The 1,153,433-nt window shown below is 44.1% G+C and overlaps 1 protein-coding gene across 1 annotated transcript; it reads right to left on the reverse strand.

Moving 5' to 3' along the window:
- Window positions 1-20,610: 20,610 nt before the first annotated feature.
- On the reverse strand, window positions 20,611-972,413 carry LOC147731528 (sodium channel protein type 2 subunit alpha-like). Its single transcript, XM_086956592.1, has 27 exons — window positions 972,285-972,413; window positions 870,906-871,221; window positions 867,669-867,787; window positions 746,419-746,508; window positions 731,802-731,930; window positions 702,445-702,536; window positions 701,096-701,368; window positions 644,442-644,505; window positions 634,931-635,072; window positions 579,610-579,816; window positions 465,554-465,859; window positions 455,385-455,726; window positions 440,216-440,348; window positions 439,138-439,376; window positions 409,914-410,087; window positions 347,486-347,842; window positions 317,823-318,302; window positions 294,140-294,269; window positions 248,194-248,348; window positions 169,808-169,981; window positions 135,303-135,425; window positions 120,104-120,385; window positions 96,619-96,672; window positions 87,042-87,179; window positions 68,115-68,219; window positions 42,928-43,198; window positions 20,611-21,946 (listed from the first exon to the last, which is right to left on the reverse strand). The coding sequence occupies exons 2-27, from the start codon at window positions 871,167-871,169 to the stop codon at window positions 20,751-20,753; spliced, it is 6,039 nt and encodes a 2,012-aa protein (XP_086812718.1). The 5' UTR covers window positions 871,170-871,221; window positions 972,285-972,413; the 3' UTR covers window positions 20,611-20,750.
- Between the last annotated feature and the right edge of the window lie 181,020 nt (window positions 972,414-1,153,433).

Consider the following 1,153,433-nt stretch of genomic DNA (forward strand, 5'->3'; position numbering starts at 1 on the left):
GATCTCACCCAAATGAAAGAAGCAAAAGGGGCTCTCATGATTGTGTGGGAAAAAAAACTTAAGGCATGCTGTTTTCCCCAACTGTTTCCCACTGGATTATGTGTTCCCTATGATGAGCGACCTGTACAGATATCAGCAGCTGAATACCGGTCAATGCGTTTATATTCAGAGGATCCAAGATTTCACCAGTGCATTCCATACATTTGTTATCTTCTCTTTGAGAGTGACTCAAACCTTGTCGCCTTGCACGGATCTAACCCTTGCAAAATTGAAATTTTCAGTTTTAGACTTCTGCATGGAAAATCGGGTATAAAGGACTTTAATAAATCAATTGATTCCTGACAAACACTGCAACTACTACTACAGTTCCATTTGTATACGGGCCTGTCTGACCCTTCCATGCACGTCTTCAGCTATTACTTCTTCTCCATTCCTAGGAACCATCTCCTCTTTTACAACAGAAGACCCATCTTTTACCCCATAACAACGACCAGTTAAATCAACTGCATGCACAAGTGTGTTCTCTTGTAAATAGCTTTTCTCATTGAAATAAGTTTCTGCACTAGAGGTGTGCATCCATTCACCTTTAAAAACCTTGCAAAAATGACTTCTGTTAATAAGCCTTTTTTTAAGGTTTTTCTTCTTCATACACAGTACATTTTTTCTAGTGTCCTCATTCTATTCAATATTAATATAAACTCTTCAAAGCATACACTTTCTCAACAGTGCTCTCAATATTGCTTGAATGCAGAGCGATTCTTCTTAAAATTCTTCATCCTTTGTCGTAAATTCCGTATTACTCTAGTCCAAAACATGTTAGCTCTGAACTCTGTAAACTGTGTCTAAATCCTTGAAAAATATCCCTGTTTTCCTATAATGTTTCCTACTGTCAGAAACATGTACTCCTTCCTTTTATCCACTGGATGTGTAAATTAGATTTTTAGATAAGACTACACTCTCATTCAGCATTATACGCCATATTTTTTTTAAACTGCTCAGTACTCTTAGAAGTTTCTCTTTTTTCCTGTAGACATTCTCCTTATTTTGAATTTCTCTCTCAGTTCGAATTTGGTGATACTGTTTCCTCTGTTTCTTTTTTCTTTCTCTTTTGTCAGGCATTGGAATTCTTCTTTAAATGAATGTAGATGTCTGTAAAAAAAACTACAAATTAACATCTACATTAAATTAATCTATTACTAATTCACTGAGTACCTGGTTTATTCATTAATCTATGGTTTCTACTAAACGTGGCCTAATGCTGCCACCTAAATAAGGCCCCCTGTTATGCTAAACGTAGCGTGAAAGGGGCGGTCAATGGGTGGTGTTGTTGTGGGCGTTCCACAGCAACACCCATTGGTTTTGACGCTGCCCCCTATTTACAAGAGCAGCGTAAATAGGAGGCAGCGTGAAAATTAAGACCAGGGAAAACCTTGTCTTATGCAGGCAAAACAAATAGAAATGCTTTATTTCTCTTGTTTCCATGTGTGTTGTGTTGTACAGCACACATAGAAACAGCAAACCACCAATGATTTTATGTGCAGGAAGGTGGCCTTCCTGCTTATAAACAATAATTTAAAAAAATATAGCTTTGCAACTTCTTTGTGTGCTGCATTGAGCATCACACATAGAACTTATAAAACGGCATTTAAAGACTATTTATGTGCTGCAGGAAGGGGACCTTCTTGCACATAAACAATCTTCCCCCTCAACACAGACACCCTTGCACTATGGTGCAAGGGTGCCTACGTTGGCACTAGGCAGCTAAAGTTAGCGCTAGCGAAGGGTGGAACACAGGGCTGCACCATATTTTAGTAAATATGGTGCAGCCCTATGTTTCTAAAGTGACAAAGTGTGTCGTTTGCCTTCTTGGCTTAACAACACGCTTCATCACATTCTTGGGAATATGCCCCTTGGTCTTTTTAGAACCATCATTGAATCAAACAAACAGCTGTGAATGACACTTTATTTATTATTCCATTATATTTTTGTCTGTATGTTGATAAGTGAATAAATAACTTTGTCTCTGGGTGTGTTAGTGTATGTATCAGGGAGTCCCAGGGTGTTTGATTGTATACATGTGAGTGAGCCAGTGAGTGCATCAATGTTTCCATAGGTGTCTCAGGGTATGCATTACTGTGTCGCAGAGAGTGTGTGTATAAGTGAGTGTGTTACTCTATCAGAGAATGCAAGGGTTTGTGCATTGGTGTGTCAGTGTATGTATCAGAGTCAGTTTGTGAGTGTGTCAGTGAATGTTCTAATGCGTGCATGAGTGTGTCAGTATATATATTATTCTGTCCTGGGATTTCTGAGTATATGTATGGTTCGGTTTCTAAATAGTTATACAAGGGATACTTTCCTTTTATTCTTTGCTCTGCTTTCTACAGTAGACAGATATGCCTCTCTATCCATCTACCTCTCTTGAAAATAGGTATTAGAGATATGCTGAATATATTGATGTAGGTATTCATGTGTGCACATGTGTATAACGAAATACATTACTGTTTCACTCAGTCTATTAGTGTGTGTCTCACTGTATATCTGGGCTTCCACATACCACTATTATTCTTTATGCGACTATCTTTCTAAACAATTTAGTATCTACTTCATTGTGTTTTTCACTACATTACTGTGTCTGGTTTGGGTCTGTCAGTACTTACCTGTATGCTCACAACTGTACTAGTGGCCTATTGGTATGTGCCTGTGTATATAAGTGTGTTGCTGTATACAGAATAGCGTACTTTAATGTCTCACTTTATGTTTCAGAATCTCTGGGTGTCTTACTAAGGGCATCAGTTTCTGTCTGGGTAAATTAGCATATAGTTTACTATCTACCTAGTTATCTCTCTGTTTACATAAGTGTTTCTCTGAGTGAGCTATTGCATACATCATTTTCTACCTGACTATGTAAATGGATGTATGAGTGTATCATTGGCTCTGTTACTGTAAGCATAAGTATACCTTTATGTGTGATGGTGCAAATAAAAATCTATACCTGGCTGTCTTAGTAAAAGTATCAGTCTGAGCCAGGCTATCTTAATCTATATATCAGTATATATCTGATTGAGTAAAAATGTATATATAATAGTATTCCTGGACATAACACTGCATACATGAGTGTTTCGCTCCTTGTGTCAATGCCTACATTGGTCTATACTATCAATTACTTTCTCTTTACAACTTTTTAGTCATATTTCCAGATAACCAGAGTTTCCTTTCATTTCATCCTATACTCTCTTTTAATATTTTCTTTGACTTTTTCTAAACAGCCTACTCACTTTTATCCATCTTACTTGAACTCATTTGTTCTCTATCAATATTTTTTATGATACAGCATAATTCACATAGTTGTTAAATGTGATTGCTTATCTGTATTTTTCTGTCTCAGTATCAGTTTGAAATTAAATCTAGATTCAGAAATCACACAAAAACCTAGGAGAAGAATGACACACCACTCTTATACAAGGCAACCATTATTGGCAACCTTTTCAAATTTGCTTTCAAGGTTACACAGGCTGCAAACAAATAGAAACAATGCTTTAATATTTTACTAATAATACACCTCTTGTGAAATGTCAGATTTGTTAACCCTTCCCAACACACGTCTATAAAAAATGCCCAATTCGGTAGAAGTTTTGGATGGGTCCACGGATCCATGGTGGTGCTCAACACCCCCATTTAACCTTGCAATGGATCCACGTTGGCAAACCAAAATCTTGTTTAAAAACTGTTACTAAAGACTACCACTTACACACCACTACTTATTAATGCCTATATTTGGACCCAAACACTCTTTATTCGCCATATGTTCTATTAACACTCTATCCTCACATTTACATCGTAGGCTTTCTTGTTCCCTCTGCCATGCTCTTGTAGCTCTGTTACTATGGTGACCAATATGGTAGAATTTTCTGCTAGCAGTAGGTCACAAGTTCACAACAGTCTCTACAGCAGCATATTAACTCCTTACCTAAATACAGCAGGTGTGGTTGACTGTATACAATTAGGAAAATATCCCACATGGCCAATCACACATCTACTTACTTTAAATTTATACAACAACCTAGTTTTATTCACTGCTATAATTACACCATCCAATCAAATGTGATCTTTTAAATTTTACTTGCTAGGGTCTTTTTAACTGACTTTATTTTCAAAACTATCTCATTCAGCTACAGCCTTCTCCTGTATGCTGCTGCTTCATCCTTAAAAATGGTTAGAGTGTGATGGTGGGTAATGGGTTTGTGTTCTGCACTAGAAAGAATGACATTAACAGGGACCTAGGTTTGCCTAATGTGGATATTACTTGGGTTGGCCAGAGAAGGTTAAAGTGGCTGACATTGCTTCTATTGGTTGAATAGATAAATGCTCCTTGAGGAGTTATTCCAAATATTTCAATAGTTCCTGTAATGTCTTTTATAAGTACTTCATTTGAAAAGAAAACATAAGTAGTATGATATCTCCAATCATTTATATTATTTGCAAAAATGATTCTGGGGGCTTGTCACCAAATTAAAGAAGTACAAAATGTTGGGCAACAAAACAACACTACAATCTTCAGTACATTTTTCTGTAGTGTAATATACCGTTGGTACCGTATGTATTATACATATATATACATAAGGTGCTTCTGTAAATACAGTCAGCTAATCCATCAGTTTCTTATATACAAATCCTTTCTTTGATGAGTATGAACCCAAACGGCCTTAGGCAACTGTATGTAAGTTGGAAGTACCCCGCCCTCAAACTTGACGTGCACTTCATTTTATAAAAATGGTAATGACCCTTATCAAATATTTTGTTGGCTGCACATAAGGCGACCCTCCTCCTTCCTAGAGCAGAAACCGCCAGTGAATATCGGATCCCAGTGAAACAAGCTGTTGCTAAAATAAGAGAGCTGGACAAACAATCAATTAGTGACACCTTGGCTCACACATATAACATGGTGGATGTATGAGTTAGATTTATGTGGAATCTGTGTCAACCCAGAAATATTGACCAAGGGTATGACAGCCAAACTAAAGATAGATACTGGGATTATATCCTGGATAGATGGATGCCTCAATCTGCAATTGGCACGTTACCAGGGTGTTTCATTGATATTAAGTGTGTCCCAGCCTTTGAACAATTTTAGGATCGAATAGAACCTCCACTAGCAAGAGCCTTGTTCTTAAAAATTCAGATATGGAACATTGCCAGTGAATGAGTTCAGAAACAAGTTGCAGATGGAGCCCGGTGATTCCAAGTTAAACCTAGAGCTATATGCACAGGATTAAACCCATTGGAAGCTGCGAAAATATCGCGCCCACGGGAAATGTACCTCTTATATCTTATTTTTCATTTTTTTTACTTTTTTATATTTTTAAGGCAGTAGACCATTATGAAGAAACAGACAAGACAAAAAGAAACACAAGGTATCCACAACATGACAGGAAATGAAAACATGCAGAACCAAAGCATAGTACGGAAAAAAGAACATAGAAGGCTATACAACATTATAAAACAAATTATTGCTGGATACACTATTATAACCCATATATATATATATATATATATATATATATATATGTATGATGTCCCCTCTGGGAGCCCCAACCCCCTGTACATTGTTTAAATCCAGATTTGTCCTTCACATGCTTACGATTCAGCATACTTCCCATAAGGCTGTAAATGAAAATGATTAAGGATTAAAGAAGGACCCCTTCAATTATTATTCAAGCAACATTTCAGCCCTAAGGACCGTTTTCCCAAGATATAAAAGGGCAGCTGCAACCTTTCTATCAGGTTGTGGCCAGCCAAACAGTCCTGCTGTTGAGCGTGGAGCCGTGGATCCATCATAGGTGGACTTTGGATTTTTTGTGCCCCTAGATATACAAATTTGGATTTCGGTTAATATCAATAAAGCTACAGAATGGATTTACATCAATGTTAGCTATAACTATTGTCTTATAGAGGTCCTCTGAGCCAAAGAAGTAGATTGTGCTTGAAGATGTTTCAATTGTTTTGGATATGTAAAATTGATACAGATTTCAAATATCCTGTTAGGTTTGGAAAGACTCTGAAAATTAAACTTGTATTCAAATTATGCAATATTATTGCCATTTCTTAAAATGTTTATGAAAACATTCTGTATTAAGAAATGCAAAACCACTAAGTGATTTTGGCCATAGATGTACATATTAGAAACACGTTGGCATCATTTCAATACTAACTACTAAACATTTATGAAAACAATATCTGCTTCAGCTCACAATGCTGGAATAAATTCAAAATCAAATAATAGAGATCTCCCTCAATGCCTGAAAGGAGTATTCCCTGGCCAAATAAAAAAAATCCAACTAAATGTCTGTAGCACCCTTCCTGTATGTTGACTGCACAACTGGAGCTGAATTTGATACCATCAGTTGGGCAGTTAAATGACAGAAAAAATATGTTTCCCTCAACTAGTTTGCTTATGCAGTTATGAGTTCATGAATTAAACCAACAATCATCAATGAAATTTTATTTTATGACAATTGTCCTCTCTGACAACTATGAAGATCCAAATCACGGGCCTGCTTTGTTTATATCTAATGTAGAGCAGAAACCAAATTTACCAAACAGCATTGCTTTAAATTGTAGAGAAAAACAGCACTACATTTCTCCTCGGGCGCAGGCACAGGATAGGCAGCCTTCATCGACTTTCAAAGTGCTAAATGACTTACATTGAGCATGACCTCAAAAATGTTCATGGTCCCTTACAAATTGCCATTTATTTGTTTTACACCCTAAATAGCTTTGCAGTGAATTTTAACAATGTTACCTAATTTTGTCCAAAATTACAAGTAGAAGAATACACAGAATGCAAGTATGAGAAACGAGGTTGTTGGGTGACTGGAGTGTGAGCCTGGTCAACCAGCTACCACAATCCTTGTCAGGGTGAGGCACAAGCCAACCCTATGTTGACCTTTGGTAGTTTGGCATAGAGCAGTCATTCTTAATTTAGAGGCAATGTGCAAAGTATCTGTGCAACACTTCAAACAGTAATAAAGTGGAAACACCAGACAAAAAGGATCCCACACCAGATTAGAAAAATAGAAAGCTGTTTCATAAATAAAACACAACCAAAACAAAAGAAGTCCAATTAGTAGAACCGGAGATATTTACGTTTAAAGACTTTAGTGAAAATAGAGTAAAAAAGCACATAGTGCCAACGGTGGAAATCTGGTTGCGCTAGACCAGGACAAAGTCCCAAGTTCAGGACAACCACGATGGAGCGCAGGCCCACAGAACAAAGTACCTTAAATCTTCATTTTTGGAGCTTTGCGAAGATCCGCGTTGAAGATGTGTAGCGCAGCCGGAGCGGGGCATTGGCTCAGAAGTGTAGCAAGGCTGCAATGAAAGGTCCTGCACTGTCATCGATGATCCCGTTGATGAGGGCTTGAGATACGAAGTCTGGCATTGAAGATGCATGATACAGTCAAGGCGATGCGTCGGTTCCGAGGAGTTGCGAGGCTGTGATGGAGAGTATAGCATTTTTGCTGAGGTGGCTTTCAACAAGGTATGCAAGAGTCTGCACCGAGGATGTATTGTGCAGTGGCGGTTCCAAAGAGGCTGCGGAGGATATGCATATCTTTGCTACAATCCTGATCCAGGGGGCAGTCATAATGCATTGATTATGCTTGATGCTGCACAGCGCAGTACAGGAAATGCATCCCTTCCACTAGATTCACAAAGGCTGGCAACGCACCTTAAGCCCACCTCCAATGGTTCAGGACTGGGATCGCACCACTTGGCACGGTAGACTCACAGATGGCAGAGTTCAGGCAGAGGAGTAAGGTGGTTGAAAGCCTTGTATGTCCCTAAGGCTTCAAATCAGGAGGCCAGCCAACTAGCCCTTAGAATCACCCTGGGGTTCTAGGTTCAAGAGATGCAGGCCCAGTCTTTCTCACGCAGGCAAGACGGCAGCGGGCAGCAGCTCAGCATAGCAGGGCAGCGGTACTTCAGAGGAGCAGACCTGCAGAGTAGCATTAATTTTAGCAACACAGCAGTCCTTCTACCTAGCAGTGTATCCACAGGCCCAAAAGTGTAAGGAAGGATTGGTGTCAGAGGTTCAATAGTGTTACCCACTTCTGCTTTTAAAGTGGGAATGAAGTGCAAAGGTGGCCTGCCTCCCTTGCACTATCTCCAGACTAACTACAAGGGTATGCAGCCCTTTGAGTGGAGAAAGCACACAACCTATTCAAGTGCACGTAGGGCTGTGCCCAGCTCCTCCTTCCCACCCCGCCAGTGATGGCCCATCCAGGCACACCTAAGCTCTCATTTTTGGGTGGCTGTCTAATAAAAATACAAAAGCCCAACTGTCAACAACGCCCAGTCATGTGTCCAAGAGACAGGATGCAGGTACTAAATGACTAAGGGAGAAAAATGACAACTTTCAAAAAGTGGTATTTTCAAAATTGTAATTTAGAATCCGACTTCACCATAAGTTGGGATTTTTTATTACAATTCTAAAGACACTAAACATGAACTACTTACCTATTCCCATTTAGAAATCACATCTTATTAAATGAAATAAGGTAACTCCAATGTTTTCCTATGAGAGAGGTAGGTCTTGCAGCAGTGAAAATCAAATGTGATTGTTTCTCACTACAAGGACATTTGAAACTTAAAAGTAACTGGCCCACTTTTAAAATGCATTACACCCAGCCATCTGAGCTTTCCAGGGCCTACCCTAGGTTTGAGTTACATATATTAAAAAGGAAGGTTTAGGCCTGGCAAAAGGGTTATTTTGCCAGGTCTAAATGGCAGTTTAAAAATGCATATAACATATAGAGAGAGGGACAAGGAGCGTGATCAATGTCCAGTACCCATGCTCCTTAGAAAGTTAACGTGTAACATCAAAAAGGGGGGAATTGTTCCTGTCTAGATAAGAATTAAAAGAGCGGTTGGAATAGGAATAAGTGAGGGGGATCTTTGGGCTTTTTGCTCCTCATGGGTCCGGTGCTACAAGGGAGTGAAACATGTTGACCTGACCAAATATAAACCACTAGGTTTATTATACTTTAACCCATCAGACAGTCGCACTTCATAATTCCTTTTAATGTTTTGATTTATAAGATTTAAAACATACATTGATGATGTGTTATTGGGTGTGTTTTTTTCTAATTACATATTTATGTAATGCTATGTTATGTTTCATTTTCAACCCAGAGGATATCCCATTGTCTGGCTATTTTTAGACAACAGTTGCTGAAGACAAGGGCATCTACTGTTTTAGCGTTGTAAGGCCCAGGACCAGAAACCGTGCTCCACTACAGTCACAGCAAGCATCTGCAGTGCAAGTCATGTGCCTCATCCAGCACCCTACTCAGCCAATCTCCACACAAACATTCACACCACATCCAAATGTATATCAAACCTCAAATACATCCCTCTAACCACCACACACCCACAAACTACTAAAACATACACTCCAACTCAGACTCACCAATGCCTGCATTGCTGAACTCCATGCTCTACACATCGCAGGCCTAATCGCATACAATAACTTGATGCACTCAATCAGAGAAACATACTTACATATCTTTGTAGTTCTTGTTTTCAAGGGCTACAACATCTCATGTGCTGACCACACTGATAGGAAAAGTGGGGTCCTCAACATCATTCACAAGTCTTCTTGCACCTTCACCCGGGGCAAAAAAGCGACACTTAAATGCATTAAGCTGCTAACATGCCACTGTTCTCTACCGAGTCTCCCACCATCCAACTCATCTACAAGCCGCCCTGTAGAGCAAAAACTTTATAGATGATCATTCATCAGACATGAACACCACCCTTCACAGTGACTTCAACCACTCAGAATTTTCAAGTATGATACAAATAAGAGACACTCTCTCAACCTCATTGACTCATTCAATCTGGCACAGCATGTGGTCCAATCAACACACTCCCAGTGTCACATCCTCAACCTATCTTTTCACCATCACCAACCCTATACGAAACAGATAGGAGAAACATGACACTCTTTAGGGCAATGAAGTAATGCATTACCCCCGCTTAATCCTCCAATTCTATACTCTATGGCAATTTCCCAACCACTTCTGAAAAAAAGAGAAGATACAATAGACACTGACAAAATTGTCTGCTTTCTCACCACTCATCTCAGTAACCTGAAATGAGCTTCCTTTAGCATCTCTCTCATAGACATTGTTGACATACTCAATGCCCTCAAAGCTATCTTAACCTCACCTTTCGTCAAACCCACTCCAAAGCAGTTTGCTCATGCCTACTTACTGCTAGCAATGTCTTTCTTTCCATGGAATCTTTTCTGAAGACCTAAAGGTTGCCTGATTCTTCCATTCCTGAGGAAGCCCAAACTAGTCCCATACTAGATTGCCAACTGCTGATCCATGTCCCATCCATTGGAAAGGACATGCAAAAGTAGTGTATACGCATCTATAAAGTCACATTAACAGCATCTATCTCTTGCATGATAACTAATTTGAATCGAGATCATGCTTCAACTCTGAAAGAGTACCTTTACTAAGCCTAGACGATGCCCACAGATAAAGATGTGCCTTGCCTGCCGATACTCTGGACACATTAGCCAACTTCAACACCATCAACCATCAAACCCTTATCCACAGTTTGAAGCCTGGAATGGGATTTACTAGCAACACCATCTACTCGTTCTCCTCCTACAGGCCCATCTGACCAGATTAGATCAATGTGGGTACCTCCAGATCGAGAAGCTCACTATAACCTATGGAGTTCCCCAGAGATCCATCATATCCCTTGTTATTTTCAACCTCTACAAAGAGTCCTTTGGAACTCTACTATGTGGCACCATCATTAAAATTCACCAATATACTGACAACACACAACTTTACATGAAAAGCTCCTCCATAACCGACAGCTAATACCTCAAGCATTGCCCGAACATCATCCAGTCCTGTCCTGTAATGTTAAAATTATGACATTCCCGTCTTTTTAAAATGATGACGTTATTGTCATTTATATAGTGCTTCCAATAAATATTATGATGCTGTATACTTATTATGACACATAATACTTTCTTCATCTGGGCACCCTTTCATGTGGGACTTATTGTTTGGTAATGAATCTTATTTTAGGCTACTTTGCTAAATGTATGTATTAGTGAGCTTGGTCAGTGTTTAGCAAAATGAGCTAATTCTAATTACTTGGAAGATTTTCTTGTGTGTAGGGAAATGTGCTGCGTTCCTAACCTCTGGGTCAGGTGACTGGGTGGCATTGCCTGACTGGGGCATAGTGCTTTATAAATATACTTCACAATCCAGGTCATTGTCTTATGTTGAATTGTTGTGAGTGTTAAGGTGTGGTACGTCTATGCTAATTTATCTGCATGTTTCTAGGATATGTGTTGGTGTGGTGCATGACAGTGCTTTTAATTTAGCAGGATGTTGCCAACTCAATGGCTTTAGTGCCACTTTGTGTGCCTGGTGGTGAGAGAGGTCTCTACAGTGTGTACGATTTGAGTATTACATTTTCAGTTGAGATTGAAATAATGCTGCATGGTGTTACTGTGGGTATATACTGTTGTTGGTTATTCAATTAAATCCAAATATGGGTATGTGTGTAAAAAAGAGCTGGCTTTAATTTATTGGCTGCAGGGTTCTGTGGTTGTTCTTGTGTTTTGGATTCTGATATAAGTAAAAAGAAATTGGTTATTTTCCAAAACCAGTATTTCCTTTTACTCTGGGTGATGTTGGAGTGTGCCTTTTGAGGGTGAGTAGAGAGTTTGTGGAAGAGAAGCAAAGTAGTCACTCAGGTAAACATCATGTGCATAGTTCGTTACCTTGTAGTAAGAGGTAGGTTAAGTGGTTGGTTGAATAATATCAGTAGTACATGCACAAATATTTAGTGTAGTATGTAAGCAAACATAATTTGCTGAGGATCATTCCCATACAGTTGAAAGGAAGAGATGTTGGATTTTTATGGATAATGCCTGTCTATCAAATATGTCCACAATCAACATCCATTCTTCAAACTTTCTTCCATACTTTGTAGAATACATATTGAGTGTGGCCATGTTTCACAGATAAAAAAACATTACTTCTTTAGTCTCATCTTTAATTGGGGATATTAGGTTATGCAGTTCTTATAAAAATACACTGTTTAGTATTGACACTGAATGCCTTATAGTACAGTTATTTTGAATTGATTATCAAATAAGGGTTGAAAGTTGAATATGCATAGATCTTGCACTTACTTGTTGCCTCTGGGTGAGTGGACTTTGTTATGTTGAGCTTCAGTGATTTTTTTTGTCATGTGGGTTGCTGTAGGATGCTTCTGGAAGTTAGTTGTTCATCTTTCTTGCTACTTTTTTTTATATTATTATAGAGAAGATCGGTTGAAGATGGATTTTCGACTTTCTGCTGTGTTCTTTGGTAGTGTAGGTGTTTTATTATCAGTGAGAGCAATCGGTTTCAATGATATAAATTGTAGTGATTCTCTTAAGAGTATTTCTAGACTTCATTCTGTGGCTGGCAAATTAATTCTGTTGTGGCCTCTGTATCTTTACAGAGCATAACACAGAGAGCTATAAGTCATGGACAGCTAAAGCTATTTTTTAATGCTTTCATGACGCTTAAGTAGAATGAGTGATAGGATAGTTGTATTGTATTAGAATATAATTTTTCAATGTGAGGGGTTTGGACTTCAAAGTTTTGGTTATGAGTTAGGAACATTTGTGTTCACTTCTCCATGGAACTAATATCTAATACAAATGAAGCAATGAAATGAAAGTTTCAGTTTAGTCTGTACATGAACTTGTTCATTGTAAATAGGAGTAAGCATAAATCTTACCTTTCTTTCTTGGCATTTAAGGTGAAATGTTCCAGAATGGTCAGACGTGTGAACCAGATATATATTGTTTCACAGAATGATCTTTCTTCCAGTGTGGGCCAACATATTTAGGTTATTTAATTAGGGAGGTGTTCAAGTGGGCATTAGTGTACCTTGAATGCAGCCAGCCGAAACCAGAAGGCTTTGTTGAAAGGAATGGGGCTCTGAAGAATTTTAACAGTGCATTTGTTCCTGAGTAAATTTGGTTGCTTGTTTTTTTTACCTTGCACTGTCTGCATTTTTTATATGGCTTAACTCGAGCTATTGAGGAAATTTTGCTTTACCTATCAATATAATGGTATTTTTGGGATTTGCATGAAACAAAAAATAATCCTTTGTTTTAGTTGGTACTGATTTGATTCTGCACATGATCAATTTTTTTCCCCAAATATTTGTGAACGTTAGGCTGGTTCACAATACTGATCACTCTTCTACCAAACAAAGTCCCACTATCACCAAAGAACACTCACTAAACTGCCTACTAATAAATGCTCGATCCCTCTCGAAAAACAAGCATCACATCTACACCCTTCTCACCAATGCAAAACCAGACATACTATTCTTAATCAAATCATGGTTGGGAGAAGATATGGCTCCAGTCCTGCTTGAAGCCATTCCTCTGGGCTATCAAATAATCACCCAAAATCGAATAGCCAGAAAAGGAGGTGGTCTAGCTGTTGTATTCAGGCAAAAAATACATTTCACTAAAATTGACAACATCTCCATAAAGAATTGTGAGGCTCCTCTAACAAGGTGCAATCCTACACCGTCTTCCTCCTGTAACTACCTGCTCCTTTACAGACCTCTACCTAGCAAGGCAACATTACCAGACGCACTTTTAGACACAATTTCAAACCTGATAACAATACACTCCAATCTATGCATTCTGGGTGACATTAACATTTGGTTTGATAAACCCAATATGACCCATTCAAAAACTATAATCCCCGGTCTAGACACATTAAACCTGCATCAGATTGTCCACAATCCGACACACACCCCTGGACATATCCTAGATGTCATTTTTGCTAATACTGAACTAGTTACCTTTCAAACTATAACTCCAGTCACATGGTCAGACCACCACTTGCTTGCCTTCCAACATAAAACAACGCTACGCGACTCACCTAAAACTACCTTACATCCATCCACCTATTGGCCGTGGAACAAACTAAATTTGAAACACTTGGAAACACAACTAACATCCAGTACACATCTGGAAGCCACAAATTCCTTTCAAAATCTATATGAGTGGCTACAGGAAGCTTTTGACATCCTAATTCCACTCAAATCCACACAACAGAACAAAAGAAAAAAATCTCCTTGGAGAAACATAGAAATAAAAGACATAAAACAACAAATTAGAAAGCTACAACGCACCGGGCTCAAAACAAACGCCAAACAAGACAAACTTCACTTACAGAAAATTAACAGATTATACAAGTCTGCTATCAAAAAAACTAAGAAAAGGTACTATTCAGACAGAATTCAAAATGCTAAATGTGCTAATAAAGAATTCTATAAAATACTCAATGAATTTCGCAAACCAAATTGCCTAGAAGGAATCCATCCTGTTACTCAAGATTTCACAGACAAAGTGGCAAATCATTACACAGACAAAGCAGACACGTTGGAATCGTACTTAAAACAGGAACAAAGCACCAGCCCTAACCCTTGTTCAAAACAACAATCCAGGAATGCTCTAATCAAGCCTCCCCGCTCCTTCCAACACATCTCACACAATGAATTTATGGACCTGGTCAAAGCAAGCAGGCCTGCTGGCAGCCCTTCTGACCCCTGTCCGCCACAAATTTTCAAGACAATTCTTTTAACAACCTCTGCTGCCACTCCAGTAAGAAGAATCATCAATGATTCCTTAACTACTGGAACATTTCCAGAAGAACTCAAAAAGTTATACATACGCCCTTTACTGAAGAAAACAAACTTGGACCCGCTGAACCCTGACAACTACAGACCCATTACAAATGGACCGTTCCTGGGCAAACTGATGGAAAGAGCAGCGTTCGCCCAGATGTCACAACTCATTGAAGAGAATGACATACTTTCAGACTTCCAAACAGGATTCAGTCCGGGAAGAGGCAATGAATCTTCCCTCCTTGCCATCTGGGATGACCTAAAGAATACAATTGACTGGAATGGAGTTGCTGCGCTACTCCTCTTGGACCTCTCAGCTGCCTTTGGCACGGTTGACCATGAAACTCTGAGACAAAGACTCTATGAAGCCGGCATCGAGGGAACTGCTCTAGACTGGATCGCGTCCTACCTTCGAAACAGAACTAATGTCATCCATACCCCACCTTTCTTGTCCAAACCGTATCCACAAAAGCAGGGGTCCCTCAAGGTTCTATCATCTTGCCCATGCTTTTCAACATCTACATGAAGTCATTACCAGTACTGATCAATAAATTTCACCATATGTGCAATAACTATGGAGATGACATGCAAATACTCCTTCAACTGGAATGCCCCAAAGACATTGGAAAATCACCAATTCTCAGCTGTTTCAGTGCCGTGGATCAGTGGATGACCTGGAGCCATCTAAAATTTAATGCTTCAAAAACTGAAATACTCACGCGTGGCGATTGGAAACATTACAATGAACTGGGATCACGGCCTAAAGTATCGAATGAAATAAGAAACCTCAGAATGACCATGGACTCCAAGCTGTTGAATGCCCAAGTGGACAAACTAACAAGATCAAGCTTTGCTACTATAAAAACGCTGCGACGAAGTTTCCCTCATTTGGGATTTCCACACAAGGTCCAAGCTACCATCTACCTTGTTCTGTCCAAACTCGATTACGCCAATAGCCTCTACCACGGATCACCTTTAACGACCATGAAAAGACCACAACGGATTCAGAACTCGGCTGCCAGACTACTCTTGCATATCAAACCGCGAGACCACATCTCCTCTGCCTTGAAAGCCCTGCATTGGTTACCGATTGCCAGAAGATCCACGTTCAAGCGGCCTTGTATCACCCACAAAGCAATGCATGGAATAGGACTACTCTTCATCAGGAATAAAATCACCAGACACATTCAACAAGGGAACCTCCGCTCCAAAGGAGCAGCTTGCCTCAAAATCCCACCATTCAAGAAAAAAACCCATGGGTGGTACATCCTTCTCTGTTCAAGCAGCCAAACTATGGAACTCTTTAACCCCCAACATAAGGTCCACCGACAACCACCTTATCTTCAGAAAACTACTCAAGATGTGGCTCTTCCCCACATAAGCACCATATGCAAATAGAAATTTACAGCATATCCCTCTGTATACAAGCATTTTTTTCACTATAGATATGTATCTATCTTTGTGTATTACTTTGTATGCACATGTAAAATAATTATGTTGTTGAGAGAAAAAAATAATAATAATAAATAAATAATAATCATCTTTGGTCTACATTAACATACTTCCATTGTGCATCTATGTACCTTCCATGTACTTGGACCTGTGTGTCTGGTATTTTTCTACCTATTTCTCATCCTGTGCCTCTATCAATATCTTTAATCTACATATACATACCTCCTTTATGTATCTATATACTTTCAATGTAATTATGGAGCTATATATTTATCACTTTCTTCTAATTTTGCATTTCCAATGCACTACCCTATTTCGCAGCCTATACTTTGCTCAATAGATCTTCTAGCCCAACCTTCTGACTCATCTTAAACTTCTTGTACTACTCCTTCCAATGCACTACCCTATCTCTCTTCCTATACATCTCTCAATATATCCTCCACATCCACTGTCTCATTTATCCCAAACCCCATACCACTACTATGATTGCCAAAATGACCCTTTCTAGACTCTCTCCTACTCTACCCCTCCTTGCATCATCTGACACCTCTTTTACTATACCGAGCCCCTAAAACAAACCTTTCTAAACTCTTCCCTCTGAGTCCTCCCCTCCAAAACTCCTTTTTACTCACCCAAAGCCTCCTCCTACTGCTAAGACCTAAAAAAAATAAAAATAAAAAAATAAAAAAATCATTCACTCTTTTATCCCTCCACTATCCTTTTCAATCGAAATTAGCAGACTAGCATGTTCACTTCTCAAATTCCATATTAAACTATACTAATATAATACCCAAATTACTGAATACCATATACACTACTCAAATATTTGTTTACTGTACTAATTTTCAACAGTAATCTTTTATGGGTTCCGGAGTGGCGTGCTACTCACCAGAAAACCCATCAGGGGTAACAAGTGATATGAATATGCAAATCTTTTTTCCCCTTTTATCCCTCCGCTAACCTTCTCACTCCAAATAACTGACTAAAGTCCACCACTGAAATTACTTCCGATTTCACCATATTAATTCACCACTAATCCTTTGTAGGCTTCCTGAATAGCGTGCATCAACAAGCGCTATATAAATATTAACCTTTGTCCTCCTCTATCCTTCTGCTATCATTCCAAATCCAATTAACTGACTAACCTTTCCACCATTTAAATGTACTTGCATGTTTCACTATACTAATTCAACACTAATCCTCTATGGGTCCCGGAGTAGCGTGCTACTCGCCGAAAAAGCGCTTTGGCGCCTCGTCAGGGGTAGAAAGCGCTATATACATGCAATTACAATACAATTACAATACAATACATGTTGAAGAACGTTATATTTAAGCAAATGTGTAATGTAATAATTAATAACCATTTCTGTGTGCCTGATGTATAATTCTGAAATGTATGATAAGTACTTATATATGTATGATATCCATGTAGGAACGCTGGACCATTTGGAGCTGTATCACACTCGGGGATTACACATTTATCCAATTAGTAAAGTTCGGTAGTTTCCATATGTTTTACAGTACAGTTTTTTCCAGTTATAAAATTAAATGTGTTCCCCAGTCCACCTTGCAGCACATATATATTGGTTTGATCAGCATCCTTTTTGCTATGTTCCACAAGACTAATGCCTGGTCCTTGCAGGTAGAAGTTAGGTGCAAAGTTAAAAATCTTGAAAATTACTTTCCAAAGATTTATGATTCTACAAAATGCACTACTTTGTAGGTGTGTAGTAAATTTACATTGCACGTGCTTGCGAACTCCTAGGACGCTTCGAAGACATGTCCACCTTTGTACATCAAGTGAAGATTCACATGTGCATAAAGTATTTGCATAGGTAATGCATAGTTATCATACAGGTATACACTTACATAATTGAATTTCCATTTACTTTTGTGAATCTGGCATATTGCAGTCCTCTACAAGGTACACATTCATTGTGGGTGTATGTCAATTTGGTAGCAGCGTTGTCTTTAGCGAAAAGGCCCTTTCTGTTTATATTTGGCTTATAATTTATGCGGAAATCTAATTCACCAAATCTAACTAAGCTATTGTTACTTACTGCGCCATTGTTACTTCATTTAATTATGCATGAATTCGTGTGAAAACGTTTGAAGGTTTTTAAAACCCACTATTTCCATTAGGAATTAAAATAACATGTACAAATTGAAACCTTGGTTTATGCAAGGAACACTGAGAAAATCAGAACCGTCTATAAACAATTGATGCTGTCAGTTCAGCTCTGTTGTGGGAGAAATTGTTAATACGGAAGCGCTCTGCTCTTTAAGCAGTAAATATAAACGAAAAAGTACTAGAGTAGCAAATGTCATCCTTTGTTCATTCGGCGCACACACTTGCAGTGATACCAGAAAGTACACGCATAGACCATAAAAGGAGAAACTGAGCTATAAGCCTTCAGTCTTTTTTTTATATTTTTTTAACAAAATGCTACAAATAAAATTACATGATTTTATACAATATTCATATTTTCTCTGAAAATTCTAACCATGTATTTCAAAAGATTGAGCACTTTGTAACATAACTATTCCAGTCTGGCTTTTGACCAAACAGTATCACTTAAATTATGTAAATGCGAACAGAAGTTGTTTATTAGTGCCAAACTATTGCTTAAAATGAACACATTATGTCATTTTTGATTTTTGTTTTTACTTTAGCAGTGACATATGGCTTCTCAAACTAAAATGCTTCAGACCAGTGGAAGAAGCTTGGTATAGCAGCACGGGTGACATCATCATGCAGTTGTGATGACTTTCAAGCTATGTATATTGGTGCAGTTTTACCCTTCTAAGTTCGCAAACTCTAATCACTATGTCACATATATAACACAATAACGACTTTGCCCTTATCCTTGATTATTTGCTCAAACATTCACCGTGTGGTGAAACACATATTTACATAAGAGAAGCGATTTCATTGACACAAATGAAGTCAACCCTGCTGAAAGGCGAAGATAGCCGAAGGATACTGCGAGATCAAGCCGGACAGTATTTGTGAAGGTTATTTTGTTGATATTTGGTCACATAAGAATCCTAGGACAGAGTCACTCGGCGTGTTTTATACAGAAGAGCACTTTGACAAAAAACATTGCATCTGTGCCTCTAGAATTTAAGATTGTAGTTTGCGCTGACTGAGTGTACATACACAATTTCTAGCTGTGAAAAAGAAACAGGAGCTATTGCAGGCACATTAAGTGAAAAGATCCGCTTGGGCATGGCATAACCTACATTTTTGACGTCATATACCCGAAAGCACCACAGCACATGAAAGACACGTGTTGCTTTTAGTGACTTTATGGCCCTCATTTAGTAAAGTTGGCGCACGTACTTGCCAGCCGCGGCCCATGCAGGTAAGCGCTGTGGGGCGGGGGAATTCGACAGACGACGACGCGGGAAAATAAAATAAATTATGAATTTTCCCTTGTCATTGTCTGTCGAAATCCCCCCACCCGGTCCCACCGCACCACTCTTCTTACCTGCACGGACCGTGGCAGCGCTTGCACAACTCAATGCAATTTATCACTGTACATATAGGGCTTTAAAATGGTGTAAATCTATGGTATATTTTGAGTTGCATTGTGTTACATAAGCACCTATGCAAAACTAGGTCGGGGTGACATTTACATTACACATGTGCAATCTCGCTTAATTTCAGATTACACTTGTTACGTGGATTCCCGGAAACTGCACTATTATGCCATGTTACATAATTAAGCAACATTCAAGGCTGACATTTTAATGAGGGTAATTCAGAACAAAGCAAGAGCCTGCTGTTTGCTGTACTTGTGTTTTTTTGTCTGTTTAGCACAACATTCAAACTTATTGCACCTAAAATATAGCGCCAGATGTTGGTTTTGTACTTCAAATAATTATGTGTAATCTCACATAATTTGCCCAAAAAATTCACGTAACTATGCAAATGTAAAGTACGCCAATTTCATACACCCTTACACAAAACTTTAGTACATGAAGGCCTTTGCTTTCTATCCACCAAAGCTGTCACCATGAATGCTCCATGGCATTTAGCAAATTACTTTAGCGCATACCCAACAGAAAAGTAAATCCTTGGTCCCCATACATTTAAAGCATTAAGTAGTCGCTTTTACCAACATAAAATCCAGTTACAAAAATAGTTACATCTAATTAAAAAAAGCGTCTAAATTGAATGTTTCTTCAGACACGGATTTTTTGCCTTTTTAAAAGCATCAAAATATATAATAACGCAAGCAGTGGATATACTAATCACACTCAACAGCTTAATGCACAGACAGGTATAGATGTGTGTCATATCTGTTCTCTCCACAGGCTCAGTAGTTGTTTTGACGCTAGGCTCTTGAGCCATGTGAGCTGGGAGGGGCAACAGTAATCTCCAGCCAAGGTGGTTTTCCAGTTTTGCAGATAAGGTCCCTTGACCAATGACCTCTGTCTATTTATAGGCACTGACCATAACTATGTAATGAGAGAAGTCATTGTAACATACGAAGGTTGCTTTCAAAGGCTGTAAACAATGTGCCACTCAAAATAAAACGTTTTGTGGTTGCAACTCATTTTTTTCTTTCCCTGGCATCTTTGCTTTTGTCTTCTCGTTCCGTTTTATCTTTTTCACATTTCTCTTTCTCTGACTTAGCTATGCTGTCATACGAAGGTGGGGAAATGGTACTGGTGGAAATATCTGATTTGTCTGAGGTTGACTTTTCATTATATTTATCAAAACCAGTCCGTTCTTTGACGACTATTAAGTTTGTGCGTCTCCTCTCTTTTTGATATGCACATAAGGCTTCTTTTCTCACTTTTCGTTGATGGTACCGCCTGTAACACCGCTGAATGGAAATGGCGGAGAGCTCCTCTTGCTTCCGCCGTAACGTGGTAGTGATTGGTTCATAGGGGACTTTTGATGGATTTGACGCCATAAAACGTTCTTCCATTGGTAGGCGAAGAGCATCCATTTCATCGCCTTCACCCAAAACCCTCTTTGTAAAAGCGAATAAGATGTCAAGGCAGTGAATTCTATCACCGCTTACCATGGGCAAGTCCATCGCTACAAGCTGGGCTTTGTTGGGTTTGGCAACGCGAAGAGGAGGATCCAGAGCATCTGCAAAATCAGACAGTTTACTGAATTCTATGAACTGAGTTGCACCCGGATCAAACCTCTCCCAGACCTCATAGAACCTTTCAAAGTCATCTTCGCCCAGTGGCTCAGCGCTTTCTTCGGTGGCAACACTGAAATTCTCCAAAATAACAGCAATGTACATGTTTACCACTATCAGAAAGGAAATGATAATGTAACTGACGAAAAAGAAAATCCCAACCGATGGATGCCCACAATCTCCTCGGGCCGTGCTGCTTCCTGGGTGGAGTATGTTTGGGTCGCAGTCTGGTGGCCCACTGTTCATAATCGGTGAGAGCAAGCCATCCCAGCCAGCTGAAGTAGTGATCTCAAACAGGCAGAGCATACTATTACCGAAAGTTTCAAAGTTGAACATGTCATCGATTCCACCTTCTCGTTTGACATAGGCAAAGTTGGACATTCCAAATATGGCATAGATGAACATCACAAGGAAAAGCAAAAGGCCAATGTTAAACAAAGCAGGAAGGGACATCATCAAGGCGAATAATAGTGTTCGAATTCCCTTTGCTCCTTTGATTAGCCGCAATATTCGGCCAATTCTTGCTAGTCGGATAACTCTGAATAAGGTTGGGGACACAAAGTATTTTTCAATCATTTCAGCTAGAAACATACCTGCAAGATAAAGAAAAATCATTTCATTAACACAAACAACGTATTTACCGCTACTTTAAAAACAAACAGTAATTATTAATACTGACTGTTAAGACATATTCTTTGCTAATGAGCAGTTAATGGATAATTAACGAAAACTTAAATTAATGGACAACAGGTTTTGTTAAAATGTTAACACTAGAGAACTTTGATATCTATACATCAAGCATTACAATGAGGGCTTTTGAGGATAGTAATGCACCTTACTTAAGGCCTCAAATGGAATGCTCCTGAATGTTTGGTGCGTAGGACCATCTAGGAAAAATACCAATACTGCAGGGTGTAATATTTTTTTGGGTCATTAGTACTACTTCCCCCTTCAAGCACCATTCACAAATCCTTTGATCTCAGTCAATAACATTTCCTACCATCTAGGAAAAATACCAATACTGCAGGGTGTATTATTTTTCTGGGTCATTAGTACTACTTCCCCCTTCAAGCACCATTTACAAATCCTTTGATCTCAGTCAATAACATTTCCTCTTCCCTTTTACTGAGATCTCAAACATTAGAATGAGTGAAGCAAAAGTGCCCTCAAGCCCCCATTGATCGTACACTCATCCCACACTTTCTACCCATTCTGCGCCACTCTACATCCTCTTGAGTCAATTTCCATTATCAAGACTCCTTATACTTCATGTGTAGCATCCTACCTCATCTTCAATCCATCTTTCAATACAGGCAGTGGTCCTACCCATACTAATAAAACCCAATGTTGGCCCTTCACTTACAACTTTCATTTGGTCTTTCTACTTCCATTCTTCTAAAATGCTTAGTTTAATCTTTTTTTCTTCTTCCTCACTACTCATTATCCGCTTGACCCTTTTTGATTTGGATTCAGTGCATTGCACTGTGTTGAAAACACCACCTGTAATGCATCGTAACCTTGATTCATAGCCTCTACTCACCTAAACCATGTCTCTGCACCATTCAATAATCTCATTTACCAAACTTTGCTGTCCACTCTTACAAATCTTGAGATCAAAATATTTGATCTAAACTCGTCCCTCTTATCAGCTCTTCCCAGTCTCAGGTGCAACTCACTCCACCTTGGTTTAACTATCAGTGGGTGTCTCTCAATTTTTAGTCCCAGGTTCCCTCAACTTCTCACTTTATACTTCACATCGTAGCAATATCATTACATCTTCTGGCTTCTCCTAACATCTCTAAGTAGATGATTCCCAAATCTTTCCCCAATTTCCTACTTTCAATCTTGTATTCAAGGCACAAATCTCCAAATGCTTTACAGCCACCCAGCGCAGGATGGCAGTGCACTGTCTTATGGTAGACTCTTCCATATCAGAAAGAAACTTTTTTCTGGCCTCCTCGGCACTAGCTTCACTCCCATACTCTATTTACTTCTTCTGGACAGCTTTATTCTAACATCCACGGCAACATACCTTGGGTACATTTCAATGAGCATGGAAACATTCATAATAAACACAGCTAGAACAGACAGCTTTCAAAAACTAAATATACAGAAAATAGATAGGCTTAAATATTCCCTGCCACGCAGCCGAGACCGTGTTTTCCTCACTAGATGTTAGGAAACTTGATTAAGGTAAATTATGACGAGTAGGTCTCCCCCCTTATTGTTGTAGAGGACTGGATTACATTCTATAATTCAATACAAGAACTTTCTTTAATTTCCCTAGACATATTCCTTACCAAACCAAATTGTTGTTGACAAAAAATAAATGTATGTTATGTTATTGAAATGTTTTATATAGTGCTCAGCTACTCCGAAGAGTGTCCCGGCGCTAACAAAACCCCAAAAAGGAACGGGGCGGGGATGGTGACACACTTACTGAACAAGGAGCCACGACTTGAGATCCTTCCTGAAGGCTAAAAGATTGGCATTCATCCTCAATGACAAAGGCAAGGCATTCCACAGTTGTGGTGCCAGGCGTTTGAAGGAGCGGCCTCCTATGCGAGCTCGTCTGATTGCCGGGACCAAGGCCAATGCCAGAGAAGATGACCTGAGTGACCTAGATGGCTGATAAAACTCCAGACGTTTCCTAATGTATATGGCACCCAAGCCATGGAGTGCTTTGAAGGCCAGAGTAAGAGCCTTGAAAGTGATACGCTTCCGAATTGGAAGCCAATGAAGGGCTTTTAAAAGGTCTTTTGCACTGGATCTCTGATGATGGCCAAAAACAGCTCGTGCAGCGGAGTTTTGCACAGTTTGCAACCGCGCTAAAAGGAATTCAGGAAGGCCAAGGTATAAAACATAGGCATAATCCAGGCGTGAACCTATCAGTGCCTGGACAGTGATTCTTCTGTGGGCAAAAGAAAGTAAAGGCAGGAACTTTCTAAGCATTTTCAGAAGACCGAATCATTTGCCCACTAGACCCAGGATCTGTGGCTTTAAGGTGAGACCCTTGTCTACCTTCACTCCTAGATTCTTGGCAACAGAGGAGGAGGCTAAGGGCGGAAACATGGCCACAGGCCACCAGGGCTTCCAGCACGGGTCAATGGGGCAGCCAAAGAAAAGTACCTCGGATTTATCAGAGTTGCACTTGAGGCTATTGAGTTGGAACCAGTCAAAGACAGCCCCCAAGCAACTTCTGATCCCCTCCCCATCAAAGTCTGAGTTCTTATCACAGGAAAAGAGGAGTTGGGTGTCATCTGCAAACGAAACGATCTGGGCACCGTGGGCCTCCGCCAGTGCCGCCAGAAGGGACATATAGATGTTAAAAAGAGTAGGGCTCAAAATTGAGCCCTGAGGAACTCCTACCTCCAATGGGGGCACTTAGGCTGAGTACGGAGGGGCCCAGACCGTTTGTTGAAAGTCGGCTACAAAAGGACTCAAACAAGCTGTACACCGGCCCCCGCAGACCAATCTCCCAGAGTCTTAAAAGGAGGCGGCTGTGGTGGACGGTGTCAAAAGCCGCCGACAGATCCAGCATCACCAGCATCGCCCTTCCTCCAGAGTCCAAAACCTCCTTAATTACCTCCGTTACTTCTAGCAATGCTGTTTCCATGCTCATATTTGCACGGAAACCCGACTGAGTGTGGTGTAAGATGTTATTGGTCTCCAAGAAATTGGCAAGAGAAGAATGTACGTGCTTCTCCACAATCTTGGCAAAAGCTGGAAGAAGAAAGTTAGGCCTGTAGTTGGCGTGGACTAAGGGATCAAAATTGGGCTTCTTCAAGAGTGGAAGAATAAGGGCCTGCTTCCAGGCCAGAGGGACAACTCCTGTGCTCAGCGATAGATTAAGCACAGGGTTGATTAAAGGATTGATCACTTGCGCTGTTTTAGCAAGGAATTTGGCTGGACAGGGATCCAAAGGGGAGCCTGACTTTAATTTGGAGAGGAGGTCCAGGGAAGCTGGAAGAGAGAGGGAAGGAAAGCTCAAAAGAATAGAGCCCACGGCAGCCACGGGTGGAGAGAGAAGAGTCGTGCAGGGAACTGTGGTGTCACCGGAAGGCGGAAGAGGCCCGGATGTTTTTAATTTTGCTAACAAAGAAGTCCGCCAATTGAGTAACCCAAAGCTCAGAGTGAGAGCATTTGGGAGTACTTGAAAAAGGCGACGTAAATTCCTTTACTATTGAGAACATTTCTTTGCTGGTGTTACTAGCTGCCTCAATTCTTCTAGCAAAATAGGATTTCTTTTCCAGGGTGATATCCCGGTGATATGTCTTGATGGATTTCCTGTACACCTCCTTGGACACCAGATCATAGTGACAACGCCATACTCTTTCAGCTTTCTTACATTGCCGTCGCTTCTCGGTCAGTGTTGGTGTAAACCAAGGAGCTGAAGCCCGAGAATGGTCTTTGCGAGCGGACAGGGGGGGAGCTAATTCGTCAAGGCGCTGAGCAAACCATGTTTGCAAGAGGTCGTGATCGGCCTCAAGGTTGCCAGACAACTGGCACGGATAAGCTAGAAGGGCCTGAGCCAGCATATCAGAGGATATGCGGTGGAAGGCACGTGAGGTCTGAGCTTTGCGGCCATATGCATTTGAAGACGTTCTGTCCAAGTGAGTGATTTGAAAGTTCACCAAGTAGTGGTCCGACCACAGGACTGGCACTGGAGTAGTTATGTCAATAGGGATAGTTGAAAAGACTTGGTCTAGAGTGTGGCCTTTGTTGTGAGTAGGGGCGAAGAGGTAAGGGATGAGTCCCAGAGGGGTGGTAGTATCAAGTCAAGTCAAGTCAAGTCATAACATTTGTATAGCGCACTACATACCCAGAGGGTTTCAAGGCGCTTAGGAAGGGGAGGAGGATTATTTGTCAAATACCCACGTTTTAAGCTGCTTTCTGAACGCTAGGTGGTTCTGGGTGAGGCGAAGGTAAGCGGGGAGTGAGTTCCATGTTTTAGCAGCCAGGTATGAAAAGGATCTGCCTCCCATGGTGTTCTTGTTGATGCGAGGTACAGTGGCGAAGGCTTGGCTGGAAGAGCGAAGTTGGCGGGAGGGGGTGTAGAAGGACAGTCGAGAGTTGAGGCAATCTGGTCCGATGTCGTAGAGTGATTTGTGTGCGTGGGTAAGCAGTCGGAAAGTGATCCTCTTATTGACGGGTAGCCAGTGGAGGTCCTTAAGGTGACCAGAGATGTGTTCGTTGCGTGGGATGTCTAATATGAGCCTGGCTGAGGCGTTTTGGATTCGTTGGAGTTTCTTCTGGAGTTTAGCGGTGGTACCTGCGTAGAGGGTGTTTCCGTAGTCCAGTCGGCTCGTGACCAGAGCGTGGGTGACTGTTTTCCTTGTTTCGGAGGGGATCCAGCGAAATGTTTTTCTGAGCATGCGAAGAATGTTAAAGCAGGAAGAGGATACGGCGCTGACTTGTCTGTTCATTGAGAGTGAAGAATCCAGGATGATGCCTAGGTTCCGTGCGTGGTCTGTCGGGATGGGTGCTTTTCCGAGGGCTTCCGGCCACCAGGAGTCGTCCCAAGCAGAGGGGGATGTACCTAAGATGAGGACTTCTGTTTTGTCTGAGTTCAGTTTCAGACGGCTTTGTTTCATCCATTCGGCGACTTCTTTCATTCCTTCGTGTAGGTTAGTTTTGGCGGTGCTGGGGTCCTTGGTGAGAGAAAGGATCAGTTGAGTGTCATCCGCGTAAGAGATGATGTTGAGGTTGTGTTGGCGGGCGATGGCCGCGAGGGGGCTCATGTATACGTTGAAGAGGGTGGGACTGAGTGAGGATCCTTGAGGTACGCCGCAGATGACTTCAGAGGCCTCGGACTTGAATGGAGGAAGGCGGACTCTCTGGGTTCTTCCGGTGAGGAACGAGGTGATCCATTCAAGTGCTTTTCCTTGGATTCCGATGTTATTGAGGCGTTGTAGAAGGGTGCTGTGGCAGACTGTGTCGAATGCTGCAGAGAGGTCGAGGAGGATGAGGGCGACTGTGTCTCCATTGTCCAGTAGAGTTCGAATGTCGTCTGTTGCTGCGATGAGGGCGGTCTCAGTGCTGTGTTTTGCTCGGAAGCCAGATTGTGAGGGGTCGAGGGATTTGTTGACTTCGAGGAAGGCGGCGAGCTGGTTGTTGACGGCTTTCTCGATGACTTTGGCCGGGAATGGAAGAAGCGAAATGGGGCGGTAGTTTTTGAGTTCGGTGGGGTCTGCAGTTGGTTTTTTCAGAAGGGCGGTGATTTCAGCGTGTTTCCAGTCTTCTGGGAAGGTAGCAGAGTTGAAGGAGCAGTTGATGACGTCTCGGAGGTGCGGTGCTATGACGAAGTCTGCTTTGTTGAAGATGTGGCGAGGGCATGGGTCTGTGGGGGATCCAGAATGAATGGAATTCATCAGGCGGATGGTTTCCTCAGTGGAGATTGGGTTCCAGGCGTTAAGGGTGTTTACGGGGGGAAGATGGTCAGCAGATGGTAGGGTGGGTTGGTTTCCGGGTTGGTTGTCAAAGCTGTTGTGGATGTCAGCAATCTTGTTGTGGAAAAAAGAGGCTAGGGAGTCGCAGAGGGTTTGAGAGGGGGTGATGTCGTTGGAGTTGGCCGAGGGGTTGGAAAATTCCTTGACGATGTTGAAAAGTTCCTTGCTGTTGTGGGCGTTGTTGTCAAGACGATCCTTGAATGCTGTTTTCTTGGCTTTTCGGATCAGTTGGTGGTGAGTGCGGGTGGCGCTTTTGAAGGCGTCCTTGGTGCTGGTGGATGGGTCTTTTTTCCAGGCCTTTTCAAGGGAGCGGCATAGTTTCTTGGATTTCTTAAGATCATCGTTGAACCATGAGGCCTTCTTGCTGCCAGGTTTGCTTTGACGTTTTTTCAGTGGTGCTAAGGTGTCGGCGGTGTTGGATAACCATAGGGTGAGGTTGGAGGCGGCTTCGTTGGCGTTAGAAGAGAGGGCTGGGGAGTTTCGAAGGAGCGATGCGGAGATTTGGTCCGTGGTGATTTTGTTCCAGTTTCTTTGCAGGGTAGGTTGGGGGTGGTTGATGGGTTTCGGCTTGTTGTAGGTGAAGTGAACGCAGCTGTGGTCGGTCCAGAGGAGATCCGTAGTGTGGCTGAAGGAGACATGTTTGCTGGAAGTGAAGATGGGGTCGAGTGTGTGACCTGCAATGTGGGTGGGGGAAGTGACTAGTTGTTTAAGTCCGAGGTTGGCGAGGTTGTCCACGAGGGTGGCGGTGTTGTGGTCGTTAATCTTTTCAAGGTGAAAGTTGAGGTCTCCCAGAAGAATATAGTCTTTGGAGGGGAGCGCGTGTGGAGAGATGAAGTCCGTGATGTCTTCACTGAATTTTGCGCGGGGTCCTGGTGGTCTGAAGAGGAGAGTGCCTCTGAGTGTGGTTTTGGGGTCGATGTGGATCTGGAAGTGAAGGTGTTCGGAGTTGGCGAGGTTGGTGTCAGAGCTGGTTGAGATGCGGATAGATTTCTTATGGACGATAGCGATTCCTCCTCCTGTGTGGCTGGTACGGTCTTTGCGAGTGATCTTATAGTCTTCAGGGATGGCAATGGTGATGTCTGGTGCAGAGGAAGCATTCATCCATGTTTCCGTAAGGAAGGCGACGTCTGGAGAGAAGGTGTCTAGTAGGTTCCATAGGTTCCTAATGGTGTCTACCGCATCTGCCATATCCAAGTGGATATTAAAATCGCCCAGAAGCAGGCAGTGCTTTGATCGTAGGCATAAGGATGATACAGCGGAATGGAGCTCCTCGTGAAAGGAACCAATTGGGCCAGGGGGCCTGTATATCAAAAGCCCCGTACAGGATTGATATGGTGATAGTGACAGTGAAAATCCCAAGGCCTCGGTTCCCTGAATATCATCGGTGGGGATGATAGAACAAGCAAAACGCTTGTCCACCACCAATGCAACACCTCCGCACCGGCCATTGACCCTATCCTTCCTAAAAATAACATAATTGGGCGGAAGCGCAGTGGCAATTTCAGGGCCGGAGCAGACGCCCAGCCAGGTCTCAGTTAAAAAGAGGCAGATGGGCTTAACATCAGACAGTAGGTTATGTAGATCCAGCGCATGCTTGCTAAGGGACCTGGTATTAAGAAGTAAACAAGTGCTCTTGTTAGGTGTGTCCGTGGGGATTGAAATGGAACCATTTCCTGGTAGCCAACCGCAGCTAGCACAGCGCCTGTTGCTTTTAGGCCTACAAGGGAAAACAGTACGACAGTTACCGGCCTTTCCCTTAAGAGTGAAAAGCTCGGCCGAAGTGTATTTAAACATCTTAGCCTCCAGATAGATGGCTAAGTCCCCGTCCCGACCGCACCCGTCCACTTCCGGGACGCAGACGGGCGCAGACGGGCTTTCCTTAGGCACTCCTTTGGCATGAAGGTGGCGCGTCCGCTGCTCGCGTCCGCTGCACGGAGTCGAGGGAACGCAAATATATAGCGTCGCCGGCCAGAGGCAGTACCACTAGTCTGCCGACCATTGAGCCAGCCTCCCCCCAAGATGTCCGCTAGGAAGTGAACGGCCTACTGGCCCCAGAGTACCCTTCAGCTCCTAGTCGGCTGAAAGGGTAAAGGACAGTGGGGGCAGCGCAGTCCGGACTGATTCACAAAAGGCAGAGGGGTGAGTGTTGAAATTTTTCAAATAGTAGAAGCAGAAGGAGGGCCTAAATGTCACCCGGCTTTCCGCCTCAGGCAACGAAGGTAAAGCAAATATGCGGCGATTTAAAATCAATGAAACAAAAAGAATAATTAAAAACAGCTCGTAGTCAGCTTAAAAACACACAAGTAATAAGGAATCAGCTAGTAGTCAGCAAGTACAGCACAAGCTCGCGCGCACCCGCCTTCCGCCTCAGGATAATGGGGGGTGTAAAAGGTCTAACCAGGGCAGTCAATTGACACAAATATATAGCGTCGCAGGCCAGAGGCAGCACCACTAGTCTGCCGACCAGCGAGCCAGCCTCCCCCCACGATGTCTGCTAGGAAGTGAACGGCCTACTGGTCCCAGAGTACCCTTCAGCCCCAGTCGGCTGAAAGGGTAAAGGACAGTGGGAGCAGCGCAGCCCGGACTGATTCACACAAAAAGGCAGAGGGGTGAGTGTTGACATTTTTAAAATAGTAGAAGCAGAAGGAGGGCCTAAATGGCACCCGGCTTCCGCCTCAGGCAACGAAGGAGAGGAATGTAGAGCGAAGGAAGAATGAAGGTATACAGGGAAAACTGTGCACTTCCTCCTCTTTAAATTATTAACACGAACTCTGAGTGATCAGTAATATTAAATAAAGGAGCCTCATACAATGTCAGATAGTGAGATGATATTTTGATTTTAAGCAATAAAATCCACCACCCGCCTAGATGTAGCATGCTTCATCTTCATGCCTCTCTCCATATTAGTAGAGATACCCTATTAAAACCATCCTTCAACCAGCATGGAGCAGGCAGGTGGCAATGTTGTATTTTAATCCAACCTTAGTACAGTTAATTGTCACCTTACAACATTTTTTGATCTTACTGCACAGAGACTAAAAAAAATCTATGTCCACCAGCTCCAAACTAGCTTCACATAATGGACTTAGGCACCACCTTAGTCGGCTCCGCTACGCCACATCAACACTCTTTAGAACAGTAGCATGATCTTAATAACAGAGGCAATTTAGAGGCTGATGTTCATTGCCCAGGAACGCTTTGAGTGGCTAGAGCACCACTTAAAAAAGAAAAAACGAAAGAAAGAAAAATCAAAAGAGCAAAAACTTTGGCAAGGAACTTGGTGGGTTGAAACCTAATAAGATAATCCTTGCTAAACTGACTTTTAATTTGATTAGGCATCAACTGGGTTGAGGAAATTAACATTTATGAGATAATGTTGATATTGTTTTAAATACAATACACAGCGGATCATTTTAATATTGTTTAATTTCTAGTATTAGAGAAATGCGTTCTGATTTTTACTGCTATTTAATGTATGCAACAGTTTTAATTAATCAAGCATAGTACATTTACTTACTTACTTAGTAGAGATACTATGACAATGTGGGTATTGCTCCTGGGGACAGGGGAGCTCTTGAGAGGGCTATATCAGCAACTATGTGGTAGTGGGGGATGGATCTTGTGGTGTGGGGATAAACTAAAAGTAGAGGGTAAAACTGCTAAAACTACCTATTAACAGACACATTTTATTGGGGTTTTCAGTGGGTAGAGTTAACATGTAGGAGGATGGTTCTATTCTTATGGTGAGGCCAACATGTTTCTGCCCATCAAGGGGTTTTCTTCAGGACCTACCATCTCTTAAAGCAACACTCCATTTATTTTATTTTATTTATTTTAGTTTCTTGTATAGCGCAGGAATCAATCCCGGAAGGGTATCTCCGCGCTTTGCCAGCTAAAACAGTTTATTAGGTAGAGCAGCATTTTAAGTGGTTTATGTGGGTGGGAATGCTTCTTGGAAAAGGAGGGTTTTTAATGCCTTTCTGAAGGACAGATGGTTTATGGTGGTTCTTAGGTCAGTGGGAAGATTGTTCCAAAGGGCAGGACCAACAGCGGAGAAAGCACGGTCACCCTGTCTGGTCTTCTTTGTTATGGGGGGATTTAACAGGGCTTGATTGCAGGAGCGCAGGGACCTGCAAGGCTGGTACAGTTCAAGAGACTGGGCTAGGTATTTAGGGCTTACTCCATACAGACATTTGTGCACCGTACAACAGATCTTAAAGTGGATGCGTTGTCGTATGGGAAGCCAATGCAGTTCTTTCAGCAAGGGCTTGGAAGGAGTCCTGGCAGGTGCACCCATGACCAGTCTGGCTGCCGTGTTCTGGACCACCTGCAAACGGCCAACTGCATCCGTACTGGCTAATGTCAGCAGGCCGTTACAGTAGTCCAGGCGGCTGGTTACCAAGGCCTGTACAAGTGTCTTTCTGCATGTAGCAGGAAGGAGAGGAAAGACACGCCTAAGTAAACCAATGGTGTGAAAACACAGACCCGCGATGTAGTTGGTGTGTTCTTTCATGGTCAGTTTTTGGTCGAACTTCACTCCAAGATTTTTAACGTGTGTTTTGGGTACCGGTACTGGGCCAAGGTCGAGTGGCCACCAGTCAGGGGTCCAGAGGATATTTGCTTTGCCAAAGAGCAAGACCTCAGTCTTTGTTACATTGCACTGGAGGCAATTCCTCGCCATCCAGTGTGACACCGCTCTCATACCCTCAGCAAAATTCCCCTTGATTTTAGGGTCAAGGGAGCTGAAAGGGTAGAGGAGCTGAGTGTCATCAGCGTAGGAAACCGGTATGAACCCGTATTTTCGCACAATCTCAGCAAGGGGGGCCACATAGACATTAAACAATGTAGGGCTAAGGCATGAGCCCTGTGGCACCCCCTTCGTGAGCCCCCTTGAGATTTGGTGGAATAAATGAAATAAATAAGTCTTCTGTTACAAAGCCTAAGCATACGTCAATGAAGCAGTGTTTTTCATCTTTCATATACCTAGTAGAGACAATGTACATCAATCTAAGAGACAGCAAATCAGAAAATGCTTCTACCTTAACTATTGTTTACGGTGAACACAAATAAGTGCCACTGCACACACATTTGTGCAAAATGTCTGTGTGAACACACAACTTGCAAAGGATACCTTTTTAAAAATAATATTGGAGGTATCATCTGTGCTACTCTGATCTGATATATGGTGCTAATCTAAACCAGAACAACCTCAAGGTTTGGACATGTTATATCAACGATATAACTGGGAAGGTTTTGAAAATAGTTCGAAATCCTTTATCACTCGGATTAACAAATGCAGCCTCCATCTGTAATTTACTGATCTCTACACACGATGGCAGGCTGAAGTCTGTAGTATACCTGCAGACAGGAACTTCTCACTTCATTTTCGTAGTTTCCATCTTTGTTCTCTCTCTGAAAATATTCTTGTTGGACAGTTCCTTTATCTCAGAAGGAAGTTTCTGATGTATGCTCCTACGAAATTCATGCATTTGTCTTGACCAACCAACTATTAAGATGGGCTTAAGATTCTGTGCCCCTTAGAATACAAGGCAAAGCTAGGATTGAGCAAGAACAACAACAGATCACACTTAATTGAGAGAAATATGAAACAACCCTTTGCTAACAGAATTAAACATTTGATCAACCGTAACTGGCAGATTCTGATTACAGGCAGTATGGCACTTGCAAGACCATTGTTCGGATTTAAAAGAAGCTGTAATTTACTAGACCTACTTGTACATACGAGACCTGGACCCAGGTCACCAATAAGTCATAGCATACAGACCCCATTATGGGACTTAACCGAGGGTACAGGACACCATCCCTGTGGCATCTGCATCGTGTGCCATTTTACTGAGATAAGTAGTACTCTGGACCTTGGTCTTTAGACACCCTGGATACTACACGAGCATGATACAAAAAAAAAAATCAACCTTACATTTGAAAAATGTGAAACACTTGTGCTAGTACTTACAGGCATCTTGTCTAACAGAAATAAAATGTTCTCAGAACACACACATAGTTTTCCTAAAACTCACAATACCTCTGCATTTTCACTATCAACATGCCCTGTTCCACACATTTCAAACTGCCCTTATTACGGCGTCTGGGTCAATATACCACATTCCTGCAGATGGAAAGCATGACGAGGAAGACATCAGGTATGCTTAGTCCTTACATCATACTTTTTATTCATTTTTAAAACGTTTTATAAGCATGTCAGCCCGTGCAATGCGCACTGCGCCTGAATAAAATATTTTAGTTTAATCTTTCTTTATGGCTGATTTGGTACATAAATGGGGAGGAGTCATTAAGGAGTGGGGGACAAGGCATGCAGTAGCCCGCCAGGGCTAATATTCACGAGAGCGCAGTAGGGGTATCACTGGGATTCATCTATGCAGCTATGGTACCGCCCGGGACGGTCAGCAGGAAGTAGGGTAGCTGAGATAGGGATAGGGCAGGAGGAAACGAGAGAGGGGAGGGACATGGGAACCCTTTGGCCCAGGGAGGAGAAGGGGGGAGACAGGCAGAAGAGAGAGAAGAGAGGCGGCACAGGGCAAGTAGAGGAAGAAGAGAGGAGAGTAAGAGGAGGGGAGTGGGGAAAGTGAGTAGGGGTGTGAGCGTGTCGGCCCATGGGGGCCAGTGTGATTTCACAAGGTCAAAGGGAGCCGTCGGGGCCCAGCCTGACCACAGTGGGTCAGCAGTATTTAACGTCCATCGTCCCATAGAAAGGGCATCCAGATGAGGAGTAAGGCCTCTGCCTTGTCCTGTAGATTGTAGATGACCCACTCATTAGAGGCTGTCTGATACATTGCCGAAAGCCACTCTTCATGGGAGGGGGAGATGGGCGAGCACCAATGACGAAGGATGCAGTTCTTTGCCATCGCAATCCTCATGTGGAAAAGGCAGTCCTCAAATCGTGAGATATCCGGGGGTCTGAAAGGCTGAGCAGTAAGATCTGATTCAGTTATTAACATCATACAGCATGCAGTCTCGTTCATGTTGACCTTCCCTTTATTTACATATTTTGTTGCCTTACAAATTTCCCTATATATTTCTTCCATTTCAGAGGAGCTTCGCTCAAGATGTTCTGAACCATAGTATTCAGCGGACATATTCTGTGGTATTGCGTACCTACCAATACGCCTGACATTGCCATAGATGACACAATATATTGGTATTATTGTCTTTTCCACTGTCTCAAAATAGGTTTACAGCCTGTCATCATATTTGAAGGGCCATTTGGGTGCTGGTTAGGAAAACACTTAATAACATTTCCATGAATCAAGTATTTATTCGATAAGCTGTATCATTTAATACATTTTCTACACATGAATCCTGATATGTACAGTTAATTACATTTTCAGCTTGGACCCATTCCTTCTGACATGCAAGAGGGGATGGACCGCTATAAGTTACGCCAAGGTAAGAGTAAGTCAATCAATCACAATCAATCAGGAGTTTGTAGAGTGTGGCTACTCACCATTGAGGGTTTCAAGGCGCTGGGGGTGATGGGGATTCTGTCCGTCTGGGAGTGGAGGATCAGTTGAAGAGCCAGGTCTTGAGATCCTTCCAGAATTGAGTCAGCAAAGGGGATTGCCTGAGGTGGAGAGGCATGGTGTTCCATGTCTTGGTTGCGAGGTAAGAGAAGGATCTTCCTCAGGTTCTGGTCGTGTGAATCCGTGGGATGGTGGACAGGGCAAGTTGGGCAGAGCGAAGTTGCCTGGTGGGTACGTGGAATGAGAGATGGTGGTTCAGATATGCTGATCCTGCATCATGGAGAGCTTTGTAGGCATGTGTGACAAGCTTGAAGGTGATTCTCCGGTTGACTGGGAGCCAGTGGAGTTGTCAGAGGTGTTGTGTTATGTGGCTGTGGCGGGGTATGTTGAGGACCAGTCAGACTACAGCATTTTGTACGTTCTTAAGTTTTCTAAGCTGTTTATGGGTAACACTGACATAAAATGCATTTCTGTAGTCGACTCTACTGGTGATGAGTGCATTGATGACCGTCTTTCCGGATTCTGTGGGGATCCATCTGAAAGTATTTTGAAGCAGGCAGAGCGTGTGGAAGCAGGATGAGGAAATGGCGTTAATCTGGCAGTACATTGTGAGCCAGGAGTCTAGCACGATGCCGAGGTTATGTGCATGGGCCATGGGGGTGGGGATCAGATGATAAATACATTCCTATTTGTAAAGGGTATCCCTTGCAGGTTGTATGTTCATAAAGACACTTTACATGAATGCATGAGTAATATGTTATGTTAAAAAGTTTTTGTATAGCGCAAATCACCACTGATCTCTAAGCGCTCACACAGGAAAGGTACATAACCTGCTGCCTCCTGAATCACTTTGCCCTCGGCCCTGATTAGGGCGTAGATGTTATCTTTTTAAACAGATAAGTCTTCAAGTTCTTCCTAAAAGACAGTAGTTGCGAGTCTACCTTCAGGCTGGCTGTTAACTCGTTCCAGATTTGCGGGAGAAGTACGGACAGAGCTCTGCCCCCTTTGGATTTTAACTTAAATCTGGGTTGAAACAAATTGGAGGCTTTACTCAAGCGCAAGGCTCTACCTGGATTGTACTTCCTCAAACGCTGTTTAATATATTCCAGGGCTTTACCAAAACTGGCTTTATGGGCCACGCAAATACATTTGAACTGCACTCTGAATTTAACGTGCAGCCAGTGCAGCTTCCGGAGCAAGGGGGTTGCATGCGACTTCCTAGGTAGAGAGTAGATCAGCCTGGCTGCGTCGTTCTGTACAACCTGCAGTTTCCTCAAAAGCTTCTGCGGAAGGCCTAGGTACAAGGCATTACCATAGTCCAGCCTCGAGATGACTGTGGCTGACACTATGGATTGCAGTGTGAGGACGATAGAATGGGTACTAAGTTCCGGAGTTGCATAAGCACCCCAGTACAAGACCCAACCACTGCTGAGACTTGGGGAGCCATAGAAAGGTCTGCATCAATCTTCGACCCCAGGCTTTTGACCACCCTTCCAGGAATAGGTGTAGTCCTTAATTCTGGGGGCCAAAACAAATCGCACCAGGGGTTTGCTTGATTGGTCACGACCAGCACCTCCGTTTTTTTGGCATTCACTTTCAGGAGGTTGTTGGTCATCCAATTTACAGTGAATCTAAGCAGATTCCTTATCGATTCCTGCGCTTCCCTTGAATCCTCCAGCTGAACCAGTAGCTGGGTATCATCGGCATAGTTAAAGATTTGGCAGTTCCTATGCATTAACTCCTCCACAAGAGGTTGAAGGTAGATGTTGAATAGCAGGGGGGATAGTGCGGACCCCTGGGGTACACCCCAGGCCACAGCACCTGCCTCCGATAGCTGATCCCCCAACTGCACTCTCTGGGTCTGACCCGTAAGAAAAGATTCAAGCCATTTGAACGCTTGCCCTGTTATTCCCAGCTTCACGATATGGTCCAGCAAGATGGTGTGGCTGACCGTATCAAACGCCGCAGACCAAGTCCAATAGAATCAGGGCACAAGGCTGTTTATTTTCTGCCCGGACTCTCAGATCATCAACAACTGTGGCCATTACCAGTCAGTTCTGTGCTATGTTGAGGTCGAAAGCCCGCCTGCCTTGAGTGGAGTAGACCATGTTACTCCAGGTAGCCGGCCAGCGTGTTCAGGACATGCTTTTTCAGGATCCTGCCCAGAAATGGCAATTGAGAGATGGGCCTATAGTTCTTTAAAGCCTTGGTGTCCGCTCCTGCTTTCTTCAGGAGTGGAGTGACCCTAGCTTCCTTCAAATTTTACGGGAGATAGCCCGCTTCTAATGACTCATTTAATAGTCTCAACAGCTGAATTTGAATGCCGGGCAAGGCCATTTGAAAAATTCTCGGAGGGCATGGATCCGTGCTAGATCCTGATTTTATTTGGCATGTAATGACCGCCAAGCTCTCTTCATCTAAATAAGGGATACTGTTCAGCATCCCTGTCAGCTCCTGGCAAGCAGGGCGAGATGGCAGAAGAGGATCGGCTGGGGTCTCCCTAATATCCCCGATAATGTCTTGCACTTTCTGGAGAAAAAACTTCTGAAAGGTTTCGCAGTCCGGTTGGTCGGTTGCAGGAATTTTCCTCTCCAGCTGCGTTAACTGCCTGAGGATCGCAAATGTCTCCCTTTGTTTGTTCAAATCACCTCTAATTCTGTCCTCATAGCAGGCTGCCTTCCTCTCCAGGATGTCTGCCTTGTATTTTGACAAAAGTATTTTATAGTTTTCCGACTCAGCTAGACTGTAACTGAGTCTCCACCTTCTCTCCGCCTTGCGAAGAACTTGTTTCTTTTCCCTAAGCGAGGCGTCAAACCACGGTGCTCCCTTTCCTTTGGATCTGGTCTTCTCCAACCGCTCAGGAGCTAGCATGTCAAGAGCAGCGCGGATCCAGACCATAAGGGCTGTGGTATCAGAGTCTAAGCTTCTCTCACTCCTCTCAGGCGGTGGGATGGAAAGAAGCGTAGAGATTACTTATTGATTTCACCTTAAACAATACTAAATTAGAAAGCATTGGTTTTCTCTAGATTTTATGTACATTGTTTCTACTAGGCCATTAAAAATGGAAATCTTTGTCCAACAGATGGTACATAGCCTTAGTATCGGCACCTTATTTATTTTACCAAATTGAGAGTTGCTTTCAACCCACCTCAGGAAACGACACTGTCTCCTGATACACAAACACGCTCAATTGAAACTCCTCACACACACATTCGATGTACCTCACAACTCAGGCCCCATCTTACTGAACAGTGGCTTCTCCTTCCACCAACCCCCCAGACACTTCCGCTCCACAGGATTCCTACACGCACACATCCCTTGAATATATAGAACCAGAGAAGGAGGATGGGTGTTTTCTTACATTGCTCCAAAAGAGTGGAGTTACCTTCCACTCCACACTAGAGGCTTCTTCTCTCTTTTTCAATTCTGCACGAAGCTAAAGACCTGGCTTTTCAATTATACAACCACCCATAGGCAGGGTTATGCACACTCATCTGCTAAGAGCCAGAGTACCAGTGACCGTGATAGGGGCTTTTACAAATGGACATAATAGAGGATTGGTTCTCAAGAGAGGCCCTACAACCTTTTTTAGGGCAGTTAGATGTGTTGAAATATATTGATTTCACCATGAAGGTAGAAAAATCCCTCTTCATTTTGACTCCACTCACAGGAGACCACAATAAAATGTGTTTCTCTGCAAGTAGGTAGTTTTAACAGTTTCCCCTCTGCATATCACATTTAGCTCCACAACTACATAGTGGCTGATATCTCCACCTGAAAAGTTCCCCATTCCCACAAGATTGTAGCCCACATTAATAGAGTATCTCTCCCAATGTGAAGTTGCGCCCGAAGATGAAGCATGCCACCTCTGGGTGGGTGAGTGCTTTCACCCTTTACATTAAAATGTCATCACAATATCTGCCTTCACATGAGACTCCATCGTTTAATGTTCCTCGGGCTCCAGTGTTCGTGTTGACAAAAAAACAATAAAATCGACTAACCCTGGTTTTCAGAGCCATAAATGAATACTCCCCAAACAACCAAAAAAAACAACCTGCTATAATCAAGGCCCTAGTTCATGGACTGGAAAAGTTAGTTTAGGTTCATGAAGGATAATACCATCTGTTAGAAATTGAGTTTCTGATTGGCAGTGGTATGCACCCTGTCCCAGCAGGAACCACATTCTTAGTCAGGGTAAGTTAGATACTCACCCTAGAATCACCTGTGCTCACCCTCTGGTATCTTGGCACAGAAAAGCCAGGCTTAATTTAAACAGCAATGTGTAAAGTATCTGTGCAGTACTTCGAACAGAAAAACTGTGCAAAATACCACAGAAAGTAAAATAGAGCTTTATTTATTGAAGAAAATAAGACCAAAACGACAAAAATCCAATATGTATAACTAAAGTTATGCTAAAAAAAGAAAAATTGAAATTTAGAGCTTAAAAGCATAAAACTGGGACTATCTGGTCATGCTATATCGGGTCAAATCCAAACGTTAAGGCTGTCCTCATTGGAGCATGGGTCGGATACAGGGACCAGGCTTGGCCCGATGACCCAGTACTTTGGCTTGCAGTTGCGTAGACGTCGAGGATGAGTTGCGAGGAGTATAGGAAGTGATGCGTGGATACTTAGGATGTCTGCATCGAGGTTGCCGGGGAGGTGCAAGTTGCCAAATCGGACTTCAAGGGTTTGGTGCCTGCGGTTCACAGGAAAGTGATACCTTCACTTCAAGGGAGCTTCTTGGTGATTTCTTGAAGGCTGGAGGGGTATGTGGTTCTTGGAGGCCTCGCAGGTACAGGAGGAGACAGCACACCATTATTGTCAAGTATTCCATGCAGCAGGCAGGGTTTGGCGCCAATTTCTACCGCAGGAGGGCATCAGTCTTCCAGCAGCAGTTCTTCTTTGTCTTTTTTTCTTCTCTTGTCTGTCGAAACTGCTGTTCAGGTCTCGGGGTGCCACCTCTATACTAAATAGAGGGGGCTAACAGGGGAGACAAGTAGTAGCCAATGGGCTACTTAGGGTGTTCACACCCTCTAGTAATCACTTCCAGTGGGAAAGGGCACTACCCTAACCCTAATAGGTTGTTTTTCCACCATCCAAGATGGTGGAATTTCCAGAATAGTGTTTACATCACCTGTCCCACCCTAGGGGTGGTGGAGGCTAAAAGGGGACCTAATCTAACTAATTTTCCTGCCTTTCCACCCACCAAAAGTGGAGCCGGAAAGGGAGCTTGACTTCCCCACTATCTGTAGGCTTGTGGGTTGGATTTCAAAGGTGCATCACCTTTGAAGCTCCCTGCTCAGGAAGGCCATGCTTGTCCTGGAGGAGGTGTGAAGCACCTCCGCCAAGAGTAGGCTTTGTCTCTGCCCTCTGAGAGTGCTGGCTCTCATGCCATTGGTCAGAAACATGTCTGTGGGCAGCAGACTGGCAAAAACAAGCCTGAGACAACACCAGTGCTTGGTAGGTTTTAAGGGCACCCTCTAAAAAGTCTCCTGTGTGCATGTATTAATAAATCCCAAGCTGGCATCAGTGAGTATTATTAAGACAAGAAGTTTGGTACCAAACATCTTAGGGTACAGTGAAGCAATCATGGCGGTAGGAAACCCATAATGACAAGTATCCAGTCCATGTACTCCTTATGGCTCCCCTGTGCACATACAATAGCCAAGAATGGCTCAGATATTGCAGGGTCATATCTGCGCTTACAGATATGTCCACACATGGGAAGTAGCGCACCCTCCCTTAAGGCTGTAAGGACAGAAGTAGGAGTGACTTCCCTATATGTTATGCAGTGTATGAGAGCATCCCTCCTAGGCTTTGTGCCATGTCGACTCTTTGGATTCCTCTGCACCAAAACAAGCAGCCTGCAATGGAATTGTACATAGTCTTGGTGAGGGGTTCCCTGGGTGGCAAAATGTTTGCTGCAGCCCTAGGAGACCCTCTTCAGTCCCAATGCCCTAGGTACCAGAAGTACCATTTATTAGGGACTTATAGGGGTAACTGAATTGGTGACAATGGAGGTAAACTTTTAAGGAAAGAACACTGGTACTGGGAGCCTGGTTGGCAGGGAACCAGTACACCTCAGTCAAAGTTGCATGAAAGACCAGGCAAAAAGTGTGGGGGGCGGGTAATGCAACAGACACCCAGTTTCTCACAATATCTTTTCAACATCCCATTAAATCCCAGATATTGTGAACAAGTAATAGAAATTGATTTGATGGAAAAGATTAACCAGAACAGTATCAACATTTCAGAATTTCTGTGAAATCAAATACAACCATGTTATGCATCTGCACAAGTGAACGCTGAAATAAAGGTAACTATTTAACATGATGTGTCCAATGCAAGTCATGGGACAAGGGTGCTTTAAATGATGTCCTTTCCTTTACTCTTCTAGATATAGAAGATAAAACACAAATAAACTATGTTTCTCTCTCCCTTATGGATCACATAGTCTATCTTTCCAAGTCACTTAGTAAGCATTGCCACAAAAAAGCCCATGGGAGAGTTACCATGACCAGGTTATTCCACCTAATCTTGTTTCCCACTAAGCTATTAGGGACTTTACCATGGGTACTATTTCACAGTATTCCATTTCAACCACTGTTTTCATATTACAAATTTATCCACGTGTTTGCTGGGGGAAGGTGTTCAGTATTTGTGTCAAATGTTGAAGTTATTACACTACTCAGAATAAGGCCCACTTTCTTATAGATGTATGAAGCGTCTTGTAATCATTTTAAAGTGTCCCAATTAAATATTGATAGCAAAAATTCCTCAAAAGCAACAGGAGATGGAAACAGACTCCCCATGAATGCATTGAAGTTTTAATTCTTAAGGAACACAGAAGACTTTATTAGCAAATGTATGAGAGAGGTTTTCAATCATTACATTCTTTTGATCATCTGGGCCTGTATTGCAGAAGTGCACCTGTTGTGACAGCTCTATCTCAAGAAGTCATTCTCTTATTTGCATGGGAGTGTGATCCCATGCAAATGAGGTAATCTCTTTACTTCTGCCCCCACACCATATTATGGGCACAGGCGCAGAGGTAAAGAAGCTGTCAGGGGGTGCACTAACGATCCGCTACAAACCCCCCAAGGTATCCCCTTACTGGTGGGTGCAGTCACTCGTACCCGCTTGAAAGGGGATCTCTCTCCCTTCTTTAAAGTGCTGGTGGGTGCCGCCTGCACAGTGAAACACATAGCGGCTTTGAAGCAGTAGCTCTGTATTTCACTTGAATGCGCAGCCTCCAGAGCATTCAACCTAATAGGGCGCACTTTCCTTGTTTGCACACAGCACACCTATTTGAAGGTGCACTGTGGCGCAAACAGGGAAAGTGCACCCTGTACGTAATAGGACCCTTGTATTCTGCCAAATTAAACCACAGAATTAATTGAGACTTAGCCAGAAAACACATTTAGTAATGTCCATTAGAAGGACTGCAATAGGAAAGTGATGATCGATGTGTCAATGCACTGCATAGTTATCTTCATCCTTTGGCTGACATGCCATCAACCGCATTTAAAAACATGACGGACACTTTTAAAACAATTTAAAGTTGTTAGACGGATCTAAGTTTCATCCAAATAGCCAACATCTTCAAAGGAAAATTGATTCTTACCTATGATGGAAAGAATGACGACAACAACATCAAAAACGTTCCAGCCAATTGTAAAGTAATAATAGCGAAGTGCCATCAATTTAAGCAAGAATTCACTAGTGAATAGGATAATGAAGATAAGGTTTATCCAGTACAAGTTGTTCTCCATGTCTTTACTCTGGTCATCTGTTTCGATCATCATGGTTATCATATTAAGGCAGATAAGAATCATAATAGTGATGTCAAAAGCTTGTTTTGTTACCACATCAAAAATGAAGCTTTGGAATGCGTTCTGGAAGAAAAACAAATAAATCAATGACATTTAAAAAATACACGCGTGCTAATTGATAGGAAATCAGGCAATTTAGCCTAAAAACAAAACAATATTATTCATAATAGGCTTTTGGAACTTTTTTACAATTGGACGTTCAGATTCATATCTCCAGGAATAGGGGAACAGGCCAACAGCCTAGCTTATGAACATTAGACTTTTGTCTTTCTCCATTCAACTGATGCTCACGGGGTTGCATGATCAGGTAATCACAAGAAAGAAGTCAGCAAAATTTAAGCATTCACATTTATGCTATGCATGCTGTGTCTTTTCAGTAAGTAGCCAGAGTCTGTATGGAATTTTGCAAATGAAGGATAAAGTTGCATAGACTCCTGGGACCAAGCAGGTCTCCTCTTCAGATAATCTACAAAATAAAATGCCTGTTATAAATATACACCCTTTATCTGCTAATGTATCACAAACTGCAAATTATAAAAAATAATTCTTCCAAGGAACAACATGAAGAAAGTTGACCACAAAAGTGGACTCTTAAACCAATCAATGCGACCCAATCTAGACATTTAACACTTGAGACCTAGGGGGTCAGTAGGATGGCGGAAGGTCGGCCATCACACAGGAACTTCCTACCGCCGAATTAGGTTGGCGGTGGTAATCCCAATCTGTCCGCCGCGGACGGAAAGTCCGTCCACCACGGTTCAGCAAGGCGGTCCTTTTGTGCCTGCCTTGCGGAACCAATACACAGGCCAGCATTGCGGCGGTGCTTTTCAGGCACCGCCGTAGGGATTAAGATATCCCTTTCCGCCGATCTTTTCACTGCGGTCATCCCAACGAAAAAATTCAGGCAGAGGCTGGATTTGGGGTCCCATTGCGGGCCCCCTCCGTGTTGGGGGGGGTTGCACTGGGGAGGTACCCATGGTACCTCCTTGCATTTCCATGCACTAAGTGGCAGGCACCGCGTGGTGCCTGCCATGCAGTGCAGTGAAATTAAATGCAGGGCATGCCTTTTTAACACTGGGAATGGGGCTGCAGCCAGCAGCACTGTCCGCAAAGTTAAAATCCTGGGATACGCCTGCCAGTATGGGGGGGCACATCGTAATATGTATGGTGGGACCACCACATTACTGGCGGGCGGTCCCAACCACCACAGCGATGGTGGGCGGACATCGTAATGATCCCCCTAATTTTGTCTGCAAAGAAGAATGCAGATTAAGAAAGAAAAAGATGAAAAGGCTCTCTTTTTCAAACTGAAGAAGTGGCTGAAAACTCTTTAAGATCACAAGAGTCAAACAAAGCGAAAAAGGCTACTACTTTGAAGTTGTCAACATAAATTAGAGCATCACTGCTATCAATCATGGAAATTTATTTATTTTGAAAGTTTTATATAGCGCGAACAAGATCTTCGCAGATATCAGAGCGCTTTACAGAGAAGGGGAGCATGTATACGCAGATACATCAATCATGTTAGAAGTACATTGAAGTTATATCATAAAACAGTGAAGTCAATCAAATTCAGAGTCAAAATAAAATACAAAGGGTTCGAACAAATAGTACAGATGAGTAACGAGTCTTTGTAGTTTTATCTCCAGTAGTGGATCAAGTGTATTTAGCCATGAGGATCGCTTTTATCAACTACCAGTAGGGAAGAGAGGTCGCAGGCTTGATGCAAGCTATGATGGAGCTCTCAAACTGAATATTCGGAAAGACTCACAAAGGTAAACTAGATTTCCCCTAGGGTAGCCTTGGCTCATGTTTGAAAATTCTGCACTCCTCAGAGAAATTTGTGTTGGGAGTTGTATGTATCAAATTATCCACAATATACAGCAAAGGGGTAAGCAGCTTCCAGATGAAAAATAGGAAATTCCAAAAGAAAGCCATTAGTGCAGGAGAACCATCATGTATATACAATTCAAAACTGTCCCCAGATGGACCAGCAGAACAAAGCCATTCAATAACTGTTAATGGCTTCATGTAAACATGAAGTATTATTAAGACACATGGGCAAATTTAGGCCAACCTGAAAGTGCATGCAGTTGGATTTGATGAGGAGTCTTGGTTTGGACTTAAAATAATTTCTGGAGCAAAAGTAGTTTAAGTAACATATTTTTGAATGGAGTATTTGAGATCCAGTACCTTGTAAATGCTGAGCAGGAACTCTTACTGATCCTGGACCACCTAAGCAGATCAAAGGGGGTTCCAATTGCTGACACCCAAAGTAAGGATGGTGAATGCATCTGTTCTCTTCATGCTAATTTCCCGAGTTACAATCAGGGGCATAACACAGGCCCCCGCAGCCCACGCAGTGCGGGGGGGGGGGGGGGCCCCCAGGAACCTTTACTCTGGAGGGGGCCCCCATTCACTTCCGAAGCCTTTTCGCAAGGGCTTCATGAAAAAACACAGCAGCTGCTGCCTCGCTGAAGCCTGTTGTACGGGAGATATCTGTCATGAATCCACACCAGCCCTTCCTTAAAGGCTACATATCCCCTTTAGGAATATGCAGTATTTCCCTTTTTGGAAACCCACCCCTGTCCCGTGCGCCCGCACGCTTCAAATCAGTGTGTTTGAGTGTACAGTATTTCATGCTTAACACAGGTCTCGTATTTCCATTTAGTGTGTCTTCGGATTTGGAACTAGCGCTATTGTAACTTGTTGTTGTCATCTTAAAAATGCTTTGTGCAGGTCTCTATGTTGTATTACAGGATTTGCAACCAGCATTATAAGAAACCAAGCCTTCGCTTTGAGCGCTATCGGAAAACCAAGCCTTCACTCAGGGAAGCGCTCTCCCCTCATCCCTCGCACGCGCCTTTTGGTGCGCTTCAGAAGGGATCGGGGAACTTCTTTCTCGCGCACGTCCTGTGTGCGTAATCGGGTGGGGCTGGGTGCGGTCCAGTATTTAAACCGCACCCAATCTTCTGGAAGGCGCTTTGCCTTCAGACTTCCATCGGAGAAGCTCGCGTTAGGACTTGGAACCTACCTGAAGGCTTCTCAACTCGGCAGGACTTCTTCAATGCTCCTCATCATGGCGATTCTTCTTCTGCAACCACGTTGATGACCCGAGAAGGCTAAGAAGCAGAAAGCTAAGTACTTTCATTTTATTAAAAGGCGCCCTTCGCAAGAAAGGTCAACAATAATTTTTGGAACTTTGATTCACAGAAGAAAACGCAAGGAAAGACTTTGGACATTTCCGATTTTTTGTATCTCAGATTTCTAATGAAGAACTTTATTTAGGATTCTATGTGTGTAACGTTTTGAGCAATATTTTGATTGTTACTTTTGGCAATCCTTGTTATGAATAGGGTATTGTGTATCTTTTTGGTCTCAGCTTATCTTTCCCGAATTTAGAGGAAAAATTACCAGAACCCCAAGTCTAGGAAGCAAGAAGTTAATTGCAACCTAATTCAACTTGAGCATTCAAGCCCACAAGCTGACCATTTATCCTAGAAGACGACTTCATCTTCCTCTCCTATCACCTTCTCCTCCTATAAAGAAATACTGGACGAAGGCCAACATCTTACTGAGCGCAGGTAGGGGAACATCAAAACTTTCAGTCTGAGCCTTTGGAGTCTTGACAAGATTAGTAAAAGATCTAGAGTAGATTAGGAGGAATCAATTGGACCCAAATAGTAAAGTCTTTGTACTTGTTGCCTCGCAGGTCGACAGCAAGAATCAAGGTTCTTCACTACGACGTCCAGTACCGGCCCTCCTCCCTAATTTCTAGTTGAATTCTTGCTGTGATCTTAGAACCAGTAAGGTTTAGTTAGTAATCAGGGAAGTTGGTCCCTTGCGTCTCTGCGGAATCATCTGCGTCATCCTAGAGGGCATCTGTGCAAGCAAGGTAAGGGACGACGTGGATAGCTTGACAGAAGGCAAAGCCCACGTTGATTATTCCGCCCAGACGCAATGGATCAGGTGTCTATGCAGGATTTGGCCGCAGTGTTAGAAGCAATTAGGCAGGATAATGCTGCTTTACGTAGTGATCTATCCTCTCTCCAGGAAACAGTGCAGCAGAAGTCTGTTTTGAAACCAGCTGCTTTTCAGGGTTCCTCCAGTTCAGGTTCTCCAACACAAGTCCATGTAGTTACTCCTGTACCCACCCCCTTAGCCCCTCCTGAGAGATTTTATGGAGATTGCAATAAGTTCTCTGTGTTTTTGCAACAATGTCATTTGCACTTCATAGCAAAGACCACAGCTTTTCCTGATGATTCTTCTAAGATTGCATTCATGTTGTCCTACATGGGTGGAGACGCTGCCCTCTGGTCAGTCCCCTTAGTGGAAAGCGATGATCGGATCTTGTATAATTTTAGGGACTTTGAGAGGGCTTTAAGAAAGATGTTTGCTAAACATCTATTTGTCCAGTCAGCTGACAATGAGCTACTAGGTTTGAAACAAGGCTCATCAGACTTGTTACATTATATATCTAACTTCAATCGTTTGGTTTTAGAAGCAGATTGGCCTCAGAACAAAAGAATTTCAATTTTCTATAGGGGTTTAAAGGACGAATTGAAAGACATGATCACCCAGATTTTAGACCCCCCCGAAGAGATAAGTGCATTCATTGACCTAGTGGTGAAATTAAATCACCGTATTTCTGAAAGAAGGGGAGAAAGAGGGAAGTCAGAACACAAATTGGTTTTCTTCAAGGAAAGATCCTCATCAGCACCTAACAAAGAATCTAGTTCCAAGTCTGATACGGTAGAACCTATGCAAATAGGTTCTATCCGAGGTCCCTTGTCTAAGGAAGAGAAAGAAAAGAGGCGTCGATTAAATCAATGTCTCTACTGTGGGAAGACAGGGCACTTTGTGAAGGAATGTCCCACTCGACCAAACAAATTTAAGGTAAAATCTTCCGATTTAGCAGTCACACAAGAAAAGTCGGAAAACTAGAAAACTCGATAAAGGGAGAGGTCGGTTTATCGAGTTTGTTCTCTAGTTTGGCCTCAACTCTTCCTCCTATTGGTTGTAGACACTTTTCAATTCTTGTAGAACTTCGAGGTCTGCTTCCAGAATCTTCTTCTAGACAGGTAGAAGTCATCATAGATTCAGGTGCTACCGGAAATTTTATAGACTCTCATTTCTTTCGTCAGTTAGGCTTCAGATCTTTGCCAAAAGACCATCCAGAGATCGTCAGAGCTGTGGATGGCAAAGAATTGACTTCAGGACCAGTAAATAGACAAACTGAGGTATTAGAAATGGATTGTTCTCCAGTACACAGGGAGAGAATACAATTTGACATTATCGATGCCCCTCAGTTCAAGATGATTTTAGGTATGCCTTGGTTGGTGAAACATAATCCGTCCATAGATTGGGTAACCAGGTCAATCACTTTTCAGTCTCCAACTTGCATAAATCATTGCTTCCTTACTAGGAGATCTAAGGATATGATTCAAGGTTTTGATTTTGGATTGGAATCACCCAACATACTAATTCTTGAAGGGGTACCATCAGTGTATAATGACCTATCTGATGTATTTGACAAGAAGAAAGCCAACACCCTTCCACCACATAGTGATTTCGACTGTAGGATAGATTTGGTGCCTGGAGCTACCTTACCCTGCAGCCGAATATATGCACTTACTGAGGCAGAAAATGCTCATCTCAGAGAATATCTGGATGAGTATCTAGCTAATGGCTTCATAAGACACTCCAAGTCTCCAGTTTCATCAGCTCTTTTTTTATTCCTAAAAAGGGAGGGGAGCTGCGCATGTGTATCAACTACAGAGCCTTAAACAACGTAACCATAAAAAACAGGTACCCCTTGCCTTTGATTCCTACACTATTAGACCAAATAAAGAAGGCTAAAATGTATACAAAACTGGACTTACGCGGAGCTTACCATTTAGTTAGAGTAAGAAAAGGGGACGAATGGAAGACAGCATTCCGTACCAAATTCGGTCTCTTTGAATACCAAGTCATGCCATTTGGTCTATGTAACGCTCCTGCAGCCTTCCAGTTTTTTATAAACGAGGTTTTACATGAGTTCATTGACATCTGCTGTGTAGTTTACATAGATGATATTCTCATATATTCTGATTCAGAGGAAGAACGTGTAAAACAGGTTCGCGCCATTCTTCAAAGACTACTTTCAAACTCACTCTTCGTAAAATTGGAAAAGAGTCTGTTTCACGTTTCCAAAGTGGATTTCCTGGGCTACATTATTAGCCCAGAGGGAATTGAAATGGATCCTAAAAAGGTAGAGGCGGTAACAACCTGGCCGAGTCCCACTTCAGTGAAACAAATCCAAAGTTTTCTAGGATTTGCAAATTTCCACCGCAGATTCATTCAGAACTTTTCTCAGGTTATAACACCCATTACCAAACTGTTGAGAAAAGGAGTCAAGTTTTCATGGTCCCCAGCTGCTGACGAAGCATTTCAGAACCTAAAGAAGAGATTTACCATGGCTCCGATTTTAAGTCATCCAGACCCTAATTTACCTTTTATTGTGGAAGCAGATGCTTCTCAATTTGCATTGGGTGGCATTCTTTCACAACGAAATTCAGACACTGGCCAAATGCACCCTATAGCTTATTTCTCTAGAAAACTATCAGAAGCCGAACAAAACTATGCAATTGCTGACAAGGAGTTGTTAGCAATCAAAGCAGTGTTTGAAGAATAGCGTCACTACCTATTAGGAGCTCGTCACCCTGTAACGATTTATACTGACCATCGGAATCTCCAAGCTTTGAGATCTGTGAAGGCTTTATCTGCTAGGCAACTGCGCTGGTCCATGTTTTTTAACGACTACAATTTTGTAATCACATATCGCCCAGGAAAGGAGAACTTAAAAGCGGATGCTTTATCTAGACTAGGAGAAAAGAGTCCAGATCAACCTGAGGTAGTTCACCCTGTAATCCCGACTTCTTGTTTTCAGGGGAGTTTAACTGTTTGTGACATCATTAACGACATCAAGGAAGCTCTAAAAGAAAAGGAAATGGAACTTTGGAAAAAAGATCATCCTTTTCTAATTGAGGAAGACAATTTGTTGAAGGTTCATGACTTGATCTTTGTCCCAAATGAGAAAATTCAAAGATCCTTAATTCATTTTCATCATGATACGATTCTGTCAGCTCACCCAAGCGTTCTGAAGACTATGGAACTCATCAAGAGAAAGTTTTGGTGGCCTTCCATGTTTAAAGACATTAAACAATTTGTGGAAACTTGTAGTATTTGTATCCAGCACAAATCCTCTCACCAGGCTCCTAGTGGGTTGTTAATGCCTTTACCTATTCCTCCTCAACCCTGGCACACTATTTCATTAGACTTCATAGTTGAACTACCTGAAACCAAGAAGGGATTCAATACAATTTTGACGGTGGTAGACCAGTTCACCCGAATGGCCCATTTTATCCCTTTAAAAAAGCTTCCAACTGCCTTGGAACTAGCCCATTTGCTCATGGTCCATGTGATTAGACTACACGGAATTCCTTCAGTTGTCATTTCGGATAGGGGATCTCAGTTTGTTTCTAAGGTTTGGCAAAAGCTGAGTTCTTTGTTACACATGGAGGTTCGTTTATCATCTAGTTACCATCCCCAAACCGATGGTTTAACTGAAAGAACTAACCAAACGATAGAACAGTACCTTCGTTGTATGTTACCTAATGTTTCTGAAGAATGGTCTGATCTGTTAAGTCCTTTGGAGTTCGCCTACAACAATTCGGAGCATTCGTCTATTAACATGTCCCCATTCTTTTGTAATTTCGGTTTCCATCCAAAAAGCAAGCCCGAAAACTCCAATAACAACATCAATGATTCTGTACCCACAGTTTATGATTATGTGTCCAAGATATTTACAATTCAGGAGGATGCTAAATTCAATTTGGCCAAAGCAAAAGAGTCCCAAAAGGAAGCTAAGGATAAACATCGTTCTGAACAACCTCCTTATGAAGCAGGTGACAAAGTATGGTTGAGTACCAAAAATTTGAAATTAAAGGGGAACAGAAAATTTAACCCAAGGTTTATTGGCCCCTTTCCCATCGAAAAGGTACTAAACCCGGTTTGTGTGAAATTGACTCTCCCTAGCAAATACCTAATACACCCAGTCTTCCATGTCTCTCTAATCAAGCCTTTTCATCCCCAAACTCGAATTTCCAAATCTCCGCCTCCTATCTTAGTTGAAGGCAATTCAGAATTTGAAGTAAAAACAATCTTGGATTCCAAACGAGTTAGGGGAAGGCTGTTTTACCTCATTGACTGGAAGGGTTATGGTCCAGAGGAAAGATCATGGGAGCCTTTAGAACATCTTAAAAATGCTCCCAGATTGATTCGAAATTTTCACTTAAGACACCCTGATAAACCAAAACCCATTTCCACAGTTCTTGGGGGGATCTTGAGGAGGGAGTACTGTCATGAATCCACACCAGCCCTTCCTTAAAGGCTACATATCCCCTTTAGGAATATGCAGTATTTCCCTTTTTGGAAACCCACCCCTGTCCCGTGCGCCCGCACGCTTCAAATCAGTGTGTTTGAGTGTACAGTATTTCATGCTTAATACAGGTCTCGTATTTCCATTTAGTGTGTCTTCGGATTTGGAACTAGCGCTATTGTAACTTGTTGTTGTCATCTTAAAAATGCTTTGTGCAGGTTTCTATGTTGTATTACAGGATTTGCAACCAGCATTATAAGAAACCAAGCCTTCGCTTTGAGCGCTATCGGAAAACCAAGCCTTCACTCAGGGAAGCGCTCTCCCCTCATCCCTCGCACGCGCCTTTTGGTGCGCTTCAGAAGGGATCGGGGAACTTCTTTCTCGTGCACGTCCTGTGTGCGTAATCGGGTGGGGCTGGGTGCGGTCCAGTATTTAAACCGCACCCAGCCTTCTGGAAGGCGCTTTGCCTTCAGACTTCCATCGGAGAAGCTCGCGTTAGGACTTGGAACCTACCTGAAGGCTTCTCAACTCGGCAGGACTTCTTCAATGCTCCTCATCATGGTGATTCTTCTTCTGCAACCACGTTGATGACCCGAGAAGGCTAAGAAGCAGAAAGCTAAGTACTTTCATTTTATTAAAAGGCGCCCTTCGCAAGAAAGGTCAACAATAATTTTTGGAACTTTGATTCACAGAAGAAAACGCAAGGAAAGACTTTGGACATTTCCGATTTTTTGTATCTCAGATTTCTAATGAAGAACTTTATTTAGGATTCTATGTGTGTAACGTTTTGAGCAATATTTTGATTGTTACTTTTGGCAATCCTTGTTATGAATAGGGTATTGTGTATCTTTTTGGTCTCAGCTTATCTTTCCCGAATTTAGAGGAAAAATTACCAGAACCCCAAGTCTAGGAAGCAAGAAGTTAATTGCAACCTAATTCAACTTGAGCATTCAAGCCCACAAGCTGACCATTTATCCTAGAAGACGACTTCATCTTCCTCTCCTATCACCTTCTCCTCCTATAAAGAAATACTGGACGAAGGCCAACATCTTACTGAGCGCAGGTAGGGGAACATCAAAACTTTCAGTCTGAGCCTTTGGAGTCTTGACAAGATTAGTAAAAGATCTAGAGTAGATTAGGAGGAATCAATTGGACCCAAATAGTAAAGTCTTTGTACTTGTTGCCTCGCAGGTCGACAGCAAGAATCAAGGTTCTTCACTACGACGTCCAGTACCGGCCCTCCTCCCTAATTTCTAGTTGAATTCTTGCTGTGATCTTAGAACCAGTAAGGTTTAGTTAGTAATCAGGGAAGTTGGTCCCTTGCGTCTCTGCGGAATCATCTGCGTCATCCTAGAGGGCATCTGTGCAAGCAAGGTAAGGGACGACGTGGATAGCTTGACAATATCCCAGCACAGTGAAACACATAAAAAACGAGCAAAATGAAACACTTTGCAGAGGGGGCGCCCGGGTAAACGGGCCTCCATGTCTCTTCATCGCAGTAAGGAAGAGGGGGGGGGGGGGGGCGCGCTCCAGGGGCCCCGGCCGGGCCTCAGAGGATCTTTGTGCGCTGAGCATGCCCGGGTCTCTGAGGCAGAGCTCTTCATTTATTGACAGCCCCTGATTAACTACATGGAGACCACAAACAGTCACACTGAAGCTTGGAGGGAGGTGGGGGGTGGAGGGAGGGCAGGTGCGGATGGTTTCGGTTTCGTCTCGATTTAAGTGAAGACCCCTTCCTGGTTCACACACCTTCCCGAGTGAAAATTTTGCAGAGCCTTTCTCTTGTTAAACTCATACACGTGGCGCGAGGACGTCACATGCATTATTTGACCCTACAGACCCCGGCATCGGGCTCACAGCGCGAGGACAAGTATGGTGAAACTATCAATACCACTGAAGTAAGGAAGTACAAAAAGCGCGCGCTTATGTTTTTTGCATATTTATACAACGCTGTTACTTCCACATTCAGGTACGGGAGTCAGAGATTAGGTGATTAGCCCAGAATCCCGGCTCTTCACTGACCCGCATGTGTGCTCTGAGGAAGATCTATTTTACTTCTATACCAGTCCCCTTAAATGGCAAAATATGAAAATGTGCATAGAAGCACATTCGTTTTCAGTAATGTATTCATAGTGTGGCGCAGTGTCATGCCTCACAATCTGGAGGAGGGTTTGCAAGTGTTTTCTACACTGACTTTACGTGCCAGTCTCGGCCGGATTTCTCCTAAAACTCGGTTCTCCTAAAACATCTTTTTTTTTTTTTTTGCATGTAAAATTTACACATATGGATTTTCCCTGTGTTGTGGAAATGACGGGAAATTATCGGCTGACAGAGGCAGCTAAAGCTTCATGTGGGCTAGTGACCGGAGGCCTGGTCTCTGTTAGCCACCCCCCCACTCCCCGCCCTGTACTCCTGTTGGGGAGATGCTACCTGGACATATAATTTCAGCCGCCCCTCACTGTCAGTCATCTACCTCTTTAAAGGTGTTTCTCATTCTTTGACCTAAAAGATCACTGCCTGCCAGGTCCTGCATGCTGGGCGCCATGAAGGTACAGCCTGCCAGCTGCTCACTGCCGCCCAGCTGGTAATAAATTGCCGATAAGTTGTAAATAATGCGGAAATTCAATCGCAGGCCCACCAGCGCCGGCAAGAGTGACTCAGTATGAAGGCAGACCATTGTTACTACAGTCAGTGAGTGCAGCAAATATAGGTCACATCAGACAGTGTAACTGCACATTCGAGCAGGAGGATCCAAATGTCACCTGACCCCATCCCACTGCCCGCGGCACTGCCTCAGCAGCTGCTGTGAGGAGGAGTCTGCATGCTGGATTACAAGTGCCTGAGAGAGTGAGCGCAGGTAAAGTGTATTTTGATTTTATCCTAATTAAACTAAGTAACCATTGTTTGTGCCACAAATTATGTGATAATTGTTTATAGGATTAGTAAGGCTGTGCAACTTACTCTTTTATTTGTGTGTCTTTTGTAAAATAAATTCCAGCCTGCGGCCAGGTTGTGACCCCTAGGCTGTGAGCGTCCCTTTCCAGCCCTTCCATTTCAAGTGCTTTGCAGAAGTTCTAAGTTCTTCTTAGTGTTTCTTGTTACTCAGTTGGGTGTATTTTCTGATATTTATGTGTTTCCCTGGTCTTTATTGCTTAATTTTGCTTGTGACAAAGTATCACTCAGTCGTTGTAATGTCACTCATAATGACACTAAAATTATGAACATGTCAATCAATAGAGAACCTTGGCAGCTATGATGGTGGGTGGGTGTGCGGTGCGCAGTTGTCTCCGCGTTTACGCAAGTCCAGGGTGGGGCTGGGGACCAATTCCATTGAATTTATCATGCAATTAAAGTGCGCGTGACTTGTGAGGTGGGGCATCTCAGGACCCAGCCACGACAGAGACTGAGAAGGACCCTCTGTCACTCATGGGCTATAATTTAAATTATTACTAGAGCCCCTCCCATGCCTGGCTAGCCTTGCCCTGTCTCGTGCCTGCCTCTGAAGTTGAAGGCCAGGCTTCAGCTCTTCAGGTGAGTCCGAGTTTGTCTGAGTTCTAGGAGCTTCCATTATCTTTGTGTTGCACTATTCACTTTGGTCTGGGAGATTTAAGAATGTTTCTTACCTCGCTGTGTTTTTCCTCTTGTCATGTAGCCTTATATTTCTTGTTTAACTCAGTGTTGGATTTTTGGTACTGTTCTCTGAGCGTTCAAGTGCCTTTGCAGCAGATTACTTTATGCCAACTTAGATTGATTTCCAGAATTGCACATAGAGGAATTTTGATATGGGATTTAGGAAGAGTGGATTAACAAACTAGGCCTTGTTGAATTGCCTGCCTTATTTTTTTTCTCCAAAGTTCCTCTGTTGGGTTAATTGTAAATGCGACAGTCAAGCATGTTTGTTTCTGTTCCAGCCTCTACCCCCCCTCTCAACGTTCCATGTTCCATGTTATTTTGTTTGCCTTACCACCAGAGATCTCCTGGTTATATGCAGTGAAAGAATGGAGTTCTGATAGGTGTGCCTGAAAAGCATCCGAATAGTCCATTCTTTTCATCTCCAATGAATAACCTACCGATTGTGACAAGCAGAAGATTGCTGCATTAGTAGTGACTACGTGTTGGGTCTACTAGCTACACCGACTGTTAAAATAAATAAATCCTATTTTAAAAGTGAGAGACAAGGTTCAACATTTGCTTTGTGTGTTGTCTAAAATTACCCATGAGCGCTGCTCAAAGCCTTCACCAATGTTGTAATAGTTGATGCTGACCACTACTGTTGCTATGTATTCGCGTGGTGCTGTTTGGGTGTCATGCTATCTGATCACCTGTTGAGCATAAAAAAAAGAAATCTGTGCCATTGTATGGTGGATCATTTAAAGTGCAACGTCGTCCAGTAGTCAAATTAATGTTTGCGATGTATCTGTAGTTTAGCTCAGTAAATTCCTCTACTACCTCTGAGCAACTAGTGGGGAGTCAGGTCTATTGACTACAAAGCAGCTTTCCAGCCAGTTCTCATCTGGTTGTAACTGTGGGTGAATCGAATAATCAGGGAGCTTATTGATATGAACTGTAAGCCGGATCTATTTCATTCCGGTCTGTAATACATTGCAGCTTATGTATTTTTAGGGCATCAGTCTAAACTCCATTGGAATAGAACCTGAAAGTATACTTATAATAACACTAATATAAAAAGATTTTTGGGCACTTATTAAAATCAGTTAATCAAGCCGAAATATTAATAGTTCTTAAAGCAGTTTACTTGAACAAAGTGCCGAGGGTATTTGAACCCTGTGTGGATTGGCTCACTGAGCATTAGCATCTTGTTTATACTTGGTCCTGGTATTCCCCCTTTGCAAAGGTTCATGGTATAATTCGACCTGATAAAAATAAGCAGTTGGAAATAAAAGTGAGTTCAGTTTTTCTCTTCACCCTCCACACGCTTTCAGAACTTACGAGATTTGTTGGTATAGATGGTTTAACATTTTTTTTTTAAGGATTATGGAATAAGATCACAGACAGGCATTGTACAGAACACGATAATATGATTTTTGGCATTTTAAATCTGCTGGAGATCTGGAGGGTAAGCAGTAAAGAATTTCTGGGGTTATAGAACGTTGATATTTCATTACCTTAGAACCATATTTTGCAGCAAGTAACGTGTGCATACCTTCTCTTCTGGCTGGAGTGGGCTGTGATACTGCCCTCCTGTGAGGTGGTTCTTGCAGGTTTATTTGCTTAGGGATGTAACTGCACTTTCATAATTATACTGTATACAGTTTTGCTCTTTATCCTGTGCTCCACAGCATTCGCACTTTAAGTTCCTGCAAGTGATTTTTAAAATCCCTGTATCTTAGAGGAAACTGTGCCTAAGGGGCTCTTTAGTCCGGATGGCAGTGTGCAACTGAAATTACAGCTGCTTGACTTAACTGTTATAACGTGTGCAAATACCTGTAAGGGTGTCTTCATGGTTGTTTTTGAACAAGAGACTTTTTTTTCAAGAGTTGAATGTTTTTTTGAGCGCTGTTGTGAATCTTATGTATGCGATTATACTGGTTGGATTGATTTTATTTCTGAAATAAACACAAGACTACAAGAATGACTAACGTTCTTCTATAGTGCCGTCCTTTATTATCCAGGTGTGTGGGATAAATCTGCGAGTGTATGTCTCTGTCCCCTACTAGAAGAAGTAGTGTTGTCACTGTAAACTGCATCTTTTGAGCCAGATGTTGTCGGATGGATTATCTTTAATAGATGTTTGACTTGAGGAGCATATGAACTCCCTCTCTCATCAGGTCCACCTGTTTGCATGCTTGAATTCTTGCAAAACGCCCTTTGCTGGTTGACTTGACACTTGAATTTTGAATGAAGGTTTTTTTGTTGATTGTAGCTGGACCTGCGAGCAGGTACTTAAATGAATTCCCTTTCCTTTAGTCCACTCTTATGTCGTGTAATTCACTTCACATGAATGTAGAGTGGCGTGATGTCCGTTTCCAGCCACATGCAACAGTTGGGCTTTGACCTGATTTCAGTGCTTGCAATTTTGCTGGTCATGGCACCACAAGTTGCCTGAGCTCTTAGAGAACTTTGGCATCAACCCACAGGTCATTGTCCTGACCAAGAGACTTGTGATGCCTTTGTAAGGGAAGACTATTCTATCCACGATGGAGAAGCTGGTCCGGTGGACAAGAAAAATCTAAAAATATACAGATAACACAGAATAGCAAGTGTCTGGTCTGTGCTTCTCATCCCTCAATAGCGTTTAGGAAGAGTAGCCTGTGTATTACACTTGGAACACTATTCCCTAGGAACTATCCCTCCTTCCTCTTTTGTCCCGAGTAGGGAACCCTTAGCTAAAGTTTACTTCTAAGATATATAGATCTTTAAATGTAGCTTGTTGGCCATAATTCTGAACAAGGCTCACAGCTCCAGAAATCTTGAGCCCAAATGTCCAGTTCTGAGCTGTCCGCCAAATGATTGGGATACCGGTACCTGGGATACAAAATAAAACCTGGCACTCAAGTAGTCTGTTTAGAGCGATTGGCTACACCATTTGCTCATGTAGTCCATACTGGTAAAACCTAAACATAGGGAGCCTATGTCTCAACTGTACTGGCACTTTAACTGCAAGATACAGTAATCAACCTCCTTTTCAAAAACTCATTGTGTTTTAATTATGTTGTATTTGTGTCCTAATTCACCACAAACAAAGCCTGCAACTTTTTGATACAAAGAACGGTTGTGCTAGACTTGTCTGGCATCTGTCTTTGGACTCTTTGTATCTGTCCTAAAAGATTGGGTAGTTTGATGCTCTGCATGTAGCAGTGGCGTAACAAAGGCATCCGCAGGCCTCGCAGGGCGTGGAGGCACCTGAGCCCCTGGGGGCCCTCTCAGCACAGTCCCGTGGCCTGTCCGCCCCCGGGTGGGTCTAGAGGGGGGCCCCCTCAACTTTCGTTACACCACTGGTTACAATCAAGTCAGTAGGTAGTGCTAGCGGCCTGAATCCAGCAAGTTCTGCTTTAATATGGATGCTCTTGACATCATGATTTGGTCAGTATGTAAAGTTAGCCACCTACCTATATGGGATGGAGGTAGTTGAAATGATGTAAGTAATATCTGTAGTGTTACAAATCACCTTTCAATTCTGCCATCTGTGCTTGTTGATACCAATAGTGAATCTGCACATTAATTTCTTATAAATAGTCATCCTGGAAGTTCTCTCCTTATGCTACATAACATTCGAGTCCTGCTTTTTCTGGAATTATTCAGATATAACATGGGAGCATTTCATGTGCATTCATGTGAAACAGATCATTTCTACTGGTGCTGATAACGTTTTTTTTTGCACTTTCTTCATTATGTTGTCATAACTTGTGGTATTTTTGCTTACTGGACTAACTCATAGTTTTCTGTTCCAGGAAATTTGAGTTTTCTATTTTACATCTGTGAAAAAAAACATTTGAAGGAATCTGGGGAAACGATTATTAATACTATTATTCCTCGAAGTAAGGCATAGGGAACTCCCTTGCAACCTTCTTATTTTATTCTCCGCCTTTTATGGAAATGGTTCCAAAATCTTTGGACTGGCAACGACAACACAGAGAATGGGGGCAGTTCAGGGGACGTTTCTGATGAAAAGCTGTAAAAACAAGCATTTGCAATGCAACAGATCTCCCATTTAAGAGAGTGTGAGCTATTGTCATTGTAAATGACGATACCTTTTATTTATGTGTAGTTTTTAATACAGATAAATAAAAGGCATTGTGATTTACAATGCCATTAGCCTTGGAAATGCGTTCAGCGCCCATGCTATAAAGATTGTTTTTTTAAATTACGCGTCAGGAGAGAGCATGTCCTGCTGCAACAGCAGGCAGGACAAAGCTACTTGAGAAAATAGTGCTCTTAGGCTGTAATTAAAGCCTGCTGAGAAACAACACACGTAACAGGGGGTGTCCTTATGCGAGGTTACAAAATGAGACAAGGCGGTACTAAGGAGGGACTACTAAGCATATTGACCGATGACAGCCACAGTTTTCAGTGGACAATGACACAAGGCAATGAAAAATAGGCGTGGAGAATGGGCGGAGCTTCAAGCCCCTAACTGAATACAGCATGCCTTGCGTGGCAGCGAATGAGCTGCCCAGACTCGAGCTAAAAACCAGCATCTGGCAGTAATAGCTTAGCTTGAATAAGCAATGCATAACAACGGAGCAATGACAGTTTCTGCCAATAAGAGCCCTTCTTTCACCACGGTGCGAAGAGCAAACTATGGATTGCTGCACCTATTGAAAAAGAAAACTGGGTGAGGCAAGTGTGTTACCCTCGGTGGAAGAACCTGTACCTGCACTGTAACCTGTCTCAGAGTTACCTCTTGTTAGATCACGCAGGTAGGCAAGCACTTTAGTGCCTCACACAGAAACAGTAAGTGCTATATAAATGGTGAAATACAATACTAAACAACAAACTCAAAACTGTTTACCAAATAGCAGCTATTAATAAAGCATCACAGATCATGCTGTTTGACAAAATATTTTTGAGCTTTGAGGACAAAAATTAACTATGAAGCAAACTTGACCACCTACAAGGCAGGGATCTGAATATTTATATTCCCTCTTGGCACTAAGTGAGACCCGAGTCTTCGTGTAGTCCTTGCTGACGCAGTCTAATTGAACACAGAACTCAGTGAATGCTACTTGCCTGAGCTTTTTCTCAAATATTGTGGTTGAAATGTAGCCCACGTCATATTCTGGAAATATTGTAAGTCTAATGGAAAAGCAAGTATTTTCAGTGCAACTATATGTCCAGATGGTTAAATTGACCCATTGTTTGTTTTTGGGTTGTGTTGGACTTGGCACTTTTTGCAGTGTTGCCCCTAAACTTTTTGCCTTTCTCCTAGCCTTTTTTCTGACATGGTGTTTGTGGTTTTAGGAATCAGGGCACTTTAGCACTGCAGTCCAGTGTAAAGTGTGTGTGCTCTCTGTGATAAACATGGTAAGATTGGTCTACACCTGTTTGGCCTATTTAATTTACCTGTCAGTCCTCTGTAAAGTGGTATCTCATACACCCAGGGCTGGTCAATTAAATGCTACTGGTGGGCTTGCAGTGCTGATTGCCCCACCCACCAAAGTATCCTTGCAAACCTATCCTAGGGCGGTGCCATTGCAGGGCCTGTGCGAGCAATGCCACTGCCCGGACCTGGCACCTAAAGTGTGTGCCATGTCTGTGAGCCCCCTTTTACAAATATAGAAAGTTACACCGTGAGCAAATACCACGTGGTAGGTTACAATGTGGTTGTTACAACGACCGCGTTGTTACCACGCGTGGCTTTACATTGTAAGTCGTTTCTATTGCTAGATGTTAGCACAACAGCAGGGAATGTTTTGGACTTAAAATCCAACACATTCCCTGCTGTTGCACGCCACCTACCGCAAGTCGTAGAAAATATTTGCGATGTAAAGCCACGCGTGGTAACATCGCGGTCGTTCTCACTATTGTGGGGATGCCCTCCCATAGGAATTCATTGGGGATTCCCTGATAAGTGTTCCAGTGGTAATTCCTGATATGAGAGGAACAGCCTGGTCAAGTTTGGTATGTTTGAAATAGTAATAATAAATGCTACGGTGTGTGCAGATTTATTATAACAATTTTAGAAATGCCACTTTTAGAAGTTGGCATTTCTGTGTGCTATACGTCTGCCTGCCTGAGGTGATATAAATGTAGGGGCTATGACACCATGTGTTGTGCTTGTTCTGACGCTGGGGGCTGATGCTGCTGGGCTCCAGGAGGAACCGCCACAAGGGACTACCTCCCTGCTGGAAGGCTCTGTGTGCTGGCCTGCCTGAGCCCAGCCTTGTGTTCCCGACCTTTATCCAGGACTGTAGTGCCTTGTGAGCGCTTTGCCATGTGCTGCTGAAGGGAGCAGGTCTCTGCAGCACTGGGCTGCCTCGTGAGCGCTGGGGGAATCCAGGCATAGGGTTTCCCCCTGAATTTCGTGACTAAGTGGGAGCCTACCCCGCATTAATGCCTAACTAAGCAGCGGGTGCCCACCTCGTGTTGTCCTTTATTTTTGTAGGTCCCCACCACGCATTGAGGAGTTTATGTCGATCGAGGGTGCCCAACCTGCTCTTATGCGATTTTGAATGCGGGTGCCCACCCCGGGTTGTTTGTTTTAGCGGGAGCCCACCCTGTGTTCTACTATTGTGTGTCATCACCGCGGACCAATCCTCCTAACAGGAAGTCAGGCAAGGCTGTGCCTGTCCATGGGCAGGGTTATTGGGAGGAAAGGGAAGCCCCGCGTGTGGTGAAAAGCCGGACAGACCATCGCAGGCTTTGCATCGGAGTCCCATTCCCAGGAAGGGGGACCGGGCAAAGGGAACAGGCAGCAATGCACTTGAGACGAGGCGGGGCTCATGTGTGGTGAGGAGAGAACTGCGTGCAGTCTAAGAGCCGGCCAGGGGTCCACCAGAGAGCTTGGTTAGTGGTGGGCGTTGGGAGAGGCTGGGGGCTGTTTGAGGCACATTCTCGGTGCCTGAGTGGTCCCGCAGGAGAGCAGGCCACTCCAATGGTGGGGGCTGTAATAGGGGCATTTGTTGGTGCCCCCCAGTCACAGTTAATGGCAGTGTCCATCTGTGCAACAGCTGCCCCACCGGACAGTGGGCAGCTGCAACGGTAGGACCATTTTATTTTTTAAGAGTCCCAGTGGACTCACGGCCAGGTGGTGCCAGTGCCATTTCCTGTGGGGGCAAACTCTGTTGAGAGTCCCAGAGTGGGGCTCCCCCGAGGCACATTGTCGGTGCCTGGAGCACTTGGATGCTCCTGAGGGTCCTGAGGTGACTGTGCCCATTTGGCCACATTTGTTTTATAGAGTCCCAGTCGGGCTCTCTGGGCATAGTCAGTGCCAGTGCCTAATTTCCTTCACAGCTGCACGGCAATTAGCGGCAGCTGCAACATTTAGACCAGACCCTTTTGAGGAGTCCCAGTGGGGGCACAGGAGGCAGCATGGTGCCAGCGCAATTGCACACTTGGATTCTGCTGCAGTGGCAGCACACCTTGACATTTAGGACATAGGACATTTGAGCCCTCTGAGAAGGCCAGTTGGCCTGGGGTCAGATTAGAGTTTTGGTAGGGTACAAGGCCCTAATGTGATACCAATGCATAATTTGTTCTATGCTGATGAGCTTTGGGCCTAGTATGTTTCATGCTTAATGTGATTTATGTTTGTGATGCCTATGACATACTGTGTTTATGTCTAGGATGTTTATGCATAATGTGTTTATGCTGGTGAGCCTAATGCGTAATGTGTTTATGCTAATGAGGTGTGGGCCTAATTTGATTTATTGCCATGATATTTTAGGATGGTGTCTGATGCTAAGGTGATAATGCTTAGGTCATTATGGTACCAGTAGTTACTGGTTGTGTTTTGCATTTACTTACTTGTTCTGATGGTTCTGACTGTGGCTCGATTGGCCTGGTCCTGTATATATTCCCCTGTGAATATTGCCTAATGCCAGTAGGCACAGTGTAAATGTGTGATTATGTTTCTAATGTGTTTATGACAATACAAAGGCTATTTTTTATACAAACATTGTGTGGAGTTTCTTTTGTGGTGTGCCTAGTGTGTTGCTGCTGTGTGTGTGTTGCGCAAATGCTTTACACTTTGCCTCTGGGATAAGCCTGGCTGCTCGTGCCAAGCTACCAAGGGGGTCAGCAGAGGTTATCTTCAGCATGTAATCCCTTGCCCTGACTGGAATGGTTGTTTTTGCCTGGTTTAGGCGTAAGCCTGCTTAGGTCATTGTGGTACCAGTAGTTACTGGTTGTGTTTTGCATTTACTTACCTGTTTTGACTGTGCCCGATTGGCCTGGTCCTGTTTATAATCCCCTGTAAATATTGCCTACTGCCAGTTGGCACAGTGTAAATGGGTGATTATGTTTCTAATGTGTTTATGACAATACAAAGGCTATTTTTATATAACCGTGTGTGGAGTTTCTTTTGTGGTGTGCCTAGTGTGTTGCACAATCACAAGCAGGAGGACCCAGCGCCTTCAAGCACAGTCCCAGCAGCTTCTCCTTTGGTTAGAAAAGCAAACTGCTGACCAGCCCCAAATCACGAAGCAAGGATTGGCCTTTCCACATCAGTCTCTTAAGTTATTCCTTGTTTAGCAGAGGTTCCTCTTGACCACAGAATGGGTCCAAGCATTTTCAGTCTCAATCCATCTCTGTTTCATTCCAACATTCAGGGGTTTCAGCTCTCATAGTTATACCCCTTAATATCGTTGAAGTTCGTTTGTTCTCAGGGGTCCCTGACCCCTTCCTAATTAAGCTCTGGGTGTCTCCCTCCCCGTCTCACCTTTCTCCCTTTGATACTGGGGGTCTGGATCCTTAATCACTCAGCAGGAGATGGGTTAATTGGTGTATACAACCAGCCCAGGCCTTTTCACCTCCCGGGCTTCTCCTTCCCCTACTTAGCCACTTTCTAAAAGAGCGGTTTCTGAACACACAAAACCACCTTCACAGAAAGATGTGTTATGAGACTGTGAGTTTATACATACTAAACTTCACCTCTCCATTTCAAACATACAGGAAACTAGGCTAACAAACAAACCCCCCAGCTTCCCCCATTCAGTCCTATGGGCAAGATGGCCTTTCAGCACTGAAAAAACTAAATGGAGTGTTTTTCACTGTCAGGACATAACACACACCTTAGGATATGTCCTGCCCTTTTAGAAACACTGCACCCTGCCCAGGGATTACCCGGGACCTACCACAGGGGTGCCCAATGTGTATGCAAAAGAGAAAGTCAGGAGGAGTTGCACTTGTCAGGACAACATGCTGACTTAGCAAACTGTGTGCAGGCCCCACACTGCAGGCCTGAGTTTCCTTCTCCGCGAGCCTTTGCATTACTAGCCCAGGTACACAGTGCATTTGACTAGGGACTTTACTATTAAGGCAAACATACCAATCATGGCCAACCAATTGCCATTACACTTTACATAGGGAACACTTGTACTTTGACACTTTGACACTGATCAGCAGTGACAAAATACCCAAAGCATCTAAATTGGCAACTCTATGTCAGGAAAACGGTCTAGGGGGAAAGCAAAAAGTTTAGGGATCTGTAGCCAAAAAGGCCAAGTCCTACACAGGAATATATGAAACCATCTATTTTCAATTAGTCTGCTAACACAGCTTTTAAGTGTAGGGAAAAGCTGGAGATGTGCACACTGTAGGTTTTGTGAAAACAGGCTATTGCTTTCTGGGGGGCATCCTATTTTTAACTTGCCTGGAAAGGTCTGGAAATTAATGGTACACATTAAAATCATTAGCTTTAATAAACAGAAGAGAAGAATCCAAAGTAGCATGGGGCTAAGTGTGCTTTTTGACCACATATTTTATGGGTCTGCCAACGTCCTTCTCTGCAGAGGAACAGTATAAAAAAGCATTGGCAAAGCCAATAAATCTCACAAATGCAAGATCTATTCGCTTTGTCAATGTCTTTCTAGCCATGTTGTACAGCAGCATATACCACATCATAGCCCTTTTTAAACTTTCAGCCATGCTGCATAGCAGTTGCGCTGCTGTACAACATGAGTAAAAAAAACAGACAAAGCAAAAAGAACTCACATAGGAAAGACCTATTGGCTTTGCCGATGCTTGTTTAAGGAGGCCCGCCCAAGACTTCCTGAATTGCAGTCCAGTCTGCGCAACACTGTCTTGCCTCCGTTTTCCACTGGCTGGCCTAGGCACAGCTGAAGTGCAACGAAGAGAAGTCAGAGGTTCTCTTGTATAGGACCTTTCCGGTCGATTTTAGGGCAAAGCTGTGGCCCCCTGGCTTTCCCCTGCCTAGTGCAGGGAACAATATTGCTAAAAATCTAGGGATTTGGTTCTCGGAGAATCTGAATCTCTCCACACAAGTTAAGAAGCTTGTCGGGACATGCTTCGGCACTTTGAAAGTCCTGAGAAAGTTTCTTCCCTTTCTTCCAGGACCTGCTAAAGAGACAGCGGTTCGCGCTTTGATTTTATCTCGCCTGGATTATGCCAATGCCCTGCATGTGGGCATTCCTGGCTACCTCTTAAGTAAATTGCAGGTTGTTCAAAACTCTGCTGCCAGACTTCTGGTAGGCTTGACCAAAAGGCGAAATGTGCGTGCTCATTTGTGCTCCCTGCACTGGCTTCCTGTTGATGCTCGAATTAAATTCAAAATGCTTTCCATCGCCAATAGGGCCCTCTGTGCCAGGGGCCCTAGCTATCTTCAGAAGTGATTTGTCTTTTACACTCCAGCTAGACAGTTGCGCTCCTCTTCTCAGCTTCTGCTGCAAACCCCCAGATTCAATCGTCAAAGGCTGGGTGGTTGCTCACTCGTCAGGAAAGCTAGCCTGGCCTGGAATGCTTTGCCCTTGGTGCTGCGGAGCTTTCAGGATCATTCGATTTTTAAGAAAAACCTTAAAACGCTCCTCTTTTAGCTGACCCTCTGGTACTTTTTACCTTTAACTTTTACACAGGCTGAGACACTCTGTCGAGTAGCTGAGCACGATATAAAAAGTGAATTTTTATAATTCGCTTCTGCTGGCGCACAATCTCTTGGCTGACAAATCAACCTCCTTCATGCAGTTTACTGTTTATTGTTCACATAAGAATGGTATTGTCACTATTGGTCTGTAACAATTTATTATACATGACTAAAGTAAGGGGGCCAATGGCAATACTGACGGAGGGTAAAGAAAGCATGAATGGAGGTTGGAAGAGAGGAAAGAGGGAAAAGTAACACAAATGGAGGGTGTTAGGGAGGAGGAGGCAATACGGACGAAGGGTGGTAGGGACTAAGGACTGCGGGAGCAAAGTGGGAGCAAGCAAGCAACATCACGGATAGTGAGAGGGCGCAAGCAACTTCAGGACAGGAGGAGGAGGGGTCAAGGAACACAATGGAAGGTAGGAGGAGGGTGGAAGGGGACAAGCATATCATACAGAGTGAGAGGGAGAAGGATAGGAGAGAGAGGGCCTGCAAGCATATGCAATCTTATTTACTGCTGGAAACAAAAGAATAAAGTACCCTAGGACCAAAAGCAGCAGCTGCAGAACAACACTCACTGGCCACAGAAGCAGTACATGGGCCATGATCCAAGGGAGGGACAAACACAAAGATAGTGGAGGAAAAGCCAACAAATGGTAAGAAATGGGTGGGCTCTAAGCTCCCTATAATCTTACAAAATGACTCACAAGCAACATCATATGTGTTCTCTCAGGCAAGGCCGCAGAATGTATTATAGGCAGCCCTCATTTTAAAACCATATTTAAAAGGAATATTATTTTACATTTCATAAGTGACCGGTTTTAAGCTATTGTGCTTTTTGGCATTGCACAAGATTTGATCAAAGACTTCATAAAAGGTCTATAAACAAAACACATGCTTAGCCATTAAGGTTTTCAATCCAAGGCAATGCCATACATTTCTAGAATAGGTTCTAGAACAGCTTGTGTATTTCTTAACCTGTGAAGTGTAGCAGGAGGGACATCTTTCCTGTAAGATTTGTTTCTCTCATAGTTCTATAGTACTTATTGAGGCAACCCACTCAAGTTTTCCAATCTTTTGGTCTTGGTGGCTGGGTGAGTCGGTTCACTGAAGGGTGGGAATGACATCACTGGTAGGTGATCCGTGGGTTCCAGGTGTTTGCTGAGAGGGGGCTCCTCTGTGGCTTATCCACTGCTGCTATTTAGCGTTCCCTTCTTCCTCTACTCTCCTGTGTAAGTGGGACCACCTCACATAGTTCTTTGCCTCTTTAATATAATGTAGGTGACATCATCTGTGGAATTTGGGAGCAGTTCAAAGTCAGTATCACCATGTGATGGGATAACTCTAGAGTGGGGCTTCCCCTGCTTGGTGAATTTATTTCCTTTGCTTGATTTTTGATTCTCAGTGTCTCTTGGGTTTGGGAACACTATTATTTCAAGAGGTTGTGTGAGGTTAAAAAGGCTAGTAGAACAAATGGTAGCTACTGATCTCATGGACTATCAGGAACTCATAGTAAAATGGAATACTCTGTAAACAAATGTAGCCTGTAACTAATGAGACAGCTTTAGAGTTAAGCTACTGGGATCTGTGTGCGACTGCTGTGTCTTGTCACTTTAATAATAATAGAATGTTATTGCAGTATTCTGTAGAGAATATTATGGTTTGAAGCAGAGGACTGCTGTTCCACTTCTGCTGTAACATCTTGATGGTGCAGTTTGTTCCTGCCTACAAATAAACTTCATTCCTTTTTGTACCTGCAGTGTGGATTACTGCAGGGGATACAACTGTGATCTGCATGCCAGATGTATGCAGACAGCAAAGCTTATTTAGAATTTCATTTTTTTTGGTTAGTAGCAGAAAAAAATTATGTCAATAAAGGTAAAATCATTTGTTTGGTGTGCCGCGAAATTGCAATAAACTGGTAGAGGGGTTTTATACAACGATTTCTTTCATTTTTTCTCATTGCACTGCAATATAATATATACAAGACAATACTTTGCATTTTTTAAGGTTGACTATGTGGTCATATAATTAAAATAATTAAGTAAATGCATAATTACCTGCGGCCTAGGAATCGGTTTTTGTGGCTTTTTAGACCCAAGCTTTTTCATTGCATTGTAATACTTTTTTTGTTCTTCGGTCATAAAGATGTCTTGACCTCCAAAGTAAAGTAAATAGATAACAACTGATTATAGGATGATCCAATGCAGAGCAATGCAGGCGCAATTATCGATTAAGGCACGATTTTCATTACAATGTAATAAGCCATCAAAAGAACAAATGACGCACACATGTTGGCCAGTAATTGAAATCACAAGTAAAATTGGGATTACGAGAGGCAGTTTAACTCTGCAGAGCCGTAGTGTTTACGCTCACCTGGAAAGCAAAGTATTTCAGAGAAATCCTGTGGAAAAACGAGGGTAGGTCGGTAAAATCAGCACCAAAATTATTGGTTTCCCCAGAAATTTCTCATTTCTAAAAGGGCCCGGGGGAGGGGGAAGCTCCACATGTAATCCTTGGTGATTTAGTCCCCGAGAATGACCGATGCCCAAAGTAACTCTGGCAGGTCGAGCGGATTTACCAGGGATAAAACGTGAACCTTGTAATGTGGACCCAATTGCGCTGTCAGCAAGGACCCCGGCTGCCACAGTCATCAACCCATTCTAGAGCAATTTACAGAGAGCGCGTGAGAAAGTCAGTTACTACATTCAAATACAGAACTTCAACTGCAAATGGTTTCTTGATTGTTGTGTCAATCCGTAAAGAAATAAATTAAAACTTTAACTGTGTATTTCCTCTGCCCAATTGCTGTAACTGTTCTTGTGATTACTCCTGCACACACCTACCGAAGTAACCGTCTGAGTTTAATCACTGTAACCCTTATCTCCCACTTGTTATAAAGAGCTCTATTGCCTTTGGGCCAAGCCCACACTGAATAAAATTGCAAAAATAAAATAAATACAAAAAATAAAACAATATCATATTTGTTTAACCCCTGCAGGTCTAGTGGATAGGTTGACCTCCAGTAGAAGAGGGTTCACATTGTGCACCTCCTTCATAGATCAATGTAAAATCAATGTAAAATCAGAAATCAGAAGGGCAGATAATTTTTATATGACTTCAAAGCACTCAAGAATGAGGCCCTACATTACATGCAAGATATAATCAGGTCAGGTAGTGAAGTCGCATTTGGCCAAGCTAATGAATCATGGTAGCCAGTTCATCTATTTTTTCGCCTTTAATGGTGTCCATTGTTTATTAAGGTCCTATACAAGACAAACCGTGGCTTTTAAAGCTTGCACGATGGTCATTTAATCTCACGGTCCACGTGGAAGTTGATGAATAGAATGATATGGTACCAGGTTATTGTGGATTTAATGCCACCTCGCACAGATATCGTAGCCAAAATATCTAATGTCGAAATATGATCAAGGTAAGTGAATTCATGTAAGTACAATTTTGATGAAATTGGCTCCACATATGTGTACAGTGACTACATATACATCTACAAGGTACATAGATGTAGAGTTAAAAAACATCAACTAATACTTACTGGCTATGATATCCTTTTATAGCGATATTTACGCTACTAGCTTCTGACATATAACACTATTACCAGTAAACCACTATGCTTCAAGTGTTGTAGTGACATTATATGTTAAGAGATTTCAATGGATGAGTAGTCACTGGCGAATGCTGTAATGTTGAAGACATCAAAAGGGACAATAATACACTTGCTAGAAACATTAGTATAACTTTAGATGTTGTTAGTGTACGATTTGAAAATCATATGGATAGTAGACAGGATAGAGAAAGATTAAAGAAACACTACATCAAATTTGATAGATGATGGTGTTTAGGACTGCCTTAAATTAATGTTGCAGCGTTAGATAGGAATGCTCCAAATTTATTTATTAGACAAATTTCAGTAAAAGAACCAGAAATTGAGTTACGTAAGCCACTGAGGTTGGAATGCATAGAAGAGAAGGATGAGCCATATTATCAAACTCAGAGGTTTCGAATAACGGTCATCATCAACAATTCTTAATCCCTCACGAAACTAGACTCTAGACCATACATTAAAATGTGGAATTACAGTGGTTTATGCTTAAAAAAATCCGAAATTATTCAGGCAGTAATGATCCAGTAGGGACAGCCAAAATTGATATGAAACTAACAGTCGAAGTTAACTAAAGTTTAACGGTTTGGTGAACTTGTTTCAAATGTTTCTTTGCTTCATTTCGCAGTAGTAATATTGATAACAGTACCGCCCAAAATGCTCTACTCCAAACAAACAGAGGCTCTTATTAACCTTTTCTGAACCAGGAAGTGATGAAAAAAAATCAAAAAATTCCATCCCTAAAATCTCTCTCTCTCTGCCTAACATGTGTGGTATTTTCAAATACCATAACTCACAGGCACTGTTGGAAAGAGTGCCTATACTCTCTCTGGGTTGCAGATAAATACTCATGGTACCCCACTCACCTTCACTTTTTTGTGTTGGAGCATGCCAATCATCAGTCCCCATTCAAGAAAACACATTTTAACAATTTACAGGTTTCTTCATCTTCTAGTAGCTTCAGGTAACAGGTGTGAAAAGATATGTATTTGTTCATCGAAGGTTAGTGCCTACTTGTTCTTCACCACTTCCGGAAATGGTGACTTCTGTCCGTATTAAAGACTTTGATGGTCAAGGTAGAGCCCTTTCTTTTCATTTGAAGTATCCACATCAATTATACTGTTGATTTTTTAACACCTTCCCACAAATGGAGGGTCCTATTTAACTTTCAGATCTAATATTCTGGGGATCCACTTTACAGTAAAGGGCCAGCAATTGTGTCTTTATTCATTAACTGACAAACCCTTAATTCTGAAGTGGTGTCATTTGCACAAGTTCTCTAAATTCTCCAGTCTGAAGATGAGGGATTTATTTTCTTTGACTCAACCATTTCTTTTTTAATATAATTAAAGTCTAACATGATCCAACAGCTCACCTGTGTCAGAAAGTTTCTTGATGATAGCTCCAATATTGACAGTGTTCCTCTCTGGTCCCCCCACTCATTTACTGAGATTGCCCATTTCCCTTTACGTCTACTAAAGGATACTCCCAGTGCCTTCTCCACACATTTTAGCAGTATTTTATAAGTGTCTGCACTGTGATTAGGTTTTCACAGTCACCAGGTAGCGAGGGAGCAGTGGCATAACAAAACTTGAGGGCCCCCTTGCAAACTACTTGGAGGGGGGCCCCTACACTCCAGACTAAGTCAGGAGTTCTTAGGCCAGAGGCCCATCGCCTGTGCACAGTGCAGGAGGGGGCATCCTGGAGCTGGGGCCCTCTTGCACCATGGGAGCTATTGTTACACCACTGTGAGGGAGATCTCAACCACCATCTTGGTGTCTCAGAGCATTCCCATAGAATCAGTTGTTAAACGGCCATGAAGACACCTGAGCTGAAAATCCTCTTTACATTATTTTTACACCAGTGCATCCACATCGGTTTCAGTAACACTGAAGCTCTTCTCCGTTTCACCACACTACTTTGTTTGGCTTCATGACTGCACCCCCTGGCAAGGAGCAGAAACCCCACCGATACTGTGCCTCTACAAGATGCCCAGAAGCATGGAATATGCCAGAGACTGGGTGAATTGTTAATCAGATCTGCATTGAGGAAGAAGGATCCCATCAACTTCACCACTGCACACTCAGAATGGAACTGATAGAGCATTATCCTTGAACTGCTGCTTGTCTCTGTCTTGCATTTTCATCCATCTCACCCACTATGGTCATCCTGAGGTGATGGGCGGCAGAGCACTTCTCATTTTTTTTATCCTTTTGTTACCCACTGGAAGATACGAAATGCAGAATCTCGCATGTAGAGCAGGCTTCAAAGCAGACTGTGCCTTATCTGCATGGACCTGGGCCCAATACTTTTTAGGACAATGCTTTTGTGGCTGTTAGCAGTGGAAGCTTGGTGCCCTCTTGCCGGTTTGCTGGCCACACCCTCTTTGGCTAATTTACCTGGAAATGGGATCCCTATCTACCCTTCAAGAGAGATGGGGAATTATATTGCCTCACTAAAGATGTTAGCACGAACATGGGAGTTCGGAGATTTAAAAGATTCACTGGTGAGAGATCAATTAGTGAACTGCACTAATAGCGTTAGAGTGCAAGGGAAGCTGCTGACCAGAAATTCTCCACTTAAAGAAGTCATTACCACTGTAGAAGGAGTAGAAAACGCTTCTGTCAGGGTTAATAAGATGAAAAAACACACTTCACTTGCTGACAACGCCTCAGTTTAGAGCAGTATACACGAAGTTGCTTCTAAAGAGACGCTGACAGAGATGGAGAGAGAACATTTTTAAAGTACCTCCAGGAGCAAAGCTTTCAAAACCTTCTAATTCTTTTTTTGGACAATACCACAGACAGGTGTTTCAGATGTGGGAGTTTTGGACACATGGCCAAAAGCCCAAACTGCTATGCTAGAAATTCTGTTTGTCGCAAAAGTAGCCTTAAAGGGCATTATGCTACAGTTTCTAAAACAGCAGGGAAAGTATGAACAGTAGAAAGTGTTGATACTGTAACTGATAGTCGGAGACAAGTAGTTTTAAGTGTCAAGAATGCTGATGATGGAGTAGAGATCAGACCAGTAACCATGTCTAATTGCAAAATTGATATTGGAGGAAATATATTTCTAATTTTGGGAGACTCAGGCTCCCCACTCACTATGATTGGGAATGAGATATGGGATGGAGCATTTCGCAGAGAAAAATTAATTCCTCCAGATATCAATCTCGTTAGTTATGGTGGCACCCACATTGATGTGTTGGGGTGCATAGTGAAGAAAATAGATTTTAAAGGAGGAGAGACCACTGGAAAGGTGTATGCAGCCAAAAGGGGAGACAATTTTTGGGCTGGCATCATCAACCAGATATGGGCACCATATTGAATCCCAAAGCACATGATCAAGTAATGCTTGTTGAAAATCCAGGGGGAGAAGATTTTCACAAGGTGTTTCCTGAAGTGTTTAGGGATGAGCTAGTATTACTCAAGGATTTTGAGCATCATATTGTGGTTAAGAAGGATGCTAAACCTGTAGTACATAAGGTGCGTAAAGTTCCTCATGTGATGCTGAATTTAGCCTCCAGACAAATTTAGGGCATTTTTTCTGGGTGCTGGAGAAGCATAGGACATTACATTTTAAAAATTGATTATTAATTGGGCTTTAGAGCTATATTGTGCTAGTTGAGAAATCAACCGCTGCAAACCACAAGGTATTTGGGAGAGCAGCACAATATCATCCACATAGTGCAGGCTTACTATTGGGGTATTACCCAACGTTGGAGGGTCACCTTGTGTTAGATGAAGATTACTCCCTAAATCAGATGTGTAGATGTTAAATAGGCTGGGCGCCAAGACGCATCCCTGCTTGAACCTGTTGGTGTTCGAGATTTTCTTAGTTAGACTTCAGCCATCCCCTTTTTTTATTTGGACCCAAGTTTGCGAGTACAAGTTGCTGATTGCTTCCAATAGTTTTGAAGGAGCTCAGCAAGCTTTCATTTTGGCCCATTAACGTGGATCTTGGCACTTTGTCGAAGGCTACTTTACAATCTACAAAGCACATCTAGAGGATGTTTGAATTGACAAATGCTTGATTAGCTAAGAGAGTAACTGCCGAAATATTTGTTAGGGTGCCCATACCGGCCCGGTATTCTGTTTGTGTTTTCGGGAGTATATTTATAAGCTGACCCAATCCTCGAGATCTGCCAATAAGTTTGTTGCTTAGATCTTTGCCTCTATGTCAATGAGAGATATCAATCTGTAGTTATTTGGAACGGAACGTGTCCCTGATTTGTATATGGGCTAAAGAATGCTGCCTCGCCAGGAGTCGGGGATGATACTGGTCTCTAAGAAATATGTAAACATGGGAGTTAAGTGACTCGACCAAAACGCTGGATTGTTCCTGAACAAGGCATTAGGCAGGCCATTTGGGCCTGGTCTAGCCCCATCAGATCTCAGATATTTAATTATGTACAATACCTGCTTTTGATTGATCTGTACTTGGTGTTCCCTCAGCTCGTGCTTTGTTGGTTCTTGAATTTCTTTCTGACATTTTTCTTTGATTTGACTTTTTGAGTAACTAAGTGATTTCTCAGCTGATAATGGACTGTGTGTGGTGTCTAGTTGCTTATTGGTGCTTGGATTCAGGTCTTTAAACTTGGTGATCGAGCTGGTGTGCTTTCTGATCTTGTTTGGAGATTCAGAGATGCTTACTGCACTCGAGGGGGCTGTAGTATTAAATGTTACTTCGATATGAGCTCTCCATGTTTGCTCCGTCATGTCCGAATTGAAGTTGCGATGTTTGCCGTTTAACAAAAGGTTGATGTTTGCCCAAAACAGTTTAGAATTTCTTTGCCTGCTAGCATGGAGTTGCAGAACGGGTGAACAGGATGGTGAAAGCCTGTGTACAGAGGGCTGTGGAGACCAGATTTCCTCTTAAACATATTCATAGAGATATGTGGTGGGCACATTACACCACTCGTAACTGTGTGACCCAAAAATCTACTTTTGAATGCTTGAGGAGCAGGTCTGCCACTTCTAATTTAAATCCTACATGGTTGCCTTTTAAAAATACTACTCATCTAAACAAGGAGGAGATTGGTTCCAAGATCAGGTTTTATCAGGGAAAACAAAAACACGGGCATGATGAAAAGAATTTTGTGAAATTCAGGAAGTTGAATGTTGGGGACCATGTACTTATCAAGAAACCCAGATAGAAAAGAAAGGGGGTAACTGAGTACATGGCTCCTTTTGTCATTACTTCCTTTAACCACTTGGCTGCTAGGCGTTCCCCCCCCCCTGTGCTGGAAATTGCCATTTTAGTGGCACCATGACGAGCTCAGCTCGTCATCAGCACACAACACCCGTGGGTGATGACGAGCTGAGCTCGTCATCAGCATCGAAGGGGTTAAAGGTAGTGTGGTAACAATTCACACAGAATGCATGCAAGTGGAGCTTGTCTAGATTGGTGAATTATCTTTGAGGTAAGCTATCAAGTGACATAGCAGTTGATCCTTCCAATAACGACATAGCAGTTGATCCTTCCAATGATTCCTTTTAGAAAAGTGTAGTAAGAAATGGTTCCTTAACCCCTTCCATGCTGATGACGAGCTCAGCTCGTCATGAGGCTTACCTGCCGTGCGCTGATGACGAGCTGAGCTCGTCATGTAACGCAGAATTTTCAAAACCGCCGCACACAGCGGAAAAGCCGCCACAGCGATGCGGTTAAACCTATCTACTATTAAACTTCCAGTAAGAACCAGAAGACCGCCAATCAGTTTCAAAGATTTTGTAATGAGCTAAAGTTGTTGAGAGGAACATATTGACATGCTGTTCTCTTGTAGCCTCGAGTAGATTTTCCTTTATTGTCATCAGTTAATTTAATAGCTTTTGGTCTCTTAGTTATGAGTATTGTTAGATTTGTTTAGTGTTTTGTGTTGTTTCTTTATTGTTATGCAACAGGGATGTGTTGTAATTGTATGTATATCACTTTGATTGCTTACTGTAGCTCATGCCAAGAATGTGTGGCTTATGCCAAGAATGCTCACGTTCTCCATGGTAGGATTGTTCCTTGCAAGAACAGTTTCTTAATTGAAACGTGGGAGCACTGTGGGGCCATGTGTCGAGAATGAGGCACTATACTTCATCTCTCATATATGTTTTGAGAAGAGAATGTCAATGTTGCTCCATTATAACATTTGAAACACATATATACTTTATAAAATATTTAGAAACTAAAAGCTCAGGAAATTCATCATATACAGTAGCAGCATGCATGGCAATATGCAGCGCAAAGAAATGCTAGTATTTTTTGTGGAGCAAGTGACACAATGCCTCCCAAAGTGAGTTAGCTACTCCATTCCTACAACTAATTCCACAAGAAATGCTCAAATAAGGCAACATTTGTAAACTTTTGCTAAAAAGAGAAAAGTGGCTGTGTTTCCTCCAAACCACAGCAAGTGGAATCAGGTATACCATAGTGTAAAGGTCACCATGCAACAGTATTCCCCAACTTACAGTCTTGCATGCAATAGTGAGACTAGAGTGAAATCTTAATGCGCAGAAAAATTTCAAAGAAAGATCAAGAGGACAGCCAGGATCTGTAGCAGCAAATTTATGTTGTCTGTCTAAATGTACAAGGAAATTTTACGGACATATAGGTTCACAAGACACATTTCAATGATCGAGAGGGAGCTTGACCCCATAACGGGCCATGATTCAAAGTGCATCTTGCCACAGCACATGTACAAATATTGGCTTCATTCCACCTATTAACTTAAGGGAGCTACCTGGATGCTGTGAACCTGCCAGGTGTGTTTTTCTAAAGTGCATTGCCACTCTCCGTGCCTCAATGTCTATGAGTTATGCTGATATTCACATGAGAACACATGTTCATTTTCCTAACACACCTACAGAGTTACATTGCATTATGAAGCATTTCAATGCAGTTTTCTGGTCAAGGTAGACACCTAATGGAAATAAAGGCACACATGTTCCATTAAGTCTACTGTCATCAACAAAATGCATCTACAGGCATAAAAGAACAGCAACTCACTAAACAAGCATACTGTTCCAGATGCTGATCGCACCAAGAACTGTACAGTACCCTAGTAGCACAAGTGATTCATATATGATCAGTCATAATGGCATAGACAGATGTTCTTTCAATAGAGAACTGGTTAATGGATAGCTCCCTGGTAAAGTTAAAGGTTCCCAAAACATGTCATGTTCATCTTTTATCAAAACAATAGTCTTAGAAATAAATAGGCAAACTGTGTAGTATAGGTCATATAGATTCAGATTTGAAGTTAATGATTACTCTGACATTACTGTTATCCAACTGCTCACAGGAGATATACAGTATGTCATACTGATACTGATACAAAAGCACTACAGACACTGATATGTCTCCAGCTGAATTTCAGCAGCTTTATATATATGACTACTGATATTTGCAAAATAGTATTTAGAGAACATAATAGTTTCAATACCTGTTCAACATAACAAGAGAACGTTTTAGGATTTCTGGTTTTCATTAATTGTTTGATAACTTGTGTCATTTTTGTATTTGTTTGCACTTGTGGAAAACTTTTACATCAGCAGTAGAATATTATCTATGAGCAATAAAATTACTATGTCCATAAGAGCTACCAAAATAATGTATCTACTAATTATGTGGAAGGGTATTTTAATAGGTTGATTAACGGTAATGGACATTGCTTGGATTTGTTGTCTTAGACAAATTGCTTTGCATGCCAAGAGATAGATCAAACTCTGCTGAACAGAAAGCAAATGGATTCCTAATATAAACTATTATATTTCCAATGGCTAATAATTGGATGAATAATTGTTCCAATTTGGGATGACTAACAATAATGTATACAATATTACATGTTTTCAATGTGTATATAGCCTGTTAAATTATGTAGATCATGAATGTATTTTCATACTAGTTTTAACGTCATGCTTGTTTTAACTAGATAACCAATAAGAATTGACGTGTATTAATACCAAATAGAGAGAGAAAATGGGTGTTTAAGAGGTGTTCTGTATGATGCCACATAAATCAATGTGGTAATATTTACTCAACTTTCCAGTGCAAATGTGTCTGTCATGTTTCCTTACATTTTGAGAACAGTGTGTTAGTTTTTTATTGGGTCCTAGGAAAATAAGAAAATATGGTTGACATGGTCAGCAATATACCTACAGATCCAATACACTGACAATATTTTTCATTACCACCTGAGATTAGAAAATTACAAAGATCTTGTTGAGCAGTGCCCGTACATTCAGTCTAGTTAAAGTCAGGGCAAGTTTATTAATTTCTTTTCATGGTGTCAGCAAGAGACCTACCATAACATCTCCTAATACTACAAGATACTGCTAAACAATTAATTGAAAATACTTTAAAATATCTTAAAGGTTTATAACACTCAAAAAGAGAAGATTGTGGTAGAATAAAGGTGTTTTATTCATGCACAATAACTTTGTCAGCTTTAAGAATGTTTTGTCCTAGTGTGGAACTTCAACATTAATTTGCCAATAGATCATACCACACATAAGCCTGTAAATTGTTCTCAGGAGGGAGTTATATTTTGTAGTTCAACGTCACACTAGCTGCTAGTGAGTTACAACAATCATTTGACAATCATGGTACCGGTTAATGTCCTTGCATTTTCCAACTCTAACACATGGAAAATAAGGACTTATAATTTTTACTTTAAACCTCATATAAATATGAATAGCAAGCATAAAAAATATCTTCAATGCCCCCCAAAAAAGTTGCATGAATGTTTGCCTTGTAGATCTTCTAAAGGTGAAATGGATGTATTTTCTAGATACTTTATAGTTGACATTTTGATTCAGTGAAAAATACTCCCACGTTTGTTGTTCAATATATATTTTTGATGAAGCACTACATCTTAATACAACTGTTAGTTTTGTAAAAGGTGTGCATATATATTTTCCATACAAATATAATTTGTATTTTTAGTCATAATAATATTTTGCTCATTGAGTAAAAAGTGTACATGGAAAATTCATTAAAATCCCATCAAAAACATTCAGGCCACCCTGAAGTCTGATTGAGTAATATCAAATAGTATCACTTCCTCTGCTTAAAACATTGTAGGGAAGTGCCTCTTTTTGCATGATGCCTGATATGATTTCAGACTGTAAGTGCACTGGGTTCCTGCTAATCAGGTTTCCAGTGCCAGATCTCTTTCCCAAACACTGTACCATGATTGGCACTACTTCAGCTACCCCTGTAAATCCCTAGAAAATGGTACTTCTGGTACCCAAGGAAGGGTTACTGAACCGGGTCTTCTGGGGTTGCAGTACTGGTTGTGCCACCCCAGGGACCCATCACCAAGGCTATGCACTCTGCCATTGCAGACTGCATGTCTTATTGAAGAGAAATCCAAAGAGTCTACATGGCACACAGCATGTGTGCCATGCCACCCATACACTGCATAAGATGTAGGTAAATCACCCCTACTGCAGGCCTTTAGCCCTAAGGCAGGGTGGACTATATCCTATGTGAGGGCATATCAGCATGATATGTGCCCTACAATGTCCAATCTATTCTGAGAAATTGTAAGTGCACTGGGCAGCTTTATGGAGTACAAGGGCTAGATACTTGTCAAGACGAGTTTCCTAACTCTGTGATGGCTTCACTGATTTCTAAGATTTTTCATACCAAACATCTTGCTTTAATAAATCCACACTGATGCCAGTGTTGGATTTATAAACTCACACAGGAGAACTTTATAAAGGGTCCCCAGAAAGCTTACCAAGCACTGATGTGTTCCCTCACTTGTGTCACCCAGTCCGCCACCACCAGACATGTTTCTGACCTCATGGGGTGAGAGCCAGTGGTCTCAGAGGCCAGAGACAAAGCCTGCTCTGGGCTGAGATGCTTCACACCTCCACCAGGACAGGATGGCCTTCCTGGGCAGGAAGCTTCAAAGGCGATGCCGCCTTTGAAATTCAACCCAGGAACCAGCAAATAATGGAGGAATCCAAGGCCCTTTCCCGCTCTACTTTTGGTGGAAGGCAAGATGGGAAAATTAGTTAGATTAGGAGGAGAGTCCCCACTTAGGCAACATCACCTCTAGGGTGTGGTTCGCAATGTGAACCCCTCTCCTGAAATTCCACCATCTTGGGATGGTGGCGAAATAAAGTAAAAGGGCTAAGGTAGTCCCCCTTCCCACAGGAAGGGGTCACTTGAAGGCATAGACACTCTAAAGGAAGGTAGCCCATTGGCTACTACCTGTCTCTCCTTGTAACACCCCTAAATTCAGCATTAGGTGGCACACTGATACCTGAACATCAGATTCAACGGACAAAAGAAGAACATGACAAAGAAGACCCACAGCATGACAACTGAAACCATCCTGCAGAAGAAAAAGCATCAAACCCTGCCTGCTGCCTCCAGGACTCGTCAACCACTGCGTGCTGTTTTGTCCTGAATCTGAAAGAATCTGATTTTGCGAGGCACTGTTTTGCGCGTCGTACATCTGGCCCTATATGTGCTAACCTTTCCATACATTTTTGGAAAAATCTGAGAACACAAGGAGAATAGCAGGGTTCAGGTAAGAATAAATCCCTATTTCGACCAGTTAAGTGCGTTAATTTTAGATTGTGATGCATAACTATCAACTAAAGAGTGTTACCATGTTATGCATGAAAGAAAAAGACTATCTGACTGGGAAGTTGCTTAATATTTGACAAATCATGTCTCAACTAAAACTATAAGAAAACGGATGAAAATGCACCTTGAACCTTTCTGTGGCATCTTCAGAACCATGTGATGTGTAATAAAAATAACGCCTAGCTTTCTTTTGCAATTTAATATTGTGACCAAAGACAATTATTTAAGAATTTGAAATGATAAATCAACCTAATCAAATCAAATCAAACACATTTATAGAGCGCGCTACTCGCCCGCTAGGGTCTCAAGGCACTGGGAGGAGAGAGGGGGGGGGGGTGCCGCTACTGTTCGAAGAGCCAGGTCTTAAGTTGCTTCCTGAAGGAGAGATGGTCCTGGGTCAGCCGTAGGTGGGAGGGGTGGGAGTTCCATGTCTTGGCCGCCAGGTAGGGAAAAGATCTTCCTCCGGTGGTGGTTAGGCGAATCCGTGAGTTGGTGGCGAGGGCGAGGCTGGCGGATCGGAGCTGGCGAATGGGTGTGAAGAATGTGAGGCGATTGTTGAGGTATTTGGGGCCCATGTCGTGGAGAGCCTTGTGTGCGTGGGTGAGGAGTCTGAACGTGATCCTCTTGCTGACGGGGAGACAGTGCAGGTCTCTCAGATGGGCAGAGATGTGGCTGTGACGGGGTATGTCCACGATGAGTCATGCAGAAGTGTTTTGTATGCGCTGGAGTCTTTTCTGTAGTTTGGCTGTGGTTCCAGCGTAGAGGGGGTTCCCGTAGGCCAGTTGGTTGGTGACGAGGGCCTGGGTGACCGTCTTTCTGGTGTCGGTTGGGATCCACCAGAAGATCTTTTGGAGCATGCGCAGGGTGTTGAAACAGGATGACGAGACGGCGGTGACTTGTTTGGTCATCGTGAGGGAGGAGTCCAGGAAGAAGCCTAGGTTGCGTGCGTGGTCCGTGGGCTTGGGGGCAGTGCCCAGTGCGGGGGGCCACCAGGAGTTGTCCCAGGTGGAGGGGGATGGTCCGAGCATGAGGACTTCCGTCTTGTCTGAGTTCAGTTTCAGACGGCTGAGCTTCATTCATACCACGTCTTTCATTCCTTCCTGGAGGCTGGCTCTGGCGGTGGCGGGGTCGTTGGTGTGGGAGAGGATCATCTGGGTGTCGTCCGCGTAGGAGGTGATGTTTAGGTTGTGTTGGCGTGCGATGGCTGCGAGGGGGCTCATGTAGACATTGAAGAGGGCGGGGCTGAGCGAGGAGCCTTGAGGAACGCCGCAGATGATCTTGGTGGCTGCTGAGCGGAAGGTGGGAGGGGGACTCTCCGAATTCTGTCAGAGAGGACGGAGGTGATCCATTCCAGGGCTTTTCCTTGGATCCTGGCATGGTGGAGGCGGGTTGTTAGGGTGCGGTGGCAGACTGTGTCGAATGCGGCCGATAGGTCGAGGAGGATGAGGGCAGCAGTTTCCCCGTTGTCGAGCAGGGATCTGATGAAGTGGGTAGCTGCGATGAGGGCGGTCTCAGTGCTGTGGTTTGCTCAGAAACCGAACTGCAAGGTGTCGAGGGATCGGTTTGTCTCGAGGAAGGTGGATAGTCGTTTGTTGACGATCTTCTCGATGACTGTGTCAGGAAAAGGGATGAGCGAGATGGGGCGGAAGTTCTTGAGGTCCGTGGGGTCCACGGTGGGTTTCTTCAGGAGGGCGCTGAGCTCCGCATGTTTCCAGCTCTCCGGGAAGGTGGCGGTTGCGAAGGAGCTGTTAATGATGTTCTGGAGTTGGGGTGCGATGATGGAGTCGGCTTTGTTAAAGATGTGGTGTGGACAGGGGTCGGCTGTGGAGCCAGAGTGGATGGTGTTCATCACACGGGTGGTGTCTTCAGGGCTGACCGAGGTCCAGGTGCAGAGGGTGGTGGTGGGGGGTGCTGGTTCGGTGGTTGGGTGCGTGGTCTGGGCACCAAAGCTGTTGTGTATGTCGGCGATCTTGCGGTGGAAGAACGAGGCGAGTGAGTCGCAGAGGTCTTGCAAGGGTGTGATGTCGTGGGTGTTGTTGTTCAGTCGTTCTCTGAGTGTTGTCCTTTTGGTGGTGCGGATCCGTTGGTGGTGTTTGCGGATGGCGTTCTTGAGGGCTGTCATGTTTTCTGTTGACTGGTCATGGTGCCAGGCTTTCTCGAGGGTACAGCAGGATTTCTTTGAGTTTTTGAGGTTGTTGGTGAACCACGAGGCTTTCTTGCTGCCAGATCTACTGGGAGGATTCTTCAGCGGTGCAAGGGCATTGGCGCAGTTGGTGAGCCACTGTGTGAGGTTGCGGGCTGCTTCATTGGAGTCTGTCGTGTTGGTGGGAGGGTTCTAGCTCAGGGAGGTGGTGAGCTGGTCGGCGGTGATCTTGCTCCAGTACCTTCAGGGAACCTGTTGCGGTGGTGGTGAGTCGTGGTTCTCCTGAAGCTGAAATGGACACAGCTGTGATCTGTCCAGTGTAGTCCGGTGGAGTGGCTGAAGGAGATGTGGTTGCTGGGTAGTAGTGGGTTGGGGTGTTCACCAGTTGCTTGAGTCCGAGGTTGACGAGGTTGTCCAGCAGGGTGGTGGTGTTGTTGTCGTTGTTGTTTTCCAGGTGGAAGTTGAGGTCCCCTAGGAGGATGTAGTCTGAGGAGGTGAGGGCGTGCGGGCTGATGAAGTCTGCGATGGCTTCGCTGAATTGTGTGCGTGGTCCCGGGGGTCTGTAGATGAGAGTGCCTCTGAGGGTGGTCTTGGGGTCGGTGTGTATCTGGAAGTAAAGGTGCTCGGCGGCGGTGAGGGTGTCATCGGAGTTTGTCATAATGCGGATGGTATTTCTGTGGACGATGACGATGCCTCCTCCGGTTTGGTTGACGCGGTCCCTCCGGGTGATCTTGTAGACATCCGGGATGGCTATGGCAATGTCAGGGGCTGAGGAGGCGTTCATCCAGGTTTCTATGAGGAAGGCGACGTCCGGCGCTGTTGTGTCGAGGAGGTTCTAGAGTTCGACGGGGTGCCTGTGGATGGAGCAGGTGTTGGAGCAGGATGCACTTGAGGTGATTGTTGCTGGTGCCTGGCCTGGCGAGTGCGGTGCAGGTTCGGAGGCAGGTGAATTTGCAGGCTAGGCAGGTGAAGGGTCCATGGGTGCGTTTCGGGGTGGCTCGGTGGCAGGCGGGGTTCCGGCTGGTGTTGAGAGCGTGGAGGGTGGTGGCGTCGTAATTCAGTCGGGTGGGCTGGTATCGTTGAGGGCCAGGGGTCCTGGTGCTGGGCGCGGTCCAGGCACGGACGGGCTTGCCTTTGGCGTGACGTCAGCGTGCAATCGGCACGACCGCTGCGCATTTGTGTGGTCTCCGCCATAAATGGCGAGGAGGGAGGGAGGAGCAGCTGGGAGGCGGGAGCGGGCGGCAAATGGGAAGGGGAGAGGGTACAGAAGAGGAAAAGGGGGGGCAGGGCCGCAGGGGAACAGCGGCGGGGATAAGCTAAGAGCAGGAAAAACGGTCCCGAAAATGGGCGGCAGGGGGCAAAAACACAATCAGGAAACCAGTGGCACAGAACAAACACAATCGAAATAACAGAGGCACAGGAACAAATCATAAGGCACAGTAAAAGTACAGGTGAAAGTGACGCGCAGGATACTTAGCAGTAGGGGTAGCGGCTAACTCACGGCAGCAATGGTGGAAGGCTGGGCACACTCACAGGGAGCCGTGCGGTGTGTGGAGCGACCGGCCCTGAACCAGGGTCAGAGGTCACTGCTCACCACCGCGCAGAATCGCCCTAAATGTCCAAGAGGGAGGGAGGAGCAGCTGGGAGGCGGGAGCAGGGCATCGAAAGGGAAGGGGAGAGGGTACAGAAGAGGAAAAGGGGGGCGGGCCGCAGGGGAGCAGCGGCGGGGGGGGAGCGAAGAGCAGGAAAAACGGTCCTGAAAACGGGCGGCAGGGGGCAAAAACACAATCAGGAAACCAGTGGCACAGAACAAACACAGTCAAAATAACAGAGGCACAGGAACAAATCACAGGGCACAGTAAAAGTACAAGTGAAAGTGAAGCGCAGGATACTTAGCAGCAGGGCACACTCACGGGGAGCCGTGCGGTGTGTGGAGCGACCGGCCCTGAACCAGGGTCAGAGGTCACTCTGCATTCCACATTTTAATTTTCTTTACTGCTGGTGCCAACAATGTATTTGTACATAGATTTTAACCATCATGACATACAAAAGGATTCCCTTAATTACTTTCCACATTAGTTTGTGCAAAATATGCATTGCTTTCCTTTAAGCTAAGAACAATTCGAAACTCCCCATATTCAAAAAGGGAACTTGTGGCCAAGCTTAGATAACTGTCAAGTGGAATAGGGAATAATATATTTAATTTAATTTATTTAGATATTGATATTTTGAAGTAATTTCAATGTTTTAAATTGTATATTTTATATGTACAAATACAACACTGTTTTGATGAGTATAAAAAACAACTGTACCTATATAGCACTTTGTTCACATGTAGAGAAGTGACATGCATCAAAAATGTAAGTTACAGTGGTCTAGGTGAGCCCGCTTTTTCAATTTATGATAGAAATATATGGAAACTGAAAACAACAACATTCCAGTAGACAAACTCTTTCATTAAGATGTAGCTCCCCATGTCTTTTCTGAGACTGTCCGCATTCCCATGAACTCTATTACCTGCGGTGACTGGCAGTTTTGGACAGAAATGGAAAATCAGTATTTTGTCTTAAAAGCAATTTCAATATTTAATGAGAGACACACTCTACTATACTCAACATAGTGCAATATGTCACCCACCCAATACACTCTAAAGGTCACATCCCGACTTTGACTTCGCAACATCACCAACAATCTGGTGCAAACCACCCATAACCCTAGAGTGACCTTACCCCGTAGGCATTCTTATCTCCCTGCTCAGTGTCCAATCAACAAAACAAGATTAACGCACTAGAGAAGACCAAACCTACAGCTCCTTCAAAGACTTTTTGACAGACAACCTACTACTTGAATTATTTTCTTACTATATCATCTCTATGCAACTCTATAGTAACTCCCTTGTAAACAACTTCAACAGTTTTTGGAAAGCTATGTGAACATCCAGCCTCAATTACAAAAAGCAATTTCAAACCAAAGTCTTCAGCAGACTGCTACTCTAACAACCTTGCTGTTAATAAACAATCTGTCTGCAGAGAGGAAAGAAAATGGAAGAAAAATAGATTTCTGATGAATGTTTCATACTGTTCAATACATCATCCAAAGCAAAGTATTATAAAAACACTAACAGGGAAGCCACCAACAGGTGCAGGACTCTATTCAAGTCAGTCAAGTACTGGATCAACCCAATGTCAGACTCCCCTATTTCTCACTCCACAAAAAAACTCAATGCCATCAAGCTCTTCTTCAGTGAGACAAACCCAGTAGATCCAACAGCACACCCACAACACCAAGGCTGCTTAATCGCTTTCACCAAACCCTTCCTAGAATCCCACCATGGCCAGCCTTCAAAGCCGTCTCTCTCCCAGATCCTGCTGACATTCCCAGCTCTAGTGAAACCACTTCTTGTAAAGATGATGTCTTACCATGGCCCTTCTTTAAAACTCTCTCTGAAGACACTGTCTTACAGCTACTTACCATTGTCAAAGTATTCATTACTCATGGCATCTTCCAAGAAGCTCTCAAGACAAGCCAGATCCTCTCACTAAAAGAAACCTACAGTAGACCCTGATGTCCTCACTAACTGCCGGCTCATCATTCAGCTCCCATTAATCAGCAAGAGCATTGAAAAAGCAGTCTATGTTTAACTCCAAGATCACATTAATGCTAACCATCTCCAGCATGACTACCAGTCTGGCTTCAGAGCCTAGTGCAGCATTGGAGACTGCCACCTTACGAATTGTAAATGATACCCTCTTGGCCACAAATGAAGATGGCCCCTACTTGTATTGCTAGAACTCTCAGATGTCTTTGACACAGTCAACCATCCCACCCTCATATGCACCCTTAAGTCTCGAAAGGGATTTACCAACAATGTTCTTCACTGGTTCACTATCACATAGCCAACTGATGCATGTTTGTTCACAGGGCACCTCCAGGTCGTACAAAACCCTATCACCGGTGGAGTCCCCCATGGTTACATGACTTTATGCTTGTCTTTAACCATGCTTCGCTGAATTTTGGAAAGTTTTGTACTATAAAACTACTATACATACATTTATAAAAAAAAGAAGAAAATCGTTGGGCAGATTGAAAAAGTACACCAAAATATCCAAAATTGTCAAATAAATGTCTGAAATGATCAAATAGAGTACATTTTTTCAGTGGTGCTCGAAATTACAAACTGTAATGTATATTCTGAATATGTGTTGCATTTATTATCAGATGCAAATTTTTAATGTATTCTAAAAGTTTAGGAGGGTAGGGAGCTTAGTGGTTAGAGCTACTATCTTTGGAGCCTTGAGCCCGAGGTTACAATCTCTATTTGATGCTTGGCTCAACATTGTGTGATTCTGGACAAATCACTTAATCTCCCTAAGCCTAAAAATATGATATGTGTTTGTGAGATCCCCACTTGATGTACACGATCTGGTAGATCATCTCCAAACTCCACATGTAATGTAGTGTTCTGTTGCTTTGCAGCAAGGTTTGTGCTATATAAAACCCACAGATACAAAAGTTCATACTCTGAAATATTATGGAAAGAAACAAGCCAAACTGTACTATAAAACACATATTAATAACATTAATCATATACATGAAAGTATGTCAATGTAAAAAAAGCAAAACATAAATACTTATCTTCTTTTTTTGTTGGTTAAAATTATCAATGATGACACCAATAAAGAGGTTGAGGGTGAAGAAGGATCCAAAGATAATGAAAATAACAAAATACAGGTACATGTAGAGGTTTTCCTCATACTTTGGCTGTTCATGTAACTACAAAATGAAACAAAATTCTATTATGTTTTCTTTGCTTTCAACTGTAGTTTATTGCAAAACTATGCACATTTTGCATTTCACAATATTTGCAATTTTATTGTAAATGTATTTTAGGATCTCATAGCATAATGTTGACATTTCAACAGGTCTTTTACTGTGCAAGGCCCTATAATCAAACTCCGAAACAATACTTTTGCAGACAAATGTGCGGGAAACCACTCCATTCAAATGAATGATAAAGTCGTAGTGTGCTAACAACTTTAAATACATGTAGAGAGCAGAAAAGCACAATAGTGCGATTCAAATTATAGCACAAAGAAGCACGGGTTGTCTGAATTGTACTTGTTGGGTAAATACTTTCTCACCAAACACAGTTGTATCTCTCAAACGATAAACTTTAACAAATATGCAGCTGTGTTTGATTCTAAGAAAAGTAGTCATGATACATTAATATTTCGAACTTCCAAACTGATGTGGGTGCACTACGATCTCCGCTCGTTCACTGCAACTCATGGCTACTGTTAAAAAACTTGCCATAGATGGGATAACCATGCCTTACAACTATCAATTTACTTACCTGACTTGACTAGTACCTTAAAACCAACTTTTCTCCTAACAGTCTCTACTTCAAGGCCCCTTAGATACATTTGCACAATAATTGTGCACATTTATTTTATGGCATACTCTCTCTCTCTCTCTCTCTCTCTCTCTCTCTCTCTCTCTCTCTCTCTCTCTCTCTCTCTCTCTCTCTCTCTCTCATTCTCTCTCTGTGCTTGTGTGTTTTTCCATTTCAGGAAAATCATCTAAAATGAAGCCTCAACTGTGGTGTTTGTATGAGCATAGAAATGTAATAAATGTGTTTTCTCGAGGAAACAATTCTCAGGATGTTCCTTAGCTGAGCAAATCATTGTATAGCATTCCTCTTTAAAATATAGTTTTGTTCTCCTCAATCAGTTATGGATAGCTTAACCAATTAAATACATTAATAAGTATGTCTCAATACGTATATGGTTGACTAAATATTGATTGGTTTTACATGTTTGCAACATTGCTAGTCCAACACTGTTATGTCAAAAGAAAAGTGTGTGCCTTCTTCATCCGAGAATATTATAAAAGCTGCATTATTTTGAGATGATCAGACTCTTTTTCCCTTTAAAATGGCCAGCCGCAGCCTGTGCAGGTAGGAGCGGTTGGGCGGTAGGGCTGGGCGGGGGGTAGATGCGACAGACTACCACAAGGGGAAATTAAATAAATAATTAATTTTCCCTCGTCTTCGTCTTTCTAAACCCCCCCACCTGGCCCCACTACCCCAACGCTCATACCTGCACGGGCTGCGGCTGAAGATGGAGTGGACTCTATGTCAGTTTATTTGATTTAGGCTTTCTAACCGAGCACATTCTTTACTACTCTGTCTATTTGATTTAAACCTTAGTATTTAGGCTTATTTCTTTGGAGGCAGATTATATTTCAGTCTTTTTACTGATCTGTACTTAGTCTTTCTTTGGGTTTTCGTCAGATAACCCAAAGAGATTGACCACTTGCAGAGTTATTCTTGACTTAATATTTACTTTTTGTTCTGTAATGATCACATTTTGGAATAAAACCATTAAGTTTTAACCTGGAAACTTGTCTCGCACAGTGTTTATTAGCCTTGAACGTAGTATTACGAAGACTCACAGACCTTACGAAGACTCGGACAATCCCAATTTTTATAACCTAAAGCAAGATCAGCCATATCACATTTCTCTGGTGACATTTAAAAATAAGGGGCATAAGTACTATCATAAAGAAGACTTGAACTTACACTACTAAAGATTACTGGTAGGCGTTCTTAGAATTACCTCCTGTTCTCTCATTTCATTCCTGATGTCCCTTAATGAAAGAGGAAATACAACTAAACCAAATAATGTGGACCGAAGTCAGGAAATTAAACACTTAATGAGCAACTCTGTAAATTAAACCTTCTGACAGAGAAGTTCCACCGACATGACAAATTGACATAATAGGCAAAAAAGAAAAATTCCATTGTTTCCAGATACATCATAACAAAAACTAGCAAAATCTGCAGGAAAGCAGGAACAAAATCTGGCAGTAGCATGTTGTGTAGGCCATCAGTATGAAAATCTTAGGTGGGGATACATCAAGAAAGTGCTACGTCAAGAAAAAATCCATCTTGGAATGTGCTAAGTTTCCAAGATGTAATATGTTGGAAAAGAAGCAACTATCCTTTACCGGCAAACATCACAAAGATGTGCCCATCCTTGCTCTTGAAAGGAGATCGTTGCAAGACATCATAGGACCAATATTTGGAGATTAAGCCCTGGTCACCATATAGGCAGATTAACAACCCATTATTGAAGAGGACTAGATCAGGAAGGAAGCATGGCTGGCATGTGCTCAATTGTGAGAACAACTTCTCCCTCCAATTGGAGGCTGATGGCTCACACCACCTCAACCTGTGTGGCCAGATGCCCACACAGATTGATTTCACATAGGAAAGCAGAACACAGGTTAGTGTGTGCCCACAAATGACCTCCTACTATCCCACAGTTTTAAACCTACAATAGAGGGTAGCGTGTCCTGGGATGAACACATGCATACCCATGAGATGGGAACCCCTGCATGGTTCCTTCATGGTGGGAACGCAGAAGAATTATTTTTTTTACCAAGCAAAGGCTTCACAAGGTCTGGGTACGTGGACGTTCTTGTACCTTCCTAGAAAGCTTGAGATCAATAGGAATAAAAACACTTAATGCATTTACAGTGTAGATCTCTAAGATAATGCAGTGAGTTAAAGGTTCACTGCAGGGTCCAGGGTACATCCTTTCAAGGTCTATAAACATAGTAGTACTGAGCTGAGCTGAATAAAATACCACCTGATATTTAAAGTTTTTCAAAAAGATCAGTCGCTTGGAGCAGATACTTCACTAGTAAGTCGCGCTCCTCCGGCCCGCCACCGTTTCCATTTGAGCGGAGAGAGTTCTGTTTTTCTCTGTTGTTCCATTTGCTGGCTGCCATCTTGTGTGAGTGAACATCCAGCTTTTTTTGGACTTCCAGTTGAGAGGGCTTTTATTCCGATGAAGCTCTGGGTGCCAGCAGATACTTCACTAGTAAATTGCGCTCCTCCTCTCTTTAAATACTACTGCACCTTATAAACGCCGCCTCTTTTACCTGTTGTTACCTACTCTTTTAAATTTTACTTTTATGACTGCTTTTATCTGGTAACAGGCTCAAAGGGTCAAATTATATACTCTAGGGAGGACATGCTAACTATTAACCACTTACGTAGGCCATGTACAGGTTTGCAGTTAGACGCTCACTGCTGCAACACTGGCTCTAAAAGCTCGGTTTGTTACCTCGCTTTAACCAACTTGTGTTGTTCTTCCCTCGCTGCTGCAAACTCAGTAAAGTTAATTCCAAAACAATTTGAATCTAGCTGTAGCTGTACACCCATCAATGCTAGATCGCTAGTCAAGCATACACTTGAGTTCGCAGAGTTTATGGAAAACTAGAATACTGACCGAGCCTTTATCTCTGAAACCAGGGCAGATTCTACATCCGATACGGATTTATTATCAGCAATACCAGCAGGTTTCAGGATATTTAGACATGAAAACCCTTTCCTTGCCATTATATTCAGAGAACATTTTAAAACGACTTTTACTGTTCTTTCGAATGTGCCTACATTTTAAAATTCAAGTAAACAACCATTATTCGTTCTACTAACTTTTTGTGGATCGGCCACCTGGGCCTAGATCAGCTTTTATCCAATCCATTGGCAATCTCATAGAATACAAAGTGGACACTGCTGATTTTACCATTTTAGGTGATTTTAATTTCCTTAAGGAAAATCTCCTTGATCCAGATTCTAGGAATTTACTGGTTCAGATGGCCGGGGCAGGCTTAACACAAATTGTTCAGGGTTCCTCACACAAAGCCGGTCTTCTTTTAGACAGCCTTTTTATGGATAACTCTCGGCTCCACTGTATATCCTCCCTCCCCCTGTTATAGTCAAACCACAATGCAATCATGTACGAAATAAATGGTTTTTTTGAGGTGGGAACAATTCGCCCACACATTGGGAGCACTATGAGACACCCATGGAGCATCATTGACACTGGGCAGCTAAACACGTCCCTTATTCAATCTACCCCAATGGTCTGCCCTGACTTGGATACAGCAGCTCGCAATTAACATTAATGGCTCCATATATAACGAACTCAGCTAGCCCCTGCAAAAAAGTCACATAGCACAAGTCTAATCCTTCTGAACCCTGGTTCAACGACGACCATAGACAGATAAAACAGGAATGTAAGAGAGCACAACGTAGATGGAGGCTCGACTATAAATGTAAATGTAAATGTGGGTGTACTTGTAAAGCGCACTGCGACTCCATGGAGTATCCTGGCGCTGAAAACCACTGGGGAACCTGTCCTGGTTTTTCCCTGTGAGATGGTCCCTATCTGGGTATCTCCAAGGTGAAACCAGGCATCCCCGGCGTCTGTGGGGGGCCGTTGTAGAGATGAGGCAAGCTTAATGCCCAGAGTTGACGAGTGTGTTCCCTGGTTGGAGTAGGCACCAAGGCGAGAATTATCGGGTCCGTTTTGACCCTGGTCCACGACCCTGCCGCGTCGGGAATTGAACCCTGGCCCCTGGCCGTTCTCTGCTTCCGGGTCTGCCGCCTCTAACCAGTGAGCCACACCACTCCACCGGCTGCACTGTTTCTTACCATTTCAGTCCATCATTCCAGGACTTCGTTTGGGCTAGTCGGTCAATAACTTAACCCCTTCGCTGCGGGGGTAATTTCCCCGCTGTGCTGGGGGCGAGGAGGGCGCGCACAGCGCCCGCATGCTCATGACGAGCCTAGCTCGTCATGAGCTACAGTGCTCCTGTGATCATGACGAGCTCAGCTCGTCACAGGTGCATTGGCTCCCGTGGAATACTCAGCGCAACAGGGGAATTCTCCCCGCACCTGAGCGTTCGACGGCCCATGACGAGCTGAGCTCGTCATGAGCACCGGAGCACCGTGCCTCATGACGAGCTCAGCTCGTCATGAGCATGCAAAAGGTTAACCGGCAGCACAGTGTTTTTAAAGAGAATATCAACCACTGACATTGTTTAGCGCAGCCAGGTTGGAATTATCACTGGAAATGCCATTACAAATATCCGTACTTCAACATTCGGCACTGAGGAAGTTGCAGAATTCTTTTTCCCATGTGACGAAACACGTGTCGGCTGGTTTCTGTTTTGGCTCAATGAAAACTGAATTAAAGGCAAAGCAACACCGCACCTATATGATTATGAATCATTGTTTTGATTTTGTTTAAGTTTGTGTAGTAATATACATACTGTTGAATTACTTTGATGTGTGCCTAGGTTTAGATAGCAATTTAGAAATGTTGAGGGATTCTCCCACACAACTTTGAGGGGTTATAGGGCTTATCCCCTCTCCTGTAGCACCATTTGATATTTTGCATATGCACATTTGCGTAAAACAGCAGAGCGCCTACATACCCTGGCCACTAAAAACCCTTCTCTAGAGACCCATCAATATATAATGTATACACTGAAAATGCATGATAAGTACATACATGTGACACTCACTTTTGGACAACTGTACTGGTTGACAATTGATCCCATGAAGGGTGTATTGAAGATGAAAGCCCATACTGCTCTACTGCCCTGATCTGAAACATCCAGAGCATCCACTGAATTCTTCATTGTATCCAAGAACACAGCTAATGATGCAACCAAGACTGAAACCTCCATTGGTGTAAATCTGCACCCTGCTGCTATAGCCAAGACTGTAAACTGCACCCAGGGTGCACCCTCAACTGCTATCTAGACTGCACCCACCACTGAAGCCAAGAAGAAAACACTTGGCTCTGATGCTACAACTGCACCCAACATTGCTACCATGAAAATATTAAGCACTGCAGCCAAGGCTACAGCAAACAGTCCTGGAATTACATCTGCAACTACCTCCACTATATCAGCTGCAACAACAACTATCTTCTAAGAAAAAACAAAACACTGCCACCTCAGCTGCCTCAATACCTCATCATCATCATCATGAAAGACACAACATATGTCATTCAACATGCACTGCATATCATTCCATGGCCAGTGTTGCTGCTGGTATGCGGCTCTCTGCACCAACCCTTTTAGTGACCACTGATGTCAGTGATGAGGTTGTGCCTCAAATCCAACTAGAAGACTTAATATCTTGTCAGGTTATACAAAAGCAGGACTGCGGTTGCAACAAAGTCATAGGCTGACCATGAACACTGGAATACACCTCCCCAATGAGTGAGAAGCAAGCTTTTGACATATCACCATGCTAGGCAGATACTCACAGACACTATTCTGACCCTGAAGGAGTTAAGTCAGAAGATGATGACTCTAGAAGAGGGACAGGAAACTCTACCAGGGTGACATATGGGAAACAGGTCCAATGCTTGCCTCCTGCCTCCCTGGGAACCGTGACACACTGAAGGAGAAATTGGTAGACATGAGGCAAGCAGACCTGTTGGTATAGCTTTGCAATATAGAACACTCTCCAACACCTAAACTCTGAGGGCCAGATGTAGGTAAATCTAATTTACCGACTCATGAATACCGAATCATACCGAATCGGTATTTATGAATCGGTAAATTAGAAGGAGGGAGATGTAGGTAATTTTTTATTTTGAATTACCGAATCTGTAAGATGCGGTATTTACCGAGTCGGTAAATACCGAATCGGTATTCCCCATTGATTCCTATGGGCTTTGGAGCCCATAGGAATCAATAGGAAATACCGATTCGGTATTTACCGAATCTGTAAATACCGAATCCAGCAAGGGTGCAGGGGGTGTCACTTTGACACCCTCTAGAACCCCAAGTGCAGGCTTATGTGCCATGTGGCACACATACATGCCATAAGGGCATGTCTGTGTGTCACATGGCACAGGTGTGCATGCACAGATGTGCATGCACACCTGAATTCGGTATTTTACCACCCAATAGAATTGGGTGGTAAAATACCGACTCTTAAGGGCCTGTGGCACTCTGTGGAGTGCCACCTACATCTTGATTTGCTGAAATCGGTAAAATTACCGATTCGGTATTTTACAGAATCGGTAAATTTACCGATTCGGTAAATTTACCGCTTCTGTAAAATAATGGCCCCTACATCTCAATCACCAATTACCGGTTGGTAACGGCCGAATTCGGCCGTTACCGACCGGTAATTGGCGACCTACATCTGGCCCTGAATCTCCTGATTGCACCCATCTGAGAAGATGGTGGAATGTAATGAATACACTTTTTCTGTATTGGATAGCCTGGTAAGTGACAAGACATTACATTATTTAGCATGATCCACTTTGTAGCAAGGGGTGCTCCCACTAACACACTACCCACTGCCCCCATTTCCCCAGAATCACAGGCCTCCCCACAACGGGCAAGAAGAAGATCTATCTATCTAGCACAGTTCACTAGGCCTGCTTGGGAGCATACCCTAAAAAAAACTAGGAATAGGTATTTGTCATGCTGGAATTGCAGACCATTTATTTCTATAATTTGAACAGATTTGTTTTGTCATAGGACTTAGACGATGAAATGCAGACTGCACCATAAAAAGTTGAAGACTATGGTCCACATTTACCAAGCTTTTGCGTCACCCTTGCGTCATGCAAGGCAGTGCAGGGCAATGCAATGGCTTATTTGGGATTTACAAAGTCATGCAAGGTTTTATTTTTGTAGTCTTGCGTGGCTTTGTAAAGATATGTAACACAATGCAGCAGCTTGTGCTGAATTCCATTACATTTCTTAGAGGTAGGTGTTCCATTGGTGTTCCATTGGTGGAGAATAGGCATTTCCCGTACATTCATCAATGGGTTTCACAGAACTTCAGCTTAACTAAGGTTTGTAAAGCTGGAATCGGGTGATATTGGTAAACCTACCACAGAGAGGTGTAATGAGGAAAAATATGTTACTTCGTCTTTCTAGGTCTGATGCATTCTGCTTTACATTTAGAAACATGAATATGCCTCTTTGGATTGTTTTTGTGCATTAAGGTTTTCTATTTAGCACAAAAACAATACTGCCCATAATGCAGGGACCCTGTCACGATGGTAAAAGGATATTTGCACTGGGAAGAAACAGCCATAAGTGCGCCAGTGGAGGGAGAGAGCTGAAGAGTGTCATAGCTTAGTAGATATGCATGAACGTTTGATACATATGCCCACAGTGAACTTTACTGACGTGCAGTGTTACATTATTTTGTCTAGCTTATCAGAGCTAACTCATGATGATGTGGTCCCTCATGCCAGTGATTTATGGCCTTATGTTCGTGAGTTTTCAAAGTATAGAATTTGATCAGATGTGCATCTTTTCAGTGACACTACATGTGTATTTCAATCGGATCTGTATTTATATATATAGTACCATATACATATAGTGCTTATATATGGAGTGCTACTGTATGTGTTGCACATGTTTTTGTTGCACACTATTTTCTGACATGTTTATGGAATTTGGGACACTGGAAAATGAGCTTGCAAGATGCACAGCCTATTTTTGGGTAAAGGAGGTTTTTCACAGTGGCGACTGCTTGCCAAAAATGTGGTGAGGCAGCGGCGTGGGTGCTGGGGGGAATAATATACAAAAAGGACTTACCTGATGCCGCTAGGGGCCAGCTTCTTCCATGAGCGCAGTCCAGAAAACCAGACTCCCCGCCCAATTCCGACACTGCTTTCATGCTATTACCCAGCATAAGAGAAGCACAGAGATTGGTCTGATTTGGCTTGGGTGGCGCTCGCTCAAGCACATGGAGCCTGGACCTCTTCTCCACCAGGCTTTGCAACACAGCTGCTTTGGAGAAATGTAAGTGTGCATGTCGGTTTGACCGTCCTAAGACGGCCCGCCAAACCGACATGCACACTCACAGTGACCCCACTGCGCTTCCCTGCTGCTGTCCCTAGAGGATGGCCCCGCCATAGACTCGGGCCACTTGGTGGGCTCGGCTCAGCCAGGGAAAAGTATAATGATAATAAATTGTTTTATTATCATTTTATTTTTTATCTGCTGGCTTTTAGCAGCATGGCGAGGAGCTGCCACTAGCTTTTCAGCTAAGAATTACTGATCCATGTGGCTGTAACGATACTGCATGACTCAGAATCAGCGACTGAGAAATTGAATGGAAGATTCAAGAGTCCTGACAAATGTAGGTAGTAGGTGTGCTGAATGTCTTAAGGCAGTGGATATTTTCACTGAATAAATATATGTAGCAAAGTAAACAGGTTCACTGATATTAGTTAAACTACTGAGTTGATATTTCATATATGAAATCAATCTAAAGCAGGAAATACTTTTAGTACAGTAAACGTGAAGGTTTGCACTGTTACATTAGCATTCAGCTTTAAAAAATAAAAGGTTGACAGTCCAAACTTACATCGCGCGAGTCAACGGCAGGATACATTATATCCATCCAACCTTTGAAAGTGGCCTATAAAAATGTAAAAAAACCACATGTTAATGATCATACCTATGGAAAATGTCTACTTTAATGCATAATTTGAACCCTTGGGTCGGTACATCAAAACTCTTTAATAAGAAACTCATTTACTGACAAACCCAATCCTTTTTTACCATGTATAATTGTGGCATAATATAGAATACTAATTGCTAATACTGGCAAAAATAGCTATGGGTATTTTAATAAATTATGATTTAGAGAACACACCATCATGGATAATTCTTCTGGATCGAAATCCAGTCCATCGTTCTTTGCTTACCATGTCACCTCAGACAGAAACCAGCCACATACAAATCACCCTGGGCCCTGCTCCTCACCGAGCAGGAACACAAGCAACGTCTGACCAGAATAGATCTATTTGGGCCTCTCCAGTACAGTGCAGCTTGACTCCTTTGGCAGTAGCGGCTGCTACCGGACCTGGGTGGTGAGGCGAAGGGGAGGGCGAAGGACGGAACAAAAAAAGCCACCTGTCTGGAACTCTCCTGCGTCCACTGTCATCTACCTGCAAACTCACAGCCAGCAGCAGGAAGCACACGGCAGACAGGCTCCCCAGAGCTAATCTCAACACTGCAATGTGGAATGGCGCTCAGACTGGAACAGGGAGCCTGTGCATGTTCCTAACCAGTCTGTGTATTGCAGTCTGGTAGGAACATGCAAAGTACACATGAACTGTTTTGTCAGCGCAAGAGAGACGGCCAAACAGTTCACTTTAGGAGTTTACTCCTCCCATGCTATGGCCAGCCCGGACCGCCCGAGAGCCAATGACAGCTATAGGAAAAATAACATGATAATAACAATAGTTATTATCATGTTATCTTTCCTTTTGTTCCGTCGGGTAACGCTCTGCCTTAGCGGAGGAGCCGCCACTGTCCTTTGGTGCAGTGAGCACGGGACGTGCCTCTAGGCATTCCCACTGCACTCCTACGCCCTAATACTGTTGAAATGTGGGACATTATTTTCATTGGCAAACTCCACAAAAGGGTGGCATTCCTGATACTTTTTTTTAATAAGAGGGTAATTGCCCTGAGCAGCACAACCTCTGGATCGGTAAAAATTAGGGAGCAGTCCTACTAGACTAGATGTTTTTAGTACAAATAAACTATATAAGTTCACACAGTGTAAAAAAAGGAATGTTATAATTAGCATTAGAAAGTAAAAGCATGTATAGCAAAGAGTTATACTATTCTACTGTAAAAGAGGTGCACAAGCATGTACAAGCAGAAGCAAATTAACTTCACATGCAGGATGGACTGAAAACAATCCCAAGCTATCTAAAAAAGCAAGACCCCGAAACGAGGATGCACTTTTTTGCTCTGGGTACACAAAAATAGTGACGCAGAAGGAGTAATGAATGCACACAAAAAACAAGCTAGCACATTATACCAACAATGAAGGAAATATTTATAACCTGAATCAATACATAAATATCACACGGGGGCTATTAGCTGACTCCGGGATGTCTCTCTGTTGTCGAAGAGGACATCAGTCTTTTTCACATTCAGTAATGTATTACTAGGTTGTGACAGAATTTTGTCTGAATGTACTCTCTGTTTGAATCGTAATTTTATGTTTTTGCTCTCATTTTTGTAGCCCTCATTAGTGCTGCAATTTCTACGGGCACTCAATAGATCCCGTATGGGATAGTATGAAATTAAATGAAAAGAAAATTTATAAAGCGCGAACTGTCACTCCTAACGGAGTCTCCTGGCGCTGTCAACAACAGATCAGAAGGGTGGCATAAGCCTAAATAAGCTTTTGGCAGCAATCCACTGATAGCCCAAAGGTCCACGTTTTTAACTGTTTTCTGAACTGCCGCTCTTGTTTAGTAGCCCTCAGTTCATTGGGCATGCTGTCCAAGCTTTGGCTCCCAGGACGGTTGCTGACCTTCCGCCTCTGGTGACTAGCCTAAATGCTGGGACGCTAAGCAAGTTAGCCGTAGTTGACCTCAGTGTTCTTGTCGTGGTGTATGGCTTGAATCTTGCTGAAAGATATCCAGGACCTAGCTGATGAAAGGCTCTGAATGTTATTAGAAGCAGTTTGAACAGGATTCTCTTGCAGACCGGTAGCCAATGGAGAGTCTTCAACGCAGCTGTGGCCGAGGCCCTTCGTGCAAGACCAAGCACCAATCTGGCTGCTGCGTTCTGGACTACCTGTAGTCTCCTTAGGATGATTTTATTAGTTCCCACAAGGAGACTATTACAGTAGTCCAGTCTTGAAGATATTAGGGCCACTGCCACTATCTTTTTCGCCACCAGGGGAATCAGGTTGAAAAACTTTGTCAAGGTTTTTATAAACCCAAAACAGGTCCCGGTCAATTTCAGGACATGGGGCTTAAAGGAAAGGCCGGAGTCAAACCAGACGCCTAGGTTTCTGGCCACTTCCACAGTTGATGGCGGTGCTGTGGTGTCATCTGGCCACCAATCCTTTGGATGAAAAGGATTGTCTTTCCCAATTGGTAAAATTTCTGTCTTGCTAGTGTTGCAACAGAGATGGTTTTCCCTCATCCAATGCAGCACTGCCGTGAGACAGTTTTTAAAGTTTCCTCTGCCTTGGTAGCGATACTACTGGGGAGGGAGGCACGGTGATGACTGCGTGCATGTAAGGTGGTATTGCCAGCAGTGTCTTTTCTAAATAGATTGGTTATCAGGCTTGTGTTCTTTACCATTACTTTGATATCAAGAAATTCACATGAAAAGAAGTCGCTTATTATGTGAGTCAAGCTCAAATTCAAATTGTTGTTTGATTGTTTTCCTGCATTGTGGGGTATATTTGCACTGCTTTCCAGCTCCAACTCAATCTATATTGTTTTACATTTTACGGTCTGGCAATTGTCATGTAACAATTTATGTTTATTTTGATGACACTAACCCCAATTAACTACATTTCACGCTGTTGTGGAAAATTAATACGGTTTGGTAAACATTATCTGCGTCATCTTGCCCTTTTCCCCCGAATGCCACACTTTTTGTCGTGCACACCCGCCATTTTAGGTGCCTTGGTCAGAACCACACTCTGCACGCCGCTGACCCCTAGCACGGCTCTTCACCCTCACAAGCACACCCCCCCCATGCTGCCAACCCCCGCTCTCACATGCCTTGGGTCATAAACCCCTCTTCCACGCAGCTCTGCCTCGGAACCCAATCCTGTTCCTAGCGCGACACTTCCCTCCATCCCTTTCATGGTCCCGGATCCCTTGATAACACCCCTCTTTCCTTTGTGCCCGTTTGTCTCACTCGTTCCCAAGCCGCCACCTGGCCCTGCGGGTACTGTCATTGCCCCCTTCCTCCTGTACAGTAGGAAACAACCCCCCCCCCCATCAAAGGATCCTTGAGCTAATCAAAGCCCCCACCCCATGAGATCCGATCAACCTCACACATTCCGTGAATCGGCGGAATGTCCAGCTGCGCGATAATCATCATCCGTTGTGACCGGGGTGGGGACTTCAACTGTAAATGTGTGTGGGAACGGGTCTGAAGCGGGGATTCTGAGGATGTCTTTCCGTACATCAAAGGGTTGACAGAGATGTGTTTTATGCAATAAAGTAATAAACTTGTGTATAAGAGGCCAGGCCTCGGAGATGCAGTTAGAGCACCTCGTGACGATACTTGCTGTCCGAACTGATGTGTTTCTCCTCCGGAGAGAATAAAACTTCTGTTTCTTGCCTTCCAAGTCTCCAGCGCCTGCCTCTTTGTTTGGTAAACTTAAGTGGGTATAGAGGCGGCTAACGCCGGGCAACTTCGGAAAAGGTCTTCTGCCTGTACCTTTTTCAACACTGTAGCAAATCTTTCATGTCCATTATGACATCATCTGTATTTAATGGTATGCCTAGAGCCGCTTGGGTAACTTGACAAACGCCGCTTCGGCTGAAACACATTGTTTTTTCACGATAATTCTCTCATAACGGAATCGGTGTGCAGCTTCATTCCTTCTGGTTCGGATTACTTGGATTTTTTGTGGCTTTCTGCCACCACTGCTGGCACCCACACACATAGGCAGACATACAGAGTTCTGTTGGATATTTGGAACTTTTATATATATATATATATAGTAGATCTACGGTCCGCATGTGAACAAGGGCTTTCGAGCCCAAAACGCGTCATCTTGCTGGAAAACATGGTCCAATAAAAAATCTTGCCTGATTATCTGAAGTGGTCCGTTTCTCCTTCTTCGCCTTCTGGAGGTTGCAGGAGTTCTACAATCTGGAGATATATATATATATATATATATATATATATATATATATATATATATATATATATATATATATATATATATATATATATATATATATATATATATATATATATATATATATATATATATATCGCTCAAAATCCTTCCAAACTCGTAGAAGAACAAGACAGCACTCGAAAGGTGGAATTGTTTCAACACGCTAGGTTTTATTTAGCGGAGGGGGTGCACACAGACGCGTTTCGGCGTTCTGCCTTCGTCAGTGTCTGTTGCACTGTGTTTACCCTCGACATTGTTTTAAACATTGTTCTGTCACTCCCACATCCTATAGGGCATAGCCAAAGAAAATATATATATATATATCCTTACTGCGGATGTGGTGCACGATGGCCGAGGTTTCCTGGCAGGGAACACAGCGGCAATTATGAACAAAGGAACTTTCCCTGGCCGCTGCGTGTGAGATCGACTCCCAACCAATGGGAACACTTGGCCTGTATTTTAAACACCAGCAACGTGGTCAAACTCACCTGGGCACAATCAGCTACCTAACCGGCACTGAAGAGGCACACTGCCGGACGCTGAGACTGTGGACATCACGAGGCACGAAATATGTGCACCGGTTGGAATAAAATCACATTGAGAAGCCTGAGCATGTGTCAGACCTGTCTTTAAACAAGGCAGGATTGGAGGAGTATATATATATATATATATATATATATATATATATATATATATATATATATATATATATATATATATATATATATATATATATATATATATATATATATATATATATATATATATATATTCAAATTCAAGTTGGAATTTTAATCGTCCAAACCAACACAACGTGTTTCGGCTGATGCCTTGATCACGTGTATAAACATTTACAAAACACTCCACCAATTATACCCTCTGCATGTCATCAACAGAGGACTTACACCCTCAGTGCAAACCTACAGATATTTGTTCAACTTTGGTCGCCATTTTATAAAACTCCTACAGTAGCGTCTTTTTAGTTCATTCACTGTGGCTTTTTTATAATAGAGTACTAAGCATGCAGTACACAAGCGTATTCTACAACATCTGAGAGGGATTGTCAACCAAGACAATACGTACCCGGTAGCAAGGCACTTTAAAGAGCACTATCAAAGCAACAACAAAGAGCTCAAGTACTATGTCATAGATGCAGTGAGTGCTAGCAGATGGAGCGGTAATAAAGAATCAAAACTGCGTACATTGGAGACTAAATATATCTTACAACTTGACACTAAACAACCTGGGGGTCTTAACCTTACGGAGGACCTTCATACTTGCTTGTATTAGCGGTCTGAAGTCTATTTGAGATATTTTTGTCCGTATACCAACACTTTTTTGCAGTAGGGATTATTTTAAATAGTTTTTACTATTTTTGATAATTATTTATTGTTTTAAATAGGATATGTCTTATTATGTATATCCCATATTAACATCAACCCCCATACGCAGTGCATACCCAGTGGACTCTGTTAAGCCTATCGGACTAGTTCCTTGGTTTATTAGATTAGCTGCTTCTCTATTCCCCTGACTTTCTCTCCATTATGCCTAACATTGTTGTGCTATGTTATTTCATTTTTGATCAGTCATCTCCCACCTGCCCTCATTGTGCATATACTGCAACATTACCATTTGACATCTGAGTCCATATGAAAGTATAGCTAGTTTCGTTTTTTTTATCTATTTGACTCTGTATATATTTGATCTTGGTCAGTCTGATTATGTTTAGGTCTATTACCAGTTAGGCTACTGCAATCGTGATAGAACTGGGCTCAGTCTGTCTATGATTTTGATACAGGTAGATTTTAAATCACATTCAGCACTTTACATTTACACATTTATAGGCATTTAGCACTTTTGAATTGGTTGTTGGCATATGCAATTTATCAACAGTCTTTTACCTCGTTTGGGGATTTATCCTGTGATTCAACATGTGCTAGAAATACATTACATATATCTAGTCTCAGGAGTTGTTCACATTGCAACATGTTTCTTTGGGCGGTTGCCCTCTAGGTTGGGGGCTAATGAGTGTTATTACAGTAGAATTCAACTGATCAACTCTAATCAAGTCACAGTATACAGTTATTTGAACTATGACTTTCCGCCCTTGTTATATATATGTCAGGAGTTCTTTTGGATACCGACATATATATTTTTCCTACACAGTGTAGCTTGTAATTATGCATTGGTATTTTTTCTGAAGGTTTGCGATAAGTTGCACATTCCTCTGCACTACTATAGCGTAATTTGCACATGTATATAGGACTAAATTACAAATCCAAGAGGTAGCAATTTGGTGATTATGTATTTAACTTTTATACAGAAATTTTAGCCTATTATGTTTCAACTAATTTATTTATGAGTTGTAACCACGAGGCAATCTATTTTCCATGTCTATGCCATGTGACCTTTGCTATTCCAAGCATTTGCACTTTAAAAGTGGGTGGTTCACCACATCACGTTGTCATGTGATCAAGGCTCTCCGGAGCCGAAACGTTATGGCGACAGCACTAATAAAATAATTGGCATCCCATTATAGTCGTCCGTGTCCGTTCCTGCATGCCGAATACGTGAGCTGTTACAGCGTGAATGACGGATTCCTGCATATAAATATATATATATATATATATATATATATATATATATATGTATATGTATATATATATATATATATATATATATATATATATATATATATATATATATATATATATATATATATATATATATATATATATATATATATATATGACGCTCAATTTCCTCTTGTATACAAACGGGAATATATATATATAGTTAGGACCTAGTTTCCATAGGTAGAGCGCTTTTTGTTTTGCCAAATACTTTGGCGGCGTTTGACGAATCCTCGCGAAACTTTCAAAACTAGTATGACACTCACTTTAGATGCTATCTTGAAAGTTTCTTCGTGATCTGTCAAGCGGTGGCTCAGAAAAAATGGGGGTCCCAAAAAGTGTTTTCCCCATCTTAATTCCCATAGGAAATTTAGACACAGCTACAGGAAGAGGGGCAATATGGCATACAGTCGCAGGTCTCCCTTCTCCCTTCCAGATGTAACATGATGTGTTAAAAGGGATGTCTTGGACCCCTGAATGTGAGGATTTCAGCGCGCTTATGAAACAGCTGGACGGCATTACAGTACGGTGGCTGATCCATTCGGCAGCTTTGGTGTCAGCACTAGCCAAATACGATCTCAAAGGGATTGTGGCATTTCTGTCAAACCCCAGACCATGGCAGAATGGCGCCACAGGGATCAAAAGTGGTAAAGGATCTGAAGGACTCGAAAGACTCTGCGGGTCTCGTGGACGGCGCCAAAGCCAGCAACAAGGAAACCTCAGGCCCGCATTCAAACAATACAGTGCTCCGATCTACGGGAGGGGTAAGACAGCCCCCCGTGACACAGACAAAGAATGCGGCTGAGCCTCAAGCAAGCAGCAGCAATAGAAGCAACAATGGGAATCCAGGCGGCAAAAGTACCTTAAAGAAAGGAGCATCCGATCGCGTGCAGAAAACCCAGAGCGATATTAAAGAAGCGCCAAAAAGTAGGGATTCCTCCTTTCATCAACCTACCCTGGATGAAGCTTTTTCACTCAAAGCGCAGGAGCCGCCACCATCGAAGACTTTAGAGAACGCGGCGGATGCAGAGGAGAGTGACGCTGGAGTCTGCCGCGAGGACACCGAGGGATCGGTTGCCAGGCAATGCCGTGATTCAATGTTGCAGCCGCAGCCTGGGGATGCAGCAGGAAGCGTCGATCAGAACGCCTCGAGCTCCACGAGCGCTGCTACAGGGCAGCGGGGAGAGAGGCACAGAGAGTGTCCTTGAGAGCATACTGGCATTACAGAGACCCATGCAGCATTCGTGGTGGAGAAACAATGCAGTTTTCCAGGGGGGACAGAGGAGGCTACTCCTAAGGGAAATGTGAGTACTGTACAAATTGAATCGGTGCAGGTTGATTTGAATGAAACCTTGCGCGAAAGGGGGGGGTAGGCTCACTAGAGGGAGACTGCTTCTTCTCACTCAATGAGGACTCAGAGTCAGCACTCTCAAGTGGAGGTAGCTCGCTTGAGGACTCAGACTCAGGCTCAGTAAGCACCTCATCCACCCAAAGAAATACCCAGCAAAAAAGGAGGTCCAGAACAAAGGTAATAGAGAGTCAGCCAACACTACCAGTAAACTAGTTTGGGACTACTCAGCTACGTCTCAGATGCATCATGAAGGTGGCAGCGAGAGCACACAAGCAGGGAAAGCAGACCAAGCCGCGTCCCCCCTAAGACTCAGCCGCAGGCCTCACTGAACCTACTGTTCGCCACTCTAAAACAGATGCAAGGCGAAGGAAGGATAGAGAGCTGTAGGGCTAAACAAGCAACGAAAAAAATCAAAACGTCTCTCAGGAAGATGAATAAGCTGTATGAAGGTATGGCAGACAGAGTGGCCCATGTCGAGGAAAGGACAAGAAGGATTCGTTTACATCAGGTTAAAACAAGGGTGAGGAACGAAAGGACGCCCCATCTTATGAATATCCTGAGCCTTCTGAAATTGATACAAAGAAGGACAACTAACGCCCCAACCATTAAGCACAAAGTAAGCTTGTATGTTTCTGGTTTTGTAAGGGGCTTGCTTATAGCTCGGTTCTTCAAATGAATAAACTAATTGTAAATTAAATCATTGTGTGCATACAGGTCACAGGTCATTTAAAGGGAAGAAATCGAATCATAACAGTGGATAAGATTTTTCTATCCCCAGGATTTATGCTGTCATCGCACATTGAATACTGCGTATTATGTAAGAATTGATTTATTTTAGACACCGCAAATTCTTGAAAAAAACTTTTTGTAAATTAAAAAATCCTCTCTGAATGTACACTAATTGATTGTTCCATATACTTTTTAGACTGAAGAATTTACTGTAGTCCTGAGGAAGGTGTACCATCTGCCTTAAACACCGAAACGCGTCGACATTTTGGCTACTTTTAATTATTGTTTATATATATATGTGTTGAACTTTAATGCAATGTGATTATGTTTTTATATGTTGCTTATATGTAAAACTGTTACTTATATCATGCTGCTATCTCAAGCTTTTAATAAATATGAATTTTAAGAATAATATGTTTATGTAATAATTTTGGGACTAATTAGGATACATGTCATTGAGGTAAAAAAAGTTTTTGGTGTCGAATTTCATTAAGTATCCCGTGCTTCAATTTAGGAACCACAGAAAGGAACCAATTCCCCTTTTGTTGCTATATTTCCCAGTCCTTTCTGGGTTTGTTTGGGAAAGCTCTCTCTTGTTTAACTAACTCGAGGATGACGTTAACAGATGGCAGTCTTTTAAACAAGCCCAGGAGAAGGTGGCTGAGGACGTCCAGTGGAAGCTGGAAGACTTCGAGAACCGGCAGAGGCAGAACATTATAAGATTACTGGGGGTGGCTGACTGGGTTGAGGGCCAGAATGCCAGGATGTTTGTGATTAACTTATTTAAAGGTGCATTCCCCGAGATGACCTCTTGGAATTGGGAGAATGAGGTACAGAGAGCACACCGATACCCTTTGACCCTAAAGAGAGGGCACAGGACATCACAGACTGACAGGCCGAGAGCAATTTTGGTGTATGTGGGCAATTACCTTCTGAGGCAGGAGATCATGGATAAGGCAAAGCCTGAGTCAAAGCGCTCATTTAATCAAATTACTTTTTTTGCCTGCCCAGACTTCTGCTACGCTACTGTGCTAAGAAATGGAGGCTAAGGCAGTTAATAGCTCCATTTCAGGGTCTTGGGTCTGAGGCATATCTGTTGTACCCTGCAAGGCTTAATGTGATTACAAAGGGGCAGGTTAAAATGTTTTTTTCAGAGGTAAAAGCACAGAAGTATGTGGAGGAACTGAAAGGAGAGGAGAGGGTATGAGGCAGAAGGTATGATTGCTGAGGACTAGACAATGGGATTATTGGGTTAAAAGCAAGGGGTACACCATTTGGACACATCATGGCACTGAGGGGGGAGGAGGCTGCGATAGTTTTGAGCTTAGTGGTCACACATAGGTCATGGTTGACCTATTTGCCTGTAAGGAAGGGGAGGGGTCTCCGAGGGGAGGGCTTCAGGTGGGATGGGACAGGGTGGGGAGGCTGGGGGATGAGGGGGCACAAAGGGGAGCACACACAGCACAGCACAGACCAGCACGCTATTTAAAACTTTCTAATTAACTGGTGGAAAAGTCAGGACTCCCATTCGATGTATTTTAATGAGTATTCGGATTGCGTCAATTAATGTTTGTGGCCTTAAGAGACATAAGAGAAAGGCACTTCACTACACTAATATCTACCCTTCTGCCAAATTTGGTGGTATTCCGTGAATGTATGGAACGCGGTTACCCAAAGAAACTTCTCAAACATGCCATGCGTAGAGCATGGTGGACACCACGAGAAGCCCTCCTGGAGAAAAAGGCGAAGCCACCACTGCAAAGAATCGTCTGCGTCACCCCCTTTTGCCCTAACGCCAATCAACTTAAAAACGTTGTCAACCAGAATTGCCATTTGGTGAAGAACCTTGAGGTCAGACTACAACAGCCACCTCTTTTTGCCTTTAAAAAAGAGAGGAGTAGCGCCAATTTTGTTGTGCGGGCAGCACGACCCAAAAAGGAAACTTCCACATTACGAAGCATGCTGGGCCTACAGCCCATTCGTGGACACCATAAATGCGGCACCTGCGTGTGTTGTGACAATACAATGGAGGGAGATGTGTTTTCACATAATGGTATTTTTTGGAAACATTCAGCTTTCTCAAATTGTAAAACTAAAAATGTTGTCTATGGTATTCTGTGCACATGCCAGAAACTATATGTCAGGAAAACATCCCAAGAAATCCGTCAGCGGATTACTCAACATAAGTCAAGAGTAAGAAGATCAGTGGCGAATGCACCTCTGGTAAGCCATTGGACCTCGGAAGGACACACAGAAAACGATATAAAATGGACTGTGTTGTCAAGACTGGAAATGGATATAAGAGGGGGCGATCTGGAAGCTAAACTCAGCCAACGTGAAGCACAACTTATCCTCAGATTTGATACAGTCATAAATGGACTGAATGAACTCTCGGAGATATCGCGGGCCGCTTGATAAACTCCGCCGCCCTTTCTGCAATGCTTTCTGGATGGTTTACTCTCCCTGCCCCCTATGGAGGCTGTGAACGCTGAATGGAATACTACAATGACCAGAATTCCCATGGGAATTACATGACTCCGATGGACCAATAGAACTGCTTGATATTACCATCCGCTGCAAATTGGCTCACACGGTTTCTCGGGCATTCGGACCGCACGGCAAGATCGAGCTGCGGCCCGTTTTTGAGCTCCCTGAGGCTGCCGCTAAAGGTACGTGTTGTTCAACTCAGAATGTTCCTCGGTTACGATGTCACTCACTGGAATGCTGAAATCTTTATGTTTGTTTGCACACGACTTATGTTCGTTCTCTACCTTTTGTAGAAAACGGCGAACGACTACGGATCTGATTCCTTCGTTTGAGCAGCTCCACACGTATTTATAATCTCTGCCAGGCTATGCATTTTACAAGGTAAATCCCTGCCCGTATTCTTATTGCGAATACCCAGAGTCAATCAGGCTATCAATCTAAGCGGTCTGTTTTTCGTTTCTAGCCCCTTGAACTTTGTTGTTGACAAGTAGCTGAAGATTTCCAACCATCCAGTGAACCACCCTGTCTAGGAGACACGCTCCTACTCAGCCCCCTTGCAGGTACTTTGCTGTCTTTGGCTACCGAACCTAGAAGGACAAATAGGCTCTAACCATGTTTACTAATCTCTGGTCCACTTCGTTTACAGAAGCTCACCCCTCTTTCTTGCAAACTAGTTGAGCCGATAGCTTTGAACACTCAGGTAGGGAGCCTCTCTTGTTGGTGGTCGTTTAATTGTTGTCTTCATAACACACTGAATTTTGTTGATTGTAAGGGAACTTGTTTTTCCTCTTTCAGATTCTCTGTTTGGTCCTGATGAGAATCGAACAAAGGGTCCGGTTCGAAACGCGTCAACCTTGTTTGCTGGGTTTTATGTCCAAAATATCTGCACGCATTTATGTTTCTGAGTAGCGATGTATATTAAGTATGTAAGCTGAAAAAAAGAAAAATTTTCCTTTCCCATATTGAAAAATTCCTGCATTTAGGCGATGACATTTTCCCATGTTGTCTGTTGTTCCATGTCTGTTTTGTGTTGTAAGTTTGAAGGTGTGAGAGTTTGATATGAAGACGAGTTGAGTCTGGTGATTCAAGAGATTGTGTGAATGCGTTATATAATTTTGTCCATCCTTTTGGTGTACGCCTGTCTCCCAAAGAATCTTTAGGTGTTTTCACATATTTATAAAAACATTTTGTACTGTGTGTGTTTTTCTCGGAATTTTCCAAAAGAAATAAATATTGACGGATTAAATCCAACACATGGTTAATAATTCATTGTTCGTTAGCCTGGTGAACAAAGTACGGTTTGTAGTAGAACTCAGTATTGGCATCCTTGTTGTTGATTACTAAAATAGACTCTGCTTTACTGAAGGTGAGTCAAAGCCCTTGTTCGGTTCTTGAGCAGCACAAATTGAGCCACCCTAGGGGACCCCTCACCAAGCTCATGCAAACTGCCATTGAAGTCTGCTTTTCTTGCTGAAGAGGCGACATGGCACACATCCTGGTGTAAAACATCATAGTGCCATGCCTGCCAGCACCACATGAGGTATAGGTAAGTCACCCCTACTGCATCCCTTACAGCCCTAAGGCAGGGTGCACTATACCCATGTGAGGTCATATCCATGAACGTGGATATGCCCTGGTGATATCTAAGCTCATCCTTAGATATTACCAGTGCCCAGGGAAGCCATAACGAGTACATGGGCTGTACACACATCATTACGAATTCCCCAACTATATAATGGTTTCACTGTACCCCAAGGTGTTTGGTACCAACCACCTTGTCTTAATAAGCCCACACTGATGCCAGTGCTGGATTTATTAGTAAATGAGCACAGAGGGCACCTTAAAGGTGTCCCCTGAAAACCTGCTGACTACTAGTGTGTTGACTGACTGGTGGCAAGACAGGCTAACAAATTAGCTAGATTAAGAGGTGTTCCCACATTCAGCCCACAGCACCACCCCTAGGGCCGGCCAACTGATGTGGACCAAACTTTTCAGAATCCTTCAACTTGTGTTGGATAGAATTACCCTATTAGGACCAGAGTTATGACCGCTTTCCACAGGAAATGGTCATATAGAGGGCGTAGTCGCCCTATGGTTAGGCAGCCCATTAGCTAATACCCGGTACTACATTTTTTATTTAGGTGGCACTTTTGACCTTTAACTTCAGATTGGATGCCCTTAAAGACGAAGAGGACAAAGAAGAGTTACTCAACCCAAGAACTGAGTGCTTGCCATTGAGCTTTGACACGAGAACCCCTGCCTGCCGCTTCAAGACTCGACAATCGAGGTGAATTGTCTCATCTTGCTGCTGTGCGGCCTCTATGATCCTGAGAGGACTCCCAGCCTTCACAAACTGCCCAAGAACTCCCTTGAAGTAGAGAAGCTACTCACACGCAGAGCGCAAGCACTGAAGCCTCATAGTCCAGTCCACTGACTTGCAGCTCAACAGCCTGATATGCTCTGGAAGGTCAGATCTGTCTCCCCACCGAGTGTGGAGCCACTGGGACCGACCAGAATTGCGCAATACCAATCTCCTGGGTACCAGATGCCCTGTCCCCAAGACTGACATTGAAGAGTCCAGTTGGGACTCCAAATGTAGCAGAACCCAGCATCTGCAGAGTGACATCAAGACCCCTGAGACCCACTTCAAGAGTGGGCCAGCAGTCCTGAATTTGCCCCTGCCAGCTGTTGGCACCTGACCACGAAGAGCACCTTTACACACAGGAGCAGGCCAACCTACTTGCTCTCCACCCAGTCAGCCCGACCTGAGTAATGACAAACCAGCTGTGCTCCCTTGTTCCTAAGGCCCTTGCAAACCTAGCTCAGGTTTGGGGGCTCTCAGACTTGCCTGCAAGTCCCCCTGTGCAGCCTGTCTTTAGAGGGCCCCCTTTCCTCTAGCGCAGCAGCTACCAACTCCACCTGCTCTTTGCTCCTTGTGGAATTCGGGACACACCTGACAAACTGTTAATAGAACATTGGACCTTGACTTCCTGCTACTATAAACCCGGAAGGTGAATCCCGTCAACTGTCCGTGCTGTGTGCTTCACCTACCTGCTTTTTCCTCCCATGGGATTGCATGGTGCATAATTGTGCATAACTTTGAACAATTTACTCATCTTTGAAAATTCAAAGGAAATACAGTACTTAGCTTTGAATGTAGTTCTTGATTCGAAAATATATCTAAAAATAATTATTTTTCTAAATTGGTCTCGGATTTGTCTTTTGAGTGTGTGTCACATTTATTACCTCTGTGAGTACAACAAATGCTTGGCACTACCCTCTGATAAGCCTAACTGCTAGCCCGTACTACCACAAAAGAGAGCATTAGTATTATCTACTTTAGCCTCTGTAAACCAATTGGTGATCCACTGGACTCTCTGCACTGTGTACTTTGTTTTAGTGTACTATATAGAGAACCATCTTCCTACACTGGCCACAAAATTTTAAAAGATTTTCAAATGTGAAAAGGAGTCCGGAATTTTAGATTGAGGCCCCTCGGGTCCTTTGCATCAGATTGTCTGAAAATAAAAAGCTGGTGTAGGGAGGTTGCACTGACCGTCCCTGGAGTTTATTCATGTGACAAACTCAAATGATCGCAATGAGGAAACCAGTCTTGATGGTCAGGAGACTCAAGAAGCGGCTGTGCATGAGCTCGAAGTGGGTGCACATGAGAAACATCAGGGCCAAGTAAAGATCCTAGTGTGGCATCACAAATGGTTTAGAAGGGAACGTGTCAAAATGTTAATAAACAGCATCACTAAAGGTGGGTTGAATATCGATGGTTGGTCTGGTAAATGCAAAAAAGTCAAAAAGGCCAACAAATAACCTTAAATAGTGCCAACAGCAAGACCATGTTAGGTTGAAAACAGAACAAACAATAAAACATCCAACAATTTGGATTGAAACAGGACTGTGTTGCAGACTTTACACGAGGCCACAAATGTGTGCCAGTGCGCGGTGTAGAAGGACATTGTAGAAGGACGACAGGCAGCACGGATAAAATCCCAAATCCTAGGTGGTAGATTGAATGCAGTCAACTGCTTCCACTTAATCACTACGCATAGAGGTGTAGATAGTGGAGGTTTGGTGCAGAACTCTGCCCCCTGCTTTGCCAGAATATCCTCCCAAACCGGTAGCCTGATCTGAGGATGGATGCTCATGCCCAGAAGTTCTGGTTATTACGCTTTCCAAGCCCAATACAGTACCACTAGAATGATCTGGGCCGTGTTGTTCATGATCTTCTTCAGAATTAGAGGCAGAAGAGGTAAAAGTAGAAAAGCGTACAGGAGTGTTGTGCTCTACTGCCAGAATGCGTCTCCTAGAGACAGACTTCTTAGGAACTCCAGTGAGCAAAAGTTCTGATACTGAGCATCTGTGACAGTTGTAAAAAGATTTAGAAAGGGTTTCCAACACTTTTGAAATATATTATGCCACCTCAGGTGCAAATGTCATTTTTAATCCACCAAAATATATTAAAAAAGTGATTGATGGAATGCTGCAATTAAGCTTTGCCACTGGTAATTACATGGGGCCACATCCGAGTCCATCATTATTTTGCACAGAATGCCACCTCACTTTGGAACCAGCCACATGCAAACCAGTCTTGACCCTGCTCCAATATGAGCTGACCAGCCAGAAAAGACTGGCTAGGTTCTTCACAAACTGGAAGACAAGCAACCTGAGAATGGTTGCACCCTCATTAGGGCTTATCAGTTAGGTATAGCTTGGTTGCAGTGGCACAGTGTGCAAGGGACACACGTCTGGGCATACCTCTCCCACTTAAAGAGTGATACTGAAGGATACAAAAAAGTGATGGATCGAATCCTTGAAATAATCTCAGCCACTGGTAATCACTCGGGCCGCATCTCAGTACATTGTTATTTAGCACAACATGCCACCTCAGTTTGGACCCAGCCATATGCAGGCCAGTCTTGACGCTGCTCCAATTGGAACTGTCTAGCCTGAATTGCCAGGTCCTCCCTGAAATGGACTAACCAAGACTGATTTGCATAAGGTGGGTGTCTAGGTAGAACGGTACAGTGGGTCAAAAATGATGATCTGGAATGCGGCCCAGAGCAGTGGCAGAGATTGATCCAAGCATTCCTTACATCACCTTATTGTTTTTATTTTAGATGCCCTAAGTGCCACAGACATGTCCAGACATGGGTCCTGTGCCCACTGTGCCACGGAACACAACCTATACCACACTAATGATACCTAAGTAGGTCAAAACTGGTCTGGGGTTGCTTGTGTTTCCATCTAGAGGGGACCAGGCCAGGTAGTTTAGCCTGGACTATACTGATTGGAGCAGGACCAAGACTGATTTGCATAAGGTGGGTCTCTATCTAGAATGGCACAGTTTATGACAAACGATGGTCTGAAATGCGACCAAGAGCAATAACCTGTGGCTGAGATAAATACACGCATTCCTTCCATACCTTTGCTGTTTTTGATGTAGATGCCCTGAGTAAGACGGTAATGCCCAGACATGAGTCCCATGCTCACTTTGTATAGGGCTCAACCTGTACCACACTGATGAGACTTAAGTAGATCGAAAGTGGTCTGGGGATGCTTGTTCCCATCTGTAGGGGACTTGTCCTGGCAGTTCAGGGTTGGACTATTACTATTAAAGCAGGACCAAAACTGATTTGCATAAGGTGAGTATTTGTCTAGAATGGCTCAGTGGGTGAAAAACAATGGTCTGGAATGCAGCCCGGAGTGATCACCAGTGACTAAGATTAATTCAAGCATTTCTTCCACCACCTTGTTGCATTCATGATCCGCCAGGCAACGTTGGCTGAGCTCGTCTTTAAAGATTCTATCAGATAGTTCACAATCAGAGAAATGCCCTGACTGCCCTGCCAACTCCAGGTGTGCAGTGCATTTTTTCACAGGACCGAGGACACCACTCTGCCCTGATTTTTGCATTAGCACATGGCAGTAGTGTTGTTTGTGAGATTCTACACCAGCTTCCTCTTGATGGACGGCAGGAAGGCCTTTCGTGCTGGCAAATGGCCTGCAGCTCCTATAGAATGAGATGGAGCTGGGCTTCCACCGGAGACCAGAGTCCTTTGATCTCCACCTCCCCAAGACAACCTTCTCAACACAAAAGTGATGTATCTGTCTTTACCATCAGCTGTAGGTAGAGTAGGGAGTGGGGTCTGCCTCTAGTTCAACTGGGGTCAAGCATCCACCATTGCTGATCTCATGCAATCCCTTCCAAGACCTATATAGAATCTGATATGTTTCCTTGGTGCTGATCCCACTGAGACTTCAGATTTCACTGCAGGGCATTCACAGGCCTACTGGCATAGTCAACAAGCAGGATGTAAGTGGCTAACTGCCCAAGAAGCCTGAGAACCATTCTCACTGAGACCCAGAATAGAGGCTGAAACATCAGGATCATAGCCCAAAAAATCTGGACTCATGATGGAGGGAAGGCCTTGAACTGCACCATATCCAAGACAGCTCCTATGAATGGAACTCTCTGCAAGGGCGTAAGGTGCTACTTCAGCAAGTTGATCGAGAACCCCAGAGATGGCCAGAGGTTTGCTGTCGTCTAGAGGTGGTCCCGACTGACTGTGGTGAGTCAGCTTTTAACAGTCAACGGTTGAGGTAGGGAAAACTGGTACCCCTAACCTCGGGCTGTGACCACCACCATCACTTTCATGGTAAATTGAAAATGCTCTTGGCCCACCCTGAACTGCATGCAACCTCTGAGGAATGGCACGGATCCTGCAGGCCACCATCCAGTAGCCCGGATCCAGGTCTAATAGAACCTGAGCTAGCATGAGCATTTTCAAACTGTCAATCCCCAAGAAGGTATTCGGAGTATAAAGATTCAAAATTGGACATGCCTTCTTCGGCAGGACGAAATAGCGGGATAACAGCCTGTCCCTATTTCTGTGGCCTTAACCCTCATCATGGTTCCATTGGAAAACAGAGCCCACAGCTCTTGCAGCAAAATGGAAAGGTGCTTTTCTGAGAGCTGCTCTGATGTGGGAAGAAGCTGGAGTGGGACACGAAGTAATCATAGGGGTCAGCCCTAATGGGCTATCTGAAGGTGCCATTTGTCAGATGAGAAGGATTGCCATTCCGAGGCAAAGCAACCCATCTTTCCTCCCACTGGATGGATGTGTGCTGCTATGGGCAAACTAAATTAGCTTGGAGGCTGTTGCTACAAGGGAGGGGGAGTGGTACGAATGGTGCCTTTGAGGGCCTGCATGGTATCTTCTACGTTGCCATCCGGGGTCACAAATGGACTGTAGCAACTTCTGCAGAGGCCTGCTGCTGTATGTAAACCTATCACCTTGAGTATTCTCAGAAAGACCAAAACTGTTGGGGGAGCTGTCTTGAAAGAGCAGAAAGGCTTGGAGAACAAAGAGTAAGCTCCTGCAGGATCCTTCGAAAAGCATATCCATAAGGGATGCCCGCACATCTTTTGAAAACCACATAAAGTGAATCCTTGAATGGTGAAAAATAAATAAATAAATCCTTGCATGGTGACATAGTACCACAGCTGTGCTGACTTCTGATCCTAAGCAATAGATCATCGCCAGGCCAACAGGAATGACGTATTTGGCTGCATCATGACCATCTCAAATGGTTTGAGGCAAGGAGGCTCTATGTTTTTGCGTGACCGCTGCCAAGATTTAGCTTGCCATGTCCCAGAGGGCATGTGCATGTCAACCCAGTAGGTAAACTGCAACCTCAAAGCCAGGCTGGCTGATGAAAACACTTGTTTCCTGAATGCCTCAATCCTCTTTGATTCCCTAACTGGGGAAGTTGCATGGAAAGGTTTGGGAAGCTTGAATGGCTCGCTAGTTCTCTCGAGTAGGACAGTGCATTAAAAAATCTGGGTCACCTGGGGCTGGCCTTTGTCATCTGGCCATCAACCTATTTACTAGTGGAAAAAAGCAAGGTTTACACCAGGTGCCTATCAGAGTGTCAGCGAGGGCTTGTTTGAATAGAAGCCAAGGGTCAGATGAAGCATCCCCGGTTTTAAGCCTTCCATTAGGACATTATTTTTAACTTCAATAGAAGGCAGTTGTAGGTCAAGGACCTCAGGTGCATGTCACATCACCACAGCAAAGGGAACATTTTCTTGTGTTGAGGGTGTAATGGGGGACAACAACCCTATTTCAGGTGACGTTTCAATACCAATTTCTGTAGGTATATATGTAAACTGTAATCTTCGTAATGCGGGGGCAAATGATCCCCATTGTCATCTCCAGGAAGTAAACTTTGATCAAACCGAAATTAAAAATATGAGGGAGCCTTTGAGGATGACTCTGCGGCAGAGGGTTTATGGTGACAGAATCGGGGTGACAGGAACCAGGTGCACTGGAGCTGTGATCGAGAAAGATTTTGTTCATGGTTGAACAGCAGAGTCAGCTTGTGATTCCCCTCTGGTACCGACAACATCAGTATCAACATAAACGAAAGAGAGATCAGCACACATATGTTGATGTCGGGCTGGAAGTCAGCACCGGAATCGATTCGGGACTCAAGGTGGGTGGGAGGGACTGAGTATGGATCTGCCAGCACTAAGTTGACTGGGCCCCTGTGGAATTATGGGAGCAGTAGATGTGCCGGAGGGAGCCAGAAGAGTGCCAACAATATGCAGCCTGACCTCATTGAAAGCCTCAACCTGCTGTGGCAAAACCAATTGCCCGGGGAACTCGTGGCGCACTGGGGTCAATTGAGGAATGGGCTTCTCAAGCAGGGGTTGGAAGTGAGACTGATTGGCACCTCGACGCCCATGCAACTTCTCTTTCAATAGAGAATAGTGAGATGGGGCTCTATTCAGTTTGCTTCCTTGAATTTTCCTTCAGACTTGGACTTTGACTTTCCTGCTGAATTTGACCGTCAAGAGGACCTGTCCTGGGATTGTCCTCGACAGCAGAAGCGGGTCCAGACCCTCGACTTAGAGCGGGACTTACATGAGGTCCGTGACTTATTCTGATATTCAGCAACATACGTCTTTGCTTTCTGATGGTGGTGCACACTCTGAAGAAGACTTAGGGGGTCATTAGGCCATCCTATCGGTCTTAGGGACTGCCTGCCATAAGGGCGGGAGTCCCGGGGGGGGCTGGGGGGGGATTAGGATGCGCCCGCCACGGTGGCGGGCGCATCATGCATGTTTAGCATTGTGGCGGGCGGTGCATTAATTCATTTGAATTAACAAAGCAGCAGGCACCGCGCGGTGCCTGCCGCTTTGTTAATGCAAATGCTGGGGGGTACCACAGGTACCCCCCGTGTGCACCCCCCATTAGTCCCTCACTTTGGGGGCCCGCAGGGGGCGCCCGAAGTGAAGACCGCATGCCTTTCCGTGGTGGCATCGCCGCAACAGAAAGGCATCTGTTTTTGGCCATCCTAATATGGCTGGCCATATTAGGATATAATAGACACCGCCACCATGTTAGGCTTTTTCCGCCCCAGCCGCAAGGCGAACGGGGCGGAAAAGCGGCGGATTGTCTTTCTGTCCGCCGCGCCCCCCCCCCCGCCATCCTAATATGGCGGGGGGACTTTAGGGCAAGGATGGCGGGCGAATTGCCCCCGCCAGGCCATGCGGTGGCTACCACCAGCCTGGCGGGGGCAATCCGCCCGCCATCCTAATGGGCCCCTTAGAGTTGTGCCCAGAGATTAGATATCAAAAGCACACCTAGTGATGGTCCATTACTTACATCTCCCTCTGACCTAATGGCATGGCTTCAACCTTGTCATTTGAGATAGGGACATCGATCCCTTGCACACCGGATTTAAAAAGTTGTTGAAAACTGCCGAAACCGGGACCAGAGCTCCGGATCCTCCCTCGTACGAAGGTGAAATGAACTGACGTCTGGACTGTTATGTGGCTCCACTTCACTCTGCCACTTCCGGGGTAGAATAAAGACAAGTCAGAGTCGCACAGCCCTACCTCGACGGGCGTAGGACCATTGCTGTGAAAATATCCAGTTACAGTTTGGGTTATAGAAATATTCCTAAGGTCAGAAATGTGCTTAGAACAGTGACGGGGCAGCACTTAGGGTGAAATATAAATTGTTTTACAGACTGGGAAAATACATCCAAAACGTCACAACTATAACCTGCTATAAAAGTGCTCCTACATTGGGGAGAAGCACCAAGTCACGACTGTGGCGGGTACATTACAAGTACTGAAGAGCACCACAGGAGTTCAAAGTGTTGTCAATAATTAAAAGAACGTAAAGTTAAGAAACATTTATTGACTAACACAAAAAGCTGATTTACAAATACAGGACAAACACATCTCTGGAGGGACCAATACAAGCAAGCATTGGCAAAGCAAACAGGTCTCAGCACAGAAAATATTTGCTGGGCCAATGCTTTGGGGATGCACATACAACGGCGGTGGCAATCTTTAAAAGGGGTTGTTCAAAGATTAGAAATGCATTCAATGATGGCCACTATGGGTGCATGTGCCAAGACCTAAAAAGAGAAATGCTACTGCTATGCCGAACAAAATATGCAGAGGAATACCAGTTGCCAAGTAACCCCTTTTTCTTAGCCACGCTTGACTTTCTTTAATGAATGAAATGAAACGTGCAGAAGAGAAAATTAGACCCTGTTTTTAAGTGAACATGGTTAAACAGATACCAGAAAGTTACTTGATAGATACTTCAAGCTGATCCGTCTCCCTTAAGCTGTTTGAGATAATCTTAGATCGCAGAATAGTACCTGCAAAGTGTGCATTGAAAATACCTGCCACCAAGTCTCTTCAACCAGTGCAAGCTGCAAGTCCACTCACCTCGATTCCCAGTGGTAACTGTATAGCTGAAGGAGGCTATATCATCCTTGTTTTGCCTCCTGATGCTCTTCTCTGCCTGGTGAAGGGGACTACGTTTTTGAGGAAGTGCACATGAGCAGTACCAAACGCTGTCACTTACACCAGAGAGAGCTAATGGTTGGAGTGGGCTGATATATTGTTCCATGAGGCATGATATGGTGGGAGGAAGCAAGATTTGAATGACGATGGAAATCCAGGACAACAAACTTGTGCCTCCAGCCTTGAGATGCAGCTGAGATGCAGCAGTATGTGGTAGGTATCCCGTATAACCAGGGGCTTCCATAAAAGCGAAAACTATATGCTTTTGATGAAGATTGCCTTGATTCAGATCAGCAAATGCCCAGCCTAACTTAATGGGAAATGACATTTTAAAACTCCAATGAAAAAGCTAGCTACTGTATAATTAATCTCGTATGAGCAAAACGAATCCCACAACAGTGGATTGGTTAATTTGTGGATGAGTAATGGTAAATTAAACCACTGAATTTACATTTTGTTTCTTTTCCATGCCTATGTATGTATTTAAGAAAGAGCGGTACAAAATATTTTGATGCAGCAAAAAACTACTTGTGTGGATTAACAGATAGCCAGGCAGACAAATATACTAAACGATCTGTAGGTTGCAGGACACGTAAATAGATAAACAGGTATTCAGACTTAGAGGTGGACCTTTTCAAATCTATAACCTTATTGAAAAAAGCATGAAATTAATTAATACTTCCATTGTGCATAAATTTAAAGTTTACAATATTTTTCATAAATATCTACAATACAGTCCTTAAATTCGTAAATATAATCATTGCATGTGAATTTCAAGCTTGAAATGTCTTTATAAAATATTTTTCGCAGTTTACTTATCTGCAAATGACCCTGCCCCCAAACGAGCATTGTTAAATTCCCCCCAAAAAGTGTTGATATTTCCCTTGACAACATTGTTTATTCAGCTTACATCTTCTAAGGCTTGACCAGTAAGACATTGGTGGTAATGGACAGGTGGGGAACAATAAATGTGGCGGGCCACCATCTGTAAGACTGTGGGACAGTGCATGTGGTGCCCACACCTCCCTTCCCATTTTGCAACTATCCTGCTATTCAAATTGTGCCTCTTACTTTATCGCATGTCCATGTAAAATATTGTAAAATATGAACTGAATAAGAACTTACCACTTGAAGCAAAGCCAGATATCCAGCTCCCACATTGTCAAAGTTCACTTTCACATTCTTCCACCTGGCGGTTTCATTCTGGTGTATTAGTGCAAAACACTCAGTTTCATTGTTCACTTCGGTGTTTAGAAACGTCTCACCAGATGTGGTGTTCACACAGTGATAGTATTTACCCGCAAAAAGGTTTACTCCCATGATGCTGAAAATTAGCCAGAAAATGAGGCACACCAGAAGCACATTCATGATGGACGGGATGGCTCCTATAAGTGCGTTAACAACCACCTAGCATAAAAGTACAAACAAACAACAATGTGCAAAAAGTATGACATTATCTTCAGAGACATTGCATGTATTTATTAGCGACATTTTCAGATAGAGCCATTGTCCCAAAGACTTATTTTAAAGTTCGGGAATGCAAAAAATAACTTCAATAGAAAACGAAATACATAATTATGAGGAAAAACCTAACATCATCAAGATTAGGCCAAGCAATGTGACCACAAGACAAGAAAATAACGCAAGCCTCAATATGGAAGCTTCCACCGGTCAGTAAGTGGCATTTGCCAGGCACATTGTGCAGCCTGTCGCGGGAGGACCCCACTAGTGACGACAGCCTGCTTACTGGAATCTCCACTGGCGACCACAAAATGTCGAGGGGGTAGCGGCTGCCACTTCTGCATGCTGGCACTTGCATACCAAGCATTTGCAATGCAATAGGTCTTGCATCTACGCGACATTGAGCTATTGGCATTGTAAATGACAATGCCTCTTATTTATGTTTTGTTTTTTAAAAACATTAATACAACGCATTGACCCACATGCATCAAGCATTTTTGGAGTCGCAAACGGTGCGATTCCTTAAAATCGGCCGTTTGCGATTCCAAAAATGCTTTTTGAGATGCATCATGCTTTTTTAGAAATCGCAACTTTTTTGCAATTTCTAAAATTGCGATAGCATTTCAGAAATCACAATTTTGCGATTTCTAAAATGCTATGCATCATTTGATTTCAAATTGCGAAATTTGAAATTGCAAGTGCAAATTACCACGAAGTTGAACCTCGTGGTAATTTGCGAAATTGTTTAAAAAAGCACAAACATGCATTTTTTAAACTGTAAAGTTACAGACACATGTGTATGTAACTTATACTCAAAAGTACATTTCATGGGTGAAGGGGGGGGTCATTTAGACCCCTCTCTCCACCCTTGAAATGCATTGCTGAATTGCGATTTCAAATTGCGAATTCGCAATTCCCATTCATTCCTATGGGCATTTTAGCCCATAGGAATGAATGGGAATTGCGAATTCGCACTTTGCTAATCGCATATTATTTGAGAATCGGTAAAAATTGCGATTTTTACCGATTCTCAAATATTTTGCGAAAATGTACATGCATCCCATTTTGCATTTCCTAATTTGCGATTCCCTAAAAATCGCAAATTAGGAAGTGCAAAATGAAACAATGATGCATGTGGGCCATTATCCTTTACAATGCCAATAACTTAATCTCATGTAAATGCGAGACCAATTGCATTGCAATTGCTTGTTTCATGTTAATACTATACAATGTGGGCAAGGTTTCGCATCTTGGTATCAGTTTGACACACAAATACAAAAATAAGCAACATCGAGGTGACCAGTCAACCTTTCTGAAGGTCCTTCAGCCATGTGGCAAAACATGTCACTACAGTAATTTTTAAACTGTTTGAGCTAGAAATAAAATATTTATTGTTAAAATCTGCAGATTACATAGCAGATGATAGTTTACGTGGCAAATATTTAAAATACATAATTATGAGAAAACGCCACAGCCACAAATAAAACACATACTTCCAATGGCCCTGGGCAGAGCACATGATGTGCAGCAAGCACACAAACTATGCAATGGTAATTTGTTACATGTAAGACTAGACAGGCCACAGATTCCTCCAGCAACTCCAGACATCTTACTGTTGTTATACCCTGGAAACTGCCAGCTATACAAAGATCTTTAAAGCAGGCGCCTTACCTTTAAAGATATTTTAAAATGCAGTCTACTTGTCAGAAAGTGGCGTAACACAAAATGATGGGGGTCCCGTGTAAAATGTGAACCCCCCTCCCCTACACCCCCAGAAGTCTTCCATAGCGGGGCTCCACCTACAGGGCGGTGTTACGCTTTTGCTTAAGAACAAATAAAGAAGCTATAACAGATTTTCTATGACAAACTGTATTGTCAACTTGTCCCGAGCGGAGGCTTTAAAAAATATAAATAAATGTATGTCTGGTCCTAATAAGCCCCCTTCTCCACCCCACACCCTTTTATTTTTTTTGCTGCCATCCCTTGATCCTCATTTATAGGATTCGAAGGTAAATGTTGCTCCATTTCCAGCACTGCTAATTACTATTTCTGAAACTGCTATCTTTTTAGTCACACAATGTTGGACTTACGGCGTACATGCTGTTACTTAACAGTCAACATCATTACTACGAGCTCAGGTCTTTCTTGTCACAGTCCCTGCAGAGTAGAAGCAGGTCATGGTCGAGGAAGACGGAGAAGGGGGTAATGACATGATCTAGTGGTCTTGGGGCGTAGGAACCATTCAGTCTGTGAAGTAGGGGAAGGGGCAAGTTTAGAAGTCACACAACCTTACCCTCTATAAAAAGTCACATTGAACATAAATACGCTGCCAGAATAAAGGACACTCAGCATGCCAATGTCATCATAGGCCCCCTTGACTTTGCTTTCCACTGAAGTCTTTCTGAACGTCACGGTTACAGTAGAAGGAATTATTTCCGCTCCACACGAGGTTAACAGTTAAGCGGAGCCACAACTTTTACACCAAAAAAGTCATGGTTATAGTAAAAGGAATTATTTCCGCTCCACACTAGGTTAGCATTTAAGCGGAGCCACAACTTTTACACCAGAAATTATGCAGTTACCTGGGTCCCCATTGCCGGCCCAGGCGGACCAAATAGTATGGCTCTCCCTTCCCGCAAAGAATCCTGAAGCCGCTCCACGGGGGACGCATTGGGAGCCATAGCGTGGCTTTCAAGAACAAGCAGAGGAAACAAGAAGCATGCGCTGCCCACCCCTCACGCACACGGCTCCTTGCGCATGCGCCGCTGCCATATTCAGGTCAGGCAGTGATGCGCAAGACAAACAAAAAGTCCAAACAGTGCGGACTAAAACTGTAGTTGGTGGCCGCTGCCTCCGGACTACACAGAAGCCAGTTGGACATCAATAGCCACTGTAAACAAATGTAAGAAATGCGAGAACAACACTAAGCCAATTGCAAGCAGTCGGAGAAACTACCGGCTGCTTGCCAACATACAGAGATTACTTTAGGTCTTGCTGATACAGCGCATGCGCTGCATGCGCTGCCAAGGCGAGACCTAAAAATATACCGCGCCACAGTCAAAGGCAGGCACTAAAACTCATTTGGCATGTCATATTGTGGGGTGGAATTTTAAACATTACCTACATTTAGATCGTTCTTTTTGCTGGCCTAAATATGGACGTTGTTTGTGAGAAAAACTGCAGCTTTCACCCGAGCCAGTGCTTTAAATGGGCCGGTACTGTCCTGTTCCGAGTACCGGCACTTTTTTTTATTTTAAGAGGGAGAGTACCGGCACTTCTCAAGAGAAGTGCAATACTTGTAATTGGAGAGTACCAGCACTTCTCAGAAACCAGCAGGTCACTTCGATTTTTCCATTTCAAGCACTACCCGAGGCACATCACTGTGTGCTGGATCTCACGGTATTTGATGTCTATGTTGTCCATTTGGAGGTTAAGATAGAAAAAAGAAGTCCCCCCAATGCCACTATGTACTTAACATTTTAATACATTTTATCCTGGTTTTACTAAAATATATTTAGTTGAATCTTTTTCTCTCTTTTTTATTGACTTGAACTTGAATTTTCGGGAGTCCCGGGGTATTTATGCTGGCTGTGCATTTGGGGCAATACTCGTCCCTTCTCAGGTACGGAACAGACATAGTCCCCGCAACTCCTCCATTGTTATGTTGAATGGTAGTGGCAAATGGGAAACAAGTTGAAACAATGAACAAAAGTGTATTGCAGGATAGTTCCAAGTATAATACATGTAATTATCATGAAAATTAAACATAAAGTGTAAGAGTTCCAAGTGCGATAGTCTTCGTGAAGACACCGCTCACTCTAGCATCACGCAAAACTGCCATTATTAGTATTTGTGACTTGTTTAATCATTTTCACCTTATTTTATTCATTTAACTATATTTTTATAAGACACAACTTTTTGTCAATCGCCTATCACAAAGTTGAAGATTTTCACGTTGCTTTATGTTGCAACATTCTCGGCGAGTCTGCCCCACATTATAATATCTTCGAACGTCCCAGTTCTGAAGAGCATTCTGCTTCTAGGTACAACTTAGTCGCACACAAAAGTACAGATGCAAAATTCCATTTGTTATTCGAATAATTCACCCTTTGAAATTAGATTTGCACATACAGATATTCTGCCATAATTAGTGGGATACGCATCTGAGAGTAGGCCTGTGTGCAACTGTGATTGGGACATCAGCAACAACTGGTGAACACCCACAAACTTGCAAGTTTGTTGTTCGAATGTAATTTCCAAACACAACAATTATTGGGAATGTACCTTTGAAAAGGGCAGGTAAAATCTATTTAAGGGTTGGAATCAAGAGCTTACCACTAACCGTGCCGGACTGGGAACCAAAACCGGCCCTGGTAAACTGCTCGACCTCGGCCACATGATCCTGTCTGGGTTTAAGTCACAGAAGGCTGGTTAGCCTGATATATGCCACAAGCGTGGTGAGTATTTGAGAGTGTGATTGTGGATGATAAGGGGCTCAGGTTAAAAAGACGTGTGTGAAATCATGAGAAATAGAGCTAAGCGTGATAAGAATCTTCTGGTGCCCGAAAGTGATGGTGGTGTGAGAAAACTGGGAGTCTGTTTATTTGGCGAGCTAGTTTCCTGGTGAGAGTGTGGTCAGGATGCATAGCTAAGACTGCACAGTATGTGGTGTCGGTGCTGTGTCTGACTGTGGGTGTGAAAGAATGCTCATGCTGCGTGCACGTGTTCAGGATGTGACTGCTCTTGCTGAGCATCAGTGCTGGCCGTGATTCTGCTCTTGCTAAGCATCAGTGCTGGTTGTGATTCGGTTCTTGCTGAGCATCAGTGCTGGCTGTGATTGAACTCTTACTGGGCATCAGTGCTAGCTGTGATTCTGTTTATGCTGAGCATCAGTGCTGGCTGTGATTCTGCTGGCTGTGATTCTGTTCATGCTGAGCATCAGTGCCGCTGTGATTCCGTTCATGCTGAGCATCAGTGCTGGCTGTGAATCTATTCTTGCTGAGCATCAGTGCTGGCTGTGATTCTGCTCATGGTGAGCATCAGTGTTGGCTGTGATTCTGTTCATGCTGAGCATCAGTGCTGACTGTGATTCTGTTCATGCTGAGCATCAGTGCTGGATGTGATTCTGTTCATGCTGAGCATCAGTGTTGGCTGTGATTCTGTTCATGCTGAGCATCAGTGCTGGTTCGGATTCTGCTCATGGTGAGCATCAGTGTTGGCTGTGATTCTGTTCATGCTGAGCATCAGTGCTGACTGTGAATCTGTTCATGCTGAGCATCAGTGCTGGATGTGATTCTGTTCATGCTGAGCATCAGTGCTGGCTGTGATTCTGTTCTTTGTGAGCATCAGTGCTAGCTGTGATTCTGTTATGCTGAGCATCAGTGCTGGCTGTGATTCTGCTCTTGCTAAGCATCAGAGCTGGCTGTGATTCTGTTCATACTGAGCATCAGTGCTGGCTGTGATTCTGTTCTTGCTGAGCATTAGTGCTGGCTGTGATTCTGCTCTTGCTGACCATCAGTGCTAGCTGTGATTCTGTTTATGATGAGCATCAGTGCTTGCTGTGATTCTGCTCATGCTGAGCATCAGTGCTGCTGTGATTCTGCTCATGCTGAGCATCAGTGCTGGCTGTAATTCTGTTCATGCTGAGCATCAGTGCTGGCTGTGATATTATTCATGCTGAGCATCAGTGCTGGCTGTGATTCTGCTCTTGCTGAACCTTAGTGCTATCTGTTATTCTGCTTATGCTGAGCATCCGTGCTGGCTGTGATTCTGCTCTTGCTGACCATCAGTGCACAGCCAGCACTGATACTCAGCATAAGCAGAATAACAGTTATTCTGCTTATGCTGAGTATCAGTGCTGGCTGTGATTCTGTTCATGCTGAGCATCAGTGCTGGCTGTGATTCTATTCATGCTGAGCATCAGAGCCGGCTGTGATTCTGCTCTTGCTGAGCATCAGTGCTGGCTGTGATTCTGCTCATGCTGATCATCAGTGCTGGCTGTGATTCTGTTCATGCTGAGCATCATTGCTGGCTGTGATTCTGTTCATGCTGAGCATCATTGCTGGCTGTGATCCTGGTCTGGAAGGGAGCCTTGGTATGCTGAGTTTCAGTGTTGGAGCATGGTCGAGATGAGTGAGTGTACTGTGTGTGAGGAGGAGGGTGTTACCGGAGGCAGAGACATTGAGTATCAACAATGAATGTGTGCCCCGAGAAAGGCTGTGCTGTTGCTGATTGATGGTTGATAGTAGGTTTTTTGGGGCCCATACTTGTTTACCCTACAATCCCTGTATAATAAAAAAAACTACAGCCACACGTACAATTTCCTCCATGATGTATTCACTCTAATGAAAGGGAGGGGCAGGTGGGTACTATGACTACCAATGAATGTGTCCTATGCCTGTACAGTGAGCATGATTCTTGTGCCAGGATTGCACCCTGGGTATTGCATAATCAGTGAGATTTTGGCGGTGGGAGTCTGATATTTCCCAACCATCTTAGCAGTGCACCTTAATAAGGAAGACTGTTCATTAAGCAGAGCCCGGGTAATTGATTGAAAAGCATTGGGAGGATAGAGATGTTGGTTGTTAAAGGAGTCAAATGGAATTCGGGATTTTATTTAAAAAAATAACCAACATTCTTGTTGCCCTTCAATCTATCAGTTAATTTAGTGTTTTATATAAAGGGCTTGTTAGTGGCCAGTAGACGACTGGAAGTTGGGCACATTCTTTGGGAAACTGTCACCTGTAAGAAACAGCCACCTGCAATTTCGAGATATCAGTTAGACGTCTCATAAGGTAACGTGCCTGTTGCAATGATCTGGGTGTAAACTTCCTGATCATTCCAAAGCTGATAAGACAACTTGGTGGGCAAATGCATTTACTGCACAAAACAAATATTTGTGATATGTGTGCATGCCTGCACGAGCCCATGTGTTATTTCTCAAATATTTGTTATATATTTTTAACCTAATTCCAAGGGAAATGACACTGCTTCCCAGATAGCATTTTTATGCCAACCAGAGCATCTCCAGCTTGAAGTGTCATCTATAAAACATCACAGAGATCAAAAATAAAATGTGATGAGGAGGAGGATAGCAACATCACAAAACCCAGCGGGTAATTTGCACTCTACCTGCTCCAACATTCAACTCTCCAAAAATGAAGAAAGGTCGTCGAATTAATTTTTATGAAGAAAAAAGTGAATAAAAGTATGCACATTTGTGGGTAGAGGCCTATGATTCAGGATTGCAATTCTAGAAATAGAACTCAGTAGAAGTATGAAGAGATATATGCATGGGATCTAAGTGTTTGGTACAATTACTTCTTCCTGCTATCAAAAATATAATTACAAAAGTTTATATTGTGCACTTTTGTCCTACGGGTTCACTCCACATCACTCTCCTACCCAAAATACAGACCTACTTGAACAGAGTAAACTTGGAATATATCATGATTGTCTATGAGGCCTCAAATACCCGATCCAAAAATAATGAAAACATTTCTCTTTGAGGGAGAAGAGGAGGGGCCTCTATACGACTTCTTCCAAGGTTCAAAACCCATGGGTATCTGCTATGACGAGAGTTAGAAATGAGGCCTCTAGTTGACAGAGGTAGGCACCCTGTTTAAGCAGGGACTCACACTCTGGTAAGTGTAGTACACACTAAAGGTTTACCTGTGCTCACCCTCAGGTAGCTTGGCACAGAGCAGTCACTCTTAATGAAAGAGGCAACGTGTAAAGTATTTGTGCACACACACACACAGTAACACAGTGAATACATCACAAAAGTACACTCCACAGCAGTTTAGAAAAACAGCTAATATTTACCTGAGTAAAACAAGACCAATACAACAAAAACCCAACAGACCGAAGTCAAGATATGAATTTTTTAAAGATTTAACTAAAATGCAGTGCTTGGATGTTCATAGCTCAAACTAGGGTTATCTGCTGGCACTTGATCGGGACAAATCCAAAAGTTCAGTCCGCGATGAAGTGTAGGCCAGATACAGGAATCATGCAGACCCCCTTACAGTAACTTGGACGAAGACAATATATCACACAGATGAGGTGAGGCATCAGTTCCTGAAGAGTTGTGCAGAGGAGGTGATGCATCCGTTGTGGGTGCATGGCTTTGGTTCCTGAAGGTGATGTGGCATCGATGTCAAGAGTGCAGTGTGTCATTCCGCAGCGCCAAAGTTGAACCGCTGGGCCGAGGTGATGCGTCGGTTGAAAGCCATGCAGGATCAGGGATGCTTTGGAGTTGGGACGTTGCACCGCGGACTTCTGTGGTGTGGTATTTGAGACTCATGCAACAGCGGTTCTTCAGAGGTGCTGTGTTGGCAAAATCGGGGCTGCGTTGAAAGTTGAGGATCTTGCGTCATGCACTCGTGATGCGGTGTCCACGGCTTCGGTGCAGGCAGTGGCATTGTATCAGTTTCACATGGGTACGATGATTCTGAACTGATGCTTTGGAGTCGATGCTCCGGTTTCTTGGTTGCAGCACCAAATTCACCTCCAAGGGACCAGGACTGGATTTGGCATCACTTGGCAGGACATGACACACTGAAGAGGAGCCTAGGTGCTGGTAGTAAAATGTAGGTGAAATTTTTAATGTCCCTGAGACTTCAGCAACAGGAGGCAAACTCAGTCAATCAATTGCAGAGCCTTAGAAAGCAGAATATTGAGAGTAGAGTCTAGTCCTCTCACTCCCATACAAGAAGTAACAGGCAGCAGGTCAACACAGCAAAGCAAACAGCAAAGTCCAGAGACACCAAACACTAATTTTCTATCTGCTCACAATTAGAAGTTACACTTGTTAACCTATGGGAGAGAGATAGGCCTTGCTGCAGTTGAAAACAGATTAAGCAGTTTTTCACTACCACCAGGACGTATAAAGCTCAAAAGCACATGTCCTCCCTTTTAAATACACTGCACCCTGCCCATGGGGCTACTTAGGGCTTACCGTAGGGGTGCCTTACATATAATAAAAGGTACGATTTGGGTCTGGCAAATAGGTGAACTAGCCAGGTCGACATGGCAGTTTAAAACTGCAAACACAGGTTCAGCAGTGGCAGACCTGAGACATGTTTGATGGGCTACCCATGTGGGTGGCATAATCAGAGCAGTAGGCCTACTAGTAGCATTTGAGTTATAGACACTGGGCATATGTAGTGCACTATACTAGAGACTTACCAGTAAATCTAATATGCCAATCATGGAGAAGCCAAAGGCCATCACATTTTAGACACAAAGCACCTGCACTTTAGCACTGGCCAGCAGTGGTAAAGTACTCGGAGTCCTAAAACCAGCAAAAAGAAAGTTCAGCACATAATCAAAAACAGGAGGTCAGAAACAAAAAGACAAGGGAAACCATGCCAAATGATGCCAGGTCTATCAGCCACCAGAAATATCAAAGGATTAATTCTATGGTGGCTATGATGCATCGATGGCCAGCTATGGGGGAGTTGTGGCACTTCTTTAGGACTTTGAGCTGCAACTCTTTGGTTGGTTTAATAAGCCCTTGTCTTTGCAGTAATATTTGTCTTGTCTGTGGACCTGGTCATATAAGGAGCTCCAATTCTGTCTTGTTAATGCTGCATATCCAGTTAGGACTCCATCCAAAAAGATTGTGCAGCTCCGATTATGCGTTGAGTGGTCAGGATATTATGATGAATGGCAGCCTGGCACTCAGAATATCGCTGGGAAAGAGCACCAACAATTACATCTTAAAAGATGGTATATAGGTTATAATGAAGTCATATTGATTGAAAAAATAGGCCTATCGTGCTTGGCGGCTATTCCTGCATTGCTTGTTGTGAAGGCACTAAAGATACTGATTGCCCGGCATGATTTCAAAATGTTTTCTGATTCCCATTAGGAAGCGTCTTCACTCGCTACAGGATAGCCACATGGCCAAACGTTCCCGTTCTTACACCGAGTACTTTATTTCTTAATCAGACAAGATGTTTTATAGATAAAAAATAAGTGTTCTAGTCCATCGTCTTCTTGTAGTTTTAAGAAAACTACCTGTATAACTCAGTCTGAGGCATCCATCTTGACTGTAAACTTTTTGAAGGTACAGGATGGCGTAATACAGGAGCATGAGAAAAAGCTACTTTAAATCTTTGAAAGGCTGTCTCAGCTTGCTCATTCTACTGAAATCCATGACGAAAATTTTCTTTCTTAAGGATTTGAGAGACCAAACTAGTTAGTCAGTCAGTCAGTCAATCCACTTTATTCGATTAAGTAAAATCATAAAAGTACGAAAGACAAACCACAGACGTAGACAATATAACAAATAATTTTGACTTAATAATTAAAATACACAGACAAGATTTCTATACACTTAAATAAAAATACACAAGGTCATATCCCTTGTCCCATAAAATTACAGTAAAAATTACAATCTTACTTAGGGAGAACACATCTTTAGGATTCTTTGTTTCATTAGCCTCACAGCAGCTACCAAAAAAGATGCAATGTTAAAAATATCCCCAGGGTTACACAAAGACTGTAGGAAGACCAATGCCGGTCTTACCTGAGTGAAACCCCTGCCTCTCAGGATAGGAACCAGAAATCTCAAGCGAATATTGGAATAAAAATCACAAAACATCATGAAGTGCAATGTGTCCTGGGATGAAAAATTATCACATTGGCAGGGTTCAGCATCAACAGGATCACACCATTCCCGATAATCCCCCAATGTGAAATGGATCAGATTGAAGTGGAGCCTAGTTAGGAGCCAACAATGGTAAGGTTTATTAACTGACCAGACTAGTCAAAGAAGCAAACTTTCCAATGAATGGGAGATACAAAATAGCCAAACCAAGGAAACACTGGATCTCTTTAATTTTGGAAGGAGACGGCTGATTAGGAACAGCAGAAATTTCTGAGGATCCATAGCTATCCCTATCTTATTGAGACAATACACTAAGTATTTCACTTCAGGCTGCTCAAATTCACATTTTTCGGTTCTGCGAAATAGTAGAATTTGGCATAGTCTATCCAGGACTTGACAAACATGTTTGTGATATAAAGACGGATCAGAAGAATAGACTAGAATTTCATCTAAGTACACCACAACTATCTGGTTTAACAATTCTACAAACACATGGTCCATGAAGCACTGAAAAATTGATGGAGTATTACTCAATCAGAACGGCCTAGCACAGTATTCAAAATGTCTGAGGGGTGTTCTAAAAGTAGTCTTCCACTCTTCTCCTTCTTTGATACAAAGGAGATGTTAGGCTCCTGAACGGTCTAACTTGGTGAAGATTTTGGCTTCCCGAACAGACTCCGGAATATCCTTGATGAGAGACAAGGCATATCTTTCTTTGATGGCTACTCTGTTCACTCCCCTGAAGCTGATGCATGGCCATGGATCCTTGGTTATATTAGAAGCGGAAAAGTGAGAAGCCCTAGCAGGAGAAGAGGATCCTATAAAGAGCCCATTTTGAAGATTTTCCTCTAGATATTGTTTCAAGGTCTCTTTTTCAGTTTCCGAAACAGAATAGACTCTTCCAAAAGGAACAATAGCACAAGGTTCGAGAGGAATACTACAATCAAATACTCAATGAAGAGGCAAAGCGACTTCCATACGTTTTTGGAAAGAATCCACATACCCTTGATAATGAGCTGGAACTCCCTGCAAAACACTGAGCATACCAAATTCTATTTCTTTGATTTAGGAGGTTTGTTTAGGGAGCCAATAATCTGCAGTCACATTGCAAAACTGATGCAAAATTGGAAAGACAGGTATAGGGTTTGAGTCTTCCAGCTGATGTATGGATTGAGTCTTACTAGCCAAGGAAGTCCTAGAATAATAACGTGGTTCGGAGAGACATAAGACGGAAGGGAAGAACCTCATGATGTCTTCCAAAGGTCAATCTTAAAGGGCTGGTCATCTCTTTTACAGGGCCCGAGACCAATGGTGTACCATCTACTGTATGAACTTGTTCTGGAAACCCTTCCGAAACCTGGGGTATCTGCCTATCCTGAGCACATTTCTCACTTGATGAAATTCACTTACCCCACTATCCTGAAGGTGTCAGCACCTTTTTGTTATTTCCATTAGGAAGCTCTAACAGCATTGCCAAAAATAATAAAGAGGTAACCAGTAGTCTGGAGGGAATATTTGATGGGCTTCCATACTTTCCTGTCCTCTCTCCTTTTAAAGAGGACGGGATACGGTGCGTCCAAAACCTTCTTAGGCCAAGTTGAACCGTTACAGATCAAACGGCAAAGGAGAGCCGCAATACATAGACAGTCCTTGCTTTCATCTATGTTCTCATTCTAAATCTAATAGAGCTATCTGAGCTATCTCAATCTCCATGGGCTCTTCACCTGAATATTAAGGAGACTCAGGGGTAGGAGTGTCATTCTTCTGGACATGAAGGCGAGCCACCACATGGGGCTGTTGAACTCGGGCCCTGCGTCTTTCATTCCGATGACGCTCATTGAGGCGTGGGGTGAATGCACCAGTTCATCCTTTATCTCTTGATGAAGACCCTGGCGAAAAAGGGTGACAAGAGTCCGTTCCACCCATGTGGTCTCAGCGGATAACTAGCAGAAGCAAATAATGTATGTCAGAACATACTGATTGCCTTGCTGAATTTCACAAAGATCTTCCTCAGAAGAAGTCTCCAAAACAGCTCTTACAAACATCCGATTGAAGGCTGCAAGGAAGCTGTATAATCGGAACGATTCGGGTCCTCTGTGGGTAACAATAAGATCGCCCAAGCCAGTGCCGGGCCTGAAAAGGCACTAATAAGGTATCCAAATTTAGCTCGATCCAAGGTAAATAGGGCTGGTCAGAAATTGAAGAACACAGTCAAGGAGTTCAGAAATTCCTGAAGTTTATTAGGATCCCTGAAAAAATGGGGAGTAGCTGGAGAAATGGCTGGAACATTTGATGCTTCGGTATTAAGTGCATGATGAAAAGCCAAATTCTCATTCCTCAGTTGCTTCAGCTCTTGAGCTCTTTATTGTACTGTTTCAACCAGATTTAGTGCTGGATCCGCAAGTCCCGCTTGTATTAGATCTTCTAAAGCATCCATGTTTTCACTGCCCAATCATGAAATTGGGCATTGCAATCTGTCAAGTTTCTCAAATGACAGGCTGCTAGTTGCAGACAGAGTGATGAGAGGATTGCTGTGCCCAGTTCTTGTCTCGTCATCTGCCAGAGACATGGGGAGCCCCTTCTGCTAGCCACAATACCGCTGACACAGGTAGCGCCTAAGCAGATAGTGGCCTCTAGAATAAGTCCCCAAGAGGAAAAACCCCAAAGGGAAAGAACCTCTGATGGCAAAGGAAAGCTTCCAGGAGACAAGGGGAAGACCAGAACCCAATTACTGGAACAGGAGGTGGCGTTTCCAGGACTCCGCAAAACAACCCATACCAGCGTGAAAGGAGCAAACTGGAAGTAGGAAAACACTAGAAAAAAAAACTGAGAATTACTGGAAGAGAGGATCAACTGGAGTGTGAAAACACCAACAGGAGAGAAGAGTGTTGCAACACAAGGAAGAAGGCAGTCATACTCCTTTTTTACTCTAAAACAGGAAGTGACATCAAGGAAGACATGAGACTGCCATGATGGATTTTGAAATAATAACCACATAGTATAGAAGAGCTGCTGTGATGGATAGGGCACATGAAAACTCCTTCCCAGGAATTATGGGAAGGAGAACTACAGTGACCTCCAGCAGGGTCCCAGTGAGAAGAAAGCTGCAGACCAACCGGGCAAGCCTGGAGAGAAATGGCCTCCTTGAATGCCCCCAGCAGCCTTCCAGAAAACCCACCAGGCTGCAGGCAAGTAATTAAAAAGTCCCGCTGTATCGAGTGGAACGTAAGTGTTGCGGTCTGATGAGTCGCGGGCTGCGCTGCAACCCACAGCATAACAGGTATACTTTCCTGCAGTTGAAGGTGAACCCTCCGAACTGTCTCAATGTCAATATTTTCTGTCAGCTTCCAGCGATTCGATCTGGATCACGTGTCACACGATTCATTTCCTCTAATAACATTTTCATGATAAAGCTTATATGACTTGATTGCATGTGATGTCAGTTTTATGCAAAAAGCCTACTCACCAACCCATTAAGTGGGATTTACTCATCTACAATATTACTCCATCGAGGTGTAATATTGCGCAAAAGTAAAGGATCTTGAGTACAAGATCAACTTTTGTGATTAGCCTGAGTTCGCAATTAAATCCATTTGCATGTCTAAGACCAACTTAAGATGTATAACAGTTCCTGATTCAAGCCAATTGTTCCTTCATGCAAGCATTACTCGCTTTGCAGCTATGTTTTAAAACATCATTGTAACTGTCGCAGCACAATTCCGAACACGGAGGAGGGTCAGTCAGGAATCACAGGCCACGTTTGAAAAGGGTAGATGCCCCATGGATTGTATAGTAATCTTCATATTCAATGAAGTACTATTGGCTGCGTGATTTTATTATTTCATCTAGTCACTAAGTCAAATTATGAAGCAAGCCGTTTCAGGGTACTTACATAGAGCCACATATTAAATATTGCATATGTGTTGCATGACTATTTCTGACCAAAGCAAAATGCACAGAATGTTCTCCGTGATAATAAATATCACAACATAGCTTTAGGCCAGACGCTCGACCAACTCTTCTATTGTCAGTAATGCAAACGATGATTTTGACAATGCTAATGCATATCTATTCGACTTTGTACCTTTGCATATTCACATTTCTAAACCCCAGCAAGAAGGGTCGACTAATACACATGGCTGTTATCTTCAGTGAGATTTGATACACATCATAAGCTTTCTTCCTGTACCCACTTGTTTGTGAAAAATGAATATTAAAAGTACCACAAATACAAGTATTGTATCTTACCCTCATCCCTTCAAATCGCGACAGGGCTCTTAGAGGTCTCAGTGCTCTTAGTGTCCTGAGAGATTTAATAGCACCAAGTTCCGAATAGCCCAAGGCATTAGCTACTAAGCTAACCAAGGAAACCTGCAAAAAGGGAAAGCAGCATAAGTTATTTTCATTTATAGGTAATACCAATTTAAAATAAAACAAGTTATCATACATTTAGCCTATATCATTTATCTGGAAAGCCTGTGTTGCTTTGCATTACTCTTTTATCGTATATATTGTTTTGTGGACTTTCTCCTTGTTATTATTTGTTTTATTGTGTACACTGGTACATCTTGCATCACACCTATTGAGCTAAACCTTGACTGTTAGTCCACATCTTCTAAGTCCCCTTGTCTATCAAGGGGACTTAGAAAGCTACCTCCTCTTCACAGGCTATGCACAGCAAGTGCTATTTAGCTAAAGAAGTCCAGTCTGGTTGATGCAGGGTGACTAGGTGTCCCTCAGTTTGCAGGACAGTTTCGATGTTTCACCACCTGTCCTGTAAAAATAATTAGAACACCAATGTAATTTATTTCAAAAATTGCATTTAATAATCCCTTGAAGCTTCATTGTTTGTAGATTCCTCGTTGGATGATCAGGGTCACAAAACTCTTAGTTGATATAAAATTGTAGTCCTACTTCAATATTTAACGCCCCATTTTTGTTTTTCAGAATCTGGTCATGCAGTCAATGAAGGCATTTCCTGCAGGACATTAACTCATTTTGCAAACATCTGACCATACATCTATAACCTGCTTGTATATACTCACTTCTACATTGTGACCATGCTGGCATTCTCCACAACTATTTCAAGCCCTGAAAATGTCCAGATTGTAATCTTTTTTTTGTTTGAATTTGTTTTATTGATTTTCTTTTAACAAAACAGACATAAACAGTGTAAACCGCATTCTGTATCAGCCATTACTGTCTGACTCCTTAGCAGACAGTATGTGTTTGTACAAATGTGACCTGAACATATCTGCGTCTCAGAAGATGGCAATCATGTGCTCATACTTAACTTTTATACGCCTCACATGTTGACCTCTGTTGTTATCTGCAGTCACTTAGTATCCAAATGCATCCTATTTGTTTTCTCAGTAAGTTCTGACTGTGTGGAAGTCTGCTAACAGGGGAGGAGGGTAATAATGAAACAGAAAATAGTAAAAACATAACAGGTAGTTGAGTGTCTAACTGGAGTGCTTCCTGGCCCCCCATGTCAATGTATCCCCTCTATTTTTGTTTGTTAGATTATTTTGATGTACACCCTGAAACCTGTGTCCGATGATGTGTGAGCGTGCCCACCAGCCATGGACCCTCAACTACATCAGTGTCAGGGCCTATATTCCTCCCAGAGTGTGCACTCAGGGGTGTTGCTGTCATTTGGGGTCAGCGTGTCTGGCTCGGTGTTATGGGTGTTTTGCAGTTCACTCAGTATCACATCTCAATTTGCAGCAATTGGAGTCTTACGGATGCCCAATGTGCCATTCCGTATGTAGCTCAATGCTTTCCTCTTTATCCCACGTCACATATTGGCCAATATGTGAGGGGGCTCAGGGGCCTTTCATTTGCTAGTGCTCAGCCTCTTAGGCACTGCATGTCCCAGATCTAGGAAGCGAAAGGTCACCTTGTGTTTTTTACTTCTTAGGTAGAGATGTAGGATGTAAACCTGCCACTCGAAGAGAAATGCCCAGATTATAATCTTGCCAAATTTCTGACACTGAGGTCAGAAAATCAACTCTTTAGGGCATCCCTCCACCCAAGAGTACACACAAAAGGGTTAACAAAGACAAGGGTATTACCTTTGAGGGACTGTTAGAGCCAGGAAGGGCATTAGGCAGAACCTCAGCTGCACTGAAACCTACAAGATACGATAAAATGACGTGCCGTATGAAGGACACTATATTGTCAATTCCAACAAAGACTCCTAGACCAAGATAACATAAACACTAACATAGCATCTTCAAAATACAAAGACCCAATGTTGTACATGTCCCACTAACTACCATATACTATCCAAATACAGAACACACATTTCAACTAATGCTGATCAATTCTCACTCTGCAATACTCCATGCAATAGATATCACAGACCTCATCACCTTCCACAAGCTTGATGCTCTCTTCATCACCGAAGCATAGGCCAGCCCCTCTCCTCACACATTCTATAAGTTCTTTTCCACATAGGCTACAGCATCTATCTTGTGGATCCTCATTGTCCTGCACTTTAATCAAGCAAGTGACTGTCAACTCGGTGGAGCTAATGACATGCCACTTCCAACTCTCTGCAAGCGGGAGTGTTACCTTCCATCTCATCTACATGCCTCCAGGGCTCAACAATAACTTCTTTGATGAATTCTCAGATCTCCTCGCCACCTCAGCCAGAGACACCCGCCTCAAACTCTTTGACTCACCTAACATAATACAGTATATTACTCAGCGGAAATATTCCAAATGTCACATCCATGACCTTGTCTTTTCAGTATAATCAATGATTTCATACAAACCACCAATACTTCTGTGCTTTACCAACCACTTCACTATCCATACTCCCCTGCTCAGTATCATATCAACAAGTCGGCATCCTCCCCAAAGAGATGCCAAAACCTTTAGAACCTTCAAAAACCTCTACAATGACAATCTAATACAGGAACTAAAATCTTGCCCTCCCAACTCTGATGCCAACACCCTTTCAAACAACTTCAACAAATGTTTAGAGAACTATATCAACATATATGCTCCAAACAAAACATGCAGGTGCATTCCAAAAACCACAAGCACCCTGGCATTCTAAAGACCTCGCTGACCATAAATGCTCCTACTGCAGACAGGAAAGATAATGGAAGAAAAATAGCACTCCTGATGACTAAATGATACTGAGGTCTTTCTAGGCAATACACAGACAGCTAGTCACAGGAGCCAAAGCAAAGTAATATCCCAACATCATCAATAAAGCAACCAACAGAAGCAGAACTCTTTTCAAGACAATCAAGCACTGCATCAACACCAAGCTGGGTCTCCTATCCATACAGCACAGACAAGTGAAATGCCATCATCCTCTTCATCAAAGAAAAAATGAAAAAGATCCAGCTGCACCACAGTGAAAACACCAATCCAGTTCTCCGCTGATGTCTCCCTTCTCTTTGAACCCCACACTGGTCATCCTTCAAAGATATGTCACTCACAGACTCACCAAAAGCCACTTCATGTGAAGATGACATCTTACCCTTGTTCTTCATCAAAGCTCTCTGCGGGGAAACCCTTTCAACCTTTTTTATCAATGTATCCCTCACTCAAAGCATTTTCCCAGAATCTCTCAAAATAGACCTGATCTCCCCACTCCTAAAAAGCTTACATTAGACCCTGATTACCTCGCTTACTACTGGTCTATCTATCATCTACACTTCATTGGCAAGATTACTGATAATATATCTTGAGAACAAGGGTACCCCATAAAGCGAACCTGGGGTAAAATGTATTTTAGAAAAACAATGGTTCAGGGGTGGCCTAATAAGGTCCTTAAAGGAGTATAGCGTACGATTAATTCACGCAAGGGAGCTAAAGATGTAGGTACACAAAAAATCTTTAATTTATTTTCTATTTCAACACATACCATAAAGTTTCAGGTGCTCATATGAGTGACAAGGTGCATAACGTGACACAAGTGAACATAGTGAAAAACGAAATGTCACACAACAACAAGGTAAAAACCACAGAGATATATACAATTGAGTGGGGGTATTTCCTTGAGTAGGTCGACGATGTTTCGATCTATATTGATTTTAGATCATCTTCAGGACTGAGGAGCCTCCTGAAATCTGTAGTTGGGACAGTCCATCTGGACAGAGAATTCCAAACTTGAACTGGAGTAACCGGGACATCGGGTGAATTGACAGAAAAGATTTTAGATCCGAGTGATTACCGATTTTCGGAGTCTGGGCAGCTGAACAAGGTGGCTTAAAAGTGGGTCCTTCTGGAGTGAGTTCTGTTTAAAATTGTAGTCTGTATTTGGAGGTCTGATTAGCGGCTTAATCGCTATGGAAGAAGGTAACTGGTCATGTTTAAATCGGGTCGCCTGGAGTTAATCACGGCAAGATGGCGGCTGGAAAGGGGCGTCCGAGTGCCGAGCTGCTTAGCTGCTCTCACGCAGCTCGGCACTCGGACGCCCCTTTCCAGCCGCCATCTCGCCGTGATTAACACCAGGCGACCCGATTTAAACATGACCAGTTACCTTCTTCCATAGCGATTAAGCCGCTAATCGGACCCCCAAATACAGACTACAATTTTAAACAGAACTCACTCCAGAAGGACCCACTTTTAAGCCACCTTGTTCAGCTGCCCAGACTCCGAAAATCGATAATCACTCGGATCTAAAATCTTTTCTGTCAATTCACCCGATATCCCGGTTACTCCGGTTAAAGATTCGAATTCACTGTCCAGATGGACTGTCCCAGCTACAGATTTCAGGAGGCTCCTCAGTCCTGAAGATGATCCAAAATCAATATAGATCGAAACATCGTCAACCTACTCAAGGAAATACCCCCACTCTATTGTATATATCTCTGTGGTTTTTACCTTGTTGTTGTGTGACATTTCGTTTTTCACTATGTTCACTTGTGTCACGTTATGCACCTTGTCACTCACATGAGCACCTGAAACTTTATGGTATGTGTTGAAATAGAAAATAAATTAAAGATTTTTTGTGTACCTACATCTTTAGCTCCCTAGCGTGAATTAATCGTACGCTATACTCCTTTAAGGACCTTATTAGGCCACGCCTGAACCATTGTTTTTCTAAAATACAAGATTACTGATAAAGCACTCTACATTTAACTCCCAATACACACCAATGCTGACTATCTGTTGCGTGAATAATATTATGGCTTCATATCACTTTGTAGAACAAAGAATGCTAACTTACACATCAGACACCAGCCTACTGCCCACAGCAGAAAGTGGCCCCTGTTTCTTGATATTTCTGGACCTCTCAGCTGCCTTTCACAGAGTCAATCACCCAACCCTCACTTACAAACAGGAGTCTAATATCGGATTTGCTGGCAATGTCCGTCACTGCTTCTCTACCAACCTTTCCAGTGTGTTCACATGGGATACTATAGACCGAGTAAAATCCCTGCCACCTGAGTAGGCCCTTAGTGTGCCATACTATATTTTGTCACCTTCAACTGGCAAATGGAGCCCCCTTGGGCCTCTATTTACTGATAACAATATCAAGATTCAGCAATATGCCAATGATGAACAACTCTGCTTGAAAGACTCCTCTGCTCCAGCCATCCAATGCCGCAAGCACTGCCTGCACCTCATCCAACCCTGGATGTCCAAAACCATATCTGAAATTCAAACCAACCATGACAGAATCTATATTATTTGTCAAGAACAAGCAAAAAATAGTACAAACCACAATGGCAATAAATTTACCAGCTTCGAAATTCAACTTTCACTGAATGCCAAGTCACTTGGGTTCACATACGACACAAACCTCAAACACAAGGCACACAATGTCAAAAAACAAAGATGGCTTGGTATCAGGTTCTTGTTAAACAAAGTAAAGCTGTTTTCTCCAGAAAGTGAGTTTAGAACTGCTGTTCAAGCCGCCGTACTCTGGATCTGGATGGTGATAACACCCTGCTTTGCAGTCTTCCAGACTCTACACTGGCACCCCTTATGCTACACACCATTGCAGTCTCATCCAGGGCTTGAAGAAATGTGATCATATCAGCTCCAGCCAGGTAGAGCTCCCATTGCCAACTTGAATCATGTTCAAAACAAGCTGCATCATGGCTGACCTGCACCCAAGCTTATCTTGTGGACAAGATCACCATCTCTGTTGAAACCTTGCACATCTGCATCCAGGCCACCATCAGAATGTAGACTGAGAAGTGCAATGCAAGGTAAAAGGCCTTTTCCACCTCTGCATGCAGGATCTGCAACAACATTATTGTATCAATCATGACCACCTCAATGCTGCTCCAGTTTAGAAAATAATTGAAGACACATCGCTATGAAGAAGACTACCACACAATGCAGTAACAACCCAATAAAATAGCTTTCTCTACCATCACTTGTTGACTGCATGCTTGCTTCTGACCCTGTAGGAAGCTCACCTACTTTTTACTCCCTTCGACCCCTGGTGACATCACAGATTTGAGCACTTGTTCCATTTGTAGCCCCTACATAGCTTTCTATGTATTGCTGAGGGTTGAGAAAAGGCTAATAGAAGAAACTACAGAAAGTATACACTTTCAGTAAATAATGCTTGCTGTCTATTCCTGCCACTGCCTAGAGTACCAAAATGTAGAGCCAAAGGTACCAAAGTAAGACCAGGGGAGCACCTGCTACTCCTGGTGACCCATAATTGACATCCATGCACGGTACTTTAAAGTTGACGGCATCACATGCGGCTGAGAGATCAAGCAGTGACTTGTTAGGCTCCTCAACCATCTAGAATGAGAAGAGAAGCGTGATGGAGTTTAAACTTAGTTCCACGTTTTTACAGAGGCAATAACATCTTTATAGAAAGAAATACCTCAATACGGCAGGAGATTACATCATCTTCTTTCACAGGTACAGTTCGTGGTGAACAAGGATGATTAAAAATTATTATGTAAGAGAGAAGTAGGGAAAGCCATTAACTGAATGGAAGAAAGTGAGTATGGTGCGTCATTCTGCACAGACAAGAGTAAAACAAAATAAAGAGAAGTATACATTGCTCTGCTCAGGGATCCACAATCCCTGTTTGAAAGTGGATGCTAAATTGAAGACTACAGGAAGTCAAATATAGTACCTGAAGAATGCGCGAGAGCAGGAATGTTCGATAACTGACACCTCACAACATCAAATTTCCCCTCAGTCTTTGCTACCATCACCAAGAAATGACAACGGTACTTGTTGACGGAAATCAATATTGTCCATTTGTACTCTACAGTGCAGAAACGTTTGCACAATAGCGAGGCATGAAGAAACAATAGGGATCGCAAATCCAAGCCACAATATTTTGAGTTAAGAAACAATTTCCAGGAAGCATTTGTAAGTGTGAGGACTGCCTTACAGCTTCTAGAAATTAAAAGTCGTTTGCCTTCTTCATGTTTCTTTTCTTCCCGCAGGCCTGTCACCTCAGCAACGGAGATTTATTTTAAGCAGAAAATGTGTGGAGATGTTCTTGTTTTTCTGGAGCGATTCAATACAAATCCTCCTGTAACTAAATCTGGTTAGTAGAGTGTATTTTAAATAGGCTTGGTGGGTGTACAAGAGGATAGATTGTTTGGTTTTGACTATTACGGTTTTGCTCAGCTCTGTTAATATAGAAATAGTTAGGGGATGAAGCCACATGACCTGAATGTTGACTTTACAACTTTATAAATATCTGTGGTTAGTATGATTGATGTTGCCAACAGGAAGAAAGAAACGCTGTGGAATTATAAATTTTCTATCAGATTATTTGATATTTTTGGTGATTTGGGTTGGCCTCCTGCTATACTTTGAATTTGAAGGTGTAAATCAAATGTATTCATGGGCACATGATTTATGAATTGGACCACTATCTTCAGTTTCTCCAGGAAATGCTCCCCGTGCTTGCATATTTGTCAAGGATGTAATAGGAGGATGATCATATAACAAACTACTCTCTTTACGGACACATCCATTTTTGCAGCAGAAGGACATAGGCTATGCAGACCCCCACCATATCCATTTAAAAAGTAAAAGAACATTGCCAGCAAAGTAGTCCCTTGTGGGCGTGTCTGCGTTGTGCTGTGGGCGTGTGCTGGGGGCATGACAAGCGCTGGGGGCGTGTGGTACGTTCCGCCCTTCATGCCATGTCTCATATTGTGTGCTAATCCCACCCTGTTCCCTTTAAATACCCCTGCACCCCATAATCATAACCCACCCGTACTCCTTAAAATGCCCCAACACCCTTTAACACTAACCCATCTTAACCCTATAAATATACCCTGTAACCCAAAACCCAAACCTATCCCTAAACCCTAAACCCTAAAAATACCCCTGTACCCCAAAACCCAAACCTAGCCCTGCACCCTATAAATACCCCTGTACCTCAAAACCCAAACCTACCCCTGAACCCTAAAAATACCCCTGCACCCCAAAACTACCCCTGAACCCTAAAAATACCCCTGTACCCCAAAACCCAAACCTAGCCCTGAACCCTAAAAATACCACTGTACCCCAAAACCCAAACCTAGCCCCGAACCCTAAAATACCCCTGTACCCCAAATCCCAAACCTGCCCCTGAACCCTAAAATACCCCTGTACCCCAAAACCCAAACCTAGCCCTGAACACTTAAAATACCCCTGTACCCCAAAACCTAAACCTACCCCATAACCCTAAAAATACCCCTGTACCCCAAAACCCAAACCTAGCCCTGAACCCTAAAAATAACCTGTACCCCAAACCCAAACCTACCCCTGAACCCTAAAATACCCCTGTACACCAAAACCCAAACCTAGCCCTGAACCCTAAAAATACACCTGTACCCCAAACCTACCCCATAACCCTTAAAATACCTCTGTGCCCCAAAACCCATACCTACCCCTGAACCCTAAAAATACCCCTATACCCCAAAACCCAAACCTAGCCCTGAACCCTAAAAAAACCCGTACCCCAAAACCCATACCTATGCCTAAACCCTAAAACTACCCCTGTACCCCATAACCCAAAACTATATCTGAACCCTTAAAATACCCAAACACCCCAAAACATATACCTCAGTACCCCAAAACATATACCCCTACACCCATACTTACCTTATCCAAACATTAATTAAAAACCATGCTTTTACCATTCATGCATTTACAACGAATTTCGTTGGAAAGGTATGCGTGGTAAAAGTATATAAAATGTAATGCCATGCGTTATAATGGAATTGCGGAGTCATGGTACTTTCGTAATGAAAGTATGCGGAGTGATGGTATACGGAAAGAAAGTTGTGGAATAATGGGTGTTTACCCTCCCCCAGTAAGTACATTGGTGGCCCGGCGGTCCACATCTCCAGCAACATACTCATATTTTTTCACCACCCATTTGAAAAATGCACAGGTCTCTCTCATTGATGGCCAGCACCGACATACACTTTTAGACACACGTTCCGCCACAAATTGCGAACTTTAGAGCTGGGGAGCTACGTTCGAATCTCGGCATCAGCTCAATATCCTGTGATTCCAGGCAAATCGCTTTGTCTCCCCATGCCTACCACAAATGAATGTGCTCTTCTGTAATGTAAATTGTGCTCATGCCATGTTGTCGAGTTCGCGCTATATAATATTGCAAGGAAAAATAAAGTAGGGAAACTCAAGTTCACACACTACTGAACGCACACTCTTAAGTGCATCAGCAGTGCACTGTGAATCGGAGCGTTTCACAGGCCTGTCACAGATAAGAAATGCTATCTAAACGAAATCCTACAAAACAATATACTACTGGCCGGCAGCAATTCATACCCGGTCAACGTCGGGACGGGCTGATAGTTAAATAATAAAGGTCTGGGCTGTGCCTTGCACAAAGGGGTAGGCTGATTATTCTGGTTCCACACCCCCATCTCCAATCTTGTTGCTTTCTGGTTAGTGGAACTTGTCCTGGGGAGTAAAAATATCCCAATGATAGAGACCTGATACCCCCTTCCATGGATTTTTTAAAATTGATCACAATTCAATCCCTTGCACATCTTTGGATCTATTACCCACCGAGCCAACCCTGCGCATCAGGAGTATCTCACCATCTTTATAGGCAAACTGTCTTTGCCTGGCCAGCCAGAACATGCACTTATTCCTTAATTAATGATAGGATTCTCTTTGCCCCCTTTTAAGCTCGGGTACACCTGCTAAAATAATAACATATAGAGATGAAGCGGGAGGCAAGTTAATACAAGGCAGGGCTGACCTCTGTTCCCTAATTACTTTGCCAGAAGCGGGACCCTCCCCTCCCTGCATCTAGAAACCTGATGGTGCATACAATCTTGCTCTATCAACAGATTGTGGTGTACCCTTCTTCTTTTTTATGGTTCCATAGTTGGGCTGATTTGGGTCGGTGGTGGGAATTAATTTTTGAGCAGATTGGGGGGTCCAATCTTGCTCTAGGGGAAGTGGCCACCTAATCTACCTGGCAAATAACATCCTCATCCTCCCTTATAGTTATTGCTTGGCAACTCACCCTTGCGTCGAGCAGTATAATCAGCTTGTCCTCACGTGCTACCAAAGAGCTGAGCTCGTCCTTCACAATAGACCTAACTTGATCCTGAAGATCCACCACCAAGTTTGTCACCCATACTGAATACTGAATAGTCCATGGCTGCTTGAGGACAGCCTACTAATCCCCCCTCCAGAATGTCTCCAGAGTCCGATGACCCATCTGCATATCTTTTCCGTTTAGTCCCAGACCTCACTATTTGCTTGGTTTTCCCTTTTTTTAGCTGAGCCTGGGAGAACAGCCCCTTGGTGTGGGCCAACGTCGGAAGCTTTGCACGCTGTTACATGGCCTATTGGCTGGTCCTTAGGAGGGTTAATAACCAGGCTAGAGAGGCCATGGGGGATCATGCCAGTCAAAGAAATATCTAGATCCGGGGTTAAAGACAGCCGCTTTTCAGTTAGTTCGATTTCGGTGGCCACCACACCTATGGCCCTCTGTAGCATCCTGTCAATAGAAGTTGGGTGCAATGATGAACAGGGCAGAAGGGGTGCTTGCTTTTTGTTACTACAGGTTCATTTGCCCAATATTATACCTAGACGCAGCTCTTTAAGGTGTGTAAGTGTTGCTTACTGTTGGCGCTCTTACACTACCTCACACTCCCTGCAGGTGGGGGTGAAGACCCGGTTTGGAGGAAAGAAAAATGGAGGCTAAAACTAAACAGCATAAAGTATTTGGGTGAATAGAAAAAACAGGCAGCAGAGAGTCTCAAACAACTGTATAAACACATGCCATTTTCTATATGCTAGACATTTATTGTTGTTAATGCACTATGGGGGAAGTATAGGGAAGGCTTTGAATACACCTTTTACTCAATTTAGCACTACTCATACTAACTTGTAAGCTTAATTGTGGTGTCACTTACTTTTTTTAATTAGATTATTTTATCAATATTTCAGATAGAGAGGACTCTACCTCAGGCTTCCTGTGCTAAAATATGACCTTTTAGGGCCAATTGAAATTCTGCCCAAAATTGTTGGAAGTTGGAGTTGAATGAAGCTGGTCTAGTGGGTAGAAGGACCCGAATCTTGATGATACACAGGGCAGTCTGGGTGAGAATAGAAACATTTGTTAAGCAGATCATGGGTCTCGAGTAGAATTGTCGCAGATAATGATGGAACGAATGTTCACTGAGTGGGCAGAGGAAGCCAAAGGAGGAGATGATGTTCTATAACCTCGATGTGGACTAAAACAGTCGTCATAGAACTAAAATCGACGGGATTTCCCGCCGGACCGCGTCTTGTTTGTTAGACACCCCACTCGCTATCAGCAAACTAACTCCTCTTCACGAAACCCCTCAGCCTCGCCCCTCTTGTTCGACCACAAGATCTGTATTGTAATTATGTCTATAATGCTCTTAAGTTTGTAAGTTGCGGATTCTGTCTTTGCCAATAATGATCATTATTGTACTTGTTGTGAAGCGCTCTGATACCCTCGGGTCCAGCTAGCGCTATACAAAACTTCTAAATAAATAAATAAATGTTGCCAAGAGTGGAGTGTAAAGAAACAAGAGGGTCCCCAGGCCAGGACAGATGCTTGAGGCAGGCAAAATAGCATGGTTGTGGGTGAGGCTGACTTAGAACCCAAGGTAACTGAAAATGATAGATTAAAAGGGCAGGACGATAACTTGTTGATGGATAGGCTGGCAAAGCAAGTGGAAAGTCCAGCATAGGGATCAACAGTGTCAAATCGTACAAAAAGATTGAGGAGTATTGCTGCTGGATCATTTTGATGGGCAGTGGAGTGCAGGGAACAGAAGCCAGATTCAGAGGGATTGTTTAGGCTATTTGAGAAGTGATGCATGGCAAGGTGGCTGACGCAAGATGTTCCAGTAAATTAGCAGAGATACTGAGTGGTTGCTAGGGGGAGAGGAGAGGAGAAGTCAAGTAAGGGTCTTTTTAGGCAATAATTTAAAGCACTGCAGGTAGTTGCAAGATATGATGGAGCAGCCAGAGAGTGAGGCAAGGAAAAGGAGAGGGTTAGAAGAGAACACAAGCTGGAACATGCATCATCAATGCTATTTGCGATTCTGTATTAGCGAAAAATAGGGATTCGCTAATAAGGAATAGCAAAAGGCTATGCATGTAGAAATCGCAAAAAAATAGCAATTTCTAAACATTCCTTTGTTGCGACTCGCAAATTGTGAGTCGCAATTAAGGAATATCTCCGTATTCATTCCTATGGGCCGTAGACATTCTCAATTTGCGATTCTTAATTAGAGAATCGCAAATTGAGAATGCAATTTCAAGGGTGCCAGGGTGTCAAAAGGACACCCTGTGCACCCCTGAAATCTGCATAAGAGTGCATCTTGCACACACACATGCCCCAAGGGCATGTGTGTGTAAAATGGAACTTTGAAAAATGCACTCTAGTGCATTTTTCAAAGTTTTTGCTAATTACGATGAAGTTCAACTTCATGGTAATTTGCTCCCCCTATTAGCGAAATCGCTAGTTTTTTTACTTTGATGCATTGCATTTAAGGAATCTCAATTTGCGATTCCTTAAATGCAAAGGCAATTTAAGTTATCGCAATTTAGAGATTACTTAAGTTGCGATTTTTGCTTTTGGGATGATGCATCCCAAATGCAAAAATACCGGTCACAAAGGGGCAGATTCTGAGAATCTGCCCGTTTGCGACCGGTTTTTGCTTTGATGCATGTGGGCTAAGATGTTTGATGATGTGTGAACCGAAAGGATCAAATTGAGAGCAAGAGGGGTTTATTTTGATTAGTTTAGTTTGATTACAGACACATTTGATTACAGTTGGTCAATAAATCATTTGCAATTAAGGAATCGCAAAAGCCTATGCATGTAGGAATCGCTATAAAAATAGCGATTCCTACACATTCCTTAATTGCGACTCGCAAATTGCTAGCCGCAATTAAGGAATGCTGTCCCATTCATTCCTATGGGCCTGAAGCCCATAGGAATGAATTGGAGATTGCATGAGCAATTTGCGAGAACCAGTAGGTACCTGCAAATTGTTCATGCAATTTCAAGGGTGCAAGGGTGTCAAAATGACACCCTGTTGCAACCCTGACATTGATCTATGCACATATGTTGCATACACACGTCATAAGGGCATGTGTGTGCGCAACATGAAACTTTGAAAAATGCACAAAAGTGCATTTTTCAAAGTTTTTGCAAATTACCATGAAGTACAACTACTTTGCTACTCCTATTAGCCAAATCGCTAATTATTTTACTTTAATGCATTGCATTTAAGAAATCTCAATTTGGGATTCCTCAAATGCAACCGCAATTGAAGAAATCGCAATTTAGAGATTCCTTAAATCACAATTTTTGCATTTGGGATGATGCATCCCAAATGCAAAAATACCGGTCGCAAAGGGGCAGATTCTGATAATCTGCTCGTTTGCGACCAGTGTTTCCTTTGATGCATGTGCCTGAAAGCCATTTGTCAAGAATGACTACTCTGAGATAGGTGTGCGCGGTGACGAGGGGAGACCGTTCATAGTGTACACTAGTCACTGAAGGTGCTGTCGAAGTGAGATTATGATGCCTTGGAAGTAGCATGGCCAAAAATCTATCTAGCAGGACATCATCTGGATGTGGCATTCCACACAAGACACACAATGATCCAAGAAAACATTATTTTCACAAAGCATGCATATCAAATAGTTCAGGAGTTGCCCCTACCAACTAAGACACACTAACAGGTTTGTGTCAAACCATAAAGTGGCGCATGAGACAAACCACTATAGGAATATATACCATTGTGCAAGATACCATAATGCAAATCGCAACCTCCTAATTTTGCCCTTTTTTTATTGTACCACAATTTAAGAAAATAGTATAGTCGTCCATCTGCTGATCGTCATACTGACTCCCAGACTGCAGGGCAGCACTCCTGCAAAATAATATGTGCTATGTAAAGGAAAGGCTCTAACTATTACTACAAGCAGATCTAGCCACTTGGGTACATGACCTTTCTACCCATACACAAGAGACACAATTTGCCTAGCAACAATCCACTGCGCACTCAGGAGGATACACTTAATTCCGATCCTAATGCTACTGCCAGCTCCATTCATGCAAGGTGAGAACCGTGCATACCCACAGGTGCGAGACATAAAGAACCTGGACTCTACAGATGTGAAGGCAAACATCCGGCAGCTATTTCACTCCCACCACAGGATGAGGGAATGTGAAATACATTGCACCTGGCAGTCTAAGTGTCAACGCCCCTGGACTGCAACCAAGCAAAATCATACCAAGTAGGACACCTGCTTCACCACCCACAAAATACACACTAAAAACGCTGCATCTGAACAAACCTCAGCCAAATAACAGTATAGAAGGGTAAAGAAAAAAGGAAACACACCCAAAAGCTGGAGCCAGAACCAGCATATACCTTTCTAGACTCTAGAACCAAAATATTGTTACATATGTCCTTATCAATACCACCTTATGTGCATCATGGAGCTGGAATACAGAAACGTACGGTTAGGCCAGTCATACACTATATTTTCTAACATACCACATTATTTCTGTTTCCCATTTAACTCTACAACTTGGTTTTTAAGGAACATATCACATAGATCATGACCATCTCCTGCAGGTTACATACAGCTCCCAGGGAATTTCTAAAGTGTCTAAGGGTGAACCTGACAAATTATCTAACCCTTCCATGTCAAAATCTAGATTCATACTTCTGCAAATAAAATTATGCAAAGACTTACATGAGACCTAAGTTTCTGTAAATTAGTTCAAGGAAGATTACCTGTTGTTCTGTCTCATGATAGACAACATGACGGTCAAGAGGGACATCAAATCTTGAAGGATGGCAAACATCCCTCGCCATTGGCTTCACATCTACTCTGGCATGAACCAGTCATGCTATTGCCTCTGAAGGTTAACTTGCAATTGACCGTAGCAAATGAGGGGAGAACTATCAGTGACATGCACAAGTTAGGAAACTGCAAGTCTCAGAGACTACAGGAAATACCGCAGCCCATTGAAGTCATCTGGCTAATGTTAGAGGAAGATAACTATGCCTTTGCCTCTCACCACTGATGCTAGCCCCAGAGACACTTCGCTAGGCTCACTCACATTCACTGCAATCAACAAAGGGATTGAAGGAACCTAAACGCTAGGTAGAGTTGGTCTTGCCAAATGATACAACTTATAAATGATGTTCAGCGACAGCATTAGAGATGCTAATTTCAGTAGTCTTAGAGGGTGACAGGACAGTCAGCTGACTGGCACATATTCATGAATTTACCGTCGCTACTCAAGGGGCATGTCCCAGATTGAATATGATAACTCATCTACGCCACTGTGCCCTTTGGCCCGGTCGCAATATGTTATTGAGGCAGAGAATCATGCACTTCACATGATACGGCCAACACAGCAGACTATTTACTAGAAAATGATTCAGCACTGACGCACAATTGTCTGCCTAGCGCCAACGCAGGCCCCTTTGCACCATGGGTCAAGGTGCCTGCATTGCAGTGATGATTGTTTTCATGGAGAATGGACACCTTCTTGCTCAAAAATATTCATTTATACCGTTTCCTCCTTCTGTGTGCTGCAGAATGCACATAGAAAGAGCAAAAAACGAGGAAGAATAAAGGTATTTCACCTTATTTGCCACTTTAACGCCTCCCCTGGGAAGGTGTTAGAATCTGACGCATTCTCATGTTTATGAAACCTTGTAAATCTGGGAATGTTTGAGAATCAAAGAAGAGTAATGCATGGAAGGTGGCCATATTTACAAGGCCATGAAAAGTTACTCCGGGTGGCTTTATGTGGCCTTGTAATTATGGCTCAACATTGTGCACCACTAGAGTGTCAAAAAAGTGACGCTTCAAATGGGACAGGGGCTTGCAATTATTTCCCACTGTGTTAGTCACCCTTCTATTGTTCTATATAGCCGTGTGCCTCATGGTGATATCCTTCTCTAAGGCACGTTGGACGCTCCTCTAACATTTGAGTTCCAGCTACTTGATCAAGTAGGAGACCCTGCCAGCATGTAAGTGCACAGAGCACTCTTTCAATCCCCAGCATCCAATCGACTTCAATCTACTGCTCTTTCCTGTCGTCGCTTGTACTGAAGGCACGTACTCTCTGCCTGTACTTCAAATCTCTCAGTGCAGTTTACCTATAAATGAGCCAGCGGTGTCCATTGTAATCCTACCCCACCCTTGGGCGTATCTGACCTGTGAGTTTCCATCCGCCCAATCGCCTCCATTGTCATCTTTGACCTCATTCTCATTCATGACTTCCTGCGCACCTCCAGCCGATAGCATCATAGATTGTCCTGCTCCATTGCTGGCTGTGTCCTACCTCCGTCTGATTACGTGGTAGTTGGAGAGAAGTTCCTTCCTTGTGGGGATAGTAAGTTTGAATCCTGTCGGCAGCGGTGCTTAAGTTGAGCCAGTGGTTTCCCCACGTAATTGCCAGCACCTGCACTTAAAGTAGTAAAAAATGGTGCCAGTTAGTCAAGGGATGAAAGTTTGTCAAGAGTCTCCGACCCCCTTTATCAGTGGGGTGCGGGCATACCACATTGCAGTTAAAAATTTTGCCATAGCGAACACAATTGGCAGGGATAAATCAGTCTTTAAAACTCTGTATGCGGGTAGGAATGTTCTAAATCCCAGGTTTTTGAGGAGGGGGATAAGCCAGTGTTTCCTGCTTTTCCGGTAGGCTCGACAGAAGAAAAACGCGTGCACATCGTTCTCCTTTGTGTGGGCACATGCAGGGCATGTCTCTGTGGCAGGTCGACAGGACCATACTTTAGTAAAAGACCTGAGAGGAAGAGTCCCGTACCTCCACTGCAGGAATAGCTTTCTTGTTAGAGCCGGAGTCATGCCATCCAAAACGCATTCGGGGTTATATGAGTTTTTAGTTTTAATGAAATGTTGTGTTTCCAGAGCTCGAAGAAGCATATTGTCATAATACGCTCTGGAAAGCGCTTTCCTCAGAATCCTACTGCTTGTGCTTTCCGGGTCTGACCATAGTTCTGGTAGTCCAAGGGTCTCACAAGTTCTCTTGATGTAGTTTAACCAAGGCGTCTTGGTGGCATTGGGCAGGGATAGAAATTCCTGTAGCTCGGTTCTATAGGAGGTGTGGTCTTGACTGCTCCAAAGACAACGCCAAAAAGTTAGTGGTTTGAGCCCTAGTTCCTCCGTAATGGGCCTCAGACCCAGGTCCAGTCTCAGGGGCAGGAGTGGAGTGCTTGGGGGAAGGGCTGTCAGCTGCCTGATGAATTTGTTTTCTGTGGTCAGCAAGTTATGCGACGGGATGTGGCCCCACAACTCTCCCCCAAAGGTAACTCCACCCCGTACCTGGGCTTTATAAATTTGGATTGCAGGGCCGAGTGGGCGATATGGTGACTTACTCGCAATTCTCGAAATGCCTCTCGCCCTCTGGGCCAGTTTCAAATCAGTCTTGACCCTGTGCCCCATGGCCAATCCAGGTCCTTCGCGAACCAGAACATAAGCAACCGAGGACCGGTTGCGCTTTAGTTATGGGCTCATCAGCGGGCTACAGCTTGGTTCCAGTAACACAGTGAGTATGGGATCCATGTATGGGCATACCCATGCCACTTAAGGTGGTATATGAGTCACACAAAAGTTGATGCAAGGCTGTATGCAGTAGTCTAATGACTGGTAATCGCTTACGGTAGCACTCAAACTCATTGTTCTTTTGCTCACCATTCCACCTCAGTTTGGGCACACCCATATGCAAATCACTCTTGACCCTGTTACTCATGGGAACAGTCCAGTCTGAACTGCCAGGCGGGGTCTTCCCTGAACCGGAACACAAGCAACCCAGATCTAGTTTTGCCCTAGTTATGGGCTCATTAGCCTGGTGTGGCTTTGTTCCAGTGACACGGTGAGCATGAGACCCACGCCTGGGCATAACCATGCTACTTAGGGCGGCACATGGAACACACAAAAGGTGATCAGTAGCTGCTTGCAATAAGTCTAACCATGGTAGCACTACAACCCATCATTCTTTTGCTCCCCATGACACCTCAGTTTGGGTCAAGGCATATTCAATTAGTCTTGACCCAGTTCCTCAATGGAATAGTCTAGCCAGAACCGGAACAAAAACAACCGAGGCCCGATTTCACCCTCGTGATTGGTTCATAAGCCCAGTACAGCTTGGTTCCAGTGACAGATTGAGCATTGGACTCACATCTGGGAATACCCATGCCACATAGGGTGCTACATGAAACACACAAAAGGTGACGGGAGGAAACTTGCAAAAACGCTATCCACTGGCAGTCGCTCAGTGTAGCACTTGAACCCATTGTTCTTTTACACACCATGCCACCCCAGTTTGGACCCAGTTATATGCAAATCAGACTTGACCCTGTTCCTCATGAGAAAAGCCCAGCCAGGACTGTCAATCCAGGTCCTACCTGAAGCATGGGGCACACATTTAGGCATACCCATGCCACTTAGAGCGGTACATGAAACACACAAAAGGTGATGGGAGGCTGTGTTCAATAAGTCTAACCACTGGCAATCCCTTTACAGCACTCTAGATTTACCGGTCAGATGCCAATTTGTAAGCTCCCTCTTACAAATGTTTCTGTTTAGAGAAAACATATTCCCAAGGTGGGAGTTTGTTTTTACTGAACAAAACACTAGTGACCCTCCTGTGTGACGTAAATAATTAATTTACTCTCTTAATTTCTATGCAGGTAAGTACTTAATCAATAATAACTCAATCAGAATGAAAAAAGACAGAGTCCGTGGTGTTAGAGTTTCTAAGGGTTTTATTCCTCATAAAGGAATCAGGATATCATTTTCTGACCACCACAGGGGTGTCAGAAGGGATAGATGAGCGCGCTCTCGTTTATTGATAATACATAGCTTATATACTTGATTTATACCATAGGAATCAATGTAAGAGGCGTAACAGCTGAGAGAAGACAAGATAACAGTATACACGTGATACTAGTACATCATCAAGAGGCGTAAACTAGGCGTGAACTAGAGGTGTGTGCTAGAAACGTCACTGATAGGTGACGCAAGTGGGTGGCACCAAGGGGTGGTGCTAACAGAATGTTGCAATGTCAGCAGAAATCGGAAGCTTGGATGCGCGCGCAGCTGCATGACGTGTGATTGACGGGGTGCAGGGGACTTGACATTCACACTGACGGAAAGAGACAGAAGTCTGGCATGTCAGATCAACTTGTACCTCTATCACATCTGATATCTGATGTTTAGGAACTATACTATCTGGGCGGAAAGGTCTCTAGGGCAGAAGCTGTTCTATGCTAACTGTGGATGCGTGTATAAGCGCCTAAGTGTCTACATGTAAAGCGTGGGGGCACGGGGCCTTCCATGGAAGCATGGCAACGGAGGCTATGAATTACTTGCATTAAGACAGGTCGGCCCTTTGGCTCTGCAGCTGGAGAGGATGTTTACAGGATCTAGTAGGCAGGAATGTATTCTCGGGGAGCGGAACAGATAACTCGAAGGTTATAGTCAGTCTTGGCAGAAAACAGGCTTGAGCTGAGCGCGAGGGGCCGCGCTGAAAGTAGGACAGAGTTCACGGGTACAGAGGTAGCCTGGGCAGAGTCAGGAGCCACAAAAGAGGTTCAGATGACAGGAATTCAGGGCCTACTCTTGCTAGAGCAGGAATACATGAAAAGTGTACTACAGAGAGACGGTGGCATAGCATACTTAGGAACGGACTACATAATCCATTCATGGAGGATCTGAAAGAGGACATGTTAACGGTGGACGCAAATGTATTTGCGTCTTCATAGCTGGCACAGGAGGGAAGTTTCATGCACTTTAAGCTGGTACATGGAGTCGGTGGGGTACGCGCTAGGGAACACAACATGGCCAAAATTTAATTTTCCTCATTCCCTCCTTGTTCCCTACGGACCCTTCATGAAATATCGATCCTCATGAATCGATCAGTCTGTTCTTGTAACATCATTTGTTCTTCTTTCTTTCGGTTACGTTTTGAGTGAAAACTGGAATGTTCAATACAAGAGGTGGCACACAGTCCACAGATCGCTGGCCCACACTGCAGGCACAGGCAGCAACTGAATACTAGGACTAGGCCAATGCCTAGGAAGGATAGGATCTTCCATCCCCAAGCTGTTAACGTTGTCCAGAACCAACCGGACCAAGTCCAGGTGCCTGGAGTCTGATGTATCTGATTTGCAATTTTATGGAGACGGGTGATAGCTTGATATACAGATGGTGCATTTTGTGGGATGAAAACACAGCAGCTTGACCCGATGACCTTACAGGCTCCACCTCTATCTGCCAAGATGACGTCAATTACAAGACGATTCTGAAGGACAACAACCCGCATAGCGGACTGCTCTTCTGTTAAGTTACCTAAGGCGGAAGTAGTTTCATTTACTACGGCTTCAAGTGTTCTAGTTAATCTGCGTATTAATTTACTATTCTGGACAGGGCCTAAAAAGAAAAAGAATCCTTTATTAAAGTCAGTGTACTGTTCCCATGCCGTTTCTGTATAATCGACAAGTGGGATGTCTCTTCTGGGTCTATTCTTTACTATATTGCTATTTCTATGGTAATCAGGAGGAGCTAGAAAAACAGGTGGCAGGAGGAATGCAATGTAACAGGTACCATCCCAATCTGGAGGTAGACGAATGTATGCGGTATGACCACAAACAAAGTAAGAATGACTGATAGCTTTGAAAGATGATTTTCCATCATCACTGAATTCGATCACAGTAGTGCATTTACTATGACCTAAGTGTACTGAACCTTTCTTCTTGATACATAATTCACCAGTAACTGGCAGTACTGACATAATGGGTAGAACTGGTGAGGCTTCGGATTCGACAGTAAGAATCATAAGGCTAATTGTATAATTACCTAATCCATATACTTCATTTTCTAGATCTGTTCCTATTCTAGTGGGGAGTCCCTCCTTATCCGGGTAACAGACGTCTAGTAGGACCAAGTTCAGGTTTCCCCAAACCCAACCCCCATCGAAAACAGCAATGTCGGGATCTAAAGAATTAATTATCTTAAACCATGCTCCACAGGAGCCATTGTGAGAGAACGGATACGGAAAGAGAGGCAGAGCTCCCTTGTAATTCTGGTAGGGAGGGAGTCGGCCACATATCCAGCAATTTGTAGCATTGTTAGTTTGATGAGAGTGATGTAACATACTAATGAATGTATTGTTGCGCAGCGCGAGTCTGTAGGAAAGCTCATGAGGAGGTAACTCACTAAAAGTGTGTTCAGCAGAGACATTGTAAGCAGATTGTTCACGCTTGAAAATAGGATAGTAGATAGGTAATAAGATGCTAGCAATAATAATTAAAACACTGAGAATAAACATGATCATTAGTGTCACTATGCAGTGACTACGAAGTGATTTGCAATATGTTCTTTTCTTTTCTTCTCTCTCTCTAACTCGATCTAGGGGATACATGTCAGAAACTATTTAACCGATTCACCTAGGGGAGGACTTAAACAATTAAACTGTCTGACTTGCTAGATCGTAATTTCATGCGGTATTGTTCTTGAGGAGTCTTTTCTCGTTTGGCTTCGGTAAAGTCTTTGTTAACACAGTCTTTGGTGGGGGTGGGTGTGTCTTGTTCCGGTTTCAGTCCTGGGAATGTTTTGATATGGCTTAGGTGGACCCACCCCTTTCTGCCTTCCAATTTGACTGCGGTCTTCGTGGTAAGAAGAACGGTCTTCGGAGATTTCCAGCGGGGCTCCAATGGACTTTTTCTGTCGAAGTTGCGGACGAGGACAACGTCCCCGGGGCGGACGTCATGCGGCTTCACATCAGTGTTGTCAGGGAAGGCTGCGGCAACCTGTGAACGACATGATTGGAGTGCAGACATCAAGGAGGCAAGGTAATCTGTCAACATATTAGAATCAACATCAGTAATCTTTTTAGGAATGGGCGTCCCCCACATATTCGGTGGTCTTCCAAAGACCACCTCGTACGGAGATAGCCCTGATCTCGAATGGGCGACCATTCTCATATAGAATAGTGCCACTGGCAGGGCGACTATCCAGTCGACCCCTTTTTCCTGACATATTTTGGCAAGGCGGATCTTTAATGTCTGGTTATGCCTTTCTACAAGGCCTGCTGCTTCTGGATGTCGGACACAATGGAACTTCCACTGGTATCCCAATAACAAGGAAACTTGCTTCATTAATTCGGATGAGAATGGTTGACCGTTATCTGAGTACACGACACGAGGCATGCCGTATCGTGGGAAGAATTCACGAACCAACTGTTTGGCAGTGGTCGGAGCAGTGTAATCTGGGACTGGGTATGCTTCGGTCCAGCGGGACAGAGCACAGACAACTACGAGAACATATTTAAATCCTCGACAACGGTCCATCTGGATATAATCCATCTGGAGGACTTCAAAAGGGTGATCGGGAGGATGGAATCCACCTTGCTCTACAGGGACGCTTTTACCTGGATTGAACTGACAACAGATCATGCAAGTACGCACTTTCTGTTTTGCGGCTGCTCGTAAGTGTTTATTGTTCCAGAGATTTTGCAAACTGTCTAGCATTGCTTTCTCTCCTAGGTGGGCAGGACTATGTGCTGTATTTATCATGACTTGAACCATAGAGTCAGGGAGAAACCATGTAGATTTTCCCTTCGTCATCCAACCTTGATCTGTCTGGATCCCTCCTAATTCAATCCATTTCTTTATTTCTTCTGGAGTAGCATGTGTCTGAATGTCAACAACATCTAGTGTGGGATCCCTGACTGTCATACAGTTTGTCGGGTCTGTTGTCTTTGTCGTGTCAGTTGTCTGAGTGTGAGTTAGTGCTGTATGTTTTGCTGTCTGATCTGCCAGGTCGTTACCCTGGGAAACAGAATCTGTGACTTTAGTATGTGCTTTACACTTCATGACGGATATGGCTGAAGGCAGATGTATTGCTTCTAATAGTGCTTGAATGAGTGGACCATGTTGTATCTTTGTACCATGAGAGATCAGAAAACCTCGTTCTTGCCAGAGCATGCCGAAGTCGTGTACGACTCCGAACGCATAACGGGAATCAGTGTATATGTTAACATTTCTGTTCTTGGCTAGAATACAGGCTCGGGTCAGAGCGATGAGCTCTGCCGCTTGAGCAGACAGTGTATCAATACGATGTGTTTCTTTAACTTCAGTTTCAGTGGTCACGGCATACGCGGCCACTAACTCTCCTGTACTTGTTCTCATGCATGAACCATCCACATAAAGTGTCAGGTCTGGATTTGTCAATGGAACATCTGTTAAATCTCGTCTGGGCTTTGTTACTGCATTAATGATCTCTATACAATCATGTGGAACTGGATCTGTCATAACTGTAGGTAACAATGTCGCTGGGTTCAAGATACTGCAGCGTCTGATTTCTATGTGTGGTTGGAATAATGTCAATTCGTAACCTGTAAGTCGTGCTATAGTCAAGTGTTGAGTCTGGGTTCTGTTTAACAGAACCTCTACAGAATGTGGAACTTGTACTGTTAACTGATGACCTAGAACAATTGAGTCGCTTTGTCTGATTGCTAACGCTGTTGCTGCTACTGACTTTAAACATGCAGGGAGCGCCTGTGCTACTGAATCCAATGTACTTGAAAAATAAGCGCAAGGCTTATGTGAACCTGCTTGATCTTGAGTGAGGACAGACAACGCTGTACCTTCACGTTCTGTAACAAAAAGTGTAAACGGTTTGCTGTAACATGGTGTTGCTAAAACTGGTGCTTGGCATAAAGCTTTCTTTAATTCCTCAAAGGCTTGTGTATGTTCCTGAGTCCAAGGGAGGGCAATGGAAGTTGCAGCCTCCTGGGTCGTTAACTGAATGAGTGGTTTAGCTAGAAATGCATATTGAGGAATCCATTGTCTGCAGTACGAGGTGAGGCCTATGAAGGCCCGCACTTCCTTTTGTGTCTGGGGTCGTGGCATATTTACAATTAACTGAATGCGATCGGGAGTGAGCTGTCTCCCCACTTTGGACAGCAAGTGACCCAAGTACACAACTTGCTGAACACAGAATTGTAGCTTCGAAGGAGACACCTTGTGTCCCTTGTCGGCCAGGAAATGCAAAACTGTCAGAGATGCTTGTTCACATTCGGGCTCACTTCGTGCGGTGATCAGTAGATCATCGACGTATTGCAGTAAAGCGGTATTAACTGGCATTTGGATACAATCTAGTTGTCTTTTCAGTGCTTGACTATGGATGCTGGGGCTTTCTGTAAATCCTTGAGGTGCGCGGGAAAATTTGAAACTTCGTCCATTTAAACTAAATCCGAAGAGATATTGGCTCTCCGGGTCAATAGGTACACTGAAGAAAGCGTTCTTGAGATCGATTACAGTAAAGAACGTTGCTTCCGAATCAATAGCAGTCAATAGGGAGGAGATATCGGGGACCACAGGATACTGTGGTACAATACATTTATTCAGCTCTCGAAGATCAATCACCAGCCGATATACTGGCGGTGCATTGCGGTCTGTACGTTTAAGAATTGGAATGATGGGTGAATTACAGATATTGGAGTCGGTCTCTACGACCACTCCCTGGGCAATAAGCTCTTCAATGATTTTCAGTAAAGCCACTACAGCATCGGGTGGTAACTTGTATTGTCTGATTCTGGGTAAAACAACTCCTGTCTTGAGTGTGACACGATATGGAGTAATATGCATACAACCTACATCAGCTGGGCCTTTCGCCCATAAGTGATCTGGTACATTTTTCAATCTGACATCAAAGTCACGTAGAACATAATGACCCTTGAAATCCCGTAGAAAGAGTCTGACTCCCTCTGGGGAACAGCATATTATAGCTCCTAGAGCCTTCAGTGTTTTAATTCCTAACAGATTTTCGGGACATGATTTCGTAAGTAACAAATCGGTAACTCGAGATAATGGACCCACAGCTAGTGGTACTGGTTCTGATACTTCATTTACAATAGGCTGTCCTGAAAAACCAAGGGAAACATTCTGTGAGCCTGAGAGGGGTGCCCCTGGGACTTCATTGTGACTTATAGTAGTGCGACTTGCCCCTGTGTCAATTAAAAACTTTCTGTCTTTTCCTAATACGTGACTATGTACATACGGACCTTCTTGATCTACAGGAATTTCAATAAGAGGCAAATCACCTTCCCTCTCTAGGCTGTTTCATGTATATCGCTGATAATCTGGATATGCCGACTGGGCATACTGGTACATCTGTTGTGAGACTTGCCGAGTTGCGGCAGCGGGCTGTGTCTGAGCATGCTGTGGCTGCGGTACTGCTACTGTCTGTACTGTATGGGACTGATCATGCATAGGCGGTGTATTCTGCATTGGCTGTTCGTTCTGTGAGGTCTGTTGATGACCCTGTTCATGTCTAGGCGGACGCGGTCTTTCTTTAGTTTTACCTGTCTCGATGTTATGTTTCAGGACTGGACATTCATGTACGTAGTGACCTGGCTGCTTGCAATAATTACATGTCCCTTTAACGGGAGCTGCAGAATGATTTGTCTGGGCCCCACCTTTTCTATGACTGTCTGCTGGAATCGTCTGAGCTACTAACATTTTCATTTTCGTGTCTTTCATACGTTTCTGTTCCTGATCTTGTTCTTCCCTAATTCTGTTCTGGTGATATTGTAACATTTGTAACATCTGTGATGGCGTATTTGCCTGTCAAGTACTTTCAACTTTGTACACTCTATTTTTAACTAATGGTAGGGCGTTCTCGACTAATTTTGTTACAAAAAGGTGTGGATATGACTCGCTGCTAACTTTTAGGCCACTATTTATAATGAAACATTTCTCGAATCTTGAATAAAAGTCACTAGTATCTTCATCTTGTTTCTGTTTACAGGACGAGATTGCGTCCCAATCTTCCTTTCTTGTTGTCAATAATCTTGGTAAAACCTGTACAATTAAACCTGGTAATGCTTTAGTCTTGTCCCCAAGGCCTACCCCTGGGACTCGTTTGCTTTCTTCATCTTCTATTTCTGCCCATGCTATCTTTGACTCTCCCACCTCCCAATCCTTTTCCTTTAATTTCTCGTAAATGCCCGTGGGCAACAGTACTTTTAACATTTTCATAATATCATCATACGTGTAATCTCCCATCAGTAACATGTCTTTAAGCTCTCTATGAAAACCTGCAGGGTCTTTATCATGGCACGGAACTAATTTCTTCATTTCTAACAGTTCTAACTTAGTCAGTGGTGTGTGAACATACACACGCTTTAAGCGTTGATCCTCACCCATAACTGGATGTACTTCTCGTAAGGGATTCTGACTTTCAATGCCACCACCGCATTGCATGTGGTACGTTTTCCTTTCTGGAGGCGGGGCGGGAACATATTCAGAGTTTATGAAGGTGTTATACTTACGTCGTTGTTCTAGAATTATTTGTATTAATTTGGTACTAAAACCTCTCCATCTATCCATGAGTAGTGCTTCTAATGTCTCGTGTAAGGGACCTGGATCAGAATGATGGTTTCTGAACTTGATGAGGAGGTGCTGAATCATGTATACACCTGCTATTTTCTGCTCTTCCGGGGAAAGGTTCAAGAATGTCTGTACTAACGTGTCGTCATTATACATATCTGTGTTTTCGGCCCATAACACGGCTGACCGGGCTAGTTCCTGTTCATCCATAGTATTGAGTACATGGTACCCCATTCGGTCTCGGAGCCTTTTATCAGTTTCCTGGAACTGATGTTCAGAAGAATTCGGATTTGTTAAAGCAGAGAAAAGAACTCTCTTGCTCTCCGGACGGATGCCTTTCCTAAGGTAGGCTCCCCTACCTACATATGCTATAGTATCTGTAGACTTTCCTGGTGCTTCATGTTCATCTTCCTCCTCGGAGGAAGCTTTATCATTCTCTTCCTGGTGTGCAGTCAATACTGCCTTTCTAATTTTCTGGGACATACTGGCTATGCAAGCCCCTTTATCATGCTTTCCTTCGGCTATATTCTGACCCCACTTGTTTAATGCGTCTAATTCACTTTGATCTGTCCCGGGCCTGTCTCGTTCTCTTATTACACAATTTATGAAAAATCGTAATATCTGTGCTTGAATGTCAACTTTCTGTTTATGCATGGCATCTTTGACACTGTCGGGGTCTTTCCCTGTCTGTATGAACTTATATAGTCTGTCGAGAATTTCCTGCATTCCTACATAGCATAGCAAGTTATCGGTGGCAGATCTTAATCGAAGTGATGCTAATATCATTAAATCGTCTTTTCCGGGTACTGGATCATATCTGCAAACTGACATCTTCTCTTTAAATGCTTCAAGCCGGGGTAAGTGGGGAGACTGAAAAGTCTCCCCCTATTCGGGCGCCAAAATGACGTAAATAATTAATTTACTCTCTTAATTTCTATGCAGGTAAGTACTTAATCAATAATAACTCAATCAGAATGAAAAAAGACAGAGTCCGTGGTGTTAGAGTTTCTAAGGGTTTTATTCCTCATAAAGGAATCAGGATATCATGTTCTGACCACCACAGGGGTGTCAGAAGGGATAGATGAGCGCGCTCTCGTTTATTGATAATACATAGCTTATATACTTGATTTATACCATAGGAATCAATGTAAGAGGCGTAACAGCTGAGAGAAGACAAGATAACAGTATACACGTGATACTAGTACATCATCAAGAGGCGTAAACTAGGCGTGAACTAGAGGTGTGTGCTAGAAACGTCACTGATAGGTGACGCAAGTGGGTGGCACCAAGGGGTGGTGCTAACAGAATGTTGCAATGTCAGCAGAAATCGGAAGCTTGGATGCGCGCGCAGCTGCATGACGTGTGATTGACGGGGTGCAGGGGACTTGACATTCACACTGACGGAAAGAGACAGAAGTCTGGCATGTCAGATCAACTTGTACCTCTATCACATCTGATATCTGATGTTTAGGAACTATACTATCTGGGCGGAAAGGTCTCTAGGGCAGAAGCTGTTCTATGCTAACTGTGGATGCGTGTATAAGCGCCTAAGTGTCTACATGTAAAGCGTGGGGGCACGGGGCCTTCCATGGAAGCATGGCAACGGAGGCTATGAATTACTTGCATTAAGACAGGTCGGCCCTTTGGCTCTGCAGCTGGAGAGGATGTTTACAGGATCTAGTAGGCAGGAATGTATTCTCGGGGAGCGGAACAGATAACTCGAAGGTTATAGTCAGTCTTGGCAGAAAACAGGCTTGAGCTGAGCGCGAGGGGCCGCGCTGAAAGTAGGACAGAGTTCACGGGTACAGAGGTAGCCTGGGCAGAGTCAGGAGCCACAAAAGAGGTTCAGATGACAGGAATTCAGGGCCTACTCTTGCTAGAGCAGGAATACATGAAAAGTGTACTACAGAGAGACGGTGGCATAGCATACTTAGGAACGGACTACATAATCCATTCATGGTGGATCTGAAAGAGGACATGTTAACGGTGGACGCAAATGTATTTGCGTCTTCATAGCTGGCACAGGAGGGAAGTTTCATGCACTTTAAGCTGGTACATGGAGTCGGTGGGGTACGCGCTAGGGAACACAACATGGCCAAAATTTAATTTTCCTCATGTGTAGAAAGCTTACCCTCTGCCTGTGGGGGACATTCTTGAATTTCCATGCCTTTGTCTATGGTGCGAGGCATGCTAAAACGAGTGCCAGCACCCTGCCCTCAAAAGAGTAGGCACCCAACATGTTTACCCTAGCAATGGAGTATATGCTGTTTGGCCAAAGGTGTACATCGCTAGAGGCAGCAGCGGCTCTGCTGGCGTAAACATGGTGCCTTGCCCAAATTTAAATGAAGTAGGAGAACTGCCAAATTTGGAAGAGCAGGGACACCACTGATTTGCGAAAAAGCTACTGCTCCCCAGTGGAGACAGTTCTGCAGTTTCACCTAATCTTAAATGAATCCATTTGACCTTTTTAGAGATGGATTATAACAAATGGGGCTTCCCAGAAAACCTGGCTAGTGGCTAAAATTACCTTTTATGAAAGGCGCATGTGCAAGTGCGAAAGACTTGCCTAGTAGCTCAAATGAATGACTATTTAAGAAAGGCTCTTATGAAAGTGCCACAGTCTTATTTCTCTACTTAACGACATTGCAAATGTTTTCTAAAGAGAATCTTGATAGCATGAAAAATTGGTCCTCAACATAAGAGATACTGCCTATCCAACACATGGGCATTTAATATAATCATTCAGCGGCAGATCACTGGTCAGCTCTAGAGGAAGGCAGAGTGAATGACTGGTTGCATTATATTATAGCTTTGCCAATTGTGGCCAGCTTTCAATTTGGTTGACAGGCAGAACCTTTAGAGCAAGCTTAACGCTTGTAAAATCCTCTTCTTCTATCAATAGTTCAACACTGAGAAAACTTGGGACAGGTGGAGATATCTGGTACTAGCATACTTTCATTAGAGCTCTAGCTAAATACCAGCTTAAAGCAGCGATGAATGTAAACGCCAGTCCTGTTCTGTTTTGGGTTTTAGCAAATCTAACTCAAGCCATTATTAAACATAATTTATTTTCACCCAAAACTGGGAACAGTCATTTGGGCAATTTATTGCACAAAGACGATTTAGCCATGTTAGATGTTACTTGGGGGCTTCAGAGGAAGATAAATGCATTGCACAAATATTTCCCCCAAACTATTTAAAGATCAACAAGGAATAAACAAAGGTGCTGGGGCTTGGAAAATAATTAAGAACCGAATTTGAACCAATATAAACGTTTAATGTGTTTTACATCTTTCTTGTCGTGAATTTAGTGAATATAAACTTACACTTTTACTTCTGAGTTATTCTAAAGTAATATCACTAAACAGATATATTTGAAATGTTAAAAAATAATACTGAGACTAACACAAATTTGCAGCTACCTTCTCTTTTTTTAAATTGTATTTTTAGCCATTAGTAAGGTGTTACAGAACGACAAAGAGGAGAAACACTTTGACACTTGATTAGAATAAAACAAATAGTTGGTACACAAGGATTTTAGGAAAAGAGCAGAAGAAACAAAGACAACGGGATTACAAGAAGTACCAGCACTCTTACATAGTAAAGTAAACACGGTAAGTGTGGGACTAGACCAATCGCAGGCTAGACCTGATCCTGGTAAATCTTAAACAAGCGCGAGGGCCTCTAACCTTGGCTAAGGCTAACTCAGCTTCGAACCCCTGAATGAGCAATGCCCAGAATTCGTTAGCGTTTGGGCTGATGGGATTTATCCATGCTCTTGCAATACATAAGGGAGCACACCCGATGATGATAGAGGCTAGTGCCCTCTCACAGTTACTGGCCTGAGAAAAATCTCCTTGTCAGTGAGCTGAAACTTGCAGCCAAGTTGCACTGCTAGTGATGTAAAGACATCGTTCCAGAATGGCATTAGCATTGGGCAGTCCAAAAACATATGTTTTAAGTCTGCAGCAAAGAGTTTGCATTTGGAGCAATACAGCTTAGTAGAAGATCGAGATGTTGCCCACTTAGAGTAGAGCTCGGGCGTATAATACAACATAAAAATTGTTTGTGTTGTTGCAGTTTTAAACTGACAAGGGCTACTGCTCAATTTAAAGTGTCTAATGCCTCCTGCACTTCTACTACTTAGTTTTGCAGATATCTGCAGATTGTTGTCATGGGCTGATGTGATAAGTTTTTGATAAAATATGCTGATAGCGACCTTACCAGAATTCCCATATATGAACGACAATATTTCAGATAAATATGGTGCATCGGACAGCTTTTGCCCATGTAAAAAATAGTCCCTTATCTGAAGATATTTTAAAAAAGAACTGTGTGAGAGCCCGAACTCATCTCTGAGTCCAATAAATGAGTGAAAACAATGGTTATCGTAAAGTTGGCCTAATCTGTTGATGCCGACAAACTGCCATGCTCTTCCAACATGATCCTGGAATATTTCAGGCAGAAATGGATTGCCCCATAAGACGGTATGATGATGCAGCAAGAGCAGAGAATATTCCTTGCAGATCTCATGCCACATCCTGCTTCTGTCCCTGACTACCTTGAATCTTACCTGTTTGTAGTATTTAGGGTCAGAGGTCGTGTAAAGGGTGAATCTATAGACAGTCAGCAAGCTAGTTGGTAGGCCAATGAGGATAGGCCTGCTTCGAACCCGTTTAACAGACTCCGCATCCCATGTGCCATAGATATTTAATTAAATTAATAATTGTAGTTAATCCCTGGAAAAAAAACAATGCATGAAACAAAATTACCTACAAAAGTATAGGTATACAATAGGCATACCTAAAGATTATTTTTATGTGGTACAAACTAGAGTCATTTGGATAATATAAAAGTCTTACAATACTTATATGAATTTTCTTAATAAATCTTTATGGTATGAGTTGTCAAAATGGAGAATCGATGTGAATATTGGCTGGAAAAACAAAGGTTTACGAAGATTTTGCGTCATGTTTGTGTCACAAAAGTGACGCAAATCAGTGCAAAATGTTTTTTTTCCAATTTACTTTCCAGCGCTAATCTTGTTTAGCACTGGAAGGAACAGAAAAGTAATGAAAAGCAGCGTGCTGCTTTACATTACTTAGCGACATTAGGCCGTACAAAGGGTGAAGAATGGGCGTTCCCATGCAACACCACAAGCTTTCTCCCGCTAAACCCAATTTACTAAATAAATTAGAATGTGCTTAGTGTGAGAAAACTGCACCCTTTTAAAGTAGGAGCAAGAAAGGAGAAATGCTTTTATTTTGCCTTCCTTTTCCGACTTTGTAGCACTGTGCAGTGCGCATATAAAGTGGGAAAGGCGATACCCTTGCACCATGGCGAAAAGGTGTCGCCGTGACGCACAGCAGTTGATTTCAGCGGCAGCACTAGTTAGAGGAGGAGTAGAGTGCCTTATTTTAGTAAATAGGGTGCTCCTCCTCTCTCCTTTTCACGTAGTGCAGAGCAGCATTTGCGGCTGCTGCAGTGCGCTACTTGTGAAAAAATAGTAAATCTGCCGCTAAATATCTTGTTACTAAGTAATGAATTAGGGTACAGTTCCACAGCTAAAAAAGTGAAGTTTGATCATGTGGAAAAATTCAATAAGAAACTAGTTTGTACAAAAATACAAGCCAAATTCCTGTGCCTGAGTGCTAACATCGTTCCAGTTGGTCTGCAGGTAAAAAGAAAACAGCTTTTTAGGTATGTTGACAAATCTAAAGTCAAATTTACTTTTATTGTGTACAATTTGGTTCTTTATAGAGATGACAATATCAAATGTACAAAAATCCAAGGGGCTAAAGGCAGAGCCGCAAAAGAAGTAGGGAGAGAACCATGTATTTCCTAAACCAATATATTCTAATGGAAAAATGTCCCCTAACAAATTAGGAATTGCAAGACTTTAACAGACAAGAAACAGAGAGAAATTACAAAGAGTAACAAGACTCTAAAAGAAAGGAGTGGAATATCATATATTTTTTTAAAACAGCGATTTTGCTCACACACACTGTCAGATTCTGCCTGTAACGTGGGAGGTAAGAGTGAGAGAGCACAGACTTTGATTTCAATTATTCCAAGTTTAAAATATGGTGAATGTGGCAGTATACTAATCGCTTTGTGACAGTTCTCATGTTTTATTCCCTGTTAACTGGAAGCAAATTAAGAATTTCCACTACATTTCGTTGATTAGCTTCTGCCTACTACGAAGGAAAAATACAAGGTAAATGACAGGTGGTCAATGGTCATCTTGCTGTTCTCTCTGGACGTCGTTTTCCCAGTGAAAAAACAAACAAACTGCATAATTGATCCCTGTGCCCAAAGCCTGGCAATTTCTCAGGTTTGCTCTGGAGCAAATTAAGGAGGGTTTAAAGTCCAATTACACTCTCCAGGTGAATTAAAAAAGCAGACAGATTTGGTATGTTTTGCAAAGTGCAAAATTCCTTTAAACACCACAGTTATGACATTTCAAATCGAGATCTATCGATTATGTGGTATCCCCAGTAGATGGGGTGAAATCTTTTGGTGTATGCTGTCCCCTAAATTTGATTCGTTAATGAAAATTAGTAAGAAAAAAAATAATAAATAAGGCCAATGAGCCACATATTTCGAAGCTTTGCACTTATCATCAACCCACCAATTCATAAACAAACTTTAAGCAAAGTCAAGCATGTTCCTATCCTATATCAAATGCTGTCATGAACATAAATCATTGTTGAAACACAGGCATTCGTATGAGAAACACCTGCACCAGAATGCAGTCAGCAAGAATAAGCTGCAATAATATAATATGAATGTGTAAATCACAAGTATTAAAACTGTTGTCGGGAAATCATTACTTAATACCCAGATATTACTATGTCAAGCCATGTTATTTTCACTTTTCATGGTTGTTAAACCTCAGATCACACATGGGTTTTTTAAATATTTATATAAAAAATACATCACATTGTGTTACAAAATCATCGTACAAAACCTCCTTGATTATCTCTAATAATCACGCCAATATAGATAATTCAATTTTACCACACTATCAGGTAGATTTAATGAGCAATGAGACAGAGGCTAATGCACTCACACTGGCGCAAATCTAATATACAGTACATGCAATAGACCTACAATTGAATAAGTGGATTTTTTCGTTCATATTAAATAATGTGAATGGAACGATTCAGTACAACCATGTGTGCGCTTGAGCAAACGTGCAAAGGACTGTTAATTATATGAGATAAGATCCCGAATCAGCAATAAAAGCGCTGTTGCTGCCATGGGCAAAATAGAGCACTAGGCTGCATCTGTCCATACAGGTGAGGGCAACATAAAAGCAACCGCAAGATTCAGAGATCTGAAGTGCCTTAACAAAAGCCTACTATTAGACGCATGCCAAGTTCCTGATCTGTCTCTTTCACAGCACCCAAAGCACCTGCCCTTTTGAAATTGTATCTTCAATAAAGTGCTTGTCTTAGAGCCTTTGTGTATTTAGGCCCAGCGACAACATGGTTGCCGGTTTGTAAATATGAGAACTGAAGAGATCCTATAATATCTGTATGACCTCAGCACAATACTTTGCAATGTACGCAGCTCTTAGTAAATATGCCGTCTATGGGGTAATGTGACATGCACTTGTTTCCACCATAGTTTTGTTTAGGCTTTCAAACTTTAATAAAACATTTTTTTTTTTAATTTTCTCTAAATATGTATTACTAAGAAATAACAGGCTGCATAATATTTATGCTAAAATGACTATTTAGAATTTCAAGAAATTAGACCATGGGTTAATTGACATGCAAGTAGTAAGACTTTAATACGTGCATTAGTTAAAAATTAGACATTTGCATTAAAATAATGTAAAAGATGAACGAAAAGAGGTAATAGGTAGTGACTTGAACCTACATCAACAATCAAGAAGTCCAGCCAGCACCAGGCGTTGGTGAAATATTTGACAAACCCATAGGCCACCCATTTAAGAAGCATTTCCAGTATGAAGATGAAAGTGAAGACCTTGTCAGCATATTCCAGCACTGTCTTTATAGTCTTTCGCTGTTCAATATATATGTCTTCGAAAGCCTGCGGGTAAAAACAGAAATACAAATGATTCACTCTACCTTTTGAAGATGTTTGTTTACAGTTTCTGGTGCTTTTAGTCTTCTCCGCTGATATGATACACCAACGATTGTTGGGTCTCTAACCTTTTATGAATCCAACCGATAAACATTAATTTTGGAACAACATAGTATGCCCTGCCTAAAATCATCTTTCTAGATTCTCTATACCCAATCATGAATGCACCTTCTGCATTTGATTTTGAAATACTGTATTTTTAAGCGAAATGTATATGCTCATGAGGTGAATGCAGGCAATTATATTCTTAGAAACAAAGCTAAATTGAATGGTATCACTGGACCTAAGCTAGAAAATGGAATTTTATTGCAGGGAGTGCTACGGTAGCCACAATTGTGTTTGGTCTTTTGTTTTGCAGACAATGTGGGTTTTATCTACGTACTTTACCACTTGCATTTTGTATGTCTTATCTCTGCTGGGCTCCGCCCTTTTGGTTCGAAGGAAACTCAATAAAAATGTATTGTTAAAGAAAAAGGACACATACGTGGGGCCTGGAGCCAGAAACAGAGGCTGGTGCCGAACAGCAAGCTGCCTTGATGAATGCCTCGTAGACAGCAGGAACAGTTTCCCGAAACGGTAAATTGCTGCTAACGCTGAGCTTTTTTTATTAACTTCATGAACTTCAAACAGAATGTTGTGATTCTGGAGTCTATGGGAGTTCAGACAACTATAGAATGTTTAGCTTCTTCTTATTGCTGTGTATCAGAAAGTTGCACTGATCGTTGTCATTTATGAAATAAAAATGTATGTTTTAGGTTATACTACCAGAAGACAAACCAAAACAAATTCATTAGCAATCACTACTTCAAATGCCCTTTTCATTGGAAACAATTGTGAATCTGTAGAAGGCGTTGTAAAAGCAAACGTACGACACTATATGAGCGCTTATTTTTAGGGCCTAGAAAAAGCATCAACATATGTAAAATGTACTATTGCTCTTCCAAAGTTACATTATTCACTCATTTATTTGTTCGCAGCGATTCTTAGATGCAACATACCACAGTAACCTTATTCCTGGGGTATTTGTTGGGTGATGTGTACAGATAACAAGAATTGTGCACAAGCAAGTCATCGTGATTTCTGCGTCATCGTTGCTCTAACTGTCTCAATCTGAGTTTGGCCTCAAGCTCTTTTGTGAACCAGGGAGCTGTTTTAGTACTCACTGATGTTGATTGCCTACATATAGGTGCAGCTGATGTTAACCATTTCATGAATATGCTTTCATCCTCTAGGGCAGGATCAATTTCGTCAGGTTTAGTCAGGAGGGTAAGCTCCACATCACCTTTAAATACTGTATGGAACTTACGTACTAGCCTGGTCTCCAGCAGCTGAGTAGAAAACCGCCTAAAATTAAACTCAGTCAAGTGATGGTCAGACCAAATGTACGGTTTTATTTTTATGTTGGATACCTGAATATTCTACCAAACTCGGTCCAACATATGACACTTAGTTAGAGTAGACTCAGAAATATGTTAAAATGACGGCGGCACCCAAAAGAAAATGTCACTACGTGCAATGTCAAGGAGGCTGAGGACAAATACCAAAGCACAACATGTTATTCCTCCCAACCCAACGGTGCTTAGTGCAGGTGTCCAAGTTAAACGAAAATGTATCTTAATTTAAAAAAAAAATCACAAAAAAATATTCAAGCAGTTCAAATTAATCAGCAATAATTTATCAAATTAATCAGTTTCTAGCTAAAAAAAATATTTAGAAACAGCCGTATAAGCCCTCCAACCACCGTAATTATCTAACTAGACATACTGACCCTCACATTAAAAAGCCTTACAAACTGGCAAACAAAGGTTTACGCAAGCCTTGAGGGCTAACCTCCGCTGTAACAAAAATGGTGGCGGCACCTAGGAGAAAATTTCACCAAGTGTAATTGCAAGGAGGCTTGGGGCAAATATCACAGTACAACGTTTTATATCCCCCAACCCAACAGAGCTCACTGCAGATGCCCAAGATAAAAGAACATTTCAAAGTAATTGAAAACTTTTCAAGTATTTCAAATTTAACACTTACAATTCATCAATCCATCAGTTTCTAGATAAAAAAAACATTTAAGAAAAGAGGTATAAGCTTTCCAAACAGCGAAATTTCCAGAACGGACGTTCTGGCCTTCTTATTAAATAGTCTTCTAAACTGGCAAATCAAGGTTTGTGCAAGCCTAGATCACTAACCCCCACTACAAAAAAATGGAAGTGGCATCTAAGAGAAAATTACACCACGTGCAATGGCAAGGAGGCTGGGGCCAAATACCAGAACATGATATTTTTTCGCTTCCATCCAAATGGAGCTCAGTGCCGATGCCGAAGTTGAAAGTAAAGTTCATGAGGCATATTCTCAAGGACTCATCGCTGATTTAGCTGCACTTTTCCGCCACAAAAGTGGCGATAGATTCACAAGCCTGTACTAACAGCGACATTTCAGTTTACCTGCAATAGCAGCCGCTAAGAACATCACCAAGGCTGACAGTGACAACTAACGCTAATCACATGCAGAGTAGGCGTTCCCGTCCAAAAACGTATGATAACACCACTTCGCGATATTCTCAATGACTAGACAGATTGGGGGTGTGGTCCAAATACAGGCGATAGGGTACGTTAGTAGCAGGGACTTAAGACCTGCTTTTTTCTGGTCTTAAGTATGACGAAAACCTGCTGTATAAAGGGGGCCCAGTCCAGAGCCACATCTGAAGACCAACAGATGCCATGGAGCTACTAATCATGAAGCTTGGAGACCCAAGAGGGCCACAACACCCACAGCCACCACCCCAGGACCACCCCCAGAAACACCCCCCACCGACTACCATCAGACAGCGCAGAACAAGACAGCGGACCTTCCTTAAACGCACCCGCCTCAGAGACCTACTGCCAGAGGATGTCATTGCCCACTGCAGACTCAAAAGGACAACCACCCTCCGCTCCTGATCCACATTGCCCACAGGCTGACGGTACCAAGGTGATGAACAGTAGTTGGTGGTGTTCTATCACCTCTGTAATCAGGATCTTATTTTCCTGCGGACTGAATCGCGGATTCCTCTTCTTCTCCTTGCCCTTCTCCTTCCCCGAGGTCCCAGGATGGTACTTCGGGGGGTTCGTGGGGTTCTGGTTGGCCTCTGTAGTTGCTCCAGCTTCTTCCATGGTGCTTCTCAGTTGTTTGTGTTGTTTTGCTGCTTTTATGGTGTTTTTTTCCGCCTGAAGTGGGAATAGCAAGCCTTTTGCTTTTTATCGCTGATATTTTTATTGCTGTTGGGCCCATCGCCACTTTTTTCACGTTCGGGTTTCCTTTTTCATCAGCTTCGCAGTAATTTTATCGCAGACTTTTGACATGTTATCGGGAAACTATCGCCTGTTGCCGGCGTGTTAACACAGCGTTAGTTTCCCGCGACGTTATATAAAGTTTCGTTAACCTAGGTTGCCAATAATTATCGTCCGTTCTTGAGAATATCCCCCATGTGCTTTAAAAAAATGTCCTAAAAAATATTCTAGCTGTTCACATTCATCAGCAACAATTCATCAGTTTTTAGCTAAAAAAAAAACATTCAAGAACAGCATGTAAGCCCTCCAAGCAACGTAATTACCTGCTATGTTAATATCAGGCATGTAGGAAACCATGGTTAAATAGGGAAAAAGGCAGCAACTTCCTTAAATACTACTATTTGAAGAAACATATGGAAAATTATAAAACAATATGTAAATAAAGGTATGAAGAAAGTGAGCTTGCTATGAGATTGCTAGCATGGGCATCTAACGCCACAATTAATCAGAATCACATAAATCTCATATGCAACCCAGCAAGCAGGCAGATAATTAACGATAAACTGGGAATAAGGGATATATTCCTTTAGCACTATGAAGTAATTTATCAAACCCCGGAAAATATCTCTGCGCAGCAGATTACTGATTATTTGGAAGACATCCACAGACATACACATAACACAGATCCCACATTAACTTTGGAACACATACAGGCGCTGATAAGGAATTGTCATCCACCTTACAGAACTTAAAAAATTAAAACGATTCTGGTAATGATTGGCTGCTACCAGAATGTTATAATCTACATGTTCCACAATTGAAAAAAATACAAAACAAATGATATAATGAAAGTGGCATACTGGCTCCTTACCTGACTCCCTCTATGATGGCACTGTAGTACTTATCCTTAGAGAAGATAAGAAACCCGAGTAGCCGGAATTGTAAACACTGGTCAATCTTTCACATGTGAACTATAAATAATCGTAAAAAAATCTCCCTACCCACGTTACAGATGCAGCACGGAATTTGGTTCATTCAGATCAAAGCAGCTTTCTACCGAATAGGTAAATCAGATTAATTACAAACATTTGGTAGAAGTCATTGATTATAATTCATCTAACCATTATGAAACTACTTTTATTGTTCTAGTTGCAGAAAAAGGCTTTTGATCTGCTAAATTGGAATACACTTGACATCATTCAAGTATTTTGTTTGCCTTACCAATTTGCACAAATCCTGCATAAGCTGTACTAAAAAGCTACTGCTAGTATAATAATCAACCAGGTGCACGATTGGAAAAACCAGATTGCAAGAGGGACTCACCCGAGGTGCCCCATGTCCCTGGTGCTTTCTGCACTATTTATAGAGTACAGCACAATTAAAATCACTGGTGCTTTCTGCTCTATTTATACAGCTCTGTAGAATTAAAATTCAGTCAGACAACAGGTAATGCTCATCTATTTCACGTATGACCACACTAAAGCTGTACGCGGATGACTTGATTTGGCATCTAAATGGTGATACACAATCTATTACCTTTGATTTATACTTGAAAAATGAATTCTCAAATATTAGGAGCTACAAGATTATTACACAAATAAACTGTTTCATTCAATGTTTCTGATGAATGGTTGCCAGAAAGCTTGAGGGCAAATTATGTCCCAAATCATGCAATAAGATACTGGAGTATGTTTATTAACACAAGTTATGCCAATTTACTTGACTTAAGTATACCGCACTGATAAATAAAATTAAGAATCTATTTTCTAAATGGCAAGCTCTGCCTCCAACAATTGTAGAACACATAGCATTAATTAAAATAGCTATTCTTCCTATTTTTATCTTTTTATTCACTGCTCCTTCTCCTACATTGCTGTCAAATCCTGGAACGACCTTCCCCTCCAGCTCCATGCAGCCCCCTCGCTGGCAGATTTCAGAAAGGGACTTAAGACCTGGCTCTTCGACGGAGACACATGCGCCAAGACACCCCTAGGGGTGACACTTTACAAATGCTGATTGATTTATCAATTTCCTCTGCAAATTACATACATTTTCTCCCAAATTGAGAAATTCATATCTAATTTAAAAATGGGTGCTGCAATGAACTTTTGTTATAGTTTGTAGCTAGCAGCTAAAGAATATGGTGGATTAGCTCTGAAGAGTCTTGGAGTTTACTAATTTTCAGCCTTGAAACCTTTTATAACTAGATTGAGTAGCAATAAAGGCCCTCCGATATACAACAGCACAGTTTTAGGTTTGATGTGAGAGGAAAAAATCTTCAGTTAACAACATTCACAAAGTCTCCAAAATGTCCTAAGTAAATTAGGAATAATATACTTCAAATGATGTTCCTTCCTAAAACATGATTATTTAGCTATTTTTAAGATCCGGGAATATTAAAATTTCGGCCTGAATTTGGAATTAGGAATAATTAAGAAATGGGAAGAAGTAGGTTGCAAATATGTCTCAGATTTTCTAGTGAACTAATCTGTGAAAACATGTGGACAGATACAGGAACAGTGTAATAACTATTACTCCCTGTATTTGTTTACTTTTTACCAGACTAAACATTTTTTTAATCTTAATTTTAAAACTATTCAGTTACTCCAGTCTGTAATTCTGAAAACTTCACATGTATATTTAAAAAAAAAAAGTTTAGTTAAATGGAACATAATTTGTAAACAACATTCACATATTAGTACATTAACAGACCCATATCATAAATCAGATAAAGAGATATCGGTTCCAATAGCTAACATCTTATGGTTAATTGTTCTGTGGGGCAGAAAAATGAATTTTTAAACACGATTGATGATTTACTATCAGCCTAAGACTCTCAATAAATATTATACCAATGCCTCATCCACAGTCTCTCCTCCCATAGTAGTATGTGGTAATCGCTGGTAGCCCAGTTACACATGTCAAGCCTTCATCACTCTACAGCAGGGATTATCGCTGCCTTTCAGCGCATCGCAATGAACCATTTAGCAAGTACTAGGGCCCAGCTCTCTAATTCGTCCGCTGGCCTGTCGGCCACCATTCTAGAGAATAAATCCAGTATGCACACTTCTGGAGTGGGGCGCAAGCCAGCAAGTGCCACTCTACCAAGAGTCGACACTATCTGTTCCTAATAACACTGCAGAGCCAGGCACTGCCACACCATATGAAAAAAATTGGCATCCGGTTCCCAGAAGCACAGGCATGCATTGGTGTCTACACTCAGTATGCGGTTCAGTTGCCCAGGGGTGAGATAGGTGGTATGAAGATAATAAAACTATGTATATTTTATGCAAGTTTTTCTGGAGACTCTCTGTGTGTAGCATGGGACGGTGTCCCATTCTATCGCTGTAAGAATCTGGTTTAGGTATCATTCCCAACTTCTCCTAGTTGACTATAATGAGGGTCTAGTCATGTGTATTAATGATTTGTAAAACCAGGAGAACAACTTAATTCACCCCCTCATTGTGCATAGTGGCTGGAGCACTTGGTGTCTGTGGCTCACCTTTTTCCCCTCCCCACATATCTCTGAAGATCCTTCGGATAGCGCCATATGTTAAGAAATGTGCTTCTGTGAGCTGTACATGTCATCCTGTGTGAAGAATTTCCAAGTCAGGGTGTCAAACACTTTTTCAAGATCAATGGACAGCACAACAGCAGCCACATTATCTATTTCAGGCATCTCCTCTAACACCCTAATAGGTGTCTTATGTTTGTTGATGTGCTTCTGCCCAGGTTAATGAGGGTGAATTAGTCCTTTCATCAAGGGCAACAGTTGGTTGGACAATATCTTACGCAGTATTTTATAATCAGTATTTAAAAGTGATAACTGTATATTATAGGACTGGTCTATGGGGTCCCTTGTCGGTTTTGGGATTTGCACCAATATGGCCTTGCATGGATGGTGGCAGGGTGTCCTCACAAAGCACAACAGCATTAAGCTTAGCTAGGAGTGCGGTCAAGATGCCTGAGGAGGCCTGGAAGAATTCGATATGTAAGCCATCCGTTCCTGGGTGTTACCCCAGGCTAATTCTTTAATCACTGCTCGGAATTTGGGGACTGTTATCGCCACGTCCAATAGTTCCCTGTCTATAGCAGAAACCCCTTTGCAGGGTGCCTTACTGTAGGAAGTCCTATCACCTGTGTGGATCCTCCTCACACTGCCTGTAAAGGGCCTTGTGATAGGTGAAAACCACCTCGTTGATGTCAGCCTGGGAGGTGTGCACAATGCCCTGTGCGTCCCTAAGCAGGGTTATATTAGAGATGTGTTGGTGGAGCCCGGCTAGCTGGGCCAGCAACCTGCCTGCATTATTGCCCTCTGCATGTTGGCCCCTAAATTTTACAGTGTAATGCAGGCAACGCAGCCATTCAACTAGTGTCGCGTGGCACTCCCTTGTAGCAGATAGGCATTCTGCCATTGCGTAGCCTAGGATCTCTGCCTGTTCAAGCTCCATGAGATCCCTGTCCAGGTCCATCAACTTCAATTCTAGGGTTTTGCGCCTGCCCACTAGTGCACTAATGTAGTGGCACCTCACTGCCGTCTTAAAAGCTTCCCACTCCACAAATGTTGCGGTGGGCGTGCTAGTGTTGTCTTGGAAATACTTTTCTATTACCTCTTGCAGACCCTCTTTAAATGCCATGTCTTCCAATGCAGCTCTCCGTCGGAGCAGGGGGCAGGGGCATGGCTCAAGTCAGGCTTATCAATAGTGGGTTGTGATAAGATTTCGTCCATCCTAGGTATTCTGGACTGGTGAATGTCAGATTATTCTTCCTACAGGCAAGTATGAGGCCCAGGCACACATGTAGGTCGTGTGGTGGCAAGTAAAATGAGTATTCAAGTGGGTGTGGATGTGCAATGTGCCAGACATCCAACAACCCCCAGTCTTCTACCCATTTGAAGAACCTTTGTGCTAGTTTAGTTTGCACTGTGCGCGACAGAGGAGGGAATGTGTGATATATTGCCACGTCCAACACGCAGATCGTATCCCCGCACAGAATCGCAGGTGCCTCTAGTACCTGGGCTAGCCGCATGGACAGTACGTCAAAGAACTTCTGCTGTTCAACATTGGGGGCATACACTCCCCCAAGTTGAAGATCCTCCCATCTAGGTTACCAGTTATGTTAAGAAATGTGCTGCTGGGAGCTGTAAATCTGAAAGAAGAGTTGTTTGTCGTGTATATCTGGCCTCTTCAATTCCTTCAAAGCTTGTAAGTTTCTGATTGTGTGAGGTCATTTTCCTACACACACACTATTTGTACCCCTCTCCTCAACAGATATTCATGCATTTTGTACCATTTGAGGGCTGAACCCATGCCACTGATGATCCAAGTCAGGAGGGTGTAAGCCGTGCTGCGCGTCATGTGTATGGTATGTAGTGACCTCTTGCTCCTCTCAGTCCCCTGAATGTTATTCGCTGCCCACCGCCCATGGTGGCGACCTCCCCTTACATACAAAATAACCTGTGTTAGCTCACTGTGGGCCTGAAAAAACAAAGAACAATCCATTACCAACTCCAAATCCCAGGGCCAACGGCAACCAGCTATTTGCGCACAAATGTGAACTATAATGAATATGTGCTTAGGCTACTCCCCTCCATTCTAATGGGAGGTGTAGGGGGTTACCAGTTCTCAGTTTCAGTAGGCTATGCTCTGACGGCCCAGCCTGACTCAAGTTATAACAGTCAATATAATCCCAGCCATTCCCAAGTGTTAGCAAGTCAAGGATCCCCAACATTCAGTCTATAAGTTATCTGCCATTTGAGAAGGGATAGCTGGCAATCTGTCAGTGGCAGACATATGGGGTTCAGAGTCTGTACCCTCTGCAGAATTCTCCAACCCATCCCCTCCAAGCTGGGGGACTGGTCGAGTCCGCCCAAACGCATTGCCGCCTTCAGCACTGCCTCCCTGCTCCACTTCTGTTCTATGGAAGGCTTTTTATACCTCCCTCGTGCCCACGGGGGGGGGTTGCCTGCATTTTGGCCTGCTCTACAGGGATGGGTATCCTCCACCTGTATCCTGAAGAGATGAATTAATCAAGGTGAAGGACTTTCAGCCTGGCCAGTTCAAGCAACACATATTGCAAGCCTTCGTCCATTTGACCTCCACAAAGGAAGATTCATGTTCTAGGCTGTTTGGGTGTAGTCTAGGAAGATCAGCGCTAAAGGTGCCTGCCTTTTGCAGGATCAAATCTCTGTCCTTGAAATGCAGGAGGTGCACCACCACAAGTAGCGGCACCGCCCCGGAGGAAAGCCACCTAGCAGGTACCTGGTGCACTCTCTCTACTACAAATAATTGGGAAAAGCCCTAAGATGCCATCAGCTTTTTCAGACAGTTCTCAGGGTATTGCACCATGTCCCTGACCTCCTTGCCTTCGGGCAGGTCCACCACCCTTATATTATTCCTTCTACTGCAGTTTTATGTGTCATCTATCCTGACCTCTAGGACAGCTATTGCTTCTCTAAGGGCCTTTGTCTCCTTATTAAGGCCATCCACCTTCGGAGCAAGGTCACATAGCGAGATGCAAACCTTATCCACCAACTTCTATTGGTTGTCCGTCAGAAATCCAAGTTCGACTACAATGGTAATGATTTAACTCTCAAGTACTTCACGGGTGGCGGTAATGGCTGTGAGTACCTTGGTCAGATCAGGTGTCTCCCCGGGGAAGCCCCAGGTATTGCAGGGACGGGCACTGGCAGTTGTAGTGGTCTATGGTGGTGTTTGGTGCTCATGGGGGCAGCCAGGTGATCATTATACTGAGCCAGGACCCCTGCCGGGAGCACACCCTCAGGGCTGTGGTGCCTCCCCAGCAGTGCATGTAGGGTCAACACTGTACCGAAATGTTGAACTGCACAGCAAGGAGCTCACCAGACATCTCCCAGGCCCATTTGCACTGATGAGCAGGGTGTCTCAATAAGGGGAGGGACACAGTCCAGCAGAGGCCTCGCCCACTCCTAGGTTCCACTCCAGCAGCCCACTCTGTGGTCTGGGTCACCGCTGCCTCCATTCCTTTCACTGGGTCATGACTGCCTCTCTGTGCTGCACAGCGTGCCTCATCATCTTGTCCCAGTCTTGCTCATGTCACGCGGCATGGTTCATCCACTAGACGCCACTCCTCAAGCATTCCCTGCTGGTGCCTCTACTTGCAACCAGTCCCCTCAACAGTCGATGATCCGCGCTGTACCTCTTCATTGGGGCAGGGTCAGCTCACCACTGATGTCTCCCTGTTGATGCGAGGCCCCAGTGCTTGATGCTGCCATCTTGAGATCTTCCACTGCCGGATCTCAATGTAGAGCGCTGTGGTCACAGGCGGCTCGTCCGATATTCCAGCGGAGGTCCCTCAGTGCTCAGGCCTCTCCGACGGGGATGGGGCCAAACGTACAAGTAACCTACCTTCGGTAACAATGTATCTGGTAGAGACATTGTCTAGCCGCAGTTTCCTTAACTTAAAATATCCCCAGGCATCAGACTGGATCCGGAAAATGTTCTGCAGCAGCACCTCTGGGCGCCGGGGGATGGCACCACACGACACCGCCCTGACTTCGTCCACAGACACGACGTCAGCGAGGTCATATAAGTCCCTCTGGGCGCGCTGACATCAGTTTTCTTCAGTGAAACTTTTCCGCGGCACAACGCGAAGCCAGCAACAAAACTGTAAAAGTATGGGAACGGTGTGCAAAGGATGAAAGATCCGTAAAAGAAAGAAGGCGGATGGTGTAAAACAACATCATAAAAGACAGTATCTGCCACTGTCTCCATATAAGTGAAGAAGTAAAGGCAGAGCAAGCGCTGATAAAGAACCCCACAAAGCGAAGCATAAACCCTCCCTAAAGGCTGAGTAACAAGGGAAGAATATCTCAACAGACAAAGGTAGATTGTTATTACCAGTAGAACTGTGCCGGCAACAAGGACAGGGCACAGGAAGAACAACAGTCCACTGCGAGAAGGTATGAAAAGAATAGCACTTTTCCTATAGAAAAATGGAGGCCGAAACACAGCCCAGCAGATCCCCAAGAAGGCGACTATAGAGGAGACAAAAGCCCTGAGTCAATGGAGAAGGTGGGAGGGAGGGAAGGCAACAGGAGAAGAAGAAGAAGTATCTCCTGATGATGGTGAATCAAAAGGCATCATTTTACAGGAAAGAAGCCACCTGGAGGGAAATAGCCGCATATGGCAATTTTTAATGGGGGGGCGCAACCATGTGAGCACCCCGGAAGAAAACCAATGGCAACTGAAAGAAGGCCAAATGGAGAAGCCCACCTGGCAAGAACCTGGCAGAATGGGGAGGAAGGGTTGGCATAGGAATCTGCGGCTAGACAACCTCTCTACCAGATAAATTGTTACCGATGGTAAGTAACTCGTACACCTGATAGAGACATCTAGCCGCAGATTCCTTAACTTTGAATACATACCACAGCCATACCCCAAGGGGGAGGAGTGTCTGTGATAGAACAACAGAAAGTGCCCGAAGCACTGTGCCGGCAACAGAGTGATGGACTATGGGAAGGATGCAGCGGAACAGCCAGACAGCAACCCAAGTAGATCAGAAGTGCAAAAGATAACGGGAGACAAGGCATCTCAAGACTGCCAGAATGGCGCGACACCATACCAATATGAGTATGAGATGTATAAATGGCACTAACCATATCCCAGAACAGAAAAGAGTGTCCAGAACGAAGGAGGAAGAAGGACTACTCCCAGACCAATGGTGAGCAAAGTGGACACCAACCAAGGTTAGAGGATTACATGAAGAGATGTAACCAGAGTCTACCAGGCTAGCCAATGCAAGGGAGGCCGGAGAGGCCACATCCAGGAATCGAAGGGCAAGAGGCAGGAACTGAGCAACGTGTTAGAAGTACAGGCGGGAACAAGGGACACGCCAAGTGCACACCTAGTCACCAAAGGGCCGACAGGGGCGAACAGTATCACTTTGAAACATGCTGATGCAGGCCACAACTAAAACATGCACAGAGCAGACAGCCACGTAGACAAGGTGGTGTAGCAAAAATGAGCATGGGATTGCCCAACCAGGCAGCTTGAAGGCCAAGGTGAGAACTTACTCACGAAATACAGAGATGCAGGGTGCAGCACCTGGGACGACCGGCATTAGAGGAGCTGTCCCGCAGGCACAGCAGACATAGTGTAGGATGACACCCAATGAAAAATGACACATCCGAAAACGTGGTAGCAGAGGCACCAAAACTGCCAAAAGGACAGATCCAGCATCGCTGGACGTTGAGGCGACGCCAAACTCCCCCCAGAAGCCTCTAGAGAGGAGTCAATAATCCGGCATAGGGGTGGCGCCAGGGCGACTTCGGATGGCGCTGACCCTGCCCCGTCCAGCGCCGACTCTGCCCCATCCGGAGCCAACTCGGCCTTGTCCGGCACCGACTCCACGTCAACCACGACAAGCTCCACTTCCGAAGAAGGGGACAGCGCCGGAGCCGGGGAGGCAAGTCTACGGCACCAGACCAGCGCCGACTCAGCCTTGACCACAACAGGCTCCGACTCCGAAGTAAGGAAAGGAGTCGGAGCCGGGGAGGCAAGTCAACGGCGCCACACCAGCACCGACCCCGCCTCTGGACAAGCAGCCGCCTGTCTGGAAGGCCAAGATGCTTTGAGCACCAGCAATCACCTGCGACACCACAGGGAGCCCCACGGGATTATGTGGAGCGGCATGGGTGCTATGGGTCGGAGAGGGGGACTCAGCCGGGCCGCGCCCTGATGACGCCATTTCTCCATCATCCCTAGAGGGCAGGGGCTTAGTCGGTGCTGGGGGTGAACCCAACGGCGAGCCCGTCGGAGACCCCGTCCCAAGGGAGGATTGCAGAGCCGCGGCATAAGCCTCCATCTGGGTCCGAGTCGCCCTCGCACCAGGATAAGGCAGATATGGGAGGGGCGACTCTCGGGGGGGCACGTCCAAAGGATTCTGGGAACTAGTGCCCCCGACAACAGAAAGAAGTGAGGTCGAGGACCTCCGCGACATGCACCATCACTTACCTAAGAGAGGCAAACGATGCACCCGGGAACCAGAGGGCGACAAATGCCGCAAATGGAACCCACTGCCAGAGCGACCTGCTTCCGATGAGGAGGTCAGGGGCCAAGACGACACCGACCAGGACAGACGAGCCGAAAGCAGCTTCATCTTGCGCTCCTCCTGGGACTTTGGCTTGAGGGATTGGCAGGAGTCGCAATACGTCGCGGACATTTGCTGCGAACAGGAGGTACACATTTTAAAGCCCAAAGGTATCGCACACTGTTCCAGAAGCGAAACGTCAAAAAGGGGCCTGTAAATAGGCCAGAGGAACCGCTTACTCCGGATCCGCGTTGCACGTGGAAAAGAAGGAAACTGACATCAGCATGCCGGGAGGGATTTATATGACCTCACTGATGTCACGTTCGTGGATGACGTCAGGGCTGGGTCGTCTGGTGCTGTCCCCCGGCGCGCCGAGGTGCTGCTGCAAAAAAGGTTCCGGATCCAGTCTGACGCCCGAGGATATTCCAAGTTAAGGAATCTGCATCTAGATGTCTCTATCAGATTATGGCCCCAAGGGGGGCCCGATTCAGGATAAATGGTGGTCGGACGGGAGGGAGCTCAGAGCAGCCTAACTTCACTCCATAGCTGTCAGGCCACATCCACATATGAGCCCTATATAATACCTGCTTTGCTATACTTGAATAAGTTAGTCAGCGGTAAGCAAAGATTTCTTGGCCAAAGTGCTACAGTCATTCCATTAGAAAAGGAAAAATAATGATTTCGGAGTGCCATTTTAGAAACAAATAAAAGACAGTTTCTACCTGGAACATGGAGGCCTCAGTGTTCCAGGTGGTTGCTCAGCAAACTCTCAAAGTGGGATTTTGATTTTGAAAACCAAAAAAACTAAGAACCCTGAGACCCTAGGAGGTTTTCACCCAGGGTGAAGGGGTCATTTTTAATTGTTTGTTTGGGACTGTTTTACAGGGCAGTCCCGAACTGAAAAAAAGTTCATTTGACCCTCCGCTCTAAATAGGGGTGGATGGTCTGATGCACTTATACTAATGGCCCGACTCCGCTGAGTCACTGTTGTAGGGTTTATGACAGCAGAGCCAGTGGAGGCACAACTATTGGAAATAGAGCAGGCAGAGCATCAGTTTGGTCGACACTGTACTCCACTATGTTTATGGCATACTACCATGTCTGGCAAACTCTAAATCAGGCTCTTACTCCATAGAAAGCATAAACATCAACAAAGTCAGGAAGGAAATTGTGCTGTGACAGGCCCTTAAGAAAATACAGACAACAATAAATGGTTGGACGAAATTCACTCTTTGTAATCGGACATTTTCAGATATTAGACCACCTACCTCGATATGGGGGAGACATCTACTCACATACATTAGGGCAGAATAAAGAGTTAAGTGTATTGAACTTCAATTGTCTCTACAGCACCTGTCTCCATTGTTTTCAAGTCTAACTATCAAGACTGTGTACACTGGACAGCCATTTATGTTGTATGTAAGTGCATGCTTCCTGAAACTGTGACAGTCAAAAAGATGGAAAGTGGATCTCTTTAGAATACACCATTGTGGTTATGGAGATCACGAACCTGATCAAAGTATTAATAATAAACAATAGGGAGATACCATTTTCATAAATGCAGAGGCAAAAAACAACTTGCATGTTACATGAAAGGTAATATAATCGACATATTATTGGATGTGGTCCTTTGTATTTCCAGTTGTCCATCACCAGCTTTACTCCTTTGAAAGAAGAATGGGTGAGAAGTAGAACTCATAAAGTTAAACTTATCTAACAACATCAACACCGGTGTGGCCCTCCAGGAAAGGTATTATAAATCGGCTTAAATCTGCTCAGTATCAATGAAATCCTGATCTATGAGAAATGCCTGCAGAAACAAGCAAATCCCCCTTTTTAACCAAATCCACTGTTCAAATCACCACGGGTTTACATTCAGAAAAAACATTACAGCATTGAAGTGTCCAAATAAAAACATTATGTATAACATTTCGACAGCAGAAAAAAACCTGAAGCTCAAATGTCTCCCTCCATCACTCAGTCAAATGTGCACACCAGTTCCAATACTACAATTCATAATGCTGGGGAAGTAAACAAGCAAGCTTAATCTTCTTTTAAGCTGCCAGAGTTGATGCCAAACCATTCAAACAGGCTAAATGATTGCAAACAATATTGCTCTTCTCTAAAGCCATATGGCGCAGTGGTAAATAAATCCGGGGCAATTAGCCAAGACAATAAGTGTTTGTTCTACTTTACAGTCAAAGACAATTATAAAGAGTTCTCAGAAGGTTGTAGGCATTTCTAAAGTACAGCAGTCAAAATGTTCTACTCTGTAACCTTATTTTCTAAAAAGGAAGTTTCCAAGTATCCATATTATCTCTCCACCCAAGAAAAAACCCTTCATTGTTTATAAAGATAAAGTGGTAGCCAACATGTCCTGACTGTTAAGCACATCACCTTCCTGTACTGTTTCCTCAACGGTTTTAAACTCTTCGGTGTGACGGGGGGGGGGGGTGATGCGGGGGTGACCCACTTGTGGGACACCCCCGCGCCGCACGGCCACCAGCTGCTGCGTGTGCCCCTTAGCCTTGTCCCTGCCGCGCTGCCTGCCTCGCCGCCGGCTGACTCTGCTGTCGTTTGTTTTGTTTTTGTTTTGTTCGCCATTTGTGCTTGCTAAACTGTATTTCTTGCCCGTGTTAGCGTTTTTTGTTTTCCATTAGTGCCTGTTTCTTTCAGCTTGTGTCCTTCCTGTTTGCCCGCCTACCTCGCCGCCCTCCGTCTTCCCTCCCCGCTCCCCGCTTCCCGCCACCACCGCAGACCCCGCCCCTTTTTTCCTTCTGTTCCCTCCCCGCTCCCGCCTCCCAGCTGCTCCGCCCACCCGTGCACTTGGCCTTTATATGGCGACCGTGCGACACAGGTAAGTGTGACCCACTTGTGGGACACCCCCGCGCCGCACGGCCACCAGCTGCTGCGTGTGCCCCTTAGCCTTGTCCCTGCCGCGCTGCCTGCCTCGCCGCCGGCTGACTCTGCTGTCGTTTGTTTTGTTTTTGTTTTGTTCGCCATTTGTGCTTGCTAAATTGTATTTCTTGCCCGTGTTAGCGTTTTTTGTTTTCCATTAGTGCCTGTTTCTTTCAGCTTGTGTCCTTCCTGTTTGCCCGCCTACCTCGCCGCCCTCCGTCTTCCCTCCCCGCTCCCCGCTTCCCGTCACCACCGCAGACCCCGCCCCTTTTTTCCTTCTGTTCCCTCCCCGCTCCCGCCTCCCAGCTGCTCCGCCCACCCGCGCACTTCGCCTTTATATGGCGACCGTGCGAACGCGCAGCGGGCGCGCCGATTGTGCGCCGAAGGCGCGCCAAAGGTAAGCCCGTCTGCGCCCGTCCGCGACCGGATCGCGACCAGCGCCAGGACCCCTGGGCCCCGAAGACCCCGACCGACCCGCCTGACGTACTCCGCCGCCACCCTCATCGCTCTCAACTCCGGCCGACTCCCAGAATGCCATCAAGTCACACCACGACGCACCCACGGACCTTTCAGCTGCCACGCCTGCAAATTCACCTGCATCCGGACCTCCCTCACACCAGCACCCGCCAAGTCGAACACCAGCAGCACCCACCTCAAGTGCATCCTGCTCAACACCCGCTCCGTCCGCAGACACGCCATCGAACTCTGGAACCTCCTAGACGCCACAGCCCCTGACGTTGCCTTCCTCACGGAGACCTGGATGAACGCCTCTTCAGCTCCCGACATCGCCATGGCTATCCCAGAGGGCTACAAGATCGTCCGGAGGGACCGCAACGCCAACCAGATGGGAGGAGGCATCGCCATCATCCACAAGAACACCATCCGTCTCACGACCAGCACCGACAACACCCTGACCACCGCCGAACACCTGCATTTCCAGATCCACACCAACCCGAACACCACCCTCAGAGGCACCCTGATCTACCGACCCCCTGGTCCACGCACACAATTCAGCGAGGACATCGCCGACTTCGTCAGCCCGCATGCCCTCCCCTCCGCTGACTACATCCTCCTGGGGGACCTCAACTTCCACCTGGAGAACAACAACGACCGCAACACCACCACCCTGCTGGACAACTTCGCCAACCTGGGACTCAAGCAACTGGTGTCCACCCCCACCCACCTCGCCGGACACACACTCGACGCAGTCTTCTCTTCCAGCACAGACATCGACTTCAGCCACGCCACAGAGCTTCAATGGACGGACCACAGCTGCAACCACTTCACCTTCAAGAGAACGACGACCCACCACCACCAGCAACAGGCCACCCGCAGAAGCTGGAACAAGATCACAGCAGACCAGCTCGCCACCTCCCTGAGCCAGCACCCTCCTGCCAGGTCAGCGAACCCCAGCCAGGCCGCCGACAACCTCACGAAGTGGATCAGCATCTGCGCGGACGAGCTCGCCCCGCTGAGGACCCCGCCCAGCAGACCCGGAAGCAAGAAAGCCCCGTGGTTCACCGACGAACTCAAGAGCTCCAAGAAGAACTGCCGAGCCCTCGAGAAAGTCTGGAGAAGGGAACCTACACCGGACAACAGGACCTCCTTCAAGCTTGCCACCCGGAAGCACCACCAGCTGATCCGCGCCGCCAAGAAAACAGCATTCAAGGAACGGTTGGACAACAACGCACACAACTGCAAGGAACTCTTCAACATCGTGAAAGAGCTTTCCAACCCCAGCGCAGTAAACAACAACATCACCTCATCGCAAGACCTCTGCAACTCCCTCGCTTCATACTTCCACAACAAGATCGCGGACATACACAACAGCTTCAACAACCAACCAACGCACACCATGACCGAACAATCACCCCCCACCACCACCCTCCACGCCTGGACCCCGATCAGCACCGAAGACACCATCCGCACGATGAACTCCATCCACTCCGGATCACCGACCGACCCCTGCCCTCACCACGTCTTCAACAAGGCCGACGCTGTCATCGCACCCCACCTGCGAGACATCATCAACACATCATTCGACACCGCCACCTTCTCTGAGAGCTGGAAACACGCCGAACTCAGCGCCCTACTCAAGAAACCAACAGCGGACCCCACCGAACTCAAGAACTACCGCCCCATCTCGCTCCTCCCGTTTCCAGCCAAAGTCATCGAGAAGACCGTCAACAAGCAGATGGCCGCCTTCCTCGAGACGAACGGATCCCTCGACCCCTCACAGTCCGGCTTCCGAGCCAATCACAGCACCGAGACCGCCCTCATCGCCGCCACCGATGACATCCGAGCCCTGATGGACAATGGAGAAACAGCGGCCCTCATCCTCCTAGACCTCTCCGCGGCATTCGACACGGTCTGCCACCGCACCCTAGTACAGCGCCTCAGCAACATCGGAATCCAGGACAAGGCGCTGGAATGGATCATCTCCTTCCTCGACGGAAGAACACAGAGAGTCCGCCTACCACCGTACAAGTCAGAGGCCTCCGAAGTCATCTGCGGCATCCCTCAAGGATCATCTCTGAGCCCCACCCTCTTCAACGTCTACATGAGCCCCCTCGCGGCCATCGTACGCAAACACAACCTCAGCATAATCTCCTACGCCGACGACACCCAGCTGATCCTCCCCCTGACCAACGACCCCGCCTCCGCCAGAGCCAACCTGCACGAAGGGATGAAAGAGGTAGCCGAGTGGATGACGACCAGCCGCCTGAAACTGAACTCTGACAAGACGGAGGTCCTCATCCTGGGCTCTTCCCCCTCCGCATGGGACGACTCCTGGTGGCCTCCCGCCCTGGGCACCGCACCCAAACCGACAGACCATGCACGCAACCTGGGCTTCATCCTGGACTCCTCCCTCTCCATGACCAGGCAAGTCAACAACGTCTCCTTGGCGTGCTTCAACATCCTACGCATGCTACGGAAGATCTTCCGGTGGATCCCCACCGAGACCAGGAAGACCGTCACCCAGGCCCTCGTCACCAGCCGACTGGACTACAGCAACGCCCTCTACGCCGGTACCACCGCCAAGCTCCAGAAGAGACTCCAGCGGATCCAGAACGCCTCAGCCAGACTCATCCTCGACATCCCACGAACCAGCCACATCACCGGACATCTGAGAGACCTTCACTGGCTCCCCGTCAACAAAAGAATCACCTTCCGCCTCCTCACCCACGCACACAAAGCCCTACAAGACCAAGGCCCGAGCTACCTCAACAGCCGGATCAACTTCTACGCTCCCAAACGCCACCTCCGATCAGCCAACCACGCCCTCGCCGCCGTCCCCCGCATCCGAAGAGCGACTACAGGAGGAAGGTCCTTCTCCTACCTTGCCGCCAAGACCTGGAACTACCTCCCTCCCGACCTGCGCCTGACCCAAGACCACCTCTCCTTCAGGAAGAAGCTGAAGACCTGGCTGTTCGAGCAGTAGCGGCAACCCCCCCCCCCCCCCCCCCCCCCCCCCCCAGCGCCTTGAGACCCTACGGGTATGTAGCGCGCTCTACAAGTGTCACTGATTGATTGATTGATTCGGTCACAAAACAGTCTTCAAGAATTGTGAACAATGGCAAAATAACTCCCCTTTGTATAACTGTGTCCGGCGTTCTAACTATTTCAAAAATTGGCCCTAACCGAGACAGGGCCATCTATAGCTGTTCCATTGGAAAGCGGATTGAAGAAAAGGAGTAAGGTTGTGGCCACTTTAAATGGGCAGACACTTTTCTTGACGAGCCTTCTGTAAAATCTCCATCTCTCTCTGTAAGCAGTTTTATTTCTTCAGAAGGTTCGTTCAGCTACTTCACTAGAACGAATCTTGGGTTTCAAGCCTTCAATGAGAATGTAAATGTCAGATCAGTCCTTTGTAATTCCTCCTTTGCTCTAAGAGTAGGACTGCTGATGTACTTCTGTGAGAACGTTTAGTATGCAATGCCGGAGAATACTTCACAATGCCATAAACCTATTACATGAACTATTTATAATATGAATTACCAAAGGTTCTAACATTTTGTACAGAGACAATGAATTGTGATAACTTTTGTATCATGCCTGCATACTTTCCTACACAAGATATTGTGTACAGTCTAATTAGGACATGCATATAAATTCAGTATTTGAAAGGTGCTCTTTTTCACAAGAAAATTTCATCTAATCTGACAATATTCCTAATTTTCTAAGTGCTTTTACTTTTTCATATTTTCTGCAAGTTCGAAATAAAATGACATCTATTTTAAGGAAACGTTTGATGGGCCCTACCTGAACCTTTCATACCATTAGCAATGTAGCATGCAATATAAGAGATGACATGAAGAAACTTTTCAGTTATGAATAATTTAGTTTGCATCATACACTCAGATGGTTCCTTAAAAATGTATATAAAATAACCAGCTGATAAGAGCGCCTCAAAATGGCTGTGATGTTGACCAGCCTTTTATCTGCAGTATGCCTTCTGCTGGACTTGGTGATATGTGCTCAGCCGACAAAGAAACAGTAAGTGTGTAGCATTTGGTAAGTTAGATAACATTAGTCTTAAGTTCATATTGAAATTTAAAATCATCACATGACGGAATTGATCAAATATATTATTTTTCACCCTATAGGATTTTTTCTCATGCGTAACTAATTAAATGCAGATGATGGCGGCTTGTGTAATAAATACAGAAATGAGACTAGCTGACCTTGATGTTCAGTGTAACCATTGTACAAACTAAAAATGATCTATTCGAGTGCATATCTTGTGTGAACCCTGGATGTGACATGAGTGACTTATGTTATATGTTGTCACTACGCATACTAAGACCACATGTGCCATTATAACGTGGGTATTACTACGCTAGTACCCTTACAATGATCTATGATTATACAATGCATTCATTTACCACGCACATGCCTTTACCATGCATGCCATTACAACGCTAAGGCATGCACGGTAAAGGCATACACTTGGTAAAAGTGTGTAAGGTAAGTAACACTATCCTGCCTTTTCCCTACACCCTAAATCACATCCCCTGCATGACCACTCCCCCGGCCCCCAGCCCTTGCTCTACCCTAAACCCTAAATTACTACACCTGCACGACCCCCCCAAACCCCAATCCTTTCTCTACCCTAAACCCTAAATCACTACCCCTGCACAACCCCAGACCCCCAATCCTTTCCCTACCCTAAACCCTAGAACAATACCCCTGCATGACCCTTCCCCGACCCCAAGTCCTCTCCCCCAATCTAAACCCTAAAACACTACCCCTGCATGACCCACCGACCCCAGTCCTCTCCCTGCCCTAAACCCTAAAACACTACACCTGCACGACCTCTCAAACCCCCAGTCCTCTCCCTACCCTAAAACACTACCCTGCATGACCCCCGACTCCCAGTACTCTCCCTACCCTAAACCCTAAAACACTACCCCCGCATGACTCTCAGACCCCCAATACTTTCCCTACCCTAAACCACTACCCCTACATGACCCTACCGCCTTTTACCCTAAAATAGTTACCCCCACCCTAGGCCCAATCCCCCTTACCTCTCTCTTCTCGGGGTTCCTGTGGTTGTCTAAGGGGTGGTGCAGGTCATTGTGAGCAGGCAGAAAAACCTCTGTTTACTCACAATGACATGGCTTGCCTATCTTCTTTTACAACGTATGTGCTTTTACCACACATACCTTTACAACGAAATTCGTTGGAAAGGCATGCACGGTAAAATCACATGCGTTGTAGAAAAATGTGTAGTAAAGACTACGGATTGCTACAACGCATGCATGCTAATGCTTGCGTTGGAATGGCATGTGGGTTAACAGCCGCATTGTAAGGGCTGTTCCCCCTTATGTTTCATCTTGTATTCTTTATAATGCTTAGAGGTGTGCCAGCATACTACAGTCATTGACCCAAATTAAGACCTAGAGGCGGAGGGGAATTCTTATCCCAGTGTAAACTGAAATTTGTGCAGGACCTGATAATGATTGTAGTAGTGGCTATGCAATGAGTCACAATATTGTGACCAAAATATTCAGGCAGAAAATACTGAATGCATAAGTGCACAGAGGGAGGTATTGATGTTCTACTCTTAACTCCACATCTAAGTACCTTCAAGAGATAATATGAGGAAAAGTGTTTTTTGACTTGCCTATACTTTTTGCTGCCGTTTGATGACTCTTCATGACATTTTCCATGATAAGTGTCAAGTGGGGTCTGCTGTGCATGAAAGGTTTTGGGTGATCTGTAAAGCAGCGGTCGAGAAAAAGGGGGTGAGGGTGTCAAAAAGTGTGTTTGCCATGTTATTCCCATAGGGATTTTGAAAACGACTACAACCCGAACTGCTAGACAGAATTATACCAAACTTGGAAGAAAGGTAGCTTTTGGTCCAGAAAGCAGGTTTTTGTGTTTTGGTGTAAAACCATTCAGCAATTTTACAGTAACTTAAAGAAAACCAAATCTGTATATACAGGGATGCAGATCTTTCGTGATGCCTACGCAGAGCTTCGCAAACCCTTAAGCCAGGAGAAGTGCTGTGATTGGCTGTTCGCAACCTGTGTAGAACATTGTGGCTGCAATTTTCTAAGTTGGGATGGTGCCCGGCGGAGGAATTTTTTAATTAAATACTATGGAAGGGGTCAGGGTAGGGGTACCCTGACCCATGGGTGCATTGTAGGGGTCTCTGAGGCCCCCATTATGAGCATGAAGAGGCCACACACCCTTTTTTCTCAGGTGTGCGGAGATACGGACCCACTGCGATGCCCAGCATGGCCCCCTGTGTAGCGTCGCAGCGAAGCTGCAAACCTTGCTGAAAAAGAATTAATAATAAATTCACACATTACTCGGTTGCCATTTTGTAAATGGGGACACGGTCCCGGGGGATGAACATATAGGATAAAAACTATGGAAGGGGTCAAGATAGACTGTGATCCCATGGGTGCATTGTAGGGGTCTTTGAGGGACCCCTTATAAGTGTAAAAATGCCCCCAAACTGCTTTTTTCACGTGCGGGGAGTCACGCCCTTCACATCACCCAGCACGGCCAACTCGTGTAATATTGCAGCAGTTTTGAACCTTGCCAGAAAAAAAAATACATTCACATACTCACACACTAATACGCTCACAGACGCACTCAAACACTCATGCACCCTCTCGCAAACACACTCAGACACTTTTCTCAGAGAAATAAAACTCAAAGAATCGAAATTGCAAGATGTCTGCCAACACAGTTAGGGGCAGGGAGGCTGTGGCAATGGACATGTTCTCTGCCAGCCCCCCATCAACGTCAGGTGCAAAAGAACCAGACGCCAGTAACAGAAACGCTAGTAACATAAACTCCTTAAAAGAAAAATTCAGAATACTTCAAAAAAAGATGAAAAACGAATATATGGTGGGAATCACAGTAATTACAAAAGTACATAGATGTGAGCAGAATCCCAAGGGGATTGTGAATTTTAAATGCCCGAGTTATGAAGATCCAAACCCTGACCTTATGCGAGAGTGGGCTGAAAGCAACTTGGACTCCTCCAGTAGACTTGTACTAATACTAATCAAATATGCTGACATTGATAGAGCCCAACTTCTAAAAGATATAGATGAATTAAATGATGAATTGGGAAAATACGAAGAAACAGAAGAAATTATAAAAATGAGGAAGGAAATGATGATACGATTGAAAAAAGAAAAAGACAAAATAATAGACAGGAAAGCGTATAAGTTCCAAAGAGATCTTGATGATTACGAACTTGGACAGATTTTCACCTTCTCCAAAAAATATGACGGTTTTAGATCGGCAAAAAATAAACCGAAACAGAAGGTGTTTTCTGCCAACAAAACCTCTGACGCGAGGCAAGAAACTTGCCAGTCTGACATGCGCTCAGTAGGAGGTAGTGAGTCGGATTCCGAGATGAGAAATCAGACCCCACTGGAAATTGAAATAGTGAGTCGGATTCCGAGATGAGAAATCAGACCCCACTGAAAATTGAAATAGTGAGTCGGATTCCGAGATGAGAAATCAGACCCCACTGGAAATTGAAATAGTGAGTCGGATTCCGAGATGAGAAATCAGACCCCACTGGAAATTGAAATAGTGAGTCGGATTCCGAGATGAGAAATCAGACCCCACTGGAAATTGAAAAAAGCCATTGCCCGGGGAAGAGCAGGTTTTTTTATGTCAACAAAGGAGACAAACTCTGCGTCCCAGACCGCAGAATGAAGAACAAACAGCAACTACAGGCGCAGGCAGAGGCGCAAGGCAAGCAAATGGCGCACAAAATTACACCAAGAAGAGAGGAAGGGATTATTGGCGTAAAAAATAACAGCGACAGAGAAACCCAACCGTACCATAATGAACCTCTCAAGCATCAAATTGTCAACCAAAGAAGAAAATATTTTAAGTCTGGGACTAACATATTCTCCAGGAGCCAATTTTGACTATGCAGATACAAATAATTCCATACAAAGGATGAGCAACAAAAACGGACCATTACAGCCAACTCCTTTCAAACAACCCTCTACACTTAATCCCATTACTCCCCGGGATTCAATAGATGTCTTCCACGAGACGGTAACGCAATTTAAAAAACTCAATAAAGAAATAGGGATGACCAATATCATATTTTATAATCGACAGCGACAATATCAGAACATGGTTTCAAAACTAAAAAAAGACAATAGTATCATAATAAGGAACAGTGACAAGGGCGGCATCGTGGTCATTTGGCCACAAGAGGATTTCTAAAGGAAGCATTCAAACAGCTCAACGATAAAGAATTCTGTGTGAGAATCAATGCGGCAAACCTAAAAAATATACATGTCTCTCTATATGGAAATTGAAAGGTCTCATTACTTCAAATAAATGCAAGCGTCTTAAAATAGACAATCCTGTAACATCAACAATATATTTCATCCCTAAGGTGCACAAAGAACCAGTAACACCACCTGGGCGCCCAAATATATCAGCTAGAGGAGGGCTTTTGAAGCATACATCCATATATGTGGATTTCTTTTTGCAGGAGTTCATAAAAAAATTGCCATCCTATGTGCGTGGCTCTGCGGACTTCTTAAGAAAAATCAATATGGTGGAATGGAAGGAAGACTATTTGCTAATGACAATGGACGTAACGTCCTTATATACAAGCAGTAAACATGATGAGAGCATTCAAACCATAAAAAACTATTTGGCACATAGACCGACATATCATACTGAACATAATGATATGCTTGGGGAAATGTGAGAGTTTTGTTTAACTAACAACAATTTCATGTTTAACAATCTTTTGTTTCAGCAAACCAGAGGAGTAGCTATGGGGGGCAACTTCTCTCCCAGTTACTCCTGTCTTCATGTGGGCTACTGGGAGGAGGTGGTCCTCATGGGCACATACAACCATCACATTAAGAACCATGTACAGGCATGGCTTCGATATATAGATGATATATTTGTGACTTGGCGAGGCACTCACCAGGAGGCCGTAGCTTTTGTTGAAACTTTGAACAGCAATCAACCAAACTTACAGTTCACTTCTAACATAAGTCCAGTACTGTCAACTTTCTTGATACCTAGATTTACATCAAGCAGAACAAAATAGAGAGCAGGCTCTATCACAAAGAAACAGCGGAAAATTCCACTCTTAACGCAACTAGTTCTCACCCAAGATACTTTATTAACAATATACCATATGGTGAGTTGTTGCGGTTGCGCCGTATCTGCAGCAACAAACAAGGTTTGGCAGTAGCACGAATAGATTGCTATAAGAGGCTCAAGGAAAGAGGTTATAACGATCAGACCATATCTAGTGCTATGTCAAAATCTATGCTCCCCAGTAGGGATTCCTTACTGAAAGATAAACAAACAGATGCATATACATTGCATAAAGTACCTAAAGAAAGTAAAAAGCAAGCAGATAACACGTTCCGAATGATAACCAGATACATCAACCAGGATGTCAAAATACAGAAGATCATACAGAAAAACTGGCCACTAGTATCAAATGATGCAGTAATAGGACGCCTGCTACCGCAGAGGGTGTCCATTACTTACAGCAAATCAGCCTCCATGAGAGACGCACTGGTCAACACTAGCCCAGAAGTGATAGAAAAAACAAGCTGGTTACAAACCAACAAGGGTGTGCAGGACGTATAAAGCATGTGCCCACGGCGTAAACAAAAGAACATATGTAACACCATTCAGCAATAGGGAGTGTACAGTACAGAAATTCCTCACGTGCAAAACTGAATATGCTGTCTATGTACTGGAGTGCCCATGTGGTCTCCAGTACATAGGCAGCGCAAAATTGCAGGTACACAAACGTATTTTAAAGCATTTACGTGCCACCAGTAACCAGGATAATACTTATCTAGTGGTACGGCATTTTAGAGCAGCCCACAATTTCAAAAACACAGATCTCAAGTACTTCGTAATTGATAGTGTGCCACCTAGTAGACGAGGAGGTGATAGAGAATTCAAACAGCGGAGACCGGAAACGAAATATATACTGCAGGTGGATTCCAAAGTACCAGGAGATCTTAACGCCACTGAGGATATGTACACATGCCTAGGCTAACTTGTTGAATTCAAGACTGGTTTGAGGTACAGTGGAGGCCAATTTAGGGGATAATTATAGGAGATTCAATACCAATATGTCAGATATTAGAGCATTTGGCCAAAGATTACTTTAAGAAATTATATGCGATGAGTAACTTTTTGCAAATTTTATAAATAGTTAAAATACTTTCATGGAATATATAATATTTATTAGACATCAAGCACATATGTATATAATATTTTAAATGATATTTAGGCTGATATACACGTGTCAATAATTGTAATACAATATCAATTTAAACATATGTATTTATTCATTGAAATGTTTATAGGATTGTATATTTATATGGTTATGCTTATCTTTACAGATGACATTGCATATATATTGAATTTAACTATTTTTACCAATAATATACACATATTATTCATTGCCAACATTTGCACATTTGACGTAATATCATCAATTTTAATCTTCCCCTATCAAGTTAATATATTCTATTTTAAATATCAACATGTTTTTACCTTTAGATTAGGACCCTCTGGCATTAGCACAGATTTGACCTCAGTTTACCCAGTGAGATAAACATACTCTGTTCCAAATAAATTTAAGTCAATGACAAGGATATAAACATATACTTGCCATTCAAGAGGAGTTTATTGATTTTAATACACTAACTTACATACAAAAAACACACTGGCCCTTTACAACGACATAGACTATTTATAATTAACAAGGACATCTCCAGAAGCCATTATGGTTCGCAATGTCAGGTATTTATTTAAAACAGTTTTAGATATAGATTTAATGCGTTAATACCAGACAGACAGAGTGAATTTTAGCTCCGTAGGTCTACAATACTGTACAAAGAGCATATAAAACAGGGTATTACACCAACATAACAACCAATTTAAATAATCGCGGTTTGTATATTATTTATACAGTGAGAAATGCAAATGATGAGATGTAATATATTGTTTTTGTCTATGATATATATGTATATTTTTTCAAGACTCACATGATTGTAGTTCTTTACGTGCACTTGACACTTTAAATTCCTTCACAAACCTTCTTCCTGTGCCATGTTATTAAGGCTCCTCTGAGCCGAAACGTTATGGTGGCACAGCAATAAACTATTGAAGAAACCACCAAAGCTGGTTCCGTGTTTGGAGCGAACGCCTAAAGAACGCAGAGTAAAGTTTTATATATATATATATATATATATATATATATATATATATATATATATATATATATATATATATATATATATATATATATATGTATATATATATGTATGTATGTATGTATGTATGTATGTATGTATATATATATATATATATATATATATATATATATATATATATATATATATATATATATATATATATATATCAAAAGAGTTAGCCCGAGATGAAAAGAAGCCACAGGCAGATCGGTTTCAGTTCCATTTATTAAGGGTCGAAATTTGCAAGCTGGCAGCATACAGGATTCAGCCTTCACAGATAGGTAGCCAAACGCGTTTCAGGAGAATTCCACTCCCTTCGTCAGTGGCTTGTTGCTGAAGTAAGCAGGATGTTTCACCTTGCACCTGAGTTAAAGAAAGTCCCGCCCGTGTGGGCGTGGCCAACCCCGTGGCCTTCTGGATCTTGCAGTGTGAATAGGTGCCACTACAGTGAGTATCAGTCCATACTTGAGCAGTGTTTGTTAAAATATTCCCCCAGTGGGTTGAAGGTGGAAGAATGTAAAGCTGCACAGCCTCTGCTTTACAATCAGCGCCAGGAACTCTCTGCCTACTCACGGGGTCAGCTTCACCTGGCCTCCTGAGCCTGCGCCACGCAGGGGGCTTCTTTCCGCGGCTGGACTGCGCCGCTCAAATCCATCAAAAGAGTTAGCCCGAGATGAAAATAAGCCACAGGCAGATCGGTTTCAGTTCCCTTTATTAAGGGTCGAAAATTGCAAGCTGGCAGCATACAGGATTCAGCCTTCACAGATAGGTAGCCAAACGCGTTTCAGGAGAATTCCACTCCCTTCGTCAGTGGCTTGTTGCTGAAGTAAGCAGGATGTTTCACCTTGCACCTGAGTTAAAGAAAGTCCCGCCCGTGTGGGCGTGGCCAACCCCGTGGCCTTCTGGATCTTGCAGTGTGAATAGGTGCCACTACAGTGAGTATCAGTCCATACTTGAGCAGTGTTTGTTAAAATATTCCCCCAGTCGGTTGAAGGTGGAAGAATGTAAAGCTGCACAGCCTCTGCTTTACAATCAGCGCCAGGAACTCTCTGCCTACTCACGGGGTCAGCTTCACCTGGCCTCCTGAGCCTGCGCCACGCAGGGGGCTTCTTTCTGCGGCTGGACTGCGCCGCTCAAATCCATCAAAAGAGTTAGCCCGAGATGAAAAGAAGCCACAGGCAGATCGGTTTCAGTTCCATTTATTAAGGGTCGAAATTTGCAAGTTTACTTCAGCAACAAGCCACTGACGAAGGGAGTGGAATTCTCCTGAAACGCGTTTGGCTACCTATCTGTGAAGGCTGAATCCTGTATGCTACCAGCTTGCAAATTTCGACCCTTAATAAATGGAACTGAAACCGATCTGCCTGTGTCTTCTTTTCATCTCGGGCTAACTCTTTTGATGGATGTATATATATATATATATATATATATATATATATATATATATATATATATATATATATATATATATATATATATATATATATATATATATATATATATATATATATATATATATATATATATTAATTCATTGCAGAACCCAAAATTTTGCAAGGAACCACACGGACGCTGTCATCTGCTCTTTCCTTTATTGCATCTTGCCAGCAACGAACCAAACACAGGAGCAGTGTTACCATCTTTGAATAGTGGCAAACGGGTTTCAGGACTGGGGGTCCTTTCATCAGTGGCTTCTCGGAGGCACTGGGGAAACAATTTTCAAAGCGCTTTTTTCTTCATTATATTTCTCCCACCCCGATGGGCGTGGCTACAAGCACTCTGGGAGATGAAGTCCGCTTCTACCATAAACCCTTGTGGGTGTTTCTCACCGTGTCTTTTGTCCATAATTAATTTGATGCTTGCGCCTATGGTAGTCTTTGCCTTGCTTTGTAGATGCAATATGAGCTGAAGAAAACTCCTCTCTGCTTAGGAGTCGGCTTCGTGTTCGCCCCGTAGAATTGCGGCAGTAATTGAGCACCGCTACGGACCCACCGGAGTAGTGGGCTCCTTCCCCGACCTTGGATAAGGCCGTCAAAAATTAATTCATTGCAGAACCCAAAATTTTGCAAGGAACCACACGAACGCTGTCATCTGCTCTTTCCTTTATTGCATCTTGCCAGCAACGAACCAAACACAGGAGCAGTGTTGCCATCTTTGAATAGTGCCAAACGCGTTTCAGGACTGGGGGTCCTTTCATCAGTGGCTTCTCGGAGGCACTGGGGAAACAATTTTCAAAGAGCTTTTTTCTTCATTATATTTCTCCCGCCCCGATGGGCGTGGCTACAAGCACTCTGGGAGATGAAGTCCGCTTCTACCATAAACCCTTGTGGGTGTTTCTCACCGTGTCTTTTGTCCATAATTAATTTGATGCTTGCGCCTATGGTAGTCTTTGATTTGCTTTGTAGATGCAATATGAGCTGAAGAAAACTCCTCTCAGCTTAGGAGTCGGCTTCGTGTTCGTCCCGTAGAATTGCGGCAGTAATTGAGCACCGCTACGGACCCACCGGAGTAGTGGGCTCCTACGGGACGAACACGAAGCCGACTCCTAAGCAGAGAGGAGTTTTCTTCAGCTCATATTGCATCTACAAAGCAAGGCAAAGACTACCATAGGCGCAAGCATCAAATTAATTATGGACAAAAGACACGGTGAGAAACACCCACAAGGGTTTATGGTAGAAGCGGACTTCATCTCCCAGAGTGCTTGTAGCCACGCCCATCGGGGCGGGAGAAATATAATGAAGAAAAAAGCGCTTTGAAAATTGTTTCCCCAGTGCCTCCGAGAAGCCACTGATGAAAGGACCCCCAGTCCTGAAACGCGTTTGGCACTATTCAAAGATGGCAACACTGCTCCTGTGTTTGGTTCGTTGCTGGCAAGATGCAATAAAGGAAAGAGCAGATGACAGCGTTCGTGTGGTTCCTTGCAAAATTTTGGGTTCTGCAATGAATTAATTTTTGACGGCCTTATCCAAGGTCGGGGAAGGAGCCCACTACTCCGGTGGGTCCGTAGCTGTGCTCAATTACTGCCGCAATTCTACGGGACGAACACGAAGCCGACTCCTAAGCAGAGAGGAGTTTTCTTCAGCTCATATTGCATCTACAAAGCAAGGCAAAGACTACCATAGGCGCAAGCATCAAATTAATTATGGACAAAAGACCCGGTGAGAAACACCCACAAGGGTTTATGGTAGAAGCGGACTTCATCTCCCAGAGTGCTTGTAGCCACGCCCATCGGGCGGGAGAAATATAATGAAGAAAAAAGCGCTTTGAAAATTGTTTCCCCAGTGCCTCCGAGAAGCCACTGATGAAAGGACCCCCAGTCCTGAAACGCGTTTGGCACTATTCAAAGATGGCAACACTGCTCCTGTGTTTGGTTCGTTGCTGGCAAGATGCAATAAAGGAAAGAGCAGATGACAGCGTTCGTGTGGTTCCTTGCAAAATTTTGGGTTCTGCAATGAATTAATTTTTGACGGCCTTATCCAAGGTCGGGGAAGGAGCCCACTACTCCGGTGGGTCCGTAGCGGTGCTCAATTACTACCGCAATTCTACGGGACGAACACGAAGCCGACTCCTAAGCAGAGAGGAGTTTTCTTCAGCTCATATTGCATCTACAAAGCAAGGCAAAGACTACCATAGGCGCAAGCATCAAATTAATTATGGACAAAAGACACGGTGAGAAACACCCACAAGGGTTTATGGTAGAAGCGGACTTCATCTCCCAGAGTGCTTGTAGCCACGCCCATCGGGGCGGGAGAAATATAATGAAGAAAAAAGCGCTTTGAAAATTGTTTCCCCAGTGCCTCCGAGAAGCCACTGATGAAAGGACCCCCAGTCCTGAAACGCGTTTGGCACTATTCAAAGATGGCAACACTGCTCCTGTGTTTGGTTCGTTGCTGGCAAGATGCAATAAAGGAAAGAGCAGATGACAGCGTTCGGTTCCTTGCAAAATTTTGGGTTCTGCAATGAATTAATTTTTGACGGCCTTATCCAAGGTCGGGGAAGGAGCCCACTACTCCGGTGGGTCCGTAGCGGTGCTCAATTACTGCCGCAATTCTACGGGACGAACACGAAGCCGACTCCTAAGCAGAGAGGAGTTTTCTTCAGCTCATATTGCATCTACAAAGCAAGGCAAAGACTACCATAGGCGCAAGCATCAAATTAATTATGGACAAAAGACACGGTGAGAAACACCCACAAGGGTTTATGGTAGAAGCGGAATTCATCTCCCAGAGTGCTTGTAGCCACGCCCATCGGGGCGGGAGAAATATAATGAAGAAAAAAGCGCTTTGAAAATTGTTTCCCCAGTGCCTCCGAGAAGCCACTGATGAAAGGACCCCCAGTCCTGATACGCGTTTGGCACTATTCAAAGATGGCAACACTGCTCCTGTGTTTGGTTCGTTGCTGGCAAGATGCAATAAAGGAAAGAGCAGATGACAGCGTTCGTGTGGTTCCTTGCAAAATTTTGGGTTCTGCAATGAATTCATTTTTGACGGCCTTATCCAAGGTCGGGGAAGGAGCCCTCTACTCCGGTGGGTCCGTAGCGGTGCTCAATTACTGCCGCAATTCTACGGGACGAACACGAAGCCGACTCCTAAGCAGAGAGGAGTTTTCTTCAGCTCATATTGCATCTACAAAGCAAGGCAAAGACTACCATAGGCGCAAGCATCAAATTAATTATGGACAAAAGACACGGTGAGAAACACCCACAAGGGTTTATGGTAGAAGCGGACTTCATCTCCCAGAGTGCTTGTAGCCACGCCCATCGGGGCGGGAGAAATATAATGAAGAAAAAAGCGCTTTGAAAATTGTTTCCCCAGTGCCTCCGAGAAGCCACTGATGAAAGGACCCCCAGTCCTGAAACGCGTTTGCCACTATTCAAAGATGGCAACACTGCTTCTGTGTTTGGTTCGTTGCTGGCAAGATGCAATAAAGGAAAGAGCAGATGACAGGGTTCGTGTGGTTCCTGGCAAAATTTTGGGTTCTGCAATGAATTAATTTTTGACGGCCTTATCCAAGGTCGGGGAAGGAGCCCACTACTCCGGTGGGTCCGTAGCGGTGCTCAATTACTGCCGCAATTCTACAGGACGAACACGAAGCCGACTCCTAAGCAGAGAGGAGTTTTCTTCAGCTCATATTGCATCTACAAAGTAAGGCAAAGACTACCATAGGCGCAAGCATCAAAATAATTATGGACAAAAGACACGGTGAGAAACACCCACAAGGGTTTATGGTAGAAGCGGAATTCATCTCCCAGAGTGCTTGTAGCCACGCCCATCGGGGCGGGAGAAATATAATGAAGAAAAAAGCGCTTTGAAAATTGTTTCCCCAGTGCCTCCGAGAAGCCACTGATGAAAGGACCCCCAGTCCTGAAACGCGTTTGTCACTATTCAAAGATGGCAACACTGCTCCTGTGTTTGGTTCGTTGCTGGCAAGATGCAATAAAGGAAAGAGCAGATGACAGCGTTCGTGTGGTTCCTTGCAAAATTTTGGGTTCTGCAATGAATTAATTTTTGACGGCCTTATCCAAGGTCGGGGAAGGAGCCCACTACTCCGGTGGGTCCGTAGCTGTGCTCAATTACTGCCGCAATTCTACGGGACGAACACGAACCCGACTCCTAAGCAGAGAGGAGTTTTCTTCAGCTCATATTGCATCTACAAAGCAAGGCAAAGACTACCATAGGCGCAAGCATCAAATTAATTATGGACAAAAGACCCGGTGAGAAACACCCACAAGGGTTTATGGTAGAAGCGGACTTCATCTCCCAGAGTGCTTGTAGCCACGCCCATCGGGCGGGAGAAATATAATGAAGAAAAAAGCGCTTTGAAAATTGTTTCCCCAGTGCCTCCGAGAAGCCACTGATGAAAGGACCCCCAGTCCTGAAACGCGTTTGGCACTATTCAAAGATGGCAACACTGCTCCTGTGTTTGGTTCGTTGCTGGCAAGATGCAATAAAGGAAAGAGCAGATGACAGCGTTCGTGTGGTTCCTTGCAAAATTTTGGGTTCTGCAATGAATTAATTTTTGACGGCCTTATCCAAGGTCGGGGAAGGAGCCCACTACTCCGGTGGGTCCGTAGCGGTGCTCAATTACTGCCGCAATTCTACGGGACGAACACGAAGCCGACTCCTAAGCAGAGAGGAGTTTTCTTCAGCTCATATTGCATCTACAAAGCAAGGCAAAGACTACCATAGGCGCAAGCATCAAATTAATTATGGACAAAAGACACGGTGAGAAACACCCACAAGGGTTTATGGTAGAAGCGGAATTCATCTCCCAGAGTGCTTGTAGCCACGCCCATCGGGGCGGGAGAAATATAATGAAGAAAAAAGCGCTTTGAAAATTGTTTCCCCAGTGCCTCCGAGAAGCCACTGATGAAAGGACCCCCAGTCCTGATACGCGTTTGGCACTATTCAAAGATGGCAACACTGCTCCTGTGTTTGGTTCGTTGCTGGCAAGATGCAATAAAGGAAAGAGCAGATGACAGCGTTCGTGTGGTTCCTTGCAAAATTTTGGGTTCTGCAATGAATTCATTTTTGACGGCCTTATCCAAGGTCGGGGAAGGAGCCCTCTACTCCGGTGGGTCCGTAGCGGTGCTCAATTACTGCCGCAATTCTACGGGACGAACACGAAGCCGACTCCTAAGCAGAGAGGAGTTTTCTTCAGCTCATATTGCATCTACAAAGCAAGGCAAAGACTACCATAGGCGCAAGCATCAAATTAATTATGGACAAAAGACACGGTGAGAAACACCCACAAGGGTTTATGGTAGAAGCGGACTTCATCTCCCAGAGTGCTTGTAGCCACGCCCATCGGGGCGGGAGAAATATAATGAAGAAAAAAGCGCTTTGAAAATTGTTTCCCCAGTGCCTCCGAGAAGCCACTGATGAAAGGACCCCCAGTCCTGAAACGCGTTTGCCACTATTCAAAGATGGCAACACTGCTTCTGTGTTTGGTTCGTTGCTGGCAAGATGCAATAAAGGAAAGAGCAGATGACAGGGTTCGTGTGGTTCCTGGCAAAATTTTGGGTTCTGCAATGAATTAATTTTTGACGGCCTTATCCAAGGTCGGGGAAGGAGCCCACTACTCCGGTGGGTCCGTAGCGGTGCTCAATTACTGCCGCAATTCTACAGGACGAACACGAAGCCGACTCCTAAGCAGAGAGGAGTTTTCTTCAGCTCATATTGCATCTACAAAGTAAGGCAAAGACTACCATAGGCGCAAGCATCAAAATAATTATGGACAAAAGACACGGTGAGAAACACCCACAAGGGTTTATGGTAGAAGCGGAATTCATCTCCCAGAGTGCTTGTAGCCACGCCCATCGGGGCGGGAGAAATATAATGAAGAAAAAAGCGCTTTGAAAATTGTTTCCCCAGTGCCTCCGAGAAGCCACTGATGAAAGGACCCCCAGTCCTGAAACGCGTTTGTCACTATTCAAAGATGGCAACACTGCTCCTGTGTTTGGTTCGTTGCTGGCAAGATGCAATAAAGGAAAGAGCAGATGACAGCGTTCGTGTGGTTCCTTGCAAAATTTTGGGTTCTGCAATGAATTAATTTTTGACGGCCTTATCCAAGGTCGGGGAAGGAGCCCACTACTCCGGTGGGTCCGTAGCAGTGCTCAATTACTGCCGCAATTCTACGGGACGAACACGAAGCCGACTCCTAAGCAGAGAGGAGTTTTCTTCAGCTCATATTGCATCTACAAAGCAAGGCAAAGACTACCATAGGCGCAAGCATCAAATTAATTATGGACAAAAGACACGGTGAGAAACACCCACAAGGGTTTATGGTAGAAGCGGACTTCATCTCCCAGAGTGCTTGTAGCCACGCCCATCGGGGCGGGAGAAATATAATGAAGAAAAAAGCGCTTTGAAAATTGTTTCCCCAGTGCCTCCGAGAAGCCACTGATGAAAGGACCCCCAGTCCTGAAACGCGTTTGGCACTATTCAAAGATGGCAACACTGCTCCTGTGTTTGGTTCGTTGCTGGCAAGATGCAATAAAGGAAAGAGCAGATGACAGCGTTCGTGTGGTTCCTTGCAAAATTTTGGGTTCTGCAATGAATTTATATATATATATATATATATATATATATATATATATATATATATATATATATATATATATATATATATATATATATATATATATATATATATATATATATATATATATATATATATATATAGTGACATGGAGCATATATATATATATATGCTCCATGTCAAAGCGCAAGTGCCTAGGTAATTGCCTCCACAGTGCACAAATGGTCTGGATGATGGCAATCTGCAATTCTCTTAACCAAAGGCATCAATTGCTGCCACATTGAACTCACTCTGGCCAATCCAGGTACTGTTCACATGAGGCAAACCTAAGTCCCTGTCAATGCCACTTTTTGTAGCACACTCTCCGGGCCAAAAACATAGCTGTGACCCACAATCCAACCATTTTTAAGTCAAAGAGCAGTATCATTCAGGAGAAGTCTAGAGCTGAATGTGACAGTTGATAAAATGAAAAGCAGTGATGTTATGTTATGTTAATTTACCGTACAGAGCGTACGAATCACCCTTGGAAGGGTATCTCGGCACAATAGAAACCTCTGGCGAGGAAGGCAGCTCTAGTTTAGAAACAGCTCAGTCTTAAGAAGCTTTCTAAACATAAGGTGATCTGTTTACTTCCGTAAGTGAATGAGTAGTTTGTTCAAGTACCAGGGGGCCAAGTAGGACAAATATCTACCACCAGAGCATGATTACCTAATTCGGGTGATAATGATTTGTCTGTGGATCTTAAGAGTCTGCCAGGCTGGAATTGGAACAGTGTAAGCTTCTTGGACAGGTAACTAGGTCCGATGCCATTCAGTGATTTATGTGCTATGCAGCAGATCTTGAAAATTATTCTTTAATTCCCCGGGAGTCAGTGGAGCAAGAGTAAAAGGGGAGACGAGGCAACCCTGGAAGGGAGATTTTGGATGAGGCAGGCCACTGTATTTTGGACCACTTGAAGTTTGGTAAATAGAGACTTGTTTGTGGCAGCTAGTAGAGCGTTGCAATAGTCTAGGTGGCTAATCACCAATGCTTGGACCAAAGTTTTGTGCACTGAGAGAGGAAGTAAAGTAAAGACTTGGTGCAACAGACGAATCATATGAAAGCAGATGCCAGTGGTAGCCACTACCTGATCTTTCATGGTAAGCGTCTGAACTAGGAGAACGCCCAGGTTTTTTACTGTAACTTTAGGGGTACGTACTGCACCTATTTCTGCCAGCCACCAGTCCGGGACCGGAGCATTTGGGGTCTGATAAAATAAAGGACAGCACTTGGTTTAAAAAAAAAAAAGAAGTATTTGATTGGATGGTTTAATTTTTGTGACAGCTAAAACTAGGTAGTGTGTAAATAGGTGAAGTAAGGAGATCTCGGATCAGCTGTGGATATATGTTAAAGAAGTTATGCTATTGTGGATATGCTTGCATTCTAAAACAGTCAATCGCACCTGCTTCAGCACAACTTGAAGCTAGCATGCAACTGACAGCAAGTGCTGTGAACTTATGATCTACTGGTACAGTGTTGCAAAGGAGGTTCCTATGGCAACTGAGGTAAAGCAGTGTGGGAGGAAGGATGCTTACAAAACTCTGCTTTCAAACTTCATAAGAGTGTTGTTTGATAAAGTATGCGTCTGGTCAAATAATAATTTCCTAAACCACTGCCACCACACAATGTCAAATATAGATTAAAAAATATTAGCAGTATAATGGTAAATGCTTTAACCGCATCATTGCTACAGCAAATTCCTGTGCTGTGCTGCAATTTTAAAAATCCCTTATTATGTGACAAGGTCAACTCGTCAAACGCACAGCGCAGGTAACACTCATGACGAGATGACCTTGTCACAAGCATCGAAGGGGTTAACAGACAACTGCATAGAGCCGCAACTCTGTTGTGAAGTTAGACACAGGGGTGCGCTGAGCGTTTCGATGGAGTTTCAAATCCGCCAACAGACACTACCAGATTGGGCTTCTGTAGAGGACACTAAGAAAGGATTAAAAATAAGTCACCAATCAGAAATGGAATAACAAAAGAAATAACTGAGTGCTACATTATGATTTACTAAGTACATGAGTATCACTGGAAAAAGACTGGGAATGGTTGCCATTACTGGTTCTCTTCTATTGAGAGTGGGACTAATTATTTTCTCTCATAAGAAATGTGAAAATAAAACTTCTTTAAAAGTTGGAGATCAGCAAAACTATTTCACAGGTATGGTAATAATTGGGCTCATTTAGAATGCAAATATAGTGAGTTGTAAGTTTGTATTAAATGTGCTAAATATTAATTAGATTTCTTGTATCGTACGTAAGAATGGACTGAATTAATTGATTAAATATAAAGCGAATTGCTCACAGAAGTAGTCATCCATTTGAACTGTAACTGATAAATGCATCAAAACAATTTGCCATATAGGCTTTTTTGTATCACATTTAAGTCATTGGTAAGATAAACTATATGTAGCCAATAGGTGAGGAAGGTATGTGTTTAAAAGGTAAAACAAGTAGTTCAAAAGTTAAGTAAGTTAGAAATACAGCTATATACTAGTATACCCAGTTAAACATCTACTCATCTTTCTATGCACTCACTGAGATACAGATTTAGAAAAGTATATAGTCACTCACTCACCCAGTCAGACAGTGACAGACATACCTACACATTTACTAATTCAGGTATATAGCAGTTACCTATCTAGGAGTAAGAGAGCTAGATGTACACACAGTTACATACAACAACACTCACTAAAACACACACAGTAAGGAATCCATACAGCTGCTTATAAGCACATTTCTAGAACGATAGAGTTACTAAGATAGGTAGTCACATATTAACATAGCCACTTACACATCAAATGACAAACTCACAGAGGGACTGATACACTCACTTATATATGTATTCAAGTACAGACACTCCTAGTCACCCATAAAGATAAGTAGCCCTTCTAACATGTGTCAGGCATGTTACTTCAGAGGCCGTATGTGCAACTTTACTACCAGGCAGACTTGGCATTCAAAACTATTTGCAGAGTGTTAAACAGCTACTTTTCTAGATATAAGTCACACCTGAGATAGGTTGTAGGTAGGTCATTGACCAGGGAGTTTTCTGTTTAAAAACTTGGGAGATGTACTCTGAAGTTTCAGTAGGTTACATGTGCACCTGGAGATACAGATGCAAGTTATACATCCAGTCTGCAACCTAATACAGCAACTAGTACCTATTTACGAAATATAGAGAGAGTCACACAGCCAATTATACAGAGAAAAAGGCACTTAGACATTCACACACACAGGCACACAGCCCTTATGTATGCAGTAGTACTAGAACCCTGGATACCCCCCGCCCCCCCGGTGTGATTAGCTGCTCTATACAAATACTACTTGATTGATTGATTGATCCATTCAGCCACTTTCATACAGTTCTACAGGTGCATTTAATTATTTAGAGAGCCACTCATATACTGATTTAGTTAGTTAGATATCCAGTCACATACCCACAAACAGACTGATACACTCAATTAGATATGTACTCAACTACTGACACAACCAAGTCACCCATCCAGACAAGTAGCCCTTTAAATGTCTTGAGCCTGCTACTGCAGAGCCTGCTGTGTGTGCAGTTTTATTGCCAAGTACATTTGGCATTTAAAACACCTTTAACAATTCTTCCACTCCAAGTACATATACGACATCACTAAAGTAGTCCATAAGTAAGTTATAGGGAGGGTGGTATGTGCTTAAAAGGTAAGGTATGAACTTGGACATTCACTCACACACCCAAAAACCACTAATGTATGCAGCAGTAACAGAGGCAGTTGCACAAACATTTATATGTTGCAATACTCACCAACGCAGCCAGTAAGCTATCCGTACAGCCAGTTCCATACAATTTTACAGATGTATAGAATTACAAAGAAACCCACTCATATACTGATATAGTTAGTTAGACATCCAGTTACACATCCACAGAGAGACTGATACAGCCACTCACATATATACTCAAGTACTGACACAATCCAGTCACCGATCCACACAAGAAGCCCTTTAAAGATGTCTTAGGCATGCTGCTGCAGAGCCTGTGTGTGTAGTTTTACTGCCAGGTACTCTTGGCATTTAAAACGTAGGCCGTAATTATCTCATAGGTAGAGTGGTATGTGCTTAAAATATAAGGCATGCACATTGATTTTTTATTGAGTGTGTTCTGCACTTACAGATCGATATGCTCAGCAATACATCCAGTCTCCCACCCAATATTTGAACTCATAACCTATTTATAAAAGCATAGAGGTACTCACACACGTTGCTAGATAGCAACAGAGGAACTTAGACATCCAGTCAAAGACTAACATACCAGCTATGTACATATGTATCCAGCAGTAACAGAGTCAATAGTATAGACAGTTACATACCCAAACAATCACTAACACAGACAGTAAGGTAAGTATACATTCACTTGTATACTGTTTTGGAGACCTATAGAGTTACTAAGAGAGCCAGTGAAAAGTGATATAGGTACTTAGACATTTAGTCACACACTCACAGACAGTCTGATACACTGACTCAGATATGTCCTCAAGTACTAACACACCATGTATACACACAGGGGCACACATATGCGTATACTAACACACCCAGGTAGTGACGTAAGGATAGACTGTTACACCCTGACACACAATTATGCCAACAATAACACACCCAGGTACACTCTGAGGTATATAGTTATATGACGACAAATATACTTATCCATACACTAAGACACCCAGGCGCACACTAATACAAACTCTAACACACTCAGTCACATACTGACCCATATAATAAGACATCCAGCCACACACTGATAAATAAACTGACTCAGCCAGAGACACACTCATGTATACAATAATACGCCCAGGTACACCCTTTTGCACACAGTAACACAGTCAGATACACAGTGACTTCTACACTGATACACCCAGGAACAAAATACAATTATACACTAACAGCCACATGCATCAAAGGAAATTGCATTCGCAAACGGTGCGAATTGCAAATTCGGCCGTTTGCGAATGCAATTCCCATTTTTGGGATGCATTAACATTTTTGTTATTTTTGCAATTTAAGAAATCGCACAATTGCAATTTCTTAAATTGCGATTGCATTTAAGGAATCTCAAATTGAGATTCCTTAAATGCAATGCATCAAACTTTTAAAATGTGCGAATTCGCAAATAAGGGGAGAAAATTAACATGAAGTTGATCTTCATGGTAATTTGCGAAAACTTTGAAAAATGCACTAAAGTGCATTTTTCAAAGTTCAATTTTACACACACACATGCCCTTGGGGCATGTGAGTGTGCGAAATGTACTACTAAGCAGATTTCAGGGGTGCAACAGGGTGTCCTTTGGACACCCCTGCACTCTTGAAATTGCATTCTTAATTAGCGAATTTTTAATGGTGAATTGCAAATTAAGAATGTCTTTCCATTCATTCCTATGGGCCGATAGTATTCATAATTGCGATTCTCAATTAGAGAATCGCAATTAAGGAATTTTAAGAAATCTCTATTTTTATAGCGATTTCTTGATGCATTGCAGTTTGCAATTCCTTAATTGCGATTCCTTATTTTTCGCAATTAAGGAATCGCAAAATGCAATATTGATGCATATGCCTGTAAGACACCAAGTTACACTCTGATGGATATAGTGCCATAGCTACAGCTACATTAATGGATACACTGAGATATTTAGCGATTCAGTGATGCACACATTAACACACACTGTCACACACTGTCCCATACACGTAAGACACCCAGGATAATACTAATCCATACACTGACCCACTGAGGTAGAAAGTGATATATATCCTGACACACCCATGTACATTCTGATGGATAGATTAGCACACCCACACATACATGATATACACACATGCACAACCAAAGAGACAGGGGAGAAGACACTGACATATGCAGGTACATTATCAGGCGTACACTAACACACCAAAAAGACACACTTATGCATAAACTGACATACTCAGTCAGACATTTTTCAATACACTATCACACCCAGACAATCATTTATGCATACAGTGTGACTCTCTAATACAGACTGATACATATGGTTAGACATGCAGGATCACAGTGATAAATAAGGTAGTTCAACCACACACACACTAATAGACACACTGACTCAGACATAGACACCCAGATGTAAACATAAAAAATAATAGAGTCAGAGCAGGTATACTATTGTAATATAATTGTTTACGTTGTCAGTTAAATGCTTTAAAAATGTGATTTAATAGTATGGAAAGAAAACATATATGTGCCCATTTGTTTTTTCTCTTTGCAGACATTTACTTCCACTTAGAACAACATAATTACTATGCCAACAAAAACTGAAAAAAGAAAGAAGAAGAGGAAAGATACTATCTCCTCACAACTGAGAAATAAAAGGGGCCATATGGAGAGAATGTAATGTAGGAGAAAAGAGCTGCTGGTATGAAAACAACAATGTTTCTTAAAATAGTTCGTGGCAAACCACAAAGTGAGCAGAAGTACGTAAATAAAAAGCAAACTTTCAAATCAGCTAAGAAAGGTTAAAAAGTGAATGACATTAAGAGTAAAATATCGTTTAGGAATGCAGATTGTTAGACAAGAAGACAGAGGCAGTTTAAAGAAATTAGGGCCAGATGTATGACCAGTTTTTGCATGCGCAAAAGGGTTTCCGACCCGTTTGTGCATGCAAAAACCTACACGGCCAATGTACTAACAGTATTTTGTGAGTCGCCAAAAATTCAGACTCGCAAAATAGTGTTTTGCGAATCGCTATTAGGAAGGGGTGTTCCCTTCCTAACAGCGACTCTCAAGCCACGTATGACTATTTTCCGACCCCAACTGCGGTCGCAAAACACTCGCAATTTACCGCCATCTTCAAGAGGGTGGTAATGGAGTTGCAAATGGGACCAATTACCGTTTGTGACAGGCTCTAAAAATATTTTTTATGGGCAGGCAGTGGTCCCAGGGACCACTACCTGCCCTTCAACAATGAAACAAAAACATTTTATTTTTTCTTTAATGCATCCCGTTTTCCTTTAAGGAAAATGGGCTGCATTTAAAAAAAATAAACTGCTTTATTGAAAAGCTGTCCCAGACATCCCAGACATGGAGGTCTGCTCAGCCCAGCAGGTCACCTTTCCTGGGAGGGCCAGCGATTCCCATTGGGGTTGCAAATTGCAAGTGACTCATTAATATTCAGGAGCCTAGCATTTTGCGACCCCATTGGGAATCGCTACTCTCCGACACTGTTGTACATTGGCTTTTGTGACTCGCAAACTGCGACTCGCAAAAGGCAATGGTCGTACATCTGGCCCTTAGAGTCCGAATGTTTAGCAGTAGAGTAATTCAAAATCTCATAATAAACTATGAAATTAGTCTAAAAGGAGAAGAAAAATAGTCAAACAAAAGGAATGTGTTGAGGCTGCAGTTGATAAGGCCTTTGCTCTCAGGAGGAAGCTATTTATTTTGATTCTGAGCAGAATGAGAATACTGGATAAAATAGTGTTATTTATGACAAAAATAAGCCAGAAGAAAAGATTCGGAATAGAAATAACTTTAGCAAGATTTTCAGAAAATGGAAGCATACTTCCAGGACTGAGACTTTTTTTTAAATGAAGAAAGCTACTTCCAAGAGAACACATTAGTGCATGCAGTTGAAATAACTGGTCGCTGTTATAAGGTGAAAGATGGTACTCCCATTCCAAAAGAAGCAATTTTGAAGTGATAGCTGAAGAGGTACAGGGAAGGCATAAACAGGCCCCTGTATACAAATGGAAGTGAAGCAATATTTGCAGTTTTTCTCAGGAATTAATTGATATATTGAGAACTTTTTTACACATGTTCCCATGCAGAAATCGGAAGCAGAAAATAGGGGGCCCGATTCACAAAGGCAATCTGAGACAAAAGTCTAACTTTATGACTTTTGGAATTCACATAGGTAATTTACGAGCCTTATCTTTACATCCGCAGTCGGGCGGGAATCAACTGCTTTGGCCGTAGTCTCCACACTCGGGCAACACTCCAACTCTAATGTCAACACTAAGGGGCCGATTACGATGCAGGCAGGAAGGGCTCCGACTGTCGGAGTCCTCCTGCCGTCATCGTAATCACCGATTCAGAATCCTTTCTGACTAAGCCATTTCGATGGGCTCCATCGGAAGGGAATCCAAATCGATCTTCCGTATGGCTTACAACTGGCTCAGAGAGCCTGACTGCCATTCAGAAGGCCCATAATATTCCCCCAGCCAGCTCTTTCCGGCTGAGGGTTTACAATGGCAGTTCCCCACTGCCTTTTTGTGACTGCCATTCCGGCACAAAAAGGCATTGTCAAACAGCTTTGAGGGCCCCCAGCAGGGCCTCCATGGGTGCAAGGCTGCCGAATGCCAGCCTAGGGGGTACCTATTGTGTCCCCCTGTTGATCCCTGCACCCGGTGGCAGGCACTTTGGGGTGCCTGCCACGGGGTGCAGTGATAAACTGCACCCCTACACAATACAATGTGAGCATGCATTCCGTTCGGACTGCATGCTCGCATTGTAAGTATGGGCATGCGACCGAACATGGATAGGTCACATCCTAAATACTAGGCTGTAACCGATGACAGGAGATTGTTTGGTTGCAGTTCCAGGCCAATGTCAGGCGGACTCCAGTCCCTCCGACATCATAGTTGACCCCTAAGTGTTGAATGTAGTAACACTGACAGTCAACACTTAGGGGAGCGCAAATTGTGGACGGCATGAACCATGATGCAAATAAGAAAACATTTCTGGGATCTAATGTAGTGTCAAGCCACACCATTTTCCCTGCCCAAACTAATTTTCATTACGTCATCTACCATTTATCACACATTCCTAATGTTCCTTTTTGTAAAAATTCCATTCCAGTCCATTCATTATACTTCATCCAGCCCAAGCCGGAGAGTACGGCCCGAGCCGGAGAGTACACCTCCAGCCAGAGAGTACGGCCCGGGTGCGGAAAGTACGGCCCAACCCGGAGATTCTGGCCTGATTGTGGACATAAAGATACGAGTCATAAATTACCTCTGTGAATACCGAAAGTTAGACTTTTGTCTCAGAATGCCTTTGTGAATCGGGCCCAGAGATTTTGCAAGGATTAAATCCATGCAAATGTACAAGGACATTCACTTGCATGTCTCTCTAAGACATTGTGCCAAAGCAGCTTTCATCAATTTATAATATAAGCTATTCACCACTCTATAATGCAAAAATTGGTTAGGCGAATTTACTACGTCAAAACTCCTACTGGAGAAATGAATAGAGCTCTATTCAATTGTTCACTAGCAGAGGTAGAAAACGTTTGAGTGAGAAGATGTGTAGTTGCGTTTACTTTGGCCCTGAACAGAAGTATAGGGAAAATGAGGAGTTGGTATGGGGCGGTGTAGAGAAACAGGACACAGGAATTTGTGTTAGTAACTTTACAGAAGAGATTAGGACTTCTGAGAAACCAAACTATGTGCTCGATTAGGATTGCGGTGAATCCGCATTCTCTGGGCCAGCAGAAGCCACCGCCGGCCCGGAGCATGCGGTTTCACCGCTGCGGTGAATGAAAAGACCCCCGCCACATTAGGATGGATGGGGGGTCATCGGCGGACGGGAAGACCGTCCGCCGCGGTCGGCTTCCGACCGTGGCGGAAAAGCTCTAATATGGTGGCGGTGTCTATCAGACACTGCCAGCCATATTAGGATGTGCTTCAGGACATGCCTTTCCGTGGCGGCAAGGCATACAGTCTTTTCTTGGGGGTGATGGGGGGTGCACATAGGGGGTACCTATGGTACCCCCCCCCGTGCGGTGCCTGCCGCTTTGTGCATGCAAATGCACAGCATGCATATTTAACTTTGCAGGGGGGTGCTGCTTAAAGCAGCACCCGCCGCAAAGTTAAATATATGGGATGTGACCGCCAGGGTGGCGGTCACATCCTAATTCCACCGGAGGGACCGCCTCTGCCCCTGCGGACGGTCCCTCCACCTCGGGGGTGGCGGACAGACGCAGGTCCGTCCGCCATCCTAATAGGCGCCTAAGTTTGTATTGATTAGCAATGTAATCACTACAAAAGCCAAACTTGCAATGTAGTTCTATTCACAATAACTGAACAGGCGAAATAAGAGAAGTGGCAAGAACTTGCTGTTTATTTATTTGTAGAAGAAAGGTTTGAGTTGTATACACAGCAGATTATAAGTAAGTACTGCTATGATACGTTAGAGGAAAACAAAATGCCACATGGAGCAGTACATAACAAGTTATAATTAGTGTCTATACCATAAGAACTATGAGATTTAAATGTTAATGAATCTATTCTCATACAATGTGTAAACCTATTTCAGGCTACAGTTCGTATGGAGCTAAAGACAGGAAAGCTCCCACAGAGTACACAGAGATGTTCATGAACCATTTATTATTCTAGTAAATGATGTGTTTACAAATAATAAAAAATCTGGAAAGAGTCAGTGGGTGTTAGTAAAGTAAAAAAAGCAACATTATACCTGGTACAAAAAATTATTTATTAAACAAATGTTGATGTTCTTCGAGATGTAACATTTATAGAAGATGAAACATTACCATCAAGTGGACAGATTGAAAAATCCAGATCAGAAGTGATTTACGAACAATACAACATCCATCCTCTGCATTCTACAAAAGTCATTGGTGATGCTATTGATCTCTTTCAAATGAAGCAAGCAAAGGGAACTCCCATGAGTGTGTGGCAGAAAAGTTTGGCAGCTTGCTGTTTTCCACCACTGTTTCCTATTGGTGGAGGTGGCCGCTTTGATGATCACCCTGTACAGATACAAGCAGCTAAATACTGGTCAACTAGATGATATTCTTAGGATCCAAGATGTGTATTCCCTACATATTCCTTCTTCTGTTCTGTCAATCTTCAAAATCTTTCTGCAAAGGAATTCATTGACAAGGTTCATGACAAGGATGAAAACGTTATTATTTGATGGCATGCCAACGTGGCACCAACGAGTATTGGTATTGCCGTCCTGGAGAATTGAATTGTATGTTGAGAAATCTAGGTGCAACTACTTGGTTTCTGACACTCAGTTCTGCTGAGTACGTCTGGGAAGACCTGCTTGAATTTTTGAGAGAAGCAAACTCTAACATTAAAAATATCAAAGTTAATATTTGCAGATATTTTAACAACAGGTTTCAAGCTATGATGTCTTTCGTCTGCAACAAAACAAGTCCTCCTCTAGGCGAAGTAACTGAGTTCTTTTTGCGAAAGAAGTACCAAGCAAGAGTTGCTCCCCATATTTACATGCTGTTATAGGCAAAAAATAGACCGAAATTTGGAAGAGACAGTGATGAGTCTGTCTTGTCTTTCATAAACCAGTATGTGACATGCACCATCCTAAAAGACGGTGGTGAAAAGGGCTTGAGACAACATGTTCTCTACTTTAAAATTTATAGATGGGGGAAGTACTGTCATAGAAAATACAAATGTAAAGGAAAAGTTTACAAGAGATGTCGATTTGGATTTCCACAACCTGTGATTTCTCAAGGAAGCGTGAACAGCTTTTTGTCTACCGTCAGACATACACACACGAAAATCCCTGAAAAACACATACAACCTGAGCAGAACAGAGGTTTCTATGTATATTAATGACTACAAATCTGTGTTTCTGAAGATGTAGCATGAAAATATATATCTACAATTTTTGCAGACACTTTCATTGCTGTGGCTCGGAGCGTCACTTCATATATTACAAATTCAGAGAACACAGAGATGAAGGAGATGTTGGAGGAGATTTCTGCAGAAAAGGCTCTGTCTAAGAAATTGTACAGTTTCAGCTTGAATGCTTTCACATAAAGAGATAGGCCCTTATGATTGCAGTGACTGGTTGTGCTCAGCCAGTTCTCAAAGTCATGTGTAATTGGTGGGGTGAGTCTGGGCCTAGCAAGTACAAGAAACAGTGTAAAAGTCTTTACCAAAAATTCAGTACCTAGCAGAGTTTGACAGCAAAGTACAGAGATTGGGAAATCCATATCTAGATGATGTGTGCGTTCATGAAGTACTTTAACACTACAGATACAAAAGAAATGTAATAGAAAACACAGAAGGGAAATATGCCATTTATGGATGTGATGGTTATTTGATGAAACATGCAATAAGAAATCTAATTAACCACAGAAAGCTTAGCTGCCACACTCCAGACAGAAGAGAGTTTTTCTATTTGGCACTTCTACAACTCTTCAAGCCTTGGTGTGCTGAATCAGAATTACTTTGAGACTATGACTGCTACAAAGATTTATTCATTGCTATGAAAGACAGCATGCAGTCTTCACTTGTTAATTGATGAGAATCAACAGGAGGAAACTATTGCTGTTGAGATAACTAAGGAGAGCTCACAAAGCAGCCACAGTTCTGGACCTCTGAGTCAAGATCCTCTTGGACCACCCTATTTATTAAGTGTTGGTTTCGAACAGTTTGTTGGAAAATTAATCAACGAGTATACAGTAATTTATATGGAGGTAAAAGAGAGAATAAGCATGGATCCTTCACAAGAAGAAAGAATGTAAATTTTCATCATTTAAGCCAATACTATTATACATCAATGGCAATACTGCCACTGTGAAAGGTTTTTCATTAAAGTTCTCACTGCTTACCTACAAAGGACTACAGAATTACATTTATTGTATGTTGTAACAACTCCTACTTGATTGGCTGCACACAACATTAAAGGAATTATTCTACATTTTCTACTAATGCTACCTGTTGAACATGACGGACAAGTTACTTACCTTCAGTAACACCCTATCTGGTAGAGGCAAGATCTAAACGCAGATTCCTTACCATTGAACTCCCAGATGTCAAGATGGGTTTGCAGTACCCCTGCACGCCAGTAGGTGGTGTCGATCAACTACACGGGATGTTCTCAGCGTCGTCGTCATCGTGATGGCCGAGTCGTCAATATAACTGCCACTCCGGCGCACTGACGTCAGTACTTTTCACAATTTTTCCACGCCAGAAGCGTTGAGCCATGAAGTGACTGAGCAGACAACTAGGGCTCGGAAGGGTTGCAGCCCTGACACTAAAAACAAATCTGCAGTGTGGGGAGGATAAGTACGTCAGTGAGGAATTCGCGGCTCTACCAGATAAGACATTACTGATGGTAAGTAACTTGTCCATCTTATATCGACATCTAGCTGCAGATTTCTTACATTTGAACAGATACCCAAGCAATACCTTCCTCGAAGGTGGGACTGCGAAAAAGTTTTAAACTAGGAAATCCTGCAAGACAGAGTGGCCAAACAGGACCTCCCTGCAAACCTGAGACTCCAGGCAATCGTGTCTGGTGAATGTGTACAGAAATGCCCACGTGGTCACTTGGCTGATATCAGCAATTGGAACGTCCTGGTGGAATGGGCCCTTAGGCCTTCATGAGGCTGTTTCTTTCCTAAGGCGTAACATATTTTGATACAGAATATAACCCAGCATGATATGGTTCTCTTTTGGAGAGCACGCCCCTTCTTTGCTCCCACATACCCTACAAAGAGTTGGTCATCCACCGGAACTCTTTGGTACGATCAAGTTAGAACGATAACTCTCTTTTTTGTTCGCGATGGTGGAGACGATCCTCTTCCTTAGAAGGAATGTGGAGGAGCATATGAAGCGGGAAGAGTAACAGACTGTCCCAGATGCAAGTTTGTTACCACCTTATGTGGAAAAGATGCCCTAGTCCAGAGTATCACTTGTTCGGAAAGACGGTCAGCTAAGGAGGCTCTGATGACATTACCTGCACTTCACTCACCCTTCTGGCAGAGGTGATTGCCACCAAAAAGGCTGTTTTGATAGTGAGTAGATGTAGAGAACAATTGTGCAGTGAATCAAACGGTGCACACATCAAGGAAATAAGGACCAAATTAAGGGCACACTTAACAAAAGGGGAAGGGGGAAACAAATAGGTTAACACCTTCAAAAATCTCTGCACAAGAGAGGATTTTAAAAAAGTGAGGGCTGATTTGGCAGCCGAAGAAAGGCAGATAGGTCCAAAAGCTGGCCCTTCTGAGTCCCCAGAGCAGAACCCTGCAGGGTGAATGAAAGAATGAATAGGAGAACATCTGACAAAGGCAGATATTGGGTTGATAGACCTTGCTGTAGAATATTTACAAAATGTGTTCCATCAGCAGGCGTATACCAACTTCGTGAAGGGATGCCTGACTGTCAAGATAACTTCGCAGACTTCAGGAGGAAGGTCAAAAGCTATCAATTGTCGCTGCTCAATGTCTACACAAGGAGGAGGACAGTGGAAAGATTCAGATGGAGAACCCTGCTGCGACAGAAGATCCTCCTGAAGATGAATGCTCATTGCCAGAAGCTCAGTCTGGAGCCACACTTGTGCTCCATCACTTCTGATCTTCTTGAGCGCTCTGGGCAGGAGTGTTATGGGCAGAAAGGTGTACAAAAGACCTAAGCTCCATTCACAGCGAAAAGCGGAGCCGAGCAAAAGCCACCTTGGAAACTCCAGCGTGCAAAAGTGCTGACATTGTGCGTTCTCTTTGGGGACGAACTGTTCTAACCAAGGCTCTCCCCACCCCTGAAAGAGTCTTTACACCACCTCCGGATGGAGACACCTCTCGTGATCCGCAAGGTGCCGGTGGATGAGTTTGGCTGCTGTGACATTCAGAGAATCAGCCATGTGTTGAACCATCAGGGAAATACCCTGTTGTTCCAGTGTAGTCCAGAGACTCAGGGCCTCTTTTTTTGTGTTGAAATTTTTATTAGCATTTTATAGAATGCAATATAATATATCAATATGTATAGATAATTTGATTCATAAAACATACATTACATTATATTTAGTATACATTTGATAAGTGAACAAACAAATTAATTGGTATTAAATATTAAATAACTCATTGTAAAGAAAAATATACCAAGAGATAGATCTACATATGATAAAAATCACTAGTTATTACAATAAATAGGTTCTAATTCTTAAATATTCAATGTTCAAAGAAGAAGATGATCAAAGCATTAAATAACTAGATAATACATTCAAGAAAAATTGATATCTTAATCCATATATTTACACATATTAGGAAGATAGGTAACATTATTAAATATAACCTGACAACAATAATCTAATATACTTTAAATATAAATTGTTCTTTATGTAAAGAGTGAGCTGTCATCATTTATTATGTATTTCCAACAAAATCTCCCAACTATATTGTACTAGTCTATAACTACATATTTGAGAAGGGAAGTCTGATATAAAACTGAGTAAAAGGATAAAGAAGACAAAAGGATAGATAATTAAAATTTGTGAATACACTAATTTTATGGGATATCTAATGCAGGGTTAACAGCATTGTTTATGATGGACTCATTGTTTGTTTGTAATAAAAGGAATCCAAACTTGCTTAAAAAATCTGTCTGATCGTGTACATTAAAAATGGCTCTCTTATATGAGGCAGTCTGAACCATAGCCGCCACTCAAGACTCTTGAGATGGTGGTACTGGAGACTTCCACTGCCTTAATACACATATTTTAGTCGTGGCCAAAGCAGTATGCATAAGACAATATTGTGGCTTTGAAAGATTTGGAAAGTTTCTTAGATCAAGCAAAAGATAGGTAGTTGGTGTTAACGGTAAGTGTAAAGATATAGTATTCTGTAAGACGTGACCGATATAATACAGATAAGCTTGAACCATGGGGTATTTGCAGATAATGTGAACTATATCACATCCGGGAGCATCACATCTTCAGCAGTTACTATGTGGAAGTAATCCTGCTTTATGCAATTTGACCAGCGACCAATGCCAGTCATGTACAATTTTAAGTAAACAACATTTTAGTCTAGCTTCTCTGGCTCCTTCATCTATATTTTCTAACAAGTCTACCCATTCCTTGTCTTCATAGGAGACTGATAGACGTGTTTGCCATTTGGTACGTAACTCATATGTTAAGAGTTGAGAGACTAGGGGCCCGATGTAGGTAATTCCGATTTACCTACTCTTAAATACCGAATCATACTGATTCGGTATTTAAGAGTTGGTAAATTGGAAGGAGGCAGATGTAGGTAATTTTTATTTAACAATTACCAAATCTGTAAGATTCAGTATTTACTGATTCGGTAAATCCCGAATCGGTATTTCCCATTGATTCCTATGGGCCTTGAAGCCCATAGGAATCAATGGGAAATACCGATTCGGTATTTACCGAATCGGTAAATACCGATTCTTGCAGGGGGGAACGGGGTGTCACTTTGACACCCTGTAGCACCCCAATTCCAGGCTTGTGTGCCATGTGGCACACAGACATGCCCTAAGGGCATGTCTGTGTGTCACATGGCACAGGTGTACATGCACCCTAAAGGTCCTGTGGCACTCTTTGAAGTGCCAGCTACATCTGGATATACCGATTCGGTATTATACCAAATCGGTAAATTTACCAATTCGGTAAATTTACCGAATCGGTAGAAAATAGGCCCCCTACATTGGAAAAGGCATTTACCGGTCGGTAACGGCCGAATTCGGCTGTTACCAACCGGTAAATGCCTACCTACATCGGGCCCTAGGTGTGATATAAATGTCTTGTATAATCCAGCGGTCATGCCCTTATAAATTTAACAAGTATGTAGGTATGACACCATTGGAGAGTTTTGTAACAGCCATGGATGCGGTGTCATGATTTTATTGAGTTGAATATAATTTGATGCTTGATGCAATGGAAAACTGAACTCATCTGCCAATTGTCTAAACGTTTTAAGACCGCCGTTATGTAGAAGCTAATCTAAACTGGTCATGCCTGCTGCTTTCCATTGTGGCTAGAATAAAGTTTTCCCCTTAATACATATAGCTGTGTTATTCCATATAGGGGATTTCTCATGTATACGTGAATTGAAACGTAATATGCGATGTGTTCTCGCCCATGTTATACACATTGCAGATAACAGTAGATTATGAGAATTGATACGACATGTGCCTGTTCCATAAAAGGCTGAAAGACCTGTTGTGTATTTGAATTTTCCGTTAACATATTCACTATTTGAGATAACTATAGTGCCAAAGTATAATGTTCTAATTATGGAAGACTCAGGCCCCCATCAGAATGATGTGCTTTCAATTTATTCACAGCTAAGCGAGGTTTTGTAGATCCCAAAATAAAAGATGTAATCTTAGAATTTAAAAGGCGCAATGTGGCTAAAGGAATCTGAAAAGGTAACATTCCAAGTGTGTAGGTGAAACAGGGTAGCGTGACCATTTTTACAGCTTGAACTCTACCCCACATAGACAATCCCAATACCTTCCATTTGCCAAAATCATGCTGCACCTGGGTAAATAAAGGAGATAGGTTATCTGTAACCTTTTCCTCTTTCCTTTATTTACTAGAATACCCAAATATTTTAAACGTGAATGTTACTAGTGAAAGGGATAGCCTTCTATAGCTGTTTTTGTGGTGCCTCCTGATATGGGATATGCTTCACTCTTATCCTAATCGATTTTGTATCCAGAAAGAGAGAAGAATTCTTCTATGATTATGATCAGTGATTGTAGAGATCGAGACAAATCGGTAATAGTGAGTAATATATCATCAGCATAAAGATACATTTGGAATGTCCCTCTGGAAGAGGAATGCCTACAACATTGCTTGATGGCCGTATTGCTGATGCCAGAGGTTCTAAAGATAAAAGGAATAATAGAGGAGAAAGGGGGTAACCCTGGCGGGTTCCTCTGCATACTGCAAATGGTTCTGAGATGAAACCTCCACAATTAACCTGAGCGGTAGGATGTTCATATAGTAATTTTATCTTATCTATAAATGGACTTTCCAAAACAAATCACTCTAAGACTTTGAAGAGGTATTGCCACTCCACTCGATCCAATGCTTTTTCAGCATCTAGTGATAATGCCAAAGCGTCATTCTGAAATGACTTGGCAAAGTGAAGCATGTGTGCCAAAGTACGCAAATGATTTCTAGACGAATGTCCAGTCACAAATCTCACCTGTGTGTGATTAATTAAGGAGGGTAAAACTTTATGAAGTCGAGAGGCCAGGACACTGGCAAAAACTTTAATATCACAGTTGAGAAGTCATAACTACCACAAAGTAATGGGTCTTTTCCTGGTTTGGGTAGAACTTTTACTATTGCTTTATTAGAAAGACATCCCAAAGAAGCTTTACAATCTGCTTCCTGAAAAGCGGCATGTAGAGTATCTGCTATTTTTTCACCCGACCAACGATAAAACTCTGCTGGGTAGCCTTCTTCCCCTGGGGCTTGGTGATATGGGAGTTTGGCTTTAGCTTGTGAGAGTTCTTCCATACAAACCTGACCTTCAAGAATGCCCTGCCTTCCTCAGAGACATGGTAGTTCCACTTTTGAAAGAAAAGAGATCATTTTGTTTTCTTCCATTTCGACTCCTGGAGCATATAAAGATTTATAGTAAGAGACAAATCTATTAACGATATCTTGAGGACAAGTCAACATAAGTCCTCCAAATGATCTGATGGCTGGTATATCCATGGCAGCCTCTCTTTGTCGCAACTGTGCCGCCAGAATTCTCCCTGCCTTTTCCCCTTGCACATAGTGTCTCCCCTTCATTTTTTGTAAAGCATATTCAGCTTTGGATGTAAAAAGGCTGTTGAGCGCCATACAGGCTTGTTCTAGTGATTTAGGATGCTGTAAAGTAGATTTTTTAGTATATAATCATGTGAATGTCTCAATATCATGTTTTAGTTCTTTCTGACGAGTAGTATTTTGCCTATTGGCCTGAGCAGCATCTTTCATTCGTTGACCCCGGATAGAAGCTTTGGCTGTAGCCCATAAAATTCTACCTGAGTTCACAGAATCTTGATTAAGAGAAAGATGAGTTTGGAAATGATTATGTAACTGTAATTTGCCTTGAGGAGTTTTATGACGTTGAATATTGATCCGCCAAGCTTTACGCCCAGGTTTGGATAACCCTGTTTGAAGAGATAAAAGAACCAGGGCATGATCAGATATTGACGCTTCGAAGATATGAGACTCCTGGACTAGCTGAACCGGGATGTCATTTTGCTTGCTCGCGGTCGCCAACGTGACATTGAGGACCTTGAGCAAGCAAAAAATGACTGCCGCACTACGCTACGCGTGTTTGCACTGTGTTACGTGCAATTCGCGTAGTGTGAAGTAGCGCAGACTTCGCAAACAAAGCAAGCGTAGCATAGTGCTTTGCCCAGGGTTTTTTCATATAGCGCCAGAATCGACTCAGAGGAGGATCTCTGCGCTTTGGACGCGTATCATTTGAATTTACGGAGACTGCAGAAATTGGAAGCAAAAAAGGGTAGTTTTAAGTAGCTTTCTAAAATGCAGATTATTCGAGCATACTCTTAAGTGTAGAGGAAGTTAATTCGAATATCGCAGGCCAAGACATGAAAGAGCCCTTCCTCCTAACCTTGCTCTCCTAATTCAAGGGACCTTCAGCAGATGTTTGGCGCTAGATCGTAGGGACCTTGAGGGTTGATGAGGGATACATTTTTATGAAAAATAACAGGGGCCAAGATTGAACAGTGCCTTATGGATAGTACAGCAGACTTTGAATTTTATCCGTTGGAGTATGGGTCGCCAGTGGAGTTTCAAGAGAAGAGGGTGAGACGCTGATCTGGGGGGCATATTCAGAACTAGTTGTGCCGCTGTGTTCTGAACCACCTTAAGTCTGCTAATCGAGGCTTCATTGGCGGAGAGCAGCAGACCGTTACAATAGCCCAGGTGACTCAATATGAGTGCCGGAGACAGGGTCCTCCGAACAGTCTGGGAGCAAGGGAAAGATTCGTCTAAGTAGGCCCAAAGTGTGAACACAGGTACCCACTGTAAGTGTAGGGTCATGGTCCAAACGGACTCCTAGGTTCTTGGCGGAGGCTTTAGGATTGGGAGGAATCTCAAGATTAGTAGGCCACCAGTTGGGTGACCATAGTAAGGGGTCCTCTCCGAAAAGTAAAATCTCAGTTTTCCCAACATTACATTGGAGGAAGTTATTCTTCATCCAATGTGAGATGGGTGGGTCCAAGAGAGAAAACATTAAAAGGTGATTGTGTTGTCATTAATTTTAAGGCACAGGACATGGCGAACCGACTCTTTTGGGACGGGTCAGAATTGACAAACTCAGGTATTAGCCCGCTTCCCCTGGGATTTTTCTATCCACTATCCACACGAATGGGGCAGAATCTGGATGCTCAGTCAATTAGACCCCCCATAATCCCCCTAAACGCCCCATGTTACCCACAGCACAACTTAGCAGGGAACTCACTGCGGGCTGTAGAGACCCCCAGTAATGTGGGAATGCCATTATGCAATCGTTTTTCTCCCTTATCAGGATTGGATGAAAACGACTAACTAATTGGTAACATAGACATTGCAACCCATTCGATGAAGCAAGTCCCGCCCTGCAGAATTGTAAGCTGGAATGTACCAGGTGTAAGGGCAAAGATGGGGGATGAAAAATGGGTGGGGTTCCTAAAAACGATTGACATAATTTCACTTCAGGAGACCTGGGACCCAACAAACTGTTTCTTCTTAGATGGCTACCAGCACTTTTCCATCCCAGTTCAACGTAGTAGGGCGGGCAGAGCTAAGGGGGGCCTGAAAAGCCTGTTCTCCTTAGAACTTAAGGGCTTGTTTACCCAACTCAATATGGGTTCTAATACCAGTCTAATAGTGGAACTTTCAGTTTCGGGGATAAATAAAATACTATTTATAGATTTTTATAACTCTATGGACAGCGAAGACAATAACTTAGCGCTATTAGAAAAGTTTCTTTTATCGTATTCCCTAAAGTCAAATACATTCGAGATCATATTTATGGGAGACTTCAATACTCACCCCTGTGACAAACTGTGTGGTTCTGAAAGCTATGAGGGTCCTCCGCTCTCAGTCCTGTCTCATTTTGAACATTTAAAGCAGGGTGAGGACCTGGAACTATTCTTAGCTAGCTGGAACCTTTATGAGTCCAGCTGTGGGAAGGCTAGTACTAGGACCCCAACGTTTGAGGGGAGAGACATAGGGACAATCATAGACTATATTTTCCTAACATCTTTTATGCTGTGTAGAGTTTTAAGTTATTTTACGGAGGTCTCTGTCTACAGTGATCACAAATCTGTGATACTAGAGATGGAATCGGGAGACCTCCTTTGTTTTAAGGATGCGCTGCAAAAGGGGGAAAAGATATGACCCTCAAACATCAAGGTAGAAGACTGAGATGGTCTAAAGTGGTCCCCGAAAGCTTTTTAGGTGAGGTTTTACCCAAGGTGGAAAGGGAGGTTAATATATGTCTGGATACTGAGTAACAGGGTGCACGTACGATCGACGCCTTTGGTATCATTTGTCAACAAATTAATCTAAGCCTACAGAGAGAGGGAAGGCAGACAATTCATACTGGTAGGAGGTGGTTCAATAGCAGCTGCACCAGAGCCCATGCTGCCCTTCTTGTAAATTGTAAATTGATACTTGTATAGTGCACTACTCACCCGCAAGGGTCTCAAGGCGCTTGTACGAATACCGCTGTGGAACCCATCCTGGCTTTCCCTGTGAGGCGTCCACTCTTGGGCACCCCCAAGGTGGAGGCCAGGCATCCTTAGCGTTGTGGGGGCCGTTGTGGAGATTAAGCAAGCTATTGCCCAGAGTTGCAGAGTGGGACTCCATGATTGGAATAGGCACCGAGGCGAGAATTATCAGGTCCGTGGAATTTTTAGCCCAAGACCCGCCGAGGCGGGGAATTGAACCCTGGTCCCGGGCTAGACCTCTGCATCAGGGTCTGCCGCTCTAATCATTGAGCCACACTTCTCCTTAAAGCACTAAAAGCTTCTCCAAGGGACAGGGGGATCAAAGCTAGCCTTAGATCAGCTTATAAACAGGCATTATTAACTAGAAAACGGGGACTGAAGGAGGAGGCCTGGATTAAACTTCTATCTCCCGAAGTGTTGCAAGACAGCGGGAAATTCTGGGCCACCATAAACCAACCCCTGTTCTCAGATGATGAAAATTCCCCCTTGAGTTGTAATATTACCGATAGTGACTGGATTGCCCATTTTGAGAAAATGTATAGGCTGCCAGGAGACGATCATAGGACAGACAATAGTCTCCCGGAGAATGTTACCCCAGCTGTGGTCTTCGACGTCATCGAAGTGGAAAGGGCCATTGGGGAAATGTCACAGAATAAGGCCCCGGGCCCTGGCGGGGGCCCTGATGATTTATTTAAAGCTGCTCCACATTTTTGGTCCAAAATTTTGTTAAATGTGTTTAATTCTCTGGGACCAAATAGTTTGCCAGCCACCTGGGCCACCTCAATTATAATTCCAGTTTTTAAAAAGGGGAACAGACAGGACCCGTCCTGCTACCGGCCGATTTCCCTCATCGATTCGTCTGTAAAAATATTGGGCTGTGTGGTCCTACGTAAATTCACAGATTGGTTGTTTGAAAGAGGGGTCCTGTCCAATGCAAAATACGGTTTTAGAGCCAAAAGGAGTACCCTTGACCAATGTCTTAACCTCCAACTTTTAATCAGCAAGTACACTATAGCTAAGGAGGGGTCACTTTATATGGGGTTTATGGACCTCTCCTCAGCATTTGACCTAGTTAATAGATTAAAGCTGTGGCAGATATTACTAAACATGGGTATCGACTCACCATTAGTGCACTTTCTAGCAGACCTGCACTCTGGTCTTTTAGCTGCAATTAGAGTAAATACTGAGGGGCGATGTACAAGTCATTTTAGGTCAGAGAGGGGGGGTCAGACAGGGGTGTATTCTGGCCCCCCTCCTGTTTACACTATACATTAACGCCCTGGAGCCTGCTCTGGAGGTCGTGTCACATGATGTACCGCGTATTGGGGAGCTGGTTATTCCAGTTCTCTTGTACACGGATAATGCCGTCCTCCTGGCTCGCACAGGGGTGGGTCTGCAAAAACTGTTAGTTGCCTTTGGAAGTTTTATGGAGGGATTAGACTTGAAAATTAACACAAAAAAGTCTCAATTCATGATTACAGGAAAGGCCCGAAGGGACTCAAAGGTCAAAACCTTCTACTGTTTTGGGGAAGCAGTTCGTAGGGTACCCACATTCCCATACCTGGGAGTTCTTTTTGATGAAGGTGGTAACTGGGGCCCTGAAAAAAAACAGTCGTAGTAAGGCTTTCGCTAGAACCGCATCTGCACTTATGGGCTACTCAAAAAGTTAGGGGCTAGGCCGATAGAAGACCTTATTAAGGTGTATAAAGCCAAATGCCTAGCGGTAGCCACATATGGTTGTCAGATATGGGGCTACTCGCCCCAAGTTAAAATCCAGATAATTGAGAATAAATTCCTCAGATCAGTTTTGATTGTCCCTCAGTCTTCTCCAACATTCTCTATTCATACTGAGCTGGGGCTTGGATACGTAACAGACTAAATCAAAATAGCCCCGCTAATATGTTGGTTGAAAACATGGTTGAACCAAGAAATTTCCTTGAACCACACCATACTGTTAGACTGTTTGAAGTTGGTTAAGTCTAATAAAATTCCTTGGTTGACCTATATAAAATCGGGCTTTTACAAGTTGGGACGTCCTGAACTCTTTTCATCTCCGAATTCCATAGTGAGGAAGGACATCGAATTGACCAAAAATGCAATGATGAACTTACTCTCTCTGGAGCGGGAGGAGGTAGAGTTGATAAAACCAACTGTCAGAACTAATTATGCCCTAATTTGCTCCCCAGGCCCTGAACCTTACCTCACCATATTTAATCACCCCTTTCATCGGCTCCTTCTAACAAGATTTCGTTTTAATTTGATTCATTTCCCTCTAGGATGTTTTAAAAATTGGTGCCCCCCAGAGCGGGCAGATCCTTGTCAATGTGATGATTTCTCGAACCAGGACACCCTACATTTTATTATGTTCTGTGAACATTATCGAGAAATCAGAAAGACATTTTTGCTCCCAATTCTGAGGGAGGTGGGTGTTATACAGGTTAGGCAGGCCCTTTTGTATTTACAATTAAATACCCCACGGATAATATTCCATGTTGCCAGTTTTCTAGTTGCTGCTATTAGGATAAGGAATAAGATTGCCAAGGTCACACCTATCCCTGTCGATATCCTATGAATTAGATTGTTTGTCTTTTTATACCTTGATTTTATTATTGGACAAAAGTCCCTGTAATTGTTATCATATTTTTAGACATATTTATTTTGTATAATATTTACACTGTCATATTGAACTTTTTTGTCTATGATGTTTTTTCTGTGTAATTAATTGTTGTATTGTACTATGTCTTTTTATGATATTAATTTATCGAATAAAGTATTTGACTGACTGACTGACTGAGATAGTACTCATACCCAGAGGGAAGGTCTTTTGTACAGTGGGAGTGAATTCATCGAAAGGGAAGAGTAGCTATGTATCGTCGGCGTATGATATTGGAATACACTTGTATATTCTTAGAACATTGGCCAAAGGATCTACATAAATATTGAATAAAGTAGGACTCAGGCAAGAGCCCTGTGGTACTCCTTTGGACAGTTCCATGAGTGCCGAACGATAGAGGCCTAGGTTGACTGTCTGAGATCGGCCTGATAAAAAGCTTGACATCCACTGAAAAAGCGGAGTCTCTTAACCCAATTTCCTTCTACCTTCTGAGTAGTATTTGGTGGGAAACTGTGTTGAACGCGGCAGATAGGTCCAATAGCACCAGACTCATAGATTGGCCCTTGTCTAGAGTCATTCTGATGTTATTGGTGACTCCTAGCAGGGCTGATTCAGTGATATGTTTGGGCCTAAAGCCTGACTGGGAAGAATCTAAACAGCCTGAAAGTTCTACATGGTTTGAGAGATGTTTATTGACATATCTCTCTACTAATTTACTCAGAAATGGTAGGAGCAAAATCGGGGGGAGGTTAGTCAGATCAGTCAGAGGGGCCTTAGTGATCTTACGAATCGGCATAATCTACGCAGCTTTCCATTCCGATGGAACAAAACCTTCCTTTATTGACAGATTGAGAAGATGTTCAATCTATGTAGATAATTGTTATGTTATGTTATGTTACTGGCATTTATTGTGCGCACAGCTGCTCCAGCGAAGGAGCGTCCCGGCGCCTGACAAGGAAGCCACACAAATTAACTGGAGAGATGGACATTAGGAAGGGAGAAGACTACGGGAATTGAGGGATTAGGGTGCTGGGTACTCTAGCAGGAATCAAATCACAGGGCGAACCAGATTTCACTTTATGAATTATAGCCGCTACATCTGTTGTAGTTAATGGGGGGAAGTATTCAAGCAACATGGGGGGGGGTAGTTAATTCTGGAATTTCTGTGGTCATGAGAATCTGATGTTGATTTCCAGATGAAACAATTTTTTCATAAATTTGCTCTATTTTTTGTGAAAAATGTTGTGCAAAGTCATTGCATAGTGTTTGTGAAGGCACTTCAACATTCTCGCAGGCCTTAAGTTTTATAAATGACTGAAGAATGTTGTATAGAACCTTCAGAGCATTGTCAGTCCATGTAAGTTGGATGGAAATGTGATTTTTACGTGCAGTCTTGATGTTACTGTGGTAAATTGACAAAGAGACTAATAACTGGGTTTTCTCACTTTCCTCATGGGTAATACACCATTTTCTCTCGTATTTACTGCACAGTTTTTTTTACGTAGCTGGGGGTAGAACCAGGTGGCTTGAGGGTGTTTAGAGTGATTGGGGAAACATTTCAGGGGTGCAAGGTGGTCAATGGTCTGAGTTAGTGCCAGGATATATTTGGTTAGGGCTCTGCTAGATTATCTGAGAGATTGTTTTGTGGTACTTCTAAGGAGGCTTGGAAACTCTCTGGAGAAACCTTTTGCCACTGCCTGCGAGTGGTATAGGTGTCCAAGTGTTGACCCCTTTGTTCCTTGTGGCCCTTGATGGGGAATTCAATTAATGCATGGTCGGTCCAAATTAGTTGTAATGGGGGCTCACACAGTACATTAGGGGAGATAAACAGAATAATATTTAACGTGTGGCCGGCCGTGTGAGTAGGACCTTAATTCTGTTTATTTAGGCCTAAGAGTGCTAGGTCATCCAGAAGAGCTAGTGACTCAGCATTGGTGGTACATTCCCCATGAATGTTAAAATCGCCTAGTAATAAAAAGGTATTACTTGCAAGTGCATAAGGAGCTATTAATTCGGTTAGTAAAAGTGGAGAATCTGCTAAAGGCCCTGGCGGGCGATAGACTAAGGCCCCTTTACAACTGACTTGGGGTGAAAAATCCATTCAAAAAATAAGAACTTCCATCTTTACACTACAACACTCATCCAATAAAGAAACATTAATACTGTCTTTGTGAGCGATAGCAATCCCTTCCCCCCATCTTAGTTGGTCTATCCATCCTGATGAGCTTATAGCCTTCCGGTATGGCAAGAGCGACTGAGGGTGTGGAGTGGGGTTTTAGCCAGGTTTCAGTTAAGAACCTGATCTCAGGCTATGTGGAAGAAAGTAAGTCCCAAACTTCAATAGAATGTCTGGTCAGAAGCGCACATTACATAGCATATTTTTCCATGTCATCTGGGTTCCGTTAATGGCATTTGTGCCACATTGCTCCTCAGAGGGGGCAGGCTTTATACCGAAAGGGACCTTACTTAATAAAGGATAGTCTGGTGTTACACGAGACGACCCTGCTTCATCAGCGTTCCTCTGGTACTGACACAATCTACAGGCAAAGGGACCTTCAACAAGTGGCAGTGGAATGTGTCATTGACTCTAAGGTCAAGCAGCTCTTGTTCAGTGTAATGTTGGGACTTGCTTACAATGCCCAAGTCTGAGATGATTTGACCAGGGGTCCCGGCTTCTGGCGCCATCCTGGCATGGACGGGCACAGACGGGCTTACCTTTGGCACGCCTTCGGCGCGCTGCCTGCTTGCCCACTGCACATGTCCGCTGCGCACGTCCACTGCGTGTCGCTTGAGGCATCCTGTTTAAGTAGAGGGGGCTGGGGCACTAGAGCGCCAAACTCATCGAAACCGGAATTGAGTGTAAGTGTGCTAAATTCAATTCAAAATTCAAGCCTCCCTCCACTACAAACGAGCTACGCTCGCAGTGGACCGAGAAGTGAAAATACAAGTCTATAAAGGTAGGCAGCAATATTTCCTTATGGACAGTTTTAGGCTCTCGTAGTTTGGGAAATACATATCTTCCATCTGGATCTTCCCATGTTTTTGATATTGTAGGTGGTACAATAAGGATTTACGGATAAGGGTAGCCACACCGCATTTACGAATGGGTCCTACGTCTGATTACCTTCTTTCCTGTATACTGCTGTGAATCACCTTCCTTACCCATTCTCTGCGCAACCTTTCAGAGTCCAGCGCCTCAAGTACCTTTTTTCCTTTGATATAAAGTGTAAAACCATTAACGTTCCATGTTACGACACACAACGGATGAGTATTAGCCATTCCTAGAAGTAAATCAGTGGATTTTTGAGGTTTTGATGAGTAATAGACCAATATATGAGATGAATGCGTTGATTGAAAGTAGTAAGTTTAATATTCAATACGGAATTTATTGTTTGATTGATGAAACATGTGAGAGGGAAAAGGAGAAATAAAACAAAAGATTACTATTAAAATTAAGCGAAGGACAATAGAACTCAATAGAGGAAAATTCTTAGAGAAAAAGCTAACAGTGAGAAAAGAAGCAAATGGAAAAGAGAAAAATAAGTTCAATGTATATACTATGTTATTCTATTCTACTTTTAACCCTAGCCGCGGGCCTGGGCTCACTAGAGCACTACCACGGGTATGGACCCCGCTAGGAGGGTACAGCCTAAACCAGGACTATTAAAGGAAAGAATTTAGGATCCGAGGGACCAAGTACTTAAAATATTGATTAATAATATACAAATATATGCTAAACATCAGTAATTTAAAAAACCTATAGAAGATCAACTGCATAACATATTAAGAATTTATGTAGTTCAAAAGTTATCACATTACATTATGTGAAATATGTGTCTCTATAACATTTTTTGTTATAATAAATACAGATATAAATATGAGTACTATTTAATAAATAACACCAATAACAAATGAATAAATAAATGTGTGAAATGATAATCATCTGACCTATTGGCATATACTAATTATCTTTGGAACATAGAAACCACATAATATGCAGAGTCTTATGTAAGAAATTTGAAAATAATGTTGTAAAGAATATTAGCTATGACCATGTTGGTGTTTTATGCAGCCAAAGTGTATTACATATCATAAGATATTTACAGTAATATAGGTGTAAATAAATTTATAAGGATATCATTTAAGAAATAACAGTAATAATAAATAAATAAAAATTGGTAATAATACTCATCTTCTGTTTGTACAGATGTTAATGTTCTCTAAAGTTTGAAGATTGCAGATTAATAATTTCCACTGTGGGGAACTCTCAGGATGACTACATGAAAGACATAAGCTAAAGTTATATCATCAATAAGAGGATATATCACTAGAGCTTATTCTCCATCTGAGGCAGATTTTAGAGGAGAACGAGATTTGTCTCTATGCTTATCTTGAGTAACAGTGGAGTTTTTTTGCAAAGTAGAGGTTTTGTCTTCATGTGTACGAATGGTTCGCTCAATATCTCTACCACGATGGCGAGCCTTGCTGAAATTGCGATGTCTATTATCAATCGACTGTTGAAAAGATTTAAGACCTTGAGAAATCTGACATGGAGAAGTATGCTGTATATCCATATCCTTCAGTATCATGTCATCCATAAAATGCTGCAAGTCTTCAGGATTGTAAAAGTCTTCTGAATCACCATTTTTGGTAATGCGAAAACTAGCTGGGTCAAACAAACCATATTTGATGTCCATTTTATGCAGTTGAGGCCTCATGGATAACATTTTTTTCTTCTTTTGTTACTTTCTCTCGAGAAGTCAGCTGCCATACGGATTTCCTGTCCATCATAGATGTATGAGCCTTGTGTGCGCGCCGCCAGGAGTATTTGCTTCACTTGATCATGTCTCAAGAAACAGGTAATAAGGGGTCGTGAAAGAGTATCCAATTCTTTACGTGGGAGACCGATACGATGAGTATAGGATCAAAATAGATACCAATCAACTTCGGAAAAACATTGCACAAAAATGTTCTAGCATCCTGACCTTCAATTTTCTCAGGAAAACCAAACAAATGGATATTATCTCTTCTGCTGCGATCTTCCATGTCCACTACCTAGCTGCGAAGGAGTAATAGTTCTTGATCTCTGTTTTGTACTGAGTCAAGTCTGGTTTCAACTATTGTCAGTCGATGGTCCAGCCCCTCAGTTTTATTATGAAATTGAACAATGTCTGCCCAAATTGACTTGGCCTCTCTATCAAGAGAAAAGATGTTAGTGTCCATATCTGTCAAACAACAACTGATTGTTGGTATTTCTTGTAGAATGCGATCCTTGGTTTCCCTTGATATTACAGTTGAAGCAGCCTGAGGTGGGTTGGACGATGGCAGAGTTGAACCTTTCGTATACATACTACTTAATTGTTAAAGCAGGTCTTCATATAGTAATTGTTGAGAAGATTTGCTCTCGTGTTTATTATTAGGCATTCGTACACTGACATGTAGAATTAAATATATTGCAAGTAATATTGATTCAAGTCTGCTGACTGAAATAGAATAGCTTTGTATTTGATTATAGTTGTAACTGACTGTTAAGAAAGTATCTTCTTATTTACCCTTAGTGAAATAAACTACAAGAAGAGTGCCACGTATTTATATGGCGGACTTGCTTTCATGTTTATTATTAGACTGACAATTAGTTGTGAACTTGCATGTTGACCTTTATTCTAGGAATTAAACATGTTCAGTTATTCGCACATCTGCTGTTATGAAAAACTTATTTCACTTGAAAAAGAGTGTTGGCAGTTTTTCTATTTGTATGTTGTTCACTGAGGCAGTCAGTCAAAGCGTTTATAATAGGTATGTGAAGTACTGTCCTTAAAGGATTGTAGCCGGAGTTTTATCAATGCAGCTCATGGAAGATAAGACCACCCAGTATCAATATGAATATTGTTGGTAATATTACATCATGAAAGGTTCAGTTCTTTACAAAGGATGGCTGGAGACAGGCACAAGACATCTGCCAACCTCAGCTCTCCAAGAGGGAATGGTATGCTTGAAGGTGCCCCTCCAAAGAAATGTGCATGTAAGCTAGTGCTTCACTGAAGCACTTGTTATGAGAAGTGTATTAGTATAGTTAATCTTTAGAGCTGTGGTATACAGAAACGCCATAGGTTAGCCTAAGCTCCTCAAAAGTAAATGAAACGCGCAAAAATGTATCTCCATATCAATGCGGGCATAAATTCATAACACATTAAAGCGCTGATTATGAGGAATTGTTCTGTAACTGTGGAGCCAGGGTAAATAAAAACACCTCAGAGGAGAGTGTTTAAATAAAATGGTGGTTTCCAATGCGTCACCAGTCTTGCATACACCGCTTATTTCAAAATAAGACGCCTCCAGGTTCCAAATATATCAGAAGTATGAAGAAATGAGGAAAGCTTGCCTTACTTATGTTGGTGTTATAAATGGGTTCCTTCCTGTTGCGGCAAAGGTATACAGAGCCCGCCATGCGCTGGTTTTGACGAGTCCTCACTGGGCGGCAGTCGTGCGTGAGGTCCGAGGCTTCAGGAATCTCACAGGGCCTGCATATTGCCGGCTCCTTCACAACTTCGTTGCCTCAGAAATAGCTCAAAAAGGGCTCATTTTTTGTCGGAACTCAAGCCAGTTGAACCTATGGCGCCTTGAAAACTTCAATGCTGCATTCCTGGCCACACTGACGAGAGCGTCATCTCCGTTCGAAGTCTGTTCCGCGGCAGAGCTCTATCTTAAGGTGGCCATTTTCCTTTGTGGCCAGACCACGCCCCCGACTCAGGGCCTCTTCACTTGGCTCCAACAGGATGATATGGAGCCTGGCTTCTGCTGAAGACCAGAGTCCTCTGATCTCCACCTCTCCCAGATGGCTGCGCCAAACCCAGAAGAGACGCATCCATCACTACTATGAGATCTGGGTGGGGAAGGAAGAGGGCTCTGCCTCTGACCCAATCGCGATTTGTTGCCATCACTGTAAGTCTTTTGCAGTGCCCTCCTGTAGGAAGCTGGCTTTGTATATAATATAGCAATGTAAGGTATAGTGTGCACAGGTTCCTAGGAGTCCCCAGAGGTATAACAGAGGCTAAATTAGGTAAGTACTAACAGCTCTCTTTGTGGTGGTGTGGGTGAGCAGTTAGGGTTATCCAAAGGGTGTGTTAAGCATTTATTGTGTTCACTCAATCAAGGTCTGATTCACACACTCAGATACAGATTCCAGATCAATTAGGTAAGTATAGAAAAATATATATACTTATGTTTTATTTTTGAACCAGGCAGGACTTGGCACAGGTAATAGATACTTTCAAAATACAAGACTGTTCAATGTAATGCAGTTGTGCTTGAAATTGCAATTGTTATAGGTTTGTATCACTTTTAAATGTGGTTTGTATCATATAGTAAATACTTTTAGATTACTTTTGAGTTACTTTGGATTCCTTTGAGTACTGGGGGTGGTATGCCTAGATACTACACCCTAAGATTTCTACATACAAGGTAGGTATGTATTTTTATATTTAGTAATTGAGTTCTCTTTTCTCTATACATTTGCAGTTCCACACTTAGAACAATTTCAGGCCCAAAATCTTATAACATGTATTCCTATGGAAGAAAAATGGCTTTCGGTTTTGGAAGTGAGTACTCGACTCCCGAGGGTGAGCTTCTGGGGTTAGGACCAAGGTTCCCCCTAGGTGTAGGGGGGCACTCAGGTTGCACCACCAGTGGCACCAGGACTGCCCGGTGCACAGTGCGGGGGCTCAATGTTAGCCAATGGGTCTTGGCTGTGGGAGCCAAGCTCCTGAAGTTAAGGTCAAGCACTGCAGGGGCCAACGTATATATGTACAATTGTAGGAACAGCGGCACTCAGGTGGGCGGGTGCAGGTTGCTAAACGGAAGTCGAGATCCTGTGCTTTCCAATGGAGACCTTTGGTTTTGGAAGACGCTGCAGACTCGGGCAGGGAGACTTCCTGAAAGCAACCACCGGCTGGAGAGGTAAGTTGGGATCTTCGGGGATGCCTGGACACGGTCGGTTGGTCACCCAGTGTGTGTGGTGTTGGGGTGCAGGGGTGTCTTCTGCCATCAGGTTTTTCTTACCATCTACGGTCGAGGTCGTGGGGACCATTCAGGTTGAGGATCCACCCCTTTCCTTGGTACACCCCCCCCATTATGCCACCCTCCAGTGGGAGGGGGCATGAGCCTCTTCCTAATTGGCTGAGTTCCCTCATCTTCAAGATGGAGGGGACTGAGATGTGTGCTTCACCTCGCCTTCAACACCTCTCTTACTAGCTTGGGTTTTCCACAGATTCTCCTGTACAAAGCGGGGGCCAGAACCGGTTGGAGACAGTCGCTGGCGGCAGCAAAAGGCAGGGAAAGCATCCAAAGGCGGCAGACCTTTGAAGCTCCCCTTTTCATGGAACCCGCCCATCCTGGGGGAGGAGGCATGACACCACTGCCCAGGATTGGCTTTATTTCTGGACCCGGAGAGTGTAGGTTCTCTACTCCAGGGTTCAGGAAACTGTCTGGTGGTGGCAAATGGACGGCAGCCATTCAGAAATCGCACCAGGGCTGGTCGATTTTCAGGGGGCAACTCTAAGATGCCTTCTGAGTGATGTTTACATTAAATCCCAATCTGACATCACGGACGCGGCACCGGAAAAGGTCATTGAGGGACGACCGGTGCCAGTCTGGATCCTGGAATGGGTCCAATTAGGAGGCCGTGGCACTGAAGACATAGAACCCACGGGGGCTCCATCATTTGATCCTGCAGAGCCCAAAGGCACGCCGGCCAGGTCGGACGCCCAAATATGGCTCATATGGTATCATAAAATTCCATGAGATGGGTGGGGGTCACTCCCAGCCCCGGAAAGAGCGGGAAACATGGAGCCAGACCAGGCACTCGCTCCGCAGAGCGGGGCCTTGAATGCTGAGGTTCCTCCATCTTGTTGCGTGATGGACAGGTCAAAGTCGAAGCATGCTCAACTTCTTGTGCTTTTTGTGGTGCCTCTTACCTGACAGCGACAGCTTCAAGGAAAAGGACTTTGATCACCGGAGCGGTGCTCGGACCTTCCTGCCAACTGTGACCGGGATTGAGAATGAGATTGACGAGGCAACCTCTATGGCGCCGGGCGCCGGGTCATGATCAGCTTTAGGGACTGCTCCCTTAAAGCCTTTGGCACCATGGCCTGGCAATTGGAGGATTACTTCATGTTGTGGTCGCGCTGCATGTACCACACACACTAGGTGGGGGTCAGTGACCGACATGGCGTGGTGGCGTGGTAACCCCTAGCACACCAAAAGAAGTAAAAAAAAGCTCTCTTCAATGGATCTTCGATGGCTGGTGCAGAAAGTAAAGAACTGACGTCAGAGCGCTAAAGTGGTGGTTATATTAACACTGCGGATGTCTGACGAAGACAACATCACGCAGAGTTGACCAACGCCACCTACCAGCGCGCAGGGGTACTGCTATCAAAATCTTTCAGATCCAGCCTAACGCCTAGGAGTTCAAAGGTAAGGAATCTACTGCTAGATGTCTCTATCAGACAATAAATTACATTACCAAAAGTTATCCGGTGAAGCTTGATATGAGTTGAAGAAACTGAATCTTTTGATCATCGATGAGGTGAGCATGGTCTCAAACTTCATGCTTGCCTTCACACACTTGAGAATGTAACAGATTTAAAAAATAGAATAGGACATGCTGTTTGGAGGAAAGCATTTAATTGTCTTTGGCGACCTATTGCAACTTGCCCCCATCAAAGGACAGACTGTTTTCAAGACACTTCTGCATGATGAAACTAAGAATTCTTTTGGAAGTATTGAGAATATAAACATTTGGCTAAACTTCTAATACAAAAGACTGAGGAATGTGCATAAAGCATTCAAAATGGAATATGGAAATAATTTGAAGGACATTAGAGTAGGTGTTCTGACAAAGGAGGAGAAAAGTACCTTAAAAAGTCGACTTATCAGCAAACTTTTCTCCTCTAAGAACACAGCAGCACAGCTAATATTTAATTTCGTTGAAAAAGACAAATCTATAGTCTGTTTAAAGCCTACACTTCAAGAGTGCTCCAATTTTAATGGACAAGTACTTCTAAGTAGAAAGCTACAAGCAAAATTTGATTTATTGGAGAAATCTGTATCCATGACTGCAGGAATAGTGTTGAGGATGGATTAGTAAATGATGCTATGGGTAAAGTTATTGATTTCATCAACTTTCCAAGTAGGGATGCGGTTGACTACTTAACCATCAAATCTAATCACATTGATGGTGTGAAGCAGACTGGCTGATGTGTAGTACGTGTGTTGCTTGTAAAAGACGTGTATGTCCGGTGACAGCAGTTCCCAGTGTCTCTAATGCAACCTGTAACTATCCATAAATCACAAGGTTTCATTGTGGGCACAGCTTTAATTAATATTGGTAGTACTGTGTTCAAAGAAGGTATGGCATTTGTTACATTGTCCAGTTTATTTTTTGTTGATTTTGATGACACAAAACTTAATGGTAATATAAGTTGTGTCAGAGAGCACAATCGGTTAAGAAGTGTGTACGCTCTTCATTACAAACAAATCTACAGATGTTGCTGAAATGAAGGAAAAGAAGGACGACAAGGGAAATGTTAAGAAGAGAAAAATGGATTCTGAGGAAGAAATTTTAGGGTACCAGTTGTCAAACAGTTCTAGAGTCAACTGCTATGCAAATGTTGCTCTCAATGTACTGTTTCATTTTTCACATCTTATAAAATGCAATAGAACAGAAAGCACAGAAGAGATTATGTTCTACACTGTGTGCTGTGCAACAACATTTACTTACTGGTAGGCCTATAATACATTGTGATTCAGGCATTCCAGATCTAGTAGAAATATGTAGTCGATCAGAAGTATTTACTCAGAACACTCAACGAAATGTGCAGGAATTTATAATGGTCATTCTTAGAGTGTAGAACAAGAAGAAATTAACAAAGAATACTTATTTGGACTGAGTTACACATGGAACTATGACTGCGAAGATTGCTGTTTTACGTCTACCACTCAAATAAACTCTGAGAGATTTCTGTACTTAACACTGCCAGATTCCAGAACTGTGACTTTTGACAAATTGATTAAAATGGTTAACCAAAATATGACCTGCTTAAATTGTAGATAAGATGTTATGTCTGCATTGCAAATGCAAAAATGTGGAAAATATCTTATATTAATGCTGGAATGATGCAGAGCAGATGGATCTAAGTTGGAAACCGAAATTACAAACTTCAAAGCAGGAAAAATATCTATATATACAGATCTATACAGTCTATTTAAAGAGTGAAACTGGATAGACGGAATGCAATGGCAGCAACCCTAAGTTCAAACCAAAACTTCCTTTCAAACTACGAAATTCTTACCTTTTGTTTCTTCAACCAAATGTTTAAGGAGTATTTCTGTAAAAAAAGTAATGTACGGTGTTTCTTATATGTGAATTGTCAGTGTTTTCGACATCATTCCGCCTATCATGGGTGATGTCTCAAAAAAGTTCTCCAAAATTCAAGAGTGCTTTTATCTTCCACAAGGGAGTTAATTTTATATCTGGATACTACACTGACTAATTAAAGAGTGAAAGTGGATGGGTACAATGCAATCACAGTAACATTAAATTGAAAACAAAAATGCCTTTCAAACTACAAAACTGTTACTTTTTCTTTCTTCAACCAAACTTCTATGTACTATTTGTGGGGGAAAAGAAAATCTATGGGATTTTGTCTACATGGATCATCAGCGTTTTAGACATCATTCAACCTACCATTAGTGATGTTTTCCAAAGGATCTACGAAATTCTAGTGTTGTTTATAACTATTAGTATTGCACCACATATAATAATAAAATACATGTTTTTAAGATAGGTTTATTTAGAGTAGTGTAGTATGGTTGACCAAAAAAGGGTCCAAGGAGATTTAAAGACCTGTGAGAGTGAGCTCCCCAACCAAGATATATGACACATAAAGGAACCCCTCTGGTCTGGGGCTGTGAACAACTGTCACAAGGTGTGACCCAACTGGCATATCCTTTTAAAAGGATGAAATCCCTCACCTGCAATCATATTTATTATACCTCCTTGTCCATACAAAACACCCCACTGTGCTTGAGCTCATCGTTGCAGTATTTAGTATACCTCCTTGTCCATACAAAACATCCCGAGCGCCTCCCTCTCAGAGAGGGGGTTGTAGCCTGTGTCGTGACTAGGCATGACGGCATGAGGAGAATCCCAATGATGAAGCATGCCACCTTTGGTGGGTGAGGGATTTCGTCCTTTTAAAGGGATACACAACTTGTGACAGTTTTTTACAGTCCAAACCAGAGGATTCATTTTTTGTGTCATATAGAGTAGTGTAGTAACTGTAAGTAAAACAACTGATTAACAAAATGTAGTGAGACAGGCCCCCATCCCCAGCTGCCTCGACTACGGCAATGCTCTCCTCATCGGCATTTCCACCCAGTTCCTCAGAAGTCTCCAGACAATACAGAACACCACAGCCAGACTAATCCTCAACCTCCCCGAACGGAGCCACATCTCTCAGCACCTCAGAAAACCTCCACGGGCTACCCATCTAGGAAAGATGCCTTTACAAGACGATCGCACCCGCCTAAAAAGTACTTCATGACCAAGTACCAGCCAACCTCAATCACTGACAGAACTTCTTTCTTCCCTGAAGACACTGGTGTCCCTCCTCACTAGACCTCTCATAGGTCCCCTGCATTCGTCACACCTGCTGCGTGAGGTGGTCCTTCTCCTACACCACCACCAAAGTCTGGAATGACCTCCGCCTCCGCACGGCCCCCTCCCTGGCAGATTGCAGAAAGATACCCAAGACCTGGCTCTTTGACGCAGATGCAGCAGCCTCAGCACCCAAATACTGCTAGGGGTGACAGTGCTGAGCTTTACAAAGACTGATTAATTGATTTATCGACCCATACATCACTTATGAACCCACTCACTCACCCATACAGCTACTCACATATCCATACAGGTACTCACACACCCACTCACTCACCCATATATACACGTTCACACATATTCATTACCTCATAGAGCAACTGACACACACACTCACTCACTCACCCATATTACCACTCACACAGCAATGCATACACCCATACAGGTACTCAAATGCCCAGTTGCTCAGCCATACAGCCACTAACACACCCACTCACTTACCCATACAACCACTCGTACAGCATCTCACTCACTCACACACATACCCATACTGCCACTCACTCACCTACATACCACTAATGCACCCACACACTCACTCACACATGCAGCGACTGACACACCCACTCACTCACCCATACTCTATTAATGCATCCACCCTCATCCATAAGCTACTCACACTCTAACTCAGTCACACATATATATGTCCACATACATATTCATTCACCCATACAGCAACTGACACACATCCACTCACTAACCCATACAACCATGCACACAGCAGTGCACACACCAATACAGGCACTCGCACACCCACTCACTCATCCATACAGTCAATCACAGACTCATTCACTCACCCATACAAGCAGCCACACACATACTTACTCATCCATACAACCACTGACACATGTACTCACTAACCCATAAAACCACTGACATACCCAAGTACTCACCCATACAGCACTCAAGCATCCACTCACTCACCCGTCAAGCCAATGACACATCCACTCATTCGCCCATACTCTACTTATTTATCCATTCACTCACTCACTCACCAGTAGAGGTACTCACACACCAATGCCACTACACACACAACCACCCACTCACCCATACATACATTTGCACATGTATTCATTAATCCATACAGCAACTGACACACACACTCACTCGCCCTTACAACCTCTCATACAGTAATGTACACAGCCATGCAGGCACTCACACATCCACTCAGTTATCCATACAGCCACTAACACACCTAGTCTCTCACCCATACAAAAACTGAAGCAACGACCCACTCATCCATACAAAGATGCACTCACTCATCCATCCATGGATCACCCAGTCACTCACCCATACAGCCAATGGCAAACCCATTCATTCACGCATATACCACTCATGCAACAAACGTACCTACCCATACAATCACTGACACACCTACTCACTCACCCATACAACCACTCACAAAGCCTCTCACTCACTCACAAACGTACCCATAAAGCCACTCACTAACCTACATACCACTTATGCACACTCACTCATACATCACTCATATCTCCACTCACTCACCCATACAGCCACTGACACACCCATTCACTCACCCATATTCTACTAATACATCTACTCACTCACCCATATAGCTACTCACACACCCAACCATACTCATACTCACACACCCACTCACTCATACATACACTCACACATGTATTCAGTCACCCAAACAGCAATTAACATACCCATTCAATAACCCATACAACTACTCACACAGCAAAACACTCACCCATACAGGCACTCACACACCCACTCACTTATCCATGCAGACTCTCACAGACTCATTCACTCACCCATACAAGCAGTCACACACACACACATACTTACTCATCTATACAGCCATTGACACATATTCTCACTAACCCATATAGCCACTGGCACATCCACTTACTCACCCATGCACAACACATGTATCCGCTCATTCACCTGTACAGCCACTGACACCTCCACTCACTCATACTCTATTAATTCATCCACTCACTCACCTATACAGCTACTCATACACCCACTCACATGCTCATACAGCTATTCACACAACCATTCACCACCCATATATACACTCACACACGTATAAATTCACCCATACAGCAATTGACAGAAATGCTCACACAGCAATGTACTTACCTATCCCGGCACTCACACATCCCACTCACTCACCCGTACAAGCAGTCACACATGCACTAACTCATCCATACAGCCACTGATACACCCATCCACCATTCTCAAACATAGACCCACTGACACACCCACTCACTCACTCATGCATACACCACTAATGCATCTCCTCACTTGCCCATAAAACCGCTGACAGGCCCACTCACTCACCCATACACCCACTCACACAGCCTCTGACTCACTCTTACACATATCCATACAGCCAATCACTCACCTATTTACCACTTATGAACACACACCAATACACCACTCATGCATCTACCCACTCACCCATATAGCCACTGACACCACCCTCACTCAGCCATACTCTACTATTGCATCCACTCACTCACCCATACATCCACTCACACAGCCTCTGACTCACTCTTACACATATCCATACAGCCAATCACTCACCTATTTACCACTTATGCACACACACCAATACACCACTCATGCATCTACCCACTCACCCATATAGCCACTGACACCCCCCTCACTCAGCCAAACTCTACTATTGCATCCACTCACTCACCCATATAGCTACTCATGCACCCACTCACTCATTCTGACACATGCGATTTGCTACACCATCACACTTATGTGACAGTGAAATTGCAACTCTGCAAAATGTAATAAAATGACCTTTAAAATGTTTTTTATCTATAATCAGTGTTCTTGTATTATTTTATTTTCTAGGTAAAACTCTTACCTTACACACAACGTTTAAAGTGTCTATATATGGGTTTTACTACTGGCAGAATTTTGCCAGAGTAATGGCCCTCCTGCGATGCCAGAAATACGTGTCGGCACAGATCGTGCCCACATCACAATTATAGTAACTGTATTAAAAAACCTGTAAAATGTTTTTTCTCTACAATTATACTACTTTCATTACTGTACATTAATAAACCACTTACCTTAAACAAAACTTTTAAAGTGTCTATATATCTGTTTCAGTACTGCCAAAGGCATGCTGGGGTCGCAACCCTCACATAAAGGGTTACGACGGGTCCGCAACTCCCCAAATAAAAAAATATATAAATATAAGCATTATATTAGACACCTCACAAACACCAGAAAAAAACCTTAGAAATTCTCTAAAAAAATAAACGTTACAGGGACGTTATAGCGAGAAATAAGAATTAAAAAAAGGAGAAAAGTTAGGATGTTTTTTTTTTAAATTAGAAATTCACAGAAGAAAACAGAGGTTACAGGGATGTTATAGTTAGGAAATAGAATTTTAAAAAAACTTAGAAATTCACACAAAAAAACAAAGGTTACAGGGATGTTATAGTTAGGATCAGATTTCACTTGTAATAACCAAAGAAATTCAACAGTTATAGTTACCTCAGCTAACTATAACTTACGCCTCCACAATGCACTTCTTATGACCTCACATATTAGATACTTCATGACATGGTCAATGACATCACTGATGACATCTCAAATGACATCACCAATGACATCATCCAGTGAGTTTAAGTGTTTTGAAAACGTTTCTATTTCTGAAAGATATACACTTGTAATAACCAACTACGGCCCCCTTGACGCTCTTTGGACTTACAAGTGGAGAAATTAGTCATTTCTTCCTTTGTTTCCCTGAGCAATATCTTTGTTCAACTGGATTCCGTTCAAATCAAAATATCGATTTTGCGCATATCAAGCCTTACTATTTGACCTAAAAACCCACATAGGTTTCAGCTCACTTGGCCTTGCCCTGACAAAGCTCCCAAGTTTGGGGAGCAAAACACGTTGGCTGTCTTGTGCACCTTCAAAAGAAAAAATCAATAAAGAAAAATATATTTTTTATACGATTCATTGCCTTTGGAAATTACTTTGAATTTGGTGCTGCCTCCACGTGTCTTCGAACTTTTCTCCGGGAACCCAGTGGGACCCAACCACAGCAGGTCTCAGAGGTTGAACAGCACAAGAGACTTAAGATTATATGGGATTTTTTGAAGTTTGAGGTGCTTTCTTGGTTGGTCCACTGTGGACAATTGTTTCTCTACACTTGTAATAACGTTTGCGTTGGTCTAACCATCTACCAAACTCAAACTTCCCTAAACACTCAAAATGTTCTTGTGACATTTTGGGTGTTCAGGGCATTTGGAGTTTGGTGGATGTTTAGTTCTCGTGACATACCAAAAGATGTCAGTTTAGCATTCTGTGCAGTGTAACTGAAGAATGCAAAAATAACTTGTGATATGTGATGCCTTATAACTGAAGAACACAAAAATCAGTAGTGATGTGAATTTTTGATGCAATGCAGCACCATACAACGCGTTCTAGGTATGAGTATTTGTTCATATAACATTAAAATATGCAAACTACAAACATAACATGCATTCTGACTCGTGCATGGTATGTTATTCCACCAGAGTAAATCAAGTGAAATTTATTTGAATTTTACACTCACTTTAAAATGTGAATCTGTTCTCATTTTGCACCATGGTGACAATCAGGGGAAAATAGCAAAGGACTGAAAATACAAGTGAAAAAAAGTAATCATGTCCAGGCCCACATTTACCAAGGGTACTAGCATGTGCATATATTACACTACACAAACAAAAGCTCCCAAGCACGCCATTTGCTGGGAGGAATTAAGTCACAGAGCGCTGTCAGACCATTAATTCCTAATTCAAAGAGGGATGAGCCCACTAATAAACCTTTCTATCATTTTCCCCCTATGACTTGACTCCTGTCCCTTAGTCGTGGGAAAAAATAACTTTGTGGTATAGGTCCTTTCAAAGCTCATCTTCTGAAATTCACTCACATCACCATCAAAAGATACATGGCTTCTTGACAGGCCCCTGCACCATCAAGCACAAGTGTGATGGGACCAATTAATTTGGTGTAATCAACTGGCAAAAAAAAACCTGACTGGTTAAACAAATAGATCTATTTTTTTACAGAAAGATTCTATTTATAACTGAAACTAAAACATTTGTGAAAAACACATCTATTCATGAAAAATGTTGATTGCGAAATAAGGAACAAGTTAATTTCAAACAATATTATTTGTGTAAATATATCTTCATGTGTCAGGAACCGGGCTGATCTTAATAATATCAATGTCTACATCCTTATACTTCACATTTTCCATTGTAACCAAATTGTGAGGAGACCAAAAGCATAGACACTTACCAAGGCACCACTACTGAGGAGGATCATAAAGATAATGAATGTTTCAAACCAATTGTGCTCAACTATGGTGTAGCAGGTTTTTCTAAGATTCCACCAGGTTTTCCAGTTCTCATCTTGGGTGTCAATTTGGCAACATGTGAACTTCTGTACACAATCTGGAACAAAGAATCAAGAAAAGAATTCGCATAGCTTCAACGTCACACGTTACATTTGTCGACTTATTTTGTTAGGCATTCATTGAGGGAACAGTATCAAGTTTTAAAGTAAGTTTGCAATGTTGACTAATTGATAAGAATCATGGAAAAATTTAGTTTTAGTCACTTTCCTTCTAGAAATAAGATTCACAAAGAAATCATTAAGCTATGATAGGAAGTCACCCATTTAAAAAAAAGAGAGAGATTTACTCGTAGCTACACAAAACATATGTTTGCACAACACTCAACTGACAAAACACTCTGCAGAGAGTAGCTAATTAATTATAAAAGTAATGTAGTTGTTTAGGTTTCAATCTAATTACTGACATAAAGCTTTAGCACACACCCAGATTAAAGTTATCCTAAACACCAGCTGCCTTTTGTTGTGTAATTTAAAATTACCATCGGCTTTTGGAACTGTTGAATTATCACTTCAACAGTCTGACAGCATATGGTATGATATGCTCCTCACAAAAAGCCTCTTGCATTAAGAACACAATTCTTACTTGTGAACTTACATTACCCTCGAGGAAAATATTTAAACTCATAAAAGAAGCACTGCCATAAGGAACAATACTTTATGGGCCAGATGTAGGTAGGCATTTACCGGTCGGTAACGGCCGAATTCGGCCGTTACCGACCGGTAAATGAAATTTGAGATGTAGGGCCCTGTATTTTACAGAATCGGTAAATTTACCGATCGGTAAATTTACCGATTCTGTAAAATACCGAATCGGTATTTTTTCCGATTCGGTAAAATTGATATGTAGGTGGGACTCTTCTGAGTCCCACAAGCATTAAAGAATCGGTATTTTACCATCAAATACTATTTGATGGTAAAATACCGATTCTGGTGTGCATGCACATGTGTGCATGCACACCTGTGCCATATGACAGGCAGACCTGCCCTTAGGGCAGGTATGCCTGCCACATGGCCCCCAAACCTTTTTCTGGGGGTGCTAGAGGGTGTCAAAGTGACACCCCCTGCACCCTTGTCAGAATCGGTATTTACCGATTCGGTAAATACCGACCGGTAATGCCCCATTCATTCCTATGGGCTTCAAAGCCCATAGGAATGAATGGGGCATTACCGGTCGGTATTTACCGAATCGGTAAATACCGATATTTACCGATTCGGTAAAAGGAACATCTGGATGTTCCTACATATCCACCCCTCAGATTTACCGATTTTTAATTACCGATTCGGTAAAATTCGGTAATTAAAAATCGGTAAATCTCATTTACCTACATCTGGCCCTATATGTTTTACCAATCGTAGAAATGATATCAATTTTCACACAATTCAATGATTTTAGTCCACAGATCAGTCATGAATCTCCCACTGATGTTCTTCTCAAGAGCTATTTCTACTGATACATGGAGAAGTCAAATAAGAAGCAAGAACAATGTGCTAGGAGATAAAAAAACAAGTAATAAATCAGCAAACTCTGCATATGCAAGCCCTTCACCCTAATGATATAATAGATTATTAGAAGCCGCTAATGGGGTAATAACAATGGGTCACAATGGAGGAGGGCAGGGTAACTGTAACGAAACTACAAGGACAGTGGTTACTCACACTGCAGTCCCATTCATAGCCCTGTCCAGCCCCCATATTTGACTAACAGTGATATTCTGACCCCTCCATCTCATTTCAATAGGTAGATATCTGTATGACAGTCCACCTGATACTAATTTGCTTTAATATTTTATTAGCACAACTTGCCATCTCAATACAGAAATTACATTTTAAGGAATAGCCATCACCACATGAACACAGAAGTACAACATCAGCATACAATACAAATATATGACATTCCAGATTTACAATACAACTATGTATGAATGTATATAATAACGTTGTGTTTATCTGTAAAGTCCAGAATTGATAATAGAGTAATGCTTCCTATAAAAAATAGATCTGGCTATACAAAAGTACATCTTTCGAGCAGAATTACAGCCTAACTTAGTATCCTGAAAACAGTACTCGTACATAGAAGTTGAAGCTAATATTAGCCATAAGTACAATAAGCTGAATGACTTCGACAGTTTTTATAACAACATCCTATCACTGAAAAAGAAGAATTAGAGGGGGTGCAGGACAAACAGCTTGCCTGTTTTTATTCTGGCAAATACCTAAGAGCCTTCTCTGTTGAGTTTAAACCTTTCCCTTAATAAGCCTTGTAAAATTTGCAATTAATTATTCCTTACAATAAATTTGTTCAAATTTATACATAAGACCTAACTTCAGATGGCATGATTGTAAGCCCCAATTTTATTGGCAAAATAGTCAAAGTCAAAAAGTAGCTTTATTCGGTAACAATTTATAAACCATAAAAGCACATATTAAAAAATACAAATACATATTTCAGCTAATTCATTAAATACATAATTACTTCAGTTAAGATGTATTAAGCATTATATGCTGTAAAAGAAGAAATGTGAAAACCGAACAGCCACTAATTACATGACTAACATCAAGAACTCAGGTTCATTGATAATCTAAATCTTAAAACACATTTTAAAAACACTGAAACACTAAAAAGGGTAAGCTCATCCTCCAACATTTGCAGTCTTAACAGGGCCGGTCTGCATTGTCCTAATCCCCAATTTTTAAGTAGATTGACAATATACCTTTTTGTAATTGAGGTATAAAATTAGCAGAACAAAATGCAATGTAGAGTCGTCTGTTGTGATGCATCGTCACAGGGACAAAGGGGCAGAGTTTCTGACCAAGTATTTACCTCCGGAAAAGTCACAAGTCTAAAAAAGGTACCCCCTTGGAAATGAGTGAGTAACATCCGGGTAAAACAGCTTAAAGTAAGTGATAAATATTTCTGTATGCCAGGACCATCTAGCATCATATGATTGTGGATGACAGTTGATTTCTTGCCCTCCAGTTGCCACCTGCAATCTTCCAGGAGGGTAAGGCAGGCTTCTTTTAGTTTCTGCCTGGAGACGCCTACCATGCTAGATGGGTTATCAAAATAATCCTGGTGGCCTATAGCAATTAAAAAACGTCTCACATACCTTAGCCGGTCTATTTTCATGCACCCTTCGTGAGACATACAATCATTGATGATGTCCCTGTTTAATCCTGTTTCTTTTGAGATCCAGACCCTATGCCACAACAAGACCGGGCTCACCTTTATAAGGTCCGACACATAAGCAATACGCAATATACAATTCCTTGTGACAGACATAAGTCGACGTTGACTTTGGCACCGCCAGTAAGTACCTTAAAAATACGTTTTCACACGCCTGGATTTTTCGGCAATCCGTAATACCCCATACGCCTGCCCCATAGGTTACTGTGGACACACACTTTGCCTTATAAATATCAATACGGATTTTTACTGGTCTGCCTCCTAATTTTGTAGCAAAATTTCGTACTGCACCAATGGCTCGGGAAAATGCTAGTTTCCTTGCCATTGCCGCTGTGGCCCAAGACCCATTATTATCAAAGTTAATGCCTAAATAGGAGAAGGTTTTGGTTGGTTCAATCTTTACGCCCTCCAAAAAGATGTTGCACCGGACCTTATTTTTCCTTAGGCAGGACATGCTAAATGTCTTACTGCTGTTAATTTTTAGGCCTTGTGCGCCCATAAAATCAGAAAAAGAGTTGAGTGACTTCTGAAGACCCAATTGCGTGCGAGCCATTATGACCGCATCATCTGCGTATAGCAGGATTGGGACTGGCTTCCCTTTGACCTGTGGATAATCCTGCGTATTTTCTATCAAATGGGATGCTATGTTGTTAATATATAAATTAAACAAAAACGGAGCCAAAATGCACCCATGTCTAACGCCTTTTTTAATTGGGAATTTAGGAGTACATTCCCCCTTTATACTGAAGCAGACTTTTGCTCCTGCGCCCCGGTATAATTGCTTTATAAAATTTATAATAGTAGGATCAATTTCCAGATTTGAGAGGGTTTCCCATAGTGTTTCATGACTGACGCAGTCAAAAGCAGAGCTTAAGTCGACGAAAGTCATGAAAAGCTTGTCCCCCTTTGCCAACACATATTTACCAGTCAAGATTGCTAGATTTAAGCCCTGCTCCACTGTGCCCAAACCTTCTTTGAAGCCGTACTGGTAAATAGAGAGGACACCCGTGTCCGCAGCCCATGACTGTAGCTTATTTAAAACCACCCTTCCCGCCACCTTCATTAAAGAATCTAATAAAGAAATGGTCCTGTAACATTTTGGATCTTGGCGGTCTCCCTTTTTAAAAATTGGTATCACTATGGCTTCCTGCCAAGTTGTTGTAAAGCCTATGTTGTTGGAGCAGTTTAACACATTGTTCAGGAGAGGGGCCCATAATTTATCATTTGATTTATAGATGTCAATTGGAACCCCATCCGGCCCCGGGGCTTTACCGCGCGAACTCTCAGCTATTGCCACTTCAATCTCCGAGAGTTCAAAATGTAAATCCAGAGGGAATGCAGCTGATGTGATACGTTCTACCTCTCCTCCACTCCCCCAGGTAGAGGGTCCCTATCATATAGGCTAGTAAAGTGATTGACCCAGGTTGCTTCTTCTATTACTAAATCAATACAATTGTCCTTCTTCTCCTGGAAGAATGGGGCGTTAACTGCCCCCCAGAAGCTAATATTGTCTTTCTGGGTGCTAGCTTTGTGTAGAGCCTCCCAGGCCTCCTGTTTTAATGCTTTTTTCCTTTTCTTTACCGCGGAGTAGTAAGCACTTCTTGCAGTATGGATATCATCCTAGTTTTTGGGTTCTTTCTTAAGTGCTAGCTTTAAAGCTGCATGTGCTTTGGAGCATTCCGAATTGAACCATCCCTTATTTTTATTGTTTTGTCTCCTACTCTCTGTCCTTTCCAAGGAATTTTTAATATCCTCAGAAATGTTTCAAAACGCCTGCATCACGGCTTCCGGCTTGCTAGGTATTGTGGGGCAAGTCTGAAAGTCCGCTGCTCTCTTACTAGTTATATTCTGGAGAAAAGGGACAGGGTCAATTTTGCTCCACTTTAGGGCGTACCCGTTTTTCTTGGCTAGATTTAGCTTATAAGAATAGAGGCTATTTACTACTCCACTGCTTGCGTTTTTCGACTTCATAACTTCCAGTGAGAAGCTTAGTGGATAATGGTCGCTGATAGCGATTTCGCCTGTTTTAAAGTCCACCAAGGATTGAGTGAAACTGCTCGAAACCAGGACATAATCAATCAGCGTGTTACTAACCCTACTGTTAAAGGTGGGTTTAAAATTAACCTGGGGATCACAAAGTTCGTTCCCAAATGACAAGTCCATTTCAGCCTTCGAATTGTTTAAGAGGTTGCCCATGGGAGAATGTGAGAAATGGGTGCATGGTTCGCCTTTATTATTTACTAGTCCACAGATGTTAGAAAAACCAACCGGACACAGCGTGCAATTGAAATCCCCCACCCATATTACCCTATTTCCTGAAGTGCCATCTCTGTTTGAGTTAAGCAGAATTTGAGTAAGACCCTCAACAACAGAACAAAGCTCACCCTGTGGGATGTTATTATAAAAATTCACAATACTAATGGTCTCATGACCCTCGGTGGTAAATTCCGGCATCTGATAATACTTTGATGCGGAAGTAAATTTCTCCAGTTTAATTTTAGAGGTGTTTGAGATCAAACAACACAGCCCCCCTTTATTTCTGGCAAAATAAATTTGAAGGTGCGCTATTAATTTTTGTATGGCCTTGTTTTTTTAAGCACTGCACAGTGTTAACAGCATTGTTAGGAACATTCCTAGGAGGGTGAGACTTTTCTAACATGGCAGCTGCTGTGCTAGGGAGCAGGTTGCTTATAAAGCAATGAGAACAAGTCAAATGTAGACTTACCTTAAAATCTGATTGACCCTGAGCTCCAGCACGATGAGTTACCTGACAAGAGTCAGTCTGTGGCACTGGACTCCTTCGTTTACGATTCTTTTACTCTTCCTTGTGATGTCCCTCAGGGCTCTTCCATCAGCACAATCCTGTTTAATGTTTATGTAGCAGCTCTGGCTCCTATAATTAGATTTTCTGAGCTTGCCCTGACCTCATATGCCGACGACACGTAAATTGCTGTTGCCGTCTCTAACCAAGCCAAAAATACAGTCAGAAATTTCCATGACTGTATGGTGCCCATCAGTTCATGAATGAGTAATAACTGTCTAAAACGAAAATCTGACAGAACAGAGGTCCTTTTATTTGGCACACTTGCTGCCAACATAATTTCCATCACCTCATTATTTAAATTATGCATGTGCATGTGCTTATACATTCCTCACTATTAAGTGCTACCACCAAATAAATCTGCATGCCCTTACTCCTCATCCCAGGAACACGCAACAGCCTCGGATACCAGTATGCTTTATGCCCCGTTCTGAATGCATGATGAAAACTAGGATTATGTTGCGCACTCAGATAAATCTCAATGAGGTCTCACTTTTATTCAGTTCTAAGAGACATTCTTGGATTTCACTCGTTCTAAATACCTTATCTTTTTGTCATTCCCTTCCTCCCCCCCCCCTTCTTTCCTTTTTTCAGACTGTAATAGGCATTTGTCTCAGGCATTACTTGTCTTGTCCTGAAGATGATCCTAGAATTGCACTAAAAGGATCTAAATGTCGTCGACTTCTCATACTCTGACACAAACCTATACCATTTATTAAGCTGTGCTTGACTACTTTAATGTAATTAATGTTGGACTAACTGATGTATGTATGTTTCTAGTCATGATTGATCAATTACCTGAGCTCTTTTTCTTTTACAGGTTGTATATGTTCCCACTTGTATGTTACTCTTTTAACTACCTACATTAAATGATATAATTGTATTTCTATTTAAAAACTTCTTTACCACTTTTTTATTAGGGACCACTGTTCCTGCAAAATACTCTGCACCCAAGGTCCCTTACCATTATATTGGTTCCCTTTTTCATGTAAAACCTGCATATGTTGATGGCCCATCACCAGGCTGATGAGCCTTCCTGAGCTACAGTGGTGGGAGGAGCTATCACCTGCACCTTAATAGGGATGTGCCTGTCCTCTCAGAATGCTGTCTCCACCCCCCATGAGTGAGTCTGGAGTCAAGGCCGGGCAATGCAGGAACTTGTAAATTACAAAGATTTCAAAGACCGAAAGGGGTATAAGGATTGTACCTAAAACCCCACACTTTTAGAACACTTCCAAGAAGAGGAGGTGAAGAGCTGTCAGGAGAACTGCCTCTTTACTGTGTGTTGCTTTACTGGATTGGCCGGCAGTTGCTGCTCCTGTCTGTGGGCAGTGGAACGAACTGGACTTTTACTTTGCGGTATCCTGCTTGAGAAGATTCTCCAAGTGCTTAAAGTAGAGCTTGCCTCCTGTTAAGAAGTCTCAGGGACACAAACACCTCACCTGCAGCATCCTTGAACTCCATTACTGGGAGTTATGACCTGCCTTGTGGTGCCAATTCCTGTTCTTGGCCCTTGGAGGTTGTCCCTTCTGAAAAAAAGCATCAAGAAGACATCAAAATCAATGCATCGTTTCCCAGCGCCTATTTTTTGGACACAGCTCTGCAGTGTGGGAGACATTTTCACTCACCGCCGCCGGGAGGCCAAAGACATTGGCGCAGAGCCTGTCAGCAGCCAAAGAAACCACTGCATCCCAAGTTCAGCGCACAGTGTCTCCTAAGTCCAAGACCCCCGCACTGACTCTGATGCAGGCCCTGTTTGCAGCCACAGCTTTGACCTGCAACACGTCCGGATTTCCACCCACAGATTAGAACTGTCTTAGATTTCCACGCATCGCTTCCCCCTACAGTCTGAATTCGACGCAACACTTCTGCATGCAGAAGAGCTGACGCGTCGCCTCCCTGTGTTTGTTGCGTGTTTATCTAGGTTCCTGATCGATACTGTGACCTTATGCCCCTATTCGGCTATAAATCCATTTATTCCCTATATTGGCATAACCGTTCAAGTGCGATTTTCAGAAAAGTCATCTCTGGCCTCACACGAACAGAGCCACATTCCAGCATAGTTCTCTCTGCCACTTCCTTTGCGACCAATTAGTGCAATGACAGAGCAGAAGTCACTATCTGATATTCCTAGATTAACACTCCGAGTTCTTCAACAAGATAAAAACTCAGCAAACCTGGAAATCCCCGCTTGCTGTGTTTTGATTAGTAATGGAACTCTAATGAGCAACTGATAACTATCACTTCCTAGTGACATCTTTAATTGATGTCTTATGTCCAGCAAACTTGCGTCAAACCCGGCACCTGTCAGGTATAAATACTACCAACGTTGCCTTAAGCAATGAGCTACTGTTGCTGATGCCAGCTGCCTGCAAGACCCCGTGTTGGTGAATCTAGCACTCTGTCGCTGCAGCCTGATGTCCCTGTGGTGGTGAAGCTGCTGATACCATTATCGCTGCTAAAGCGCGAACTATGGTGCAGTACGCTTAGGAGCTGAACAGCCGTCCCTCTGCAAAGACATCCAGCAGATTCCAGCTGCCCGCGGACGCTGTCCCCCCTCCTTCCTCGACGCGCTGAAGAGACCCGCTGCCTTTCTCCTGCAGAGAAATCCAGCTCCGGCGTTTCCGGTCTACCCTCGCGGGTGACTGGGATATCGAGAGAGACCCCTGAAGGAGATACCAATCCTCCATCATTCTATTCAGAGGTATGGTGTTGACTAAACCCTTAGACGAGAATTCTTGAAACAAACCTTGGCAAAACCAACTTAACTTAAAGCTACTTACTTACTCCCCTTCCACGTGTTAGGTTTAGGTCAGGCACACTGGGGTAGGCTTAGTTAGAAGCACCAGTTGAGTATGTTAGCCTAATGTATATATGACTGTATATATGTTTTATTACTTTTAAACCATTGTATGGCTAAGAAACCATATCAATGCTTTTACAGTTCTATTTCGCAATACTTATCTTACTGTACGTACTTTTTATAATAACAAGTCTTGCAATTGTGGCAATACATTTCTCTTGTACGAGAAGAAAGACTGTTCAATAAATGTTAACCCTTTATTGACAAACGCCCGTCTCTCTATTCTCTACATCTCGTGAAAGTAAACTGCACTAGACTGACTGAGTGAAATACATGTCTATTGTTTCACACGACCCTAGAGATTGACTCTTGATCTGAGGAGCAAAGTTGTCATGTTGCACGGTTGTTGGAAAGCTGAATCCCTTCTTGTCTGTGCCAAGGAAGCTGATCACTTCCTATGCAGAGAAGAAAGTTTCCAGTGACCTCTGAGCTAGTTGGTAACACACCCAATTAAGTTTAGCATAGTCAGTGGAGGCCTGGAATATCCGCAGTTCCACGTCGATACTACTGTTTATGTTATTCCAATGCGCAGGGCCGAGTGGGAAACTAGGAACTACACTACAAGTTTTCTGATGCTTCCCTCCTCTGTGGTTGTTTTGCCTTGTGGATTTTGACGCATTTGAGGTACTTTGTGTAAAATCACCGCATCCATCGAGTTCTATGGGCAGAATAGCTTGAAAACTTTTAAAAGTCATATTTTGAGTTGTGTATGTTGGATGTTTATCGTTTTGGTCTTGTTTTGTTTAGATAAAGATACAACATTTTTCTAAACTGGTGTGGTGTCCATTTGTAGTGTTTTCACTATGTTACTGTGTTTGTTATGTACAAATACTTTACACATTACCTCATCTACTGGCATGACTGCTCATGGCAAGCTACCAAGGGGGTGAACAGGGGTAATCCTGGGTGTTTAATCCCCTTATCCTGGCTAGAAGGAAGGGTCCCTACTTGGACAAGGTGCATACCACTGCCAACTATAGACCCCCATTTCTAACAGGAACTCTGACTGAAATGAACACTTATTCAAATGGAAGTTAACATACCCTTCCACTGCTCTACCCAAGAATGGAGGCTACTCATATGGTTTTTAAAGAGATTTAACCACAGACAGTCCCAGCATGAGTGTCCCAGTTATTAATTTACTGATAATGCAGAAGCCCTGAAAGTTTGCCATTGTTAAACCATACCACATACTATAATGAGTGAATCATGTCAGTTTCAAAACTCCAATTGTCTTCTACAGAGATTCAAATGAATTCTTCAAATTCATCAATAATGTGGTATGATCTGGAATCTTCTGTACCCTGAGTCATCAATCATTTTTTGTCATATTTATTTACACATTTTTGAGTCATCAGCTTGATTCTTATATGTAAGCGAGAGGCAATGTTGGGTTTACTTAGCCTACAAAAAGATTTGATGTAGATCCGTAAGACAAATGTATAATGTTCTTATTTTTACATATATTATATAAAAACTGGAACCTGTGCAGTTACCGTCCACAAACTGTATAATGTACACTGTTGTAGAGCAAGTGTGAAATGGTATTTTATGCTAATGTGTTAGTTCTGTGAAAACAATGGGGTTACACAATATTTAATACCAATATCCCCAATTGCAAAAACACTGGTATTTTCCAAGCACTATGCAAACCTCATATCACATGCCAAAGCTCAAAAAGCTCCAACCAACAGGTGTGTTTGGCCTTGCATAAACACCACTCGTCTATAATTCATAGACCTCCCAAGGGAATCGACTAACCATTTCAGTTTCTGGGGGGGGGGGTCTTTGGTGGGGGATCTGGGCCAGAGCAGACCGCACAAATGAAGTGGACACCCTGGACCTCTATCAAAGGCAGGCACAGGGGATGATGTAGGAGTGCAGAAACCTGGAACAGAAATCAGGGCCACTGCTCAAAGTGTGTGTGGCACTGCACCAGTCTGCAGCTTTTGCAGGTGGGACTGAGGATGCAGCCTCCAGTACTCTTAAAGAAGATACATGACTTCTGTCACAGCTGTACTGAAGGCACAAAGCCAGAAAATGCGCCACTGCAACTTTTTTCTCGAGAATCTGTTAGCTCCCCTATGGCTAACAAACTATAGGAGACTGGTCCTCTCCTCCAGACAGAAAGGTGAATCAGGCTGATCTCCTTCTAGTCCAGTGCTTAGTTTGTAAAAGAGTACAACGCTCTGCTCAGAAGCAGACGGCTGGTACAAATAAATGTTGATGCGCCCAATACCAAGGCCTTGCAATTTTAAATCGGACTCAAGCCTCCCTAATCGACTAATAGGCACTCCATGGCCCTTTGTTCTACTTTCGCGAGATTCTACTTTCTCGACTGATGATGGTTTTGCTGTCTTTCTCTGTCACCGTCTTTATGCTTTGTTTTTCCCTCACTTGCTCTCAGTATATGTCTGATGCAGAAAATAATTGCGAGTCCCTAAAAATAAGTGCTGGCAGGGATGGTTTTAGAGAAGTGCAACCAGTGCAGATGGACCTGCCACTGAATATGGGGGTGCTGTGATTAGAAATAACTCATTGGTTTAAAAGCACCTGCTATAGAGTTACTTGTCCATCCAGCAGTTTCCAGTCAAAAATTAATATATCCAGATAACTCTGGTGATAAATATTCCTACAGGAGAGACATCTGTGTTTCGCCTTGCGGCGGTTTTGACTCATTATAAAGAAACACAAAGGCTTAACCCCTTCCATGCTCATGACGAGCTGAGCTCGTCATGCAGCACATTGCTCGTGTGCTCATGACGAGCTGAGCTCATCATGACCACACCCGTTTTAATTGTGGTCCAGCACAGGAGGGGAATCTTGCAAGCAGCAATGTGGTTAATATGTCTGCTGCAAAGGATGTGTCTCATGCAGATCATAGAATTGTATTGTATGTGGATAGCTCAGTGGGATTCTGCTTTTGTCACATACATCTTTTTGTTACTTGCAGTCCATAAATTACAATCCTAATATCGCACAGTGACTATGAACTGTCATCAAAGAGCTGCATTCAAACTGCATAGTATAAGTTAGAGAGTTATGCTTTCCCTCAGTTTCATTATCCTAATGTTGCTAAATGTTGAGGTACATTTTGAATCCTGAGTTTGAGCTTCTCCATACCAAACAATTAGCAATCCTCACTGTTTTATGTAGCATTTCCTATAGAGTGATTAACACACATGTGATTCATTGATCATTTGTGGTTCTCCAGACATAGCATTGTTAAAACATGGGTCGACTACACCTGAGATTACTCATTGTCTGATGTAAAATTTCGTCTACATTGATTTACATACTCGTCTCCATATAATGTGTGTGTGATGTAAAGTGCTCTGACAACCTACATTGGCATGAGTACCACTATAAAACAAATGAAATGCATGTGAGAGAGGTGCAATGGAGAGATGAGGGGCACTGTTGGAGGTTGGTTTAAGGAATCCGTCGTGAAGGAGGTCATTGGGAGGGAGGCTAATAAAGATTGTGGCACTAGGCACCACCAGCACCAAAGCCGGCCCTGAGTGCTAGTGGCCACCACTGTCAACCACTGACTCAAATTAAGCATTCTTCTAGTAAGTGATGTTTGTTTACTGAATATGACTCTTCCATGGGATTCTTCTTGCGGTGGCAGACCCACACAACTGAGACAAAACAAAAGGCTCTGGGGGGCCTTACAAGAGACTGTGCGGATAACGCACCTGCCAATAAATCCTTGTATGGAAAGTTTTCTACATCCATAATTTGAGAGGGAGGCCTTTATTGCAGGGTTTCCAACTAGAGAGAGGACAAGTACCAAATCGGGCCAGGAGCAATCTGAAATTTAACACTCGCCTTCCCCTAATATGAACCAGCGCTTGCAGGTTTTTTGGCATTTACGCTAAATCCATATTTCTCAATCCATTTCAGGTCACATTTTCATAGCACCTAGACGTAGCTTGTATCTAGATGCTGTGCACAATTTACTTCTAGGATCAGCTATTCATAACGACAAGTCTTCTATCTCTTCTTAAGGCAACAACGTCTACTGTATTTCTGATCTAATCATTTCTAGAGGGCAGGATATCAGTATGTAAGTATGTAGGGGTTTTCATGTGTGTATGTGCTAGAAATTGGGTTCCTGGTTGACTGGGGTAGGAGCCCTGGTCAAGCAGTAACCAGAATCCTAGTCAGGGTAAGCCACAAAAACACCCTAAATTTACCTTTGCTCACCCTCTGGTGGCTTGGTGCAGAGCAGGCAGGCTTAACTTGAGAGGCAATGTGCCAAGTATTTTGTGCAACACTTCAATCAGTGACACAGTGAAAACACAGTAAAAAGACTCCACAGAACAATAGAGTACATTTTTATGAACAAAACAAAGCCAAACCATCAAGAATCCAATAATCAGAACCAGAGTTATGAATTTTGAAAGAATAAAGAAAATTGTATTGCTTATAAACCTAAAGCGCCAACGGGGGATATCAGGTCGTGTTAGACCAGGGAAAATCCAAAAGTTCAGGCTGACCACAATGGAGCACTAGTCTAACACAGGGACCAGCCGTGGCCCACTGAAAAGAACCTTAGATGCGTCATCGACAGAGCCAAGATGTGCGAAGCGAAGAGGAGATACGTATCGAACTGAAGATGATGATCAGGCTGAACCGTGCAAAGTCAGAATTGCGTCCGGACTGGAGTTGAGACACGGGAACAAGGAGGCAATGTGTCATCGTCAAACCACTGAGGTTAAGGCGATGTGTTGGTGCCGAGCCACGCAAAGTCGGAGATGCATCAGAAACTGGAGATGATGGGACATGCAATCAGTGCTGCAATGTACCTGGTCCATGCAGCAGCTGCGATGTTTAAAGGGAGATATGCCGATTCCAATCGGCGTAACGTTGTCAATGAGTGGGTTCTCGCAGTTGCAGCACATTACACCAACTGACAAGGGCCAAGAATAGGATTGGGACCACTTGGCAGGGCAAGACGTGCAGCAAGACAAGTCCAGGGGCTGTTGAAGGCTGCTGAAAAGTCTTTGATGTCCCAGAGACTTCAAGCAAGGGGCAATCCAGCATGGTCTTGAAGTCACTCTGCGTTCAAGTGAGATGGGACCAGTCCTTCCTCAGCAGGGCAGAGAGTAGCAGGCAGCAGAGCAGAACAGCAGAAAAACAGTTCTTCCAGAGCAGCAGTGCAGCAGAGTGGCTGTCTTGTACTAGAACAGCATTCCTTCCTCCTGGCAGGGTTCTTTACAGGTCCACTACTGCTCTGATTTTGTGGGGTCAGAGACCCAGTACTTGTACCCAGTCATGCCATTGGAGGGGGTGGCTTCAAAGAAGGGTTTTGAAGTGCACAGAGGTCTTCCCTCCCATCTCTGACTCCAGACTCACTCCGGGGAGTATGCAGCCCTTTGTGTGGGGACATGACACTGCCTATTCAGGTCTAAGTGTCAGCTCCTCCCTTCCATCCTGCCCAGGATGACCCATCAGGATGTGGATGGCCACTCAGTCACACCTAAGCTCCCTTTGCATGTGGCTGTCTAGAGGGAATGTACAAAGTTCAGCTGTCATTCACCCCAGACGTGTATTGGAGACAGGCTGCAGGCACACAGGGCTAGAAGCAGAAAAATTCCATATTTCTAAAAGTACCACAAAACAATGATGGACGTAATGTTGTACATTTTCAAACAATCACCCCAGTCCAGAGATCTGGGCCTAAATCAATTGATTCTTTTGCTCACCATGCCATTCCAGTTTGGACACAGCCATATGCAATCAGTTTTGACCCTAATCCCCATGGGAACAGCCACACGGAATGCCAGGCCAGGTCCTCCATGGACTGGAAACAAGCATCCTTGGACTGGTTTCGGGGTATCACCTCATATTAGCTAGGCTAGCTTAAATCCAATAGCATAGTGAGTACAGGACCCATGTCTGGGCATACCATTCCGCCAGGTTGACTATGGCAACACAAAAAGACGATGGACAGAAGGCTGAACATTGTCAAACATTCACCCCCAGTACAGAGATCTGTGCTTAAATCCATCATTTCTTTTTGCTCACCATGCCATTCCAGTTTGGACCCAGCTATATGCAAATCAGTCTTGAACCTGCTACCCTTGGGAGGAGTCCGGTCTGAGCTACCAGGGCACGTCCTCCCTAGACCAGAAACTAGCATCCTGGGTTTTGGGCTGTCACCCCTCATCAGCCAGGCTAGCTTGAATCCAATGGCATATTGAGCACGAGACTGACGTCTGGTCATACCCTTCCCACTCAGGGTGGCTATAGCAACAAAAAAAAAATGATGTTCGGAATGCTGAACATTGTCAAACATTCACTCCCAGTAGAGAGATTTGTGTCTAAATCTATTGCTCACAATGTCATTCCACTTTGGACCCAGCCATATTCAACTCAGTCTTGAGCCTGCTCCCCATAGGAACAATCCAGACCACACTGCCAAGCCAGGTCCTCCTTGGAACGGAAACAAGAATCCTGGGACAGGTTTCGGGGTATCACCCGTTATGAGCCAGGCTAGCTTGAATATAGTGGCTTAGTGAACAAGTCTGGGAACACCCTTCCCACTTAGGGTGACTATAGCAACACAAAAAGATGATGGACAGAATGCTGATCAATGTCAAACATTCACCATCATTACTGAAATTTGGGCCTAAATCCATTGCTTTTATGCTCACCATGCAATGCGAGTTTGGACCCAGCCATATGAAAATCAGTCTTGACACTGTTCCTCATGGGAACAGTCCGGCCCGAATTGTCAGGCCAGGTACTCCTTGGACCGGAAACAAGCATCCTGGGACAGGTATATGGGTATCACCCCTCATCAGCAAGACTAGCTTGAATCCAAAGGCAAAGTGAGCACAAGACTCACGTCTGGACATACCGTTCCCAACTAGAATGACTATAGCAATACAAAAAGATGATGCCATTCCAGTTTGGACCAGCTATATGCAAATCAGTATTGACCCTGCTCCCCATGGGTACAGTCTGGTCGAACTGCCTGGCTGTTTGGACTGGACTGATCCAAAGGAAAGCAGGGTAAAAATTGATTAACATATGGCTGGGTTCAAACTGCGGTGGCATGGTGGGCAAAAAAAACAATGGTGATTGGGATGCAGACTGAGAAATTTACAGTGGCTGAGATTAATGCAAGCATTTCATCTATCAGCTTGTTGCTTTTGCCGCACTAGGTGTGCAGTTATACCAAGATGCGGGTTGCAGGGCTCGCTGTGCCACTGGATTCAAGCTAGGTTGACTGATGAGAGGTGATACCACAAAACAGATACCAGGATGCTTGTTTCCAGTCCAGTGAGGACATGGCCTGGTTGTTCGGACTGGACTTATGCCAAGGGAAGCAGGGTCAAGATTGTTTAACTAATTGCTGGGTCCAAACTTGAGTGGCATGGTTGGCAAAAAAAGATGAAGATCAGGATGCGGACCGACCGATTCCAAGTGGCTGAGATAAATTCAAGCATTTCATGTATCACCTTGTTGCATTTGCATTTACCGCAATAATTGAGCAGGGTATGCCAAGATGCTGGTCCCAGGCTCACTGTGCCACTGGATTCAAGCTAGACTGGCTGATGAGAGGTGATACCCCGAAACCAGTCCTAAGATGCTTGGTCCTGGTACATGGTGAACCTGGCCTGGCAGTTCGGTCTGGACTGTTACCAGGGGAACAGGGTCAAGGCTGATTTTCATATGGCTGGATCGATACTGGGGTGGCATTGTGGGCATAATAACGATGGATTGGGATGAAAACCTGAGCGATTGCCAGTGGCTGAGAATAATTCAAGCATTTCATCCCTCAGCTTGTTCTTTTTGCATTTGGCTCCCTAGGTGCGCCGGGCATACCCAGAAGTGGGTACCAGGCTCACTGTCCCAATGTATTCAAGCTAGCCGCACTGATGAGGGGTGATACTATGAAACCAGTCCCAGGATGCTTGTTTCCAGTCAAGGGAGGACCTGGCCTGGCAGGCTGGGCTGGACTATTCCCAGTGGGAGCAGGGTCATGACGGATTAGCATATGGATGGGACTAAACTGGGGTGGCATAGTGGGCAAAAAAATCCTGACTCCCGAATGCCTCCTCCCGTCCCAGAAGCCTGAAGGCTGTTCTATCTATCAGTGGCATCCATAACTTACTCCTCTCATATATCAACTCAATAGGTGCTGACAAGACCTTTTGGGGTCAAATCCAAGCCAATCAAGCTAACTCTTACAGAGAACTCACCCACAATCTCAGAGGTATAAACAGAGACAACCTCAAGCACATTAACATCCTTTAGACTCCTCCTGCAATTCTACTTGCCAACTGAAATGCGTATTTCTCATCTGCAGGTCAGCTAGTAAACACGCCCCGATATCTACGATCTCTTCCTAACTAATGAGCTTGATATCATTATCCTCACAGAAACCTGGCTAAATGGCTCTACCCCTCCTATGCTTGATCTACTCTTCCCGACCAGTCAAGACATAATGTGACTGGACAGAACTAGGAAACAGGGGTGAGGAATAGCTTGTATAAACCGAAATACCCTCTTTGTATCTCATTCAGAAGCTATCACCTTGTCCTCCAGTGAATATCTCTGCTACAACATCTCAAGCAATAATGTCCCTGTCTGCAAACGACACATATTCTACTACCCCCATGGAGATAATATGTCCTTCGTTGACCAATTCATGGAAATCATCTCATCCAATGATGACCCTCTACTGACCCAAATCTTCCTTGATACTTCAAATTCCACTGGTCTAACCCAAATGATCACGCAGTAAACTGTCTAAAAACCTTCCTATTGGATCACGATCTGACCCAATTTTGCGACAGACCAACCCACAACAAGGGCGAAACACTGGACATTATCAAATCTTAAAGAAATGCTATCACACTGTATTTCATTATATCATAGGTAACTGGTCTGACCACTACAGCCTCATTTCCTTTATCAACCGGAAGGCATCCCAGAAAGGGGACCAACCCAAGAAAACAAAGCAGTGGAAAAGGCACTTCAGAAACATTAATCCCGGAGTCTTCGCAACATGATGTAACACTGCCTTGACTCCCCAAGTAGGCATGAAAGATTTATATGACCTTACAGACTTCTCCAATTCCTCTATCTCTGCTATCTTGGATTCTATCGCACCTCTACAACAAAAAAATGCTTCCGCCAAAATCTCCAAACCTTGGTTTAACAGCAACCTAGACTCTGAACGTCCCTGTCTAATGTCAGCAGAAAGAACTTGGAGATCAATAACCTCCACCGAACACTTAAAACACATTAGCTTGGTTAGTATCATTAACAACAAAAAATCAAACATGCAAAAGCAAATTTAAAGCGCTCTGATGCCCCCCAGGGTCATGTTCGCGTTATACAAAACTTTATAAATAAATAAATAAATCAAGCACTACATTCATCACCATGTTGTTTTTGCATTTGTTGCTCTAAGGGCGCTGGATTCAAACTAGCCTGGCTGATGAGGGATGTTGCTCTGAAACTGGACCCAGGATGGTTGTTTTTTGTCTAAGGAGAAATAGGCCTGGCAGTTCGTTTGGACTGTTCCCATGGGGAGGAGGGTCCGGATTGATTTGTATATGGCTGGTTCCAAACTGGGGTGGCATGGTGGGCAAATAAAAAAATGCATTGGGATGCTGCCCAAGTGATTTCCAGTGGCTGAAATTCATTCAAGCATACCATCCATCACTTTGTTGTTTTTACATTTGCCACCCTAAGTGCACCGGTTATGCTCAGATGTGGGTCTCGGGCTCACAGTGCTACTGGATTCAAGCTAGTCTGTTTGATGACGGGTGACAACCCGAAATCAGTCCCAGAATGCTTGTGTCTGGTCCAGGGAGGACCTGTTTTGGCAGTTTGGCTAGACTTTTCCTATGTGGAGCAGGGTCAAAACTGATTTGCATATGGCTGGATCCATACTGGGGTGGCATGATTGCCTAAAACACAATAGATTGTGATGCAATCCAGAGCGATTGCCAACGGCTGAATTTAATGCGAGCATTCCATCCATCACCTTGTTGTTTTTGCAGTTGCCACATCGGTGTACCAGGTATGGTCAGACGTGGGTCCCAGGCTCACTGTGCTACTCGATTCAAGCTAACCTGGTTGATGAGTGATACCCTGAAACTGGTCCCAGGATGCTTCTTTCCTATCCAGGGAGAACCTGGCCTGGCAGATCAGGTTGGACTTTTCCCATTGCAAGCAGCGTTAAGACTGATTTGCATATGGCTGTTTCATACAGGAGTGTCATGGTGGGCAAAAAAAACGAAAGGCTGGGATCCAGCCCGACTAGTAGCTGAGATTATTAAAAGCATTCCATCCATTACCTTGTTGTTTTTGCATTTGCAGTCCTAAGCGTGCAGGGTATGCACAGAGGTGGGTCTCAGGCTCACTGTGCCACTAGATTCAAGGTAGCCTGGGTGATGAGGGGTGATACCCCAAAACTGGATCCAGGATCCTTGTTGCCAGTCCAGGGAGGACCTGGCCTGGAAGTTCGGCTGGACAGTTCCCATGGGGAGAAGGGTCAAGACTGGTTTGCATATGGATGGTTCCAACCTGGGGTGGAATGGTGGGCAATAAAATGATGGACTGTGATTCGGCCCGAGAGATACCAAATTTGGGTCCGGGGCTCACTCTGTCACTGGGTTTAGGCTAGCTTGGTTGATGAAGGGTGATACACCGAAACCGGCCCCAGGGTGCTTGTTTCCTGTCCAGGGAGGACCTGGCCTGGCATTTTGTCTGGACTCTTCCCATGGCAAGCAGGATCAAGACGTATTTGCTATGGCTGGGTCGAAACTGCTGTGGCATGATGGGCATAAAAACGATGGATTGGGGTGCGGCCCTGAGTGATTGCCAGTGACTGAGTTTAATTCAAGAATTCCAGCCATCACCTTGTTTATGCATTTGCCACACTAAGTGCGCCGGTATGCCTAGACGTGCATCCTGGGATCAATGTGCCACTGGATTCAAGCTAGCCGGGCTGATGAGTGGTAATACCCCCAAACCAGGCCAGAATTCATGTTTCCCATCTAGGGGGAACCTGGCCTGGCAGTTTAGGCTGGACAGTTCCCATGGGAAGCAGGGTCACAACGGATTTGCATACGGCGGGATCCACACTGGAGTGCCATGGTGGGAAAATAAACTATGGATTGGGATGCAACCCCGTGTGATTGCCAGTGGCTGAGAATAATTCAAGCATTCCATCTATCACCTTGTTGTTTTTGAATTTGCTGCCTTACTTGTACCGAGGATGCCTAGACATGGGCTGCGGGATTACTGTGTCGCAGGATTCAAGCCAGCCTGGCTGATGAGGAGTGCTACCCTGAAACTGGCCTTATAATGCTTGTTTCTAGTCCAGGGAGGACCTGGTCAGGCAGTTCGGGCTGGACTATTCCCACAATAAGGAGGGTCACAACTGATTTGCATATGACTGGGTACAAACTGGGGAGGCATACTGAGCAAAAAAACTATGTATTGGGATGTGGCCCAAGTTACTGCCAGTGGCTGAGATTAATTCAAGCATTCCATTCATCACTTTGATGTTTTTCCATTTGACTCCCTACATGCAATGGGTATGCCCAGATCTTGGTCCCGGGCTCACTGTACTACTGGATTCAAGTTAGCCTGACTGAGGAGGGGTGATACACTGAAACTGGTCCCAGGATGCTTGTTTCCAGTGCAGGGAGGACCTGGCCTGGCAGTTCGGGATGGAATATTCCCACGGGGAGGAGGGTAAAGACTAATTTGTATATGGCTGAGTCCAAATTGGGTTGTCATAGTGGACAAAAACATGATGGAATGGGGTATGGCCTGAGCGATTACCAGTGGCTGAGATTAATTCAAGTATTGCATCCATCACCTTGTTGTTTTAGCATCTGCCACCCCAAGTGCACCATGTATCTGCGGAGGTTTCTGGGACTGGGTGGAGGTACTATGCCCTTCCAATTAAATGTATATCGATGTTAATTGCAAAAAGCAATTACCATCCTTTTTAAACTATCCTGAAGCGTTAACTGCCTATGCCTGCTGAGTCCCTTCTACAAAATGGACATCAGGCACCTTTAATTTAGACACATGCGCTCAGGTGAATGTGTCTATTGGCAGCAGTAAAAGTTAAGCAGTACGGGCTGAAATGCTGCCAACCAGATTCTGCAATAATTGAGGTTCTCTGGAACCGCCCAAAAATGATGCTTAAAAGTGCCACATTCTGACGCAGGCCCGGGTGTGTACAGTATCCGGCCTGTACTCCTGGGCCTGCTTTTCTATCATTACCTGCCTTTTAGCACTCCTCCCTTTCCCAAGTTGTCACAGTGTGACAACATGGAAAGGGAGGGGTTGCAGCATTACCAAGTTGGCCTGTCATGTGCTCTAAACAGTTACATGACGCATGCTTCTGCGTCTTGTGTATTCTGTTTAGAGCATTCCAAAACAGCAGTAAAGGCCTGAGAGGTGATTTTACAAGCTGCAGCCGGGCCTCGTTGAAAGCACCACCATGGACTGTTGGTGTGCAGCGCCTCTGTCTACTGCGGCACCAGACTACAAGACTACTGAGGATTAGTGGTGTTATCTATACCTAGCTGTAGTGTCGGGCTCACTTTATCTCTCATCCTCTCTTACTTCTCCCTTTTCGCCAATGTCCAGGGCCTGCCGCTTTCTCATTTTCCTGCTATTTTCTCTCCCTAGTACTTCTCTCAAGTAGCAGCAGCAGAGACAAACCGGGACGGTGAATTCCAATAGTTTAAATTAAATGCTTCAAAGTGTCATTCAGTAAGTCTCCTGTGCTGAGAAACGAACGCCAGGCAGCTAATCAAAATCAAGCCTTCCTCCCAGGGTGCCTGCTGACCTGTAAGAAATGCAAATGTGCACCACAACGAGTTAATCTGCAATTGTCAAGGGTAATCTGCAAGTGTAAAGTATGATTGGAAGCCAGGTACTGGCTTTAATTCATCAAATCACTCCAAGGTTTGTGGCAAAGATTTACTGTTTATGAGTAGTAGTGCAAAGAATTAACAAATGACTCTGAGCTGTGAAGTGTGCGCTTTTAATTGGAAGTGTATTTATGTAGGGCTTACTACCCCTGCCCAGGCATTGAAGTGACAGTTATGCAAAAACCAAAAACAATGCATTATATACTGTATTAGTATTACTAAAATGTATATTTTGGAAGCACCATTTTATCTTAAAATATTTTGCGCATTTTGTAGACATCTATATTACTGTTTGCAATGCAAGTTTAAAATAATGACTTGCATACTCACGGTGCTTTCTGTCATATGCTGTGATCTTGTACCACTAAAAATACAGAAGTCACTATTCTGCACTGCACCAACCAAGATTTAATTCTGTGGCTCTCTGGTTACACACAGACCTCTGCAGTGCATTAACTAATAGTCTTTCGTAATGTACTATTTTGCATTTGCCGCTGAGTACCAACGTTTTACATTTATTTCTCATTTAAATTCCATGCTATTTTATATGTAGCTACCTGATGGCGCAACTTGCAGATTTTTTTTTTTTAGCCACACCTTTTGTACAACTGATATTCTGAATCACTTATTTAAAAATGCTTCCATATGTCATAATAAAGAAAATGGAGTTTTGGTGAAATACAACATTTGCCTAAGATCTCAAAATGTAAGTGGGGTAGCTGTGATTTAGCAATATTTGGTTATCCATTTGTCTTTCATTATGTTAAGGTTTTGTTTTTAACCTCTTGGAGCAGTTTGTATATTTTGCAAAGTCAACCCAAAGTAATTTAGCACTTTCATGAGCACCAATTACATTGCACAAGGACATATTCTTTTTTTAGAGGCAGATGTGAGATAAAGTGAATTTTCCAGAATCACAGGATAATAATGCTGAGAATTAGACCTAGTTCCCAAGTCGTAAGTTTCCAGCTCTGGCGTAACACCACATCCTGTGCAGAAGGAGGATGGCAGGCTGAAGCTAGAATAAGTACTCTAATTTTTGTCAATTTATCACAGAAATATTGCTGAAATTGCACAAAAATACACCAATCTTCCAAATTTTCCTCAGGGGGAAACTCCCCAAATCATCCACCACCATCCTTGCTCATGCTAAAACTCTATCATTGGTTTTAAGCTCCGCCACTTTCAAAATTCACCAGCCAACATTGCCTTGTATACCCAATTGTGAGTTCCGAGCTCACTGTGCTACTGGATTGAAGCTAGCCTGGCTGATGAGTGGTTATACCCCAAAACCGATGCTAGGATGCTTCTTTCCCATCCAGGAAGAACCTAGCCAGCAGTTCAGGCTTGATTGTTACCTTGGGAAGCAGGGTCAAGACTGATTTGCATATGGGTGGGTCCATACTGGAGTGTCATGGTGTGTAAAAAAGCCAATGGATTAGGATGTAACCTTGAGTAATTGCAGTGGCTGGGATTAATTCAAGCATTTCATCCATCACCTTGTTGTTTTTGCATTTGCTGCCCTAAGCGCACCAAGTATGCCTAGACATGGGTCCCAGGCTCAATGTGCCAATGGATTCAGACTAGCCTGGCTGACGAGGGGTGATATTGTGAAACTGGTCACAGGATGCTTGTCTCCAGTCCAGGGAGGACTTGGCCTAGCAGTTTGGCCAGAATGTTCATATGGGGAGCAGGGGCAGGAATTATTTGCATATGGCTAGGTCCAAACTAAGGTGACAATGCCGAGCAAAAGACTGATGGTTTGGGATGAGGCCAGGGCGATTGCCTTTGGCTGAGATTAATTCAAGCATCCCATCCATCACTGTTGTGTTTGTATTTGCAGCCTTATGTGCACCGAGGATACCCAACACGTGGGTCCCGGGATTTCTGTGCCACTGGATTCAAGCCAGCCTGGCTGATGAGGAGTGATACCCCAAAACTGGCCCCAGGATGCTTATTTCCAGTCCAGGGAGGACCTGGTCTGGCAGTTTGGCTGGACTTTTCCCATGGGGAGGAGGGTGAAGACCAATTTGCATATGGGAGGGTCCAAACTGGGGTGGCATGGTGGGCAAAAAAACCAAGGATTGGTATGTGACGCCAAGTGATTGCCAGTGGCCGAGATTAATTCAAGCATTCCATCCATCACCTTGTTGTTTTTGCATTTGCCGCCCTAAGTGTGTTGTGAATGCCTGATGGTGCAAGCTTTCGCAAATAAGCAACCTGCTCCAATATAATCCTCTCATAAAACCTCATAATAAATTATTAATAACTTTTGTAATGCTCATTTTACATGACATTTTTACACTTACTAGAAAAGGGGAAAGCTTGCCTATGTGTTTTACTAACGAGTAACCCGAGTGCAACTAAAGATGGCTGCTAACGCGGGAAAATGAACTGCGCATGCCTCAACTGCATGGCGTCTTAACACTTGGAGGGAAAGCTTTGCTTCTGCGCAATTACAGTTAAAATGGCCGCTTTAGAATTCAGATGCTAAGCATCTGCTCTGCTGACACTAAATCACGTTATATGCTAAGTGCTAATGCATAAATACTTTTTTGTATTAAATGGGATTAGAGTAGAGATAAGTGGTATACAGTGAAATCATTTTATTGTGAATCGAACATCTTGTCTTTTTGACTCCTCTGTGAGTTCGTATTTGGGCCTTAAAGAGAGCTACGGGCTGACACCCATGTGACACCCATCCGCATGTGCAGTAGAGACAACTCTGGAGTTATGAGCTCAAGTCTTGGAACCTGATCAAGGACACCCTTTCCACATGTCCTGGGAACTAGCTGAACATTCTGAAGACTCAATGGACAACTGTACAAACTGTATACATTGTTGATAATACCTTATGAACATAGGTGGGAAATAAAGCTTGGTAAAAACAAATGAATGGGCGGGTACATAAGACAAAGGTCTAAAGAAAAGTATTAAACTTAGCATGGTGTGACGATCATCCCCTAGGCTTGTCCAATCCAAATTAGGAGTTTCATAAGGTTGAAACATTTATGGGTGGAACATGCCACTAAAAAGGTGTAATTGGAGTAGTTAGTTAGATTAGTTAGCTCAATTGCTGCCAGAACGCTGAGAGATAGAGATGCTGTCCGATTGTGGATCGAAATACTTAAAGAAGCAGACTTAGATTTTTCAAACAAATAAAATTAGAAAGAAGATCGCAGAAGAATCAGGGAAGAAATTAGCATCGGAGAGAGGTGAGATGCTGGCGTCGAATCTAGAAGAGGATACCTGTCCTGTCCTATTCCTGTACTGAACCTGTCACCTGAATTTTCTAAGGGGTCCATAACTCTTGGCCAGAGGGGTCCGATCTTGCACTATCCTAGGTAAATATAAATCTGTGTATTGTGTCAATGTGCCTTTTCTCTCTATACGCTCTTCCTGAGGTACTTGTCATTGACATTTATAGTTAATTTAGATAAATCGAATCTTACCTCTACAGAATGAAGGAGTTAACACTGTAATTTGTCTTTTATTTACTAAAAGAAAAATTCAGATACAACTTTTAACCTTATCTGAGTCTGTGGTTATTCAATGAGCAGAACAGGTAAACGGCTAATGTCATATTTACCAAACATAATCAGCTTGCGGTTCACGTCTGGCACCAGTCTTTTTTTCTCTAGGCATGCGTTGGAGAGACGGTAGTTTTGGGCATGCCAGGAAGATCGGGATTTTGAGTTCTTGGCATGCGCTTCCTCACTATTGCCTGAGACAGTAACCCAGTGCGGATATAAACCGCAAGGGAGTTTTGTGCCTGGAGTTCCACGCCTATCTTCTGCAGAGATATTGAGCATAAGATTAATTAATAGGAGATATATGTCGACGCTGTTGTTGGATACGACTGCGTTTGTGATCAACCAATCCTGATTCAGACTGGTGTGCTACGCGGGACCCTCTCTATTCCTTGTTTTCCTTCCCTTCTTCCCCAAGTTGCTATTGATACTTTGACGTTGTTGGGTGAGATATGCACACTGGGGAAGTAGAGAACCTTTCTTGATTCCGAGACGTTCCTGCAGAAACGCTGGAGCTCATAGGATCAGTCACTTTCAGTAACTCGCTTTTCCAGCGTCATCGGATCTTGTTGCTTTCCAGTTTGTTTACTTCTTTGACCAAAAAAAGGGGAACTTTTGCATACCTGTGTGACTGCTACCTGTGATCTGCCGCCAGAGCCTCCCGCTGCCCCGCTGGTTCCACCACCTTGCCAGCGCGACCGCCGAGTGGAGTGCGGGCCGGGGACCACATTTCCCAGCAGTCCCTGCGGCCCACGCATCACCAAACCGCGCCAGGAGGCGCATAAAATCGATGTAAGCCCCTGCTGAGTGGGGAACGTTTGCATACCTGTGTGACTGCTGCCGGTGATCTGCCGCCAGAGCCTCCCGCCTGCCCCACTGGTTCCACCACCTTGCCAGCGCGACCGCCGAGTGAAGTGCGGGCCGGGGACCACATTTCCCAGCAGTACCTGCGGCCCACGCATCACCAAACCGCGTCAGGAGGCGCATAAAATCGGTGTAAGCCCCGCCTCGCGAAGCCCGGGCAAAGGGCGGGCCGTCTACGGGCGTCGAGGGCCGGACAAGGCTGGGCTGGGCCAGCCCTCTAAAGTTTATAATCCCCGGTAAGATCATCTAAAACATTGGTATTGTCTGTATCTGACTGATTATGGCCCTCATTCCTGGATTGGAGGGGAAGCGATGCCTTACAACAGCCACTGTCAAGGAAAGACTAACTGGAACCCTTGATGACTTTTTTACTAGAGCGGCTGGGGTTGTGGGTAGAGAAATAGCATTAGTGAAAATCGCTTGTCGCTGGAGCTTCTGAGTGTAAAACGTTCTTCATTAGGCGATCTAATACATGCTGTTTCCCGGGCTAATGCTCAACCTACAACTTTTCTTACATGTAGACCTATTGACTTGGAAAAACTCGATATACAGTACGATTATTCGTCAGGGGATGAAGCAGTGTCTTCTTTGAATATTTCATCTTTTAGTAGCACTTCCTCAGAGGGCTTTTACCCTATAGAGGCCAGGAAAAGTTTACAGCCTATTGATACTCAAGTCACCCAAGAGAAAATATCATCTTGCCCCAAGTTAACTGGTAAAAGGAAGAGGGGAGGGGGCCGTCAAGCGGGCAGGAAACCCAAAGTATTAAAACCATCAGGTGCCCCAAGTACTTTGCTTCCAAAGAAATCCTATCATGCATCTAACAAGCACACTAAAGCCCCACCAGGTCATAATGCTCAAGCCCCACAAACCCATAATAAAGTTCCAACCTTAGGGAAAGAGGAAGAGCCAGCAATGTCTTTCTCGAACATGACGCATCTGTTACGATCTTTCACCATCCCCTTGATCGAAAGACTGAAAATCATAAACAGGAAGCTTGATGCCCTGAGTGAATTAGCTAATGATAACACGCGTAGGCTTGATATTTTAGCAATACCAAAGCCCAAGCCTAAGTCCAACACGGATAGTGGGTTAGTGGTTAGTAATAACCGAGAGTCCAAAGCCCCTGCAGCTACCACCACAAATAAGGCCAGTATAGATTGCAATAGTACCGCTCAAAAATCGAACTTATCAATAAATAAACCCCCTGAAACTAATACTCTTATTTCACCATCACCGGAAGTAACTGAGAATAATGGGGGGGGAGACAGAACAAGCACAACAGGAAGACCGGGTTTCCTTGCCAGTAATTAACCTTCCACCTGAGTCTTCGCCGTTAGTTTTAGTGCTTGTGAACATCCCTGTATTGAATAAAGGCACAAGGGAGAACTTTGGCCAATTAAAAAACACGGCAACCATTGGATTACAAGCAACACTTCAGAAGGCAATAAGATTTGGCACTATATTATAATGGCCCGGAGAGTGTCCTGGATAGGCAGAACTCGAAAGAATAAAACAGGGGATTGCATTATATTGAATTTTAACAGACCCGAGCCAATAAGACGAATCATTAGCGAGTTTATGTTTAATCCCAAATTACAAGGGAAGGGTATTGAGATTCTCCCACTTGACTACTTCTATAGGGACGTGAACGGACCCAATCTAAATAGAGAAATCACTCAGGGGTTTAGCAGGAACCATCATAAAACACCCGGGCAGGGCTGGGAATATCCTAGAAAATTCTTCCCAAATCAATCATGGAGAAGAACTGAAAGGCAGGCTCCAAGATATGAAGGGTTAATCGCTACTCAGCTTTGAGTGGACTGGAAGGAGTCGACTAACGTCCAACTACCGAGGCTGGAAATAGTTCTAGTGTGGGGGCAGAAACTGTGATAGACTATGCAGTGGCAGCTAGTGTGGGTGACCGACAGCAGGAAATCTCCCCGCAGGAACCGTTGGGGATATTTTCAAAGAAATGGACGAGGTTAGCTTTCTGGAATATTGCCGGCCTTCGCTCAAAGATAAACAACCCAATCTGGTCTGATTTTATCAAGGACATAGATATACTATGCCTGCAAGAGACTTGGTCTCTTGATGCTATTCATATCGATGGTTTTAAAACATATCATGTACCAGCCAACTCTTCTAAACATGGGAGATGTAAAGGTGGGCTGACCATCTACCTAACAAATATGATGGAGGTGGTAACACTGAAAACGGTGGGCTCGTGTAATAACGATCAAATTATTGTAATTCAGGTGACCCTTAAGGTTGAGGTAATAATTATTAACATGTACAATAATATAGAGAAGGGTTCAGTAAATGATATGATTAACACCCTTAATAAGGTAGTAAGGAATTTGGTGGACAAATCAACGAGGGACTCCATTCTTATCTGGGGAGGTGATTTCAACCATTATCTTTGCAAACAGTACCAGAGCGGTTGTGGTGATCATGATATATATAAATCTGAGAATCAACCTCATTTTTCCCATAATAACGGGGGCGACTCATTCAACGTCATGATGGCCTCATTTGATGTGGATTTTGTTAATATGCAATGTAGGCCTCCGGTGGAGTTCAAACCCACATATGTAGGGAGAGGGTACAGCACGCTGATTGATTTTATCACCATTACCAATTGCCATTCACACTGGTTAACTGATTTTGCAACCCATATGATAGGGGTGAGTGACCATCTCCCACTCAGTTTTGGTATCCATCTTCCTGAAAATAAAGACCGTTCATTGGTAGAGAAGTTGGCCTGGACAACCAACTGTACTTTAAGTAGACAAAATGGGTATGCTCTTAGATGGTCTCAGAGTAACCCAGAGGTCACCAATATGAACATAATTAAACAAGCATTAACATTCATTAATAAATGTCTCCAGGATGAGGTATCACATTCAGAAGTTTTAGATTCATTTTCTAATATTACAAGGATTATTAAAGCGAACTTACAGTGCCCCGTCAGAGATAGGAAACGGGTGGTTTGACTCAACATTTACAAAGACCCACGTACAATCAAATAGGGCTTTGTGTAAAAACCCGAGAAATCAGGCAGAAATTAAAATGTGTAGGCATGAGTATAACTTGGCAAGGAAGTTACGGAAACCTAAAATTAAGAATGACGCATGGGTGAATCTACACAAGGTCTCTTTAAAAAGAGATAGTTCCTCCTTCTGGGCAGCTGTTAAGGCTCCGTTCTTTAATTCAGGGGACTTGGCAAGAATGGAAGTAGCGATACCAGAAGATTCATGGATAGATTTCTTTGCAGAGGTCTATAATCCAGGTGGGGTTTATAAACTGGTAGATATGGGGAGTAAAATCAAGGGGCGACAGGAGGATAATTTTGTTCCAATTGATTTAGCAGTTACAGTAACCGAAATCTCAGACGCCATCACTCAGAGCAAGGGCAATAAAGCCCTGGGTGCAGATGGTATCCCTATAGATCTATTGAAACATCAGATTGAGTTGTAGTTATCGTTACTCACGCGTGTACTTGATGCAAGTTGTGAATTGGGCTTTATCGATACTTAGGCGGATTCTATTATCATCCCTATATTTAAAAAGGGGGATCTGGAAAATCCCTCCTGCTATCGCCCCGTATCCCTCCTGGATTCTTTTATGTAAGTTACAGAGAAGGTAATTCTGAAGCGCCTGCAACAATGGGCCGAAGATGTTAACATCTTATCCCCTGTACAATATGGATTTAGGGAGGGACGGGGTACATTAGAGCAGGTCCTAAATTTCTCGATGCTCCTAGGTAAATACACCCAGGCTAAGGACGGCAAACTTTACGCAGTGTTTGTAGATCTAAGCGCTGCGTTTGATTGTGTTATCCATAACCGTTTGTGGGAGATTTTGAGGGAGATGAAGGTGGAAGAAGTGTTAATTTCCTTTCTAAGGCAACTCTATGCTGGGGCAAGGGCGAAAGTGAGATTTGGCACTAAAGGTGAATGTACTAAGTCTTTTTATGTAATGCGGGAGTGAGACAAGGGTAAGTACTTGCCCCATTTCTTTCTAATTTGTATACTAACGATCTGGAAAAGGAATTGGTGGCTGAAGTATGTGATTCCCCACGGATAAACCACTAACAAATTGTGTCTCTCTTGTATGCGGATGATGCTGTGATTATGTCACGGACCCAAAGAGGGTTACAAACGGCTCTGAACACATATTTAAACTTTATGGATAACAGGGGTCTGAAACTTAATGTTACCAAAACTTTTGTTATGACCTGCGGTAGAACTAGGAATAAAGAGTGCCGCTTGTTTGCTGAAAGGAGAAGATTGCACCAACCAAAACCTTCTCATACCTGGGTATTGTGCTAGAAGAAACTGGGTCTTGGGGGCCAGCCATTAGAAATAGGACCATGATGTTTAAGAGAGCTACAGCTGCACTCATGTCTTTTTCTAAAAAGATGGGAAAGAGACCTCTCGAAATCCTGTTAAAAATTTACCAGGCTAAATGCTTAAGCACAGCAACTTACGGGGAAGGTATTTGGGTAATTTCCAATTCCACCCCCATACAAAAGGTAGAAAACGCATTTTTAAGATTTATTTTGGCAACTCCCGTTAGTTCACCTGTATTTAATTGTCATACAGAATTGGGTATTCGCTATGTGAGCGATCTTATTAGTATTCAACCACTCTTGCTCTGGCATAGAGTATGGAAATCACCTGATCTCTCCTTAAATAGAAATATCATCAAGGATTGTATGAGGTTGGACAGGGTTACCAGGATACCTTGGCTGATGTATATTTGTAAATTTACTAGGGATCTAGGAAGACCCGAGTTTTACCACCATCCTGATTCATTGTGCAGGATATCAAAGAAGGACTTGAAGCAGTTATGTTGGTATCACGTAGAATCCCTGAGACTAGGAGTAGAGTTAAACAAAAAACTTGTAATACAGCATCAACTCACCGTAATCTCATATAATATTCAGCCCTACTTAATTTGGTGTCTGGAGGGCTTTGACCGTTATTTATTAACAAGATTCAGGTTTGATGTCTTTTTTCGTTTATTCACATTTCCTAAAGTAAACGATTGGGGAAGAAATCCCTGCAAATGCCCGTGCGATAACTTGTCCACCCAATCCACGTTGCATGTAATTTGTTTTTGTAAATTTTACTCGGTGGAAAGATCTAGATGGATCAAACCACTTTTAAAAAAACAAGGCACATGGAGACAATGCAGCCCAGCCTTACTGTTTTTAGTGTCCTTAAATGATGTACATTGTGTGGCCGTTATGCTGGGCTTTTTAAAAAGTATTTTAAGGAAAAGGAAAAGCTTAACTAATTTTTAAAAAAGCATATATTTTTATTCTTAATTATACCTGTGCGATTCTCTTGCTTGCCCTTGTAATGAACTTGTTGCTTTTATGATTTTATGTACTTTGAAATCGAATAAAGCTTTTCATTCATTCATAATCAGCTAAAATAGATCCAGTTGTAAAAGAAAAGGGCTTAGTATTAATTAAATAGGCTCAAGGCTGAGAGGTAAACAGTCATATAGATTTAGCCCTAAAATTGATCCCCATTATCGACCAGATAACAATTGAGTGTGGTTTATGGGCCCGAATGAGTATTTAGTGAATATTGTCTGCACGTTGGTGTCCTGCTGGATCATGCCCAGACATGGGTCCTGGGCTCACTGTGCAACTGGATTCAAGCTAGCCTGGCTGATGGATGGTGATACCCAGAAACTGGTCCCAGGATGTTTCCAGTCATCACAGAGGGTTGCAGCATTACCAAGTTGGCCTGTCATGTGCTCTAAACAGTTACATGACGCATGCTTCTGCATCTCGTGTATTCTGTTTAGAGCATTCCAAAACAGCAGTAAAGGCCTGAGAGGTGATTTTACAAGCTGCAGCTGAGCTTCGTTGAAAGAACCACCATGGACTGTTGGTGTGCAGCGCCTCTGTCTACTGCGACACCAGACTACAAGACTACTGAGGATGAGTGGTGTTATCTATACCTAGCTGTAGTGTCGGGCTCACTTTATCTCTCATCCTCTCTTACTTCTCCCTTTTCGCCAATGTCCAGGGCCTGCCGCTTTCTCATTTTCCTGCTATTTTCTCTCCCTAGTACTTCTCTCAAGTAGCAGCAGCAGAGACAAACCGGGACGGTGAATTCCAATAGTTTAAATTAAATGCTTCAAAGTGTCATTCAGTAAGTCTCCTGTGCTGAGAAACGAACGCCAGGCAGCTAATCAAAATCAAGCCTTCCTCCCAGGGTGCCTGCTGACCTGTAAGAAATGCAAATGTGCACCACAACGAGTTAATCTGCAATTGTAAAGGGTAATCTGCAAGTGTAAAGTATGATTGGAAGCCAGGTACTGGCTTTAATTCATCAAATCACTCCAAGGTTTGTGGCAAAGATTTACTGTTTATGAGTAGTAGTGCAAAGAATTAACAAATGACTCTGAGCTGTGAAGTGTGCGCTTTTAATTGTAAGTGTATTTATGAAGGGCTTACTACCCCTGACCAGGCATTGAAGGGACAGTTATGTAAAAACCAAAAACAATGGATTTTGTACTGTATTGGTATTACTAAAATGTATATTTTGGAAGCACCATTTTATCCTAAAACGTTTTGCGCATTTTTTAGAAATCTATATTACTGTTTGCAATGCAAATTTAAAATAATGTCTTGCATATTCACAGGGCTTTCTGTCACATACTGTGACCTTGTACCACAAAAAATACAGAAGTCACTATTCTGCACTGCACCAACCAAGATCTAATTCTGTTTTGCTCTGGTTACACACAGACATCTGCAGTGCATTAACTAATAGACTTTCATAATGTACTATATTGCATTTGCCACTGAGTACCAACGTTTTAAATGTATTTTTCACTTCAGTTCCATGGTATTTTATATGTAGATACCTGGTAGTGAAACTTGCAGATTTTTTTTTAGACTCACCTTTTGTATAACTGATATTCTGAACTCACTTATTTAAAAGTGCTTTCATATGTCATAATAAAGAAAATAGAGTTTTGGTGAAATACAACATTTGCCTAAGATCACAAAATGTAAGTGGGGTAGCTGTGATTTAGCAATATTTTGCATCTATTTGTCTTTCATTATGTTAAGGCTTTGTTTTTAACCTCTTGGTGCAGTTTGTATATGATGCAAACTCGACCCAAAGTAATTTAACCCTTTCGTGAGCACCAACTACATTGCACAAGGACATATTCATTTTTTATAGGCAGATGTGAGATAAAGTTATTTACCCAGGATCACAGGATATTAATGCTTAGAATTAAACCTGGTTCCAAGTTCCTAAGTCTCCAGCTCTGGCCTTAACACCACATCCTGTGTAGAGGAAGGATGGCAGACTGAAGCTACAAAATTTACATCCATTTATCACAGAAATATTGCTGAAAATTGCACCAAAATACACCAATCTTCCAAATCTTCCTCGGGGGAAACCCCCAAACCCTTCCCCCATAAACATCATCCTCGCTCACGCTACGACTCTATCATTGGTTTTAAGCTCTGCCACTTTCAAATTCCACAAGCCACCATTGCCATGTATACCCAATTGTATGTTCCGAGCTCACTGTGCCACTGGATAAAAGCTAGCCTGGCTGATGAGTGGTGATACCCCAAAACCGGTGCTAGGATGCTTCTTTCCCATCCAGGGAGCACCTGGTCAGCAGTTCATGATTGACTGTTCCCTTGGGAAGCAGGGTCAAGACTGATTTGTAGGGTGGACTTGGCCACGCAGTTCGGCCGCAATGTTCCAATGGGGAGCAGGGTCAAGAAATATTTGCATATGGCTGGCTCCAAACTCGGGTGGAATGGTGGGCAAAAAACAGATGGATTAGGATGCGACCCGAGTGATTGCCAGTTGCTGAGATTAATTCAAGCATCCGATCCATCACTGTTCTTTTTGCATTTGCCGGCCTAAGTGCGCTAGGTATGCCCAGATGTGGGTCTAGGATCACTGTGCCACTGGATTCAAACGAGCCTGGCTGATGAAGGGTTATACCCTAAAACCAGTCCCAGGATGCTTGTTTCTGGTCCAGGAAGGTCCTGTCCTGGCAGTTTGGGAGGTACTGTTCCCATGGGGAGCAGAATTAAAACTGATTTGCATATGCCTGGGTCCAAATTGGGAAGGTATGGTTGGCAAAACAAAATATGGATTTCGATGCAATCCTGAGTGACTGCCAGTGGCTGAGATTAATTCAAGCATTCCATCCTTCACCTTGTTGCTTTTTAATTTGCTGCCCTGAGTATGCCCAGACATGGGCTTCGGGCTCACTATGCCACTGAAGTCTAGCTAGCCAGGCTGACGAGGGGTGGCACCCAGAAACTAGCCCTGGATGCTTGTTTCTCATCCAGGTGGGACCTTGCCTGCCAGTTGGGCTGCACTTTTTCCCTGGGGAGCACAGTCAAGACCGATTTGCATATGGCTGGGTCCTAACTGGGATGGCATGGTGGGTCAAAAGAATTATGGATTGGGATGTGACCTGAGTGACTGCCAGTGGCTGAGATTAATTCAAGCATTCCATCCATCACCTTGTTGTTTTTCTATCTGCTGCGCTAAGTGTGCCAGGTATGCCCAATCATGGGTTCCAGGCTCACTGTGTCATTGTATTCAAGCTAGTCTAGCTGATATGGGGTGATACACTAAAACTGATCCCAGGATGTTTGTTTGTGGTCCAGGGAAGACCTTGCCGGGCAGTTAGGCCTGGACTGTTCCCATGGGTTGCAGGGTCAAGACCGATTTGCATATGGCTGGGTCCATACTGGATTGTCATGGTGGATAAAAAAAACAATGGATTGGGATGCGACCTCGAGCAACTGCCAGTGGCTGAGAATAATTCAAGCATTCCATCCATCACCTTGTTGTTATTGCATTTGCTGCCCTAAGCGCACAAAGTAGGCCTAGAGATGGGTCCCGGGCTCACGGTGCCATTGCATTCAGGCTAACATGGCTGATATGTGGCGATACTGTGAAACCAGTCCCAGGATGCGTGTTTCCAGTCCAGGAAGGACTTGGCCTGGCAGTTTGGCTAGAATTAATGTTCCAATGGGGACTAGGGTCAAGAGGTATTTGCATATGGCTGGGTCCAAACTAGGGTGGCACGGTGTGCAAAAAACAGAAGGATTGGGATGCAGCCCGAGCGATTGCCAGTGGCTGAGAATAATTTAAGCATCCCATCCATCACTGTTATTTTTACATTTGCCGCACTAAGTGCCCTGGGTATGCCCAGATCTGGGTCTGGGATCACTGTGCCACTGGATTCAATCTAGCCTGGCTGATGAAGGGTGATACCCCAAAACCAGTCCCAGGATGCTTGTTTCTGCTCCAGGAAGGTCCTGTCCTGGCAGTGTGGGAGGTACTGTTCCCATGGGGAGCAGAATTAAGACTGATTTGCATATGCCTGGGTCCAAATTGGCAAGGTATGGTTGGCAAAAAAAAATATGGATTTCGATGCAATCCTGAGTGACTGCCAGTGGCTGAGATTAATTCAAGCATTCCATCCTTCACCTTGTTGTTTTTTAATTTGCTGCCATGAGTATGCCCAGACATGGGCTTCGGGCTCACTATGCCACTGAAGTCTAGCTAGCCAGGCTGACGAGGAGTGGCCCCCAGAAACTAGCCCTGGATGCTTCTTTCTCATCCAGGTGGGACCTGGCCTGCCAGTTGGGCTGCACTTTTTCCCTGGGGAGCACAGTCAAGACTGATTTGCATATAGCTGAGTCCTAACTGGGAAGGCATGGTGGGTTAAAATAATTATGGATTGGGATGCGACCTGAGTGACTGCCTGTGGCTGAGATTAATTCAAGCATTCCATCCATCACCTTGTTGTTTTTCTATCTGCTGCCCTAAGTGTGCCAGGTATGCCCAATCATGGGTCCCAGGCTCACTGTGTCATTGTATTCAAGCTAGTCTAGCTGATATGGGGTGATACACTAAAACTGATCCCAGGATGTTTGTTTGTGGTCCAAGGAAGACCTTGCCGGGCAGTTAGGCCTGGACTGTTCCCATGGGTTGCAGGGTCAAGACCGATTTGCATATGGCTGGGTCCATACTGGATTGTCATGGTGGATAAAAAAAACAGTGGATTGGGATGCGACCTCGAGCAACTGCCAGTGGCTGAGAATAATTCAAGCATTCCATCCATCACCTTGTTGTACTTGCATTTGCTGCCCTAAGCGCACAAAGTAGGCCTAGAGGTGGGTCCCAGGCTCACGGTGCCATTGGATTCAGGATAACATGGCTGATATGTGGCGATACTGTGAAACCAGTCCCAGAATGCGTGTTTACAGTCCAGGGAGGACTTGGCCTGGCAGTTTGGCTGGAATTAATGTTCCAATGGGGAGTAGGGTCAAGAATTATTTGCATATGGCTGTGTCCAAACTAGGGTGGCATGGTGTGCAAAAAACAGAAGGATTGGGATGCAGCCCGAGCAATTGCCAGTGGCTGAGAATAATTCAAGCATCCCATCCATCACTGTTATTTTTGCATTTGCCGCCCTAAGTGCCCTGGGTATGCCCAGATCTAGGTTTGGGATCACTGTGCCACTGGATTCAAGCTAGCCTGGCTGATGAAGGGTGATACCCCAAAACCAGTCACAGGATGCTTGTTTCTGGTCCAGGAAGGACCGGTGCTGGCAGTTTAGGAGGGACTGTTCCCATGGGAAGCAGGGTTAAAACTGATTTGCATATGCCTGGGTCCAAATTGGAAAGTTATGGTTGGCAAAAAAAACAATGGATTGGGATGCAACCCTAAGTGACTGCCAGTGGCTGAGATGAATTCAAGCATTCCATCCATCACCTTGTTGTTTTTTAATTTGCCAACCTGAGTTTACCCAGACGTGGGTTCAGGCTCACTATGCCACTGGAGTCAGGCTAGCCTGGCTGATGAGAGGTGACCTCTGAAACTGGCTTCAGGATGATTGTTTCCAGTCCAGGTCGGCCTAGGCCTGGCTGTTCGGCAGGACTTTTCCAATGGGGAGAACAGTCAACACTGGTCTACATATGGCCAGGTCTTAGCAGGGATGGCATGATTGGCCAAAAAATGATTGATTGGGATGCGGCCGAGTGACTGCCAGTGGCTGAGATTAATTCAAGCATTCCATCCATCACCTTGTTTTTGCATTTGCCGCCCTAAGTGCGCTGGGTATGCCCAGAATTGGGTTCTGGGCTCACTATGCCACTAAAGTCAAGCTAGCCAGGCTGACGAGGGATGGTACCCCGAAACTGGCCCTGGAGGCTTGTTTCTCATCCAGGTAGGAACTGGCCTGGCAGTTGGGCTGGACTTTTCCCAAGGGGAGCACGGCCCAAACTGATTTGCACATTGCTGGGTCCTAAATGGGATGGCATGGTGGGCAAAAGTCATGGATTGGGATGTGACCCGTGTGACTGCCTGTGGCTGAGATTAATTCAAGCATTCCATCCATCACCTTGTTGTTTTTGTATTTGCTGCCCCAAGTACACCAGGTATGCCCAATCATGGCACCCGGGCTCACTGTGTCAATGTATTCAAGCTAGCCTGGCTGATGAGGGGTGAAACTCTGAAACTGGTCCCAGGATGTTTGTTTCTGGTCCAGGGAGGACCTTGCCGGGCATTTAGGCCTGGACTGTTCCCATGGGTTGCAGGGTCAAGACTGATTTGATATGGCTGGGTTAAAACTGAAGTAGCATTGTGGGCAAAATAAATATGGGCGTGGATGCAGCCTGAGTAATTGCCTGTGGTTGAGATTGATTCAAGCATTCCATACATCGCCCTGTTGTTTTTGTATACTGTCCTAAGTGTGCAGGGTATTCTCAGATGTGGGTCCCGAGCCACTGTACCACTGGTTTCAAGCCAGCCTGGCAGATGACCGGTGATAACCTGAAACCGGTACCTGGATGCTAGTTTCCGGTCTAATGAGGACCGGGCTTGGCAATTTGGGCTGTACTGTTCTATTGCGGAGCAGGATGGAGACTGATTTGCATATGGCTGTGCCCAAACTGAATTGGCTTGGTGTGCAAAATAAATGATGTATTGGGATGCGGCCTGAGCGATTGCCAGTGTCTGAGAGCGATTCAAGCATTTCATCCATCAACTTGTTGTTTTTTTCATCTTTATAAAAGTGGCATTTTTAAAATGGTAATGATATATTCAACTTTATCAGAAAAGAGGATTAATCAATAACATTCCAGTGATATGAAACAAGAGAGATCTATTCCTTATCAATTAAGAATTACAGCCTATAAACCTATGAGAGGGGCTAGGCCTCACTGTAGTGAAAAACTAATTTGGGTCTTTTTCACTACTGGGACATGCTGAACTATGGGATACCTCGGTGTCTACCTTAGGGGTGAACGATATGTAATAAAAGGGGAGGTTTGGCAAAGGGTTTTAAAAGGTAAGTCGACATGCCAGTGTAAACTGGACACACAGGCACTGCAATTGCTGGCCTGAGGCCTTTTTAAAGGGCTACTTGAGTGGATAGCTCAATCAGTGCTGCAGGCCCACTAGTAGCATTTAGTTTACAGTCCCTGGGCACATGTAGTGCACTCTACTAGGGACTTATTGGTAAATCAAATATGACAAACAGGTGTAAAATGATGACACCATATTTAGAGTAGAGAGCACAAGCACTTTAGGAATGGTAAGCAGTGGTAAAGTGCAGAGTCTTAAGCAAATAAAAACAAGGTCAGAAATAGAGGAAGGTAAAAAGTTTGTGGTGACCCATAGAGAGGGTCATTTTTCCACAGTATGTACCTATGTATTTACATCTGCATATAGTATTTGTATAGAACAAACTTAGCTCAAAGGAGGAGCGCTGTACAAGGTCAAAGGCAAATATAAAGTCATTAAGTTATTGTAGAGATAGCTAGGTTCTGAGAGAGGATTGGACTAATTGGAATGGCAATTCTACGGAGAGCATGGGACCTCTGAAAACCACTGCTTGAGCATAGCATGCATCCAATACACCCACCCATCTGATCTGAATAAGCACAATCTATTGTCTAACTAGATGTGTTTCTTGAATTAGCTTATTTCCTAAATATGCAACAAATCAGGTCCTTTCTAGCCAAAAAGAATCTATTGACAAATGTACCACTGAAGGACATTCTTAAAATATCCAGTGATTCTATATACGTTGTAATGCATGATCAAATTACTAAATATAAAAGCATTATAGGATATTTGCGGAACTTACCCAACTACACAACCTCATTTAGTCCTGATCTCCCATCCAACTCCCCCAGAAAGAACATCATTATCTCTGAGTGAAAACATCAACCAAGTTACCCACTCCCACTATCCCTACCATTAATATATAAGATAGGTATGTAGATTGGTAATTACCACCACCTACATTTGTTTGACATTCTGTTTGTTGTGTTATTTGAATGAAATGTTAGACAAAAATGTTTTCCTCCCAGCAAATGATTAGAGCAACGCATGAATAATAAAATCCTTGAAAATGATGGCACATATACATCTAGCTAAACAGTCAAAAGCGCACTAAGATTTTCTCATCCCTTGCAAACTTTATGTTTGATGAAAAACTGGAATTTGTTTTCTTTCAAAATGCGGGCTTTGGTAGGGTATCCGGGGACAAATCAGAATAAGAAAAGACGCAGGTCTTCCCAAGCAGTTGGCTTTGTAGGTCACGCATCAGTCAGTATCCGTTCTTTTCGAGCAAATTGCCACAATATGTGCATCTGTGTGCCTTGTTACTCAGGGTGGATTTTAATGGAATTCAAAGGATCTACAGCTTTTTATAAGTGCCATTATAACCTGTAAAATGTACTGTCTCGATTTTCTGCATTTTTCTCCTCAGTCATTAAAATTAATGTATTGTTGCAGATCCACCAGTGTAGTAGTATGACAAAGGTGAGGCTTCCACTAACCATGTCACACACGTATGAACATCAAAGAGCTGCATTATAAAGTAACAGGTGTTTTTTTTTGTAACACATTTTTTATTGAAAAATTAACAAACATCAGCAGAGCATGGCAATTCAAAGGGAGCATCTCAAACAGCATCATTGGTACAGTAGGCGAGCGTATGAAAATACGAGTACACAGCAACGGAAAGTCTACGGGGAGCGGGGGTCGTCCATCATCGGGGCCAAGGGGGGCTGACATATTTCTCCACGGTAGGAATTCCAAGGGCCCCACACCGAGACCATTTCTAAGGGCACCCACGTGCTACATACACAGTATTTTCTCTAAACATTGCCCAATCCAAATCCTTTTCCCAGTCCTGGACCGTGGGCGGGGTCAGTGCACCCACCGCTGGGCAATATTCCTCTTAGCCAGCATTAGCCCCAGCGTTATCCACTGTGTCATGCAAACATTTAAATCAGTTGGTTCCCAAATATTCAGGAGACACTTGCGGGCCTTCACTTGAAGCGCACAGACAGAACAGTGTTAATAATATCGTGAATTTCGCGCCAGAAGGGCTGGACATGGGTGCACTCCCAAACTATGTGGAAAAAGGTCCCCAGCTGGCCGCATCCCCGTCTGCAGGCGCCATCATCTGCCCTTCCCATTCGAACCAGTTGGGGCCCGTTACATAAATACAGTGGAGAAATTTTAGCTGTACAATGAAGAGAAGCTGGTATCGCAATTCCTCGTCATCCATTACTATACCATCCCTAGTCCATTTCTCTTGGAGAGCCTTAAGAGGGTCCGAGATGTTATTCACCAACTTTTTGTATATCAGGGAAATGGTGCTATCAGGGAGATGACCATCCAGTACTCTATCCTCCAGAGGGGACGATTCCGGTTGTGTGGTCCCCGGCGTAAGATGTGAGCGAAGTGCGTGTCCAACCTGTGTGTAGCGGAAGCGCTCCGATTCAGCCATGTGGTATTATTGCTGAAGCGCTGCAAATGGCTTAATATCCATTTTTTACCGCAGATCCGCTATACTGGTGATACCTATAAGATCCCATCTGTCAAACCCCTTACTCTTCCACAGGTCAGCCAACTGCTCGGAATCTCAAAGATGCATTGCGAGCGTTAGCTTCTGCTTCCAACCTAAAAGGGAGGCAGCAGCATGCCAAACGTGCATTGCATGGGCAGTGGGGCCCGTTAGTGGCTAAAGTCTGGGCCTAGATTAGAGGGCTCTACTGAAGGTCCCCCCAGAGAGGAGCCACTTATCCATATTGTATCCCGGGTCACCGGGCTGAGCATAGGTGCAGTGGTTGATGGAGGACAGGTGAGATTCCCAGTAGTACAAGTTTATAGCCAGGAGGCTGATGCCCTCTCGTACCAGTTCAAAGATAGTTTAGCAAGGGCTATACAAGGTCTACCATTCCACAGTAGGTCCTGTTAAAGGCTCTGGACCTCCTGGAATCTGGCACAGGTATTGAATCCATGGAGTTCCTGAGTGCATATAGAAATCTGGGCAGGGACATCATCTTAAACAGGGCGGCCTTTCCCAACAGGGACAGGGGAAGAGTCTTCCATCTAACGATATCCCTACGCAGCTGGAGCAGTGGGGGCAGGAGGTTACGAGAATAGCGGAGAGAGGGATCCAAAGACAGGAAGATACCTAAATGCGTAAACTCGTTAGTACGAGTCAGTAGCGGGCACCCACTCGGCGGAACCGGAGGCTCGCCCGCCACCACAAAAATGAGGGACTTGCTCAAATTTATGGAATAACCGGAATACCTTCCAAAAATTGTGAAAATGTCCAAAACCACACTCAGGGACCTCCTAGGAGAGGTCAGATACAAGAGGATGTCGTCCGCATAAAGGGAGATCCAATCTTTCCAGTCTAGGGACCAACGCATGCCCGAATCATCAAGTCTTGACAAATCCAAGCTGCCAGTGGCTCCAGCGCTAAAGCAAACGACAGAGAAGAGAGAGGACAACCCTGGTGGGTCCCCCTGCCCATCGGAAAAATAGCTGACTTCTTGTTGTTAACCACTATCTGGACCATAGGCAGGGAGAACAATAGCTGCACCCATTGAATGTACATTGGACCGAATCCCAATTTCTCCAACACCGCCCATAGGTATGGCCACTCGATGGTGTCAAAGGCCATAGCTGCGTCCAGGGAAACTATAACTGCTGGTTCCAATATAGTAGACGCCCTACTCAATACCCTGTGAACTCTACGTAGGTTCAGTGCCCGGTTACTGTGCGGTATAAGCCTGCCTGGTCCGGATGGACCAGGGTCCCGGTCACCGGTAGGAGCCGAGTGGCGAGAAGCTTAGCAAGGATTTTGGGCTCAGCGTTCAGCAGAGATATCGGTCTGTAGGAGTCACATTCGGTCTTGTGCTTTCCTTCCTTGTGGATGGTAACTATGGTGGCAGCACGCTGATCCAATGGTAGGACGCCCGCTTGTTTATAATCTTCTTACATGGTCCTCAGATACAGGGCCAATCTGTCAGGTTTAAGCTTGTACAATTCGATCGTTAACCCATTAGGGCCATTGGCTTTGCCCGGCTTAAGCGAACGGATTGCCGCCGCAACTTCCTCATTAGATAAATCGCTGTCCATAAGGTCACATTCGACCCCGGACAATTTAGGTAAAGCAATGTCAGCAAGCAGCCGGCGGGAGTCCTCGACTGGGTAGGGAGCAACCGAGGTGTAACCAGTCTGATAGTGGGCTGTAAAGGAGTCCACAATAGCTTGTGGGTCTGACAGGGAATTGCCCTCCAGACCTCGATGTTCCGGAACAAGTCTACTTGACCATTCCTTCTTGTCCAACCAGGCAAGAGTTTCCCGGCCTTATCGCCCACCTCGTATATTCGCCTGGTCTTTCGCTAGCACCCTGTATTCCTGTTGCTTAAGTTCAAGAAGATGGAGTCCACCGGGTGTGACGTCCATTTCCAAATCTGCCTGCATGGGACATCAAGACGTTGCCTCCCCTTTGCAATGCTTTACATGTATTTCCGACCAAATGAGTTTCCTGCAGCAGGACAATGCCGGGTGCCTGGTGCTTAATGCACTAAAGAACTACGCTACGTTTGATCTTGTCCCCCAACCCATTGACATTCCAACTCATCAATTTAACCCCACTGTCTTCAACCAATGCCATGTCTAAGTTTACTGAAAGTCACAAAAAGCAATGCTGCTCCCCTAATCAATTTACAACAAAAGAACTAAACAAACCCCCCTAACACCCTCCCACCCCACTTGCAGAGTGTCTGTTGCCCCAAAAATTCAAGGACGAAAAAAGAAAAACCATGTAAGGGGGGGAAGGTAGGCAGGGTCCGTCCCACCTAAGCCCAAAAGGTCTACATCTTACCCCTACTAAACATATACCCCAGTTCTTTTCTAAATCGCTTACCACTCCCCCCGAAGTCTAAGAGGAGCCCCCCCACCCGCTCCCATCGCCCATCCCACACTGCAAACAAGAAAAGTCTAGCCACCGGCAGGGTGCAAAGTCACTGCGAAGCAGTACTGGCCCAACCGCTAGGTGGGCGTCTTCTCAGGCCGGTTGACTATTGTTGACTACGGGCTCCTCACACCCCTGCTATCGACCCAGTCCGATGCTGCCTCGGGATGGTCGAAAAACCACGTTCGCCCATCCGCCTCAACCCGGAGACGGGCCGGGAACAACATGGAATACTTCATGCCATAATCCTTGAGAACATGCTTAATTGACATAAACAATAGTCGTTTTCACTGTACCCGTTGGGTGAAGTCCGGAAAAAAGGAAATATCCGAGTTCCCATAGCGCAGAGGGGCACCAGCTCTGGAGTTCTGCAGGATAACGTTCCGGTCGCGGAAGGTCAGGACCCGCACCAACATGGGCCGCGGGGGAGCGCCCAGTTTGGGACAGCTGCCCGGGATCCTGTGGGCGCGCTCTATGACAAAGAACTTTCTAAGGCCTTTTGGTTGTAAGTGTTTTAAGATGAGGTCCTCCACAAAAAGATCTGGTGCTTGCCCCTCCGACTTCTCCGGAACCCCAAGAATGCGTAGGTTGTTTTGACGCAGGCGGCCTTCGTAGTCGTCCAACTTGAGGTCAGTAATCTTGCGGAAGTCCTGGAGCTCCCTAACCGCGCCTTGGAGTTGCGAAACATCATCCACCAGGCTGGCTGCCGTGAGTTCTACTTGCTTGTCCTTTTCATTGAGCTTGCCCATGTCAGCCCGAATGAGGTTACCATCGATAGCCACGGTGTCCAGGGAAGTCTTAACTCCCATGATGCAGCCATTACATCTATGAGCGAGATTTCCTGCTCTTCCTCGTCCAGTCCCCCAGAGTCAGAGTCCCTGGGCGCCCTGGCCTGCTGCGCCTCCTTACGGTACGGTATACTGGTCCAGTTTGTTGGTCTGCGTGGTCTTGGAACCCTAGGCCCCCTTGCTATTAGAGCGTTCCATCATGCCCTGCTCCGAAATGCGTTAGATGGAAGGTCGTCAAATGCAGCAAGGGCAGGACCTCGAGGACCTCCGCGATCGGGCAAGGAAGGTAGAGACAGGAACTGCGCAAGATGGTCTGCACAGTCGGGGATGCGCCGCCGTCGTCAATCACCTTACGGCTTATGTCACCACCTCACATGTCCACAATGCGCCCTACTGCCACCCCGTCATGCCACAACAGGACTTCGGCTCCACCACCGGCTCCCCAGCTCCTTCCCAGGTGTAGTGGGCGAGGGAAGCTCAAGTATTCCAGGAGAGAAGATTGCTCAGGACTGTTCCATTAAGTCACTATCCAGACCCCCAGGGCAGGCAGCCTCACTGTCTCTGCTGGCACCCAGGGACCAGGCACCGCAGGCAGCACCAGGCCAAACCAGTCTCCGAAATCTCCCCGCTCTGCCAGAACAGGGTCCTACAGGCCAGAGCGGGGGGGGGGGGGAGCGCAGCTGCGGGAATCCGGATTTGCGTTGAGGGTCCCCTGCGGCTTGAGGCGTGCTGAGCGAGTACACCACTGCAGCACAACAATGGCCTGCCGAGGGCGTCACATTGCACATTGGAGGTCACATTCAGCAGGGGGCCATGGGCTTCAGGTTCCGATACGAGCCCCAGTGACACTGGGGAGGATCAAAGGACTGCTCAGCAGGGGGGGCCGCCGAGAGCGTCTAATGTCAGGGACGAGTCGCCGCCATCTTGCGGTTCACGGGCGGCTCGCCCCACCACGTCCCAGTCCGCCTGTTCTTCTACTGCAGCGGAGCCCTCTCACAGCTCCCCAGGCTCCGCGGCTGCCCCCAGTACTGCAGTGCTTCTCCACTTGGGCTGCACAACTCTGCAGGTCCCAGTAGACGGTTCCCCGGGCAGCGGCTCTACAGTCACGTCTTCAGGAGCCGGTCTGAGCTCCTCCTCCGGGCAGGCTCGTCACTAAACTTCCCGGGTTTGGACGCAGCCACAGGCCAAGGTTTCGGATCGAGATATCCCCACTGCTGGGCACTCTCTGGACCTTGGACCCGGCCGGATGGGCTTCGCTAATGTTCCGCTTTCATAGACTGTCGAGGGTTATACCGGATTTATTGCCAGGATAGATGCGGGCTAGGTCGGACGACGGAGCCCTCTCAATGCACGGCCATCTTCGGCCGGTGCTTGGCCTTGCCCCCATAAAGTAACAGTTTTTATATCATACACAGGAACATTACAGGGTACACAAAGGGACTGACATTTGAATACTGTGGTTTTAAAAGGCTGCTAAGATCTGGGTCAACAAGCTCTAACTTGTGGCTGCTCTATTGAGAACAACCAACAGCCTTACCTTCAGTAAAACAGTCTTCTGGATCAAGCAATTCTTCATATTCAAGATCAATTAAATCTCCTTCTCCTTCGCCACCGGGTAGTCCAACATCAACGGTACTGCACTCTGATGAGCTTGGAGGCTTCATCTTCTGTAAATCACAAATTCGACAATACTGTTTCTTAAAACTGAAGCTGTTTTGTTTTAGAGTTATTTTTCTTTATACATTCAAATATATGGTCATTCCTGCAAGCATTTAGGGTTAGCTAACAAAAAAAAAGAATAGATGATTCAGGATTCGTTTCATAGATCTGATGTACAAATCTCTTTTTTGGTCACAAACCCACCAAGTTGGAAAAACACGGGGCTTTGCTACTGCAAAAAAGCTTTTGCTGATTTGCAAAAGTCCTTCTCCAAGTCAAAGAAGTCTTTCTGCCTTGTTTAAGGAATTTTGCGACCCTTTCCAAATACAGAACAGGAGGAAGCATGAATGGACATACACCTCCTAATAAATGGCCACAAAGCTATGTCTCAATGGGGTGATACCAAAGCTGTAGTCACAAACCATCGAACAGTAATCGACCCACAATTGTAAATTGTGTGATTCACAAAGGGAAAGCTACCCTAGTGATAAAGATTTGCCAATGGGGATTATATTGGGTGTCCAGTGGTCGAGAGGGCAAAGACATGATCCACCTATGTTACTTCCAAGTGGGATTAAAAAAATAAAGAAATTACAAGCATTACCTGTTTCTTTAATGAACACAGGCAGTTTTTTAAATATTTTCCATATGGGAATGCAAATTGAAGGAAGGAGGTAGGCTGCACCTTACAGGCCTCATACCCAGCTGGCAAACACACAGGGTTGCAAATTACCAACTCTAGGCAGGCCATTTTGCACCCTCTTGTAAATGATCAATTTGCAGTGCAACCTATTACTACACAGATCATCGCAAACAGTACACCCATTACCAAATAGCCCATGTACAAATTGCAAATCATGGTTTGCAAACGGTATTAGCACACCACGGTGAAGTGTCAATTTAGAAAAACAAAATTCAACAATAAACCCAGCATGGCTCCAATCTTCCACCAGAGATTTTGAGGTGAGATTCAAAACCATGTAATACTGCATGTTCAGGAAATGAATGCAAGTATTAGCCTTTTATGTTATGTTTCTCACTTTTCAAAGGTGCTTACATATTTCCTGCAAGTTGAACAATTCATTACATATATCTGGCAAACCTACCACATCTCTAAAAAGTGAATGACAAATCCACAGAGTTCATCCTAGGCTTTCTGTCTGAATACATATGAAGAAGCATTGCTGGAGACATGTATTATCTGTGTGATATTCAGGGTCGTTTCCTTCCTTAGAGCGTTGGCGCATTGCCCTACTCATATCTCGGACCCCCCATTAAATGTGAATAATCTTATATACATTTTAAAGTTTCTTTTATTCTGCCCATGGCAGTCAGCCTTCAGCCACAGGCTGGTTGTCTGAGGTGGCTCCTGGAAGCCAGTGCATGCGGGCCTGAAGGGATAGGGCTTAAACAATATTGGATTTGACAGACATCATACTCACCAGAGAGTGCATCTGGGCCCCTAAAGTGTGTATGTCAGGTTGGACGGCTGCCTTTCTCAGGCCAGTCCGACATGCACTGTAGAGGCCTCTCGACAGGAGTCTTCAACAGAGCATTACTGAGCTGGGGGTGAATGAAAGCCAAAGCCCCCCTGTCTCCTAATGAGTAGTGAGTTTGCTTGCCTGAGCCAATCATGGCACTGTTCTCATGCTGTGTAACATCAAGGTAGCAGCATATGGATGGGCTGAGAGATATGGTTACTAGGGGTTTTGTGCAGTGCTGGGCACACAAGGCAGCTCGTCGGTGGGAGGCTCCTGTCCACGAAGCATGACCCAAATGGCTTTATTATGAAGTCATGCAGTGATTGGTCATTTCTGTCTTTGCTGCTCACCCAGTGGATCTTTCCCTCCTGTGGAAGGCTACTCTCTGTTTGTAAAGTGCTAGCGCTGGCATGGTAGCCCAGGAAGCAGAAGCGCTCGCGTACATCCTAACAGAAGCAGATCCCTGCACAGCAAGCTTGGTGGATAGCTAGTTTTGTACACTGACAGCCTTACAGACATTTGTGTACTCTACTAGCCATGTGCACAGATAGCGCTACACTGAAGTCTCCCTGTGCATGAAAACTTTGCAGGCAGTCCTGAGCACAATCCGCATTGAGCAATGCAGCCCAGTAAACTGCTTTACTTGAGCACTTGTCGTCCTGTGCACTGGCAGACCTGCACATTTAAAGGATAGCCAAGGCTGCCCGGGGGGGCCCCAGTAGGGGACCCTCCAACAGGGCGGCCACCTTAGTGCCACAGGAAGACATGGAAGTTGGCTGCCCAGGCTTCCTGGGCGAGAGACCAAAGAGATCTGCTGGCCGCGTCACTTCCTGCAGTGGGAGGGGGACAGGGGTACAAACCTTCCCCCGCCCACTGGGCAGTTTCTTGACTGCAGCCGGTCACGCTGTTTGGTGCCCCGTGAGGATCTACGGTGAGTGTATGACCCCTGCCACCCCTCTAGGCAGGGTGGCCAGGCGCGGCCATTGCCGTTGCGATGGTTCTCTACAGGGGTTTAGACGGCTCCCGGAGTGTGCGTCCCCACGCTTTGTGGGCTCTGGTCTTCTCCCGCCTCGCCTGCATGGGCCAGGGCCGGAGTGGACAGTGTTAACCTGCGGGGTCTTGGCGGGGTAGGGTAGTGTGGGCTAGGTCCGGTTCCATCCCCCCGCGTGTGCGGTTACATAGCGTGTGTCAGTTCCCCGGTCCGGAGTTCTACACCCAGGCGAGCTTTATGGAAGCTTAGTCTGTGTACGCTCTCCCGACAGTGTGGGACGCAGGGCTAGCTATTACAGTGCAGTACGGCCTTTGGGGAAGGGGGCCGGGGCTGCAGAATTACTCGCGGCGCTTTGTGCCGAGTATCATGTCATCGCGGAATTAAGCTTTCCCCCTGGTATCTCTGACACATGGGGAATGTCGGACTGCCAAGGAATGCTGTGGTGGCACTGAGTGGTGCTGTGGTGATGCTGAGTGGTGCTCTGATGGTGCTGTGGTGGTGCTGAGTGATGCTGTGGTGGTGCTGAGTGAGGCTGTGGTGGTGCTGAGTGATAATGTGGTGGTGCTGAGTGATGCTGGGGTAGCAGTGAGTGATGATGTGGTGATGCAGAGGGCAGAAAGGCACAAAAAGCAGTCTAACAAAGGGCGGAAGGGCAGAAAAACAAGGGAAAACAAGTCTAACAGAGGGCAGAAGGGCACAAAAACCAGTCTAACAGAGGACAGAAGGGCAGAAAAACAAGTAAAAAACGAGTCTAACAGAGGGCAGAAGGGCACAAAAACTAGTCTAACAGAGGGCAGAAGGGCAGAAAAACAAGGGAAAAACGAGTCTAACAGAGGGCAGAAGGGCACAAAAAACGAGTCTAACAGGGGGCAGAATGAATCCCGCCCTGCGTGTTTGTCCACGAAGATGCCACCTTTTTGTGCAATACCTCTACTCAACTGGAGTACTTTCTACTGTCTAATCAGTAAGTGCTCCCTCGTTGGCTGAATGTATAGGGGCAGATTTACAATAACTGGTGCATCCCCAGGGATGCGCCAGTTATTGTGCGCCGCAGCTCCGCCACCCATGGTGCGCCGCATTTACAATGCGGCGCACCATGTGGCAAAAACGGCACAGATGCGTCACGCATCTGTGCCGTAAAAGCAGCGCATTGCTGGAGCTGTGTCACGCTTGCGACGCAGCTCCAGCAATGCTCTGGGGGGCCCTATCTCCCCAATGCTGCATCAAGCCTTGCACCTGCTTCAAGCAGGCGCAGGGTTTTGACGCAGCATTGGCCTAAAAGTGAATGAGTGAAATCTTGTAGATTTCACTCAGCCACTTTTAGGAGGCATTCCTGTGCAGGAACGCCCTCCCCTGCGCCGGAACGCCTCCTGATGGCGCAGGGCTTTACAACGTGACGCATCTCTCAGAATCGTCACGTTGTTAATACCAGCACCATGGCGCATCTTTTGTGCTGCTGCTGCGTCACAAAAGGTCTTGGTAGAGGGTGGCAGTGGTGAACCAGAGGGTGGCAGTGATGAACCAGAGGGTGACAGTGATGAATCAGTGGGTGGCAGGGGTGAACCAGAGGGTGACAGTGCTGAACCAGAGGGTGGCAGTGCTGAACCAGAGGGTGGCAGGGGTGAACCAGAGGGTGGCACTGGTAAACCAGAGGGTGGCATGGGTGAACCAGAGGGTGGCAGTGGTGAACCAGAGGGTGGCAGTGCTGAACCAGAGGTTGACAGTGGTTAACCAGAGGGTGGCAGTGGTGAACCAGAGGTGCTTTAATGAACCAGAGGGTGGCAGTCGTGAACCAGAGGGCAGCAGTGGTGAACCAGAGGGTGACAGTGCTGAACCAGAGGGTGGCAGGGGTGAACCAGAGGGTGCTGTGATGAACCAGAGGGTGGCAGTGGTTAACCAGAGGGTGGCAGGGGTGAACCAGAGGGTGGCAGTGCTGAACCACAGGGTGACAGTGGTTAACCAGAGGGTGGCAGTGGTGAACCAGAGGTGCTGTGATGAACCAGAGGGTGGCAGTCGTGAACCAGAGGATGGCAGTGGTGAACCAGGGGGTGACAGTGCTGAACCAGAGGGTGGCAGGGGTGAACCAGAGAGTGGCAGTGCTGAACCAGAGGGTGGCAGTGGTGAACCAGAGGGTGGCAGGGGTGAACCAGAGGGTGGCAGTGATGAACCAGAGGGTGGCAGTGGTGAACCAGAGGGTGCTGTGCCCATACACGACCGCATGGGTAACTTCGCCATGCAAGCGGCCCGCGAACACGCAAAATGCCCCGCGACCACGCAAAAAACCAAAAATCCGCAAATTCGCACAAATTCGCTGATTTTGTGGATTGCGAATTCGATTTCGCGGAACTCGAATTCGCACATTTCGCCCATACTTAGTTTTCCCCCTCTCCCCTTCGGAAAAGAAAACCTATTTTTGTGTATTCAAATGTTTTTATTCACAGGACTCTCAAGATTGCACAGACCGTTTTTTAAAACTTTATTACAGAGGATGTTATCTACGCGATGTAGTGCCCATGTGATCTAATATACATAGGTCAAACAACACAGAGAGTGAAATGTAAGGAGCAGAATCAAATGCAGAATGGCAGGAGCACCACTTGTCGAACATTTCCAAAGACACCACTAAACCAGTGAGGACATACAATGGCAGGAGGTAGAACAGATTTCGCTTGGCCCATGGGGAGGAGATAAATAAAATAATCTGTCCAGAAAGGAAATGCTTTGGGTGGACCAACTTGGATCAATACCACATGGCTAAAACACAATAGAGGACTGCAGGCAAGCAGCTTTCAACTGAAAACTCTAACTGATTTGAAAACAGAACGTGATTAAAGGACAGATTAAATTTACACAGACATTTGACATTTTCCAATTCATTATTTCTTTACATGTATTGTCATAACTTCTGTGGATGTTAGTTATAGAAGATGCCAATATATAGCCAATGGAGGTTTTTGCACATTTTGTTTCACATGAGGAACTCACAAAATACAGCCTTTTATTTAGACTCACTGAACACGTCTTTTGGTGAAATTATGATCCTCCCAAGACCGCTGACTTTGATTTTAGAAGTAACAAATATTCCCACCTATGTGAGTTTTTAACTTTCCTTTCATTTAATTTGCTTCCAACATTAGGGTCAGTATTTTTTCTGAATACATATCCCTCATGAAAAATGTATATTCCGCTTGTATTTTCAAAACAGACATTCACCACTAACAGTAAGTCTGTTTTTAACATTTACATTGTTTTGCAATTGATAACCATAACACCGCTATTTCCATCCCATGGACGCTGCTCTCACTATGTGCACATTTTTACATGCATGCTCTGCCATAAATTGATCACACATTTCTCTCTGTGCTCTTGGTCATGGATTATCTCAGGCCAGCATGTGGTCCACATTTCAGTAAGGACGGACGCACAGATGCAAACACAGTCAGCGGAAAGAAAGCATTACACTGACTCGCTCTCTTTCTTTGTAGTTACACCTACGGCTGACGGTGAACTTGAAGTCGGGTGAGTCTTTAGATGCCTTGTCCCCTTTACAGCTGCTTATTTTAACTGGACAGCTAGCTTAAACACTGTTTTTTGTTTCTGCAGGTGACTGATTCATTCAGTCTTTACTTGTTAATCTGGTTGTTGTGACAACACCACCTGAGCCACGAGGGTGGTATCTCCACCTACTTTACTTTGTCAGTAAGCCGACATAGTTGATAGTATTGAGTGACACAATGTTGCTCCTTGCCCCATTTTAGCTATTGATCCTAAAGTAAAGCAGAGATATATCACTTATGTTTCCTACACAGTATTTTGTTGTAGATACATGACTGTTAGCTACTACCGTGAAGATCTCTTCCAACCCAGTGAGATTTTGACAGTGTTGAATTCACACCTCACCAGTGAGTTCCTACAATTCGCAGTATTCCATCACCTGAACCAGATTTGCAGGGAATCTTGAATTACGCCTTTTCACACCACAGTCTCTTCTCTTAGAATTTGTCACAATGGCACCAAGCCATATCACTTATTTGAGAAGATCTGAAACACACAGATCTACTGACAGTGTTGGTCACATACCCCATAAGGTGAATTTCCACCTAAGAAACAACACATAATGCACATGATGCTCTAAATCATAGAGGGTATTGATTTTTTATATGTGTTTCTTTGCAGCTTGCAAACTCAGACGCAAGCCATAATGATTCCCTAAAGACCATTAGACACATTTCTTATTGTGGGATTTTTAGGCACGATTTTCTGGTATGACAACAGACGATTCATTAAAAAAAAGAATTACTACTTTTAAACCTACAATTTGATTGATATATGATTCTTTCATTGTCAGGTGTCTCCTTTGTATACTTCCGTCCTGATAACGACCCTTATCTAAATAATGTATATTGCAGGTGGATATGTCGACGACGATTATAGTGGACTATCAACACTCCATGGAGTGTTGGCTGTTACATCCAATTATCCTCATCAGTCATGTATATATCTGCATTCTGCATAGCACTTACGCACCTTATATTTACTTTGCCACTTGCACTGCACCATCACAATATTAGGAGCATGTTTAGGATTGATCCTCTGAACTAAAAAGGAAGCTCTTGTTGAAAATAATATTATCTATTTGTGAATTAATAGTTACATTTGTAAATCTCAGTCTAAACCTATCTATTTAAGTTTTTTTGTCAATATTGCAGTGGAAGTCGATGACTACAGTACCCCCATGAGGACCATTTGTGTCTTTATTAATTGTCCTATTCACGTCCCAGGGCTACTGGGTTGCCCCTAATTCATAAGAATTTCAAAGGAAATGAGACACAATGTCCTATTTGGAATCAATACTGTTAAAGTCGCATTTAGGGAGGTTGATTTTACAATTGTTTTTGTTTTCCGAGATTTTATTTCTTTAAGTGGAACCTGTCACGGGGGATGGAACATCTTAAAGGTTAAGGACTGCTAAAAGGAACAGGGACAGAGTGGTAGTTAATGATACTCAAAAAACAGGGAGAAGATATGAATTGGGTCATTGAGTGGGCCACTGGGAATTCGATTTGAACACAACATTGGGGGTCAGAAGACACTCTTGGAAATAGGGATTTCTGGGTATGTCACTCTTCAACATTATGCAGTCAACCACAGCAGGTTCCAATCCCCTTCCCTTTGGGTTGTTATTAATTTAACCTATTTCCACTTGTCCTTTTGGGGATTTAGCTTAAGTGATCTTATGCAGCAATGTAGTAGAAACAAAGTGGAACTAATGGCCCAATTTTGATTTTGGCAGGCTATTCTGTTACTAATATGACATAGTGACCTCTTTGCAAAGCACTTTGTCCAACCCCCGTTCAGAGACAGGCAGACAGTCAGCTTTGTATCAGCTGTGCCCCTGTTGGCTCTGTCAATGGAAAGCTTACTCTTCTGGCATGGAGAAAGGCAGGCCATCGAAGTAACTGCATCACACTGCCCACCTTTTTTTTACACATAAGACTGTTTCATGCGTTTTTTATCTGTCTATCACCACTTGGTAAAACCTAGAGGTGACAAACAGAAAATACAAATATTAATATCCCCACATAGGGAAAAAACACCCTGAGTCTGGAGGTCATTAGTTACTTGTTTCTAAAACCCCCAAAATGTTTTGGTGGACGGCTGTCAAAACTGTTAGTGGCCGTCCACCAGACATTTATCTCTTTGGTGGAACTGCAGTGACGGAGGTTGCTCTGAAGGTACAGAGATCACTGCAGGGCTGTGATCTCCAAATATGGCGATCCTCCGTCTGTCTGGGTGACGGACGTAAGGTCCTCTGCCACAGTGACAGACATCGGACATACTGTCATTCCTTAAATCAGGCCCTACTTCATTTGGAATGAACCCTGGAGCTGATGGCTTCCCCTGTGAGTGTTGTACATTTAATCTGAGAATATGGAATCTTTGATTGAAAATGTGATCAGAGCAGTGGATATAACCATTAGGGTCCCACAACCTCAAGTCACTGCTGTAATTGCACCCATATGTAAAATGGGTACTAGGACAGATCCCAGGTGATATCATATGATTCGGACTATGAAAGCTATCTTTAGGATGTGGAAGAAGAACAATTTAAGGGTGGTGAACAAGTGGGTAGAATATGCAGAGGCAATGACTGATACAGAGTATATGTGGGCCAGGGAGCAGAGGCAGGGTTGGGCTGGTACAAGCCTTCCCTGGATAATGATGTTGAGGGCATAAGTAATGGTCAGTCTTAGTGATTTTCTCCTGCCTCTCTGACACTCTTGGTGTGAGCCTCGCTAGCACTTTAATTATGTTATGTTATGTTATGTTATGTTATGTTATGTTATGTTATGTTATGTTATGTTATGTTATGTTATGTTATGTTATGTTAGCCGGATTTGTAGAGCGCACAGATGCCCCAGCAAAGGAGGTCCTGGCGCTGACGGAACAGAAAACCGGGCAAAAGCAATAACAGGAGCCCAAAACACAACAACACTAGGGGTCTAAAGTAAAAAGGAAAGTTTTAACAGCCTTCCTGAATGACAAGAGTCCGTCAATCGCACGGATATGGACAGGAAGGGAGTTCCATAACTTGGCAGCAAGCACTCTAAAAGAGCGGCCGCCAATCCTAGACCTCTTGAAACGCGGTACTATAGCCAAGTGGAGACCAGAGGACCTTAGAGACCGTGATGGAACATATGAAGAGATGAGGTGCTTCAAAATCTGAGGGTAAGAGTGTTTATGGATTTTGAACGAAAGACAAAGAGACTTGAACTTAATTCTCTGAGCAACAGGGAGCCAGTGGAGCTTGTGGATAATTTTTGTGGCTGAGCAGAATCTAGGTAAGCCAACCAGAGCCCTGGCGGCAGCGTTCTGAACGCGTTGAAGTCTAGAGAGTTCAGCCTGATTAGCTCCCAATAGAAGAGAACTGGAGTAATCTAACTTCGACAGAATCATAGCTTGTACAATAAGCTGTCTAGTAGGCGCATCAAAGAATTTAAAAATGGATCTAAGCTTACGCAAGGTCCCAAAACACATGGCAGCAAGTTTAGAGTCGAACCAGACCCCTAGATTTTTAACCTCAGTAACAGAGATAGGAGTAGGACCGAGCTCAGATGGCCACCAATTGTTGCCCTATAGGTGACTCTGTTTCCCAACAATGAGCACCTCGGTTTTCTTGGCGTTCAATTGAAGGTAATTATCAGCCATCCAACGAGCCACAGAAATAATCCCCTCATGGAAATTAGCAGCCTCAATATTGGAAGCCCCACTTATTGCAACCACCAGCTGCGTGTCATCAGCGTAGGACACCATAGTCAGGTTCCCACGCTTGGCGACAGCAGCCAGCGGCTGCACATAGAGGTTGAACAAAGTGGAGCTAAGAGCCGATCCCTGCGGGAGTCCCTGGACAATCGCATAAGGTTTAGATTCAAAAGGTGGAGTGGCAACCTTGAAGGTACGACCAGATAGAAAAGATCGAAACCATTCAAGTGCCATATTGTCTACACCCGCCTCAACCAATTGCTGAAGTAAAATATTGTGGGAGACAGTGTCGGACGCGGCACTGAGATCAAGAAGAACCAGTGCCGCAGTGTAATCAGAATCAAGCAACATGCAAAGGTGTTCAGCCATAGAGAGAAGCGCAGTCTCGGTACTGTGACCGGGCCGAAACGCATTCTGCGATGGATCTAGAATATTGGCAGAATGGAGATGATTAGATAAGATGGTGTTAACATGGGCCTCGGTCAGTTTAGCTGCCCACGGGAGGAGGGAAATGGGACGGTAATTCTCCAATTTTAGTGGGTCCAGGGCAGGTTTTTTAAGATGGGAATCACCTGGGCCTGTTTCCAAGTGCCAGGGACGGAGCCTGAGGATAGGGACAAATTGATGAGCTCCCCTAAAGAAGGGAGGCAGATTCTCTAAATTGAGCAGGTCGTAGCGGATCCTTAGGAGAACCTGATTTAACTTTCGCTACAAGCTTGTTAAAATCCTCCATAGAAAGCTCTGGGAGGTGAGATAGAGATGAAGTAATTTTCAAAGCAGGTATCAGTTTCTGCGAAGACCCTGTGGAGCTGGGAAAGGCACGGTAGATACCCTCCACCTTACCAATAAAAAAAGCGGCCAAGTCCTCACAATGGGAGGAGGAGCAAATCTCAGCAGCTGATGCTCTGCTAGTAGTAAGATCCTTAAGCACCTTGAAAATGAGTTTGGTCGGGTTGGTACTGGTACTAAATTCACGAGAAAAGTAGGCGGCACGAGCCCTGCAGATCGCTCTATGATACTTCTTGATATCAGCAAGGTACTGAGTTTTTCTTTCAGGCTGATATGATTTACGCCAGGCTCTTTCGGCTTGTTTGCAAGATTTTTTTAGGAGCCGAAGCTAATCATCATACCAGGGGCTGGAATCGGTACGCCGCTGTTTACTCTCAGCTATGGGAATCAGCCTATCCAAGGCTTTAGTCAGCCAGTTGCAATAATAATAATAATAAAGATCTTTATTCGGCTTATTCACAATGGAAAAACCATAAAAGAGACAGATAATATCATACATTGCATTTTTGCTTATTAAAAAAGTACACGCATTTCATAACATTTCATACGAGAATAGCTGATACATTAAAAAAGAGTTAGTTAAAATATAGGAAACCGCTCAAGGTGATCTTAATGAGGACTTTTACAGGTTCTTTCTATGTTTCATAATGCATTTTAAAAAATTGCTAACAAAATAACAGACATTTTCAGTTTCCAACATTTGGAGTCTTAAGAGGGCGGGTCTGCATTGTCTCAACCCCCAGGACCTTAGTATTGGTAGTAGCCAAATCTTTCTGTGGGCTTGATGGAATTTACAGAGCATGATCACATGCAAGTTGGATTGTGTTGATAAACCATCACACGGGCAGGGCGGAAGAGTAGCATTCCAACAGTTTTTCAGTGGGAATGTGACCAGTCTAAAAAAAGTATTTAGCCTAAATCTTGTTATTAGCATTCTTTCGTAACTTGATATTTGTAGTGTCAGGTACAGATGAATGCCATAGGCTATTTGGATCATGTTAGCATGTGCAACTGCTGTTTTAGTTGAATTAGATGCAAGTCTTAAGGATTCCAAATGACTTAGTGCTGATTGTTTAAGATCTCTTTTAGAAATGTCTGTTATAGATTTTGGATCCAAGTAATAGTTCTCAAATCCTAGATCTTTAAAAAAATTCCTTACATAGAGGAGCCACTTTATTTTTGATGATTTGTCCAGGTTCATGGAATCAGCAACAATGGATTGAGTCAGTGCGTTTTTCTCGGATTTCCAGATACGGCGCCACAACATCACTGGTTCTATTTTGATTAGGTCCTCTATATAGGGTATACCTAATTCTAAATGCATTGCATATGTTGAGGTACCTTTAGGAGTAGCTAATAAGAATCTCAAAAAGACGTTTTCCGCCTTCTGAATAGAGCTAGTGTCAGTGTAACCCCAGACTCCCGCACCGTATAATGCGATAGCCTGGCATTTGGCATTGTAGATCTTTAATAGCTCCACTGGGGGCCTTTTTCCTAGTCTCTGAGAGAAGCTCGTTAGAGCGGCAATTGATCTCTTGAATAGGTTTGCCCTTGTGTTCACTGCTGGCTTCCAGGTTAGTTGATCATCTATCATAACACCCAGATATGGGTATTGAGGGGTGGCTTCAAGCTTTTGATAATCAAGGTGAATGGGTTTTATTCTTTTTTGCCCCCTACCTGCCGTCATTATGAACGTTTTCTTCACGTTCACCCTTAGATCAAGGTTGCCCATAAAGGTCGTATACCTGTTCAATGATTGCTGGAGCTCACGGGGAGTTCGTGCGAGGATGACGGCGTCGTCCGCGTAGAGCAGGCGGGGATCAGGCGTCGATTTATGCGCGGGAGGTCCTGAGCCCCCCTCAACATCTCCCCCTCCAGACCGTTAGTGTAGAGTGAGAAGAGGAAGGGGGCCAGGACACAACCCTGCCTGACTCCACGCCCTACTCCAAACGGAGACGTCAGCTCTCCGTTTAGGCCAAAACGCACTCTGGCCGTTGCCCCGGTGTAGAGCTCTCTCAGAAAGTCCAAAAGAGGGAGGTCTACTCCCAATTGGGCTAGGACTTTCCACAGCTTTGCGTGCGAAACGCAGTCAAAAGCTGCGGATAGGTCGACAAAGACCATATAGATTTTAGTTGGGATGGCCTGCGTATATTTGCCCATTATTAGGGTAAGATTGAGGACCTGCTCTAATGTACCAAAGCCCTCACGGAAACCAAATTGAATATCAGAGATAATGCCTCGGTCCTCACTCCACTGCTGGAGACGCTCTAGGATGACTCTCCCCACTACTTTCCCCAGCGAGTCCAGCAGTGAGATTGGCCGATAACATTTCACGTCTTGACGGTCCCCTTTTTTGAAGATGGGGACCATTATTGATTTAGTCCAAGAGCTTAGGATTCCCTCATTCGCAGCCGCTGTACAGACTCTCGTTAGAATGGGGGCCCAGAGATCTAGGTTGTTTTTAAAAAAGTCCACTGGGACCCCATCAGGGCCTGGAGCTTTACCTGATTTACTTTTCTGCAATGCCTCCAAGAGGTCTGGAATATCAAAAAGAAGCGGGATGGGGTACTGGGCTTTTAAGGGCAATGGGTCTGTGGGTGAAGTGTTATTAAAGATCTCCGAGAAATGTGTAACCCAGGTGTTCTCATCAATAGCGACTTCTATTTTAGGGATGCCAGTTTCTGAGAGATAAGGAGTTCTGACTGTGCGCCAAAAAAGCTCACTATTTTTTGAGACGGCACCCTTATGGAGGTCGTCCCAAAGTTTCTGCTTGAGTTGGGCAGTTCTCAATTTCCGTTCCCCTATGTATTGGCGCCTTAAAAGTTGAATTTGGGCTGCGTCTCGCGGTTTATTATGGAGGGCTAGTTTTAGTTTGGTTAGTGCAGCTGTGCAGTTATGATTGAACCATTTCTGTTTTGCAGTGTGATTTGGTTTAGGTTTTGAGGTAAGTAAGTCCTTTAGGAAAACCAGAATTTGTTTAAAGTTCGTTAGGACTTCCTTATGGCTTGATGAAAGGTCCAGACATTTTAAAATATTTGGATAAGCCAAAGTTATTAATTTTTTTGTGGTTTCGGTGGGATTAATTTTTGCCCATTTAATTGTAAATCCATTGTGTTTACCAACCTCTATTTTATTCTGTGCGAGGGTGGTCGCTATATCAGAATTGTGGGTGGTGGTTGCAGACATATAAAGGTTAATCGTTAAGGCTGAATGGTCACTGAGCGGATTATCAATGACCCCGAAATCTTTAGCTATGTTTGTCAGGCCAGGGGAAAGAAATATAAAATCAACTGTTGTTTGATGGCCTCTACCCACGTAGGTCGGGCTGAATATGTTAGGATCTGCGTCATGATGATTAACAATATGCAGATCCAGATCCGAAAGGACAGCATTTAGAATATTTCCCAATTTATTATGTTCAAAGTGCGCTAACGGGGCACCGATTTCATCCGCCATCCCACAACAAAGTGGGTTAGTCATTGAACAAGGATGGAGGTTGAAATCTCCTCCCCATATTATGTGGGTTGCCCCTTTGCCAGTTCTCCATTGGTAGAATTGTTTTAAGTTCTCATGCATATTTGTGAGGAGAGTTATAAAGTTTTCTTCCGATAGGTTATTGTATACATTGGTCAGAAAAATAGTTTCTTTGTTAGAAAAGGTTAATGAGAGAATTTGATGATTAGAATCCTGGGAAACTATGACCACTTTAGTGAGGGTTAGGGTGTTGGCTATATAAGTTACTAGCCCACCTTTGGGTCTTCCCATTAAACTACTTAGTGCTGGTACAAAATAGGTTTTATAACCTTGTAAGTGTAGTTCTTGTGTTAACCAGGTCTCTTGAAGACAGATTATTTGGTAGGGTTTTAGGAAGCTTTGCGCAGACCCGTCCTCGATTTTGGATCGGAGGCCTGCGATGTTCCAATAGAGTATGGAGATTGGCGAGGGCTCAACTTTTAGTTGTTCTGTTAAAGCTATGGCTTCAACATTCATGGGTCCAGAGGAGATATTCAAGGTCTGCGGGGAAAGGGATACGTGCAGGTCATTGGGTCGGCTTTCTGTTAGTGGTCAGTCGACCATTTCAAGGCCACTATACCTATTATACAACGGGATGCTATGCCAAGGATCCCACCGGGATTGGTCCCTGATTAACGGCCATTGTGAGTAGGGTCTTCTATCTTCCCATCGTCCCCCCTGGTGGCGTGGTCTCACAGTATGCCAGGAAAAATCTGGGTCATGTGCGCTGGGGGGGCCATGATATCTGGGGTTTGGTAAGTCCTCCTGTCTGGGAAATGGAACAGTCCAGGGAGGCTCTTGTTCCTGGATGAATCCATCCAGTTGCCTAAAGGGATAGAAAAAGGAAAGTGACTTGATCTTAATACCTCCATTTGAGGCAATGTCTTCCCAAGCGCAGACGTAGTCTGCTATGCGTGGGTCCTCAAAAGTAATCACTATACAGTCCCCGGGGATCGTCTTTCTAGTATTACCCACCCATGGGACTCTAGCAGCAGATCTGATCCTTCCACGCCAGGTAGATGGGATCGGTCGGTTGGTCTGGAGCCAATGCTGGGCCTTATTTTTTAGGGACCAGCCAGGTTCCGAGCTAAGGTCAGTTAGCTCAGGAACACCAGCCATGACCACCACATACGGTGAAGCCTCAGGAGGAAAATCTGCTGGGAGTCTAGGAGGGCCTAAATTCTTTGCAGTATTTCTCTTGGGCCTGTCCGAAGGGGTTTTTGAAGCTGGAACCTGAGGGACCGGTGGTTTAGTTGATGGTTTATTTGTATTTTTACCGGATTTATTGGTTACCTCGAGGTTTGGGGCGGGTGTAATTGCCGCACCTGGGGAGGTCAATGTGATGGTCTGTTTTGAGTGGTTAGGAAAACTCGGGGCAATAGTTTTTTCTGACGTTCTAGCTAAATTTGATGCATTGTTGGTAGTAGGGACCGTGGGCATTGTTATCTGAAGTGTCTTTTGTTGGAGATTAAGCGAGGGTGGATTTGCATTGGCAGTTTTAGTGATAACTGGCTGTTTAATGTTATTTCCTCCTGCTTTTTGTGGTCCTGACGGGTGGTTCAGCTGTTGATTTTTTATAAGTTTAGAGATTTGTAACTCTAGATGTGCTAATCGCTGTTCTAGGGGTTGTAGTGCTTGTTTGAATATAATGGCTATCTTAGTCAGTGTTAATTCAGGAACCTCCATATCACGCAAGCCCTCGTGGGTTTGTGTAGAAGTAGGAGGGTCCGGAATTCTCGGGAACGGTGTTTCCTTCTCTGATTGATGTACTGTCACTGGGACTTCTATTTGTTCTACCCTATCCTGTCGGTCTTGTGGGACGCTAGGTGGCTGCATCGGGTTATTTAGTATTTTGGGGTTGGGGGACACCCTTTTCTTACTTATAGCTCCCTCCCTCCTACCCCTTTCTATTCTTTTATCTATGGAGGAGATTTGTGGAGGGGTTTGCGGGGCTAGGTCCGGTGTTTTTTCTAAATCGAAACTAAACTGTGAGTCCGCAAGTTGGGACACTGATAAATCCACTATATTTGGTAAGCTGCGTCTCTCTCGGGTTGGAACTGCCTCAGCGTTTAAAGCTCCCGTAGCTGGGGATCTGGCATTCGCCAAGATCCCTAATGAGGATCTTTTGGCGAATGCCAGATCCAAGGAGACCCTTTCTTCCATCATTGAAATGGTTTGGTCTATGAACGTATTGGCCTTCGTGAGAAAGTCGTCCATAGGGCCAAGCAATTTGCCCACCGAGCTCGGGGCTTTTGTTTTGGTTTTGGATCCTCTAGTAAGAACCATTGTTGTTAAGCTGTGAATCAGACAATGATACTAGGGAAAGAATGGGGTGTATCCAGATGGAGGTGACAGAGTAGTGGCCCAGTCCAGTCTCTTACGTCCTCGAATCGCCGCGGGCTCCGTCCCGCGTTGGAGAATGTTTTGCTTAAATGGGCTGGTTAATGGGGCGTGGCCGCCGGGGGAAGAGGCGCCAGCTGCAAGGTGCGGTGGTTTCTGGGCCTCGCAGTCCCCCGGTAGGCTCTTCCAAGGGACAGCCTTTCAATACACTACAACCTGGGCGCAGTCGCGCTGAGAGCGAGTAATCTTACCGCCGAATGCGGTAGCGCTCCCACCAGCCGACTCTGCCTCAGGGAGTGCGCTGCAAGCCAAGATTCTGGAGCAAATCCTCTGGTGTATCAGATTCCGGGATAGTGAGCGGCACCCGCGCAGCGGGTGTCGCGAAAAGTTATAGCGTCAGGCCAATTAGATGGGCGTGGCCGCCGGGGGAAGAGGCGCCAGCTGCAAAGTGCGGTGGTTTCTGGGCCTCGCAGTCCCCCGGTAGGCTCTTCCAAGGGTCAGCCTTTCAATACACTACAACCTGGGAGCGGTCGCGCTGACAGCGAGTAATCTTACCGCCGAATGCGGTAGCGCTCCCACCAGCCGACTCTGCCTCAGGGAGTGCGCTGCAAGCCAAGATTCTGGAGCAAATCCTCTGCGGATGGTAAGTGGAATGCTGGTCCTCGCAGTCCCGGGCTCCCGCTCAAGATCCTCGTAGTCAGGAATATAGTCCACAGCCTCACAAACAATGTAGTTTAAAACTGGTTGGGATCAGTTAGGCAAGGGTTTGTGGGAGGCAGGGTGCACAGGGGCAGCCAGGCAAGCAAGGTCGGTAGGAGTGATGAGCCTTGCACCACTCTCTGATAACTCTCTGGTAACTGCCCCCCACTGTGCTACCCCTCGTGCTCCCAGAGCTTCCCTAAGGCTTGGCTTGGCGGGAGGCACACCAGAGGTCCGGTCAGGTCACAGGCACTGTGAGGAAAGGCAGGAAAGAGGCATGGAAGAGGCAGTGCGGGACCACGGCAGGACTATGAGCAGGCTCACCTCCCCCGCGCTGGTCACGCCGGGTGTCCGCCTCTCGTAACCCGCCTCGTCGTCTCGCCTCCTGTGTCCTGCTCCTTCCGCTCTCGCTGGCCGTTGGTAGTTGGGAGTCAAGACCGGGTCACTCGCGGTCATTTGCGGTCTCGGGTGCTCGTGGGCGATCGGCCGGCTGGCTGGCAAACCCGGTGCCTCCACCTGCTGCCCCCTACTCCGGCTCCGGCTCCGGCTCGACTTGGCTTCCCGCTGCAGCACCTGGCTCGCTGCTCGCCGCTTGGTGCACAGGTTCAGTCGAACAATGGCTCAATGGCGCCCTCTCGTGACCCTATCTGATCACCAGTGCACATCAACGTAAAACCAGCACCGCCTCTCCCCTACCTCCTCCACCGCCGAGGAACGTGCTGGAATGACGGCACAAACGAAACAAAAAAAACAACAAGCATTGGCCGCGCAGCAGTTGCAATAAAGATCATAGCCAGACTCCACATCAGTAAAAGGGCCCAAGGGGAGAGCGCCGAGGAGCTGATGGAAGTCGTTCAATTTCAATTTTTTCCAAGGGCGTCTGAGAATAGTAGGAGTAGAGGCTTTGAGGGATGGATCATTCAGCGTAAGATGTAATTCAATTAAATGGTGGTCAGTCCAGGCCATGGGCCTCGGAGGCATCACCTTAACCATTGTGAGGTTAGTGAAAAAGGGGTCCAAAATATGACCGCCAACATGTGTGTGGTGTTCAACTAATTGAAATAACTGGAGAGCCTCCAGATCGGCAAGAGTGCTGCTGGCCGCCGGAGGGCATGGAGAATCAAAGTGGAGATTTAGATCACTGACAATGCTAAAATTAGCAGCTTTTAGGGCCAGAGAACTAACTACGTCAGGAAGAGCAGCCCTAAAGGCAGCATCCGGACCCGGGGGCCGGTAAATGAGTAGGCCAGAAAAAGTAAAGTGGTGGCTAACAGAGACGGAAAAGGGGGCGTTTTCGCAGCCAGCCATATCTATGGCCTTCCAGATACACTGATAACAAGATTTACCAGCCGCCGCAATGCCACCACCTCTAGAGTTACGATTGAGGGTGTAAATTGTATACTCAGGAGGGAGTGCCAGATTAACCGCCGCCAAAGCATCGTCATGAAGCCATGTTTCTGACATGAAAAGAATGTCAGGAGTCTCCTCCATTAGTAGGTCATGGATATCCAAATGATGCTTAACTAAGGATCTAACATTGAGATGGCATACCTTAAAAACAGAGGAGTCTTGCACCTGAGAAGAGCTAATGGTGTTAGACACTCTTAAAGAGACTAAGCTATGTGCAGAAATCGGAACAGAGGATGTAAGAGAAAAAGCACACCCAGGGCAACGAAAAGGGCCGCACAGAGGATGTAAAGAAACATCAGAGCAGGGGGACAGAGTCGGACGTAGGCAGAGCAGCTCAGCTCTGGAGTACATACTTACAAGAGAAGAGGAAAGCGGTGCAGAATAAACAGAACTGTGGAGCCCTGCCCTAGCACTTCCTAAGCGCTGAGGGCTCAGACGGGCAGGACTCAGGCGCAGTGAAGGCGCGACCGCTGCGCGTCACCGCTGCGCGTCACCGCTGCGCGCTAGAGGGAAGGTTTAAGAAGGGCGGGCGGAGGAGAGCCGCACAACTAGAGTGCTCGGTCAGGCGCCTCTAGAACGGCGCGTCCACACCCAAGATGGTGTCCCAAAACAAGCAAACAGGCTAAGAGCCCACAGACCCGGACCCGCTAAGCAGCGGTGATTATAGCTATTTTGGTGCATGCTGCACTGGCTTCAAGCAATACTCCACCCTTCTGGTATTTGCAGCACTGTGATACCTCCACTTTACCTACCTCTGGATTCTCTGTCACCCCAATGAGGACTGTGGTAAGTGTGACAAGTTCTAGTGATGAAGCTACAGGGTATCAGGCCTGCAAATGGAGGCAGAGTTGTGGTTGTTAATCTGGTGGAAGTGAGGAACCTTTAGAGGATTACATATATAAACTGTGCTCTTTTGAGTGTAGCGCTCTCTAGTTTGTACCTTAACACTAGGGCCTCTTCTCTATTTCAATTCTGGGACACTAATGCCTTGTTGTTTTCATAGAATTGGGCTTAGTAGGGTTGCCATCTCTTTATGGCCATGTTATATAGCACAACGCAGGCCCCAGGAAGATTCTGAGCTTTCAGTGGGCTAACCAAGGACATAGTCTTGAACGTGGATACATGAATCTCCTAATGAGCACCTTGTTGGTTCACTCAATGGATCATAATGAGCAGTGGTTGGCTTGTGATACGGTTTCATGAATCCCTTCTTCAAGAGGTAGACTCTGCCACGTGGGCGAAATAGGGAGATATATGTGTTGCAGTTGTGACTAAGATAAGAAAATCGAGTGTGTGTGCCCATAATTTCAGGAACTAGGGAACGCTCAGCAGAATGTGGCAAAGCATACGTTCTAATCATATAGCAACTGTATGTCAAGGCTACTCTGATCTTCTTTGTTATAGAAGACCAAGTGGCATTTGCTGGATTTTGACCATATGACAAAGGCAAGTTGGATATGGAAGACAAATCCTTCAGTGTTCTCTGTGGGAGAGTGATACTCTATCATGCATGGGAACAGAGTGCATATGTGATCTTCAGTAGTGTCTTGTAGATGTGATATGCCAATAGAGTGATTAGAAAGTCTTAAAGTGAACATAATGACATTGTAATTTAGTGTGCACATATGCCTATGAATTCAAAGGAAGGCTGTTTCAATCACAGTAAGGTATATCCCATAATAAATAGGGACTTTTTTCTCAAGTTGTAATCTTTGTTGATGATGCAGTCTTATCAACAGGAATATATAGAATTTGTTATGAAACACTAAATAGCTTACTGCAGTGTTATAGCACTTATCAGATATTAATGTAAATCGCTAAAAGTAACTTAGAAAAATATACTTTCCATGTGGTACTCGAAATGAGGCAACTGCTATACCCAGGGAATATGCATAGATTGGATTTCGTAAAAATAAATAGCTGTTACAATTAAAAAGAACATACCCCATTTAATCAAGTGCTTTCAAAGTGCTTTCCATTCCAAATGTACTTATGAGAGTTTGTCAAACCACAAAATTAAATTCTGCGGTCTCTTTAGCCGTACTGTGTTGAAATGGCAGGTCAATTGAGTGAGTGAGCAAGATACCTTTTTATTTGCAGCCTTCTGTAATTCTAGCAGAAGCAGAATGGAAACATCAGGCATGTCAGCAATTCATAGACATACCTAGTGCTTAATATGTGTTTGTTTCTAACAGACAGTAGGCACTGAACTCATTTTTGGGGGCCATGGCTCATTTTCCATTATCAAACTTCGACCAAGACCATGAGAGAGAAAGGTAGAATGAGATAAATAGATGAACAGAATAGAAAACATTGACAAGAGGGAGAAAGCAGTGGTGAATAAGAGACTGCACTGAGCATTTAAATGTAAATGTAAATGTATTGCGATTTATATAGCGCATGTATCACCCAAAGGCATCAAGGCGCTTGCTTAGGGAACCCGTCCTGGTATTCCCCTGTGAGATACCCCAGCAGAGTATCCGCAAGGTGAAAGCCAGGCATCCCGCCGCGAGGGGCCGTTGTGGAGATTAAGCAAGCTATTGCCCAGAGTCGCAGAGTGTGAACCCGTGAATCGAGTAGGCACCGGAGCGAGAATTGTCGAGTCCATGGACATTTTAGGACTCAAGACCCCGCCGAGCTGGGAATTGAACCCTGGTCCCGGGCTGACCTCTACTTCCAGGTCTGCCTCCTCTAACCAGTGAGCCACACTTCTCCACTATATTTAAAAAAAATTAAAAATAAGATGTAAGTAGCAATAAACACATTTTCTACTGGGAACCACTGAAGATTTCATGATTTGAAGTGACTATGTTTTGTCTATCTGAGAAGGTAGTTCAGTTGATGGAGGTAATACTTCTTATGATTACTATGGAAACAAAGCTAAATTACTTGTTTTCAAATCTCTGTTGCATAAATATTTTATTTATTTATGCATGGAGGAGTGTCGTGTAGTATTATTTCACACCAGCGGAAAGCCTGAGATCCTTAGCAAAGGACAGGTTATTGACAGGTGGATTTAAGAAAAAGCCTACTCAGCAAATTTAGTAAGAGGGTTACTTAAGCTTGATAGTAGGATGCAAACGTTTACTGGTGTTTGGAAAATGTTCCTGATGCACATGGACCTCAGTGGATTATATTGCCATTAAAAACTAAAAATGGGACGGGGATTACACAACCCATTCTCTTTGTCTTTCTGCTTTTTCACCCATCTCTTTAAATCTATCATAAGAGACAATAGCAATAATTAGGCGAGTATTTAAATATGTTAATGTTCCAATACTAACATGAGTATTTACTGTAAATCAGGTGCAATATGCTGTTGTTCAGGGATTACTGTCTCTCGATTTATGACCCTCGCACATAAAAAAGAGCTTTTTGTAATTCAAGTGGACACCGACCTGTTACAAAAGGGGGAAATGTATGTGGATGAAGGCCTAAACAGATTTCTTGTTTCTATTTGACAAAATATGTTTGAAATAAACTATGGTTCCCCAAAAAGAGATTTGATTTCAAAAGCTCAAACAGAGATAACAACAAATGTTTACAGTCCTCAAAACATTAGATTATTTAAGATAAAAGCACCATAACCTACAACCCTAATTTTGAGTGTGGGGAAAATTTCCCAACTCTGAGCAAACAGAAGCTTGTACAGGTTTAAAATGTATTTAGATGTATTCAAAATGGTCCAGTCTATGGAAACATATCCAATACACTGTTTCTTAGTTGCCATTAGTTTGCTTTGTATTTTCTAAGGAATACATTGGCCTACATGATTTAATTGCTGTGTTCACCAAGTCATTTGTTCTAGGCCTGACTAGAGACAACTTTAGTTGTCTAGCCACTACACAACTCTCCACACAAAACACGGCAAACACATACACATGCAGAAAGGAACTTTAGGTAAGCCCTCTTTGGTCATTGGTTTGATTTGGAGAGGGCCTTTCAGCATTAGCCTGCTGGCAGTAAATCACATTTTGGAGCCAGCCAAAGGCCATGAAAATGTAAATATTTAAAAGTAGTATCTGACTTTAGTCATAGTGATGTTTGGGTGCACCCCACTAAGTCACTGTTAGGGTCATCAGCATAGATAATTTCCTGGAAGGCACTTCCTCAAGCCTGCAGGGCAACCTTTCTCCTCTTTCTCCAAGACATTCTCTTTATCCTCCTCCTTTTGATATTTTATACATTTTTCACGTAACGTGACAAATAAATGTGTCAAATTTGTAAATGTAAATGGCAGAAGAATTGCAATCGAAATTTAAGTTGATTGCATCAAAAAAAAGATATATATATATATATTTGAAAACTTTGCAGCTGATGACTAAGTGGTGGAGAATAATGTATTCTAACAAAACCAGAAAATGTAAGACACAAAGGGCCCAATATATAATATATAAAGCCATTTTAGAATAAAAACAACTCTGTGATTTGCAAAATTGCAGCCTTTGTGACTGAAAATGGCCTTTTGCTATGTACTACATCAATTCTTAATTGCCCATTAGGAAGACGAGTGAAATTGGTGTCCCCTCAATACTGAAAATTAACATGGTTTATATCAATGGGGAGCAACTGCGAGACCAGACGCAAACCATTGAGAATTCACAGTATAGTCACAGCAGGTGAAACTCATTTATTCATTCATTCATTCGTTTATCCATTCATTCAGAGCCAGCAATTCACAATCATAAAGGTGTTGAGTTTAATTAAATTATTTGGCGCACTGAAAAGAATTGTCTCTCAAATAAATATTAGCTAGGGCAATCCTGATCCTTCAATTTAGGAGATTCAGGCATTTCAGGAGGTGTTTGTTTAACCAGACACTATTTACACCATGGTTAATGCCAAAGATCAGGCGAAGCACTAGGTCACAAAATATTTCCTAAAGTACACCTAAAAAGCTTACAAGTGGCACACCCTTCCTAACATTACCTTTAAGAGGTTTGCAAGCTGCAAAAATGTATTTTCCACATTTGTTAACAGTTTAGTGAATTGGGCACTACGGGTGAAATATATGTATAAATATATACATCTATATATTTATGTATCATAACTAAATTGCACATAAAGTATCCTACCTCTTTACTTTCTTTACTTTCTTCCAGTTCAGACTCACTACTCAAATCTTCTGTATTGATATGTTCAAAATCTGACTCTCCAACCGCAATTGGCACTACTCCATGACGGATGTGCTTTGGGAGAAATGTCTCATAGTCTTTCTCATCATGTATGTATTTCTCGACACAGCTTCCAAAATCACTGCCAGTTCCATCTTTCAGATAGTCGCATTCTCTGATCATTTCGACTGCATTGTGGTTGAAATTGAAGGCGTCTTGCTTATGGGCTTCATCCAGTTGCTTAACATCATCTAATGCATTTTGGGTTTCGAAAAAGCACTTTTGGACAAAGTCATGTAAGGCTGTTTTGACATAATCTATTCCCTTTTGTATCCTGCCAACAGCGATCTGAAGATTGTTCATTTCAACATCATCATCTGTCGGTGAAAGATTGTCTGAGCTAAACGAGCTGAGCAGCAATGCCAGGAACAGATTCAATACCTAGGAAGTTAATAGAAGAGAATATATTACAGACATTCGTAAGGAAAAGCAATATTAGATTGTGTTTATCTAGATGTAATTTTAAACAAAGTTGAGAAAGGAGATCCAATAAATTAGGAGTTGCAATATCTTCCATCTGTAAAAAATCCTTCCCCTATACCACCAGGAAAGTCAGGAGTTCCATTTCCATTCCCACTCTGGAAATGGATGTATTTTAGCCCATACCTGGAGTAAATCTTGGAGCACTTTCAGGGTGGGAAACGTTTTTGAATGCAACAAACTGATACATTTGTGTGTCTTCACAAACCTTCAAGCTTAAACATGGCTTCAACAGTCCATTCTTCACCACTAGTGTGGGATTCATTCTTGCATGAAAACATTATGATCTTGTGGGGAAATATCACATGGGAGTAAATAGATTTACAACTGCTAAATCACCTATTGTGCCTTGTAAATCCTACCATTTGCACTAGAAAAACTATGATATTAGTTCAAGTAGCTTTGTGAATTGGACCGAGGGTCTTCAGCTCTGTCAGTTCCATTTATTAGGTGTGCCTTTCTTTTGTAATATCTTTAGAAACATAATCCACAGAAGCCCTAGCCCCAAAGTGGAATGACAAGAAGACCACTAGTGGAACAAAATGAAGGCCACTTCGTACTTTGATTACATGGGCGAGTCCATCAACAAGGTTTATAATGAACCAGAGACAACAGTAGGAACTTCCTTATATCTTAATAAGCTTTTCATTTGTCATAACTGTCTTCTGTCACCCCAGGGCTGAGGTTTGTTGTGAGCGGCTTCCTAGACATGACTTGAAACTTGGTTCGTTCGTTACATAGTTGTTGTTGTATAAACTTTATTTTGACAGCTTGCATCATAAAAGCTATAAAACATAAGTTTAAATAAGTAAAAAAGGATATAAGAAGGTTTGTTTAATGCAAAAACATATTGCAGGCAAATATATACAACCAATCCATCTTAATAGCATGCTGTGGGTGATGTGCAATAAGCTGTTCAATAAAATAGAGCTATCAGTATCCCAAGTATACAACACGAAAAGGTAAAAACAAACATATAAAATACATTTTAAAATGAGGCGGCGTAAGCGTTAAAAGTGCTACTATTACAGTACATCCACAAGTGGACCCAATTTACAGTCACCCCACACGCAAACATGAGGGGGAAAGTAGCAGCAGTAAAGTTCACGTGCGAAACTGTATTAAAGAAATTGCTTCCTAAGAGCCCTCCAGCAACTATGTACAACTCACGTGCAACTAGGGACTACCGTGTTTCTGTCTGGATCTTTCATCTTATAGACCAAGCATGACTTAAGAACTTAGCCACATTACAAGCATAGAACAGTCTATGATCCGATCTAAGGATACGTAGGGCAACACGATGATCCTGCATGCCCAATTGTCGGTAGACTGGTTTTAACCACTTCGCCCTTGGTGTGGAATATGCCTGGCAAGCAAACATAACATGGGCAACGCTTTCTACCGCACCCTGCAACATGGGCAGTTCTTTGGTGTTGGAGTACATGTGTGCCAGTTAGCTGTGATGTTACAAACGGGAAGTGTCCCAAGCCAGAAGTCGATATACAGGGGACCTGGATTATATCTAAAAAGGGCTCTAGGTATCTATCCTGTTTGTGAAAGTGGAATTCTGCGGTTAGCCTTCCCAAGTTCGGATTGCTGAATTCTTGATGGTCCACCCATTCCCAATAAAGGCGCTTAAGCTCATCTTTCCTCTGCTCGTTCATGTGCTTGGAGCCCTAAAGCTGACAAAATGTTCCTGATGTTAGAAATCCAGCCCACTTTTCTGCTTGTATCAAGTCTGATGACTTCAGACAGGGCTTCTGCATAAGGTGAAAGCTCTGGGGTTCGCCTAATGCGATCCCAGAAGAGCAGGAGGCAAAGCCTTGCTACATTACCAGAAGACCGTCTGCCCACGTCGAGCATAGTGGTATTTATGATGTTGATTGGTTAGCAGGACTACTGTGACTAAGTGTGAATTTAGCATGACAAATCACAGATTTTGTTTTAATTTATGTCCATTAAAATAACAAAAGACAAACTAGATGTATGTAATGTTCTGATATTGTTGTACCTCGAACACTAAGCTGAGCCAATGGGAAGTTAGCGAGACCAAACAGCACAATATATAAAATGACAACAATGACAGAATCAAAAATAGAAATGACTGGGGGTGTGGCGTGATCCGCCCGCAAGATGGCCACGACTCAGTGAAGCTCCGTGCCTCAACCGGTACCATTGCTTACTTGGGTGGCAGCACACGTCTCTCTGTACCGTAGAGTGGATGCTCTGAACACTCGGATGCGGGGGCGGACAGGTAGCTTTCTATTTTGGCTTCAACTAAGCCATTTTTCAACCATGTTTCCCCCGCACCGCATTCTCCTCAGATTTGCCGGTTGCCGCCATTTTCTATACATTGGAAAGCGGCAGTAAACAGCTCCTGCACGTGCTGATGCGCTATCCTGGTTAAGCTTATGGCAGGCCTTAAACATATTTAGAGTAGGTCTTACCTACCTTTTGGAAGCGCACTGGTCAAATTAACCCTCTTTGCTGGCTTAAAAGCCTTTCAGATGTATTGGTTTACCAGTGGTGTTATGGGTCTCTTTTGCTTTTTTCTGCCTCTCATTTGTTTTTAATTTCACAGTATTTTCACAAGAGTTGCTAAACTGGTTCCCAGCTATATTCACATTGGATTTTGGATTTCCTCTGGTGCTTTTTGAAATAAGGTGCGCTCCTGATATCTTGGTGATATTTGTGGCGGTGTTGCATTAAGTGGTATATCTTGTCTTTTCTTCACATGAAGCCTCCCTCCACCTCCAGTAAAAAGAGTGCTTCTACGAACATGTCCTCCCTCCGCAAAGACTCCACTGTTGCTGCCTCAAAATGCCAAAAGAAGGAGCCTTGTTCTCCCACAAAATCTCCATTACCCATAACGCTGGATGACCTCATGGAGGAAATAAAACTTTTGAAACATTTTATTATCGACACCAATGCTACTCTTCAGAGACTAGAGGAGAAAAGGTCTAGTTTGGAGTCTAGAATGTCGGTGGTGGAGCAAAAGACCAGTGATGTTCAGGATGTGATCCCTAAAGTTGATGCTCTAACCAAAGAAATAGTTCTTCTTAAACAACAAACGGAAGACTTGGAGAATCACAAAAGACGCAATAACCTTAGAATTTATGGTATTCCTGAAGGGGCGGTGGGATCTGACATGCTTGCCTTTCTTAGAATTTAAATTCCTAAAATAGTTGGCCTAAAGGAAGGTACTAATCTTAACCTGCAACGTGTGCACCGCATTGGTCCCAAACTTGGAGGGTCATCCTCTGCATTGTCAGCCAGTCACTCCAGAGGGTAATTGTCCTTTTTTTGGAATATACTGAATTGTTAATGGTTCTGTCCGCAGCTAAGCAAATGTTATGGTCTGGCCAGAGAGTTTTCTTTTCTCAAGATGTGGCTTGTGCTACTGCCGCCCGTCGTAAGGAGTTTGTAGTAACTCGACAGAGACAAAGTTATGAAATAATATGTCTTTAATACGAACTCCCACGGCACGTCCTACGTTGCCTGTGGCTAGAAGTCTACAACTGTAATCCGCCAACTGTCATTACCGTCCGCGTCATAGCGGACGGCACGAGACTCTGAATGCACGCCTCGCGCTCAACCAGCGCGAGACAGGCCAGGCCACTACATATCTCCTTTCCTTAGAGCATGGAGAAGCAGAGCGAACAGAGGAGAGGAGAGAGAGAGAGAGAGAGAGAGAGAGTGAGAGAGAGAGAGAGAGAGAGAGAGAAAGAGAGAGAGAAAGATGAACATGTGCAGGAAAACACAAGTGGCACAGAGAACATCAGAAGATCATTGACGGTACCTAACAGGAACACTAACAGTTCTGGAACTCCTCCTGACCGTGGCGTGGCAGGGAGGAGGACTCTGGACATCCAGTTTACCTTGAGAGACGTTATGAGAGACCTCTCTTTTCAACATGGAACATTTAACGTCATCAGGTACATTTTTGACTTTCGCCACCTTGTTACCATTCCACCAGTCCTTTCCATTGACTCGAACAGCATTGCCACACACTTTATCCACCACCACAATTTCCCCATACTTAGCTTCCCCTTTCTTTACAAAACCAGGTTTCTTGATTCTGATCCTGTCCCCCACAGCAAACTCTCTGATCTTAACACGCTTCCTTTCGTCAAAATACTCTTTTTGTTTGGACTGGACCTCAGCAGATTTGGACCTCACTTTCTCATCCATTTCTTGGGGAGTGGAATTGGATTTATTCCATTTGGACATCCAAGCAGGTCTAAATTCAGTGCATGGTTTTCTACCTCTTAGTAATTCAAAAGGGGACACTCCGGTAGAAGAATGGGGGGTGGTTCTATAAAACCACAACATTGTCCTGACACTTAGGGGAACAGCTTTGTGATGGGCTAGGGCCCATTTGACACAATCACCTATGACTCTATTGAGTCTCTCTACCAAGCCATTAGTTTGAGGGTGATAGAGAGAACTACGGTGATGGGTTATGGCAGTTTCTCTAAGAAACTCTTCCACTTCAGATGATACAAATTGTACTCCGTTGTCGGATATGATGGATTGGGGGAACCCTTCTCTCATGAATGTTTCCCTTAAGAAGTCAATAATTTCTGCGGAGTCAACCTTGGGGACAAACTTGGCCTCGGGCCATTTAGTGTAATAGTCCACCATGACAATAGCGAATTTGCATTGTTGAGGTAGACTATGAAAAGGTCCTAGAACATCGATCCCAAGTTTTTCCCACGGTCCACCCGGGAGGGGAATCGGTGTAAGAGGGGAACTACTAGTGTGAAGACTTTTGTCACTAGACGAACAAATAGTGCACTCTTGCACCATTTCCTCAATATCTTTATCCATTTTGGGCCACCAAAAGTACTCTCTTACTCTACGCTTGGTTAACGTGGCTCCTAGATGCCCTTCATGTGCTTTAGATAGGAGAGTGGATCTGATGTCCACCGGTGGAACAAGTTTCTCTAGCCTGAATACTAAACCATCCTCAATTGAAAGTTCATCACACACCTTGACATAGGGTTGTAAAGCAACATCCACATTCCTTTCCCTGGGCCACCCTTGGGAAATATATGTCATCACTTTTTTTGAAACTTCATCTCCAGCCAACGCCTCCCTCCAATTTTGCTGATCTATAGTACATACACTATTCAGTTCAACACTTGCTATGATATAGTCCTCCTTATCATCAAAACAACATTCATCTACACCTTGCATATCCTGACAGGTATTAGCAGGTAAACGTGACAGAGCATCCGCTCTTACATTTTTCCCCCCAGCAATATGTACAATGTCAAAATTGAATTGTAAAAGTTTGGACGCTAGGCGTGCGATGCGGGGAGTGGCCCCGTGGCTGTTGGTACTTCCTAAAATCGCAACCAACGGTTTGTGGTCCGTTTGAAGAATAAACTTTTGTCCCCACAAATAGTTTTTAAACTTTTCAATGCCCCACCAACATGCTAGAAGCTCCTTCTCAATGACTGAGTAGTAGGTCTCAGCTTCTCTTAGAACTCTGGATGCAAATCCTACCGTGTGTTCATTTTGGTCAACCACCTGTGTCAAGACAGCGCCCAGTCCGTAGCTGCTGGCATCTACAGTCAAAGTACACTGGACTCCTGGTACAAATGGCTTCAATGCCTTGACAGTGCTAAGTTGCTCCTTGATCCATTCGAAGGCGGTTTTGCATTCATCATCCCACACAAATTCACTTCTGTCTTGGAGCAATTTGGAAATGGGACGTATCTTCGTGGCATAGTCTTGAATAAAGCGGGCATAAAATTCTGTGAGACCTAAAAGTGATTTGACTCCTGCTTTGTCTTTGGGGGCCGTGGCATCAACAATGGCTTGTACCAAACTCGGTTTGGGTGTGACTCCTTCACTAGAGATTGTGTGCCCCAGATATTCCATCTTGTCTTTTGAGAATTCGCACTTGTCCCTTTTGAGGACCACACCATGCTCTTGGAATATAGACAGGATCTTGTTCAATACCATATCGTGTTCTTGTTGGTCTTTAGCAAACAGCAGAATGTCATCTTGGAATATGGCCACGTTTTTTATACCCTTCAGTAGATTGACCATAACCCTCTGAAAGACAGAGGCTGCTGAAGCCAGCCCGAAAGGCATGCGACAAAATTGGAATAAGCCTGCTGGAGAGTTGAACGCAGTGAAATGGCGTGAGTCCTTATCTAGTTCAATTTGATGATATGCTGAGGCCAAATCTAACTTGGTGAAGACCTTGGCGCCATCAACTACACCCAGCATTTCTGATATATTCGGTAGAGGATGCGAATCTACCCAAATGACTTTGTTTAAATTGCGCAAATCAATGCAGATTCTGAGATCGTTATTTTTCTTCCTTGCGACGACCAAAGCTGAAGACCAATCAGACGATTCAATGGGTTCGATAACCCCTCTTTTTTGCATGGACAAAAGTTCTTTTTCCAAATCTTCTCTAATGCTGAAGGGAATACTCCTTATTTTGTGTTTTACAGGTTCAGCATCGCTCCTTATCTTGATTCTGTGTTTGAATCCTTTAATTTTTCCCAATTCACCAGAAAACACTCTTGGGTATTTATTGAGTAATTCCTCAACATGTGATTGGTCCCGCACAACCAAAATCTGTTCTTTTGCTCCAGGACACAGCATCATGCTGAACAAACCTTGGTGGAACCATCCCAGTATGTCTAATCCATTGACGGCGACATATATTTTGCCATATATGTGTCTGTTCTTGAAAATTAGGATGTCTTCGAAGTACCCCATCAGTTCTATGCTTCTCCCTTCATAGGATACCGGCTCTCTGTCAGGTGGTAGCAAGGGTCTGTTACCCCATTTCTTCCTGAACAATGATTCACTTATCATTGTGATTCTCGCGCCAGAGTCTACTAGCAGCCTTAGACTTTCTTCGCCTACACCAATGATGGCATAGGGATCAATGCAGTCATCAGGATTACCACTTCTTATGTTCCCTTCACTGACCACAACAACCATGTCTTTGAGTTCGCAAAGAGTGTCATCGATGTCACTGCCACTTGTATCCACAGCACATGCCACCAGTTCTTTTTTGCCTTTTTGACTTTGGCATACTTTGTCGAAATGCCCTAATTTTCCACATTTGCGGCAGGATGCATTTCTTGCAGGACACGGTCTTCCACTTTTCACATGGGAGGGATATCCACATCGGTAACAGATATCTGTTCTTTTGAAGAAATTACTTGGCTGATATTCTTTTTTCCTTTCGTATTTTTTAAAACGGACAGGAGTAACCACTTCAATACTTTTACTTTCTAGTTCCTTGATAGAGGACTGTGAAGTTTCAATGCTTTTCGCTATGCGAATAGATTCATCAAGGGAGGGATTTTCCAAAGACAAGAGCTTTTGTCGTATGGTTTTGTCCAGACATTTTCCTATGAACTGGTCGCGAATCAATTGTTCACTGAAGTTTTCGAATTCACATTCAGCCACCAACTTCCTCAAGGCGGTAATATATGTGTCTACGTCTTCTTCGGCTCTCTGCACTCTTTTAAAGAACTTGTGTCTAGACACCACCACACTGGGTTGCTTATCAAATCTGACTTTCAATTTCTTCACAGTGTTTTTGTATTCATCCGCATCTTCTTCTTCCCCACCCACTACGTCAGGTAAATGTTTTAGGGTTTCTCTGCCTTCAAACCCCAGAGAGTGAAGTAGTAGAAACTTCTTTCTTTCTGCTCTAAACCTATGTGCTCCTATTGCTCCCAGGTAATTTTCGAAAGCATCGAACCACTTTCTCCAAGGCACTGGAGGTTCACCAGGTGTGTCCAGGAAAGGAGGTGGAGGAAGAATAGATTGCATCATTTAATATTTTCCTATGAACTGAGGGTGGTGGGAAGCGTTTATAGAGTCAACTTGTTTGTGGCTGAGAGTGGCAACCCAATGAGTCAGTACAGAATTATACTCCAATCACTGTATTCTTCATGAGCCAAAGACGTTTGACAAAGCCTCCTTAACACCAACCATAGAAGCTGGGGAATTATGTGTGTTTCCTTTCACGAAGAACGTGCCCAAAACATGACCTTATTTGCCAAATACAAGGAAAGAACCCAAGGGTGACTTAAAGGGTTAATCCTTACAGTCATCGGCACTTCCGAAAGCACAGTCATTCATTTTTTTTTTCAGGCAAGCACCGGAAATGTTTCAATTCGATGCAAAGCGCAGCCCACAATTTGCACTGTTCGTTTGTTAGGAAAACGAAGCTGCCCCTTTAAGAACAGAGCAGGAGAAGACTGCCAGATCAAGTGTCGATGGGCGGAAAGGGAGGAACCAGCAGTGAAGTCAGCGCGCCTGCCTCAGAGCGTACTCCGAATTTTTTTTATCAGAAACGCTAGCGCTGACAATCATGAAGCAAGCTCCAACACCGGAAAGCAGACGCTCGTCTCACCGTTTAGTGCTGTTGCAGTGGATCGACGCCGATCATTGCGTGAGGAAAACGCTTAAGGTCTGAGCGTTACGTTAATGTCTTCTGTGGGTTCTCTGTGGGAGTCGTCCTCGTCGCCACTTTCGAGTGTAGTAACTCGACAGAGACAAAGTTATGAAATAATATGTCTTTAATACGAACTCCCACGGCACGTCCTACGTTGCCTGTGGCTAGAAGTCTACAACTGTAATCCGCCAACTGTCATTACCGTCCGCGTCATAGCGGACGGCACGAGACTCTGAATGCACGCCTCGCGCTCAACCAGTGCGAGACAGGCCAGGCCACTACAGAGTTCTTTTTCTTTTGTACTGCTCTTCGTTCCATGAATGCCAGATATGGTCTAGTGCATCCTTGTTGATTATTATTTATTGTTATTAGTTAATAAAACCCAACACAATACAAATTAGATACATGTTAAAAAACATTATAATCCCTTTTCATGAAAACATTGATAAATATTGGTGCAACACAAAATAATAGCATGAATTTCTTAAAATAGAATGTTACAAAAATACATTCAATTCATAATTGCTGGGACATTTCACCAGATTATTCATGTGGGGTATGCATCTGTAGGAAGAGACAGAAATTCGACAGTTCTAGATATCGTCATCCTGATATTATTTTATCCTCATTTCAATGACATATATTCTTGCGACTGAACAGGGACCTTATGACGTTGTATACTACTTACAAACCTCTTTTACTGCTCTATCATGAGATTGTAAAAACTTCATAAGTTTACAATTTAGCTGAGGGTCTGTAGAATACAAGCTTCTCATGATGGCTGTTCTACACGTACGAATCCCTCGCTCGTTAAATAAGTGCTTTAAAAGTACTCGACGAGCATTGTTAGTTCAGGACATATACAGTCCTCGTCTGGGGCATCACATAGTCTGCACGTTTTTGATCCTTTATATCGCTAAAGTGGTTTATCTGACAGAGACGGTAGATCACCTAGGCGCATGGCCAATAATTTTTTCTTAAGATGCACTTGGTAAGTTAGCTGAAGGTAAATTTCTGGTTGCAATGTGTCATATGTTTTAATTGTCATCCATGCATGGGCTCGTCACGAAAATATGCTTTTATCATCAACTAACAAATGAATTTTTGCCCCTTTATTCATTACCTGACAAAACGTAGAATGCGACAAGTTCAAGTCCCTCAGATCACACGCATTGATTATTTGTAAAGATGAGAACAGATATTTATTGTAACTTGAATTGTCATCGTTGACAAAGGCGTCCCATAATGCGTTGTCCTAAGGGCTAGATTGATTATTTCGTATGTTGTGCATGGTTTTGATGAACTGGTACCTTCTTGCTATGTTTTGCTCTGTCAGTCCAAATTCCAAACACACTTGGGCTGGGGCGGCATTACAGGGCAAATGAAATACCTGTTTATATGTTTTGATTTGTAATCTATCGAGTATTTTGGAGTCCCTACCATGCATCACCATACTTGCATAGGTTAGAGAAGGAAGCAATTTTACTTTAATTACAGAGAGCAGTGGTTGGTAGGAGGGACAGTCTAGTTTTTTTGCAAGCATGCTGAACGTGTGTATTAAAGCATTGTTCTTCCTAACCATGTACTGCTGATGGGCATGAAAATTAAAGTTTTTATCAAAATTGAAACCCAAATACTTATAGGTACTGACTTCTTCTATGGTTAGATTATCAAGCTTGATCTTTAAAGAAGCACAGGGATTATTCCCAATAAGCATAGATTTTGTTTTCACAACGTTTATTTCTAGTTTGTTAAGTTTTGAGTACGCCGCTGTTTCTTTGGTCAATCTTTGGAGTCCAATTTCTGTACGACTCAGCAGCACAATGTCATCAGCGCATGCTAGATGGGATATGGTCAGTGGGCCTAACCTTGGGGCGTGTGCGTTAACTAGATCCAGGTGGGAAGTCAGATCTTCCATACATAGATTAAACAGATGTGGAGCTAGCACACACCCTTGCTTAAGACCCCTAGCGGTTGGTATTTTCCTAGATAATTTGGTCCTGTCCCCTACCTTGATTTGAATCCACGTTTCTGTATATAGTGATTCAATTGCTCTTAACATTTTTTCTTGTATACCCCAACGTCTTAATTAGGCCCATAGGAGTGGTCGATCCACCCGATCAAAAGCAGCTTTCAGATCTATAAAGCAGAGTTGTAATTTTTCTTTAGGTGTTTGCTTTTTTCCGCAATTAATGCTACTGTTAACATATTAATTGAGGTACCATACCCTTTCCGGAAACCTGTTTGATTGGGTGGAATCAGATTCTTAACATTTGACCATTCTATTAGATCTTCCAATATTATTCATGCAAACTTTTTTGCTTCTGTATCCATGAGGGCTATTAATCTATAATTAAATGGTTTTGTTTTATCTCCACCCTTAAAATTGGGATTTATTACAGAACCTCTCCAACCATCTGGAATCATGCCTGTATTTTCCACCTTTTTATATAGTAGCATTATTGGATTGGCCCAATATTTTGGGTCAAATTTGAATAAGGCTTGTGGGATGCCATTTGGCACAGGGGCACTGTCACTTCTTCCTGATTTAATAACTTTTTCGACTCTAGTAAGCATACACAATGTATCATCTAAAGTGGGTACGAGCTCATAATATGACGAAATTTTAATCCCGTTTGCTAACCCAGGTTCAGTAATTTGCTTAATTGTTTTGTTTTTATTTACTTGCAGCTGTTCTTCGTCAATAAAAAAGTTTGTTGAAGTACATAACCCAAAGTTTTTCTGTAACATTCGATGATACTATTACTTTGTGAGTCTTATTTAGACCATTTATTGTTTTTCAAAAAGCTTTGGCTTTTGATTGTTTACAATTGTAAACCAGCTTTGCCCAGAACTCATCCGATGTTTTTCTTTTTTCTTGCCAAACGTGTTTCTTAAATTCCTTCTTAAGTAATTTTAGCTTGCCCCAAGCATCTGACTGTTTACCTTGTTTTTTTAACTTCCTTATTTCTCTTCTCAATATTTTTTTTAACACCTTGATTTTCTGTGATGATGGATGAATGTGAATTTTGGTCCGTCTCGATTTTGAATTTGATTTCTGTTTCGTTACTTTAAACACAAATTCATTGATCCAGGCATTTAATACGGTGCAAGATGACGCTATACTGTCCTCCAGTATTATTTTGGCTTTGCCTGCAAGTTCAGGGAGTCGATTAGATGACCAATTCATTCGTTTGTAGGTGGTTTCTGTACTTCCCTCATCCATTGTTGGAACGGACTGGAATCTTTCCAAATGAATGTTTATTGCTATTTGCTGAATTGAATGATCGCTTTCCGTTGTGCACTTCATTTTAAACATACTTAGTTGTTGGATTAATGGCAAGGAAAGAATAGTATAGTCAATGACAGATCCGAAGGTGGTCCATAATATGTTAAACTTGGTGGATTATTGTCCTCCCATTGATTACTCTCAAACCTAAATGTTCTAGAGTGGTGACCAATTCCTTACCTACTTTGTTGGGCTTCCTCCATGGGTGTGCCATTTGATGATTTACTGACAAAATTACATTTTCTACTATTAGCTGCTCGTCTTCGTCTGGTGTAAAAAGAAGATGAGTATTGATATCTCCTGTTATGACTATATCCCAATTCTGAATTTTGTATCTTACTTCAGTTATTTAATCTATTAACTTTTTGAATATTATTGATTTTTTCTTGGACGTTTGGATAAGCGTATATGTTGAAGAAAATTAATGAAGTTATCCAATGATTGCTACCAAAATTGAGTCTAATTATTTGTATGTTACTTTAAGTTGTCGACATTTGTTCTGATTCTACCGTAATATTGTTTGATATGTAGACTGAAAGACCGCCCTTTGTTTTTCCGAAGCGGTTCATTTTTACGGCATCCACCTGATTTAATGTAAATCCCGGTAGTTGAATTGAACCTGTCAACCAGGTTTCTTGCAGTGCTATGATATCATATAGAGCCCATATTTCCATTAGAATCCTATCGGTAAGCTTTGTTATTGCACCTGCAATATTGCAGGAAAATATATTTAATTTGTTAGCTTGCAGGGCACATGTTGATTCAATAACTGGTCATTGCCTATTTATATTTTTTGGTATTAACGATGACCAATGCCTATAGTTATGTCTGCTTTCTATTGGAGTTACTGTTTATATAGCTGTAGGTCTTCGGGCATTATGCAAAATCAAATATGCTGAAGAATGGGTGCTCTTCTTATTGTCCTAATGTGCCAATGGAGCAGGGTAACGCTGCGGTGTAGATGTTATTATTGTTATGCCCCATGATTCAAATTGCTCTTTGGCATCAAGAATTAGGTTTACTATTTTTTCTGACTTCCATGATGTTACAGTTATCTCTGTCAGTTGGTTATGTGTATTTGGCAGAAACTTCACCAATAATAAGTCTGTTGTTTCAATAAAATGTAGTGTGCGCACCTCCCCTAGCAGCCTTAAAAAGTTTTCCCTATTTGAGATATCTTGCTTGCCTCTTGACATATATAGGGGTATTAATGTAATTTGCCACTGGTTGCTGAAATTCTTTGTTTCTGTTGATGAAATCTGTTTGGACAGTACTTCCTTTGTATGATCCTGCATTGAAGTTTTATATTTTATTTGACCTGTACAATGAGAAGAATTATTTCTTTTAGTTTTATCTTCATTGAGGAGCTGTTTACTGCTTCTTGTACAATAAGGCTCTTACTCCGTGTTACTTTCTGATGGAGGACATGTGATCACAATTGTTTTGTCCACCCTGGAAGTTATACGTTCGGGATTATTATTTTTCTTGTGGTAATTAATTGCAGGGACCACTAGTAGTCTATTATTAGTAATTTTAGGTCTTTTCGAGAGGTTCTGTCCAGAACAATTACACAATGGTGCCTCAGGGCGACTCAGTTGATCTTGTCCTTTTGCATTCTCTGATGGTATGTCATGTTCAGCATCTAAAGTCAATGTCTCCATTTGCGAGATATCTAGAAGGGTGACCTTTTTTTATTTTTCTATTTGCACCTATTTCCTTTGGAGGTAAGGCTGGTTTAGGTGGAGTATGCTTATCTTTGTCCTTCAGACTTGCCTTCCACTTTTTTGAGCTGTTTTTGCTAGCTTTATTTTCTAAGTTATTAGAACAAGGATACAAGATTCTATCCACCGATTGATCTAGTAGCGTACATTTTTCTTCTATGATCTTTGTTCCTGGAAGAGATTTCTTTTTTTTCATGGTATTAAACAGTGGATAGAATGCTTTGGCCTCTGCATAGTTTTGCGTGGGACCAATCATGTTCTGTCTTCTTTTTCTAGCGCTTTTCTTTTTGCCTTTTTGTTAATACCTGGGTAAATGTGTTTTTAGCGTTTGTAGTAGGATATTGTGGGCCACTATTTGTTAAGTGAATAAGCGATATATTGTTTTAGGTTTCATTTGAATTTACACAACCCAGCACATTAAAGTGTCCTCCCTGTTGTTCGAGGATTTCATTTTTTGGTAAGTTCTCTATTAGCTGCAATTGCTCTTGTGTATGTTCCTCTGGAAATTGCCTTAAAGTTGGCTTATGATCGACTTTGTGCTTTATTTCTTTCAATATATCAATTAGTATAGCTGGTAGAGTGCTTAGTTTATCTATTATTTGGTCACATTTGCAGATACATTGTGGATCTGTACTCCTAGGTGATTGGACCTTCTTCAGCTGTTTAGTTAGTATATCTATTTTGGTGTTAATACTAGAGACGTGAGTTGCCATAATGTTCATAAGATCGATCTGAACGTCTATCAGATTGCCTATTTAGTACTGATATGGACGTTTGCAGAATGTTTAATAATGAAGAGTGTAAAGAGGATAGGTTGTCTGTCTCCGTTTGGTTGATATATTTTTTCGGCTTACGGGTTTCGAATCCTCCTGTTTTGGAATTATCCTGCTGAGGTACCGAAATACTCAAACTTTTTCCTATTTGTATATCAAATTGATCCATGTGATCCTGCCTTGAGTTGAATACTGAACCATATGTTGAATCATTCTTTACGTCGGTTGGAATCTGTGTAGAGAAGTGGCTTGATATTTCTATAATTGAGGAATGGTCCTGCTTTGTTTCAGTGCCAATTGATCTTGTTGCAGGAACTTGTTTCTTTTGATGTAATTGGTTTGTAGTTTCTTTTTGTGAGGTTACAGGAGTAATTACCAAGTTTGACTGATATATTGTTTTTGTCTCCAGGGCTTTTACCAGTTCAGCATTGTCCATTAGTAATGTGAACTGCAACCATGAAGTTTGCAAACCGCCCCTATTTGAAGCCTTTATATCACAGGGTGTTGAAGGGAAATCATAACATCGATTATCCAGAACCTTGTTCTCTCTGTTAGAAGTTGAGTGAAAGTGATCCAGTGTTTTGCACTTAGATGTTATTGCTATTTCATCCTGTTGCTGAATTATTTTATTGGGTTCAATACTCAGATCTATACCTGTTTGCTTGTTGTCTTCCGAATCGTTCTTGTGATTGTTCACTGAATGTATAATTGCCTGTACAATGATTTTTTCATACTTTTTGTTTAATGGATTTTTGGCTGATTTTCTTCATCTATTGAGTCTGTTATTATTTGATCAATTTTTCTTACACTTTCCCTGTGTCTGGACTCTGTGTATGATGCCGTTGCATAGGGTGCTAGTTGTTGAACCTCTTGCGTTTCCGAAGCCATTGTTTTTTGTGGGGCAAGAGGTGTGGGCAAACCCTTTAAGCTTCTTGTTTCCGAAATGATTGCTGCTGCCGGATCTTTCAGAAAGAAAAATGTACTTATTTTTTGTTCCGGCCTTCTCGTTTTTCCAAAATTGGTTTCCGATTGAGGAAGTATTGGGCTGGGGTGGCTTCCTATCCCTTGGGATCTTGTTGGAGATGTCCCCCTTGTTATAATTGAGTTCTTTTGCGACTTTTTTTGTTTGTCTGATTTTTGTAGCGGGGGCACCTGCCTAACCCGTCCTGATCTCATTTCACTTATACCACTTTTCTGGTGTGCCACTAATTAAAGGTTGCCGTCCGTGTTTCATTTTGATTGCCTGGCGGTTCATTACAGCAACTATGCCTAGTTGGCAAGATTCCTCACTGTTGACAAATGACAAAAGGCAGTTGGCTCAATTGCTGATATCAACCCGGCCCTCGACCCCTATCTATTTTTTTGCGTTGAGAGTGATTTTTGCTAAATGTGCATCTTTGTTTTTTTAAGTAACTTACAAGGAAAGGACCTACTCATTTGACTCCCCATTTGGGACGCACCGAATCTTGAATCGCCTGCCGTGAGGGGAACGGATCCACTCAATTCACTGCCCTGCAATTACCTGCTCTCCCTGGGGCCAGCTGCTTTGCCGCGCTTCACCGCACGCCGTGAGGGGAACGGCCAGGCCGTCGCGGCCTACAACATCCAGAAGGCCTTGCGTGGCGCAGAGTGAGGTCACCAAAGGGCGCTGGAGGCCCTCGTAGTCAGCGCGGCCATCATGCAGCGTGGGACGCTAAGCCCGGGCCGAGGGCCGGTCCGCCGCGCCCGTCAGAGGCCGGAGGAGGCTGGGCTGGGCCATCCCTCTAACTTTCAAGTCCCGGGATCAGTCTGGGATGAAAGAGCAAGGTACTGTGACTCTGCCCTTTGAGCGCTGCTAATTTGTAGGCATCTGAACTCCCTGAACTTCGATACATATTGAAGCATGTAACCCAATTGCAGTTTGTACTCTAAATGACTCTATGCTACTAACAAATTTGGACTTTGCACTTTGCACTTTTTTTGGATGCGCACGCTTGATCCCTTTTACAGTTCCAATGCTATTTTTAAATTTATAATAGTTCTTAATAGTTTAATTATAGTTCTTAATCTCCCATTAATGGAGCCTGCACTTTTAAGCACCTTTCCATGTACGGGTGCATTGCGACCCAGCTGGTGTACAGGTTGCGTATTGTACATATTTTGAGGTTTTCTGAACCACAACCCTATAAGCCCTATAAGTATTGAAGGCCCTCTATTGGCAGACCAAAATGGGGAAAAGGAAGCAGGCCGTGAGCCACACATCAAAATGACCAAGCAAAGATAGGAAGATAATCATGACGCTGCTGAACTATTTAACAGGGGCTGTTGGTGCTATTGAAAGACAGATCATCTCCGTTGAGGAAACAATAAATACTGAAACTATAATTCCAACTCCTCCTCAACAGCAAATAACGGATAATAATGTGATATGTGATGTAAGCAATGTAGAGGCGGGAGGGAAAGAGATACTCGGTAAAGCTATTCATGCACAATTTAATAACGGGTGTGACACACACTAGGGATCCGCCATTAGTAAATACCCGCCCAATAGCATCTCTCCTCTATGCCGACGATGCGGTGCTCATGACCCGCACCCAGGTTGGGTTACAAAGGGCTCTCTCTTTTTACACTACATTCATGGATAGGCTCAGCCTTAAACTGAAGGCCAAGAAAAGTTTTGTGATGTCATGTGAGAGAGCGAAAAATAAGAATAGAAGTTTTCAGGTGGGGGAGCAAGGTGGAAAATATCACTTCTTTTAGCTATTTGGGCGTGCTTTTTGATAGAACCGGTTCCTGGGCTCCAGCAGTTAAGGCTAGGTCCTTACTTTTTATGAAGTCCATTGCAGCTCTTTTAAAGTTTTCAAAAAAGCTAGGGAAAAGGCCACCAGAAATTGTATTAAAAATTTACCAGTCAAAGTGCGTGAGCATAGCAGTTTATGGGGCGGGTATCTGGGGATTTCAAGACCGTACATCAATTCAACGTATGGAAAATGTATTTTTGAGGTTCATCCATGCCATCCCAACTAGCACATACGTTTTTAATTGTCACTCTGAGCTAGGAGTTGTCTATATTTCCGATCTAATTAAGGCCCAGCCGACATTGCTATGGCACTGAATTTGGACCACAGTGAACGCAGGCGTCAACAGGGGAATAATAAAGGACGCAATGAGACTAGACAATTGGGCACATGCATCAAGCAATTTTAGAATCGCAAACGGTGCGAATTGCAAAATTCGGCCGTTTGCGATTCCAAAATCACTTTTTGGGATGCATCATTTATTTTTAATTTATCACAATTTAAGAAATCGCATTTTTTTGCAATTTCTCAAATTGCGATAGCATTTAAGAAAATCGCAAATTTTGCGATTTCTTAAATGCTATACATGATTACTTTTAATTTGCGAATTCTCAATTAGGAAGGGGAAAATTACCATGAAGTGAACCTTCATGGTAATTTGCGAAAAGTTTCAAAAATGCAAAAAAATGCATTTTTGAAACTTACATTTTACACACACACATGCCCTTGGGACATGTGTTTGAGTAAAATGTACTTACATGACATTCCAGGGGTGCAGGGGGGGTCCTTTGGACCCCCCCCTGCACCCTTGAAATTGCATTCTCATTTTGCGATTCCTTAATTGCGTATTCGCAAAATGAGAATGCCTTCCCATTGATTCCTTTGGGCCTCTAGGCCCATAGGAATCAATGTACAGCGATTCCTTATTTGTGATTCGCAATTAAGGAATCGCAAATAAGGAAAATTAGGAAATCGCAAAAACGTTTGCAATTTTTTGATGCATAGGAATTTGAGATTCCTAAATTGCGATTCCTTAATTTCGCAATTTAGGAATCGCAAATCCCTACAATGATGCATGTGGGCCTATGTCCGTAGAATGCAGGACATTGGTCACCCTGAACAGGCTTTACACTAGTGAAAGGCTTAGATGGTTAAAACCACTATTAAAACAGGGAGGATGGAGGCAATGTCGTCCTGCCTTCATTTACTTACAGATGTTGGATAACTGTTATTTTATTTGTTCCATGGTGGGTTTTCTAAAGAGTGTATTGAGGACTAGGAAAGGTCTCAACAATTGAACTGTGAGAAATGTGTTGGGCTGGAATAAATTAGCATGTGATTGATTATCTAGGGAACTTTAGAATGTTTACATGTACATTATGAATTTATAGAAACTTATCCATGAAAGCTGTGTATAGACGAATTTTTAAATGTAACACACAACAATGTATTTTATTTTGATATGCTTGCTTTGCTTTTATGATTTTGATGTTCAAGATCGAATAAAGCTTGTTTTGATTGACTGATTGATTGACTCCCCAGAAGACAGTTTATTTTTCGCCACAAAGTTGAAGACATGGACTTTGGGAAATCCTGAATATGGACCCTCTTAACATGTTTCAGTTCTTATTCTCATAACATCTATTTAATTTACAGGAGCTGATATTTATTGCGTTTATTCTCATGTTTAATCTGTGGTTGTTGCATACCTGCCTTCTCAGGCTACCTTTACCTAATAATTCTAGGTTTTCTCTTTTACAGTTGTCTCTTGTCTAGCACAGATACCCTACCTTGATGTTTTCTCCTCCCTGTGCCTCTCTTCCTATTCCTAATGTTTATAGTTCTGCTTCATATTTTGGTGAGTGTTACTCCCTTCATTACATATGCATGTTCCCTATGTCTGCTTTTTTGTACCATTTATCTATTCAGCTTAACTCCACTCACTATTTCTTCCTAACTGCTGCTCCTTATTCTAATAATATCCATTGACTTTTTTAGTGATCGTTGTTTCTCTTGAACTTCGGTGACTCTGCTGTCTGTCTTCCTTTTTGCGTTTCGCCACCTCTTCATGAATGAATGAATGAATGGCATTTTGTACCGCGCATATTTAGCCCCAAGGGGCATCAAGGCGAAAAACAGACAAACAGAGAAGTCCAGGCTACCAGATAACAGGACCAAAGGCCCTCTAGGAGCGTGATCCCTTGTATGCCTGGGAAAAAAGCCAGGTCTTCAAATGTTTCCTGAAAACCGCCAAAAAAGACTAGCTAGAAAGCTCCAGGGGGAGGGAGTTCCAAAGTTTTGGAGCCAAGGTGGAAAAGGCTCTATCTCCCCATCTCGCCATAGCGAATCTGGGAACCGAAAGCATGTTCTTAGATGATGACCGGAGGGTTCTCGAGGGGGTGTATACACAGAGAAGAGACCTGATTCCCTCCAAGCCTGAGCCATGTATAGCACTGTGGGCCAGACAGAGAAGTTTGAAAGAGATCCTAGATGGAATCGGAAGCCAGTGAAGGTCCCTTCTGGCCATGGTTACAGAAGCGAGTCTAGGAAGGTTTAAGACCATCCTGGCCGCTGAATTCTGTACCATTTGAAGACGGTGGATGGAGCCTTTGCTAGTGCCACTTTAAAAGTGCATTGCAATAATCTAGCCTAGATGAAAGTAAGGCAACTGTTGCTTGTTTCCGAGCTACCAGGGACAGGTAGGGGGCGATTTTCCTAAGAATTCTAATTATGCCACAGCAAGTTGACACTGTTCTGTTTACCTGGGAGTCGAATGATAAAGCGGGATCAATTAAGATTCCAAGATTCCTGGCGATGAGGGTGGGGCAGGGGCATTCTCCCAAAGACGGAGGCCACGAGTCTTTTGACCAAATATCTTGGCTCCCTCCAAAGACCATGATTTCAGTCTTTTCGCCGTTTAGTTTGAGAAAATTACGGACCATCCATTGGGAGACTGCTTCCATACATGCTCTGAACTTGGGGGCAACATCGCTAGCTGGCTGGGTGATAGATACCAGGATCTGAGTGTCAGCAGCGTAAGATAACACATCCAGACCAAAGGATCTTACCACCTTAACAAGTGTTCCCTTCACACTGGAAGTGTACTTTGCCTACTTTGACTAAGTCTCTTGGCTTCCTGTCAACTTCTCTTTTTCTATCATTCACACCTTCTCTTTCCTCCTTCTTTTACTACTCTGTCATTGGTCTTTGTTCTCATTCGTTTTTTTCTTATTATCTCTATCAAGTCATTTTTATCTATTTTTCTTATCTTGTTTTTTCCTTTTAAACATCTGTTTCTCATACTTATTCTTATTGCACACTTTTTTCCATGTTGGCTTAATATTTTTGCATGCTGAATTCATACTGAATGAATGAATGAATGAATGAAAAGGAATTTGTATGAGCGCAACTTAACCCGAAGGCATCAAGGCGCAAAAGATGGAAAAATATACAACCGAGTGGTCAGAGACAAGTGGAGGAAGCAAATGTTACAGGTAGCATTCTGCGAATAGCCAAGTTTTTAAATTCTTCCGGAAAAGGGCAAGAGATGGCTGGCCCTTAAGATCAGCGGGAGGAGCGTTCCACAGTTTCGGGGCGAGGGAGAAAAAGGCTCTCCCTCCCCATTCTGTCCTGTTGGGGTCGCCAACAGGTTTTTGTGAGCCGATCTCAGGGACCTGCCCGGGGTGTAGAAGGATACGAAAGATCCAATGTCCTCAGCACCCAGGCCGTGTAAGGCACGAAAGGTCAGAACCAGAACATTAAAATTAATTATGGCCTGGACCGGTAACCAGTAGAGAGTTTTTCTGAATTCTGTAACAGAGGCGCGCCTAGGGGCATTCACCACGAACCTGGCTGCAGCGTTCATGAATGAACTGAAGACGCTAAATAAGCTTTTTGCAAATGCTAAGATAGAGGGCATTGCAATAGTCCAGGCGAGGTGAGATGAGGGCTACTGCTACCTGTTTCCGAGCCTCAGGGGAGAGGAAGTGAACAAGTTTCCTGAGGATCCTTAGAACTCCACAGCAGGTCGAAACAGTCTTATTCACTTGCTTATCAAATGCCAGTGTGGTGTCAAAGGTGACCCCCAAATTTCTGGCGGCCAGGGACAGCTTGGGGCAGGTTTCAAGGGAGGGAGGCCACCAGTCATCCGACCATAGATCTTGTTTGCCACCAAAGATAAGAATCTCTGTCTTTTCCCCGTTAAGCTTGAGGAAGTTTGAAGACATCCAACCTGCCACGGCTTCCATGCATTTCTTAAAGTTAAGGGCCGTGGACTCCACAGAATGAGATAGGGAGACCATTATCTGGGTTTCGTCGGCGTACGAAAGGACTTCCAATCCATAAGATCTGACAAGCCTTGCAAGTGGGGGCTCAAAGATGAGCCCTGCGGGACCCCACAATGCAAAGGCTTGGCAGAGGAAAGGAAGTCACCCAGCTGGCCCTGTTGGGCACGTTGGTTAAGGAAGGATGTCAAGAGACCGAGGGCTGGTCCTTCAACTCCCATCTCACCGAGCCGCCTAGATAAGATGGAAGGGGACAGGGTGTCATAAGCAGCTGTAAGGTCGAGCAGGATCAAGATGGTAGAAGGACCTCTGTCGACCTTAGCACGGATGTTGTTGACCACCACAGTGAGCGCAGACTCGGTGCTGTGCGCCTTTCGAAAGCCATGCTGTGAAAAATCAAGCAGACTAGCATTGTCAAGAAAGGCGCTGAGGTGGAAGTTGAGGTGGGCTTCAAGCATTTTGGCTGGGGCAGGGAGAAGGGATATAGGGCGGAAGTTTTTAAGAGTGCCAGGATCCAACGTTGGTTTTTTTATTAAAGGTTTTACAATAGCCAGCTTCCATGATGCAGGGAAGGTGCCATTAGAAATTGCCATATTCATTACTTCCAGGTAAACGGGAAGGAGGACATCCCTGCAGTCTTTCAATATTTTGAGGGGGCAGGGGTCTAGGGGGGAGGCCAATTTAAGTTTATTAAGAAGAACATTCAAGTCTTCATGGGATAGGAGGGGAAAATTGGACAAACGTCCTGGGGATACCGAGGTCAGAGCGGGGTGGTGGATCCGATGGCGGGGCAGAGTCATGGGTAGAGTTAAGGGCTTCTAAAGCAGAGTGAATATCCACGATCTTGGTGTGAAAGAACGTGGAAATCCGATCACAGAGTTCTTGGGAGGGGACAGTGGGGTCAAGGGAAGGGGTGAGGGATAAAGAGTCCACAATTTTAAAAAGATCTCTTGGTGAACTGAGGGAAGTGGTTAGGTCAGTGAAATAGGATTGTTTAGCCACAAGAATAGCGGCCTTATAGCCTGTTATGAGACTTTTATGTTTGATCCTTTCATCAGGGTCAAGGTGAGCTCTCCAGAGTCTTTCTTGTCTCCTACATTCCTGCCTACGTGATCTAAGGGAATCAGAGAACCAGGGGGCGGACGGGCGTTTCCTGGCGCAGTAATGAGGTTTGACAGGGGCAAGAGTATTGACTGCTTCAGAAATGATGTTAATAAGTTCCTGCGCTGCAGTATCCGTATCAACTTTGGAAGAAGAGGTGAAGTTGGCAATGAAGGGGCTAAGGGTTACATTGTTAAGGCCTTTAAAGTTCCTTTTGAGGATCCAGGCGTTATGTTTCTTTAGAAGCGAATCCCGTTGCTCGAGAGCAAACTCAAAGGGAACAGCCTTATAATCAGACCATGAGAGGGGAATGGGAATGCCTACAATCAATCTGGGGTCATTGGTGAAGACCCCATCCAACCTGTGGCCTGCTGAGTGGGTGGGATATCCCACTTTTTCTAGCAGCCCACAAGAGGCTAGGGAATCCACAAGCGATATGGTATCGGGCGAGTTGGAGCTTTCTAAATGAAAGTTGAAATCCCCAAGGATAGTGAAATTGGGCAGATCAATGTAAGGTTCAAGTACTTCCAGAAGATTGGCAGAGAAGGCCGACCTGGGACCAGGTCGGCCATACCGTTATCAATTTTACAATACTCATAGTTACTCCTAATATTTTTCCCTTCTCATTATGACTGATAATGTTCGTATTGTGTCTTGGAATGTGTAGGGTCTGCGTAACCCTATTAAGAAAACGGAGAGTATTTACTCATTTATCTAGATTCCAATATAAGATCGCAATGCTACAAGAAACCCAATTTAATGACAATGGTATTAACTCTCTTAAAAAGCACTGGGTGGGGCATGTGTATTGCTCCCCGGCTAGGGAAAGTAAGAACGGAGTGGTGACACTATTTCACAAGTCCCTCTCTTAACTATAGAAAAGGAGGAGAGAGATGCTGATGGTAGATGGCTTCTTCTTCACCCGTCATTAATGGTACCCTTCTTTCCCTCCTTAACATTTATGGTCCCACTGGTATAGATGCAGAGTTTTGGCAATCCAAGTTGTTTATCTTTCATTCGTGGGTGGAGACTGTAATCAGCTTGTGGACCATTTTAGCGACAAAAAAATCCACATCTAGATATATCCCTAATAAAATGCAAACAAGCTTTACAAGCACTGTCCAGTCAAGAGGTTTTGTAGATGCATGGAGGATATATAACCCGGATAGTTTGGAATTCACTTTTTACTCTCCTACACACAATTCCAAATCTAGAATTGATGATTTTTTTTGACTCCTCATGTTGTTACTAACCTAACTTATGGTGAAATGTCATCCCTACTTATATCTGACCACAAGCCTGGTTTTATTTCTCTCATCTGAACCACCTAAAACCCGTAGATGGCGCTTTAACAACTATTTACTTAAAGATCCTATTTTTATAGAGAGCTTCAAAGGATTCCTATCCGGATTTTTTCTTACCAACACCAGCCCAGACATACAATACCATACTGTCTGGAATGCTTTTAAAGCTACAGCCAGAGGTTTTATCATTGAGTACGTGGCTGTCAAGATGAAAAAACGTCTTAAAGAATCCTCTTCCTTATTATCTTCTAGTAAGCATCTCGAGCATGCATACTATTCGTCTAATAATGAAGTTACTCTTAAACAGCTAGTTCAGGCTAAATTGAATTTTAATAGGAAATCGACCGAGGAAGACTCTGGGATGGTACTAAAGATCAACTCTAAATTTGACGGTGGACGCAATAGAGCTTGTAAATTGGTAGCAAACTACTTGAAAGTCAAATCTCAAAAATCAAAAATAGTTAATATCATCGATGATAAAGGTCTTAATCATTTTAAAGATGAAGAGATATTACAATGCTTCACAGATTTTAATAAGAATTTATATACTCCTAAGTCCTTTCCTAAGCACATCGCCTTGGATTTGTTTTTCAATTCTCTACCTCATCGTTCCTCCCCTTCACCTGATTGTTCCTTTTTCGATCACGATCTGTCCCTTTACGAGATTAAGTTAGCTTTGGCTCAGCTACCTAAGGATAAGGCTCCTGGCCCTGATGGCTCTACTGCCGAATTCTATGCTTGCTTTTCACAGATTCTTCTCCCACATTTCCGCACTCTCTTTCAGCACTTTATTTCTCATAACGAGGCCTGAGGCACTTTCCTAGAAGCTATGATCTGTTTAATCCCAAAGAAGGATAAAGACCTTTCATCTTGTGCCAACTATCGCCCTATTTCTCTGATAAATCTAGATTGCAACATTTTTGCTAAAGTGTTGGCCCTTCGCCTTAATCAGGTAATTCCAGACCTGATTGGTTCTGAATAGACCGGTTTTGTTAGGAGTAGAACTTTGGCTGATAATTCCAGAACCTTTTTTAACATTATTCCTATTGCTTCTAAGAGTTCCTCGCCGCTAGCAGCCATTACCCTAGATGTTGAAAAGCCTTTGATTGCCTTCACTGGCTTTTTATGAAGTGGACATTTAAATGGCATGTTTTGGATCTGTTATTATGTCTTTTATGAGTTTGCTCTATTCCTCCCGAACCTCGGTTGTTGTTAACGGATCCCAATCCTCATATTTTACTCTTCAAAGGGGTACTCATCAAGGTTGCCCTCTTTCTCCTTTGCTTTTTATAAGATCCCTTGAAACGTTTCTTTACTCTTTACGAAACTCTACCTTATTCAGGGGATTTATTCACAAAACCACTGAAATCAAATTCACAGCTTATGCTGATGACATTTTGTTATATGTCTCTGATCCCCTTCTTTCTCCACAAGCTTTTACTGATACCTTTTCTTCCTACGCCATCTTGTCAGGTTATAAGTTAAACTTTACAAAAACTAAAGTTCTCCCACTAAACAAATATTGCTTAAAAAACATGTTCGCAGATGCGAGTTTCAAAAGAAACACCAATTACATTACTTACTTGGGGGTCAAATACTCTTCTACAATCGCCAAAGCGGTTCAACTTAACTTGGAGGATGTTCTATTGAAAGTGCTCCATATGTCAGGGAAATGGTCACCCTTATCTTGGTGGAGTAGGCTGGACACAATCAAAATGATGATGCTCCCTGTTAACTTCTATCTGTCCAAGTTACCAGTGAAGCGTCCATTAACGTTCTTTAAAACTCTTAATAGCACTCTAAGTAAATTCCTATGGAATAATCGAAAAGCCTGCATCTCTTTGTCTTCTTTATCTGCATCTAAGGATCGGGGTGGTGTTAATTTTCTGAACTTCCGACAGTATCACTCTTCTTTTCTAATACGTCAAGTTTACCATATCTTTCTCCCTCGGAAGCACCCTCTATATCGGTTTGGTGTAGGCTGGAGAACTCCTTGATTCACCCCTTTCCTTTTTCTTTGCTAGATTTTTTTCGCATCCTCCTTGTTCACTTAAGCCCCCAACAATTTCACAATTTATATCAACCATTTACCCAGTCCTTACCAAATCTCTTTCATCTCTACAATTGTTCCTTGATTCTTCTTTATGGCATAATAAATCCATTAAACTTTCAAACCGTACTATTTTCTGGAAGGATTGGATTGCTAAAGGGATAGTCAAAGTTAAACATTTGTTTCAAGGTATGCACTTTCTTTCTTCTTAGGAAGCCCAATCCAAATTTGGCCTGCCCGCTACCTCCTCTCTAAAGTACGATTCTTTAAGCACGCTCTTAACTCAACAATACTTTCCTCTTCCTCAAGCTTCTTCTACTTCATTAGATCCCCCATTAGAACCGTTATCTACCTTCCCATCCATTCGGACCTCAAATATCTACAAATATCCTCATTTTCCTCCTCCTAATCACCCTAAGAGTAAGGTTGATCTTTTATGGGAATCACTTTTTCTGTACACACTTGTAACTCTATCTGAACACAAGTACAATGCACTTCCTGTAACGCTAGCACTACTCAAACTCTATATTACTTCTATCAGAGGTTGTGTATAACCTCATTGTCTATCTCCAAATACAGTCCTGATCTATCCCCTGATTGTTGGACCTGCACAAACTCTCCTGGCACATTCCTTTTTTCTTTGTCCTAACATTACCTCTTTTTGGATAAAGGTTTGTAAATCAATCTCCTCCATTTGTTCTAATACTTTTCCTTGTGAGAGTTACTCCATATTTTTTGGTAGTAACTCTGCAAATTGGTTTGGTGCACACAAGTTGGTTTTGTTTGTGGATTTGTCACTTGCCATCGGCTTCCAGGTTATTACCACTAATCGGAAGGATGCCACTAAAGGCACCTTTTCTGGCTGGTGGAACCTTCTCTGTTATCATCTTAGGCTTGATAGAGCTTCTGCCACTACCTCTCACCAACTTCTTCAAAAGGAAGCCTTTTGGACTCACTAAATATGTATACTCACCTGTAATGCACAACAAGGACAGTACTTTTGTTTTTCAGCCGCCATTAGTATTTTGATTTATTCTTTTTATATTGTTCATATCAGGATATTATACTATTACCAATTTGTTATCTGAACATTTATAGTGCCTATTATCGGATTTTCCTATTAAGTATATTTGGTACCGATGTTGATTGTTCTTGCTTTCTTTTCTCCTCTCTTTTTCTTTTCTCTATTTATAAAACGTAAAATGCTGATTCACCAAGGTACCTAATCCTGTATAACTGTTCCTAGTTTTTTTTATAATAGCAATTATATCAGATTTTCATTTTACTATGGACATACATATTGTACACTATTTTTGTAGTTTTCCTATAATCGCCGTTATAATGTTGTACCTTTTGTGCTCACTTGCTTCAATAAAGCTCTCTTAAACTAAAAAGAAAAACAAATAGAAATTACCTATTGAAAATATTTATTCAATGATAATGAAAATCCATGGGTAAGATCCTCATTTCGAGGGTTGCACAAAAAATGTTGTGTGGTAATTGCACACCTGTAATTTGTGATAAAGCAAGGTGTCATAATTTGCAGGTAGGCAATTATAGAACTTCTGATTTGCGCACCTTGGAATTATGGATAAATGCTCATGTTTTCCCCTCCAATTGCTTTGGTGCCCATATATGATGCATTTGTTTTCTGAAATGTGTGCACATTTTGGGTTGCAGTAGCTGCAGCAAAACCAGTAATGTGAGATAGGCACCCTCTCCATTGGTCTCAATGTAGAATTTGCACGATCCTTGGAAAGAGGACCAGGGTGGACAGAAAGTAGAACTAAAAGCCAAACCATGGTGAGTTCACAAGAATCAACACTCTAATGGAAACATCATATAAAAGGTAGTAGATATCAAAGGCACCTAAGGAGGACAATTTACAACAGAGTGTAAAATAATATATACTCAAATATCCTATAGGAGAAAATTGTCAGAATAAGAGAGGAATTACAAATGCACATTTATTGAGCATACAAATATCACACTCAACATATTGAGCAATCTCGTTTTTATCACTAATTTCATCTGGATAGGGTCCTGTATTTGAGCGTGCACATTTAGCAGGTTATTTAAAGTTTACCAGAGCAGGAGCTCTACTGTAAATTCATGGTCCTTTCCCTGACAGGAAAGTCAGTCAATGCAACCCTACACGTAGGAGTAAAGCTACCTGCCCTGGAGTCAATGATTTCTTGTTTTCTCAAGAACAAATTTCCATTTTTGTTGCATATTTGTGAAAAAAAGTTTGACAAGCAGACGCAACAAATTGGTACTCGCTCTGCAAACTCTTCAGCCTTAAGAGCATCTACCACACCAGCAGTTCCTCTGAAGGCTTAGAAATCACTGCTAGGTATGCGGGAATCTCTCAGGTTTCTCCAGCAGTAGCCATTGATCTACTGGTAGCTCTCCAGCTACCTATAAATAGCTCTCCTGTGAGCAGCCAGCTCACTAAATTAGAAACATGTATTTAGACGACTTAATATATGCATTCCAGAATTGAGAATGTATTTGAGACGAAAATGTAAATATTTTCAAAACTCTTAAGATGATGTTTGGAGAAAAATGGCTGATTTTCCAAAATGTATTTTAAACTGATATTTAAGTCATAAATTATTTGGTGTTAGGGAAGCTTAATACTAATATTATTACCTTGGTCACATGGGCATTGCAACTTGGGCTGTTCTGTATTACCCATTTAGAGGTATTCCAAACTAACAAAGCCTATTTTAAGTTACTACTGAAAACCCTCACCTGTAACCTTGTCTGATGGGGTCACTATTTAAACACCAGTAGTATTAGCAGCTTGAGATATCTTTCATCAAATAAAAGTAGCTCTTGTTATAGAAAAGGTTGGTGACCCCTGCTCTAAATACAACAAGTGGTCCTCCCACCAGGTCAGGGGAGGTCATCCATTTCAGTAACTTAGCACAGTACTCTGTGCTAACCTAATGAAATGGAGGGCCGCCTGCCAGGGTCTAAATCACCATGGAACGTTTTCCACTTGTAGCTCTGTTTTGTATAATTTCATGTTGCTATGATGCCCATATGATTGCAGGTGCACATTATTGCTGTTTAATTTGGGTCACTATCACAATGCTACAGGAAAAAGTCAATTTTTTCTAGGCATTAATTGAGAAACATACACTTTTAATCTCTTCTGTATTATATTGAGGAATAACAAATATCACTGAAAATGCATCTACCTTGACATTTGCATTTTCTGCTTGCAGCTATTGGAATGGACATTCAAAAAGTAAATGTATATGGTTTACAATATTGATATAAAAGAGTGTCACAGTCATACTCATGAATACAACTTTGGTCTGCCCTTGTTACTTACCACAAGATTACCAATCACCATGACCAGCATGAAAACCATGAGGCACATTGATTGTCCTGCAACTTCCATGCAATCCCACATGGTTTCTATCCATTCCCCACACAGTACCCGGAACACAATCAAAAAGGAGTGGAAGAAGTCATTCATATGCCAGCGTGGAAGTTCACAATCTTCAGAAATCTTGCAAACACATTCTTTGTAGCTTTTACCAAAGAGCTGCATGCCAACCACAGCAAAAATGAAGACAATGATGGCCAGTACCAAGGTTAGATTTCCCAAAGCACCCACAGAGTTTCCAATAATCTTGATTAGCATGTTGAGCGTTGGCCAAGATTTTGCAAGCTTAAAAACTCGAAGCTGTAACAGAAATATGAACAGATTAGAATTAAAGTAATTGAGGCTAATGAATTTTGCCATATATTAAAAAAAATCTTGTTTTGAACAATGACTACTTTTAGTGACTGGGTCAAGTTAGGCAAAAGAATAAAAAAAAGACATGAAAACTTGACTATGTAGAATGGAGAATTATTTTTCCTTCGTTTGATTGCTGTAAATACTTCATAAAGTACAAATATAATCAAGAAATCAAAATCAGAGTTGTACAATAATTGTAAAAAAAGAACACAATCAAGGTATAGTAAAAAAGAACATAAGGTATCCCTAATAATAACATATATACATACACTTAAAATAATAAGTCATCACAAAGGACAAAAGAACATCAGAAAAAACATGAATATGTTGTACTAACAATAGGAGTGGACATCCTACGAGTGGACACAGCACCAAACATATTCTGTAATAGAATAGTTTATAGTTCACATTTACAGAAAATGAGATAGGTAGCCAAAACTAAATATAGGAGAAATAATGTTACATTTGCAGTGGCACAGGATAGGAACGCTAATGGGCGAGTGTGCACCTGCAAAGCTCTTCTTGCTGCACACCCAGACAGGCAAGAAGTTTCACTTGCAATTCTGTTATGGTGTGTGTGAGGGTTTTCTCAGCCTTTGATTGGGTATCTTAGAGCCCGTTCTCCTGCATACTCCTCCGCTGGCCCAGTGAATTATGGACACTCGAAAGTAAGTTGTCCGACCTTCCACCCAATTTAGAGTGTATAGTCAGATTGCTTTTTTTTTGCATCTGACCCGCTAGGTACAAAGCGGGTGGAGAGGTATAATAAAAACAAAAAGCCCCACACATCATGGGAGAAAGCTCTAATGGTGTGGCGGGTCATTAGTTTTAAATCCCAAAGCAAGAGTGTATGTTTTTTAAATGTTTCATAGCCAGCTGTAATGTCTGACAGTGCTTCCAGTCAAACTTTTCCACCATTTACAGGAACTGCTGTGACGGCGGTTCCTGCCAATGTACAGAGATGTCAGAGGACCAGTGGACATCTCTCTATCTGAAGGATGGAGTAAAGGTATTGTGGTGGGCGTAAAGTCCTCTGCCACCCTGTCTACCTTTACTCCATTTGCCAAACATTAAATTATGCCCTTTATGTCGTATCAAAGGGATGTGCAGTCTCTAACTATACCCACATCCGTTAGTTTGCCACATCCAGCCCCACCCCCACCCCCATGGATGACAAATGCTTGACCAGCACATAAGAATTTTAAGTTGGATAATTGACTAAGTTAGTTTGGTGTAAATTTGTATTTAAAAACAATAGACCAGATGTACAAAACATTTCTGCAATCACAAACACTGAAGTTTGCAACCATAAAAAGATTTTTAAATGTTCCAATTCTGTTTTAGAAATTGACACATTTTTACCAGCTACTAAAATTAGATTGACAGCTACATACCTATTCCATATCTGGAAGCAGCATATCCCTTCTGTAAGCAATGTATCAATGTTTTGGTGAAACCCACGTTCAAATAATTGAAAAATTACTGACACCTAAGTTTGGATTGCAATGCATTTGCAAAAAGGAAGGGGCGCGCTTAGATCCCTTCCCCTTTTTGAATGTAAAACATATTTGTTGCAGAGCAGACAGTGTTCCAGAGTACCATTTCCAACTCTCAAACAACATTTTCAAAAAGGACACTTTTTATTTTAACCTCAGTCCTGTTTCCTTTGAGAAAAATGGGTTGTTTTTAGCAAAAAGTTTACTCCATTGAAACACAATCAAAAGACTTGGGCCCAGATGTAGGTCGGCCAATACCGGTCGGTAACGGCCCAAAATCGGTAAAATCGGCTGTTACCGAGCGGTAAAGCGAGAACGAGATGTAGGTGTCAAACAAATACTGATTCGGTAAATATCAATCGGAAAAATACCGACTCGGAATTCTCCGAGTTCATATTTACCGATTCGGTATTCACCAATAGAAAAAATACCGAGTCAGTATACACCGATTCGGTAAATAAGGAATCGGACAACATGGCCATCGAGATGTAGGAAAGGCCAAAAATACCGAATTCATCCAAATTCGGTATTTCTGAGTCGGTATTTACCATGTACTGAAAGGTGGTGGTAACCATGTGGATGCTATAAAAAGGCTCCCAAAATGCAACCCTCCAGTCAAAATGGCTGCACTCTATGTGATAGCGAGGAGGCGAAGGCTACAGGCTGCAGGACTGAGGGTATGGCAAAGGGAGGAGCAGGTGTACAGGCAGAGGATCACTCTGTTCCAATTGACTGAGCCTGAGATACTCCAGAGGTACAGGCTGCACCCCAATACCATCATAGACCTAATAAGGGACCTCCACCCATACCTGGATCATCCAACACCCAGGGCCCACGCCATACCTCCCCATGTCCAGGTGCTGTGCAGCATACACCTGCTTGCCTCTGGGAGCTACCAGAGTGTGATAGCTGCAGTAGGAGGTGTATCCCAGAGCTGTCTGTCCCGTTTCTTCAGGAAGTTCCTGGATGTCATGACTCAGAGAATGGGAGACTACATACAGTTCCCTGACACACCTGCGGAACTTGCCAAAACTAAAACAGACTTCTATGGACTGGCTCACTTCCCGCATGTGATAGGCTGCATTGATGGCACCCACATTCCCCTATGCCCACCTGCAGCCACGGAACACATATACAGAAACCGTAAGTCTACGCACTCCATCAACGTGCAGGTGATATGCAATGCAGGGAACATCATCACCGACATAGGTGCTAAATTTCCAGGGAGCACGCACGACTCCTACATATTCCAGAACAGTGGAATATACACACGGCTACAGAATGGCGATTTTGGAGATGGTTATCTTCTAGGTAAATATGTAGCAAACACCCTGAAATGTATCTCAGCTCTATGTGGAAGGTGTATGAAACTCATGTACCTCTCGTTCTCACCCAGGTGACAGTGCATATGCCCTGCATTCCTTTGTGCTGACACCGTACCTGAACCCAACCAACAGAGCAGAAAAGCGATACAATGTGGCACACAGGTCCACCCGCAATGTTATGGAGAGAACCTTTGGACTCCTGAAGAGCAGGTTCCGTTGCCTCCACAAAAGTGGAGGTGCGCGACAGTACACCCCCCTCCTGTGTTGCAAAATTATAGTGACCTGTGCCATATTGCACAATCTTGCTACCAAGGAAGGCACAGAGGTGGAGTTGACACATCATGAAAACATAGATGAGGACCAAGAACATGCAGAGCCCCAGGCAACAGGGCCAGCCGCAGTAGATGGCAGATTGAGACGGACTGAAATTACACAACGCTATTTCTAGGTAAAGTATGACACACACACAGGTATACTTCCGGACATGAGTAGTTTATTCTGCACTACATCATGATGGTCACATGACTGTACGTCAATGTCACTGGCTGCACATACTCAGTTGCTGTCACTGTGTGCAGTAGAGTCAGTACCCTGCATAGTTCAGTGCTTGCGTCCTCGCACCACATTGCGGGATTTAGGTGCCTGTCCTTCAGGTTCCCTGCTGGTGCCTGACTCTGCCTGGCTGTGCCTGCCGCTCCTGCGCACCTCCTGGACAGGTGTACTGGAGCCACTCCTGCTGGTTGACCCCTCAGTCTCCTCCACACCCGTGTCACCAGCATTGCCTAGGTTTGAGGTTAACATCTGCTCCATTGCAGAGGTCACTCTACCCATGCCCCGGGTTAAGTCAGTGCAGCAGTGCTCTATTGCTTCCTGCATTGAGATGGAGCGTCTGCAGCGGAGAGCTGTGTTGGCAGAGAACCTGTTCATGGCCTTGGTCTGTTGGCGCATGTACTGCCGTTCCCTGGTACGCTGGAGATGTTCCCTGTCAAGCTTGTCGGAGAGGACCCCCATGTAGGTAGAAATGTCAGAGATCCTCTGTGCTATCAGGTCCAGGCTAGTAGCCATTTGGGTTATGCCCTTGTCCATGTTGGACATTGTTGAGCTCAAAACGCGCACCTGCCGCTGCATGGCTTGCAGTGATTTGGCCTGCTGGCGTTGCACCTTCACCATCGTGCCCTCCAGCCCACAGAACACGCTCTCTCCATTCTGGCCCTCCCCACCATCACGTGCCCTCCTGCCAAGGACAGTAGTGCACGCTGAACCTGCAGACATAGTTGGTCTTGGCCTGTGAGGCACGGGCGCAGTCTTCTGGGGGACATCGTCCTCATCCTCTGAATCAGAGGTCTGCAGAATCCTCTGCGGGGGCTCCACCTGGCTACTTTCCCCTCCCGGCATGGGCGTGTTTGTGAGGTCTGGAGACCCAAACAACAGAGGGGACATTGGGATCGGTGTAGTGGGTGGGTCTGGTGATGAGGGGTCCTGGGTAGGGGTGTCTCCACCTTCTCCTGCGCTGTGACGACTTTTTCTTTTTTCTTTCTCCCCTCTTTTAGATGCTGCTGCCCTCTCCTCCCTCGGCGGTGCAGAACTGCGTGACGACTCTCCTGTGGAATGAAATTGACATAGTGTCAATGCTGTAGTTTGTCTGTGTGTGTTTCTTAATAAATGGTCTGCACACCTTTGCACAGTCCACATTGCTTGTTTGGGGATGTGTGTGGCATGCCTTTCTGAGTCATGTGTGGTGTACTTTGCATCTGTGTGTACATGACTACGTCTACCATGATGCATTGCAGCAAGAAATTGTGACCTCTCCTGCTGTGTCATGTGTGTACACAGTGGGGTGCAGGGTTGGGATAGCTAGGGGTGCATGGGGTTACATGCCTCTTACCTTGTTTCCTGCCTGCTTTTTCTGTGCTGTCCAGGTCTCCAATCCCATGGATGCATTCAGACTCCATGGTGGATGCAACTTGCTCCTCAATTGGTGTAAGTTTTGGGGCTTTGCCCCTGCCACCTCCAGTCAAACCTGCATCCTTTTTTGTCCTGCAATCTTCTTCTTGGTCACTATACGCAGGTCATACCACCGCTTTTTGATGTCCTCAATGTCCCGGTGGGTGACTCCTATGGCATTCACTTTGCCCTGAATTGCTAGCCATATGTTCCTCTTCACAGTCTCTGCAACATGCAGAGACTGCCTCCCAAATATTTGGCTGTAGTGGCTGACAATTTCTTCCACAGCCACCTGTAGTTCCTCTGGGCTGAACTTCAGCTTTCTTTTCCTCTCAGCAGCATCCTTCTGTCCTTCCTGTGCCTCCATTCTGTCAGTCTGCTTGCCTGTGGATGCTCTGCTCCTTTCTCCTATGCAGATTTGTTTGTTCAGTTGGTTTCCACCTGCATGGGTGTGGCCACTCCCAGGTACTGGGGTGGGGTGCCTCTCTCTCATTGGTTGGATTCACAGGGCCTTGCCTGTGGGGTGTGTAGGCTCTCCCTGATTGGTTGACAGGCTCACATGGCGTGTTTCAAACTCCCAAATCAGTAATTACCGAATCTGTAAATTCCGAGTCGGTGAAATCCGATTCGGGATTTTTCGATTCGGTGAATCCCATTCATTCCTATGGGCAAAGTGTCCCATAGGATTGCTTGGGTTTCACCGACTCGGATTTTACCGACTCGGTCAATTCCGATTCGGTAATTACCGATTTGGTTACCGAGTCATACCGAGTCGGTAACTTTTACCGATTGAGGAATACCGATTCGGTATGAGTCGGTATTTTCCATTCGGTAAATGGAAATTACCTACATCTGGCCCTTGGTGTTCTGCTGACCCTAGCAGACCACAATCTCTGTCAAGGCCATTAATTGGAGTGAGTCACAATTTGCTACCTACCTCACAAACAATCATGAAGCAGGTTGGATAGCAATCCACTCAAAATCAGAATTTAGCAAACTAACCTATTAGTGAGTAGGTCAGTTTAAAATTGCGACCAGATTTTTGCATCCAGTAATTAGTATATCAGGCCTAAAATACTTCCAGTCCTAGATATTATGGCCCTCATTCTGAGAACAGAAAATTCTACCTGATCCCCCCCCTCACCCCTGGATGTACCAAAGCCCGTACCTTCTATTTCCTGCATGCTTTTGCCCTGTATTTCACCCAGAGATTGCAACTGCTTTCAACTCCTAAAGTCCTGGGGAGAAATACCACGTCTTAATCTGAATGGGGCTGGTCACTCCTATTACCGGCCACAATGGCATTACTGGGCCACTCAGAATGAGGGTATATGTTATTAAAAGTGTTGAAATCTGAACAATTACAAGTCTTATATAGTTAAAGAGGATTGTTTCAATATGCCTTGAGAGACATGAGTTAATGATAATACATATCCCTTCACAAATGTATTGTTTTTGCTCAGATTCAATTAGCTATTGATCGTCTGGCTGCACAATTTGAGATGTTAACAAGTAGTCATTGTTTACTCTGAAGTTAAGTGCCTATTTTTCTGCACCATTCAACTGCTTTGGCCACCGAAAGAAAGTTTATGGAATGGCTTTATTAACCCTTACAAGACCCTTTAATGTTTAGTGGCACAGCGGTTGCAAACTATCAGGAATTTATGGAATATTACTGTAGGTGTGGTGTTTACTTTCTAACTTGAGACTTTGTCATCGTTCTGGTTTTCCTCTTTTTCCCCACTCTACAGCAGTATCTCCTTTGCAAAACATTATGTAAAGCAGCATTCACTAAGGAGTAATCATTCATACTTTTTTTTCAAACTCAGCAATGTCCAGTTTCAGTCATGCAAGCATTTGCTTATCTCCTGACGCTGTCATATTGTACTGTGAGTCTAATGTAAGAGATCCCCTTTTGGTATGGTGACACTCAGCAATGGGAACTATGAAGTTGTAATCTTATAGAGTTTGGTCATTCAACTCACATCTGCTTCTGAGGCCAGTCAGAGGGCCTTATTTACTGTGTTACGTACAGTGTGAAATGGATACACTGTTACAAATGGTGCAGGTAACCAATTTGCTGTATTAAAAGGGCCAGATGCTGTAATACAGCAGCTGGGATATCTGTCACATTTGTGTCAAAGTATCTTGCCCACCAAACTCTAAATAAAGCCCAGAGTTATAGAACAAAGGGATAATGACTTTCCCTTGTAACTTGACAATTTGGAGTGCTTTCCACCTGAGGGTAAGCTCAAGTGTGTTCATTGGTTATACAAGCTAAAGGGAGTCTATGACACATTTAGTGACATTTGTTAGGACTGAACTACTGGTTGAAACAGGGCTTACTTCTTAGACTTTGTTGTTAGAAAATCTGTCTACAGCTCTGAAAGCAACTAGAAGCTTTCTGTCAGAATCGGTCTTTGTGGGCCGCTGTCCGCGCAATGCGTGGTATCTGGCGACCTCATTTCTTGGAACCACAAATCCCAGAGGGCCAAGGGTTAAGCTGTGCATGACGTCAGCCGCGCAGCCCCGGAACTTAAGCCAGGAAACAAGGGAGAACGGAGCCGATAATTTTGCCGAGTGTGAGCCGAGGTGAGGAGAGGACGTTTTCACCGGAGCAACTATGAGTAAGAAGCGTCCGTGTGTTTGCCGGCTGGAGGCACACGGACCCGAGACAAGCGGAACTTGCGCTGTGTCCCTTTCTGGAGAGATACATGGCTGAGTGTGTCAGAAACCCCACTGACTCCTCGAGATACCTGTGTTTGTTTTCCCTGTTATCGGAGAATCGCGGCTGCGTTCTCTTGCGGGGGAAACCTTTGGGGAAGCTCACTAATTTGGAGAGAACTATTCAAGAAACAATTGAGTGTGTTGGATTATTGTGCTTTGGGTGCTATAACTCATTCTCCCAGTCTCACCCGAGTGGGAGCGGATTGGTATCTACGGAAGAGCGCATTGATCACTCCAAACAGAGGTGTATAAACTCTACCGTGTGTAATGACTTATTATTTTGAATGCGGGAAGAAACAGGATATGAAGGTGCAGTGAACCTTCAGCATATTGTTTATTCTTTGTTTGTCGACAACCTCTTTTGTGCTTTATTTACGGTGCAGGAGAGGAACAAGGGGTTGCCTAGGTAGTGGCGCAAGGCAGAACCTTGTCAGAAATTGGTAGGTGAGGTGCTGTAAGAAGCTCAGGCACTTGGTGAGACTGTTATATATCTCATGTTCATTTTCGTTCCTTTCTTAGCAGATTGCTGCCACAGATAGGACCTTACCTCCCTCTCCTGTATACAAAGATTATGTATTTTCCTTTTCAGGTATGAGTGTGTTTTGTTAAGAAAAGAGTATTACCACACAAAGAGTGATTTAGAGTTATAGAGTAGATAGGGAGGGGTGTGAAGCTAAACACCTTGTCTTTGTCTTTTCAGATCTCCTTCCCCGCTGTCCCCTTCCTTTCCCGCGCTCGTGGGACCATCCTATTGGTCTGTGACATATACCGGGCCACGGGGTGGTTGCATGGGTGTGGGTATAGGTCTCTCAACACAGCCCGAGGAGAAGTGTGACGGAGCCTGACACTTTCTTTCCTAGGTTTTATAGTGTTAAGTAAATGTAATACTTTAGGCTGATAACTTTGCTGTCTTGGATTGTATCCCATCAACTTTTAAAGTCAGCTAGACACTTTGATTACTCACTGTACTGCTAAGAACTTAACTGTAAATACCCAAAATACTCGGATAGCGTTTGGTAGGAATAGGTCATCTTTTTAAGGCAGTTAGGGAAGAAGCATTGAATAGTTGTTCATTAATATCATTATCAGGGGCGGGTCCTCCGCTAAGGTGGAGGAGCATTGTCTCACTGCGCTCAGAACAGGAAAAAGGAAAAAGAAAATAGCATTGTTATTATCATTTTATTTTTTGTTTCTACGGGCTGGGTTGGGGCAGAGCAGGGCTGGTGTCAGAGCCTGGGAGAAGTAGAGTGCACACTCTAAGTGCGCATGATGGTTTGGTCGGCCCTCTTAGGCTGGCCAAACAGTCATGCGCAATTTGCATGTTCTCCACCCAGCTGTAATACACAGACTGGTGGGGAACATGCTTAGGCTCCCAGTGCCCATCTGAGCACTGAGCCACGGCACTCAGACCATTCACAGCGCTGCATTGCAGCGCTGTGATTGGCTTAGGGGAGCTTGTGTGCTTCCTCCATGCGGGTCAAAGCAATGAGGGAGGAGAGATGGCGGCGGGCAGCTGTGAGGAGGAAAGTGGTTTTATTTTTCATATTTTGTCACGCCCCGCTTCACCACCCCATTCCCTGCCTGCCGCCACTGATCATTATATAAGTCTAATACTTACTAGTTCCAAGTGAAATGCATGGTATATTAGTAAAATCTTGCATAATTTCAGTAATTTTGTAATAATTGTTACAAATAATTCTCAAAATGTGTATTATGCCACACCACAGATGGAGGAAATAAATTATTGTGAGCGCACAGGAACAACTTGAACGGCCAGAATGCAAATGGCTGCTATTTGCAGCATTTGTGTTTCTTGCACTTTTTTTAACATAAAGTACGTCCTCACGTCCACAATGGACGCAAGGGTGCATTTCATGCTAAAATATAGCACCAAATGAGGCAATACATATTGAAATTATTCTGAGTTTAATAAGCTGCAGTGTGGAATTTAGAGATGATTTTCCCTGTTTATTAGCCAATACACCAAAACGTCTGTATTTGTAAGAAATAACACTTCATAAGTTATTCTGGTTCAGTGTTTTCAGGCAAATTGATTTCCGTGATGCTTTCAGATTATGGAGTGAAAACATTGCAATTGTGAATAAGTGACCTAAAAACCCTACTTGAGAAATCCCTTTATTGCTTATTTGAACTGAAAAGTTTAAAATCTATTTACTATGCGGGGCTGAAAAAACGAGCCAGTACTGACATTCGTACATGATCTAAATTTTATGTGATTCATAACCACCAAGTTTTCAGTTTGCTTACAAGTGACATTTTATAGCATGTGGTGGGGAGCGAAATATGAGACGTTATCTCTTTTTTGATTGTTATGGTCTAGAAACTGCCTTAAAACAGCTTGCAAGACCAGAGAAGTACCCATGCGAGGTCACTAATCTGTCACTTTCAAATCATGACTTGGGCAGATACACTACCTCTATGGTCTTCTGATTGTGTAGCTCCAGGTCTTCTGATGATAAAAAATTTCAGAACAGAACCAAGAGCTGGTTATGCCCCATACAAAATAAACATGCACATCCACAGACATTTGCAGCAGTGCACCATTCCCCATGGACTTTCAATAGATTGGTGTATTTGTGTTTGAGAGTATCTTAAAATCCAAATGCTTCCAAAGACTAGCCAGGAAACTAAAGAGGTTTTGTTTTTGCCTTGGGCAAGTGTAGAGCTGAAACACAACAGAAAAATTCCCTCTGCTGAAGAAAGTGCAAAAAACAGAAGAGAATTTACCACGTGGCACTTCTCGATTATCAGTGCTACATAAAGTAAAATACATAAAGAGAATTATCTTTGCGAGAACGTAGCCATCCTTGCTTTTATATATATATATATATATATATATATATATATATATATATATATATATATATATATATATATATATATATATTCCAGCTCCGTTGCACCAAAATCCAGGTCACTCGCAGGCGGGTGCCTCTCGTGGTGGCGCCCCACGTGAGTAAATAGCAGCTCCGTTTCTCTCGGTATTCTCAGAAAGAAATTACGGCACTCGCAGGGAAAGTGTTCGATATGTTTTTAATCAAAACACTCAGCAGACAAACGCGTTTCGGTTTTCCTTCGTCAGTGTCTACCATTGACACGGAAGGAAGCAAGTTTAAAAGCTCTGCAGCGCCTTGTTGCATGTACATAAAAAGAGGACTGACGTTTATCCCCGTGAGAGACAGTATCACATAGTAAATTACTTTTTACTTTAACATTCAAAGAAAACACATTCACGAAGGGCACTGTGAAATACATTTCAACCAATAATTTCGGGTGTTTAACATTTCCTATTTTCCGAAATTAATTGCATTTTGTGTAAAGTTTATTTGCCTTTCGTATGTGGTATGAGTTATTCAGCCGTGGATCGGCATTGCTCACGGGGTATGATAAATTAATTACAGAGTTTATGCTTTGCCTAAATGGGAAGCTAATTCCTCATTCCTGTTTAATCCCAGAGGGGCCTTTGTCTGGAGGTCTATTATGTAGCGGGATCCCGCTACATAATAGACCTCCAGACAAAGGCCCCTCTGGGATTTAACAGGAATGAGGAATTAGCTTCCCATTTAGGCAAAGCATAAACTCTGTAATTAATTTATCATACCCCGTGAGCAATGCCGATCCACGGCTGAATAACTCATACCACATACGAAAGGCAAATTAACTTTACACAAAATGTAATTAATTTCGGAAAATAGGAAATGTTAAACACCCGAAATTATTGGTTGAAATGTATTTCACAGTGCCCTTCGTGAATGTGTTTTCTTTGAATGTTAAAGTAAAAAGTAATTTACTATGTGATACTGTCTCTCACGGGGATAAACGTCAGTCCTCTTTTTATGTACATGCAACAAGGCGCTGTAGAGCTTTTAAACTTGCTTCCTTCCGTGTCAATGGTAGACACTGACGAAGGAAAACCGAAACGCGTTTGTCTGCTGAGTGTTTTGATTAAAAACATATCGAACACTTTCCCTGCGAGTGCCGTAATTTCTTTCTGAGAATACCGAGAGAAACGGAGCTGCTATATATATATATATATATACATATATATATATATTTTTTTTTTTTCTTCTTTTTTTCCACTGAGATTTCACTGAGATGTCATCAGTGATGTCATCAGTAATGTCACTGACCATGTCATGAATAATGCTATATGTGACATCATCAGCAGTGCACTGCGGGAGCGCGAGTTATAGTTAGCAGAGCTAACTATAACTAATGAATTTCTATGGTTTTGTATGAGTGAAATGTCCAGCTAACTATAACACCCATGAAACCTACGTTTTTTTCAGTGAATTTCTAAGGTTTTATAAAAATGCTAATTTCTTAGTATAATGTGTCTGAAACCTTTGGTTTTTTCAGTGAATTTCAAATGTTTTTCAAATGCTAATTTCTTAGAATAATGTGTCTGAAACCTTTGTTTTTTTTAGTGCATTTCAAATGTTTTTCAAATGCTAATTTCTAACTATGCCTACAGAGGTAGGACATAAGAAGAAAAAACGCACAGAAAGAAGCAAAAGAAATGCAGAAAGAAGCAACAGAAGTCCACAAAGACAAAGAAAGGTGCAGGAAGAAGCAAGACATGTGCAGAATAAACCAACAGAGGAGCAGAAAAAGGCCTTGTTACAAAATCATCCTGTGCCCACAACTTTTTCAGACGGGTACTGATGGTAACTGACTATGACTAACCATACTTAGAGCCAGTGGTATGCTAAAAGACACTTAGAATACAGTGAAAACACCTACATACACTAGAGAACACTATGCGTTGGGGTACCCCTGTGATTAGCATGACCTCCTCTGTAAGACCCTAGTACACAATAGGGCAGGGGGATTAAAACTACCTCCTAAAACACACCATGGACACGTTTGCATACTGGTGAAGGGAGGGGGGGCCTGAGGTGACATGTGCAAACACGCCCTGTGGCACGTTTTAAGTTGGGGGATTAAGTCCCCTTGAATCCTGAGTCTCTGGGTCCAACTAGCCTACCATGTACCTCCAGCAAGCACCACAGAGCTGCGTTGCAGAGAGGTGGTCCGAGGCCATGCCCCATTTTACACCTCTCTGCCATGCAACTTTGTGGCACTTACTGGACATAACTGGTGGGCTAGTTGGCCCCCAGGGACCCTCTGGATTTAAGGGGACTTAATTCCCCAACTCAAAACTCGCCACAGGGCGCGTTTCCACACTTGTGACATCAGGCCACGCCCCCTCCCAGCACCACTGCGCAAACGCACCCCATGGTGCTTTGTAATTTGGTGGATTAAGCCCCCTTGAGTCCTGAGGGTCCCTGGGGGCTAACTAGCCCACCACTTACCTCCAGTAAGCACCACAGAGCTGCATCGCAGAGTGGTGTAAAAAGGGGGATGGCCTGGGCCACCTCTCTGCAACGCAGCGCAGTGCCACTTACTGGAGGTAAGTGGTGTACTGGAGGTAAGTGGTGGGCTAGTTGGCCCCAAGGACCCTCAGGATTGAAGAGGAATTAATTCCCCAACTTAAAACGCGCCACAGGGTGTTTTTGCACACGTCACCTCAGGCACCGTCCCTCCCTTCGCCACTGTGCAAACTAGGCATGGGCGGAAAATCCGTTCCGCTCGCGGATTTTGCGGATTTTCAGGAAATCCGCAATCCGCGAGATTCGCGAATCTCCCGCAAAATCCGCAAATCCGCGAGCAGCGGATTTTGCTCGCACTGCTCGCACTGTTCGCGTGAGTTCGCGCCCCGCGAATAAGTGCAAAATTGCAGAAATACGATCTTAGCAAAACTGAAAGTAACTACTTACCAGGTTCAAAAGTTCAGGCTCATCATTAGTAGCCATTTCCTGTAGTGCTTCCTGAGGGGCCCCTCCAGAGTTCAGTTGCCAGTTGAAACTATTATGTGACCCTGCTCTGAACCTCAGAATAGTTACACATATGCCACAAAGGTCCTGAATTACAGCTAAGGGAGACAAGCAGGAGCCAGGCTGGAAGTTCAAATCCATTAATCAGCCCCTAATTCATTATTGTCAGTTGGGGCAGGGCAGGTGTTGTAACTAATTTTGCAACAATGAAAGCACTTAGCAAGTGCAAAAGATCACTAATCAGGGCGCACTAAGGAAGCAGGTGCCAGCTAAAAAAATATTCTGTGACACATTAATCAGCCCCAAATTAATTCAGGTCACTTGAGGCAGGGAAGGTGTGCTTTGCTTTGCCGAAAATAATGTACACTGGACAACCAGAGGGTGTGGTGATGAAACAGAGGGTGGCATGGGTGGGCCAGAGGGTGGCATGAGTAGTCAGAGAGTGGCAGTGGTGACAGAGAGTGGCAGTGATGAAGAAGAGTGTCCCAAACAGGCTGGACACGTAGAAACAACAAGTTCGCGAAACTTGCGACCCGACAGGTAAGTTCGCAATTTGCGAAAGTGTACAAAACCCTCGCGAACTGGCAGAAACACGGGCGAACACAAAAAAAAAAAATCCGCAAATTCGCGGGAATTCGCGGATTTTGCGGATTGCGAATCCGCAAATCTGCAAAATTCGCGAACGCGAGATCCGCAAAATTCGCTCATGCTTAGTGCAAACGCACCCTGTGGTACGTTCTGAGTTGGGGGATAGAGTCCCCTTGAATCCTTAGGGTTCCCAACTAGCTCTCCAGGTACCTCCAGTAAGCGCCAGAGAGCTGTGTTGCAGAGAAGTGTAAAAAGGGGCCTGGCCTCTGAACACCTCACTGCAACGCAGCTCCCAGGTGCCTACTGGAGGTACCTGGTAGGCTAGTTGGCCCCCGGGCACCCTCAGTATTCAAGGGGAATTAATTCCCCAACTTACAACTCGCCAGGGGGGCATTTGCACAGTGGTGAAGGAAGGGGGCAGGTCTGAGGTGACATGTGTTCAAACGAGTCATGTGGCACATTTTAAGTTGGGGCATTAATTCCTCCTCAATGCCGAGGGTCCCTGGGGGCCAACTAGCCCACCAGGTATCTCCAGTATGTGCCAGGGAGCTATGCTGCAGAGAGGTGGCCCAGGCCACTCCCCTTTTTACACCTCTCTTCAACGCAGCTCTGTGGCGCTTACTGGAGGTACCTGGTTCCTTTTATAGGAAGTGGGGGCTGCATTATATTGGGGTGTGAGTAGATGCGTCTGAGATTATGTGGATGATGTAATCAGTGATGTCATTTGAGATGTCATCAGTGATGTCATTAGTGATGGCCCTGACCATGTCATTAGTGATGTAATATGCGACGCCTTCAGCAGTGCATTGTGGGGGCGCAAATTATAGTTAGCTCAGCTGACTATAACGGTTGAATTGCACAGGTTTTGTACAAGTGAAATGTCAGCCTAACTATAATGTTCCTGTAACCTGTGTTTTTCTGTGAATTTGTAAGGTTTTTTTAATGCTAATTCCTAACTATAACGTCCCTGAAACCTGCGTTTTTTTCAAGTACAAGGCTACTTCTATCGTATTATCGGCCATAATGGAAATTAACCAAAAGCATAGTACTTTGCATACAATATTAACAGGAGATTTTAATATGAATCTATTTAATAATACGCATTACGATTATCAACTTCTAGAGCAAGATTTCCGTGGAATATAATGGAACAGTTGTCACCTATAAAACGTTATGATAAATTTGGGGAAGCCTTATCCTCGAACTCAAATCAGGTCAGTTTGAGAATATTGAATGGTAGCCATAAAGGCGATCACCCTCCGGCTTGGACCCACATCACAAGCTCTGCAAAAACCATCACTGACTAAAAGCTAATAAATCTGCTTTATGGAAATTCATTCAACACTGCGAGATTGTGGCTCGGCAAGTGCCCATATACCTCAGATTACTGAGATAAATATAGATTATATCAATACTAGAGAAGATAAACTTTCCAGTTGTACCAACATACATAGAAACAAGCAGAAGACTAAAATGAAACAACCATATAATTGCAGATATTGACTCCTGTTGTAGAGAGCATCTACAAACTTGGTATCATTCCAAGGGAAATCTAATAACTACCTGAGAACACCTAATAAAGGATGTTCTAGTTCAGTTTCCAAGTGAATAGTCGAACAAAAGCAAGCAATTTGGTCTACATACGATTGTGTGATGCGCCCAAACAAGATCCATCAAGCAATGCAAGACCGAAGAAAATTGGGAGTTAAGAAACCTTGGAAAGGGGTGTGGCTTTGTAGCAGAAGATGGTGGATGCGTGAGATTGCTGCTCTGTTCAGCCCATTATTAATCCTGCCTCAATCGTGCCCATATCACTGTTTCTTCGGGTGAAGAAAAATTAATTCCAGACGAGCGAGGGCTGTGACATGAGAATACGAGCGAGGTGACTCCTGCTAGTCCTAAATTACGATTGGCACCGTGTGGGGATATGGCTTTAGCCAAGATGGCAGGCTGAGTCAGCAGATTTGTGAACAACCTGGGGCAACAAACACAGAAGGTGGCAAACACCGAAGAGGTGAGCTCCCCTAACCGCTGCAGTAGAGAGATGAGGCTGCTGCCCTGCTCGCTATGCTGTGGCGCGGGATGAAGCGGTACAAAAGGGGGTGGTAATGGATGTAGCATCTGAACCAATCAAACACTCACACCCAGTCAACAGATCTGGGTTTAATCCATCACTGTTCTTTAGCCCACTCTGCCACCCCAGTTTAGAGATGGCCATATGCAAATCAGTCTGACCCTGTGCCTCATGGGAACAGTCCAGCCCGTACTGCCAAGCCATGCCTTCCCTGGACCGGAAACAAGCTACCGAGAACCGGTTTCTGGCATTTCAGCCGTCTTCAGGCTGGCTTGCTTGAATCCAGTGGCAAAGTGAGCAAGGGACTCACGTCTGAGCCTACCCTGCCAACTTATGGCGATCAAAGTGGTACAAAAGGGGGTGGTGATGGACGGAGCATCTGAACCAATCAAACACTCACACCCAGTCAACAGATCTGGCGTGGGATGAAGCCTGAGCAAGCGGGAGGTGTGTGGGTCTCTAGTGGCTATGGAGGAAAGGAGAGGCTCTGTCCAGGCCTAAGATGGAACGAGAAGCGGCACCTAGCAGGCTAGAAGTGGAAGACGAAGTGGGACAGGAAGCAAACACTGGACTGCATACAGGTAGGAGCGGACTCGGAGAGTGCGGACCTGCTGAATTCCCTTATTTGCAGCCGCTAAGAAGACTGAGGGGCCTGGTCTGCGGCAGCAAAGAGCAGGCTGCAGGTTTGGACAGGCACGGCCCAAACTACTACAACCGCGGCAACCTGGGCACAGGGTTCCTAGGGAAGGTGAGTGAAGAGACCTCCCCAATGAAGAAGGAGGCTTCGGGCCCAGTGTACTGCCCGATGGGGTTAGCTGTTAGGGAGGGGCCTTACGTGGTCCTGTCTTTCATTTCGTGATGCACTAGTTGAGGCCTCGATCAAGCCTGGAGGCTACACAACCCCAAGACTGGGCATTGGTTAAGTGCCTTTGCGACCCTAGATTTTGCTGACAGATGCTGGATATTGGGTGTGCTGCGTGCCGTGTGGCGGCGCTGTGTTGCCAGGGTGTAGAGGCGGACAGTGACACGAGGTGGAGGAAGTGGAGAAACGGGGGTGACTGCCTGGTTAATGAGAGCTGCTCACTGGTAATGCCGTAGCACTGCAGGAGCCCTGCATACTTGGTGCGTGATGCGAATATATAGGGAGAAGGAGTAAACTCCTGAAGACACCCTTGGGTCCCTCCGGCCATTCGTGAAGCCCCTGTGCCTGGTGCGATGTGCTGCCTGGCAATGCTAGCTGCTCTCAAGATCTTACTGGGACGGGACTGCCACGTAATGTGTTCCAAGTTTCCAAACGAGCGGACATGAGCACCAAGAGGAGGAAACTACTTACAAACCTCATTGACAGCCTTTCTAGTTTAGAAAGGCAAGACTAGTGCTCGGCTTGCAGAAGCTCCAGATGTGCAAAGGCGGGAACTGGGGTCCTTGTGCGACCCAGTGCAGCAAGTTAACTACAATACTCAAGGCCATTATGGACACTAAAGCCACCCTGCATCAAGATATTAGCACAGTATCCGTAGGGCTGTGGCTGCTCCAGGTGGAGCACTATAAGCTTGCGGAAAGTGTCAAGGCAGCGGAGTCTTCACTTTCCGACCTCCACCCTGTGCGGTATGAACAACGTCTCTCTAGATCACAGAACTTGTAGATAGGGTCTGTGCTCTTGAATGCAGAGTGGAGGATGCTGAAGGGCAAAATAGGCGCAACAATGTTCGTGTGGTTGGGCTACCTGAAGGTGTGGAGACCATAGGCATGATTGGCTACCTAGAGCACTGAAGACAGTGGTGGCCCCGGAGGTTCTCTCTACCTATTATACTCTTGAACAAGCTCACAGAGTGCCAGCCCGCCCACCAACACCCGGCCGGCCTCCACACCCTGTGGTGATGTGGCTCCTACATTACAGAGACAGAGACACACTGATGCACAAAACCAGAACTGCAGATCCCTTTCTAGTTAACAACTGTAAGGCCTCCATATTCACTGATTACACAATTGCAGTGCAAAGGAAGAGAACCTCATTCTTTGAGGTTTAGGGAGCTCTGAGGGAAGAGGACCTACAGTACTTCCTGATGTTTCCTGCCCATCTTTAAATCATGTTGGAGGGCAAGGCTCAGTATTGTGAGGATCCAACGGCAGCCTAGGAGTAGATTGAAACCTCTAAGGCTGGGATGTGGCCTCCAGGGGAATCAGTCACGTCCACACAAGTGGGAACAGTGAGGAAAAGATCCCCTAAACGATCCTGGAGGGGTTCAGCAAAGAAACCTAGCCCATCACAAACTGAGAGGGAAAGAGTTGCCGCCTTCTAGGCAGTGGCAACAATTATGAAGTGGTAGGAGAGTGTATGGGAGGCTGGTTCTCCATCTGTGAAATGGACGAGAGAGTCTGAATCCGAGTCCTCAGAGGTGGACAGCACCCAGCTGCCCGATGTAACTCCGGTGATGGCGGTCGATATCATCTGATGAGACAACAGAGGAAAGAACAGGCGCCCGCTCACACGGCATCCAGACTTTGAATCGGGCTGATGTGTTGGGCAATTACTGTGGGCATGGGCTAATGCAGATGGAGTGGGAAATGCTGCCTTTAGACTGTAGCCTGCCCCCCATTTGAAGGCTAAATATGTACCTGGTTTGGGTCTTCTGATTCAACACAATGATTTACTCATGGTTTGGTCAGTTGGCAGATGCAAGTCTGCTCTAGTGAAGGGGAGTTCATGTTAAGGGGTGTTTTGTATTTTAATATGCATTTGTTTGTTTTCCATGCAGGGCTGCCCTGGCACGGCCTTACTCGAAGGACAGGGAAGGGGTGAGATGAGAAGTAGGTCAGCAAAGAATGCTTTCTTATTTCTGCACCGCATTATACATTAAAGTTTCTGACATGGAACATCAGGGGGATGGGGTTGGCAACGAAGCGGCATAATGTCCATAGATATTTATGAAGGCGGAGAGTGCAAATAGCTGTGTTGCATGAGACACATCTTATTCAAAGCGAAGTGGAGAAACTGCGCAGTAGATGGACGGGACAAGTATCTGCCACCTCCTTCTCAGCGTATGCCAGGGTGATTGATATGGGTGAGGGTAGGTGTCTCATTTGAGTCTCAGCTTACACTCATTGATACAAAAGGCCGTTATGCTCTGGTTACGGGGCAGCTTTGGGGATGGGAGGTTACGATTGGTTGCGTTTTTGCCCCTAATCACGACCAGTAAGAGGCGCGTACCCTTTACAGTAAGGCCCTAGAGGGGTTGTGGTGCCATGATTTCACAGCGTACCTCTCGAAAGTACAGGAGGAGGAAGGGAAGCCTGGTCGATTGTTGGCTTGGCTAGTCCAGCCGGAATTTTTGGGGGCTCCGATTATGCAGGTGAGGGGTGGGAGTGCAGACATTGTATCCGATCCTGAAGTAATTAATGTCCTGTTCTGTAATTATTACAGGGGTTTATATTGTTCACCACCCCAGATCCCACTGGTACGTTATGTTATGTTAAATCCATTTATATATCGCGCACTGATACTCTGAAGAGTGTCCCGGCACGCGCTCAGGGAAAGGAACCACTAACCGAGACACTATTCAAAGAGAAAACTTTTAAACTTTTTTTTGAAGATCACTGAGTCTTGACTACTGCGTAGGTCAGGGGGAGAGAATTCCAAGCCAAAGCAGCTTTGTGCACAAAGGAACTCCCCCCTAGCCTCTGACGTTCGAATCTCGGGGTCTGCATCAGGAGCTGAGATGATGACCGCAGCTTTCTCATAGGATTGTAGAAAACAAACCTCTTCTGGAGGTAGGAAGAATCCCGGCCATATAGGGCCCTCTGGGCAATAACCAGTTTTTCAATTTTATTCGCATCTCCACTGGTAGCCAATGCAGAGAACGCAAGTGGGCACTCACACTACATCTGCAAGGTATACCCAGCAAGAGTCTAGCAGCCGAGTTCTGTATGACCTGCAATTTGTTCAGAAGGTAGCCAGAGATGCCCGCGTAGAGAGCATTGGCATAATCCAACCGAGACAAAATCAAAGCACAGACAGACGTTTCTTTGGCAGGTCTAGGAAGAAGAGGCAAGAACTTCCTCAAGGCTTTAGTGTACTGAAGCAAGTCCCTGCCAGCTTTTTGACCTGGGTAGAAAAGGTCAGACTGTTATTAAACCAGACCCCGAGATTTTTTGCTGCATTGCCCATGGCATTAGGCATGGGTAACCCGGAAGGCCATAGCCTCTCTCGGAAGTTAGCTGGAAAAGCACCATACAAAAGAAACTTTGATTTCTCTTCGTTATATTTTAACTGTGCCTGAGCAAGCCAGCCGAAGACTGAGGAAAGACAGTGTTGTGCTGCAAGAACTGAGTCCTCCGCCCTCCCTCAAGAAAACAGGAGCTGGGTATCATCAGCATAGGCCATCACCTTAGCCCCTAGTGACTCTGCTAAATAAATCAGCGAAGTAACATATATGTAAAAAAGAAGGAGACTAAGGGATGACCCACGAGGCACACCAGTAGCTACCTGCTGAGGAGCCGAGGCACAAGGAGGGAGCCAAATCTGCTGAGGACGGTCTTCCAGAAAAGATTTGACCCAACGCCAGACAGAGCCGGAATTCCCAATCTCGAAAAGGCGATGCAGAAGCAAAGAGGGCGGTACAGTGTCGAGTGCCGCAGACAAGTCGAGCATAACCAATGCCGCTCTTCCTCCGGCATCCGGACACCCGTGAATTGCTTCTGTCAACTCCAGCAAGGCAGACTCTGTACTGAACGAGACACGAAATCCCGATTGAGCCGGATGTAATAGACCTGATACCTCTACAAAGTTGGCCAGTTGCTTGGTCATGACCTTTTCACAAACTTTGGCCAAGCTTGGAAGCAATGAAATAGGGCAATAGTTTCCTGGTATCATAGGGTCAAGGGATGGCTTCTTAAGGAGGAGGAGAATTTGTGCCTGCTTCCAAGAAGCTGGAACACAACACAAGCTTCAGGGTTGACAGAACAAGAAGTCTGAGTTGCCATTAAAAGCATGGGTACTGGGAAGACCCCAAGCCCAGAAGGCCTCCCGTGTGGTGCCCGCACATTACCGGAAGATAAACTCGGGAGTCAGCTTGTCAGCACCTACCCCGTTCTCACGTGTGCCTGAGTTTATCTTCCGGTAAAGAGTGGGCACCCCACGTGTCTAGCCCATGGAGTACTTCTCTGCCGATTGTAAACAAAAAGAGAGAGAGGGTATTAAAGTATGTGCAGGGGGAACTCCTGGTCCCCTATTAAATATGTTCAAAAACAAATGGAGGAGTACACCCGTGAGGCCGTAGTAGATGAGCCTTGGAACTATATTGTGATGCACGTAGTGCCCAAGCAGCCAAGGACAGTAGTAGTCCTTAAGAAGACCCCTCAATCACCAACCTGGTTGGTGACATGCTTCATCATCGGGGTCCCACCCCGAGGGCCGAGTGCCAACGGGGTGTGCTTCAACACCTGATTACAGTGGAGCGGGTATTTTTTCTTTTTATATGTGCAGTGAAATATTTAAAATAAGTGATTTAAAAAGTATCCGATGCTACTCGCTCCTGGATTTTATTCCGGAGTGATTGGACACTAGGTAAAAAGATATGTAACACTTTTGTCTGATTAGGTAGGCGTTGGGGATGATGTACATTGTATGGGACAGAACTAACACTTCACAGTAGGGGTGCTGTGAATTTACTCAGGGAAGTACCAGCACTTCACAGCAGGGCTACTGTACATTTAATGGCTAGTCCTGGCACTTCACAGAAGGCCTGCTGTATATTTAATGGGCAGTACCAACACTTCACAGAAGGGATGCTCTACATTTAATGGGGCAGTACCGGCACTTATCAGCGGGCATGCTGTACATTTAATGGAGCAGTACCAGCACTTCACAGCAGGGATGCTGTACACTTCATGGGACAATACCGACACTTCCCACAGGGATGCTGTACATTTAATGGGGCAGTGCCAGCACTTCACAGCAGGGATGCTATACATTTCATGGGGCAGTACGGCAGCCCAAGGGTGTGTAGCTGACGTCATGGGTAATGTTTGGAGGATTTGACAATTTGGCAATTGAAGCAAACCAAAACTACAGCTCCCGGAATGCACTGGGATTGGAGGAATGCTTAAGACTGAAATACGAGGTCTCCAATGACGTTGCGTTATCCGGTAACCTCACCCGCACGTCTTGCTGTGTGCCGCTCTCTGCCTTGCCACTCAAGCGACATTTGGTTATTATTAACATCAACACCCTGGGATATACTTTTCCTCACTGAGACCTGGATTAAGGACACGTCCAATCCAGGCATTACCCTTGCTATCCCCCGGGGCTATCATTTCACAGGAATAAGCCGCGAGGGTTCGAAACCAGGCGGAGGTATCGCCGTCATTCTACAGGACCACTTTACTATTACCTCTAGGAAAATTCCCAACATCGAGCCTATAGAGGCTCTCTATTTTTCCATCACTGAGTCTTCTGCTGCCATACTCTGTCGACTGTTGGTGTATAACCCCCGCGTTCCCATCAGTCGGCTCTGAACTCGCTAATAGCCGTTACGGCTGATCTCTCCCTCAAACACTCTGACTTCATTGTGCTGGGGGATTTTAACCATCACGTTGATCTGCATGACTGTCTGTCTGCTAAAAATCTTCTTGATGCTATGCAAGGTTTGAACCTATCTCAAAAGGTGAGCGGCCCCACCCATTCTGCTGGCCACACCCTCAATCTGATTTTTACCAATCTTCCTAGCCTTAAAGTCCTTCCGTCTGTGCCCTTAACGTGGACTGACCATCACCTAATCCCGTTTGACCTGTCTATGTCCAAGTCATCTGGGATAGAAACTATTTGCAGAGACAAGGGTAGCAATTGGCACAAAGTTACCTACCCTGCCTTGGAACAGGGATTTAACATCACTTTGGCCTCCCCAGTTAACGATCTTAATGATCGTGTAGCCTCATTTAATAATAACCTTCTTGAAGCTATCGAGCAGATTGCCCCTTTGAAAAAACTTTCTTCCTTAAGATCCAAACCTTCGGCCCCTTGGTTTACTAAGTCCCTGCGAGAAAACAGAAGTAACTGAAAGAAACTGGAGCGTAGGTGGCGCCGGGGTTATGACCCAGCAGCCAAAGCCCGCTACAGATCTGCGCTAAAAGAATTCCACAAACTGAAACGACTGACTATGAACGAGTACTTTTCAGATAAAATTCATAGAGCAGAAAACTCTACCAAAGCCCTTTTTAATATTGTCAGGGATTTTGCTAATCCTTCTGCAATGGCCTCCCCTATCACCCCAAGCCAATCACTCAGTGAAGGATTTTCCGACTTTTTCTATGAGAAAATAAACAAGATCACAGTAAACATCCAGCCTATTTCTTCCTCTGCACCGCCAGCCCAGCCCATCAACTGTGCGGAAGTGTTTACCTCATTCAGACCACTTACGGAAGACCATGCTCTATCTTTATACTTGAAGTGTAAATCTGGCTCTCCTTTGGACCCAGCCCCAGCTCATGTCCTGAGTGACTTAGCACCTCTATTGATTAAGCCCCTTCTAGATATTTGGAATTCTTCATTGGAGTCTGGCCTTTTCCCCTCTCTATGGAAACAGGCACTTCTGATTCCCATCCTAAAAAAAACTGGGGCTGATCCATCTTGTTTCAATAACTACCGCCCCATTTCATTGCTCCCCAAGCCCGCAAAAGTGTTGGAAAAAGCGGTTCAGGAGCAGCTCTCGGAATATCTAGAAACCAATCAACTCCTTCATGACACTCAGTCAGGATTTAGGCCTGATTTTAGCACAGAATCAGCTTTGTTGGAAGTGTCTGAATCTATCCGCGAGTGTGTGGATAGGGGCGAGGAGGCCACGTTGGTCCTCCTTGACCTATCCGCGGCATTTGATACCATCTCGCACGACACTCTACTGATTCGCTTACAGGAGGTTGGTGTTGGTGGAACTCCCCTGGCTTGGGTGAAATCTTTTTTGTCAGACAGATCTCAACAGGTCTCCCTCGGACCCTTTGTTTCATCTAAAAAAACATTGAGATGGGGGGTTCCGCAGGGATCTGCCCTCAGTCCTCTCCTATTTAATGTGTACCTGAGGCCTTTAGCGGAGTTAGTCGAGGCATGGGGCGTCAGAGTGATCTTTTATGCTGATGACACTCAACTTGTGTTCTCTTTTAAGGATCACTCTGACAGCTCCATGGCAGACTTCCGGCACTGTCTGGTTCACATCGCCTCATGGATGTCCACCAACAACTTAAAATTGAACACCGACAAGACTGAGGTGCTATTTTTTAATCAAAAATATCCCATCCCCTCCAATATTTGGTGGCCATCTCAACTCAATCCCCCCCCCTGTGCCGGTGCTAGCTGCCCGCAACCTGGGTTTTCAATTCGACACAGCACTGTCTTGCAAGTCCCAAATCAATAAGGTGTCCCTCCCAGTAGAACTTAGACTCCTTACATCCGAGGTCGCTTTTCGCAGGAAACTTAAAACCTGGTTCTTCTCCCAGATCTAGCTGGTTGGAACCCCCTGTTTGACCCTCTAGGACCACTTATGCTGTCAGCGCCAGGACACCCCCGTTGGGGGTAGCTGTTCGTGCTCTACAAGTGACTAAATAAATAAATAAATAAATAACCACCGCCAGAAAGAACAAAATCTCAGTACATGTTTACCCATGGTGCTATCCCGATATATTAGCTCAGAAGTCAGCAGATAAATGGAGAAAACTATGCAGCTAAGTTGAGGTAAAAACTAAAATAGAAAGGGAAAAAAACACAAGTGTTGAGATAAATATCAGAGACGAGACTGAGGAAACAAGAGAAAACGGAAAAAGACAATGCGAGAATGCAAATGAGGGCTGCTCCTGTGTAGAGGGTGAGGGGTGGGGCTTATGGACAAGCACAGGAAAAGCTTCTGGTGTGTGAAAAGGAAATGCTCGGGTTTTGGGGGTGCACAAACATGACATTTCTCAGAGTAAGGAACTGGAAGGGAGTAGCCCTCTCATACAGCCGGCTGTGGGGATGAGTGGCCAGGAGCCTACGACACACAAGGCAAGCTTTGGGGAGGGGGTTGATGAAACAATGCTGGTTTGCCTAACACTCATTCATCATCCGCTGTGAGTGGCTCCCTCCAAATGTAAAAACAAAAGATCCACTTGATGTTTAATGTAGCGCTGCATATCGTGCAGAAGGCGGGTTCGATGCGCTCCCATTTTGAAAATATATAGGAATCAAAATCAAAGGAGGCTAAATTTGAAGTTCAGGGTCACAAAGTCTATAAAAGTGAGGATGCGATTGAAAAACTACATTCCTCGCTCCCAGGGAGATACATGGTGGTGTAATCATTTCATAGCCAAGTAAATTCATCCTTATTATAAAAAGCAGAAGTTAACAATAGGGTGATGGGGCACCTGGTGCACGGACAGCGTCCAGCAGCAGTCTGTACAGTGCATAACAAGCGGAATGGACAGGGTGACTACCCGACTGCAAAGCACACACCAGCTCTGCTGGGAAAAAGGGCGACACCTCAGAGGCAGACCGTCACTTGTGGATAGAGATGAGGGAGCACGGCAGAATGGAGCACAGCTGCGGGCAAGGAGTGGCGTGCGCAGTTGCCAGTGGAGCGGATGAAAACACTGCAGGAGAGAGGGGGAGGTGAGGTAGGATGGGGAAGGGTAAGCTGTTTTCAAGCACTCATGCTTGCGGGACCGAGGAGCAGCGTGCATGGCCATACTAATTTAACACAAATGGTTGGCGCGCCACAGCTCGCTCCTGCAAGGTGGATGCCAGCACAAGCACGAGTGCTTGAAAAGAGCTGACCGATTTCTAAAGGTCATCTCCCAGTTCAGCGCATGTGAGCAGCCTAGGCGAGACCTAAAAAAGAAGGTTTTCTGGTTTCTGCAAAATAAGTCTCAGAGTATAAATGCCTACTTGAGTGTTACCACAGATTCCCGAAGATCATTTTCAACTCATGTGCAACATTTGCACACAAAAACTTATGCTGAAATTTCAGCTTTCCTTTCTCTTTACAAAACATTGAATGAACATATTTTAACTCTCATACTGAAAGCCAAATTAATTCATGCACTCAGTTACAGCAACGAAGCACTTTGTGGGTGGGATGCTAACACCTTGGATAAAATTGCTACAAAAATATATAAAATATTATTCCAGCTGCCAAAATCAATGTCTCTAGCACAAGTTTGCTTGAACTCAAAAGAAAGAAATCGAACACCCGTGCTGCTTCAAACTCATATCAATACAAGATCTTTGCTTGAGTAAATTATTATGGATTGAACTGACTAGTGGTAGTATAAAACTTACCACATGTCAACATATGAAAGTAGCTCTGTCTAATCTCCAAGCTGAATGCTTATAGAATGCATAGGTCACTTAAAAGCTTGTTTTAAAAACATGAAGAAATTATCACGCTGTCAGGATTTACAACTATTGAAAAAACACAATTTTATTGGATAATGATTAATATGCGAACTTCATAAAACAAAAAATGTATCGCACCGCTTTGGCCGTTTGCCCTCTCTTGATCATGTACCCAAGAGAGAATTAGTAGGATAGAGTAAATGTGCAGACTTTATAAACAATCAGAAAAAAACTCTAATTCACTTGGACTGCATTTGTCCAATTTTATTGGATGAAAAGGAGAAGATTACTCCGACAAAGTTTCAACATACAAACATGTCGACAGGCCACAATTAGAAGTTTAACTCCAAAGGACCCTATTTTAAATGCTCGTTTTGGAAAATGTTTGAAATTGGTAGAAAAAATGTAATGTTGTGAGAGATAAAGTTATACTTTTCTCTGGTTTTAATTGTGCTATTCTTATGTTTACTATGTAAGTAATCAAACATGAATTCATTTTGGACTCTTTTTTATATGGCTAATGCATTTCAGTGAAGTAATGATGGTACAAGCACTGAAAAACCCTTTTATTTTAATGCACATATAGACATAACATGGGACAAAAAGAGAAACTTAAAACCAATGTAGAATACGCATGTTACAAGAAGTGTTTCAAGTTTTAACTGATGTGAGCACTCGTGTAATTGCTTTTTCTTTAGGTTTTTAAGAAGTATCTAGGTTGCATTTTATACTTGCTAATGTTTACAGTGTGTTTGTTCATTATTTGTTTTATATTTATGTGGACTATAGGCAAGATGTACGGAGCTATTTAGCATTTCTTAACGGTCCGAATCGCTATTTCGCCCCGTTAAGAAATGCTACATAGCCTTTTGTCATGTACAAAGGCCGTTTGTTATTCGCAAAATGCGATTTCTACCCAGTAGGAGTCGCATTTTGCGACACCCAAGTAGGAAATAGCAAATAGAGTTTTCCCATTTTTGATTTCCAATGCACATGTACAAAGCGTCTCCTAAATGCGAATTGGGCCTTTAGGAAATGCTATTACCATTGACTCAAAGTCAATGGTAACCATGTGCAATTTTAAAAAAGCACTCCAAAATGCTGTTTTTAAAGTGCAATAAAGGGCACACATGCCCCTAGGGAATATGTGCGCTTTTCATATGCACCACTTTTTTAAGGGTGCAGCAAGGGAGGCCTATGGTCAAATGTCACCCTTGCTTTAGCATTTTATAATTTATGATTTCATAATAGGAAATCACAAATTAGGAAATGCAAAACCATTTGTACCTATGGCCCTTTAGGAACGAATGGTTTGGTATTACTTAAAAAGCAATTTCCTAATAAGGATCCCTATTTTGTAGGAATCCCTATTTTTGTACATACCATGACGCATTCCCTAAATACCAATTTCTAATAAATACATATCAAATAAAAAAAAACTGAACCAGTGCATTTAAAATTTTATATTCAATAATACATGCGCATTACAATTCAGGATACTTTGAACATTGGGTAATTGAAACACTCTTTGTGGAGCTCTGGAATTGTTTTTGTGGAACTGTTGAATATATATGGAACTGTGATACTTGAAGTGATCCAGAAGTAGTGAAACCAGTATGATATTGTAACTGAATTACCGAATAACAGTGGAACAAAATAATATCAGGAGGTGGGTTTGTGTTGTTCGACAGAAGGCAGTGCAAGAAGAAGCAGGCCTTTAGAAAGCTCTTTCTTTATCAGCATGCTTAGGTTGGATGAATTTAGGTTTTTGCTTTTGTGTCATCGATTTAAAAATTCATGCCCTGCCACATTTTTTACCTTTTTTTGGGTAAATTATACTAAGAGAATTCTGGGTTCCAGTTTAGTGGATGGTTATTCTGCATTCGGAACAATGCACCAAAATCATGGTTTTCGTGATTTTCAGAAAAAATGCAATTGCATTCACGTTTTTGAAACACACAAATGTTATTATTAAAAAAAGTAAAAATTATACCATTTGGAGAAGAACCAGTTAGGGTGGTTCTGTATGTGGCTGCAGGTTTAGACCCTGCGGCCAACCCCTGCTTCACAAAGCTGAAGGTACTACGAGGTGAATGAATTACTCGGGCAATAATCACTTAACCAAACCATGGTTAAACCCCGAATTTGGTTTGTTATGGCTTGCAACACACTATATTTCACTCCACCACCTGAGCAAGGTGGTGGGAGTGAGATATAGTATGTTGCATACTGAGGTATAGCACTTTGCCGACAGCATATGAAAGATGCCCAATAAGAGCTCAAGAGTTTGTGGATTTATGGACCATAAATCCAGGTGCTCTGACCCTCCAAAAAAGTAACAGTAAATACAAGGCCTCCCATGGCGGGTTGGGTGCATGCCTGGCTGCAAGTCGAATGGATTAAGATGAATAAAGTTTGCGCACTTTATCCGTTCTAATTCTTAACAATATTCCTGCGGCAAGCTGGAGAACAGGAACCATGGGAAATGATTTGACCATTCTATTCTTGATTCTGCCGAGTAATATCTGTCTAACAGAAAGCTAATCATCACATCCAATAGAAATGTACGTAATTATAGGGATGGTATTTAAGACCTTTATCAGAACTTTAGTTCTAGAGTGATGATATTCTGGGGAATTCAAGTGTTTGATCACAGTTTTACCAATTCTTTAAGAAGTCATAAGTGGGAATATAACCTTAATGTATATCTTCTACTGTTTAACTCAAAAGACAATTTCAAATTACCAAAGTTTGCATGGTAACATCAGTAAGAAATGCAAAGACACCATAAGGGAAAAGAAAGGATAGCAAGATTATTGCATGCAGTCTATTGGCACAGTTGCAGGAAGACTCTGGATTCCATGTTCTCCACCTCAGGATGCTCTGACCCTCAAAAAAGTTAGCAAAAAAATGTCATGGCCAGGGGAAAGGCAATACTCTCCAGCCACACAAAAGACGTTAGCTGCCCATCAAGTGTTGGGCAAAGATCTTAGCTGAAGGCCAGGCCTTGCAACAAACCCCCACTAAGTACACTCTTCGTCAGTGCACAGCGGGGTCGGCCACCGGGGATGACTGAAGAAATGGAGCTAGCACAGTCCACCAGTTCTAATTCTTAACAAGGTTCCAGGGGCAAGTTGGAGAACAGGATACATGGAAAATGGTTTTGACTTTCTGGCCTTGAGTCTGTGAAGTAATTTATGTCTAAGAGAAAGCTAATCGTTACAGTCCATAACATTGTACATTATTCTAATGATGACCATGTATGCTTGTATGAGAACCTTAATGCTATACTAACAAATACCCCTCATGTATACTTTATACTGTTTATCTCCTCAGAGAAGGTTTCAAACAGCCAAATTACAGATGACACACAATCAGTGAGAAATACAAAGACACAATGATTGAAGAGGCAGGACACCAACATTCATGCATGTAATCTATGGGTACAGGTTCCCGCATTATTTCGTATTCTTCAGGTCTTTCATGTTTCCTGCAAACTTGTATGTTTCTTGTGATGAGTAAAGTCCTGAATTCTCACACACCAGGGAATGCGACCATCAGGAAGTTAGTTAGGATGAGAATCCCTTTCAACCCTGACTGTACCACCACTCATCTGACAGACTTATGATAGAAGATGCAGCACCCTAGAATATATTTTTGCCTTTCACTGACACAACCTTGAAAAGCATCATTAACCAGACATGAGGGCTGCCAAATAAACATCTAAATAAATTACAGGTGAAATTGTGGGAACACCCCTGAACCCATTCACTTTAAAAATCGTGTTCCAACTGCTTCCCTGATGATGAGAGTTGATGTAATTCTTTATTAGTGTGTTGTATCAAAGTTCATGATATTTCCTTTAATATTTTCTTTAGGGTAGCAAACCCACTCCATTCTGCTGAGTTAGCCCCTCATTCCAAGATACATTCAGATCTCAATTTTGACATAATCAGAACCATGTCTTCTGAGTTCACATTTTTCTAGTTCAAAGCTGGTGGAATTTGTTTATGGAAAATGACCCAGAAATTTGGAATTAGCTGCTGAAATTAGTGCAGTATCACCATTCCACATTCCATAGGCAAACAACTGGAAAATCAAAGTAAATTTGCTTCCCAGAATGACCAGTTCTCCTAGTATCAGAAGTTCTAGCTGAGCAATTACAGCATCCTATGTTTCACCAACCTCGGAATGAGGACCTAAGAAATTTGAAATGTCTTTCTGGTAGGGTGGAATGCTTATAGTATGGTTAAAGGAAATAGGAATAATGATTGCATTGACATTTTTAGTGACCTGAAGCAATCTTCTCATCTAGATGGTGTCTTAGGAGGGTATTAAAGATACATAATTACATAACGGACAGATTGGAGAAGAGGCAATTTGTAAACAAATCATGTATGCTTGGTTAATAGGTAATATAAACCCAAATGCATAAACCTGTGAGGGGCAACATATATTCCAATTTGGTCGAATCGATATACTTGTCAATTTTAAGGTTTTGTGGCTACAATACTTGGAGTAGTAGACTTATATTCAGGCCACTGTCATAATTAGAATCTGGTGTTATACAAAAAACATAGACAATGAGATCATAAACCATCACCTAACTAGCTGAGCTTTTCAGATTGATTAGTGTCATGACCAACTCAATTAAATGTACATAGTTTGTCAGTTAATGTTTGAAATAGCAGTTGGAACAACAAACTCCTGCTGCATTCAAGTCAGTAATAATTGCAGTGATAATATCCACTGTGCATGCCAAATTGGAAATCTCACCAACCAGGGAGTCATTCTGCTGTTCTCTAGTGTCTCACTTCAACTCATTTTCTAATCAAGAGATGTTAAATGTTTTCTTCTATCTCAGTTGTCATTCATAAATTATCCTTTTCTAATCCCTACTGCAGACTACGAAATAATGTACCTCTTATGTGTCATAACTAAAATATAAGCAGACAATGCAAAGACTATGTGAGAGACTATAAAAGTTGCCATGTTACCCATGGAACATTAATATCAGTCACTTGGAGGACGTCCTCTGCTGTACCAGCTATTTCACCCCATAATTTTTCAACGTTCTCCCTAATTCCTCTGTGCATTTGTTATTTTTGCAAGGTTTGAGAGGTCACTGATGTGAAGTTCCCCTACACGAATGGCTGTCTTACTGTGCCCCAGTATGGCCCTTTATAAATTCCCAGCGACAGCCACCCTATGAATCTCAAAAGGCTACCCCTCCTTGATCCTTTGCCACTGATCCTCGCTCATGTCAGCAGGAAGTTTCACAGTGTATTACCTCTACCAAGGAAAGACGTTCATCAGCCCCTTTCAAATATTTTCATTGAATTCGGTTACCGTAGCCCCGTTGTTGTTTCTTAATCTATCATAATGATTGCAGTCATTAATTGTGGGTTTCTAACGCGCTAGAATCGACTCCCGAAGGAGTACCTCTGCGCAGTAGACCGCTGGGGAACCCGTCCTGGCTTTCCCTGTGAGATGGTCCCTACTGGGTATCTCCAAGGTGAAACCAGGCATCCCCGGCGTATGTGGGGGTCGTTGTGGAGACGAGGCAAGCTAATGCCCAGAGTTGCCGAGTGTGATCCATGGTTAGAGTAGGCACCGAGGTGAGAATTATCGAGTCCGCTGACCCTGGTCCACGACCCTGCCGCGTCGGGAATTGAACCCTGCTCCTGTGCCGTCCTCTGCTCTCGGGGCTGCCACCTCTAACCTGTGAGCCACACCACTCCATTAACATGATTTTAATAATACTGCTCATCAATATTGGATGAAATGCTCACATGATAGTGACCACAATCACATTGGGTACACCTATTGGTAGGGTTAACCACAGGTGAAGAATGCTGTCCTCAGAAGGCAAGATATTCAGCCTATTAGCCCCTTTTTCTGCCTCAGAGATTGTATTACTGTTTGCATTAGGTTATCTTATGTGTAGTGGATTTGAGGTGCTTATTGAATGGAGTTCTAAGGGATTCCCATTTATAATGGGTAAAGGCTAGGCCTTGAAGGTCCATGTTACATTGTGCTGTGCTGCCATTCTGCTGCCATTTTATATGAGCGAAAGTCCTAGCAAATGAGAGTGTTAAGGGTAATCTCTTCTCATTTCCAGGGAGCAGAGAAAGATTGTCCAATAAAGTATTCTTCAAGAACAGTTAGAAATTATGAAGGTGTGACAATGCCTTGACAAGCATGTTCCTCAAAAGTCATAATTCACCTTGGTGGGAGACCAGCTACCACCTTTGCCATACTCATTGTCCACTATATTTCCTCTTGTGTGGATTGAGCATATGCTTCTTGGCCTTGGTGCCAAAAGAAGTAACCATGAGTTAGGCAAGAATCTGGTATCTGACTGGCCTAGTCCTAGATGTCTAAGTTTGCTCCCATATCCTTTTTTTGTCAGAGCACCAGAGGTCATCCTGATCCTCCTCCTTGACAAGAACAGTCCCTACTGAAAAGTAGGCAGCTGTTGAATCCTTTTGCTAGCAGCTCTGGATTATGAGAAATCTAAGCTTTGAAATGTTAGGAACATCTTAAGCTTATAGAAAATAGATCTCCGTAAGCAAAATTATTATCAAACACTCTAATGCAAACACTGGTAATTAATATGTGTGCGTTTTGATCGGTATTCAGATCATATTCTAAAGGATAACTTTGGTTCATTGTTTCTCATGAGAGAGGACTGTGATCCTTGCATTGTGAATAGTGTTTTGTAATCTCTGCAACAATTGCAGGCTATTTCCTCCACTCCCATGGCAGACATCGGCAGCCCGGCTAGCACTAAATGAGAACATGAGTCTCTCGTGTAATGATTTAAAGTTGAGATCTTCAGCCTAGAGAGTTCAATTCACTGTATATTTTCAAGTGTTGTTGAGTTAACTACGTAACAACTCTGGTTGGATATAGCATCTGTATTGTGATTATGATATGTTAATGATTATGCAGTACTGAATCTAATCTCAGCCTGATTGCTTGTCCAGTCGGCCACAGAAGGAAAGGAGGCTTCTGCCTTGATTTAGAGTTTCTCATAAAATTCTGACATGTGTGCAAACTCTTTTTTTGCATGGGTGTCAGGATTATGAGTTTATCAAATGTTGTGCCAACTTGTAATTACTAAGTCAATTAAAGTTTGATTTTGGCAGGTCAAACCTGTTGGAATTTAAGACAATAAAAGGCTCTGAAATTACAGGAACATTCAGGTTTTGGATTGTAAACCACCAAAGTCCACAAAATATGTCTCCTATTAAAGAACACAAGTCAAAATAGGTTCTATTTATCACACTTTATAAATTCTAAACCTTAGGTTATCAAATTTTAACAAGTGAGATAAACAGCACCTCAGTTCCAAGGTAGTCGGAATTGATGCCTTAGGAGACAAACCTTAGATATTTGACCAAGTACTGAGTATCCTTGTCAGTAGTGACCACATTCACTCTCACCATTTGTTCTTCTTTGGTGGTACCCACAACTCCGCAGATCTTGGAAAAATGCTTTCAAGTACAACATTAAATGTAGTCTTACTCAGCACCAACAATTCAGTGAGAATGTTCGCCATATTCATCTGTCAGGTGCTGTAAACGATCACATCCAGCCCTGTGATATCATATCTACAATAACAAATGTGTTCCAGATTGACTCTTGGATGTGGTTCCACTGTACCATGACAATAACAATCTCTTAGTGTGGCTTGGAATGACCAGTGTAGTTAATCTGTTTGATAGACTACGGGAGTGAGAGAGATCACTGTCCTGATATGAGCTTCAAACTGAGCTCCCTCATTGCCTAAGCAGAAAGACATACAAAGGAAAAAGGTTACAGTTGGGGAACACGCATCCCACCTTCAGTAAATTGGCCTGAGAAGCAAGATATTATCCAGTAAAAATGTTTGTGAGGTGTATTAAAAAAAGAACAACCAAGTATAGAACTGCTACTACAGGACTTAAAAGTACAAACAAACTTACAAAGTTGAGAAAAATGTCACAAAAATGAAGACTAGGATTAGCTTGGCCCATACAGCATGCTCATTTCCAGATAAAGGGCCTGAGTTAGATCCTGGTGGACGAATTACTCCATCACAACGGAGATGGATATCCCGTCTGCCGAACCATAAATCCCATAGGATATAATGGGAGTGATATAATTATAGATTGGTGGCTGGGTTGATATTGCGCAACACTGCTTACTTTTATCTTTTTGCCTCAAATCAGTGGCTCTAGGGAACAAGGGAAAAACGGCCACTAGCGTCCCCACGGTTTCTCTGTAAACAGAGAGTACAAGAAAATTGATATTGTCCCCAAGCACAATCCAACAATTCACAGTATATTGTAAAGAAAAAGTAGAAAATCAAATCCAAATATTCGCTTTTCAAGGTATTTAACAGTCCTTTTTTATTTTATTTTTCTTTTTTCTCTTCTTCTTCAAAATGTCATCATTCCATATTTCATAAGCAATGTAATGTACAACAAGCGTAGCCAAAAACAAAGCCAACACGTGTTTCGTCACGGGAACAGTCTCCTAATGACTTCCTCAGGGCAATGAAATCGGTTTTCTCACAATTATCTCAATAGCAATCCAGGGTATTATCACTCTTCATAGGGTATTTAAAATACTAAAAAAAGGCTCCATAAGTCAAAGGTTTCACAGAAAAAATAAATTATCATTGTATCGGGAGAATACTCCCATCGTCTTTGCATCAAGTCCGTCTTGACTTATGGAGCCTTTTTTGAGTATTTTAAATACCCTATGAAGAGTGATAATACACTGGATTGCTATTGAGATAATTGTGAGAAAACCGATTTCATTGCCCTGAGGAAGTCCCCCACCGTCGATATTCTGATGTAGTCCCACTGTGTGAAACCCTTGCTACGTCTCAAATGTCCCAGTGCCTTGGTGTCCCACAATGGGGTAAGCTTAGTGATTATTCCTTTCCATTTCAGTTTTGTCAGTGCTACGTACCATATTGTCGCTGAGTGTTTTGTGGGCCCTATCAGTTTTGCTGCCAAGCCCTTGTGGTAGAGTACTTCTAACAAGCTGTGAGTGCCCATTTGTGCTCTGTCAGCCCTATAAGCTGGGTCATCCTGGGGCGCATGTATCCATTGGTTGATGGTCTTAAGCTGCGATGCCCAGTAGTACATTTGCAAGTTCGGCAGTGCAATCCCTCCCTCGTACCAGCTTCTATTCAGCTTGATATGTGCTATACGTGCAGGGCGGTCTCCCCACAGTAGGTTGGAGACCAGAGCTGTTGAAAGTAGCTCGGTGACACCGGGTGTGGTGTGTTATCAAGTGCATAGAGGAATCTCAGCAATGCCATCATTTTGTACAGTGCTGCCCTGCTCAGCAGCGTCAGGGGCAGAGTCGCCCAGTGTTTTGCATCGCTTCGCAGACGTTCTAGTGGTGGCTTCAAATTTTTGTCAACGAACTCTGCCGAGTTCCTAGTGATGTGTATGCCAAAATACTTAAAGGAAGTTGCTGCGAATTCTAGTGGGTAATCAGAGGCAAGGACTTGTTCTGGTCCCTTCAGGACGTAAATCACTGATTTCGCCCAGTTTATTGTGTAGCCCGACGCTGTCCCATGGGTATTGCATAGTGTAAGAAGCTCCGGTATGCCTCTCTCCGGGTCAGTCAGGTACACTAACATGTCGTCAGCGTAAAGTGAGAGACAATCTTCCCATCCCTCCTCCCAGCTAATTCCCTTCAGCAAGGTGGTGGCTCTGATCAATGTCACTAGTGGTTCCAATACCAGTGCAAATAATAAAGGTGACAGGGATCACCCTTGACGGGTCCCTCTTGCCAGCTGAATCGCGTGAGAGATGTGGCCATTAGCCGTGACATGTGCAATCGGGTTAGTGTACAAGAGTTGTACCCATGCTATAAATTTGGGGCCAAACCCCATATGTGACAGTACCGCGAAGAGATACTGCCATTCTACCATGTCAAATGCCATTTTAGCGTCTAAAGACAGTATCACCGCCGATGTTGTTAGCTGTGACGCCCGTGCCAACACACCATGAACTCGTCTGAGGTTCAGAGCAGTATTTCTATTAGGCATAACGCCTGATTGATCCGGATGGATCAATTGCTTAAGGTGGTGCATCAACCTAGTAGCCAGAAGTTTCGCTAGGATTTTTGCTTCCGCATTTAGGAGAGATATTGGGCGATAACAAGTGCAGTCCGTTGGTGGTTTACTGAGTTTCGGAATTGCCACTATTGTTGCGGTTCGTTGATCTAGCGGGAGTTCGGCATTCTCCAAACTTTCCGTATACATTGCTAGTAGTGGTGCGCTAAGTGTATTAGACATTACTTTGTTCCATTCAATGGGGATTCCGTTGGGGCCCAGCGCCTTCCCGGATTGCACCGCATTAATGGCTAGTTGTATTTCGTCAGTTGTAAGGTCTGCCTCTAGCTCTTCGGCCGCTTCCGGCGTAAGTGTTTGGGTGGTTATATGGCTGAGGGAGTCCATTGCTGTCTCTTTCGTCACTTCTCTGTCTGGGGTATATACTCTGTGAAAGTATTCTGCTAGTGTTTGGACTATGTCTTCAGGGTGAGATCGAAGTATCCCATTCAACGCGCGTAGCTGTAGTATGCCTTTAGTGCCTCCCCCTTTCTTGTCTAGCCATGCTAGCATTTTTCCCGCCTTGTCTCCCACATCATATTTTCTGTGTGTGGTTGCTGTAATGTTATCGATAGTCCATCGCTTTAGATGGTCTCTATATCGCTGTTGACACAATTGCAGGGTGTGCAGCGAATCTGGTGTGGGGTCTGCCGTATGCGCTGCATTCGCAGTATGTAGTGCTAGTTCCAACTCTGTCAAGTCTCGCTGATGCGATTGTTTGTGCCCTGTAATGGATGTTATGGCTTGCCCTCGCAGGACTGTTTTGTAAGCTTCCCAAAGGACAGAGGGAGATGTCACTGATGTCGTGTTGTCGTTTTCTTCAGTTCTTTACGAATTTTAGGGATCTTTAGATAACCAGGGTAAATTGGGTATATTCTCTTGCGGGACTTTTTGTGACATGAGAGAGTTAATAGTATGGGGGAGTGATCTGATATACCCCTGGGTTGTATATCTACATTGTCGATGGTTAGTGACCCAGTTCGTAGTGTCAAGAAGTAGTCTATCCGTGAAAGGCTATTGTGTGTCATGGAGTAGAAAGTGTACTGCTTCATGGTGGGGTGCATGCGTCTTCATATGTCTGACAGTCCCAGCGCCTCCAAGAAGCCATGGAATCGGGAGGGCCCGGGCGTTTGGGGTCGGACAGGGAATCTGTCTACTGTTTCAACTGCTGCTATGTTAAAATCACCCCTATAACAAGTTCCCCTGCTGGTAGATCTAAGAGAAACTTCCCCAGTGCAGATATGGCGACTGACTGGAGCGCTGGAGGTATGTAAACCAATACTATATTTAGCAGTCTGCCTTCCCATTGTCCCTGAATAGCTGCGAAACGACCTTGGTCATCTACTTTGGTGTGTAGGATAATGAAGGGAGAGGCCTTCTTTACTAGGATGCCCGTCCCCCTTGAGCCCGATGTGAATTCAGAGTGCACTACCATTTTGTAACCCCTTCTATCCAATGCCTGATACGCCCTCCCTGTTAGATGTGTCTCCTGCAAAAGGACCAGTGCAGGGCCTTGTCGTTTTATAGCCTGTAGTACTAGTCCTCTCTTGATTTTGTCCCCTAGTCCTCTCATATTCCATGTAAGGATCTGCAGGGGTGCAACCGGGGTCTCCCGCGTCCCACCCCCAAGAGTATCAGGTTGTGACTTGTTAGCCATGAGGAAATCGGTTAAGTTCGTATTGTCGTATCCTGGATAGTAGTGCACTGTGTCCACCTCCCGGTTGTGTTGTCGGTGTATCTGCTTCCTCGCATCCTGCCTCAATGCGTAGATTCAAATTAACTAGAACAATTCCCCCCCTGCCCTCCCCCCTCCCTGCCTCCCTGCTTAACGGACATGGAACCGCCCGCCTCCCCAACTTTGCAGAGTGCTCGTCCCCTTCCAAACCCAGTTTACTTGCTTGCTGGGGTTAAAGGTCCCGTGGAGGCAGCGGCCCCTCTTGCCCTCCTCGGCTTGCCCCAGTCCAGTGTCCAGAAACAGCTCGGCCTTCATTGTCCGTTTCTATTGGTGTTCCTGCGGTCGTTGAGTGTTCAGGAGCCTGATCCCTGTTCAATGTCCGCCGAACCGGCCTCCGGCGAACGTTCCGGAGTGTCATGTCTCGATGCTTGGGATCCGGTATGCTCCCCCTGTTGCCGGTTCTGGTGGTTCTTGTTCGTATGACGAGGTGCTCCTACCTGTCTCCAACCCTCCAACCAATCATGGGCCGTTTCTGGCGTGTCAAAAAACCACGTCTTGTTGTCAGCTACCACAGTTAATCTTGCCGGGAAGAGCATTGAATACGTATTTCTTTTGCTCTCAATGCGTTTTTGACTTCCATGAAGCATTTCCGGCGACGGGAGACTTCTGCTATGTAATCCGGAAAAAAGGCAATTGTGGAATTGTGTACATGGATTGGTGGCGAAATCCTCGCAGCCTGGAGAATCGCGTCCCTGTCCCTAAAGTTGAACAATCTGGCCAGGACCGGCCGTGGGGCCGCCCCTGGTTTTGGTTTGCCTCCAGGGACTCTGTGTGCTCTCTCCACTGAGAAGAAGTGGGACAATCCCACGGGCTGCAGCCTGGTCTTGATCAATTCTTCCACATAGAGATCCATCGCTTGTTTACCTTCTGTCTCCGGAATTCCCAGAATCCTTATGTTATTTCTTCTCAAGCGCCCTTCCTGGTCATCCAGCTTGTCCTTGAGTAGCTTATTTTCAGGCTCGATGCATGCTATTGCTGTCTGCAGTTCTGAGGTGTCTTCCACCAGAGATTTCGTGACTATCTTGACCTCTTTAATTCGCTCCGTCATTTTATGAAAGTCCGCCCGTAGCAAGGTGACATCTGTGGAAATCGTTCCCAATGTGGTCTACACATGTGACAGTGCTTTCATTATGTCTTCAAGTGTTACTTTCTTGGCCCCTTCCCCGTCCGGTGCCCTCCCCGTAGGTGTACGTCCTTCCGTTGTTGGCGGGTTGCTCTTCTCATAAGCGTATTTATCCAACTTCATCTGTGCTGATTGATTCTTCGGCCCTCTGCCCGCCATGTCGTTGTCTCTTCAAGCCCCTTGTAGCTGCGTCCGCCCAATAGTAATGGAACACACCTCAGATCTGTGTGTTAAGACCTGACAGCATGACACCGTCCGATGTTATGGGGGTATGTGCACCCACCCCGCCCGGCAGTACGAGTCCGCAATCACTGCACCAGTTTATCTTGTGTGCTGTGGGATTCCCTGTATTGGCATAGATGAGCCGTTTTGGGGCCTTATGTAGGAGTAGTGTGTCTTCAGTCTACGTTGTCACAGGCTCCTTCTTTCATAATGGGCATAGCGTGGGAGTGAAGGTTATCACTTGCCTCCGGATCAGTTTAGCACTGCCCTACCAGTGAACACCCCTCTCAAACACTCTCCTCTACTGCGGCTGATTTGACATTACTACCCCCTTCAGCCCTGCGTTCATGCGTTATGCGGCGTCGTAATGGTCCGATATGGACGTGCCAACGCCCTCTAGGTGTCGCTGATTGCTGCGCGCACTCCCGCTCACCACCAAGATCCCGCACCGTATTTCTTCAACAGTATCAATGGGGGGGGGCCCAAAGCCGCATTCTCCAGCCGCCTCTTTTTCGCGCACCGGGGGGGAAGAGATTCTGTGGCGGGCCGCATGCAGGGCTGAGCGCGATGAGGTGCTGTCGTACCTGTGCTGGTTCCGACGTCCAGGGTCGCAGGATTTGGCAAAGTCTGTCACCTCTCGCGGGAGCTGATACAGTGTCCCAGGGGTCCGGTCTCCGTCTGTACTTTTTCTGCCCCTTGCGACGGACAGTGCTCCCCCAGCCCGTCGGACTTGGGGACGGCTGGGCAAACTTCCTACTCGTCGCGTCCGCTCCACTCTCACTTCCGCCCGGGCTCCAGTGGCACTACAGGTCGGTGCCTGGATCGAGGTGATGGCCGCTGATTGTCGGCATTTAATGCAGCAGGTTCCCTTTCTCCTATTTTTACCGGATCTTCACCGGTCGTTGCTGTCTGGTCCCGGGCCTCGGGTCCCGCCTTCAGAGGTTAGAGGTTTCAATTGTTGCGGATTACTGTGCAGGATTTTTAGGAGGGCCGCCTCACTCACGGAGACTTTACGCTACACAGCCATCTAGGTTAGCTGCTAGCCACGCCCCCCCAGACAAATTTTTTTTCAACTGCTTCAAAGGTCATTTAAAATGTGGCAGATGGCAGACAGCCACTAACAACTGGTGGGTTTTGCATTATTGATACATGAAACTCCTCAATGTATTTAGAATTGTAAGAACCCCCTGTGTTTCCTATGGTAGAGCCTTAGTTGTCTTTGCCTTAGCAAATCATTATCCAGCAGACCATTTGCCACAAAACTGGAGAATTAGTATATCAAAATGTCTAACCTATGTTGGGGGCATTCCTATTTTGCTTTGGTATGGTGTCGCAGGCAGGAAGATCCATCAATGAAACCCACATACTGGGAGCAAACTCTCAACATGTCAGGCCCAATGCTGTTTTGCTCAAAGGAAAAATACCCTACTGTGATACTAAAAGTAATGCTGTTTTTGACACTATTGCAAGCAAATATTCCCTACTACACCAGCCAACTCAGAGTTTGGCAGTCAATCTGCCAGACTGAAAATTGCCCCTCTTTACTGAGGTCTGACCATTATCTAGATACAAATGGGAGCATGGAGTTTATTCAATGAAGGATTTTACATTTGAACTTAAAAAGCTTTTCAGAGAAAAACGTCCTACAGTTGGTCTAAAATTAGAAAGCATTAGAGAAAGGCCGCAGAACCTTGGACACATGGTGTAAGAGTCCTCAGTGAACTCAGGAGTTCTGGTGTAAAAATGATCTGAGCAAGTTGAAGGTCCTTTTGATGTCTGATTACTGTACAACGAAGGAGATAAGATGGATGTTTCTCTAAGTCAGTTCTTTAAATACAGACTTACTGGAGCTTGCATCTCTTCAGCAATATTGTCAGAGACTTATATCTGGTCAAAGCTCTACATCTTCATTATGCATTTTTCAGAAATCTTGATAGCTGACTTTGCAAAATTAATAAAATCTTTTAGATGCAAGCGGCATCTTCTGTGTTCAAAGATGCTGCACCCTTTTTGGAAGGCATCATTTTTGTCCCTCTGGGATTCTTTTGTCAAGAAAAAGGCAGATTGACATGAAAATTCTAACGTTCAAGATTACACACGTCATTCAGAGGTAAAACTAAGGAAGACTGATATTGTGAGTTTAAGACTGATGTGTGGTAGCCAACAAAAGTCCTCTCCACTACAAAGAAATCACAGCACATTCCAGTGTTACCCTAGCAGAATATCCTATAGACAAAGGTGGAACATAATTTCCTTAATTTTGAAGACAATCCACACAATCACATGGTACATTTTGATTGTAAGTGAACGTCATCCACCATGAGTTGACCCTTTAGTAGAGAGACAGGTTGAACAGTATTACCGATCTCCCCTAGAATTCTGACCTCATCCGTGGTATGAGGCCTACGGATCAGACATTAATCACTCTCTGCTCAATGCTGATTAACCTTTAATCTCACAGCTGTACTTTTTACAATTGGGAGTTGGTCTTACTTAGTACAAGGCCACCATACTTTCATAAAGGGTATATGGTAAAACTAGCCAGTTGACAGCTCGCTATAGTAATACCAGGCAGGAACAGTGAAGACTTGCTGACACATCCCAGGGGCAGCGCCTTGGAAGAGGACAGACACTAACCCAACCGAAATGGTGTAGCCCAAAGGACCTAGGGCCTGTCAATCAAATAAAATGGACAATTACGCAGTTCCAAAAACACTAACGGCAACCAAGGGTGGTGTAGTAGAGCCCCTGGCGGTTAAGGAACCCTCCCTGGGGGTAATAATACCAACTATCAAGGATGTAAAGGGCACATTAGAGGCCATGATAGACATGGTGGCGATTGAGGTCAATTTTATTAGCGCTGACCTCCAAAAACTCAGCCAACTCCAGTCCATCACAAAATTCCTAGAGACTCAAGTACAATCCTTGACACAATAGGCTTCTACTGTGGCTGCAATCTTTGAAGATCAAGAAGGATAGGCAAGGAGAAATAATATTAGGGTGGTGGGGGTGCCGGGTGGGGCGGAGGGCCCTAGTGTGAATTTTTACTTAGGAGACTCTATACTGAACTCTACGCCCCAAACGACTGTCCAATGTTTTTGCGGTCAAAAGAGCACACAGGGCACCATTACTCAAACCGGGTGCTCCTCCTCACGCGATAATAGAGAAGATTTTTAATTATCGTGACAGAGATGCAATTTTCCAAACAGCGAGGGTTTATACATTGGTTAGCTTCTACCTAGACTTTTCCCTGCAGGTCCAGTGCCAGTGGCACCGGTTTGAAGTAGTGAAAAGAGAAAAGAGAACTCATGAACGCAGCCTCAAGTACATGATGCTCTTCCCAACAAAACTCCGGGTGGTAGCAGAAGGAATGTTCACATCCCCTGACGAAGCCGGGGAATGGCTGGATGGCTAACGTGTTGCTGTTCGGAGCTGAGGCAGAGGAGCACAATGAGTTCACGGAGTGTCAGAGAGATACAAGACAGGCTGAAGGAGAGACATCAGTGACAATGTGAAGGGAAGGTGGGTGCCAAAGTTTTCTATCATTATGCTTGGTCCTTATGGTAAGATGGTGAGTGACTTTGGTTATGCGTCGGCCAGGGGCCGAGGACTTGGCTGACTCTTGATGAAAGGAGAGGATATATGCAGAGATTCCAGAGGTACTTCACAGGACATTAATGGAATTGAGGGCAACTTGGGATTCTAGTACAGAACTGTACAACAGGGGTATAAACTAGGAATGCATTTCTCTGGTGATTGTTAATGGCCGAGTCAAGGTACCCCTCAATTGTCAGTGAATGTTATTGTTTGGGCTACAGCCGCTCTGCAGGTCGGGGAAGATAGGAGGGAATGACCTATCTAGCAGGGTTGCAAAAAGGGGGGAATGGTTTCACAGTTGGAGACAGTTTAGCTGTTATTGTAATGCAAACGTTTGGGATATAGGTCCTCAATTACAGTGGGGGTGGGTCCTATATTACACCATGAAGCAGATCCAAGGGGAGGAGGTAACACAGCATATGCTTTTGAAACATACAAATATGAGCCTATGCCAGTTGCTAGTTCTATGACTGGGACCCAGCGGCAGCCACTGAAAATCTGGTCCTGGAATGCCAATGGCCTAAATGGACAGATAAAGAGGACAGTGGCTTTACAATTCATTTAGAGACATGCCCCAGATATTATTTTACTATAAGAAATGCATCTCATGGAGAATCATTGTAAAACTCTCAACAGATCTGGATACACACTGGTGGCGCATGCAGGTTACACCGCAGGTTCCAGGGGGGGGGGGGGGTTGGGGTACTATGTAGGAGGGCGATACCTTTTATTCCCATGAGAACATGGAGTGAATCACTGGGCAGGTGTGTAGCGTTGAGCAGCCAGTGGGAGGAAAATATCCTTAACTTCTGCTTGGTGTATCTTTCTCCCAAGTTACAAGCATCTACGTCAGACCTGTTGGTCCCCCTGCTCCTAGAACTACCAGATGGGAGGCTGGTTTTGGGAGGAGATTTGAACGATGTGATAAACATAGCATTAGACATTTGGGAGGGGGAGGCTACTGGGAGCACAGGCCCCTTGTGAGATTTTCTATTAGCTATGGAACTGGGCGACATATAGCATCTTCATCAACCAGAGTCCAGGCAATTCACACACATGTCGGCAGATCATGAGAGGGTGGCCCGCTTGGACTATTCGATCACACAGACTAGCCACCTTGGCAACTTAAAGAAGGCCTTACACGTGACGAGGGTGTTTCAGACCATTCACTGGTTGAAGTGGTGCTTGAAGGTCCGATGAGACACTACGTTTTACCAGCTAGTAAACTGCTGGTGTGGCTGGATAGAAGGGATGGGGGAAGTAGATGGGTCCCGGAGATAGTGGATGGGGAGTGAAGCAGCACCTCATCGGAAACGCGATAGCTGAAGCATTTGCTGCTTATTATGAGGCTCTTTATATGTCCACATCCAAGATGTCAGGTAGTGACTGTGAGGAATTTCTGAGGGATGTGTATCTCCCCCAGCTGACAGAGGAGGACCAAGAAATATAAGAGGGAGACCTGACGGTAGAGAAAATTAGTACAGCGGCGCACACCCTACAATTTGGAAAGGCAGTAGGGACAAATGGTGTACCGGTGGATTTATTCAAATGCATGTTGGATAAAACTGCGGAACACCTATTAAATATGTTTCAAAGTACCAAAAAAGATGGCTCCTTACCAGAGGACCAAAGAACAGCAGTGATAGTGGTGATCCCTAAAAAGGGTAAACCACCAACAAACTGTGGGTCATATAGACCCAACTTATTGCCTAACTACAAGGCTAAAGTATTGGCCAAGGTATTATCACTTCAGTTACGAACAGTGATTACATCTCTGATTCTTCCATATCAATATGAATTTATGCCGCATAGGGGGATGCAATTGAATCTACGAAGGTTATGTGGGATAATACAAGTGACGGAATCCGCTTTTACAGAACCAGTGGTTCTTCTGTCCCTAGATGCTAAAATGGCATTCAATAGCGTGGAATGGAGTTATCTTTTTGCTGTTCTGGGTTTTGGCCTAGGTTCATTGGGCGGGTCAGGCTTCTATAAGCTCATCCACTGGCAAGAGTACGAATCAATAACTCAGTGTCCAGGGTGTTTTCCCCACGAAAGGGTATGAGACAGGGTTGCCTCCTGTCCCCAATGCTCTTTACTTTGGCCCTTGAGCCATTGGATGCCTGGGCGTGTCAAGGTCCCCTTATCTGGGGCATTTAAGTGACCGAATAATGGGATGAAAAAATCTCATATTAGGACAATGTCCTAGTATATGTCACAAGACACATGCATTCCATTGATCTGATTTTACAGATTTTCCACATATTTGGGAACTTCTCAGGATATTGTATAAATTGGGACAAGTCGCTATTGTTCCAGCTGTTAGGGGGAATACCAAAATTGATGTCTAGATGTAGGGTCCCAATTGAGATGACTGGGTTTAAATATCTTGGGGTGTATGTGACTAGAAAGACGCAGACATTTTATGCTAAGAACCTGTCCATCCAATTGACTGATTCTGTAGGGATGCCCAGCATTCACTGAAGCTTCCGCTCTCACAGATAGCCTGAGTGGCCATATTTAAAATGATGAATCTACCACGCCTGCTATATATTTTGCAAAATATGGCCTTTCCAATTCCAACAGCTTTTTTTCCAAAATGTAAATGCGGAATTACACTTACTCTTGTGGAATGGCAGTACCTCCTGTATAGCCTCACAAAAGTTGCATAGAGGAGTCTACTACGGAGGGCTTGCGGTGCCAGATGTCAAGAAATACTATTGGGCCACCCAGTTAGTTATACTGTATGAATGGGTATTTGGAGACCAAGCTAATCCTGCGTTTAGAGTAGACATAATGTCCATGGGCGACCGGAGATATCCTCCCTTTCTGTATCACAGGAGGAGGGAACGTGGTCTGCCTTTCCATATGCAAACAGTTGTGAGGGTATGGAAAGAAGCCACGAGATGCCTAAGTTACAAGGGTAGATTGACTGAGATGAAGCCACTCTGGGATATCAGCCTTCTTCGGGGAGTTATGGGACTTTGGCAATCAGGAGCTAATTGGCCTTGAAAAATTGTGTGACACATAGAGGGGACAGGCCTAAATCTCCTTCACTACTCTTCACCAGGAATATGACCGATATTTATAGTTGGGACATGCAGTTCGAAGATACATCCGTGAGGGATAAGTGTTGATCGAGGCAACCCTGCTGGATAACCGACTGTTAATGAACATTTTGACTGACAAGGAGATCTCGCAAATTCATATAAAATTGATGAATAACTCCCCAGATACTTTGGGGCCACTGAGGGCACCTTCGGAGGGTGATCTTGGTCCATTAGAAGATGAGGACTGGGTGTAAGCTATGCAGGGTCTGAGAGTGGTGGCCATGCGGTCTTGCTTTCAGCTGATCCAGTTGAAGATTTTGCATAGAACTTACAACTCCAGACCACTGCTATATCGCTTTGGACAAGCTGAAAATACATTGTGTCAAAGGGGATGTGGACAAGAGGGGACCTTTGGCCACCTGTTGTGGGACTGTCCGTTGATTCAATGATATTGGTCAGAAATAGGGAGGATCATGGCTGAGGTGGCCGGGCTGGAGTTTCCCTTAGAAACTAAATGGTATCTGCTGCTTATCCCTGGGGTTGAAACCTGGCAGAGATATACAGAAATATGGTTGGCCCTTGTTGCAGTAGTGGCCAAGCACAATATAGGGTTGGGGATGGCTTCTCTCATGAGGGTGACTGATTGGGAAGTAGATCTGGAAAGGTGCTGGCGAGCCGAATATGAGTCATTATACTCAAATAAACTCATCAGTTTATATGAGTAGAGGATGCCCAAATAAATGGGGGAATTGGCATGATCACTGAGTTCTGTAGATAGGGACACCTAGGTATAGGAAGGAGAATAGATAACAACTGTGCTAGGTTAGATTTTGATAGGCGATCGTTGATGTGACCATTGTACACTGACTTATGGAGCGATTATGTACTGCACAACATAATTTCAAAGTACTGTTGATTGAGCAATGATAAATAGAAAACAGTTTAAAAAAAAGACTTATTTGCATATGGCTGGTTCCAAACTGTGGTGGCATGGAGAGCAACAAACGATGGATTAAACCCAGATCTGTAGCTGGGGATAATGTTTGATTAGTTCAGCATTCTGACGATCCTTTGTTCTCTTTTCTTTTGTCGCCCTAAGTGGGAAGGGAATTGCCAGAATTGGGTTTGTGCACACTGTGCCACTGGATTCAAGCAAGCCTGGCTGATGAGGGGTGATACCCCGAAACCAGTCCCATGATGTTTTTTCTGGTCCAGGAAGATACTGATCTGGACTATTCCCATGGGGAGCAGGGGCAAAACAGGTTTGCATATCACTGGGTCCAAACTGGGGTGGAGTGGTGAGCAAATCTGTGACTGTGGGTGAATGTTTGATTTGTTAAGCAATCTATACATCGTTTGTACTTTTTTGCAACATATCCAATTCAGGCAGGAGTCTCCCAATTTTTTTAAGCAAAAAAGGGATTTATTTTATGTGTTTGTTGCCTAAAATGGACTTTTCTTTAATGTAAGTCAATGGGGAAAAACAATTCCCCAGGTTTTTTTTCCCCAAATCTCCCTCTTACCAAGTTTAAAATGTTGGCAAGTATGGTACATTGCATCGCTGAGGTCAGGAGGAATGCGGTAGGGACATGGACTTGGATAACAGAGGGCTGGAGGGAGATAGGCAGGGGCAACAAACTGACCATACAGGGCAGGCATCAGGGGTTGCAGCAGCACAATACACCACACAGGGCTAGAGGGACGGCCGTGCAGCACAACAGACCATGGAATGCAATAGGGAGGAGAAAAGGCCATGCACATGGACAACAGAGTGCAGAGGTAAAAGAGACAAGGGCAGCAAGATGACCATACCGGACAGACAAGAGGGACATCTGCAGCATAACGGACCATGAAGGGCAGGAATGAGGGACTAGGAGCCTGTACATGGAAAACAGAGGGCAGGGGAAAAGGGGGCTTGGATGGAGCAGCAAGCTGACCTTGGAGGGCAGGTGATAGGGGCACTGGAAGCACAACACATCACGAAGGGCAACAGTGAGACTATAATGTCATACACACATTAAACAGAGAGAAGGTTGGTGGGTGGGAGGGGATCTTGGGCAGCAAGCTGACAATACAGGGCTGGTTGAAGGGGCTGTGGCAGCACAGAAGGGCTTACATGGCAAGCAGGAGGGTTAGTGGCAGCACAACTCTCATGGCGGGCAAAAGGGAGGGGGCAGGGACTATGCAAAAAAGACCATGGAGGACAGAAGGGTTGGATTGGGGTTGGGCACAGGCAAAAGAGGGCAAGGGAAAGGACTTCACAACAGACCATATGGGGTAGGCAGGAGGAGCAGTTACAGCACAACAGGGCATGGAGGTCAGAATGGAGTGGCAGCAAAATGAACCATGGACGGGAGGGGATAAGGGCATGAAACTCTGACAGGCAGTGTAGAGGTGACAGGGACTGGCAGCAGTCATCTGACCATACTAGGCAGGCGGAAGGGGCAGCTCAACAGAAAAATCAGAGTAGATAGGAGGGGCAGTGGCAGGCCATGGAACATGGTGAGTAAAAACTAGGGAGCAGGGACAAACATACAGAAATCGGAGGGTGGGAGAAGGAGAGTAGGGACAACAAGTTAAGCACATAGGCTAAGCAGGGGAATAGAATTGGACAAAGGTGAACAGAAGAAGACAGCAGGGACATCAAGTTTAATGGAGGGCAGGGCCAGCAGATCGGACCATGCAGAGCAGGAGGGAAGGGGCTGGTGTATGAACTCGGAAAACAGAGGGTAGGGAGGAGGTGAATGGGTCTGGAAGCTAACTGTTCATGGCAGACAGGAAATGCAGTGGCAGATCAATGGCCACATAGGTCTGTAATGAGGGAGCAGGGGCATGGACTTGGACAATGGATGTCAAAAGGAGGAGGAGCAGCAAGCTTGGGTGGAGGTGGCACAATGCCAAGCTCTACGTCCAACTCCCCCCGCCACCGTGCACTTGACTTAATATTTGAAAAAACCTAGATATAGGCTGAAAAGAACAAAGGTCTCAGGGACGCTATAGTTAGGTTTAGATTCTACACACATAAAACCATCGAAATTCAGCTGTTATAGAGTTACTTCAAGTAACTATAACTAGTGTCATAAGGTAACTATAACTGGCGCCCTTGCCATGCTGTGCTGATTGCCCCAGATATTACTTCACTCATGACATCCTCTATGACATCATTGATAATAACACTGTAACAATGCAGGAAAATTATTCATGAGAAAACTGTGCATGGCGAGGGCGCAAGTTATAGTTACCTTAGGGCATGAGCAACAGTTACTTGAAATAACTCAAACTATAACAGCTGAATTAATATGGTTTGGTGCGTGTAAAACCTGAACCTAACAATAATGTCCCTGTAACCTTTGTTTTTAGTGACTATATATATAATCAATGTATGTATGTATTTATGTATATAAATATATATATATATTAATATATATGTTAATGTTAATGTTAATGTTAATGTTAATGTTAATGTTATGGAAATTTGTATAGCGCACGGCTGCCCCAGCAAAGGGGCGTCCCGGCGCTGCGATCAGACAGAGTGCAGAAAGATGAAGGCGCAAAGAAGTGAAAAGGTTATTGAAAGAGATGAGTTTTGACGGCCTTTCTGAAGGCTAGAAGGTCTTGTATACCACGGATGGCTTTGGGCAGACTATTCCATAACTTGGCAGCCAGGAAGCTAAAGGATCTGCCGCCTACTCTGGCCAGTCTAGTGCGAGGGATGATCGCAAGATGTTTCCCCTCTGAACGGAGCGATCTCCTAGGAATGTACTCTGACAGCAGGGGGCGCAGCATTGGGGGAGAGGCGGTTTTAAGGATTTTAAAGGCTAAACACAGAGCCTTAAACTGGATCCTTTTACCCACCGGGAGCCAGTGCAGTTTTTTCAAGGCTCCGGATACCGAGGAATGGCGCGGGAGACCAACCAGAGCCCTGGCTGCCGCATTCTAGACTCTCAGCAGTCTGATGGTGTCAGCCAGATTAGCTCCCAATAGAAGAGAGCTGGCATAGTCCAGTCTAGAAAGGATGGTCGCCTGGACAATTAGCTGGCGTGTGCGGCAGTCGAAGAACTTCAAAATGGGCCTGATGTTGCGCAAAATACCAAAGCATGTGGCAGCCACTTTTTTAGTGTGGTGAGTGAACTTAAGAGCAGAGTCCACCCAGACACCCAGATTTTTGACACATTCCTTTGGCTTGGGAGGTGGGCCTAAGACATCAGGCCACCAATTGTCTCCCCAGGACGAGGTGTTTTTCCCCAGGAGCAGTATTTCAGTTTTCCCGGCGTTTAATTGGAGGAAATTCGCCGTCATCCAGTTGGTGATGTCAGTGAGTGTCTGTTTGAAATGAAGGGCCTCCAGACCACTGTTGTCATTCAGAGCCACCACCAACTGGGTATCATCTGCATAGGATACCAGTGCAAGTCCGTTCCTTCTAGCCACCTCCTCCAAAGGGCGGACATAGACATTGAACAGGGTGGGGCTAAGGGAAGAGCCTTGCGGCACTCCCTGTCCAATGCTATGCTCCTTAGAGATGTAAGGGGGGGGTAGAGACTCTAAAAGACCTGTTAGAAAGGAAGTCTCTAAACCAGCCCAAGGCTATCCCTGTGACTCCAATTTCCTCCAATCTCATCAAGAGGACCTCGTGTGACATTGTATCGAAGGCAGCACTAAGGTCCAACAGGACCAGTGCTGCCATTCCGCCGGTGTCGAGAATGGTACGGAGGTCCTCTGAAACACTGAGCAAGGCTGTCTCGGTGCTGTGACCAGCTCTAAACCCGTGTTGGGAGTCATCCAGAATGTTATTGGTAAGGAGGAAATCGGAGAGAATGTTGTTAACATGTGCCTCGATGATTTTGGCAGGCCAGGGAAGCAAGGAGATGGGCCTGAAGTTCTCCGGAAGCGAAGGGTCCAAAGTGGGTTTTTTTAGGATGGGGGAAACCCAAGCATGCTTCCACTTAGAAGGAACTCTGGCGGTGGAAAGAGACAGATTGATGATGTCTCGGATGTGTTCTGTAATGTAAATGTAAATGTACATGTATTTATATAGCGCAAATCGCCCACATCGCAGGCATCTATGCGCTTGCTTAGGGAACCCGTCCTGGTATTCCCCTGTGAGATACCCCGGCAGGGTATCCACAAGGTGAAAGCCAGGCATCCCGCCGCGAGGGGCCGTTGTGGAGATTAAGCAAGCTATTGCCCAGAGTCGCAGAGTGTGAACCCATGAGTCGAGTAGGCACCGGAGCGAGAATTATCGAGTCCGTGGAATTATTGAGCCCAACCCCCGTCGGGGCGGGGAATTGAACCCTGGTCCAGGGGCCGATCTCAGCTTCCGGGTCTGCCGCCTCTAACCGCTGAGCCACACTTCTCCACATATAAATTCGTGAGCTTCACAGAAAGTGTCCGGTTTTAGGGGATCTGCCGGGGAGCCAGATTTGATCTTTCTGCAGATTTTTAGAAAACTCTCTCGCTCAAGTGTAGGAAGGGAGGAGACAGAGGGCCTGGTAGGATCAAAAATGGCCAATGACTGAGGACATTTTGGGAAGGTGTCATATATTTTCTTGATCTTATTAGTAAAAAAAGTAGCCATGTTATTGCAGAGGTCGGGAGAAGTGGTAATAGTATTGACGATTTTTTTTGCAGTGAGAATTTTAAATACAGCTTTCGAAGTATTGGAGCTGTTGCTGATTTCATTGGCATAATATGCCGCTCTAGTTCTGCAAACCTTACGATGATAAGTTTTTTGGAGCAGGATATAGTCCTGTTTAAGGTTGGCATCGTAGTTTTTCCTCCAGCACCTCTCCGCCTTTTTGCATTCCTTTTTCAGAGTTGCTAATTCTGAGTTGTACCAAGGACTAGCTTTGTGGGTGCGGGCTTTAGTCCATCTGGCAGGGATCAAGGTGTCAAGTGCCTGGGTGATCCAGAGGCAGAACTGGTCATAGCCTACATCCAGGTCTTCACTAGGGAGTAGGGGATTCAAAACGAAAAGATTATGCAAATCTTCAAGGTGAAGTTTTCTCCATGGACGTTTCTGGACTGAAGGAGTAGGCACCGCTGCAGGGCTCGGGTTGCAGGGGATAGACAGAGTTACTAGGTGGTGGTCTGTCCAGGTCATGGGGATGGGCAGGCCTGCGGAACCACTTGTGATGTTAGAGAAGATGGGATCAAGAAGGTGTCCCGCTGTGTGGGTGGGGCCATTTACAAGTTGATTAAGTTGGAAGGCCGCAAGATCCGCTAGAAAAGTGGCCACTTTAGGCTCGGTGTCCCTATCGAGATGTAAGTTAAGATCACCTATGATCGTAAAGTTAGCCGTTTTGATAATGTTAGTGTCCAGATACTGGAGGAGTGAGTTAGTGAAGGGGGCGTCTGCGCCAGGGGGTCTATAGATCAAAAGGCCAGTAGCGCAGAACTGAGAGTTAACTTTGATCGAGAAACGAGCGCTTTCGCAGTCCTTAATGTCCACTTTGATTAATTTACAACAAGGGGTGGTGAGGGACAGAGTCTCTGAATTAAACAGAATACTCTCACCCAGTCAAGAGATCAGGGCTAGATCCAACACCGTTTTTTAGCTCACTGCACCATCCCAGTTTCAGAACCTGGCTGTATGCAAATTAGTCTGTTCCTGTCCCAGTGCATGATGGGAACAGGGCAAACCAAACTACAAAAGCCAATTCTTACACTGGGAAGGAAACGAGCTACCGGGGACCGGTTTCTGGCATTTCAGCCGTCTTCGGCCCGGCTTGCTTGAATCTGATGGTGCAATGAGCAAGGGACTCACATCTGAGTATACCCTTCCACGCTTAGGGTGGACAAAAATATTTACAACAAGGGGTGGTGAGGGACAGAGTCTCTGAATTAAACAGAATACTCTCACCCAGTCAAGAGATCAGGGCTAGATCCAACACCGTTTTTTAGCTCACTGCACCATCCCAGTTTCAGAACCTGGCTGTATGCAAATTAGTCTGTTCCTGTCCCAGTGCATGATGGGAACAGGGCAAACCAAACTACAAAAGCCAATTCTTACACTGGGAAGGAAACAAGCTACCGGGGACCGGTTTCTGGCATTTCAGCCGTCTTCGGCCCGGCTTGCTTGAATCCTGATGGTGCAATGAGCAAGGGACTCACATCTGAGTATACCCTTCCACGCTTAGGGTGGACAAAAATATTTACAACAAGGGGTGGTGAGGGACAGAGTCTCTGAATTAAACAGAATACTCTCACCCAGTCAAGAGATCAGGGCTAGATCCAACACCGTTTTTTAGCTCACTGCACCATCCCAGTTTCAGAACCTGGCTGTATGCAAATTAGTCTGTTCCTGTCCCAGTGCATGATGGGAACAGGGCAAACCAAACTACAAAAGCCAATTCTTACACTGGGAAGGAAACAAGCTACCGGGGACCGGTTTCTGGCATTTCAGCCGTCTTCGGCCCGGCTTGCTTGAATCCTGATGGTGCAATGAGCAAGGGACTCACATCTGAGTATACCCTTCCACGCTTAGGGTGGACAAAAATATTTACAACAAGGGGTGGTGAGGGACAGAGTCTCTGAATTAAACAGAATACTCTCACCCAGTCAAGAGATCAGGGCTAGATCCAACACCGTTTTTTAGCTCACTGCACCATCCCAGTTTCAGAACCTGGCTGTATGCAAATTAGTCTGTTCCTGTCCCAGTGCATGATGGGAACAGGGCAAACCAAACTACAAAAGCCAATTCTTACACTGGGAAGGAAACAAGCTACCGGGGACCGGTTTCTGGCATTTCAGCCGTCTTCGGCCCGGCTTGCTTGAATCCTGATGGTGCAATGAGCAAGGGACTCACATCTGAGTATACCCTTCCACGCTTAGGGTGGACAAAAATATTTACAACAAGGGGTGGTGAGGGACAGAGTCTCTGAATTAAACAGAATACTCTCACCCAGTCAAGAGATCAGGGCTAGATCCAACACCGTTTTTTAGCTCACTGCACCATCCCAGTTTCAGAACCTGGCTGTATGCAAATTAGTCTGTTCCTGTCCCAGTGCATGATGGGAACAGGGCAAACCAAACTACAAAAGCCAATTCTTACACTGGGAAGGAAACAAGCTACCGGGGACCGGTTTCTGGCATTTCAGCCGTCTTCGGCCCGGCTTGCTTGAATCCTGATGGTGCAATGAGCAAGGGACTCACATCTGAGTATACCCTTCCACGCTTAGGGTGGACAAAAATATTTACAACAAGGGGTGGTGAGGGACAGAGTCTCTGAATTAAACAGAATACTCTCACCCAGTCAAGAGATCAGGGCTAGATCCAACACCGTTTTTTAGCTCACTGCACCATCCCAGTTTCAGAACCTGGCTGTATGCAAATTAGTCTGTTCCTGTCCCAGTGCATGATGGGAACAGGGCAAACCAAACTACAAAAGCCAATTCTTACACTGGGTAGGAAACAAGCTACCGGGGACCGGTTTCTGGCATTTCAGCCGTCTTCGGCCCGGCTTGCTTGAATCCTGATGGTGCAATGAGCAAGGGACTCACATCTGAGTATACCCTTCCACGCTTAGGGTGGACAAAAATATTTACAACAAGGGGTGGTGAGGGACAGAGTCTCTGAATTAAACAGAATACTCTCACCCAGTCAAGAGATCAGGGCTAGATCCAACACCGTTTTTTAGCTCACTGCACCATCCCAGTTTCAGAACCTGGCTGTATGCAAATTAGTCTGTTCCTGTCCCAGTGCATGATGGGAACAGGGCAAACCAAACTACAAAAGCCAATTCTTACACTGGGAAGGAAACAAGCTACCGGGGACCGGTTTCTGGCATTTCAGCCGTCTTCGGCCCGGCTTGCTTGAATCCTGATGGTGCAATGAGCAAGGGACTCACATCTGAGTATACCCTTCCACGCTTAGGGTGGACAAAAATATTTACAACAAGGGGTGGTGAGGGACAGAGTCTCTGAATTAAACAGAATACTCTCACCCAGTCAAGAGATCAGGGCTAGATCCAACACCGTTTTTTAGCTCACTGCACCATCCCAGTTTCAGAACCTGGCTGTATGCAAATTAGTCTGTTCCTGTCCCAGTGCATGATGGGAACAGGGCAAACCAAACTACAAAAGCCAATTCTTACACTGGGAAGGAAACAAGCTACCGGGGACCGGTTTCTGGCATTTCAGCCGTCTTCGGCCCGGCTTGCTTGAATCCTGATGGTGCAATGAGCAAGGGACTCACATCTGAGTATACCCTTCCACGCTTAGGGTGGTCTGTTTAACTCAGACACTCTGTTCATCACCACCCCCTTTTCTAAATCGTTTTTGGCCACTATAGGTGTGGCAGGGTATACTCAGACATGAGTCCCTTTCTCACTGCTCCATCAGGATTCAAGCAAGCCGGGCCGAAGAAGGCTGAAATGCCAGAAACCGGTCCCCGGTAGCTTGTCTCCTTTCTGGTGAAGAATTGGCTTGGTAGTTTAGTCTGCCCTGTTCCCATGATGCACTGGGCCAGGGACAGACTGATTTGCATATAGCCAGGTTCTGAGCTGGGATGGGGCAGTGAGATAAATAACGGTGATGGATCAAGCCCTGATCTTTGGACTGGGTAAGAGTGGTCTGTTTAACTCAGACACTCTGTTCATCACCACCCCCTTTTCTAAATCGTTTTTGGCCACTATAGGTGTGGCAGGGTATACTCAGACATGAGTCCCTTTCTCACTGCTCCATCAGGATTCAAGCAAGCCGGGCCGAAGAAGGCTGAAATGCCAGAAACCGGTCCCCGGTAGCTTGTCTCCTTTCTGGTGAAGAATTGGCTTGGTAGTTTAGTCTGCCCTGTTCCCATGATGCACTGGGCCAGGGACAGACTGATTTGCATATAGCCAGGTTCTGAGCTGGGATGGGGCAGTGAGATAAATAACGGTGATGGATCAAGCCCTGATCTTTGGACTGGGTAAGAGTGGTCTGTTTAACTCAGACACTCTGTTCATCACCACCCCCTTTTCTAAATCGTTTTTGGCCACTATAGGTGTGGCAGGGTATACTCAGACATGAGTCCCTTTCTCACTGCTCCATCAGGATTCAAGCAAGCCGGGCCGAAGAAGGCTGAAATGCCAGAAACCGGTCCCCGGTAGCTTGTCTCCTTTCTGGTGAAGAATTGGCTTGGTAGTTTAGTCTGCCCTGTTCCCATGATGCACTGGGCCAGGGACAGACTGATTTGCATATAGCCAGGTTCTGAGCTGGGATGGGGCAGTGAGATAAATAACGGTGATGGATCAAGCCCTGATCTTTGGACTGGGTAAGAGTGGTCTGTTTAACTCAGACACTCTGTTCATCACCACCCCCTTTTCTAAATCATTTTTGGCCACTATAGGTGTGGCAGGGTATACTCAGACATGAGTCCCTTTCTCACTGCTCCATCAGGATTCAAGCAAGCCGGGCCGAAGAAGGCTGAAATGCCAGAAACCGGTCCCCGGTAGCTTGTCTCCTTTCTGGTGAAGAATTGGCTTGGTAGTTTAGTCTGCCCTGTTCCCATGATGCACTGGGCCAGGGACAGACTGATTTGCATATAGCCAGGTTCTGAGCTGGGATGGGGCAGTGAGATAAATAACGGTGATGGATCAAGCCCTGATCTTTGGACTGGGTAAGAGTGGTCTGTTTAACTCAGACACTCTGTTCATCACCACCCCCTTTTCTAAATCACTTTGATTAATTGGCAGTCAAGATGAGATTTAATTATGAGCGCTAACCCCCCCCCTCTTGTGCTCCTGTTCATCGTGTGTATAGTATACCCTGTGGGAGTCGCCAGGTTGCAGACCGAGTCCATATCATCAAGGAGCCACGTCTCAGTCATGAACAGGGCATCAAGAGAGTGGTCAGTTAAAAGGTCGTAGATTTCAGAGTGATGTTTGTGCATTGATCTGACGTTTAGGTGACCTAGCCAAAAGGTGTGGGCTTTGGGGGGTTTGGATTTAGTTTGCTGGATGTCCTTCAGTTTTTCAAAGTAATCCTTCTTATGGCACCGACATTCAGTTGCCTAGTGCTAAATCTTGCTTTCTTCGTCTGTAATTTCAATCACCTGTGCGAGTTATCGGGAACGATGCAGGGGGCAGACCCAAACCAGCCACACATGGAGATCAATGACAAATACTGAAGAATTAACAGAGCTTCCAAGCTGGTGACCATTACTTAATTGACCCTGACTCCGGACCTGGGTGGCAGATCATCTGAAGCTCTTCAGCGCTCCACCCTGCTTCCTTCCCTGTCTTCACTCAGTGTCTTCGGCTGTGTTCTTTCTGCCCGGAGCACATTTCAGACGTCCCTTCCTGTTTCTGAATTTCCGGCTCCAAATCCTCTCCCGGCACTGTTTACGATTTCCTTCGCTGTGAGAGGCGGAGGAGACCGAGAGCGGCACGAGAGCCCGCTGAGATCCCGCTGAGATATATATATATCTCAGACGATATATATATATATATATATATATATATACATATATATATATATATATATATATACATACATATATACATACATACATTGATTATTATTTCACAAAAACATGATTCTGACAAGACTGCTCAAGGTGTTTGCTATATATATTTCACTTTTTTCTGTGAGATTCCAAAATGTACATGATCTTTAAAAGAATTGCTCCAGAATTAATTATTCCCCAAGGGCCATTTTTAGATCTTTTTGTTCTGTCGCTTTCAAGGAAAACTATTCTTTCACATAGTAAACAACATCTGTGTTATGAACAAAATAATGAATTGAATTCCCATATGCAGTTGACAAGGCAAAAAAATGTTTAGCTTAGTTACATTTATCTCTGAAAATGTGTCACCATTGAGTTACATCGTACTACTAAGTCTATTGAGAGGAAATAAAAAAAGGAGACTCTATGTTCATAAATCTTGTACTTATAAGGAAGTCCTTTTTTAAAGTCAGTTTACTCTCACAAGTGCTGCTCATGAATAGTTTGATAAAAAATAATAATCACTTCACAATAATAGCAATAATATTAATAGTAGGAATAATAGTAGTAGTAGACATAGTTGTAGTAATAATAAAAATAACTATTATTATAAATAAAATGTACATCTATGTTTTCTGGCTGTAGGTAGCATTATAAAACACACTTTTTTGTGATTTTCACAAGATATCTAGGACAGTAGCGAAGACATTTGACATATCGTAGTACTGTACTCCGTCCTCTAAACTGTAGATCAGGCCCTGAATCTGCTGGTCATTTGACCCAATTGTGTTGTGCCTGCCTTTGGAGGGTGTCTATCCATAATGCCTGACATTACACCACTGAAGTTTCCTCACCGCAGCTTTTTGGTACTCAGCCAGGGCGTAACCACCTCTACCAACTTTGGGAGAAAGTCAAGTCTATACCATTATGCACACACACATTTAGTAAGAATATCTCCATCAAACCTCTCACGTACACCATCAAATAATGGGCCATCACATTGTGCACCATTGCTGATGCCCATAAGGAACACTGCTCTACACCCATATGGCCACACTTCTGGAACGCAGTGTCATGTGGTCAAATTTAGGCTCACGCAGGAACACTACCGTTTTACATGCTCCCGTTTAAACTTGACATCCTTTCTTGAACATTGAAACTTGACACACTTTGGCTTGCATGCTTGTATGGATAAGGTTCTATGAATTAGCTTTGCTTACATTTGAACATCTTCTTAGGCACATTATCAGAGCCTTGAACATTCTGCACGAAAGCTAAAGTTCACTGTGCAAAATGTTGTTGTTGATTATTGTTCACTCTGCAACAGCTTTGTTAGGGTAGAATCAATAATGGCAGCATGACTGGAACTTCGGCATGACAACATGGGTGATTTTTATAATATAAACAACATCACTCTTTTGTTAAGTTAAAGGAGCCTTTTGCTGGCACTGTGAGGTCGCCCCATGGAGGAATTCCAGTCCAGCTGATTCCTGTTTACCTCCTGCGAGGTATGAAGCTAAGCTGTCCACCAAGAGGGGCTCTCTGATGACACTTACCCACAGATAAGGGAGTTAGATCAACCAGTAGGGATGCTGACAGATTCACCCACCCTAGACACAATATGATAGGTAGCACTAGGTAGGAGTACATACTATACTTACATGCAAGCATATATTCTATGTACCAGCACAATGGTTGAATTGTTTATCTTCTTCACATTCTAGTAATGCTGATCACACTACTCTGTTTCCTTCTATTGATTATTGCAGTGCACATATTTGGGTATGCATGAGTAACCAAACCAAATAGTGCTAGATCTGTTGCCATGATTACCTTGCGGAGTCAGGGTTGTCTTGTTCTGAGGTGGCATATACCACCTGTAACCAAACTGGTACAACTGGTGCACTGTGAGCTAGCAGGACTAGGGCCAACATATCCTGATGGAGTCTGCAGAATCAGTCTTTGCAGTTTTGACATTTATGTTGTCCAACAAACGCACAGTTTTAATGACAAAGTATATAACATAAGGCATAGCGTCACCAACGTTCTAGATTGGGTTCTTATTCAATGGATAGCTCGAGTAGTTTTCTTTTGTATACCCTAAGACCTTACCCACCTACTAACTAGAGACGTCTGTGGTGCTAGGGAAAAAGACTCAGCTGAGTAGGGAACCCATATGTATTGGCTGCAGGATGTTCAATCTTGAACCTTTCAAAGGATCCCCCTATAGAGGTACCCTCTCTGAATTGCATATATTCAAATGGCTAATTCAGTACCAGTTAAGATACCAGTAAACTGCAGACATATAGTCATGCAGATGTTACAACAACATGGGCTCCCCCTTGCAAGAGGAGACAAAACCTTTGTGGTTGAGGTCCATTAACCATGCAGGACAGAGGTATTTTATTCATGAGCTACATTCCCAGCAGTTAATGCACAATCATGACATTTTCATGCTTACCCTCTAACTGCAGCTTCTAACAAATACACAGCCTATGAAGCACTAGAAATACTATTAACATTTCAAAAACACAAAAATTGGTTTGACAGTGCCCCTGCGAGGGATGAAGCTCAGCTCTCCACCAAGACGGGCTCCCTGATGACACTTGCCCACAGGTAATGGGGGAGATAGATCACCCTCAGGGATTATGGCAGATTCACCCACCATAGGCACACTAGGATAGGTAGCGCTAGGTAGGAGTTCGAAATATAACAGTACCTATTTGAAAGAATATATATTCTCTGTAACAGCACAAGGGCTAAATTATTTTCTTCACCATTCTTGGAATGCTGATCACACGATTCTGTTTCTTTCTATTGATTATTGCAGTGCAAGTATTTTATTCAAGGTTCAATAAACATTGAAACGTCATGTTGTGTATTCCTAATTTATCTCTTTGGGTATGCATGAGTTACCCAATGAGAAGGCTCTAGACCTATTATCACAGATTAGGGCCCAATTCTGATCTTGGTGGATGGGTTACTCCATCACAATGGTGACGAATATTCCGTCCGCCGAAATATAAATCCCATTATATCCTATAGGATTTTTTTTTTCAGCGGACGGGATAGCCGTCACCGTTGTAACTGAGTAACCCGTCTGCCAAGATCTAAATCAGGCCCATAGTCTAAAAAGCCCAGTAATGATTCAAAGATCCCAACCAACTACTTCACATGGTAGCTATTCAGAGGAACTATATGTTCAGGGCAATTACTTGTGAAGTTTGTAATATCTGTCACTAAATATTTAGCCTCTCATTTCCAGTGTTTCATGAGAAGAAGTTTTATCCCCAATTCTTAGTTTATCCTAGCTAAGGAGGTTTAGTGCTCCCGTCCATCCACCCTGACTGGTTCTCCTGCTCAGGAGTGCCTGCCATGCCTCCCGTGCTTCAGCAATATTCCTTTTAACCTGCACCTACGGATTCAACAGTATTAGAGCCGTCATTGCAGAGTGACTGCCAGTGCATCCCTTATACCCCAGTTGTGGCATCCCTTCAACAACCCATGGCTAGTATTGATAGGATCCATATCAGGGCAAGGCAAACACCCAGTTCAGGCCTGGCAACATGTCATTTATTCCACAATGACTCTGGCCTTCTGGAGCGCCACCATATGAAATTTCCCATACAGGCCATGATAGTCTCTGCGGGTGCTAATCCCACACCAACAGGAATCCTTGTTGTATCTGTCTCTGACAAATAACTGATGGTGATGTGGGTGGGGTTCAGAATCCTTGCAGGATATTGTGGGGTCCTCAGGAAATAAGAATGTTTGCTTCCTGTCAGCCATCTTGTCAGTACACCAGACAACATCTTCCTATTTAGCATCATAACAGTTTGCTGGAAGTTTGAAATAAAGTGGGTGCTGATGAATGCAGAACGACAAAGAGGTGTGCAGTATGAGGTCCAAAAAGTGTTATAAGTCTGGTTAACTATAACAAATATTTTTTTACAAGTCAGAATTCACAATTACAGCAATTATATAGAATATATTTTACTGCTTGATGTCTGTTGTACCCCATTTACTTTTTATCTCAGACTTTCAATCCTTCAGTAACTGCTTTCCTCTTATGTAATGATTTTACTTTAAATGTGTACTTTTATTGTCATTCTAGCACTGGGATGATGCTCAGGCTTGGTAAATATATGTGAAAAGCAGTTGAATGAAACACTTTGGCAGAGTTATTACACCAAGACTAATAAAAACAATTAATTCATTGAAATGGGCCATAATGAGCATGCGATGAATATGTACACAAAACCTAGCAAACTCCATGCATTCATTCTCTGTCTAAGCAGATTGGGTCTGTGATCATAGTTCAGTATCAAGGCAGTGCACCCTACTAGAATATTTCAGTTTCTTTAGTGCAATACCTACCAATCTGAAGGACCTTAGAACTGATAATCCTTCCACATTTGCCAGTCCCAGCTCCATGAGGCTAAGGCTGACGATAATTCCATCAAAGATATTCCAGCCTTCTTGAAAATAATAATATGGATCCAGTGCAATTATCTTGAAGACCATTTCTGCAGTGAAGATCCCAGTGAAAATCTAGAGAAAAATGAAATTTGGTAATTCACCACTACAGCATATATTGATTGGTTAGGAACGCAAATTATCTATGTCCACGTTTACTTTGATTGCATTACCAACTGGAAATATTCCCATTGCCAGATTAGAGATCAGCCACCAAGCAATATGATCTTTCTCATGCTACTGTGACATCACAGTTTCGCTGCCTATTTGCTGAAATTTGACAACAGGTGTTAAAAGATAGTTCATTGTGGAATTTCGTTCAGTCTTTGAGTTCATAAATTAAACTTTCAGGAGATGTTTAAATCGTTACTATGAGACTGTGAGTGCCAGAAGATGGTATCAGGGGTCAAACTAAATTTCACGCTCTAAAGCAGGTTATGTGGAAGTAAGATTAGTACCTGCTAGCAAATGAATTTTTATAAATAAGATTAAAGATTTGTAACTTCGATGACTGGTAGACTCATTCATCACATATTTTTGCTACATCTATCAAGGTTGACGATAGCCGAATTAATGCATATCTAGGATTAAAGAAAACCGGTCTATTAAGGTTGACCATAGTAGAGTTAATGCATACATAGGAATAAATAAAATATACATGCTATTTAGTGAACTAACTCACTGTGAGACTTACAGAGTCACACATCACCTTTTCAGTTATAATAGTAGGAGTTGCTAGATGTGTGAGAAGCTTGCAGAAATCTAGGGTGCAAACATTTATCTCATTTGCTTCCCCTTTAGTTTTTGGGACTTGACTTAGAGCTGCCCGCTTTCTCAGAGTGTCTATTGTGGCACCTATTGCAGTAGTTGGCCAGTAGATATAACAGACAGCATGACTGTAAGAGTCAGGTATAATTCATATTGTATCTTAGTGCAATGTTTGCATATTGTCTCCAACCTGACCTGACCATTTTTGCATTATAAATTTGATGTATCATAGAAGACCAGTCACAAATATTTACAGAAAGACTGTCTCATTATTATTCATGAGGAAGGAATTCACTTGCTAATATCTGAGGTGCAGCTTTAAAAGAGATTGTGAATCTCTAGCTTTAATTTGCATCTGCAAAGTGCTGTCATGGCAAATGCTGTCCACTTCAAGGACAGGGGGAACAATTACAAAAATATATGGCGCCAACTAAAATGGCATTGAGGGAACATTCAACAGTTGATGAGGCCACTTGTGGTTCCCCCAAAGGCCCATCTGCTATTTTCATAGTGAATGGCTGCCTCATGCAATGATTCCACTTATTAATATATACCAACTACCCTTTGCCTTTGCTAATATTTTAGTGGTTTGTGACATGAGAGCAAACTGCAAACTATTGATGCATTTCCTTGTAGGTAGGGAGGAAATTGAGCTATCCCTTTACTACACCCTTTTTCATGCCATTCAACAGGAGTCCCAAAGTTGAAATTGTTAGTTAGTTGCATGCCAATACTCACCCACCCTCACTGCAACAGCCTGTAAGAAAGGCAAGTCTCTTGATCTCATTATCATCAAATTGAACCTAATTTATCTACAAGACAAGATTAACTCTCGATACTCACACCCTTCTTTTCCTCATCTCCATCCTCTAGAGAAATTGAAAAGAAGCTCAACGATCTCTCTCATTCCCTCTCCTTTAGAGAACCCAAACCACTTATTTAGAGGACCCTGCTCTGAGGACAGTGCACCTCTAAATCTCAAAATAGTATTCACAGGCATTTTTCATCAGCACTCCAATCCAGTAAAGTATCGCCTTTACTCAAAAAATCAAATCACGGCTCGAATAATCTTCAAAACCTCAGACCAAGAACAAAATTTCCATTCCTGGAAATAATAATTCAAAAAACTGCCACCAATCAACTAGTGTCATGCATTTGCTACTGCTATGTCAAACTCTTGAACAACTTATGTGTGGTTTCAGACATAAATGCAGTGCAAAGGCAGCACCCCTTCAAATCCGTGAATTCATACTGAGAATCTTGGATGATGGAAACGTGTGTGGTGGTCCAATTGTATTTGTTGGCCGCCTTGAACACTATCAACAACAGCTTCTTTCTAAATGTCCTCTTATCAACAATTTGGCTAGAGACCAAACTTTTAAACATACCCAGTAAAATGTTGCAGTCCTAAAAGTTCAGTCCTCTCAACTAAACTTTTCAACCTCTACATAGAACCCCTGAATACAATGGACCAAGACAGGAACATCTTCATAAATTAATAGCCTTGATCTCATAGACTTTGAACTCTCTGAATATTACATCCATGAAGAGAAATTAAAACATTGAAAGTCTGCCTTCTCTCTAAAGCTGCTATGCTCTTATGCTCCTCTGACCCCACCAGTTAAAAAATGACTCAACAACCTTCTTCCGCTGGGCATTATCCCCATAGAGGAGCCACTTGCAGAATCTCTAGAATTTACAATTGATACCAACATCAACCTCATCTAACTTGCCAAATAGCTTGAAAACCCGCTTTCTATCTGTTACAGTTCTTAAGGAAAATCAAAATGTCTATCGCGAGCAGATTTCAGAACAGAAGTATAACCACCCATTTTCTCACATCACAATGGAGGAAATGTGATCCTAGCTAGTCTACAAAAAACACACAATTGCCCCACTCAAGTTCACCCTTTATTCAGGGACACGACTTGTCTCCATTGCTACCAAAATTCTGACAGACTTTAGACACACATGCTTATGTATTGCAACAATGATCAAAAACATAATGTGTGCATGGAGGATATTTAGTCAGCATTATTGGTGCAATATGAGGAATGGCTGACAAAATAGGCACCTCAACAATGAATGTGGTGAGTTGCACTTTTCACTCACTGTGAAATGTAAGCACTATTTTAGAGACTGTTTCCTCTTTTAGCATGTTTTCAGTGTTCACGAAGGCTAAATGTTTGGAAACTTGGGAGAAGGTACCAGATTTTGACGAAAGAATTACAGTCCTCCATTTTATAGAACCACACTCATTATTGAGAAGTAATCATCACTGCCACCCCAAGATGCCCAACGCCTCCCACCGGAGGTGGAATAAAATCCCATAGACCAGTTGGCCGAACGCCCTCAACACCTCCAACCCTGCTACCGCCACTAACCTCTAACAGGGAGTGAAAAACTTCAATGCCTGGATCACCAATTGTGCAGACAGCGTTGTCTCCATCAAGAGCAACATCCATAGAAAGTCCTCTAAAAAGCCAGCTGGTACACCCAAGAACTCAGAACAGGGAAACAAGACAGTGAACTGTTGGAGAGGATACAGCACACCAGCAAGGACAAGGCAGCCTTCGACACCTCCATCAAGCTCTACCACCGCCTGCTGAGTGCAACAAAGAAGACAGCCCTTGCCGCAAGTATCAAAACAAGTGCCAACGAAACCAAGGAACTTTTCAACTTGGCTGCCAGCCAAAACAACATCACACTCAAACAGGATTTGTGCAACGACCCAACCCTCTTCTTCCATGACAAGACGGTAACCATATGCAGAAACTTCAAACCCCAACCCACACCTATGGACTTCCTTGACAGATATGTAACCTACACAAACCAAACACTGACTACCTGGAACATCCTCTCCACTCAGGACACCATCTTCACTATGAAATTAATCCACTCAGGAGCTCCCACAGACTCAGGCACACACCACATCTTCAACCTCGGAAACCAAAAGATTGGCCAGGAACTCACTACCCTGCTCAACACCTCCTTCAGCACTGCAACATTTCCTGAGACCTGGAAACACGCCAAAGTCATACCACTGGTCAAATAACTAAAACTAAAAAACTTCCAACCAATCTCCATGCTCCCATTCCCAGTGAAGGTACTGGAAAACATCATCAACATCCAACTCATGACACACCTGGAGCAGAACCAGCTACTTGAGCCTCCCAATCCGGCTTCCTCAGCAATCACAGTACTGAAACTGCCCTGATAGCAGCCACCAATGACATCGGAACCCTCCTTGTCCGAGGAGAAACAGCAGCTTTGATTCTCCTCGACCTCTTGGCAGATTTCGACACACACACTGATTGAAAGACTCCACCACATCGGCATCCAAGGGGACGCACTCAAATCACCTCCTTCCTCACAGGAAGAATCCAAAGAATCCACCTCTCACCTTTCACCATTGAACCCATGGAGGTCACCTGCGGTGTTCCCTCAGTCCCACGCTCTTCAACGCATATATGACGCCGCTGGCCACAGTCTCAACGTCATTTCATACACAGAGGACACCCAACTCATTCTCTCACTCACTGACAGCCCCATCACCACCAGAACCAACTTCCACAGATGAATGAAAAATGTCACCAACTGAATGAAGCACAACTGCCTGCAGCTGAACACAGACAAGATGGATGCACTGATCTTTGGGAACTGCAGCAACACATGAAACACCTCCTGGCGAACATTGACCAATGACCCGCAACCACTCCCTCCAACCACACCAGAAACATCAAATCATTATTGACAACAAATCACAGATCAACGCCATCTCCTCTGCCTGCTTCCTCACTCTGCACATTCTACGTAAGATCTTCAAGTGGCTATCCCTATACATGAGACACACAGTGACACAAGCCCTCATCACCAGATGAATGGACTACGGCAATGCCCTCTACACAGGAAATGCCACACACTTTCTACAGCGACTTCAGACCATACAAAACGCTGCAGCTAGACTCATCCTCGGCCTTCCCGAACCCACATCCCACTCCACCTCAGGAAACTGCACTGGCTCCCAGTACAGTAGAGAAGGCAATTCAAGCTGCTGTTTCACGCACACAAGGCTCTACACAACCAAGGACCGGCCTACATTAACCACCACCTGAACTTCCACCAGCCATCATGAAGGCTATAGTCCGCCTCCCTTTCATTTGCCCATACTCTACCGAAGAAGTGGTGGAGGATGCTCCTTCTCACACATTGCAGTAGAAACCTGGAATGGCCTCCCTACATGCCTTTGTGTCCATCACCTCACTTCCGGAATTCCGAATGGCCCTCAAGACCTGGCTGTTCGAATAAGCCTCTGGGGGCCTGCAAGAGCCTGGATGATTAGCTGCACTTTATAAATCCTGATTTATTGATCATGAATAGATTTTTATTGGAAACACTGTATGTCTCAAGTGTCTTTATGCCAAGTACTAATAGAAATTCCTGATCAGCCCGTACAATTATTACACAGAATTAATCCTAAATAGACACTGACCCACTCATATTTATCAAAATATTTTTTATTTTCTTACAAATATAATCTTTACTACCTTTATATGTCCTTCACAATTCGGAAAAAAAGATTATATAAAATTTCACAGTAAATCTCATGAGTTCATCAATTTACTAAAAACATAGATCTTCAACATCCCAAACCCCACTTCTTTCTCACATTCACACAAAACACCCCGGATCACATACAAAGAACCCCAAAGAGAGGCCTCAGTAATTTTTTTAGTCTTCCTTCGTTGTGTCGAAGCCGGGGGTCTCAGGTAACAGGCAACATATGTTTTAGTGGATTAAACTGGTATAGACCGCCTGCTTCAGGACCTGTGCCCAACTATTATTCACTCTACATCAAAAAACACAAGCGGCTCGCTCTAAACATGACAAAAAATAATAATACACTTTATGAGAGGGTAAATATAATTTGAAGACTAAGGGGCAGATTTACAACTTCTGGCACATCTCTGCTAATCAGCAGGGATGCACCAGAAGAGTTGCGCCGCATCTGCCCACCCGTGCGCCACCACTGATGCGCCGCATTTACAATGCGGTGCACCATGGCGCACGGATGGGCAGATGCGTGTCGCATCCCCCGGCGGAAAGGCGGCGCATTGCTGGAGTCGCGTCGCAAGTGCGACGCAGCTCCATCAAGGGTCGGGGTGCCCCTATGCCTAACATGCTGTGTCAATCCTTCCGCCACTTTTGCAAGGCGTTCCTGCATCAGAATGCCCCCCGCTGTGCCGGAATGCCCACATGTGAAGCAGGGTTTTACAACATGACATCTCCCTAGATGCGTCACGTTGTAAATACCCCGCAGCATGGCGCTGGCTTTGCGTCGCCGAATCACAAAAGTGACGCAACAGCGGCGCAAATGTGGCGTAAAGGGCTTGTAAATCTGCCCCTGAATCTATAGACTGCTTTATTCAAGAGAGTGGTGTACTGAGAACGTTAAAACACCTCTACATCCTAGAATCCTGGCTTATCACTGTATTTCTACTCCCTCACCTTTTTATTGTGCCTTTGGCATGTTATATGTTTGACTGCTTGGCCTCCATGTTAACTATCTAGTGACATTTTGAGATATAATTAAAGGGGTTACAACCTTATAGAAAACTCTCAACTCTGACTGGGCATTCACATATTTTATTGCAACTGGTAAACCTATAGTTTACTGACTCTTGACTCAAATTTCACCCCACCTCCTTTGAGCTACTGCTTGACTGCTCATTCACAGAAATCCACAGGAGTGTGACCACGTCACTCCAAGGCATTACGAACTCTATCTCCAGTCCTGAACTTATTTTCTATAAATACTTAATTTAATTAGTTAAATAGAAGTAAAACAAGGCTCCAAAACTCAGCTGCAAAAATTGGGGATGAAGCCTAATGTTCAATATGAAATTATGCCTGTGGATGGCTGTGATTTGTCTTCTATTTTACTTTGATTTAACTAGTACTATTGAGCCCCTCCTGTGTGTGTGAGCTAGCATGTTCATCTCCTCTCCAACACCTGAAGTATTTGAGGCATAGAACACCATATTAGTGACAAACTATTGTATAATGTTGATCGGGATCTCCTCCCACCTAGATTTTTTTTAGTTCAAACGCTAGTTCCAGGTTGCAAGAATACATTGAAGCATATTTTTCTAACAGACATTTCATTCACACTTGTCAGGTCCAGAGATAACATAGCTTAGAACCGGCTTGTCCTTGTGACACAGACTTCAAGAGGTCACAGAGTCTGCAGCAGAGTAAATCAATGTTGGTGATACTGGATTTAGTAATGCCTCAAAGCATCTTGTAGGAAGGTGTTTAGGGCATAGGCTACTTGTTCAATAGCTGAAGCAGTCATATAGTAAAAAAACTGCATTAAAGAGGGAATCACATAGACTGTGATGCAAAATTTGGGTGCAAAACGCAGCTGCACAACTCCACATTCCGTCTCGCTACCATCAAGCTTGTGTACATGAACTACAGTTGTGATTTTCAGTGATGGGGAATAATACAGCTCAAAATTATTTGTGTCTGTTGCATGTGCATTGTTTCTGCTTTTCGTATATATTTTGTCTTCTCGTTTACTAACTAAAAGGCAACATTTGATATAGTTGAAAATCTCAATCAAATACACTTTCTGATCAGACCTGCACTAGAAACCAGTACAAAACCATTTGCTCCCTGGGTAAACGTGTGCATGACTGTAGATGAGATCCTGAATATTTCACATATGATTACAAACCCAGAGTATGTTTATGGGTTTGTATGAGTTCAGAGTACCTGTCCCTGGAATGATGCTTGATGCTAATGTTCATGAACATACCACATTAGTATAACTGAGCAATCTGGATCTAAAGCTCCTGCAAGGTAGCCCAATTATGCATTTGGTTAATTACCAACAACTGCACATACTTTTATTTCTAATCACAATCTCTGCCACCAATTACTGATAGTGATCATTAGTAACTAAAATGTATTTAATTACGGACACAACTGTATCAAAAGGACCCCAGCATAATTGCATATCCTGCAAATTATCGGCCCATTATCCTCATCGAAGTTGCACAAAAAATCTTCGCCCGAGTGCTTCTGGACCGTTTGCAGAATTGGTTGGAGGAGTTTTCTATTCTTACCCCCTATCAGGCCGGTTTTCGTACTAAAACAATCATTATTTATCACGTTTTCAGGTTGCAACTATTGCACTGAAAAACAGTAATCTTGGAGGGTGGCAGTCTCTATATGATTTTTGTGGACCTGAAATCGGCCTTTGATTTAGTCCCCAGAGAAAAACTATGGGCTATTCTACATGATTTAGGAGCGCATCCCTATTTATGTGAGATTCTGAAAAGACTGCATGTGAACAACTATGCCCAGATTAGATTTGGAAAAAATTGAGTACTCACTGATCGCATACCCATAGAGAGAGGAGGAGACAGGGGTGTGTTTTAGCCCCTACCCTTTTTTGTCTCTTTATAAATGGCCTAGTTGAAGCTTTGGCAGCCGGAGGGGATCTAGATGCACCAAAACTAGCGGTCCGCAAGCTATCTGCCTTGATGTTCGCATACGATACCCTCCTGCTGTCAAAATCACCGATGGGTATTCAAAGGGCACTGGATATTTTTTACTTATTTTGTAAGAACAGGGGCCTGGAAATAAATACCCAGAAAACGAAATATATGGTGTTCAATGCAGGCCACTCAAAGCGTCCCAACTCACAACTAGCCGGAGAATCTCTAGAGAAAGTCACTGTCTGTGACTATTTGGGCCTATCCCTCAACAAGAATATGGAGTGGGGTGACCAAACCAGGAAGGTTTGTCTAAAACTGACGCAAACGTCAGGGGGCCTCGCGAAACAGCAGAGGCAGTGTGTATGTAAGATGCTGGGGCCGGTGCTGGAAATTTACAAGGCGCAAGCTAGAGGGGCTGCTTTGTACGGAGCCGAATTATAGGGCCATAGGCTGACCGACCAACTTGCAAGGATTGACATTTTTTTCCTTAGACAGTTGGTGGGCCTTCCTAAAAGCATTTCTTCAACCCAGCTCCAAATGGACTTGGGTGTAAGCCCAATAGCACAGGAGGTAGCGCTCAGACCCCTTCTTTACGGGCGCCGAATATGGAGCACCCCAGAGCTATCCACGTATAAGGAGGAATTGAGGGAAGTGGCCAATCACAGGGGGGCAAGCGAAATCTCCTGGCTCACCCACATTTAGAATTCCTTTGTAGCCATTGGAATGGGGGACTTATGGCATAGCCTAGAAGAAAGTTCTTTGGTTACACAAAGAAAAGTCCTGATAAAAAACTTTAAGGACTATCACCTATATTTACTCCAGAGGGACCTCAGGACAGGTAAACTTACTACATCTTTCTTAGATGTAAAATTCTCATACCTCCTAGAACCTAGCATCGACAATATACATCCCCTTCTAGCCAAAAAACTCTACATGCAGTTTAGGCATGGCGTACTCCCCTTACATGCTGTCACCCATAAGTGGAGGGGTAGCCAGATGAAAGCTTGCCCGTCTTGCAAAAACTGTACAGAGACTGACTTGCATTTGCTTTGTTTTTCTGCTCTACCTACAAGGCAATAATGGCTCGTTAGCTAAGACAGCTTTGCAGGAACCTTGGAACCTCCCACTGCCTACAGACCTATAGAATTCTGAAATACGACACTGGCATGCCAATTGTTTACTCTGTGTCCCGTTATCTTTTTTCAATATGGTGTGCTCGGCGTGCAGTTCTAAAGAAAGTACAAGCTTAAACTGCCCATTCCCCGTACTTTCAAAGACCCCGGACACCTCATTTTATTTACTTCCACCTCTCAATTTATTTGATTTTGTTTTCTATGATGAGATACTTATTGCCTACCAAGCTTTTTAATCTTTTATTTTTTTACTTTTTTCAGCTTTTTTTATATTCATGTGTATACAAACATTTCTATATTGATAAATTGCAATGAATTTGAAAACGTTTTATATGTGCTGTTATGATCTTGTGAGGCCGAAATAAAGTATCTTTTGACTTGACTTGGCATGAGCAATCTGTAATCGGTAACCAAAACCATTTGCTTAAATAAATAGCACAGTCCGAATATTATGTTATCATGTGGTTGCAGGACATTGATTTCCTATATTAGATCGCACTAATTAGGAACAGTGTCACAGTGATGTGACAATTTCCTTTTGAAATGTTTCCGGATCACCTTCTATAAATACAAAAATCACAAATAGTATGCGGTTACCCGACTAATGACAATTGGCTGGTGGTTCAATATTAAAAAGAATGGCTGTGTAGGTTGACCAGGAAATTTTGATAGAAACATTTGGGCTGAGTAATGTAATTTGTTTGTAGCCATCCCATAATTGGGTACCCCTGCTGACCAAAGCACAAAAAGCAAACCTGTTTTAAGGCTTGCATTTTATTTTCAAGTCATATCTTCAATGTCACCAGAATCCTGAGCTATGGGAACAAAAAACCATCTACTGCTAAAGTTAATGCCTCGTGTACAGTGGTGTGGGAGCCACATATGCAGTTCTCTGCCTTATTAAGAGGCGAGCGAGAACCTAGATTTCCTCAACTGGCCCCACTACTGGAAATAAACAGCACACCCATCCACCCTTAGGCTAGTGGCAAATATGTGTAGGAATACCCAGCTTTTTTAGGGTAGGCCTTCTTCTAAATTATATCTTTCCTGTAAAAAAATGATCAATTCCCCCAATCACAGGGAGAAAAAGGTCTACCACACAATAAGACTCTCTAAATTTGGTGGCCAGAGGTCTGCCAGAGGTATATAGAGGAGAGGTCCTTTATCTCTTTGGCAGGGGTCTAACTGATCCGCTTAAGATTGAAAAATTTGAGGCAATCCATATTATCTTAATCAAGATTAAGACGATGGTCTTTACGGAAAAGGACCAGAATTGAACCGAAGATGATAGATTTATTTCTAAGCACAGTGTAAAATATTGGCATATCTTCTTCTTAGTTATGGCAATTTAAAATTATAATCTAACTAAATAGTAAGTGGTGGGTAAACTTTAAATAAATGGATATATCTTTTAGGTGACTTAATTTAATAGTAACATTTCATTTCAATATAAGTACTAACATAAGGAACACTATTGATGAGTCTGTGACATTATTTCTTTTTGATAAGCTAATACAGGAATATGCTTCACAAACATGTAATATGCTCTTACACAATATAACAGATTGAACAGATGTTTTTGTTGTAACACAGTTCTTCCTACTGAAGGTGTGAACACAGTGCCTAAATTGTTCACTTTGTGTAGATGACCTTCTGTCAAATACAGCTTTTGGGTTGTAAACACTGCTAGTCATGCTAGAAGCTATGCATGAGCTATCTCTTGGTAAACACAGATAAAGGTAAAGCATATAACAACTCCAAAGCCCTGAGGAACATCAGAAACTCTGCATCCATTAAATGCATGTGTTGTATGGTAATAACCCAGGTCCGATGTTCACGGACACAGAAAATCAGAATTTACATTCACAAAGTGCCAATATGGCAACCACTGTCTTTTAAAGTGGCACAACTGTCGGAGCTACAATGGTAAAATAATCTGGCATTATGTGGGTGAACAACAAGGGGTGTCAGGATGATGTCATCCTGCCAGTAGATGCTCCTCAGGAGGGCCCTTTACAAACCTGCCTTTACATCAGTATATGTCAATATGCACATCAATACTGACCATACATAGTTTTGCTTCAACTTTGAATCCATGTTTCTGTTCCATGTTTACAAAACAAATGAGGGTATCCCTCTGCCTAAACAAAATTAGAGTGCACCTAACTGATAAACACCACCTTTGTGAACAAAGAAAAATTTGTTGTTTTTATGTATAACCCCCACCCACTCTAGTAGTGGCATTCTTCATCATCATCGGATTCGGGTAAATGTCAGGATGAACCCCTGAAGAGTCGGGGGAAGTTAAGTATAAAAAAAGTCTCATACACACCCTGGTATCCATTTATTATTGGGGTGGATTGGCAAAGTATAAAATCAGTATAGAGGGACACTGGGGGATATAATGGTCCTATGACCCGAGTTGCGTCAACATGGTTTGTGGCCAAAAATGATCCAGGGCATTTGTCAGTATGGGTTCCATAAGCTGTCACTACCCAGGTGAGGAACTGTGAATCTCTTTTCACTGACACATTCAATTCTAATTAGCATGCAAGTGGAGACTTATACTTGCCTGATCAATGTATAGTACCTGATCAACTGGTAAGTGGTACCTGTAAATAGAAATGTATAGACACATGTTTTCAAGGTGCATAAGTGGCGATCACATGGTGCACCTGTGAAAAAACACCAATGCATGTTTCACTTAATTTTCTGAAATCATGCTAGAAATCGCCAGTCGCTTCATGAAATTTTGTGCAACAAGGTGAGACCTGTGGAAGAGCACTCACACATTCATTCTGCGATGGTTAGCAATGTACCTCTGTGCCAAGTTCCTTCAGTGACGTGGAAAGAATTTCAAATATGTTTGGAGTAATGGCTTAGAGAAACTTGATATTGCAAATTCTTACCTTTACTTAGGGAAAATGGTAACTGGCAGCATAAAGGATAAAGCCTATATTGAACACTCCTCCTGCAAAGCTGTGTTGCATGCAAACAGGGCCTGATGTCCTGCAACCGGTCCCATGATGCTTGTTTCCGGACCAGGGAGGACCTGGCTTGGCAGTTTGGGCTGGACTGTTCCTATAGGAACCGAGTCAACACAGATTTGCATATGGCTGGGTCCAAACTGGGGTAGCGTGGTAAGCAAAAGAATGATGGATTAAACCCAGATCTTTGTGACTGTGGGTGAATGTTTGCATTCTTCAGCATTCCATCTATCAATTGTTTCTTCTGCATTAGTCACCCTAAGTGGGAAGGATATTCCCAGACGTGAGTCCCGTGCTCCCTGCACCACTGGATTCAAGCTAGGCTGGCTGATGAGGGGTGATGCCCCGAAACCAGTCCCAGGATGCTTGTTAACGGTCCAGGGAGGACCTGGCTTGGCAGTTCGAGCTAGATTGTTCCCATAAGGAACATGGTCAAGACTAATTTACATATGGCTGGGTCCAAACTGGGGAGGCGTGGTGAGCAAAAGAATGATGGAATAAACCCAGATCCTCGTGACTGGGGGTGAATGTTCATTGTTCAGCATCCTGTCCATCAATTGTTTCTTTTGCACGCGATCTATAGTGGCCATAACCCAGAAGTCCTTATTATTAAACCACCTGTTAAAGGCCAAGGGTCGGTCGGCAGGTTTTAACCACCAAAGATGCTGGACGCAGGCTAGTTTGTCACTCTGCGGATATGAAGCTAGTAATGGGGCAAATTAGCAAAGTGTGCATGGCTTTGCTTGGTAGCTCACTCAACTGTTGTGCTCAACTGTTGTGCTACGTAGTTTCTCTGAACTAACTAGCTGCATAAAGGGTATGCTGACCAAAGCCATTAGGCGTAGTGTAACCAGGAACAATTCATGGTTTGACAGAGCTTGTAGGGTTGCCAATGATAATTCACGCAAAGTATTGAAAAGAACCCCTAGGGACCAGGATGAATCAGTACACATAGGAAAGCCTATTCATACGCTTTAAAGAAAAGAAAGAAGGAGCTCAAGGATGAGAAGCGGAAAGCCCTTGTAACTACCTGTCAGATCAAAAAACACCATGGCCTTCTGGAAGGCTGTACGTGCTGGCCTTGCAACTGGGGCGTCTCATGACAACGTAAGCACCCATATCAGCTCTGATAGCTGGACAGATCACTTTAGAGGAATATACTGGCCAAGTACCTCTACTCCAGAAGGAGTAATGCAAGGTTACTCTCTACCTTTGAATTTGGGCTTTTCAGTTGAGGAGGTCTCTGAAGCATCCATAACAGCCCTTCAAAGAAATCCCTGGGCCGGATGGAATCCTCATGGAACTTTTCAAGGAAAACCCAGGTCTTCAGTCCCCCATGATTACTAATGTCATTACCCCTGCATGCAAGGCTGGGGTCACGCCATCCTGGCATAAGTCCATAGTTGTCCAAGTCTTTAACACGGGGAATGCCCATGAACCTAAGTGTTGTATGCCTATTTCGCTCATGGACTCTGTTACCAAAATAGCGGGGAGAGTGACATTGGACCGACTACTGAAGTGGATCACTGAGAGAAACATCCTTTCTCCAGCTCAGTATGGCTTCAGGAAAAGCCTTGGCACTACTGAACAGTGCTTAAACTTACTTCTCCTGGTGACCAAATATGAATTTGCAAAAGGGGCCCCCCTACAGTTGGCATTCATGGACCTTACAAGTGCCTCTGATTGCGTAAACAGGTCTAAACGTTGGTACAAGTTAATCTCCCTAGGTCTGCCTTTTTGAGTCAAATACATTGGGAATTAACAGCACTTGTCAGGTTATGAGATCAAAGGGAGTGTACATCATCATTTTCAATTAAACAGGGAGTGCGACAAGGTTGCATACTTGCCCCAATAAGATTTTTATTATATATAAACTACCTGAAAGTTGATTTGGGAATGCTGGGGCTGATGTGCTACAGGTTAACAAAAAAACACTGCCCACACTCCTCTATCTGTATGAAGCCATATTGCCTGTCAGGGCAGTCAACGGCCCCAAGGAGTTAGTCTACAGGTTTCTGATATTTATAAAAAGAGCTTAATCTCGGGGCTAACTTCACTAAAACCTATACCTTGGTCAGCAGCCCAAAAAATACCAAACCATGAAGCATTCACATTAAGGGAAGGCTAGTAGAAAAAGTAAGTCAGATCCCATACATTCGGCTGATGTTTAATGATGCGTGCAACTGGGCCCTGAGCAATAGGCACAGGACCATTCATTTTACGCAGGCTGTGGGCACTATCTGTTCATTAGCTGCCTCTAAGGGGAAAAATCCCTTGCACCCCTTATTGAAATATATAAAAGAAAGTATCTCGCTACATTGACATATGGCTCCGGGTTTTGGGGCTATAGGGAAGTCCATAGTATGCAAATACAGGAAAATAAAGGTCTGTAGGCGCACGCTTGGGTTCCTCTGTCCACTTCACATTTTGTCTCATGTTTATAAAGCTCATCCCACTACTACTATGGTGCTCAATTTGGGTGAATGAAGAAGCCAATCTGAACTGCGTAAATATTTTGGATTGTCTCTCCTGTGTAAATAGTACACAAATCATCTGGTTAAAATATATCAGAGATACTTCCCTTGCCTTAGGTTGTCCCTATATTTATGAACACCCGGAGCGCATCACTAAGCAGGATAAAGGTTGGGTTAAAGACTGTTTCTGCTCCTTCAGAGAGGCACCGAAGGAGGGCCTTGAAGTAATGAAAACAGCTGTAAGAGATTATTGCCTAGAGTAAAAGACTATGGCGAATGTACCTTAATTGAACCAAGGCATGGGAAAGAATGCTGCTAGCACGTTATAAAGTCCGGTCAGATGGTTACAATGTTTTCAATTAAGACAATTTTCTTCCTCAGACATCTGTATCATCCCATGCGATGTGCAGTCCTCTCAGACCCTTCTACACTTTCTTTTCTTTTGTAAGTATTACCTTCCCTCAATATACAATTTTTATTGCCCCTTCTGCGCAAATTCAAATTTAGCAAATGAAGAGTGGCAACAGCTGGAATCTTATGATATTGGTAAAGGTGTTTGAAGTTTTTCTGAGAAGTGTACTTTTTGCTTAAATATCAGCTGTTTTAGATAGATTGATATGTTTTTATTTCACAGTTACTTAAAATCATTGCAATTAGTGGACTTTTTTTTTAAAAGAAAAACTATACGAGTATAAAAACTGGTTTTACCTGACAGACACTTTGTAATCCTATTTCTCACCAGGGACGTAGGTTTAAAATCACCCTAAGAAGGTGCTCGGGTTAGTATGCAGGTTGCGTTAAAATTCAGGACAATGTTCTGATCATCAAGGTTATTGCCGCTGTTATAAATTTCATAAAACGTGCGGCCAATTGCACCGAGTCACCTCATACACTCTCCTAATGCATCTTGCAACTCCGGACATCATAATGCGCCAAATGGGGCAGAGCCTGAATTTCCTTAACCCCTTCCATGCTGATGACCGCCCCCAGCTGTCATGCACTACGGTGCTCGTGTGCTGATGACGGCTGGGGCCGTCATGAACCCGCTCACTCGCGATTCTGCCACACAGGTGCAGAATCGCAGCCGCATGGAAGGGGTTAAAGCGGACAATTTCCAGCAGACACATAAAAGTTAATGATTCTTCCCTCACCCAAGTAGCTCTCACCGTACCTAAACGCCAGCAAAGGAATTAGGCCGAAGTGTAGCCTCCTTAGTTGGTGCTTCATTGTTGGCTTGAGGGAAGTCGAAAGATAGTACAGCAGTGCCCCACCGTTGTAGAGTTTTGACATCCAACTGCATGACTTAAATGTATTACTGCCAATGCATCACGTTCCGCCGGCAATGATTTCGCTTGTTTAATTAATAGTTTACCGTGATAGCTGTAGGTAGCGAGCTTGTCCAGATTTCCTGTGCCTCCAATACCTCCACACAGTGCGTTGGGAATGTATTAGAATTTGTTGCCAGGTTTTTTATTAGTAACCAAATGAGGCTCTTTAAAGTTTTCCGCTGGGCCTGCTTGGCTTTTAAGCAAGAGGCTACGAACTTAGGGCCAAATGTATGAAGGCAATTTTGCGATCGCAAACTCTGAAATTCGCAGAATTTCCGCATCTGCGATCGCAAAATATCTAAGCGGTACTTATGTAAGCAAAACACCCTTGCAAAATATGAAATCGCAAATTTGCGATTCCCTATTTTGCGATTGCATTTAAGGAATCGCAAATTGCGATTCCTTAAATGCAATGTATGAGGTCCAGAAAAAGTGCAACTTGGTCATAAGGAATCGCAAATTACCACCAACTTCAAGTTGGTGGTAATTTGCGATTTCTTTGAAAAATTCACTTTTTTGCATTTTTCAAAGTGCCATGTGGCACACATACATGCCCTTAGGGCATGTATGTGTGGCACGTGGGCACTCATGCATATTTCAGGGGTGCAACAGGTTGTCCTTTTGACACCCTGGCACCCTTGAAATTGCATTCTCAATTTGCGATTCTCTAATTGAGAATCCCAAATTGAGAATGTCTTCCTATTCATTCCTGTGGGCCTCGGAATGAATGAGGAGAATTAAAGAATATGTAGGATTCGCAAAATTATTTGTAAATCCTACATACATGGAATTTTGTGATTCTCAAATAGCGATTCTCTAAAAATTGCTATTTGAGAGTCGCAAAATGTAACTTTCATACATATGGCCCTTAGCTTTTAGTAGCCACTGAAAAAAAAGAGGGAATCAGGCGCAGATTATCCTTACTAGCCTGTAACTTCGTGCAGAATCTTGGTGCAGACTCTCAGTGCATACATACTGCATACCACAGTGGTGTTTGGAAAAGGCTTCTAACGACGATGAGCGTGGTCATATGGTGGAAGTGAACGCTTATCTTGAAGGCTGATATATTATTGTATCAAGAGCTATAGGTGCGTGCGGCTTTGCATGCAATAATGCTATGTTGATTATCATCTAGCAGTCGGATGCGCAATTATGTTCAAAATCGAATTGCTGGGGTGATATGCGCAAAAGTACGATTACATTGAGGCTATAGTCAAATGCGCATTGTGATAAGTGAAAGGCCATATTGTGGCCCTTTGTGCTAAAACTTAGACATACAAGACTCACAAACACGTAACATGGAGGTGATCACAAATGTAGTATGGCTTAGGACAGGCTTACTTTAGGCGTTTTCCTATTAGGCTTCAATGGGCAGGGGGTAGGTGCATCACGTGGTACAACGTATTCTAAGTAAAGAAATATTGTACCCGTAATTAGGTGAAGGAATGCGGTTAGTTACGTGGTAACCACTGAGGAACAGGCTTGTGGATTGGCATCTGTTCGCGTCAGAATTCTGTGGTGGAAGGAAGTTTTACTTACAGTTTCCTTGCGTGGAAATAGGCCTGTCACCTACGTCTACCGTCCGCTGCTCGGCTATGAAAGCCCACTTTAAGCCAACAGCAAAAAACAATCTTCTAAGGTTTGAAAGCTTCCATCCAAGACCCCTGAGGGAGAATCTTCCCTACGGTCAATACTTACGCCTACGGAGAAACTGCAGTAAATTAACAGACTATAAAAGCCAAGCAAAAGATCTCACTACCAAACTAGTGCAACGTGGTTATCCATCCAAGATCACACACAAGTGTCAAAAACGGGCGAGGAACCAACCCCGACAAGCCCTATTCGAAGAAACTACAAAAGACAGAGACACTATACCACTCACATGCGTAACAACATATAACGCAATCTCAAACGAAGTCAGCAGAAGTATCAATAAACACTGGTCCATAGTGAATTCAGGAACACTCAGTTGGGAAAAACCCTTGTTCTCTTACAGGAAAGCCCAGAGCCTAAAAAACAGTTTGGTCAACACTAGACCCAAAAACACAACAACAAACAACAATCCCACCCTCACACAGATGTGGGGCCTGCCTTCTGTGACTGGACACTCACGATGTGGGGATTGTAGTGTTTGCCACCTTACTGACAACACCAAGACCCTAAATCTTGAAGCAGGCAAAGTATGGGAACAGAGATCCCACACTAATTGCAATAGCAGCAATGTCATCTATCTCATCACATGTACTTGTGGGATACCATACGTAGGAATGACTAATCGCAAGATAAAGCAACGCATCTGTGAGCACAGAAGCACTATACGCTGCAAGAAAAACATTACCAAATTGACAGATCACTTCCTCACCGTTCACCACACTCCTACTGATATGAGGTGGACTGTGATTGAACAATTACAGCCTGGTCCAAACATACAATCCCGCCTTTTTGAAAAAGAACAGCGGTGGATTTACAGACTTTCTACCCACAAGAAGGGCCTGAATGATAACATTCCGTGGGGCTCTGTGCTGAAATAACCATGAACTTCATTTACTGTCCTATAGCCATCCCCCCTCTTTACAAGCCACCCGGGGTATTGAATCCTGAACCTTGAATGCCCTTCTCTGACAGTCTTTCAACTAACGTGCATTGATCAAGCACCGGACAACTTAGTAATATGAACTTTGGATACCCTCTCCGTCTTGATCTAAATATGCTACCCTTACCTAACCAATCGTCCCTTAACCACTTCCATGCTAGTGACAAGGTCAACTCGTCATGGGCTTTACCTGCCCTGTGCTTATGACGAGTTGACCTTGCCACAAACAATGGGGTTCGTAAATAATCAGCACCGGAGGGGGAAAACACTTAGCACCCAAGGTGTTAAAATTACCAATCATACCAATTGGGCTTAACCCGCTTTTAACTTTCATAATATTCAATGTTTAAACAGAATCCTTCATGCGCCATGACGCATGCGCGAACCCCAGAGGATCTCCTTGACAACTGGTGGCGTCTCCATCTCCCGCAGTTGCTCCGGTGACACCACAGCTACCTGACTATTCTCGGAAGCTACCCTCTGTCACTTCCTTTTTTTAAACTTCCATACCCTCCCGAATTTTAATGCCAACTAAAACTGTTCCATGAGGCTCTACTCTTTATTTATCTATTACTTATTTATCATTGAAAGAATCCCCGCACATGCCATTGCGCACGCGCGGTATTCTAAACACCCCGTCCCCCTTGGCAACAGTCGGCCTCACAGACTTCGGTACTGGTAACGCTACAATCATGTGACCATACCCGGAATTAACCACACGTTATTACCAGCCCCGCACGGCACGGCATTCATAGACGAGCAGCGGACGGTAGACGTAGGTGACAGGCCTATTGCCACGCAAGGAAACTGTAAGTAAAACTTCCTTCCACCACAGAATTCTGACGCGAACAGATGCCAATCCACAAGCCTGTTCCTCAGCGGTTATCACGTAACTAACCACATTCCTTCACCTAATTACGGGTACAATATTTCTTTACTTAGAATACGTTGTACCACGTGATGCACCTACCCCCTGCCCGTTGAAGCCTAATAGGAAAACGCCTAAAGTAAGCCTGTCCTAAGCCATACTACGTTTGTGATCACCTCCATGTTACGTGTTTGTGAGTCTTGTATGTCTAAGTTTTAGCACAAAGGGCCACAATATGGCCTTTCACTTATCACAATGCGCATTTGACTATAGCCTCAATGTAATCGTACTTTTGTGCATATCACCCCAGCAATTCGATTTTGAACATAATTGCGCATCCGACTGCTAGATGATAATCAACATAGCATTATTGCATGCAAAGCCGCACGCACCTATAGCTCTTGATACATTAATATCTCAGCCTTCAAGATAAGCGTTCACTTCCACCATATGACCACGCTCATCATCGTTAGAAGCCTTTTCCAAACACCACTGTGGTATGCAGTATGTATGCACTGAGAGTCTGCACCAAGATTCTGCACTACTTTACAGGCTAGTAAGGATAATCTGCGCCTGATTCCCTCTTTTAATCTCCACAGGTTTTACTGATGCTCCACATTTTTGTGAGCACCCCACCTATGGTATATCTTACCACTGGTTCATTAAGGATTTAGGACAGGGTGAGTCTTTTAGGGGGCTCATACCTTCCATCTCCTTTGGTCCTGATGAATACCGGGGATTTTTCCCATATGGTTGAAACATGTTGACCAATGCACTATGAACACATATTGAGATACGTAGGTCGTAACTCCCCTTCCAGTATCTCACTCTTTATTATTTTAATATTGTCCAGTTGCTTTTTCATTAAAATGTATTCACAAAGCTAAACCAGGACAATTTTTAACACTGTATTTTTTTTGCACTTACACCTCACAACCTGCTCCACTGCATTTCAGGTGTCGAAGCACACCCTGGTGACACTAGGCCACCAGGGTGGACCCCGATGATGAAGCATGTCACCACTAGGTGGTGAGTGAGGGTTTTTTATACAAGGAACATTTATTCCACGTTTGGAAAACCTTCAGCCTACTCATCAGGGGATACTCCCTCATTTGTTTTTCAATAGCAGTAGCAACCCGCCTTGTTCAGAAATCTCATTGGGAGGTGGTCTAGCGCACGATTTCTCTCTCTCACCAACTTAACGTTTGCGAGCCACGCAAGAGAAAAAACTCTGCTCTGCATCACTTCACGTTTTTCCAAACTCCGCCTGGAGTGGGCAACGAACTCTGCCAGCGGATTGGAATACTCTGTCAACCCCTATGTTTCACACTGTAAATCTTTTGTGATCTTCTCTTTTAAGGTTGAATAAAGAATTTTTTTTAACTTTTATACTTTGAATGTGTGAGTACTCTTCACAGGTCTTCCTGTATTGCACTAAGTTTAACGAAGCATAACCTGTGCTTAAATAAGCGGATTGGGCGATTTCTAGCATGATTTAAGAAAATGAAGTGAAACACGCGTTGTTTTTTTTGCAGATGTACCACGTGATCCCCACTTATGTAACTTGGTTCTATATGTATCTATGTGTCTCCATTTACAGGTACCGCCCAGTCGATAAGGTACCATACATTAATCAGGCAAGTATAAAACACCTCTTGGATGCTAATAAGAATGGCATGCTGCATTGAAAAGAGATTCACAGGTCATTACCAGGGTACTGACAGCATATGGAACCCTTCCTGATGGAGGCCCTTGGCCATTTGTGGCCATAGAGTAGGGCAGAAACATGGTGGCCCTACAAATGCCATAGAACCATTATGTCCTCCATTGTCCCGCTATACTGATTGTATACTGTGTACATTCACCCCACTAATAGAGGGATACCTGGGTGTGGATGAAACATTTTTATCATACTTACCTTCCCTCGGTCCTCATAATATTGAAAGAGCTCTCGGGAACATGGTCAAGGCCATCTTGGCTTTTATGGGCCAAGATGAGCCGAATGATGAAACATGCCACTACTAGAATGGGTGAGGGTTATACATGAAAAGAAAAAAGGCTCCTTTTTCTCTGTTCATTAAAGGTGGTGTATATTTGTGATGTGCTGTCTAGTTTTGTTTAGGCAGTGTTTTGTAATCAAGTTCAGGGAGAACATATTCTGTCTTCCTTAATCTAAAAAAGATCTCCCCTTCCTCCTGTTAGTCAGGTCCCCACCCGACGGCCTCCCATACCATTGTTTGAAGTTTTGTTCCATGAAGTTGAAGTTGAAGTTGAAAGGGATTTATTAAGCGCTCTACTACCAGGCGGTTTCTTGGCGTTACAGAAAAGCTTATCCAGAGGGAAGCATGGAGAATGTTTAAGGAGTATAAGCTAGGGAGAACAGATGGGTCTTGAGAGCTTTACGAAAGTCAAGGTATTTTGGAATAGATCTAATAGCGAGCGGAAGAGCATTCCAGAAAAGGGGGGCGAGAGTAGAAAATCTGGATCCGCCGTGCTTTTTACTGCAAAACCGGGGAACATTAAGCAGGTGATGGGAAGAAGAACAAAGGCTTCTGCAAGGAACATAGGCGCTGATCTTTGTGTTGATGAAAACAGGGGCTGTGCCAGCCAGTGACATGAAGATCAGACAGCCAATCTTGAAAAGAGACCGTTCCAGGATGGGGAGCCAGTGGAGGGATTTTAACCAGGGGGTAATGTGGTGTGACTTTGGAAGCCTGAAAATAAGGCGGGCAGCTTGGTTTTGTATAAGCTGCAGATGGTGGCGCTAGTACGCGGGAATGCCAACGTACAAAGCGTTGCCGTAATCTAGGCGGGATGAGATCATCGCAAGGATGATGAGTTTGAGCGCATCAACAGAAAAAAAGCGAGAAATTTTACGAATGGTTCTAAGTGAAAGAAAGCAGGACGAGACAACTGAGCTAATCTGAGAGCGCATGGAAAGATCTTGGCTGATCTTGATCCCCAGAGACTTCACGGAAGCAGAGGGAATAGGGGGGTGGCTAGAGCGGGGGGCCAAAAGGCAGAGGTCCATGGGTTGGAAGGACCACCGATAAGAACCAGCTCCGTCTTATCGGGGTTAAGCTTTAATTGGTTGAAGTTCATCCAATTATAAACAAATGTCAAGGTGGAATGAAGATTGAAGATAGAGTCGGGGGAAGGAGAAAGGTCAAAAATCAACTGGAGGTCATCGGCGTAAGTGAACACCGTGACCTCCATTTCCTGTAAAGAAACAATGAGGGGGTGGATGTAGAGGTTAAAAAGGAGGAGGGAAAGGGAAGAACCTTGGGGCACCCCACAGGAGACTAATCAGGTGGGGGCGGAAAAACCCTCCAACCGGACAGCCTGAGCCCGGCCTTTCAAAAAGGAAGTGAGCCAGGCTAGGGCCAGTCCCCGCACGCCGGCGCCCTCGACACGGTCGAGAAGAATGGAATGATCGACCGTATCGAAGGCGGCGGATAGATCAAGGAGGACCAAAGCCTGTGGGGAGTTAATGTCAGCGCTTCTCCTGAGCTCATCCACCACCGAGAGAACCACAGACTCCATGGAGTGCGCAGGTGGAAACCCTGCCTGATGGGCAGCCAGAAGATGGTTATCCTCAATGTACGTGGAGAGACAGGAAGTGATATGGCTCTCTATAATTTTGCTCAGCAACGGGAGCAAAGAGATGGGTCTGAAGTTGGAAGGGAGAGTGGGGTCTGCGCCCAACTTCTTAAGAACGGGGATAACCATGGCTGATTTGAACAGGTCAGGGATCACTCCCTGAGCAATAGAGGTGTTGAGCAGGGTAATGGGGGGGTCTGGGCAGCGGGAAAAAAGCTCTCTGGGAATGTGAGCTGGACAATGGTCGGCGGGAGAGCCCGACTTCGCTTTCCTTAACAAAGTGAGAAAGGTCTCTTTAGAGATCAAGGGAAAGTGGTCAAGAGTAACAAGAGTCGGCGGAGGTACCGGGCAGGAAAAGGAAAGGGGGGGGGGTATGTTTTGCTTAATGATCGCTATCTTCTCAGTAAAAAGTCGTTAAGAGCATTACATAGGAACTGCGAGGGAGTAGGCCTGGAGGTAACTCTATCAGAGGCCGCCAGCTCATGTAGGATCGTAAAGATCTCTTTAGTTTTATTTGCAGCCAGGTCGATTTTCTGGGAATAATACTCCGATTTCGCTGCAAGTATAGCTTTCTTATAGGCCCGGAGAAGGATCAGATATTGTGCTTTCAGATCCGGACAGTATCTACAGCACCAGCGGCGTTCGGCCTGCCTGAGCTCCAGTTTCTGGGATTTAAGAGCGTCAGTGAACCATCTGTTGGCGTCGAAGGGTCGACGCGTTCTTACCCGTTTGAGGGGGGCAACTCGATCACAAGCTGTCGAGAACCAGCTGTTAATGGTGGTCACCTGGATGTTAGGGGAGAAATCTGTCAGGGCTGGAGCAGAAGAAGAAAGAGAGTGGCCTAAAACAGCTAGGTCCACCCGATTCCAATTACGGGCCCAAATATTTTTAGGGGGGGGGAGGGGTATTGGCCACCCCCAGGGCTAAAGTGAGGGAGATCAAGGAATGATCCAACCAAGCACAAGGGAAGATAATCGGTGTAGGAATCGACAGATTGGTGGACCAAACTTGATCAAGAGTATGGCCGTGGATATGGGTAGGGAGTGAAATATGCGAAGTAAAATTCATACAGTGGAGGGTGTCTGAAAAATCCTTGGACATGGAGTCCTCGAGTGGGTCTCCAGGCCAAAAATTGAAATCTCCTAGGAGTAGGACCGCTGAGTTGTTAATAAGCATGGGCGAATTTTGCGAATCTCGCGTTCGCGAATTTTGCGGATTTGCGAACTCGCAATTCGCAAAAATCCGCGAATTCTCGCGAATTTTTTTTTTTGTGTTCGCGCGGGTTTCTGCCAGTTCGCGAGGGTTTTGTACAATTTCGCAAACGCGAACTTACCTGTCGGGTCGCAAGTTTTGCGAACTTGTTGTTTCTACGTGTCCAGCCTGTTTGGGACACTCTTCTTCATCACTGCCACTCTCTGTCACCACTGCCGCTCTCTGACTACTCATGCCACCCTCTGGCCCACCCATGCCACCCTCTGTTTCATCACAGCACCCTCTGGTTGTCCAGTCAGTGTACATTATTGTGGCAAAGCAAAGCACACCTTCCCTGCCTCAAGTGACCTGAATTAATTTGGGGCTGATTAATGTGTCACAGAATATTTTTTTAGCTGGCACCTGCTTCCTTAGTGCTTCCTGATTAGTGATCTTTTGCACTTGCTAAGTGCTTTCATTGTTGCAAAATTAGTTACAACACCTGCCCTGCCCCAACTGACAATAATGAATTAGGGGCTGATTAATGGATTTGAACTTCCAGCCTGGCTCCTGCTTGTCTCCCTTAGCTGTAATTCAGGACCTTTGTGGCATATGTGTAACTATTCTGAGGTTCAGAGCAGGGTCACATAATAGTTGCAAGTAGGCAACTGAACTCTGGAGGGGCCCCTCAGGAAGCACTACAGGAAATGGCTACTAATGATGAGCCTGAACGTTTGAACCTGGTAAGTAGTTTCAGTTTTGCTAAGATCGTATTTCTGCAATTTAGCGCTTATTCGCGGGGCGCGAAGTTGTACTGGGAAGCCGCGAACTCACGCGAACAGTGCGAGCAAGCCATAAAATCCGCTGCTCGCGGATTTGCGGATTTTGCGGGAGATTCGCGAATCTCGCGGATTGCGAATTTACCGAAAATCCACAAAATCCGCGAGCGAAACGGATTTTCCGCCCATGCTTAGTTGTTAACCACAAGGGTGGCAAGCAATTCTTGTATAGCCGGAATAAATTGAGGCATCGCTTGAGGGGGCTGGTAGAAGAGCGCACAAGTAAGCGGAGTCGCAAGATTAGTGGAACAAACCACCAAAGAGTCAACTGCCGAAATAGGGGAGTGAGGAAGAAGTTGGAACTGAAGATTAGACCGGATTATCATGGCCACTCCACCCCCCATCTTCCCTCCTGGGCGGTCCGACCGGAGAATATAATACGCGTCTGGGAGGGCCATCAGAACATCAGGCAGAGAATCAGAGGTTAGCCAGGTTTCCATAAGAAACAGGAAATCTGGCCCGGTGGAGTCTAAGAAATCAAATAACTCTACCTGATGCTTAACAGCCGAGCGGGTATTCAGAAGATAGGCAGAGGCCGTGAAGGGGGAACTGATACGGGCCAGGGGTGGCGGGCATAAAGAGGCCGAGGGCGAAGTGGGCGTTTGAGGGCCCGGCATAGGAGTTGAGGAAGGAGTCTGAATTTCCTGTAAGATACCCAAACTTTTAATACGGGCCAGGGTGGGGCTACTAATGGGCCAATCACCCCGAAGAGCCCGAAGCTGTAAGGGGGAGTAGTAGGTGAGACCGGCATAGTATGGGGCCCCGGGTCCCGGCCTGTCGCGGACGGGCGCAGACGGGCACGCCTTTGACACGCCTTCGGCGCACAGTAGGCACGCCCGCTGCGCCCTCCCGATGCGCAGACGGCTGCCTGCGCACATTTATAGGAGAGGGAGGGGGTGGGGAGAAGTCTGCAACTAGACCGCCACCCTTGCAATCCCTCCAAGATGGTGGCTTGTCCCCTCGAAGTCCCGGTGCAGCGCCTAATCGGCTGCAAGGGAGTCAGGGGAGGGATGCGGCGTAGGGGAGCGAGCTGCGCAGTTGCGGGAAAATGTACATGTGCAGGAGAATCAATTATTTTAAAAACGAACAAAACACAAGCACAGGTTTAAAAAGGTCTCCAAGTCTAGCTACGCCCGGCTTTCCGCCTCAGGTGGATATCTTAATCTGGCAGGGTGTGCGAGGCTTCAATCGCGTTTAAGAACCATAGGGGGGGCGGGAGGAAGTCTGCAACTAGACCGCCACCCTCTCAATCCCTCCAAGATGGCGGCTTGTCCCCTCGAAGTCCCGGTGCAGCGCCTAATCGGCTGCAAGAAAGTCAGTGGAGGGGATGCGGCATAGGGGAGCGAACTGTGCAGTTGCGGGAAAATGTACAAGTGCAGGAGAATCAATTATTTAAAAAACGAACAAAACACAAGCACAAGTTTAAAAAGGTCTCCAAGTCTAGCTACACCCGGCTTTCCGCCTCAGGTGGATATCTTGATCTGGCCTTGTCCCCTGATGCATTATGGTTCTTGTAGTTCCCACTGTCTTCAGACACCCTGGTGGTGGTTTCCTGTTCACTGGATTAGTTCCTGGATCCTGCTGTTACTCCAACCCCTCTATATTTGCCTTTCAGACCCTGCTCTATATTTGTGCCAATTCATACACCGTTCCAGGTTTTCATACTCCCTTTCTTGTGTCTCCTGGTCTTCCCATCTCCAGTTGCCAGTTCAGCTTTCTTTTCATTGCACTTGGCTTTCTCCCTGCACTTGTGCTCCTCCGCTGAGCTTCCAGTTATTACATCGCTATAAGTGCAGACTGCAGCGGCTTGCAACTGACTTCTGTTGAGTCTCCTTGTGCTCCCTGTTCCTCCTGTTGTTATTACAGGCTTGTCCTTTGATTCTGTTTCCTTTTTCCCGTGTGTCTATTTTCCTGGTTGTCCCTAGTTTTCCTGCATCTATGTTTCTGTGTTAGCCACAGTTCATAGTATCCTTTCTGCACTCCGTGTATGTATTTTGTGTTCCTGTTCTGTCTTGCCTTGTTTGAGTGCAGATATTTCTTAGCCTTGATCTCAGAATTTCAATCCTATTCCCGACCTTGATTCTAGTCCTGCTTTTGCCTGAGCACAGTTTGTGTGTTCGTGTTCCTTGTTCTGTTTCCTGTTGTTCTGTCTTGTATAGTTAACTTGATTTTCATTGCTTCCAAGAGTGCCAGTTAGGCTTGTGCCTTTGGCACAGAGAACCACCCAGTGTTCCTTCTCCAAAGGAGCTGCTGGGTGTCTCCCAGAACTCTGTGAGATTAATCTGCTCCTTGCTTTCGTATAAGATCTTTTCATCTCCCAGAGAGATCATTTCTGAAGAGTAGACAAACGATTCTTTCCCTGCTTACCAGTCCTGTGTTTTCCCTGTAAACTTCAACTTCCCTATTCACAGCCTGTTCCAACCCGCTTCAGTCCTCTGCTTCTGTCCTACTTTCCTTCCAGCCTTCAGGTATTCTCTTGTTTGTATTAACTTCAGAGCTACACACAAACCCAGAATCCAGTCTTGTCACTGTGCACCCAGCTAGTCCCCTGACCGATCACACTTCTAGTTCCCTGCTAGACTCCTGACAAGGGGATCATTTAAGAGTACGCTGGACAACTGTCTGCCCCCTGATAACAACAAGTGACATTCTCAACATGGAAGCTGTCTATTATGTACAACTTCCACTTTGTGAAAAAGTATCACCGCTTTTGAGGTGACAATATCCAAACCATGTTTTGCCACCACAATTGTTGCTTGAGACCATAGACACACTTCACTGAGATCCACAAGGAGGGACACCCCTTGCGCATCAAATCCTCACTGGGAATCACAAAGAGTTGCAATGTGTACATTGCAGGGTGCTAATGAATTTATGACTTTAGTGCATTGAAATGTCGGTTTTTGCAGTTAGAAGCCTGCAAGTTTGCACACTGCATGCCTGTGATCACAAAATAAATGTTGAAGTCCAAAGCCATTGATGGCCTAGGCCCCATCCATGGCAAGCTCAACACAAGATAGTATCATTCGTTTTAAGAAATCATACAGCCAGATTCATCAAAGGAAATTCGGCTCGCAAAGGGCCAGATTCTGAGAATCTGGCCCTATGCGAGTGCTCTTTTTGCATTTGGGATTCATCATCCCAAATGCAAAAATCGCAATTATAGAAATCGCTAAATTGCGATGAATTGCATTTAAGGAATCTCAATTTCAGATTCCTTAAATGCAATTCATGAACCATTTAAAAATTGCGAATTCGCAATCTGGGGCTGCTATTTACCGCGAAGTCTAACTACGTGGTAAATAGCGAAAACTTGCACTTTAGTGCATTTTTCTAAGTTGTATGTTACACACACACATGTCTTTTGGACATGTGTGTGTGCAACACCACTGTACATTACCATTTCAGGGGTGCTACAGGGTGTCCCACCCTGGCACCCTTGAAATCGCATCCTTATTTGCGATTTATGGGGAGTCATTCCTTATTTGCGATTAGCAATTAGCGAATCGCAAATAAGGAAGCTGTAGGAATCGCAATAAATATTGCAATTTCTACATGAATCCCGTTTTGCGAGACTTTAATAGAGATTCCTTAATAATCGCTATTAAGGACTCGCAAAACATGACAATGATGAATCTGGGGGATAGACTTTAATGTGCCCCTAGGGAAAAAACCTTTGTTTTACGAACTTGACTAAATCAGTATTGAGTGCTTCACCCAAGTAAAATTCAGCGGGGCCACAGTGAATATGCTTGGTTCTAAATAGCTTATACACTGTAACGGAAGTTACTCAATAGAAATCTTTCAACATCTGAGGCATAGGTGAAACTTCAACTTACCAAGTTTCCATCTGTGAGCACAGTGTTGAAATGATCAGTCATTGGATAGTGTTCCATGGCCATAAACAATGTGTTTAAAACAATGCAGATGGTGATAGCAAGATCCACAAACGGATCCATCACAATCAATTTGACAATCTTTTTGATTTTCAACCAAGGCTCACAGCAGTCCCAGATCAAAAAGGAATTGGCAAATTTATACCAGCATGGTGGACATTTTTGTCTCGATTCTTCAAGTTCTGTAAACAAAACAGATGTGCACATTGCTTAGTTAACAGCATGAACTAGGTGTAAACTATTTCTTTTGCTATAAGACATCAGGTTTATTGCACGCCACTTTAGAAAGGCCGTGCTGGTTAGAGTGTAATATACAACTGCATTCCTCTTGACAATCAACTCTGCCATCCGGATTGCATTACGTCAAGTGAGGTCGGCCTTGAGCACCTGCATACGTTTCCATTTCTACGCAGACATTTAATTATGCACATTTCGATAAACATATATAACTATTTTCTTATACAGTGGATTATTTGACATTGACGAGGATAAAAGGCAAAACATATGTCTCTGCTCAATTTGTCTCCGCACAGATGGAGTTAGTCAGTATTTTCTACTCAAATGTCACCGAAACCAGGAAGTCCAAGACTGGTCAGGCATGCTTTCCATCATGCCCCATTAAAGCAAGGTTGGTGCCTCCACGACTGTGAGGATATACAAGGATTAATTGCAAAACCTCGATTTGCATATATATTATAAACAGGGTTGATTTCATCAAGGGCAAGGAAAATCAATCTGGTACTTGGGGTTAAAAGCAATTCTGCGCTTGTTTGCACAGTATGCTCATTTTAAATATCTTGATTAATGAGAGCAAAATGAACACGCATTCCTCTCACCTTTTGGTGTATACTGAAAAGCTATTGTACCATAAATATTTAAATATGTCTTCAAATCGTATTTCAACGCTACGAAACTTTTACTTCCCACATTACATTTAAAAATTAAAAATACGTACAAACACATCCATGCCCTCATATTTAATCTTCTTAAGTTTTTTCCTAAAGGTTGATGTGCGGAGTACCTTCCATCGTGTTTGTTAGTATGCTCGCTATACTTTGGGCTCTCCCCCGCATAGAATTATCTTCCAGTAAATCCATAGATATGTGATAGGAGCTGGTTCTTCTCTTTCGCTTTTCTGTCTCTGTTGTTGTGCCCTGCAAATTAAATATAGCCAGCCATTAAAACAGCACCATCTTCTGCACAAAAGAAGCACCACTCTCCCTCAATATTAACAAGGATCATTCAGTGCTGTGCCTGGACGAATTATCCCGAACACTGGCACAATCTTAGTAATTTTGCATTAAACTTGTTATGTGAAATTCCCAGAACTCATGCTATTATGCCACGCCTATGGCAAATATTTGGTGCATAGGAACTATATGAACGGTCAGAACTCAAGCAGCTGTTTTTGCACCAAAGGCAATGCCACAACCACATTGGACACAACAACGCATTTCAGTCTAAAATATAGTGTCAAATGTTGGTTTCACATTTTTTTTTTTGCATGAATACAGACGAGCGAATTACACACATTTCACAGCCCTATTAAGAATCTTATTTTGGCCGATTGGAAAGTGAAAACAACAGTATATGTATTTGGTGTCGTTTTAAGCCCTGCCTTTAGTATCTAATATTCCTGTGCCTGAGAGAGTTATGGCAGAACAAAGGCCACAGGGATTGTTTGAGAATGGGGTTTATTGTTGTCTGAAACACAAGACTATAATCCAGAGAATCTTTTTAAAGGACAAGGGGACCCAACGGATAGCTAAGTATCATGGGTATAACTACGTTATAAGGAACAAAAGGACACTTAGCGTATTTAAAATTCGAACTGATGCAGTATAGGTACACAATGGAAGCTATACGAGTATCAAATTTCCAGACCCAGCCGGGAAAGGAGTTTATTTTCTGGAAGCAATATCCAATCTTACAGTATAAACAGTATAACTTGACACAAGCCTGTGCCGTACAAACCAGAGGAAAAAAACAAGGATAGCGTAAAGGTGAAAGGGGTGTCTTTCAGGCAAAGGAAAAGGAGCAAGGACAGGGTACTGTAAAGAGTTAGAAATTAATCTCAGTATCGCCTGGAGTTGGGTGTACACAATCACAATTGAAAATAATACACGTGTCACCCCACTCATGGGTGTCGACGTTTCGATCCCTTAGCTCAAATAAATACACGGGATCATCATCAGGACTTTGTAATAGACAAAAACATGCCTGAATGTGGTCAATACCGCCTGTTAGGAGAAAAGGAAAAGAGCAGAAGTTTTTCAGAGACTTAAGAGAGTTTTTTGCATAGATGCCAACTTAAGTAACACTTTCTCAGTAAGTGACCACGTGCACAGTGTTAGTGCCCTACTTAAAATCAACAATATTTACATATTCCTCGGATTCGCAGTGTCATGCGTGAGAAAATACGTCAAGGCGCTGTGTCGTGAGGGTGCTTGAACACGGGGAGGGAGGAATAGTATCGTGGGGTGAAAAATAACAGTCAGAAGTGACTAGGGGTTGTGCCAATGGGAGATACCCTACTGGTTTAATGATAAGAACAGGGAAGGTCATACCTCAATGAGGCGGAGAAAATAATCTCTAGTAGTTAACGGTCCTTCTCTTCAAAATATGGCAATGGTGCTAGAATAGGAGCAGAGCATAAAAGTGAATTAAGGTCAAAGGATCAGGAGGGTCATGGACATGGTGAGGAGTAGGCTAGAAATGAACCTACCACGTAGATAGGCGTGATGAAGAGCATTAAGGGGGGTCCAGGGGAAGTTTCTGCGTTAAAAGGTATCTCGAGGTCCGTTTTCGACTGCAGAGGGTAGCAGCTCTGAAAACAAAGTTACACTTAGCTCGATCGTGTGGAAATGGGGGACGCTTCGCACCCAAGGGTTAGGAAATAAGTCAACATACCTTAGTTCACTCTGTTTGTGAACGCGGAGTAGTTTTAACAATGCAGGCAACAATGGCCATGCATGTCGGGAGCCAACAATGTGGCGTTAGGGACGCTGTAAGAAGACAAACGGAAATAAATCAGCGCCTCAGTATGGTGTCAAGCAGGTAAACCGGTCGACAGCGCTGGCAGCGATAAACACTCACCGCGTCTGGATGTGGGTGGGCGCGTCTCTCGAGTGCTGCTCGGTCGGTGCCTGATGCGTAGCAACAGAACCAGTGCACCGGCAGACTGGATAAAGCCTCGCCGGTCAAGTGACTAGGGTTGCGAGCGTCATGAATGCAGGAAAAGGCGGGGGCCATCTTGGAGTGGATGGTGGTGCTTGCGCCGTGGGGGAGTGCTCGGAATTAACTAAAGTGCCAGGAGTGAAACAATGAAAGTTTGTGACAAAAAGTGAATTCAAGATTATTAAATATCAGAACGGTATAGTTGCAATACTTCTTATTTTTCATACTAGATTTTTCAGAACAGGAACCAGGTGTCAATATAGTTACCATACTCCTTATTTTTCAAAATTCATGTATGAATCCAACGAGGTATTTTTAGTGGTAACAATTTTTCCATGAGTCCCAGAATGCTTACTGTATACAGTTGTACCAGTTTGTCAGCAATGTAATTTAGTTCAATCAAAGCAAAGTAGTCCAATCCTCGCTACGGTTGAGTCCTTTTTGGATGGTGTTGAACTGGATGATTGATTTCAGTTCCTCTCGATTCAGGATCTGTTGTAGGTTGCCACCTCTCTGGGGTAATTTGATGGCCTTCAGGACTGTCCAACGGAGATCGTCTGCCGTGTGGTTCAAGTGGCCAAAATGTTCAACCAGGGGTGCGTTGGGGGTTCCACACCTTATGCGGCTACGATGCTGACTTATTCTTGTTTTTACTTTTTGTGTAGTCTGGCCTACATACATCATGGGACAAGAACATAAAATCGCATAGATGACATTGTGACTGTTACAGTTTGTGAAGTCCCTCAAGTCAACCGTGGTGTTGTTGTGACTAAATGTGCGCCCCTCTAGTGCCAGATTGCATACAATACATTGTCCACATTTTACGTGACCCCTCAGTGGGGGTAGGCCCCAGTTTGACTCAATTGTATTCATAGAGGGTGGTGCCGGTAGGGCTGCTCGAACAAGGTGGTCTTTTATATTCCTACTTTTTTTGAAAGCAAATAATGGTCTGTCAAGAGTTAGTTGGCCCGCGTTTAAGGTTGGCCAGTGTCTTAAAATTGTTTTGCGGATTTTGTTCGAGATAGGGGAGAAAGTCGTGACACACGCTATTCTTTCTGTACTTGGCCTGATCTTGGGTTGGAGCAAGACATCCCTGGGGCAATACCAGGCACGTTTGGACGCGTTCTTTACTATCCTGCTTGGGTAGCCTCGTGCCTTTAGTTTGGAGCATAAGACCCCTGCCTCCCTAAAGTAATCAATTTTTGAGGAGCAATTGCGTCTGATGCGCAGGAACTGTGAATAGGGGAGTGAGTCCTTGAGGGCCTTAGGGTGGTTGCTATCGTACCTCAGAAGCGTATTACGCTCAGTGGGTTTCCTGTAGAGGCGAGTGAGGAGCTCACCCGACTCATGGTAGATCGAAAGATCTAGGAACGGTATTTCCGTCTTGTGGTGTGTAAGCGTGAACTTCAAGTTGTCGCAATTATTATTCAACCAGTGTAGGAATGAATTAAGGATTTCGCTCTCTGAGTTCCATATTAGGAAGATATCGTCTATGTACCTTCGCCAGACACCTATGCTGGTTATGAACGGGTTAGTGTCGGCCAGGATAGTGCCTGTCTCTAGGGCGTCCATATAGAGCACCGCCAGATGAGGAGCAAAAATAGCCCCCATTGCTGTGCCTTTGATCTGCTGGTAGAAGGTCCCTTCAAAAACGAAGTAGTTTTTCGTGAGGCAAAGTTCAAGTAACTGCAAAATGAACAGCGTCGGTACTCTATGGGGTCTTGGTCTAGAATCAAGTACCCCCTCTACTACTCGTAGAGCCGCTCCCTGGGGAATATTGGTGTAGAGCGACTCTACGTCTAACGTACACAATGTCTGGGTGTTAGGGTCATAGGGTTGATGTTCAGAATAAGTTTCTCAAATGTGGTTAGATGCCCATCTTTAACCTGTCTAACCACATTTTACAACATTCAGAGCTTGAACTCTTGAAGAAGGGCCTCTCTTTTGTCCCTACTGTACGTCCAAACTATATGGAACTCCAAACAGAGTTACTTCGGTTTTTCAGATTGATACGACTGAAAGCATTCTTCCAGTTGCACCCAGCACCCGAATTAAATAGAAATACCCCTTTTTGCCCCCCCTCCACTTTCTTACCAACATCTAGTATGATTCCGCCAGAGGTAATTACATTTGAGAAACTTATTCTGAAAGAGCTGGAGATTTGTGAAAAGAAGAAATTATATATTCCCTACAACATCCCAAAAATTGAAAAGGATGCTATAGACTCGCTCAAATCCAAGACTGATTTAGTCATTAAAAGTGCGGATAAGGGTGGGGGCATTGTCCTACAGAACATTGACAACTATAAGAACGAAATCTTACGCCAATTGGCTAACAGGGAACACTACATGAGACTCGGTCGGAATCCTACTGGCGAAATCCAAGCCCTTATCAAGGAGATTACTATAGTTGCCAGAGACGAGGGTTTTCTCAGAAAAAAAGAATTTGCTTTCCTAAATATCAAAAGCCCCCGTCTCCCTGTCATCTATACCCTCCCAAAAGTTCACAAAAGCATTGAGAACCCGCCAGGACGTCCAATTGTTTCGTCCTGCGGTTCCATTTTGGAGCCATTAGGTTCTTACGTGGACTTTTTCATTAAGGACTTTGTGCCTGCCACATGCTGTTACGTTCGTGACAGCATGCAAATGATTAATCTGGTTGAACATCAACCCTATGACCCTAACACCCAGACATTGTGTACGTTAGACGTAGAGTCGCTCTACACCAATATTCCCCAGGGAGCGGCTCTACGAGTAGTAGAGGGGGTACTTGATTCTAGACCAAGACCCCATAGAGTACCGACGCTGTTCATTTTGCAGTTACTTGAACTTTGCCTCACGAAAAACTACTTCGTTTTTGAAGGGACCTTCTACCAGCAGATCAAAGGCACAGCAATGGGGGCTATTTTTGCTCCTCATCTGGCGGTGCTCTATATGGACGCCCTAGAGACAGGCACTATCCTGGCCGACACTAACCCGTTCATAACCAGCATAGGTGTCTGGCGAAGGTACATAGACGATATCTTCCTAATATGGAACTCAGAGAGCGAAATCCTTAATTCATTCCTACACTGGTTGAATAATAATTGCGACAACTTGAAGTTCACGCTTACACACCACAAGACGGAAATACCGTTCCTAGATCTTTCGATCTACCATGAGTCGGGTGAGCTCCTCACTCGCCTCTACAGGAAACCCACTGAGCGTAATACGCTTCTGAGGTACGATAGCAACCACCCTAAGGCCCTCAAGGACTCACTCCCCTATTCACAGTTCCTGCGCATCAGACGCAATTGCTCCTCAAAAATTGATTACTTTAGGGAGGCAGGGGTCTTATGCTCCAAACTAAAGGCACGAGGCTACCCAAGCAGGATAGTAAAGAACGCGTGCAAACGTGCCTGGTATTGCCCCAGGGATGTCTTGCTCCAACCCAAGATCAGGCCAAGTACAGAAAGAATAGCGTGTGTCACGACTTTCTCCCCTATCTCGAACAAAATCCGCAAAACAATTTTAAGACACTGGCCAACCTTAAACGCGGGCCAACTAACTCTTGACAGACCATTATTTGCTTTCAAAAAAAGTAGGAATATAAAAGACCACCTTGTTCGAGCAGCCCTACCGGCACCACCCTCTATGAATACAATTGAGTCAAACTGGGGCCTACCCCCACTGAGGGGTCACGTAAAATGTGGACAATGTATTGTATGCAATCTGGCACTAGAGGGGCGCACATTTAGTCACAACAACACCACGGTTGACTTGAGGGACTTCACAAACTGTAACAGTCACAATGTCATCTATGCGATTTTATGTTCTTGTCCCATGATGTATGTAGGCCAGACTACACAAAAAGTAAAAACAAGAATAAGTCAGCATCTTAGCCGCATAAGGTGTGGAACCCCCAACGCACCCCTGGTTGAACATTTTGGCCACTTGAACCACACGGCAGACGATCTCCGTTGGACAGTCCTGAAGGCCATCAAATTACCCCAGAGAGGTGGCAACCTACAACAGATCCTGAATCGAGAGGAACTGAAATCACTCATCCAGTTCAACACCATCCAAAAAGGACTCAACCGTAGCGAGGATTGGACTACTTTGCTTTGATTGAACTAAATTACATTGCTGACAAACTGGTACAACTGTATACAGTAAGCATTCTGGGACTCATGGAAAAATTGTTACCACTAAAAATACCTCGTTGGATTCATACATGAATTTTGAAAAATAAGGAGTATGGTAACTATATTGACACCTGGTTCCTGTTCTGAAAAATCTAGTATGAAAAATAAGAAGTATTGCAACTATACCGTTCTGATATTTAATAATCTTGAATTCACTTTTTGTCACAAACTTTCATTGTTTCACTCCTGGCACTTTAGTTAATTCCGAGCACTCCCCCACGGCGCAAGCACCACCATCCACTCCAAGATGGCCCCCGCCTTTTCCTGCATTCATGACGCTCGCAACCCTAGTCACTTGACCGGCGAGGCTTTATCCAGTCTGCCGGTGCACTGGTTCTGTTGCTACGCATCAGGCACCGACCGAGCAGCACTCGAGAGACGCGCCCACCCACATCCAGACGCGGTGAGTGTTTATCGCTGCCAGCGCTGTCGACCGGTTTACCTGCTTGACACCATACTGAGGCGCTGATTTATTTCCGTTTGTCTTCTTACAGCGTCCCTAACGCCACATTGTTGGCTCCCGACATGCATGGCCATTGTTGCCTGCATTGTTAAAACTACTCCGCGTTCACAAACAGAGTGAACTAAGGTATGTTGACTTATTTCCTAACCCTTGGGTGCGAAGCGTCCCCCATTTCCACACGATCGAGCTAAGTGTAACTTTGTTTTCAGAGCTGCTACCCTCTGCAGTCGAAAACGGACCTCGAGATACCTTTTAACGCAGAAACTTCCCCTGGACCCCCCTTAATGCTCTTCATCACGCCTATCTACGTGGTAGGTTCATTTCTAGCCTACTCCTCACCATGTCCATGACCCTCCTGATCCTTTGACCTTAATTCACTTTTATGCTCTGCTCCTATTCTAGCACCATTGCCATATTTTGAAGAGAAGGACCGTTAACTACTAGAGATTATTTTCTCCGCCTCATTGAGGTATGACCTTCCCTGTTCTTATCATTAAACCAGTAGGGTATCTCCCATTGGCACAACCCCTAGTCACTTCTGACTGTTATTTTTCACCCCACGATACTATTCCTCCCTCCCCGTGTTCAAGCACCCTCACGACACAGCGACTTGACGTATTTTCTCACGCATGACACTGCGAATCCGAGGAATATGTAAATATTGTTGATTTTAAGTAGGGCACTAACACTGTGCACGTGGTCACTTACTGAGAAAGTGTTACTTAAGTTGGCATCTATGCAAAAAACTCTCTTAAGTCTCTGAAAAACTTCTGCTCTTTTCCTTTTCTCCTAACAGGCGGTATTGACCACATTCAGGCATGTTTTTGTCTATTACAAAGTCCTGATGATGATCCCGTGTATTTATTTGAGCTAAGGGATCGAAACGTCGACACCCATGAGTGGGGTGACACGTGTATTATTTTCAATTGTGATTGTGTACACCCAACTCCAGGCGATACTGAGATTAATTTCTAACTCTTTACAGTACCCTGTCCTTGCTCCTTTTCCTTTGCCTGAAAGACACCCCTTTCACCTTTACGCTATCCTTGTTTTTTTCCTCTGGTTTGTACGGCACAGGCTTGTGTCAAGTTATACTGTTTATACTGTAAGATTGGATATTGCTTCCAGAAAATAAACTCCTTTCCCGGCTGGGTCTGGAAATTTGATACTCGTATAGCTTCCATTGTGTACCTATACTGCATCAGTTCGAATTTTAAATACGCTAAGTGTCCTTTTGTTCCTTATAACGTATAATCCAGAGAATGGCAAAACACACAAGATGATGGACGGAATGTTGCACAATGGCAAAACATTCACCCCCAGTCACAGACCTGGGTTTAATCCATTGTTACTTTGCTCACCAAGCCACCCCAGTTCAGACATGGCCATATGCAAATCAGCCTTGACCCTGTGCCTCATGCGAACAGTTCAGACCGAACTGCCAATCCATGTCTTCCCTGGGGGTGAACGTTTTGCCATTGTGCAACATTCCCTCCATCATCTTGTGTGTTTTGCTGTTCACCTATGTGGGATGGGTATGCCCAGACGTGGGTCCCGTTCTCACTATGCCACTGGAGTCAAGCTATCCTGGCTGATGAAGGCTAACAGCCAGATACCGGTCCTAGGATGCTTGATTCCGGTCCAGGGAAGGCATGGCTTGACAGCTCGGTCTGGACTGTTCTCATGAGGCGCAGGGTCAAGACTGATTTGCATATGGCCATGTCTGAACTGGGGTGGCTTGATGAGCAAAATAACGATAGATTAAACCCAGATCTGTGACTGGGGGTGAATGTTTTGCAATTGTGCAACATTCCGTCCATCATCTTGTGTGTTTTCTAATTCAGAGAATGCCAGAAACATGCTGTGTCTTGCCCAATGCTGTTCACTCATTATACATACACCACCTTGAATAATAATTGTTTTACGTCAAAATGGGGTCCTGGGGGGGGGGGGGGGCAACCGAAGGTAGGCCTTCCCCGCCCGGGGAAATTTGGGGGCCGGGGAAAGGGGGGGAAAGAGGGGTAGAGATGGCGCCGCCCGGGGACAGTTTTAGGTCTGGTAGTATTTGGGCTGGTGGGCGGGGCTGGGATGGGCTTCCTTTGGTCTGGGCTGGGGTCCCGCCCGGCCAAGAGGCAGAGACACCATTTTAAGTGAGGTGTCTCGGCCGCCGGGCGGGGGGTGGCGTATAGACAATTTTTTCCCTCCCACCCTCCCTGGGCATGATTCGGAGGGGGGGCCCATGGGCAGCCATCGCTACGTACGGGGGGAGTTTCCTTTTGCGGGGGAGTCTGGGGGGTGACGGGGATTTTGGCAGTGTTTTGTTGGAGGCTGGTGCAAACGGGGGGTTTGGATTGGGTGGGGGGGTTTTTCATTGTCGCTGGAGCAGGTGTGGGGATGCATTCTGTATGTAGGGGCGGTTCTTCCTAATATATGGGGGAAGAGCAGGAGAACTGTTTGGATTATCGGGGGTAGGTCAAGCACAATAAAGTATTTAGCCAGGTGGAGAGGCAAAGTGACGTTATGCTAATTGTACTGTTGTGGATTGTGGGAATCAGTTAGGGGAGGGGGTGGGGGTGAGGCAGGAAATTACATATGCATGAGGTTCAGATTGTGCGGCGCAGGCCAAGGATGTTATTGTGTAGAATGCACCTGCTTCCAATAAAGCGGCCTTTATCACACTTACATTGAGCCTCGGGTCGGTGCTTTCTTCCCCGCCCCCCCCCTCCCCTTTCGCCAATGGACCCCAAAACTAACATGGGAGCTTCTGGGAACAAAACATTATAACATGATCCTTCAAGTTCCTGTGGTACTTAGGGTGGGATTCAGATGCAAGTCAGCTAATCCTGCCTCCTCGGCTCAAGACAGTTCAAACATCAAGCTTGTGACAGGTAGAGGCAAAGTTGATGTGAAATGAGTGGGCTACTGGAAACCCTTCGGCAGCCCCTGAATACACGAGATAAGGTACCCTTCTGCTATTCCTAACATGCATTCAAGAGGAGGGCGGGCAGGGGCTGTCTCACTGAAATTGTTTCCTTGAAACAAGGTGCACTCTGTTGTTGCCCCAAAGTCACTAAAGAAGTCTCAACACAGGCGATGCTCTTCAAATACGTGTCGAGAGCCGTAGCCTAAATTAGACTACAAATAAGATAAAGATGATTCTAAGAGAACACAAAGAATGAATTATGTTACTGTACAATCAGCCATGTATGTTGTTTCCATTGCAAAGGTGAGTTTGATCGACAAATTATGCCTTTGATGGTGAGTGTTTTATTTGAGATGGCTGAAAATAGCGATCATGGGGTGAAATGTGCTTTGCACTCGTGCAAATAGCAATCTGTACGTTATTTGAAGTTTCTTTAATGACAATTTGCAGGAAAAGTTATCGTGAATTCAAGCAGCTGTTGTCTGCAGTGCTTTTGTGTTTTTTTGCACTTTGAGCAAGCGCTGTGTCAAAAACTGATGCAAGGGCAGACTTGCTGTTTAAATATAGCACGAAATGATACATTTGCATTTTGCAGAACTATGCGCAATTTTGCCGACATTTTTCGTTGTTATATGAAAGCAAATTAAGCGAATCTTGCAGACCCCTGGAAATGCAAGTTGAATATTCAGCGTACAACCAACACTATGTAATGCCCATGGAATACTGATTGTGAAGCTGTGCAAAGAGCATATATCGACATTATCTTTTTAGGTCTAATTCAAGATCAGTATCCTTTTGTGAGTGGGCATCTGTATTTTCTTTTTTGAAAAAAAATCAATGCTTTGGTGCATTTTTCTGCATTGTACTGTTTGTGACAAACTCGACGCTTGCTCCATACATATTCAAATGCAGGGGGAGAAGGGGCCTACTGGGCCTTGCATCACCCCTTGGTACCTGAGGACTCAGGTCTGATTTCTGGCCCTGGGGCTAGACATAAAATTGTTAGCTTCCAAGCAAATCACTCGATCGGAATGTGTGTGGAATGCATGGGTGTATTCCTCACTTGAAATAGGCAATTACGTAGCTTTTCCCTGAACTCCCACGTGCAGCACTCAGATGCTTCACAGCTAGGTTTGCGCTATATAAATACCAGTGCATGCAGAGAGCACTGCACGATTTTCACTTAGATAGGAACACCTTTGCAATTGAGTGGCCTGTGAGTTTATGACTTCTACCAGTCAAGCAGCACCTTTTAATCAGCTGTCCTTATAAGTCTAGTCAACTACTAGTCGGGACGGGAGCCGAGCAGACGTGGATCGTCTCGGCTCCCGGTTCACGAGCTGCTCAAACCCGGCACTAGGCTGCTACAGACCTTCTTTGGATCGCCCATTTTCCCCACATGGAGCGGAGCGAGTGGGGCATGTGCGGAGCAACAGTGATTGCTCCTAAGTAGGCGGACAGGTCCGATCTCCCGAAGAGAAGGAAGAGAGAGCGGTGGCGCTCAAAATGGCAGGCGGCACCTCGCCGTGGACTCCGCCGACTGCGGCCGCCGCTGGGAGGTAGGATTGCGACCTGCGCTCCCCCGGCTTGCCTAGACGCCTAGATTTTCGCAGTAGCTGACGGGACATAGCATCATCTAGCTTTACTTTGACGGCGACCCCCACTGAGGGAATCCTCCCAGCGCTTGCCTGTCTCCAAGATGGCGGCCCGCGGCGACTTTCGGATGGCGATCACGGCTTCCTCTGGCTCGCCCCAACTTCTCTCCGGCCTCTTGTTGATCCTGCGGCCCTCTCTCAGATTGTCTGGCCTGCCACCCGACCTGCTGCCGATCTGGGGCCACTGCCATTACCGGAATGCCCTGTGGTCCTGCAACAAGGGCCGGATCTCCGGATCACTTACCCCTCCCCCCGCTGCATGGCCCCAGTGTTCTGAATGTGCTGTGAAAGGCTGCTTGCCCGCCGCCGATTTCCACACATCTTCCAGGGCGGTTGAATTCTTCACCACCTTGCGCACTCTCACCCCCACCGAGCCGGATGACCGCAAGCTCTCCACGATGATGACGCGCCTGCGGCTGGCCTCCAGCTTCATCTCCCACCTGGGCTCCCACCTTCTCTCCTGGACTTCTTGACTTTTTATTCTGTCCTGGCCGACACTTTGCTGCTGATTTCGGACAGTTTTCTCTGGACTCTGGCCCTCCTTCCATTCCCTCGTCCTTTAACCCTTTTCCCCATGGATGATCCTCAAATGTTTCTTCCCTCTTCTGCTTTCCCCTCTCTCCATAACCTTGCATCCCTCCCACCCTCCCTTTGTGCTGTGACTGCATCCACACTTTTGGAACTCTGCCTTTTGGCATATTGAAATAACTCTAATCACTGGTATTTGCAGTAGACCTTGTACCATCTACCATTCCTATGCGACTCTTATAGTATTTCCAGTCTTATCCCCTCCCTATGTATATAGAGATAACTCTAACTACTAGTCTCCTATGTGACTTTTAGAGTATATCCATGTGTATCCCTTCCCTATGTATATAGAGATAACTCTAATCACAAGAATATGCAGTAGTCTGCTATGCTCTCTACCCTTCCTATGTGACTCTTAGAGTATATCCAGTCTTACCCCTTCCCTATGTATATAGAGATAACTCTAATCACTAGTATATGCAGTAGTCCGCTGTGCTCTCTACCATTCCTATGTGACTCTTAGAGTATATCCATGTGTATCCCCTCTCTATGTAGATAGAGATATTACTAGTATATGCCTAGAGTATATCCATTTGTATCTCCTCCTTGAGTGACTTTATCTCTTGTACAATTGCAATTTTTTCTGATTGAACCTTTTTTGTAACACATGTAATCCTAAATCCGTATGTTTTCAACTGGATCTTATGTAAAGCAAATATTTGCAATTTTTTACGCATGTAACCGTTAGTCCTTATGTTTTCAACTGGATCTTATGTAAAGCGCTCTGACACCTTCGGGGAAAAGTTTGCGCTATATAAAATTGCACAAATAAAATAAAATAAAATAAAATAAGATACATTTGTTGTACGAACACCCTCTACCTTTTCGCCCTGCGGCATGTTATTTTTTTGACTCCTCTCATATCCGCAGGACAATCATGGGAACTATATTCACAGTGATTTTTGTGAACGTGATTGTGTTAATGCTTCTCTAAACATGCACAGTGGGTTTTTTCTTCTATGAGGTACATAGCAATTGGCAATGGCCCGTATGACCTTGACTCCTCTGCAGGGATATTTGTGGGCATCTTGAGTTTGTAGAAATAGGGACATCTCTGATAGGGGAATGGAGAGAGATGGGTGGGGGTATCAGGTTTGCAGATAAGTGTGGCGGAGAGGAAGACTGCAAAGAAGAGTACACTTCACCACACCAGGTTCATAGACTATCGTCCCCAGCACAATCTTCTACTTGCATTCGCTTGGATATTCTCATTTGAGCTCTGGGGTACCTGTAATGCAATGTAGTGTTAATAATCACGGAGCCAGTCAATAATTTTAGTTATTGCCCATCAGCAGGTTAATAGACTTGAATTAAAGGTTTGAGTCCACAAGGAGGGGAGATTGCAAAAACTAATATTCACAGGCTTCCGGGTCAGTAATACTATTAGTACATGCCTGTGCCCACAATGTCTATGTCAGACCCCAAACTCGATCCCTGGTGCGCTATACAATTAACAAAGTGTAAATGGTTGTGATGCAATCAGGTCTCATCCAGTGCCTTTACTGTGACACAACTATCAGCAGAGGCTCCATTTTCTTTTGGGCTCTGACTCTGATCCCTAACAGGACACACCTCAGAGGTACCGATGATGATGGGGATACAAATGGTTTGCTTTTCCCCCTCATTATGCTAAGGATGCCTTATACCTTGCTTTACCAAACATCTCTTGTCCCTTTAAAAAGTCAATTGTCGATTGTGATTGCTGCGTCTGTGTACTTGGAGCTAAGCCTAATGTCCTAGTAATCTCATTGCTTATCCGTCTCTGACACAAATCAGACAGGCAAGCTTTCGTAGGGTCTTCACATTGTCTCAGAAACTTTGTGCATCTAACTCTGTAATTGTAAATATAACAAGATCTTAAGATTGATACTCAGAAGAAAGTTGATTCCATACGTCAATTTTTCCATAGGTCAGCGCTACGGTCGTCACAGTCTGTAACATTTTCCAGGTTCTACTATTTACATTCTGGTTCAGTTTGTACTTTTCTACCACCCTGCAGAGCATTGCCTTGTTATTTTTCCAAATTAATTTAGATGTAATTCAATGCCCACGACTAGGCTGTGTTCTTTAATTGTATTAACCTTTAACTCAAAGGCAATGAATATTATACCTTTTGGACAATAAATGACATTTGCTGCGTGGGATGCAGTTGTGTAGCAAATGGCAATGTCCTATTAATTGCCATAACACTTTGCAGTGTGCACTGACAGCGCAGATTCTTTGGCTGCACAATAACACAACAACCTTACAGGGCAGATAAAAATGTGATTTACAATTGGTGTTAAAGATCTCATCTGCTAGCATATGGAGAAGCCATCTTTTCTTTAAAAACTGAATGACAGATGATTTAAACTACCGTATTGTTGGCACAGGGAGACCATGTTTCCATATAAATAGAATGACTCATAGGATTTATATTTGTAATAAAGGGATCAGAAGTGTTACCAAGTAGTCGCCCTCGCAAAGACTCTGCCATGTAAAGTGACTGGCTTTGCAAAGGTGAGATTGCAAAACTCTATCCATCAAAATGGCGCTGTGAGCTACATATTTCTGTGACTTAAAATTAAATTACAACTTTGAGGTTGTTTGTGAAAGGGGTAAAAAATGAGTACCAGCTCGTGCATGTACATCACGAGGAAATGTATTAATGTTCTGAAACTGCTCCGTCTGCCACGAAGCATTAAAAGGGTACCGACTACTCAATAGGTGTTATCCATAATCGCAGAGGAAGCTACTACTACTATTAAGTAACTAATCCATTGAGCAAATGACAGCAGGGAGCTTTTGAGGAGAACCCAGTGGTCCCATGGTCCTTCGTCCTCTGCATGCCACCCCAATGTCCTAAAGTACATTTTTGTTGATATTTTTGGGGGAAAGGCCCACTTTGTAAATCAGAATAAATGGAGAGAGTTATTAAATTCAGGAACTCTAGTTCTGCATTTTGTTGCTGGTCGAATGGATTCAGACAGGAATCTGGCTTCATGAATATTGATAAAGCAGGATTATTTTGCAACCTTGCAAGCTGTCCCTCTGTGCTATGTCAGGTTGATACACCGGGCAGAACAAAAATACCTGCCTAGGTTGCATGGAAGAGGTTATGCAAGCACAGCGCTAAAAAGAGACATGGCCATATACTACATTTGGTCCAATTTTTATTAAACGAATCATGCTGCTGCAATATTCATGAGCATGCACACTTACCTCTGGGAGAAGCTGTCCATCAAGAGGCGCTGACGATGCACCTAGTAGGGAGACCACGCCATTGCAATCCACTGTGCTGTGCATCTTACCATTCCTCGAAAAGAGGGGCAGGATTCGTGAAGATCTGCTCGTCTGACTAATGTTACTGTTGCGACGCTCTCCGTGCTTTCCCGGTATAAACAGAGAATCTCTTCTGCTGTCGTTATCCTCAAACGTGCTGTGCTCGTCATCTGCAAAGTCATTCTCGGAGCCCACATCTTTCACTCGGGTCCTGAAGCTGAAGAAGCTGACTCTGCTGTTGCGTCGCGGGGAGAACAGGGAGCCACGGATATTCATGGCAGACTGTGGCAAAAATAGGATATTATTAGCAGAAACGTACGTGAACAAACCATGCGTTATAGTAGAGCAAAAACTTAAGAAAAAATACTAACTCAATTACCTCCTCTTGAAATACTTATTTATTGCAAATACTTATTTACATATTTAGTATGTATGATATGAAACACTGTTTTAATAAGATGTATCTTATGTATGTACTTTGAGGATCTATGCTTCTCAACTAGATCGAATAAAGATATTGAACTGAACACACAAAGTCAACTAAGTAAATGTTTGACAGTTTTCAGCTTTACGTCGATCATCTTTTTGTGTTGCAATTTTCACCGTGAGTGGATTGGTTACGCCCAGACATGGGTCCTGTGCTCGTTATGCCACCGGATTCCAACTAACTGTCTGATGAGGTATAACACCCCGAAACCGGTCCCAGGATGCTTGGTTTGCAGTCAAGGGAGGACCTGGCCTGGCAGTTTGGCCTGGACTCTTCCCATAGTGAGCAGGGTTAAGACTGATTTCCACCTAGCTGGGTCCAAAGTGGAATGATGTAGCCGCTACATTGTAGTGAGCAAACAAACAATGGATTTAGGCCCAGATCTGTGACTGGGGGTGAATGTTTTCTATTCATCATCTTTTTGTGTTGCAATATATGCTCTAAGTGGGCAGAATATCCCCAGATGTTGGTACTGTGTTCACTACGCCATCAAACACAGTTTGACTGGACTGTGCCCATGGGGATTAGGGTTAAGACTGATTTGCATATGGCTGGGTCCAAACTGGAATGACATAGCAGGTAAAAAAACAATGGATTTAGGCTCAAATCTGTGAGGGGGTGAATGTCTAACAGTGTTCCGCATTCCATCCATCATCTTTTCATTTAGTAATTTTCATCCTAAGTGGGATGGGTATGCCCAGATATGTGTCTCGTGCTTGCTACGCCACAGGATTCCAGCTAGTCTGGCTGATGATAGGTGATTCCCGAAACCTGTCCCAGGATGCTTGTTTTCCAGTTCAGGGAAGACTGGCCTAACAGTTCAGGCTTGATTACTTCCATGGGAAGCAGGGTCAAGACTGATTTCCATATGGCTGGGCCCATAATGGAATGGCGCAGTGAGCAGCAAAACAATGGATTTATGTCCAGATCTGGGCATGGGGGGTATGTTTCACAGTGTTCAGCATTCCGTCAATCATCTTTTTGTGTTTGCAGTTTTTGCCCTAAGTGGATTCGGTATGCCATCCCAAGTGGGTCCTGTGCTTCCTACGCCATTGGATTAAAGCTAGCTGTCTGGTGAGGTATAATACCTCGAAACCGGTCCCAGTTTGCTTTTTTCCAGTCCAGGGAGGACCTGGCATGGCAATTCAGGCTGGCCTGTTCCCATGGGGAGAAGGGTCAAGACTGATTTGCATATGTCTGGGTCCAAACCTTAATGGCATAGTGGTTAAAAACAAACTATGGATTGAGACCTAGATCTGGGACTGGGGGTGAATATTTGACAATATTCAGCAATCTGTCCATCAGCTTTTTATTTCGTAATTTTCTTCGTAAGTGGGATGGGTACGCCCAGAGGTGTCTCATGCTTGCTACACCACCTGATTCAAGCTAGCCTGGTTTATGAGGGGTGATACCCAGAAACCGGTCCCAGGATGCTTTTTTCCAGTCCAGGAAAGACCTGACCTTACAGTCCAGGCTGGACTACTTCATGGGAAGCAGGGTCAAGGCTGATTTCCATATGGCTGGGTCCAAGCTGGAATGGCGTACTGAGCAAAAAAACAATGGATTTATGGCCAGATCTGGGCCTGGAGGGAAAGCTTGATAATGTTCAGCATTCCGTCCTTCATAGTTTTGTTTTGCAGTTTTCACCCTAAGTGGGCTGAGTATGCCCAGAAATGGGGCTCATGCCCGCTACGCCACCATATTCAAGCTAGCCTGGCTGATATGGGGTGATACCCCAAAACCAGTCCCAGGATGCTGTTTTACAGTCCAGGGAGGACCTGGCTTGGCAGTTCAGGCTGGATAGTTCCCATGGGGAGCAGGATCAAGGCTGATGACTGGGTCAAAAATGGAATGGCGTGGCAAGCCAAAGAATATTGGATTTAGGCCCAGATCTTTTACTAGGGGGGAGAATGTTTTCTGTCCATCATCTTTTTGTGTTGCAATTTTCACCCTGAGAGGGATGGATATGCCCAGATGTGGGTACTATGCTCACTACACCATCAGATTCAATCAAGCTTGGCTGATAAGGGTGCTACCCTGAAACCAGTTCCAGGATGCTTGTTTTATGGTCCAGGGAGAACCTGGCCTGGCAGTTTGGCTGAACTGTTCCCATGGGGATCAGGGTCAAGACTGATTTGCATATGGTTGGGTCCAAACTGGAATGGTGTGGCAAGCAATAAAACAATGGATTTAGTCAAGATACGTGACTGGAGGTGAATGTTTGACAGTGTTCAGCATTCCGTCCATCATCTTTTTGTGTTGCAGTTTTCGCCCTAAGTGGATTGGGTATTTTGAGACACCAGAAGTGGGTCCTGTGCTCGCTATCCCACCAGATTCAAGCTAGCTGTATGATGAGGTACAATACCCCAAAACCGGTCACAGAGTGTTTGTTTTCCAGTCCAGGGAGGACCTGGCCTGGCAATTGGGCTGGCCTGTTCCCATGGGAGCAGGGTCAAGACTGATTAGCATACGGCTGGGTCCAAACTTGAATGGCTTAGTGGGCAAAAATAAACTATGCATTTGGGCCCAGATCTGTGACAGGGGTGAATATTCAACATTGTTCAGCAATCTGTCCATCATCTTTTTGTGATGCAATGTCCACCCTAAGTGGGATGGGTATGTCCTTACGTGTGTCCCTTGCTCGTTGTGCCACTGGATTGAAGCTAGCCTGGCTGATGAGGGGTGATAATCAGAAACCAGTCCCAGGATGCTTGTTTTCCAGTCCAGGGAGGACCTAGCCTGGCAATGCGGGCTGGAATGTTCTCATGGGGCTCAGGGTAAAGACTGATTTGCATATGGGTAGGTCCAAAGTGGAATGGCGTCGCGAGCACAAAAACAACAGATTTAGGCCCAGATCTGTGATTGTGCATGAATGGTTAAGATTAGTCAGCATTCCAATCACTGCTGCTGCATGGATTGGATTCGTCGCAAAGACTTGCATCGCCTCTGCAGTCTATTCTGACCTTCTGCTGTGCAATGCATCCACAGTCCTCAGTGCAGGCCCACGCATCCTTATTGATGGCAACCTCGACGATGACACCGGACTACACATCGCAGCCTCGCAGCACATCAGACTCTGCATCACAGCCTCACAGTTCATCGAAGCAGACACATTGCTCCGACTTCGCATCGCAAGCCATGTCGGCAGGATCCTTGACAATGTCACAGGACCTCACATTGCTGCCTCGCTGCATCTTATAACCTACACATTGCTTTAGCTGTGAGATGCACCTTTGCTGGGGATCTTCGCAACACTCCGAAGGTGCTTTGTTCAGCGCACCTAATTGGGTCCCTGTAGCAGGCCCACTCTCCTACATAGCCAGCTTGAACTTGTGACTTTGTCCCGGTCCGGCAAGACCAGATATCCACAGTTGGTGCTTTGTGCTTTTTGGTGCTTGTTTCACTAAAATATTTAAAATTGCATTTTGCTGATTCTGCTGAATGGGTTTCTTTCATTTTGGCTTTGTTTTGTTTCTAAAAAACGACTAAATGTTTTGTAAACTGGTTGCTGGTTGAGACAGGTTTTACCCCTTCAATCAGTAACCCAATTTCTTACAGCTGTGTTCCCATTTGACCTCATCAGTGTCCCTCTGGTGTTTACAAAAGTGAAGGTGGTGGTCATTGCACATCTTTGCAGACTGGGTGTTCCTGTATTTCCTTACCTCAATGGCTGCTTACTCAAGGTGATCTTACCAAAGACAGTGGTGGACCACCTCTGAATGACAGCAGGATTCCTAACACTGTTTGGGTGTGCCATAAACAAGCCAAAGCCCCACCTGGTTCCATCCTAGAGTATTCCGTTCATGGGGCGGTCCTGGATACAGTGGAGGTCCAGGCATTTCCTCCGCTGCAATGAGTCGAAGACAATTGGGTTACAATCCCACTATGTGAGGAGATAAGAGGCCTCTGGCCCCCTGGGGAAGCTGAGCTTCACATCAGTTTGCCCCTGAAGGCTTTCCTGCCGTCAGTCAGGCTCAGGTTCATATGGACAATACTGCTGCCAAGTGGTACTGCAACAAGCAGAGCAGAGTGGAGGCATGGGCCCTATGCTGCACATTCCTAAAGCACTGAAGTAAACACTTGCAGTACACAGAATATAATTGAAGTGTTTTATATGTGTGGACCTAGTTTGACTCCTGGCCTGTTTCCATGAGCAGAACACCCTCTCAATGGCAATTGTCACTCTTCACCACCGCATCAATGTTAATATTTGTAGGAGATAACAGAACAATTGGGATCCTGAGCTAGGATCTTGAATGGACATGGCCACAGAGACACAAACAATTGCATGAGACAGATTTAATGTTGCAATAGGTAACATATATTTGATCATACTCAGAGAGACAGCTGTTGCCTTTAAAGGGAATGACAATCAAAACCTCTAAAACATAATTGTTTCAGAAGACAAACATGCTTACAATTAGCCCAGAAGGCAATTCCTTACCTTTGTCACAGAGTCACAGACTGTCCAAACTGGCCCCTCGTTAAGCAAATGTCAATTCCCCATTGTGCTATTGATCAATGTGAGACTGACTTGCTTGATCAGTAATTCAATACTGGCGGAGTCCTATCTTGCCAATTACTCATGTAAAGCATGCACCAGCCATTCATCCAAGTTTGGATGGACCATATTTCTATTAAGGTATGCTATCCCTACTAACGGGGGCAGACATTGGTGAGCACTGTGTGGGCCATTTCAAATATTGCACTCTTAGCTAATAGCTGAGACTACCGGGGGAATGTGAACGTAATGGTAAGCTTTTAGAAATTACAAGAAACCTAAATAGAATGAATCAAGGAAAGAATAATTTGCAAGTTGTCCGTCTTGACATGTGTAATATTCCCTTATTTATTGACTGTTTTCAAATCTATGATCTAGCAAAATCATCCTCATATTTTGAGCAATAGAAATAGGACAGAGAGTGGCATTAGACAGTTAATCCCACTCACTCAGGCTGTAGAAGGGTGCACACATGATCATGAGCAACTAGCTCAAACCCTCTTATCCTGGTTGTGCAGCAGGGGACCATTTATGATAAGGTGGGTACTGATGGTTAGCACGCAAAACCATTTCACCAGAGCGTACAGTGATTGAGACTCAGTGGGTCTCACTCACAGCAGAAATCCAAAAGACGGGTGTACAAAAGGAAAATACCTAGCAGAGTTAAAAGTGTTAAAAACCTCTTTTTTACAGGTTTGAAAGCTTTACATGGTCTTAAGAGACAATATCAAGGACGGAACCCAATGAGGGTTCCATGTGGTCGAATTGACTATGCTGTACCTCAGTCAGCACATTTTGCAAACTTGAAAAAGGCTACAGGAGTCAAAAGCCTTTGTGGCTTTATTTAACAAGTGGCAGTATTTAACAAGGATTAGTCTTTGCTAAATATAATCTCCTGGTTCATCCCACTGGATTCCATAAATATAGAGCTGTTTTCTCTCAGTTTAAATTGTCCTGGAAAATTAAAGTTTCAAGAGCACGTGATATTCACGAGGACTTTTCAGAGAAGCCCACATAAAGACTTGGCCTTCTTGAATAAAGTTGCTGGGGCTTCCTTCATTGGAAAGAAGCCACAAAGTCTCTTCCAGAAAACTAGTCAAGTGGAATTCTTCTTGTTGACCGAAGGCAATCTTTGTTGCAGGATATTCTCAATTTCAAGGTGTTCTGAACCTGAGAATATATGTTTCAATTAAGGATCCAGAAGTCAACAGCAGATTATGCAACGTTTTTAAAAGTCTGCCAAAAAATGCCAGGTGCCCCAAACTCCAACTTCACGTTTGCCACATTTAGAGTTTGGAGAACTGCAGGGTTTTCACCATCAGAGCATCATATAGCTCCATCTCTGTAAACCCTTGACCTGGTAGATGGTCTGCCACTGGACCTCCAGGTCATAATGATGGATCATCTTGTCTCATTCAGGGTGGAGGGGTTTTCACTGCCCCCGTCTCCCTTTCAGGGACATCCACATGGACATGTTCTCTAAAATCTCTCACTCACTTCTTCCTTCCTTTTCTAGAATATAATGTACACCTTGACTTTCAGGAGTGCTGTGTGACATAATGAGCACCCCAAGTAACTTCCAGAAGAGAAATCAAAAGGTGTGTTTTTTTTAACAGTGACATCGAGTGCTCTATAAAGGCCCAACTCTTACAGTTACTCCGCCCATAAAACCCATACACCGAGACGAGTGAGCTAAGAGAAAAAACACATTCCTTTCTTACCATTGCACCTGAAGGAAATTAGTTTTCAAAGCAAATTTTGACTTGCAGACCATGTTATAATTACACTTTAGAGTGTGTTTAAAATGCTGTAGAAATGTTTTCACATAGAAAATGAAATTAGTTTTCAAAGCAAATTTTGACTTGCAGACCATGTTAGAATTGCACTTTAGAATGTGTTTAAAATGCTGTAGAAATGTTTTCACATAAAAATGACACCTTAAAAATGTGCTTGTTTTAAACGTACAAAAGAATCACTTTAAAATGCACTTCTTGATACGTATTAAAATGTGATTGCCTTATTACGTGTAGGAATTTATTAAAACACATTTGCTAAAAGAAAGACTTAGTAAACACGCATAGGAAAATGTGCTTGATTAACTGTATATGAGAATAACGTGAATAATTGTTTGTTGTACCTAGGTATCATACATAAATGTGCACCTTTGCTTAGGCCCAAGTCTATTACTATCAACTCTTACTCATAAGCTAAATAGACATTTATTAAGACATTTTGCCTACTACCAGCATCCTGTTAGAGAATGTGCTGAGTTCAATAGTATGTTTCCTTAGCTTTATCATGTTATATTAGATCGTGTTAGAGAACAATGAGCCTGCTGGGAATTCACAATGAATAGACTAATATAATGAACAATAATATAGATATATTTTATATGTGCTTAGTTAAAACATCATTGATATTTGCTTCAGCCTCTACTAATCAATGTATTCACAATAGACACAGATTGCAGCTTTAGCTTAGGTAAGAAGGTTCTCATAAGAACTTTCCTCCATGTTTCTAGTAAATGGCTACTGTGTTTAACTATGTACCAGCGTGAATGTTTACCTTCAGAATCGGAAAAAAAAGAAACAGATATTGACGACAGCATTGTATAGGTGTTTTCCTCTAGATGAGAATATTAAACAATTACTAAAGTTTTGTCACGCTATTGTGTGATTTATATATTAATGATTGCTCCTAACTAGTTAGGTTAGAGTCGACCTATCATTCTAACTCTGATACTTGCTTGGAGAAGACCCTTTATCCTTACCCTTCATTGCCGACAGATATTGCTATATATGACTTTAATCCTATACCTTTTTTCCTGATCAAGGCTACTGCAATGATCAATCCTCGTTCACTGATATTCTTACGGCTGCTCCTGCAGCTGTGAGGAACTCAGGAGAGTTTCCAGAATGACTCTTCATGGGTAGCTCTATCCATGCTCCAAAATCTTGCTCTTTTCTGCAAAAGGAACTCTCCTTGGGTTTCTCTGAGTAGGGTAGATTAGGCTCTTTGCTAGTTTAGTGTCAATCTCCTTTATGGATCATTCTGTATCGATTTATTCTGTCACTAATCAACCTTTTATTAATTATTTCTGAAAGCTTGATTAACTTGAATAAAGATGTCAAACCAGACTAATCCTTTAAGATAAATACAGGTTTTGAAAACATATTTAACCTTTCATCATTGACTGATCATTAAGGATCTAACAGTTGACGATATATGCATGGGTTGTATTTTCATTCGAGCTCTATTTGAAAAACAGCGGCAAAGGTCCAATTACCCTGTTAAGAGCCATCAGGATTCTAAAGGATGAAATCTGTAAGTTGGGGTGTTTAGTCTTAAATACCATTTGGCCAATCCTATTAAGCGCTAACAGTTTTTCCAAAGTTGTGTATTATTTTAACAGTGACATTGAGTGCTCCATAAAGCCCCGACCCTTACTGTCACTCCGCAAAAAAAAAAAAAACATAAACCCACACAAGTGAGCTAACACACTACTTTCCTCCCATCATATCAAAGCTACCACAATGTACCATAGGGAGTTTGGCTGGTAGTGCTGTCTGGCTGATATGAAACTGAGCAGAAGTACTCAGAACGTGTTTCTGGTAAGGGCAGTCTAATCTTTTGAACTGTACCCTCTCAACCTTCCCTTTGTCTTCAATCTGGGCATGTAATTACTCCAGTACTTTACCAATGGATGAGAAAATATCAAACCTTTGCACTCACATCTCTAACAAACAAAAACAGAGATTCAAGTTAAAATTTAAATTTGGGTGTTGGATATTTACTAGCGAGGTTTTGATTTAAAAAGTGCTGATCGACAGGCATTGCAGAAAGTGCACTGAGCAGCCGCTTCTGTTCCAAGCTACATTGCTCGTATAGCATTAATTAACATTATAGTGAAAACTATATTAGGCAATTGCCCCTTACACACACTACATCCATGCCGTCATCATGGGACACAGAATTATTTCCAACTTAACAACAAAATGAAAATCCAACTATATTATAGACACTGATGTCAGGCACTAATTACAAATGCCCGATAATTCCAAAGGTGCCAGTAATATAAATTACAGGCCCCTTTGAAATTAAGGGTTTAGCGTGAACACTATAGTGGTCATTAGGATGGTGGGCGGACTTTGCCCGCCCGCCATCCTCGTGGTAATAGGGACTGCCCGCCATAAGGGCGGGGGTCCCGTGGGGGGTATTAGGATGTGCCTGCCACAGTGGCGGGCACATCCTGCATGTTAAGCATTGTGGTGGGCGGTGCTCTCAGCACTGCCCGCCACAATGCTTAAAAAGCACATTTGCATTTGCATAATCAAAGCGGCAGGCACCGCGCGGTGCCTGCTGCTTTGATTATGCAAATGCAGGGGGGTACCACAGGTACCCCCCCCCCGGAGTGCACCCCCCTACTCTCCTTCACTCTGGGGGCCCGCAGGGGGCCCCCAGAGTAAAGTCTGCATGCCTTCCGCCACGGAAAGGCATTGAAAAATCCTATCATAATATGGCTGGTGGTGTCTGATAGACACCGCCACCATATTATTCCTTTTCCGCCCTGGCCGCTAGGCGACCAGGGCAGAAAAGCGGCAGACGGTCTTTCCATCCGCCGAGGTCCCCCCGCCATACTAATATGGTGGGGGGAAATCAAGAGTGGATGTCGGGCGGATAGCCCCCGCCAGGCTGGTGGTGGCCACCGCCAGCCTGGCGGGGGCAATCCGCCCGATATCATAATGGGCCTCTATATGTCCATGGTCTTTAAAGGAGATTTCACCAGTTGAAAGCAGGTGATGTTTCCAGAAAAAGTACCACAGAAAATGCAGATCTCAGACTTAGGTGTTCAATTTCTGCATGTGGTTCTCCAAATGATCCCTCTTCATTTTAACGTCTGGGACTTCCGGTATCAGCAACTCCCAGGAGAAGAGGATCAATATATCAAGGAGACACTCTCAAAATTAGGGCCTCAGTCTGTTAAATTCTGAAAAATTCTTGCAGTGGCTTAAAGTCAAAACTTTTATTTTCATTAAAGATATAACGCATACATGCCATTCATATTTTCACAGACTATGTTTTAATCGCCCGGAGGCTGTATCATATGAGGGTCTACGGTACCTGATTGCAAGAAGAGTATTTATTTTCATATTCTGTTTGGTTTTCATCAATGGAAAGATGATAACCCTTTCTTCTGATACTGTCCTCAGACTCAGATTTGTAGAACTTCTCATTATCCCCCTTCTCTTCTCCATCAGACTGTTCTTTTTGCTTTCTTTTCTTTCTTCTGTTTCGTCTTTCTTTTGCACTTTTTGTGCTGAGTTTCGACCGTTCGGAAGAAGTCTCTGAAAGTCGTTCTAATTCCCCATCTTGAAGGAAGTCTCTTGAATCAGCTGATGCTTCCTCTGCTGCTGCAGCTGCAAGTGCCTGCAACGTTATAAAATTGAAGATTTTTTAGAATTAACAGCACTGCAGAAGGCTAATCACTTTTTTTGTTCATAGTGGGGCATCATTTGCTAGGAAGTGGAAAAGATTAAGTGGGGGTTATGTAAGCAAATGTATTTGGGATAGGAATGTTTCTGATATTGGACTCTTTCTGACTTCTCGTACCATTTAAGAGACAATGTAGTCGCAAACAGACGAAATTTATCCAATCTTGCCAAATATGAACTGCTTTAAACATCTTTACAATTTCTTGGTGGAGGAAGGCTATTACCAATGGTGACACAGTATCACCATCATATATTTGCACTTAAAAAATGTTAAGCTGTTACGCGCATAGCCATTACTGATATGTATGCCTTTTACACTTAGATTTAGACAAAAAAAGTAATTTATCTGTTTGTTTAACTATAGATAGGGTATCAACATGTTAACATTGACAAGAGTGGGCCTAGGTACCTAACCCCATTTTGGAAAGTAAATGTTGCAGTTCTGCTTGTTGTGCCTAATTCGTTTTTGCTACATGCACCAAAGCACATGTGTTCTCATTTAAAATTGTTTTCTGTTACCTTATTGCATGAAGGTTATATTTGCTAATACTGATTAAGTTAACCATGTTTCTCAACACCTGCAAAGGATGGTAGGCAGAGGAGGAGAATACTCCTTTGCGTGATATTGTGATGGCCGAGGGGTTGAAAGAGAAGTTGGCATTTTCTTATTGGTGAGAAGGAGGCTGACATCAAGTACAGTGGTAACACAGTTTTTTAATTGATTCTTACTGGGTGGGAACATGTATGACTTGGATGAAATAATGTTAACTGTATTAAGCTTGTTAGTTAGATATAAAACTTGCCCATGTCCACCTTTAAAGGTGGACATCCTTTTTCCCTCTCTTGAGATCCAATGCTTCTTATTTTATTGCTCCTACAGCTACTATTGAAAGCAAGCATATTAATTCTCAATTTAATAGGACCCTTCATTTTTTTCTACTTTCAATACTATATTTGCTGACACATGTTGCTTCTAAATTTCCCGACTTACCCACAACCTTGGCTTAATATTAGGGAATTTCCTTTCATTGAAATCAAATGTTACCTTATTTTTCATATGCTGTCTTTAATAACGTATACTTGAATTTGCCAATTTGAATTACCTGGATTATGTTCATACATGACATATTTGGGTGATTATTAATTTATGCTTAATTAATCTGATTGGAGATTGCAACTTTACTAATTTGGAAATAAGCCTTCATAGTTTGGAAACGTATTCCTCTGTCATTATAGTGGAGAAAAATCTTCTTCTCTATCTTTGCAATGTTAATAAAACTATGATTTTAGACTCAGTTCGATAAAAAAGGTCCATCTTAGTGAATATAGCAGAGTTCTGATTTTGCACCAGTCTTGCACAGTGTACTTATCATCCTTATCTATCCAGCTATCACCAACATACCATTTGCTTGTAAAGATTTGGAAATACTTTACTTTTTCTACATAGTGGACAATCAAAATAACTCTCTCCTTATTTTGTGTGTTGACCTTCAAATTGTGAAGAGAAAACATTTTCTATGCTTTTTGTAACATGAAGCACACTGCCACCCTATTCTGAGCAGAACAGTTATATGAGTTTTAAGTAAGGTAAAGAAATAAACATAGTTTTTGCCTCCATAAGTCTCTATATATGTGTGAAATGTATTAGAATATATCCATCTGGATAAATGCAAATTAAAGTCAATGACAAAAACAATTTTGAGATGACCACTTAAGACCACTTACCAACCATTAACAATTAATAAAGTGCGCACTTGATTTACAAAAGTGTTTCCATCCAGTGGAGGTTTCATTGTCATTTGACCAAACCTATTTCATCTTTTTAAAACCATCTCAATGAAAGAACTTCACTTCAGAACATGCTATAGAGAGTGTCTAAACAAAGAATATGACAACCCTTTGAATGTTTAGCCTTGGCTAAAACTCTCTAGGGTTTCTATTAGAAACAAATAATTTCGCAGGAATCAAAAGTCTACATGTGCACTTGACCCAAACTTTAGAATTGTGTCTAATCTAACACTAAATCATTTACAATGTTCAAATAGAGTCTATTTATAAAATTGTCAAAAGAACAAACTCACACAGGGAAGCTTGACACACATAAAACAAACAATAGTAAATTACCATTCCAAATAAGGAATGCTTATGTTATGGCCCACATGCGTGGTTTTGAAAACGTTTAACAACCTCCATTTTCACATTGCGATGTACTATGATTTTTAAACTACCATCAAATCACATTAAGATCCTGTAATTTTACTTTAATTTTAGAACTTTTGATGGCTTTAAGAAATTATTCTATGTTCGCATTTTAAACACCAACATTCCAGTGGTTATTTGTTTAATTCACATGTTATAACCAACGGCAATATCTGAAACACACAGAAAAAGCCCCCAACTAAAAAGCATTCAAAAGCACTCATAAAAGCTTAGGTCTCACCCAACAAGTAAATGGACTTACCCACATCGCTGGACACCTACTGGCCCGTATTTTCATAATCTTTGACAAGATCCATGTTGGCAAGCCCACAGCAGTCCCCTGCTCAGACCACGCCCTAGTCAAGTTCAGCATCCCTGACTGGGTTCAATGCACATGCATTACCACCATATCAGCCCTCTGAAACTGGAACAGCATTACTAACAACGACTTCAACATCGCTCTCCACATCCACATCCACTGATCCGAACCCAACAGCCTCCCCAAACCCATCAATAATTTCAACAATTGGATCACCTCTTGCATCGACTCCCTGCCCCCTTAAAACAACACAATAGAATATTTAGACTCCAGGTCAGTTCATACACAGTGGAACACAGGTTGATGAAACACCACTGCAAAAAAATGTAGCACAAATAGAAAATGAGCCAGGGCAATGCAGGCAGGGGCATGTTCAATTCGGCCCGGAGACGCTACCACCAAATGATCTGGACCAAATGAATGTGCCACTCTGGTGACTGCATCGATACTAGCACCACTAGAAGCAGAGAAATGTCGCCATTGTGAAAGAGTTCACCTCAGCAGGAGCTGCCTTCAACCAGATCACCCCTCACAGGACCTCTGCAACAATATCTCTCAATTATTCAGACACTCTCAACGGACCTCTGCAACCATATCTCTCAATTATTCAGACCTGAAGGTCGTTGACAAACTTATCCAAAGAACCAATGCTAACCATGTGGTCCATCATCATCCCGGAAGAAACAGCCAACACCATGAAGTTCATGTTATGTTATGTTAAGTTATGTGTATTTGTAAAGCGCACTATGGTCCACAAGGGTATCCTGGGGCTGAGTAGATGTGTGTGCCTTGCCCTGCCTATATTAGGTGGGATAATTGGAAAGAAAACAGGTCTTCAGCTTCTTTTGAAATTTAAGAAGAGAGGAGGAGTCTCTAATGTGGGGAAAGAGGTAATTTCATGCCTTAGAGGCAATATAAGAGAATGCCTGTCCTCTTGATCTGGTTTTGTGTATGCATGACATGTGTGTGAGTCCTGCAGAGTGGAGGTGCCTGATGGTTGGTGGAAGGAGATGCAACGGTTCAGGTAGGTGGGGCTTGAGTTGTGCAGTGACTTGAATGTGGGTGTTAGGAGCCCATCCAATCAGAGGTCCCGTCAGACCCCTGATCCTACCATGCCTATTACAGAGGACTGCAACCCATCGGTGCCATGCTCAGACCCATTCTAAATGCATGTACATCTTCTGCGACCTTCCTGGATACTTGGATACACATACCTGTCCCCCCTTTGCTGAAGAAACACTCTCGGACCCTTCAATGCTTGCTTTCCACAGACCAATCTCCCTGCTAATATTCTAAGCCAAAGGTTTTGAGAAAATCATCAACAGACACCTCACTGAATACCTCAATGATTACCAACTCCTTGACACCACTCAGTCTGGCTTCAAACCCAACGTCATCATGGAAACTGCCCTCATTGTCACCACATATGACAACCGCATGACTTTGGATGGAGGAGAAACAACAGCCCTTATCCTCCATGACCTCCCCATTCTCATCCAACGTCAGCACATCTGATTCGAAGGACATGTGCTCTGATGGATCTGTTCCTTTCTGTTGGAAGGACCCAGTCAGTCAGCATAGCACTGTACACCTCGGATGCCCACAACTTCATCTGCAGAGTTCCACATGGATCCTGCCTTAACCCCGCCCTCTTCAACACATACATGATCCCTCTAGCCAGCATTATATGCTCTCACAATGAAAACATCCTCTCCTATGCTGACAACACCAATCTCATTCTCTCCCTCATAGACAAGACACCCACTATCCGGAACAAGTTTAACGACTGCATGACTGAAATCGCCCACTGGCTGTGGGATCTGGATTGTCATCTCTCTGTAAAAGCACTTTATTGTAGGACTCCACTGGTGGCCAACAGAGCAAGGATAGACATTCACACCCAACACACACATCAAGAACCTCAGGCTCATCATCAACAGCAAACTTGACATGACCTCCCAAATCAATGCTGTCACCGCCTCATAATTTCATACCCTGAAAATGCTGAGAAAGATGTTCAAATGGCTCCCAATCAGCACCTGGAATACTGCCATGCACACCTTCATCACGAGCAAGCTGGACCATCTATGCCGGCATCTTAATAAAAAAAATACCAGAAGGCTGCACACCATTCAGAACTTGGTTGTCAGAATCACTCTCAACGTCCCAGGCTGCGCTCACTTAACACCACACATGAATGAGCTTTGCTGGCTACCAATACACGAACAAGCACAATTCAAACTCCTCATACACACTTTCAAGGCACTACATAACACTGGTCCAGCATACCTCAACAATAGCATCTGCTTTAACAAACCTTCCATTCACCTCTGCTTGTCTGAGCTCCTACTTGCACATATCCCGCACACATGGAAAACCAGATACAGCGGTCGAGCCATCACCTACATTGATCCTAAAAGCATGGAATGACCTTCAGCTACACATAAGAGCCTTCTCTTCACTCTTTGAATTCCACAAGAAAATGATGACCTGGCTTTTCTAGTGGTCGCAGTAGGCCCTAGGTGTAGCTAGACTCACACCTGCTCAGTGCCAGGATACCTTCCTGGGTAAACAATTGTTTTACAAATCTGCTTAACATAACATAAGTAATAACTGTATCACCTGAAGGGAGACCAGTGACAGTTGTCAATCCTTTTTTATGACATAGAATTTGGCACAACCGAAGCCACACTTTGAATCTGAGACTCTGCAGACTCTTTTCAATTTACTGGGACTCCTGTTTGCAAGTTCAAATGCCCTCTGGAAGAATGTGTGGCTTTTTATGACAACCCTTATGTAACTCCCACTGTTCTGCTTTACCTCTACTGTAGTTTGCCAATGTGCAGCATGCCCTATATTACCTAGAGCCCAGTGGCCACCAAAGCATTTTCTTGTTTCAACCACAGTTCAAACCACAATCACCACAGACCAACAAATCAAACATACAGGAGTTCTACACTGCAGCTCAGCAAACACCAACTTAAGCCTGTATCTGCAGTTGACATCAATCATAGCCAGTACAAAAGGAAAGGGAGAGGAAATGGTCACCATGGTGACAAGTTACTCCTCGGTTCATCGTTTTCTTTCCTTTCTTCTCTTCCCGGCTGTTCCACACAAACATAATGCAAGATATAAGTGACAATATAGTCAATAGCAGTCATCATAAAAGTTGAACTGGTAACAAACACAACTCTATTCTGGGGATGCTGCAACACTTATACACAGAAGCCAATACAGGAGCTATTGCCTCTTTTCTCGCAGATGAGCCACACTGATGAAAGGAGGGCTTACATGTGCAAGCCCCGATCAGAAGGAGATCCCAACAGATGACAACAGACAGCAGTGCAGCACTGGTGGGGCCTTACGTTTTCAAGGAGCAGTGCTCTATGTAGAAGTAGCAATCAACTGGTGAGCACTGCAGAATGTAGCAGGACAGAGCAGAAACCAATCTTCACGCCATGGGGGAATGTTGTAGCAGCGACTGGGGAGACAGATGCACTACTATGGAGCTTAAGTGAAGGGCTGCCTGTAGGCCAACCTATTGGCAGCTATCTTTCTGTTGACATTTATTCTGATATGGCTGGCTGTCGCATGGTACTACTCTGAAAGTATTTATCTCTGGAGTTGGTTGAACTAAATCTCTCAGTGAAGTGCAGGTTTTGTTATTATTTGTTTAATCAGAATTTTGACTACCCACTATAAGTGATTTTTAAAGCACATCATACAATATGTTTAGAAATTAATAATGGGTTCTGTTATTTATTTGCTTTTTCCAATTTTGTATCCTCTAACATCTCTATAAAAGTTTCTGTCAATGTTTTCATTCTTCACTACTGTGTAGAAGTTGACAGCACCATCAATATATATCAATGGCATTCAGTATCCTCAAACCAAAACAAAAGGTCTGTTTCTTTCACCCATGGCCAGGAGACCATAGTTACATACATAAGAGTTCAACTCCAACCACTGGGCATTCTTGCTAGACATCACTATTCTTTATAACATGAGAAGTTGGCTGTTTCCAAACATCCCTGTGACCCATTGAGGGTTAGGGATTTCTTCTTTCTTGCTCTCAAGCTGCAGAATTTGTTGCCATCAATCACCAGTTCTTTGCTTATAATTTTATTGTGCCCTCATCCTGTGTTCAATGGTACTCACAATTCAACTAGGAATGGAAGATAAAATAACTGTGCTCCACTAGTTTGAACATTCCCTTAGATTTAAGGACCTCTATGCTCAATAGTGACACTTTCTATGCAAAGTACAACCATTCAGTTTAGCATTAATACCCTCCACACCCTTACATACATTTTACTCCACCCTATGTACAGTTGAACTGGGAATTTGCTTATCACTGTTATACAGTTTCTGAGAAGATCTTTTTTTCATGGAACAATACACTATCCCCCTTTCATGAGGCCCTCAACTGTGTCAGTCTTCCATTCTCATGTCCCCTAACTAACCAGCGTCACTTCTTTAACTCAGGGTCATTGTCTCTTTCTGCTAAGCGCCTTGAGACCTTTTTGGTGATTCGTGCGCTATATAAGAACCTATGACTTATGACTTATGACATGACTTATGATGTGAAAAGCTTAAAACTGAGTAATTACGTGACAACTGGCATGGTTTACAGAATAATTGTCTACGTCAAAAAATATACACCATTCTAACTGTAAATCCCGAAGCTTCCTCTTTTTTCACACACTCTTTCACCTTCATGCTCGGAAGTGATTGATGACAGATTCAGGAATTTACCTGTGAAAAATCACATAAGCTATGTGCTATATCTCAATTTCAATACGGTTTCCAAATTAGACCCCTCATGGTGGTGAGCACTGTTATACATGGTTCCTATAGTAAATTGTATTCAGGAAAATACATTCTGAGCACATTTATTCTACTTGGAAAATAATAAAGCAGCATTATATTGAGCAGTCAGTCATATGTTGATTGTGGTGCTATTGTGTTTTTGGGTCTTTGGAGGGGAATGAAGAGAAGTGGTTTGTTTTTAAGAGCAGTTATGGAATGTTGTAGGAGGAAGAATTCAGGGCTAGTAGGCATGTCCACTAATTAACAGGTTCTTTCCTCTAATGAGACATAAAGAGCTGTAATTTGATCTGTTCACCTTTCATATGTCTACTAACATGGCTAGACTGTCCAACATTTATTGGTCTGTGCTTCAGTTCCGGAAATTATCTTTTTTAAAGAGCACATTAACCACTATGTTGATATTTTCAGCTGTCTGTTCACTCTCTCGGTGCCTCAACTTCTAATGAGATAGACAAACCAAAGAAGGCAATAACTAACTCTACCACCTCTGAGTACCACAAGACCTAAACATGTGATGTCCACATGAAGCTGGAGGGTCTGGTATTGTGAATTCATTCCAACAACAAGCATATATCACAGTAGTAAAGTAATACTTCATCTTGATTACCTAGACAAAATCTGACAGTATTGATATAGGAGACATTTAAACCTTGGTAAAAGTCTTTCAAGCCAGTTTGGTGGTGGAAGACTTGCTCTGCCAGCCTGGAAAAGAACCCATTCAGCAAAACTGAGGTTCCCAGACACTGTTGTGACGTATTTTTAGCGAAGGTATTTCACCTAGATGATTGAAGCACATTCAGAGAAAATATAATGGTGGGCAGACCCTCATGTACACCATTATATATTTTGCAGAAATAAAGCTTCAGGACCTCTGATGAATGCAGAGCGATTTTTTGGCTCATTGCAGATACATGTTGACCGTTTTATTCAGGACGATTGGTTTTCAATAAAAGAACCACTGTATAAGTCCTATTTTTCACTTGTTTTAACCAATGCGAGTTGGACTCTTAATAAAGTTGGTGATAGTCACAACTCGGCATTTTTTAACGCTTGCACATTTTCACACTTTTGTGGTTGGCACTACTCAACACACACTAAACCCGCTCCGCTGTAAGCAGGCGTAGTAGCACACTGGGAGGACATTTGGTCCTTCCAGTGAGAACCCAATGATGAAGCATGTCACCACTAGGTGATGAGTGAGGGTTCTTTTTACCACCTAATTGTATGTTGTTTTATTCACTGGGTTTAGTTCCTTGTTTAGACAGCTTGATTGTGTACCTTAGGCACCCAATCACGTCGCCCTTTTGTTGTTATTTCGATTATTTAGTTTGGGGTAGAAGGGCGATTTCAATATACCCTAACTCTCTTATTGTGATTTGAAAATGTACTTCTACATCAACATGGAACTAACATTTTAGTGTCTCGAGATACAGGTCCAAGTTTACCATGTGAAACTAACGGTGCCACTAAATGTAACATACCACCATCATGAGAAGAAATAGAGACCCTAGATAATTGACCTGATTTCTATTCCATATTGATCATCATACAGAAGTCACACATTTCTAAAAACATGTTGGGGAAATAACGCTGCCAGAACATGTACCACAAAGCATCATGGTCTCACATCTTATAACTTCCCTCAGTTAGTTATCGCTACTAATGATTTTCTAAGCTGTCTTATTGGTTATTCAGATACTCAACAGCATCAAGGTGATGCCATAGTATCTTTAACAGGTGGATCTACTGATTGAGTACAACAAGTTTTCGTTAAGCCCACAAGAAACAAAGCCACATTTCGAATAAGTGGCATTTAGTGTTCTAGGCAAAATCAATAGATGTGGCAAACAGTCCAGTCAAAACAGGTTTTCATAGGTCAGTTATCAACTAGGGAAAACACTGCCTAAATGATGTCTGAAATTTGACTGCACAGTCTTTAAAATGGTATACAGATGACAGCAATATTAAACAGTCCTACATTTTTAAAGAATACAATAGTTTGTATTCAAAGTCTTATGAGCATCAATACCATTCTTTTGCATGGCTACCTAAATTCAGTCAGTCTGAAGATAAAGACATCTGTAAAAATTCAAAATGCAGCCTCCACAAAACCTGACTTTCAAATGCAACGCTAAAATCCCTTAATATGTTGATGGCAAACATTGAACATTTTCCCTTCAAAATCCCATGTTGTTCTAATAGCAATAAGGGAGTACCACTTTTGTGCCACTTAATGGTTTTGAAGAAGGACAACTTCTCCCGCCATTGTGATTTACATACTGCCAGGGAATAATGGAATTATTTTAAGGCTATAAGAGTTTATTAAGCAGAATATGATTCTAATTCAAGAGACAATAGCGGCAGTGGCTGTGGAACACAATCTATCAGTCTCGCTCGACTGCCCGCCAAGCGACCCTTTTTTGCTAGCCTTTGTTTTAGTGAATCAGTTATAATGGTGTCATCTCTTGGTCCACACAAGACTCACAATCCAATTAAAACAAGCATTTGCAATGCAATAGGTCTCGCATTAGGAAAGTTTGAGCTATTGGTATTGTAAATTACACATTTTTTATTTATGTTTTGTTTTTTAAAAATTGCGAAATTAATAGCTTTGTCATTTACAATGCCAATAGTTATAACTTTTGCAAATGTGACACCTATAGCATTTGTAATGCAATATGTGTTATATTTACGTGACTTACATGTATTGATATCACAAATAACAATGTATTTTAATTGTTTTTAATAATACTTAAATAAAAGTTATTGTAATTCATAATGGCAATAGCTTACACTTTTGTAAATAATGTTTGTGAACATTATGTTCAGTGTATTTTATTGTGACGAAAATCCAAGAACAGAAGTGAAATATTAACATTCTTTTTGTTACATTTGAAATAAAGCTTGAAACATTGAGAGAACATATTTGAATCAGTTGTTGTTGAATGGTTGCACAGATTGATGCTGTGGTGGCGCTGAGTGAAGTTGTGGTGGCGAACAAGTGATGCTGTGGCGTTTAGTGATGCTGTGGTAGCGCATAATGATGTTGTGGTGCCACTGAGTGATGTTGTGGTGGTGCTGAGTGATGCTGTATGCTATGCTAGGTTTTGTTTTGCTATCCTATGTTTTGTTATGTTATGTTTTGCTATCCTATGCTTTGATTTGTTATGCTATGCTGTGTTTTGTTATGCTATGCTATGTTTTGTTATGCTATGTTTTGTAATGCTATGCTATGTTTTGTTATGCTATGCTATGTTTTGTTGTGTTTTGCTATGCTATTCTTTGTTATGCTATGCTATGTTTTGTTGTGTTTTATTATGCTATGCTTTGTTTTGCTATGCTATGTTTTGTTATGCTATGTTTTGTTATGCTATGCTATGCTTTGTCATGAGGGGGTGTAAGGGTGAGGGTGAGGGCGTGGTTGAGGGTGAGTCAGGGGGTGTTTGAGGGTGAGTGAGGGGATGTGAGGACGAAGGGGCTGAAATCCTTGGGATCAGATTCTATGTGTCATACTGCAATCCCGGGACTGAATTGTACGCATCAGATGGAAACCCTTCCACCAGATCCCAGACGTCCAATGTCAGTCCCGTAGGTGATCCCATGTGTCGAATGTAGCAGGACAGAGCAGAAACCAATCTTCACGCCATGGGGGAATGTTGTAGCAGCGACTGGGGAGACAGATGCACTACTATGGAGCTTAAGTGAAGGGCTGCCTGTAGGCCAACCTATTGGCAGCTATCTTTCTGTTGACATTTATTCTGATATGGCTGGCTGTCGCATGGTACTACTCTGAAAGTATTTATCTCTGGAGTTGGTTGAACTAAATCTCTCAGTGAAGTGCAGGTTTTGTTATTATTTGTTTAATAAGAATTTTGACTACCCACTATAAGTGATTTTTAAAGCACATCATACAATATGTTTAGAAATTAATAATGGGTTCTGTTATTTATTTGCTTTTTCCAATTTTGTATCCTCTAACATCTCTATAAAAGTTTCTGTCAATGTTTTCATTCTTCACTACTGTGTAGAAGTTGACAGCACCATCAATATATATCAATGGCATTCAGTATCCTCAAACCAAAACAAAAGGTCTGTTTCTTTCACCCATGGCCAGGAGACCATAGTTACATACATAAAAGTTCAACTCCAACCACTGGGCATTCTTGCTAGACATCACTATTCTTTATAACATGAGAAGTTGGCTGTTTCCAAACATCCCTGTGACCCATTGAGGGTTAGGGATTTCTTCTTTCTTGCTCTCAAGCTGCAGAATTTGTTGCCATCAATCACCAGTTCTTTGCTTATAATTTTATTGTGCCCTCATCCTGTGTTCAATGGTAATCACAATTCAACTAGGAATGGAAGATAAAATAACTGTGCTCCACTAGTTTGAACATTCCCTTAGATTTAAGGACCTCTATGCTCAATAGTGACACTTTCTATGCAAAGTACAACCATTCAGTTTAGCATTAATACCCTCCACACCCTTACATACATTTTACTCCACCCTATGTACAGTTGAACTGGGAATTTGCTTATCACTGTTATACAGTTTCTGAGAAGATCTTTTTTTCATGGAACAATACACTATCCCCCTTTCATGAGGCCCTCAACTGTGTCAGTCTTCCATTCTCATGTTCCCTAACTAACCAGCGTCACTTCTTTAACTCAGGGTCATTGTCTCTTTCTGCTAAGCGCCTTGAGACCTTTTTGGTGATTCGTGCGCTATATAAGAACCTATGACTTATGACTTATGACATGACTTATGATGTGAAAAGCTTAAAACTGAGTAATTACTTGACAACTGGCATGGTTTACAGAATAATTGTCTACGTCAAAAAATATACACCATTCTAACTGTAAATCCCGAAGCTTCCTCTTTTTTTCACACACTCTTTCACCTTCATGCTCGGAAGTGATTGATGACAGATTCAGGAATTTACCTCTGAAAAATCACATAAGCTATGTGCTATATCTCAATTTCAATACGGTTTCCAAATTAGACCCCTCATGGTGGTGTGCACTGTTATACATGGTTCCTATAGTAAATTGTATTCAGGAAAATACATTCTGAGCACATTTATTCTACTTGGAAAATAATAAAGCAGCATTATATTGAGCAGTCAGTCATATGTTGATTGTGGTGCTATTGTGTTTTTGGGTCTTTGGAGGGGAATGAAGAGAAGTGGTTTGTTTTTAAGAGCAGTTATGGAATGTTGTAGGAGGAAGAATTCAGGGCTAGTAGGCATGTCCACTAATTAACAGGTTCTTTCCTCTAATGAGACATAAAGAGCTGTAATTTGATCTGTTCACCTTTCATATGTCTACTAACATGGCTAGACTGTCCAACATTTATTGGTCTGTGCTTCAGTTCCGGAAATTATCTTTTTTAAAGAGCACATTAACCACTATGTTGATATTTTCAGCTGTCTGTTCACTCTCTCGGTGCCTCAACTTCTAATGAGATAGACAAACCAAAGAAGGCAATAACTAACTCTACCACCTCTGAGTACCACAAGACCTAAACATGTGATGTCCACATGAAGCTGGAGGGTCTGGTATTGTGAATTCATTCCAACAACAAGCATATATCACAGTAGTAAAGTAATACTTCATCTTGATTACCTAGACAAAATCTGACAGTATTGATATAGGAGACATTTAAACCTTGGTAAAAGTCTTTCAAGCCAGTTTGGTGGTGGAAGACTTGCTCTGCCAGCCTGGAAAAGAACCCATTCAGCAAAACTGAGGTTCCCAGACACTGTTTTGACGTATTTTTAGCAAAGGTATTTCACCTAGATGATTGAAGCACATTCAGAGAAAATATAATGGTGGGCAGACCCTCATGTACACCATTATATATTTTGCAGAAATAAAGCTTCAGGACCTCTGATGAATGCAGAGCGATTTTTTGGCTCATTGCAGATACATGTTGACCGTTTTATTCAGGACGATTGGTTTTCAATAAAAGAACCACTGTATAAGTCCTATTTTTCACTTGTTTTAACCAATGCGAGTTGGACTCTTAATAAAGTTGTTGATAGTCACAACTCGGCATTTTTTAACGCTTGCACATTTTCACACTTTTTTGGTTGGCACTACTCAACACACACTAAACCCGCTCCGCTGTAAGCAGGCGTAGTAGCACACTGGGAGGACATTTGGTCCTTCCAGTGAGAACCCAATGATGAAGCATGTCACCACTAGGTGATGAGTGAGGGTTCTTTTTACCACCTAATTGTATGTTGTTTTATTCACTGGGTTTAGTTCCTTGTTTAGACAGCTTGATTGTGTACCTTAGGCACCCAATCACGTCGCCCTTTTGTTGTTATTTCGATTATTTAGTTTGGGGTAGAAGGGCGATTTCAATATTCCCTAACTCTCTTATTGTGATTTGAAAATGTACTTCTACATCAACATGGAACTAACATTTTAGTGTCTCGAGATATAGGTCCAAGTTTACCATGTGAAACTAACGGTGCCACTAAATGTAACATACCACCATCATGAGAAGAAATAGAGACCCTAGATAATTGACCTGATTTCTATTCCATATTGATCATCATACAGAAGTCACACATTTCTAAAAACATGTTGGGGAAATAACGCTGCCAGAACATGTACCACAAAGCATCATGGTCTCACATCTTATAACTTCCCTCAGTTAGTTATCGCTACTAATGATTTTCTAAGCTGTCTTATTGGTTATTCAGATACTCAACAGCATCAAGGTGATGCCATAGTATCTTTAACAGGTGGATCTACTGATTGAGTACAACAAGTTTTCGTTAAGCCCACAAGAAACAAAGCCACATTTCGAATAAGTGGCATTCAGTGTTCTAGGCAAAATCAATAGATGTGGCAAACAGTCCAGTCAAAACAGGTTTTCATAGGTCAGTTATCAACTAGGGAAAACACTGCCTAAATGATGTCTGAAATTTGACTGCACAGTCTTTAAAATGGTATACAGATGACAGCAATATTAAACAGTCCTACATTTTTAAAGAATACAATAGTTTGTATTCAAAGTCTTATGAGCATCAATACCATTCTTTTGCATGGCTACCTAAATTCAGTCAGTCTGAAGATAAAGACATCTGTAAAAATTCAAAATGCAGCCTCCACAAAACCTGACTTTCAAATGCAACGCTAAAATCCCTTAATATGTTGATGGCAAACATTGAACATTTTCCCTTCAAAATCCCATGTTGTTCTAATAGCAATAAGGGAGTACCACTTTTGTGCCACTTAATGGTTTTGAAGAAGGACAACTTCTCCCGCCATTGTGATTTACATACTGCCAGGGAATAATGGAATTATTTTAAGGCTATAAGAGTTTATTAAGCAGAATATGATTCTAATTCAAGAGACAATAGCGGCAGTGGCTGTGGAACACAATCTATCAGTCTCGCTCGACTGCCCGCCAAGCGACCCTTTTTTGCTAGCCTTTGTTTTAGTGAATCAGTTATAATGGTGTCATCTCTTGGTCCACACAAGACTCACAATCCAATTAAAACAAGCAATGCAATAGGTCTCGCATTAGGAAAGTTTGAGCTATTGGTATTGTAAATTACACATTTTTTATTTATATTTTGTTTTTTAAAAATTGCGAAATTAATAGCTTTGTCATTTACAATGCCAATAGTTATAACTTTTGCAAATGTGACACCTATAGCATTTGTAATGCAATATGTGTTATATTTACGTGACTTACATGTATTGATATCACAAATAACAATGTATTTTAATTGTTTTTAATAATATTTAAATAAAAGTTATTGTAATTCATAATGGCAATAGCTTACACTTTTGTAAATAATTTTTGTGAACATTATGTTCAGTGTATTTTATTGTGACGAAAATCCAAGAACAGAAGTGAAATATTAACATTCTTTTTGTTACATTTGAAATAAAGCTTGAAACATTGAGAGAACATATTTGAATCAGTTGTTGTTGAATGGTTGCACAGATTGATGCTGTGGTGGCGCTGAGTGAAGTTGTGGTGGCGAACAAGTGATGCTGTGGCGTTTAGTGATGCTGTGGTAGCGCATAATGATGTTGTGGTGCCACTGAGTGATGTTGTGGTGGTGCTGAGTGATGCTGTATGCTATGCTAGGTTTTGTTTTGCTATCCTATGTTTTGTTATGTTATGTTTTGCTATCCTATGCTTTGATTTGTTATGCTATGCTGTGTTTTGTTATGCTATGCTATGTTTTGTTATGCTATGTTTTGTAATGCTATGCTATGTTTTGTTATGCTATGCTATGTTTTGTTGTGTTTTGCTATGCTATTCTTTGTTATGCTATGCTATGTTTTGTTGTGTTTTATTATGCTATGCTTTGTTTTGCTATGCTATGTTTTGTTATGCTATGTTTTGTTATGCTATGCTATGCTTTGTCATGAGGGGGTGTAAGGGTGAGGGTGAGGGCGTGGTTGAGGGTGAGTCAGGGGGTGTTTGAGGGTGAGTGAGGGGATGTGAGGACGAAGGGGCTGAAATCCTTGGGATCAGATTCTATGTGTCATACTGCAATCCCGGGAATGAATTGTACGCATCAGATGGAAACCCTTCCACCAGATCCCAGACGTCCAATGTCAGTCCCGTAGGTGATCCCATGTGTCGTTCAGGTACGCACAGAGAACTGACCTTACAACTAGGGCGCAGCTATCCGGGCGGGAGGCCCCGCGCTCTCATATCTTGATAAGCCTTTTCAGCTTGCTTGAGTTGTTACACCACACGCATACACTCAATCCTGGTTCACAACCTCTGCATGGAGAAATCAGCAATGCAGACCATTTTCAGAATGCATTGCTTAATTACCTCCCCTGTGCATCAGTTCCCAGTGTCTCCACATCTCCGGGCGCCAAGCCCAGAGCAATAACACATCCAGCCAGACCACGGCTTTGGCCCCAGCCCCGTCCACCATTGATGACATCACGCGGAGTCAGTTCCATCCGGCTTACCGGTGCCTCTTTGAGGGGAATTGATACTTAGGCCGACAAAATAGGCCGCCGTCGACACTTCGCCCCGAGTACAGAAGTGGCGCCCCTGCAGAGCGCGCACCCTCGATGTCAGCAGTTTACAGACGGAGTTATTTTACGCCTCTTTAGAAGGGGCCGCTTGCTGCGTCTGTTCTGGATGTGGTGTGTTGTATTAACAGCATGGTCCGTTGAAATCCAGCCAAGCCTGGATCTGCATAAGGAAGCGGACCTCACGTGGAGACCAGGCCTGTGCAGGAATTACTGACGGGCTTGTTAAAAAGAATCCCAGTGCTTTCTCCTTTAACAGTCCTTTCCTCCCTTCCAGACACAAACCTGATGCGTGGTTATTACCCAGAGATTAAATAAATTGTGCAAAATACTGTTCCCTCCCCGTCTCAACAAGGCACTACTGCCCCCTCCGCTCTGGCTGCAGAACATCAGAACAGGATAATTGCATAAACAAATATTGTTTAAGTACCAGCAAGGCCTAAAGGTCTACAATCAACACAGCGCCCGTTGTAATGCTAGGGCGGTCCAAACCGAACGCGTTAACTGTGCAGAGGCCAAACACTAAAAAAAAACAAGAGGTGCTAATGCTACCCGCTATGCGTCTGAGATGCTACGGAGTGCTAATGCTACCCGTTATGCATAGCGGAATTCAGGCAGCCTTCGTTTGGACGTGGGCGGGGCCTGCAAAGAAACAGGAAGGAACTGCCGGGTGAACGTCCTGGAACCCTGCACGCTGAATGCTGGCTGCCGAGGGACACGCGGAAAGAGCCCGTGAGTGGGGGGAGTAGGGGGGTGTGCGTGCGTGTGTCTGTGTGCGTTCGAGTGTGTTTGTGTGTGCGTGTGTCTGTCTGTGTGCGCGTGTGTCTGTTTAAGGGGGGGATGCGTGTGTGTATGGAGTGTGTGTGTGCGTGTGCCTGTGTGTGTGCATGCTTGTGGCTGTGTATGTGCGCATGCGTGAGTGTGGCTGTGTGCGAGAGGCTGACTTACTGCGAATGTGAGACAGGAGATGTGCACGGCGCCGGGCTGGGCGTGCGCACCCACGAGGTGAAATCGCCGAGGGCTTGCACGTGCACATCCCCTGTCTCACATTCCCGGCAATAGGTCTTTCACTGGACAGCGAGACCTAAAAATGAGACAATGCTAACAGCCCACGAGTTATACGCTTAGCATGAAATCATGAAATAATACATTGGTTACTAAATTAATGAATAAAGCTAAAGCTGAATACAGCAACTCTGTACAAATCAGCCTAGTTATAGTCCGCAAGAAAACACAAACCCTATATATTAGAGCAAAACAAGGGGGATTGCTAAACATGCAGAAATCCATACATGTAAAAAGAATAGGTTCATTTACAATGGAAAAGGTATTGGACGCCCTTGTTTTAAATTGGGTAGGGTCGTCCAAAAATCCCTAACACCACCTATCAATATATTTTGTTATCAAGTGGAAAAAAACGTTTGCCTTATCCCATGATCACAAAGTTTCCGATAAAGACCAAACACTTTCAGATGATTATCAGCACATTTAACAATTGAACAAATTAAGTCAAAGGGGATATCTCTGCAGAAGAATTTGAGAGTGTACAGAAAGTTGCTGCTCAGAACTCCTAAGAAGGTATAAAACAAAATATATGTTTAATATACAGTAATTTTTTTGGGCTTTAGTGATTTTTACATGAAGGATTCCAGCAACATTGTCAGCATTATTAGAACATGTGCCTATAAAATGAGAGGTGGTGAGGGTGCACACCAAATCGCTGGTACAGAAATGGCGCTGGGTCAGTGTTGATTTATCAATAGTTTTCAGAAAGTCCTATTGAAGTTAAAATATGCGCACTTTTGGCGAAATGTGTCTATGCCGCTCGCTTACCATGCCAGTGTTGTGTGGTAGAATGGTTGGCATTTTTGTTTTCATTTTTCGATGATGAGCCTCCAATGTGGTTTGTTTTTGAAAAAGAAAAAACTTCCTCCCTGATATGCTTGGAGTTTCCTCCCATGGAAACATAAGCGAGGCACTGGTAATCTTTCTTTGCTTGGGACACCCATGCCATGCATTGCGGACAAGGGCACCTAAATGCCTGATGTCAGAAACTATTCCATAAAAGTGGGCCCATTAGGACTTTGGCTGACTCAGTAAAGGCAGCATTGCATTGATAACGAATGCCTTACACCAAACTTTTAAAAGTTTTTTCTTTTCCAAAAACGAACTCCCAAAGAGGGAATATGTTTTTGGAAAAGAAGAAAAAACTAATAGTCCCAACACAGGAATTTTTTTCCATAGCGTTGGGTCATTATTTTATAGTTTAACTGTCTCTCAAAATGGACATTAAAAATGCTATCGGACTGCACGCTCGAAATAGGGCCATGGTTGGATGGCATACCTCCGACATACCATGCTCACTCGGGCTCAGGGGGGCTCCTCCTCAAGGGCAGAGGAGCATTGACCCGCCTGTTGCCAGCGTAGCAGGAAACACAAATAAATAAAATGGACAAAACAACAAGCGCAGTGCAGCACCAGCAATCGAAAGGCTGTAAAAACAGTCTGGAGATTGCTGGCACAGGCCCTCGGCCTCAAAATGAGCACTGGGTTGGCCTGCTCCAACCAATCCTGGATCTACTCTCATGCTGATGAGAGTATCTCCAGGAGTTGTTGGATTGTGTTCCACTGTGCAGAAAGGGAAGTTCTTCCCTTTTCTGCTCGTGGACAACCAGGATCTGATTCCTGGCAGAAAAGTAGCACATTGGTTGTGATCCTGCTCCTTATGGTGAGTTGCGAGCCATTGCGACTCACCATAATTTGTTTATGCTAGCAGCCACTGCTCGGGCTGTCAGGCAAAGGCTCACTCCGATGGAGTAAAATTCACTTAGCGGTGTTAACCTGGTAGTCTGCCCAACTCAAATTAGGTCCTAGCTCTTCAAACATGTTTTACTCTTTTATCCACAAATAAAAGCTCCTCTCTTAGGTAAAGACCCGAAATAAGCATTGTTATAGAAATCGGTGTGCAGTCCATGGACATTCGGAATGTCCAACAATGAGGGCTGCATACTGCTTAGAAAGGCTTGTGAGATTCAGGCCCGGACTGGCCGTTGCGGGCACCGGGCAATCCCCCGGTGCGCTGCAAAGGTGGGGGACAGTTTTGGGCCCCTGAGGGCAGTTTTTGTTACAGGGCCGTTTTTGCAGCGTTGCTGCAAAAACCGCCCTGTAGTAAAATCGGCCGAAAACCATTTTTGGCAAAGAGCAGCACTTTGCCAGGGCCGGTTTTGGTTCCCAGTCCGGCCCTGGTGAGATTGTATATCAATTTCTTATAACAGCAGAAAAGGAGGCATACTTTCTGTGAGGGTGTAGATACAATTGCCATGTCTGTGCTGTTTACCTATGCAGTGTGGTATGCAGACAAAATATCGATATTTAAATATCGATATACAATAATATCGAAGTTTAAATATCGAAGGGACATAATATAGAAGGTAAGTAATATCGATAAATTTAATATCGATATTAGTATTATCGAAGTGTTAAATATCGATGTTAGTAATATCGATGTTAATAATTTTGATGTTACTAATGTCGATTTTTATATTATTTTAGTGTATATTATTATGTATTTATAATGTTTTTAATTTATTTTTATGTAATTTTGTATTTTAGTACTGTAGCGGGTTGTGGGTGTATAGGGGAATAGGGTGGGAAGTAATTTAATTATGTTAAATTAATTATGAATTAGTAGGAATTATAAATTAATGTAATTAATTGGTAATTATTTTTAATTAATTGGTAATTCATTTTAAGTAATTGATTAATTGATAATTATGTTCTGTAGCGGGTTGTGGGTTTATAGGGGAATATGGTGGGAAGTAATTTAATTATGTTAAATTAATTATTAATTAGTAGGAATTATAAATTCTTTTTAATTAATTGGTAATTATTTTTAATTAATATGTAATTAAATTTAATTAATTGATTAATTGATAATTATGTTCTGTAGCGGGTTGTGGGTTTATAGGAGAATAGGGTGGGAAGTAATTTAATTTTGTTAAATTAATTATTAATTAGTAGGAATTATAAATTAATTTTAATTAATTGATAATTATGTTATGTAGCGGGTTGTGGGTTTATAGGGGAATAGGGTGGGAAGTAATTTAAATTTAATTAAGGAAAAATGTTTTTTAATTTATTGTTTTGTTAATTATATAATTGATAATTAATTATTAATTGGTAACTAAATATTATTAAATGGTATTTTTAATAATGTTTTAATTTAAATATATTTTGCTAATCATGTTTTTAATAATTATGTATTGGTATTTGTAAATGGTTTATATTTATTTAATAGTTAAGTTTTTTATTATTTAAAAAAATACATTTATTTATAAGTATGTTATTTTTACCCCTACGCTATCCAACACTTTCCCTACTGTTGCACTCTCTGGAGTGGGAATAGTAATTTTTACCCCTATGCTATCCAACACTTTCCCTACTGTTGCACTCTCTGGAGTGTTAATAGTAGTTTTTACCCCTACGCTATCCAACACTTTCCCTACTGTTGCACTCTCTGGAGTGGGAATAGTAATTGTTACCCTTACGCTATCCAAAACTTTCCCTACTGTTGCACTCTCTGGAGTTGGAATAGTAATTGTTACCCCTACGCTATCCAACACTTTCCCTACTGTTGCACTCTCTGGAGTTGGAATAGTAATTTTTACCCCTACGCTATCCAACACTTTCCCTACTGTTGCACTCTCTGGAGTTGGAATAGTAATTTTACCCCTCTGCTATCCAACACTTTCCCTACTGTTGCACTCTCTGGGGTGGGAATAGTAATTCTTACCCTACGCTATCCAACACTTTCCCTACTGTTGCACTCTCTGGAGTTGGAATAGTAATTTTTACCCCTAAGCTATCTAACAATTTCCCTACTGTTGCACTCTCTGGAGTGGGAATAGTAATTTTTACCCCTACGCTATCTAACACTTTTCCTACTGTTGCACTCTTTGGAGTGGGAATAGTAATTTGTACCCGTCCGCTATCCAAAATGTATTAAATTTTTTTTATTTGTTTTACATTTTTATTAATTATTATTTATATTATTATTTGATGTATATATTTTTTTTGTAATTTATTATATTTTGGTTTATTTATAAGTTATTAAAATAATTTATTAGATGTATTATTAATGAAGTATATACTATGTATTATATCTTTATTATTATTAGTTTTTATTACATTATTTATTAATTTTAAATATTATAATATATATTTACTATGTTAATAAAATGTATACGTATTATTTTTTTAATATTCCATATTTTTTAATTTAAAAAAACGATATTTTTGACATCGATATAATTTTTTCGATATTTTTGTACTTACCTTGTTAGAGATAGATATTAATGTAATTGATATTTTTGTTGCGATATTTTGGTAGGAAGATATTTTTGTAGTTGATATTTTGTCATAGATTCATGCAGTGTATGTATTTGTGAATATACCAATATTTACTGCAATTTTGTTTTTCTATATTTGCAATAAAACAAAGGTGTGTAGGAAACAAATGCAAATATACATTTTTTTTGCAAATACTAGTTTTGGGGCAACTGGAAGAGGGGTTAATCTATAAATACACTGCTGACACCACTGAATGCTTAGTTTTAACCTTGTGTCTTGGGGCAAATTAGATATGATGACTGTGCTCAAATTGTAGCTTGCATCAACCCATTACTCTTAATGCCCTTCCCTGTTAGTTCATACTGTCTATCCTCACACTTCCTGCATACTTCTCCTACAGATTATTTTCCTATTCTGCATTCTCCTCGCCAATGGGATGCATATAGACAGCTGCCCATTGATGTTCGGATTTGGAAATGACAATTTTATTCATAAGACTTCTTTTTCTCTATGATTCCGTCCTTTCTGCTCTCCTGTTTATTTTCGGTTGGAAACTCAAACTGAGGTTTTGAGAGCATTCGCAAGCACCGGTGAGATTTGGCGGCCTCCCTCAAACACTAGCAAAACTTACTGGTCTTTTTTCTGAAGACAGTGAGCGCGAGAGAGCACCAGTGACCAAATCTTCATCCTCATGCATAATTTCAACTTGAGAAGCCACTAAGACTTTTTTGAGTTACGGACCGTTCAAGCTGTTTTTTAGTGCGAGGAGCCTTTTTTTATTTTTACTTTTCTTTCAACAAGGAGGAAGTGCCTCAGAGACTCCAACATCCTATTCCTGTAAAGCAGGCTCCTGCAAGTGCTTTGTCCATCTCCTGGCCACATTTTGTTTGGATTTAGAGCAGGAAGGTTTATTCTCTTTGTCTGCTGAATATATACCAGTGGATTTAAGGACTCAGATTTTGTGATATCACAAGTAAGTTTAAATCTGTAGTTTAAGGGTGTTTGTTTGACAGGCATGCAGCAGGATTTATTTGCACTTTTATCGATTTTTAAAATTTATTGTGGTGGGTGGTCTGCTGTTTCAGTAGGGGTCTAGTTATTTTTTGCATTTAATTGTTCTTATTTTTACCATGGAGGCTCAAACACATCAAAGCAATAAACATTACACAAAATGCCCTGGAAAGGGATTTCACTTTATAAAATGAAGCACATCAAAGACTCTTTTTTCAGAATAAGATTTGGGGATTTATTTATGCAATGCTCTCTAACATAAAGGCTTTCCCAGATGTCAAATGAACAACATTCAAATGTATATGAAAGCAATGATAATACACTTGGTAAATGCAACTGTTAAATACATGGATATTAATATGAAATAAAACACACGAATAATAAAAAAGCAAGTTCCTGCAAGAAATCAGAAAGATATACACACTAAAATATATCAGATGATTAACTTGGATGTGCACACAGACTTTCACACATCACAAAGTCAATACTCAAAGAGAACACCTCAGATGATTATAGCCACTGGAAACTGAAGGTGCACACTGACAGTCACGCATCACAATGACTGTTATAGCCACTGAAAACTGAATATGCATGCAAAAAGCCACCATTCACAATGGCAACAATCAGAAAAAATCACCTCACCGATCGTTCAGTCAGCATCCTTGCCAGCTCAGGCTGGAGGAACTCTTCGACATCCCGGGCAGGAGTTCGATTGGGATCCAAATTCCATGTTCTTGTAATGACATGCCTGCTCCACAAGTGAGCTCCCATCTGGATGCCAAGATCCCCCACCTTTAATACCTTTACACAACCTGAGGCGAAGTTTCTAGAATCCTTGCACTCTTTCTTCTGTTACAAAAACCGAGCTGACCATATTGGTCTGTGTCAAGGTCAAGACAGAAGCTGGCCAGGCCCCTGTATTTTGACTCTGAGACACAGCTGTACATGTCCTACATTTCTATGACAATAACAATCTCTGCTCTGAAAGGCACCGAGCATACTTCCCATACATTATGCCAGAGAAGCTTACAAAAGCCTCCATCTAGCAGAAAACAAAACAACCTTGAACGTGATTAACCTAAACAACTTGAGTAATCTGGTGGCTGTCAGTGTGCGCAAAAAGTTCTAGCAAGATAGAGGCAGGATTCAATTTGACATGAGGGCATGTCAAAGCCAATAGTAAGAACTTCATAATACTTCCCAATGTACAACACAATCCATAATTGTTCACCGCTGCCTACAGCAGTGCATACTTCATCTCTCAAAGTACAGCACAATGCACATTTAAGCACCACTGCCCATAAAACTGCACTTCGAGACCAAAAAGTACATTCCACACCTCTCTCATGCTTTCAAATGCACATCCCACTCGTTCTGCTCTTGGCAAGCTGTTCTACTCGGTGCCAGCTCAAACTGTGAGAGATACGAAAGAAATCTTCAAGGGAAAAGGCATATGCAGGACATACATTCAGGCTAGGGTAAGTTATAACACCAAATGTCAATTACAATCATAGTAGTCGTAGGACATCGGGGGTGTGGCTACGACTGCAATGGAGGCAGCCGTGTCTGGGTAGAGGCTCCCCTAAACAGGCCCTGCTCTCTGAATGCAGCCGCCCACGGGGACTCTTGTCAGGTGCAGCCCCAACAGGACAATAATCCGGGATGCCGCTGTGAGTTTTGCCTTGCTCGATTCCCGCTTTGTATGTTCCTGCCCAGATGGCCGGCCCGACATAGGATTCATATCCGGCTTGCTTCAACTAATTGACCCCGGGGCTTAACTCCGCCCCTAGGCACAAGTAATGGCGCAGAGTAAATGAGCGGCTGAAAACGGGACACGGCTCTTTCTCCTGCCGCCGCCTGGCTGGAAATCACTAACTGTGTGGCGGTGAGAGATAAGGACCCCTGCTGGGTCACATGCTTGGCAGTGCTGTACGAGGCTCATGAGCGGACTGCTGTCTGCTGTGTCGGAACTCGAAGAATTGTGGACAGCGGCGCTACCCGACCCACCTGATCTGCCGTTGCCTTAATGGCGCGTCTAAGGTGAGTGGGTCCCCACTGCGGAGGAGACCTGCTATTGCCTTCCAATTACCTGCGACTGGGATTGCCTTTACACAACTTGCAGTGCACCCCCGGGACCGACCTCTGATTATCGCGGCAGCGGGGAGTGTCCGTGGGGGTGAACACTGACTCGACTGCTTAAGCTGCTGCTGCCTTTGTAGTGCGGAAGCAGTAAATGAGCCCCCGCCTGCATGTAACTCCTGTAGCTGCTTGTCCAGCTGCTGCTCCTATGGGCATTCATTGACCGAGGTTGAGGTGCCCCGGGGGCTCTCTTGGACTTGCCCTCGTGTTGCTGCCACCTGGGGTCCTATAGACCGCCATCTGACTGCTGCTGTGGAGAGAGGAGGACGGTGTGTGCGGCCGCTGCTGGACCTGGCTGCACCACCACTTAAAGAAAAGCGTGATCCAGTGGGGGCGCCACTAATGCAAAGATACCTGCTGTGACCCGGCGGGCTCCCTTCGGATGCTACCTGCGATGTTGCCAAGTAAGGCGGGAGCGTTGTGACTGGCGGTTGCGGTGCTGTGGTGTGCTTCTGATCCCCTTTGAGTAATGCATGGCAGCCTGTGGGAGAGCTTTGGGGTTACCCTGCCTGCTACCCGGAACCCACAACGCTAGTGATCCTCGAAGCTGTCATTGTAGGGATACCCAGAGATCTACTGGGTGCACGACCTACCACAGCCACTGGCAGCGCTGAGATACACATTTCTTGTACTCTGATGGTTGATGCACCATTGACATAGGTACGTCTCTGCTTTGGTGTGCTGCATCTGAAGTGCCCCATACAAGCTACCCGGGTAGTGACCGCAGGTGGAAGTTACTGGCGCCCACAGATATTTACACCATCGACGCCAAGACTGTGCGACCTCTCCTCGGGTCGAAGACTTGCCCCTCTATCTGGTGCACCTTGAGTGGCTAAACGGCGTGAACCGTGATGGTGTTGTGAGGGGGATTCCTGTACACAGCCGGGAAGCCCAGCCGCCGAGGTGGCAGACTGTGGTGTGCTGAGATCTGTGGCCCGGTTCGCTGTGAAGCCCTCGCCCTGAAGACGTTGCGGTGAAGCCTTGCCACATGTAGACCAACATCGGGGTACGACTACTGCAACTCATGTCAAGTGGCACCAGGGCGCGGACTGGCACGGGAGGAGCTCAGACCCTACCGCCTCCGCCCAAGTAAAAACTGACAAGATGGCGAAGCAGGGGCACACAGACCAAACTGCAACTAAGCTAGATGCGGTGCTGACTGCAATGGAGCGGCTGGAAGAAACCATTAATCAGACCCGTACCTCCCTGGTTTACAAAATTGATGAAGTGGCCATCGATCTCACTCACCTACATGTAGATCACCGGAAGCTCACTGATCGCACCACTGTCTTGGAGACCACCCTTGCTGAAATCAAGCCACAAGTGACCCAGACGGATAGACATGTTCAAGATTTACTGAACCGCGTGGAGTTCCTGGAGGATAGAGCTGAGGATGCTGAGGGGCGAGCACTGCGCAATAATGTATGCATAGTGGACGTGCCGGAACGATGGAAAGGAAGGGACCATACCTTGTATACGGAAAATTGGCTTTGAGATCTATTGCCCGAGGGGACCCTCTCCTCACACTTTGTCATAAAACGCGCACACACAATCCCGGCGATACCCCTCCCACAGGTTTGAACCTGCGGCCCCTGATCCTTCGACTCCACAATTACCGGGACCGGGACTCCATCCTTCAGGAAACTAGGAAGCTACAAGACATCCATATAGAAAATCACAAAATAATGTTCTTTTCGGACTATACCATCCAGGTGCAGAGGCAGAGGATCTCATTCATGGAAGTGAAAAAACGCCTTCAGCAAAATGACCTGAAATATTCGCTACTCTTCCCGGCACACTTATTAGTGGTTGCAAGCAATATAACTCACTTCTTTGTCACACCGGAGGAGGCAGAAGACTGGCTGGACACCTTCACTACTGCAGGACCTTGACATAAGACTGCGACAGCAACCCTACCGAAGCCAAGAGGTCCCGTCCGCCACCGCCGGAGAGAGCAGAAATCGACCGGAGCGCGAACACCACCTTCACCACCTGTAGGACCGCACTTGGATTTGATTCTTAGCGGACAACGAGACTCCCTGCAAGCAATAGCGGAAATCAGCGGCTCCTTGGGGACTGAGGAGGCATCTAACTCTAGCCAGCAAGACCTATCTGGCGACGACGTGAAGATATATGGCCTACAGAACTCACAGGACTCGACCGAACAGCCGGATGTCACCCCACAGACGGCTGACACAATAATGTGAACATTGTGGGACTCTATCCCTGGTTGAACTACGATTTGAGGTATTGTGATATGTATGATGAAGTATTCAGCAGCTGTTAGCATAGTCGTTTGAGATAGATGCCACTAAGAAGATGACAGTTCACATGAGGTAAGGGGAGATGCCCTGTTGTAGGAGGGAGGTGCGGGATTCGAACACATGCTCTGCTGCAGTCAAGTGAACATTGACCCATATTGCTTATCTACTGAATGTTTTTGAGCCGATGTGCATAGGCCGCTTTCTTATTTACATACTGTATCTTGCCTGCGGATGGGGAGCCTCTACGACACTAGATGTAGGACTTGTAAGTTCTATAAATTTAGCACGCAGCACTTTCCCCCCCTCCCTCCCCCACCCAAGATCGTATTTTGACTGTTGTCTCTATTGAGAGTTTGGACAATAGCTAGTTGCATTTTCGCCCTTTTGGAATTGTTTATCAAAATATATTTGTTCGGGTTTGTAGCGAGACATCATCTGTTGTAAGCAGATTCATACGCTATGACATGCCACAAGTCAGTATGTTAGGAGAGTTATGCATAGCCGAGTCAGGTATATCATGCATGTTCGCTGGGTCACTACAGATACATGACCACTTCACACCCTATAGGAACTATGTTTACACTTAAAGTTGCTACATGGAATGTGAGGGGCATGCATTCACCATCATGCAGGTATCAGATATATCATATCTTAAGCGACACCACATACAAATAGCTCTTTTACAAGAGACTCACCTGGTCACGACGGAAACTCAACGCTTGCACCGCCAATGGCGTGGCTAATTGTACGTCACAGGGTATTCGGCTTTTGCGTGAGGCACACTGATCTGGGTACGGCCAGGGGTCCCACTTAAAATTACGCAATCATTGGTGGACACGGAGGGCAGATATGTTGTAATTAAGGGTACCCTAGACGTCCGGCAGGTTGTACTTGCATCACTATACGCTCCCAACACAGAGCAGGCTGCCTTTCTTGACAACATGTCACATGTCTTGGCGCCATGGCACGACAGTCGGATGTTCTTGGGTGGAGACTACAATAGTGTGCTAGACACATCGCTAGACCGCTCCTTCCCACCCCTACTGGGTACGAACACGCATAATGCCACAAAGGCATTAATTGGCTGGGCGACACAATGGCGCCTGAGGGACGCCTGGAGACACCGCCACCCCTGACAGGGTATATTCTTACTACTCGGGCGCCCACGGCCTACATATGCGGTTAGACCGCTACATGCTTTCGGAAGAGCTTGTCCCACACATAACTGCAGTATATTACTTGGGCAGGACATATTCGAACTACAACCCCCATGTATTAGAGGTATCATGGTAACATCCCCGCCCACCAATCCTAACCTGGCGGCTGCAACCAAATATGTTGTTGGATGCACCCTTTTGTAGTCTGCTGGTCGCTAATATCATCCAATACTTCGAAGAAAATACTGGCACGGCTGCGACGCCGTAGACGGAATGGGACATATTTAAAGTGGTAATCAGGGGTGATTGAACACAGGTGGGTGTGCGGAGGCAGTTAGAAGCTGAACTTACACACCTTGAAAGTGGACTGCTCCGAGGTGAGCAGGAGGCACTAGAGGGAAATGCTAGGTCTTTACAGCGAGACAAGGAGAGACACTCCAGGTTGCTGGAACGACTTCGTAACCTGAACTATGCGGCACACTTAGCACGCACCCACCATATGGGAGACAAACCTGGCAAGTTACTGTTGTGGCTGATACGGCAAGATGTAGTCTCTGCGCCTGTGTTATCCATACAGGACACGCTAGGCAACACAATGCACACCCGGAGAGAAATACACCACGCTTTTGTGGACCATTATTCCACAATTTACAGATCCTGTCTAGTAGCCACAGATGCGGCAATATGGGACTTTCTCTCTACCTTAAAACTACAGCGACTGGCAGAACACCAACAGGAAGAATTGGGTGCTTTCCTACGGCCGGAGGAAATGAGAGATAGTATTTTCTCCCTTTCGAACGGTAAATCTCTGGGTCCGGACGGCTTACCGGCTGAATTTTACAAAGGCTACTCAGATATACTGATACCGGAGCTGTTGCGGGTATATGCGGCGGCGCTAGATGACTCAGAGCTCACAACTACGCAAAATGAGGCAACACTGATCTCCCTCTTAAAGCCAGGCAGGGACCCTGAGCTACTGGGCTCCTACCGTCCACTGGCTCTGTTGAATACAGATTATAAAATACTGGCCTCCACCCAACCAGAAATACCCTCTTAATATTCGTAGACTGTTTAGAGTCCAGCAAAACGCAATGAAGAATTGACCACGGGCTGGCTGTCTAGTGCTGGACCTAGAGAATGCCTTTTATTCGTTGGAGTGGCCCCATCTTGAGCGGTTCTGTGTAAATATGAAGTGGGAGACAGATATTTACAACTGATACAGCTGCTGTATCGGCGCCCCGCGGTACGGGTTCGCACGGGTAAGCTCATTTCTGAAACGATCAGGATTAGGCGAGGAACCAGGCAGGAATGCCCCTTGTCGCGGTTACTCTTTTCTCTTGCCATGGAACCTTTAGCGGCTCTTCTCCGAGAGGGTGGTGAGGACTGGGGCATCCCCTTGCAGGATGGTCTCCGCAGAGTGTCCCTATATGCAGATGACCTGCTACTGTATGTAGGAGACCTGCATGGTTTGCCGCCGGCCGTATCCGCACTGTTCTGTAAGTTCGAGGAGGTGTCAGGCCTCAAGGTGAACTGGGCTAAATCAGGTGCTTACTATTTCCGCGAGGACGTGGCCATGGAGGATATAGTATTCAACGGGACTGCACTTACTTGGTACCCGACCACGTTCAAGTATCTGGGAGTATATATCTACCGTTCCCGTGCTGACAAATTGGAGGGTAACCTGGTGCGCGCCATCACCTCCAAAAGAGCACAGGTGCAATTTTGGAAGACCCTACCGCCCAATGTGATGAGCTGCGTCACTTTAACCAAAATGAGAGTAGTGCCACAACTATTGTATTATTTTGCAAACCTTCCAGTATATGTCCCGGTACGATTATTTAGGGAGCTGGAGGGATTAACCTGAGGCCTGATCCGGAATGTAGGGCAACCCAGGATAGCATTTCAGAAATGATACTCACCACCGGAGTGTGGAGGCTTGGCAGTTCCTCATTTGGAGTTATACTACTTAGCTGCACAATTGCAGTAGGTTGTGAGGTGGCTGAGTGGAAAAATCTGACAGAAACGGCGAGCAAGGCATCGATGTGGACACACACACAGATTTATAGCTTGTTTCACCCACTGGTGAAACTTCCCCGCCCGACGCAGATACACATCGAGTTAGCCTATAGATGATACAGGAGAAGCCTTCAACTCACAAAAGACACGGTTCCATATGCCCCAATATTGCCACTTATCGGGACACCCAGAGGCAGAGACCCTATAACTGACACCACATTAACACCCTGGACTAACTCATGAATAGAGACGCTGGGGGACCAATATACAGACGGTACCCTGCTACCTTTCGCGACCCTGTTGGCGGACAATGACTTGCCGGTAGGCCAGTTCCTTCTACATGCAGCAATCATACGGACACTGACACAAGCATGGAGAGACCTGACAACTGAGCCGTCGACGCACAAGCTGTTGCAGTATCTACATGTAATGGGGAGGGGTCACACGTGGTCCATTGGTTGATACAGGCCCTGCTCAATCATGTGTTAAAACCACCACAAATACTCGCGCATGTTGGGCTGAGGACAGGGGTCGACTCTGGACCGACAAGGAATGGGTGCGTGTCCTGGCCGGTGCCACACATGTGCTGCGTAATTCACAATTTAAACTCATACAAACATATATCCTACATAGAGCGTATCTCTCACCAGATAAGATCAATAAATATTTCAATATTAATACCTCTGAGTGCCCAAGATGTCATCTCCCTGGTGCCGACCAACTACATATGCTGTGTTCTTGCCCCCTGCTTCTGCCCTACTGGCGCACAAAAACAGAGACACTTACAAACTGCACCGGCACCGAGGTGCATGCCACATGGAAATTTTGTATCCTGGGGCTTTACAAACGGACTAAGGCCAACAAAGTAAGTTCTAGATTCAGAGACCTAGGCCTAATAACCGCAAAACGACTGATAACTAAGAGATCGAAACGCATGGACCACCCCCCCCGTAGGTACCTCATTGGCTAAAATCCCTAGAGGTTTATGCGCAGGCAGAAAGCACTATCCTTCACAGGGAGGAAACGGCGGGGCTGTGAAGTACCCTAATGCACAATCCTGGGAGGTTGTCCTCAAAGCCGTAACACAATCCAATGCCATACCGCGTGCACCACCCACACAACAAACAGGGGACGGTACCTGACAGGTCACTTGGGTGTAGCAGACACACTGCAATCCAGGGAACCCTCGGACACAGCTATTGGGCTAGGAAACACCCTCACGCTCCTTAGGTGACAACCCGTGGACATGACTTCTGCCATTAGACACTCTAATACCCATAGGACCGTGCATGGTACACACATGACAGCTCACTTTTAATACAACCACGCAAACCTAAAAGTAACCACACTCGAATACCATTCTATGTATCAGCCACATATATCTTTAAATATTTGATGTCTCCTTTTCTTTTGATTTCATTTTGTTTTATCAGTTGTGGTTTGATGGTGGAATAAGAGGATGTCTGGAAGCAGATTACGGCAACTGTATAATCCTATTTTACCCATGCAGCATAGCATTCTACGCTCTCAAAGCTGAGCGGAGTATGGGCAATGTACCCCTCTATGCACTGTTGTAATTATGCAATGATGACCACTGCTGAGGAGAATTACAAATGATAATTACGTCTCGCTCCTCGATTAGGGACAACCGTAGATGTGGGCTATGAATGCCTATGGTATTTTCCGAGTGCACGTCAGATCCTGAGATATAGATGAGGAAGGTGCTATGATTATAAGTAGGAATTTGCTTGATTATTATGTATAATGCTTCAGCACTGTAAATGTTGTTATAAGTGCACCATATGCCGATGTTTCTACTTTGCGTAACAGGAAACAATTAAAATGCAATAAAGATCAAAAATGGTAGCTGAAGGACATCACGTGGTTTCAAACCCTAGGTGTGCCTCTAGCACTACAGACGACATTGGATTCAATTACAAAATATGTTTTTGGGGGTATTTCATTTTTTTCTGCAAACAGTCTATAGGTGGGGTAATATATATTTGATGGAGGGTGTGTGTTGGTGTAAAATGTTATAGCCCAGTTAATTTTGTTTTTTGGCATTCCTGAATTAATGCTGTTTTCCCCTGTGATACCATGTCTATTTTGTCTGGCCAGTGTGTATGTTTGCCATAGGCCACCATTTGTCTTTGTTCCCCATGCCATGTGGCTAGGGGCCATTTTGTATAGTCAGTGTCCATAGGCCTCAAGGCGAAGTAATAAAGCATTACCCTACGGGTAAGTAGTGCGCTATATAAATGCTATATAAATGCCTATACATGTGTAGGACATTTTCCAAGGCAAGTATCTAATATTTTGATTTTTGCTTCACTGTTTCACGGAGAATCGGGTCCACTTAACAGAAGCTCCCCTCTGCAGTTATTATCCGAAATTGAGGATTTGAGACTGGTAATAAGAAAAGATATTGAGCGGGTATAGCTAAACCTCAAAAGTGGACTTCCAAACTCCAGAGTAACTGTTACCTCCGGCATAGTTGCAATGTTAGTTTTGGCTAACATTGATCATTTTAGAAAAAATTGGATTGACGTTTGCCAGCTTGAATCACATAGGAAAAATTGAAAGGATCCAGGCAAAGTGTTATCTTATATTAAGGGAACAATAAAACCAAAAGATATTAAAAAATCCATTGGTAGTTTTTCTGGGGAAAGAGTGATCAATATTGCAGGTCCCAAGGGCTACCAAACATAGAGGGGAAGAAGAGATGGTCCAGTGGAGTTGGGTAGCTGGTTAATTGAATGCCTCAAAAGAAAACACTCCTATGCTGCGGAGGTAGCCCCCTAGGAAAAGTTTTGCCTTGGAACCTGGCTGGCGTAGGGAATCCCAGCTTTAAGTTAATTTCTTATTGATACATGATCCAAAAATAATTTGCCATCAGGAAACATGGAGTTGTGAATTTTTTTGTTTTCTGCTGTTCAGCAAAACCTTCAGTAAAATGTCCTGCAGGTGGAGGCCTAGCTATTTTACTTAGCAACACTCTAAACTGCAATCCTGTGGTTTTTCTCCATTCATCTAAATGTTGTATGGGCAGGAAGCTTCTGCTGGGTAATGGGGCACGAGGTCAGCACTCAACCCTTTTATTATTAAATGTATATATTCCCCCTGGGAGAGCGTCTGACTCTCTGGTTGATTCTATTTTTTCTTTTGTGCATAAAATTTGTATTCCGAAGAGTGCACTTAGATATTGGTGGTGGGAGACTTTAATGCCAACATTTCAAGCTGTTCTTCCATGGCATTTTGTAACCAGGAACTGGAGGATGCATGGTCCATCCCTGAAACCTCGTTGTCCGGACCATATTAGATCTGATAAGCGAGGGCTGAATTTCTTGCACTCTTTGAGAATGAACAATCTCGATATTCTGAACGGAAGAATCCCAGATGACTCTCGGGCTGCCTTTACTTTCCATTCTTCAGTTCTTTTGTGTATGTACTCAATTCAAGGTACTGAGGACAAACTTCAGTGACCATAGTATTTTATCAGTAGATGTCAACCTGGAGCTCAAGTTATTGGAGCCCTGGAATCCAAGAGACACCAGCATTATGTATAATAAAACAAATGGGCTCACTTTTTGGTCAAAGAAAATCCTCACATGTCTAGGGAGGCTTGTTGAAAATGCGAGCTCTGGCTCCATACAGGAACATCCCATCACCTAGTTTGAAAAGAATCTGGCCATATCCAGATTGTGTGGAAGGAAAAAGTGGGTTGTGGCATTAATCAACCAGTGGTTGTATCAGGGGAGGTAAAACAAGTAATCGAGATATAACTGCCCTAGTAAGGGAACAGATTAAACAGTCTTCTGTGACTAGACAAAGGGAAATAAAAGATTTAAGCAGGCAAGAAAAAGAATGCAAGCTATTGAGAGTAGAGGGGCAGAAGATACAAATTGGATTAAACTAAGAGAGGTTGCATAGTCTGGTGACTCGCATAAATATTGGGCTTTAATAGCTAAATAGTGTGAAAGTAGAGTGAAGGCAAGGGCCATTTTAACCCCTTCGGTGCTCATGACGAGCTCAGCTCGTCATGCAGCACACTGGTCGTGTGCTTATGACGAGCTGAGCTCGTCATGTATAATGGGAATGCTGGAGTAACAGCATAGGAGGGGAAAACCCATAGCAGCCAAGGTGTAAATATCAGATGCAGAATGGACCCCGTTTTCCTCACAATTATATGCATTAAATCCTATGGCCGGGCCCAATTTAGAGCTAACCTTGGAGTTTCCCACGGGGAATGATTACGGTTCCCCCTCCTATAAGAAAATAGAGCGCTTTTTTAAAAGTGCAAGGTACTATGGTGCGATGAGCCCAGTTGATTTAACAATAGCTATAATCAAACAAGATAGCTCTGCATGGGCACAATTTCTTTGCCCGGTATTCTCCTACTGCTATGCACATGGGGCTATTACGTGCTCTTGGAGAGAAAGTATTGTGGTTCCATTATATCAAAATGGTCCCAAAACATCCCCTGCCAGCTTTAGGCAGATCACACTATTGGATGCAACTGGTTAACTGTTTGCCAAGAGCATACTTCTTCATCTCCAGGATTGGTCCTTTGGAAATGACTTCGTCCCTGTGGAGCAAGCCGGGTTCCGTAAGCATAGTGGCACTCTAGATAATATTACTGCCCAGCAAACCTTGATTGAAAAATATCCAATTGGCAAGGGAATGGCGTTGTATACTGCCTTTATAGATTTCTCCATGGCTTTCGACCGAGTTGACCGGGAGACACTGTGGATGAAACTGGCTGCAATGGGTATCCCCAGGCAACTGCTCAGATTGATCATTCTACTGCATTCCTCCACCAGCACTCAGGTCTTGATGGGAGGTAACCAGGGTTTGTCGAGTAAAGTAGAGACTCATAATGGGCTGAAGCAGGGTTGCCTGTTAGCCCCTCTCATTTTCTCTCTTTATATTAATTATATATATTGGAAGAAACTGATATCAATGTTGATGCATTGACAAACATTTATTTATTCTGATTTGTCCAGTATGATTTGGATTTATTCAAATAATGAATCTAAATGCATTACAAACTAAAAAGTTGATGAATTGCTTTTCGTTTGGTTGGAATGTTAGGAAATGCATATAAGGTATAATCATTACAAAATGGCGCCCACATTAGCAGTGGAACGCGTGTCCTTCCTTGATTTTGAATGCTTAGATGTAAATAAAACATGGCGTTTCATGTCAGTGCCGGTAACATTGACAAAGGCCCTTCTGCAGAAACGCGTCTGTTGCTGTAATAAAAGATATTGCATAGAATTTGCCCTGGAGTGCGGTTTTCCTTTTGTACTCGAGTACGCTGAGGATTGCGAGCTGAATATTTTAAGCGGAGTCCACAACCGCTTTACCTGCACCCGCCTACGAGTGCCTCCCGCCATACATTGTGGAACTTGGAGCTGGTCTTTCAAGGAGGCACCGCCGTAACTGGTATTTCGCTGCACTGCTGCATTCACATCTGAGGCTTGTGAACGACACGCCGGGAGGAGGAGAGGAACATCCAGCGCATGAGCATCGCGCATGGAGGTCCGGAGACGCCACCCTTGGTGAGTCGCACAGAGCTGTGCAGCGTGTTTACTCGGATTGTACGAGCTTTAGAAGTATTGACGGCAAGGCATAACATGGGCAATTTTGCAAACCTAACTCCTAGTAATTTTGACAGTGTGTCAAAATTACGTACAGCGATAATTTTCTGCCATGGCACAAGCCATGTTTTGTGAACAAGAACGTTGAGAAGCAGCCAAGGATATATTTAAACGTAATGACACCAGGCAAACCCATACTGCTGCCAGCAGTCAGGCACAACCAAAGAACAAAGTAACGGAAATAATGGTCAAATTGGAGCGTTTATACGAACGGGAAACGCGTAAATAGTGGGAGGCCACCAGCCTACAGAACTATATTGATAAACAACGGGTCCCTAGAGGACTGAGGGTATATACTGTACCCTCCTATGAAAATCCTGACCCACAGCTACTAACCGACTGGGTAGAACACACGGCGCAATATTGCAGAGGAACACTCGGCATACTGGTGAAGTACACGTGGAGTGACCGGGAAAAAGCCCTTCAAGAAATTAAAGAACTAGAAGGAGACTTATCTAAAGAAGAACTGGATAAGAAACAATTGGATGACCTGATGGGCCAAATGAAACCACGATTAGCTAAATATGAACAGAAGATCAAACTTCGCAAGCAGGAGAAATTCACTCGTCATTAAAATGACTATTTACAGGGAAGGATTCTTACCTTTGCCCGTACGTTTGATGGTCCTAGAAAGGAAGTAAATCAGCGATCCAAACAGATGACTCCTAGAGTGGAAACCTCAGAATCGGAGGTAACCGAGAACGAATCCGGTGATGAGGGGTTGCTTGGAAGAGTGGAAGGAAGCAATACTCTCACTCCTTTTCACGACGAATTCAAGATCATACGACAGTCGTGGCTCAGGGGAGGGAAAAACAAACCCTAGGAAGAAGGCGCAGAAAAACCCGCAAAGGCAGGGGAGGCAGGAAGAGGAAGGGGCAAAACCCGAGGCTGGGTGAATCGCAGGAAGAACACGAGCAGGCAATAAAGGTGTCTAGCGTAACAGTGGTTAACCTTACAGAGAGAACCCTTACCGATGTGGAACATAAGGTACTCACTATGGGATTAACATTCTGTCCCAGTAATCAATTGGAGTACACACAAGTACGCATAGACTTATTTAGTTTTGTGCGCAAACTCAAGCTCCACAAATATTTCAAAACAAGATCTCATTTGAAAGACCTAAAAGGGAATACTGTGAGATTAACTGCGACTGACGTCCTCACTGGAAAAGACCTCACAGGAATTGAGTGTCTGGAAGAACTGAGGCTAGACATTGCCAGCGGAACATTGCAACAAATTCCAGATTTACCAACTAGAGTGGTAAATGTGCGTATGGAACAGGACAGAGAAGAGAGTCCATTCAAAATCAAGTCCCTGTTCAACCCACAGATGCCATCTGATGCTATTGACATTTTCTCTGATGCAATGATCAATGACCTTAAATTTAGAACAAGACCAAAACATAGTACACATCAAGGGAACCTACCAAATGTGGAGAAACAGGCGCTGCAACAACTTATGCAAGATCAAACCATCATCATAAAACCCTCAGATAAGGGGGGTAATGTGGTACTGCAAACAAGGGAGGCATATTGTGAGGAAGCAATTAAACACGGACTGTTATCAAAAAATCACAGCCAAAGAATACCAAAACAGTATCAATGCGTATGATGATTTAATTGCCAAATGGTACAATAAGAACATGCTGGGACCAGATGAACATTTATTCTTACGAAGCTCAAACCCTGTAATACCCACCTTCTACCACATACCCAAATTACATAAGGACAGTGAACATCCGCCGGGCAGGCCTATTGTTTCATCCATGAATGGATTAACTGAACATTTATCCATGTTTGTCGATCACTTTCTGTTTTCATGGGTACTACAGTTGGATTCCTATATCAGGGATACCAAAGACTTTCTAAATCGAATTGTGAACATCAAATGGGACCTAAGTTACCAACGTATTGTTCTGGACATTACGAGTCTATATACATGCATAAAGCATGAGGATGGTATAACAGTGGTAATGTCCTTTTCGTAAAGACAACAGCTGCGTTACTCAGCACATACCATCGTGACCCAATACATCTTTCTATTCGGAGATCAGCATTACAAGCAGCTCACTGGTACGGCGATGGGCACCTGCTTTGCCCCCAGCTACGCGAACTTGTTAGTTGGCTGGTGGGAGGAGCGGGTGCCCAGAACCTACCGGTGTGAAACCGACTCAGGACAGGTTATAGAGTGGTATCGGTATATTGATGATTTATTCATCGTCTGGCAGGGGAGCATTGAGTCAGCAAACCGATATATCGATCTCCTCAACAATAACTTGGTCAATCTTAGATTCTCGGGCACAGTTAGTCCAGTGGCAGTGGACTACCTGGACCTGAGGATCTATGTTGAGGACAATACCTTACAAAACACTCTTTACCGCAAATCCACCGCGGGTAACTCTATACTCTTTGCCAGCAGTAGCCATCCACCAAAACTCGTCCAGAGCATCCCCAATGGGGAATTGCTCAGGTTGAGAAGAAATTGTTCGAAAGAGGACAAATTTGAGAAGGCTGCAGCAGAAAGCCTTGCAAGATTTAGAGTCAGGGGTTATGATTCAGTGATCCTTGACACTACATTACACAGAGTGAGAGGCATACATAGAAATCAATTGCTGAGCGGCAGTAAGTAGGCTAAAACTAAGAAAGGAAAGTTCTGGTTGGTAACTCCCTACTCAGCAGAGGCCAACAATCTCAAAAAAATGATCCGAAAGAATTGGCCCATTCTCCTATCAGATACCATTATTGGTAAAGACATTCCCCCACAACCTTTGGTAACTTTAAAAAAAGCGAGATCCTTGAGGGATATGTTGGTTCAAAGTCACCTAGAAAAATTGCCAGAAAGGGTAAACACCCTAAAACAGATGATGGGCTTTTTTCCTTGCAGCAAATGCAAGGCTTGCGTGAACAGCAGGAGGGTGTTGACATATAAAATACGAGATGCAAGGATAACCATAAAGATCAAGAAGTTTATTACCTGCACCACACCCTTCGTAGTGTATTGTCTGATGTGCCCGTGCGGTCTCCGCTATATAGGGAGTACAGTCCACCTAGTTAAGACGCGGGTGTTAGAACATATGCAGGCCATCGACAAAAATGACCAGGTGTACCCGGTTGCGCGCCACTTTGCTGAGAAACATGGCAGGGACCGCAACCAGTTACAATATTTCGGTCTTGACCATATAGCGCAGAGTCTGAGGGGTGGCGACAGGTTGAGGAAGTTATGCAGATAAGAATCGCGTTACATCGTTGACCTGCATATCAAAGATCCACGAAGTCTCAACTGTGGAGAGGAGCTTACAGTACATTTAGGTGAAAACTGAGGGAAATATACATTTCATTACAAAGGGATGGGCATTTTTTTTCACATCTTGGCCTTACTTCTTGGCTTTATATCTTGATTTTATATCTTGATTTGATATTTTGTTCGCATTATAATAATGAGTTAGGTTATTGATGTGTTCAACTAGGTGGTTTGATGAGTTTGTTTTGTAGAATGGGTTAGTCGTAGGTGTCTTAACCAGTATGAGTAACAAATGAATTGAGATAAACAGTATAATATATATAGAATGTAATTGCAAGCTTTGTTGGCATATAATGAGATAAGCCCCTTGTTTGACGGATTAACAGTAATATGTTCACGCATCTCAAATGTTCTATCAGAGTCACTTATGACCCCAATCGGAGGTCTAACTGGGGTATCTAATGGAAGGATACTAGCCGATCCACGGCTTTATGAAGAAACTGACATCCATGTTGATGCATTGACAAACATTTATTTGTTCTGATTTGCACACTATGATTCGGATTTATTTAAATAATAAATCTAAATGCATTACAAACTAAAAAAGTTGATGAATTGCTTTTCGTTTGGTTGGAATGTTAGGAAGTGCATATAAGGTATAATCATTACAAAATGGCACCCACATTAGCAGTGGAGCGCGTGTCCTTCCTTGATTTTGAATGCTTAGATGTAAATAAAACATGGCATTTCATGTCAGTGCCGGTAACATTGACAAAGGCACTTCTGCCGAAACGCGTCTGGTGCTGTAATAAAAGATATTGCATAGAATTTTCCCTGGAGTGCGGTTTTCCTTTTGTACTCGAGTACGCTGCGGATTGCGAGCTGAATATATATATATATATATATATATATATATATATATATATATATATATATATATATATATATATATATATTCCAAAGGTAATCCGGCAGCAAGGCAGGCTTAACTCTACTTGAAAACACGGACATATATATATATATTCACTGAAAAAACTATAGGTTTCCCACATGTTATAGTTAGGAATTAGCATTTAAAAAACCTTAGAAATTCACTAAAAAACCATAGGTTTCACACATGTTATAGTTAGCTGGACATTTTACTCATACAAAACCATTGAAATTCCCCCGTTATAGTTAGTTCAGCTAACTATAACTCGGGCGCCCGCAATGCACTGCTGATGACGTCATATATTACATCACTCATGACATGGTCAGTGACATCACTCATGACATCACTCATGACATCTCAAATGACATCACTGATGACCTCACTGATGACATCATCCAGTGAATGTGTGTCTTTCTGAAAAATAAATATGTTTTATATATGTATATCTAAAGGTCGATGGAAGAATAAATGTTTAAATAAGTGTCTAAGTTGATGTTTTTAATAAAAAAAATGGTTGTATAACTGACTTATTAAGTGTATCTTAGTGAATACATGTATTAGCGAGTAATGTTTAAATATGTAAATATCTGTATCAGTGTCTCACTTTGTGTATGAGTGGCTGCATGGGTTGGTGACTAGCTACATGAGTGTCGATATGGGTTATTAGTTGGTTTTTAGAGTATAACTATGAGTGTCTGTATGGTTTGGTGGGGGGTATTACTTACCGCATTGATGCATGAATGGGTAACTCACTGTTTGTATGTGTTTTAAAGACAGCATGTGTGCAGGACTGTATGGGTGGATGAGTGTGTGTATGGGTGTGTTAGTGAGTGAATCACTGTCTCAATAGTATCTTTATGAGAAACTACATATGTTTTAAACTAGTATATGTGAGTATTGATGTATATAAGTGAGTATATGTGAGAGCGAGAGATTGTAAGAGTTCTTGTATAAATAAGTATGTGTTTCTATAAGTGATTGTTTAAGAGAGTAAGTATGTGTACGATTCTGTAGATTGTGTAGTAGCTGGTGTATAGCTGTATATGCAAGTAAATGGATGTTTGATAGTTTATTTGCATGTGTGAGTATGTGTGTGAGTAACTCTATAGATGAGTGTTGGTGTGTAATAAGATCTATAGGTGTATGAGTACATATGATGAGTGAGTACATGTATGAGTGCCTATATAGAACTGTTAGTGAATGACTGGATGTGTATGCAGATTTTGGAATTACTGAATAGGTTGTTCTAACTGGTATTGGTATCTCAATTTTTTTGAAAATTTCAGTTTCTATTTTTGAATGTGTGTTATGTTATGTTATGTTATTCTGAATTTGTAAAGCGCGCGGGCACCCAGAGGTTTCATGGCGCTAGTGGTGAGGAGAGATGACAAAACAGTTACCTAACCGGACGCTTGCTTGAATAACCAGGTCTTCAGTACGCCCCTGAATTCCATGAGATCAGTGCATCTCCTGAGTGACACGGGGAAAGAGTTCCAGACCTTTGGGGTCAAATGAGCGAATAGACACCCGCCAAGACGTTTCCTTTTGAAGGAGGGCAGAGTGAGGAGGGACAGATGGGCAGAGCGGAGATTGCGGGTCGGCTCATGTTTGATTATATGGTTGTTAATAAACATAGGGCTTTTCCCGTGGAGAGCCTTAAAGGCCAAGCAACCTACCTTGAATGTTACCCGTTGGGCTATGGGTAGCCAGTGAAGAGTGGCCAGCAGTGGTTTCGCCGAGCTCCTACCGTGGCTTTTGAAGATTAATCTGGCCGCCTGATTTTGCACGATTTGCAAGCGTTTAGACAAAAACAGGGGAAGGCCTAAATAGAGAGTTAGAAAAATCTAATCGGGAGAGGAGCAAGGCGAGAACCACCTGAATGAGGGCAGGGTGCATGAGTAGATGGGCAATTTTCTTAATCTTACGTAGCTGAAGAAAGCTGGACGAGATCACCGCTCCCACCTGGCTTTTCAGAGAGAGATCGGAGTTGATGGTGATCCCGAGGCTTTTCACTGAGAGAGAGGGAGACGGAGGAGATCCCATTGATGACGGCCAGAAATGAGGGCCCCAGCTGATCGAACGTTTACCAGGGAGTACCAGCTCAGTCTTCCTGGGGTTGAGTTTTAAGTGGTTCAGCTCCATCCACCTTTGAATGTGCAGCATGGTAGCCTGAAATTACTCGACGGAGTCTGTAGAGTCCAGTGGGAAAATTAGATGCAGGTCGTCCGCATAGTTGTAGATCGTAACCCTCTTGTTTTTTAAACAGTGTAATAGGGGTTTCAGGTACAAATTGAACAGGAGGGGGGACAATGATGAGCCATGCGGAACGCCACAGGTGGTGGACAATTTGGGCGCTGTGAAGTTCCCGAGCTTAACTGCCTGGGATCGGTCGCTCAGGAAGGACTTCACCCAGCCGAGGGCCGAGCCTCGCAGGCCGGCTTGTTCGACACGGTGTAATAAGATGGTGTGGTCCACCGTGTCGAACGCTGCCGACAGGTCCAGGAGCACCAAGGCCTGATGTATGCCCCTATCGGCATTAGACCTCATTGTGTCCAGGACAGCGAGGATCACTGCCTCGGTTGAGTGCGCCTGGTGGAAGCCGGCTTGGTTGTGCTCCAGGTAGTCAGGTGTTTCGATGAAGTTAGAAATGCAGCTGGCCACATGGGCTTCCAGAATCTTCGCACCAAAAGGGAGGAGGGATATGGGCCGGTAGTTCGACAGGTTAGATGAATCAGCACCCGTTTTTTTAATTAATGGGACCAACGTTGCGTTTTTAAACGAGTTGGGAACTATTCCCTGCGCTAGGGACTCATTCAAGAGAGGGAGTATGCCTAGCGGAAGAGCTGAATAAACTTCCGTCAGTACATGCGGGGGGCAGGGGTTGTTGGGAGAACCAGACTTCTCACGGTTCATCAGTTCTGCTAACCTTGATTGGTCTATCGGAGGGAAAGCCTCGAATTCAGACGGGTTTCTGCAGATGTCCTCTCTGTCCGCCGTGATAGAACTAATTGGGATGCTTTCTTTTATAATGGCAATCTTATCCTTGAAGAAATTATTGAGCTGATTGCACAGCTTTTGGGTGGAGGTTTGAGAAGGGGAAGTTCTGGCATCATTACATAGGTCATTCACAAACCTATAGATTTCTCTGGATTTGTTTTGGCCATTCGAAATTTTTTCGGAAAAGAAAGCTGCCTTAGCAGATAGGATGGAGTTCTTGTAATTCCTGCGGGCAGTTGTATATGATGTTCTGTCGTCGTCTGAGTACCCGTGTCTCCATTTTCTCTCCGATTGACGCAATTCTAATTTTTGTTTTTTTAGATCTCCCGTAAACCACCTGTGGGCGTCCATGTGTGTATCAAGTGTTATATTACACTGAGAGGAGGTCTGCCACTCTTTCACAAGGATGATGTCATCAGTGAGGTTATCAGTGATTTCATTTGAGATGTCATCAGTGATGTCATGAGTGATGTCACTGACCATGTCATGAGTGATGTAATATATGACGTCATTAGCAGTGTATTTTATTTATTTATTTAATGACATTTATAGAGCGCGTACAATTACCCGTGGGCGTCTCGGCGCTAAAATGCATTGATGTCTCTCCCTGATCCGAATGTACAGAGGCTTGATTTACTGATTAAATAACCACGTTTTCAGTTTTTTCCTAAACTGAAGAAGTGAGGAGCTTGTTTTTATGTGGTTTGGTAGGGTGTTCCAGAGTTTAGGGGCCGCAATTAAAAAACGGCGGTCACCCCAAGAAGCTGTTCTGCTGCGTTGAACCACTAGTTGATTAAGTGAGGTGGATCGAAGTGTTCTAGGCGGGTTATAGGGAATCAGTTGCTCTTTAAGGAAGCGGGGTCCTTGGTCCTGTAGTGTTTTGTAGACTATGCACAATGATTTAAATTTTACCCTGTTGTGGATGGTTAACCAGTGGTAGCTTTTCAGAGTGTCCGAGATAGGTGCAAATTTAGGTTTTTTAGACAGTACGCGTGCAGCAGCGTTCTGCACGGTCTGCAATTTTTGGGTAACTCTGTTTTGTGCGTTGAGCAAAAGACCGTTACAGTAATCCAACGACGTCAAAACCAGGGAGGTGACTAACGTTTTGGCTGCTGAGTCTGGTAGATAAGGTAAGATTTTTCTTATCATTCGCAGTTTAAAATGGGCGTTGGCTGCCACCTTATTTGCGTGGGCCATGAAGTTAAGCTGGTCATCGAATGTTACTCCTAGATTTCTGACCTTAATCGTGGGGCAGGGAGGAGTACCTAGAGCCGGTGGCCACCAGGCTGCAGACCAGACTGGCAGAAGGTTACCAAAGATAACCACCTCCGTTTTATCGGAGTTGAGCTTCAGGCAATTTTTTGCCATCCACTCACCGATAGCAGTCATCCCTCTTTGGAATCTCTCTGCCACCTCCTGTCCATCACCCTTTATGGCCAACACCAGCTGAGTGTCGTCGGCGTATGAGGTTAGGCTCATCCCATATGCTTTGATGACACTGGCAAGGTCCGACACGTATATATTAAATAGTGTCGGACTTAGGGATGAGCCTTGGGGAACCCCACACGGTAACGACAGATCAGCTGATTGGAAGGGGCCCAGTGTAACCGCCTGGGTTCTGTTGGCTAGGAAGGAGGCAAGTAGGTCCCTAGCAGTAAGCTGAATACCCATCCTTTCGACACGGTCGACCAAGATCTTGTGGTCAACCGTGTAGAAGGCTGCTGAGAGATCAAGGAGGACAAGCAAAGCTGTTCCTCCTTGATCGCGGATGACTCTTATGTCATCAGCTGCTTTGATGAGAGCGGTTTCCGTACGATGGTATTTACGGAAACCGAACTGAGTGTCATCCAGCAGGTTGTTACTTTCTATGTAGGCCGACAGCTGCTGATTCATAGCCTTTTCAGTAACTTTGGCTAGAAATGGGAGACTCGCTATGGGGCGATAGTTTTTTAGTTCACCTTTATCTAAACCGGGCTTTTTGAGCAGGGGTTTGATCAGCGTATTTTTTAATGAATCAGGATAAGTTCCAGATGTCAGAATTGTGTTACAGACACAGGTGATAATGGGGATAACTGTGTCTGGCACAGTAGCGATCACAGATGTTGGGCATGGATCCAGAGCTGAACCAGCTTTAATTGATTTTACTATGCTCTTGATTTGGTCAGTGGTAAGGGGTTTAAAACTGGTCATGGTGATTTTTGGAATGATCGTGGGGGTAGTAGCACTACTGCTGGCCAGGTCTGAGTTAAAGGCTTGGTAAATATCATTGACCTTTGCGAAGAAGAACTGCGATAAGGCATCACATAGTGCTTGTGATGGGGGTGGATTAAGATCCGGGGTATTTCCAGAGAGAGTTTTAGCGAGGTTATATAACTGTTTACTGGAATTTTTCGCAGTGTCTATATGGAGTGTAAAGAAATGTTTTTTTGCTGCTATTATCATTGCTTTATAAGTGGCAAGAGCTTTTTTGTATTTTTCCTTGTTTTCGCTGTCGTAGGTTCTTCGCCAGTGCCTTTCCCTGTTCCTAGTTAATTGTTTTTGGATTTTTAGTTCTTTTGTATACCACTGGGCTTTAGGCAAATTTCTATTTCTTGAGAGGGATTTGGTAGGTGCCAACTGAGTCGAGGCTTCACCCAGCCATTTCTGGAATTGGTTGGTTGCGATATTGGGATCGGTGGATAGTTCCGGGCTTGTGTTATTTAGAAGCAATGTTAGGTCATTGGGATTAATGTCCTTCCATGCTTTGAACGAGCCAGTTTTCGAATGAACAGCCTTTTTTCTCGGCGGACCTTTAATGGTGAGGCTGCTAAGGATGACTGAGTGGTCTGTCCATGTCATGGGGAGAACCGAGGTTATGCACAGTCCTTCCACATTTGTAAAAATTCCATCCAGCGTGTGGCCTGCCTGATGGGTAGGGGTCGTGACCAATTGTCTGAGGCCCATTATTTCTAAGTCTGATATAAGGGTAGTGGTATCCCTATCACTGAGTTGCTCCAGATAGAAGTTGAAGTCGCCCATAATTGTAATGGAGTCTTCTGTGACTATGGACTCAGTGATATTGCTTAGATTAGCAAGGAACGCGGATCTGGTCCCAGGGGGTCTATAAAGAAGTATTCCCTTGAAGTTATAGGTAGAGGACAGTTTTATATTAAAATGCATAGCTTCGCATGAAATAGTGGGAATCTGCGAAAAACGGACCTCAAATTGGTCTCTTGCTATGATGGCTATCCCACCTCCTTTCCCTTTAGGCCTGTCCTGCCGATAGGCACTATAGCCTGGAGGTACTGCCGTTACATAGTCAGGGGCAGATGCCTCATCGGTCCATGTCTCTGTGATGTAGAGAACATCTAAGTTAAGGTCGCTGATGAGATCGGCTGTTTCCTGGCAATGTTTACTCAGAGAGCGCGCATTAATGAGTGCCATGGAAACGTGCGTGTCAATCTCAGAAGCTGAAGATTTAGCAGCGATAGTGGGGTTGACAAACCCGGGCGCGATGTTACAATGTGGGCATTGTGTTTGTTTCTCCAGAGGCATGAGGGATACATCGTATTTGGTGCAGAGCGGGGCGTGGGAGGGACAAATCTCCAGAAGCGTGCTACGGTTGTACGAGAGAGGAGGGGCAGGGGTTGTGGCCCTAGGCCCGGTCCCGGCGCGGACGGGCGCAGACGGGCTTGCCTTTGGCGCGCCTTCGGCGTGCCGCCGGCGCGCCCGCTGCGCCCGCCCGCTGCGCGGACGGGCGGTACTGTTGTTAATGTACATAATTTGGGCGGGACGTGAGGAGGGTGGGAGGGGCGCAGAGCTATCGGCCAGCCTTCCCAATAGAAGATGGTGGCCAAAGTAATGTAGAAAGCTTCCCTGCGCCTGAATACAGCGGCGCTGTGGGAAGGGATTTGTTCGAGCCTCGGTGAAGTAATCTCGCCTTAGGGGCTGACAGAAATATAAAAGCGCACCTAATAAAATATATTACAAGAGTTAAAAAACAATTCGTGTTTCAATCGTTTTTAAACGTTTTCTGTAGCAAAAGGTGCAAGGGAGCACAACAAACCTCCGGCTTCCGCCTCAGAGGGAAACAACAAGCAGTTACTGGCAGGTCAGGTTACGCCTATTAAATACCCTGGGAGGGCGGGAGGGGAGCAGAGCTATCGGCCAGCCTTCCCAATAGAAGATGGCGGCCAAAGTAATGTAGAAAGCTTCCCTGCGCCTGAATACAGCGGCGCTGTGGGAAGGGATTTGTTCGAGCCTCGGCAAAGTAATCTCGCCTTAGGGGCTGACAGAAATATAAAAGCGCACCTAATAAAATATATTACAAGAGTTAAAAAACAATTCGTGTTTCAATCGTTTTTAAACGTTTTCTGTAGCAAAAGGTGCAAGGGAGCACAACAAACCTCCGGCTTCCGCCTCAGAGGGAAACAACAAGCAGTATTGCGGGGCGCGCGAGTTATAGTTAGCTGAACTAACTATACCAGGGGAATTTCAATGGTTTTGTATGAGTGAAATGTCCAGCTAACTATAACATGTGTGAAACCGATGGTTTTTTAGTGAATTTCTACGGTTTTTTAAATGCTAATTCCTAACTATAACATATGTGAAACCTATGGTTTTTTCAGTGAATTTCTAAGGTTTTTTAAATGCTAATTCCAACTATAACGTGGCTGAAACCTATGGTTTTTTCAGTGAATATCTAAGGTTTTGTAAATGATCATTTTAAAATGTACGAAATTATTATATTTCTTTGTTTTTATAGTAATTTCCTACATTTTTATTATAAATACTTATATATATTTTATTTTTAAAGTTACATTTCATATTTTAAATGTAAAATAATAACGAAAGTAAATTAAAAAAGAATGCACTGCTAGTGAAAGTGCCTGGGTGAATTTCTAAGTGTTTGTTAGAGGCAGATTTACAACACCCCTGTGCCTCTTTTACACCGCTGTTGCATCACTTTTCTGATGAAGCGGTGGTGCAAAAGATGCGCCCTGGTATGTGGTATTTAGAATGTGATGTATCTGGGAGGTGCGTCACATTGTAAATCCCTGTAAAAGAAGAAGACATTCCTACATGGGGGTGGGGGGAGGGGGGGCGTTTCGGCGCAGGAACACCTCCTAAAAGTGGCTGACTGAAATCTACAAGAATCTCTTTGTCACTTTTGGGCTCATGCTGTGTCAAAACCCTGCACTACCTTGAAGCAGCTGTAAGTATTGACACAACAGTGTGAGCATAGGGCCCCCAGAACATTGCTGCAGATGTGTTGCACTTGCAACATGTCTCAAACAATGCACCACCTTTACAGCACAGATACATCACATATATGTGCCATTTTTGTCCCATGGTACACCGCATTGTAAATACGGCACATCCATGGTGGTGGTGTCACGGAGCACAATAACTGACATATTCCTGGGGATATGCCAGTTATTGTATATGTGCCCATTAGTGTTTTAATAAAGTGAATAGATTACTACATACCAATGAATGAGTCACTACAAAACTAAAACAACAGCGACAGAGTGTTTGGTGGAAGTGTAAGGATACAAACTGGTAAATTTAAAGTATAAAAGACAAATTTGCAAGTACATAGAAGACTGCATACATCGTCTATAAGGGTTTGAAGCAGTCTATGCCCTAAGGCCTATTTTAATGCATGAGTACTTAGGTAGTGAGTGGATGATTACAGTTCTGCAAGGAAAGAACCTGATTGAATTTATAACAGCCTCAGTTTTACCACAGTATACAGATAAACGCATACTGCTGAATGGCTCACTACAATATTCAAACAGTATTGTGAGAATGTTTGCTGCAAGTATAAGGATACACATTGAGGAATTGAACATATGAAACATAACTTTCCTGGTGCATAGAACTGTGCATGCACAGTCTATAGAGGTTTGAAACAAGCTGTGGACTAAAGCCTCTTTTAATCCATGAGTATCTAGATACTAACTGGATCATTACACTTCTGCAAAGAAAGTTCCTCACTAAATGTATTACAGCTTCAGTTTTACCACGGTACAATGGAAAAGAACACACTGCTGACTGGCTCACTACAATACTAAAACAGCAGTGTCAGAGTGTTTGGGGGAAGTCTAAGGATACAGACTGGGGAATTGAAGGCATAAAAAACAAGTTTGCAGGTGCATACAAGACTGCATGTATACTCCATACGGATTTTAAAAGCAATCCCTTCCCTCAGACCCACTTTGCATATTTTAAATCAATACAAACATTTAAAGAATTTATACTGAATCTGTAAGTGCTTCACTTTTAGTACAATAAATACATTAGTAGATAATGCTCAAACTTTTATTATTATTAAACAATAAATGTATTCTATTAACATCTCATAATTTAACACACATTCCAATAGAGGTTCATCAGATATGTCATTCAGATCAATTCCCTCGTTAGCAGTTTCTGAATTAATTTGTTCTAAACTTTCAACACAATTTAATACTTCCAGAAAATCTCCATCAAAGCTTTCATCTTCAAAATCACACCTCACGTCCACCACTAATTTCCCCTTTTTCACTGTCATTGCCTGTGACAGATACGATTACTTCTTCAATTATACTCAAGATAATATCCAAAATCTCCTGAGTATGAGGCTGTTCTCTTTCCATAATTTTTCCTTTATGTTCTTGCTCCTTGTATAAAAATATAAACAGTTCATTTCATCACTTTTCGTAATATATAATACAAAACTACCATTTTCACCTATTTTGGCCTCCAAAAAATACTATATAAATACTATTATCTAATAACATTCCATTAGTAGAGTTTTAGGGCTAGATGTAGGTAAATAGGATTTACCGATTCTAAAATACCGAATTTTACAGATTCAGTATTTTAGAATTGGTAAATCCTATGTAGGTAATATTTCAGTAAAAATTACCGAATCGTTAAGATTCGGTAATTACCGAATCAGTAATTACCAATTCCGTAATTGCCATTCATTCCTATGGGCCTGGAGGCCCGTAGGAATGAATGTCAATTACCGAATCAGTAATTACCGATTCAGTAAAATAGAGAAAGAGTCAAGGGTTGGAGGGTGTCACTTCGACACCCCGTTGCACCCCTGAATAGTGCTTGTGTGCACATGTGGGACACATACATGCCCTAAGGGCATGTATGTCTGTCACATGGCACAGGTGTAAAAGCACTGATTTGCATTTACAGAGGTATTCGTTATTTACCACCAACTAATAGTTGATGGTAAATAACGAATCCTGTAAGCACAGAAGTGCTCTTCAAAGCGCTTCCTAAATTTTATTTGCCGATTCGGTAAATACCGAATCAGTAAATTTGCCACCTACATAGGAAAATCCTATTACCGGTCAGTAACGGCCGATATTGGTCGTTAACGACCGATAATAGTCTTCCTGCATCTGGCCCTTAGTCGTTTGCAAAGTTATATAAATATAATTACTTATAAGGATATCCTGTTCTTAGCTTTTCGTAAATTTTGAAACAAGTCACTCCTTATGACTATAGGAAAAGACTCAGGCTGTTATAGTAAAATACACGACTAAAAAATGTAGAATATTCACCTTACCCATTCCAAAATACTAAATATGTTTTACTAAAATGCAAAAATACTATTTATTGTCCAGAATAACACTGTATATCTGTGTATATTTAGACATCATTATCACACTACTTTGTGAATACTTCATTTGTTTACTCTATCTCTATCCCTCATCTATAACTTAGTCTAACCCTACTAATTACCTCCCCTTTCGACTTTTGAACTAGCCTCCCCTCTAGTATTTATCTGCAACCTTGTAGCTTGCGGTTCTTTATTTTTCTCACTCCATATAACCTATAATTACCTAACATTCATTAACCTAGCCCTCTCAGTTTATTGTCTAATTTTTATACTATTAATTTCCTTGTGTTCTTCTACTAACCTTTCTTTATGCAGTTTCTTGTTATCTATTCTATCAATCCTTGAATATCTTGTGTTTTTCACTAATGTTCCTTCTTAATTCAAAAGTCTGTCTAGTATTCCTTACTCAATGTGTTCTTTTCCCTTAAGACCTTGCTTAAAGACAGAGACATGGGAAAAGGAGGTGGTATCGCAATAATTTTAAAATCAAATTATACATGTACTTTTGATGCCTTCCCCTTGCTCGGTTGTGAAGCTGGACATTTCAAACTTGCAATCAGCCCCCAGTTTACTCTATCAGGTCTTCTGATCTACCGTCCCCCTGGAAACTCGAATGCCTGGACGACGTCCTTTGCAGACACCATTGCTCCTCTATCCCTGAAAGCGGCCAATTTCACCATCCTTGGCGATCTGAACCTCCATCTAGAAGATGATCAATGCAATGCTAGCAAACTGTTTTTATCTGAGCTAGAAGCTCTAAACATCTTGTTACGCAATTCAGGGCCAACACACTCTGCAGGGCACTTATTGGACCCTGTCCTTTCCAATCTCCCATTTGAATGTTCTTCTTCTGCGCGCCCCCTGGAATGGTCATATCACTATGCCGTACATTTCGCCTTACCTCGAGTCACAACCCTGACTAGTGATAATGGCAGTAAGGATGTGCTTATACGTCGGTGGAGCAAGCTTGATATAACCGATTTTAATATGCACTTGATGAACACCCTTCCTAACACCGATACGTCCACATCCGCGTTAAATACCAAAGTATCTAAATGGTTGAGTACTACCATCTACGAACTCCTCCCTTTAAAATCCAAGAACCCCACATTTCACCGACCTCCTGCACCTTGGTTTTCTGAAGACCTAAAGCGCATGAGATCCAACTGTAAGACCTTTGAAAGGAAATGGAGATGTTCTTACTCCGCCTCCCGTAAAGTGGCCTATAATGAAGCCCTCAGGGACTACCACTATCAATTTAAAATGGCCAGAGCTACCTAAGTTGCTAACAAGGTTACCAACGTCCAAAATTGTTCTCGCACACTTTTCTCCGTTGTGAAAAACTAACAGGAGCGGACTTGGCACCGGCTCCCCCTGCCCTAGACGCGACTCAGTGCAATTCTATAGCAGATTTCTTCATATCTGAAGTAGAACGTATCTACGATTCATTAAGTCACCCTACATCCGATGATACACTGATGCCTGAATCAGCACTGACTCCCGATCATCTGCCTTCCACAACGGCCAAACTTACTAACTGGTTACACTTTGATGATGATTCCTTCTCCTCCTACCTGAATAGCATTAAATCGGGTTCCCCACGGGATCCGGTACCAGCCAAAATTTTAAAACAACTTGATCCTGGCCCACGCCTTGTGTTAAAACAACTTAACTCCTCACTATCTGAGTCATATATCCCACAGGAATGGAAGCATGCCATGATTGTCCACTTACAGAAAAAGGCTGGAGCTGATACTGCCAACTTATCAAACTTCAGACCAATTTCACTGCTTCCCATTCTATCAAATATCCCGGAAAGGCATATTAACACACAACTAACCCATCTCGTCGAGAGCTCGGGATTTTTACATCCATCCCAGTCGGGCTTTAGAGCACATCACTCGACAGAATCCACACTATTAGTGGTAACCGAGAGTTTGCGACAAAGTGTCGATCGTGGAGAGACATCCGCTCTCATTCTTCTCGACCTGAGCACGGCGTTCAACACTGTCACATTCCATCCTCCTTACAACTCTTCGGTCCCTGGGTGTGGAGGGCGCTGCTCTAGCCTGGTTACCTCTTTTCTGAGTGGTCGATCCTTTCAGGTCTTCTCTGCCTCTGCTTCCTCTAACATTTGTCCGTCGGCGTACGGCGTTCCCCAAGGATCCATACTCAATCCTTTATTATTTAATATTTATGTAAGACCCCTGGTCACTATTGTGGAGGAAGCCGGTCTCACCCTATACTCCTACGCCGACGACACACAAATCATTTTCTCTCTTTCTAATAAAGAGAGTAACGACACCTCTGCCCTGAAAGAAGGTCTGACCCGAGTCTCTGAGTGGATGAAGAGCAATTTCTTAAAATTAAACGGGGACAAGACCGAGGTTGTGATACTAAGCAAGGATAAGGATCTCTGAGGCCCCCACCATTGGCCAAATGACATGGGACCTACCCCTCAGCCCGCCACTGTAGTACGCAATCTACGGTTTCTCATAGAAGATACACTTACAATGAGACAGCAGGCTGTGAAGGTGGCCTCTATCTGTTTCGCCACCCTGAGATGGCTTCAAAAAATCCTGTGGATGTTGCCCCCCTCCACACAAAGAACTGTAGTCCAGGCGTTGGTTGTTTCCCGCCTGGACTATGGCAATGTCCTTTACCTTGGAGCCGAAGTGACAACCATAAAAAACTCCAGGTTGTCCAGAATGTGGCCGCTGAGGCTACTCCGCAACGTTCCCAGGAGAACATCTGCCTCTCTAGCACTTCGTGACCTTCACTGGCTCAAAATCCAGAGCCGAATTAAATTCAAAGCCCTTTGTCACGCTTTCAAAATCAAACAAGGCTCAGCTCCAAAATATCTTCAGGGCCTCATCCAGGCCTACAAGCCTAGCCGAACTCTGAGATCTTCAGGGAATGGTGATTTTTCCATTCCCATATTTAGGCTAGCAAAAATGGGAGGCTGATCTTTTGCCCATCTGGATCCGAAATTGTGGAATACTCTCCCTGTGACCCTGAAGACAGAAACCAACCTCTTTCGTTTCCGCAAGGGACTTAAAACTTTCAGCAGTAAATAGAAGCTTCCCATCAGTAAGATCAGCATGCAAACTTCTTCTTCTTTAATCTGTCCCTTAGCGCCAGGAAACCCACTGCAGGTAGCTGCGCGCTTTATAAGTTTAAATAAATAAATAAATAAATAACACGAATGTTATCGTTTCTTGTTTTAAGTTATAGAAAATACATCGACTGAATACATTCAATATTGTCTATAATGTCAGGTAAGTTTACTTACTCACTAACTTGTCAAACAACGTTCTTTAACTCTCTCAGAAATATTTGCACTTTTTCTTCAGGAATGTCTAAGGAGCAATTGAAAACGAGTCTGAACTGCGAAACGTCTTCGGTGAAGTGCGCACTCGTTAGTGAGCGCGCGCCTCACCAAGGATTCCCCACAAGGCTGTGGTAAATGGCTAGATCACTGCTGTGTCTTTCAGCCACGGCCCGTGGAGGGAGTTGTGGTGGGGTAGGCAGGCGGGGCAGGGGAGGGGCAGGGTGGGGAGTGATAAACAATGGAGTCTGGATAATTGCAGGTAAGTAAACAATTAAATTAATAAAACAAATTTCGTTCCGTGCCCTGCATCAAAGGCTCAACAAAGGCCATCAAAGATTTTGACCTTGGGGATCATTGTAAATCCCTCTAAGCAGTCCTACAGGATCAGGAAGTCCTATAGCAAGTAGCAAACCTTTCCGATCAATCTACACACTCAATCTACACACATATATTCCCGCATTAAATTAAAAAAGAAACACACTTTTACATTGCTTGAACTTTTGCACCCTTGCCAACTGACAAAACTTTCAACCCTTCCGCCTTTCCACAATCTGCCAGTTACCATAGAAACACTTCAGGGAACACCTAACTCAGCACACAGGTGAAAAGTTCATCATACATTGTTGCAAATTAAAATAGCAAGTATGCTTGACTTTAGAATATACCAGCTTATCTTATGTAACGATCTGTTCTATCACTTTTTCTTAGCCAATTAAAATAAGGCTTTTAAAAAACAGAAACATGCACCCTAGTTTTCTGTAAAATGTTGTCAAACAACCAATCATTTCTTTTCTTTTTTCAAAACTGCATGTTGTCCACCATTTTAGAAAAATGTTACTTTTCAAACTGCCATTTCATTTACAGAGACCATCAGAGTGCAACCAGACCTCTCTTCAAAATGCTTAGAGTGTGGATTGTGGGACACAGCTATATTTTCTGGAGTCAAAGGTACGCACAACAGAAAAGAATTCACAAAGACCTATGTTTACCAAATGTAGACATTAAATGGATTGGACAAAGAGGACTAAAGTGGCATCAGTTGATGCTATTGGTGAAATCCTTTTTACAGCTCCAACACCCTGACCTCATAATTGTGCACTGTGGTGGCAATGGCCTAGGCACTTTGACTGGGGTAGGTCTGGAAATGCTTATGAAGGACACCTTTAGAGAATTGATGGCACTTTTCCCCCAAACTGCCTTTGTCTATTCTAATATATGCCAAAGGCAGAAATGGAACTGGTCCAACCACTATTGTCAACAGATTGAAAAAGCTAAGAAACATGTGAAAGAATCTGTTTCTGCCTTTCTCCGAGACTATCGAATAGGGTCCATCTACCACAACAATCTGTGTTTCAATATGCATGACATCTATAGGAGAGGTGGTGTACATTTTACAGATGAGGGCAACAGAGTCTTCCTCATAAACTTAAGACTCTGCATCGGAACTTACTTGTAGGTACTAAAATCTCCCAATAAACACAAGGGCTCTTTTTAGAGGCACACAACACATAAAGAAATACACTTCATAAATATCTAAAATTATTTTTATTTTTATTGCTTACGTACGCTTACTGGACGACTTCCAATATTGCAGCTGCACGTCGTCCATACATGCTTGGTACGCGTACGATAAATCTACCATATAAAAAAATAGCCTTTATCACTAATTTTCTATATTTCCCGAGGACCCCATCTCCCGGGGTTCAAATCTAACGTTGCGGACCGTGGAAACAGCCCCAAGGCCTCCACGATCCCAGCTGGCTCCCCACTTCCTGCGGGAGCAGGCTTTGCTATTCCTCACAGAGAGCAGCTTACATGCTTCCATTCTAATTTCAAACATGATTTCAACAGTTTCTTATTTATAAAATAATATAGTACGGCACGCTAAAGCAGAAAATTCAGCACAATTATGATAGAATACAAAATAGAAAAAAATATATATACTTCTACACTCAACAAACTCGTAAGCAGTGTACACAGTTTAATTTAAAAGTACCCTACCACAACTAGTTTTTGAAACGCATTGTACAATAAAATGCGTCACAAAATAGGCTACATACATGCTGACTCTATAACGTCACATAGAAAAAAGAAGGCCACTCTTACGCAACTAGGAAAACACAACAAAAGTACAAGTCCCAAACTTCCATTGTAGTGATTTCTTGGTTGCAGGTCTAGTTGCCAGATCGACACACACACTCCCTCATGGCTGGTAAATACCCACACCACACCCATTGGGCGCATTCGTCACTACACATGTGACCCTATATATAAAAAAGACGGAGCGCACGTGTTGCACGCCATTTTAGAGTTGTTCCCAAAGCACCGAACAAGGGGCCCACTACTACATGCGTGGCATGTTTGGTCACTGAGTTAGTAGTGCCCGAAGCACTGAGAGGGTCAAGAACCTGCGATGATGATAATGATGGGAGCACAAGTATGTTGTTAGCCATAGAGATATCAAGACTCGGCACCATATATGAGACTTCTTTGTTGGAGATCGTGACTACATCATGAAGAAACTGTTGTTTCCCCAAAAGGTGAGCAGTGACACTTGAGTAGGCATCAGAAGGAGTCAAAGTCTTGTAGCTGACTACATACAAAAATGTGACTTAATATTTTAGACAAACGCACTCCTATATAATGTATTAATTTACATGTATAATTTTTTTTCACAATAGCACTAACATTTTTATAATCGCTAAAATGTCCGGAATATATTCACAATACAAACAGGGACATATTATCAAGAACCGGTGTTAAAATTATCGCCGTTTTATCGGCAGAAAACCGCTGATAAAACGGCGATAATGGGCTTGATAATTCACCCTTGTTAATTCCCATAGAAGCCCATGTTAACACCAGGGCATGGGCTTCTATGGGAATTAACAAGGGCGAATTATCAAGCCCATTATCGCCATCTTATCAGCAGTTTCCTGCAGATAAAACAGCGATAATTTTATCACCTTGATAATATGCCCCCTGGTACGTACAAATATGACAATGAAAGTCTATAAAACCGCGATATTATCTAACTCCAAATTAATTAAGCATGGGCGAATTTTGCGAATCTCGCGTTCGCGAATTTTGCGGATTTGCGAACTCGCAATCCGCAAAATCCGCGAATTCTCGCGAATTTGCGGATTTTTTTTTTTTTGTGTTTGCGCGGGTTTCTGCCAGTTCGCGAGGGTTTTGTACAATGTCGCAAATTGCGAACTTACCTGTCGGGTCGCAAGTTTCGCGAACTTGTTGTTTCTACGTGTCCAGCCTGTTTGGGACACTCTTCTTTATCACTGCCACTCTCTGTCACCACTGCCACTCTCTGACTACTCATGCCACCCTCTGGCCCACCCATGCCACCCTCTGTTTCATCACAGCACCCTCTGGTTGTCCAGTCAGTGTACATTATTGTGGCAACGCAAGCACACCTTCCCTGCCTCAAGTGACCTGAATTAATTTGGGGCTGATTAATGTGTCACAGAATATTTTTTTAGCTGGCACCTGCTTCCTTAGTGCTTCCTGATTAGTGAACTTTTGCACTTGCTAAGTGCGTTCATTGTTGCAAAATTAGTTACAACACCTGCCCTGCCCCAACTGACAATAATAAATTAGGGGCTGATTAATGGATTTGAACTGCCAGCCTGGCTCCTGCTTGTCTCCCTTAGCTGTAATTCAGGACCTTTGTGGCATATGTGTAACTATTCTGAGGTTCAGAGCAGGGTCACATAATAGTTGCAACTGGCAACTGAACTCTGGAGGGGCCCCTCAGCAAGCACTACAGGAAATGGCTACTAATGATGAGCCTGAACTTTTGAACCTGGTAAGTAGTTTCAGTTTTGATTAGATCGTATTTCTGCAATTTTGCACTTATTCGCGGGGCGCGAAGTTGTACTGGGAAGCCGCGAACTCACGCGAACAGTGCGAGCAGTGCGAGCAAAATCCGCTGCTCGCGGATTTGCGGATTTTGCGGGAGATTCGCGAATCTCGCGGATTGCGAATTTCCCGAAAATCCGCAAAATCCGCGAGCGAAACTGATTTTCCGCCCACACCTAAAATTAATATAGCAACAATTATCAATTAACATCTTTCTTTTAATTCCTTTTAGATGTACAACTTCACAATGGATCATGTAACAATGACGACGGCAATAGCACAAGGTGAGCAAAGAAGCTTGTTTCTGAAACAACAACTTATCTGTAAAAGGAGACAATCTTTAGTATGCAGCAGGCGTGCAAAACACACATTGGGCTAACAAGGCTTCAGCTAGGATGACATACCTTCCTGCGCCCACACACAGTCACACCTGAGTACGTCACAGGTCTTTTAAAGACATTTTGCTTGTTAACACGGCTTTGATGATCCCCCTGATTACAGCCCTGGCCGCTCCACTCTTCTTTTTATTTGAACTTAAGCCCACCCCCGAAAATCTTTTGACTGTGGTTGCGCCTCTGGCTTCACGTACACCCCCCCCCTGTCGTGTGTGTGTCTCCCACGTTTTGAAGTCCTTTTTCTCTTTCTCTTTCTTACTCTCTTACATTGTTTCTCTTCTTATTTTAAAGTTTTCAACAATACTATCTCTAATCTGCTGTATACAACCGTATCTGAATTCAAGTAGTTAACTATCTTGATTACAGTGAATACTTCTTCCACACGTACAGCACCATCTTTCAATCACCCCGATGGCACTAGGTGGCAAAGAATAGAGGGCCATTCACTCTTGACAGTAGTTTCTCAACTCAGTTTACGATGATTAATCAAAATGTCCTTTTGTTTCCTTCACCAAACATCCTTCAGAAGCAATCACAGCCTATTGAGCAGCAGCAATGGAATTCTCTGCAACGTATTGAATATACTTTGACGTATAGAAGAAGAGTTCAAGTCAAGTTGTGAAGTCCGATGGCTACACTGTTTATACAAGGTAAGCACAGCAGCCTACATATACAATACCTTCATAGCAATGCATTAGAAATAGGTCGGCATATTTACAATCCCGTTGTGCCACTTTTGCGTCAGTAACGCAGTAGGCACTTCCATATAGACACCATTTGAATGCGGCAGCTTCTCTCTGTAAAACCTATAATTACCTCCGAGCAGTGACAACAGATAGGTTACAACAGTCTGACAAACAGATCTACAAGCTTATTACGCCACTTTTGAGTCACTTTTAACTTGGGTAAAGTGACGCAAGGACGCAAGGAGCTTGTCAATCTACCTCTCACTTTTCAAGAAAAAATCTCAACTCCAGACTCTGCGAGACCGTTTTAATGTTCTTTTCTCTCTTTCTCTCTCTCACTCTCTGTGACATCATTTCTCTTTCTCTCTTAAACTTATAGACAATGCTGTCTGCTTGGACGTGTAGAAGAAGTTGTGAATTCAACTGGCCGAAGTGTTTGGCCGCAGTGTTTATACAACGGTAAGCACAGAGGCCTAGATCTACAAAGCCTTCATTGCAATGCATTAGAAATAAGTCAGCCTAGGTCTACAATACCTTCATAGGAATGCATTAGAAATAAGTCGCATATTTACAATCCCGTTGTGCCACTTTTCTGTAGGTAACGCAGTAGGCACTTCCATATAGACACCACTTAAAGGAGGCATTATAACAGAAGTGAATTGTACCAGGCACACTGCACACGTAAAACCGTAGAGTTACCTTGACTTGTAATGCTTCAGCTCATTTACTCACATCTACATAATTCTAAACTCAAATTTTCTTTTTTGTTTTGCAGATTACCAATTGGACATCTTTTGGAGTCCATTTCACAATTTGTTTATAATATATATTTTTTAAGTTATTTTTCTAGTTGCTTCTAATAGTTATAATTAAGTTTCTTTTACAGTTATTGTTTTAATAAAAGTTAATACAAAAAACTACATACTTCTTTTATTTTGGGGGGAGGGGGAGGTATGACAGTCCACAATAAAAATAATGTTGAAATACTATAGTAAGATGTTCAAGACTAGGATAGAAAACTACTGAGTTATATTTCCTCTGGATAGACTACAACTTACAAAATAAATCAAAATAATACGAAACAATTTGTACCACATTTACAAACCTCATGCCTCATTTTCACGTGCAAAACGTACCCCACTACAAAATTAAATGTGTGGACCTCAATCACGCCCCTCAAACCACTGAAACAATCACCCCACAAAGATTTCTATATTGATGAGGAGCTGCGTGGCCCTCCGTCTACTGCCCTGGAGTCCACAACTCCCAGACCCGGTTGCTGCAGTGTCCTCGGGGGAAACAGCCATTACAATGCGGTCACAAGCACGCATGCGTTGAGAGTACAAATGCTGCACAAAAAAACAAACGGAAGGTTTTACATACTATCATAGAAATATACCTCTTTTTTTGACGAGTAAACTTAGGGGCATATTATCAAGGACCGGTGTTAAAATTATCGCCATTTTATCGCCAGGAAACTGCCGATAAAATGGCGATAATGAGCTTCATAATACGGCCTTGTTATTTCCCATAGAAGCCCATGTTAACACCAGAACACAAACTTCTAAGGGAATTACCAAGGACGTATTATCAAGCCCATTATTGCCGTTTTATCAGCAGTTTCATGCAGATAAAACGGCGATAGTTTTATCACCGGTCCTTGATAATATGCCCCCTAGTTCTCAAAAAGAACCATGAGCCATATTATCAAGCAAAGGCGATACATTATCGTTGCTTTTATCGGCAGGAAACTGCCGGTAAAGCGGCGATAATGGGCTTGTGAATTCCCATTGAAGCCCAGGTTATGGTGTTAACCTGGGCTTCTATGGGAATTCACAAGGCCATATTATCAAGCCCATTATCGCCCTTGCTTGATAATATAGCCCTCTTTTTTTTTTTTCGCCCCAATACCCCCACGATCCCATACTGCTCCCCATGTCCTACCAATCTCCTCTCCTACTTGAAAGAGAGAGCAGATTAACTTGCTCTCTCTTTCAAATAGAAAACCGGTTTGCTGTGGTAAAGTGGGAGCGGCGACGGTACCGCCCTACCATACCAACAGCAGTGTCTTGGGAGTACGCACCCCGACACACTGCAAGAGCCGACCCTGAGAAATGGTGCTCCCCAGGACCATCAATGGTTCCACTGAGGGGGCAGCGCGACGCCCTCCCAACATTAATAAAAAACCCCATACAGTCAAGGTACCCGGAGCTGGAAGGTCATTTTACAAATTACTGCCCCAGAAAGGTGGCGTTTCCCGCCACGTGGATGGGGAGAGAGGGAGGGAGAGCTCAAAACATATTTTTTTAATAAGCCCCGTTGGGTGCCGCTCCCCGAGACTGCGGGGAGTAGAACCGTAACCCCCCCACATACTTCAAAATAAAACCAGACGAGTGGCGTTCCCCAGTGCTCGGGGCACCTTACAAGCCCCCCATTATGGAAAAAAAATGCCCCGTAATTTGCCCCCCCACCCCCGGGACCTAATGAATAAAACGGACTTCTAGTTTTTTTTCACCTTTTCCACCGCGTACGAGTACTGCACGAGTACCCCGTGATTTTTTATTTAAAATCAAATAAAAATTGAGCCTAAAGATCCATGTATCACCCGAGAAGCAAGCCTGTAGGGTCAGAATGTTTCTACCCTGCCCCCTTTCCTAATTTCTCAACTTTGTTTTACTGTTTTCTTGTGACTCGGTTCTGCGACAAACAAGATGGCTGCCAACACTTCCCAGTTAGGAGTGTTGACAGCCAATCAGCATGCAGCTCGTGCTCGTAATTGTACGGATTTCCGTACGCGTACGCCGCAATTTTTCTTTAAAAAAAAAAGAAAAATACAGCCTAAACATCCATGTACGACCCCCTGAGCAAGCCTCGAGGGTTTCTCAACTTTGTTTTACTATTTTCTTGTGACTCGGTTCTACCGAGGCACAAGATGGCCGACAACACTTCCTGGTTTCGAGTGTTGACAGACACTTGACAGCCAATCAGTATGCAGCTCGCGCTCGTAATTGATCGGATCTCAGTCCGTGTGTAGAACTCTGTCTCTAGATATCGCTATGAATTTACTTGTAATTTTCTCAGAAACTACTGAACAGATTTACACCATTTAACAGAAAGCAGAATCTGCGAACCGAACTCTACCTCTCTGCCAAATGTGGTGTAATTCCGTTCAGCCATTCGAGCTGTAGCCCTTTTTTCTCGGCCCCCGCTTCACGAATCACCCCCAAACTTTCGGGGAAGGAGCGGAGTGGAGCAGGCCATTTTCCTGGAGAATTTCGCGAAGATTCGTTGACTGGTGCCAACGTTATTTCAAATAGAATGTTGCGGATTTCCTATGGAAACTAGATCCTAACTATAACTTCCTACTGGCAATCGCCAGTAGGTAATATATATATATATATAATAGAACTTTAGGATCTTTGCACTGTACAGGTGAAGTTGCCAAAGTATCTAATGACACAATTCGATTTGCACTGATCCAGTTAGCTTTGTATTTTAAAGGAGCAGAGAAACTGGCTTTGTATCTGCAATAATGCACTTTTGCCTTCCTGCATGCAACTATGTATTTTGTACTATTCTGTGAAATTTGTATTTGTGAGGTCTTTGCATGTATTTTATCTTGTTATTAAGCTCTAGATGATCTGGTATATTAGAGTTTTTTTGTATATTTTTATGTGGAATTCTTTGGAGCTCCAAATCATAAAAAAACATTTTGAATTGCATAGGCCTGCATGTGTTCTTTCTTTTCCATGCCTCCTTACTTGTTGTTTGACCATGAAGTTGGCAGCTTTTTTATGTAGTCAGCCAGTGTGCTTTTGCCATAGGCCTGCATGTGTTCTTTGTTGTGGGCCATGGCTCCTTGCTTGTTGTTGTTGTTTGACCATGTGGTCGGTGGCCATGTTGTGCATCCATATAGTGTGCTTTTGTCATAGGACTGCATGTGTTATTTGTTGTGGCCATGCCTTCTTGCTGGTTGTTTTTGTTTGACCATGTGGCTGACAGCCATTTTATGTAGCCAGCCAGTGTGCTTTTGCCATAGATCTACATGTGTTCTTTGTTGTGGGCCATGCCTCCTTGCTTGTTGTTGTTGTTTGACCATGTGGTCGGTGGCCATGTTGTGCAGCCATATAGTGTGCTTTTGCCATAGGCATGCATGTGTTTTTTGTTGTGTGCCATGCCTCTTTGCTGGTTGTTGTTGTTTGACCATGTGGTCGTGGCCATTTTGTTCTGCCAGCCAGTGTGCTTTTGCCATAGGCCTGCATGCGTTCTTTGTTGTGGACCATGCCTCCTTGCTGGTTGTTGTTAGACCATGTGGTCGGCAGCCATTTTGTGCAGCCACCCTTTTCTCAAGTTTTCAAAGAGAGATTGATAAGAGAAGGCTATTTGTTCATATTTTTACTTTTTCCAAACATCAGTTCAATAATTAGCTTAAGGATCATTGTTTAATATATTATATATTTGTATTAACAGTTATTTATTACATGCTTTTCAAACTTTTCACCTGTACCCCCCTTGCCTCCCAATGGATTTCTCATAGTCCCCTAGTACACCGTCATTATTGTTTTACTTACATTTTTTATTTTTATTTTCTCTCTTTATTTATTTTTTATCAACATTAAAAAAATGAATTTTTTTTTCCACAATTCAACCACCACTTACTCTCCATAGGCGCATAGCTGCACAACAGCATTCATTTGTTAATCATTATTTCATTTTCCATTTTCCCCACTCTGCCTGCTGTTGATGAACAAATACACTAGCTTTCATGTTTTAAAGATTATTCAAATTTTCCCCTGGACACCCTGCCTCGTAGTGTCAGCCTGTGCCCTCAGGTGAATCTCCAAGCGTGTACAGATGTCCTTGGGTCAGGCATGCACTGGTTTCAATTCCTGAGAGTAGTTCATGGCAATAATCTGTATCACGTAGCCAATCCTCCCGTTTGGGGGTGGGTCATCTGCCTCACTGCATTGCAATCTGCCGCTTCGCCAGCAGCATCGCCTTTAATCCGCGCACCTCAGATGGAACCTCCTGGACCCAGCCCAGCAGTGGAACACATGGTGAGCGCACAAGGGGTAGTCTGTAGTTGGGGGAGAGGTCCCATTACTGAGCGCAGCAGTATCCCTGCTGATCATCAGTAAAGGTAAGAGCCAGATCTTTTTCCCATTCCTGTCAAGAGTGGGAAAAGAAAACCGGGGAAGTCACTTGTATCTCAGCAAAGAGTTTAGTTACCACTCTGCACAGGTTTGGGGACAAGAGTCATTGTCTCAAGTATTTGCAATGTGGCTGGGCCACTGGGAAGGAATGTGGCTGGGCCACTGGGAAGGAATCATGCAGTGTTCTAAGTGCAGCATGCAGCTGGTAGCACGTGAGTGTGCCTAATTGAGTAACATGGGTCCCAGAAGTGCTTTTTGCTGAGTGACGGAAGTGCCTTCCGGATGGAGCGAGCCTATGGCCATGAGCTGCAGGTTCCGCAGCTAAGGCCTGGTGCCTGCATCTTGTGCCAGCAGGAAGGAGGGGTATCCAATGATGGCCACTGAGGGAGCAAAGAGGGTACTACGTCAAACTCAGTGTCTGTGGTCATTCCAGGCCCATATTGTGCAAGCGCTAGGTGTCAGATAGAGTGCTGCTGAAAGAGGAAAGGGTGCTGCATGGTACCCTTCCCGTGCTGTCTATGCAATGAAACGCATGAGATTAAGCCAGTAGTGCACAAATTGCACCTGCACACACCAGTAATATAGGTCATATCCGGCACTCCTAGCCCGCCCTGCTCAAATGGAAGTGTCATCACCTCCTAAGCAATGTAGGGTTGTTTACCTGCTCACACGAGTCTCACGAGGTGGGAACGAGTAGTCTGCGGAAGACCGATGTCGGCGCGAGAGGCAAATTTATGAACAAGTAGAAAATGTGGGCAGTTCTACCATCTCTGTGATGGGAAGCCTACCTTTCTGGGACAGTGGTAATTTACGTCACCTCTCCACTCACTACTCAAACCAAGCCATAAGGGGACCGTAATTAATCCTCCAGAGGTCATTTAAGTTCCTACTAAGCCATATCCTCAGATATCTAATGAACTCTGTGGCCAATCTGAGTGGGTACTGTGAAGCGAACTCTGCGGTTCAATCCGTTAGGAAAATGTCCCTTGGCTGTCTGACATGTAAGGTCACATCGTCTGCATACATTGATACAATTATCCCCTGCTGTGTAAATCCTAGTCCTCTATGGGAATAGAACTGTCTCACTCTTGCCCTCAGCGGCTCCATAGCAATGGCAAAGAGTATCAGCAACAGCGGGCAACCCCTGCGAGTGCCTCTAGCCACCAGGAGGGGAGGTGTCACAGAAACATTGATGCGCAGATGAGCAGAAGAGCTCTTGTAATGAAGTCCAATTAGTTGGATGAATTTTGGGCTGAGATCTAAATGTGATAGAGCAAACAAGTAGGGCCACTCGACTGAATCGCATGCCTTTGTGGCATCAAGGAAAATTACAGCGGCATCAATGTTGGGTTTTATGATGTGCACTATAGAGAAAAATTATAGGCTGTCAATCTCCCAGGGATGAATCCTGTTTGGTCCAGCCTGACAAGGAGCGGCATGAGGGGTCGCAGTCAAGGCGCAATTAGCTCGGCAAGGTATAATTGTCGAGATTAATCATCAACAAAGGACGGAAAGACTCACATTTTTGAGGGTTCTTATCAGGTTTGAATATCGTGACAATCAAAGCTTCTCGCAGGGTAAGGAGGTAATGTGCTGATCCTAAGAGATTCCTCATACATCACGAAAAAGTGGGGCACAATGATAGGAGCATACTCTTTATAGAAGGCTGCCATGAAGCTATCCAGCCTGAGGGCGTTGTGTCCAGGCAGAACAGCAATGACCTGCAGAACCTCCTCTGTAATGAATGGTTCGCCAAGATTTTGTCTATGTCTCTATTCAAGCCAAAGCAACTGCACCAAGTCGAGATACTCACCAAGGTCAGAAGGGGTCTCAGATTGTAAGGTAGCATAAAGGGAGAAGAAGAACGTGGTCACCTCCCTCTGTACACCAGTCACACCTACATGGCTTTGATTCAAGTTTTCTTGCAATTCAGTGATATAATTAGTTGACCAAGGCAGGTTTAGAAGATTAGCCAGAGTCTTGCTGGCTCTGTCTCCCTCCCTTCATCTCTGCACACATGCCTCTTTACTTAGATAATTTGTCTCCTGTTGTGCTGCCTCCTCATACCCCACTAACCTGCTCCAGATGTCTGCTAGCGTGGTCGGTGAGCTGCCCTCAAAATATTGGTGTTCAAGTGTATGGATCTCTGTCTCAAGATGGCCCAGCACAGGATACAATGTTCGAAGCACTCCTGCTTGCTTAGCGATACAGACCCCACGTATTTCAGCCTTGAAGGCCTCAAGAGGATAGAAAGGGAAGACACTGAGTGTTGGTTGTGTTCGAAGTATTCAATTATGGCATTTTCGACCTCCTGACCGAAGAACTGGTCCCATAGCGGTCCTGGGGAAGGCACCAAGTGAAAAAACCTCCAGTGTAATCTGGCGGACTTAATTCCAGCAGAACAAGCGTTTGATCAGACAGCGTTTGGGACAGGTGTTACACCCTTGTGGTCCAAGCATCTATGTCCGGATGTTGCCAGGCAATAATCAATACGCAACCATGTGGAGTGTGACGTGATGCATGTGCTCTCAGTATCGCCCTGCATGCCTAGCGCACCAAAGGTCAGAGAGGTAGTTGTCTGCCATGAGGAGATACAACTGCATAGCCATGCACAGGTATGGACATCGCGTATTGCTGGAGAGGTCGACCCCTGGTCTAGGACTACATTGAAGTCACCTCCCCACAAAACAGCGCCAGGACACAGGGTGCCAGACAGCCTCGGCAAAGAATTCAGTTTTTACAGCGAGGTGATCTGTAGTGTGCCTGCCATCAGCATATAGCAGCCTGAGGGATCACAAATGACTTGACTAGTGCACCAAGGGAGGTCCTTTCGAAGCAGGATTTCCATGCCCCTCGCATAGTTTGTGTAGCAAGCCATATGATGTTCACCTACCCATTTCGCATGAAAGTGCATCGGCGTTTGTTCAGTGAAGTGTAATTCTTGTAAGAGGCATATGTCTGTTTGATGTCCCTGCAGATACCATGTGGCTCGTCTTGCACTTATCATTTTGGCCATGGATATTCCATCTTAAGCACCTAATAGGGTGTATGCATAGAAGGAAGGGGGAAAGTGAGAGAAGCACTTGAGTTGAGAATACAGGGTAAGATGCTGAGTGGCCACACCAGCATTACATTTTTAAGGTTTATTCAATTTTCCCCTGGACACCCTGTCTGCCACAGGTTTCTCCCTTAGATGCATGCATTGCACATAAAGCAAACAGTTAAATTGTGTTCCTGATTCGTAATTAAATATTATGTTCTGGTGATGTGGTTTGACTTTTAAATGCACTGTTGTTGTTAATTATTTAGGATGAGAATGATAACTTAAGTAACCACACTAAATTATATTGTCTGTACTAATTCAAACTGCAATGATGCCACATTTGCCACATTTCATCAAATGTTTTTCTTGCTTGTTTGCTTTTAGGTGAACATTAAACATCACCCACAGTACTGCCAGATAGTCATGTTAGTCTTTCAGTCTCTTCCGCATGAGCAGCTAAGTGCCACTGCGAACTGACAGCTTCAAGATGACCCCAAAGAAAGGTACTGCCAAGAAATTGGCAGTGGGAGGAGAAGAGGCAGTTTTCTCACACCGGCATGCCAACTACATCCTTTTTTGGGAGATGTTTGCCTGTTGGACCGGCCTCCGGGGAGGAACCTAGAAGCAGCACTCCTTCATCAACGGCACCAACTAAACCTAAGCCCATGTCTCTCAGCGAGGCAGCCACTGCAGTCATGAAGACGCTGACGAGCAGTGACATTGAATTGAATTTGTCTCTCTCCCAAAGAACCACCCAATTGTTTCCGGAAAGTGGACAACAGCCACAGCTAGCAATTTAATCTTGATGAAGCAGGAGCAGAACATGAGGTTGAGCCTCCTGCTGAGCAAAAACATACTCTTTTACAAACATTGGCTTTCAGATCTCTGGCAAGAAAAAGGAAGGGTAATCTACCATCTTCTCCAAGCCCCACTTCCAATGATCTGGACAAGGACTGGACACCGGTTGAATCCGAGACGTGCGAGGAAAGGCTCAGAAAAAGGAAAGTTCCCGAAAGCCTTACAAATATGGAAGAGGGTGTGGATGACGACGAGCCACTCATTGTGGAAGCTGGCACAGAAGAGACTGACATTACCCCTCCTATTCAACCTGCTCCAAGGGATGTGGTACCACCAATATCTCTGTAGAAGTGAGTACTGCAGAGAGCCAATCATCGACACACGAGCCTACCTGCAGTTCTTCGGACATTGGCAGTGGCAGCAGTGGGTCACAGAAAAGGGACTCCTCCCCAGTTTGGGACTTCTTTACGGTTAGCATGCATGAGGACTGATGTAGAGGGAAATATGATATGTTATATCCAAGCACACACAGAGCTGAGATCTGCAACTCTGATGCAAAGGTTTCAAGTTAGAAGCAGTTTTAGGCCCCAGTCCCCCGCAAGAAATAGTTCAAAAAAACTGTGGCACAAAAGACAATGTGTTTAGCTGAACTAATCAGGTCACACAGTTCGTTGAAATGTCAGGATGTAGCCAGCAAGGTCAGGAAATAGCTTGTGGTCAGCAAGTTGAGCTACTGCATGACGCACATACCTTGTCTATTTCCTGACACAGGTAGAAACTGCTAAAATAGGTTACCACACGTTCCATCTGCTGGAGACGAGCCAAAATTCACCAATCACATAAGAGCCTACTTCCTCTGATGCACTGTGGTTTCTAACATCTTAAAGCTCGATCACGTACATAGGAAGAAGAACCAGGTGCACCATCTGCCTTAGTACATACTGACGCCCGTGTATATGCTTCTTCAAAGATCACACCTACAAGTGAGATAGCTGGTCACTCGGTTCTGCAGAAACCACAGCTTCACACCTAATGGGCTAGATGGCTTAATGTAAGAAATCCCATATAAATTGTCGGATAAGCTTGGCCAATAGGCATTGAGCAGGATATAACCACATGTTGTGCAGTTAAATAAAGATATCTTTGCTCTGCTTAGATATCGAGAACCAAAACTCACAGGGGGGATTTCCACACTCATCATGTGAGCCTAGGTCCACCTACATGTGTTTCTGTTTTGAAGAAGTTGCTACATCTACTGATGCTATTTTGTATGTCTTGAGTGAACATTTCTTACGTCAATGGTCAACTTGTGATATTTTCCTTTGTCTTTTGTAAGAATAAATAGAGCTGATTCTGGGTTGAAACTCCTGACATCAAGTTGTATTTCCACTGAGGTGCACTGATATTTCCTCTAGTGACTGCTCCTCACTACAGTATTATATTGTCAACTTGCCTCTTTGTGTTTTTAACAGAGATATTTTCCTATAACAAGACAACATCGCAATATGCTCTATTTGCAATGTTAGTGTTAATAAGGTAATAAGGATAAGGTAAGCTTGGTACAAACTATGGCACTGGAGGCCAAGCGGGCCATTTGAAAAAGCAACACACACTCCGCTGGGAGGTGCACCTTAATAACCTTTCCGCACGTCAAGGTGATGTGGGAGTTGTTCTGGCTCTGGAGCCTCCCATCAGAGTGGAAGTTGTAGGTGGTGATGATGAGGTACAGAGGGACATCTTTATGCACAGCAGCCCTGTCCCCAGCAGCAAACCCTAATCACTCACCTCATCAGCAACCTCTCAAAAGCACAAGGGTCAAATTGAGACAACATAGTATACACTAGTGACTGCCCCAAGATGCACATGAAGTCCGCCACCTCTTGGTCCTCTCCAGATGTCACCTGCATCAGTGTCACCACCAACCCCAAAAATCCAGCCTACTATTACGAGCATGTTTAGGCAGGAGGGGCCCTATTGTCGCAACCACCAAACAGCACATTTGGACAACAGCAAGCTGGCTAAAATGTTAGCGCTACACTTCCTCCCTTTTTCTTTTTTGAAAGAAGTGTTTTTTTTTTTAGAGTTTGTGACAACCATTTGCCCAAAATGGAAGGTTCCCAGCAGGAGCTACTTTGCCAGAGTGGCTATTCCAGCGCTGCATCACAATGTGCTGGAACTGGTTGAAAAAAGCTTTGCAGCAGAGTGCTGTTCATACTATCCACCTGGTTGTTTGGCAACAGCTATCTACAGATCTCTGTGCAGAAGAACCTTTTGCGGGGGTTTGGCGGCATGCAGCAGTAACCATCTTTACCATGGAGAAATCCTATACAGCTGCAAACATCTTGGAAGACTTTAACAGCAAGGTGTTTGAATGGCTGTGACTCAGAGTTCTCAGAATTGGATTTGTTGCCACAGATAATGGCAGTAATATAGTTAAGGCCATGGCAGAAGGTCGTTATTTCCGGGGCCTGTGTTTGGCGCATTGCATCAACAGTGTTGTTCAAGACTTTCTAAAAAATAGAAGCCCTAGTCAGCAACTTGCTGACCATGTGTAGAAGAATCTGCACTCATTTCAGCCATTCCTTTAAAGCCAGGAAGCAGCTGAGGATCATTCAGCATGCTGAGTATCAGTTAAAGCTCTCATACAGGAGGTGCCAACAAGTGGGAACTCAACCTATTACATGTTACAATATCTGTTTGAGCAGTACAAACTCATCAATGAGTATGTCATGCAAAGGGGAGGGGATATAACTAAAAGCATGACCATTAGGATGGACATATGGAAACTAGTGAAATGCCTGACAGAGATGCTACTTCCTTTTGAGGTGTTAACACGGGAAGTCAGCAAGGAGGACAGTACGTTGGGCCAAAATATCCTGTTGTTGTATCTGCTAAAGGAGCAGTTAGAAAATGTGTCTGACAGTTTCACAGCAGTGGACAAATAATATTATACCTTGATTCAGAGCTTAATCCTTCGGTTTATTGAGAACACAAGGCTGCAAAGAGACATTGTATCATCCAAACAGTACATCTTTGCCACAATACTAGATCCCCATTACAAAAAAGTGCTCGCCACTTTTATTCCTTTTTCAGAAGGGGATGTTTCATAATACAAGGAGTGGACTGTTGATCGAGCCATAGTCTTGGAAGAAGAATGGCTGGAGCATAGAGTGCTACTCACGGAAATAAGCTCTGGGGTGCTGCCTTCAACTTCCAGACAGGGCAGCTCTGTTGTCTCACAGCAGCCAACACCAGCAAAAACAGTGGCAATGGCAACAAAACCCAAAGGAAGAAAGAATCATCCGTACATTCTCTGCATTGGCTTGGTTTCAAATGGCAGGGCTTACGTCCAGTGCAGAGGTGGAGACAAAACAGGTCAAGCAAGTGGCAGCACCACTGACCATTGAGAGGATGTTCAACGAGTATCATGATGACCAAAGAGAGGTCTATGTAGCTCAAACCCCCTGGTGTATTGGTATGCAAAGATGAGCCAATGGCCACAGCTCATTAGGCTGGCAATAAAGTACGTGGCCTGTCAGGTAGCCAGTGTGTCTGTTGAGCGTGTGATCAGGTTAGCTGGTGCAGTCGCAACAGTGAGAAAGACCAGTCTCTTAAATCAAAACGTGGAAAGATTGACCAAGATTAAAATGAACCAACATTTTATACCACCGAATTACACCATTCCTGAATCATCACAGGAGGAGGATGAAGGTGATTGGTCAGACTCTATTCAGAGTGTGTTAGCTGACCAACTTCAGGGCAAACCACCTGTGTGTGAGGACGAACTCTACTTCCCTGACTGAGTAGGCCACCATAGAATGTTTTGCAAAATTGCTTTGCAAAAAAAATAAAACAAATGATATAGCAAGGGAAACATTGTATTATTTATTTTGTTTGCTTATTTCTGATTGACTTATGCAGCCCCACTGTTTTAGAAGGCATATAGATGTTCGGCATGGAGTTGGACCAGTGTGCAATGAAAATCCCCTCTCCATTTCCTTGAAGGATATTGGGAAAACAATGCTGGACTCTGTCCTGTGCCTATCCTTTTTTCATTCCCCAGCAGGACCGCCCCGGAACAATTGATTCAGATAGACTGTCCCAATGTGTGTTGTAAGCATCAAAGAATATCGACAATTATGTACCACTGTGCTTAGATTGGAACAGATATAAATTAAACCATTGAGTGATTGTAAGTGATGAATGATTTACTTGGTGTCAGACAGTGAGAGCGGGTGACCAAGTATAATATGTAAGCTTGATTGTGATGATTTGCAAATGTTTGGTACAAAAGGGGGTGGTGATGGACGGAGCATCTGAATCAATCAAACACTCACACCCAGTCAAAAGATCTGGGTTTAATCCATCACCGTTCTTTAGCCCACTCTGCCACCCCAGTTTAGACATGGCTATATGCAAATCAGTCTGACCTTGTGCCTCATGGGAACAGTCCAGCCTGAACTGCCAAGCCATGTCTTCCCTGGACCGGAAACAAGCTTCCGAGGACCGGTTTCTGGCAGTCCAGCCGTCTTCAGCCCAGCTTGCTTGAATCCAGTGGCAAAGTGAGCAAGGGACTCACGTCTGAGAATACCCTGCCACACTTATGGCGGCCAAAAGCGGTACAAAAGGGGGTGGTGATGGACGGAGCATCTGAATCAATCAAACACTCACACCCAGTCAAAAGATCTGGGTTTAATCCATCACCGTTCTTTAGCCCACTCTGCCACCCCAGTTCAGACATGGCTATATGCAAATCAGTCTGACCCTGTGCCTCATGGGAACACTCCAGCACGAACTGCCAAGCCATGTCTTCCCTGGACCAGAAACAAGCTTCCGAGGACCGGTTTCTGGCATTCCAGCCGTCTTCAGCCCGGCTTGCTTGAATCCAGTGGCCAAGTGAGCAAGGGACTCACGTCTGAGCATACCCTGCCACACTTATGGCGGCCAAAAGCGGTACAAAAGGGGGTGGTGATGGACGGAGCATCTGAATCAATCAAACACTCACACCCAGTCAAAAGATCTGGGTTTAATCCATCACCGTTCTTTAGCCCACTCTGCCACCCCAGTTCAGACATGGCTATATGCAAATCAGTCTGACCCTGTGCCACTGTGGTTCTTGCATTTGTCACCCCGAGTGGGATGGGTATGCTCAGACGTGAGTCCCATGCCCTCCACGACGGCTGAAATGCCAGAAACCGGTCCTCGGAAGCTTGTTTCCGGTCCAGGGAAGGCATGGCTTGGCAGTTCGGGCTGAACTGTTCCCATGAGGCACACGGTCAGACTAATTTGTATATGGCCATGTCTGTACTGGGGTGGTGTGGAGTGCAAAAAAACGATGGATTTAGGCCCAGATCTCTGTACTGGGGTGAATGTATGACATTGTTCTGCATTCTGTCCATCAACTGTGTTTTTTGCATTTGTTACCCCGAGTGGGATGGGTATGCTCAGACGTGAGTCCCATGCACTCCACACCACTGGATTCAAGCAAGCCGGGCAAAAGACGGCTGGAATGCCAGAAACCGGTCCTCGGAAACTTGTTTCCGGTCCAGGGAAGGCATGGCTTGGCAGTTCGGGCTGGACTGTTCCCATGAGGCACAGGGTCAGACTGATTTGCATATGGCCATGTCTGAACTGGGGTGGTGTGGAGTGCAAAAAAACGATGGATTTAGGCCCAGATCTCTGTACTGGGGTGAATGTATGACATTGTTCTGCATTCTGTCCATCAACTGTGGTTTTTGCATTTGCAAATGTTTGGGGCATGATGGATGAGAAATTTTTTCATGAACAAGACTGGCCCTTCCCATTTCACATTTAGTGAGATTTGCCTGCAGGGCCCACTCAGTTTTTTATTCTGGTAACTGGTTCACAAATTCATCTTCAAAGACCTTTATAAACCGTTTAATAACAAACACAAATTCTAACAAAAAAATGACTCAGTGTTTCTCTTCTTGTTCATCAATAGCAGTGCACTACAGGTCGATCTTTCTCATTTGGGTCAGAAGTCGGAACATATTTGGACAGTTTTGCTGTTACTCTGAGTCAGTAGGACAATAGAAGGACTCAGGGCAGGACTATCTCAACAACAGCCAAAAGAAGGAAGTTATCCACATCAGGAAAACCAACATAATGATGACTAAGATGCCTACTCAGCTCTGTGGACTGGTGAGAGATGCGTACATTTGGGAAATGTAATGCTGCTGAGTGTGTGTCCTGGCTCAATTGTGAAACTCCTCTATTATGTGGTCAGGTGGGGGCGGGGGCTGGCCTGTTGATGTAAGTAACTGGAGACAGACAAGTGATGTCATGACATAATGAACATACTTGACTAACCATTATGATGACAGTTGTGAAATTGATTAGCCCAGTACATGCAGCCACTTATCTGTGATTGGTTGTAATTTGCTCTCTCTTCTCACTTAATCGATCGCACAAGTCATAAAATGATTGATTGCAGTAGGCTATGCTCCTGCTCTGCCTCTCTGAGTCTCCTTAGTACACTTAGATTATGTTCTGTACTTCTCCTTGACTCTACAATATCCTTTTTCTTTTACAATCCGCAGGCCTTCTCTTCTCCTACACAAAAAAGTGAAACCTTCATACCGCTTACCTTACTGGACAGCTTCAGCCAGGCACCCAAGATTGACAACAAATCAGAGAAAAATGCAGATGCAGATGCACCACCTGATTTGGCAATACGGTATAATTCTTCTTTTATTAATCATTTTTTGAACTGTGTCAGTTTACCTCACTTCTCGATAATTTGTTTACTATTTTTCAAACCTAGATGGTAGCACATTTGGATATATGAATAATTTGAGTCTCTGGGGCTGGATGACTGTTTCTTCTTGCAATGCATTTAACTGAACTGTGTCATAACCATTCATTATTTTCCTTTCAACAGATTGATGATGTGCTGCTCATCGCCTCAATTAATATTCTGTTGATCTGTAGTGTTTGTCTTTCTAACATCATTCTCCAAATACCCTTTCTCATCCATTCATCAAACCCCTACCCCTCTTCCGCCGGGCTGTGTGATTTATTGAGGCGTGACTTAATTTGCACCACAAATGTGGTGAAAGCGACATCAACTCATTGCAGGATCTTCTTTTACATGAGCAATAGCCCACATGGCTTTATTTTAATTTACCCACACACGTATAAAAGTGATCTATATTTTAGATACAGAAAAACATAATTCATCAACATCATCATTCAGGCCTTGTGTTAGGGAAACGTTTAACCTGGCCCACTCCAGACTCTGACTCAACTCCTCCCTGACTCGAATAATTCGTAAGTTTTGTACTTAAGTTTTAAAAATTAGCTCCCCATTGCTCAGAAGCAGTTACTATTGCTAGTTTTTGTTATATCAGGTCTTCCTTGTTGTGTCATGGGTGTAGTCTGGTCTCAGTTGATGATGACATAGTAACATAAAACCCACTACTTCTTTGTTTTCTTTCAATCTAGTTGCCTGTGATGGATAATACTTTGATTAATCCTAAATTTGGAGGTTACCGGGGGGGGGAGTGGGATCTCACTTGTGATTCCTTCTATTAGCTCGCTAGTCTGCTACCACTACCAGCATCTTAAGATGGCAACTTGGGAAACCCAGCAGTAAGAACATTGAGAGAGGTAGCAGCCCTCAGGGCATCTATTGAGGTAAGAGAACTGTGGAACGTTGTTGTAATATAGGCATTGGCAAACCCCCCAGAAGTCAATATATTTACAGAGGATAGTAGGACTAGGGTACCGTATGGTATACACTTTCTTAAAGAGTTTTAAAGAACAGGCTCCGCTAAAAGACAGTAGTGCAAAACAAAACACCCAAAAATGATCTGAGGCATAAATAAAATAAAATAAATATTTATTTCCCTTTTTAACAATAAAACCCACCCCTTCCACCCACAACTGGCCCACTCCTGTTCCCAAACAAATCTCCCCATCCCCAACTAATGTCCAAAATATCCAACAAAAGTCCAATAAACATTAATGGTCCCAACTCCCATCATTCCCACCCTCTCCACACACAACAAAGTCTCTCCCACCAAAACAAATATTTAAAAAGGGCCAAAGAAAGAAGATGGTACTACAAACAGGCCAGAAGTTGCGTGAAGTACACATCCATGCATGCCTCCATGCGTGCCTGTCTACTTTCAATGTGCAGCAGCCTCACGATGATGCAGCGTTGGAAAGTGTGGAGTGGCAGCAGTTGTGGTGTGATGGGTGGCTGCCAGTTGTCGACAGCAACAGCATTGTTGTTGCCAGGAGGCTGGAGGTGCTGAAGGCTGGCTGCGGCCCTGGGCAGCAGCAGCGGCTGCCTCCTCCTCCTCCTCCAGGACCACCAGGCACTGAAATTCAGCCCATATGGCCTCTGGCCTCTGCTGCTTTCTCCTGCCTAGTAGGTTGTCGACCAGCAGGAATAGCTATATCAAGATAGAAAAAGGACAAACTGTAAACAATGCTCTGTGCAAAGAACCCTTTTCAAAAAGTATAAAGTAGCAGAGTAGCAGTACATTGCTGGTCTCCTAGGGCCATTTGAATTTGATGTGATTAGAGTCACAGCCATTTTTTATCCACACTTGCCTCACATAAGGCTGAAACTGGCTGGAAGGAATTAAAGCAAAATAACAGCACACAAGATTAAGAAAACTGTTATTTTTTTCTTTTAAAGAATTTCCTAATAAACAAATAAACAGACACTTTGTGTGGAAAAAAAAATTCTTATTAATAAGTAAGACATTATGCACTATGGTGTACAAGTATTCTTGTGCTAACTTAATGTAGGCATGCTAGCTAGTGCGTCGGTAGTCACTACTTTGCTACTCAGCACTCTGCAGCTGGGGCAGCTATAATGGACAATGAGGTTATCCCTGTAGCCCTGCTCTTCTCCAAAATGACTTTCCATTTTACCATGACTCCAAGGCAGATGAATAGTAATAATACAACATCACACACGTCAGTTATAAAATGCAGATATCCTGTGCCGTAAGTAGATGGGAGGAAAAACGATACCTGCAGTTCAGGGAAAGGATTAAGGAACAAGATATATAGACTGTATTTGGTACGTTTGTCACAGACTATCACATCTGCAAAAACTCAAGGACCTTAGTCCCACTTTACTCCCGGGCCTTGATCTCCATCACAATTTATGATTATTTCTTTCCAACAAATACATTTCTTTGGCAGTATGGAAAGGAAACGTAACGTACTCGACTGCAGTGTAAGTTAGAGGGATTAGGCCTGGTAAGTAAGTAAACGTTTTACTACAGAGTACTAGTGGGGTGTCAATGATCATCATCATGCACCTTAGCTTTGGCTCAATCATTCACTGTAGTTGACAAATGGTGAACAAAAAAATTAGAACAGACGTAAATCTGGAAAGGAAGCCTTGAAATATATTATAAATCACTTGGCCAGAAAAATGCGGTGCATCCCAAGAATAGATTTTTCAACTTTTTGGGCAGGCTGGGACAGAATTTAGGAAAGAATAAAGGACTGACGCACTAGAAAGTAACTGAGTGGGCACTGGGAGGAAAGGAAAACACACTTTGTGTTCGCTTTGCCAGCATTGACAACTTTGTAAATAATACACTAATTGAAGCAGATGCACACAGCACAGCCAACACTACACTGCCAATTTGAACCATGCAAAAATTAGGTCTTGGGTGGTATTTGGCAAAATGCCATGTGAAGGGAAGTGATGGTGGGATACATATCTGCCTCGCTTATCAAACACAGTGAGTCAAGAGAGTAGAAAGAAATACCCCCTCCACTTTGAACCAAAGCTTTGATAAAGCCATTCCAAACAAGCAAAGTGAATGTGTAAGCCCCTCTCCATAAGAACTCCTGTGTTTCTTCATCCAAGCAATTATCCAGTCATAATTTTGTTGTTCTAGTATTCTTCACCCTTGATACCTACCATTTACATTTTACATTCTCACATCCAGACTTTCACCATTGAAACCATCCATCCTCATACATCCATCCATCCATTCATTCACATATCCACGGATCTCAACCATCCTTTCAACAACATTCATTTACCCACCCATGTATAATTTCATCTATTCACCTCTTCACCCAACCGAGAAGAATTCCTTGCCTCCCATCAATCATTTCACCCACCCAGGCAGGCATCCTTTCATCCATATACCCTTTCACCCACCCATGCATCCTAGCTCCCACCTATGCATGCTTTCAGCTTCTTTCACTCACCTTCACTCACCCATGCATCCTTTCACTCATATAACATTTCACCCATCCTTTCTCCATCCATCCTTTTGTCCATTTTCCAACAAGCCATTGTTTTTAGCATTCATTATGAGCTTTTGTCTGCTGAATTACAGTTAGAAGAGGCCATTAACTCAACTCCACTAAAGAAGGGGGTTCACAACACCTGCGCAGTGAGTATCAGTATACTAGTAATTGTCAATAAGCAAGTATTATGACATACCACTGCCCGTCCCTGCCGCCACTGGGAGTCCCTCTTCGACTGCTGCCGAGTCTGCCCTGCTAGCTCTGGCCTCGACACTGGTGGTCTGTGCGGCAAGAAAAAACATTACACAATTTAGATGCCAAATGCGACTCCCCTTTTCTTTTTAACAAAATTAAACCACAATGCATCACTACAGAGTTGCAGTATCTTAATCTATCAAAAACATCCCGTTGGGTATTTTGTTAGTTGGCAATGTTTGAAAAGCCAGGTAGTCAAGCCATCAACAAACTCTTCGTAATGGAGGGTCAGAGCTATGATGACTCTTGAGTCATTGGAATGCAATGAAGGGGAGGACTAATTAGTCAATGAAGGACATGTGGTTTTGGTTGGCAAATGCAATGGGACCATCCTCTTACTAGTTTGCATCCATAATGCACTGCCATCAAAACTGTGGGTATGCTACTACTGCAAAATAATGACCAAAGTTTTACTGTTTGAACTGAGCAACAGAAAGAAAGCCTACTCAAGGAACATGCGTATAATAAGAATAGCTTACTTGGACATGAAATTGCAATCTTCATAGTAGAATACCTGTCCTAAAACTGGTCCTCTTAGTCTTACAGTACCAGTCCACGAGATATTTAAGGGAAGAGGAAGAGCTTACTGATGACGAAGAAAGGAAGCTACAGACAGCCTAGTACAGACAGGAGTAAGTCATCTACAGAAAGTTGAAATACAGAAAAGAACTAGAATAATGTAAGGATAACAAGAATTTAACAGACATAGATACAAGTAGAACGAAGAGGAGTTAAAAGAAAAGATCCAGGAAACAGGCACAGTACAAAAAATGAATAATTTTTCTAAATGTGCAGCGGTAAAGGTTAGGGAAATAATATAATATTAATAGGAGGACTTACGGGGGCCAACAGATCCTTCGGCATCGGCTGCGGTGCTGGTGGTGGAGATGGAACTACCACCCACCTACGTGCTGCCAGTTCTTTCTAGCCCCTTGATGCTTATGTAAGAAGTAAAGGAGATGAAATAAGAAAGATTAGTAGTACAGTTAATAATATCCCCAAAAATGTGTTAACAAGAACAGGCCAACACAATAGCATTGTAAATTTATATCTCAGATCGCCTGTACTACTACTAGTATTGAGTTGACCTATTCCTAACTTCCTAAACATAAGGCCTATTCCAAATTTCCAAAACTTCCTTTTGGAACTACTAGTGCATTGCAATGAATGACATTTGCTTCGTTCTCAATCTCAACCTCCATTGGCGGGTCAACCCAGTCTCTCTATTTTTCAATGCACAGATGCCTCCTCCACATCAATGGGAGATTGCTTGGGATTGTACAAGCTACATAAGGAAAGGAAGGAACACTAACTCACTAATATTACTACTACTACCACAATTTTGGCAGGACATGGAGTCTTCATGAATTCTTAAATAATCAGCCCAAACAAGCACTAACGAGTACAGTTAGGTATCGCTGAGCACCTGGCTGGATCACATCATATTTGTAACACTAACCTAACTTACCTCTGAATGTGAGCAATGTGCTATTTTCCCCCAAAAAAATTACATAAAAAGAACACAATAAATTGCTACTCACCAAGCCCTGCAACCTCCATGGCCAGCAGGTCCAGCAGGTACTGTTCCCTGTCCAGGATGTCGGCCCACCGGTGGGTTAACTGCTGCTGGGTGCACTGGACCCCAGAGCTCCGGTGAACACTCGGCGCACCTTCACCCACAGTAGTTGACGCGACCGGAGGCCGTATCTGCTAGCAATAAGGAGTGGGAGGTGGCGCTGCACATTAAAAACGAGTGCAGCCACCTCCACCTTTGAGAAAATGGCACAGGCCTCACCCCTTGGTGGCGTCAACGACCTCAATGTGTGCGGCTATCAGGAGGGGAAGAAAGGGAAAATTAAAGACCTAAAGGGAAAACGAAACAAAGTAGATAAAACTCATGAACAACACAAACAAAATGGCAAAAACGTAACATACATAAACAGATAAACACACACTGGTACAGTAAAGGAAAATGAGGGGTGGATTAGTCAGATGGGGGAGGATTGAAAAGATTAAGGGTGGATTAGAAACAGGTCCCAGCACCATGCACATAAAACAAAATGGTCGCGCCTGTTCGAGCTGTGTTGTGCCCTTCACACGAGATTTCAAGTGTGAGAACGTGCCACACGTTGCCGAAAGTCTAAAACGTAGCTCGAACAGGCATATTGAGCAGCTCCGCCTGCTCGCGGAATTCTGCGGAGAACTCAGGCTTCCATCCTTCAGTGAACTAAGTATAATTAAATTAGGCAGTAGGAACATCTGTTTATAGTGATTAAATTACAATTGACTGTTCTATAATCCATTCTGCACCTGTGGATAGGCACAACAAGGGTCTATTAAACATACACTAATTTTGAAACTTTTCATGTCAGTTTATGAGCTGCAGACAGCACAGCTCTGAAATACTGGGTGGTGCTGCTCACCTACATGAAACTCAATGGTTTCCAATTAAAATAATTAAGCAGCATTATAATATCTTGTTGTGTTATCCCTGCCGGTAAGCAGATGACACTTTCTTGCTTGTAATCTTTCACTTTTCCAGAATTCAAACCATCTGTAACTACAGAGAGCAGGAATACTGAAAGACACTGATGTTGAAGAATATATTGATCACCTGGTGGCATGCCTTTAGGTGAAACCAGGATCCTGCTATTTTGACCAAGATTTACACACTTTAATGAATATCTAATTAAAAATACATTGAAGTACATACCTAAAGCCTGATACACAGCAACAAGAAATTTCTCTTCATACACACTGGGTAGGTATATGCCAAACAAGAACAGGAATATTTACTTGCCCAATGCTGGGATGTGGACTTTGTGTGCCATGTTACAAGCCAGTGACCAAAGTACATCCTTCTTCTCCTAAATGATCTGGACCCTGATTAGTAAAAATGCTTTAGGGATCGAGGTATCCTCTGTTAGCTGAGCAATCTGTGCTAAATTAAGAGCTAGCCAAACCCAAATGACCAAAGAATTCGCCAAACCCAACAAGGATGCCACTGACATCTTCCCTCCCAAGCCCTCTACGTCAACCTCGCCATCTTTTTCCACTACAAGATCATAGACTTCTACAACAGCTTCACAATGCAGGAATACAACCAACACACCCAAATGCTCAACTGGATGACCTTCACCACCAACAATACCTTAGGCATCATGAACATCATCCACTATGGAGCCACCTCGGACCCCTGTCCCCACAACATCTTCCTCCAGCGCCACCTTCACCCCGAACTCGGCCACGCCATCAACTGCTCCATTGAATCCGCCTCCTTCCCTGAAGGGTGGAAACATGCAGAGATCAACCACCTGCTGAAAAAACCATCTGCCGCCCCGACGGACCTCAAGAATTACAGACCCATCTCTCTGCTCCCCTTCCCAGCCATGTCATTGAGAAGGCCATCAACGCTCACCAAATTTATTGAAACAACTACATTTTGGACACCTCTCAATCAAGCTTCAAAAGCAACTACAGCACCAAGACTGCACTCCTCACCGCAACAGTCGTAATCTGCAAGCTCCTCAAGCGAGGTGAAACCGCAGCCCTCATCCTCCTGGACCTCTCTACCGCTTTCAACACCATCTTCTACCACATCTTATACAGCCAAGCCTTGGAGTGGATCCTCTTCTTCCTCACCGGTCGAACCCAGAGAGTCAGGCTTCCACCGTTCTCTTCAGAATCTACAGGGGTCAGCTGAGAAGTCACTCAGAGCTCTTTCGTGAGCGCCACCCTCTTCAATATCTACATGGCCCTGCAGGCAGCCATCGCCAGAAACAACAGACTAAACATTGTCTCCTATGCCCATGACAAGCATCTGAATCTCTCCAGCACCGATGAACCTACAGCTGCAAAGAACAACTAACACAACCAGCTGCCTCAAAACTCAACTCTGACATAACCAAAGTCCTCATCCTGGGGACAACTCCAGGTGGCAAGCAGTACCCGGAGCCCCCACATCCTCTGACCACACACATAACCTCAGCATCATCCTTGACTCCTCGGTCTCAATGAACTGCCAGATCAACTCCATCTCATCCTCCTGCTTCCACACTTTCCTCCTTCTATGAAAGATCTTTAAGTGGATCCCCACGAGTCCAGAAGAACGGTCACCAAGGCGCTCGTCAGCAGCAAACTCGACTACAGCAACGCACTTTACGCCAGCACCACCCAGAAGCTCCAAAAGAAATTGCAAAGAATCCAAAACGCTGCCACAAAACTTATCCTGGATATCCCCTGCCGCAGCCACATCGTTGGTCACCTGAAAAACCGCCACTGGCTCCCAATCAAAAAAGGAATCACCTTCAAGCTCCTCGTGCATGCCTACAATGCCTTCCACAACATCGGAACTGCATACCTCAACCACTGCCTTTCCTTTTACACTCCTACGAGATACCTTTGCTCCGCCACCCTGGTCCTTGCCACTATCCCAAAGATCTGCAAGACCAGACCACAGCTAGAGGAAGATTCTTCACCTACCACACCACAAAGACCTGGTACTCTCTTACCTCTATATCTCAGGAAATCACCCTATCTACCTCAATTCAGGAAGGACCTCAAGACCTGGCTCTGTGACTGAACTGGCCAGTTGAGCTATCAGAAACCTCTGGCGTCACATCCAACGTATTTATTTCATAGCCCACATCTACAGTAATTGCCTCATGTAAATTCTACAAGTCAGAGGGCAAGGAGAGGGACAAGCGTCGTTCTGGCAACTCAGTCTCCTAGCTAATAACTCCTACCGCCCACTGTAGAAAACCATTAAAAGTACCGCCCGTTACAGATTTCGGAACAATCACAGAGGACTCATGCTTCCTCATTTTAGAAAGTTGAAAAAAGCGACCCATAAAGATTCAACAGTACCTTATACTAGATAAAGGGGGTGGCTCAACCCAGCCTCCTCCGGGTGATGACAGGGGCGCCCTTTCAGTACAGAGCATCTTTGCACAGCATCAGAGGCACGCTGCACTTTACCCTTGTTGGGGGGCCCGAAAGGCATGCAACTTCCTTCCTCACCGGGGCTCAGCCTCGCCGCATCTACCTTCTGCCATTCTAGCCCGTGGGAAGGACTAAAACTCCCAAAAGGCTAAGCGCCAGGAGGCGCCATCGTCACATCCTTGCGCATGGAGGTGCATAAAAATGGCTCAGGGCTCCCGCAGTGTGAGAAGAGCGCGGGCGTGCCCGGGCAAAGCCCGAGCAAAGGGTAGGCCTGATCGAGCCCATCAGAGACCGAAGGAGGCCGGGCAGGGTTACACTATTGATGGTTGACATCGGAAAGTTCCTGGTTGTTTCTGTCACCAAGGTATTGCGATACAAACTTACATTGGCTGTATTGGGACCTTGTATAGCGGACCTCCAGCATGAGTAGGCCTAAGACTTTAGCGGGCAGAGGGTTGTAGGGACAATGGATGCCTTTCTTCTGAGGGCTGAATCCGCCCCTCATACATGAGATTGAATTTCCTGAGCGGAGACTATCCCTAGAGCCCCAAAGTTCACTTAACCGAAATGTATTCTCTGCTACTGTGTTACCTTCTAATAATGGAGAAACCCCTTCACATTCTAACACACCAGACTCTTTAGTATTGGGCTCCGAAGTTACAATTGCCTCGGAGGTCACTGAGAAACCACACAGGCCAACTGTTACCACCAGGGGTCAAAAGGCTAAGATAGCTCATGGGCATTCTCTTGCACCTCCATCTGAGAAAAGGAAGGGGCATGGCACTCTCAAACAAAATCAGCCTTTGCCAAAAGACTCAGGCCATAAAGTTTGTCCATCCGATAGTGATCCTAATCAGGGGATGGTCTGGGCATTAATAGAGGGGGCCACAGTGGAAACAACATATACCCTGGAAAAGGAAGACCTTTTGAGTAAACTAGAGATAATGTTATCAGCCCTATTGGACAACTAGTGCAAAAACTAACCCAAATTGAAGCTAGGTTAGCTAATTTTGAAAAAATGTATGCTGAATACCTCTCTAACATCCTTAGACAGTTGTCGGAGTAGGAGCGAAGTCACCTCTATAAATAATCAATCAGAGAGTCTTGAAATTAACAGGGGTTCGTCCAAATTTAATCTTGGCTTGCCCTCAAGGTCCCGCAACACTGTACCTGGAACCAGTAACGTGGCTAAGAATAATGCTGAGTCCCCATTTGTCCCTGGTGGCGCAAACTTGGGAAATGTTTTGCCCATGCAGGGCTAAAATGGGGATTCTGTTGGTATGGACAACCACATACAATCTGAGAGAGGACAGCTTTCAACTACTCTGAAGGGAGTTTTCTGATCAAAGGGTCCATTACAACCAAGCTACAAATTTACACCTACCCCCAGAAGTAACCCCGTACACGGTGGTGCTGGCGAACATCCCTATCGTGTCATCCAGCAATAATGCTATTAAGGAGAACAAGGGTCCTCAGGAGATTCAATAAGTAGACAAATACACTTATAGCCCACAATAAGTACTATAGTTTAATTTCCAAACCCAGCCGGACGAGGAACGTTTTAATTGAAAGTTAGGAAAAATTGGTTGACCTTAAGAGGGTCACATACAAACATTTTGATAGGGCACAATCCTGTACCTATCCCAAAGATTAGAAGGATCGTAGAGTAAAGAAAAGTGAGTGAATCAGGGAGAAATTCTTACAGGCAAAAGAAAGTTTTTGGAGCCAACTGTCGCTTGCAAATCAATAAACAATCAAAGCAAGTTTCGACATACAGTGTGTACAGATAAATATACAACTTAATATCATGCAACACTGTTTTAAGCGTCAACGTTTCGATCCCCTGGCTCCTAGTGAACCGGGATCATCGTCAGGACTGTATTAATCACTGCCTGTTTTCCATTAGGGATGCCTGTTGAAGTAAAAGGAGGGAGGAATAAAAGAACAGCGTAAGGCATCCGCCTAAGAAAGTGACATAAAAAGCATTTGTGCTAGCGAGGTCAATCTATGGCTTACTGGCCACTACTAATTAAGACCACTATGTTTGTTCATAACTGTATTCGAACTAATTCCATGCAAGTGGGGGCCAAGTCAGGGCTCCGTGGGAATCCAGCAATAATGAGCATCGGTCATCGTTCAGGAACAATCCCTTTATTTATTTAGCGCAAGGACTAGGATTAAAAATAAGCTCCTGTTCTCAGAATTCAAGATGGCACGAAGAATAGGTTGGGTTGGAAAGTGGAGAAAGTCACTACCAGGGGACAGTGTTGTGTTGTCATTCAGGTCCCCAGGTTTGGTACAGTCAATATTAGACAGGGGTGGTAATAGGCCTGTCAGTTCAAACGAGATAGCTATACCACCCTTGGGGAATTTCTACCCACCACCTAGATATCTATGGTATACTGGTGAGGACAAGAGATTTACTCAGAATAACCAGTTAAAGTATGCAGTCCCAATAAGTAACCATTTTGATATTCTGAACACACTGGAAGACACTGTCATTGCCTAAGATCCCTATATGAGTAATCTGGGTATCTTGGAGACTGGGTGTTAAGACAGTTAAATAGATCCCAAATTACAACAGAGCAGGAAAAGTCTATGCCATCTCTGGCCCATATAGAAGAGGAAGTTCAGGTCAATGGGTTTACTCCTCTGGATAAGACCCCTCCTCTTGACCTATTAAATCCTCAGATTTTAGCGGAGGAAGCCCAGGTCATTGGTTTTATTCCCCGGGATCAGGCCCCTTGCCTTGAATTATTTAATCCTCAGATAATAGCCCATCGCAGTCTTGTTTTGGAGACGGTAATTCTCATGACTTGGTGGTAGCCAGTCTCCCCTGTGCTAATGTGAACTCTGGTTGTAGCCTTGTATCCTGGAACATATCAGGTCTACGCTCTAAGATTAGTAACCCTCAATGGCCTGATTTCATATTAAAACAAGATATGTTATGTTTTCAGGAAACGTGGCTGAAGGATTCAATACACATAAATGGTTTTAAAACATTTAATACCCATGTTTTAGGGGGCTTACACGGTAGAGCCAAAGGTGGGCTCTGCATATATAAATCCAGTAAGTTAAACCTTACTAAGATTGAGTCTTACCTTGAGTCTCCATATTATCAATTGCTAATATTGTACTCAAATGCTTCTTATTGTACGGTACTGGGTAACCTTTATGATAATATTCCATGGTAGTGTAGTTCCTAGTTTCCCACTAGGGCCTGCGCATTGTAATAACATAAACAGTAGTATCGACGTAGAAGTGCGGATCTTCCAGGCCTCTACTGACTATGCTAAACTTAATTGGGTTTGTTACCAACTAGCTCAGAGGTCACTGGAAACTTTCTTCTCTGCATAGGAAGTGATCAGCTTCCCTGGCACAGACAAGAAGGGATTCAGTTTTCCATCAACCGTGCAACATGACAACTTTGCTCCTCAGATCAAGAGTCGATCTCTAGGGTCGTGTGAAACAATAGACAGTTATTTTACTCAGTCAGGTTAGTGCAGATTACTTTCACAATATGTAGAGAATAGAGAGACGGGCGTTTGTCAATAAAGGGTTAACATTTATTGAACAGTCTTTCTTCTCGTACAAGAGAAATGTATTGCCACAATTGCAAGACTTGTTATTATAAAAAGTACGTACAGTAGGATAAGTATTGCGAAATAATACTGTAAAAGCATTGATATGGTTTCTTAGCCATACAATGGTTTAAAAGTAATAAAACATATGTACATTCATATATACATTAGGCTAAAATACTCAACTGGTGCTTCTAACTACGCCTACCCCAGTGTGCCTGACCTAAGCCTAACACGTGGGAGGGGAGTAAGTAAGTAGCTTTAAGTTAAGTTGGTTTTGCCAAGGTTTGCTTCAAGAATTCTCTTCTAAGGGTTTAGTCAACACCATACCTCTGAATAGAATGATAGAGGTCTGGTATCTCCTTCAGGGGGTCTCGGTATCCCAGTCACCCGCAAGGGTAGACAAGAAACGCTAGAGCTGGATTTCTCTGCAGGAGAAAGGCAGCGTCTCTCTTCAGCGCGTCGAGGAGGAGGAGGGGGGACAGCGTCCGCGGGCAGCTGGCATCTGCTGGGCTTCTTCGCAGAGGGACGGCTGTTCAGCTCCTAGTTTCACCACACCATCGTTCGCGCTTTAGCAGCGATAATGGTATCAGCAGCTTCAGGCGACGGGCAGCAGGCTGCAGCAACAGGGTGCTAGCTTCAGCTAACAACGGGCAATTGCTTAAGGCAACGTTGGTAATATTTATACCTGACAGGTGCCTGGTTTGACGTAAGTTTGCTGGACATAAGACGTCAATTAAAGATGTCACTAGGAAGTGATAGCTATCAGTTGCTCATTAGAGTTCCATTACTAATCAAAACACAGCAAGCGGGGATTTCCAGGTTTGCTGAGTTTTTATCTTGTTGAAGAACTCGGAGTGTTAATCTAGGAATATCAGATAGTGACTTCTGCTCTGTCATTGCACTAATTGGTTGCAAAGGAAGTGGCAGAGAACTATTCTGGAATGTGGCTCTGTTCGTGTGAGGCCAGAGATGACTTTCTGAATATTGTACTTGAACGGTTATGCCAATATAGGGAATAAATGGATTTATAGCCGAATAGGGGCATAAGGTCACAGTATCGATCAGGATCCTAGATAAGCACGCAACACCCACTCCACGGGTTCATGTCCATCAAATTACTAAAACTAGAGCAATAAGATGCATGTGTAACATTTCCCACCCCAAAATACATAAATGCATTTGAAATAGGCGTATTTGTAATACGTACTGTACGTTTTTGAAGCATAGAAATCATTCAAAAATTATAGCATATGAAATCAATGAACGATTATGCAAAAAGAATTACACATGAAATATCTCTGAAACAGAAGAAGGGCGAGATAAATCATCACATATAAATGCATTGCAATAACATGTGCTAGAGGCTGATGTAAGGTTGTTATGTCTCTAGATGTGTTTAGAAATAGAAGTTGAAGCTTCTATTCTCTATGAATAGTTTTTACTTTAAGCAAAGAATTGTTCGTGCCAAAAAAAGGTCAATATTAAAAAGTGTTCAATTCAAAAGAATTATTGCTTGAACGGGGAAATACAGTTCCAACGCTTTTAGCAGTTTTTGTTGTTCAAAACTGAAGGCCGAATTCAGAGTTCATGGGAACGCTGTGTGTCGGAAAGCTTCTTCAAAGTTATTATTTCTGTTTGGGTGAGAACATCATATCAGACAGGCTCTCAAAGAATTGGTCTACAAAATCAGGTGACAGTTCAACCAAATTCGATAGTGCTGTAACTTGGCAGGTGTGAGAATGATTGCTGTCATCATAGTCAGGAGCAGCAATGCTCACAGATGGTCGTACCTGGATGATGCTGCTTTTGTCACTCGCTCCACTGTTACCACCTAGTCGTAGCACAGGAGTCACAACGAATGCTGTCATCAGGATTGGTAGCCGCTGGGGACAACACAATGCGTGAGCCGTTATCGGACTGAGCAAAGTATCGACGTCCATTGGTACTGCTGATGGAAGTGAAAGACAGATGTCCAACACGCACTCATCTCCGCATAGCATACATCGAAGTACCGGTAAGATACAGTTCTGCCATATAGGTCTGAATGAAAGGAACCAGGTCATGTTTAGATCTCTCAGCCTGGCCAATCCAAGGACGTTAGTTATCCTGTCCCGGTAGCGCATTGCTAGGATTGTCTCTTCCATTCCCATGGGAGCTATGTCTGAGCTGTGGCTTGCCATAACGAAGCAGGACGGTCAAAAATAAAATCCCTGCTACGAGTCCCAAAAATAAGGGTATGCCGCCAAAAACAGAGTGGACAAAATTAGGAATGATTCCCAGAATTGCTTGAAAAGGTGTTAGCAGTCCCGTAAAAATCGTCTTAAATATGCCTGGGATGCCTGTGGCACTAGACATGTTAAGGAGTTGGCTAAGCATTTCTACGAAATGCACGAGGCAATTTGTTGATAAAAGTTCATGAACTTCAGTAGCTGTCCTTGCAACTAGAAGATCATACGTCTCTTTTGATGACGTTATGGGCACTGTTGTCTGCAAAAGCACAGACTTCATTTTGCTTAAAGTATCAATTCGTATAGAATAGAGATTCAGACGAGGCCAGATGGGAGTCACTGTGTCTGCAGGCCCACTCGGAAACAATGCCTGCATACAGCATTTGACCATGGATGTTACTCTTACTAGATAACTTTTCCCTGGCACCAGGCCACAACATCTGTGATCCGTTCTAAGAATGTAACTCCCGTTTGCAAGTTACATAAAGAAGGGCTCTATCTGAGTTGCAGGTGTGACAAGCTGGTGGCATGAAAGGTTGTTAGAATTTCCATCACAAGCTCCGTGTAAATTAATACCCTGGCACAAAGGGTGTACCGCTTAGTGAATGTTTACAGTTTTCACCACTAAGAAATACATTTTTGCCGCTGTCACTATAGCATGAATGTGTGTATGGTAATTTCCATTCAGATTTTACATATCCTTTACCCAATCGTTCATACTGGCCAGTAGGTATGTATTCAAGGCACTTTTTAAATCGGAAAGTTGTTATCGGAATAGTGATAATTCCGTGTATTATCCATTCAATGACAGGACTCTCTGACATTGTCAATGGTAATCTCTCAAGTTTTTCGATGCTCAGGATTGTATAGTCTGCTCCTTTCTGTGCCAAACTGATTTGTTTATCAGTAAGGTTAAAAATGGAAAATAATGACGTTGTGTTGATTAAACGCCAAGGCACATAGCCTGAACGAAGATTTTGCAGCGTCCAGCCCAATTGTACAATAGAACGTAATTGAGATTGGCCATGTTGTAACATTAGCAAGTCTCTGTCTATTATGTCAAAGGCAGAAGATACAATATTGTCCAACTAATATATTCTGGAGGACAGAGTCATTAACCCATTGTCCACTACAGAAAGTGATTTTTCCAAATTAATACGATCAATTTCTTGTATTTTTTCAGCTGTTTCAATTTGTGTGACTTTCCAAGCCTCGTTGTACGCAGCATAGATACTGGTCGCTATGAAACGCTTTTGACGCTGTTTGCGTGGTCCAAGAATGAAATCGCGCAAATCAGCACCATCTTTTAGTAAAGAACAAGTGTTGCTTAATTTCAGCCAGTGTGGATGATGTTAGCCATTCAAGGCAGAGTTTCCCTACACTGTATGTTGTTATTATCCCTGGATGTTGTCTCTGGGAGTATCTAGGGTCTAGTCTGGTCATTGTTAACCCCTGTGTTTTGTTCAGGAATCTATCTTGACAGTTGTTTGTGTCAATAGGCCAGATTAACCACTTTTTCCAATCAGGATGTGTTCTGTTAAAATGTAAAATTTGTGATACGTCTAACTCAATATCTGCAGTTGCATTATCAGGTATTGGCTTTGGAATAGACGGTGTTTTAAGGTCTTTGATCTTAACTAGGCCAAGACAGGATGTTTGGTGTATTGTGTCATTTAAAAACATCATTTGTTCTGGTATCATGCAGGTTCTAAATAGTGCTTCAAGGCCTTGTACCTGCCAATCTTTTGTACCCCAAATGGTTTTTGTTTCAATGTTATTTTTCCAATAATCAAAACCAAATGTCATCATTTTGTCATAAAATGCTTCTGAATATATCAATTTAGAATTTGTCAGCATTGTTTTCATTCCTGTTTTATCTAACAGTTTGTAATAAAACGTTTCTGCATCACTGGTGTTAAACCCTGAGAAGTATTTGAATTTCTCAAAAAATGCTTTAGAACTGCTTTTAGGTGGTGTAGCACAATGTTCCCATTGTTTATACATAAAAACATTTCTAGGCTGTGCAGATTTATGCAAGTAATGATCACCATAATGTGTGTAGCAGAATAATTGCTCATAACTAGATGAACCTTGTAAATAATCATGATCTGTGAATCTAGCTGACATTACTAAATCAGACATCATGTCATTAATACTGTTAAAGTCCCAATCATCAGAGAATGTAATAGGTTTTACAAAGTCACTTAAGGAAACCTTCTGTTGATGAGGATACTTCAGGATTTCGACTGGACCATAGATCTCATAGTCAGTTTTCTCCCATACTACCCCACCAGGTATTGGAATTGCTGTGACATTTACTGTTGACAGTTCTCTTTTCTTCACGTGGGATGATCTGTGTGGTTTCAGGACTAGGTTGATGTTCTGACTTGCTGTGTCCATTCAATTGTAATAAACTTTCCTAAAATTAAAATTAAAATTAGACATAGTAGGAGTATGAATACCCCTGAAATAATCCAATGCTCAATCAACGGTGAATCCAGATATAATTCTTTGATTTGTTGAAGGAGTCCTGTTGTATTTTCTTTAGAATACTTTTTTGTTTCTGGCATCACTTCGGGGTCGTTTTGATCTTCAGAGAAGTTGTCGAAGTTGATGAAATAACCAGAGGCAGTTCTGTCAATTGTTGGAATTGGATTTCCAATTTGTCTCTCGGTAGCATTTTCTGATGCCACATTATTGTAGACTGGTGTTTCTTGACGAACTGCTTCAACCTGTGTCCCAAGAGGCACGAGTTCCATGGCATTATTGCATAGTCCTTCACTGTGCACTGCAGGCTGATCGAATGTGATTAGTCTTTCAGTTTGAACCTCTTGGATAGTTGCAAGTTTGGGTATTCTGTTGTTTCTTGGGAGTCCACTGGGCCTACTGTTGATTATAGGCCACATGCTTGTGGTTTTACCAGGTCGATAGACACGACTCTGTTCTCCTTTTTACCAGCAAGGGGCGGTAGTACAACTGATCTTGTTCCGGTGACTGCCAAGATAGGTACTGCTTTTCTGTAAGAAGGCCCAAATTCCTTCTTCACCGCGATCTTTTCTCTGACTAGATCCCCAATCTTTGGAATCCAGACAGGCCTTGCTGGGGCTGTTGCTTGTGGTGCCTCGTCAGTGGTAGATGGCTGTTGCTTTAACTTTATGTTGCTTAAGGATTTTCTTGTTTCATTCAGTTCCTGTAAAACAGCCAAACGATCTTTGATGTCAAAGTCTGTTGTTTTTTTCGTACCACTGATATCTGACTATCGAGGTCCTGAATGTTCATTCTAATCCCGAACAATAGTTCGTATGGGCTGAAACCTTTTAGAGAATTTCTTGGCAAGTTATTAAGACTGGTCTGGACACTTATTAGATGTTTGACCCACCCAGCGCCTGAACCTAATACCTTGGCTGTTATAGATCGCTTTATGTCCCGGTTTTTTCTTTCTACCACACTATTCCCTTCGGGGTGCGACGGACAAGAATACCGCATCCCAATTCCCATGCTGGCCATGGCCTCCTTATAAGCTCGAGAGCTAAAAGCAGGACCCTGGTCAGAATGGAACGTGGTAATTGCGTATGTGCCGATAAAGACTCGCAGATCTTTTATAACCGTTCTAGCGTCAGCCGAGCGCTGGAGGCCACATTTTTTAAGTGTGTTTAGCCTTAAGGATGTACAATGGGACGCGCTTCTCTTCTTTGATTGCGCAGATAGACCGCCTTATGCTGTCTATCAGGGTTCCTGAAACTACACTGGCCTGTTCATTACTGCGATCTCTGTTGCAGTCTTCACAATTGTGAGCAAAACATTGAATATCTATGCTCATTCCTGGCCACCAGTACTCTGATTGTAATTCTTTCAGAGAGTCTTTAATTGTTTGATGTCTCAGACCCAACCCCATGTGTGCTTCCAGTAAGAGGAAGCCCCTCCTGCTCCTGTTTGGAATTACTCTGTCCCCCCACTCCAGGGATTCGAGCAAAAGGAACGGAGTTTGCATCGATTACGTATGCATAATTGAGTGGATAGTTCACGGGCAGTGCTGCACAGTCGCCTTTTACGGTCGTTTTTACTGCCAGCATGGTTTCCCCGTCAATGTATTTTTCTGTACGCTTTTTTGTGGCTACGGAAGCCGGTTTAGTTGCTTCCGCTGTGGCTGTATTAGCCAATGAATTCCCTGCAACGTGAACACCATCACGTTGAAGACTCTGTGCGTGTACCACGTGAGTCTTTTGTAGTTCTTTGTGTAAAAGAGCTACCTGTTTCCAGAGCAATTTAGGCTTTATTGTGGCACCTGTGTCATCTTTGTAATCGTTTTCAATCCACCTCTGCAGTTTGTTATTGTAAGAGTTGACGCAAAAATGAGAATCGCACACGATAAGTGTTGGGAATTCACGTTCTGCATTTTCGAGCGCCATCTTTAAACATCTGATTTCAGTTCTCTGAACCGAACAGTTTCTTACAGATTCAGTTTTTGTTACTTTCGGTCTGAATTTACCGCACAGCCAACGACCTTTAACAATCGCACAGGCTGCATCGTAGGATTTGCTCTCTACGTTGAAATGCTGTACAAATCTATCTGTATAGATTATACAGGCGTACTGTGGGAGAGGCAGAAGTTCGATTGGCAGAGGATATTCTTCTTCATATTCTAAATCATTCAGTTCTTCGAATTGCGGGGCGAAATAGTATTTCACGTCTTCCGCTCCTAGAGAATCTACACACTGTATCCATTTCGGATCCAGTGACACTGTAGGCAGGTTTACTGGGCTGAATAGCGCCTCAAAGGCGGATTTCGCTGTAAGGATATTAATCCTTTTGCCGTGTGCTAGTTCTCGTTCATTTGCTAATGCAATTTGTACTGCTTTCACAGTTCTTTCTGTGAGACTGAATGCTTTTTCTGCTTGTGTGTACAAGTGAGATTTAAATGAAATTGGTACCTTTTCTCCCTCATTAGAGGTTAGGTATGTGAATCCGCATCTTCCTGGGATGACTCGGATTACAAGATCACGTGTGTTGTCACGTGTATCTAATTTAGTTTTTGCTAACATGTCTGTTTGCAGTGATCTCAAAATATCTGTGTGTTTTTGAGTCCAATTGATTTGTTTAAAATCAGGTTTAATTAGTTCGTAGAGAGGTTTAACCCTCTCTGCGTAATTTAGAATGTAAGTTCTTCCAAAGTCAGAAAACCTAGTATGGATTGTAAATTCTTCAGCGTTTTTGGAGCTTGGAGTACAGCGCACTTCTCTAAGAAGTTGTCCGCTAGGCTTTTTCCTTCACTTGATAATTCGTACCCTAAGAATAGTACTGTCAGATGGGCAATTCGGGACTTTTTAAAGTTGAATTTGTAACCCTCTGCTGCGAACCCAAGTATAATGGTGTTCACTCTTTTCAAGTGAGTATCCAAGTCGTCGTCTGTGAGATAGATATCATCTACGTAAGATAATGCCTCATCATCATATATTTGTAGTAACTCTGTTACTCTAGCTGAGAATAGTCCTGGGCTGTTCTTGAACCCCTGTGGGAGTCGACAGAATTTTTTCTGCGACCCAAATGCTGAGAAAGCGGTCAAATATCTACTTTCTGGTGCAATGTTTTGACAAAAGAAACCATTAGATATGTCTAATGTCGTTTTATATTTTTTCCTAACTATGTTATTCATTAGGGCTGCACTATGCGAGTTTTGTACTGCAAAAGTTTTGCAACATGCATTAAGATGTCTGTAGTCCAAAACTAGACGATATGAATTGTCAGGTTTGGAGACAGGAAACAAAGGATTGTTCATTTGAGAGGTGCATGTTTCAATCACCCCTTGGTATTCAAGTTGATCTAAGATCTCCCTGACTTGTTTTTTAGCTTCTTGCTTAATGGGATACTGCCGTTGGGCAGTTGGTTCACTTTTTAACTGGATTTTGTGAGGAGGTGAGTCCTCATCCCATCCTACATGATTTTTATATAATGCCGGTGCCTGGGCTACTGCCCATTTCCTTGCATATGTATATTTTTTGTGAATCGGAATGTGATTCGAGAAGGCAGGCATAATCATTTCTTCGCCACGAGGGCACTCCCTGACAAACTCTGGGGGCCAATCTTTTTCAGCTAACAGAATATCATAGCCTTTTGAGAGTTTATCCCAAAATAGACCTCTTATTTTCCTAGTCTTATCACCCTCTATACGCAATGTTATTTCGTATATCTTATGGGGCTCGCTAAGTCTGGTGTCGGCAGTTTCAACCTGAATGTATTCATTCGTGTCCACTGTCTCCAGATGACTCATCAGGATCTTGCGCGCTATACTGATTTCTGCTGCACTGTCCAACATTGTCAATGCCCACTCCCCGTTTTTCAACTGTGTCCTCAGTATTCTCGGCATGGTTGATTACTCTAATACTGGCTACCTTCTTTTTTGGAAATTTAGATTTTTTACTCTGAGCAGGTTCCTTGTCTTTGGACTTGGTGTGCTCTCCTGGGTCTGACCGTCCTCTTCTTTCCGAATTCTGTGGAAAAGATCGAGAGGGACGTGTATCAATACTTTGATATCTATCAGGTTTTTTCAGATTATCCCTATTTCTAAGGTTATATCTTTTCTCAGAGGGCTCCCTCTGGGGAGACTGGTGTTCTCGAGTCGGAGTTCTTTCCCTCCGTCGAGGAGACCTTCCTCTGGACTGGAAAACTTTTTTCTTGGGAGTGGATTGTTTATTTCCATCCCAGCTCTTTTTAGGAGTGTTTAAATTATTTTTAATAAATAATTTTTCAGGATTTTCGAGCAGTTGGGGCTTAACTGGTTTTCCACCCAAGCTGTCTCTACCTAATTCTTCATAGCATTTTTCTATGATTTTGGCAAGCTCAAATGGCTGATCTTTTATATCTGTTTCCTTCAACTTCTGGCGAATCGCCACAGATGCTGCTTCTCCCTTTATGTTGGCTAATAATATAGCCGAGACCTGCTTGAAGTCTTTCAGTAATTTCATACCAAGAGTTAAAGCGGGCTCTGGACCGTATTCATTTTGAATCTGTTTTAGCACTTCTGGTATTACCGCCATAGACGGAACACCGTGTGTTTTTGTGTAAATGGAAGCAAAGACTGTACCCCAAGTGTCACAGTCCTCCACGTGTGGTGCGATTCCCATAGGAATGCAGATGGTCAAGATTCTGTGTTTCTCAATAGGGGTAGTATCAGGAAATACTGCCTCTATTTGAGTGATTTTCTGTGCTAACCAGAAAGGAATTTGTTCCCGTTTTACGGGTGTTTTACCAAGACATGACTGTATGTTCTGTGGTGTAATTTTATTAGTGTTCCCCTGATGAGGGGTCAGCTGTGGTACATTTACAGCTGGTTGGACTGTTGCAGTCCGCATTACATATTGGACTAATTGCCTATGTATTTTTATTAATGTTTTTAGCTGTACTAATAGCTCTTCTTTTGACATTTTTGCAATGTCCGGATGTGGTGTGTAGCTGGCTAGAACCGGCCACGTTGCTCCTGGTCTACCTAGTGGACCGAGCCTAGTTATGTGATCATTGTGTTTTAGGGCGCCATTAAACCAGAGCAGGTGCTCTTGGAATTTTTGTGGGATTTCAGTCTCCTCAAAAGGAGCGTACTCTTCCGGAGGTTCCTCTATTTTGTAATAGTGAAACTCTTTTGTTGTAGCGTTTGCCGCTGGAAAGTTTATCCATGAATAGAATACCTCTGTCTGCTGATATTCGTGTGCCTCTATCACGAAGATTACTGTACCACCTTGTGGTGTCAGTCCGTTTTCTATAAGTTTTAAAGTTATAGATTTTCTTAAGTGGACCGGGATGATAATTGCATCCGGGTCTGTGTCGTCGGGACCCTGCTGAGTCGCATCTGCTGCGGCCCCAGTGGTTCCGTTTTCTCCTGGCATTGTATAAATGCAAGGTATGCAGAGTAGGTCTCCAAGGAGACAAAGATTAGGTGCACAATATTTTGGAACACTGTATCCTTCAACGTTGAATAAACCAGAGCTTTACATAGGAATCTCTTCCTACTGAGTTCGGGCGGATTTTAACCTTTCACTCACTCCAGACGTCTATTGGAGTATTTACGGGAGAAAGGGGTCTGTGTGAAAAATGCACGACTGAGTTACTCTAACGTCTTGCGTTAGTTTATCGCCTTACCAAACGTTTGGGCGCCATGTAGTGTAGTTCCTAGTTTCCCACTAGGCCCTGCGCATTGGAATAACATAAACAGTAGTATCGACGTAGAAGTGCGGATCTTCCAGGCCTCTACTGACTATGCTAAACTTAATTGGGTTTGTTACCAACTAGCTCAGAGGTCACTGGAAACTTTCTTCTCTGCATAGGAAGTGATCAGCTTCCCTGGTACAGACAAGAAGGGATTCAGTTTTCCAACAACCGTGCAACATGACAACTTTGCTCCTCAGATCAAGAGTCAATCTCTAGGGTCGTGTGAAACAATAGACAGTTATTTTACTCAGTCAGGTTAGTGCAGATTACTTTCACAATATGTAGAGAATAGAGAGACGGGCATTTGTCAATAAAGGGTTAACATTTATTGAACAGTCTTTCTTCTCGTACAAGAGAAATGTATTGCCACAATTGCAAGACTTGTTATTATAAAAAGTACGTACAGTAGGATAAGTATTGCGAAATAATACTGTAAAAGCATTGATATGGTTTCTTAGCCATACAATGGTTTAAAAGTAATAAAACATATATACATTCATATATACATTAGGCTAAAATACTCAACTGGTGCTTCTAACTACGCCTACCCCAGTGTGCCTGACCTAAGCCTAACACGTGGGAGGGGAGTAAGTAAGTAGCTTTAAGTTAAGTTGGTTTTGCCAAGGTTTGCTTCAAGAATTCTCTTCTAAGGGTTTAGTCAACACCATACCTCTGAATAGAATGATGGAGGTCTGGTATCTCCTTCAGGGGGTCTCGGTATCCCAGTCACCCGCAAGGGTAGACCAGAAATGCTGGAGCTGGATTTCTCTGCAGGAGAAAGGCTGCGTCTCTCTTCAGCGCGTCGAGGAGGAGGAGGGGGGACAGCGTCCGCGGGCAGCTGGCATCTGCTGGGCTTCTTCGCAGAGGGACGGCTGTTCAGCTCCTAGTTTCACCACACCATCGTTCGAGCTTTAGCAGCGATAATGGTATCAGCAGCTTCAGGCGACGGGCAGCAGGCTGCAGCAACAGGGTGCTAGCTTCAGCTAACAACAGGCAATTGCTTAAGGCAACGTTGGTAATATTTATACCTGACAGGTGCCTGGTTTGACGTAAGTTTGCTGGACATAAGACGTCAATTAAAGATGTCACTAGGAAGTGATAGCTATCAGTTGCTCATTAGAGTTCCATTACTAATCAAAACACAGCAAGCGGGGACTTCCAGGTTTGCTGAGTTTTTATCTTGTTGAAGAACTCAGAGTGTTAATCTAGGAATATCAGATAGTGACATCTGCTCTGTCATTGCACTAATTGGTTGCAAAGGAAGTGGCAGAGAACTATTCTGGAATGTGGCTCTGTTTGTGTGAGGCCAGAGATGACTTTCTGAATATTGTACTTGAACAGTTATGCCAATATAGGGAATAAATGGATTTATAGCCGAATAGGGGCATAAGGTCACAGTATCGATCAGGATCCTAGATAAGCACGCAACACCATCAGATAGTTTTCCAACTGTGGTTGAGAAATTGTGTAATGAATTGAAAACAGTGTGTAAGGAAAATGTTAAAGAAAAGATGCTCATATTGTTTGGTGATTTTAACTGTGCTTTGTGCCCTCATCTGGAAGATACAATATGTAGTTTTAATGTAGAAGAAGGAATAAGTAATACTCACTTTTGCCACTCAAGTACAGGGGAGTTGTTTAATGAATTGGTGTTCAACCTGGATCTAGGCTTTGCAAATGAACTATATACTAGACCTGCCTCTATGCCGCAGACCATTGATAGAGGTCTATGTTCTACAATAGACTATATATTGTTATCCAACACATATTCATCTAGGCTGCTTTCTTTTACAGTTGATCTCAATCTATTGGGTGACCATTTCCCACTATGTATATCGGTACTACTCCCTACTAGTAAACAAGGAAGGGATAAACAGGCTGTAGATCAGGCTCTAGCCAATGTAAAAATAGGCTAGATAGGTCTTAATAGAAGTTAACGGGTACACCCTTCGCTGGAATATGGTGGACCCAGATGTGGTAAATAAACAACTGATTACTAAGTGTAAATTGGCCTTTGATACTTGCCTGAATGAGTTAGCATCTTCCGAAAGCATCCTTTCCTCTTTTCATGTAATAGCAGGTGTAGTAAGGGATGTGTTACTCAAACAAGGTGGAACAAAGTCTGGCCTTCAGCGGTGGTTTGACTTGAAGTGCTCCTGAGCATACTCCACTCTGAAACATGAGCTGCATAATACCCCAAGGAATACCATCAAGATCAGGAAGGCAAGAAGGGATTATAAATGGGCCCTTATAGAAAGAAAGAATGTTTTAAGGAAAGAAGCCTGCGAGTTGCTCACTACAGCCTCACAAATGAAACATAGCGCTGCTTTTTGTAAAGCAGTAAAAAGACAATTTCTGTCCTCAGGTGGGGGTCCTGCTATTGAAATAGCCATAACTGATGACCAATGGATTGAACACTTCTCCAAGATATACAATGGGCAAGTAATCTGTAATGGTCAAGACAGTGATACTCATGGATCTTCTAATTATACCCTGGATTTACACTTTAGCCTAGGGGAAGTAAATAGAGCACTCTAATCATACTCAGGTGGCAAAGCCTCGGGCCAGATGGGATCCCTGTGGACTTATATAAGCCTAACTCCGTTCTTTGGGGCCCCATTATTACAAAAATATAAAATGCCAGGCCTCTTTTACATCAACCTGGGTGGAATCCACTATGGTCCCCATATTTAAAAAAAAAAGGGGGATCGTCAGGATTCCACCTGTTACAGGCCCATTTCTATATTGGAATCCCTGGCCAAAGTTGTTGGACAAATTATTTTGAAACTCCTACAGGTTTGGGCAGAGGATAATCAAATTTTATCAGATGTCCAATATGGATTGCGTGAAGGACTAGGGACTGTAGGGCAGAGTTTAAATATAGCTATTTTTGTGGGAAAGTATATCAGGGCGAAAAAGGGCAGGTTTTTTTTTAGCTTTTGTTGACCTTACGGCGGATTTTGATTGTGTTAGGCATGCTAAACTTTGGGAGATTTGGAAACACTGGGGGTCGATAATATCATTTACTTTCTTATGAGCAAAGTCACGAGTGCGCTTTGGCCTGAGGGGAGAACACACTGCCTCCTTCCCTATTGGGAGGGGGGTTAGGCAAGGCTGTGTCCTAGCCCCTATCCTTTTTAACCTTTATATTAATGGGCTAGGGCAGGCACTTCTTAAGGATGCTCAAGATTTTCGCCAATTAGGCAACTGTCCCATACCAGCTCTTTTATATGCGGACGACGCTGTTATAATGTCCCGCACGCAGATTGGTCTCCAGAAGGTTTTAAATAGATTTTTTAACTTTACGAAGGACCTTGGTCTCAGTATTAATTCCACAAAGACTTTTATAATGAGATGTGGACGTGGAAACCAGAAGTGTAGGGATATGTATGTGGTTGGCATCTAATAGCCCCAACTAACAGTGTTTCATATCTAGGGATTCTGTTTAGCCAGAAGGATATGTGTGCCCAGGCAGTCTCAGCAAAAAAGCAGGCACTTATCAGAACAACAACAGCTCTCGTCAGCTTTTCAAAAACACTGGGTAGGAAACCTCCAAGAGAGCTCTTACAAATATACAAAGCAAAATGTGTTTCGACTGTCATATATGGAGCGGGTGTCTGGAGTTTTGCTGACACTCACCTAATTCAACTATTGGAGAATAAATTTCTAAGCTATATTTTGTCAGCTTCCGCCAGTAACTTCACTTATGTCTGTCATGCTGAGCTGGGCCCCCCATACATATCTGACCTCGTAAAATTAGAGCCAATTATTTTGTGGCAAAGGACCGAGACAAGCTAAATAGGGAGATTTTACAGGATAGTCTGGGCCTGGAAGGGCCCCAAAAATACCATGGGTCAAGTTTGTGAAAGAGTTTATGATAGACTTAGGCAATCCGGAATATTTTACCAACCCAAGCTCACTCAAGTTGATTACCAGAAAAAACCTAAGAAAGGATGGCCTTCAATTCCTGGATATGTTAAGATTATCTGGGGAAACTATGAAGCCAAGTGTCCAGCAACATCAGATGGTCCTTACTACTTTTAGCCTGCAGCCATATTTATTATTTGCTATTTGCTATTAATCAGATGCAGATTGGGGACCAGCCATAGATTTGTCACTTTCCCAAAAATGAATGATTGGGGGGAAAGTGAATTACAATTATGTCCTTGTGATAACAAATCGGTTCAATCTTCATCTAACCTAGTCCTATTTTGTAAATTTTATACAGAGTTAAGAAAGGCATGGATAGTTCCACTTTTAAAAATCTGGGGACTGAGGAAATGTTGTCCGGCTTTTATCAAGCTCCAGCTTTTAGAAAATAAATACATGTAGCCTGGAGGATAGCCATGTTTTTAAAGAAAGTGCTTCATCAAAGGAATAGTATTGTGATTTATGAGGTGAAATTTTTTAGATGCATTGTCATTTTAATATTTATTATTCCTAATAATTACATGGATTACATATCAAGTTCAAAATGTTTTTAATGGCTACTGTATTTTAATTCTGGTGGAAATGTTTGTGCAAGTTTTGTATTTTATCTGTTCTTTCATGATTGTATAAAAATGCATTAGAAATAATGTGGTGGTGGACATGGTGGTGGTGGACATGGTCGTGGTGAATATGGTGGTGGTGGACATGGTAGTGGATGTGGTGGTGGTGGATGTGGTGGTGGTGGAGGACATGGTGGTGGTTGAAGTGGTGGTGCTGGTGGCCGTAGTGGCGGTGGTGGACGTGGTGGTGGTGGATGTGGTAGTGGTGGTGGATGTGGTGGTGGATATGGTGGTGGACATGATGGTGGACGTGGTGGGAGTGGATGTGGTGGTGGTGGACATGGTGGTTTTGGTGGTGGACGTGGATAAGGTGTTTGACGTGGACGTGGTGGTGGACGCGGTGGTGGTAGACATGGTGGTGGTGGAAGTGGTGGTGGTGGACATGGTGGTGGTGGATGTGGTGGACGTGGTGGTGGTGATAGACATGGTGGTGGTGGACACAGTGGTGGTGGACATGGTGGTGGTGGACATGGTGGTGGTGGACGTGGTGGTGGAGGTGGTGGTGGTGGTGGACATGGTGGTGGTGGACATGGTGGTGGTGGACATGGTGGTGGATGTGGTGGTGGACGTGGTGGTGGAGGTGGAGGTGGACATGGTGATGGTGGATGTGGTGGACTTGGTGGTGGGGCTGGACGTGGTGGTGAGGGACGTGGTGGTGGTGGGCATGGTGGTGGACGTGTTGGTGGTGGATGTGGTGGCGGATGTGGTGGTGGTGGACATGGAGGTGGACGTTGTGGTGCTGGACATGATGGTGAACTTGGTGGCGGTGGATGTGGTGGTGGTGTACATGGTGGTGGTGGTGGACATGGTGGTGGTGCATGTGGTGTTGGTTTGCCCTGGTGGTTTTGGTGGTGGACGTGGATATGGAGTTTGATGTGGACGTGGTGGTGGACGCGGTGGTGGTAGACATGGTGGTGGTGGAAGTGGTGGTGGTGGACATGGTGGTGGATGTGGTGGATGTGGTGGTGGTGGTGGTGGAGGACGTTGAGGTGGCGTGGTGGTGATGGATGTGGTGGTGGTGCTGGTGGTGGACGTGGTGGATGTGGTGGTGGTGGATGTGGTGGTGGACATGTTGGTGGTGGACGTGTTGGCAGTGGACTTGTTGGTGATGGATGTGGTGGTGATGGACATGGTGTTGGTGGACATGGTGGTCGATGTGGTGGTGCATGTGGTGTTGGTGGACCTGGTGGTTTTGGTGGTGGACGTGGATATGGTGTTTGACGTGGACGTGGTGGTGGACGCGGTGGTGGTAGACATGGTGGTGGTGGAAGTGGTGGTGGTGAACATGGTGGTGGTGGATGTGGTGGACGTGGTGGTGGTGATAGACATGGTGGTGGTGGACACAGTGGTGGTGGACATGGTGGTGGTGGACATGGTGGTGGTGGACATGGTGGTGGTGGACGTGGTGGTGGAGGTGGTGGTGGAGGTGGTGGTGGTGGTGGACATGGTGGTGGTGGACATGGTGGTGGTGGACATGGTGGTGGATGTGGTGGTGGACGTGGTGGTGGAGGTGGTGGTGGAGGTGGACATGGTGATGGTGGATGTGGTGGACTTGGTGGTGGGGCTGGACGTGGTGGTGAGGGACGTGGTGGTGGTGGGCATGGTGGTGGACGTGTTGGTGGTGGCGGATGTGGTGGTGGTGGACATGGAGGTGGACGTTGTGGTGCTGGACATGATGGTGAACTTGGTGGTGGTGGATGTGGTGGTGGTGTACATGGTGGTGGTGGTGGACATGGTGGTGGTGCATGTGGTGTTGGTTTGTCCTGGTGGTTTTGGTGGTGGACGTGGATATGGAGTTTGATGTGGACGTGGTGGTGGACGCGGTGGTGGTAGACATGGTGGTGGTGGAAGTGGTGGTGGTGGACATGGTGGTGGATGTGGTGGATGTGGTGGTGGTGGTGGTGGAGGACGTTGAGGTGGCGTGGTGGTGATGGATGTGGTGGTGGTGCTGGTGGTGGACGTGGAGGTGGTGGATGTGGTGGTGGTGGATGTGGTGGTGGACATGTTGGTGGTGGACGTGTTGGCAGTGGACTTGTTGGTGATGGATGTGGTGGTGATGGACATGGTGTTGGTGGACATGGTGGTAGATGTGGTGACATGGTGGTGGTGGTGGACGTGGTGGACATGGTGATGGAGGATGTGGTGGTGGTGGAGGATGTAGTGGTGGTGGACGTGGCGGTGGTGGACGTGGTGGTGGTGGACATGGTCGTGGTGGATGTGGTGGTGGTGAACATGGTAATGGATGTGGTGGCGTGGACGTGGTGGTGGACATTGTGGTGAACGTGGTGGATGTGGTGGTGGACGTGGTAGTGATGTAGGTGGTGGATGTGGTGGATGTGATGGTGGTGGTGGACATGGTGGTGGTGGATGTGGTGGTGGTGGACATGTTGGTGGTAGATGTGGTGGACGTGGTGGTGGTGGATGTGGTGGACGTGGTGGTGGACAGGGTGGTGGTGGACACAGTGGTGGTGGACATGGTGGTGGTGGACATGGTGGTGGAGGATGTAGTGATGGTGGACATGGTGGTGGTGGATGTGGTGCTGGACATGGTGGTGGATGTGGTGGTGGACGTGGTGGTGGAGGTGGTGGTGGAGGTGGACATGGTGATGGTGGATGTGGTGGTGGTGGACTTGGTGGTGGTGGAGGTGGTGGTGCTGGACGTGGTGGTGATGGACATGGTGTTGGTGGATGTGGTGTTGGTGGACATGGTGGTGGAAGTGGTGGACGTGGTGGTGGACATGGTGGTGGACATGGTGGTGGTGGACATGGTGGTGGTGGACGTGGTGGTGGTGGACATGGTGGTGGAGGACGTAGTGTTGGTGGATGTGGTGGTGGACCTGGTTGTGGATGTGGTGTTGGTGTATGTGGTGGTGGACGTGGTGGTGGTGGACATGGTTGTGGTGAATGTGGTGGTGGTGGACATGGTAGTGGATGTGGTAGTGGTGGATGAGGTGGTGGTAGACGTGGTGGTGGATGTGGTGGTAGTGGATTTGGTGGTGGTGGAGGACATGGTGGTGGTGGAAGTGGTGGTGCTGGTGGCCGTAGTGGTGGTGGTGGAGGTGGTGGTGGATGTGGTAGTGCTGGTGGATGTGGTGGTGGACATGGTGGTGGTGGACCTAGTGGTGGACATGGTGGTGTATGTGGTGGTGGTGGACGTGGTTGAGGACATGTTGGTGGATGTGGTGGTGGTTGTGGACGTTGTGGTGGTGGACATGATGGTGGACTTGGTGGTGGTGAACGTGGTCGTGGTGGACATGATGGACGTGGATGTGGTTGTGGTTGACCTGGTAGTTGTGGTGGTGGACGTTGATATGGTGGTTGACGTGGTGGTGGTGGACATGGTGGTGATGGAAGTGGTGGTGGTGGACCTGGTGGTGGTGGACATGGTGGTGGAGGACGTAGTGTTGGTGGATGTGGTGGTGGACATGGTGGTGGACATGGGGGTGGTGGACATGGTGGTGATGGACGTGGTGGTGGAGGACATAGTGTTGGTGGATGTGGGGGTGGGGTATGTGGTGGTGGACATGGTGGTGGACGTGGTGGTGGTGGTGGTTGACGTGGTGGTGGAGGTGGACATGGTGATGGTGGACATGGTGGTGAATGTGGCGGTGGAAGACTTGGTGGTGGATTTGGTGGTGCTGGACATGGTGGTGCTGGACGTGGTGGTGGTGGACATGGTGGTGGTGGATGTGGTGGTGGTGGATGTGGTGGCACTGGTGGACATGATGGTGGACGTGGTGGTGGTGGGGGGACGTGGTGGTGGTGGATGTAGAGGTAGTGATGGACGTGGTAGTGGTGGACATGGTGGTGGATCTGGTTGTGGATGTGGTGTTGGTGTATGTGGTGGTGGACGTGGTGGTGGTGGACATGGTTGTGGTGAATGTGGTGGTGGTGGACATGGTAGTGGATGTGGTAGTGGTGGATGAGGTGGTGGTAGACGTGGTGGAGGATGTGGTGGTAGTGGATTTGGTGGTGGTGGAGGACATGGTGGTGGTGCTGGTGGCCGTAGTGGTGGTGGTGGAGTTGGTGGTGGATGTGGTAGTGGTGGTGGATGTGGTGGTGGACATGGTGGTGGTGGACATGGTGGTGGACATGGTGGTGTATTTGGTGGACGTGGTGGTGGTTGTGGACGTTGTGGTGGTCGACATGATGGTGGACTTGGTGGTGGTGAACGTGGTGGTGGACGTGGTCGTGGTGGACATGGTGGACGTGGTTGTGGCTGACCTGGTGGTTTGGTAGTGGACGTGGATATGGTGGTTGACGTGGTGGTGGTGGACATGGTGGTGACGGAAGTGGTGGTGGTGGATGTGGTGGTGGTGGATGTGGTGGACCTGGTGGTAGTGGTGGACATGGTGGTGGTGAACACGGTGGTGGTGGACATGGTGGTGGAGGGCGTGGTGGTGGACATGGTGGTGGATGTGGTGGTGGACGTGGTGGTGGAGGTGGACATGGTGATGGTGGATGTGGTGGTGGTGGACTTGGTGGTGGAGATGGTGGTGCTGGACGTGGTGGTGATTGACGTGATGGTGGTGGACATGGTGGTGGATGTGGTGGTGGTGGACGTGGTGGCGAATGTGGTGGTGGTGAATGTGGTGGTGGTGGTGGACATGGTGGTGATGGTGGACTTGGTGGTGGTGGTGGATGTGGTGATGTTGGTGGACATGGTGGTGGTCGTGGATGTGGTGGTGGTGGACGTTGAGGTGTATGTGGTGGTGATGGATGTGGTGGTGGTGGTGCTGGTGGTGGACGTGGAGGTGGTGATGGACGTGGTGGTGGGTGTGGTGGTGGTGGACGTGGTGGTGGACATTTTGGTGGTGGACGTGTTGGTAGTGGACTTGTTGATGGTGGACGTGGTGGTGGAAGTGGTGGTGGTGGATGTGATGTGGACGTGGTGGGGGACATGGTGGTGGGGGTGAACCTGGTGGTGGTGAATGTGGTGGATCTGGTGGTGGTGGTGGTGGACATGGTGGTGGATGTGGAGGTGGTGGTGGACGCGTTGGTGGTGGATGTGGTGGTGATGGACATGGTGTTGGTGGATGTGGTGGACGTGGACATGATGGTGGATATGGTGGATGTGGTGGTGGTGGTGGACGTGGTGGTGGAGGACATGGCAGTGGTGGACGTGGTGTTGGACATGGTGGTGGATATGGTTGTGGTGGACGTGGTAGTGGATGTGGTGGCGTGGACGTGGTGGTGGACATTGTGGTTAACGTGGTGGATGTGGTGGTGGACGTGGTGGTGATGTAGGTGGACATGGTGATGCTGGTGGTGGATGTGGTGGATGTGGTGGGGGTGGATGTGGTGGTGGACATGGTGGTGGTGGACACAGTGGTGGTGGACATGGTGGTAGTGGACATGGTGGTGGAGGACGTAGTGTTGGTGGACATGGTAGTGGTGGATGTGGTGGTGGACATGGTGGTGGATGTGGGGGTGGACCTGGTGGTGGAGGTGGTGGTGGAGGTGGACATGCTGGTGGTGGATGTGGTGATGGTGGACGTGGTGGTGGTGGATGTGGTGGACGTGGTGGTGGTGGATGTGGTGGACGTGGTGGTGGACATGGTGGTGGTGGACATGGTGGTGGTGGACACAGTGGTGGTGGACATGGTGGTGGTGGACATGGTGGTGGAGGACGTAGTGTTGGTAGAAATGATGGTGGTGAACGTGGTGGTGGACATGGTGGTGGATGTGGTGGTGGACGTGGTGGTGGAGGTGGTGGTGGAGGTGGAGGTGGTGGTGGAGGTGGACATGGTGATGGTGGATGTGTTGGTGGTGGACTTGGTGGTGGTGGTGGTGCTGGACGTGGTGGTGATGGACTATGTCCATCACCACGTCCACCACCACGTACAGCACCACCACCATGTCCACCACCACGTCCACCAACACCATGTCCACCACCACGTCCACCACCACCACCACGTCCAACACCACATACAGCACCACCACCATGTCCACCACCACGTCCACCAACACCACGTCCACCACCACAACGTCCACCACATTCACCACCACCATGTCCACCACCACCACGTCAACCACCATCACATCCACCACCACCACGTCCACCACATCCACCACCACCACGTCCACCACCACCACCAAGTCCACCACCACCACCCACCACCAGCATCACCACCACCACGTCCACCATGTCCACCTACATCACCACCACATCCACCACGTTCACCATAATGTCCACCACCACGTCCATGCCACCACATCCACTACCACGTCCACCACCACCACATCTACCACCACCATGTCCACCACCACCACGTCCACAACCGCCACGCCCACCACCACTACATCCTCCACCACCACCACGTCCTCCACCACCATGTCCACCACGTCCACCACCACCACCATGTCCACCACAGTCACCACCATGTCCACCAACACCACATCCACCAACACCATGTCCATCACCCCCACATCCACCACCACCACATCCACCACCATCACCACGTCCACCACCACGTCCACATCATATCCACCACCACCACTTCCACCAACACGTCCCCCCACCAACAAGTCCACTACCAACATGTCCACCACCAACACGTCCACCACCACGTCCACCACCACGGCCACCACCACCTCCACGTCCACCTCCAGCACCACCACCACATCCATCACCACCACATCCACCTCAACGTCCACCACCACCACATCCACCACCACCACACGTGGTGGTGGACATGGTGGATGTGGTGGAGGTGCTGGTAGTGGATGTGGTGGTGGTGGATGTGGTGGTGGTGGATGTGGTGGTGGACGTGGTGGTGGACGTGGTGGTGGATGTGGTGTCAGTGGACATGGTGGTGGTGGACGTGGTGGTGGTGTACGTAGTGGTGGTGGTGGATGTGTTGGTGGTGGATGTGGTGGTGGACATGGTGGTGGACATGGTGGTGGTGGACGTGGGGGCAGATGTAGTGGTGATGAACGTGGTGGTGTTGGGGAACGTGGTGGTGTTGGGGGACATGGTGGTGATGGATGTGGTGGTGGGCGTTGTAGTGGTGGATGTGGTGGAGGACGTGGTAGACGTGTTGGTGGTGGTGGTGGACACAGTGGTGGTGGACCTGATGGTGGTGGTGGATGTGCTGGACATGAGGGTGGTGGTGGATGTGGATGTGGTGGTGGACATGGTGGTGGACAGGGGGGGATGTGGTGGTGGACTTGTTGGTGGACATGGTGGTGGTGGACGTGGTGGTGGTGGATGTGGTGGTGGTGGACTTGGTGGTGGTGGACATGGTGGTCAACGTGGTGGTGGATGTGGTGGTGGACATGGTGGTAGTGGATGTGGTGGTGGTGAATGTGGTGGTGGACATGGTGGTGGTGGACGTGGTGGTGGTGGACATAGTGGTGGATGTGGTGGTGGACGTGGTGGTGGGTATGGTGGTGGTGGACATGGTGGTGGTGGTGGACGTAGAGGTGGTGGTGGACGTGGTGGTAGATGTGTTGGTGGTGGTGGATGTGGTGGTGGTGGATGTAGTGGTGGACATCGTGGTGGATGTGGTCGACGTGGCGGAGGTTGACATGGTGCATGTGGTGGTGGTGGATGTGGTGGTGCTGGTAGGGGTGGATGTGGTGGTGGTGGTGGTGGATGTGGCGGTGGACATGGTAGTGGACATAGTGGTGGACGTGGTGGTGGATGTGGTGGTGGTGGACATGGTGGTGGTGGACATGGTGATGGTGGAGGGTGTAGTGGTGGTGGACGTGATGGTTGTGGACATGGTGGTGGTGGTGGATGTTGTGGTGGTGGACGATGTGTTGGTGATGGTGGATGTGGTTGTGGACATCGTGATGGATGTGGTGGTGGATGTGGTGGTGGACATGGTGGATGTGGTGCTGGTGGTGGTGGACATGGTGGTGATGCTGGTGGTGGACATGGTGGATTAGGTGGTTGTGGTGGTGGTGGTGGATATGGTGGTGGTGGATGTGGTGGTGGTGGACATGGTGGTGCTGGTGGACATGGGGGTGGATGTGGTGGTGGACGTGGTGGACATGGTGGATGTGGTGGTGGTGGTGGTGGTGGACGTGGTGGTGGTGGACATGGTGGTGATGCTGGTGGTGGATGTGGTGGTGGATGTGGTGGTGATGGTGGACCTGGTGGGGAGGTGGTGGTGAAGGTGGACTTGGTGGTGGATGTGGTGGTGGTGGATGTAGTGGTGGACGTGGTGATAAACATGGTGGTGGATGTGGTGGTGGTGGACATGGTGGTGGCGGACGTGGTGATGGTGGAGGATGTAGTGATGGTGGACGTGGTGGTGGTGGACGTAGTGGTGGTGGAGGACGTGGTGGTGGATGTGTTGATGGTGGTGGAAATGGTGGTGGATGTGGTGGTGGTGAACGTGGGGGTGGTGGACGTGCTGGTGGATGTGGTGGTGGTGGATGTGGTGGTGGACATGCTGGTGGACGTGGTGGTGGTAGATGTGGTGGTTGTGGATGTGGTGGTGGATGTGGTGGTGGTCCTGGTGGTGCTGGACATGGTGGTGGGCTTGGTGGTGGATGTGGTGGGGGTGGACGTGGTGGTGGTGGACGTGGCGGTGATGTGGTGGTGAACATGGTGGTGGTGGATGTGGTGGACATGGTGGTGGATTTGGTGGGGGACGTGGTGGTGGATATGGTGGCGGATGTGGTGGTGGTGGACATGGTGGTGGTGGATGTGGTGATGGTGGAGGATGTAGTGGTGGATGTGGTGGTGGTGGACAGGGTGGTGGTGGACATGGTGGTGGTGGACGTGGTGGTGGTGGATGTAGTGGTGGTGGATGTAGTGGTTGTGGATGTGGTGGTGGATGTGTTGGTGGTGGATGTGGTGGTGGACTTGGTGGTGAATGTGGTGGTGGATGTGGTGGTGGATGTGGTGGTGGATGTGATGGTGGTGTACATGGTGGTGCTGGTGGTGGTGGACGTGGTGGTGGACATGGCGGTGGATGTGGTGGATGTGGTGGTGGTGCTGGCGGTGGACGTGGTGGTGGATGTTGTGGTGGTGGTGGACGTGGTTGACGTGGTGGTTGTGGACATGGTGGTGGTGGTAGTGGACGTGGTGGTGGACGTGGTGTGTGGTGGAGGACGTAGTGGTGGTGGACGTAGTGGTGTGGACGTGGTGGTGGCGAATGTGGTGGTGATGTATTGGTGGTGGTGGATGTGGTGGATGTGGTGGTGGACATGAGGGTGGTGGTGGACATGGTGTTGGTGGATGTGGTGGTGGATGTGGTGCTGGATGTGCTGGTAGTGGATTTGCTGGTGGTGGACGTGCTGGTGGTGGATGTGGTGGTGGATATGGTGGTGTTGGACGTGGACGTTGTGGTGGTGCTGGTGGTGGACATGGTGGTGAATGTGGTGGTGGTGGAAGTGGTGGTGGTTTTTGGACATGGTGGACGTGGTGGTGGAAGTTGTGGTGGTGGAAGTGGTGGTGGTGGACATGGTGGTGGTGGATTTAGTGGGGGTGGACGTGGTGGTGGTGGACATAGTGGATGTGGTGGTGGTGGACGTGGTGGTGGTGGACATTGTGGTGGTGGTGGACATGGTGTTGGCGGTGGACCAGGTTGTGGTGGACGTTGTGGTGGCAGTGGATGTGGTGGTGGTGGACGTGGTGGTAGTGGACATGGTAGTGGTGGACGTGGTGGTAGTGGAAATGTTGGCGGTGGATGTGTTGGTGGTGTGTGTGGTGGTGGTGGACGTGGTGGTGGTGGTGGATGTGTACGAGCCATGCTAATTTCACTGTGGTTGGCTCTATGGTATTTTTTCACCTGAAATGGAAGCAATTGTTGATTGTTATTTTGAAATCATAGCATATAAAGTACTGCCACTACTTGAGTTATTCAAGCATTTTAGGCCCTGCAACCGGTAGTAGGAAAGTGACATGCAAACATAATGCAATGCAGTAAAATAGAATGTGATGGAACACTTTGGAGAGAGAGAGCAGTGCACGAGGGAAAACTTTATTTTATGGCTCAGTAGTGTCTGCCTTATATTGAGGCTATTGTTAATTGTCATTACAAAGAACATTGTAAGACAAATTGCTGTCTTTGTGTGACATGCGACCTGCGACAATAAAGAGAGAGCGAAAGAGAGAGTGGAGCAAAAGAGAAAGAGAGTGATGGGAGAATGGGAAAAATAAAAAGTGCTGCCAGCGGTGTGATTAATCAGTGTGAATGACTAATGCTGGAACGCAAACAATCAGCAGCTGTTTTGAAGCACACTTGTGCTGGCCTCCGCCTTGCGAGCAGCAGCGTCGCCAAAGCCATATGTTTTCAATTAGAACGCACGCCACTGCTCGCTCCCGCAAGGTGGATGCCAGCACAAGCACAAGTGTGCTTGAAAGGGAGCAGACTGATGGCTAAAGGCCCTCCTAGAGCAGCGAATGCGTGCTGCCTAAGTGAGACCTAAAAAGGGCTTGCACCATATCCAAGATAGTGGAGGGAAAGGAGCTTGGAGAAGAATACTTTGGTAACTTGTTTTGTAAGAGAGCTCTCAGTCATTTGGAATAGGTAATTGAGAAAGACAGATGCATTCTAGTAATCTTCCTTTCTTTTTTGGTTGAAAGTGTTTTAGGTTCTGATAAGGGAGTAAAATGGGAGGTGATAAGGTGGCGATTCACTGGAGCAAAACAGGTATATTGTGATAACCCGCCTTTCTCTTTCACAGGCGACTGCAATAAAGTTTTGTTAAGTGCTAAAATCGTAGGCCATAATGAGAAACTATTGAGGCAGACTTAGTAAATTAACCCATCAATGTGCCACATTACATATGCCATGACCAGACACCTAAAGTGACAACACTAATTCCATAATGTATTACTTCAAGAATGGCACAGGCACTTTGAATCTTGTGTTGCACCAAAACATAATTCCGAGAATTTAAATAGGAAGGCTGTATCACTTTTCTCATTGCCATCAAACCTCTCTTTCCTACCCCTTGGCAAGGTTAAAAAAAATAACTATAGGGACAAAATATTCAGTGTATTGCAAAACCTTCAAAACAGGCTAAAGTGGAGTTCTGATGTACTCCCCCATTAAATGTATAATACGAAATGTCATTAACACTTGTGTCATAAAACAATATTAATGTAGTAATTGTGACACCACTCAAAAATGCATGCTGTTTATTTATAAAAGTTTACTGCTTTTAAAGTCCACCAACCACCCAGACTTCCAACAACCACCCAGACAACTCCACTTTTACAGGACTCCTACTCACATTTATAAACAGAACCAGATCAGGGGGTTGGGCGTTTTCTTACATCACTCCTTAAGCAGGAAACCACCTACCACTCTACATCAGAGCCTCTTCCTCTATTCTTGAATTCCACAAGAAGCTGAAGACCGAGCTTTTTAACTGATCAACCACCCATTGGCAGGGCTAGACACACACCTTCTTAGCGCCAGGGTGCCCTCACCGGCGATAGTGCGCTTTACAAATGCACATAGCATAAAAACAACACATTTACGGATATGTTTGTATTGATTTTATGCTTGTTTTCTGCATATAGACATTTTTTGTGTAATAAAGTCAACCAGTCACACACCTGAAAGGAAGCAAGTCATGTCGATAAATGAAATCCTTTACAGTGAAGAAGAGTCACATACAATACAAACATAGCCATAGGGAACAAAGGCACATAAAATAACTGAATCTTGCCTCATCATCATACCTGTGCTTCTTCTTGTTGCTTTTTTAACTGTTCCATCATCTGTTGAAATTCCGTCTCTTTTTGCTCTGCTTCTTCTAATGTAGCCTGATTTTGTTCCTCATAAGCCATAGCAACCACAGCCAATATTAAGTTCACCAAATAGAATGAGCCCAGAAAAATGACCAGTACAAAAAATATCATGTAGGTTTTGCCAGCAGCGCGAAGAGTCTGTGGGAAAGACGTACAAGGTTATTATGTCATGCATTCTTCTCTTCACATGGAAGGAAAGCAAGTAGCCGAGATATTTAAACTTTATTCCAAAGTCACAGAACTACAATGCACCTAGGTTTATGTATAGTTCTTAGGTGTCCTTAGACTTGTGTGGTAAGGACTCACTTTGTTGTCAAAATATAAATTTTAGAATTTATAAAATAAAATTTCCCTTTACAACAATAGCAAGACTCAATTTTCTGTTAACACCCAATGCCCTAAACGCAAGTCAAATATTTCATTCTCCAGTGACTTAAGCTTATTACAATGTAGAACTATATATACCACATTTGCTATTGATCACATAGATAAAATGTTCATGCCTCTGTAACCCCCAGAAAGGCCAATAATATGCTTAATACAGACAGTTGCATCCTAGCATCCTAAGCAATCTCACTTTAAGCATAGGCTTTCTAGTTTTTATGGGGTTGGGAGAATCTATCAAATATTCTTGAAGACCTTCTGTTTTTTTCTTTCATTACACAGTGGCCTATCAAAGGGAGTTTGCCTAATTATAAAACAAATATGGTTGCAATAGAGCTACTCTCCCTTTCTTGTAGCAGTTTGCAGTGCAAGACAACGAAAAAAAAATCAGTAACTACAGCTAGTATCAAATAGTACTCATTATTATCCATAGTCTGTAAAAATGAGGAAGATTTTTCTTTGTAAAAACCAAGAACGGAACTAAATTAAGGTAGTCACAGACCCAGAACCGATTTTATTATGATCTGTGTAAGTGTATAGAAGAAACGAGGAGTAAAGAAAAATGGAAGTCAGTGGGATGGCAATAAGATAACCAAAGGAACTAAACATGCATTCATTGTTGTCCTCAAAACCATTTGTCCAGTGATACAGATACAGGCTGCAAGAAAAGGTGATATCATTCTGTAGGAGAATCAAGACAAATAATATAATATAATGAAATAGCTTATCCTGAATAATATTTGTGGAAGCGAGAGTACATTGACATGTTATCAAATTCCCCCTCTCCTCAATACTGTCAAGCTTAAACATGTGTGAATAATAAAAACAAGAACACTTTATGGATTTAACTTGGCATCAAAGACATCTTTTAAAATAAAGCTATATTGAGTATCATCAAATGAAAGGAGTAAAATAAATATGAATTTGATTATACCATGATTGGTTTATAAATGGAGAAAAACGTACAGACAAGACACTCAAGCAAAGCAAGGACTAATGATACACATTTACCAGAGGGATAGAATTAAGAACATTATAAAGAGTGTGAGTACCCTGAAAAAAGTGAAGAGGGCAAGAATTTGATTCATTTGGTATGATAGGACATGCCATATATAGATGAATACACAGAATGAAGGATTCATCTTTTTAATGAAGCTGCACTTTCATGTATAGTTTAAAGATGATGACATGTAGCCAAATTTAGCTGAATCTTTGAGATCAAAGATCTAGTCACTGAATACAAGTGATAGAGGTAAGGCAGCGCAATTGAATGACAAAGAAAAGACTAAGGGGCATATTTACAATAACTGGCGCATCCCTGAAAATCCGCAGGGATGTGCCAGTTATTGTGCGCCACAACTCCGCCATCATGGATATGCTGCATTTACAATGCGGCGCACCATGGGGCAAAAACGGCACATGTGCGTGACGCATCTGTGCCGTAAAAGTGACGTATTGCTGGAGTTGCATCGCAAGCGCGACACAGCTCCAGCAATGCTCTGCGGGCCCTATCGAGTTAATGCTGCGTCAATCCTTACACCTGCTTCCGGCAGGCGCAGGGTTTTGACTCAGCATGGGACTAAAAGTGACTGAGTGAAATCTTGTAGATTTCACTCAGCCACTTTTAGGAGGCGTTCCTGCACCGGAACGCCCCCCCTGCACAGGAACGCCTACATGTGGCGCAGGGCATTACAACGTGACTAATCTCCCAGAAGCGTCACGTTGTAAGTACCCCCGCACCATGGAGCAGGATTTGCGCCGCCGCTGCGTCGACGCAACAACGCCGTAAATGAGGCGGAAGGGGCTTGTAAATCTGCCCCTAAGAATGTATTATGTTATTTTTCCTCCTAATTTAGACGTGGGTCTGTTATCTGCCCCTTCTAGGCTAGTTTTATGGGTGTAACATCTACCTACAATAAAGTACCAAGGCATACACTGTGGCCCCCACTAAACTAGTGGGGTATTTCACCTAGGCTCCTATGTGAGACTATTGTACTCTAACACGTGGACAAGTGTAAAACTGTGTGAAGGGAAGAAAATATACACAAAAGGTAGCTAAAAGCAGGGGTGAGTTTTGGCCCCATCTACTTAATTGATACACTGCCGACCTAAACAACTTAATTAACATAGAAAATATTTTTCCTCCCAGTCTCTCCCTTCAACCATGACCAGCTCTGTAGAATGTTAACAACATCGTTTTACCAAGTAAAACCCTACTTCATCTCTGCACGTTAATTACTGCTTTCACAATTTATATTAAAACAGAATGTAGATGAACATCAAGAATACAAAAGTGAAGGGGGCGTGGCCAACTGCTGAGGAAGATGGTCGCACATTAGCTCAGCTCCGGCACATCGCACCCGGAAAGTCTGAATATCCGTGCAATAATCAGAGGAAAGGGCTGTAATCAACCCCACAAGGTCCATGAACTCCGGACAACATTTGAGCCAAGTACCAAGAAGATCGGGAGCGTGAGAGCGGGGATTCACCCTGATTCAACTGGGTGAGGGACGAGATGCTAAGTGTGTCACACGGAAGCTCAATTGGCCACCAATGGAGGAACCACAATGGTGGGGGGCGAATTGGGCCAGCGGCAGATCCGTTCATAATAAAAGAAAAAGCACAATCCCACAGCGGGGTAGAATTGAGAAGTGAGAAATGGCCCAAGCGGAAAAGAACAGTCGTCCTTGGCCTCAGCAAGAACATGGTCATCGACACGTCCTCGGGCATTCGATTATCCCAAGAAAGGGCAAAGCCATCTTAAGCCGGTTGGTACTATAGACAGCACCCAACTCCCATGGGTGACACCAAAGAGACTAGTGAGGCCTGCGGATCGTCGCGGTCGAACACACGCATCAAGCGAGGCGGGGACGGCCTAGAAGGAGAGACCTAGATTCACCGAAAGAAACACTGGGTGACATCCCCAAGAACGAAGTGGCAAATTCTATCTCATAGTTCGGTACACAGCACAAGCATCCAAATGACAGTGAGGCGGAAATATGGAGCACTAGATACCAATTCACCAAAGGACTAGCTGTTGAAACCCAACAGGCCGAATAGAGCTGCGGACCTAGATCTGGCAGCGGACAGAAACCAGCGCTGCTGAATTCTTCGACCTGTCAGTGGACACCCACGGTGGGCAAAAATGGCAGGAGGACGAAGTGGCCATGCCATGATGCAAGCTAAAATGGACAAATATGCGTGGCAGAAGGGATCGGACAATGGGAATACAATGTCGAAGTCAACGGAGAAACAACAGGACCTGACCTTGCAGGACATATTGACAGCCATTACAACCATGTGCATATCCCTGGAAAGTAGGATCGACATGGTCGCCTCTGAAGTCTTATTGAACAGGGTGGGCATATGAAACATGAACAATCGAATCAAGGAGGTAGAAACCACCTCCAAGTACTTAACAAACCCATTGCCCCGCCCAGGCCCATATTGGCAGGAGTTTTCCATTTTCACGACATGGACATAATACTCCAAACAGTGCGCACGGCGCCACAGGTCAGTCTCGACAATAGGAAAATAAAATGTTCCCCTGATTTCACGCTTAATTTACAAAGACTGGGTCGCAGCTTCTTAGAAGTGAAACGAGCCTTGCGCATTAAGGAAATCAAATACACCATGCTGTTTCCGGCGAAACCGCATGTCAAGTCAGAAGGAAAGGCGTGGTGTTTCAATAACCCAGAGGAAGCATGGGACTGGCTCGATGGATGGCATACAGTTGGAAAGCGAAATCACACAGAAGGGCGTGGTATCGGAAATCGAGTCGGACCAGAAAGCCACGCAGCGGGCACAACAGATACCAATCTGTCGCGAGATCTACTGGAGGCAGGCAACAAGAACTAAACACAAAGAGACATCTGTCCACAGTAAAATAGTGGGGGAAACCCAAGTGCCTTTATCTTGAATAAGAGTAACATAAGACTGAGCTGCATCAGGCTAGATGACTTACGCAACATAATGGCACCAATGGACGCTCCAGAGGGCACAAGTGCAGATATGGAAGTGTAGTCCATCATATAAGGACAGTAAAGGACAGTAAAGTAAGCTCTGGCAACGATGGGCACCGGGTGTTGGGTTGGGCTTGGTACCTTACTATACTAGGGGTGGGTGATAGGCACTTCTGTACATTTGGGAAGGAGGGAGGTTCATTGCCCCTCACGCAGGGAGGCAGGGAGGGGAGTTGGGGAGAAACAAGTTGTGAGGGTATTTGTTTGGTTTGTTCTATTTTTGTTGTTTAGTTAGAACAGTAGAAAGTGTTGTGAAGATATACACACAGACACAGGTAAGGGTAAAGTCCCAGTCGCGATACCGACCTAAAATCGCATGCATAGTCCGATCAAGGAACAACCCCACCCTCCTCAGAAAATATGGTAAATAATAAGAAGGAGAGAACGCTTCAACTTTTCACCTGGAATGTCAACAAGTTAGGGGATACATTAAAAAGAGGCATCGTACTCCAATACTTAAAACGTCAGCTCCTCGACATCACTTTGTTGCAGAAGACACATCTGGTAGGCAACATGTGCAAAGCACTAGATAGGTGGGGATATAAATTAGCGGCCCATGCGGGCCTCTCCTCTGGCTCCAGAGGAACAGGTATCCTGGTCCGCAAAAGCTGCCCCAATAAAATAATCAAAAAATGGGTAGACACGCATGGCAAATTTGCAGCAAGAGCAGGAATGTGGAAAGGGAAAGCGCTCAACGTGCTATCGATTTATGTCCCCCCTGCATTGAAAAAAACAACACTGACCCAGGCAAGTTTTTATTGGATCTCCCACAGAGATCTTTTTTAATGGGTGGTGACTTTAACTTGACGGTAACAGGTCGACCGACGGCCTCTTCGACATGATGCGCACGATACATCACAGTTAGCATTCTTCCTCATAGCGTTTGGCTTAGTGGACATCTGGTGACACTTTAAGCCCCAGACGCATCAATACACATTTCATTCGGATGCCCATGGCAGTCAGTCTCGAATAGACCACTTGTTGACACATGTTGAAGACGTTCCCAACTTCACAGAGGCAAGGTATTTAGCACAAGGCATCTCCGATTGTTCCCCGGTCCTTACCCAGATAGAACTACCACACGAGATTAGGAGGACAACTCTCATGATAAATGAGTTGTGTTTGAAAATCCCGAGCGTTAATACAGAACTCATAAAAGATGTAGACCGCTGCTTCACTGAAAACACTAGTACGGTAGATTCGCAGCAGATCCTGTGGGGAGCATTCGGTGGTGATTAAGGGCTGCACGCTTTCACTAATAGTCGGGCACAAGAAGGAGTTGAGAGAGCATATAGAGGCCTTAGAACAGGTGATCCTGGTGCAGGAAGGCACGGTGGCAAACACAGACGACAATTTAGTTAGCCACACCCTCAATCTGAAAAGACAAGAATAAAGGCAGCTAGTAACAGAGGCAGCTAGATCTAAACAAAAGGTTGTACATCATAAAATCTGTGAATTGGGCAATAAAACTGGCAAATTGCTTGCATGGTTGGGGAGAGGCGACTCTGCTCACAGATGAGTGCCCCTTATAGAAGGGGAGGCAGGGGCAATGTTGAGAGACCCGCTAGAGACCGCTGAGGCATTTGCCTCTTACTTTGCCCTAATATATTCTACCGCCACCTCAACAACACCTGCAAACTCCAGAGAACTGCTGGCCACCATCCCAGTTAATACCCTGACCCAGAGGACCGCGACTACCTAGAGGGTGACCCCACAGAGGAGGAATTAGCACTAGCTATAAGAGGGATCAAATTGGGGAAAACTACGTGGCCCAATGGGCTCCAATAGAGCTGCTCAAGCTAACGATCTCCAAAAGAACAACCTCTCACTGGGCCATGTACCTAGAGAGCTACCAGAAAGGTTCCCTTTCAAGCGATTTGAGACTAGCTTCTAATATAGTGAAACACAAGCAGGGTAAGCCAGCAGCAAAGTGTGATTCCTACCGACCCATCTCACTACTTAATGCTGAAACCAAAATCCAAGCCAAAGTGCTGGCTAACCGACTGATTTCTATTATTAGCAAACTCATACATCCAGATCATTCAGGCTTCATGGCTGGTCGAAACACATCTCTCAATCTCAGGAGATAGCATGAGGTACTCGGAAAGGCTAACTCTGTTCAAGAGGATGCTGCTTTGTTGTCACTAGATGCAAAAATGGCACTCAACACAATTTAATGGCCCTATTTATTCGCTGTCCTCAAGTATATGGGTTTCGGTCCCACGTATGTAAAATGGGTAAAACTTCTTTACGCAGACCCGACAGCACAAATAGTTGCTAACCAGCACATGTCCCGGCAATTCCGACTAGGAAGGGGAACCCGACATGGCTGCCCCTTGTCATCCCTCATATTCGCATTGATACTGGAACCATTAGCCACATGGGTGAGGGAGGATCCCATGATAAGAAGGTTGAAATGGACAGAACAACACGAAGATAGAATCTCTCTTTTTGCCGACAATATTTTACTATATGTTGCGGCCCCAACAGCCTCGATCCACAGAATCCTTCCCATCTTCGCAATTTTTAGTAAGAACTAAGGCTATACTATCAACTGGACAAAATCTATACTATACATGATTCAAGGAACCACAACACGAACACCCTAGGACTATAAAATCACCATAGCAACAGAGGGATTCCGATACCTAGGCATATACATAACTCCAGATCCATCCTGTTTCTCAGACACTAATCTCAAGGCCCCACTGACGCGGCTTCACCATGATGAGCTGCACTGGTGAGCCCTACCCCTGACTCTTCTGGGCAAAGCAACACTGTTTAAAATGCTGGCTCTGCCCTGTTTCCTATACGTGTTGCAAAACACTCCATTCAGGGTTCCAGACACATACTTCAACAGCATAGAGAGCGAGGTGAGGGCCCTACTATGGGATGGGAAAACCCCACATATCGCAATGCATAAATTGACGAGAGGGTGGTATGATGGGGGAATCATCATACCTGACCTCAAACATTAATATTGGGCTTCCCAATTAGCAGTAATCAATCAATGGGTCTATGCCCCACCATCTGAGCTGACAAACCAGACAGATAAATGGAAAATTAGTCCAGGCGGCTACCAAAGGGCACTTTATGCCAACCCTAAACATCAGGGCCTTACAGATCCCACGGCCCAAACAGTAGCAATTTGGCACCAGGTAGAATAATGACTGGGATGGCACAAGAAAATAACATTGGCCACCGCTCTGTGGAAGACCGAGCAACTGGGCACATTCAGCAAATGCCATGGGTTTCGATAGATGGGACACAATTGTTATCAGTTAGTGACCTGTGGAAACAGAACGGGATAATCCCATTCAAGGACCTTCAAGCAGAGTACCAGTTTGCCAGTTCAGAGGCTTTCAGGTTTTTACAAATAAGTCATGCCATAAAAACCGCTGTACCAAGTGGAGGGGCTCTGCCCGAGGCATCCCGGCTGGAGGACAGGCTTCTAACGGAACCCATGGTGCGTAAAGCAATATCTTTAACCTATCGGAAATTAATAAACAACAAGCCGGATCCACTAGTACGTCTCAGACAACTTTAGGAAGCAGACGTAGGGAACCTAGAGGAGGAGGTTTGGAAAGAGGCACTTTCGTCCCAAAGAGAAGTAGCTATCCCAATGAGGCTAAGTCTAATTCAACTTAAAACCCTACACATGACATATTTTTCTGCGGGCACGCTGGCTAAAATGGGAATGAGATCTGACTCTGGGTGCCTTGGGCTCTGTGCTAAGGAAGGAATTTTCTTCCATATATTCTGAGAGTGTCCGAAAATTCGACCATACTGGGAGGGAATCATCACCAAACTGAAAGAGGTGGGTGGGAAAGATGTCACCAGTTCCCCACGACTCTGCAAACTCAACATATGGGAGGTCACCGACCTACCTCACACTGAACAAGAAACATCGCTCCAAAATGGGGATCAGAGGACTTGCAACGTTAAGGAGTTGGGAAAAAGACATGGATGGTGCTATGATTACAGAGAAAGAGGTATTCAAGAATAGAGGTTGCCCGAAGAAATGGGATCGGAAATGGGCCAACTGGAATGTGTCAAGTGGCGGAATATTTATCTTCGCCGTGGAGTAATTGCGAAGAGGGAGGGATGGGATTGATCTTACACAATCGTGATTGGAGACAAATGCAAGAGCAAAGCTGTACTTTGGGATTAACAATTCTTGAACATACTGTACTGTATCAATATAACCTGAGTTTGAACTTTTCACCTGCTGTAATGTCACAATTTTTCAAACAAATGAGTATTAAAAAAAAGAATACAAAAGTGATGTTCTTTGGCCCTCAATTTAAAAAATGAGGCAGCTGGCACATAAAGGAGAAAATTGCTTCCGCCTCAATGTATACCTACCTCGGCGTGATCTTTGACCAACAAGGTAAGTTTAAGGGCCAACATCTATGTTTAAGAGCAATGGAATGATATGTGCCATTCACTTTCTTAGTGTTACAAAGTAAATTGTGAAGTCCATCATCAAAGCCTCTCCTTAATGTAATAAATAGCAAACTACTACACTTACTAGCCTATTGATATCAAATCATTTGAGGGAAAGATGCCAAGATGTTGGACTATAAGAAAGTCATCCTTTTTGCCTTGATCACCCCATCTGTTTCAATTCAAGCTCGCATCCATCACCTTCCTGGCCCGATCAGGTCTGGCGCCGGCCTTCATCTCCTCTGAGATCGTCTCTTACGCCCCCACCAGGGCCCTACGTTCCTCCTCCCAGTCCCTCCTCTCCATTCCACGTTTCCGGAGAAAGAAGTGGGGCGGATCCAAATTTGCTTTCCTTGCCCCCACTCTCTGGAACTCCCTTCCCCTTGATCTTCGCTCCATCCCCCTCTACTCACAATTCCGTAAATGCCTTAAAACCCACTTATTCACCAAATCCTTCGAATAATTGTTCCCTCCTCCTTCCTTGCCTCTAACCTCAGTCCCTGTTAGCTATAGCGCCAAGAAACCGCTGGTATACGTTGCGCTTTACAAGAACTTTCAAACTCAAACTCAAACTCAAACTGTTGGACTGAAGCTGGTGGTTACTGGCTCTGAACGTATCCTGGGCTCTGCTAACCAGGTCCAGGTTCAGTACTCTGTGCTCTAAAGGTATATGTTAATTGGTATAATTCCAATTGGCCAATACCATCTACCTGTGTGTCCCTAGTACATGGTAGGGCATGTAAGTTTGGAGACCCCATTGGACTTAATGCTCTTAAGTGTGCACTGCTGTAATGTCTGGTGTTATTTTAAAGGCAGGTCTGCCTTGCAGGCTTATTTTAAAATAAAACTATGTCCGAACTCAACTTTGGAATTAAAAGTACTTCCAGACACAAAACTACCTTTTTATAACATATAACGCACCCCTAAAGTCTGTGCTAAGTACCACAAGAGCATGGGTGCATGGTTATAAAAAGTAGGAACGATATAAAAGATGTTTAGAAGCCCTGGTAAGGAAAACCAGCCAAAGTCCTTTTTCCGTATTTTAGTGCTGCTAGACCCAAAGACTAACATGGGAAAGCTTTATAAAAAGTTAATAACGTCTTTCTTTACTTGGGAGATAGCTGGCAATTTCATTAAAAGTATCAAAATAATGGTTACAATAAATCCAACAACTTGCCAAGGTCGGATTTATTATAACTATTACAGGACCGTAGTTCTAGAACTTATCATCCTGAAGTTACCTAAAACAGCACTGCAGCAGCCTCTTCTGATTGGCCACCTTTTGACAGACTGAGCCAAACTGCTACCTGAGTAGGCATGAAGAGGCCTGGTGCTGAAACAGTACAGCCATTTGGCGGGAGGAGATTTGCTTCCTGGAGAAACCATGTAGAGGAAGGGATCTGGTAGATAAGCCGGACTTCAAAGGCAGGAGAACAGATGTCATAGGACCACAGCCACCCCCCACTTCCTTGAGCCCCAACCAGGTGGGCGCCACCGTAATCAGATTAGTAGAGGGGCTGGAAGGGGAGTGTAGTCAGATGTTGGTCACCCCATTGTGAGGTCCAAAATATGTCACACTTAGCATAAAGTGGTCATAGCAGAGGGAGGTAACTTTACCTCTATTGCTTGGTGGTTCCCTCTCTCTTGACAGCCCATAATGGAGATAAATATGGGAGTTCTGCAGGAGCCCCTCAGAGCACTGCCTGGAACAATTGGAGAAGGACTGACATGCTGGACCCTGGGACTGCACCAGAAAAGGACTGCACCTGCTGCACTCTCAAGTTTCCTCAAAGAAATGACTGTGCCTCACTCAAAGGAAAAGGAGTGCAGTCCCTGAGCTGCAGCATATAGAAAAGTGCTGAAATAAGTCACCTGCAGCAGACAAAGAGAGGACTACCCCAACTGACCAGCTACAACTGGATTTACCTGGACTGCACAGGTGCATTGTTGGAGATTGAGTCCTAGCCCCCTTGAGGCAATACAGAGCTTCTGAATCTCTGGTTGATGCTGCTGGACTCTTCTTACCCAAAATGAACCAAAAAGCTAAAAGATCTACAAAGAAAGACATTTCTTGCAGAAAAACTCAAAGAGAAGATCAGTCTGACATTGAAAGTCAAGCACTGTCGTTCAACTCGAGAATTGTCCTGACGGTGCTGGTTTGACGGGCTGAAAGCACAAGAGCTCCTCACCATCAATGTGATGGGGAAAGACATCCAGAGTCCCACAAAGGCACTGTGCTGCAGCAGGCTGCCTCATCAAATCGTACTTCGAATCTGTGATGCCAGAGGACCTGCTGACGAGTCCGTTGATGAAAGAAAAGTTCCAAGAAAATTTCTGAGGACCCGATATCGACTTTGACGGGCTGGCCCCCGAACCGCCATTGTGGCGGTCTGGAGTTTGCCGCCAAGCTGGCAGCATCTAGACTGCCGTATTTGGAGTTGATTGTCGGGCCAGGGGTGTGCCGGGGGTGGTCTTGAGACAGCGGCATGCTTCAGCTCACAGAGTGAGTATGAAGGCAATGTCTCTGCATTGCAGCACCTGCACTGAGGTGTGCGCACTATTGCCATGCACTATGGTGTGCATGGCACACAGTGCATGCACTACAGTGTAGGCATAGGGAGGTACAACATGTGCCCCCAGCCACAATGCCGAATGGGTAAAAACACTCAGTGTCCCAGTTTGGGCCCCACTTCCCTACCTTTTCATGGGGGTGTCCCCGCCATGATAAGGTTGGTGGAAAAGTAGTTTGTAATTCTGACGGTGGGGGCTGGATGAGCACTACTGCCATACACAGTTGCTTTCCCAACTACCACCGGATCCACAATCCTGTTGGTGGCGGTGGTCTTGCGTCGGTCTTGAGGCGGTCCGACTGCCCTACTAGTAATACGGTAGCCACCGCGGGTACAGAAGTCTTCGGACCACTGTACTAATCAGGCCTGAAGTTTGAAAGTAAACTTTTGACCCAGACATAACGCCCAAGCCATCTGACTCGGACTCCATCACGGTGGGCCTAAAACTTTGATTTTGTCCCGATTCAGTAAGAACATAAAGCTGTGAGTGATGCTTTAAACTTGCTGGCGCTAATCTTGAAAAATGAATAGTTCCAGTTCCCTACATATGATTTTTGTCGTGTTGGTGTCATTTTAAGACAAAACAATTCTCTAGATGTATAAATTGGTGTGGGATTTTTTTTGTGCTGTGTCCTTTTTATATTTACTGTTTTGTTGCAATTAAATGCTTTACACTTTTCCTAAGTTAGGCCTGACTGCAAGGGTTGAGCAAGGATTAATTTATTGAGACTAGACTGGGCCGTTTAGTGATTGTTGTATTTTTACTAGCTGAAGGTGAAAACCCACACCTACTAATAATCAACTTTCTTACATTTGGTGCGCAGTGGTAGGATTGAGAACTTGTGCTTGATAACTTCATTCAGTATTTAAGTTGGACAATAAAAAGAATTCTAAATTGACATAGTGTAAAAAAAGTTTTGAATTAATGGACTGAAATGTATTCATTCATTTTACATTTTTTCTAAATTACTCTGACCTCAATTTTTGAGATGTTTGTGTGCCCCAAAACCAAGGGATACCAACGAGCTTCATCTAACTTGCCTAAACTCACTCCAAATCACAGAGCTTAGTGACCAGTGTAAGGCTGGGGGATTACTAGCATCTCCACTTCCAGGCAGTCAATAGTATAATAATGCCCTTAAATAGGTCTGTCCGGTGTAGTTAAGAGCACTGGGGTGGGGTTGGGCGGGGACAAGGGAGAGCTGACAGACGACGGAATAAGGAAAACAAAATAAAAAAGAAATAAAACCACTTATCTTTCGCTCGCTGCATCACCAAGTCAGGGATGCAGTGAGCGCAAGGTTAGGGTTTTTTAAAAAATTATATACATTTTCCCTATTTTGTTGTCTGTCGGCTTAAATCGCCGCACCACTTTACCGCTCTTACATGCACTGGCAGTGCCCGCCCTTACAGCCTGGGCAGAGGCCCAGCTAGAGAATTAGACCTCAGATACAGAGGAAGCACCAGTGATAGAAGGTCAGGGGGAAGAAGATCTCCCAGACCTCAGTGATGAGGAAGAAGAACATCTCTCAGCACATACTATGACCAGGGTCTTGTCTTGGGCTAGTGGAGAAAAGGATCCATCAGAGGTGAGCCAGATCTGTCACCTAGGGTAAGAAAACTTGAGACACAGCTAGCCTATGTAGCCACAGAAGCAGACATGTTGGCCATAGCCAAAAAGAAGTGGACACATGAGGAGAGGAGAACCACAAGGGGCAGTAGAGGACAAAATAGTGGCAGCGAAGAAGGGACAGTAGTGTCCAGGGATGGTGGGTTTGACACACAACCACCCAAGAGGATTGCCCCTAAGTACCAGGAGGGTGATGACATAGATAAGTGGCTAACAGCTTTTGAGAAGGCCCTTAAGACGAGGAGGGTGAGCTCTCAGTGCTGAGGTTGACTCATGTGGGAACAGTTCCCAGTAGCAAGAAGAGATAGGCTCTTGACCCTTGGTGGAGAAGAGGCTGAATCATATCCCCACATGAAGCAGAGTTTAGTCAGAAGGTTTGGTCTCACCTCAAAGCAGTACAGAATGAAGTGTAGGGACACCCAAAAAGCCAGTAGCCAACCCTGAGTTGACTTCTAGACTATCTGTCAAGGCACTAGAGGGCTGGATACAGGGTAAAAAGGTAAGTACCTATAAGAGGCTATACAGTTTGTTAATGAAGGAGCACATGTTGCCCAATTGTCCCTCAGAGAAGTTACACCAGTCTTTAGTTGACTCCTCACTGTTTAGTCCCAGGGAACTGGGTGAGACAACAGATGAGTGGGTTCACACCAGGGTGAACAAGAAGGACCAGGGAGGTGACCAGAAGAAAGGAGAACAGGTATCTTTGCAGGGGAAAGCCATGGGTAACCCAGAAAAAGCAGAAAGAGTTCTCAAAAGGTCCGAAAACACCAGCCCAAACAGGGAGTTCCCAGAGCCATTTCACTTGCAAGGGGTAGCTGTATCAGGAAATGTTCTTTGACCCTGCACAGACAGGGGTATGTTATGACTACTTACAAGCAGGACAGAAACGAAAAGGGAGATGCAGTCTGCACCAATAGAGTCCCCCACTGGAAGGCAGCCCAAGGAAATTGCTAGTGTAGGTGTTGGGGTATAAATTCGCCCAGAGATGAAGAAAGGATATGCAGAGATGACCTTAGTTTAAGTGGGTAGCGTGGAAGTTTCAACACTAGCTGCATTACTTCTAAGCATGGACAAGTACAGGCAAAGGCCTGAGATCAACAGGAGTGAGGTCGAGGCTCTGGGGGATACAGGAACCAGTGTGACCACGGTGTTGGACGAACTGGTTTCTCCAGAGCAGATCCTACCTGGTATATTTCACTAGGTTTCCTATGCAGACAACTGAGCCAAGCTCCATCCCATGGTAATGGTGAGCTTGGAATTGGGAGGTGTTACTGGCCCTGAGACGGCAGTTGTGTCTCCTTCGCTCCCAGTATAGTGTCTACTGTGAAATGATCTTGACGCTTCTGAGTGGTCAGGGGTAGAAAGGCAGATCCATGCTCAGATGCTCGACTGCCCTGAGTGGCACAGCTATACTGGGAACTGAAAACCGACCCTGGCTAACAGCTCGGCCAGCCCCGAGGTGGGAGGGGGGCTGCTAGTGTCACCACTACCGCTTTTGTTACAGGGAGCTGATATTGCAGCTATGCTGCAAAACCAGCCCCGGTAACAAAACAGGCCCCCAGAAGTCCAAAACAGGCCCCTAACAGGGAAACGCATGGCGACCACTACAGCCAGTTTGTCCTCGCTGAGTGGAAACTGTAATGTGACGAGTTCACAGGCTGCACATCAGGGGAGCATTGGATATTGGGACCCAGGAACAATGGCCCAAGCCTCCAAGAGTAAGCGAAAGGACAAACGGTTTGGTGACCCAGCCAAACAGCTCAAGAGGTCTAGAAGAAATTCAATCCTGAGGGGGTCAGATGAAGGGACTACACCCCTGCAAGATCTTTCTGACTTGGCAGAGTTGCAAGGAGCTGGTTGACCTTCGAGAGAGGAGCTGTGGAGGGGCAAATGGATTATCCCACTCTTGAGGGCCTGAGGCAGACTACGTCCAGGCAAAAGAAGAGGATGGTCAGTGGTTTCCACAGACTCTATTGGGAGGATGGAGTCCTCTATATTGGGGTGAGGATCCCAAACCAGACGCAACCAGGAGAGAGGTGGACCCACAGAAGTATTAGAGAGGTATTCATGACATGACATCACCTTTGCAGGACATTTGGGACAGACTAAGACCTGGAACAGGTTGGTCAACCCTTTCTATTGACCCCTTTTGTCTGTCAAGGTAAAGGAGTTTTCCAGCTTGTGTGTCACCTGTCAAGACAGTCGGCAAGTCTAAGCCTCCCTTGATACCACTTCCAGTTCTTGAGACTCCCTTTGAGAGGATAGGGATTGACATGGTTGGTCCCCTAGACCCACCAACTACCTCTGGGAACATATATATCTTGGTGATGGTGGACCATGCCACCAGATACCCAGAAGCAATCCTTCTCCCAACGGTCACTGCTCCCACAGTGGCATGAGCCCTACTCGGCATCTTCAACAGATTGGGTTTTCAAAAGGAGGTGGTCTCAGACACGTGTACTAACTTTATGTCGTCTCTCTGAAGGCAATGTGGGATGAATGTGGTGTTACTTACAAGTTCACGATTCCATATCATCCCCAGACCAGGTCTGGTGGAATGATTCAATAAGACCCAGAAGGGCATGATAATGGGCTTATCTGACAAGCTCAGGTGGAGATGGGATGTCCACCTTTGAAGTCTGCTGCTTGCTTACATAGTAGTGCCACATAAAGGGGTTGGTTTTAGCCCCTTTGAGTTACTGTTTGGCTATCCTGGTATAGGGCCATTGTGTTTGGTAAGTTAAGCTTGGAGAAGTCTCTCAAATAGCCCAACAAGATGTGCTAGACTATATGCTAGGCCTGCAGTCCTGCGTGGCAGAGTACATGAGAAGAGAAAGCAGCAACCTGGAGGCCAGCCAAGAGCTTATTAAACTTTGGTATGACCTGAAGTCTACTATGCCTGAGTACCATCCAGGACTGTTGGCGCCTTTTGCACCCAGGGCCCTCTAGGGACAAGTGAGCAGGACTCTACCCCATTCTGTAGTAAAAGGGTGAGGTCACCTGCTTGGTGAAACTTGGCACACCCACGAGTCCCCACAGGGTACTCCTTGTTAACAGACTGAAACCCCACCAAGACAGGGCAGACATGACTAAGCTGATTGTCACTGAAGAAGGAGGGGAGGAGGAGAATGAGCCTCTTAGAATCGTTTTGGTGGTCGCAATCGCACTCGGTGTGTGCTTGGTAGACACTGGTTGTCTAGGTGGGTGGTGCAGTCGAGGTTAAGCTCACTGTGCTATGAGCTGACTAACATCCAAAATGCGGCACTTCCCTCAGGAGTGTTGTCTCCTTGACGCACTCTGAAATGAACTTTGCGTTATTTGAACATAAAGTGGTTTAGTCAATTGTTTGTAGAAATTTCAAATGTTCTTTAATTCATTTTATTCCTTCCTAAAATGTATCAATAGTATACATTCATCATTGTTCTGCCCAATGCATTTCGGGCTAAGCCCTTCATCAGGGGACTTAGTGTCCTGCAAAGTAATACAAAAGGATGTCGTTTCTAATAAATGATGGTAAAGCATATTTTTACATGTCATACATACGTAATGGTTCGGATTAATGATCCTCAAAAAAAGGGGGGGAAATGTTTTCAGAAAGGGGGATATTATCAGAAAGATCGGCAATTGTAAAAAGTACTAAAAGAATTCACACGTGTGTTACACCAATCGTGCCAAGTGCGTGAGAGAACTGGTGGATAGTCGGTGTTCATACTATCGTGAACGTGACTCTGTAACTGACGTGAAACGGTAATTGTCTACCACGTTTGTGAATTACCGTGATTGTAAAAATGTGCAACATGCTCCAAAAAGAGTAAAAGAGGCGTGTATCTCTGACCTGAACTGGATTCGGCGTGGTCTCCAAGCATAGTAAAAAGCTGTACGAAAAATGAGTGTTATGAAATTTACCGGCCAAACGGGTAAAATTTGCTTCAAAGTACAGTATGAAACAAAGTTGCGTGGTCTAAAAGAGCTCACCTCTTCTCTCACGCACTTGGCACGATTGGTGTAACAGACGTGTCAATTCTTTTAGTACTTTTTACAATTGCCTATCTTTCTGATAATATCCCCCTTTCTGAAAACATTCCCCCCCCTTTTTTGAGGATCATTAATCCGAACCATTACGTATGTATGACATGTAAAAATATGCTTTACCATCATTTATTAGAAACAACATCCTTTTGTATTACTTTGCAGGACACTAAGTTCCCTGATGAAGGGCTTAGACCAAAATGCATTGGGCAGAACAATGATGAATGTATACTATTGATACATTTTATGAAGGAATAAAATGAATTAAAGAACATTTGAAATTTCTACAAACAATTGACTAAACCACTTTATGTTCAAATAACGCAAAGTTCATTTCAGAGTGCGTCGAGGAGACGACACTCCTGAGGGAAGTGCCGCATTTTGGGAGAATGAGCCTCTACCAGAACTCTCCAACAATGTACAAGATGGGTAAGTGGAGGGAGTAGCATACTCTCCCAACTTGACAGACCAGCAGTGGAAGGACTGCAGACACGTGTTGGGAGTAGTTTGCTGTACTGTTCTCCCTGACCCCTTGCTTGAGTTACAACTTGCTGTGTCCATTACATTGACTGATGCTTATGGTTACTGACTCTGAAAGTACCCTGGGCTCTGCTAAACAGGCACAGGGTCAGTTGTGTCATCAAAAGGTATACAGTAATTGGCATAACTGTAATTGACCAAGACGTTATACCTATGAATCCGATTATATGGTCGAGCATGTAGGTTTAGAGACCCCAGTGGACTTACTGTACTTAAGTGTGCTCTGATGTGTTGTCTGTGTCATTTTAAAAGCAGGCCAGACTTGCAGGCTGGTTTTAAAATAAAACTATTTCCAAACTCTATCTTGAAATTAAAAGCACTTCCAAAACCCAAAACTTAATTTTTCTAACATATAAGTCACCCCCAAGGTCTATTCTAAATACCCCAAGTGTAAGGTGGGAAGCAGGGACAATATAAAATATGTTTTATATGCCCTGGTAGGGATAAACAGCCAAAGCCAATTTTCTGTATAGTAGTGCGGCTAGCCCCATAGGCTAACATGGGAAGACTTTATTTACTTGGAAGCTAGCTAGCAATTTCATTCAATGTATCAAATTTATGATTACAATAAATCCAACAACTTGCCAAGGTCGGATTTATTATAACTAATACAGGTAATCAGGTTTAGAAATTAGTATCCTGAAGTTACCTAAAGAAGCACTGCAGCATCCTCTTCTGATTGACCAGCCTTTCACAGCCTGAATCAAACTGCTACCTGAGTATGTGTGAAAAGCCATGGGGTTGAAACAATAAAGCCATTTAGTGGGAAGAGGTTTGCTTCCGGGAGAAGCCAAGGAGAGGAAGGGGGCTGGGAGATAAGCTGGACTTTAAAGGCAGGAGAACAGATGTCAGAGGACACAGGCCAGCCACCACTTTCTTGATCCCCAGTCAGAAGGGAGCCCCCCTAACTAGATTAGGAAAGGGGCTGGAAGGGGAGTGTAGTTAGATGGTATCCAGACCTCTCAGTTGGGTTGCATGGACACAGACTTCAGGGAGGAAGACCGGCTTGACATCGAGAGACGAGCTGCCGTCGACTTGAGAATTGGCCTGACCACACTGGTTTGGACCGCTAAAAGCTCAGGATCTCCTCGTCGTCAACGTTGAGGACAACGACTTTCAGAGACCCAAGAGGCATCGCCCTGCAGAAGACCGCCATTGTAAAATCGAACCTCGGACCCAAGAATCACAAGGACCAGCCGACGAGCCCGTCGATTAGCGAAAAGGTCCAAGAAAAAGACTAAGTCCGAAGGTAAACTTTTGATTGGGACCTAGCGTCCAGCCAATTCAACCTGCACTCCATCGCGGTTGACCCATAGGTTTGACTTTGTCCTGGTCCAGCACGGCCAGATCGTCGTCAGTGGCACTTTATGCTTTTTGGTGCTATAATGCAAATGTTTTAATTAAACAAAAAAAAAATAATTTTCCGGTTCCCTACATTGGATTGTTTTAGTTTCGGTGTCATTTTAAGGACAAAAATATTCTCACTTTTTATAAATTGATGTGGGATGTTTATTATGTTGCTTCCTTTATTTATTTACTTTTGGGGTAATATTAAATGCCTTACACTTACCTGTCTCCTACGTTAAGCCTGACTGCTCATTGCCAAGCTACCAAGGGTTGAGCAAGGATGCATTTATTGAGACTTGACATTATTAGTGATTGTGGTATTATTACTAGTTGAAGTTGAATACTCTTCCTTACTAATAATCCACATTCCTACATGGACACTTTATAAGCTAACCTATAAAGACACCTATTTATATTTAGTAAATTAAGGCTCAAGCCCAAGTTTGCTCAGAGTTCAATTTGGCAAAACAACAGCTTGCCCACCAAAGGGTCTTCATTTAAATTTAGGGTAAGCTGCAAAATACATCTTAAGAAATCTAATGTAGGCTGGGCTCACTAGATCCAATACCCACATTATGAGGCAAACCTTTCTAAAATCAACACTGGATGTGCTCCCACTGAACAACTTGTGTAATAAATATAAAAAAATCCTTTCTTACTTGCTGTTAAAGATTGCTAGCAATCACACGTCTGGATGATGAAAAACACATATAATAACAGAACTTAACAAACATTCTTGGGGGTTACATTTTCTGACCACCATGTAGAATGGGTGACTTCTCAACAAAAGAAATAACACCTAAATGGGAAAGGGTTTGTTCTACTACAAATGACAGGTTTTGTGGGTACAAAAACAAAACCAGTTGGCACATGCTATTTGCATACTCTCCTGCCCTAATTGAGGCTTGCAAAATGTTTTAAAAACCCAGCCTCAATAATTTAAACATAAGAACTTGCAGGCAAGCAATAATCCAGAGACTGAATGGCCAGGATATGCAGTTAAATTGTAGGTTTGTGAAATTCATTGGGCATGCCACTCATATGTCCGCAGCGAAAGCTTAACTGTACTATTACATTAAAATTCTTATGCATTTCACTTTATATAAATCTAAAATATTTTATATTTGAAAGTAATTCTGGGTTACATATACTCATTATATGATGAAAAAACGCTGTTTTAATCGGGATTCGGCATAGGGGAGCGCACCAAGTCACCTTGCTGTGCCGTCCTACACCAAAGTGAAAGGGCAGGAATTCATCATTATCCAATATGGTTCTATCCTCTCCTTTCCCCCTGAGCTGGCGCCATTTTGGCAGACTAGCGCTAACAACCCATGGTGCAAGGGTGCCTGTGCTGTCGGGAGGATTGTTTTTATGCTGAAAGGGGCACATTCCTGCACAAAAACAATCCATAGAGGCATTTCCCTTCGATGTGTGCTACAAAATAGAAAAAGGAAAAAATAAGGAGAAACAGAGATATTACTCCTCGTTACGCCTCACCTTGGGAGGCTTAAGGCTTTGACGCATTGCCAGGTTTACAAGTCCTTGAAAATCTGGAAATGCATAACAACCCACGGGAGTTGCGTGGGAACGCACACTGAGATGCCCATGGAACACCTCCCTTGCACAGATTAAGGTGACACAGCGAGCTTTATGCCTTTGCATGGCTTAAATCTCACTCAGAGTCTTGTATGGTGCAAACGTAATGCAAGACTCTCATTATTATGCCCCTAAGTACTGCTTTTGTTGTAGCTTTTTAAAACTTTGATTTTATAAACAGTTCTATTTATTAAACTTGGTGTATTATAGTGAGCAATTGGTGAGGCACTACAAGCAAATATTGGATATAAGGATTCATCCAAGAACACCTTTGTAACAGTTTACTCCTATTGAAGCCAGGTCCTCTAGAATTTGCTGAAAATGGCCTCTAGATATGAATGAACAACCAGCCATTTTTATAGTTTTCATTGCTCAGAATGTCTGCGTCACACCAAGATATAGTGACATCCACAAAGACAAAGGATTTTGTCTAAGACAGACATGCATCTCTTAAAATGAGAAGTGTTCCAAGATTCTGCTAATAACTCTAAATGTCCCTGTCATTATGAGTTTGTCAAGTTTGAGTGGAGTAGAAACACAATTGCTCCTGCTGAAGATGCTTTACAGGAACCACTTAGAGACACCTTTGCCATTGCTCAGGTAGGCAAAAGAACAACCCCCTCTTCTGGATTTGACAAAGCGAGGTGTTTGTGTTTGAAACAGCTTAAGGTTGTTGGAACTAAGGGAACGTACCTGGGAGGACAGTCTGAACCAGTGCCTGATAGAGAGATCCCCTAGAGTAAAAAACCTTAAAACCAAAAGTGAGGGCTTTTAACTGGATCCTTTTTTTGAACGGTAACCAATAGAACTGATGCAAGTGACTTGAGATGGAGCAACAGGGAAGAACTTTCAGTCTCAATCGGGCAGCAGCGTTTTGAATGATCTGAAAACGCTGAATAAGAAAAGAAGGAAGCCTGATATACAGACTATTGGAGTAGTCCTGTTTAGAAGTAATCAAGGTGTATACAATAGTTTCTTCCTGTTCCAAAGGAATTTAGTATATCTACATTAATTAAAGATTTATTTCAAAATGTAGGTATCATTGCAGTAGCATTTCTTTGTTAGTTCTACATTTAAAATTAATATATCAAAATGTCTTATATTAATATGTAACATACAAATATGTTTACAGACTTTTCTAAGTTTGATCAACACTTTTTTTTAACTTTTCCCAATACTTTAGCACAGATAGCCTCCACAGTTAGGGAGGAGATCTCGCCATGATAAAGCCTAGGGAGGAGTTTCCAATACTTTGCCATGGGGAGATCTTCAGATCGCTGCATAGTAAAATGCAGGGAAAGTAAAAAAGTATAAATAGTGAAGTAATTGAACCACCTAATCAAATAGTGAGAGGGCTTTTGATCACCCAACATGTCATGTCATCAAGAATAACTCTAGGAATTTTTTATCCTCCATAAGTGTGTGTAATCGGACCAAATTTTCTCTTGTAGCTAGAGACAAATAGATTATAGTAAACATTGATACTAGTATGCAAAAGGAGTACATGCCCTTATAAAAAATTCCATGTTCGAAACAGATTACCCATCGATTTGGATTGGAAGCTCAAATAGCACAATGTGCAAAGACACTTCTTCTCCATCAACCAAGGTCTTTTTTATGGTGTTCGGAGACAGGACTACTCACACTGGAGGCCACACACATTTGATGTAATCAGCCAAGGAAGGGAAACAATAATGAGTGACCTAAACTGATCTTTTAGCAAAGTCTTTAAAACAAAAACATACCTCTTCTCAGATAAAAAAACACCTCACCCAGCCAGTGAAGTCAAGTCAAATAACTTTATTTGACTCGAAAGAATCATAAAAGTTTACAAAAATTCATACATTCATTTTAAAATCCAAAGACTTTTTTAAGATACACATGGTTTATACAAACAATACACAAAAATTGGTGCCAAGTTACATAAAAACAATAAGAACTATTCATGATTCATATTGTTTCCATATTAAAAAAGTAATTCTAATAAAACTGAACACAGGGTTACAGATAGTGGTGGTTGATAATGACCTCAAATACTTAAAGCCTTCTTTGTAGGTACTGGGACGGATATCCCTCAGAATAGGTTTAATAAAATGGGATCTTAGAACTTTATAGAGTAAATAGAAAAACATAAAGTGCATGTTGTTCTGTTGGGCTGCATTATTACATGGACAAGGGGGAAGTCTCTCACACCATCCCCCTTGTTTTCGGAAAAGCCACAAGAAAGTGCAGTGTATTTAAACGAAATCTCGTCATTAAGAAACGCCAATGAGTCTTAGTAGTAAAAGACAAGCAAAATTGTTGTTGTTTTAGGGCTACGTAATCAGCTATATTGCTATCTTGTCTAGACAAACTTAAAACAGTGTGATATGCATTCCTAATAACCATCTTCATGTCAGATTGAATAGACTCTGGGTTTTCATAAACATTTCCAAGACCTATCTTATAAAAGATTTCTTTGACATAGCGTAACCATGGAACCGCCATTGCATTGATGAGGTGCATACAATCTCTTAAAATGCTTCTTGAAAATAACAGGTCTTCTGAGATCCAAATTTCCCCCCATAAAAGCTAGGGTGAGATATGGATTCTATCACTTACATATTCTAAACCCTCCTCAGAGTGACAGAATGCAGTTGGATAACTACTAGGAATAGATAAGAGGCGTTTTAAAAATGTATTCTCCAATATTTGGATCTGGGCACTTTTATGATATCCCCATACTCCTGCTCCATAAGGGGCATCTGACAATCACAATTCTGATTTCCCCTGAGTTCCCTAGCATCATGAGGCTACACTGCATTGAAAAAATACCTGTGTCACATACATTAATCAATTACAGATGTGTTTTTTTTTTATTTCACCCTTCCTTTTTTCATCATTTCTCACGCTATGGTAGCTTACATGCTAGAACCAATTTCACTACCCAGAAAAGTAGACCAATTTTACAGCCCACTTGATTTAGAAAACAGGCAGATAAACAAATATGAATTTGATGGACCCATGGCTGCCTATGTCTAAATAAACTGTGAATTGTGCAAACTTGTGCTGAAAAATGTGACTTATGCAATGTCATGCTATTTGGACCTCGATGAAGCACGTGGCCCTCTGTTCTGTGTTGGGGTACACCCTCATGGTGTATGTTGGACTTGGCCCTTCTGGCAGGTTCACCCCTTAACTTTTTGCTTTTAATGGTGACCTGTTGTTAGTGATTTTTGGCTTCTGCGCACTTTACCACTGTTTCCCAGGGTAAAGTGCGTGCTTGTAGTGAAGTTGGCCTGCCCTCCCATAGGAATGCATGGGGAATGTATGTGTCCCTGGTAGTTCCTGATGCGTCTGGAGTACAGGTGCGAGTTTGGTATGTGCGGACTCGTGTGATTAAATGCTGCGCGATGATGTGTGCGGCATAAATGTGTCTAGTGTGGAAGTGCCACTTCTAGAAGTTTACTAGTAACAAAAAATGAGCTGGCTCTAATCAGTAAGGCTGAGCACTGAGAACTATATAACAAAAGATATGCCAAAACTGATAATTAATTCTCAAGCAACAAATGACAACCAGAGCAGAAAAGCTATTCCAAACTGGGTTAGGCTAATTAATAGCTATTTATTCAAGATAAATTGAAAAATATGACAAAAAGATCATTCCAATCACAATATTATACATTTATAAAAACTTGGACACAGCACAATAGAAATATAAACACATCAACACTCAGTCAGGCATATCACAGTCATTCAACTTACATACATGCAATCATACCAACCACTCCACAGAACTGGATTAACAGTTCTACCAGTTTCGGAAGTGGAAAAGAAGAAAACAGAGGGGGGACTGCTCTCTTGGTCTATATGAAATTATTACAAAACTAATTGTGAAAGACAGTACACGCCAAAAAGATCCATAAAAATACACATTCTCAGAGAACATATCATAAAGGTTGTGTACATAAAATTCGCTCAAAATGTGGTATAATCGACATTTGAGTGACAAGAGCAGACCCCTAGGTGTACCTTGGTTCTTGGTTCTGGTTGACAAATTGACATGCCCTTGGATGACTGACCCAGCGACACTTTCTATAGGTAAACAACACCTTCCTGACAAAGTTAAAAAAAAACCTTCCTTGTGCACCCACACACGTTCTTTTTCTATATACTATAACACGGGTTTTCCTTTCATTTTTTCCAATCCTGTAGGAAGCCTCTCATTCTGCAAATAGGCTCTCCGTTGAAATCGCAGAGGGTAAGCTGTGTTTGGTTGGTGGATAAATGCTCATGAGTTTGGTTACGCTTTTTAAAACAGTTTTACATGTAGGTCTCATGTTTTCTGTTTTTCAGAATTATCTTGGCCCTGAGGAGAATCCCCCTTGAATCAGGGATTCGAAACGCGTAGTCCTCTGTTTTCTGGTCTGCTCTTGTCACTCAAATGTCGATTATACCACATTTTGAGTGAATTTCATGTACACAACCTTTATGATATGTTCTCTGAGAATGTGTATTGTTATGGATCTTTTTGGCGTGTACTGTCTTTCACAATTAGTTTTGTAATAATTTCATATAGGCCAAGAGAGCAGTCCCCCCTCTGTTTTCTTCTTTTCCACTTTTGAAACTGGTAGATCTGTTAACCCAGTTCTGTGGAGTGGTTGGTATGATTGCATGTATGTAAGTTGAATGACTGTGATATGCCTGACTGAGTGTTGATGTGTTTATATTTCTATTGTGCTGTGTCCAAGTTTTTTATAAATGTATAATATTGTGATTGGAATGATCTTTTTGTCATATTTTTCAATTTATCTAGAATAAATAGCTATTAATTAGCCTAACCCAGTTTGGAATAGTTTTTCTGCTCTGGTTGTCATTTATTGCTTGAGAATTAATTATCAGTTTTGGCATATCTTTTGTTATATACTTCTAGAAGTTGGCATGTCTGTGTAAATTATGTGAATTGGCTGTCTGGCTTATGATTGGCTGGAGCCGGCTGGTGAGCCTGGCTCCAGGAGTCAGGATGGGTCTGCCCTGGTGGAGATCTGAATGAATGATGTGAGGGAGGAGTGCACCTGGGACCGAAATAAGGCTGGGCTTTCCCCACACAATGCTGGCTCCGCCCCCTGTGGTGTGTCTAATGTCCCTTGCTGGGTCCAGTGTAGGGGACAGCGCCCCATCCCTTTCCCGGTCCCTGTCCCCAGAGGAGTGGGAAGTTAGAAGGGAAGAGAGGGAGCACCAGCTGGCTTTGTAACAGCTCAGGTTAGAGCATGCCCAGGCGATGGCGCAGCTTGGTTTTAAGAAACAAAAGCTAGAGACCGTGAGGGTCTTAGCGCAGGAGAGGATAGAGGAGGCTGAGAGGGCCTTCCTCAGAGAGAAATTAGCTCTGAAAAGTAGACTATTCCCTGTGCACAATTTTAGTTTTCTGTATTCCCAGGGAGGGTTGAGTCCAGTGGTGGCAGCAATATAGACGTCATTTCAGGAAATCCCATTCCCAGTTCACAGAGTATGGCACCTGTTTCCCAAGAAGAGGAGTTTAGTTTGCAGTTCAGGGACAGTAGGAAACTGTCTCGCCAGTCTTGGGCGAAGTTTGCGGACGAATGTCAAGAAGCACTGGTTGCGTGGTTAGAGGTTCCCATGGGACCTGATTTTGACAAACTGTTTGATCTTGTTCTCAAAGAGCAGTTGTTAAGTCGTTGTTGGCCGGAGTTACGCCTGCACCTGTCGAAGTGCAAACAGTTTGATACTTAGGCGCTTGCAAAGGAAGCAGACCTCTGGGAAAGGGCCAGAGGTTCTGAGGAGTCATTAGTGAGTGATTTCAAAAGTAGTGGTTCAGGTATCTTCCAGCCCAGCGTGGTGGAAGAGGTTCAGGGTAGCCCAGCTAGGTCCCAGTATAGCGAGAATGGTATAGCGGCTTACGACCTGTCTCAGTGGAGCGGGAATGAGTATATGACCCAGAGACCCCAGATGCCCGAAGCCCTGTCTCAGAAACTGGGTGGTTTCTTTAGGGAACACCAGGTTGGGGACCTAAGCTGTCCTGTTAGTCCATTTGAGGAGGATCTCCTAGTGTATAGAGGACCTGGAGCGTCTGTAAATGGACCTCCAGGGGGTCTAGTGTCCGGCAGTGCTACTCCAGTTGGGAGGGCACAGGAGTCCGAAGTGAGGAGTGATTGGGGGATGAGTTCCCCAGTGAAAGAACCAGTGGACCAGGGACTAGCCAGTGGGGCTAGATTCTCTTGGGGGACCCAGGTGACACCACTTCTGTTCTGGGGAGTCTTCACGCACTGTCAGATGGACAGGGGATGGGAGATCTGCGCCACACAGACAGTCACACATTAGATGAGTCATGTGTTAGCCTCAGGGGGATGGTGTGTAAGTCCCCAGAAGTCCTGGAGTGCAAGGCAAGTATTCCGCCAGAGGTTTTAGACCAAAGGTTGGGAGGCCAGGTTCAGGATCCGCCTGACCTGGAGGGAAGGATGTCTGTAATCAGTGACCAGTTCATCTTCCGGGGGTACCGCTCCAGTTGGGAGGGTGCAGAACTCTGGAAGGGGGTGCAGAGGGTGGGAGAGCACGCTTCTGACCGTGGTGCAACCTGAGGGGTTAAACCCTAGGTTGGGAGAATGGCGTTCTAAGGGTACCTCTCAAAGCAGGAGGAACCCTAGGAGGAGAGATAGGGGGAGGAGAGCCTTCCCTGTGACCACCTAAGGGTGTAGACCCTAGGCTGGAGAACCAGTGGCAGTCTAGCCCTGTCCTACAGACAGGAAGAGTGGAGAATGGCTACTATATACCAGGGGTTACTACCCCCACTCTGTGCGTAGGCAAGGACCAGTGGCACCTGGGTGGCTCAGGGCCTGGTCCTGGCTGCGGACAGCTTAGGAGTACCAGTGGGGTAGCCCAGTTGTTCCAGACAGTGTCTTTAGGAGGAATCCCATGGGTTCACCGTGGTGTAGAACAGGAGGGTGTCCCTGCAGTTGCGGGCCCGCGTCCGTGTTCTATCGCCCCAAGCAGGGAAGCCCATCACGGTGGTGATTGGTCTCCCCTGCGTTTTGGCTGGAAGGGGGTTGTGTTGGACTTGGCCCTTCTGGCAGGTTCACCCCTGAACTTTTTGCTTTTAATGGTGACCTGGTGTTAGTGATTTTTGGCTTCTGCGCACTTTACCACTGTGTTCCAGGGTAAAGTGCGTGCGTGTAGTGAGGTTGGCCTGCCCTCCCATAGGAATGCATGGGGAATGTATGTGTCCCTGGTAGTTCCTGATGTGTGGGGAGTGCAGGTGCAAGTTCGGTATGTGCGGACTCGTGTGAATAAATGCTGCGCAATGATGTGTGTGGCATAAATGCGTCTAGTGTGGAAGTGCACTTCTAGAAGTTGGCATGTCTGTGTAAATTATGTGAATTGGCTGTCTAGCTTGTGATTTGCTGGAGCCGGCTTATGAGCCTGGCTCCAGGAGTCAGGATGGGTCTGCCCCGGTGGTCAGTGGAGAGATCTGCATGATTGATGTGAGGGAGGAGTGCACCTGTGACCTGAATAGGGCTGGGCTTTCCCCACACAATGCTGGCTCCGCCCCCTGTGGTGCGTCTAATGTCCCTAGCCTGGCCAGTGAATGAGAGGAGGGGCTGAGCACACCAGAGTGCTCCAAAATCAGCTGTGACTGGTTTTCTCCCACCCTGCAGACACAGACAAAGGGAAAATGTGTATAAAAGAGGGGCTGGGACCCCATGAAAATGTTCTCTTCCTGATCCTGTCTTGAGGGGGGCCTGCTGCTGCTGGGCGCCAGGACGACCGCCACTGGGGACTGCCTCCCTGCCTGGAAGGCCCTGTGAGCTGGCCCCTGGGCCCAGCCTTTGCCCCCTCTGCCTTCCTAAGGACCTTGCTGGACTTTGGACTCTATTTCCTGTGGCGCTGGGGCAGCGCCTGATTTTTCCCTCAGGAGAGCGCTGGGAATCTAGCCTGCAGCCCCGAGCTGCAATTCCCCATCTCAAGGGATTCCCCGGCGTGGGAATCCCCCTTGTTGCTAATTTGCGGCGCAGGTGCCCACCCCGCACTGCCTGCCGCTTATTTTGCCCATATTTTCATTAATTCATCACAGGTGCCTAACCCGTTTTATTACTTGTTATCACGGGTGCCTGCCTACCCCGTACTTTTGAAGAGAAAAGAAACCACCGCCGGCCCGTGCCCCTCCCCCCCGTGACGTCATTCGTCGCGCTGGGAGTGGTGGAGTCCGGGGAGCAAAGCAGGAAGCAGGCGGGAGCCTACCCCGCGCTCCTGTGACCCGGAAGTGCTGAAACACAGAACCGGAAGCCGACAGGAGCCCACCCCACGCTCCGGTGTGAAGGGGAGAGGTGCCGCCGCCAGCAGGGCCCCGGGGAAGGTGAGCCCCGCCCGCGGCACCAGGAGGACCGAGCCAGAGGAGTGCTGCTGGGAGCGAGGCTCCCCGAGTGGAGGGAGAGCCCCGCAACCCAGGAGGCGAGAGGAGACGTCGCCGAGAGGAGACGCCGCCTCCCAACCAGACGGTGAATGCGGGCGTCCCCGCGGGTCGCTCCTCAGCTCCATGAAGAGCCTCCTCTTCTGCAGAGCCCACGAAAGGCTCAGGGGTCATTGTCTATTTAATGCCTGTCAGCCTCCGACGTGACCCCGGGGCATTGCTGCATTCCGAGCCCCGAGGCTCCAACGACGGGGGTATTGATCTCGAGCCACGAGAGGCTCCAACGTTGATTCCCGGGCACAGTGTATTTCGGAGCCACAAGGCTCCTGGGGCCCCAGTTATATATTCAAAGCCCATGAGGCTTCCGGGCACATTTATTGATTTCGAGTCCCCCGAGAGGGACTCCATCGATTAAGGGGAATTTAGGGTGGTAGAGCGGCCCCGGCTAGCAGTGGGCCGCTCCCCCCCAATGTAGGCAGCATCTCTTCTTGAACCCACGAGGCTTCCCTGTGTTCCTGGGCCCACTTGTTTACTCAGAGCCCAGAAGAAGAGCCAGGTTGCACGCTGGTTCCAGGCTTAGTTCCAGCTGCCCAGCACTCAGTGGGCAGCTGATTCGTTTAGACTTGCCCCTCTTGCGCATTCTTCTTTGGCTGCCTGCGCAGCCTGCCCTGACTTTGCTGGACACAGGGCGTTTCAGCCTCTGAGAGGCCAAGTTGGCCTGGGGACAGTTCCATGTGTTGTACCTTTGCGTGGGGTACGTGTTTATGCCCTATGTGATCCTTTTGCACAAAGTTAATTACCTGCCTAATGTGATTTCTGCATCATGTCTTTCTGCCTATACCTCTGAATGTAATTTTATGCTTAGGTGGTTGCTTTTCCTAGTATAGTTATACTAGTGGGTTCCTGGTTCCCTGCGTGATATTTGCCTAAGGTGGTTAGGATTGCGTAGGAGGTACTTACCTTTTACCAGTGGTTACTGGTTGTGTGCTACATTTGTCATTTGGTGCTACAGTTATTATATGTTCTATGTGCTAAGCGTTATTCCTACAAAGTGCTAATTCTACCAAGTGCTAGTTCTAAAAGTGCTTATCCCGGACAGTGGCCCACGTGGCTCTGTAATCACATATCTGATTTCCTCTGAGTTCCCTAGCATCACGAGGCTACACTGCATTGAAAAAATACCTGTGTCACATACATTAATCAATTACTGATGGTTTTTTTTTTAATTTCACCCTTCCCGTTTTCATCATTTCCCACGCTTTAAGAGTGAAGAAGCTGGTATGGTAGCTTACATGCTAGAACCAATTTCACTATCCAGAAAAGTAGACCAATTTTACAGCCCACTTGATTTAGAAAACAGGCAGATAAACAAATATGAATTTGATGGAGCCATGGCTGCCTATGTCTCAATAAACTGTGAACTGTGCAACATTTTGCTCAAGACCTGAAAATGTGACTGGTGCAATGTCATGCTATTTGGATCACGATGAAGGCCCTCTGTTCTGTGTTGGGGTACACCCTCATGGTATACTTCAATGGGGTACAGCTATTCATCAGTCTTTAACAGCTGTAGCTTAAAGAGGTAGTCAACCAATGCCTAGTTCATTAAACTGGGGATGCATTATTGTACCCTAATGCTTAAGGTAGTCACATTCTTTGAAACATAGAACGTGCTAGTGAATTTGGCAATATTGAAAGGTAGTTGAATCCTTACTTTCCCACCAAGAATTGATTTAGAGAATGGCCTATAGAGAGAACTCTGCCTGTGCCACCTGTGCTCCTGATACCAAATCTGCTACATCTTAACATTTTCACCACTATAATGTAGAAAGGGAAATTTCACACGAGCAGTTACTACTAAGGGGCCAAGTTCCACAAGTGTGATATCAACCAATGTGTGATAACACCTAAAACAACTGAATAAAGAAACATGCAACGTCCACTGTAATTTCCCATCCTACAATCGTATATGTAGATTCCGCTGCATTTGAACAAACAGCTTGTCACTCTTCCTAATCTTTGATCAACAGTAGGAGCTGGTATGAGGCTCAGTGTGGTCTAGTAGCTTTGCTACTGTCTTTTGAAAGTGGAACCTTAGGTTCTGATTTCAGCTTCACCATTTGAAGAAGAAATTTTGTAAGAATAATCACAGTCATTTTGTTGCGCCTTACATTGCAAAAGGTTCCATGTGACAATGTACAATGTGCTGTCTAGAACTGTCTCACTTTCATGTTCCCACTGATCCCTCCCCATAATGTATTTAAACACCATTTAATATCCATACCCCTGCTATATCGTAAAATTGTCATTATACATATATACACTGGGAACCAAAAGAGAGAATATGTGATGCATTCCGAAAATTCCAATTCTGGACCAATGTTGAACTGAATGACTATTTCTGCACTCAAATTAAATTTAAAAGAAAAGTATAATTCAAAAGAAAAGAACCAGTAAACCCACTACTGTTTATGGCATTATTGTATGTTCTCTATGGCATGATAAATTATGTTATGACAATGCCAACACATATCAAGTCAACACGCTTTCCCTTAAATGTGATATGTTGTTGAATTACGCCTCAGTCAATTTCAGGTAAATATATATTTTTAACACTTGCCTTCTTTAGAAAGAACATGAAGGTTATAGATCCATTCTAGACAGAGATCTGCCTTTTAAGACTATGTTTTGGTCCTACTCCAATAGAAACAGTCCATCCTGAACTGTCAGTTGAGGTCCCCTTCAGATGTAACAACAAGCAACCCCAGACCAGTTTCGACCTACTCAGGTCCCATCAGTGAGCTATAGCTTACATCCTATGTCATAGTGAGCATGGAAAACACATCTGCAAGCAACTCGTCACAACACCCACCCACTCCGCCGGCCACACACTCAACCCTGTCTTCTCCTCAAGCCTGCACGTCTCCGTCAGCCACACCACCGAACTCCTCTGGACCAACCACCGCTGCATCCACCGCACCTAACAGATCCCCGGCCGCTGCTGGTGCAAAATTACCGAAGACCAACTACACGCAAACCTCGCTCTCAGCCCACCCACGAACCCTCCAACACCGACGACAGTGCCCACAGCCTCAGACACTGGATCGAGGACTGGGCCAACACCCTCGCCCCGCTGAAGAAACCCCCCACAGAGACACCAGCAAGAGGGCCAGCTGGTTCACCCCAGAACTTCTATCCTCCAAGCAAGCCTGCCGGAAGAAATGGCACAGTGAACAAACTCTGGACAGCCACGCAGCACACAAGGACGCCATCCGCAACCACCAACAACCTCATTAGGGTGGCCAAGAGGACCTCTTTCAAAGACCGCCTCGACAACAACGCACACAATAGCAAGGATCTCTTCAACATCATGAAGGAACTCTCCAACCCCAGCTCCAACACCAACAACATTCCACTGTTGCAAGCCCTGTGCGACTCCCTCGCCACCTTCTTCCACCGCATGATAGCAGACATCCACAACAGCTTTAACACCCAGACAGCCCCAACAGACAGCAACACAACAGTCCCTCCGCACAGCATCGACCGCGACCCCCTGCTAGCCTGGGCCAGCAGGAGTATCGATGACACCATCAATCCACTCCGGCTCTCTGTCAGACCCATTCCCACACCACGTCTTCAACAGAGCAAGCAGCTCCATCGCACCCCACCTGCGCAACGTCATCAATCTCTCCCTTGAGACCGCGACCTTCCCAGAGATCTGGAAACAAGCCGAGATTAACGCCCTACTCAAAAAACCTAAGGCAGACTCAAGAGACCTCAAGACCCTCCAGCCCATCTCTCTGCCCCCTCATCGAGAAAACCGTCAACAGACAGCTAACCGGATACCTCGAAGAAAACAGAATCCTGGACCCTTCCCAGTCAGTGTTCCGCAGCAATCACAGCACCGAGACTGCCCTCATCGCCGCCACGGATGACATCAGGACCCTGCTGGACAATGGCGAGACAGCAGCACTCATCCTCCTAGACCTCTCTTCCGCCTTTGACACCGTCTGCCACAGCACACTACGCGCATGCCTCCACGCCACAGGGATCCAAGACAAGGCTCTGGATTGGACCACCTCCTTCCTCTCCGGCAGAACCCAGAGCGTCCGCCTTCCCCCATTCCGTTCCAAAGCCGCTGAGATCATTTGCGGCGTACCCCAGGGATCCTCCCTCAGCCCAACGCTGTTCAACATTTACATGGCCCCGCTCGCACACGTAGCCCGACAGCACAACCTCAACATAATCTCCTATGCCGATGACACTCAGATGATCCTCTCCCTCACCAAGGACCCCATCACCGCCAAAGCCAACCTCCACGAAACAATGAAGGCCGTCGCCGACTTGATGAAGACCAGCCGTCTGAAGCTGAACTCGGACAAGATGGAGGTCCTCATCCTCGGCTCCAACCCTTCAGCCTGGGACGACCCCTGGTGGCCGACGGCACTGGGGGCAGCCCCGACAACCACCGACCACGCACGCAACCTGGGAATCATCCTCGACTCAAGGCTCTCAATGACCAAGCAAGTCAACTCCGTCTCCTCCTCCTGCTTCAACACCCTCCGCATGCTCTGCAAGATCTACAGATGGATCCCGACAGATCCAAGAAAGACAGTCACCCAGGCCCTCGTCAGCAGCAGACTCGACTATGGAAACGCCCTCTATGTGGGAGCCCCGACCAAGCTCATCAAACGACTAGAACGCATCTAAAACGCCTCGGCACGACTGATCCTCAACATACCACACCATGGCCACTTCACCCCCATTTGAGAAACCTGCACTGGCTCCCCGTCAACAAGAGGATATCCTTCAAAGCTCCTCACCCACGCACACAAGACACTCCACAAGACCGGCCCAGCCTACCTCAACAGACAGCTCTCCTTCTACATCCCCAACGGCCAGCTACGCTCTGCCGACCTCTCACTCGCCACCGTCCCGCGCATCTGAAGAACAACCACTGGTGGAAGATCCTTCTCCCACCTCGCCGCCAAGACATGGAACACCCTCCCACTGAGCCTACGACAGACCCAAGACCTGCTGACCTTCAAGAGGATACTCAAGACCTGGCTGTTCGATCAGTATCACCCCCCTCCCCAGCGCCTTCAGACCCTCGCGGGTATGTAGTGACCTTTACAAATGATTGATTGATTGATCTGGGCATATCAGTCACACTTAGGGTGTCTATTGCAAAAGACAACAAGATGATGGGAGGAACGCCTGAACTGTCAGGTGAGGTCCCCTCCAGATGGAACAACAAGCAACCCTAGATCAGTTTTGACCTACTTAGGTCCCATCAGTGAGTTATAGCTTAAGTCCTATGTCATAGTGAGCATGGGAAACACATATGGGCATACCAGTCACAATTAGGGTGTCTATTGCAAAAAACAACAAGATGATGGGAGGACTGCCTGAATTAATCTCAGCCACTTTCAATCACTAGGGCGGCATTCAAGATCATAATATTTCATGCACTGTTGCATTCTAGACAGTTGCACTCCTTATGTAAATCAGTTTTGGGCAAGCTCCAATAGGAACTCCCAAACAGCCTTCTTTTCTGGTTCCTTTCCACTGTTATGAGTCTACTGGATTTTTGGAGCAAATTTAAACAGTTTCCTTTCATTCTTCTCTTGTTATGGCATATTTTGTACCTGATTACTCAGCACATTTACTTCCACTGCCAAAGCGGTGGGAAACTGAAAAGAAGCCAGATGAGGCAAGAAGGTAAATCTACTTTATTTAAGTTTAAAATGCACAACTGACATGGTATAGGCCCTGGATCAACACCCACCAGAAATTCAAGGGGAAATTCACGTTCATGTTCCAGTTCCTCACTACGCTTCTGACTATGGATAAAAAAAGCACAAATACAAATACATCTTTCGCAACACAAAATTGAAACAAAGTCAACCACTCACAACATGACAGCACATACATCCACACACACAAGAGGAGCAACCAAAACAATATTTATAATGTAGGATTAGCTCCCAAAGAAGGCTTCTGTCAATGCACATCCTGAGACCTTGCATATACTGAGCAAAGTCCTCCTGCCAGGTATGTCATTGCTTGTATGCACAGGAAAGCCAGGTTGTTCCTTCCAAGGTCTGATCAACTTGAATGCTGGAACTCCGTCTCAAGAGAACGAAAGGGGTATCACCATTCGGTTTTGTACCAGTAGCCTACACTGAATATCCTGCTACCTGTGCACAATTAAGAAATGTAAGCTATTCTTGAACACCTAATTACATCTCTCCACTGATTTGTTTTTTCTTGGATGCTACAAAGACATAGTAAAATACCTGATTACCAAATGCTCAAGAAACTTAATAAATCTGTTTGAGGTAAACTGAGTACCGTTATTCATGACAATCTCGTCCCATATTTCTTCCCTGGCAAACAAACTCTTAACAAATCATATCACTTTCCTTCTTAAGGCACAATTAACTAATCTGGCACATGGTCAACATTAAAATTAGTAAACAGCCAAAATACCATACTAAGTTTCCCCCTTCAACACATTGAGGGGGAATAATGATGTCCATCCACAGTTTTGAAAAATAGCGTCCTCCTAGATGGGAAAAACGTCCCCACCAACCACTCCGAAAACATATTCTACATGTAGTTTCTTTCAAAAAATGCAAGTAAGTAAGTAAGTAATATTTTATTGCATATGGTTAGTTAAAACCTTTACAAAATTGAGTACAAAACAGTATACAAACTAGCCTTGGTTGAAATGCATTTACACTCTTTAAAAAACAAATTCTTTTTAAAAACAGTATTACATCGTCTGCGGCCTGAGCCTCTCCTAACATATCAGTCCTTCGGACTAGGTGTGCACCATTTTTTCAGTTTTCTGGATTAGGAGGCTCGCCTTCTGTAAGAATTTGGAGGCCCTACAGGCCGTTTGCAACTGGAAACTGTTCAGTGCTAACATAACGGCTGGCCTCCAAGTTCTGATTTGATAAAAACGAAATATTTGTAATAGGTAGTAACGTCTCAGACTAGCCAATGATGGACAAATGCACAGAATGTGAGTCTGTGTTTCTTCCGAACGGCAAGACAGTCTGCATAGCGATGTTGCCCATGTTTGCTTCCATGCTGGGATCTGATCCTTTGTGATGTAGGTGCCCAGGCGTATGCGTAGGAGCATTTGTTGTGTGGACGGTATTATGTAGTTGACTAGGTATGGTTGTGGGGCACTTCTCTCATACGTGGCTAGCACCGTCCAGCCATGTTTTTTCTTTGCGAGGGCGGCTTTGTCGACAATCCTGGATTTTTGTTTTGCTATACTGTTGGCTATTTTTTTGAAGGCCATGAAGGGGTGGTTTGTATTCCATGCCTCTCGCATGTTAAGTTGTGTCAGTGTGTCTTCCAAAGATGTTTTCCATAAGTTTTTTGCATTTGTTCGGTTGTTAATTTCGCACCAACAATGGCCCATCAGCGTGTCCTCACTTGCTGCCCTTAATTTCCAGCACATTTTTAGTATCCCGGCTTGCATGACTTGATGCTGGTTTGAAAGCCCGAATTCCAGGCGTACTTGCGCTTGTGATACAGACCTCGGTATGTGAAAGATGTATCTGAACAGATTTGACTGTTGTAAGTTCAAGAAGTTTGCGTCTTTGCCTCTGAATAGCTCTGAACCGTACGTAAGGGAAGGTAGAAACTTTGCCTCAATCACTTTCAAGAGGTAGAGGTTGGATGGGCATTTCAATTTTGTTTTCAGTAACTTTAGAGCAAACCGTAGTTTATTGGACTGCGCTTTTCTATGCAGTTGGTGAGTTTTTAGTGACCAACTTGAGTCAACCACTACCCCCAGGTACCTGTAAGAGTTACTTGACTCTATAGTGTTGCCCGCCATGTGCCATTTGAAGGGTTGTCGCCCTTGCCGGGATGAGAAGCAGTCGATCTTTGTTTTATTGTAGTTAATTTGCAAGCCATTCGCAGAGATGTATTCATGAAATCTTGTGATGGAGCGTTGTAGACCGAAGGGGGTCTGGCTGCAGAGAACTATGTCGTCGGCATACTGTAAGCTCCTTATTTTGTATTGTTCTAGCTTTGGTGGGTCACTTTGTGTCTCCGCGATGTACTTGTCTAGGTCGACGGTGAAGATGTTGAAAAAGGTTGGGGCTAATACGCATCCCTGCTTCAGGCCGATTAGGGTGGGGATTTTTGTTGTTGTTCTATCTCCGTTGCCTAATTTGATCTTGACCCAGGTGGATGAGTATAGTTCTATTATTGCTCATAACAAGTTCGGAGGAGTGCCCCAATTGTCCATCTTTTGCCATAGGATCTCCCTTGTGACTGTGTCGAACGCCACCTTTAGGTCTACGAAACAGGTGCACAATTTTGTTGACCTTTCCTTTGCTCTTTCTGTTGCGTTCTAATCTAGGACCCTGATCGATACTGTGACCTTATGCCCCTATTCGGCTATAAATCCATTTATTCCCTATATTGGCATAACCGTTCAAGTGCAATATTCAGAAACTCGTCTCTGGCCTCACACGAACAGAGCCACATTCCAGAATAGCTTTCTCTGCCACTTCCTTTGCAACCAATTAGTGCAATGACATAGCAGAAGTTACTATCTGAGATTCCTAGATTAACTCTCCGAGTTCTTCAACAAGATAAAAAATCAGCAAACCTGGAAATCCCCGCTTGCTGTGTTTTGATTAGTAATAGAACTCTAATGAGCACTGATAGACGATCACTTCCTAGTGACATCTTTATTGACGTCTTATGTCCAGCAAACTTACGTCAACCAAGGCACCTTTCAGGTATAAATACTACCAACGCTGCCTTAAGCAAGGTTCTGTTGCCCGTCGCCTGAAGCTGCTGTTATGCTGATGATATCATAGCTGCTATCGCTACTGCTATCGCTGCTAACTAGCGAACGATGGTGTGGTGAACTTAGGAGCTGAACAGCCGTCCCCCTGCAAGAGCCCAGCACAAGCTGCCCGCGGACGCTGCCCCTCCTCCTCCTCGACGCGCTGAAGAAGAGACGCTGTCTTTCTCCTGCAGAGAAATCCAGCTCCGGCGTTTCTAGTCTACCCTTGCGGATGACTGGGATATCGAGCCCTGAGGGAGATACCAGACATCCATCATTCTATTCCAGAGGTATGGTGTTGACTAAACCCTTAGAGAGAATTCTTGAAGCAAACCTTGGCAAAACCAACTTAAACTAAAGCTACTTACTTACTCCCCTCCCAAGTATTAGGCTTAGGTCAGGTGCACTGGGGTAGGCGTAGTTAGAAGCACCAGTTGAGTATTTTAGCCTAATGTATATATGACTGTATATATGTTTTATTCCTTTTAAACCATTGTATGGCTAAGAAACCATATCAATGCTTTTACAGTATTATTTCGCAATACTTATCTTACTGTACGTACTTTTTATAATAACAAGTCTTGCAATTGTGGCAATTCATTTCTCTTGTACGAGAAGAAAGACTGTTCAATAAATGTTAACCCTTTATTGACAAACGCCCGTCTCTCTATTCTCTGCATATCGTGAAAGTAATCTGCACCAACCTGACTGAGTAAAATAACTGTCTATTGTTTCACACGACCCTAGAGATTGACTCTTGATCTGAGGAGCAAAGTTGTCATGTTGCACGGTTGTTGGAAAACTGAATCCCTTCTTGGCTGTGCCAGGGAAGCTGATCACTTCCTATTCAGTCAAGAAAGTTTCCAGTGACCTCTGAGCTAGTTGGTAACAAACCCAATTAAGTTTAGCATAGTCAGTAGAGGCCTGGAAGATCCGCACTTCTACGTCGATACTACTGTTTATGTTATTCCAATGCACAGGGCCTATTGGGAAAATAGGAACTACACTACATTTCGACGAGGAGGTTTAGTGCTAGAAGATTACATGTGGTGTTGGTTCCGGGCCTAAACCCCGTCTGGGTAATTGGGAGGATATGTTTGGAACTAACCCAATCTTCCTAGTCTCTCAGGAGATTAGATGCGTACATTTTTGCCTCCACGTCGATTATTGCGATCAGCCTATAATTGGCTGGGTCTGTTCTTGCACCTGCGTTAAATATTGGGTGTAAAATCCTCCCTCTCCATGATGTAGGAATGTTTCCTGTTTGAAAGGCATTGTTGAACAAGGGAGTAAGGTATTCCACCCAAAAGGATTGGTCAAATTTAAAGAGGCCGTTTGGCAAGCCTTTTGGGCCTGGCGCACCTTTTGACCTTAGATTTTTGATGACCATATGAACTTGGGATGGCGTGATCCGATGTTCTTCGCAGTTTTGGGCCGCTTCTTGATTGGCGTATTGTTGGTGCGAGAAATGATTTGAATCCCATGATTGAAGTTTGGTCTGTTGTATTAACTCCAAATGCTGGATCCAGTCTTCCTGTAGAATGTTTGCATTAATGGTCTGTGCGGCTCCGTTTGCTACTTTGTTGACGTCTGCCCAAAATTTCCTGTTGTTATGTGATTTGCTTGATTCTAATAGTTGTTGTTGTTGTTTTGAATTTTCTAGCCAAACGTCTTTTTTATATTTTTGCCGTAGGTTGTAGATTTGACGCTTGGTGTCGTCACCCTTTATCGTGCCTTTTCTTGATAACTTTCTTATTTCTTGATTTAGAATCCTTTTTTTGCTCAGTATTGGGCCCAAGGGCGCCTGGAATGCCTTGCAGGGTTTCCTTTTGTTTGTGTGTGTTTGGTGGCCAAATCTTTCCGTTAGGGTGATGATGATCTTTACCCAATTGTCCTGAAGAGACGTTTGACTGTTCCCGGTAACCTTTGCGTGCGCTCTTTTCGCATGTGCCGTGATTTCTTCAGTGTTCTTTCCGTTCCATACTAATCGATTGAGATTGTATAGACACGAAGGTTCGGTCAGATCATTACATGCTGATGCCCTAATGTGTAGATGACTGATACAATTGATTGTGGGCTGTGGTCGCTCTCCAACCGGTGAGTTATGCTGAAGGAAACTATTGTTTGTAAGACCTCTGAGTCCACTATGGTGTAGTCTAGAACAGCTTTAGCCTGTTTGGTTATTCTGGTTAGGGACGCAGGTTGGTCTTGGGGAAAGCGGCCATTCAGGACGATAAGACCGACGTCGGTGAGCATTTGCGTGCACTGCTGGCCGTGCTTCTCCTTTTTTTGATGGTTTGATACCATTGGAGGGATGGATTTGTCTTTCCATTTATTTTGGTTGATGTTGAGGGCGTGGTCCTTAAGTAGAAGGAACATATTCAGATCTCCTGACACCACCAGCCCCGCCTGTGGGTTAGTGGATTGCATTGATTTGATTAGCGCCTTTAGGGTCAGGATTTTCTCTGGTTTCTTCTTTACATCTGGGTGTATGTAGGTGTTACAAATTACCAGTTGCCGGGACTCTTGAGGGCCAAAAGGACTTGAAGACGGATCGGGAGGTAACTTGATTTTGATACACTGGATCCATGTTTGTTCTGTGTCAATGCTGGTGTTCAGGTAGGCCTCCTGCGGCCCTGCCTGTGTTACCTCTTCCGATGGCCTGTAGTTGGATTTCTTTAAAGCCGTCAATTTGTTCCGCAGTGGTTGACCAAGTCTCCTGAAGTAAGATGATGTCAAATTTATTTAGAAATGCTAGTAAGTCAGTGTCTTTTGTTTTGCCTCCCAACCCGTTTATGTTCCATGAACATATTTTCAGATTTTGTGTTCACGCTTCATTCGTCATATGGGCTGTTGGACTAGCTGTTGGGGGTAAGATTTTGCGTCTCTCAGTTGGTCCACCTAACGTGCCGTGGTGGATAATTCGAAGGTTGGACCATCCTCCCTTGGTACTCTCCGAGCAGCCGACTGTCCCCCGAAGTACTCCACTGCCTGGATGTGAACGTTCCACGACCTGCACGGATAACAGGCCCGGATATCTCTCCAATGGAACCGGTCTGATTTCTATTCCCCATTTTGCGAATATGTCTCTGTTTTGCCAAAATTCCTTGGCTATCCTGGGATCCTTCCATGTTGCCACTGTCATTTCTCTCCCGTTAGTATTTGCAATTGGGTGAAATTCGATGCTTCCAATGTGGTTGGTGTTCAGATGACTCAGAGGTTCTATCAGATTGGTTAGTTTTAGGATGGCGCTTTGATTGAGAATGTCGTGCTTCCCCCTTGAACTATAGTGCGGAATAATTTCATGTATAAGTGAGCCTGCTGGGTACATTAAGTCTGGATCGTCTTCTTGCTCCTTGTTCCTTATTTCAGTGATTGTTTTGGCTATCTTGACTGAGTTGCCCTGGAATGGAATAATGGACTGGGCTGCTAGTTCAGGGGCTGGAGCATACTGGAGGGATATAGGGAGGTCGTGGCTTACGGTAGAGGGTCTTTGATGCTACACCTTAAGGCAAGGATTTCCGTTTTGTGCCTTTGCCATTTTCGGGAAGTAGTGCGTAATGCTTTTTTGTTCTGCCTGGGGATTCTGCACAGAAGTGCCGCACTCCGGTTGCATTTTTAGATGGTCTTGTGTGGGAGTATGTACACTTTGTCAGCTGGCCGATTCTATTGATGTGACTGTGTAGGGCAAACTTGGAGGTAAGGATCCCTGCCAGGTTTCCCCTTGCTCCTCCTGAACTTTAGTGCTTGCGTCTTTGAACTTTGGTTCTTGAGGAGTTGTTTCTGGGGTCAAATTCGTTTTTTGACTGCAGGCCCCCAGGGGATCTTGGCCCTGGTGCCTGTTCGGCTGTGGTGTTTTTTGTTTTCTTTGCAGCTTCTTTTGCCTGGATTTCCTTTATCTCTTGTGTTCTCATTTTGTTAAGGAGGGGAATTGTTTTGTTGCCCGTAGGGTAGAGGGCCAGGATCCTCGCTCCCTAGGTTAGCTGGGTCCTGAGTGCGGTTGTCTTGGGGCATAGGATCTTTTAGAAGTGCAATGTGTGCTGTTGATAAATGATCTGTCGTTGGGAGTCCTTCCGTTGCGTCTGGCCCAAAGTCCTCACCAATTGAGATGTCGCCGCTGATTATGCTTGTCACGTTGTTAGAGAGAGTATCAGTGGGGTGAGTTTCCATGATGTCTTGGTGCTCTTTTGATTTGTTTTGGACTTCCCATAGAATGTCTGTTAGAATGGTCGGTAAGACTTTCAGTTGGTTCATTGTTTTCGAACACTGGCATTCGTGGAACGTTGTGTGTGGGTCTTTCTGTACCCGCTCTATAAGAGAATTATGCTCTAGTATCTTGCTGTCTATACCAACCATGTGAGATGCCAAAATTTGTAGGAGGTCTATCTGTAGCTCTATATTTTCAGAGTGTCTGAGTGCTGAGGAAATGGTTTCCATAATACTGATGAATGGCGGCCACTGCTGGTGGCTGGTTGTCTGTTTGGTTGCTGGTGGATTGTGAACTGGTCCTGACTTTGACCCCTGGCTTATTCCGAACCAGCACTCGAGGATCTCCACCCTGACCTGTGCCTGGGGTAAGTGTTCCATGTTCCCTTGTTTTTCTCGGTTCAGGTCCTTTGGGAGGGGTTGTTTTGGTCGGTGAACAAATAGAGTAATGAAGGGGGAATAATCCCGACGGACCATTCGGTGTTTGACAGTTTGCCTCATGGTGAATTATTACACTACCTGAACGAATGCAATTGTTAGCTTCCCGAGTTTCTGGACGTGGGGGGGATTGAGGTTTAGGTGTTATTTGTTCCTTTGGTTGGCCATCGGAGCCATCTGTGCATTGTCGTCCCTGCTATGCCATGACTCCTTCCAGTTTAGGTGGAACATTGCCTTTTCTGTGTTGGTCCTGATAGTCCTGGCCGTCTTGATGCCTTTCGACCATTCCTGTGCTGGTTACGTCCTTGTCTAGTATGTTACTAATGTCCATTCTTGAGGCTGGGTTTGCGGTCCCAGGGTCAGTCTCTGTCGTGCAAAAGTAGGAACCCAGACTTAATGAGCGACGCTTCGTTGGGAAATTTGGTGTTTTTACCGTTGATACCGCCGCATGGGCGTTTGCATGGGTTGCTGCTTCCGTTAGGTTTATTTGTGCTTTAACTGTGAGTTTGTTGAGTGTTTTCCAAGGGTTATAACTGATCTTTCGTGGTGTATTGCTCAGAGGCTGGAAAACTGACGACATCAAACCCACTGACTGAGATGTTCTCTAATTGCTATTAGTGAGTGTGGGCTTCTGCAGCACGGATGCCGATGAGGGAAGGATTGAAAAGTCTGTGATCTTGGAATTTTTTAGATGTGAGATTGGTTGTGATGTCTTTCCGTGGGGGTGTTGGCAATTGTGTCTTGCACTTCTGCTGGGCCTTCATTGGAGGAATTGTAGGTTCCTTCGCTCATTTTTATGGAGTGTGATTGGTTTCTTTTCTTGATTGTGGGGTCTATTCTAATTTTCCCCGATCTCATGATGGTACAGAGGTACAGATGTTTCTTTGGGAGAGCCCGCTTCCTTCCCTTTTTTTCTTTGCTCCCTTCGGCCATTCCGCCTACCGTACCGCACCCTTGAGCTGACAGGGGCGGGAGGCTCTTGAGCTCTTGAATAGAGATGATAGGTAGTAAAAGTATGTAGTTGATTAGTAGTTGTGAAGTGGTAACGACTTGGGGAGGCCAGCCCTGATTTGGGAGTGGGTGGATTGTGCTCTCTCCGGCAGGGGTTGAGGGGATGGGTTACTCCTGCTGCCCCGGTGGACCACTATATCTATGCGCGGCTACAGGAGGTTGCAGGATCGCTGGAGCACAGGTATAGGAGCAGGCACCAGTCCTCCATCCTCAGTGGCACTCCACTCTCTGTGCTCTCTATGCTCTGGGCTCCTGGGCAACGGCCTGGGCAGGGCTGGGCTGGGCTACGGTCTGGCTTTGTTCACACAGTGTTGGTGCAATGTCGGCTTAGCCTGGGATCACACGCAAGCACGCCCAACTACGTATGTGCTGCCGACCGCGAGCGCTGCTGCCCACCCCGGCTCACAGACTCACCGAGTACCGGCTGCTGCTGCTGTGGCTTGTAGGCTTCCCTGGCGGCTTTGTGACTTTTCCGCAGCTTTTCCTGGTGTTAAAGTTCCTCCCTGCAGCTGAGGGCTTGCGGCGGTGTTGTTCTCACAGCGTGGGACTCAGCGCTCACACCTGCATGGGGCTCGCAGACTGACTCCTCTGGTCTCCTCTGACGGACTGACGAACTGATAGGCGAGCTGCAAAACCTGGCGTTTTGCAGCTCGCCTAGCATTTTGATCCATTAGTACATCCAATCTTCTTTTTATTATCGTACCATCTCATCAGAACATATAGTGTTCAAATATCACACTGTTTCGATGATTGTAGATCAGATATCCGTATCAATAAAGCCCAATGCATTTCGGGACCTGTCCTTTATCAGGGGAAAGGTTCCAAATCGATCTAGACGGTATGAGCCATATGAGACACCAGTTCAACACTGTGGCAAAGCTATTTTTTTATATTTTCACGCCTATGGATCAGAAGGTGAAACCACCTGCACCCTTTAAAGATATATTAGAATTACTATTTTTGAGAATTGAGGAGTGCGATTGTCTCCTACACTCTTCATCCACAGTTTTGGCAAGGCCTTGTCAGGTACAGGTGCTAAATCTACATGACTTGGGGCTTTTCACTTTACTGATGGCACATGACCTTCACTGTCTACCTTACGTTTTGATACCCTTGTCTAAACCAGACGAGCCGCTTGTTTTCTCTAATTCTGCGCTCTGTGGTTCTTATTTTGACAAGCCCCCATGCGCAAACTACACAATTCTGTTCCACATCTTATTTGGTAAAACCAACAAATTTGACCTCCTGAGGGACCGATGGACCAACGGTAACTCAGATACAACAAGGCAATAAACATCAACACTTTCATCAAATCTCTTAGCAACAGGACAGCCTGTATAAATATATATCAGGTTGGGCCAGGGTATATAGAAGTCTTTCCATTTAACAAGAGCTGAAGTTTGATAGTTTAGTGGCCTTTTTTTTGTATATGCATGTCTCTAATGGATTACAGTCACCATCACAAGATTTCACTTAACCCCTTCCATGCTGATGACGGCCCCCAGCCATCATGGCACACAGTGCTCGTGTGCTGATGACGACTGGGGGCCGTCATGACCACGCCCGCGATTGGAATGTGCCGCACAGGGGCGGAATTCCGGCCGCGGGCAAGGGGTTAATGGTGCGCAGAGAAAATCCAAAATAGGATGGTTACCTCATTGTGCTAATCTGCTGCGTTGCATGTGTCATTGTAGCTCGGTGGTTAAGCTCAGAGCTTTCAAGGCCCAATCTAAAATTGTGGAGGTAATCTCTTTATGGAACACTGCCACATAGTCAGCACTATGAGCAAGCTGTTCGACCATAGCATTTTGCGGCCCGCAAATTGCAACAAATTGCGAGTCACAATTTACGAGTTGCAAAATGCTATGCACAACAGTGTCTGAGAAACTGCTTGCGCTTCCCAAGGGGGTCGCAAATTGCATGCCTCGTGCATATTAATGAGGCTGTCGCAATTTGTGACCCCATAGGGAATGGCTAGCACTCCCAAGGAGGGTGGCCTGCTGGGGTCAGCAGATCACCATGTCTGGGACTGCCTTTAAATAAAGCAGGTTTTTTTCTTAAAATGCAGCCCTTTTTCCTTAAGGAAAACGGGATGCATTTAAAAAAGAAAAATGAAACTTTTTCTTTTCATTTTTTAAGGGCAGGCAGTGGTCCCTGGAACCACTGCCTGCCCTTAAAAAATAATTGCGCACACATTCTCAAAGGAAAAGGGGTCCTCTGGGGACCCCTTCCCATTTGCGAGTGCCTTACCACCCTTCTGAGAAGGGTGGTAAACTGCAAGTGTTTTGCGACTGCAATTGTTATTGCAAAACATTCATACATAGGTTTGGGAGTCGCTATTAGGGATGCCCTTGGAACGCCCCTCCCTAATAGTGAGTCGCTAACCCTATTTTGTGAGTCACCAATTCATTATTGGCTCACGAAATAGGGTTGGTACATGGGCCACAGATTTTTTTGCTGCCGCAAACCGGCCTGCAACCCGTTTGTGACCGCAAAAAACGGCCGTACATCTGGCCCTATATGTCATTTGTCCAAAAGGGGTGTAAAGCAACTACGTTACTTTCAGTCCATTGCAGTGTAGGCTGCCCAGCTGCAGTGCAGGATGGCCAACCAGGATGCTGCACGTCACTAGTCTCCTCAAGAGCACCAGAGCAAACTAATTACAAGCATATTCCACAAAATACAAAATGCTTTCATACACCCAACTTGAATGCAATGAGGAGCATTGCTAGGAAGACAGCAGTTTACGCCCATCCTTCAACAGAGCAGTCAAAGGAAATGAGATTCTGCATGCAAACCATGTCAGCAGACTTGTTGCCACTGAAAATTAGTTAAGTTAGGGAAGCAGGTAAAACATCTTAATTTAAGCTTTAGCACACAACCTGCAGGAAGGAAGATTAGCAGAAACTGCCATCAGAAGTTCAAACAGTTCAAGGAGTGGGAGCGCACCAGACACGCCCCAACGAAATTACCTCTAGCATGATGGTTCATGAAGTTCATTATTTCTCGCTCAATTCGAAGTGTTCATAGCCAGTGCTGTATTATCATTTCCAGTTCGTATCCCTAGACACGTGTTTCATGATTCCTCAATCGTCAGTAGGGAAAAAGCAAAGTTCATAGGTTGCAGGGCATGCTGCCTTGTCTCTCAGGACCAGTTCCACTCACAGCATGAAGGTGCAGGCTCCCGAGCTCGTCAGCTCACAAAATTTAAACAGTTCAAGGGGTGGGAGCGCACCAGACACGCCCCAACGAAATTACCTCTAGCATGATGGTTCATGAAGTTCATTATTTCTCGCTCAATTCAAAGTGTTCATAGCCAGTGCTGTATTATCATTTCCAGTTCGTATCCCTAGACACGTGTTTCATGATTCCTCAATCGTCAGTAGGGAAAAAGCAAAGTTCATAGGTTGCAGGGCGTGCTGCCTTGTCTCTCAGGACCAGTTCCACTCACAGCATGAAGGTGCAGGCTCCCGAGCTCGTCAGCTCACAAAATTTAAACAGTTCAAGGGGTGGGAGCGCACCAGACACGCCCCAACGAAATTACGCCCTGCAACCTATGAACTTTGCTTTTTGGCTATGAACACTTTGAATTGAGCGAGAAATAATGAACTTCATGAACCATCATGCTAGAGGTAATTTCGTTGGGGCGTGTCTGGTGCGCTCCCACCCCTTGAACTGTTTAAATTTTGTGAGCTGACGAGCTCGGGAGCCTGCACCTTCATGCTGTCAGTGGAACTGGTCCTGAGAGACAAGGCAGCACGCCCTGCAACCTATGAACTTTGCTTTTTCCTTACTGACGATTGAGGAATCATGAAACACGTGTCTAGGGATACGAACTGGAAATGATAATACAGCACTGGCTATGAACACTTTGAATTGAGCGAGAAATAATGAACTTCATGAACCATCATGCTAGAGGTAATTTCGTTGGGGCGTGTCTGGTGCGCTCCCACCCCTTGAACTGTTTAAATTTTGTGAGCTGACGAGCTCGGGAGCCTGCACCTTCATGCTGTGAGTGGAACTGGTCCTGGGAGACAAGGCAGCACGCGCTGCAACCTATGAACTTTGCTTTTTCCCTACTGACGATTGAGGAATCATGAAACACGTGTCTAGGGATACGAACTGGAAATGATAATACAGCACTGGATATGAACACTTTGAATTGAGCGAGAAATAATAAACTTCATGAACCATCATGCTAGAGGTAATTTCTTTGGGGCGTGTCTGGTGCGCTCCTACCCCTTGAACTGTTTAAATTTTGTGAGCTGACGAGCTCGGGAGCCTGCACCTTCATGCTGTGAGTAGAACTGGTCCTGAGAGATAAGGCAGCACGCCCTGCAACCTATGAACTTTGCTTTTTCCCTACTGACGATTGAGGAATCATGAAACACGTGTCTAGGGATACGAACTGGAAATGATAATACAGCACTGGCTATGCACACTTTGAATTGAGCAAGAAATAATGAACTTCATGAACCATCATGCTAGAGGTAATTTCGTTGGGGCGTGTCTGGTGCGCTCCCACCCCTTGAACTGCCATCAGAAGTTCATATGAAGAGTGCACATTCCTAATTCATTTCATTACACTCCAAAATCCCACTTCCTCCCCAATCTCCTAACTATGAATATAAGGAAAACATATCCTAACACAGATCTAGCAGTATTTAAAAGAGAAATGAGCTGCTAGTAATCAAGTCTCAAAACCAGCATATGGTACATTGCTGATGCAATACATGGTCAATCCAATTTCATGGCAAAAACTTTGATACCAAGCATCTCTAATTCAGAGAATAAATTACACCACATGCATCAAAACAAGCACAAAGCACTTCAATACAAAGGTTCATTTCCTTACTGCTATTTAAATACTACGTTTTCAGTCCTTTAATGTTTTTCATTGTGTGAAAAGAGATACAGATTTTAAGATAGTGTCCTGATTTAGAGTTTGGCAGAGAAGGTCCTCCATTGCAATGGGAAAAAAGCACCCTCTCTGCTAAACTGTTGGTCCACACCCTTCATTTAGAGACTGTCAAACTGAAAGCATGCTGAAGACAAAGTATACTCAACGTCTTCGCTGACATAATCCTCGAATAGAGTTCAGGCTGTAGGAGATTAGCCATTTGGCCACCCGCCCTATTTAGAGTGGGCAGTCGGATGGTGTATTTTTGCTGTCTATCACCACCTAATTTTACCCGTAAGTGTGAGGCACAATGAAAACATAATGACCATAACAACAAGGTACTAAACTCTTGTGGTGTGGGGGGCATTAGTTTTACATTTTGCAAAAACATACTCTTGCTTTGGAAATTTGTTTTGAAAAATGTAAAATTTTATAAAAAGTTTGATGGTCATCTCTTAAACTTTTAAATGTTAACAGGAACGCCCGATGATTGGGGTTCATGTCAATGTTCAGAGCTGTCTGCACAGCTGGTGGACAGCTCTAGATTTGGCAATCAGATTCCCTCGGATGGTGGAGGCAATGACCTCTATCACGCTGATGGAGTTCTCTCCATTCACCAAACCTAAAATCAGCCCTTAATTGGTAAATCTTCATGTGTTTCCTAAATTGTTTTCTTTACATTTATGTGCGGTCATTCATTTAACATTTAACATCATAAAAGAAGAGTAAAAAGATTTCTTACTTGCTGGTAAAGGGTCTCCCAGCAGTCCTGAGTCATCAATCGAAATAAGGACAAGAAGGCCCAACTGAATGTGTCAAAGCTTATTTTTTTTTTTTTTTTTTTCAATTTAAAAACTTTTTGTGTCCTCATTTGCCACCTAATCAAACCAGGGGCATTCCTCTGCGGGACCCAGTAGCCTTTTTAAGGTACCGTCAATTTTCCCTGGAAGGCGGTCTGGTGTCAAAGCTGAGAAATAGAGCCCCACACGATCTAGCTCCAATACACACCCAATATGGGCTGATCGTCCAATTTAGCTATGGCATGGGGCGCCTCCCGTTGGACATGGAGACAGAGGCTTAATCATCGGACCCGGGGAGAAAAAAAACCAAAAAAAAAAAAAAACCCCGGAGTCCTAACTGTTCCGACTCCACTCAATTAAGAAATTCCAAAATCTCACTGTACGGGGACTACATGTTCTGGCCAAATCTGCTTTTGATGTGATGTAAAGTGAAGACAACCACTCTGCATGAGTTGGTGGGTTGATGTTAACCCAATTTTTGCATATTTGTCTTCTAGCTAATAATATGGCGTAGTATAGGAACTCTCTTTCTAAACCTTTGATATTATCACTTAGTCCAAATATTACCAAGGACCAAGAGAAGGGGATAGAGGTTTTAAGGATTGAATCAAGCGATGTCTTTACTTCCTGCCAGAAATTAGTAACATTCGGGCATTCCCAGAACATATGTAGATCTGAGGCAGCTGGCAGGGAACATTTACTGCAACATTTCCCCGGTTGAAACTTGGAAAGCCTTTTGGGGGAATAGTACGCCCGATGTAATGTAAACAATTGATTACGCCTCAGCCAGGCTGGTTTTATGATCTTATAAAGAAGCGTAAAGGACTCAATCCATTTCCCTTCTGCCTGGGGTTCACCCTCTCCACCCCATAGCTTTGTCGGAAGATTAAGCTCATCCTCTCTTTCTTCCAAGATGCTCCAATAATGTGCAGCAACCTCCTTTCCCTTGTATGATTTTTCCATTAGAGTCTTCTCTAATAAACTGTCTCCTCCAAATTTGTTTTTTTTAGTTGTTTGAGAACGAAGCCAGCTTGAAAGCTGACTATAGACAAACCAAGATAATGGTGAGGTTGCCTTGTCTGAAAATATTTCCCAATCAATAAGAAAGCCATCTTCTACTAGTTCTCCCCATCTTGTAATTCCTGCTTCTTGTAGGACTGTTTTTATTGTCTGTGTGGAATTCGATGAAAGCCCAGGATAGACCCATATCGGTGCATAGTCAGAAAAATATGCAATCCCTGCCTTCGATTTAATTTGAGACCATTCTTTTATGGGGCAGTATAATGTCTTCAGTCTGACTTTTTTAAAAAACCTCTGATGCCCGAATTTAAATAGAAATCCGTCCGATGGAAGGTCTGAACCCAATAGCATAGCTTTGAACAGGTAACCGTTAGAGTTGTCTAGTGGGGACTTTAATAGCATCCTGGAGTGGGTCAGGTGAAAAGCCCACGCATAGTATTCCAGGTCTGGCAGAGCAAGGCCTCCTTTTTCCCTTCTCCTTCTCAGTTTCTTCCACGCCAGCCTGGATGATTTGTAACACCAAACAAATGAATTTATGTTTTGTTGGGATGTTTTTAATTGGTTCGGGTCAAATATTAAAGGAATTGTATTGAAGAGGAAAGTGTATTTCGGGAGAATGGACATTTTTACTAAGCTAGACCTTCCATAGATGGTGAGAGGTAAAAATGACCAAGACTTCATTAATATTTTCGCTTCGTGTGAAACGCGGTCTAGATTGTTCTGAGCCAACAGGTTAGGATCTTTGGTGATTCTTATACCCAGGTAGCGCTTTGAAGATTTTAAGGGAAGCTGAATATTGGCGATGTTCCAAGCCATTATCTCCGTCTTCCCTGTGTTAATTTCATAGCCTGAGTGCTTTCCAAATTCCTCCGCGCTATGGATTACCCTAGGGAAGGCCCGTGTCGGGTCTGTAGTGTAAATAAGAATGTCATCAGCATACATCCCGACCTTCTTTTCCCACCCTGAGAATGAAAAGGGAGGGATGTTAGGATTTTCTTGTATGGAGTGAGCAAATGGTTCCAGATAAATGTTAAATAATAGGGGGGAAAGAGGGCACCCCTGTCTCGTTCCTCTTGAAATTTGGAAGGGATTTGTGCATGTTCCGTTTATTATCAAACTTGCCTTAGGGTTTTTGTACAATAGTCCTATCGTCCTACGGAATTTAGGTCCTATTTTAAACTTTGCCAGAGCGGCATGTAGGTAGGACCAGTTTACTCTATCGAATGCTTTTGTTGCATCGAGAGTCATGATTGCAAGAGGTAAGGCAAATGTTGAGGCAATGTCTATAGCTCCAACTAGATCGTATGTTAAGTCGGCAAGTTGTCGGCCTCTTATAAACCCCTTTTGGTCCTGATGTATGATACCTCCAATCTCGCTACCTAACCGAGCGGCCAAAATTGACGAAAAGATCTTATAGTCATTGTTTAGGAGCGAGATTGGACGATATGAACCACATTCTGTTGGGTCTTTGTCTGGTTTTAGGATTAAGGCAATGTTTGCTTCTCCCCAGGATCTAGGTGGTGTCTCTCCTTTTAGTAGTATATCATTAAATAGCTTTGTCAATATCGGGGTAAGTGTGGAGTTAAGGACCCGATACAATTCACCCGGAATCCCATCCGGTCCTGTGGCTTTTCCCTGTTTTAACTTCTTAATGGTATTTTCAACTTCCCCCTGGGTTATCTCCCTGTCTAGATTCTCGCTCTGGTGCTCTTTTAGCTCGGGAAGGTCTAACTTTTCCAGCCAATTGTTTCTTTCCTCGATGTTATCAGTATTATCAATTATTTCATCAGTATAAGTTTTTTGAAAGAAGGTGCTAAAGGCTTCACCAATCGCTGTATCAGTTTTCCTGGTATTTAATTCTCCAACCACTCTCACTTCTTTTATGTGTTTCCTAACCTGGTCAGCTTTTATTTTCCAGGCTAATATCTTTCCTGCTGACTCACCGTATTCAAAGTGGGAGAGTTTACTAGCCTGCCAACGTTTATTAATTCTCTCCTGTAATAGTGTGTCTAATTTGTCCTTTAGCTCTTTTTTCTTATCTAAGTAGGTGGAAGGTACTTGATCTGTTAAATCCAGTTTTGCCAGATCTTGCTCTATCGATCGTAATTCCTCTCTATACTTCTTTTTCCTGTAAGATGCCCTATTAGTGATGCATCCCCTTATATACGCTTTCCACGTCTCCCACACACTAACCAATGGGGCCGAGTCTAAATTCAACTCTAAGAAGGTAGTGGTCTCGGATGTAAGATAATCTCTTTCCGTTTCCTCTAATAAAAGAGTACGGTCGAAGGACCATGAGGCAAAGCTATGTTCGCGGTCTACTGTTAGCGAGAAAATGATAGCAGAGTGATCTGATAAGTGCGATGGTAGATATGTGATATTCCTTATCATGTCTTTTAGAGAGAAGCTAAATAAGTGATAGTCAATTCAGGATTTATGCCTATACTTATGGTTATGATAAGAGAACCCCAATGTTTTCCCAGCTCTCTGTCTCCAGAAGTCTTCAACTCCCAAATTAGACATACAGCTCAATAATGTTTCTCTTGATTTGTTATGACTTAATGCCCTAGAACTGTGGGATTTATCTAGCTTAGGATCTAAAATCAAGTTAAAATTACCCGACCATATTATAGGATTAGTGATGTTTATCAGATGATTTTGTATTGTGTTTATATAAGTGGGGTCATCTTGGTTAGGTCCATAGTAGACTACTAGGGTAAATCTCCTAAGATCTAACTGGACATTGGCTATTATCCATCTCCCGTTTGGATCTACCTTCAAATCTTCAATCTGGGCTCTAGCGCCTTTTTTAAAGATGATAGCTAAACCACGGATGCTGGCATTGTGGTCCGTAGTAACAAATTTATCGACCCATCTTAATTTTTTAAAAATATCTGAAATTTCTTTTTTGTTTAAGTGTGTCTCCTGGATCATTATAATCTGCGCGGGCGAATCTCTGAGATACTGCATGATTATATGTCTTCTCCCTCGTACGCGCAGACCGTTTACGTTCCAGGAGAGAAACTCAATGTCTCTCATTTCTCTCTAACGTTCCCTTGCCTCTCTTTACCCATTCCCCTTTAATAGTTTTTGGTTTTCTCTTTGCTCGACCTTCTAGTATCTCTCCTTCATTGGTTTGGATCTTGACCATTCTTATACTGTATTCCCTGTAGACCCTGGAATCGATAGATTTCCGATTTTTGAAGTTTTGGTTCTGAGGACTTTGCTTTTTCCTTACTGACGATTGAGGAATCATGAAACACGTGTCTAGGGATACGAACTGGAAATGATAATACAGCACTGGCTATGAACACTTTGAATTGAGCGAGAAATAATGAACTTCATGAACCATCATGCTAGAGGTAATTTCGTTGGGGCGTGTCTGGTGCGCTCCCACCCCTTGAACTGTTTAAATTTTGTGAGCTGACGAGCTCGGGAGCCTGCACCTTCATGCTGTGAGTGGAACTGGTCCTGAGAGACAAGGCAGCACGCGCTGCAACCTATGAACTTTGCTTTTTCCCTACTGACGATTGAGGAATCATGAAACACGTGTCTAGGGATACGAACTGGAAATGATAATACAGCACTGGATATGAACACTTTGAATTGAGCGAGAAATAATGAACTTCATGAACCATCATGCTAGAGGTAATTTCGTTGGGGCGTGTCTGGTGCGCTCCTACCCCTTGAACTGTTTAAATTTTGTGAGCTGACGAGCTCGGGAGCCTGCACCTTCATGCTGTGAGTAGAACTGGTCCTGAGAGACAAGGCAGCACGCCCTGCAACCTATGAACTTTGCTTTTTCCCTACTGACGATTGAGGAATCAGGAAACACGTGTCTAGGGATACGAACTGGAAATGATAATACAGCACTGGCTATGAACACTTTGAATTGAGCAAGAAATAATGAACTTCATGAACCATCATGCTAGAGGTAATTTCGTTGGGGCGTGTCTGGTGCGCTCCCACCCCTTGAACTGCCATCAGAAGTTCATATGAAGAGTGCACATTCCTATTTCATTTCATTACACTCCAAAATCCCACTTCCTCCCCAATCTCCTAACTATGAATATAAGGAAAACATATCCTAACACAGATCTAGCAGTATTTAAAAGAGAAATGAGCCGCTAGTAATCAAGTCTCAAAACCAGCATATGGTACATTGCTGATGCAATACATGGTCAATCCAATTTCATGGCAAAAACTTTGATACCAAGCATCTCTAATTCAGAGAATAAATTACACCACATGCATCAAAACAAGCACAAAGCACTTCAATACAAAGGTTCATTTCCTTACTGCTATTTAAATACTACGTTTTCAGTCCTTTAATGTTTTTCATTGTGTGAAAAGAGATACAGATTTTAAGATAGTGTCCTGATTTAGAGTTTGGCAGAGAAGGTCCTCCATTGCAATGGGAACAAAGCACCCTCTCTGCTAAACTGTTGGTCCACACCCTTCATTTAGAGACTGTCAAACTGAAAGTATGCTGAAGACAAAGTATACTCAACGTCTTCGCTGACAAAATCCTCGAATAGAGTTCAGGCTGTAGGAGATTAGCCATTTGGCCACCCGCCCTATTTAGAGTGGGCAGTCGGATGGTGTATTTTTGCTGTCTATCACCACTTAATTTTCCCCGTAAGTGTGAGGCACAATGAAAACATAATGACCATAACAACAAGGTACTAAACTCTTGTGGTGTGGGGGGCATTAGTTTTATATTTTGCAAAAACATACTCTTGCTTTGGAAATTTGTTTTGAAAAATGTAAAATTTTATAAAAGTTTGATGGTCATCTCTTAAACTTTTAAATGTTAACAGGAACGCCCGATGATTGGGGTTCATGTCAATGTTCAGAGCTGTCTGCACAGCTGGTGGACAGCTCTAGATTTGGCAATCAGATTCCCTCGGATGGTGGAGGCAATGACCTCTATCACGCTGATGGAGTTCTCTCCATTCACCAAACCTAAAATCAGCCCTTAATTGGTAAATCTTCATGTGTTACCTAAATTGTTTTCTTTACATTTATGTGCGGTCATTCATTTAACATTTAACATCATAAAAGAAGAGTAAAAAGATTTCTTACTTGCTGGTAAAGGGTCTCCCAGCAGTCCTGAGTCATCAATCGAAATAAGGACAAGAAGGCCCAACTGAATGTGTCAAAGCTTGTGTAGCCATAATTGGGGTTTCTACCAGCTTTCACACATATATATCCCTCTGGACACTGACTAGAAAAGAAGAGAGAAAGAGCAAGTTCATATTCAAATACTGGTTATAAATGTGTTAAATGAACATTGCCAACTTCCAGCAAGAGTGGTATAATGATTGCCTCCTTATTAATGTACATCTAGAGAGCAAGCTTTTACAAAAAGAATATTTAGATATCAATTCTGCAAAAGCAAACAAAATTTAAGTTGGACATCCAAAAGATTATGAAGGGGACTCTGTGTTCCCAAGTGATGAAATTATATTTGGAGAAGTGCCCTGTCCTGTTCAGAATAAATTAACCTCTGCAAAAGCTGGTCAGCTTTTAACCTCCAGTGGAAAAGAGACAAGATCATCAGATCAAGACGTAATATTCAGAGGACCCACTAAAGCTCCAGGCCATCTGCTAAAATTGAGGTAAACCCATAAATATCAACAAATTTGAATACCATTTATACTGCTGAATAGCAACTTTTCCTGGTTGGAGCCTTTGACTGTGGATTTTTTGTGTTCATTGCTTTCTTGTGGAATTCTTGTCAAATAATGCCTTCTAGTTCAGCTGCAATCCCAGTGCATGCATTCATGGGTCAGCCCAAGTTCAGCCGGGGATGGTATTGAAATGTTACATGGGGATTTTGCAATTTTTCGAGATGGTTAGATTTGCTATTGAACTATAATAAAACATCTCTTTTGCCACCGGTTTCAATTGGGATGGACAATAACCCTTAGAAACACCCTCTGTTCCTATTATAACCACTATAATTTTTGGCAAATAGCTAATAACATCCTATGCTTTTTACAACAACTTGCTTTGAATTTGTAAGGTCTAGGGGGCAGATGTATCATCCGTTTTTTTTGTCGTAAATGCTGCGATTCGCAAAAAAGCAGCAGTTGAGACAAAAAAATCGGCAAATGCGATGTATGAAGAAAATCACATCGCAAAATTAAGGAATCCCTAAATTTGCGATTCCTTAATTCTGCGCAAGCATTTAAGGAATCGCAAAAAGCGATTCCTTAAATGCTATGTAAGAAACAATAATGTTTTGCGAGTTCACACTTTGAAATCGCAAATTACCACCAACTTGTAGTTGGTGGTAATTTGCAAATTCTTTTACAAATGCACTTTTTGGCATTTGTAAAGGTGCCATGTGGCACTCATACATGCCCTTAGGGCATGTATGTGCGCCATATGTGCACACATGTAAATTTCAGGGGTGCAGCAAGGTGTCCTTGAGACACCCTTGCATCCTTGAAATTATTCTCAATTTGCGATTATAGAAATGAATGGGAAATTATTCCTTAATTGCGATTAGCAATTTGCTAATCGCAATTAAGGAATTTTAAGAAATCGCTAAAAAATAGTGAATTTCTACATACATACCAAATTGCAATTCTCAAATAGCGATTTCTAAAAAATCACTATTTGAGAATCGCAAATGATGGTGATGATACATCTGCCCCTTTAATTCTTAACTGTATTGATTTTGCAAGTGTGGTTACCTCTTCATCATCCTAGCATAGACCTGATGTGTAAGCTTTCCGTTCACTCTAAATTACAAAAGAGGGAGGCAAACTGTATCTTTATGTTGGCCCTTGTGTGAACCTTTGATCAGAGATGCGAAAACTCACACACAATGTAACTGAGATCGTGCTCCTCGTTGTAGACAGTCACAAGCATGCAGATTTATAACAAAAGGATATTTTAATAAATGGTTTGGGGAGCCAGTTGACTTTTCTAAGTGGGGGTACCTGTGAACTAGCATTCCATCCCTGTGAATTGGTAGAAAAGATACATCAGGACCCACCAAGGCTTACAAAGCCAAACAACACTCTCATTTACACCATGAATACAATTTCACTAACTTACTAAGCAGCAAACATGAACAGCTACATTTTAAAGGTCTACTGGCGGGGGGCGTGGCTTATGCCCGATGGTGATGGACGTGGTCCCGTAGCTCTCCACAAGACGAGGAGGGGAAATTGGCCCGACGATCCTTCCCCAGCTATGGAAGGCGCTCCATAAATGAGGACATGATGTAGGAAGGTTTTCTGCTGCCTTCCATACCGGACTTGGGACCTGGTTGTGATTATTTTCTTACGAAATCCACAAGTGAGTGTATGTGGTGTTGCCGATCGAACGGCCGCCATTTTCTAATCTTCCGCTGACGGAGCGAAGCTCCTAGCGGTCTTTTCTACGGACCTCAGTGGATTTTGCCTCTCATGTTGTAACGCTTGTGGCAGCTCCCTTATCTTGACCTTTGTGCCACCTTTGTGCCTCTCTTCGTGGACTGCCATTTAATTGCACCTTCTCCTCAAAATTGTATTTTTACAACGGAGCACCGCCATTTTGTCCACTGAGTGTCACGGACTGCCTTATTAGGTCTGACTAGATTCCTATCGGCTTAAGTCTGGAATATTACCATTGCATGCTTGTTTATATCCTCATGTTTTTCAAATGGGATGTTTTTGTTTCCCCCTCTCTTCTGCTCGTTTTTTTTTAAAATGACGCTATGACTTTTTCCTGATGCTTTGACTAATGCTATAGTTTTCTTTCACTGACCTGTATGCTCATGTTGGGTCTTCTTGCTGTTTATAGAGCGGGGCTGCATATTTTTAGAATCTTTAGGCACTGCTAATATTACTGGCTTTATAATATTCTATACCTATGGGCTCTGGTGTCAGGTTTTACCTCACTCATGATACATGCAGTTTTGATGTTGGCATGTATTGATGCGCCACTGGTTTTGTTGCAAGTACTTACCTCTGCTCTCTGCTCATTTATTTTGTAGATTTGCCTCTACTTATCTATACATTTACATTGTGTGTACTCTGGGGTATGTACTCTTGGGCTTGGTGGGGCATTGTACAAGCACGTTCAGTGTGTTTCACTAACTTACCTGTACATTTTGCACTTCTGCTTATTTTAGTCAGATTTTGTCGATTTGTTCTGACAAATCTCATACTTTTGACTTTCGCACTTTTTGTATGGGGAGATTATCTACAGTCTTGCTCAAGCCTTCCACCACTGCTAAGAAATTCTTAGTCCACACAGGCTCTCGTTATCAGTGTTTAGCGATGGAGGACTTGCCTGCTACACCATCTTCAAAAGGTTCAACATCCTCAACTTCATCAACGCCTGCTACCAAAAAAGGCACAATCAAAAGATTAAAGAAAGATCCTCCTTCGCCTTCTTCACAGACGTCTTCATCCACTACTATTGACTTAGTATTAGATGAAATAAGGGCCCTGCGTCCCTTTATCGAAGAGACCAAATCCACACTCCAACAACTTTCAGACAAATGGCTCTCTGTAGATGAACGGATTACTGTACTCGAGCAAAATGTTGCCTCAATGGAGTCCTCTGTATCCAAAGTCGATCCAGTTTGTACACAAGTTTTGCTTTTACATAAGCAGATCGAAAATTTGGAGAATAGGAGTAGGCGGAATAACCTGCGCCTTTATGGCCTTGAGGAAGGTCTGGAGGGATCTGATCCCATTGCCTACTTCAAATCCTTCCTGCCAAAGCTCCTTCATTTGCCAGAGGGTACTAATCTTAACATACAAAGGGCACATCGCCTGGGCTCAATTAGAGGCACGTCTTCTGTTACTCCAATGAGGAAACTAAGAGGAGCGATTATGTACTTCCTCGAATACACTGACTTACTCACAGTCTTATCTGCAGCGAGAGCTATGAATCGCATCACATGGTCTAGCCATCCTTTATTCTTTTCACAGGATTATGCTAAATCAACAGCTGATCAACGTAAGGAGTTCTTGTCTCTTCGACCACAACTGCGTTCCTTAGGAGCACAATATGGGCTGTTTCATCCCTGCCTTTTTAAGGTGACAATTAATAATAAGACTACCACATATGATGACCCTTTGAAGTTGAAAAGTTTTCTCTATTCGCATTCCAACGAGACAATGGATACTGCTTCTGCCTCAGGCTCTAAGTAATCTTCCGTCATTGCATTGGTTATGCTTCTTTGTTCTGTAGTTACTATTTATGATGGTTGCTTCTGTTTCACAGTATATACAATATGGTATATTAATTGTTAATTTATTTAATCTTACGCTCCTTTTTTCTTACACAGATCCTTTTCCGGCTCGTCTGGTTCCTTCCCTATGTTCGTGAGGTCCGTTGGGTCTACTCCCTTCCTTCTTCTTCCCCTTTGAGCTGTGGTCGCGCCATTATTCACGTGGCTTCCACCCTCCCGCCCTTTGCTTTGTTTTGTTCCTGATGTTATGTAAGTTCTTTGTCTTCCCCTTTTTCCTAGTGTTTTTAGCCATTTGGTTCTATTTATGGTTTCATATGCACTGGCTGCTTCTTCCTTATCATCTCTCTTACACAGATGCGTTGGATCTCTCAATTGTTTTTCCTCCCCTCCTCTTGCTATATCTTTGTCTCTTTTCTATATTTTCTCTAAGACATCTGTCTTCTTTTTCTCACTTCGCCACCCCTTTTCACAATTGGTTGATGGTGCATTATTATTCTCTTTTTTCTCAATCTTTTCTGAATGGTTTTTGATGTGTTTTTACGATTTTCTCCTATGTTCTTTTCAAAACTCAACTCTTATATGTTCTCTATCTTCTTCTCTTTTAGTTTTACCTCCTTTTTTTTCCTTCCTACTCTCTCTGTTTCCTTTCAAACTCTTTTTTCGAATAATAGTTAACTGGCATGTTTTGCATTTCGCCTCCTGCTTACCATGGTTATATCTTGTATGTTTTTTTTATATCTTCTTCTTTATTTCACACATGCATGGCTTTCTCATTTTTTCCTGATGTGTTTCATGACTGGATTTTAATGCTTATTGTCTTTCACGTTATGGTATGCCTCTGACAATTGTTTCATGGAACGTTAGATGTCCCCATTCACCAATTAAAAGGCAAAGAACATTGTCCCACCTTGCTAAACTTAACGCTGATATAGCTTGTATACAGGAATCCCACCTTTCTGCTGAAGAGTCTATTAAATTAAAAAGGGGTTGGGTGGGGGAGGTTCATTTTTCTCCAGGTGATGGTAAGCGTAATGGTGTAATGATTTTGTATCGCAAATCACTTCCTGTCAAAGTTTTCACAAGCAGCACTGATCAATTAGGTAGATGGGTCTTGGTAAACTTTACTTTGGATAAGGTTCCTATGTCCATTTTAAACGTTTACGCCCCAGTGACTGGCGATGACTCTTTTTGGTCCTCCCTGGCTCCACATATTACACAACATTATGTTGACAATTTCATTCTGGCTGGAGATTGTGACAAAGTTCTCGATCCATTCCTAGGTAGACAATCATCCACTGCTTACATTCCCCACAAATCGCACAAATCTTTCACGCAACTCATTCATCAATATAAACTACTCAATGCCTGGAGACTTTGTAACCCTACTTTATGAGAATACTCTTCCCCCCCCCCCTCATCACACTCAATCAAGATTGGACTATTTTTTTGCTTCGCATCACCTCTCTCAATCCCTCATTTCTTCATATATTGGATCCATTTTAATTTCTGATCATGCGCCAGTTTCAATATCTCTGGATGTTCTCTGCAAACCTAACTCCACTAAGAAGTGGCGTTTCAACAATTCTCTCCTCCTTGATTCTGCTTTTGTCTCTTCTTTTACTTCTTTTTTTCATGAATTTTTCCTGCTGAATCAATCTGAAGAGATTCAATTTCCGGTGGTATGGGACGCGTTTAAAGCTTCAGCTAGAGACTTTATAATTCAATACGTCTCTCGTAAACGACGGAAGGCACAACAAACCACCAAAGATCTCTTTTCTAAAATTAAAAGTTTAGAACACTCTTACTATACTTCAAAGTCCAAAGAGTGCTTGAGTGAACTTATTGCCACCAAACTTAAGTTTAATAAAGATACCAAAAACAACGCTTCTAACTATTTGCTAAAGTCCAGTACCAAATTCTACGGTGGTCAAAATAGAGTTGGGAAATTGTTGGCTAATTACTTAAAAGGTAAACAAAACCGGGTCAACATAGACACTATTCATGGTCGGGATGGCTCACTTAAACATAAGGATAATGATATTTTGCAGGAGTTTCAGCATTTTTACGAATCACTCTATTCCTCTGAATCGAATGCCTCTGAAGACTCTATATCTCAATTCCTCTCTAAGATTCAATCTCCTTTTGTTTCGTCCCCAGATCTTTCTCCATTGGAAACAGATATAACGCAACCAGAGCTCTTTCGAGCATTGCAGACTTTGAAACATGGGAAGGCCCCGGGCCCAGATGGTTTTACGGTTGAATTCTTTTCCCACTTTTCCAAACTGCTTATTCCCAAATTATATATTTTAATTTGTACTTTCCTCGCCTCCGGTTCAGCCTCTGGTACCTTCTCGGATGCTCTATTTGTATCCTTCCCAAACCAGGTAAGGATCCGCAGTATTGTAAGAATTATCGTCCAATATCTTTGGTAAATATTGATTATAAAATTTTCTCGAAAGCGCTGGCCCTACGTTTGGAATTACACTTACCTGAGCTTCTCAGCAAGGAACATTCTGGTTTTGTCAAAGGCAGATTTCTTTCAGACAATACTAGATTATTCTTCGATATTATCTCTAAAACCTCTCACTCATCTCAATCTCTCGCAGCCATTGCTCTTGATGCTGAAAAAGCTTTTGATAGAGTTGAATGGTTGTATCTCTTCCAGACCCTGAAGTGGTTTGGCTTCAGTCCAAAAATATCCACGTCGATTTCACTCTTGTATTCTCACCCGAGGGCGGCCATATCGGCAAATGGCGGCTCATCCTCTTACTTTTCTCTTAACAGAGGGGTTAGACAAGGCTGTCCTCTCCCCCTTTTTGTTTGACCTTGCCCTAGAGCCTTTCCTATTAAGAATTCGCCAGAACAATGATATTCATGGTTTCACCTTCAAGCAAAATAACATTAAGATGGCGGCATATGCCGATGATGTCCTATTGTTCCTCTCCCAGCCCAGTTATTCCCTCCCTGCATTCTTAGCTGAGGTGGACTCCTTTGCTCATGTATCTGGATACAAATTAAACAGGGACAAGTGCGAAATCTTACCCCTTACGAAATTTACTCTTAAAAAGGATTTCTCTGATTCGGGCTTTTCAGGGTACTCTGAGTCTATTAAATACTTGGGACTTAATTTCACGGCATCTCTTAAGGGCACAGTCACTTGTTGTTTGGACGACTGTATTCAAAAACTAATTACCCTTACTTCCAAGTGGCATCCTCTTTATCTGTCCTGGTGGGGGAGGTTGGATACGATCAAGATGATGCTTTCGCCTATCGTCCTGTTTACCGTTTCCAACATCCCATTTTCCATCCCTTCAAAATACTTCCAAAAATGTAATTCTATTCTCTCTACCTTTCTATGGGGTCACAAAAAGTCTCACATGTCCTTGAATAAACTGATGCGTCCTAAAACGGAGGGTGGGGTGAACTTTCCTAACTTCTCTCTATACCATAAATCTTTCCTGCTACATCAAGTGTCTAGGTGGCTTTTGGATTCTACCGCCTCATCTCCTCTTTGGATGGACCTGGAGAGCTCTTTCATTTCTCCCTTCTCTTTTAAAGAATATCTTATGTTTTCTCGAAAACCACAATGTGTATCTACTCTTATTCTCAAGCACACGTCTAAAATTCGTCCTAGTCTGCCTATCCCATCCTTTTTTGAGCAACCTATCTGGCACAATATTTCCATCCTAATTAATTATAGGCCCATTTTTTGGAAGGCATAGAGATCTCGTGGTCTCATATGGGTTCATCAATTATACCATCAAGGTCGACTCCTTTCCTTTTCATCTTCTATCTCATCCTTCAAGTTTCCTCCTTCTTTCCGAACTAAATATGCCTTCTTAATCACTGCACTTCAAGAGGCACGTGCTGCATACCTTGCTTCTCCTTCTCTTGTTTATCCAGAACCTTCTAGTATGCCTCTATTATATTCTTTACTCCTTAAAAAAGCCAGAGCTTCAAAAATGTATGCTTCTCATTTAACTTCCTCCTCGTCCCGTGTTAAAACTAAGACAGAGGAGAATTGGGAAGAAGATTTACACGTCTTCTGGCCCATTGATCTTTGGGACAAAATCTGGTTGAAGCTGCGCAAGTCTTCTAGAGCTGCTAATGCGACTCAGACACTATTTTTTATTTACAATCGCTTATTACTTTCACCACTCACTCTCAGCAAACAGTTTCCGGATTCCACAGATTCATGCTGGTCCTGTTCAACGCCTCGTGCAGACCTTTTCCACATGATTTTTGATTGCCCCCTAGTTCGCACTTTTTGGTTGCAAGTATGGTCCCAAATCAATAAAAAAAAAAATCTCCACACATCCCTTTTCTGTTTCACACATTTTCTTGGGGAGTGCTTCTCCTATCAGTGTACACTACGTACAAGAATTATTGATTTATTGTTAGCGGTTGCTTTTCAACAAATCACCAAAAACTGGAAAGATTTCACAAAAATTTCATATCAGGCTTGGTGGTACGCAGTCTGCTATAATCACAGATTAGACAAGACTTTTGTATACCCACTAACCCTGGCGACAAAAAGAAAGGAATTGTGGGCTCCTGTTACCTCCTTGTTTAACGAAAGCGCTAGACGCTCTTTGCCAATATCTCTCTTGCAACAGGAAGTTCCCAAACCTCCATGAAGGCCTCTTGACTGCTCCATATTGTTCCATATGCTTCATGTATCGTATTCTATTTTTGTATTTATAAATTGTATATTTCATATTACTGTTTTCAATTTTCTGAATGGTTTATCAATATACTTTTTTTTTTTAATACTTCTCAGTCATGCTTACAGTCTACTGCGAACCTTCAGTCGTTTTTCCTTTATTTCCCCCATTTTCTTTATGACTTCTACCAAACTTTATGTTTTTTTGCCATCAATGACATTATTGTATTTTCTTTCTTTTTCTTTTTCTTTTACTGTATTAGTGCTCGATCTTATGTAACATTTTTACTGGTTAATTTTGTCTGAAATTACTTTAATAAAAATTTTCTTGAACTTAAAAAAAAAAAGAAAGGTCTACTGCCGTCTGCTCTCTCACCTATCAAAGGGTATCTGGGAGTGAGAAATTGTAATAGTTACCCAGAAAGCACCAACAGAAACCAATGAGCATTCTTTAACATAAATTTGAATTAGACGGATTTGTCTGAATGTACCAAAATGTGAGTGACCTAAATCAAATGAAAACAAATATTCTAATAATCATAAGTGGCAGTTGTTGCTATTCAAAAGGAAAAACCAAATGAGTTAATGCATTTAAAATCTGATCAAATCTATAAAAAAAATTAACGATGTTGTGAAAGAAAGCCAAAGTTAACTTGTCAATGTTTTTATATTTTGTTGAGCATACCCTTCCTATGGATAACTCAGCATATGGTATTTGAAATGATCCTTACCCAGCATCTGTGCTATTTCCACAGAGAAGAGCATCCCTTTGTCCTTCCAAAGTGTAAAAATGGCCTGAAAAGAAATAAAAGATTCACAATTGTTCTAAAGGAACTAATATACTAAGTGATCCTCATCATAATGTTGCAGACATAGTTTGATTTTCCCAGTCTTTGTTTACAAATAACTTAAAAATAACTATTCAAGTTAAACACATACTTATGCATGTTGACTTTCGTTTCTAATGACAACTGTCTTTTATTCTTCCACCACCAGTAACTCTAGAATGACAGATACTTACTCCTGTTATGAAAGTCCAGGCTGAAATACAAGACCATATCGCCCTGAACTCAGCAATCCACCTTATATTTGGACAGGTTCCCTCTTTGTATTTTTAAATATTTAAATGGCATCACATCACCAATGTAATGATTAGATCATTGTGAAATGGTTCTGACATGTAATTCCTGTCTTACGTACTTCTGGATTCAAGACTATTTGGGGTTATTAAACTGTGTAAACAACCATGATGAACCCAAAAAGACAGATTATTATAGGAGTAAAGAATTGGGGTTAAAGAAAGGAAAAAGTATGAATAAAATAGAAATAGTGGGTATATGGTGGTTATGGGGGTGACTAAGTAATGGGTGAGATTAATTAATGGAGCTGGGTAAGTATGTATCCCTCATATATTAATTAAAAAGATATAATATAAAAGAAAATATATTCAAATTATGCTCAGAATTCCCAAATGCAGTGCCATTAAGTAAATTAAAATAATAATTAAAAAAACGATTTAGTCATTAATCGCTCTGAGATTAAGAGTCCAAGATTAATCTCAAAGTGACTAAGGACCATGAGATAAACACATGAAATTTCAAAAATGAACACTGGCTGTTTGAAAAATAATTTCAAAACAGTTACTTGGTACATCAAGATTTCCTTGATGTTCCAATTTTCCTAATACTATTTCCTGGTAAATTTTGACAAACATCTATAGTCATTAAAAAGAATACCTTTTCATTTATTTAACTTTTTGTTTAAAACAATAGTATATTGCCAATCTCTTTTTAAAGTGATAACACTCACAGACACAGTAAAAGAGATGATAGATCAAAAATCCTAAAACTATCACACATAACTGTATTTGTTTGAATCGTATCAAAACATTCTATCAAAATAAACCTAATCTATGCACATTTTAGTGAGGTGGCGCTGGTGACTTTTGGTAAACTTGCTCATAAGGAATTCCTGGTTCGAGCTTCTTAAATGCAAGGGCACCGATGAAAAGTTATGGGCTACATTTAGAGTCTGGAAGGAATTTCAATTGCTAGAATGCACTTCCCCAATAGTATCCCAAAGGAGAAGGAAACTGAGCCAGAAGGTTCAACTCCATATTTAGAGTTCTCTACAGAAATTGGAAGATTTTCAGTTCCCATTGAACTCTAAATATCTTCTTATGTTTTAATGACTGGTCTTTTAGGCAATGAATGGTGTGGTTAGTGTCTCTTTTTAAGAACATTTTAGATTTTTTAGCATTGGCCCAACTGGTAGTCCAGTAAGTCTTTGTTACAACCTAAGCAAAGTCTAACAGGCAAATCACATAGGTGCTGACATTCTTGAATTAACGCAGGCCTTCATGCAGAACAGGATTCTTCAGAATTGAGTACGCTGGAAATAATTGGCCACTACATAAATCAAGAGCTCATTAAGGTCCCGGTTAGGTAGGAGATGAGGTAGATTCCCATGTAATTTGCTAATCACGGAAAATTGATATGATGTCCCCAGAAGGTCAGTGGCAGAATATTACTCGTGGGGAAATGAAGGACAAGGTAGCAGCCCATGAGCATGTCTTTGGAACAGGAGACAATAAAATTCAACCTCTTTCTTCATCTTTACAACATCCCACGTTATAAAGCATTGCTCTGAAGGAGGGCATCAAAAACAAATGTGGTGAGAGCAAAGACCCATAGAAGATTCACGACGAGCAATGAGTCTATTTTGTTTGGGTTCTCGCTGGTAGTCAAAAGAGTATGGCCCATCAAGTGGCACGCTGTTAATCTCTGTACAGGCGATCAGACAACCCAAGAATATAATGGCGGATTTAGTTTATAACAGATCCAACAAGATCAGGAATGATCCCTAATATGCAGGGATGTGGCTATATGCTCAAATGGTGATCATCATTGTTTTCATGTGGTTTCAAGGCCTGAAATATTATTGGCACATTTCAAGTATGTCACTAGATACTATAAACAGCTTTAGTCTGTAGCTCTGATAATGAATAATTGTTTATCAGAGATCATGCCTCAAGAGTGGGCTCCCTTATCATTTGTGTGGGAATTGACACTTTGGAATCTTAGGGATGGACTGAAAATAGGTATTGGGGTGCGTAACAGTGACAACTAGTGTGGCTTTTGTTGAAAGGGCAAATGACATGACATTGTTTTCCAAATTACTTTGTGGTATTGCCTTGGAAGCACTGTATTTTTTCATTATGTGGTTGTTAAAAATTCTCACAATTGGTGTCATAGTCATTAAATAGTCTTCTTCTAATTAGTGAAGCTTTATCAAGAGCAAACAATAGGATTTACAAAGGGGATGCTGGGTTTGACATGAGAAGGTCACTGGAAGCTGGATCTACATAACCACGTTTGAACTATAGTTCTCTGAATATACTTTTGGCTTGCCTTTTGAAAGATTAACTGAGTGGAATATTTCACCCTGTAGAGGATGCTGACAATGCAAAAAATAACAATGATGATTGATAAGAGAAAAATAACACTATGTTTAAAAAAAAGGGTGTCCCACTAAATCTCAAGTATTCTGCACTAGAAACCACCAGAATCATAAAGAACCATAGGCAACACTATCTCAACATGGACGGAATTAGGGATAACCAATTCAAAGGGGTTGTAGACCTGGAAATAAAAATAAAGGCGCATTTCAAATACTTTTTATAATCTATGGAAGTGGGAAACAAAAAGTCAAAATCTTGACAGAACTCCTTTGTGGATAATGATAATATCTAAGCATAATTTAGTGCTAGAGGGAATCTAGTCTGCATGGGAGGGACATTGCACACCTTGTAAAAAGATAAATGTATCTTGAATATTTCAAGTGGCTTGTGTAGGGGCTGAAAGTCTTTGGGGTGTCAAGAGTGTAGGGATGCCTAGTGAAGTCACAGTACTAGCAGCTATACTCCATTGTGTGTTTCCAGTGCCAAGATTTTATTTTCTACATGTTTGGCCTTATTTGTGATTCATGCACAGAATTGGAAGGTTTGCATGATAATAAACTAACAGGCACAATAAAAATTAAAGATACAAAACTAACGTTTAACAATTGTGAAGAATCACAACACTATTGCAATTCAGGAGGAAATAACTAAAATAGGTATTGAAGGTTATGGCTACACAAAGCACTTGACACAGTTCAACTGACATGTTGAAAGACAAAGTTGCTTCTTGGCTGATTATATTACTCTCTGTCGTGTGAATTCAATGACTCTAAGAGGGAGAAATCATAGTAAAAATACATGTTGCATACTGACAGGAAGTATGATCAGTGAGCCTATGACTCAGCAAACACTTAGATCATTATGCATCTGTTCAGGAAAACTCAATGTATTGAAAGGATCAGTCTTTGGGTCTTCCAATTCTAACTCATCTTGTCGATGAATATGGAAGTCGTGAAATACTTCTGTGGATTCTTATTTTGGATAATCTCCTACATTTATTAGAATTTAACAAACTATTGTCTCATATATAAAATTCGTAGAGATGTACATGTTTCTCAAACCAGATGAGGGGGAAAAACGCACTCCCTTCTGAGCAAAGAACATGTCCAGTAGATAGCTGGATCAGGGTGGGGGGATACAATGTGACACAGTAGACAGAGGTAATATGGTATGATTTGACATAGATTTTGGAGGCCTGTGGGTAAACTTAAATTGTAGGTAAAACACCTGGGACCCACTGGGCCTTTCTCTTTCAAATTTAAGTTAATCGTCTGAGCTAGTAGTTCATCAGTTTAACTCTAAAGATCCTAGGAATGGGGGGCGGCGTGGCCATGCAGGCGACTATGATGGCCACCTGGGAGTGAAGCTCCGACGCCCGGGCATACCTAAGGCCCGATTTTGTCATGATCCGCCTGGCCTTACGATACAGACACCTGGCATTAAGCCCAGGAACTGAGGAGGAGCGCAGCGGTGCCTGCCTCGACCCGCTCCGCTGCTTCGCTCCACTAACACCAGCGGCTGCGTGAAAGAGCCCTGGTTCCCGGGCCCGGAGCAGGCAATTTACTGACATGCCTGGAGCTGATGTAAGCGGCGCCCCCCTGTTGGCTCCTTGTGCTGCTTTAGACCTTTGCTCGTGGTGTGACTGCCCTCCCCCGCCCCTGCTAGCTAAGATCTGTGGGCTGAGCGGCGTGCACAATCGCTGTGGGGCACCGCCAGCCCCGCAATTGTGGCCTATCCGACGGACCGCATTGAGCCCATGGCCTTCGGGTCTCAGTGCTGCCTTGGGGGTACGGCGGGCACAGGGAGGCTGTCAATTAGGCTCCGCGCGACTCCGCGCTTGGTTCTAAGACGGCGCTGGGCCCGGCTGGGGGTGCGGGCTCCCTCCTCGCCCTTGCAATTTTCGGTGCCTTGCAGGACCACCCTGGGGCTGTAGTGCTGTTGCATTCAGAACAATGAGCTACTTTCTGGCCAGTTATCTTGATTTCGCTGGCGCTACAGCGCTCTAGGCCAGATTCATCACTCACATCAAGCCATGCACAGCAAATTATCAGAATAATTTACTGATATATTCTGAACTGTCTGGGACATACCATCCTGACATTCAGACTTGCAACGTGATGCCATTCGCCTGTGCCTTGTACCATCCATAAGCAGACTCTGACACCACGCCTCTGGGTTACACGACTGCCTGTTCTGCGGCTGAGCGTTGAGTGCTCTCCTTCTGTGCTCTCCAGCTAGATTAGCGCTCACTCATCTTGGAGAGCCCGAAGAGTCCACGCTGTAAGTAGGACTTGATTGGGAGCTGTGGAGTTTGCCGTGTGCTATTGGGCACTGGCGGTCCGGTGGAGCCTGCGGCCTGTGCTCCCTGGCAGGATTGCGTCCAGATTCACTCTGCGGGCCACCATCTTGGGCCTACTGCACACCCTCTCTACAGCCTGGGTGCTGGATAGCTGTCTATTGGTACATTGCATGGTTGCGCTGTCTGGGACCAAGCGAGTACCCCCTGCTAATATAGCGCTAGCGTTGGACCCTGGCAGGCTGATCACTTGGGAGCAGAATTATGCCACCATTCCGGACGGCCCTGCCAGAGCTGGACTCAGACTTGCTCCGCCTACCCTCGGTGTGTGCTGAGATCACGCTTTATGTCTTAGTTGCGCAATACTCCACCCTGGACATGGGACGCAAAGATCCCAAACTACCGACTTTGCCCTTCAAAAAGGTCACGGATAACGCGTCTGAAGAAGCTGCAGACATGACGGAGGGAGCCCGCGGAGCCGAGGATCTGGAGGACCTGTTGTCTCTTGCAGCTGGAGTGCTCAAGGAAATGAGAGCGGGATTTAAGGCCCTGGATGGCAGGTTCGATGCGCTGGATAAGAGGCTGGCGGACATGGGGTCCAAGGTTCAGGCACATGACCGCAGCTTGGATGTGGCTGAGGCGCGGATATCGGATATTGAGGATGGTGCGGCCCAGTCGCAGAAACAACTGGAAAGGGTTAAGCAAATGCTGAAGGATGTTGCAATTAAGAACGAGGACGTGGAGGCGAGAAGTCGGCCAACAATGTGCGCATTCTTGGCGTACCAGAAACTGCCACTACAGGTCGCATGGACGTCTTTGTGGAACAATTGCTCTCTGAACTGTTTGGCAGAGAGATCTTTGCGCAAGGATTTGTAGTGGAACGCGCCCACAGATCACTGGGCCTCCGCCCCAACCCTGGCCTGCCGCCGAGACCCATCATTGCCAGAATCATGAACTTTAGAGATAGGGACTCGGTCCTACGTGCTGCCCGTGAACGTGGTGAAATCCAGTGGCAGGGCAATAAACTATCGTTCTTCCCGGATTTTACAGTAGTGGTCCAAGATGCTCGCCGGAAATTCAGCAGAGTGAAGGCCGCTCTACAAAATTTGGGGCTGCGGTATGGGATGCTATATCCGGCAAGACTCAAAGTAGATGTGGGCGGTAGATCACGCATATTTGACACTCTGACGGAGAAAGATAACAACGGAGCACTGGCGGCTGAGCGGGGCGCATCCCCTCATCGTAGCGGATCGGAAGCTAGCATGGAACTCTTCTCTAATACTGGGACTTGATGATCCATATTTGAGTTTCGAGGTTTATGTAATGTATGTTTCACTTTTTGATTTCTCTTCTATTTGCTAGAGGCAGACATTTGGCTGTCCGGCTGACGTGGCGTTGCTACGCCTCATGGTGAATGCCTGGTTTTGCGTGATGTATGTGCTAAGATTATGGTGTGTATGTGCAATTTTCATGTTTACAGATAGTTCGCTGGCACCGTCAGATAATCCGTTGGGCATGGTTTCGCCTCGCTAGGGAAAGGGTGAGGCTGGGTGGTGGGTGGGACATTTGCAGTTTATTTACCGTTTGTAAGAGATGGGTACACAGGTCATTGTTCTAAGGTGTTTGTTTGGCTTGTACAGTTGCATGCTTAATGTTTTCATTCTAGAATGGCACAGCTAGGTAATCAGCCTGGTCCTTCCGGGCTGTCACTCATGTCTTGGAATGTCAGGGGCTTGAATAATAACCGTAAAAGACGCCAGGTGCTCAATTATGTACTACAACACAACATTGATATTGCCTGCTTGCAGGAGAACCGCTGACGCTCCGACAATGGCGGCAAGTTGGGGAGCCCATAGGTATTTCTCCAGTTATAGCAGATACGCTAGAGGGGTGGCCATACTTATTCATTACAGGGTCCCCTTTTCCATGAGCAGAGTGATGGAGGATGGTGAAGGCCGCTTCTTGATTGTTACAGGCACACTAATGGGCCACTTTGTGGCAATAATTGGAATATATGGTCCTAACATCGATTCCCCAGAGTTTTTTTCGAATCACTACAAGTGCATTTACTGGCACTGCCTCCCTGTCTGTTCATAATGGGGGGGATTTTAATTTGTTGGATATCACCAGGGACAGCACCTCCACCTCATCAGACACTAAGCACCGTTCTTGCCTGCCCTTGCAGGACATCTGCCAGCAATTTTTACTGGTGGACATAGAGCGTACACACCACTTGACTTTCCCTGCATATACACACTACTCAGGGTTTCATGACACCTGGACCAGAATAGACTACTGTTTAGTCTCTCCGGGCATTGCTGGCTGGTTCAGGGCTTTGGTTACAACACGGCGGACTTTGTCAGATCATTCTCCAGTGATACTGTGACTTGATGTTCCGCACCCTGGGAGTTTTGAGAGGAAGTGGAGATTTCCCGGGAAAGCGTTGCAAGATCAGGTGTTCCTTGAAGAGGTAAGGGTTGCTATAGAAGATTATTTTGACATTAACACTGGGTCAGTGGACACATGGGCAGTGCTATGGGAGGGCTTTAAGGCATATATTCGGGGGGTCTGTATTGCCAAGAATGCGGGCTTCCTAAAGGACCTGCGTACACTATCCCGCACTGAGGAGGACCTAGCGGCCTTGGACTTCCACTTGCTTGAGCACGCCTCTGCCGAGGGGGAGTCCCAGAGTTTAGCTCTGATGGTAGTAATCCGCGACGCTGCAGAGAGGGAACTATTATTTGTGGGTAAGCATTACACTGCCAGGTGGTATGGAGAAGGCGCGCGCCCTGGCAAAATACTGGCACACATGCTTTGCCCCTCCTACAGTCAAGCTTACATAACTGAAATTAGTGGACCACTCTAGAGATTTGTGACACATTTGTAGCTCACTTTAAAACCTTATATACTTCGAGAATAAGTGGCGATCTCAGCTCTCAAGAAGACTATCTTTCAGAAATTGCGCTAGTCTATACATGCAGGATTTACTGGCAGTTCCTATATCTCAGGACAATATTGTGGAGGCAATTGAGGCACTCCGGGGACATCTGCGCCTGGTCTGGATGGTTTCTCCGCAGATTTTTATAAAGCATACAAAGATATTCTGGTCCCACGTTTGATAGAGGTTTACGCTGAGGCATTAGAGAAGGGTATTCTCCCACCCACCTTTAGAGAAGCTGTCATTATTTTTCTCACTAAGCTGGGTAAGAATCCTTCACAGTGTGGCTCTTATAGGCCCCTTTCACTATTAAACCTGGAGTACAAGATTTTAGCTAAGGTGATCGCAATTCGTCTTGCTTTATTAATGGAGTATATTATATCTCCTGCTCAGTCCAGCTTCGTCCCCCATCGATCCACTTCACTAAACCTACGGACCTTGTTTGCTGTGATACATAGAATAGACCCAAAGATTCCAGCAGCTGTGGTATTGTTAGACACCAAAAAGGCCTACGCTTCCTTGGAATGGCCCTTTTATATTTCTGTGATGCGTCGCATGGGGATGCCCGAAGGCTTTGTCTCCACCACCGCCCTTTTGTGCACTGGCCCCTCTGCCAGACTGCGCCTTAATGGGACGATATCTCAACCTTTTTGTTTGTCTCGTGGTATAAGGCAAGGCTGCCCCTTGTCCCCTTTGTTGTTTATTTTGGCAATGGATCCTCTGATCAGGCACTTTCAGGAGCGCCATTTACATTGCGGGCTGCAGTATCACACTGGTCCGCTGTTGTTGTCTCTCTATGCAGATTAACAAAAAGTGAGCGACCCAAATAAACCCTTGAGGGCTTTTATTTTAGTATGTATTTTGTAATTTGTGATGGCTTTAAAAGGATGAATTCATAATCCTTAATGTGAACAAATCGAGTGCTATTAGACTCTAATTCAATGTAAACTCAATTTTAACAGGACACAACATATAAACAAAACACGAGGTGTATTAGAAAAATAGATTTTTATCAAAAGGAATTTTAAAGGATACACTTCATATACAGATAAGTAAACAAACAAAGAATAGGTCTGTGGGTACACACAGAAATAAATCAATACGTGACTCAACAGAACCTAAAAGACATCTATCCCCAGTTACATTGAATAAAACAAGATAGGGATAAGATGTAGGGTCGACGTTTCGGTTTCCTAAGAGTTATGTGTAGAAACCATCTTCAGGACTGCTGTCAATTGAAATCTGTACAGAGATATTGTAATCTATTCGACGTTTCCAGCACCCTCTTAGCATGTAGAGCAGGTAGTGGACTTTGCTGTGCTAATGGTGGCGTTTTGAGGTATGCAATCGCCCGATGAGCTGTGAGTCATCAAAAAAGTGAATTAAATCACAACTCCAAGTTAGAAGAAAAATCTTTCCATATATTAGGTGGTCAATTTCAGAGCAGATAATTCGACAACCATACGGTGGTAATCTATTTAAAGTAGCAAGTAAAGATTGTATTGTATCAACCTTTGGGACCAGTACGGTTCGGCCAGTTTTCAGGACTTGGCATTAATTGGCACAAGTCTGTGATTTTTCCGCTAACTCGCAGCGCTGTTCCTTGGGATTGTGAATATCCACTTGAATGGTGTCACAATACGGTCAAATATCTGGGTGTCCACAAACACATGGACTCGACCACTATCATCAAACTGAATTATGGACGGGCAGTTAGCTCCTTGGAGTCGCAAGTAGAGAGATGGCTGCGCCTCCCATCATCCATGGCGTGTAGAATCGCTATTATTAAAATGGTAGTCCTGCAGAGATTTTTATATCTTTTTAATAACATTTCCATTCCCCTCAATCAGTCATTCTTCTCTCAGTTACGACAACACCTCATAAAGTTGGTGTGGGGGGGTAAGAGACCTCGGGTAAGCTGGCAAATCCTGACTCTCCCTTATGAAAGGGGAGGTTTCAGTGTCCCAGATATGTATTTATATTATTTAGGAGCACAGTGCAGTTATTCCTAAGCTTGGTCCCTTACCTGAGACCAGAGGCAGGCTTAGTGCTCCCGCAGAAATTATCCACGGTTCTACCCAAGGGGGTCCCAAGGGACCCTTTGGATATCCAAACGGTTTCCATCACTAGCTGGGAGTGGGTGAAGCTTCGAAGATTACTGGGACTTGACCTATTGTATTCACCGACTTTGCCGCTCCCAAACCCCTCATGGCTCCCCATAACCGGAGAAACATTGGTTCATCGCACACTAACTAAGTTTGGGGTCCAGAGGATGGGCGATTTATTTCCGAAGGACCACGTCTTCTCGGTGACAGAGGATGATCGGTTCCAGGACCGCTCATGCATGGACACCTTCATACTGCGGCGTATGCATTCCATGCTGAGAGCCACTTTTCCCACATTCCCTATGGCACCTGAACCTACTGCTCCATTAACGTTAGTTATTGAAAGTAAATCGGGCGCTCACTTGATTTCCAAAATGTATAGGGTGTGCGTTCTTGCTCACCCAGTCGTGGATGTTAAAGCTCGCACAGCATGGGACCGTGATATAGGCTGGCCCATTTCGGACGACCAATGGGAACAGTGTTGCAGAATCACGAAGGTGGTATCCCTTAACAGCAGGCACAAACTCCTTCACTTTAAATTTCTTCGTAGAATGTATCACACCCCGCCTGGTCGCACAGGATAGATCCATCTAGGCCACATCACTGCTGGAAATGCTCTGCCCCTCATGTAGATTTTGCTCACCTTACTTGGACTTGTCCGAGACTCCAACTGTATTGGGAACAGGTACATGCCAAATTGGGCGGCATGGTCTCCCTGTCATTTATCCTCACCCCGGAAATTGCGCTTTTGGGCTACATGATTAACTTTCCTAAGAAGGTGAGGAGGTTTGCAGCTTTGGATTCTTGTTGGCTAAACGAGAAATTGTGTTAATGTGGGGCAAGAAGCAGGCACCCACACTACAGACTTGGCTTCGAAGCCTAGCATATTGCAATGTGAACTGTGAAGTTTATGCATCCCTAATGCCTAGCTCATCTTTGGGGGGCCGTATAGGGCGTATATTGTTGCGAGAAACACGGATTCTGATTCGCAGGTAGAGAGTGGCATTGTAGGCGGAACTGCCACTCCTGTTGCCGTTGTTTTCTGTATGCATACGTAGTTACCATGCCTGTCCCTGGGACGTCACTAGATCAAGAATGATGTACTTGGGGTTAGGCCTGTAGCTGGGTCAGTTCTCCAGATTGCTGTCCCTGAACCAAGGGAACTGAATATTTGTGGTTTTTAATTGCCCCAACATATATCTACTGATGCCGTATGATATGCCATGTATATTACAGTTTGTCATTGTTGCCTGATAGAACGCCTGACAATGTACCGCTCTTGCATTGATTTCCTGATCATTGTGTATGAAAATTGAGAATGCATCAGAATCTAAAAAGTAGTCAAGATCAAACATTTACATGGGTGGATGTTCCGCGACCTGGAGTGTGGGCTAGGAAAACTGAAAGCAGACACTGATCCTGATCATAGAGAGAAAAGAATTGTGGGAGATATAATAACTAAGGACCAGGACACAACTCTCCTATCCTTTGAGATGGTGACTATTCCTATTTCTGATTTGTCAGCCCCCCAATCCTTCTTCCTTACTGTTTGTTGCAATAACAGGATAGAAAATTCCATGCTCTTCCTGGGGTTGCACAACAAAGGTAACCCATGGGCTGAAGTGTATGTGAAAAGATGACATTCAGCTCAACTGAGAGGACATCGTATCATCACCTTGTGGATTCTTGCAATGAAATGAGACTATGGACTACTGTGAAAAAGTCTAAGGGTTTTGAGGCTGAGACTCAGATCTGCAGGCACATAAAATAGGGTTAGGTACATCGGGTCACAAGAGATGATATAACCTGGTTGAAGTGGCAATAGGAGAAAAAAGGAAAATATATGAGAAGCCCCCAGATTGGTATTCTTGTCTCTTATACTTCAACCCTACAGCCCAACTTACTGGTGTCCTTACTCAGCAACTTCAAACCTCACCATGAGTTCCCACATTACGCCCTTATACGTGCTTTCCTTCCAGAGAGAAGCAGTCTGAAAGCGCACAATCCCACACTCTACCCTCCATGTGGCTCCCAACCTGGAATTTAAGACAAATTTTTTTCAAACCTGTAGAATAGTTTTGAATTGAAATATTGAAACTGAAACATTCGAACTAATGAAAGTGAAGGAAAGAGAATATGACTGCCACCCTTCCACAATGAAATCTGTGTGGTGCCATGTTCTGTAGCCCAAAGCATATTTAGTGAGAAGGGACACAAACATGAAGCAACCTTCTTGAATACTCACTCATCTGCTGTGCTCCTCGTGTGTAATGACAATAAACAGCATTGACATGCTTTCTTCCAACTCTGTCCCAGTTTGGTCTCATTAATATCCCAGGTGCACCCGCCATCCTAAGAAGGTAGTTCTATAGGGAGAATGCATCACAGAGAGTGGATAGATTAGCCCCATCTCAATTACTGCATTGCTCTGGGTGAAAAATGACTTGCACCATGTTTCTTGAGGACACACGTATAGGTTTTGAAACCAGAAGTGGAGTAGCATACATCTGGAGTGACACATACTATGCTGTGTGAGCTGCCACATTTTTTGTCCGAGAAGGTCCAGATCAGAACTAAGGATTCTTTTACATTACAAAAGTTTTTATTTATTTAATGATATTATTGTGCAAGTACATGGTGTCACTAAAACAGTTATTTAAAATATGCAAATTTAAAATATGCTAATAAGCATGTTACTAATATTAAGAATCAATAGATAAATATGTCTCCTAAATATGCTACAATCAAACCCCAGGCCTTGAAAAGGAGTTCCCACTTAGGAACAGGGAAAGAAAGCAACCTAAAAAGAACTGCATGATTAAGCACAAGAGAAATTGTTGTTTTGTCGGATTGGCTAAATATGGGCATATCATATTGTGAGGCGGAGGGATTAAATGAAAGAAAACCAAAAGGGACTATCAGAGAGGGGCCACCCAACAATGCTATGTGCTACGTAGTGATACATTAGGTCTTTAAGAAGAAAGCAAGAACAAATGGGTGGTTCAATAACGAGTGTAGGAAGCTAAAGTTGAGGGTACAAAAATGGGAAAGACAGTAAAGGAAAAGGCCAGATAAAGGAACGCTAGAGAGCCTTCGAGGGACAAAACAGGAATACAAAAATAAGTTGAGGGACAGTAAACTTGAATATATGGCCAAAAATTGGAATACAATGTTAGATGTGATTAACACAAATAATATAAGATCATTCTGGCGTCTGTTAAAAGAGGGAAACATACAGGAGGAAATGCGGTGTTTAGTGGGTGAAGATGACTGGGCCAGCCATTTAAGTAAACTGTACAATGGTTCAAATAGGGAGAAGACCCTGGAAATAAGGTACGAGGAGTTAGAACTGCAAGGGGTGAACTTCTCCATTCAAAATAAAAAAGAAACTATCCAGTCCTTAAAACTAACTAAAGCAGCTGGGCCAAATAACCTACCTGCAATTATTTTAAAAAATGGTACAGATTGGTGGGCAAGGTTTCTAAATACGACTTTTCAACATATTATAACTTCGGGGGGTTATCCAGAAAGTTGGAAGGGGACGATTGTGAGGCCAATTTATAAAAAAGAGGATGCAACACTACCCCAGAACTACCGCCTAAAAAATTGCTGGATGTAGGGGGAAAAGTTTTTTTTTAAATACTTCTAGGTGTAGTGAAATCCTGGGCAGAGCAGTATAACCTTATACCAATAGAGCAGGGTGGGTTCCCGGAGGGCCATTCAACCATTGACCACTGTTTTGGTCTTTGGGCAATGGCAAAGAAGGCAATTGAGGTGCGAGGTAACCTGTTTTGTTGCTTTGTAGATTTCCAAGCTGCTTTCGATTCAGTGGATCGTAACATACTGTGGAGAATGTTAACAGAGCTCGGAATCAACAAGGCAGTACTAGCTCTAATACAGGAAATGCACTCAAGTAGTTGGGCTAGGGTCATCTTGGACACCCAGGGAACCCTACCTAACAAAATCCAGATAATGAATGGTTTGTGGCAGGGCTGTGTCCTAGCCCCACTGTTATTTTCCTTATTTTTATCAGATCTACCCAACATATTGAGTAGAGCAGATGGGGTAAGCCCTAAGATGGGCGGATCTCATATATCGTGTCTATCATATGCAGATGACTTAGTGATAATGGACATGACAGAGTGGGGCTTACAAAAAAAGGATACTTTTCACGAATATTCCCTAAAAAAACACCTCATGGTCAACTTAGAAAAGACCAAAATAATGGTACTGGGAAAAAAAAGTCCTCCCTGTATTGGAAATTGGGAGAGGTTGGAGTGGAAGAAGTGGATAGATATAAATATTTGGGCATGTGGTTCGACAATAAGTTAAATTGGAAGGATCACATACAGGCACTCAAAACAAAGGCGCTTGCTTCAGTATGGGGCTTTAAACAATTTAAGCAAAAATATGGAGGTCCTTCTCTGCAGCCAATTTCATCGGCTTTTAATGCATTGGTACGCCCGCAGTTCCAATATGGTGTAGAGGTGTTATATATGAGAGGTAAATTGGATTGGAACTTAGAAGAGGATAAATGTGTCAAACAGCTGCTAGCACTCCCGGCGGCAACAATGATCCAGGCTGTGCGAGTGGAATGCCACCTTACATCCGGGAACTTCCGGGGGATGCAAGCAGTATTGAATTTTTGGCAGAGAATAAATCGGGAGGGGCCTGCCAAAATAGCAAAACTCTGCAAAAAAGAAATAGAGGCTAGTGAACTAAATTGGGTGTCCCAAGTTAGAACCAGGCTAGATAAGTTGTGTGTCACACTATCCTTAGATTCAGACCAATGGAGGTCGGGGCAGCAGATCCCTAAGTCGGCGTTGCATGCTATCATTAACTTGAAGGCCCGAGAGGAAGATTTGGGTTATTTGAGGAGCAAATCGTCCTCCCGGTTTTTGATAAACGAGTGGACCAATGACCAAACATTCCCCTATATCGAGGCCATGCCCAATCCAAAACTTCGAAATACAATCTTGAGATTTAGAGTGGGCCTGTATCCATGCAACACGGATCGGATGATAAAATCTGCAATGATGAATGAGCAAGGTCTGTGTACATGTGGCTTGCAAGTAAAATGCAATGGCCCACATATTTTGTTGGACTGCTTGTGGTTCTTAGAAGAACGGAAAACATTTTTGAAACCCCTTTTTATTGTCTATGAAATTTTTAGTCGAGATCAAGCTCTTAGCTTGTTGATAAATATGACATTTTTAAATGTAACATGTGCAATGGGAAGATTTTTAATTGCCATACAGGAGTCACTGAAGGACCTGGTTCTATAATTTATAAGGAGAGGGGTTGAAACGTGACCAGGGGATATTCCGGGACCCTGTTTCCTATAGCGGATGCACAAACTTATACCCAATATAAGTGATCCCCTCGCCGATGATGAATTAGGTACCACCTACGGTTTGCATGAGATTCTTTGTTCAATATGGATTATTATTTGTGTTTTGCAGAATTCTAATATCTATTCATTTTGAAGGTTTTTATATAGCGCGAACATGACCTTTGTGGGTATCAGAACACTTTACAAGGGAAGAGAGATTAACAAAAGAGCACTGTATGTCATAGTTATGTCCTACTATACAAGCAGCCGTTATGAGACTTAGACACACTGATCATGTGAATTTAAACATGAGAAGAGATTTTACTTATTTCTTGATGGAGGCAGTTGAAGGGTTCGGTCTGGTTTTTTGGGGCAATGTATTCCATATCTTAGGAGCGATTCCAGAGAAGGCACAGTTGTAAGTTTTCTTTTTGGCAAATCTTTGTGGTTTCAGAAGAAGATTCCTACCGCTCCTAGAGGATCTGTAATACACATGGGTCTACCAGCTTGCTGCGCTGGACCATGTTCAAGAATAAGTGTATGCTCTTCACACACCCACAAGAAGCTTTGCATCATCTACCTGAGAGCAGGCCAATAATTGCATTAAAATCACTCCCTGGAACCAGTAAATGGGATACATCGACCTCTACAATGTGTGGTCATCCACAGCGGGCTCTCTTTCATTGGACACAGACAATTCAGGTTATTCAAGATTACAATATTGATGCTCTTACTTAACAGAACTACAATTATATTCTTTTTTTCTTTGTCCAGAGATTAGACAACATACCTTAGTCATACTTTTTTGTTCTTTCTCTCGAATGTTGCAAGTCTTCTGTTAACTATACTCAACAAGATTCCTTCTTATTGTCCACTGAGTAAAGTGGTTAACAATTATGGGGAGAATATTAACTAACCAAAAGTTAGCCATGATTTGAGAGTATTATGAAAATGGATTTAAGTTGATATGGTAAGTGTACATGACCTTCGCAGACAGAGAAAAGAAGTAAGCACAACTAAAGAGGATGAGGTGAAAAGAGAACAAAACACTTACACACAGAACTTAATTGAGGTCTCATTGGTCACCGCCCCAAAGTCTGATGCATGTAGATTTTGGATACAATTAAAAAACTAGCATATTTTATTTTCTTGATTGCTAGCTGGTTTTCAGTCTAGCGCCTTGAAGATCAGTTGTTTTACAATCTCATCCTTAGGGTTGAGGTCCGATAATATTGATTGACCATATCAATGTCAAACTCCTGTCAGAATTTTAAGATGGACAACATGTTTAGCTGTTACCTATTTAAACTTCCTGCTTTAGACTGAAAGTCTGCGCTCTGTCTATATTGGTGATTGAGACCAAACACATATTTTTATCAGCCTGGGTTAGAGTCATCCAGTCATTTTAAAAGCGCTGATTGATACTTTTTTCTCAGCTTTAATTCTCAAATCCGAAACCTGTATACTAATATGGGCCATTTAAATCCTCAAGGTTGATTTCTCTGCCCTCATTTGGCTCAGAACTGTTTATTTGCCAGTAAGATATATATGGCAATTTCATCTTAACCAGCTTTTCTTTGTTTTTGCTAGAGGACTGGAAGAGATTTGTGTTCCTGGTGCCTTTTTTCAGAGTCGCTGAAGATTTTTGCTCCTTCTTATTTGCCATTCGCAATAAGGATGCGCTACATAAGAGACGGTCTTATGAAATGGGCTTCTTGAATGTCCAAGGCCCAAGCAGTAGACAGGTTATCTTCATGCAACAAGTGGAAGTGTATAATCAGGAGATGAGACTGACTCTGGACCCTGGGCGCAGGGTGCAAGAAGGGAGTGGTGTTCTAAGAGTCCCGTAAGAATAACAGTGTCATTCACGAAATATTAAAATATAGAATTACCATGTCAGAATTAGAGTTTTGCTCTTGCTGCACAGGAAATAGTCAAGAGAGGTAGATATGGTGTTAACAAGTTAAAGGTGCTCTTTTGATGCTTCAGCAGCTTTGCACCAAGGATGTGTGTTTTCGGCACCACTACTAAAATGATCAAATAAGAACCTCATCAGATGATTGTTTAACAACATTTTATGTGTTCAACATTAATAGGCTCTTAGGTGGATGTTTATGAGCAGTCTGACGGGCCTCCTATTGGGGCACTACATCTTTGCACCGCAACATCCCTGCAGGCCATCATTCATATTAGTAATTCTTAGTGCCTCAACATCAGTGGCCAGTCATCACCCCATGCAACACCAGAAGTGGACATGCTTCTTCCAGCAGGCTTCACACCCAGCCCTTGATCAATAGGAGACTGGAGGAGGAGCACTATATTTTTGAGTTAAATGAGAATGAGCAAGCTGCTGCATATGTTTTTTTTCCACTTGATGAAGCAGATGAACTGCTGAATCCTGTTTTGACATTTTACTGATTTTAGACACTTTTGAGAAGAAAACGTCAAAAGCGCACAATATGTTAACTACACATTGAGGAGACTTACCCCCAGATTCATCAAAGTCATATTTTGCAAGTCCTTAATAGCGAATTTTAAGGATTCACTATTAAAGACTCGCAAAACGGGATGCATGTAGGAATCGCAATATTATTTGCGATTCCTACTGATTCCTAATTTGCGATTAGCTAATTGCTAATCGCAAATAAGGAATGGCTTTCCCATTCATTCCTATGTGCCTAAATGCCCATAGGAATGAATGGGGAGTCATTCCTTATTTGCGATTAGCAATTAGCTAATCGCAAATGTGCCGCAATTTCAAGGGTGCCAGAGTGTCCAAAGGACACCCTGTTGCACCCCTGAAATGGTAATGTTCACTGGTGTTGCGCACACACATGTCCCAAGGACATGTGTGTGTGTAATATACAACTTAGAAAAATGCACAAAAGTGCATTTTTCTAAGTTTTTGCTATTTACCACGTAGTTAGACGATGCGGTAAATAGCGGCCCCAGATTGCAATTTCGCAATTTAAAAAATGGTTCATGAATTGCATTTAAGGAATCTCAAATAGAGATTCCTTAAATGCAATTAATCGCAATTTAGTGATTTCTACATTTGCTATTTTTGCATTTGGGATGATGCATCCCAAATGCAAAAATAGCGCTCGCAACGGGCCAGATTCTCAGAATCTGGCCCTTTGCGAGCGATTCTGGTTTGATGAATCTGGCTGTTAGAAACAATGCTTAAGAAATTTAGCCACTGCATCGTAAAAGAGTGAGAAGAATGTAGATTTGACGAAAATGTTAGTCTAAATAACAAAGGACTCTGGTTACTAAGTTGAAATGTTATGTTCAATTAAACATGGAAGAGAAATGTGAACGCTATACCATGCATATTATCAAGATTTCATTAATCATCCTCCATTAAATAATAATAATGTGTAAAAGTTTTAATGAGACTACTGAAATTTTGGTAACATCCCTTGTATTTTTGGAGAATTGATTTCATTCTCCATGGGGCATATTATCAAGAATGGCGTTAAAATGATCGCCGCTTTAGCGGCAGGAAACTGCCTCTAAAGCGGCGATAATGGGCTTGATAATATGACCTCTTGAATTCCCATAGAAGCCCATGTTCACACCAGAACATGGGCTTCTATGGGAATTAACATTTTAGCATATTAGCAAGACCGTTATCGCTGCTTTAGCTGCATTTTCCTGCAGTTTAATTTTAACGCCATTCTTGATAACATGCCCCATGTATTGCATATGTGAAAAATGTGCACCTTGTAAGATAAGAGAAACAGGTGCAACACGTTTATACTATTTCCAATTTTTCTGAAACCTTCAGAGAATAGTCTTCATGAATGTATTAATGAGGATTTCTAAAAACTATTTAGTTTCTTTAGGTTTTGAAATGATTTTATAGGTTAGTTCTTTTAAAATGCAGAAGTGCATTATAGTTACATATGTCATTTACAATGGAATTAACTTGCTTTAAGCATACATATATACATTGCAACTTACATCCAAATGTCATAATTCATAATGAAAATGCATATTTGAATGCTTATGTTCTTGCTTATATTAGCCTAAATTCAAATAGGCCTGTCTGATTTTCATGCATATTTTCTTTTTTTCCTCTTGTTTGGCTCCTTGAGAGAATATCTTAGTATTTCAAATGTATTGCAACTGTATCCTGTCTCAGAGTTTCCGAGGAGTTTACTTAGGCCATTTGATACAACATTTGTTACACCAGGGATATCTGCCTGGGACGCTACCCTTTCAAACTTGTTCATGGGCCTTGTTAAAGGGTTTTTGATTAAAGGTCCACCTCTACCGATGATCCGAACATTTATGTAACGTGAACCCCTATTTTCCCTATAATGTGCCTTCTTTATGTTTCATAACATTCACCCTATAACTGACCAATGGACTGAGTTGTCTGACCAGATGAGGTGACCCATCCGGTATCAATCCAGAACTTGAAAAGTTATAAAAAAGTTGGCGTGATGAGGCCAGGGGGCTCTTACTCACATTCTTTGATTTTTGCCATTTTCTTCATTGCATTATAGCGATCTATGCTATTACATTTTGGGCTGTTCTAAGCAGTCAGAGAGACATTGCTCATTTCCTGCCTACTCTACTGGCTTTCCTTGGTCTGATGCATTCGCTTGATGCACTGCTACCGGACTCTTTCTTCCCCAAGGGAGAGGAACTATTGAGCAAAATAAGGACCATGTCCCTTTCTGAACTTTTCAACTCAACTTTGGAAATTGATGGCCTGAAAAAGATTCATTTGATTCCTTTGAAATTCTAAATCAAAATGTCTGATATTGATGTATTTACTATTCTTAATTTACTGATAAAAGTCTGATCATCCTAAATCCTGTTCCTGTCTTTCTATGATTTTTCTCCAGTGATTTAATGCGCATACCAATGTAGCAACAATGAGAATGCAATTCTAACAGAGAGGTCTCTGGTCAACAGATTATGATATAGCTATTTTGTGTGGCCCTAACTGAATCATTAGTTTGACAGATTTTAGCCCAACTGAATTTCTTCAGGGGATTTGGTCCAGCAGTGGTAATCTTGTATTTGAATAGCATAATAGGGATATATATATATATATATATATATATATATATATATATATATATATATATATATATATATATATATATATAGATATGTATATATATATATATATATATATATAGATAGATATGTATATCGTTACACCTTCCCCTGCTGGGAAAGAGTTGAGTCGCACAAAGTCACGGTTCCAGTGTTTCATTCAAAGCGGGCATTAATCTTATTTTTCCCAATGCATTACTCGGCCTTCTTCGGGGGAGAATGATTTTTGGACATCGATGTTTTCTGCCATTAGGTGCCAGGTGATTGCTAGTGCCTTTAAGTTACTATATATATATATATGAATATAATAAGGAGTTTGTAGGTCAGTTATCCAATTCTAGGTTCTCATTGGATCACTGGAGTGAATCCTTTATATCCAACCCTTCACTGTACAGTTAAAAGATTCATCGCAGGACCAATGCATGCCTCAGAGGTACAGTGCCAGAAATATTTAGAGGAAAAAGCAAATGGGCCCTATGTGCAACAGCACACTCAAACAGGGGATACAGTATTTTATAAAGGGGTCATGTGAGAAACCAAACATAGCAGCAAACAGAAATTTAAAGTTGTGTGAATACTTTATCAATATATGTCATTACAGTGCAAGTGTGCAAAAAAACTCAATTTCACACTTTCCCCATTCTCATGTTTTTTTTACTGCTGCTTGAGTCATTTAAACTACTATCTTCATTTTACTATTCTAGTTCACGAATCCCATTATCTCGCAGGTGAGTAAGGTTGAAAAGTTCTCTACCACTGAAATACTGGTCTAACATAAGCTTTTCAGTAAAACTTATTTGTCTCATTAAATGTTTTGTGTGGCTAGAGCAGAAAAAGTGCTACAATAAGTCACGTGGGAACACCAAATCAGAATCAACTTTCCCTGAAAGCACTTTAGGAGTGACAGTGAACATCACAGGGATAATTGATGAAGGACCGCCGGTGCTTGCGTGGCATGTAAAATGTAGTGCAGTCCATCCAGGATTTTATATAAAGAGACAATTTGACGTAATGCTTTGCATTGCTTGTGCTACGAGGACACATATACAAACCCTTGTGGATCAAACTGCCCTCCCACGCTAATCTGCAGCACCAAGTTCCAAACTGATAGGTCTTATAGCACAGAAGTAATAGAGATCTCATTTTGTCTCATCAATTTATCAATGGGAGGATAATTCCTTATTCTTAATCCACCCACTGGTACTACACATCCTGTCGCTATATTGTTAACATCTGTATGCATGTCTGATGCCGTTTACAATCCCCATACTTTTTAGGATTTTTCATTTTGGGATTGTGATTCATTAAAAAAGTTGTGTAATGGTGTCATTACTTCTGTACTGTAACAGGGAGGCAGAAAATCTAAACAACACATGTAAACAATAAGATCTTCTTTGGGGAATTGAAAATAAAAAGTAGATAGCATTGGATGACACGCCCTGCAGCAATAGAAAGTAGTATTTGTGTGGGGGTAAATTTGTAAGATACATACTCAGTCATTGCAGTGTGCCCCTCTCTGTGCCCCAATGTCTGCAGATCAAATTAATGGCGCTGTCTGAGCCAAATCTTTAGACCAACAAATGCAACAGAAATGCACAGAAGTAAATAAGATCACATCATTTTTTATTTGGAGTGCATAGATACATTTTTCCATAAAATGTACACTTTTAAAAGATATAAAATGCGAGCAGAACAAACAAGCACGCTACGTACGATCAACACAGAAATAAAAAGTGTTCAGAAATTAAGCAGATATTAAACAAGGAATTTTATAAATGCTAAGATTAAATAAAACAAAACATGTTTCGTTGGCTCCTGAAAATGTTTGGCTTTAGGGTCTTCCATTTCAAACAACTGAACAGAATGAAAAAAAGGTTTCTGGTTCACACACAAATACTGTATGTCTGTTATAATCAGGGAGCTCCATAATGTTGTGGGTTTGAACAGCACATTTCTTACATAAAAATAACAAATTTGGGTTTGCTCAGCCTTTTTGTAACCTTTCGATAGTAGTGCACATGAAAGGGTAAAAGGAGTGACTGCTAACCTAAAGTGTGGGATAGCTTTCCACAGACCAAGCCAGTGACTGTATCACCGATTAATTCAATTGCACACTTTAAAGACCTTTGACAGTGGATGAGCAGGGACGGCACTAGAGGGGTGTGACCAGGGCCAACGCATGAGGCGCTGACTTTGGGAGGCGCCATGTTTTCAGGTATATTATATCAAAAGTAGCTGCTGCCACATTGCCACGCTCCTTGCCTCCAGGAACACAAATGCCGAGATAACTCTGGTGATTAATGGACCTGCTGGAGAGAGATCGGACTTTTGTCTAGGGGCAGTTTTGACTCATCTAAAGTAGCGCAGGTAGGGTTAGTATGGCTGCTGCAAAGCACATATACAATGCAGATCACAAAGTGCATTTAATGCAGCTAGTTCAGTGGGGTACTGCTTATGTCCGAGAGAACCTTTTGTTACTTGCAGTTTATAGGGTTAACATTCTAATATAGAACAGATAGTTATTAACTGTCATCAAAGAGCTGTATGCAAACTGCAAGGTATAGGTTAGAGAGTTATGTTTTTTCCCCAGTCTCATTATCCTAAAGCCGGAAAAAGAGTTTATTTGGGTAGAAATCAATTCTTATTTGGAAAGACAGTCCTCGACCATGGTGCTTTGCAGGGCCGGACTGGGAACCAAAACCGTCCCTGGCAAAGTGCTCGTCCGGCCCCGCCTCCCCACTCGGGGGGTGGGGGGGGATGGGTTGTAGTTGCCACCGAGCGCTTTGCTAGGGCCGGTTTTTGGCCGATTTTGTTGCTGGGCCGATTTTGCAGCACGGGGGGGGGGGGGGGGGGGATGGGAGTGCGACCCCGCTCTTTGCCAGGGCCGGTTTTCAGCCGATTTTACTACAACGGCCCTGTAACAAAAACGGCCCCCAGGGGCCCAACACCGGCCCCCACCCGTGCGGCGCACCGGGGGATTGCCTTGTGCCCGCTACGGCCAGTCCGGGCCTGGTGTTATGTTTTGAATTCTGAGTCTATGCTTCTCCAGACCAAGCACTCTTAAATTATACTGTCTAAGTATGGATGATGGGCGACTCTTACAACTTGTAAGCCTCTGTCTTATGTAACATTTCCTATACACTGATTACACACAGGATTCATTGTCTCTGTGTAATGCGTGTGTGACGTAAAGTGCACTGACATCATACACTGATATGAGTGGTGCTATAAAACAAAAGAAATGCATGTAAGAAGAGTGGTCATGCCCGTGTTAAAGGTTGGTAGTGAGGGATTCCACGGAGAAGGAGGTCACTTGGGGCACAAATAAACATTGTCGCACGGGGTGCCACCAGCACTAAAGCCACTCCTCTGGATGAGTGTTTCTTACATAATCGGACATTATGTTACATGAGGGAAGTCGAAAGATGGAAAGGTTTACTAAGAATAGAAAATAGGGTTAGCACTGGGCTGTGCACCCATCCTGCTGCCGCTGCATCCATGCAACATACAATTTTCACTGCAACATCCCACAGTGGTATCAGTAGGTTTTAGTAAAGTGTAGTGTAAGAAATTGGGTTGCTGGTTGAGGGGGTAAAACCCTACTCAAGCAGAAACCACAATCTCTGTCAATGTAAAGTCATACGCAAACCTTAAATTAACCTGTGCTCAACTCACCTGGTAGCTTGGCACAGACAAGTCAGTCTTCATTTAGAGGCAAAGTGTAAATTATTTGCGCAGCATTTCAAATGGTAACATAGTGAAAACACACCACAAAAAATTCCACACCAGTTTCGAAAAATAGAGTACTTTTTAATAAATGAAACAAGGCCAACATGTCAAAAATCCAATGAGCTGACCTAGAGTTATGCTGGTTTAAATACTTAAGTGAAAACAGTGTAAAAATGCACAAAGTGACAACCGTGGATATCTGGTAACGCATGACGGGACAAAGTCAAAAGCTCAGGCCGATGGGGCGCGAGCCGGCTACAGGAACCCAGTTAGGCCCACTGAACAGAGTATCTTAGGTCCTCATTGCGGAATGTTGCAAGGTCCTGTGCAGAGCATGTATCACGCAGTCGAGGAGATGCATTGGTTCCAAGGAGCTGTGGAGCCGGGATGTATGATACTGCATCTTCGTCGAGGAGCCAGTCGACAAGGGCTTGAAATGAGATGTCCCGTTTAGGGATGCATCATGTAGTAGAGGCAAAAGGTCAATTCAGAGGAGCTGTGAGACTGTGATGCGAGATCCTGGGTTATAGAAGAGGCTGTGTTAGAAATGGGAATTTCTGGTTGGCTGAGGCTTGCGCCAAAGCCAGGCAGAAACCACCACTCTAGTCAGAGCAAGGAAGTTACCCGCCAAGATAACCCCTGCTCACCCCCTTAGTAGCTTGGCACGAGCAGTCAGGCTGATCTCAGAGGCGATGTGCAAAGCATTTACGTGCGTACCCAGCAACAACACCCAAGGCCCACCACAAAGGAAACTCCACACAAGGGTATATATAAAAAATAGTGTTCGTATTATACCACAAACATTAGATAATAAACATATACTTTACAAGGTGCCATGGGCAAAGGCAGAATGTAGAGGGGATTATTTACATGGGACAGCGCCACCTGGACCGCTGTCAGGAGTAATCACTTTTATAACTAGCACGTAGAACATATCATCTGTAGTACCAAAATTAGCACATGTAGCACGCAACCAGTACTCACTGGTAACAGGTAAACACCACCTACATAATCCTAAAACACCTTAGGTAAATATCACGCAGGGCACCATGACCTCACTAGCATCACTCTCCTAGGGAAAACAACCTCCTAGGCATTAAAAATACATTGTTAGGGGCAAGGGCAAAAGCATTGCATAAATCACATTAGGCAGGCGAAGCATCTGTGCCAAAACATTACAGAACTGACCCCAGGCCAACTGACCACTCTGGGGCTAGGACACCCTGTGTCCCAAATGTCAGGGGGCCTAAACAGAGCAGCTGCCCACTTAGTGCTGGGCAGCTGTGGAACCTATGGGGCTAACACGTGGGAGCCTCGCAGGCTCTGTGACCCAGAACAACTGTGGAGCCTGCTGTGGGGGAGTGGCCCGCTGCCAGCCGGGGCCGCTATACCACCCTGAATGCCCCCTCTGATGGTGGAGTCCCTCTCGGGGGACTCCATACTCAAAATGCCCCCTGAGAGCCTCCTGTGGGCTTTAATGACAAATGCCGCCTTTTGGATCCTCAGGGCACAAAGACCAACTTGCCCCCGGAGCCCGGTGAGAGCCTTGCAGGCTCTGAATAAGTAAAGGGCTCCCTGGAGCTTCTCAGGGCTCGTGGCCACAAGGCCCCACAAACGCCGGTTGCACTACTGGGGGGGGGGGCGGGCACCGGCAATGTGTCCCAACGCCCCCCTCTCTCTCTTCCACACAGCCCCCGTGCTCCACTCACCTGCGGGTCACTGTACAGGAGTTCCCGCTCCTCGGGGCTCCAGCGGTGTGCTGGTGCTCGGGCGGCTCTCGGCAGCTTCTTGAGGAGGCGGGCTGGGCTCCCGGCCTCTTCCACCCCCGCTGCCACACTTCTTGGAGCAGTCCAGTGCGGGGTAGGCTCTCGCCTGGACTTTCCCCACAGCGCACCCCAGGCCAACTGACCTCTCTGGGGCTAGGACGCCCTGTGTCCCAAATGTCAGGGGGCATAAACGGAGCAGCTGCCCACTAAGTGCTGAGCAGCTGTGGAACCTAAGGGGCTAACACGTGGGAGTCCCGCAGGCTCTGTGACCCAGAACAACTGTGGAGCCTGCTGTGGGGGGAGCGGCCCGCTGCCAGCCGGGGCCGCTATACCACCCTGAATGGCCCCTCTGATGGTGGAGTCCCTCTCGGTGGACTCGCAACTCAAAATGCTGCCTTTTGGAGCCTCGGGGCTCGAAGACCAACTTGCCCCCGGAGCCTGGCGAGAGCCTTGCAGGCTCTGAATAAGCAAAGGGCTCCCTGGAGCTTCTCAGGGCTCGTGACCCCAAGGCCCCACAAATGCCGGTTGCGCTACTGGGGGAGGGCGGGCATCGGCAATGTGCCCCAACGCCCCTCTCTCTCTCTTCCACACAGCCCCCGTGCTCCACTCACCGGAGGGTCGCTGTACAGGAGCTCCCGCTCCTCAGGGCTCCGGCGGTGTGCTGGTGCTTGGGCGGCTCTCGGCAGCTTCTTGAGGAGGCGGGCTGGGCTCCCGGCCTCTTCCACCCCCGCCGCCACACTTCTCGGTGCAGTCCAGTGCGGGGTAGGCTCTCGCCTGGACTTTCCCCACAGCGCACCCCAGGCCAACTGACCTCTCTGGGGCTAGGACGCCCTGTGTCCCAAATGTCAGGGGGCCTAAACGGAGCAGCTGCCCACTTAGTGCTGGGCAGCTGTGGAACCAATGGGGCCAACACGTGGGAGCCTTGCAGGCTCTGTGACCCAGAACAACTGTGGAGCCTGCTGTGGGGGGAGCGACCCGCTGCCAGCCGAGGCCGCTATACCACCCTGAATGCCTCCTCTGATGGTGAAGTCCCTCTCGGGGGACTCGCAACTCAGAATGCCCCCTGAGAGCCTCCCGTGGACTCGAATGACAAATGCCGCCTTTTGGAGCCTCGGGGCTCGAAGCCCAACTTGCCCCCGGAGCCTGGTGAGAGCTTTGCAGGCTCTGAATAAGCAAAGGGCACCCTGGAGCTTCTCAGGGCTCGTGACCCCAAGGCCCCACAAACGCAGGTTGTGCTACTGGGGGGGGGGGGCGGGCACCAGCAATGTGCCCCAACGCCCCCTCTCTCTCTTCCACACAGCCCCTGTGCTCCACTCACTGGCGGGCCGCTGTACAGGAGCTCCCGCTCCTCGGGCTCCGGCGGTGTCCTGATGCTCGGGCAGCTCTCGGCAGCTTCTTGAGAAGGCAGGCTGGGCTCCCGGCCTCTTCCACCCCCGCCGCCACACTTCTCGGTGCAGTCCAGTGCAGGGTAGGCTCCCGCCTGGACTTTCCCCACAGCACACCTCTCCTCTCCTCACCGGAGCGCGGGGTGGACTCCCGCCGGCTTCCGGTTCTGGTTGCGGCCCATGTCGCAGCACGGCTTGCCTGGCTTCCAGTTACTGGGGGCCGCCAATGGCAGCGCGGCCCTCGGTCGAGAGTCGGGCCCAGCGCCTTTGCGGCAATCTCAGGGATCGGCGACAGTGTTTTACCCCGGGAGTAAATCCTTAAATAAAACGGGGTTGGCTCCTGTGAAGAGGCAATATACACCATAAAAAAACAAGGGGGCAATAGGCGGCAGGCTCAGCAGGGTGGGCACCCGCACCACGAATTACCACTGAGAAGGGGGATCCCCACGCAGGGGAATCCCTCCAGGCAGGCAGCTCAGGGCTATCGGGAACGCAGCAGCGCTGGTCCCCTTAGGCTGCCCCCAGAGGGCTCCCAAGCGCTACAAAGATCAAGGAGCCAGGGCAAAGTGCTCCCCAGCGCTAGGATGCCCCAACAGGTAGAAACAAGTCCTTCAGGAGGTGGGGGGGGGGGGGGGGGCAAGGCTGGGCCCAGGATCATGCTCACAGGGCTCTCCAGGCAGGGAGGCAGTCCCCAGTGGCGGTCCTCCTGGCGCCCAGCAGCAGCAACCCCCCTCAAGAAAGGGATCCAGGAAGTGAACCTTTTGCAAGGGGACACAGCCCCTTTTTATACAGTAAATCCCTTTGTCCTTAGGTGCAGGGTGGGGGGAAAACCAGTCGCAGCTGGTTTTGGAGCACTCTGATGTGCTCAGCCACCCTTCCTATTCACTAGTCAGGCTAGGGTCATCAGTCGCACCACAGGAGGCGGAGCCAGCATTGTGTGGGGAAAGCCCAGTCCTATTCAGGTCCCATGTGCACTCCTCCCTCACATCAGCATGCTAATTTTTCCACTCACCACCGGGGCAGACCCATCCTGGCTTCTGGAGCGAGGCTCACCAGCCAGCTCCAGCCAATCACACGCCAGACATACATTACACAGGTATGCCAAGTTCTAGAAGTGGTACTTCCACACTAGACACAATCATGCCGCACACATCATTGCGCAGCATTTAATCACACGAGTCCGCACATACCAAACTCGAGTCTGTACACCTCACGCATCAGGAACTTCCAGGGACACATACATTCCCCATGCATTCTTATGGGAGGGCAGGCCAACCTCACTACACGCACACACTTTACCCCGGGACACAGTGGTAAAGTGCGCAGAAGCACAAAAATCACTAACACCAAATCATAATTAAAACGCAAAAAGTTTAGGGGTGAACCTGACAGAAGGGCCAAGTCCAACAGACTGCTTTCAACTAGAGATTTGAAATGTAAGTGCTTGCATCAGGAGAACCCTTGCAGTAGAGGTGATGAATCAGTTTTTCTTGGGTTTGAGAAACACAGCCGTTCCGCTGGGTCCACAGATGTGCTCACAGAGCTCCATGAGGCCCACTTCCACGGGTCCAGGGCTGGGGTGCCACAACTTGGCAGAGGAGGACTCACAGATGGCAGAGTCCAGGTACTAGGTTAAGGGTTATTGGAGCTTTCTTCCCCTGAGGCTCAAGTCAGGACGTCAGCTAACTAGCACTTGGAGTCACTTTGCGGTCCTGGGTTCAAGAGATGCAGGTCCAGTCCTTCTCACCCAGGCAAGAGGCAACAGTCAGCAGGTCAGCACAGCAGGGCAGCAGTTAATTCAGAGCAGCAGTCCAGCAGAGTGACTGCCTTTTGAGCAACACAGCAGTCCTTCTTCATGGAAGAGTATCCACAGGTCCAGAAGTGTTCTGAAGCGTTGGTGTCTGGGTTACAATATTTATTCCTGGGCATTCCTTTGAAGTGGGAGAAGCTTCTAGAGGTTTCATTTGAAGTTCACAGGCTTCCTGCCTTCCCTTTCCTGGCTCTAGACTAACTAAAGGGGGTATCTAGCCCTTTCTGTGGAGGCAGGACACAGCCTATTCAAGTGTAAGTAGGGCTACAGAAAGCAGAGATAGTTGAGGTGGAAAGGGAAAAATATCCTTTTATGCCACAGAAATTAGTATTATAGGTAATAATTCCTGGACTTTCACGAATTGTACTATTATCTGAAAAACTGAAAAGATATGTACTTGCTTTCTTCACTTCACCATTAAAGGATCATGTGCTAGTTACGAAATCAGAGCTGTATTGCAGTGTATTGAAGAGAAAAAAAGAAAACAGAAAGAGAAAAAAACACCAATGCTTAAGTCAGAAAGTTTGATTCTTAACGTCTGAAAATAAGACCTAGCATGACCTGACCGCCACAATAAGAACGGACATCCACATTGTGAATACATATAAACATTACTAATGGAATATGCAGAAACGTGCATCGGTATCCATTGCTCACCTTAAATCAGATCAACAAATAGGTCAGCAATATGGTTTATAAATTGATGTGTCACTGGATGAAGATTCTAAATATAGAAGATTGACTTATGCTATTGGGCGTAATGGACCATACATCTTGAATCCTTCTACATTCTTAATGGACACATGGACAGCAAAAACAAAGAATACAGAATCCTAGGTAACAAGCAGAGAGTCTTCAAAGTGAAAATATAGGGGCTATAGTTCATGAAAGATGGTATCAAAGGAGGAGAAATAGAAAAATGTTGAAATCCTTATAAAATGACGGAAAAGACTAACAAGAGCCTAAGTGATGTTAGGAGAGTGGGCTAGGCATAAGGCATTAAGAGGGTCCATGTGACTCTTCCACAAGACTGCTGACTTTAGAACAACTAACTGTAGACATGCCTGAGTTTCTAATGTATCAATGTCAGTCATGTCGGCCAGCCACAAATTCCACATTCCTCATTCAGTAGGTGCAGTTATAGGCCAAATGTTCAACTTGGCCAGGAAGTCCTGTGCTACGGAATTATTAGGATTTGCCTCAGCTGTTTCACCCCCCCACCCCACCAGATGTTCTCAGAATTCATGTGCACTGAGTTCGGAGAGTGCAAGACATCTAGAAGGCAGGCTCAAACAAGGAGTCCTCTGCTCTAATTGCATAGGTTCCTTTCATTATCAATGAAAACCTTGTGGCCACAGTTGTACTTCAGCTGACATTTTACATAGAAAGGCTGAGTGATATGGGCACATTATTTATTGAGAGCCAGGTCTGGTATGAAGTTTCCTCAATTCCTTTACCTTCTACTGCCTAAAGTCCATAATCATGCCAGATTTGCTCAAATTGTAATGGAAAGAAGCCTGCAAACTGAGTACTGTAGCAAATATTGAAAAGTATCTATGTGTATACACACCTACGAGTTGAACTACTATCATGTATCCTTTGTTGAGGTGAACATGGTTGATTTGTGTGGATGGGAAAGGAGAGTCTTGTATTATTCAGAAAATGTATTTTCTATAGATTGTTTTATGTGTGTTTTTGATATTCTTGCATTGATCAACCCAAATATGAAGGTTTTATGATTCTTTTGTTTGTAATAAATGGTAGATATTCTTTTTCTGTGTAAGTTTATTGGGAGCTTTCACTGTGTACATTTTCATGATCTGCATCTGAATGCATTGGTTGTTTTGAAGTTAACCCCTTTGCCGCGGCGGTAATTCCGCCGTGGCAATGGGGGGGGAGGGAGGCCACGCGGCGCCGCCATGCTCGTGACGGAACCACTCCGTCACAGAGCCACAGGCGCGCTGTGCTTGTGACGGAGTGGTTCCGTCACGGCCCCGCCCGCTCATTAAAACTGCTGAGCAGGCACGGAATTCCTGCAGCATGGGCGGGGCGGCTGCGCTGTGACGGAACCACTCCGTCACCAGCACAGCACAGCGCGTCCGTGGCTCATGACGGAGTGGTTCCGTCACGAGCACGGAAGGGGTTAAATATACTTGCTTGTACAGTTCAGTAGGCTTGTAAGCTGTGCTGTGCATAGAACATTTTGCAACAACACTAAGTTTTTCTTTGTGCGTTAAATAAAATGTCATGAGCATAAACAAACACCCTTCCACCCTGCCAATGACAGTCCATCCAGGCACACATAAGCTTTCTATTGTGTGTTACTGTCTAGGAGGAATAGACAATACCCAACTGGCAGCTACACGCAGTCATGTGACCCAGAGATAGGTTACAGGCACGCAGTGGCTAAGACCAGAAAATGCCAACTTTCTAAAAGTATAATTTTCAAAATTGTAATTTAAAATTTGAGTTTACCATGAGTAAGAATTTTTCATCACAATTCCAAAGACATCAAACATGAACTCATTACCTGCTCCCATTCAGAAATTATAACTTATTAAATGTAATAAGGTAACTCCAATATTAGCCTATGGGAGAGGTAGGCCTTGCAGTAGTGAAAAAACATATTTAAGAGTTTTTGACTACCAAGACATGTAAAACTTAAATGTGCATGTCCAACCTTCTAAATACATAGCAACCTGCTGTCTGGGTTGTCCAGGGCATACCCTAGTGTGGCTTATATGTATTATAAAGGAAGGTTTCGGCCTGGCAAAAGGTTTATTTTGCCAGGGCAAAATGGAAGTTTAAAACGGACACACATTAAATGGCCTGTTTAAAGGACTTTATCGGGGTGGCACAATCAGTGCTGCAGGCCCACAAGTAGAATTTAATTTACAGGCCCAGGGTACATGCAGTAACACTTCACTAGGGATTTACAAGTAAATTAAATATGCCAATTGGATGTAAGCCTATGCTATCATATTTTAAGGAGAGAGCACAAACACTTTAGCACTCGTTAGCCAGCATTAATCAATTCTAGTAAAAAAGTGAAGGGTAAAGGCAAAACATTTGGGGGTGACCCTGCAGCGAGGGCCTGGTCCAACAGGTAATTAGCCTTACTATGCACAGGTTGGCAGGAAGGTGTGGTTAATAACAGAGAGCACAGGAGGCAATTATCCCACAACATCCTGGCCAGTGGATAGTGTACTACATACTACAAAGTGAATGCCAATGTTGGTGGTGGATAAGTGTTAACTGAGCAAAAAGGCTACCCTACAATTGAATGTAAGATTATCATGATGAGTTCCAGGTAAAGTCTTCAATGAAAACCCAGTAGCCACATTTGTATTGGATGGACAGATGTGATGAAAGAGCACACTGCAATAAGGTGCATATCCAAGCAGAGTAGGATGATAACTAGAAGGTCAATAGGATCCATTTCAACTGAAGTAACGCTGTTTTTAACAATAACGTTTAAATCAGGTCCTAACATTTATATTCATATGTTGCGACAATAGGATTGAAAAGACTCTCTGCAATGATGACCAGTGTGAAGTATAATAATTTGGCCAACTAGGCACTAGAAGGCAGTGGTAGTTGCATTTACTCGGCGGTGCTGGCTCTTCCTCTCGAGCAGCGCTGCTGGTCAGTTCCCAGTGATCAGAGCTGCTCCCGCTCTGCAAACACAAAAGTTAAGTTGCTCCTCCTCCTAAGCAGAGGGGAGGGGGTGCTAGTGTGATCCTTCGGCTCCTGACTGGAGCTCCAATGAGGGTGCAATGGCCTCGGCAGCATCTGAGCAAACCTTAAGGATTTTGTCAGGTGCAGATCAGAGTGTGCGGAAAATCTTGCCACAATAGGATTGTAAAGTCTCTCTGAGATGTTAACTAGTTTGTAGTATGATAATTTCACCGACTGGGCACTAGAAGGCAATGTTAGTAGCAAGTGTTGAAAATTCATTTAAATCAACTTCATATCTAATGAGATAGAGTCAACATAATAAGTAAATAAAATGTGAAATCAGTGACATATTGTCACCTTAAAGTGAGATGCTCAGTTGATATGGAACGGAGTGGAGAGTCTATAAGTCTCACATCTTCAACTGTGTTATATTCAATATGAGAAGCCAGTTGACAAACCAAAGCAACTGCAGGTCTTGTACTAATGTCTGCATTAGTAGACTGAAGAATATACATAGGGCATGTGTTAGGTGAGAACAAGCTAGAACATTGTAGAATGTTCTTGATTGTGAATAATTCATGATGAGACTTATTAGCTAAGTGAAACAATGGACAGTGGAATCATGAATATCTAGAATTGCTCAATCCGGGATAGTCTGCCAAAGAATATAAAATAATATGTGTGCATGACAACTCCAAAAACGAAAGGTTGTTAATTGAAACCTCAATGAAAAGTGAATTCCAATTATCCTTAAAAATGGACATTCAGGAAACACCGAACATGGACAAGGAAATGTCACCTAGTCACATGACTGTCCAAAATCCCAGTGTTACCAGTGTAGTCTTGTGAAAGATGATGATTAATTTTGTGACTGGTGATAGGAGCTGTCATGGAAAGTACAGCTTTGTGTCTACTGCCACATCGTGGTTTTCCTGCACTTGTCTACTCTTTTTGATTTTAGGCCAACAGGAGATGGGGATCTCACCTTTTTTGTTACCTGCTGCTAAAGTTCTGAATTAATTTTCTCATATTTCATGGGTCCTGTAGGTTTTTTTGTTTTTTGTCCTCAGGACGGAGGGAATTGAAATGAGAGCCCGCTTATGCTATCACGCCTTGTGGCTTTCTTTTTAGAAATGATTTGCTCCATACCTGAACACAAATGGTTCATCAGTGTGTCTCCTACTAGCAGCTCTTTTAATCTGGAAATATGTATGTCTTACCTTCTTGCTCTTAAGACTTACCAGCAGCAGCTGTGCTCCAGTTCTCTATACTAAATAACTTTCAGTGCTGGTGCCAATGACAGTTACAGTAGTTATTTATTTATTTAAACTTATAAGGCACACAGCTACCCGCAGTGGGCTTCCCGGGGCCAAGAGTTAGACTGGAGAAGAAAGAACTACCAGGCATCAGTAAGTGGAGCTGCCAGAAGACTGTACAGAGTTATTGCTGGAAAAGCCAAGTTTTTAAACCCTTGCGAAACCGAAGAAGATTAGTTTCCAACTTCAGCCTCACGGGCAGAGCATTCCAGGATTTGGTGCCCAGATGAGAAAATGAGCGGCCGCCCATCTTCACTAGCCTAAATCTAGGAACAATGAAATCTCCTTTTCCTGAGGATCTCAGACTGCGACTAGGTATGTAAGCATGAATGAGATTATGAAGATACCTAGGAGCAGAGCCCTGTTTTATCTTGAAGATGTAACATAGGGCTTTGAATTTAATTCTGTTCGTTATTTTTAGCCAGTGCAGGTCACGAAGGGCTAGGGAGGCAGATGTTTTTCGAGGAACATTGCATAACAGCCGTGCGGCCGTGTTTTGAACAACCTGAAGTTTGTTCAAAGTTGTCAAATCGGCACCAAGATACAGGACGTTCCCGTAGTCCAGGCGGGATGTTATCAGAGCCTGGACCACCGTCCTTTGTGTGGAGGCAGGGAGCATCCACAAGATTTTTTGGAGCCATTTTAAGATAGCAAAACAAATAGAAGCCACCTTAACGGCCTGTTGTCGCATTGTAAGTTTTTCATCGATTATGCTGGAGCTTCCGGAAAATGACAGGAAAAAAAGAAGTGTGTTAAGAGTCATACCCTTATCGAATGATACCCCAAATATCCATTAGGAAAAATAAATAAATTGATCCTGGGTGCATCATCAATACAAGGTTGGCCTAGCTGGAAAAGCAACACACAGTGTAGCTACCAATATTTCTACTGGTGATGCTAGTTATTTTCACTTTAATAAAAAATCATACAATTCAAAATCACCCATGATCAGAAGTACTGATATTCAGTAACAGCTTCCATCAACTCTGAACTCCAATATCAGCTAGTAATAATTCCCTGGCATTCTCTGTGCACTAATGTGCATGAACAGAAGTGTCATTGGTGGTGGGAGGGTATTCTGGGGGTTCCTGGGGATCTCTACCTGGAGCTATTTGCGCCAAACAGAATAGGGGCAGCAGCATGGCTGAGCTTAGACAGTTGAAGTGCTGTCCATCAAAATCCAGCCTATCTCTAGGTCATCCCAGCCTTCCCTAATAATGAGATATATTACTGTTGGTGTTCTGGTGGCATGGTTTTGGCCTGGAGAGTTAGTGTTGACATCAAGTTTAAATTGGGGTCTATATATTGGATTTATTTCCTGAAGTTGAGCTGATTTTCTAAACCTCCCAAGAGAATTTTGTGCTGAGGTAAAGCAGTACCAACAATTTTAAAGTAGAGAACACAACACAATAAAATTATCAAACCAATTTAGAAAAAAGAGGAAAGTCTAATGAGCCAAAAGATGCCAACACCATTAAAATAGGTTTACGGGAAACAAAGATTTAGATTTATTTTTTATATTTTAAGGCAAAAAGCCCTACAACAAGTAAAGCACCATTGAAATAATAACTGTTTGCCATTAATGGGACCTTGGTGCTATTGCAGATTCACTTTGATGGAATGGAGGTCAGAAACTTGAGGTATGCCGCTCAACATTTTTGCCTGCCTTGAGACTTAGGGCATGTTTTAGAATTCAGCAGACGGGTTACTTTTTCACAAAAGTGATGGATATCCCATCTGCCGTAATACAAGGGTATTATATCCATTGGCACTTCTCTCCTGTATTCTGAACTCTAAATTAGGCCCTTAATTTCTGAAATGAAAGTCAAACTCTCCCAGCAGACAGGGCTGTGGCTGCTGATGGTCCCTTGAAGTAGGATATGTCAAGTTCCTGCTGAACCGGGGTTAATTTATGACATTGTTCTGCATTCTGTCCATCAATTGTTGTTTTTGCATTTGTCACCCTGTGTGGGACGGTTAGGCCCAGATGTGGGTCCCATGCTCTCCATGCCACTAGAGTCAAGTTATCCTGGCTGAAGAGGGGTGAAACCCCAAAACCAGTGCTAGGATGCTTGTTTGCAGTCCAGGGAGGACCTGGCCTGGCAGTTCGGGACTGTTTCCATTGGGCACAGGGTTAAGGCTGATTTGCATATGGCTGGGTTCAAACGGGAATGGCATGGTGAGCAAAAAAAATATGGATTTAAGCCCAGATCTCTGTACTGGGGTGAATGTATGACATTGTTCTACATTCTGTCCATCAATTGTTGGTTCTGCACTTGAAGCCGGTGATGTGGCACCAAAAGCTCCAAGTGAGTCAAAGCAGGATTTTAGGTCTTTGGGCTTAAATATTTTTTGGGAGCTGAAATCTTTCAGTGGGGCAATACTGGAGACTGTAGCCAGGCAGCACTCTACAAGGCAGGATACCTTTACTGTGAGGTTCTGCTGAACCTTAAGTTCAGCACTGCAAATTGCTCAGAAAGGGGGAAACTTAGGGGCATATTTACAAAGAAATGCTGGAGCGCAGTGTAATGCCAAATTTGGCAACGCTGTGCTCCAATATTTTTTTAAACAGAGTACAACCTTCCTGGGAAAGCATCAGCACCCTTGTCTATGTGGAAAACATGGCCCATTTTATTCCACATACAAGGAAAATTCCATCTGACCAGTTTGGCACACCCTACCTCCTCTGGGCATATTTAGGCACTAGGGGCCAGATGTAGGTCGGCAAATACCGGACGGTATTTGCTAATGGAGATGTAGGGGCCTTAAAATGTACAGAATCAGTATATTTACCGATTCGGTAAATTTACCGATTCTGTAAAATACCGAATCGGTAAATTTACCGAATCGGTAAATACAGATGTAGGTGGCACTGGAAACAGTGCCACAGGCCATTACCGATTCGTTATTTACCATGTATTACTATTACATGGTAAATAACGAATTCCAGTGTACATGCACATCTGTGCATGTACACCTGTGCCATGTGGCATACAGACATGCACACTAGCCAGTAACAGGGGTGCAACAGGGTGTCAAAGTGACACCCTGTCCCCCTTGTAAAATCGGTAATTTTACCGATTCGGTAATTACCGAATCGGTATTTGCTATTGAATCCTATGGGCTTCAAGGCCCATAGGAATCAATGGGATATACCGATTCGGTAATTACCGAATCTTACCGATTCTGTATTTTTACCAAATTTTTTACCTACATAGCAATTACCGAATAGTAAATACCGAATCGTTAAAATTCGGTATTTACCATTCGGTAATTTGCTATTACCTACATCTAGGCCTCGGTCTCTCTCCAGCCAGGTGTCATTAGGAAATATTTTAATGCATTTTTTATTTTTGTGCATCACTACCAATTTGAAGAATACAGTTTCATACTGGATTATACATATGCACACTAATGTTACTTTTGGAACACATTTTCTATGATGTGCAGATGAACGTTTTACATAACCTTTGTTAAGTAGGCTTCAATATGGGCATTGTAGCCATGTTTTTCAAAATGGATGTCACGGTTGTACTATTGTCCTCCTACCCTCCCTTGAATGTCACTTATTATTTCTGCAGCACATATGCAAGCAGGGTCTATGTCAGTTTCCATTGAGATTGTTCATGTTGCTTTAGATGAACTTGACCAAGGTCAGTCACAAACTGTAACTACATTTCAAGGTCCATCTGTTAGCTCACTGTACCCTATTCATTCATAAAACATGCATAATAGTTTATTGTTGCTCATGTATCATGTTTGTTCCAATATCTCTAGACGGCAATATTATGGAGGAGGCAAAATCATTATTCATGTAGTGGGATAGTGCTTAGGTGCTAAGGCAAAGGGCCCGATTCACAGAACTAATTGAAGACAAAATCCTAAACTTACTATCATTTTGGTATTCACAGAAGGCATTTAGGAGTCCTAAAGTTAGGTCTCCTAACTTCTGTGAATACCGAAATGAGTAAGTGCCTTCCGTGAATACCAAAATGAGTAAGTGCCTTCTGTGAATACCAAAATGGTAGTAAGTTTAGGATTTTGTCTTAAGTTAGGTCTGTGAATCGGGCCCAATATGACGTTTTATAAGGCTATGCTCAGATTTGCTATAAATGTAACATTTTCTATCATACCACTATGAATCTGCAGTCTGCTAATTTCATAAGTAAAAATAATCTATAAAAGCCTCATATTTGGGGGTGGGTCAGAATTGTTTCTGTTCTGTTAAGGATGCTGTCCACTTCTCTCCCGATTTTGCAACTGACCAGGGACTCTGAATATTGTTTATTTTTTCATTTCTCTGTAATGGTCTATTTGCTGAGAGCATTTGTGGCAATTAACTTGTACCACACTAATGTTCGTAATCTACTCCACTGACAAAGAACTCATTTACTAATTTGGCCCCTTACTAAATTGATGGAATTTTTTATATTTTTGATGTGTTGGGAGGTGCCTTAACCCGGAGGCCCTTTGTCTCATGAACCTGAGGTTTAACATCGCCTCCGACTCATCGATTTGTGGACAGTCTGTTGAGGTATATTTTTGGGGTGTCAAAATTGCAAGGTCCCCCATGCCTACACCCTGCAATTTCCTGTCCTCTGTGGTCAGATGAACTCTCTTGAAGCCAGGAGGCCATCTGCTTTTTGTGTCCATAAAGCAAGCAAACTATAGGCATACTATCCTTGTATGGCAGCTCCAGTCCATGGGTGCCAGAAGAAGTCGAGGGCATTTTTCTTTCAGCAGGGCCTTTTTTAACGTGGAGGAGTCTTGCCCGATCCAGCAACGTTCTGAGGAGGTGGTGTTGAAGGGGCCAAGTTTATCCTGTGCATTAGCCACTCACTGAAGAAAATCTGTCACACAGTCCTCACTTTTTTCTATTACTACCCCACCTCCTTGTACAGCATTTCCTCTGTGCCTTACTGTGAAACTTCCCAGAATCCCCATTTTAATATTGCAAAACTCATTGGCCACCAGGCAGGTCTTCCTCTAGCTCCTTTACCACACCCCTATTTAGATGAGCTCTCCCCCCATCGAACAGGGTCCAAACTGGAACTCTCCCCAACTGTGACTGGAGTTTTGCTGTCTAGGAAGTTCTTGGGAATAAATAGAAGACTCTATGGCTGGCACCTTCAAGTAAAAAGACATAGTTTGAGGGTATCCTTTTGTTCTGCTACCTGATCCTGTCTACTCCCAGAGAGCTAAAGCCTACTCAGTGGTCAGAGGATAGCACCCATATACCCCTTCTAGGTTCAGAGTCATGGAATTGTATTTTGAGCCAGGGTCATTAACACTTCTCAGTCAAGCACGTGCATTTCAGCTCTGGAAGAGATGAGTGACAACTCTGGTTTTAAGCTAATTGGTTCTGACAGCACAAAGAACATTTTAATAAAGTTACTCATCTACTTTTTTTTTATATGTGTTTATTATCATTTTACCAGTTACAATAATCACATACTCAAATGTACCAATTTGGTTATACAGGTGTGGTATTCGTACATATCTCACTTTAGAATTAGAACCAAACAACAACAAAAAACAACCAGAACTGGTCAGTATGTCAGAATCAGTACAATATAGGCAAGCGGTACAGCACTATATGAGTATCGATGTAAAATTGCACAGTTATAGAGACGTTCACCAATATGATGATCAGTAGCACTGGATATCCCACCTCGTTATTAAATATATACCCTATGAGAAAAGCCCTGAGTCTTGTGTGTCCAAATCTCCTCCCTGCGATCCCAACACATTGGGACCTATTCTGATCCAGAAGAGTTTTATACACCTGTCTGTGTTCTCCTCATTGCGCTGCGTGTTCTGATGAGCAGGGCCAGTGTATTGCCGGGTTACATTAGATTAGATCAGGGGAGCAACCCCCCAAGCCGGTGCACAAACCATCTACAAGTGTACCACCTCTCCCCTCGTGGAAGTATTGCTGTTTGACGAAATTGTGCGCAGCCAGCTTAAGACCGGCTCCCAGAAATATTTTGGTCTGGACTTTGTTGGCATCAGTTTCCACTACGTTGATAGCTGGTTCTGACAAAAACTAATATCCTGTATCCATGCCTTGCTTGAGGGTGCACATTTGTCAACTCAATGTATTGCAACTCTGCGCTAAGCTAATAACAGTAGAAGTGCATACAGTTTTCTAGTCTCAGCTGGTGTACCCTGAACGTATCCTAAAATGCCTACTGTGAGCTCAGGAGTTGTGTATGTTTCTAATATGGCATCTATCTTACTAAAAATGTCTGTCCAATATGTAAATATGCGGGGGCCATACCATGCCATATGAATTTGTTTTACAGCAAACAAATGATGGACGGAATGCTGACAATACAAACATTCTCCCCCTCTCAAAAGATCTGGGTTAATTCCATTGTCTTTTTGCCCACTCCGCCACCCCAGTTTGGACCCAGCCATATGCAAATCAGTCTTGACCCTGTGCCTCATGGGAACAGTCGTGACCGAACTGCCAGGCCAGGTCCTCCCTGGACCGGAAACAAGCATCCTGGGACCAGTTTCAGGGTATGTCACACTTCTTCAGCCAGGCTAGCCTGAATCCTGTGGCACAGTGAGCAAGGGACCCATGTCTGGGCATACCCATCCCACTTAGGGCGAAAAGTGTTTCAGCAAACAAATGATGGATGGAATGCTGACAATGCAAACATTCTCCCCCAGTCAAAAGATCTGGGTCATACTGTTCAGTGCGGCCCCTGCTTTGGGATGTAGTCTACAAGTGGCCCCCCACTCTACCCATATCCTCATTAAGGATAGCATTGAAATCTCCTCCTCATAACACTGTGTCACAACCCATCATAACAATTTTTGCCCAAATATTTTGGAAGAAGTCGGGGCAATCCACATTTGGGCCGTACACTGCTGCCATAGTTATGTGCGTTTGTCCTAGCTTACCACCTAGTATGATAAATCTGCCTTCTGGGTCTATCTGTGAGTCTGATAGGCCTTCTCTAATTAATACCGCAACCCCTCAGGCATAGTTGGAGAATATGGAGTATATGTCCCCCCATCTTTTATGTTGGAGTTTCAGCATAGATGTACTATTGATATGTGTTTCCTGTAAAAAAACATATGTCTATATTGTGCCTGGATAAATAGGCTTGTATTAGCCTAGTTTTTCTGTGGTCATTTATTCCATGGATGTTCCACGATAAAAATGTATAGATGTCATTGTGTCGCTAGTTGTGTAGTGTGCCATTTACGGTCTCGACCTGGGAGTCGGGGCTTTACAATATTGTGAGTGTTAGTTCCATGTGCTACACAGATATAGGGGCTGTGGCATACTGGTATTTCTATCTCTAAACTGCTTTTGAGTTTGGTACCTTCTAATGTCCGTCCATAGTGCTGTAATCTGACCATACTTAACACAACAAAAACAGCGAAATCCCATATACCCCCAAGCCACCCAAGCCTCCAATCAGGTCGTGCTATATACCCACAATTTCTTAGAACCTAATACGGTACCCAAACACTAGCCCATGTCCTAGGCATGGGAGATCTACCCGGGGGCATGGTGGGGCTGGCGTACTACACTGCTAACAGGCGGGTTGGCCGTGCAATCAATGAAGAGTTCAGCGCCCAAGTTCAACACCTTTCCAGTGTATATGCATATAGGTATTACCTGAGGTGAGCCGGTTCCCTCTGCACCCCAAATATCATTCGTTATCTGGGCAGCAACTAAATCACTCACTGCTACATACAGCAAGCAAATTCACGGCTACCAACTTCAATCATTGTCACTCAACCTGGCCTCCGGGGACCCAGCGCCCTTTGTTGTTGGCGAACGATTCTTCTTCCCTAAGTGTTTGGCAAATTTGACGGCCAACTTGGCATCCGTGAAGTGGTGTGATGTTCCCTCATGAGATATTTTCAGCTTTGCTGGATAGAATATAGCATATGGAATATTTGCTTGTATGAGAAGTTTCTTATCTGGTAGGAACTCTCGTCTAGCAGCCTGAACCGCAGGAGTGAAGTCAGGATAAAACAATAAGTTATTTACTTTGTGGGGGACGGTGTTACATTCCCTTGCCCATCTCAATATAATGTCTCTGTTGCAGTAGTTCAACATACAGTAGTATAAGTCTCGGCATCAAGTGAACTGGTAGTCTAGGGCCAAGGGTGCCATGAGCTCTTTCCACCACGAGCCTGGCAGATAATTCTGGTCCAAAGAGTTCTTTTAGTTGTTCCTCCACGTAGGTCTCCATTTTCATTATTGCGGTGGTCTCAGGTATGCCCATTATACGGATATTATTACAACGTGACCGAGCTTCGAGGTCATTGTTCTTGGCCCTGATGATGCTTAACACTTTGTCCATCTGCAATAGCTGCTCCTTGGCTTCCACCTGAAAGTCATGTGCATCTGACGTGCGATTTTTCCAGCTGCTCTAGTCTAGTTTTGTGGATATGAACTTTTTTCTTGACCGCATCTAATTGTGTTCATAGTTTGTCTAATTTATTGTCTATAGTTTTTAAGCTGAATTTCATATCTAATAAAAGCGATCTTAGATCATCATTTTGACCCTCTGTCTCTACTCCTGATGCTTGCTTTATCTCCAGGTCATTGTCTGCATCTTTCGGTCTAGTGGCTCTTTTGCTTTCAAATGTTAGCCAGGGTTGTTTGGGGTCGTGCTTCCCCTTGATTGAGGCTTGAGCAGTTAGATTGCAATAGTTGTGGCTCCAGATATTTACCTGTTTTTCCTGTTATGTTCTTTATCCTTTCAACAAGTGTATATTAAATTCACTGATTAGTAGTGTTAGTGTCTGCAACACCCAATTTGGATCCCGATGCAAGGCTTAGTTGCGTTTTGTTTAAGAAGTAAACTACTGATTAGGACGCCGGTCACAGTTATTAGTCATCAATCAGACTTGGCCAGGCTTTGTATCTTTGCTGTTCTGCTTTGTGCACAGGTTAGCTATCAGAAGCACCAGTCAGCGTTACTACTACACCTACGCCTTCCTGTAATAACGAGACAATAGTGAGGGCCTCGGGAGTCCTCTGCACGCTGTGTACCTGTTAGTGTATGAAATCACATTCTTGGCACCTCTGCTTGCCTCGTCCGATTAGCCCACAGATACGATCAGCGCACCATTTACATAGATCCAGGAAGGCACAAGTCTTCAATGCCGGCCATCAGTGCACCTCCGTGATTGCTAAGAATGTTATATGTGCCCATCCAATGCCTTATCACTCAGCTGCTGCCTTCCAGTGAGCTCCTGTACCTCACTCACAGGCCCGCAACGTTTACCAAACTGACAGCCCAGGTTATTCCGAATATTGCTGCCTGATCTCCTTGACAGAGAGGTGTTTTCACAAATAAGCACCACACACACCCTAGACTCGGGCGTCAAACAGCGCTACCCTGTTCTCTCACATAATATGGGCCTTTGCATGTCCGCCCAATCGCCCCCGTCTAGTATGCCCAGCCCCGGGCAGCAGGCCCAAGTTGTTATTTCAAGGGGGGTTGACCACTATGTGTATGAAGCTGTGTGATATGGCACCACCTGGCCGCCCCGCTGCACTCACTGTGCTCCACGTCAATTCAGTAGTTCCCCAGACAAAATCTACATCAAAGCTTAGTTATTTCACGCAGGGGAGTCCGTTACGATCGGCTTCCCTCACGTCTCTGGTATCAGTGTACCTCAGTAGCAGGCGGTTGCGTCCTCATGCCAGTCTCACCCGGCGCCTGCAGTCTCTGACTACTTGAACAGCTGGTCCGCTTCAGGGGGTTCCAACCATACTCTCTCAGCGTCCCGATCCACGCCGCAGGTATTGCGGACGTTCCTACAATTACAGGCAGCTGTTGTTGACTCGCTGCCGGGCTACTGCGCCACAACACTGCAAGGCTCGGTTATTTTGCGATGCCAGGCCTCATGTCGCCACACCATCGTTTATGCACTATGCTCCGCTCCAGAAATCCGATTTTGCCCTCATTCAGGTGCAACTGGAACTCAGTTAATGCTGTCGAACTGAGGCGCGGATGGCTTCTCCTACTGCAGGATTTTGCAAGGATAAGTGCATAGCCAGCAGAGCCCTCTTACAGATTAGGGCCTAGTTATAGTAAGTTCCTGCGGAGGTGGTCAAAATGAGCTATGAGCGCCAAGATGCCTGTTAGGTGATAGTGCGCTTTAGAAATGCAATAAATAAAATAAAATAGAGCGGCCATATTGCAGCTCTGCTTGGCCACGCCCCCAAGTTACTCGATGTGAGCAAAAGTGGGATAATCAGGATGGACTTACCGGGACGTCATCCTGGGGAGGACCGCCACATCAAGTTACACCCCGAAACCGGGACTTAATCAAACTACCACAACCATGCTCCTCTCATGTCTGTCAACAGCAAAACGTTGGCGTCACCAACGACCCGGAAACAACACATGAGGACGCCGGAAACACTCTTTTGGAACCAATGAAAGGAAGCGTACAGCAAGAGGAGGGGACGGAGACGGTTGGCACGCTGGAAACAGGAAACAAGTCGAGGAGAGAAGACGGACCCTGGGCGTGGAACTGCCAAGACGCAAAACCTGGAAAAGAAGACGCAGGACCCGAGAGAGAAGACGTGGGACCCGAGAGAGAAGACGTGGGACTCGAAGCCGAAACCAGAGAACCGGACGAGAGCTGGTGCGAAGATTGGTGGTGTCCTGAGAAGGCTGGGGAGCGGCTGCAACTCTGGAGAGTTGCGGCGGAGCCAGTGAGTGATAACGGCTCAAGGGAAGGTGGGTTGTGGGAAGCGGGTGGTAGAACCGGGACAGGCTACGATTAAAGGGAGAGCGTTCTGCATATGCGGGGGTGTAGACTCTGCACGAATATCCCAGCAGCATTCTGACATTATCTTTGCCTCAGATTATATATTCTTCACCAACTTTAAAGACCTGCACAAATCACTATTTTCCCGATTCCTTAGACACTGAATAAATGCCCTTCCCTCACTATTCTCCCCCCCACCCCCCAGCAGGATATACAGAATTCTATCTACACAACAGTGGGGTGACGGTTATTTCAACTTCTATTGAAACAATCCCTTATCTCAAGGTTCCTCCTCTTCTTTTTCTCCTATGAGCCTTCGGGGAGACCACCCTTCCACCAAGCAAGAGGAGCCAGTCCAGCCTTCCGTGGGATCCCAGACCAGCTCAGATTCTTCACAGAACACTTCGGATGAAGAACAGAAAAAATCACCTATAACTCCTGTCACTGCTCATATTGAAAATAAAAATCCTCCTTTACACCAAATAATAAGGTCTCCTCGCCTGTTTATCAAACCTGCCCTCCCACAAGTGGTGTCAGAAGTGGGATTGAGAGGCAAAATGGAGGCCGCCTTCGCGAAAATGGCCGAAAATCAGGAACATTTAGGAAAAGTAATGGAACGCTTTCTAACAGTTGTTGAGGAAGACCGCGGCAAGTTCCAGCAAGCACTCACAGGCCAAGGACAAACCCATGGAGCTGCAATGGAAAAAATAACAGGAACTCTTGGACATCAAAGAGTTCCCACTACCCTACCCTCTGGAGTATTACAGCGGTATGTAAATGGGGAGGACCTAGACTATTTCTTCAATAATTTTGAAAGAATGGCCACCGCCGCATCCTGGCCCGCAGAAAATTGGGGCCAATATTTAGGTCCACTCCTGTCAGGAGACCTACAGGCAGCATATCAGGCTGCTACCCTTCAAGGAACAGTTCCCTCTGCCGTGATAAAAAGGTGTATCATGGAAAGGCTAGGAGTGGACGATGAAACCTATAGATTGAAACTGAGACAAATGAAGGAAGGTCTCCAAGAAACTCCTCGAGCCATATACTTTAGGGTGAAAGACATGGCAGATAGGTGGTTAAAACCTGCTAACACTGACAAGGATGGGATTATGGCTAAAATCTATCTAGAGCAGTATTTAACTTCTCTTCACCCACCCATACAACGTTGGGTTAGACAACAGGCGAATCTCACGTTAGAAACAGCCGTCGAAATAGCTAGTGCCTACAACTAAGGAGACTTAGTAAGCACCCCTCCTGAGGCGGAAGCTGGGAGAGAGAGTCAGCGCAAATTGTATTTTACTGCCGAATTGCACTTTTAAAACTGTTTTCTTTTATTTTGGAGTTTGCTACCCACCTTATTCACTTTTGTTTCCTGGCTCAGCCGATTAGGCGTTGGTGCTCGGAACAGGCAAGGGGGCAGACATCTTGGAGGAAGCAGACCGGGGCTACGCTCTAGTTTCTTCACCCCTCCCTCCCTCACCTCTATAATATTATCACCTTTCCCCGGCCGCGCAGCGGGCGCGCCACCGGCGCGCCAAAGGCAAGCCAGTCTGCACCCGTCTGCGCCCGTCCGCGCCAGGCCGGGCCCGGGCCCCTAATCCCTGGAAAAAACTCACCGTCAGTAAGGGTCTATTCATCGGACATGTTGCATTCACTACGAATTCCTGCTAATCAAAATTGCATGATTATCCAGAATGACAGGCAATGCCTCAGGTCGTGTTCCACCTGTAATTTCCAGCTTGATGTCCCCCAGCTTTGCCAACACTTGTCCGCAGGTTTTAAGCTGTTACATACTTGGCTTTTTGGCAGCCTGAACTGCCGGTCTCTCAGCAAACACAAAAGAAATATCTATGATCTTTTGTCTGACGAAACACTGGACGCTCTGTTTCTTACCGAGACTTGGTTGCATGACAGTGCGGGCCCAGATATTGCGGAAGCCCTACCGTCAGATTATGCGATCGTTAAAAAAGATAGACCAAAAAGAACGGGAGGTGGCATAACAGTTATATTTAAAAAATCACTGCAGTGCACTCTGGAACCGGTCTCTTTGAATGCCTGTGAGATGACCCTATTTAAACTCTCATTGCACCCTAATTTCACTCTCACTGGTCTGCTGGTCTATCGACCGCCTGGTTCTGTACTAACATGGGCAACCCAATTCTCAGACTTGGTTGCCTCTGTCTTGGTAAACTCTAGCAACTTGTCCATTGTAGGGGACCTCAACATCCATCTTGATGACCCACAGAATAATTCAGGCAAAAATTTGATTGATGACCTTGCAGCCATGAACCTCACTTTGTGGAATTTGGGAGCCACACATATAGGTGGTCATCTATTGGACCCTATTTTTTCCAGCATTCCCCTGTTACATTGTTTTCCCGCTTTGCCCCTACATTGGTCAGATCACTTTCTCATCAAATGTAGTGTGTCCGCCCCTGCGGTTTCTGCTTTCCCTAACACGATAGTACAATCCGGTAAAAGGAACTGGAAGAAGCTGGATATGAATCTCCTCAATTCCGCCTTAGACTCTGTGCCGCATGGTGAGATATTAGACTCGGATGACATGGAGACAGTGGCTACGAAGACCAATAAGTGGCATTTGGGGGCCATAGACACGTGTCTGCCACCTGCTCACAATAAAATTAAAGCCCATAACTCTCCAGCGTTGTGGTTTAACGATTCACTGAAGGCTGAAAAGTCCAAATGTAAACGTCTGGAACGCCTCTGGAGGAAAGACTATTCTCCAGCAGCTGGCCAGATTTACAGGAAGGAACTTAAGCTTTACCACAAAGCCTGTATTACAACTAGAGCCGGTTATGTAGGGAAGATTATTTCCGAGGTCACAAATAAATCGAAAACACTATTTAACCCAGTAAAAGAGTTAGCGGGCTCCCAAACTATATCTAAACCCCTTCCTCTGAGTAATGTTCAATGCGAAGAATTGGCGCTGTTCTTCACTAGTGAGATTGATACCATCTATCAGGACATCTCTAAACAGCATCAGGCACACGCTGCGAGGAATCCTGATCCTGGCTCAGAGGAGGTGGGCATCTCCTATCCGCCAGATCTGTCCTATGAGCCACTAACGTCCTGGCCGGAGATGAATGTTCAAGGCCTTCAGGAGAATTTAGGGAAATTGAAATCTGGCTCTTCAGCCGACCCTCTCCCAATTTCCATTCTCAAACTCCTGGATACCCCGCAACTTTCTGTAATTTGCAAGGCGCTGAATTTGTTACTTTCCACTGCCACGGTCCCGTCCATGTGGAAACATGCCATGGTCTAACCGTTGCTAAAAAAAACAACGGCAGGTCCTAAAATCCTGGCTAACTTTCATCCTATTTCCCTTCTGCCTGCTTTCTCCAAGGTTTTAGAGAAACATGTTCACTGCCACCTTGCCCGGCATACGGAGGCGAACGACATACTCCATCCCTCTCAGTCTGGCTTCCGCCCTGGGTTTTCGACAGAGACAACACTGCTTGGGGTAACAGAAAACCTGCGCCATTTGGTAGACAGAGGAGACTCAGCTGCGCTGATTCTACTTGATCTCAGCGCAGCGTTTGATACCATCTCCCACAACATTTTGTTAAAGTCACTCTCTGCCATGGGCATTAGTGGTAAAACCCTGGATTGGATAGCATAATTTTTGACTCAAAGGACATTTCAGATTACTTCCAACACCGCGTCCTCTAATATCCATTCGTCCCCTTATGGAGTTCCCCAGGGCTCGGTGCTTAGTCCTCTGCTTTTTAATCTATATGTAAACCCTCTTGCTCAGCTCGCCCAAATTGGTAGGTCTACCATGTTTACTTATGCAGATACTCGCAGATAATTGTATCCTTCTCTAATGGAGACCAGGATTCCTCCTCCCTTCTGCAGTCAGGCCTTAGCAAAATTGCAACATGGATGAGGGACAACTGCTTAAGCTTAATAGTGGCAAAACGGAGGTTGTAACACTTGGCCCAAATCAGGGTCTTTGGACCCCAAGACATTGGCCCCCAGAAATGGGATCTCTTCCCATTCCGCAACACCATGTACGTAATCTGGGCATCATTATTGACAATGGCCTAACTATGGAGCCCCAAGTTAGTAATTTAACAGCAACCTGTTTCACCATCCTGAGGTGGCTCAGGAAAATCATCTGGATGCTGCCTGGTGACACACAGAAGTCTGTAGTCAACGCCCTAATCACCTCCTGTTTAGATCACGGAAATGTCCTTTACTTAGGGTCATCACAGGCTGTCATGAGACGCCTTCAGCTTGTGCAAAACGCCGCTGCAAGACTGCTTTGCAAGTGTCTTAGAATGGAACACATGTCAGGTCATCCCAGGGCACTGCACTGGCTAAGACTCGAAAACAGAGTTAAATTCAGACCCTTAAATTCATGCACAGAATCAAATGGGGCATTGCCCCAAAATACTTACAATCCCTGGTTCACACCTACACCCCTGCCCGCTGCCTGAGATCCTCATCTCAGGGCCTTTTCAGCGTGCCCAAAGTACGTCACGCCAGGATGGGGGGGGAAGGTCCTTTTCCCTGTTAGGTCCTAAGCTATGGCATTCCCTCCCTCAGAATTTACGCATGGAAACAAGCTTTGTTCATTTTCGCAGAGCCATAAAGACCTGGCTGTTTAATCAATAATTTGTCCCTGCTTTTCATCAGAGTAATGTGATCTGCTCAACTGCTTATTATCTTATCAGCACCAGGAAACCCTTTTTGGGTAGCTGTCGCGCTTTAAAAACTCAATAAATAAATAAAATAAAATAAACAGAGCACAGGAGATACAAAAAGGAAGAGAGGAACCCACGGGAAAATCTGGGGGACAGACGACTCATCGTCCTACGCGAACACCGATAGTGAAGAAACCCGAACCATTAGCTATTGTACCAAGTGCCCCTTTTATCCGACCCCCTTCTATGGGCCCTCAGTATTTCCAATGTGGAGGGATAGGACACATCGCTAGGTTCTCTCCCCAAAAGGAAGAACCAATGAAAATAGGGATGGCTCGAAACTACTATTGTTCATCTACAGAAAGGAAACCACCTCCCTACAGGTGCACGGTATCAGTAAACGGACATCCAGTAACTGTCTTAGCAGACACGGGGTGTTTGCATAGCTTGGTAAGTCCCCAGGACCTAGGTAACAAGGTGGGACCAATTGACGGGGTCGTTGCCATTAGGTGTGTTTATAGGGACACAAAACCCTACCCCACTGCTCAAGTCCATAAACAACATTCCCAGGATCCAGGAACCACGTTGACCGTAGGGTTAATACCACGATTACCTGAACAAGCCATACTAGGAAACGCTTATCCAAAGTTACCACAGCTATTACATGGTACTCGTTCCCCAGCAGATGAAAACAAAGAGTGGTTATCAACAGCTCCATTTGCTCAAGAGGCGGATAAAGAGTGGCAACCTCCCAAACCCAGAAAAAGCCGAAGACAAAGGAGAAATGAAAAGTGAAAGGAGCAGTTGGTATTTCCTATCATACCCGATGACAACCCTTGGGAAACAGACAGAGATTTCCAAGCAGTCCAACTAGAAGACCCCGTGTTACAAGAAGCTTGGAATAAGGCCCTTGATGGCGAAGATCCCCAACACGTAGGTCCTTACTTCTCTATAAATAATGGGTTATTGTACAGGAAAGGGAACCCTAATCAGAAAGCCCAATTGCTGATACCAGGTCCATTCAGGGAAAAAGGATTGTATCTAGCCCATAGTCACCTGTTAGGAGGTCATTTTGGAACCGAGAAGACTGAAAAACTGATTTTAGAAAAATTCTATAGGCCAGGAATATACCAGCAAGTTAAGCGATATTGTAGGGAATGTCCTGTATGCCAAAGACACAGCAGATACCAACCTCCCCGGGTGCCATTATGACCACTGCCTATTATCGATGAGCCGTTTCGCCGCATAGGTATGGACATAATAGGGCCTTTACTGCCATCACGAAGTGGGTGCAGATACATACTAGTCATAGAAGACTTTGCTACGCGGTTTCCTGAAGCCCTTCCCCCATGTCGTCCGGATACTAACAATATATACAAAGCTATGATTGGCGTTTTTTCAAGAGTAGGCTTCCCAAAAGAGATCCTAACCGATCAAGGAACACCTTTTGTATCCAGAATGATGAAGCAGGTTTGTGCTCAACTAGGGATTAAGCAGATCCAAACAGCTGCCTACCACCCACAAACAGATGGGTTGGTAGAACGGTATAACGCCACCATAAAAACCAAGCTAAAAAAAACTATTGGCTTTAGAATCAAGGAAATGGGTAGATGTTTTGCACTTGGCCTTGTTCGCGATTCAATGTAAGGAACAGAAAAGCACTGGGTAGTCCCCTTTTGAGTTATTGTACGGTCACAAGCCCTGCACCTTACTAGATATGGCCCAAGAGAGATGGGAAGCAGAGTCCAATAATACCAAACCTTTGACTGAGTATGTATCCAATTTGAGAGCCCATTTGAGCCAGATCCGGACCATTGTCCGTACCAACCTAGAAGACGCCCAGAATGCTCAAAAAGGACAGTATGACAAAGGGATTAAGGGAAGATCATTCCAAGTGGGAGATCTTGTATTGCTGATGATGGCATCTTCAGATCAGAAACGATTAGGACATTGGCAGGGTCCATATAAAGTCATGGAACAGGTAACTCCTGTAACATACCGCATTGAGACAGATCCCGCCAAGCACCTCACCCAGATATATCACATCAATTTGCAAAGAAAATGGGAGGGTCCTTTGCAGATGTCGGTAAACATTGTGGAGACACAGACACACCTGTTCCACCAATGTATTGATCCTGGGTTACCACCACTACTAAAAGAGGAGCTGTCACATGCACTACAACCCGTGGGCAATACCTTTTCAACATCTCCGGGTAGAACCACTCTTATCGAGCACGCTATAAAAACACCACCAGGGAAGCGGGTTCGGTTAAGACCATGTCGGATACCCGAAGCCCGCCATCAAACCATAAGGGAAGAGATACAAAAGATGTTGCAATTGGACATCATTGAACCATCTGTGAGTGAGTGGAGCTCACCCATTGTTCTCCTACCAAAACCAGACGGGTCAGTACGTTTTTATATTGACTTTCGCGAGGTCAATAAGATCTCAGAATTCGACACCTATCCCCTTTCCCCGGGTAGATGAAATGGTAGAGAGAATAGGTAGAGCACAATATATTAGTACCTTGGATTTGTGCAAAGGTTATTGGCAGGTGCCACTCAGGAGACAGGATAGAGAAAAAACGGCTTTCTCTACTCCCGATGGATTATATCAGTTCAAAGTGTTGCCTTTCGGCTTGCATGGGGCACCTGCAACATTTCAAAGGGCTATGAATGTGGTGTTAAAACCACATGAGAAATATGCAGGCGCCTATATTGACGACATAGTCATTTATAGTGATACCTGGGAGCAACATTTGTTACACCTCTCACAAGTTGTACAGACATTAGGAGTACACGGTCTAAAGATAAATACCGCCAAAAGGCACTTGGCTGCCCAGACAGTTCGATATCTGGGATACTTATTGGGGGAAGGAGTTATAAGACCCCAGACTTCAAAGCTAAAAGCTATCTCCCTATTACCCTTAGCTAGAACAAAGAAGGATCTACGGGCTTTCCTTTAGATTACTTGGTTATAATAGGCCACTTATCCCGAGATTTTCCCAACTGGCTGATCTACTTCAAAAAAACGTAAGAACCGAAGAAATCTTGAAATCGCCCTCCCCTCAGGTGGTACACTCCTTTGAAAAACTGAAAAGCTCATTGACCTCAGAGACGGTCCTGACCAGTCCCGATTATTCCCGTCCCTTTATACTCCAAACAGACGCCTCTGATCAGGGTTTCGGGCGATATTATATCAGGAAACATCCCAGGGAGAGAAACCAATGTCTATGTCTATGTATTTATTTTTATATAGCGCATAATTCACCAATAGGTCTCAGAGCGCTTGCGAGACAACTGGAGAGAAGGGAACCCAAAGGGGATTCATTACCGACTAAAGAGCCATGTTTTAAGGTTTTTGCGGAAAGTTTTAAGGTTGGGGTCCAGTCTGATGGTTAGTGGTAGTGTGTTCCAGGTGGTGGGGCCTATTTTGGAGAAGCTCCTGTCTCCGTTTCTCACGGTCCTGACCTTGGGGACCTTTAAAAGATGTTTAGTGGAAGAGCGCAGGGTTCTCCCGGGACAGTAACCTTGGAGTTTCTGCTGCAGGTATTTTGGTCCGTGTCCATTGATGGATTTATGCACCAGGCAACAGATTTTGAATGAAATACGTTTTCTTATGGGGAGCCAATGGAGCGCCTTCAGACAAGGGGCTGAAGGTGTGCGGGGTGGGAGGTCTAGAGTCAGCCTAGCCAATACTGTACATCAGTCGCAAGCTTTTTTCCCAGAGAGAAAAATTATACGACAATTGAGAAAGAGGCCTTAGCCATTAAATGGGCCATAGAATCCTTATGCTATTATTTAGAAGGAAGAGAATTCACCCTCTTTACAGATAATGCGCCCCTAGAATGGTTAGCTAGAAATAAGGGAAACAATGAAAGGATCCTGAGATGGCTCCTATCCCTACAGCCATATAGATTCCAGACTAAGCACAGAAAAGGGAGCAAACAGGGAAATGTTGATTACTTGTCCAGATTTCCCCAAAACCAAAGCCCTAGAAGAAGGACAGCAAGGGAAAGAGGATGTGAGGAAAAGTGGGATAATCAGGATGGACTTACTGAGACGTCATCCTGGGGAGAACGGCCACATCAAGTAACACCCGAAACCGGGACTTAATCAAACTACCACAACCATGCTCCTCTCGTGTCTGTCCACAGCAAAACGTCAGCATCACCAACGACCCGGAAACAACACATGAGGACGCTGGAAACACTCTTTTGGAACCAATGAAAGGAAGCATACAGCAAGAGGAGGAGTCGGAGATGGTTGTCGCGCTGGAAACAGGAAGCAAGTCGAGGAGAGAAGACGGACCCTGGGCGTGGAACTTCCAAGACGTGAAACCTGGAAAAGAAGATGCAGGACCCGAGAGAGAAGACGCGGGACCAGAGAGAGAAGACGCTGGACCCGAAGCCGAAACCGGAGACCCGGACAAGAGCTGTTGCGAAGATTGGTGGTGTCCGGAGGAGGCTGGGGAGCGGCGGCAACTCTGGAGATTTGCGGCGGAGCCGGTGAGTGATAACCGCTCAAGGGAAGGTGGGTTGTGGGAAGCGGGTGGTAGAACTGGGACAGGCTACGATTAAAGGGAGAGCGTTCTGCATATGCGGGGTTGTAGACTCTGCACGAATATCCCGGAAGCATTCTGACATTATCTTTGCTTCAGGTTATATATTCTTCATCAACTTTAAAGACCTGCACAAATCACAATTTCCCCAATTCCTTAGGCACTGAATAAATGCCCTTCCCTCACTATTCCTCCCCACCTCCCAGCAGGACTTACAGAAATCTATCTACACAACGGTGGGGTGACGGTTATTTCAACTTCTATTGGAACAATCCCTTATCTCACGGTTCCTCCTCTTCTTCTTCTCCTATGAGCTTTCGGGGAGAACACCCTTCCACCAAGCAAGAGGAGTCAGTCCAGCCTTCCGTGGGATCCCAGACCAGCTCAGATTCTCCACACTACACTTCGGATGAAGAACAGGAAAAATCACCTATAACTCCTGTCACTGCTCATATTGAAAATAACAATCATCCTTTACACCAAATAATAAGGCCTCCTCGCCTGTTTATCAAACCTGCCCTCCCACACTCATCTACTTAAGTTATCAAAAATCAGAATTTTGCAAGAAATAATTTGAATACTTTTTCTAGCATTTTCCCAGGTATAGTTAGGAAATACAGATTTTAATATAGGCTTGTTCAGGGAAAATTCTAGCAAAGCCTACACAGTGTAATAGCTTTTGTATTTTTTTCGCAGTGAGAGTACACTAAATCCAATATGTAGGGTGCCCAATTTTGATGCCTTAAAACTCTCCCCTGGGGGATTACAAGGCACACTTTAGAGGTGACTTATGAAGATATACAAATAGGCTTGTCTTACATGGGAAATGAAATTTCTCTTCACATGGGTTGGCGCAGAACATTTAAAACTTTAGCCCAGCAAGGGCACAATGATGCTGTCTACTGACATATAGTTTTGTCAAATATATGTGAGGTGAAAATACGCACTATCACTGACATACCACATTTAAACATCCCTATCATAGATGCATTTTAGCCAGCTTTACAGTGGACTTATAGGGAAGTTAAGTAGGCAAAACAGAAAGTTCCACTGTACAGAAAAGGGTCTAAGTGGAAGCACTGGGGATTTACTGCTGTTTAGCAGGGTAAAGAGCACGGACTCATGAAGCCAGAAAAATCAGACAGAACAAAATGAGGGGTCCGTAGCAAAAGTGGTGTCATTTCTTACCAAGTCACAAAGTCTAACATCAGTGATAAGGATGGCACACCTGAAATTATATTTGTGCTGTGATAAGTGATAGCCGAAAGTATCCTGTGACTTTTAATGCATTACAACATGTTGAATTATATTGAACCAATACAATGAAGACCTGCTGAAGGGCATGATATCTTACATTCAATTCTAATTTCAGCACTTGCAGTTAAAAGACTCTAAGACTGCATATTATGATGATGGACACAAACATGAATGATCAGTCATCTATCCGAGATCTAACATTGGCATGCACATAACAAGAGACCATCAAATGAACAGTGTTAATGTTGTCCAAAGCGTCCCCAAAATATGCAGGTTAGAGATTTGTTGAAACATTGAATTCCCATTTCTTAAATAATGACATTTTTGTTTTTTTAGAACCTAAGAGTTAAGTGTCATGAAAGAGTGGTTTTAGAATTGATAGTAACAATGGATGGATTAACAGATAGGTGGATGGATGAATGGTTGGATGGACTGGCCATACGTATTATACTATAAAGGGTTATTCGGGCTCAATGTGCATTTACAAAAAAGCTGGTGTTTCTTCAATTCATTTCGTCAGTAATCTGGAGGAGGAGCAAGACTGACAACTCCTATTGACAAAAGGAATCTGAATGATCATTTAGAGGTTTCCAGATGAGGAGCATAACCAAAAAAATACAGATGTCTCGTCCGCCTACTTCTCAGTGCTGTTGACCATTTGGAGGTGTTGGAAATGCAGGACTTCTTCTGATGTAGTCACAGTAGGCTCTGCCAGCAAAAACCCTTCACCTAAGAGTCAATCAGATATAGGGTGGGAGTGACTGTCACCCCAGTCTATTTGGGTAAGGGCTATCTTCATTGGATTTCCCTGCATAAGTTTGCCATCTGATGCTTTTTAGTACCAACATCACTGGAACTGCTCTGCGAGTGGGAGTTTGTTTCAGGAAAACAAAAACAGAATGCCGAGAGTGTGAAAAATATAAGGCTGCTCTGCCTTCAGTGCATCTGTGAGAGGCACTGAAGGCAGAAAGATCTCCGACAGGCAGATGGGGAACCCACAGTATGAAGGTGGTCCTCGCCTCCAGGGGCTACCAGCCCAACCATAAATGAGACCTTTCCTTTGAAGAAAAGATGCAGAAGAGCTCTGCGAAACTGATTTGTATTTCAGAACCTTATATACAGAAACAACATCAAACAATGTGATTGACAGTCTGTTACACGGCACCGAATACTGCTTTTCCTCGTTAGATGTTTACATCATTAACACAGGATATGTGCCGTCATAGCAGCTATGCCGTCATTACTTACTTGGATCACTTGCATACTCCTTCCAGTTAAATGTTCTCACTGTTCTATTGTAAATTGTTCCATTTGCCTCCATTGTAGCATTAAAGTAGGACGTCACGTTTGTTTCATAGGCGTCATCGCCCGGAGGCCACTGTAGACATTTATTTCTCAAGTTGCCCATAAACAGCTGCAGTCCTATTAGGGCAAATACACTGAGACAAAACACAGTCAGAATCATGACATCCGAGAGCTTCTTCACTGACTGAATCAAGGCCCCCACGATAGTCTTCAAACCTAAAGAGAGAACGGACATTTAGGTTTTCCGAAAGGAAGTGAGTTAGAAAGGTAAAAAACTAAAATGTTTGCTCCAAAATACCATGCAGCAGCATCACTGATTCAGTTCATGTAAATAAAAATTAAAAAAAAGTTCAAAAAGCCCAAGACAGCTTCTGAAAATAAACGGCATACACTCCACAAAGCAATTTTAAAAGAAAAGGCAAGCAATTGGTTCATTCAATCGGGACATGACCACCATAGGAAAAAGTCGTCGCGTTCACATTGCACTATTGCGGATTGCCCATGCTCTGCTCTCTATCGTTTGTTCTATTAGTAGTGTGCAACTTGCTGTTTAGGGCCCAAAAATGCATTGCAATATGTTATGTTTTTTTTGACATACCTCTTGTTTCTTATTTTTCTTTTTTTTCAAATTGACTCTAAATGTAATTTTCAATCCCATGCTGTTATCTGTAGTCATCCTCTTAAATGGTGAACAAAATCAGGTATCAACAAAAGTATGCTAGACGCTATTTCGATGACGTCATAAATTGAGTGCCAAGTGACTGCAGGCTACATAAAGGCATATGTTATTCTGACGTGCCTCGTTTGCTTGCAGACTGCGTCACTGGCCTTGCTGGTATGATTTTTAGCACTAGTTAATCCCAAAAGGTAATAAGCTTTGTATGTAGAGAGTGCAAAAACGCAGACTTAACATCCAAAGCTGCAGCCATAAGAGAGGATGACAATAATAGTATTTCATGCAAGCATTAGGTAATTTTTCTAGGCCAGCTGGAAATACAACGGCTTGTATTTCTACGTCTGCGCTCATGTGTTAGTGGCCATTGTAAGCTTTCACGGGTCAGCTCAAAGGTTTAACCTGGCTCTCACCTGGAATGCCACATTTTGTTTTCAATGCTCGGAGAAAGAACCCCGAATGTTCTTGTCGATGTCACATTGCCCTGGTCCAAAACCTCTGCAAAAATATTGTGTATGTAACAGACAGTTTCACTCACAAACACAATGCCAGGAGGACACAAGAAAACAGTTGGACGTAGACATGTATTTAACACCTCCCACCAACCACTACTTCTTACCTGGAATCACAGAAATAGTTTTCAAAGCTCTTAACACTCTGAAAGTTCGAAGAGCTGAAACATTGCCTAGGTTTACAAATTCTGTTACATACCTGTAGAATTAAATCACAATTGTTCAGAATTATCACACAGACATTAATTAACTTTATCTTTGTCGACTTGGTATCAAGATGAATTGGTTATGTTCACAAATCAGTTTATTAGTAACAGTCACTAAGAACTATAATCAGCAAGGAACAGTTTCTATTAACACACCTTAAAAACATTCATAGCAACTCATATACTTAACCTTTTTTTTAATTGATTAATTAATGCTGAATTTACTCACAAAGCACCAGTTTAGGGGGCATATTTACTAATCTTTCACGCAACACAGGCCAGCAAACAGTTACTGCGTTGAATTGTGTAAAGAGAAATAGCACAAATGCTCCATATTTACTAAGATATGGAGCATTTGTGCTCTCTCCTTGCATTAGTGCACTGTGTGCTGCCTATCGCCAATGCAGGCACCCTTGCAATGTAGTGAAAGAGTGCCTGCATTACAGGCAGGAATGTTTTTATGCTGGAAGGTGCTCTCTCTACTTGCGCTGGTGCATTGTGTGCTGCCTATCGCCAATGCAGGCACACTTACAATGTAGTGAAAGAGTGCCTGTATTACAGGCAGGAATGTTTTTGTGCTGGAAGGTGCTCTCTCCTTGCACAAGTGCATTGTGTGCTGCCTATCTCCAATGCAGGCACACTTGCAATGTAGTGAAAGATTGCCTGCATTACATTCAGGGATGTTTTTGTGCTGGAAGGTGCTCTCTCCTTGTGCTGGTGCATTGTGTGCTGCCAATTGCTAATGCAGGCACACTTGCAATGTAGTGAAAGAGTGCTTGCATTACAGGCAGGGATGTGTTTGTGCACCAGCGCAAGGAGAGAGCATCCTTAGAGGCATTTTCCTCTTTCTCTGTACTGCAGAATTCTGTGCATGTGGAAAGAGGAAATAACGAAGAGAAATAGAGCTGTTTCTCCTTGTTACGCCACACTGAGAAAGGTGTAGCATTTTGACACATTCCCAGGTTCACTAGTTCTAGTCATTTTGAGAACGCCCCAATATCCAGGGGTTGGTGCATGGGAAGACCCATGCTCCACCTATGGAACATCTCACAGCTTGAAATGGAACGTAAAGCAGCACAAGCCGCTGGGTTGCGTTACATTTCTTTACAAAGTCACACAAGGAAGCCGCAAATAGCCCTCTGTGTGGTTTGTAAATATTAATTAAGCTTTAGCGTTCTCCTTGCGTAGCTTTGCACAAAGTAAAAACAATACAAAGTCCTGATCAATATGGCTCTAAATCATTACATGTCTGATGACCTGTTGAGTGCACATAATTTGTTTGTTTCTTCCTAATCTTGGAAAAACATAGGTGTGTTCATCCAGGGACAAATAAGAATGATGTATTTACGCATCATCCATCTTATTCATTCTTGTCCTTAATCAATTATAGTGTGGCTACTTGTCAGACACCCTGATGCTTTCATCTACCTAAATGTTCATTGCTCGATTGTCCAATAGGAGTCGCCCTGCTGTTCTAGTTGCATCTGAGTAAGCTTCTTTAATCATATTCATTACTGTTTTAGTTGCTGTTCCACATGTTGAAGTTGACAGATCTGTATGTATGCTATGTTATCACAGTACTACTCTGTGGTGGACAAAATGTCTTGTTGGCCTTCTTGTGATGGACGGCCATAAAATCAACTGAACTGCTACATGTGTAAAGGAGCACACATCTTCTCAAGAGGTGCCCAAATGGACACAAAGTGCTCAACCGCAGGTATGTGATCATCTGAGATGCACTGTCCAAGAGGTATACTTGAGCCAAGTGATACACCATGCTAAAGCAGATGCACCTCTTTGTCAATGACATCTTGCAAAAGCAGGTATACTCGGCTTGAGACATAAAGTCGCTCAGGCTTCAATAGGCCGCAGAGCACAATGTACAGCGGCTGACCATGCTTGAGAGACACCAGAGGTAAACACTGCCTTCCTTTAGTTGATGACCCAAGTGTATGTGGAAAAGCTCAGGAATAGTGGGAACCCATTTCCTGGAGTCCTGTACTGCAAAAGTCACACAAATGATGGACTGACTGCGGAGCAAATCAAACATTCACCCCCAGTCAAAAGATCTGGGGTAAATCCCTCATTCTTCTGCTCATCATGCCGCCCTAGTTTAGACCCAGACATATGCAAATCTGTCTTGACCCTGATCCTCATGGGACCTGTCCAGTCCGAACTGCCAAGCCAGATCCTCCCTGGACCAGAAACTAGCATCCTGGGACCAGTTTTGGGGATCACCCAGCCAGGCTAGCTTGAATCTAGTGGCACAGTGAGCCTGGGACCCAGGTCTGGGCATACCCGTGCACTTAAGGCAAGAGAGCAAAAGTCACACAAATGATGTATGGAATGCAGAACTGTTAGATCTGGCATCTTTGACATGGGTTTCCCCTCTATTCTTTGCCTTTGCCTCCTGTGTTTTTGGTGTGTGTTGGACTTTGTTTTGCTGGTCTAGATGCTTTGGGGACTTTGCCACTGCTGTTCAGTGTCAAAGTGCAAGTGCTCACTTTGTAAATTATTGTTATGTATTGGTGATTGCATGATTGGCATATTTGATTTACTAATCAGTCCCTAGTACAGTGCACTGTGTGTGACCAGGGCCTGTACATTTAATGCTTCTAGTGGGCTGCAGCACTGATTGTGCAACCCACATAAGCAGCCTGTAAATGTAACTCAGGCCTGCCATTGCAGAACCTGTGTGCAGTCCAGAACTGTCATGTAGACCTGGCAAGTGCATAGACCTGGCAAGTGCACACAATTCCCAGGCCCTAACCTTCCCTTTTCTTACATGTTAGTCACTCCTAAGGAAGACCCAAGGTACCCCTGTGGGAAGGGTGTAGTATTTGTGAAAGGTAGGACATGTCCTGATGTGTGTGGCATGTCCTAAAAGTGAAATACTGCCAATTTCGTTTTTCAATACTGCAAGGCTATCTGTTCCCATAGGATAGAATGGGGAGTTTGCTTATAACATCTTATAAACATAACTATCTCTGGGAACAAGATAGGAAAAGAAGGTTGAGTATGCCTGAACTCAGAATGTTAAAATACATCTTTTAGTGAGGGTGATTTTTACATTCTGTGTTTGAAAATACCACTTTTAGAAAGTAGGTATTTTCTTGCTTAGCCATCCAGTGTGCCTCTGCTAGCAAGTATATTGACTGGTTGGCTTTGGAGCGACGGGGGCTGGGGGTGTGCAGTGGCTCCAGAGAGTCTAGATGAGTCAGGGCTAGGCTGAATGGAACTGGGCTGCATTTAGAGTAGTAGGGGGGGGGGGGATTTCCTTTCACCTGAATGGGCCTGGTCTTCCTTCCACAATGCTGTTGTCACCTGCTGCCAGGAAGCTGCACCAAAGAGGACAGAACTGGTTTTTGCTGGGCAAAGAGCTTCTCTGCACTAGAGAACAAAATATTTACTGTATAAAAAGAGGGGCCCAGAACCCAGACTTTTAGATCACTTCTTGGAATCGAGAGGAACCTCTGCCAAGGAGAAGAGCTGCAGAAACTGAGGAGGAATACTGCCCCAGTGTTGTTTGCTGTCTGGAGTTTGCCTGCAGTGGCTACTTTCTGCCAAGGAAAGGGAAAAGGATTTTGCTGTTTGCTGTGTCCCCTGCTTAAGGAAGATCTCTAAGGGATTACAACTGAGCGTGCCTCCTGTTCTGAAGTCTCAGGGGCACACAAACTTTACCACCACCTCTCCTGAACTTCCTTGCTGGGAGTTCTGACCTGTTAAAGAGGTTCCTGCTGTTGATTTGGACCTCTGGAGGCTGTTTGCAGCTGAGAGCTGGAAAAGTAACGCATCTTTGAGAACCGTGATGCATCCGTACCTGTTTCTGACGCATTGCAAAATAAATCACTGCAGCGCCTGCTTGCCGCATCGAGTGCATCGGTCTCTGAAGTCCGAGATCACCGCACTGATTCTGAAGCAAGACCTGCTGTGCGGCTGCAAGAACCCACGCATTGTCCTGGATTGTCGCATTGCATTGAGGCACCAAGTCTGTCGCATCATTTGGAGACGCAGTAAGAAACCGAATCATCACCTACCCACGCAATAAGAAACCAACGCATCACCTCCTTTGCGATAAGGAACCGACACATCACTTCCCCTGCGCAGCAGTAAGGAACCGACGCATCACCTCCCCCGGAGCAAGGAACCGACGCATCACCTTCCCTGAGTGTAAGGCACCAACACATAACATTCCCCGCGGCCCTTGTTTGTTTGATCGTGCGACTCATCCAATGCACTTTGTGTAAAAAATGTTGCATTTGCAATTTGAATTGAACTGAACTATTTCTACCATTTGAAAGTCATATTTGTATTACTGTATTGTGGATTATTGTCGTTGTGGTCTTATTTGGTTTAAATAAAGATTACTTATTTTTTTAAACTGGTGTGGTGTCCATTTGTAGTGTTTTCACTGTATTACTGTATGTGTTCACAAATGCTTTACACACTGCCTCTGAGATAAGCCTGTCTGCTCGTGCCAAGCTACCAAGGGGGTGAGCAGGGGGTATTTTAAAAGTGTATCCCCCTTACCCTGACTTGGAAGAAAGGTCCCTATTTGGACAAAGGTACCTACCTCTGCCAACTAGAGACCCCCATTCTTAACAGGAACAAATCAAACATTGATCCCAGTCAAGAAATCTGGGTTAAACACATCTGTATTTTGCCTACAGTTAGCACCCAGCCCCTTGAGTTTCAACCTGCTCAAGCAGACTCACAACTTGGTGCATGTCTAAGCTAAGTGAGGGGGTGGTGGGTACTGTTCATTCCCCACAAGCATAACTCCACTGCTACCTTTATTGATGTTATGACCCATTTCAAGACCTAACACTTTTTAGGAGCAGACCAAGAAACCAGGCGGAAGTGGGAGCACTGCTTCCATACACACTGCACAAGCAGGATCACCTACAGCCCCGAGCAGTCATCCAGCTCAGGGGAGCACTTGATTTAATACACCTGAAGGTGTTACACAAAACACGAGACCAACGTGACGTGGGTTAATGTTTCAGGGATTAAGTATCCTTCATGAGGTCAAGATGACAGATTCACCTCGGGATTAAAGTGCAGGCCTTGCACATCAGCCCTTATTTTGGTCCGCCTTCTGTGGTTATGCCAGGGCTCCTTCCATAGTAGGGTTTGAATACTAGCAATTCCCTTATGTTGCCACATTTCTGCAGATCTACATACTGGTGCTGAATGTAATGGTAAGCAACAGTTCCAGGGTTGGAATGCCCTTTTGAGTCTGTGCAAACCTAGTAACTTGCATGTTTTAAGGGTTTTCACCAACTCTTCTCTAATCTTTTCCCATACTGAGAAAGGTTGGAAATGTACTCCTGACAATGGCAGACATAAAAGTTCTTCCAGGGTTGGAAAAAAAGTAGTTGGAGGGAAAGGGAACTTGCAAACACTCAGATACATTTGCTCATGCTAAAATGCAGTTCACAAATATTTTCTAGGAGTACTATTTCTTGGCCTACTTCTGTAAAGTCTTGTGAATTCACACAAATCTGCACTTAATGCAAGGACATAAGTGCATTTTTGAGACATTTTTTAATAATTGGGCCCCTATTTAGGTCTGGTGTTAACCATGACCTTTTGTGTTCATTAAAATTCTGTCTCTCTCTGCCAGCTTCACAGTGAGTGACAGTTTATGTTCTTTCACAAGGAGCATAATCGACACACAGTCGTTTTGTACGGTGCCATTAACTGCTGTGGCTATGTGTGCTTTTTGAGGCCAAAACAATTTTTGCTTTTGCCAATGTTTGTTACAATGAGGGCCCGGAAGCTCCCACACCAATAAGGTCATACAAAAGCCATGCCAAAACAAGTCATGCATTGACAAAAGCAAAAGGCTGACCAACAATTTCAGACCCATTGGCTTTAATAATGCTAGTTTATTTTCATGTTTCCCATAATCTTATTAAAACTGGTTACACTAATTTTCCATTATGAATATTTTTGGGAAATACTAGCATACATTAACACATTTTACTAAATGATGCTGCAAAAAAGGTACATAAAATGCTACAGTAGTTTAGCACATTCCATTTTGAAAGCAAAGAATCATCAATCTTGCTTTCAAGTTTCTGCATATATTTGCATCAAATCAGAGAGCATTCTGGGATCAGTTTACATAGGCTCATATTGCTAAACATTGAAAACGTGTGTACACATTTTTATACTGGAACCACTGTCAGTAGTACAGTCTGAGCTTACAACATGTACTTAGCTCGCTCACCCTAATAATAAAAGTTTTGCATTAATGAACCTTAAATACAAGTTTGAACAGCATTAGCATAAGGACACAAATATTACCTTAACTGCAGGCAATGCCTTTTCCCTGATCCATAATGTGGTACTGTAAACTGGCAGTCAAGGGGTTTGTGATGTAGGGGGTTGGGCCTACTTGTCCCAAGCATAAAATACACATGAAAACTTGACCTGGATGTCGGGCTATAGTAATTCCACAACCCTGATAAGAGGCATTTGGGAAAGGCTTGCCCGTCCCCGCAACCTGTGCGTTGAAGGCAGCAGGGTGTGGGATCTCTAGAGACATGACTTGTCACTCTGTGCATATATTTTATTGGCACACAGTAATCTGTCATGTTTCTTAAAGGGTGAAGCTATGACGCTGCTTCCCCCTCATTCACAGCACCAGTGACAGCAATGTGCATGAGAAGCAATGTGCATGAGGGGAGTTGGAAATAATCTTTATCTAGGGTTTTTACTATTCCCACGGGCCTAATCTCACCTGCTTGGATCCCTTTGGGCTGCCTCTAATCGTCGGGCATGCCTGCTCTCACCGCTGTATGTGCCCTTACAGGACATGATTCCAGCACTATGGAAGGTGGTGCCCATCACAGATAAGATGTTTCTACACTACAACCTAAGCAGAATGGTTTGTGTGGACCACATTAGTTGGCTTACAAATAGTTGCACTTTTCATGTTTTTTAAAATTCGTATTAATGTTCTGGAACTTTGAATTTATTGCTGAGCTCTTTTATATCTCGGGGTTGGTGAGAAATTAATTGACAGCATCTTTTTATTAAACCATGCATCCCGTGAACGCCACTCACCTCATAGTAATGTTTATTTAGTAACTTCAAGTGTGCGCTGATACTCACCTCATGAGTTTTCTGTCGCCCTGACCTACCTTGGAAGATTTGCCTGCTGGCGCAGGACATATACTATGAATTAACCCTCAAGCGTCTGCCTTTTGATGTTCTGGACACACGAAATTTGCATTACAGCAGATTGAACGCTGTTACGGATAGAACCCTCCTTCCTGCCGCCATTACCTGCTTGCGAGGGAGCCACGAGACACGCCCACCTCTGTTGGCCACGCCCCCTCACCAGGTATAAATAGTGCGCGCTGTCTACGAGTGCTGCATTGACAAAGAACCTCCTGAGGCGGAAAGCCGGGAGTTGTGATAACCAATTTTACTGCTTTTAACTCGCGTTATACTGTGTTTTTTAAAACTTGCTCTGATCCCCTGGCACTTACTTGAACCTTCCCCGAGCAGCAGATTGAACGCTGGTACGGGTAAAACTCTCCTTCCTGCCGCCATTACCTGCTTGCGAGGGAGCCACGAGACACGCCCACCTCTGTTGGCCACGCCCCCCCCCCCCCAGGTATAAATAGTGCGCGCTGACTACGAGCGCTGCATTGACAAAGAACCTCCTGAGGAGGAAAGCCGGGAGTTGTGATAACCAATTTTACTGCTTTTAACTCGCGTTATACTGTGTTTTTTAAAACTTGCTCTGATCCCCTGGCACTTACTTGAACCTTCCCCGAGCAGCAGATTGAACGCTGTTACGGGTAGAACCCTCCTTCCTGCCGCCATTGCTTGCTTGCGAGGGAGCCACGAGACACGCCCACCTCTGTTGGCCACGCCCCCTTCCAACGCTCAGACCATTTACCATAAATTATGTGTCTCTGCCGGAAGCGCAGCGGACGAGCGCTGCGGGCGCGACGATGGCGCACCGAAGGCACGCTTAAGGCAAGCTCGTCTGCGCTCATCCGCGCTAGGCAGAGCTCAGAGACAGACACTATAGATAACATCATTTACCCCACGCGCAGTTACTCAAGGGATGCACTACTACACCTTAATAAAGAGTTAAAGGGCCCCTGTTTACACTCCGTACCCGGTGAACACCCCCTCAACCGATGCTCCCACTGCCCGTATAAATTCACACCCACCGTGCCTGAAAACCCATCCCCCATCCCAATGCACATGGTTCTGATCAACTGTAGATCCCTTCCCAAGCACTCATTAGAAATCTACCAATTGCTGGAAAACGATGAGCTTGACGCTTTCTTCCTAACGGAAACCTGGCTTGGTCCGGACTCAGATCCCGACATTGTAAACTCCCTACCCCCGGGCTTCCTAATCCACCACATGGACCGCTCCAAAGGGAAAGGTGGGGGTGTCGCCATAATCTACAAAGACCATCTTTCCTGCCGACTGCAAGGCAGTCCTCTCCTAGACTGTGAAAATGTCTTGTTTTCAATTCAAGTGTCCCCATGTAGATCCATGTCGGGTCTTCTCATCTACCGCCCTCCAGGACCCCTAGGCCATTTTTGTGAATCTCTTATGGAACACACATATACACTAGCCGCCACGCATTCCACCTGTATGATCCTAGGTGATGTGAACATCCACCTGGATAAAAAGGAAGCCAAACCAGCCGCTGACCTAATAGCAGACCTCGAAACCCTCCAACTAAAGCTACTAAATCGCCTACCCACTCACTCAATGGGCCATTTGCTGGACCCGATATTCTCCAATATTAACGATCTTACTGTCCTGGACCCTATCCCAGTACCTTGGACTGACCATTTCTTAGTTCCACTAGAATGGCAGCTGACTCCCACTCCACGTCTCACAACCCTACCTAACAAGCCCACGCGCTCCTGGTCTAAACTAGATCCTGAAAAATGGAAATTCCATCTAGAGTGATCCCCCCTAAACTTGACGCCAACCCCATTCACGCGGACGCTGAGTTTTCGACCTGGATAGGAGACACATTGGATAAAACGCTTCCAAAAAAACCCTCCGGTAAACCCCGGGGTATAGCTACCTTCCCATGGTTCACCCAGGAAATGCGGCTTTTAAAGAAAGCATGCAAGAGATCAGAAAGAGAATGGAGAAAAAATGTTGACCCCACAAAAAAAATTGAATATAAAAAAATCCTTCTCAACTATAAACAAGCACTGGCGTTGCCAATAGGTTTCGCCTTTGGAAAGTTGGAGCTATTTGTTTTGTAAATGACATTTTATATTTATATATGGTTATTGATAATGCCAATAACGATATATAAATATAAAATGTCATTTACAAAACCAATAGCTCCAACTTTCCAAATGCGAAACCTATTGGCAACGCCAGTGCTTGTTTTTATGTGGAGTCTAATCCCTCTTTTTTATAATAAAATTTGATGTTTTTAAGTAATTTTTTCCTTGATGTTATATAGTGCAGTAATCTACTGACGTACTTTGAATTGCGTTTTGGCTTAGATGCATATTATGCTTTGAATTAATAACCACGTAGGTGGTAATAGTGGTATTGTATATTTGTAGTAGGGACTATTATTGCTTTGTAAAAAGTTTAGTTTCACACATACATCCTCGGGGCAGGTTATCTTCATGACAGTCCAAAACAATACTACACTTTCCCCATCCTAAAATGTTCTCCCCACTCACATCTGTCAACCATCCTATTTTTTTGACCCAAGAACATCGCATGCAGCGTACCGTACCCCAAGGGTCATTCCTCAGCCTCACCCTGCTCAATATCTACATGACCCAATCGCAGACATCATCAGATCACACGGACTCAAGATAATCTACGCTGACGACACTCAACTTCTGCAACGCCATGACTAAGGTAGCCTAATGGATGAGAGAGAGCTGCCTCAAACTAAACTCCAAACAAGAAAGAAGTACTGATCGTCTGGATTAACTGCTATGCATGGGACCGCAGCTAGTAGCCAGCAGAACTCGGACCAACACCAGGCTCTCACAGACCATGCATGCAACCTCTGCATCATCCTCAACAGCCAACTGACCATGAAACAACAAGTCAACTCAGACACCTCCTCCTGCTTCCACACTCTCCGCCGAATCTTCTGATGGATCCTAACCAACAACAGAAAGACCATCATGTACACCCTTGTCACCAGCCGCCTTGACTAAGGCAAGGCACTCTACACTGGCATTTCAATCCAGCTCCTCAAAAGACTCTAGACCATACAGAATACTGCAGCTAGACTCATACTGAACCTTCCCAAACGGACCAACATCACCCCTCATCCACTGGTTACCCACCCAGAAAAGATACCAGCTCAATATACTCAGGCTCGCATATAAAGCTCTACACAACCATGGACCATTCTACATCAACTACTCTTCTATCTTCCCACAAGACTACCTCACTCTCCCACACACCTGCATCCATCGCTGCAGGGAGGGGGGCGCTAGTTCTCCTTCGCCACCAAGACCTGGAACAGCCTGCCCCTTCCAATCTTAAGAAAGAAACTCAAGACCTAGTTCTACGATGGAGACACAGCAACACCAGCCTCCAGATACCCTTATGGACGACAGCGCTGCGCTATACAAATGATGATAATTGATTATTCTCTGTATGCTTCTTCCCTACTCTCCTCCTGACTTATCCAAGGATGCCACTAATACAGCCTCACTTCCCATACTACATCATACACTCTGCTCCCAATTTACAATTCCACAACAGCTACCATACAATCATTTAGTGACATCACAAAGTTTAGACTGCTGAACATGCATTTGCCACTTATGCACTCATTCCAATGCATGTCAAAAGCAGTGCAATCCTTTGATGCTATATTGCCCCTGCTGAATCCTTAATACACATGCACATATGTATTAAATGTAACAAATACCACCATTCTAAAATTAACTTAACAGAGTCCAGCCTAAAGTATACACCAAGTGACACTCATTATTTCGATGCTGTGTTATCGGGCAACCAATTCTCAAGCACAATATTGACCCATGTGTTCTGCTCAAAATTGCATCATGGTACTGCAAGTCTGCAAACTCTTTCCCGGCAGGACCCATGCCTGAGGCCAAACATTTCCATGGCAGTGAATCAACTCGCTTCATCTACCTAGAAGTACTGTCCTTAATACCATGCCGCTCTGGTGCCACCTTCACCTGTACTTCCACTGTGTGCTACTCTTGAGTGGCACCCATCTAGCCTTCTCACTCCTTACCACCGCTGTATACATTTTAAACCTATTTACAAGTTTCAATATAGCACAAACCAAGCATCTAGGACGTTGGAGCGCTGTATACCAGTATGATACCAAGACTCTAAACTGGTTTTGTTGTTCTCCTTATTTGCAAAAATGTTAGGGGTGAACGACAAAAATAGTCTACAAACGTTACATTGTAATGCCGGTTACAAACTCCAAAAAAACAATCCTGGGCATAATAAGAGCTTCCTTCTCTATACCAAAAGAAGCACCAAAGTCCCCCCCCACCCCGTTAACACTGCCGGACTACCCTTCCAGCAGCAAAAAATACACCCTGTGTACCATTCAACAGTATTTCGAGACCACATCTGTGCATTCATTTCAGGTCGGTCGGGTAACAGAATGCCCACAAGCCACCAAACGTGTGACTCACGATGCCTGCTCAACAGGTCCACTGCTGAACCAGGCAGTTCCCTCACCTCACACCACCCTCCACAGATCAGTGCTCCTGTCCCCATCCCTAGTTTTTCCTCCATGGCTCTTTATTCCCTACACACTGAACATACCTTCACCCACTTCCTTCACAGGTTCACAGCGTCCCTCTACACAAGCTCCACCGGGGTACCGTCTCCAACCCAGTGAGAGCCCCTGCACTTAGCTGACGCTGGCCTCCTGGCTCAACAGACTCAATGATTCACGTACAAAGCCTCCTGGTGATTCTCTCATCCATCACATGCACCCATTCCCCAACGGTGTTCCGCCCTGACTAGCAAGCACATCTGCCCCACAGGCTCCGAGTTTGCAGCCCCATGTCCTGGGCCCCTCACCTCGTAGCAGGCAGCAAAAGGTTGCACACCAGCAGGCTCCTCAGCAAGGCGCCCATGGCTCCCCGCGTTCTCTAGCGGCCCCGTGACATGGCCACAGTGCTCCAAACGCTCTAGGCGCTGCTCTCCCAGCGAAGCGCGGGTCCAGTGGTGGTGGTTGTTGTTGTTGTCGTTGGGGCCCGGTCCCGCTGCCTGCTCTCCTCCATGGCGCTGGTGGTGGATCCGCCGCTCAGGCTCAGGCTCCGCCTCCCCCTCCTACAGGGCCGACCGTGCGCACGGACACCAGGGGACTCTTAACCCCGTATAATGTACACCTCTGCCATCAAAGGGGGCCTGATCCCCTGATCCTGAAAGTGGTTCTGCCCGGGCCTGAAGAAACCCCAATTCACCCTCCAACCGCAAAAACCATAAAAAAACCTCCCTTACTTTACAGACCACTAATGCCCTTTCTTCCTTGGGAACTGAAGAGGCCATGAACACACATGGTGCTGCCTTCCGTGCTTACCACCGCTTTAAAAAACAGCCACATACACACAACTACTCAGACACAAAAACTTCACGCGGAATCAACATACATGCACCTACAAAACTACACATAAACTACGCAGGTACAAAACCTACACACAGGATTCAAGTTAACATACATGTATGCACCTATACACACACACTTGCGCAACTATACATACACATGGAACTACGAAGGCATAAAATCCACATCCGGAATCAACATACATGCACCTACACAACTACGCAATCACAAAACCTACATGCGGGAATCAAAACCTGCATACCTGAATCAACACACATGCTCCTATACACCTTTGCATATACGCACATTAACACACACTCAGCAAACAGTAATACAGACACGTACACACACGCACAATACTACCGCTTCTTCAAAAGGCCCAGATACTTTGAGGGGGGCTTGCGGCACATTGTAGCTTTCACCAACTGCTCCAATGTGAATTCTCAGGCCCAGCGGAGAACGTGCTTCGGTGGCAGCCACTTGACTGAAGATTGTTGGCGCAACGACCTATGCATTCCGAACATTAGGCGCCCATGGCTCCCCGCGTTCTCTAGCGGCCCCGTGACATGGCCGCAGTGCTCCGAACGCTCTAGGCGCTGCTCTCCCAGCGAAGCGCGGGTCCGGTGGTGGTGGTTGTTGTTGTTGTCGTTGGGGCCCGGTCCCGCTGCCTGCTCTCCTCCATGGCGCTGGTGGTGGATCCGCCGCTCAGGCTCAGGCTCCGCCTCCCCCTCCTACAGGGCTGACCGTGCGCACGGACACCAGCGGACTCAGAACCCCGTATCCCTGCGCAGCGCCCAAACGGCTGGCTCTTCGTCTGCTACCCCGGTCGAGGAAAGATCGCAAAAATTGAGAAATTATCCTCCGAATCCGTGCTTAGCAAAACGGAATTTGAAGGGGAATATCTGGCTGGTTGCCTCAGAATTCCCAGGGACTACTTTTCACTCCCGGTCGCCATAGTCTTTTAGCGGGGAATGACGTCACGGGGGTGTCCCAGGCGGCAGCCAATCACAGCGCGGCCCGGGACACACGGCAACAAGGGGGCGGGGCTTAAAAAAAGAGTCAGAAACGCCCACGATTCGCGTTCTGACCGTGAAAAAGTAAATGACAACAATGTCTTCCAATGGCTAGCCTCCATTTATGGAGCTAGCCAATGGAAGAAGGGGAGCGTTCAAGTCCCCCATACTGTAAACAAAAGCTTTCGCCCTGGGCGGAGCACCTGCTTCGCAGGTGCTACGGCCAGGTCGAAACCTAAAAAGCACTCAAAACCGCCCAAGGCAATTATTTCGAGGAAAAAATCAGAACATCTACCAATTCATCCCGGGAAACCTTTCAAATAGCTAAGAAACTTCTCAAAGTGCCGGAGCCCCCCCCTAGTAGAGCCGTCAGCTACCCGTTGCAATGAACTTGCAGAATTTTTTAATCTGAAGATAACAAACATCATCAACTCCCTTCCTCCACCAACCCTGGACGCTCCCTCTGTTGTCGATCAGTCCTGTCGTACACACCAGGCTACAGCATGTCAATTGTCACACCTCACTCCTCTGACAATAGATACCCTCCTTCCTATACTCAACTCCATCAAAAGCAGTAGTCCCACAGACCCCGCACCTCTTAACATCCTTAAATTAGTTGGGCCCACCATTCTCCCCTACCTGACTAAACTGATCAACAGCTCACTCACCCACGGCATCGTTCCCCCGAGCTGGAAAAAAGCAACGGTGAAAGCGTTGATCAAAAAATCTCATCTGGACCCACTGGAACTAGGCAACTACAGGCCGATTTCCCTACTTCCAGGCATTAGTAAAATAGCCGAGAAGCACGTTAATTACAGTTTATCCCACCATCTTGAAACCAATGGGCTCCTGGAGCCTTCCCAGACTGGATTTAGGCCCGGCCAGAGTACAGAAACTGCGATATTGGCGGTTGTCGAAGAGGCAAGGAAAATCATGGACTCAGGAGGATCAGTGGCAGTGATCCTCCTGGACCTAAGCGCGGCCTTCGACACCGTCAATCACTCGATACTGGTCCACAGGCTCAGTGAGCTTGGTATCGCGGGAACGGCCCTGGTTTGGCTTAAATCCTTTCTTGATAACAGATCCTTCCAGGTAGCAGATGGCAATTTCACGTCCAGGTCCACAGCCATCAGCTGTGGGGTCCCTCAGGGCTCGTCCCGGAGCCCGTCCCTTTTTAATGTTTACATGTCCCCCCTTGGAAAAATCGTTACCCCTTTTGGGATCAAGCTCTTAACCTACGCCGATGACACCCAATTGGTGGTATCCTTAAGTCAGCAGGACCACTCCCTCCCTAACCTTCAAACCTGTCTAATTGAAATAACTAAATGGATGAATCTCTCCCACCTCAAACTGAACAAGGGCAAGACAGAGATAATGATACTGGGCAATAAATCACTCTACCAGTCCAACTCCTTATGGCCATCTTGCATGGGTACTCCACCTGTTCCGAAACAGGAAATAAAGAGCCTAGGAATATGGCTCGATGAAGACCTCAATTTTTCCGTCCAAGCAAGGAAAACGGCTGGTATATGTCACAGCCTCCTACGGTCAGCTAGGAAAATTCTGCCCCTACTTCCAGCACAATCCCAAAAACTCCTAATCCATAGTCTCGTGCTGTCCCGCCTGGATTATGGCAATGCCCTATATTTGGGGGCTCCCAAAAAAGTACTGTCAAAACTCCAGACAGTACAAAATACCGCAGCACGCCTCCTCACAGGAACCCACCGCCGCTGTTCAGCCAAACCCGCTTTGAACGCCCTGCACTGGCTGCCCGTTCAGGAGAGAATACAATTCAAAGCTCTTTGCACAACATATAAAATTCTACATGGTAAGGCCCCACCAATCTTACAAAACCTCATCACACCTCACACCACCAAAAGAACCCTTCGATCCTCAAACTGCAATTTAGCTTCTGTTCCTAGAATTAAGAAAGCCCGCTCTGGCGGTCGACTGTTCGCATACAATGCCTCCAAACTATGGAACACATTACCCCCAGACATCAGAGCCCAACCCAACCTTCTCTCATTCCGCAGAGCACTTAAAACTTGGCTGTTCCTGTGAGGCTCCATCTACTTCTGGGCATCTACTTCTGATTTTCTGTCATTTAGCGCTGGGACGCTCACGGGCAGCCATGCGCTCTACAAATCGGTAAAATAAATAAATAAATAAAAAAAATTACAAGTTGGCCTCAGGCTCCTCTCTGAGGAAGGGATATTTCTAAGTGCATTGTTGTACTGCGTTCTATCACCCTGTAGTGCTGCGTTCTCATTTCTAGATTTATCTCCTGACCCAAAGCTTGAGTGCCCTCAAAGTCTGCTGGCAGGGTGCTTGGCGGGGGCTGGGTGGGTGGATGAGTGAATGGGAGAGTCTCTAGAAGGATGTACACCTGAGCAGATGAATGCAGTGGATGATGGATACATGGAGGACTTAATGGGGGGATGATTGGGTGAATGATGTATGGGCTGAATGCCCTTATATCTGCTGGACTCGATCGCTCTGTAAAATGAATCCCCAAATGTTATGCTTCACCACTTTGAAATGTCACCAGCTGCCACTGCCTGAATTATTTAGTGACTGGAGTAGGATGAGGGTTGAACTTCCACAGGCCATAAGATTTAGTGATTAGACAAGCTTCATCTCCTTCAAGATTACTCAAAATGTCCTGCTACAGTTTGAACAGGAAAAAACAATTAGACAATAAATTAAATGTTTGAATTCATCTCAGCCACTGAGGGCTAATCTGGGCTGCCTTCTAGTCCATTATCGTTTCCCTGACTGTGCATTACAGTGACTGACTGTATGCAAATCATCATACGCCATTCCCCAAATGAACAGTTCAAGTTTGATTGCTATTTCACTTCCCCTTTCTACAGGGAACACAAGTAACAACTGTCCCATGACAGTTGTCAGCCTTGTCTTGCCTGATCAGTGAAATGCAGCTTAGATCCTTTGAACAGTGAGCTCTCTGGCTCACGTCTGGTCATACTCAGATGCGTGGCTTAAGTTTGATTTACATAGTTTGGTTTCTCTTTGCAATGGTGTCGTGAACTAAAAGGATGAAAAATAATCATATTTTGTGCTGTCACAGGGTAAACGGAAACTAGCACACATCAGTACAAAAATAAAGCAGACTTTGCTGCCCTGCATTAGGGTACCAAGCTTCCAGGGGGATGTTGAGGTTTTTATGCTCTCTCTCAGCTCCCAGCATCTTGATGAATCCTGAGTGCATGACTGCCAAGGAATATGAAGCTGTTACGAATGGGTTCCAATTATTCTCAATCTGAAAACCCTGCTTTTTGAAGGTGGAAACGTTCCGGATGGTAATCCCACCAATGGGTTGAAGCACCTACCTCTACATACATCTGTGGTTTCTCTAGAGGTTTTAGTAGTTTCAAGGGAGAAATCAGCATTTTTGGTTTTAAGTGTAATCATCTGGACTGAAATCTGTTTATTCCATAGGTACAAAGATCTTTGTAGTGAACCTTAATAAAAGGGGATCTATTTGTAGGCACCAAACTCCCAGCATTACTGGTAGAATGGATTTATGTAAGTGAGATTCAATGTCATTCATGGTTGGACCACTGGTACGTCCATCTTACATCACTGTCGGACCACAGATTGATTTCTCCAAATCCAGCAAATTCTTCATAATATTTAGCTTGTGTGATAGGTATGTGTAGTGTTGTCTAAGCATAGCCCTTGGTATTTGAACTTCTCCATAAGACATCATACTCTAGTTTTGTCTGATAGCACTGCTGGCAATGTTTCCCAATGGCGCGATGCAGCATCCTGTCCAGTTCAGATGGCAGAGTAGAGTTTACGCTCAAAGCTTGTGGTACACTCTGCTCTATGCAACTATGTCAGTGGGTGCACCATATTTGATGATCTTGAATTCCTGCTCAATCTAGACAACTCACATATTTCACAGTGTGTCACGTACATCCACTAGTATCTTTGTTCTTCACCACAGATACCAGAAGGAAGAACCGGGAAGGCTCTTCCACAGCTTCAGTCATGTGACCCGAAACAGAGGTTTTCTGATTCTCAAAATGTTTGTTCTATTCATAGCGATATCAGCAGAGTGTCCTGTCTTGATGGGCCATCTGGTAGAAAATATTTCATTAAACATTAGGCACACTTTGAGCCTTTCTGCCATTGAGTGAAGATAAATTGCATACTATATACCAAGGGGCCTGTGGCACACAGCTCCAACTCGGAGCTGGAGATGCTTTTGAAAGGCTCTCAGAAGATGTGACATTGGTTTGCCAGCAGTCTAGTAAACTTGCTGAAAAGTGCTGTTGAAGCAGTCATAAGGCAGCAAACCAAAAAGATATAGTACTCAAGTTAGTACATATTTTTTAACATGTTGCCATACTTTATAGTGAGTTTTCTTGGAAATCATTCACAAAACCTAGCCCTATAGCTAAACAAGAGGAGCAGATCTATAAACAAGACACACCAATAAGATTCCTTGGACCCTGGTGCTAAAATTGGCTGTTAAAGTGTGATGTTCAGTTACTGATTACACAATGCTCCAAGCGATTGCATTTGAGTTACAGCATGGTGCAAGAAATAGGCAATGGTGCAAGAAATACGCAATACAATGCCCAAATAGTTATTGCACTGAGTCTGTGTGCTTTATTATCTCATTGAGAATTTTGCACTCATCGCTAGCAGCAAAAGGCACGGGAGGCAGAGCCGGCCCTCCCAGTGCCACAAAAGGCTCTACTCTCTCCCGCTGCGCGGGACGCAGCAAGGGCCGGTTCGGAGTCTGCATTTACCGGACAGCCGGATGGGATGGGACTCGGTCCCACAGTGTCTTGTCACTTCCTGCTTTGGTACGGGAGGTGGAGCCAGCCCTCCCATCACCACAAAAGGCTGTACTCTCTCCCGCTGCGCGGGACGTGTGTGGGCACTCCCGGGCGAGGGCGATCCAAATCCACGCCCAGAGGAGCCTGGAGGAGGCTGGGCTGCGCCCCCCTCTAACTTCACTTATCGGTAGCAGCTTTTTGAATAACCTGTTGACGTTTCAGGTCAGTCATGGGGAAGAAAAGGGCAACTTTAACATCCTCTGCAGGGGTAACTATGTCCACCTTTGACACTTTTTTGCTCAAAGCTACCAATGCAATCACAGAGGAGATTGCCATGCCAGAAAAAAGACAGTCTTCCGGGGGGAGGGGAGTTGGGGAGGGGTGTTTGTTTGTAATGGCTCGCAGCGGATTCTTAACAATGACATAGAAGACCAAGATATCCAGGGCTCCCAAGAGCATATTATGCCCCCCAGAAATTACACAGGAACACCCGACCGATCATACAGTTTCCTCCAAACAACTCACTAAAAACGATTCTACCACAACAATAACTGCATCAGGTAAAAAAGAAAAGAGTAACTCTAAAAGATCCAGCACAAACTAAATCTAAGAAACCCAGAAAGTCCTTACCCACTCGGTCAACCATAGTTCCTGCTACAGCAACTAAAGAGAATTACCACAAAACTACAACACAGAGGATCTTATCAACAAGATTACCTTGATATTACATACCATTTTGTTACGACTGGACTCAATATTTTTAAAAATCCAGGACATTTAAGATAAGGGTTGCTTTTCATCCAAAAATGATGCTACAACGAGTCACTCCTTGCAAAGCAACACTAGTGTCCATACGGCCTCACCTGTAGCATGATATGAGCAGGGGACTAATTCAGGGGATATAACAGAGCTAAACTTGGACACAAAACACAGGCCCTACACTACGGGGAAAGTTGCATTCCCCACAGATGAAACGTTTTTTAAATTAGACCATGAAGGGCTATCCACACGTACGCTGAAGAACACTTGTGTTCCCAATAGCCACGGGATGGGGGTGCACCACCTATACCTTTCAGGGCTAACAGTAACTTTATCCCCAGTCAATCACAGACTATCCCCCTTGAACACACGAATGTAACTCACTCACTAATTCTCAATCTTCCCCGAGCTGATCACCATTTTGTTTTAATCCTGGTAAATTTTCCTATGCTAAGGCCCACATTACACGATACTACTACCCAACTTATGGAAAAATCATCCCACCGGCTCTCAGCTGATAATTGTTTGGGACACTTAGCTCGGAACCATCCTATTATGGCCAGGAGAATCTCTTGGGTAGGCCCATCTCCAAAATCACACAAGGGCGATTACATTGTTCTAAATTTTGATAATTCGCAGATTGTAGCTGACATAATTTTATTCTCACACAGCACCCATAGCCCTCACCCAGATCTTCCCTGTACCGCTTGGTTACTTTTATAAACTGCCCTGTTGCATACACAATATTGCATCAAAGACAGACCTGGTAAAAACCATAGGGAATAGGTCTTGGCCCAAAGCCAGCATCGGTCCTTTACATTTGCTCTCCTATCAAACCTTGATTCCTGCGACTGACTGGAGAATGACAGTCAGAGATTCCGCCAGGTTGAACCCCGAGCCTTTAGGGAGAGTTCAAGGCTTAGGGAACACAGTGGGATAAACGGGTAGGAAAGATTGGGCTTGAATCACAATACCCTTTGCTTAGCCAACCTTATGATATCACAGAGGCCCCCATCCCTTGTGCAACTAATCTGACCAATACATTTCTATCATGGAACATAGCATGCTTTAATAATAAACGATGTAATGAAGAGTGGTTTAAAGCACTCTCCGATTTTCTGATTATCTGCATCCAAGAAACTTGGGAGACACATTCAATCTTTATAAATGGTTACTGCTCATTTAGCACGCCCGCAGTGCGCTCAACCGGGGCAGAGCCAAGGGGGGCCTTCTGACACTGCTAGCTAACACTCTTGCAATAAAAATATTACAATTCATAAAAACATCCCCTCACTTTCATATGCTAGTAATAAAAGGTTATGACACCTGGGACCTCATGTTAATAAATTACTACAATAACAACTTTTGTAAGACAGAAACTGTAGCAGAGAACACAGGGATGGCCATATAGGATCTCTTCGGACTACATCCAAACCCTCTACACATTTTGTGGGTGGGAGACTTTAATATTAGGTCTTGCCCAACAGCAGAGACAAAGCTGTGTGGGATAGAAGAACATAGGGGGGTGAGCCATTTATTAATTTCACTCACAAGAAACATGGCACTGCCCTGAACATTGTACCGATGACTTGGCAACTGGAGCCCCGAAATGAAATCGATCTAGTAACTGGCCAACTATCACCCACATTTCAGGACACAGAATGTTGTTCTGTGATCGATTATATAATTACGTGCGAACCTTTAAATACCAATAAATTCAGGATAAAGGTCTCTTTCACTGAATTCAGTGACCATGCAATGTTACAAGTGTTTATGAGGGGTGTGTCGCTAAAAAAGCCTTTGTAAAGTCGCCTCAAAACCTATTTTAGGGGGTACAAATGGCTTTACGCTAAAGTGGAATAAAGTGGACGAGCCTAAACTACTTGCAAATCTTCTAGCCATCAACTATGAGGATTTTCAATGCTGCTTAGACCCGCAACTAAGTAGCAACTTGGTGCTAGAAGCCTTTGCTAAAATTCAAGCAAACATTAAAAGCCTACAGACCCGCCCAATTCCCACAAAAGATATAGCCAGGCCCGATAAGAACTTTTCAGTAGCCTCTTACAACCTCCGTAAAACTCTAAAAGTCTTACCAAGAGATAAAGAACATATTCGTGAACTAAGGAACCTGTACAAGCTAGCCAGGGCAGAAAGACTGAAAGAGCTAAAACATGAAACATGGGAAATTTTAAAGAAAGCATCTGCCTTGAAAGATAGTAAAACTTTCTGGAACGTGGTTAATTTAGTTTCCCTTCCAGATAAGGGTGGCCCCTCTCTGAACGTTCATATAGAAAAGGAAACATGGATAAGTTACTTTCAGGATATTTTTCATAGCCCTGTGGGCTCTCGCCTCATGTCTGACAACTTGCCTATTAAGGCAACAATCTGTCTTTCATTTCGTGGACTAGAGGTAGTAGAGACAGTCACCATCTCTCAAAGCAGTAGAACCCAACGGGGTTCCAATGGATATTTTTTGACAAATAGGCAATTGTGGTCACCCCTATTGACCGTAATTTGTAATTCAATAGCATTAAATGGTCCCCATCCCTCCTGGAACCACTCAGTAATTAAACCTATTTATAAAAAAGGTGATGCCTCAACTCCACTCAATTACCGCCCTATTACCCTGTTAGATAGTACAGCTAAAATTATGGGTAGGTTACTACTAAATAAGTTGGAAAATTGGGGCGCGGGGAAGAAAATTCTCTCCGAAGTGCATTATGGGTTCAGGCGCGGTGGGTGTACCATTGACCAATGTCTTAACTTGTTACTACTAGCTGCGAAGTACTCCTTGGCAAAGAAAGGCAAGGTATACATCGCCTTCATGGATCTGTGGAAGGTGTTGACTGTGTGGTACACAGCAACCTATGGAATATCATGGAGGCCATGAGAGTGGAGGCTGCAATAACCAATTTTACTAGAGAGTCTTATTCAGACGCTTCTGCTACGGTCCGATTTGGAAGACCTGGGGAATGCACAAAATCGTTGAAATTCAAAAGGGGGTCAGACAGGGCTGTGTTCTGGCCCCCTTTCTTTTCTCCCTTTACACAAATAATATATATAAAGCTTTAGTTAAAACAGCAAAAGACACCTCTCAAGCACAGACCACCACCTTTCCGATTCTGCTATACGTGGATGATGCATGTTCTTTTAGCAAGAACTCCCATAGCACTTAAAAATCTTATCACTGATTATATGGCATTTATGTTCGATCTGGACCTTAAAGTAAATAAATCCAAGACCTTTATTTTAGCTATGAGGGGGGGCGCTAATAAGAAACCACCAAGTTTTTACCATGATGTGGAAAAAATAGAACAAGTCTTCAGCTTTTAATTATTATGGGGTGGTTGTCAATTCAAAACAGTACTTGTAGGCAATGGTAAAGAATAGGGAAGATCGTATGGCTAAGAGTATAGCAGCAACTTTCCGCTTCTCGAAAGAATTGGGCAGTAAGCCCATCCGGAAATGATTTAAATCTATCTGGCTAAATCAAGATCTATTGCTACTTATGGGGTAGTGATCTGGGGGATAGTGGACATCACACCAACGGCTAACCTAAATTCCTCACCTGCACTATGCGACAACTTGGCCTCTTTTTTCTTAGAAAAAATTCGAAAAATCTACAGCACTTTTCCCCCCACCTCAGAACTCACCCCTTCTAATGACCCTAACAAATCTAACCTCGCCAACATTCCGGCCCTTAGTCAAGAAGACTTTTCTAAAATCTGCAATAAAATCAAGCCCGGTTCACCAGCAGACCCTCTCAAACCAGAAACCTTCAGAGAAGCTGACGAAATTGTTCTGGGCCCTCTGCGAGAGATTATTAACAAATCCTTCTCTACTGCTATAATCCCCTCCAAGTGGAAACAAGCCCGGATATCACTAATCATTAAGAAACCTACACTGGACCCTAACAAACCCGAAAACTTTAGACCAATATCCCTCCTCCCTTGGCCAGCCAAGGTAGCAGAAGCCCATGTAAACACCATCCTGACCAAACACCTGGCATCTAATAACATCTTAGACTGGTCACAACATGGCTTCCGGGCTGGTCATAGCACTGAGACAGCTCTACTAAGTGTGACTGAACACCTCCGCACCATTTTAGACTCTGGTGGAACGGCAGCACTGATTCTACTTGATCTCAGTGCTGCCTTCGACACGGTGTCACACGAGGTTCTGCTGTTCAGGCTAAAAGAGGTCGGGGTATCAGGGCTAGCCCTTGATTGGTTCAGAGACTTTCTATCGGGCCGGTCCTTCCGAGTCTACACCCCCCCCCCACCTCTCCAGGGAATGTCCCATTGAACAGGGCGTTCCCCAGGGCTCAGCTCTTAGCCCCACCCTGTTCAATCTGTATGTCCAGCCCCTGCTGAGGTGGCCAGGAGACACGGATTGTCGCTCGTATCCTGCGCTGACGACACTCAGCTGGTGGTGGCACTAAACGATGAAAGTGGGCTGAGCACCCAAAAATTCCAACGCACTCTCGTTGACATCACAGAATGGATGACAGCGAACTACCTACAGCTTAACGCCGGCAAAACCGAGGTGTTGGTGGTAGGAAAAAAGACTAACACTTGGGGGGACAACTGGTGGCCAGCAGACCTAGGACAACCACCGGAATCCAAGGACTGTGTCAAAAACCTGGGAGTCTGGGTAGACTCTGCCCTTAAATTCACTCAGCACACAAAAAAAGTGGCAGCAACCTGCTTCGGCATTCTTAGGAATCTCAGACCCATCCTAGGATTCTTCGACAACCAAACCCGTCAGACGATAGTACAAGCAGCCATCCTCTCCAGGCTGGATTATGCCAGCTCCCTTTTGCTGGGAACGAACGTAGCTGAAAAAGCTAGACTCCAGCGAGTACAGAACGCCGCCGGTAGGGCGCTGGTAGGTATCCCCCGCCATGCGTCCGTAGCCAGTACTCTCACCAAACTCCACTGGCTCCCAATGGAGAAACAAATTCATTTCAAAACACTGTGCTTAGCATTTAAAATCCTAAAGATGGCTTCTCCACCCATGCTCTGCCCACTTCTGTCAAACTACGTCCCTCGACGTACCCTACGCTCAGAAGGACAAAATCTTGCAACAATACCCCGTACCAAACTATCCAGGATGGGCGGCCGCTCCTTCAAATACTTGGCCGCCAAGCTCTGGAATGACCTCCCTGATCCGATCAGAGGGATACAGGATCTGCAGTCCTTTAGGAAAGCTATAAAAACTCACCTCTTCTGCTAATCTTTCTTCTCCCTTCCTACCTCCCCGATCCCACCATCTGTCCACTCCTCATACAGAAAGCGCCGGGACGCCCCTTGGCTCGGGCAGCTGCGCGCTATACAAGCCCATATAACATTAACATCACACCCTTGCAAGTAACAGAAGACAATTTCATTAGGCGGCTGCTAGCAGTTCCAACAGCTTGTAATGATTTTGTTGCTCACAAGGAAGCTGATCTGTCATACATCAGCAATGTTATTAAACTGGACCCAATCTCCCCGTAGTTGTCATTGTGGAAAAGGAACAGTGTTGTTCTGAATTAAAGGATTCTGAAAGATATTTTGTCCCTAGATCACAATCACAAAATCCTACGTAAAACATACTCTTACATCACTGGGGCTACAGGAACTTTTTGACACTCCTAGCCTCTGTGAAGGTTTTTGCTATTAATCGAGGCTAAAGGAACTTTTTATTAAGAAAACGGCTTCTGATAGGTGGGAAAGATGCATGGGTAAAATTTCTGTTTCAACCTATTATGGTTTATCACACTCCCAGCAAGGGGATCCATCGTATTTTTCCATTGGTTGAAAACATCCGGCACCGGTATATCCTAACCAGATTTCGATTGAATTATATACCAATAATTCTGGGGTATCCAATGAATGCATTCTCAATCTCACAACTCCCCCTTGGCCGTGCAATATTAAGTCACCTCAATCAACTTATTGTTCTTTTGCAATTTTTATGTAAAGATTCGAAACAATATATTATCGCTCTGTTGAAGAAATTTAGATATCGCTCCCCGACAATGGCTCTTGCTATGTTTCAAAATTTAGAGACCCTGTTTGCTTGTCTCACTATGGTCTCCTTCATACAATCTGCGTTAAGCTGTTGAAAGGCTATTAATGGACTTCCCTTTTTGTCCGACTGACGCTACATCAGGTGTGGACCATGATTTTAATTGCTTTCAGTGTTCAGTTTTTAATGTAAAGCTAGATTTGCACAGTCAGAACTTGTATGTATGAACAAAGTAAATGCTTATTGCCTCTTGTGCTAAATTGTCAAATCTGCCAGATTTGCACAGCCATATTTAGCATGTATGAACTTGTTAATGGTTTATCGGTTGAAATGAATTCTTTTTTTAACTCTGTTTTTATCCCTATGTATGTCATTTATATGTGTTTTAACTTTATTGACTCAGTACATGGAGTTCTGGCTAATGGTTCTACTTATCTTAAAATATCTAAATTTGCATTTTAGACTGACCTGCATCGCAACTGTACCTGTGTTTGTGGTATGCAGTATTTATTATATGTACTGTTTTATTCATGTACTTTTATGCATTTAATAAAATGCGAAATAAAAATTGCTTTGATTTGACTATTAAAAGAGATCAGTAGAGCAAGGCTGGATTTTTTCTTGAACCCCTGTTTTCTAAGACATGCCAGATATTTAAGCACTTGTCAAAAGGTAGAAGCAAATATTTCTAGAACACAGTAATCAAAATGTTAGACTCACAATTTTATTAACAGAGTTAAATATACAGATTCGCAGAGGTAAAACAAAATAAAGTTATTTTGGAAGAGCAGTCCTTCAGACAAATACGGTACAAACATTTTCAGTTTCTGAATAAAAGTTGGGTAAGGTTTAAATAAAAGCATTTCAAGGCAACTTGAAGTTTTAAAACTGGATTAAAAGTTAACATATTAACGTCACAAGGCACTTCTCATTTAACAAAAATGTAAACATATCACTAAAGCGTAAGATAATTTAGACCTTGGTGCTAAAACAGCCAAAACATCTGCTACACAAATACTAGTTATGCTGAGTTTCCAGCAAAGTATCGTCTCTGATTTGAAACACGAAATTGATCAATAACGTGCACATGCATTTTTGCCCTGATTTTACACATTATAACCGCATGTGTCTATTCTGTTGATAAACTTTAGATTGGACAAAGAGAGGAATTATACCTTACACCTGAGTGACAGACATCCGACCAACTGAAGGACACTTCACCTAAAGAAGAGCTGTGATGATCGTATAATTCAATGAGGGTGTGTGTAAAAGTTAAATCTGCTCTATCACTTACACCTAGATAAATAATTTGACCGTCAGAAATTGGTCCGCGTGGAGGATAACAGAAAAAATATTTCTCATTCCATGGTATATCTAGGGTACTTCTGTGTTATATCTAAGTGCATATCACAGATACCCCTTGCAGAATACTATCATGGATTACTAACTCCTCAAACAGTGCATATTAGATACCCAGACCTGCCAGTGGAGGATACTTTTGAAATGGTCCATCACTTTGCCTGCCAACAACAGAGGAATACATAAGAACATGGCATTTCATCAATGGCATAAAAGCTACCTTAAATAGCCCAAGAAAATGAAACTGCCAACCCTAGAGTAAAAACTCAATCCCAAAGTTGCACATTTAAATGAAACGCAGATCTCCACAGAGAGCTACCGCAATTTATTTATCTATTTAACGAACAAGACCCATGAGGGCATCAGCGCGATTTACAATTAAGTGATAGAGAGGAGACGTATAAATCAGACAACAGGGTAGTCAAAAAGTACAGAGGCAGAAAACTTTAGGCCAGCGCAAAGCATAATCATAAGCAGTGATGATAACAATAAGTAAGATCAATGGAAGGACGTGCCAAAATCTAAAGTCCAGGCACGTGGAGATGTGGCTAACACAGAGCTGGAGTGTGTATCTTCATATCCAATGCATGCCCCATGTTTTCTGTTGTCATCCAGATCATTTTAGTACACCTACCCTGAGAGACTCTTATTATAGAAACACGTAAATAGAAACCTATTATGTGTTGATGTTTCCAAGAAAATGTGGAGACAAGCATAGAAGTTAGTTTCTTTTTAAAGGTAATGCATTCTTGAGCTACAGACAGTGATTTTGTTGAAATCACTGTCTGTAACACTGTCTAACACACCATGCTTAACATGCTCAAAATGTGCAAAGCGTGCATGCTCTGTGAAGCACCACCTCAAGACATACTGCTGATGGGGTAGGTTCATGCCTTAAATTTACGTGAACAAAATGGCAGGCATAAAATTAACATTCTCAAGCAACAGTGGCTAGCATTTCATGCTGTACTTTCCAGTTCATTACAAAATTATCTGGCCACCAGTAGTTCATTTAACATCACAATATAAAATATACATAAGCTCTGTTTACTTTGAAAATGAGCATTTCTGTAAATGCCTATAGCATAATAGATTCACAACACAATTTGCTTGAATGAGTTTAACTTAGGTTTCCTATCTACGTTCTACTGTGTCATCACCGTTCACTCCTGGTGTTATGCATTCTTTCAACTATCTCTTTATAAAATAAGCAGCAGAGATAAATGTTATTTCCACATACATCCAAGTAGGCAAAGTTTTGAAAGGTTGCATATTCACTACTTTGCAAGGGTCTCCAATACCAATCGCCTTAGTCCAAAGGAATGTACTAAAGAAAGCAATATCGTAATTGTCCTAAAATTTATTGAGCAACATCATCTAATTTCACTGTTTCCAACTAATTAAAATACCAAAATGGCCGCCATAAGTAGGCAATGCTCTCTAAATAACATTCAAAGGTGACCAACGCCTGCATGTTTTTCCAGACCAAGTAGTTACTTCTATTATTGTCAACCACTAGGCCCTCCTCGACATCTAACCAGATCCAACAGATACAGGTCACACACTATCCGAAATGGTTTATCTAATTTCTAACACAAAGACAGTTCTTTGCTAGGACTGCTTGTAAGTCCGTGCACGGCATTCAGTGTTCCATGCCCTCGCTACAGTTCTTTCTTTCTTAATGCTGATCTCCACACAATTAACTCAAACTGATATATGTTAGTGATAAAATGTCAAATGCTGGTTTTGGCTCTGGATAATGGACCCGGATCCTCTGAAGCCTCTCAAACAAATTGCAACAAATGCTTTGGACTCTATGACTCAAAGCGCATCTTCAAAATGCAGCTTAGCAGCTAACCACTGTTTAGAATAAGATCTAGGCCTCTATCTAGGCTCACCCTATTCCAGATGGACAGCAACACTCCCTATTTATTGAACTGTTAGGCACAGTCCCTGTATCCTCGAAGGTGGTCGTCTGCAAAGCAGCATGCTTATTCAAACACAATTGATATTCAGCCACAAAACCCTTACACTGAGAGTGCCATTCAGATTCCTTCTTAAATTACATGTCCTTTTTAGGATTTATTATATCATCCACGTGTAATTATGCCAAAAAAACGGAGTAAAAAAACAAGATTCTTGAAACACTGCCAAGTTAAATTAAGAGTAAAAATCTAAAACTATCGCCAAAAAAGTGTTGTAAAATACGTTTTTTGATGAACATCCCTAGGTTCTAGAAATAAATACCTATTTTGTTCAAAATATTTCCTTTTCTCTCGCATTTCAGAAGCTCTAGCTTTACAACAGTGAACACTGACCAGTCAGTGATGACTTGTTTTCCACTTTCTCCTCCTGCATAAACACCATGATCCTTGTATTCATGATAATGCCTAGTTTTCTTCCAAAAATTGTCTTTGGTCTCCTCACTGTACTCCCTCACACTATTTGCCTTACCTTTGTATATTATGCATGAATGCATGTCAATCACTGAGCAACATGAAGCAATTGTTATTGGAATGTACAGTTCGTTGTGGCAGCCAAAGACTAAAAATGTATAACAAAATAAATCTAGAAAAATCATCTTTTTTAGCTAGAGCTAAAGTAAAATCCTCACTGTGCCTCCGAATAGCCATACAATTAAAGAACCGTTATTTGCTACTATAAGTGAGTCGAAAAGAAAATTCTATTTTGAATAAAATTATATTTTATGATACTTACGCCATCAAAATGACACTGAAATCCAGCCAATTCCATGGATCTCGAAGGAAAGTAAACTTTTCTAAACAGAAGCCCCTAGCAAGAATCTTAACAAGTGATTCAAAGGTATAGATTCCAGTGAATGTGTACCTAAAAAAGGAACCATGAAACAGTTAATCGTATCCATATTTCTGCTTTAATTTTAATGTCAAATTAGAAAAGACAAAGGGCATAATTTTGGCAGTCGTTTTTAAATAAAAACATAAAACTACAAAGCACGCAGCTCAAAAATCCACCCAACTCATAAGGGAAGAAATAGGCTGCGGTAAAACTATATTAAAAAGTACTGCTATAAGTACATTGAAATGAAGCACACACAATGGTACACGAATCAGGCCCATTAACAATACAGCATTAAGGAACATTTTTTTCTAAATAAAAGACAAACATTATAACAGAAGCAATAAGAGACAAAAGGAGTGAAAACGTTAGGACGACGGGGGTGCTTAAAAGAAGAAAAAAGAAAAAGCATGAATATAATAGCTACTGTGGAATAGCCAAATTCAGTCTACGCCAAAACAAGATAAGACAATTATTTTAAGTGTTCTAAAGCACATTGAAATCAGAAAAAAACAATAGATTTGTTGGAACAGGCTTCACATTTTTGAGTAGTGAATCTGAATTAAAGCATTTCCCACATAGGACATTTTACGTATATCTGAAGGTATCTGTAAAATGGTGCTTTTTAAAGAGGTTGAAAAGTTACTTAGCAACCAACATGACCATGAAAACAAACTATTTCATGCCTTTCAAGGAAGACTGAAGGATCTTTCATTACTAACCAGACAAAATCTCGCGGGGCCTTCTAACCGAGCTGATGAATTTGTCTTTGGTTGCATTAAATGGGCGTTTCGTAGGAGACCGCCCACCGGCTGCCACCTTCCACACTGCCCAATGTAATACCGCAATCGACTACACTTTCACGGCTTTATCGACTTTCGGCCTAATAAAAGGGTTTACAATCGGAAATCAGGACCACAGCGACCACCAGCCCCAAGAGTTTACCCTTGATGCTCATGGAACAGCAACCACTTACCCAATGGAGGTCACAAATTTTATGATACCAGCAAATCACCGGAGAATCAAATGTAACACCCGCGATCCAGAACAACTCCAGGCCCTCGCGAAAAAAAGATGGGAGGAAAGTAAGCAGTTAAGCACCAGCCACCTAAAAGCATGGGAGAACTTCATGGACAGCTTCAATCCAACCATGTCAAAAAACAAGTCAAGAGAAACCAAAAAATCCTGGGGTCGCCTCACGCAACCAGGCACGAAGCGAATTACTCCACCTCTCACGACATCAGGATGCCGAATTAAGGGAGTTAAAAACCAACATCAACAGGGCAATGTGCAGTCTTCGTATACACGGCCCAGTTGAGAACATCCAGTCCAAATTAAGGAGTCTTATAGCACGCAAGAAGAAAATAATCTGGCTCGCCAAAAAAGAAAGGGACGAATCAATATGGGCTAAACTGACATATGATGCAAAAAATAACAACAGCGCCAGGTTTTGGCAGACCATCCGAATCCTAGAGAATCCATCCGCTCTAGGAATTAGCTCATATATAACTGAGGACATCTGGGCCAAGTTCCTACTGAATCACTTCGAATCAGAAGCTGCCGAATCCGCGGAAGCCTTACCGGAGCTCAAAAGTGACCAATAACAATCCAGATCTGAAGGACTGGTCTTTCCCATCGTCTTCACAACTAAGCAGCTCGAAGGCAGAATCAAGAAAGGACGCACAGACGGAGCTCCCGGCCCCAACGGTCTTCCGCCAATCATATTTAAAAAGGATTCGATCTATTGGGTTAAAGCACTCTTCCCCTTTATAATAACATCCTAGAAAGTGAGAGAATTCCTGACTCCTGGAAAGGATCAATCATTTCTCCTATCCACAAAAAGGGCACCATGTCAGACCCAAAAAACTATAGGCTCATCGCTTTAATCGACATTGAAGCCAAATTCTATGCAGGGTTCTTACTAAATGAACTTACAGTTTGGGCTCAGGAAAAAAACTAATTCCCATCAATCAAACTGGTTTTCAGGGTCTGGGACTTCAACAAATATTCTCGCCCTTTCTCTTCTGTCTGATGCCTCCAAAAAAATCAATAAACCGCTATTCGTAAGCTTCATCGATTATAAGGCAGCTTTTGATAGCATCGACAGGGGGATACTTTGGGCCAAACTAGCGAGGTGAGGAATCCCTACAAACCTTCTAAGCCAGCTAATCCTGCTTCACTCTGAAACTTGGGTCCAGATTAAAATTGGAGCGGGAGATAGCCTGTTTAGAAAAATTCCTACTACCAAAGGGTTGAAGCAGGGTTGTGTCTTGGCCCCAACCTTGTTCAACCTCTTTGTCTCTGACCTTTCCACCGAGCTGGACAACTGCAACCATCATGCCCCGAACCTGGGGGGCTTAACTCTATCGAACCTCTTGTACGCAGATGACCTCCTACTAATCAGCCATATTCCAATCGGCCTCCAGCATCTGATAAACATCACAAGTAACTTCGCTAAAAAAAATGGGCTGACCATAAATCTGGAAAAATCTAAAGTAATGGTACTAAACCAAGGTCCCAACAAACCCTATCCACGATGGTCAATGAACAATCGGCTGCTGGTCCCTACAGAGGATTACAAGTATTTGGGAATCATATTTGAGAGAAACGGCTCATTTTCTAAAAAGAAAGCCTTCATCAAAGGCAGAGGGACTGTATTGGCAGTTGCTTTAAAAAACATCAAGCAAAAAATAACTGGCCCTAGCCTTCTCCCTTTGCTAGAAGTGCTTCGAGCACGGCTCCTACCCTCCATCATTTACGGAAGTGAACCAATGAGAGGTAGAGATGAGGTCACCCTGGACATAGTGGTTGCTTAGGCCCTAAGAATAATATTCAATCTTCCGCAATTTACCTCACCAGCGCGAATAAGATTCGAATTTGGACTGCTAAAGCAGGAAATCTCACGGAGAGGGGCCTACGCCAAATGCTGGTTCAAAATAAAGGGGGCCGAGCAGGGCACATTGAATTCATATCTGTGGTTGGAAATCTCAAAGAAAAATGATAGCCCAGCGATGAGTTTCCTTCATTCAGCAATCAAGCTGCTATCTTTACAGGACCTAAGGGACTCTTGCTTATCCCAGAAAAGCTTCAAGGTCCTGGTAAACAAATCAGTAAAGATTGTATCTCTCGCAGAAGATAAAGCTGCCCTTAGTAGGAGGGCCCACGGCTGGTTCGTAATTCAGAGCTACGTGTCAACATAGCCCCAACTATACTTAGGAACAGGTTTTGCAAGAACAACAAAAGAACGGTTCCTTCATCTGAGGCTGGGAATCTTACCAGCAAAGCCCCACCTTCCTCCATGGAAATGTACAATCTCCTCTAATTGCTGCAGACTGTGTGGAGATCTAAAAGAAGACATAATACATCTACTATGCATCTGCAATGGCTTGAGAGCGGAAAGGAGACAGTTTCTAAAACAGCTCCTGATTGCAAGTCAGGTTCGATCTTGTAGGGAGGCGGTAAAGGCCTGTTTCGAGGGCAGTAACATCCGCCTGTCTTGCAGCCTTGTTCGGTTTATGAGGGAAGCAAACGCAAAGTTAAGTCGGGAAGACCCACAAGTTATCGGTCTTTATGCTATGCCAGCGTGCTTATGAGTCAAGTACAACAACCATCTCTACTAGTGCTCTGATTAAGACCTATGAATACCTCCTTGGTTGCCAAGCTGCCAGCAGTCAGCACGGGCTGGCTTTGAGCTCATCGACCTTGTATTCTCCACAAACATCATTTCTTGGGGTGCATTCATCCACGAGATCAAGCCTTATGCTGATCTATCTTTTTAACCATGAAGAACTATCTTACCTATAAGTTTTTATTCCTTTGTAATTTTATTGAACTACAACATATTTGTAATCTTTTAGCATCTTTTAAAGGTGAAGCTGCATCTTGTGAATTAATGTTTTACTTGTTTGCGAAGGTTTTAATTAATCATGCAATAAAGTTATCATCTTACTAACCAGACCCTGCTGAATAAAAGTCATGATAAATAATGTTACTTTCAGAAGCTACGTTTTCATTACGTCACCAATTGTTTAAAGAAATGCAAATTGGGCTCTAAACTGCAAGGTATTGTGCCACAGAATCAGTTTAATCCCCAAGCTGTACTACTTTTAGCATCATGAGAGCACCTTTTTATTTATTTATTTATTTGTGTTTTATAGAGCGCAAACTTGACCCGTTAGGGTATCAGAAGGCTTTAGCTTAGAAGGGGGGGTGGAAACATTTGGGATAAAAACATGTAAATACATTTTATGAGAACAAGAGGTCCCGGATCCCAGAGTAGGATGCCCGGAGGTGCCGGGTGGATAGAATCTGGATAATACAAGGTTTGGCAGTAATCAAAAGTAAAACAAAGTCGCTGAGGTGATTGCAAAGCAAGATTTAGGAGAGCAATTTGCCCATCAGGAAGGTTTTGGCCTACTTTTTAAAGCGTGCCAGAGATGGAATTCTTCTAATGGCGGGCGGGAGTGAGTTCTATATTCTTGGTGCGGCCCCAGAGAAGGCCCGATTGTACGTTTTTTTCCCGCAAGCGTGCTGGTTGGAGCAAGAGGTCTCTGGCAGACCGGGAGTTTCTGGGCGAGAAATGCAGGGGAGTTTGAGTATAGAGCCTTGTGCGTGATACATGCCAGTTTAAGTTTGATTCTGGCCTCAAGATGAAGCCAGTTCAGAGCTTTCAGGTGTGGTGAGATGTGGTGGAATTTCCTTGAACCCGTTAGTAGTCTGGCGGCCATGTTGAGCCAGGCTTTTAATTAGGTCAGGGAGATCTTGAGTAGACCCGATAGGGTAGAGCATCCATATTCCAGTCTAGAGTTGACTAGTGCCTGGACTGCTATTTTTATGTCAGGAGTGTCAAGGAAAGGTTTCAGTTTTCTTAGGTAGCTCAGGTGAAATCTGGCTGATTTGGCCATCAAGTCGATATGGTCATGCATGTTCAAGCTGCAGTCTAGGGTTATTCCAAAGGATTTGGCGGAGTTCACTATGGTCGGTGGGCAATTTAAAGCTGTGATCACCTTAATGCATTCCTGAATATCAGGGGTGGTTTTGGGTGGGGAGAATAGGAGAAATTCTGTTTTTATTGCGTTGAGTTTGAGCTGGTTAGAGTGGAGCCATTGGACAGTCAATTTCAAGGCCTCATTCAGGGAAAGAATCTCCAAAGTGGGCAACCATAATACATAACAGTACCCGTAACCTGTTAATCATGTACTTTGGAATATCTGTGAACGTGGTGGTCAAGAAGAGTGCAGTTTCTATCTTACCCAAGTGTCAGATTTAGTGAGAATTCAGCCAACATGAATAGTATCTGGCCTGGTAAGCAACTGCATTTTTTGTTGCCTGTATGTGTTTTCTAATAGAAATACTGCTTGTTACATTAACTCGAAAGTTGATTTAGCTAGCAGAGCCAAGTAACATTTATTCTGCAAATAATGTTGCCCACATTTCAGAATTTTAATCAGGTGACTTCTCAGTTATCTCACTTTCCTCCATCTAGTTTCCAATACCTCTCTTTATGTTTTTGCGCCATTTTTTTCTATAGATTGCAATCATGGTTTAAAAAGTGCTAATCTATTTATGTTTTGGAGAAAGGGGTCCTTGGACTGCATTTAAGGCCTTTGGAATCAGGTGCCAGGATGAGTCTTTACTTTTCCTATGAGTGTGCAGAATCCATTGGTCTGATTAAAAGTCAGGCACCTGATTGTTAGTGGCTCCATCTGATTATTTATGATTAGGAATTTCTGCACCCAGGTTTACTGGGGGTGGGACAACTTGACACAATTTTTCATGCCAGAAAAATGGGCAGGAAACATATAGCACAAGACTTTGGCCCCAGAAGCACCCAAGTTTCATGCTGCATTTTTTACATTGCTTCTCACTTCTAAAAACATGCCTTTCCCTTCCCTCTCGTGTTCTTCCACCTCAGTACCTCACCCTTGAATCCACACACACTGACTCCACAAACATTTACCGAATTCTCAGAGCAGGTGGTAAATGTATATAGTAAAACAGCATGGAATAGAGGATTACATGTGGTTTATGGTAAGAATAATCAGCTCCATAAGTAATTCCCCGCTCCAAGGGGAAATGTATTTTACTGCATGGAAATGGTAAAAGCGATTGCATCTTTACCGTGCAATAAAATCACACCAGTTTTGTGCAACTAGTAATTAGGGTGTAAGGGAACAGGGAAGAGATTTAGGGGCTATTTACTAATCTTTAATGGAACGCAGAGCAGCAAATAAAGGTGCTGCACTGCATGAAAAGGAGAGAGCAGAAATACTCCATATTTACAAGGATATAGAGCATTTCTGCTCTCTCTTGCACTGGTGGCCTGAGTGCAGCCCAGCACCAACGGAGACACCCTTAGTGCAAGGTTGTCAGGATTGTTTTTGTGCAGGAGATAATCTTTCCTCTGCAACAACACTTCTTAAAGGCATTTACCTCTTTCGATGGTGATCCAGAATGTATCACGCATAGAAAGGGGAAGCAAGATGGGAAATAAAGATACTTCTTGTTAAGCCTCACTGGGGAAGGTGCAGCATTTTAGTGCATTCCCAGGTTTACGAACGTTTGTAAATCTGAGAGTGCACCAAAATCCATGGGTGGATGCATGGGAACGCCTCCCAGGCATCATGTAACACAAAGCAGTTCATGGACCTACTTTGCATAACTTTTCCTTTACGAAGTCAAGCAAGGCAGCGCAAATTACTCCTTCGTGGTTTCCAGTTAAGGACTTGCGTTGTCCTTGTGTGACACCTTCCTTGATATATAGGTGTTGCATGAGATAGGATTCAAGACTTTCGGGGAGGAGTCAGCATAGAGTTCAAAACAGATGCTTCATATAAGGCCAACACACATTTCCAGAGAAAAAGTATCATAAATAGAAAAGTTCTTAGAGAGATGTTTGAATGGGAAAAGAGCGGATGGATCGCTAGAGATGGGCAGATGTCAAGCCATAATGACACAGCAGCATCGGGAAAAGTAGATTGTGCACATCCTGTGCCCTCCAACCTGAAATAACTGTTAAAAGAGAATAATGAACAGCCCTGTAGAATCTACGTAAAGCCTATGTAAAGCGAGTGATTAGTTACACCCTAGTGGCAGCCCTGAGAAAAGCAGCTCCATGATTTTAAACAGATAACTAACTACCAAACATCAGCCATTGTGTCCTGACATGTCTTGACCTCTTTTTTTATGTTCTGGACATGTCACAAAGAACTAGGACCGTGGGTGAGAAATGACCACCTTCAACTTCAATCATTATTTTTTAATCACTGAATAATTTAGAACGACACACAACCAAAGCAGGAGAACGGGAATGGAAGAGAAAGAAAGCAATTCAACTGCTTTTTAAAAAAGATTTTCTGCTTCACTATTCTGTAATACTTTGTCAGAGTCTAGTATAATTAAAAAAAACTAGTCAGTCTTAGCGAAAACTAAAGGGAGTCAAAGTGGCTAACAGTGCTGATCGGCAGAAACGTATTATTACTATTAATGCTTTCCTTCCCGCATTAAAAGCGTATGGAAAACCTTTTAGTATCCCATGCAAACTGGCAGGGAGCTGGTACTATGCTAATTAGAATGTTGATCTTAATTACAGCGCCAATCTCTCTCCAGTCAATCGAATTGGATTTGTAAAAAGTTAAATGGCACATGAAATCTGGCTATAGAAGAAAGTTCATTGTTACAAGTTGTTAGCTGACTCAATGCTTCAAAAAGTGGTGTATGAAAGGCAATTGCTTCACATAACAACAATATGAAGCCCGTTGCGGCATCTCCTCAAAAGCCACTGTTCCTTTGTTTACCTAGTGGACACTGATATCTACGGTATCATTAGGGATTTTAACCTCCTGCCAATGGCTGGCTTTGATGTTGTTTTTAAAAGCGGAATGTGTCATTGCTACACCTGACTTCCACGCATTGAGTTTCCTGCTTACTTTTTGGATTACACATGTTCTCTTCATACCGTGCAGTTTGTCAGTTCATCTTCTGTATTGTAAAGGGAAAAGTCACATTTTCTTGAAAAAGCACACGAGGAGTCGTGTTATGTACAGGAAGGAAACAATGCACTGGTCTGTGCTGCAGTCGGGAATGTGCAGCAAAGAAGGTGCAGCAGAATAGAATGAATTGGCTACTGGGCCAGGAGTATGGAATGTGTCTCACGCGCCACCACAGAGTGGAAAGAGGGGACGAATGTTGCTCAAGATGAGCCCACACTTTGGAATGCAACATTGACAGGGTCTACACTGCAAAGAGCTCAGAAATTTTAGATGTCAGGGACAGAGTGAAATACGGCACTATTATATCATAATACCACTGCTTGCACTAGGGTCAGTGGGGCCTACATTTTAAAACCTGAGTAGGAGCAAAAGACAGGAGTCTCTCTCCCTAAATATTGGACTTGGCAAGGGAACCACTCGCCTGCTGGGTGAGGAAGAATTCCCTGGTGAGGAGACTGAGATGAGACACGGATGGAACACAGGATGGGGGCTGATTTGGGGATTGGTACCTATCAATCCACTTGGGTTTTGTTATTTGAGTATATATATATCGAGAGACCAGGGGGTATTCTTTAGGGAGATTCTGCATAATATCCGTACCAAGTTTTAAGATGATACAAGTTACTGAAAACGTTTAGCGCTCTCTCTGATGGGCAGGTTAGCCATTACATGATTGTGGTGCCCAAGTTCTTATATCTACTACAAAACATACCATGCCGTGTACCAGAGGAATTCTTTTGAAATGTAGACAGGAAATTAAGGCTTCTCCTGTGGAATGATGGAACTCATTAAATTGCCTTGAATAAGCTATCGCATGGGGTCTATAATGGAGCCATCACCCTACTTGACACAAAGTATTGCTGGGCCTCAAAACTGAAAGTCATGAATAGCTAGATGTGTTGAGCCTTAGGAGGAGCCATTGGTCCCGCACCATTAGTTCTGGATGGGCCTGAAGGGGTACCTGGCAGCCCTATATGAGAGGTAACATAGAGTGGAATGGCCAATGTTTAAAAGGGGATTTCTGCAGATATGGGAGCTCGTGAAGAAATGACTTTGGTGGCATAATATCTAAACAAAAGAGCCACCACTCTAGAATTTGAAATGACTGGGTAACAGAAACAGGCTAACTGACCTTGAAGGATGGAATCTAATAGCCAAAGATAAGCTTGGTGGTGTGTGGCACCAGGACACTATGAAGACGTTTCAGATTCTTAAAGAAGAATATAGGATGCCAGAGGGTGAGTGTTCTCCCTGGCATCCTTGGCGTGGTTTCCCCAAACTTTTAGCCACTGCTATCTCGTGCTAAAGTGCTTGTACTCTTACCTTAAAACACAGTAAAATTAGCTTATACCCAATTGGAATATTTAATTTACTTATAAGTCCCTAGCAAAGTGCACTATATGTGCCCAGGGCCTGTAAATTAAATGCTACTAGTGGGCCTGCAGTACTTATTGTGCCAACCACTTAAGTAGCCCTTTAAACATGCCTCAGGCCTACCATTGCAGCGCCTGTGACTGTAGTTTAACCTGTCATTTTGACCTGGCAAAATAAACTTTTTGCTAGCCCCAAAACCTTCCTTTTTAATACATATAAGTCACACCGGGGTAGGCCCTAGACAGCCCAGAGGGGAGGTGGTTGCAATGTATTAAAAAGTATTGTATGTAAATCTTTCACTACTGCAAGGCCTATATCGACCATAGGATAACATTGGAATTGCCTTATTACATTTTATAAGTCGGATTTCCAAATGGGAAGATATATCCAGTTCGAGTTTGGTGTCTCTGAAATCCTAATTGAAAATTTTAACTAACAGTGAAATCGGATTTTCAATTCCAAGTCTGAAAATGCCACTTTTAGAAAGTTGTAGCAAGGGAAAGGACCAGGACCCGTGTACTTTTTGGCGTCTTTAAATTACTGCTAGACCAAACATATTTATTTTCATTTGATCTGGTACTTTATTTATATCTTTTTTCCAATGTTTTAAGTTTTTTTACTATGCTCAAAGCCGAAGAGACAATAAAGTCTAAATGCAGAAAAAATGTACGTACATGTGGTTCACAAACATAAAGCAACAAAATTAAATATGGGGTACACAATATAAACACACATAGGTAACAAAAATCATAAACAATACATCCTCTTATCTTGATAGTCTTGTGTTACCTTTAGCATCACAATCCAAATACTATTTTAAATCTGCATATTATTTCATAGACATTCAAAAGATGTTGCATACGTAAACATTTCATTTAAGGAGGAATGGGGGAACACAGGGAAAACATTAATGTTGTAATACATGGGACTTTTCCTCTATATGTAGACAAAACTCAAATTTATAGTTCCTCTGTGTCCATATCCTATATCGTTATAAAGCCAACGCGTTTCGAGTATCTCATAAAGAATAAATGGACTCTAATCAGGGCTCTTGGTTTTTTGGCAGCACTGTTGGTTTTCTTAAAACAGAGCACTCATCCTTAACACCTTGGGTGCTAAGGCTTTTTCCCCTCCTGCGCTGAACATTTTACTTTCCCATTGTTCATGACAAAGCCAGCTTGTCATCCGTGTAGCGCAGGTAACACTCAGGACGAGCTGGCTTTGTCATCGGCACTGAAGAGGTTAAGGAACGTTGTTTATCACAGTTAGCTCGTTTTTCTGAATTTTCATGTGTTAGCTCTCAGCTAGTTTCTCGAAGTGGCCTCACATGATTTGTTTCACCTATGTGTGTTTATATTGTGTACCACATATTTAATTTTGTTGCTTTATGTTTGTGAACCACATGTACATATGTTTTTTCTACATATAGACTTTAATGTCTCTTCTGCTTTGAGCATACTAAAAAAACTTAAAAAGTTGAAGAAAAGGTATAACTAAAGTACCAGATCAAATGAAAATAAATATGTTTGGTCTAGCAGTAATTTAAAAACGACAAAAATTACACAGGTCCTGGTCCTTTCCCTTGCTACAGATATATATACAGCCCAGCCAGAACCTGGCCCGTCGGGCCTAACTCCCCTTGTTACCCAGTTTTAGAAAGTTAGCATGTTCTAGTCTAGGCCATTTGGTGCCTGCAGCCTGTCTCTGGTCACATGACTGGGTTTAGTTAGCAGTTAGGCATTGTGTATTCTTCCTAGACAGCCACACACAATGGGAGCTTAGGTATAATTTGATAGGCTATCCTGTTATGGTGCGAGGGAGGAGATGGACAAAGCCTCACTTGCACCTTAATATGCTGTATCCTGTCCCCACACAAAGAGCTGCATTCACTCTGTAGTTATTCAGAAGCCAGGGCCCGCAGGGCATCTCTGCACTTCAAAGGCATGCCTCTAGAAGGTTCGCTCCACTTCAAAGGCACAACTGTGTATAAAAGAAGGACCTCAGACACTACCACTTTACACTTCTGGAACTGTGGATACTCTAAGAAAAAGAAGGATTGTTGTGGTGCCAAAAGGACTGCCACTCTGCTGGACTTTTGCTTTGCTGCCCCGCTAACCTCTTGCCTGGGTCAGAAGGACTAGTTAAGCATCTCTTGAACCCAGAACCCATAGCGACTTCAAGGGCTATTTGGATGGCCTCCCGAAGTGAAGCTTCAGGGACAGAAGGCTCCAAAAATCTTGCATCTGCATCAGAACTCTGACATCTGTGTGTCTAGCCTCCCAAGTGGTGCCACCTCAGTCCTGGACCTATTGCAGTGGGCCAAATGTGCTTACCAGTAGAAGTGGTGCCTCTTCTATTCTGAACAGCGCATCCCTGAGCTGAACCAATGCATCTCCTTGGCTGAGCAGCGCATCCTCAAGTGGGACTGATGAACAGCTGCTGCATGGATTGGACCCAGTGCAGAAGGCCTGCATCGCCCACGCAGTTCTCGGAACTGATCCATTGCCAAAGGCGCAGCACATCTCTGGCCCAGGTCCTTGCATCTCTCGATAGCAGCCTCGACAATGGACTTTGCATTGCAGCCTCGCAGCTCTTCGCAACTGATGCATCACCAGGTGCACGCAGCATCCCCAGTGCTAGGACTTCGCATTGCAAGCTCCCGTTCTCAGAGAAGGTCATCGAGAAGATGGACAATAGGCAACTGACCCGCTTCCTCGAGGAGAACAACATCCTGACTCGTCCCAATTCGGTTTCCGCAGCAACCACAGCACCGAAACCGCCCTCATCGCCGCCACCGACGACATAAGGGCCATCCTGGACAACAGTGAAACTGCAGCCCTCATCCTCCTGGACCTCTCAGCCACCTTTGAGATCGTCTGCCACCACACCCTACGCTCAAGTCTCTACGACGTAGAGATCGGTGACCAAGCCCTGGACTGGATCACCTCCTTCCTCACCGGCAGAACCCAGAGAATCCACCTCCCTCCATTCCAATCCGAAGCCACCAAGGTCACCTGCGGTGTACCCCAAGGATCATCCCTCAGCCCGACCCTGTTTAACGTCTACATGGCACCATTCACCAACATCGTCCGATCGCACGACCTCAACATTGTCTCATACGCCGACGACACCCAGCTGATCCTCTCCCTCACCAAGGACCCCGCCATGGCCAAATTCAACCTCCAAAAAGGAATGAAGGCGTTGGTGGATGGATGAAGAACAGTCGCCTGAAACTTAATTCCGACAAGACAGAGGTCCTCATCCTTGGTTCTACCCCCTCCGCCTGGAATGACTCCTGGGGTTCTTCCTAGACTTATCACTATCGATGACCCAGCAAGTCAACGCCGTCTCCTCCTCCTGTTTAAACACCCTCCGCATGCTTCACAAACTCTACATATGGATCCCCATTGGAGCAAGAAGGACGGTCACCCAGGCCCTCATCAGCAGCAGGCTGGACTACGGCAACGCCCTCCATGTGGGAACCATGGCCAAACTGCAGAAAAGACTTCAACACATACAGAACGCCTCTGCACGCCTTATCCTCAATATCCCCCACCACAGACACATCACTGCCCACCTGAGAGTCCTGCACTGACTCCCCGTCAACAAGAGGATCACCTTCAAGTTCCTTACCCTTGTTCACAAAGCACTCCACAACGCCGGACCAACATACCCCAACACATGACTTACCTTATACACCCCGAACCGCCAGCTTTGCTCCGCTGACCTCACCCTCGCCACCATACCATGCATCCACCGATGACCACCAGCGGCAGATCATTGTCCCACCTCGCCGCCAAGACATGGAACACCCTCCCCATCCACCTGTGACAGACCTAGGACCTGCTTACCTTCAGGAGACTTCAGACCTGGCTGTTCGAGCAGGAGTAGCACCCCCTAGCATCTTGAGACCCTCACGGGTGAGTAGCACGCTCTACAAATGTCTGATTGATTGATCATGATTGTATGGTGGGATACAGCACAGTTATATGGGGACTGTACCTCCCTTGTGCTATAATATTGTTTAGTTTGACCTACACCAATAACATAAGTTACTTTTTAAAGAAATGTAGATCCAGACGAATGATTCCAAGACAAAAAACAATGTATCCATACATTTTTCCATCTGTTTTTAGATGAATTATTTATAAGGAAAATAACCAAGCCTACATCATTCAAAAATATATTAATCTCAGTATCTCAGTAATCGTATTTCCCGATTCTTACTTTTAAGAAAATGAAGGGAAACAGCATACCTTCACAACTTTTGCCCTTTAAGAAATCTTGATAGATATTGACACAAATTTCATGGAGATTAGTCAAAAGGGTTTTAAGGCTATAGCCAAATAAATATGTCCATCTATGACAGAGCATATAACATAGGTTAGATATTTACTGTGACTAACTCCACAGTATGTACTCTGAAAAAGATAAATGAATAACAAGGACAAAACAAAGGTCAACGCTAAATGCATAAAAACAAATAGGGAGCAAAAATAAAAAAAAATATACAATTGATAGAATCGAGATAAGGTTTGATAGACAACAGAGAAATATGAGTCAGATCTCAAACACAAGAAGATGGCCTATGTGGCAAAAGTGAGAAACTGGAATGTTATAGAGAAACAATCATACATAGAAAACATTATTTGTGTGATATATCGTAACTGATGAAAATGTAAGAACAGATGGACATTAAAAAACATGCACTTCCTGTGCTTTCTGTTAAATGTGAAAATATAATGGAGCACAAAAAAATGATTGCATGAAGAAAATAAAAAGGCACCGGTGGTATAGGCATTCAATGCATTGCAAATAGTTTGATAAATATTATTGTGACATATTCTAAGTCGACCATATATGGACATCATATTTTACAATTGTCAAGCATAGAGGACCCTTTGGAAATTAGCGAGGAGATAGCCCTCTGTTTTTGCTCAGAACCCAAATAAATCCCAGTGCTTTCAGTAGATGTTTTCCATATTTTCACTCAATGTTCATACCCAATGACTCTTGTCCTGTATTGTAAATAGTTCACTTTAAGATATAATTTTAAAAAACTACTAAGAAAATGGGAAATACTCTAGCACATTTTAAACTGCAGCACAGAAAAAGCATGTTTTTGCAGTTGAAGTGGTTTAATGTTCACTTACTCTACATTCTTGGTCCATTCCGGTGGATTAATCATGGTCATAAAAACACAGTTGGTTAAAATAGTGCACATGATGAGCATGCTGAATAATGTGGACTTTAGTCAAGGAAAATATTGGCACAATAGAAACGACATTTTACAATATATGATAGCTCCCTAAAAGCACAACTGTACAAACGCCATAGTTTTGCTGAATTCACATAAGTTAGTATTGAAATTCCGTGTTTTGCTTATGGTTTTATTTCTATAGGAATAGGCACGTTTATTACATTTTATTCAAAATATCTGTAGACATGAAGATATCATTAGTGAACATATTAAAACAGTAACAAAGTTCCATTTATCTTGGTCAAAACCAATGTACTGATTACTGATATGCCAGCTGTCACAAATTAATACTGGCACTGCAAAAGACACATGTTTTATCAATCATTAAACTTTTCAAAGGAATCTATCTTAGCCTGGGATCAACACACATCAGAGAGGGAAGAACACAATAAATTGTTGCGTTAATAATTAGTGAATAGGAGTAAAACTCATTGATAATTCACCCACTCCTCCTACTAACATCAAGCCAAAACAGAGTGTGTTCCTTAATGACCATTTTAAAATTATTTACAAGGTTGAAAAGAGAGGCATACATTATTTAGTAAAAGGTTCCTTGGAAAACGCTACAGGGCCGATTACATGAAGCCCGCTGATGAGACATGGTAAAGTCACACACAACATTGCTGATACTTGTTGGTATTACCTACCATTTACCAGACCATATTGATATTTCAAATCTGGAATGAAGACTAACATGGGGAAAGAGACGTTACAACACTGCTTTCTCCAAGTTTCCCTCAAATTCTGGCTGTTTCCAGAGCAAATTTGCATCTGCGTTTTGCAGGAGCAATCACATGCACCTCCTGCAAGATCTCCCACACTCTAAACCCACCCACTCCTTTAGCACCAACAGCACTCAGCACCCCACTCACTTGCACTCACACAAACCATACACTCACTCAAAGACTGAACACCACCCACACAAAACAGCACACTCAAAATAAAGACATGTTAAAAACAGTCTTAGGACACTACCACTAGCAGATATAGAACACCAAGCTCACAGCTCTTGCATATCACACTGATGCTGACATGAACAGCAGCAAGGAAATCTTCACCATCAACAAAGTTTGCACCACCCCTCCTGCCGCATCCAGCAACCTCACCCCTTCACAAGACCTTTGCAATAGGCTCTCGGAATTCTTCTGTAACAAAATCACCTCCATATGCAGCAACTTTGACCCTCAATTGGACCCTGTTGCCTTTGCAACTCAACATCCCATCACAGTTGAAGAACGAACCCTGACCTCATGGCCTGCCATCACCACCATTGTAATCGCAGCTACAATGAAGACCATCCACTTGGGGGCCCTGTTTAAACCTGGCCCCCACAATGCCTTCAGAAAAGCACTTCTACCAATCAGCGAAGCACTAACACCCATCCACAATGCCTCCATCTATTCAGCCACATTCACGGACACCTGGAAACATGCCGCCTCCTGCTAAAGAAACCATCCACTGATCCAGTCATGCTTTTGAACTACAGACCCATCTCCTTTCTGCCCTACTCGCCAAAGGCCTTAGAGAAACTAATCAGCTGAACCTCACTCTCACCTCAGTAACCACCATCTCCTCCATGCCATAGAGTCTTTATTCAGGCACAACCACAGTACAGAAATCACACTCATCCCACCACAGATGATATCGGCATGATCATTGACAGGGCAGACACAGCAGCCCTCATTGTCCTGGACCTCTATGAAGCATTCCAAACGTTCTCACACTCCATCCTCATCAGGTGCCTGATGAGATTGATATCAAAGGAACTGCTCTATACTGTATCTGCTCCTTCTTAACCGATAGAACACAAGGTGTCCGCCAGACACCTTACTCCTTGGAAGCCCAAAAACTCATCTGCATTGTACCTCAGGGTTTATCACTCAGCCCCACTCTTTTCAATGGATACACGATCCTTTTTGCCAACGTCATTCATTTTTTTGTTTGAATATCTTTTATTGGTTTTCACTGTACTTGTACAATACACTTCATAACATCAATCAGAGAAATTCAACTTAACTTCCTGTACTCATGTCAATTTGCGTAGGTAAAAGCAATAAGTCATCACAGGACAGCAGTCAGGTATCACATTACATCAAGCTAGTACATCCTCAATGGCGCTTCCTGTGTTAAAAGAATAACAAACCTCAAAAGCAATGTTTATAGTTTACCTTAAGGAAGGCAGTGTGAGGGCCGGGGAAATACAACAAGGCCCGAGCCGTAGTTCAACCGGTTAAAGAGGGTTCATGTGGTGAAAATGCCTTTAGAGAGGGCGCAGCTATATGGTCTTAAAGACTGTATTTCTCGGGTGTCGCGAGCGCTTGACAAAGGGGCTGGTTTTCTAGGCGTGCACCTCTTGTTGCTCTTAATGATAGAGACAGACACATGGTGTGTCATCCCGACAGTGTCATTGATGGATGCTGATATTTGTCATGTAAGGTTCGGAGAACATGGTATTCAAAACATCATATCAACTAGAACAATTGTGAAAGAAACGCAAATATTCTAAGATATAACATCAAAAGTAAAGAAAAGAAAAACCCAACTGGTGTGCGGGGAGTCTGTCGATTTAACGCTATGATTGTGTGTCTTTGGTCTCGGGGGAAGGCTAGTGTGGGAGCCGGTGGTTTGAGAAGTCCACCGCAGGTGGAAATCCCCGGGAAAGAAAAGGGTAAAGTTCTATGAGTTAATCACGCCAGGGTCGTGGCCTCGAGGGAGCAGGGTCCCCACCCAGTGGGGAGCAGTATTGTCTCCTAGTGTATCTGAGTAATTCCATTTATAAGCGTCAGGTGCCAGGCATTCACGTAGACGCATAGCCCCCCCTTCCCACCTGTCGTCCTGGTGGGGCCTGAGGAGAACCTCCCTAACAAATTCCTCTATTGTGACATGCCCGGTGGAAAGACTTCAGGGCATCATCCCAGCTTTGCGTGATGGGGTATTTACGCAGCCCAGCAGTTTCCTCTCTATGAAGAGTTACGCTCTCCGCCCTCGCCCAATTATTAAAAGAGCTGTACCGGTGTGCTGCCGGGGGGGGGTTCGCTGCGCTTCCAATGTTTAGTGATGAGCCTCTTCGCCATGATAAGCCCAAGGTCCCAGAATCTGGAAGGGACTTTATTAAGTTTCGTTCTCTTGTATAGGCCCAGTATCCATATCTCCCATGTGTGTCGCAGTTCCTCGCCTAACCCTCTGTCAGAATGTCCATCACGGTGTGCCAATATGTCTGTAGTGTGGGGCAGGACCACAACATATGAAGAAGATCCGCGCCCACAAGGGAGCACCTCGGGCATGCCGACGTTGTGACCTCAAAAAACCTATTGATCTTATCAGGTGTCAAGTATACGCGATGTATTATATAGAGTTGGATAAGCTTGAAGCGGGAGATACGTGGTATGTTGGTGGCACCGGCCAGCACTGCTGCACATTCCCCGTCTGTCCATGCCCTTCCCCTGTCTTCTGCCCATTTATCTCGCAGGGTTTGGGAGGAGCATTGCGTGTGGGTCAAGAGAGCTTGTACCAGCCAATGAACCATGTAGGAGCCATGTCCCATGACGTGCAAGTACTGTACTAATGAATGTGTTGGCAGCTCTTCCGAGAGGTCTCCCCACCGCCGCGAAAATATATGCAAAAGTGCTGCATGCAGGAAACACTGCCCGGCTGGAAGGCCCGTGTCTGCCGCTAGTGTTTCGAACGGAACCAGGACGCCTTCAGTATATAGGTCACCCACTGTGTCTACTCCGGCCTGCGTCCATCGTGTTAGTGCTGCTTCCGTCACTATTCCTCCATCCCTGGGAGTGCCCAACAGTGGAAGTACCGGGGCTTACGGTGTGACTGCACAGGTGAGTTTCAGAATCCTGACATAGCACTTGCGGGCCACTGCCAGATGCAGTTGTGTTGGGCAGGGAGTCTTGTTCAGGGGATGAAACTGTGTTAATTTGTGTTTGGGTCCAGGTTGTGGAGTCCGTGGCGGTGTCGCACAAATTCTTCCCGTCTAACCATCCGGCTACCCATTGCAGCTGTGCTGTCAGGAAGTACAGTTCCAGATTGGGGACTGCTAGGCCTCCAGCATCAGGGGGCGCATAGAGCTTCTTCAGCGCCACGCGCGGTCTCCCCGTGTTCCATATTAGGCCTCTAATTGAGGTTTCTAGCTCTCGGAATATGCGAGTCGGGACATACACAGGGATGTTAGCATAATAATATAACAGTCTGGGAAAAATTATCATTTTCGTCAGCGTGACTCGAGCAGGCACATTCAAAGGGAGGGTTTGCCAGAAAGTCATCTGTGCTTGCAAGGACAAGATCACACATACTAGGTTGCCCTCCAACACATCAGGTAGTGTTCTGTAAATATAAATCCCAAGAAAGCGAAACGTCGAGGGGTACCAAGTGAGTCTCTCATTATTAATGCAGATCTCACATTCCTGTGTGTCTGCACAGAAGGAGTACACTCCAGACTTGGCCCAGTTGACCTTCAGACCCGACATTGTTTCAAAGGCACAGAAAATATAATTCAGGGCCAACGGAAAGCGGGTTAGGTCTCTGATGTATAATAGTAAGTCGTCGGCATACAGCGATATTGCGTGCAGCCCATCCGCTAGGGGGATCCTCCACTCCATGCCTTGGTCCCTCAGGAGTGCCGCCAGGGGTTCCATCACTAATGAAAAAAGTAGCGGGGACAGAGGGCATCCTTGCCTGGTACCCCTCCTAACACGAATGGTGTCTGACAGCAGCGTACCAGTGCGCACTCGTACTGCGGGTTTCTGGTATAGAAATCCCACCATCTGGATCTAATCATCTCCGAGGTCATATTTCCTTAACACTGCCACCAGGTAGGGCCACTCCACAGAGTTAAAAGCCTTTTCGAGATCAAGTACCAGGCACCCGGATCTGGGCCATTGTTGTGTGTCGTATCGTTGCACCTTGAACAAGCGCTGTATATTGTGGGAGGTGCTCCCTGTGGGCACGAAACCATTTTGGTCCCTATGTACAAGGGCGGGAAGCAAGGGGGCCAGTCGCTGAGCCAATGCGGAAGCCAGTATCTTGTAGTCAGTGTTGAGAAGAGCTAGTGGGCGATATGAGCCTAATTGGGTGCTGTCTCTGTCGGGCTTAGGGAGGGAAATGAGGGTAGCTTCATTCAACGTGGGAGGGAGGGAGGAGTCCGAGATGGCCGCTGCATATACTCTCAGTAGCTCAGGGATCAGTTAGTCTGAATAGGCTTTAAAAAATTCAGCTGGCAGTCCATCCGGGCCTGGGGACTTGCCATTGGAAAGGGAGAAAATGACAGTGCGCAGTTCATCAGGTATGAGCGGGGCTTCCAAGTCGTCTTGTTGCGTATCATCTATCCTAGGCAACACTATGTCGGAAAGGTATGCAGTTATGTCAGCAAGAGAGACTCGTAAAATAGATTGATACAATACCGTGTAATGTTGGAAAAAGCTTCATGTATGATATGTTGTGTATATATGACACCTCCCCCGTTAGCGCGTATTGCCGCCATCGGTGTCGTCCGAGTATCTTGTTGGATCAGCCATGCTAGCAACTTTCCGGGCTTATCCCCAAGATGGTGAGTGCGCGCCGAGTGGGCCTCATAGTTAAGATGACGTAATCTCTCCAGGAGCCTTGCATGTTCCGCACGTGCTTCATGTAGTGATGTATGCAAAGACCACAGTTGATGGAAAGAATGCAGAACAATGTCATACATTCACCCCAGTACAGGGATCTGGGCCTAAATCCATCGTTTTTTTGCACTCCACACCACCCCAGTTAAGACATGGCCATATGCAAATCAGCCTTGACCCTGTGCCTCATGGGAACAGTCCAGCCCGAACTGCCAAACCATGTCTTTCCTGGCCAGGAATCAAACATCCTAGGACCGGTTTTTGGCTATCAGCCGTCTTCAGCCAGGATAGCTTGACTCCAGTGGTGTGGAGAGCATGGGACTCACGTCTGAGCATACCCATCCCACTCAAGGTGACAAATGCAAAAACCACAGTTGATGGACAGAATGCAGAGCAATATCATACATTCACCACAGTACAGAGATCTGGGCCTAAATAAATTGTGGGCTGAAGACGGCTGAAATGCCAGAAACCGGTCTTCGAAAGCTTGTTTCCGGTCCAGGGAAAGCATGGCTTGGCAATTCGGGCTGGACTGTTCCCATGAGGCACAGGGTCAGACTGATTTGCATATGGCCATGTCTGAACAGGGGTGGCAGAGTGGGCTAAAGAACTGTGATGGATTAAACCCAGATCTGTTGACTGGGTGTGAGTGTTTGATTGGTTCAGATGCTCCGTCCATCACCACCCCCTTTTGTACTGCTTTGCTCACCATAAGTTGGCAGGGTATGCTCAGACGAGAGTCCCTTGCTCACTTTGCCACTGGATTCAAACAAGCCGGGCTGAAGACGGCTGAAATGCCAGAAACCGGTCCTCGGAAGCTTGTTTACGGTCCAGGGAAGGCATGGCTTGGCAATTCGGGCTGGACTGTTCCCATGAGGCACAGGGTCAGACTGATTTGCATATGGCCATGTCTGAACTGGGTTGGCAGAGTGGGCTAAAGAACTGTGATGGATTAAACCCAGATCTGTTGACTGGGTGTGAGTGTTTGATTGGTTCAGATGCTCCGTTCATCACCACCCCCTTTTGTACCGCTCATGTAGTGATGTGTCATCCCGCCCTCCGCCTCGCGCTCCTTGTGAAGTAAATCAGCTTCAATGTGTACCAGGTCCCTATCTAACTGTCTCCGCATGCCAGCTTGTGTGCCCAGGCAGAAGCCCCTGATTACAACTTTAAAGGCATCCCACTCAATTTGGGGGGTGGATGCTTTACTGGTATTCTCTTCAAAGTATTGAACAAGACAAGTGGGCACAGGTGGGTGTGGGCGCGCCCATGTCAACTCCAGGACATGCGGGTTGTGATCCGAGTGGGTAAGGTCCATATAGTAAGTGTCAGCGACATGCGTTAGCAGCTCGCCCAACAGCATCTATCCATCCAATCTGACATGCAGCGTATGTGCGCCTGAGTAATAAGAGAATATCTTTGTGTTTGGGTTGCGACTCCGCCAGGCATAGAGTAGATTCCACTGTAAGGCCCAGCTAGTCAGTGCTTTCATAGCCCCATGGACAGGAGCCGCAGACAGGGGCGGGAAGGAGCGGTCCAAAGAGATGTCAAGGACACAGTTATAGTCTCCTCCCAGAACCCAGGGGACCCCGTGCCAAGGTGCCGAGTGCCACAGTTAGCTGCACGAGGAAGCTTCCCTGTTCTGTGTTAGGGGCATATAGCGAAGCTAGGACCACTAGTTGACCATCAAGTTTATCCCGAGCAAGCACAAATCTGCCCTCCTTGTCTATGTGGGCATGTGAGACCGCAAAAGGTGTCCCCAGTCTCACCCATATCAGCGGCCCACGAGCATAGGAAGAATATGTGGTGGCATAAAGCTGCCCGCGCCACCTATGATGCAACTTCTGCGTCAATTAAGTGTGTTTCCTGCAAAAGGGCTATCTGAATCCGGTGTCGTTTGAGATAGGAAAAGATCTGGTACCTGCGCGAGGGCGTGTGCATTCCCCTTACATTCCACGTGCATATCTTTATCGTTGACATTGCAGTTTCAGGTTGTCACCACACTCGCACTCCTCCACAAGTCCACAGCGAGCCACCACCTCGGCCACCCCACCGACCCCCACACACAACCATCAAAGACTGTTCAGTGAATGTCCGTAAAGACTGAACAAAATAAAAAGAGAGACACAATCCAAGTGGTGCATCAAACCAAACAGAACACAACAACCGGAAAGTACCAAAAGGTCGACTGCTAAACATGCCGCCGTCCAAACTCTCAAATGAGGTATCGAACATTTAGGTCCAGGGGGGTCGCTGTGCACTTGGCACAACGGTGATAGTTCAACTGTTGAACAAGTAGATTGAACGCTGCCCTCCCCGGGCAGTCTGCATCGGCCTCGACTGGCACAAAGTGTCCCATCGGAGAACGGCATAATTCTTCACACTTGAGTTACTAAATCAGTAAGGGCACCAGGGGGCCCAGGAATTCCAACAGCACTCCTCTCAGGCAGTGAGGCGCCAGTGCAATCACACCCAGGTTGTCTGCCGGGCAGTTCCCGCTGGGACACCCCCCCCCAGAGAGCAACCACCACAGAGCTGATACTCGCTGCGCCTTGCGCAATGTCAAAGAGTGTGATAGTCGTTCAGTCCTTGGCTGCGGCCAAGGTCGTGGGCATGATTGACGTTCAGTTGAGTAGCAGCACCCACGCACTGCAGAGCAGAAAATCAGCTTTAAGCGATGCAGTCGTCCATTCAATGAATCAGATCTGCGGTCTGCGGAGTTATATCTGGCTGTTCCGTGGACATGTGGGAGTCGGGCAGCCCGTAGATAGGTTCATCGTCACTGGGCAGTTCCCGCGGGCTGGCCTCCAAAGCGGCGTCCATGTCTGGCAACCCACTGAGTTCCGCTACCATTCGGAGAGTATCCTGCTGCTCACTGTGCACAAGTTCCGCAGGCGGGCCAATTTCTGCCACTGTCCGTGTCCCGCAGGCCGGTGATGATCTGTTCCTGCTGCGGCATCGGGCCCTCGTAAACGCCATAAAGATGAAAGAGCCGAAGTCGGCCCGGTGTCCGCAGTGACTCCACCGTCCAGCCAGGCTTCAACTTCCTCTGGACTGGCGAAGTAGTGCGTTTTGTCCTGGGCTATCACTTGCAGTCTGGCAGGGAAAATAAGGGAGTCTTTGCTTAACTGTTAGGAAGGAGTGTATTTGATGCTGAACTTGAATTGTATAATCAGGAAAGAACATGATTTTGACATTGTCAATGCGAACGTCCCGGAGCAATCTGGTTTCACGCAGTATGGAGTCCCGATCACGGTAGTTCAAGATTCTGATAAGCATGGGTCTGGGGTTAGATCCCGTAGGCAGTGGTCATGTCGGAACTCGGTGCGCCCGTTCCACAACAAAGTGGGGTGCCAGTGTGTCATCCGGTAACAGTGTTTTCAGCCAGTTCTCCATATGTGTCGCCGGCTCCTTCCCCTGCATCGCTCCGGCACTCCTACAATTCTCACGTTGTTTCTCTGTGCCCTCCCTTCCGCATCCTCAGCACGGTCCTCTAAAAATTCAATTCTGTTCAGCAGGTCTCTCATCTGCTTGTCAGACTGGGCGACTCGTGGTGTAAGATCTGCCACGTTGCCCTCCAAGGTAGTGGTGCAATCCTCCATTTTCTTGTGGTCAGCACGCAGGTGTTTTAGATCGACAGCCACACCATCTATCTTGGCTTCTAGTGAGGTGCGGGTAAGCTGCATCAATTTCTCCAAACGCTCCATGGCTGCCAGCATGGTATCAACTTTAGTCGCCGTTGGGTCAGAGTCTGTATCCTTCATGGACTTCTCCATCCTTTTCTTCGGTTGCGAGCTGCTAGAGCCAGTACTCGCCCTAGTGCCTCCAGACATGGGCGGCGTGGTAATTAAGGAGCCGACGTCTAGCGTGGCAGTGTCCAATGAATGGTAGAGCTCCGGCCTGCACTAGAGGAGAAGGGGAAGGGCAGGCACTCAGGTACAGCAGGTCGTAAGAGGGATATCTCCACTGGTCGCTTCTAACTAGGAGCACTTAGACGACTCACTGCAGGACGGCGGAGCACCGGAGGGTGGAGAGGGAGTCCACCAGCATCTCTCCTCAATGCCGTCCAGTACTGCACGTTGCGCTGGGCAATGAGTAGGATATGTGTCTCCTCCAGCACCTTGTACAGGCCGAAATCCACTCCCAGGGAGTCTGTATTGTGTGGACGCAAAGGCTGGTTTCAACTCCACGACGCAGGCAGGGCCACTCCAGGCCAGGCAATGGCTGGGCATGGATCCCGACTCCGGCACGCCTCCGAGTCGCCGCAGCAGTCCTCTCCACGGAGTACAGCACCTCCGGTAATCAGGAGGCCTCTCTTCCTCAAGGCCACAACCCAGAGCTCCAACCACCCACAGGGGTCCTGGCCTCTCGTCGGCAGGCCCGCCGGTCAGGACAAACCAGGAGCGGCCACAGCACACCTCAATCATCGGTGGAGCCTGGATTTTCCACCGGGCCTTAAGGTCCGCCAGCTAGTTTCTCTCTCGGGGGGGGGGGGGGGGTGAAGCACCCCCCGGCTCCACGCGGACAGTACCTGCACCCCGCCTCACCCCAGGCAGTCTCAGCTCCGCAGGGCTCCCGGCAGTCGACGACTCGTCCAGTGCCCTCCGTGCGCCTCAATGATGTCCCTGGCGCTGTAGTGCAGGGGGGGGCTCCCCAGATCAGGTGATAGCCGGGTGCGTGATCCGACCCCCACTCGCCCCCGGGTTGTCACAGCAGGCATCTCCGCAGTGCGTAGTGCCCCAGATGCGCTATACCTCTTCCACCTCCAGGCCGCGTTTCGGGACCTCGCCTACCTCCAGAAGCCTCGGTCTCTCCTGAGCAGGCCCACCAGCCAAGTCGCCTCGGAAGCGGCCTCGTCACTGCTGGAACCACTGGTGCGGCCGGATGCGTTTGATGGGCCCCAAAATTCGCCAACCAGTGGTCGCCGAAGCCCCCTCACAGAGCTGCCAGTGGAGGCTGGATCAGGAGAATTTTGGCGGGGTAATGTCCTAGGGAGACGGAGCTCGGATCGGAGCTCTACCTCAACACGTCCGTTCCCATTGCGTGCTTAGCCACGCCACCTTTGCCAACGTCATTCATGCACACAACATCAACATCCTCTCGCAAGCCAACGTCATGCAACTCATACTCTTCCTCTCGGACAAGAATCTTACCACAAAAAAAATAGTTAGCCACTTGCATGACCAAAATTGCTTACTGGATGAAAGCAAACTGTCTCAAGATCAACACAGACATGACAAAAGTAGTGAACATCGTCGAGAACATCTCCCCTTGGAACCCTGACTGGTGGCCAGCTGAAATCAGACCCATGCCCACATCCAGCACTTAAGCCAGGAACCTCAAAAAGATCATTGGCAGCAAACTGGACATTATGACACAAGTCAGTGCAGTCCCAAGCAACACTAGAAAAACTGTCACACCATAATCACCAGCAAGTTGGAATACAGGAACACCCTCTACACCAGGATCACTAAACAGCTAATCAGAAGATTACAAGCAATCCAGAACTCAGAAGCTAGACTCATATTCAACCACCCACACAGAACTCACATCACACCACACCTCAGGGAGCTACACTGGCATCATACACAAACGTACAAAAAGAGCAAAACTACCAAGAACAAAGAATGGAGCAATCTATTAATTAAATTGGCCCTAAACGTAGCAAACAAACCCAAACAATGTATGACATGCTACAATTTACAGTCAAAATCTTGATAAATAACAAAGGAGTAGATTACTTAGAAATAGCCAAATGCATATAAATGTTAACCTGCCAAACTCCCCAAAAAACTATGACAAATTCTAAACCAACATGCCAAATCTTTAACACCATGCGCGCTAGCGGAATTCCGCTCGCACGCTGGGTTTTGCGGAAACGCACTTTACGTGACGAGCTGGGCTCGTCATCAGCGTGCAAGGAGGCTACGCCATGACGAGCCCAGCTCGTCATCAGCGTCGAAGGGGTTAAAAAAAAAATGTAATACAATATGTTATCACCCCTTCCCTGTGAGTAGGGGCGTAAGACAGCGATGTGTCCTGGCTTCGACCCTTTTCGCATTGTATATTAAAGACTTGGTTGCCAGCCTTAATACCTGTGATAATGATGCCCCTAAATTGGCCAACATGAGGGTTTCAGCCTTCATGTTTGCGGATAATACACTTCTTATCCAAGTCATCGATGGAGATTCAGAAAACCTTGGATGCATTCGGCAACTTTTGTAAACCAAGAGGGATGGAAATCAATGTTGGTAAAACAACATTTATGTTCCTCAACCCGTGTCATACTTCTCGTTCGAAACCAACGCTTAATGTAACTCAGTAGAACAGGTCCATCTATTTCAATATTTTGGTATTACTTTAGATGAGAACTTAGATTGGGCCCATCCTATTTCAAAGCACAGGTTCAAATTGGAGCAGCATTTCGGGGGGTTATGATGATCCACCGGGAGTTCGTCTCCAAACCAGTTTCCCCAGTTGTTCAGTTGTACTCTTATCACGCACTGGGTACAGCCCTATGTGGTGCCGAGCTTTGAAGGCACAAGTTAACACAAACATTAGAAACAGTGGTAAACCGATTTCTGAGGCAAGTGTTGTGCCTCCCGGTTGGTACCTATTTGATCCAGTTAAAGTTTAATGTAGGGCTCAGGCCAATTTCTGAAAAAATTGCAGTCAGACCTATCATATATTGGAGGAGACACTGGGCCACACCGGAATTGTCATGCTAAGGTTATGGACTGGAGGAAATACTCAGTCACCCCAGGGCAGGTAATCTCCCCTGGATTAAATATGTAAGAGAGACCATTTTGAGCATGGGCCTTGTGAAGTTGTGGGATGATCCAGGTCTGCTGACTCAATAAATGGAGCTCAAAAGGTGGTTCCAGAGTCTTAAGTCAGATATGTTATCATCACAGGCTTTAGGTACTCTAACCAGCTCATTCTTGTTGGTGAAGGAATCATATATGGCAGAGAAAGTTCTAGATGAGATAGTACCAAGCCTGGCAATGAAACTGTATGTACACTTCAGGCATGGAACCCTTCCACTTCATACTTTTGGGTCAAAATGGGGGGCTTCTGCTGGACTGGAAGAGTTGGCCTGTTCCTCTTGTGATTATACCAAGGAAACTGTGGCCCATATGCTTTTTTTCTGCCCAGTGTATTGTAGGGTTAGGACCAAATGGCTGAGCCCCATTTGCAAGAACCTGGTATTTACCCAGCATGCCTCAGCTTGTAGACTTTTGCAATCAGACAATAGTTAACCCTTTGCTTTTGGGAGTTTCAAGGTATTTATTAGCAGTGTGGTTTACTAGGAGGACATTTCCTTCGGCTCCTTGGGGCAATGGTGGTGAGTGTTTTATAAATTAACCAGCCTTTGTATGTTTGGCCTCAGTTCAATTTTCTAATACGTAGTTTATCTGTATTTATTGCACAATTGCTCCCATTGAGTTAATTTTTGTATGTACATATAAGGGTAAGAATAATGTTTTAACGTTTACTTCTTGTATATGTTTTTATTCGATGGTTTTAATTTGTTGCGTATGTAAGGCATTTTGACCTGATTGTAATGATTTGTATTATACATTATCTTTTGTATTAATGCAGAAATAAAGAGTATTGAAATTAAATATTTTATTAGATCATTCAGATCAAGAATTAGTTTTTTGGTCAACATTAGTCCATAAAAAGTGCATTTTAAACGTGATACATACATTGATAAAAATGCATTGGCAATAATCAGGTTACAACATTAAAAACTTGGTAAAAGCTTAAAATACATGAATACAAATATGTTACCATTTAAAAAACAATACAACCTAAAACAATCCCTCAATTGTCAACCCCACAGACTAATTGTACAAACAGTAATTTTTAATATAAATATTACCACTTTTAAGCCCGACAAATGTAATCTCCGATGACCATGAAACATATTATAATTGCTTTCTTAGATCAGTCAAAGATTTTGTTAAAATACCAATGCTGATAAAGATTTATATATATATGTATATTACCTACTGGTGGGAACCAGTACGTAGTTATAGTTAGGACCTAGTTTCCATAGGGAATCCGCAACATTCTATTTGGAATAACTTTGGCGCCGGTCGACAAATCTTGGCGAAATTCTCCAAGAAAATGGCCTGCTCCACTCCGCTTCTTTTCTTAAAGTTTCGGGGTGATTTTTCAAGTGGGGGCTGAGAAAAAAGGGGGGTCCCAAAACGTGTTTTCCCCATGCAATTTTCCATAGGGTTCTTTAAGTGAGGCTACAGCCCGAACTGCTGAACGGAATTACACCAAATTTAGCAAAAAATGTAGAGTTTGGTTCGCAGATTAAGCTTTTTGTTAAATGGTGTAAATCTGTTCAGTAGTTCCTTAGAAAATCAAGAGTAAAATCATAGATATATCTATAGACGAAGTATCGTACGCGTACTGAACGAGGACAGTACTCGTACCATTACGAGCACGAGCTGAATGCTAATTGGCTAAAAACTGTCTGTCAACACTCCAAACCAGGAAGTGTTGGCAGCCATCTTGTGCCTCGGTAGAGCCGATGCTTAAGAAAACAGAAAAAGAAACGCGAAAAACGTGAAAAGGGGGCAGGGTAGAAACAAAATCACGGGATACACATATGGTACGCGTACCCTGCCGATCCCCCCAAAAGAATTAAGGCACCACTCTGCAAACGCGCCCCCTGGCGCGTTTGCAGAGGGGGAAATAATTCCCTGTGCATACTGGGGGTCCCTGGGGGCCGAGTAGTCCACCAGGAACCTCCAGTATGCGCCAGGGGGCTGCCTTGCAGAGATGTGTAAAGAGGCCACAACCCTTTTTACACCTCTCTGCAACGCAGCTCCCTGGCGCATACTGGAGGTTCCTGGTGGGCTAGTTGTCTCCCAGGGACCCCCAGTATTCAAGGGGAATTAGTTCCCCCTCTGAAAACGCACCAGGGGGCTGCATTGCAGAGACGTGTAAAGAGGCCACGCCCCTTTTTACACCTCTCTGCAAGGCAGCCCCCTGGCGCATACTTGAGGTTCCTGACCCCCTAGGCCTGCTCAGGGGGTCCCACAAGGACTGGAGGTTCCTGGTGGGCTAATTGGCCCCCAGGGACCCCCAGTATGCAAGGGGACATAATCCCCCAACTTGAAACGTGCTACGGGGCGCGTTTGCACAGTGGTGAAGGTAGAGGGCGGGGCTTGAGGTGATATGTGTGCAAACATGCCCTGTGGCGCGTTTTAAATCGAGGAATTAATTCCTTCAATCAAGAGGTTCCCTAGGGGCCAACTAGTCCAACAAGTACCTCCAGTAAGCGCCACTGAGCTGCGCTGCAGAGTGTTGTAAAAAGGGGGCATGCCCTCTGAACACATCTCTGCAACGCAGCTCCCTGGCGCATACTGGAGGTATCTGGTGGGCTAATTGGTTCACAGGGTACCTCAGGATTGAAGAGGAATTAATTCCCCAACCTAAAACGCGCCACAGGGGTGTTTGCACACATGTCAACTCAGGCCCCGCCGCCTTCCTTTACTAGTGAGCACAATATTCCTCTAAAATCATAATCAAATCATTCCTCTCTGTTATAATCATGGATTCCGTTTGTTTTTAACTATTTTGGTTGGTGATGGTTACATAAAAAAATTATTGATGTATATATTTCTGTAGTAGGGGATCTCTGTGTATAGTCATAATCTAGTGAATAGTCCCGCTCATGTTTGGGGACCACGGAGCAATCAAAAATAATCTCTTAAGCTGTCTTCTTTGCAGTACTGCATAGACATTTAAGAGAAAATTAAAGACAAATAATATAGCCTATACATGCAAGGCTACACTGTCCAGTAATTCAACTAGAAATGCAAGGATATTCCAAAAATATCCCACTTTACACCTGTTTGCCAGGTTTCACCATGGAAAACACTTCACCCCTTCACCAAATCCTTGGAATGATAAAGAGGAAGGACAGGACAGACAAGCCCCCATAGGCTGCCATTATGTGGCTTAAAAAGGGATACAGTGCCTTTAAGGAAACTTTCCAGAACTCTCCTGGTATCCCAGAATGCACAGCAACTCCCTCCACTTTCAGTTCTTTTTGGAGGTGTATCAGCTAGACCTGTAGCATTCATCATTTCATCACTTTCTCCACCGGAGAGGAGGGCGGGCGCTTTTGACTATAACAGAGATACCCCTACTACAGAACTGGAGTTACAGGTAAGAAACTACTCCTTCTGTAGTAGGGGATCTCTGTGTATAGTCATAATCTAGTGAATAGAATGGCAAGCCCATCCAAAAACAACACCACTATTATGCGAACAGATTTCGCAGCGAAGCACCTGAGCATCTGCCCTGGCATCAGAGTCCAAACAGTAATGTTTAGCAAAGATATGGACCGACTTCCAATTGGCAGCCTTGCAGATCTCTGCAATGGGAACATTATGCAGCAAAGCAGTTGTGGCCACTTTGCGCCTGGTGGAATGAGCCTTAGGCTTACCCCCTAAGGTCTTATTCGCTTTCTGATAACAAAGCTGGATACACAACACAATCCACCTAGAGTTAGATTGCTTCGAAGTAGTCTGATACCAGTCCTAACCGACCCATAGTTGACAAACAATTGGTCGGACCTGCTAATGTCTTTGGTAATATCCAGATAGAATTTCAGCACCCTCCTAACATCCAGGGAATGAGGAGACCTTTCCGCTGGAATGGAAGGATTCTGGAAAAAAGTTGGTAAAGTTATCGTCTGATTAACATGAAAATCAGAAATCACCTTGGGAAGGAACTTAGGGTGAGTACGCATAACAACCTTAGCAGCATGAAACACAGTATAAGGTTCTTGGCAACATAACGCCTGAATCTCACTCACCCTGCGGGTCGATGTAATGGCCACGAGGCACGCCGCCTTCCAAGACAGGTGCTGCAGCGAAGCTTTGTGAATAGGCTCGAAAGGTTCCTTCATCAGCCTGGACAGCACCACATTCAGTTCCCATGCCGGCGAAGGAAGTCGAACAGGAGGGAACATCTTCTTCAATCCTTCCAAAAAATCCTTAATCACAGGGATCTGGAAGAAGGACGTCTGCGAAGGGCATTTTCTGTAAGCAGTCAATGCAGCCAGATGAACCTTAATGGAATGGAAATTAAGGCCAGACTGAGCCAGATGCAGAAGGTATGGAAGGATGACATCCTCCTTGCAGGTCGTAGGATCATATTTCTTAGACATGCACCAGATGCAGAATCTCTTCTATTTGTAAGCATAAGAGGTCCTAGTAGATGGCCTCTTAGCCTCCTTCAATATGTCCATGCAATCCTCAGGAAGATTTAATTGGCCGTATTGCACTATCTCCGGAGCCATGCCACCAAACACAACGACGAGAGATTGGGGTGCACCATCTGCCCCCGAACTTCGTGAGAAGGTCCGGCCGACACGGCAGCTGCCGATAAGGCAGAATCGAGCGATGAAGCAGGTCCGTGAACCACCACTGCCTGGGCCATTCCGGAGCAATGAGGATCATCCGCGTCCGGGACTGGGCCAGCTTGATGAGCACCGCCGGAATCAGGGGAATGGGGGAAAAGCGTACAGAAAGCTGTTCGACCAGTCGATCCATTACGCGTTCCCCAAAGTCCACGGTTGGGCGGCATTTTCTGTTTTCGGCAGTGGCAAATAGATCCCGTCTGGAGTGCCCCACACGGCGAAGATGTCTTCGAGCACCTCGTCGTTTATGACCCACTTGTGGTATTCTTGCAGCAACCTGCTGAGGGCGTCCGCCTGAACATTCTGTACACCGGGCAGATAAGTCGCCGTTATTGTCAGTCCTTTGGCAAGCAGCCAGTGCCAGATCGCCTGCGCCTCCTGTGACAATGTGCGCGATCTCGAGCCCCCCTGCTTGTTGAGGTAATACATCGTGGTCGTATTGTCCGTCTGTACAAGCAAGGAGCTGGTCTGAAAGGACGTACGAAAGGCCATCAGTGCCAAGTGAACAGCTCTGAGTTCCAAGAAATTGATGTGATACGTGGACTCCGCCGGAGACCACTGTCCTTGGATCTGCAGATGGTCTGAATGCGCTCCCCAGCCCAGGAGAGACGCATCCGTCACGACAGTCCGAGTCGGGATATCCTTGTGGAAAGGAACCCCTCTGAGTAGATTCTCTGCCGAACACCACCATCTATGGGACTGTTGGGCGCGAAGAGACAACTGAATCCGGTCGTCCCAACACCCTTTACTCTGGTCCCACTGGTCCTCCAAACATTCCTGTAGCGGCCTCATGTGTAGGCGCGCGTGTGGAGTGAGAAAGATACAGGAGGCCGTCGATCCCAGTAGAGAAGACACCGTCCTCACTGTTGTAGATGGAGCAGCTATGATAGCCTGAGCCGTCCGAAGGATGGATAAGCGTCTCTCCTCCGAAGGAGACACGCTTGCTGACAACGTATTGATGGAGGCTCCCAAGTATTGCAGGCACTGCACAGGAATCGGAACAGACGTGGACAGATTTATGTGAAACCCCAGACTGTTCAGCAGGACGGCCATCCTGTTGAAGTGCAACTGGGCTTCCTGGAAGGAGGAGGCTTTGATCAATCAATCGTCCAGGTACGGGTAGACAAACACCTTGTTCTTTCTCAAGTGCGCTGCTACCACAGCCATGCATTTTGAAAACGTCCTGGGTGCAGACTTCAGTTCAAACAGTAGTACGGTGTACTGATAGTGATTGGTGCCGACTAGGAAGCGCAGGAACTTTCGATGTTTCGGTGCAATGGGCACATGGAAGTACGCATCTCGCAGATCTATCGCGCACTGCCAGTCTCCCCTCTGCAGCTGAGAATAGATCTGGTGCAAAGACAGCATGTGAAACTTTTCCTTGCGAATCCACTTGTTTGCTTGTCGCAAATCCAGAATGGACCTGAACTTGTTCTTGTCCTTCTTCTGTACTAGGAAGAAGCGTGTGTAAAGACCCTTTCCCCTTTGAGACAGAGGGACGTCTTCTATTGCCCTTTTTCTTAACAGATTATCGGCCTCCGTCTGCAGCTCGCGCAGTCAGAACTCAAGCCGACCGGTGGAATTGCTGGAGGCGGGCTGGTGAAACGAAGACTGTATACAGCACCCACTTGTCCTGAGTAATGTTTCTCCACTCTGCCAGGTAATGTTGAATTCTTCCCCCCAGCGGAGCCAGTAACAGATGAAGGGGAAGTAGCAGCTCAAGGCCGAGACCCAGCCGGGCCTTTGGTCGCGGATGAAGCCTGCTGACCACCACAGTCCCTCAATGGTGGGTGGGACCTCTCCAGTGTTGTGTCTGCTACTGAGTTAAAGTCCCCTCCCATTAGGATCGGGCCCGCCAGGAAGTGTGCCCGACAAACCTGGTAGGAAGGCCAGCTGCTCCGTGTTCGGGGCGTATAGGCTGCACAGTTATATGTCCCTACCTCTCAACCTTCCTTCTACCACTACGTATCTCCCCTCTGGGTCTATTAAATGTCGTGTTGGCTGAAAGGGTGTGCCCGCCCTAACCCATATCAGAGCGCCCCTAGCATACGCTGAATAAGTAGTGTGAAAGACCTGACCCCTCCATCTCCTCTGCAGTGCCGCCCCTTCCTGCTTTGTGAGGTGTGTTTCTTGCAGCAGCGCAATATGGACCCCCCTTCGAATTAAGTAGGCATGTACCTTATGTCTCCTTACTATCGTGTGAAGCCCCCGCACGTTCCAGGTTATACACTTCAATACATTTGCATTAGCCATTGTCCCATAGTTAAAGTCGCTTCCTCACTTAGAATCCCATTCCCTCGCGGATGGTGGACCCCCCTCTATTCCCTCTTGATTTTTCAAACTTTTCATCTCCCAGGCGTCCCGGGATCAACAGTCGCCAATTGTGGAAAAAGTCCCCAACAGTATGCCCCCTCCTCCCCTCCAGAACAGGCCCCAATATTGGTCTATCAGTTCCCATCCAAACTTGTGCAACCTTTCAAACTGTGTTGCTATTGCACGGTCGTAACCGTGAGTGCCTTAAGGGCGAGTGGAGCGTGGCCTAGATTGGAAGGTAGCTACGCAGGCTCTCCCCCCGCACCCTCCCGTGGACCCCCCATGATTAGCAGCAGGCTTATAAACCAGTTTGTAATCCCCGGTTATAGTACCCTTTAGTTCGGGAGGTTCTCGTTGGCAATCCTGCCCACTACCTGTCAGCTCCGAGTCAAATATTCAGGATCTCCTCCGACGTCTGCGGTGTTACAAACGGGCCCATAGTTCTGTGTATTCCCGAAAGGTCCGATTCCGAGCCCGAGGCTGAGGCGTGTGTCTCTGTGTCCGTGCCCTGCTTGGACTGGGAATCACCGGATCTCGCCAGCGTTTCCACAGCGTGAAGCGCGGCCTACCGCTCCGCTTCCGTTTGTGACGCTGATGGTTTCCGTGTGCCTTGTCGTCTTTTGCGCAATCTCTGCGATTTCCGTAGGCCCGATGGTGCCCATTCCCGTTCCCTTTCTTCTCGGAACTTGGCTCCATCAGTGCCCGTCTTATATGTTTCCCACCACGCCCATGCATCCGCCGACGTGCCGAAGAAGTATGTCTTATCATCGACCACCACCCTGAGCTTAGCTGGGAAAAGCAAGGAGTATGGGATGCCTTCAGTCCGGAGCTCCCTTTTAATCAACAGAAAGAAGGCATGCAGTTACTGCGTCTCGAAGGTGAAATCGGGGTACAATGTCACTCTGCTGTTCTCCAGTTGAAACGGACCAGTGTCCCGAGCCCTTTGAAGCAGAAGGTCCCTGTCCTTGTAATGCAGCAATTTGGCTATGACCGGTCTCGGGGGCAGGCCCGGTGTGGGCGGCCCGGATGGGACCCGGTGTGCGCGCTCCAGGGTGAAGAAGGGCGACAGGCACCACCGCAGTTCTGAGCCAGTTGTCGAGGAACTCAACCATGTCGTCCCCTTCTGCCTTTTCCGGTACTCCTACGATGCGGACATTACTGCGTCGACTCCTATTTTCGGCATCCTCAGCTCGTCTTTCTAAGACCTGAATCCGGTCTAGGGCATCTGTTAGTCTACCCTCCACAGTTTTATGAGCAGGAGCCAGTTCCTGTAGGCTATCATCCTTGACCCTATCTTTAAGTTTGTCATGGTCCGCTCGTATGAGGCCCAGTCCTGATACCACCTGCGCTATATCTTGCTGCAAAGTGTCTCTTGTTGCCGCTATAGCCTCCAAGATGCGGTCCTGCAACTGCTGCAGCGCCGATGGTCCTGCAGGATCTCCTTCCACCGCGTCGGAGGCCGCGGCTCCCTCAGTCTTTCCTTTAGTTTTCACCATATTGCCAAGCCACATATTTCGTCGACGTGCTCAGTGCCCACAGTCGCCAGTCAGGCCCCCAGCTGTCCCCCGGTCCTCCTCTCGGGCGCTGGATCCCAACTGCAAGGACCGTCGCGTTCCCAGCTTCCCGCTTGTTGGCGCCTCGGCGGCTCCGGCTTCAGGCCCTCCCGCCTCTGGGTCACCGCTGGATCACCACTCAAACAGTCGCTCCGCCTCGTATTTGCGTCCTTCTGCAAACCACCACGGTTCACTCGGGTCAAGACCTACCTAGGCCCTGGTATTGGTCTGGAGGTGCTCCCCGCTCAGCACTTTCATGCGGCCTACCTGCAGGGCGGGCCAGCGATCTGCGTCTTCGCGCCTCTGCTGCCTCGATCCCCGCTTGGTGCAATGTATAGACCGGGCATCCCGTGTACTGCTGGGCCGACCGTGTGGTCTCCCCTTCAGCTCTACTGACTTAAGGGCGATTGGGGCACTTCTCTAGGACTGCCTGCGGTCGTCTCATCCGCCGCCGATGGCTCGGGGTTCAGTGCCCCACCCCTCCGTCTCTTTCAGGGGGGGTCGTGAGTCGGCCACCGTCCGGACCGTCGGCGAGGGCGTCTCGGTCTTGCTGGTCTGCACCACTCCTTAGTTCTCCACAGGCTGCAGGCCTGTACTTCTCCGGGCTCCGCTCCCCTGCATTACGCACCAGCCCGGGTCACTCCGCCATCTTGTCAAGTCCCTGCTCTCAGGCTAGTCGGCTCGGTGGGCAGTAAACTTCTTGTCTTAGGCCATCTAGGTCCACCGCTGGGTCACTTGGCCATGTTTGGCGGTGTGATCCGGAGTCGGGACTTAGGCTCCCTCGGGGGGGAGAACTTCGCTCGCTGCCGATCAGCTCTTATCACACCTCGGCCGCCATCTTGGGAGCCTCTTAGTTTCGAGTTTTAATGTTCCTCCGGCGCCAAACCTCTGTTAATCGGCTCAGTTGGCGGTTCCACGTGTGCCTGCTCTATTCACCCGTCAGCGACCTGTTTTTCCGGGGCCGTCGTGGGTTTTCCCGCTCCGATTTTTAGGATTCCTGTGGGGATCGGGCGCGGAGCTCCGAGCTCACGCCGCTATTCCCTTCGCCGTCCAAGACACGCCCTTCATCCGCAGCTGAACTGATCACTTGGTTGGAGACCATCAGTCCTTCATTAAGGATTTCTTGGAAATCTTCCCTATCCTCCCATGGAAGACGTTCCACGAACCATGTTAGGGACTCCCAGAGGGACCGATCATAACGTCCCAACAAGGCCGAGGCACTCGCGGCCTTCATAGACGTGGCTGCCGCCCCGCAGACCTTCCTGCCTGCCGAATCCGTCCAGCGGCTCTCCTTGTCAGGAGGCACTGTCGATGACGGGGTGGTTGCGTGCTGCTTCCTCGCCGCCGTCACAATCACCGATTCCGGTGCAGGGTCCAAGCGAAGAAACGCAGGGTCTGTGTCAGGGGTCCGATACTTCTTCTGCAGCCTGGAAGGCGCTGCTTTAGTAACCGCAGGGGTAAGGAAGAGCTCCATGGTGGGTTCCACCAGTCCTGGCACCAACGGCAACAATGGGCGAGAAAATTGCTTCTTGTGAAGGGTCTCGAAAATAACGGAAGTCAAGGGCGTGGGCGTAGTGAGCGTGTTGCCCAGCTTAGCCGCTCCTAGCAGCAACACCTCCTGGAAGGAGACAATGTCGTCTATCGGGGACACCCTCGTCTGAGGGGAGTCCGACAGGGTCGGCGAGTAGTCCCTGGCACTGGACGAATCTGTGTGGCGGGATCTAGATCTGTCTCTCATATGGCGCCGTCTGGACCTCGTAGATAAATGATGGCGATCTCTCCGCCTGGAGCGAGACCTCGATCTCCGCGGCCTTGGGCGGTCTGCAGGCCGGAAAGGAGGGCGCTGTGGAGGCCGAGCCGGGAGCCTAGGCTGTGGAAGCCCCGTAGGCGGCGTTGGCAAATGAGGCAGTGAGACAGACCTCGGCGGAGCCGGTGGAGGAGGGAGGTGAGGAGGAACCAGAGGTGGTGGAGGCGTAGGATGTTGAGGAGGAGGAGTCGGGGTACGCGGAGGAGGATCCACGGGTAAAGGAGGAGGTGTAGGCGACCTCGGTTTGGAGGGCGAGTAGACTTGAGAGTACTCCGAACCCGGAGACTTTCCAACTCTCCTTTTCTTCTTCTTCTGGCCAGAGGGGGACGATCTAGAGGCCCTCCCCCTCGTGGACGAGTGACGGCGCAGCCGTAACCGCGTGCTTGCTGAAGCTGAGGACTCCGTCCTAGTCCTAGAACGTCTAGTCTTCCTCCTCGACGCTGAGCGTCCTTTCGACGTCGACGAACGTCTCCTTGACGTCGACGAACGTCGTCTCGACGCCGACGAGCGTCTGCTCGGCATCGATGGCACTCTCTTCGACGTCGACGAGCGGTGCCTCGACGTCGATCGTCTCCTCGACGACGCCGATCTACTCGGTGTCGACGACCTCCGTCTCGACGCTGATCTTGGTCTCGACGTCGCTGACTTATGTGTCGACGTCGATTGTGACCGGCGGTGTCGCCTCGACGGCGAGCGCCGGCGTCTTGATCCCTCTCAACGTCGATGATAGCTCGACGATGAACCAGTCCTCGACGTCGACCTCGTCGGAGGTCTCGACGTCGATCGTGGATGGCGCATCGACCTGGAGCCCCGGGGAGACGGAGAACAGACTGTGGTCATTCCTTTCGACGCCGACGTTGAGGGTATCGACGGAGACAAGGTGGCGTTTTCTGGCCTTTTCTTTATTGGGGAGCCCCCCAGAGGCAGACACAGGGCAGAGGAAGGAGCCCCTTCATGCCCAGACCCACCTTGTCTTTGCTGCCTTCTCAGCTCCAAGCCTTGGAGCCTGGTCTTCTCCCTGTCCTTGAGGGTCCTTTTTGGGAACTGCAGACAGATATCACACTCCTCAGGAACATGAAAAGAAGGCAGGCACAGGATGCACACCCTGTGAGGATCCGATTTGCCTTTTTCCTGGAGCACTCAGGACATTTATCAAATAATGCAGGCATATTTAAAAGAGCAGCCAAAAACAGCAGAGAAACTCCAGCCAGATGATACAAGGCAAAAACACGTCGAGTGAACACACTCGAACACTTTTAAAAGTGCGCAATTAGTAGAAAATAAACCCAAAAAAAGGGAGAGCTCAATGCTCCAGGGTCCTGCTAGCAGGAGCCGGAAAAAAAGAACTGAAAGTGGAGGGAGTTGCTGTGCATTCTGGGATACCAGGAGAGTTCTGGAAAGTTTCCTTAAAGGCACGGTATCCCTTTTTAAGCCACATAATGGCAGCCTATGGGGGCTTGTCTGTCCTGTCCTCACTCTCTATCATTCCAAGGATTTGCATTTCTAGTTGAAGTACTGGGCAGTGTAGCCTTGCATGTATAGGCTGCATTATTTGTCTTTAATTTTTTCTTAAGTAACCTTCACCAACCAAAATAGTTAAAAACAAACTGAATCCATCACATAAAATATTTGCAACACATAATCCAAACAATGCCACATAATAATTACATAAATTTGACATAAACACTATAATATCACATATCCCACCCATAATAAATTAAAGAAATACAACTTACAGTTCTGTAGCTGCAGATCTTTCTGTTTCCACATAATAAAAAAATAGTAATCCACTAAAAATCAGATAAATAAATCCATAAATCCTCCCCAAAAAAGCATTAATATAACTAATCAAATCGAATTCCCTCGAAGCAATACAAAGTATCTAGGGGGCTCATTATGATGGCGGGTGGACATCAGTCTGCCCGCCCACCAGAAGTGCGGCAGTCCCACCGGCCCAATTAGGATGTGCCCCCCAGTATGGCGGGCGCATCCTGGCCTTTTAACATTGCAGAAGGTGCTGTTCGCAATGTTAAAATGCCACGATGTGCATTTCCATGCACAACGTGGCAGGCCCCACGTGGAGCCTGCCACCTTGTGCATGGAAATGTGGGGGGTACCATGGGTACCCTCCCAGTACACCTACACCCTCCCCCCAACCCCAATACCCGACAGCCTTTCCATGGTGGGGAAAGGCCTCTACCAGGGCACATCCTAATATGGCAGACGGTGTCTGCTAGGCACCGCCACCATATTAGTGACCCTTTTCCGCCTGCCAGGCAATCGGTGCGATTGCCACCATCGGAAAAGCAGCAGATGGACATTGCATCCGTCGCGATACACACCGCCATCCTAATTTGGCGGTGGGTAAACCACATTGTGATGGCGGTCCCCCACCATCATAATGATCCCCTAGGTTCCATACAAAACCCAAAAAAGTGTTATAAAAAAAGAACCGCTCCAGGAAACCTGAAAAAAGGACTCAATGTAAAAACCATTGATTTATTTTAAACCAACACTGATTTCCTGGAAAAAAACAAATGTAAAGTCCAAATGCCCATAAAACGCATATACATACAAAAACCTGAAAGTAAATGAAAAATACCCACCTGCAAAATACATTCCACTTATAACAATACATATACATAACAGTTGAACATCAAAATATAACTAACATCACACAATTTAATATAACATAGTGATACATTACTAAAACAGTGTACACAAATGCAAAATGACAAACAAGTGAAAAACACTATCAGCAAAACATCTAAAAATATTTTTTTAAACACAAGCAACACTATAACTAACTTTTAAACCTCCCTCTTAACCCCTTCCATGCTCATGACGAGCTCAGCTCATCATGCAGTACACTGCTTTTGTGCTCATGACGAGCTCAGCTCGTCATGAACAATGGGATTGAGAAATCATCAGCAAAGAGGGGGATTTACTGTAGCAGCGATGGTGTTAAATCCCTCCACCCTCAAAACTCTTTAAAAAAATCTATGATAAAAAGACTTACCTGTTCCAACGAACAGCAGCACCTTACAGCAACCTGGTTCTGGGAACACAGACTACAATTAAATACATAAAAAAATAGAATGTAGCAGTAAAAAAGGCCACTAAACGAAACTGAAAAAAGTCAATTTCCCCATAGAAATTAATGGAAATTTAAAAAAATGTTGAACACATTTTAAAATAAATTGCAAAATATTATTAAACATATAAAACATATCAATCAATAATATAAAATGATATAAAATGTATTATGAAAACATTGTAAAGTGTAAGCTAAATAGCAGTATAAAATATATACATTTATTTCATATATACTAATTAAACATGTTAAAATAATGTTGAAAATATAAATATAAAATGTTTTTTAAAATGTAACAATGAAAAATAAGAGTTGAAAATGTACAACATACAAATGTACATAACTATGATTTACCTGACTTTTTATTATTAACACATAATGAAAAAAATGATATACTTAACTTTATACTTTCTTTATTTTTACTTGAAGTATATATGATTAAAAATGTAAAACTATAGAATAAATACAAATTGGGATCAAATAAAAATAGAAAATATGTGACATGTCTTTAGTATACACAATTTGGGGAAGGTGCTGGACACTAAAGGGGTGACATTTACTATTCCCACTCCAATCTAAACCAATCTGGGGAAGGCGTTGGACACCAAAGGGGAACATTTACTATTCCCACTGCAATCACAACTAATGTGGGAAAGGTGTTTGACACTAAAGGGGTGACCTTTACCAGCCCCACTCCGATCTAAAAGAATTTGGGGAAGGCGTTATGCAATAAAGGGCTGACATTTACTATTCTCACTCCAACCTAACCATATTGCGGTAAGGTGTTGGATCATCACTCAATCAGGTCGCATTTGTAGAGCATGGCATATCACCCGAGAGGGTATCCAGGTGATTGCAGCAGGTCTCACTCGAAGAGGCAGGTCATGAGCACCTTCCAGATGTGGGTCTGCGAGGGGGCGGTGCAGAGGTGGAGGGTGTTCCAGGCTTCGGCTGCGAGATAGAAGGAGCGCTTCCGGCTACTGCTGACAGCCAGAGGAGAGGAAAGAGACAGACTAGCGCTGCGATTAATCAGAGACATACGGCGTTCCACCACGGACCGGCTGGTCCAGTGGACAACAGAATCCCACGCATCTGAACGACTTTGAGAAAAGCTACCAACCTCTCGTACCACAAAGGAACCTTGGAAGGTCCCCAGGCTGTAGGCCCAAACGGGCCTCATGCGAAGCGCTCCTGTTATACCCCCACGTCCTGATGAAGACCCCATCTTGAGGTTCTGAATCACCCGTACCTGTCAGGGGTCGAAACGTCGACTATCGTTACTTTTCACTGTTCCAAACATAGGACTAAATAATGGATAACTACGGAACCTATGTTTGAGATTGTTTTTTGGAACCTTTAGATCTGTACATAGGCTGTAAAGGTTTTTCATCTCTCACTGTGATTTTAACTCAGTCACACCACCTTTACCCGGTCCCCACCTTCACCCCCACTTACCCATCCCCTCTAAATACCTTTTCTCTATGCACCTTGAGCGCATTGACACGTTTTTGAATTCACTTAATATATAGAAATGTGTTGATTCTAAGCTTATATTGCCAATGCATTAATTGCAATATCATCTACCATTTGGTTTAAATTCATGCAGTTTACAAATATAAGATGTGCTAAATAAATATGCACCGAATGTATTGACTTGTTTTTCGTTTGTTGAGCAACATTGATGTCCTTGATAGAATGAAAGTATTTCACTGAAAATAAGTGCCATTTTGAGATTTTTCCTATTGTTGATATCAGACTCCGACCACTTATACATGTACCTCCGGCACAGCAGCAGCATATGCAAGGGATCTGGATGAGGGTGAGGTGTGTGGACCGGAGGTTCCTGGGGGGACTTGGAAGTGCAGGCCGTGGTTCATGTAGGTGGGTTTTTGGTCATGGAGGGCTGTCTAGGCATGGGTCAGGATCTTGAAATGGCATCTATTCTGTACTAAGAGCCAGAGAAGGTCCTTCAGGTGATGAGTGATGTTGGCTCTCTTGGGCAGGTCGAAAATCAGTCTGATGGCTGCGTTCTGAATTGTCTGGAGTCTTTGCATGAGTTTGGTGGTAGTGCCTGTATAGAGTGTGTTGCCGTAGTCCACTCGCTGGTGACTGCGCCACCATCTACCTGGTGCTGTTGGGGAGCCACTTGAAAATGTTGCAGGGCATGAAAGAATGTGTGGAAGCAGGCTGAGGAAAAGGCATTGACCTGATGTTTTAGGGAGAGTTTGTGTCGAGGATGATGCAGAGGTTGCAGGTGCGGTCCGAGTTTCGACGGCCACCAGGAGTCATTCCAGAGGTTGGTGTGTTTGCTGAAGATCAGAACTACAGTTTTGTCTTTCTTGAGCTTCAGGCAGTTGTCCTTCATCCAGGCTGAGACACTCTTCATACAGTTGTGGAAGCTGGTCTTTGTCAAGGCGGGCTCAGTTGAGAGCTAGAAGAGGAGCTGAGTTTCATCGGCATAGCAGATGATGTTGTGCAATCTGACGATGTCTGCGAGTGGTGTCATGTAGATGTTGAAGAGGGTTTGGGCTGAGGGGTGAGCCTTGGGGGATGCTGCAGATGGTGTGCTTAGCTTGCATATGAAGTGGGGGGAGGCGGACTCTCTGGGTGTGTCCTGTGAGAAATGATGATATCCATCTGAGTACATCGTGAATTTGTGATACCAATCTGGCGTAGGCAATAGATGAGTATTTGGTTAGAGACTGTTTTGAAAGCTGCAGAGAGGTCAAGCAGGATCAGGGCGTCAAATTCTCCTCTGTCGAGTAGGATGTGGATGTGATATGTTGCGGCGATCATATGATGATATATGCGGTGATATGTTGCGGCTGTGGTTGCTTCTGAAGAATGATTGGGAAGGGTCCAGTAGGTTGTTTCTCTCCAGGTGTTCGGAGTTGGAGTTGATGGACTTTTCCAGGACTTTGAAAGGGATCAGGAGCAGTGAGATGAGACGGTAGTTCTGGAATTCGCTGGGATCTGCACAGGGTTTCTTGAGGAGAGGTCTGACCTCAGGATGTTTCAAGGGGGCGCAAAGGGTGGCTGTGGTTATCAAGGCATTGAGGCTGGTGGTGAGTTGGCAGCTGAGGTCGAAAAGTCGGTGGGGGCAGGGGTTGGCAGGTGCTCCAGAGTGGATGGATTTCATAAGAGCGGTAGTGTTCGGCGCGCTGAGATGTTCCCATGTGGTGAGTAGGTGGTAGGCGGTGGTTGTCGATGGGATGCTGAGGAGGTTGGAGAGTTGGGGATCGAACTTTTTGTAGATGGTTGCTATCTTGTTCTGGAAGTGGTTGGCGAGGGCGACGCAGAGTTCCTGTGAGGTGGGGATCGAGTTTTCGGGGGTGGATGGGCAGATGAACTCTCTGACAATGGTGAGGGGTTCCTTGGTTTGGTTGGTACTAGTCTCAGTCTGGTGGGTCATGGGCCTTCTTTTTTCCAGCTTTCATCTGGTGGTGGTAGTCATTGAGGGCTGATTTGAAGGCGTCTTGATCAGTGTGGTTCCTGCTGGTGTGCCGTCTTCTTTCCAGTTGTTTGCATCTACATTTTGATGTGCCTAATTCCGAGGAGTACCGGCAGACTTGTTTGGAGGGTCTGTGCATCTTGGCTGTGATGGTTGGAGCGACTCAGTCGGTGGCGCTGTTGATCCAGTCGTTGAAGTTCTGTACTGCCTGATCTACATTAGTGGTGTCCTTGGGATGTGAAGTGCTGAATGCGTTGGTCATTGTTGCTGAGTGACCTTCCACCAGATGAAAAAGGGGGAGCTGTGGTGGTTGGGAGGGCAGTGGGGGCAGGTCTGGCGAGGGTGAAGTTTACGATGGAGTAGTCCGACCATGTGAGTTTGGAGGTGCAGCTGTATCTGATTCTGGTGCTGGAAGTGAAGATGGGGTCCAGAGTGTGTCCTGCTTTGTGCATGGGGTCAGTGATTAGCTGCTTGAGGCCGATGTCAATTCTTTCCAAGAGGTCAGTGGAGATGGTGTCAGTGGAGTTGTCCAGGTGGAAGTTGAGGTCTCTCAGGAATACTGATTCAATGGCGAGCTGGGTGATGAATTCAGTGACGGCATTGCTGATTCTGGTCCATGGAACTTGCTGTCTGTACACCAGGGTGCTTTTGATGGTGTTGTTATCGTCAGTGCGGAGCTGGAAATTAATGTGTTCCATGATCGCCATGCTTTCGTCGCTGGTGATGGTGCAGGCAATCGATTCCTTGTGTATGCTGGCGAAGCCACCTATGTGTCTATTGGACTCTAAAGAGGTTGAATTTACTATTACCAATTTGGGGAAGGTGTTGGGCACTAAAGGGATGACATTTACTATTCTCACTCCAATCTAAAACCAATTTGGGGAAGGTTTTGGATACTAAAGGGTGACATTTACTATTCCCACTCCAATATGGGGGGAAGGTGTTGGACATTAAAGAGTTAACATTTACAATACCCACTTCAAAATAAAACATTTTTCCATAACATATTACAAAATAAAAATATTTCATCCACAATCAAAACTCCACATTCTCACATATTCTTTTTACATACAATTAACTGAAATGTTATATAAAAACAAACTAACCTAAACTTCAAACCTTTATATACATATTTATATTTTAAATGATAAAATTACTATTTTAATTATTATACCAAATTAATATTGTGTTGAAAGTTTTTACAGCTATTCATAAACTTTAAAAACGAGAATACAAATACATTCATAATACAAAATTAACAAATCATGAATAAAAAAGTTTATATAAATTTGATGTTTTTTACATTTTTTAAATTTAAAATAATATTAAATTTAAAACTAAAACATTGATACAAATGTAATTTTTTTAATAAATGTAAATTTTTTAATTTTAACATTAAGGTATTTCTAAATATTTTACTTAATTATATGTTTTAATGTGTTTAATATTTAATAATAATCCTTATGTTCTTATTAAACATATTTAATATCATTAATATATATCCTATTTACCATCAATTTAAAAATATTATTATAATAAAATTAATTTAAAAATATGCACATCTTTTAAATTATTACTTTACAATTTAAATTTGATACATTCATTGTTTACAAATCTCCATACATTTCTCCCCTAAAAACCAATATCGAGCTACTTAAAAAAAATCAACAATTATATACATGAATATAACTAAAAATATAAATTTGAACAAAAAAAACACAAATTCAAAAAATAATAAACACCATCAAGCACACTACAATACACTGCACACTAATTAACACTTACAAATGCTATTACATACAATGTTTTACAACGACATTAAAAATAACTCTAAAAACAATATTTTTACCTTTGATGTTCCTGTCCACAATATTATTGATGTCCCGATATTCCTGACCCAATATTTTTGGATGACAATATTTTTGATCAGATATTTTGTCCAAACACCTGCTAATATGGATATCGATGCGTTTGTTGACAAAAATGAACTATCGTCCTCATTATTAGAATCATCCGTTCTGAACTCCACATCAACTTTGACACACAAGTATGCGGTTAGGTAGGCCCTGCGACCTAGGCCCGGGGTTACTGATTGATGGGTAACAGGTGGGAGGGTGCATCACTGGCAGGCAAACACTTGGCTTGGAAACTCTTGATCATATTCATAGATAGGTGCAGTGACATTACAATGGTCTGGGGAGATTGCCCCAATAAAGCACACATGGCTGGTGGGGGTATGCTCTCCTAAAAACACATAAAGTCAGATGTTACATGAGCTAGTAACACATAGCCAATCAGGTACTAGCACACATAGTGATCAAACACTCCCCATGTCGGACATCTGGACACATTCCCCACTGGCCACACTGTGTCCACACAGGTCAAGACTCACCTGTAGTAACCACTGACCATTAATGTATGACCATAAATGCAGCAACCAACATTCATCACCATATATGATACACCGGAAACTATTTTATTGCATTTGTAATTTTGTACATAAAGACACTTCAATCGATGTAAATTGAGACAGTCGTCAGACCTAGTGCCTGTAATTGTTCTCCAGGCTTAACTGTTTAATTAAACAAACTATTCTTGTTTTGCCAAACGCCTCTTGTCTTCTGTTTTTCAAGGAAATCTGATTTGAGCAGCACACCGAATTAATATAACCTTCCCAGCAAGGCAGACAATATCCCTATTTTTCCATCCCTGGGGACTAAATTCCCATTAATAGGGCCTATTAAATATGCCTATTAAAGACAGCTAAGAATGCAAACAGTTGGGCTACACATTCATTTCTGCTGGAATCACCATTTTGATGCAGCTTCATGGGAATCACTCGGAAAATGTGTGTTTACTATATGGAAAGTATAGCTAAAAAAACAGAAATCATGGTAGTAATGAAGAGGATGGAACAGCGGCAATTAAACAAACAATGGTGAAGCAATCAAAAACCGCACTGCACCCCGCACCACCTTGCTTCACTCCACCGCGCCCTAGTCTCAATGACAACGTCGCATCAAACAGCACTGTCGCTTGCACCGTGACCTGTCTCACTGCCAGCGCTGGATGAATGTCACTGAGCCGCTGCCTGCACTGTGACTTGAGGGCACCGCACGGCGCATCGCCACACTTCACATCGCAACCGCAGCAGTTGCCATGACCAGCCCGCACCGGCGTGGTTGGACGGAACCAAAGGTACTGTTTACAAGTCTACTGACACTAACGCTGGTACGCACTGATGCTGTCAGCCGGAACTGTTGGATTCTGTTGTTTTAAGCAGCGCAGTAGCCCCAGATGGAGCAACCGGCTTCACGGAACGTTTTAAGTCGTGCTTGCAATGTGCCTATTTTTGGTTGCTGTATGTTGGTCTTTTGTCGTTTTGGTCTTGTTTGAACAGATAAATATTGGTTATTTTTCTAAAACTGGTGTAGTGTCCTTATGTAGTGCTTTCACTGTATTATTGTATGTTATGTGCAAATGCTTCACACACTGCCTCTTAGACAAGCCTTACTGCTTGTGCCAAGCTACTAGGTGGTAAGCAAGGTAATTTCAGTAGTGTATCCCACTTATCCTGACTAGAAGGAAGGGTCCCTATTTGGACAAAAGTGCTAACCATTGCTAATCAGCAACCCTCATTCCTAACAGGCGGTAATCCCACTTTTTTCTCGAAAAATGCAAATTATGTTAAATGCATAGGAATTCACTTATCAAGCTTTTAGCACGATTTTTCCACTCCTGAAAAACTGTAGATGAAGGTATGAGTGACAAATAATTTGGAGGATCTCATAATTTGTGTGCATAGAAAACTGAGTACTTCAGAAATAACCAGAGCCACAGTTGGTATATGAGCTGGCATATGGTATGCACGTTTTTATTCCCCCAAAAAGTGAGCGTTTCTTTCACCCAAATTTAATTTCTTTGTATACATTTTGTGTATGAATCTGCACAGGAACTGTTTTTGGTCAAGCATTGTTTTTGTTACTGACACTACATAGCTGTATTTTTTAACTATGCGAGTGAGATTCATGTAAAGTACTAGTCTCTCCTTCCTTTCTTTTTGATTTGATTCCAATACAAACAGATAAGCCCCTTTCTTGTGGCATTGAACCAAGCCTATTCATGACTATCTGAGGGATGCTGTCTCCTTTGTTCCCCCATCCTGTGCTCTTAGTTCTCAATGGCACCCATCCCTTTGGGTATTATGTAAAAATCGTAATTCGTCCCCAAAGAAAGCCACATCCACATCACATTCGCATGGAAACCATACTCATAAGGAGGGGCGATGCCAAGGGTCGAAGTGTGATGTACAGAGGGTTGTAGTAGGAGAGTTGGGCAGTTTCCGCTTGGAAACAGAAGGCATAATTAATATAACATGAATATAAGACAAACTGTAATAATGGCTTCTGGTAAAAGTACGGTGTAAATGTTTTTCTTGGTTACTGAGTGCTATACCTTCACATAGATGCAGAGCATTGTGGTTACTTGCATCACAACAGTGCAGCCACTTGCGTACTTCATGTTGTGGCACATCACTCTCATCTGCTTCTCGTCTCCAGGGGCCCCTAACTCCATGAGGCTCTTCTGCTTTCCTCTTCTCCCTTCTCTGTTTCCCAGTATATAATTAGTCTCTTCTCCATTTATCAGCCACCTTCTCTGGTACCCTTCATGTCATTATGCGCCACCCTGCTCCTCCCACACCTCTTATACTGCTAATCACACCACAGCACTTAGGTGCTCTCCCACGCTTTTGGTCCGCCATCGCTCTGGCAAGCGGCATGAAATTCATACAAAAATTATTTACCAAAAAACATTTCATATTATGACATATTTCAATAACATTATCTTGCAATAAACTATTGGGGCAAACTGAAGAGATGTTACACCCCTCCCCCACAAGGCACATAAAAAATCCCATAGGGCCCTTTCTTTGACAAGCAGAACATTTTAAGTGCAAGCATTTTAAGAGGGTCTCTTGCTGGAAAACTGCAAGCAAAAGACTGTTTGCCTTAATTTTCAGCTCTAATAAGTTCACTCCTTTTCAGCAGATGTCACAATGAATAAACAAAAAGTAAAGCTTGCAACAACTGTTTTAGAGACCGAAACTAAACATAGAGGTGATTGAAGAGCAAGAATGCCAGTGAGTTATCTTCCAGATTTTAGCACATTATACCTTTTCACTGTATTAATTTCACCCAAAGGATTTCATTACAATGTTTACACAGGTTTGAAATCACACATTCGTTTTCTTTTTTGCAAAATTGCTATAGCACAGCAGTATAAATAGCCCTGCAATCTCTGTGTGGGCTGTAGTTAGGCCTTTGGAGAGAGAGAGGCGTGTTGTTGATGAGCAGTATCTATTAAAGGAGCTAATGAGAGCTTTGGAGAGTTTAGGAAATTTCTGAGGGGAGGGGCAAGCTATCAGTGCTTCAGTGGGGTGTGGTGTGGTGGCGTTTAGAAGTAAATTGTTGGAAGAAGAACGTGAGTCACTGCCTGCACTACACTATATCTTGCATCCCAGTATATTTTACACTGGTGCCACTCCTGAAAAATCACTCTCATTACGAGTGCCCGGGCTGTCGTTCAGAATTGCAGCCTATAAAGTGAAACACTTTGGGGTTCTGTATTTATTGTGTGATAATAGTTGCCTATTACAAGTCCTACCGTAAAAAGTGATGTGTAATATGTAAATTATGTATTTTGAGATACAAGTGCAGAGACAGTAATACCATCATGTTACAAGCACTGTCCTCGTCACAAAGGTTACGTAACGTTTGTCTCATTTAACAAAATTTTCTCTAAAAGTGTTCTTAACTTTGTAAGCATTAGATTTGCACACATTATTTAAAGTTTGAGTTACAGCAATGTCACCAGCGTTGCCTTCCCACCAACATAGTGCTCAGCCCACCATATTTAAAGGCAGGTGGACCATAGGTTTAATCATTACGGAGACTACTCAGTCTCCACCGTAATAAAAACCCTCTCATGGCGCTGTAGAGTAAGGGCCATTGAAGAACTTTAATTCCACTCAATTGATTTAGATGGGCGGAGTAAAAGGTCAGTTTTCACTGCCTGTCACCTACGGGAAAACCTTGCTGACTCCCATGACAAGGGGGGCATTTTCTATTTTCCCAAAGAAAATCCTACGTCAGTATTTTCTTTTGAAAATGACAAAAGAAAACAGTTTGGTACAGGGCTCCATCATGTTGACAGGGTCGTGCACCAAACTAAATAAAGCATTGACAGGAACTGCCGTTCCTGCCAATGCTTTAGAAATGACCACCAGCTTGGGGGTCATTTCTAAATTAAGCAGGTGGCATCTCCTTCAGGGCAACAGAGTAATTTACTCCGTCGCCCTGGAAGAAAAACGGGTGCCGACCTGAAAATAATTTTGGCCCTAAATACCTAAACATGTGACTCCTCAAGATAGCCTTGACTACGTTTACCCTTGCCATAATTATAGCATCCAAACAATTGACACACAGGTGTTTGGAATTTAATGGGTACAATAATTACGGCTTTTGCCAAGGTATGCCCCAAAAAATGTGGCACAACTTTGGAATTTTGTAAGCTTAATGCACAAAAATCCACATGCCTGGGTATTTACTGGACATATACCCATGTACGTTTTGGATGGTTTGAACGTTTACTGTCACTCATAACTTGGGCAGGAGGTGGTCTTACAGTCATTCCCAGATAAGCATTGATCTGTTATCTCCAAAAGCAACTGAGCCATCTGAGCACCTTAAGTGCCATGGCCCACGTATTCCTGCTGAGACTGTCACATTCCACTTCATCCACAGGCCCTCAGTAGCCAGCTCCACCATTATCACTGAATTCACTTATCTCATCAATACATCCTTAATCAACTACTCCATTATCTTTATCAGTGGTTTCAATCTTCCACGTGACATCCTCACTGAGAAAAGATGTATTCCTTGACCTTTTCAAAACTGCCAATGACAGACACACTTATATCTCATGCCAAAGACCACTACAAAAAAACTCACGTATTTCTTCCTGCCAACACTCACTTACCTACCTCCACTACTGTTGAATTTGACCTACCAATGCTGTAATATCAGTTGACCCTCAGACATTTTCACTTTGGCCAGTCAAAGCCCTCCAAGACACAATTACATTTTTCATCAAATACCCCTCTGAGATTTTACATCAAGATTTAGCGCCTAATTATGAGTTTGGTGGTTCATATGACCGTCACACCAGTGGTGGCCTGGTGGCTACTGCCACATCAGCGGTCCCACCGCCGTATTATAACTTGAGTGGTTCGACTGCCATGGGATCGCCACAATCGCAAGAGATCTGTGGTCTTTCGACAATGGTGTGGCGGTCTGGGGCAGTAACATGCTGGCGGTGATGCAGCAACACAGCCAGGCATATTATAACTATCCTGACCTCCACACTTTTCATGGCAGTGAACCCTCTATTAAAGTGTGGCGGTCATTAAAGTAAGGGGGCCCTACAGGGCCCTGGTGCCCCTGTGCGTGGGGATACTTGCGGGGGGCCCTGTGTGCATGCACCACAGTTCCTGCATGGCATGGACAGCAAATAGACTGCATAGTCATGCCGTGCATGAATTTGCTTTTGCGCTCCCTCTGCACTGCAGTTCAAAGGCTCACATATGAGCCTTTGAACTGCAGCGCTGAAGGACCGTCACCCCGCCGGCCCGCCGGATCACATAATGACTCGTAAGCTGATGGGTGGGTGGCGGTCAAGTTTGGTGGTCTTGTAGCAGGGCGCTGGCAACCTTCAATGATCCCTTTATCAAAACAAAAGGAACCAGCATCATGGTGCACCAAACTGTACTTGAAGGTCTCATCTGGTAGTCACATCATTTTTGTGAAGGATTGTCTCTCAATCATAGATATCTGGATGCTGAGCAGATAAAGGCAAGTTCTAGAAACTAAATGGTTGACACTAATGAACGCTGACAGATTCATCTCCCCAGCTGTTGGACAGCACAAAGTCTCTCAGATTCACAATAGACAACAGCTTCATCTTCGAGATGGCATGAAGATTCAGTTGGCATCATCACACCCTTGTTCAGAAAATCGTGGTGTAAGTAGCCAAACCCAACGTCATAATGGTTATTCAAGCATTGATCTAATTCCACCTAGCTAAAGTTAATGCTTTGTTTGCCAGAGTCTCTGTCACCTCGACACATAGGGTCTATTAAGGAGTTTCTTCCATGTAACTGCATGACAAGTCAAGGGCCTAATAAAGTATTAGCTTAAAATCAATTGTGTTTCTGGAACTGAACTGGCTTTCCCTATGAGTCCACATTTAAAATCTACTTGATTACGCCAGCCTATTAAACTGACATAAATAACTTCGTTAGCCAACACAACAAATGGAGCAACAACGCTGCCAAATGTGAGAACAAGAAGTGCAAGAAGGGTATGATCTGAAGGGAAACTTAGGATCTGGAAGTCCATCCCAACACAGATTATTCAATTTCCACCACTTTTCTGTTTATTACTAAAGATATCCCTCTTCAAGAAACACATTGCATGTAAGTAACTACAGTTAATACATCGATAGTTCATTACATCTGCATATTCTATCACTAAACCCTTGAACAGCATTCCTTGCTTTGCTTTACAGATGATTCCACACTTTACACCTATACTCATACACCCCTACATACCCAAATACTCAGATGGTCAGAGATAGTCCTAGTGAACCTGGTCAAAACACTCTCAGCACAACATGGTCAAAACACTCTCAGCACAACATGGATGGTAAAAGCATAGCTCTTGCTATTATCTTGACCTATAATTGTGTGTTTGAGCTATTTAACAAAGCCTTGTTAAGCCATGGTAACCAAAGTTTATGCAACTGGGTGAACACAATTAGCCATGATGTTGGCATACGCTTTGGAGTCTTTATTGCCAATAGTTACAGGTTGGTAAGACTATTTACAATACACCTCCAACGTAGACACAGCAATGGCCTTTGCAATAAATGATGCTTGGGGCCCAGAGAAGTTGTATAAATCATTGTAAGTAGCTCATCCATATCTACAGCCTTATAATTTGATGGTTCACAATAAGGAGTCAACTATTCCCGCTGATAATAGTCTCTAACGAGTCTTTCCAATTTAACCTTAGAACACATGATAGATTTTAATTAATTGTAGCAGGTGTCCCTACATACAAATTATCCACCAATCTCAATTCTGTATAGAGAAAAATAAATTGCAGAAGTAGAGCGCCATCAATGCCTGGAGGGGACATCTTCCCAATTTACACTCTAACCTGAGAAAAAGTACAAAAAGTGCTGGACTTTGAAGGAGTCTGATTTACTATTACGACTGGATCAAGAGGTACAGTAGAGATAGTGCTGGGCCTTTGAGGGGTCAAATTTACTAGTTCCACTCTAACTTGTGCAACAGTAAGTAAAGTGTTGGACTTTGAAGAGGTTAACATTACTGTTCCCATTCCAATTTAAGCAAATGTACGGAGTGAAAGTGCATAACTTTCAAAGGATCAAATTTACCATTAACACTCCACGTTAAGCAGCAGTAGGGAAAGAAGTGGACTTTAGAGGGTTCAGATTTACCATTCCCATGCCAATCAAATAATCAATAAGAACACTATAGGCTTTGAATTAGTTGCATTTCCTTTAGACAATCCAAAGTAAAATATAAAAAAATAAACATACAGCCCAAATAATTAAATATACACATACAAATATAAAAATACACATTGTACAATCATTATAATTACTAAAATGTTAAACATGTTACAATTAAATTTATGAAATATAAAACATTTATGATGAAAATTAAACATTTAAATTAACTGTCGAAAAATAATCAATTTCATTATAAATATATAAATAATTAAAAGATATCATTAAAATACTGCGAGATAAAAATAAAAATATAAAATACAGTTACAAAAATAAACACAAAATTCAATTTAAAATATTACTAGTCAAAATTATGATATTAAACTATGTTTAATTAATACACTAAAGAAATAAAAATATACTGTAAACCACACCCCACACAACTTCGATACAAAACCAGCAACCCACAAAAATAATTGTAACCATTTTTTAAAAACTATTTAATTCTACTTCTTACATAAACACAAGTATAATAATTACAACTATTCCTTAATGTAAGCAATCAAAATACACATTTGACAAAACTAACCAAATAATCAAAACATTTCAGTATATTGTATTGTATTGTATTGTAATTGCATTTATATAGCGCTTACTACCCCTGACGAGGCGTCAAAGCGCTTTTTCGGCGGGTAGCACGCTACTCCGTGACCCACAGAGGATTAGTTTTGAATTAGTATAGTGAAACATGCAAGTACATTTTAAGTGGTGGATAGGTTAGTCAGTTATTTGGATTTGGAATGATAGCAGAAGGATAGAGTAGGACAAAGGTTAGTATTTATTTAGCGCTCGCTTGTTGACGCATGCTATTCAGGGAGCCTATAAAGGATTAGTGGTGAATTAATATGTTGAAATATGAGGTAATTCAAGTGGTGGATATTAGTCTGTTACTTGGAGTGAGAAGGATAGCGGATGGATAAAAGGGGAAGAAAGATTTGCATTCATATAGCACTTGTTACCCCTGATGGGTGTTGAAGCGCTTTTTTGGCGAGTAGCAGGCCACTCCGGAACCCATAAAGGATTAGTGTTGAAAATTAGTATAGTATAAATATGAAGTAATTTGAGTAGTAGATATGTTATTCAGTTATTTGGGCAGTATATTAGTATAGTTGAATATGGAATTTGAGAAGTGAACTTGTTAGTCTGTTAATTTTGATAGAAAAAGGATAGTGGAAGGATAAAAGAGTGAAGGATTTTTTTTTTTTTAGGAGAAAAAGGGCAGCATTTCTGGCCCTAGTCCCGACCAGTCTCGAACAGGCCCAAACAGGCAACTACCCTTGTCCTATCCACCCTTAGCCTCGACGCCCGGGCTGAGACGCCCTAAGCCTGGCCCTTTTTGTAGCCCTAGTAATCAGGTGACCCCTTCAGCCAATGGGAACCCTAGCCCTAACACTATCCAATCACAACACTAGCCCTAAAATCTAGAACCAATAGGAGACCAGGACCTTGCAGCCAATCTTAACCCTAGTCCAAGCACCCAATCAGTTCAAAAACCCTGATCTCAACATCCAATAAAGGCCTTACTCCTACCACTAGTTCCAACCCAAGTCCAAGCAGCCAATGGTACAGGTAGCCCTAGTCCCTACTTCCAATAGAAAGCCTAACCCTACTCTTAGTCCCACAACTGGTCCAACAACCAATCACACCAGAAGCACTAAATAGCTACTTCCAATTAAAGGTCTAACCCTAGCCCTAGTCCCACCCTACTCCCAACAACCAATAACATAGGAAGCCCTAGTCCCTACTTCCTATAGAAATCCAAACCCTAGCCCTAGTCCCAACCCTGCAATGATTGAATCACAGACCGAGAAACCATTCAGAACCCTCAAATACCCAACCAATGAGGACATTAACCCTAACCCAATAGACACACCAGATACAACCACCAATCAGTGTACACATGTGCCAACCATCAGCACACCATATAAGGTCCCAGCAACCTCAGACAAGGTTTGCTGGCCGGGGAGTTGGAAGCTGCTTGCTCCTGTTCAGAATCTCCTAGGAGACAGACAGGCTCAATCCACAACTTTGGACTTCAGCAGGTAAAGGCTTCACTAACTCGAAATCTAACAATACTGTTTGAATAAAGCTTTACTCCCCCTGCTGGCCAAAAAACGAAGTGCACAGGCCCCAGTAAATACAGTTTCAACAGCTCACAGAAGCACCCTCTGATGTAGAAAATCCCTGTTGCCTGGGGGGGGAGGAGTTGGGGGGCGCAGGGGGGCTGGCCTCACTGGCTTGTGAACACAAAATGGTAGCTGGGGGTGCACTGTTTCAGTACACAGGCCTCAGCACAGAGCAGAGGAGAAATTTGGAGGGAAAACAGATTTGTCACCAAGGAATGAGAGGGACAAACTACAGAAGTTGGACTGCAAATCCCACAATTCAACACACTAAATGAGGCAATCATTGGCAGGGAAAACCACACATTTAAAACACAACACAGGTGATAAAATATGCAATTACAGGCAGGCTAAAACTACAATTTTTAACTGTAACAACCACAGGCATAGACAGTAAACACAGAAAGTGAAAATCGTTTTTTAAACAACTTTTTGTCTTGGGAAAAGACAGCACTAGTCTGTCTCCTTACCACTTCCTGGACTCTGCTCAAAGCAATCTAGAGCACATGTGGGCTGCAACTCACAAGATGGAGGAGAATGATTTGGGGTGCACCCAGAAAGTCCTTCAGGGGCCTGGGCAGGTGTGAGAGGAGGGCTCAGACTTGGCTGGTAGCCGAATAGCCAATGGTCGCTTGGCCTGGGGGTGGGGTCTGGGCAGCTGCTTGCTCCTGTTCAGAATCTCCTAGGAGACAGACAGGCTCAATCCACAACTTTGGACTTCAGCAGGTAAAGGCTTCACTAACTCGAAATCTAACAATACTGTTTGAATAAAGCTTTACTCCCCCTGCTGGCCAAAAAACGAAGTGCACAGGCCCCAGTAAATACAGTTTCAACAGCTCACAGAAGCACCCTCTGATGTAGAAAATCCCTGTTGCCTGGGGGGAGGGGGGGGGGCTGGCCTCACTGGCTTGTGAACACAAAATGGTGGCTGGGGGTGCACTGTTTCAGCACACAGGCCTAAGCACAGAGCAGAGGAGAAATTTGGAGGGAAAACAGATTTGTCACCAAGGAATGAGAGTAAAAAAACAAATGAATAATTTACTAGGAATAAACCAATTGACAATTAGGAAAATATTTAGTTGAACATACTTCCCACCTTGTTGTTTTACAAACCCAACAGACCGCCAGAAAAACTAAATAATATTAAACAAATACTAATATTACATAGTCTATAAAATACACTAACATCACACAAAATACTAATTACAAATATTATCATAAATATGATTAAGAAAATAAAAAAATGAACAAAACATTACATAAAAATTTGCCAATTGGCACAATAATCTAATTAGCCAATTTAAAATGAATAAATAAATTAATAATATACAAATAATATAAACGCCTACCCCCCAAAAGACCTACACCAAAAATAACGAAAACATTACAATTAAATAAATCAAATATTTTTTATATTTTTCCAAAGAAAATATAAATCCAATTAAAAATCAATCTATAATTAACAATAAAATAATAGCAACATATAACACTCAAAGTAATAAAAGAAAAACAGATATTGTGTATGCCAAGCACTCACCGATATAATCCTGCAAGAGCAAGGTGGAAGGGTGAGTCCCAACTCCCCCCTTACACAACAACTCCTCAGTGACTAATACACAAGAGAAGGGGTGCAGTTTTAGAGGAGAAAGGGGAGTGGGATGAAAAGAGAGAGAGAGTGTATGTGAGAAGGTTAACAACGTAACTAGTATCTGTCTCTCGTAAGTACGTGGACTGCTCTGGACGAGGGGTCCGCAGGTTGCCTGTAAGGTAGGCAAGGGCTTTAGTATCATATCATGACTCTGCTCTTTCCTATTCATTTAGAGCATCATTACAAAGTCATGTGCAAGGCATCGTCGGTGGCGGTCTGCCTGGCATCTGAGGCATATGTCCGACCACCATAGATACATGCGAACCAACCGATGTGTGCGGGAGAATCAGCGCCACCTCCGACAGGCTCAAGGAGCCCGTCGGGTGGATCATAATCTCCAAAATGGATGCGGTGCCTGCTCAGGCATCACCGAGGGTATTACGATACACCTTTCTGACAGTCTTTTCATTGTTGGTGCTTCTGCCATGAAAAGGCTGGCGAAAAGGGTATTTTGGGTCCCCTAGCAGGGCTGCTGTCCCTGGTGGCCTTCCGCTATTGGCCCTGGGGTGCACTCGTGGCAGGCACCATGCGGCCTACAGCAAAAGCTGCAATAGGAAAAAGACGATTTCCGACCGTCATGAAGGGGAGCACATCCAAATAATGGTAGCAAGACTGCTGACTCCTTGTTGGGTGGTCCGATTTCCACTGCGATGCCGGTCAGACGCTCGTCCGACCAGCATCGTATAGAGGCCCATAGTGTGTTTTAAAAGTGTGTTGGTATCTGGATGTGTATATAGATATACACTTGGGTGTTCCCACTTTCCCGTCTTTGATGCACTCTCTCCCATGATTCACTTGACTTTCTTTTAAGGGTTCCGGACAAGTTTCCAAACAAATCGGGTCCTGTGAGTATGGACGACTGATTATGATTCCTCCTAGCATTGTTCGGTCGGACTCTAATTGACTTCAATGGGAATCTGTGTCCACCTTGCACCCTGTGGCGGGCACCCCAGGGTGCCTACCACATTGTGCATGGTTGGGAAGAGGGGTCCCTTGGATACCCCCACAGGCCACATTCGGACACCTCCAGCTGAAGGGGGCCTGAAATGGGCCCCCAAAGACAGATTCTTTTGGAACCGATTCGGTCTGCTCAAATGTTTTCCGAGCATTATAATCGGTCGTTGGAAAAACTGAACAATTCGGTAGGAAGCAAGGGTTCCGAATCGGATTCGACAATAACGAATCTCATCCGGAGCCCTTCCTAACAACATCGTACTCGGCCCCTATGTAGGAATACCGATTGGTAATCTATTCATCAGTATTCACAGGGAAGAGCATTACCATTATCAATTAAGTTATATACCAGGAATTTTGAGAAGTCCCTGCATGCATCCCATGGCCCTCAGGAAACAGGGGGCCATTTGTTTTATCTCTGCCACGGTTTTCATGGAGTAGGAACTGCCACGAAAAGGGTGGTGGAGAGCAAACTTGTAATATGCTTGGTGGGACCACGGCAGTCCTGTCAAGCGAATGTCTGACATAATATCGACAGACAGAATATCGAACTACAAAAATATCGGAACAAAAATATCGACATCAAAAATATCGGAATCCTATCTTCATAAAGGTAAGTACAAAAATATCGAAAAAAAATATCGTAGTACAAAAATATCGGAATTAAAAATATCGTTTTTTTAAATGTATTAATAATAATGTAAAAATAATTTTAAAATACATATAATTTTACAAATATTAAATAAAAATATTAAAACAAAATTAAAACTAATACATATACATTTAAAATAAATAAAACACTTAATATTTAATGTAATTTTATTTTTTTTAATGTTATTTAATTGATTTAATGTAATATTTTTTTGTTTTTACCCTGTACGCCTGTACCCCAAAAACCCAAAACTGACCCTGAACCCTAAAAATATCCCTGTACCCCAAAAACCCAAAACTGACCCTGAACCCTAAAAATACCCCTTTACCCAAAAACTGAAAACTGACCCTGAACCCAAAAAATACCCCTTTACCCAAAAACTGAAAACTGACCCTGAACCCTGAAAATACCCCTTTACCCATGAACTGAAAACTGACCCTTATCCCTAAAAATACCCCTTTACCCAAAAACTGAAAACTGACCCTGAACCCTAAAAATACCCCTTTACCCAAAAACTGACAACTGACCCTGAACCCTAAAAATACCCCTTTACCCAAGAACTGAAAACTGACCCTGAACCCTAAACATACCCCTTTACCCAAAAACTGAAAACTGACCCTGAACCCTAAAAATACTCCTTTACCCAAAATTAATTAATATTATTTAATTACCAATTAATTATTAATTAACAATAACAATAAAGTAAATATATTAGCACATTAGCTGTAATTAATTTAATTTAATAATTAATATTATTTTTCCCAATTAATTAAGAATAACAAAAAATTATATATAAAAAAAATTACTATAATTAATGTAATTAACTAATTAATATTAATTAATTACCAACTAATTAATAATTAAAAATATGTACACAATTATATTAATTGATTAACTAATTAATATAAATTAATTACCAATTAATTATTAATTAAAATATGTACAAACATTTATTAATTAATTAATTATTATTAAATTACTTCCCACCCTATTCCCCTATAAACCCATAACCCGCTACAGAACATATTTATCAATTAATCAATTAATTAAAATTAATTAAAAATTATTTCTCAATTAATTAATAATTCCTACTAATTAATAATTAATTTAACATAATTAAATTACTTCCCACCCTATTCCCCTATAAACCCACAACCCGCTACAGTAGTAAAAGACAATATTTAATTAAATTACATTAAAAATAAATAATAAAACATAATAAATACAATATAATATACACTAAATTTATTTAAAAATTGATATTAGTAACATCGAAGTTATTTATTTCGATATTATTGACATCGATATTTAAAACTTCGATATTACTGATATCATACTAATATCGATATTAAGACTGTCGATATTACTTACCTTCGATATTTTGTCCCATCGATATTTAAACTTCGATATTATTGTATATCGATATTTAAAACTCGATATTTTGTCTGTGTACCCCGTCAAGCATATTGCAGCATCAAGACCGCCATGCCAACACCAGGGATCTCTGCTCCCTGGCGGTTGCAGTGGAACAATGGCGGCCCAACCGCCCTAGCTGTAATAGGGCAGTTGGACGGCCAGTGCGGCAGTGGCTGGACTGCGACTGCTGTGTAACCCTGAATCAGGCCCTTAGCCTGAGGGCAATCTGGTCTGCCATGCTAAACGTGATTGAATATCTTAACATGTCTTAAGTCGCAGCATTATTCCAAGACCAACAGGAGCCCTTGAGCATAGGGTTTTCAGAGGCCCGACAATGTAAAATATTATAGAAAATGATATTAAATACACCCATATTTTTACAAAATAAATAAAAAATGATTGCCTTTGATATTATGTCCCACAATATTCTGACAATTTCAATACTTTTGCAACAACATTATTCTTGAGTCATTCTTTCGCCCATCATACCACCTCACTTTGGAACCAGCCATGTGCAAATCAGTCTTGGACCTGCTCCAATAGGAACAGTCCTGGAAGGCAATACCTAATTTATGATAGACTAACCAAAAGACCTGTTTTCCCTTTGTAGACATTATTTAGATAAAGCCATACCTCAGATTTTAGCATAAACAGATCACATAAGCATAGCCTTCCTTGAATCTATCAAACGTTATATGCAGTACATAACATATTGACCTAAGAAAATACATGGGAAGGCAGATGTTCTTCCAGGTAAAAAGGCACTGAATAAATAAATGGACAGACTACATTATTTTAGCAGCATTAGAGAGCCAACAGGCAAGCTATAAAGACATTAGAAGAGATATGTCAGGCTCAACAAAAGCTGGATGCTAAAGTTTGGGTATAAGAGGATCCTAGCCGGCAAAATAACCATAAGGGGTTGCTCTTACATTACATAAGTTATTTGTGCACAAGCAAATACAAGAGAAACTGATTACTTTAAGTCAAGACACACCACTATCAGTGTGACCAAGAGTGACAAAGACAGAGAAATTCCCAACACATATGTTGGTGTATAAATATGAAAATATAGGTGGAAGATCACATACATGCCACAAGTTATAAAGCAATGGCAGACCAAAAGACTGCAAGTTTACTGAAACCTATTTCAGTACCTGCATAGATTGGTCTTAATCTCGATTGACTTCATTGTGGTACTGTCCCCTGTCAATAGTTTTACCACTTTATTAGAGGGGCGCAGTTTATATCAAGATTTTAGAATGAACTGTTAAGAGATTTGTGGTCAGTCAATTCTAAATAGAGTATCAGCATCTACGGATCGATGGACAAGCTACTAGGGTGAATTGTGATATCAAAAAATATATTCAATGTTTTTTCATGGAAGGTCCTCAAGATTGAGTCAAATGGATAGTTATCGCAGAACTTGGGTGTAAAAAAGTGTTGCATAGTGGCTTAGAATGTTTATCTTTTTTGTATGTATTGTTTTTTATCCGAGAACATGTCCCTCCACCCTCAAGTGAAAAACTATTATTAGATTTAAAGATGAACCAAAGGTCTGGAACTAGTCATCTGCAAAAGGCTAAACTAAAACAGAAGAAATAAGAAGATTGCCACAGACAACCAGCCCTTTGAATCTGGCTCTCTTCTAAATATCTTACTCTGCCCAATATCTATTCTAAGTTTGCTTCCAGGTCTTTAGGATCCTCTGTAATAGCTAGAACAGTAGAGCAGGGCCTGCAGCAGTTGAGTTAGACTTCTTGAGTCACGGCGTAAACATCTGATATTGCATTTCTCGAGAGAAAAGCAAATCCACACAGTTGCTCATAGTCCAAATTCTGAATGGTAGTTGAGAATGAACAGGCGTATGAGGTGGAGGCTGTACTAGAATCGACGGTCCTATGGGGTTAGTTACACTACCTCATTAGTTGGAAGAGATATGATGACGCAGTGAAATTTACAGCTTTTACTGTGCCACTTTACGACTTGACTGCGTCAAAAGCCCTATGCTTTCTCAAGCCAGACATAAGGATTTATGCAGGGCTTTTAACATGGGACTGGCGTTTGTGTTCTGATGCATTACTAGGGTTAATGTCAGTCTTACTACCAGCTCCTGCAATGCGTCACTTTGGTGCCAAAAGATGTGTCAGAATTTCCTGATGCTTGGTGAATCCGTGCACCGTGGTGCACTGTAATGTAAATACGTGGCATTCATGGCATCGTTAGGGCGTTTGCGGCATGCACAAGAAATATGATACAATGATGCTGACGCATCAGGTCTTTTAAATATGCCCTCATGAAACAAAGACAATGAGAACTTCATAGGCAACTACAATTTTGAGAGATTAATATTTTCACCCACAACCAGTCAAAGCAGTTTACTTCAATTTGGTCACGTTTTGCATTAGACGGACTGGTTGAAGCTATGTTAAAAGCACAAACAAATAGTTATTCTGTTTCATGAGTACACTTTTCTTTTAAATTTATTTGGGAATGGTTAATGCATACTGCATTTACTGTACCCGAACGCTGTTAATAAAAAAAGAGAAATACTCATAGCTCAAGTACATGAAGCCTTGTAGCCTCCACAATGTAGCTGATGGACATTGCTCTCAGCCGGACATTGGGAGTTATCCACATACTTTCATGATCTCTATTGCTTTATTTCAACGAAAGAATTTTAGCGGTGCTCCGGCTTTTTGTGTTTTTTATTGTCCTTGATAATTCTGTTTATGGTGCATGTGGCTAGCCAATCTAATGCTGCAGTGACTAATATTTCCTGATGCTCAAAGATAACTTTGGGGTTTTTTAATGATTGAATGCTTTGTGGTTTTGAAAGTTTGCATTGTGAAAATTAGAATAAATTAAATTTCAGTTTGCGTATGTGAGATAGGAGGCCCACGCAAGAGTTCTCCTAAGTTTGAAGCTGAGCTCAGCTTTTAATTGGAAGTTTACCAGGTTGCAATCTGTCCAGGAGTGAGGCTGGGTGCTTTATACTTAAAATTCCAGGGTTAGGGAGAACAAAAGCCCAAGATTGTATCTAGTCAAATTAGTGTTTCTCGATCTTTTGAGCCAAGCAGTGGCAATCAATCTATTGGTGCTATTTTGGGAATAAAAGTTGAGATTACCAACCCACATTTTAAAGTCACCCATGAAGATGGCTCAGCAAGAGAGGTACGGAAAATGTTGAGACAGATTAAGACGATCAGTTTGGAAGGTAGTAATGTTTTTTTGTGGGTGGTAGTTGATATCACTTCCGCCGCCATCTTGAGGTGAGCAGTCTAGCTGAGGGTAGGGGATGTCCCTAATCTTTTCTAAGACAGCCAGTGCATTGGCATGCCTAAGGCAAGCTCTTCTTTTGCATCTGGCCCCAAACCTTTAAGATTCAGAGTTCCTCAGGGCTCTGTCCAGAGCCCAATGCTATTTAATGTCTACATGACTCCTCTGGCAGTCCTGGTGGAATCTTTCTGTGTGCAAGTGGTGTCATATGCTGTCGACAAGAAAATTCTTCTTACCTGGAACAGTAATATTCCCAGTGCCCAGAACAGATTTGTATTGTGTCTGTCAGAAGTATTCCAGTGGATGTGCGAGAGCTATCTTCAATGCAACACTAGCAAAACCAAAATATTAGTTTATGGTACCACACCTCCTTCTTGAGGAGATGAATTCTGGCTCCGTTCGGCTCCTTCTCTTCCCACCCCTGCCACAAGCATATATAACTTGGGGGTAAATTTAGACAATAAGCTAGCCTATATCTTTCAGCTCCCAGGTGGACAGTGTGGTAGGAGCAGGGCCGGCGCTAGGCATGGGCAGCGTGAGCAGCTGCCCAGGGCCTCGCACTCAGCCTACCAGCATGGGGCCACGCACTGGTGGTGTGTCCTGTTGTATCCCTGGTGATCTATTTCAGAGAAAGGTATCGCCTTGCAATTGAGGTCCTTCAGAGGGCCCCCCACCCAGGCCTCTCAGGGATTGTGTCTTGAGGCATAGGGGAGGGAGACACTCCCTTCAATTGCAAGGAGACCCATTCAAAGACACTGTGGGAGGCCCATTGTCCATCATTTTGGCACCCCCAAAGTTTTAACTTTTAGCCCACAGGCAATTCTCACACCTGTCGGACTGAAGGTGTGAGAAATGCTTGTGGGCTTAAAGTTAAAACTGTGGGGGGACCAAAATGCTGGACAATGGGCCTCCCACAGTGTTTGTGAATGGTCTCTTTGAAAGGGGCCACTTATCTACATTAGAGGGGCCACACACATTCCATTTTAGCCCAGAGCCTCGCAAATCCTAGTACCGGCCCTGGGTAGGAGTATGCTTAGGTCTTCTTAGATAAAAAGGTTTCTATTTCTGCTCCCTTCACACTGCCAGGAGATGGTAATTCATGCTCCTATAACCTCACGGTTGGATTAAGCAATTGCTCTGTACTTAGGTCTCCCAGTGTTCCAACTTAAGAGACTCCAGTTGGTGCAGACACTGCAGCCTGACTTCTTTTAGGGCTTCGGAAAAACAATCAAATTTGTCTGCACCTAAAGAAATTGCACCGGGTGCCAATCCATGGAAGGGTTCTTTTCAAGGGGCTTGGGCTTACCCATAGAGCCTTTTATAAATTAGGTTCCTCCTACCTTGCTAACAGACCCGAGCACTACCTCCCCACAAGAACTCTAATACTCTGTTGGATGTTGTGACAAAAAACAAAATGAATAAATACAGTGGCTCCTCTTTCTCGACTCTTGCCACTTCTAGATGGAATGCTCTTCTCCTCGACCTGAGGGCCAGATAAAAGTTTCTTCAAAAGGAGCCTCAAAACTTGGCTGTTCAATACCACCTTCTAAATAATTTATTCTGGTTAGTGGTGAACGAATCTTAGTGCTGGGACACTCATCTTAGTAGCTGTATGCTCTACAAAAAAAACAATAATAATAGTATAGAAAAGCAGAGCTCGGGTTGATAAAACATTTGTCTCACAGTCTCTGGGCCTGACATTTCAATACAGATGATTGAGTAGTGATGGATTAGTATTTTTTACTCCCCCCCCATTTCCCTTCACTTTATTTTTTATCTGGATGTATTAGTTGCCTGGGAGGAATCCGGTCTATCATGGGAATCATGGGAAAATATATTGTTAAACTATATCTATGCAACAGGGTTAGACCCAGACAGCCCCAACATTTTGCCATCCCCCTCCACTTTTTCTGACCTAGGTTTTGCTGGCCTTAGGACTCAGAACACTTCACTACTTCTAACCAGTGCTAAAGTGCATGTACTCCGCTGCCACTGCAGAGCCTGTGTGTGCAGTTTACACTGCTATTTCAACCTGGTGAGATAACCTTCTTGTCAGTCCCAAACCATCCCTTTTTATATATATATGTCACCCCTAAGATAGGCCCTGGACAACCCAGAGGGCAGGGTGCACTGTATTTAAAAGGCGGGACATCTACCTTTAAGTTGTACATGTTCTGGTGGTGAAAAACTCTCATATTCGTTTTTCCTATTGCATGGCCTATCTCTCCCATAGGATAACACTTGGATTACCTTATTCCATTGTCTAAGTGTAGTTCTCAATTGTTAAGAGATAGCAAGAGATAGCCTTTCCAGGTTTAATGTCTCTGGAATCACAATTCAAAATCCAAACTTATGGTGAAGTCAGATTTTAAATTGCAGTTTTGAAAAGGCACCTTTAGAAAGTTTACATGTTCTTACTTTAGTCATTTGGTGCCTGCTGGCTGTCTCTGATCACATGTCTGGGGTGGGTTACACTTGTGATTTGTGTATTCCCCCTAGACAGCCAAACACAATAGGAGCTTGGGTGTGACTTGATGGGCCATCCTGGCAAGATGGGAGGGAGGAGCTGGACCCAGCCAGAATAGGGTGTGTCCTGTCTGTCCCCACACAAAGGGCTGTATACCCCCCTGGTAGTAAGTCTGAAGCTAGGGCAGGAAGGGAGGACCTATGTGCACTTCAAAGGCTTGTCAAAGGCAGAACTGGGTATAAGTACTGAAACTCTGACACCACCACTTCAGTAAAGTTCTTGAACTGTGAAGACTCTGCTAGGAAGAAGGACTGCTGTGCTACTAATGGAGAGCTGCTTTTCTGGACGCCAGCTGTGCTGTGGTACCCAGCTGCCTGCTGTTCCCCTGTCTGGGAAGAAGTACTGGACCTGCATCACTTGAACCCTGAGTGACTCCAAAGGCTAGCTGGCTGACTTACTGATATGAAGTCTCAGGGACATAAAAGATTTCCAACTACCCTGCTTCTGCACCTGGACTCTGCCATCTGTGAGCCTGCCCTGCCAAGTGGTGCCACCTCAGTCCTTGATCCTCAGAAGTGGGCCTAAAGTGCTTTTCCAGCAAAACCGACACATCTGCTGTAGAACCGGCGCACCGCTGCTGCTATGCGGATCAGAAGCGACGCATTGCTTCTGCTGCATGGATCAGATTTGGCGCATCGCTGTTGCTGCATGGCTAGGACCTGAAACATTGCCATTGGACCCACACTGAGCAGTGCCCTTCCTGGTGCAAGGCCCTCACATTTCCGCCTACTGCAGCCTCGGCAATGAATCTCCGCATTGCAGCCCACTGCTCATCAGAGCCAACGCATTCCAGGTGCTGTGCGAACCACGACCAGCGCATCGTCGCCGCTGTGTGGATTAGCACTGACACATTGGCTCAACTGTACCATGCACCCTCGATGTCAATGCACCCAGGATTAAGGTACTTTGGTTCAGCGGGCCTCATTGGTACCCTGTATTCAGTCCATGCTTCATCGCGGTGAGACTGACTTTTGAGTATGTCCCAGTTTAGAGCAACCAGATTGCCCAAATAGCGCATTTTGCTTCTATGCACTATTTTTACCAAAAAACTTGACATTTATTATCTCAAGTTCTACTTATTGGATTTTTGTTATTTTGATCTTGCTTTATCTATACCATTAAGTTCTTTTTTCCTAGCCTAGTGTGGAATCTTAGTGTGTGATGTTTTCACTGTTTTACTGTTTGAAGTGTAGCACAAATACTTTTCACATTGCCTCTAAGTTAAGGTTGGCTAGTGTGTGCCAAGCTACCAGAGGGTGAGCACAGATCAATGTAGGGCTGCCTGCTTCTTACCCTGACTAGGACTGTGTTGCTGCTTGACTAGGGCTCGTGCTCCAGTTAACCTACAACCCTATTTCTAACAAACAGCAAGAAGGCAAGTAGCATGATCTCTGTTAGGGTCATGAATGGTGGAGAAGATCTTTAAAGCAGGCCTTGAACTTAGCAGTTATTCTTTTTGTGTATTGGTGGATAGAACAAACTGTGGTATGCTGGGGTTGTTTTGTTGTGACTGTATGGTCAATGTGCAACTAGGCACGGTCCAGGTGGCCTTTGACCAGTTGAGGAGTGAGGAATTTAGTCTTGTATTGATTGATGATGATGATGTTACTGAGTCGAGCTACCAGCAACACACAAAGTTCGGCCGAGCATTGTGCATTATATGTCAGGCTGTTGGGGACGATTTTCGAGCCAACGAAAAATTATCTGATATATCTTCATCCAACTTAACAGACAGTTACTCATGGCTCTCAAGCAGAAATTTAAGAGTTCAAGTTGTGCTGTTGATCTTGTCTCTCTGAAAGTTAAGAGTGCGAGTGTACATGCTGCTGTGGTTTTCTATCTGCTTAATGATCTGTCCAATCACAAAGTGTTTCAAAGATCTCTCTAACTGTCATATTTTGCTAACAGGATTAAGATAAAACTATTGCGTTATTGAAAAGCAGATATTTGTATTGATATCAATCAATCAATCAAGGAATTTGTAGAGCGCGCTACTCACCCCTTAGGGTCTCAAGGCGCTGAGGGGGGTCGATACTGCTCGAACAACCAGGTCTTGAGTTGGTTCCTGAAGGCGAGATGGTCCTGTGTCAGCCGGAGGTGGGTGGGGAGGGAGTTCCATGTCTTGGCTGCCAGGTAGGAGAAGGATCTTCCTCCGGCATTGGTTTTGCGAATACGTGAGACGGTGGCGAGGGCGAGACTGGCGGAGCGGATCTGGCGGGTAGGCGTGTAGAATGCAAGGCGGTTGTTGAGGTACCTGGGGCCCGCATCGTGGAGAGCCTTGTGTGTATGGGTGAGGAGTCGGAATGTGATTCTCTTGCTGACGGGGAGCCAGTGCAGGTTCTTCAGATGGGCAGAGATGTGGCTGTGGCGGGGGATGTCCAGGATGAGTCTTGCAGAGGCGTTCTGGGTGCGCTGTAGTCTTTTCTGGAGCTTGGCTGTGGTCCCCGCGTAGAGGGTGTTTCCGTAGTTCAGGCGGCTGGTGATGAGGGCCTGGGTGACCACCTTCCTGGTTGCGGTGGGGATCCATCAGAAGATTTTTCGGAGCATGCGCAGGGTGTTGAAACAGGATGATGAAACGGCGTTGACTTGCTTGGTCATCGTGAGGGAAGAGTCCAGGATGAAGCCCAGGTTGCGTTGAGGTAATATGAATTTTTATGGTCAATTGTGTCCCCTAACGTAGACCCCCAACGGCTCCATGTACGTGCTTCAAGTACATGTATGTTCCCTCCACAACCAGCTATGAAGACGCAAATACATTTGCGTCCAACGTTAACATGTCCTCTTTCAGATCCACCATGAATGGGTCGAATATTCAGTTCCTAAGTATGCCGTGCCACCGTCTTTACATGGTGCACTTTCACGTTTTTCTGGCTCTGGCGAGTTAGGCCCTGATTCCTGCCATCGAGCCCTTTCTGCCTTCTGTCTCTGAAAGCTGCAACCTGGATCTGCATCTATGACCCTTACCCTACTCCCTGCGCGGCTATCGGTGCCTGGCTCGGCCTGCTTGCCTGCCAAGACTGTATTTTGCCTTCAAGTTATCTGCTCCGCTCCTCGAAAATACATTCCTGTCTAGTGATTTAGGAAAACATCTCCCCAACTGCAGAGCAAAGGGCCCGGCCTTTCTGTCTCCGTGCAAGTAATTCATTGCTCCTGTTACCATGGTAGGCCCATGGCCCCTCGCATCTCACGTAGACACGTAGACACATATGCACACACTAGCAGTCAGTATAGAATAGCCTCTGCCCGAGAGACCTTTCCTTCTAGATAATACAGTTCCTCAAACACAAGATATTAGATATGATTTGGGATTAGGTTGTTCTGACACGCCAGACTTCTGTCTCCTCATGTAGAGCTAAATGTCAAGTCCCCTTCACCCTCCAGTTCCACGTCAATCACACGTCATGCTGCTGCGCGCGCATCTCTGCCATATATTTCTGCTGACACTGCAGGATCCCTCTATGGATCCACCCACCTGTGACACTTTCATGTGACGTTGTCTAGCACACACCTCCGTGTACGCCCTCGTGCACGCTTTCTGTTACGTACATGTGTTCTTATCTCTTTTCTCTCAGCTGTTACGCCTTCTGTATCCATCACCATTAAATGCATTTACTATATATATTGTACTCTGTTAATAAAGCATTGTCTATCCCATCCTGAACCTTCGTGGTGATGGAACATGATACCTGGTTCGAACCAATTCCATTTTATGGAATAAAACCCTTATAAACTCAGATGCCACGGACTCTGCCTCTCATTTATGATTGAGTTATTTTTATTGAACTTTACCGCATAGAAATTCAGTATAGGTAAATTATATTTACCACATAATTGGCGCCCGAATAGGGACCCCTCCCCCACCTTACGCGCCGGCGGTGCGTTGCAGGCCTGGTCCCCTGCCACAGCCGTGACGGACAACTACGCGTACCCGCAGGATTTCCTGTATCTCCCTCAGGCCAACGGAGGTGACTGAGGCTGCGATCGACACCCAGACGAGGCGGTGAGGAGTGCGGAGGATCCCGACCGGAGCCCAGCCGAGAGAGCAAGGTCCGAGGTGTTCAGAGGCCCACCAGTTCCGAAGTTCCGAAGTTCCGAAGTACCTACGTCACGAGTCGAGTCGAGTCCAGTTCGGTCCAGTCCAGTGTCGAGTTTCCGAGGCCTTCCGTTCCGTGCTTCCCGGTGAGTACCGTTGCTGGGGACGCATCTAGACGGGTGCATTAATTTGTGTCCGGTCAAGACGGGTTTGGGTACACAGACCCGGTCTGCACTGTTTAGCAGTGTATCTGTACTGTTTAGCAGTATATCAAGTATTAAGTCATCCAGTTATTGTTCGTTTTCCGAAATGTTTTAATGTGTTTTAATGTCGTGGTATGAGTGATTGTTTGATTTTCATTACTGTGTTTATTGTATTAGTGGTGTCCAAATCCGAGTAAGTATCAAGTATCAAGTATCACGGCTCAAAATGCCGCTGTTTTCTAAACTGAAACAGATAGGAACTAGAAAAGGGATACTCGAGGAAGCTGTTCCCATCCCACCCAGGGACACTCCAGGATATTTTATGTACCACAAGCACGGCTTAGACGCTGTATTATATCTCGACTTGAGGGTGGATTACACTAAGGATTTAGCAGAGAATCAGAGATGGCCCGTTACAGGGACATGGGATGCCGATTGCATCATGAGCGTAGAAGAAGCATTATGGAAAAAGAAAGCCAGACAGTCACAGAAAGATGACATTGAACTATGGCGTAAGGAAGCACACAGACGGACAGAGAAAGCACTCAGAAAAGCAGAGAAGTAGAGAGGATTCTGAAAAGGCCAAAGAGAAAGAACTACTAGAAGAAGGGGAACGAGTTAGAATGGAACAACACGATAGACGGAGTAATGCCATTATGACAGGATTGTATCCAGTCCTGGCCGAGGGCCTGCCCAAGGCGACCCCGGAAGTACCAAAAGATCTGCCCCCTCCATTGGTTCCGACTAAATTACGTCACAAGACCGCAGCAGATATTTTTCTTTCTTCCTATTTAGACGATGTAGCTCCCGAATATACCAATGTTCCACCTGCACCTATACCACCCACTGACCGCCTTCCCCAACGACAGACCACTCCTCCACCACTTCCTGCACCCCCTACTAATCCGCTTAATCCCTTTGGAATTCCGTTACAGCCGCCACCGACCCTACAGACAGATCATGCTCAAGCCTCCGCCTCAGGAGGTGCATTAGGGGGTTACCATACCCCGCCACCAGTACGCCGATTAACTATTAGAGAACTAGCAATGGAACGTACTCCGAAACCAGTCACAATTGAAAAGCTTAAAGAGTTTCTTACAGACTGTAGATATGACCCAGTACCAGGCAAAGACGGTTGCATGATATTAGCCTCAATACGCATAAGACGTGCTGCAAACTTTTTGGTTCTATTTCCAGGAATGCAAGATTATCTAGACAGGATATATCATTTTGTCCAGACTGGGGAGGGTCAGGAATGTATTCACGAGGCCATGGCACATCAGAAAGTAGACACTCAAGGTGTACTATTAAGATTCCTCATAAACTGTTTCATAAGAGAACGAGACCGGCCTGGTGTAAATAAAGAAGAGATGGAGGTACTAACTACATGGGGTCAGAATATTGCAGAAGGAAAACATGATAAACAAAAATGTATAGAGGCCATGTACAGGAAAATCCGTAAAGAAATAACAGTATTCCATGCAAAAGAGAAAGCTGAAAGGGAAGCAGAATCAGACGCGAATAAATCCTCAGAGGAGGATGAGCCAGAAGATAAAGGAACGATAGCATATGTAGGAAAGGGTAGACCTTTTAATAAAACGATACGCCCAGAAAGCATGAGACTTTTTCACTCTGCCATGTCAAACCAGAGGACTCCTGAACATCTGTTTCAGGCTACCGATAAAATACTTCAAGAACGAATGGGGTACCATGTACTCGATTCCATGGATGAACAAGAATTAGCCAGGTCAGCAGTACAATGGGCTGACAATTCCGATAAATATAATGATGACGCAGTAGCACAAACCTTTTTGAATCTTTCCCCAGACGAACAGCGACTAGCTGGTATGTACATGATACAGCACCTCCTTATATTGTATAAAAGCCAACACTCTGATCCAGGTCCCCTACCGGATATACTAGTAGAACTACTCATAAATAAATGGAGAGGCCTAGGTACCGATTTAATTAAAGTAATTTTAGAACATAGACACAGATATAGTGCTTTCCTGAATCCACAGTTTGTTCCAGCTCCACCCCCAGAAAGGAAAATGTTTTACATAGACAGACAGAATCCCTTACGAGAAGTGCACCCAGTCAGGAATGATGATAATACCCTTAGACGTGTGTTTGTGTACACGCCCATAACTAAAATGGAATTATTGGAAATTAAGAAATTAGTGCCCAGTCACGATAAAGACCCTGCAGGTTTTCACCGTGAAATAAAAGATATGTTACTCATGGGTGACTATACCTATCCCGACATTATGAAGATATTGAAAGTACTGTTGCCTGCTGGTATTTACGAGAAACTCAAAGAAAAAGAATGGGAGGTGGGAGACACAAAGATTGATTGGGCTGCATTAGAAACTGAAGAAGCGACCCGAACCCCAGGATTGGGTCTTGGGGACAAAACAAAAGGATTACCAGGATTGTTAGTACAAGTATTGCCAAGGTTATTAGCAACTAAAAAGGAGGATTGGGATGCAATCTCAGCCTGCAAACAGAAACCCGATGAAGACACTAGTGATTTTTATTCCCGATTTGAGAAATGTTTTATTATTAATAGTGGCCTGAAAGCAAGTAGCGAGTCATACCCACACCTTTTTGTATCTAAATTAGTCGAGAATTCTCTACCCCAAGTTAAGAATCATGTACTGAAAGTCGAGAGCACATGGCAAGCAAATACGCCTTCCCAAATGTTACAAATGTTGCAGTACCACCAGAACAGAATTAGAGAAGAACATGATCACGAACAAAGACGTATGAAGGACACGAAAATGAAAATGCTAGTTGCTCAGTCAGTTCCCGTTGACGGTAATAAAAAGGGTATGACACAGTCCAATAATTCGGCAGCTCCTGTTAAAGGGACATGCAACTATTGTAAACAGCCAGGTCACTATGTAAACGATTGTGCAGTTTTGAAACACAATATATCTACAGGGAAAACTAAAGAAAGACCGCGTCAACCTAGACAAGACCAGGCCCAACAACACGTTCCACAAAATGTACAGCCTATGCATGCCCCACAACAGACAGTACAGACCGTAGCGGTGCCACAGCCACAACCGATTGCCGCAACACAACATGCAACTCAGCAGATGTACCAGTATGCACAAACTGATTATCCCGATTATCAGCGATACACATGAAACAGCCTAGAGAGGGAGGTTGTCTTGCCTCTTATTGAGGTTCCTGTAGATCAAGAGGGTCCTTATGTACATAGTCAAGTATTGGGAAAAGATAGAAAGTTTTTGATTGACACAGGGGCAAGCAGAACAACAATCAGTCACGACGAGGTTCCAGGGGCACCCCTCTCAGGCTCACAGAATGTTTCCCTTGGATTTTCAGGCAAGCCTATTGTAAATGAAGTATCGAAACCAGTACCCCTTTTAGTTGGTCCGTTGTCTCGCACTACAGATTTATTGCTCACGAAATCATGTCCAGAAAACTTATTAGGTATCAAAACACTGAAAGCTCTAGGAGCTGTAATTTGCTGTTCTCCGGAAGGAGTAAGGTTGTTTTTGCGTGACTTTAAGGGTCACTATGTGTTGAGAGATATGGATCCCAGGTTACAGAATGTTCCTGCACATTTATGGGCACAAGGCCCCACTGATGTAGGTTGTATGCACATCACTCCATATCGTGTCACACTCAATCCAGGAGTAGTACTACCACGAATCCGACAATACAAGTTACCCCCAGATGCTGTAGTGGCTTTACTGAAAATCATTGACGAGCTCATTGCACAAGGAGTGGTTGTAGAAACCGACTTGAATCTATGCAATTCCCCTATCATTCCAATTCTTAAACGTACTGATCCAAATGCACCTCCAGTTTATCGATTAGTGATCGATTTACGAGAATTGAATAAATGCATTGTACCGCAGTACCCTGTGGTTCCAGACATCTCTTCATTATTGACAGCTATTGATTCAGAGGCAACGTTCTTTGCTGTAATTGATCTGAAGAACGCCTTCTTTAGTGTCCCAATCGACCCGGAAAGCCACTATCTTTTCGGATTCTGTTTAAATGGCCGAAGCTTCAAATTTGCACGCGCACCTCAAGGATTCACAGAAAGCCCCAGCATCTATAGCCAAGCATTGAAAAGACAACTTGACAGTATTCACATGCCCGACAACACTGCCCTACTTCAGTATGTCGATGATCTATTGATCACCGCCCGAAGTGAACCAGAATGTGAGCAAGCATCACTGACGGTTTTGCATTTCTTGGCTGACAAGGGACACAAGGTGTCTCCTTCGAAGCTGCAATTCTGTGTTCAGCAAGTGGTTTACCTTGGGCACTTGCTGTCCAAAGGGGGGAGACAGCTAACACCTGACCGTATCCAGTTAATTGTAAACATGTCACAGCCCAGGACGCAAAAGGAGGTACGAGCCTTTATAGGCCTCACTTCTTACTGTAGACAATGGATCCCTCAGTATGCATTTCTAGCAAAGCCACTCATACAGTTGACAACCCAGGAGGCAGCGTCTTCGACTGTCCTCCCTTGGACTCAGTAACATACACAAGCTTTTGACAAATTAAAGAAAGCCTTATGTCAAGCACCTGTTTTAGCGACACCATGTTACAGTAAGCCTTTTACACTTTTTGTCACAGAACGTGAAGGTACTGCATTGTCAGTTCTCACCCAGGATCAAGCAGGTTCACACAAACCGTGTGCTTATTTTTCTAGTACATTAGATCCAGTAGCCCAGGCTCTGCCTGCGTGCTTGAAATCAGTTGCAGCAACAGCTCTAGCAATCAGACAAAGTGATTCCATAGTGTTAGGACACCAGTTGACAGTACAGGTTCCACATTCCGTGGAAGTCCTTTTGAACCGAACACAGACCCAGCACTTGACTATAGCACGACTGACAGGTTATGAATTGACATTGTTTCAACCACACATAGAAATCAGATGCTGTAATACACTGAATCCTGCTACACTTTTGCCATTAAGTGAGACAGACCCTTTGGCACATGATTGTATTGAAGTCATTACCATTACGACGAAACCCAGACAAGATTTGACAGACACTGCATTACCAGATCCAGACCTGACACTTTATGTGGATGGTTCATGTATGAGAACAAGTACAGGAGAGTTAGTGGCCGCATATGCAGTCACGACAGAAACTGAAGTCATAGAAACGAATTGTATTGACACTCTGTCAGCCCAAGCAGCAGAGCTCACCGCTCTGACTCAAGCCTGTATTCGAGCAAAGAACAAGAGAGTTAACATATACACAGATTCACGTTACGCTTTCGGAGTCGTACACGACTTCGGTGTACTCTGGCGAGAGAGAGGTTTCTTGACCTCTCACGGAGCCAAAATCCAGCACGGTCCCCTCATCCAAGCTCTGTTAGAAGCAATACATTTGCCTACAGCGATATCCATCATGAAGTGCAAGGCACATACGAAAGTCACAGATACCATTTCCCAGGATAACGACCTGGCAGACCGAACAGCCAAGCATACAGCTCAGACTCAGACTCACGCAACTGACCTGACAAAGACAATAGTCCAGACACCGACACATTGCATGACAGTTAGGGATCCCGCCCTAGATGTAATTGACATACAGACACATGCTACATCAGACGAAATTAAGAAATGGATTGAACTAGGAGGGACCCAGACAGAACAGGGATGGATGACGAAGGGGAAAGCCACATGGTTTCTCCCCGACTCTATGGTTCAGGTTATCATTAACACAGTACACAGTCCTGCACATTTAGGAGAAAAAGCCATGCTAGACAGTATTCAAAACCTTTGGTTCAATAAACATTTACGAGCAGCAGCCAAACAGAAAGTGCGTACTTGCATGATCTGTTGTCAGTTCAACCCAGGTAAAAGTATTCCCGTAGAGCAAGGTGGATTTCATCCTCCCGATCACCCTTTTGAAGTCCTCCAGATGGATTATATCCAGATGGAACGTTGTCGAGGATTCAAATATGTCCTCGTAGTTGTATGTGCACTCTCCCGTTGGACAGAAGCATATCCAGTCCCAGATTACACTGCTCCGACCACTGCCAAGCAGCTGGTTCGTGAATTTTTCCCCAGGTATGGCTTGCCCCGTATCGTATACTCAGATAATGGTCAGCCATTCTCGTCCGAGCTTATGAAGCAGGTATCACTCCTGCTAGGTTATCAGTGGAAGTTCCACTGTGTCCGACATCCCGAGGCAGCAGGTCTCGTGGAACGTCATAATCAGACCCTGAAAATTCGCCTTGCCAAGATATGTAGAGAGAAAGGCGTTGACTGAATAGTAGCTTTACCAGTCGCACTCTTTTACATGAGAATGATAGCGCATTCAAGAACAGGGCTATCCCCGTATGAGGTGGTCTTTGGTAGGCCACCGAATATGTGGGGGACGCCTCTGCCTCGTAAAATCACTGATGTTGACTGTACTATGCTGACAGATTACCTTGCCTCCTTGATGTCTGCACTACAATCATGTCGTTCACAGGTAGCTGCAGCCTTTCCCGACAACACCGAGGTGAAGCCAAACGAGATTGTTCCGGGGGACCTGGTGCTCATGAGGAACTTTGACAGGAGGAGTCCGCTGGAGCCCCGTTGGCAGGCGCCGAAGCTCGTGTTATTAACAACAAGGACCGCGGTCAAGGTGGAGGGCCGCAAGGGCTGGCTCCACTCGAGTCACGTGAAAAGACATTATGGACTGCCTACAAAACTAGACTCCCAGCCCTGCCCCCTTCCAGAGACTGATACTAAACTCCCCCTGGTAGAGAAAACTCCTTCCCAGGAATTTCGCATGAAGTTGAGGTCTAGCAAGTCAGACAGTTTAATTGTTTAAGTCCTCCCCTAGGTGAATCGGTTAGACAAGTTTCTGACATGTACCCCCTAGACCCCAATAGAGAGAGAGATAGACAGAAACAGATCAAGAAACATGAATATTGTAAATCTCTCCGTAGTCACTGTATTGTGACATTATTGATTATGTTTTTTCTGAGTCTTTTGATTATTGCTGCAAGTATACTGTTACACATATATTTTCCTATTTTCAAACGTGCACATGCTTCTTCAAATGACACTGCCGAGCATACTTTCAGTGAACTGCCCCCGCACGAGTTATCTTACCGACTTGCGCTGCGCAACAATACATTCATCAGCATGTTACATCATTCCCATCAGACCAGCAATGCTACCAATTGTTGGATATGTGGCCGACTCCCTCCCTATCAGAAGTACAAGGGAGTTCTGCCCCTCTTTCCGTATCCGTTCACACACAATGGTTCCTGTGGTGCATGGTTTAGTTTAATGAACTCTTTAGATTCTGATTCCGTAGTTTACCAGGGTAATTGGGTGTGGGGAAATCTGAACACAGTTCTGCATAAAGTATGTTTCCCTGACAAGGAGGGTCTTCCCCAAAGGACAGGGACTGATCTAGAAAACGAAGTATATGGATTAGGTAATTTTACACTTAACCTCCTGATTCTGAATGTCCAGTCCGAAGCCGAACCAGTCTTGCCCGCTATGTCCGTATTACCAGTCAAAGGTGAATTATGTGTTAGAAAGAATGGTTCAGTACACCTAGGTCATAGTAGATGTACTACTGTGATCGAATTCAGTGATAAGGGCAAGTCTACATTCAAAGCTTCCCGTCATTCCTATTTCATTTGTGGTCATACAGCATATCTACGCTTACCTCTAGATTGGGATGGTACTTGTTACATTGCATTCCTTCTGCCACCTGTTTTCCTAGCCCCTCCTGACTATCATAGGAACTCCCATCTAGTACACAATAGACCACAGAGAGATCTCCCGATTGTCGACTACACTGAAACGGCATGGGAGCAGTATACAGACTTCAATAAAGGTTTCTTTCCCTATTTAGGTGCTGTCTTTAATAGTAAACTGATACGCAAATTAACCAGAACGCTCGAAGCAGTAGTGAATGAAACTACTTCCGCCCTAGGCAACTTAACGGAGGAGCAGTCTGCTATGCGGATTGTTGTTCTTCAAAATCGTCTTGTCCTTGACGTCATCCTGGCCGATAGGGGCGGAGCCTGTAGAGTCATCGGATCGAGTTGCTGTGTTTTCATTCCAGAAAACGCACCATCAGTATATAGAGCCATAACCCGTCTCCACAAGATTGCAAGTCAGATACACCAGAATCCAGGCACCTGGACTTGGTCCGGTTGGTTCTGGAGCGTACTATCAGCCTGGGGATGGAAAGTCATATCCTTCCTCGGAATAGCCCTTCTCATAGTGTTCAGTTGTTGCCTATGTTTACAATGTGGGCCAGCGATTTGCGGCTTGTGCGCCACATCATGTATTCCCCATTCAAGTCCACGTTCAAAATCCCGCCAGAAGAAGGAAGAGCAAATGATGTTATATGAACAAATTGATAGACTAATGAAGATCGATATATCATGAAGGGTCCGTATGGGACAAGGAGGGAATGAGGTAATATGAATTTTTATGGTCATTTGTGTCCCCTAACGTAGACCCCAACGGCTCCATGTACGTGCTTCAAGTACATGTATGTTCCCTCCACAACCAGCTATGAAGACGCAAATACATTTGCGTCCAACGTTAACATGTCCTCTTTCAGATCCACCATGAATGGGTCGAATATTCAGTTCCTAAGTATGCCGTGCCACCGTCTTTACATGGTGCACTTTCACGTTTTTCTGGCTCTGGCGAGTTAGGCCCTGATTCCTGCCATCGAGCCCTTTCTGCCTTCTGTCTCTGAAAGCTGCAACCTGGATCTGCATCTATGACCCTTACCCTACTCCCTGCGCGGCTATCGGTGCCTGGCTCGGCCTGCTTGCCTGCCAAGACTATATTTTGCCTTCAAGTTATCTGCTCCGCTCCTCGAAAATACATTCCTGTCTAGTGATTTAGGAAAACATCTCCCCAGCTGCAGAGCAATGGGCCCGGCCTTTCTGTCTCCGTCCAAGTAATTCATTGCTCCTGTTACCATGGTAGGCCCATGGCCCCTCGCATCTCACGTAGACACGTAGACACATATGCACACACTAGCAGTCAGTATAGAATAGCCTCTGCCCGAGAGACCTTTCCTTCTAGATAATACAGTTCCTCAAACACAAGATATTAGATATGATTTGGGATTAGGTTGTTCTGACACGCCAGACTTCTGTCTCCTCATGTAGAGCTAAATGTCAAGTCCCCTTCACCCTCCAGTTCCACGTCAATCACACGTCATGCTGCTGCGCGCGCATCTCTGCCATATATTTCTGCTGACACTGCAGGATCCCTCTATGGATCCACCCACCTGTGACACTTTCATGTGACGTTGTCTAGCACACACCTCCGTGTACGCCCTCGTGCACGCTTTCTGTTACGTACATGTGTTCTTATCTCTTTTCTCTCAGCTGTTACGCCTTCTGTATCCATCACCATTAAATGCATTTACTATATATATTGTACTCTGTTAATAAAGCATTGTCTATCCCTTCCTGAACCTTCGTGGTGATGGAACATGATACCTGGTTCGAACCAATTCCATTTTATGGAATAAAACCCTTATAAACTCAGATGCCACGGACTCTGCCTCTCATTTATGATTGAGTTATTTTTATTGAACTTTACCGCATAGAAATTCAGTATAGGTAAATTATATTTACCACAGCGTGTGTGGTCCGTTGGCTTGGGTGCGGTGCCCAGGGCAGGTGGCCACCAGGAGTCGTCCCAGGCGGAGGGCGAGGGCCCGAGGATGAGGACTTCCGTTTTGTCAGAGTTCAGCTTCAGACGGCTGAGCTTCATCCATTCCGCGACGTCCTTCATTCCTTCCTGGAGGCTGGCTCTGGCGGTGGCAGGGTCATTGGTCAGGGAGAGTATCAACTGTGTGTCGTCGGCGTAGGAGACGATGTTGAGGTTGTGTTTGTGTGCGATGGCTGCCAGGGGGCTCATGTAGACGTTGAAGAGGGTGGGGCTGAGCGAGGATCCTTGTGGGACGCCACAGATGACTTCGGTAGCTGCTGACCGGAACGGGGGGAGGCGGACTCTCTGGGTTCTGCCGGCGAGGAACGAGATGATCCATTCTAAGGCCGCGCCTTAGATTCCGGTGTCGCTGAGGCGTTGTATCAGGGTCCGGTGAGATACCGTGTCGAAGGCTGCTGAGAGGTTCAGGAGGATGAGTGCGGTGGTTTCCCCATTGTCGAGCATAGACCTGATGTCGTCGGTGGCTGCGATGAGGGCGGTCTTGGTGCTGCGGTTGGCTCGAAAGCCGGACTGTGACGGGTCGAGGGATCCGTTTGTCTCGAGGAAGGTGGAGAGTTGTTTGTTGACCATCTTCTCAATGACTTTGGCAGGAAACGGGAGCAGAGAGATGGGTCGGAAGTTCTTGAGGTCCGTGGGGTCCGCAGTGGGTTTTTTCAGGAGGGCGCTGAGTTCGGCATGCTTCCAGCTCTCTGGGAAGTTGGCTGATGCGAACAGCTGTTGATGAAGTCGCGGAGTTGGGGTGCGATGATGGAGTCGGCTTTGTTGAAGATGTGGTGTGGGCATGGGTTGGTAGGGGAGCCAGAGTGGATGGTGTTCATAGTGCGTGCGGTGTCTTCGGTGCTGACCGGGTTCCAGGTGCAGAGGGTGGCGGTTGGGTGTGCTGGTTCGGTGGTTGGGTCGTTGGTCTGTGTGCCGAAGCTGTCGTGTATGTTGGCGATCTTGCGGTGAAAGAACGAGGCGAGTGAGTCGCAGAGGTCTTGCGAGGGTGTGATGTTGTTGTTGCTAGCACTGGGGTTGGAGAGCTCTTTGACGATGCTGAAGAGTTCCTTGCTGTTGTGGGTGTTGTTGTCCAGGCGCTGTTTGTAGGTGGTTCTCTTGGCGGTCCGGATCAGTTGGTGGTGCTTGCGGGTGGCGTTCTTGAGGACTGTCATGTTCTCTGTTGTCTAGTTCTGGCGCCAGGATTTCTCCAGGGAGCGGCATGTTTTCTTGGAGTTTATGAGGTTGTCCGTGAACCATGAGGCTTTTTTGCTGTGGGGTCCGCTGGGTGGTTTCTTCAGTGGTGCGAGTTCGTCAGCGCAGTCGGTGATCCATTGTGCGAGGTTGCGAGCTGCTTAGGTGGGGTCCGTTGTGATGGTGGGAGGGTTCTGGCTGAGGGAGGTGGTGAGCTGGTCGGCGGTGATCTTGCTCCAGCTTCTGCGGGGGGCCTGTTGCAGGTGGTGGTGGGTAGTGGTGTTCTTGAAGGTGAAGTAGACGCAGCTGTGGTCTGTCCAGTGGAGTGGCTGAATGAGATGTGCTTGCTGGAGGAGAAGACGGGGTCAAGCGTGTGGCCGGCATAGTGGGTTGGGGTGTTCACCAGAGGTTTCCATGTGATGCACTGCAAGTAATGCTTAGCTCTTTCCCAATTCCAAGGTTTGCTGACTCAACAAATTGCTGGATTGCCCAAGTTGTAAATTGAGTACCAGTACTACATAATTTTTTAGTGATTATTGTGTCAGATTGAACTGACTATATAAACATCTACTTCAGTTTTAAGGCATCTGATGGTGGTTGCAGTTCTGTTACAGATTATTCTGTACACTACTACTAAACTAACAAGCATTTGCAATGCAATAGGTCTCTCATTTGTCAAAGTTAGAGCTGTTGGCATTGAAAATGACTATGCTTTTTACTTTCGTATTTTTATTTGCAACAATAAATAGACTCCTCGCACGCAAAGGTACCCATTAATAATCAACCTATATGCAATAATATAGAGCAGGCTATCCGGGAATTAGAACAGCACTGGACTGTAGTTTGGCCGCACAGCTTACATTCCTGCATGCTAACAAGGGACTGTGTATTAGCTTTGGTTGCAGTTTGTACTGTGGTGTAGAGGGTTAAATCCACTTCCAAGATCAATTTTTCACCCGACATAAAATGTTCGCCTACTACTCGACATAATTACAAGCTATCCCTTATCTGGTTATGACACCCCTAAGTGCAGTGGTGTTGGTGGAAGTGGTGGTGAGGGTTGCATTAAAATATTTGGGGTTCAGCCCACTTTAGGCGTAGGGGACCAGTGGTTAGCACGGACACCATACGAGGACAGGGTTGGAATGGAGAAAGACCTGAGGGTTGACATAAAAAAAATTCAGGACTTTATTAAACAAATTGCACAGCCTGTAGGTTTCGGAGAAAGACAGGCAAGAGCGAAAAGATTGGGTTTGGGGATGAAAGCTCAAAAGTATATATATAGGGCCTACAAGCGTTACGTTATTTTCTCAAAGGAAGTCATTGCAATTATCAGAACACAATGAAATGTTGATGAAATTTACTGATTTTTGTTTGACAAATAAAAATTTTCTCTTTGAGAAGCAATACTATCGGCAAGTACGGGGTACCGCAATGGGCACCTGCTTCGCCCCCAGCTACGCAAATGTATTCTTCGGATGGTGGGAGAAACTGGTGGCCTGGGCGGAGAAATATAAAAAGTGGGTCAGCTGTATTGTATCTTGGCACAGATACATCGATGATTTGTTCATTTTATGGAAAGGGCCACAACATGAAGCTGAGCAATATATTTGTGAACTGAACAGAAATTCTCAGAATCTCCATTTTAGTGGGCACATGAGTCAGAAAGAGGTCTCTTTCCTATATCTTAGAGTGTTTATTAGTAAGGGTAAAATTTGCACCTCACTATTTAGGAAAGAGACCGCAGGTAATTTGATCTTAGAAGCCGCCAGTTGCAAACAAAAGAGCCTTAAAGATAGCATACCATATGGTGAGCTTCTATGCATAAAGAGGAATTGCACTAACATAGAAGATTTTCATTCTGCTGCATTAGAAGCTATTTACAGATTTAAGGTTTGGGGTTACGGTTGTGATTTGTTAATGAAAACATTAGCTAAGGTGGATAGAATTTCAAGGAGAAACAGAACAACCAAGGGGATGACTCATGCCAGTTTATTATCACTACTTTTTCAAGCGAGGCAGGGGCTCTACAGAAAATGTTATGTCGTAACTGGCACATTTTGAAGACAGACCAAGTGACAGGGAGGACTCTACCTAAATTTCCACAAATTACATTTAAAAGCTGTAGATCCTTGAAAGATTCATTGGTCAGAAGCCACTACAAATCAATTCCTTTTGTGCCGAGAATCAGTACTATTACTGGGTTTTTTCCTTGTTCAAAATCCAAGGATTGTAAAAATAGTTCTAAAGTCTTGACCTATAAGATACCTGGCATGGAGGGGGTAAAAAAGATAAATAAGTTCTTGACCTGTAACACCCCAAACTGTGTGTACTGCCTAGTCTGCACATGTGCGAAATGTTATATAGGCAGCACAATACACCCCACGAAACGCAGAATCTTGGAACATGCCCGGGCAATTGAGAATAAGGATTCCTCGTACCCAGTAGCGAGGCACTTTTTCCAGTATCACAATAGTGATAGGAGTCTCCTGAAATTCTATTGTATTGATCACATTCCAGCTGGTGAACGCTGTAGTAACCGCAAATTGAGACTGCGTAGGCTCGAGTCAAGATATATAATCGACCTACGAACTGTAATTCCTTTTGGTCTTAACACCGAGGAAGAACTTTTCATTCATTTAGGTTAGATATGTAATTTCCCATAGGGGGTCGGTGGTATCTGGATTAAGTAGTAGAGGTATCTGGTTGAAATGAGATGAAATATAATGTGATTGATCTGCATTTGAATTTATCTACCAAATCATGTGCAACAAATTTACTTTATTGATTTATGGATAGGCATTTGCCTCAGAGGGCGCAGAATATTAGATGTTTTGACAATGTTAAATACCAAATGGATTGGGCTTTGAATTTATGAGTAGTGTGATTATAAGCCCATCCAGGGCTCAATTGTGCAATAAAGCGTAACAAATTCAGGTATTTAAGTTTAAATGAATTTCTTTACATTAATTGAAGTAAAAAGAACATATATCTATATGATGAATGAACATGTTCCATCATGGCCCCCGTGTAAAATGAATGCTACGGCGAAGTCTGTTTTTTATGTTAATGATTGTGCCGGAAACACTGTGGAGATCTTAGATAAAATGGCGTTTATTAAGTATGTACTTAGATACAGCAGGAAGAAGGCGTGAACGCCGAAACGCGTCCTGTGTGATTTCTTTAAGTTGAATAAATAACTTCAATACCAAAGTGACACTGTGAGTACGGCCATTCTTTCCTTTGACTGGGGAGGAAGTTCGGAGCAGAATATATATATATATATATATATATATATATATATATATATATATATATATATATATATATATATATATATATATATATATATATATATATATATCTCTGTTGGAATAAAGGCGGGCAGTAAATGCAACATGCCACAATGAGGGTGATATGGTGTCTACTAATTAAGAACAAATGTACAGCCACAAAGAGAGAGGGTAGGGGAGGTTGCGCCTGAGCTCTCTCTGTGGGTGGGGGAGGGGTCATGACAGAGAAAGACCTGTGTTTTATTTCAGTGCAAGGTAGAGAGAAGGCAGCCCCTTGATATGAGTCCAGCTGAAAGCACACATTCGTTCTGAGGCAATAAATGATGAAGCAGACAAGGCGGGGGAGCGGGGGCATGGGAGGGGGGAGAGGGAAATGGAGGAGGAAAGAGAGATGGAGATAGAAAAAACGAAAAGTGTGGCGGTAGGCTGGAGGGCAAAGGGAACATGTAAAGTAGATCAGTAAAGGGATGTAAAGGGATCAGCAAAGTAACTGAGAAATTGGTAAACACACAATTGTCACAGTTCCTTGAAGCCAACAACTTGCTTAGACAATCCCAAACTGGATTCCGCCCAGGCCATGGAACAGACACCGCACTTCTTGCAGTCATTGAGGAAGCAAGGCGCATACTGGATTCAGGAGGATCAGTGGCAGTGATCGTCCTGGATCTAAGCGCAGCCTTCGACACAGTCAACCACCGTGTCCTTCTGCATAGACTGGCGGATGCAGGACTTACCGGGACAGCAATCAACTGGATTGAATCCTTCCTTACAGGGCGCACTTTCCAAGTGTGGGACGACAATCATCACTCATTCACTCTCCCACTCACAAGCGGCGTCCCTCAGGGCTCCTCCCTGAGTCCGACGCTTTTTAATGTCTACATGGCCCCTCTTGAGGACGTGGTAACACCATTTAACATAAAAATGGTAAGCTATGCTGACGATACTCAGTTGGTCGTCTCCCTGTCCCAGTTGATCGACCATCCAGAAAACCTGACCAACTGCCTTACAGGAATTCACAACTGGATGAATAACTCATCATTAAAACTAAATGGGACAAAGACGGAGGTGATGCTCCTAGGAAAACAATGGACGACCATCCCTCCAGCACTCTGGCCCGATGTGTTCGGGGAAATCCCCCCCCCCCCCGAAACGTGAAATTAAGACACTCGGTGTGTGGCTCGAACCAGAGCTTACTATGAAAACACAAGCAACCAAAACCTCGGGCACCTGCTTCGGTCTCATGCGCACGACCCGCAAGATCCTGCCCTTACTGCCACCTACTTCTAGGAAACTACTCATTCAGGGACTAGTACTGTCCCGCCTGGACTACAGCAATCTGGTTTATCTGGGAGCCCCTGAGGCCACCCTAACGAAACTCCAGCGGACACAAAATGCGGCGGCACGCCTGCTCACTAACATCCCCTCCAGAATGTCCGCCAAGCCGGCCCTCAAAGCTCTGCACTGGCTCCCTGTGCGCCAAAGGGTGCAATTCAAAGCGATGTGTACGACACATAAGCTGATCAACGGATCTGGCCCGGCGATCCTCAGCAAAATGATCACCCCCTACACAGCAACCAGATCCCTACGATCCCAGAATGAGAACCTAGCTAGCATTCCTAGATTCGAAAGAACCCGCACAGGAGGACGACAATTCTCCGTTCAAGCAGCTACGGGATGGAACGCTCTTCCCCGCTCCCTCAGACTTGAACCTAACTACCTAGCATTCCGCAAGAAATTAAAGACTCATCTGTTTCCTAAATGAAGTCCCCTTGACTGTCTCCCCTCCCTCTCCTCCCCCTCAACAGGATCACAAATCTTATAGCGCGGGGATGCCCTTGGGTCACCAGGCGCTTTAGAAATCGTTATTAAATTAAATTAAACATGTAAGACTGAAGGGGGTGAGGGAGGGGGTAGAGGGACAGAGAGGGTAGAACGGCGGGAGGAGGGGGAAGGAGAAACTACGGAGGAGTGGGGAGATAAAGAACAGGTGGAGGAAGTTGGGGCAACCACAGAGGGAGAAAAGGAGGAAAGAGGAAGAGAGGAGATGTAGCAGTAACAGAGTTAAGGAATACGTCTGTGCGTCGGTGCAGTGGGCACCTAAGTTAGAGTAGAGAAAGAGGGAGGCACCACAAGAGGCTAGAGATGTGGAGAGTGAGGCCGAGAGTTAGATGGGAGTGTAAGACAGATCCACTAAGTGTGAAGGTGCGAGTGAGCGCCTTGACAGCAGCAGGGATGGCCCGGCTCAGATGACCACAGCAGGGCAGCAGGTGGACAGCTATCTCCCCACAGATGCTGAATAATGGAGGTGCTGCGACACGCGAGCCTTTAATTAACTTTATATTCACCTGCTGGAGTTACTGGAGCTTCCTGAGAGAGCAAGCTGTGGGGGCAGTCCACTCATCTGCAGCAGGCAAGAAAGCCTTGGTTGGCACTGAGAGGAGAAGTAACAACTGAAACATGGTGTTCTAGAGGCTTCTTCTCATCCAACCTTCCGTGGTGCCAATTGGACCAGGAGGCGAGGAAGAAACAGAGCTTTTACACCCAGGCTCTGCCCTTCTTGGCTGCAGCTTGCCCTGCGAGGACGGGTGGTGAAAGTTTACGCCCAGCCTTCTTTTGTGTTGCAATCTCCCAAAACCCCTTAGATGGAGCATGGGATCGAGCAGGTTCCAACCGGTGCCTTCAATAAACTTCCAGGCTAACAGTCGCAGCGGCCGGACCCAGGTTCTGAACATCCACAGCTTGAAGGCTCCGACCCGAACATCGCCCATCTGTGCGCAAAGGCACATTTTGCGCAACTCGCATATTGTAAGGAGCTACAGGTTTGGTCCCATTACAGCAATTATCAGTGAGGTGTAGAATTACGATATTGCTGCCAGATCCGCACACAGTTGGCCTGCGGAGAACTTGGCTATACTTAGGGAACACAAAACTAAGAGGATCCAGACACCCGATGCTCTTCTAATACTTTATTTGGCCCGGAAGAGTCTTGCCCCCCCTTTATGCCGATACTAGAATTAACTTCAAAACATGGCTCGGATTGTGGCCGGAACAAGCATGAACATGTTTTCTCGGGTATCCCTGTGGAAGGGGTTCCCTTCGCACCGCTTTCCCACCCCACCAGCCGAACGCGCTTCTATGTTCATGGCAGGGCAAGAGAAAGTCGCGGAGTAGACCTGAGCAGCTCCGGCGCCGGTGACCCCCTCCCGCCTTTGAAGCGGCAGGGACTGGAGCCATTGCAGAAGTGCACAGAGCAGGCTTTCTCTGCCGGCGCTGGGACAGAAGGTCAATGCGGTGCGTCGTTGGAACGTTGGAACCAAATGTGCCCAGGCCCGGCCCACGCCTTGAGTTAATTCGAGACCCTCTACCGGGCCAAAGCCCCACCCCGCTGTTTCACTGTTGGCACCCCGTATTAATTTCATGGGCATGCCTCAGCGCACAGCAGCCCCAGCACCGTGAGACCCTTGGGGGTGATCATTTGCTCCACATATGGCGGGACATTCCTTCATGGCCGACGAGGACCGATTCATGTGGACAGTGTGGGTTTAGGCATTTGCCGAGCTGGTCTTTGAGGACGCTGGTCGTTCATGCGCCGGGGCGCTCTGGTCCGGAGGTGCTGCTGGCTTTGACCGGCGCAGTGGCACTCGAATCCAATCGGAGTTTTGTTTTGCCCGCGTCCCAACGTCCCTTTCCCTTTTGGCTGCCTTGAATGCGGCGGCCCGTGGGCACTGGACGTGGGCTGTGAGGGGACATCACCGGTGGCGAGCGGGCAGGGCTGGCAGTGTTGCAGGTTGGGCCCGCCGGGTCACGAGGATGGGATCCACGCGCTCGGCACAACAGTCATATCAGACTATTGTGCCGGCCTGGCTGCTGCGAGGCCGCCTGGGTCGTGGTCTGTGCGGCGGACAAGATCATGCAGCGCAGCGGGGGGCGTCTGCCATTCGAGGGAGGTTGGCGATTAGTGTCGGTGGGGCTGGCGTTGCCACGCGCCTTTTTGACCTTCAGTTGCGTGGTTTGCGGCGCAGCGTGGCGATGTGCCAGTGATCTGCGCATCTTAATGGAAAAGTGCAGGAGGTCATAAATTTGGGGGTAGGCTTCCTCCCCCAAGGGTTGCCGTGCATCGCTAGTTTTGGGGACATAGGCATGGAGAGAATTGCAGCCTCTCCCAGTGTTACCTTACCATTCAGGTACCCCCCCCCCTCCTTGCGACACATACTCCCCGGGGGCATGAAGATGGCGGTGGGTAGGTGTGAGAGAGCATGCCGTCCTCCAGGGCATCGTTTATGCGGGAGACCAGGGTTCTGGCCTCGGAGGTGTCAGCGCTTCACAAGAGGAGCAGCAATGATACATGAGGAGAAAATTACAAGTGACAAATTACAAAAGCAAACGTTACATTACAGGAGTCAATAGTGACAACGTGTGCACGCAAAATATAAAAAGTAGCTAACGGTACATTACAGACGGAAAACTAAGTGAAGGGTGTGCAAGTTACAAAAGCATACAAGACAAGTAGAGGTATAATAATGCAATGGATGGCGCTTTGAGGCCTGTAAGGTAGCATTTGTCACGAGGGCCTAAACTCCATTTAGCCCTATTTTGCCTTTTCGGGGTATATGTTGCAGTCTCCTCTGGGGGGCGAGGCATAAGGTTACCGCGTTAAGGCCTGGATGGGTAGTGCCTTATTGCAGCAGTTAAGGGAACGCATGTTTAGGGGGTGAAGGGACGGCCTCCGCACTGCGGCAAACCTTTTCGCAGCTAGGTCTCCTCCCTGCACCCATGCCGCAAGGTGGTCCCGGCTTCCTGTAGGCCCCTGCCCCCATGGGTGGCCCTCAGCCACGTAGGAGCAAGTTCAACAAGCCCGGTCACACTGCTGACTCTTTACGGACCCCCCTCCCAATCTGAAGGGCAGCTTGCAGCGTTGGGCACATGCAGCGCGCTCTGTGCAGCTGGGATTCCCAGTGGGCGATACAATGTGCGGGTTGGGAGCCCACTGATCCGGTCTTTGGGCACGCAGTAATATAGTGGGAGCTTAGAGCGGCGGCCAATGAGTAGACCATGAATAGTCATTCCTGTTCTTCCCTGGTCACTACAATTTTCTTTCAGCGGGTCACCCGTCAGCTGTAGCACGTGGACAGACATTGGGGGGCAGAGTTGTCCAACTAAGCGCATCCACATCCTGCCTCGAGGTTCGCCTGAGCATGCCTGCTGCGGGGGGGGGGTGAAGATTGCGGGCTAAACACCATCCCACCATCCTTGCCCGACCGAGAATACTAGCCGGAAGTGTTCCTGCGAGCCCTAACAGAAACGAGCAGAAGCTACAAAAGCAGAGCGGTTCGAGGAATTACTCTCAGCAGTTACAATACTGTATTATGTTGGGAACGAGGGACAGCCTTAGAGAGTTTCTGGCTTAATGGCTATTAGCCGGCCTTGGAACCAGGGAAGTTAAGTTAGAACCAGGGAAGTTAAGTTAGAGTTGCGGTGTCAGCTTGCAGCTGGTTATTCTGGGCAAATCAAACGATCTCCCGGTGTGAAACTGGATGGGACTGCCCGGGTGCCATTATGTGCACAGAGACAGATCGGCTGACAACACTATATGGGCTTTCAATCGGAATAAGAGACAAGCAGGGCTAATGCGTAGGGAGTGCTGGCCCCAGTCAGAGCTGATGGTGTTGCAGCAATCTGGATCAATTTTGGGAGAAGTTACAGTAGCTTTAGGGTCGGTTGAGTAAACCTCCATTCCAGGCAGTTGCAGCACCGAAAGTTGGAGTATAAAGTGGGATTTTAAAGGACTGTTTTTCATGCACTGGTCTCAGTCCACAGTCAACAAACTTAGGGCCCTCCGATGTACAGCATAAGGGCCCTCCCGTGGATGGTGCTTTTCAGCTGTGGTATGATCACCTCAAGGGTTTTGTTCTCTAATTGGGGCATCGTCGGGTAGCTACATGTTTTCATCTCCTTTTCTGCTTGATTATGCTCACGGAAAGGTGTCCTCAAATCGGTGACTTAACACCTGTTACACAGAACTTATAGAAATGTCACCTTTAGCAATTCATTACTTTGGCAGCTATCTCCTATAATATCCCATTCCCTGCCACTTACACTGACGTTTACAAATCACGCGAGGGGTAAGAAGTGATGATACGAATATTCAGCAGCTATAGTAGCCAATAATCTGAAATGGTAAGACGGGACCCCCCCCCCCCCCATCAGCCAAAGGCAAATGCAGCAGTGCAGATTACAATGTAAACAGGTCAAAAAAGAATGTTCACGGCAAGAATGAGGTCTTGCGGCATCATAACCAATATTGTCTGTCAGCACGCTCTGTGGAACGTTGGCAATATTAGTTACAACCTCAGGGGTGCTTTTTCTCTCATGCAACTAGCAACTTTGACAAAGCTTACAACCCTGACATGTCTGGCATGATTTTCTTGTTGATCACATATCCGCATGCAATGTCAGAAACAGTAACATACCAGTCAGGAGGCACACCACCTAGGCATGGAATAGCTCCCTCAAGAGCAGGGGGACCCTGGTGCAGGTACTCGAGGGTTGCGACAGGGAGCAGGCTTCAAACAAGGTTTTATGGTTGCAAGTACACAAGAGGGGACACCAAGTGCATTACTCATGTGTGGTCACGGTGTGCAAACACACAAGGTGTCCCGACCTGCAAAAGTAAGGCACGTTCCCTGGTAATAAGACCAGCAGGACTGGGGCATCTAAGTTTGCAAGAATAGACAAATGAAAAAATCTGGCAAGGCATTCAATTCATTTGATAGAAGTGCCAGGGCACTCCTCAAGGTCCACTGACAGTACCCATGGGTAAGTGCGGCAATTAAGGCTTTCCGAGCCACCCTCCCCCCCATCATACAAACAACGCCATCATGGGCAACGGTCAAGTGACTCTTTTATTTACAATCACTTTCAGGGGCATGATGTGGGTTGGCCGTCTGGGGCGGGGCCTCCACAGACTTAAAACTGGTGGTCAGTCCAGGCTCCTCACCTGACCCATCAGTGTGATCACTGGCACATATGCATTTCGAATCGCTTCCTTGTACTCATCACACAGGGCAGTCCTCTTATGCGAATTGATGTTTGTGTGTCCTTTTCTAAGACCCCGTGTGTTAAGTAATCAGACGGCAATGTCACTAGGCCTCTTGTAGGGCACAGATGCATTTAGAAGGTCTCTTAGTTCATTGGTAGGAGGTTTACTAACACTGAGGCCTACTACACTACAGAAAAGCAACACAGCGGATGATGCAAATTTGAATTGAATTTGAATTTAAAAACATTTGTAAAGCGCACTTTTACCTAGCGGTTTCATGGCACTAAGGATTATTTGAACCCAGATAACAACTGGGGGTGGACTAGGCTGGGAAAGCTTGCAGGAAGAGGAAGGTTTTTAAGGCCTTCCTAAAGTCAGCATAGAGTGGGATAGATCTAACATTGGGAGGGAGGGAGTTCCAAAAGATGGGGCCAAGAACTGCAAACTTCACCCCACCATCCTCATCTTCCTGTAGCGAGGGACGGAGAGGAGGGATTGTGAAGATGAACGGAGCTCTCTAGCAGGAATATAACTGGAGATTGCCGAGTTAATGAAAGCAGGGGCAGTTCCGGCTCGGGCCTGATAGGCAGTACAGCCCAGCTTGAAGAGAGCCCTCTCCCTGATAGGCAACCAGTGCAAGCTCTTCAGTACAGAGGTGACATGATGGAATTTAGGGAGGTCAAAGATTAGGCGAGCTGCCTGGTTCTGTACAAGATGTAAGCGTCGGAGAGCGTAAGCTGGGACGCCATTGTGCAGGATGTTCCCGTAGTCCAGCCGAGATAAGACCATTGCCATCACGATGAGTTTGAGAGCGGGCAAAGAAAAGAATCTAGAGATTTTCCGGATAGTGCGAAGTGTAAAGAAGCAGGAGGACACCACTGTACTAATCTGAGTGTGCAGAGTAAGGTTCTGATTTAGTGTGATCCCGAGTGTTTTAACAGAAAAGGAAGGTGAAGGGGAGGGACCAAGTGAGGGGGGCCAGAACGAAGAGGTCCAGGGACTGGATGCACCCCCAGTCAAAACCAGCTCGGTTTTGTCTGGGTTAAGTTTAAGATGGTTAAAGTTCATCCAGTCCCTGATAAAGATCATAATAGATTGTAAATTAGAAATAGAATTAGGAGAGTGTGAAAGATTGAAGATCAGCTGGAGGTCATCCGCATAATTAAAGACGGTGACCTCCAGACGTTGTAGTGCAAAGATAAGGGGAAGAATGTAAAGATTAAATAAGAGAGGGGAGAGGGAGGAACCTTGGGGAACACCACATTGCACCTTACGTGGGGGAGAAGAGAACCCATCGAGATGGACGGCCTGGGTACGGTCGCTCAGGAAGGAGGTGAGCCAAGCCAGGGGAGACCCCCTAATGCCCGCTGCCCTGACACGGGTGAGAAGGATGGAGTGGTCAACCGTGTCAAAGGCAGCGGACAAGTCGAGCAGGACCAAGGCCTGGGGCTGACCCCCGTCCATTCCCTCCGCAAATGACCTTAATTAGCACATTACAGATTGGGGCCGGTTATGCTCTCTTTGGGAAAAGTACAGACAGTGCACGGGCCCACTCTTCCAATTCCCAAATGTGTTTCCATACAACATTCAGGGATGGTGACATAGTTGCAATACTGTAACACAGCAGCAGCCTCACCGATAGTAATAGGAATAATAGGCGACTCTACCAACTAGCACATAGGAGTTTCAGTTTTATCTGAAAGTATCCTTTTAGTGAGGTTGTAAGGGTGGAACGCATGACCCACGGTGTACTGCAGTTTAACGGTATACAGGGGATCCGGATCTCTGACACCTTCGGGGGTTGGAAGCATCCAGGGTCAAAGTCGGACAATAGACACAGTACACCTGTGATCTGACGGCAGTTAAGCAAGCGGGGTGTGCTGCACAAGTTGTCACTGCACGGTATGGTGAGGGGCCTCCAATAGTGGGCACAAGACATATTTGATGAAACCTGATGTACACCACTTGGTGTTCGCCAGAATTTAACAAGCAAAGGGGTTTGACAAGCGTCTGTTCTATAAAGCATAGTAGGTGCACCCCAAAACAATGGGGAGGTGGCAGGTTCCTGCAGTTATGCTGCTATGCCCCACCTGGTTAGCTATACCAGGGGTGGGGACGCGGTCAGCCAACATAGTGTGCTACCGTCCCAGTATACGAGGAGGCAAGGTGTCAAGCACTAATGGCTACCATGTAACAGAACATTTGTCTTTCCAGTGTTCAACAAAAATTTAAATCAACAGGGCAGGTTGTTTTCCACCCCTGGGTCTGCTCAGTGCGGGCAGTGTGATGCCCCCCCCCCCCCACCTACCTATCCGCGTATATGTAGAGTGGGGTGAGCAGGACTGACTCAAGCCTTATTGCCAGGCACCATAGTACAGGCAGTGGGCATGGTTTAAAATAGAGATCCTCTGATACCGCGTGCTTAGGGGGTCTCACCACCAAAGGGAGCTGAGCTAGGGATACCCAGAGGAAGAAGGGATGCCGGGCAAGGACAGGAAGGCCCAGGGGGATTCACCACAGAGGGAGCTGAGTTGGCGATCCCTTGCTCCTTGTCACATACTTACAGTTAGGGACACCAGGTGCGGCAGGATTTAGAGAGCAGAATGACTGCATATGCCAAGTTATATCCCTTTCCACCCTAACAGCCTTGTGGGCAGGCGGTGTGGGAGCTGTCAGCTAACAAGTGGGCTGCTGCCCCTTTAGATTTGGGGCACAGGTGTGCTTAACACGCGGTGCAGCCCGTTGCGACCAGCAAATTTGGGGGCCATGTGAACTATAGTGCCTGATTACGCCCCGCCCTACTGGCACGGGGCAGAGTCATGCAAAGCGATGGTATTTTCTCACGGGGGAATTAGTTCCTGGCACAAGTTCACTTGTCAGAAAGGCCTTAGTTATGAGACTCTGGCGGTCCAACGTCAAGGGTCACTGGGATATAGTGGCGTTGGCATCTCCTGCCCATGCGGCAGGCGGCCCCTATATGAGAAGTTTCAAGGATAAAACAGGTGTGCAAGACACACGGTGCGGCCGGGTGCGACAGTATGACTGTGCAAATGCGAAAGTATATTCCTTTTATTCTACAGCCTAAGTGGGCAGGCAGGTGTGGGAGCGGTCAGCCCACTAGTGGGCTGCTGCCCCTCGAGAGGTGGAGCACAGGTGTGCAAGACACACGGTGCGGCCGGGTGCGACCAGCAAATCCAGGGGGCCATATGAACCATAGTGCCTAACCCGCCCCGCCCGAGTGGCACGGGGCAGAGTCATGTAAAGCAATGGAACTTTCCCACGGGAGAATCAGTTCTTGGCACAAGTCCTCCGGTGATTTAGATTAAGTCTCCTGCCCAACCTGGGCAGGGAGCCTGTATATGAGAAGTTGCAGGGGAGAACGGAGCTGTTTTGTGGGGGGCTCTGTCGGCGACGGTGGCTGCCGCCAGATCTGTGGCGGAGTTACATGGCGATCTGGATGCAAATGGGTACAGAAGGGTACCTCTGCACTGCACATAGGGGTGCCAGAGCCAGAGCCCAGGAGACTCATGGGAGGTACCTGGAAACAGTGTCAGCGCCCCGTTGGTCCTTCAGGCGGTTGTGGGCCTGAACAACCGGGGGCTTGCCCTGCTATGCTGCACCCTGAATGGGGCGTGAGTAATAAGTGTCACATGATCTCGGAGGAGGATCACCAGAAGGGGCAGCACAGATGGGGTTCGACCCAGTGGTGCTTGGCTCATCAGGCGGGCAGGTGGTGAGAATGCTGCCTGCCCTTGGATCGCTTGTAAGATAACCCACCATATTACATAACGTTGTATGTAATAAACCTGCAGCAGATTTTCCCAATAACAAATTTGTTTCATGTGTATTATTTGCATGCATGCCATGTGCCTGGGGGTGGGGAGCGCTGTCGCCATGAGGGTACTATGAAGCTGACCCAAAATAGGCAGAACTACCTATTCGCTGAAAATCCCAGCCAATGGGAGCTTCTTCTACCTGCAGTCTCCAGCAGGCCAAAAGCGAGGTAAGAACATTTTAGAACATGGGTGTTTTCCCCGCTAATGTGGGCCCACCTATCGTAACCCAAATACTAATAAGAAATCATTGTAGTAAAATCTTCATTGTGAGAGTTTCAATCTCCAACAATTTGACCCGTTTTTTAATTATCTAAATGCAGGTGGAGCATGCGACCGCAAACCGTGTCACCCAAGACCCTAATCATCTTGTATGGAGAATCTGGAGGACCCCAAACAGTCTTGAGGAGAGGGGCACGGGGAGGGTCAGCGAGCTCCCTTCCGCCAGATTTTCGCCAGAATTTCTTGTGCGGAGCTTCGCAAACATGGCTAACTAGGAATACAGTCTCTCCAAGTCAAAAACGGTTTACTTTACGAATCCCTTCTGCCAGATGGATGCTAAATTACGTTGCACAGGTGGCCTGTATTTTCAGTAATTTGGCTCCTTCATGTTCGATATGGATTGCTGAGTACACGGCGAGGTTTGCTGACCCCCTTGCCATACTTTTCTATGAAGCCTTTGATGATTCCCTTCTTCCAATAGCTTGCAAATACACCCTTGGCCTTTACTGCGCGAAAGGCGAAGTCTTATTTTTATCAGCAAACATTGTGGAGATGTGTGGAGATGTGCGGATATGTGCGCCATCTTTATATGTTTGTCAGCTTTCTACATCTATTTCTCCCTCCACAACTTCTACTATGGAAATTGATCTTTATCAAGAAATAGGCAGCTTGGGCACTGACAACGCGGAGATGAATTATTACTTTTTCACAAATTATAACTAAAGTTGGTCTGCAAGGCTTTTCCCCGATGATTGCATTTTCTTTGTTATGTGGCCATCAAAGGCTCCAATGTGTGTGGACAGCGGCATTCCACTGAGCAGGTTAATTGAATCATGCCAGCACTTTGAAAACATTTGACTCACAAAAGAAAATGTTCTCACTCTGGACTTTTAAATTGCCCTTTTGGTCGATTGCCAGAGACTTGAAAATACGCCATTTAAAGTCATTAAAATAAGTTTATCTTTGCCACACATTCAGGGCGGCAGCAGCTCCCAATGCATGTTCTATTCTTTTAAATGGTCTGGAGACGAGGACCTGAAATGGGAACATGGAAAAAGGGTTGGAAATGTTATGTGGGAGATTTACCAATGTGCCCTGCACCCTGCATCCCCAGATGTGATGCCACATGATGTTGATCGTGATATCAATTTAATGGTTATCACTGAAGACTATTATCTATCTGAAAGAGAAAATAATTGATAACATTACAGGGAGAAGCACAAATGAAATTGATAAAAACAAGAGTGGTAATGTCCACCTGTTTTATATGGGCCATATTTCCAACATGTACTATAAAATTGGCATAATTGGCTCATTACAATTAGCAATGTGTGATTATTTTATGATCACTTGTTAGGTCCCGTCATTCATGGAAAAACAGAGCTGACAGTTTAGTTCAAAATAATATTTTTTATGTAATCATACTAATGAAACATGAATAAACATTTTTAAGTAGTTTAAAAATGTGTATTTTGAATGTTTTCATTTTATGATGTATTCTGAAGAATGCACATTGCACTGGTGACTTTATTTATTTTATAGCACAGAAAGTCAAATGTCCTAGTGGGGGCTGCAAAAGTAAATTACTCTACAGGACACAAGTTGCGGAGGTGGAGCTAGGTACTGACCAAGATGGCCGCACTCTGCTGAAGCTTCTAATGGGCACTGCTCCCCTGGACCTTCCCCTCCATGAAATTAGGAGGCGCCCAGGTTTCCTCTGCATGAGAGAGTGGCATGCCAAACTCGGGGACCCTCCGCAGGCAAGTGCGAGGTCTTCCGACTCCCAAAGCCCACACCGATAAGACTCGGAAGGAAGACATCAGCAGCTGAGACCCTAACATGCTTAGCCTGCACAGGTAAAGTCACGGACCCTCCTGGACCCTGCCGGACAACGCCTGCACCCAAGAGGCATCAGCGTTTCAGTAACAAGCCCTAGAGGCCCTGAGGCATGCGGTGTGGCCTGTCAGGCCTGTCATGACTTCCCCACAGCACTAAGGTTGCACCCACCCAGGATTTGGCCAATTCCTGGAGGCAGCTACAAGCTGAGCTGAGCACCTTACTCAGACAGTCCTTGATCCACCATTCCAACCCAGCATCATTTTTCAGAGAGATGTTGAGTCTTGGTTGGTGGGGGTTGAGGTTTCTGTCAAAGTGAGCTCCATTCTTGGGGCACTCATCCTCGCCTACATTTCTACATCACGGTGAGCTTGAGACTTCCTGGTCCCCAGCCTTAGCTCTTACCTTTTGTTGCACCCTTGCAAGGCACATCACCCCTCAATTGGGTAACAGTGCTGTGAGGGGGCACAGCAGCAAGAGAAGACTTTGGCCCATATGCCCAGCTATGCCCTTGCTCCTCCCTCCATCAGGCATTGGCCAAAAAGCAGTTACTGCCATTGAGCGGGGGATCAGTGGGGAGATGCAATGCTGGCAAAAGACCTGTCTCCATCTTCCCATACACCCATGGGATGTGATGCAGTGAATGAGTTGCTGCTCTGAGTCCCATGCCCTGACCACTTGACAATGACCAGGTGGCCTCCAGATTCAACTGGCCCTCCGAGGATACAGGGGCCTCTCACCTGTCAGCAAAACACCTGGCTGAATCTGCTGCCCACGCAGTATGCAGCTCTACTGGACTGTGGCAGACAACACAGCCTCAACATCATATCCTACGCCGACGATACCCAGTTCATACTCTCCCTCACCAAAGACCCCACCACAGACAAACTCAGCTTCCAGAAAGGAATGCATGACATTGCAGTCTGGATGACCAACAGCTGCCTGAAACTCAACGCACAGAAGACAGAATTCCTTGTCCTTGGAACCACCCCCTCTGCATTGGACCACACCTGGTGGCCGACAGCCCTGAGACGCCCACCTGCTCCCACAGACCACGCCAAGAACCTCGGCATCATACTCGACTCATCACTCACCATGAACCGACAGGTAAATGCTGTCACCTCCAGCTGCTTCAACACACTCCAAATCCTCTGCAAGTCCTTCAAATAAATCCTAGAGTCAAGAAAAATGGTCACCCACATACTCATCACCAGCAGGCTGTCCTATGGAACGCACTCTACGCCAGCAGCAACAAGTCCCTACTCTGCAGACTCCAGACAATACAGAACGCCGCCTCCAGACTCGTCCTAGACATCCCCAAGCACAAACACATCAGCCAGCACCTACAAAGACTCCACTGGCTCCCCGTGGAGAAAAGAGTCACCTTTAAGATCCTCACCCATGCCTACAAATGCCTATACAACAACGGGTAAAAATACCTCAATGACAGAATCAACTTCCACGTACCCAAGAGAAACCTCCGATCTACCAACCTTGCCCTGGTCGAAACCCCAAGCATCCACAGAGCCAGAGCAGGCGGAAGATCCTTCTCCTACATCGCAGCCAAGACCTGGAACGAGCTACCTGCAGACATCGGACGCGCCCCTTCCCTGAACACCTTCAAAAAGACCCTCAAGACCTGGCGCTTCGGCTAAGCAGATCTGCTGACCCACCAACCCCCCCTCAGCACCTTGAGACCCTTGCGGGTGAGTACCACGCTTATAATACCTGATTGATTGATTGATCAGTTTTCTCATCCATAAGGTCACAGGCCTGGAAGACAGGTCCAGGGGACACAATATTTTTCCATCATGTTCCAAAGCTTCCAACTGGCTACCATGGCTGACAATCGTTTGCCTCGTTAGAGCCATGCTTCAGTGGCAAAACGGACACCGGCACTGGTGCTCTGCCACTGCATTACCTTTGCAGCATATTACTCGCTAGCTACTAACATCAAAGACAAGAAGCTTCTCGCTTCAACACTGGGACCTTCAGTTTGGACTGCTGGACCCAGCTTGTATGAGGGTTACTACAGGTGGAAATACCTGGGAATTCATCAACTTGGAATCCTTCTTCAATGACTTTGAGGACTCCTTTATGGACATAAGGCCCCCCTGGTGCCTCAGCTGATACACCACTGGATGAAGATATCTGGTCTGCCGCAGCAGGAGGACAAAGTAAAATGATAATACCATTACGTTGTTGTTCTATTAAAAAGAAGCTCATTTGTCCACATATAAATTTGTTGGAAATTTATTAGGTAGTATGTTGAAGAGCCAAACCAGGAGCAGCCTTCCTGCTGCTCAGCCCATTCTCTAACTGACTCATCCACCACTCCACAGCATCAACACACACCAACATTCCACTACCCCAGTCACACTGCCTAAGCAGCAGGTATAACATATCTACCTTCTTTTCAAAAGCCAGAATATCATTAGCAACTACTCCATGCATGTCTACCAAATAACACAAGCATTTGCAATGCAATAGGTCGCGCATTACTGAAAGTTTGAGCTATTGCTGTTGCAAACAATAATGGAACGCCAATAGCTCAAACTTTCAGTAATGCAAGACCTATTGCATTGCAAATGCTTATTATTACAAAAGGAGTACGATCAGACAATCAGTCAATCCCTACTTTTTTGTTTGCAATGCCCAAGTAATAGCTTGTCTGGTCAAATTTAACACCATTCCAGAGAAGCTGTTAAAAGTTGGTGTACAACCTGAAGAACGTATACCTGAATAACGTATCCCTAAATGCTCCCCCTACTCCATTTGGACTTTCCACACACTGGTACTTTTATTCTTGTATGTTTGACACCAACAACTGCAATTACTAAAGAGATCCCCTGACTTATGGGCTTTTGTATCTGTTGACTGTTTTTACAAACGTAATGTATCATTTTATCACTCCCACATGCTCCGCCTCCTCTATATGCATTTTCTAAACACTGGTACTTTTATTTTTGCATGTTTTCCACCATTAAAGACAATTACAGTAGAGATCTCTTGACTCTCGTGTGCTTTTGTATCTTTTATCTGTTTTTACACTTGCAACGTGCTCATTTTATCAACTAATGGTTTAAATGCCGACATCAACTAATAAAATACAGTAGCTAGAAACCAATATTGTAGGCGCTTGAATTGGCTGGGTCATATTAGTAAGCATGTAAAATAAGAAAGTTATAAGAGACTACGAATAGTGTTTATCAACATGGTGGGTATTTTACTTGTGAATAGGAAGCAGTTTGTGAACACAAGCGGGGAACTTCAAATTACTAAAGAGCAGTGTCGTAAACACTTGCAGTAGGAACTTATGCAGTGACTAGAAAGCAGCTTTCATAAGTACCTATATTGGAGATATCATCTATATAAACAGAAAGCACTCTTTATTATAAATGTATTTGGGAGTGTCATATCTAATTTCAAAGCACTTTGTATGAACACTCAATTGTGAGCTTTGTGTGTGAGCAGGAAGCAGTGTTTTTAAAACCATTTGTAGTTTCATATCTAACAAATAAACAAGTGTTTGTATCACAAACAATTAGAGATAAGTATGTGACTGAGAGGGAGCGTTTGCAAATACTTCCAAGCGGATCTTATGTAGCAAGTAGTGTTTGTAAACACTGGCAAGCAGAGTTAGGAAACACTCATACGATGTTATGAGACCAGAAAGCAGCCACAATGAGCTATCAGTTACTCGGAAGCAATATTCCTAATGATTTGTATTCGTGGTCTTCTACTACAGGTAGGGTTGTCTGCTTATGAACACGCTCGGTGAGTTTTAACTAGATACATACAACACAGGTTACTACAGTTAGTAAGAACAAATGTTTACAAACACGTTGGAGGCTTCTAAGGTAAGTAATAATGTGTTCTTGACTACATTATTTAAAGCTTAAAACAATGTCAACCGGTCTTCGGTCTTTCTGCGCAGTAACAGGCCGGGAGGGGGGGGGAGAGGGTGGTTGGGGGGTTAACAGAAGGGCTTTTGCTACGGAAAAATCATGTTAGATGCTTACCGGAAGCATCTATGCTTACAAGCACTCCTGTAGTAATATTTTACCTATGGAAGTCAGTACCAGTGCACTCGTGCCAGACGCTTACACTAATAGTGACCTGTACGTACCAGTGGCGGTTCCTCCATGGGGGCATTTGGGCGCCGCCCCCCCCCCCCCTGCTTTCTCGCCGTGCGAGAAGGCAGAAACAAACAGTAGTTATTGCTGTAATATTATATAATTACCATTGTTTCTGCCTTCTCGCACGGCGAGAAAGCCGAACTTCCTGGTTTAGAGTGGGGGTGTTACTCGAGGGCAGGGGGGAGTGGCTTGGGGGAGTGGCTTGCCCACTGTTGGTAATACTGACTGTTTGGGCAGCCTGAGGCCACCCAAACAGATAGTATTAACAACAATGGGAAAGCCACTCCCCCAAGCCACTCCCCCTGCCCTCGAGCAACACCACCCACAAACTCTCCCTGTCTCTCTGTATGCTGCAGCAGCAGAATACAGAGAAAATGACGTAGCCTGGGGTAGCCGGCCGCACCAATCAAAAACGCGGCGGTGCAGGGGAGGGAGGCTGCCTGCCGCGCCGCCTTCCTGATGACGTGCTGCAGCAGGACTTGAACCAGGACGGCGGGAGTCGGGACGGAGTCTCCGGACGGTAAGTTTACTTTTACTTTATTTTATTTTAAATATATTTGTGTTATTTCCAAACCCCTCCCCCCTCATCCCCTCAGGTCATCGCGAGTGCGACCCCGTCGCCCGTAATGCCGGCCGCGACAGCAGGGCAGTGCCCCGGTAGTGATGATGGCTCAGAAATACTTTATGGTAAAACGTTGGTTTTTGATTGGCTAGTGCATTACTAATTACTACTGTTAAAGCGAGCCCATGAGCAGTGCAGGTGTAGGGGCATCGGGAGATCCTGCACGTAAGCAAGCAGGCTGGTGGAGTGCGACACGTGTACACTCTCACTCGCCATCTTCACTCGCCATCTTCCCTTGGCATTTTTGATCTAACGTGCCTTAAAATTCCACCTTGGCCACAAACTTCCCCGGATACTATTTAATAGTGGTCGAGCCGCTTGATGAAAGCTCGAGCCATGCCCCCTCGAGACCAAAACGAGCCAAGCTTACCAAATTAATGATAGTAATTTATCAACTTAAATATTGACCATTGCACCCTCCCATTGACAATAGCATTACTTTGTATTTTCCCAAAGGTGTTTGTTTCATATTACTTTTAGTTTCGAACAGCTATTTGGAGCAGTGCTGTTCTGTGTTTGCTTTTGACTTTCTTCAAGTTGGGAATATTCGAATTGCTATTCACTAGAAGCTGACCCATTTCTCCTCCTTCGTCATTCTCCACTGTACCGTGACCCTTCTGCTCAACAGTGCTTGAAAATTCACCATGTGTCCACTCTTTTTTCTACATTTTCCCCCCTTTGGCTGTTGGGGCTCGCTCGCTACGGTGCTCTATAAAATTTATTTTCTGCCTCACCACTTACAAATGTCAACAGCCGCCACTGGTACGTACCCACTCGTGATGGGATTATCAAATACAGGGCAGAGTTTGCTCACACTTAAACTGGTGGGTGCGATTAATGGGATCTGTAACTCTGTATACCTATAGAAGGTGACTTAGAGTGATTGCCACTACGTGTTGTACCATTTGGAGCTGCTAACAGTATAAATACATTAATTCACGCTAGTGTAGAGAGGCGAGATGTGCGTGAACACGCTACGGCCGAGATGCTATCACATGCAGAACTATCACTGCACACCTGGTGGGCCCTTTCTTCAACATAAACTAGCGATTGCGCTTCTTCATAGCGAGAGATGCTATCATCAGGGCATGTGTATCTTACACTCGTGGCGGCTCCCGTTAACATATTCACGCGTTTGATCACACTTAGGAGTAACAGCATTCGCGAGTAGCTATGGTCCTGCGTGGAATATATTTATACTAATGCTTCTTTTAAAAGTGTAGCCAACAAATACGTAATTGGTATTCTGACATGCTGACACCTGTCCAGCCCCTACAAATCCAACTTGCCCCTATCTTCCCATCTCTCAGTTAGGTCAGGTTGGAATACAGCACACTTGCCTTTGCTCTCTTGGGCCGGCTGGTCCTTCTCCCCTCCAGGGTCTGTTTGACTGCCGTCTGTGCCACCCAAACTGCCCGGGGCTCCGGGCTCTCCACCAGGTGAGGCTCGCTCCTTTTTGCGCGGAGTCTGTTCGGCCGCTGATCCACTGTCCGAAGAGGAGGATGAAGCTGCGCCATATGGAGGCTGTGAGTCCAGGCCATTCTCGCCCCCGGCGGTCCCGCCGCTGCCACTGAGGCTAAGCTCGGACTTCTTTCCGGACAGCATGCCGGCTGCTGCGATGCACAAAGACTGGGTCCGCTGGAGCTGTGCTACTAATGCGGACAAGATGAGTGGTCCTTCCAACCACTCGCTCCCATCACAGGAAGCGACGTCGAGACGCAGCTCGCGTCACATGACAAGCACGTCCTTCAGAGTACCCCACGTGCGTGGCTTCACGCGCCTTGAACCACACCCCATAACATGACAAGAGAGGAGGGGTGCGCCCAGCCTGCTGAGATGCAGGAGCTACTGGTATGCACGCGCGGTTACGCGCAGCAGCAGCATATGTTTCCAATTATCACGACCGTGTCTGGGCACGAAAATTGGAAACATATGCTGCGGCTGAGGGTAACAGACACCAATAGGCCATGGGCGGAGCTATGCGCCCGCCTTTGGTCAAATGAGTGCAGCCTTTGTAAAAAAGACGCATGCAAAGGCCAATCATGTCGCACAAAAGGAAAAGCACCCACACGAGCGTGTGCGATTCATAGGTCAGTGCTGAAACCCCGTTTTTTCCCTACTAAATGTCTTCCGCTGCGCAAGTAGTGCTGCGCATTGCAACACTAGGCGCGAGACCTAAAAACAAGAAGAAAGAAAATTGTATGCATGCAAAAGATAGAATAATATTAGAGACTCTTGCATGCATACTTACACAATAGCAAATGAGAAGCAATAAAGGTGCATGGAAAAGTCACACACATGTACATGTTAAACTTGGCCCTTTTTGGCTAAACTTCCGTAAACTTTTTGCTTTCCACCTAGACCTTTGTCTGACATAGTTTTTCGAACTTAGATGCTTTGGGCACTTTGCCACTGCTGATCAGTGTCAAAGTGTAAGTGCTCCCTGTGTAAAGTGTAATGGTAAATGGTTGTCCATGATTGGTATATTTGCCTTACTAGTAAAGTCCGTAGTAAAGCGCACTATGTGTGCCAGGGCTAGTAATGCAAATGCTACTAGTGGGCCTGCAGCACTAATTGTGCCACCCACACCAGTAGCCTTAAAGAGAGAACTCAGGCCTGCCACTGCAGTGCCTGCGCGCAGTTTGTTAAACTGCCATGTTGTCCTGACAAGTGCACCCACTTGCCAGGTCTTACCTCTCCCTTTCTATGCACATCTGCATCAGACACCCCTATGGTAGGTCCAACTAACCCCCTGGGCAGGGTGCAGTGCATGTGAAAGGTAGGACGTGTACTGAGGTGTGTACCATGACCTGACAGTGAAATACTCTCCATTTTGTTTTTCACTGTTGAACGGCCATCTTGCCCATAGGACTGAAGAGGGAGGCTGCGTAATATGTTTTCCAGCCTATCTTCCCAAAGGCTTAAGATGGAGAGGAGAAGTTTAGAGTGCCGGAACTCCCTATGTAATAACACATCTTTTTATTAAGGTGTTTTTTGCACTGTGTGTTTAAAAACCACTCTTTTAGAAGTGGCTGGGTTTTTGTGCTCTAACATTTCTGTGTGCCTCTGCCTGGTTTTGGATTGACTGTCTGGATTTGAAAGTGATAGGATCTGGGGAATGTCTTGACCCAGGGCAGGAGGTGAGACAGCAAAAGGCTGACCTGCATCTGGAGTGTAGGGGGGAGGAGTAGCCCCTGGAGGTAAAGACGCCTGGGTTGCTGCCATAAAACAGTGGTCCCATCTCCTGCTGAGTGATTGAGAATCCAGACCCCCACTAATCAAAGGAAGAAGGTGTCACTGGCAGGGAGGCACCCAGGAACTGGTTTGCACAGAGGTCAGTGCCCCCTGAACACAAAGACTTCAAAGACATTTAGGGGTATAACTATGAGAGCTGAAGCCCCTGAACATTGGAATTGGATTGATCAAGACTGAAAAGGATTGAACCTACTTTGTGGTCATGAGGAACCTCTGCCAAGGAAGAAACAGCTGAAGAGACTGAAGGAAAGGACTGACCCTTGCTGTGTGTTCTGGGGCTGGCCTGCAGTTTGCTGCTTTAACGAAGGAGAGGCTAAATGGACTTGGCTGTGTGCTGTGTTCTGAGGTAAATTACCTGCAAGGGCCCGAGGAGAGCTAGCTCCCTGTTTCGGAAATTCAGGAACACAAAGGTTTCCAGGAGAGTCTCAGCGACGCTGTGTGTGTATGCTTTTTGCAGAATGAGTACCTCGTAATATTTGCCCTGCAATCGTGGGCACCTGGAGTCCAAGCGAGTCGCAGCGACGCTTTGTGCATGTGTGCTTTTTGCAGACTGAGCCCTTCGTGAGGATTGTCCTTTGATTGTGTGCACCTGGAGTCCAAGTGAGTCTCAGCGACGCTGTGTGTGTGTGCTTCTTACAGCCTGAGCCCTTCATGAGGATTGCCCTGTGATTGTGCACCAGGAGTCCAAGTGAGTCTCAGTGACGCAGTGTGCGAGTGCTTTGTGCAGCCTGAGACCTTCGTAAGGATTGCCCTGTTATTGTGTGCACCCCGAACTCAAGGGAGTCTCAGTGTCACTGTATGCGTGTGCTTTGTGCAGCCTGAGACCTTCGTGAGGAGTTCCCTGTGATCGTGAACACCTGAAGCTCAAGTGAGTCTCAGCGACGCTGTGTGTGTCCTATTGCAGCCTGAGATCTTCGTATCACCAGCGGCCCAGACCGGCTGCCCCAGAGGAGCTGAGCCGCCGGCCCGAGCCCGCGGTTGCCAGCGTGGGACCTCAAACCAACCCCGTCAGGGAAGGTCCAGAAATCAACTGCCCGGAGGCCCAAGTCGGGGGGAGAGGAGAGCAAGATTGCCCCCCCAGGTAACATGTGTCCCCACCCGGGGCAGGTTGCGGGTTCGGAGAGACGCTCTCTGCCATTCCCATTCTTGCAGCGCGAGTCTTTGCTTCGGCTCGTATTGTGGCCCATACTTGACAAGGAGTCGCAGTACCAGGGCTGGAGGGCGGAGCTGCACTTTGGTTTACAGCAAACCCGTGTTGGGGGCATCTGTTGGTGGAAGCTGACCGCGAGTCAGTATGAGTACTGGAGAGACCGTCTAAGGCACCGTGATCGGGGCTGTAGTGTATTACGCATTGCATTAGTTCTGCATTACGAACTACCTGATTGTTGTATTACGCATTGCATTATTTCTGCATTACGAACTGCCTGATTGTTGCATTACGCATTGCATTAGTGCTGCATTAGGAACTACCTGATTGTTGCATTACACATTGCACTATTCTTGCATAATGAATTACCTAATTGTTGCATTACTCATTGTATTAGTTTGCATAACGAACTGCCTGATTGTTGCGTTACGCATTACATTATTTTGGCATTACCAACTGCTTGATTGTTGCATAACCAACTGCATTATTTTTACTTTGCAAAGTGCCTGATTCTTGCATTACGTACTGCATAGCATTGCATTAGGACTGCAGTGGATCATTTAGAATTGCTCATTAACATCACCAAAACTTCCAAGGACTGGCTGGCCTAATAACCGGCCATGAGGAATATTACAAATATGCACATGTTGGATTTATATCATGTGTTGTCATCGTATATCTTTTTATATAAATGTATACTTGTTCTTATGAAACTCGTGTGAAGTCCATTTGTGGTGTCATCATTGGGTTACTGAGAGCGTGGTTGCAAATACTTTACACACTTGCCTTGAAGATAAGCCTAGCTGCTCGTGCCAAGCTACCGAGGGGGTGAGCGGGGGCTATCTGATAAGGTGTCCTTCCTTTCCCTGACGTGGAAGCAAGGGTCTCTTTTTAGCCTAAGGTACCTACCTCAGCCAACTAGCGACCACCAGGTCTAACAATACGTAACTGAGTAAGCAGCATATTGCCATATTACATATAGGAATGGTACACATTTCAATATCAAATGTAATTAAACATGCAAGTAACATAGAAAATAAAAGAAAAAAATATATAAATGTAAACGGAACACAAGAAAGTAACTTGCTGAGTGCAAGTATACTGCCATTATAAATATGGCACATGTCAACTTGTTACTATGATCACACACTCAATAAATAAACCAAGCACACCTCGCACATCTTCCCCCTCTTTCCTACACACAACTCCTCTACCAAACCCCTAATGCCACACACATGCCAGATGTTCAGGCCTACACGAAAGACAACGCACAGGGAATAATCCCCGAAGAAGCAGTAGAGACCACTCCATGGCACAACAGTTGGAAGGAGTAGTTTCTTACCTGCAACTCCAGTTCTGTAGTAGGTAAAATTGAAGAAGTATTTATTCAGATACAGCTTTCAGTGACCCTCAGCTTCAACTGCTTGCAAAAGAATCTTTCATGATGTCACACAAACATCAGAAAGTTCTCTTCTTAAAGAAGACATCACGACAGGTATCTCTGTTATAGTTATAATCTAGTGAATAGTCCCGCCCATGTGCGTGGACCCCCGAGCAATCAAAAATAATTCTCTTAAGCTGTCTTCTGTGCAGTCCTGCATAGACACTTAAGAGAAAATTAAAGACAAATAATGCAGCCTATACCTTCAAGGCTACACTGTCCAGTACTTCAACTAGAAATGCAACCAATATCACATCCAACCCAAACTACTAAGTTTCACCCAAAGAGAAACTTTCCCCTCACAAACTCCTTGGAATGATAGGGAGGAAAGGATGGACAGACAAGCCCCCATAGGCTGCCATTATGTGTCTGGAAAAGGGATACTGTGCCTTTAAGGAACTCTCCAGAGACCCTCGGTATCCCAGAATGCACAGCCAAAGTCTTTTTACTTTCAGTTCTTTTTGAAGGTGTATAAAGCAAGGCCTGTAGCAGACAGTACAGTACCATTTTCTCCACCGGGGAGGAGGGCGGGCGCTTATGACTATAACAGAGATACCCCTACTGCAGAACTGGAGTTACAGGTAGGAAACTTCTCCTTCTGTAGTAGGGGATCTCTGTGTATAGTCATAGTCTAGTGAATAGAATGGCAAGTGCATCCCAACAACTAATCCGGCGGTGGAGAAAAAAGACCACACCACTACTGTGCAAACAGATTTCTTAACGAAGCCTGCCCAACCTGAGCATCTGCTCTGGCATCAGAGTTTAGAGAGTAGTGCTTAGCAAAGGTATGGACCGACTTCCACGTGGCAGCCCTGCAGATATCTGCAGTGGGATCATTACGTTGCAAAGCTGTTGTAGCCGCTTTGCCCCTGGTGGAATTAGCCTTAGGCTTATCCCCTAAGGTCTTATTAGCCTTTTGGTAACATAACTGGATACAGGACACAATCCACCTAGATATGGACTGTTTAGAGGTAGCAAGGCCAGCCCTGACCGGCCCTTACTTGACAAACAATTGGTCTGACCTACGAATATCCTTGGTCTTATCCAGATAGAATTTCAACACCCTTCTGACATCCAGGGAATCAAGAGATCTTTCCGCTGGAATGGAAGGGTTCTGGAAAAACGTAGGTAAAGTTATAGTCTGATTAACATGAGATCACCTTAGGAAGGAACTTAGGGTGAGTACACATCACCACGTTAGGAACATGAAATACAGTATAAGGTTCCTGGCAACACAATGCCTGAATTTCACTCACCCTGCGGGCTGATGTGATGGCCACGAGGAACGCCGCCTTCCACGATAGGTGGTGCTGTGAAGCCTTATGAATAGATTCAAAAGGTTCCTTCATCAACCTGAACAGCACCACATTCAGTTCCCACGAAGGCGAAGGAAGCCGAACAGGAGGAAACACTTTCTTCAATCCTTCCAAAAAATCCTTTATCACAGGAATCTGGAAGAAGGATGTCTGTGAAGGGCATTTCCTGTACGCAGTTTATGCTGCGAGGTGAACCTTAATGGAGTGAAAATTAAGGCCAGACTGAGCCAAATGCAAAAGGTATGGAAGGATGACATCTTCCTTGCAGGTCTTCGGATCATGGTTCTTAGACGTGCACCAGATGCAGAACCTCTTCCACTTGTAAGCATAAGAAGACCTAGTGGAGGGTCGCTTAGCCTCCTTCAATATGTCCATGCAATCCTCAGGAAGATTCAGATGACCATATTGCACTATCTCAGGAGTCATGCCGCCAAACTCAACGATGAGAAGTTTGGGTGCACCATCTGCCCCCCGAACTTCGTGAGAAGGTCTGGCCGACACGGCAGTCGCATGTGAGGCAGGAGAGACCGGTGAAGCAGGCCCGTGAACCACTACTTTCCGAGCCATTCCGGAGCGATGAGGATCATCCGTGCCCTGGACTGAGACAGCTTGATGAGCACCGCCGGAATCAGGGGAATCGGTGGAGAAGCGTACAGAAAGCTGTTCGACCAGCTGATCTATAACGCATTCCCCAGAGTTCCCGGTTGATAATACCTGAAGGCGAAGTCTCTGCATTTTCTGTTTTCGGCGGTGGCGAACAGATCCACGTTTGGAGTGCCCCACCTGGCGAAGATGTCTTCAAGCACCTCGTCGTTTATGACCCACTCGTGGTTTTCTTGGACCATCCTGCTGAGTGCGTTCGCCTGAGCATTCTGCCCACCTGGCAGATGAGTAGCCGTTATCGTCAGTCCTCTGGCTAGCAGCCAGTGCCAGATCGCCTGCGCTTCTCGTGACAGTGTACGCGATCTCGAGCCCCCCTGCTTGTTGAGGTAATACATCATGGTTGTATTGTCCGTCTGCACAAGCAAGGAGTTGGTGTGGAAGGACGGATGAAAGGCCTTCAGTGCCAAGTGAACAGCTCTGAGTTCCAGGAAATTGATGTGATACGTGAATTCCGCTGGGGACCACGTACCCTGGATCTGTAGATGGTCGGAATGCGCTCCACAGCCGTGGAGAGAAGCATCTGTGACAATAGTCTGAATGGGAATGTCCTTGTGGAATGGAACCCCTTTGAGGAGATTCTCTGCTGAGCACCACCATCTCTGGGACTGTTGAGCGTGAAGGGAGTCGGATCCTGTCGTCCCTGCTCCCCCGCTTCTGGTCCCACTGATCCTTCAGACATTCCTGAAGCGGCCTCATGTGGCGGCGTGCGCGTGGGGTGAGGAAGATGCACGAGGCCATCGACCCCAGTAGAGAAGACACCATCCTCACTGTCGTAGATGGAACCGCGATGAGAGCCTGAGCCTTCCGAAGGATCGATAAGCATCGCTCCTCCGAAGGAGACACGCTTGCTGAAAGAGTATCGATGGAGGCTTCCAAGTACTGTAAGCACTGGACAGGAGCCGGAACAGACTTGGACATGTTTATGTGCAACCCCAGTTGGCTCAACAGAACGGCCATCCTGTTGAAGTGCAATCGTGCTTCCTGGAAGGTGGAGGCTTTGATCAACCAGTCGTCCAGGTACGGGTAGACAAACACCTTCTTCTTTCTCAGGTGAGCCGCCACCACTGCCATGCATTTTGAATAGGTCCTGGGCGCAGACTTCAGTTCAAACAGTAGTACGGTGTACTGATAGTGATTGTTGCCGACCAAAAATCGCAGGAACTTCCGATGTTTCCGTGCAATGGGCACATGGAAGTATGCATCTTGCAGATCTATTGAGCAAAGCCAGTCTCCTCTTTGCAGCTGAGGATAAATCTGGTGCAGATGCAGCATGCAAAACTTCTCCCTGCGAATCCATTTGTTTGCTTGTCGCAAATCCAGAATGGGCCTGAACTCGTTCTTGTCTTTCTTGCGCACCAGAAAGAACCAGGAGTAAAGACCCTTTCCCTTTGCTACAAAGGGACGTCTTCTATCGCCCTTTTTCCTTAACAGGGTATTAGCCTCCGCTTGGAGCTCGAGCAGCTGGAACTGCGAGAAAACTGGTGGAATCGCTGGAGGAGGGCTGGCGAAACGAAGACTGTATCCATTGCAAACAATATTCAGCACCCATTTGTCCTGAGTAATTTTTTCTCCACTCTGCCAAGTAATATTGTATGCTTCCCCCCACCTGAGCTGGTAACGGATGAGGAGGAAGTAACACCTCAGGGCCTAGACCTGGCCGGGCCCTTGGGCGTTGAGGAGGACTGCTGGCTGCCTCTGCCCATCCGGCGCTTCTGGAATGGCCGCCGCTGGTACTGCTGCTGCTTGTTGTTGCTGCTGTCCAGGTTGACGACCTTGCCCTCTTCCCTGGGCACCGAAACGGCTCTTTTGGCTTTTCTAACCCGACGGCTGTCAGGGTTTCTGCCTCTGCCTTCATGCGGGCCATCTCCTCATCCGCATGGTTTACAAAGAGCGTCGACCCAGAGAACGGCAAGTTGGCGACTATCTGCTGCGCCTCTGGTTTCAGCGATGTCAGGCGCAACCAGGCATGGTGCTTCAGGTTAATGCCGTGGCAGTATCCATGAGCCGCCAACCGCCAAGAGAGAGGAATCTGCAGCCGAGCTGATCACCATCATGCCCTCATTGATGATTTCCTGGAAGTCCTCCCTCTTGTCCCTAAGAAGGTGCTCCAGAAACTGCTGCAGGGACTCCCACAAAGACCGGTCGTACCGACCCAAGAGAGCTGCGGCGCTAGCGGCTTTCATGGAAGTAGCAGCCGTACCGCAGACTTTTCTTCCTGCTGAATCCATCTGACGGCTCTCCTTATCTCGAGGCACCGTAGAAGACGGGGCAGTAGTGTGCTACTTCCTGGCCGCAGTGACGATGACTGAATCCGCACCGGGTCTGCTCTAAGGAACGCCGGATCGGAGTCTGGGGGCCTGTACTTTTTCTGCAACCGGGAAGGAGCGGATTTCGTTGATGCCGGAGTCAGGAAGAGCTCCATAGCCGGTTCCTCCAGCCCTGGCACCAAGGGCAATAAGGGTCGAGACAACTGCCGCTTGTGCAAGGTCTCAAAGATCACCGATGTAGAAGGTGTGCGTACCGTTAGAGTAATCCCCAGCATCACTGCCCCTCTCAATAACACCTCCTGAAATGATACAATGTCATCCACCAGTGACACTCTCGTATGGGGGGAATCCGATAAGGTGGGCGAATATCCCCGGGCACTGCAAGAGTCCGTACGACGGGACCTTGACCTGTCCCTCCGGTGACGATGTCGGGACCGTGTTGAAGATCGACGGGCCCGACCTCCTAGGCCTCGGGCGATCCACTGACCGTACAGGAGGCGAAAGCTGCGGAGGCAGAACTGGAATCCTAGGCTGTGGCGGCCGCTTACGAGGCGACGGAAAGCGCGGCAGAGATAGAGACTGTGGAGGAGGCCGCGGTGGAGGAAGAGGAGGACGATGAGGAGGAGGAGTAGGAGGACGAGGAGGAGTCTCCTTAGGCAATGGAGGAGGTGTAGGTGTCCTGGGCCAAGAAGGCGAATAGGTCTGAGAATATACAAAGTCCGGAGACCTAACCACTCTCCTCTTCTTCTGCGCAGGCCTTGACGAGGATGTTCTCGAGGCCGACCTCTTCTCAGACGAGCGCCGGCGCCGCCTCGACCGTGGGTTCGTGGATGCAGAAGACAGGCTGACCACTGAGGCATGGGACACAGTACTGGCCCTTGATTGTCCCCTCGACGTTGATTTCTCCTTCCTCGATGTCGACCTCTTTTTCGACGTCGAACATCACGACGTTGATACATCCCTCGATTTCGACCCTCTTCTCTTCTCCTCGACGTCGACGGCGAACGGCGGTGTCACCTCGATGGCGAGCGCCGGTGCCTCTTGTATTGTATTGTATTGTATTGTATTGTATGTTGGATTTATATAGCGCTTTAACCCAGGGGTCTCTAAGCGCTTGCCTTGGGAACCCGTCCTGGCTTTTCCCTGTAAGATAGCCCCTACAGGGCATCCCCAAGGTGAAAGCCAGGCATCCCGCCGCGGGGGGCCGTTGTGGAGATTAAGCAAGCTTAATGCCCAGAGTTGCAGAGTGTGAACCCATGATTAGGTCAGGCACCGAAGCGAGAATTATCGAGTCCGTGGACATTTGAGCTCATGACCCTGCCGCGTCGGGAATTGAACCCTGGTCCCGGGTCTGACCTCTGCTTCAGGGTCTGCCTGCTCTAACCAGTGAGCCACACTTCTCCACAACCCATTCTCTTGAACCCATCTCGACATCGATAGCACCCTGATGTCGATGAAGTCCTCGACCTCGACCTCGTCCCAGGTCTCGACGTCAGTCCCCTGGACGTTGAACGGCGATGTCGCTTCGACTCAGAGCCCTGGGGCGACGGGGAGCAGATGGTGGTCATCCCTCTCAACGCCGACGTCCAGGCCATCGACGTCGATGGAGATCTGTGCCTTTTCCTGGCCTTTTCTTGACTGGGGAACTCCCCAGAGGACGAAGCACGGGCAGAGGACGAAGACCGAGTCCCTCCATGCCCAGACCCAACTGATTCCTGATGTCTCCTTAGTTCTTCCAGGCTTGGAGATGAATTTTCTCCCTGTCCCTCAGGGTCCTCCTGGAGAAGGATTGACAAATCTCACAGTCTTCATGGACATGGGAGGAAGGGAGACAGAGGATACACACTCTGTGACCGTCCGATTTAGCCTTCTTCCTGGCACACTCAGGGCACTTGTTGAATAAAGCTGGCATATTCGACAAAAAAATGGCCAAAACTGGCCAAAAACCCTAGCAAAAGGAAGAAGAAGCAGTCAGATGTTGAGTGAAACACTGAAAACACATGAAAAGTGCCAAAAAATTGAAAAACACCCAAAAAGGGAGAGCTCAGTGCTCCAGGGTCCTGCTAGCAGGAGCTGGAAAAAAGAACTGAAAGTAAAAGGACTTTAGCATGTGCATTCTGGGATACCGAGGGTCTCTGGAGAGTTCCTTAAAGGCACGGTATCCCTTTTCCAGACACATAATGGCAGCCTATGGGGGCTTGTCTGTCCATCCCTTCCTCTCTATCATTCCAAGGAGTTTGTGAGGGGGAAGTTTCTCTTTGGGTGAAACTTAGCGGTTTGGGTTGGATGTGATATTGGTGGAATATCCTTTGCATTTCTAGTTGAAGTACTGGACAGTGTAGCCTTGTAGGTATAGGCTGCATTATTTGTCTTTAATGTTCTCTTAAGTGTCTATGCAGGGCTGCAGAGAAGACAGCTTAAGAGAATTATTTTTGATTGCTCCGGGGTCCACGCACAAGGGCGGGACTATTCACTAGATTATGACTATACACAGAGATCCCCTACTACAAAAGTGAGCCCTCTCAATCACAGCACACTAAAGCATAACTATCACACTTACAGGTAGGAGATTAGCTTGCGACCCTCCCATAACCATGTAAAAGTGGTAGACCTGAATGACCTAACCTCACAAAGCTATCACAACACAACTCCAACAGTGGGTGATATTACTACATCATCTCACAACCACATAGAAGTGGTAGACCTGAATGACTTATGCTCATAAACTCAACACAACACCAATAGTGGGTGATATTCCTACATCATCCTACAACCACGTAAAAGTGGTACACCTGAATGACATACTCATAAAGTCATCACAAACACAACTCCAACAGTGGGTGATATTACTACATCACCCCACAACCAGGTACTAAAGAAAAATTGAGTGACTTAATTCCTGAATAGTCAGTCCACTCGAACTCATATACTCTTTAAATCTAACAATAAAAACATTTATCTACTGCTACTACCCCAGCCATAACACAGAAAACAGTCAATCATCCACTATGGAGAACACTAAACCGAAAGAAGAACACAAAAGAAAACATATGAACCAATCTTTTCACATACCACATACCACATATGCATAAGCATAATCTAATGCACTACTCGATTAGGGTTTTTCTTTGTTTCTTTTACCCATAATCGATTCAACTGGAAGTATGCAAGTCAGTTGCATTAATTGTGGCTGGAATAGACATAGTCTAGAGGGTTGCCAGTGAGTGCTCAGACAATACCCTGCACTGGAGGGATTCCTCCCCCAAACAAGGGCAGCAGAGACGATGTTGCCCTGCCCACATACCCCCAAGCCAAGTTAATGTTTTCCTTTACGTTAAACACCCAAAGGGAAATGAAAACCATTGATAGGGCACATGGAAGCGCAGCCCTCATCGGATCTTCAAAGCAAAGTTGAGACTGCATGCCAACACCATGATCTTGTTTGTCTCTTACATTTCAAAAGAGTGTTATTCTGACCAAAAATACAGTTACCAAGCAAAACGTACATTCGGAGCCACCACCAGCTGACAAAATGGCAGCACGTACACTAGGGTCACGCAGGGTGGCTCCAGACACGTACGTGCTGCACAGCGTCGGGTTCCAGATCTCATTACATTTTCACAAGCTTCAGATGGCTGAGCTTGCGATGGCCACCGTGAAGACCGGACGCACGAGAAGAACCGTTGAGGTGCATTATGTTTTATACGTTCAAATTTCTTTAAAAATTTAACATGAAGGTAAGGTTGAATGGGAACAATACAAAATAAGACCCAGTCCAATGGCGAACTCATATATCAGTGACTCAAGGGGGGTCCAACAAGTCCTACTCCCCACTACTCTCCTATCCACATTATAATGAGGTAATGCACTTTACTCCGCCGTGTTTAAAATACCTGTTCTCCAAGGCAACACAACAGAACAACCACTCAGAGTGACCCAAATTGTAATGGTTCACAATAGTCCACACTCAACATTGGACCTTACTCTAAATAGAGGAAAAAATGTGCGAGAAGCAAATGACCCCTCACGGAAACACCACCATCGGGGTAACTGGTATGCAATTTCCAGACAGGCCCCTGTCTCATCATCGGTGGTCACCTGCTTCTCGAAGAAAAATAAGATGAAAGGAAAGAAGTGTCCAAAACAAACAACATATAAAGTGACAAAGTGAAGTGCAGAAAAATCTGCTAGTGACAAACACACACAAAAATAATTGAGTGCCTAAAAACACACACAGTCCACCAATCCCTTTGCCAATTTTAATCGTAGGGTGGTGATCGCGTGCTGTTGATTATTAAAAAGGCTGGTAGCTAGTCATGCATACCATTACCTACAGTGCCGACATGTTTCACTGCTGTATTGCGTAGAGCAGTTTCATCAGGGCTGCACTCAAGTGCTGCCACTTCACTCTTTTTGGACACTAGTTCTGTAACGTGCTGCAAAGGGGGAACAGGTACGAAGAACATAATTAAAAACATGTAGACTCCAGGGTGGCCAGAGACATACTCTTAAGGGATAAAAAGGATGGTAATGTGTGGAGTATTACCCGGGAGCAGCAAAGCTATGCATACCCGCCGCTCCGGTATCAACAAGGTCACTAGGTACTTCTAACGTAAGTGTGCCCCTTGTTTCTTGATAAAAATATTTTATCTGCAGAGGGAGGAAACATACAAGAATTTGTAAATTGTATTGTGCTGCTGACTTTCAACGTGCCCCGTCGTACCTTATATAAGATACACAAGTGCCCTATGTGAAGCACACAGTGACATGTACATTCAACGCTGCCCCCACAAAGCAATGTCTGGGATTGCTGCCCCCTAGGAAAGGTAAACAACTGAAGCGCTGGTTTTAAATAACGCTGTTCAGCACACCTTACACACTGTCCCCAAACAAATGTTAGACAGTGCAGCCCAAGCGGTTAAACGCCCCTTGCGTCGATCGTGACAGTCTATGCTCCGAGGATGTAAAACTACATGGAGCCTGCGGCAACAAACATATTTCCTTTAGCCCAACAACAGAGGTCAGGTATGTGAAGGACGAGTACTACACAGCTCCACAGGAATCTCAGTCCTTTGGAGGAAGACAGAGGGGCCGAGGGGGTAGACAACAACCAAGACGGACCCCCAACCAGTGGACCTTCGATAACACGTCCAGTGAGGATGAGGAAGAAACACCTCAAGGTAATCGGGTGAGATTCCAACAACAGAATCAAAACAGTGAGGACTTGGGGCGCTTCTTAGGTCTTTTTTAGCCTAAGGCCAACGAACCACCAACCGTGGGGGAGGTCAAGGAGGTGGAAGAGGCAGAGGAAACCACACCAACCAGCCGAACCAGCAACGCCAGCAATGGCAGACGTTCCCGCCCAGGATGACCCGCAGCAGAGGCAGGACCCAGAAGTAAGCGGGAACATTGTAGTCAATCTCTCTGATCATGTCCTGACAGACAACGAGAAAAGAGTACTCAATAAAGGTTTGGGGTTCATTCCTACCCCCACTCATGACGCATTTAAATGTAGGATTGAATTCCATGAAACAATGAGGAAAATTAAGCTGAAAAAGTTTTTTAAAGACAAGCAACAATCAGAGAACATCACCTATACTTCCAATTTGAGAAAACCTTCCACATTCTGCCCACCCTCTTCGGCGGTAGGTCCAGAAATAGTGGTCTTTGAGTCTCTTGTCCTGCAGGACATAGAAAAAATAGAACATACTCAGAGACAGTTTCACCACAAAAATATGATGAAGGAAGACTGGGAAGCAGTCAAAAGCCTCCAAAATAACCATATGCTGACTATAAAATCGGCGGACAAGGGCGGAGCCATTGTCCTTCTCAATACGACTGATTATGAGGCCGAAGTACTACGCCTCCTGAGTGTCAGAACCAACTATGTACCACTCAATAAAGATCCGGTGGAAGAACTGTCAAAAACCATACGCGACATGGTCGGAGTAGCTAAGGAAAGAAAATGGATTTCGGTTAAAGAGGCGGAGTTCCTTGTAAATACCAACCCTAGGACTCTGTCGTTTTACATCCTTCCAAAAATCCACAAGCCCACACGTCCACCTCCTGGGCGCCCGATTGTGCGGGTATTCAATCAATTCTGGAACCGCTATCCCAATACGCCGATTACTTTCTAAGAGAGTCTGTGGTCAACCAAAAGTCATTTGTCAAAGACACGACTGACATCTTGAATGTACTTGAAGACATCCAGTATGACCCTACAAATGAGTTCTTTGTCACCATTGACATCGAATCTTTGTACACCTGCATTTCCCAGGACGCGGCGCTGGTGGCAGCAGCCCACGCCCTGGGCAATCAGGAATGGTTCTATGACACAACCCAGACATTCGTACTGCAGTGTATTGAGTTAGCCCTTACTAAGAACTATTTTTGCTATAAAGACCAGCTTTATCTCCAGGTGTCTGGTACATCTATGGGGGCTACAATGGCACCCAGCATAGCTTGTATCTATGTTGGACAGTTCGAGGAGCACATCATCTATCATAATAACAACCCCTTCCAGAGCCAGATCCGGCTCTGGAAGAGATATATAGATGACGTGCTATGCATCTGGTCAGGAACTGAGGAACTTCTGTTGGAATTCCTTAACTGGCTGAATGCACAAGATGAGAACCTCAAGTTCACTTGGACATATGACAGACACAAGGCAGTGTACCTTGATCTTGACATTGAATACAGCATTGGCACCATTAACACCTGTGTACATCAAAAGCCCACAGATAGGAATTCCTTGCTCTCTTACGATTCCTTTCATCCCAGAGCTTTGAGGGACAATCTGCCCGTAGGGCAGTTCCTGAGGTATAGACGCAATTGTTCCAACACCAATACCTTCCTAGAACAATCTGAAGGACTAACATCTAAGCTGACTAATAGGAACTACCCTATGAAGATAGTAAAACAAGCTAAAAAGAGAGCGCTTAACACACCTAGGAGTGCTCTTTTAGAAAAGGTAGCCAAGAAGAGGGACGACTGTATACCTGTGGTCATGACGTATGATCCTATGGCCACCAAAATCCGTCAGTCCATCCGCAAGCATTGGTCTATTTTGTCCAACAGCGATTTTCGCATGCCACCACCGAGATTTGCATTCAAGAGGGCGACTAACTTGAAGGATAAACTTGTACATTCGAAGGTCCCCCTGGCACTAACTGATCACAATTCCACCGTACCCAAAGGCCATTTTCCATGCGGAACATGCTCGGTATGTCCACTCACTAAGAAGAGCAAAAGTGTGAGTCTCACATCGGGGAAGGAGTGGTTCCAAAATCAGTTTAGCAACTGTAACTCCACACAAGCTGTATACAGGTTAACGTGCCATTGTGGGTTACACTATATAGGACTGACTTCGCGTAAGATCAAAGTGCGTATACAGGAACATCTGAGCACTATCAGGGCAGGCAAATTAACAACTAAGCTTGTCCAGCACTGTTCTACTGAAAAACACACCTTCCAGTGGACAGTGCTTGAGAAGATCAAAGGCTACCCCCATAATATTGATGAGATCCTGTTAGCCAAAGAAGCACGCTGGATTTATAATGAGAAAACGGACAGAGTTGGGCTCAACGAGATCATAGAATGGAACAGGATTAAACTGTGACTGACACTCTCACCCTGAAATATAAATCCAGTTGGCCTGTCTTAGTTTTCAAAGGGAACTCCTTCAATTCCGTGGACCAGCTGTTGTGTAACCACATGAGTTTACATCTCCCTGGCTCTGTGAGGGCATTTTTTCCCTAGCTCTTGCTGGGCCTAAGCATTCAGACTCTATAGAGGCAACAGTATATGCCCCCTTAATTTTGGGTTCTGACATGGCATAGTGCCTCCTGCCCATGTGTCACACAAGAGTCACCTGTGTTTTTTACACTGTTTTTATACTGCCTATGGGGTGGATTGCCGGCAACTATCAGTATTATGCCCGTGTTTCCCGAGCCTTTTTTTACCACTTAGGACCCTCTCATGGTTTTGTTTCAGTGGTATGGCACCGGGGTCCCTATGTGAGGTTAAGTTAGCTAATACGCCCGTAGTCTGATTTAAATATCTGGCCCTTTGACTAGGCTAAGATGGCCGCCGCGCCCGATGGCGCGATCACGTGGTGTAACGTCATGGGCGTGGCTTCGCCGGCGCTTCGCTTTTGAATGCTCCGGTATTGGGCCACCGGCACGGCTGAGGAAAGGCGTCTTCCGAGCTTGTGTTCGTTAGCCAAGCGCCAGGGAACTATCAAGCTGACCTCTGTTGTTGGGCTAAAGGAAATATGTTTGTTGCCGCAGGCTCCATGTAGTTTTACATCCTCGGAGCATAGACTGTCACGATCGAAGTAAGGGGCGTTTGACCGCTTGGGCTGCACTGTCTAACATTTGTTTGGAGACAGTATGTAAGGTGTGCTGAACAGCGTTATTTAAAACCAGCGCTTCAGTTGTTTACCTTTCCTAGGGGGCAGCAATCCCAGACATTGCTTTGTGGGGGCAGCGTTGAATGTACATGTCACTGTGTGCTTCACATAGGGCACTTGTGTATCTTATATAAGGTACGACGGGGCACGTTGAAAGTCAGCAGCACAATACAATTTACAAATTCTTGTATGTTTCCTCCCTCTGCAGATAAAATATTTTTATCAAGAAACAAGGGGCACACTTACGTTAGAAGTACCTAGTGACCTTGTTGATACCGGAGCGGCGGGTATGCATAGCTTTGCTGCTCCCGGGTAATACTCCACACATTACCATCCTTTTTATCCCTTAAGAGTATGTCTCTGGCCACCCTGGAGTCTACATGTTTTTAATTATGTTCTTCGTACCTGTTCTCCCTTGGCAGCACGTTACAGAACTAGTGTCCAAAAAGAGTGAAGTGGCAGCACTTGAGTGCAGGCCTGATGAAACTGCTCTACGCAATACAGCAGTGAAACATGTCGGCACTGTAGGTAATGGTATGCATGACTATCTACCAGCCTTTTTAATAATCAACAGCACGCGATCACCACCCTACGAATAAAATTGGCTAAGGGATTGGTGGACTGTGTGTGTTTTTAGGCACTCAATTATTTTTGTGTGTGTTTGTCACTAGCAGATTTTTCTGCACTTCACTTTGTCACTTTATATGTTGTTTGTTTTGGACACTTCTTTCCTTTCATCTTATTTTTCTTTGAGAAGCAGGTGACCACCGATGATGAGACAGGGGCCTGTCTGGAAATTGCATACCAGTTACCCCGATGGTGGTGTTTCCGTGAGGGGTCATTTGCTTCTCGCACATTTTTTCCTCTATTTAGAGTAAGGTCCAATGTTGAGTGTGGACTATTGTGAACCATTACAATTTGGGTCACTCTGAGTGGTTGTTCTGTTGTGTTGCCTTGGAGAACAGGTATTTTAAACACGGCGGAATACAGTGCATTACCTCATTATAATGTGGATAGGAGAGTAGTGGGGAGTAGGACTTGTTGGACCCCCCTTGAGTCACTGATATATGAGTTCGCCATTGGACTGGGTCTTATTTTGTATTGTTGATTGTGAGTGGAGGGCGACCCTTTCCGTATTCCCTCTGAGCTCCTATAGTGTTTGAAGGTTGAATGGGAAACAGTTAGTGTTACCGCCACAGATTGCAGTATTTATCGTTACGCGAGAGGATGACAATGTCCCCTTACTTGAATGTTTACAGTGCCAGAGTCCCGCGGTGGGAGACTGCTTAGCGGAATAGAGTTATCACCCACAAATGTGTAGTGGGTCTCACCAGAACCTTCTAGTTCACACCAAAACACAGTTGGCGCCCTTAAAATTCTTTCTTGAAAGTATCTTGCATGGCTCCAAATGTGCTGAAACTCTTAGCTGCATTTCAAATGTTTGCTGGCGTCACCAACTGCTGCTATGTTCTGTCTTCTTGAAGTAAAATGAGATAGCACGCTGCTGGTTATGCTTAATTCACCGCAGACCGACTCCATCCAAATGTATTCTGGTGTGAATAGTTCAAGCTCGCCCTGGTAGGGGCTGACCGATCTTGAGGTCTCTGATGGGGCTCAGGACTGCAGAACTATCTGTTGCACTCCATACTCTTAGCCTCATTAAAGGTTCTTCCTTGTGTAGTTACTTTAGACTCGTAACTTCTTGTTGATTTTGTATCCATAGTATCTTCTTTCCGTCAATTAACATACATAGGTTCCTCGTTATAATCGTCACTATAAAAAGTTCTATTAAAAAAAGTCCATTACTCCATGTATAGATTTTTTTGAAGTTTATTAGGTAGTTATGATGAAGAACCTCACCAAGAGCAGTTTTCCTGCTGCTCAGCCCATTATCCAACTGACCCTCTCACTCATTTGACATTCCACAGCATCACCACAGATCAACATTCCACAACCCCCGTCACACTGGCTGAGCAGCAGGTATAACAGTTATTATCATTTTATTTTTTCCTTTTTTTTCCTGCTTTACCGCATTGGAGCGAAGCTCCTTCGCCTTAGCGGAGGAGCCGCCACAGCCTACTTCACAAAAATGATTGCAGTGCCCACCACCTTTAACCAGTGAGGCAAACAAAGCTCTGATAGCTATAGAATACAATTAGAGACGGATAGCTGCCGATATTGCAGTTGTTTTTCACCAAGGTGTTGCAGGTAACATCAAACTGAAAAGAAGAGTGATTGAATTATCTATTATGTCACTTTAAATTTCCTCAGTAGACAAATAAAGCATTATTTTCTTGCATTTCATTAGAGATTAATCAGTAATGCATTTATTCTTCACTTATATTTTGCAACTGAGTGAGGATAAATTGCCTTTATTAGTGTGCACTTATTTCACTTGCTTTGAACTGAGAGGCAGAGTGTAGTGGAAGATAGTCTCTCTCGCAAATTTGGTGGATGTCCCGCCCACGTTATTACAAGCAAATTATAGCCTACGCCACATGTAATACGGGGGAAGGGGGGGGGGGGGGGATATCTGTCACGTTCTGATGAAGTATCACGTCTGCCAAACTCTAAATTAGGCCCTTGGTTGGGATCCTCATCACTTATGAAAACTAATCTCCTTAATACTGTGTTAGGGCGGTAAGAGTGACAAAGGTTCCCGTCGGAGCTGAGTCATAGATCATTCTCCCAACCATACACATTGCAAAAGACCTGCCCGCGTTTGATCAATCTCTGCATTAGCAATCAGACCTCATTGTTGAAAAGAGAAAAACATCTTTTGTATTTAAGTTCGAAAGGGTCAGCTGCACAACTCACACAGCTGCCCTGTTGCGAGCAACATTCTACTCTATGCCTTGTCTCTTGTTGGCAGTAAAATAAAAGCAATGTATTTCAAGTTTTTAACCACTTTATCATGTTCTGATCAACAGGTGACCTGCCCTTCCTGCAGAGATTTAAAACTGATTTCTTGCAGGAGAAAAAGCTATTTCAAACCTTGTCTGCATTGCAACTTACTTACCAAAGGCTCGTTAGATCAGATCAAAATGTGACTTTAGGAACACATATGCCACATACCATGGATTGACGATGGGGTACATCAAATAGCTAGGCATGAAAGGGTGTTTAACTAACCTCTGAGCCACCATTGGAAAAAGGTGAAAGATCAAGACGTACCAACATTCAGGTAAAGACACATACATGCTGTTTAATTAATTAGAAGCATAGGAAATAACAGTATTTCTCATTCAAGAGACATGAACGTATTAATAAGAAAACAAATGCATACTTTTTTAATCACAATTTTTACTAATTGCACTTTGAATTATTGCTTGTGGCCTCCACATACATCTTAAAGCCTCATACCCATTAACTATAGAACTATAAAATAAATAGGAATTATAAATAGACCATTAAAAATGAGGCATTTCTGGGGAATCTGTATTTCAGGTCTGAGTCTTAATATATAGCCTTGTTCTCCTTCCACTGAACTCTCCCTCAGAAATGTTGGTTGCCTCCAGCATCCAAACATCCAGGGAAAATAAGACACTTCCTCAAACATTTTTCGGACCTTTGAAGTCCCATTAGGGCCGATAACTTGGATAGCAGTCACGTTGGGAATTACAAGTCTCTTATAATGAAGACCTCACAATTTAAACAATAAATGATTTCTCTGACCTTCTACAAGATTTTCAGTGAAAATATAGACTCAAATCAGAAATGCAACTTGATATCTTCAGTAGTTAAAAGGTCTACTAGTAATTGCAATACATTGAAACTATAATCAGTTAAATACCCCAAAAATAAATATGAATTGCCTTACTTAGAGGAAGACTCTAAAGGGGCATCCACACAAAAAACGAATTCTTGTAGGTCGATCTTATTTGGGTTATCCTTGATAGCAGACATTCCAGCAGTGAAAACACCTCTGGATCCGCCACCAGGTTCCCAAATGCTCAGTGTTTAACTCCACCATAGAATGTGGCAGAGAAGCCATCTTATCCTGTCTCTAGCTTTGCTGGAGAAAACCATGCCATCATGGCACAGAAATGTATGAACATACAATTGTCCACCACCAAGTTGTAGAGGAGATAAAACCATCAACATAGCAAACAGAAAATCTAAAAAGGCATGTATAACATGAAACATGGTTGTAAACAAACGTAATCCAAGATAACGTTATAAAGTTCTTCCATCGGTACAATCACAGACTATACTCAGAAACAGAACCTCCTATAACACACCCTTTCTCTTAGCATATTTCTTAGTGGGCTTCATCAACATTTTATAAAATAATATATGTTACACAATACAAATCAATTACTTCATATTTACAAGCAATTAACAAAAGGTTATATCAGCTGCTTCTATTGATCATGCTCCATTTCAAAAGAAACCAGCTTATTTTAGGCTACATCCTAGTCCATTTTTCCTTGTTTATTGGACCATATGGTTACAGTTAGAGTTCATCTCAAAATGTCATCAACCAGAACAAAATGCAAAAAAGAAATTTTACAGAAGTTAAATTATAGTAGATAAAATAAACATGCATTATTTACATTCGATTACAGTGGTAATAATAAAGACAAGCAAAGAGCAATAGTGCCTAATGTGGACATGAAAAGTACTATTACTAATCCATGTCACTTACAGGCTTCCCAAATGTTTGTAAACAATTGACGAAACATTCCCAAGATTTGCTTTTATCGCCTGTATTGACAAGTCTTATTGTTTCCATTTTCCCATGACCAATGTAAGCTTTTGGCAAATGTCTAAGGGGAAGGGATTTTTATCCAGACATTATTTTTCTCATTTCCTTTCGTATCTCCCTCCAAGGGTGAACAGTTGGCACCATACCCACTGATGCTTTCCTTTTATCCTGAGTGTGAGTGAATTATAATGAATACCCACTGTGCCTAGACATTCTAAATGTAGCGAGTCGACCCTGTAAGGAGGAAACTCGCTACAATGCTCATACTATGTACAACAAAATGGTGAACTCATGTGCAAATACCTATGGGAAAGGATGTGACTTACTGATGAGTATGGAAATAAATCGTTTTCTTATCATGGCACCTTCAACAAAGGAAGATTATCTAATTTGCAGAATAAATAGAAAGTCCCCAAGAATAGAATAGATGCCAAGCAACGGCTGCTTTTACAACGGCATAAGGAGGCACAAAACCAAAGACAAGAATCCTATAGGTTCAGCGTAAGAAATATACTCAGGAGAAGCCAGAAGCACAAGTTACGCCCCTTGGTTCAACGATGACCTTAAGAAATCCAAGAAGCTCTGTCGTTCCCTTGAGAAAACCTGGAAAAAAGACCCAAACACTATCACCCAAGCCGCCTTCAAAAACTGCCACCCGCAAACACCACCAACTAATCCGAACTGCCAAGAAATCAGCACTCAAAGACCGACTTGACAACAACGCACAAAACAGCAAGGAACTTTTCAACATCATCAAAGAATTCACCAACCCCACCGCCAGCTCCAACGACATCACCCCCTCTCAAGTCCTCTGCGACTCCCTCGCCTCACTCTTCCATGACAAAATCGCCGACATTCATAACAGCTTTGACAACCAACCCGCAGTCCAGTCCACACCACTCACCTCCGAACCTGTACCTCCTCCGAATAACCTTTTCGACTGAAACCCAATCACCACAGAAGACACCATTCGCCTGATGAACTCCATTCACTCAGGATCCCCCACAGACCCATGCCCCCATCAAATCTTCAACAAAGCAGACTCCATTATCGCACCCCATCTCCAAGACGTCATCAACTGCTCCCTCAACTCCGCCACATTCCCAGAAAGCTGTAAGCACGCCAAACTCAGCGCCCTTCTGAAGAAACCCACAGCTGACACCACCGAACTCAAAAACTACGGCCCCATCTCGCTCCTCCCATTCCCTGCCAAAGTCATTGAGAAAGCCGTCAACAATCAGCTCGCTGCCTTCCTCGAAACCAACAAATCACTCGACTCCTCAAAGTCTGGCTTCCAAGCCAAACACAGCGCCGAGACCGCCCTCATCGCTGCAACAGACGACATTCGAACACTACTAGACTACGGAGACACAGTCGCCCTCATCCTCCTTGACCTCTCTGCAGCCTTCGACACAGTCTGTCATAGCACCCTTATACAACGCCTCAAAAACATCGGAATTCAAGAAAAAGCATTGGACTGGATCATCTCATTCCTCGCTGGAAGGACTCAGAGAGTCTGCCTCCCCCCTTTCAAGTCAGAAGCCACCGAAGTCATCTGCGGCGTCCTGCAAGGATCATCACTCAGCCCCACGCTCTTCAACGTCTACATGAGCCCCCTCGCAACCATCGCATGCCAACACAACCTCAACATCATCTCCGATGCTGATGACACTCAACTGATCCTCTCACTCACCTAAGACCCAAACACCGCCAAAACCAACCTACATGAGGGGATCAAAGAAGTAGCCGAGTGGATGAAGCTCAGCCGTCTGAAACTGAACTCGGACAAAACGGAAGTCCTCATCCTAGGTCCATCCCCGTCGCCTGGGACGATTCTTGGTGGCCATCGGCCCTAGGAAAAGCTCCCATACCGACGGACCACGCACGGAACTTGGGCATCATCCTGGATTCCTCACTCTCGATGAACAGACAAGTCAACGCTGTCACTTCATCATGCTTCAACATCCTACGCATGCTCAAAAAAACATTTTGCTGGATCCCCACCGAAACAAGAAAAACGGTCACCCACGCACTGGTTACAAGCCGCCTGGACTACGGAAACACCCTGTATGCCGGTACCACCGCAAAACTGCAGAAAAAACTCCAACGCATCCAAAATGCTTCAGCCAGACTCATTCTAGACATCCCCCACACAGACCACATCTCCGCTCACCTGAAAGACCTTCACTGGCTCCCCGTCAACAAGAGAATAGCGTTCCGTCTCCTCACCCACGCACACAAAGCACTCTACGAACTTGGACCCGATTATCTCAACACGCGCCTTTCCTTTTACACCCCCACCCGACAGCTGCGTTCGTCCAACCAGGCTCTCGCCGCGGTTCCGCGCATCCACAAAGCCACCATGGGGGGAAGATCCTTCTCCTACTTAGCGGCCAAAACCTGGAATTCCCTTCCCATCCACCTCCCCCTTACTCAAAACCACCTTGCCTTCAGAAAACTGCTTAAAACCTGGATATTCGATAAGTAAACCTCCCTCCACATTCCTCAAGCGCCTTGAGACCCTCTGGGTATGTAGTGCGCTATACAAATTTTGACTTGACTTGACTTGACTTCGGTAACAATATATCTGTAAGAAAAAGTAGTTAGTATTAGATTCCTTAACTTTGAATATTCCCAGGCGTCAGACTGCATCCGGAAAATTTTGCGTAGCAGTACCCCTGCGCGTCGCGTCGTTGGCGCCGGGATGACGTCGCCGGAGTACTTAGACATCGTCCTCGCACGCTGACGTCAGTTCTTATACACCGCTTTTCCGCGCCAGAAACGCAGAGCCATGATAAAAACTAACACTGGTGCCATGAAAACTAGGGCCCTGAAAGGGGATGACCTTAACCCTAGATATCGGTTTGCAGAACGGGGAGGATGGGTGGGGTGGTAAGGTATCTAATACTAACTACTTTTTGTACATATATATCGTTACCGAAGGTAAGTAACTTGTGCATCTGAAAGAAACCGGTTAGTATTAGATTCCTTACCTTAGAATAGATACCCCAGCAATACCAACCCCGGTGGTGTGTCTGCGAACCAATAATCACACCAGAAAGTCCTGGAGAATGGAACGGCCAAAAAAGCCATCTCTCCGGACTTGGCTGTCCAGGCAGTAGTGTCTAGCAAACGTGTGCAGCGAGGCCCACGTAGCTGCCTGACAGATGTCCCGAGTGGAATGGGCACGTAGCCCCACAGGAGGCTCCTTCCGAGCCAAAGAGTAACAAGCCTTGATGCACAAGACGAGCCATCGAGAAATGGTCCATTTGTGCACCGCCCGACCCTTCTTAGCGCCCACGTAACCAACAAAGAGTTGGTCATCCACCCGGAACTGGTGTGTGCGGTCCAGATAGAATGAGAGCGCACGTTACGGGTCCAGACGGTAGAGCATCTCTTCCTCTTTCGAGGGATGCGGAGGCGGAAAGAAGGTGGGCAAGGTGATGGACTGCCCGATGTGGAAGGCTGTGACTACCTTGGGCAGGAAAGAGGGTCGCGTCCGCAACACAACTTTGTCCGGATGGACAGAAAAGAAAGGAGGTTTGAGAAGAAAGAGCCTGGAGCTCACTCACTCTCCTATCAGAGGTGATGGCAACCAGGAATGCAGTCTTAAGAGTAAGGAGACGCAGAGGACAGTTATGAAGTGGCTCGAAGGGAGCGCACATCAGATAAGTCAGAACAAGGTTCAAGTCCCACTGAGGCATCACGAAAGGAATAGGAGGGAACATATGAGTGATGCCCTTCAAAAACCTATTTACAACTGGGGACTTGAACAAAGAGGGCTGATCAGGGAACCTTAAGAAGGCGGAAATGGCAGAGAGGTAGCCCTTTAGAGTGCCCAGAGCAGAGCCCTGCTGGGCAAGAGAAATAAGAAAGAGGAGAACCTCTGAAAGAGGGGCAGAAAGGGGATCCACAGCCTTTGCTGTGCACCATGCCACAAATGTATTCCACCTGCAGGTGTATACCAATTTTGTGGAAGGACGCCTGGCTGCCAGAATCACATTACAGACTTCAGGGCAAGTCAAATGGCCTCAACTGCCGCCGCTCAATCTCCACGCATGTAAGTGGAGACTGGACAGGTTTGGGTGGAGGACCGTCCCCTGCTGTTGCGACAGAAGGTCTTCCTGAAGAGGCATACGAATCGAGGGATCGACAGACATGCGGAGTAGCTCGGGATGCCAGTATCTTCGTGTCCAGTCCGGAGCCACAAGGATGACTCGTGTCTGATCTTCTTCAACACTCTGGGCAGAAGTGGTATAGGCGGAAAGGCATACAACAGACCGCAGCTCCACTCGCGACAAAAAGCATCTCCGAGCAAGTGCCGCCTTGGAAATTCCAACGCGCAGAGCTGATGACATTGCTCGTTCTCTTCTGTGGCGAATAGATCGAACCAAGGCTCTCCCCACTGCTGAAAGAGGTCTTGCGCCACGTCCGAGTTCAGACACCATTCGTGATCCATCATGAACCGACGGCTGAGTTCGTCCACCCTGGCGTTCAGGGAACATGCCAGGTGTTGAACCACCAGGGTCACGCCCTGATGTTCCAGCCACTGCCAGAGACGCAGAGCCTCCTGGCATAGGGTCCACGACCCCACCCCGCCCTGTTTGTTGCAGTACCACATGGCGGAGGTGTTGTCCATGAAAACCTGCACTACACTCCCCCGGACAGAGGGGAGGAATGCCTTCAGTGCAAGACGGATCGCCCGCAGCTCCAGAAGGTTAATGTGGAGCCGGGACTCCGCCGGAGACCAGAGGCCTCTGATCTCCGCCTCTACCATGTGGCCCCCCCAGCCCTGGAGGGACGCGTCCGTCACAACTACGCGCCCCGGTTGGGGTAGGGAGAGGGATCTGCCGCTGACCCAATCACGGTCGGTGAGCCACCGCCACAAATGTCTTGCAGTGCCCTCCGAGATCAAGACATGGTCGGATAAGTTGCCCTGATGCTGGGCCCACTGAAACTTCAGGTCCCACTGCAGAGCCCACATACGCCACCTGACGTGATGCACCAGAAGGATGCCGGAGGCCATCAGCCCCAGAAGCCACAGCGTCAACCTGACCGAGACTCGGGATAACGGCTGAAAGATCGGAATCAGAGCCTGAATATCTCGAACCCGCTCCGATGAAGAGGAGCTTCTGAGAGGGACACATGTGTGACTTCGGCACATTGATGGAGAACCCCAGCAGGTGCAGGAGGTCGGCCGTTGTCTGGAGGTGGCTGACGACTGTCTGGGGCGAGCCCGTCTTCAAAAACAAGTTGTCGAGGTAGGGGAAGACTGAAACCCCTAACCTGCGCAGATGAGCTGCGACCACCCACATCACTTTCATGAACACCCGTGGGGCGCTGGTAAGGCGAAGGGGAGCACGGTAAACTGAAAGTGCTCGTGGCCTACCGTGAACCGCAGGGAGCGCCGGTGGGCCAGCAGGACGGGGATGTGAAAATAAGCGTCCTGCATGTCCAACGCTACCATCCAGTCTCCCGGGTCTAGGGCAGCTAAGACCTGAGCCAAAGTCAGCATCTTGAACTTTCTTTCCGGAGGAAGCCGTTGACGTTCCTTAGGTCCAAGATAGGGAGTAGGCCCCCTTTGCCCTTCTTGGGAACCAGAAAGTAGTGGGATTAACAACCACGTCCTACTTCTGGCCCAGGAACGCGCTCGATGGCCCCCTTGGCCAAGAGGGCCAAAACTTCCTCTTGCAGAAGTTGCAAGTGATCCCCCGACACGGGGCGGTACTGAGGTGGCATGGCTGGAGGGGTCGCCTCGAAGGGGAGGGAGTAGCCCCTTCGGACGATTTGCAGCACCCACCTGTCCGATGTGATGGTGCGCCAGTGGAGGAGGTGATGGCCAACCCTGCCCCCCACTGGCGTTAAATGGGCCTGAAAGCTCAGACTAGGAAGGCTTTGAGGCAGATGCTGTGGGGGTGGATGTGGACTGGCCGCGCCGTTGTCCCCTGTTACCGCCGCGACGGTAACCACGTCTGCCACCGCGCTGAATGTTAGTCTGCGGCCTGTGGCTGGCAGGACGTGTGGGAGCACCCCTCCCATGGCCATGAAAGGAGTGCTGGGCAGAAGATTAAGGATTCGTGGGCCGACAGGCCTAAGGACTTGGCCGTAGCCCTGGAGTCCTTGAAGCGTTCCAGCGCATGATCTGCCTTGCCGCCAAAGAGGTGGCTGCCATCGAACGGCATGTCTATAAGGGTGTTTTAATCATCGGCCGAAAAGTTGGCGGACCTCAGCCAGGCGTGGCGGCGAACCGCCACAGACATGGAAATCGCTCTTCCTAGCGAGTCTGTGGTATCAAGTCCACATCGTATAGAGTACCGCGCTGCGACTCTTCGCTCCGCGAGGGCTTTTGCGAGTTTTGCCTGGGCTCCCTCCGGGCACTCAGGCAGCACGGCCGCAACCGTATCCCACAGAGAGTGGGTGTATCGTCCCAAGAGGCATGTGGTGTTGACCGACTGCAACCCCAAACTAAAGGAGGAGAACATCTTCTTTCTGAACTGTTCATACCTCTTGGATTCCCAATCTGGTGGTGCAGTCGGGAATGCGGATTGGGAAGTAGAGGCCTGGATAACCAGGCTCTCAGGGGTGGGTTGGGTGGACAAGAAACTAGGGTCGCCTGGGGCCAGGCGGTGGCGCCTAGCGACGTTCCTATCTACAGGGGACCTGTAGTGGACCTGGACCAAGTGCCCAACAGGACTTCTGTGAGAGCCTCATTAAATGGCAGTAGAGGCTCTGGGGAACTTACCTGCGGTTTAAGGACCTCTGTGAGGATGTTAGACCTCACTATTGCGACGGGGAGCTCAAGAGCCAAGGCCTTGGCTGCCCTCATCAGCACCACACTATAATCAGCCCCCTCCTCCGTAGCCACGGTAGGAGGGGAGAAAAAACCAGTGTCTGGGGAGGTATCCAGGCCACTGGCTTCCCCTAGTTCCTGTGTCCAGTCCTGATATGACTGGCACTCACGTGCCAAGGGGTCCTCAGACCCCCCCCGTCTATCTTGTCGTCCATGTCCTGAAATTCAGAGCTAAAGGATGGACCCAGATCCTCGAAGAATTGCTCTTCGGCCGGCGCCGAATGCGGCGTCGAGCGACGCCGCTCCGACGCCGGATCCGGACCGAGGGGTAGACCAGGGACAGCGTTGTGCGGGGACGACGCCGGGGATGACACCCTTGGGGCCGATGCCGGCGGGGTCATAAGGTCGACCAGCGGCGACCCGGATCCGGAACCGGATCCAGTGGGGCTCTGTAGTAAAGGGCACCTTTCCTAATGAAATTACCTCATTTCCAAACATGGCAAATGGAAGCAGGATTCTGTGGGAATAATCAGGCTAGTATTACACATATGAATGATATCTTCCCCTCAAGGTCGTTCACTGCCTCCTTAAGGGAAGGATCCTGCATGGATATGCTAGATAATTTTCACTGAGATTAACAAGTTTCTGTCATGCGATTAAGCTTCATTGACTTGTACTGGGAGAAAACATATATACTAGGTTGAGTTTCTATTAACTTTAATTCTGTGTTCCAACTGACCGTTTTTTATTGAGAGTCTTGGTCAGTTGAAATCAGTTTGTTTTGGGCTTTTGCGGTGCTGCTTGCTAATTTGCATTAAATGCTGGTTGAAAATGGTGTATTTTGGAACCTCAAAGTGTCTTACCAAGGTAAGGAATGTATGCATAAAAACTGCAATGAGTTTTAAATTTGACTGTTTGTGAAGTTTGATCAGTAAAGAATAGAAAATCTTTCATGAGAGTTACTGCAGGAATAATGTTTGTAGAGGCCATGAGTTGTTACAGGAGACTTAAGCATGGGCAATTTATTCACCAAGTGATGCTCAATAATAGAATTCAAAGTCAGAAAGAGTTAAACCACCCTGCAACAACAAAGCTTTCATAAATCTGTCGGAAGAACTTGTTTTTTTATATCCCCATATTAACAGCAGAATAAATAGGCTGAAAAAAGACTCGAGGAATCAAAAAAGGAAAAACAAAATAGAATGGAGAAAGTTGGGCAAGCAATATTTGGACACCTTAGGTCATTTTGATTATGTTACAACTGGTCAGACTGATACTCAACCAATTTATTCTTTTCATTGTGGCAATTGAATGTACATACATAAGCCTAAATAGACTGCTGGTGTGACAAATCTATCATCTGATGTTGGCCTAAATTGGTTAAGACACAAGTCTAGTGGTTCAACTACATGCATGTGGTGTGCCTCTAGGAAAATAAATTTCTACTCCCAAAGTGACCTATCAGCCCAATAAAGCAGCTGTTGGTATGCCGGTGCCCTGCTCAGCTCAAGAAGGAATCTGTATGGATAGTAGTATACAATTACCAACATGGGAATTTTGGAGGCTGAGTTGGCATAGTTGGAACTTGAAGTTATTACCTGCCAATCACTGCACGTCAGTGGCAGCTGTTAAAGTCATTGAGCCATCTTGTCATCCTTTGACCAACCAGATTCTTCTAAAACCCACAAATCACACCCAATACATTTTATGCAATATCCTTTTTTGTTGAATCGTATTTTTCTTTCAGTAGAAACTAAGGTCCCCATTACGATGGCGGTGGGACTGCCACCGTCAGGTCACCGGTGGTGATCTCACCGCTATAGGACCCTGAAGAACTGTCCGCCGCATTACGATGACGGGCAGATGGAGGGTGGGCGGAGGGACTGACCGCCATGCATCCGATGGGCTCAAGGAGCCCATCAGACTGTCGGAGAGAATGCAATCCCTACAACAGTGGCAGTGCCTGCTCAAGCACTGCCATAGGGATTACAATCTCTCTTTCCGCCAGCCGTTTCATGGCAGTTAAACTGCCATGAAATTCCAGGCTGAAAGAGACTTGGGGGGACTGTAGCGGGCCCGCTTACCCGACTGGCCCTCCAATATGTACCATTGCTTATCACTGCACCATGTGGAAAGCACCGCATGGTGCCTGCCACATAGTGCATGGATATATCAGATGTGTCTGTTTTGACTGCGGCGTGTGCTGCAGCCCGCAGCACACGCCGCAATACAAAGTATAGATATTGCAACCACCTTGAAGGGGGTCATATTGTATTGTATTGTATTGTAATTGCATTTATATAGCACTTACACCCCTGACGAGGCATCTTAGTGCTTTTTCGGTGAGTAGCACGCCACTCCAGAACCCATAAAGGATTAGTGTTGAATTAGTATAGTGAAATATGAAAGTAATTTAAGTGGTAGATAGGTTAGTCAATTATTTGGATTCAGTATAGTGGAATGATATAAGAAAGAAAAAAAGGTTTGTATTTATATAGCCCTTGTTACCCCTGATGGGGTGCTGGAGTGCTTTCATTGGCGAGCAGCATGCTACTCCGGAAACCCATAAAGGATTAGTGGTGAATTAGTATAGTGAAATATGAAAGTAATTTGAGTGGTGGATATTAGTCAGTTATTTGCAGTGAGAAGGATGGCGGAGGGTTAGAAGAGGGAAGCAGGACCGGAGACTACTAGTTGGGCGATCCTGCTTCCCTCACGGTGCCAGTCAGACGTAAGTCCGACCTGCATCGTAATGAGGCCCTAAATCTTTAGACTACTTCTGTATTCAGAAACTGTATTAATTCCTTATTGAAGGAAATTCTTATTTGAGGACGGTATATGCTGAGTAATTACAGATTTTGCATGTTTTCCTAGCAGCCTTTGTGAGAGCACATATCGCCATTTAAATAAAATATAATATAACAACCAATTACTAAAATGTGGTTTTAAAGTGCTACTTAACCCATATTTACAGGACATAGTTTTACTAGGCTGAAAAGCCCAGCGGTGAAGTTAAATTATATGACCTTCATAGCAATTATAAGATATTGAATATATTCGGTCTGAGCTCAGCTGAGGTGTATTTCAAAAAGCGTACACATTTCTTTCCTGCAAGAGGTCATCATTTGATTGTTATTGGTATAAGTGATGCTTCTCGTTGAGAGGGTCACCTCTAGAGTAAATCTTTTTTTTTTTTTTAACTCCCACAGTTCCAACATTCTTGTAAAGGGGACATAGTACATTGGGATATTACATTATTATTGACCCACTTCTGTGAGACCTGGCAGCAGGTGTGATTTAAAAGCAATGCTCCAAGATGGCATTCTCCATTGGGTAGCCTCAATGTGCAAAACATGGCGGAAGGAATCAGACTAGCCAAGGAATATATAACCTACAAACACAATGGTACATTTTTAAATACATGAAACAATTGGCAAATGTTATTTATTTGAAGTAAAATATGCACTATAATATACACTCATTTAATACCAAACACTTGAAAAGGATATGAATGTACCAAAATTTTAATAGCTATTTTTCTAACCGGATTGAAAGGATTTAAAATGTACAAGGCAGAAGTGGCACTGAAGCGGAAGATTGCCTTCCCTCTGTTTAATACTATAAATGTCTGTAAAGCAAGCACAAGATAAAACAGCATTTAGAAATAGCCAGAATCGTCAAACTGAACAATCTTCATTCTTCACAGCACGTAACTATATGTAACTTGTGTGATAAGCAGCATGGGAAGCAGTCCATTTACATTTCTAAAGGACTCTAGAGACACGCTCATTTTGGCACAGATTAATGTTATGTTGGACTGAGCAATATGCTGCAATGCAGATTGCAAAAGATCGGTCTAGTTATGGCAGCCAAACAAATTAATTCATAATAATCTGTGCTGTTCCAGGCCTGAGTAGCATACACTCTTACAGTAAATACATTTAATTACTCACCGGCATATGTTTCCATTTAATTTCAAATACTGTTGTTAAACCACAGGAACTATGTAATATTTCCTAGAGCAGTAGGCTGTAGCATTAACACATAATAATACAGACTATTAAGTGTGTCAGAAGGTAGAAGAGTTTCCTAAATATTTACTTCCGCTCCCTAGTCTTCCAAACAGTATGCAGACTGTTTGCTTCATATTCCTTCACGGCGGTCATTTTCTAACCTGTACCTCGTTGTGTAATTAGACACCACTGTAGATGCAGGTAGCAAAGTAAGAAAAAGAGAATTGGATTTAGGCGGGGGGAGCCCCGTTAACTAAGAATGAAACAAAAAGGGATAAGAAGGCTCACACTTAAAAAAAAAGACAAAGAGCATGACACTATAGGGAGGCAGAGGTCATAAAAAGAAAAACATACAGGTCATGAAGAGTATACTTAGAAAAGACCTGGAAAGCGATGTCACTCATCCCTAAACAGAAAAACACGAGGAAGAGTGGCTCAAAATAAAGGTAAGAGGAGTGAAGAAGGAGGAACCTGGGTTTGAGCGAAGGGGCCCAAATAGACATTAAGTGGTGCGAGAACTTAGCCATTGGATGTCAGCTAGGCAAGTTTCGGCGAGAAATGGAGGGGCTGAGGCATGCAGTTTGGAGGGTCAACACTGAGGGGCGCATATCACTGTCACGGTTATGATTCCAGTCTTCAGTCAGAGATGGGCACTTTTATAAGGTGTTGGATTTGCTCCCAGGATCAGGCTGGTCAAGATGGAGAGAAGACAAGTTAGGGCTGTACCTGTAGCCCTTTCTGTGGCCAGAGTGAATCAAGCGGGAGAAGATGTTGGCAGCTTTGCAACAGTAAAAGGGCCCACAACTGTGCCTAGGTGCCAGGTGGATAAAGTCACTCCGAAATAAAAGCTTGCCTCAATAAACTGTTGTTCTGTCAGGGCCAGCTCACAGTTGAATGGTGAGTGAATGATAGTAGAAGAGGGGGGTATGAAGTGGGAAGTCAAACACTCTGTGATGAGGGGATGGGAGAGTGGCATGCACAGATGAGAGGCCCTTCTCCTCAGAGGCAGTGGAGAAGGGGCCAAATCTCTCAAAATGGCAACAGGGACAGAATCAACTCTTTAACCTACGAGAAGCACAGGGTTGGGAATTGGTCAACAGCCGAATCAACGATAACGTATCCAATCAGAGAGAAACAGGAGGAAAGAACATCTTTAGAAAAAAACATGTATAAAGACAATAGGACTCTGTTTGGTGGTGCAGGCTGCATAGAAGTACCTGAATAAACTACCTTTATTACTAGTGTATCTAAAGAGTAAACTATGCAAGTTATTCACATTTGTAGAATTCACCAAAGGACAAACATCAGCATAAAGCACAGGTTGGTGAATGTCCTGTGGTGAAAAGTACTAAAACCCTTTGAAACTGCATGTTACAGTGAAGTGGTAGTTCTCATTCCAGCAGTGAACGCCCATTTCGTGCTACAACTGGATGACAAGTGCCTACATGTTTGTACACCCAGTATTACCAGATGCAGTTAAACCCAGATACAATTGTACCAGCAAAAAGCAGGTAGAAATCACGCTCTGTAATGGGAGTATAGGTGGAGCAGTTCCTTTCCCGGTGTGCCCGCAGAAGTCAAGTTCTTCCACCAGCCATGAACATCCTTTGCCATTCAGGATGTTTCGTCCCATGTCCAGGAATGTTCTGAGGAGGTGGGGTTGAGGTATCAGTCTAACCCTGTAAACAAGCAGTGACTGGAGAATTGAGTTAACTATTTCCATAGAATTTTTGTCCTGATGTATGAAATTTTCATTTGCAAAAGTGGTCACAAATAGCACACAGACTTTTTGCAAATAGAAAATAATTTTGTGGACCGACCTATGTACTAGTAGATTGGTTAAAAAAAATGTGAATTGTAGTGGATCGCAATCCGACCTACCTAATCAATATTCATCATGTAGGTCTCAAATTGCAACTCACTATAATCAAATGACATCACAGGAATGGTAGCCTCCTGGGGACAGCGATTGTGTGTGGGAGAAGTATAGTTGGGTGGAAGAGACAGAAACAGATTACTTAATCAACAGGATAATTTACAAAGCACTCTGTAATACATAAGGCAGGGCAAGTTTATTGCATGGCTTTCGTGAGTTTCAAAGAGTAAAATATCAAGACTGTAAACACATTGTGGGCAAACACAAGCACAGTTTTCTGTCCTATATTGTGAATGTTCATATCACATCCTGTGTGTGTACATTGTGTCAGTGCTGTACAAATATAGAGACACGATTTGAACTGTTAAAAGTCATACAATATATAAATAATCAAAATATTTGTGTTCTGTTGATAGAACATATGTCGTGCATGGAAAATAGAAAGTAGAAATTGACTAAGGGCCTATTCTAATGTTTGGCAGGCTAGTTACTCGGTCATAAATGTGACGGATATCCTGTCTGTCTTATTATAAGTGCATCGTATCCTATCTTGTATTAAGACAAATAAGATACCCGTCAATTTTGTGATGGAGTAACCCATCTGCCAAACTCCAAATCAGGCCCTTAGCGTAGACCATGTAACTAGTCAAAATATAGCCTGCGAAGTATGAAAATAATATAAGAACATTTTCCTTTGAAGAAAAAACATTTGAATCAAATGTAATCAGAACATTTCTTGAAATTATTAATAATACTTTGGTGAAACTGAGTTAGTTCCTTAAGCACACGTTTTGAGTCCGTTTGTTAACCACTCAACAACACAATTACATTTACTGGATGCAATTTCTAACACTCACTTTCTGATTGCTGTAGTAGGGATCCAGGTCCTCCAAGGGCGTGGAAACCATTCCTTGAGGTATTTCTCCATAAATAAATGGCAGTGATTTCCCTGCTTCCAAGTCACTATTTGGCTTTGGGCCTTCTTCCTCATCATCTCTTTCATTCTGTTTGGGTTTCTTTGCTTTGTCTTCGGCAATGTGCCTCTCAATCGTTGCAAGAGACTCTCTGGTAAAGTAGTGGAAGCTGTCAGGTCCTGGTGGTACAAGCCGTGGCTGCGCCATCTTTTCATCCTGCACTTGTTAATTATGGCTTTGCTCCTTTCATAACATAACACTAACAAAAACAGAAGACACACTCATATTAGTCCTCAAAGAACACCTACAAATCATTTGCACCCTGTAGTCCCTGATCAAATTACTGCAGCAAATTATTATATCATTTTTATACATTTAAATTCTATATCTAAATTCTAATGACATGCATGTTCTGGAGTTGATGATATAAACAATCAGTTATAATATTACTTGAACTCTTTGAGTAGTTATTCCATTCTCAGTTACTCTTGTATAATGCAAGGACCATCATTTTCACATATTGCTAGTGTGCTAATAAGGGCTGGCAGCTGTCCTTCTTTGAGTAAGAAGTGCTTGTATTTCAAATATTAGAGCTCCAGACCATGTTAAGCAGTGCACCTGTTATCAACTTGACATTTTTATCTATTAGGCAAAGCTGTCAAGCACCAAGAGAGTCTCCTGAATTATCTGCAGTTCGAAAACTACTATTCGCTACAAAAACAGTATCACAAGGGCAATGAAAGATTTCAGGCACATGAGATTCATAACTGGCAGGCAAAAAGGAAGATATTGATGTCTAAACTATTACCGTCAGCAACATTACTATTTTTGTGCTCAAGAGACATTGGAAGAAATGTCATCATAGAGTCACATGGAATGAAGAAACCATGTGTTCCCAAGGTAACATGTCTAAACATTAGATTGGGTGTGAGAGTCCATCTTCCAATAGTTCCTATTTCTTCTGAATGTTTAACTAAAGTATGGACAACTACCCCATTTTTTAAAGTAGTACATTCCTTGTGTGATGATTCACTCAGAGGCTCTTTACAAGTGGTGGCTACTATATCTACTTTTTCCACAGTAAGTGATTTTCTCTGAAGGTATTGTGTGCATCTGGGGACATTGGAGGAGAAAATGCTACTTACAATTATAGGATCTGAAGGGACTGTGAGCCACAAGCTACATGATTGTATGGAAGGGGTTGGATCCTGGATGTCCAGTAATTGCGTTAAATTAAACTCAGGCAAGACTGAGGGCATTTTATTTGGTAATGATGTTAACCTGTGAACCCCTGAATGTTGGCCTGACTCCCTGGGACCCCCGCCTTCACCCTCTACACAAGTGAAAAACCTGGGAGTGTACTTGGATGATAGATTGGACATGAAAAGGCAGGTTAATGCCATGGTGTCATCGACGATGTTCACCCTCAGTACCACTAAGAAAATTCTCCCTTTTCTGCCTAAGGAGAGTCGGCAGACGGTGGTTACGGCATTGATCATGTTGCGACTGGTCTACTGCAACAGCCTCTATTTAAACATTCAAGAGAGGCTGTTGCATAGACTGCAGATGATGCAGAACACTTCTGCTAGGCTGATATCTGGCATACCAAAATTCTCTCCGATCTCTAGTGAAATCCGCAGACTCCATTGGCTGCCAGTGAGGCAGCGAGTATATTTTAAATCCTTGTGTCTCGTTTTTAAGTCACTCCAGAATCAGGGACCACACTATCTACAGGATCAACTACAATGGTATCAACCAGCTAGGCCCTTACGCTCATCAGCTCAAAAATTGGTGAGAGTCCCACCAGTGAAAAAAGCTCGCTGGGGTGAGAAAAGCTTTGTGGTAGGTGCTGCAAAGTTGTGGAACCAGCTTCCTTTTCACCTTAGGAACTGTACGGATTTGTTACCATTTAGGAGAATGCTCAAAACGTGGTTGTTCTAGTCTTATTCCTAATCTCTCCCCTTCTCAGGATAGCAGATAGCGCCAGGACACCCAAGGGTAACAGACGCGCTTAATAAAACAATGAACATAACAATTAACATAACATATCTTAGCTCTTCTTGGACCTCTCTATTTTCCCTGCCTACTTTCCATTGCTTTTGCCGTGATGGTAAGGCACTCATGGTGTTGGGATTGGGGTTTATCTTGTTCCCACTTTGTGCATATTGTTTAAACCATTAACTGCTCCATTCATCTTGGTTTATTTGTTCTCTTCTTAGGGCGATCAGTGCCACCTAGTGGTAATAACAGGAGCCCCCCAGGCAAATTAACACCTTCCTCTTTTATAACCATAACACAAACCTGATGCAAATGGTGATATCACTTTGTAGGTTAAGGATTGGGACACACCTAATATCCCATTCCATTTCAAGATGTAGATATCTGGAAAGTGTTATCAAGTCAACTGTACTTTGATAGAGAAAACAAATCACTTTACAGCAAATGAACAGCCGTTTGTAGGACTACAGACAACTTCTAGGAACCTTTTTAAGGAGTAGTGTAGGAAAGAGTAAGATGTTCGCCAGTTGATTTAATAGCGTATATATGGTCAAGATGCATCTTCTCCAGATCCAAGAACCAGCATTCTATTGACAACAGGAGACCACAGTAAGAGATCAGTTTAAGCATGTTCTGAGTGGACTCTCCTGGTTTTAGTATTGCTGACCAGAATCAGTGTTGGAAACTGTCCTTGCCCCCCTGAGTTTTCAATTGAATTTAGTTCTAAATCTTGCAGTTTACAAGGTACATTGTGAGTAAACCAAGGAGAACTGCAAGGCATCCCCTTGGAGCACCAAAGGTAGAAGGGAGGAAAGACTATGTTTACATAAGATTTCTGTTCTGCCCCATTTCCAAAAAGACTCACCCAATCAATTCCTGGGTCTTAGAAAATATAAATTGAGGCTTATATTAGGTAAAGTTGTCAAAAAGGAAAATAAAATAAAATGCTTGCCCTTATCCACACTTTCCTCTACCCATTGTCTTTTTAATGTTTGTAAGATTTGTAAGACAGAAAACACATTGATTGCATCATGAAGGATAAACTAAGTAATAAAGACCGATAAAGAAAAGTGAAAATGGAAAGAAGGAATGCAAACATAAGCTAAGTTGTCGAGGATCAGGTAAAACTAGTAACAATAGATATTGCTTTGAATCCATTTAAGCAACATTTCGTACTCTGCCCAAAAATGTTACTATACATTTGCAAAAAACCAATTACATTAGGATGGGGTCCTTGGGCTCGTTTAACGACACACCAGATACATGCCCTACTAACAATAAACAACTAAAAATAGTGTCTGGGAGTCGAATAGGCCAAACCAGAATCTACTATGAAAACAACAAAAAACCACATTGTATAGTGATTGTAGTGACGTGACTATGTGTCTTAGTGTACACTAATTCTCCTCTGTGGAAAAAAGTGCCCATCAGTTCCCGCCTGAGTCCGCCCTACATCATCTGGGCTCTCCTTGCCCAGGAGAAAGTGTGGTATTACTACCAGTTTCACAATGGTAGTATAACTTTAGAAAATTTCTAAAGTATATTGTGAGGACTGTCAAAATGTTGGTATGCGGGTAACCATAACAACATATGGACCATACTGAATAACAGATATTTTGTTAAATCTGTTTGTTTATTCACATTTTAATATTGGGAGCTTTGAGGGAACTGAATAAATATATGCATCCACTCAATAGTTACCTAATTTTAACATCACACTTTTTTTCACATTCACTTTGGCACTGTAATTTGGTTACCCGCATAACAACATTTTGACAGTCCTCACAATATACTTTAGAAATTTTCTAAAGTTATACTACCATTGTGAAACTGGTAGTAATACCACACTTTCTCCTGGGCAAGGAGAGCCCAGATGATGTAGGGCGGACTCAGGCGGGAACTGATGGGCACTTTTTTCCACAGAGGAGAATTAGTGTACACTAAGACACATAGTCACGTCACTACAATCACTATACAATGTGGTTTTTTGTTGTTTTCATAGTAGATTCTGGTTTGGCCTATTCGACTCCCAGACACTATTTTTAGTTGTTTACTATACATTTGCAACCATTTTACTTTTAGGAAGGATGCTCATATTGTACATTTGTTTCTATATACCAAGTAATATTAAAAGGGAAAGGCCAATTAGGGACAAGCACACAGTGCCACAAAATTGGCCAAACCTGGATTAAGTGCCTGTTGCAGTCTACTCAGGCAAAGCCTACAATTCACCAGCAACCCAACTGAGGTCTGTAAGTGCCTTGCGGGTTTCCTCCATCCACAGAATGAATCATATTGTTTCTTGGTTTATTACTACAACCCCAAAATTCTACAAACTGTGAAACTGAGTAGAAGAAGGTGTTCTTTGTATCTTTAATCAGAGTGTTCATAAAAACTGAAAACCTGTGCTCTTCAAGCCCTCTGCTGCTTCAAATGTGGCACAGGGTTGCCAACCTTAGTATCCTTTTAGTACCATAAGCAGAAGCCTTGACAAAGTTTATAGAAAGGTGTCCATATGTCTTTCAATCTAAATGAAGTTTTCTTTCCACAGCAGAGTTATGGCAATTCACATTGGCTATGAACCATAACAACTAACACACCGAATACACAGTTGAAAGCCACATGCTAAGATTTAACAGACAACAAACATCAGAGACCACCAACAATTACATGTTAAAAATATGAGCTTTAAGTTGATTAAGAAAGATAAGTATGATAGTTCTATCGATACTTCAGCAGCTTCAAAGTGATAGAAGACAAGTAACAAAACATAAAGGACTTAACAAAAAATAACCTGTATAATGTCCTAATATTAAGTTACTCTGTCATGTAATAAAATAATAATATTATCTGTAACCTTTATCAAATTACACTGACTGATTACTGAGTCATGTCTACTGAAATACATCTACATACTGTAAATTACTTGCATGACGAAATAATTCGTACTGTCATAGACAGATCCATGCTTCTCATACCACAAATCTTTGCCATTGTTTTTTTGTAAAAAAAGATATGAAATAATAGCCTACTTCTCCACTCCTAATTTGCATAGATGCTGCCTTTGATCAGCTGAGTAAAGTAAGAGCTCCTAGATGAGAAAAGTATTTTTAACTCATGAACATTGCTAATTGCCAGTTAAAGTTGCTAGCGAGCAGTCAGATAGCGGCATTCAAGTGAAGTAGAACAGTACCATTTAAAAACATTTTCAAGCTCTGGACGACTATATGGTGGGCCTAACTATTAACTTTCTTGTTATATTTTTAGCAAACCCTGGCCACCTGTTTCAAAACTGAACATATTCTAATCTTTATTTTCTAAACTAATGTGTGTGATTTAAACCAATAAGAGGAATGCAGAGATTGGTATAAGAATCATTGGGACTTTTGTGCTCAGAATAATTACTCTGCCAACATTGTTACGGCAGAATTTCTAACACATAGTTGACAATAGCCGACTTTAATGAAGCTAATGTACATTAAATACTGAGATTTTACTTCCTGTGACTTCCTAGTGGCAGGCTGTGCAGAAAAAGATAACTAGATATTGCAGCTATTTAATGAATCATTTCTTTAACTGATCCCTGATAAGTAAAGTATCTAAAGCCCACTGAAGTTAGTGGACATCATGAATCCCTCCATTGAAACGAGGAATGGTTTATTCAGGCCTCAATGTTGTCGTTGTTAAAAAGATGGGCATACTATCATCGTATGACTAGCAACACCAACAAAAGTGAAAAAGATAAATAATACAAGACAGTAACACACTGCGTAAAGAAAGCACACCAAATAATACATTGATTTCTATCTCCCCCAAACAAAACTCATTTAATAAACATACCTATTTTCATAAGGAATAAGTGCTCAATAAATAACTGTACCCATTTAATGAAAGAAATAATTCAACTAACCAGTTAATCACACCAGGGATTGCACTTTGCTACAGTCCTGCTTATGCAAAACATGCATTTACCAAATGCAATTCACTGTTTAAATAAATTCTCATTATTTCATCTGGGAAGAAATCATTGAACAGATCTGGAAACAAAACTCAATTGTACTGAGTGCAAAGTTCTGCGGAAAACATCTGTAACTTTGTAGCTATAGTGATGTCATTGATAAGACAAATGATGATGTGAAATGTATGTGTTACTAGTAATTTGCAAACTAGGGGCCATAATACACATACAGCGCATTTTCCTTGATTGCGCCGGGCGCACCTTTTAAAATGTGCGGCTGGCGCAATCAAATAAAATGCACAGTATTATGGTGAAGGTGCCGCAAACTCAAACTGCTCTGTGGGCAGCAAATTCATATGAAAAACTGAGCATATGCTTTGAATCTGATCTGTGTTTTTATAGTGTAGGCGGCACCCGCCTACACTTTTAAGGGGGATCAGAGATCCTGTTGCAGGTGGGTGCAGTGAGTGACTGCACTTTGTTTAGCCTTAGCAAAATTGACACATAAATGCAAGACCTCCCTTAGGTCTCCCACTTGCAGATGGAAAGCTGGTGTATTAAAGGTCTTATAACCTTCCATGTGTAGTTCTTCTCGAGACCATGTTTCCTGTAGACATGTCCTGTAGACACAATATGTAGCTAGTTCGACAGTTTGGGGCAGATCCCTGCTATGTTCCAGAAAAGGACCGCCACACTGTGTGTGGGGTCCGTGCCTTGTGTTAAATTTTCAGTTTTTGGGGGAATCTGTAAAAATGTGGATGCTGACCCAATGTGTAATGCGTTTAGTGGGAGAGCTGGATCTACTACGCTTTTCATGATATTTATTCTAGGTGTACTCCTCAGACCCTGGGAGTTTGCCCGTTCAGGTAAAACTCAGTTAGTGTCCCTGATGTTTTTCCCGGAAGGCCCGTTTGTTACTGGCCTGCTTATAACTAGCCTGTGCACAACGGCAGGACTGTTTATTAGGATTTTCTCTAACATGGGTTGGCGAGTTTCTATTTCATTTATCCTATCACATCCTTGGTGGTTTTGGGCAGAAGCCGTTACAGGGACATCATAGAGATCTCTTTGACACTTATCCAGTCAATCTATCTCCTCTAAGGAGGTCAGTGGAGTGGACCGATTTTTCAGCATGATATTATTTGGGTAATCTGTATTACCAAATATTTTACCTGCAACATCCCCCCTGGTTATGTTTATAGGGCTATAAAAGTAACCCAAGGGAAGAATGTTTATATCATCCATGTTTAGAGGACCATCCCCTCCTTTCCGCAGGATCCTTTCTACTAATTCCGGGGGTTTAAAAGGTAAAACTATACAGTCCACGGAAAGGGCTTTCTGCTCTTTCCCTACCCATTTTATCCTTCTCGCCATTTTAAATTCCCTAAACAGTTGTTGAGCTAGGCCTACCCTATTACTTAGCCAGTGGAGCGTTTTATTTCTTAAACTTTCCCCAGTTTCTCTATCGTCTGGTCGCTGCTTAGGGGCATTGGCTACAAATACTGTATAGGGGGTACAAGCTGGCGTGAGGTCTAAATAAGGGTGGTCTATAGGTACCTCCTTCATATGTTCGATATACCTTTGTGTATTTGGGAGGTTCCGCCCGATATGCTGGTTTTCCTTTTCCTGTGTCCTTCTACTTTTTTTCGAGATCACGCTCCATTTATTGACCTCGTCTTTCCCTTGAGTCCTACTTGTGTACACCTGATCTGTATATTGAGTGGTCTGTCCTGGCTTATTATCTACTATACTACCTCCCCTTATGTTGGCTTTACCAGCAAATCTCTCATCCTCATTACTTGATCTTTTTTTGGGGCTTCTCTATCTACAAGAGCCACTAGAGTTTGCTCTATTGCTTTTACTCTCCCCTCAATACTAGCTATCGAGTCCCTAAGAAAGATTGTGTGCCACGGTAAATAAATCGGTATCTTTTGTTTGACCTTGGTGCTTTTCTCTCCCCAAGAGCTTTCTATGGGGTTCTTTGGGCCGTTTTTTTTCTCAGGTACCACTCTTTTAACGGTTGGATTTGGGGGATCCAATATCTGTAATATCGCTATAGCTCTAGTATTATTTGGTGGCATTTTTGTACGCTTTTGAGGAGGCTGGATGGGGAAGTCCCTATCACTTGATGTGTTCTGTTCTATTGAATCTGTCACATGTTGTATAGAGCCGTTTACTCACAAGGTAGAAATAGAAGGCACCGTATTTGTATTAGCAATTTCCGCCACGGCCCGTGTATCATTCCCTTCGCCGACAGATTTCGCGTTCACATCTAATGATTCTTCGACAGAGGATATCTGCATTTCGATTGCTCCCATTGCCCCTGTCAGGTATGAAAGTAGTGTTTGTTGCTCATCTCCAATAGCCTTTTTCGTGGGCTGTACCTGACTGGTTAACAGCTTCCTTTTCCCCATTTTAGCAAGTCCTTTAAAACAACGCTATTAATGAAAACCTGATGAAAAATATAAAACAATACATGTAAATAAGAAATTCGTAAAAAGGTAAAGGGTACCGTAAACTTCCCTTAAACAGTATTTTTATGATAGTTCAGTTACAGTACCTTTAGGTCTTACTGACCATCAGTTCCAGGGTCCAGTACTCTAAGTCCTTGAATGAGTTTGAAAGAAAAACAGAAAGCTAAGAGAAAGGGCCCGGCCCGTCCTCAAACGGCCTATGACTGGCCCGTCTTGGCTATCCATTTCAAGAGTAGTATAAAATAAGCAAAGCAAACATGCACTGTAGATAATTACTTAGCAAACCTCTTATAAAGCCAAAAAGACTTTACATCTTAATACATGATAGATATAAGAAGTAGGCACTGTACAAAAGTAGTAGTACACAATAAAGGTGGATAACAAAAAAGATGCATGACAATGGCAAAGGCTACATAGAATGGATGCTAACTAAAGGTAATACCAACTTCACAATCCAATAAAAAATATATTTTAAAATGCTCTATTAAGTAAAAAAGCTACTTTATACTTAATTTGTGTACAGTAAATCACAGCTATTAAATGCATTGAGACATTTTACTACTCCTTGAACACAAAATTCACTCACTGTAGTACCCAACAAACACCAATTTCCAAAAAGCCCATTACTCACATTCCAAAAACATCGAACCACCTCAAAAGGAATTTCAGGCCAACAGACCATACACCACACTCATACTAACAGCTGACTCACCCGACGCCATGACCTTCATAAACAGTAAATAGAAACAATGCAACGTGACCCATTTGGGGAAATGGCCTAATTACAAGTCGGACAATGGGGAATTGCAATGTGGAATTCCCTCAACCTGATTTGAAGCGGCAAGTGCTCCCACACTTGGCTTTCCCAAGTACAGCAACACCAGGCATGATTTTACCAACAGAAAACACACGTGAGGCTTTGGCTGCAGCAGGTGGGACTCCTCTGCTGAAGATATTTTAATTTTTGAGAGAGATACATGTTCCCCCTTTCAATCCACCTTTAACCCGTTCCCTCTGCTCTTTACATCTCCCGTTACCCGCCCTGCCCATCAACTAATTTCCTGGCTCACATTTACCAACTACTCATACCAGTTTTAAGCATAGTCAAGCCAAGTCTGCTACATTATTCCCTATCATTTGAGGTGAAACTCGTAATCATGCTGTAATGGTGGGGTGTTACTTTAAGGTACCAGCAATTATAGGTGTATAACGTTTCCACCCCACTAGTACCATGCGACTCATAATGAAGGCCTATAACTTTAACCACACTGAAACTTGTAACCTATGTGCTTTCCATGGACAGTCCTGCATAGGTGCCTAGATAATAATCCCACAGACATTATAGGCCTGATTATTGATCGCACAGACTTCATACATTCAATCCATCACAACTATACACTTAAAAAACAACACTAAGCAAGCAACACTAACAAGACACTACATAAATATGTACCTCAGCGCAATATCTATTAACTGCTTGACTAAAAAAGCTAAATGTATGTAGTTGAAGGCTGCACAGTAGCAATACTAAAGCCCTGATTCCGACTTAGTCAGAGGAACAGATGCTATAGATAACATTTGCTAAATGATCGAACCATGAGATACCTTATTTATCTGCACTATAAATAGCATCTATTCTGAGTTTTTGGATAAGAACTTTCACATTTTGAAACTTAGGGCATAACAATCTGCAAGGTTTGGTACATACTGTTCACTTTTCACCTTTTAAATTCAGACAGGTTTGATTTGCTGAAATATACACCCGGTAATTACCATGAACAGAAAGGCCTCCCAACTCCAATCCAAACCCTGCCCACATAAGAGTTGGCGCACAGTTAAAAAAACACTGTCCGGGGGGAGGAGCCAAGCTCGACATCGTGATGGCCGCACGGTAGCTCGGCTCCGCCGGCCACCCTGCCCAAACTCATCTATCGATTTAGAAAAGGGGGTGGTGATGAACAGAGTGTCTGAGTTAAACAGACCACTCTTACCCAGTCCAAAGATCAGGGCTTGATCCATCACCGTTATTTATCTCACTGCCCCATCCCAGCTCAGAACCTGGCTATATGCAAATCAGTCTGTCCCTGGCCCAGTGCATCTTGGGAACAGGGCAGACTGAACTACCAAGCCAATTCTTCACCAGAAAGGAGACAAGCTACCGGGGACCGGTTTCTGGCATTTCAGCCTTCTTCGGCCCGGCTTGCTTGAATCCTGATGGAGCAGTGAGAAAGGGACTCATGTCTGAGTATACCCTGCCACACCTATAGTGGCCAAAAACGATTTAGAAAAGGGGGTGGTGATGAACAGAGTGTCTGAGTTAAACAGACCACTCTTACCCAGTCCAAAGATCAGGGCTTGATCCATCACCGTTATTTATCTCACTGCCCCATCCCAGCTCAGAACCTGGCTATATGCAAATCAGTCTGTCCCTGGCCCAGTGCATCATGGGAACAGGGCAGACTGAACTACCAAGCCAATTCTTCACCAGAAAGGAGACAAGCTACCGGGGACCGGTTTCTGGCATTTCAGCCTTCTTCGGCCCGGCTTGCTTGAATCCTGATGGAGCAGTGAGAAAGGGACTCATGTCTGAGTATACCCTGCCACACCTATAGTGGCCAAAAACGATTTAGAAAAGGGGGTGGTGATGAACAGAGTGTCTGAGTTAAACAGACCACTCTTACCCAGTCCAAAGATCAGGGCTTGATCCATCACCGTTATTTATCTCACTGCCCCATCCCAGCTCAGAACCTGGCTATATGCAAATCAGTCTGTCCCTGGCCCAGTGCATCATGGGAACAGGGCAGACTGAACTACCAAGCCAATTCTTCACCAGAAAGGAGACAAGCTACCGGGGACCGGTTTCTGGCATTTCAGCCTTCTTCGGCCCGGCTTGCTTGAATCCTGATGGAGCAGTGAGAAAGGGACTCATGTCTGAGTATACCCTGCCACACCTATAGTGGCCAAAAACGATTTAGAAAAGGGGGTGGTGATGAACAGAGTGTCTGAGTTAAACAGACCACTCTTACCCAGTCCAAAGATCAGGGCTTGATCCATCACCGTTATTTATCTCACTGCCCCATCCCAGCTCAGAACCTGGCTATATGCAAATCAGTCTGTCCCTGGCCCAGTGCATCATGGGAACAGGGCAGACTGAACTACCAAGCCAATTCTTCACCAGAAAGGAGACAAGCTACCGGGGACCGGTTTCTGGCATTTCAGCCTTCTTCGGCCCGGCTTGCTTGAATCCTGATGGAGCAGTGAGAAAGGGACTCATGTCTGAGTATACCCTGCCACACCTATAGTGGCCAAAAACGATTTAGAAAAGGGGGTGGTGATGAACAGAGTGTCTGAGTTAAACAGACCACTCTTACCCAGTCCAAAGATCAGGGCTTGATCCATCACCGTTATTTATCTCACTGCCCCATCCCAGCTCAGAACCTGGCTATATGCAAATCAGTCTGTCCCTGGCCCAGTGCATCATGGGAACAGGGCAGACTGAACTACCAAGCCAATTCTTCACCAGAAAGGAGACAAGCTACCGGGGACCGGTTTCTGGCATTTCAGCCTTCTTCGGCCCGGCTTGCTTGAATCCTGATGGAGCAGTGAGAAAGGGACTCATGTCTGAGTATACCCTGCCACACCTATAGTGGCCAAAAACGATTTAGAAAAGGGGGTGGTGATGAACAGAGTGTCTGAGTTAAACAGACCACTCTTACCCAGTCCAAAGATCAGGGCTTGATCCATCACCGTTATTTATCTCACTGCCCCATCCCAGCTCAGAACCTGGCTATATGCAAATCAGTCTGTCCCTGGCCCAGTGCATCATGGGAACAGGGCAGACTGAAGTACCAAGCCAATTCTTCACCAGAAAGGAGACAAGCTACCGGGGACCGGTTTCTGGCATTTCAGCCTTCTTCGGCCCGGCTTGCTTGAATCCTGATGGAGCAGTGAGAAAGGGACTCATGTCTGAGTATACCCTGCCACACCTATAGTGGCCAAAAACGATTTAGAAAAGGGGGTGGTGATGAACAGAGTGTCTGAGTTAAACAGACCACTCTTACCCAGTCCAAAGATCAGGGCTTGATCCATCACCGTTATTTATCTCACTGCCCCATCCCAGCTCAGAACCTGGCTATATGCAAATCAGTCTGTCCCTGGCCCAGTGCATCATGGGAACAGGGCAGACTGAACTACCAAGCCAATTCTTCACCAGAAAGGAGACAAGCTACCGGGGACCTGTTTCTGGCATTTCAGCCTTCTTCGGCCCGGCTTGCTTGAATCCTGATGGAGCAGTGAGAAAGGGACTCATGTCTGAGAATACCCTGCCACACCTATAGTGGCCAAAAACGATTTAGAAAAGGGGGTGGTGATGAACAGAGTGTCTGAGTTAAACAGACCACTCTTACCCAGTCCAAAGATCAGGGCTTGATCCATCACCGTTATTTATCTCACTGCCCCATCCCAGCTCAGAACCTGGCTATATGCAAATCAGTCTGTCCCTGGCCCAGTGCATCATGGGAACAGGGCAGACTGAACTACCAAGCCAATTCTTCACCAGAAAGGAGACAAGCTACCGGGGACCGGTTTCTGGCATTTCAGCCTTCTTCGGCCCGGCTTGCTTGAATCCTGATGGAGCAGTGAGAAAGGGACTCATGTCTGAGTATACCCTGCCACACCTATAGTGGCCAAAAACGATTTAGAAAAGGGGGTGGTGATGAACAGAGTGTCTGAGTTAAACAGACCACTCTTACCCAGTCCAAAGATCAGGGCTTGATCCATCACCGTTATTTATCTCACTGCCCCATCCCAGCTCAGAACCTGGCTATATGCAAATCAGTCTGTCCCTGGCCCAGTGCATCATGGGAACAGGGCAGACTGAACTACCAAGCCAATTCTTCACCAGAAAGGAGACAAGCTACCGGGGACCGGTTTCTGGCATTTCAGCCTTCTTCGGCCCGGCTTGCTTGAATCCTGATGGAGCAGTGAGAAAGGGACTCATGTCTGAGTATACCCTGCCACACCTATAGTGGCCAAAAACGATTTAGAAAAGGGGGTGGTGATGAACAGAGTGTCTGAGTTAAACAGACCACTCTTACCCAGTCCAAAGATCAGGGCTTGATCCATCACCGTTATTTATCTCACTGCCCCATCCCAGCTCAGAACCTGGCTATATGCAAATCAGTCTGTCCCTGGCCCAGTGCATCATGGGAACAGGGCAGACTGAACTACCAAGCCAATTCTTCACCAGAAAGGAGACAAGCTACCGGGGACCGGTTTCTGGCATTTCAGCCTTCTTCGGCCCGGCTTGCTTGAATCCTGATGGAGCAGTGAGAAAGGGACTCATGTCTGAGTATACCCTGCCACACCTATAGTGGCCAAAAACGATTTAGAAAAGGGGGTGGTGATGAACAGAGTGTCTGAGTTAAACAGACCACTCTTACCCAGTCCAAAGATCAGGGCTTGATCCATCACCGTTATTTATCTCACTGCCCCATCCCAGCTCAGAACCTGGCTATATGCAAATCAGTCTGTCCCTGGCCCAGTGCATCATGGGAACAGGGCAGACTGAACTACCAAGCCAATTCTTCACCAGAAAGGAGACAAGCTACCGGGGACCGGTTTCTGGCATTTCAGCCTTCTTCGGCCCGGCTTGCTTGAATCCTGATGGAGCAGTGAGAAAGGGACTCATGTCTGAGTATACCCTGCCACACCTATAGTGGCCAAAAACGTTTTAGAAAAGGGGGTGGTGATGAACAGAGTGTCTGAGTTAAACAGACCACTCTTACCCAGTCCAAAGATCAGGGCTTGATCCATCACCGTTATTTATCTCACTGCCCCATCCCAGCTCAGAACCTGGCTATATGCAAATCAGTCTGTCCCTGGCCCAGTGCATCATGGGAACAGGGCAGACTGAACTACCAAGCCAATTCTTCACCAGAAAGGAGACAAGCTACCGGGGACCGGTTTCTGGCATTTCAGCCTTCTTCGGCCCGGCTTGCTTGAATCCTGATGGAGCAGTGAGAAAGGATTCATGTCCGAGTATACCCTGCCACACCTATAGTGGCCAAAAACGATTTAGAAAAGGGGGTGGTGATGAACAGAGTGTCTGAGTTAAACAGACCACTCTTACCCAGTCCAAAGATCAGGGCTTGATCCATCACCGTTATTTATCTCACTGCCCCATCCCAGCTCAGAACCTGGCTATATGCAAATCAGTCTGTCCCTGGCCCAGTGCATCATGGGAACAGGGCAGACTGAACTACCAAGCCAATTCTTCACCAGAAAGGAGACAAGCTAACTGGGACAGGAACAGGCTAATTTGCATACAGCCAGGTTCTGAAACTGGGATGGTGCAGTGAGCTAAAAAACGGTGTTGGATCTAGCCCTGATCTCTTGACTGGGTGAGAGTATTCTGTTTAATTCAGAGACTCTGTCCCTCACCACCCCTTGTTGTAAATATTTTTGTCCACCCTAAGCGTGGAAGGGTATACTCAGATGTGAGTCCCTTGCTCATTGCACCATCAGGATTCAAGCAAGCCGGGCCGAAGAGGCTGAAATGCCAGAAACCGGTCCCCGGTAGCTTGTTTCCTTCCCAGTGTAAGAATTGGCTTTTGTAGTTTGGTTTGCCCTGTTCCCATCATGCACTGGGACAGGAACAGGCTAATTTGCATACAGCCAGGTTCTGAAACTGGGATGGTGCAGTGAGCTAAAAAACGGTGTTGGATCTAGCCCTGATCTCTTGACTGGGTGAGAGTATTCTGTTTAATTCAGAGACTCTGTCCCTCACCACCCCTTGTTGTAAATATTTTTGTCCACCCTAAGCGTGGAAGGGTATACTCAGATGTGAGTCCCTTGCTCATTGCACCATCAGGATTCAAGCAAGCCGGGCCGAAGAGGCTGAAATGCCAGAAACCGGTCCCCGGTAGCTTGTTTCCTTCCCAGTGTAAGAATTGGCTTTTGTAGTTTGGTTTGCCCTGTTCCCATCATGCACTGGGACAGGAACAGGCTAATTTGCATACAGCCAGGTTCTGAAACTGGGATGGTGCAGTGAGCTAAAAAACGGTGTTGGATCTAGCCCTGATCTCTTGACTGGGTGAGAATATTCGGTTTAATTCAGAGACTCTGTCCCTCACCACCCCTTGTTGTAAATATTTTTGTCCACCCTAAGCGTGGAAGGGTATACTCAGATGTGAGTCCCTTGCTCATTGCACCATCAGGATTCAAGCAAGCCGGGCCGAAGAGGCTGAAATGCCAGAAACCGGTCCCCGGTAGCTTGTTTCCTTCCCAGTGTAAGAATTGGCTTTTGTAGTTTGGTTTGCCCTGTTCCCATCATGCACTGGGACAGGAACAGGCTAATTTGCATACAGCCAGGTTCTGAAACTGGGATGGTGCAGTGAGCTAAAAAACGGTGTTGGATCTAGCCCTGATCTCTTGACTGGGTGAGAGTATTCTGTTTAATTCAGAGACTCTGTCCCTCACCACCCCTTGTTGTAAATATTTTTGTCCACCCTAAGCGTGGAAGGGTATACTCAGATGTGAGTCCCTTGCTCATTGCACCATCAGGATTCAAGCAAGCCGGGCCGAAGAGGCTGAAATGCCAGAAACCGGTCCCCGGTAGCTTGTTTCCTTCCCAGTGTAAGAATTGGCTTTTGTAGTTTGGTTTGCCCTGTTCCCATCATGCACTGGGACAGGAACAGGCTAATTTGCATACAGCCAGGTTCTGAAACTGGGATGGTGCAGTGAGCTAAAAAACGGTGTTGGATCTAGCCCTGATCTCTTGACTGGGTGAGAGTATTCTGTTTAATTCAGAGACTCTGTCCCTCACCACCCCTTGTTGTAAATATTTTTGTCCACCCTAAGCGTGGAAGGGTATATTCAGATGTGAGTCCCTTGCTCATTGCACCATCAGGATTCAAGCAAGCCGGGCCGAAGAGGCTGAAATGCCAGAAACCGGTCCCCGGTAGCTTGTTTCCTTCCCAGTGTAAGAATTGGCTTTTGTAGTTTGGTTTGCCCTGTTCCCATCATGCACTGGGACAGGAACAGGCTAATTTGCATACAGCCAGGTTCTGAAACTGGGATGGTGCAGTGAGCTAAAAAACGGTGTTGGATCTAGCCCTGATCTCTTGACTGGGTGAGAGTATTCTGTTTAATTCAGAGACTCTGTCCCTCACCACCCCTTGTTGTAAATATTTTTGTCCACCCTAAGCGTGGAAGGGTATACTCAGATGTGAGTCCCTTGCTCATTGCACCATCAGGATTCAAGCAAGCCGGGCCGAAGAGGCTGAAATGCCAGAAACCGGTCCCCGGTAGCTTGTTTCCTTCCCAGTGTAAGAATTGGCTTTTGTAGTTTGGTTTGCCCTGTTCCCATCATGCACTGGGACAGGAACAGGCTAATTTGCATACAGCCAGGTTCTGAAACTGGGATGGTGCAGTGAGCTAAAAAACGGTGTTGGATCTAGCCCTGATCTCTTGACTGGGTGAGAGTATTCTGTTTAATTCAGAGACTCTGTCCCTCACCACCCCTTGTTGTAAATATTTTTGTCCACCCTAAGCGTGGAAGGGTATACTCAGATGTGAGCCCCTTGCTCATTGCACCATCAGGATTCAAGCAAGCCGGGCCGAAGAGGCTGAAATGCCAGAAACCGGTCCCCGGTAGCTTGTTTCCTTCCCAGTGTAAGAATTGGCTTTTGTAGTTTGGTTTGCCCTGTTCCCATCATGCACTGGGACAGGAACAGGCTAATTTGCATACAGCCAGGTTCTGAAACTGGGATGGTGCAGTGAGCTAAAAAACGGTGTTGGATCTAGCCCTGATCTCTTGACTGGGTGAGAGTATTCTGTTTAATTCAGAGACTCTGTCCCTCACCACCCCTTGTTGTAAATATTTTTGTCCACCCTAAGCGTGGAAGGGTATACTCAGATGTGAGTCCCTTGCTCATTGCACCATCAGGATTCAAGCAAGCCGGGCCGAAGAGGCTGAAATGCCAGAAACCGGTCCCCGGTAGCTTGTTTCCTTCCCAGTGTAAGAATTGGCTTTTGTAGTTTGGTTTGCCCTGTTCCCATCATGCACTGGGACAGGAACAGGCTAATTTGCATACAGCCAGGTTCTGAAACTGGGATGGTGCAGTGAGCTAAAAAACGGTGTTGGATCTAGCCCTGATCTCTTGACTGGGTGAGAGTATTCTGTTTAATTCAGAGACTCTGTCCCTCACCACCCCTTGTTGTAAATATTTTTGTCCACCCTAAGCGTGGAAGGGTATACTCAGATGTGAGTCCCTTGCTCATTGCACCATCAGGATTCAAGCAAGCCGGGCCGAAGAGGCTGAAATGCCAGAAACCGGTCCCCGGTAGCTTGTTTCCTTCCCAGTGTAAGAATTGGCTTTTGTAGTTTGGTTTGCCCTGTTCCCATCATGCACTGGGACAGGAACAGACTAATTTGCATACAGCCAGGTTCTGAAACTGGGATGGTGCAGTGAGCTAAAAAACGGTGTTGGATCTAGCCCTGATCTCTTGACTGGGTGAGAGTATTCTGTTTAATTCAGAGACTCTGTCCCTCACCACCCCTTGTTGTAAATACAAACTCATCTATCCTGCCGCCCATCCTGCCCAAAAAGGATAACATTTTATAGATGAAAGTTTGCTGATACTTACCACCCGTCCTGGTGGATCCGGCGTTCAGTGGGTCCGCAGCGGCGTCCTTCCAGGAAGTGCGGCCTCCGTGGGGTGGAGACCGGGGCCTTGCCTTCAGCGAGTGGCCGGCGAGACGGTGTCGGTGGCGGCCTCGGGTGGAGGATGGAGGCCGGCCGGAAGATGCCGTTGGGCGAAAAGGCCGGAGGCAACTGAACGCGCCTGGGACTACCGTCCCGTGTTCCAGAGGTGAGGTGCGGCAAGTTGTGTGTGGGGGACGCCGTGTTGGTGGCTCCCCCCTTAGTTGCCTTGCCCGGCCATTCCGAACTTCATCGCTCGTTGGCGTAGAGTGGCTCCAGCGGAGCGGTGGCGCCGGCGGGTCCCCCTCTTTTGGTGGTTCTCGTTTCTGCACCGAGGGTGCTGTTTGGTGCTTGAGGGGAATCCCGCGGGGGCCCTGCGGGTGAGCCCACCCCAGGAGTTGGTTCCGAAGGGACGGCGCTGTACTCGCAAAATGGCGGCTGATGCCATACGCTATGGAACGCCCCGGGATGTCGATGCTGTACCTCTGTACTGTGCTGGGGCCTGCACTGGGGAGCGCGAACCCACGATTGGCGACGTCCTACGAGCGCTGAAGATTTGGCAAGTGACCTTGGCCCGGGATTCTTGTGTACAAGACAATGTGGTGACCGCCATTGCTCCCGGGCCGTCCCTTAGAGATGCGGATGGGCCCGAGGTGGTTGCTGTTTGTTCCCCGCATTTTGGTGGGGGTAGCGATGTCCGGGTTCGCATGCGGGAAGATTTGCTGATGATCATGGACACTGGTATACATGACTGCCGTAAACAGCTATTGCATTACCATCGGCGGAGGAGATCCCATGGGCTGCTTCCATTGGCCGTTCAGCGGCTGCTCCACGGCCTTTTCTCACCGCTTTGTTTTATGCCCGCTACTTCGACATACATCGTGGCGATAGCTAAGAAAGGACTGGGATGAGCCCGGTTCTTGATCCGGAGGACTGCTGTTCGGTGCACGGAGTTATGGACTGCCCCAAATTGTGATAATTTGTCGAATCCTTAATATGTATGGCTACTTGAAAACTTGTTAGTTTAGTTTTGGGCTGCACTAATTGTTTTTATGGGCGGGGGGTGGGGGCCGTGCGCCCTGTTACATGGTATCCTCTCCCCTGGCTTTCCTTTTTCCCTTTTTCTCTGTTTTCTTTCCCTTTCCCTATATTATCTCATTCTATATTTCGGGTTCATGTTTAGGGCGACAGGCACGCTGCTGGGAGGGGTAGGCCATAGCCTTCTGCAAGGGTGCAGGGTGGGGCGGGTGGATTGGGGTCTATTAGATAGTTCCTTGTTTCTATGGCTCTTTTGTGTCCTTTTCTTGGGTCTCCATGACTGTGCGTGATTCCTGCGGGGTGAGTTACTGGGGGGGGGAGGATTGGGTATTCCTATATAATACGGTACTTTAGGTTCTGCTTATCCTGACTTAGCCGCCCCGCCCCTAAGCATGTTTGCTATCTGGATTGTTGATTGCCAGTTTCGCCGTGGGGCGGGTACAGAAACGTGGAGTCCCCCTTTTCCTTTTTTCTAGTATTTTTGTTTTCTTTTACTTTCCGGGTTGGGCTGTATGATGATTGCAACTTTATCCGTCTCTCTGCTGGTTTGACTGTTATGAGAGTGATGCTCTGCTTGTCTTTGGGCACATGAGGTTGCGGGTGGACACTACCGAAGAAGAATTGCAAGGGCATCTATGGCTTGCATGCTTTGGACCTTTCTGATGACAGATCTATGGACTCCCTATTATAATGTTGTTGGTTTTGTTCCCCGCCATGTGCACCAAGACGCTTATTATACAACCGTCCTTTATTCTCTTAATTTAAAAAAATTAACCTTCTCTGATCCTATGCCGAGTGGTTACACTTAGTTAGCATCACGGACTCGCAGCATTGTGTAGTATCGCGTAACCACTCCGTACTTTTATTGATAATGGTGCTTTCCAGTTTGTTCCGTGGCCGGCCTCTGGGTTGTAGGCCCGTATTTGTATGCAACCGTCTACACAAATAAAGGTTTTCAAAAATTAAAAAAAAAACACTGTCCAACCTGGAATCACGATCCAAATGTCAATTCTATGAACCAATCATAAAAACTCCATAACAGGTAGTTTAAAGTAATTAGACAGTACAGATTGCCATATCAACAACAAAGCACTACTAAAAATTATACACCCTTACATTTCTATTCGATACACATGCAAAGAATGCACATATATAGTCTACCACAAAATCACAGCAGGCAATAAGTTCAATAAGGTAAACAAATCTACCAATCTTAAAAGATACATTACATCAGCAAAGTAGACACAGCCCAAATATTAACAGTTCAAACTCTAGGCTGTCATCTAACTCACACACAATAAAGAAAAACAACTCCATACCATAAAAGGTACTGCACACCAGCATATACGTTGGAACGGTGCCCTTATATGCATCACAAAACAAACATATATAATAACTGCTAGACCCAAAATATAGTAAGCATGATAAAAATGTAAAATATGTAGTACTCTGACCTATTATTTTTTTAATGGGATGCAGATCAAACCTCCAACAAGATTGTGAAACAAAATGCAGAGCTAACAGAACTATCATGCAATCAAAAAATAGTGTATATTAATGGTAAAAGAGACATAATGCCATTTAGACAAACAATAAAATCTAAGAAACAAAAGGAAACATACTATATATGGAAATGCCTTACAAATAATAAAAAAATGCAAGCACATTGGTATTTAGAACATACCAGCACGTTTAGGAAAACTCAACTGCAAAAAATTGTTTTACCATTTAGGAAAGAAAAAAACAACACACAAGAAAGATATCACCAGGACAAACAATTCCTTAGAACCTAGGAAGTTAAGTCTGGCAATTCGGTCAAAGACCTCGACGTTCAGTTCAACCTATCCATGAAGACTGAAGCCTTATTTTCCAATCCAGCCTTGCAGCGTACTTTAAAGTTGTGAACAAACACAAGTCATGCTCACTCATTCCTTACACAACAACCACAAATCTCACCTACCCTGAAAGATTCAGTTGATTGATCTACGATAATATTCTTCTTATAGGCCTCCCAAATTACACCTATGTACCAACAGCCACATGTATACCCTTTGCTACCAGAACTCTGTAATTAGATCAGCATACCGACAAAAGGTAGGCTAGCTAACCACAAAGAGTCTGGTCATACACAAATTTGAACATTAGTATTGAAAGCTGTATATGATTTAGCCCATGACAGGCCCCGAACATATTACAAAAGTAACTAAGATCCACCCATACTAACTGTCTAGCAACCCCTCAGGCACTTTGTATCACTTCACTGTTCATGGTCACCTATTTCCTGCGCACCTACACTTGAGTGTTCTACTTCCTGACACTAGTGTCATCTCTGAGTCTTCCAAATAGCATTAAGAAGACATTAGCTGAAAAGCAAAAGACAATAATAATATGTAACCATGATGATGTTATATGTTATTGGCTTTGTTTGTGTTCCTTTTGTCAGAAATATGGAATTACCCTGTAACATATTGTCTTGGTCAGTCATAAAGAGACGATGGTGCAGTTATACAAACCTCAACTCTTATTTATGTAACCTATGTCAACCATGAGCCTACCTAACCTATTTACCAGCGGTGATGCTATATAAAACATGTTGGATCGAAATTGTGTCACTTCTAAATAAATAAATAAATATATGAATAAACTAAATTTCAAACAATGGCAACAATATATATATGCGCAGTACTTAGGAATTAGTCTGTAGAAGACTTTGTGATGCAAAAGGGTAATTAGCTTAGGTAGTGCTGATGAGTGCAAACGCCTGCAAAACCCATGTACCACACAAAGATATTTGATGACCATGTGTGATTTATGCATATTTTGTCATAGCTATCATAGCTTTATAGACAAAGCTACATGTTCTGCCACGATGCTGCATCTTATAATACGAAGGGCTGTAGATCGCGGAAGATGTACAGCTTATGCCATGCTGACTCAAAAAAGCCTAAGATTATCCTGAGGACATAGGGAGGATGACTGGTCAGCAGGGTTACCGACAGGACAGCGATGTAGCTGGTAGGGTCAGAAACTCGGGAGCATACCTAGTTAAAGGATTTACTGAATGGACACAGAGAACAGCTGGCACATGAAAGGTTTAGCATATACAAAGGAGGAGTGCAGGATACTCAAGGAACATCTCCGACTGAGTCATGCAGATCTGCCATTACACACAGCCGTTACAATTGTTTATAACTGTTGTGATCATTCAAAGAAAACTCTTTGTTTGTATGTGGTTCACCTCTTGTTGCAACATTTGAAAAGTTTTCCCTTTGTGAGGGCAGCATCCTTTAGGGCAGAGGATGCACACAGGGTAGTGCCCATGGTATGATATTTACTGATTTAATTGGCTTAACTTAGGAGTATTACGGTGAGGGTGTGGCAATCGTTTAAGGTTCACTACCTTCTGGTGTTTTGTGTTTTAGGATTATTATGCTATGGAATTACTGTATTGCAACTGTGGTGAGCCAGCATTGCTAATAGATGTGATTGTCTTGCTATTTTTTCATTAAAATTATTCTGTATCAGCTTCGTCTGTTGTTCCTTACAGTGTGTCCTTATTGATTTGTAGCTAATAATTATAGCTTGGGGTGGTTGCGGGCAACTAGTCAAACTTCGCATATGACATTATTAATTACTCCCACATAAAATGTTGAAATGTTCTTTGTACTCAATGCAAAACAGCCTGCCTTTTCTGAAAGGATGTGGAGAATGAAATGGATGTTTGACCGAACTCCATTAATACGACGGCTTTTTATTCCAAACGTGGCACTATGATTAGTATATATTTGTGCAATATATGGCATATCATGACATAAAATCTAAGTCTGAATGCCATAGGGAAATTTGAGAATATTAAATATGTATGGTTACCATGTGGTATTTGGCCTCTTACCAAAACTAACATATATTTTTATCATTACAAATCCAATAAAATCCCCCAAAACATAAATCCACATAATTTGCTTGAAAAACCTCAATAAGCCCTGCTTATCAACAGCAAGTATAAACGTACTGAACTTATAGTGCAAAGCAATTAACTAGCTTAATATATGAAAAAACATCAACGTTTAACATATTTTACCAAAGACTAAAAGTATTGAAATTCCCCCAAAAAAGTTAAAGGGAAGTAAAGGTTTGCTAATGTGTCAGTAGCTACTATACCAGAGAAGTCATTAAATATAATTCAAATCTTAAGGTCCGGTCTAAATCTTACATCTGACCACTGGCAGAGGAACGTAGCTTCAGCTTTCACCTCCGCCACACTTAGTCTACACATTTAAACAAAAAATGCATTTATGATCAACTTTATGTTACTATGAGTTAACAATACTTCTTAGTAGACAGTCAGCTAGTAAAACTAGCAACCACATAACTATCATATCTAGTTGAAATACACATTCTGATAACTGTATACAGTACTCGAAATCCCACCACAACTGCACAACATATTTTAAACACTGTGAGCCACACATCCATCTGAGCATTCCACAACATATATTTAAAAACGTCAGAGAAAATTAATCTTCCAGAAACATAATGTTAACAATCAGAGGCGCAAAAAAGATTGCAAATAGTCTGCCTTTTTTCACGTTTCAATTAATAAACTGGCAAACAAGTACATTTGAAACCCAGTGCTCTAACTAACAATTCAATACTCTAACCTTGCTCATTAAATTGGCCAAATTTACAAGGTAAATCAATAAATACCAAAAATAAGGAAACAGCATTCAATAAGTAGACTTCAGATCTCAAAATGCAATATACACCATGCACCTTTTGAATCATTAACTACTGAAACGCAAACTGTAACACATCAATACTCATTAAACATTTCCTAAACAACCATAATGTAAATACATGTATTAAAGATGCAGATTTAGATTGGCAAGACCATCAAAAATTTGGATTTTAAAGATTAAGGGCCTAGTTTAAATGTAGGCTGACGACCCATTATTATGAAAGGGTGACGGAGTAAGTTACTCAGTCCCCTTGACGGAGCTGCTAGACGTCCAATTTAGAAACGGCAGCCAAACTGGCAGTAATTTCTAAAGCATTGGCAGGAACTGCCATCACAGCAGTTCATGTCAATGATTTTTGCAGTTTGGTGCACAGTCCATCAACATGACAGTCTTACACCAAACTACCTCCTTTTTCATTTTCAAAAAGAAAATCCAAAAGGTCGATTTTCTTTTCAAAAATAAAAAATAATATGATCCCCCTCACCATGAGAGTCCTCTCCCAGGGCAAGGGGCGCTTTTAGCATTTTTCACTGCCTCTTACCGACAATGACAGGCAGTGAAATCTGACATCTAATTCCACTCATCTACATAAGGTGGAGTAAGAGTCATGGGAGGGGGTTTAATCACTGCGGAGACAGAGCAATCCCCCCATGATTAAACCAATGGTCCAGCTGCATTAAATCAGGCGAGAGGACCACTGTATTGGTGAGTGAAGAACACCATCGCCATTGCAATGGAGTTGCCTCTCCATCAACATATACATTAGACCCTGCCTAATTGCCAACCAAGGAGGTTGAAATGTACAAAGCATTTTTAAGAAAGGGTGATACTATGATCATGAACTGCATTTGTGGCAAAATCCAACAGGCAGATTTTGGACTAGAATTTGAGTTCATCACTACAAACATGTGGCCTCTCTCCCCTCAACCCCAGATCACGATATAATTACCCTTTTGTTGGGGACATGTGCCTGCACCTAGGGGAAATAATTCTAGATATAAGTATATTATCATGTGGAAATATACTACATATATCTTTTTAACAAAAGCAAGTCAATGTGCAAATTTAAATTGAGCAAAAATACTTCATTGAGGGCTTTTCATTCCACCTTGTGAATGTTGTAAAAGTGCATTTGCCAAGTGAAGCTTGAAGGATATCACCCAAATTTCCATCAGAAAGTCATAACCTTTTAAGAAGAGCCAGAAATACCCTGAAAAAGGATTACAACATTCACAAGGTGGAATGAAAAGCCCTCAATGAAGTATTTCGGCTCAATTTAAATCGCAAATAAGAATACAAGGTAGGAGTCATCACAAGTAAACAGGAAGACTCCAGTGTCTAAGAGGATACTATTAGGAGATGGAATTTCAGCAAGGAAGATAAGATTACACCGTGGTCTAAGCCGTGGTCTAAGCCTTGATGATAATCCCCTGAGGCAGAGAGGGATTGGAAACGCGTTGGCACGCTAATATTTTGCCTGCGAGGAATCCACATTAATTGAAGCTCTAGAGAGGGTGCCACTACATGAATTATATACCCCGTGAGCAAATCACTTCCAGAGAAAGTTGTCCCCGCAGTATACCTGTTTGAAGCGCTTAACGAACTGAACAATACTCAATGTCATAGCGCCTACAGGCATTGTTTGAATCACCGACTGGTGTAATTGTTTGAATTAATCGTCAGATTTGAATTTTTTGTCGTCGTGTTTAAGTTTTTGAATTGTCCAGTTTTTTATGTGTTTATTAACATTTATTCATAAGGAATGTATAAATGAATGAAACGTGTATTCTTTTCATGCTTCAAAAAAATGAAAGGATGTTTGAAATTAAGTTGAATTAATACACCTGTGAAAGTAAGATGCAATGACGTAATGCGTTGTATTTCCAAATCTGCATGAGAAACTAGCAGTTCCAAAACTGGTGTCCAGGTAATCCTTTTTTTAAAAAGTCTTTCATGTGCTGGCTTCCCTTTGCTTTGCTGATACGCATTCAGTACTAGTTTGTAAGCCTCGTCAAGACAATCAAACAAGGACCTTGATAAAACCACACAATATTCCGTTTATTATTCCTTATCAATAATCAACACTATATTTACACGTAATGCTCGCATGTTATATATGCATATATTAACATTTACTTGCTAAGTATTGCCTTAGTTAGAGTATCATAATTTACTACTTCTGGCAGACATCCACATCTGTTATACATGGTTATACAATAACTGTTGTTTTTCAAACCTGTTAAGCAATAGTCATTATAATGCGATGGGGATAAGTAATCTATTTAGATTGTTACTTATGAATTAGGTTTATTGCTCAAATATGTTTTAGTGCTAAAGGAAACCATATACCCAAGGGGTCCAATTCACAAAGGGACTTATGACTCATAAAATTACGACTGTGGAGTCTCCACACTCGTGGAGGAATCTCTGCACTCAGAGCACAATCTCTGCACTGAGCACTGCAGTGTGGAGACTCCGCAATCATAACTTAACAAGTCATAAGTCCTGTTGTGAGTCAGGCCCTAAGTCTATTATCCAGTGTACCAGAAAGGAACAGACTATAATTATCACCTGGGTCACCTATTTCCCAGGGCATTCAATGAAATGAATTGAAATAAAATGTATAAAGTTGGCTAATACCCAGAGGTGTCTTGGAGCTGAAAGCTGCAAAAGATTGAGAAAACAGGACCCATATGTTCCTTTTTACATACAAAATGTGAATAAGTAGTCATATATCACATCCATTGCGATTTTAAAGTGGAATCCTGCTTTTATGATTTATGCCCAATATTGCCAAGTGGGAAAAAGCTATATTCCATATGTGTGGTAATTCTTGTACAAAGTTTACAATTACATTAATATATGTTGAATAATTCATACATTGGTAGATTCACAACTTTCTGCATTAACCTAGATGGATAATCATACAACAACACCATTTTGTTATTGGCTGAAGTAGTAAAAATTCATATTTCCAAAACATATCTAATCTCGGGATTTTATTTTATTCATAAAGAATCCCCAGATTGTTCACCTTTTCTAAAAGGGTTCGGGAAAAAGTCAAGTTCTATTTGTGATTCAAACAATAAGAGCAAGATACCCCACTTAGTGGGTGGGGTGAGGACCACAGGTGACTGGGGTCTAAGTTAATTACATGGCACCTGCAGGGCGTCTGGCTCCTCCCTGTTCACTATGTTCCGGGATCTAGAACTGTTACATTGACTGGTTTAATCGTTTTTTTCTCCTGACTAATCGCCATGTATGTGGTTGACTGTGGGGAGCTAGGGTTTCTTTGACTGCTGTAATACTCGCAATTGGAATTGTGTGTCTGTTTCTCAATGCATATGTTGTTGGTTCTTTCAGTGGAATACGTTTGTTTCAAATTTTATCTCATATGTGGTTGTCTTCAATCTGACGGACACTTGCATGCTGATCATGGCAGTTCCTTTCAGCACTGTTCTTCTCTGTCCATCTACAATGAATATATGTAGTCATCATTGGAAGTAGCAAACACAAAAGACCTATAGAATCTGAACCTACCTCATCCACCCTTTTGCCAAGCAATAAATAAAGAGGCAAAAATGCAGTCACTTTTAAATGATAAACATATACTAACAAGATGCAGGCAGGCTTGGACGGTATTACAATCTTATAACAACCTAAAACGGCAGCACATCTAAATGATATACTTGGTGCACGTGAAGAGAAAACTGATGGTTATTAGTTTTGGTGCATTGCCATCTTTGGGCTACCAACCATCATCGAAATATAAAAGCCCAAAGTCATGCAGACTTTGCAGAGACATAAAGAAGGGATAATCCACCTGGTTTGTATATGTCCACTTTGAAAGAACGTGCATGATTTACTACTGAAATACATTGGTAACAACAGGGGTCCATAATAAAAGGTCTTAATCCTTCTGATTCTCAGACCAACTATAAATTGATGAAATTCTTGATTTTATATGAAAAAACTATTTAAATAAAGTGTTCTTTTATTGGAAAACATTATAACATGGGGGCACTTGAACTTAATCTGTTAATAATAGTCTAGATGATTCTATAGGTTTTACCAGCACTGTGGCACTTTACTGACAGTAAACCTAATGACATCTCCGTTTGATGAGTATACCTAGTATTGGTTAAGATGTTAATAATCCAACTGCACGTTATAAACAGGAAGTTCGATGGTACAAGTTCATTCAACATTAGGAAGGGCCCATCCTCGACCTGACCACAATTTTCAGAATTGTGGCCTTATTGATAATATCACTGTTTGAGGATTTTATTGACAGCAACCTTATTTACAATATGACAGTTTGATGATTTATATGAAGCTCAGTGGTTCAAGTTTCAGTAAATACTTAGGAAGCCCAGGACTTTGTTGCGATTACAACCTTAAAGAAAACATTAGTAATCAAGTATTACATTTCACTAAGATTTTATGTGCTACTTAAGCAATTTTGTGTATATGGCAATATTGTTAGGGTTTTAAATAACTTAAAACAATAACGTTTTGAATTGAATTATTCTCCTCTGTAGAACGTTTGCCACAGCGCTCAGCTTCTGGGTAGCTGTACTACTTATGCAACTGTAACATATCTTCTTGTTTGCAAGATTTTCTATTTAACGAAAACAAACTGTAAATAAGTTCAAAACAAAAAAAAGATCCAATAGGTGCCATTTGAGTTCATTACCAGGCAGCCCTCGTGTAATGCAGAGCAGTTGAACATATTTGATGGGATCTCCTACTGAGGTACCATAACACTTTCTTTTATATTTTTAATGTACTGGCCATGCACCATCACTGTGGGTCGCTGGATGTATAGCTATCAACTTAAGCACACTAGAATTGGATTGGATTCCTTCCAGCAATGTGAAATACAGTGGGCCATTTTGGGGGTGCCTCAGATTTAAAGATGTGTATATGGTGTTTTTACAATCCTGTCAGTGAATAATGACAAGTAAATCTATCCAGCTGTGTATTTATTTAAATGGGTGTACATCATTCTTCTGAATGTGGGTAATCAAACACACAGTCGCCCTCTTCGAAGTGGAACAGCTAGACTGGCACTGAGAGCTGCATATGATCTTAGGACATCAACATATTTCAGATTCTTTTTCTATCAAAATCTGACCTCAAGCAGAAAGCAAAATCTGGACCCTTAAGTGAAATCAGACCCAAACTGAGGAATTACATTTGTGATCTCCTTTACAGTCTTTAACTGACACGTGTTATTGCTTCTTATTCCACAGAAATCTTTCAATTTGTTTACAGAAAGACACCCAAACAGTCACACCAAAAGTAAAAGCAAAATGCACATAATTCAAATTTCTCTACAATATATAAAAATAATGAAATCTAACAGCTCCAATATGTTCTTGACAAAAACCACTTGCAAATTCCATAACAAACTAGGCGAAACCTTAAACGCTGTAGCAGTAGGCACCACCAAACAACACAGGTGCAATCAAAAGTGGGGTCTTTGACTCACAAAAAATAAATAACTGTTCCAAAAATTATTTTATTCTCTGTATTGTTCCTTGGGGAAAAGGTGCATGGACAACTCTTCCCAGCCCATGCATATAATCTACTTAAGCTCCCAAACAGGAGGATGAAATGTGTAAAGCATTTTTAAGAAAGGGTGACTGTTAGAAATTGGATTGTTGGTAGAGGTGGATGAAACCTTACTCAAGCAGCAACCACAATTTCTGTCAGGATGAAATCACATGCAACCACCAAATCAATCTGTGCTTAACCCTCTGGTAGCTCGGCTTAAAAGCAGTCAGGTTTAACTTAGAGGCAGTGTGTAAAGCATTTATGCTGCACTTTAAACAGTTAAAAAATTTAAACACAACAAAAAAGAAATCCCACACCAATTTAGAAATGTATATTATACTAGCAGCCCGCCCCAGCGTTGCCTGGGGCAGAAGGGGGCTGGGGGCAGCATTTCAGGCTTGCGTGCACTCCCGCCCGCCACGACATTGTCTGTGTCCCGGACAATGTCGTGGCGGGCAGGGGCGGGAGTGCACGCAATATGAAGTAGGAAAAGGTTTTGCAGGTTTCCTCCCAGAGGTGTTTGGAATTTCCTGCCTTTCTGCCATGGCCCCAGCTAGTTTGGGGACACAAACGAATAGTCTCAAAACGTTATGAGTTTGCTGGGCAGAGCCTTTGTGGTGTGCAAGTGTGGTTGGTGACAGCTCCTTCCCCTCACCAAGTCAGAGATGGCCCATCCTGGAAACATTTATTCCCACTTTGTCTCACTGTCTTGGAGCAATGCACAAAGGCCAACTGCCAGTTAGACTTAGTCATTTAACCCAGGAACAGGCTGCAGATACGAAATGATTAGGACAGAAAATGCCAACATGTGGCATTTTCAGAATTGTGACTTAAAATCTGCCTTTACCATTAAAGAGGGTATTACATTACAACTGTTTAGGCACCAAACCCGACTCCTACGTGCTCTCAATTGAAAGTTATCACTTATTAAATGCAATAAGGAAACGCAATGTCATCCTACAGGAGAGGTAGGCCTTGCAGTGGATACAAACTAATTTAACAGTTTTTCACTACCAGGACATGTAAAACTTAAAGGTACATATGAAGCTTTTTAAATATATTGCACCCCGCAATATTAGCTGTTTAGGCGTATACTAGAGGTAACTTACATGTATTAAAAAGGAATGTTTAGGCCTGTTAAAAGGTTTAATTTGCATGGTCAAAATAGCAGTGTAAAACTGCACACGCAAGATGCAATGGTAGGCCTGGGACATGTTTAAAAGACTACTTAAGTGAGTAGCACAATCAGTACTTTAGATTCACTAGTAACATTTACTTTACAGGCTTTGGGTACATGAAGTACCACTTTACTTGGGACTTACAAGTAAATCAAATGTGCTGATTGGGTTTATGCCACGTTTACCATGTTTAAAGTAGAGACCACAGGCACGGTTCAGAAAACAGGAGGGTGAAGGCAAACATTTGGGGGAGATCCTGCAGAGAGGAGCAAGTCTGTAAGTGACACTATGCACATGTATGTATTCATGGCAAAATCCAGCAGGTAGATTTTAAACTAGAAATTAAGTGAGTCACTGCAAACATATGACCCCTCCCATAAACCGCAATCAGGATAAAAATGTCTAGTAAACTAACAAGGCAAACTTTTGTCAAGATGCCAGTAAAGGACAACAGGCTCTCTCGACAATGGCTTGTGTTTACAGAACAGCACTGATTAATCTTTTAAATAACGTAAACGTGAACATGTGGTAACGTTTATACACAAACAATATAGACATTCAAAACGGTTAGTTTTTCATAGTTTTGCAGAATACTTATATTGTAAACTATCAATGTGCTTGATCCAATTTCCTGCTGTTAAAAAAATTAGCAGATAAGTGGAATTGTTTTTTTTTTTCAGAATAACCAGTCTGGATCTAAATGTGGACAGAATATGGACATTCATTTTATAAAGAAAAGAGCTCACTGTTTGTAGTCTTTTAGACACCTTCTTTCACATGGACCACTTGGTGGGGCTGGCATGGCTAGTGGTGTGTTGGACTATGTGAGGTAGTAATGTCCGGATAACTACTTTTTATATATCATCCTGGTATCTGGATGTAGCATGCCCTGATGCCCGTAGGTCCTATGCACAATATACCATTGAAACCAAGATTTGATTTGATTTGATTTGATTTATCAATTTCTAGAGCGCACGAATGCCCGAAGGCGTCTTGGCGCTATGACTTGTCCGTATTCCTAGGCAGGCCTGGAGTTAGTGCAGTTCTTGAAGTTTATGCCGCGAAAAGCCAAGTTTTGATTTTCTTTCTAAATAACTCCAACTAGTGGCAGTTGATTCCATGTCCGCGCTGCATGAACGAGGAAGCTTCTTCCTGCCCAGTTTGATCGTTTAAACTTGGGTATTGCTATCATTTTTTGTTTTCCAGATCTGAGTAGTCTAGATGGTTCGTATTGTTTCAAGTGTGTTTTCAGGAAGAGGGGTCCTTTGCCCTGCAGGGCCTTGTAAGTCAGGCATAGTGATTTGAATTTGACTCTTTTGGCTACTGGTAGCCAATGGAGTGAATCTAATTTATGGCTGATGGGCTGAAACTTTGGAATTTCCAGTATTAGTCGTGCTGCTGCGTTCTGAAGTCGCTGCATTTTTTCAATAATTTTTATTCTGGCTCCTGCATACAATGCATTTCCGTAATCCAGTCGAGACAGTGCGAGAGCTGTCACTACCGTTTTACGTGTATCTTGGGGCAGATATGGGAGTATCTTTCTTATCATTTTTAGTATCAGCCAAAAAGACGAGGCTAGCTTGTTTACTTGTGCTTCGTATGATAATTTGGTGTCTATCATGAATCCTAAATTTTTTACCTTCTCTGAGGGTTCTGGTCTTGTTCCCAGTTCATGAGACCACCAGTCTGGGGACCAGATGTCAGCGTTACCTCCCAGAATCATTACCTCACTCTTTTCTCCATTGAGTTTGAGGCAATTTTGTTGCATCCAATGACTAACTCTTAGCATGCATTGTTGGAATTTTTCTGCTGTTACTTCTTTGTCTTTGCCTATGGAGATGACGATTTGTGTATCGTCTGCGTAGGAGATTGGCGTAAAGCCATTTTCCCTTATTACTTCAGCAAGGGGGGCCACCTATAAATTAAAGAGCATTGGGCTCAGCGAAGAGCCCTGTGGGACACCGCATGGTACCTCAAAGGAGTCTGATTTTGCTTCTCCTAATTGCACTGTGAATTTTCTGTCCTTTAGATATGATGCGATGAGATTGCATGCATGATCGCTTGCTCTGGCTTCTCTAATGCGTTTTATTAGTATCTCGTGGCTGACCGTGTCGAAGGCCGCCGAGAGATCTAATAGCACCAAAGCGGCCTTCTCCCCATTGTCTACAAGAAATAATCAACCGAAAGGACCAAATAAGGGTGAAACAGTACTTGGATTGCTTGTGTTGTGGTTCAGGGATGTCCTGGTTTGGCAGTTTGGGCTGGACTGTTCCTATTAGAGCAGTTTTAAGACTGATTTGGATATGGCTCGGTCCAAAATGAGGGGGCATGGTGTGCAAAATAACAATGGACTGGGATGCAGCCAGAGTAATAACCAGTGGCTTAGAATATTTCAAGCATTCCATCCATCACTTCTTTGTATACTTCAGTGGAAACCTATATCTAACTATTGGACCTAAGCCTCGACTTCCTACATGTAAAAGGATATATGTGTTGAACTTTAGCCAATGGTTATCTTGGAGCTCTGTGTTACCGGTCAATATTTTGCCCATTTGTTCCTATCTTGCCACAGGACATTTGTGGTTAAATTCCAGTGCCTTTCCTCACAACTATTATCTGTACTATGTGCCTCTTAACAGCGATCAAATAAAATCCATACATAATCCATAACGAAAGACTTGTAATCCCTGTTTTATACAAGTTCATTATTGTGTAACACGTGTGAACAATCTACTTTTCCGCTTCTTATAAAGTTCCACAAAATAGACACAGATGTACAAATGTTAACGTCAAAATCTGCTTCAATATTAGACACGAAACATGAATGTATACTATATAAGCACCTTGCTCTTAATGATGAGCAGGGAATAAATCAACTTTTATCTTAGTTGCATTGAGTCTGTATGTATGTCAAATTTGTAATTTAAGGCACTGCATAGGTATATTTTATTATGTAGTTATGAGAATAACATGAATGTTTTGTAGATTTCTATCTTATTACTGGAATTATTTTTCAGTTGAATGCTAAATCAGGGAAAAGCTGAAATAAAATAAATGAATTCAAACAAGTTTGTTTGCATTAAAAAACTGAAAAAGGATGGCAAATGATTGACTTGTCACTTATGCATGACATACTCTGAACGTACCAAAATTTTAAAAGCACTATTTATAAGAAAATAATTATTTGAAAGTTTCATGGGTTTTCAGCACTAAGACTTTCCAAGATTATCCTTAATATTATACACATTCTGCGTACTATTAATACATTGTTTCTGATCAAATGTTCTGTATTTTTTTCTTTTTTTCCCCACGAGTTTTATTATGAAACCGAAATAATCCAAAGAAAGACTAAAACAAATGCATTACAGGGAAGACGAACTGTGCATGAGTCGTCTGATAAAGACAACAAGAACAAGTGCACAGAAAAAGAAAATTACAAAAGAAAAAAGCGTAATTGACACCGGATACAGAGCCATTATTTAAGATACTGTAGAGGAGAGGCTCCAAGGCAAGGAAGAAGAGACACGGGGAGAGGGGGAATGCTCTGCAATTCCTGAGGAGAAAGGGTGGAAGAGGACACTTGGGATTGGGAGTGAGAAAGTGGGAAGTTCAATTTCAAGAAAGTATGATGTTGTATATTGAGGGGTTCCAAGAACAAGTACACAGAAAAAGAATAATACAAAAGAAAAAAGCGTAATTGACACCGGATACAGAGCCATTATTTAGGATACTGTAGAGGAGAGGCTCCAAAGTAAGGAAGAAGAGACAAGGGGAGAGGGGGAATGTTCTGCAATTCCTGATGAGAAAGGGTGGAAGAGGACACTTGGGATTGGGAGTGAGAAAGTGGGAAGTTCCATTTCAAGAAAGTATGATGTTGTAGATTGAGGCGTTCCCAGGAGGAATGCCTCTCAAAATTAAAACAAATGTTATTAGTGTGAAGTTCACTACCATACTTGTTGAACTTTCCGCTATGACAAGTTATAGATTGTGGACTCGGACATGCATTGTAAAGGCATATGCATGGTAAACATATATGTGGCAAAGGCATATGCATTGTAACTGATGCATGATAAAGGTATTGAGTGGTAACGGCCGCGTTGTAAGGGCTGTTTTCCAACAGAATATAGTATGGACGATGGGTTGTCTTCATTCAATTAAGGAAAGCTCTAACCTTCCCATTATAATGAATATTATTATATTTTTATATTATGAATTTTTATTTATATTTAGTTATGTATTCAATAAAATATTTCATCATTTGTGTATTGTTTTGTGGTTCAAATCACTGAAATTACTTCCAATTGTCCCATGCTACCAATAATGACCCAGAGGAGGTCCCCAAATCCCAATAATTATCAGTGGGGTCCACGAATTCCAGCAAGGATTAAGTGGGGCGCAAAGAAGTCAAAAGGTTAAAAACCACTGCACTAAGTAAATGCAGTGTACCCTGTTAGTCTATATGGTGCTCACTACTGCGGCAAGTAGTCTCGAGTGAAAAACTAAATATTTTCTGCTGGGAATAAGATCATGTTGATAGGGTAAATGTCTACCTAGAAACTTTAAGTAGTAACCTAATTATCAGAGATGCCAAAACTGACAACAGAATGGGTGATTTTACAGTATTTGGTAGAGATGGTGACTTTAAGAATGCTGGAAACAATTTTTCAACTTTCATGACTAGTTCCACTCTCCTGAGAGGGTTCCATTTTTCATAGTATTAAATGAATATCATATAATGTCTTTAAGAGGCTTGCATTTTTTTATTGATAGTGTCTCATTTTCAGATCATGTAGTGTTCCTTTGACTAATGATTGTAAGCGCATCTGACTTAACTGTTTTCCCTGCTTGAGGTAAAAGCCTTCCGACTAACTCATCTATTCCCGTTAAACCAAATAACCTACAATTTAAAGTAGGCTCTTTCGACGTATGGCATTTCCTAGACCTTTAAGAGGGTGTTTTAACAAATCATTTTTTTTAGATCCTACACGCGTCAGCAGAGAAGCATACTTCTCTTTTATTCAGTCAAGAAATCTCAGAGGTTCTTATTCCGTATTAACAAAAAAAGTTGCAGTGCGAAATTGAATATTCACTTACACATATTGCTACAAAAAAAGCATATTCAACAGTTTTTTCATCGGTTCTGTGAGATGTTTTAGTTGTCCACAACCTCTGAAAGTCATAAGATATCTTGTGTATCAGAATGATGGCACATATAGTAATCTCAGAAGTCATTATAACAAAATGGATATCATTAAAACCCAAAGCATCTTATACTGCACATCCCTACTCCCTCCAATACATTTGTCTAATCTCTACCTATTATCTATCTATGCATACATATTGTTCTATGTGCTCAGCTATTAGTAATCTCCCTACCTAATGCAAAGCGATGTAGCTATCCCCGTCTTCCTCAGAAAGCTGCCAGGCTTACAATCCTATAATGGCACACCAGGAAGCCCCCTCTGGCAATCTGTCCATGCGTCTCCCCTTCCAAATTCCTGAGTCTCTTATAACCTTTCCATCCAATGATTCTCTATGGAGAGGTGAGAAGAAGTTTCTGTTCAAGCCTTTCATGTCAGTGAACAGCCATGTCAGAGACACTCCCGAAAGGCAAGTAATTGTAACCAATTCTGCTTTGTTCTGCCATCCAAGCTTGTTTTATATGAGGGTGGATGGCTTTGAAGAGCTAAACACTACACACAGTCCTCCCTGCATTAAAGACTCGGTTCTACCACATTTGTTGTTCTTTTTAACTCAACTAATGTCTGCAACTAATCCATTATGGTGATCTTGCCCACACTTGTTAGCATTACCATTCTGAACATTAGTTTTCCAGGCCCTAAACCTTTAACATGCACACCCTAAAGAGTTAGTTTCCCTCATGTTACATACAATCAGGCCTTGCTTGCATGTAGAATGTACTATTAGGTGAGCCCTGTCACATACGAAAATCTACTTTGGCATTAAGAAGTCTAAAATTCATCTCTCAAGACCTTTACATCCTTCTGTGACTAGACTCAACATATCCTCTCTTTAAGGGTACCGCTAGGAACTAGTCAATGACGAATCAAGCAGTCCACAGATGTTAAACCCATTCATATTGTCCTGTTTCGTTGAAGGCACAAATGGGTTATATAGTGGCATTTACTGCACTTTCGCATAAGGTGAGTACAGCTGCAAAGTTGCAGGTTCAAAATGAAGCCAAAAATCAGATGATATCAAAATGAACAACAGGTGATTGCAGCAGAACAGCAATGTATGCTAAATGCCTTCCTAAGTTAATTTTTAAATGTCATCTACATATACTGAAACAGAGAAAGAACAAGGGTAAGTCAGATGTCTGAAGACGTTTTGGATGGTCATCCTATATACCCATCACTATCAGAGTGATAGAGAAAGATTATGAAAAAAACGAAGAGCCAAACAATTTTTATTCTCCCATATTAAGGAAGGCTGATAGAAATGATATTTAAATATATATTTTGATGCCTCCTGTATGGATACTATATTTGAGTATGTATTATGATGCCTCCTGTTGCATCCCTACCTATCTCACTCAAACCAACACTCATTATAGCCTTCATCTCTCGTGAAGGAAAATTAGCGTAGCGATGGAGTCGACACTGTACTTGTCAAGGTATCAAATAAAGCCCATGGCTTTAGTTGATAGTCCTCTTTTGATGTTTGCACAATACAGAAACAGGAACATAGTTTCAAAAGCTATGTGGACTTTCAGTAGCTGATGTCTTGGTTGCCTCACCTATTAGGGGTTGTTATGCTGCTGTATTTGACCACATGTTAAAGTCTATCAGTTATCCTTCACTTTAATAGACTGATGTCTTTTTGACATGGAGTCAGGTCACCATTTTATAAGTAGCCCGCTACTGATACTAGGAAGGAAGTTCAAGGCTCCCTCCACATTGACAGGAAGCCATTGACAGAGCAGGACAGACGCAGTCCGTATGAGACGGGGCTAACATGCGCTGGTAAAGAAAGAACTTAAAGGAGGAGATACTATCAAGTCAGTATTCCACCGAAGAAAATTCTCCGAAATAGAAATACCTGGTCGTGTAATAGCTAGACACCCCTGGACGCAACCACAAGCCAATGGAAGTACATACTTCAGCTGGTTGAAATGGTTATTGACCATTTGTACAGGAAAAAAGGGATAAACATTTATATATCACTCTAAATTCCACTATCTAGCACCAGCAGCTGTGTCAGGATAGTCCTGCAGTGACTAAGTGATAATTCTATTTCAAGTACATGTGTCATACTTAGTGAAGGGGGAGGAGAAGGTGGCGCTCAAGATGAAAATGCAGAGGGAAACATAGGCTGAATCCTAAGCCCAGAACTGTACGAAATCATTGTTTTTCAGGGATGGTTCTGACCAAAAGAAACATCTGGGTCATTTAAAACCTAGCAGGCATTCTGTCATAATTCTGTATCTGTGGAGGCCTTTTTCCTTGTATGTACTGACGGTGGGTACAGTTACATTGAATATACCCATAACCAGCTGTGAGTCTCATAATCCAGGTATAATCCTCAATCCTTATACCCTTTCAAGATGTCCCAATTTCATGAGCATATCTGGCTAGTAATAGCCCTGCCGCACATAGTCAACTGACAGAGATAACGTTCTGCTTACACAAAAACCCCCAAGAGGCCCTTCTGCATACATCTTTACAGTTGACATCTAATGACAAGTGGTACGCACCTCAAAAAACAGGGTTATAGATGCATAGTTATTGTTTACAGTAAAATGAAACCAATAAGCTAAAGCATCTCTCTCAGATGTAAACCCTCGTCCAATGGAATTCGAAGTTACTATATTTTAGTTTATGTCTGTCATTGTTACACTGTTTATGATTGAAATGTTTTACCTAAACGTGTCAGCTATCATATCAGACAATACATTGGAAGCACTAATTAATTTTTTCCGAAAAAATTCAATATGTCTCAAATAATATCCTCTACTTATATCACACTGAGTATTCATTTTATTTTTAATCTTCTGTGAGAAAATAAAGCGGTCGCAGTGGGGCTGTCTGAAAACTAATTACTGATTGTTAAAACTGGGGGTCTCTAGTTGACTGAGGTAGGTACCTTAGTCCAAATAGGGACCCTTGCTTCTAAGTCAGGGAAAGGAAGGACATCTTCCTCAGATAGTCCCTGCTCACCCTCTCGGTGGCTTGGCACGAGCAGCCAGGCTTATCTCCAAGGCAAATGTGTAAAGCATTTGAAACCATGCTCTCAGTAACCTAATGAAGACACCACAAATGGACTCCACACGAATTTCAAAAGAAAACAAGTATATGTTTATAAAAAAAAAAGGATATACGATGAGACCAGACAATAAAAATCCAATATATGCTTATTTGTAATATTTCACCTTGCCGGTTATTAGGCCAACAAGGCCTTGTAGGTCCTTGCAGTATTAACCACTTCCATGCATTAGAAGGCCCCTGGCTGTCCGAAGTCACAGTGGGCATGTGCGTTGGACGGCTGGGGAACGTCTGATCTGCGCACTCGTCAAATTCAGCCACACCGCGGCGGAATGTGTACCGCGGCAAAGCAGTTAACGAGCAAGTCTCAATGATCCAATGCAGTCCTAATGCAATGCTAGGCAGTTTGTAATGCAAGAATCAGGCACTTAGTAATGTAAAAATAATGCAGTTTGTAATGCAACAATCAGTCAGTTCGTAATGCAAAAATAATGCAATTCGTAATGCAACAATCAGGCAGTTTGTATTGCAAAAATAATGCAATTCGTAATGCAACAATCAGGCAGTTCGTAATGCAAAAATAATGCAATTCGTAATGTAACAATCAGGCAGTTCGTAATGCCAAAATAAGGTACTCCTGCACCGATCGTGGTTCTCTGGACAGTCTCTATGCCACTCTTACTGATTCGCGGTCAGCAACTGCCAAAATATGCCCCAACACTGTTATGGTGGAAAACAAAGTGCAGCTCCACACCCCAGCCCTGGTACTGCCACTCCTCGGAAAGTATGGGCCGCAATACGGGCTTGACCGGAGGCTCATGCAACAATCGGGGTACAATCTCACTCTCCTCTCCTTGTGGCTTGGGCCTCCGATGCGACTTCGTTGATCTTGTGCAGTGGAGCCCAGACCCCCGACGGTGATGGTACAAGGTCTCTCCTTGGCAAAGGCAGGCTCGTGCCGGGGAATTTCTACAGCTCCTCTGGGGATGTGGTTCGGGCCCATGGCAATAACAATCTCAGCACTTCTGGTCCCGCTGTCAATCGAAACAGAGAACACGACTGCTCCGGGACACACAGTCACGGGGCTTTTTCTCCCAAAGGTCTCAGGCTGCAATAGGGCACACGCACACAACGTCACTGAGACTCACTTGAGCTCTGGGTGCACACGATCACAGGGCAATCCTCACGAAGGTCTCAGGCTGCACAAAGCACAAGCACATTGCGTCGCTGAGACTCACTTGGACTCCGGGTGCACACGATCACAGGACAATCCTCACAAAGGTCGCAGGCTGCACGAAGCACACGCACACAGCATCACTGAGACTCATTTGGACTCCGGGTGCACACAGTCACAGGGCAGTTCTTACGAAGATTTCAGGCTGCAAAAACCACACACACACACAGCGTTGCTGAGACACACATGGAAACTTTTATATTCCTGAGTTTCCACAACAGGGAGCCAGCTCTCCTCGGGCCCTTGGTGACAAGTTACTTCAGGACACAGCACACAGCAATGTCCTTTCAAGCATGGGGACACAGCACACAGCAAAGTCCCTTAGCCTCTCCTTGGTTAAATCAGCAAACTGCAGGCAAGCCCCAGAACACACAGCAAGGGTCAGCCCTTTCCTTTAGTCTCTTCAGCTGTTTCTTCCTTGGCAAAGGTTCCTCTTGGCCACGAAGTAGTTTCAATAATTTTCAGTCTTGATCAGTCCAAACTCCAGGGGTTTCAGCTCTCAAAGTTATACCCCTAAATGTCTTTGAAGTTTTTGTGTTCAGGGCGTCACTGACCCCTGTCCAAACCAGTTCTGGGTGTCTCCCTGCCAGTGACACCTTCTTCCTTTGATAGTGGGGGTCTAGATCATCAATCACTCAGTAGGAGATGGAGGCATTGTTTTATGGCAGCAGCCCAGACCTCTTCACCTACAGGGGCTACTCATCCCCCCTACACTCCAGATGCAGGTCAGCCTGTTGCTGTCTCACCTCCTCCCCTCGGTCAAGATATATCCCAGATCCTATCACATTCAAACCCAGACAGTCAATCCACAACCAGGCAGAAACACAGAATTGTTAGAACAAAAAAAACAGCCACTTCTAAAAGCGTGGTTTCTAAACACACAAAGCAAAAACCACTTCCACATAAAGATATGTTATTAAATTGTGGGTTCAGGCACACTAAACTTCACCTCTCCATCTTAAGCCTATGAGAAGATAGGCTGTAAACATAAAACACAGCCTTCCTCATTTTGTCCTATGGGCAAGATGGCCTTGCAACAGTGAAAAACGAAATGGAAAGTATTTCACTGTCGGGACATGGTACACACCTCAGTACATGTCCTACCTTTCACATACACTGCACCCTGCCCAGGGGGGGGGGGGGTACCCTGGACCTACCATGGGTTGTCTGATATGCATAAAAAGGGAAAGGTGAGGCCTGGCAAGTGGGTGCACTTGTCAGGACAACAGGGCAGTTTAACAAACTGTGCGCAGGCACTGCATTGGCGGCAGGCATGAGTTCTCTCTTTCGGGCTACTTGTGTGGGTGGCACAATTAGTGCTGATGGCCAACTAGTAGCATTTGCATTACCAGCCCTTGAGCACATAGTGCACTTTCCTAGGGACTTCACTAGTAATGCAAACATACCCATCATGGACAACCAATTACCATTACACTTTACACCGTGAGCACTTGCACTTTGACACTGATCAGCTGTGGCAAAGTGCCCAAAGCATCTAAGCCAGTAAAACGCAATCCAAACCAGCATCAAAAATAGAGGAGGTAGAGGCAAAACATCAGGAGTAATCACGCCAAGAAATGCCAGGTCTAACACTGATTTTGAAGTGTCTAGAATAGAGCCTTTTCCATGTCACAAGTAAATTAAGATTTACTTAGATTTTGATATCCCTGGACAAAGAAAGCGTTAATATAATCAATACTAAGTGATCATAGGTGGAATGTATGCCCCAGAATTTATTCACAGCCGCCCTCCTGATAGAATGCATTAACAAGTGCCTGCTGCAAAGGCTTTGTAATTGGAGAAGTGCCCACGTAATTGGTCTTGTATTGCTGGCTTTCAATTTGTTGTGGCTTTAATACATGAACTTGGTGGTAAAATGTTATTCAGAGCTGGCAATTAAGTATTATGTTCATAATCGTGCATCTGGCTTGGTGATATAATTCTTGGGGAAATAAATTTTAAAAGCTTGAAAATTATCGCTGCTCCCTACATCGCTTCCTTTGTTTTGATTAAAATTAATTCCTTGTATATATATATATATATAGAGTAACCTGGAAAAAATGGCAAACCATTGTGGGAAGGTTTATCATAAAGAAAACATGATGATTAGTAAAGTTCAGAAAAAATGTATAAAAGCAATGGAAAATGCACGTGTAATTCATTATTTAATGAGGCAGTATTCAGAATATTTATTTTCCAAGTAATAATCAGTTGGGGATGCACTTGAAAATTAACCCGGCGGCAGCTCTACTGACGTATATATATATATATATATACTTCAAACAGGCATATAAATGTGGGGTAGGCGTAGTGATGACTCTCGAAATGATGCGCAGAGACACGGGAGTGTAATACTGCAATTATTTGTTTCTAGAAATCTCTGTAAAGTAGAGAGCTGTCCTCGCTCTCGCTGTGTCGCGGTCAGAATCACCGTCCCCCCGCGTCACGCCCCATGCGCGCACTTGCCACGGGTCACGTGAAGCGGGAAGGCTAGACCACGAAGACACACATCTTCCCCCTTAACAATAACGGACATAAGTGTAACTGTACCCACCAGTGTGGTGGGGAGCTAGAGAGAGAGAGAGAGAGAGAGAGAGAGCGAGAGGGAGAGAGAGATTCACAACTGAAAGTCACTGAGGTGTTTTGGTAGTTTCACGGCACGGCCCTTGCAGGTGTGCTTTCCGGTCCCTTGGTCTCTTCCTTCGCGGGGTCCGTTTGACCTCGTGCTCTCCGCCTGGTCTCTCTGGAATGTATTGGATGTCCCGCCCAGAATACCTCCTTCCTCTGCGTCTTGGCTAGGGGGACACTGAGTCTGTTGTCTGGGTGATTGTCCCTCTGCACTGGCTGCTGGTCCGGCCGCACTCATGTGGTCTGTAAAAGGTTTTGCCGCTCCCGATTTGCTGGGGCTTTCTTCTAGCTTACTGTTGTTCCTGCCCCAATGCAGGATCTTGTTGCACTTAGCCATTGTGGATTGGGACCACACCTTGCTGTCATTTAATAAAGCAGAGCGAGTGTATGCTTCAACAACCCGCAGGGGCTCATTGAATTTGCTGTCTCCTTTGAGTCCAAGTTGGCCCTTTTTGACTGGGACCCACTCGCCCTCTAGCAATGAGGTTTCATGCACACTGTTCCTTTTGTAGTAATGTGCCTTGTAGATGCTTTGTGCTTTTTCTATGTTGCTGCGGACAATGGGTGGGGACCATTTGCTTTGGAGTCTCATAGTCATCCAGGCTGTGTTGTCTCTGGGGAAGGGTTCTCTGCCTCTTAGGATCTTAAACGGCTATAGCCTGTCAAGGTAGGTGTGATGCGGTTGGCCCATACTGTGTTCCTGACTTCGGACTCCCAGTTCTTACCGGCGCTGATGGCTGCATGGATCAAGCCCATGATCCCCTGGTTAAAGTGTTCCACTTGGCCATTTCACGCTGGGTGGTAAACCGGAGTGAATTTTGTCTGGATTCCGTTTCTTTTGGTGAAGGCTGTCCATTTGGCTGACGTGAACTGGGGTCCATTGTCGCTGGTGATGGACTTGGGCTTGCCCTCCCTCAAGAAGATGTTGGTGAGGAAGGTAATGACAGCATCGGAATCAACCAATTCGAAAATTTCAACTTCTGGACACTTTGAATAACGGTTAATGACAACGATGAGGTGTTTGGGTGTGCCACAGGTGTCAAGGAGCGGGCCTACAATGTCAGTGGATAAATCCTCCCAGGGATTGTTGGGAGTGGAGAACTCGCCCATGGGGGGCCTCAGGGTGACAGGAGTTTTGTCCGCTCTGGCACAATGGGCGCAGTCCCTCACGAAACTTTGCCACTTGGATTTCCATGGCGGGCCACCAATACAGCAATTTCCTCCGCCTTTTGCCTTTACTATGCCCATGTGACCTTCGAGGTTGACGTGAAGAATGTTGTCATACAGAGCCTTCGGAGGCACCACTTTGTCACCTCGTAGCAGGAATACAGAGTCCTCGCTAATGGAGAGTTCCTCGTGTACTTCCCAGAATTTTCTGAGGTTGGAATCGATGTGCTTCTTTTCCAGCCATCCTCGCGTGACGAACCGCTTGCCTTGGGATAGTTCCGGATCTTGTGTGTAGGTTTCTGCCCAGTCCTGGGCACTGATGGTGTGTTCATGATCTGCCATGAAAGCAACGCTGTATTCATCTCAATCCAATAATGTGACAGGTTCTTCCATGGCCGCTGCCCTGCTCAGGAAATACGCTACTCTGTTCTGCGGTCCCGGGATGTACTCCACATCGTAGACGAAGTCCAACAGGCGTAATGTCATTTTCATAATGCGTGAAGTGGCTGTCACGTTGCCGCTGGATGTGAGAACCTTGATCAGGGGCTTGTGGTCCTTGCAGAGTGTGAATCATGACCCCCACAGATACTGTTGGAATTTCTCCATCGTCCAGATGGCGGCAAGCATTTCCTTCTCAATTACACTGTACTTCTCTTCACTGGGGGTAAGGGATCTTGATGTGAACCCCACCGTGGTTTTGATGCCATCTGAAGTCCCCTGGGAAAGTACTGCTCCCAGTCCCTTGTCACTGGCGTCCGTGGTAAGGATGCTGGATGCCGAGCCATCGAACCCATGTAAGGGAACCGCCTTGCAGATGTCTTGTTTGATGGTCAAGAACTCCGCTTCTGTCTCCTCCGACCAGGTGAAAGTATTCTTTTCCTTGAGCAGTTGGCTTAGGCTGTGCGTCTTAGTAGCAAAGTTCCTTACAAATTTACTATAGAACTCCGCCAGCCCCAGAAAGGAGCGAACGTCGTCTTTGGTTTTCAGGGAGGGTGCTGACATGATGGCCTCCACGTTTGCCGATTTGGGGGTGATTCCTGTGTCGCTGATTTCATGTCCTAGATATGTGACCTTGCGGAAACCGAATTAGCATTTTCCAATTCGGCCCTGAGACCATTTGCTGCGAGCGTGTGTAGGACAGAGTGCAATATGTCGTCGTGTTCAGCATTTGATTTCCCCATGATGAGGATGTCATCTTGAAAGTAAAGCACTCCCGGAACACTTTGGAACAGCTTGTGCATGAATTTTTTTAAAACGGCCACCGCAGACGCGAGCCCAAAGGGCAGGCGTTTGAACCTGTAGCATCCAAAGGCTGTGATGAAGGAAGTAAGTTTTCGGCATGACGGGTGGAGAGGTACTTGGTGGTAGGCAGCTTTGAGGTCGATTGTGGAGAACCACTTGATATCTTTGGTCTGGGCGAGTAGTTCGTTAATATTGGGCAATGGAAATTTGTCCACGATAATATTTTTGTTGAGTTTGCAGAGATCAATGCAAAGACGGATCTTACCGCTGGGTTTGCGCACCACTAATAACGGTGCCAGCCATTCGGCGCATTCAATCGGTTCAATGATGCCGCCATCCTCTAAACGCTTAAGTTCTGTCTGTACGGCTTCTCGGCAGTTGAACAGGATGTTCCTGACTTTATGGGCGACTGGTACCGCTCCGTCTTTAAGTACGATCTTGTCGGAGAACTTGCATAGTTTTCCAATTTGGTTGCTAAAGACAGTGGGGAATTCAGCTTGGAGTGAGGACGGCATGGACGTGTCTTCTGACAGGAGTACCTGCGTGTCGCCACCGGGGTCGAGCTGGATGCCAAGCGCTCTCTGGTCAGCCGATGGGCCCTTCTTTGCCACGTACAATTTCGCTGTGGTGTGCTGTCCTTTTGAAATTGAACAGGAGTTGCCGGAAGCCAACCATGGGGATCCTTTCTCCCGTGTATGTGACTGGATGGACGTCCGTGGGGTGAAGCTGGTCGCCCACCACTCGGGCAAAGTCACGGTCCCAAATCTGCTTCTGTATGATGGTGTAGGGCGACCCAGAGTCCGCTACCATGACCACGTGGACTCCCCCTATCGACAACTGGCATGAGGGTTTCTTTATTGCCATGCCCCCTATGCCCAGGATGTGATCCTCAATGCAAAGGATGCTTTCTGGATCTCAGAGATCTGCTCCCTCTTGATCATCTGTGACTTCCTGGACGTGCTTGACTGCGGCACTCCTGGGCCTCCGTCCTCATACCTTGCCAAAGTGTCCAGTGATGCCACAGAACAAGCATTTTACGTGGAACGCTGGGAATTTTTTGTCATTACCCATGTGGGAGTGGCTGCCGCATCTGTAACAGGCACCTTGTGTACCCTGTGGGGTACCCCCAGGACCTCTGCTCTTAGACGTCGATTGGCAGGGTGAGGCGGAGTCCGACGTGGTCGTTATGTGCACCGAATTGCATGACGATATTTGGTGGCCGTGGTCATGCTCAGCGCTGGACGGTGCGCCCGTGCTGCACTGCAATGAGGCTGCAATGAGGCGCGGAGGCCAGGCGGAGCGCGAGAAGTGGTGCGGTCCCCCCGCCACGTGTCTGGCCCCGGCTCTCTTCTACCTGGCTGCAGTTGGGCGCTAACGGTCCTTCCGTCTCGTCGCCACTGTGGGGTAGGTGTAGTGATGCCCCAAGGAATAATGCGCAGAGACACAGGAGTGTAATACTGCAATTATTTATTTCTAAAAATCTCTGTAAAGGAGAGAGCCGTCCTTGCTCTCGCTGTGCTGCAGTCGGAATCGCCATTCCCAGTGTCACGTCCCCCACGCGCACTTGCCATGGGTACCGTGACGCGGGAAGGCTAGAAGTGTGGCTCAATGATTAGAGCGGCAGACCCTGATGCAGAGGTCTAGCCCGGGACCAGGGTTCAATTCCCCGCCTTGGCTGGTCTTGGGCTCAAAATTCCACGGACCTGATAATTCTTGCCTCGGTGCCTATTCCAATCATGGAGTCCCACTCTGCAATTCTGGGCAATAGCTTGCTTAATCTCCACAACGGCCCCCACAACGCAAAGGATGCCTGGCTTTCACCTTGGGGGTGCCCAGGAGTGGACGCCTCACAGGGAAACCCAGGATGGGTTCCGGCATCGGTATTCGTACAAGCGCCTTGAGACCCTTGCGGGTGAGTAGTGCGCTATACAAGTATCAATTTACATTACATTCAATTTACATTTACATTACTGCGACACCACAATAAATGTTGTGAGTAAAAACCAGAAATGTCAAGGAAAGTGCCCCTCACATGTTAACCGAAGGTTTGGGCAGACATTGAAGAAAATGCCTGGTACTATCTTGTAAAGAAACACTGCAAGCCAATTGGTTTAGCAAGTGCAAGTACCCTTTATCTGGATCCACTGGCATAAGGGGACTGTTGGCAAACCCAGGAAAGCTGAGATATAAATTCCAATTTTATTTCAAGATATAATTCCACCAGTCTGTGTTAACAGAAGCAAGATATATGTATGCTGCTGTGGTCCTAGAAAACAGTACAATACTGTGGCGATTGCGAAGATGAAAGGGTTGAATTCCTGCTATGTGGTGAAAACGGGCATGTGGCAAAAAACTACGACTCCCAGACTGCCCTGGGGGAGTCTTGTGAGTACTAAGCCCCTCCTTCCCCAGAGAAAGGTGCTTGTCAATTGTTCCTGCAGTTCGAGTCGAGGGATGGGCGGATGGTGATCCCCGCCGGATTCCAGGGAGAAGAAAGTCAGCGCTTAGCAGAGTAATCGTGTTTGGAGACCGTGTGGAGAAGCGGAGATTCGCCAAGCGGTATTTTGTGATAACGAGGAGGAGCGCGGGCTCGCCTCCTTCCGATTTGTAGAATTGTATCCTGGACTCTGAGAAGAGTTGTGCAGTTCAGTGTAGCCGCGGAGTTATTCTAGTGCGCATCAGCGCTACTGTGACACGCGAGTAATCTAGCCTGGGTTGTCGTGCGCGCGTGTCTACATAACGCGAGCCGGTAACAGGCTAAAAGTGCAAAGAGAACATTTAGAGATCCTGCGCGGCTGCGCTAGGGAAGCATCTGTATTCAGCCTGTCAGAGGGAAAGTGAACTCGAGTTCCAAGACAGAAGATATATGTACTTTGAAATACTTTTGGGAAAATGGAGTCCATGTTGTGCTGTTAAACAACTTCAGGAGAGCAGAAGATTAGAAGTATCGTTTGTTTATGATTTGTGCTTGGTTGAGTAAACATATTATTGTGGAACTGACGGTCCGAGACATTGGGGATAATCCTATGTATAAAAAGGACACTTTGATGAGGAAAGGAGTTATTGGAAACCTTCCATTAGAAGCCCTTTCAATAGGAGTTGTGGTGAGTGATACCATAATCTCACTTGATACTAGATTTAAGTATAGTGTGAACCTGAAGGGTAATAGTGTGTTTGTTCCCCTTTCAGATACCCGTGACGGTGTTACTGAGCTGTCCTTTAGACCCAGTCCATTTCTGAGACGAAGCGCAGAGAAGCACCTCCATCTCTACGTTTCCACATCTGCTTCTTCTCTCCTTTTTTCCCTTCTTTGCACAAAGTCAGACAGAGGTATATCTTTACTCTGTTGGGGGTTGTGCAAGCAGGGAGTCTGGGCTCTAGCATCTATCATCGTCTCTGCTGGGACAAGTAGTAAGGTTAGTGGCGTTTATGTTTCTTGTGCTGCTGCCAGTCCCGACAGATTGACAAGCCCAAGTAACAAGACCCAGCCCGGACGATGAATGTTGAAAGTGTACTCAATTCCGTGGTGGAGAGCCTTGCGGCTCTTCAGCAGGAAGTCACCACTTCACGCACCGAGAGTCAGGTTCTATATAAGGAACTGGGGGTCCTTAGAAAAGAGATGTCCGAGTTGTCCAATAAAGGTAACAAGGGGGCTTCTTATATCAAACCGGCCACTTTACAACCCCCTTCCCCCTCCATAACCCCTGTGTCCCAGGGAGCTGAAGGGGGTGGGTTCACAGTGTCAACACCCTCCTCTTCTTCGGATGCAGTTCCTACAGTCCATGTGATACAGAATACTGGAATTCCAATGGCCCCTCCTGAAAGGTTTTACGGGGATCCCCGTAAATTTGAGACATTTCTAAATCAATGTAGATTGCACTTTCTGTGCAAACCGGGGGTGTTCCAAGAGGATACAACAAAGACCGCTTTTATGATGTCCTACATGGGAGGCAATGCAGCAAGTTGGACTATACCTTTGCTGGAGAGAAATGATCCGGTATTGCATGATTTTGATGATTTTTGCTTGGAACTGAGGCGATTGTTCGACAGAAAACTCCATATGTTGTCTCTGGATAGAGAGTTATTGACATTGCGACAAGGGTCCCAAGATCTGCTCTCCTACATTACATCCTTTAATCGTCTCGTGGTCGAAACAGAGTGGCCTACGGCTAAGAGGATCTCTATTTTCTACCAGGGACTCCGGGGGGAGCTTAAAGACGTATTAGCTCAAGTAATACAACTTCCCACGACCTGTGAAGAACTGATTGACTTGACCGTTCAATTGGATCATCGCCTTCTGGAAAGACGGGGTGATAGAGGCAGAGGAGAAGGCCGTTTTTTCTACCCACGTCCCCGGAGTACCATAGAAGACCACCCGAAGATGCCCGAGGGTGTCGAACCTATGCAAATAGGAGGTCTTAGGGGCCCCCTTTCCAAGGAAGAAAAAGACAAAAGAAGAAGACTGAAACAGTGCCTCTACTGCGGAAAGGGCGGTCATTTTGTTAAAGATTGCCGAGCAAGAAACGTGTTCCCTGGAAGATCGACGGCCTCCCCTGCACAAGCTGTCATACAAGCGGGAAGACCGGCGGAAAACTAGCATGCCCAAATCAGGAGGAGGTCGCTGCCTTGGGTTGTTTACCGCCAAAGATCTCATTTACACTCGCGAATACCTTGCATCCTGCAGTGGCCCACATGAATCTAAAGGTAACTTTATGGGTCACTTCCAGTGATGCTATGGAAATTGATGCCCTGCTTGACTCCGGAGCCACTGGTAACTATATTGACCAGGAATATGCCATGAAAATTGGGATTGTATGTGAGAAGAAGGATAAACCGGAGCTGGTCAAAGCAGTAGATGGAACAGTGTTGTCATCTGGTCCAGTCTCTTATCATACACAAGCACTGCGGATGCAGACGAATCGAAACCATCATGAGATGATACAATTCGACTTGATAGACGCGCCCCAGTTCCGTCTCATATTGGGAATGCCGTGGTTGACGCTTCACGATCCTCAAGTCAGTTGGGCAGCACGCACTATTACCTTATCTTCTGCGTTTTGTAAGGCGAATTGTAGACAGGAGATGTCTAGTACTGAAGAACAACAAGCTACGCCTTCAGTCTGCCTGGCTTCTGGATGTTCTATCGGACCATACTGTTGTGCCACAGCTCTCCCTGATGAATACCAGGAGTTCAGTTCTTTGTTTGACAAACAGAAGGCCACCGATCTGCCACCACATCGTGTATACGATTGTAGGATTGATCTCATTCCGGGGGCTGATATACCTTGTAGCCGAGTGTACGCCCTTACTGAAAAAGAAACCGTGTATTTGCGGAATTACCTTGATGAAAATCTGGCCACGGGGTTCATCCGTCATTCTACATCGCCTGCTTCCTCGCCGATGTTTTTTATTCCCAAGAAGGATTGCGAGGAATTGAGGCCATGCATCGATTACAGGGCCATTAACAGAATGACGGTGAAAAATCGTTATCCTCTGCCACTTATACCTGTACTCTTAGACCAGCTGAAGGGAGCTCGATTCTTCACAAAACTCGATCTCCGAGGGGCGTATCATTTGGTTAGAGTCCAGAGTGGGGACGAGTGGAAAACCGCGTTTAGAACCAAATTCGGATTGTTCGAGTACCTTGTGATGCCCTTCGGGCTCTGTAACGCCCCTGCCGCCTTCCAATACTTCATGGATGAGGTACTACGTGGGTGTCTGGAGACATTCTGCATCGTGTACATAGATGACATTTTAATCTATTCATCTACTCTGCACGAACACGTGGATCATGTGAAAACTGTGCTACATCGCCTACGGCAAAATTCCTTGTACGCCAAACTCGAAAAATGTCTTTTTCACGTGAAAGAAGTGTCCTTCCTTGGTTACATCATCTCAGCCCAAGGCTTCCAAATGGATTCCAGCAAAGTGGAGGCTATCGTAGGATGGGGTACGCCCAAGAACGTCAAGGCAGTGCAGAGTTTCCTTGGTTTTGCCAATTACTACCGACGGTTTATCAAGGATTTCTCCAAGATAATTCAACCTATATCTAGTCTACTGAGGAAGAACACTGTGTTTGGTTGGAACTCTGCAGCGGAGAGGTCGTTTCAGTATCTCAAAGAACAGTTTACACAGGCCCCCATCCTGCGCCACCCTGATCCGCAGATACCTTTCGTCTTGGAAACCGATGCCTCCCTGTATGCCATTGGCGGAATACTCTCACAGCGTCACCCCGAAACAGGTCAGTTGCATCCTGTGGCCTATTTCTCGAGGAAACTTACCCCTTGCGAGATCAACTACTCCGTTACGGACAAAGAACTTCTCGCTATAAAACGGGCGTGTGAGGAATGGCGGCACTACCTGTTGGGAGCCATGCACACAGTCGAAATTTACACCGATCATAGAAACCTGTTGTTCCTTAAAACCGCCAAGGCTCTTACTCCCCAGCAATTGAGGTGGACTCTGTTCTTTTCGGACTTTGATTTTGTTATCAAATATAGACCAGGGCCTCAAAATGGGAAAGCTGACGCTCTTTCCCGGATTGGGGAAACGGCAGAGCAGAGTACCGAGAAGGAAGATAAACCTCCACTGATCCTTCGGGAAACCGACAATCCCTCTTCCTTGATAGCCTTGATATCTACACCGGAATTCCTGGATGATGTTCGGGTGGCACTTGCAGATATGGACGTGCAAGGGTGGATACAGGAGGATCCTGACCACCGAACGGAAAAGGACGATCTTGCTTATCAAGGATTAGCCATTTTTGTCCCCAGTGAACCTTTGCAACGAAAAGTGTTGTCTTGGATCCATGATTCTCCATTGGGTGGACATTTGGGTATCTATAAGACAATTGCAGGGGTGGAACGCAACTTCTGGTGGCCAAAATTGAGAGACGCTGTGAGACATTATGTGATGAACTGTGCTGTTTGCATTCAAGGGAAAGCCATTCATGTTAAACCTGTTGGATTGCTCCGCCCGCTCCCTATTCCGCCTAAACCATGGCATACAGTGTCAATGGACTTCATCGTAGAAATGCCACCCTGTGAGGGGGAAACGGTGATCTTAGTGGTCATAGACCATTTAACAAAGATGGGACATTTCATTCCCCTGAAAGGCTTGCCTACCTCTGTAGAATTGGCGCATGTGTTCTTGCAACACATAGTTCGTGCCCATGGGATCCCTTGTGTGCTCATCACCGATCGAGGCACTCAATTTACCTCTCATTTTTGGACAGCCCTCTGTAAAATCCTGGATGTTGATGCTAGGCTCTCTTCGTCCTATCACCCTCAGACGGACGGGAAAACAGAACGCCTGAATCAGACGTTGGAGCAATATCTTCGCTGCTTTGCCTTACAGAACGATACGGAATGGACTACCTTGATATGGATGGCGGAATTTGCGTACAACAACGCCGTTCATTCCACTTTGGGCTGTTCCCCTTTCTTCTGTCTGTATGGCTATCACCCTAATGCACTGCCTTTTGAGGTGCCTGTTCACTCCCCTGTGCCCAGCATACACGAACATCATGCACATCTCAGGGCGGTGTTAGTGGAGGCACGACACAGTTTAGTGGATGCTCAGTCTTCTCAGAAGCGTTTTGCTGACAATAGGAGATCTTCTGCTCCCGAGTATGTGGTGGGGGATAGGGTGTGGCTTTCCACAAAACATTTACATCTGAAGGGAGAGAACAAGTTGAGGCCTAGATATGTGGGGCCCTATACCATTGAGAGGGTCATTAACCCTGTGGTTGTACGACTGACGCTCCCTGATACTTGGAGGATCCATCCCGTCTTTCACGTTTCTCTGCTCCAACCCTGTCCTGCTAGTACTAGATTGTCTGATAGACCCCTTCCCATTGAGGTCGATGGTCAGGAGGAGTATGAGGTCCATTCGATTCTGGACTCCCGTATGGTGCGGGGGCGGATTCAGTACTTGGTAGAGTGGAAAGGGTTTGGCCCTGAGGAGCGGACTTGGGAGCCGGTGCGCAACCTCCATTGTCCTGAGTTGGTTGCTCGTTTTCATGAACTGTATCCTGGTAAGCCTGGGCGACCGCCGGGACGGCTGTCCTCGAGAGGGGGTTCTGTGGCGATTGCGAAGATGAAAGGGTTGAATTCCTGCTATGTGGTGAAAACGGGCATGTGGCAAAAAACTACGACTCCCAGACTGCCCTGGGGGAGTCTTGTGAGTACTAAGCCCCTCCTTCCCCAGAGAAAGGTGCTTGTCAATTGTTCCTGCAGTTCGAGTCGAGGGATGGGCGGATGGTGATCCCCGCCGGATTCCAGCGAGAAGAAAGTCAGCGCTTAGCAGAGTAATCGTGTTTGGAGACCGTGTGGAGAAGCGGAGATTCGCCAAGCGGTATTTTGTGATAACGAGGAGGAGCGCGGGCTCGCCTCCTTCCGATTTGTAGAATTGTATCCTGGACTCTGAGAAGAGTTGTGCAGTTCAGTGTAGCCGCGGAGTTATTCTAGTGCGCATCAGCGCTACTGTGACACGCGAGTAATCTAGCCTGGGTTGTCGTGCGCGCGTGTCTACATAACGCGAGCCGGTAACAGGCTAAAAGTGCAAAGAGAACATTTAGAGATCCTGCGCGGCTGCGCTAGGGAAGCATCTGTATTCAGCCTGTCAGAGGGAAAGTGAACTCGAGTTCCAAGACAGAAGATATATGTACTTTGAAATACTTTTGGGAAAATGGAGTCCATGTTGTGCTGTTAAACAACTTCAGGAGAGCAGAAGATTAGAAGTATCGTTTGTTTATGATTTGTGCTTGGTTGAGTAAACATATTATTGTGGAACTGACGGTCCGAGACATTGGGGATAATCCTATGTATAAAAAGGACACTTTGATGAGGAAAGGAGTTATTGGAAACCTTCCATTAGAAGCCCTTTCAATAGGAGTTGTGGTGAGTGATACCATAATCTCACTTGATACTAGATTTAAGTATAGTGTGAACCTGAAGGGTAATAGTGTGTTTGTTCCCCTTTCAGATACCCGTGACGGTGTTACTGAGCTGTCCTTTAGACCCAGTCCATTTCTGAGACGAAGCGCAGAGAAGCACCTCCATCTGTACGTTTCCACATCTGCTTCTTCTCTCCTTTTTTCCCTTCTTTGCACAAAGTCAGACAGAGGTATATCTTTACTCTGTTGGGGGTTGTGCAAGCAGGGAGTCTGGGCTCTAGCATCTATCATCGTCTCTGCTGGGACAAGTAGTAAGGTTAGTGGCGTTTATGTTTCTTGTGCTGCTGCCAGTCCCGACAAATACCTACAACAAGAATGATTGGATACCTCTGACTACAGTAAGCCCAAATAAAACTGTAGGAAGATTGAAAATATTATAAATGGAAAATTATTAAAAGCATCTGTAAATGCAGCCAATGTGTATCTTTGCTCTGGGGAAAGTTTCTTAGGATATAGTAAGTCAGTAATGATAGAGAATGTGGTAATATCGTCATTCTCTATTGCATCTTAGTCCTGGTTGCTTGGTAGCTGGCTGCTAGTTTTTGTAGCACGACCAATGTAATGACAAAGTCATCTTAGACACGTGAAGACGCAGGAGGAGAAGCAAGAGTGGATTTTGGTACCTTATCAGTCATCTTCAAAGTACACCAGAAGTCACAAGTCAGGACCACCAAGCTCCTTATCAAGGAACCGATCACCTATACTTATCTTGTTTTACACAAAAACATTGCTAACCCCTTAATAGTAGTGCTGGGCCATGTTGGTTCCCAAACAGGTTTGTGCTTTATAAATACCATTCTAAAGATAGAACTGCTTTAAAAGGGTAAAGAAAGGAAGGAAAGAAACGTAAAACCAAGAGGGCTGTGCAACATATTTACTAGAAAAGAGAAGAAATTTCAAGCACACAGATTTTGAAAAATGCATTTGAGTCCTCTCCCATCTGGGATGATTTGCCTTCATTTAATAGCAGTTGATTCAGCCAGCCCCAGACACCATTCAGGGGCTACAGGCAAGGTAAGGGTTACTGAAAATAATTATGGTGGTGTGGGTCATTCCCGTCTAGTGTATTGGGGTCTGTCCTACTATGGCTCTGTCACACGGTCCAAGAACACCCTTTCTCCTTCCAAATATAATTTTGTGACTCTAGTGAAGATACTGCTTTTTGCAAGGTGATTACTCTCACAGCAAAGAGTGATATTACTTGCTCCAAGCAAAAGTATCCAAAACGTGCACAATGAAGTGTGCAGAGTCTGCGCAGGACTGTCATCAGCCTTCCAGAAGTGGCAGTCAGGAAAAGATAAAAGGGTAGGTCCTGGTAGAACTTCCTCACCATTTACAACAGAATGTGTTGACTCACCCCTCTCCCCTACTACTCACTTCAAATGGCATTGCTCAGGAAAATCTAATCATCACCCCTTTGCGAAAAGGTCCTCAAGGAATTTCTAAAGTTAACCCGGCCTCCAACCTCCTCTCACTTCAGTATCTGAGTGTTTGCCCTCAAGCCACAAAATGCAAGCAATACACTTACACTGTCTAAGAAAAAACACTGTCTAAGAAAAATTATCAAAAAAGGAGCAATCCAAAAAGGGCTCCACTTCTCACAACAAAACCATACCCCTACAACCCATGGAGTTTTGCTACCACACAAGTTCCATATATCAAGCAAGCATGCATGCTCTTGATAAACTGCATGCCAGCACAAAGGTCTGAGTGTTTTATTTTAGCTGAACTTTACACGAGTGGGGCAGGTAGGCCACACTCCATCCATGAATGAAAAAAAAAGCTCTGCTCAGTACTTTTAAACGAAAAAAATCAGTAAGCTGCCAACAATGCTTTATTTAACAATCCATTATGTGATTGTGGTCGAAAAGCAGAAATGTAGGTAAAGCATGGTAAGCAACAATGTCTTGTGAAGCTCACGGTTACCATTTGTGCTACCTCTTGGCACATTCTTTATTTTGGAAACACTATATTTTTGTGCATTCTGTAGCAACATATTTTATGCTGCGTTTAATGCAATTTTAAAATAATGATTTACACGTTCATAGTGCTTACTGTCACAAACTGGGACCTTGGTGCACCAAACATACAAATCACTTTTTCTCCACTACTCCATCCAGGATTCAATTCTGTGGCTCCCCCTTATGACAGTTGGGCTTGCACGCAACAGGTCACTCATCAGGAACTTTTATGCTCTCCACTTTCAAATGTCACCAGACGCCACTGCCCAGCTTGTTTTAGCTGTACCTTGGAGAACATGTGTAATACACGTGAACGCTCAATTTCAGCTCGACCATTTTAAAAGAAAATCCGAGTCACTGTGTGCTGCGAACTCCACCCTAACCTTAAAGGCAGTGGGGACAGGAACCCCTCTTCCTTAACCAGTACCTTCCAGCTCACTGTCCCCAAAAAGGCAGCCAAAATAATCCAAATTCATGGCAGACAAGGAGCATAGCGAGAGGGCGCGCTCCCAGTGGCAAACAGAAAATAACAGGGCCTTCCTGCAGAAGGTGAAAAAGGGCCCCTGAGTTTCCCACATCTCACGGATATTCTTTGACCTTGGTCTGAATGGGGAACCACTGGACTGACTTATATTGTAGCGGGAGTCTCCTAAACAAAGCAATTTTTTGCTTCAGAATTCAGGAATCTCCCATTTGAATCGGGTCTATTGGCATTTATGTAGTATCCTCTGGTGAACCCCTGGGCTCTGGGGATTAGGACTGCCACCGGACGTGTTTTTTACTGCCTTGGCTACTAAGGGGAATATTTACAACAAAAAAATTAGCGAGCAGGGCTGCACTAAATTAGGCAACATCACCCTTTGACACTTTTTAAAAGCAGGGATGTACCGTATTCACAAGAATACGGTGCACCTGTATGTTCCCTAGTGCTGGCGCAAAAAAAGCTACCTAGCGCCAGTGCAGGCTCCCTGCCACCATGTTGAAAGGGTGTCTGTGCTGCAGGGACACCTTCCTGCACATAAACATTCAATAATGGCAATTTGCTCTTTCAATGTGTATTGCAAAATGCAGCACACATAGAAATATCAAACACCAAGGAGAAATTAATAATTTCTCCTCATAAATCCATTTTAAGAGGCAGGTATTCCCTAGGGTTAGTTTTTGGCGCTGCCTCAGTATTGCAAATCTGGGGCAGCGTCAAAAAGCAATGAGTGTTGCGATGGAACGCCCACTGTAACACCCATTGTACGCCACTTAGCTGCAGAGGACTGTGGCAGAATGAGGCATATTTACAATGTGGCGTTAAATGTGGGAAATGGCGGTAGGCCATCGGAGCATAAAGAAAAGTGACACTCCGCTGGCGATAGGGGCTTGTACATATGCCCCTAAGTCTAGTAAAAGTATTGGGAAAAGCAGTGAAATCCTGTATTTTTTCTCTTCTAATTCAAAACACTAACACAGCAAACAAACAAAGAAGCATTTGAGAGCTGTCTAAATCATTTCAGAATGAGCAGTGGGATAATTGCATGTAACAAAAGAATCCTGTCAATTTTACACAAATTATTTTCACGTACAAGCTCTTGACTGTTCCAGAGCAGCAAAACATAAACAAAAGCCCAGGATTTATTTCTAATAAAGGTGGCAGCCCTACTGCCAATCGGTATGCGTATGAGAGGCCCATGCGGCGTGTGCATCTATAGAGGGCTCTATGTTGTCTCATTAACCAAGTGTGCAACTCATTCCAATTGGGCAAGGACGGGGGCAGAACAATCGAATCAGCCTTCACCCAGATGATGGGAATGGCAGCCCTGCAGAGACGCGGGGAGCAGTGGGAGAAAGGCCTTAGCACAAAGGGAATTTTGCAGGGCAGAGCAACTTTTCTAACGGTAGTCAGCCAAGTGTCTTTGTAAATCAAATAAAAGAAATAAAGTGTAAGAACAGTATGAAGGTATCCAGGAAAAATTTACGTTAGTACTGCAACCACTTCTGGCGTTTCTTGAAAACTGTGGTTATCACGTCACCAAAAGCAGGCTGGTCCATGTGCATCTAATTCACAGCTGTCAAACCCCCAGGTCCATTCGTGACTAGTTTATTCCAGTCTTGTTTCTTTTCTTAGAACTGTGGGTCTTGTAGTCCTAGTTTTATACATAGATAAATACGACTGCAAGTCCCAGAATTGTAAGAAAACAACAAATACTGATCCAACTAGTCACTTATAGGGCCTGATTGCGACTAAAGGTGCTATTTATTCCACCTAATAAATAACAATACCACTAGTATTGTGTGCGATAAAAAACATATTATGAGCTTTGGGGAATAACATGAGGATTTTGGTGTTTAATGCACCAAACTCTGCATGATATGGTAAATACCATACAACTGCTCCTGTTAAATTTCAGCAGGTTAGACCTGCCAAAATTGAACAAAGGTTGAGGTATTTAACTCATCCGATAATTACCGGGAGCGTTAAATAACACTCAACTCATAATTCAGACCCCTGGAAATCCACTCGCAATCAGGCCCACAGACTTTGTTAACCATTTAGCAACTGTAATATTTTTGTTTCCCAGTGACTTCACCAGACCCAGTCTCTGTTTTTTTGAGAGGTCAGAATATGGACAATATCATGACCTGTACTGATTATAGGGAAGTCTGCATGAACATTACCCAACTTATGGAGGAGGGATAAGGATTCAGAACTGAATAGAGTGGGTTTAGACCTGCACGTTTTCCGTTGAGGTCTGTGCACGCCATAGAAATAGCCAGGGCAAGTAGACAACTACATCTCCCAGAATGCCTGCAGTTTTGTCCTACCTTACTTTTTTCTTTTCTTTTCTATCTAAACCTGTTCCTCCCCTTCCCCGGTGCTTGTCACCTGAGGACTTCCTGGATTTCCCCTCTGCCGAGTTTATTTGTTCATCCCCAGGATTTGTTGTTTGCTGTTCAAGACTTTTCCTGAAACACGCTGAGCGCGTGTTTGGTCTGCTGCATTCTGACTAGTGCTTCGTTTTTTGGATTAAGCGCCTGAGCCCGTTCGTGTATTATGTAGCTGTCTGCTGTGAGCCTCGTCAATTGGATTAGCGCGGATGCGCTTTGGTGGCTTTAGAAGGATTTGGAATAGGTTTGTGTGCCTTTTAAAAAAAGAAAACTTAAACTTTAAGGATATCATATTTTTGCCCGTAAGGATTCTACGGAATGGATTCGATGGGTTGTAAATCATGAAGTAATGACAGTCAATTGCAATCGTCTCCTGGATATTGACGTTTCTGGAGGAAGGAGCGGAGCAAGCTTGCCTGTTTGGATTAATAGACTTCACCTGCATACGCTATCATTGGAAAGGGCAGCTAAGTACTATTCCAGTGTCCTTAAACGTTGTGGATACTTCACTGAAAGGTCATGCTGTTATTTCCTGGATGATTCCAGGAACATGAGAGACTATTAGAACCTTTTGTTTTGTTTTCTTTATTTTTCTATTTTGCACTGTTTTTTGCTTGGAGCAAGTGGGGCAGTATGTTATGCAAGTGTGCAGTTAGCCTTTTCTTGCTACATTGATATCTCTTACACTAAGGAAGGGAGGGGTCACTTATACTTATTTATTTCACATGCAGGAATTCAAGGGCGCCTAGAGAAGCGAAGATTGCTATCTTCCCTGTGTTGCACGCCTTCTTGATTTACTACACCAACGTTTTTGTTTCCTTTGTCCCTTTTTACCCTTTCCCCGGCGATGGTGTCTATCTGTAGAGTTCTATGAACAAACTCGCAGGTATTGCCAGAGTAAGGGCATTGGTATACTAGCATCGCTCCCGTTGTATCCGGCCATTGAGGTTAGTGAATCTTTACAATGTGACAGAGTGACAAGCCCAAGCTGAATTACAATCCGAGCGATGGATACGGACGCAGTGCTCACTGCATTGCTAGAAACCATGACGGCTTTGAGGGTAGAGGTAGATGCAGTCCGAGGGGAAAATCATGAGATGAGGAATGAGATGGGGATCATGAGGAATGAGATAGCGGGTATGTCACGTACAGTGCCTACTAGTAGTGGAGGGCAACCGTATATTAGGAATTGGACCTTGCCTCCTCCTTCTTCCTCTGTTGGTTTTACTGCACAGGATGGCGCAATGGGTACATCCGTGGTTCAAGTGATACAGCCCCATACGCTGCCATTAGCACCCCCTGAGAGATTCCTTGGGGATCCTAAGAAGTTTGGTATATTTTTGGGACAGTGTAAGTTACACTTTATGTGTAAATCTGCTGTCTTTCCCGATGATCAAACCAAAACGGCGTTCATGATGTCCTATTTAGGGGGGAATGCGGCTAGTTGGTCATTTACGTTAATTGAGAGGAATGATCCAGTCCTAAATGACTTCACTGCATTCTGCGAGGAGATGCACAAACTGTTTGATAGGAGAGACCATCTCCTATCTTTAGATAGAGAATTGATTACCCTAAGACAGGGCTCACTTGATTTATTATCATATATTACCAACTTCAATAGATTGGTGGTTGAAACAGAGTGGCCAATAGAGAAGTCTCATTGTATTACCAAGGTTTGAGAGAAGAAAATCCAAGCAATTGTGGGGTGGGAATCCCCTTCCTGTGTGAAGTCTCTTCAGAGTTTCCTTGGCTTTGCAAACTTTTATAGGAGATTCATTCAAGGTTTCTCTAATATCATCCAGCCATTGACGCTTCTGCTAAAAAAGGGAGCTACCTTTCGATGGAATGAGTTAGCCGAGCAAGCATTTCAAGCATTCAAAGCAAAATTTATGAGTGCACCCATTTTACGTCATCTGGATGCAAGTCAACCGTTTATGATGGAAACTGATGCTTCCTACTATGCTGTGGGAGGCATTTTGTCTCAAAGGCACCCAGACATGGGACAAGTGCACCCGGTAGCCTTCTTTTCCAGAAAACTGACCTCCAGCGAAGTCAACTATAGTATAACAGACAAGGAGCTATTGTCTATAAAGAAAGGCTGCGAAGAATGGAGACCTCATTTGATGGGGGCCAGACACACGGTGGAAATCTATACAGACCACAGAAATTTACTCTTTCTGAAAAGTGCCAGAGCTCTGACCCCGAGACAATTGCGGTGGTCTTTATTTTTTGCAGACTACGATTTCTTGATTAAATATCGACCAGGGCCTCAAAACGGCAAGGCTGATGCATTGTCTCGGATTCTTCTAGATACAGTGAAACAGACTATGGATATCCACGAATATCCCTCTATATTGCCAGAATCATCTTTTCGGAGAGAGCAAGTGGCCGTTATCTCGAGCAATGATTTTCTGGATACAGTGAAGACACAGCTAGAATCGCAGGACACCAATGCATGGATTGCTCTGAATCCCACACATCATTCAAGAAAGGAAGGTTTATTGTTTTATGATAAACAGCTTTATGTGCCGAATGGGGCGTTACAACAACAGGTTCTTGAATGGACTCACGACTCAGTCTTGGGAGGGCATTTAGGACAACAGAAAACGTTACAAACATTGTTCAGGTACTTTTGGTGGGACTCAATGAGAAAAGACACAGAAAAGTATTTTTCGGAATGTTCTGTTTGTACTCAAGCTAAGTCTTCACATCAAAGGCATAGTGGTCTACTTAGGCCTATACCCACTCCTCCTACCCCGTGGCATACCATTTCTATGGACTTCATAGTCGAAATCCCTCTCAGCCTTGGTAATACTACTATTCTGGTGGTGGTGGACCATCTGACTAAAATGGGTCATTTTATAGCGTTACAGAAACTCCCCACTTCAGGTGAATTAGCTGTGGTAGTGTTACAAAACATAGTGAGATTACACGGTATCCCTTCCATTATCATTACCGATAGGGGGTCCCAATTCACGGCTAAATTTTGGAAGGCTTTGTGTGCCATCCTGAAAATAGACGCTAGACTCTCGACCAGTTACCACCCTCAGACCGATGGGAAAACAGAGAGGTTAAACCAAACCCTAGAGCAATATCTAAGATGCTTCACACTGCAACATGGCAAAGAATGGCGAACATTACTCTGGACTGCAGGGTTCGCATATAATAATGCCGAGCACTCGTCACTAGGTTGTTCCCCATTCTTTTGCATTAATGGTTGTCATCCTAACATGATGCCACTAGAATTACCTGGAACTTCAGTTAATCCCACTATTCAAGAACATCATACACACTTGAAACAGGTTTTAGTGGAAGCCAAAGCACACTTGGAGGCTGCCAGGGCCAGGGACAAAGCTAATGCCGAAAGGAAGAGAATTCCCGAGCCAATTTATCAGTTGGGAGACAGGGTTTGGTTGTGTACTAAACATTTGAGAATTAAGGGTAATACACGTCTTCAGCCTACATTCGTGGGTCCCTATTCCATTGTTAGGATTATCAACCCTGTAGCTATGGAGTTGAGGATTCCTTACCTGTGGCGGATACATCCGGTGTTCCATGTATCCCTTCTCAAGCCTTGCCTCCCTGTTCGAGAGTGCCTGTGAGACCAGTCCGATAGAGGTGGATGGTGAGGATGAATACGGGGTTGAGAAAATCTTGGATTCTAGGAGGGTGAGAGCTGGAGTGCAGTATCTCATGGGATGGAAGGGGTATGGCCCCGAGGAACGCATATGGGAGCCCAAGAGTAATCTACGTTGTCCGCGTCTCCTACGATGTTTTCACGTCTTGCATCCTGGCAAGCCTGGTGGTCCGCCGAGACGTCGGATGTAGAGAGGGGGTTCTGTCACGATCACGCCATAGAAATAGCCAGGGCAAGTAGACAACTACATCTCCCAGAATGCCTGCAGTTTTGTGCTACCTTTCTTTTTTCTTTTTTTTCCTATCTAAACCTGTTTCTCCCCTTCCCCGGTGCTTGTCACCTAAGGACTTCCTGGATTTCCCCTCTGCCGAGTTTGTTTGTTCATCCCCAGGATTTGTTGTTTGCTGTTCGAGACTTTTCCTGAAACACGCTGAGCGCGTGTGTGGTCTGCTGTATTCTGACTAGTTCTTCGTTTTTTGGATTCTTGCGCCTGAGCACGTTCGTGTATTATGTAGCTGTCTGCTGTGAGCCTCGTCAATTGGATTAGCACGGATGCGCTTTGGTGGCTTTAGAAGGATTTGGAATAGGTTTGTGTTCCTTTTGAAAAAAGAAAACTTAAACTTTAAGGATATCATATTTTTGCCCGTAAGGATTCCACGGAATGGATTCGATGGGTTGTAAATCATGAAGTAATGACAGTCAATTGCAATCGTCTCCTCGATATTGCCGTTTCTGGAGGAAGGAGCGGAGCAAGCTTGCCTGTTTGGATTAATAGACTTTACCTGCACACGCTATCATTGGAAAGGGCAGCTAAGTACTATTCCAGTGTCCTTAAACGTTGTGGATACTTCACTGAAAGGTCATGCTGTTATTTCCTGGATGATTCCAGGAACATGAGAGACTATTAGAACCTTTTGTTTTGTTTTCTTTATTTTTCTATTTTGCACTGTTTTTTGCTTGGAGCAAGTGGGGCAGTATGTTATGCAAGTGTGCAGTTAGCCTTTTCTTGCTACATTGATATCTCTTACACTAAGGAAGGGAGGGGTCACTTATACTTGTTTATTTATTTCACATGCAGGAATTCAAGGGCGCCTAGAGAAACGAAGATTGCTATCTCCCCTGTGTCACACGCCTTCTTGATTTTCTGCACCAACGTTTTTGTTTCCTTTGTCCCTTTTTACCCTTTCCCCGGCGGTGGTATCTATCTGTAGAGTTCTATGAACAAACTCACAGTTATTGCCAGAGTAGGGGCATTGGTATACTAGCATCGCTCCCGTTGTATCCGGCCATTGAGGTTAGTGAATCTTTACTCTGTGACAGTTGTGGGTTACAGCCACGTGCTGCTAGCATTATTGTTCCCCAGAAAGTGGCTGTCCCTCCTTCCCGATGTAGTTGTGCGTGTCTTTTTTGACAGCTCCTCTCTTTTTCATCTCTGTGCGTTGCTTGTTGTTCCCAGAACCTTTTAGTTCCCCAACTTGTGTCACTTTGGAGTTTGTTTAAATAAAAGTAAGTGCTGTCCTCTAACTTGAGAAAATTGTGCCAACAGCTGTGGGTATGTATCCATTTTGCCAGCTCTTTAAGAGTGAGGACAAAGTTGAGACGGGGCAGGGGTCTTTAAGAGGGATGTGGCAAAAGAAGCCTAACTTGAAATCCTTTCCAAGTTGAATGACTTATGTAATTACAAGCACTGGGGTAAATATGCCTCTCCCTGGATGGACAATATTGTATTCTGGGGAAGGTACATTGATGACATCATCATGCTATGGAAAGGTACACCCAGCCAACTCTTGGAGTTCCATGCATTCCTTAATGATAACCCGCACAATGTACACCTCACCATTAAGTACAGTCAGAGTGAGATTGAATTTTTGGACATCTTATTTTCCATCCGTGAAGGAAAAATTGAGAGCACTATCTTCCGCAAGAGCACGTCATGCAATAGCGCCTTACATGCTTCAAGTGCTCATCCAAAGTCAGTAATAAGGAACATACCCTTTGGGGAAATGACACGTGTTCGTTGTAATTGTAGCACGGATATGACTTTTGAAACAAATATTGCGGAGTTGAAAACAAGATTCAGACAGCGTGGTTATGATGAGGCAACTTTGAGGAAGGCGAACTTGAGAATCGACAAAGTCCCTAGGTCAAATACACTACAACTAACCAAGGAAAACCGTCTAACTATCAAGGGGCAGCGTTCTCGCTTGGCCTTCGTGACTCAATACACTAATAACAGTGCTGATCTTTTTACCATACTCAGATGGCATTGAGGACTTCTATATGAAACTCCGAGTCTCAAAGAGACAGTCACAGCGACACCTCAGGTATCTTTCCGACGGGGTAAGACACTTCGTAATTTACTTTGTCCACTCCTAATGGTTTCTACACTTGTTCAGGTTGTAATATGTGCCCATATGGTAAGAACAAGACACACACTTTTCAACACAACACATTGAGGAGCTATGATATAAGATCATTTATTAATAGTAAAACAAGCCATGTTGTTTACATTATTGGTTGTGAATGTAACAAAATATATGTCGGAAGTACAGTGCATCCCCTGAAATTACGTATACAGGAGCATGTACGTGCTCTCAAAAACTTTGATCTCAAATATCCCGTGGCATACCACATGAGGGAACATCACAGTGGGAACATTAAGGTTTTATGGTATTGACCATGTCCCTGTCCATCCTCGCGGTGGCAACAGGGTACTAGCTTTACGCAAAAGAGAGGCCATATGGATTTGTCGTCTCAGATGTATCGAAGAAGGACATAACACTGATGATGAAATGCACCATTTTTTGTAAACTTCACATATGTTACAGTATTAGCTGTTGGACCCATTAAGGTTGGATGTCGTGGAACCGACCCACAGGAGTCTCATCAAGCTAATTAGGATCCGGTGTACATGATGCAGATTTTCTGGTTTCCTCATTATACAAGGTCTGCCCATTTTTCGAAGAAGATACTCTGCAAGAGCCTTATTACGGCGGGCCACGAGCATAGCTGATGAAATACGTCACTCTTGACACTAAGGAGGTGGATCTTAAGCCTCACCATGAATTTTGGATTCTAAGAACAACCCACAGACTATTGTCAGAACTTGTCGCAAGATATTGGAGTTGCTTTCGCTACGTGACCTATTGTACGCTTACGAAAAGAAATGCATTAGATTCCATGATCCCATTGACACCATATGATATTGGATGCCCTGAAGAAGTTCTGGCTTCAGAACGAAACACGTTGGCTGTGACTACCTAAATAAAAAAAAGAATACACACCCTGAAATAAGGAATTTCATTATTGGGTGAACTTTTTATATTGATGCACATTAATGCAAGTATATATCGAGGTGGTGCAACTTTAATGCAAGTGTTATGATTATAGTTTTCCATGGTTCAGGGTGGTGCTCTTGGACAGTGAGCATTGTTAAAGTTTTGCACACAACATTTCATTGTGCTGATTTATTGGTAAATACTTTGCTGGGTTTTGGGTGCCTGGTGAGAAGTTGGTCCACTGTCTGTTTCTGTGCATTTAGTAATTACAAGCACTGTTGCTTTGGTTAAAAATGTGGAGGAATCCTGACGCTACCCTCTGTAGTACAATATTAGCTGACTGCATGGGGATGGATAAAAGCACACCTGGTTAAGATATGTCAAATTGAATTTAACTAAAATGGGCGTAGCAGAATTTTACACAAATCCTGACTCCCTAAAGAATGTTTCATCTGCCTCTGTTAAATCTCTTTTTTTACCAAAGTCATCAGTGGACAGATATTACTTGTAACATGCCTAATCATCGAGAGCCTTCCTCTCGGCTACAAAGAGAACCAACACTATACTTACAAATTGATCTAAATGAAAGGCGGAAATTTTTGCTGACAAGGTTGTGGCTAAAAATAATTCATTACCTAGTCTCTTTCCCCACTCGAGGCACATGGTTTGTATCACTCCCAGTATGTCCCTGTGATAGCCGTTCAAGTCAAAGCACTATGGACTTTATTTTATTCTGTAGCTTTTATACCCCCCAGAGGAAACAATGTATTTGTCCACTTTTACTTGTCGCTGGGATCAGAAACCATGAACTGACAATGGAATATTTACTCTAATTAGAATCAACTGTAATTATATACTGACTTTTAAAGTATTTTTTTACAGCTTTGAAGATCCACAGCGAATATTAACTACTGTTCAGAATTGTTTTATAATTTATGTGTGTGGGGACCTGTTGGATTTAGGAGTTTAACTGTGTATTGTTTGTGCAATCTTTTATGGCTCTTTCAAGAGTCAAATAAAGTATTTTCTGATCTGATCTGACTTATATAATTAAGGGTGTGGTTTAAAACATTTAAACTAAAATCCTGTGCTACTGGTCTGCGGCCTGACCAGTATTTGAGTGCCACTCTGAATTTTCTCTTATATTTTCAGACACATCGCATTACAATAAACACACATACAGCCTATTGAGCTTGCCAATTCTTGTTAGCAGTATCAGATAAATAAATACGGTAATAAAATACCAGCATTTTTATTTTGAATAAATAAAATGGAAACTACTTTAATGTCAGAAAATATGAGAATTAATTAAACATTACTAAGGTCTGTGGAAGTGGTAGTCATTTTGGAGTGTCTCAATCACTTCTGTGCTTCCCTTCACAGCCCTTTCTTATGCTGTCTCACTTAGTTACCCACATTTGTTTTGCCACATCTTTCTGAAATTTACATTTGCATATCTCATAGTTTCCCACAATTACAGTTGGCACATATGAAAGCAACAGTGTGCTCTGAAGAGAGGCCAAATATTGTATTTGTTTATAGCTTGTACTTAAGAGTCACTGAGAGAAACTTGCACAGCTTTCAGCCTCAAATTCAGAGCACTCAATCATGCTCCATTAAAGACATCCACAACCTGAACTACGACACCTAGAGGAGACTCAGTTCAAAGAATGCACTAAACAATAATTATATGTTGCATGAAATAACTAGAGAAACACAACATTGGGAAAAAAGCGAATACTCCTAGGAAGTACAAGATGAAGTAAAACATGAAGTTTTGAACAGGGTTCACACTGCTATGAATGAATACCTTAAGGGCTTTAACAGTAATTATTGAAAAATCTATCAGTGTTTTTGTCAGTTTTTAATTATTGAAGGGTCTGAGACCCAGCACTACCTGCCCACTTAAGGCCTAATGTATAAGGTTTTTACGTAGGGAAGTGCCGCAAGGAATCTTGGTGCGCTGCCATATGTCAAAACAAAAGTGCAGGAACGCACTGTATATCTAGGAGATATAGTGCATTCATGTCCTTTTACCCTGTGACTTTGTGTCCTTGTAAATATGCCGGGGCACATTGTGCTACCGGACGTCAAAAAGTGAAGCTCCGGTGCTGCAAGGGGCCTCATAAATGAGTCTTATCATAGGAGGGAAGAGAAATTGACGTCCATTCCGTTCCCCTGAATGGGTACCTTAATAATCACAAAAGAGAATGGACACTTGTATCTACAATAACCAATGGTTATTTCTTGACAACCCTCATAGACGCTGTGATTTTATTGTTGCGGTGTATCTTTTATCCGCCCCTTCTCTAGCGTCATGGCATAGTCATCGGGTTGTCAAGTAACGTGCCATATGCCTGCCTCAATAAGGGTCTTGGGTTTGTCCCCATCCCACCCCATGACCCCTTCAAACTTAAATGCGAACTGTCAGAATTCTGCAGAACGTTAAAGTTGAAGGCCTTTTTCGAAGGATCACCCATTAGAGGAAATGATGGTGACACAACATTAAGAAGAAAATCCAAATTCTCACCACCAACCAATGCAGTACCCATTGAGATATTAACATTCGAACAGGCGATCCTAAAAGGAATTGACAACTTGGATAGCAAAAAGAGAACGTTCCAAAACCTCAACAACAAAGAGAGACAAGCTCTGGAAGAACTGAGAGATAACGACAATATAATCATAAAGCCTGCAGACAAGGGCGGTGGTGTCGTGGTTCTCACAAAAGAAGGGTATGACCAACAATGCCTCGCGTTACTATCTGATGAGAATTTCTATAATAAGCTGGATTCTGACCCAACTGAAAGACTGACCAACACCATTGCAATAATGACCCACGAGGCACAAGTAAATGGATGGATTTCCAAAAGGGAAGCAGACTTCTTGACACCTAGAGGACTTAAAGTCCCTTTTTTCTACTCATTGCCAAAAACCCACAAGAACAAATCTCCCCCACCGGGACGACCGATAGTTTCGGGAATTGGTTCGCTCCTGGAACCTCTCTCAAAGTTTGCCGACGAGTACCTTAAACCTCTGGTACAAAAAACCCCAACGTACCTAAAGGACACACGTGACCTGTTAATCCAAATTGCGGATAAGGAATTCGACCCCAAAACCATGATCCTAGTAGGATTAGATGTTGAATCGTTGTACACGAGCTTGCCACAAGATGACACCATGCAAATGCTCGAAGATCTTCTCTTCCTTGAAGAATGGCCTCATCAAACTCCTCGTCATTTTATCCTAGAGTGCTGCCGGTTAGCGCTTAAAGAGAATTATTTTGAATACAACGGTCAACTCTTTTTGCAGTGCCATGGTACCTCCATGGGAAGCGCCTTCGCGCCCTCGGTAGCCGGACTGTATGTAAGTCAATTTGAACAGAAATTCGTCCTAAACAGTGACAATCCCTACGTCTCCAGTATTTTATACTGGAAACGTTATATCGACGATATTCTGCTAATTTGGGATACTAACAAAAATCTGACAGCATTCATGGACTGGCTCAACGGGAGAGACCGTTGGCTTAAGTTCACTTTCACTGCTAATAAGGAGAGAATTGATTTTTTTGGACCTGACTATTTTTTCTGAAAATGGGAAACTAGAGACTAAGACGTACACCAAGCCAACAGCTTAGAATAGTCTCTTATCATATTCCAGTTTTAACCCCCGACCACTCAGAGACAATCTTCCTTACAGCCAATTCCTCCGACACAAACGCAACTGTAGCAAGGAAAGTGACTACAGACAACAAGCTACCATCTTGAGTAAAAAATTACTAGCAAGGAACTACACCCCCCAGACAATCTCCAAGTGCAAAAAAAGAGCTAAGAACCAGCCAAGGGAGTGTCTGCTACAGAGTCACCAAAAAGAACCGATAAAAGATCTGGTTACATGTGTCACTACGTTCTGCCCTGCCACTTACCAAGTGCAGAAATTGATAAGAAAAAATTGGCAAATAATCACTTCAGGGACATACAACTGGCCCAAGCCAAGATTCGCCAACAGGAGGACTAGGAACCTAAAAGATGTGTTAGTGCATACCCGTCCGAAGAAAAGACCCATTATGAGCACCATAAGAAACATCAATATGGCCCCAGTAACTGGTCACTTCCCATGTGGCACCTGTAGAGTCTGCAAATTTACTAACACTACAAAGACTCTTCAACTCACTGAAGACTTGGTTTGGACACAAAGGCAGCATACGAACTGCAATTCCACCCACGGGGTGTACCTCATAACATGTCCCTGCCAGCAAAAATACGTAGGCATGACCTGTCGCAAGATCAAAATACGTATAGGAGAACACAGGAGCAACGTAAGACCAAAGAAAAATACAACCAAACTTTGCACACACTTCATTGAGGCTGGCCACTCCTGTGATGACCTAAGATGGACAATTTTGGAGATGCTCCACGATAAGAACAACAATGCAGAACAGATCCTCTTCGAAAGGGAGCAAAGATGGGTAAATCGACTCAAGACCCACATATCAGGGATGAATGATAACATCCCATGGCACCAGTTTTACTGACATTATTCTAATGGTAAAATCTAGTGATAAACATCTGTAGAATCACTATTCATTTCACAAAAAGTGTCATATGTCCTGTCCTCGTGTCCTAGCCCACAGAGCCTGACAGTGGTGGAACTCAACATCAGTACACTGGGACATTTATTGTGTTACGCCTACATTGTCACCTGCTCTGGTAAAAAGATTAACATTTTTGAAGATGTTATTAGTAATCCTCCACGCCCAAATAATGTACCCACTTGGAATATCAATAATGGTCTATTATCGACACTGAATAGCACTTCACTTCCCCTTAAAACTTCCCATCTGGGATAACACCGGATTAGAGTACGTACCTCCCATCGCTTTTGAAAATTACTTTTCATCCCATTAAATTTGTCATATGTTCTGTCCCCGTGGCCCAACCTACAGAGTCTGACAGGGGTGGAACTTAACATCGATACACTGATGCATTTACTGTGTCACACCTACAATGTTACCTACTCTAGTATAAATATTAACTTCTTCAATATGGAAGATGTTATTACTAACCCTCCACGCCCTAATAGTGTCCCCACTTGCAATATCAATGGTGGTCAATTGTCGACATTGAATGGTGCTTCACTTCCCCTTTAAACTTTCTATCTGGGAACAACACCGGATGAGAGCACGTACCCCTCGTCACTTTTCATGATTTTAAAAGCGGAAGAAGTAAGAACCTCCCCTTCCCAGGGGCAGAGTCGGCACTACCAGCAATTGCGGAGCAACACGAGGGTAAGAATGGCGCCGTGTGCGTTTGTTTAACGGCGGTGGTTTTTATCATAATTTCACCTTCACACGGTTTCGTTTGCTCTGATTATTTCAGCAAACGCCATGTGAAACGCGACTCTCTTGGCCGCCTGATGTAGAGAGGTTAATCGGCAACCAAGGTATTATGTACATCGTTGTGTATTCAACTTATGCCGTAATCTGTAAAGCACATCCGCACCATGTACCAACCCCAGGCACCCTCCCTTAACAGCAGCAGACATGACCTATACGTGGTCCCAATAACCAAGTGAAGTTTTGCATATGTGCACGGACTTGTATAGACCTTTCATTTAGAATTGGTTGCTTTTTCTATTCACACATACGCTAATGTAAAAGCAATAGACTGTGTTGCCGACATTTTAGAAATGCGCCCCATTTGACACAAGTCGGCGTGTCTTAGAATTTGTAGCTCTGACTCACACTGCAAACAATTTTCCTCCATGCGGAATTCCTTTCCGTTATAACATAATGAACACAAGTGAATTACAGAACATTTCGCCTTATGCGGTTATTACTGCATTTACTCCACTACTGCCTTGCACGAAGACCTGAACCACCGCTTGGTGCCCTGGCTCACTGTTACAAAAAGGCTAATTAGCCATTTTCTCGTTCTCCTTCCCCTCGATTCAGCTCTTTTATCGTTCCTGTGCCCATAGTGTGGTGCACACAACATAGATACGAATAAATGACAATATATTCATTTATTTTTGGATCTAACCACAGAGACTATCTGTGTATATGTTATATGCTGCTAATTAATGTGACATTTGCATTGCTTATGTTAACTGTATTTTGTTTCCAATACACAGGAATCTCAGTATGAGAATCTCATACCCCTTATTGAAAACTACACTAATTGTGTGAGTATCAAGTTTTTTGTTTTTTGTCCTGACGAAAGCTCTACAGACCCCTGCGGGCCCAATAGAGCTGAAACATGTTGACCTACTGATAGAGTTATATGGTAATCCTGTAACTCGATTACCGAATATACCACTATTCCCCTTTTAATTTACAGTGTGCATCTTCTTATAATAAATTTTGGTTTCTGATGCAACACTGCTTTTTATACCCACTTATTGGCACTGCATATCAATTCCTCTGGAACAGTCCTAACTATCTCTGGACACTTCTACACTTACCAGAGGTTGCCTCGGGTGAAGCAGGCATATAGCACGTTACTTTACAACCCGATGACTATGCCATGATGCTAGAGAAGGGGCGGATAAAAGATACACCGCAACAACAAAATCACAGCGTGTATGAGGGTTGTCAAGAAATAGCCATTGGTTATTGTAGATACAAGTGTCCATTCTCTTTTGTGATTATTGAGGCCTCATAAATGAGGCCTGTATAGTCCCGCATTTCGCTGTTCATGCAGTTTTAGGTCAACTGATGTCAAGAATACTGGTTCTGTCTGGTGGTCAGAGGTGAGGAAATTCGGATCAGTGGAGAAGCAACAAGAGGACTAGAACAGCAGAATATGACAGGTCAACTGGGGAATCAGCAGGTAAAAGAAACTGCGGGAGACCAAGGATTAACCAAGTATGGTTTCAAGATTTAACCTCCAATTTAAAGATTTCGTCCTTGGGAAATCCTGCAGGCTCTTGAAAAAGGTCAATAGACCTTTGCCACTGTCATAGAATGTAGCTAGAATGAAAACATAAACTATACTTGTATCATTGACAGTTAGAATTTTAAATGTTCAGTTAATGATGAGACGTTGGTGAAGTTTTCAACACCTTTATCTTACAAGATTTGTATTGTTTTGGTTATCTTTATTCAAATTAATTGGTTTACATAAATATCGATAAAAGATTGATTAGTGAAAGCATAAATCAATACATAGTGTTTCATAAAGGAAAACATAATTAAACTATTTAAGGGACCTAACGTTTTCTAAATAGAACCCATAAACAGTTCCTTTGGGAAAAGAGCAAAGTGAGAATATAAGAAGTTCCCATAAAGAGTGCTTCTGGAAACTCAGCCGAGTTCCTTCCAGCTGAAGTGGCAACCGTCAGTAATAGAATAATCTCTGCAGTAGCATTGATCAAGAAAGGATCTTATATAGAAGAACATAAGTCACCTTTAGCAGTAGCTGTCAGTAACAAGCAAAAGATCAACTCTCCAGAAGAGGGGTAGAAAGGCTGGGATGATAGATCTGGGTTTCTCAGTCTCGTATTAATGTCTGCGGGGTCTCTTCCTCGCATCTGCCCTGCTAACTAACTCGGAACACTCATTAATATAAAATCACACAATATTGTATCAAACATAATAGGCCTTCACTCTTCTGCTCCAATGGTAACTGCTCATTTGATGGTGTTGTCAAGCTTCCGATGTCTCCTCTCCCAATTCCTATGGAAAACATCACTTTGATGGAGTGTTTAAACATTGTTTCAGGACTCTGTTACATGGAGGAAAGCGCTCATGAGAACCTTCTTACTTAATCTAAAGGATGGGCTATGTGTTTCAGTGTGTAGACAACTTATCAGAAATGAGGAAGTAAACTAGTAATAATATTCTGATGAAGCACACATAAAATGTCTAAATCCTTATTTAATATACCAAATACAGCGAGTCTCATTGTATTAAGGTAAATGACAAATATGTGATGAGGGAACTAAATGTAACATAGATTTGAAGTCAGCACATCCTTAAGCAAGTTGCTGGTGCCAGGCAAAATGTTCTAAATAAACATCTCTTAAGATGTAAACAAGGGTTGAGAGAAAAAGGCTTTGAAGCCTAACACATAGGGCATATTTAAGAGTGCTAGCTTGGTGCAAAAACGTTATTAAACATATTATGCACTTTTCTACAAGAAAATACGTTTCTTTTATCATATTAATTATTAGTAAATTATTTTATGTTTATTAACTATACATCATAAAGATTCTTTAACGTTATAAAATGGGCACAGTTTGTAAATGCACCATTTTTCAAAGCAAAAACATGACAGTAATTTGAAACGTATTCTAAAAGTGCATTTCTAACAAGTTCTGCAAGTCTAATCTTATTTTTGTACTAAGTTCCTACAGCGATAATGGGGTACATCACCCCTTCAACCCACAGAATACCTTTACACTATCCCCTCCAGTTTATTGTGCACAAACCGCCGCGTCACTATGTCTGAAGCAGTAGCCATCTTATATTAGGGAAAATCACTGACGAACCAATGGGAGTGCCACAATCCCTCTTTTCAGCAGAATCATAGATATGTTTCTCAAACGACACGCTTTTCAGCAGCATCATACATAATATGTCCACTGAAATGTACTCTGCTGAACCAACATGGGGGTGGAGACAACCTCCCTCTCAGTGATGCGTTTAAAGCTCTTTTATTGTAATGATCACCTAAGTTCTTGAAACACTTGCTCTGTCAAGTTACGCCTTTTGATTCTGTGCGATCCCCCACAACAACTCACTTGGTCTGATCATTCTGCGGTTGAATTTACTATTCAGGACCTCATAAACCTGGAAAAGCCCAAACCTATAATACGCTCCTTCCTCAGACAGTGGAAGAAAGTCACAGAGGGGAGTTTTCAAACGACATTTTAGAGGTCTCAAATTCGGATATCAGATAATATTGAGGAAGTCCTGTCCAAATATAATTCAGCAGTCCTAACAGCCATTGACAATATTACACCACTAAAAGCTATCTCGAGCCACTCTAATCGACCACAGACAGTTTGGTTCTCTAACCAACTGCGAACTCAAAAACAACAATGCAGGAAACTGGAGAGAACCTGGCGTCTCTCCCATAATGATACAGACAAAGAGCAGTTTCAGTCGGCTCTATCCAGTTACCACAAAAACATAAAAACATAGCGGAAATCGTATATAGCATCACAGCTAGTGGAGGCTGGCAACTCCTCCAAAAGCTCATACTAAATCCTCCAATCCTTCGTCAACCCCAAAGCCTGTGAAAACCTAGAGGCCCGTCACAGTCACTATGCAATGACACTGCTCTTTACCTCACGCAAAAGATAGAGCTGATTTATGAAAACATCACTGGAGCAGGAGGTATGTTACAGACCCAGGAGATCACGGATCAGCTTGACCTTATGGAACCTCAGTTGTTAGAGAACTTCCCCGCAATCTCGTTGAATTAGGTTGAATTATTGATTGATAACATTAAGTCCGTCTCTCGTGCCGATCACATTCCTGATAAAATTCTTCCTTCCCTGGTTAAAAACCTGTCCTATCCTGTGCAATCTCTCATCAATCTCTCCCTTAAAGAAGCACATGTACTGCTGGAGTGGAAAGTCGCCCAGGTCAGGCCTATCCGTAAGAATGCCAAACTCCCATTGACGAATCTCTCCAACCTCCGCCCTATTTCACTCCTTCCGTTTACAAGCAAACTAATGGAAAAACATGTAAACAACCACCTCTCCAATTTTGTTGAACAAACAGGATGTTTAGATTCTTCCCAGTCTGGTTTCAGACCCAAATACAGCACTGTATCAGCATTACTAGCGGTCACGGATAATATCAAGATGACCCTAGATAATGGCCATTCTATGATTCAGGTGCTGTTGGACCTATCCGCGGCGTTAGACACAGTCTCCCATAACATCTTGACTAAAAGATTGGAAGAGGTTGGGTTAAGGAAAAACAGCCTTACAATGGGTAAGGAGCTTTTTATCTGATCGCTTTCAGATTGTCAATCTGGGCCCGTACCGATCGGCCCCCACTAAGTTGTCCAAGGGAGTTCCTCAGGGCTCATGCTTGAGCCTTACACTTTTTAACATCTATATTGCTCCCTTGGCCAATCTTTTGAGGGCCCATTGGCTCATTCCCATATCATATGCCGATGATACCCAACTACTTTTACCATTCAACAATTTCACCCCAGCAGTACGAGTGGCCTTTTTCAATGGGATGAGAGCAATATCTCACTGGATGCGGAACAACTTCTTCCAGTGCAATGTGGGAAAAAATGAAATCATGCTCCACGGAGAGGCGCCCCTTCTGTGGACTCCTGACTGGTGGCCGACAGATCTAGGTCCCCATCCTGCCCCCAAGATGTCAGTCAAACATTTGGGGATCCGTCTGGACCAGGCACTTACTCTGAAGGAGCATGCCACCAAAACGGATGGGTCTTGCTTCCATGTAATAGGCCTACTTTGTCGAGTTTTCCCTCTGCTACTGGATTCCTCCCGGAAAACCCTTGTCCAGGCGCTTGTGCTAAGTCGCCTGGACTATTGCAACGGCCTGTTAGTCTCCGCCAATGATGCCTCACTGGCAAGACTACAGGTGGTTCAGAACACGGCGGCACGGATGGTCCTCAATGCTCCCCCAAGGACCCCTTCCCGCCCTCTTCTAATGAAACTACACTGGCTCCCCATCCATCAAAGAGTCAAGTTCAAAATCTGCTGCACCACTTATAAGGCATTGCTTAACTCGGGCCCTTCATACCTCTCTGAGAAATTCATGCCTTATGCCCCCTCGAGAGAGCTCCGCTCGAGCAACAAACATCTGCTGGTGGTGCCGCGAGTAAGAAGAGCAAGACAAGGAGGAAGGGCCCTAACCCATCTTGGCCCTCGCTACTGGAACGAGCTGCCGCTGCCCCTGAGGCAGTGTCTAGACCATCTAAAATTCCGGAACTTGCTCAAGACCACGCTTTTCCTCACCTGCTTACTTACTGGAGTCATTCTGTTACCCTCATGTTCAGTTGAAGCACAGAGATACCCCTTCTGGGGTCGATTCTAGCGCTATACAAACAAATAAATAAATGCAACAATATAGCAGCAGTAACAGACAGCAACATGAGACAATTGAGGCAAAAAAGTCAAATCAAACCAGGATTTATGGTGTTCTGTAGAACACCGAAATTTAGGGATTGTGATTAACAGAGAGAGAAGGAAATCTCATGTTATTACAGACCAGCCTATGCCCCGAAGGAGTTGAACACACTCCGAACATTGGGCTGCTGGAACCTTAAGAGAGCCTCTTTAATGATCTTTCATTTTTTGGTAAAATATGAGGGAATAAAAGTAACCGATTATGTGCATGTGAGATAACCTAAAGGTAAATCCATGCTGCCAAAGACAGCACCTTATCTGACAGCACAACAAAGTACCACATTAGGAGATCGAAGGTGGCCATAGGGAGATGAATAAAGGCAGAGTTGTGAAACTACAGGGGTTATTTACAAGCTCCTGGCGTCGCCGGTGCGTCACTTTTAATATGGGGAAAAGTGACATACCGGCGGTACAAGGGACTTGTAAATAAGCCCTCTAAGTGTAGGCATTGATCAGTGCTGATGTAAGGAAATAAATACCAAACTGAGGAACTAGATTTTGAAGGAAGTAATGGAATGTAGGTGAAAATTGGTAGCAATGTCTAGTTGCTCCATATGTATTTACACTGAAAAGGCAGGGTTTTGTTAGAAATCAAGAACATCTGCTCAAACTCTAAGTGTGTTAATTACAGCCGGCTCTCGCATAAACAGCTCAGATGTTTGAGCTGATGATGACACAAGACTTAAAGATCTACCTGGACCCTGCTGAACACAGTTGAAGGTCATGGCAGAGGGTCCAGAGGCCTGGGGTACTGAGCATTGAAGATTACTAAAGCCATGTCCTTAGCCTAGTGAGACTATGGTAATCGTGGTGGACACATTCTCTGGGCGAAGGTCATACTCTATGCCCTCAGGCAGAACTACAGGCCATCTTCATTGTGGGCAGAGGTATAAATTAATGTGTGTCTTTGAAAGCCGTACCCCGTGGTCACTGAGCATAAAATGCCTGGTACAGCTGGTGTTGTAAGTGGGATATCAGATGCAAGTATTGCACACTTGGCAAAGAAGCGGGCTGTTCCTACCAGAAACTGTAGGAAGGAGTTAGGAACAGACGGCCAAAGGCTACATCATGTGGATAGATCCTGATGGTCACTGTCACACACAAGAGTGATAGGCGGAACATTGCTAAAATCCACAACTTGCACTAAGCAACTGCTTGCCATGCATAGATAGTGTAGCTGTATAGTACAGTCTTTACTCACAGGGCAAGAGAAGGATGTTCTGGGCAGGCATTGTAGATTGGGATTATAGGGCGCATGGAAAGAGTCCTGTGAGCAGAACCACATGTATGTGTCTTGGGCACAGGACAGGGCTGAAAGTCAAACAGTCTGCCCCGCTCCTGCTGGCCTTGTCAAGCAGGTAGTGTGGTAAGATGAAGAAGACTCATGGCAGGTCACTGCCTAAGCCAAGCAGGTCCAGTAAGTAAGGGTCAAAGTATACCATACAAATACCAAAGAAACTGACAGAAAACAACAATTAAAGGGACATAACCTTTGGCTCCTCACATCACAAACAAACATATATTACTAAAATCAAACAAGTTTACTTGAAAACTCCTGTTCAAGAGGCATTATGATTATGGAACAAAACCTCTAAACAAGCAGTGGCAAAGCCAACGGGTCTGACTTATAAATGAAAGTGCCTCTTCAATCACTGAGGGGTTTAGTCACTTAATAAGTCATCAAACATGCACTGTATCACTCATCCTCACACTCATACATCTGTTCAAGCACCTTCCGACTCATTTTTGCATTCACCTATTTACAAAACCACAATAACACATTACTCAACAACCTATGCATGATAAGTTAACCCCTCCCATGCTCATGATGAGCTCAGCTCGTCATGAACCACGGTGGCACTGTGCTCATGAAGAGCTGAGCTCGTCATAGCGGTCAGAACGCTCGCACGCGGAGCTAATTCCCCCGCTGTGCTGAACATTCTGAAGAAACGGGTGTGGCCGTGACTCAGCTCGTCATGAGCACACGGCCACCGCGGCACCGGGGCACTGTGCGCCCCCCCCCGCCCCCCCCCACCCCCAGCACAGCGTGGGAATTAGCCCCGCAGGCAAGGGGTTAAAAGAATACAATTAAGAAAAAGAAAACATGCTGCGGTATGGTGGGCATATGTTTACATGAACAAATACAATTACACTTGGCAGTGTGTGGCCATGTTGCAATGGTATTGTGCATAGTTATCCATGCTTTTAAATATCCAGCATGGGTGCCACTTTATAACCAACATGTTGTCAATCTTCGAATGGTAAAACAATTATACACTATGGACAGTTCCATAACATGAAGGTTGGCTAGTTTAGAAGCAGTTGCCATGCAGGAGGAAGAGTACTGAAGATTAGAGGAGTACCAAACAAGGAACCTGTTAGCACTGTCTGGGAACTGTGGTATGCTCTAAAAATAAAAAGTAAAAGAAGAGAAGAAACAAAATTAAAGGGTACCTATTAAAGGAGAAAATGGAAAACTAACAGACGACCCATCAGCCTTGGCACTGAAGCACACTTATTTTCAGGTAGATGTGAGTATGTGAACATATAAATGCCATCACCCGATTAAGAGAGCTAATGGTTGAAGTGGACTAACCCATTAACTCATGCAGTTTGCTCTCATAGATGGATGCAGAGTGTAAATGTCACTCTAATAGACCAACAGAGGGATGACCCAATACCTCTCTAAGTATGTATATAAATGATTTGCAGACATTTGACCGCGAGGCAAACACCAACACACTCTCATGGCCGGAGTCTGTCATGAGGTGATTGCCATTTGTATATATGTATACATGATTTAGGTTTTTCATCACAAGATCCTGGCTTACAATTAAGCCTATCAGATCTTCCGAATGGAGTACAACAAGATTTGCTACAGTACAAATCATCTACCCCTATGGTTTGTCAGAGGCTGTAATCACTCCAAAAACCCTTAAGTACAAAGGTAATCACTGACATATAATGCAACAAAAATTTCTTCTGGCTTTAACACAGTACAATAACAATCCACCATTATAAGCCTATTGGATTTAGCATATTTGTTTCATAACAAATGAATTAGGACTACTACATTTGTTCTAACTTGTAATAATACAAATATCTGAAATATTGCATCTGAAATACCTTTTCCCAATAGACCATTGAGGTATATAGCATTTACCACCTGTTTGTCACAATAAACAACTCAGCCCTATTGGATTGAGCTTACCTTTTCCCACAAGACAACCTTCGGCTATACAACAATAAAAATACAAATATGTACACAATCACAGTTGTCTAAACAATATAAAATGCTTCGTAAAATGGCATAATAAGGAAAATTATAGTGCAAATATTCTGTCCCCACTGTTTCTTTGAGTTGGTTATCAACACCAAAACCGCTGAATGCTATGGTAATCTGGGAGATTCCATGCAACAACATACCGGCATACAGGCTTTAGCACAGTGTAATAACAATCCGCCCTTACAAACCTTTAAACTTTCACACATGCTTTTCGCAATAATAAGTCAGGTCTACTAGCTTTGTCGTTACTATTAATTGTAAATAGATTTAAAGTATGGAATCTGCCATAACTTTTCTCTTTAAATGGATAATGCCACTAGCCTTTACCACTGAATTAACACCATTACTAAAATAGACCTACTGAACTGAGCATAAGGTGGCAACCATCATTCATACAGATATAAAATGATACACATGTACACAATTATAGTTGGCAAAATCACCCCAAAAAGCCCTAAAAAAAGGATTACAAGAGTGAGAATCATCTACCCCTGCGGGGGTCACATTACAGACATTAGGATTTGCCCGCCACAATGGAGGGCGCATCCTGCATTCCTGATATTGCAGGGTATATGCACTCAGCACCGATCACTACAATGCCAGGAAGGCATGTCATGCACTTCCATGCACAACATGGCAGGCACTGCGCGGTGCCTGCCATGTTGTGCATTGAACTTCCATGTGCACACCCCACCCCCGGAGTCCCTGGGGGCCCGCAACGGGCCTCCGCAAGCAGACTCCGCATGCTCGGAAAGGCATATTCCAGCCCACATTCTAATATGGGTGGCGGTGTCTAACAGACACCGCCACCATACTGAACCCTTTTCCGCCCGGTTGACTTGTCGAACTGGCGGAAAAGCGGTGGACGATCTTTCCATCCACCGCGGACCCCCCAGCCATTGTAATATGGCAGGGGGTCTTTGCTGCGAGGATGGTGGGCGGATCGCGCCAGCTGGGCTGGCGGTGACTTCTGCTGGCCCGGCGAAGGCGATCCGCCCGCCATTCTAATGGGGCCCTAAGAAGGTAAACCTGCGTGGTGTATTCGACTCGCACACCTTCGTGTCAGCCAGTAACTGCGCCTATGCCTCAGTCAACTGTTACCATAGATTAATATGGGCATCTAGTGCTTTCTGGCCCTATTCCTACTTAAAACTTTAAAAAAACATATCTCCAATTATCATTACAGTATTGTTTTCCATTGTTGTGCAATTATGTTTATTAATGTTTACTCTATTTTTCTAAATTGTTTTTTGAATTTTATTGATTTGCAATTTGAGTTTATGCTATTTTTGTAGCGCATAAATACATTACATATTACCCTAAATTAAGCCTGTCTGCTATGTGCCATAGCTATCAGGTGATTGAGTTCAGGTTTATTTAGTGACTTGGATAATTCACACTGACAATAGTTGTGATTATCCCTTGAAGTGGGCAATCGAGCATTCCAAATGCAGGAACAATTTTAGGGTTTTTGTTGGGGCACCTGGCTCACCTTGGGAGCTGTTTGGAAGGAAGACAGGTAGGACTGATGGTCTATGGTTACCATAAATGTTGAAAGCACATCTGTGAAAAACAAAATCTTTGGGCATCAAAGTGTCACTCAAAACAGGGTCCCAAAACGCTGAGATGCTTACTTTGATTGTGCAAAGTTTTGTGCTTCTTACTGCAACTGTTGTGTACACCTTTTCAGGTCTGGCTTGTAGCAGCTTTGGATGGGATTCAGTCAATGGGAGCCCTTTCAAAGCCATTTGCAGATTCTTTGGGTTTCAATATTTCTAACTGCACTCCACAATTCTTTTTTGTGTGCACAAAAAAAGAACTTCATGTGTTCGAGTGACATTTATGGGCCCAATTCTGAACTACTTATAAATCAATAAAAACATGAATTGTGCACATTTTTTTATATGGGTAGCTTTAGCAGGCTCTCTGCTGCAGTGGCAACGTTTTTTTGATGCCACAATAAGCCTCGGAGTGCAAAGTGGAGCAGAGAAGTCAGTGCCATTTGGCAGTCCCCCGTCCCCTGCCCGAACTCCTGTCCATCTGTAGCCCCTGCCTCAAATTATCTGCTCCATAAACCAATGTGGTCTATGGCTCCTCTGCCTTCTTGATCCTTTACTCACATAAAAATATCCTCAGACCTGCCTCTCCCTCATCTTCTCCCCAGTCAGGCAAGGCATTGCAGGCAGCAGCATGCTGCCATGCCCGGGGTGGTGCTCTGCTCCCCCTTCCAGAACCTCTGGCACATGAAGAGATGCACACTGCCTCTTCCAACATTACTCTCTACCACACTAACCACCACCTCTACAAAGGTGATACGAGGGTGGGTGCGGGTTACGACAATTTTGTGTTCCAGAATGACCTATCTTTGGCCATACGGGAACGAGAAAAACTAATTATGCCCACCCGCCCCAAATGAACTTCATCAGCATCCAATTAAGCAAAGTCAGTAAACTTAGTCCAACTTCACCAAAACTTAAATCTCTCAATTTTGTTTTACTATTCAGATGTAATAAAAATCCTGCCTGCACCCTAACATAAGCACAGAGTAAGAGAAACAGCACCTTGTCCATCGGAATAGCATTTCCAGAAGAACTGTTTAGTTAATCATTAAGCTAGAATTTACTATAGAACACAACTACGTGTTAATAGTGATTCCTAATAAAAAATCAGAACACAAAACCTGAAGAACCTAATGTTGCTTAAAAAAGTAGACTATACACATCAAAATATGGAAGCAATGACTGTTGATATTAATGCCACTGACACTAAGAAATTTGAAGTTAGTTTCACTTAGATTAATGAAAATAGTGCTGGCTATTAAGACTAGAAAATCACTGGTAAACTCTGATTTATATACATGAAAATGATAACAGAATCAATGTCAGTTTAAAATTTGGGGACTCACAGATTACCGAATCCGCCTTGTTGGCAGTGACGGAGCAAATACGTAGCACTTTGCATCAAGGAAATTCCACGGCTTTGATTCTCCTTGACCTCAGCGCCGTATTCAATATGGTATCTCACGAGATCTTACTGCGTCACTTGCAAGAGTTAGGTATTGGTGACATGGCCCTGGCCTGGTTTAGATCATTTCTTGATGGCAGGACATTTCAGGTTAGTGCACCCCCTTACTGCTCTGAGGAATACGCCGTTCATAATGGAGTTCCGCAGGGATCGATGCTGAGTCATACGCTCTTTAATATTTACTTACAACCCCTGGCAACGGTGGCAAACAACAGAGAGTTGTCATTAGTATCCGACGCTGTTAACACCCAATTGGTTATCTCTTTTTCCAAAAACTGCAAACATGACCTCACCAAATTTCAGATATAATGGCAATAGCAGACTGGATGACAGCTAACTGCCTACAGCTGAATGCCAGCAAATCTGAAATTCTGCTGCTAGGGAAAGAAAAACATCTGTGGACAGAACAAAGGTGGCCAGGTGAGCTGGGGCCCGTACCCCCACCCAAGGAAGCTGAGAAAAATCTAGGTATTTGGGTGGACAGCCTTCTGTCCTTCGAAACCCAAACAAAAGTGGTCGCAGGGGCATGCTTTGGGCTTTTACGTTGACTCAAGCGCCTGTTAGGGTTCTAGGACCCGCATACTCACCAGGTCATTATCGAATCAACCATTTTATCTAGACTGGATTACTGTAACTCTCTTTATTTACGGCACAAATAAAGACGGGATTCATCATTTACAGAGGGTACAAAACGCTGCAGCACAATCTCTTTTCCCTATTCCTAAATTTCGCTTGGTATCAAAACACTTGCCCTAATTGCATTGGCTGCCAATTGATATAATAATTAATTTTAAGACCTTATGCTTTGCTCATAAAATTCTCACCCAACAAGCTCCTTCTATTCTTTCTGATCTGCTAGTGCCATATTCACTGCGACGCATGTTGCGCTCAGAGGAGCTGCACTTAGCATGCATTCCCCGAGTAAAAAGAGCAAGAGCCGGGGTCCGTTCTTTTAAAGCGTTGGCATCAAAACTCTGGAACTCCCTACCAGTGTCCATCAGAAGTATCCATAATCATCTGGCCCCCACAGAAGTATCCAAAATCATCTGGCCCCCATAAAGGCCATAGAAACTGGCTTTTCTCGAACTAATTTCACACCTCCTATGCTTTCCATCCTGCTATTCCCTGATTTTAGCGCTGGGGCAGCCATGCGCTGTATAAATCGTCTAACATAACATTATCTTAGCTCAATGTTACAGAAGCTCAGACTGGTGGGCTTATTCACAGACCCAAGCACTCAGCCATTAAGGGACCCAATAGTCTTTTTGTTATATATAATATTAAAAACTAACTTACTGGTTGTGCACAGGGCTGACTCTGAATGATTAGAGAGGGAACTTTTAGAACCAATTGTTAAAATATGGAGACCATAGTAATCAAGGGATCTGCTTCTTTCTATTTGGGTTGTGTCTCCATGTATCACTGCTTTTCAAGATTTTTTTTGACGAATTACAAAATTGGACTGTTAGTAGTAACCAGGATTCTAATATGCCCATTGCTTTACAAGACATGGAATCAGATGTCCTGCTCCAACTTGTAACAAAGCCCACACATGTAGAGGGCCATCTGCAGAACCCTCTTGTTTAGCTACCGTTTTCCAATCAATGCCTTTGGTATGCACTGACCATTGTTCTAGAGTAATGTCTGGCAATTTTTACCATGCTTTCAGGGTGTCGTTTCTGTACAACATCTCTGATATTGCCAGCTCCAGGAATAGTTATTCCAGCTGGATCACAAATGCCTTAAATAGCAATGTGTCAGCAAAACCTTGTAAAGCATATGGTAAGTTCCCCTCTACAGCCTCGTACTCTTAAGAGCTCAGTGAAAAATAGGTTCACTGTAAGGCCATGGAGATGTTCCTACTCTGACCTAGATTTTAAAAAAAGCTACAAAGCGTCCATTAATTGATACCAGCATTCTACCAGAGCGCTTGCTACACCAAGATATTAGGTCAGACCTCCAATCTCTCCAGAGACACATTTGACATAAATAAAAGCCTCTTGTAGTCCAAAGCCTGCTCTAACTTCTTTTCACGCAACAGAAGCACTATATTCATCACTTTCCGTCCCCTTTTCAGATAAGATTGTCAACCTTGGAGGAGGAGCCTAGCGCGAGACCAAGATGGCCGCGAAGGGGTTCGGCTCCGCCGACTTACCTCTCCAGACATACTATCCTGTTAATAATCATGCAGCCAAGCCCCACTCCCAGACTCTGCAGGAGAATCGACGCCCCCAAGCTGCTTTTCTGGAACGCCAGCGTTGCCCGGTCCCGGAGATACGTCGTCCGCCGATTTGCGGCCTGGAATCTTCTGAAACAGGGCACACGGGTGAGCGTGGAGCCCGCACCCAAACGCACAAACATCGGGCCGCGAGCCGGAAGTCTCGGTTCGGCCCAGCAGCGGACCCGACGTTCCCCCAACATCTTGACGGGCTTTGCGGAGTGTGCGAGACAGGGGGGGCGATATCGGAAAGACCCGCACGTTGGGTGCCTCGCTTGAACAGCCCCATGAAGAGAAGAGTGGGACCGCCCTGAGAAGTTGCGAGGCGCTGCTTTGCACAGAGGCGGCTTGAAACGGATTGGGCGACCTGGGGCCCCGGGGAGCGGCGGATTGGCGTAGCTGGCCCCGTTGACTGCTCTGCCTGCCCTGCACCACCGTCTACTCGAGGAGCTGCAAATGTGTGCAAACGGTGCAGGAGGGGTGCACACCAACCGCACTATGTGAGGGACGCCTCTGGAGACACATTGTTATGGGGCACTCTACCCTTCCGTGATATGATCCACCGCTGTTAGGGTATAGAGTTGAGTGTGCACTTGTATGACGCCGCAACGCTAATAAAGCACTTGGAGGATCTAATCATTCTTCAGATCGACTCTGGGTGCCAGGTGAGGAGTCCGGTGGCTTAGGGGGCAGTGGAACCTTTGACGGCCGGACAGGCGATTCAGACCCCTTGCCTTGCGGGCAGTGGCGTGGGCACCAGCGACTGGAGATTTGTTCCCTGTATGCTTGCCTAACCTGTGGCGGTGGGGACCGCCCCGCCTGCTGATCGACTGGTGACCCAGGTAAGGACTTGCGGAGGCTCCAGGGGGCGCGGCGACTGAAATCGGTGTGTAACGGGGAAGTGCAGGCGCCCTAAGAACCTGGCCCTGAGCACTCCTCTGTTCCATATCCGGCTTTGACTACAAAGGAGTCTAGATGGTGACTAAGGCAGACACTGAAAGATCCCTGCCCAGGTCTTCCAAGGGATCCAGGAACATCCAAACTAATAAATTAGATCGATATATCATGCCCAAAGGGTCCCCGGCGGAACTGAAGAGGGCCCAGTCGGCGGGGGAGGACGCAACAGTCGCTCCCACTGAACCAACATTGACCGATCTCATGGTAGCCATAAATGGGGTCCAGGCGTCTCTAGGTCAGAAGATGGAAGATTTAGACAACAAACTGGACACGGTCGCGATAGAGGTGAGACTGATACGGGCGGATCTCACGAAGGCAAGTGGGAAAGTGAAATCACTTGAAATTAAGACGGCCAGCCTAACCGACGATGTGACATTGCTGCAGCAAGAGGTGCGTGATCTTAAGGCCTCAAGAGCTCTTACGGATCGCAAATTGGATGAATTTGAGGGAAGGGTCAGGTGGAACAATATTCACATTCTTGGGGTGCCCAAAAAATCAGAGGGCCAAACACCAGATCTGTTTGTTGAAGACGTTGTCCTCAAACACCTCAGGCCTAAGGGATTGAGTAACTTTTTCACAATCGAGCGTGCGCACAGAGTGCCGGGCGGCGGCCCAGGCCCGGGGTCCCTCCTCGCCCTATGATTGCGAGGGTCCTGAATTTCCGAGATAGAGATGTGATCTTGCAAGCGGCACGAGCGGGGACCTCCCTGCGATACGAAAATGCGACACTCTACCCTTTCCTGGACTTCACTCAACTGATACAGAAACAACGGCAGAGCTTCCTGTCGGTGAAAAAGAAACTCAGGGACAAGGGACTAAAATATGCTATGATGTTTCCGGCCCGCCTCCGGGTGGAACTTAACGGGAAGGCCTGGTTCTTTGATAACCCTGGGGTAGCGTCGGACTGGTTGGAGGGTGTGCACTTGAGCGAGGCAGAGGACCGAGATCGAGGTGGAGCTGATGAACAGTAGGACTACACATAAGGAAGGCCGCTGGATTTAAGCTGTAGTGTTGTACGGTCGGGAGGTGGGGTGGGTCCGCAGCCAATATCTTGATTGGACCTGGTAAAGTAGAAATTACTGTGGACTGACCTGGATTCGAAGAGGTGTGTAGCGAGGCTGGGGGGGAGGTGGGTGGGGGGGGTTTAGGCCCTCCTTCCTTTTTCTACCTTTAGTTAGTTTGTAGGTTAGTGTTTGGGCGACAGGCACGCTGCTAGTTGGGGATGGGCGTTAGTCAAATTCAGGGGTGCAGGGAGGGGGTGGGGGTTTGAGAGTAAGAGGGTTTTTTAAATTGAGATTGCATTGTGTGCTTTTATAATCGCAATTCGTTTTTACTTTTTTTATTGCATCTGGAGACAGAGCTATGACCATATTTTTTCCTCACCACTACAATGTCTGTTGTTAGAGGGGATTGGAGATAAATGTGCTCAGTTGGAATGTAAATGGTCTAGGGGATAGAATTAAAAGAGGGATGGTAAGCCAATTGTTTCGGAGACATGCCCCAGACGTGGTGTTGCTACAGGAGACGCATCTTTTCGGTAATCGTTGCATGGCCTTGCACAGGGGGTATATAAGTTAGTGGCTCATTCCGGGTTCACTACGGGGTCCAGAGGGACAGGTATCTTGGTGAGAAACTCCTTTCCCCTGGCCATCCAGGCCACATGGACTGATCAGCGTGGGAGGTATATCGGCATATCCGGGTTGTGGAAGGGGAGAACTGTCACTTTTATGTCTGTTTATGTTCCACCAGGCCTGCAGACTGACACTTTCTGATTTTCCTAACTCTGCCCGTGGGTTTATTGGTGATGGGCGGGTAATTCAATGCCGTGATAGATGGCGAGGTAGATCGACACCCAGCCCGAATGCTGATCCCGTAAAAGAAAAAAAAAAAAGATTGCCAACTTTCAAGTAGGCTTCGAACCTCAAATGCATTTTGAAAACCATCGGCCTTTTAAACATTCTCCCAATCTTACCTCATTTTCGGATTTTATATCCAGTTACTCTGGGTGAGATCCAGGTTATTTCTTCTACTATAAAGTCAGGTTCCACCAAGAACCTTTTTTTCTACACACATCTTTCCTCTAGTATTTACAATAATGGACCTGTTCTTACTGATTAGTGTAACTTTTCACTTAACTCCACCACCATTCCCGAACAATGATTCCATGGCTCATTTATTGAGAAAACCCAATGCTAATCCTTTGGACCTTACAAAATACGGGGCTACTGCCCTTAAGACAAACTTAAGACAGACTTAAGACAGACTTAAGACAAACTCAAGACAGACTTAAGGCAGACTTAAGACTTAAGTTTGTCCTAAGTCCATCTTAAGTCTGTCTTAAGTCTATCTTAAGTTTGTCTTAAGTCGATCTTAAGTCTGTCTTAAGTCTATCTTAAGTTTGTCTTAAGCTACACTTCTAAAATAACCCCTGCTCAGCCCCTGGGTAGCTTGGCACGAGCAGACAGGCTTATCTCAGAGGCAGTGTGTTAAGCATTTGTGAACACATACAGTATTACAGTGACATCACTACAGATGGACACCACACAGGTTGTATATCAAAAATAGGTATTTTTATATAGACTTAACACAAGACCACAAATGACAAAAATCCACACTACTGTACTTTAGAATGGTAGTAATAGCTTAGCTCACTTTAGATGGTAAATGCAACACTTTACGTTCAATGTACCTTTGAATGCGTAACGCTATACAAACAAAAGAATTGCAGGGAAGGTGATGCGTCAGTTCCTTACTCCGGGGGAGGTGATGCGTCAGTCCCCTACTGCTGTGTAGGGGACGGTGATGCGTCGGTTCCGTACCGGAGGGGAGGTGATGCGTCGGTTCTTCTCCGTGTGGGGAGGTGATGCGTAGGTTTCTTACTGCGCTTCTATGGCGATGCGACCCGCAGTGTCGCGATGACGATCCGGTGCAATGCAACAAAAAAGGCGCCTTCTTCTTGATGCAACAACGAAGGGGCGATGCGTGCACGCCCAACGGCCGTGCGGCGACTCTGCGAATATTCTGACCCACGACAGGCCCTGCAACACGCTTCTCCGGCGATGCGACAGCGTCTGCTGCAACAGCGACACTGTTCTCCGGTGATGAATGGCGATCTCGGTGATGCGATGGCGACAGCTGCAGCGGCAACACCCTTAATCAGTGATGTGACAACAGCGACTTCTGCAGCGACACGCTTCTTCTCCGTGAGTCGTGTTTCCAGCTCCCAGCGACACGCTTCTTCTCCGTGAGTCGCACTCCCAGCGACACGCAGTCTCTCAGGAGGTACAGCACAACAGCAGGCACTTCAAATTCCCAGCAAAGAAATTCAGGTGAGCTGGTGGGTGACGTCTGTTGTCCTGAGACTTCAGCAGCCAGTATTGTGGACTATTCAGGTCCCAGTTGGCCCCCTCCCACCACTCTACATGCAGATGGGTTTATTTAACCCTGTGCTGACTCACCCTGTCTCCTGGAATCCCCCAGCCCATGTCACTCGAACTCCAGACAAGGAATACACAACCTAGCAGAGGGAGGCATAGATAGTTAGACAAGAAAATACACACTTTTTTAAAGTGGTATTTTCAAACACAGAATGTTAAAACTTACTTCATTAAAAGATGTGTTTTATCATTCTGAGTTCAGGCATACTAAACTCGAATTTCTACCTAGTTCCCTGAGTCAGTTAGGATTATAAGATGTTATAATCAAACTGCTCATTCTGGCCTATGGGGAACAGATAACCTTGCAAAAGTGAAAAACGGAAATGGTTGTAATTCACTATACAGACATGCCACACACATCAGGGCATGTCCTACCTTTTACCTACAATGCAACCTGCTCTTGGGCTAACATAGGGGTGACTAATTTGCAGAAAAGGGAAGGTTTAGGGGCTGGCAAGTGGGTGCACTTGCCAGTCAACATGGCAGTACCAGACTGCACACAGGCTCTGCAATGGCAGACCTGAGACACACTTTACAGGCTACTTCTGTGGGTGGCACAACCAGTGCTGCAAGCCCACCAGCAGCATTTGATTTACACGCCCTGGGCACACTCAGTGCACTGTACTAGGGTCTGACAAGTAAACCAAATCAGCCAATCATGGAGTCACTAATCCATACATCAATTTACCATAGGGAGCACTTGCACTGTGGCACTGAATAGCAGAGGCACAGTGCCCAAAGCATCTATAACAGCAAAAACATATGAGGCAACAGCAAAAAATGGAAGGGAGACCCACACCAATGGTGCCAGGTCTAACAGTTTAGCTTATAAAGCCCTTTATAACACCTGCCCCTTTATGAATGTAAGTAACTCAATTTCCATCAACCGGCAGGAGCTCTTCAAGCTGCCAATCATTACCTTACATTTGTACCCAGAATTTTAATACTAGTTGTGGAAGCTACACTTTTTCTCATCAGACACCCAACAACTGGACTTCTCTGCCTCTATCCCTCAGTCAACAATCCACCTTGTATATTCTCCGAAAACACTTGAAACCCCCCTTTTCATACAAGACTAAGGGCCATTATATACTATGGGATTTATATTTCGGTGGACGGGCTATCCTTCACCATTGTGATGGAGTAACCCATCCACCAAGATCTAAGGCCCTAACTTTTTCTTACAGTTCTATCAGCGACAGGATGCCCTATCATGATTGGCACTTGCGCTCTACAAATATTAAACAAATAAATAATAGACTCTTCCTGATTGCTCAGATAGGCGTTCAGCCCTGATTGTCAACAATGCACAGAGCGGTAGTACTGAGTGTCCTTAAAAGAGGGTCTATGGATCTAGGACCATACTACCTACCTCTATGTGCATTTGTTGACTTTTCCAAAGTCTTTGACCAGATTTTATGTGAATTGTGGAAGCAAATGATTACTCTTGGATTCCCAAGTGGTTGAACCTGTATATCGTCAGCCTTTACTTCAACACTTAGGGCCATACTTATGATCCGATTTGCATCGCCCAGCCCACGCAAGATGGTGCTAGAGTGACACAAACCTAAAGTCATATTTTTAAAGCTGTGCAAAGCCACTTTGCGTAGCTTTGAATGGCTTCAAAAATATGGAGTAATGCAACTTAGAGCAAATCGCTGTGTTGCTTTACTCTGTGCAAAGGAGGTTTTCCATAGGTAATGTGGGGGTGTTCCCACACAACTTCCATGGTTTATGATGCATTCCTAGATTTAGCAAACTAGGTAAATCTGGGAAGGTGCCAAAAAGATACGCCTCCCAGGGTAAGGCGTAACGGGGAGAAATATCTTTATTTCTCTTCGTTTTTTCCTCTTTCGATGTGTGGTGCATCTTGCAACACACATAGAAAGTGGGAAAAGCCTCTCTGGATTGTTTTTGTGCAGGAATGTGCCCCGCCCTGCACATAAACAGTCCTGCCAACAACACAGGCACTCTTGCACCATGGTGCAGGAGTGCCTGTGTTGGCTCTAGGCTGCCAAAATGGCACCAGCACAAGGGGAAAAAACAGGAATGCACTGTATTGGATAAATACGGCGCATTGCTACCCTTTCCCTGTGCCAAATGGCAGCGACGATAGGTAACTTACTGTGCTGCCCTGCGCCACAACGGTCATAAATATGGCCCTTAGGGCCAAATTACGAGTTCTTCATCATTTTCCGACCCATGCGTAAGCTACTGTTTTAAGCATGGGTTGCAATCATGAAGTATTCACATTTGACACTCCAGGTAGTGAAAAAGACCATTTATAAGGACAGGACTGCAAATTCCAAAACAGCTCAATAACATATTACACCATAACAGAATCTCAAATCTCCCCCTTTTGTTCTTCCTTCCAGAACTTTCACCCATCCAGCAGCATCACTATTCTTTACACCACCTGAGCCCACAATCTCCTTCCCTCCATAGACTAGTTCTCCTATCTTACACAAACTTCCTTTCGATCTAACCCTTCCTTGCTCTATCCCAGGGCATCCTGCCCACTGCCATACTACCCTGCTTACAACTCCTCCCCCGAGGGGTGGGTAGGCCTGCATCTGATCCTCCACCCCCATTCTCCTGCTCTAACCTACCCTACAACTTGTCCTAACCATGGCAACCCCTCTTCAATAAGCCAGCCGAAAACTCCCTCCCTCCCCCATCTGCAGGATGGATGGGAGGTAATTGCGATACCCGCTCCACTGGGGGTAAGAGCCAGACGTAGGCTAAGCCTCTCTCTGCGTTTATTTAAAACCCATCCTTAACCCCATCCCCTGCCCACTTAAAACCTATCCTGCCACCTCATTTTCCCCTTGACGAACACTCCCATGGGAAGACTAGGCTGTGCCTTTGCTTCACATGGTTTCCAGCATTACAACTGAGAAGGTATTTGACTAAAAGGTCAATCCTGATGAAACCGAAAAAGAAAAAACATATGGTACTTACTGTATTAAGAGGATTTTGGTGTGTTAAACACCAAAATCAGCATATTCTTCCCCATAAATATATAATAGGCGCTATTTATCGCACCCGATTAATAACATACCCCAATGTATCATTATTTATCAGGGTGATAAATAATGCTTTCGCTCGTAATTAGGGCACTAGCTATATATATATCCCCAAACTAACTCTGCCTTTGTTTCCCTCAAGCTTCCATTATTCTCTGGCATCTGGAAATGTTGCGTATTTATTCACACCATTTTTAATATTTACGTGAGAGCTCTGAACAATTTTCTCTTAGACTCTTGGGCTCTTTCACCATATCTTGACAGCATTGAGATAGAAGCGGTCAGCAATGCTGACGACCTGTGGTATGTAATCAGAGATACCTTGGTTACAGTAGGTCATGGGTACTCACTAACTTTCTGTCGGGTGCCAAAATTACATTGTGGTTGACGGCCGAGGGCCGCACCGGTAGGGGTGGGGTCAGTGGGGGGCGGGGCTAGAGTAAAAAAATTAAACCAGTTTCAAAACATTAGACAATGCTGTATTTCAAAATTAGATTTAACTACAAAGAGCACATTTTGATAATACATTTTTATTAGCAGAAATAGCAATCTTAAGAGGCATTGCATAACTTCATACACACTTTGACCCCAATTCCATCACAGTCTCTCTCTCTCTCAGTCAGTCAGTCAGTCTCTCTCTCTTTCTGTCAGGCAGTCTCTCGCTCTCTCTCTGTCAGTCTCTCTAGACTGTTTCTCTCTCAGCCAGTCAGTTAGTCTCTCTCTCTCTGTAGCTCAGTCGTCTCTCTCCCTCAGTCAGTCCGTCAGTCAGTCTCTCTCTCTCTCTCAGTCAGTCTCTATCTCAGTCAGTCTCTCTCTCTCAGTCAGTCTCTCTGTCAGTCAGTCTCTCTGTCAGTCAGTCTCTCTGTCAGTCAGTCTCTGTCAGTCAGTCAGTCTCTGTCAGTCAGTCAGTCTCTCTCTCCTAGTCAGTCAGTCAGTCTCTCTCTGTCAGTCTCTCTCTCTCTCTGTCAGTCAATCTATCTCTCTGTCAGTCAGTCAGTCTCTCTCTCTATCTCTCTGTCAGTCAGTTTCTCTCTGTCAGTCAGTCTCTCTGTCAGTCTCTGTCAGTCTCTCTCTCGGCCAGTCTCTCTCTCTCTCAGTCAGTATTAGTCAGTCAGTCTCTATAAGTCAGTCAGTCTGAGTAGATGGCAGGCATACTGGCTAATTAATCAAATGAAACCCCTAAAGATCAATAAACACAAGAATTGTATTGTATATTGGATTTATATAGCGCTTATCACCCAGGGGTCTCTAAGCGCTTGCCTTGGGAACCCGTCCTGGCTTTTCCCTGCGAGATAGCCCCTACAGGGCATCTCCAAGGTGAAAGCCAGGCATCCGGCCGCGGGGGGCCGTTGTGGAGATTAAGCAAGCTTAATGCCCAGAGTTGCAGAGTCTGAACCCATGATTAGGTCAGGCACCGAAGCGAGAATTATCGAGTCCGTGGACATTTGCGCTCAAGACCCTGCTGCGTTGGGAATTGAACCCTGGTCCTGGGTCTGACCTCTGCTTCAGGGTCTGCCTGCTCTAACCAGTGAGCCACACCTCTCCTCTATCAAGAGCTGAAATATATGAATCAGTTATAGTAGGTTTAAAGGGCCTCAGTTCATTCATGGATTTCCATTGATCCAAGGTGAAGATCATTTTTTGTGTATGGTAGCAAAGGCTTTGAGCTGTATCTATCATAGCATACTACCTTCCTATCATTGAGATGATTTGCCACAGAAACCCCACAACAATCTTGATGTATTGTGTGAGTATGACTGCTGTCTGTAAGTATCTCACTTTGCACCCAGTAAGTCCCTACTTGGAGAACGCTATTAGGGCTGTAGAATAATACACCCTAAGACTGCAGGCTTGCTTGAAATCCACCCAGAATGGTGCTTCAATACTGAAGCCTTCACGAGTCTCTTTATGTTGTACAGGGCGCGGCTGGACACACTAGGATATTTTCTCTATAGAAACATCACAGGTACCAAGAAGGAAAATTCACAGCTTTAGCTTGATTTTAGTATGGTGAGGGCTGATAAATATAGATTAAAAAACAGTATCAGCATTGAAATATTTTGAAACTAACAGCTAAAGAGGTGACTTTAATTCTGGCAGATGACCAAAAGCTCATCTGATCAACAGAGGCAGGGGTCCATATTCCTGATAGAGGACAGCCTACCTTGAAGAGAGATCCCTGCCAGCCTGACATCGGGTCTTCGCCCTAAATTACATTCACCTGTTTGGCAGATGCACTTAAGGAAACCTGAATGCCATTAGGCAACATGTCTTTGCCAGTTCAGAATACATTTTTTTGTATTTCACAAACTTCTAAAGTCTGACGGGCAGTTTTGTTGTGTATGTGGGGGGGCATTTCCTTTTCAGTGCCAGCATGGCTTGCATTGCAGCTCTAAGCAGGGAAGCCCGCTTATGGTTGCCCCATCACCACTGTGTCAAGGCAGTCCAATGGTGGCAGGACCACCAGATCAAGGATTTCCACTGATGAAGGTGTCTTTAGCACCACTGGCAGAAAACCTGTGGTCCCTCTACCTTGAAATGGGATATGGACCATGACTTTGGTAGATGGGGCATCAACTGTTTACTGGCAGATGCTCAACGGGTGCCAACCTCTAAATGACACTCTAAGATTGAGGTATACTTTTACCACATGACATTGTCATGCTCACTGATTGCTGTGTTTTGGAAATAGATAATGTCCTCCCTGTCTCGAATACTGGACCACATAATTACACTGACACACAAAGAAGGATATTGGGGATACCAGAATACCTTGGACATACAACGGGAGAGAGGTACTACGATGGGATGGCTGCGATGACTGCTAAAAGGGATACCGCCCATAAATGGAGCTCAGCAACCACACACAAGCTAACGGAATGGCGGACTGGGATGGACCAGTGTGCGACCTTGGAGGTGCAGGGCTGCACCCACAAGCATTAACAAATACGGGGGAAATGGTTTGACTATTACGATCTGCGAGCTATCAGTGTTAACAATTAAATATGTACTTCTGTATGGGTATGAGAAGGTGCTACAGAATGACTTCGTGAACAACGTTGTGAATATCTCAAAATTAATAAAACTGGTTATCAAAAAAAAAGATTGAAGTTTACAAGCTGTCAGTTAAGGTTCATGCAAAAATGGTTAGGGGTTCTGCCCACTTAACCCTCCCGTACCTGAGCAGGAGACATCCAAGGATGAGAAAGTAGCAACAAGGGGTACCGAAGGGATCAATCCACTTTTAATTTTCAAACAAGAGACAATTAATTATCTTGTGAATAACAAATTAAACATTGGGAAAATATATAGGTTAATTCATATACACACATATGAGCGGACATCCAGGGAGGCACGACAACCAACAATCTATATACAAAACATCACATATACATCATATACAAATATACAAAACATTTACAATATCAACAAACACTTATCTGTACCCTAAATACAAAAAATATATAAGAATATATATACACCAATTAAAGTAAGTGCCTCCTCTTAATTTACAATGGAGTGCACAACAAAGTGGTAGTCCCAAAAGCAAAGCACCAGGGGGTTAGAACATCAACCCAATCTCTATGTGTATTGGTGCACATCTGACAAAAATCAAATCTTTCTTAAGTTGTAACAGGGGACTCCATTCAAAGCAAAAGGTTCATTTATGGCCATCGGCAAAATACTATACTGTTTATATTGTCATCATTGTGCAATAGAATCCTTAAGTAGCAAAGTATAAAATATTGAAATATCCAAACAAAATTCGAAATTGGCACAAATCAGGCGACAATATCAACTCAATAATGGGATGTATGTCGTTACAACGCATACTTTTACTCCGCGTACCATTACAACGCGGTATTTACAACGCATACCGCTACAACGCATAGCGCTTTGGGGTGCTGGATAGTGGTAAGTATAATTTACTATTCTAACTCGAGTCCCCGTGGACCCTAGGGAAGGTGTTGGATAGTAAATTAAACTTACCTCTTATCCTAGAGCGCCCCCCAGCGCAATGCGTTGTAACGGTATGCGTTGTAATGCCTGCGTTTTAGTGGTAGTGCGGAGTAAAAAATGTGTTGTAACAGGTGAATACCCAATAATGTGTTAGGAACATGGCAGTGCCAGCCCATCAGAAAATGGCTTTGCCGATTATGCTGCAGAACTATGGATCCCTTAGGACATATGTTGCTTTTTTGAAAGTCAATAAATCAACATATACACCACACAGTTGTTCTCCCTTTCACATGTATGCGGACGACACACAACTCTATCTCAAGATCCACTCTTTAGAAGATATTACAATGCTCAACACAACACTCAGGAACACTCAGATTTGGTTGGCAGAAAACCATCTCAAATTGAACGCTCAAAAAACTGAATTCCTACTTATTGCACCACCGTCCAAAGTCCCCATGATGCAAGACCTGGTCAAATATATCACTGCATTCAACGTCAAACCTAACATTGTAGACTCTGCTAAATCCCTGGGAATAACTCTTGATAGCAACCTTACCATGCAAAAACACATTAGTAATGCAATAAATGGAGCAAACTTCCAGATCAACACGTTGAGGAAGCTGAAACCATTTTTGCCAGCTAACGATTTTAAGCTGGCAGTTCAAGCGCTTGTTATCCCGAGGGTGGAGTACGGAAGTGTTTCCCTATGTGGCCTCCCTAAAGCATCAACAGCACAAATAAGAGCCACTATAAATGCAGCAGCAAGACTCATCACTGGCTCAAAGAAAAGCTTTCATATTTCCCCAGACTTAAAAGCCTTGAACTGGTTTCCGTTTGAAGACAGAATTCACCTAAAGATTGAATGCCTGACTCACAAGGCCCTACACCACAAAGCACCCAGCTACCTCGCACAGAAGTTGACGATCTCGGGTGGATCAAGGGCTTCAAGAAACGCTGAAAACCTGCTACTGAAACCCCAAAGATTCAACAGGAAGATAAACAAACCTTCTCTGGGATGGCGCCCAGGATTTGGAACTCCCTGCCCCCAGAAACAAGACTAAACACCTCTACTATTTCATTCAAAAAGGAAGTGAAAGAGTTCCTCATGGCAAAACTCACCTACCCATAGTCCAAGGTATCTCGCTGACCAAGCACCTCCTTTCCTTGACACCCTCTAGGACAAAGGGCCTCCAGTCTTTTTAGGTACGCACACTGACCACTACCTAATTCTACATTCTCATGTTGTACCCTTATGCCTCACTTTTGTAATATGTACTTTGTATTCTTGATGTGCCTACATTTACTCGTTTGTATACCTAGCTTAACTGATTGTAATGCGCTCTGATATCCGCAAGGATCTTGTTCGCGCTATATAAGACCTTCAAAATAAATAAATATATAAATAAGTTAAGTCACACAAGAGTTTGAAGATAGTCTCACTGGGTGGTCCTATTTGTTAACTTCCTTGAAGTGTATTAAATTATACAAATATATGGTATTTTTCTATGTTTTTAACTGAAAATAAAGACATTTAAAAAAATTGAATAACTAGCGAAAAAATGTATGTTCTGTGGATCTAACATCATGTGCCCGACAGGAACAGCCTCACATTCATGATGCAAAGTGACAATGAAGTAGAAATGGCCAAATAACGCCTTCTATACTGGCGTAATCTGAATGTGTTTTCATATTGACATTATCCTTATGTTTACCCATAACTGAAGCTTTATTAATGTTCTTGAGCACTTTCTGGGTTACCGTATTACACGTGTCATTGAAAAGAATCTGCTCAAGAGAGCTAAAAGTGTTGGCAAAATGTATCTTACTGCTTTATCTTGCAGTTGTAATTCGTGTTTTTTAACATTTTCTTTTAAAGTGTATATGTATTCACTACGAGGATGCAGAGGTGCAAGTGCATGTTTGCTTATGAGAGTGCCATTGTGCGCGTGTGTGTGTGAAGGTGAACTTGCATGTATGTATTTACATCAGATCAGGTACAGGTGGGAAACACCATTGCATATAACATGCACTGAACTTATTATGTGTTGTGCTCAGGTTGTTGAACCAAAGAAAGTAGTTTTGTACCTGGGCCCCTTTAAAAATCTAGAGCTAATAAGACGTCAGCGGTTGTCAATGCTAAAGATGCTTTCGCAACAGAGGCTTCAGCCCACTGGGATGTGTCCTGACAACTGAGGTCGAAAACACGCGTGTCATGGTTATTCCTACACGATCATGCCTCACAAGAGTATATTTTGAACATTCAGCCAAGAAACTGATTAATATTTTGGAATACATTTGCATTTCAAATTCTGTCATGTCCGTTGCCAAGTACCTTCCTAGGAGCACAGATCTAACCTCTGTCCCGCTTTAATAAAATGATGTTTTCATGCAGCATAACACCCAAAGGACGTGTGCTTCACACAGTAACCAATTAAGCACAATAGGGCAGATATACGAACCTTAAACCGTGAGGAACTGCTCAAAGATGTATTCAACAACTTTGTGTATTTGTTTGTAAATATGCAATACCCGATTGTGGTTTCATGTTATTTAGGTGGGGTAAGTGAAACACATTTTTCATTGAATGTAGGATACCGTAAGAGGGGTCTTTTAAAGTCTTTTCTCATGAATTTAGTCTCCGAATGGCTGGAATTAGGTTGCACAAAACAGGATGCATGGTCTGGAAGCGCTATATGAATATGCAGGAGCTCACACAAGGGGCAGGTGGTGTAGGAAGGTGCTTGGAGTCACCAAGCATGCAAACCCCTACTCTGAACTGTGGGCCTCTGCTCATGCCGGACACAGGCTCGACTGACTACACACTGATGGTATAAGCCTCACATTCTGAAATAAATTTCAAGTGTGGGGAGCCCAATCGCCATTCATCCGTGGGTGAGCTGGGGAAGGCATCTATTTGCAGCACACACATGAATACATCTTGCCCATTTTGGTGAAAATGCCCTGCTGGGGAAATCCCAATTTGTGAAAAAAAATGGGTTTCGGAAATATTCACAGTTTGAACACGTGTACAGTATAGCATTACATTGATGGAGCCAAGCTTGTGCATTCACACTTCTTTAGCAAATTCATTCCATTAACTTATTCGATTTGGCCAAATTTCACTTCAGACCTTATTTTAAAGAAGTGCACTCAACAACTCCGAATCATATTTGACCGTGAAAGCAATTTAGTTTTATTTTTGGGTTTGCATAACCTTCCACTTAAAACAATTAAAACAAAGGTGTTTAAATATGTCTACAACACACAGCATATATATATATATATATATATATATATATATATATATATATATATATATATATATATATATATATATATATATATATATATATTTCAAGGTGTTTGCATTACTTCGGGGGCATTGCTAAATACCTTTTAAAAGCACACCCCACGTGTAGTCCAGCAATACATCCACGTTCTGCCACTCAGTGCAAAACCTTCCTACTGAGGGGCACCGGCTGGATGAAGGCGGAAGCTTCTTTTCGGAAATATAAGCATTATTTTCCTTTTTGTCAAATAGGGCAAATATTCTGTCCCGTATACACACAAATGTTAAAAAAATGCAGTTTTAAAGGTTGAAAATACCACCATACTAAAATGGACGAGCATTAGCCTTCGTAGTTCCCAGGTGTGGAACTCTGTAACCAAGAGCGACAGTTCGTAGTTGGTCTAGAGAGAAGCCCAATTAATGTAAAAGAGGCATGGAATCATGCCTCGCTGGATATGCGTTTCAAAGACGCCGCGAAGAGTGCGGTCTCTCGTGGAGGTTAAGGGCGGCTAAAAAAAACTGCCTGGTCAGAACGGCAGCGCGTGACAGGGCAAGGCGAGGTGGAACGCGGGCCTGCCGCTCGCACCTTCTGTGAGAAACCGCGGCAGAGGGCCTGGACAATCCAGCATTTGAACTGGAAGGAGCCGCCTCGTCGCCGCGCAGAGCAAAACAGCAAATATGCCGCATGGTGAAGGGAAAGCAAGCTTTTTTCCGCCGCCGCTTGACTCCGCAGAAGTACAGTACAATGTGCTAATTATAAGGCGCAGGGAAGGCTATCAGCAGACACACACCAGCACTCCCATTCCACCTGGGACTGAGCAAGGGAAATCAACAGAGCACCAGCGGCAGAACAAGCAAGCGAAATATGAACGTTAAAAAAACAACTGCAACACGTTCGAGGGCTATTGAGCCAAGGTCATGGTTTAATCACAAAGGTACACTGCTAAGCAGAAAACGCAATTTTCTTAAAGCAATGCCTGTAATACGGTAATTTGCGTTTTTAAAGCCATGTCGTTTTTTTGAATAAAAAATTACGTTCGCCTTTTTCTCTGTCAGCTGCTGCAGTATTCATTGCGGGTTAGCACGTGAAGACGGGCAGTAACGCCGCAGATTCACCATGATGTGAAATGCAGTAAGTACCATCTTACCTGTTCACGCGGGGATTGCGGAATCTCATCCTGGGAAAGACCGGTGTTCCGGGGTGTAAGGCCTCAGTGCTCTGTTGAATGAAGGCTGTGCTTGTGGTCGCCCGCGACGAAGGACGGACACGTTCTTTAAATAATTCGCAGTACGAAAAAGCAAACAAAACAAAGAGACCTCTCTCCTGAATCTTCTCCTTTTCATTTTCTGAGACTCACCCTATGGTAGCTAATATACCAGACTGATTTTGAAAAAAAAAAAAAAGCATAAGACAACATATTGCATAGGAGCGCCACCTACTGACACATAGTAGTATAAACGAAACGATATGAACTCAGTGTTTCTGAAACGTATGTACACTCATGTAGAGGACAGTTGGATATTTGTTTTCAGTTGATATACTTTAGTTTCGTGTGGTATGAGTAAGTGATGTGACGAAAACCTTGGGAGTGAGGGGCGCCTGCAGTGTATGATGAAGGCGTCCACACCGTCCATGTGGTTCCCCACTTCCTACCTTCACGAGTCCTCATCATGGAGCCAAGCTATCCCAGAGTTTGCACAGACATACATGCTCTGGAGTTAACTGGAGTTAGTATACAGTTCTAATATTCACGAGCAACAGAAGTTACAGTCTCACATGTCACACAAAGCCCGAATTCACAATCTCTCCCAATCTCCATGAATATATATTTTTCCCTCACCTCATTCTTCGTATCCTTCTAAATTAGTCTGACCCTTCTCTAGTGTGATTCGTGTAATGCACACTTCTTGTGTTGAAAATATATATAATTTCAATGAAGCAATTCCATGCAGCAAAATAATCCCTAGAAAGCATTTTAGCATGTAATTTACAAAGATTGCACCACCATACTATATGGTGAAAGCTAAATTCATTCACCATATAGGAAATGGGAAAATCATTGACAGAACTTAACAACCGCATTCCTATAATTACCGATGTATAACCAGGTGTGAGACCCGAAAGTTCCTGCCAAACCGGCTCCCAGACTTTTCTTAGGTTACTGCGCCTAGGGTGCTTTTGTATGACCACCAATTCTAGAGCACAAAGGAATTAAAGCTCCGGCCAGCTAGCTCAGCGGTCACTAGAAACCTTCTTGAATAAACAAGAAGGGATTAGTTTCTGACAACCGCATAAACATGACAACTTATCTCTAGATTCGCGGAAACAATAGATAGCTATTTTACTCAGTCAATTGTGCATGCTTCGTTTCACCAGAGGTGCTGAGAAAATAGAGAGACGGGCTTTTTCAATAAAAAGTATTTATTGAACAGTCTTCTTTCTCAAGCATGAGAAATGTACTGCTACAATCGTAATACTGGTTATAAAGTACAAGGCATATAATACGAACAGTATTATAAAGTAGTAGCTGAATTTCTCAGCAAGAGAAAAGACAGCGTCTCTCAGTGCGTCAGCTGGAGGGTCCGCTTCCTTCTGCACTTGCTGCTGCAGGGCGTCAGGCAAGTAGTTAGTCGATCTGCTCCAAACCACCGTGTGTTTGTCTGGGCAAATGTAGGCATATTTATACTTTGGAGGTGCCGAGTTTGACGTATGATTGGACTTAATAACGTCACTCAAAGACCCAGTTCTGTGAAAACTCCATGATTTCCTAGATAAATTAGTATTCAGGCAAGGGGAAGTCCCTAGCTGCTGAAGGCAGGTTTTTCTAAGAAATCGTTGTTGATTCTCGGAACTTAGTGGAAGTAGCCATGCGGTATTTGGGCTGCATAGGCTCAGTCTAAATATGATAATGATTCTTATGCCTATATAAGAATCGGATCATTTATACCTATATAAGGGCATGAATCGGGAAAATTACACTAGGGTCCTAGATTCATTTACAACACAGGTAGGCTTATCTAAAGAGGCAATGTGTAAAGTATTTGTACTACACACACAAACACAGTAACATAATGAAAGCAAAACAAAAATTCTCCACACAAAGTTAAAGAAACAGAGAATAATTCTATGTGAAGATCAAGACCAAAATGACAAAATCCAATAAGTTGAACCAGAGTTATGAATTTTTTAAAGAATAAAACAAAAAAAGTGCTTTGTAGTCAATAGTGCTAAAAGTTTAATTGAGGTCTCAGTAGACCAGGATGAATCCAAAGTTCAGGTTGACCGCGATGGAGGGCAAGCCTGCTACAAGACTCAGACAGGTCCTGCTGTAGTGTAGTTCCTATTTTCCCAATAGGCTCTGCGCAATGGAATAACAATTTACAATTTATAAGCTTTATTCGACATTTTGTCATAAAAGCATTCACCTAGCCCTATACAATAAATACTACTTATAAAAAATACTTCTAAAAATACATATTAAACATTTGATGTCGAATAAGACGTAATAAAAGGTCATAAAATTACAACACATTTTTACAATTTAAGAGACACATTTCATAGGTTAAAAAACGTACAGTTTGTCGCAATAAAACAATTTATGGATATACATAATTTCATTATGATACAGTAGCCAATAATGATCGGGTACGAATTAGCCACGACCATGCCAGATACTTTGCTACACCAACCACATATAATGTTGTACAATCTGATTCAAGTATCCTGAGGGCTTCGGCTTGGCTTCGGGTTCCCAACTTTAAGCACACCGGTTTTAACCACTTACGTCTGGGGGCCAAATACAGTGGGCAACAAAACAAAAAATGGGAGATGTGTTCAATTTCCTCATTACAATGGTGACAATGTTCATCCCATGTCTGGGACCAATGCTTCTTAAACGCATTTAAGGGTAATGTACCAATGCGAAATTGAAAATAAAGTTTTCTATCATACGGTTTTTCGATTAGGTCCCAAAAACATTCGTATGATGGATACATTTTTAAGTTTAAAAAGCGAGATGTTAGCTTTACACTTGTACTGTCACTAAACATTGCAAGATATATCATCTCCCAATAAAGATCTTTTAGCTTTTCCTTAGAGGGGAAGCAAGTTGGATCTTTGTTGTCCCATAGGTGGTCCAATTTCAATTCTGTAAGTAGACCCCGCAACTCCCTTAGCCATGGGATAGTATGGAAACGATCGAATTTGATGACATCCATCAATGCTGCTGCATAGTGGCCTAACTCTGGGGTCACCATAATTCGCCTCCAGTACAGGAGGGGCCGAAGCCTCGCTATATCCACAACTGATTTTCTGCCCAGGTCTAATTTTAACGGAATTATTGGGGAACTTTGGGGGACCATTGTGACCCCTCTTAGGAACCTATTTTCCGCTCGGCCCAGATTGCTCAAGTTTGAAAAACCCCATAATTCAGAACCATATAAGCAAGCCCCCAGGACTTTCATAGAATAAATTTCCATGACACAATTCAAAGGCTTTGTCAGAGAGGTACGGTGTTTTAGCGAAATAGCACCTGATAACTGTCTAAATTTTAGAAGGGTTGTAGTTATGTGGTGATTCCAGCTCATGTTTTCTTGCAGAGTGATACCTAGGTATGAAAAAGAGTCCACTCTTTCTAGGGGTGTTCCTTTGTATTTTATTACACCCTTAAAGGAGGACTGTTGATTAAGGCACATGAATTTCGTTTTGGTAGTATTTAATTCTAGGCCCTTATCATCACAATATACACCAAAGGCATCGACTACTTTTTGTAACCCACTAGGGGTGCGGGAGAGTAATAATGTATCGTCCGCAAACATGAGAACTGGTACACGGGAGCCGGCTATTACAGGGGCGTCACTAGCAATCTTCTCTAGATGTTCAACAATACCATTTATATAAATGGAGAAGAGAGTTGGCGCTAGGACACACCCTTGCCGCACCCCACGTTCAACCGGGAAGGAATCAGTTACCTCTCCTTGTTTGCCCCATCGTATCTTTGCGAAATTGTTTTCATGTAGGCGAACAAGGAGTGTGAGCAATTCCTGTTTTATGCCTGCATCCGCCAAGGTCTGCCAAAGTTTTTCCCTGGGGACTAAGTCGAAAGCGGCTTTTAGATCTACAAAAACTGCATACAATGTCCCCTTCTTCAAGGTGACATTTCTCCAATAAATTGTTAGAAAATGGAGAACTTGGTCGACACTACTAGTTAGGGGCCTAAACCCAGCTTGGTAAGGTGACAAGATGTTATTTGCGTCGATCCATTGCTGCAGTTTATTTTGGACTAGTCGACCCATTAACTTCTGAGCTGTGTCGATTAGACTAATGGGTCTATAGTTTTTAGCCAGGGAACGGTCACCTTTTTTATATATGGGAATTATTTCTGCTCCCTTCCATGAGGCAGGCACTTCCCCTCCCATAGCCACTGCATTGGCCAACATTGTAAAGTAGGTACACCAGGACTTCCGGTCAGATAGAAAAATATCAGCCGGAATGCCATCCATACCTGGTGCTTTCCCCCCTGCTATGCAGTCTAATACAACACTCACATCCCTCTCAACAAATAGTGGTGTTTTGTAGTAGACTTGTAGAGGAAGGCTGACATTATTAAACATAGGATTACGGGCATACTGTGGTTGAAAGTATTCTATCCAACTGTTCTTTGCGACATTATTAACAGGCTGGGGTGCTATGCCACCCTTTGCCCATTTTACTGAGGCCCAGAAGCGCTTTGAATCCTTGGAGGCACAAATCTCCTTAAGTTCTTGCCAACAATCCTCGTCCCAACGCTTCTTAGCCAATTTTTGAACCTGCCTATACTGATTTCTCGCCCGCCTTACTGCTTCAGGCCTTCCCCGTCTTAATTCCTTCCCGAGGATATCTCGAGCTGCCCTGCAATTCTTATCATACCACCCCCTTGTTTCTTGTGGTTTCTTCATTTTACTTGTGGAGGTTTTTTTACGGAAAAAACTTTGGATTGTAGTAAAAAATATCTCATGGGCAGTCATCATGTAGTCGATAAAATTAGTCTGTCCAAAATGGGACTTAATCTTAGCAACTTCACCCACTACTACTTTCTTTAGAGTCTCTATTTTAGCGAGATCTTCTAGGAGCATACTCCACTTCAAGTAACGGGAGTTATTAGAACATACTAGGTCCTGTGTGACCATATGATCCTCTCTAGGATACTCAAATATGTCATGGTAGGTATGTAGTGTCAGGCACAATGGATTGTGGTCGCTTTCAATCTTAGCCTTCACTTCCATATCTTCCAGTTTATCCCAGAGCCTTACATCTAGGAGTATATAATCTATCCTGCTGGCCGATCTACCATTATCAAAGGTATTTTTCCCCATAGAATCTGACACTGTCCGGCCATTCGCTGCTCTAAGTCCTCTTGAGAGACAAAAGCTTTTCAGTTGTATTGCTACCGTGCTCCAAGTCTTGATTACAGGGATATCTAGTTGGGGTATACCCCACTTGGTGTCCTCATCTTCAGCCAGGACTTTATCCTCCTCGCCCAAGGGCTCGAAGGTAGTATTAAAATCCCCGCCTATTATTATGTAAGAGGGGTCTGGTAGCTGTTCAATATTGTTCTCAAGGCACGATAGGGTCTCTGATGATTTACCCCTGGCTACTCCCCTTGAATACAAATTAAACAGGGCTAGTTGATGACCATTTTGCCAGGTAAAATCAAGTGCCAAAATATCGTTAGAGGGTATAGACCTTTGCTTTACCGAACAATTCAAAGTTTGGCGTACCCAAATTAACAGGCCCCCCGAGGGACGTCCCACTCTATTGCTAATTGCCGGGACAAAGAAATTTAAATACCCTTGCCTAAAAATTGGTATAGTCGACCAAGTTTCTTGGAACATGATAATATCATACTGATTAATGAAATCACCCCAATCGGGAATATTTAACTTATTAGCTATTCCGGCTATGTTCCATGAAATGATTGATAATTTTGGTTTAGCCTGCTGAGAGTACGTCTGGACAGTGTCGGGAATGATTAATGTTTCTGCAGGATCTACTCCTAATATTACATTTTTGTTCAATCTCGATAACAACTCAACTTCCTCCAATGATTTTTCCTGTTCCCCCTGGGCTCTATTTTGTTCTTCCAAGCCGGAAGTACAAGATTCATCTGGGGCTGGTATAGATTCATCTAACATGGAAATCTTGACACGGCCTTGGCCCGACCACATATTCAGGGTAGCAGGAGAGACATATGCGAGTCAATCACACTCATTCAGATCCGTTAACACAGAATATTGATTATCCAAGCTTAGCCCCCACTCACATGCTGGATTGGTTCTAGCCCTTCTATTTCCCACTACTGTCCATTTAGTTCTTAGTATACTCGGCTTTGCTACTAGACCCCTTCTACTATAGAAGAAATCCAGTGTCAGTGGGACTATTTCAGCTGTCCTACGTTGTGGAGGGAGAATGTTCCGTAGGACATCGGGCAGAACATCGGGGCCCTTAAAGTTCAGAACCACACAATCCCCTTGAAATTTCTTTGGCTTAGTACCTATCCACCTAACTCTTCTTGCTGTAAGCAGATCGTCTGATAGTTTTTCCTTGCCCCAGGGGGATATATGCATGTTACTACTCAACCACTGGAGAGCCTTATTTCTTAGGGAATCAGGGGACTCGATCTGACCAGTTTTCAGCAGGGGTGTGTTAGCTAGTACTAAAATAAGGGGCGAGGCTTCAACAATTAATTCAACTGGGGCAGATTCTGGGTTTAGGGTCTCAGTAATGCTATTGCCCATTAATTGGGCTGCCTCAGAAGGTAGATTCATGTCGAGGGTAATATCATTCCTAAGACTGGCGTGTTGGACATGGTCTGAAGAAGCTTGTAAACCAGCATTCATGGTCACCCCTGTTGATTTTCCCACAGTCTCCATTTGGTCAATTTTTGAAGCAACTAGATTTGGTATTTCACCCACCCCCTCGTTGGTTTTCCTTAACAGGGACTCTAACTTGTTGACCTTGGTAACTAATTGGTCAACCTTTGATATGAGGGGTTTCATTAAACCTAGTAGTTTGGACTCTAGTGTGCCCATGAGCTTAATTAAAAGGGTGTCCTCCCCTTCTTCATTTTCATACTCCTCCTCCCTTATCCCATCCTCTTTCTTTCTTTTTGCTCGTCTAGGTGGGGTTACGGGTTTGTTTTTAGAAGAGCGTAAGCCACCTCTTCTAGGTGGCGCCTTAGTGATCCCTTTTTTTGCTCTTGGAGCGGGGACAGGTGTTGGGGAGGTATTGGTTTCTATAACTGACTCCTCAATTGTCACAGATTTATCTTGGTCTTCTAAGTTGATCAGATCTGTAAAGGGGTCAGATTGATGGTCCGTAGAAGTCATTGAACCATTAATTTCTAAGTGCTCAATTAGGACTTCACTAGGGTCGGAGACAATAAGATCATCAGTTACAGGCTGGGACACCCCTGATTGGTTGATTTGGGCACAAGGTGGCGAATCCCCCATACCTAGGGAGGTCCTCCGGTTATTATTAATTTTTGTCACTACCTGAACTAAGTAGTTATGCATGGTATTAGCCGGAGTGACAGGCGTTTTTTGTTTAGACATGATGAACAAACAATGGTTGGCAACAAGGCCCTAGCACTGAATAACTAACAATAGGCCAGTCACACAGTAGATGTAGAATTGGTTTACCTTGCCACTAGTCAATTTAGAGGGTGGGAGTAAGAGGGAAGGTCCAGTCCAGTCTCTCACGGTCTCGAACGGGCTAAAACGGGCCCGCCCTTGGCCCGGGCTTCGCCCGGCGTCCCGCGTTGCGGGTGGACCCGACTTTTAAGGCGCCTCCTGGCGCTAGAAGATGACGCGCACAGCGTGCGCTGTTGCAGGTCCCCCTGGGGTACCGAGACCGCTCCGCTGCCGCTGGTGACTCCTGGCGCGGCGGTAGCTCGGTGTGGGGCGCGTTTCCCTCGTTCCAGGTGGCGGAGGTGGCGCAGTAACACCAGGCAAGTCAGGGGAAGCAGGAACACACAATGGCCGGGTGGACCCGACTTTTAAGGCGCCTCCTGGCGCTAGAAGATGACGCGCACAGCGTGCGCTGTTGCAGGTCCCCCTGGGGTACCGAGACCGCTCCGCTGCCGCTGGTGACTCCTGGCGCGGCGGTAGCTCGGTGTGGGGCGCGTTTCCCTCGTTCCAGGTGGCGGAGGTGGCGCAGTAACACCAGGCAAGTCAGGGGAAGCAGGAACACACAATGGCCGGGTGGACCCGACTTTTAAGGCGCCTCCTGGCGCTAGAAGATGACGCGCACAGCGTGCGCTGTTGCAGGTCCCCCTGGGGTACCGAGACCGCTCCGCTGCCGCTGGTGACTCCTGGCGCGGCGGTAGCTCGGTGTGGGGCGCGTTTCCCTCGTTCCAGGTGGCGGAGGTGGCGCAGTAACACCAGGCAAGTCAGGGGAAGCAGGAACACACAATGGCCGGGTGGACCCGACTTTTAAGGCGCCTCCTGGCGCTAGAAGATGACGCGCACAGCGTGCGCTGTTGCAGGTCCCCCTGGGGTACCGAGACCGCTCCGCTGCCGCTGGTGACTCCTGGCGCGGCGGTAGCTCGGTGTGGGGCGCGTTTCCCTCGTTCCAGGTGGCGGAGGTGGCGCAGTAACACCAGGCAAGTCAGGGGAAGCAGGAACACTGGAATAACATAAACAGCAGTGCAGACGTAGGACTGAGGTCATCTAGGTCTCTACTGACTATGCTAAACTTAATTTAGGTTTGCGCCAGCTAGCTCAGAGGTCACTGGAAACTTTATTGAATGAAGAGGGATGGATAACCTTCCCTGGCTCAGACAAGAAGGGATTCAGTTTCCGACAACCGCATAAACTTGACCACTTTGCTCCCTCAGAATAAGAGTATATCTCTAGAGTCGTGTGAAAGCAATAGACAGATATTTCACTCAGTCAGCAGTGCATACTTAGGTTCACCAGAGTGCAGAGAAATAGAGAGACGGGCGTTTTCAATAAAAAGGTGTTATTTATTGAGCAGCCTTCTTTCTCATACAAGAGAAGTGAATTGCCACAATTGCAATACTTAAAGTAAAGTAAAGTGCGTACAGTAAAGGTAGTATTATAAAATAATACTGTAAAAGCATTGATACGGTTGCTTAGCCATATGATACTTTAAAATGGATAAAAATATATACATACACAAATACATTTGACTAAAACACTCAACTGGTGCTTCTAACTAAGCCTACCCCGGTGTACCTGACCTAAGCCTAATACTCGGGAAGGGACAAGTAAGTAGCGATGTTAAGTTAAGTTGGTTAAGATAATTTTGCCAAGAATCTGCATCAAGAATTCTCCTAAGGGTTTAGTCAGCTCCGTACCTTGGTAATAGAATGTGGGAGGTCTAGTATCTCTTTCCTCAGGTCTCGATATTCCAGCAACCCGCAAGGGTAGGCTGGAAACACCAGAGCTGGATTTTCTCGGCTGGAGAAAAAGACAGCGTCTCTCTCAGTGCGTCAAACAGGAGGGGCGGCTTCCGCGGGCACTCGCATCAGCTGGGCTCTCGGGCAAGTAGGTAGCCGCTCTGCTCCAAACCACCGTGCCCTTGCTTAAGGCAACCGTTGGTATTTTATACCTGAAAGGAGCCGGGTTTGACGTAAGGTTGGACATAAGACGTCACCAAGAACTAACAGTTCTTGCACGACTTCAGGAGTTCTTGTTCAAATCAAAACAAAAGCAGGGGGGGTTTCCCGGGCTGCTGAAGGCTTGGTTTGTTTAAAGAACGCGTTGTGCTTTCTAGGAGTCGATGGCAGTAGCCGTGCTGTGCTTTGGATTGCATGGGCTATTACTGAATATGAATCTGATTCTTATGCCGTTGTCAGGACATTATTGATTATAACCTCACAAGGGCATAAATCGGGAATATCGAATTAGGGTCCTAGATAAGAACACAACACCCACTCCACGAATTGATGTCCATCATTACTAAAACTAAGCAATATTAAACATTCAAAGGTGCCTGTGTTTTTTTCCGACCCACCCCAAAATACATATTTCGCATTTGAAATGGTATACGGTAAATACACGGAAAATGAGTATTTGTACTGTACGCTTTTCAAGCAGTGTTATCATTCAGAGAAATGCATATATATATATCAGCTGAACGAATTGCAAAAATTACACATGAAATGGCTCTAAATACAGAAAAGAAGGTCGAGACCATTTCATCACATATTTATACAAATTTCTGTTATATGTGCTAGAGGCTGAGGTAAATTATTGTCTCTAGTATCCTAAAATAGAAGCTCTGTTCTCTAAGAATAGTTCTACTTTAAGCAGAGTACCATGTGCCAAAAAAAGTAAATATTTTGAAAATATGGGCAAAAATAATTTCGCTTTCAGGGGAAAAGTTCCAAATATTTTCTGTAGCTTTGTTTATCAAAAACTGAAGGCCAAATTCAGAGTTCAGGGAACGCTGTGTGCTCATTGTTTTTATTAAGAGTTATTCTCGTTGGTTGGAGAGAACATTATTTCAGACATACCCGCAAAATATTGGTCTACCACATCAGGTGAAAGTTCGATCAAGTATGAAAATGCTGCAACTGTGCAGTTTTCTTCGTGAGTGCTATCATCGATGGTAGGATCAGCAATGCTCACAGAAGGCTGTACCTGTTCGGTGCTGCTTTCCTCTCTTACCTCACCGCCACATACTCGTAGTGGTGAAGTCTCAACGAATGCCGTCATCAGAATCGGTAGCCGCTGGGGACAACACGATGCATGAGTCGTTACCGGACCTATCAAAGTATCGATATCCATTGGTACTGCTGATTGTAGTGTAAGACAGATGTCCAACACGTATTCTTCTCCGCACAGCAGACATCGAAGCACAGGTATGACGCAATCTTGCCAGATCGGTCTGAAAGAAAGAAACCAGGTTGTACTTAGATCTCTTAGCCGGGACAATCCGAGGACCTTAGTTATACGGTCTCTGTATCATTTTGCTAGGATCATTTCTTCCATCGTTGCTAGAGTCTTGCCTGTGGATTGGCTTGCCATATCGGTGCAGATGAAGCAAAAATAAAATTCCTGCCACGAGTCCCAAGATTAAGGGTAGGCTGCCAAAGACAGAGTGGACAAAATTCGGGAAGATGCCCAGAACTGTTTCAAACGGTGCTAACAGTCCCGAAAAAATTGTCTTAAATACATGTGCAATGCCACTGGTATCAGACATGTTTAAGATTTGGCTCAATACTTCTACGAAATGTACGGGGCAATTTGCTGATAAAAGGGTATGTATCTCTGCTGCTGTCCTTGCAACTTGCAGATCATATGTTTTTTTTGATGACGTTAGAGGCACAGTTATTTGTAAAAGAATAGACTTCATTCTGCTTAAAGTATCAATTCGAATAGAAGAGATATACAACCGAGGCCATAACGCAGCCCCCATATCTAGATTGCTGTGTGGATACAATACTTGCATACAGCAAATGGCCCTGGAAGTTACAGTTGTCAGATAGGCTTTTCCTGGCAGCATGCCACAACAGCTGTGGTCACTTATTAAAATGTAACTACCGTTTGAAAGTGGTCTAAAGAATGGCTCTATCTGTTTTGCAGGTGTGCCATGCAGGTGACATGAAAGGTTATGTGAAGACCCTTCGCAGGCTCCATGCAAATTAATTCCTTGACATAGAAGTGTACCGCTTAGTGATTTTTTACAATTTTTACCACTAAGAAATACCTCTCTGTTTCCCTTACTGTAACATCTGTGTGTATAAGGTAAATCCCAGGTTGATTTGATGTATTCTTTACCCAAACTTTCATACTGGCCTGCTGGTATATACTCTTGACAGTAATTAAACTGGAAAGTTGTTATCGGAATTGTAATCGTTCCATGTATTATCCATTCAATGGCAGGTCTTTCTGACATTGTCAATGGTAATCTCTCGAGTTTTTCAATGCTCAGGATTGTATAATCTGCTCCTTTTTGTGCCAAACTGATTTGTTTATAAGTAAGGTTAAAGAGACCGAATAATGACATTGTGTTGATTAGACGCCATGGTGCATAGCCTGAACGCAGATTTTGCAACGTCCATCCAAGCTGTACAATAGAACGTAATTGAGACTGACCATGTTGTAGCATTAGTAAGTCCTGCTCTATTATATCAAAGGCAGACGATACAATACTGTCCAGTAAATATATATTCTGGAAGACAGAGTTGTTAACCCATTGTCCACAACAGAAAGTGATTTTTCCAAATTAATACGATCAATTTCTCGTATTTTTTCCGCTGTCTCAATTTGCATTACTTTCCATGCTTTGTTGTATGCAGCGTATATACCGGCCGCTATGAAACATTTTTGACGCTCTTTGCGTGGTCCCATTATGAAATCACGCAAGTCAGCACCATCTTTAAGTAAAGTCAAGTGTTGCTTAATTTCAGCCAGTGTGGATTTCTGTAGCCACTCAAGGCATAGTTTCCCTACACTGTATGTTGTAACTATCCCTGGATGTTGTCTCTGGGAATATCTAGGGTCTGGTCTGGTAATTTTGAACCTCTGTGTTTTGTTCAGGAATCTATCTTGACAGTTATTCGTGTCTGTTGGCCAGATCAACCATTTTTCCAATCAGTATGTGTTCTGTTTTGGTATAAAATATTAGAAACGTCTAGCTCCGCATCAGTAGTGCTGTCACTATCAGGCATAGGCTTTGGAATAGACAGTGTGTTCATGTCTTTTATCTTAGCAAGGCCAAGACAAGTAGTTTGTTGAATTGTGTCATTCAAGAAAATAATTTGTTCTGGGATCATGCAGGCCCTAAACAGTGATTCTAGGCCTTGTACTTGCCAATCTTTGGAACCCCAGATTGTTTTTGTTTCAATGGTGTTTTTCCAAATTTCAAAACCTAATGTAGATATTTTGTCATAACATTTTTCTGAATAAATCAATTTAGTATTTGTCAACATTGTTTTGATTCCTGTTCTATTTGACATTTTAAAATAAAACGTTCTTGGGTCACTGTTATTAAGTCCTGAGAAGTATTGGAATTTATCAGAAAACTTTTTTGAACTGCCTTTTGGTGGAGTAGGACAGTGTTCCCACTGGTTAAAAGATAAAACATTTCTAGGCTGAGCACTTTTATGCAAATAGTGATCACCATAATGGTTGTAGCAGTAAAGCTCCTCATAATTGGACGAACCCTGCAAGTAATCTTGTTCAGTAAATTTTGCTGACATTTCTAATTCTGACATCATATTATTAGTGTTTTTAAAGTCCCAGTCATCAGAGAAGGTACTAGGTGTTACAAAATCACTTCATGAAATCTTGAGCTGGTGGGGATACTTTAAAAGCTCGAGACCATTTCATCACATATTTATACAAATTTCTGTTATATGTGCTAGAGGCTGAGGTAAATTATTGTCTCTAGTATCCTAAAATAGAAGCTCTGTTCTCTAAGAATAGTTCTACTTTAAGCAGAGTACCATGTGCCAAAAAAAGTAAATATTTTGAAAATATGGGCAAAAATAATTTCGCTTTCAGGGGAAAAGTTCCAAATATTTTCTGTAGCTTTGTTTATCAAAAACTGAAGGCCAAATTCAGAGTTCAGGGAACGCTGTGTGCTCATTGTTTTTATTAAGAGTTATTCTCGTTGGTTGGAGAGAACATTATTTCAGACATACCCGCAAAATATTGGTCTACCACATCAGGTGAAAGTTCGATCAAGTATGAAAATGCTGCAACTGTGCAGTTTTCTTCGTGAGTGCTATCATCGATGGTAGGATCAGCAATGCTCACAGAAGGCTGTACCTGTTCGGTGCTGCTTTCCTCTCTTACCTCACCGCCACATACTCGTAGTGGTGAAGTCTCAACGAATGCCGTCATCAGAATCGGTAGCCGCTGGGGACAACACGATGCATGAGTCGTTACCGGACCTATCAAAGTATCGATATCCATTGGTACTGCTGATTGTAGTGTAAGACAGATGTCCAACACGTATTCTTCTCCGCACAGCAGACATCGAAGCACAGGTATGACGCAATCTTGCCAGATCGGTCTGAAAGAAAGAAACCAGGTTGTACGTAGATCTCTTAGCCGGGACAATCCGAGGACCTTAGTTATACGGTCTCTGTATCATTTTGCTAGGATCATTTCTTCCATCGTTGCTAGAGTCTTGCCTGTGGATTGGCTTGCCATATCGGTGCAGATGAAGCAAAAATAAAATTCCTGCCACGAGTCCCAAGATTAAGGGTAGGCTGCCAAAGACAGAGTGGACAAAATTCGGGAAGATGCCCAGAACTGTTTCAAACGGTGCTAACAGTCCCGAAAAAATTGTCTTAAATACATGTGCAATGCCACTGGTATCAGACATGTTTAAGATTTGGCTCAATACTTCTACGAAATGTACGGGGCAATTTGTTGATAAAAGGGTATGTATCTCTGCTGCTGTCCTTGCAACTTGCAGATCATATGTTTTTTTTGATGACGTTAGAGGCACAGTTATTTGTAAAAGAATAGACTTCATTCTGCTTAAAGTATCAATTCGAATAGAAGAGATATACAACCGAGGCCATAACGCAGCCCCCATATCTAGATTGCTGTGTGGATACAATACTTGCATACAGCAAATGGCCCTGGAAGTTACAGTTGTCAGATAGGCTTTTCCTGGCAGCATGCCACAACAGCTGTGGTCACTTATTAAAATGTAACTACCGTTTGAAAGTGGTCTAAAGAATGGCTCTATCTGTTTTGCAGGTGTGCCATGCAGGTGACATGAAAGGTTATGTGAAGACCCTTCGCAGGCTCCATGCAAATTAATTCCTTGACATAGAAGTGTACCGCTTAGTGATTTTTTACAATTTTTACCACTAAGAAATACCTCTCTGTTTCCTTCACTGTAACATCTGTGTGTATAAGGTAAATCCCAGGTTGATTTGATGTATTCTTTACCCAAACTTTCATACTGGCCTGCTGGTATATACTCTTGACAGTAATTAAACTGGAAAGTTGTTATCGGAATTGTAATCGTTCCATGTATTATCCATTCAATGGCAGGTCTTTCTGACATTGTCAATGGTAATCTCTCGAGTTTTTCAATGCTCAGGATTGTATAATCTGCTCCTTTTTGTGCCAAACTGATTTGTTTATAAGTAAGGTTAAAGAGACCGAATAATGACATTGTGTTGATTAGACGCCATGGTGCATAGCCTGAACGCAGATTTTGCAACGTCCATCCAAGCTGTACAATAGAACGTAATTGAGACTGACCATGTTGTAGCATTAGTAAGTCCTGCTCTATTATATCAAAGGCAGACGATACAATACTGTCCAGTAAATATATATTCTGGAAGACAGAGTTGTTAACCCATTGTCCACAACAGAAAGTGATTTTTCCAAATTAATACGATCAATTTCTCGTATTTTTTCCGCTGTCTCAATTTGCATTACTTTCCATGCTTTGTTGTATGCAGCGTATATACCGGCCGCTATGAAACATTTTTGACGCTCTTTGCGTGGTCCCATTATGAAATCACGCAAGTCAGCACCATCTTTAAGTAAAGTCAAGTGTTGCTTAATTTCAGCCAGTGTGGATTTCTGTAGCCACTCAAGGCATAGTTTCCCTACACTGTATGTTGTAACTATCCCTGGATGTTGTCTCTGGGAATATCTAGGGTCTGGTCTGGTAATTTTGAACCTCTGTGTTTTGTTCAGGAATCTATCTTGACAGTTATTCGTGTCTGTTGGCCAGATCAACCATTTTTCCAATCAGTATGTGTTCTGTTTTGGTATAAAATATTAGAAACGGCTAGCTCCGCATCAGTAGTGCTGTCACTATCAGGCATAGGCTTTGGAATAGACAGTGTGTTCATGTCTTTTATCTTAGCAAGGCCAAGACAAGTAGTTTGTTGAATTGTGTCATTCAAGAAAATAATTTGTTCTGGGATCATGCAGGCCCTAAACAGTGATTCTAGGCCTTGTACTTGCCAATCTTTGGAACCCCAGATTGTTTTTGTTTCAATGGTGTTTTTCCAAATTTCAAAACCTAATGTAGATATTTTGTCATAACATTTTTCTGAATAAATCAATTTAGTATTTGTCAACATTGTTTTGATTCCTGTTCTATTTGACATTTTAAAATAAAACGTTCTTGGGTCACTGTTATTAAGTCCTGAGAAGTATTGGAATTTATCAGAAAACTTTTTTGAACTGCCTTTTGGTGGAGTAGGACAGTGTTCCCACTGGTTAAAAGATAAAACATTTCTAGGCTGAGCACTTTTATGCAAATAGTGATCACCATAATGGTTGTAGCAGTAAAGCTCCTCATAATTGGACGAACCCTGCAAGTAATCTTGTTCAGTAAATTTTGCTGACATTTCTAATTCTGACATCATATTATTAGTGTTTTTAAAGTCCCAGTCATCAGAGAAGGTACTAGGTGTTACAAAATCACTTCATGAAATCTTGAGCTGGTGGAGATACTTTAAAAGCTCGACCGGGCCGAAAATGTCATAATCAGTCCTGTCCCATGCTACCCCACTGGGTATTGGAATGGCTGTGAAGTTCACTGATGACAGTTCTCTTTTCTCGATGTGAGAAGATGTGTGTGGCTTTAGGACCAAGTTGATGTTCTGACTTGCTGTGTCCATTGTACTATATTTTCCTTCAATGAATCTTCCCAAACATATAACCATGATGAGCCAAAGCAGGAGGAAAAGTACACCTAACACAATCCAAAATTCAATCCATGGTGAAATTAGGTAAGTCTTTTTCAGTTGTAGAAGAAGTTCAATTATTTTATTTTTAAAACTTTGTGCTGGAGGCGTTTCTTCATGTTCGCTAGGGTCTTCAGAGAAATTGTCGAAGTTGATGAAGTAGCCTGATGCAGTTCTGTCAATTGTTGGAATTGCTTCCGGATTTTCATTTGCTTTTGCATTTTTCTTTGTTTCATTAGAATAGTCTGAAGCTACATCATTGTAGATAGGTGTTTCTTGACGAACTGTTATTATTTGGGTTTCAAGAGGCACAAGTTCCATGGCATTATTGCATAGTCCTTTTTTATTCATTGCAGATTTTTCAATTTTGATTAGTCTCTCAGCATGAGCCTCTTCGATTGTAGCAAACTTTGGTATTCTGCTATTTCTTGGGAGTCCACTTGGCCTACTTCTTATTATTGGCCACATGATTGTGGATTTACCAGGTCGATGGATACAACTCAGTTCTCCTTTTTACCAGCAAGGGGCGGTAGTACTACTGATCTTGTTCCGTTGATAGCTAAGACAGGTACTGCTTTTCTGTATGAAGGCCCAAATTCCTTCTTTACCGCAATCTTTTCTCTGACCAGATCCCCAATCTTTGGAATCCAGACAGATCTTGCTAGGACAGGTGGTTTTTCTTCAGTGGATTTCGACTGTTGTTTCAACTTTATGTGACTCAGGTTTTTTCTTGTTTCATTTAAATCCTGTAAAACAGCCAAACGATCTTTGATATCAAAGCTTTTGTCTTCTACCACTGAAGTGTGACTATCTAAGTCCTGAATAAGCATTCTTGTTCCGAACAATAGTTTGTATGAAGTGAGACCTTTTTGAGAGTTTCTTGGCAGATTATTAAGACTACGTTGGACACTTGTTAAATGTTTGACCCACCCATCACCCGAACCTAATATCCTCGCCGTTATAGATTGCTTTATGTCCCGTTTTTTTCTTTCCACAACCGCATTTCACTCAGGATGGAAGGGAGAAGAATACCGCAATGCGATGCCCATACTATTCATGGCCTCCTTGTAAGCTCGAGAGCTAAACGCAGGACCCTGATCAGAATGTAGCATGCCAATTGTGTATGTGCCGATAAAGACTCGCAAATCTTTTATAACAGTTCTGGCGTCAGCCGAGTGCTGGGTCTACATTTTAAGTGAATTCAGTCTTAATTATTACGGGGACGCATTTCTCCGACTGGATTTCTGCGATATAGATAGTCTGATGCTCTCTAATAGTGGTATCTGGGCTACAGGCTGGACCGGTTCAAAACTGCGATCTCTGTTGCAGTCCTTGCAATTCTTTGCAAAATAGTAGATATCTACGCTCTTTCCCGGCCACCAGTACTCCGATTGTAGTTCCATCAGAGATTTTAGGATCTCTTGGTGCCTCAGACCCAACCCAATATGTGCTTCTTGTAGTAAGAAGATTCTCCGGTTCCTGTTTGGAATTACCCTATCCCCCACTCCAGGGATTCGAGCAAACAGAACAGAGTTTGCATCAATTATGTATGTATTACCGAGTGGATAGTTGAGAGGTAGTGCTGAATTATCGCCTTTTAATGAGGCTTTTACTGCTAGCATGGTTTCCCCATCTATGTGTTTTTCTGAACGCTTTTCAGTGGCTACGGAAGCCGGGTGAACCGCTTCCTCTGTGGCTGTGTAGCCAATGAATTCCCTGCAACGTGAACGCCATCACGTCGATGACTCAATACGTGTATCACTTGAGTCTTTCGTAGTTTTTTCTGTAAAAGAACTACCTGTTCCCAAAGCCTTTTATGCTTTATTGTGGCACCTGTGTCATCTTTGTAACCGTTTTTGATCCATGTCTGCATGTCACTGTTATAGGATTTGATGCAGAAATACGAATCGCACACTATTAGTGTGGGGAATTCGCGATCAGCATTTTCAAGCGCCATCTTTAAGGTTCTTATTTCAGCTCGCTGAGCTGAACATTTCCTGAGTGATTCTGTTTTGGTAATCATTGGCTTGAATTTACCAGAGCGCCAGCGACCTTTAACAATCGCGCACGCTGCATCATAGGATTTATTTTCTACATCGTAGTGTTGTGCGAATCTGTCCATATCGATTACGCAGGTATATTTTTCTGGAGGCAGAATTTCAGCTGGCAGAGGATATTCGCGTTCATATACTAGATCAGCTATTTTTTTCAGTTTTGGGTCAAAAAAGTATTTAACGTCTTCTGTAGCAAAAGAAGTTTCCCATTCTATCCATTATGGATCTAATTCTCCCTTAACCAGGTTACGAGGACTTGCTAACGCCTCAAGGGCTGATTCTGCTGAAAAAACAGATATTCTTCTGCCTTGGGCTAGGGCTCTTTCTTTAGCTACAGCAGTTTTAACCGCAGTTAGAATTTTTTCTGTGGAGCTGAATTTCATTTCAGCTTCAGTGTACAAGTGTGATTTGTAAGCTATAGGTACCGTTTCACCCTCATTAGAGGTCAGGTATGTGAATCCGCATCTTCCTGGGATGACTCGGATTACAAGATTGCGTGTGTTCTCACGTGTTTGCAATTTTGTTTTAGTTAACACGTCTGTTTGTAGTGATCTCAAAATTTCTGTGTGTTTCTGAGTCCAATTGCTTTGTTTGAAATCTGGTTTTATTAATTCATAGAGAAGTTTAACCCTCTCCGCATAATTTAGAATGTATGTTCTTCCGAAATTCAGGAAACCTAGTAGTGATTGCAAATTCTTCAGCTTTTTTGGAGCTTGGAGTATAGCACATTTCTCTAAGAAATTGTCTGCTAGGCTTTTGCCTTCACTTGATAATTCATAACCTAAAAATAGGACAGTTAGATGGGCAATTCGTGACTTTATAAAGTTGAATTTGTAACCCTCTGAGGCGAGTCCAAGTATTATGGTGTTCACCCTTTTTAAGTGAGTCTCCAAGTCATCATCTGTGAGATAGATGTCATCGACATATGATAATGCTTCATCATCATATATTTGTAGTAACTCTGTTACCCTTGCTGAGAATAATCCCGGGCTATTCTTGAATCCCTGTGGGAGTCGGCAAAATTGTTTTTGCGATCCAAATATTGAGAAAGCGGTCAAATACCTGCTTTCTGGTGCAATGTTTTGACAGAAGAATCCATTTGAGATGTCTAATGTCGTTTTATATTTTTTGCGCACAATGTTATTCATTAGTGCTGCACTATGTGAGTTTTGTACTGCAAATGTTTTACAACAGGAGTTTAGGTGTCTGTAGTCCAAAACTAGACGATATGAATCGTCTGGCGTGGAGACAGGAAACAAAGGATTGTTCATTTGAGAGGTGCATGTTTCAATCACCCCTTGGTATTCAAGTTGATCTAAGATCTCCCTGACTTGTTTTTAAGCTTCTTGTTTAACTGGGTACTGCCTTTGTGCAGTGGGCTGATTCTTTAACTGGATCTTGTGGTGAGGTGAGTCCTCATCCCATCCTACATGATTTTTGTATAAAGCAGGAGCTTGGGCTACTGCCCATTTTCTAGCATAAGTAAATTTTTTATGATTTGGGATATGATTCGAGAAGGCAGGCATAATCATTTGTTCGCCATGAGGGCACTCCCTGACAAACTCTGGTGGCCAGTCTTTCTCAGCTAACAGAATGTCTTAGCCTTTTGAAAGTTTTTCCCAAAAGAGACTTTTTATTTTCCTGGTTTTATCTCCCTCTATACGTAATGTTATTTCATATAGCTTATGGGGCACACTAACTCAATGTCTGCAGTTTCCACTTGAATGTATTCATTCGTGTCCACTTTCTCCAGAAGATTCATCAGGGTCTTGTGAGCTATGGTCACTTCTGCTCCGCTGTCTAGCATTGTCTGTGCCCACTCTCCGTTTTTCAGCTGTGTCTTCAGAATTCTCGGCATGTTTAATCTTAATACTTGCTCCCTTCTTTCTGGGAAATTGTAATTTTTTACTTTGATGAGCAGGTTCCTTGTCTTTGGACTTGGCGTGCTCTTCTCTGTGTTCTGATCGTCCTCTTCTTTCCGATTTCTGTGAGGAAGATCGAGAAGGATTCAGTGAAAATGATCTAGAGGGACGTGTATCAACATCTTGATATCTGTCTGGTTTTCTTATTTTATCCCTATCTCTAAGGTTGTATCTTTTTTCAGAGGGTTCCCTTTGGGGAGACTTGTCTTCTCGGCCTGGAGATCTCTCTCTACGCTGAGGAGACCTTCCTCTGGACTGGAAACGTTTTTCCCTGGGATTAGATTGTTTATTACCATCCCAGCTCTTTTTTGGAGTCTTTAAATTATTTTTAACAAAAATATTTTCAGGATTTTCAGTTAGTTGGGGTTTTATCTGTTTTCCACCCAAACTATCTCTTCCTGGCTCTTCATAGGATTTTTCTATGATTCTGGCAAGCTCCAATGGTTGGGCTGCTATATCTGTTTCTGGGGGATTGCCACAGATGCTGCTTCACCTTTTATGTTGGCTAGTAATATAGCCGAGACCAGCTTGAAGTCTTTTAGTAATTTCATACCCAGAGTTAAAGCTGGTTCTGGACCGCATTCGTTTTGAATCTGTCTTAATACATCTGGTATGACCGCCATAGACGGGACACCGTGTGTTTTTGTGTAGATGGAAGCAAAGACTGTGCCCCAAGTGTCACAGTCCTCCACATGTGGTGCGATCCCCATTGGGAGACAGATAGTCATAATTCTGTGTTTATCAGTAGGCGTAGTATCAGGAAATACTGCCTCTATTTGAGTAATTTTCTGTGCTAACCAGAATGGAATTTGCTCCCGTTTTATGGGTACTTTACCAAGACATGATTGTATGTTCTGTGGTGTGATTTTGTTTATGGTCCCCTGGTGGGGGGTCTGATGTGGAATGTTAAATGTCGGTTGGACTATTGAGGTCCCCATGACATATTGGACTAATTGTCTATGTATTTTAATTAAGAGTTTTAGCTGAGCTAAAAGTTTAGGAACTGACATTTTATCAATGTCTGGATGTGGTGTGTAGCTGGCTAGAACCGGCCATGTTGCTCCTGGTCTACCTAGTGGACCGAGCCTGGTGATATGATCATTATGTTTTAGGGCGCCTTTAAACCAGAACAAGTGCTCTTGGTATTTTAGTGGAATTTCAATCTCCTCGAAAGGAGTGTATTCATCCGGAGGTTCCTCTATTTTGTAATAGTGGAAGTCTTTTGTCGTAGCGTGTGCTGCTGGAAAGTGTATCCATGAATAGAATACCTCTGTCTGCCGATATTCGTGTGCCTCTATCACGAAAATGACTATACCACCTCGCGATGTCAGGCCATTTTCTATAAGTTTTAGAGTTATAGTTCTTCTTAGATTGACCGGAATGAGTATTGCATCCGGTTCGGTTTCATGAAGACTTGTGTCTTCCTCTAAGAGTCGGCCTGCTAGTCTTGCTCGCTCCCTTTCTTCGTCATTTTCTGACATCTTACTGAATGAAAGTTTTCTGTTGCAGATCGAGTTTCAAGGAAACAAAGATTAGGTGCACAATATTTTGGAACACTGTATCCTTCAACGTTGATCAAACCCAGAAACTAATACATAGGATTCTCATCCTTCTAAGATCCGGCGGATATTAACCTTTCACCCACTCCAGACGTCTATTGGATTTTTTATGGGGAAAGGGTTCTGTGTGAAAAAGCACGACTGAGTTACTCTATTGTCTTGCGTTAGATTATCACCTTACCAAACGTTGGGCGCCATGTAGTATAGTTCCTATTTTCCCAATAGGCTCTGCACATTGGAATAACTTAAACAGCACTGTAGACGTAGGGCTGAGGTCATCTAGGTCTCTACTGACTATGCTAAACTTAATTTAGGTTTGCGCCAGCTAGCTCAGAGGTCACTGGAAACTTTCTTGAATGAAGAGGGATGGATAACCTTCCCTGGCTCAGACAAGAAGGGATTCAGTTTCTGACAACCGCATAAACTTGACAACTTTGCTCCCTCAAAATAAGAGTATATCTCTAGAGTCGTGTGAAAACAATAGACAGATATTTCACTCAGTCAGCAGTGCATACTTAGCTTCACCTGAGTGCAGAGAAATAGAGAGACGGGCGTTTTCAATAAAAAGGTGTTATTTATTGAGCAGTCTTCTTTCTCATACAAGAGAAGTGAATTGCCACAATTGCAATACTTAAAGTAAAGTAAAGTGCGTACAGCAAAAGTAGTATTATGATACGGTTTCTTAGCCATATGATACTTTAAAATGGATACAAATATATACATACACAAATATATTTGACTAAAATACTCAACTGGTGCTTCTAACTAAGCCTACCCCGGTGTACCTGACCTAAGCCTAATACTCGGGAAGGGACAAGTAAGTAGCAATGTTAAGTTAAGTTGATTAAGATAATTTTGCCAAGAATCTGCATCAAGAATTTTCCTAAGGGTTTAGTCAGCTCCATACCTTGGTAATAGAATGTGGGAGGTCTGGTATCTCTTTCCTCAGGACTCGATATTCCAGCAACCCTCAAAGGTAGGCTTGAAACACCGGAGCTGGATTTTCTCGGCTGGAGAAAAAGACAGCGTCTCTCTCAGTGCGTCAAACAGGAGGGGCGGCTTCCGCGGGCACTCGCATCAGCTGGGCTCTCGGGCAAGTAGATAGCCGCTTTGCTCCAAACCACTCTGTCCTTGCTTAAGGCAACCGTTGGTATTTTATACCTGAAAGGTGCCGGGTTTGACTTAAGGTTGGACATAAGACGTCACCAAGAACTAACAGTTCTTGCAGGACTTCAGGAGTTCTTGTTCAAATCAAAACAAAAGCAGGGGGGAGTTTCTCGGGCTGCTGAAGGCTTGGTTTGTTTAAAGAACGCTTTGTGCTTTCTAGGAGTCGATGGGAGTAGCCGTGCTGTGCTTTGGATTGCATGGGCTATTATTGAATATGAATCTGATTCTTATGCCGTTGTCAGGACATTATTGATTATAACCTCACAAGGGCATAAATCGGGAATATCGAATTAGGGTCCTAGATAGGAACACGACACTGCTGACAAAGTACCTTGATTTAATTTTAATTTATAAAGCGCAGCATTTACCCCTAGGCATCAAGGTGCTGTAGTCAAGAATTTGGATGTAGCAAGCGTCGACGTCAAAGACTCAATGCATGGAGACGAGAAGGCGCTGTGTCATCACCAATCCTGTGAATAGAGGTGAAGCATTGGCGCCAATCTGCGCAGTCGATGAAGGCTACAATGTCGAACCCCGTTATGATGTATGTGCTGCGTTGTCGAGTCGTGCAACCGTCATCGTCGAGCCATGCAGTCTGTCAAGGGTATGTAGTTGGTTGGCTTCGGCGTTGGCGTCTAAGGGCATAGTGTTGGTTCAGATCGGCGCAAAGGCATCACTGCAATGGCAATGATTTTGATGATTCTGGACAACAGAAATCACATTTCAAGGGCCCAGGACTAGATTGGCAACCCTTGGCAGTGCAGAACTAAGAGATGGCAGAGTCCCAGTGCTGTTGCAGAGTTGAAGGAAGTCTTTGATGGACCTGAGACTTCAGAACAGGGGGCAAGCCTGCAAGCCCTTGAATTTCACTCTGGGTTCAAGGTGTCACAGGGCTTGTACCTACTTCGGTAAACAGTGCGTACGTCAGATAACATAAACATCAGGATTGTGCCAGACCGATTCAGTGCGCACCCTCAGGACATGTTGACCTATGTCCCTGCTAGCCACAGTGCACAATCTGTACCCCTAACCTTACAGGGCAACAAATGTGTGTGAAACCGTAGAACATGACAACCCTGATCTTTCAAGGAAATCGTGGTAACAGATCTAGAACCTTTTTGTTTAGACTCTCATGCACACTCAAAGAAGTACAGCAGAAATACTCAGCAAGGCTTTACACTATTTATTGAAGCATTGTAATTCTTGCATAAAATATGTGCACTGCGATAACTAGTAGAATGAAACTGATTAGCGTAGTTAGAATCACAAAAACATTGAAAAGAATGAAAATGTACACCATTGTGCTAAGACAGTGAATATATACTGGCAAAAATGTACTGTGTATAGTTGTACTCATACCTAGCGCTCCCTAAACTAGTTTTACCTAGGATGGATGAGCTGCCAAATCTCTGACAGAGTGCATTAACTCCCTGTTACCTGTGGGTAAGTGTCATCAGGCTACTCATCTTAGTGTGGAGCTGGACATGTCGAGTGTTTGTATGCAGGAATCAGCTGAGCTGGAATTCCGAAATAAAATGACCTTGCTGCATCAGCTGAGTGCTCCACTGCCTCAACACAGAAGTGGTTGTGTATTTATAATAGTAAAATCCATGTGGCCATGTCATAACCTCTCAGGCCACAATTGTTGATCTAGATCAGAGTTCTCCAAAACGGTCCTGGAGGGCCGGATCCATGCCAGATTTTTAAAATAACTACATGTATCTAAATGGGGATATGCACAAAATCTGGCATGGATCCGGCCCTCCAGGACCGGTTTGGAGACCCCCGATCTAGATGGATAGCGAAACCCCAGATGTGTATTGGAGACAAGCTACAAGACACACAGAGCAGCACAGTGGAGCAGAGGAGCGGGGAGTAGGGGGTTGCTGCTACTACTCCATTGACACGCTGACAAATTGCATTACCGCTGCAACGGCTTACAACAGCCTCTAAAGGCTTTTAACTGCGGCATCTTTGGCGACCGGATCACCAGGAAGCACGGCGACCACCCAGCTTCTGGCCGCAGTGAGTGAGAGACCCCGGCAGCATAGCAGAGGTGGCCCAATTAGATCGGGTGCAGCCTGCAATCCCGCCTGGAGGGTCCCGCTTGCCTTTGGGTCATGCCAGTCGATGTCGTCTTCACTTCACTTCAAAGCTTTCCCACTTTAAAACTGCCCCACTGTAGCCGCCCGCCTACCTTGTCCACAGCTTGACGGACAAACCAGGAGATGGATTGCAGCCTCCCCTCACCTCACTCTGCCTCACTCACACCTGGTGGCGTTGGAAACTCTGAAGCCCAGGTGAGCAGGTTGGGCTGCATCAGAGTGGGGGAGGAGAGTCCTCAGGGTTCTGAGGTGTCTGTTTCTCTCCTACTTGTCCGGCCTCTTCATCTGCTAATAGTCAAGGGCAAGCTGGGCAGTCTGGGAAAAAGTCTGGAAAAACCTGACTGTCTGTGGGTTGCGGCTTGTTACCGTTTGGCCCCCCTGTTGCCAGCTGTCGGAGGAGGATCTGGTATAGCAGTTGGACCTAGACGGCAACCAGAATGGCACAGTGTCGGTATAGCACCGGCCTTTTTAATACAGTTATCCTGGGTAAAGGTAGCCTGAGATTAAAACAAAAAAAGGGCACCAGGCATCAAGAAACTGTAGTAAAAATAAAAAATAAGGATCGTAGATAAAGATGGTCAAAAAGAGGTGTCCGGGCAGAAGCATGGCCAGGAAGGGGCTAACAGTTTACGCATGTGTGTGCTCAGACACAGCCAACGAGGGGCAAGAGAGCCCTTCACCTGCTCCCGCGGGCACTAGCAACGCAGCCCTACAACCCGATCCAACAATACCAATTACTATTGAACCTGTACCGTTTCTGCCCCCCCAAGGAATACGTGCACTCAGAGCTAGATGGGACACTTCTTTATTCTGTAAATGCTGTCCCTAAACAAAACTTCCCTTTCTCTTTCCCCGGCTCCTCCTCTTCCGTCTCGCCTGCCCTGTCCACAGACGAAGGTCAGGCAGGATGACGTGACACCTCCCCCTTTTGTACAATAATGCTTACTGTCTCTCAGAGTTCTTCAATAAGTCGGACAGGTCGCTTGGTTGTTCTTCGTGGGCGGTTGGTTTGCGCCCGTTCAGGAGTATGACAGTCCCTGGTGTCCTCTAGCCTCACTGAGTTGGGACGTGCCCCCTCACTGGTTCGGCCTTGGCTAGACGAGTCTGTACTAGGACCACAGTCTTGGAGTCACGTGTGGGCGGAGGGATTGCACCTCTTGAAGTAGGATATGTTTCGGGTTATTCGCTTGCTTTCCGACTCAGCCGTAATCATAGTCCCTTTTCGACTGAATACTCGCAGCGGGTGAGCGAGGTATCGGCTGTCTGCCTTCGTCTTGCGGTCCTGTTTACCAGCACCCAGTCTCCTTCATGAATGTCCATCCATCGCGCGTGTCTGCGCTGATCAGCATAGTCCTTCATTTTTTACTTCTTTTCCTGGTCCAGGTTCACCAGAGTGTCGTGATCAGTGGTCACGGTTCAGGATTGCATGACAGTGTCCGACGCAGGCAGCCGCGTGCAAGCAACTCGCCCGAGCATCAGAGTGACAGGGCATTGGTTTGTGGTACTGTGTGGCGTTGTCCTGTATGCTCGTAGCACTTCGTTCAACGCTTGCTGGATGTCACAGTGAGTGAGTTCTGCTTGCTGGACCATCTTCTTGAGAGTCCCCATGAATCACTCAACCATGCCGTTAGCTTGAGGCCACAAGGGAGTAATCTTCCGGTGTTTGGAATTGAGATGTTTCGCAAACTCGGCAAATTCGTGACTGTTGAACGGTGGTCCGTTATCTGTTTTCACTCCCAAGGGGATTCCCCATGCTGCAAATGTTTTGTCGATGACGGGAATGACAGCCGTCGCCTTTGTGGAGGACACTTGATGCGCGATGGGAAAACAGGAGTATTCATCCATGATGACGATGATGTAAGTTTTAATGGCCCGAAGAAGTCGATGGCCACTTGCTGCCACACTCCGTCAGGTAGTTCAGACATCTGCAAGGGAGCTGGTGGTTCATCTCGCCCCACTACTTGACACGAGGCGCAGTCCTTGAGTGTGGCCTCCACCATTTGGTCGAGTGATGGGAACCAGATGCGTTCCCGGAGTGCTTTCTTGGTGGCTACATCTCCTCTGTGCCCTTCATTAGCCAAATTGATGACCCCTTGATGCAGTCGCTGAGGAATGACTATCCTCCCTCCTCTGAGCAGTAAACCATCCGTGCTGATTGATAGTTCTTCTTGGACATGTTTAAATGCTACGAGTTCTTGAGCATCAGCAGTCGCGTCTTGGTGCCTGCAGTCCAGATGTCTCCAGGAGTTAGCGTGTATCCAGGCCATGATAGACTGAACGGTGGGGTCTTTAGCAGAGGCTTCGCAAATGGCTTCTAGAGGCAATGCATGAGGGCATGCATTGTCGATGACAAAGTGGATGTACTCCTCTGCTACAGAGCGTCGTTCTAGCGGGTGGGACTGTGGGTGTCTTAACATGTAGTCCGCAGGGTTTTCGGCTTTGCCAGGCTTATGAACAATGGTGTAGATGTAATCTTGCAGACGTAGACCCCATCTTTCTATTCGTGGAGGCATCTTTGCCCACGGATTGCCAAAGATGGTGATAAGCGCTTGGTGGTCTGTGATGAGTGTAAAGTGCTTACCGTATACAAACAGGTGAAAATGTTCACAGGCCCATAATACCGCAAGACTTTCTTTCTCGGGCTGTGAGTAAGCCTTCTCCGTGTCAGTGAGACTACGACTGGCGTAGGCAATGACATGACGTTGGTCTGCTTCATCGTTATACTGTGCCAGGATGGCGCCCAGACCCACAGGGCTAGCGTCCACAGTGATTTCGGTCTTTCTTTTGGTGTCGAAGTACGCCAAATTAATAGCAGTACTCACAGCCTTCTTGATTTTGTTGAATGCGTGTTCACACGCAGGTGACCACAGGAATTGCTGACCCTGCCAAGTAAGTTCCCTGAGTGGGTACCTGATGGTAGCATAGTCTTTAATGTAACGGGCACAATAGCTCGCCATTCCCAGGAAGGAGTGGAGGTCACTGATGTCTTGTGGTTGTGGAGTGTCCGCAAGGGCAGACACTTTCTCGGGGGGGTCTGGTTTCATGCCATCTTTGGAAAAGATATGTCCATAGAATTTTAGCGTGGACTTGTGAATTTCACACTTATCTGGATTGAGTGTGAGGTTGTCATTGAGTAGGGCATGGCACACCCTGTCTAAAGAGTTGTCATGCTCCACTTGGTTTTCTCCAAAGACTAGGATATCGTCACTGTAATTGAAATCATTTGGGATACCCTGGATTATCCGTCAGATGGCTTCCAGAAAGATCTCCGCGGCTGAGGATATTCCAAAATTCAAGCGTTTTTATCGGTACAGGCCTTGATGGGTGGTAAAGGTGGTAATATAGCGGGATTTCTCAAGCAGTTCCAGCTGGTGGTACCCCTTGTTGAGATCCAGCTTCCAGAAAATGGTTGCCCCATTGAGACGAGCAATCATATCACTGATGTGTGGTCCTGGATGTCGTTCTCTCTCAATGGCGGGTTCGGGGCACGCATGTCCACACATAGGCGCACTTTGTTGTCTTGTCCTTTCTTGGGCACTACCACCACGGGTGATACCCAGGGAGTGGGTCCGGTGGATCGTTCAATGATGTCTGTCCTCAGCAGGTCTTGTAGCTCGTCATCTACTGCCTGTTGCAGATGAAACAGCACTTTCCTGTGGCGTTGCGCTATCAGTGATACCTGCTCATTGATGTGTAGCTTGACCTTGAACTGGTTGAGCTTCCCAAGGCCCTTGAAAAGATTCGGGAACTTGTTGATGATGTCCAGGGAGTCATCCACTGTGTATAGAAGTTCGACAAGTTTGAGGTGTTCTGCAGTCGGCAAACTGAGAAGGCAATCCGCTGCGTCAGGACCTTCGATCACATAGATGCGGGCTTGGATCTGTCGGTCCTTATAGGTCAGAGTCATGCGGAACTGTCCCAGGCATGGTAGAGGTTTTCTGGACATCCAGGTGTAAACTCGGACGGCGGCTGGCTCTAGTTTTGGCTGAGGCTTCATACTGTGATATTCCATGGCACATATGTAGTTCAGGGATGCTCCCGAATCTAATACGAACTTGGCAGGGTGACTCCCTATTCGAATGTTCAATCTTGGGTATTTCTTCAGTCTGTCAGAGTCTGACACCATAAACACGTATTCGTCGCTGTCTTGTGACACAGGTGTGGGAGACTACGATTCTTGAGATGTCGACCTCTGAGATCTGTATGAGTTGACTGACTGGACTCTCGACCTTGATGAGCTGGATGAGCGGCTTTTCCTTCCTCTTACTGCTCTCACATGGTGGCGGGTCTCTGATCTTGACGTGGCCGTCTTTCTTTCCGACCGTCGCATTTGACAGGTTCCTTTGAAGTGATTTACTCTCCCACAGCGGTGATACTGCTGTCCTATGGCGGGACATTGTCCTGAGTGCGGGTAGTCCTGTCCACACCTGTAGCATTTTGAGGCTGGTCTGCTTGTACGACTGCTTCTTGCTCCGTTGCGTGATGAAGTCGCTCGGGGGTCTGCGTCGGTCTTCCCACCTTGTGGCGGTCGGAGTGGCGCTTTGAGTCCATGTGAGACTGCATTCGAAAAGCCTGCTCCTTTTTTTCAGACTTGCTGGCTTCCATTCTTTTGGCATGGTCTTCCGCTTGATCATTAATGCGAGTGAGATCCTCGATTTCTTCAAGCGTATAGTGTTTCTTCAGCAATCGGCGGCGCAGTCATTCTGGCTGGCATCCTTCAATAATCCCCAGTCGCAGTGCATCCTCAGTGTTGAACGTGTCGAATTCGGCTAGGCACCAAATGTGAGCGATGAAGTCATACATTGATTCATCCTTTTCTTGGGAGGCAAGGTTGAACGTGTATCGCTCGTAGTCTAAGTTCCGCTTATGGAGAAATTTCCGATCTAGAGCTCCTTTTACATCTTCATATGAAGCGGTGTTGGCAGCAGGCAATTCTTTGATAATTTGCGCAGTGTCTTTCCCTATTAAATTTCGCAGGGCTATCAATTTCTGCTTGGAATCTTGCACTTGGGAACCTGTCATAAAGTCCTCGAAATCTTCAGTCCAACTCTTCCATTTGGGTCCCATGCTGTTCCCAGACTTCAGCTCCAAAGGTTCAGGCGGGCGGAGGTATGACACTCCCAACATCATTGGAGGTAATTGGGGAGCTTGCTGGGGGGATCCCATGGCGGTGGGTCGAGAGGTGTCGGCTTCTACTGACATCCTAAGCAAAATACAGGTTCCTCAAGCTAGGCGAAGCTTTATTCGCAAGAATTTACAGGCTTTTTTGAGGTTCTGTGTGAATTGCCTGACTTCAAGATGGCCGCCGGGGTGGGAGCCAGTATGTTTCTAGGCACGGCGCCTGACTTAAAGATGGCCACCCTGAGGACGTTGGTCTTCTAATCTCAATGCCTGCTTCAAGTTTACTGGCAATTTATCAACAGGGGTAGTCACTGCTTGGACTCACCCTTATGCGGCTCCAAATTATTGCTGCATTGCACTCTGGCAGCGCTCGGCCTCTCATGGGATTCCATTTGCAAACGCAATCGAGAGCCAACACCTCTCGATTTCGTTTTCGCGCTCTTTGTTGCTTGGTGCTTTTAAGCAGGCAGGTCTTCAGCTGCACGCTCGTTCAGATGCTGCAGCGAGGGGCAGAGGCGGCGGTTTTCCACCAATCCCACCCTCGTCGCCAGTGTACCGTTTCTGGCCCCCAAGGAAGACGCGCACTCGGAGCTAGATGGGACACTTCTTTATTTTGTAAATGCCGTCCCCAAACTAAACTTCCCTTTCTCTTTCCCCGGCTCCTCCTCTTCCGTCTCTGCCTGCCCTGTCCACAGACGAGGGGCAGGCAGGACGACGTGACAGAACCCAAAATGGAATCCAATGATGAGAAAGCCCTGAAGATGTGCCTACCCAAGATAGGTCTCCCAGCTATGTCCCCCTGGCCTCTGCCAAGCAGGAAAATCCAAAACTATTTTCCAAAAACTATCCACCCTGTATCCCCCACGAGTAATCTTGAACGTAATTCTAAATGCGATCATCATTCTGAAGGGGGCACAAAGGAATTAACAAGGAGATCCCAGCCTTCAAATAGTGCTGCTTAATTGAGACCGGAGCCGGCCCGACCTAAAGGGGGTGGCCCAAGGAGATCGAACTCCCTCCTCATGCTCTACCAATTCTGCGAGCCAAAAAGATGGTCTGAGGGAAATTTACAAACTACAATAGCTCAAGTCCAGGTAGGACCTTCAGTACAGGGACCGGTCTCTGAAACAAGTTTGCTTGTCTCCACAGCATTTCAAGTGAAACAAGCTCTGCAAGCGGAGCAGAATCACCAGTATACACCTGAACTTGCTCAGGGGATCCTATCACAGGAATTCCAGTTCAACATTAGAAGCTCAAATAGATGCACAAATGGAAGCATCCTTATCTCAAACTCCAAGGCCAGCCACCATGCGAGTTTCAACTACTAGTAGCTACTCACCACTACACCTGGACCAAGAAAGCTATGAGCAAGTTAATCTGGGAAGCGCAGCAGGTCATAACCCGGACCGGGATGAATTCTCCTTTTATAAACAAGACACAATAGCTAAGGCTTTGCTCTGGCAGGCACAGAAAATGGAGCTCCAGATCGACCTTATCCAGTCAATAGTAACAAGCATAATGGGCACAGTTAACAGGTTAAGAGTGATCGAACTTAAAATTGAGCAGGCGGAAGTGGGTCTACCCTGCTCCTGCACCCAACTAATAGAGAAATTGGCCTCGCTACCCGAAATTCTGCGGGCCCTATTAGATAACAGTTCTATTAAGGTGGGTGACCCAATATACCCTTGCGAGCTAGGGCTAAAATTCGATATAGAAACAATTGCCAACAATGGAATTTATTTGTAGATACCTAAGTAACAGGAGGTTGATCAATCTGAACTGTGACAACTTTTAAGATCAACTTAATTCAATTAAAACATGTTATTCTTCTAGTTTGTCATTTTCAATGCTGTGCCACTGTGTCAGCTTTGAAAATGACAAACTAGAAGAATAACAGGTTTTAATTGAATTAAGTTGATCTTAAAAGTTGTCACAGTTCAGATTGATCAACCTCCTGTTACTTAGGTATCTACAAATAAATTCCCTTGTTGGCAATTGTTTCTGTGCCTATTAGATAACGGCAAGAAGAATTGTCAATTTGTGGACTGTCAAAGGGACAACGGAGAGGCAGCAGTTTGTACCCCAAAGCTCATAGACTTAGTACATCAGTCGGTATCCCCCTGCTCCCAAGCAACCACGAGCCCCGACATAGATTTCCATCTAACAGGGAGCATTAGCCACCCTGTTCCCAATGTCCTCTCAATAGAAAATCCTTTCTTAGCCCTCAGCATACACCCAACGTTCATGTCTCAGGGAATCCTATTCTATCTAGAAGAGCAAAAAAGAAGCTGAAAAAATTGTTCAAAAAACAGCACTTGCAGAATAGGATCCAGATGACATCAGGAACAGGTACAAGAACAGTAGCAACCTTCCAACAAGGAAAGCACGATTGGCTAGTGAGTTCGTTACTGGAAACAATCCATTAAGGATCCACGGTGGTGAAAATAATCGGATTATTAGCCCGCAAGCTGCAGCCCTGAACTATGAGGGAACACCAAGATACCCAGCTATTGGGGGCATTATCCCCTCTTACGCCACCTGACACAAGGAAATCTCTTCCCTAGCCATTAACAGTGTCCACTCAAGCCAGGAAATTGGCAGTAAATGACCAACTCACCATTGCCTCATGGAATGTGGTGGGCTGATTTCCACACTCTGCTCCAAATCAGGGCACACATTTTTAAACAGCCTAGACATCGTATGTATGGGAAACATGGTCGCTGAGTCCCACCACAATCGACGGTTTTTATAAAATCTTTCAACCGGCTACTCAAACAAGTATATTTGGGCGGCCTCCAGGCACCCTTTCAATCTTTTTAAAACAATCTCTCACAGATGCGATATACCTACCTAGGCAGACAGATAAAAACATCCAAGCCTTATCCATCAAAGGTTCAAAAAGCAACAAGGAGACTTTCACATTGATTGTTATAAACTGTTACTTGAATCCCAGCAAAATATCTAAAGTACGAGTTATGGGGACCTTATGCTCAACCATTAAGTCAATGATTGAATCCCATCATACACACAAAATAGTATCAGTAGGAGACTATAACACCAAATTCCTGGGGCACTGCCATAATGTCGGACAGAGGAACAATGAACATGATCAATTTAACAATCTACTTTCCACATTTGACTTAAAATCGGCAGAACGGTACTCGACGAACGCCCACCCTACTTTCAAGAAAAGATACACAATTGATTACATTTTCCTGTCCAGCGTCTTAATTAACCATCTTCAGAACTTCAATGTCAAAAAGAAAGCGATCGTAACCCACTGGTAATTACTCTGAACTTCAAACATCAGATAGCCGACTCAGGCCAGGAGCTAGGCTATTCTATAGAAGATGAACCATTGAACATGGTAAGGAGAATCAAGTAGAAACTGCTACACTTGCCCTTGGTGGAGGTGTGGCTTGACAATGTCAAATCTCGACTATGGGACCTCCCAGGGAATACTCTCCTATTACTGGGATCTGCTGGCCAGGAAATTTGGCGAATTTCTTCAGGGTCACAGGGGCTCCCCAAACCAACCCCAACAACTCTCAAGACATACAAACAAACCCTTGCCTGCAAGGAGCATCAACTCCACGTGTAAGAACTTAAGGAAGAAATCCCACTTGTTTAAATTTAATCCAACACACGATAATCTTCTGGCAGTCAAGGAAGCACAGAATGACCACAAAAAAATCATTTGGGCCTCGAAAGGAGCTCAACAAGAGGAGGAATGGAAAACGATCTTTGTAATGCTTAAAGAAGGATCCTTAGCTCGATTCTGGCAGCATGTGAACACCTTAAAATCTCTCGGCCCCTCCAGATCAAATGCGATCTCAGGACTTGTGTGGGAGAAACATGTGAGAACCCAGTTTCTGGCACAAAACCACCCAGCTACCACGACCACAGCTGCTCGAATGGAGAAGAACATCAAACCCAGATCCAACCGAAGAAGATTGCCAAACTATTAAAATCAATGAAGTCCAGCTGGGGTGCCTGGTCCAAATGGACTCCCTGCGGTAATTTTCCAATCTGCAATAAAGGGCTGGTCTATGCTATTAACCTCATTTTTCAACAGTGCATATACAAATGGTAAAACACCTGAAAATTGGAGGGGTTCAACACTTTGTCCAATCTATAAAAAAAGGTGACCATCTCGTCTAATAGCCTTGTTAGACCTGGAAGCTAAAGCATACACACCCATTCTTCTGGAAAAACTGGAAAATTGGGTAGAAGAAAACAAGCTGCTCCCCTTTTTTCAAACTGGCTTCCGAGGCGGAGCTGCCACAACTGACAACATAATTGCTTTATCGGCCCTTAGTCACCAAGCTACTCAGCCAGAACAACCTCCACTCTTCTGCTATTTTGTCGACCTATCAGCAGTTTTTGACAGGGTCGATCGACAACTGTTGTGGAAAAAAATAGCAAATTTGGGCATTACATCCTCACTTTTAACAGCCATAATCTCCCTATATTCGAAAACTTGGGTTCAGGTGAAAACAGGCCCCACATCTCTCCGCTAAAATCAGTACGACCGGAGGTCAGAAACAAGGTTGCGCATTGACTACCCTCCTTTTTAACTTGTACACTTCAGATATGGGAAAAGCTCTCGCCCACAACAGCCTGGCCCCCCTCGACTACGCAACCGTCCCCTACACATTCTGCAGTATGCAGATGACATTGTCATCATGGAACATAATAAGTGGGCCTTCAACAAGCCTTGACCAGCTTATATGAATACAGCACATCAAACTTTCTTACCATCAACCTAGAAAAGACCAAGATTATAACAATAGGGAGGCAAAAGCATAAAAAACAGATCACATCTAATATAGGCCTCAGGTCTATTAACTCAGTGCAGAAATATAAGTACTTGGGGGTCTGGTTTACAGAAACAGCAAGACCCACCGACCATAAAAAGGAATTGACCAATAAATCGACTGCCATAATATATGGGCTGATAAAATTGAATAACAAGCTAAAAGGCCCCTCAGCCATAGGCATCAGAAAGGTCACACAAGCTTCTATTCTCCCAGCACTTTCATACAGGCATCAAGCATTTCCTGGAGCCAGCTCAGAAACTCTAGAGCGGGTACAAAGTGTGGCCAATAAAAGATTTTTCAACTTCCAAAACATCTGTCTAGGACGAGACTCAGGTTGGAGCTCAGACTAGTCAAACAATCTCTAACTCTTGAGACCGATTTTCTAAAATATTACATCCGGATCTTAAAATCACCAAGGGATTCCTTAAAGAGCCGCCTTAGAGACATATTCGAAAAAAACGGATAGCCATGGAATAAACAGCTTACTAGAGCCATGACCTCCTTGGAAATGAACAAACTAGCACTTGATCTCCCCTGCATTTCATACGCCACCTGGAAATAGCGCATTAATAAACAAATCCAGCGAGTCTTCTTCCAGCAAGATCAGGCCACACTAAAAATATTATCTTTTCTGATTCAATTAAATGATTCATCTACAATAAACAAACCTCAGCCCTACCTTACTGTCCCGCTCAACCCCAAAGCCAGGAGACAGATTACGTGTATGCGACTCCTGGCAATACCAATTATGGACTTTGGGAGGGCCGGGCCAAGCCACGATACAGAATGAGTGTGCGGACTGTGTGATTTAAATCATGAATCTTGGCTTCATCTTTTGTGCTGCTGTCCGTCTTTAGCCACGGAAAGGAGGCTTCTTTTGAAAGAACTATGCCTGAGAGAAAAAGCAACCAACTGTCATGAGGCCTTGGCAGTATGCTTCGCCCAAAAAAAACCTTATGTCCTGGCCCGTTGTGGAAGATTTGTCCAATTGATCAGAGATGCTATATACCCGAGAGCTGCCCCACATTCTAACCCTCGCAAGATCCAAACGTTGATACTGGACTATTTCAATAAAACGCATGGGCATGGTAACAAAATAATGCCAGTGGATGCGAGGAGTGAGATGGCTGTTACTCTCATAGGGGACCAGCCATATATGTGAGGAAGCCCAGAGATAAATGTCAGGATATAATCAATGCACTTATCTCGGGTTTAAATGTTTATGATTTTTGTTGTGTTCCTTTAACGGTTTTATTGTTAAGCAATGCTGTTAATTAACTTATGCAATAAATAAATTTACACAGAGCACTAAGAGCAGAGAAATGCCCACTTTCTAAAAGTGGCATTTCTAAATCAGTAAAGTTGAATCCAAAGATTTAAAGATATGAAACATGATGTAGCTACTCCTTTCTAATGAGTAATTACAACTTTAAAGTGTTTAAGGAATTCACAATCCTAGCCTACAAGAGGAGTAGGCCTCATAGTAGTGAAAAAGTCCATTGTCCATTGAACAAATTTACTTGACTTGACAAAGAATGACAATGGATTATGGTCCAATGCTATGCTATGATTTAATCTAATAGACAGAACGGGTAGAATACTATGACAAACAAAGAACATATCTATATGAGAGGATGTACCATGTGGAATGGAATAAAAAGTGAAACCAGATTCATTCCCCTGACAAACCCTACCGACATCACAAAGAGCATGTGTTGCAAGAATTTGTTTCATAGCTGTCATGGACTTTCTCATATGCCACAGACTTGATTAAAATATGTTGCTGAATCCACCCTGGGTGAATAGTCAGGTCAAAATCCCCACAAGTGAGAATTGGATCCTGCCACATACTAAGCTCACCAAGAGGGAGATTCAACATTGTGGACTTATCCATGTTTGAAGCATAAATCATACATGCCGTTAACTCTAAGCTACCATTCTCTATATAAGAGATCAACCATCTCCATGACCTATCCAACTTAACTTGATGAGCAACCCATTTCGTCCTGCTAGATAATAATGCCACCCACCTCTTTGGAACATCAATCTCGGTTGCAGCAAGAGTATAATAACCTAAACTACTCAGTTTATGAAGTTCACTCACAGTAACATGGGTCTCCTGATCGCATGAAAGATGGGGGTTCCGAGTGCGTAAAATCATCTCTTTAATATAGCCAATCTTAGCAGTGGAGCACATACCATTGATGTTCAAGCTACGTACGTGCACATCCTGGTTATGACTTTTTAAAGTAGTATCTATTAGCAGACAACTATTTGTTTCTGACACATGCCATAATGATTAACTCATTTGGCTCGATTGAGTTTATGTGTTTTCGTTTCACCCCATAAGACCCCTGCTCCCTCCCCAGAAATACTCTGTTTTGACCCAACACCTCATATAGCTCCTCATGCCCCATATCAACCCTCCCTCCTAAGACAACCACCCTATCCCTCCGACACCTACCATCATCCATTCTCATTCCTGTCCTACTCTCCCAAACAGGACTTTGAAAACAATGGTGTAGGCCCACACCGATACCCCATTATGCTGGATTACAGCATGGCTGACAATAGAGCCCCTTCCAAGAGTATTAGAATCGAATAATATGACTATACTCTGCCTGATTTCTCAAGTACAATTAAAAAGAGCATAAAAGAGGAAAAAACAATAAAATCAACCTCAGATAGAAAAAAAGGAAAAACAGAAACATTCTAACAGAAGCTCAAACATACAAGCGATGTGCCCTTAACGGCCACATTGTTTAGCCAATTGTGACCCAAAAATGACTGATATATGTTTAAAGAGACAGCACCTAATTTCCGTAAGCTCAGCCCTAATGATGCTTGCTGAACTAAACAAACTGTGTACCTGCAAGTTTCATCCCCTTCATTCCCTTCCGGAATACACAACATGCATACATTATTTTGCTGCATTCGATTTTCAATGTTTTCCAACATTTGGGGTATGACTTACAGTCCATCTTCATGTTGACTCATTTGATTTTTAATAACTTGTGTTAACTTCATCAAACAAGCAGAATGAGACTCTATGTCTTTCGAGCGACCATATAGTACCTCCATGCTTTTATACCTTTTTCACAATATCACCTGGGTTGTAGGATGGGAAGTCTTTAAAGCCAGAGAATCCTTTTTATTCTCCTTTCATGAAGTTGGAGCAAATTGTAGATTGATTGAAGAGAGAGAGAATCTGTAACACCAGACTCATACTGCTCATGCTTAACCGTCGGTGGGGGATGTAGTGACCGTGCCCCCAGTTGGGCATTCACATTTTCAACTACTCTTATTTGAAATACCACATATCATGTCTCCAGCATAGTTTCATTTGAGGAAGTTAATCCAGCTGAATCCCAGGCCCTTTATCCTGGCTGGCCTTACCAGCGGCTCCACAATTATAGCAAATGTTAGGGTTGTCTATTGGATTTAAAGTATTCCCAGGAGCAAGCTCCTTGCCTTCCCCTGCTGCCTGGACTCTGAGTATTTCTGCCCCCTCCACCTGGTCACACTTGGGGTCAGAACCAGATGTAGACAGGCTGCCAGTCTCAGAAAAATCTGATAGTGAGAAAAAAAGCTTCAAGGGCTTCTTGATTCTCATAAGACTTATTTTCTTTGGTAGCATGTGGCCCCAAGAATTTCATACCCTATGCCCTGATGTAGTGTAGTTCCTATAATCCCCATAGGCTGTGCGCATTGGAATAATATATCCTATAGATAGGACGTAGGACTTAGGTCAGTAGGTCTCTATTGAATATACTAAACTTAGGAACACTGTATGCTTCAACATTGAACACAAAGCTAATACATAGGATTTTTTGTCCTACTCAGCTATGGCGGATATTATACTTTTACCCACTCCAGACGTTTATTGGAGTATTACGGAAAAAGGGGTCTCTGAGAAAAGCACGACTGAGTTACTTTAGTATCTAGCGTTAAATTAGTGCCTTACCAAACATTGGGCGCCATGTAGTGTAGTTCCTTTATTCCCAATAAGCTCTGCGCATTGGAATAATATATCCTATAGATATGACATAGGACTTAGGTCAGTAGGTCTCTATCGAATATACTAAACTTAATTGTGAGTGCCAGCTAGATCAGAGGTCACTAGAAACTTTCTCGAATACACAAGAAGTTTTTGACAACCGCATAAACATGACAACTTTGTTTCCCTTGGACTGGAAACTATCTTCAGAGTCGTTGAAACAATAGATAAGTATTTCACTCAGTCAATCGCGCATGCTTTGTTTCTACAGAGGGTGCACAGAAATAGAGAGACGGATGTTTCAATAAAAGGTATATTGAACAGTCTTCTTTCTCATGCAAGAGAGGTGAACTGCTACAATAGTTAGGCAGAATGCAAAGTATAATGCGTACAACGAGAATAGAATTATAAAATAATACTGTAATACTGTAATAGCATTGTATGGTTTCTAAGCCATATAAAAATACATACATAAATAGCACAGACTAAAATACTCAACTGGTGCTTCTAAAATACACCTACCCCATTATACCTAACCTAGGCCTAATACGAGGGAAGAAGTAAGTATTGTTTAGCATAAGTTTTAGTTCTGCCAAAAATTGCCAAAGGTCTCTCTAGGTTCTAATCAGCTCCATACCTTAGAATAAAGCAGGTCTGGTATCTCTGTCTCGGGACTCGATTTCCCAACACCCCGCAAGGGGAGTCAGAAACACTGGAGCTGGATTTCTCGGCAGAGAAGGGCAGCTTCCAGATCAGTGCGTCAGCTTGGAGAGTCGGCTACCTTTGCCACTTGCTGTAGCGAGCTGCGTCGGGCAAGTAGGTCATCAAACTGCACCGAACCACTGTACTTTGCTATAACAAGTGAAGGTATATTTATGCCTTGAAGGTGTTTAGGAATGCCACCTTTGACGTAAAGACATACAAAAGGGGATGACGGACTGAGAGTTGAGCAAATCAAACACTCACCCCCAGTCAACTGATCTGGGTTTAATCCATCACCATTCTTTAGCTCACTCCGCCACCCCAGTTCAGACATGGCCATATGCAAATCAGTCTGACCCTGTACCTCATGGGAACAATCCAGCCTGAACTGCCAAAGCCATGTCTTCCCTGGACCGGAAACAAGCATCCTGGGACCGATTTCTGGCATTTCAGCCGTCATCAGCCAGGTTAGCTTGAATCCAGTGGCAAAGTGAACAAGGGACTCACGTCTGAGCATGCCCTGCCAACTTAGGGTGAACAAAGCGATACAAAAGGGGATGATGGACGGAGTGTTTGAGCAAATCAAACACTCACCCCCAGTTAACTGATCTGGGTTTAATCCATCACCATTCTTTAGCTCACTCCGCCACCCCAGTTCAGACATGGCCATATGCAAATCAGTCTGACCCTGTGCCTCATGGGTACAGTCCACCCCGAACTGCCAAAGCCATGTCTTCCCTGGACCGTAAACAAGCATCCTGGGACCGGTTTCTGGCATTTCAGCCGTCATCAGCCAGGCTAGCTTGAATCCAGTGGCAAAGTGAGCAAGGGACTCACGTCTGAGCACGTCTGGAGTCAAGCTATCCTGGTGAAAGACAGCTGATAGCGAGAAACCGGTCTGAGGATGCTTGATTCCGGTCCAGGGAAGACATGGCTTGGCAGTTCGGGCTAGACTGTTCCCATGAGGCCCAGGGTCAAGGATGATTTGCATACGGCCATGTCTGAACTGATGTGGTGTGGTGAGCAACAAAACGATGGATTTAGGCCCAGATCTCTGTACAGGGGGGAATGTATGACATTCTTCTGCATTCTGTCCATCAACTGTTGGTTTTGCATTTGTCACCCCGAGTGGGACGGGTATGCTCAGACGTGAGTCCTGTGCTCTCCACACAACTAGAGTAAAGCTATCCTGGCTGAAGACGGCTGATAGCCAGAAACCGGTCCTAGGATGCTTGATTCCGGTCCAGGGAAGACATGGCTTGGCAGTTCGACCTGGACTGTTCCCATGAGGCACAGGGTCAAGGCTGATTTGCATATGGCCATGTCTGAACTGGGGTGGCGTGGTGAGCAAAAAAACGATGGATTTAGGCCCGGATCTCTGTACTGGGGAGAATGTATGACATTGTTCTGCATTCTGTCCATCAACTGTTGTTTTTGTATTTGACGTAAAGTCAGGCATATGAACGTCATGGATGAACCCCTAAGAAATAGTTGTTCATGCATAATAATGAGTTTCATGGAGAAATCAATATTCAGGCTAAGGGAAGTCCCTTCTGCTTAGGAGTCTGGTTTTCCAAGAAATCGTTGTGACGTTGATGAACGGATGGAAGTAGCCATGCCTGCATTTGGGTAGCATGGGCTATGCCTAAATAAGGGCTTGGTTTCTATGCCTATATAAGGGGTACGTGTATTGTACCTATATAAGGCCATGAATCGGTTAAAATTCATTCGGAAACTAAAACACCATAAAACACCCACTCCACTTTCTTATGTATGACATTACTAAGTTCTAAACACGTTAAACATATCTAAACATGATGCGTTAATACCCACCCATAATACATAAAAATGCAATGGTACTGGTTGTACACAAAAGCTCATTGGTGCTAGACGTTTCAAAGGCAATGGTTCTGCATTCTGTCCATCAACTGTTGTTTTTGCATTTGTCACCCCGAGTGGGACGGGTAATGCGTGACATGAGTCCCGTGCTCTCCACACTACTGGAGTCAAGCTATCCTGGCTGAAGACGGCGGATAGCCAGAAACCGGTCCTAGGATGCTTGATTCTGGTCCAGGGAAGACATGGCTTGGCAGTTCGGCCTGGACTTTTCTCATGAGGCACAGGGTCAAGGCTGAATTGCATATGGCCATGTCTGAACTGGGGTGGTGTGGTGAGCAAAAAAACGATGGATTTAGGCCCAGATCTCTGTACTGGGGTGAATGTATAACATTGTTCTGCATTCTGTTCATCAACTGTTGTTTTTGTATTTGACGTAATGTCAAGCATATGAACGTCATGGATGAACCCTTAAGCAATAGTTGTTCAGGCATAATAATGAGTTTCATGGAGAAATCAATATTCAGGCTAGGAGAAGTCCCTTCTGCTTAGGAGTTTTTCCAAGAAATGGTTGTGACGTTGATGAACGGATGGAAGTAGCCATGCCTGTATTTGGGTAGCATGGGCTATGCCTAAATAAGGGCTTGATTTCTATGCCTATATAAGGGCTAGGCTTACTGCCTAGCTAGGAAAGCATACCAAAAAATTTGACATAATCACAAGACTGCTTATTTCTCAACAAAAATTTTAAGTTCCACCAACAAGTCGAAAGAAATTTTCAGAATTGTGAACGAATTATGTAATGACGACAGAACCTCTCCTCCGGTAGTCCCTTCACAAACACTCTGTAATTCCTTGAATGACTTTTTTAGGGAAAAGATACTATTGATTAAACAGAACATATCCAAACTCCCAGTCTGCGCCCCTTTGGATGATATTTTTTTTAATCCATCAACACTACACTCTTTTCCTCCCATTGACTCAAAAGCTTTTTTAAATCTATTGACGAGAGTCAAATCAGGATCCCCTGTGGATGTTTGTCCCCCTCAAATCATGAGGGAAATTGGTCGGGCCATCCCTAACAGCATGATATCATTGCTTAACAATTCTCTCACATCTGGGATAGTCCCCCGCAGCTTTAAGCAGGCCGTATTGATTCCCCTCACTAAGAAACCTGGCATAGACCCTCTCGACCTCACTAATTATCGGCCTATATCCCTTCTGCCCTACCTATCAAAGATTTTGGAGGCTCATGTCACCAACAGCCTTTCAAACTTTGTTGAAGATTCTGGTTATTTACAACCTAACCAGGCAGGCTTTCGGCCTGGTCATTCCACTGAGGCAGTAATATTGGCTGTTCAGAACACCTTGAGGTCTAACGCCGACAAATATTTACATCAAGCTTTGGTGCTTCTTGATCTGTCTGCAGCATTCGACACGGTTGACTATTCCATTCTGGTCAACCGTGTCGAACAGGCCGGCCTCAGAGTTTCTGCCTTGGCCTGGCTGAAATCTTTCATATCTGAACGCACTCAGTCTGTTCGGCTAGGGTCTTTTACAGCTCCTAAAATCAATTCTTTTTGCGGGGTCCCTCAAGGCTCTTCCTTGTCCCCTTTACTATTTAATTTATATATGCGGCCCCTTTTGTTTTCCCTAAGAGAGCACAAAGTCACTGTATATAACTATGCAGATGACTTGCAGTTAGTTTTTGTACTAAACTCACCTAATGCTGTAGAGAATTTTCAGGCAACTATGACCTTAATTCAGAGCTGGATGTCTTTAAATCACCTCAAATTAAACCCGGGGAAAACTGAATTGATCTTGCCCTGGAAGAGTGAGATTAGCTGGAGTCCACACTTCTGGCTTTCTGATATGGGTCTCCCCCCTAAAAAATCTCAAACAGTAAAGAGTTTGGGAGTGACCATCAAGGAGGACCTTGCCTTAAAATCCCAGATCGGAACAGTAGTTTCTTCTGGATTTTTTCAATTAAGGAAAATAAAAAAAATTGCACACCTCGTTACCCACTCTGCCCTGATTCAGGTAGTCACCGCTCTAGTCCTTTCCCACATCGACTTCTCAAACAGTCTCTACCTGGGCTTACCTGTAGGTCAACTTAGAAGACTGCAATACCTGCAGAATCAAGCTGCTAGACTGATCTGTAATATAATGGCATGAATCGGTGAAAATTCATTTGGAAACTAAAACGTCATAAAACACCCACACCACTTTCTTATGTACGACCTTACTAAGTTCTAAACACGTTAAACATATCTAAACATGATGTGTTAAAACCCACCCAAAATACATAAAAATGCAATGGTACTGGTTGTACACAAAAGCACATTGGTGCTAGACGTATCAAAGGCAATGGTTCATTCTAAGCATATAATCGACCTTTGTAAATGCTGTATGAATGAATCACGAAAATACATTTATGAAATGGCTCGTTAATACAGAATAAAAAAGGTGCTGAAACCATTTCATGACAGATTACATAAAACTGTTTGTGTATGTGGACAAGGTCACATATTGTCTTCTTGAAGTTTTCAAAGAATTCTTGTTCTCTATGAATAGTTCTACTTTAAGCAGATTAATTTGTGCCAAAAAGGGTAAAAATACAAATTTGGAGAAAAAAATTAATCATAGGAAAAAGAGTCCCAAAGTTAGAACTTTATTTTGAAAAATGAAGGTCGAAATCAAAGTCTCTCAGAACACTGTGTGCCAAATCAAAAGTCAGTGTTATTGTTTGGAGAAAACATCAAGGACCAGATGTACGTAATCCCCGATTACCGATTCTTAAATACCGAATCATACCGATTCGGTATATAAGAATTCGGGATGTAGGTATATTTATCGAATCGTTAAGATTTGGTAATTACAGAATCGGTATTTACCGATTCGGTAATTGGCATTGATTACTATGGGCCTTGAGGCCCTTAGGAGTCAATGTCAATTACCGAATCGGTAAATACCGATTCAGTAAAATTACCGAATTTACAAGGGGGACAGGGTGTCACTTTGACACCCTGTTGCACCCCTGATTCTGGCTTGTGTGCCATGTGGCACACATACATGCCCTAAGGGCATGTATGTGCGCCACATGGCACAGGTGTACATGCATAGATGTGCATGTACACAGGAATTCGTTATTTACCATGACATAGTATGTCATGGTAAATAACACATTTTTTAAGGGCCGGTGGCTCTGTTTTCAGTGCCACCTACATCTGGAATTACCGGTTCGGTAAATATACAGAGTCGGTATTTTACCGAATCTGTAAATTTACCGAATCGGTAAATTTACAGATTCGGTAAAAATCGGGCCCCCTACATCTCAAAAACCAATTACCGGTCGGTAACGGCCGAAATCAGCCGTTACCGACCGGTAATTGGCGACCTACATCTGGCATACGTCTAGTAGACATGAGTACATGATTGCCTGGAAAATATACTATTTATAATAGTGAAACGCTCGACTGCGGTCACAGACGGTAATGTCTCCTGATTGGGGCAGTTATCGGATATTTTACTTTCGCTTACAGTGATTTTTATAGGGATGTGGGGGGCTACCTGACATGAACTAAGGTCACAGCCCGTGTCTGAAGTACAGTGTAGTTGACACGCAGTTTGGAGAAAATGAGCTTATATACAATAGAATGGGTAACATGTGTAATGGGAACATTTTACTTTGAACACCAATGCATAGCGTGGCTGCATGTTTGCTTGGTCAGACCTCATAGCTCTAACCACATTTTGATTATTTGCAGATAGATACTACAATCTACAATAGGGCGGATAATTTCCTGACCAGCTGGTATGAGAGGACATGGCTGGTTGAGGGTAATGACTTCAGTGTTTAAACCCCCTTTTTTTAACACTTGATACAATAAGGAAATGAGAATGGTCCAGATCTGATTTTAAGTGGGGCTTGTTTTTCAACTCGACAGTTTCCTATAAAGATGTCCAACACTGGTGCGGTGACTGAGTGGTGAACCCTGATGAATCTGCCATAAAACTTACCAGGCAGTGAAACATGTCGGTTACAGGTAGTGGTATGCGATAGTAAGCTACCAGCCTTTTTACTTCACCAGTACACACCAGAGTTAGTAATAAAGTTGTACAATTGGTGTGTCTGTTGATTTTATCTCACTCTTCGTTGTTTGTCACACCAGGGAGCTATTTCTCTAGCTTCTTGTTCAGCACCTTTCTGTTCGCACCTTTTGCTTTTGACACTGTTTTCTTCTTGGAAAAGGAATGGCAACCGATGATGAGAAAGGGGCATAGAATTGGTAACATCTGCCAAGTTCCCCGAGGGTTGTTCGCCCGTGAGGTGCCTTCCTTTCCGCCACACATTTTTTCATTTATTTATTTTTTAAGTGTGGGTGGATGGACTGTCTCAGTGGGGCAGACATCATTGGATATGTCGAGTTGAACCTTGCCCGGAATCTCCTGTTTTAAGTGACAAACAGTGGTTTGTTGTGGACAGTAAGGCATTAGAGAATACACACCTAACCATAAATAGAGAGGTGGTGTGTCTGGAATTAAATAGTATATTTTCCAGACAATCATGTACTCATGTCTACTAGACGTATGCTAACCAACGTCCAGGGTACATGGATCTTTTGGTATTGAATTTAATTGAGTGGAGGGCAATCCCAATGGTACCCGTTTTTCCCTCTTAGCTCCTTTTTGTTATTATAGACCTACATCTGGCCCCAAATCTTCTAAGTCTGTAAAAAAGTAATCTACCATTGTAGGTGAAAGTTGGATTACCTCATTTAGAAGATTAACCGCACATAGATGTGAAGCATCGCCGTCAGCATTGGTGGCATTAGCAATGTTCGTAGTGGATGATAGCTGTGTGCCTGTTTCCTCTCGTACCTCACTGTCAGCATTTTGCGTCTGTGAGATCTCAATGATTGCCGTCATCAGAATTGGTAGCCGCTGGGGACAACACAGTGCATGGGCTTTTACTGGTTCAAGCAAAGTATTAACATCCGTTGGCATGACTGATGGGAGTGTGAGACATAAGTCTAACACACATTCTTCTCCGCATAGCAGGCAGCAAAGAACAGGTAAGATGCAATCTTGCCAAATTGATCTGAATGATAGAAACCATGTGGTATTCAATTCTCTTAGACAAGGTAGTCCCAAAATGTGGACGATGCGCTCACGACACTTCATCGCCAGAAGAGGTGTCTCCATGGAGAACTGGGTGTCGCTGGTGAATAGGCTTGCCATATCGCAGCAGTAGGAGCAAAAATAGTATCCCTGCAGCAAGTCCTAAAATGAGAGCCAGTCTGCCAAACACTGAGTGCACGAAGTTTGGAAATATTCCTAGGACTGCTTCAAAAGGTCTAACAGCCCAGAAAATATGGTCTTAAATATATGAACAATACCGCTCATATCAGACATGTTTAAGATACGACTTTACATTTCTGAGAAATGTATAGAGCAGTTTGTAGTTAAGAGGGCATGTATCTCGGCAGAAGTCCTTGAGACTTGCAGATCATAGGTCTCTTTGGCTGAGGTCACTGGTACAATTTTTTGCAAAAGAATGGCTTTCATTCTGCTTAAACTATCAATTTGTATAGAAGAAATGTTCAGTGAAGGCCATAACGGCGACTCCCTGTCTGACTTGGTCTTTGGAAACAATACTTGCATACAGCAAGTGACCCTGGCTGACACAGTTACTAGATAGGGTAAACCTCGCAACATGCCACAGCAGCTGTGATCACTCAACATGAGGTAACTTCTATTGGAAAGTTGTTCAAAAATTGGATCAATCCCCGCAGCTGGTGAACCTTGCAGGTGGCAGGATAAATTGGTAGAGGAACCATTGTAGGCCCCATGTAAATTAATACCCTGACAAAGGAGAGAACCGCTTAGTGCGTTTTCACAATTTTTACCACTAAGAAACACTTCCTTTCCCCCACTCCAACATCTGTGTGTGTATGGTAATTCCCAGGATGTCTTGATCTATTCTTTACCCAACCGTTCATATGTGCCTGCTGGTATATGTTTTAGGAAATACTGAAAATGGAAAATTGTAACAGGCAGAGCCATTGTTCCATGCATAATCCATTCAGTGGCTGGCTTTTCAGCGACTGTAAATGGCAATCTTTCCAGTTTTTCAATGCTCAGCACCGTATAGTCTGCTCCCCTTTGTGCCAATTTGGTCTGTTTATCAGTGAGATTGAATTCTGAAAACAGTGACGTAGTAGTGATTAAACGCCAAAGCACATAGCCTGAACGTAGGTTTTGCAACGTCCAGCCTATAGCGTGATAGAACGTAATTGCGACTGACCATGTTGCAACATGACCAAGTCCTCTTCCATGATGTCTATGGCAGAAGATACTATGCTGTCCAAAGAATATATCCTGGACGACACAGTCGTTAACCCATTGTCAACCACAGAGAGAGTTTTCTCTAAATTAATACGATCAGTTTCTCGTATTCTTTTTGCAGTCTCTGCTTGCATAATCTTCCATGCTTCATTATAAGCAGCATAGATACCGGCATATACAAAACGTTTATGATGCAGTGTTCTTGGTCCTAGCAAGAATTCCCTAAGATCAGCTCCATCTTTAGGTAAAGATAAGTGTTGTTAAACATCCTTAAGTGTAGATCTATGTAGCCAATCAAGGCACAGTTTCCCTACACTGTATGTTGTTACTATTCCAGGATGCTGTCTTTGAACATATCTTGGATCTGGCCTAGTGAATGTGAAATCCTGTGTCTTTTTTAGGAATCTATCTTGACAGATGTTTGTGTCTGTGGGCCAGATTAACCATTTTTTCCAATCTGGATCTGTTCTGTTGTGATGCACTATAGTATGTACATCGACCTACCCCTCTGTAGTGTTATCACTAGCAGGTGTAGCTGTAGGTATGGACGGATTGTTCAGGTCCTTTATCTTAGCTAACCCAAGACAAGATGTATGTTGGACAGTGTCATTCAAAAACATAATTTGCTCAGGGATGAGACAGGCTCTAAACATAGCTTCTATCCCCTGTACCTGCCAATCTTTTGTGCCTCAGACAGTTTTGGTGTCAATTTTGTCTTTCCAAAAGTCAAAACCTAGTTTAGACAATTGAGCATAAAAGGTTGCAGAATAAATTTGTTTTGTATTGGTCAATATACTTTTCAATCCTGTCTTGTTAATATTTTTAAAGTAAAATGATTCTGGATTGGATACATTAAAACCTGAAAAGTATGGAAACTTATTGGCAAAAGTTTTTGAGCTACCCTTTGGTGGTGTAGGACAATGTTCACATTGATTATACATAAATACATTTCTAGACATTGTCGATTTGTGCAAGACATTATGACCACAATGATTATAACGATACTTTTATTCATAATCTTATGAACCTTCTAAATATTAATGATTTGTAAAAGTAGCAGACTTTCCTAAGTCTAACATCATATTGCTAACAGTCTCAAAGCCCCAATCATCAGAAAAGGTACTAGATGAAATAAAGTAATTCAAGGAAATATTGAACTGGTGTAGAATCTTCAACAGCTCCGCAGGGCCACAAATGTCATAGTCAGTTCCGTCTCAAGGTATACCCCCAGGTATAGGAACGGCTATGATGTTCACTGATGACAAGTCTCTGTTCACGATGAGATGATTTGTGTGGTTTAAGGAGTAAGTTGATGTTCTTACTTGCTGTGTCCTTTTTTACATATCTTCCATTTATCAGCATTCCCAAAGTTATCACCAGGGTCAACCAAAGTAGAAGAAAAAGCACACCCAACACAATCCAAAGTTTAATCCGTGGTGAAACCAGATAAGTCTTTTCCAGATGAAATTTTTTCTGTTGAAGTGAATTTCTTTTCTGCTTGTGTGTACAAGTGTGATTTGTAAGCTATTGGTACTTTTTCACCTTCGTTAAAAGTTAAGTACTTGAACCCGCATCAGATCACTAAGTTGCGTACGTTTACGCGTGTTTGCAAATGTTTAGTTGCTAACATCTCTGTTTGCAATGAATGCTAAATTTCTGTGTATTTTTGTGTCCAATTAACTGTTTTGAAATCAAGTTTTATTAGTTCATAGAGAGGTTTAACGCTTTCTGCATAATTTAGAATGTATCTTCTTCAGAAATTTAGGAAACCTAGAATCGACTGTTAGTTTTTCAGCGTTTTTGGAGGTTGGAGCAGTGCAAATTTCTCTAGAAAGTTTGCTGCCAGGCTTTTGCCTTCACTTGAAAGTTCATATCCTAGAAAGAGGAAGTTTAATTGAGCAATTCGAAAATTGAACTTGTACCCTTCAGAGGCGAATCCCAATATAATTGTACTTACCCTGTTGAAGTGCCTATCCAAGTCATTGTCTGTTAGATAGATGTCATCGACATACGCCAATGCTTCCTGATCATAAGTTTGTAGTAACTCTGTTACCCACGCTGAGAATAACCCAGGACTATTTTGGAATCCTTGTGGGAGACGACAGAAGTGACGCTGTGTCCCCATAATTGAGAAAGCGGGCAAATACCTACTTTCTGGTGCAATGTTTTGACAGAAGAAACTGTTAGAAATATCTAATGTGGTTTTATATTTTTTACACACAGTGTTATTCATTAATGTTGCACAGTGTGTATTTTGTACTGCAAAAGTTTTGCCAAATGAATGTAGATGTCTGTAGTCCAAAACTAGACGATATGTATTGTCTGGTTTGGAGACAGGAAACAAAGGATTGTTCATGGACGAGGTGCATGTTTCAATCACCCCCTGGTATTCAAGTTGATCTAATATCTCCCTGACCTGTTTTTTAGCTTCTTGCTTAACTGAGTACTGTCTTTGAGCAGTTGGTTGATCTTTTAACTGGATTTTATGGTGAGGAGAATCCTCCTCCCATCCTACATGATTTTTATATAATGCAGGAGCCTGGGCTACTGCCCATTTCCTGGCATAGGTATATTTTAAATGAATTGGAATATGGTTGGAGAAGTCTGGCATAATGATGTCTTCGCCAGGTGGGCACATACTGACTAATTCTGGTGGCCAGTCTTGTTTAGCTAGAGGAATGTCAGAACCCTTAGAAAGTCGCTCCCAAAAGAGTGCTCTCACTTTACTTGTTATGTCTCCCTCCATCTAGAGTTTTACTTCATATAACGTATGTGGAGAACTAACCCTGGTATCTGCAGTTTCAACTTGAATAAATTCATTCAAGTCCACTGTCTCTAGATGATCCTTCAAGTTCTTGCGAGCTATGGTGACTTCTCCTGCGCTGTCCAACATTTTCTGAGCCCATTCCCTGTTCTTGAGTTGTGTCCTCAAGATCCTCGGCATGTCTGATTTTTAGACCTGCTACCTTCTTTTTGGTAAATTGAGGTTTCTTGCTTTTTTGAACGTGTTGATTGTCTTTGGACTTCACACGTTCTTCCTTGTGTTCTGATCGTACTCTTCTTTCGGATTTCTGCGACGAAGACTGAAAGGTACGAGAGGAACGTGTATCAGTATCTTGATATCTATCAAGTTTTTTCAAATTATTCCTATTCCTGAGGTTATACCTCCTTTCAGAGGGCTCCTTTTGAGGAGACCTACCTCTGGATTGAGAACGCTTCTCTTTAGAAGTTTGTTTACTATTTTCCCACTTCTTTTTAGAAGGAGTAGGAGTGATTTTAGTAAAGACCTTTTCAAGACTATCAGTCAGTTGGGGTTTAACTGTATAATTCTACTAATCTTTGAATATTATTAAGTAATTGTTCATCCAACATTGATTCAATGTCTGGGTCAGGTCTGCGGTTGCAGGTCCATGTTGCTCCTGTTCTACCTAGTGGACCTAGCCGGGTAATGTGATTTATATGTTTTAGGGCGCCTTTAAACCAGACTGCATGCTCCTGGTAAGTAGTGGAATTTCAATATCACACTCTTTGTAGAAGTGAAACACATGTTATGTTATGTTATGTTAGGATTTTAAACAGAATCCTTTTGTGGAGAGGGAGCCAGTGCAATGTCCTAAGGGCTGCAGATGCAGAAGATTTTCTGGGCAGTTTCAAAACCAGTTGTGCAGCCGCGTGTTGGACGCTTTGTAATTTTTTTTGCGTAAGCTTTTTTATCCCTGCCATCAGACCATTACAGTAATCGAGGCGGGAAAGTATGAGAGCAACTGCCACAGACTTTCTCGATTCGATGGGGAGAAAATCAAAGAGTTTCTTCAATGATTTAATGCTGTTGAAGCAACTTCCTGCAAAACTCCTTTCATGATGGTCAAAAGACAAGGACGAGTCAAAGAGAACACCCAGATTTTTGGCCACTTCAGCCAAACTAGGGGGCGGAGTAGTGCCCTTAGGCCACCATTTACTGGTGCTGAAATTGACATTATTTCCCATGAGCAATATTTCAGTTTTACTTGAATTACATTTTAAATGGTTGTTATTCATCCACTAAAAGACGTCTGTCAAGCAGTTCTGAAAATTCTGTTGAGCCTTTGTGGAGTTTTTATCTAAGGATACAATCAATTGAGTATCATTGGCATACGATGTTACTAGTATCCCGTATGATTCAATTAGAGTAATGAGGGGCGACATGTAAATATTAAAAAGTAGCGGACTTAGAATGGAGCCCTGGGGAACTCCAGAAGTGATTTTTTTCTCGCTCAAGAGAAAAGGTCCCAGTGAAATAGTTTGCATTCTCTCCGACAGGAAAGAACTTATCCAGTCAAGAGCCCCCCTGTTATTCCATTTTCTCTAAATCTGCCAATTAGTATTTTGTGGGAAGTGGTATCAAACGCCGCCGATAGGTCGAGTAATATCAGGACGGCGTTTTTTCCTTCATCCTGTAAATTCTTGATGGAATCAGTAAGTTCAATACGAGCCGTTTCGGTGGAGTGCTTTGCGCGAAAACCAGATTGTTGGTGGTGTAAGATGTTATGCATCGTCAGCTCATGATGGACCATGTGTTCGGTTATTTTCCCAAGGACTGGGAGAAGGGATATAGGTCGTAGATTGGAAAGGTCTGTGGTATTTTTATTTTGTTTTTTCATTAAAGGTTTCACTACGGCTTTTTTCCAATCCAATGGGACAATGCCTGAACTAAGTGAGGCATTAACTATTGTGTTTATGATGGGATTCACAATATCAATTATCTGATGAAGGATCAACGGGGGACAAGAGTCAGATGGAGATCCTGATTTACAGGATATGATGGCTTCGCAGGTTTGCACAAGGGTCACTGGTTTAAACATTCTAAGAGTATTTGCCACTGTTAAAATGTGTTAAACATGTGTTCTTGGATCTGCTTCAGGGAAGACTATCAACGAATAGAGTACCTCTGTCTGGTGATATTCATGTGCCTCTATCACAAAACCTGCCCTACCACCTCTTGCTGATGGGCCATGTTTTAAAAGTTTTATAGTGATGACTTTCCTTAAATTTAGAGGTATACTTATAGCATCATCGTCGGTTTCTTGGAAACCTGAAATGTTAAGAGCTGCTGGATCTGCCACAGCTCCACCGGCTTCGGTGTTGTTGTCACTACCTGGCATTTTGTTGACTGAAAGTTTGCAGAGCAAGTTTCAAGGAAACAAAGTTAATGTGCACAATATTATGGAACACTGTATGCTTCAACATTGAACACACCAAAAAGCTAATACATAGGATTTTTCGTCCTACTGAGCTATGGCGGATATTATACTTTTACCCACACCAGACGTCTATTGGAGTATTACGGAAAAAGGGGTCTCTGAGAAAAGCACGACTGAGTTACTTTAGTATCTAGCATTAAATTAGTGCCTTACCAAACGTTGGGCGCCATGTAGTGTAGTTCCTATATTCCCAAAAAGCTCTGCACATTGGAATAATATATCCTATAGACATGACATAGGACTTAGGTCAGTAGGTCTCTATTGAATATACTAAACTTAATTGTGAGTGCCAGCTAGCTCAGAGGCCACTAGAAACTTTCTCGAATACACAAGAAGTGATTAGTTTTTGACAACTGCATAAACATGACAACTTTTTTTCCCTAGGACTGGAAAATATCTTCAGAATCGTGGAAACAATAGATAAGTATTTCACTCAGTCAACCGTGCATGCTTCTTTCCTACAAAGGGTGCACAGAAATAGAGAGACGGGCATTTCAATAAAAGGTTTACTGAACAGTCTTCTTTCTCATGCAAGAGAGGTGAACTGCTACAATTGTTAGGCAGAATGCAAAGTATAATGCTTAAATCGAGAATAGTATTATAAAATAATACTGGGGGGCGCTAGAGGGCGCACTGCGGGATGGCTGCCTATTGAGACAGCTCTGCCGGTCAGGCGCATTAATCGGATGATAAAACCACACTGTTGACTCTAAATTTCGGAATTTTGGCAATAATGGGCATCGGAAGGTGGCGTGATTAAATGGTGTCCACTGGAGAGCCGTATTGACGGGCAAGAAACTGTGAAATTGTCTTACAACTCTGACGGCCCGACGCGCACGGTGCTAAACAAGATGGCGGCCGCCAGTGCACTGACTGATATCGGGACCCAGTGAGCGGTTGGACAGCGCTGGGACCATCACACGCCGACTTGGGACACTGGGACCTTTTACGAAGCATGTTACTACGAGGCGGAGAGTCTCTACAGCTTCACGACAAAGCAGCAATCACCGGAGGTATGCATCGAGGTAACGATGCACAAGGCTGCGGGGATATGGTGGCGTATTGAACGATGACGAGCCCGATCTTAATACCTTGCAGTGAGCAGGGGAACACACCGCTGGCGGCACTCATCACGCGCCTTGGCCTGCGGCGGAGAGCATCGCTAATAGTATTATGCCCCTAGCTCTACCGAAACTTTGAGTGCGTATGTGTGGTGACAGGGTGACTGCTACGGTCCACGGACAATGAGCGCGAAAAACCCAGCACAAAATGGCGGCGCCCTGCGTCTCAGTCCCCACTCAAACAAAACCTGCGATGGCTCCGCTACTGCTAGCTCTGCACTGAAGCGAGAATACAGGCCTCTGCTTTGGTAATCGAAGGGCTGTGCGAAATCTGGCAACGGTATAGCGTGGTGGTGCTATTGTGTGCTGAGAAGCCAGGGCCAGGCAGGAATGAAATGGCGACCAACTGGGAGCGGTGGTGAAAAGGGCGGACTGCGGCGCTAAGATACTCCTTGTCAACGAGAAAAGGTACTGAGTGCTGCAATATTAATCGGGGAACAGGCCTGCAAGATCAGAGGAGGTCCATCTAATGCGCGAGGGCAACACCGGAGAATGCGCACTATCTGTAAATCTCGGAGCACTGTGCTGGCTATGACGTGGCGATACAATACTACTACCCCGGACCACATCGCTTAAAGTGTGTTCCTGTTGCCGGTGTAGCGCTTCAAGAGAACGCTTGCTCCGACGGATGCCGTCATTGTACCAATATTATCTGTAATCGACATCAGGTCTCACTAGTGAGTTGCTGTGAAGTCGTACTGGTGGATAGAAGCCCGCAACTCAGAACCATTTCCTGCAACATATTTGCGAACTGTCCTGACTGTTTCCTGCACATGTATGTATAAGTCCCTCCCTGGCTGGCAGCTGTGCTGAACTGTAGTGTTGCCTTGAGGTGACATAGGCCATGAGTGGGAACGGCTCCCTGGTGTCGGAGACAGGTCGCATACAGGACTTCTCCTGGATCATCTAGGATTGAGACCTTCATTCTCATCAACTGGCAGTACTACCCTACATCATCATGGGCAAGCCAGACAAACAACAACCAAAGCTCACGTTTGAAATACGAAGGCAGACAAAGGGTGCAACTGCACATTCCGACACTGAATTAGAGACAGAAGCGACAACTAGCAACGTTATGGAATCCATTCTTAAAGCCATTCAATCCAGTCTCCAAAATATTAACGGGAAACTGGACCACCTCACCCAATAAGTGGATAGCATGCCGGCGAAGCTCGACAAACAGGGAGAGCGCCTGGATGATGCTGAAACCCGAATCGCAGCAGTAGAGGACGAAGCACATGCCACGACCAGTAAATGGGCTGGGATGGAGAAGCTGTTAGAAGTTAAAAAGAAACAAGGCCGAAGACTTGGAAGCGAGATCTCGCTGGTACAATGTTCTGATTGTGGGTGTGCCAGAATCCACCAACACAGGCCGAATGGAAACGTATGTTGAGGAGATGCTTCGCACGGTCTTCGGGGCAGGACACTTTTCCTCTGTCCTAATCGTACAGTGCGCACATAGGTCGCTGGCACCACGTCCTTCGCCGGCGCCTCTCCCAGACCCATAGTGGCTCGACTCCTAAATTACAGGGATAGAGACTGTGTCCTGAAGATGGCCCGGGAAAAGCAGCAGGTGTCTTATCAAGCTAACAAACTGGAGTTCTATCCAGACTTCATGATGGCGGTACAACAAGCTCATAGGGTATTCGCACAGGCGAAGGCGAAATTACGTGAACTAAATGTGGAATACGCCATGCTCTACCCAGCGCGATTGAAGGTAACATGGGAAGGTCGCTCCACGATCCTCCAGACGCCAAGAGCTGCACAAGACTTTCTCAAGAAACTTGCCACTAAACGCAAGGAGCAGAAACGCCACGACCAACACCAGGATACAGATTAGGATGTCATCATAAAGAATTGTCTCGCTGGACGGCGTTGGTTGTATGGAAGTAATTTCCAGTGCACGCCAGTGCCATTGGACCCTGCTGGCCTGAGCACTACAGACTTGCTATGAGCTGATGATACTCAGTGCAGTAAGTACAATGCATGAGTGATGGATGTGTCATAAATGGCGTTACAGGGTCATGCGCTGTCTCTGAGGGATGATGTCCAATAATAAGAACTCGCTGCCAATAACGGTGGTAGAAGCTCTGCTGTTTGGCGGCTGTGTATGATATAAGGTGCTGAGACTGGCCTGGGAGCTCTCCGGGAAATCGGATCACAAATGCCAGGGGCAGACAAGATGTGCTGACCATCGGATCCCTGTATAGGGTTGGATGGGGTGGTAACCACAGTACAACTTACGAACACCTGTCATCTTCCTTGTTGACTCACTAGCCACCCTGCATGGTGAGAAACCTTTCATGACTCTACTTGGTGAGATCACGTTCTCTGGTATGCACTCAGCATTACGATATCGGAGGGAACTGGGTGGATTAATATAGAGTTGTGATGTATGACCAGTACTCGACCTCACACGTTTGAAAAGACTCGCACACTATGTTCTTGAATTGAGACAAGGAGGCAACGGAGCCTTTCTCTGACTCTAGTGCAGCGAGCTCATTGAGTTTTGTGATAAACAATCAAGAGGGGTTTTTTTTTCCCTTTCTTTTTTGAATTGCCAATTACCAAGTGACAGGCCACTTTTTGAGTTAGAAATTATGCTATTGTTGTCCATTTCATGCTTATGATTACCATGTGATGATCCAACAATATTACGTCCTTCCTTTTTTTAATTTTATTTTTATTTTATTGAGCATATTCAAAATATACATAATTGATCATATGTTATAATATAGTTGTTATAATACATAGAGAAAAAAAATTAGATACGTATACTAGTACAAATTCCATTTAAGGATGTGGCAGGTATGGTGATGACTGAGCAGAGAACAGCGGCTAAAGGAACGGTTACAAAAAGAACAAGCAATTACAAAAAGAACGAGCAAAGTACAATATAATAAATACTCATTATTTCAAGTTCACGCTTCTATATAGCAGTAACGTCAATTTTAACGCTAACTTAAATAATTCTAGACTAAACCCTTTGCAGTTCGTACCAATTAGCCACTGAGGACCAAATCAATTCCCCTTTAGCTCTAGATTTTTTCCCTCTGGTTTCATATATAGCTATTTCTTGTTTATATGTTGCTAAGAGTCTGTTAATCCATCCCTGAAATGTGGGGGCCTCAGTGTCCTTCCAGCGGGCTGCTAGAATAATTCTGTATATGGCGGTACATATGTAAGTTATGTAAATTTCTGGGTTACTAAGTTCTAAAGAACTATCGAAACCTAATAAGAACAGTGTTGATGAGGTTTGGATCTCACGGCCGAAGATCTCGATCCAATATTTAACTATACTTTCCTTTAGTTGTTCCAACTTGGGGCAGTCACAGAACATGTGTATTAAGTTTGCGGGGCCAAGTGCGCATCTGGGGCATTTATCATGGCTGGTCTTACCCCATGAAAATAGTTTAAAAGGTGTGTAGTATAAGTTACAGACCGTTTTGTAAATTTGAGCTTTTAAATTACTTGCGAGCAAAATTTTAGAGGATAGTTGTAACACCATGTCTATATCACCGTTGGGGTTGTTTAATTTATCAGCCCAGCTTTTTTCTATTTTTTCTAGATCATCCGGGTGGTTGTTTAAGAGGATCCCATAGATATCGCTGATTCTACATGATAATTTTAGCATCAGGTCTAAGAGTGGTATCGACTGTAACTCCGTATTTGTAATGCATTGTCTTAATCTTGTAGAAATTTGGAGAAATTTTGGATAATCCGCGTGGTGGATCTGATACTTAAGGCGTAACTCATTGAAAGTTGTTTTACCATCTGAATTGAGGAAATCGCCAATAGTGATAATACCTAAATTTTCCCATCGTTTAGTAATATTATCATTGAGATATTGAGGGATTATCGAACTGTGCCATAGAGGTGTATATTTTGTGTATTTGGGTATTGATAGTTTTTTGATATTGGTCCAAATTTTATAAGCGTCAGTAACTATTTTAAATTAAATTTTTTTGTAGTATGAGGGATCGATTTGTCTTAACAGTAATCCTCGAGCTGAATTGCCTAATATCAATTCATAGATAGAAGGGATACCATGTATTAATCTATTTTGGTCTGGACCTTTAGATGTAATTAAAAAGGACATTTGTTGTAGAATAGCAGCCCACATATAATAGGTTAGATTTGGCACTGCTAATCCACCGCGGGCTGTCGGTAACGCTAACTTGGATATTGCTCTTCTTGTCTTCCCATAGTTCCAAATAAATGATGTTATTACTTGGTCTATTTTCTTCATGTAGTTACTATTGATTAGAATGGGTATTGCTCGAAATAAGTATAGTAGTTTTGGAAATATTGTCATTTTAATGTAATTGCTTCTACCAATTATGGATAAATGAAGATTATTGACTCTGAGCAGATCTCTTTTTATTTTTGTAATTAAGGGATCATAATTTAGCGTAATGATGTCATTAGTATTAGGTGAGATATTAACTCCTAGATATTTCGCGTTCTCCACTCGATATTGGCTTGTATATGCTGTGTTTTCGGTACAGACTACCATCGTTTTGTCTTGATTTAGTGAATAGCCTGAATAGCGACCAAATATTTTAGTGACTGCTTCAATTTCATCTAGTGCCTCAGTAGGATTAGTTGCTAAGATCGCTACGTCGTCGGCGTAGGCGAGGATTTTAGTATTATATATGTTGGTTTTTATTGGTATTATCGCTGGTGATGTTAATAATTTGATGATTAAGGGGTTGATATATAATGCAAATAAAAGTGGTGAGCACGGACATCCTTGTCGTGTGCCTCTCTGAATGTTTATGCTGTCCGATTCGCTACCGCCTGTTAAGATTTTGGCTTTAGGTTCTACATATAGGGCTTTTACCGATCTTATAAACCCCGGGCCGATGTTATTAAGGGCTAGTAGCGCCCAGAGAAACTGCCAGGAGACCCGGTCAAAGGCCTTTTCGGCATCTAATAAAATAATAGACATCTGGCCTTTCTCTATTTTCATAATATCAAAGAGTGTAATTACTCGACGTATATGGTCAGTGGTGCTTTTGCCTGGTATAAACCCGTGTTGCCAGGGGGACACTAGTTGTTCTATGTACTTGCCAAGTCGGTTAGCAAAGATTTTTGCATAGGTTTTAGAATCTGAATTAATCAGCGAAATCGGTCTGTACGATGTTGTTGATTCTGGGGGTTTGTCCTTTTTCTTGAAAACTGCTATGTTAGTTTGTTTCCATGACTCTGGAGGTTTTCCATGCCATCGGATACCTAGGAATAGATCATAAAGGAATGGAATTATTATTTTACCTAGTATCCTATATAAATCTAATGGTATCCTGTCGGGCCCTGCTGCTTTCCCTGCGGCTAGTTCCGCTATTGCCAGCTCAACCTCTGTTCTAGTAATCTCCTTCTCCAGTTCTTTCCTTGTATCGTCGTCAACAGTTTGTAGCATGTCGGTCTCGCTAAGCCAGCTAACTAAGAACTCCCTAGTTTCATCAGCCGTTTGTTCATCCTCGTTCTGATATAATTTCTGGTAATATTCCTTAAAACAGTTAGCGATTTCTTCCTGGGTAGTATATTTGTGCCCGCCATAATCAATACTTTGTAGAGTGTTGTAGGATTGAGTCTGTCGTGTTTTTAAGGCAAGATGTCTCCCAACATTTTCCCCTATCTCATATGACTTATTTCGATAGGCTTGGACAGTTTTGGCGGCTTTAACCGTTAACTCATTATTTATCTCTGCCTTAAGTACTAAAAAATTTCTTAGGGTATCCTCAGCCTGTTCGCCATAACGTATTTGGTTAGAATGTTTATATTCTAACTGTACTAATTCGTTTATCAATTGATTATGAGTTTTCATTCGTTCTTTCTTGCGAGTAGCAACAAATGCAGCAGTTTCCCCCCTTAATGCAGCCTTGAAACTGTCCCATACGATGCATCGTGAAGCACTATATTGATTTGCATCAAAAAATTATTTGGTCCATTGGCCTATGTATGTTATATATTCTTGACTGGCTAATAGTTTCCTATCGAATGTCCATTGTGTGTGGACCCGATTGTAGCCGGGTATATCCAGTGTAGTGTATATAGAATTATGATCGGAGATTGTCTTTGGATCCTTGAAGATCAGGGCATTCAGAGCGATATCTGGAGTTGCGAAGATGTAGTCTATGCGAACATATTTCCTATGTGGATAGGAAAAATATGTGTATCCTGGATCTTTACTATTTTTTTAACAACCATATATCTTGAAGATTATGGCTCTGAATTAAATTTAGTAAAGCTCTGAACACTCTGGGCTTCCGCCCGGTGTATATATATTGGTTCTGGAGGGACTGGGTCTGATTAAATGTTAAATTAAAATCGCCACAGAGAATCAGAGTGCTTGGCCAAGATGCTAATTCCGATTCCAGATCAATATATAATGTGGGGTCGTCAAGGTTAGGGCCATAGATGGAGCATATTGTAATACCCAGATCTAATTGGACAATAGCCCATCGTCCGTGATCATCAGCTTTTTTACGTACCGGACTACCTAATCTTGTTCTTGCTAAGATTGTGACCCCCCTAGTTCTTGTGGTTTGAGATGTTGTAATTAGTATGTGATAGCCTGGTACTTTCAAGTGGTTAATCTCTCCTATTGGGATATGGGTTTCTTGTATACAAATAATATCCCAAAAACTATGAGCTATTATTTGACAAAATTGGGCCCTCTTTCCTCTGTCGTTTAGACCTGCCACATTCCAACATCCTACATTTAGCCTACCCATTTGATTGCACTAGTTTTGAAGTAGTATTCATCGATCAACATTCCATCAGTAGTATCATTTTTGCTCATTTTATATTTTTTTGCTCCCCCCCCTACACCAAGTGCACCTGGTGCACTCTGGTTCCTGCCCCCCACCCTCCTCTCTCCTCCCCACCCCCACCTCCTCTTGACCACCCAAAAAAGGCATTGAGACTCCATCAGAGTCTACAGTGATGGATTAGCTTGTTCCGATCAGGACTAGTGAAGCATGCTATCTAAAGTGTACAAAAGCAAACTAGGAGTAAGAAACATTTTTTTACCGGAGAAAAGAGACAAATTGTGACTTAGATTGCAGCAGAGAAGATAGAGAATAGAGAAAAGTGTAGCGATCAGGAATAGAAGATTATTATGGGTCTAATCTATTGTTAGAAGAGCGAGTTTATATTCAAAAATATTTGGGTTGCTAGAGAGAAACCAGTAGCATAAACCTATTTCATGTCTGCATCAGATATCTCCCCAACTTGTTCTCATGTGTATTCAAATGCTCTCTAAATACTCCTTAGCTTTGACCTCGGATGTGAAAAATTTAGTTTGACCCATGTATATTACTTTTAACTTCGCTGGATTGTTCAAATATACTACTGCTTTCTTCTCTTGGAATGGTTTGATGAGTTGTCTTAGTCGCCACCTCCTTTCAACAGTCCAGTGGCAAAAGTCTGGGCGTACGAAATATGATATCGAATCCTTTTTGCGATGTTTGTCAGGAGTGACTTTTTCCGCAATGGCTTGTCGAAGCAAGAAATTTCCAAAGTACACTAAAATAGCGCGTGGGTATTTACCTGTGGGTGCAGTAGGTTTTAGGGATAGTGGAACCCGATGAGCTCTCTGCACCTCGTATCCCCAGTCCCAGGTGCTTAATTCAGGAAGGGTATCTCGAAATAATTGTATAATGAAGGTGCGGCAATCCTCGCCCTCCATTTTTTCCGGAATTCCCAGCACTCGTAGGTTGTTCCTGCGAAGCCTATTTTCGTAATCTTCAAGCTTCCATCTGATGTCCTCAACTTGTGCATCAGTAGCCTCGACACGTTCGTTTGTAGCAGCTGCTTCTGTTTCATTAACCACAATGCGATCCTCTATGTCGTTTAATCTCTCTGTGAAAGCGCCCATGGTTTTTGAGAGTTTACGAACCACTCCTTGAACCTTTTGTAGCCCTGCTCGAGCTTTACGGCTGTCTTTTGAGGTTTCCTCTCGGTGTGATGCTATAGCTTGCAAGACTGTCTCCATTACATGTGTTAGAGTGGTGCCTGACGCCTCAGGAAGTTCATTATTTAAGTTTTGATCTGAGGGTGGCCTCTGATGTCTTGGATCAGGAGTGTGACTCTGATTTAATGCCAGAACTGTTGGAGTATAGTCCCATGTTAATTCATTGGCACCGTGATGTCCAGTTTTTTTCCTTTTTGGTATAGTTCTTTTTTTGTCGCGTTGTTCTTTTGGTGGATTGGCTTCAAATTCTGAACTTAGATCGGAGTCTGATTCATTCTCTGGATCATCTGCATCGTCTAATTCGTTAGAATCACCAGACCAGCTGATATCCTCAGACACAGAGTAGAAGTCAGTTATATCTTTATCGGTCTCTAAGATCTCTATTAGCTCTATCGCATCAATGGGGCGTTCACCTATTGCAATGCTAGATTGTGGTATTTCTGTGTCAGGTTTTGATGTTTCTGGGGGCTCAGCAATCTCTGTCCCTTCCCCCTTCTCTGGAGCTTTAGCGTCTCCTACTTCTCCTATTTGTGGGGTATGATTCAAGTCTATGTGCGCATTTACTCGTATATCGGTTAATGAGCTCTGAGGTGCTGGATCTGCTAGCATCTCCGTGGCGCTTTGAGGATTTGCAGTAAAGCTCTGGTTAGCGTTCTTATTACTAGTACTGCTTTCAGTCAGTATAGTGGGGAGTGTAGCGGGAGGAGTTGCAGCCTCATGTCGAACAGCATGTTGATTAATATTTTTGACAGCAAGCTCACTGGCTACACTAGGATTCTTCATTTGACTTGTTAGGCAGTTATCCACCATATCTTCGCTAGAATTATCAGTGCCCCCCTGATTATTTCGATCAGATCTAGGGAGTGCAGAGCCAGAACCAGAACCAGAAGGGATACAGTGGCTTACCTGCCCGGCAGCAGAAACAGGTCTTTCAAATGTGCTGTGAGTTTCAGCCTTGGTCGCTTGCCTTTGCGCCTGCCGTAACTCTGATGCTTTCTGCACCTCTGTTTGTCCAGTTGTACCATTAACTCCCTCCGCTGATGACATTGTAGGGCCCGTCTGCTCCACTATTCTTGTTACACCAGTGTTACTCCCATTATCACCCGCAGTTACTGACCTCGTGCCCCCCGTGCCGCCTGCCGTGGGGGCAACCGTGTGCTGCTTCTCAGTGCTCTGCCCTATCTCTCTCGCCACCATTCTCTGATTAGCAGCGCGGAACATTGTTGCCACTGTTGCCACTGTTGCTACATTTGTTGGTGAGTTCTTGGCAGAATGGGAAGCAGGCAGTGTTTTACTTGAAGTGGCCCCCCTCCGGGCCGGTGTTTTTACCAGCGTTACCAGCGTTTTCTCTGTTGCTGCCACTGTGGTCTCTGTGTGCTCTGATTGTCCCCCCCCACGCTGCTGCTGCTGCTTACTCATTTCCTGATCACGTAGCGCCTGTCGTGCAGCCCTTGTCTTGGCTGCCGCCGCGGCTGCCGCCGCTGCATTTTTCGGGGCCATTTGTGGTAGCACACTGTTACTGGCTGCTAGTCTCTTGGGATCCGTATCACTCACGGAATTCACAGCCTCCGTCTCCGCGGAGTTTGAGAGACAGAGCCGCCATACGGAGCGCAGTTCACTTCCCGATCGGTGATTGCCGATCAGCAGTCGAAGAACAGCAAACCCGATTGCTGAGGCAAGCAATGATAGCGGCGTCCTTGTTTGAGGTAGGTCCTCGGCAGAAGCATACTTTAACTCACAGGGCTGCATCAGTTATATCTCTGTGTGTCTCTGGGAGCTAGCGGCGATATCAGGTTACTCAACTCATTTTTCGACTGTCAATCTCCGGTTAATCTTAGCATACTCCGCTGTCCTGATCGGAGCTGCTATAGCCTGACGCCGCCATCTTGCCTCTGAAGTGTGTGTCCAATATTACGTCCTTCCGATGCCATAGGTGAGATCCTCCAAGGTTCGTTCACTGAGCTATCATGATGTAGACATAGGAACTACTACTAGACGAAATATGACTTGAGGCCTCATGTAAGGTTTGAATTGCTGTCAGATTTATCACGCTGTATTTGATTAAGATTAGTCTGCACTTACAGTAGAGTCCTGACCACATCCATTAGTTTGGATGGTGATGTGTGACCATGGGGGACCCTCACACGGGAGTTCCCCATGAAGGTTTTGTTTGGGTGGGTATTTCATCTTAGGGTTTGTCTTTGGCATGATTGGGATGCTGAAGTGGGTGGGGGGTGGTTGGGTAAAGGTTGGGAATTGTTTTGCAGACCAAAGTACTTGAGATGCATCGCTGAGATCCAACTTGATTGTGCTCTTCGTAATGTGAATCACATTCTCTCACATGACAGACTCCACACGGGGATGGTACACTTAATAAAAGTCACAATGTGCTGGTATATAATATCCTATAACAGTCATGACTGCCGCTGAACCGAGACCTACATATTTAAACTTGCTCAAGTGGAATATCAGGGGGCTCAACAACCCCAAAAGAATCAGACACATGTTTGCATATTTCGATAGATTACACATTGACATAGCCCTTTTGCAGGAAACGCTTATTGCTCCGCATACCAGTAGTCACTTTGGTCGTAAATGGGCAGAATCTATTCACAATTCAGCACACTCCTCATATTCTAGGGGGGTCACAGTCTTAGTAAAAAAAGGAATGAATTTAACAATCAAGGACACCGTAGCGGACAATCAGAGGCGATATATCATTGTTACAGGCACACTTCGTGGGCAGCAAATTGCGCTTATCAACACATATGGCCCAAACATGGATGATCCTGATTTCTACCATGAGATCTGGCAGAAACTGCATGGAGTGTTGGATACAACCTTACTATGAGGAGGGCATTTTAATCTGGTGCTGAATGAACACCTCGACAGATCAGGCACCACCACGGAACCACACAGGAGAGCGAGGGTTAAATTAATAGATATCATGTCAGAAATGCAGTTACATGATATATGGAGAAATCAAAATCCAGGGCGTAGGGAGGCAACACACACATCGGCAGCCCATAAAAGCTGGTCACGTATTGATTACTGGATTGGGTCAAAAAATACTGCGGAGGTTGGGTTTCCCCCCTGTATTCTTACAGTGGGTCCAACTACTGTATACAAAACCAACAGCCCGTGTTCGTGTTAATGGCTATGTTTCTGACACCAAGGCAGAGATGCCCCCTGTCCCCTTTATTATTTGCACTAGCGCTTGAGCCATTGGCGTGTAAAATCAGACAAGGGCATCACTACTCGGCTTTGCAATTTCCGCAACGGGCCCCTACATTTCTCCCTATATGCGGACGATATGATGATTTATGTGCGGGACCCGGAGCACCACTTGGCCCCCTTATTACGTGAATATATTACATTTTGGAGACAGTCAGGTCTCCAAATTAACTGGGCAAAATCTTTAATTATCCCTCTTACAGATACCACACAGCCTCACCCCACAGAATTTCCTTTGGAATGGCAAATAGAGCTGGTAAAATACTTAGGGGTTTGGTACCACCGTGATCCGGTGGTCGTTATTAGAACTAACTATAGCAGGGTGATAAATGCATTAAAAGAAAAAATTGCTCACTGGATTCAACTGCCCATATCTTTGGCAGATAAGCTAGCAATAGTGAAAATGGTGATCTTGCCAAGACTCCTCTACCTTTTTAATAATATACCAATCCCCCCCCCCCCCCACAGAAGTTTTTCGTCGATTATCATCATTAGTGACCACACTAATATGGGCCGGTAAGCAGACCTGCATCGAATTACGAGCTGCCATATTCCAAGGGGGGTTTTAGGGTACCGGTCATTACTGGTACCATCAGATCCCTTATTTAACGCATACAGCTATAGAGGAAGGGGGGGCATTACCAGTCCCACTGACAGTGATCATTACCATAGACCGCCACTACACTCTAAAGACAATAACACTATAGACACAACAACCGCAGCCTGGAACAAGTTAGGGCGCTTAGCGCATAAACTACCATTATATGCCTCCACATTGCCACTCCATCACCACCCCGAACTGTCTGTCACTGGTGAAAAGGTAGGCATGGGACTGCTGCAACAGGTAGGCATTGACACAATGGAAGACCTTTACCATAACGGGGTATTTAAAATGCTACATGACCTGGCTTATGTTAGTAACCAAACACTGCTATTTCGCTTTACATATCACAGGCGTCAAGGGGCGGTTAAGAAATGATATCCCACTTACCCGGCGGAACCCCCGCAAATCAACACACTGCAAATGACAATAACTTCCCCTAGAAGCAAACACCTGGTATCTCGACTATATAATACAGAGCAAGAGGAAATTGCCAGCACTACGAGTATGGCGCTTGCCAGGTGGAATGAGGTGCTGGATGATTTCCTTACAGAGGAAGAATGGCAGATAGCCTTTTCCCTTACAGAAATGCTGACACCCAATGGCAATTTAAGGGTACTACATTACAAATACCTACATCAAGCATATTATACCCCTGCCAGATTATATAAATACGGTTTGCGGCAGGATGCGAGATGCAAACGCTGTGGGACTGACACAGCCAACTTTTTATACATCTTGCATGGTGCTGTCCACAGGTGCGGGAGTTTTGGGAAAAGGTTACTAAGCTATTGAGTGAGATGGTGGGTATTTAAATTATCTGTTCTGTTCGCTCCTGCTTGCTGGGGCTTCTGACAGATGTCCGGACAACTAAACGTAAATTTTGCATGGTTGCCTTACTACTTGCTTAGCGCAGAATTTCACTATGTTGGGACAGTAAAGATGCTCCTAAACTTAACCAATGGCTTCGTGACATGGCATAGTGTCAAGACACATTAAAAACTTATGAAGAAGTATTACCCGCTGGATCAAGACCAAGGGACTATTGGAAATATTTAATTACATATCTACTTACGAACCCGATAACTTAACTATGTTTACCAAATATTTCCCTTATTCTCCTTGCAATGTGTGATGATCTGTATATGCTATAATGATGTATACTTATTGCTTTTGGATGACAGATGTCGTAGTACAATGGTCCGTAATTTTGTTTAACTTCAGGCATGTTATGTCTTTGAAAATGATAATAAAAAGAATAAAACAAAAAAATTAATAATACTGTAATAGCATTGTATGGTTTCTAAGCCATATAAAAATACATACACAAATAGCACAGTCTAAAATACTCAACTAGTGCTTCTAAAGTACGCCTACCCCAATGTACCTAACCTAGGTCTAGTACGAGGGAAGAAGTAAGTATTGTTTAGCATAAGTTTTAGTTCTGCCAAGAATTGCCAAAGGCCTCTCTAGGTTCTAATCAGCTCGATTTTCCAACACTCTGCAAGGGGAGTCAGAAACACTGGAGCCGGATTTCTCGGCAGAGGAGGGCAGCTTTCTGATCAGTGCGTTAGCTTGGAGAGTCAGCTTCCTTTGGCACTTGCTGTAACGAGCTGCGTCGGGCGAGTAGGCCGTCGAACTGCACCGAACCACCGTACTTTGCTATAGCAAGTGAAGGTATATTTATACCTTGAAGGTGTTTAGGAATGCCAGCTTTTAAGTAAAGTCGGGCATATGAACTTCATGGATGAACCCCTAAGGAATAGTAGTTCATGCATAATAATGAGTTTCTTGGAGAAATCAATATTCAGGCTAGGGGAAGTCCCTTCTGCTCCAAGAAATCGCTGTGACATTGATGAACGGATGGAAGTAGCCATGCCTGTATTTGGGTAGCATGGGCTATGCCTAAATGAGGGCTTAATTTCTATGCCTATTTAAGGGCAACGTGGATTATACCTACATAAGGGTATGAATCAGGGAAAATTCATTCGGAATCTAAAACGCCATACAACACTGAGAGCACTCTGGGATACATCTTTCCTTATTGGATGCAACACCACAGGCACAGGTGGCAGCTAACCAGTATTATTCGCATTAGTCACAGCAGTCATTTGGCTGTTAACCTCAGTTATCCCCTAGTACATGTACCAAAGAACCAAACAAAGGGGTAGTAGATGCATGCAACCCCGACCCCTTAAGACTGATAAATTCGAAGATGTCCAAAATGTTGGTACGTGGCTCACGTGGCTCTCTACGCTCACTGAGAGGATTGGGAATAATGCTGGTTACTGCCTGCCTGTTCAAATGAGAAAGACGAAGTCACTGAGGGTCTGTTTGCTATGAGGAGATATAACCACTATCACTGGCAACTGTATCCGAAATAAAAAAACAGCGAGCTGCCCTGTGCATTAAGGGTGCTGCTTACCTTTCCAGCTGACTCTGTGCTTCTTAACCAGGGGCTCAATAGCAGCGGAGGCATTTTTTGCAGGAAAGTGATTCCCTCTTTACTACTGATTTGACCTGCACCTAACGTTGGTGAAGGAGTGCCTGTCTAGTTGCAGGTTTGGCTTCCCAGCTGGAGCCCTCACATTGGAGATACAGATCTCAAAGACAAGGGTCAAGATGCCCGGTCCTCGGGGGACCTCCTTGCTGGCACAGGCATCCATCTGTGACCCCGACACCTTCAGATGGCTCACACCACTGGGAGATCCGGCATGGGGGCTAGCTCAATTGCTATTTCAGCATCTTCAGTAAAGGCATCCAAAAAGACGACTATTGGAAAATTGCCCTCTCTGCAGGACCACCCCCAAACATTTTGCCTTCCTGCTTCACTTTTATGACCTCGCTTTTGTTGGCCTAAGGAATCTGAGCACTTTACCACTGCTAACCAGTGCTAAAGTGTATGTGATATCTCCTCTAAACATGTTAATCTTGGCTCATACCTATTTAGCATATTTAATATATAGTTATAAGACCCTAACAAAGTGCTCTACGTGTCCCCAGGGCCTTTAAATTAAATTTTATTAGTGGGCCTCCAGCAATGCTTGTGCCACACTCTTAGGTAGCCCTCTAAATACGTCTCAGGCCTGCTATTGTCTGTGTGTGCAGTTCACACTGCCATTTCAATCTGGCAAAAGAAACATTTTTGCCTGCTAAAACCTTCCTTTCTAATACATATATGTCACCCCTAGGGTAGGCTTTGGACAGTCCAGAGGGCAGGGTGCAATGTATTTAAAAAGGGGGACATGCATCTTTAATTTTTACTTGTCCAAGTAGTGAAAAACTCTTAAATTAGTTTTTCAGCATGGCTTATAGTTCCCATAAGATAACATGGGAATACCTTATTACATTTATATGTGTAATTCCCAAATGGATAGATATGCCTACTCCAAGTTTGTTGTCTCTTGAATCACAATTTAAAAACGATTTATGGTGAAGTCAGATTGAAAAAACACTTTTAGAAAGTTGAATTTTCTTACATCATCCATTTGGTGCCTGCTGTCTGCCTCTAATCATATGTCCGGGTGGGTGACAGCTGGGATTTGTGTATTCCACGTTTTCAGCCTCACACAATCGGAGAATAGATGTGACTTGATGGGCCTTCCTCACAGGATGGGAGGAAGGAGCTGGGCACAGCCTCACTTAAACTTGAATAGGCTGTGAGGCTGTGTCCTGTCCACACACAAAGGGCTGTATATCCACTGTAGTGAGCCTGGGACCAGGGAGGAAAGGGCAAGACCTATGTGTACTTTAAAGGCATGCTTTGAAGTATCCCCCACTTCAAAGGCACAGCTGGGTATATGTACTGGACCTTTGACACCACCCCTTCGGTACACCTCTGAACCAGTGGATACTCTGCCCGGAAGAAGGACTGCTGTGCTGCTGAAAGTGTCATGTATTTCCTATAGGCCCACTGTGTTTTCTCCCTTATGTTAGCCTAACTGCACATAATAGCTAGTATGTTGTTTTGTGCTACACATTTATTTTTCAAATAGGCTTAACATGTTTTGTTATTTAGTTATTCTGCTGGGATTCAGAAGGAGCATTTCATACAAGGTCGAAAAACACTGTGCTCTGTTTTCTCTGTGGTTAGACGCTGCGAAAATACTGGAGAAACTGTTAAACAAACAGTTCTCACGGTACCTACTGGACAACAAGTGGCTGGACCATTCCCAATTCGGTTTCCGCGAGGGGCATGGAACAGAGACAGCCCTCCTTACTGCAACTGAAGAACTTAGAAGAATATTAGACAATGGAGAAAAGGCCGCCTTGGTGCTATTAGATCTCTCTGCGGCATTCGTTACGGTCAGCCACGAGATACTAATAAAACGCATTAAAGAAGCCAGAGAAAGCGATCATGCATGCAAGCTCATCGCCTCTTACCTAAATAACAGAAAATTCTCAGTGGAACTAGGAGAAGCAAAATCAGACTCCTTTAAGGTACCATGCGGTGTCCCACAGGGCTCTTCATTAAGCCCAACACTTTTTAACTTATATGTGGCCCCCCTCGCCGAAGTAATACGAGAAAATGGCTTTACGCCAATTTCCTACGCAGACGATACACAGATCGTCATCTCCATAGGCAAAGACAATAATGTAACAGCCAAAAAATTCCAATTATGCATGCTAAAAGTCAGTCAATGGATGCAACAAAATTGCCTCAAACTCAACGGAGAGAAAAGTGAGGTAATGATTCTGGGAGGTAATGCAGACATCTGGTCTCAAGACTGGTGGTCTCCTGAACTGGGAATCAGACCAGAACCCTCAGAGAAGGTTAAAAATGTAGGATTCATGGTCGACACAAAATTAGCATACGAAGCACAAGTAAATAAGCTAGCCTCGTCTTTCTGGCTGATTTTAAAAATGATAAGAAAGATACTCCCGTATCTGCCCCAAGGCACACGTAAAACGGTGGCGACTGCTCTTGCACTGTCGCGATTGGACTATGGAAACGCGCTATATGCAGGAGCCAGAGTAAAAATCATGGAAAAAATGCAGCGACTCCAGAATGCGGCAGCCCGACTAATACTGGAAATTCCGAAGTTTCAGCCCATTAGCCATAAACTGGAGTCGCTACATTGGCTTCCAGTGGCCAAAAGAGTCAAGTTTAAGTCATTATGCCTGACATACAAGGCATTGCAGGGCAAAGGACCGCACTTCCTGAAAATGTACCTAAAATATTACGAACCGTCTAGGCTACTTAGATCTGGACAAAAAAAACTGATAGCGATACCCAAGTTTAAGCGATCAAACTGGGGAGGAAGAAGTTTCCTCGTTCACGCAGCACGGACTTGGAATCTACTGCCACTGGATATAAAAAACAGTCCAACATTGGAAATATTTAGAGAGAAAATTAAAACATGGCTATTTGCTGTATAAACTGCGCTAACCACTGACCTGCTCAGGATAATGGACAAATCATAGCGCCAAGACGCCTCCGGGCATTCGTGCGCTTTAGAAATGAATAAAGCAAATCAAATCAAAATCAAATTAACAAGAGATATAATAGAAAAATCCAGCTGCTGTTTTCAACATGCAGTTCTTATCATATAAGCTGGGGCTTGTCGTTTGAAAACAAAGAGTACAAATACTCGCAGCCCGATGGTCCCAAGATGAAGGAGAGCTCTTTCGCCTGAGATGTAGAACAGCTACATATGTATGCAAGGTACTAGGTCCCTCACGAATCCCAGAGATCTCTAATATAACACTATGACTCTATAGTGAGGGTAGGCGTAGGCAGAGCTGTCTTTCAATATGACAGAACTTTCGATTGTGTACAGTCTGTTGATTATGATAATTGCATTTCTGACCTGTATATGCTTTTTTAATTGCAGCACAGTTATTACAAAATAGAGCACAATAGTTTTGATAAATATTGTAAGCTTTCTTCTTGTCTCTTTTCTGTTTATTGTGGATATGAATGAGTGAGAGAACGAAAGGCGATAGCTTGCTATCACAGTCCCTGAAAGGGTCTAGAGTATTGTCTTCTGGGGTGCCAATGTATTTGTTACTCTGGAAAGGTTAGGAAAGGAATCAAGGGACTATGAGTTAGTCTGGATTTGGTCCATAGGTACTGATGTGGTATGGTGACTCAGTTCCTACATACTGATGTTCTTTGGTCCCAGGCATTGTTTTAAGCAGAATCCCTGCAACAAAAGGACTGCCACCATGCTAAACTGCCAACCCAAAGGAGCTGCTGCCTTGCTGTGTTGATCTACTGCCTGCTGCCCTTTTGCCTGGAGAGGAAGAACTAGACCTGGAACTAATCTTAAACCCAGGATCTCAGAGGGACTCCAAAGACTTGCTTGCTGGCTTTCTGATTTGAGCTGCAGGGATATAGCAGGCTCCCCACAGCTCATGACCCGTCTTCAGCGAGTTCCTGACCCCCCAAATGAGCATCCCAGGGCCCTGGACCCTTGGTGTGGTTCTCAAGCTCTTTAAGTTGCTTTTAAGCTCTTCACAAACTGGCCTGTTCACCCCAGAACCGTGCTGCTCACACCAGAAATCAGTGTGAACTGCAGCGAGTTTGTCTCTTCCAACATCAAGCATCATCTGGGCATGGATCACCTCAACCCGTCTGTCTGCGATGCCCGGCCTGCTCTTCGTGCCCTGCTGACTATCGCACCTGACATTCTCTTGGCTCCTGGTGAACTTCTCTCCCAGGAAACGGGTCTCCTGGCACAAAACTTGGGAAGGTAAAATTCAGCAGGGCCAATCTGGGACGGTATCTGACCGGCAATCCATTTCGGTCTGCCTGAACTTTTGGATTTGACCCAGACCAGTGCAACCAGATATTCCTGGTTGAAGCTTTATGCTCTTAAGCACTATTTGACAGTTTATTCTTTTAAAATACATAACTATGGATCTACTAATTTGATTGTTGTAATTTTAGTCTTGTTTTCTGTATAAAATTAAGCTCGATTTGTATAATATAGTGTGGTATCTTTTGTGTGGTGTTTTTACTGTGCTACTGTTTGAAGTGTACTTTACACATTGTCTCCAAAGTTAAGCCTGGCAGCCCTGTGCCAAGCTATGAGAAGGTGAGCATAGGTTAATTTAGGGTGTGCTTGTGCCTTACCCTGACTAGGATTGTGGCTATAGCTTGACCAGGGCTTATACCCAGTCAACCGGGAATCCAATTTCGAATATTGGTGGCATAGGTGGGATAGGACTTGGGTTGGTTCAGTGCCATATAGTGATTAGTGTACACTACTATTTCATACCTAAGACCAAATCATTTATTTTTCAATTCTCCTTGATTGATCTTTTTCCTTTTTCTAAATTCACTCTCATTCTACCTGAATAACTGTGAATTTGAGCTGTAGAATTACACAGTTGCTGAGCTCATGGAGTTCTGTAAAGAATTGAACCTTCCACCCAAGAAAGGCACCAGCAATTTGGAGCTTTGGGGAGTCTTACCTGTCACTGGCAGGAACAGAGGACCGGGATGAGGAGGACAATGATGAGGAGCAAGGAGAGGACCTGAAAGCAGTTTATGAGATGCAGCGCACAGGGGAAGGAGATTTCTTGCATCCAGAATTGGAAACCCTCCCATAGTGGAAAGCTATGCATTCTGCCACGCTCTGTCCCCAGAGGAGTTGGTGGGCAGGAAAGCTGATAGGGAGTTTCGGCTGCAGATGGCCAAATTGGAGATGGAGGAGAAAAAAATCTTGTAAGCTCATGAACTGAGTCTTACAGAGCTGGGCTTAAAGGCCAAACAGCTGAATGGTAGCAGCAAAACATCAGTATCCAGTGCTGAAATAATGGTCCACATACCCAGTGACTTGGAGCCTGACATGAAGCAGGGGGATGAGATAGACAGCTGGATTCAAGCTTATGAGTTAGACCTAGACATATATAGCATCCCTGAGGAGGTCTGGGGAGCTGGACTTTGGAGGCATATTCATGGTGATGGGTGGGATGCTCTACTGGCCCTAGAGAGGTGGGGACTGGCTGAGGTATCCTACTGTTGTGTAGTTCCTATAGAAAGTATACAGGATCTGCATGTTTAGACAACCTACACTGTAGGACTAGTGTCAGATAAACTCTGAACACCCCCACCGGGTATGTTAGTCCTTTGTACCAACACACTCACAATGCCACTAGAATCTCCTCTTATCAAGGAGAGAATAGTTCTTGGCAACCATCGAACATGACAACACTGATCCCTCATGGTTGTGGAAACAATATACTACCTTTCACCCAGTCACTCGTGCTTACTTAGTTGGTCTCAGAGAGATACACCGAATAAAACAGGCTGTGCGTTTTCAATATTTCTGAATTTCTAACAGTACAGAGCACCACAATCAAATCTGCTCTAATTTAATCAATAACCTTAGTACAAAGTGATAAACAGCCACTACGACCAAAGGCAAAAGATACAATGTATTTAATTCATTGTTTCATCTTTTCAAATTCATTTTTTATATAAACAATGTGTTATTTCAAATAGGTAAAAACAAGCGGTTGCCCAATTAGAGCGTGCAAAGAAAGGAGTGATTAGAGTGTTGAGTGAATGAGAAGGAAAAGGAATTCACAGTAGTAATCAAGGCAAATTCACATTATTTTTCAAACAATAACAGACATGTAATTCTTGCCATATTGAGTACCTGGCCAAACATAAAATTCTTTTAAACCATTGCAGTCAAAAGTTGTTACACACGGACATATATGCCCACAATTGCACAATTGCGATTGCCTGTCTTGTAATATGGACAAATCTTGTTCTTTTATATCGATCGCAGATGATACAATGTTGCCCAGTGAATATATCCTAGAAGTTAGTATTGTTAACCCATTGTCAACCACTGCTGGAGCTTTCTCTAGATTAATACAATCTATTTCTCGGAATCTTTCCGCGGCCTCCTGTTGTGATATTTCAAAATCTCATTATAGACAGCATAATAGAAACGTTTGTGACATGGTTTCAGAGGACCTAATAAAAAATCCTGTAGGTCCATCCTCTGTAAGTAAGGATAAGTTTTGTTTTACCTGTGTGAGTGTTGAGGTCTTTAGCCAATCGAGGCATAACTTCCCAACACTGTATGATGTCACAACCCCTGGGTGTTGTCTCTGTACATAGCGTGGATCTGGAAAAATTGATACTAAATCCTTTCGTTTTTCCCAAGAATATTTCTTGACAGATATTGGTGTCTACTGGCCAAATAAACCCTCCCTTCCAATCAGGGTCTGATCTATTGTATTGCATGATGTCATCTAGTGTAACCTCTTCTTGTGATGTTATGTTACCCTCAGTGTGTGATGGTGTGGGCATCCGAGGTGTATTCAAATCTTTATTCCTGGCTAATCCAAGACATGTTGTTTGTTGCACTGTTTCATTCAAAAACATTATTTATTGATAAATAAGTAATGCTCTAAATAGTGCCTCTGTTCCCTGGACCTGCCAGTCTCTAGTACCCCAGACAGATTTTAGATCTATTGTGTCTTTCCATAAGTCGAAACCGTGTTCAGACAACTGCGCCATAAAGGAAGCAGAATAAATCAGTTTGGTGTTTGTTAGGATATTATTCTGTGCTGGTGTTAGTGTAGCCATATAATAATATGAGGCTGGGTATGATGTGTTAAACTCTGAAAAATATTAAAATGTTTGTGCAAACGTTTTTGAACTACTTTTTGGTGGTGTTGGGCAATGTTCCCATTGGCGGTATGTGAAAACATTTCTGGGATTAGCAGATTTATACAGAAAGTTATGACCATATTGTTGATAGCAATACATTGTTTAAAAGTCTGATGTGTCCTCTAACATTTCATTATTAGAAAAGTCAGCAGAGTTTTATAAATCAGACAACGTATTATTTACAATTTCATAATCCCAATCATCGGAAAATGTACTGGAGGTAATGATATCACTCAATGATATTTTAAATAAATGTTGTATTTTTAAAAGTTTGGTTGGACCAAATATATCATAATCAACCTTGTCCTATTCTATACCATCAGGTATAGGAACTGCTGTAATGTTCACTGATGATAAGTCTCTCCTTTCACGATGTGATGACAGATGCAATTTCAGAATCACATTCACTTTTTGTGCCGCAGAGCTTTCTCGAAGATAAGTACCACTAATAAGCATACTAAAAACAGTTACTAGGCCGATCCAGAAAAGAAAGAAAAGTATTCTGGTAGATACCCAGAGTTCTACCCAAGGTGATAACAGGTAAGTCTTTTTAAGAAAGTTCAGGAAATATTTAAATCGCTCTAGACAAGTTTTTGGGCTGGTGTTGTTTCAGGTTCACTTGTATTTAATGAAAAAGTGTCAAAGTCAATGAATTATCCAGATGCAGTTCGATCCATTTTCGGTAGTTCAGCAGGTTTTGTGGATACTGTAGCTTGCTCTTGTTGGGGCATGTTGACATAGATATCCATGTTTGGTCGAATTGAAATTTGTCTGTCAGTGGAGTTCTCATTTTGAACTTCAGTTTCAAGAGGAACGAGTTCCATTATATTGTTGCTTAGTCCTTCATTCTGTGCAGGTGAACCTTCAAACGTGATGAGTCTTTCAGTTTGAACTTCTTGTATAGCTGTGAGAGGAGGGTGTCTCTTACTCCATAGTCCACGCAGCCTACTGCTCTGTATCGACCACATAATTTGTTTTGATTAGGTCAGTTGAGACAAATCTTTTCTCTTTTTTACTGGCAAGAGGTGGCAGACCTCCTGTTCTTATTCCTTCAACTGCCAGGACAGGTACGTGCTTTCTGTATGATGGCCCAAATTCTTTTTCGTCCACTATATGTTCTCTGACCAGATCCCTGATTTTAGGGATCCAGACAGGTCTTGCCATGACACTTTTTTACTTCCCCAGTGGCGGTCCTTTTCGCTTGGACATAACTCTGTAGGAGAAACAGATTTTTCAACGCAACTGTTACAACACATGCCATTACATCGCATGCTGTTGCAATGCAACAGGTGTGCAGCAGTAGGTAGAAGGTGTTGGATTTAACTCCAACACCTTCCCTACTGTTGCATACACTGGAGTTGGAATAGAAAATTAATCTATTCCAACTTCCAGCGCTCCCCCGACAGAAAGTCGCGGTAAAGTTTTGCGTTGCATGGGCATGCGATGTAATGGCATGCGTTGTAATGTCACATATTCCCTGTAATGCTCTGGATTCATTCAGGTCCTGTAAAACCTCCAAACGTTTATGGATGTCAAAAGGTTTTTCATCCGCCACTGTGCCTTCACAATCAAGATCAGGTACCCACATTCTCGTCCCAAATCGGACCTCATAAGGAGTGACAACCCCTAGATAGCTTCTTGGCTGATTATTTATCGCCCTTTGAACTCCATACATATGTTTTACCCAATTGCCACCCAAGCCTAATACTCTAGCTGTTAAATATTGCTTTAAGTCCTGGTTTTTCCTCTCCGTGACCGAATTGCCCTCGAGATGGTATGGAGAGGAGTACCGCAATGCTACACCCAGACTTCCCATGGCTTCCTTGTAAGCCCTAGAGCTAAACGCGGAGCCACTGTCAGAATGTAGTGTGCTGATTGCGAATGTCCCTATAAAGACTCACAAATCTTTTATAACAGTTCGAGCGTCAGCCGAGCATTGGGGACACACCCATAGGAACATAGAGCAGGAATCCACTGCAACCATGATATACTTGTAAGCACCATTAGATTGTAAGGGGCGGCAGTGTTCCAAATAAACACACGCTAGTGGTTTGTCTGATATTAGTAATGGTGTCTGCACTGGACGTGCTACTGTGAAGCCTTTCATCTGCTGACAGAAGTTGCATTTCAAGACGTAGTCCTTAGTCTGCTTTCTCAATCCTGGCCACCTGTAGCACTGTTTCAATAGAGAAACAGTTGCTGAAACTCCTGCATGTGCAGAACCTATACCCTTGTGCGCTGCTAGGAATAACCCTAACATACGATCCATATTTGGTATTACTCTATTCCCCACTCCAGGAACTTGAGCAAGTAGAACGTTGATTGCATCTAACTTGTAGGAGTACTTGAGTGGCAATCTCTTTGGTACTGCTGAGTTATTGCATGTAGCAATAACGGCAACCATTATCTCGCCGTCTATTCTTGTTTTTGAATGAGTGATTGCAGGTACAGAAGCCGTGCGTACAGCCCCCTTTGCGGCTTAATCAGCCAATGAATTCCCTTCAACGTGAACATCATCATGTTGATGACTCAGCGTATGTATCATGTGAGCCCTTTGTAGTTCGTTTTTCAACTCCAATACCTGTACCCATTGCGTGTTATGCTTAATTGTGCCAACGTTTGCATCTTTAAACCCATTCTGTCCCCAGTGATGTAAATATTCATTGTATGACTGTACACAGTAAAAGGAATCACACATAATTAGTGTGGGGAATTCTCGATCTGTATTAACCAATGCCAGTATTAGTGCTTTTAATTCTGCGAGCTGCGCAGTGCAGTCTCAGAGAGACTGTGTTTTTGTGCAAGTCGGAGGAAACTTTCCATCCTGCATATGTCCTTTAACGATAGCACATGCAGCGCTGTTTTGCTGTTTACTCCCTATGGCTTGGTTGAGCAGAACCATCAGTGTAAAAAATATATTCACACTGAACTAGAGGCATTATTTCATTTGGTAGAGGATATTCTTGTTCATATTGCAGAAATGCTTGTGTTTTTAGATTTGGGTCGTACCTGTATTCTACATCTGTTGCAGTGAGAGAATTGCCCTATTGTATCCATCTTGGATGTAAGACTTTAGCGTTGGGAACGCTTGCCTTTATCGCAGCCTCTAAGGCTGGAAATGGGGTAACAACTAGAGAAAACGCCAGAACAGGAAACACAAGAATTAGGCAGGAAACAGATACGTTTTTAAAAGTTTACGGAAACCTAAAAAGCTTGTTTCCGAGCGCAGGTACAGAGGAAGAGAGTTCCACAGTGTGGCCACATTTATGGAAAATCTTCTGCCACCGGTTCTTGCCTTCCTTACCCTCGTAACTTGCAGCAGATGTTGATGGTCTGAGCGGAGGGCGCGGGAGGCCTTATAGGATGGAACCATATCCCGTAGGATGGGTGGGCCTTTCCCCTGCAGAATTTTATGGGCCATACAGAGTGCTTTAAATTTCACCCTCTCTCTGACAGGGAGCCAATGTAGCGCCTTCAGCGCAGGGCGGGCAGACTGACGCCTGGGAAGGTCCATCAGGAGCCTGGCAGCCGCATTCTGCACTTGCTGCAGTTTGTTTAGGGTGGATTCTGGGGCCCCCAGAAACAGCGCGTTACTGAAATCCAGACGTGAGATGATAAGCCCCTGGATGAGTAACCTCCTAGAGGCCACTGGGAGGAGTGTTAAGATCTTCCGGGCTGACCGGGGCAGACCGAAGCACACGCCAGCGGTCTTTTTAGCGTGTGTCTTGAAGGAAAGGTCCTGCTCCAACCACACCCCCAAGCTCTTGATCTCCTGATGGGGGAAGAGTGCCGTTCCCAGACAGCTGGGCCAGCTGCTCGGTGATAAGGGGGGAGGAGAGTTCCCCAACATCATCACTTCCGTTTTTGAGCCGTTCAGCTTGAGGGCAGAACTACACATCCATGTAAAGATCTTAGTCAAACACGTGTGCAGCCGGTCGGGATGGTAAGCCGACTGGGGAAGCCCTACCACCAACTGAGTATCATCAGCGTAGCTGATGATCTTGATACCCAGAGGCAGTACCACACTCTCCAGTGGGGCCATGTAAATGTTGAATAATGTAGGGCTCAGCGATGAGCCCTGTGGCACACCACACTGGAGAGGGACCGATGATGACTTTTCGTGGCCTTCCCACACCTCAAACGTCCGGCCTTCCAAAAAGGAAGCAAACCACTTCAGGGCCATCCCAGAGACCCCCACCCCCGACAGCCGTTGGAGAAGCACCTGATGGTCTACGGTGTCAAATGCCGCACTGAGGTCCAGGAGGATCACTGCCACCGATCCCCCTGAATCCAAAATGCTCCTGGCATTCTCCACGACTGCCAGCAGGGCCGTGTCGGTCCCCTGACCGGGGCGAAAGCCCATTTGGGAATCACCTAGAAGGGAGTTGGACTCCAGAAAGCCCGATAGGCGACTATTCACCAACTTCTCCGCCACCTTGCTAAGGCCGGGAAGCAGGGAAATAGGCCTAAAGTTGGCGAGGTCGGCGGGGTCCAGGTTAGGCTTCTTCAACAGAGCCTTGACAACCGCTCCCTTCCAACTGGGGGGCACCACTCCTTGGGAGAAAGATAGATTTACAAGGTCCGTCACTGGGCCGCCGATGGAGGAGGCTACCTGCTTAAGATATTTCATAGGTGCAGGGTCTTTTGGAGAGCCGCTTTTCATGGTCATCAGGACTGCGAGAACTTCTTCCACAGTGACAGGGCCGAAAGAGGCCAACTCCGCTGACTGCCCCCTGGGCTGAGACCCTAGGCTGCCACCGGAGGGGGTATCCTGGGCAAGCCAGGGGAGAGATGCCAGGATGTTATCAATTTTGGTTTATTATTATAAGTTTCCCCTAAGTGATGTGATGTGATGTGATTGGATTCTTGTATAGCGCCCTACCACTGCGAGGAGTATCTCAGCGCTGAGACTTCCTGTATCTAGCAGATGACCGTATCTAGACCGTTCGAGAAGCTGGAAAAGGATCATATTAAGGTTCTTTCTCGAACTACAGCAGTCTGTACTGCTGTTAGAATGTTTTCAGTTGATACAAAACGCATCTCAGCATTTGTGTACAAATTTGATTTATATGCTATTGGTACTATTTCACCTGCATTATATGTTAGATAGGTGTATTCAGACTGACCCGCGACTATTCGGATCACCAGGCTGCGTACATTTACTTGTGTCTGTAAGTGTTTTGAAGCTATCATGTCAGCTTGTAAGGAACAAAGAGTATCTGTGTGTTCCTGTGTCCATTGTCTATCTATCACGTTTTATTAAATTGCAGAAAAGTTTTACTCTTTCTGCGTAATCCTAAATGTATGTTCTGCCAAAATTCAGGAATCCCAGGATTGATTGGAAATTTTTTAATGATTTTAGAGGTTGGAGAGGCGCGTACTTTTCTAAAAAGTTAGCAGCTAGGCTTTTTCCTTTTCCTTCACTCGAAAGCTCATATCCTCGAAAAAGGGCATTAAGGTGGGCTATTTTCGACTTTTTAAAGTTTAATTTGTAACCCTCAGAGCAAATACCTCAATTATGGTATTCACTCAGTTCAAGTGTTCCTCCAGGTCATCGTCCATTAGATAAATATCTTCCACATAGGATAATGCCTCTTCATCCAAATTTTGAAGTAGTTCAGTTGCTCTGGCTGAAAACAAACCTGGGCTGTTCTTATACCCCCATGGGGGAGTCAACAACATTTCCTCTGGGACCCTAGCGCTGAGAATGCTGTCAAATATCTGCTCTCAGGCGCCATATTTTGGCAAAAAAATCCATCTGAGTTATCTATTGTTTTGTATTTTTTCCACACAACATTATTCATTAATGCAGCACTGTGTGCATTTTGAATAACAAACGTCTTATGCAAGTGTTTAAATGTCTGTATTCTAAAACTAAACAATATGAATTGTCTGGTTTTGACACTGGGAACAAAGGGTTATTTATTTGAGAGGTGCAAGTTTCAATCACCCCCTGATATTCAAGTTGATCTAAGATCTCCCTGGCTTGTTTTTTAGCTTCTTGCTTTATTGGAAACTGCCTTTGTGCAGTTGGAGTACTTTTCTAATGGAATGATGTGGTGGGTGGAATCCTTATCCCATCCAACATGGTTTTTATATAATGCCGGGGCTTTGGCTACCACCCACTCCCGTGCATATCTATATTTTGGCTAATTGGGAACATGGTCGGAAAATGCTGGTAAGATTACTGTTTCTCCCTTGGGGCAATCCATGACGAATGCTGGGGGCCAATCTTGTTCAGCTAACAAAATGTCATAGCCAAACGTCAGGTTCTCCCAAAAGAGACCACTAACTGTCCTGCATTTGTCCCCCTCCATTTGGAGTGTTATTTCATACAATTTATGTGGGACACTTACCCTAGTATTAGGTGTTTCCACTGTGATATAATCATTCAAGTCGCTGTCACCAAAAATTCTATCAGGTTCTGGTGAGCTAATGTTACTTCTGCTGCACTGTCTAGCATTGTCAGAGCCCATTCCCCATTCAATAGTCAAGTCCTCAGAATTCTGGGCATGTCTGATCTTTAGACCTGCAACCTTATTTTTTTTTAACTGTGGTATTGGTTTAGTTTTTTTTTCTTTTTTGAAAGTATAGTCTTGAGTGCTCTGCTTGTCTCTGAACTTTGTACGCTCTTCTTATCTGTCTGACCGTCCTTCCCTCTCTGAGTTTTTCGATGAACCCTGAAAGGAACTTGAGGAACATGTATCAGTTTCCTAATGCCTAGAAGGTTTACTAATATTATCCCTATTCCTAAGGTTAAACCTCCTTTCGGTGGGCACTTGTGTAGGAGATCTACCTCTTGACTGACATCTGTTTTCTTTAGTTTTTTGTTATTGTCCTACTTCTTTTTAGAAGAAGTAGGTGTCTCCTTGAATGTCTCTTTCTCGTGACTACCCATCAGTTGTGGTTTTAACGCTTTCCACCCAAACTGTCCCTGCCTAATTATGCATACGCAGTTTCAATTATTTTGGGTAGTTTTTGGTCCTGTTGTAGAGGACTGAACTCCCTTAGGCATTGGCGGATAGCCACTGATGCTGCCTCTCCTTTAATATTTGCTAATATTATTGCTGATACCTGGGTATAGGTACCTAGTAACATCATCTCTAAGTTCAAAGCAGGCTGTGCTCCGTACTCATTTTGTATTTGTCTCAATACATCTGGAATTACAGCTAATGACGGGATACCATGAGTTCTGGTATATTTGGCAGCGAAAACTGTACCCCACGAGGGACAATCCTCTAATTGTGGTCTTATCCCCATGGGAATGCAAATTGTCAGCATTCTGTGTTTTTCATAAGGGCTAGTATTTGGGAATACTGCTTCTGGTTGTGTTATTTTCTGAGCTATCCTAAATGGCATTTGTTCACGTTTCGGTGGCATTTTACCCATTATTGCATGTAATGTTTGTGGTGTAATTTTAGTTGCTGTGTTTTGAACGTGAGCTGTATTTGTTGTTACCATTGACGGCCGACTGTAAGTGTCAATCACAACAATCTTTTCACAAAGAGGGTCTAAAGGAAAGTTTACAGACCTGCACAGATTCAATCCCTGAATAAACCATAGAAAAAGAACCAAAACGAATCGGTGGGTCTAATAAAGCTTAAACAAACTAAGGAGCACAAATAGTTTCATTTTCAAATCTCTCCTAAAACTCAGAGGAGTCCTTTATAGAGGACGGAATCCCATCACCCACCGAGGTGGCATGCTTCATCATCTGGGATCTCCTCTTGATTGCAAAACCTAGTGCAACCAAGGGATACAACCCCCTCCCTAGGAGGGAGGAGCTCAGGGATGTTTTAAAGTAGTCAATTCTAGGATCCACTAAATCCTCTAAAAGTGAAGCAATCTATATTGTTTATAAAACATTTTACTCAATGTACTCCCAATTTGTTCAACTTCTGCGTTCAATCCCATTTACTCCACACGCAGGGTTTTCCTGTGAATTTCCAAAGTTTCTTATGCTCGAGGTGTGCCCATCCGGACCTCTTCCCAAGAACACGAGCAAACACGTGATTCGTCCTCAAGCAGTGTTTATTTAAAAACCCAATGCATTTCAGGCTATAACTAGCCCTTCTTCGGGGGTCACTACAAATGAAAAAAAATTCGCCATTACACCATTGTACATTGTTGTATATTATATGTATACAGATCGATACTGTCAATCATTATGTGTACATACAACTATTATATTTATCCATTTACACATCAATGAAAAATCGATATATGTAAAAAACGCTTTTCCTTGTCTCTTCCCACGTGACAACCTCTAAAACCTGATTTCTCAGCCCTCTTTCCCTTGAGCAACACTAGCTGATCGTCCCCTTTACTGGCACTCTACACACTCCACTCCGTTTATTAACCATAACGTTCCTTTAACAATCTGACCTCATCCTCTCTATTTTGAATTTTCAACTCTTCAATCTAGCTCACGCATTCAACACATGTTCCCCCTTCTGTCTGCTACCAAAATTACTACATATTTTTCTACCATCTTGCCTACCCACAAACTAACCACTCATCCTTATGCAACCCGTCCCGCTCTCATACACACATTACCAGCCATCCCCTTTAGGTTCACACATCCTCCCTTTCTTATTGAAACATACGTTATGAAACATCCTCTTGCATTCGAAACTTTATCTTATAACGAGCAGCCGTTTCACAATTATATAACACTTCCATGCTCAATCATCCTCCCCATTCTTTAAAAGCTGACACAAACACTCCACGTACCTGCCAACATCAGGAAAAGCCTCTGTTTTAACCGCTCATTTCAAGAAGGCATTATTTCCACATGAAAACGACCAGATATTTAAACCCTACTCTCCATCCCTACATCCTCCATTATTCATGTCACGTGATTGGTCACATGTTCCCCCTCTGGTAATTGAATTCACCACTCTTACAAACAAAGGAACTGCAACTCCCATAGTGCAGTATACTTATCACTCCGGACCATTTTCAAATAATCCAATGTTAGGGAATTACACGTTTCTAAATTGCATCTTAATAAACAACACAACAAGTACTGGCTTTAAAAGATACACTGTGAATGCCTATATATACGTTTCTAAACAATATAAACACGGATTTACTCGACGAACAAGATGTTCCTTCATGCGTGTGGAATGTCATACTGAACAACTCATTAAACCATTCAATGAATTTTTTGATTGCGGGTGCAGATCCTTTTTTTGGGCAATTTAACATGAAATAATCAATGAGATGAAAGGAATGCACACCATTTTAGTTTCTGAATTTGACCGTGTTTGTCCTTGCTCTTAAAGTGCTGCGTGCATGACTGGAGTTCAATGCCTTGCCCAGGGTGGCACCAGAGTCTAAATCAAACTGTAGGGGGCAGCATCTCATTGGCTGCTAATATTGGCCATGTTGCTCCTTCTCTTTCGAGCGGACCTTACTTTGCCTCTTATAAGGGGTAGGGCTCCTTTAAATTAATATAAGTGATCCTGGTATGTGAGCGGAACCTCAATGTCCTCATACAGACAGTATTCCGCTGGTGCATCACCTTCTGTGTAGAAGTGAAATGTTTTGAACCTTGCATTTGCTGCTGGGAATGTAACCCACAAATAAAATACCTCTGTTCTGTATGATTCATGTGCCTCAGTTATGAAAGCTACTATGCTACCCCTAGGTGTTAGACCATGTGCAAGCAGTTTCAGGGTCACTGCATTTCTAATATTTTCTGCAATATGAATTGCATCTGAATTTTCTTCTTCATCTGAGAGGTGCAAGTTTTGCACAACTCTTTTCTCTTTGTCCGCGTCTTCAATCTTTGTTTTAGAGAAGGAGAATTTTTCAAGGAAACTTAAGATAAGCGGTTTTGCACAATTGTAGGAACTTTGTGTCCTTCAAGCTTGGTTAACCGCCAGCCAATAAATAGGATTGTGTTGGGTATGAACTTTATACATAGATTTTATACAGGAGATGGCAGTCCTGCTGTGCTTTCAAGAATCCCCATGAATAATGTATGAGATTTCAAACTAGGGAAAACACTCATTCTGAATGCAGTGTAATATCTAGGTAAAAGGTCAGTCCCTGTAAACCATGAAAAGTGTAATGTAGGGAGAGAATATAGGTGAAGGGTAGCAAGTTTACCGAGGTCTATTTTCTGGTATCTATATGGAATATACCACTACCACGAAGAAGACCCTTGTCAAGAGATATGGATTCACCCCAGAAGAGTGCAGGTTAAGATTCAGGGGAAGTCAGAAACTGTCTCACCAGTCGTGGGAGGCTTTTGTGGGTAATGTTTGGAAGGCACTGGATGGTTGGGTGAAGGGTAGTGTGGAAAACACCTATGAGGGGTTTTACAATTTGGTAGCCAGAGCGCACATGCTCAGTCACAGTTTTCCAGAGTTACACCAAGGCTTGGTTGATTGCAGGCTCACTGACCCAAGGGAGCTTGCAAAGGAGGCAAACCTCTGGGTGAGTACCAGCGTCTCTGAGAAGACATTGGAAAGTGATCCTAAGGAGGGTGGCTCAGGTGCCCCCATCAGAGTGAGGTGAAGGTACGCAGTGACTCAGACAGCTCTCAGTATGGTGAGGGGCAAAATGGCTCACCAGTCCCTTATAAGCATAAGAGGGGAGCTTTTGGTAAGTGGAGACACAGGATGCCCCTTTTCACCCCCAGAGCTTGGATTGTTCCCAAAGGAAGCAGAGGGACCTGGTGTGTACCATGCGACATCCACTGAAGGCAGCTTCACAGTGTCGAGAGAGCTTTATGGGGCCGCCACCACAGGTGCCCCACCAGTTCTATTTTCTGGCGGTACCACTCCACAGCGGAGGTTACAGAGGCCCGGAGGAAGGGGCAGCATGTGGAAGCCATCCCCTGTGGGAGCACCAGTCGGTCAGGGGTTCCTAGCTCTGAGAAAAGAGCACCCCAAAACCGACCCTGGTGAGGCCACTTCTGCCAAGGTGGGGTCTCCATGTGCTGTCACATGTACAGAGGGTTGGGGACTATTAGACCTGTCAGCCTTAGCGTGGTCTTTCCCCAATCCTTTTGCTTTTTGCCTTCACATTTTGCTGAACATTTTAGTTGGCCTTAGGACTGCTAATCAGTGCTAAAGTGCATGTCCTTCGTCCCTAAACATGTGTAATTGGTGTATACCTGATTGACCAATTTAGTGTACTTATATATCCCTTGTAAGGTAGTAAACCATATACCCAGGGCTTGTAAGTTAAATGCTACTGGTGGGCTGCAGCACTGATTATGCCACCCACAAAAGTAGCCTTTCAAACTTGTCTCAGGCCTGCCACTGCAGTGCCTGTTGGCAGTTTACTGCCACTTTGACTTGACCTTTAAAACTACTTGCAGAGCTTTAAACTCCCTTCGTATTACATATAAATCACGCCTAGGTATCCCTAAGGGGAGGGTGCTATGTATGTAAAAGGTTGGACATGTACTTTTATGTTTTGCATGTGCTGGTAGTGACAGACAGCATATTTCGTTTTTCACTTCTTTAGGTCCTACTCTTCTCTTAGTTTTGCATTTGGAATTCCTCAATACACTTTTAAGCTGTAAGGTATGATCAGAGATGAGTAGCTTTGTCATGTTTCATATGGGTGGAATGGTATTGATAAATCCTACTTACTGGTGAACTTGGATTTAACCATACTATTTTAGTAGAGCCCCTTTTAGAAAGTGGACATTTCTCTGCACTGATTGCTCTGTATGCGTGACAGCCTGTCTTCAATACACGCCTTCTGTGGTGGGGACTACACTTTGTGCATTCGCTCTAGATAACCACAACACAGGAAGGATAGGTATGTCTAAGTACCCATCTACATACAACTGAATTCTGATGGTCTTTCCTGGGCAAGATGGAAGGGAGGGGCTAACACTTCAATCGAATAGGTAGTGTCTTGTCCCCACACAAAGGGCTGATTTACTCCCATATTTAGCCTGGCAGACAGGACTGGACTGGAAGGGGGCCCTGTGCACCTCAGAGACCTGCTTAGAAGTGACCTCCTCATCCAATCCACTTTTGGGTGTAAGTACTTATTCTCTGAACCCCTAAAATCAGACTTCTGGATCTTGAACTGAACCTCTGTCAGAAGGACTGCTGTGCTGCTTAAAGGACTCATCTTTGAACTGCAGACTTGGAAGCCCTGCTTTTCTTTAGTGTTGCCCTACTGCCTGCTGCTCTCTGACTCTGTTGAAGGTCTCTGTCTTCACTCCAAGTTAGGGGAGAGGATGTTGCCTTACAGCTAGAGCGGTCGACCTCAGACCTGGGGAAATAGGATTCGAGTCTCCGCAATGACGCTCAACATCCTGTGCTTCTGAAAAATTACTTAATCTCAACGTGCCTAACAAAAATGAATGTTTTCATCTGTAACGAAACTGGTGCTCATGTAAAGCGCTCTGATACCCGATGTCTCTGGTCTAGTTTGCTCTATATAAAACTCAACAAAAAAAGTGATCTCTGAGGGCTTGTTTGCTTGCCTCCTGTTGCTTCAGATGCAAGAAAATCAAAGTCTCTACCCCTGCTCCTGTGCCTGGATTGCTGGAAGTGGCCCAGATACTTGCAAAATGGATTTGAATGCATCTCCTGTCTGTGTGCAGCAGAACTGGTACATGGACCTGGTGGCAGGAGTAAAAATCTAAACAAGGGCTTTGCCTCCCGTGATCGATGCATCGGACAGTGTATTGCCACAGCTGCAGCTAGGTGATAATGACGCAGCCCATCAACAGCACGGCAGAATCCTGATTAATGCTTTCAGACTCTAGCGCATTCTTTCGAAATGATGCATCACCTTCACTGCGTGGAGGGGATTGTCACATCTGGTTACTTGTGGCCAGAAAAGGTGCTTTGTTCACCAGGGGCTGCATGGGTCCTGCAGTCACCCTGCACTACCAGGAGGTCAGCCAGAACTTTGATGTTGCCCCAGTCCAGTGCGACCTAAAGTAACCTGTTAGAGCTACTTGTTTCTCAGCACTTTATTGCATTTCTTTCTTTAAAATTGAATAGCTCAACTTCTATACATTGGATTTTTGTTGTTTTGTGTATTATGTAGAAATCTATCATTATAAGCCTGTGTGGAATCGTTTTTAGTGTATTCATTGTGTTACTGTGTGTGTGTTTCACAAATACTTTATAAATTACCTCTTTAGATGAGCCCGACTGCTCTATGCCAAGCTACCAGAGGATGAGCACAGGATATCTTTTACTGAGTATCTATTTTTCATTACTCATTTATTAAGCGCACGAATCATCCCCAAGGGCAGCTCTCGGTGCCCAGAGAAGAAGGCAGAAAGAGGAGAGGTGACTATTCCCTCTTTAAAATAGCCAGGTCTTGAGCATCTTCTTGAACTGTGCAAAATTAGGGCAAGCACAGAGAGATTCGGGGAGCTCATTCCAATGTTTGGGGGCCAGATATGAAAATGCCTGGCCTCCCATTTTAACTTTCCTGATTCTCCTACCACAAAGCAGGCTGCGATTGCTGGATCTAAGTTGTCACGCAGGTTGGTAGTGTGCGAGTTTGTTCGTCAGATAGACCGGGCCCAGCCCATGTAGAGACTTATAGAACATGCAGAGTAGTTTGAAGATGGCGCGCTTCCAAACAGGAAGCCAGTGTAAAAGGCACAGGAGAGGAAGAGAAGGAGTTTGTGCTGGTTTGTTAAGGGCCAGACGAGCTGCGGTATTCTGCACCACCTGCAGCTTAGATAACAAATCTTCCCTGATTCCTACCAACAAGGATAAGGGTCCTTCTAGCGCTCAGTGGAATCCAGAGGAAGATCTTTATGAGTAACTGCATGGTCCCAAAGCAGGTACTTGCAGGGGTTTTAACCTGCTCTTCCATAGAAAGTTTATTATCTAAGTTCTTGGCCCAGGGCTTCTCCTAGTTCTGTCGGCCACCAATCGGCACTCCACAATTCCTCTGCCTTGCCGAACAACAAAATCTCAGTTTTAGAGAAGTTAGGTTGCAAAAAGTTCTTCCTCATCCAGCTGGCTATATTCAACATACACACAATAAACTTAACCCTAGTGTCTGTAGGATTATTTCCAATGTGTACTATCAACTGTGTATCATCAGTGTAGGAAATGGCTTCAAAGCCATAATTTCTGATGATAGAGGCCAGGGGAGCCACGTAAATATTGAACAGTGTGGGGCACAGTATAGAGCCCTGTGGGACCCCCTTGTCCACTGCAGTTGTAGGAGACACAAATGAGTCCGACTGGACACATTGAGTTCTGTCTGACAGGCAACTCTGAAACCAGTCAAATGCCGGGCCGGGCTGAGCTAGAGTGGTGGTTCCTGCCTGGCTTGGGTGCATACCTCAGCCAACCAGAATTTCCCATTTCTAACAGGGACCTATGCCAAGCCAAGCAGACTCTTGCATGACTCAGACAGATTGTGCCACCCTTCAGGGGTGGTGGTTCCCCCTGGAAGTCATGGCTCCCCAGGCACATGTGCAGCCTAAGAATTTAGACCCTGGAATGAGGAACCGGTTTCAGGACCCTGAACATGTGCATGGTAGAGTGAAGTATGGTACAACAAACTCAGTTCCCTTGCCTCCCACTCTGAGACACTAGAGAGGTCAGTGAAACCTCAGGAGCCCATAAGAAAATCCTTGCCAGCCCCAAGGCTGGAAGAGAGGCCTACAAAATATATTTGCTTAGAGCACCCATGTAGCAGTGGATGACACAGGGCCTGGCTTCGGACAATGACTGCTGTCAGTGGCCTGTGTTGGTTATTGTGCTTATTGGCAGGGTTTTCCTTCGGTTGGAGACAGAAGTTTAATCCAATTTGTAAAATGGGCCACATCACTTTGCTGGCCTTGGTGGTACTGCCTGCTTATTGACATGCATCTGTGAGTAAATTAAAGTTAGGTGCTGTGAAGAAGGGGTCCACAGATGATGAGAAGGGTTCCCCATGAGTCAGTTCAGTGGCTCAGGAGAGCATGGACAGAGGGATCTAACTGAGTTCAGAGAGGCTTAGAACTGACAAGTGTCTCTTCAGTAGAGGGCCATTGTCCACATTCTAGGGCCTAAGCAGGGAAAGCAGGGAAATCTATCATGCTAATGATTAGTCTACTCTGGCTTTAGGCTGGAAGGGGGTTATGATGAAATGTGGTCCTTTCTGCAGGATCAAACATTTTGCCTTCCTCCTACATTTTTTCTGACCTCGTTTTTGTTGGCCATAGGACCCTGAGTAATCAGTGCTAAAGTGCATGTGTTCTCTCCTCTAAACATAGTAATATTGGTTCATACACAAACGGCATATTTAATGTACTTATAAGTCCCTAGTAAAGTGCACTGCACATGCTTAGGGCCTGTTATTTAAATGCTACTAGTGGGCCTGCAACACTGTTTGTGCCACCAACTTAAGTGGCCCTCTAACCATGTCTCAGGCCTGCCATGCAGAGCCTGTGTGTGTAGGTTGCACTGCTATTTCGACCTGGCAAAATAAACCTTTTGCCAAGCCCAGACCTTCCTTTTTATCATATGGGTAAGCCATGGACAGTCCAGAGAGCAGGGTACAATATGTATACATAGCGAGACATGTATTTTTAAGTTTTACTTGTCATGGCAGTGAAAAACACCTACATTCATTTTTCACTACAGCAAGGCTTATGTCTCCCATAGGATAACATTGAGATTACCTTATCACATTTTATAAGTGTAATTCCCAAATGGGAAGATATATTCGAGCCAAGTTTGGTATCTCTGGAATCAAAATTGTATTTCTGAAAATACCACTTTTAGAAAGTTGGCATTTTCCTAGATCAGCTATTGGGTACCTGCTACCTGCTACCTGCTACCTTCTTCAGATCACATCTCTGGGTGTGTGGCAACTGGGATTTGTGTATTTCAACTAGACAGCCGCACACAATGGAGGAGGAGGTCGCTGAAGTTTTCTGTCTGCGTACTGCAAAATAGCATGTTGCATGTGACCACTGCGCCATAGTGGGTGTGGGACCGCGGAGCCAATTAATCGCCACTCTACGCTTCGCTGGGAGAAGTCCCATATCTGAGGGTCTGAAAACAAAGAAGTGAACGCCAGATATGAACCAACAGGGAACTATATCACCATGCCTAATGTATAATCTAACTAAGGTCACCCCTACACCAAGCCCACATAGTGGTCAGGTAAGGATGCCCATCAGTCACCACACGGAACCGCCCTTCATCATTTGGGTTTCCTTTAGGACCACCATTAATGGTGCCACTTGTCTTTCACGGGGAAGGCCCAGATCACAAGAAAGCCCTCACCTGATCAGACAGATATTCCGTGGTCTTACTTCTCAATTAAGAGGATGTTAGAGTACCAAGGGAGGACTGATGTCGCAGTGCACAAAATGGTGTGTAAAATTAAGAAAGTGTGCTTAAAATTGGATGAGGGGGTATTAAAAGTGAAAAAGTTCCCGCCAGTCTGAATGTTCAGCGAATTCAGTGCGTGTTTCACCCCTCTATCACTGCATGGGGGCAGACAGTGGGCCCAATCAAGTGGCATGACTGGGGAATACAGAGTAGCTCCAGCCTGAAGCTGTAGTAGATAATGCCAGGCATGTTGTGTCGAAATTATTGGAATCAAGTATACCTGTTCTGCGGTCTGTATCATCAAATATCAAGGCCGGAAGTGGCAGCATGTCCGCAATGATCATCTCATTGCGAAGGTGTGGGGAGTCTGGCAGTTCGTGTATTCAATGATATGCGTGCGCACACTGCGCGGCTCTATAATATAAGTTTAAGTCCGGGGCATCTAGCCCCCCATATGATACGGCAAGGTTAGCGTCTGCCATTTAACCCTTGCTTATTTGCCCACCCAGGCTAATTTTATCATTAATGCTTTGATCCGACTGAAAAATGAGCTAGGCAATACCATAGGGATATTCCTGAATAGGAACAGAAACCGTGGTAACACCACCATTTTCATAATTGAAATTCTGCCTAGCAAGGACAGAGGCAGCCTAATCCAGTTATCCACATCGTCTTCCAATCTACTGATAGTCGTGCCATAGTTTTCCCTAAAAACCACCTCCGAATCAGGGTGCACTTTTATACTCAGGTCCCTCATCACGTCCGTGGACCACTGTAGCGGGTAGTCTGGTTCGAAAGGTGGCGTATTGGGCCTGAGTGGAACGACTATTGACTTGGACCAACTGACCCATAGTCCAGAGAGAGCTCCAAAGTGCACAACCTCACATAAGACGGAAGAGAGGTTGCTTTTCGGTTCACAGACATATAATAATGTGTCCTCAACGTAGGTAGACACTATAAGCTTGTACTTCAGTAATCTAATACCCTCTTGACTGTGGTATTCTCGTAATGCACAGGCTGGTGGTTCAGCCACTGAGGCATAGAATATGGGAGACAGCGGGCATCCATGTCTCATCCCTCTAGTAATGATGATGGGGTTCATCACCAGATTACCTATTTTGACTCTGGTGAAGGGATGATTATACAGCACTCCAATCAACTGGAGGAAAACGGGTCCTAGACCCGTCCTAGTCAAGATGTGGAGCATGAAGGGCCACTCGACAGAATCAAAGGCCTTCTCCAGGTCGAGGAAGACTGTGGCTTCCTTCGAGTCTTGGCTGATGTGCTGTAAGGCCCCGAACACTGTGCATAAATTTTAGGTGAGGTTCCTGTCCGGGTTGAACCCGTCATGTTCAGGGGCTACAAGAGTCTGAGCAAAGGAACCTAACCGATTAGCAAGGATTTTAGCAAATATTTTGGTGTCAACGTTTAGTAAGGAAAGTGGGCGGTATAATCCGCACTCCTCAGGCAGCTTACCCAGTTTGAGTATAGTGACTATGACGGTCTCTCTCATCGTAGGCGGCAAAGTGCCGGTTTCGCACATGTCGTCGAAGAGCACAGACAGATGCGGCATTAGGATATCGAGAAACGCCCTATAAAAGACCACAGTGAGGTCGTCCACTCCAGGGGCGCTACCTGACTCCATACCCGTCAGAGCCAACAAAATGTTGTCTTTTTCTATGAGCCTCATCAAGAACTCGCAATGTGTATTTGTGAGGAAGGGGAGTTTGATATGGGAGAGGTAATCTAAGATTTCGTCTGCAGTTCTGGAAGAGCAGGTAGAATATAATTTGGCGTAATATTTTTTAAAACAGTCCGCTATATCTGCCTCCTCAGTCAGCACTTCGCCTTCTGCCGATTTGAGTTCAGTGACCTGAGTTTTACTACGTCTTCTCCTAAGTAGCTGAGCTAGAACAGCACCCGTCCGTTCCCCTTCACCATATACCAGCGCAGTAGCATATTTACCTAAGTGTTTAAGTTCGGCATCTGCCGAATCTTAATATTCCTCCAAAAGTGTCCTAATTTCCAGTGATACTGCTTTGTCTGCTTGCGCTAGCTGTTGTTGTTCTAAGACTCCCAGTTTCTTTTCCAAGTCTACCAGACGTTGTTAAATAGCTCGGAGGAACCCCGAGTGCTTAGACATCACAATGCCGCAAATGTAAATCTTGAAAGTCTTCAGATCACTTGAAAACTGTCAACGGATCCCACATTAGTGACGAAGAAAGTCTCTATTGCTTCAGCCAGTTCAACCTTGAAAGACGAGTCCAGCAGCGAATAGGGAAGGAATCTCCAAGTGAATGTTGGTATAATCTTCCTATGGGTAGCCAACACTAGCAGTAGGGGGGAATGATCAGACAAAGTACGCAGGAGAACCTTACACTCCCTGACATTATTGTAAAGAGGCAGGGATGCTAACCAATAGTCAATCCTGGTATGCAAATTAAGCTGAGTAGTGAGTGTAGCCCCGTGTGTGCGGATATCTTGTGCACCATACATCGCACAGGTCCAGACGCATCATAGCTCTCTCTAATATCCTGGCTGCAGCTGAGGGTCGTCTCTCAGTGCCCCCCGACCGATCTGCGTTCAGACTCCTGATCAGATTTAGATCACCTCCCCAGAGGACTCGACCCTCCATGTACATTACTGTGTCAAAGAATTCGGGGCAGTCATAATTGGGACTGTAAATGTTCACTATTACTAGGTCTATGCCCTTCCCCTGGCACCTAGATATCACATATCTGCCGTCTCTGTCTGTGTCAAGAGGTACTAAGGAATAGGGAGGTTTGGGGTTAACCCATGTTATCACCCCTCTGGCATGTGTGGTAAAACCTGAGGCGTGTATGTTATCCTGTAGGGGGCTTTTGAGTGGAAGGTGCGTCTCCTGTAATAAGGCAACGTCAATATCAATGTTTAGCAGGTAACCTAATACTTTGCAAAGTTTCTTATGATCATTAAGTCCCCTAACGTTCCATGTAAGCGTTCGGAGAGCTTCAACAGTCGTGTTCTTTCTAGTGCAGCTAGATTCCACCATCGTAAGTGTCAGACCTGAACCTACAATTTGGTCTGAGTAGCCAACAATTGTCTATCACATCATGGGAATACTGGCAAAAAGCATCAACCTGAAAAAACAACCATGTGCTTCTCAAAACCCTCCAACCCCCCTCCCACGTCAGACCATCCCCAACTTGGTTGCGGTGCTTCCCCATAAACTACTACAACACCCCCTTTCCCCCAAAGAAACAAGAAACACTTCAAAGTGTAATTCACGCGTGGCCGGAAGTTGCTCGTCAGACAAGGAGAATTATCAGGCCTAAGTGAGGCCGCACTCCAGGCACCATCGTAGTCATATTATGCAACTACAGTTCCTTTTGTATCCCCAACGCCCCTCAACAATGCCAAACTCAGTCCGGTAAGTGTGGTCACAGTGCCGGGATATGTTGTTTCAGAAAGTCTACCAGGCAAGGCACATCAGTCCGGGATTAGACTCCACAGGATGAAATCACTGTTCTGAAACTGAGCACAAACTCCGCTACTCTCCTCAGCTGCACCCCCCTGCATGATTCCCACTTTATTATGTTGGAGTAGCAGAGGTAACTGGGGTGGGGGCCCATCCATTGTGAAATGCAAGAAGAGTGACCGAGTTTCCATGTCCCATCCCCAAGGACCCCACTGGCTATCAACCCCACCCATACCACAGTCCCCAAACCATACTTATCACAAATAGGGGCCGCAAACGACCAGTCCTGTTCCTCCAGCTGCCCTCCCGTCGCCTCATCAAGCAGTTGCCGCTCCGGACCATTATCAAGCTGCAAGCTAACACCACGTCTATACAGGTCGCTGCCCTGTAACCACACTGGTCCTAGCTGCTGATGAATGGAGGACGATCTGGGACAGGGTGTCTGCTGCTCTTATTTTGCTCAACTTGTCATCTAACCTCATCTAACCTCTCACCGGCACCCTCAAGGGAAAGGAGGAGGATCCAGGATCCAACTTTGCTGCTCAGAGCCTCTGTTCCGCTGAAGCCCCGCTTTCATCAACTAAGTGAGGCGCTTAATTCCCCCCTAAACAACTGTTTCAACCATCTCCAGACATCGGATGGTCGGGAGCATCTGACGCTGTGGCCGCCGTTCCAACCGGTCATAGCAACACAAGGTTTCTGGCGAAAATCTCACCCGGCATTTTAACCTCAAGATGGCGCCTGAGAGGGAACTGACCTGATTTTTTAATGACTCGAAGCAGATCCATGCAAACGTTTACCGAACTACCTACACCCTACCCCTCCCCGCTCTACTTCTCCACACTTCCCTGCTGCTGACCTCTGCCCTCACCTGTCCTGGCCCTAGTCCCCTCCCTGTTTACCTGTGAATTTTCCCTCGTCATTTGAGATCTAGCTATTTTGTCTGATGTCAGATGGAGCTACCTGGTTTAGCTATAGAGGAGAGAGGTTGTGTATTCCCTCCTTGGACGTCACCTACCCAGTCGGTCTTTAGCCAGACTTCCTTTCATCTCTCCTTCCGTCTCTTACCGCATCCTCCCTCTATTTATGTCTCTCCTTTTCTCCTCTCTAAATGTATTGAGATTGAACTATTTTGTCTCATGCCCGATGGAGCTACCTGGTTTAGCTATAGGGGAGATGGGCCGTGGACTCCCTCCTTGGTCGTCACCTACCCAGTCGGCCTTTAGACAGATTTCATTTTGTCTCTCCTTGTTGTCTCTTCCCCTATCCTCCCTTTCTCACCTTCCCTGTCCCCTCCCTTCTACGCTCCATTTATTTTGCCCTCCATGTTACTTAAATGTTTCCCATTGAGACCTAGCTATTTGGCCAAAGCCCGGTGGAGCTACCTGATAGCTATAGAAGAGATGGGTTTTGGGACTTCCCCCTCGACCGTCACCTACCCAGCCGGACTTTGGGCAGACTTTCCTTTGTCTTTCTGCCTTATCTCCTCCCACCCCTTTGCCCTTACCCCCTTCCCCTCTTCACTTCACTTATCTCGTTTTCTATGCCTTGTAATTGTTTCTCTAGCAACTGATGTAAATTGGAACTGATGTAATCTTGTAATTTTGTGGAACCTCATGTAAAGCGTTCTGATACCTCCGGGTCTAGCCAGCGCTATATAAAACTCTTAAAATAAAATAAATTAAAAATAAAATAAAAATGGGTAGTCTCCAGCAGTCGTGTAATCCTGAGGTTACAGCCCTGAGAACGTGCTTCTAAGTCCTTCGTTTTTTCCTGCAAAACCCTCAGAACATTGCCAAGTTGTTTATGTTCAGTGTCCAAGGTGGTCTGTGCCTCCTTCGCCTTAGTCAGCCTGCGATCAGACATTCCAGCCTCTCAGTTAGTTTGTCAAGTCGTTCGGCCATACGGTCCGTTCTGTAGAATAGTGCGTCCATCTTAGGGCCAAGGGGAAAGATACCAATGTGTAGGCTCTTTTCCATCACCACCAGCGTACCCCGGACATCCTGTTGTGACTCTTCTACAGGCTGCCCCTGCATTCTGGCAGCGTCTTCGGTGGAAGCGTCACAGGACTTTGACCTCTTCTGCTCAAAAAATAGCTTTGGTTGCGCCCTATCCACTCTGCCCATCCTGGCCTCCAGTGGCTCTCAAATAGCAGACGGTCAGAACTCCACCACTCAAGGGGGTCAACACACCCATTGCCGCATCAGCACGGTGAGTACAGTGGTCATCGTAAAGGCGGGACACAGGCACTCCTCCAGGCCGGGGCAGCCGCAACCAGACCCACACAGTGCTCTCTCTCTCCAGACCAAATACAGGCCCCCCTGCGCTAGACCCCAGGTCCATAGGGCAGCACGTTGGCGCGTATACTGATTGTCTAGACCGAATCCTCTGCAGTATTGACCTTGGGTTGAAGTGGCCTTGTCTGCCTAGCCAGGTCAATTAATTCACCCAGTGAACAAGGGTTGTGTCTGCTCATTCAAAGGGTCCCACTCCGTAGCAGTAACCAAAAAGGAACCAAGGGCAACCCCAGCAGAAGGAGCCTGTCAATACCAGTTTCTCCCCACAGGCTAGAGTCCCGTTAGGGAGCGGTATCGTCTAAGGGCAGTCACCGGTGAGTAATATGACCCCAAGCCAAGCCCATGATGTCCGTCCAGCAGGCACCTCTCCCAGCACACCACAAGGCCCAGTTAGAGCAGCCTCCTGGGACTCGTCGATCGCTATCCAAGCATGCCTCTCACCTTCCAGGCAATAGCGAGGAGCATCGGAGTCACACAGGTTTCACAATGGCGGTTTCAATCAGCCCAGTCTTAGAGAGCTCCCTGTGGCCCTACCGCATGTCTTTATTAAAGGCGCCACAGCATGCCCGTGTCCGGCAGCTCCCGCAGATGCCCAAGAAGCCAAAAGGGGCAGCGCACCCCGAGGACACCAGTCCAAGAGCCGCACACCTCGCCAGCTACAGACCTTTGAGTCGGGGCTGGTACTACGCAGCAAAGTCCTCCACCGAGCAGGACTGTAGTTGGAGAAAGTGCACATCTCAGGGGCTCAGTGGTGTGAGGCTCCACATGGCCTGGCGGACCAAGGGACTGTCTCGGTGTTGCAGCACAACGTTTGCGTCTCTGGCTCCCTCGCAGCGGCGCCTAGCGGAGCGCACTGCACCATACTAACTTTATTCCGGGGATTGAGGCCTTTCCAGCCCGGAAACGACGGGATCTCTATCTCCGTCCATGTAGGCAGCAAGGAGGTTGGAATCGCACCAAACCAGAGCTGCAGCCCACCGAAGACTGGGAGCCGCCTTCCGGTGTCTCTCTAGTAGCGTAGTTACCAGATAATTAAAGGATTGTGCGACGGTGTTACGGAGCTCTCAGCTCAAGCGGCCATCTTGGTCGCGAGCAAGCTCCGCCCCCGTTTAAGTGTGACTTGATGGGCCATCCTCACAGGATGGGAAGGAGGAGCTGGGCACAGCTTCACTCACACTTGAATAGACTGTGTCCTGTCCACACACAAAGGTCTACATACCCCCCGTAATAAGTCTAGAATCAAGCCGAGAGGGCAGGACATCTGTGCACTTTAAAGGCATGTCTTTGAAATCTCCCCCACTTCAAAGGCACAACTGGGTATGAGTACTGTACCTCTGACACCAACTTTTCAGTACACCTCTCGACATGTGGACACTCTGTCAGGAAGAAGGACTGCTGTGCTGCTGAAAGGACTGCCACTCTGCGGGACTACCACCCTGAAGGAGTTTCTGCCTTGCTGTGCTGTGCTGACCTTCTGCCTGCTGCCCTCTTGCCTTGGGAGATAGAACTGGACCTGGAACCCATCTTGATCCCAGGACATTAAAGGGATTGAAAAGACTAGTCTGCAGACCTCCTGGTGTGAGCCTTAGGGACATAACAGGCTCCCCACAGCTCCTGGACTTGTCTACAGTAATTTCCTGAACCCCAAGAAGCATCTCTAAGGTCCCTAGGCCCTAATTGTGGTTCTTGAGCACTTAACATCTAGCTTTTGGGCTCTTTTAGAACACAAATGGGCCCATTCTCTCCAGAACTGCGCTGCTCGCACAATGAATGAGCACATGCAACTGCAAGTTTGCTCTCTGTGCAGCAAGCATTGTTTGCCAGTGTGTATTGATACTGTGTGGCCTCACCTCATCTGTCCATAACATCCAGCCTGCTCTTCACATCATTGACCATCCCCAGTGACGCTCTCCTTGCCCTCAGCAAACTTCTTCACCACGAACGGGACTCTTGGCAAAAAACTTGAGAAGCTAAAACTTCAGCAGAACTATCCTGGGACTATATGCGACCCGCACCTCATCGCAGTTGGCCTGAACTTTTGGATGGGACCCGGTCCAGAGAACCAGATTTACCCGGTTAGTGCTTTATGATTTAAATGCTATATTACAGTTTATTCTTTAAAAATTCATAACCATGGTTCTACATATTAGATGTTTGTTGTCTTGGTCTTGTTTTATGTATAAAATTAGGCTCTATTTTTCTAAGTGTGAAATGTTTTTGGCTGGTGTTTTCACTGTTTTATTGTTTGAAGTGTTGCATAAATACTTTACACAATGCCTCTAAAGTTGAGCCTGACTTCTTTGTGGCAAGCTACGAGAGGGTGTGTACAGGTTAATTTCAGTGTGCTTGAGTCTTACCCTGACTAGGATTTTGGTTACTGCATGATCAGGGTTAATACCCAGTCAATCAGGAAAACTATTTCTAACAATAGTGGCAGAGGAGAGATAGGGCTTGTGTTTGAGCAGTGCCATACGATGATTGGTGTGCACTATTATTTCATACCTAAAACCAATGTGTTTCTTTTGAATTCTCCTTAATTAGCCTTTTTGTTTTTTCCAGATTGCTTCTCATTCTACCTGACTGTCTGTGACCAGACAGGCCTGAATGGATTTTGCGCACACTAAACTGGAGAGTTACATGGTTGCTAAGCTCATTGAGTTTTGTAAGGAATTGAAACTTCCAACCAAGAAATGCACCAGCAAGTTGGAGCTTCAGAAATTTCTAAGGGTCAAGCACCTGTTATTGTCTGGCAAGTATGGTGGCAGCAGAACTACTGTATCCAGTGCTGAAAGAATGGTCAACATACCAGAGATTTGGGGGCTTATTTACAAGCCCCTTGCGCCGCCGGTGTGCCACTTTTAACATGGGAAAAAGTGATGTACAGGCGGCGCAAGGTGCTTGTAAATAAGCCCAATGGTGCTGTACTTCAAGGAGTGAGATGACATAGACAGATGGATTCAAGCATATGAGGTAGCTCTAGAGGTACACAGGATCACTGAGGGGGATAGGGGAGCTGGTCTTTGGCGGCATTTTCCTGGTGATGGTAGTGATGCCCTACTGGCCCCGGAGAAGAGGAAAAGACTGAGGTATCTCATCACGAAGGAGACCCTTGTCAAGAGATATGTATTTACCCCAGAACTGATCAGATCGAGATTCAGGGGAAGTCAGAAACTGTCTTACTAGTCCTACGAGGATTTTGTGGCTTACCTTAGCAAGGCACGGGATGTTTGGGTGAAGGGTACTGAGGTAAACACCTAGGATGAACTGTACAATTTGGTAGCCAGAGAGCACATGTTTAGTTTTCCAGAGTTACGTCAACACCCTAGGGAGCTTGCAAAGGAGGCAGACCTCTGGGCTAGTACCAGAATGTCTGAGAAGGCACTGGCCAGTGATCCTAAGCAGGGTGGCTCAGGTGCCCCCCCCCCCCATAAGAGTGAGAGGGAAGTACACAGTGACTCAGACACGTCCCAGTATGGTGAGGGGTGAAAGGGATCCTATATCCCTTTTAAGTATAGGAGGGGAGGTTTTGGTGGGTGGAGGCTAAGGGTGTCCTAGTTTCAGCCCCAGAGCTTGAATTGCTCCCAAAGGCGACACAAGCAGAGGGACCTGGTCTGCATCACGAGACCATCGATTGATGATAGCTTCTCAGTGTCAGTAGAGCTGGATGAGGCCCCCACCAGTTCTAATTTCTAGGGGTACCATTCCACAGACGAGGGCACAGAAGCTCAGAGGGAGTGGCAGAAGGTGGAAACTGTCCACAGTGGGAGGAGGAGTGGGTCAGGGCTTACCAGCTCTGCGAATCAAGCACCCAAAGACTGACTCTGGTAAGGCCACTTCTGGCTGGTGGGGGGGGGGGCTCCACACATTTTCACAGGGACAGATGGCTGGGGACCCATGCCAGGCAGATTTTTGCATGACACACACAAATTGTGTCACCCTTGAAGGGGTGGTGGTTCCCCTCTGGATGTTATGGTTCACCAGGCATATGATCAGCTTAAGGATGCAGAACCTGTGTTGCAGGACTGGTTTTGGAATAACATCCCTGACCTGGTGGGAGTTAGAGTGGCAGTAGAGTGTTAGACACCAGGGGCTCCTGTTCCCCACTCTGAAAAACTTCAGAGGTCCGAGACACCTCAGGAGCCCATAGGGAACTCCTTGCCTGCCCCAAGACTGGAAGAGAGGTCTCCCCAATATCCCTGCTTAGAACCTCCACCTAGCAGGATTTGTCGGCGTTCGACACTGTGTAGACCATAACATCCTACTTGAACGTGTCCAGCACACCGGCATCCAGGGGCTGCCACTGAAGTGGATTACCTCCTTTCTTCAGGATCACACTCAGGCAGTGTCCCTTCCTCCTTTCTCCTCTGCGTGAAAACATCTCGCCTGTGGAGTCCCGCATGGCTCCTCACTTTCACCACTCCTTTTCAATCTTTATATCCACCCACTCATCTCAGAGCTCAAACACAAATCTGTCACTATTTTCAACTATGCGGACGACCTTCAGCTTATTTTCAGCATTGACCCTTTCCCCTCCTCCGTACAAAATGTCCATTCTGTTATGAACTTCATTAGCTCCTGGATGAGTTTGAACCATCTCGAACTCAATCCTGATAAAACGGAGCTAGTTCTTACTGGTCCCCGTGGTAACCCTTGGAACTCCACTTTTTGGCCACCCTCACTTGGTCCCCCTCCTTCCCCTGTTGACTCTGTAAAGAGCCTTGGTATCACCATCTGTAAGGACCTCTCTATGAGGGCACAAATTAATTCAGTCATATCTACCTACTTTTACCATTTACGTCGTATCCGCAAAATCAGCAGACTCCTTTCTCACGAGGCTCTTATACAGGCCATCCTAGGACTTGTGATTTCACGCATTGATTATGCGAATGCCCTATACGTGGGCATACCAGCATACCAATCCAAACGCCTCCAGCTTATTCAGAACCAGGCAGCCAGGTTTGCCTATGGTCTGCCAAAATCTACTCACACCAAGCCCCTTTTAAAGAATCTTCATTGGCTCCCAGTTGCACAGCGTAGCCTTTTTAAACTCGGCTGCCTGATCCACAAAGCTCTTTCCTCCCAGGGACCATCTTTTATTTCTTCCCTTTTGCACCGCTATGTTCCCCAGCGTGATCTTCGCTCCTCTAGTCACAATCTTCTCACCCCTGGTCTTTACAAGCGTAAAAAACATGGTGGTTTGTGATTTTCCACTCAGGCTCCTCTTTTTTGGAATTCCCTCCCTCTTGCACTCCGCCTCACATCCTATGCTCAGTTTAGAAAATCTCTAAAAACCTGGCTCTTTTCATTGGTCTTCAACTAGCCCATTCCATCTGTACTGGCTAGCCTTCCCACCTTAGCGCCAAGAAACCGTAGGTGTACGTGCGCTTTATAAATTTCATTTTTCATTTCATTTCACTTCTAGCAGTGGATGGCTTTGAACCTGGCTCCTGACACTGACAATTGTCAGTGGCCTGTGCTGCTTACATTCTATATGGTCAGAGTTTTTTTTAGGTTGGGGACAGAAGTCTAATCCAAGGAGTGAAATGGGCCCATTTACTTTGTTGGCCATAGTAGGACTGGGTTACATCTGTGAGCAAATTAAGGGGTCCACAGATGAGGAGAAGGCTTCCTTGTGAGTCAGTCTAGTGCCTCAGGAGGGTATAGACTGAGGAATCCAACTGAGTTCATAGAGGCATGGAACTGGCAAGTGCCCCTGCAGTAGAGTGCTGCTGTCGACGTTCTATTGTCTAACCAGGGCAGTCCATCAAGATATTGATTAGTCTACCCTGACTTTAGGCTGAAGGGTGTTGTGTTGAAAATGGCCCTCTCTGCAGGGTTACCCTCAAACATTTTGCCTTCCTCCTCCACTTTTTCTGACCTCATTTTTGTTGGCCTTAGGACATTGAGCACTTTACCACTGCTAACCTTTGCTAAGGTGCATGTTTTCTCTCTTCTAAGCATAGTAATATTGGCTCATACCCAATTGGCATATTTAGTTCTCTAGTAAAGAGCATAACATCCTTATCTCTTGGTTCACCCCGGAGTGCTTGGCTGTCACTTGGGTGCCAGGTCTGCTTTTGGAATTGCTGCCAGGTCATCCCCTGCATAATGATCCTGGTTGGCCAATGGGATCTATTTAAACTATGCAACATTATGTATCACCTCTTTTCCACTTCGTCTTGCAGACACCATTGTCCTTTGCACTTTCTCGACAACCCATGGTCTACTCTAAAGTGGCATCCGGAACTTCCACCCTGGGTGGCAGTCCCAAATGAGCACATGACCGTTCACCAGAATCTTGTGGGTTTGTGCTCTCGAGCTATTCTTGCTCAGTTATTATTATTTTGCCATTGCCTGCCTCTGTGTTTGATCAGTGTCAAAAGGCATCAGATGCCTGGCTGGCACTGTCAGCATGCTATCTCTTGTCTGCAGGTTGAACATAAGTGCCGTAGGTGAGCACTGGGCAGTGATGTGGGTGTGTTTATTATTATTTTGTACCAATGTCATGCGGTATATCATGAAATTTGAACATATTACTGGCCTCTAGAAATCGGCAAACTGTATTTAGCATTATCAACTGTTTAGCATAAAGACAGACATTTAAAAGATTATTTATTTATTTACAGCATCATGATGGTAAAGTCCTGAGGAAGACACCTTGAACGTGTCGAAACGCATAGACAGGAAACCATCCCCCACCTATATCATAATTTTTTTTAAATCAATGTATATGTGTTAATGAATCTAGCCTTTTATCAAATGTGACGTCTTTTATGAAATTTATTAAAATGTACTTTATATGCTAATTCGGTTGTGTACTATTAATTTTGTTCTGTTTGCCATCTAACTTGTGCCAGTAGTCATATTGCTTGCCTGGGTGCGTTTCTTTACATACATTGTTTACCCTGACCCAGGAACTTTATCCATATCAGGGGGTCCTTGTTTTTTCGCATGTGGCTGTGTTTTCATACATCCTAGGGAAGTCTAGGCTTATCTGGTGGGAGAGGATCCACCACTATGATTTAATAGACAGTAGTGCAGCCGAAAACGTTCTGACATTCAAGGGAAGCCATTCATTTAGTTGGACGGCACACGCTCTTAGTTGCCAGATAATTAGTGTCCACTAGAGATTCATCAGAGGCCACCTTATTAAGACTGACACACACTTGCAGGGAATCTTTCGCCATCCGTAGGTGCATATTTTCCACTTTGTGAGTGAAAAACAAGGCTAGTTCATCGCTTTGGCACTGTGAAATAGAAGGCGTTGGTGAGAAATTACTAGCATCTGAAAGATTTTCATGCTATGTGATGATGAAAATGAACCCTGATCTTAAATGGCACTGCAAAGTGGTCTGACCAACAGAGCTGAAGTTGAGGATCTGTCAGCATATCATTGATGTTAGAAAAAATAGGGTCCAGAAGATGCCCCACAATTTGAGTGGGTGATGACTACGGATTTTCGAATTGAGAATGCCGAAATCCTAAAGAGACAGGTTACAGTTACTATCAGAGTCCTCAAGACAGAGATTAAAGTCCCCAAGCAAGGTAAAGTTAGCTGTGCCCAAAATGTGAGAGGTCAGTAAGTGAGGTAGAGAAGTGCACCATTTCCCAGGACATATCAGTTCCCCAGAAAATGTACAATTTGGGGTAAGGGAAGGTGTGAATGTCAAAGCTTCACAAACAGGTAACTGAAGCTGGCAAATTTTGCAATTGTAGTCATTTAAAAAAATGATAATAATAATTCCCCTGCCCATGCAGAGACAATTGGATATATGTTGCTGATGTTTGGGGAGAGAGTGACAGTTCAGACAAAAAAATGAAAAGTTTGAATAGGGATGCACGCAGCAGGAGGCTGCACGTTGTGAAGGCCCTCAGGTCCTTGAATAAATGAAAGTTTAGAAGGTGGGTGCTGAGCCACGTGAACGTCCCCCAATCATCATAAGTAGAGCAGACAAAATTACACTATTAATGCTGCCCCTTGGTGAATGTTCCCACAACTCATGTATATTAGGAAACAGTTGCAGCAAGTGCCGAAGCGCTGCTGTGTAAGACTTGACTGTAGATTTTATCTCGGGTTAAAAGGGACAAGGGTTCCTGGACCTGGCCCTGATCGGACACGGACACGGACGGCCACAGTAGGGCTTGCCTTAGGCGCGCCTTCAGCGCACCTGCTATGCACCCGGTGTGTGTGTCTGCTGTGCTTACGACCAGCAACTGAATTTAAATGTTTTCTTGGGAGCAACTAACTCACTAATTGAGTCAGAAGTGCCAGGAATGAATGCACCACTTCCCTCTGCGCAATCAGCACTGAGCCACGACAGACCGAGGAAGGTGCACTACTGCCACAGGTAAGAAAATGAATAAAACTAAAACACACATTTATAAAGATTAGGCACACGTTAAAAACAGATTGCCATCCAAGCATGCAAAGCACTTTCAGCAAGGAGCTATGCTAATGACTGTCGGGACAGCGTACCTGTACTAACCACTGCGCGTGCGACCAGCCATTGAATTTAAATGTCTTCCTGGCGGCAATTGGCCCGCTATCCGATCCAAAGGTGCCATAAAAGAATGCACCACTTCCCTCTGTGCAATCAGCAATGACCCACGACAGATGTAGGACAACGGAGCACTACTGCCACAGGTAAGAAAAGGGAATAAATTAATAAAACTAAAATAAACGTTAAAAAAGATTAGGCATATGTTAAAAAAAGATTAGAAAGATCACCAACCAAGCATGAAAAATAACTTTCTGCAAGGAGCTATGCTAATGACTGTCGGGACACTACTATATCACATAATTTCCAGTATTGGCTCCATATTCTGTCTGAATACATGTTGAGGTGAGGTATGCACTCTTTCTAGCTAAAGTGCAATATTTACCTCTTGCAACAGATCAGAACACATGAGGGTTGATTCTGATTCGGGAGAAAAAACGTCCGTACAATTCGCATCCGGAGCCCTTTCCGTATGAATCGTACCCGTCCGTCTGAGTCGGGAGATCCGTATTTCGTGAATCCGTCCAAATCGTCGCGATACGCACGTATTGCAAGGCTGAAACCATACGACACGTACACATGCCGTACGACCCAACGAGTATGATTCGGAACGTGTTATGAAGACGCGATTCGTACGGTCCACGTCAGGTAAGGGCGAATCGTACGGAAAATCACACAATCACATACACTCCGTACGGTCCGTACACCCCATGATCGTGGGGTAGTGCGTATGTCTGCGTTTATGGGGTGTACGCATCGTACCCCTGCGATCGCAGGGTGTATGCACCGTACATCCTGCGAACATGGGGTACGGTCGATACAACCCATGATGGCGGGGTACAGTGCGTACCTCCTGTGATCGCAGGGGTACGCACCGTACCCCTGCGATCATGGGGGGTAGGCACCGTACCCGGGGGGGCGTTCTGTACCTGTTTCGAGGCGAACTCTGCTTTTATGGCTGTTTTCGGCTGTCGTAGGAAAAGGGTTGTACGGTGTGTACCCGACACAAATCGTACTTGCTGGGTCGGAAAAACCAGCCGTGAACCATATGGATGTCACGTACAGCGGGTTCCGAGGGAAAATCGTGCGGAGATTTGAATCGTACCGTCTTTGTACGATTCGTACGGAGTCCTGCTCCCGGTACGAATCGTACTTGGTCGTACATGCGGGGGACGTGGCAGGGTACGAATCGTATGGGAAAAAACGCTCCGAACGGCTGTTCGGAGCGGTTTTTCCCAAATCAGAATCGACCCCATGGTTGCACAGTTATAGGAAAGTGGGGTATTATGCAGTGATGTCGGATAGGCTTCACTATGCAATACTCTCACAATACCCCAATGATGGTCCTTGTATTCACAATAAAACATCCTTAGCTCTGTCCTGGTAGAGTGACAAAGAGCAGTCAGGCTCTACTACAGGAAACTGCGCAAAGCATTTCAGACTACCAACATGGGCAATAAGTAATTGACCTGTTTCAAAAGAAATCTGACACCAATTTATAAAAATAAATCAGACTTTTATATTAATTTAGACACCAAAATGGAGTCAATGAAATAAGTCTAACAGGAGGTATGGATTTTAAAAGCAAAATTAAATCAGTGCAAAACATTGCGGTAAAGGTTTAGTATTGTGGTCGATGGTAAAAAGCACTAGTAACAATCGGTCAGTTGAAGGTTGAGTTGTGTGGAACCCAAGGAAGGTAAAGGTGATGTGGATGCCAGGACAAAGCCATGAAATTCAGTATAACTGCCCCGTGCAGCCCGGGTGCAGAGTTGTTCTGATTGTCCTTGATACTGAAGCTGGAACCACAAGGGAGCTGGTTTTACCGCTTGGACAGTGCTGGTGAAAAAATGGGTGCAAAAAGTCAGCATCGCAGCAACTGCTGGCATTGGTTGAAGGTGTTGAGGGTTTCACTCGAGTTGCAGCATCGAGTACAGGTGGTGGTTGCCAGATGGTTCACCAACAAGCCTTGGAAGCGGTACTGTCAGCAAGACCTTGACTCATTGATTTAGGGGTGTTCGGGGTGTGGTGCAAGTGGCCAGTGGGTTACTAACCCCAGTGGATAATCTGCCCCTGGGGTAACCACATCTGGGTGTTTGTGTCAACTTTTCTACCCAAAACCCTCTATTCTACCACTTTTAAAAATGGCAGAAACCTTTCTTAGATGTACAGACCAGGTAGCCCACTCTAGAGGTGTGCCTAGCCTTCGGGAAGTGTACACCTCCTGAATACCTAATTTTCCCACCTGCCCAGGTGCAAGTGGGCTTGGGGCAGGTGGAGGGCTGTTTTCTCATTTGAGTGGCAGCCTGGGTGCATATCACAGGGAGTGTAAGCTTTGAAGCTGACCGGAGCTGTGCCACTTCACTAGCCATCCTGTCAGGGAGGGAGGTGTGACCTACTTCCTGTTCAGGCCACTGTTTCTGACTCCTTGGAATGCACCTCTTGGCATTTTGATGTTTAATAAACTATATGTATGAACTTGAAATGCATCAGTTTGTGTCTGCTATTGGATTGTATTTGTTAGAGCGGAACTCTTTTGGCTTGGTTGAGAAGACTATACTTGTCGCCCTGAGTAAATTTCATACTAAATAATACTTACATAGGTTAAGGGCCCCCATCTCTAATCCATGTAGTAGATAAGGACACTAATTCCTCACATAGCTGGCCAATCCTGAGCATACCTGCATGTGGCAAGGTGTCCTTTCCTGATGCTTCTGCTATCAGTGGGAGGGCAGGATTTTCTTTCCATTGGAGTGCAGGTGAAAACATTTGGTTTTGTCCTACTTGTCTCACCAGCCTATATCATGCCTAGTTAGTTGGTGCTGCAGTACCTTCATCTGCAGTCAATTTGGCCATGTGGTGGCCAGGACACTTGTCAGTGGATGCCACTCAAGCTGGTCCCTTACCACTACTATGTGAGGTAGTGAAAGGGAGGTATGCAATCAGTAAACAGCGTAGTGTGATTGCACTGAATGTTAGAATTATAGATGTGGGATAGATCTCGTTCCTCGTGTACAAAACTATTTTACAGTCGCAAAGGTAATATCGGTGCCTTTGTGATGGCAAAATGGCATTTGAAAGGTACAAAACCCAAATTACAATTCAGTAACATGGTACCAAATCGCAATTTGGGTTTGTGAGTAAATAGAGAATTGGTATTTGAAAGGGTGTACCTTCCAAACTTTTCCTTAAGTTATGTACTGATGTTTTGTCACCAAAATCCTGTAGCAGAACATTTATATTTTAACACCAAGACACAAAGTAGGTAGTAAGCATTTGCAAATGGGAAGGGGTCCCCGAGGGAATGTAGACAAAATAATGTTTTAGTAGCTGGCAGTCGTCCTTGGAACCATTGCTTACTCCCCCAAAAATTGTTTTACATGTTTTTTGCAAAATCATCTCATTTTCTTTTTAGGAAAACTTGCTGCATTTAAAGTAAAACAGATTTATTTTTTAAAAAGCAATCACAGGCTTGGGACCACTTCTACAGAGTTCATTTTTGTACATTCCAAGTAAAAAAAAAAGGAAATTGCGAATCGTTTTTATTCGAAATATTAGTACACAAAGCTCTTAATTCTTTCCTTTTTGTTTGTTTTACCGACTTCCTACTGTCAGTAGTTGATTCTACCTGCACAAATATGCACTACCTTAAAAATAATGTTTATTGTGATTTAATATAGGGACATGATAAAACATATTTACGAATATATTTATTGTCTTTAAAAATAAGTTACAACATTTATTGACTCCCCAGTTTTTAATGACTCAGAACAATTTAAGTATGTAACTCAAACAACGAAAAGTAATGTTCTTAGGGATTCTTTTATTTCAGGAATTTGTATCAGCAGAGACATTACTCATTGTCATGTGCACAAGAAGGTGAATGATTCTAAATCTGCCTGCTCCTGTAGCATGTCTAAGTGCAGGCACATTCTGTGAGCTAGGAGGACATTCTAGCTCTTTATTAGAACTTTGTGATCTCAGAAAGCAGCTGTTATTAAAAGAAGGCATAGTGAGCTATCTGGGTTAATACTGCAATAAGGCTGCTTTCTATTTCTTTACAAACTCTTTTCTGTTCTTTTTACATTCCCATCTCAATATCAGTTTGCCTATCACATGCACAATTGTAGTGGACACTATGTTACCCTATACTCAACCAGACAATATACTGATGTAAATATGGGACTATGACCTAGACATATTTCTGTGCTATATTCGTGATGTCATGTGCTGCTCTACAAATGTAGCTGTTGAAAATGTAAATAAACTCTGAGAGAGAGAGAAACTTGTTTATTTAGACCATAGTCTTTTAAACAATACAAACAAAATGCAAACAGAATCGGACAAAGTACGAGCAGACAAAATATTCCTACGTCATAAATAGTTAAAATTCATATTTGTTAAAAAGAAAAAAAAGAGAAGGTTAAAAGAGGGTAACACCTCCTGATACACAATTCATTAAACCCAAATTTTACCAAAGTTTTCACATATCTGGAAGAATAAAAAGACAGATTTAAACTTTATAAAAGGCTTAAAAGAACTTAAAATCAGTGCCCATCCTTCGATATCTCCCTACCAAAATCTTTTACGGCCTTCAGGAATTTGCCCAATGCGATTGCAATTTCTAGCGAATGCATCTCTGTTAGTAAGCCTATCGCATGGGCACGTGTAAATGTCTTATGTGATAGGAATATAGGACGTAAAAACAATTTCCTTAAATCCTGTACAAATGTGCAATCAAGCAAAATGTGCAACATATCGTTTCTTATACCACGCCCACACTTACAATTACCTTCTGGAGCAATCAGTACAGATTTTAATTTCCCGTCTATCTTCCAGGGGTTGATCCCAACCCGGGTCCTTAATATTTCATGTCGTAACCCTTGGTTAGGCAATATTTCCAGATAAGGGAACCAGCCTTCATTTACCCATGAGATCTTTAACCACTGTACTGACTTTTTCTCCTGCATGTAATTTAGGTCCTGTGACCTTGAGAGCGACTGGCCTTGTTCCCTAAGTGTTTTCTTTGTAAAGTGGCCTATCAGGGTGTTATGGGCAGGACTCAATTTAAGACGCCCTGATACTTTCTGGAGAGTCTTTCTAACCTCCTTTGCCCAGCCAAGATTGCTTGTCAGGATTTCCTCTCCACACCAATGTGAGACCTTAGGTGTCACTCCTGGGTCTTGGCGCTTCCAGAATCTTGCTAGGGCCATTTGAGATTGTACACTCCAGGAAATCAGCCCTAGTTCCATTCTGATTGCTTGAACCATTGTACAATTTGGTAAAGACAATAACATTTTTAAAATTTTTCCCTCTTCCTGTTCCCACGTATGTTTACCGCTCAAGTATAACACTTCTGCCCCATACAATACTTGGGGGGGATCATTGCTTCAAATGCCTTTATCATTGGTTTGTGTGTCATGTCTCCATATTCTTTATTAAACTTTTTTAGCCCACAGGTGGATGAGAATGCTTTTGCCTTTTGAGCCTCCAAATGGGTGCGCCATTTTAGTGCACTGTCAAACCAGAGGCCTAAATATCTATATTCATTAACTGTCTCTAGTTTGTCATCACCCAAAAACCAATTGAAATTCTTCTTACTCTTCCCAAAACATAAAACCTTAGTTTTCTCCCTATTTACAGTCAGTATTTTCCTATCACAATAGTGTTTAAAAGCGGTTAATTTCCTTTGAAGTCCTATTTCAGTTTGATCCATGATCACTAAGTCATCAGCATAAAGAAGGCAAGGGACTTTATGGCCATTCATTTTTGGGCTTGCACTTCTTTCTACTTCAAGGGCAGCGGGGAGATCTGCCAAAAAGATTGAAAATAACAGGGGTGCCAAGACGCACCCCTGTCTAAGTCCGTTCCCTACTAGTATCTTGTGAGTTAGTGCCCCCTGCATATCTCTAATTACCTGGGCCCAGTTTCCACTGTGAAGCTCTTTTAAGATCATCAACAAGCCAACCGGTAATCCATACTTTGACATATCTTCCCAAAGTTTATTTCGATCCACAGAGTCGAACGCTGCCCTAAAATCGACAAAACAACAATGTAACTTCCCATTTTGTTCTATCGATTTCCGGGCCAGGGCCCATAGGGCGAAGCAGTGATCTATTGTAGAGTGGCCTTCTTTAAACCCACCTTGTTCCACTGGGATAATTGCTCTCTCTTCTGCCCAAATCTTTATTCTACCCAATATTATCTTAGCAAAAATTTTCTCTCCAATATCGAGTAGATTAATTAATCTATAGTTCTTTGGTGCATTAACGTCCCCTTTTTTATGGATCGGCCTAATTATCGCACCCTTCCAAGTACTAGGTATTATTCCTGATTTTAGAATTACTGAAAACATGTTAGAGAAAAATTCCGCCCACCATGATGTTCGTGACTTAATTATCAGTGCTGGCAGATTGTCTGGACCAGCAGCTCTTGTTAAGTTAAGGGTCTTTATCGTCTTCAGTACATTTTCTACTGAGAAGTCAGGTTTTAGATCGTCTACTTGACCTCTCCAGTTCCCCTGCAGTTCCTCTTCAATTTCTCTACCCGCTGGGTATAGTTCTTTCAGGTAAACCTCCCAAGCACCCTCTTCTACCACACAGATCATTGAAGCAGCTGAGGCCTCTGATACTGAACGGACTAGTTTCCAGAACTGCCGTATGTTCTTGGATTCTATTGCCTCCAGAAGTTTCCCCCAACAGGTATCTTTATGAGCTCTTCTTGTACTATTAAGAAGCATTATATAATCTTTCTTTAATTTGGCGAGGCTTTCTGCTCTAGCCTTATCATATTTTTTACGCAGACTGCGTTGTTCCCTCCTTATTTCTCTTTTCTTATTTAGACATTCCATATTAAACCAATTGCCTTTCTTAACCTGTATGATTTGACTGCTCTTGCCGGCCTTTACATCTGTTCTAAGTTTAACCTTAATGCTTTGTACCACTTGATTTATCTTATCAACATACCAGGCCAAGTCTAAACCAGCTGCACATCCTAGGGGTATCTTTTGTTGGAGCCTGGTTAACTTTTCTATATATTCTTCAGTTAGCCGTGTTGAGATTCGCCTAGGATAATCCATCTGTTGTATAATTACCTTCTCGGTGACAGTTTCGTTAAGATAGGCCAGCACCAATTCTAAGGTGTTGTGGTCGCTATCTTCTGTATAGTTGACCCTGAACCCCTTTATTAAATTGAAATTCCATGCTGGCATGAACACATAATCTATGGGGCAATATTGTGACCCTTGTTTAAAGGTTTTCTTAGCCGGGCGGTCTGGTGGGAACCTACCATTCAAACAGAAAAGGCTCTTGGTCGCCAGATAGTTCCCCAAGTTTACATCATTCAAAGAGCATGAATTTTCGGGGAACTTTGCTTCCATTATATCGTTTGATTCTAAAATTTCCCGATACATGAGATCAAGCCGCTTAGGGTTAAGTTTATGATTAAAATCTCCTAACAACAAAATCAAATCTGAATCGTACTTGTCATACAATAGATCTAAGTCATTCTTAAATTTTCCCATTTCAACCCCATATTCAACCTGGGTACCCCATTGCATGTACACATTGAAAAGCAACACATTTTCATACTTGTTACCTGCAGCGGATAGGGTTATTCTACAGCAGAGTAGCCATTTACATGTTACAGTGAGCTTGGACACCTTTTTCACCAATTTTGTAGATATTAGCGTCAATAGACCCCCCGCCGGGCGTCCTGAACTAGATTTTACAGCCGGTCGGTAAACTTGACGGAACCCTTGCACTATGGGGGGCTCACCACATAGCCAGGTCTCCTGGATACAAATAATCATATTATTTTTTGCTAGTTCTTTTAACCGTTCAAGTTTTATCTGATTTCCTAACCCATTTATATTCCAGGAGACTGCCTTTAGGCCACATGGCTGCCCAATTACCTATTCCACATCGCTAAGGGGCCCGTACCTATTTGAGTCCTCTAAGTACTGCTTGGAAGGTCCTGGGGGGCTAGTGTTAAGGCTCCAATTCTTCCAAGAGTCCTCAGTAGCAGAGTTATTTATTATAATATTAAGGTTTCCCGAGCTTAGCCCTGCTCCTCTTTCTAACAATCTTACTTGGCGTTTACCAAGCCCAGCATGGTGCTTTAAAAAAGCTTTGCCTTGCGTTAACCTTTCTTCTGCCCCTATTTCTTTAATCGGTACTAACCGAATCCCTGCTTTTAGTATCTCACTTTCTGCTCTCTCAATAGCGTTTTTTACCAAGTCAGAGTAGACTTGAACCTTGGTAAACTCTTTTCCATCGGGCATTGTTTGAAAGCCCACCTGGCGAAGATCTTTTGTGCCGATCCCTTTCAAGTTAGGGCAGTGGGCGAATGAATTAAGAAGAAGTGATCTATTTAAATAGGAGCTCTTCTTCATTTTTTTCCCGCCCCTTCCCATTTTTACTTGCTCAAAATACAGCCATTGGTTTCCTCTTAGCTCCATTCCTTTTGATTTTGGCCCCCTATGAAGTTGTTGTGTGTTAGTTTTAACTTCTATAGCATTCTCGTTGTTTTGCTTCCCCTTATTATTTTGTTCTCTCTTTCCCATGCCTTTTGTTACTTGCTTCCTTGCCAGGTTCTCTATACTTCCTTTTCTTACTCTACTCGCTCTCTCGCTCATATTTTTTGGGGACTTTGATTTTAACACATGTTCCGTTAGGGTTATTGATTCCTCCAACTCTCTTACTTTTCCCACTACTCTGCTTTTACCCTTTCTCTGCACTCTTTTTCTAATGGGTCTCCCCTGTCTTAATAGAGTATGACTCTTATACTCGCCCCTTCTTTTTACAAGCATAGGCCATTTTGAGATGTAAACTTCATGGTTTACGGCTGTGGGTTCTATATTCCCAACCCCCCCCCCCCCCCCCTGTAGCTGATGTTTGCTCGAGGTCGGGAACTGATCTTATCATTGAAGGCATTTGCCCTCTAATTCCTTGTAGTTCACCCTGAATTTTTGAAAGGTGCGAGTTCTGAGTTTTTAAGATGTCATGATTTAACATTGTCACTTCCAAAATTCCCTGGAGTGTTTTTTGCAACATTAAAATCAGATCCAGCATTGAGGAGGCCGGGTTTGTTGAAATTTCTGGGTTAAGCTGTAGCGATTGGTTACAGTCTTTAGTTCCCCTGGACCCTGTTGTGTGCTCCTCATACGCCTCAAGACCCTTTGAGTTTCCATTCCGGACCGAGGTGTCGTCCTCTTCATGTTCTTGATTTTCTCTATTTGATCCCTTTGAGTCAAGTAACAAGGACAGTTTTGGTGACGAGGATAGTCGGGGTAGCATTATGGAACCATTATGAACACTTAGGGACTGTAGAGATTGGTTGGTTAAGTTTTCCGGGTCCCCCAAATGTTCCTCAAATATGACGGAGGTGCCTTCCTTCCAGGATTCCTCTCCGGTTGTCTCCACGTCCATCGCAGGGGGCTTAGCTGGTGAGAAGACCTTTTTAAAGTGTTTTCCCACAAAGTCTTTCAGGGAATTTGATGCTATGCCCCCCTTACTTCCTATGTGCGATGTCTCCTTGAGGATTTTCTCCTTTTTCTTTAGAGTGCGTTTGGCCCTTGGTTTTGGTCCCTGGTCACTGGGGCTTCCCTCCAGAGTGTTTTCATCCATTGGGGGGGCTTTAGAAGTCTTAGCCTGTCCCAACGCGCTTTTATTCTTCCTTGGTGCCATCGAGGGGATTAGCAATTAAGTCTGCCCTTAATTCTCTGCTGACTCTGCCCCTTAGTCCTTAATACTGTCCTCTGGGCTAGGGGGGGTCGGTTTTTAGTTAAAGTAAAGAAGGTATAGAAAGGGGGAGGGGATACAGAACACCCTTCACCCCACTTACCTCTGTTGTGCCGTTTGTAGGTACGCCTGCGCCGTGCCCGTGCCCTTTGCAGATTACAGTCGGGACCCCCTGCCTCTCCTTACTTCTTCTTACACTGTCGTTATCGGCTTATGGAGATGCCCGGCAACTCTCGTCGATGTCGAGGTACCCCTTCCCTCACTGGGGCTTCCGCAGATCGAGGGGGCCGAGGTCCGGATGATCACAATGCCCTGCAATAAGACCGAGCCCCGAGCCTGACTTCACTCGCTCAGGGCTTCCCCTTGCAGCTCCTCTCCTCTCGCTCGAGGCTTCACCCCTTCCCTCACTGGGGCTTCCGCAGATCGAGGGGGCCGAGGTCCGGATGACGGCAATGCCCTGAAATATGACCGAGCCCCGAGCCTGACTTCACTTGCTCGGGGCTTCACCTTGCAGCTCTTCTCGCGGCTTCCTCAACCGTCACGTGGTAGGGGTCACGGGTCACGGACGTACGACTCGGCACAACAGAGAACCGCTGACAATACCGCCTGGACTTACCTGAGGTGCATGGAAAACTTTTGCCTCTCTGGGAGAGAATTGAAAGGTCATTGCATAGAAGCCACCTGGAGAAAATAACGATTAGCATCGAGGTTCGCGAAGTACCTTGGAATTGCAGGCTTGGCTTTGCTCTAAGGACGCAGCGCCGAGCAGGTGATGCTGTTGACAAGGGCAGACGCGGGTTGGAGTTATAAAATTACAGCGTCCCTGGGACTCCCCGCGGCCACATCCCTCAGCAGCCAAAAGCAAGTCATTCGAAGAAAAAATATTATAATGAGACTTGTCTCAGGTGCTAGATATTACTTTCCTTGGTATATATCAGCGGATAAGAGCTAATCAAAATGCTGAATTTTAGGTAGTCTACAGTGTGCAGAATACAAAACATCAGACGCTATCCATACTGAGAATATATATGTTACCTACTAGCAATCGCCAGTAGGTAGTTATAGTTAGAACCAAGTTTCCATTGGAAGATAATTTTTTGTTTTGCTTATAACTTTGGCGTTGTTTGACGAATCTTCATGAAATTTTCAAAAACTATTTCTTTGTTCATATCAGCTCCTATGTTGAAAGGTTGGGGGTGGTTCGTCAAGGGGCAGCCGGGATAAAAGGGGGGTCCCAAAAAGTGTTTTCTTCATGCAATTGCCATAAGAAACTTTAGACAAGGCCACAGGTCCAATGGGTGGACGGAATTACCCCCAATTTGGCAGGGAGAAGGTTCTAGGCCTAGAAAGCACGCTTTTCTTTATTTGGTGTAAATCCGTTCAGTAGTTTTTGAGAAATATTGAAATTTACAGATATCGATATTTGGGAATTCTGCCATCTGATTGGATGAGGCATTACGAGCACGAGCTTGCTCCTTTTTGGCTGCGAGCGCTGCGAGCGGTTGCAACTAGGAAGTGTTGGCCGTCATTTTGTGATTCTGTTGAAGCGAGTAAGGAGAAAAAGGGTGAAAAAAGTATGAAAGAGGAGGGTAGGAGTACTGTAACCTCTGTGGGGTGTTTAGGGTGTGCTATAGAGGGGGAACTACTCGTACCTACCAGTCTGAAAGTGCTGGGCTATGGAAATTAAGTGAGGTATTGCCTAGAGTCTGATGCTGCTAAGGTGAGCTGCTGCGGGAGTTGTGGATTAAAGCATGAGCCCAATCTATGTGTCTTATGGTGTGAAGTCATGGGCCCTGGCGCTGCAGCACACCTGTGAAAGTAGTGTCAGCATGTGTTTATACATACTAGGACAAACTGCTGACCCCTACTGGTCTGAAAGTCCTGGGGTACAGAAAATATGTGAGGTATTGTCTAGAGTCTCATGGTGCTAAGCTGAGGTGCTGTCGGACTCAGGGATAAAAGCATGAGTCCAAACTGTGTGTCATATGCTGTGAAGTTATGTGCTCTGGCCGCTGTGCCACATCTGTCCAAGTAGTGTCAGCATGTAGTTATACCTACTCGGAGGAACTTTTGTTTCGAACATTGTAACTTGTGTATGGTACTTATACTCATACAGGGAGTGCAAAGGTAAATTTGCACGTATCTAATCAACGGTATTTGTAAATCGCAAACTACTCACCCCTATGGGTCTGAAGGCCCTAAAGGCTGGCGTGGAAATTATGTGAGCTATTAAGTGAGCTATTGCCCAGAGTCACATGATGCCGAGCTAAGGTGCTGCCGGAGCATGGAATTAATTGTGAGCCCTGTGCTCTGAACTCATGTTTTCTGGCCGCTGCGGCACACCTGTCTAAGTACTGTCAGCATGTGTGCATATGTAGTAGGAGGAACTTTTGTTTAAAATATTGTGACGTCTGTAGGGTGATTGTGCGGGGTGCTACAGAGGGAGTGTGAAGTTCAATTCAGCCGGTTCGAATCAATCCGGTATTTGTAAAGTGCAAACTACTCACTCGTATGGGTCTGCAGGCGTTGGGGGCCGGCGTGGAAATTAAGTGAGCTATTGTGCAGAGTCATATGATGGTATCCTGAGCTGTCGCTAGAGCCGGTGATCAAAGCGAGAGGTCTGTGCTGCAAAGTCAGATTGTCTGGCGTCTGTGCCACAGCTGTGTGGAGAATACATTTTGGCGAGGGTGCAGGAGTTGACCTTACCTGGCCCTAAAATAGCAGGCCTAAGTTGTCAGTTATAGGGTGGCTCTAAAAAGAGCCCTGGTGTTTATTAGTTGGAGCTACATGTAGGTGCGGATGCACAACTTCAGGTTATTCAGAAAAACTCTGTTTCCTTGATCTGTGAAGTGTATCCATCACTTCTGTAGATATCAGGCATCAGGCATATCAAAACGTATGTTGTTGTTGTAGATCGACCCCATTCTATGGTATCTGAGGTATGCAGGCACAGCTTTGTTGACAGTCTTCCTAGATTTTTCAATCTGAGGACAAAATTGTTTTGACAATTTCCACTTCTGTTTTAGGCATATATTGGAATATAGAAAGACAGTTTGAGGGAAAAGTAACATCAATTATCCAAAGTTGTCCTTCATAAGCATTTCCAAACCTACTCTGGTCAATGTTCCTAGGTAATTTGCACCACAATGCACAATCATGAGGTTAGGGTGTGGAAGATGCAAAGAGGTTTTAACCAAAGGTAGCAATTGGTGCCACTTCAATCCTCTCTGTGCAAACCATTTAATGTCCACATTTTGTAAACCTAGGTCTAAGTCAATATGTCTGTGTTCTGCATACCTCTTGCATCAGAAAATATAGCTATGTCCTACGATCCATACCAGCATTTTGAAGGTATGGCTGGAAGGTATGGAAAGATGTCTGTAACTCATGCAGTCCCTTCGTAGAATAAGAGATATGTTTAAAGATGGGGAACTACTTTTCTTTGCCATACAAAACGATACGTGATTGGAAGATGAAGAGCATTTTTTTTAAAAAGTTGGGTGCACAAGCCTTTTGTGGAAAAGCATCTTTGTTATTGGTTATGAAAAGGCAGTTTCAACGTGGAGTACATATCATAGGATAAAATTTGCTCAACTCAACCACACCTGCTACTTGCATTTGGAAGGCACTGTTCGAACTTAAAACAATAGTGAATCTTTAACCTGCACGTGCCGTTAAATGTTCAAGAAAATGTTGTAAAAAAACATCGTTAAGTTAAAAAAAATTGATAAACTTTTAACCTGCACGTGTTGTAGAATGTTCTAGAAAGTGTGTTGATAGAATACGTTGCACATCTGACTTCTATGTGTTGTTGAATATTAAAAAAAACTGTTCATGTGGAAAATTAAAAAGAAACCAATAGAGAGAAGTTTTGAAACCTAAAAGAATCAAGGAACTATTCTAATTTGTTCTTTACATGTATTTATGTGTGGAGCAACACAATTATAGACACAACAGCATCAGGAAGAGGAAGAAGCAGGGAGTGGGGGGATGGGGAGATGGGCAGATTGGCACACATGCACAATTAAGTATAGCACAAGTATAGACAAACAATGGCCAAAATGAAACACACCAACAAGGAGCACAAGTCACACAACCCAGCAACATCACACCAGTGAACGAGCATAGAAGAGAAAACCACGCTGCATTCATACAGGATGTGTACAAAGGCCGGTTGTGGGTGTTGTGGGATGTCTGCGACCGTGGTCATCATGGACGAGATGCCCAGACGTGGCACTTGGGCGAGTTCACTGTGTGTTATGTTGCCAAACAGCTACTCCTCCCTCCCACAAGTCCCCACACTTTTGTACGGTGCGCTGTTGTATCTTGTGCACTCGTACAACACACCATTGTAATGCCTATTCGTGCATGTTCTGCTGCATTCCAACTACACCATGACAGTGCTGTTTGGAGGTGGTGCATGCTACTTTACAACATCGACTGCTGCGGCCCTGTGGCAGGCCACACAAGAACACAGAGACACACTTACTGCACTTCCTGTACACGGACTTGCCCGAGAAACTCCGTTCCTTTTTCCGGATAGGTACACCCCTGCGCTGACCTGTGTACGGCGTACCAGCACACGCCGGCCGTGCATGCAGGAGGATGCGTGTGTAGCTACATGTCCAGGCTCACTGCCAATGCTGAGGTGACAGCACACTATGATATTGCAGGGCCCGTGCCTATTATGCTAACACAATGACCACAGGGACACACTTGCTCATATGTGGGTTTGGGGGGCGTTGGAGGTCCTGGAGTTGTTGTGATGATTCTTGTGGCCCTCATGGGTATCCCTGTATCATGCTTATTAGCTCTATGGTACCTATGGGTGTTCTGGTGTGGCTCTTGCCTGTGTTCCCTTTCATGGTGCAGGTAGTCATCCTGCTTAACACCAGCAGAAAGCTGGTGTAAAATCCCTGTTGCTAACGTGGCTTATCGCCGGAATTTGATTCGCATTGCAGTTGGCGTGAAGGTTTTGATGTGATTGAACAATATACGAACTGGTCAGTGTATCCCGTGAAGATGCAGCACCTGACGCACTATTCCCAATCAATATAAATACAATGAGATTGCTTAATTGATTTTGTGTGTACACTGTAAGTGCAGCCACTACCTCAGTGCAACTCAATACAGGATATTAGTATTTAGAATAAATCGCAAAGGTGCACCTCGTGTCTTTTTGCACAGGAGCGGCTAGTCTGCATTTCATTATCAGCACGTTAATTGAAGTAAACTTGAGATAAATCTAACACACTATTCAGAAGTTGGTGCAAACTGCAGACATCACCAGTATTCCCAGAATAAGTGCCCCAAAATGTAACACCATGGTTGACACCATCAAATAACAGTATTAAGAACAAGAAAGAGTCACACAGCAGTTAAAAAACAACCCAAACGTTATTAATTTTTTTTCAAACGTAATTTTTTTTATAAACATATATACGTAAATGATAAACTATTTTCAAACTTTTTTTATTAACATATATATATGAACGATAAACTAATAAACAAAATTTAACGAAAAGAATAGAAAACAACAAGAAGGCGGAACACTCCCATGGGGACCATGGATGTTGACGATAGAGCCTGGAAAATAAACCACAAAATAAGGACGTGTGTAATGTGCAAAGGAGAGAGACACAGAGAAACAGAAGGATAAAAAAGCCAGAGAGATAAAGAGAGGGAAGGAAAGAAAGGGGTGAGAAAGGGAGAAGGAAGAGAGAGTTTGAGAGATAGAAGGAAAAGAAGGAAGCGAGAGTGAAGAGAGGGAAGTGGGAGAGAGAGCGCGAGAGAGAGACACTGTCGCCCCTGCGCATCCATGAGCAAATAATTACCTGGTGCCACCGGAGTGTTTAGCAGTGGGCACTCCACGTGCCCGCCAACACTACGGGCATCCCAGATATGTCGCTAAGTCATGAATGGCAGAGACCACATCAGCTACTTAGCGGATCGAACAGATGTCGCTGAGTCCTCAGTCATGAATGGCGGAGACAACATCATCTTCTCCACGGCTCGGCAGATCTCACACATGTCAGTGAGTTCTGAGTCATCAATGGGGGAGACCACATCAGCTTTTGGTGCCGCTAAGCCTGTGGAGCTCAAGTCTGTGGGCCCCTGACGACTATACAGATCAGGGTGCGACTAACCTTCTGCGCAACTTTTCAAAGACTCTTTATGGTTGAGACCCATGAAGCGTCTGCCATCCAGTCAGCACCGGCAATAAAGGATGTGACATCGATCTATTATATTTGCATGGTCACATGGCCTGTGACATATGTGCCGGATGGGTGTTGTGTGTGTGCAAACCTGCCCTCAGGGAGTGGCCGTGAGATGTTGAGAACTAGACCACTGACCTGCAAACGAACAGCGAGTACGCCAGCGACAGGATGCTATGTGGGGCCAACGTCGGAACGTAACAGGACAGGGATAGCCACATTCACGCAGACGGCTCATAGTACTGCGTCTGTAGTCAAGCGGACGGGCCGCAGCTGTCCCTCTTCGAGCCTGGGTGCAAACTGTTCATAACTCACACTACATAAGTATTGAAAAATCATTTTGTGATTTAGTCCGTCAGCTGGCATTTGTGAAAAAATATCGGAGTTCTTTCTGTGATAGAGACCCCTTTGACGCTGCCTCTCCCCACATCAGTAGGTAACTCACCTTCTTCCCACATTACCTTCATACCCCCAACAACCTTTTTGGGCCCGGAAGTGTCCCTGTGCGGTTGGACAAAGAAGAATCTTATTCATGTATAGATTTACATATAAAAAACATTATTTAAAGAAAAGAACAACAAATAAGACTGAAAGGAGTCTGGTGCTGTGGCCGCTGCCTCGAAGTTGGGGTAACTGCCATTTAGGACTCAGGACACAGTTACACTTGTGGGATCGACTTGTATTAAATAGGGAAAGTGGCACCAGAAGTATTGAGATTGTATGAGCCTGTGATGATGCTTGGTGTGGACGGGCCGCACTGGGAGCAATATGTCTTGGCTACTGGACTGTGTCACGTGGAATCAGGACTCTATCTGAATTGTGAGGCGTGCTGACTGTAGTGTAGGCCAGAGGTAGCGATGAGCAAGGGCCCACAGCCACGTGCATACGGTGGTGGCCCCACCGGCCTGTGTAGTGCAGGTTCAGTGGTACCCTGTGCCGCCGGCCTTCCATGAGAAAATACACCTAACTAATGGAAGGGAGTGTGGTAACTCAGGACACAGTTACAGATGTGGGATCAGCTTGTGTTAAAGAGGCTTAGTGGGATTACGTGTCACCAGCCTTGCATATGGAAATATACCTCACTGATCAGAGGGAGTCTGGGGCTGTGGTCGCTGCCACATACTTGGGCTGACTGCTATTCAGGACTCAGGACACAGTTACACATGTGGGTTTGACTTGTGTTAAAGAGTGCTAGTGGGATTACGTTTTCACTGTCCTTGCATATGGAAATATGCCTCACTGATCGAAGGGAGTCTAGTGCTGTGGTTGCTGCCATGGACTTGGGGTTACTGCCATTTAGGACTCAGGACACAGTTACACATGTGGGATCGGCTTGTGTTGGACAGTGTTAGTTGGCACCACGTGTCCAAAATTGATTATTGCGAGCTCTGCTGCCCGCAGTTTAGACTGCTAATGAGTGTTCGTTTGTACTTGAAAATGAATTTGGTGATTGTACTAAAGCTATGCCTGATATAAAAAATGTTCAAGAAGAAAGGATACTAAAAGGATATTATGTAGGTTTGAGGCCTGTAATAGTTACTTGTCTAGTGGACTCTGTAGTTAACCCCTTGCATGCTCATGACGAGCTCAGCTCGTCATGAGCTACAGTGCTCGGGTGCTCATGACGAGCTGAGCTCGTCATGGCCATTAGAACGCTTGCACGCTGGGATAATTCCCCTGCTGTGCTGAACGTTCTATTGACATGGGTGTGGCCCTGACGAACTCAGCTCGTCATGAGCACAGGAGCACTGTAGCTCATGACGAGCTCAGCTCGTCATGAGCACCGGGGCGCTGTGCGCGCCCCCCGCCCCCCAGCACAGCAGGAAAATTACCCCAGCAGCCAAGGGGTTAATGAATGAAGAAATAACTTTCATTGTGAGCCCTACTGAGTGCAGTGTAGGCGTATGATGAAAAGATGAAATAAGTATAGAATACACTGACGAAGTGTTGTATTTTCTGAGTACAATCTTGTTGTTGGAAATTAGCATTTAAAATTGTAATTGTGAGCTGTGCTGCCTGCAGTGTAGACTGCTATTCCATGTTAGTTTGCATTTGAAGATTAATTTGGTTATTGTAGTAAAGCTATAACTGATATTAAAAAAGTTCTTGAAGCGAGGATACTAAAAGGATAATATGTAGGGTGTAGGATTGTGATAGTTACTTGCCTACTGGATTCTGTAGTTGCATATGGAAATACCCGTAACAGATCGAAGGGCGTGTGGTGCTGTGGTCGGTGCCACAGTCAGTGCGATTCAGGACTCAGGACACAGTTACACATGTGGGATCGGCTGGTGTTAAAGAGAGTTGGTGGTACCACTTGTCGCCGCTGTTGCATATGGAAACATGCCTGACTGATCAGAGGGAGTGTTGTGATGTGATCGCTACCACGGACTTGGGGCCACTACCATTCACGACTCAGGACACAGTTACACATGTGGGATCAGCTTGTGTCAAAGAGAGTTAGTTGCACCACGTGTCACTGCAGTTAAATATTAATCACCAAATAATACATATTAAAGAATAATTTATTTATCATAACAATAAAATATTATTTAAATTGAAATCAATATTAGAAACTTAAAAACATTATACAAATTAATCTTTTTAGAAAAAAAAATGTTTAACAATTATTTAATTATTTTTTCTAGTTATTAAAAAATATTTACAAATTACAAATATTATTTGACAATTAAAAAAATTATTATCTATAAAAATAATTAATTACTAAATAATATTTTTTTAATACATTAATTATCCATAACTAAAAATGTATAAATAATTAAATATTTACAATAAAATTACTTTCCACCCAATACCTCTATAAACCCACAACATGCTCAGGTACTAAAACATAATATTTATTTAAAATTAACATTAATTACCAATTAAATAATTAATTTATCAATTAAAATAATTAATTGCCAATTAATAATTAATTACAAAATAAATTATACATAAACACATATTTTATTAATTACAATTAAATTACTTCCCACCCTATTCCCCTATAAACCCACAACCCGCTCCAGTACTAAAACATAACATTTAATTAAAGTTAACATTATTTACCAATTATATAATCAATTTATCAATTAAAATAATTAATTGCCAATTAATAATTCATTACAAAATAAATTATACATAAATAATTTTTTTAATAATAACAATTAAATTACTTCCCACCCTATTCCCCTATAAACCTACAACCCGCTCCAGTACTAAAACATAACATTTAATTAAAATTAACATTAATTACCAATTATATAATTAATTTATCAATTAAAATAATTAATTGCCAATTAATAATTAATTACAAAATAAATTATACATCAATAAATATTTTATTGATTATAATTAAATTACTTCCCACCCTATTCCCCTGTAAACCCACAACCCGCTCCGGTACTAAAACATAACATTTAATTCAAATTAACATTAATTACCAATTATATAATAATTTATCAATAAAATAATTAATTACCAATTAATAATTAATTACAAAATAAATGATACATAAAAAAATATTCTATTAATTACAATTAAATTACTTCCCACCCTATTCCCCTATAAACTCACAACCCGCTCCGGTACTAAAACATATAATTTACTTATACATTTTTTTATTAATATATAAAATTAATACACATATAATATAATTTATTTTAAATACTTAACTAAAACATTTAACACGTACATAATAAAAAACAAAAAAATAATACAAATATCGATATTAGTGTCATCAAAATTAGTTACATATGCAATCGATATTACTTACATCGATATGAAGAATTTCGATATTACTTACCTTAGGGTTGATATTCTGTCCAACAATATTCTTGACATCGATATTCTGCACCTTCGAAATTTCAAACACGATATTTTGGTAGGTCGAAATTTAAAACTCAATATTTTGACTGTGTACCGGCAGCATTATAGTTTTAAACATTTATGGGGTATATATTCACGAGAACATGTGATACAACCACCTCGATGGAGACAAAAAATAAACCACAACACCAAAAAACCTGCAATGGGCCAAAGCGTGATGAGGAAATCAGCGCTAAGCAGCCACAGGCCTGCGACACACACCTGGTACCTTGGAAAAATCCCCATAAAAGTAGAAAAAACACCCAAACGCAAACTGACCAACACCCAAGCCCCATGGAGGCAGCCGGAGCAAGCACAGAGGACAAGCACAACCCTACAAGCACCCCGGACGACCAGCCCGGGACCTCGGGGACAGGGAAGGGCAAGGACAAGAAGAAGAGGAAGACGAAGTTCAGTCCGGAGGTAAACAGGATCATAGTCACGGAGGTGATGAAACACCATCAACAACTGTTCGTCACTTCCAACGTGTCATTGGGCACCAGAAATGGAATCTGGGGGACATTGTGGACAAGATGAATGCTGTCAGGAAGCACAAAAGGAAAATGGGTAAGGTCAAGAGGCGATGGAAGGACATCAGGTGGTGGACCAAGGAGAAACTCACCGCCAACTGAAAGGCAGCAACGCAGACTGGAGGTGAGGGCCCAGCGCCACGGCTCGAGCTGGATGATATGGAGGAGCGGGTGTCGACAGTCATCAGTGTGCAGACTATGGCCGGAGTCGGGGGATCAGACACTGGTCAACAGGACACAACACAACCGCAACAGGGTGAGTGACCACCAGGAACTGGGGGGACGGGTGGACATGGGCACAATGGCACTCATGCACAATCAAGCAGAGCACAGTACACACCCACAATTATTATTATTATTATTATTAATTGAAATTTATAGAGCGCAACTAAACCCGTAGGCATCAAGGCGCTGAAGGATGGTAAGCTAAAAGCTCAGGAATCGCCGGGGGAAGAGTTACAAATATGCTTCTTGAAATAACCAAGTCTTGAGTGCTTTACGAACAGGGCATGGGATGAAATCCTCTTAAGATTGTGGGGGAGCGTGTTCCAGAGTGTATGCGCAAGGAAACAAAAGGCCCTTCCACCCCATCTAACCTTGGATATTCGGGGGACAGCCAGCAAGTTTTTACTGGAAGAGCGAAGTGCCCTACCAGGGGTGTAATAGGCCACAAGAGCACGGATGGCTTCCGGCCCAGTCCCGTTCAGGGCACGATGCGTGAGGCAAAGAGCCTTAAAGTTAATCCTCGCCTGCATGGGGAGCCAGTGCAGTTTTTTTCTGATGGCCGTGCCCGAGGAGCGTTTAGGGGCATCCACAACAAACCGGGCAGCCGCATTCTGCACGGTCTGAAGGCGCTGGACTAGACCACTGCTAATGCCCGGGTACAGTGCATTGCAATAGTCCTGCCTGGATGCAATAAGCGCAACTGCAACCTGTTTGCGTGCATCAGGGGAAAGATAATGGACAATTTTCCTAAGGATCCTCAGAGCATTACAACAGGTGGACACAGTCCTGCTGACCTGTTTGTCAAGCGAGAGAGTAGTATCCAGAACGACCCCAAGATTGCGGGCGAAGAGGGACGGCAGGGGGCAGGCACCAAGGACGGGAGGCCACCAGTCCATTGACCAGATCTCACCTTTGCCCCCAAAAATGAGGACCTCCGTTTTCTCCCCATTCAGTTTAAGGAAGTTCTTAACCATCCATCCAGCGACCGCCTCCATACAGTTTTTAAAGTTATGAGCAGTGATGCTCACAGATTGAGATATGGAGACCATAATCTGCGTGTCGTCGGCGTAGGAAAGAACTTGTAGCCCAAAAGATCTTATGAGCCTGGTGAGTGGGGCGACATAGACGTTAAAAAGCGTCGGGCTCAAGGAGGAGCCCTGAGGAACCCTACACTTCACAGGCTTGATGGGTGACATATCATCGCCTAGCTTAACCCTTTGCTTCCGTTGGTCAAGGAAGGATGTTAAGAGGCTGAGTGCAGGACCCTTGACTCCCATCTGGCTGAGTCGGTTAGCCAGAATGGTAGGGGACAGGGTGTCGAAAGCCGCCGTTAGGTCTAATAACACCAGTAAGGTGGTCTGGCCGGCGTCTACCTTGGACCGAATGCTATCGACAACCACTGTGAGCGCCGACTCAGTGCTGTGAGTCCTACGAAAACCGTGCTGAGATGGATCCAGGGAGTTGGTACTGTCGATAAAGGCACTCAAGTGAAGGTTAAGGTGTGCCTCCAAGAGTTTAGCAGGGGCCGGAAGGAGAGAGATGGGACGAAAGTTCTTTAGTATCCCAGGGTCCAGAGTAGATTTTTTCAATAGGGGCTTGACAATGGCCAATTTCCAGGAAAGGGGGTAAACCCCCTCTGAAATGGCCAGATTCATAACCTCCACCAAGGGGGGGCAGAATAGTCTGTCTGCAGTCTTTAAGAACCTTTAAAGGGCAGGGGTCAAGCGGTGACCCGTACTTTAGCTTGTCTAGCAACATACTGAGATGATCAAGAGTGAGGGGGGGAAACTGGGAAAGGGAGTGAGAGGGGGCTGGCGTTTGAGTTTCAGGGATAAGAGTAGGAAGGGCAGAAGAAGGAGAACTGGAGTTGAGGGCTTTCAGGTCTGTGTAAATATCCAGGATCTTCATATGGAAGAACGTGGAGATTTAGTCACACAGAACCTGGGAGGCAGCTATAGGGTCAGGTGTCTGAATAACGGAAAGGTTATCAACTATTTTGAATAGATCCCTAGGTGACTTGAGCGAGGCCGTTAATATAAGTAGTGCGACTGTTTTTCTGTCAGCACCACAGCTTTATAGACTTTGAGAAGGGTTTTATGTTTTTCCTTCTCAATGGGGTTCAAGTGTGCCCTCCAAAGTCTTTCCTGTCTCCTGCATCCCTGTCTGAGAGTCCTAAGGGATTCCGAGAACCAGGGGGCCGAAGGCCGTTTCCTGGCAGAATAGTGCTGCAGGGCTGGCGCAAGGGAGTCAACAGCCTCCGCCAGGGTGTTAGAAAGGTCAATAGCCGCAGTGTGGGCATCCCCAGCAGGTCGGGGTTTAAGTGTGGATAAAAAAGGAATAAGGGAGTCGTTGTTAATCGCCCCAAAATTCCTCCTCAAAACCCACTTGGTGTGATCAGGTCGAGGCCCGGTGGGGGGAGAGAAGGAAAAATCAAGGGGAACAGCAAAATGGTCCGACCACGACAGAGGAAGGGGAATGCCAGTCTGGAGACAGGAGTCGTTGCTAAATATCCCGTCCAAAGTGTGCCCAGCTAGGTGGGTGGGACTAGTCACTAACTGCGGCAAGCCACAGGAGGCTAAGGAGTCCAACAGATGAGCCGTATCAGGGGAACTGTAGCTTTCCAAATGGAAGTTAAGGTCCCCTAGAATAGTTAAACTGGGATTATCAATATAGGGCTCAAGAATCTTAAGGAGTTCTTGGCTAAAGGCGGACCTAGGGCCAGGGGGTCTATAGATCAATATTCCAGTGAAGGAGATCATGGGGGAAGGGTTCAGAGTGAAATACATCACCTGAAAGCATTCGAGCGGGGAGGACAGATGGACAGTCCGATATTTAATAGAACTGTGATACAATATCCCCAAACCTCCTCCCACTCGGCCCACTCTGTCCATTCTAGCCAGCGAGTACCCGTCTGGTATAGCATTTAGTAAGTCCGGTTCGGAGGAGTCTGTGGCCCAGGTTTCAGTAATAAAGGCCCAAGAGGGCTTTCTCTGTGAGATGAATTCCCTAAAGGAGATGTTATTTTTAACCAACAAGCGGGAATTAATGAGGAAAGCCGTATGGACAGGGTTAGACGACGGAAGTGGCATACTGGGGGGGGGGAAGCAGCTAGCCGTATCCAAGGCGTTATGTTGGGTAGCTATGTCGTTGCATTCGCAGACTAGGGCGTTTCCAAGTGTTTCAGGGGCAAAGGAGTGATGGCAGGGCAACCCAGAGGGTTTCAATGCTCGCAGAGAAGAGAAAGAGTAAAGGGGTTCCCCTAATAAGCAAGAGGGCAGAGGGGCAACATACCTGGCCCCTGGCGCTTCCTTGTCGCTGACGGGTGGAGACGGGCTGGACTCTAGGTCCTCGCCCAGATCTACAGACTGTCATAATGTACAATGCCATGCTGTCTGAATGTCAACATGTACCATGCGGCTACATACATGTGAACACATCGTAATACACCATCTCCTTTCACATTGCAGGGGCACCGTCAACACCTCCTGCCGAGCAGTCCCAGCCACTCTTCACTGATGACGAGAAATTCAACACCAGCATCATCACCCAAGCCATCCAAGATATCATTGACCTCATCCGCAACTCACCTCCGGGATCAGGGCAGCCCAGCCCCATCGAGAAGACCCCACCCACTACCCAAAGCACCCAGTAGGAGGCACCACAGCCCCGCCACTCCCCCAAGACCCCCAAAAACAACACATGTCCTTCCAACTCTGTGTGCTGGAGTGCCAGAGAGAGAGCGCAGAGCAGGTGCGGTTGAGCTTCAGCAACATGGCAACCAAACTTTACACCATCCTTGGGTGTGTAGCCCTGCTTCATGGTTTTCAACGAGCTCTGACCGACATCGCTGGAGTCATAACGCAGAGAGTAGAACACCTGTCCGCTCATAGTGGCTCCAGTGATAAAAGCCGTGAGCTGCCACAGATGCGGAGGCTCATGGAGGACATGGTGTGGATGGAGGCAAAAACAATGGCAGCCACCGCTGCACATCACTGGAATGTAGCTGGGATCTACCATGCCCTCCAGATCCTCATCATGGCATTGCTGTCACAAGGTGTGGCGATGTTGAATGCTGCTACCCCCACACCACCACCCCCTGGTGTGTCAAAGCCTCTCTGTGTGGCAGGCCTAACTACTCCGGCACGTGAGGTGTCAGTGCCGCATAGTGCGGCTGACAAACCACCTCCAGCACCTGAGGTGTCAGTCGCACACAGTGCGGCCGACAAACCACCTCCGGCACCTGAGATGTCAGTGGCACACAGTGCAGCCGACAAACCACCTCCGGCACCTGAGGTGACAGTGGCACACAGTCCCGCAGCCGTTACAGCAACACCCAAGGGGACGAGGACTTGGATGGGCTTGTGATCAGAAGGGCTCAGTAGCATTCATTTCCGCCACCTGCCTGTTCCTGGTTGGTCCCGCACATGGCCTCATGACCTTCCACTGACCCCCAATTCACTCAGATGCACTCACCTTTGACAGCGACATGGACCGCCACATCCTGTTTGATGACCAATGACACGGCGACCAGACAGCGGACTGCACCCCTCCTCTTCCGCAGTACTTGTCTTCCTCTGATGGACTTTGGTTGGCCCATCACAGGCCCATATAGTGTGGTGTATTCGGCAGTGCCCTGTACCGTTCAAGCTGCAGAAAAGCACTGGATGTGTAATAAACATCCAGGGTCGCACTGCTGTGTCATGTCTTTCATCTTTTATGTATGTATGTGTGGATAAATGTAGGGACAAGGATTTCCCTTGCGTCAATGATGTTCATCCTGTGGGATGCGAGTCAGAGGGTGCTACATAGCAATTTGTGCCAGGGGTCCCGTGGACACCACAACAGGCACACACGCACCAGCCCCTTACTTGCCTGTACATGGACTGAAACACGCCCAGTGCCCACAAGTCATTTTTGCAAGCCCTGCCCTGTTTCGGCGTACAGCAGGCCAGACCACTCCATTCACACACCCAGGGTGGCCCCATTGCTACCCGTCGCAGGCATACTCGCTGGTGGTGTGCAGGTCACTGGTCTAGTTGTCAGCATGTCACAGCCACTCCATGAGGGCAGGTTTGCATGCACACCACACCCAGGCGTCACTGGCCATGTGACCCCACAAATATAAGGGGCCAACTACGTCACATACCTCTCTGCCTGTGGTGACTGAATGACAGACCTGAGGCCTTGAGGCCGGCACGGGCCTACCAGCACGTGGCACTGACTGGGTTTGAACAGGGTTTGTGGCAGACGCTGCATTGCGGCCTGCACGGGCACCCCGCCACGGGACGTTGACTGAGGTTGGACAGGGTTCGTGGCACATGCTGCATTGCGGCTGGCACAGCCACCCGCCACAGGACGGTGACTTAGGGTGCATTGAGCTGTTGAGCAGGTGTGCAGCCTGCGATGATGGCCCATCCTGGCAGTCCGGACTGCTCAGGATTGGTGTGCCTTGCTGGACCGCAGTGTAGGCCGCGCCAGCGGCCTGCGCAGGCCTACCACCACATGGCCTCACTTCCGGGGTCACAGAGTTAGTGGCACCCATTGGGCTGAGCCGCTGTGCAGGCTGCGATTTTGCCGGTTGCCCTGGTTCGTCCTATGCCATGGTGTAATCAAGTCCCTGCACCAGACGTGATACCTGGTGGCCAGCTCAGCGTGGATGCATAGTGTGGAAAGTGATATGTCCACAGGTTCTGGACTTGTGGCTTGCAGCGGCACATGGTGGGACCTGCAGTCTACATGCTGGTGGCGGAAGGTGAGCAGTGAGGCCCAGGTGTGCATGGGCTGGCATGATCCGATGGGCGGCAGGAGGGCCTGGGATGCCTCTGCCTGGGTGTGCATGGGCGGGCGGGCTTTGTTGTCTTGTGCAAGTGGGTGTACTGTGCTAGTCATGTCTCTGGACTCTGTTTCAGATGACGGCTCTGTCTCAGATGTGTGACCTGGTGTACTGCTATACGTACCGGCAAGTGGTTGGAGACACACCAGTGGTAGCAGGTGAGCAGTGTGACCTGGGTGCGCAGGGACGTCTCTCTCTCTCTGTCTCTCTCTGTCTCTCTGTCTCTCTCTCTCTCTCTCTCTCTCCCCCTCTCTTCTTCTCTCTCTCTCTCCCTCTTTCTTCTTCTCTCTCCCCCTCTCTTCTTCTCTTTCTCTATTCCCCTCTGTTCTCCTTTCGCTCTCTCTCTCCCCCTCTCTTCTCTCTCTCTCTCTCCCTCTCTCTTCTTCTCTCTCTCTACCTCTCTTCTTCTCTCTCGCTCGCTCCCTGCTCTTCTCCTCTCTCTCTCTCTCTCTCTCTCGCTCACCCCTCTCTTCTTCTCTCGCTCTCTCTCTCCCCCTCTCTTCTTCTCTCCCTCTCCTTCGCTCTCCCTCTCTGTCCTTTAATGTGCGCAGGACACACCTTCTCGTCATGTTTTTTGTCTTGTAGGCTGTGACTTATGGATTGTGTCAAGGGGAGCCACCATGTGTCTTCATTTAATTTCTGTGTTGATTTCAATAAAGTTTTATGAATGTGTGATTCTCTTTTCAGTGACAACACATGCATGTCACCAGTTGTGATTGTGCGACATCAGGCGGAATATTTCGTACATGTTTAGGTGTAGCTGAAGTGGCATGTCTTTGCATTGGGGGGACGGAGAGGAGGTCCTGGGGGTGGTGACTCTTGGGTGTCAGCCCCTCATGATCAGAGGCTCCATGGCATCTGCGTCTACAAGTGTGGCTTTGGGCTGTGCTCCCTTTTGTGGTGCAGGCTGTGGTCCGACTTTACACCAGGTCAGAACAGGTGTTAATGTCCTGCTGCTAACGCATCTTATCACTTGTTTTGTGTTCTTATCGCCGATCTGGCTGGTCGTTGTGAATGTTGAGGTGTGGTGTTCTTGTGGGTTTTGGCACGGGAATGCCTACTGTGCATCTCATTAGCGATAGTTGCGGGGGTCCTCTGTGGCGATGTTTTTGCGGCTGCTATTGCAGAAAACTGGTGCTGTGGGCTGTTAGCACCAGCTTGTGAATGGTGGGGTAATTTTTGTCACGACTTTGGCTATGATAAAGTGCAGTTCTTTGAGCGATAGCTCCTTGTGAATATACCCTTAAATGTATTACGCTCTCCATTCCTCCATCTCCACTATTCTTAAATTCCATCCTTCCCATTATCCCATCTCGTTTCACTTTTCTATATTTGTCTGAACATGTCCTCTGACACACCAAAATAACATTGTTGAAAGCTGATTCAAATGAAACCTATTAACCCTGTTAAGAAGGTTTTCGTGTTGCAGGGATCACTGATTCTGTTATACGTTAATGATAATGGCAGACAGTTATACAACATAATGGACAGCAAAGGAAGAACGTTTCAGGAAAGAATGCTGGGAGTGCTTTGTAAAGTTGCAGATGCAAGCTAATGAGGCAATAGTAAGGCTAGGTGAAGCTTCAGTAACAGTTCACTTCTCACAATTGCTTCATGTAGTTAATTTATGATGTAGAATGGTCATTAAGGATCCCAGGATAATTTCTATTCCTCCAACTCATAAAGTAACTTAACCACAAGTACATGAATCTCTGGGGCATACTTTGCAGTTAAAGTCATGTTCCACTATTCCGTATTGATCAATGCAATTGCATGGGCGATTGGCATGTGTACAACACAAATATGAAGCTGGTAGCTTTTTTCTTTTGGAGTGACCTCAGTTGGTTACATTTTCACAGATGTAACTTATTTTCATAATGTGACCAATCTTATCACCAAGATGGTTTACGGGTCTCTAACTGAAAATGGGATTGACACTATAATTCACAAAGAACAACACCTAAAAGGTGTAAAGAGCTATACACATGGCAGATAAGTAGAAGACTGTGCATAGGCCATGGCTTGGTGGGCTTTGAAGGCCACATGGAGTTATAGCACCCTAAAATGACTACTGATACAGGATTTCAACGACCCTTGTGTATGTATCAAGATGTTTGTGTTAAGGAAGGTTTGTACTCTTAATTTACGGGTCCTGTATCTTGACCTTTATGGTGAAAATATTTCCGCACAGTGCCTAATGCTAGATGCCCGAATGCTGTGAATCACCTAAAGCTTCCATATTTCTACACAGTAATCAGGATGGTCAGACAAAGTTCTTCACTGATTGTAGTTGTGTATGTGTGAAACAGGGATGTTGTAGGAATAAACTTTCAGAGGACTGCCTGAGATAAAGGCAGCACTATTGGAATGCTGGTGGTTATGCAATTGTGACGTTTCTGCAGCATATTTAGCAAGGAAATTTGTAGTACTCCTGTTATATTCTTTTACGTTTTGTTTTTAGTGCTTAATTTGTGCGAGGCATTACCAAGGAGCCCAATTGCATTCAATTTTTGGGGACCAGCAACTATATTTCCTCATCAGACATTGATTGCGAGAAAGAGAGGGAAAAACACACAAAGTGGAAAGAAGTTGGTAGAAAAAAATGGAAAAACAATTGCAAAGGGAGCAAGCAGGAATCAGCACTAGTGGCAGAAAGGGAAAGGGAGTGTCTGATAGTGGATGGAAGAGCCATGATTCGTTACAAATCTATGCAGCTTTAGATTTAGGTGCTGTTAGACCTGTCAACCTTAGGGTGGTCTTTCCCCAGACTTTTGTGCCTCCCAATTTTGCTGATTCTTTTTGTTGGCCTTCGGACTCTGAGCACTATACCGCTGCTAATTATAGGTAAAGTGCATGTGCTTCCCCCCTAAACATGAAGACATTGGAGTATACCTTATAGGCACATTTCTTGTACTGTTAAGTCCCTTGTAAAGTGGTATACCATATACCTAGGGCCTGTACTTCAAATGCTTCTAGAGGACTGCATCACTGATTGGGCCACCCACCTAACTAGCCTTTCAAACCTGTCTCAGGTCTGCCACTGCAGTGCCTGTGTGTGCAGTTTACTGCCACTTCGACTTGGAATTTAAAATCACTTGCCAGGAATTAAATTCCCCTTTTATTATATAAAGTCACCCCTAAGGTAGCCCTAAGTAACCCTAAGAAAAGGGTGTGAAAGGACCGGGCCCATAAGTTCTAGATCTGTTCTAGAGACACACTCCAATGGTTCTATTTCGCAGCATGAAAGGGTAAAGGGGAGAAACGTTGTTAGAAAACAATCAATTAACCAATACTTCGCCTCGATACATAATAACCCACGGACAACTGCTGAAGGTTAATTAGCTTATTACAAAGCCACAAATAACTAAACATAGAGACACCTTAACACAAAAGCATAGAAATACATAGGAATTGACATGAAGCCAAATGTCCGCATCCAGTTTAGATGGTGCAGAATGAGCAATGCAATTAATTCAAGAAGTAGGATATGGAATATCAGGAAGCATGGGTCCAAATTCCACTGCATCGAGGGTTGGTGAATGAAAAGCATTGAATCTATCCCTACGCTAGCACTAAGGTGACATCCCAAAATAAGCATTTTCAGGAGGAAGGATAAAAAATTTCATTACATGGAATCTTCCTAAGAAGTCTTTTCACGATCAATGGGTCAAGTAGCATAAAGCTACCAAAGATAGAGCTCGTCATAGGATGCACCCTCTCATGAAGGTGTAGTGTAGTTCCTACTTTCCCTATAGGCCCTGTGCATTGGAATAACATAAACAGCAGTGTAGACGTAGTAATGCGGTCTTTTAAGTCTCTACTGACTATGTTAGACTTAATTTAGGTTTGCGCCAGCTAGCTCAGAGGTCACTGGAAACTTTTTTGACTGAATAGGAAGTGATCAGCTTCCCTGGCTCAGAGAAGAAGGGATTCAGCTTCCGACAACCGCATAAACATGACAACTTTGCTCCTCAGAATAAGAGTCAATCTCTAGAGTTGTGTGAAACAATAGACAGCTATTTCAATCAGTCAGTTGTGCAGATTTACTTTCACCAGAGTGCAGAGAATAGGGAGACAGGCGTTTTTCAATAAAAAGATATTATTTATTGAGCATTCTTCCTTCTCATGCAAAAGAAATGAATTGCCACAGTTGCAAGACTTGTTATTTTGAAAAGTGCGTACTGTAAAAGGAGTATTACGAAATAATACTGTAAAAGCATTGATATGGTTTCTTAGCCATAAGATAGTTAAAATGAATAAAATATATACATTCATATATACATTGGCTAACGACCTCAACTGGTGCTTCTAGCTACGCCTACCCCAGTGTACCTGACCTAAGCCTAACACATGGGAGGGAGTAAGTAAGTAGCAATTTAAGTTAAGTTGCTTTTGCCAAGAGTTTGTTTCAAGAATTCTCTCTAAGGGTTTAGTCAGCACCGTACCTCTGGAATAGAATGCAGGAGGTCTGGTATCTCCTCTCAGGACCCGATATCCCAGTCACCGGCAAGGGTAAGCTGGAAACGCCGGAGCTGGATTTTCTCGGCAGGAGAAAAGACAGCGTCTTTCTCAGCGCGTCAAGGAGGAGGGGCAGCGTCCGTGGGCTTCTCGCATCTGCTGGGCTCTCTGCAAGGGGACAGCTGTTCTGCTCCAGTATTCACCACCACCGTGTGTTTGCTTAAGGCAATGTTGGTATATTTATACCTGAAAGGTGCCGAGTTTGACGTAAGTTTTTGGACATAAGACGTCAATAAAGATGTCACTAAGAACTGGTCGTTCTTACAGTGCTTGCAGGAGTTCTATTACTAATCAAAACAAAGCAAGCAGGGCTTTCCCAGGTTGCTGGGGGTTTGAGATGTCGAAAGAACTCGGTGTGCAGTGGCGGCTGGTGACATTTGAAAGTAGTGTGGCGTAAAACAAGTTTCTTACAGCACTGTAGCGAGCGAGCATAGCTGACATCCTAGGAGCGCAAAAAAAAAACAATATACTAGAGAGAGGATACAGCTACTGTAATCTGAAACCAGGAATGCAAAATATCACTGCTGGATTTAACAAATTAACTCTGTCAACCGGTGCCAAGCAACTGAATGTAAGAAAGGCCAGCTTAAAATAAATCAACCAAAAGGCCTGGTTCCCTGGCATTACACAGTGCTGGGTGTATGCACGTATTTCCAAGGAAGGAGGCAAACTAAAGTTTAGAGCCGACTGGCACAAATGTGAAAGGTCACGCGTGTTAAATAACGGCCATCAGGGCACTGGTGGTTCCCATGCCTTTACGTGGACTGTATGTCCGAGGAATGAGATCATACGGTCCATGCACAACCACACTGTTTACTGCCTCTTGAGATTATTCTGGATCACATCTGGTGGAAACCCTGGCCCCATATGTTCGGATTATTATAAAATGTACAGAGTTCTCAATGTTGCCCTGTTTGTAAAACTCCCCATTATACCGTGGGTTATGGAGGGTCGAGTGACTTCTGCTTAAATCACCTACTCAGGAATTTTAGAAAGACAATGAGAGGTGTTGAAGAAGGTAGACGCGCGTCGGATCTGGGAGAGGAGACAGCTGAGAACGATAGGGTTCAGAGAGCGTGTCAGGGTAAGAGGGGAGACGCGTGCTCTGTAAAAAGAGAGAGTGGCAGAGTGCATACAGGGAGAGAGAATCAGAGAGGTTAGTGAAGAGAGAGACTTGTACTCTGCGAGAAGAGACAGGATTAGAGAGAGTGTAGCAGAGACAAGAGCGAGAGAGAGTGCAGCAGAGGGACATGTGAAAGTGAGCAGGGAAAGGTGTATTTTGGGAGAAGAGAGTGCGGGCAGAGGGAGTCACCGGGGAAGAGAAGAGACCGAGGATGCAGAGAGAGAATTAGAGGGAAAGGGAAGAGAGAGAGGCATGCTTTCTGGGATAAGAGACAGGGTGCAGAGACAGTCAGAGGGGAAAGGAAAGAGGGAGACGTGTTCTGGAATGAAATACCAGTATGCTTCCATATTTGTATGCATGGCTATACGCAGGCATCTATTTTTAGGTGCACACTGTGGGTTATATACCTGTAAGCGTGCGTACAACGAAGTCCAGTGCACTGATGCAGAGCGCAGCGCTTAATACTTAAGTTCCCACTGAGAGCAGAACACGTCGCCTTGTAGCTCGAATAACACAGCACAACCACTAGACACAGTGTGATCTTGGCATTCGTTGTCTTTCGCTTGGTGCTTCGGTTACAAAAAAAGTATCCAAACGAACGCAGGAAGCCGGTGCCAGCATGTATTTTCAACAGCAGGTCTGCCGTGCCGAGTCCTGGGGTTTAAAAAAAAGAGGGACAAGGCTTACCTCCCCACCACTAGGCAACGGGGGAGTGGGAGAGAGAGGGGGCAGGGTCGAGGTACTCATTTGCCTAGCACATTGATTGCAGGGTTCAAATTATCAAGGACATTTAGCTGCCAGCACTTATTCCTGTTCAGAAACTCGGATATGGAGCCTAGGTGCGGCCCAAGCCTGCTTTCTCGGCATGAAACATGGCATATGCCACAGTTTGCCTTCGTGCAACTGTAACTTCTAGAAGGACCCCCCCCTTCTCCGTAGCATATTACATGTATCTCGTTAACTAACTGAAATATAAAAACTTACGTTTTTCTCATACTGTTGAGGAAGAAGTGTGTAGTTTAGTCACGGTCACGAGGCACAGTCAGACTGCAGCAGCGGCCGCCATGCTCGTGGAAGGGAGCAGTAGCTACTAGCCAATCCTGACGCTGCTCGCTTCAGAGAAGCTCAGGATTGGACAGAGCATGAAAAAAAAGTTGCTCCTTTTTGAACCATTGGGGTCTGTGGGGAGTTGCAAACCCCGTACTCAGCAGTGCTTGCTTTTTGAATGCCATAGGGCTTCGTAGCTGAGGAAAGGAGGCCAGTCAAACACCACATGCGCAGTGGTGCAACAGTGAGTCAGAGACAGTCAAGTCAATGCAGGCTGTCAGTGTCACGTGATTTGATGACGTGGCGAGGCAGCGCGAGTTTTGCATTACAATCAGCGGTTCACACTGCGAGTTTTAAATTACAATTAATAATATATAAACTACAATTTAATAATATATAAACTTGATTAGTGGGGCAAAATTATTAGTGGGGCAACGCCCCAGCGCCCAAATGGTAAAACCGCCACTGTCGGTGTGCTATCTAGGAATCTAAGGAAGTGGCTTCTGCTGTGTCATGGACTGTCATGGACTACAGAGGCGAGTTACTGAAATATGGCTCTGATTGTTATGCCATTATAGGGATATGTATTGATTATAGCCGTATAGGGGCATGAGGTCACTATATTGATCGGGGTCCTAGATAAAACACATCAAAGGCAGGAAAGAAATGGTGCACTATCCATAATTCCAACAACCAGTTATCGGCAGGTAGCATTCCCCTTGGTGTTGAATCACGCCATCCAGCCAGGGTACAGGCCTGAAGAAATGTTTCCCCAATGTCAAAGGTGTGCCTTCCTTGCTACAATTTGTCCTTTGTTCCCAGAGCTTCTCCTGTGTGAAACACAACGTCCTTCCTTTATCAACTCAAGCCACATGATTGTAATTTCTTCTCTCCTTGCCTAACTAGTAAAACAAAGACATTATTCTGCCGAAAAGAACGCTTCTTTCACCTGCAACACAAAACGTGAGAAAGATGTGATTCCACAGCGCACATGAAATTCAAACTGTTAATTCTAAAACGAGAGTTTTCAGGGCTTGCATTTCAGGCCTATGAAATTCAGCCAGCATAAGAAAGCATGATGTAAACTTACTAATTCACATAACATTAATGTAATTTCAACTAATGCATTTATCTATGTATGAAATTACATACCTAATAAGCACATCTAGTACAGGAATAATTTTCCAATGCACAGCGCAAGTTCTTCATGTTAATGTTTTCTGCTTGTTTCATTCGTTTCCTACATTGATTCTCCATGCTACTTGTCAATGGCCTAAAATACGTCATGTTTCAGGTTAATACATTTTGAAATTTGAATCATTCACATTAATAATACAAATGATTATGCGGGTGTGCTCTACGTGTGGTTATAATGCACCCCTACAAATGAAATAAGATCTCCACTCTATCAGGTGCCTTGAAAGTAAAAGTTAAGACATATCCTCTTATGTTTTGTATGTCCTGGTAGTGACAAACAGCCTATTTAATTTTTCACTACTGTGAGGCCTACCTCTCTCATAGGCCAGCATTATGAATTCCTTAATACACTTTTAAGTTGTAATACCTGATCAGAGAGGAGTATCTTTTTTCTTTTTCATATTTCATATATTTGGAATGGTAGCAATAAGTCCTCCTTACTGGTGACGTTGGATTTACCATTGCTGTTTTAGATGCCTCTTTTGGAAAGTGGACATTTCTCTGCACTTACTTCTCTTTGTGCTTTACAGCCTGTCTCCAATACACGTCTGTATTGGGTGAGAGCTACACTTTGTGCATTCCCTCTAGACAGGCACAAACACAGATAGGTGAGGTTTACCTGCATCCTGAGCACTCATCTGCATTCAGCTGCATTCAGAGGGGTCTTCCTGGGTATCCCTACCTGTATAAAAGCAATCACCACTACAATGCTGACACCCTTGCACCATTGCACAAGGGTGTCTATGTTGAGGAGCGCAGGGGAAAGCGCAGGAATGTGCTGTATCGAACAGATATGACACATTCCTGACCTTTTCTTTTAACACACGGCAGAGCAGCAGGAAGGCTTGCTGTGCTGTTGTGCATCAAAATGTTGTAAATGAGGCCCACATATCTTCCTATGCTCTTAAGCTGGTGGCCATGTAGTATACCGCTATGGTTGATGTTACCCTACCTTTAAACAAGGAAAAGGAACAGTGAGTTTGGCAGCATATGGGAACCATTAACTTAAAGTCGTACCTCCAGACCACCAAGTTCTAAATTACACTCTTAGAGGGTCCTTTAGATCTCAGCAGGCAGACAACCAATCCTGCTGGGTCAGCAGATGCCCTGCATTTGCCCACCCAAGAGCAGAGTGCCCACTCTATCTACTGTAAAGTGCCTGTTCGAGAATTTACTTCTTTTGAAAGTTCTCCTACAAATAAGCTGGGAACACATTTGGCAGAAAGGAATAACAGATGTGTTACATGTCATTGTGGACCACTCAGGTTTAATTATTGTTTTTTAGGTGGGGAGGGGTTGTTTTTCGGAAACATATCCCCAAGGCAAGATTTGTTGCTGAAATAAAATCAACGGTTATGATGCTCAGAGTGAATTTTACTCCATATGGTTTCCACTGTTGAATCTCCTTGCATGACCTCTTCAGGCCTTACATAGTAGTGCTGGCAAGGGAACATCTACATTAGAAGAACCACCGTAAATTAGGCAGATCTCCCAATAGACATCCTTATAGATGACTGACTGCTGACAATGATTGTTTGCCTACTTCCACCAGAGGAGGTCCCACCATTGCACAATATAACCCTCACCTTACTTGAAATGGGGTGGGGTAGGATGAAAACAAGTTTGGCATACCAAGAGCCCTGCTGATTTATTTTTACCAAAATCTAAATAGTAGCTTTCAGTTTCTCTTTTTGTGGTACAAGGAAAAATATAGTATCACATAACATGGTTAATGATATGAAGTGAGATTGGCATGCATGCCAATGTTTTAATGTGGCTGATTTGTTTACAACTTAAATCCATGATTTATTCATGCAGTTGTTAATCTGGTTAATTTTCTATATCCATAGTTATAAATTGATTTTCGATATTCTCTTCCTTTTTAACTTGATTTTGCAGGGTCTGACTCAATAATGCTGGTTTGGTGTTTAATGATATTTCTTTGTTGGTAGAAAACACCTTTATTTGTGGGGGACCTGGGACCTCCTAATATGAACATGCCACATTTCACTCACCACCTCATGAAGACTTGGAGGGCATATCTCTGAACATGCATAAGGATTTCTACATGGCATCCTTCACTGCCGAAAGGGCTACCTCATTCACATCTTCCACTGCACCCAGCCTAGAATAGCCAGTTCTGAAATAGAGGGAAACTGTCTCTGAGCATCTGCATGTACATCCTTTTGTAACAAGCACTGGTAAAGCAATAGCTCCATGTTGTACACCAACATGGCTGCTGTGCAGCATGGCTAAAGGTTAGCAGCATAGAGGAGAGTGGCATATACGGGAGTGTCATAAAGTAGAGTGGGGTAGAGTGGAAAAGAGGGTCATAGGATGGAGTGGCATAGATGTCATGGAGTGGCTTAGAGTGGAGTGGAAGGTTGTGGAGTAGCGTAGAGTGTCATAGAGTGGAGTGTCTTAGAGTGGAGTGGAGGTCATAGAGTGGAGTGGGGTAGAGTGTAGGGTCTTGGAATAGTGTTGAGTGCCGTCGAGTGGGGGGTCGTAGAGTAGAGTAGGGTGGAATAGAGTAGATTAGAGTGCTGTAGAGCTAGGTTTCCTAGAGTGGAGTGTCATACAGTGGAGTTGAGTAGAGTGTTGTGAAGTGAAGTGAAATGGAGAGGAGTGTTGTAGAGTGGAGTAGAGTGCAATAGGATACAGTGAAGTGGGTTAGCGAGGAGGGGGATAGAATGGTGTGTCCTGGGGTGGAGTGTCGGAGAGTGCAGTGACATAGAGTTTAGTGGTGCAGAGTGAAGTGGAGTAGAATGAGGGAAGTATGGTAGTATGGAGTGGCATAGAGTGGAGAGTTGTATAATGATGGGGCATATACCAGAGGGGGTTAGAGTATAGTTTGTGGAGTGGACGAGTGGAGTGGAGTGGAGTGGAGGGGAGTTGAGTGGAAGAAAGTAGAGTGGAGGGTTGTGAAGCGCAGCAGAGTGCAGTACTGTAGAGTGTTGCAGAGTTGAGCGGAGTGTCATAGAGTGGAGTGACGTAGAGTGGCATCTCACAGAGTGGAGTTGAGTATAGTAGAGTGAAGTGCCATAGAGTGCACTGTTGTAGAATATAGTGTTGTAGCGTAGTGTAGTTTGGAGTGCCGTAGAGTGGAGTGTCACAGTGTGGAGCACTGTAGAATGGCCTAGTGTAAAGTGGAGCAAAGTGTTGATTAGCGGAGCAGAGTGGAATGATGTAGAGTGAAGTAGAGTGGCATAGAGTGATGTAAAATGAAGTTTCATAAAATGGAGTGCCACAGAGAGAAGTGCAATAGAGTAGAGTAGAGTGGTCTAGATTGAAGTGGCTTAGAGTGCTGTGGCTTAAAGTAGAGTGGTGTAAAGTGGAGCAGAATCAGTGTCTTAGATTGGAGTGTCATAGAGGAGAGTGTTGGAGAGTGGAGTCATGTAGAGTGGAGTAGAGTGACATAGAGATGAGTAATGTGTTGTAAAGTGGTATTGAGTAGAGAGGACTGGAGTGGGGTAGAGTGTCCTAGAGTGGATTGTAGTGTCTGAAGGTGGAGTGTCATAGAGTGGAAATTCATACAGTGGAGTGAGATGACATGGACTGGGGTAGAGAGAAGCATCCTGGAGTAGAGTGTTGTAGAATGGAGTACAGTCAAGTGGCATGGATTAGAATGGCGTGGCATAGCAAAGAGTGGGCGTGAAGAATTTTGTGGAGTAAAGTGGCATAGAATGTGTAGTGTCATAGACTGAAGGGTTGTAGAGTGGAGGGGCATAGAGTGGAGGCAGTAGGGTGGCAGGGGCAGACTGGAGGGAGGTAGAGTGGAATGGGTAGAGTAGAGGGGGTAGAATGGAGTAAAGTGTTGTAGAGTGGAGGGTCTTAGAGTGGAGCAGAGTGGAGTATTGCAGAGTGTTGTGGAGTGTCATAGAGTGTAGTGTCATAGAGTAGAGAGGAATATTGTAGAGTAAAGTATCGAAAATTGGAGCAACATAGAGTGGAGTAGCGTAGTGTGGAGGGGAGTGAGGTGGTGTAGAGTGTTGTGGAGTGATGTAGAGTGTAGTGGGTAGAATGGAGTAATATGTCAAAGAGTGTAAGGGCATAGAGTGGAATAGTGTCATAGAGTGGCGTGGTATAGAGTGGAGTGTCATAGTGTAGAGCGTAGTGGCTTAGCGTAGAGTGGAGTAAAGTGCTGTAGAATTGTTTGATATAGAGTGGAGTGGCGTAGACTTAAGTGTCGTAGAATGGATTAGCATAGTGTGTTGTGGCATAGAGTGACCTAGAGCATCCTGAAGTTAAGTGGCATAGAATGGAGTATAATGACCTGGAGTTAAGTGGCATAGAGTAGTGTAGAGTGGTATGGCATAGAGAGTAGTGTCATAGACTGAAGTGTTGTAGAGTAGTTTTGTGCAGAGTGGAGCAAACTCTTATGGAGTGGCATAACGTAGAGTAAAATAAAGTGTCATAGAGTGCAGTGGAGTAGGATGGAGTATCATACAGTGGAGTAATGTGCCATGGACTGTAGTAGAGTGGAGTGGCATAGAGTGGCAAAGAGTAGCTTAAAGTGAAGACTAGTTTGAATGCCATTGAGTGGAAAAGAGTGGCCTGGAGTGAAGCGGTGGAGTAGCCTGTCATTGAGTGTCACAGAGTGGAGGAGAGTGGTGTGGGAGAGAGTGGAGTGCCATAGAGTGGAGTGTAATAGAGTAGAGAGGTGCAGAGTAGAGTGTCATAGAGTAGAGTACAGGAGTGTGAGATAAAGTGGATTGCTGTAGAGTGGAGTGTAGTAGAGAGGATTGGCCTATAGTGGAGTAGAGTGTTCTATAATGGAGTAAAGTGGAGTGGAATAGATTGTCGTAAAGTGGCATAGGGTGTCGTATATTGGAGTAGAGTGGAGTGACGTAGAGTAGATTGGCAAAGAATGGAGTGGCACGGAGTGGAGGGGAGTAGAGCGGTGTAGAGTAGCATAAAGTGGATTAGACTAGAGTGATGTAGAGTGGAGTGTCCTAGAGTGTTGTGGATTGGAGTGGCATACAGGTGAGGGACATTGAGTGGAGAGGCGTGGAATAGACTATGTGTTGTAACACATTTCTGGTTCAAATGATCCTTACATTTGCACAGATATATAGTTTTATGGATAAAACTACACATCGCCTAAATGATAATGTGTGAAGATGGCATCACCTTTTGTTTGTTTCATGTGTGAGGTTTGGATGGGGGCTATGGCGCATTTGCTGGTTCCTGTCCTGGGGGAAGGGGTGTTTGGGGTTCTGGGGGATGTTTGGGGGATGGGCACTTTTGAAGCTGGTGTGTGCTGGCGGGCTGCGGTTGAGATGCTGCGACTGAACGATAGCAATGGGGACGATGCCTGAGCTGAAGTGCGTCACATGGAATGTGCGGGGACTCCACACCATGTCCCGACGCCACAAAGTGCATGCATACCTGGTGCGCCGAGGGGTTCAGATTGCGATGCTCCAAGAGACTCACCTTACTAAGCTGGAATGTGCTGCACTTCAGAAACGATGGAGAGGGCAAGTGTTTGGTACAGCGTATTCTGCGTTTGCGAGGGGGGTATTGATTTGGGTGCGGGCGGGGATTCCCTTTTAGGTGACGAGTCAGACGATTGATCCGGAAGGCAGATATGTAGGGGTGGCAGGGAGGCTCTATGGTAGGGAAGTGGCGCTCTGTTGTATTTACGCCCCGAACTCCGACCAGCCCCGCTTCTTTGACTCCGTGTCGGGCTTCCTGGCTCAGTATCTGGCAGGGCAGGTCATACTGGGGGGCGATTTTAATTCCATTACTGATGTTACCTTGGATAGATCCCACCCCCCGCTGATTACATCCCCGGTGCGCAGAGTGGCGAAGCAGAGGAGAGACTGGCAGGCTGAATGGGGGCTGATTGATGTGTGGCGAGGGCAACATCCTGGGGACAGGGACTACTCCTTCTTTTCGGCACTCCACGAGCTGCATGTCAGGATAGACACGATCCTCTGCGACCCCACCACTGCCTCTCTGGCAAGACACACTGAATACCTAGCTAGGACCATCTCTGACCACAATCCCCAGTTGCTTTCCCTCCAATGGCAGCGAGTGAGGACAGCGATCCCCAATTGGCGACTGAACCCGGACACATTAGAAGATCAGGTCTTCCAGTCAGAGGTCCGCGAGGGGGCGGAGTCATTCTTTGCGACTAATAAGGGAACGGCCTCCACTAGGGGGTTAGAATGGGACGCATTCAAGGTGGTTATGAGAGGCCTATCCATTGGGAAACACACCGGAGAAAGGAAGGTAGTACTGGAGGAAGTCAGGAAAGCAGGGGATGCGTTAAGGGAGGTGGAGAGACAGAGGCCGGAAAGGGGGACACTGCAGACTCAGCTCCTGGAGGCAAGGGAATTAGTGGCATCGGTGACTGAGAGGCTGAGATGCTATGACTACAGGCAATACATGGAGAGGGTCCATTCAGAGGGCGACAGGGTGGGCACACTGTTGGCGCGGCTGGCAAACCCGGAACCACGGGGAGGTGCAATACTGAGTGTGAAGTTGGAATCCGGAGATACCGTTTATTCACAGGGGGCGATCCTCTCACGTTTCACTGGATACTATGAGACCCCATACCAGAGTCGCTCAGATACGGAGGATGGTGTCCTATCCGATTATCTGGCGGAGGTTACTCTCCCACAGCTTGACGGGGGAGAGGCTAAGACCCTGGGCGCTGTGATCACACTGGCTGAGGTTAGGGGGGCTATCAAGCACATGGCACGGAAGAAAACGCCGGGGGTGGATGGCCTTCCAGTCGAATTTAATGCTACGTTCATAGACATATTGGCGCCCCAGTTGTTTGAAGTCTATAATGAAGCGTTGACACAGGGGCGGCTGCCCGGCTCGATGAGGGAAGCACTGGTTGTACCCCTGCTGAAGCTGGGAAAGGATAGTACGGATGTGACCTCTTATAGGCCGCTGTCTATGTTGACGGTGGATTATAAAATCGTGAGCCGCATCCTGGCCACCAGGTTGCTGCCGCACATGACGTCATTAGTACACGAAGATCAGGCTGGCTTTATCCCCACTCGGAATACCTCTGCTAATATTCGCCGTCTTGTGCGAGTGTTGGGTAGTGCGCTGGATATGGACGATCGACATAGAAAAAGCATTTGATAGTTTGGAGTGGGGCTATTTGGATGAAGTGCTGAGGAGATTTGGCCTCGGGTCTGGGTTCAGGCGTTGGCCGAGAGTATTGTATTCCTCGGCTACTGCCAGGGTGAGATTGGGCTCGGTGATTTCCTCCGCGTACCCGGTCCAAAGGGGCACGCGACAGGGGTGCTCCTTGTCGCCCCTCTTGTTCGCCTTAGCTATAGAACCCCTGGCAATACGAGCTAGGTCGGGGTTAAAACACGGAGGGGTCATTTGCCGAGGCGAGCGACACCATATATCGCTTTATGCAGATGATCTGCTGCTGTTTTTGGAGGACATGGAAGGGGCGTTGAGGGTAGCAGTGAATGCGCTCGCGGAGTTTGGAGCCCTGTCGGGTCTCAAGGTGAATTGGCGTAAGACTTGCCTTTTCCCGCTGAGAGAGGGGACACCGCAACCGTCGTTGCCGGCAGAGGTGATATGGGAGGACTCCTGTTTCACCTATCTGGGGGTCAGGATCGATCATACATCCGAGGGGTTGCTGGACGGGAACCTAGGCTGGTGTATGAGAGCCCTTTGGGGCTCCACGGCGTTTTGGGCCACGCTCCCACTATCGGTGGTAGGAAGAGTGGCACTGCTCAAAATGGTGGCTCTGCCACGCCTCCTGTATTACTTTAGGACCTTGCCTATATGGGTCCCACCTAGGTTCTTTAGGGTCCTGCAGACCCTCACCATTGGGTTCCTATGGGGGGTTGGGAGGAGGCGAGTGGCACTAGACACGTTGCATAGGCCGAAACTCGAGGGAGGGATGGCGGCCCCGCATTTCGAACTATATTATTTGGCGGCGCAGCTGCAGATCCTCACGCAACACGTGGCGAAGGAATTTCGGGGACCTGACCAGCACAGAGGGAAGGGGGTCCCGAGACACGTCCTATCTTACATTGTAATGAGCCAGCAGCTTGATGTGCGGGATCTGACACTCGAAGAAAAAACGTTGCGACTATGCTGGAATAGAAGCCGGAAACGTGCGGGAGTGGTACACCCATATGCCCCGGAGATACCTCTGGGCATGTTGACGGCGCTGCCACACGGAGGGGATTGGACCCCCCTTTTGGAGTGGGAGGAGTTGGGACTCCAGGTGATAGGCGATTTGTACGCCGAGGGGGAACTGCTGCCCTTCCAGGCAGTACAAGATCAGTTTGGAATACCGGCGGGGAACTTCCTCTTGCACATGGCTGTCACAGCAGCGATTAAGAGGCACTGGGATGAAGGGCAGAAAGGACCAGTGACCACGCTGGCGTGCCAGTATGTAGTGATGGCTGCAGGGACGATTAAAGCGATTACGTGTCTCCAATCGCGAATGCTTCGGGAAGGATTGACACCCCTTATTGGCTTGAAACAGAAGTGGGAAGAGAGTATAGGAAAACCTATTCCGGATACAACGTGGGGTCAACTCTTACAAAGGGTGGGGAAGGGTTGCAGGAATGCACGCTTTCAGCAAGTGCACTTCTTTGTGGTCCACAGGGCTTATCTAAACCCGGGCAGGATTCAGAGACATTTCCGAGTGGCGGGGGCGGCTTGCCCCAGGTGTCTTCTCCCAGGGGCAGAATTGGACCATATGTTCTGGGACTGCCCAAGACTGGGATCCTATTGGACTGACGTAGGTGAGCTCCTGAACGAAGTAACAGAGAGGCAGGTGACCTTTGATAAGGCCTCCTGCCTGCTGCTTTGGTTTCCCCACACGAAGAAAACGAAGGTTACCAGCAAGTTTATTGATCTGGGGTTAAAACTGGCTCAGAGAGAGCTCACATGGCGCTGGAAGTCGACGGAGGGCCTGTCTAGTAGGCGGTGGGCGATGGAATTGAGTAAATGGGCCAAGAGTGAGAGTATGATCCGGCTTAGGCAAGCAACGCGCACAGCAGATGAGAGGAGTTTAGAAGTGGCACGGGCATGGGAGTGTCTGGTGCAAGCGTTGAAGGATTATATGTCACAGGAAGAGGACGAGGAAGAGTGAAGCAAATGGTGCATTCCTGGATGGCGCACGATTGCCTGAGTGTTGTCCCCTTGACTCCTGCACGTCAGATTACATTCCGGCAGTCAGCACACACCAGCGATACTTCAGGGAATGGGTGGGAGAGGGCAGGGATGGGGGGGGCCATGAGGGAGGCTTGAGGATGATTACAGTGCGCGTAGGACACAGGTTGCTGCAAGTAGGCGGGCCGACTCGGCCCAATATCCTTGGGTGGGGGGACGGCACTGACCCGAATCCTTATACCTCGAGGCTTCCCGGCAGAAGTATGTTATTGGTTTGGGGTTGGGGGGGGGGAAGTAGGTCTTAAAAAGCAGCGACATTCAACAGGCCTACCTTAAATGATGTCGAATTTTTGGTTCGCATTGTTACTTTATCACCTAGCGCCATCCCAGGTCATAGACTTTTGCCGCCCTGCCTCCGGGATGTGGGCTGAATGGCCGTGTATTGCTGGGAGACCTATTGGAGGTGGGCGAAAAATGGAGAAGGCAATGATATGAGTAAGCTGTATAACTTTGATGCTGCAATAAAAATTGTTTAAAAAAAATGGCATCACCTAGTGTATTTTGATCGTATTAAAATATTTGTTTCCACCACACTTCAGAATTACAAAAAAATCTATATTTGTGCTTTCCAAATTCTGATATATTCTGAAATATTTGCACAGTTCATTTATAGACATTTAAATGTTGTTGCATGTTCGACAAAAGCCTTTCCTTTCACACACCCAGATTGCTAGATAAATCCCCTCCCTTTGAAGACAGAAAAAGAAGAGAAAACACCAAGCTTCCTAGGAAGACAGAGCCTGACATTTGACCTCTGTCTTTGAATGCACAGCAAAAGTGAGAAGATAAGAACCAAATTTAAAGGCTATTTACAGAAAGTCAGCATTCATAGAAACACACAGTAAACAAGCTATGCTCCACTGGAGGGACAAAGACATATTGGACAGCCTAACACAAATAAAGACAGCAATTAGAAAGCATGCAAATGTAAGTTAAAAACCACAAAGAAAATTGTAAGAGACTGGCAGAATACATTCCTTGGTCTGCTTTCAGAATGTCCTCAAAAAGTATTTATCAACCAGACAGTTGCGCTGTCAGGTAGGTTTCGACCTATAAAGGGAATCCCCACCCAGACCGGTAGTCTTCATGAATGGAGCAGTTCAAATTTGTGTAAATATGCTAGGACTGCACTTTGGAGACTATGCATTGAGCATAAGTTATGCACTTTCATGTGGTCCTTGTGAACATGACATTAACATTTTCCATATTTAGTTCCCTCACCCGTGTTTGCAAAGCACACGTAATTGAGCAAAATTGTGCAACTGGAACTTACTTTTTACTGCAATAGTGGAGTGGCACCTGAGGTATTCAGTACCATGTATCGAAATTGTACGTTATTTCATTGCCAATGAGTAATGTCGTCCTTCCATGTTAAGCGTGTTAATTTGATCTAATTCTAGATAGTTTTTTGTCTGCCATAACGAGATATTCGGTGTTTAAAAAAAAGGAATTTGAATAATTGGCAGAATTGATTGAATTGAGTACCTTTGAGGGGGCATGCAATAGCAAGCGCAACCCAGTATTGCATGTTTCATTAAAACCGAACATTGTAGTTTCAATATGTACTAATCCCTAAAACTTCACACAGAGAAAGCGACATCAGAAACATTTCATTTTTATCTTTTTTGCAATAATTAAAAGTACATATCTGTTTAAAGTCTCATGGGGGCAAACAGACACATTCCTTAATCTAATATTTATGGGGTAAAAGTACCAGTAATCAGAGTGACAATCGAATTGTTCCTGTTTTTATTCGGAACACTCGGGTGAAAAACCTACTTGTGCTGACAACTTATTACTTATTAAATGTAATGAGGTAACCCAGTGTTAGTCAATGGGAGAGATACACCTTTCAATAGTAAAAAATTACGTAGGCGTTTTTCACTACTGGGGCATGTAAAAAGTAAACCCAAATGTCCTACTTTTAAAATACAAGGCACCCTTCCCTACAAGCCTTTATATGTATTGCTATTACCATACATTTGTCATTTTTCTTGAGGTTTTCAAGTTGTATATATTTCTGTGGTTCTCAAGTTATTAGTGGACACTCTCAAGTCAGATGCAAAATCTTAAAATCTTTTCACAACACTCCTTCATTTTTACGTTGTTACTAGAAGTCCCTCTCAAATCAGCAGCAAGTCGTTCAAATGACCTTCACCAAGCTTAAGGTGTGTGACTTAAACATATACATTTTCATACATTTACTGGTAAATACAAGTGCCTTCAAAAAGCTAACCTTGAGTGCCTATGCATAGGTGGATATATAAGTGTGCAATCTACTCAAATATTCAATAGCTGAAGTGGGGTGATCCAATCACCTATTGTGTGTGATGTGGTGAGAGAGAGCATAATTTGAGTAATAATTTCACAGTCTAAAGGATAAAGATGGTTGACTAAATGCCCTTTGTATGCATACATTTCTATTATGAATCATTAGGAAAACACCTGTTGGCAACTTGCAATAAATATCTTGATTCCTATGAAACACTTGTGATGACATTCTAGTATAAAGTACTTTCAGTCACTAGTAAATTCAACTTCCTTCAACCTCATTCTTAGCTAACTGTTTTTAGTGCCACTATACATGTGCGCCAATATTCACAGTCACTTAAATTGTCAGGACCCTATGCTAATTCTGTTATGAGAAGAAACAAAATGTCATTGTCAGTGAAGCAAAAAAAACTGAGACATTTGATAAAAGGTTCTTTATTCCTGTATATATATTTGTCTGTACAATCCACAACATTTTCCAACAGATTGAGGGAGACAGCAACAGCAGATTTGTCTTACGTCATTTATTGGAACTCGTCCATCATAACACGTTTCGACCGACTCTGCAGGCTTGATCACATGATACACCCACACTTCAGACATTGTTTATACATCATCACGTTGTTCAAAATATAAACATAAAAGAAATTTCCACAAACCATTACTGTAGTAGATTCAAGCTGGACATTTAAAACAAATTTTTTCTCCTAATCAAACCAACTCAATAAATTATCAAATTTATTCAAAGTTCAAAATTATTTACAGCTCACTCATTGTTTGTTGATGATGCCTGTCTTATCATTCATTAGTTCAAAGAAGTTGGTCAGCACGTTTAGAAATCATTCTTATAAAACAAATATTATACCACATTGGATGAAAAAATATTTATATTTGCTACAACTGAGTGCTCGGCTTATCCATAGTCAATCGTATTATATTTCATAGTTCAATGAAACCTCTTATTGGCAAAAGGTCATCATTATTTGTAATTCACACCTTGTTGCATATTGCATCTCTTAACTCATTGGATCAAGGCATTAATCCTTCAAAGCACAAAATAATCTTCTGTGACCATTGCCACAGTGGCTTAGCTATAGAAATTAATCATTACTACAACTCACAGGACCATAAGATTATATCTCTGCATAGTGCTACTCTAAAAAGATCTGCTATTCTTGGATCTACCCATCAACAATCAGAACAATCCTATCATGTACATGCAAATATTTTGACATGATTAAAGTGTATTAAAAGAATGCATTTTGTACGATTCAGTTACATAATTTGTTCAACAACCAACGGTTTGTGGAACAAATTATTGTTTCTTCTTTCAGCATGTGATCAGGACAAAAAGAAATTGACTCCCAAATTTGATTTGATCTAAATATGTTTATACAGTGCCCTAGTCACTCCCCAATCATTCTACGCCTGAGCTTCATATTGATTCACAGTCTTGAATGAAGCTCTTCGCCCCTACTGAGGCCATTAGGGACTTTGCAGTCCAATTTGATAATATATTTAATTTCTAGCACCCTTATTTTTTTGCTTGATCTCCTCCTCTTCTATTGGATGATATTGCATCAATCACAAAATATGTTATCTGATTAGGGTCCTTATTATGATGACTTGCACAATGGCGGGCCACCAGATAAGTTGGATCATTATTTTCAGTGGGACGCATGTGCTCAAGGATCCCTTTATACACCAGCAGTATAGTGCTACCAATGTATCAGGTTAGGACATAAACAGCAAATTCCGTTCCACAGTTGAATGCTACTTTAATGCTAATTTGTTGTTTATTCAAAGGAGAAATGTATGTCATACTGTTTAGGCCTTTGCTGCAGGCTTTGCATCTCACACATTTTTTTAAACCTGGTTTAGGTTTTACTTTTAACCACCTCTCACTTTCCACTTTTTCCAGACTACTATGCACTAGTGCATCTTTCAGCGAAAGTGCTCGTCTATAGGTTATTTGTGGCCATCTAGGTACAATGGAGTCTACTACAGGATCCGCCTTGATTATATGCCAATTTTTTTCTAAGTAGGGCCGTCATATCCTTCTCTTGGGTACTGTATATTGTCATTAATCTTATCTCCTTTTAGGCTGTGACTTTCAGCTTTTAGGTATGTTTAGGGAATAAAATTGTCTCCCTTTCCAATTTGTTTACTGATGCCTGAGCTTTCTTGACAACACTTGAACTGTAACCTCTCTGTAAAAAGCTTTCTTTCATTATATCCTGGCATTTAAGTGTTTCCCTTGGTGTCCTACAGTTACTCCTACTCGGAGCATTTCTGCATGTAGAATACCTAATTTAGTATGTTTTGGATGAAATCTATTTGCATGCAATATGGTGTTACCAGCTGCTGGCTTCCTCTACAACCTGGTTTCTAATTTTCCATTGTCAACATACATTTCTAAGTCTAGAAATGTTACACTTGTTTTCCTTATTTCATGAGTGAAACGCAGGTTCAACTCATGATTGTTAATCATTTTAACAAATTCTTCCGCTGACTCCATACACTCCTTCAATACAACAAATAGGTCATCAATTAACCTGGCCCACACAATTACATGTTCATCCCATGTGTTTCCATGGACCCTGCGGAGCACCTGTTCCTCCCACCAGTCTACATGCAAAACTGGGGGAGAAACTGTTGCCCACAGCAATCCCATGAATCTGATGAAACAGACCCCTTCGGAACAGAAAAAAATTGTTCTCTAAACATCTCCTGGCCATGGTGAGAATTATCTATGTTTCTACAAACGTATTCTTTTGTTCCTTAAAAAATGTCCCATGGCGTTCAGGCTATCATCATGCCAAATGCTGGTATAAAGTGATGTTACATCTAGGGCCATTAGAACAAAGTCTTCCTCCATTGGCATATCATACATTTGGCACAAACAGTCCCCACTATCTTTCACATAAGAGGGCAAGTTTCTCACGATCTCCTGCAGAATTTTTTTTACATATTTGGAGATGTTTACCAATGAGCTACTACAGGCTGAAATGATAGGACGCCCTGGTGGTGTTTTGGTGTTCCTATGTACTTTCCGAATCCGATACATAACGAGTGTGTTGGGAATCTCATTTTTCAAATTTTGTAACTCATCATGCGTGATCAAACCATCATTCCACCATGCTTCCAACTTATTGCTGTAATCCACTTGAACCTGGTGAAAAACGCACTTATTGCATTTTGTATAACATCTACTGTCATTTAGTTAGGTATAGGCTTCCTGTAAATACATTTGTAAAGACTAAAGTACCACATTTCCTCCCTTGTCTGAGTTCCTTATGATGATTTCCTTGTGATAAGGTCTCGACATTTTTGTCTTGCTTTTTCTTTTTCTTACCTAGATTGTATCGTCTTTACTCCCTCGATAATCATATTGTGAAAAAAATCTTTTGCGTCCTTTGTACTGATTGGTAAGGTCCTTGATGGTGGCTTGAAAGATGTTGGAACAGTGCCCCATATGTTTAAATTCTGCTCCCTTAGGATATCTGAATCCGTAATTTGCTCACTTTCATCAGTACCTTCATTTTCCAGTAATCAAAGTTCTTATCGTGGCTAGTTCAGCAATTGTAATTTCGTCCTGTTGGGCTATTGTTGATGTAATCCCTGTCAATTTTTCAGTCTTGGTCAAATTGTGAACTTTCAATAGCTTTAACTTTCTTATGAATTTGAAAACGGCAATCCTAGTCTACACGTAGTTTATGGGCCATTTTTGCAAGTACGACAGTCCAAGCAATAATGTATTTTTCTCAGATTGACTTAAAACAACATCCGATAAGTTAATGATGGAACTAGGGATACACATACTGTTTATTTATTTCTCCATCTCTTCTTTTGACTTGTCGCTTGTTGTGCGGAATCTTTGCCGTTGCTTCTGCCTCCTTACTTTCCGTTTCCATTTTTTAGCCTTCTTTGTGTTCCTGGTCTCAAGCATTGGCGGCGATCTTGATGTAAAAAATCCACCTCTTCTGTTACAGTGGCTGTTCTGGTATGCACTCCTCCTACTGCACCTGAGGATTGCATGCTGCCATCACCAGTTTCAAGTGAGCTTAGCTTGGTTTCGGACAGTTCTCCTGCTTATTGTGGTGTAGGGAGCTGCACCCTCCCCTCCAGTGATGACCAGGACACGAGGGTGCGTTACAGATGCTTTAATCTTTATTTCTTTATTTCCCTCCGAGGGGAGAGCAGACATAGGGGTCCTCGCACTGCGTTCAGGAATGGCAAAAAGAGCTGCGGCAGAAGAGAAAAAGAACGAGAGAGAGAGCGAGAGAGAGATAGAGAGAAAAATGTTCACAACTGGAATCGCTGAATCGTTTCGGAAGCTTCACTGTATGGCCCTTGCGGCTGTGCTTAACGGATACCTGACTGCCTTGCTCTCTTCCTCCACAACCTCCGTCCGTTTTCTACTCTCCTCCAGTTCTATGGTTTGGGTATCTGAAGTCTCTTGAAAGGTGCCCACAACATCAGTGACATGGCTGGGCAGGCCCCGTGTATGTTGCTCCGCTGTCTGTCCTTCTGCATTAGCTGTGGAGCTGTTCTCGCTCCTGCTGGTAGCCTCCATGTCTTCAACCACTGGTTCTGTGGTCGGTTTTGCAATCCCGGTGGTACTGTTGCTTTCTTCAGGATCATTGTTGCTACTGTCCATGCCCCACTGAAGGATTTTACTGCACCTGGCCATTCTGGATTGTAAACACACCTTGCATCGCTAAACAAAGCTGAACGTGTGTATGGCTCCACTACCCATAGGGGTTAACTGAATTTGCTGTCTCCTTTTTGTCCTAGGTGACCCTTCTTGACTCTAACCCAATCGCCCTCAGTAAGTGTGACTTTTCGCACATTATGCCTCCTATCATGCTGTGCCTTGTAGATGTGTTGGGCCTTCTCAATCTTGCTTCGGACGATGCCCGGGGAACATTTGCTCTGGAGGCGCATGTTCATCCAGGCTGTATTGTCTCTGGGAAAAGGTTCTCTGCCTCTCAGAATTTAAAATAGGCTTTAGCCTGTGAGGGTGGGTGTGATACCGTACGCCCATACTGTGCATGTGACTTTGGTCTCCCAGTTCTTCCCGGCACTGATGGCTGCCTGGACTGAGCCCATAATCACCCGGTTAAAGCGTTCCACTTGGCCGTTGCCAGCCGGGTGGTAGACAGATGTGAGTTTTGTCTGGATACCGTTGCGACTGGTGAAGGTTGTCCACTTGGCGGATGTAATCTGGGTCTGTTGTCACTGGTGATGGTTTTGGGAATGCTTTCCCTCAGGAAGATGCTGGTGAGGAAGGCGATGACCGTGTCGGAGTCCACAGATTCGCAGATTTTGACCTCTGGCCACTTCGAGTATCTATCCACTAAGACAATGAAGTTTTTGGGTGTGCCCCAGGAATCCAGGATACAATGTCAAAAGAGACGTCCTCCCATGGGCTGTTGGGTGTGTTGAACTCTATTATGGGTGGTCTCATGGTAGTGAGTGTTTTGTCAGCCCTGTTGCAATGCTCGCATGCTCTCACAAACCTCCCCACTTGGTTATCCATGGCCGGTCACCAGTACTGTTGCTTCATTCATCTTTTTGCTTTGACGATGCCCAGGTGGCCTTCGTGGTTGATGTGGAGGTGGAGTATGCGGTCGTGTAGCTCGTTAGGGGGCACAACTCTGTTGCCTCGTAGTAGAAATACTGAGTTGTCACTAATCGAAAGTTTGTCGCAGACTTCCCAGTATTTTCTGAAATTGTCCTTTGTGAGCATCTTCTCTGGCCAGCCGTGTGTAATGTATAGTTTGACCTGTGACAGTTCGGTGTCTTGTGCATAGGTGTCTACCCAATCCTGGGCACTGATGGTGTGTTCGTGATCCATCATAAAGGCAACTCTGTATTCTTCCCAGTCCAACTGTGTGACGGTTTGTTCCATGGCTGCTGCTCTGCTAAGGAAGTCTGCAAACTTGTTCTGTGGCCGGGGATGTACTCCACGTCGTACACGAAGTCCAAGAGACGCAGTGTCATCTTCCCGATGCATGGTGTGGCTGTCACATTGCCGCTGGATGTCAGGACCTTGATTAGTGGTTTGTGGTCGGTGCGGAGCGTGAATCTGGATCCCCAAAGATATTGCCGGAATTTTTCCATCGCCCAGATGGATGCAAGCATTTCCTTTTCAATCACGCTGTACTTCTCTTCTCTGGGGGGGAGGGATCGCGAGGCAAACCCCACGGTGGTCTCCGTGCCGTCCGTAGATCTCTGGGAGAGAACGGCACCCAATCCTTTGTCGCTGGCATCTGTGGTGAGGATGCTGGGAGCGGAACTGTCAAACCCGTGTAAGGGAATCGCTCAGCAAATGTCACTCTTGATGGTGGAGAATTCTGCTTCTGACTCTTTGGACCAGGAAAAGACAGTCTTGTCTTTCAGCAGTTGGGATAAGCTGTGCTTTTTTGTTGCGAAGTTCCTAACAAATTTGCTATAAAACTTCGCCATCTCCAGGAATGAGCGGACTTCTTCTATGCTTTTGGGGGAGGGCGCGGACATGATGGCTTCTACATTGGCCATTTTTGGAGAGATGCCTGTGTCACTGATCTCTTGTCCTAGATAGGTCACTTGGCGTAGGCCGAATTTGCATTTCTCAAGTTCTGCCGTGAGACCGTTTGCCGCAAGCGTGTGCAGGACGGTGTGCAGGATATCATTGTGTTTGGTCTTGGTCTTTCCCATGATTAGGATGTCGTCCTGAAAGTAGTGGACTCAGTGGACGTCCTTGAAGAGTGTGTGCATGAGTTTTTGGAAGACAGCCGCCCGGGATGCAAGGCCAAAGGGTAGCCGGCGGAACTTGTAGCAGCCAAAGGGTGTGATGAAAGAGATGATATTCTGGCACAATGGATGGAGCGATACATGATGGTAAGCAGCTTTGAGATCGATGGTGGAAAACCATTTGACCCACTTGGTCCGGGCTAGAAGCTCGTTGATTTTGGGCAGCGGGAACTTGTCTACAATTATGTTTTTGTTGAGTTCCCGGAGATCAATGCAAAGGCGTATATTCCAGATCTGTTTGCGCACCACCACCAAGGGCGCGAGCCATTCGACACACTCTATTGGTTCAATGATGTTGTTTTCTTCCAGCCATTTGAGCTCAAGCTGAACTGCCTCCTTGCAGTTGAACGGGGTGTTCCTGACTTTGTGGGAGACAGGCTCCGCTACCTCTTTAAGCATGATTTTATGGGTGAACTTGGACATCTTTCCAATGTGGTCGCTGAATACTGCTGGAAAGGTTGCTTTTAACGAGGCTGGCGTGGGTGAGTCGTCCATCAACAACACTTGCGTGTCCCTGCCTGGGTTGAGCTGGATGCCCAATTCTCCCTGGTCTGCCCACCCCAGGACCGAGGGGCCTTTCTGCGTGACGTACAACTTTGCCGTCGTGTGCCAGCCCTTCAAACTCGAACAGGAGCCGCCGGTATCCCACAATGGGGATTCGTACCCCTGTGTATGTTACTGGGTGGACGTTGGTGGGGTGAAAGTGGTTCCCCACCACATGAGCAAAGTCTTTGTCCCATATCTGTTTTTGGATGATGGTGTATGGCGAACCGGAGTCCGCCACCATGACTATCTGGAGCTCCTATCAATAGCGTGCATGATGGCTTCTTCGTGGTGATACCACCGATGCCCAGGATTTGGTCCTCGATGCAGAGTATGCAATCTTGGTCAGATTGGTCTACCCCCTCCTGGTTGTCAGAGTCATCTTGGACATATTTGACTGCGGCACTTCTGGGCCTCTGCCTGCAGACCTTGCCGAAATGACCTGTGAAGCCGCAGAAGGAGCATTTGACGTGGAATGCTGGGCGCTTCTTATCGTTTGCTATGTGGGATTGGCTGGTGCATCTGTAGCAGGTTCCTTGCTTATCCATGGGAGCTCGACTGTGCCCTTTGGATCTTGACGTAGATTGTCTGTTGGAGGTAGGGCCAGAATGGTCTGCAGGTTTCGCGGTCGGGGCTCTCCGGTCGGACACTTTGATCGATAATCAACCGGGACTGGGATGATTGAAACTGAGACTGTGGACAGGGAATGTTTTGTTTGTTTGTTCAATCATAAATTATATATTGTGTGAAATATGAAAATCTGTTACTGAGACAAGAGAATAATGGTGGAGTTTTTAAATATAAACCTAAAAAGATATTTGGATATTGAGCAAACGCATATAGTCGAATAATGTATCGTGGGGGTTTGAACACTCAGGGGTGGATATGTAAATATTTACTATGTTAGTTTGCTGAATGGTAACGCCTTGCCTAGAGGCCTGGTAGCTACAGAACTTTTAGTATTGAAGTAGAGAAAGGGAATGGGACATATGCCGATTCACAGCTAGAATTAATTTTGTAATTCAATTTAATGTAGGCTGTACACGTTGTTTCCCGAAATTACTAAGGTTAGCAATTGGGTGAAATGTATAAACTAACGTGCCACCATTGTTTCTCTCTACAGTCGGGTACTGTGGGGAGATAAGCCAATCCACTGCAATATCATAAGTTGCATTCAATTTTAAAGGGGATTGTATTACCCGTAAAAGGAGGGTTGGAAAATATGTGTTCGCGCCCCAAGATATACAACTGAGTGAGAAAATGATACTCTCTGATGAATATGAGGGTATTCCAAGATGGCGTGCCTCTTTTAAATGTGGATGTTGTCCCATTTTCATGTCTATGTATGAAGAAAAACTTTATTACCATGCTGCCTCGCAGGGTGTCATTGACACAGACGAAGGCTTGTAGCTGAAACGTGCTTGTTGACCATCGGGGAATAAACAAAGTATGTGCCACTATCCCTCCTGTGAGTACGGTATTTCTTAAAATCAAGTTTTGAGATTTGGAGCCTGTATATATATATATATATAAATATATATATATATATATTACATACTGGCGGTCGCCAGTAGGTAGTTATAGTAAGGATTATTTTCAATGCAAAATCTCAACATTCTATTGTGAATAACTTTGGCGCCGGTTGAGGAATCTGCCTGAAAATTTCCTCAAATTTGCCTTGCGGCGCCCCGGTGCTTCCCTGAAAGTTTGGGGGGGATTTATCAAGCAGGGGCCGAGATAAAAGGGGGGTCCCAAAACGTGTTTTCCCCATGTTAATTTCCATAGGGCGGTCAACCTCACTTTTAGCCCGAACGGCTGAATGGATTTCCACCAAACTTGGCAAAATTGTAGGGACTGGTACCCCGATGTGCCTTTGCTATGTCTCAAGATATATGCTCCAGTGGTTTTTATGAAAATTAACTTTGAAAAAATATATATTGGGCTACATTGGGCTCTATATATATGTTATAGCCCAAATGTAGCCCAAAGTATCCCAAAGATGGCCACCGGAGACACAAAAAAAACAAATGTAGCCCAAATATCAGCCAGATGTAGCCCAACTATAGCCCAATGACAGAATGTCCCAGAGTGTTCTAAAGAACAACTAGAGCGCTAACAGTCTTACTTATGACAAAAGTATGGCACACCTGAAGTCATCTTGATTGGAATAAAGTGTTAACACTTAAAACATTTAATTTGCAAAGGAACAAAATGAGGGGGTTCATTTTGCCATAGAAATTATGATTAGTGCTGAAGAAAGAAAAATTAGGGCACATTTTGAGTGACTTCTCAAATCCTCTTATATTTCATGAAAAAAATTCTGATATGCAGTCTCCCAAGATGGCCACCAGAGACAAAAGAGCCCAAATATAGCCCAAATATCAGCCAGATGTAGCCCAACTATAGCCCAATGACAGAATGTCCCAGAGTGTTCTAAAGAACAACTAGAACGCTAACAGTCTTACTTATGACAAAAGTATGGCACACCTGAAGTCATCTTGATTGGAATAAAGTGGTAACACTTAATACATTTAATTTGAAAAGGAACAAAATGAGGGTTTCATTTTGCCATAGAAGTTATATATATATATATATATATCCAACCAAAACCTTTTCCAGTAAAGAAAAAGAGATCCGGGTCACTTGGAAGTGCAAAGCGTGATATTTTATTCAATGGCTTTCTCGACGCGTTTCGCAGTCAGTTCTGCTTTTTCACGAGACCGAAACCAAACAGGAAGTGCTGAATAAATACAGTCACATGGTATTGAAATCATACTCATAGAAGACAGACTACCGGTAAATTTACAGGCTGAGTCCGGTGCAAATAAAGGCTCATTATACAAGCAGAATGGAAACATTAGAATAAACGGAACAAAGCAAAAATAGCAGATTTGCAGTCATAAGAAATAATACATTGTATTGGCTTGCATTAAGAACTACTCGTGGAGCCCCAGTGGGCCTTAATTCCACAAACATAAGTGAATGGGTTCCAGTTTTAACGTGCAGTTGAAAACTGTAGGCAGTGTAATTGTCATTGAGTAGACCCAGGAGGGCACTGTGGCAGCCTCGAGATGAGGTCATTCATACTGTCGAACTTCTTCAAGCATGCAAGGCCCTTTAAATTACTGTGATTACGCCCAAGTGGGCGAAAGCAAATTGTTCCAAAGTTTTACTGATTCAGTGTGGTCCAGTCATACAATCGGACAGACTCCCAAAATTCATCCGGTAACTCTGTAAACCAAAAGTGAGAAATATGCAATCAGTGACTGTAATATAAGTGACACATAAAACAGTATTGTTTAAAAAACGGCAGAATTAAACACAGACAAACCGACCAGTTAACCTAAATGCACACTCAATTCCTCATGCAAATTGTGGCCGTTAGGTTGGGTCGTCCTATATCTGATGATAAGTTTAGATTCTAGTCTCCTCATCTCCTTGATACGGTCTCCTCCTCTTTCCCTTAGTGGGACTGTCTCCAGTACACAAAAGGATAGCAAATTCGCATTGCTTTTGCCCACATACCACTTGTTGCAAGGTGGGGTGTTACAGGATAATTTCTTTTTGATGATAAATTCCCTTGATGTACTAGGTATGATGAGAGTTTTACAGTCTCTACTGAACTTGCATGCCTTGCATCTCTTAGAGCATGCAAATCCGGTAGATGTGGCCTGGACAGAAGAAATATTGTCGGTCACGTAATTTCGGCTAAGCTCATCACGTAAGGATCTGCCCTTCCTAAACGTGATCTGCGGATTGTCACCTAAATATTTTTTGAGGTGGTCATCCGTATTTAACACATGCCAATGTTTCTTAAATACTTGTCTCACATCATTGGATTGGCCAGAAAAGGTTGTGATGAATCTAATAGTTTCAGATTGTACTTGAGGTGGTTTAGGAACTAATAGTTCCTCTCGTGATTTGCTGCTGCTCCGTTCTATTGCTTTGGCAATGACTTTATTGCCATACCCTCTCTGTCTAAACCTTTGGCACATGACAGTTTCTTCATTCTTGTAACTTTCTTGTGTGCTGCAGTTGCGTCTGGCACGCAATAGTTCCCCATACAGTGTGTATTTGTTAATCTGCCCATGCAACAAGTGGTATGTGGGTAGTACCAAACATGAGGCCAAAAAGAGGGTGTTAGAACATCTGAGAGCGATACGGAATCATACCAAACAATATCCGGTCGCCAGACACTTTTTTGACTGTCACATGCAGGATGAAACAAAGCTACGTATGGTGGTTATTGATTGTGTGGATCTAGGGGTACGAGGTGGTAATCATGAACTATCCATGAGGAAACTGGAGTCCAGATATATTATTGATTTTCAATGTTTAGCCCCTGTGGGATTGAACACAAGTGAAGAACTGGCCATTCATCTGTATGAAGAATAATATGCATATCTGAATGAATTGAGTTGTATACATGCTGTCTGTATTTTAATATTTTTATGGATTATTTTATTTCACTTATTTACACATAAAACCTTCTCTTTCACAGATGTTATGAGGTATTGCGAGATACTATGAGTTGATTGGAATCTGAACACTACCCCGTTTGGGACGTTATTTGGAAGTATAAAATACATGCCCACTTGGGCGAGGACTTCATTTGAATCACCATTGATTTCTGTGCAGACATAGACTGATTACAGCCCATCTGGGCATCATTTGTGAGAATCAATGGATTGTGTCTGCGCACTGTGATAAGCCAATATGGCGAATGCATTGATATCGATTTGCCCACTTGGGCTTTGTTCTAGGGGTTACACCTTTTAAGCGTGACAAATGTTGTTTTTACGTTTCCCAGCAACGGGATCCAATCACATGGGGCTTTACTTGCTGTCACATTATAGCATCCAATGAGCGCTCACATTACGAATTATTGCGCACCATGTGATCGCCACTCTTTGCAATCTGTGAGATTAACTGTATACTCTTACAACTCAGATATATATGCATTTGATCAATTATGCCTGAAAGTGTATGAACGACTATGGTGTTTTACAAACGTAAATTCGATGGTAACCAGACACCTTGCAATCATTGCGCTCTGGCAGACAATTCTCGAGTATTCATTATAATACATGTGTGCTAAGCCCCAACAGTATATTTTAGATTGCTTATATTTTGGGAGATATGGATATGTGTTATTTAACATAGTACAATATGGAGACTCTGTAATGACTTCTGTGTAGATACGCTTACACTGGGGGTGTGTTTTCAGCACTTTAAAAATGGCTGACAATGTTTGTATGACGAGCGTGAGCAAGCCTTACGGCGAAACGCGTCGCATTTTTTTGCTGCCATTAAAATTTTGCAACGAACTCCGTGTGTCCTGGCTTCCTTCGCAACCTAGGAGGTAACTGGTGTATATATATATATATATATATATATATATATATATATATATATATATATATATATATATATATATATATATATATATATATATATATATATATATATATATATATATATATATATATATATATATATTATATATAAGACAATACACCTTCCGGCATAGAGTGCTAAAGAAGGTCACTGGAGGCATCACAAAGCCATTCACCCTCTAGGCACAGTATTACAGCTTTGAATTGATAAAATACAAACCAAGCCAACTTCAAATGAATAAAAGCAACCCCTGACACAGTGTTTCGCTCTAACCAGAGCTCCTCAGAGAGGTATAGCTTTGTCCAGATACAAGAGAGCACCCAGTATAAGTCAAAACAATACCCCATCAGGCATAGAGTGATGCATAACTTATACAGGAAAGAAGTAGAAACTTTGGGTAGTTCTCAAGTTTAGGTGGAAAGCAGCTCCTGTATAGAGCACTCTCAACACCAGCAACACTCTAGATCTGCTCACCTCAAATGTCTCTTTTTCTATCAAAGTCTTTAACCCCTTCCATGCTCATGACGAGCTCAGCTCGTCATGAGGCACGGTTGAGCTGTGCTGATGACGAGCTGAGCTCGTCATGAACAGTGGGGTTCATCCAGGATCAGCACAGGAGGGGAAAACACCTAGCAGCCAAGGTGTTAAGCATAGGATTATCACAGTGCAATCCCCGCCAATGGTGGAGCAAGGTTTCATATATACTGAAACGTTCTTGTATTCAGCCCTCTCTAAATAACATGTAATATATTAACCAACATGTTTTGTTAACTAATATTTGCATTACACAACATTTCTAGTATCTAGGGGAAGCTTTTCTATGTGCTTTTACTAACATTACCTTGAATGTCCTAAAATGGCCGCCGAAAAGGCGAGAACCGTATTACTCATGCGTCTGCCACATCTACGTGGTATGACGTATCTGCTATGGAGGGATTTTCTCGCTTCTGCGCACTAGTGCCAGAAATGGCTGCTTCAATCCTCACATGCTCACGCTTATGCTGCAGCTTGTACTAAGCCTGTTCGTCTTGCTTAACCATTAATGCAAAAGTTAAAATAAAAGTAATTGGGTTAGAGTAGAGATAAGTGGTGTACAGTGCATTCATTTATTTTTGTATTCTAATATGTTTCTCTTTGATTTTGCTGATAGCTCGAACTTTGGGCCTGCCCTGGGCACCCCCCCAAACCAACGGACCATGCACGCCACCTGGGCTTCATCCTGGATGCCTCCCTCTAGATGACCAGGCAAGTCAACGCTGTCTTGTCATCATGCTTCAACACCCTGCGCATGCACCGTAAGATCTTCCGATGGATCCCCACAGAAACCAGGAAGACGGTCACCCAGGCACTCGTCACCAGCCGACTGGACTATGGAAACACCCTCTACGCCGGAAACACAGCCAAACTTCAGAAAAGACTCCAGCGCATCCAGAACGCTTCCGCACGACTCTTCCTGGACATTCCCCGACACAGCCACGTCTCCGGCCATCTGAGAGACCTGCACTGGCTCCCCGTCAGCAAGAGGATCACGTTCAGGCTCCTCACCCACGCACACAAGGCACTCCACGAACTGGGCCCTAAGTACCTGAACAACCACCTGACCTTCTACGCTCCCACCCGCCAACTACGATAACCAGCCTCGCCCTCGCCGCCGTACCACGCATCTGCAAAGCCACCGCCGGGGGACAATCCTTCTCCTACCTGGCAGCCAAGACATGGAACTCCCTCCCGATCCACCTCTGGCTGACCCAGGATCATCTCTCCTTCAGGAAACTCCTCAAGACCTGGCTCTTCGAGCAGTAACGGACCCCTACCCCCCAGCGCCTTGAGACCCTTCCAGGTGAGTAGCGCGCTATACAAATGCCCATGATTGATTGATTGATTGATTGAATAATGTCACATCCTTTATCTTGGGCGATGCTACGCAAGCACACTCAAACTCTGAAATTGCCGAAACATTGGCATTGAATAGCTGCCAACACCTTTCTTACCCACAATGTTCCTGGGAACCTGCTCTACTGACCTCTAAAGAGGAAGCAAGAAGACTCAAATAAATACAATGTATATAATTTGTATGCCAATATTGGTGGGCGGGCGGAATAAAGACTTGAGAAAGTAAATTGTGGTTGGGAACTTGATGAATTCAAGTCAGTTTAGATGATCTCATCTTGGTATGGTGTGATGACCTCTCTTTGTCTTTCCAACCAACCACTGAAAGGGTACACATAGATTTGCAACATTTAAGGGTGGTACATTGCTCACAAAATGGTATAACTAAGGTAGATTTAGATAGCAAAATTGTCCGACCTGTCCGAATAGCTGACCTGTCACTGACCCAACGCACTCAATAGGCGATCGAGAGCAGAGGTGCTGGCGGAGCACTCTGTCAGAAGAATTGATTACCCAATCAGGGTACAAATTGGCTTATCCTAGAGAGAGGGGTGTGTCTCTGGCGTTGCACTTAGAGGAGATCACCTGTCCTGATTTTCACCTGTCTTGTCCCGTGGGCACCTGATTAGTTGGGAGCCTGGCCTTGGTCTTCTTGCCCCAGCCCGTGACCAGGATTGGTCATTGCACCATTCTAGGGAAATATAATCTGTGTAGTATGTCCTTGTGCTAGTTCCCTTTCTCACCTTTCCCAGGTACCAATGTCTAAAGGTGTAACTGTGATTTCTTGCAAACTTTATGTCCTATTGGCTTTATTGTTGCTAGTAAAATTCATAGTCACAAGAGTGTGGCTTTATCAATTTGACTCAGAAAAGCTTTCATAGATAAAGGTTTTAAAACTTTCCCCTGAGTCTGTGGTTATTACAGGACAAGTAAATGTGTTTTAAATATTGCCTATTTAAACTCAACTCCCTTTTCGATCCCTAGGTCTTATAGCAAAGGTGACAAGGATTGGTAAGTCATGGTTTACAGGTATAAGTCCTAAAAGGACTCAAAGTACTGATAGGGTGATTAAAATCAGTAATTAGTTAGGCAGGATTAGTTCAAAGTGTGAACGTTATATGGGCCCAGGTGAGTATGGTAAATTGAGCTAGTTGGTCCCTGCGCCCTCTATCACCAAGATAGAAAGGGACAAAGTATTTTGCCATTTCTACAGCAAAGTATTTAAGCTGAGGACTAGCACAGTGCTGTCCATGCCGAGGTGTAAAATGACAAAAGCCATTTACCACTCCAGGCAGTGTTTCGCTCTAACCAGAGCTCCTCACAGAGGCATAGCTTTGTCCAGACACAAGAGAGTACCAAGTATAAGTCAAAACAATACCCCTTCAGGTACAGAGTGACGCATAAATTATGCAAAAAGAAGCAGAGAATTCTGGGTAGTTCTTGAATTATACCTTCGGGTTAAGGTTGCACTATATGAAACTATGAAAAACAAATTGGAACTGGTAGGCTTTCTGAACACATTTTTGCTAATTCTGCATATATATATCAGGGTTCGGCCAACAGCACCAAAGTTATTGGAAAAACTAAAAATGTGTTTCCTATGGAAACTAGATCCTAACTGTGACTACCTACTGGTTTTATTCCACAGTTATAGTTATACTTATCTCAAAACAGTGTAACTCATGCTCTAAGGTAACTATAACTTGTGCCCCCACCCTGCACAGTTTTCTCATCAATAATTGTATTGCAAATGCTGCAGTGATATTATCAATGATGTCATAGAAGATATCATTACTGATGCAATATGTAGGGTAGCAGTGCATGGCGAGGGCGGCAAATTCCCCCTAGGCACCCATCTCTGGGCCACGCATGGCCTTTGGCCATGCACCTTTGGCCTGTCAGCGCGGGGGTTTCCATCCGCCTGTGTGCACAGCAGGGGTTGGCTGGAGGTGTTTTTCAGCATGGATTTCCTGGGGGAAAAAACCCTTGCTTTGCCATTGGGTAAGTTAAAGAAAGTTGGGAGGACTTGTCTTTTGTAGAGGTGGAGATTCAAATAGGGCCTCTGCTATGTTTATATTTGTAAGTGCTACCCGTTGAGGTTTAATTTCTGTGAAATGATCATCAGGGCTAGAAACAAAACATCATCCACCAGTTTATCACACAAGAGTCCACAGTTTTGCACAAAATGTCTTCCCAAATGAAGTATTTCCTACTAGTTAATTAGTAAGTGCCATCTCTTTGGGTAAGTGTCTAGAGCATATTCTACACCACAGCTCTGTAATGGACCAGGAGGAAATGCCTCCAGCGACCTTCTTTATGTTTAATTTCCGCAATGTGATTGTACCTCAAGCGCCTTCTTCCAGAAATGTGCGCTAACATGAATTTTCCTATGAAGAAGATGACAAGACTACAAAGACATTAATCTCCACAAAACAAGGGTATTTTTCACATAACTATATAAAGCGAGTGCTCCTAGGTTTGGATGAGATGTCCTCATATTCCTCCGCATGAAAAATGTGTCACCAAAATGGCAGGAAACGTACTGAGGGTCTGTGGTAAGCTGTCCATCATCCTGGCAAAAGTCCAGAAGACCTTTGCATACTACTAAGGTAGACAGGCCCGGGCCAAACGGGTGACCTCCCAGGTGATTTTGCACATTTGCATATTCGTGGTAACTGAACCATGGAATCTGCTCTCACTAGGAGAAGATAAGAAAGAACCCACACATCACAGTCAGTACAGATTGAATTCTGATAGATCAACGATCAATTCACCTTCAGCAAGGACTGCAGACTGTTTTTGATGTGGAATTGCCCCAAAAATACACTTGCTTTGCCTTCGTCTAGCCCAGAAACTTACGATCATAGACACAGGGGGAAGCGAGCTCCAATGCATCCGGCTCCCACATGCATGGAGCAGAAATAAATACTGCTCCCTGGGTGCAGGAGCAATTCTTTTATCTGTTTACCTGCCTGCATGACAGTGGACTGGAAAACAGATTAAAGGTCAGCTCCCAGTGGGTGTGTGCAGTTTTCCTGCAGTTACCTAAAACAGCCCTGTAGCAGCCTCTTCTGATTGGCCAACCTGTGACACCCTTAGTCAAGCTGCACCCTGGTAGGTGTGACCAGGCATGGGGCTCAAACAATACAGCCATTTTGTGGGAGGAGATTTGCTTCCTGCAGTAGCCAGGGACAGGAACAGTGCTGGGGAGATGAAGTGAAATTCAAAGATAGAAGAACGGATGTCACAGGACACAGGCCACCCCTACTTCTTTGATCGCCAACCAGATGGGAGCCACCTAAGTAGATTAGGAGAGAGGTTGGAAGGAAAGTGTAGACAAATGTTAGCCACACCTGTAGGTTGGGTATGCCTGACCTGCACTTCAAGGAGATAATTTATCCATTTAGATTTTCTGAGAATAGTGCATTGTGGGTCACAAAAATGCCACTCTTGCCAGGAAGTGGTCATAGTAGAGGGTAGCAACTTGAACCCCATTGGTTGGGGTCCCCATCCCTCTTGCCAGCCCAGAATGGAGAATAAATAAGGGAGATCTGCAGGAGCCCCTAAGATCCTTGCCTGAAACATCCAAAGAAGAAGGACTGCCCTGTTGGACGCTTTTACAGCACCACAGAAGGACTGCACTGAGAAGAATTGCACGTGCTGCACTCTCAAGGTGCCAAATAAGTACTATGCCAGTCTTAAAGTATAAGGAGTGGACTTCCTGAGCAGCAACAGGAAGCAAAGTGTTGGAAGAACCCACCTGCAGCATCCACTGAAAAGACTACTCCAGCTGACCATCTTCCCTGGAATTTCCTGGATTGACCAGATGCATTGTGTGCGATTGAGTCCCGGACCCCAAGAGGCAATCCAGACCTTCTGAGCGCGTTTCTGGTGATGTTAGACACTTTCTGACCCTCAGGAAGCCTTCCAGAAGAAGATCTGAAAGTTTGGGACCTTTTTGAAAAGTTTTGTGAAAAAGCTCCGAAGAAGACAGGCATCGATGACGAGAGTCAAGCTGGCAATGTCGAACCATAACTCGGTCTGACCACACTTGTTTGCTCCGCTGAAGGCTCCGGATCACCTGGCTGTTGATGATGAGGACAAAGACTTCCAGAGCTCACTGAGGAATTGCTTTGCAGCAGGCCACCGTTGTGGATGTGAACTCTGGATTCCAGGCAGAGGGCTCGGCGTCAGAAGAAAGAGCGTCATAAATGTGACTTGGTGCGATGGTAAAATCTTGACTGTGACCTTGTGCTCTTCGTATCTGACTTTGTCCCAGTCCAGTGTGACCAGATAGCAGCGAGCTGCACTTTATGCTTTTTGGTGCTAGAAATAACACTTCCTTATTTAATCTTTTTTTTAATTGTTTTTATTGCATTTTTTCAACAAATAGCTGCCATAAAACGCATAATTTGAATCATAATAGACAATAATTGAGAAGGATCAAAGAATCAGCATCTAAATAAGGGAAGAAACTAGATTAATAATACAGGGATGTACACCAATAAAGAAAAACGTATTTCGATATTGGCCATAGCGCCTTATGGGGCTTCAAACAGCAATATGAGCATATTAGCATTCCATACAGTAAAGTGACGAACTGAAAAGCCACAAAAAAATAAATAAAAGAGCAAAGTCAGGCAATTGGAGTCCATAGCGGGAGAAATAACATTATGACATCATTACATCATAGAATGTGGTTACATCATGCCCCTGCGCGCCAGTCTCCACAATCCCACTCCATCACTGTCTATAAGGTCCCTGATAGGGTTGGGGTGCCTAATTTCAATCTGACTCATCCGGATGGAGCAACAGGTAGGAATGGAGGGGTTGCCAAATAATCTTGGGCCTGGAAGAGGGGGGGTAGCAGAGTTGCATATATATCACTGGTCGTATCGCAATACATTAAGTCTTTCATCCAAGCCTTAACCGCTGGAACCGTGGGGCTGCCATAATTTCTGAAGATCTGCCTCTTTGCAAGCAGTAGGGCAATGGCAGGGAAACGTCGAATTCCACTACCAAATGTTTTGACATATGCCAACAGTGCCAGCAGTGGGGAAGGTGTTAACTCAGAATCAATCATCAGTGCGAGATATCGAAAAACGGCCTCCCAATATACCAAGACCAGTGGGCAGCTCCACGCCTAGTGTATGAAGTCGGCATACTCGGCTGCGCATCTAGGACAGCTGTGGAACTTAGAGGGGTTCATTTTGGCAAGACTTTTTGCCGTAATGGAAGCTCTGTGCAAATACTTGAAGTGGAGAAATTTGTGTCTGTAATTATTAGATATGAAATGGGTCTGTTCACAACAAAAAACCTATAATTTATCCGATAAGGGTTGGCCCAAATCTCTCTCCCATGCTGCGCGTGCTTCCCCTCCTCTCCCAGGTGGCCGAAGCGTCTGAGCTAATTGATATAAATGGGAAACCAGATGAGCGCTACTTGCCGATGTAATGACAAGAAAGAGTGGGGGGGAAATCCTTTGGTTGCACTGTCATGGAGCGTAGTGCGGAATGCATGGAACCTGTGTTCTATGCAGCAGCAATCTGTCCATCAGGGACACACAATGCCCCTCTGCAAGGTCCGACACGGATCGGAGTTTGGTATCCCAAAATAAATCCCCTAGAGTTAGTAATTTAGGTGGAAGACCTCTGAGGCAGTACGGTGTAAAATAATGCCAAGGTAATGGGCCATCACACCAATGCAAGGGAAAGTCTAAACTCAAGGGAAGTGTGGCATTGGTCAATAGAAATATTTAAATTTGGACCAGTTAATCACCAATCCAGAAAAGACTCCAAACTGCACCACCACCCGGAGGAGTGGAAGAAGGTTAGTGTCAGACTAACGAACAAATAACAAAACGTCATCTGCATACAACGAGGCTAGTAGAAGGCCATGTTGAAATCTGAGCCCCTGCTGCAGATGGTATTCTTGGAGATGGCGCACAAGGGGGTCCATGGTAAAAATAAACAGTAGTGGTGAAAGCAGGCAACCCTGCCTGGTGCCAGGCGATTATTCAAGTTAATCAGTGAGCTTTCAATTTGCTCGAAGCCCAGCCACCAAGCTCGTATACAAGAGGCGAGCGAGATCACAAAAAATATTAGCAAAGACCAATTTGCTCTGTGTAGCATATAGAAAGAGCCACTCCAGCAAATCAATCGCCTTTTTGGCGTCTAATAGTATCACCGCAGCAGTGTAAAGAAGGTAATTGTAATCCAAACAGATGGCAGGTAGAAACAGGAGATTATCCAAAGGAAGTTTTGTTCCAGATTTAGTTGAGCATCAACACGGGAGTGCTACTGCCTTTCAGTAAGTCCAACAGCTTAATGACATTTTCAACAGCTGTGGCTCTAACTGAAAGATACCTCACTAGGGATGCATCTTCAAACATAGACATGTTTGAAGATACACTCCTCTGTGAGGAACTAGCTGGCGGAACATCAGAACGTGCCAGCTGGTTGAATCATGTAGCGTGCATCAGAATGTAAATAAATAATAAAACATAGAAGAAAGACTATACCTTACATCATCTCCCTTCCAATAACATTAACAAAATTTGAAAAAGTATAAAGTTAACTTATGACATATAAAAATCTCTAAACCTTGAAGGAACAGAACAATTACGATGATACCTAGACGGTCTACACATTTCAATTGTCGAAGTGCTACTCTGAACAGAAACAGGAGTATAATGTAAATCCGTACCTTCAGATGAAGTGGAAGGAAAAACAGGAAAAGAGACATTACATTAAACATTGTCAGAAGGGGCTCCTAAAGGGAAATGTGAACATTCATGAATGGCAGAATCAGATTTATATAAGAGAATTTTTTTAGCTTGATCATTTGAAACTTTCACAATAGCTCTCTTATTCCACCACCCTCTCCCTTCAAGGAACACTGAACCTTTTGAAACTTTCACAACCTGAATGGGAGACGAAAACTTAGACAAACCCTTTTTAAGCTTATTTGGATTCTTCAATAAAACCCAATCCCCAACCTGAAAGTATTTTATTACAAAACGAGAAGAAGCATCAAAATATTTCTTTTGCAAATTCAGACTTTTTAAAACATTCTCCTTCCAAGTGTTTTTATCCTGACATGAAATACAAGAAGAAGTGTCTTTCCTCAAATCCTTTAACCAATTGGGGAAAATTACACCATTAGGATTCCTTTTTTTAAAAAGTCTTAAGGGCGAAATGCCTGTCGTCGAATGTGGAGTGATCAAATTGCAGCTTTCAGAATTGTGCAGAAATCACTTTCCAGCCTACGTTATGGTCCTCTTTTGAGTATTATTGGTGCAAGACTCCTACCGACTATTACATATGGTAGTGAAGCCGCAATGGGTAAGGACTCTGAAATTCGGAACAAAGCCATAACAAGAGCATACCGCGCCCTTTTCCGTCTCCCCGTGAACGCGTCCCCTGCACAACTAAGGTTGGAGTTCGGACTAACCAATCAACATTAAGCAAGGCAAGGCCACTTTATAAAAATATGGAACCAAATAAAAAGTGACCACGAAAATGAGATATCGCACCTGCTATGGCGAGAAATAAATAACAACACTAACTCCACTGCACAGCATTATCTTAACGAAGCAATAAGGGATTTTGCAGTCTCATATATGTGGGAAAACAATATAACCAAGACAGCGTTTAAGAAAATAATTAACAAATCTTTAAACCATCTATCCATTCTAAATGACAAAGCTACCCTTACTAAGAGAAAACACACTTGGGCAATAATAAACGGTTATAAAAAGAAGGAAATCCAACAATATCTGGAAATACCCTGGACGGAAAAAAAAAAACAGGTGCTCCTTAAAGCAAGATTTGGAATAATGCCTGGACTGTGTCACCTTCCTACGTGGGAGAGACCGGTAACCCAAACCACCTGCAGACTGTGTAACAGTGAAGAGGAGGATATTATCCATCTACTGTGTACTTGCCTGAAACTCTTGCAGGAGAGAAGAACCTTGCTTAAGTTTCATTTCAAGGTACGAGGCATAAGGACATGTAGGCAGGCCCTGATTAGTTGCCTACACTCGAATGACATCACTCTAAATGCTGCCTTTGTAAAGTTCCTAAAGGCAGTTAAAAGAAGAAAATTAGGACCACAACTATTGTAAATATGTAATTGACTAAAATATTGATCCAATGACATTTTAAGTATTTTTATATTGCTTTTACTGCTTTTTGTGTCTTAATAGATTATATGATTGTAAGATTTTAAATAATCAACACAATAAACTACTTTGTACTTTGTGTGATCAAATATGACCACACTTTCTTTCTTAAAAAATCTTCAACTGCAAAATTGCTTGCCAAAGCTGTCTGAACACCCTCCATCAAAAGCCTATTCATCCTTTCGATAAGGCCGTTGGAAGCAGGAGAATAGAGGGCCGCCCTCAAGTTCTTGATGTCATGCTTTTTAAAATAATCCTTCTGCAAAAATTTCATAACAGCAGAAGAAGTGGGTGAGTCACAAAAATCCAAATCCATCCATTTGGAGTGGTAATCAATCAAAGCCACTATAAAGCGTTCATTACTTGGCAGTAAATCAAACCGCCCAGCAAAGTCCAGTGCAATTTTTGACCATGCTTCTTGTGGAATAGTTACAGGGTGAAGAGGAAGTTTATTAATTCTCCAGGGTTTATCAGACAATAAACAAAAATCACATTAATCTATGATTAAGGTGACATCTTTGTCTAAGGCGGGCCACCAGAAATACTCTTTAAGCTTCCTAGATGTGCTACCAATACCTACATGACCTTCATGTATGCATTCCACCAACTTCATGCGAGTAGAAGAAGGTGCGATGGATTGGTCTCCACGCATCAATACATCCTTTACAATTGAAAGTTCTTGAGATACTTGTGCATATGACTTAAGTGTAGCCGGTAAAGAACGTTCCCTAGGCCACCCATTAATAATCATGTTTTTCACAGCTTGTAACACCTCATCATCTTTATACGCATTCAAACAAATATCTTGTGTTAAAAATGGAAAAGCTTTTCTTGAATCATCAATTGAGGCTACTACGCATTCAACATCGCTAAATTTTGACTCTAAGTGGTTCTCTTGAAGAGGGATCCTAGACAGACAATCTGCTCTAACTTTGAGACCACCAGCAATATGCCGGATGGTAAAATTGAATTCATGTAACCTTGAAAGTAATCGCAAAAGACGTGCAGAAGTTTTACCAGTTCCATTACCATTCAACAAGTTAAGTAAAGGTTTGTCATCGCTCAGTAAGATGAAATGTGTTCCCCAAATAAAGCTCTTAAATTTTTCCACAGCCCACGAACAAGCCAATGCTTCTCTTTCAATAATTGAGTAATTCTTCTCTGCAGTGGATAGGGACCTAAATGCAAAACCTATTGTTTGCTCAATTGAACCCATATGTTGACACAAGATAGTGCCTAGACCAAGCTGGCTTGCATCAATCGAAATTGTGCACCTGACTCCTGGGGTGAAAGATGACAAAGCTGGAGAATTAAGAATTCCCTTCTTAATTGTATTGAAAGATTTATCTACAATTTCAGACCACTCAAACTTAACATTTTTTTTTAAGAAGATCCCTTAACGGTTGTACAATTGGTGAGTACCCTAAAATGAACCTAGTATAGTACTCTGTCATGCCCAGGAAAGACCTTAATGTATCTTTATTAACCGGGACAGGAACATCAGATATAGCCTTTGTAAGGGAAAATTTAGGTTTTATGCCATTTGAGGAAATGCAGTGACCAAGGTAATCCTGTTTTAAAAAACTTGCATTTCTCCTTACTTAAAGTGATACCTATGTAGATATATCTACAATTTCAGACCACTCAAAATGAACATTTTTTTTAAGAAGATCCCTTAACGGTTGTACAATTGGCGAGTACCCTAAAATGAACCTAGAATAGTACTCCGTCATGCCCAGGAAAGACCTTAATGCATCTTTAATAACCGGGACAGGAACATCAGATATAGCCTTTGTAAGGGAAAATTTAGGTTTTATGCCATTTGAGGAAATGCAGTGACCAAGGTAATCCTGTTTTAAAAAACTTGCATTTCTCCTTACTTAAAGTGATACTTATGTTCTTAAAACGTGAAAGCACTTCTTTCAAAGATTTAACATGCTCCTCAACATTCTTTGAAAAGATCAAAACCTCATCTTGATAAGCCTGAACGTTATTAATCTTGTCAAGCAGGGAGTAATCTTGTCAAGCAGGGAGTCCATAAATTTTTGAAAAACGCTAGTGGCTGATGCCAGCCCAAAGGGTAATCTCAAGTACTTGAAAGCACCAAAGGGCGTTATAAATGTTGTTAAATCAGTTGGCTGGGACGACAAGGGAATTTGATGGTATGCGCTGCGCAAATCCAACAGCGTAAATAATTTGGAGCCATCAATACCAACAAGGAGAACTTGGATTTTGGGAATAGGATGACAATCAACCAGTATATTCTTATTTAATGACCGAAGGTCCGCACAAAGGCGAATACTTGAAACCTTTTTCCATACAATCACGATCGGACTGACCCATTGTGATGAGTCTGTAGGCTCAATTATTTTATCTGCAACCATGTTTTCTAATAATTTCTTGAAATCTTCCCTAACGCTAAGGGGAGTGGATCTCACTTTATGTGAAACTGGAATGGCGCCAGGTTTCAATTTAATGAGATGTTAAAAATTTTTAATTTTCCCTATTTTTGAATTGAAAACTTCTGGAAACTGTTCAATGATGCTATTAACAATTGAACTATTGTCTTCATCTATCAGTGATATCTCAATATCATTCAATTGAACTGGATTCTTAGAACCTGGGACCAGTTTCAATCTCATTTTAGCCAAATCTTGCCAGCCTACAATATTTTTTCCTTTAATAGCAACGTAAACTTTTGTATAAGTTTTTCTTCCTAAACAAATTATCTCTGACATGAAATAACCAAGCACATCAATACTCTTATCTCCGTATGCCTTTGGAATAATGTCAACTTTTGAAAGCTTAGTTGAAGATGCCCACAATTTGTCAAAAGTAAGCTCAGAAATAATAGTGAATAGAGCGCCTGAATCAGCCATCATGTCAAGTGCATGTTTTCCAACAAACACTTCACAAGTTGGATCTGTCGCGTGTTCATTATCAAGTAAGCTTTCACATGAATCAATTGCCAACATTTCGTTTACCTCATTTGAAAGTGAAGGTAATTCTATAGTGTTAATAGACAAATGTTGCATACTAGACTCTAAGGGAAGTTCATCAAGCCCTGACATAACATCATTCTGAACATCAGCTTCAGTAGTTAATACATTCCTGACATGAACAGTGCGCTTAAACTTACACACACTACTAAAATGGCCAATCTTTTGACAGTTGGTACACCTCTTACCTAATGCAAAACATGTGGGACTGTTACTGAGATGAGTTCTTGATCCGCACCTAAAACAAAATGTGTTAGTTCTCCTTTGTTGAGGTCTGGTACATCTATTTTTAACAGCCAAAGCATTAACAGATACATCATTCTGCACACAATTTACAGGTGTGATATTTTCAGCCATAATACTTTTTGAAGAAACAATGCTCCTTTCGATACTTTTAGCCATGTCAATTACTTCCGCTAACGTTGGATCCCTGCAACTCAAAATCCTTTCTTGAATCTTTTTATGGCAACAGCCATAAACAAATTGATCCCTAATGTAGATGTCTAGATCACCACCAAAGTTGCATTCAGAAGACATGTTCTTCAAAACTGAAATAAAGTCTTCAACACTTTCTTCAATGTTTTGTTTTCTTTTCCTAAAATTGAAACGCTCAAGAATGACGTTAGGTTGTTCAAGGAATTTCCTGTTTAGTCTTTGAACAGCATCTGCAAACACATTCCAGCCTTCACCTCTCCCAGGAGGTGGAATTGCAGTGGGCAAGTTATCATATATTTGTCTTCCAGCTCTTCCTGAGTGACTGTCAAGAAGAGCAAGCTTCCTCTTTGGAGCATATTCTTCTGCATCAATCGCTATTAAATATTCTCAAAGCTCTTAAACCATGTTTTCCACGGTTCTTCTGGTTTACCATTGACAGGTAAAAAATTGTTCAATATAATCATATCTTGATTATTAGCCATTTTAGAGACAAACAATTTTAAGTTAAACCTTCCTCCTTCAAATGCCTCTTTTCCTCTTCAAATTTGTCTACAATACGTTTCACTTTCAGAATATTCCTTCGACTTTTGTGCTCAAACGTGCTTGTAAATAAAAATATGCCTTTTATCTTGAAAACGTGACGTTTAATGTACTTTTACTCTTCAAAGATAACAAACAAATGTAATTCTAGAATACTCTTTTCAAAAGTGTTTCCATTTTAAATGTTATGCTCCCATGTCAAATTGTAAATTAAATCTTTTACATACCATACCAAAGAAATGCTGTTCTGAAAGGTAATCCTCTCTCTGCAACCACTTTTAAAAGAATTACCATTTTAAAACGAGTGAAGCTGTGTGCGTTGCGTTTTTACTGTCAAAGTCGGGTTAAAAATGAAACACTTCGTTGTATGAGGACGTCATCACGTTCAAGTCTCGCGTGACTTTCAAACTCTATTTCCGTCTCAAATCACGGAAACACCTAAAAATGTGCCGTCTGGTGAATCCTGCTCAGATTTCTTGCGTTCGAAGAGGTAAGGCATAAACACATCTTTTTCTTAAAATAATGGCCAGTAGAACAAATTAATCTTTGAACTTAGATCCTCTGTGATCAGAATAGGATTCAAAGATTTTTGTAAAGATGCCCAAATCCTTCTTTTTTTTAAAAAAAATCCCGTCGCCAAATGTAAAGAAGGTAATTGTAATCCAAACAGACGTCAGGCAGAAACAGGAGATTATCCAAAGGAAGTTTTATTGCAGATTTAGTTGAGCATCAACACGGGAGTGCTACTGCCTTTCAGTAAGTCCAACAGCTTAATGGTATTTTCAACAGCTATGGCTCTAACTGAAAGATACCTCACGAGGGATGCATCTTCAAACATAAACATGTTTGAAGATACACTCCTCCGCGAGGAACCAGCTGGTGGAACATCAGAACGTGCCAGCTGGTTGAATCATATAGCGTGCATCAGAATGTAAATAAATAATAAAACATTGAAGAAAGACTATACCTTACAAGCAGGGAGGTTTGTTTCAATTAGTTTGATTACTTCAAACACCGTATAGAGATAAACAGATGTAGATTAGTTTAGGAGAAAACTAGTTTGTAAAGGAGATATAATCTGGTCTACTGGGAGTGAAATGTGAATCAAAAGCACCTTATCCAGGATTTTATAGTCCTAATTAAACAAAGATACGGCCCTGTAAGAGGCGCATCGACAGGACGGCTTACCTGGTTTAACCACAGCGGACTGCGTATCTTCAATAAGAAATGCGCTGTTGAGCTGCATGAATGCGGGCCTCATGTTGTTCAGTTCGTCCATGCATATCTTTCTGGTGTGTGTCCAGTGGATCGAACCCCGCATCGATGGCCTTAAAGCCAGCTCGCAGCTCCGACATAATGGTTGCGTTGCCATCAGCAGAAGGGAAACCAGACTCTGGGAGTCTTCCTTACCTCAAAGGAGACCTGACGCTGTTTAGGGTCCCCACGCCCCATGATGTACTGCTGTAGGGGGAGTGGAAGTATTGCCACAGAAGAGTGAAGATAGTTGTCCAAGTATGCATTAGTGGAGGAGGCAACAAATGGGGCCCAGAAAAGCAGCCCCAAGCACACAAGTAGAGCAGTGCTTCACCGCACCATCAGGGGCAACGAAGAAACAAGTGTGGACCACTACATTCAGACCTAGGTGCTGACTCCCATCTAATGTACAGGTCTCCTCGCTGCACGACTTAAGGTAGCTAGCATGTGTTATAGTCTTTTTCATTACCCAGCCTTTTGTGAAGATCTTTCCTGAACCTGGGTAACGGTCATTGATGAGGTGCTGGAGGAAGGCTGCATTTCATGTGGTGCTACCCGGCTTTTGGACCTAGTAGTGGTCTCAAGCTGTGCGCCAAATTTGGGCCGATGCACGCAGAGACATCCTGAGCCAGGGAGACGGTAGGATGAAGCAAAAAATAGGGGGAGAGAAGAAACTCACTGATGCCGTTTGTTGATGAAAGAGCGTGCGTGGAGATGGGGGTCTCCCTTGCTGCCACACACCTAAACTTCCCCTCTGTCCCGGTCTCGATTTCCGCACGGCCACGGCCCGCCCTTGGGGTCACCCACGACCCCTGTCATTGTCGGGCCTTCAAGGACTGCATCTGGCCGCAGTTGGCAAGAGTC

Source organism: Lissotriton vulgaris, chromosome 2_1 (genome assembly GCF_964263255.1).
Source record: "Lissotriton vulgaris chromosome 2_1, aLisVul1.2, whole genome shotgun sequence".
Taxonomy (NCBI): Eukaryota; Metazoa; Chordata; class Amphibia; order Caudata; family Salamandridae; genus Lissotriton; species Lissotriton vulgaris.

Coding starts and splice junctions, on each gene's coding strand:
- LOC147731528 (XM_086956592.1), bottom strand. CDS start 871,169: ATGGCGCAGCCACGGCTTGTACCACCAGGACCTGACAGCTTCCACTAC. Junction 635,073..644,441: donor GGAAATAGCACAGATGCTGG/GTAAGGATCATT, acceptor CTTCTTTTCTAG/TCAGTGTCCAGAGGGATATA. Junction 21,947..42,927: donor CGTCATTCTTTCCATCATAG/GTAAGAATCAAT, acceptor TTTATCTTGCAG/GTATGTTTCTAGCTGAAATG.